Genomic DNA, 1,153,433 nt, shown 5'->3' on the forward strand with positions numbered 1-1,153,433 from the left:
AGGATACACCTTCCCTACTCAGCTGCGTTCTTTCTTATGACAAAAAGATAACGTCCGTTTCGATTTTCCAGCTCGCAAACAGTTAAGTGACTTCCTGCAAACGCTACAGTCCCAGCAACCAGCCTTCCAATCAAAAGTAAGTTGGTTGATGTCACTGACATTGGCTTAGCCAATCAGAAGGGCGTTCCGAAGACAAGCGCTCCACACTTGTAAACGGGAAGAGCTGTAGTGAAACTGAATATATCCTTGTACTTTGTGTTGCTGATAGTAAAATGGAGATATGTATGGGAGGGCAGGGGTGATGAATAATGCAAAGTGAGTCTATAAATAAAGAAAACAACTAAATATTATCAGGCCAAGTTGCCCAAGAATAAACACAAATGAGAAAGCATCAATTCGTTTTTTTTCCGTTTTGGGAAGCAGCATACTTTTAGGTAGATTTTTAATAATTCTTCCACCCAATGCATTAACTATGACTAATTCATCTTGAAACTGCAGAGCTGACAAAAGTTTTGTTTTGAAGCTTGTTTTGTTTTGACTACACTTACTCTGAACACTTCATCTTTGCTTTTGTGATGCGTCTTTAATTCCTCTTCTTCCCTCCTGCAGTTTATTCTAAGCAAGCTGTTTTCGTTTTGTTTTGATGCTATTTTAATCTTCCTCAAATAAATGGAGCTATAAAGCCCTGTATAACTTTTAAAACTTCAAAAACATTTTTAATTCATTTTCTTTCCACAGCCCCTGTGGGATGTTAGGGTGTGTATGTATCCCTTCCCTCACTTAACAGATATGAACACTAAGATGCAAAGAAGTGACTTGTCTACCTTACCAGGTAGAGAACTCTATGGAAAACATAAATCTGATTCCTAGCTCTTTGGACTTCAGAACTGAACTCTGGTTTTGTGAAATATTAACTTTGCTTAACAGACTCTTAAGAACTGGAACCAGCCAAAGCCATTGAATATTGTGGCATTACTTAATCAACTATTAGTATGGCTGTTCAGAGTCTGATTAGGTTTGCGTCTCTCTGAAAGAATGATGGGGTTGTTATCCATCTTGATAGCTGAAAAAGGCATCTAGGGCCAGTGTTTCTTGCAGGAGGTGTACTGTCCACAGAATTGATTAAAAATCCATTTACTTTCCTAAGTGGGTGTGAGAGGTACCTGCTTCTATGTAACGCAGGTGCAATGAGGTCCAACCATAACCCCCACTGGCTATTAGCCTTTGTTAAGGTTTGGGAAAGGTTCTGGTCTCTAAAGGAGGGGTCTCAAATTTACCCTTCTAGTTTGAAGGCTAGTGTAGTTTCTTTTGACTTTGCTTTTAAAATGGTACAGAAAGATATTGCAGTAGGTGACTACACAAGAAAGGGAAGTTTAGAAAGGGCGTGCTGGTCAACTAAGAATATCATCACCACCACCATCATCATAGTAAGGTAGGTACATGTGAAGTCATCTTAGAGTTCTTGTATTCCAATCCCGTTAATTTTAGAAAAGAATTCACTGAAGCCCAAAGGAATTTGCCTACTTCATGATTTTTCTGGAGCAGACTCTGTCCCCAAGGCTACATAACCACTTAGAAATTTCACATTTGCTTGCCCCTTTAAGGTCCAGCACAAATACCAGCAGGATCTCTCTAGGACTACTATGATCAAGGCCTGTTACTCTCTCAGATTTGCATTGTAACTGTCATTGCACCAGGTACCTTCATAGCAGACAGTTCTAGAGTTAACGTGGGGTTATTCCAAAAAACAAAGTCTGTATCTTTTCTTGAAGACTGTATCCAGGAACTTGAATAAGTCAATCATCATAGGTTTTTTTTTTAAGTATACATTTACTTCTTGCTCTCTTTAACTCCCTTTAATTTTGTTTGGACTGGACATAAACCCTAAACTCTTCCAACCCATTCATTTCAGAATTATACAAGAGGTAAAAAAATACAACTGAGATTTCATTCACATGAATTTCTCACACACATTTACAAACATAACTGTTACTTGATTTACAATCTTTTTAAACCCAATAATTCTACAATTGTAGAATGATTTCTCTTTTTTCTCCTTTTCCACTCATTCCCTCTGCAGATATTTGTTTCTGCTAATGAGTTAGGCAAGGGTAAATAAAGAAATGAAAAGAGAATCTAGCCTCAATGAGGCATGATGTTAAAAACAAATATAGATAGTTACAGATATCTCACAACAAGTAGTAATTCCTACATCAGGATTTTTTCTTGTATTTTCAACAATAGGGTTTCCTTTCTGTGCTAGGGTGTGTATTATAATAGTTTTGTGATTAAAACTAATTTATGCTTTTTTGCCAGTATGTTAATTGTCCCAATTAACATACTGGCAAAATAAATTATCCCAGATTAATGTGAATCATCCCTAATTACAATGAATAATTTACTAGTAAAGTATACATTATGCCGCATAAATATAAGAACTCTGTTTTCCAAGTTAATTTTCGTAAACATACATTTCAAAATTACACAAGCCAACTGAGAGGAGCACAAGCATTCAGAGACTAGAACTGTGCTTACCGTTTTAAAGTATGCATTTCCTCCCTAATTCCTGTCTAAATCTTGACTTTATTTTCTGAGTTCTCAAGAACAATGCCTGTAGCAAGAAGTCTGATTTTCTGTGCATCCTAAAGTAATTATCATTATCACCCCTTCTCAGAGGCAGTACCTACAGTGAGCTGATTTTCAGCAGGTGTTTAAGTCACCATGGGGTAAGGAACTGGCCTCCTGGACCTGAGAGGGGCTGTGTGACCTTAAGCAACCTCTTAGAGCTATTTCCTTATCTGTGAATTAGACTAGACTAATACATCTGCATAGTCTCTGGGCCCCACTCATCCCCCAACCAAAAAAGCTTAATATTTGGGTTTTTTAAACACCATCTCATCTGCTGTGCATTTACAAATACAGTTCTTTAGGGCAGTAAAGGTCAGAATACCTTAAATCAATATTTAATTGGAGAGCAGGCACAAATATAAAATCATCCAAGATCCCCTAAATCCTTTATTCCTTAATTTCGTGTTCTTTTTATTTCTTCAAACTAGTTTGTGGGAAGTGGCCTGGGGTCAGAGAGGTGTCACGGAATCCCACCCCTTTTCCTAGGCAAGTTTCCCACCCTAGCTCCTGGAAATAAGTGAGTTATTTCCAGGCAAATTCAGCCCATTCCCAGAAGCATTCCCTGTTGGTTTTAATCCAAAGCAAAGGAGCCCAAAGCAATCCCTCGGAGCTAATCACCTGGAGCTTAGTCTAATATACACATTGCCCAGTCTCACCCATGCCCAAGGCTCAGAGATGTTTAGGTTAAAATTGCACTCTGTAGGTAGTGGGTTCCGCCAACGCTGGCTTTTCTCGCTTTCCTTCTTTCCTGCTGGGAGGCGTGGACGGTGCTGGGCAGAGCTGCCAGCCTCCAGGCGGGAAGGAAGGAGAACAGATGGCCCACTGGGGGTAGGGGATCACGTGTCGGACCTCACTCTGGGCTGGATCCAAAACTTCTTTCAGGACCCAGGCCCTTGGACTTCAGCGATCCCATCAAGGCACAGAGGGTACCTTGGGGGTGGGTGGGGGGGCGGGGTAGAGGTGCGGTGGGAGAAGCACAGTCTTCGTTTTACTAAGAGCTGAGGAATTAGGGGAAGGTGGGAGTTTGGGGAAGACGGAAGAGAAGCTGAAGGAATCGGGCTTCCAACAATGGCGGTGTGCCCGGATTTGAAATGCAATCAGGTAAACCCCTATCTGGTGAAACGCCCGCGGCCATAATGACAGTTAACACGCAAGGGGGGTTGGGGGTATCCGGCCCAGCGAAAAATTGCACGATGCCCTACTTTGCTCTCGCTCCACTTAGCAGCCTTCCGCAAAACTCCAGGCCTCTCCTTTGCCAAGCAGAAAGGCCACCCGTTCATGCATATGCAGGAGGATAAGTTTAGCTCGCAGCCCCCTGCGCTCCAAGGAGCCCCGCGCCGGGCACGCTGAATCACCCGAGCTCGGGGGCGGGTGCTCCGCTGGGGCCGCAGACTGGCGGGCGGCACAGCCACTCGCGGGCCGCGCGCCCCGGCCTGGCATCGCCCTTTTAAAAAGTCTTCCGCAGGCGGCCGCCGCAGCAGCAGCCGGAGGAGGCGAGTTCATCTGAGGACAGTCCTAGTTCTCAGAAATCCCTTCCCTGCTGGAACATCAAGCTCCCTTTACTGCAGTTGAACAAACTGCCCTAGATTGGGGGATGAGGAACCCGCCCCAAACTCGTGCAAGAAGCTCCGGGCGCCCGCGCCCACGTGAACTAACCTTGAAATTAGCCCCTTCACCCGGTCGGGAGAGGGTGGGAGTGGGCTGGGGCCGCCAGTTGGCCCTTCGTGGCCCAAGCTCTAGGGTTTGCGCCCTCTGCTTGCGCGTACGGCCCCCACCACCCTGTTTCATAACTCTGGCGGGATTGCATAAAAAAAAAAAAAAAAATCCCCGGGGTAAGATAGGTGTTGGGGGGAGGGGTTGGGAGGAGGAGGTACCTTCTCCATCACCCACGCCCGTGAGGAAGAGGAAAACCTGCCCTGCGGTCCCCCTGGGAACACTGCAGAGTAGGGTGTTGGATGACATCAGCTTCTAAACATAGCCCGCACCGCACCCCAACTCTGAGCGCCGAGTGCTGGACTCGGGCGGGAGAGCGGGGGAAGCGCGTGCTGCTGGCCGCGGGCGGGGCGGGCCGGGCCGGCTGGCCGGGCTGTGCGGGAGGAGATGACTTTGCAGGAATCAAGCTTGAAGAGTTTGCAGGCAAACCTCTCCCTCAATGGTCAGGCCACAGGGTTAGGAAACATTCGTGCCATTCCGCGCTCTCCCCTGCCCCACAAAAGCCACACACACGTATGCGCGCAGCCCTTGGCTCTACAGTGCCTTTATTTATATAAATCAACCCATCCCCCAGACATAGCTGTAGCGCCCAGTTAGGTCAGTTCGGGGACCCTCCGCGCCCTCTAGCCCCGTGCCTGCCTCCAGGCTAAGCCTGAGAGGGGGTCGGCGCGGCCCTCCCGGTGAGTCAGATGGGCTGTGTTTCCTGCGGTTGTTGTGGAACAGTTTGTCCTTTTTACTCCCCGCCCCCCGCCTGATCTCCACCCCCTTGGTAAATATAGCGCTCACGTTTCATCATCTCTTTGTCCAACGAGCGCCAGACACCCAGCCTCCCTCCTCCTCCCGGTTCGCCGTTACCTCGCATAACCCCGCGCGGGCAGGCGGCGGGCAGCAGCCTGCCCCGCGGCCCCGGCCAGCCCTGTTCCCCAGCGCTTCCCGCCGCAGTAGACAGACTCTCCCCACCCCGCACCCCGCCTTTCACCTCCTCCTTCGCTTCCAGTTCCCACTTAAGTTGTGCCCTCGTGACCTCGTCCCACCCCAGATATCCCAGTGTCCTTGGGACCGGGTCAGCAGTGTGTAGGTGTTGAAAGGTAGACACCCCTTCTTCCCAGCCCCAGGCGGCACCCACGCCCGGGCCAGTACAGCATCTGCCACTCACCCATTCTCCCCCTTCCCAAGGCCGCCCCCCTGCTCCCCTCCTGAGCGCAGGTGACAGCTGCTCAGACTGTCTGATTCACCGACAGCTGAACTAGCTACGAGTATAGCGGGTGGGCGCTTCGTGAACCATCTCCTTCCCAGCCCCTCACCCCAGAGAGGAGTGGGCTGGTGGGTCAGGAAAGGCGAGATGGGTGGATAACAGCCGAGAACCACTTGCTTACTCTTCCCTCTCTCCCGTCCCCTCCCAGTTTCATTTCCACACATACAGCCACCCACCGGGGACCGGAGGCGGCTGGTGTTCTCTGAACGCAGGGAACTGGCTCTCTCTGTGGTCTTGTGTTTACTTCCCGCCTCCTCTCCACCCTCCTCCTCCTCGCCCCCACCACCCCACGCTGCCTCCCGCCCAGAGCAGCTGGGAAACCTGCAGCAAAACACTGCAGTCATGCGACTTCCCTGGACTCGGGCTGTGGCTCCGGTTGCCCTGCCCTGCCCTGTGTCCACTTGGGGCACTTCTGTGTCCTGGAAAGGCCCTTGGGGCTCCCCACCCAGGAATGTGTAAGAGGCCTGCCTCCCTCCCTTCCCCTCTCCCCACTTGGCACTAGATATCATCCTGTGGGGGCCCTGCCTGGCTGCCTTTTTGGCCAGGGCTCTGGGCCACCCCCATGAGTGGCCACCTGTCCAGGGACAGGTAGTGAGAGCACTGACAGTGTGTAAGAATTCAGCATCCAGGATGCCGCAGAGCTGGCTTATTTGCGATCACAGGCTGTCCCTTTCTGGACAGGGTGCCCAAAGTTCCCTGCTGACAGAGGTTTTCAGGCAGATTCCTGTTTTCGCAGGGACACACCCTCTCCATAGGGAATCTGGCAAAACTTTCCCTTTCCAAGCCAGCTTCCCAGCAGAGGAAAAATTCAACCTCTCTCCCTGCTGCTGCTGCTAAGCCACTTCAGTCGTGTCAGACTGTGCGACCCCATAGACAGCAGCCCACCAGGCTCCCCTGAGATTCTCCAGGCAAGAGCACGGGAGTTGGTTGCCATTTCCTTCTCCAGTGCATGAAAGTGAAAAGTGAAAGTGAAGTCTCTCAGTCATGTCCAACTCTTAGCAACCCCATGAACTGCAGCCCACCAGGCTCCTCTGTCCATGGGATTTGCCAGGCAAGAGTACTGGAGTGGGGTGCCATTGCCTTCTCCTGCCTCTCCCCCTAAGGAAGCTGAATGAACAGAGTTCTGAGGAGGCCATGAGAGTTGAGCTCTGGGTGCCACCTGCCCGAAGTTCACCCCATTTAAAAACCATCTCTTCACTACCCCTGGGCCGGCCACTGTTATCAGCTTCCTGTCCTTCAGCAGCACACATGTTGCACAGATGCTGTCTTGGTATTAATCCCAACAGTTCCCTGGTTTCCTTCTGACTCCATCACCCTGAATAAATCCCACCATGGATGGCCTCTCAGAGGCGAAGGAGAGAAGGGAGTTTAAGGCCCTAGAGAGTAGACTTCATAACACAGCAAGTCTCCCAACACCTGGAGAATTACTACCCAAGTAAGACTTTCTCCCATCTGACCCCCAGCTGCTCTGAAGTACCTGCCATCAGACTATATCACAGCTTGCTTGTTACTGTGTTCTGCCACTTCTCTCTTGTCTTAGCCACTCCACCCCCCATTCCCTGGAGATTCTAGCACCTGACACACAGTCCTCTACCCCCACTGCATTCCTGCCAACATTTTCAGTGAATTCCATATCCTTGTTGAAACCCTCCAACCGCATCCCTCTCCACCCTACTGTCATTTGGGTGCCCTGGACCTTTGCATCACCAAATAACAGCAGCACTCTGAACTTTTCATTTCAACCATGCTGTTCCCTGATCAACACCTCTTTCCCTTCCAGCTTCTTTAATAATAACCCTAATAACCCCATCTGAACATTTCTTTGCCCCTACTCTTACCTCCAATCTATGTTCCCACTGTTCATCACAGCCCTTATACTCTCACATCTTTCCTACCTACATATTAGATTTTATAGTCTATCACTATATCACCTCTTTGTATATACTCCTCACTTCCTTGTACCTGGTACCACCTGCCTGGAAAAACCCTGGTTCTGTCCAGCTTGACACACTAGACAAAAATAACGGTGCCAGCTGTTGTCACTCGGTTTATGGTCATGAATCTCCAGTGGGCTCTCAGCACTGCCCTCTGCATTTCCCTAGTTGGTTACTTTCCCACACTCTGAAATTGCTACATTGCACCTCCTTTCCCAAATATCCAACACCTCTCCCCCTCCTCACTCTGAGCTGAAAGCTTTACTTCTCGTTTCACTGAGAAAAATAAAAGCAATTTTGCAAGAACTCCTCATCTTCTGCCCACCATGTCTTCCGTCCTACCTGCCTCTCTGCCTGGACTCTGCCTTCCCTCCTGTCTCACGTATGTAGTGTCTCTGGTCTTATCTAAAGCAAGACCTTGGCACCATGGTCTCCTCCCCTGTTGACTATTTAATGATTGTTCCTGTAATTATTTCATCTCCTGCTAATCAATTGTCCTTCTCTCCTAAATAATTCACTTCAGGACAAAAATATGTGGTACTCCCTTCTGTCTTTTCTTTTCCCCCAAACTTTATTTTTTAAATACATATTTATTGATTTGGCTTCACCTGGTCTTAGTGTGGCACATGGGATCTTTGGTCTTCACTGCGACCTGCAGGATCTTTTTTAAAAATATTTTGGTTGCCTTAGCATGTGGGATCATAGTTCCCTGACCAGGGATCAAACACACACTGTGGCACTGGCAGAGTCTTAACCACTGGACCACCGAGGAAGTTCCAACTCCCAAGTTTTATTTTCAGCCCAGACCTCTGTCTTGAATGTCACACCTGCCTATCCATTCCTCATCTGCACTTGGAAGATCTAACAGGAATCTCAAAGTTAACATATTAAAATTGAACTCCTGAGAATAACATAGGGAACTATACTCAGTATCTTATAATAACCTATATTAGAAAATAATCCAAAAAAGAATACATATATATGTATGACTGAATCACTTTGCTGTGTACTTGAAACTAACATGGCATTGTAAATTAACTATACATCAATAAAAATAAGTAAAGTTGAACTATTAATTATTTCCTTAATTCAAAGTCCTTCCCATCTTAGGTGAACGGTGTTCCTGTGACTCTGATTGCTCAGGCCCCAAACTGAGGAGTTATTTTGATTCCTTTCTTTAATTTATACCCCACAGCTTTTCCATCAGGAACTCCTGTTAGCTGTATTTTCCAAATACAGCCAGAATCTGGCCCTTCTGGTCTCCTCTACTGCCACCACCTTCATCTCTCAAATGGATAACTTTAGTGGTCTTCAGCTGGTCTTCCTGCTTCCACTCCTGCCCTGGTTTCTTTTCTCAAGAGCTCTTTTAAAAATATAGACCACTGACAGTTAGGTGCTCTATTATTTGCAGCCTACCAGAAACATTTAGGAAGAAATGTTTCAGTAGATTAGAGGCACATTAATCAAATTCAAATCAGCTGAGCTATGAACTATAGGTAAACACACATCAGACACTATGGGGTAGTTTTGCAAGAATTTGGGAGGTTAAGGGGAAAATAGGATGTAGGGATATATAGAGGGAAGGAAAGATGCTCAACATTCTATATTGCAAATATTTTAATATGTTTCATTGAGGAGAAGTTAGAGGTTAGGCAGAAATTTGTAATATATGAAGGAGGACATCACTGATAAAACAAGGTACAGAGGGTAACATGGTCTCAAGAGCCTAGAAGGAAAATGGAAAGCTCTGTCTTCCTTTGAGGCAGAAAGAACAATGTGAATCTGCCTGAAACATGGAGAAGTTTGGAGGTAGAAAAGAGGAAAGCCCTGGGGAGTTCATGCCAGTTTTCTTTGTGGAGCGGAAACAAGGTAGTCTGTGCAAAGGAGATGATGGGGAATGTGACAGAGGCCATGGAGAACATGGCAAGGGTTTGGAACGCCTGTCATTGAAATAAGCCACCTTATTTATATCTTCTTGCACATGGCAGTTTATATCTGTTGGAAGAATGAATTGACTCAGTATGAGTAACAGGATCATTAAATAGCAACAGCTGCCCAGCTGAGATGGTAAAGCATGTATTTGTGGGGCTTTATTAATAACTTTTATTTCTTGTTACAAAATGAATATCTTTTCATTGTAAAATACAGATAAACCCAAAGAAAAGAAATAAAAATCAATCATATACCACAAACCTGGAGGTAACCATGGTTAATATTTCAGTATATATTGGTCTTATCCTTTTTATGAACAACTATACATTAAAAAAAGTGAGATTAGGCCATATATATGTATTTATAATTTTTTTCAGTGTGTTAACAAGTCAGCTGAATAATTTCAGCTAACAATTCTAGCTGAAATTACTTTACATTCTACCTTATTATTTAAAATAATTATCTTCTGAATAAGTAAACATTCACATGGTTCAATTTTAAAAGTTTAAAGGGATATATAATGAAAAATCTCTTCCCCAACCCTACCCTTCCGATATCTAATCACCCTTTCCAGAAGCAACTAAGTTGTTGTTGTAAATCCTTCCTGAGATATTTTTTATATATCCAAGACATACAAAAACAATGCCCACATTTTTATATAAATGGTTAGTATCATAGCAATGTTATGCATCTTTTTAAAAAAAAGTACTTTTATTTTATTTATGTTTGGCTGTGCTGGGTCTTCATTGCTGTGTGGGCTTTCCTCTAGTTACAGAGAGCGAGGGGCTACTCTCTCGTTGCTGTGCGTGGGTTTCTCACTGAGGTGTCTTGTCTTGTTGCAGAGCATGGGCTCTGGAGCAGAGGTTCAATAGCTGTGGCACATGGGCTGAGTTGCTTCATGGCATATAGGATGTTCCTAGATCAGGGATCAAACCTGTGTCTTCTGCATTGGCAGGCAGATTCTTTACCACTGAGTCATCAGGGAAGCTCCTGTTATGCCTCTTGCTTTACCAAGTTAATAATATATCTTAGGGAACTCTCTGGTAGCACCAGTGGTTAGGACACAGCCTGAATTCAATCCCTGGTTATAGAATTTAGATCCTGCATGCTGTGTGTGCAGCCAAATACACTTTTTAAAATAAATAAATTAAAATACATATATATATATATATCTCTTCGTGATCACTATTACAGATGAATACATACAGTTACCTCATGTCTTTTTTTGTTGTTCACTCAGTCATGTCCGACTCTTTGCAACACCATGGACTGTAGCATGCCAGGCTTCCCTGTCCTTCACTACCTCCTGGAGTTTGCTCAAACTCATGTCCATTGCGTTGATGATGCCATCCAACCACCTCATCCTCTGTCATCCCTTTCTCTTCCTGCCCTCAAATTTTCCCAGCATCAGGGTCTTTTCCTCTTGTTTCCTCCTGTCTAAGGGCTGCCAAAGAATTCTAATACCAGTGTACCTTAATTTCTTTAACCAGTCCCCTGCTGCTCAGTATTTACGCTACTTTGTATCTTTTAGGATTTCGAAAAAGACTACTTTAAATAAACTTCTTTTACTCTGGAGCAATATACTTCAAGGATAAAGTTCTTAAAAGTGTAATGCTGGGTAAAAAGCTACATGCCATTGTAATCTTGATGGATATCAAACTGCTTTCCCTAGAGTTTGTACCATGTACCATGCATGTGTACAAACTCCAAACAGCAATGAATAAAAGTATAAACTTGCTTGCTTGCTAAGTCGCTTCAGTCATTTCCAACTCTGTGCGACCCCATAGATGGCAGCCCAGCAGGCTCCGCCGTCCCTGGGATTCTCCAGGCAAGAACACTGGAGTGGGTTGCCATTTCCTTCTCCAATACATGAAAGTGAAAAGCGAAAGTGAAGTTGCTCAGTTGTGTCCGACTCTTAGCGACCCCATGGACCGCAGCCCACCAGGCTCCTCCGTCCATGGGATTTTCCAGGCAAGAGTACTGGAGTGGGGTGCCATCGCCTTCTCCATTGCCTTCTCTTCTCACAACATAAACTAGCAATGTATAAAAGTGCCTGTTTCTCAGACTCACAGACTTAGAGAATGATTGCCAGGGGAAGGATGGGAAGAATGGATAGTTAGGGAGTTTGGGATGGACTTGTACACACTGCTGTGTTTAAAATGGATAACTGACAAGGCCCTACTGTATAGCTCATGGAACTCTGCTCAGTGTTATGTAGCAGCCTGGACAAGTTTGAGGGAGAATGGATCCATGTGTATGCATTGCTGAGTCCCTTCGCTGTTCACCTGAAACCATCGCATTGTTAATCAGCTCTACCCAAGTACAAAATAAAAAATTTAAAAAGAAAAAAACAAAGTGCCTGTTTCTCTACATCTTCATCAATGAGATGGTTAAAAAGGTGTTTGATCTTTGCCAACTTGATTGATAAAAACGGTATTTCAGGGTGCTTTAAATTTTCATTCTCTCATTAGAGATGAAGTTAAGAACCTTTTCATATGTTTGAGAGCTCTGGATATTTCTTTTTTTAACCCATAGCTATTATCCATTTTCTTCCCCTCTAGAGTCTTTCTGTATTAGACCTGTGTGATATGAATCACAAATATTTTTTCCCAATTTGTCATTTGCCTTTTATCTTTGCTTAGAGTTTTTGTCATGCACAAGTGTTTTTGTTATTGTTATATTTATCAGTTTTTTACACTTCTAGATATTTTGTAATATGAAAGTCCTTCTCCATTCATATAATTGTCCCATGGCTTCTTATAGTCCTCTTATGATTTAGTGATCTATTTAAAATTTTTTTGGGGTGTAATTTCTGATGGAGAAGGAAATGGCAACCACTCCAGTACTCTTGCCTGGAAAATTCCATGGATGGAGGAGCCTGGTGGGCTACAGTCCATGGGATCACAAAGAGTCAGACACAACTGAGCGACTTTGCTTTGTACTTCATAATTTGTGAAGTGTGTACCCAATTAAAATTTTTTCCAGATGATATCTAGTTATTTTAATCCTATGTGTTGATTTTATTTTTTTAAAGATACAATCATGTCACCACTAAATAAAGACAGTTCTTCTTCCCCCCCTTATTTTTTGAGCTTTGTGCATCTTTTTTTTTTTCTTCCCCTTATCTCCTTGTACTTGCTAAAATCTCTAGTAAAATGTTGGCTGAATTAGGGGGAGTGAGCATCTTTGCCTTGTTCTTGACCTTACCTGAGAGCAAACTGGTAAAGGCCCAGGCTGGCTCTGTGTTGCCAAATTGCTCTCCATAAAGTTTATGCCACTTTGAACAATTTTGCAGTGTATGGAGTTGCCTAGGAAGCCATAACCAGTAAGTACAATGTTAGCTCTAAGTTGTAGATACACTTTATCAGACTGAGAAAGTACCCCTCTATTCCTAGTTTGTTGACAGGGTTTTTTTTTTTTCCCCTTTTAAATATATTTATTTATTTATTTATTTGGCTGCACTAGCTCTTGGCTGAGGCATGTGGGATCTAGTTCCCTGAGGGATCAAATCCGGGCCCCCTGCATTGGGAAGGTGGAGTCTTAGCCACTGGCCCACCAGGGAAGTCCCTGTTGAAAGTTTTTATCATTAATTTTAACAAGTACTTTTTCTATAGCTATGGAGGTGATCATATGCTTTTTTTGGCCTTTAATCTGTTAATGTGGTGTAACTTAAGACTGTTAAGTCAACTTGTATTTCTAGAATAAATCACAGTTATAATTTATTACCTTTTCATGTATTGCTTGGCTTTATTTGATAATACTTTGTTAAGGATTTTCATATTCTTTTCATGAGGGATTTCGGTCTGTATCCCTCATATTGGTCTTTCCTTGTAATGTCCTTGCTATGTATTGATTTGAGATTCCACTTTAGTCATATACTAAATTTCCATAAATGTTTGAGTCCATTTCTGGATTTTATACTACATTTTGTTTCATTAATATTTGTCTTTCCCACCTCATTATTGTTAATGGATGCATTGTTGGATATTTGGGAATTAAGTTTTTCGAAGATTCCACTATTACAGACAATGCTGTAAAAAGTAGTATTTTGGCTAGTTCTTTCCCCTCTATAATGATTATATACTTAGTATATAAATCCTTAGAAGTTGAATACCTGGGTCAATGGGTAGATGTAATTTTAAGTATTTAGCTACTTTTCAACCAGTGCCCCACCAGGAAAATAGAAACCATGGCAATTGTTTCAATCAGGGTAACTATTTAAGGAATAATTATTATTGTTGGAAGGGCTGAAGGAGCAAAAAGGTGAGATAACCCCTAGATTAGTAACTGCAAGAAGCTTCTACCAACCCTAGGATTATAGGAGCAAACAGAAGGAGGTAGTGTGGCCAGAACCTAGGACATGCTTACTGCAGACACTGGAAGACTGAATTGTTGTTGAAACCATTCACGCTGCTGCTAGAGTTGCTGTAGGACGTGGGGACCATAGTCACGCTACTGCAGCTGCTGGAACCACAGGATATTCCACTGCCTCTGAGACCAGAAGCAGAGAGGGATACAAAAGCCTTCCTTCCTGCCATCAGGTGGTCCCTCCCACCCCACCAATACCCACAATTGACTGAACCTAATCTGAATCAAAATGGCAAAGAAGTCTGGAAAAAATGTGCAGAATCCAGCTCCCTGTGATACAGAGAAGCAAGGCCAGCTTCATGGCCGTTGCATCTGCACAAGTTCAGAGGGCCCACCCTTAGAAGGGCCCCATCCTGTCACTCTTGAAATTTTTTTTGAGCAGTCTAGCATTTTTGTTTTGCACTGACCCAGCAAATACGGATTTGGTTCTGCAGAGCAGAGCATGGAAGGGCAAAAACGGAGCTTAGAGCAAAGAGGAAAATGCCAGGACTGCTCTGTGTTGCCAAATTTCTCTCCACAAAATTTATATCAGTTTGAACTTAGTGAAGAGTTGCCTGGGAGCCCAAGCATAAACTGATAAGCAAGTTTCTAAGGTTTCCCCCAAGCAGTCCCTAACAGTTCAAAAAGCAAAAGCAGAAAAGTTGTCCAACTAGTTCTCTGGCTCTCAACTCAGAGAGTCAACTTAACCCCGTATGAGATTTGATATGTAATTTCCCTACCTCACCCTTTCAAGGAGGAAACAGATCTGACTGGGGAATGTGTTAGCTGTCATAGAGTTCATTACATAATCGCTTTTGTATTTGCATATCTGGTCTATCATTATGTTTATCTTTTATCACTCTTCTTTCTATGCCTTATTGATGCAGGAAAAAATGGTGAGTCAGATATTCAGCAGCACTTGGGAGTTTTGTGAGGCTCAGTAGGCCAATTTCCAGATGCAGGGCTACTGGACATGCTCTGAGAGGCAGATACCAGTCTGCACACAGGCCCTGAATAACCCACAGTTTGGGAATGGGGAAGCTGTTCAGAGAAGGGTCTTGAGATTTTGGTACGGTGGCTACGTTACAGCAAAGACAGAGTGTGCCAAGTCATTGAAGGAGGTGGGCAGGTGATGTGGAGAGAATTAGAGGGGTCTCACAGGAACCTAGAATCAATATCACAGCCCTTCAGGGACCAAGAAGAGGTCCCTGGGAAAAGACACTTTCAGATACACCTCCTCTATACAGTCCTCACCCCTTGTCTGCAGGGGATACATTCCAAGACCGCAGTAGATATCTGAAACCATGGATAGTACTAAACCCTACATGTATTTTCCTGTACATATATACCTATGATAAAGTTTAATTTATAAATTAGGCACACTAAGAGATTAACAATAACTAAAAATATAACAATGATAACAATATACTCTAATAAAACACAAGTGAAAGTGGCCTCTTTCTCTCAAGCTATCTTATTATACAAATTCAATGCTTTTTCCATCCTAAGTAAGCATATATCATGCACTGTGGCTGTAACTTTTGCAGTTTGAAGTGTGACAGCAAAACTAGTACAAACTTCTCTTTCCTGCTTCACAATTTCACGAATAGAAGATTCGTTCTCACCCGCAGCTCTTAGCAACTTCAGCATACAACTTTTTTCTCTCCTTATTAAATTTCTAACTTTCACCTTTTCACTTAAAGGAAGTACTTTATGGCTTCTCTGGCATATCTGAATGGCCAGATAACTTGTACTTTGGGGCCCTTATCAAGTAAAATAAGGGTGACAAGAACACATGCACTGAGATACCGCACATAATAACCAAGATGGCAGGATACTCTGGACAAAGGCACAATTCATGAGCCAGGTGGGATGGAGCAGGACAGCACAAGATTTCATCACTCTACTCAGAAAGGCTTCCCTGATAACTCAGTTGGTAAAGAATCTGCCTGCAATGCAGGAGACCCTGGTTCAATTCCTGAGTCGGAAAGATCTGCTAGAGAAGGGATAGGCTACCCTCTCCAGTGTTCTTGGGCTTCTCTTGTGGCTCAGCTGGTAAAGAATTTGCCTGCAATGCAGGAGACCTGGGTTCAATCCCTGGGTTGGGAAGATCCCCTGGAGAAGGGGAAAGCTACCCACTCCAGTATTCTGGCCTGGAGAATTCTATTGACTGTATAGCCCATGGGGTCGCAAAGAGCTGGACATGACTGAGTGACTTTCACTTTCACTCAGAATGGCACAATGGATATAATGGTGAACAGAAGACACATGACTACTGTCTTCCCAATCCTATGTACTAGAAGTGGGGTTGGGGGGAGGGATAATCAAATGTAATACAATATAATTAATGCTGTGACAAGAGAATTAAACAGTGCATATAATAGGGGTCCTTTTGCCTTATAAGAGCATCAGGGAAGGACTGAGAGCTAAGCTGAGTGAGAGTTAGGCAAGCAAGGAGGGGAAATGGGTGGAAGAATGTTCGAGGAAGAGGCAATAGCAGTACAAAGGTCCTGAGGTAAGAGATCAGGCTACATATAAGGAACTGAAAGAAGTGTAGCCTGGGAAGGCCGAAGCAGAGAGCCTGGGAAGGCAAGCATGGAGCAGATCTTAAATGGCTGTGAATACCCATATGGCTTTATCCTAAATGCAATAGCAAGTCATTCAGGGCTCTATCCAAGAAAGGGATATAGACTTGCATTTTAGAAACACAACTCTGTCTGCAGTCTAAAGAATGAATCAAAAGACCTGAGATTAGAGGAAGGGAAATGAGAATCCGGGGAACAGATGAAAGTAGCTTGGAATAGGATGGTGGCAAAATAATAGACAGAAGTATGCTGAGATACTGGAGAAGGCAATGGCACCCCACTCCAGTACTCTTGCATGGAAAATCCCATGGATGGAGGAGCCAGGTGGGCTGCAGTCCATGGGATCACTAAGAGTCAGACACGACTGAGCGACTTCACTTTCACTTTTCACTTGCATGCATTGGAGAAGGAAATGGCAACCCACTCCAGTGTTCTTGCCTGGAGAATCCCAGGGACGGGGCAGCCTGGTGGGCTGCCGTCTATGGGGTCGCACAGAGTTGGACACGACTGAAGTGACTTAGCAGTAGCAGTATGCTGAGATACAGTTAGGATGAAAAACCGACAAGGGTTGGGGATCAGATTTGGTGGAGAAGGGCAGAGGGGCTAAGGATGTCTCCTAGGTTTCTGAGTTCAACAACTGTGGCAAACACAGATTTGTAGGTGAGGATATAGAAACAGGTTTGGGGGTACTTCTTTGGTCCAGGGCTAAAACTCCACACTGCCAATGTAGGGGGCCCAGGTTTAATTCCTGGTCAGGGAACTAGATGCCTCATGCTGCAACTAAAGATCCCGCATACCACAACTAAGTCCTGGAGCAGCCAAATAAATATTTTTTTAAATATATTTTACAGTTCACAGTGTCTGTAGGACAGTCCAGAGGAATTGCCTAGTAGATAGCTGAGTAATTATTAGCCACTAACTCCTTACCTTAAATTACTTTATTACAGATTAACAGTCTAGTTAATTTGTAAAGTTCTAAAGGAATAAGATACTTTGTTTTGCTGAAGGAGGGAGGCCTAAGTAAAAGTCCTGAACTATCTCCCATGTCAAATTCTTATGCTGTCTTAGAGTTCATCCTTGCACCTCTGGCTGACCAAAACTGCTCTCTGCATTTTTACTATAGCATTCGTCTCGTTGCTTTCTAAATTGTATGTTGATTCATCAGTGTCTTTTAACAGATTATGAATTTTAGGCACAATCTGTGTTCAATTCATCTCTGGATTTCCAATGCCTTGTGGGGTGCCCTGAACAGAGTATACCCATCTCTTACTCAATGATTTTTATTTTTACTGAAAATTCTGCTGTGTGAAAAGTGGTTACATGGAAAAAAAAAAAAAAACCTGATTCATTTTAATGGGAAAAATTGTGTTGTATCCCATCCCAAGATACCAAACAACCCTACAGGTAAAGAATAACATGTTAATTGAACAATAAAAATAAATTTAGTTAAGTAATAAGCAGCAAGTCGAACATTAAATCAATACCATTTATACAAAAGAGAATGTATTAAAGGCTTATTATTATCATTCTTTCTTTTTCTTTCTTGTTCAATTTTTCAACACTTTTGTGACTTTTGCACTTACATGGGATTAAAAATAAAATTATAGCACAGGAAAATACCTCTATGGCAGAATCAAGGTTAAACCTGAGAGTGCTTCAAAATAAATGGAAATAGTGAACGCACTCAACAGGTCAAAGGGTCATATATGCTGCGACCTCTTTGGTCCTTTCACTGGGCTCATGTACGCAAAATCAAATGTCTGGGGTTTATATAAATATGGCTCACAATGTAAATTGGTTCCAAATGATATTTCCTACAATAAACCAATGTAAAGAAAATTGGTGATTAGGTTTTTTGCTTGAAACCCCAATGAAGAAATACTGCTTTTTGTTCATTATTTGTGAGTTTTTGAGTGAAAAGTTATGTCAAAAATAAAGTGGTATAACTCTTCAAAGGCTGGGATGGTGAAAAGTTGCTGACATGTAAAGGAAAACATAAAAACTGAATGCTGCTGCTGCTAAGTCGCTTCAGTTGTGTCTGATTCTGTGCAACCTCATAGACTCCATCAGGCTCCCCTGTCCCTGGGATTCTCTAGGCAAGAACATTGGAGTGGGTTGCCATTTCTTTCTTCAATGCATGAAAGTGACAAGTGAAAGTGAAGTCGCTTAGTTGTGTCCGACTGTTAGCGAACCCATGGACAGCAGCCTACCAGGCTCCTCCATCCATGGGATTTTCCAGGCAAGAGTACTGGAGTTGGGTGCCAGTGCCTTCTCCGAAAAACTGAATGAATAAATGAATAATGGTCAGGCCCTCTTTCAGTAGAAAGAATACTGGGGAGCAGACAATGGTGCAAGAAGTGAGGAATCCCCAAAAGGAACCTGGTGCAGAGAACAGAATATGGAGAATTCTAGCCAGCATTTATCGACCATCTAGTACAGGTTAGGTGTGGTGACAAAATGATCTCATTTGAGATTTCATTCTCATGTCTTATCATTTTGTGGAAGGCTGTATACTGTTCAATCATTGTTTTTTTTTGGTAGTACAATTCCAATGAATCAAATATTTTCTAGGACAGTATTAATTTCAGATATTCTGCTTCATTGTCAGGTCATATGTTTCAAACTGTGGGAAATACAGCACTCAAATGGAGACTATACAGACCTGCTGCTGCTGCTGCTGCTAAGTCGCTTCAGTCGTGTCTGACTCTGTGCGACCCCATAGACGGCAGCCCACCAGGCTCCCCCGTCCCTGGGATTCTCCAGGCAAGAACACTGGAGTGGGTTGCCATTTCCTTCTCCAATGCATGCAAGTGAAAAGTGAAAGTGAAGTCGCTCAGTCGTGTCCAACTCTAGCAACCCCATGGACTGCAGCCTAGCAGGCTCCTCCGTCCATGGGATTTTCTAGGCAAAAGTACTGGAGTGGGTGCCATTGCCTTCTCCGATACAGACCTAGGACAGGGCAAATAATTTTTTGGTGTGAATGAAAGAAAGGGAAAAACTGCTGACTGACATACTTTTGAGAAGAATATTTAACTCTGGGGTATCCTTACTGCTTTGCACATAGGTTTTGTTTCTGTTTTAGATTTAACTAGATATGTTTAAAGTAAAGAAGACTAAACTCTCGGGCTTTATACAACATCCTAACCACTACCTCTTACCTCAAGTCCTGGTCTCCTTGGTTAAAAAGTTAGGAAAATAAGAATCTGAAGTGAATGAATGAGTAAGGAATGGACAGTTCCTTCCACCTTATATTTTACTTTATTCACTTATGATGATTCTTCTCCAACTTTTCTACTGAAATATCCACTGTTGGTCAGGAACACAATCACTGCAAGGCTAAGCAAATGCATACCCCTACACCCAAATTTAGGGAGAATATGTGGGACAGCACTCAAAGTTGTGGGCCTCCAATCATTAAAAACTCTACAAATAAAACATTCTGGAGAGGATGTGGAGCAAAGAAAATCCTCTTACACTTTTGGTAGGAATGTAAACTGGTACAGCCACAAGAAAACAGTATGGAGGTTCCTCAGAAAACTAAGCATAGAATCACTGTATGATCCAGCAACCCCGCTTTGGGGCACTATCCAGACAAAACTCTAATTCAAAAAGATAGATGTTTGCCCATGTTCATAGCAGCACTATTCACAATAGCCAAGACATGGAAACAACCTAAATGTCCATCGATAGATGAATGGATATAGAAGATGTATATGTATACAATGGAATACTACTCAGCCATAAAAAATGAAATACTGCCATTCACACCAACGTGGGTGATCCTAGGGATTATCGTACCAAGTGAAGTAAATGAGAAAGAGAAAGACAAATACCATATGATACCATTTACATGTGGAATCTAAAATATGCCACAAATGAACCTATCTACAAAACAGAAACAGACTCACAGTCATAGGGAACAGACTCGTGGTTGCCAAGGGGGGAGGGGTTGGGGGAGGGTTGGAATGGGAGATTGAGGTTAGCAGATACAAACTATTACATACAGGATGGATAAACAACAAAGCCCTATTGTACAGCACAAAGAACTATGTCAATATCCTATGATAAATCACAATGGAAAAGAAAATAAAGAAGAATATATATAAATGTATAACTGAATCACTTTGTTGTATAGCAGAAATTAGCACAACATTGTAAATCAACTATACTTCATTTAAAAAAAAATTCTTTAAATGAGCATATGGGATGGGAACAAAAAAAAAGAGCTTCAGGTCTCCAAACACAGATTTTGAATCAACATGTGGAATGACATCCCTGTCCCTTCCATGAGCGTTAAACTTTTCCATGTAGACAAAGGTTTTGTGTTTTGAGGCTCCGTACAAGAATTAGCTTGAGGCTTCTGTCAAGATTGTATTTTAAGTTTATGCTTTAATCAGCATCTTTGCTCCAATGATACCATTGAGAGATTAAAAATAAAATGAGAAAATAAAACTACACAGCCATGCTCAAAGACAAGATAAACATTTGTTGATCAGCAAAGGAGCAGAAAGACAAATAAGTAGCCCTGAAGCAGCAGGCTCTGGGTCCAAAATCAGGCAGAAGCAGTGAAGAGACAAGTTTTTGCTTGAAATGGGGCATTCAACACATTTACTAGACATGAAGAAAGACCCAAATTAAATATCATATTTGAGAAGGTAAAGAGAAAATAGCAAATAACAGAGTAAATCCAAAGGAAGTAGAGTCAAGAAAACAATAATCATAAAACTGAAATTAAGTAAAATAGAAAACCAAGAAACAACAGAGGTTCTCAAAAAAGCCCCAAACTGATTTTCTGAAGAGTTTAATTAAAACAGTCAAATTACTGGAAAGACTAATCAAGGGATAAAAGAGTAATGTAAAAATAAACAATATTGTGATCACAGCAATGGATGCTAGAGATTTAAAACTTCACAGATAATGAATATGAACTAGGTTAAGACAATATTTAAAAACTTAAATGGAATGGACAGTATGTTAGAAAAACATAATGCACCAAAAAGTAAATCAGGAAGAATTATCAGTAACTATTTAAGATATTGGCTTGGAAATTTAAAAATCTTCAGTTAAATGACACTAATTTAGACCCAGGTAATTTTACAAACAGGTTTTACTAAATCTTTAAGAAACAGATAATTTCTCCTATATAAATGTTTTATAGAACAGCAAAAGACAGAAAACTACTTCATTTATTAAAACCACACAAAAAAACTTTAAACCTAATTTTAGAAATCATTATCATTAGAAGTACATACATCACTCCCAACTGTACAGCACATGCAACTCTGCTAAATGTTATATGGAGCCTCGATGGGAGGGGAGTTTGGAGGAGAATGGAGTCATGTATATGCACGGACGAATCCCTTTGCTGTCCACCTGAAACTATCATAATATTTTTCATCATCTATAATTCAACATAAAATAAGAAGTTAAAAAAAACGGTAATTTTAGAAAAAAGAAGTATGTACATCACTAGGTCCAGCCCACACTAATGGAAGGGCATTACACAAAGGTGGGAATACCGGGAGATGAGGATTACTAGGGCCATCTTGGAGGCTGGCTATCACAATCAAAATATAGGAGAAAATGTACATAATTGTTCTAATAAATAAAAAGAAAACAGTTAAAAATTTCTTCATGATAAAAGACTTAAATTAGAAATAGAAGGAAAAGTTTTTACATTAATATAAAGTACATTCCAAAAACCTATAAGAAATATGATACTCAGTGGTGAAATTCTACAGGTTTTCTCATTAAAGCCAGAAACAAGACAAGAATGTTCCCTTTACCATTGCTAGTCTAGACTATAGAGGGAAGTTCTAGTTAATTCAGTAAGACAAAAATAAACAAAAACATTTTTTTTTTTTTTGGCAGGGGGAGCATCAGTTTGGGAAGGAAGAGGCAAAATTTTCAACACTTACAGTTGATAGGACTGTCTAAACAGAAAAATCCAAGTACACAAATGATTAGAACTAATAATAGTTCAGAACAGTAGCAGGTAGACTTACAGAAATCAAAACTTATAAACCATTAGTAATCAGCTAAGATATTTAACACTAAAAGATTCCATTCAAAATATTAAACAAAATTGAAAGGTACTTAAGGTTCAAAATATGTGCAAGATTCTTCTGGAGAAATTCATAAAATGTTCAAGGGACATAAAGGAAGATCTGAATAAAAGGAGAGAAATTGGTTTCATGGAATGACTAAATGTTTTAAGGATAAAAATTAGTCTAAATTATTCTATAACTTAAAGCCATTCCAAATAAAGTTCCTGAGGTAGTTCTGAACAGTATCAATTTAGCTAGATGGGAACTTTGTCACCCGGCTTCCCTTCATTGAATGGTCCTAGATTAGGATAAGCATGAGAATTGGAGGGCGGAGATAAAGCAGCAGTAATTTATTATGCTCTGAAGTTCTGTTGAGGGCTAGACCCTGTTGCAACTCACGAGGTAGCAGCTGGACAGGTCTGTGTGACAGTTCTATCGCAGCTTATCTGAAAGGTCATCTATATCCCGGAGGTTGGGGACAGTGAGAGAAAGACACAGGTTTGCCCTTGTGGTTTCCTAATTGGCCTCAGCTCTGCCCCACCTTTCTTCCTTCCCTATTGCTAGCCTTGTCGACTGCAGGTCCAACACCAGAAGCAGCCCTATAATAAATCCCTCTTCTATGTCATTCACAGTGGTTGTGTGTTTCTGATCAACTCCTAACTAATGCAATTCTTTACGAATGCAATCCCAAAGAAATTTCGTAGAAATTAACAGGCTGATCTGAAAATTAATTTGGATGATGAAGAAGTCAAGAATAAGCTAAGAGAATTTTGAAAAAATAAAGAAGGTGGATGGGGGAGATTTGCTCTAGCAGATATCAAGAGTTATTTATTATACAGCTATTTAATGAAAACAGTATGATACTGGTGGAGTAATAAAGCAGAGATTAATAGAAAAGAATGGAGAGCCCATAAAGACAAACATACAAGAAAACGTAAGATAAAGGCACATTACAAATCAATAAGGGAAATGATAAACTATTCAATGGTGTTGTGGTATTTGGATATCTTATATGAGAAATATGAAAATATATCTTTACTGCTGATGCTAAGTTGCTGCAGTCATGTCCAACTTTTTGCAGCCCTGTGGATTGTAGCCCTCCAGGCTCCTCTGTCCATAGGGATTCTCCAGGCAAGAATACTGAAGTGGTTTGCCATTTCCTCCTCCAGGGGATTTTCCCGACCCACGGATCAAACCTGTGTCTCTTAATCTGCATTGGCTGGCAGGTTCTTTACCACTACCGCCACCTAGGAAGCCAAAAATATATCTCTACATTCCATCATACTTAAAAATATATATATGTGTGTATATATATATATGTATATATATATATTCTACATAATTAAAGCTCTAAATAAAAAAAGCAAGACTTAAAAAAAAAAAAAACTATGGCAGATTACAATTTAGAATAAGGAAGAATCAAAAACAGCAACCATAAACGAAAAATTAAGAAACTATATTAAGAAAAAGAAACCTAGTCTAAGTAATAAAAGAACCCCCCCCCCAAAAAAAAAAAAAAAAAAACAGAGTTAAAATACAAATTACATCTTGGGAAAAGACTTTGCATTACAGACAACACACAAAGAACTTCCCTAAATACTTCAGGAAAAAAACCCAACTAACCAAAGAAAAGGAAAAAAAACAAGAAAAGAAAAGACAGGAAATTCACAGAAGAGGCTGACCTGAAGGGGCAGATGCTCAGTCTTACTAGTCATCATAGAAATGCAAATTAAAATTAAAATGAGATATTATCTCAAACCCATCAGATTAGTGAAAACTAGAAGTCAACAACAACAGTGAGGGTGTGGAGGAAAAGGAAACCTCAAACACTGTTGGTGAACATAAACTGGGAGGGCTGCTACAGGAATAACTTGGTAATGTCTACGAAAGTGGGATATATATACGTACCCTACCACCAAGCATATATCCAAGAGAAGCTCTCACAAGAATTTTAAAGCAGTGTTATAACAGCAAAAAATGAAAACCAAAAGTCTATTAAAAGGAGAATGAATAAATAAATTGAGGGCTATTCAGATAAGGGAATAGCATATAACAACTACAAGAATAAATTAGATCTATAAGTAACAATATGAATGAATCTCAAAAGCATCAGGCCTTCCCTGGTGGCTCAAATGGCAAAGAATCTGCCTGCAATGCAGGAGACTCAGGCTTGATTCTGGGTCAGGAAGATCTCCTACTACAATATTCTTGCCTGGAGAATTCCATGAACAGAGGAGGCTGGAAGGGTAAAGTCCAGAGGGTCTCCAAGAGTCGGACACAACTGAGGGACTAATACCGTCTTTACTTTTCAAAAGCATAATGTTTAAATTTTAAAAAGCAAGTTTCAGGATCCTATGTCTTACCTTTTATGCAAAACTTAAAAACACAAATACCAACAATTGTTTACGGATGCATATATATGTAGTAAGGCTTCCCAGGTGGCGCTAGTGGTAAAGAACCTGCCTCCCAGAACAGGAGACTTAAGAGATCCAGGTTTGATCCCTGGGTGAGGAAGATCGCCTGGAGAAGGAAATGGCAACCCACTCCAGGATTATTGCCTGGGAAATCCCATGGACAGAGGAGCCTGGCTGGCTATGGTCCATAGGGTCACAAAGATTTGGACACGCCTGTAGCAACTTATCATATCATATATGTAGTAAAAAAAATATGAAAAGACAGATAAAATGGGTAAACACAATTTTCCCGACTGTGGTTACTTCTCAGGAAACAGGATCAGAGAAGGGTCCAGATAAGTTTCCAAGCATAGATGCAACATTTAGAATAAAGATTTAAAGCTAATACAGGAAAGTATTAACAATTTTAAGTCTGGGTAGTGGGTGAAAGTGAAAGTCACTCAGTCGTGTCCAGCTCTTTGTGACCAGGTGAACTATACAGTCCACGGAATTCTCCAGGCCAGAATACAGGAGTTGGTAGCCTTTCCCTTCTCCAGGGGATCTTCCCAACCCAGGGAGCAAACCCAGGTCTCCTGCATTGCAAGCGGATTCTTTACCAGCTGAGCTACAAGGGAAGTCCAAGAATACTGGAGTGGGTAGCCTATCTTTTCTCCAGCGGATCTTCCAAACCCAGATCCTGAACCGGGATCTCCTGCATTGCAGGCGGAGTGTTCACCAACTAAGCTACGAGGTAAGCCCTGTGGCTTATATTATACTTCACTACAGTTTAAAATTTTTCATAAGAAAAACAAATACTGATGGTACTACAGAATGAATGTTTGTGTCCCCTCAAAATTCCTATGTTGAAGTCTTACTCTCAAGTGTGATGGTATTTGGAGATGGGGGTGAAACAAAGTTGCTCAGTCGTGTCCAGCTCTTTGGGACCCCAGAATACAGGAGTTGGTAGCCTTTCCCTTCTCCAGGGGATCTTCCCAACCCAGGGATTGAACCCAGGTCTCCCGTATTGCAGGTGGATTCTTGGGGAGTAAATTAATTAGGTCATGGGTGGAGCCCTCACAAATGTTATCAGTGCCCTTATGAGAAGAGAAACAACAAGCATGATTTCTTTCTCTGCCATGTGAGGATACAGCAAGAGGGCAGGCACCTGTGAACCAGCAGGAGGACTTTCAGCAGGAATCAAACCGGCCAGCAAGGCACCTTGATAGTGGACTTCCCAGACTCCAAAACTGTGAGGAAAAAATGTCTGTTCTTTAAGCCATCCAGTCAGTGGTATTTTGTTATTGCAGCCTGAGCTGAATCAGACAAGTGGAAATCTGTGTTTCCCCCAGATCTGACTTCTATCAGAGATATGGGCTCTGCAGAGAACCTGGGCAGGTGGTCTGATTTTACAACCCAAGGCTTTGCTCTGCACACCAGTCCAGAAGGCCTGATCTCCCTGTGGCTCCCTTGGCCCAGGAAGATCAGTTGTTGCTAGAGTCAGTATGCAGGCTGACATGACTTTCCTCTCCTTGCAGTCAATAAAACTGCAATCACTGCCATCTCTATTACTACTGCCTGAGCTCAAACCAATTTGGAATAGACAATGGTCTTCATCTCCATCTACCTGGCATGTGGATTCCTTGAAAGGCAGATATCTTATTCTCACCTTTTTGCTTTTTCTTCTTCTCCCTTATCTTTTTTCATATTTGCTTCTCTAGCTGCACACATGACCTTATTATTTCACTGTGTCTCTACTTTGCTCTCTCTGGTCTGTCCTGGTGCTCCATTTTTCCTAATCTCTCTGTTTCCTCTGTATTTCTGCCCATTTGTTCTCTCTGCAGTTTCCCACTACATGTATGTGAAGACTGGTCAGAATTTTCCATCCCACAGACCACTGAGAACACCATAGTAATCTCTGAGTCTGAGCATTACACGGATGGAAGAACACTGCAAAACAACTTAAGCATTGTAGAGTCTTAAATCCCACAAGACGGTAGCCACTGAAATCCCATACATCTAAGGGAATTTTATTCAAGGCTGTCGTTTTTTCGCCTCACCACATGGCACGCGGGATCTTAGTTCCCCAAGTAGGGATTGAACCTGTGCCCTCTGCAGTGGAAGTATAGATTCTTAACGACTGAGCTACCAGAGAAGTTCTTCAAGGCTTTCTTAAGCTTTTGATTCTATTTAAGGCATTCTACTGGTCAGGCCTAAGTGTTTCCCATCACCTCATCAGATTAGTGGGAGTTGGGACAAAGATGGAGTAGATGGTTAATACAGAGGTTCTGCCAGGGATCTGCAATGCTTATAGGAACCTTCTTTGGATCAGTAAGAAGTGGTCTTCAGCCAGTTCTTAGTTTCTAACTTCTTAGCCCAGAGTTTGTAGCTGAAGGGTTTATGACTTTTGCCTTGGAGGTACCTTCCATATCGCAAGCTCTATAAAGGGGGTTTTGGATTTGACTGGAGACTAAAAGAGTCACCTGACCTGATAAAGATTTATCTTGGTGTTAGACTGATTTCAATAAATTATAAACTGGAGTAGCCACACTAAGCGAGGTCACCTATGCAGCCCAAGTTATATGACCAGTGGTTTAATTAGTGTTAATTAAACCAGTGTTCTCATAGTTCATATTTCCATGCTGGATCTAAATGGAAATTTTACTTGACACAGCCACTTAAGAGGGAATAGCGTGTGAGTTATTTTAAAAAGACAGTCTGTCTTCTCTTAACACTTTTATACTTTCGGTGTTTTTATAAGCATCTCTGTCAAATGGAGGCAAGCATTATCACTCTCATGTCATGGATGAAGAGATGGTGCACAGACATTATGACTTTCACCTTGCAGGGCAACGGTTGAGTCATTCAGGGTCACAGGTCTCCTTTTTGCTGCTTATTCTACAGGACAGCATCACCTCGTGGTCAGTGAGTTAAAACCCCTGGGCTCTCCTACGGATAGAGGCAGGCCATGGGTGACCTTGAGCGACTTTCACATTCTCTTCTGGATGCTCATTTTATTGCTCAAAGTCTGGACAACAAACCCATACTTCCTATCGTATCTTTCCTTTTTCTCTTTTCCTTTCCTCTTTTTTAGGAATGATGGCTGATTGCCAGTAAATCAGAAGTGAGAGATTCCATATGACATTTAAGCACAGAACCTCCAGGTTGGAAAGCACCTAAAAAGGAAAGTTGTCAGGGTGGTCCTGAATTTTTACTTTACAAGGGAATTAGTGAAAGAGTTAAAAGCAAACCAGATTCTTGAGCCTCTCCTACTGAAATGAAAAATACTAATATGAGAACCAGAATTCTATATTTTAAAAAATCACTCCAGGTGGTCTGGTGCATGTTTAGAAACCATGGCTTAAGAGAAAGTGCTGCAAGGGCACAGGAGAGGGGCCGCACTCTGCAGCCGCTGGGGGTCACATGTGCACTGTAAATAAATAGATCGGGGATCTGAAATGCAACCCCTATAGAAGCAACTGAGCAGATGAAAGATGGATTGGGCAGAGGTGTTAGAAAACCCTGGACTTTGTTTTTGCCAGAAACTCCTCAGACTTAAGTATGGAAGGATGCTGGAAAGAGCCCCAAGTGGAGTGAGGCTCAGCACTGATCAGCTGTGTGATGTGGGCAAGCTATTCCCCCTCTGTGTGCCTCAGCTTCCTATGTGTAAAATGGGACCGTGGACTTGTTGATCTCTAAATTCTTCCTCTTACATTTTGAGATTTACCCAATGTCCTTTTTGATGTTGTCCACTATCCAAATATTTTAATATGATACTTTATGGACCCAGCGCTTGACCCACTGTTTTCAGTCCTGGGTGTCTCTAGGCAGTGTGAATAAAAGCTGTACTTAGCCCCTGAGTCAGTGCAACTGCCTGCAGAACTCAAAGCATTCCAAGATGACTTTTTGCCACCTTAGGCTGGAAAATCAACCTCCAAGAAGACAAGTTCCAGGGAAGGGAGGCAGAAGTCTGGACTGCAAAGGCATTTGGAAGAAAAGGTGGCTTGGTTTGGAGGGAGATAAGTATCCTCCCAGACACCTCTGCCTCAGGTGAGGGTAATTCTATCTATTGCATGCTGCTCCAGAAGGTGACCAGAGAATGTTCCATCAACCGGCAAAGACTGAATACTTTCCAGTGACCATGCTCATTTTACCCCTGGGTCATGGCTGCTTTTGGCAGGAAAAGTGTGTAATTGTTACAGTTGTTGGCACCAGTGCTGGCTGCTCAAGCCCAAGCTTGGCCAATACGAGGAGGCTTAGGAGAGAGACCTGCATTAGGAGAAGCATCAGTGTAGGCCAGAAATGATCAAATGTTCACCCTGCCTGGAAAGGAACCAAAAGTGAACAGTTTAGGTAAGAGGATCCAAGGCTGAGGAGGCAAGTGATAGGTTTTACTGGGTTTTTGTTAGTCAATTAAATTCAGTGGAGGAAACATTTTTGAGCACCAACTCTGTGCCTCAAACTGTGCAAGGTTTAAGGAATTTAAAAAGAAACAAGGCAGCCTCTCTTTCTTTAGGTGTTTATAACTGTGTAGGCAAGTTCTCTGTAAGAAAGAACAGACAAAATGTATCATCTAGAGGTCATGTCATGGCAAGGGAGGGGCTTATAAGATATCCAGCAGCAGGAAAGGAAGGCAGATAAGGAGATATCTGAGTAGGACTGTGCTTGGAGAAGGGAGTCGACAGAACTTCTAGGAAGGAGACAAAATTAGCCAAGACAAGAACGTGCAAAAGAACATGGTACCTCTGTAACCTGCAGAGCAGATCGGAGGTGTGGGAGGGACCACAGGTATACCTGGGGAAGAGGAGGGTGGAGAGGTACAGCTGTAGACCCGGCCAAGGAGCTGGGCTGTGTGGAGGAGGAAGGTGGGCTTTAGCAAAGGGGATCTCGTATCACAGTCATGTTTGTGTTTTAGAAATATATCCGGGAAATGGTACAGAAGATGAGTGGTGGAGGGCAAGAATGGGACCTGAAGACATACGAGGAGGTCAGGGAGGAAAGGCAGAGCAGAGAGGCTGGGTCACAGAATGTATCGATGAGACAGTTGTCTGGATGTGGGTGATGCACCAGAGGGAGGCGCAAATCGTCTCCGTTTTCTGGCTTGGATATTGGGTTCCGAAGAAACTACTTATCTCCCTCCTGCCTCCCCTCTCCCAAGTCTATGTCACTTGAGCTGGGTGGGATCCCACTTTCTGCTTTTATAACAATCATCCCACGTAACTCAGAAACAGGCAGTTGAGGGACACAGTTTATGTTACAGGGGGTTCTTACAGGCAGCCATAAAAAGAAAGTATCAGGTTGGCTGAAAAGTTCATTCAGGTTTTCCCATAGCAGCTTATGGAAAAACCGGAACGAACTTTTTGGCCAACCCAATACTTTAAAAATAAACTTTTGCAAACTGATTTTAGGGACTGTGCATTATTTAGAACTGTCTATTAATCTTGAAAACAAGATATATATACACACATACATATTGTATATACCTATATGAAATTGTGAAGCACTCTCACACACTGAAAAGCATACAAAATAGGAATATACAACTATGTGACTGATCACAAGCAAATTTTGCTGTGACCATCACGCTGGGCCAAATAGGGGCAACACTGCCAGCCCTCCAGCAGCCCTTTTCATGCTCCCTCTGGGCGACTGTCCTCTTGTCCCAGGGAGAGGCACTATCCTCATGAAAGTATTTTTAAAAACCATATTTGTAAATTAATAATAAATAAAAGCAGATATTATTTTCCCTTTCTCAATACAGGTTAATTTTTCCTCACCTCAGTTTAACTGACTTTAGGGGTCCTGAAACAGTCATTTGGTCAAATACCTACAGTAGTTGCAAAATTGTGATCTGGGCTGCCTTTTGCCCTGTGTCTATATAAGCTAAGCTGTTGTCTTGATCAATTAATCACCTCTGTAACTGTTTGTAGCTTACATAGCTGTAGGTTTACAAAAAGTCCATTTATCTTGAGAGAGGCATTTGCTTTTGTGTAAACAGTGGTGAGTGCACCCCAAACCATTTAGAGGGAGGGGGGAAGAGAGAAAAGAAGTTTGGAATTCTAACATTTACTTATTTAAGTTCTGAGTATCTGTATGGGCTTGAGGAACTGCTGTTTTGTTTTGTTTTTAGCAGGCTCTTAGAATTACCAGCTCTAGCCCCCTTTGATACATCTGACACTTCCATTCATTGCAGATGGAGTTCATATATGGAGAGGGTCTACTGAGAGAGAGTGAATGTCCCAGAGGACTGGTCCGCTGGAGCAAGCCGGATCAGGAGAGGGTTGGGCAGTGGAGCAAGGCAGTAGGAGACTTGGAAAGACCCCAGAATTGGCAAGAAGGCAGCCGCCCCACCCACTCTGCCATTCTGAAGGCAGGCTGGGCCAACCCCTCTGAGTTCACATTAAGGTTTACGAGGGTCAGTGTGTTTGTGCTGGCCTTGACATTTTCACAAATTGCTCTGTAGTTGTTTTTATTAGTTTTATTCCAGCTGTTGCTCCAGGGCCCTTCTGGCAGCCAGGCCTTCCAGGCTGGGTTGGAATCCCTTGTTAATTGACTCAAGTCATGAAAAGGTGCCATCTGCTTTCAAGTCCTGCCTGTTCCAAGGCAGGACAAATCCCAGGCGTGCACCATAGGAAAAGCCGTAATGAGGCTCACACCTCCAAGAATGCAGTGCCCAGCTCTGACTGATCAGGTATTAAGTCCACAGGTCAAGTGCAAGCCCAGGGAGACAGGTCTGAAAAGTAAACAGGCCCTGAGAGTGTGCTTCCTCCTGGGTCCTAAGCAACACCAGGCTTGGGAGATTTCACAGCATTCCTGTCAAAACCCTGTAGTTAATAGCATCATGATGACCCCAATAAATTCACAGATATCAGTTACTCCCTGTGTTTTCACTTCACACCAACTCTCCATAGATGCGCCTCCGCTTGGGAAAAACTTGGAAAGAGGCCTCAGTGAGATTTTTCCTGTGAAGCTATTAGTTTTATCCCACTTTAGAGAAAATAAGAAAAATCTTAAGGAGGTTTAAAAGAAAGGCCACCTGATGTAAGTGATGTGTACTGCCTCTGAAACACTTTCTCATCTCATATTTATTATTTAAAAGTTATGACAAGGGCAGCATCAATGGACCAAAATATTTATTGACTTTCACAAAATATCCCCCAATAGGAGCGTTTTTTAAAAGTGTTATATCAACTATAGTGTGAAATTGACTTCTATCTCCTCCAGGTTGACGTGTAATCAGTCTCTCTCTCCTTGATACATTTTGATACTTTAAAATGGACCCAAGTTCAAGCACATCTCTTAAAGTTATATCTTAAAGAAGGAGGTCCAGTGTGCTGTTATTTGTTGGTCAGGAGAGATGAGTCACTAGCGGAAATCAGAGAACAGCATGTTCACTAAGGCTGAAAAGATTGCCTCAAAATGTACCACTAGTTCAGGGCATAGGAGGTGGGGAGTGGTGACGGAGGAAGAACTAAATTAAAACAGATTTAAGAGACGTATCAACCAAAGCAACGTGTACACCTTGTTTGGGCAAACCAACTGTAAAACAAAACATAAGACAATTGTGGGAAATAAGACAGTGACTGGATATTTGATGACATCGAGGAATTCCTTTTAAAAAATTTAGGCATAAGAATGGTATCATGATTATGTTAAACAAAAAAAGTTCTCAACTTCTCTTTTGGAGATATGTACTGAAGTATTTACAAATGATATGATGGCTGAAATCTGTTTTAAAATAACCCAAAGGGTCAGGGTGAGGGTTAAGTGAATAGTGAAGTAAGAGAGCAGGAGATGAGATAAAATTGGCCTTGAGTTGGTAATTGTTGAAGATGAGAGATGGATGCAAGAGTTATGGGTTTATTATATTGGTCTACTTCTCTATGTTGAACATTTTCATTATATAAAGTTAAAAATGAAAGAACTCAGTGGGCTCTTGGCTCTGTGAGATTTCTTTGGTAGGGGAGAGAAGAGTTATTAAGGATTTCCTCTCTAACTGGGCATACAATTTTTACCTTTATTAAATTTATAGTAAATAAATCTCATTTAGGCTCTTTCTAATCTTATGGTTCTTTGATTATATGATTGTGAGATTGTGATCAACTGATGTACTGGTCATAACAATCATCAATGGTGGCCCCACACTGAGGCTGGAGGGAGGCAGAAAAGGAAGGGACTACTTCCCACTGGAAAGCTGTTAGTTTTTAGCTTACATAGTCAGGAGCCTGGTCTGGATATTCATAATGGGGTGGAATGGGGATATTCACAATAGGGAGAAACAACAGAATGGGATGCTATGGGGCACTTAGATGAACGTGGGTCAGGAGAGTAGTTGTAGTTTGTCTAATAAAGCTCATTTTAAAGAAACACAATATCTGGACTTTCTGGCAGTTCCAGTAGTTAGGACTCTAAGCATCTAATGCAGGGGGCACAGATTTGATCCCTGGTTGGGGAACTATCAATAATAAAGATCCCACATACTAGGCCAAATGCACACCCCCCCACCAAAAAAAAGGAAGAAAGAAACAGTATCTTAGGCTCAAAAATAATCTGTACCTTTTGCCGACTTTCCAGTGTTGTTATAACTGTATCAGTTATCCATGCCATGTAACAAATTTCACCAAAGTTTAGTGGATGAAAACCACAAACATTTATTATCTCACAGTTTCTGAGGAATCAGGAATCTGGTCTGAGAAGATACTCCCTTGTCCCCTAATAGCGCTTGAGCGATGGAGGACAAGACTGGGTGTACAAATTTCCAGTCCTCTCACCTCTAAAATGCTCTAGTTCTCTATGTCTAGGGTTCAGCATTCTTCCTGAATGAGTCCATCCTCTTTCTCTACTTCATTTTTTTCCTTTTAAGGGTCAGCATATAAGAACTTCTCTGCTTCTAGTTCCAGGTGGGGTATAAACACGGTAGTTACTGCTGGCCAGTCCCAAAGTCACTCTGTGCTTGTAGAATGCGGGACATACTGGAGATTTATCTCTGGACATTGATTTATTCATTCAATAATCCCTTACTGAACACCTACAATGTGCCTGTCTTCATGCTAAGTTTTGTAGTAACAAAATGAGTAAGTGGCCCCCATAGTTTTGCTCATTAGAAAGCTACAAATAGCACCTGAGTTTTTAGACATGAACTTTTTGGCTTTCTGCCCTTCATACACAGATATATTGAGACTAAAGGAGAGAAAAGCCTTTATTCTTTTACCTGCTGTTTTAAAATTTTATCAAAATGTACAATGCTCAGAAGAAGCTCAGACAGAAAGAAATCTATGGTGTCTAAAAATGTACAAATTCATCTAAGAGCCACAGTCAGGCCAGCAGTCACACCCCCGTCAAGGATGGGATGCAGATTCTCAAGCCTTTAATGTTTTTAAAGCCACCACATAGGGAAACCTGGGTTCGATCCCTGGGTTAGGAAGATCCCCTGGAGAAGGGAAGGCTACCCACTCCAGTATTCTGGCCTGGAGAACTCCATGGACTGTATAGTCCATGGGGTCGCAAAGAGTTGGACACAACTGAGCGACTTTCACTTTCACTTTATCTACTCAAGAGTAATGCTCACTAGCCCTTCTAAGGGGTGCAGAAGTTGTGCAGTCGTCCATGAGAGACATTTTAGTTAGTTGAATCAGTCATTTACTTTGTTTTTCTAAACCTCCACCACTCTCATGCAATCTGAAGATATCTCACCCCAAAGGGAACCATGCTTTTGGACACTTCCAAGTCTGTGCTTTCCACAGTTACATTCAGCAGGTTAGAGGGGGTAAATCTCGGGTGTTCACTGTCTGGCACAATGGGGTGCATAACAGATGCTCATAAATTCTTGTCTGACTAATGGATCAACAGAAACCTCACTGGAGCTTGGATTGTGCCTGTGTCCCCAGGACCTAGTACCTCCTACCTTTTAGGTGTTCAACGAAAATGCTGAATGAATGCAAGAGTGAATATTACCAGGAAATAATGGGCTTTGTAAATCCAAAAGACTGCTCTTAGGTAGACTCCTGATTTCCTAGCTAAGGCAAAGCCATGACTTTAGAGTACTTTTGCTTGTGTTCTGTCCTTTTTGGGAAGACAGGGAAAAGGTTAGCAGGCAGAGGTACTGTGTACCAATCTGACCTGCTCTTCCTTGTCCATTCTCTATCCTCCGCCAAGTCATCGAAGTGAAAACCAGAAACAACAAACCCTTGGGTTTAGTTGTTACTCCTTTCCCTCATGATGGAGTGCCATGACTCAAAATCCAGAGGAGCAGCCCAAGGGACTGTAAACAAAGTGAGACTAGAAAGTTAGGAAAGATGATGACTTGGGAAGTAGAGCACCACATCTGAGCCATGCTTGGGGACCTCCACTGTCACCTGAAGCTTGGCTTGTGTCTTGGCTCATGCTGCCGAATGTTTACTTCTGACTCATAATGTTCCTTCCATGTGGAGGGCCTTTTATTACAGCAACATTCCTGGCCTTTCCCTACCCCTTTACTCATCCCTCCCAGGACAGGTTAGGTGACATAACAGAATGATGACTTTGAGACAAGGAATTGAATTGTGTGGCTCAGTTTCTCCCTCTTCTTGGGACTGGCCTGCCAGCCAAAAGCCCCATTCTCTACTGCTCATGCATTCTCTATATAGAGCAGCCTCTGCCTTGGCTGGGGCCTTGCACTCATTCAGTGCTGCCTGTGACGGGGTGAGTTGTCTGCCTAGTTCTGGGGTTTGGTATTAGAAAACTCACTATTACTGCATACTTCACACATCTTCTCACCCAGCCTGAGTCTTAGTCACTTTGGGTTACTATAACAAATTATCATAGACTCATGACATTTATTTTAACATTTATTTCTTACACTTCTGGAAGCTGGGAAGGTCTAACAACAGCATGGTCAGGTTGCCACAAGGGCCCTCTTTGCAGTTTACAAATGGCTGTCCTTTCTCCGTATCTTCACATAACATAGACCAGAGAGACAAAGCAACCTCTCTCATTTCTCTTCTTATAAGGGCACTAATCCCATCCTGAGGTTCCCACCTTCATAACCTAATCACCTCCCAAAGACACCATCTCCAAATACCATCACATTGGGGATTAGGGTTTCAACATGTGAATCTGCAGGGCACAAAGTCAGCCTATAGCAATCAATAAGGAGAGCATCTTCATCTCCATCTGTCTGACTCCTCTTTTCCTCAATTGGTTTCAAACTTGGGTGAGGAAAGGATTCCTTCAAGAAACAACAGCTGAGTTCTAGTATTTGGGTGTAGAGGTGCTGACGTCATTGAAAAGACCAGGGACAATCTTTGGTTCAGTCTTTAACCAGTTTGCATGGGACAAACATCATTTTCTTCCTTTGCATGCCCGCACTGAAGAGTGCCAGAGCGCTTTCCCACAGTCACCACCCCTCCCCTGCAGGAGGTGTAACCCATGACTTGTTTTGATGCAGTTGCTGCAGACTTATCTTCCCCAGCATCCTCCATAAGATAACATCACAAAGAGAGGAGAGAACTTCAGGAAGACACAGCAGGAAGAAAGGGCAGAAGTACTCCAAGGAATAGCCCCCTGGGCATCCTTTTTTAAGGCAAACTGACTTCTTCAACCAAGCAGAAGCTTTGAGACTCACATTTCATTATGTCAAATTTTTCCCATGAGGCACCTGGTTCTATATGCAAATAAAATTCTTCAGGAGCCAACCTCAACAGATGACCAGGCCAACTGAATCTAACATATATATGTTATAATACTATATATAGTATATATAATAACATACAATAATACTATATATACACACACATATCTTAGGGCTTAACACTATAGATGGATATATTTATGCAGTCAATCCTGAACATTCACTGGAAGGGCTGAAGTTGAAACTCCAATACTTTGGCCACCTGATGTGAAGAGTTAACTCATTAGAAAAGACTCTGGTGCTGGGAAAGACTGAGGGCAAGAAAGATAGGGTGACAGAGGATAAGATGATTGGATGGCATCACTGACATAAGAGACATGAGTTTGAACAAACCCTGGAAGATAGTGAAATACAGGGAAGCCCGGCATGCTAAAGTTGATGGGGTCACAAAGAGTTGGACATGACTTAGCAACTAAACAACAATACTTATGCACAAAGAAATGCGTGTGTACATGTACATTTGCTACATATAATTGAACAACTCTTCCCCAATAGCCTTTAAAATTCAAAGTCAAAAGTTAAGGAAGGGACTGCTTCCTTATTTCTGCTGCTCTCTTGGTTATCTCTTTGAAAAAAGTCTTGCTTCCAAATTGGGATTTAAATTTCTTGGAAAACGAACAAGTGAAAGACAAGAAGTTAAGGACCTAGGTCCTCTTTCTGACCACATAACTGACTGTATGATGTACAGCATCCCCCTTCTGAACACGATCTGAATTTCACTACATAATAAGTATGGTGGAGGCTGTGTGTTGTATTGGCTCTTTCAGCTCCGAATAGTCAATGATTTACAGGTAGCCAGAGAAAGATATATCTGGAGGGAGGCTGTGATGAGGTTTGAAGAGATGGGAAATGTGGTAGTCCTCATTCTTTGAAGAACTAGGTGTTACACAACTGGCAAAGGATAGGAGTTTGGATGTTCCAACTAAATGCCTTGCCTATCTCATCAGTCACTGCTAGGATGACATAAACAACTGTGGTCAGCTCTGCATCCTTCTAAAGTAAGGCCTTTGTAGGTGTGACGGTTCTACACAGAGTTAGTACTGTGTGTGTACATGTGTAGAGTGGTGGAAGGAGGAAAATATGCAGTGTGTTTGGCACTCTATTGGGTGCTCTGTGGTCCACCCAGGGAACCAAGTGGACCAGGCACGGGGTCATCCCAATTCCTTGCCTTCTCTGGCAAGGGAGATCAACTATAGACTCAGGAGAAACTGCTTCCTAAGAGTGGGACAGGTAAAGTGCTCTGAAATTTGAAAACTAGAACTGAAATAGAAAACTTTCTTTTTAAGTCATCGAGCATTTACAAGACAGATGCCCTAGAGGAGGGCACCATGTAATTCACGTTTGGTTCTCTCATCTCGCTTATCAGACACAACTGAGCAACTGAACTGAACTCTTGCTCATCCCATGGAGGCAAGAGAATATTTACTGCATATATTGGCAGCACACATTCTTTACAAAACACTGTGCTTAAATTGTGGTTAGCAGGGACAGATTTAGAAAATCTTTTGTGCTCATCAAAACTCTATGCTAGAAAGATATGATCTGAGATGCTTAAACTGGGTTTCTTATGTATTTACTTTCATCCTTTGTTTTCTCTATTTTCCAGTTCCTACTCATTCAAGCTCTTTTTCTTTCTCCAAAACAGCCAGGTGGCTTAGTCTGATGGAACTATCGTCTTACTAGAAACATAACACGTTGCAAAGCTTTCTTTGTATAAGATTCTCTTTAAGGTCTACCTGTGGCACGTGACCATGAGGGCAATGACACCCACTTAAGGCCTTAAGGCTGGAGAGAACATTCTTAGAGTGTGAGAAGGAGACTCTAAATTCCTCATGCACGTAGTCTGCTCTGAGCCATAGCTATTGCTGCTATTATTACTAATAATTAAAGCTACTTATTTAATGTTCATGGCACATCTCCAAGGTAGTAATTACTATGACCTGCAATCTACAAGGGAAGGGACACGCAATTTGATGAAAGTTGTATCACTAATAAAAGAAATATGACAAAGCTGTATATTGTCATCCTGCTTATTTAACTTCTATGCAGAGTACATCACACAAAATGCCAGGCTGGATGTATCACAAGCTGGAATCAAGATTGCAGGAGAAATATCAACAACCTCAGATATGTAGATGATACCACCTCAGTGGAAGAAAGTGAAGAGGAACTAAAGAGTCTCTTGATGAGGGTCAAAGAGGAGAGTAAAAAAGCTGGCTTAAAATTCAATATTCAAAAAATGAAGATCATGGCATCCAGTCCTATCACTTCATGGCAAACAGAAGGAGAAAAAGTGGAAGTAGTGACAGATTTTATTTTCTTGGGCTCCAAAATCACTGTGGACAGTGACTGCAGCCAAGAAATTAAAAGACCCTTGCTTCTTGGAAGAAAAGCTATGACAAACCTAGACAGCATATTAAAAAGCAGAGACATCACTTTGCCAACAAAGGTCTGTATAGTCAAAGCTATGGTTTTTCCAGTAGTCATGTATGGATGTGACAGCTGGACCATAAAGAAGACTGAGTGTTGAAGAACTGAGGCTTTCAAACTCTTGTGCTGGAGAAGACTCCTGAGAGTCCCATACTAAAGGAAATTAACCCTGAATATTTATTGGAAGGACTGATGCTAAAGCTCCAATACTTTGGCCACTTAATATGAAGAACTGACTCACTGGAAAAGACCCCAGTGCTGGGAAAGACTGAAGGCAAAAGGAGAAAGGAGTGGCAAAGAATGAGATGGTTCAGTAGCATCACCCACTCAATGGACATGAATATAAGCAAACTCCAGGAGAGAGTGAAGGACAGGGAAGCCTGGTGTGCTGTATAGTTCATGGGGTTGCAAAAAGTTGATACGACTTAGTAACCGAACAACAACAACATTACTAATAGAAGGATTCATACCAGACTTGAAGATCTTCTCCTTTGTTGAACCAATGATTTAATGAATGGATGACTGGTGACATCATGATAGGCACCAGTTACATGTTCTCTAGCAGTTGACCTGATGGTTGATAATCTGCAGTTTTTTACTTTTCCCCAAATACTGGCATGATTCATTATCTAAATTCAAGGTAATTTACCTGATGGGTCTAGGCCACAGTACTCTGTGAAGTTCAAGAGGTCGCTTCTTAGCATTTTAGTGAAAGAGGCACCATGAATCAAGGAACTAATTTTGTTCTTTTTATATTGAGGCCTAGGTGCCCACCAGGATGAATTTATGAACGCTGGGATTCAGATCATATGCTCATTTAAACCGTCTCTTTCCCAATTCTAATGTGGATAATACGTAGGGACAATGAGTGAATTAAGCTCTTTGTGCTCTCTTTTCACTCATGCGGAATAAATGAGCCCAATGTGAGCACCCAGGAGGCCATGGGGAAGAAAGAACTGGGGTGGTTTTTATCTTGGAAGTCAATGTGTGAAAAATGAGGAGTAACTTATGATTTTTATTTAGAATTTCCTCATTCTTTGTCTTCTTGTGTATCAAAGTTAAAGTCGGTGTATTTTGTTGTTTTTCCTGATGATACAGGCAGCTAAAATGTGTTATCATCCTCATGCACTGACAGACGGGACTCTGTGGGAGGTGTCATTAATGTCATTTACAGAGGTTCTGAGAGTCTATGTGCCCAGCCTGTCCACTGTCACCAAGTTCAGGGTTTCTCCAGAGCCCCAGGGCGTTTTCCTTGGAGCCTCCCCTCCCACCCCCTACCTTGCCCCCACTTGGAGAGTGTCACTTGCTTTGGAGAATTCTTATGTAGAGTTTCTAAAGCTTTGGACTTTCCAGACTGTTCCACAGCCTCTCAGAGATCAGCTCACGAGAGTTTGCCCTGAAACACACACAGTGATTTCGGTGCTAGATACTGACTTTTTGGTATTTCCTGCTGGAGCTCTTGTCTGGGTGGAGTTCTTTTTGGAAGCACCAGAGTTTTCCTGTTTGTGCAGTTGATTTTGAAAACCTTAAATAAACTCTGTTGTGATGTGTTCAGAATCATAACAACTCAACGACTATTTATTAAGCACCTACTATGAGCCTGGCACTGTTGTAGCAGCTAGGGATACACTGGTGACCTCAGTAGACCCTGCTTTCAAAGAGTTTTCAGTCAGGTCCAGGTCACAGATTAGCAAACAAGCATTTGCCCTCCATGTGATGAGTGCCACGAAGGGCAAAGTCCAGGCTGTTGGAGGTGGTACAAACAGTGGGGACAGTGAACCCAGCCTTGAGAATGGCAGGGCTGGTGGTGTGGGGGTGCCAGCAGAGACTTCCCAGAGCCAGAGCTAGCCAAACTCTATCCTAAATATAAGAAATCAATTTTTATAGAATCTGTTCTCAATTATCTGCATGCAAGTAGCTGATTCCGCTTAGCTTGCAAGAAAACTTTATCGAGTCTCTTTTTCAATGGCTTGAATGTCTCAAGTCCCTCTAGTCACACTGCATGTTAACACAGAGGCACCAAATCTCACAAGGTAGAGGCACCAACCAAGAAAGAACCTACCTGAAGGAAGGTTTGGGCCTGGGTGAACTGCATTTCCTGCTTGGACTGAGGAGAACGGAGAAGCGAGGTCAGGCAGGGAAAGTGAAGGGTTTCCCAAGCTTCCAACAGTTCAGGTCTCTAGAGCGAACTTCATTATTTCATCTGAAGTGAATTTTCAGGATGCAAAGCAGGCACTGCTGCTGCTGCTAAGTTGCTTCAGTCGTGTCTGACTCTGTGTGATCCCATAGACGGCAACCCACTAGGCTCCTCTGTCCCTGGGATTCTCCAGGCAAGAACACTGGAGTGGGTTGCCATTTCCTTCTCCAATAAAGCAGGCACATCTCTATTCAAATACCAGACAGGCTACGAAAAACACCTTTCAGAGCCACCAGATGTAAATGATTCACGGATTATTCCCCTTTTAGAGTCTCAGGGCCATTGTTCCTCTCCATTGGTGCAAATAATAAAGACCAACTTCTTGCCAAAAGGAAAAAATAGGGGGTGGGGATGGAGAACAATACAAAAGCTTCTGTGTGTCTGGCCAGATGGAACTCCCTGAGACAAGTCTTGAATCTACTTTTGATCTCCTGGTCAGGCAATAAAATGCCTATCTGATTTTGAATACACTTTATTAAGGTATAATTTACATGTAATAAAACACACCCATTTTAATTATACCACTCTGAGTTTTGACAAATGTACACACTCCTCCACAACCAAGATATGGAACATCTTCAACTCCCGAAAGTTTCCTCACGCCTTTCTACAGTTGCCCCAGCCTCAGCCCCAGGCAATCCCTGACCAGCTTTCTGTCACCACACACTAATTTTGTCTGTTTTAGAATTCCCAATATATGAAATCATACCATATACATTCTTTTGTGTCTACTTGTCTCACCCAGGATAATGGTTCTGAGATTCATTTTTGTTAGTATATCCACAGCTCATTCCTTTTTATTTAAAATGCTGCTTTTTGAAGGAGCAAATAATTGTTCAATATACCACTCAAGAAGATGAGCAGATCGAGGAAGTCCTTCTGGTCTAAAAATTCTATCAACTTGTCCAGGAAATACAGGCCTGAGAACTGATCAGGCTGGTACGGATCATACTTAAGAAGTAGCCAGGTACATGAATTTCTGAGCTCCAGGAGTCCAGAAGGACTGGGAGAGATGTGGCCTCAGTGAATGATAGGCTATATTACGGGGGATGACAAGGCTATTTGTTCAGTTCTGTTATGAGCTCAGCAAAATGTGACAATCTTGGGAAATATAAATATATATTGCTGTATTTATACATCTGTTTGTCTCAGGAGATGTGGTGGGGAGTGGCGAGTGGGTAGAGTGGTTCCTGCAGGATCTGAACAGGCAGAGATAGCTGAGCAGATGAAGCCTGTTCCAGGCCACATCAATGCGTAGTCAATAAATAAGAATCACAGTAAGAGTATTTATTGGGCACTAATACATGTCAGACTTTATTTTTCTGGGCTCCAAAATCACTGCAGATGGTGACTGCAGCCATGAAATTAAAAGACGCTTACTCCTTGGAAGGAAAGTTATGACCAACCTAGATAGCATAATCAAAAGCAGAGACATTACTTTGCCAACAAAGATTCGTCTAGTCAAGGCTATGGTTTTTCCTGTGGTCATGTATGGATGTGAGAGTTGGACTGTGAAGAAGGCTGAGTGCCGAAGAATTGATGCTTTTGAACTGTGGTGTTGGAGAAGACTCTTGAGAATCCCTTGGACTGCAAGGAGATCCAACCAGTCCATTCTGAAGGAGACCAGCCCTGGGATTTCTTTGGAAGGAATGATGCTAAAGTTGAAACTCCAGTACTTTGGCCACCTCATGTGAAGAGTTGGCTCATTAGAAAAGACTCTGATGCTGGGAGGGATTCAGGGCAGAAGGAGAAGGGGATGACAGAGGATGAGATGGCTGGATGGCATCACTGACTCAATGGATGTGAGTCTGAGTGAATTCTGGGAGTTGGTGATGGACAGGGAGGCCTGGCGTGCTGCGATTCATGGGATCGCAGAGTCGGACACGACTGAGTGACTGATCTGATCTGATCTGAATACGTGTCAGGCACTGCACTCTGTTCCTCATATGCACTGCTTCCTTTAACCTGCCCCTGTGTCCTATGTGGTAAAGGCCGCCAGTGCTCTCCCTCCACATCCTTTTCTCATATTCCTGCACCCTTACCACCACATGCTGTGCTCCCAGCAGTCAGCGCCCTGACTCTGTGTTAGTGGACAGTCTTCGAGCTCCTGGAGCCACTCTGCTTCCCAGCATGGACAGCAGAAGTGCCAGGACTTTACTGGTAATGAAACTCCACAGGTGGACAAGTGCCCCAGCTACTTGCGGTACCTGTCTTGTCTCCAGGTCTCCCCTCCACAGCATTTTGCTTCCTTCTCAACCTTGCTTGACCTCCTTCCCTTTCTGTTCTCATTCAACTTCTCTAGCAGTTTTCCCTGGGGACACTTCCCAATAAATCACATTCACAAGAGTCCTTATCTCAGAATCTGCTTTTGGGGACTCCAAAATTAGACTGCAAAACTTACTATCATTGTTTTACAAATGAAGAAACTGAGGCAGTCACACACACACACCCCACACATACTCCTTTCCTTCCTTCCTTCTTTCCCTCCCTCCCTTTTCCCTTCCCTTCTGTTTTCCTCTCTCTCTCTCTGTTATCTCCTACTCATCCTTCGGCTGAAGCCTTGAACTTCACTTTCTCAGACAGCCTTCCCTGACTCCCCAGTCTGGGTGCGTTCCCTGCTTATATGCTCAGAACCATCCTCTGTAGCACTTTGATTCTTAGCTTACAATGATCTGTGTGATTATTTCACTAATGATCACCTCCCCTGCCAGACTGCTGGCTTCCAGGACAGGGGCCCTGTCTCTGGTGCTCTTAGTTGTATCTCTAGCACCCTACTAGTTTCTGGAAGACAGTAATGGCCCAATAAATAATTACTTAATGAATGAATGAGTTGAAGTTCCTTTAATTTCCTCCCAGATGCTCACTGGCCTCTCAGGTACTACACAGCCTCCTAACGGGCCAGAAATGCATAATGTATACCCCTGAGAGTGACAGAGGTCTCCCGCCCAATTCTGTTCTTCTGGGTATTAAGGGAAGAGCTATATCCAGGACAAAGCGACAGTTCTTTGCTCTAGGGGACCAAAATTTAGCATCAACTGCAGAGTTGAATCTAGAGGTTAGCTGGAAAGCTAGGTAGAATCTGAATGGATCATTCAGAGGAAATTTGAATACTATTTTAATGAAATACAAAGTCATTTAAACACACACACATTCTTGGATCTCTGTACTTCTAACAAAAGTATGTTTCCCATTAGGAAGCTGATAAGCATCTCTTTCCTTCTACTCCAGCAGCGATGATTCCCCAGCTAAATAAAATTTACAAACTGCTTTGGAAGCATTTATGGAGAAAGGTGCCATATGAATGTATGAGATTATTAAAATAAATGCTGATTTAGAGAGTTCCCAGGTGGATACTTAAAATATATTTAGGCACTCACACGCACACATACCTCACAAGCAGGGTACTTTCTGCTCTGATCAGCGGCGATAAATTCTGCTACCTGACAGGTGACTGTAAATCAAGAAGTGTGTTTTAATAGTCACCAGCTATCTGCTTGTTTGCTGCTGTCTCAGGCAATCCTTCACTTCCTGGGACACAGGACCTGAAGAATCCTGGCACTTCTCTGCAACGCACGTGGGGAGGGGGTGCTCAGCAGCCAGGCAAATATTGACATGCTGTACAGAAGCCGTGAATATAAATAAGTCAGGATATCCTTAGAAAAGTTAATCTCTGGATCCACCATTTGTCTTACCAATAGGTAAGAAAATAAGGAAATCATTAGTCTTCTAGTTTTTTTTTGCCAAATCAAAACAAAATAGTTTTGCAACAATATAAAAGCTGGAAAATATATGAGAGTAAATAAATGCTGAATAAATAGTTTTGAAGGTGAACACATGTCCCTATTGCCACAGACCCTGATAAATGGATTAGACTACTGGACTTGCTCCCTTTGACCCTATCCCTCACAAACCTACCCATCAATGTTTGCTTGGAGTAGTCCCAATAAAGCAGGCTGTTCCACACCCCACCACCTTCGTACATGCTGCTCTCTGTGCCCGGACTGGAATGCTTTTCATTAATCCAGATGGGTTGGGACACTTTCTGATATTTCAACACCTGGCCTCACGATCTCCTTTAATCTCCTTTATGAAGTGTTTCTTGACAAACTCTCCTACACCTAGCATTGCCACTTTATCCCACAGAAGTGTGATTGCACATATCTATTTAACATAAACACGACTGTGCTCTCTTCACAAGTTCTGGCTCACACTCTATACAGTTTGAGGCCACAATCAACACTTTATTGCTACCCAATTGCCCCCACGTGACCTCTCAAGTCACCTCCCAAAGCATTTTGAGTAACATATATTTTACTGAAATGCTCACAAGGGAGAACAGTGGAGGGCTTACACTGAACACCATATGGCTAAACTTCATAAAACCCCCCATTAAAAATCTCCATCATACCCAAAGGCTTTTCTCTCATTTCTAGCTGTCTTATCTTCTCTGCCTCCTCCATTTCCACGCTCCTCCCACTCCTAGATTCCTTATCACCACCCCAATTCCATTTAGTCGACTGGCCCTTTTAGCCCTTTCTGATTCATAAACGCACATCCTTGAAATTTTAGATCTTATTCAGCAAATGAAGTATCTCTTTGAGATCAACTCCTCTTAAAAGGCAATGGTAAAAAACCAAACAAATTTCTTCTTCCACTAAAGAGTTACAGGTGGGAATCAAGCCTTATCTACCTTTGTTTCTCCTATGCAAAATATTTAAAGCACTTGTGAAATCAAAGAAGAAACAGATGAAAGAAGAATCTGTTTTAATTTTAAAACAGATTAAAATCCCCAAAGTTCCACTGTAATCATGACTTTCTCACTTAAAGATCTTTTATTCCTTCTCAAGTAACGCTCTGGCCAACTAGCATTTCTCCCTGATTTGAATACTCTGCCCAGCTGTGATGGGCCTTTCCCCTCAAGCCCACTGTGCACATTCTCACCTTCAGGCACTCATTTGGGTGGTCTCTCCAGGCCTGAAAGCACCTATGTAGTTCATGAGAGTGACTGGTGGTATATTACCATCATCTTATTGAAGGTCAAGGTGGATGCAACTGATCTGGTCTTGTAGGTCCATCTAAGTCCACCCACTCTTCAAGGCTCAATGCACGTCTTCGCTTTCTCAGGGTACTTCACTGAGGCCTTGGGTCCAGGCGTGATTCTCTCCTGAGTCCCTAGGACGTCTGTCTTGAATACATCCACTCTAATGGCACTAGATCTTTTAGTCTTTCGTTGTTTGTAATCTGGGGCATGAGGCATTGAGGCTGTTCCTCTTCCCAGTATGTGGTCATTAATTGGTCTGTTTACCAGAGTTTTCAGCTTCAACATCAGTCCTTCCAATGAACTCAGGACTGATCTCCTTTAGGACGGACTGGTTGGATCTCCTTGCTGTCCAAGGAACTCTCAAGAGTCTTCTTCAACATCACATTTCAAAGGCATCAGTTCTTCGGCACTCATGTTGAAGCTGAAACTCCAATACTTTGGCCACCTCATGTGAAGAACTGACTCATTTGAAAAGTCCCTGATGTTTGGAAAGAATGAAGGCAGGAGGAGAAGGGGACGACAGAGGATAAGATGGTTGGATGGCACCACTGACTCAATGGACATGAGTTTGAGTAAACTCCAGGAGTTGGTGATGGACAGGGAGGCCTGGCGTGCTACAGTCCATGGGGTCGCAAAGAGTAGGACACGAATGAGTGAACTGAACTGACCAGAGTTTTCAGGTCTTTCTCCATTTCCAGACTCATGGTAGGTTTGTATTTATCAAACCTTTGAAGTTATGTGTGACTGTTTAATTTGCTTTGGCCAAGGAAATGTGAGCCGAACTGACATGAGCCCCTTTAGGGAAGAAGCAGTAAGAGCGAGGATCCAGCTGATTGACAATGGGTATGTGGTATGAGTAAGAAGTAAACCTTGGTCGTGTTATGCCATTTAGAGTCAGAAGTTATTTGAATAATAACATAAATAAAAATTAATTGTATGTTAATATCCTATGTAGACTATAAGTTCCTTGAAGGTAGCTCTCATGCATAACAGTTTTCTATTCCCCAGGGAGCACAGCACAACGGCTGGTGTATGTTCAATAACTACTGCTGACTGGTATCTACTGAGACAAGGTATAATAAAATGTCTGACGTTGGACAGTGAGACTTGGTGTCAGAACTTTGAGACATCCATCTCTGAGAAACCAAAATCAATGTACAAGATGATTCCAGTGGTATTCTAGTAAGATTCTTGCTACAGGGAGGCAGATTAGTATAATGAAAGGAACCTGGTCTTTTAGGTTGGCCAAAACAGGCTTTCAAGTGCAAGTTCTGCCATGTACTTGGCTGCATGACCTTGGGCCAGTTATTTAAGCCCTTTGAAACTGGGATAACACCACTACCTGCCACACAGCATTATCATGGGAATTAAGTGAGAGAATGTATGGAAGGCACTTGGCATATAATAAATGGCCAACCTACATCACTCTCTTAGGCTCTCCTCCCATCAAGCATATGTTGTTGGGGGGTATGAATTAGGAACCACTTCCCTTCATTTCTTCCCTGAGATTCTGGTTACCTGCTTAGTCCCTGGATTTATAATAGTTCGCTTGGTCTACTGCAGATCCTTAGGGCTTTGCTTTTGCTGTCCCATGCTCACTCTGTTCTTGTGAGAAGTTCTACCTGCAACTGGCTGGAATTGGCAGGAGCCTTTGGTAAAGGAGGTTCAACTGAGTGAAGTGTTTTTGTGACAGGCTGTCTGCTCCCAAAATTTTAAACAGGTGGGGTGAGTATAGTCAGGGAGGTGATCTCTGTAGGGGAGAGAAAATTCAAGATATCACAGTGAGCAGTTCTAAGGAAGGGCCACCTTGGCCTGGGACCCGGCTCTAATAACAGATTCTTCTACTGAGCCCTGGGATTGTTTCAGTGATGGCATGAAGCAACTCTGAAATGATCTTTAAATGACTGACTCCTTGCCCAGGCGGTGTCTTACTGTGGTGCCCAAGGGCTTGTGTTTTCCTGAACTCTTGGCCCAGTGAGTCTGGCATTTATGCACTGTCCCTGACTGAGTCCTTGAGGTCACCCTTCCCCCACATCCCCAAGTAGCAGCACCTGTGATGTGGCATGACCAAGCACCCCAAAGGTGCTTGTGTAACTTGTTTTTCAAAGTCCTGGCAGGAGCTCTGGTCCTGAAGTGAGGAAGGGTGTTTACATTCTGGAAGAGCAGTCTCGAGAAATGTCTTGCATCAGGGTTGTTTGCAACCAATCCCCCCCGCCCCCCCAGGAGCTTTCTCTGTAGGACAGCTGGACAGCCAAAGAGGTGGTCTGGGACCCAGAAAAAATGAGCCTGAGCACAAAGGGAGATCAGCTCTGAGGAAGTATCCGTTGAGCCCCAGGGCGGTCACTGCCCTGTGTAAACCCCTCCCTGGTCAGGGCAGAGAGCTTCCTGAGGACAGTCTTCTGTCGGTCTGATGCCTGTCGTCTTGCCTTGCACAGAGCTTGACGCTGGGTGAAGATGACAGCAGACACCCAGGAAGCCAGGAAGCTGTGAACTAGGAGGGCACGAAAACATCTGAGAGGACACACTGGTGGGAATTCTTAACTGATGCCCTGGTTAACAGCTTTCTCTGAACAGAACTTACTATATATTAGTAATAACAATAGTCAATAGTCCTAAGAAACAGGGATTTCTCACCCCAGTTAACAGCTGAAGGAGGGCACAGCTGGAGAGACTCACAGGTACAGAGTCTGAGAACCTCATCTAAGGCCACACAGTAAGCCAAGATTCCAAGCCCCACCGTGGGCAAAAAGCTGCTTTTTCACTTGCCATGTCTCCATGTGCCCTGTCCCCAACCCCACCTCATCCCCAGTCTCTGGGTCCTGCAGCAGCTGCAGCAAGGGTGACTTTAAAGAAGGCCTGGGGCAGCAATTCCACTCTCTGCTGCGGGCAGTTGTGTATTCTTATTGTCTTTTCTCCCTAGAGCAAACAGGCTTGAATTCAGCGTGGAAGGAGCACTGGGCTAGCAGCCCCATTCCAGATGTCTGCTTTGTCTTCCTGAAGCTCACCCACCTGTGCCTGGGGTCTTCTAGTACCTTAATCTCTCAACCCTCCTGGAGAACCCCCTTCCTTTCCCTCTCCCCTTCCACTGGTGAAGTGAAGTGAAGTGAAGTGAAATTCATTCAGTCGTGTCCAACTCTTTGTGACCCCATAGACTATACAGTCTGTGGAATTCTCCAGGCCAGAATACTGGAGTGGGTAGCCTTTTCCTTCTCCAGGGGATCTTCCCAACCCAGGAATTGAACCCAGGTCTCCTGCATTGCAGGTGGATTCTTTACCAGCTGAACCACCAGGGAAGCCATAAATCTCTTTTCTTCCTCCACTGCCTGGCTTCAAGGCCAGGTTTTCACTTTGCAAGAATAACCCTGCTATAGGTATTATTTTACTGTGAACCTGGCACCAAATATGCACTCAACAAATATTTACTGAATTACATGCATGCTACATTCTAGACAAAAGAAGCAAAGGCTGCGAATCCAGAAGTAAACTGAAAAGCTGAGGGGGTGGAGGAAGGGCGAAAACACCGCCTTGACTCCTCTTTCCTCATCTCCCTTTCCTTTAGTAGGGAGGCAGTGATGCGCTGATTCTGTCATTTGATCATAGTAGGGAAGCAGTGATGTGCTGATTCTGTCATTTGATCACAGGAACATCCTAACAGACTAAAAAGCCCCAGTCAATGCCAGAGCAGAAGTGCACATCCGGGGGCTGTTTCCTTGGAAATGTTTCAGCTGTAATAACTCTCCAGAAAGAAATATCCAAACAACTTCCTTGACCCTCTGGGGAGAAGAAGTAACAATGGGGCAGAAAGTTGTGTGTGTGTGTGTGAAGTAACAATTGGGCAGAAAAGGTGTGTGTGTGTGTGTGTGGCACATGCGCATGCCCCTGCACCTTCCTCATGTCCTGTCCATGGGGCGCCTTTGACAGCCGGTCTATTCAAACGCTGGGGCTGTGGGCTGGCGGCGTGGTGCCTGCCGCCGCGGTGGCTGAGATCATGCTGTTGATTTTGTTTTACAGAGAGCAGCCCAGCCTGTTGTGCAGAGTACAGAATGTTCTCTTCTGTGAACTAAGCTTGAACTTTTCCAACCCACTTTGTTTGAGGAACCATACAGACACAGAGGGGAAAAAACAGGGAAGATAACCCCCAAATTGTTGAAATCGTTGTGTTCTCTCTGATTTTGGCCCTGATCATTTGCTTTTCACTGCTGGAAATTAAAAATCCCAAGCATTACAATTCTTGGAAGAACAAAATGCCCGTGATGTCCTTTTTCTGAGTCAGTGCTCCGGCTTCCACACTGGAAAGGAACAAGTCTGTCACCATCTCTCCTAGATTTCTTTCTTTCTTCCTTTCTTTTTTTCCTCTAAGGCATTCAAGCGACAAAAATACAGCAAAAGACATTTTCCTGTAGGGAAAGGAAAGGCCTCCAGTGTGTGGATTTCTTTCAGGTTACCAACAGTGGTCCCCAATTTACTGAATGTCCTGAGGAAATTGACAGTATAAGGGTTTTATGTCGTTAGATGTTGTTGTTCAGTCGCTCAGTCATGTCCGACTCTTTGCAACCCCAGGGACTGCAGCACAACAGGCCTCTCTGTACCTCCTGAAGGTAGGTAATCTCCTTAAGTTTGCCCAAGCTCATGTCCATTGCATCAGAATGCCATCCAGCCATTCATCCTCTGATGCCCTCTTCTTCTGCCCTCAATCTTTCCCAGTATCAGGGACTTTTCCAGTGAGTCAGCTGTTCGCATCCAATGACCAAAATACCGGAGTTTCAGCTTCAGCACCAGTCCTTCCAACAAGTATTCAGAGTTGATTTCCCTTAAGATTGACTAGTTTGATCTCCTTGCTGTCCAAGGGACTCTCAAGAGTGTTCTCTGACACCACAGTTCGAAGGCATCAATTCTTCAGCACTCTGGCTTCTTTACGGTCCAGCTCTCACAACTGTTTGTGACCACTGGGAAGACCACAGCCTTGACTATATGCACCTTTGTTGGCAGAGTAATGTCTCTGCTTTTCAACACACTGTCTAGGTTTGTCATTAGCTTTCCTGCCAAGAAGCAAATGTCTTCTGATTTCATGGCTGCAGTCACCATCCACAGTGATTTTAGAGCCCAAGAAGAGGAAATCTGTGACTACTTCCACCTTTTCCCCTTCTATTTGCCATGAGGTAATGGGGCCGGCTTAGCAGCAGCAGCAGCAGCAATGGGGCCAAAGGGCTTCCCTAGTGGTTCAGGCTGTAAAGAATCTGCCTGCAATGCAGGAAACCCAGGTTCGATTCCTAGGTTGGGAAGATCTCCTGGAGAAGGGAATGGCAACCCACTCCAGTATTCTTGCCTAGAGAATTCCATGGACAGAGGAGCCTAGCAGGCTACAGTCCATGGAGTCACAGAGTCAGACACAACTGTGTGACTAACACTGGGAATACTGGGAATGGGGCTGGATTCCATGATCTTAGTTTTTTAATATTTAGTTTCAAGCCGACTCTCACTCTTTTCCTTCACCCTCATCAAGAGGCTCTTTAGTTCCTGTTTACCTTCTGCCAGTAGAGTGGTATCATCTGCTTATCTGAGGCTGTTGATGTTTCTCCCACCTATCTTGATTCCAGCTTGTACCTCATTTAGCCCAGCTCAGCATTTCTCATGATGCATAGCTTGCTTAGCGTATAAACAAACAGGGTGACAGCAGACAGCCCTGTCATACTCCTTTCTCAACCCTGAACCAAATATTTGTTCCATTCAGGGTTCGGACTGTCACTTCTTGACCCACAAACAGGTTTCTCAGGAGACAGGTAAGATGGTCTGGTATTCTCATTAAGTCATTTCAGTTCAGTCATGTCTGACTCTTTGCGACCCCATGGACTGCAGCAAGCCAGGCTTCCCTGTCCATCTCCAACTCCCAGAGCCTACTTAAACTCATGTCCCTCATGTCAGTGATGCCATCCAACCATCTCATCCTCTGTTGTCCCCTTTTCCTCTTACCTTCAATCCTTCCCAGCATCAGGATCTTTTCCAATGAGTCAGTTCTTCAGATCAAGTGGCCAAAGTATTGGAGTTTCAGCTTCAGCATCAGTCCTTCCAATGAATATTCAGAACTGATGTCCTTTAGGGTGGACTGGTTGGATCTCCTTGCAGTCCAAGGGACTCTCAAGAGTCTTCAACACCACAGTTTAAAAGCATCAATTCTTTGACATTCAGCTTACTTTATAGTCCAACTCTCAGATCCATAAATGACTACTGGAAAAACCATAGCTTTGGCTAGATGGACCTTTGTTGGTAAAGTAATGTCTCTGCTTTTTAATATGCTGTCTAGGTTGGTCATAGCTTTTCTTCCAAGGAGCAAGCATCTTTTAACTTCATGGCTGCAGTCACCATCTTCAGTGATTTTGGAGCTCCCCAAAATAAAGTCTCTCACTGTTTCCATTGTTTCCCCATATATTTGCCATGAAGTAATGGGACGGGATGTCATCATCTTAGTTTTCTGAATTTTGAGTTTTAAGGCCACTTTTTCACTCTTCTCTTTCACTTTCATCAAGAGGCTCTTTAGTTCTTCTTCACTTTCTGCCATAAGGGTGGTGTCATCTGCATATATGAGGTTATTGATATTTCTCCCAGCAATCTTGATTCCAGCTTGTGCTTCATCCAGCCCTGCATTTCACATGATGTACACTGCATATAAGATAAATAAACAGGGTGACAATATACAACCTTGACATACGCCTTTCCTGATTTGGAACCAATCTGCTCCATGTCCAGTTCTAACTGTTACTTCTTGACCTGCATACAGATCAAGGAGGCAGGTCAGGTGGTCTGGTATTCCCATCTCTTTCAGAATTTTCCACAGTTTGTTGTGATCCACACAGTCAAAGGTTTTGGCATAGTCAATAAAGCAAACGTAGATGTTTTTCTGGAATTCTCTCGCTTTTACGATGATCCAGTGGATGTTGGCGATTTGATCTCTGGTTCCTCTGCCTTTTCTAAATCCAGCTTGAACATGTGGCAGTTCATGGTTCACATACTGTTGAAGCCTGGCTTGGAGAATTTGGAGCGTTACTTTGCTAGCTTGTGAGATGAGTACTAATGTGCGGTAGTTTGTTGCCTTTCTTTGGGATTGGAATGAAAATGGACCTTTTCCAGCCCTGTGGCCACTGTGGAGTTTTCCAAATTTGCTGGCATATTGAGTGCAGCACTTTCACAGCATCATCACTTTTAGGATTTAAAATAGCTCAACTGGAATTCCATCACCTCCACTAGCTTTGTTCTTAGTGATTCTTCCTAAGGCCCACTTGACTACATATTCCAGGATGTCTGGCTCTAGGTGAGTGATCACACCATCGTGGTTATCTGGGTCATGAAGATCTTTTTTTGTATAGTTCATCTGTGTATTCTTGCTACCTCTTCTTACTATCTTCTGCTTATGTTAGGTCCATACAATTTCTGTCCTTTATTGTGCTCATCTTTGCATGAAATGTTCCCTTGGTATCTCTAATTTTCTTGAAGAGATCTCTAGTCTTTCCCGTTCTATTGTTTTCCTCTATTTCTTTGCATTGATGGCTGAGGAAGGCTTTCTTATCTCTCCTTGCTATTCTTTGGAACTCTGCATTCGAATGGGTATATCTTTCCTTTTTTCCTTTGCCTTTTGCTTCTCTTCTTTTCACAGCTATTTGTAAGGCCTCCTCAGACAACCATTTTGCCTTTTGCATTTCTTTTTCTTGGGGATGGTCTTGATCACTGTCTCCTGTACAATGTCATGAACCTCCATCCATAGTTCTTCAGGCACTCTGTCTATCATATCTAATCCCTTGAATCTATTTGTCACTTCCATTGTATAATCATAAGGTATTTGATTTAGGTAATACCTGAATGCTCTAGTATTTTTCCCCACTTTCTTCAACTTAAGTCTGAATTTGGCAATAAGGAGGATGCATGTGAGGATACAACATGAAATCTGAGACCTGGAAGACCCTGGGTGATGGCCCAATCCTGCTGACACCATGATCCTCAACTTTCAGCATCCAGAGCTATGAGAAATATATTTCTGTTATTTATAAACTATCCAATCTGTGGTATTTTGTTATAGAAGCCTGAATATACTAAGACAAGGGCCAAGAGAAGGAATACAGGAAGGGCTTTTCAACTTTTTTTTTTAATAAAGGGAAGATGATACACTGACTTTCGGATAGGTTGAATTTGAGGGTTGTATGGGATATCTTATGGAGAGAACTTCAGCCATCATTTGGAAAAACATGTCTGGAGTTCAGAGCTAGAGAAGTAATTTAGGATTCAGCCACTTTAAAGGAACCATTGAAAATCTTGGGAGTTGATGTCATCACCTAGAAAAAGAGCTATGAAAGTAATTTACACACATGTGAAAAAAGATGGCCTGGTTACATCTTGAGAGATGTTTATACCAGAGGAAGAAGATCCAAGAAATAACACAAGTTTTTAACAATATTAGGCACCATTAGTTAAATCTAGTCATGCATTCCTGTATCTGATTCTTCTTTAATATAGAAAAATGACTCACATGAATGTACTTGTTTGGTATCTGCAGAAAACTCTTCAAGCAATGGGAATACCAGACCACCTTACATGCCTCCTGAGAAATCTGTATGCAGGTCAAGAAGCTACAGTTAGAACTGGACATGGAAAAACAGACTGATTCCAAACTGGGAAAGGAGTACATGAAGGCTGTATGTTGTCACCCTGCTTATTTAACTTACATGCAGAGTACATCATGCAAAATGCTGGGCTGGATGAAGCACAAGCTGGAATCAAGGCTGCTGACAGAAATATCAATTACCTCAGACATGCAGATGACACCACCCTACTTTCAGAAAGTGAGGAGAAACTAAAGAGACTCTTGATGAAAGTGAAAGAGAAGAGTAAAAAAGCTGGTTTAAAACCCAACATTCAAAAAATGAAGATTATGGCATCTGGTCCCATCACTTCATGGCAAACAGATGGGGAAAAATGGAAACAGTGACAGAGTTTTTTCTTGGGGTCCAAAATCACTGTGGACAGTGACGACAGCCATGAAATTAAAAAACCCTTCCTTCTTGGAAGAAAAGCTCTGACAAACCTAGACAGCGTATTGAAAAGCAGAGACATCACTTTGCCAACAAAGGTCCGTCTGGTCAAGGCTATGGTTTTTCCAGTAGTCATGTACGGATGTGAGAGCTGGACCATAAAGATGGTTGAGTGCCAAAGAATTGATGCTTTCAAACTGTGGTGCTGGAGAAGACTCTTGAGGGCCCCTTGGACAGCAAGGATATCCAATCAGTCAGTCCTAAAGGAAATCAACCCTGAATATTCATTGGAAGGAATGATGCTGAAGCTGAAGCTCCAATACTTTGGCCACCTGATGCAAAGAAATGACTCATTGGAAAAGATACTGATGCTGGGAAAGACTGAAGGCAGGAGGAAAAGAGGATGACATGACAAAGGATGAGATGGCTGGATGGCATCACCAATTCAATGGACATGAATTTGAGCAAACTCTGTGAGATTGTGGAGGACAGGGAAGCCTGGCATACTGCAGTCCATGAGGTTGCAAGGAGTTGGGCACAACTGAGCAACTGAACAACAGTCTGTCTGAAAATTAAAGAAGAAAGATAGTTTTCTCTTGAATATCCTTTAAGGCAGTGTTTCTTATGCTACTGATGGCTGATCATGACTCACAGTGAGAAATACATTTTACACATACAAACATAATTATGTAACTAAAACAAAGGACTTCATGAAACAATATCTACCTGAATCTTCTGAAGTTAATGCTATTTTCAATTTTATTCCATTTCATTAAAAAAAACCACTATTTGGACTGCAGTAAATTGGTATCAAAACTGCTAATATGTGGCTATCTGCAGTGTGAAAGATATAGAGATTAAGAGGCTGTGGTTTCTAGAAATCCACTCTCCCTCTAGTGGTTGGTATCTTTCAGGAGAGAACAGTTCACTAGTCTCAGCTCAGTCTGAGGACAGGTGGAAAAGAGCTTAACTCAGTTTCCAAAGGCTTCCCTTTCAAGTAGGAATTTTTAGCTTTGGGAGGATGTCAAGGTGAATCCCACCAGCAAGACTGCTTGTTTTGTTCACACCTGTAAATATATTATCACGGCTGCAGCTGTTGCTAATAATAATGATAACAACATTTATTGAGTCAGGCACTGTACTTAACATTGTTAACACAATTCTCATAATAAATCACTGAGGAAAGTACAAGTACCTCCATTTTACAGACGAGAAATATTTAGGTTAAGGGAGATAACATGCCCCTGATCATCCACCCAGTGAATGCTGAAGCTGAGATCCAAACTCAGCTTGCAGAGTAGCAAGTGACAATAAGCTGTATCTTCTTTGGGCTATCTGGGCCTCTATGTCATCCCCGTCAGTCCTTTGTGTGTCTCTTAGCAAGGCTTGGTCTTTTCTCATGGTACTCTTTACTCCCTCTCTCAATGGAGCCTTCTTGTATTTTAAACATTTCTTGAATATAGTCAAATATCTCATTATGCATTCAGGAAGTGGAGGCAGGAGAGGTAGCAAGAGAGCAAGAGTAAGGGTGGGGCAGGTTGATGAACGGACTTTTGAGGCTGGGTTGCAAACAGCTGTCTGAAAGGACAGTGGCCAGACTCTCATCACCTTTACCAAACGACAGTGTCTGAACTAATTACCGAACTACTGCCCTGCTTTCCTCTTCACCCCTGACAATCCTTCACCCTCCCCATCTCCACCAGGCTTATCTTTCCAAAGCAGCACTGTCATCCCACTTCATGCTTCCTGCTGACACTGCCAACTTATCCTATTCCAAACTGGATGCTTCCTCCCTTCCTTCAGTGCTAACTCACCCTTTCACCCCACCCAGTGTCTACTATGCAGAAGGTCATTCCAGACTTGTAATCAGCCCCATCTTACCTTCCCCACGCCCCACCGTTTCCCCACATGAAGCTCAGCCTGCCAAGTTGCCTCTCTCTCCCTGGAGGCATGGGGCTTGTCTGATCTCAGTGGCTGTGTCCCTGCCTGGAATGCACCTCCACCACCCTGCCTCTCGCTATACCTATCAATCATTCAAGACCCAGTTCAGACTTTGCCTCTTCTCCTGATCTCTTATCTTTGCATCTTTGTTTTGTATCATCCATTTAGGCACTAAATACTGTAGAGTATTTAAATGATTCATATTTATACTGTCATCCATTAATTTATTAATTTAAAGCTACTGATTATTAAATTGCCTATTAATACAAAAAATTCAATGACAATGAGGAAGAGGTATCCAGCATCCACAAACAGAGCAAGCAGACTATAGCCCAGAGCTATTGTTCTTGATACTCAGCTTCCATTCACCTTCTAGGAAAATATCCCAATTATCTTTTGGCCCCCCTGAAGTATTAGTCCATGGTGGATGATCAGGGCTGACCTCCCTACCTCGAATGAGGAGTGGGCATAAGACCAAGGCTGGCCCAGGCTGGTAAGAAACTGCATTTCCCTGGTCAGAGTTACTGATTCAGAGATGGCCTCTGACAAGGCCAATGGAAATTAGCCCCAGGTTCTTGAAAGAATGATCTGAGGATGCCAAGCTGGTTGAATCTGACCCAGGAACTTCTGGTTATTATTGTTATTATTGTCACCTCTTGTAGAGCATCTGTCTGAAGATGAAGCAAAGTGAAAGTGAAAGTTGCTCAGTCATGTCCGACTCTTTGCGACCCTATGGACTACAGTCCATGGAATTCTCCAGGCCAGAACACTGGAGTGGGTATCCTTTCCTTCCTCCAGGGGATCTTCCCAACCCAGGGATCAAACCTAGGTCTCCAGTATTTCAGGCGGATTCTTTACCAGTTGAGCCACAAGGGAAGCCCAGATGAAGCAAATATGGAGGAAATCACAGTGGAGAAATGGAAAACAACTGATTCTGGATAAACATCTCTGAGGTGCTTAGATCCAGCCACTACTGTACCTTAATAAATACCTCTTCGTTTAGGTCAGTTTCTATTGAGATTCTATAACCTACAACTAAAAAATTTCCCTAATTAGCCTAGTCTGAGTCTCATTCCAGTTCAGGTTGGGTTGAGGGTCAGATCAAAGTGAATCTATTGATTCAGTAAGACTCTGGGGATAAAGGAGCATGGCCTTTTTCCTGTATAAATCCTTCCTGCATTCCAAGGCAAAAGAAGTAAAAGCAAAAATAAGCCAATGCCACTTAATCAAATGTAAAAGCTTCTGCACAGCAAAGGAAACCATCAACAAAATGAAAAAAACAGCCTATGGAATGGGAGAAAATATTTTCAAATGATGCAACTGACAAGTTGTTAATATCCAAACTATTGCCTATAAACAACTCATACAACTCAATACCAAAACAAAACAAACAACCCAATCAAAAACTAGGCACAGGACCTAAACAGACATTTTTCCAAAGATAACATTCAGATGGCCAACAAGCACATGGAAAGATGCTCAATAATGATAACTGTTAGAGAAATTCAAATCAAAAGCACAATGAGGTATCACCTCACACCAGTCAGAATGGCCACCATCAAAAAGTCTACAAATAATGTTGGAGAAGGTGTGAGAAAAGAGAATCCTTCTACCTTGTTGGTGGGAATGTAAATTCATACAACCACTTTGGAAAAGTGAAGGTTTCTTGAAAAACTAAAAATGGACCTACCTTATGATCCAGCAATTCCACTGCTGGGTATATATCCTACAATAAATGAAAACACTAATTTGAAAAGATAGATGTACCCAAATGGGCATAGCAGTACTATTTACAATAGCCAAAAAAGCATGGAAGCAACCCAAGTGCTCATCAAGAAACAGCTGGATTGAAAGGATGTGGACATTGACATAATGTCCACATAATGTCCACAATATTCCATTGACACAATGGAATATTACTCAGTCATAAAGAGTGAAATATTGTCATTTGCAGCAATGGGGGTAGACCTAGAGAAAATTATGCTTTGTGAAATAAGTCAGGCAGAGAAAGACAAATACTATATGATGGCATTTATATGTGGAATCTAAAATATAATACAAATTCATGTATACAGCAAAACAGAATAAGATTCACAGATAGGGAAAAGAAACTTATGGTTATCAAATGGGAGAGGGGGGAGGGGAGAGGCAAATTAGGAGTGTGGGATTAACAGACACAAACTACTATACATAACACAAATGAGTAACAAGGATTTACTATAGAGTACAGGGAATCATACCTAATGTCTTATAATAGCCTATAACAACATGTAATCTGTTAAAAAATACCCCCAAATTACTATGCTATACACCTGAAACTAATATAACACTGCTAAAGCAATTATACTTCAATTTAAAAAAGTTCCTTCTCACAGAGCCTTGCCTGGTACTGATATCCTCCAGCCACTCAGAGTACACTGGGAGATTCTATGCTGCTCATGCTGGCACCTTGGTGCAAACAGTTGGCTTTGCATCACTGCACATGATAAGAGATGATCCTCTGCGGTTTGATATGACAGGCATATCATAAGGCATATCTCAAAAGGAGATGAAATCCTCATATTGAACAAGAGTTACAGTAATATGCTTCTAAGTCTATACTGGGTTTATAAGCTATAAGTGATGGTAATAATGTGACAATAGAGAAAGGAAACTTAAGAGTACTTTTCTTTTTAGTAAAGCCTATGGGTGAGTGGTAGCTATTGAGTGCAGGTTTTACCAGAAGTGAAGTGAAGTGAAAGTCACTCAGTCATGTCCGACTCTTTGCAACCCCATGGACTATACTGTCATGGAATTCTCCAGGCCGGAATACTGGAGTGGGTAGCCTTTCCCTTCTCCAGCGGATCTACCCAACCCAGGGATCGAACCCAGGTCTCCCACATTGCGGGTGGAGTCTTTACCAGTTGAGCCACAAGGGAAACCCAAGAATACTGGAGTGGGTAGCCTATCCCTTCTCCATGGGCTGCTCATGATCCAGGAATCGAACTGGGGACTCCTGCATTGCAGGAGTTATCAGGGAAGTTATCAGGGAAGCCTGATACATTTTTGTAAGTCAATCAGTTGCTGTATATATTTAATAGGCACCAACTGGGATTAGAGACCAAACCCTTTTAGTCATCTTGCACAGTTGTTAAGCCAGCAGCTGCTTAATAATACTTCTGGTGATTAATAGTGCTTTGCGGCCTTCACGTCATATAGAGATAATGACTGAACAAATAGTGAACAACTTCTTGGTTCCAACATAGAGCTCCTCTCCACTCCTGGGGCAAGAAATGATCAAATATTTCTGAGTGAGTGGTAGGAATAGTTTCCCTGCCTCCAATATTTAGCCTCTGATTCTTGGAATATTGTCAGTCTCAAAAGTCAGAGCCTGGGGAACACTTCAAAATGCTTTAAACAGAACAGGTTATGCCTTGAACTAAATCACTGCCTCACCTTAAATGCCCCTATGCTGTCCGAGCTGACCTCCAGTGCCTGCATTTAGATTCTGGCCAAGGCCACAGGTGAACACATACTTGGTCCAGCCCCAGGTTGGAGCATTTCCAGCTGAAGGTGTCCCTCTTGCTTAAGTGCTTCTGCCTGGTAAATACTTGGAACATTCAGAGTGCCCTCTTTGGCCCCTTTTAGTGAAAGCCCTTTGCAGTAAAATCATAATAAGTTAATATAAAATAATTTTATAATAAATAATTTCAGTGACCTTCTGCTAAGGAGCCTTATTCACAGCCTCTGTTAGAGGTACTTTCAGAGGTATGACTGGCCACTCGTCTGCATGTGAGATACGTGGGTAATGGGCCATCTTACAAGAGAGTATGGTTTAATTAGAATCTGTCAGATGTAGGAATTCCCATTCATCTAGTTAGTAAAGCTTAGAATCTTTTCTAAGAGCAACACCTCTTCTCCAAACTTCCCAGGAATCATAAGCCTTTAAAGATAAGTAACTATTTGGAACTTCCTTGCTGGTTCAGGGGCTAAGGCTCCAAGCTCCTAATTAGGGGGCCCAGGTTGCATCCCTGGTCAGGCAATAGATCCCACATGCTGCAACCAAAACCCAGCATAGCTAAATAAAAATAAATATAACAAAACAATATTTAGCTTAAAAAATTGGTAACAATAGTATCTTTGCTATAGTTAGGAACTGGGAAATGCTTAACTCATCTCCTTTCACTATGCTGCTGGTTTCAGGGCTGACTCAAAGGCAGTGGTTCTCAGCCTGGAGAGCATATTTAAATCATCTGGGGATTTAAAGAAACTATCGATTCCTGGTGTTCACCCCTACAGAGTCTGAATTACATGGTTTGGGATGCATCCTGGCATCAGGATTTAAAAATTTTTACGAGGTAGGTACCTGAAAAGATGCTCAACATCACTAATCAACAGAGAAATGCAAATCAAAATTACAAAATACCACCTCGCACCTGTCAAAACGGCTATGATCAAAAGGTCTACATATAACAAAAGTTGGCGAGGCTGCACAGAAACGGGAACACTTGTACACTGTTGGTGGGAATATAAACTGGTGCAGCCACTATGGAAAACAGTATTGAGGTTCCTCAAAAAACTAGAACTGGAACTACCATATGACCCAGCAATTTCATTCCTGGGTATATATCAAAAGAAAAGGAAAACACTAACTTGAAAAGGTATCAACAGATGCACCCCGATGTTCATGGCAGCATTATTTATAATAGCTAAGATATGGAAGCAACCTAACTGTCCATTGACTGATAAATGGATAAAAGTGTGGATATACACATATACATACAAAGGAACATTCCTGAGCCATAAGAAAGAATGAAATCCTGCCATTTGCAACAGTATTGATGGACCTAGAAGGTTAGAAAGAGAAGTCAGATACGGACAAATGTTCTATGTCACCAATTATATGTGGAATCTAAAGAAATAAAACAAACAAATGTATATATAACAAAATAGAAACAGCCTCACACATAAAGAGAACAAGCTAGCAGTTACCAGCAAGCAGAGGGAAGAGGGGAGGAGGAGATTGGGGTATGGGACTAAGAGATACAAACTACTAATGTATAAAACAAATAGGCAACAAGGATATATCGTACAGCACAGGGAAATATAGCCATTATTTTCTAATAACTTTAACTGCAGTATAATCTTAAAAAATTAAATCACTATGCTGAACTTGTTGCTGTTCAGTCACTAAATTGCGTCCGACTCTTTGCGACCCCTTGGACTACAACACCCCAGGCTTCCCTGTCCTCCACTATCGCCCGGACCTTGCTCAAATCCAGGACCCTTGAGTCAGTGATGCTATCTAACCATCTCATCCTCTGACACCTGCTTCTCCTTTTGCCTTCAATCTTTCTCAGCACTAGGGTCTTTTCTTAATATTGCATATTGTAAATCAATTTTTAAAAAGCCCAAAAAACAAACAAAAAATCCTTTCCAAGTATTTCCAATATGTTGTAGATACACTGTATCTACAATGTAGATACAATTGTTTTTCCTGGACCTGGTGGGAGGGTCGGGAAGCTAAATCTAGTGTTTGTGTAAACAGGTTATCATTGCCTAGAATTTGCTTTCTATATGCCATAGAATATGATTTTGTAATAAATTTGGGAAAAAATTTTTTTAAATTATTATGGCAGGGGGATGGTGGAGGTATCTTCACTTTGCCTGTTCCACAGGACTGTTGTGAAGCCTAGAAGAGATTATGAAGCAGCGGTGGTGGGGGCAGTGCCTTGTAAACTGGGATTTCCAATCTCACACATCTGCCGGGGGGGTGGGGTTTGGTCAGACTGGTCAGTGCTGGAGAAGGGCAAGAAACCAGGCAGCCAGGAGCACAGTGCTGGGCTGAAGCAGGAGTCCTATCTCAAGGGGTAATACTGACCCAACTCTGGCTGATTGCTGCCAAATGAATCTGATCTTAATGTTGGCAGAACTTTGTCAGGGTAGGGGGAGGAAGATACACATTAATATCTGTATGCAGAATTTCTCAATGTTAAGAACACTGAATGTCAAAAAGCACATTTGAGGACTAGATCATCATTTTATGAACCCTGAAACTTTACAGGTGGGAACCTGTTAAAAATTGGGGGGGGGGGTTGGTTTGTTCTTTTAGTAAATCACTGCATTTCTACAACTTCCAATTGTTCTGTGGACTAACTCCTCCATAGGCTGTTTTGCAGGGGGAGAAGCATTCTCTTCTCAGAGGCGCTAGAAAACATAGTTTATTCTTTGGCAGTTTTCTAAGCTTTACGGATTTGACATGCTAAATGGGCTAGATGGTCTGGAAAGAGTTCTGTCCTGGAAGGAACCATACTTGCTGTACTATATGGTTTTCAGTAGTCTGGAAAACCTGGGATGGGTCTTGAGGTAGAAGGGAGGAGGGGAGTGTCATGGAAGAGCACGGGTCCTGCTCACAATGGCCCTGCTTGTGGCTGGCAAATAGTATCAGGGGAGGCACAAGATAGAGAGTACTTCAGGTGAAAGGTAGGAGGGCACCAAGAGGACACTGGAATTTTGTCACAGGGAGAAGGAAGTGCTGAGAGTTAGATTTGAGTAAGACTGATTTGTCGTCATGCTTTTAGAAGCTGCTAGATTTTGAAATGAACATTTGCCTGTGGAACCAGTTGATATACTTGCTATGGTGCTCCCTCATTCGTATGACTTTGAAAGGAAGTGAAAGTGTTAGTTGATCAGTCCTGTCCAATCCTTTCCAACCCCACGAGGATCCTCTGTCCATGAGATTCTCCAGGCAAGAATACTGGAGTGGGTTGCCATTCCCTTCTCCAGGGGATCTTCCTGACCCAGAGATCAAACCTGGGTTCCCTGCATTGCAGGCAGATTCTTTACCATTTGAGCCACCAGGGAAGTTCATCCTAAAGAAAAACAAAGAACAGTGGAAAAGGAGAAAACCATTGCTTGGACATAACTGTCCTTAATAGAGATCAGGAGTAATAAGGGACATTTTTAAAACAAATGCTAGGGACTTCCCTGTGGTCCAATGGTTAAGACTTCCCCTTCCAACGCAAGGGTTGCAGATTCAAACCCTGGTAAGGGAGCTAAGATTCTCATATGCCTTGTGGCCAAAAAACCAAAACATAAAACATAAACACTATTGTAATAAATTAAATAAAGACTTTAAAAATGGTCCACATCAAAAACAAACAAAAATCTTTAAAAAAGGGGGGAGGTGTTTCCCTGGTGGCTCAGTTGTAAGGAATCAGTCTGCCAATGTAGGAGACATGGGTTCAATCCCTGGTCAGGAAAGACCCCACAGGCCATGGAGCAACTAAACCCCTGTGCCACTGTTAGGAAACACGCTGATTGAAACTGCCCACCCTGGCCAGGCACCATAGCTACCATTTGCATGAGTTATTTTACAACAGCAGGTCTTGGTAAAGAACATGGAATTAATAAGCCACCACCAACTAGAAGAATTCAAGAAAGGTCAAAAGGAGATGTCATATGTCCTACCACCTCCCAGAATCCTTCTCGTTGGCATCCATCTTGGCCGAGCAATGGCATGAGCCACCAGGAAGGACCCTAAGTCAGAGTGATTGGCCAAAGAAAACTCGAGAAGTAATTCTATCACCATAAAACCTGAGACTTCAGGCAAGTGGCAGAGAAGTCCTCCTAGGTTCCCTTTCCCTCCTGCTCTCTTCCATGGGGGCCCTTCCCCATAACATCTCTTGTTTAGTCAGCATGTGTGTCTCCTCAGACAATTCACTTCCCATTGTTAGACAAGAACCCACTCTCGGGCCCTGGAAGGGACCCCTTCTTGCAACATCACCACAACTGAGCCTGTGCTCTAGAATGAAGTCACCGCAATGAGAAGCCAACGCACTGCAACTGCATAGTAGTCCCCACTCACCACAAGTAGAGAAAAGCCCGAGCAGCAGCGAAGATCCAGCATACCCAGGAATAAAATAAAAAAAAAAATTTAAATGCTGATGCTGAACTAAGCTGCACCATTTGAAGCTTGTTTTCCCGCACTTTCTTTGCTCCCTCTCATAGTCATCACTCAAGACCACCTGAAATACCCTCTCAAGTGTGGAGAAACAGCAGAATTTCTCAAAAAAAAAAAAAAAAAAAAAATCAAGGAAACATCAAAAAGTTGTAAAAGCAACTTCTTCAAACTTAAGACATCATAGTATCTAAAAATAAATAGAAATCAGGAAAGATGATTTACTGTGGTAAATCCCTTTGCAAAGCAAATGTAGTATGTGTCATCTCACCTAAGTTTCTGTATTTTGTGGATCTGATTTGGGGTTTTCTTAAGGTAGGACACACCTGTGTCTTATCAACAACTCTCCCCCCAAAGTGAAGCAATTTTGAATTAATTACCAACATCATCAACTTTCCCTTCCACATCTTACTGCATGTGTTTTGTGTTTGGAGTCAAATAGAGTCGGAGTCAAACAGAGTCAGAGCATATTAGAACAGAAAAGGGACTGTCGATATCCTTCATTCTGTCTTCAATTTGCAGACAAGGACACTGGCCAAAAGAGTTAGAGGGATATGCCCAGTGTCACATGATCGAGTAGTAATGGCATGATCAATAATGACATTCTTGGTCTTACCTAACGTTTAGTCCTTAATTCTTTCTTGTATATGCATTTCCAGTTTTGGCATCTATCTTTCCCAAGTGTGACTCAGGGGTAACCAATGTGACACCATTTCTGGATCCAGGGTAGATTCTGGTTAGTTTAAACCAACCAATGAATGGTCTGCTCCTGGCAACCTTTATTGATCCAGTGGGGAGTACATGACCTCTGGTGGTCCAGTCAGACTGAAGGAGATGGCTTATGCCCTCTGTCTGGGGGAGAAGATTCCCCTTTATGTAGCCTTCATTACCACTGAGAGACAACCTTTCACCATCAGGGATCAGTCTGACCCAGGTATCCATGCACAATTAGAGCCCAGCTCAACCTCTACTGAGGCTACTTATACCACACAATTGCCTCACAATTACCAGTAGGTTAGGCTAGTCTTCCGGCATCTGTGCAAAAGGAATTTTTCCAATTCTTACAGGCTGCTGAGAAGGGCTGGTGAGTAGTCATAGAACAGCACTGAGGGAATTTCTGTAGTTCGGTCTTTGGCAACTCAACCTTTATGTTGGCCCCCAGCACTGTGAGTGGCACTGCCTGCATTCTCATATGGCTAATGGACGAAAGAGGAAGAGACTACCTGAACTAGCCAAGCTACTTTAGTTGAAAGTGACAGATAATACAAAAGGCAGGTTTTGCACCATCTGAGGCACCAGGTAAGCCCAATAAAGGAAATACAGTGGCTCAAGTAAATAAAACGTACTTAGGCATGGGACTCATCTACAGGCTCTGACGCTGCCACTAGGACCCTGCCTCCAGTCACTTTCTGGCTGCTATCACTCACACTGGTTCTATTTATCCCCACATCCCACGTCGGGGCAAGACTGCAGCCAAAACCCCTAGGCACACCTTCTTCCCTGCCCAAGACCAATGGGGAAAAGGTGGGTGTTACCCGTCCCAACTAAGGCAAATATCTTAAAAGCGGGAGTGCCCAAAGTGAGGTAGGAGCCCGCCGCTCCTCACAGAGAAGTCCAGGTTTTGAGCTCCCTCCTGACTGTGGGCCCCAGTGCCAGGGGGTGGGGAAGCATGAGGGTCGGATTGATGGTGCAGTTGCATCTTTCCTACCTGCTTCCATGAGGCTTCCCTCTCTTTTGTCTGATGTGATGGGGTCGCTCTGCCAGTTGTTAAGTTTCTTTGCAGGGAAAATCACTCCAAATATTGAACTTGGCATCTCTGTCGTGAATTCAAGTCTCCCCGCTCCGCTGTCTTAAACGCCTATGCAAAAAGCCAGTAATGCTGAAGAAGCTGAAGATGAATGGTTCTATGAAGACCTACAAGACCTTTTAGAACTAACACCCCCAAAAAATGTCCTTTTCGTTATAGGGGACAGGAATGCAAAAGTAGGAAGTCAAGAAACACCTGGAGTAACAGGTACATTTGGCCTTGCAGTACAGAGTGAAGTAGGGCAAAGGCTAATAGAGTTTTGCCAAGAGAAGCACTGGTCATAGCAAACACCTGCTTCCAACAACACAAGAGAAGACTCTCCACATGTAAATCACCTGATGGCCAACACTGAAATCAGATTGATTATATTCTTTGCAGCCAAAGATGGAGAAGCTTTATACAGTGAGCAAAAATAATACTGGGAGCTGACTGTGGCTCAGATCATGAACTCCTTATTGCCAAATTCAGACGAAAATCGAAGAAAGTGGGGAAAACCACTAGACCATTCAGGTATGACCTAAATCAAATCCCTTATGATTAAACAGTGGAAGTGAGAAATAGATTTAAGGAACTAGATCTGATAGAGTGCCTGATGAACTATGGACGGAGGTTCATGACACTGTACAGGAGACAGGAATCAAGATCATCCCCAAGAAAAAGAAATGCAAAACAGCAAAATGGCTGTCTGAGGAGGCCTTACAAATAGCTGTGAAAAGAAGAGAAGTGAGAAGCAAAGGAGAAAAGTAAAGATATACCCATTTGAATGCAGAGTTCCAAAGAATAGCAAGGAGAGATAAGAAAGCCTTCCTCAGTGATCAATGCAAAGAAATAGAGGAAAACAATAGAATGGGAAAGACTAGAGATCTCTTCAAGAAAATTAGAGATACCAAGGGAACATTTCTTGTGAAGATGGGCACAATAAAGGACAGAAATGGTATGGACCTAACAGAAGCAGAAGGTATTGAGAAGAGGTGGCAAGAATACACAGAAGAACTATACATAAAAGATCTTTATGACCCAGATATCCACAATGGTGTGATCACTCACCTAGAGCCAGACATCCTGGAATGTGAAGTCAAGTGGGCCTTAGAAAGCATCACTATAAACAAAGCTAGTGGAGGTGATAGAATTCCAGGTGAGCTATTTCAAATCCTGAAAGATGATGCTGTGAAAGTGCTGCACTCAATATGCCAGCAAATTTGGAAAACTCCACAGTGGCCACAGGACTGGAAAAGGTCAGTTTTCATTCCAATCCCAAAGAAAGGCAATGCCGAAGAATGCTCAAACTACCGCACAATTGCACTCATCTCACATCTAGTAAAGTAATACTCAAAATTCTCTAAGCCAGGCTTCAGCAATATGTGAACCGTGAACTTCCAGATGTTCAAGCTGGTTTTAGAAATGGCAGAGGAACCAGAGGTCAAATTGCCAACATCCACTGGACCATCGAAAAAGCAAGAGAGTTCCAGAGAAACATCTATTTCTGCTTTATTGACTATGCCAAAGCCTTTGACTGTGTGGATCACAATAAACTGTGGAAAATTCTGAAAGAGATGGGAATACCAGACCACCTGACTTGCCTCTTGAGAAACCTGTATGCAGGTCAGGAAGCAACAGTTCGAACTGGACATGGAACAACAGACTGGTTCCAAATAGGAAAAGGAGTACGTCAAGGCTGTATATTGTCACCCTGCTTATTTAACTTATATGCAGAGTACATCATGAGCAACGCTGGGCTGGAAGAAGCACAAGCTGGAATCAAGATTGCTGGGAGAAATATCAATAACCTCAGATATGCAGACGACACCACCCTTATGGCAGAAAGTGAAGAACTAAAGAGCCTCTTGATGAAAGTGAAAGAGGAGAGTGAAAAAGTTGGCTTAACCCTCAACATTCAGAAAACTAAGATCATGGCATCTGGTCCCACCACTTCATAGCAAATAGATGGGGAAATAGTGGAAACAGTGGCTGACTTTATTGTTTGGGGCTCCAAAATCACTGCAGATGGTGACTGCAGCCATGAAATTAAAAGATGCTTACTCCTTGGAAGAAAAGTTATGACCAACCTAGACAGCATATTAAAAAGTGGAGATATTACTTTGCCAACAAAGGTCTGTCTAGTCAAGGCTATAGTTTTTCCAGTAGTCATGTATGGATGTGAGAGTTGGACTATAAAGAAAGCTGATGCTTTTGAACTGTGATGTTGGAGAAGACTCTTGAGAGTCCCTTGGACTGCAAGGAGATCCAACTAGTCCATCCTAAAGGAGATCAGTCCTGAGTGTTCATTGGAAGGACTGATGCTGAAGCTGAAACTCTAATACTTTGGCCACCTGATGTGAACAGCTGACTCATTTGAAAAGACCCTGATGCTGGGAAAGATTGAGGACAGGAGAAGGGGACGATGGATGATGAGATGGTTGGATGGCATCACTGACTCAATGGACATGAGTTTGAGTAAACTCCAGGAGTTGGTGATGGGCAGGGAGGCCTGGTGTGCTGCAGTCCATGGTGTTGCAAAGGGTCAGACATGACTGAGTGACTGAACTGAACTGATGCAAATATAGCCTTGTCTCTCACTGGCTCTGATTGGATCACATGCCATTCCTGAACCAATCACTATGGCAGTGCCCTGAAGAGCCAGACCTGAGATACAAGCCTCTCGCTGGGCTGAAGAAAGTGGACAGAGAAATGGCAGCAGATCCCAGGGGAAAATTACTGTTCTGTTACTCAGGAGACATACCAATAGGTGCTTGCTGTTCAGGAACTCAATATGTAGAAGCCTCTCTAAATGTGTAGATTTTTTTTGTTGTTGTTTATATTGTGCAAACAGAGAATTTGAAATCAGCAAACTGATGTTTCAGTCCTGACTCTCTTTGGCTGAGTTCCATAATTGTTAAATGGGGAGTATTGTCCTGAAGCTTGAATGAGATCCTATACAGGAGGTACTTTTATAATAAAGGTTAAGGGCTAAATCCAAATGAGGGATTGTCATTATTGTCATTACTATTAGCATCTTTTCTGAATTTTTTGCACTCATACTCTGATTACGATGCAATGCTGTTTCAGGCAAGGGATGAAAAGTAAAAAAACATCATTAGCAACTATAAAGAATTTGGCCAGGGTTGCTATAAACATATACCATCTCTGTGAGAATCAGAAATAGACCCTTCCCTCCAACTCCGAGTGGTGCCATTTCCAAGGAACATGGCTTGTCAAGGGAATAACATCTCCATGAAAAGAAAAAGTCACCTTTTCCTCTAAGTGGACACCTGTATGCTAGGTTGCATGGCTTGCTAGGAGGAAAGCACACTGGAGTTCAAATGTCCCTGCCCCTTTGACAGGAGAGCTTGCAGTCAAGGGTGGAGGGTTGTTTTGTGCACAACCTGCCTGGCTGAACTCCTGAACTCCCTGACTTTGGTGATGAACCACTGAGGAGGTTGAACTCTGAAGCCTAATTCCTCATTTTCCTGTTCAGCTAACTGTCTAAGACCATTTATCACTTTTCCCCTTTCTGCGCATTTTCACTTCATGCCAAATACAGCAGTCTGTGCTCTCTCTTTTAGTTAACTACCCATTAGCAACCTAGATTCTGCAGGCTTTTCAGATGCTTACTGCATACCACTCCAACCTCAAGGAAGAGAATCTTTCCTTTTTAACCATCCTGATGAGTGATGTTGCAGAGGACAGCTAAGCCTTTAAAATGAACACAGCACAGGTTGCTGGCACTTGCCTGTTGCTGGAAAGTCAGATGCTGATTTCTTCAAATTGCCCAGGAAAAGGGGATGAAAAGCACAGGCAACTTCACCTAAATTGACCACCATCACTGTTTGCTATTCTAAATCTTGGCAACAGAAACTCTGGAAAGAAATTATTTGAGCTAGATCCAGCCAGCCTCCAGGGAGCCAGGGAATGTAATATGGTAGTCTTTGTGTTACTATGACTGAAGGTCTTCTTATTCTAAAAGATTACCTTTCTCTTGTGTGAAAGATGGATAGTTAGAGCCAACAGGAGCTGGCAATGTTGTTGTGACCATGTTGCCCCTTTCCCTTCATCCTTGGTATCTTTTGGGGCACCTGAAATTACAGAAACTTTCCAATGTGATGTGGGCCAGGATTAACTGATCACATGATGTCGGTGGTCTGGTTTAGGTAAATTGGATCTCAGTCTAAAGAAAGCTCACGTGGCTTTTGCCTAGAAAACACCTTTGCTTGCTCCTGATGTTCTTCTCTCATCCCTCTTCCTCTTTACCCAGAAAATAGCCCGCTGCTCTAGCTGCCATTTCCTGTCTCCTTGCCTCTTTTTACTTCCTCCTTCCCCCAAGTGGGTTTTTTTCCACTTGTCCCCCTCTCCCCACAGATCTATTCTCTGCCCCTCCTGGGCTCCCTTGCCCTGCGGTTTCTGGTTGATTCACCCAGTGAAGGCATGACAGGAGACTGGAGGGTGTGAGAGCTGTGGAATGAAGTGTTGGCTGCCTCTGATCCTCTGTGGCAGCCTCACGAAGGGTCTGGCAGAGGCTGTGTTCCTCTGTGGGCCCAGCTCCTGGTGGGAGGGGTTCCTTCATGGCTCCAGTGTCACCACCCTCTCTCTTGCTCCTTCAGGCACAGGGATGGAAACAGCTTCCAGCAGTCGTGAGTCTCTGGATGACTCATTATCTCTTTCTGGCTCCTTTCATCCTGCCTACACCTTAGAGAGTCCCTTCCTGAAGTTTTTTACTGTCAACTTTCTTGAGTGTCCATCTGTTTCCTGCCAGGACACTAACTAATACAGTCTTCATCCTCATCACTCTTCCACAGGAGCTCCTGGGTGGTCACCGGCGACACCCAAAACAGGTTAGCCTCTCCTGCTCCGGTTGCGTCTTCCTCTTTGTCCTCTCCTCTCCTAGACACTACTGCATCCTCCCTTCCTTCTGCCTGTCCACTCATTATCTGACAGGATCTACTATAATTGTTTCTTTGGTGGTCCTCTTATCTCCATTCCATCCTGCCCTATCTAGAGCATCACCCATTAAAAAAATATTATTCCTAAAACACCTGGAAACAATTGATGGCATGGTCTCACTCAGGAGGGGGAGGTCCTAGATAGCCTCCATTTGCCCCTCTTGATCAAATCCTTCTCCATCAGGCTCTGAGTCCTAGGAGACAGACCTTTAGGGATGTATCAAAGGGCTTCCTTGTCCTCTAGCTTCCTATTGAGTTCAGCCAGTTAGGGAACACTGGCAAGGACCCTAAGGGCAGGAGGAAGATATGTTTGGGGTGTTCATTCTCCTGGGCTGCCTCCCAGATGGCCAGAGGGTCAGCAGTGGTTATGTTTCTCTCCCATAGACCACACCTCTCCTGTTGGGGACTCCTTTCTATAGCCACACCTAACTTCTCACCTATGGGCTTCAGGATGATAGCATCTCCCTACTACTGGTAGGCTTAACCTGCCCAGCACTTGTAAATAGTCCTGTTCTATTAAACTCTCCTAAATTACCTACATCTGAAGGTAGTGTCTGCTTCCTGCTGGGAAGTAAAGTCCCAAGGTGCCAATCACTGCTGTCAGTCAAGTTCTGTAGACTTTCCCCCTCCTTATCACTTGGGGAGCTCTCACTGTGTCCTGGTCATTTCAGTTTATTACAACTTAGAAACCGGGCTAAGTTGTGCTGTAGTAACAAATCATCCCCAAATTTGAGTAACTTAGATCAGCAAAGGCTTACTGCTCTTTCATGTTACATGTCCAGTGTAGGTCAGCAGAAGCTCTGCTCACCAGATCACCCAGACTCAGGCTCACAGGACAGCCCTCATTTCCACCGTTGTTAGAGTCTCGGGAAGGAACAAGAGCTAGCAGAAGGCCTCATACCAAGACTGAATCAGGAGGCCGAGAATGACTTATACCTATATTTCATTGGCCAGAACTAGTCATGTGGCCCCGCTCAACCAGAAAAAGGGGCAGGAAGTACAATCTTATCATGTGCCCAGAAGGGGTGCTCTTAACATTCGAACATTTGGAAACAGCACTGATAATTACAACAGGGCACATCCATGAGTTCTTCAGAAGATTCAGCATGATCTCCTCTGGCAAAGGAAGTCAGACCCCATGCTGAAGACTGCTGTCCCACCCCTCACATTACCAGAAGTACATTTCATGGCATCTGCCTTTGGAGAAGGTAATGGCAACCCACTCCAGTACTCTTGCCTGGAAAATCCCGTGGACTGAGGAGCCTGGTGGGCTGCAGTCCATGGGGTCGCTAAGAGTCGGACATGACTGAGCGACTTCACTTTCACTTTTCACTTTCATGCATTGGAGAAGGAAATGGCAACCCACTCCAGTATTCTTGCCTGGAGAGTCCCAGGGATGGAGGAGCCTGGTGGGCTGCTGTCTCTGGGTCGCACAGAGTCAGACACGACTGAAGCGACTTAGCAGCAGCAGCCTCCGGATCTCCTCTTCTTACAGGGAGCCCCTGGGTGAGAGACTGACAAGATGGCTGAAGCCCAGCTACTATTTTTTAAAGAAAATTACTGAGGTAAAATATACTACATGACAGCATATTAAAAAGCAGAGACATTACTTTGCTGACAAAGGTCTGTCTAGTCAAAGCTATGTTTTTTCCAGTAGTCATGTATGGATGTGAGAGTTTGACCATAAAGAAAGCTGACAGACAAAGAACTGATGCTTTTTAACTGTGGTGTTAGAGAAGACTCTTGAGAGTCCCTTGGACTGCAAGGAGATCCAACCAGTCCATCCTAAAAGAAATAAGTCCTGAATATTCATTGGAAGGACTGATGCTGAAGCTGAAACTTCAGTACTTTGGCCGCCTGATGTGAAGAATTTATCATTGGAAAAGACCCTGATGTTGGGAAAGATTGAAGGCAGGAGGAGAAGGAGATGACAGAGGATGAAGTGGTTGGATGGCATCACTGACTCAATGGACTTGAGTTTGAGCAGGCTGTGGGAGTTGGTGATGGACAGGGAAACCTGGCATGCTGCAGTCTATGGGATCGCAAAGAGTTGGACATGATTGAGCAACTGAACTGAACTGCTACTACATGAAGGAGCTTCCCAGGTGGTTTAGCTGGTAAAAAGCCCACCTGCCAACGCAGGAGATGCAAGAGACATGGCTTTGATCCATGGGTCAGGGAGATCCCCTGGAGAAAGAAATGGCAACCCACTCCAGTATTCTTGCCTAGAGAATCCCGTGGACAGAGGAGCCTGGACCTACAGTCCATGAAGTCTTGAAGAGTCTGACACGCCTGAGCACACATGCACGCACACACACTCTACTATTAAATGTACACTATGAAATGTACCAACTTAATTACTTTAAAGTATACAAATAAGTGGTATTTGATACATTCATAGTGTTGTGCAACCATCACCACTATCTAGTTCCAGAACTTTTAATCACTCCCAAAAGGAGACCCTGTATCCATTAAGCTGCAGCTGCTAAGTCACTTCAGTCGTGTCCGACTTTGTGCAACCCCATAGATGGTGGCCCACCAGGCTCCTCCGTCCCTGGGATTCTCCAGGCAAGAACACAGGAGTGGGTTGCCATTTCCTTCCCCAACGCATGCATGCATGTTAAGTCGCTTCAGTCATGTCTGATTCTGTGCGAACCTATGGACAGCAGCCCACCAGGCTCCTCTGTCCACAGGATTTTCTAGGCAAGAATACTGGAGTAGGTTGCCATTTCCTTCTCCAACCCATTAAGCATTTACTCCCTATTTCCCATTCTCTCTAGCTCTTGGTAACCAATAATCTGCTTTCTATGAATTTGCCTGTTCCAGGTATTTCACATATATGGAACCATGCATTATGTGACCTTCTGTGTCTCTAAGCCCAGCTACTTTCGAGGCATCCTGGTGACCCCCAGGAAGCCCACCGAGAACTTTGATGCCAAATGGTGGCTGTGCGGGTGCCTGACAGCTGCCTTCCCTCGCCACCTGCTGTCACTGGATTTCCTTTTTCATGGCTCAGATGGAGAATAACACCCTGCTGCCTAGACAGGCCAAGGATGGCTGCCTCCCCTTCTTTCAAGTGCCTGGGTCTCTGTGGGAGTCTGTTCCTGACATGGGTAGTGGGATGGGGCAAGGAAGAAGGAGCATCCCTGCTGCATGGAAGAGGCAAAGCCACTGGGACTCCCCCTCCCCCACCCCTTCCAATCTCTACACCTGCCCCAGCAGAAGTGCTTACCTAGCTCTTCAAAGTGGGGGGATTAGAGTGGAACCACAGCCCCTGGAAGAGTGGTCTTTGGCCCCATTTTTTCCTTTACGTTTCACAATATATGTTGTTTAACAGCTGTTGTTTTCAGCTGTGGGCGAGTGCCAATTCTGTAAGGCCCTGTTTGATATCTTCTTATACATCGTTTTGATAATGTTCCTCTCGCTCCACGGTCTTCCATATCTCACTAATATGAATGGAGAAATTCCAAACTCTTGGCATTCAAGGCTCCCTGCAAACTAGTTCCAATTTAGCTCTCTAGCTTTTCCTCTCGCCCACTCCCCACCACAAGTTCTCCCTTCCTTCCATGCAGTCCTGCCCTCCTCACAGTCCCCAGAATGCCCTGCTTGGGGTTCTTTCCTTTTCCATCCCCTCCTGGAATGCACTTTCTCTCTCTGCCTGTGAGGCTCCTTCCCATGGTCTCTCCTCTCCCTCGGAACTTGGTATCGACAGCCTGGTCTGTGTCTGCTGGGCATGTGTCCTGCTGCCTCATGTGGTTAGTAACCTCCTCGCCTGTTGACGTGTCCTGATGTGCTGGGGTGGGGTGGGTCTCGGAGTGAGGGCTGCAGCCACATGAAGGCTGACCCGCCCAGCCCTTCACCCTGCATGTCCTCAGTACGAGAAACCAGCAGAGCCAGGCTGAAGTTCTGTTAGCCCTGGCCCAAGAACCCACGTGTTTTCCTGATTCATGGGTGGGCTTTTAGGAATGGGTGATGGAGGCAACTCTGGATAAGGCAGCCAGAGTAGTTCTTCCGGGGACATCTCCCTGGGGTCACCCTGGGATTGAGGGTCTGGAAGAGATGGTCATAAATGTTTTGCTTTGGGTTCTTTTAGGTTGACCCAGAAGTACATTCTGTTGTGACTGGGTTTAGGTAGAGGAATGAGAAAAGGGGAGAGTAGAGAGAGCAAGAAAGGTAAACTGGGGAGGAAAGATCAGCCAGGAACAGAGAAAAAGGCAAATCAATGTCACAGAGACGTGGAAGGGGAGGGGAATAGATTTAGGGACCCCAGACCTTGGGGGAGGAGAAAAGGATCTTCCTTATCTTGCTGAGTGACTCCCACTATCTCTATGCTTCCTTCCACTCCCATGTCAGGATATACAGCACCCCCAACCCTGTCCCTCCACCTGTTACCCTCAGTTGGATAGGTCAAAAAGCGGTCCCAGCCCAGAGGGTATTCCTCCTTGGGCATCTCTTTGTGCTGTGCCCAGCTTTGTTTCTGTTGCTGGTTTAGTTTGTTTCAGTGGGAGGGACTGATTTGTGCTTTGGAGGAATTATTCCCAGCCTTGGAGAAACACCTAGCCCAGAGCTATAGCCATATCACAGTGCAGCCTGACCTTTCTCAGGATGGCCTAGAGCCAGCCCAGACCAGAAGCTGCCCATGGCCGTGCAGACACTGGGAACTGAGCATGCCCAGTGCCTGCTGCCCTGGAGCCTGCAGGTGCTGGGTGCATTCTGTCTCCTTTTAGGGCTCCAACTAGCCAACTAGGTCTCCCTGCGTCAGACCGGGCTGGCAGCATTCTGTTTTCAGGCACTCGGACTTTTGCAAATCCCTTGCTCCCCTGAAAGAAAAGGCAGAGGCTAGAGGCACAAAGTATTATCAAGAAAGCTTGCAACATGGGCTTCTGGAAGGCCTGTGACTTGGCCTGCAACTAGGTGAGGGTGGTCGGCTGTCTCTGTTGTCTAAACTTCACTCATTCCCTTTCATAGACTACTATGGCAACTTTTCCTCTAAACTCTCCCTTCCAATCCATTCTTTGTGGCTTCTAAGTTCATTTAGCTAAAGCCCTGTCTTATCTTGTTATTCCTTTACTCAAAACCCATCCTTATTGGCTCTTATTGCCTGTGGTATAAATAATTAGTTTGTGTAATCAAAATATCCCATGCTTAACTCCAGAGGTTACAAACCCCATTAATTCTTCCACCCCTCCCCGAGGGCAGGCCTGGAAGCTGGGGAGAAGGAGGGAAAATATGTCATAGCCCATTCCCATTCTGAGGGGTACCACTTGGGGAGTCAGTTCTGGGATGATCCTGCCTTTATTAGCTCATCACCCTTTTTATTGGAGACCTTCCTCTTACCCTAGACTTTCTATCAGGCCCTCTAACAATATGACTTGTATGAACTGAAAAAGGGAAGTTCTAGATGAGATAAGAGTAAGCTGGTGATGGCTAATTCTTGGCACAGAGGCTCTCACTTCTCTCCTCCTTTACCCATAGCAAATGTGACTAATCCACTTTTGCCCACTGAGCCCAAGAGGCCTCAAAAATCCTTTTCAACACTATTCCATGCAGCCACTATCAATCAACTGAATTTAGAAAGTGAGATGAAATCTATTGCCCCTACACCCAGCTCTTCCAGGGAGTGAAACTTTAAACTTTGTCAAGATAGGATACAAAATCATGGACAGGCCACTAAAGTGGACCCACAAATAGCCAGGGACTCACAATTATGGGATAATTATATTATTTTGAAGTTTAACCAAAGTTTTCCCCCTCGTTTCCTTAGGCCCCTAGCCCTTCCCTGAATTCAGGCTAACAATATTCTGCTTCTAGTCTCTTGGTGAATGAATGACTCAGTGTAAATGCAGAGAGAGAGTGAAGAATCTAAACAGACTTTTGAAAATCAAAAAGAGGAGACGGTACTTTGAGTTTAAAAAAAAAAAAAGAAAAGCTTAAGCTTTGGAGTTTCAAAAGCATGGGTCATAAGGGAACTCAGAGCAGAGAGAATACATAATGAGAAGGAAAAAAGAATGAAAATAGGCAAACAGGGAAAAACTCTTTCAGAGTGGAAGTCAGAGTGGGGAAGAGAAATACGGGGAGAGATGAGTCTTTATGAAGGATTTCTGTGCCCTGCCTGACCTTGGCCCAAGTCTGGGGGAAAAATGATGGTACCCAAGGTGCTTTTGAGAAACTGAGGCACAGGGCATCAAGGTTGAGCCCAAGAAAGTGCCCAGCAGAGTATGGAATGTGAAGGTCCTCAGACAAATCCTCTAAGTTTCTTGAGGCCCAGGGTAGTGTGAGAACTGCAGCCTGGACTTGAGCTTCTGAAAGTGGCATGGATGGGCACAGAGTCAGTGAGCATGAGCACAACCAGAACAACATGGCGGACGACGGTAGCGGGTGGGGAGCCCTCTGCGGTGTCACTGTGGTGGATTATGACACAGTGGACCTACTGCCTCCATCCCCTGAAATCCTGGGAGCTCTGAGGTAATGGGACTCTAGGAATCCCCAACTTACTGAGATTAAGGCTCTACCCTTGAGCACAGTGGGAGCTGAAAAAGGGAACTTAATCACAGAAAAGGAAAGAAAGTTACCTTATGGGCACAATTTAGCTGGTTCTTGTATGCATTATACAGAGAAAGACATTTTGCAAACTATGGTGAGGAGGTGATATTTTCTAGCTCTGGACTGTGGCCTGGGAAGTGTATCGGTGGTCTCTGGTGGGAAGTGACCAGCTCACAGCAAGGCTCTGCTGTATCTGCAGCACCGGCTGTGGATTGGTCCTTTACTCCAGGAAGGAGTTGTAACGTCTCAGAGAAGATGCAGGATGGGCAGCCGTGAGAGAAGCAGGGGAGTTGGCAGGGACGAGTTGGGTTATGACTGTGGCCTGGAATGCACAGCACTGATGGATTTAATCTGACTCAGCAAGGTGAGAATTTAACCCATGAGAGCCCCATGGATTGTTTGTGACACCCTGGAGTACCATAGATACATAAGCTAAGCCAACTAAAGAAGATCAGAGGGAAGGAAATATTTCACGCATCACAGAAGGTAGTATTAATAGATTTCTGGGCCAGTCAGCCCTGAAAGAATAGGCAGGTTGGAAATATAAATATTTTAAAGAAGGGGTTAATTTAGGGTTTTGTAACCTCAGCATCCCTGGTGCCCGTGCACCAGGACTTCCCTTGTGGCTCAGACTGTAAAGCATCTGCCTACAGTGATGGAGACCTGGGTTCAATCCCTGGGTCGGGAAGGTCTCCTGGAGAAGGAAATGGCAACCCACTCCAGTATTCTTGCCTGGAAAATCCCATGGCTGGAGGAGCCTGGTGGTCGCAAAGAGTCGGACGTGACTGAGAGACTTCACTCACTCTCAACCTTGGCATTACTGACATTTTGAGTCAGGGAATTGTTTGTTGGAGGGGAGGTCCTGTCCAATGCATTGGAAGACATTTAGCAGAATCCTTGGTTTCTGCACATCAAGTGACAGGAATTCTTCCCGCCTTCCCCTCACTTTCCCCTCACCCCCCACCACATACCTGTTCTGATAACCAGGAATGTGTTCAGATAGTGGCTTCATTCAGTGTGGGAGGGAACTACACAAGTGTGTGAATGACAGGAGGTGAAATTCACTGGGGGTAGTTTGGAGAGCTGGATCCCAGGGGCATTGTAATTTGTGCAACTTGTATTAGGTTCCTAGTATATGTGACTAGAGTAAAGATAAAATATGAGATCATGTGAAAACATTCAACTCCTTTGAGTGAAGAGGCATTATAAGAAGGTGAAGAAGAAATATCTAGAAAAACTGGGGGAAGAATGCTGGCCAAGTTGCTCCCCCACATGGGTTAGTTTAATGTTCTCTCAAAATGGATTATGGACTAGGAGTCATACAAAAAAAAGTGGGATCTGAATTTCAGTAACTCTGGAAATAGGCAGTGAAAACAGCTAAACAGCATTTTATTTGTGGGACTTTTCAGGCCTGCAACATGCTGATGGACACATTAAATCTCCAACAAGGAAGATGTAGGATTAGTGTGCATTCAATACATGCTGCGCATTGCTTTTAGGTACATTCATGAGCTGTAAACAAGAGGATTAATAAAAACAAACATGTCATTACTGCTTTACAAGTTAAGCATTTGCCAAACAGGTTTTGTGTTTTCCTCATCACAACTCTCAAAGGTAGGTATAATTATTCCTTCTTATTAGAGAGAGAACCAAGACTCAGAGAATTAAAATATTTCCCTGTGGGCACTCAGCCAAGAAAATCTAACCCTGGGCCTTGAACAGGTTTAGATTCTCAGGTCCATGTTCTTAACAGGGTTCTGTGCAGCCTCAGGGGCATGTCCTCACTCCTGGACACGGACTCTTTTATATTTACAGTTCTCTTGAGAGACTGTTAGGTCTGTTCACATTTACATGGGCAAATGGGGCTTGATGGAAAAATATTAGCTATCTTCTTTCTGTACGGTGAAGAAAGTTTCTTTTCATTATAACTCTTATGTAAAGCTTTTTTCTTTCCTTTCTCAACATGAGAATTACATAACTCTGTTGTTTATTTTTCCTCGGTTGTCAGGAAGCCCAGATTCTGAATTTCCATATTGTCTGACAGTTCTGTGCCCTTTCCCTTTGGTCCTAGTACCATGTATTGTATGTACTTCTATGCAGTTTGTACACTGCCTCCAAGACTCTGTGGATAAGAGGGGATATGTAAATACATATAATTAATAAGTGGAAACTTTTAAAAATAGTCACCCCTTTAGAAAAGAAACCCGCATTGCTTAAAAACGGTTCTGGCTGATGTTATTTCCTAATTATACTGGAGTGCCCACATGGGGATTACAGCCAGCAGGGGTTCCACGTGGGTGAAAGATACGTAGCCATCTATCTACATGGGATGATTAACTATTTTTTTAAATCAAACTGATATTTGCATAGTGTTTGGGATTTGCAAAACCTTTGCATAAACATCACCTTATTTGATCTCATCACCTGGCTTCTCTGAGAGCTGGAGCAAGTACCATTAATTACTATCCTCACTTGACTGCTGATGAATAACCCCGGGCTTAAATATTTTAGGTGGCTTATTTTTGCTTTCTAAGGTTACTGGCCCTGACCAGTTAGTGGTAGAGTTTAGGAGTAAATCTGGGTCTTTTGCCCCCCAGTGGGCTGTTGGCTCTGACCAGGGGTGGCAGATGTATGTTAATGTAATCCACACATCCCTCTTTTCCCTCCCTGCCCCCACAGACACACTCCAGGGATCGAGAGGTGGCAGAAGCAGCCCTAATTGATCTCAGCTCTCTTTTCTCATTGAGCTCAACCCTAACCAGAGTCCTTAGCACAGTGCCCATACATACCACCAGTGACATGAGGCAAGGTATCCCAGGACTAGACATTTTTTAGAATTTTGTTAAACTTGAAAAATCCTCAAATTATATGATTGTATACTAAATTAGAAACCCGAGCTCATTAAACATGATTTACCTATAGCATCTGCATGGCAATTTTTAAAAGCAGTGTATTTGTCAGCTCTGGCTGCCATAACAAAATACCATAGATTGGATGGTTTAAACAACAGAATTGTATTTCTCACAGTTCTGGAGGCTAGAAGGCCAAGCTCTGGGTGCTGGTCACTTGATTTCAGCTGAGGTCCCTTTTCCTGGTTGTAGATGGCTCAGCTTCTCACTGTTCTCAAACAGCCTTTCCTCAGTGTGTGCCGGGGAGAGACAGAGAGAGAGAGATCTCCTTTTGCCTCTTCATATAATATCACAGTCCTATTGGATCAGGACCATACTTTATTACCTCTTTTAACCTAATCACCTCTTCCAAGCCCTACCTCCAAATACAGTCATATGGCGGGGGATGTAGTCAGGGCTTCACCATATGAACTTTGTAGGCAGATACAGTTTAGCCCACAGCCAGCAGATATGGCATTATTCCCAAGGTTTATTCCAGTTTGGATGTGCTAACTTTTAAATCAGCCATTACTAATGGACTTAAAATAGCATAGCCAAACACCTAGAGCAAGTATTATGCCTTAAAAATACCTGGTTGCTTCTGCTATATGGCACTGAATTTCCTTCTTGGCTGAGACTTGGAATCCTGCATTCACAGTAACTGCAAGTCTGGTTCTGGGTCCAAGATTTTAACATATGCCCATATTGGTGGTGGTGGTGGTGGTTTAGTCGCTAAGTCGTGTCCAACCTTTGCGACCCCATGGACTATAGCCTGCCAGGCTCCTCTGTCCATGGGATTCTCCAGGCAAGAATACTGAAGTGGGTTGCCATTTCCTTCTCCATGGGATCTTCCCAACCCAGGAAACAGACCCCAGGTCTCCTGCCTTTCAGGCAGATTCTTACCCACTGAGCTATGAGGGAAGATCCTAGCCCATATTACAGGACAGTAGATATAGAAGCTACTTGGGAAGAAGGAAAAATGTCTTCTTAAAGGATGATTCAAGCAGAACCCAGTTCTCTGTCCTTATGGACTCTTCTATGTCAGGGTTTAGGTTTAAAAAAAATCATTACTTTCTCCAAGCCTTGCCTTGTGTCTGGCTTGCAGAATAAATTAAGAGCAATTAAAATTAATGTCCTGCTCATTGCATGGCATTGTTTATCATAAATTTGCTTCCTTCACTATGTGGTCTTATAGATGATGTAAGATCTCTTTTATCATTAATGAAATCACAGCCTAGTGTTCTTCATTTAAGGATTGTTTGTTATTTAAGACCACACTCATTCTTTTTGATCCCATTTTGTTGATATCATAAACCTGTGTTAGAAAATGACCAAATGAAAAGGAATCTTTGGACTGCTGATTGACAATCGTGGATCATCCTGTTTCCAATCTCTCTCTCAAGTACAAGGGATCCTGAGCCTTGCATGATAAAGCCACAAATGGAACTAAATTATGCTGAGCAAAAATAAATTCTTTTACTGAGAATTTCCCAGGAGTTTTGATATTTTTGACTCTTACTCACTAAATATGGAAAAGATTGAGACACCATGAGAAGCAGGGGAGCTGTCTGCTTTTTTTAGTCCTTCTTTTAAGAAATTGTTTCATCCCTTTAATGCTGTGTTCACAATATATCAGAAATCCCCTCCTTGTAAAAAAGTCACAAACCTTGGCATGGTAACAGTTTCTGGAGATGTTCTCTGAGGTTCCATTTTTATATAAAGAGATAAAAGGACATATATTTTTATATAAAGAATATATATGAATTATAATTTATATTTTCTAATGGTCTAGGTATTGTCCAACATATAGAAATTATAGAAATGGACATTTCACAGTATCTTTCATCTTGAAGGAGTCAAACCCCTTTAGACATGGTCTCCTCTGCCTCCCATTCAACACAGGCTCAAAGTGTTACCCAAATTCAAGAGGTACATCAGTGGAAATATGGTGAAAAGTATGTATATGTGTATATCTTTCTCTCATGTTAAAAAGTATGATTTCTAATGATACAATATAATTGCTAAATTGCTCTATTCTCATCTTCTTCCAGTCTAAAACTAATAATACCAACACCACAACCAACAATTCAATTATTAACATAAGGTTTTTTTTTTTTTCCAGTTCTATATCATAAAGTGATTTAGATTAGTTCATCTCTGAGTGGTTCTGCCACCAATTATACACATACTTAGATTGATTTGCTTTATTCTACTTCTGACTTTTAGGGTTGTTTTTATACTATATTAACTTTGTTATAATTATGCAAGATAGTAAATAGTTCCAAAATTAAATCTATAAAACAAAGGTATATTCAAAGAAATCTAGCCTTTTTCCCTTTCCCTCTACCTATTTCTTCTTCTATCTGTAGTTAATATTAAAAATTATTTTATCATTCCATTAAAATGTATAAGCAATGTGCATATATCTACTTATATCCTTCTAATTCTTAGATAAATTATAGTATACCATACATACTTTGTTTCCTTCTTGCTTTTTGTACTTAACAATCTATCTTGAATATTACTACTGAGTAGATAGGCTACCCACTCCAATATTCTTGGGCTTCTCTGATGGCTCAGATGGTAAAGAATCCTCCTGCAATGCAGGAGACCTGGGTTTGATCCCTGGATTGGGAAGATCCCCTGGAGGAGGGCATGGTAACCCACTCCAGTATTCTTACCTGGAGAATCCTCATGGACAGAGGAGCCTGGTGGGCAATAATCCCTGGGTTCACAAAGAATCAGACATGACTGAGCAACTAAGCACAGCACTGCACAGTATTCAGAGATAGTCTACATTTCTAAAAGGGCATATTTCTCACTGTGTTCATGTACTAACCAGATCTTACCAGCCTTCAGGACCACACAGTTAAAAACAAGACCCTTTTAGAAGAGCCTCCCATACACAGTTGGAAACTGTCAATTGCTACAACTACTTTGAAAAACAATTTGACAAAATCTGAAACAGAGGAAAGTATATTGGCTACAACTCAGCAATTCTCTTTCCAGAAAGACTTAGTGTTGAAGGCGTACAACATCATTCATAGTAGTGGGAATAAAAAAAAAGAAAATCCTAAATGTGTATCAAAAGGAGAATGGCTAAATTAAACTGTGATGTAAGTGATAGAAAACTATATAGCAATGAAGAGGAATGAACTAGATCCATAACAACCATACAAAATCTATGGGGTGCCACAAGAGTATTTCTTAGATAGAAGTTCACAGCGATACAGGCCTTCCTCAAAAAACAAGAAAAATCTCAAATAAAAAACCTAACTTATTATAACACCTAAAATAATTAGAAAAAAGAAAAGACAAAACCTAAAGTCAGCAGAAGAAAGGAGATAGTAAAGATCAGGAAAGAAACAAATAGAGATTAAGAAAACAATAGAAAAAATCCATAAAACCAAGAGCTAGTTCTTTGAAACAGTAAACAAAATCGACAATCCTCTAGTCAGGGTCACCAAGAAGAAAAGAGAGAGGACCTGAATTAGGTCAATATATAACAAAAATGATTTCAAAAACATAATATTAAATACAAAAGATTATAGGACAAATACAGTGATATATCATTTATGAAAAATTAAAATCTATGAGACAGTACTGTGTATCATTTATGGCTATTTAAATAGCAACAGCATTATAACAGGAATAAAGGCCTTTTTTCCCCTATGAAAGAAGGGAACAGAGAATTGTACTTGGTAAATTGAAGTGTTTTTATAGTGTTTTTCTCTCTTTTTCTCTGTTTATTGCTCTGCTTTTCCTTTCAGTTCTCCCCAATGATTTAGGATTGATTGATTGATTGATTGATTGATATCTCTACTTTAACACATCTGTGCCAAGGTTATCAAGAAAAACATTGACCATGCTGGGCAGCAATGCACCCTGGGGGACCAAGGGGATGCAATGATGGTCATTGAAGTAAGAGAGAACTCCAGGGCCATAATGACTTGGTGATCTTGGTAACTTTCCAGAAGAATATTCTTGTGTAAACACGTCAGATCTGTCAAAAGTACACCAGATCAGCTCCTGAAATTGTGAAACATCAATTACATTCCTACGTGTTCTGTGACAGTGTAAAGTGCAAATTTTCATCATAGTAGAAGACAAAAACAAAAACTGAGCCCTAGGCAATGTTAGGCAGGAGCTACAGTGTTTGGGGTTGGGAGAAACAGTCTTACATCACGAGAAATGACATTTGGGGCTATAGGACAAACTGGCAGCCCACAGACATTTTTGTTGAAATTGACTTTGAAAAAAAAAATTGTTGAATTTTTATTGAAAAATACAAAAAATGAATCATTCAGAAACTTGTAAACATTTAAGTACTAGAGAAATAGGTGAAGACTAAACCACCACCACCAAGAAGTACAAACTTATTGATGTATGGCAAAACATCACAATGTTGTAATTCTCCTCCAATTAAAGTCATTAAATCAATTAAAAAAAAAAGAAGTATATACTTCCAGTTGAAAAATAAATGAGTCTTGGGGATGAAATATACAGGGTGGGGAATAGCGTTAATAATTATGTAGTATCTTTGTATGGTGACAGATGGTAAGTGCATTTACTGTGGTGATCATTTTGAAATATATAGAAATACTGAACACTACGTAGTGTACTAGGAACTAACACTGTGTTGTAATCATACTTCAAAAACAAAGAAACAAACTCATAGAAAAACATATCAGATATGTGGTTACTAGAGGCAGGGGGTGAAAGAGGGAAATGGTAATTGGGATGAAGGTAGTCAGTCAAAAGGTACAAGCTTCTGGTTATAAAAAAGTACTGGGAATGTAATGTACAGCATGATAAATATAATCATTAATACTGTCATGTTATATATGAAAGTTGGTGAGTATAATCCTGAGCTTTTGTCACAAGAAAAAAAATGTTTTTCTTTAATTTTGTATCTATATGAGATGATGGTGTTCAATAAACTTAGTGTGATAATCATTTCATAATGTATATAAGTCAAATCATTATGCTGTATACCTTAGGCTTACACACTGTTGTATGTCAATTATATCTCAATAAAACTGGGAAAAAACACATTATTCAAAAACATATAAACACTTGTGTGGGAAGATTTCACATGTGGAAAAAAAAAAAGCCCAGATTTCTAGAATCTCTTGGAAAGAGAGATTTGAGAGAAAGCTTTTGGCACCGTGGGGCCCACTCTGTAGTGTGATGGATAGCAGTCCCCTTTAGATGGAGCGTGTACTTCCCTGCCAACCACAATTCCCATCTGACAATGCCTAGATGAGGGCAGCAGGTAATGGCATTTGTATTCCCCACCACCAATGCCTTTTTTTCTTCTTAAATATTTTAGTCATGGGTTTCCAACTAAATTCCAATTGAAATTCAAAGGATGGGCGAGATAGGGCTGCAAGGGCCTCACGATCCTTCCTCAGGTCTTTGTGTTTTTCTTGTGGGGGACAGGGAGTGTTGGACAGTGTGTTTCAGTTAAAATTACAGTCAGAAGGTCCTCAAAACCCTGCTTCCTCAGTGGTAGGAATATGATTTTACAGCTCATTCTTGGTCCTTCGTGGCTGTGAAAGATGAATAGGAAGAGCAGAGTGCACCAGGCCACCAAAAATAATTTTCATAATTTGGAATGCAGACCACACTCTAACATTTATAACACCCACAAAAACAATTCCCAAAACACTAAGTAAAATTAAGAGTTCCTGCTCCTTATCTAGTGAGAAAATAGACTGAAATGCATCCCAGACCCCATCCATGCCTATGGCATGGGGATGGTGGGAGGAGAAGTGCTCCCCAGGGGATATCCATCAGGCTGAGGAGAAAGGGAGCCCAAAGACAAACAGGCTTAGATGGATCATTCAGTCAAGGGACTCATTTCTGCAGGGCAAACCTCAGAAGATTTCCTATTCTATGCTGTAGGCAGAGGTGGGTTCAGATGAGTCAGTGTGGATTGAAAGACCCACATATCACTGGACTAAGTAGAACACGTGCAGCTATAGCCAGAATCTTTCCAGAAAGCAGGCACATGTGTTATGTGGACCTAAAGACATCTGGAAGTGATAATCCATACCACTGCCACCAGTTTTCACATTTCACTTTCTGTTTCCTTGCCTGTCTGATATCCCATCATTAGAGTCATTCTCTGTATTCAGGTACTATCCCTAGGCATGCTCCCTTCTTACATAAATATCTTTTGGGAAGGTTTTAAAAACTTTTTAATATACTGTATATGCCAGGCTATTTCTTCTGCATGAATTTAGGTCATGTAGCTATTAAGCGCTCACCAGGATTGGAGCTCCTGTAACTCCAGGAGCTCCATGCTCCATGCATTGATTTTTCAATATATGATCCTGGGACATCTGGCAGTCCTGGAGACTATTTCAGTGGGTCTGTGAAATCAGAACTATTTTCATAGTATTATTAAAACAGTATCTGCACCTTTACTCTCATGATTGTATGGTGGAGTTTTCCAGAGGCTACATGATAGGTGACATCACAATGAATCGAATGCAGAAGCAAATTTGAGAATCCCGTTGTCTTCTCTTAAGCCAGACATTAAAGAGGTTTGCAAATATAAAATAATTCTTTTGTTTGTTTGCTTGCTTTGGAGCTTTATGGAGTCCTCAATAATTTTGAAGAGCGTAAAGCAGCCTGAGATCAAATTATTTGAGAACCACTGCTCTGTGGCACAGCTAGTGTGGTGCCTAGCCATCTTCCTTGGAATGTGGGCTGAATTCTGTTTTTCTGAGATAGCCAGTTAAGAGAGGCATTGAGTGTGGGAGTGGGGTGGGGAGAAAGAGTCTCTGTCCATAAAAGACGCAGACTTAGCAATGAAAAGATAGCAAGAAGGTGAAGAGAGGGCACAGAGAGGGGAGTCAGGAAGAATTAGGAACAAGACTTTGTCCTGGCCCAGGACTGATAGTGGGATATTGTGGTGTAGTGGTAGGAACAAAGGCCTGGAGTGGTGTGACCTGGGCAAATCACTTATCTTCATGGGGCTTTACTTTCCTTGATTATTGGTTGAACTCAATCAGGATTCTCAACCCAGGATTGTGATAGAATAATAGGTAATAATACAGCAGTAATTAAAGATAAAATAATAAAACTGTGAAGGCTGTAAACATTTACTTAAAAAATGAACACAGATTCAATGTGGTCCTGAATCATTATGCTGCTCAACTCTTTTGAGTTCTGATTTGCTTTCTTGAATGAGATTACTGCCAGCATAGAGTGGCTTAGCCAAGAGAGTATAAGTCATTATAGCAGAGAAGAGAGGCAAAGAACCATTGGAAGTGGATAACTTAGTTTCTCTTTCAGCTCCAAGTCTCCAGAGGCTAAAACAGTGTTTGATGTGCATCCTGGTGACACATGTTCTTAAAGAACAGAAGAGGGACATGCTTAGAAGGAGGGTCAAGAGTTAACAGACTAGCCAGCCACAGAGACCTGGGATTATTTCTCAATGCTGTTATGTGATATTTGTGTGTCCTTGAGAAAGATATACAATCTCTCTGTTAGAAGAGAGTACTAATGCCCACTTTCTAGGGCTGCGGTAGCTGTTCAGTGTGAACATGTGTCAGACTGGCTGCCTCAGAGCCAGCACTCGGTGAACACTGACCTTCTTCTCTTTTATCAAAGTGAGCAAATAGAGAACTGAAAAATACCACATGAAAAGTTTGTCTATCTGAGTGCTTCTTGATGAAAGCGGGGGCTGCCTCAGAGAAGTGAGGTTAGAGGACTCAGATGCTAAGTACAAGGGGAAGAAACCTGGCAATGCTGTATCCTGAAGCTGAGCAGGTATGGAGATGCCATGTTGTTGGTGGCCTCTTCCTTCCTGGTGGCAACATGGGGTGTCTCCTCACTCATAGCTGCTCCCCTGGGTTTCACTTCCTGGGAGACATGATGGATGAACCACAGCCAGCAGAGACTCTGCTCTCCATTTATCATCTTTTGGCTTGCTCAGTAGAGCCATTTGCTTTCCAACAGGTGAGTTGGATGAGATGGATTACATGTTGTCAAAATAGTAAGTAATGGGATGCTGTGGTCATTCTTTTGTAATGTAGAAGTGGGAAACATTTAAGCATTTCAGCTTAGCTTAACAGCAAGCTCAGGAAATAGATATTTATGATTCCAGTCCTCCCTCTCCTATCAGTTTTACTTATTGACGAAATTTAACACAAAAAGTGCCTTAAAAACCTTATTCAGGTTTTTGGTTTTTTTTTAAAAGATTTTCTTGGCACAAAATAATTTGGAGAAGATAAATATTAAGACTAAACCCTATTTTATAGTACTTTATAAAAACAAATATGGAAGGCAGAGATTTGAGAAGATAATTCATTGTCAGCATTCATTGGTTAGTTCCATCAAATGAGTTCCAACTGAAGAGTTACTCTTTGGCATTCCAGAACCCTAAGAGGTATAGAGCTGCAGATACATGGTTTGCATACTCTCTTAGAGGCAGAAGTGGGAAAAACATAGGCTTTAGAGTCTGAGAGATCTGTGTTTGAATTTAGGCTCCATTGCTTGCTAGCTGTGTGACTTTGGAAATATCTTTAACCATGCTGAGTCTCAACTTTCCTATCCATTAAGTTGGAAGTAAGAAAATCTACACTGTAGAACTGTTTTGAAGGTGAGACATACTGTACATGAAGTGTCTTACAACAATCAGTTCATTTCAGCCACTCAGTTATGTCCAACTTTTTGTGACCCCATGGTCTGCAGCACACCAGGCTTCCCTGTCCATCACCAACTCCTGCAGCCTGCTCAAATTCACATCCATCAAGTCTGTGATGCCATCCAACCATCTCATCCTCTGTCGTCCCCCTCTCCTCCTGCCTTCAATCTTTCCCAGCATCAGGATCTTTTTCAATGAGTCAGTTCTTTGCATCAGGTGGCCAAAGTATTGGAGCTTCAGCTTCAGCATTGGTCCTTCCAGTGAATATTCAGGACTGATTTCCTTTAGGATTGACTGCTTTGATCTCCTTGCAGTCCAAGGGACTCTCAAGAGTCTTCTCCAACACCACAGTTCAAAAGCATCAATTCTTTGGCACTCAGCTTTCTTTATAGTCCAACTCTCACATCCATACATGACTACTGGAAAAACCATAGCTTTCACTAGATAGACCTTTGTTGGCAAAGAAATGTAACTGCTTTTTAATGCTGTCTAGGTTGGTCATAGCTTTTTTCCAAGGAGCAAAAGTCTTAATTTCATGGCTCAGTCACCAGATGCCTAATAAATGGTAGTTCTGATGATGATAATGGTGTCTGTAGTCTGTGCTGATAAATTCAGTACACTTAGTTTAACCAGAGCTATTTGCCCTGTAGAGTTGCCTCTTAGGATTCCTTTATATACTAATATTAGTGCTTTTCAGTTCTGTCCTCTGGTCTGGCTGAAGATTATTAGGTTTTGAAAGAGGTTTAGCTAATTATCTGACTAGCTTATGTATAATCACAGGTTGTATAAATGACCTTATGAAGAAAGTATATGAATAGCTATAAAACCATGGGAGCATAGGTATATTGTTTAAGTGTCAATAGCAGGTACTTTGCAGATGGATAACATATAGGAGGGTCCACTGGAGATTAAATCTGTGCATTTGCTCTTCTCTGTGTAGAGATGCCAGAAATAACTTTGGAAACTTTGAAGGTGACCCATAGAAGGAAGGGTGTAATTATCTTAGAGTCACGGGGGAAGATACTCTTGGAAGGGTACTTTATCTCTGGGACATGAGTATGACTTCCCCTAGAAGGGTACATGGGAAAGGGAGCTCATCAGATTCACTTTTTCTGAAGGAAAAACCACTTGTTCCCTAATGTGGGTCTGGGAAAGGAACGGAGTTACTTCCATCATGGGGTCCCTGAGTGGGAGATGCCAGAGTCATTGTGAATCAGCACTCCAGGGGGGGGGGTGGATGTGCGGGGATCGCTGGTGTATGTGCACCAGAGACCTGAAGTGGGAACCCAAGGAGAGCGAAGTCCACAGCTCCACTTCGCACTCTTGTACAGGGACAGGCCTTTTTAGCAGACACAGCAGCCTGTTCAGGGAAGAGGCTCAAAGTGGTCTGATTTGGGCCAGACATTTGAGACTGTGCAGAGCCAGTGTTCCACAATGACACCATGTGACATCAAGAAGTCGTGGTAGCAGAAGATTGATCAGATCTGGTTCTCAGCTCACTTGAATGTGAGTGTAGGACTGCTCCTTTGGATTGAGTCTTTCTGGAGGGAGGGAGGGTGCATTTTGCAATGCCCTATATAATAATTGATTAAGTCAAGGAATGTCTCAATGGTTACTAAAACCGTTAGTCAACTCCATAAAGTCATGATGAGAAAGGGTGGGTGCTTAGATAGGGGTGGCTTTCTCATCAGTGCACAGTGCTTCATGAGAGGGAGTCAGGGAGCTTGATCTTGACAAACAGATAATTGAGATTATTTATCAACCCTTATTTGCAGGCAGAGCTTCCAGTTAGAGGGCTGTGGAATCTATGCTTTGCAGGAGACTTGAAGGCGCACAAATGGTTCATACTGCCTTCATTGGGAATAGATTGACCAACTTTATTCCAGGTCTTTCTGGTCCTACTTCAGTGCATTTTATTCAGCAGCTGTGGAGGAGGACAGGTGAGCACCTGTCGCTTGCATCAAGGCTCATACAGCTGTCAACTTGATTTTTTCTGCAGACGATGTTTCAAAATGACCCTGTACTTTCTGTTTTGACAGTCTCCATTGAGTCTCAGAGCTTTAGAGCTGGAGGAACATTTGGTTCTTAACTTAGCATTTAGACAGTCTTCCCTTGGTGACTATGGGTGGCTTTTGTGGCTTCCAGGAACCCCTTTAAATGGTCTCCCAGATCTAACCTTTTTTTCCCCTAAGGAGGGTTCCTAGCTTTCAGTAGATCCCATAAGTGGTAATAACTCAAGAAATGTAAGCACCATTAATCTGGTCCAGGCTCTAAACCTCTCATAACAGACAGAGAAACTGAGAGAACAAATTAGGAAAAGAAGCAGTTATTGAATTTGGGAATGTCCGTATACTTTACAGGACTGACCTGATTTTCTGTCACTGCAGTCTGAGCTAATGGCCCAGTACAATTGGTTGAATGAAATAGAGCCACTAGGGAGCTTTTGCTGTCAGCATAGAAACCCCAAATAGCAGACAAGTCTGGTTGAAATTCCTAAGAAAGAAACATAATTTAGAAGCAGCTCCTTTGTGTGGATTACGTTTGAGCTCGGAGAAAAAATATCATTGAGAAAGATCTCTATCAACAAATTCCATCTCTCCACCCACGCCCTCCCCACATGGCCCTTCCACCCACTGTCTTAAAGAAAAAGTGGGTCCCTTGGCAAAACTGATGCAAAAGAGAGCTCAGTTTTCTTTCTTAAACAGAGACAACGCCCTATTTGATGAAGCATTGCTGTGCTTACCAAGTAAGACAGAAAGTGAAAGTGAAGGTAGCTCAGTCGTGTCCGACTCTTTGTGACCCCATGGACTGTACAGTCTATGGAATTCTCCAGGCCAGAGTATTGGAGTGGGTAGCCATTCCCTTCTCCAGGGGATCTTCCCAACCCAGGGATCAAACCCAGGTCTCCCACATTGCAGGCAGATTCTTTGCCAGCTGAGCCACCAGGGAAGCCCAAGAATACTGGAGTGGGTGGCCTATCTCTTCTCTCTAGAAGATCATCCTAACCCAGGAATCGAACCAGGTTCTCCTGCATTGCAGGTGGATTCTTTACCAGCTGAGCTACAGGGAAGCCCATGTAGGAAGATGACTGTAGACAATTTCTGAGTCTGCAAATTATGGTTATAGGCAGCGATTGTCCCTACCCCTGCCTCTATTCCAAATTCTCAAAGATGTAGCCAAAATTGTGCCTGAGAGGAAGGGTACAGCTTGTCCACATTGTACAAAACAACTGCCAGCAAGGAGGTATCTCAAAGGGTTCTCAGCTGGGCACACACTAGAAAATAATCCTCTAGAAAGGATGACTAGTTGTTCACCAGGGAATGAAGTAAGAGGATGACATTTCAAACAGAATGCGCCAACACTTGGTTGAGTGTTTCTCAAACAGTACCCATGAAATATTTCTGGAATTAGGGAGTTGTGAAATTTCTTCAGAATGTCTTTTCATCAAGGGGGTTTAATCTCCTTTTGCCTAATCCTGCAGTTCCCCTGACTGCTCCTCTCCCTTCTTGACCATACCATGTTTTTACACATCACAGTTTTCCCCAGAATTCTTCAGTCGCTTTCTTTTTAATACAGAATGGAATTCAAACTCAAACCTGGCATTTATGTATAAAATGCTGAGTCATCTTTTCCTGTCTGGGGAAGAAGAAGAATGTCAATTTCACAGATGTGTTGAGAAGATTAAGTGAGTATTAGGGATAGTTCTTCTTTCCCACAAGTCTCCAGCGTGGACCCTCTACCCTTTTAGGTTGGCTTCCCAGAGTTCTCCCAGTGTCTTATGTGTTCTCATGGCTACATGTTTGTTTTGCCTTGGACCTCAGCCTTCCCCTCACCTCCTGTCTTTTCAGTCCTGAACATTCCTTGAAGCCCTGCCTAGCTACAATACTCTTTCTGACCTCTTACTTTTAAGAGCATCTCTGTGCTGTTCTATGCAGATTCTCAGAGTACATAACACAGCCCTGTTTCCTGCCTGAATGTAAAACCATCCACACACTGCCTTCCTGGTGGCCATGCTGCTGCTACATGAACACTTCTAGTGTTGATGAGCTAAACTTGGGCTGCTCATTCCATTTTTCTCAGCAGCTCTAATTAAATAACTGGAGTATGTAATTATCTTTTAAGTCATGACAGTCTTGCCTTTTTAATAAAATTTTCAGTTCTTCCAGAGGAACAAAGTACCTGCTAGAAAGGCACTGATTGTATTTGTGCCTAAAATTACAGTTTCATGACACTAATAGTTAAATCATTGCTAACATTTTTCTTTTCTTCCACCTTTATCATTTTTTAGTGGAGAGGACTTGCTATTACAGAGTTTGTGATTATTGCAGCACCCAGGACAGAAAGAAGTCAAAGAAAACCCTCTTGGTTGATGTCTACTGGTACTTGAACCAACTTTACTTAGGCCACTTTAGGTTACTCTTCAACAGTATTTGAATTTCTGAAAAAAATTCTGTTGCAAAACTTATTCCTTTCTCTCCCTTTTTATGTATTCTTCTAGTCTTTTTACTATTTATATACTGTATCTGTATATCTGTATACAGTATATATAGTATATATACTGTATATATATCTATATCTGTATACTTGGTTTAGTTTTTATAAACATTGGGATTACACCCTATATGATGCTTTGTATTTCCTTTTAAAAAGACAATATACCAGTGACATTTTTTAATGTCAAAATGCGAGTGCATGCTCTGACTCTTTGTGACCCCATGGACTGTAGCCTGCCAGGCTTCTCTGTCCATGGAATTTTCCAGACAAGAATACTGGAGTGGGTTTCCATGCCCTCCTCCAGAGGATCTTTCTGACCCAGGGATTGAAGCTGAGGGTCCTCATCTCCTGCAGTGGCAGGCAAATTCTTTACCATTGTGCCATGGGGGAAGCCAGTGACAATATACAAACATTTAATCATTTTTAATGGCTCCAGGTGGTGGCACAATTGATCCATATTTTTCTTCTATTGATCAACATATTTCCAATTGATTTTTGAATTCTGATTTTTTTTTACCTTAAAAGATATTAAAAAGATAAGATGACCACCACACTCCTATTCACAAATTCACCCAGTGTTAAGCATTACATTTTGCCATCCCCATATTTATATGTTGAAATCTTAACCTCCAGTAGCTCAGATTGTTACCTTATTAAGGGATAGGTCTTTGCAGGAGCAACTAGTTGAGATAAGGCCATATTCAGGTAGGTTGGGCCCCATATCAGTGTCCTTATAAAGGGGAAAATTTGAGTATAAACCACAGGGAGGATATTATGTGAAGATGAAAACAGAGATAGGATGATGCTTATATAAACTGAAGAATGCCAAAGATCGCCAGAAACTCACCAGCAGCAGGACAGAGGCCGGGAACAGATACTCCCTCACAGCCCTCATAAGGAACCGACTCTGCCAACACCGGTCTTGGACTTCCAGCCTCCAGATCTAGATTCAATCCATTTCTGTTGCTTAAGTCACCCAGTTTGTGCTGTTTTGTTAAGGCAGTCCTAGCAGACTTAAAAAAAGTCTTAAAAAAAAAAAGTTGTTTAGTGCTTGAGATAAAGAATATTGAGTGAAGGCCTCTCTATGGTGTCTGCATTGTGTAATCATATCTATCTGATGACATACTGTAGGATAACAACTGTGACCAAGACCAAGCCTTCTGGGAAATGGCTCATACTACAAAAAGTAGTTTGCCGGATGTTATGGCAGAGGTCAAGTTAACCACCAGAGATCGGGCATGGTAGAAAGGAAACAGTTACTGAGAACTTTCTACAGACAAGGGTGTGGTAACCCAGGCCTTTCTAGGGTAAGTTATCTTCAGGCTTTTAATCAAATTGGGTAATATAAACAAGTAAATGTGATAAATTATCTCTAGAAAATTTAATCTTTCTCTACCTCCATTAATATGTCCTTCAAGGAAGCTCCATGTTGATCTAAATCTGAGATTTTGGCAGCAAATGATGGATGATCCAATTTTCCAGGAAATCTGAGGACACATGATTGAATATTGTATGTGTTACATAAATGTGCACATTTATGAACATAGACAATCTGCTTGTAGAAAGCTATGCCAGCCATTCCATTTTCCAAAAAACTGAAAACAGAGCCAATGGGAGAGGTAAAGATAAAGGTACTCTTTGGAGCAAAGCCTCATTCATTCTCCACACTGGGGTCCATATTGGAGACAAAGTCCACGAGGCTGGGGCGCCTAGAGGTTCTAATGAGGATGAAGCACTGTAACATTCGGGTGCTTAGCAAATTCATATTCCCCTTACCTTTAAAAATTGTGAATCACTATATTGTACACCTGCAACTTATATAATATTGTACAGCAATTATACATCAATTAAAACAGTTAATGTCTCCCTTACATGGCATGTCGTCCTCCTGTCGACTAGCTAAACCGTCCTTGTTCTTCAGGGCACATTCTGGTGTAATCTGCCCCAAAGGGCCTTCCTTGCCCTGAGCTGCAGAGCACTGTTGCTCCTCTGAACCTCTAGACTCTTTACTTTTCATGCTCTACTTCTTAGGTGGTGAAATAGTAATTACAAAATTATATCTGATCATACTTTATTACAGTCAGAGTCAAAACTCCACAGGGCAGGGACTCTGCCTGCTTTATTCACCTTGGCACACCATTGAGCACAGAACAGGTACTCAACAAATTTTTTGTAAAAATAAAAGATTGTACATATATGTGTTCTTCAATTTCTTTTCCCATTATTATTTGAAGTTAAAACATTTGTCCTGGACAACAACATTCCTTCTTTGATGCCTGGATATGACCCACAGACCACCAGTTGCAGCCTCTGATCTACAAGTAACTATTGAGCCCAAGGCAATCATCTCTCTGTACCCCAGCAATTCTTGTCATGAGAATGGTAGGAATCACATGGTGGCAAATAAATGCACAAAGAAGTCCAAGTCATGTTTGAACTACTGAGGTTTTTTTTTTTTTTTTTATTGCAAAACATTTGTTACAGAAATTTCAGAAAGTTTTTCCCGTGGTATCTGCCAACTTCTGCTTCGAATTATATATCTAAACAAACAAGCTCAAAGTGCATTGTGAATCCAATAATAGACCTTTAAAAAAGAAAACTTCCTCTAAGGATTTATATATATTTATAATGTTGATAGATATGCAAACCACTGTCTATCTATACACAAAGAAGGAAAAGATGTATATATATTTAAGAAACCCAATTGCAAAATTATTTTATTTATAGGAATTCATTTAAAAATGATACTTGAATAACTTTCCCCATTATAAACTATGGTTAGAACGTTTACAAATGAGAGTCTAAGTTCTCTGTTATGGAACAGCAATGAGTACACTATACTGCATGGACTGTTCTGAACAGCAGGAGAAGCAATATAAACTCAGGTCAGACACTGTAGTGGCAGGAAGCAGATAAGCCTTGATACAATGCTATGGTACTCTTCTTCTGAATCTTCCTCACAAAGATCCCACATTTAGGTCCAGAATGATGCAGCTAGCAAATAAACATGCACATATCATTTGAGAGAACAGAAAGAACCCTGAATAGGGTGAGTTCCTTTCTCTCCCACCTCCATTTTCAGTGTATTTTGTTTATGTATTCACTAATTTGGAATCAGGAATATGGTCCTGGTTGGCTCTGACTCAGAGGTCCCAAACTATTGCCTCCAGGTTTGAAAGCTGCTGGCAGACACGTTTGGCTAGCACAATGTTTGCAAATCTGAATGTGAATGTCTTTGTAGCAGACACGTGCTCTCTCAAGCCCTGTAAACCCTACTTCTTCCTGTTGTTTTTCCCAGCCCAACTGCCGCATTTGTGTTCTGGATCCAGCCGCTTCACGTATTTGTGTTTGCAACCCCACAATCTAGAGGCAGATGGCTGCTGCTGCTGATACGTGATAAGCTGGGGTAAAGATGTGACTGATTCTTTTGGGATTCAGACAGGCAAAGTATTGATGAGGTTGATGCAAACACCAGTGAAGTTAGGAGCATGGGGTGAAGTTGCGGGGAGGAAGCTAAGTCAGTGGGAAGATGAGGGCTGGACAAAGTCTGAAGGCTTGCAGCCGCTGGTTCAGTTTCCTCTGCCAGGGTCCAGAGGGTATGGAGGTGATAGGAGATAAAGTCAACTGGTCTGGCAGAAAAAAAAATAAAACCTTGTGCTGGGCCAAGAGCAAGGAAGAAAGTTAAGGGGGTGAAGAAGGCTGTGTATCCAGGCCCAAGGCTGAACCTCTCTCTGCATCCCCCAGCCCTCAGCAGCCCCCCAGCTCCAGAGGAAGGCCTAGGTCAAGGTTGGCACTGACGCTCTTCAGAAAACTATGGCCTTCTAGCCATACATATTCTTTTCACTTCCCAGCACACAAACTTTGTGTAAACGGGCAATGGCTTGAAGGTTTAATGGGGCTGGGAGAGCAGGTCAGTTAGGGAAGGGAAAATTTACCTCACTCTTACTGCCACCTGGATTACTTGGCCACTGAATTCCTCTTAGACACATGTAGAAATGGTCATGTCTTGATTTCATTAACAGTGATCAGTGCAAGGAATTCATCAGAGAAAAGGTAACGCAACCAACTTCTCAAATGAAGTACAAAAAAAAAAAAAAAAAAAAAAATCCTGTTTTCCTTAAAATCAGAACCAACTGCTCCTTTGATTGACTCCAATCTGAGAAAGAGACTGTTTGACAGGTAAAAAGAAAGCCTAGGCCAGTGCAGGCTGACAGAAAAGTTCTCTTTACTCTTTGAGGAGCCATCATTTATAAGACTATGCAAGTTTCATCCTCCCTTGTTCAGATGTTGAATGGCTCTTCACAATGAAATGGTGACTTCCTTGAAGGGCAGACTCTTCAGAGTCACCCTGTGCTCAATGAGACACGCAGTCACCCATCTCTCACCCTCCCCCAGGCCAGGCTCACACACAATGTGAGAAAAGCCCCAAGGTAGGAGCTTTTCCTACCTATTGTCCACTGGATTCATCCATACTGATATGTGGATTTCTACACTGTCTTGAATGGACTCCTCACTCTCATCTCTGGTTTAGCAACTTGCACCCAATGGCCCTAAAGACTCAGAAATATGTCCTTCATATATCACAGATGCACCAACACTAGAGCTTGGTAAACCCAAGTGGTGTTGGCTAGCTATCTCCAGGTTACATAGCTATAAGGCCCTGCAGTTAATACTTTATTCCATATTATTTGTTCAGAGCTTAAAAAAATAGTAAAAAATCCTTGGTTACTTTTTTGTTTTTAATTTTTTTAAATTGGACATAATCCCCAAACAGTGTAAGAAGCCCAACAATTTGAGTGAGTTCCCAACTGGTTTAAGTATCACAGCAGGCAACAGTAAAACATTAAGTGCCTTTAAAAAGTTAAAATAAATGCATAAAGCAGTGCATGCATTTTGTCGCCACAAAAATTAAGACTGGATTTGGAGAGGGATTACTTCATTTAAGTCACATTAATATTGTTAAAGAATAGTGAGCTATAATGCAGTATTGCAAGTATATAGCCACCTACACACTAGCATCACTTTATCGAGAAACAAACATATTAGTGTTACCACATGAACATACTTAAAATACTGTACACTGCTTCCACACTGGGTTAGCAGATGTAAACAAACAGCTAATTCAACTGGAGCTTAAGATATTATTTTCAATTTGTCATATAGTTTTTGCATAACATGCCAGTTCATCTTTCACAAAACCGTAACTTGCCTACCACAGCTTGCAGGGCTGGTCAGAGGATGCACATCAGCTCATACAAATATTTTACAATGGTCTATGGGAATGTGGAAAACATGAAGCAGATCAGGAACAAAAGTACCCATTTCATGAGGATGCTAAATAACATGGAGTTGGGAACATCATTAATCCTTGCAACATGTGCTTCTTTATTGAATGTTACAGATTTGTAAAGGATTATAAAGTTCTCCTGTAACGTTCATTAATACAACCACATGCTACAACTATGCTGAGTTAAATACGGGTTACATATATGTTTACATGTGTTTTATAATACAGCATTGCCCCACACACATTGAACAGTATAGCTTATAGATATAGCATGATTGATGACTGGATAATATATAATTACAGAAGTTAAACAGCCCAAACGTTCAGAAAGATTAGACTGTATAGCCTTAGAAAGTGGAAAAAATGTACTATCCAGTTATCTACCATAATATTATCTATAGAAACCATCTTTTAGAATACATTTGAAACATTCAGAAGAAACACATTTTGTGTTTCTTACAAGTACATTTTTATTTGATAATTCTGATATCTATATATATATATATATTTTTTTTTTTTTTTAAGGGGGAACTTTCAAGTGCTACATAATATCCTAGACCTGGAAGCTTAGACTTAAAAAAAAAATCCAGTTCTGTAAAGTGCTGCATTCTGACCCCTAATATACCTTCTGGCTGGAGAAACAAACTAGCCCCGCCAATTATAGCCAAGCTTTCCAGCTTCATTCAAATCCACCCAGGAGAGAGTTTCTAAGTATAAATATAAAGTTTGTTGATTAATCAGGAATTCCCAAGGTAATTTTCATTAAACATCCTTACATTTTTTTTCAAAAGGACTGAGCAATTTAGAACAAATCATTACATATAGTAGTATATAAAAATTGGCACCTTAGAAGCATATGATTAAACCAAAGCTATTACTTCCTTGAGCGCTCTATGACTTTATTTATATTCCTCAATAACTTGCTGCTCATGGGCTGCTTAATTCACAGAGAAGGTAATTAATACCCCCTCGATCAGGGACATGGCGAAATAAATGGTCTGGACACAAGCTGACCGTACAAGGCCACAGAATCAATGCCACATTGGTGTGCAGAACACCCAGAAATGGAAAGAAATGGATGGAAACATAACACACATGTAAATGCACAGGAAAGAAATGGCTCATGAAAGTTATACAGGTTGTGTTTAAAGTCACTTAAATTTGGCTTATATATTTCATACACTTCACAAAAGATTTAAGAACTTCATTTCATGCACAACAAAAGGACCAGGTAGTCACAAGGCCAAGGCTGTTAAATACTTTGTTTCCTAGGTTTGGTTCTCTCCAGAAATCACAATGAATGGAAACACTCATGCTCATAATTTCTTTCCCCTATTTTCAATCTGGTCCAGAATGAGGCCCTAGAGGTGCTGTGATATCCTGCTCTGTGACCAAAGAATAATAATTTCACCTCCTTCCTAGATTCCTCCACAGATTTAGAGAAGCCTCTGGCTTTGTAAGTATGCTCCATATTTAAAATCATCAAAGTGTTTAGGATGTAAATATATCAAACTAGCAAGAGCTAATCCAAGGAACAAAAGTAACAAAATCTGGGTTTAAACTCTGGTGCTGAGACTTGGCCTTCCTGAGAATCACAGAGAAATGGTCTTGAAATGTAAAGTGCCTATTACAGCTGCATTGATTATGAATAAACATGGTTCCTCTTCCTCATTATCAATCAATATGGAACCAGGGGTACATGAACCCTTTAAGGTTATATTGCAACTCTACATGTACATACATTTTTTTTTTTTTTTCTGGGAGGTGAGCCCCGAGCTTTCATTAGATCCTCAAGGAGATTCATGACTCAAGGAAGTTTTAGGGCAACTAAATCTATCTTAGATTTAGATATTCTTAGACCTATTCTTAGACCAATAGACCAATCTATTCTTAGACCAAATACATGTTTATTGAGGGGAAATGGCCAGTAAAAATATAATTGTTTCTAGAGCAATTATATATGAGGGACTCTGGTGACTTGTTTCTTACTCACTTAAATCCAAGGAGTGAAGATGGAATTGTTTAATTCTTTATATGCAGCAACATCATTGTCTCTACACCTGAAAAGCTTGTTCAGAAGATTTTGGTTTTTGTTATTTAAAGGCTAGAGATTTTGTCCATGTATTCACTTGATTTCACATAATGAGAAATCTGGAATTCAAAACTACAGAAAAACAAAATAACCAGGAAGTATTAAGTCTTTTTCCTTAAAGATTTTTATTCTCCTTTAAATCAGTGATCCAAATAGGAATCCAAAGATTTGATAAAAATTTCTTTATCCCACTTTAAGTCCAGATTCTGATCTAGAAACATATGCCTATATTTGAGAGTCCATAAAACTATCTGGTTTAGAACCGTACATCTATTCTGATGGTACTTGAAATAATCTCTTTGTGCAGGAGAAACCAGACTAAACGAGATGCCATGATAGCAAGTGCTTCCGCAGAAAAAAGAGGCAAAGGGAAGGTAGTGAGTCATGTTGGCAACTCTAGTTTTGTACAAGGAAAAGCTAAGGTCATAGGGATTTTAAAAATTTATAATTTCAACATGTCAAAATTTAATATAATTAACTCTTTCAATGGAACTCCTTGGATATTAAAAAATCCTGGTTATATCTCAAGATGATAGAAAAGTCCAAGCCTTTTAAGAAAGCTCTATATGTCTGTTTATAAACTATATATTAACATGTCTCTCTGTGTAAATGCATATAAGCAGCATATACTACAGAACTCTTTATATGTTTATTTGCTTTCTATTTTAGTCTACCGCATCTTTTTTATAGCTCTGTGTATAAGAAAAATATTCATGGTATGCCTGCTACTGATGGCTTGGGTTGATACCAAACTCCCAGTCAATTCTAAGGTTATTTATGGTTTTGAAACTTCCCTAAAAAGTGCTTTGGAACATTTCCATAAAAAAGATACCAGCCCTTGAAAAATTCCAATTAAATTTATGCTGAGCTCAGATTAAATGGCAAAACTCTAGGTATGAAAATATCCACATGTAACCAGATATTCATATACAAAATGGTCATGTGATAGGTGGTGTGGAAAATTGGCAGTTACATCCTGGAGATGTTCAGAAGACATGGTGGATTCATACACATAATGAGGGTCACACAAGCAGCATCACACATAACATAGATGGTGGGAATATAGCAGTATCTCATATGGCAGTTTTAGGTGAGTTCTGCCTACTATTTTTTTTTAAGTTCACTATTATATTCAGTGAGTGGCTTCATTGATGATAGGTGAGATACAAAATAAATTAAAAAATATAAAATTATTTAATTACATTCATCCTGAGCTTACTTGACTATACTTGAATGCCCACTGTATATAATAAACCACTTGACAATTGTTTTTAACATCAACTCTTCTTTCATTTTGATTGCAATACAAAAAGGCATTTCTTTTCCCTTTATTTTCTTCAAAAGAGATAAAAGTTGCGGCACCAGAAATGAATATATAAGAGACAGGTGAACTATGACTGTTACCTTGTTTTTTCTTTATAATGATCAATTACAGAAGTGTTGGCATGAGAAGGATGTGGGACGTTAGGTAGAACTGCTTGCTGCCGGCTTATACTGAATAAAAAGGATGCTCTTCATCAGTCACCAGTGATGGAGCCAATGTGAAAAGAAAACAGAATTGAAGTTTAGAATATCTCATTTATATGCTGGCTACTTTATTTTATTTTGCAATTTAGCCCTGCATCCTAAAACTCTTGATAATGGTCAGAAATGGAAAGATGCCTCCTGGCATGGAGCATGCTTGATGCCCCAATCATTCCCAGAGCTCATGGCTTTCTGAAATGACTAGTTATACACGTTCATCTCAACCCTTCTTCTCCCTCTTTCCCCTCCCTACCCATCAAGTGTGAACATGACTTAAATCCCCTGCGTTTTGCACTGGGCCAGATCAAATGTTTTCTTGATCTGTGACCCAGAAGTCACCTTTTAGTTAACAACTCCCAAGGAATGACTTGTTTTGCTCAGCTAAGAATAAAGCAGGTGAGTTTCAAGAAACAGGAATAGGTGAATTTCAGGGAGAATTTGAGGGCTGGATTCTTGAGCCTCCTGCAAAGCTTATTAGAAGGTTTAGTTGTGCTTGCTTTCAAAGCTGTGAAAAGCAGACATTCTGGAGAGTCTCCTCATGGACAGACTGTCCCCTCGGCCCTCTGGCTTAGAGGACTTACTCCTCTGGAAGGGATTTCTCAGGCTTGCTGTGTTCCGCTGCCTGTCGAGTTTGTCACTGATGGAGAAGCTCTTCCTGGTGTGGGCATATGGTGTGCTTGGCTCCTCTGCTGAGTAGCTGTTGGCGCGCTCTATCTTGGGAACTGTGATGTTGTTCGACAGGGTTCTGTCTGAATTATCACCCTCCTGGGGGGGCATTGTGATGGTGGCTCTCCGGCCCTTGGCCTCATTCTCCTCACCATCAGAGCTGGGGTGACTCAGTTCTGCCTCTCGCTCGGGATGGCAGCACAACGATTCCTCCACTTTCCCTCCAAGACCTCCCAGGAATGTGGTTCTGTCAGCAATCACTTGAGGAGCATTGACACATCTCGTGTCAATACAGTCTGTAATACTTGTATATTCTGCTGTTTTCACGGGCACCCCAAAGTTGGCATAACAGCTCCTCGAAGGAGAAAACATAAAGCTATGTGATTTCACGATGGAGGCTTCTTCTAGAAGAAAGGGGGTGGTGGCTAGGTAGCGGCTACTTTTGGAACGCTCAATGGTGTGGTACATTGGAGGGTCAGTGTCCCATGGATTTTGGCATTCTGGGATGTGGGTATAGTCTGAAGAAAAAGATCTAGTGTCCATGGAAGTGATGTCCTCAAAATCAGTGCTCCGGCTTGGCAGTCTGTCTGTGGGTGCAAGAGTTGCATAGGCACTACTTGAAGGAGCTGCGGAAGGTACTGGAGCCGAAAAGCTTGGTTCTCCCAGCCCAAGGATGTTCATGGAATTGTCCAGTGGGTCTATATCACAGTGGAGCTCATCCATGGCAGAGACATAGATGTCTATACATGAGGATGGTCTTCTGGAGTCGGGAACAATGGCCAAGGTGTTTGCAGGGGCTGCAGGAGCTTTGGATTCTTTTGCTACAGAGTGGGAACTAGTAGCTCGGTGTAGGCTCAGGGACCTTTCTTTAAAAAGACTCTCCAACTTTTCTATCCCACCTTTGTCTTTCATATTGACTGAATAGAAAGAATGGCTTCGTATACGGGGCATTAAGGTTGGAGAAGTTGGGGACAAGGTCTCCTCACCTGCAGGGTCTATACTCTCTTGGAGCTTGAAGGTGTTCCCCTCCTGGCTGTTGAAGCTGCTCTGGCGGACAATGTAGGCTGCATCTGTGCAGTCCGAGGAGGTCCGCGAGCGGATTTTGTTGGACTCAGCCCGCTCTAGACCTGTCAGGCGCTCCAGGGCTGTGGCCATGCGCCCGATGAGGTCTTCGAGCTGCGCCAGCCGGATGTCCACGGTCTGGAGCGAGGCCTTCATGCAGTGCTCCCTCTCGTTGACTTCCTCCAGCCGCATGGACATATTCTCCACCCTGGGCAGGAAGAGAGAACCAGAGTCACTCTGGGTAGTTTCTCTGCAGGAGGCTGTGGAGCAGGGACAGAGGGGCTTAGAATTGTGCCCCAACTTAGTGCCATCACTGTCCTACTGGGGGGAACTGAGGGGGTGTGGGTAGTGAGAAGGGGTGGAGAGGAGAGGATGGCTGTGACCCTGTCACTGGGAATCATAGAACTCCAATCTTTCTAAGCTAGAAAAGGCTTGAGAGTTGATTGAATCCAGCAGTTTCTAGCTACTAATTCCCTTTCCCTCGGGGAAACTTCATGCTCAGTCCCAACAACTAAACACCTAGGCAAGGAGGTCTTGAAGAGGAGTGAGGCCAAAGTCCCACTCTTTGCCGCCCTCCTGGCTTCACTGTGGCTTGGGGCAGGGTTCAATGACCTAAATAAGGACTAGGATGTTGGCTTAACAGTTACCAGCAAAATGAGAATGTTTCATTTGGATGACTTTACCCAGTTTTGCAGTAGAATTGTAGAATGTAGCTATTCTTACTGTAGTGTGCATGTAAAATTTGTATTTTATGGACTGGGATTATGTTTATTTTGCATATACATAATAATCTTTTGTTGTTGTTCTTATTCACAACAATCTTTTTAGAAAGTAGTACCTCCAAAGGAACTGATATGGTCCTGTTACTGAGTCACCTGGGGTTGACCTTATTTAACCCGATCCTTTCATTAATAAAGGATAAACAAATATCAAGAAATTTAGCCAAGATTACATAATTTTTGGTAAACTCTAGAGTGGCTATCAATAAATCATCCTATGCCTCTCTCTGTCTTTCCAGGTAGCTGATCCAGGTGCTTTCTATCCCAGTTATTTCTATAGTCCCTATTCTTAAGGGTGTGATCTGTCTCATATTCCTCTTTGCATTTCCATGTTGACAGCCCAATACCTGCCAGATGTCAAGAAAGGCTCACTGAACAAATCACTGTGACAAACTTGATTTCAATTGTTTAATGGGTTGCTAGGCCATTTACTTATAAAGACAGAGACCACATATTTAAAATAAAATTGTGCCATATTTTTCACTTGTTCAAATTAACTTGGAAAGGACAAACCAAAGGCAAGTTTTGGTTTGAGCTTAAACTTTCACTTTTAAATGTCAAAAGGCAAATCTTGGAGAATCTAAAAAAGATCTATTCACAACTTTTTTTGAGAGGATAAAGATACTTTCCTAATTCTTCCAATATGCACAGAAAATTACTTGACCATTGACCCTTAAAAGGAACATGGTTGCATGCTTTACAAAAGATGATAGGAATTAGAGCTAGGTCCCTCCAATTGTTGTGATGGTGGTGGTGGTGTGTTAACAATAGCAACACCTCTATCTGCGAAGAATATATATTTCAATGCCAGAAGGAGATATAAGAGGCATGTGGTTTCTCTCTCTGAGGGACCTATAGGTTTAGAAAAAAAACACAAACATGTATAAAAGCCTACTTCTGCTGGCCAGAGTGGGAATATGTGATTCTCTTACCTTTGCAACACCCTCCCCTGCCCCCCCACAACTCACTCTGCTCTTTTATCTCTCAGTTTCCCTTCATCAGTCTAAGTTTCTGGACTGCTCTCAAGAGCCCTGCTTCAGAAACTTTTTTTTTTTTTTGCTCCTTTCTGCTGCTCCATAGCCAGTTTAGCACCTCTAGGGTCTAGGCACACTCTGCCATGATGCTCAGGTATATTTCCAAAAGACTTGTACACTGAGCAATTCTGTATCTGGCAAACCCAATGCTACTCATCCAGCTAGCACAGATGGTTCAGAAAGAAAATTCAACTTTTTCCTATTTCACTTGTTTTGTGGTATACACGTAGCCCAAGAAACAAATTACTTACAATAATAATTTTGTGAGTCTTAGAGACTTACAATTGACTTTTTCATCATCTATCCTATGGAGTTTGCAAGTATTACAGTTCGTTTTTGCAATGCAATATGCTTTCGGTAAGTAGATAAAAATACTATTTCATTAAATGCAGGAGTGGGACAGATGGTACATTTTTGAAGAATGAGGATTTTTGTTTGGGATACTTAGGTACTGGGTCCACCTAGTTTTTCAGTGTTGGCAGAGTTACAAAATGCAGGATAATTTTCTTCCTCCCTCTCCTGTCCTTTCCTGGAGTCTGGTATATACAAGGTTGGTATGGAAAGAGATAAAGATGTTCTCTGAGTATAACTGCATGTGGCTATTGTTTTGGGCATGGGAAGATATCTCCCTGCACTGTGGGGACCCCCCTGCGCACCCTACCTCACTTTAGTTCCAGAATCCAACACTGCAGAGAAAACTAGCAAGTGAAAGGCTGAGCTAAGGCACCAAGAGGCAATGAAAGAGTAAGGACTTGGTTGTGGGGAATAAACAGAACCCAGACACTAAGGACCCTAAGGAATGGGAGGGAGAGAAGAGGTACGAGGAGGAAGGGGGTCCTCTGGGAAAGCAAGGAGGTGCCCAGTGGGAGCCTCAAGAGCAAAGATAAAGAAGTATGGCTCCAGGGGGTAGAACTAGGGGAGGGAAACATTCTAGAACAAGATCAAGGAGCTCTTCTTCACCAAATCTTAACTTTCCTGTGGGCTCTGAGGTGCTTTGGAATGTAAGACTTGAATTAAAAAAAAAACAAAAAACAAAAAAACAGAACTGTTTGATCTGTTTTCTTTCAGAATCCTGGATGTGTTTAATCACTTGACTGTATGTCAGTTAGGTCATTGATATAAGTGATAGGGGTTTAATATAGGAGTTATAAAAAAGAGGAAAGTTCCTAGAGTCAAACTTACATACACTTATTCCATACATAGAGTTCTTCCCTTAATCTTTAAAAAGAATTCTTGAAAAGTTAATTTGTCAATGGGCATGCATTACAGATATAAATAGGTATGAGAAACAAATCAAGAGTTTTGGCTCATAGGGGTAGTTTCCAGGAGCTGACTCTGGTCAAATAACTCAGGAAATCATATGGAGGTAAGAATGGTAAGATTTTATGGATCAAAAGGAATCCTCAAGGAGATACATATGGCAGTGACTAAGTAAGAAAATAAAAAGGGATTTGGAAAGAAAGATGTTGTATGGGAGGGACACTTTATTTTTCTTTCCTTCTTTTAAATTTCCAGATCTTGTGTGACTTATTTCAGAATAACTCAAGACACAATCACAATAGGCACCCAACAGAAACCTGGAAAGGTATGAGGTGGTTCTTCCCAGGAGGCCAAGAAAGCAACAGCCAGAAGTCCATCAAAGGGCACTCTATTATAGACTGGTTAAAAAAAGAAATCCAGGTCCTAAGACAACCAGCCTCTAACGGCCAAAGTGATAAGGAAAAGGGCATTCAAAAGAAGATTCTGGCAGCACAGAAAATTTCAACTTCAATATGCAATATGTTAAGGATTATTGTATTCTTGCCACCTCTTAATATCTTCTGCTTCTCTTAGGTCCATAGCATTTCTGTCCTTTATCAAGCCCATCTTTGCATGAAATTTTCCCTTGGTATCTCTAATTTTCTTGAAGAGATCTCTAGTCTTCCCCATTCCGTTGTTTTCCTCTATTTCTTTGCATTGATCGCTGAGGAAGGCTTTCTTATCTCTTCTTGCTATTCTTTGGAACTCTGCATTCAGATGCTTATATCTTTCCCTTTCTCCTTTGCTTTTTGTTTCTCTTCTTTTCACAGCTATTTGTAAGGCCTCCCCAGACAGCCATTTTGCTTTTTTGCATTTCTTTTCCATGGGGATGGTCTTGATCCCTGTCTCCTGTACAATGTCATGAACCTCCATCCATAGTTCATCAGGCACTCTATCAGATCTAGTCCCTTAAATCTATTTCTCACTTTCACTGTATAGTCATAAGGGATTTGATTTAGGTCATACCTGAATGGTCTAGTGGTTTTCCCTACTTTCTTCAATTTAAGTCTGAATTTGAGTCCAAATAGAAAAAGGAGTACATCAAGGCTGTATATTGTCACCCTGATTATTTAACTTCTATGCAGAGTACATCATGAGAAACGTTGGGCTGGAAGAAGCACAAGCTGGAATCAAGATTGCCTGGAGAAATATCAATAACCTCAGATATGCAGATGACACCACCCTTATGGCAGAAAGTGAAGAGGAACCAAAAAGCTTCTTGATGAAAGTGAAAGAGGAGAGTGAAAAAGTTGGCTTAAAGCTCAACATTCAGAAAACGAAGATCATGGCATCTGGTCCCATCACTTCATGGAAAATAAAGGGGGAAACAGTGGAAACAGTGTCAGACTTTATTTTTGGGGGCTCCAAAATCACTGCAGATGGTGACTGCAGCCATGAAATTAAAAGACGCTTACTCCTCAGAAGGAAAGTTATGACCAACTTAGATAGCATATTCAAAAGCAGAGACATTACTTTGCCAACAAAGGTCTGTCTAGTTAAGGCTATGGTTTTTCCAATAGTCATGTATGGATATGAGAGTTGGACTGTGAAGAAAGCTGAGTGCCGAAGAATTGATGCTTTTGAACTGTGATGTTGGAGAAGACTCTTGAGAATCCCTTGGACTTCAAGGAGATCCAACTAGTCCATCCTAAAGGAGATCAGTCCTGGGTGTTCTTTGGAAGGAATGATGCTAAAGCTGAAACTCCAATACTTTGGCCACCTCATGTGAAGAGTTGACTTACTGGAAAAGACTCTGATGCTGGGAGGGATTGGGGGCAGGAGGAAAAGGGGACAACAGAGGATGAGATGGCTGGATGGCATCACCAACTCGATGGACGTGAGTCTGAATGAACTCCGGGAGTTGGTGATGGACAGGGAGGCCTGGCATGCTGTAATTCATGGGGTCGCAAAGAGTCGGACACAACTGAGTGACTGAACTGAACTGAAGGATTATTGTATTGTGTGTGCCTACCTTCTAGAAAATTCTTTTTTTTTTTTCCTGATAACCCCAAAATGTGATTAAAGGAACTATGGTAAAAGGAAAAAGACAACTGGCTGGTCATGCCTGTTCTAAATTTCAAATATTCCCTGGAGTGCTAGCAGTTGGATGGGTGTAGGATGAAGAGCAGAAACAACTTCAGATCACATGAGCCCAGTTGTGGGGGCTCTTATAGGGGCAAGGGGTATACTGATACAGGTTTTTTGATCAAAGACAATGATGCAGAGCAGCTAAAGTGAACTCTTGCTTATCCATAGACTGATAATATAATTTGTGAATTTTAGGGTTACCTACCCCTTTCCTATGGGCTTCCCTCATAGCTCATTAGGTAAAGAATCTGCCTGCAATGCAGGAGACCTGGGTTTGATTCCTGGGTCTGGAAGATCCCCTGGAGAAGGAAATGGCAACCTACTCCAGTATTCCTGCCTGGAGAATCCCATGGACAGAGGAGCCTGGCAGGCCACAGTCCATGGGGTTGCCAAGAGTCAGACACGACTTAGTGAATAAAAGATGACAACGACCCTTCCCTTTGGGCCAGTTATCCTTCTAATTAACTCTGGGACCAAAAGAGGGGAGAAAAGTTAAACTTGGATCTATCAATGGAGATAGCAAAGATCAGCTTTAGAAAAAGATACAGTGGCAAGTGACTGAAGCTCCTCTTTTATGACTTACACTATTTGGGGATTATTTATAAATTTCATATATTCTAAATTATTCTCTCTTTGTTATGAAACATTGTAACTGTAAAATACTATTAATAGTCATTGTCTAATACTTTTCGGATCTAGGTAAAGTGGAAAAAGGGGGCTACAGAGCCTATTGGTTTGGGAAAGATAATGTTAGATTAAAAGATGATAAGGAATGATGTATATTACAGTTTGCCTAAATTGTTATTGTCAAGGAGAAAATTCAAATGGAAACTTCTGTAAAGTGGAGCCCAACAGGTAGGGTGATGGTGAGGATAAACTGGAAGCTGTAAGTTAGGGGTCTGAGGACCAAATCCCTATGGGAGGGCAGATCAAGGAAGTACGTGAAGCAGGCAAAGCATAAGAGACCAGTGGAAGGTTCTGTGGCAGAAGAGAGCATGTCCAGGCCAAAGGCATTCAGAGTGAATTTTAACAATCACTGTCAGCTCAACACAACAGCCCTCTGTGGGCAGGTGCTGCCCACGAGCGACCAGTTTGCAAAACCTGCTTTAAATGAGTTAAAGGGACCAGAAAAGAACTTCCATCTATGATCACCAGAAAATCTAGGTGACCCTTAAGAGCCAAAGGGAAATAAAAAGAAATGCCAGGAGACTGCAGATAGGAAATGTTTTCTCAGTACTCAACATTCCTGATTCTATGAATTATGGGAGTTTAACATCAATTCTAGGCGGCATTGTAGAATGGCTTGTTGTTGTTTAGTCACTAAGTCAGGTATGACTCTTTTGCAACCCCATGGACTGTAGCCCACCAGGATTCTCTGTCCATGGGATTTCCCAGGCAAGAATACTGGAACAGATTGCCATTTCCTTCTCCAGGGGATCTTCCCAACCTAGGGATTGAACCCATGTGTCCTGAGTCTCCTGCATTGGCAGGTGGATACTTTACCACTGAGCATCTGGGAAGCCCATAGAATGGCTTAGTTTTAAGTAATTAAGCTGATGCTATCTTTTGGGCACTTTAAAGAGACAGGATTAATTAACAGGAGGCTCAGTATTAATCTTGTCTCTCTTTTGATAATCTAGACTAACAAAGAAACATAGATGCACAATATTTTTCATAAAGTAAATTGTGATTTTAGTAAATGGGTTGATACACTAGGTTGACTGGAGAAATGTGAATACTTGGCTAGCTAATTAACCAAGTGAGAGATGGTATAACATGGACTGGTATCATCATGAAAGACAGTTTTTGGAGTCATGCAATATCTTAGTTCTGTCTTGGTTCACCTGCTTTACTGGAGTCATGCAATATCTTAGTTCTGTCTTGGTTCACTTGATTCATCCTGGTGAGATTTTGGTGGATTATGTTGAAGGCATAGCAGGTATATTTATCAAGCAAACAATGATATAAAAACAATGGGATGAAAAATTAGTAGACAGACAATAAAATCAGGATCCAAAGTCGTCCTTAAAATGCTATAATAATGAGCCAAAGTGTAGGGTGGGAGGTGGGGACTCCGGTGGCGCCAGTGGTAAAGAAACCATCTGCCAATGCAGGAGACCTAAGAGATGTGGGTTCTATCCCTGGGTCAGGAAGATCCGCTGAAGGAGGGCATGGCAACCCACTGTAGTATTCTTGCCTGGAGAATTCTATGGACAGAGGAGCCTGGCAGGCTATATAATCCATGGCATTGCAAAGATTTGGACATGACTGAAGTGGCTGAGCACACAAAGAGGAAGTGGAATTAAAGACAAATTTCATAGCAATGAATGCTAAGTCTTGATTTTAGGTTAGAAACAAACATTTCCAAAGAAGTTGGAAGATATTTGAAATATCTGATGTAAAAAAGGCTTGGTTTTAATTAATTGTAGGCTCACTCTGAACCAAAGATATGACTTGGCTGCTATGATAGTAATGCAATCCCATAGCAAATAAAATGTGTAGATCCAAAAATAATAACTACCAGTTAAAACATAATATTTCATGTATGTTATCTCAGTAACTTTTAAAATTTTAGTTAGGTATTAATACCACAGGTATGTCCCCATTTTACTGATTGGGACATAGGTTCAGAGGAGTTAAGTAACTTGTTCAAGGTCACACAGCTAGTTACTGCAGAATTAGTATTAAAATCTTTCCATTTTACTATGTTCTTTCCCTTGTTACATGTTCTTTTCCTATTGTACTCTGTAAGTATTATGTTAGCATATAGTAGATAATTAAAAACAGTAAGTGAATGAATAAAGGCATTGAGTCTAGGCTCTAACTATAACACAGAATTAGGTTCCATTTAGATACCACATTTAAAGGGTGATGTTGAAAATTCAAAGTGTATATTGAGAAAGTGGGCAGGGTAGTGGAAGATCTGCTGTACACATGCTAAGTGGTTAAAGGATTTTGGGATATTTAGTTTAGAAACGATAAAGCAAATGGGAGATGATGGTGATATTACCATATGTGAAACATTTTTTCAGAGACAGTAGAATGTAATTTTTTCTGTATTTATTCATGAGGCTGGTATCTAAGGCAGCTTCTCCTCCTTCAGGAGGTGCTCAAATAGAGGCTGACTGTAACTGGATCATACATTCTTTCAAAGCAAAATCCTTCTATCCCCACTCCAACCCCAGGCCCTGCTCAGTACATGCTTGTTAAATTGCTGCTGGTCAGGTGTGTGGGAGAAACACTGCTTTGGGTACAAGTAATCTGTTCTTGGGCTTCCCTTCTGGTTCAGCTGGTGAAGAATCCTCCTGCAATGTGGGAGACCTGGGTTGGGAAGATCCCCTGGAGAAGGGAAAGACTACCTACTCTAGCATTCTGGCTTGGAGAATTCCATGGACTATAGTCCATGGGGTCGTAAAAAGTCGGACATGAATGACTGACTTTCACACACACACAATCTGTATTTAATGACCTCCAGAACTGGTCCAAATGTAAGGTACCGAATTTTATTGATATATGTTCCACAGTGAATAATTCTGCACTGTCCTATCCTACTTGGGACTTTAAGCTTATCCATTATATTCCATTAGTGTTCCCCAAAGTGTGGTTCAGGACTAGCATTACCATCAGCATTACTGGAAACTTGTTAGAAATGCAAATTCTCAGGCCCCACTGTAGACACGGTGAATCAGAAACCAAGGATATATATATATATATATATAAAAAAAAAGAAACCAAGGATGTAGGTGGATGCCCAGAAACCTGTCTTGTAACAAGCTTTCCAGATGATTTTACGGCCTTCTAAGGTTTGACAACTGTGAGTTAGATGTTTCTGGCTGTTCCTGCCTTGGGTGTACACTAGAACTCTGTGAGACTGTGCTTTTTGAGGACAGAGCTCTGCCTTATTGCCTGGTACACAGTAAAAGCCCCAGTATACATGTATTGAAACAGAACCCACTAGGTAAAGGATGATGAGCACAGAATTTGATGGCACAAACTCCAAGGATTGGTTATTGTAAGCCAGGGTAAAAAATCCTCAGAAAAGAAGGTAGTTACCAATGTTGCTTAACAGCTTAAAATTTTGGCTATTTTAATATAATTATCACTAGCTAGATATTGTCCCAAATAAGTAACGGCATTGGTTACAATCAATTAGCTCACTATATTTTGGAATTGTATTGCTTTAGATACATCATGGTCATTGCTATATAAAAATGGCAAAGACAAGAGTTTCTCAGAATCAGTTCCTCCAAGGTGTTAATGATCTCCTGAATATTGTATTGGGTCCTTCCTATACATACTATTTGGTGACAAAAACATAATTTAATAATTATCCATTTAAATAGACAATTATAGAAGTACACTTTTACTTCTAAAGAGATTCATGCAAATAGAACTTGAATAAATTAACTGTATTTTAAAGGTAGTAGCAAGGGGAGAAACAGAGCAAAGAACCAGCTCTTAAGTTTTCTGATTTCAAATCTCTGTATTGAGGTTATCTAATATGAGGAGAAAAGTATAAAATATATAATATATGAAGTTAACTTATATAAATTTAACATATGTATTCAAATGTGAGTTTATACATACTTATCTATCATCTCTCTACCCATCTATCTATTTACCTAGCTAGCCAGCTAGCTCATGTAAAACAGGACAGGTGATTTCACCTGCCACTCCACTTAGAAAGGACATGTCCTGGAGAATGTGTGAAATGGGTAATATGGATCCCCTCCCTCCCTTGGTTGATCTCCGTTCCCTGATGCACCTCATGGTGTTTCTATTGTACTGAGTATAATTCTAGTGTTTAAAGCATTGTTTTTGGTACATTTGCAGATGCAAAACTACTACCATCACCACCAAAAGCAGAACTTCAAATAAACACAGACAGAAGCTACAGAAGCAGAATGAGGCCTGGGCTTAGATTCACTTCTCTGGCACCTGGGCTTAGCTGTGAACTCACCCTGGCCCTCTGGGCCCTGTTACTCCAGAAGGTCAGCTAAGGCCTAGGTCACAGGGAGGGCTGCCCTGCACTCTGTCCTGATTTCTGGGAATTGTTCATCTTGGTCACCTTCCTGAAGGGTGGGGCTCGGTAACTCCCCAGAGAGGAAGAGGGCCTCGGGGAAGAAGTCTCCTGGAAGCATCTGTAAATGTGGGGTGAGAGCCTCAGGTGGAGGTGCTCTAGCTCCTCCATGTTCCCATTCAAAGGGGCTTTATGACAGGCCACAGTTTGCACGCCCTGGTGTCTGCACCTCTCACGCTAGTTCCCCAGAGAAACAAGGACTTCTCTGCATCTTAATACTCCTCCCCCTATCTTTCTTTTCTCCCAGGTCTGCAGTTTTCTGAATACAAAAAGCCATTGCAAAGGGTCCTGGACACATGCTTTGCAAATATGCCTGAGTAATGGACAAAGTGTCCACATGGCACAATTTTATGGGAACTACATGGCTAATATGTCCATTAATAAATAACTTTTTCAAGGCCTTAGCATGAGAGAGGTTTTCAGATTTGCAGCTTCTTCCTCTGTTTGCTAGAAAATTGCTTCACATCATATCATCATAAAATGTTCTAGTTTGCAGTGACAGATGTGTATAAAATCTGTGCATGGCTTTAAATTTTATTAATATTGGCTAGTACCTATGGATATAATCACTAAATGGCATGTGTGTATATAACCACTCATCTAGACTGCATTCCTTAAATAAATAATGGGCAGGGATAGAAAAAAATGCCATTTGTGTCATTTCTGCAGAGCCATTAGAGAAAACGTATGAAGTGGCTAAGCAGACAAAATGCCATTTCATGAAAACTAGACGTGACTGACTCAAATCTTAAAAGCCTGAGTCATATATCAACTGATGTCATCAATGTATCATCCTTTTCCCCACTATTTATAAGTAACTTCTGCCATCTCTATATTGCAAGTGCTTAAAATTTAAAGTTACACTAGTGTTTTGTAATACGTGGGGTGTTCTTCAGAAAAGCAGTGCCCCAAATGCTGGAATATGCCAGCCTGGAATGAAGTTTGTATTAGACTACAGCAAAATGAGGAAAACCAGAAAAATTTAAATTTATTTGCATAAAGTTAGATTTATTAAATTTAAAGTATTCTCTTCTCTTTGAGATTTTTTTCTTACAACCCTACTGGTCTATAAACCTATTTGGTCAGTGAGATCTAAAAGTGTATAATAAGTAAGTAGAAAAAAATCTGCTTTTATTTCTTTGTTTTTGCCTATTTCTATAAGAATTAAAAAAAAAATAATTGAAAAAAACACCCTCAACAATTATTCTAATTCACAAGTCTCTTGCTGTTGTTTATTCAGAAGGCACCGAACACCCATATAAGCCAGGCACTAGGACCATCTTGACCTTTGGAGAAGATGCTCAATGATCTACATGAAACACAAACTTGATGAGAGCCTTGAGTTGGGCTGGGACTCCCTTGGTTTGTGTCTAGGTCTGAACTTTCCAATTTCTGGTCTGAGTCAACAACTCTTGCCCTGTCCTGGACTCAACAATCTCCAGTGTCCAAGAAGGCGACTTCTACTGCCTGCTGGGAAATCTAGGACTTACAAGTCTGGGATTTTGATCTATAGACATTTCAGACAATGTTCTGTTCTCTCATAAGCTCAATGATTTCTTGTACAATAAAAATAAGCAAAAAGGGGCGGAGGGATCTGTTTTCTTTGTGGTCCTGCAAACAAAATCAATTGATAAGGCATGCCATGGTATAAAACATCCCCAGGAGACATGCGCCCAGAGAACACACCTTTCTGAAGTCACGCGTATCCTCTCATCATTGGACGAGTTGAATCGATCATCCTTTTCTCTGAAATATTCCTCTATGCACTGCTCTTCAAAATCATGTACTTTCTTGAGCTCATCATCAGTTATGAAGAGCTCTGTGGAAAAGATGAGAGATATGAGGCAGAGAAGTAAAAGCAATGAACCTGATTTGTGGGCCTAATGACATTCCTAACTCAAGTCAGGTTAGGGAAGTGCCTCGATCCTTCACTAAGATCAAACTAAATCCAAACCTGGTCAGCTGACTGGTGTCATTGTCCTCTTTCTGGGTGTTAGATTCATTTTGGACCTCTGAATCTCACCTAAGTGTACCTGGCTTACTGCAGAGAATGGTTAGGATAATATATGTTGTAAGGATAACAATGTAGCTAAATAAAGGAAAGGGAAGCTATGCAGAGAAAGGTTTATTAAAAACTCCTGGGCTGAGGAGTGTGGCAGACACACATTTTTCATTTGCCTTACTAAAAGCCCTTTGTAACCCAATTTCCCCTCCCTCTTCCAACTATTGAGACTGGAAAGCCAAATATTTCCAGTATTCCTTGAAGTTTGAGTAGCAACCAAGAAACACAGTTTGGCTCAAGGTACAAAAAAAAAAATCTGCTGCAGGAAAAGGTTGACATTTCAATCCCCACCCCACCTCCACCGCCTTTTTCTTTCAAAGGTATTGGAAAGAGATTCTGGTTTCCTGATCAACTACAGGTATGTGGTTGATTCTTTCTACCTTTTTTCATCTTCATACTTCTTTATGCCTTGAACATGGACATGTGATGACTGGAAGTACAGCAGCTATTTTGCTACTGTGAGACAAGACAGTGTGACAGGGAATAGTTGAGTCTAAAAATAGGCGTGGGGTCTTTGACTTTAGTGAGTCATTATTGAGCTCTGGGCTATTTACCTTTTCACTTTTTGTTGTGTGAGTTAAAGCAAAACCTTATACATTTGTGTTATTGTATCTGGTGTTCTGTTTATAGCAAGTAAACAAACTAGTAACTGATACAGTGGTAGAAAGAGCCCAGTGGAAATCTGAACCTTTTCTCCCCTGAGCTTTCTACTTGCCTAAATGGGTATTTCAAATGGAAACAGTGAATTTTGGAATTCTTAACCCCTCTCCAACTTTCCAATTTTAATGTCTCAGAAGAGGTCAGGCATTGCTATGTCAAAGAAGTTGTTAAAAGCTTCAGACTTAAAGAAACAGTTGATTATTGAGTGGCTTTGGTTTTAAACTTGAGTTGCACTAGTAATCACCTGGAGGTGATTCTTGGGCCATAGTCCTAAAGGCTCTGATTCAGTAGATTTAGTGTAGGTGGTCTATTTGACACTCTTTGAGAAACCACAGGAGGTTGCTTGTATGGGGCTGGATCCTACTGTTCTTAACAGTGGGTGTACCCAGGGGACATTTAGGAACTTGCAGGAACTGTTAGTATTCAATGAGTGGAGGCTGGATGTGCTAAATCTTCTACAATGTGTGGAACAATTCTATATAATAAAGGATTATTCCCCCAATTGAACCTCTTTTTAGAAATACTGGGCTAGGAAGTGGTTGGTGGAAAGTCTTTTTTATTCTTGGATTATGGAAAAAACTGCTGGTTTTCTCTTGAAATCATATAGGAACACCCCCCAAGGCTTGGGAAATGTTTAAGACCTAAAAACACTATAGATCCAAAAACAATCATAGAAAGTCAAACTTAATCACCTACAACTCTGCATGTCAGGATGCTTAAATTATATATACAGTAGCATTGGGAGCATATTAACATGGTTGATATATCTTGTGGTGGGATGTCTGGCAAGTAAGAAGCTTAGAACCTATGAAGGTGCTAAGACAGCCCTGCTGGAGTCTGGTTTTATCTCACTAAGAAAGCAGAGAGGTTAAGAATGTTCAGTTGCAGCCTCTCCTGTCTTGTTTCCAGCACCATTTTTCATCGAGCATACCCTCCTACCCCTCCCAAGTCTTCAGAGCTGTGGGCAGGAAGCAAGAGGAACCAGGTGCCCAGTGGTCTTGCATGATCGCTTATAGAAGCAGTGGGGATTCCTGCTCTGTAGTTGCCGGGGGTTGTCACTCAAAGCTTACTCAGGCCATAGTCCCTTTCATCTGGGTCACTCTCGTGTTTCCTCCATCGGCAACACAGGTGCTGGAATATCATGGTCATGTGGCTGAATATGATCAGAGGTGGGGGCAGAACGGGCCTTTCATGGAAAGTCATGATGAGCTGATACCTCTGGAACTTCCACACTTGATTGGATATTGATTTTACCTCAAAAAATGTATTGCTGAAAAAGAGACCAGAGACAATCAAGTGAGAAACACCCTTGCTTTCCGCAACATCATGCTCCCCTCCTGCCTTAGTCTCCCTACTCCATTCCACGGGTTCTGAAGAAAGACCCTCTTACTTAAAGACAGCGATGAGGAGGTTGACCAGCAGGATGTTTGCCACTAGGAGGTAGCAGGCCATGATGGCTGGCACGATCCAGGCTCCTGTCTTGCAGGGAGGCAGTTGGATTATTTTACCATCCTCTCGAGTCTCATTCTGTCCACAGGGAGCTGGAGGAAGCAACACAGGCAAGATGTGAGAAATTGTGTGGTTCTGGGATTAAAATTATAGACTGATTTGAATGAGCGGGGTTTTTTTTTTTTTTTAGATGAAGGAAAAATACAGCCATCTCAAAACAAACACAAAAGAATTCCAGAAAAGCCTAAATAAACAAACAAAAGCTTCATGAATATCCCTAGGGCTGCCACTCCAGAGGGAAGTCAGTTCTGCCAGTCTCCTGAGTTTGTCATCTGAAAGAAGTGGGTGGGGCCCCCTGCTGGCTGGCTGAGTCCCTGGGGCACCAGGTCTCCCCAGGAAGCCTGGTGAGGGCTTTCCAGAAGCTCAGGAGGGGCAGAGTCTCATCGCCCCATCATGTTACTTTCAAAATGTGCTGTGGGGTTCAGAAGCAGACAGCTGTAAGAGCAGCAACATCGAGAGACTATCGATTGGGAATTAACACCAGGGCAGCTGTTAATTGCTGCAAGAAACAACCCAGGGGCTCTGAGTTAATGATTTTCTGTCTCAGTGTGGAAGGAGCAAAACAGGGCAGCACTTTGGGAAGTATTTAGGAGGACTGTCACTCAGTGCTCCTGATGGATGGCATTTCACGGGGAGGATGACGAGGGGCAATGGGCTGGGACCCTGGAGCCACCTGCTTTTTTTCTAGCAGCATTTCCATTCCAAAAATGTGCTTCTTGGGGCACAGGGAACAAAACCCAACTGCACTGAATAAACGAGCAAGTAGAGAAAAAGAAAAAATCTGGAGGTGGGGGTGAGGAGGAAAGTGATGTGTGGGACTTGGGTGAGCGTGAGTAATGTGCTAATGAGGCCTGCTTGGAGTTTCCGGGTGAATCCAGGGGAAAACAAATCCTTGACAAAGCTCCTCAGTGCTGCACAGACAACACAGCCCAGGAAGTGAGATGGTGCTGATGGCTGTGAATGCCCAGGGGTAGGCGAGGTCGCCTTCCTGTTCCAGCTGTATTGTGCCTGCTTTAGAACATGGTCCTCTTGCATCTATTTGTAAAAGAGGAGTGGGGCTTGAAGCAGTCATAGCAGCTGATATAGGCAGCTTCTGAAGATCTGCTGGGAAAGTGTGCAAAGTTGACCGAGAATCTTGGCTGGAGGACTTGGAGGATGGCAAGGGGAGTCCATTTCCTTCTCAGGAGTTAAGGTGGCTAGGCTCTGTGCTCTGCAGCTGTTCTCAGCCCTGACAGCACTAGGGATCTTTAAAAACTGCCAATGCCCAGCTCCACCCCAGATAACTGAATCAGAATCTTTGAAGGTGGCCATGGCATCGATATTTCTTTCAAAGATTTCCCCACGTAATTCTCAGGTGCCACTAACGTGAGTCTACTAAATTAAAATTAGGCTGGAAAAATTATGTGATTTTTGATATGCTCTCAACTTATGAAGGTTTTAATAATATTAGGTTACCAAGACTCTGTTTTAATGGCCAGGAAAAGATGGTCAAAGTGCTTCCTTTGGGTGTGCCTGCAAGAGGATCAGGTGTGGATGGAATCAGGTGTTCTCAAAGCGCTTGCATCTTTCTTGTTGCTGGCAGTTGTGTCACTATCGATCCAAGACAGCTCAGTAAGGGGTCCTGATCATTTCTTCCTCTGGAATGAAAACCCAATGATAGAGGCCCTCACTGACTCCAGGATGAAGCCCAGACTCCGAGGGTAGTTAGCTTGGTGCCATCTCTTGCCACTTTCTACCTCTCCCTCTGAGCACAAACTAGACCAAGTTTTTGCAGTTCCCAGAAATGTCATGCTCTCTCTTACTTCCTGATTTTGAGTCATGCTTCCCTTTAAGCCCCTCTGACACCTTGCTTCTACCTCCATGCTTCACCAGGGTGAATCCTAGTCATTCTTCAGTGCTCACTTAGCTTTTGGCTAACTTTCTGCTCCTTTTCGAGCAGGATTGGGATAGGTATTGACAAAGATCCTCTACTTGACCAAATTCGACTCAGGCTCTTCTGTGACCTCAATTTGCGCACTTCCACATTTGTCTCTGCATTTGTCCAATTTTAGCAAGAATTCTGCTAAGTACATTTAGCCAGAATCCCCATCCTCAGTGTCTGATCACCATCAACCTTTGATCACATTCCTCATCCTCCACTCTCCTCCATCTGAAGTGTGATCACCCTGGCCTGTCTTCAGTAAAAATACATTAGGTCAGGCAAGCCAGAACCCCCTTACTCCTGATGTTTCCTCTTAGTGATCTTCCATCCACTGACCCACACCCTGCGCCTGGCTATAAACTTCCTTTTTATTTTTCACTCAGAGTCAAACACAGTCTCTCTCTTCTAGTACAGTATTTCACTGCAGTAGCCCCCTTGAACAAAGTCTTCCTTTACCAAATGTCATGAATAATTTTTTCCTTAGTAATTCTGTCTTCCTTATAATCCCAGAGCTCCCTTTGTTTGCCCCTTTGGCAGGGTGGGGTGGGGTGGGGATGGGGTGGAGGGGGCCTCTCAGTACTGTACCACTGTTGCCAATTTACTGGTCTTTGTGTCCAACGTAAGATTCCCAGTGGGAACATATCTCTTCATGGTTTCCCATCACCCAGCTCAGTCTATACACACAGCACATTCACACACATCCACATGTGAAAACTGTTTGTTGAGTGACTAAAGGAGATCATTAAACACAGTTTGGTTGCTGAGCACTAACATCCGCCACAGCTCTGCAAGCCTACTCATCTTGGACAGTTCTAGCTCTAAGCAGTTGCTGGTACCTTTTTCCTTAGGTCGTTTCCAGAAATCCTACCTGTCGCCTGGCAAGAAAGCTTCTCGTGCTCAACCAGATGCCTGGGTCTCTGATACCCACTTGGCTGTAGGCCTCATGGACTAGCTCATTTTGCTTTTCTCTCCTCAGCAAAGCTTAGGATCCCTAACCATCCTACCTGCTTCCTCCCGGCTTGACCTCTTTTGGGGCTGTCAGACCTGTGCTGCCCTTTTCTTTGGCTTTGGCTCAGATCTCTATGTGGAAGCCGACAAAGAGCAGCAGAAAGAACTGCTTGGGGTAAGGGACAAAGTGCACATAGTTTTTGCAAGTGTGATCCCTATCTCTATTTAATGTCATTCTGTGATTTCTCTTTACATTCTGGGAGAATGTAAAATAAACTTGTGAGGGGCAGGACTCATCCATCTTTTGACCTCATATTTATGTATTCATTTTTGGCCACACAACAGGCGGGATCTTAGTTCTTCAACCAGGGATCGAACTTACATGCCTTGCATTGGAAGCTTGGAGTCTTAACTATTGGGCTGCCAGGGAAGTCCCACTGACCCCATATTTAGTGAAAATGCAGACACTTCCTCCACTAGAGAAAAAAACTTTCTTCTAGCCTTGAGGAAAAAACCAGTGAGAACAGTAGGTGCTTCCTAGTTTCAGGTGGCCTATGCACATTTCCATGAGTCTTCAGATAGTGTCATTAACACGTTTCTGGATCTCTGCTTAGTTTCCCTACTAGTTACAAAATTGGACGAACTCATCATCTTTATATAAGATTTGCTTTGCTTTGATGTCATCATAATTGGCTCTGGGAACTCTCTGACAATCCTGTGAATATTGATTTATTCCACCTTCTCCCAATTTTTTTCCATCCTGCCTTTATAGAATGGTAGTATTACTTCAGTGGTTAGAAACATGGCATTTTAATTCAGCAGATCTGGATTCAAATCCTGATTCCACCATTTTCAAATGATGCTATGTTAGCTTACTCCATGAACTTCAGCCTTCTCATCTGTAAAAGGGTAGTGGTATATATGGGGGAGAGCATCAAGATCTTTAAATGAGATAGTGTTGGAGAGCACTTATCTCAGTATCTAGCACACAGCACTTTAACACCAACAATGATTAACATTAGTAGGTGTCATCAGTGATTATTTTTGTAATTAATAGACTTGAAGCTTCTCAAGGTTAGGGATTACGTCTTAATGCTCTTTATTTTGCAATCACTAACCATAGCACTTATTCTACAAACATTCGTTGAGTGGTTATAATATGTTGCATACAAGAGATGCTGGGGGGTTAAAGAGACAGTCCCTGTTGCTAAGGAACTCACAGTTCAGTAGGCGACACAGAAAGGGAACAGACTTCACATTTATTGGGTGATATGAGCACTGTGGATCACAATAAACTGTGGAAAATTCTGAAAGAGATGGGAATACCAGACCACCTGATCTGCCTCTTGAGAAATTTGTATGCAGGTCAGGAAGCAACAGTTAGAACTGGCCATGGGACAACAGAACAGGAAAAGGAGTTCGTCAAGGCTGTATATTGTCACCCTGTTTATTTAACTTCTATGCAGAGTACATCATGAGAAATGCTGGAAGAAACACAAGCTGGAATCAAGATTGCCGGGAGAAATATCAATAACCTCAGATATGCAGATGACACCACCCTTATGGCAGAAAGTGAAGAGGAACTAAAAAGCCTCTTGATGAAAGTGAAAGTGGAGAGTGAAAAAGTTGGCTTAAAGCTCAACATTCAGAAAACGAAGATCATGGCATCTGGTCCCATCACTTCATGGGAAATAGACGGGGAAACAGTGAAAACAGTGTCAGACTTTATTTTTCTGGGCTCCAAAATCACTGCAGATGGTGACTGCAGCCATGAAATTAAAAGACGCTTACTCCTTGGAAGGAAAGTTATGACCAACCTAGATAGCATATTCAAAAGCAGAGACATTACTTTGCCAACAAAGGTTCGTCTAGTCAAGGCTATGGTTTTTCCTGTGGTCATGTATGGATGTGAGAGTTGGACTGTGAAGAAGGCTGAGCACCGAAGAATTGATGCTTTTGAACTGTGGTGTTGGAGAAGACTCTTGAGAGTCCCTTGGACTGCAAGGAGATCCAACCAGTCCATTCTGAAGGAGATCAGCCCTGGAATTTCTTTGGAAGGAATGATGCTAAAAAGCTGAAACTCCAGTACTTTGGCCACCTCATGCAAAGAGTTGACTCATTGGAAAAGACTCTGATGCTGGGAGGCACTGGGGGCAAGAGGAGAAGGGGACGACAGAGGATGAGGTGGCTGGATGGTATCACTGACTCGATGGATGTGAGTCTGAGTGAACTCCGGGAGTTGGTGATGGACAGGGAGGCCTGGCGTGCTGTGATTCACGGGGTCGCAAAGAGTTGGACATGACTGAGCGACTGATCTGATCTGAGGGGCTCTGAAGAAGGAGAACTACCATAGCCCCTCTAGCCTGAGTGACACCAAGCAGGCTGCTAGTCAGGATCAGCCTTAAGGACCATCATCTAGCTTCTATAACAAGTGCAGTATAAATGAATTAGATGATCCTTGTGACAGTGATAATGATAATAAAAATGAATCAGTAAGAAACAGTCTTCATTTGGTAAAATCAGCAAAGAGCCAGTAAACATTATATGCAGCAGTTGGTGCCAAACATTGTTTTGTAATGGCTCCTAGCCATGTCCTTGCTCAGAGTATTTATCTGTACTAGAAGGTGCTATGACTCAAACTTACAGATGTCTACCACAGATGAAGATGAATGAGGTGCCTTAAGGCAGGACAAGCAGCAGATTTTAGGATGGAGAATAAGTTATCTGGACTGTAAAATGGTCCCAACCAGTATCTGGGGTTCATATTCCCAGGGAAACACTCCAGGGCACATAAACCCCAAGATGGCACATAGGTGGATGTTCGGGAATACGTGGGCTGGTAGCTCCCGCTGCACTTCCTCATTCCCTGCTTTGGAGCCTGACATGAGTGGTTTTTCTCCCGACACTTTTGCACGAAGTCAACGTGTGGTCATTGCCACTTTCACACCAAATGACACGTTGTCACCTTCCTCTGTTGGTGACAGTCAGTGCAGTACCTCTAGTGCAGCAGTCCCCAACCTTTGTGGCACCAGGGACTGGTCTTATGGAAGACAATTTTCCCACGGACTGGGGTAGGGGATGGTTTTTGCATGATTCAAGCACATTACATCTATTGTGCACTTTATTTCTATGATTATTACATTAGCTCCACCCCAGATCAACAGGCATTAGATCCCAGAGGCTGGGGACCACTGCTCTAGAGGATGTTTGATGGTTCCATCTGTCTGGTAAACATTTCCCCTTCCTCTGGTAATGGCAGCCTGGTTTCCCTTTGTGGAACTGTCCCTCCCCTACTCACAGTCCAGAAGTTTGGGTGAAATGAGCTGCAGTTCCATCTCAAAGAGATTTATCCATGTATTTTATCCCCTGATGGCAGTGATTGGTTCAAGGATGGATACGTGATCCTAGCCTGACCAATAAGAACCAATGAGCATAAGGCTCGAGATTTTTTTCTGGGACCCATATTAAAGATAAGTTTTCTTTTTACATTGCAATATAAGTCTACCAAGTGAAGAGAGCCTGCCCAGGAGTGACTCCATCACAGAGAAGAGAAATAGATTCCCAATTCAGTCATGCCTAAAACCAGAATTCTTCAGTTATATGAGCCATAAAATTCCTTTTTTCCTTAAGTCAGTTTGAATTGGGTTTCTATCACTTGCAGTTAGTCCTGGCTAATAAAATCACACTTGCTTCCCTGTCCCCTGTCCACAATAATTAAAGGTGTTGACATTTTGTGTATGCCGTGCCTGGGAGGCTACATTGGAGCCTTGGAGTAGCATGAAGAGACTGGAAGGGGCAACTGGGAATGTGAAATCTGACCTGACATCAAGGTTGAATCACAATTTTGGGGTTTTAGGGGCCAGAGGCTCTGTTGCTCTTTTTCTTTAGTAAGTATAGAAAGCATGAGAGGTCTACACTGGTCAAAGCTCAATTGTCCAACTGGGGCCTCTGACTCAAACTAATGGTACAGATTTTACTTATTATCAAGTCAGTAGGGTAAACACACTTGTGAAACTTTGGCCAAGCTTCCAGTTACTCCCAAAGTGAATAAAACCCTGTTCTAGAAGCTGATCATAGATAGAGTAGGCCACAGAAGGCCTAGGGTGAGGGTACAGACACAGAGTGGGCACCTACATCTAAGTAATTATGGCCAAATTAGAAGGGATGAAACATCTGAGAATTCAGGTTCTCTATGGTTTATCTATGTGGATCACACTGGCATATCACAAGGCAGAAAGCTGAAAGTGCATTGATGAGTAGAAGTGAAATGGATGACTGGACTCCAGAATGAGAGGTTGTGTAGTTATAACCAACCAGATTACGCAGGTGAGAGTAAGAAAGTCCTCCTTTTTCTGTACATGTTCTGGAGTGGCTGGAATGTCTTTTTTTTTTTTGAAATCATAAATTTTTATAATAGCCAAAATAAAAGTCAACAGTATCCCTCACTAGATGACAGGCATGGGGAAAAGTGCTTTTGTCTGTTTAGTTCACTATAGCAGCCATAACATTGCCTGGCATATAGAAGATGATCAACAAATATTTGCCAAAAGAATGTGGGCAGGAATATCACATTCTGTACATTTAACCTGCAATGCCAGGCATTTCTGTAAGGGTTATAGGTGATCAATTTCACTGGGTCAGTATCTGTTTTCCTATTTACTTCAAGATCTTAAGTGCCACCATGACCTGCTAATATGAGATGGTTCTTATTAAGAGCAAAAAGCTAAGAGAGGGGAAAACCATAGATGTTTGGTTATTTGTTTTTGCTATTAACTTGCAAGGGGTCATGCCTGACATGGGTAAGAAAGTGAAAGAAAGTGAAGTCACTCAGTCGTGTCCGACTCTTTGCCACCCCATGAACTGTAGCCTACCAGGCTCCTCTGTCCATGGGATTTTCCAGGCAATAGTACTGGAGTGGATTGCCATTTCCTTCTCCGGGGGATCTTCCCGACCCAGGGATCAAACCTGGGTCTCCCGCATTGTAGACAGACGCTTTACTTTCTGAGCCACCAGCAAATCTCCCTTCTGAATGCTATTGTATAAATCTCATGGCACACCAGTCATAACACCCCATCTTAAACTCATGGCAGACATTGCTACTCATCATGATACTCTTCTGTGAGGTGGAAGCCTTGGGATCCTTTTTAAGACAAAACTCCCAAAAGCACAACCAATCAATTGACACTGACACAAGAAATGGAACCTTCCTTATAGTTCCTTAAAAAATGAGAAAATGAGGTCTTGGTAAAAGATAATTTCCATGCCTCTTTTCAGTATCCTCCTTATGCCCACATGGCTTGGCCTTTACCCAAACTATACTATTTTGAAGTTGCCCAGGAACACAAAAGGGTCAAATTAGATATCCTGCTATTCTCAGACCCTGACATTTTTTATGAAAGGCCACCTACATACATCCTGGGCTCCTTGACACTGACTGCTGCCCATTTTAAAAGACAACTTTTAAAATGGATGCTTCTGTAGGAACTGCTGATTATTTGGGATAACTGTTCATTATCTGGGATCATCAAAAGTGAAGGACAGTAGAAATTTGGAATAAACACCTGTGGAAAGCACAGCATGTGCTGGCCTCTGTGCTGGGCGCTTCACATCAGCCGTTACACTTAAGCTTCCCGGCAAGTCCATAACAAATGTATTACCCTTCCAGCTGTGGAAACTGCACTGAGCAGTGAAATGCCTTACCCAGGACCACACAGCTAATAAGGGATAATGCCAGAACCATTCATTTATTCATCCCTCAAAATAATGAGTTCCTCCTCTGCGCCAGTGGGAATTGGTTCTGGAGGTGCAATTATGAATGAAGCAGAAATGGGTCCTGCTCCTCTCTGACCCCAAGGCCTGTATGTATTCCTCGCTATCTCAAATGGCCTTTCCAATGTAATAAGGCTAGTGACCACCTATCACAAGCTTCAAGGAAAGGCCCTGTGCTACAAGCTTTACTTCCATCACCTGTTCTAATCTTTATAATACTCTAACACGATTGATCTTACTGCCCCATTGAAAGGTGAAGGAGTGAGGCTCAGAAAGCTTTAGTACCTCTGTCAGTATTTCAAAGACAGTAAGAACAGGGTCAGGATGTCCATGAAAACTTGCTCAACTATAGAGTCTCTTACCTCTGCTTTTGCAGAAAGAGCCAACATGGGGTTGAGAGGAATCTCAATTGTGAACAAATGTAAAGACAGACTGATAGACATCTGAATGTTTCTTGCTTTCATTAACACAAATAATAGTCCAAGCTGTTCAGATCAGGTAACACATGTATGGAACACTAAAATTCAAAGTGTGAAGAAAAAAATCTGATTCATATAATAGGTATCAGGTGCTGGTATCCTTGTCTCAAAGATGGACACTTGCTCTTTTGATTTTACTCTGTAAGGCACGGGGGAAAGAAGCATTTATTTTCTTAATATGTACATCATATTGATTTCAAAAAGCATGAGAAATTCAAAATGAAACACCAGTATTTGATAAAATGAACATCATGTTTAAAAATATGAAGAAGAATATTTCAAGAAGATAGTCTCTTTCATACATGGCTGAAGAAATGCCTCAATCAGTTCAGTTCAGTTTAGTCGCTCAGTCGTGTCTGACTCTTTGTGACCCCCATGGACTGCAGCACGCCAGGCCTCCCTGTCCATCGCCGACTCCCGGAGTCTACCCAAAGTCATATCCATTGAGTCGGCGATGCCATCCAACCATCTCATCCTCTGTTGTCCCCTTCTCTGCCTGCCCTTAATCTTTCCCAGTACCAGGGTCTTTTCCAATGAGTCCGTTCTTCACATCAGGAGGCCAAAGTATTGGAATTTCAGCTCCAACATCAGTCCTTCCAATGAACACCCAGGACTGATCTCCTTTATGATGGACCTCCTTGCTGTCCAAGGGACTCTCAAGAGTCTTCTCCAACACCACAATTCAAAAGCATCAATTCTTCACTGCTCAGCTTTCTTTATAGTCCAACTCTCACATACATAAATGACTACTGGAAAAACCATAGCCTTGAGTAGATGGACCTTTATTGGCAAAGTAATGTCTCTGCTTTTTAATATGCTGTCTAGGTTGATCATAACTCTCCATCTTTTAATTTCATCTGCAGTGATTTTGAAGCCCCCCAAAATAAAGTCAGCCACTGTTTCCCCATCTATTCCCCACGAAGTGATGGGACCGGATGCCATGATCTTAGTTTTCTGAATGTTGAGCTTTAAGCCAACTTTTTCACTCTCCTCTTTCACTTTCATCAAGAGGCTCTTCAGTTCTTCTTCACTTTCTGCCATAAGGGTGGTGTCATCTGCATATCTGAGCTTATTGATATTTCTCCCGGCAATCTTGATTCTTGTGCTTCATCCAGCCCAGTGTTTCTCATGATGTACTCTGCATATAATTTAAATAAGCAGGGTGATGATATACAGTCTTGACGTACTCCTTTTCCTATTTGGAACCAGTCTGTTGTTCCATGTCCAGTTCTAACTGTTGCTTCCTGATCTGCATATAGGTTTCTCAAGAGGCAGGTCAGGTGGTCTGGTATTCCCATCTCTTTCAGAATTTTCCACAGTTTATTGTGATCCACACAGTCAAAGGCTTTGGCATAGTCAATAAAGCAGAAATAAATGTTTTTCTGCAACTCTCTTGCTTTTTTGATGATCCAGCAGATGTTGGCAATTTGATCTCTGGTTCCTCTGCCTTTTCTTGAACCAGCTTGAACATCTGGAAGTTCACGGTTCATATATTGCTGAAGCCTGGCTTGGAGAATTTTGAGTGTTACTTTACTAGCGTGTGAGATGAGTGCAATTGTGTGGTAGTTTGAGCATTCTTTGGCATTGCCTTTCTTTGGGATTGGAATGAAAACTGACCTTTTTTCCAGTCCTGTGGCCACTGCTGAGTTTTCCAAATTTGCTGACATATTGAGTGCAGCACTTTCACAGCATCATCTTTTAGGATTTGAAATAGCTCAACTGGAATTCCATCACCTCCACTAGCTTTGTTCATAGTGATGCTTCCTAAGGCCCACTTGATTTCACATTCTAGGATGTCTGGCTCTAGGCGAGTGATCACACCATCATGATTATCTGGATCGTGAAGATATTTTTTGTACAGTTCTTCTGTGTATTCTTGCCACCTCTTAATGTCTTCTGCTTATGTTAGGTCCATACCATTTCTGTCCTTTATTGAGTCCACCTTTGCATGAAATGTTCCCTTGGTATCTCTAATTTTCTTGAAGAGATCTTTAGTCTCTCCCATTCTATTATTTTTCTCTATTTCTTTTCACTGATCACTGAGGAAGGCTTTCTTATCTCTCCTTGCTATTCTTTGGAATTCTGCATTCAAATGGGTTTATTTTTCCTTTTCTCCTTTGCTTTTCACTTCTCTTCTTTTCACAGCTATTTGTAAGGCCTCCTCAGATAGCCATTTTGCTTTTTTGCATTATAGCTTATTCCAAATCATAGGCAATGGAATAAAGAGCTTAGTTGAGTGTATGACTACATTTATCCTATTTCTTTAAAGAAAGGATTTTCAACTAAAATTTCATCTTGGAAAGATAAGGAGACAAAGAGGATTTCTACACCTTATTTTGAAAATCCACAGTTTGACATGGAGGATTTAGAATGCCATTAGCACAGCTCCTATGGCTTACTCCAAGGAATTAAGACTTACATAGCCCTGCTTTTTTGGCCCTTTTTTTCTGACACAATGCTTTTCTGGGCAAGAGAACTAGAGACACCTCCTTTTGTATGGGTATATCTATCTAGAAGGGCTTCCCTGATAGCTCAGTTGGTAAAGAACCCACCTGCAATGCAGGAGACCCTGGTTGAATTCCTGGGTCAGGAAGATCCTCTGGAGAAGGGACAAGCTACCCACTCCAGTATTCTTGGGCTTCCCTTGTGGCTCAGTTGGTAAAGAATCTGCCTGTAAAGAGGGAGATCCCGGGGTTGGGAAGATCCCCTCGAGAACTGAAAGGCTACCCACTCCAGTACTCTGGCTTAGAGAATTCCGTGGACAGTCTAGAAGGTTCCTGATCCAACAGGCCTAGATAGCAGTAAATCCAGGCAGAAGTCTTCTTTATGGAAGAAAGGGGGTCTTTCTGTTTCTTTCAACAGGCTACAGCCAATGTCCTCTAGGAAAGGAGACCAGGAAAAGAAGATATAATTGAAAACCAGGTAAGCTCCAATTTCGTAGAATTGAAAGCATTACCCACCAGCTCTGTGTTTTACTTCTTTTGCAGTTCATTTCTTTTCCCTCCCCCTAGTCTAAATGTTAGGCAAGTTGGTAGTGATACACTACAAAGGCAACCATGAGGAAGGCGTAAGAGGAGGCCTGGGCTCCTTCATCTGTGAATGGAGGGATTTGGACTATTGACATCCCCTCCAGTATGATGTCCACACAACTCAGAAAGTCCGAGATGACTGAAGGGTACAGGAACAGGGCATTAAGTAGTGCTGAACTGGACACTGAGAAAGTCATGACTTTTTCAAGCCTCTCTACATCTTCCAGACTCCATCAGAGAGAATGCATCAGTTTGAGGATAATATTTCTTTAACACTTCCTTCACATTTGCTAAGCTTCCTTTTTAGTAAAGACTGGGCAGGCTGAAGGCCTAAGCATCTGGACAGAATTTCATAACAATGTGATGTTTTCATTTTGTTTATTTTATGGTCATTTTCTATTACATCAGATAACACTGAGTTTTCAACTTATGGCCACGATATAAATTTTTAAAAATGAATTAATTTAGGTTTTGAAATTGAGTTAACTTAATTCAAAATACTACAGAGTGGACAGATGTTACAAAATAGTGAGTGGTTTATGGGAATAACTAAAGGTTGGGAAATGGTGGATGATTTCTAAGCCCCATCTAGTCCAGACATTTTATTACTCTATGAATCTAAGAAAAGGAACAGAAGACCAGAATAAGCCCCAGACTGGATTATCTATCTCAGGAGCTAACTTATAAAAGGCCACTTACAAAAGCTGTATTCTTTTCATTCCTATCAGAAAAGCAAACAAATAACTAGGCCCCATTGCATGGACATAGAATCCAGACACCACCAGGAGGGAAGAGAAGTCACTGATGACACAGCCTCTAATTTGAGAGGCGTAGGGTTACACATGCTCAGCTTTCAGCTATTTAGGAAACACAATTAAATTAATAAGCTTTTGTTTTTAATCCAGTGAATTAGAAAGCAAGCCTAGGTATGTTGTGTGCGAATTGCAGGCAGGGGAGGGGGGAGGTAGAAAACATCCAATGCCCTCCGTTATCTTGGTTCTGTGTTCTAGCTATTTTTTAAATTTATTCTTTACTTTAGAGACACCTGACTTGCTGTTATTTAAGAAGGATTCAAAATTCATTATTTGTGGTCAGGAATTACTATCAAAAGATCCTGTACAAAACTTGCTGGGAAAGGATGTGTACCTAGACTTGCTGTTGTACATGCCAGTGAGTCTGTTGTCATGATGCAGCAAATGATTGCATTAATAGCTCCGATTTCTCTACCTCTGTATCCAACCTCCCTTGGCATGGGATTTGATAGTTCTATTTCTCTGACTAAACAGGCAGGTTCTATTTCCTTGCCCCCGAGTCTCGACATGTGAGTTTCTTTGGCCACGGGGATGTTAGCAAATGTGACCCATACAGAACTTGAAAACACCCTCGAGTGTTTTTGTTTCCATCCTTCCACTTCAGCCATCATCACGAGGAACATGCCTGAGCCAGTCCAATGGAGGATAAAACACAGGACCCTCTGGTCATAGTTACTTCTGTTGTTTGAGCTGAGGTTGTTTTGGATCAGCTGCCAGCCAGCTGAGCCCTTGGCACATTCCCAAGCCTAGTCAAGACAGAAGAACCATCCAGGCAACCCACAGGCTACTGAGCTTAATAAATGCCTACAGCTTTACGCCACTGCTTTCTGGAGTGGTTTGTCCTACAGCATTATCAGTAGATAATATCAACATCTGTTGTCAATAGATAATGTCAAAGATGCCTGATATACACGTTCCACTCCCCTGGCCCTGCTCACAGCTAGAAGAGACAGCCCTAGGTCTCTCAGGTTGACAAAGCCTTTTCCTAATTTCTTCACCCTCCTCCCTTAATTCAGGCCACATCCCATCATTGCCCAGGGCGCAGGTCCCACCATCATCCAGGGGCAAGGAGCCAATTCACTGAGTGACCAATGGCTAATCAGACTTGGTTTTTAGAAATTAAACTGAACAGGGAGACCAGCTGGGTGCTCTGTGACGACCTAGAGGGCTGGGATGCAGGGTGAGGTGGGAGGGAGACTCGAGAGGGAAGGTCTATATGTATACATATAGGTGATTCACATTGCTGTACGGCAGAAACTAACACAACATTGTAAAGCAGTTTTTCTCCAATTAAAAATAAATTAAAAAAATTAAACTCAGGTGCAGAGACTGTAGTTGGAAGATGGCAGGGACTTAATTAACTCGAGATCATACAGTCAGACCAAGTTGAGTCATTTAAAAGTAAAGCAAGCCATCTGAGAGGAAAGGGTAAGAAAGGGAGGAAGGAAAGAGAAGCAAGAGCCAGAGAGGAACAGCGAATGAGACATGATTGATTGATTGAGCCTGGAAATAAGTAGACAGAAAAGTAGTCGAGTGGTCATGTCTTCAGATTCTGGCTTCCCAAAACCACTTCCAGCTTCATTTCCAGTCAGCTTACGTCATGCTTTGTTTCCTGTCTTTGAATGTTCTTGAGGTTTCCTCTTAGACACTTACAGTCAATCTTTATTTAATCTAGTTTGAGTGGGATTTGTTTTCTTGCAAGCAACATTTCTCTAGTTGAGGACACAGCGATAAACCCCTCAGAGAGGAACAGCTTCTCAGGCTGGTGGTTTCATCAGAGCAGGCCCAGATCCAGTGTGCTGGGGGCTCATGGTAATTAGGAGGAGCCCCGGAGACAGAGAGGAAAGGGGCTCAGGGAGGGGTTGGAAGGGTGGAAATAAAAAGCACTTAAGTTTCAATTTTACTGAGGGCTCATCTCACTCTCTTGGATATCTGCCTAAGCAAAATAGGATTAGACAAGCTTCTTTCTTCTTCAAACTGAAACCAAAAACATTCAGAGAAAAAAGTCAAATATATGATTTACTCTCCCAGAATGTGTGACATGTCCACCTCCACTGTGAATCTTGACTGTGACATTCTCATCCCGATTCCTCATGCTCCAAGGACACCCTGTCCAGAGCTTCGAGGGCAGAAGCAGGTGTCCCTTCCAGCCCATGTGCAGGAGAGTGACTCCTTCCTCCTTACCTTGACTGTGGAAGGTTCCCCCGGTGGGTCCATTCCACCGAGCCACCACGCCTCACAGTAAGGAATATGCTTCTTGTTCTTGTTTAAAGAAGGACTGCATAATTTTTCAGAACCCCACACATCTGTCCTACTGGCCATATGAAGAGGGAAGAGCCAGGGCCTTCTCCCAGAGGGAGTGTCTCATGAAAAGAAACCAGCAACCTGACATCAGGGCTCTTTGGGTTGAGAAGGATTGGTCACCAATCTTTCAGGCCAGGCTTTGCTATCTTTGTGTATTTCATCAGGAATACTAGGCTGGACCGGCTCCACAGAAATGATCCATGGCTCCTGCCGACTCCCATCAGATTGCACCCCCAGAGTTACAGGACATTAAGGGAAACAATCAATGTGGTCCCTAACATTCAGGAATGCATTTGCAAGCAAACACAAGCTCCTGCTGACATTATTTACAAATCCCCTGGGAAGTGACAGATAACAGAGGAAATCCATTTCTACTCAGACCTCACGCTCCTGGCTCTGTCTGAGAGTGGGCCTGTCCTCCCTGTACTGCCCTCTGGATCCCGGACTCTGCTCTCTCCCTTTTCACTTGAAGGCCCCTCTGCCTGCTTGTCTGTTTACTGCTATTAATAAAATGTGAGCATCTCACACTTCAACTCCTGTTCCTCAAACAAAGACTCTGGATCATAGTTCGTGTTCTACTTAAACCTCAACTGCTATGGGTGGGCTCGGATTCCAGCGCCCATCACTTGCTGTCATGTGACTAGGAGTCCAACTGAGGCAGAAGAGAAACATTATCATTATTATGACAAGAGAGTTGGATGACAGTACACCCTTGTATAGTGGGCTAACAACTTTTTTCTTTCCCAAAGCAACACTGGCACACATCAGTGAAAACAAACGTTTTTATCTTGAAGAGTTTACCTGTTAAATATAAGAAACTTGGATGTTGATCAAGTGGAGAAGCAGGGTGGGGGGGGCATAGAAAGGAGCAAGATGGGAAAGGCACTTTGCTCTGAATTGTGGTTTGAATATTTTCAATAATATCCTTGTATGTTTCCTGTTTTGGAATCTATCTACAAGTGACCCATCTTATTTAAGCATTCTTTGAAGTTACTAGACATAAGCTACAAATCTCAGTGAGCTCAGTTGGAGTCCCAGGTCTGATATTTGCCATCTATACACTATCAAGTCAATGATTAATAAAATGTCTAAGCGTGATAAAATACTATTAATAGAAATAATATTAATAATGATGATGGTACATGCCTAGATCTCCTCATCATTCATTCCACAAGTATTTATGAATCCCCTACGATGTGCCAGACACTGTTCTAAGTGCTTGGGTTACACCAGTGAACGAAGCATCAAAGATCCCTGCCCTTCTTCAGCCTGCATTGGGAGAGGTGGTAGGTGGGCAGAAAATAAATAATAGCATCATAAATAAGTAAGCTAAGTGGCGTTGTTGAAGGGGATAAGTGCTGTAGAAGTAAGGCAGGGCGAGAAGGAACATGAGGGCATGTGGGTGCCTGGGAATGGCAATGAGAAGGTGAAATGGGAGCAGACTCCAGTCCTGGATGAGGGAATTGGCTAAGAAGCAGTCCGGGGAGAGGGTGTTTGAAGCCGCAGGCAGGGCTAAGGCAAAGGCCCTGGGCCATAAGCATTCCTGCTGTGTTCTAAGAACCAGGACTGAGTCTTATAATACAGAAAGGAGCAGAGAATAAAGAACGCTAATGGGTTCAGAGTCAGAAACAACTAAATTGACTTAGCATGCTGCTGCTAAGTCACTTCAGTCGTGTCCGACTCTGTGTGACCCCATGGACAGCAGCCCACCAGGCTCCCCTGTCCCTGGGATTCTCCAGGCAAGAACACTGGAGTGGGTTGCCATTTCCTTCTCCAATGCATGAAAGTGAAAAGTGAAAGTGAAGTTGCTCAGTCGTGTCCGACCCTCAGCAACCCCATGGACTTCAGCCTTCCAGGCTCCTCCATCCATGGGATTTTCCAGGCAAGAGTACTGGAGTGGGATGCCATTGCCTTCTCTGTGACTTAGCATGCATGCCCTTGAATGAAACAGAGGCCAACCCTCTGTCCCCAGGTGGTGGACTAAAGGGAGCTAAACCCTGGTCCTTCACAGTCTGCAGTGGTAGCTCGCAGACTCCTTCTGTGTTCATCACCATAAAGAGATGGAGGGCTAATGAGAACAGGTATCCGGGCTCACTCTTTCAATCCTAACCACGTCAACAGTTATTCTGCCTTTATTGGCTAAACAAGCAGCCTGCTGAGGGAAAGCTGATTTGAGCAAAATCAACTTTTATAGATAGAAGAAGCCCTCACAGTATGAGTCTTGGGAGAGGGAACAAGGTTCTTATTATAATGACTTCAGAACACAATCCAAGCTTTTCTCATCACTGCTTAAACCCCTCAGTGGTGGCTCTTAGTGCAAACATTTGCTGTACCCGCTGTGTCAATGAACAGTAAGCTTAGGGACAGGCAAAGACCCTCTGTTTCTTAAGTATCTTAACCTTTCCTGGGACAGGAAACCTAACCAAAAGCTGTAGTCACAGTTAGTCTGAAAAACTTCTAGGCAGTTTTATTCAAAAGTGTGTCTATCTATCACAAGGCATATGCAAAGAAAGGGTGGGTTTAAATACTCATTTCTTTTCTTCATGAAAATAGGAAGGTTGCTACCTCTTGTTACCTCTTTTTAAATGAAATAGGTGGTTTATATAAAATCTGTATTTATCTCCTGTACCTAGACAAACCCCCCCACACACACCAAAGATGCTGTTTTTTTCACAAGTGATCAACTGAGTTGACGATGTTGATTCAAGTATTTGAAAATCAGATGGCTTCACTTTGTTATCACACAAAGTACAAGCTAATGACATGTGAAAAATATATGATATTCTTTTTAAAGGCCTTCCCAATCTTCCTAAGCTTATGCTTCATGCAGTATCTCAGAGGAGGCATTTCCTTTGGCCAAGTTAATCTGAATAGACCTGTAGGAAAATCTGAAAACTAAACCACAAAGCAATATAAAACGGCTAGTTTCTGAGTCCTACATAGAAAGGAAACAAGTTGGGGTTTTTCTACTATATCTCTTGCCTAATTGTGAAACAAAGGATGTTCTCTGGGTTCTGGTGAACCAGCTTGTGGGTTGCAAACTTGGGAAGTTTGTAACTGAATGTTCTTTCTTTCTCTGTATCTTATACAACTATTTCATAAAAAGAGAATGGTTAATGTGCAGACTCTGGGCGGCTTGCTCAATGATAAGCATATATGTGTGCACACACTTCCACCCCCACCTGGAGGGAGAGTGGAGAGAAGAGGAAGGAGAGCTAAAGAAAGTTATGGGGTAAAATCCAGCTTGACTGCTAAGTTAGTTAGCAAGATACAAAGAACAGTCTTCTATATGCATTTAATGTACCACCTGCTGCTGCTGCTGCTAAGTCGCTTCAGTCGTGTCCGACTCTGTGTGACCCCATAGACGGCCTCCTACCAGGCTCCTCTGTCCCTGGGATTCTCCAGGCAAGAACACTGGAGTGGGTTGCCATTTCCTTCTCCAATGCATGAAAGTGAAAAGTGAAAGTGAAGTCGCTCAGTCGTGTCCGACTCTTAGCAACCTCATGGACTGCAGCCTACCAGGCTCCTCTGTCCCTGGGATTTTCCAGGTGAGAGTACTGGAGTGGAGTGCCATTGCCTTCTCCAATGTACCACCTAGCTACAACCAAATCCCAGCGTAAGATGCAATTCTACTTAAGACTACATAAAACCAATGCCCAGTGGACTGAGTGAGATCATTGTTCCTTGGGGCCACAATAGGCCATGTCTACTTGAACGGACAAGGCAGATGGCCAGGATTTTCACTACAGCTTTTCAAAGAACAGGTTGATGTGGGTCTGATGAAACAAGTCTCAAACTCAAGTATTAATAAAACAAGCATTTTTATAGCAGACAACTGTGGTTACAAATGCCCTAGAGATGGGTGTATCAGATTCTATGTCAGATAACTTCATATATATTAGCTCACTTGTCATGGTAACAATTTTTTTAAAAGATTATTAAGATTATAAGACAAAATGGTTGAAACCCTGAAAGAAACACTTTAGAATTTCCCACCCGTTCATTTATTTTTTTTAAAAATTTCATTTGAAAACCAATTCAGAAAACACTTGCTATATTTCAGGCATTATTTTGCATGCTTTATAATTTTCAGCTCATAAAAATATGAAAAAGAGAATAAGGTGGTGTTTTAGCTCAAACAGCCATAAAACAAAATACCATAAACTGGGTGGTTTAAATAACAGATATCTCTCACAATTCCCGAGGTTAACAAGTCCAAGATCAAATAGCCAGCTGATCTGGTTCCCCAGTGACAGCCTGGCTTCAAATGGCTACCTTCTCACTGTGTCCGCAGAAGGCAGAGAGAGAAGAAAGGTCTCTTCAGTCTCTTCTTATAAGGGCACTAATCCCATCATGAGGGTCCCACCCTCGTGATCTCATCTAAATCTGATTACCTTCCAAAGGCCCCAGTGCAATCACAATGGGGCTTAGGGATTCAACCTATAAATTTTGGAGGGGACACAATTTAGTCCACATCAGGTAGATTCTTTTATGTCCATTTTACAGGTGAGTAAACCAAGGCACAAATAGGCAAGTGAATTGCCCAAAGACACACAGCTAGTAAGAGAACTCAGAGCCTGGATTCAAACCTAAGATTTCATCATCTTAACTACCACACTGTGTTATTTTTCATGGTGATGGACTTGAGAGTTACATTAGAGTCATGAAGGTTTTTATGCCCAGACATCGTATTTAGACTATCTTTGTGTTTCGTTTTTTAGTCTGGGTCAGTGGCTCTCAAATGGTAATGTTCATAAATAATACTCTTTTCATGTTATAAAAACTTTTCAGAGTAAATTGAACCAGAAGTGATTTTAGGCCAATATGCTTATTTTAGAACCACATCTGTGTGGATAATACATTCAATGTAAATAGAAACATGTATATTTATCACCACAAATATAATGAAAGAAATTTGAAAACCCAGGTTTTATTTTATTTATTGTTCAATGGTACCTTTGAAAATGAGTAAACTAATAGTCTTTGGAAGGGGTATGAATAATTCCAGGCCTGGAAGCATCATTTAGCTTTAACCCACAGGCTTGAAGACTCAATTTAAGCCTTCCATAGGTCTCATTTATCCCAGTTAACTGTGTAAACAGTCTGCTTTTTAGCCATGGAAACAGAGATCTCTCCATTTCACTAAAGTGTGTAAATGGGCCAAGAATAAGCAGCTTTCTTAGGTATAGCTACTTGCATCCACCATGAGTGATAGCTTCATTTAACATAGTAGTGTTGGGTTGCAGTAGGATTTCTGTTGAGAAGAGGCTGAGGGCCAACCCACAATAATGTATAATCAAGGAGCAAAACCAAATCTTGTTAGCTGCTGTGTGTTATAAAGGATACTGTATTATTTCATGTTACTAGGTGAGTGAAGGAATTGGTTATACTGATGGTTGCCATGGATATGCACTGCTCCAGCTGGTTCCAGATTACAACAGGAACCAGTGATGTCAAGTTGAGGAATATCAAATGAAGGGATCTGGCTTTACTAACTGGTGGAAGTCTGTATGTCAGCATCTGAGATCAACAGAGATGTTCACAGTCATGCTTATGTGCTTCAAAATGCAAAAGAATTGCCATTCTTATGGCAGGTACAGGACCAAGTGGACAGAGTGGTGCCAGCGATACAGTCACTGCAGCCTAATTTAAATAATTAAATATTCATATGAATTAGTTAATATTTTTTATACTTAGGCCTGTTTGGGCCTGGCTCTAGTCTAAATTATATTTCTACAGAACTGACCCAGAATATTGATCCATAAACAATGGTTCATGGGCCTTAATTTGCTCTATTTTGAGAGTTAAAGAGATAAAAAGGTTTTCATGTTTTTGTAGATCTAGTGATCTGAATTATTTTATACTCGAGATTGAAATTACTTTAGATTCTTGGACTCTTTATTTGTGTAGAATCTTCTTGCTAAACAATCCATAGCTAGCTAGCCTAAGATATTGTACATGGAAAAATAAAACTGCATTTTAAAATATTCTATAATTCAGACTTTTCTGCTAATTTGATTCACGTGATAGTTAAGATTAGAAGAGTTTTAGATATTATTAAATAACACTTTAAAAAGTTACATTGCTGGATAGCAATGGTGGCTAGATTTTTCTTCTTTGCCTAAGAGATTCTGGGTGTAAATTAAATAGATGGAATATTGGGCCATTCTGACATGACCACTGATTGTTCAACAGAGTAGATCCAAGCACCAAATGTCCACTGAATGGTCAGTCAATCATTTAAGAGTAGGAACGAGTTGCTGCTGCTGCTAAGTCGCTTCAGTCATGTCTGACTCTGTGCGACCCCATAGACGGCAGCCCACCAGGCTCCCCCGTCCCTGGGATTTTCCAGGCAAGAACACTGGAGTGGGTTGCCATTTCCTTCTCCAATGCATGAAAGTGAAAAGTGAAAGTGAAGTTGCTCAGTCGTGTCCAACCCTTAGCGACCCCGTGGACTGCAGCCTACCAGGCTCCTCTGTCCATGGGATTTTCCAGGCAAGAGTACTGGAGTGGGGTGCCATTGCCTTCTCCGATCTCCAGCATAGAAACATCTAAAATACCTTCTATAATGAATCTTCTAGTCTTTCACATTCTCTTTCTCTCCTTTTGCTCCATTATCTTTCATCTGTCTTTTATTTACTTATTTTTGAAGTAATTACGAGGTCAGTTTTCTACTCCATCAGAATAACAACATCATTCATTTTGAGCTGTCCAGAAAATACAATGTCCCTTTCTTGCGTATCCTTCCAATGCAAAGTCCTGAGGATCTGTACTGAGGTTTGACAGGAAAAGCCTTTCCTCTCCAGAGTACTGAAATGCAGTGAAATCTTATCTCAGTTCAAATTCTGTCACATCACATCTACAAACACATGAGAGGCAGGGAGCACTGGATCCAGGCCCCCGGGCCAGTCAGCCTGGGTTCAGATCCCAGCTCTGCCTTTATTAGCTGTGTAAGCTTTGGCAGGTCACTTAAATTCTCTGAGTCTCTGTTTCCTCAACTATAAATTGGGTGATTATCATACCTATCTCAAGAGTGTTGATGCAAAGATAAATGACTTGTTGATACGTGTAAAACTTTAGATGGCGCTGGGTGCACAGTATGCGTTCAGTAAGTGTTGGCCATGTCTGTAAGAGGCCCTCTAACCACAAGGCTCTTAGCCCAGACTCTTGAGCCAGCTGCCAGGGTTCAAAGTCTAGCTCTGCCTGTCAAAATAGCCATGGACTTTAGGCAATTTACTTATCAGGTCAAACCACATGAAATTTCTAAGAGTAAACAATTTTGACCTACAAAAACGGCAACTTCATAGTTCAATCTAACATGTACATAATATTCTCTGTGACTCAGTTTCCTTATCCATTAGAAATAGGGGCAATAATCCTATCTCAGGGCTTTCCAGGTGGCTCGGCGGTAAAGAATCCGCCTGCAGTGCAGGAAACTCAGGTTTGATCCCTGGGTTGGGAAGATCCCCTGGAGAAAGAAATGGCAACCCACTCCAGTATTCTTGCCTGGGATATCCCATGAACAGAGGAGCCAGGCAGGCTGTAGTCCATGGAGTTGCAAAGAGTTGGACCCAACTTAGCAACTAAACAACAATAACAATCCTACCTCATAGACTGTTTATGGGGAATAATTGAGTGAGCACTTGCAAAACATGACAATGCCTGATTACAGACAGTGCTACTCCAGTATTGACTGTTATTATTTTTATTACCCTTATATCTCATTGCTACTTGATGCAAACTTTTCCCAAGAATAGCCTGCTTCTGTCAACCAGGCTTTCTGTCTTGCCTGCAAGGCCCTTTTCCTTCTTCAAAGCTTGGTCTCAATTCATTTGATTGACACGGCCACTCTACTCCCTCCATTTCCACCATGTCTCTTGGCACTTGTTTATTCACTAAGGACAAGATGTTTTCTATCAGCTGACAATGGTTTCCCTATTGTCTTTGTTTTCTTCATATATTGACCCTAGAGTATAAGGGTCCAAGAAAGATATGACATTTCTTCTGTTTTAATTGTTATCTTTTCATATGATGAGCATTTTTATATCTTTAGAAAAACTATATTTTTAAAATGTGGGACTCCTAGTGTCTTCCTATGTTTTTTAAAAGGACTAAAAAAGTTGAATAATTTTAAATTTATAGAAAAGTTGCCAAGATAGTATAGAGAATTTCTGTATACCCTTGACCTAGTCTCCTCTAGTGTAAGTCTTATACAACTACTGTGCTTTTGATGAAATGAAGAGATGTACATTGGGATGTTACTGTTAACTAAACTCCAGGCTTGGGTCAATATTTTATCAATTTTCTAGTAATGTCTTTTTTCTCTTTCAGGGTCCCATCCAGGACGCTACGTTGCATCTGGTCATCAAATCTCCTCAGTCTCCTGGTTTGTGACAGTTTCTCAGTCCTCTTGTTTTTTTACTTTTTTCCCTTGTTTTTTTTTTTTTTTTTTTTTTTATGACCTTGACACTTTTGAGGAATACTGGTTAGGTGCTTTGAAGTATATCACTCAATTTGATTTTGTCATATATTTTTCCCCTCCTGATTAGACTGGAGTTAAAGAATTTGGGGAAGAATACCACAAAGGTCTCAAAGCTATGTTTTTTCCAGTAGTCATGTGTGGATGTGAGAGCTGGACCATGAAGAAGGCTGAGAGCCGAAGAATTGATTCTTTTGAACAGGGGTGTTGGAGAAGACTCTTGAGAGTCCCTTGGACTGCAAGGAGATCCAACCAGTTAATCCTAAAGGAAATCAGTCCTGAATATTCATCGGAAGGACTGATGCTGAAGCTGAAGCTCCAATACTTTGACTACCTGATGCGAAGAACAGACTCACTGGAAAAGATCCTGATGCTGGGAAAGATTGAGGGCAGGAGGAGAAGGGGGCGAGAGAGGATGAAGTGGTTGGATGGCATTACTTGACTCAATGGACATGAGTGTGAGCAAACTCAGGGAGATAATGAAGGACAGGGAAGCCTGGCGGGCTGCAGTCCACAGGGTCGCAAAGAGTCAGATGCGGCTCAGCGACTGAACAACAACTACCACAAAGGCCAAACGTCTGTCCCGTCATGTTATGTCCAGGACAAATGACACCCATGGGACTTCTCATGTGGTGTCAACCTTGATAACTCTCTGGGCTATTTAACAAAGTAAAATTTTACATAGATTCTCTACACATTAAAGTTACCAAGAGACTATCCAAAGATAGTAGGTAGTTAGATTCTTAAAATCACAGTATTTTGAAGCACCAGAAAAGCTTGTTCATTGCTATCAATTTTATCAGATCCAACAACTCTTTTTTATAATATTTGTATTTTTTCCTTTACTGTTCTGAAATAAAATTTATCAATGGTATAATTTACCTGTATGCACAATTACAGAAAAATACCTAATATTCTAATTTTAAAAATACAGGGAGAATAAAAGGAAAGCGATTTATAACATAATAAATATTTTGATATATAAATGCTCAGGTGTGATTATTCCACAAGCCACAGTGAAGTGGGCAGATACCTATGTGAAGATACCTTCACACCTATGTGAAGAATCTGCATGAATGACAGACACAAATGTAGACTGAATAGAAGACTCAAGAACAATGGGCAGCATTGTCACCGATGAGCTGATTTTTCAAAAGGGTGAACAACCCTTGGGAAAGGTTCAAAGCAAACAGAATACCAGAGCCATCAATTTTCACAGTGGTTTCATTCCTGGAAAAAATTACTGCTTATTAAAAACAAGCAAAAATATTGTGTCTTTAAATGTAAAATGGAGCTAGGCTCAGATAATCATATCCAGGTTTTTCACCTACATGAATGCCTGCAGAAACACTGGAGAGCTGTGTGGGACAGAGAACAATGCTTGACTGTGTGAGTGTCCTGTACATTGCAGGACATGGGCCCTCCCTGAACCCCACCTATTAAATACCAGTGGTGCCCCCCAAGCAAGGAGGCTAGGCAGAAACACTCCTTGAATCACAAGATAAAATTTCCAAAATACAGAGACCATGGTACCAAGCCAAATCACCACTGATGTAGTTTAAGACCAATCAATTCATTGCTCAGCTAGAGGCTGGGTTCATAGCCAGCATATGCCGGCAAAACCTGGAATTCAGGTTTGTGCTTCTATTCGGCATGATCTGGTGCTTGTTGAGCCCTCAATAGTCCCCATGGTAACCGCTGGATTGATGTTGATTGATCAAATCATGCAGTTCACATCACAGACACATAAACACACTTACAAAAGTATGCATACACACACACACACATATATATAACAACACAACCACAATCAGTAATACAGCTAAATTTTGCAACAAGCCTTTCAAAAATTTTCCATTAAATCTAAGAAAAAACTCATATCCTTACACTGGCTTAGAAGGTCCTAGACAACTTGACCCTCATTTGCTCTTCAGCTTTTTTCAAACTATATATTCCCTTGTATGCTAGTTTCTATCATGTTGGTTTTCTCCCAGTTATCGACAAGAGTTACCTCCTTCTTGACTCAGGGCCTTGTCCAAGACTACTCCTGGGTTCTCCTGCTCATTGCCTGGCAAACTCCTACTTACTCTGCATGCTGCTGCTGCTGCTGCTGCTAAGTCGCTTCAGTCGTGTCTGACTCTGCAACCCCATAGATGGCAGCCCACCAGGCTCTGCCATCCCTGGGATTCTCCAGGTAAGAACACCAGAATGGGCCGCCAGCTTAACTCAAAAAGTCACTTCCTCAGAAAGCTTTTCCCTGAGTCTCCTTGTTTGATGTTCTCATATCACTTCTATTTCTTGAACACACACTTACCAGAGCTTAAGATTAAGTGTTTGTGAGATTCTGTTTGATATCTGATGCCCCTACTTAGGTTTTACTCATTACTATACCCCAGCACCCACCATAGTGCTTGGAACACAGTAGTTTCTAAACATCTGCTGAATCTATGAATGGATGAGAAATTGCATTAGCTATCCACAATGACTTTCAGGTTGGCTGGAAGGCAGACATAATAGGGCAAAGAAGATCGTTGGTTTTCATGATGATCAGCAGCGACAGAACCTTGGTTCTGCGTTGCTGTAAAAGAGTGTGTGTGCCTGCTCAGTCGCTCAGTTATGTCTGACTCTTTGTGACCCCATGGGTTATAGCCCACCAGGCTCCTCTGTCCATGTGATTTCCCAGCCAAGAATATTGGAGTGGGTGGCAATTTCCTACTCCAGGGGATCGTCCTGACCCAGGGGTCAAACCCATGTCTCCTGTGCTTCCAGCAGTGGCAGGCAGATTCTTTACCACTGTGCCACTCAAGTGAGAGGAATGCTATTTGAGACAGCTTGTTTTGGCATAACTGTTTCAATGGGTTTGTTTGAAAAGAACACAGTGGAATAGAGGATGCTGGAAAGCACCTTGCTGTTTGGATGGCTCAAGGCTCCTGCACCTATTTGGAGCTGGCTTCCCTGCTGCAAGGGACTGGAGGTTTAAGCAACAGCTTGGTGAACATCTGCTACATAGGACTCAACTCTATAAGCGTTTTCACTTCACCCTTGCCTTGTTTACCACTAATACCACCTTATCTCTGAGAAGTCCTTGATATTGTGCCTTTTAAAGTGCAAATTTTGTTCCATTCTTTCCCCAAATTTCATTAATTTGGCACATCTGCACATCACCAGGGCCATTATTCATTAATGTTTTCTTTGAACACATCACACTCTGACACAGATGCAGATTTTAGCTTCATCATAAACATTAATATGCATGAACTCCTGTATTTCTTGGGCTTAGTATACTGATGTGGGAAAGACTGCTCTTTTTCTTAATAGTGTTGCTGTGGGAGAGGTACACCAAGGCAAAGTTCCTTACTGTCCTAAATTTGCTAAGAATACTGAAGCACAGAGAGGGTCACCAACTTGCTTAAGGTCACAGAGCTCTTGGAGGTGACAGAACTGGGATTCAGAGTATCCAGCTCTTGGTCCCATCACGGGCTGTCCCTGCTACAGTGCCTCAAGTCATTCATAACTGAGCTCTGCATGCACACAGCAAACTCTTCTGGAAGATGTTTTCCCCTTGACTGTGTTATATCCAGTGCATGGTGCTGGTTTCTCATGGCTAACATTTTTTATTTGCCTCTTCACAATTTGTAATCTTCTGCCCCATCTGTGAGCATGTCTCATTTACAAGTGTGTATCCTTGTTTACGTTACTAAGATGTTCACAGTTTTGATGATGGAGGCCATCTGACATACTCACAGAGACAGGTAAATTTCCTCTTGGGAGGTACAGTGAGTTTTCCATGTGGATGTCTAATTCATTCATGATGAGTTTTTTTTAGAGCATCCACAGTACTACCATCCCAGTGTTGAGGGAACCCTTCAGTGAGGCCAAAGGGTGGTTCCCTTCTTGATTCTGGAAGCCACTGGTTTCTGGAAGATTCTCCACCCTCCTATCAGCATATGACGGCGGGCTGGTTTCTGAATGATTACAGAGTTGCTGATCTGTTCTTAAATCCAGTCCCTAACCTAGAATTTCCAGATGTACAAGCTGGATTTAGAAAAGGCAGAGGAACCAGAGATCAAATTGCCAAGTTTTGCTGGATCATAGAAAAAGCAAGGGAATTAAAAAAATTTTTTTACTTCGGCTTTCTTGACTATGCTAAAGCCTTTGACTGCATGGACCACAACAAACTATGGAATATTCTTAAAGAGAATGGGAATACCAGACTAACTTACCTGCTTCCTGAGAAACCTGTATGCAGGATAAGAAGCAACAGTTAGTACTGGATATGGAACAACAGACTGGTTCCAAATGGGAAAAGGAGTACGTCAAGGCTGTATATTGTCACCCTGCTTATTTAACTTATATGTAGAGTACATCATGTGAAATGTCAGTCTAGATGAATCACAAGCTGGAATCAAGATTGCTGGAAGAAATAACAAATCTCAGACATGCAGATGACACCACTTTAATGGCAGAAAGTGAAGAGGAACTAGGGAGCCTCTTGATGACAGTGAAAGAGGAGAGTGAAAAAGCTGGTTTAAAACTCAACATTCAAAAAATGAAGATGATGGCATCTGGTCCTATCACTTCATGGCAAATAGATGGGGAAAATGTGAAACAGTATCAGATTTCATTTTCTTGGGCTCCGAAATCAATGCAGACAGTAACTGAAGCCATGAAATTAAAAGACGCTTGTTCCTTGGAAGAACAGATATATGTCAATCCTAGACAGCGTTTTAAAAAGCAGAGATATCACTGTGCCGACAAAGGTCCGTATAGTTAAAGCTATGGTTTTTCCAGTAGTCATGTGTGGATGTGAGAGGTGGACCATAAAGAAGACTGAGCGCTGAAGAATTGATGCTTTTGAACTGTGGTGTTGGAGAAGACTCTTGAGAGTCCCTTGGACTGCAAGGATATCCAACCAGTCAATCCTAAAGGAAATCAGTCCTGAATATTCATTGGAAGGACTGATACTGAAGCTGAAGCTCCAATACTTCGGCTACCTGATGCAAAGAACAGACTCACTGGAAAAGATCCTGATGCTGGGAAAGATTGAGAGCAGGAGGAGAAGAGGGCAACAGAGGATGAAATGGTTGGATGGCATCACTGACTCAATGGACATGAATTTAAGCAAACTCAGGGAGATAGTGACAGACAGAGAAGCCTGGCATGCTCCAGTTCATGGGGTTGCAAAAGGTCGGACATGACTTACCAACTGAACAACAACCTAGAATTAAATCACACATATAAACCCAGGATTTCCACCGAAATGTATTATACAAACTTGAGCTGCTTTGCATCTTCAACTCCAGTCACACAGGCATTCTTTCTGATTCTAGTTAAACACAACTAGATCATTCCTACCACGTCATGGCTCCCTCTGTTTGGAATGTTCTTTCCCCAGTTCTTGCCACCTGGGTTTTCATCATTTATATTTCAGTACAAATATCTCTTCAAGGTCTTTCCCATTCTATGCAAAATTGTACCCTGAATCCTCACCCCAATGACTCCATGACCTTCTCTTTATGGAACCTATTACTACTCCCAAAGTATTTATTTGTTTACTATGTACCTCACCTGCCCTCAGGAGAACGTAATTCCCAATAAGGGAAAGATGAAACCTCTCTTGTGCACCACTTTCTCTCCAGGGCCAAGCAGGGCACTTGATAAGTAGTTTCTAGGTAAATAAATGCATACCTATGGTCCAGTCAGTGGAGCAAGGTGTGGAGGAGAAAGGAGAGCTGTGGAATCAGATGAAAGCAGCCTTCTGTTACAATGTAGAGATGAGAGCACAGAGTTAGGCGTTAGACAGGTCTGGGTTCCAATTCTGCCTCTACCAACCTGGCTGTGCACCGTAAGGAATTTACTTAATCTCTACTCTTTGTACACTGACAGTATATCAGGATTCAGCAGGTTTCAGAATATCCTGAGCCTGGTCCAGTGCCAGCCATTGTAACAGGATCTCAGCAAATGTTAATTGACTTCCCTTTGCCTAGAAATGCCAGAAGAAACCCATGAACTTCATGACACAGCCTTTGTAATACACTTGACAGTTAATGAAGAACTCAGGCATCCTTATATTTGGTACGATCTGCTTAAGTGCAATTGCTGTACACTTTTCAAAGAGCGGTGACATCTTCGACACTTGGTTATCTCGTGTTGACTCCTGACAGGTTTTATAATCTTAAATTCACTGAAAAGAATCTCGTCTTTTAGTCCCCGTCCTGTATATTCAAGTTCTCGCTGTATGATAGAACCGCATACGCCGTACACAGTTCCTCTGGCTGCTGAACGCTATGTTCCTCAGGTGGCATCCTTGACTTTGCAGTACTTGTCAGCAACTGGCTTTCCTGGAGCCGTACTGCAACCACTCAATTCACAGTGGCATTTTATTTATAAAGCCCTTGTTCAGAATATTAAAAAGGGCATGCCACAGACTCCATTCCTTTGCTTCAAGGACTGTGATTTTGTAAAGCTGGATCCTGTGGTCTACTCAGGAGAGAATCACTGGCTGCAGCAAATATTTAAAAATGTTTTGGATCTGGTTCCGTGGTGTTAAGTTGGCCAGTAGCTGTACCTACTGAGTCTGCTCACGGGGAGTGTGGTTCTCCTTCCTGCTTCATCCCAGATGATGAGCTAGACTGGCTGAATGGGACGATTTCACAGGACTTCCAAGGCCACTCAGGCCACTTTCTCTAGTCATGCAGGATGTTGCTTTCCTATTACAAAACCACTGGCATCTCTCAGATACAAACTTGGGAAGTTTTGAAGTTTGTTAGTCTCTACCTGGATCAGCAAAATATTTAGTGAATTGTGAACTGTAGGTAAGGCTTCTGGGTTTTCCTCATACTTCATTGCAGTGGTAGCTAGATTTATTCCATTCAAAACTGGTCCCCAAGAACACGAGATGGGGCCTTTCTAAAAGTGGCTTATCATGTTGACTACTCTGACATCATAATTGCATGATGTCCGAACTTGGTCTTTGGTCTGAAGATCAACTGAGTGAGCAGAGCACAGAGAGCTGTTGAGAAATTCTGTAAGGGATGGCAGATGGGGGCCTAAAACACTATGTTCCTGGCATCAGGTTGTGAGGACCTGGGATCTTCTCAGATCTGTCCTTTAGGACTTTGCAGATGTTGATGGCAACTACCTACCTGGTGCCATTTTTCTTCGCGAAGCAACAACTAAAAAAATGAATTTTGGATTCTGATAGACAAGGTTTTCTCAGCCTCAGCACTACTGACATTGTAGGTTGGATGATTTTTTTGGTTAGGAGGCTGTCCTGTGTAGTAGCATCCCTGGCCTCTACCACTAGATGCCAGTAGCATCTTTTGAGTTGAGATACACAAAGACACTTCCAAGCAGTGCTAAATGTCCCCTGGGGTGAGAGTGGGGGTGGAGGTGAAATTGCTCCTGGTTGAGAACCAGTTGGGTAGACTTAACGGTGGGAGATTCTGTGGTCACAAGAAAACTTCTCTGAGGGTATTCTAGCTTCTGTTGGCTTTCCTGGGGCTTTTTGAACCTTGAGTTTCCTGGAAAGCAGACTTTTAATGGACCTGAAGATAAACGAAGGATGAACTAAAGGAGAAGGTGAGAGAGGGTGGTACCTGAATGCGTACTCCTTCTCTCTCTCTTCCTTCCTCTCCTTTGTATCTGTTAATCCTCTCACAGGGAGAGCCAGGTTGTAGATGAGAAGAAACCTGACTGAACTGGAGAAGCTAGAGTGGGGAACTCCAGCATCTGCAGCCTGAACTAGGGGAGCCTGAGGCTTTTTAGAACATCAAGCAGTCCTGATACTTAAATTCAGGCATCAGCAATTTATTGCAGACAGCATGGAAGACTGTTTTTGGAGGCAAGCCGGGCATCTGCAAGGGCCCTTGGCAAAACTGCAAGGTAGGCATAGCTGTTTTTGCCACCACCTCTCTTTCTGAACGTCCCCACACCCATTTCACTTTCTCTGCCCTCCAGGCACAGAGTCGCCTCAAGAAGCCCTCTGGCTGCTCAAAGTCTGCCTTTCCTGCTGGAGCCATCAGTTTCATTACCTGCCCCCATTTTAACTTTCCTCCCCTGAATGCTGATTTCAGCTACTTTGGTGGGTGGGTGGGTGGGGGAGGTTAAGATGAAAGATTCAAATATTTCACACCAAGAGGAGAAGAGTCAGTAGATTTATCCTATTCAGGGGATGATGTTTTGACCCGTCAAAACTTGCTACTTCTTTTTTAAAACACATTTTGGAACAAAAGGTTTTTCTATGGCTCACCTAACTTCCCTGAAATGGGTATCATGGTTGTGTATTTCCCAACCTCAATATCACCACTTGACATTGACAACATGCAAATTCCATAAACTGGAACTTTAACTTAGAAACGAGCTCCACACAAGGTGAACTGTGCATTTCCCATCAGAAAAGATTCAAATTTCTTGGCCTAACATACAAAGGCTTTACAACCTGCCTTTCTAACCTCTTCTCCATTCACTCACTCAAATATAGTGGAAAAGATGCACACAAATTGTGGCTTTCACCCTCTCAAAATGCATATAGTCCAGCAGGGAGATACACATAAGAAAGAAGAAAAAACCAATATGGTGTCATACATTAACCCAGGGTAGGTAAAGGAGGCTTGGGAGCACCTTGTGGGGGGCACTAACCCTGACTGGTCCAGGGAGGGAGACTCACTGCTCTGCTGTCTTCGTGTATGCCTTGTCTTCTCTCTCAAGCTGTGTGCACAATGGTCCCTCTGTCTAGAATGCCCTCTTATGATCTGTCTGGGAAACTCTTAATACCCTTTATGATCCGGCTTAACTGTTAGCTCCAGGAGAATTTCTCTGGCTGTACTTTGCCCTCCCTTGTTTTTCTCTGCTTCACCATGTCCCGCTCACTCCCGCCCACCCTCAAATGAAAGTATTTTCTTTCCTTTGAGCCAAGTCCTTAAACATCATCTCTATGGAAATATGTATTGATTTGTTTACTTGTCAGCCATCCCCATTAGACATTTTTCAAAGCCAAGGCAATAATGTATGTCTCTTTTTAATCCCCAGCTCCTAGCACAGTGTCTGGCACACAGAATTGCTCAGTAAATGTCACTGAATGAATGAACCTATTCTAACTAGAATCTGGAAGATGTGATAGCAGGATGTCTACTTTATTCCTTTTTATATTACACTGTGAGGATGACATCCTGCTATCACGTCATGATGACCCAGATTAAGAAATAGCCCCCTCTAGTTTTAACTCATCAGTGGATGTTATCCACTTGAACTGAGTGTGTCATCACGGCAAAGACTCAAAATTCTGTGTCTGACCTTAAGATATTGGGGTCTTCTGCGAAGCATGTCCTCATCTTAACTTCAGGCCTGATATTCTAGATACCAAATATCTGGCTGAATGCCAAGCAATTCAGTCAAATGTCACTTGCCAGACAGAGTCTGAAATCTAACGGCAGGAAGCTATACGCTCCACTGGACAGTATCTTGTAAAAGATCTTGAGCACCTTTCCTCCCCCCTTCCCCCTTCCTTACTGAGGCTGCAGGTTTATCTTGTCACATTTGAGGAAAAAACAATTAACATGTGAATCTTGCTGGGACTGTCTGCTAATAGTTAACCTGTGTGGAGGTCAGTCTGTTTTTCAGTTGTTGTTAATAAACATCAGTTAAAATCCTGCCACATTATCAGACGGGATGTGCTTTGCTCTGCTTTGAGTACAAATCAGCCATCTGCCTTGGTGCGTTTGGTCAGAACACTGCGCCTGTGGAAAGGGCCGTTGTTACGGGATGCATGGCAACCACCTCCAGTGTGGCACAGTGCAGAGTTGGCAGGGGTTTCTGCTCCGGTCTCATCCAGTCCCACCACTAGGCTCACACAGCTCTGTCTTCCTTCCTCAGGGGCACTCAACAACAAACTGAGGCCTGACCGCCCTCCCGCCCTTCCTCCCTTTCTTCTGGTCTTGCTCCCTCCGTCCTCTCTTCTGCTATCCAACATTCTATCTCTGCACAGAGTCTAGAATGATGACTTGTTCAATGAATATTTCTTAAATGTGGCTGTAATTCTCTTCTTGAATACAAATTCAGCTATATTGCAGGAAGTTATCAACTCTAGGATCCCAGCTGAGTTCACTTTCTGTGTGTGTGTGTGTGTGTGTGTGTTTGAAGTATGAATCCATGATCACTACATTTAATTCACCCAAATTTTACATTCTTTTTTAACAAATGTAACTCTTTTTCATTCTCTCAATTGAAAAATTTCAAATTCCATTATGTTACATTGAAATCTTCTTTTTAAAACAGTGTAAAGCAGAGAAAAACTTTACTCTCTTTCTAGTCCTTACATTAAGGGATTTATTTCATGCATCAACTATTTTCTGAGCTATTTTTTTTTTTTTTTTTTGTTCCAGACACAGTTTGAGACATTGAGGCTACAGCAGGGAAGAAGGCAGATATATTCCTGGCTCTCACGAGCTGGTGTTTTGAAGGATTTTTATATACTAGAACTGTGCTGTCCAGTAGGGTAGCCATTAGCAACACACAGCCCTTTAAATTAAAACTTCCTTCAACTAGTCACGTTTCAAGGGCCCACTAGCCACATGTGATAAAAAGTACAGGTCTATATCAGTTCCACTATCACAGAAGATTCTAGGACAGGGCTAGTCTAGAAGAACTTACAAGACCTACTACCATGCTGAGAGCTTGGGAAATCCCACAGCAATATTGTGAGATGATTTATTATGACGTACATCATGATCCATTCACACACAATCCTCCCTTTGAAACACAGAGATTACAGCTAGCATGCCTGGCGCCAACAAGTTTATTTTTCTTTGGGGCATCCTGTTTTTCCTTACAAGATGGTTAAATCAATGTGGGGGATAGCATTCCGAAATGCTCACTCATTTTTCCTGCTTGTCTTGCAAGCAGGTATTGGCTCTGAATCAGGGAAGGAGGGGTTGCAGAGACAGCCTTCAAGTCTCTGGCTCCTTCTGTGGTTCAGATGTATAAGCTCTCTGCACTTTCAAGCATTTGTATTATATGTATATGTATATGTATATGTATATGTATATGTATATGTATGCATGCTGAGTTGCTTCAGTCATTTCTGACTCTTTGCAACCCTATGGACTGTAGCCTGTCAGGCTACTCTGTCCATGGGATTCTCTAGGCAAGAATACTGGAGTAGGTTGCCATGCCCTTTTCCAATATGTATATGTAATGTATATGTATATAACAGAATGGGCAACAGAAAGGAGAAACTAGGGAACACGTGAAAATGTTCTGGCAGGAGCAAGACTGCAGGGGAAAGGAGAGAAATGTGTCTATGCACACATGTGAGGCTGTTTCAGAGTGGATGCCAGTTTGCAAGTTCTTCGTAGGTTCAGGCTGCATGGTCTTCCTGGCAGCTCAGATGGGATAGCAGAGTCCCAGGGGGAGAAAATGTCTAGGATTTGAGACTGCGGGAAGACCTCATAAGTCAACTAGATTTGCACAGTGATGAGTATAATGGACATTTTAGCAGCAAACTGTGTGGACATGAGTAGACGATGACTCAAAACTACAACCTGACCCACCCCAGCATTAATCTACCTCAGGGAAAGTAAAGAGGGGTGACCCTGAGGTCATAATTTCCCCCTAGTGTAAGAGGGTAGGATGTAAAATAGAAATAAGCAGAATTGTAATAAAAATACAGTTGATTTTTCTAGCTGCATCTGAGGCCTACGAGCCATACCCACTCCTTGGGCAACAGAATAATTTGTCTCCAACACAATCTTGGAAACCTGAACAATGGTCACTCTTGTCTATCTATGAGACTAGATCTCATCATCCTCATCTGCCTCTTATGCTACCAGGCTCTAGTCTCCAGCTGCCTCAATCTGAAAAAATTATTCTCACAACCACTTCTTACCCATGATCTCTATTTTTTGCAATGCAAACTCTTCCGCTTAACTATCCTGCCTTATGCTATTGTCTTCATACGATGTTGGGCTTTCTGCCCACTGAATTTTCCTATTTCTCCCTTTCCCCAGAGCTTTCTGGAAAACCCTTACCGCTGAACACAGACTCCTCTGCTTTCTTATACTTATACTACATTTTCTTGCCTTAGCTAAAATTCTTTTGCAGGAAGACACCGCCTCCCCATAACCTTCTCAAATGGAAATCACACATTTCTGCTCATCTGCCAGTAAGATTCCCATAAGTCCTGTCTGCATTCTCACTGATACTTTGCCTCTTCTAAACCACTGTTTTTCACTCTTGTGCAAAAAGCCCTTTCTCCCTTGAGTTCCAGGTCATCCTGCTCAGAGTCTTCCTGTCTACTCCATCTTGTGTCATTAGTATGGACACTTCAATACCTGTAGTGACAAACACAGAAGAAGCTAGCTTCACTATGCAGGACCTCAATTCCAGTGTATCCTGGAACCCATTCTTACAGCCACTCTCGGACTTTATCATTATCCTAAATGTCCCACCTTAGTACCAGCTTACCATTCTCTGACCACAGCATCTTATCATCACTACTCTGAGGAACCTTAGTTCTCAGAATAGTTGGTATTCAGGCTAGAAGTCTAGTCCTTCAATTACTCTTTTTAATTTGGAAATACTTACCAACATTGTACCTTTATTTTCTTCACCCTCCATCTTAGAGTTCATAATGCACAACTTTAAGAACCCTTGCAAGCTTCTTCAAAATCCCTAGGCCCCTTTATTCTTGCTATATTGGCACAACAAAGCTTCAGTCTTGACTTAATCCAGCTATTTGTTTTTCCTGATCTGGGCTGCTGAGTTTTGACTGAGAAAACAGACAACCGAACTATGCAAAGAGGTGGCCCTAAGCGATTCTTTGATAGGTACTGAGTCAGTGACTTTCCCAAGGGGTGATTACGAAGCAATACTTTTTCTTTGCCAAGCCTCACTTCATTGACACCACTCCCCTCATATATATAAAACACTTCTCTTCCTCCCTTTCCCTGGTAAATGCTTCATCTTGCTACTCATTTACTCTTAAATCACTTTAATTGATTTTTGCACTCCCCACTGAAATGAAAATTTTCTAGCCAAAGTCACCAGTGATTTCCTAAATGTCTAACTGAATGGACTTTTAAACACCCACTTAACTGTACTCTTCTCTTGCACTGCTGACTCCCCCATTCTCAGTGTTCTGCTCTGGCCTTCTCTACTTGTGCTTCTTGGAAAGCTTACTTGCTTCCATGGCTTTCACAGGTCATTATATTCTTGATCTGCAAATCTGTATCTCCAATCCAGCTCTTGCTACTTAGCTCCAGAGTTCTACATACAAAATAGTCTTCTTCATGATTTTCCTCACATTGCCATGGAAACTTCCAGCTCCATCTACCTCTAAGTAAACAGATCTCCTTCCTCCCAAAGGTCCTCCTCCTGATTCCTCTATCTCAGTATGTGACAGCACTGGTTAGACTAAGCCAGAAACCTTGGAGTGAACTTCAACTCCTCCATCTTAAATTCCCATCCACTTCCTGCACTACCACCTTCTGCACCATCTGACTCTGTCCTGGTGCTTCTGAATTTACCTTCCTGAAGTTTCCTGCTGCCTATCTTCTCCATCCCAACTGCTACTATATTAGCTAAGGTCCTCCCAGGTCCCATCTCCATCCCTTTTATGGACCCTTTTTTGCTTGATAGCTTCAACTAAAACTTGTATCAGAGCATGGTACTACCCTGAGCATGAGGTACAACTCCTCTAAAATCTATGCTCCTGTCTCTTTTCAGACCCATCTGTCCTGCTTCCTGCCTCCTGCTTCTCACCCTGCAGTCAGCCATATTAAACTACCTGCTGAGCCTGGAACTTTCCATGCTAAGTCTCAGTTTGGAATGTCATTCTTCTCCTTCACACCCCCCTGCTCCCATCTGCCTAGCAAATATCTACTTATATTTCAGGGCTCAGTCCAACTTTCCCACTCTGCAAGGGTTCCTCTACTGTGCCCCTCCTTTTCCCTCAGGAAGAACTGGCTACTTGCTGTCTGGGGCTCCATCCCCATGTACATTGACCATGTCAGTCTGCCTCTCCTGGACTGCAAACTCCTTGGAGACAATGTCTCTGTCATATGCATCGCTGTATCTAGATGTTCAGTTCACAGTAGGAATAAAATAAATATCCATTGAATGGATTCAATGGATTCCACTGAATGAAGAAAGAACAAATTAAAAATGGAGCCTGAGCTGTGAGCTCAGTCTGATGACAGTGGAACAAATGCTGGTCATAATGTGAACTGAATTTCATCACAATGGCCTGTCTGCAGATAGTTCTGCTGTTTGTAAGGCTGCTAAGCCTCAGTTTGTATTAGTAAACAAGTTGGGTGGGGAGTCTCTGGAGTGTAAGATGACTTTCAGGGACAGAAAATGGGGGTGGTGCCTCATATTGGCTTGCTTCCTTAGCAATTTGCAAAAGCAAAACCCAGCAAAACAATTCCCCCCTTTCCCAAAAGTTGGCTTTGGCTCAAGTTTGTCTTTTCCAAAATACTTTCTTCGGTCAGGCAACACTCCCCATGCTATAGCTGTCAGGCATTAGTGTGCTCTGAATTCATTAGTGAAGGTCAGTCCAGTCAGAACTGGAGTGAAACTTTTAACAATAGCCACCCTCTCTGTTCTTGCTGTTCTAAGCTTCACCACAGCAGGCATATTTTAGAGACTGGCTTTGTGCTATCCTAATTTCCACACCTGAAATGAGCAAAAATAATTTGAGACAGAAAAGTAATACAGGAGAATGTTTGAACTGTACATGCATATACACGCTCCTTGTTTCATGACAAAAGCAACACTTTAAATCCAGTCAACATCACACAGACCACAAGCCTACAGAGGTTTGTTTGTTTGTATTAGTAAATAAATAAATGAGCAAAACCAAATCAAAATGACAGCACAAAAATCCCTCTTACTCTAGATAACCTATTAATTTCAGATGGAAAGGCCTTAGGCAATAAAAGAAAAAAAAATGTGATCTATGCACTAAGTAGGTTGGATAGTTAATTTAGGGTGACTAGAAACGACCAAATAATAAGTTGTCATGGTAGAAAGTAAGTTTTGGACATTCTGCTTTCACATTACTAACCAAACTTGTGAAAATACTCAGAGAGACAGAAAGAAGGACTAAATTTAGATGCTGATTTAATGCATTCAAGAGCATGATTCATTTTCCCCCTGCCCTGGTACAGCCTGGAGAATCTGTGTGTACAGCACGCAACACAAGGATGCCCTGTAAATAACGGGAAGTCTCCTTCATTCAGAGACTTGAGGAAGCCAGAGACACCCTATTTTCTCTACCAATAAAGGTGTATTTCCAAGCACCTCACACACCAAAACGTAAAACTAGATTTCTCAGATGGCTAGAATCCGTCTAATTTTAGTTTTGCCCCAGCCTTGGAGTGAATGTGCTGAAAATTTATTCTGTACCTCCTCTTCTCTTAAGTGGCTTTTTTCCCCTCAGGCTCCAGTGGGATCCTGACCAGCTCTCAGAAGCCATGCAACAGGGTTCATTTGATGAGAGCCCCAGAAGGATGCCATCATTCGGTAGCAACACTTTTAGCAACCAAATTCCCTCATGGTAGCCCATAGATTGGGTCTTAGAGAGCTGGTATATATAGCACAGACACCTGAGATGCTTTGGGGCTATTCAAAAAAAAAAAAAAAAAACCAACCAGGAACCAACCAATCAGACAATGATGGCAAGTTCAACCCCCATCAGTTAATCAGGGTGTTTGGCAAAGCTGTCTAGACAGAGCAGATTGTCACTCTCCTTTCCTGAGTTTTATTATCTGCTGTTTCCAATCATGTTTTAACACTCACTTCTGCTCTCAACACCAAAGCAAATGTTTCAGCTGCTAAATATAAATTGAGATTAAGGCTGGACTATCATTTGTGTTCATCCAACCTGGCTCAGAGGTGAAAAGTCATTTTGGGAATTTACACTCTTTTTTTTTTTTTTTTCCTCTTTTCCCTTTTAATCTTTGAGCACATTTGGAAAGTAACCTTAGAAGTTTCATTCTAGCTTTTTTTTTTTGGCCTTATTGATATTCTCTGGGTTTAGGACAACCTACAAGAAAAAAATGAAATGTATTTTAAAAATCTATAGTTGGGTAACACTGTTTCCCAGAAGTGAGGGCATTTAAAGTTGTCCTCCCTTCTGAGGTGTGGGACAAATGTTAATAACCTCCCCACCACCCCACGGCCCCCATTATACAATCACATATAATACATTCATTCCAATTAAGAAAGATTATTTCTGCAATATGAAATGGCTTCAGCACTTTTGCAGCTAAAAACAAAAAGAGTTAGATATGGAGCGCGTGCATTATGTTATAAATGAGTCCCTCTGAAAACGTGTGCAAGAATGAGCAGTGCTTGGAGAGGCCCCCACAGGGCACGTCCACAGGATGGGGCTGGTGGACCCTGGCAGTCTAGGTGGATATGAGATCCAATTAGCCTGAACACATGCTTCACAAACCAACCTGGGCATGGCACAGAAAAGAGGCAAGACACCGCAGGGCAGCATAAACGATTTGTACCTTTCTCAAACAGCTCGGTACCGAGTCTCCTGGGCAGTTCTGAATGACAGGGCGGGGCTGTCACCCAATCTCCCTTGGGCCCACTCAGTGCCACAACATGGAAATCGAATCATTTAGAGGACAGGGATATTCAATGACACAGGCCAAATTTAATGACAGATTTGGGGGCAGCCTTCTATACCCAGGTGGCTCAGAGGGTAAAGCGTCTGCCCACAATGTGGGAGACCCGGGTTTGATCCCTGGGTCAGGAAGATCCCCTGGAGAAGGACATGGCAACCTGACTCCAGTATTCCTGCCTGGAGAATCCCATGGATGGAGGAGCCTGGTGGGCTATAAATATAGTCCATGGGGTTGCAGAGAGTCGGACATGACTGAGCGACTTCACTTTCACTTTCTATACTCGTTTGAGAAAGGACAAATACTCCTTAGCACTCTAGACAATAAACTGGCTGATTTAGCTTAGAACAGTGGCTACTACTGTAGCCAATTTCAGAACATCAAAACAGAAGGTAAGTGGTTGGGGGAAGGGAGTCATGAAGGTTGCATCCATCCAAGGCTGGGTTGGCTACATACTGGGGTATGTAGGATACGGGGTAGAAATTTATTCTCACACACATAGGGCATCACAGGTCTACTCAACAACGTGGCACATCTATTTTCATACTTCACTCACACAAAACACCACACTTCCATCTCCAGGGTTTTTGCAAGTTCTAAACTACAATCAGCCCTTCTTTAAAATAACAATAGATCCTCTGATTCAGCCAAATGGTGGTGTTTGTTGCACTAGGCTGTGTTCATAGTACAACATCAATAAATGGCCACTTGTAGACGGACGGACAGAATCCCACTCGTAAAGCACACCTACACCTCCCTCTTTCTCCCATCCCAAAATGTCATATTGTCAACAGACCTATGGGGGCTTAATCTCATAGGGGAAGAAAGGAGAGATAGGAAAAGCAAAATAATGTAAGTGGAAAAGCAAATTGTTGGGGAAAAATAGCACATTTAATTGCTGAGAAGAATGATCACAGGTGGGCTTTCGAGTGTTATGTTGCCTTCAGGGACCATTTGAAAGAATCAATTCAAAAGAGTTTTCCCCAGTCCCTGGAAAGCTGTCTTGGTGAAGGCTGCACATTGTCAAAGATATTCCAACTGGGAGATGGAGTTAGAATTTTTGCTCAGTGAGTTGGCTAAGTCTTATGAAATGGGTATTTGTTCCAATTAGGTGTTCCAAAAAAACCTTCTTGCCTCAGATAACTCATTTTGAGAAGAAAAGAGTATTTGTTCAAAACTCATCATGGAAGGGAAAATGACAGACTAGTGTGTTCTGTGGCTACTGTACACATACTCTTCACAGGCCTGTAGGACTCACACTTTTAGGTCATTTGTCCTTATTTCCCTAGTCTTAGTCCTACCTAAAACTGGCAGGGGTGGGTGTTGGGGGATGCCGACTAGTTTTTGCTCCTGTTCTTTATAAGCTATACTATCTAGTTATATAACTGTAATCCGTGTCCACAGTCCAGAGCTCAGATGGCTGGCCTGTCAGCAAAAAATGTTAGAAAAATGTTAATTCAACAATGGTGGAAGGATGTTATTTCTAGAGCTACACTCCTCAGGGAAAATGAGAAATGGTTGCTCCTGGGATTCAACTCCTCCACAATGAAAGATATTTCTTTTCTGAAGTTTCTTCCCAAATAATTTCCCAGTGCTTGGTGTGCCCTGACATTTGGTCCAAATAAAATGCTGGAACAGACTCATAGGATACAACTATCTTCAAGCTCTGTATAAGAAGGGTGTTTATTACAGAGAATCAGCATCTATTAGGGCATGAAGCATCGGGGGCCTGCTGGCACTCACTCCCCACAATGAGTCACTTCATGATATAGATACCATTTTTTTTTTTTTCTGGCATTTATAAGCAAGCAACTCAGTTTATAACCTAAGGCATTTTCCATACTTCCAGGCAATGAATACTAGCTTCTTTTGAGTCTCAATAGCACATAATTTAAGACAGTGGGAAAAGGAGCTGGAGAATAGTTTCCAGTGCAAGGAAAACACCACGCAGCTGTTTGCCCTCACTCTTGAATTCTGATGGTGAAATTGAGAATTGTTTATTTGTCCTGAAGTCAAACCCAAGGAACTTATTTTTTAAAGGCTAGGATAAGGATGGGGAGTAATGATATAATATACTTTTAATATTGAAATATTCAACACATGGCCCCCAGGATTTTGAATTCCCAAGGAATTTAGATCTTTTAAAATGGTCCATTCTTGGTCAAATTTGGCACACCAGATGTCACAGGAAGGACATACCTGAAAAAACACCCGAGGACTACTTTGCTAAAATTGTATATTCACCTTCTATAAATGTTTTTTTTTTTTCCTCCAAGATAGCAAGCTAGGAATCAGTCCTCTATCTTGAGCCATTTATTGAGAACAAACAAATGAACTTGGAAAAGATATGACCCAATTAAAGTTAAATACCTGACTTTGGTGTATGAGAATCATAAACTTGCTTACGGTCTATCTGGTCCGCAAACACTTCCCCATAAATCATCCAGTAGGGCATGTAGAAGATGTTCTTGGCCAGTTTCCATGATGGCTCCTCATTGGGAAAGAGGATGGCTTGCCTGGCGACCCCAAAACTCATGAGCACCACCAGCATAATGATGACAAAGTACATCATGTCTATCATCTGGAAGCAGGGGGAAGCAGAGGGAGAAACAAATGAAAACCAGAATGACTGAGTATTCCTGTGATGCTGACGCTGATGGAAAACTTGGTTCACTTTTGAGACTGCTGATAAGGGATGTTGAGACAGGGAGCTGTGATCAGGTAACCACTTGGTCTACTGAAACCAATGTCCAACAACTCTTTATAATTACTAAGAAAATCGTTTAAAAAGAAAAAGCACATGTACAATAGAACCCCTTCATCTTCCATTGTTTTCTGTGGGACCTAGTCATGACTAGGCATGAGAATCATATGACACAGAAGCTGGAGCCTATGAATGTAGCACTAACATTTTTTCTGCTCCTGGGAAAGACAAATGTCCTTGCTGGGTCTCTTTCTTCTTAGCAAAGTTGGAACTGGGATAGTTGAACTATTTTGACAACTATTGCCATGCTGTAAATTCTCCAAATTCTGAAAGGCTTATCAAGAGCTGAAAAGCCCAAGAGGATAATTATTTGTAAACAAGACTCAGACAACCCAAATATCCATCTTAAACTGCCTTATTCTTGTGCCCCCACCTCATTGCACAGTTTTCTACCACAAACCAGTCTCTCAGAGAACCACTCTTTCTGCTCTTTCTTCTGCATTATATCCTATCAATTACAGAGGGTGTTTTTTGTAGGAATTAGAATCAGGTAGCCTAATGGCCTACTTCTGTGCTTGATGTTGAAATGCTGGATTTTCATCTTGACATGTTCATAAAATTCTTGACTTGTATTTGACTCCATTCAAGTACAATGCTATCTCTTGTTCCTCTTTCTTTCTTTCTTTTTTGCTTGTTTTCATGATACATGTTATCTGGGATCTGTTTCTCATATGCCAAATTACTTTCCTTTTATCACCGAAAATAGATGAGGATGCAAAAACTATTATTTTGCCTGGCCAGAACCCATTGCCTCCTCCTTTCAGAAACTGTTTGTTTGTTTTTCCCACCCATTTTGGCCCTAAAGGTAGGTGTCTTTTCCAGGATGGGTTAATCATGGTAACTTGCTGTCTGGCAACAGTGACAGGAGGCAGGGATGTGACACAAGACAGGCCAACCAGAATCTTTCTTTGGATTTTTTTTTTAACTGAAGTAGGGAGAGAAGTTCCCTTGCTCTCTCTGTAATAAAGTGAATTCAGGGTGTCTAAGGCTGTTTCCCACTACGGAAACAGATCAGAGTGAATGAAGCAGGTATTCCAGGGAAGGAGACTGGGTTGTGATGGTGGTTGGGGGCCTGGGTGCAGTAGCTTCCATCCTGCTGTAAATCAAGTCATCCCTCATGGGCTTAAGTTAGTAGGAGATTGAGTTTCTATTCCTTGCATAAAACCACCTAATACAAAAGACTGTCTTCTCTTGGATATCAAATTTCCTGAAGGAATGCCCCTTCACAAAGAAAGACCGATGATAATTTTATCAGTGGCAATGAAGGCTTTAAATTAGTTTTAAATTTCATTTTGCAAGGATACATTCCATGGTGCCAGTTACTGGAATTAAAACATTACAGCCTTCCTGTAGGCCTCAGGACACTAGGGGCTCAATACATTTTAGGTTAATTAATCAACTTGCAAGGCAACTTCAAAATCTCTCAAGTACTGTCTGACTTTGAAATTAAATATCTCAAAATTTGATGTTCATTCATATCTGTTCACTGTCCTTAAAAATATATGCTATTCTTTTCACAACTTAGTAGCCTCAGAACTCTTAAAATGAGTCAGCAGTTTTATAGGAAACATGGGTCCGTTTCTCATCCCTTCTCTCTCTTATCTTGCAAAATTCTTTCATCATTTATTTACAAAAAGTTCTATTAATGAAAAAGCACAAAAGGGTCCTTTCTGTTATGTTTATTTAGACTGATTAAAAGGTGGGTGGGGAGAGGAAGGTGTTTACTTATGAGATTTAGGACCTAGTTTGATCCAAGAAAATTCAGCCAGTAAATACAGCAACCGTTCTAATCTAATTTCTCAGGACTGTTTCCATTTAGCTTGATCGTAATACCTATTCAAAGGGTCAAAACAATCAAACAAACACTGTTCCCAAACACTCAACCTCACATATTTCAAAGGCGTCATAACTTCCATATAAATACTGATGTCTGTTGGAGTGAACTGCAGAAACAAGACATTGTCAGAACTGGGGTCTGGCTTCTGCTTTTAAACCAAAATTGTCAAATTGGTTCAATATGAAGAGTGCTGATTGTCTCTCATTCTTTTAAACATCCTTCGGTTGGGTTGTATAGAGGAGAGCATATACTGCAGTGGTTAAGCATGTGTCCTCAGGCGTCAGAATACCTGAAGTCTCGCCTTGGCTCTGCTAGCAAAAACAACTAGGTGATCTTGGGCATGTGGCTTGATCTTGGTTTTTTTCTTTTAATTTGTAAAGTAGGGATAATAATCATAACAGTAATGATGCATATTATTTTTGTAAGGATTAAGTGATATAAGGTGTGAAACAATGTGGGTAGTTCTTGGTAAAAGTTAATGTATTATTCTTATTATTAGAATTGAAAAAAGGTCACGCTGTGGAGTGAGAGAGGAGTTTGAAGCCTTTGTTTCTTGCTCAGTTTTAATCTGTTCAATTGTGAGATGAATAAACTAAAGCCTATTTCATGGGATTGTAATGATGTTTGACATGTCTGACATGGTATTTGGTGCATAGTAAATGATACCTATTTATGTTATTTTTATTCACATTACATAAGTGGTATAACTTAGTACTAGGCTTAGAGAACCACTGAGAAGTGGAATATGAAGGAAAAGAGGTTAGAGTTCTATTAAGTTATTCTAGAGCTGAAGATCAGTTGGAAACATACTTAACCAGTACTGAGTCCAAGTACCTTAGCTGCCTTCAGTTGTGCCTGGACCAGGTAAGTTACTTCACTATTTAATATTAAATAGGGGCTTTTGGAATAATCACATCTAGGCATATTTCACTTCCACTCTGGCAGTCCACCTGGCTCACTGATAATTCTATAGGCATAGTTTACCTATCTTCTGGATCAGTGGCTCAATTACTGAACTAATTATCTTAAAATCCCTAGAAAGACAACAAAGTCCCCAAATATACTCATTTTCTACTTATGAATGATTTCACTAACTAGTTAAGAATAAGTTAGAATGTAGAAAAATGCAGTACATCTCTCTTGCTCACTCCATGGTAAGGTTTCATTCTTATCAAAACTGGGGAAATAATTATGTCATTATTAAAAATATAGAGATGAATTTTAAAATGCACGTGGGGCATTAGAGTGACTTTAATTATTTCAAGTATTTAAATGTGACCCAACCTCTTAAAAGTAATATGCCTGGTTTGAGTCCTTCCTAATTTTATTTACTGAAATAAGGTAATGATCAATTAGGAACAACAACCCATCAGATAATGTACTTGCATAACACAGTGGTTCTCAACAGAAGGCAACTTGCTCTGCGGGGACATATAGCAATATCTGGAAATGTTGTTGTTACGTGTGTATGTGCATACACACACGTGCATGTGCTCATGCACACACATATCACTGACACCCAGTGGGTAGAGGTCAAGGATGCTGCTAAACACCCTATGATGCACAGGACAGCCCACCCCACCCCCAACAAAGAATTATCTAGTCCAAAGTAGCAACAGTGTCAAGGTCGAGAAAACTTGGCTTAATTTTGTAGCTGTTCTTTCTTCACTTTCACTGGGTACATTTGAAAATATATTTGACAGTCTCATAGAACCTTTTCCCCTCTGTCCAGAAAATTCATACATCTACACATTGTTATATATAAATTGTGTGGAGAACTAACAGATCCTGTCTCCTAAACCTCTCCCATAGACTAGGTGGAGATTCTGCTTTTAGATGTGGACATTTTCACCGCCATCTCAAATTCAATACTAAAGTACAATGAGAGAAGAGGTAATGTTATATAATAAGATACAGATTTGTTTTCTAGTCAAAAACCTCTCAAAGGGATTGGGATTCAGTTTTGGGTAAGTAACTCAAGCTTTTTTTTTAAATTGGAAGTTAATTAAGCTTACTGAATTCATTAATGATCCTCCAATTAAAAAATAAATAAGCTGCCCTCTTCAGTATTCTTGGGCTTCCCTTGTGGCTCAGCTGGTAAAGAATCTGCCTGCAATGTGGCAGACCTAGGTTCGATCCCTGGGTTGGGAAGATACCCTGGAGAAGGGAAAGGTTACCCACTTCAGCATTCTTGCCTGGGGAATTCCACGGACTGTATAGTCCATGCGGTTGCAAAGAGTCAGACACTACTGAGTCACTTTCGCTTTCACTACTGAATTCAAGATTCACTACTGAACTCAAGGCTTTGTGATATTCTCTCTAAACAATGCTGGTATTATAAACACCAAGCTTTTGTTCAAAAGGATTAGGAATGGAGCAAATAAGTATGCTCAGTTTTTTCCATTGTACTTTAACAATCATAAAAAATACAGTTTATCAACTTCCTACTGTGAATCAAACACAGTTGCCCACTTAGCATATGTTATTTCTAATTATCACTGCAACCTTATGAGATTTGCATGTATTATTACTACTTGGAAATGAGTAAACTGCATCTCAAAGAGTTGTTAAAAAATTGCTCAAGGTCTCATAACCCTTTCCTTTTAGATTCAAATTCTCCCTCTCTTTGAAAGAGGTGTATGGTTTAACTGATAAAAGCACCCAGTTTCTGAGCATCAGGTTCTGATTCCTCCTCTTCTGAGTTTGGAGAGAGAGCTGATTTACTGGTGCATTTTCAGATTCACACTGTTGCTGACCTGTGAGGGCTCAGCCTTTATGGAGAAAAGTCTAGAAAGTAGTGTATGGTCCAGGGATACTGGAACAAGTCCAAAGCCATATGTGGGGAAGCATATTAGCTTGGCACTTGGGGTTCTTTTTTTTTTTTTTTTTTAAGAATAAGTAGGAATATCATTCTGGAACCTAGTTTTTAACACATCATTTTCCAGTAATGTAACAAAACACATGATATATTGACAGAACCTAATGTTCAACTCAAACTCAACATAATTCATCTCATCTTAAACTGGCTTTTCTTCCATCTGTGTACAGAGAAGACATTTTTTTTAGAACTTCATTAAGAAAAAAGGAATTGGTTAAACATTGAGAGTGGATATCCATATCTTCTCCAATATCCAGCTAAAATGTGACGTCCACATGAAGCCTTCTCTGATCAACCTCATGTCCCTGTGGCATTCCATACACATTCTGTTACAGCATTCCCACACCATATGGTAGTTACCACCCTCTTTCTCTCATCATCTATCTCACTGAGTGAGGATCTTTACATACTCAATTCCCACTCAGGTGCCCAGCACAAAATAGATGATGTTTATTTGTCAGTGAGTGAGTGAGTGATCGTGAATTCTCCAATTATGTATATAGATGAAGTCAAACTTCTGAACACGTGAAAGGAATTAAAAAATAAAACACCTTAGGGCCATCTCAGACAGGGATGGAAGGCCCAAATGAATGATTTCCCTCTTCCTATGATAACCACTCCTCCTCTGAGGACTTATAACATGGAATCAGAGGACCCTGCTTACCATTTTTCCAATCATCATCACATATGGGCCCAAATACTTGTTCACGCCGAAGATGTCTAATAGACGAATGTACCAATAAATGATGTTCACACAATAGATGACCCTCCCATCACTCCTGAAGGGTTGGTCTTGGAGACGAAGAATCATTCCAACAGAGAACAGAAGGATGGCTATGAGGTCTGTGACATTCCAGTACTCTTGCAACCACACCTTCACTTTTTGTAGCAACTTTCCTGGCTCTGACATCAAAATCTAAAAGTCAGGAAAGAGAGTGAGGTTAGGTTTGATTTCTGTCTGTATTTTCAGCCCAGTTGGAAAGTGCTTGGTCTGTGAGCTGACATTAGTAGCTTTTCTTTGTCTACCTGTATCTATTCAAGAGGCTCTGGATGACCTAAGCTTAGCTCAGTTGTACATAAGCAGTAAGTTTGATCCTTTAGGATGCCTTATAATTCTAAGACACACATTAGAGTTTTGCTATAAAATTATTGATTCCTGCTGCTGCTGCGTCGCTTCAGTCGTGTCTGACTCTGTTCGACCCCATAGGCAGCAGCCCACCAGGCTCCACCGCCCCTGGGATTCTCCAGGCAAGAACACTGGAGTGGGTTGCCATTTCCTTCTCCAATGCATGAAAGTGAAAAGTGAAAGTGAAGTCGCTCAAGTCGTTCCCAGCTCTTAGTGACCCCATGGACTGCAGCCTACCAGGCTCCTCTGTCCATGGATTTTCCAGGCAAGAGTACTGGAGTGGGGTGCCATTGCCCTCTCCGGTATTGATTCCTAATACACTGCAAATCTCCAAAATCCTTCTCCATCTCAGTAAACAGTATCACCATGTTGAGTTACTCAGGCCACTAACTTAGGAGGATTCCTTCATTCCCCTCTTTCACACCCATGTCCTCTGCATCAACATATCAGCTCTATTTCCAAATACAACCTAGTGGGACCTCTTCTCACCACCCCCACTGCTGTCCCCCTCTCCTAAGCCCCATCCCATCGCCCAGATGACTGCAATAGCCTTCTAACTGGTATCCCGGCCATCACTGTTGCCTAGCCAGCCTCTGAGCAGCCCCCAGAAAGACCTTTAAAAGCCTAAGCCATGATCTGGGTGGTGATTACACACTTGTATAGGTAGGAAACGGAGAGGGCAATGGCACCCCACTCCAGTACTCTTGCCTGGAGAATCCCATGGATGGAGGAGCCTGGTAGGCTGCAGTCCATGGGGTTGCAAAGAGTCGGACATGACTGAGTGACTTCACTTTCAATTTTCACTTCTATGCATTGGAGAAGGAAATGGCAACCCACTCCAGTGTTCTTGCCTGGAGAATCCCAGGGACAGGGGAGCCTGGTTGGCTGCCGTCTATGGGGTCGCACAGAGTCGGACACAACTGAAGCGACTTAGCGGCAGCAGCAGTATAGGTAGGTAAAAAATGCAGCAAGCTGTACCCTTACGAGTTGTTCATTTTCTTACAGGTGAATTAAGCCTCAATTTAGAAGAAAAAGAGAGACATGAGAGATGGACGAATAACAGCAAAACTAGAGCAAATTGTGATAACTGAATACTTAAGCCTTTTGATGGTTTCCATTACAAATACAGAAAGATCCAAATTCCTTATGGTGGCCTCATTTAACATCCCACCATATTCTCCCTCTTCTGCTCTTAAGATAACAAATCCATTCTATATTCAGGACATTTGTACTTGTTCCTTCTGTTGGGCATTTTCCTCTCCCTGATTTTTACATGTCTGGTGACTGCTTATACTCAAGGTCTCCACTCATATTTCCCCCTCCTAGAAGAACTTTCTTGACCACCCTCCTTGCAGTGGTCTCCACATCCCCAATTATCCTATTTATGTTTTGAAGACTTTTTTCACTTGCTGAAAATCTTCCTCATACATGTGTATGTATGCTGGTCTAGCTAACTAGCTATCATCTATCCACGCATTCCTCTCAATATCCTTTGATCTCTCCTCTCATCTATAACTATAAACTTTGAGGACAGACCCTTTGTTCCCTAGGGCCTGCTACATAAGAGACACTCAAGAAATAGTTGTTGACTGCCTGATTGATTGTTGTACAGATACTCCATAGTAACTATCCACTCCCTTGTATATCTTAACTGCTGGGTGGTATTCTGATTTATCTTAAATCCAGAGAGGACTTTTTGCTGCTCCACACTCTATGAAATGCACAGCTGGATAGCAGGAGTTGCCACCCATTCTGTACCACAGGGTGTGAGGAACCTTGTGAAGCTACGTAGCAGGGCTACCTTCATGAATCATTTGTGTTTACCTCTGAGATTTCCACCTCTTCAAGCCATGACCCACCCCTCTCCCAGTTCAGGATCTCTCAAAGAAGGGAGTGCAAAGATGGGACAGGTTTAATCTGCAGCTATTGATCTGAATCTTCACAATGACTTTAGTAGCTTGCCTTGGCCTGAAGTGTAAGGAAGGGTGGTCTTAGAAAGTCAGGACTGGGGCTTGAAAGGCTGAGCAAGATACCAGGAGCTACCTGGTAGCTTCATTCTTCTAGTACCTTATTCCTAAACCCCTAGCCCTCAGAATGCATTGGAATCACCTGGAGGGCTGGTGAAAGCAGTCCCCTGAGCGCCACCCTTAGAGTTTCAGCTTTAATATGCCTGATCCTGGGCCTGACGATTTACATTTCTAAAAGTTCCCAGGTCATGCTGCTGACCACAGGTTGGAGTCACTGTCCAGCCCTTGAGGAATTCCTGTTACAGTTGTTGTCCTGATGGCTCCCCATCCCCCATCCATCCTAACGAGGCAAACTCAGTGTGTGTGCTCCCGTAGGTGTCCTAAGGGGTAGTTTCTCTAACCCTTGGCCCACACTCTCCTAAGGTTTGTAGTAAAATATTTTTTAAAAAACAGTGAAAGTATCTTTGTGAAATCTCAACATAGAAACAGATAAAAGCATAGTGCATGAGGTGAGACCTCTCTTAGGATCCCTGGGATCCAGGGAGCAGCCCAGTTTGTAACCACGGGCAGGGTGGGCCTAAGGCCGGCTCAGTCTGGTTTAAGACCCAGCTCTCTTTTATAGCTGTGGGATGCAGAAACTTTGCTCAATCCCCGAGTCTTAGTTCCCACAGCTGTGGAGAGGGACGCCCTCACAGCCGCGTCATCCACCTTACAAGTGGCCGGAAGAGGCCCCAGTGGGAGGATGAGCACGCGTGGCGCAGCAGTTATGTGCTATTACGCGATCACCCGGCTTGCTGGGCTGACTCCGCGCAGAAGAATGTGGTGCCGGGAAGGGGTTGGCAGAACGTGAAACCACAAAGCCCTCCTTGTAGGTCCCTGGAGGCGCAGAAGCCTACAGATTTTTCCTGTTTCCAGGCTTTTGCGTCTAAGGTCTGCAGGGCCTGCGTGCTGACTGTGAGGCGGCTCAAGGCGGGACCCTTGGCACCTGAGGATTTCTTTAGTGCATTCAAGCATGTGGGGCGAGGGGCAACCTCATGGGGCTGGAGAGGAAAAGGTCAGATACTTAGGTGGTCAGTGCCTCCCGTCCCACAGCTGCCTCGGAAACAAGGGCTCTTGGTTGACCCCCTGCTGACCCCGGGCTCCAGGCTCTGCCCTCCCTGCTGTTATATGCCGCCTCAGGAGAAATGGATAGCCAGCCTGGAGATTCCTGGCATCCCGCCGGCTTGGCAGCTTCTTCCAGAACAGTCCGTGGAGTACAGACTGCTCCCTGTCTTCTTCTAGTCTAGTCCCTGGAGAGATTCCAGTCTCCCTGCTCTAGCCTTTCCCTTTTCTGCTTATCATGGGGAAGGAAAATGCATCTAAGGCTTTAAATCACAAAGCCAGTGAGCTGGCACTTCACAGCAACAGAGCCCTTAGCAGTAGCAGCCTCAGTTCTCAGAGAGCTACACAAAGACCACAGCGAATTTATTACTGTTTTCAGTTTACAAATGGGGAATACACAACACTGGTCAGGAAGTGGAAGGCATTATGAATGGGAAAGCCTGAGAGTAGACAGGAATCCATTAACAACAACAAAAATCCTGTTCCTTATAAAATGGGACTCTCAAAATGGGGGCGTGATGGCTAGAATTTAAATATCCCAAGGTAGTTAAAAAACCCAAGGGAAGGGCTCTTAACTATTTATACATATTTTTTAAAAATGATCCTACTTTTTCTTGGAGGAGAACATTTTAGCCCTGATAGTAAGGCCCTTTTAACCTGACTTAGTAAAGAAGGCAGGAATTTCCCAGGTGGTGCTAGTGGTAAAGAACCCACCTGCCAATTCAGGAGACATAGCAGATATGGGTTCAATCCCTGGGTTGAGAAGATCCCCTGAAAGAGGCATGGCAACCCACTCCAGTACTCTTACCTGGAAAATCCCATGGACAGAGGAGCCTGGCAGGCTACAGTCCATGGGGTCGCAAAGAGTTGGAACAACTGAAGCAATTTAGCAGCAAGCAGCAGTAATGAAGGCAAGTGTGAATTTGTGGGTTTGTAAGAATTATTTTTTCTATGGAGCCCAATATATTTTCCCACTGACTATAGTACAGCAAGTAGAGCTCTTGAGAATGCAGTGGACTTGACAGGGAATAATTCTTCCAGAAAGTCTCTCCAGCTGACTAGTTTCAGGGGGAAATGCAGAGGAATCACATTGCACAAGCCTGCCATCCCTGTGGACTTGGGAACCAGCTCTGGGAGCCTGTTGGGCAGGGTTGCAGAGCCCTCTGGTGGACTACTGCTTGCCTGCATTTATTATAAAGGCTCTGAATCTGATGGGCCAAGGTTAGCCTTGAATTCAAGTACGTCACAAGAGGGTGGCATTTTGATGGCTTCTTTAATGCGATGGGGTGAGGGAGAGAAGAGAGAGACCCACACCCTCAACCTGAAGGACAAGAAATATGCTCACTTTGCCGAGGGCTGGTAGAGAGGCTATTGCCCAGCAGGGGGATAATAAAGGTTGAGAAGGAATAAGCCAGGGAATAAATTAACGAAGGCATAGTTCCTCCTGGAGCTGCTGAAATGCATTTGCAGAATCATAGGTATTTGGTAGACTGGGTCCAAAAAGACCCAAAGTAAGGGGTTGCAATGGGAATTAAAAGTGGAAAATTCAAAGATTAAAAACAATTTAAGTAGAAAAAAATTTAAAAGTCACATTTATCAAGATGAGGAAAGAGAGATGTAAACAGTGTTGAAGACAACTGGAAGTTTCTTGGGGCAAGAGTGATGCTCCAGAAAATATAGATTAGATCCCAAGCGTACGTGAGGTGACAATCTTGTAAACACACACTGAAGCCTCCCAGGTTTGTCTCTAGTGGTCAAAATCAAGTTCCTTATTTCTGTGGCAGCATTAGAGAAATCGTTTCCGGCTTAATTTAGACCCCAACCTTCCTTACTCCCCTCCATTCAGAGAGGAAACTAACCACTGTCTTTCTCCTCTGTTTTCTTTTAGGAAAGTGGTTACCTCTCTCATCTTTTCTATTCCCAGGGTGAAAATATAGGAAATGACGATCCATTCCTGGGTAGAAGGCCAGCGCTCCATCTTCACTAGCACGATATAGTTGAACAGCATCAAGTATCCGATGTACGCCAGCTGTAAGGAAACACAATACAGTCTCTGGCTGCGAAGACCTGGGAGCCCTGCCCCTGGGCAAGGGCGCTGTGCAGTAGGACACGACAAGGTCAGCAAGCAGGACCAATTATTCACAATGAAACGAACGTCTAGGCGCTAAACTATCGAAAGAATTTTAAAAGACCATAATATTTGAAATAAGTGATATTCAGTATTCCTTTTGAACCTTGCATGTCTTGGGTCCCCACATTCTGCTTGTACCAATGTGTCATGATGCACCATTTTGTTTTGCAGCTACCCCATTTCTGGGGTCTTCTTGGCTAAAAAGGGAACCTCTTCTCTCAGGGACTGCTCTTGCTTAGATATGAGGCTTGGGTCCTTGAACCAGGACAGCACAGTGAATTTTTGCCTAAAGAATGCCAGGGAGATTAAATGTCTAGAAGAAGGAAAGGCAGACACATGCTATACTTGTATATTGGTGAAAACAACATAAAAATAGCCGAGACTTCCCTGGAGCCCCACTTTAATTCTCTTCTGTGTTTACTTTTTTTTTTTTCCCCTTCTATCTTAATGTGCTTGCTTGGCAGTACCCTGGGAGGGTTTTACCTCATCCCTGGCACGACTTTCCTGTCCTATCCAAGCTAGGATAGTCCTTCCTGGTTTCTCCTTTGAAACAAAGCAAGAGAAGACAAGCAATGTATAGGAAAGAATGAGCCTGCGAGGCTGACTGTGACTTGGAGTGAGATTTAATTCTCACGAGGCATGAACACTGTGGAACTGGCTGAGTGGCAGTGTGTCCCAGGAATACTCCTCAGGGTTCAGGTTTGGTGACTGTCACTGGAGGACTCAGGTATGTCTAGTGAGTGGAGAGTAGGAGGGAGGGCTGGCGAGGCTCTTACGTAAGAGGCTGAGGAAAAAATTCATTCTAGCGTGGGCAGTGGCAAAGAGCTAAGCCTTTTCTAGGTGAGGCTTCAAGTTGAGTATTGTACTTGCTAACTTTAGGGGCCTCAGGGGCTGTGAATAGGAACTGAGTGAGTAATTCAAATCTGCACTCTTTAGAGCTTAGCAAAGAATAGGAAATGGTGTGGGCAAAAGGATTGAGACCTTGAGAATTCTGGAGGTACAGGGTGATTCTGGAGCCCTGGAGGCTGCTTAGAAGGTGGAAAAACATGCAGCCTGGCTGGGGACACAGGGGTACTGGCAGCCCTGCAGAGCTAGAAAAACAATGCTTTCTCTCCTAATGGACCTCTTTTCTTCTTTCCTTACCCCCTTTTTTTCTCTTCCGCCTTTCCTTCTTTTTTCCCTTCCTCTTTACTTTTCCCCCTTCCCTTTCGTTTTTGCTTCCCATTTTCTTTTTTCCTTCCCCCTTTCTCTTTTTCTGTGTTTTTTCCTTCCCCTCTTTTTTTGTCTCCCCTTCTTTTTCATCTTCCCCCTCCTTCCCTTTCCTTTTTAAAAACAAATGAATACACAGATCCTGAATAAGACTTATAGACATTTTCTGAGACCTTGTTATGTTGATGGATTTACAGACACAGCTATTTCTCATCTCTCGAAGGGCCGGCATATGCATATACATGTTGGAGATCACGTATGAAAGTGAGAGGGCAGCTGAACAGATGCTGAAGAGTCAGCAGAGCTCCTTCTCTTCTTGCGAGATTCACTCCTGTACACCCACCCCGCCCAAGGACTACTCTTTATAACCACGCTTTAGTTCCTACCCCACCCACATTGAGATCATTAGCACACTATGAAAACCTCACCTGAAAAGAATCTTGTCTACTCAGTGTGAAACGTATAGGATGGTGTTTAAGGTGTAATTTGTTTTATACGGTTCTTGTTTACCATTATACATTGGCATCCACTCTCTAGTCCCTGTGAGTTCTGTATTTTACAAAACGCAAGGAAAGGACTTTAATGGTTAAATGCTAAAATATACTCTCAGCCTCCTTCTGACCTGAAACCCTTCTCTTTTTAGTTGCTTCTTTCTCCTTGTTGGATCAAATTCCACTGCTTCTGGTGGGCCTTGTTAACCACCCAGGTTTTGTCATTTTACTTACTTCATTGCAAAACTTTCCGAACCATTATCTTCTCTCGTCATAAGTAGGCCCAGTGACACACACACAATTCTTCCAGAACCTCTTCATTTTAATACTTAAATAACTCCTTCAATCTGCCTCTGTCCTGTAAATACAGGTACAGTGTACTTGTTTGGCAGAAGGACTAGTGTTTGGTGGAAGGAATGTAGATGTCAGTGACACTTGGATTTAAAAATCCTCCAGTCAGCTGTATCTTTTTGTGCAAATCACTTCGCCTGCCTGGGACTCCTTCTGTGAAATGGAGATATTTGCAACTGACCCTGCAGAGCTTTTGCAAGGACAGAGAGACTGGAATATGCATCTCTCTCCTGACGCAGCCCACTGAATGGTGGCTGATATTATTATGCACCTCTATTTTCAAGAAACTTCTATTCTTCTACCTCTGCTTACCTCAGTCCTTCCTTTTTACCCCTGTTCATTATTCATACCTCTGTTCTTTTTTCTTTTTTAAACTGACCTCATGGCTTATGCTTCCTCCAGGACCTTCTCTTTTAGCTCCTGCCTATTTTTTAAATCATAACTACTCTACAATGCTTTCCTTTCCAATATCAAGCTGCAATATACTATTTGGGGACAACTCTCAAAATATGGACTTCCAAAAATAGGGCTTTGAATATGTTTCAATGGTACAATAGAGGACTGGCTGCTGTCTTAGAAAAAACCTCTCCTAGAACTCGCTAACATTCAGGGGGCCTTGCTGCACATTACCCTAACAGAACATGGTTTAATGGTTGTGGGTGTATGTGTGAATATATATTCATATATATACATACTTGTATATATCCTGTAAGCTTTAACAGGCTGTGGGTAGAATTCCATAATTTTGAAAAGAAACATAACCTTATGATTCTTAGGTTAGTGGGAATCCTTTAAGAATCTATTTACTTATGTATTTTTATAAAATTTCCATTAACCAAGATGCATGACTTCTAAAGTATGAAAAGTAAGCAACCAAAGCCTGCTGAAGCTGCCTAGGGGTCCCTGGTGGGGCTTGGCCATTCCTCATTTCTTCCCGGGCCTTTTCCTACTGCCACAAGAGAGTGGAAGGGCTGCATGCTGTCAGCAGATGAAGGAGTCTGCTCCTGCTGGAAAAGCCCAGAGCACAGTGGTGCCCTCTGACCTGGCACCACTGGTACCTTGAACTGGTGTCCTTTCCAACTGGGCCCTAGGAACAGGCTCTCACACAAGCCAGTCTGGGAACCAGCTGGAACAGAAAAGGACTCAACCTGCTCTCTGGAAACTTGCTAAGACAGGAACTCACTTTATGTGGAAGTGAGGTGTGCCTTACCTTTCAGAACCTTGGGAATGTAGAATGGGATACTTTTGGAAATTGGGGTGGGAACTACTCTTACAGACAAGAAACAAAAGCAAATGGGCCCTTTGATTTACAGCTGCATTTCACAATTGCCACTCTACATCTCCATTTACTTCCTTGAGGCCTGGGCTTTGTCAGTGCACATGGATTTCTGGAAATCATTGTGGAAACACAATTGGACATAACTGGAACATCGGTCTAAGGAGTATGTGGAGGGTAATCCAGTCAGCCATGAAGAAAGGAGCTGGACACATGCCCTCCCCCCCTTCTCAAAGAGGTAGCCCCACAACCTGCAGTATATTGTACAAGGAAAGCAGTGTGCCCTGTGCTTCCCAGACTATAAGACTCACCTGAGAACTGAAAAGAGCCTCTCAGGCTCCTCCCTGGAGATTCATTTAGTAGGGCTATGATAGGGTCAGGAATTTGCATTTCTAATACAATCCTTTATCATCATGGAAGTTTAAGAAATACCAGGCTGAAAACTCAGCCCTTTGTCTAGAGTAATGGTTCTCATCCCTGGCTACTCATTACAACCACTTGGGAGCTTTGAAATATCCTGATGTCTAGGCTGTGCCCCAGACCAACAACATTAGAATCTCCAGGAAAAAGAACCCACGAATCTTTTAAAATATAGATTAAATAGAACCCAGGTGTTTTTTTTTTTTTTTTTCTTAGCACTGCAGGTGATTCCAGTATGTGAATAAGGCTCAGAACCATTGCCAGAGCATTTGTGATCTAAAAATATTCGTGGCTAACAAACTGCCTCAGCTACGTGAAGGGAACTAGAAAAATCAAGAAAGTTAAAATTAATACAGAACACAAGGAAAAAAAAAGATGACTCAGAAGGATAAAAGAATCACGTACTCTATACAGGTGATAGATATTCCTGAAACTACTACTTCTATTGGCTTCTTTTATGCTCTAGAAAAGGAATCTGTAAACATTTTCTATAAAGGACCAGATAGTTAAGATAGTTTAAGGTTTTTGTGGGTCAAATGGTCTCTATTGCAAGTGACCAACTCAACAGTTGGGGCATAAAAGCAGCCAGATTATAGGTAAATGAATGGGTTGGGTTGTGTCCCAGTAAAACTTTATCTATGGACATATGAATTACATGTGAATTTCATGTGTGACAAATTCATCTTCAATTGGTTTTATTCTAACTCTTTAAAAATATAAAAAACACTCTTAGCTCACGGGCCATAATAATGGGCCGTGGGCTGGATTTGACCCATGAGCTGTGGTTTGCCAAATTCTGACCTAGGCTGAGACAATTAAAGCAGTCTAATATAAGAGAAAGGGCAGACCTGGGCATAAAATACGATAAAAAACATTATCTTGATAAAACTGTTAGTTTAGGAAAAGTATATATAAAGCACCTAGCAGAGTGCCTCATAGTAGGTATTCAATAAATGATAGTCTATCATTGTTGAGTGGACGGATGAATAAAACACTGTTGCTGTGCAATTGGTCTAGCCTAGGAATAACAAGTTACATTTATCTTATGCTTAATGTGTTCCAAGCACTGTTCTAAGTACTTTACATATTTTAACACATTTAATCTTTACCAATACTTATAAAGCAGGTACTATTATTATCCTCATCGTAAGAAAATTGGGAACAGAGTGTTACAGTAAACTGCTTAAGGTCACACGATAATAAAGAGGCCCGGACAGGATTTCTACTTAGGCTGTCTGACTCCAAAGTCCATGCTTGCCACTGGTTGTCAGAAAATAACAAATATCTGCATGCAATATATAAATAGAAATGATTTTTGCATCCCTCAGTTATTTTTTTGGAGGGGAGAATATTTTTCTTTTTTTAATGTTAACAAATTAAAATTTTTACTTCTTTTTACTTTATTTATATTTTGATACTTTCTCATCCTCTTTTAAGGGTGTGCTTTAAAGCAGTGGTTTTCAACATGTGCCATTTACCCCGAGAGGAGACATCTAGCAATGTCTCAGACAGTATGTTTATCACATTTGGGGTTGGAGACTGCTACTGGCACCTAGTGGACAGAGGCCAGGATGCTGCTCCGCATATTACAATGCACAGGGCAGCCCTCCTTAACAAAGAATTATTCTGCCCCCAAATGCCAATAGTGATGAGGTTGGGAAAGCCTGGCTTAAAGTCATCACTGAGTGTCAGCACACAGGACCACACAAAAAGGACCTCATCTAGTCATTTGCGTCATCTCGGCCTCAGACTCGGATTATCCTGCTGCTGACTCAAGTGACTGGTGTGTAGCTGGTTGTGAGAAAGGCCAAAAATGCAGATGCACTACTTTTCATCTGGCACCACTCCACAGTGGCTGGAGAGCAGCAGAAATGACCTGGGTCAAAACTTACCTTAAGCTTAAAATATCATGAAAAACAGAGGCAGAAAACTAGCAGTCAGGCCATTTCTCCCCTATCAGGAGGCTATTTCAGGGATAATCTTTCATCTTGTGGGCAGAAAATATTTGCAGGGTATGCTCACTGGACAGTATTTGCTGTGATTGTAGGTTTCTTTACATGTTTTTTGCTGTTTTGTTTGCATGTTGCTTGCGTCAGAGCAAGAAAGATTGTTTGATGACGTATTATATTTGGAGTAATTACACACTTCTGATCCCCATCTTTAGTGGTTTTCCTTCTAACACTCTGCTCAGCCCACCAACGGTCCCCCTAAAACCAGGATTGACATCTAAAATAGGCAACTCTGATCCAGCACTCATCCATCCAGAACATGGAAGCATTTTGTAAAAGGACCTCTATTTCCCTTCTAGACTTGACTCATATTCATCTCATTTCTATTTCTGTTAGCTCTTTTACCATTTCCTTTATTTTCTGGAAGGAGGAGAAATATAGAAACTGTGGAAGCTGCCTCACAAGCTCCACAAATCTTGCAAAGCTATAGGAAAAAGCAAGGTCTTAGGACTGTTATTCCTGCCTGTGTGGTCCTTATATTATGACTTGTGGAAGAAACCACCCAGGTGCATAAGAAACTGACGTTGGCTCTTTGTTGGCCATCCATTAAAAAGGAGAAAAGGAAAGATGCTTACAGTGTAGAACCAGAACTTCACAATGGGTGCATTGTAGAATTCATAGATTTTTCTGCCCAGGGGGATGAACCGGTGTCTGCTCTGAACTTCTTCTTCATCCTTCTTCCTGGAGGACTCCCCGTTGTTTCTTCCCAACATCGCCTACGGTGGAAGAGGACCCATAGCATCACAGCAGGGTTCTGGAGAGCAGGCAGTTCAACATGCTCATTTTACAGATGGGAAAGTGTGTTCCCAGAACCTGAGAGCTTTGTTCAGGGTCCTCAGAGATTTGGAGATCGTGCCTTCCCTAGGTGTGCATTTGCATTATACATAGAATCTGTATATCCTTCGCCTGGGATGGAAGGCCTTAAGGATATTTCTTGATTGTTCTCGTCTCTTCTTCCCTGGAAGCTCTGGAAGATGAGGTGTTGGAAGATACCCAAAGTTCTGAGAGACAGAAAAAGTATAACCTGGAAAGACCAGGAACCTCTCATTCCTCCCAACCCCTTTTTTGTTTTATCATGAGACAGGCAGGTCTGGGTTCTCTACTCATGCTAATGACTCTTAAGTCAAGGGTACCTTAGACTAGTAATGCCTTATTTGTCCAAAGGTTATGGACATTCAAGAGGTTTAGGTATCTGAAGTGCCTGAGCTTAGGTTAGGAGCATCTATTCAACTTTTAGGCATATGCCTTGGCTTCCTGATTTCAAACCCTGTGAAGCCTTAATTTGGTGATTCCCGGGCACACTACATTCCTCTGTGTAGGAGAGTCAACCAGGCAGGACTAGAAGTCAGGCCTGACTTGAAAAGGACCTCATTTTTAAGTTGTTGCAGATTTCCTTAAATCAATTATTTCCTTCTCACTATTGACAGCAGCAGGAACAACAGTGATTAAACATCACAAAAAAGGCAGAACTTGAAAAAAGGCAGGCATTGACAAAGAAGATTGGTCCTAATCTGGACACTTAGCATCTGTGGCACATTGGGCAAATTATTTTAACCTGAGATTTAGTTTTTTTAACTGTAAAATAAGGGTAGTAATAGCACCTGATAGAGGGTTGGTCTACAAATCAATCAGCATCTGGCATTTAATAGGTGCTCAGTAAATATTGTTGTTGTTTAGTTGCTAAGACATGTCTGACGTTTTTGCGACCCCATGGACTGTAGCCTGCCAGGTTCCTCTGTCTATGTGATTTCCCAGGCAAAAATACTGGAGTGGGTGGCTATTCCCTTCTCCAGGGGATCTTCTCTACTCAGGGATCGAATCTACATCTCTTGCATTGGCAGGCAGATTCTTTACCACTGAGCCATCAGGGAAGCCCCAGTAAATATTAGCTGGTCTTTAAAGTGAACTAAGACTTTCTCAGATTCTCTTGACTGAAATGATTTAGTTGGGATCTCTCACCAGAAAAAAGTGTGATATTAGGGATCTATTATACCATATTTCTTGGCTTTAATTCTTTCTATGTTGTTCTAAATAAGGTTAGTTCTACAATGTTTGGCAAAGGAAATTTTTATTAAGTGTGAGAACAGGGTAGAATCTTACAACTACTCAGAGACTGACAAGGGCTTGGGAGAAGAAAAAGTACTAGGAATAAGGGTTTAAAATTGAAGATCTAATCACCAAAATAATTTACCCTGAAGTTGGTAACGGAGACAACCAACAGTTGGTTCTGGCTTTAAACCACCTTACCCACAATATGAAATATTAGTTTCAACTATTTCTGTCATTACCTCAAGTATTCACTTTACTTAAATATGTAACAATCATACATGATTTACCTGTAACCAGAGAATTACAGGAGAGGGTAATTTCCATTCCTTTATTGACCCTCTGGCTGGAAAACTACCTTGAACTAATGAATAAGTTAGACTCCATACTATGGCCTATCTAAGTATTTATTTTGATCAGTTAGCTGAATCAATCTTCATGATAAACACTAGACAGCAATAGGGTTCTACAAATATCGATCATTAACCTCAAGAAACTCTAAAGGTACATGATATTTGCCTTCTATAATTTATAACCTATGTGACACAATTATCCTACTTCTGTTTATTTATATGCTCAAAAATACAGGGTCAAAATACATTTTGGTAGACACTTAGATGAGAGTAAAGGCAGCCTGGAGCGTTTTAGGCATCTCAGAGAATAGCATCTTGGGGTAAACTCTAGGGACAGTGGCTTTTTCAACAGTTACAACAATGTCCTTGGTCTCTGGATATATTGAGACTTTATCAGGCAAAATTCAAGACACTTACCTGGCAAGGCAGGTAAAACAAAAATAAAGGACAATCTATTTTGCCGTAAATATTAAAAAATATTTCAAAGTGAGTGCATTTCTGAGAGGCTTGTCCTTCAAGGTTTAAGTAAAGCACTTTTGGCATTTCATTAATTCCAGCCTAAGCAGCTTAACTTGCTGATTTTGTTATTTCTTTTTCCAGCAGTCAAACATTTCCTTTGGCTACATTTCTTAAAGCAGATTGCAACAGGGTCGAATACACACAAGACTGCACAACACGGATTTCAGAATCTTTGCTGGCTGGACACGGATGTCAAGTCTGGGAAAGATCCTTTGAGGTGAACTAAGCTATTGAAGGCTATTAAACTGAAGCAAACTGAGGCTGATATTTCATGTACAGCTTTGGAAGGGCCAAGGGAAAATGTTCTATTCCAAGAGAGGATACATCGGTTTAACACAGAAGCTCAAATATCAGTCCTATGAAGGCAGTGGAGTTGTCAACAAGTTGCATTTTCCAATTCTGTTCAGAGTGAGCTGAGACCAGTGGCCCAGCAGTAACAGAACTTGTCATTAGGGTCTAAAGAAGCACCACATTAAAAAAAGGTGCTGTCCAACTCTGATTTTGCCAGCCCATTAGTCCCTTCCTTCCTTTCATTCTCCCTGCTGTTTTAGCCTGTGGAGAATCAGCTCAGGCATTAATGCTACTGTGGTATCTTCTACTTGGGTTCTCAGTAGGCAACAGCAGGGGCTATTCTCTGGGAAGCAAAATTTGCTTTCAGTCCAGAGATGCACCTTTCATTGTGGCTTCTTGAAACATCAGATCCTCAAAACTCTGAACGGAGCAGGAGAGGGAGCTGTCTCTGTTTTCCTCCTTGAGACCCAACCAGAAAGAATACTGCCTTAGCTTCTGACTACCTTCCTAGTTTCCTACTTTGAGCCCTCCTAGGATGTACGCCAAAGTCAAGGCCATGTCAAACTAATTTGGAACTAATTAGGTGGATAACCTTGGGCCACTTAACCTATCTTGAATCTCAGCTTCCTCATCTGTAAAATGGTATAACAGTAGTACCTACTTTGCGAACTTGCTCTGAGGATTCCATGAGTTAAGTAAAGCATTTAACACCATTATAACAACATTAACAAACATTTATCTCATGATAGGCACAAGTATACATTAGTTACATGTAAGCTTTTCACATTGTTTACATGTACCTGTGAGCTATTAATAATAATGTTGTTATTCTCATATTAGAGGTTAAGAAACTGTGCCTGAGGTCCTACTGTGAATAGGTGATGGGGCAGGATTCTGCTGAAGTATTTAATAAAGATTCGATATTACTACCACCAATGTTTCTGCTAATGATCAAAATATGATTTCCTATACTTGAAGGGGTTCAGAGGCCAAAATTAAGGTCAGATATTTAGGAAGACAGTCATTTGATCCTAACATAGAGGGAAGCAGATGCCTCCACTGATTTATAGAAGGATCCTGAAACTGAAAGCAAACACTGGACTTCAACTCAGTGAGTGAAAAGCTGTGGCCTGATGCTTATACACTGTTGTACTTGGGGCTGGGAATGTGCCTGTGAATAGATCTTTAAGAAGAACCTGCTGGAAGGAAAGGGCATTTATCTGGAGGAAAAACAATTCACAGGGTGTTCCCATGAGGATAATAATGCAAAGGCGTTTTGTCACCTGAGCAAAACCAGTTTTTATTTTCTCCCCAAACAACTTCTTCTGGCTCATCACGGTCACTGGTCAGAGTGATGGTGGAGGCTGGGGGATATCCAGGAAGTTCTAAGGAGTTGTTGCCTTATGTCACCAAAGCTCTGAAGCCTTGTTTGTCCCTTTAACAGCCTGTGATACTTTTTAGACTTTGAATACAATCCAGTGGCAGTCACACTGCTCTCCAGTTAGAGTTGTGGGAAGCTGTCCCATGCCCAGCTGCCCCCAATCCCCCTACAGAACAAAGGATCCATGCTCTATAATTATACCAGGAAGAGCTAATAAAAGCCTTCCATACAAACCTCAAAATTCAATTAGTCCTCCATTTGTGAGCCTGACCTCGAAGACAGATAAAGGCTTAGCTTCTGATCAGTACAACAGTTTCAGCTCAGTGGAGCCGACTGCTCCCAAATCAGATTCCCTTTCCTCTTCATGTGCTAAGACTGCCACATCACCTGGTTGTTTATAAAGTATCGCCTGGTTGGAAAATTCAGAGTGTGTTGCTTTTGAATTTCACTGGGTTGTTGAGTGCCACTTATCCTGGCCAAAGGATTAGAATTAGTCCCTTTAGTTACTTGAGCATAGAGAGGACACTTTTTCTGGGGGCGGAGAGGATGCATAGCACACAGCATGTGGGATCTTAGTTCCCTAATCAGGGATTGAACCTGTCACTGAACTAGCGAGGAAGTCCTCGAGAAGACACTTTTATAATACCCTGCTCTCAGTACTTAAATGGAAGTAACTGGTGGGAAGGTGACCCCGAGAGTTACTAAATCTTAAGTCATATCCACGGGAGAGGGGGTTAGTGGTTCTCCCCTCCAATAATAACAGCATAGATTTTTCTTACTGTCAGTTCCATGTCCTCTTCATCTTTTTCCTTTGTGGGCTTCTCTGGTTCTTCTTGCTCCTTCTCTTGGAGGTGGATTTCCTGGGCCTGAGTCATATAGGGCATGTCATCTTTGTTCTTGAACTCCAAGCTGAGAATTGAAGGAGGAAGTAGAATTCCCAGAATTACCTAAAGCAATAATAATGATAATAATAATAATCACATTTAAAGGATTAAGATAAGGGTGGTTGCTTAGAATCAGAACACCTGGGGTGTGGGGTCTGTGTTTGTGGGCATGTGTGGGTGTAGGAGTGTTGGGTGTGCCCAGAGTGAGGACCTGCATATCTGAATAACTAAGCCCATTCATGCTAAGAGAATTCCTTCTGCCCACGTGACTGGGAGCTGTTAACTCACAGTAGCTCAGTCTGATTTTGGCAAAACAAAGCATCTTATTCAAATACATCTTACCCAATTAACACCTACTTTGCACAGAGGAAACTGAGGAAAAAGACCCTACCCAAGGCAAATATAGGAAAAAATTCAGATTCCCAGTTAGTAGCGTGATAACACTTAGCTCTGTGAAATCAATTCATATGTTATGTCCACTGGCATTTATTTACTAATATGCCAAGTGGAATTGATTACGTATCATCTGGTTATCTCTGTAAAAAATACTGTCCTAAGTTGACCTCAAGAAAATCTGTTTAAGAAAGCACGTTATTCATTTTAGCATCCCTCAGCATTTTGTATTATCCAGCAGTAACACACACACACACACACACACACACACACACACACACACACACGGGCTCTGTATCACTATGAGAAGCCCCCTGCACCACGCCCCAGGAGGCCCAGCACTGTGTTTCACTACCAAGCACATGAGAGATCCAGAACCTTATTGTTTCCCAGGACCAAGTTTCTGACACCTGATTTGTGCTTCCTAAATCTTCTCCCATCTCTTCCCTCAATCCCAAAATGGTTTATGTACAAGCTTCTGAGTACAACCTTCCTTGAAGAAAGTGTACCAACATGACGGGCTAAGAGAGGCCATAAAGGGCAAGTAAAAATGATCCTCAAGTAAGGAGGCAAGGACAGCCTGTGCTTCAGTGCCCAGGGACTTGAGAGCAGCTAAGGGAAAGGGGAGAGTGGTGACCCTGCCTCAGGGTGCCTGGCAGGCCTGGGAAGGCTCAGATGGCAGGCCTGGCAGCCTTCAGGGCACATGACACCCTGTCCTCAGAGCTGAGAGCCAGTTTTGGCATTGTTTGTAGTGTGGTGCTGGAATGCCCATGACCCACTTCATGGAACCCTTCTGTGACTCTGGGCCAAGATCCCACAGACAGGGTGGGTGGGGGAGAGGTGCTGGTTCTATCAGGGTGGTGTCAGCAGATTGCTCTGGTTTGGTGGCCCTTTTGTTTTGGGCTGACCTCAGAGTCACCTAGATCAGGTTGTTCTAGGTAAATATAAGCCTGGCTGGTTTCAGTTGCAACAGCTACAAACTAAACAAATAAAGCATTTTAAACATTCTTTCAATCTCCTCCTTTCCCCATTTTGTCTTTTAAAAAACTCTTTCAGTTTAATGTTTTCCTTGTAAAACACAGAAGAAAACATAAAAAAATCGAAAGCCATTGATTATCCTATTTCTTATATTTTCAACCCAGGGATAAGCACTACAAAAAGCTTACTGTGTATCCTTTTTGTTTTTTTAAAATATGAAGTTATATGGATAGAACTATACCTGTACATGCACTTTAAAAAACAACAAAATATGGTCTCAGGCTACATATTGGTCTGCAACTTGTTTTTCTTCACTGAAGAATAGATCAGGATTATCTGGCAGCATCTTTACATATAAATCTATCTCATTTTTATTTCATTAAAAAAATGTCTTAAGTTTAGCTGATAGGAGCCAGTGTCTCTTTATGACATGGTGCCAAGGGAGGGCCAAGGTGTTCAGGCTTGCATGGAGGTAAAAGGTTGTCCAGGTAAGTGTCTCCTGGTGTAGCATGGCTTGTGACAGAGTAAATGGTACCTTCTATGGTACCGGTGTGTGATTGTCACCTGTGGGTATTCTGAGAAATATTACTGTCTATGCATACTATCTCTAGAGGCTCTTTTTTTTTGTTTTTTTCCTCTTGGTCTGGCCACACGGCAGGTGGGATCTTAGTTTTCCAACAAGGGATCAAACCGGTGCCCCCTGCAGTGGAAGCATGGAGTCCTAACCACTGGACTGGCAGGAAGTCCTACCTAGATGTTCTGATTTAGCAGAATTTGGGGTTGGCCCTCATTTCCATACTTTACAAAAGCCCAATTATACAGAAGATTCTGATGCATAGGTGGGGCTTAGAAGTCCCCTCCTGAGTTAAGAGGACACCTACTACCACTGCAGATTTGGCTTGGAAAACTCCCACCAACCCCTGGGCCTCATAGCTGACAGAGCCTTCTGGGAGCACTGACCTTGAGGCCTGAGTTCTTGCGCATCCGGAGCCGACCCATCCACATGTCTGTGAGCAACATCTGGCTGCACGTGTGCGCGATGAAGTCACGGTGCTTGGCAGCTACCGCAAGCTGCAGGCACGTGGCATTGCTCCAGTTCTTCAGTTCATACGTCAGCAGTTTCATGGCCAGCTGCTCATCCTGCTTGTAGGACTGGTCCAGGAGCTCCACGGCCAGCTGGCCAAAGTCCCTGAAAGAGAGAGCATAAGGAGCTGTCTTTTGGCGATCTTGGAGACTTAGATGATGAAAGTGGCAACCCGATGGCCAAGCCGTGTGTGGTTTAGTTGTTCCTCATGGGGTCTAGTCTATTCATTCATTCACCCAGCCAACACCATTAAGCATCTACTGTGTGCCAGATATGGAGTTTAGAAATGGGGGTGTAAGTCAAATTAGTCATGATCCCTGCACTCAGGGCCCCAGATTCAAGGCATACGGATGGGTGAGGCAGATCCACAAATCAGAGTACAGTGTATTTTCTTAAATGCAACAGACCTCAGTTCATAGTTAAGCCTTGTTAACCACAAGTGTGTGATCTTGGGCGAGTTACATAAATTCTCAGTCTCATTTTCTGTAGGTGTAAAATATGTATTTTAAGGGGACGTACCTCTTGGGGCAGTTGAGAGGATGAAATGAAATCTATGCATCTGTGTGTACCTCTGTATCTAGCACTGTGTACCACAGATGTTAACTGTCTGTGTCCATCTTCTGTGTGCACCATCGGGTTGATACTGCCTCCTCTTAAAGTACTGGGTAGCTCAGACAACCAGTGTTTGGGGCCCATCTTCCCTTCTCTTCCCCTGACCACCCCATTTGTGGGACTGTCCAACCTGGAGTTGTGGTTCAGCTCCTGAGAGATGTCATCTACCATGTCGTTCTCAGAAGCCTCGTGGGCCATGGCTTTGCAGAGCTTACAGGCCACCAGGGCCTTGGCCATGGCCTCCTCGCCATGCTGCCAGAAGAACAGGGCCATCTTCTGCCGCTTCATCAGGACGGCCCACACCATCAGTTCATGAAAAGGGAAAGGGAAGTGGTTGATCTCAGGGTCATCCAAGTCAATGTCCACCTCTTCTTCACGCTTCTTGGTTGTCTTTCTTCCTCGCCTCAAGGGAACATCATCCTGTAATTTTAGGGAAAAAGCATAGAGATGAACTTAGAAATGAATCCAATCAATTCAGTAAATAGTTCCTGTGTATCTGCTACTAGCCCAGCCCTGGGATAGATACAGAAAGAAATGAACTATCCTAGCTTCTATTCTAAAAGAACTCACAAGTTCATGCATGCCTAACTTTAAAACAAGCTATAATAAATGCAGAAGCACAGTCCTATGAGAACATGTCAGTGTTAAGACTTTAATTTTAAACAAGTCTTTCTCAATGGACTTTTTAAAAAACAAAACAAAACTTTCATCTATTCGTTTCCTCTACAGGTAGGGTCATTTGTACCTCGTGATGGACAGCATTACCCTTTCTGCTGAAAGCACAAGGACATCCTATACTTGCAACTGGATATAGGGTAATAACCACATGAACAGAAGATGGGAGACAGATACTCTGTCTCGAGTTTCTGCATACTTCATTAGATGCATTTGTGAAGAATTTCTGGCCTTTGGGTCTGTTGCCATTTGTAAGCACCCATGAGTAGATTTCACTTACTGGAACCTATATGCTTTCTTGGTTTTCAAGTTAGTATTTCAAATATGATTTATTTTTGTTTGCAATGCTAATATAACCTCATGATAGAATTTTCAAAGCTACTGTGACTACCCCCTTGTCACCGGGAAAAATGTCACTTCCTTATTTTAGAATCATGTACTAAGTCCTACCACTGGAATGAACATATATATATTTAAAACATGTAATAAAGAGAATAAAAAATTGACACTAATAATTTGAACAAACACTTACCTCCATTCCCAACAGTTTCAAGGCTTTGGGCTGTTAAAAAAATTTTATGCACAAAGTTAGATCTTTCTTTATAGAGGTAAGAAAAGAATCCTAATGTATCTTAAACAGGTAATGGAACAAATCTATTGTACTGTATAGCATTTATTCATTTCACTAAATAAAACACCACAGGGGAAGCTCTTTATGGAAATTCTAAGAGAATTACAAATTTAGTGACTTTGGTGAATTACAGAAAATTAGGAAACTAGAGAGGTATAATGAGATTGCCTAAAGGGTAGACCCTGCAGGTTTATAATCTCTTTTATAGACCAAGATTTTTTCCATCTTTCTAAAACCATCCTGCTTGGTCGACATCTTCTAGACATCAAGCACTTGAGTGAACAATGAGACTTTCAATCAAACGATGAGGTGTTCCTCAAACCTCTGAAAGACTGCTGCAATATGGAGACTTGGGGTATTATTCAGAAATATTATATGTTGAGATGATTCATGCTGGCTATCTCTCTTTGCTGCTGACCAGTAGAGCAAGGGTGAATGGGGCCAGAGGGACATTTGTTGAGGTCAAAGGGCACTCAGTGGCATGGTAAGTGTAAGCACACATAGCAGCACCGCTGGTCACACTAGGAATGTGCAAAACACGTGCAGACCAAGGTGGAAGAGAAGGCATCTCAGCAAATTATAGAGCTAAATAGAACTCACATGGATAAAAACCACTGGGGGGGGGAGTCCTCAATAATTTTAAAGGTATGGATAGATCCCAAGACCAAAAATCTTGAACACTGATAAAGTAGATAAGATTGTGCTGTGTGCTGTGCTTAGTCACTCAGTGGTATCCGACTCTTTGTGACCCCGTGGACTGTAGCCTGCCAGGCTCCTCTGTCCACGGGGATTCTCCAGGCAAGAATAGTGGAGTGGATTGCCGTGTCCCGCTCTAGGGAATCTTCTCAACCCAGGGATCGAGTCCAGGTCTCCCACATTGCAGATGGATTCTTTACCGTCTGATTATTTGAATATAATTACTATTCTCCAATCATTAAGGTTTACTTTTTTAAATGAAAAAACTACTTTTTTTTAATGTACCAAAAGACTTATTTAGAAGTTGAGCATGTCATCTCAATTCACAGCATGTATAAAAGCTAAAAAAGTTCACTTTCAATGCCAGTTTCTGATTTGAACTGGATCTAGTGAGAAGAAGAAAGAGTGTAACACTCAGTACATTTTTTTTCTTTTTTAAACAGATTTGATGGCAGAGGGAAGAAGAGGCAGGACAGCTGCCTTCTTATCTGATTTCCCCCTTGCAGACAAGGAAGCAGCCACACTCCAAATCTACTGCATCCTAGACCTCCCCAGAAGCCAGGAAATGGAATTGGAGCCAGCCTCACCCTCTTTGGGCCAAAGAGATTGTGGTAGAGCGTCCGGAAGCGCTTGCGCGTGTAGTTGCAGCGATAAGCCCCTCCCATCAGGTACTCGATCACCAGGCCAATATCGATCAGGCTGATTCTGTAGTCTGGGGGCAGGTTCCCCTACCAGGGAAGAATGGAACACACACACATCCAAGAGACAAGGGGGTTTACTAGGGATTCTACTCCGTGTGTTCTGTAACTATTTTAGACTAAAATAATAATAATAATTAAAAAGAAACATATTAATGTATTATTATGCTGGTTAATCAATTCACCTTAAAATAGATCCAACCGAAACCTGGATATTCTCGCTTGGAAAGAAGACATAAGTTAAATAAGAAGATGCAGTAATCGTCGGCAATAACAGAAAATCAAAATATTTATTCAAGTCTTCAGCTGGGGAGAAAAAAACACCAGTGTAGCAGAAAGAAACACAAATGGCAAATTCTACCACTCCCAGCCACTAAGGAACTAGGTTCCCAGATGCTCCCCCAGACCCCTTCACTGCTCTGCCTCGGACCCGGGCCTGTTACTGGCCTCTTGCTGATCATTTATTTCTTCATGCTCACTAAGTGAAGACTCCTTCCAGAAAGTAGTTGTTATTACCAGGGACTGCATCAGGTGAAATATGCTGAGAGCTTGAATATCCTTTATACAAAACTTCTATTAACAATTTTTAAAAAATTGGCACCTTTTTAATAAAAGGAGAGCATGATGGATGTTATGACAAAGACTTTTATGAACATCACTTCTGTTTAAAGAAGAAAGAAGGGTGAAATAAGAGAAGTTTTATCAATAGAATATTTTATTTCTCCAAAATTAAAGAGGTTTTTCATATTTTCTTTCAGAGAATAGTGCTTCTTAAAGATCTAGAGCGACAGAGTAAGTTTAATGTTATACATATAGGTGCAAAAACAGAAGAGTTATTATTATTATCTTCTCATTATTGGTTTCTACTTCAAAAGGGACCTCTGTGTAGCCTGAGGAAAACCTTTGCTTTGTTAGGTGATGGAAGAATTAGCTGTTTGTGGGAAATTCTGAGCTCACAGTGAGTTCCAAAGGGTACAGCTGATCAAATCTCACTATCTGAAAGGTTTAGTTCCCTGGTGCTCTGTACCATGAATGGAAGAGGTGCCACATGTGCAGGAAGCCTGGCACACTGTATTCTTAGATTTATTTTGGAGGGGCCGGAGGACTGCATCCACTTTGGGATTTGTCTTTAATGGAGGATGCATTCAGGATGCTATGTGAAATTCCTGCTACTTCATGGAAACGACTCATAACAGTCGTGGTAGTTTTCTAGCCTTGTGGCATCTGAACCACCGGGGAAATGTGGTGACTCTGCAAAGGTCTGGACCCTGTCTCGCTTCAAGTATGAGAGGCTATGCACTTTATGAGCTGTCCAGGTGATTCTGAGTCTACTACATAAAGTTCAGATGGGGTTACATAGCAGCATTGGGAAATTCAAAGTGTACGAAGATAATCATTGTCACTAGGGAATTAGCTTATGAAGGTGGGTCTCAATTATCCTTACTGAGCTTTCCTATGGGCAAGAACAATCATCTGAAAGGGAATTAGAATCAGAGGTGGCCAACTATATCTTACCATCAAACTTGTAACTTCCTACTTTTAATTGTCTTATTTATCTTCACATTCTCAATGCCTGGTGTATGGTAGGCATTCAAGATATTTTTGGGGAGGAGGGGTAAAAACGTGAATAAGTAAAACATTGAAATTAATCAATGTATTTGGGATCAAGTCTCAATTTGGGGTTCTTCAGTATTATATTCTCAGTAACATTCCCACCCAGTCATTCCTGGGTGGGAAAGCTCTAGCTATCCTCAGGCTATCAAGAAAGACCAAATCATCCGGTTCCTTTAAAACAGAACTTAGGGAAAGACTTAAGATAGTAACTTTTCATGTATTGTCCTTTCTATAAGTGCTAAACTGAATTTAAGAATGTTACCTGTGCAACCCTTTTTATCCATTATTTTGGGCAGGTTAACAAGATTGCAGTTTCCATATTGTCTGGCTCTTACTGGACAGTCATGCGAGGCTATTATTAGCAGTGCCCCAGAGCTGCTTTGGGCATGTGTGGGTCAGCCTCATCTCCTGTGCATTTGGCTGCTACAAGGGTGACTTGCAGAGGAGGCTCACCCCATCTGTGCTATTTTCCTTGGCACTGTGAGGCTGGCAGGGGAAAGAGCACTGGCTGCGTGTCAACTGTTCTGAATTCTGTCCATCCTTCACAAATCATCCACTTTCCCTCAAGGCCTCAGTTTTCTTCCCAGTAAAAGGGGCTGAACTCCATGTCCTTTATGGTCTGTAATGCCCAAGTGCCAGGTTTCAGGACCTCCCGCCACCCCCGCCCCACCACAACAAAGGTTTACTGTAATGCGACTGAACAACAATCATAGTGAGTCTATGAATTTGTGCCTATTTTTAAACCTTGTAACAATTTTCTAAATTTAAAATGTGGGTAATAGTGAGCCTATTACCTATATATTTTCTTTTGAGAAACCATGTGTGAACATCAGTTTGAATTCTAAGAACAAGAATCAATATTGCCTGAAGACCAATATTGAATGATGATATTTACGCTTTTGAGATGTAAGAATGGGTTGTCAGGAAAGAGATAATAGTAAAATTCAAAATAAATAAAAAATTTTAAGGGGCAACATTGCAAATATTCTATAAACGTTGGTGATGTTTTGCAGAATTTTATGCAAATTCATAAAGGGCTGATAGGTTTACTTACTACCAAAATAGGTGATGGAATATACTTTTCCTAAAGACTTCTTATATAAAGCTTGATTATTTCAGAGTGATTTTTGTATAGTCTGGTCTGAAGCAGGAGAAAAGATTCTGTGACTATTCTGGTTTACTGAGCTTTGAGCGATGGCCTGAAAGGAACTAGCCTGAATTCTGTTTGACCGCAAGAAGGCGATGGTCACCTAACCCAAGGCAATGAGGGGTCTCTCTGTACTTGGTTCAGTTTGTGCTCTGAAAACAGGCAATGTGGACACAGTTCCTTCAAGGTTCTATTTCTAAAGGTTCAGTTGTTTGATCACTACCTGGCAGGCTGCTCTTATATCTCTGCTGCCAGGTCACTGGGCAAAGACCTGTCCAGAGCTTGCAGAGTTGAGGCAGTTTCCAATAATCCCTGGAATTTGGTTAGTAGAGATAGAGGCTTAGAGAAAAGGGAGGGTAAATGGTTACGTAGGGATACAGTTGTACTCATAACATCCACTTCCTTTTTGAAAAAAAGAAAAAATGCCACCTCGTATTCCACAGGTAATGTCCAAAAACCTCTGGAGGAGTCTTCCTTTGCTCGGTTCCTTTTCAAACAGGAAGTCAATATCCTGGAGTAATATTCATTCTACCTGCTGTTTCTGTTATTCCCTGCTCCCCCTTTATGGTAATTACTTGGTAACTGGTAAAACCTGAACACTTATTTCCCATTTCATTGCTATGTGCCTTAACAACACATAGCAAGCCACAGGATTCAAATAATTCGATCCAGAGAGTAAAATAGAGAGGTTTTGATCCATGGATAGGTAAATTTGACAACTTGAAAATGTCTTTTTTCATGCCATGAGCCACGACTCTGAAGCTAAATTTTAATCCGTGCCATGCCTAAGGATGTCTTTTAATTAAAATAATAATTTGAATTCATTTATTAGATATGCTTTTATAAATGCACTCTGCTTTTCAGATGTCAATTCATGATATCACTATCAGATTTCAGCTGTTTAGGAAAATTTTTTCTTTGAAACTCATAACAAGCCTTCAAAGAAGACTGTGTCCTTCTGATATATGCAAGGTATAAAATGATAGCTGCTTGTCAGCTTTACTAAGGGAGAATGGGGAAAAGACCATCCTGGTGAAAATTCATGGGAAAAGAGGACACTCCCTCAACGTGTGGCACGGCAGTAGACTGGGCAACCGTTCTTTTAAAAATTAAGAATGCTTTGGTAAATTTGCATAAATTTAGCAGATGGAGTTATGAAAACGTCCTTTCTTTACCACAGTGTGTCTGAAATGCTTTTGCTTTAAAATCCTGCAAAGCGCTGGGTCTTGATTCCCATATAGATGAATTTTATTATCACAATTTCACCTCTCTTCCTATATAATGTTCAAATATCACCCTTCTTTATGGGGAGGGATAATTCAGGTAATCTGAAGTATTAGTACATTTAATTTAAGAAAGAAAAACTACCTTTAAAACATACAGAGGCACAAATTGAGCAGACAGCTACTAAAATGCAAGTTAGATTTCATGGAAAAGCAGACAGACTCAGGCCACTCTGGTTTAATATGAAAGCATTGATACATCCAATGGATTATGCACGAAAATGGCTCAGGGAACTGGGTTGGCTGGTATCATTTTAAATTTCTGGTTGATGTGGAATACTAACTCTATTTCACTACTCTTAGATTGCTTTCTTGAGAGAAGTAATTAGAGATTTTGAAACTAGCTTCAAATCCGCCACGTTCAATTCTGTTGATTTCAAAGGATACTTGGACTTGGAGATATCCTGGTTAACTTAGTGATGGTATGATAATTCCTAAATGTATTCTCTGGGTTCATAAGTGTTATTTACATTTAATAGACAGATTACCAAACATTATGTGTAAGATCTGAGCTGTGTTTCTAACTTTTGAACAGCATTCATTTTGTACTTATCACTGATCAATTTTTTGTCATAATAGATTAAATCAACTAATATGTACATAAAGTCCTATAATTGTAAAGCACACACATATGCTAATTATTATGTTCCTTAATTTTGAAAATTGTTTGAACTGATCAAGATTTTCTTAGCATTTTAAACCTCGTCTTTGTAGATTTTGCATATCTTATTGGCATAAATTTCTGGAAGTCATCTGAAACCTTCTGAAGAAGATGTGCACCAATATTAATTTCTTTCTCATTCACTTCTTAAAAAAAACACAAACAGAAAAACCTCATTTTTAGCTCCTTTGACCCATAGAATGTAGACACTGCCAGCTCCTTTGACTACCATTGTGATTCTTGCTCTCCAGTAGTCAGACACTCACCTTTATCATAGAAATAAATGGAGTCTGCATTTCCTGTCCCTATTTCTTCCCAAGAGAAGAAACTAGACAAAGGCTTTCATTTCTCCCAGCCACACTGGCAGTCTCTTTTTCTCAAGAAAAATTGTTCCTAAGTAAGTTCAGTACTATCCTGAGTGATCTGTTATCATTTTTTCCCCATTACTAAATTAGTAAATAAACGAATCCTTATATAACAATATTCTTGCTCTGGTATTGGGATCACATTTGAAAAAGAAATAAAACTGCTCTTAACTGATAGTCCTTCCTTCCAAATTCTTACCATCCTGTCCTTTCTAGTGAGTTTATATTATTTTTGAGGTACACCTTTAGCTAAGAAGTTAAATAAAACCATACTTTAAAAACACTCTACATGTCTTCTACTAACTGTAAGCAAATATAAGAGGCAGTTAATAGGGTTTCAGAAAAAAGAAAGAGGAAGAGAACCTATTAGGACAGGCTTTGATCATTTAGATTCAGTAGAACCTAACTGTAAAAATCTCTGAAAATCAAGCAAGACACTGAGAAACTGGGTGATGGAGGCACATGAGCAACTCTGAAGGCCTGGACTGGCCAGTGACTGGGACAGAAGGACAAATGCACAGCTGTCTCTTCAGAGAGCCTCATAATTCCTTCAGGGACACAGACTAGATTAAGATAAGGGGGATATTTTACTTTTTATAATTTGAGAAAAACTAAAACATTTTATTGAACATGAACAACAAGTGCCTTGACAAAGAATATATGCTGGGTGTATACACCTTATCTTCTGAGATACTTCCCTCTATTTAGTTTCCAGGCAATTTTAAGCCAAGATAAATTAAACTAAATAGGAAGACAAGCTTATGGCTTGAAATGGGGGCAAGCCATGGAAAGGTGTGATGTTGGTAAAATGTACAGATGGCACAGCCTCTATTTCCCTTGCTTTGAAGGAACTACAGGCTTCACTCACTCGCACAGATGAGAAATTTTTCAGTAGGATTGTGTGGAGGTGAGAGGAAAGTTTCTAAGGGCCATCAGAAGAAGGCTTTTTGTAGCCTTTACTCATTACCAGCAAAGTCCAACTGGTTAGTAGTATATTATAAGTAGCCCCAGGGCCTTTGCTTGGCCTTTCAAAGGAAAAATTAGTAAGTGACTACAGGACACCTAAAGGGTAGTTCTAGTTTATGACTTCCTATGAGATGAAGGAGTGGTACTCTTATTTTTTAACCTCACTTCATAGATTTTTCTGAGTATGTCCTATGGACTTAACAAAGAATTGTGACCAACTGGTAGGTGGGTATACGTGTGTGTGTGCGTCTGTGCATGTATATGGGGTAGGGGAAGTCCCACCGCCTATTTTTAACTTTTGGAATGAAAACGTCATTTTCTGGGAACCCGGCCAAGGGTTCAGAATTGAAGCTACCTTGGAAAGAGTTTGTACAGGGCAAAAGAACCACCACCTGGTTAGGATTAAATGTAACCTCTCTATGCCTCATTTTTTCATCTATAAATGGGGATAACACTATATAATAAAAATAATAATAGTAAAATAATTACTTTCATATAATTTTTGTGAAGATGAAATAAGATAAGACACATAGAAAGCTCAGATTAATGTCACACACTTAGTCATCACTAAACCTTAGGTACCATTTTACTTCGCCCAACTCTTTGCGACACCGTGGACTGTAGCCTATCAGGCTTCTCCATCCATGGGATTTTCCAGGCAAGAGTACTGGAGTGGGTTGCCATTTCCTTCTCCAATTAATAATAATAATAATGATTATTAAAGGATCTGAGTTCTAATTCTAGCTCCTTACTAACCACTCAAAATAGTTCTCACCTCCTTGTGTTTCAACCTCATTTCTAAATTGGGAATAAACCTACTAGACCCAAACCAATTGACTTTCCCCCACCCCCATCAAACTGGATGATGAATGTGAAAAAATATATTAGAGAAAATAAAGTGTTAACAGAATGGAATGTATATTTGTGTTGTAGTCTCTGTTTTTCTGAGACTTTTTGAGCTATGCTTATACTCTGTGTCATGCTAAGAAGTGGCAGTGATACACTGTATCAGGAGCTAGTAAATAAATACGCCTTTCATGGTCGGTTGGATGGCATGGAAATGAGCTCCGCAAACGTGAGGAGCAGATGGGAAAATACAGGTAATGGCATAAATCCACACAGCATGGGGGGAAAGCCTAGAGTTCCACTATCCCAAAGCATTATGTCCAGTGAAAGCATCTAAAATCACAGAGACTGGCAATAAAACTGCAGCTGCATCAGAAGCAGAGATGTCTCAGAGTTAAAAGACAAACGCGCACACCGTGTCCAGAAATGAGGGGGTTCTGAGAGGGACAGGAATACTCCGGCAGCTCATGCAAAACAGGCACTTTCTAATCACAGGAAGCAGTCAAGACAGAGCCTCCGACCTGCAGTCCAGAGGGTTCTTACCTTTTTGACATCCCTGACCAAGTGGTACAATGTGTTTGAGGGCCCATGTCTCTGAAAACAATAAAGAAGAATCAAATGGTTTTGCTAGGCAGGGGCTCTCATTGGCAAGGAAAGAAGGATCTGGAGGGAGGGTTTCTGGTGGAGGGGCAGTTCATCAGATGAACCTTGTTCTAGTTGCTCAGTTGTACCTGTCTTTTCTAAACCAACACTGGGGCAGGTTTTTGGATTGTGGCTCCTCAAGAAAAAGCATTTGAGGTTCTAGGTTCAAACTTTGCAAAACAGGCCATCAACTCTGATGACAGCTGGGTCAAACATTATTCAAGAGGTTAGTTGTGGAGCAGGGGGAGACACAAGGGCCAATTTAGTGCTTTAGAATTATACTTTGGCACACTGCCAATTGCAACTTGTTTATTACACATAATGAATGAGAAACTGGCTAAGGCAGGGCTTGGCAGACTTTTTCTGTAAACAGCCAGATGGTTAATATCTTAGACTTTGTGGGCCATACAGTCTTCATCCCAACATTCAACTCTGCCATTGTGCGAAAAAAAAATGTTTGTTTGCTTAAGGTAAGAGTGAAGTAAGTGGTTTGCTATTCTCTTGTCTTTCAGGATAGGAATTCCAGATGAAATAGAGGATGCCCAGTTAAATCTGAATTCCAGATAGACAATGAATAATTTCTTTTTATTTGTTTTAACTTTCATTCATTTTATTAATTCTTAATGTTGAACTGTTTTTTTCTTTGTCATATTGATGGTCTATTTGGTAGTTCTCTTTTGTATTCATGTATTTTTTATGTATCAAATTAAAAGTTTTAAATGTAACTACATCTCTTAATTTTTGATTTACAACTTTTGTTTTTATGTTTTCTCATCTTTTCCTTTTTAAATAGAGGTATAACTGACATATAACATATTAGTTTCAGGCATACAATGTAAATGATTTGTTATTTGCATATGTGGCAAAATGATCATTACAGTGTTTCTTTAGTATCTGTCACCATACATAATTCCCAATTTTTTTCTTGTACTAAGGACCATAAAGATCTACTCCCTTAGCAACTTTCAAATATGCAATATAATATTACTAACTATAGTCACTGTGTTGTACATTACATTATCATGACTTACTTTATAAATAAATTTGGAAATTTGTACATTTTGACCAATAACAACAAATAATTTTGAGTATGTCTCATGCAATAATTGAGACATACTAAAAATTATTTGTTGTTTTTCTTAAATTCACATCTAACTGGGAATTCTATATTTTTATTTGCTAAATCTGGTGACTGTGTTGGAAGATCTTGAACAGTGATGGTAAATCCTTAAGCACTGTTGGAACACATTCAAGTATTCAAGACAATCCCTGTGTACTGCCTCGACTACTAGCCCCTTCAGGCAGACATACTCATCAGAACTCTTTTTCCACTGAGGAATGCAGTATTCTGTAGAGATTAAACCTTCAAACTTTGGAGTCAGAATGCTTGTCTCCAAATCTGGCCCTGCCACTTACCGGCTGTGACCATGGACAAACTGCTTAACTGTGTCTCAGTCTTATTATCTCTAAAGTGAGTATAATAATACCACTTATCTGGTAGGGTTTTTGTTAGGACTAAATGATGAAGTGTTTATAAGTGTTTCTATAACTATAGCACTCAATAAATGTTAGCTATTCTTTCCCTGAGGCTATCCATTGTCCCATAATCCTTTTCTTTTCTTTTTTTTTTTTTTACTTTGAAATTCTATTTATTTCTGTTTTGGGCTGTACAGCTATATATATATATATTTTTTTTTTTTTAAATTTTACATAATTGTATTAGTTTTGCCAAATAACAGAGTACTCTAGGGATAGTTGATTATCATTGACTGGAGTGATGAAATCTCTTGGCCTTTCTTGATCTATAACTTTCCTACTTACTTCTTTCCGGTAGTTGAAATAAATCACCCTACTCCCTTGATTCTCTGTTCATATGAGGGCCATTCAATTCTGTATTTTATTTTATTGAAAACCCCATTATTCTTTCCTCCACAATTTTCCTGACATGTAACATTGTGTAGCAGAGACATTACTTTGCCAACAAAGGTCCGTCTAGTCAAGGCTATGGTTTTTCCAGTGGTCATGTATGGATGTGAGAGTTGGACTGTGAAGAAAGCTGAGTGCCGAAGAATTGATGCTTTTGAACTGTGGTGCTGGAGAAGACTCTTGAGAGTCCCTTGGACTGCAAGGAGATCCACCAGTCTATTCTAAAGGAGATCAGTCCTGGGTGTTCTTTGGAAGGAATAATGCTAAAGCTGAAACTCCAGTACTTTGGCCACCTCATGCGAAGAGTTGACTCATTGGAAAAGACCCTGATGCTGGGAGGGATTGGGGGCAAGAGGATGAGATGGCTGGAAGGCATCACTGACTCAAAGGACGTGAGTTTGAGTGAACTCCAGGAGTTGGTGATGGACAGGGAGGCCTGGCGTGCTACAATTCATGGGGTCGCAAAGAGTCGGACACGACTGAATGACTGAACTGAACTGAACTGAATATTGTGTAAATTTAAGGTGTACAATGTGATAATTTGATGCTTGGATATATTGTGAAATGTCTATGGCAATAAGGTTAGTTAACATATTCAACTCAGTAATCATTTTGTTGTTGTTATGGTGAGAACATTAAAGACCTGAATCTCATAGTAAGTTTCAAATATAAAACACTGTACTGTGAAGTGCAGTCACCATGCTATACATCAGATCCCTGAAATGCATTCATCTTGTAACTGAACATTTGTGCCCTTTGGCCGTATTTCCTCATTTCCCCCATGCCTCAGCTCCAGTTTTTTGAGGAACCTCCATATTGTTTTCTACATTTGGTTCCCTTGTCTAATATTAGTTAACTGTATATGCGTGGGATTATTGCTGGGCTCTTGTTTGTGTTTCATTGGTCTATATGTCTGTTTTTATACCAACATTACTGTTCTGATTACTGTATGTTTGTGATATAGTTTGAAATCAAGAAATGTGATGTCTCCACCTTTGTTCTTCTTTCTCATGACTGCTTTGGCTGTTCAGGGTCTTTTGTGGTTCCATGCAAATTTTAGGATTTTTTTTTTCTTTCTATGAAAAATGCCATCACAATTACATTGAATCTATAGATGGTTTTTAGTAGTATGAACATTTTAGCAATATTAAGACTTCCAATTCATGAACATGAAATAGCTTTCCACTTATTTGTGCCTTCTTCACTTTCTTTTATCAGTGTCTTACAGTTTTTGATGTATAGATCTTTCACTTCTTTAAATTTATTCCTAAGTATTTTATTGTTTTTGATGCTAAACAGAATTATTTTTTCTTTTTCAGATAGTTCACTGTTAGTGTATGTAAGTACAATTGATTTTTGTATGTGGATTTGGTACACTGAACTTTACTGAATTTATTAGTTCTAACATTTTTTTTTGTGTGTGGAGTCTTTAGGATTTTCTGTATACAAGATGCTGTCATCAGCAGAGAAATTTTACTTCTTTTCAATTTATATGAAAATTTTTATTTCTTTTTATTTTCTTGGCCTAATTTCTCTGGTCAGGGCTTCCAGTACCAAGTTGAATAGCAGTGGTAAGAGTGGGCACCATTGTCTTGTTCCTCATCTTAGAGGGAAAACATTTGGTCTTTCACTAATGAGTATGAGTTCAGCTCAGTTCTGTCGCTCAGTCATGTCTGACTCTTTGAAACCCCATGGACTGTAGCATGCCAGACTTCCCTATCGATCAACTCCTGGTGCTTGCTCAAACTCATGTCCACTGAGTTGGTGATGCCATCCAACCACCTTATCCTCTGTTGTCCCCTTCTCCTCCTGCCTTCAATCTTTCCCAGAATCAGGATCTTTTCTAGTGAGTCAGTTCTTTGCATCAGGTGGCCAAAGTATCGGAGTTTCAGCTTCAGCATCAGTCCTTCCAGTCAGGACTGATTGGACGTCCAACCAGTCCAAATCAGGAGTGATTTCCTTTACAATTGACTGGTTTGATCTGCCTGTAGTCCAAGGGACTCTCAATGGTCTTCCTCAGCACCACAGATCAAAAGCCTCAATTTCAAAGGCATATATGGGTTTGTCGTATATGGCCTTTAAAATGTTGAGGTGTATTACTTTCATACTCAATTTGTTAAGAGTTTTTACCATGAAAAGGTGTTGAATTCTGTCGAATATATTTTCTGTATCTATGGAGATGATCATATGGTTTTTATATTTCTTTCTGTTAATGTAATGTATCACGTTTATTAATCTGTATTTGTTGAACCATCCTTGCACCTAGGGACGAATCCCACTTGTTCATGGTAGATGATCTTTTTAATGTGCTTCAATCTGGTTTGCTAGTATTTTGTTGAGAAGTTTTGCATCTATATTCATCAGAGATATTGACCTGTAGTTTTCTTTTCTTGCAGTGTCCTTATCTGGCTTTGCCATTATGGTAATGCTGGCCACATAAACTAAGTTTGGGAGCATTCCCTCCTCTTCATTTTTTGAAGAATTGGAAAATAATTGGAGTTAATTCTTTAAATGTTTGGTAGAAGTCACCTGTGAAGCCATCTGGTCCTCTGCTTTTTTTGTTGGGAGGGTTTTGATTCCTGATTCAATCTCGTTATTTATTACTGATCTGTTCAAGTTTTCCGTTTTTTTGGTGACTTGGACTTAGTAGGTTGTATGTTTCTAGGAATTTATCCCTTTCTTCTACGTTGTCCTATTTGTTGGCCTATAATTGTCCATAGTAGTCTCTTGTGATCCTTTGTGTCTGTGTGGTATCAATTGTAATGTGTTCTCTTTCATTTATAATTTTATTTGAGTCTTCTTTTTTTCTTGGTAATTCTAGCGAAAGTATTATCAATTTTGCTTATCTTTTCAGAGTATAAACTCTTTGTTTCATTGATCTCTTAAATTGCTTTTCTAGTCTCTTTCATTTATTTCTGCCCTGTGTTATCTCCTCCCTTTTCCTAACTTCAGACTGTTTATTCTTGTGTTTCTGCAAGGCTGCAAGGGCTGCTGGGCTTTTCAACAGGTCTAGTAGCTAGGGGCCAAAACAGGCAGCAGTGGAGGCTGGAGTCAGTGGTATGTGTGCACATTTGGCTGCAGGGACCAGCTGCAGGTGCCTGTATAATGGTGGGAGCCAGTTGCAAACATACATGCAGTGTCAGAAGCCTGGGCTAACAGCAAGGGCTGGGGCCAACTGCAGGTGTGTTGGCAGATGCAGGGCCCTGGCTGTCAGCATGCATTACTGTGGCTGCAGGGTGTAACTGTGAGTGCATGTAGACCAGTGTAGGCCAGGGACAGAAGTCTGGCCAGTGGGATACAGGGGCACAGCTAAGAAGCTCTTTGAAAGCAATACTAGTATGCAGGCCAGTAACAGAAGATAGGGAGGGAGCTGGGCCCACAAGCAGCCTTAGAGGCTCTGACTGTTGGCATGCACCCCTGGAGCTGCAGGGTCTCCCCATGGCTGTGTGCGTGGGAGTAGAGGCCAGTGAAGGGGGCAGGGTTGGGACGTGCAGGTGCGCAGCTGGAGGGGCCAGCTGCAGATGAGCCTAGTGATGCAGGTGAGTGTCAGGAGATAGGTCTGAATCCGGGCCCACATGCAGCCTTGGCTGCTGGCGTGCACTTGTGTGGCTGCAGGGTCTTATAGTTTTAGGGTCTTGTACTTCCATGGCCCTGGTGCTGGCTGTCAGCCCAGCCATGTGTGGGTACCTGGCTGGAGGTGCTAGCTTTCACAGTGTGCACAGTAGTGGGGGACAGTTGTGGGGGTCTAGGCTGGGTTCTTAAAATTATGTAGCCACAGAGGCCTGGGCTGGCCACTGGGGTGGACCCCAGGATCCAACAGGGTTGAGAGGGCAGGGTGTGGTGAGGGGCTCAGGTGACTGGTGTCTATGAATGCAAATATTTGTAGAGCAAAAACCAGTGAAATCTGCAGGGTTCTCTGGAGGCTTTGCTGGCCATTGGTTTCTTTAGTAGTGAAAGCTGCCAGGGTCCTCTACAGAGTAGGTCACTGGTCACTCAGCTGTCAGCCTGGCTGACACTGTGTTCCCGGCCATCACAGAATGTCTCAGATTTGCAGGTCTCTGGGTAGGGTGAATCCTTTGTGCAGTGCTCTGAAAGGCTCACCAGTCTCTTTTCCAGACGGGGGACTCCTTCTAGCTGAGGAGCTTCCTCTTGGCACCAAGCAGCGCCAGCCTCAGGGGACAGGGTGATACAGGCACAAAGAAGCTGTTCTTCTCTTTTTTGTGTGGTTATTTTCAGATTTTTTTTTTTTTGGTTCCACTGTTTTGCTGAAGTTTTCTTAATTGGACTCCTGAGCTCTCCTAGAGCTGTCTTTGTTGTGAATAGCTGTCTAATTGCTGATCTTTGTGGAGGAACAAAGGCTAGGTCTTCCACTCTGCCATTTTGGCCCATTATTACTGAAAGCCTTAGTGTGCTGAACTGAAAAAATACTGTAGAGAAAACAGAAGTGTGGGGCCACTCTGCTAAGTTGTTTTCTGCTTCCCGCAGTGGGAATCTTATAGAGCCAGGCTGGCAGCTGCTAATCCCTGCTTCTGGCTGGGGAGAGGTCAATAAGCTCCATCTCATTAGTGCTGAGGGTGGTGGGACAAAGGAACACTGTGACAAATGAGGGTCTCTGAGAAAGACGTTTTGGTTCAATACTGGCTCCTTTGTTTACTTAGAAACTTTGAATCTTGAATAAGCCAATTCTCTTCTTGGCCTCAGTTTCTTCATCTATAAAATGGAGAGAAACAATATTCTTTAAACTTCATTGGATTTTTCTGAGCATCAGCTCAGAGCTGATGTACTTAACTCACTGAATACTCTCAAAAACTTCATAAATAGCAGTTTTTCTTTTGATTACTTCTTGATATCCACAGTGAATGAATTAACAAATTGTTATAAAAACAAAGCAAAAAAATCTTCCTGGGTAACTCCAAACAAGAAGTTTTTACATTTTATCCTGTTATACTGCAGTGAATGAACTTCATAGTGCTGAGGATAACAAGATGGTGCAGGATAGTTAACTGGCCTCTTTTGATGGTTGGAGTTAAATCAGTCCTGCTCTGCTCATTGTCTCACACACTGTGGGTTTACAGAACAAAGTATGTTCTAATTTCCAGAGCCTTGTAGTTTTGCATAAGGACCTGAGAACATTACCTTTTGGTGATCATGTAACTTTCTGCCTCTTAGATCCTGACAACTGAGCAGTTAAAACAAGTGCATTTCTGGTGACTTGGTGTTTGCTGTCTAAGGGAGCATTTGTGAAAAATGATCCATGCATTTGGAGGGGAAGGCAGGGACTCACATTCATGTTGGGGGCAGGAGAAGGTAAAACAAAAAAATTAGAGAAAATAAAAAGTGCCTTAGCTTGGTCCTACCGTATTGTACAATTCCTCTAGTCTGGAGATGGTGAGAAAACGATGCATGCTTACTCCATTCTCTATAAGTAATTTCACAAAATCCACTCTGTCCAGAACTAAGGCATCCAACATGGCTTGCTCCAGAGACCCCACCTGCAAATCAAGTCACTGAGTTAGTCTGCCCTAAGGTCTAAAGATAAAATTTTCTGGCATTTTCCTGAAAACTTTAGAAATGGATGTCTTTGACGTCTGGTAAACCTTTAGCACCTCCAAGGACATGCTAGCAAGAGTATCTCAATTTCACTTTTGGGACACCCACACTCTTCTGTATTTTGGGGCTTGTCTTTGCAAACAAAACACAGGGCTGTCTAGTTCTAAAAGCTATTTTCTCCCCTCTAAACCTCTTCTTTGTTCTAGATTCTGAGAAGGTTCAGGGTTTACAAGGCTTTTCCTCTTCCAACTCTCTAACCAAACTTCTACAAAAACACTAAAGTGCCAAAGTGAGTATTTTGCTATCTTCATTTTCATCTTCCTTAGGCTCTAAATTCCTTGGGTCACAAAGAGTTGGACATAACTGAGCGACTTCATGACTTAGGCTCTAAATTAGATTCCTGACTGACTTAAGAAGAGGGATCTAATAAACAGGCCAGAAAGTAGACTGCTTTTTCTCTTTTTCTTTTTTTAGTTGAGCATCATTACCTTGCCTCCATCTTGCCCATTTCTACAGGGAGACCCAGTAACTATTTAGGTCATTTGGTCTGTTTACTAGGGTTTTATTTAATTTCTTTCACAAAATTTCTCAGAGACTCTGTGACAAATCTTTCTACACTAGTAATCCACTGGCACTAAAAGAAGCCAGAGGGTTTCAATCCCAGGCAGAAGCTCTCTGGGACAGAGAGGGTTGAAAAAGACCTGTACATGGGGTGTTTTCCTTCAGTGATTCCAGGCACAGAAATCAAATTCCAGACTGCTGGCTGTCTCCTGGGGATATAGGCATACACCAGCCAATGGCCAATTTTCCAAGTTTTTATTTTTGGTAGACCCAATTGAGGGAAACAAACCAAGAACGGTTATATAAAGCTTTGGTTGCCTCTCTGTTGTTCTTGGGTACAGGGAGGACCTGTGCTCAGCCTCCAGGACCAGATGGCACCTGCACGTGGAAGCCTGCAAATTCTGCATCCTGTCGTGTGACCCGGTCCCACACCAGCCTGGAGTGCCATCACGCGGCAGCAGCAACCTCCAGGACAACCAGAAACAAACTGCTAATTCCACTCCTTTCTTAATTTTAATTAATACAATTTTGTTTCATGCATGTATTTTCAGGCATATAAAAGAAATAGCATTAGTTGCAGCTAAACATTGCTACCAAAGGCCTTGAGAGAGAGATGGAAATGTTTGGAACATGTGGTGTTGTACCACCAGGTGGCAGTGTTTTCCTAAATATGAGAAAGGGAGCCGAGGACCGCTACAAAGGAATATTTCTACCTTAAAGAGAAAGCAGTGGTTTCTGGAGTCGCTCTCAGAGATACCTTAAACAAATACCCTTGCCCAAGCAAGCGTGCTTTTCAGGGGTGATGACATATACTCTACCGGCCACTGTTGCCCATAAATAAAGATCTGGCTGCGGGCGATGTCGACTCTGTTCCAGGCTAAAGCTAGGCTCAGTTGGTCTGGGGCTGAGGCGTTGGCTCCTGCATACACAAAAGCAGAAGAGAGAGAGAACACAGTCAGTTGTTACACCAAGAAGACCTGCTCCAACACTCTCCAATCCACCTCCTCTTCCTGAAAAGTAGACCTGGCTGTATAGCGCGGGTTCTCAAACTTGGCAGTATTGCCAATTTGAGCAGGATAATTATACTGTCTTATGCGTTGTAGAATATTTAGTTCCATCTCTGGACTTAACCCAACAGATGCCAATATCACCTCTGCCACCAAGTCATGACAATCAAAAATGCCCCCAGGGGTAAGGAAGACACTATTAACCTGATCGCTGCTCTACAGTTTTTCTAGTCAAGGTGTGGCCCCTGGGGCAGCAGCAGCAGCATCACCTGGGCGCTTGTTAGAGATGCAGAACCTCAGGCCCCACCCAACCTACTAAATAAGAATCTGTACTCAACAAGATCGCAGGTGATTGCTGTGCACGTTGATGTTTGAGAAGCGTTGCTCTACAATATATGTTGTTTCTGCTGGCCAATCACAGGTTTCAAGGATTTGAATTGTATATTGCATCGTGATGGTGTCCTCACCAACTAGTGAGCCAGCTTTAACACTCTACTGAAAAAGATTTAAGATCTTTTAAGAGAAAGGCAAAAAAGTGGCTGAGGTTTACTTTGATTTGTGAGTATAAACCACTGAATAACTTCTCAGTTTCCCATTTTTCTCCATGCTCTGTCACTAGAGCTGCACTAAGTACAGGCAACTTTTTATTTTTAGATTTACTTATTTTTTTATAGAGCTTCCAGGTGGTGCTAAGAACCTGCCTGCCAGTGCAGGAGACATAAGAGACATGGATTTGATCCCTGGGTCAGGAAGATCCCCTGGAGAAGGAAATGGCAACCCACTCCAATTTTCTGGCCTGGAGAATCTTATGGACAGAGAAGCCTGGCAGGCTACAGTCCATGGGGTCACAAAGAGTCAGACATGACTGAAGTGACTTAGCGAGTTTATTTTATGTTTGGTTGTGTTAGATCTTTGTTGCAGTGCATGGGCTTCTCACTCTGGTGTTTCTTTTGTTGTGGGGCATGGGGCTCTCGGCACCCAGCCTCAGTAGTTGCGGCTCACAGGCTTAGGTGCACTTAGGCATAGGGATCTTCCCAGATCAGGGGTTGAACTAGTGTCCCTTGCATTGTAAGGCAGATTCTTAACCCCTGAACCACCAGGGAAGCCCCTATACGTGACTAATCTAAATTAATTAAAATTAAGTAAAATTAAAACCTTAACTCCTCACCCATCCTAGCCACACTTAAAATGCTCAGTAGCCACGTGTGCTGGTGGCCTTTGAATTGGAGTGTGCAGATACAGAACAGTTCCAGCATCACAGCAATGGTCTACTGCGACAGAGCTGGTCTAGGTCAATGCACCCTGTCCAAAAATGCAAACTGCCAAGCAGCTGGATGTGAGACTGAGGATGGTTCGGTGGAGAGAACACTGGGTTATAGTCAGAGGATCTGAGTCTGCTGTTTGCTGCTGTGTGGCACTGGACCTCTCTAAACCATTGTTTTATCGTTTGTAAATAGGGACAATAAGAGTTATCCTGTTTACCCAGCTGAGATGTGAGACTGAAATGAGATCATATAAATGAACTCACATGCAAACAGGGTTATTTCAATTCATTGATATCTTTGGTGTGTTGGGCATGAGACATCCCTAAACATGCTCCCGACTTCATGCTGCTGGATGTCCTCCTGTACCATCAGGCGAGCAGCATAAAGAGATAACACTCTCACCTGGCTCAGATATTTTGGATTGCAAATTTGGCACATTCACATGTTATCATATGTAAGGTCCCAAATAATCCTTGGAATTGGGTCTTACTGTCTCCATTTGACAGATGATACTGAGGTCCAGAGAAGTTAAAGATCAAACAGCTACCAACAGAGAGGAAACAGAATAAACATTCACAATGCCAGGGGTGAGATTCAGAGTCACTGCTGATTCTGATGTTTGTGAAGGAAGGAGGGACAGAAAATGCTGATGTTGCCCATTCCTCTGGGTTCTTTGGCAGCAGAAGCCCAAAGCAAGAAGCTGGGGATATGGCTGCTGTATCAGTGATTCCCAGTCTCTGCTGTACATTAGGATCACATGTGAATCTTTTAAACCATCCTGCTGCCTAGGTCACACCCCAAACCAATGATATCATAGTGCCTTGCGTGGCAAACTAGGTGCTGATAATTTTTAAGTTCTCCAGGTATTTTCAATGTGCAGCAGAATTTTGGGAAAACTATGCTACATGCTTCTTTTCCCTGCTTACCCTGACCTCTTCCCTCTGGGCTTTGAGATAATGATGTGAAGAACTAGGCAAGTGTTCTCTAGATGAGCCCTTCTCAAATTTGATCATGCATACAATAAACTGGAGAGCTTTTTAAAACACAGATTCTTGGGCCCCACCTCTAAAGATTCTGATTTAGTAGGTCTGGGGGTGGGACACGAGTTTCTGATTTCTAATTAGCTCCCAGGTGATGCTGCTGATCTAGGGCCACCCTTTGAATAACAAGGCCCTAGAGAGCTTTGGTGCTGTGTTCCCTTCACAAGTCAAAGGGTATTTCTGATTCTGCTGTCCAGACATTGATGGGTTCAGTAGAAATCACATACTTGTACTAAATTAATTAGGAATTATACTAATTGGACTGATTAATATTAATTCAATTTACATAGGGATTTTTTCCATTAAGAAAAGTATTTCTTGTCTCCTCAGACAACGGCAGGAACTGTAAGCTCATACCAGGGTAACTGACATAAATAAGCAATAAATAGGAATATGTCAGAACGTACTGTCAATATTTTGAAGGAGAATAAAAAGTGAAGGCTCATTGGAATTGCATTTGGAAAAGCAGCACTTCATGCTACCTCCAGGTAAGGAAGCTTAGCTGCTCTGTTGGTCCTTGCTGACCCGCTGTAATGGTTTAATCATTTCCTTTGCCATTTGTATGTCACCCAAGTCAATAGTAGTCACACAAATCTGAAGAAGAACACATAGCAGGAAGCAGTCATTGAGGTCAACATAAGCTGCCTGAATGTAATTGGATAAGTGTCCAATGAAAGCATGAAACTGATGAGTCTTGACTTCAAAAATTGAAAATATATCACTCAGGAACAGTCCTACATAACAGTTTGGATCAGTGGTTCTCAACTAGGGTAACCAACCATCCTAGTTTACCTGGTATTGTCACAGAAATTTCTACATCCTGGGAGATGCCTTAGTCCTGCACAAACCTGGATGGCTGGTCACTCTAATCTCAACCGTTGTACACTGAAATTTTCTGGAGAGTTTTAAGGAATCATGCCTGTGATGCCTCCTCAGAGACTCTGATTTAACTGGCCCTGGGCATTGCAGTTTTTAAAAGTTTTAAAAGAGCTTTTAAGAACTAGAGGTTCTTATCCTTATCTACACATTAGAACTGTGAAGACAAGGTTAAGAACCTCGAGTCTAAATAACACATTATCATTCATTCACTCATTCGTTTGCTTATTCATTTATTTATGCATTCAAAGATACTGACTTCATGCCTTCACATATGGCAACCACTATGCCAGTATGAAGACCAAGGTGAATAAGACAAAATTCTTCATCCCAAGAGCTTATATTCTAGAGATGAAGAGAAGTCTATAGTTAAATACCCTATTTAATGCCATCATACACTTACCTGCTCAACAGATATTTACCGAATAACTTTGGTGCCAGAGACTGTTTAGCACTGAATGTCTGACAGTGAACAAGATAGCTAAGGTCACTCTTTTCTACTTACTTTTACTACTGGAGGTGTAACACTCAGAAAATAGATAAATAAACAAACTGTTAAACAGTATACTTTCAGAATGTATAAGTGCTATGAAGGAACAGTGTGATTCCCAGGTTATATGGGACCTATGTATACATAAAAAGTTTGAGTTATTCCAAATAAATGTGGCAGTACCATTCAGGTGACCCATTTCACATGACCCCAGGACAAAAGTAGTGTACCAGTCAGCTGGAGTGATCTGCTGGCTAGGCTGCCCTCCTGAAACCAGGGCTGGACATGGAGCCATTGGATACTTCATAGCACAACTCTGAGAGTTCTTTGGGGCATCTGATTGACCCTGCATAAGAAATAGAAGTTTCAAAAATGCCCTGAAGTATTGAAATTGGTCTGGGGTCTATGCAGGTCTGGTATGGGCTCAGTGCCCACCCTCTCTCCCCCTCCTGCCTATCATACTGCAGCCCTGGTTGGTGCTGGATCCCAGGTGACCATGGAGAAGGCCCTTTAAAACACAGGTCTAAGGACAGTACTGATAATGATCAGGGTGGTGGAGCTGCTCTGTTAAAATGAGTGAACAGGAGACTTGCCTGAGAGTAATAATACTTGAACAAAGACCTAAATGATTAGAAAAAGCCATCATATGAAGAACGGGCAGGGGCTGGGGGAGACATTCTAGGAAGAGGAAACATCAAGTGCAAAGGCCCTGCTATAGAAATGAATACAAGCAAGTATAAGAATTAAAATATGGTTTTATTATTTCCTCTTTTTTCAGGTGATCAGGGAGGATTTAAATGCATGATTAATGGCCACATGTGGTTTTAGGGGATTAGTTCACTAGAACAAATGAGATGAGGAAAGGTATTCTAGCCAAGGGAATAGCGTATGCAAAGACTGGGGAGTTAAATAGCTCAGTGAATTTGGAAAATTGATGGGAAGACACTGAAGATTCAACGTTTGGGGTATAGTATAAGTTAGAAGCAGAGAAAGATGGAGCTAGAATAGGAGGACTTATAAATGATATGGAGTTTTGTTTTATCCTTAAGTCATACAGAAACCACTGGAGGACTCTGTATCAGAAACAACGCAGTACGATTTATGTCTTAGGAAAATCACTTTGGGAGAAGTGTGAAGAATGGATTGGAAGAGCATTGGGATAGAGCGAAGAGAGGCTGTTAGGAAAGTTTTGCAATATTCTAGGAAAGGTATAATGAGAATCTGAAGAGGCATCTTTGATGGAGGGAAATTTAGAAAGCAAAACTGATAGGCTTTGGTGAAATTTAAAGTGGGAGGCAAGAGAGAAAGAGAAATAAAAGGTGATCACCTTGTCTCTAGCTTGGAAGCCCAACTGAGATTGGCAATGCAAGATTAACACAAGCATTTGGGGGCAGAAAAATCCATTCTTGTATATGTTGAGCTTAAAATGCCTGTGGTATATCCAGGTGGAAATGATCAGAGGCCACTAGATATTGAGGTCTGGGGCAGGGCAAGGGTCAGGCCTGGAGAAAGAGAATTGGGGAATATTAGCACGAAGGTGCGGAGAAGGCAATGGCACCCCACTCCAGTACTCTTGCCTGGAAAATCCCATGGACAGAGGAGCCTGGTAGGCTACAGGCCATGGAGTCGCCAAGAGTTGGACACGACTGAGCGACTTCACTTTCACTTTTCACTTTCATGCATTGGAGAAGGAAATGGCAACCCACTCCAGTGTTCTTGCCTGGAGAATCCCAGGGACAGGGGAGCCTGGTGGGCTGCTGTCTACGGGGTCGCACAGAGTCGGACACAACTGAAGCGACTTAGCAGCAGCAGCAGCAGCAGCAGCATGAAGGTGACAAGAAGAGTGCAGAGGATGGGTAAATGAATAACAGTAATGCTTAAAAAGTATGAAAGTACAGCAACTTTTTAGAAAGAAGCACAAAATAAAACAACCCCCCCTAGAAGGATAGGAAGAGAACTAGTGGTAACAGTGTCCTAAACTATGGAAGAGAGGTTCTCAAGAAAGAGGGAGTGGTCAATAGGGCAGAGGTGGCAAAGAGGGTAAGTGAAAAAGACTGGCCTTCCTTTTCCACAATTCTTCTCATTACTGGGAACCAGCTTATGTATCTATTAGTCTGGTACTTATTTCCTTTACTAGGATGTCTATAGGAGGTCAGGGACTGCGCCTCCTTTATTCACTGTTGTATTCTCAGAGTTCAGAACAGGGCTTGGCACATAATAGATGTTGAATGACTATTTGTTGAATGAATAAATGAACCCAAAAGTGAGCACTGGATTTGTCGATTAAGAAGTCCTTGATGAAATCAGCTGTGTACCTTCAGTAGCGAGTGGGAATGGAAGTATGTACCCAAACTCTTCCCTCAAGGAAACTGCAATCTAATAAGAATGAAGGTAGAATGAGAAAAAAGGACAGATATGACCAATATGCAAATCACTGTATCAAAGGACACGGCGGTAAGTGCTGTGAAATCTATACAAGTAGGTCCAGGGCACTTGTTGTCAGTTGAGTCAGAGCCACCTTAAGGAGGAAGTAGAATTTGCTGAGAGAGGGGATGGATGAAGGAGACTTGAACAAATGGAGTTTGTGGTAGGCTGACGGTGCCCTCACCTCTTAAAGATGTCAATGTCCTGATCCTGGGAACCAGTGAAGCTGTTACTTTATATGGCAGATGAATTTTGTAGCTGTGATTAAGTTAAGATTTTGAGATGGGGAGATTGTCCTGGATTATCTGGTGGGCCTAACGCAATATAATCACAAGAGTTCTTATAAGAGGAACACAAGGGGATCAAAGTAGTAGCAGGATATGTGAAGACGAAAGCAACAAGTTGGATTGATGTAAGATTGATGCCAGGCAAGAACCACAAGTAAAGGAATGAAGGCAGCCTCTGGAAGCTGAAAAAGGCAAGGGCATGATTCTCCTCTGAAGCCTCTAGAAGGAATATAACCCTGCTAACATCTTAATTTTAGACTTCTGGCCTCCAGAATTATGAGTAAATTTTGCTATTTCAAGCCACTAAGTTTATGATAATTTGGTATGGTATCAATTCTCAGATTTTAACATGCATATGATACATCTAGGGATCTTGTTTAAATGGTAATTCTGACTCAGTTGATCTACCGTGGAGCTCGCCGTTATGTTTCTCTAGACAGCATGCATTAGTTCTCTATTGTGATCATGATAAAATTAGTGCGTGTACATGCACCTTCTCTCCCTTTCCTTTCCTCCACTGTCCAATCTTAGAATATTAGGTTATGTTATACTCTGTGCTGTCAAATACGATTACATTTCTTTTTACTAATACTTGAGTTGTGTCTTAAGCTATATTCCTTAGGCAAAAGGAACATTATATTATACTGGGCAAAAAGCCTAGCAATTCTACCTTCATCCTTTTTTCCTTCACTCAATTTTTTTGTTGCTGTATTATTTCTACCTTGTTATGGAAGTAATATTTATATTCCTGTCTGTTACTCAAATTCCTATTTTTATCTTAGTTCTATTAGAATTTAGTATCAATGCTCACAGTGATTTTACCAACCAAACATCTCTTGGTTGGTAGCTTGAATTCTCTAATATTTTTTTGAAGAGGAATTTGAGAGAAAAGTATTTCCAAAGTTCTAGACTGTTTTGTTTTTTTAGTAGTCATTACAGTTGAATGACATCGGTTCAATATAAAATCTGTTCCCCTGTTTTCTCCTGGCATTGAATGATACTGAAAGAAGGTCTGAAGCCAGCTTGATTTTCACCTCATAAAAGACTTGATTATTTTTCCTGGAGACCCAAAGTAGCTTTTATTTTTCTTTGAAGTTCAGTCACTTTACTAGGATTTTAAGTGTGGGTGTTGAAGATTCTGAGTCCAATTTTTTTTCCCCCTGGCATAAAGTGGCCCTTTCAATATCCAGATCAGGGTTTTAAAATTCTTTAATAAAAAATTATTAAATTATATTTTTAAATTATGTAATTATATTTCAAAGTATTTGTTTTGACCCATTATTTTGGTTTTCTTCTCTGGAGTCACCAGTTATGTTTATGTTGGATCTATCTTCTATAAATATAACTTCTCTTTAATCCCAATTAACTCTATTAATTTAATTTCATTTTTGTTTCCCTCATTTCTAGTCTTTGTGTTCAGCACTAGGTTTTTCAAAATGTATATTTGATCTTGTACTGTTTCCCATTTCTTCTGCAATTCTGTGATCATTTTATTCCCACCCCCGCCCCCCCACTTCACTCCTGAGCACTTGATCTCCTCTTGCTACCTCACCTACTCTCACCTGAATTTTGGTATTCCAGCTCTGAAGTATTTCTTCATGGATAAGTGCTTCATTGAGATTTAATTTTTTTAGGGTTCATGGTAAAATATTTATTCATAATGTTCATCTGTTCCCCAAAAACATTTTTTTTTAGAGTAATTAGTCTTCTGTGAACACATTTTGCTCTTTTGTTATTTTTTTCTTAGAATCTATCTTTATGCTAATTCCTTTTTTGTGTTTATCATTTAGTGAGTTGGGTCATAAAAGGTCCAGAGTAGCACTGAGGTTAGTTAGTATTTGCAGCTGGAAGGTTTTCTTCCCAGCGTCACTAAAGGAAAATTCCCTCGGGTTATCTGATTAATTCTGTATGTGGCTCATCTCCTCAATTCATATGTACTAAATCAGGATCGGGAGAGTCTCCTACCACTGTCCAACTCACTCTCGTGCTTACACTTTCTATTCTAGACAAAGGAAAGAACTTTGTACCTTAGGGTGTTCCTCAAACCTAGTAATTACAATTTTGTTGGTGCTTTCTGAGGACTGCCACCGCTGGTTTCTCTCACCCCAGCTTTTACCCTTTCCTCCCACAGATGCCCCACATATACAGATAGTTTGGAATCTTTCCTAGTTCACCAAAAATGGAGTTTCCTTATTGTTTTCTTCCTCTTTCATTATTGATTTTTGAAGCTTTCTAGGAAAAACAGAGAATGATAAATTTATGTTGCCGTGCCTATATTGGAAGTCCTGAAGGATTGTATAGGTACAAGAGTGTTCTGATCAGATCTTTGCATTCCAAACTGAAGTATAGAAGATGGACAAGAATATGTTCACTAAGAAGCAGGAAGATTCCTTAAAAGGCCATTGTAATAATTCAGGTCAAAAGTCCTGAAGGCCTAACGATGCTAAGCAAGGAAGGAAAAGAAGGAATAGACATGAAAGATATTATGGTGGCTAAAATGTCCAAAATTAGCAAGAATTTGCATTAACAAGAGAAAAAAAACTTGATGAAGGCTCTGAACCTTGATAATCAAAAGGATGGCTGCTATGTGAACATAAATGGTAGAAATCAGCTTTGGGGGGAAAGAATATTTTTATTTATTTCTATTTATGCTCATGACAATTAATTTGATTGAATTTGACAACCAAAGGAGTTATCCATTAGACAATTAGAAAAGGGAGCAGAGAGGGAAGTTAGGGTTGGAGGTGAATCTGGAGATTATTCATGTAGATATGTGATTTAAAGTCATGGTACTTTTTACATTTGACAGAAGGCAGAGTGAAGAAGTAAGAGGGTCTAATGAAGGAGATAATGGAATGGTAAGAAAGGTAGAATATTCAGTATTTCGGACCTCAAGGAACATAAAAACAAATATATACATCCAAAGAATGTTCAAACTACCACACTTGCACTCATTTCATATGCTAGCAAGGTAATGCTCAAAGTCCTTCAAACTAGTACATGAACTGAGAAATTCCAGATGTATAAGCTGGATTTAGAAGAGGCAGAGGAACCAGAGATCAAATTGCCAACATCCATTGAATCACAGAAAAAGCAAGGGAATTCCAGAAAGACATTTACTTCTGCTTTATTGACTATGCTAAAACCTTTGACTGTGTGGATCACAACAAACCGTGGAAAATTCTTAAACAGATGGGAATACCAGACCACCTTACCTGCCTCCTGAGAAACCTGTATGCAGGTCAAGAAGCAACAGTTAGAACCAGATATGGAACAACAGACTGGTTCCAAATTGGGAAAGGAGTACATCAAGGCTGTATATTGTCACCCTGCTTATTTAACTTACATGCGAAGTATATCATGTGAAATGCCAGGCTGGATGAAGCTTGAGCTGTGATCAAGATTGCCAAGAGAAATATCAATAACTTCAAACATGCAGATGACACCACCCTAATGGCAGAAAGTGAAGAGGAACTAAAGAGCCTCTTGATGAAGGTGGGTTGTAAATAGAAGTGTGGACTCTCTTTGAGAGAGTTTACAAATTTAAAAGGTTAGGTGAGTCATCTGACTTGGATACTTACGTATGATCTTGCTTGATGGTCTTGGTGGTGGGAGGAGGGGTCAGGAGGTACTGACCTTGCAGTGTTTCAGTGCCATGATTCTGTGACGTATAGGATGATGACGCCTATCCCTATATCGGTCAATCAACATTTCTTTTTGCTAGGGTCTTTGGGCCTTTCCTTGTCTTATCTAAAGAATCTTGCCTGAATTAAATATCGTTCTCAGGGATTCTATTCATTTCTATCAATTTACTCTACCTGTAAGTTTTGCAACTAAATGCAATATGATCTTACCCCTCCATTCAAAGACTTCAGATTTTCTGCCTACATGGAAACCACAAAGGAGGAAGGAAAGTGGCTGAAAGGCCCTGCCATGTGACTTGATTGCTAGGATACACCTTCACTTATCTCCCAGAGCAAAGACATCACCTACCCTGGTGAGCCTCTCTTAGGAATGTGGCTGCTACATTGAAAAAAAAAAAAACACAAACAAAAAAAAATTAAAGGCTTAAAACATAAAAAGTATGTGAAGTCTGTGGACAATCTATTCTTTGCTCTGTTTTCTTGCTCTGAATGATAACTATCTCCTCTTGGTAAAAATAACTTTAGGTAGACTCCCAGGAGAAAGTTAAAAGGACTCAGGAAAGATTGGATTGACTTCAGCTGATGAAATTCAGAGTTGGCTTATAAGAGGAAACCAGGCAGCTGAGTGAAAGAGTCCTTTTGTGGGAAGATGGGCATTTGGTTTTTGATTTATCTTTAGTTAATAAGAGAGATAATAATAACTAATGTTTCTTTCATGTTTAGCTTGTGCCAGGGACTGTTTCTAAATGTTAAAGTATTGAATTCTCACAACAAATGCTGAGGCTCCATTATCCCCATTTTACAGAAGAGGAAACAGAGGCATAGAAACTTGTCCAAGGTGAGAAGGCTCGTTTGTTCAGAGATTAGATTCAAACTCAGATAATCTAGTTTTAAGAGCTGAGTATTTTTCCTGATTCATAGAAATTTTAAAAGTTTTATGAAACTCATCAGATCTACAACAAAAAAGGAAATAGGCAAACAGGCTTTTGCTTCCTCTATCACAAAATAACCCACATTGCATTAATGAAAGAAGCCAGAATATTCTCTAATGCCCTATGATAAGGACCAAAATTGCTGGTTAAACGTTATCTAAAATTCACATACCAACTTTTAATATTATTATTATTATTTTTTTTTTTTTGGTTGGTCAAGCCATATGGGCTTAAAGTTTTATTTATTTAAAAAAATTTCCCCCAGTTATACTGAGATATGATTGACATTAATGTCAATATTAGTTTTAGGTGTACAATATAAATTTACCCTCATATAGTTACACATTTTTTTCTGTGATGAGAACTTTTAAAATCTATTCTAATTAGCAACTTTCAAATGTAAAATAGAGCACTGTTAACTAAAGTCACCATGCTCTACATCACCTCCCAAGAACTACTTATAACTGGAAGTTTACACCTTTTGACCACCTTCACCCATTTCACCTACTCCCAACTCCCACTCTGGGCTGAAATTCTTGATGTCTTCATTTCACTGCCTCTAAGGACAGCCTTTAGAGAAGAGAGCTGGATCCCAGCTGTTTTCGTTTACTGAACAGATTTTTATTGAATCCAATTCTCTGCCAGCCTTTCTATTAGGCCCTGGGGAAATAAGATTGGACCAAAGTTTCTACTCTCAAAGGAAATATATATATATTTATAATAAATATAAATAAATACATATATGTAATCTGCATTCCCTTTGGGTTCTATTAGTTAGTCTTTGCTTTGGATGGAGTCCTTAGAAGACTACATGATAGTCTAGGCCAGTTTCCGAAGTGACTCAAAATGAATTCAGAGTTCTTCTTTTCCTTTGGAACAGTAAAGATTGGTTCTAAATTGGGCTCCATCCACTGTATCCTACCAGGCCCATTCGTTTTAATTATCCCACCTTGATTGCCACCCCTTCCTGATAGTCATAAAGAGGAGATCTCCATTTGAAACAAATATGCTTCAGCAGGACCCTATCAACCCTTTCCCTCTGAGTCGACTGCCTGCCTTTTGTTTGCAGAAAGACTTTAGTCAAAGAATAAACTTAAACAGAGAAGTGAGAAAATGCAGAAGCAAAGAAAAACTGTCAAACAGGACAAACTAATAAAAGTTTAGTCATTAAGTAAAGTCAAGGACCCTATAGATAATATTCGGAGCCATGTCTTTTGGGCTGTTTTGTACATAATGAAACCCCCACCAGGTGGAAGAAACTACATGATGACCAGACTACAGCCATGACATAAGCTGCCACAATTCCAGGAACTGCCCTCAAGGAAATGGTAACAAACCGATCTGGAAATTGAAGACTAACTGTACTAAAAACAATCAATTTCAAGATGACTGTCAGAGCTGACTGTGCTGTTTCTGCATGTAACCCCCTCCCTCTACCAATAAAAGCTCTTGTCCATTGATTGTCAATTGAGGGGGAGTTAGCATTTGGGAAAACTGCTCAATGTTCTATGATAACCTAAATGGGAAAATAATTTGAAAAAGGAAAAAGACAAAAAATTCATCTTAATTTTAAATTCCTCTGAAGAAATAATTGGCATACTATTTATTGTGGATTTCTCTAGGCTATCTGTTTGATATAATAAGCTTAGCATTCTGAACTGCAGAGGCGCATTTCAAGTACAACTTTCCCTGAACCCATCAGTCTCTTTCATTTGTGCTTTTTTAGCATTTTGTTTACATTTTACATTGGGGTGTGTACTCTACCATATTTTAAGACTTTGAAGATTTTGCAGCACTTTATAACTTATAGTAGGTGCCCTAGTGATCAGCTAACATATCCCTGATACTACCCGAGGAGCTGGGAAAAGTTACTTATTCTTCCCAAGACTGAGTTTCTTTGTGTAAGACAAGGTCAACAATATCTCCCTCAAGGGACTGAGGATTAAAAAGAATAATATATGAAAAAAATGCTTTGTTAAATTAAAGCACTGTGCAAATATTTTGAGTGTCTTACATATTCCCAACCATACATTTACCAGATTAATAATAATATTTTAATAATTTTGTCACAGTAATAATGCTATTGCCATGCAGATGCTCCTGGATGAACAATTACCAGACAGACTTACTAATGTTTCTACTGTGGTCGATGTGAATGATTATCATTGAATTTTCATAAAAGGGATACCAACTATAAAATAAAACAGTAAGTCTCAGAATTAAGTACTGATAGTCCCTAAATTATCAGGGGCTTACCCAAAAAAGATGTCCTTTTCATTATAGGGGACTCGAATGCAAAAGTAGGAAGTCAAGAAACACCTGGAGTAACAGGCAAATTTGGCCTTGGAATACAGAATGAAGCAGGGCAAAGACTAATAGACTTTTGCCAAGAGAACGCACTGGTCATAGCAAACACCCTCTTCCAACAACACAAGAGAAGACGCTATACATGGACATCACCAGATGGTCAACACTGAAATCAGATTGATTATATTCTTTGCAGCCAAAGATGGAGAAGCTCTATACAGTCAGCAAAAACAAGACCAGGAGCTCACTGTGGTTCAGACCATGAACTCCTTATTGCCAAATTCAGACTTAAATTGGAGAAAGTAGGGAAAACCACTAGACCATTCAGGTATGACCTAAATCAAATCCCTTATGATTATACAGTGAAAGTGAGAAATAGATTTAAGGGACTAGATCTGATAGATAGAGTGCCTGATGAACTATGGACGGAGGTTCATGACATTGTACAGGAGACAGGGATCAAGACCATCCCCATGGAAAAGAAATGCAAAAAAAGCAAAATGGCTGTCTGAGGAGGCCTGACAAATAGCTGTGAAAAGAAGACAAGCAAAAAGCAAAGGAGAAAAGGAAAGATATAAACATCTGAATGCAGAGTTCCAAAGAGTAGCTAGAAGAGATACGAAAGCCTTCTTCAGCGATCAGTGCAAAGAAATAGAGGAAAACAACAGAATGGGAAAGACTAGGGATCTCTTCAAGAAAATTAGAGATACCAAAGGAACATTTCATGCAAAGATGGGCTCGATAAAGGACAGAAATGGTATGGACCTAACAGAAGCAGAAGATATTAAGAAGAGAAGGCAAGAACACAGAGAAGAACTGTACAAAAAAGATCTTCACGACCCAGATAATCACGATGGTGTGATCACTCACCTAGAGCCAGACATCCTGGAATGTGAAGTCAAGTGGGCCTTAGAAAGCATCACTACGAACAAAGCTAGTGGAGGTGATGGAATTCCAGTTGAACTATTCCAAATCCTGAAAGATGATGCTGTGAAAGTGCTGCACTCAATATGCCAGCACATTTGGAAAACTCAGCAGTGGCCACAGGACTGGAAAAGGTCAGTTTTCATTCCAATCCCAAAGAAAGGCAATGCCAAAGAATGCTCAAACTACCGCACAATTGCACTCATCTCACACGCTAGTAAAGTAATGCTCAAAATTCTCCAAGCCAGGCTTCAGCAATATGGGAACCGTGAACTTCCTGATGTTCAAGCTGGATTTAGAAAAGGCAGAGGAACCAGAGATCAAATTGCCAACATCCGCTGGATCACGGAAAAAGCAAGAGAGTTCCAGAAAAACATCTATTTCTGCTTTATTGACTATGCCAAAGCCTTTGACTGTGTGGATCACAAGAAACTGTGGAAAATTCTTCAAGAGATGGGAATACCAGACCACCTGATCTGCCTCTTGAGAAATTTGTATGCAGGTCAGAAAGCAACAGTTAGAACTGGACATGGAACAACAGATGGGTTCCAAATAGGAAAAAGAGTTCGTCAAGGCTGTATATTGTCACCCTGTTTATTTAACTTATATGCAGAGTACATCATAAGAAACGCTGGACTGGAAGAAACAAAGCTGGAATCAAGATTGCTGGGAGAAATATCAATAACCTCAGATATGCAGATGACACCACCCTTATGGCAGAAAGTGAAGAGGAGCTAAAAAGCCTCTTGATGAAAGTGAAAGTGGAGAGTGAAAAAGTTGGCTTAAAGCTCAACATTCAGAAAATGAAGATCATGGCATCCGGTCCCAACACTTCATGGGAAATAGATGGGGAAACAGTGTCAGACTTTATTTTTATTTTTCTGGGCTCCAAAATCACTGCAGATGGTGACTGCAGCCATGAAATTAAAAGACGCTTACTCTTTGGAAGGAAAGTTATGACCAACCTAGATAGCATATTCAAAAGCAGAGACATTACTTTGCCAACAAAGGTCCGTCTAGTCAAGGCTATGGTTTTTCCTGTGGTCATGTATGGATATGAGAGTTGGATTGTGAAGAAGGCTGATCACCGAAGAATTGATGCTTTTGAACTGTGGTGTTGGAGAAGACTCTTGAGAGTCCCTTGGACTGCAAGGAGATCCAACCAGTCCATTCTGAAGGAAATCAGCCCTGGGTGTTCTTTGGAAGGAATGATGCTAAAGCTGAAACTCCAGTACTTTGGCCACCTCACACGAAGAGTTGATTCATTGGAAAAGACCCTGATGCTGGGAGGGACTGGGGGCAGGAGGAGAAGGGGACGACAGAGGATGAGGTGGCTGGATGGCATCACTGACTCGATGGACGTGAGTCTGCATGAACTCCGGGAGTTGGTGATGGACAGGGAGGCCTGGCGTGCTGTGATTCATGGGGTTGCAAAGAGTCGGACATGACTGAGCGACTGATCTGATCTGATCTGTGTAAATATTGTTGTTATTTCCTCATGTCCTAATAACATATGCAAATAGAAAGGACAAACAAAATTATATGGCTTATGATTAACAAGGTAAAGCATCTATTTCTTTCTTTTTGCCGACCTACTTAAACAAATGTGTTTTCTGCTTTCTACAATAAAAGAAGTCAATACTTTACAAAAGTTACCCATTACCATGTTAAAAAACTTTATAAAAGTGTTTCTGTATTATGTACAATATGCAAAACTGAGGAATGTTATCAGTGTAAGACGGAGTAAAAGAAAAGAAAAACATTATATTGGGTTATTCTGCTTGCTTGTGATATGACAAACGAAATCATTTATATAGCCATGTAAGTAAAATAGGTTTTTTTTTTTTCTTTTGGCCATGTAGAGGCATGTGGGATCTAAGTTTCCCAAACAGGGATCCAACCCATGACTCCTGCATTGGAAACATGCAGTCTTAACCACTGGACTGCCAGGGAAGTCCCAGGTAAGAAAAATATGTGCATCTTCCACATTGTAATTTTTAGCAGGATTCTAAAGAAATGTATACCTCAGAATTCTGGGAAATTTTCTGGAATTATTGCATTGATGATTTCCTACCAGTTCTTTCTTTCTTTTTTTTAACTCATTCTGTCTCTTTCTTCGAGAACGATATAATCCAGGGACTATTTTGCAGTTTATTTTTACTAAGGTTATGCATACACAGAGTTTAGAGTCATCCATCCTACAAGATTTGTTAGAAAATATCACGAATCTGATCATCCCAATCCTCCTTCTCCAGAGGCAACCACTTCTTGTAGCTGATTACTTTGGTCCTCTGTGGAAGCTGGTCTCTGAAGATGGCTTCCACGGAACTGTACCTTCCAATATTCACAGTAAATCTGGGCTGGTCTTTTGACACACTTTACCCAATAGAATGCAGCAGAGGTGACACTATGCCAGTCTAAGGCTTGAGCCTTCGGAAGGTCTGGCGGCTCCTGCTTTTACCTCTCATGCCTGGTGCAGAACTCTTGCTTTGAGCCTGCCTTTCACATCGTCCAGGCATTTCCAGCACTTGTCACGTGTGGGAGCTCCTGTTTCCTGTGTTTCGTGTTTGCTTTTTTTTCTCTTTCATTTTGGTGGAGCACACCTTACAGTAAAGTACCAAAGAAATGGTTCGTGGGTAGTGAATGTGTTGACAACTTATGCCTGACAATGTCTTTATTCTACGTTTACAAGTAGCTGGTAGATTAATATAGAATTCTAGATTGTAAATAAATGTTCTTCAGAACTTTTAAGGCATTTCACAACAGCCTTCTGCACTGTTGTTCAGAATTTGACATCATCCTAGCTCCTGGTTCTTTGCATGTGACTTGTTTTTCTCTTTGGAAGTTCTTAGAGGTTTTGTTGTTGTTTCCTATATTATTCAATATCATGATAATCTATCTTAGTGTGGGTTTATTTGTATTCATTGTTCTGGGCACTCAGTGGGTTTTTATCATCTGGTGACCTGTGTTCTGGAGTTCTGGGACATTTTCTGGAATTATGTTAATGATTTCTGACCTTCTGTTCTCTCATTATCTTTAATTCTGTCTGTCCTTTTCTGGGAGAGTTCTCCAACTGTATTTTTAATTCTTCCACTTATTTTTAGTTTGCCATGATCATTTTTAATTTCTAAGGGCTCTTTTTAGTTCTTGAACTAAATATAAGATGCTGTTCATATTTTAACAGTTTAAAGATTTCCCTTGATTTCTCTGAGGGTAGTAATCATAGTTTTGGTGAAGTTTTTTTCTTCCTACATTGGTTCTGTTTGCACCAAATTGCATTTCTCTGTTTATTTGTTTGCATATCTGTCCTCTACATTAGAGATATTTCTTATATGCCTGGTTACAGTTGGACATCTGATCACACTTAAGAGTGGGTGCTAAAGTGCTGATTGAAAGTCCTGAGCACATGAATGGAAATTATCAACTATGAACCTCATTGTAAGATAAGCTGGTTCCTTAAATGGGGAATCATTTATATTAATATCTTTAGGTCTTTTCTCTTAGGAGGATAAAATTTTACAAAAAAAGGACCTTTAAGTCCCTTTCGGTTTCCTCTTTGGAGAATGAAGACTCCCCGCCCCTCAGCCACCAGCATGCTGGGAACCAAAAGAGGGAGAGGACTGGGGTTTAGCATCCAATATTTAGCACCCTACTTTCAGTCTATAGTCTATCCCTCACCTTTCACCTGCTATCTCCTGGTGCAGAGAACATGTTTTACCCTCTTCAGAAAATATATCTTTGCTTTTTTGTTGGAGAGGAATTAGGAGTAGGCAACAGGATATGGCACTCTGGCTGCTTCTTTTAAAAGACTCCCTGTGCCCCAACTTTCTGGACCTTTTGAGCATACTGAAGTGTAAGTCAGCTTGATATTCAGTTTTTTCCCCATGTGTTATTTCTTACGTCTGCTTTTCATCTTCCATGTCTAGAAATGGTTTACATCACCTCTGATCACATCTGTTTGATCAAAGCTCCGTGACATGGTCCCAACCTCTCTGCAAGGAAGGCTAGGATGTTAGTCTCCAATGTGAAGAAAGAAATCAGTGTGGTGAACACAAAATACTGTTTCTGCTCTAGTGCTTTTAATAAATGACCATTTACTCTTGCTTTAGAGGGAATCAGTGTACAGTAACAACAGTAGACTCGTTCAGTGAACCATAGTTATCTAGGAATCTATCTGTACTTTTTTATGCATCAAAGAAATTTTACTCACTTATTTTTCAGAAGATATAAAAAATGAGGGCAGTCCTTAATATGCAGTCCTGGCCATAGAGGCTTAGGATGCAGAGCAAGTGTTCTGGACTCATAACCTGAGTTCATGTCTAGACTCTATCAATATTTAGCTGTGTGACCTTGGTCATGGTAGCTTATATGTGCTTCAGTTCCTCAAGTGTGAAATGGGTAATACTGATAGTACCTGTCCCATTGTAGTATTGTGAGGATTAAATTAGTTAATGCTTGTACTACAGTAAGTGCCATACTAGTTGTTATTCTTACATTTTAGTTGTACTATAGAAACCATTCATTTTGGAATTATGCTGCTGCCAATCTGCATGGTTATGTAACTCAGAATATTCAATAATTGATTTAACAAATGAGGCTGATTCATTGTTCTCCGGCAAGTTAGGGAAGAAAAGGTACAATTCTGTAGCACTGTGGCCAGTGGGCAATGATGATGTCTTCACAAGCCAAGAGCTGCCAGGGAGCTCTGGGTTTGTAATTAGCTTAAAATGCACACAGCATTGTTCCCATGCCAATCCTGAGGCCCAAGAGAGCTGCAGAGTAAAAGGTGTTTAGCTTCTGTGTAACAAGGAGCTGAGATGACCACATCTGCCATCAGAACTGGCTGCACGATGTCGGGAAGGAGGAACAGACCTGGCCATCTGCAGACCTGGATTCCAGTTCACCAGCAGAGACCTCTCACTGTCCTAAGCCTTTATAGTTCTATCCAGCTTTATAATTCTACAATGAGACAATCTTATGGACATGGTCATAACTTTGAAAATCTGCTAGAAATGGCCTGTCCATAACTGCAGACCTGGGGGCCCTAACGTTCATAGTTCTTACAAACACTTGGCACCTACTATACACTGTACTTTCCTGCTGGTGATTATGGCCCTGGAGCAAAGAACATAATATTCTCATCCTTTGATTAGGGACATGAGTCAAAGCCCTACTCTTCACTTACTGCCTATATCAAAGGAGTTGAAGAAGTCACTCTCTCCTATGAGTCTGGCACCAGAACTCTGCTTAGGGAGGAAGCTGTCTGTAAAAATATCCTGCAAAGCTGCCTAGGGTAGATGAGCCTTTCAGGGCAGGACCAAAATGTCAGAGAATGGGGATGAAATGCTCTGTTTGAAGAGGACATTTGTTTTACTCTTAGAGGAGAGCATGAAGAAGAGGACAGTGGGAGAAGAGGGGGACAGTGTGACAAAAGGGGATTCAAATGGGAAGGATCCATGCAAAGTCCCTGTGTGAAATAGCCAAAAGCTATCAACACTGGAGATGCTTGCTATGTGATTAAGAGTTGTGTGCATTACTGAACTTTTCTTCCAACCTTACCTATATTTTAGAAGTTTATTATGCTTTTATAAAAGTCTGCTAAAGCTTTTAACAAAAAGTTTTGGGTGAGTGAATTTTGTTATTTTTTTCGAAACTGTGGCAAGACTGAGTTTTACATTTTGTCTTTTGTGATGAGAAACAAAAATAACACACATAGAATCAGGAACCTGAAGGCAAGGGTGACCAAGGGACTTTCATCTTTCAAGAATTTGCAGAAATCCTGGGGAGGATGTAGAATTGCATTTCTGTCAGTCACTGAGTTGAAAGGTTGGAGTCCACCTCAGTGAACTTTCATAGGGAGGTCCAGTTTGCATCTTCATTGTTTATATGATATTGGCCAGTTACAGATTGGCCTGGGACTATAACTTCTTTCAATCAGTGGATATTTACTGAATGCTAAGCATATGTCAGGCATTTTTTCTGGCATTGGAATATGAAGGCAAAGAAGACAAAATTCTTTTTCCTCTGGAAACTTTCTAATTGGAAGGTGAAGTTTGTAATCAGAGTGACCACACTTCCCAATTTGTCTGGACATTCTTCCTTTATTCTAGCTGTTCTGGCCTAATTATCACTATCTCCCACTTTCATGCCTCAGAAGACCCAGTTTGGAGATAAATTAACTGGCAACCATTCCACAGAGTTGTTATAAAGATTAGATGATAAAATTTATGTGAAAATGCTTTGTGAATTGTAAAACATTATACAAATGAAAGGACTAAGATATTTAAGTTCTTTTATTGCATTCTTCTATTAAGACAAATAGAAATGTCCAAAATTGCTATCTACCTTGGTCTCTCTTATTGCTCTGAGATCTACTTGGATTTGCAAGAAAATAAAATTGCCAGAAAATTAATTTCATTTTAAGGAGGCTGGGCATGTGTTCAACCATTTTCAAGATTAACTTTATTTTTGTGGTCTGTTCTGGTTCTTTACATGTATGCTCAAGGGTTTTTGTTGTTCTCAAATTTATATGTCATTTCAAAATTAGGATTTTATGATTATGATGGATTTTGGATATGGGGGACATCCTAACTCCCTAGGAATTCAAAAGCCTGTTTTAGAAGAGAAAGAGTGTAAAAGCACTGTGTGCTCAGTCATGTCTGACTCTGTGACCCCATGGACTGTAGCCTGCCAGGCTCCTCTCCATGGGATTCTCCAGGTAAGAATACTGGAGTGGGTTGCCATTCCCTTCTTCCAGGGAATCTTCCTGACCCAAGGATCAAACTTACCTCTCCTCTGGCTCCTGCATTGCAGGCGGATTCTTTACTGCTGAGCTACTGGGGAAGTCCAAGAGGGCTTGTCCAGGACTTGAACCCGGGACCTCTTGCACCCTAAGCAAGAATCATACTCCTGGACCACTGAGCCACTGCTTGATAAAGCACTAAGTGTTCAGTATTTACTATGAAGAAAGCATAGTGCCTGCCCTCAAAGAGCTTCCAGTCCCTTAAATCCACCCTCATGAGAAAGGTGGTTGTTTTTGTCACAGTTTCCTTTTTCATAGTTGAGGGAACTGAGACATACAGAAGTTAAATAACTTGGTCAATTTTATATGCAGCAAAGAACTAGGATTTATATATATAAATCACACACACACACACACACACACATCATCTGATCCCGAACTCTGTTGATCATTTTTCACATATCCCAAAAATCTATATTTGATACTGATGGTGTGCCAGGCACTGTGTATATGGTGGTGAGTAAAACAGATGTGGCTCTTGTTCTCATTTCTAGTTTGGCATCATCATCAGCATGATTAGTCAGACTATCATTTATTAAACAGAACTTTCCAGGTTCTGCTAAGTGTTTTACTTGCATTATTAATTACAATTATTAAAATGACTATGAGTGAGGTATGACAATTATTTCTATTTTAGATTAGGAAACCAAGCCTCAATGACGTAAAGCAATTTGTTCAATCAGGGAGTAGTGATGCTTTGACTGTGTCTGTAATTCATACTATTAAAAATCCCTTTACTGGGTGGTCTCCCTGTGCTAAGTACTGTTCTGAGGGGTTGGGGTGGTAGTGGAGGATGGGGTAGATGGAGTCTAGTTCGGAAAGCCTGAGGTGATTTGGTTTTTACAAAATCATTTTCTCTTAAAGGATAGACTTTGGTATTGGGGGAAAAGTGTTAAGAATGTAATCACCTTTAAAATTTTTAGCAGAAATAATCAAATAAGTACAGATGATTAAAATTGAAAGGGATAATGACTATAGTGATAAAAAGAAACTATATAGTAAATAATATTCATAGATTGCATATTTAGGTCTACCTGAAGTGAATTATATGAGAATGGCTTGAGTGGATATCTGACCCTGATTAGTATTAATTTGACCTAGTTTCCATTTTTGTCTAGTGAGTGAAGAATTTGTTCCCCTAAGGTGCATAAGTGCTTGCATCTTAGGTAAATCTGACACTCTTTGGTCCTCAATACTTTTTTTAATACAATTGTTAGTCATGTATATATACATATATATTTAGTTGGTTTTGGTCTTCTCAGCACCCTTTGCGCCTCTACTTCCTGGCTATAGAGCCTCATTTTTTTTTTTTTTTGTTGTTATTGTTGGAAATCCATAACTCCAAGGCTTGGGTGGAACTGATCCCATTTCTCATTTCATGCTCACAGGGATTCTCCCATTGTCTTTGCCACAGTGATGGATTCAGGGATGGGTGCTGAACCAATGCAAGCAAATTCAAATGCTCCCTGGGACTTCTCATTGCAAGTATGAGAAAAGATGGCTCTTTTGAACTGGGGTTTGCTCAGTGGGTTGGATGTAAGCCTGCTACTGCTGATGGCTGTTCTGCACAACAAGTCTCAGACCGCCTGGTTGTGGGAATTGTTGTATTTCTTTTTTTCTATTTTTAAATGACATACCTTTTTATTTCCCCTTTTCAATTTTATGATTTATTTATTTTTAAAAATTAAAAATATTTTAATTGGAGGAAAATTGCTTTACAATGTTATGCTAGTTTCTGGTGTACTGCATTTCTCTTTGCTTGAAGAGAACTATGCATAAATTGAACTATGTTTCTGTCACATATGACTAAAAATTTCCTGGTTGAATCAATATTTCACCAGAGGTGTACTCTTTAAAAGTAAAACAAGTGTCAGACTGTACTTTTCTTCCACTGCATTAGGTTAAATTGTGGACATTCTAGTTTCATCATTAAGGTACTGTGCATGCGGCTAGGATCGTCTGGTAGCTGAGGACCCTGATAAGTGTTCTCAGAGCTTGAGGGAAGCAGATGTTCTGATCTATTATCACTCAGGTACCCCTGGAGTCACAGGGGTAAATGTCTGAGATCTCTGTGGCACTGTAAAGCCAAGGAATCCCGGATGTTCCCAAGACTCATACATGTAATGTAAAGAAAATTGAAAAGAAGTGAGGAGACCTGAGTGAAAGCTTTGGCTCTGCTATTGATTTGCCTAAGGATCCTGAATGTCTTTTAGACTCTTTGCCTCAATTTTAAAGTTTGTAAAAGGCATGGGAGTAGCAAGGTGAAAGGGCTTCCCCAAAGGCTCAGCAGTAAAGAATCTGCCTGCAATGCGGGAGACACAGGAGACATGAGTTTGATCCCTTGGTTGGGAAGATCCCCTGGAGAAGGAAATGGCACCCACCTCCAGAATTCCTGTCTGAAAAATCCCATGTACATAGAGGACTGGCAGGCTACAGTCCACGGGGTCACAAAGAGTCGGACACAACTGAGTGAGCACGTAGACATGTGAAAGGGGGTACTGTGGCTTCAAGGTGGCTTTGGGATGAAGTAAAAATAAGAGTCCAGTAGCAGACATAGGTCTGCACGGTCTGTACTGAGGTTCTAGTGCACATGGTCAATATGCTCCATGATATCAATGTTAAAGATTTGGCTAAAGAGATAAAAATGAACCATCAGGAAACAAGTGGATTTGGGGGAGCCTGGTTAATAGTGAAAGCACATGAGGAAGATTAAAAGTGGTCTCATATAGAGAAAGGTTTAATAATACTTTTGCAAAGAATCTACATTGTAAAAATTACAGAGTGAATTTCATCTCTAACCGAAATATTTCACTGTTCTCCAAAAGCTTACCTCCTATGCCCTTTTAAGCCTAAAATAAATATGCCACACATTTTGACTTTGGTGATCTCTTTTGGAAAAAATGTCATCTATTTCCATTGTATAATAATTAATAACTATGGTAACTTTGCATTGCATATACGTGATGAAAGTATCAATATGAATGTCCTTTTTTTGGTCTTAATAAGGCTGTCTAAACAGTTTGGGGTTTAAAAAAAACAATATTAAAAGGAAAGCAATCATGCATGTGTTGTTTAAGCTGCCTACACACAGAAAAAAAGGGTGGTAAAGATAAAACACATAATTAGAAATAGTTTTTTAATTTTCAAAGCAGGGCCATAATAAATTCCCATAAAACCTATTCATGAATCATCTAAGTTTAAGCAAAGATAGTTCCTCAGTAAACGTTTTAAGGTGCTAGTTACTTATGAAATGTATCTGGTGTAAAGAATTATTGGACATAAACTAGTTTAGAATATTGTGCCTCTCTGGTGGCTCAGATGGTAAAGAATCCATCTGCAATGCAGGAGACTTAGTTCAATCCCTGGGCTGAGAAGATCCCCTGGAGGAGGGTATGGCAACCCACTCCCCTATTCTTGCCTGGAGAATTCTATGGACAGAGGATCCTGGTGGACTACAGTCCATTGGGTCACAAAGAGTTGGACACGATTGAGTGACTAAGCACAGCTCAGCAGCATTTTGTTTTATCAAGGATTAATCAAGCCATTTAAAAATGAGTTATTTACCAAGACTAATTGTGTATTGACGCCAGTACTAGTTTGTGACAATAATTATGCATTTTCTAGTTAATAGAGTTGGAGGGGGATGCATTCAGAAGTAGTTTCAAAACATTAGATTTTATTTACTTTTATTATTCGTTTAGTTTATTTTTTATTTTTTTTTTTTTTAAAATTTTATTCTATTTTTAGACTTTACAATATTGTATTAGTTTTGCCAAATACCAGTTTTAAAGGAAAATGGCTCAGAAAATAGTGATTTTCACTGTTTTGTATGATTTAATCTAATCACTAGCATTCTTACTAGAAATTTTTCTAAAGTTAGAACATTGACTATTTTTCTTGGTATTTGAATTTTTATTCCAGTATTCTTGCCTGGAAAAGCCCATGGACAGAGGACCCTGGCAGGCTACAGTCCATAGGGTAGTAAAGAGTCAGACACGACTGAGTGACTGATCACATGCACATTAGCCACGCCTGTGTGATTTATAAAGACTCTTTAAATACTGCCTGTGGATGTTTTGATTATATCTGCACTTGACTTGTACAGTTAATTCCATAAGATGATTTTTCCTTTTTTTGTCACTTTGACATGAAGAAGTGTGGAGTTTTCTTGCTACAGTCTGTCTATTGTTCAGATCCATAATATATGAGAGCATAAGTTATTTTTCCCTTAACATTAAAAAAAATAAACAAACTAAAGTACATACTTTATTAAGATTTATCTAGTTTCAACCTAATGTTCTTTTTTTCTCTACTCAAGAATATTATCCAGGAAACCACATTATTTAGATATCAGGTCTCCTTAGGCTCCTTGGGGCTGTGACAATTTCTGAGACTACCCTTGTTTTTGATGATCTTGACAATTTTGAGGAGGACTCTATCATTTCTGCACTCTCTTCTAAGATACTTTTCAGAAAATGAAGTAAGCAATAGAAGTTATTCTCTCTTTATGCCACAGATGAACTTTACCAATGAAGATTAAACCTAAAGAAAAATAATTCCTCATTTATAGAGGACAGCTGTCATCCCATATTACACTTCAGTGCATGTACAGAAGTAAAAGAATATACACCCACATGATTTGACCTCCAAGGTGTCTGAGAAAAGAGGAAAAAATTGGGAGTAACTCTATGCCCAGAAGGCTTCCCTGGTGACTCAGATGGTAAAGAATCTGCCTGCAATGCAGAAGAGCCAGGTTCAATCCCTGGGTCAGGAAGATCCCCTGGAGAAGAGAACTGGCTACCCATTCCAGTATTTTTGTCTGGAGAACTCCATGGACTTTGAGCCTGGCAGATTAAAGTCCATGGGGTCACAAAGAGTCAGACATGACTGAGTGACTAACACTTTCACTTTTTCTTTCTATGCACAGAAAGGATCAAGGGGTCACTTAAAATAACTTCTACTATGAGTAGATGTTTTCTGGCTTCACTGAAACTGCTGCATGGGGGATGCAGATAGGATAAGGTGACTGCCAGAGCAAGTTGATAAGCACTGGATGGTTTGTTCAGGTAAGTCTGGGGCTCTTTCCAGTGGAAATCTCTGATTGCTATGATTAGGCAGGGCCTGCCTGAGAGACAGAGGCAGACGGAAGAATGAGGGGATCTTAGATTCTTGAGTTACACTTCCTGCAGAATCTCTAGAGGTGTTTGAAGTTCAGAAGTATTAATAGTGTCACAACTCCTCTGAGTAAAATAACCTGATTTAGCAAAAAAAAATACAGGACTCCCAGCTTTGTTTTAATTTTTGATAAATAACAAATAATTTTTTTTTTTTTAGTGTAAGTATGTCCTATGCAATATTTGGGACAAATTTAAGCCAAAAATTTATTTGCTGTTGATCTAAACATTCAATGTCCTGCATTTTCTCTGGCAACTCTATTCTGCTCCTACTCCTTGAATTCCCTGGGTGTATGGGTGAGCAGGGGTTGAGGGGAGGAGGCAGAACTGAAAAGCAGAAGGATGAAGGGTGTGCAGTCTCTAGTTTCAGATCACACATATCAGAGAGCAGTTTCCTTAATGTGAAAGACAAATGTGATGTGACATCATCTAGTCTCAAAAGCTACTGCAGGTGTCAGCATTTGAGAAACTATGGGCTTCCTAGATCTCTGGAACAACTTTTTTTTGACTCCCTTTTCTCTTCATTTTTGAACATACTTAATAAATCTGTATCACATAAATAGTATTCTTTATATACAGATCCTAAAAAAAAAAAAATGAAACTCAATCGGACAAAAAAGAAGGAACAGCAAATGTATATTTTCCCTGTTGATTCTTTCCTCCCCTAGGTCCTGAATCTGTGGACCAGTGCTTAGTTTCATCTCTCTCGTCTTCCTCTTTCTGCCTTACTTCTGATTTTCTCAGATGATAGAATAAAAACTGAATCACACAAAGGTTCCTTATATACTAGATAATTGAAAACTAAGCATAATTATAAAAATTAAATGTTAAGCCATGTTACTTGTCCAGGCATAAGTTTTAAAATACATGGAAAGAAAAATTTAACAAACTAAAAGAGTTTGAAACTGATATAAATATATTCTTGGCCTCTAAGGAAGTCAGCAAAAGCATTACACTTGATATCCTTCACAAATCAACTGGGTTAAAATCAGAGAGCATTTCAAAGCCTGCACAAAATAGAGTTGACACACCATAATATTTTAATGGCATAAATTCCCATTAGCATCTACTGCTGCATAAGTAATGTTCATTATAGTGATTAGAAATGTTAATTTCTGAGAGCAATCATTATTTCCTTTAATCTTCTATGGCCGTGTTTTTAAAACTGCAGGTTATGACCCATTAGTGTGTCATAAATCAATTTGGTGGGATATAATTAGCATTAAAGAGAACAGAATAGGTTAGAATTGAAAATATCCCATTTCATTGCATATAGCAAATGTAAATACTATTTTATTTACTTTATTTCAGCTTTCTAACTACATATGTATAACTACTTGGTTATAATATAAAATGCATTTAATATGGTCTGTCACATACAGAACAGTTGGAAAACAACTATTATATATTAGAACAAATAAATTCTAAGACGAATTTGAAGGTGAAGTACACTTGTCTCACAAACTGGTGAAAGAGAAAGAAAATATTTTGAATAGAAGATATTAAGATGACTAATATTTTAACTGATAATTGGGCCACATCTCCATTTACTATGAGTTTTGATTCAAGGAGATAAATGCGGTGTTTCACTTTTCTATTATCAAGGGACAAGGCATGCCTTTCACTTCATAGATTTGTATGATTCAGTAGTCATGATTGAATTGTAGCACATTTAAATTTTAGGGAGCGGCTTCCCTGGTGGTTCAGTGGTAAACATCCACCTGCCAATGCAGAAGACACACGTTCAGTCCCTGAGAAGATGTTACAACGCTGTGGAGTAACTAAGCCTGTGTCCTAGTGCCTGGAAACCCTAACTACGGAGCCCAGGGGTTGCAACTACTGAAGACCAAGTGTCCTAGAATCCATGCTCCACAACGAAAGAAGCCACCACAATTAGAAACATGCATGCCACAATTAGAGAGTAGCCCCTGCTTGCTACATCTAGAGAAAAGCCTGTGCAGCAACGAAGACCCAGCACAGCCAAAATTTAAATAAATAAATAAAATTTTTTTTTAATTTATAAATTTTCTGAAATCAAGTCACACTATAATAGGCCTATTATAGGGAAATTTAATAGCATTACGAATATATGGAGATGTATGGAGAGAGTAACATGGAAACTTACATTACCATATGCAAAATAGATAGCCAACGGGAATTTGCTGTAAGTCTCAGGAATTCAAACAGGGGCTCTGTATCAACCTAGAGGGCTGGGATGGGGAGGGAGATGGGAGGGAGGTTCAAAAGGGAGGGGATATGTGTATACCTATGGCTAATTCATGTTGAGGTTTGACAGAAAACAACAAAATTCTGTAAAGCAATTACTCTTCAATTAAAAAATAAATTAAAAAAAGAATGTGTTACAAGAGAAGTCCTTATGTTATCAATAATTGGATGTGTCATGGTATTATTTGGGATTATATCCACTATTAGGAGACATAAGATTGCTGCCTAATCCATTTAAATTACTTTTGTACTCCTTGTATATAGAAACTCTTTACCTTTGAGCAAAGCTGTCAGGATGGCTAAATCAATGTCCTGGTGTCCTTCTGATCCCATCCGAAATACTGTAATCTGCAATTTGAGACAAGGTGACCATTAGCAATACATTTTTTTCCCTCAAGAGAAATTAAATCAATGAGACAGTATTTGAACACAGACTATCTTAATATCTATAAGGTAGATTTTTAACCACAGAGAAAGCATACATGGCAAGAATTCAATTAGAGGGCTCTGCAATCCATTAAGAGGGAGATGCCTCAATAGCCTCCAAACAGAAACCAATTTAGATAATTCACTGATTATGGTTACAATCTCTGAAACCAGACACAAAGGAAAAATGTCCCCTTTAATCATTTTAGCTTTAGAATAAAAACTTACCAAATTTTCAAAAATGTGTAAAGTCATAATTTAAACTGAGTTGAGAAATTAAGTGTTTAAAAAGTTAGTATGCCCTTCAGTAAAGGTACCATGTGCCTTTGTGTCTGTATGTGTTTGTGTGTTTATGCTTGCGCACAGTATAGCCATCACTACATTCTCTCCTAGCAATAGCTACTCAACGGTTTCAATATTGTGATGCCTCTAGATCCTTCAGTCCTCTCAACAACCTTAAACCTTCTTGAGAAGGACTTAGCAGTATCCAGGTGGTAAGGATGAAAGAGCAGACAATAAAATAACATTTTTCTTTTTAATTTTGGTAAGAAAAGTATTCTTTCGGGATGAATGAGGAGGCAGAGAGTACAGAGGTAGCAGTGAAGGATTAAAACATGCTCAATGATAACAAAGACTTTTTTTTCAAGTTAGAGGGAAGCTACTTAAGGAAGCCAAAAGATTATTTGAATATCTACATTGATTGAATTACTACTGTATTCAATTGCTTTAGACTTCAAGTTTCTTTATCTGTAAAATGGGGAACTCATGGGGCTTGCTTATTTCTAACTACATAGGAAGTAAACTTCATAGGATTGGCTAATACATAATTCTGGGGAAGATGGTTAAGGACAGGGAAGCCTTGTGTGCTTCAGTCAATGGGTCGCAAAGAGTCAGACATGACTTAACAATTCAACAATATATAATTCTAAATTTTTTACCATGATAAAGAGCACAGGTACCTAGACTCACAGACTGTTCAACTATCAGTTGCTTAGAAATCCTCTAGCCCACTGCCCGGGGACAGAGTCATTTGTTTATGGTCAGCATCAACTTAGAAGGACAGCTATGCCAGGAAGTCAGTAGCTTCTTGTTTCTTTTGTGTGCCTTAAATACTGCGAAGAACTAAGGAAAGGAACAAGATCTTTGAGCACCTGACCCAAATGGGTTAATAGCTGCTTAACCATTCATATCTGTTTATGTCCTTCAATCAGAGCCTGGGGTGAGTGTAAGGCAGAGATTACAAGTTGAAAAGCCTCATAGGCCTTTGAATTAAAAAATGTAAAAGATATAGAGGGAGCCAGGCAAAATCCACTTAAGTGCTGTGTTTGGCCTCCAGGCCACAGCTTTGACCTCTGTCAGGGTCGAGGCGGTGCCCCTGGCTCCAGCAGGTTTGTACTAAAATCTGCTTCTGCATAAGCACAAATTTGGCCAAAGTGCCATCAGGACATTCTCTCAAACAGCTCTTGATGCCACCAGAAAATCCACTTGGGAGATGAGGGGCAGTTCTCTGTTTTGAACTCAGGAGTGCCTGAATTGGGAAGAAAACTTGAAGTCCACTGCAGAGAGAACCAAGAGGCAGAAGTGGAATTTTGGCTAGACCTTTAACTCTTTAAGCCAGGGCTGGCTAAGGTCTGAAAGGTATTATTGTGTCCTGAGCTGGTAGCAAATTGCAGACTATCAGAATAACATCTCTCATTGTTTTAGAAGAATTCAGAAATTAGGCATCAAATGGAACTCCTTAAATGTCTCCCCTACTTGTTCTAGGCATTCAGATGCCTAAATTCCACCGACTAATTAGAGATCCCACTTCAAATGCAAATTCTTCTGAGGCAGCAAATGGATAAATTAAATTTACTCTGAAATAACAGATTACCAGGCTTTCTTTGAAACAGCTTTGAGGAGGGGAAAGGAAGGTTTACAGTATGGAGCTGCTAAAGGATTTCGGGGTCGGGGTGGTGGAGACACAGACATTTGTGCTATTGTTTATCAAGGAACCTGAGGTGGCATTGTGCTCTGGGGCATCACAGGTTTTCTGGAAAGCTGATGTGGAGGGAATAGCTGTCCACCTGTCCAAGCCCCCATCCTGGTATGCTTAGACTGAAGAATCTAAGGACCTCAGAAAGAGTCTGACCAGAGGGAGACCAAACATGAAGGATCCAAAGATGAAATTTATTTCATAATTTTCCCTTGAGTTGACCTGATATATTATGTGTCCACTCCTCTAAATCTTTAAATTTAAATTTGAAGTTAAAATGTTTAAAATATCACTCAATTTATACGTCTTTCTCAGAAAAAAAGACGAATCAAACAAGAAAACCAGAGTTGTCTTCATCTACCACTCTTGGTATTGGCAAAGATGCAGAAAATCAGATATTCTTAAGTATTTCTGGTGGAGATGTGAATTGAAATAGTAGTTTTGACATATTATAGGTTGATATAAAGTTTCTTGGTTTTAATGTATTATTCAGTTCAGTTCAGTTGCTCAGTCATGACTGACTCTTTGCAACCCCATGGACTGCAGCACGCCAGGCCTCCCTGTCCATCACCAACTCCTGGAATTCACCCAAACTCATGTCCATTGAGTTGGTGATGCCATCCAGCCATCTCATCCTCTGTCGTCCCCTTCTCCTCCTGCCCTCAATCTTTCCCAGCATCAGGGTCTTTTCCAATGAGTCAGTTCTCTGCATCAGGTGGCCAAAGTATTGGAGCTTCAGCATCAGTCCTTCCAATGAACACCCAGGACTGATCTCCTTTAGGATGGACTGGTTGGATCTCCTTACAGTCCAAGGGACTATCAAAGAGTCTTATCCAACACCACAATTCAAAAGCATCAATTCTTCAGTGCTCAGCTTTCTTTATAGCCCAATTCTCACATCCATATATGTCTACCGGAAAAACCATAGCCTTGACTAGTTGGACCTCTGTTGGCAAACTAACGTCTCTGCTTTTTAACATGCTGTCTAGGCTGGTCATAACTTTCCTTCCAAGGAGTAAGTGTCTTTTAATTTCATGGCTGCAATCACCATCTGCAGTGATTTTGGAGCCCCCAAAACTAAAGTAAGCCACTGTTTCCCTATCTATTTCCCATGAAGTGATGGGACCGGATGCCATGATCTTAGTTTTCTGAATGTTGAGCTTTAAGCCAACTTTTTCACTCTCCTCTTTCACTTTCATCAAGAGGCTCTTTAGTTCTTCTTCCCTTCCTGCCATAAGGGTGGAGTCATCTGCATATCTGAGGTTATTGATTATTTCTCCCAGTAATCTTGATTTCAGCTGGTGCTTCATCCAACCCAGCATTTCACAATAAACTATGGAAAATTCTGAAAGAGATGGGAATACCAGACCACCTGATCTGCCTCTTGAGAAATTTGTATGCAGGTCAGGAAGCAACAATTAGAACTGGACATGGAACAACAGACTGGTTCCAAATAGGAAAAGGAGTTCGTCAAGGCTGTATATTGTCACCCTGTTTATTTAATTTATATGCAGAGTACATCATGAGAAACGCTGGACTGGAAGAAACACAAACCGGAATCAAGATTGCCGGGAGAAATATCAATAACCTCAGATATGCAGATGACACCACCCTTATGGCAGAAAGTGAAGAGGAACTCAAAAGCCTCTTGATGAAAGTGAAAGTGGAGAGTGAAAAAGTTGGCTTAAAGCTCAACATTCAGAAAATGAAGATCATGGCATCTGGTCCCACCACTTCATGGGAAATAGATGGGGAAACAGTGGAAACAGTGTCAGACTTTATTTTTCTGGGCTCCAAAATCACTGCAGATGGTGACTGCAGCCATGAAATTAAAAGATGCTTACCCCTTGGAAGGAAAGTTATGACCAACCTAGATAGCATGTTCAAAAGCAAAGACATTACTTTGCCAACAAAGGTTCGTCTAGTCAAGGCTATGGTTTTTCCTGTGGTCATGTATGGATGTGAGAGTTGGACTGTGAAGAAGGCTGAGCGCCGAAGAATTGATGCTTTTGAACTGTGGTGTTGGAGAAGACTCTTGAGAGTCCCTTGGACTGCAAGGAGATCCAACCAGTCCATTCTAAAGGAGATCAGCCCTGGGATTTCTTTGGAAGGAATGATGCTGAAGCTGAAACTCCAGTACTTTGGCCACCTCATGCGAAGAGTTGACTCATTGGAAAAGACTCTGATGCTGGGAGGGATTGGGGGCAGGAGGAGAAGGGGACCACAGAGGATGAGATGGCTGGATGGCATCACTGACTCGATGGACGTGAGTCTCAGTGAACTCTGGGAGTTGGTGATGGACAGGGAGGCCTGGCATGCTGCGATTCATGGGGTCGCAAAGAGTCGGACATGACTGAGCGACTGATCCGATCTGACTCTGCGTATAAGGTAAATAAGCAGGGTGACAATATACAGCCTTAACGTACTCCTTTTCCTATTTGGAGCCAGTCTGTTGTTCCATGTCCAGTTCTAACTGTTGCTTCCTGACCTGCATACAGGTTTCTCAAGAGGCAGGTCAGGTGGTCTGGTATGCCCATCTCTTTCAGAATTTTCCACAGTTTATTGTGATCCACACTGTCAAAGGCTTTGGCATAGTCAATAAAGCAGAAATAGATGTTTTTCTGAACTCTCTTGCTTTTTCGATAGTCCAGTGGATGTTGGCAATTTGATCTCTGGTTCCTCTGCCTTTTTTAAACCAGTTTGAACATCTGGAAGTTCACGGTTCACGTATTGCTGAAATAGTAGCATATAATATTTTGCTAATTGTTTAATTGTTTTTTATTATTTATGTATTATTATTTAACAACAATTTATAAAATATTATTTGTTACTATTTTATTTAGAATCTTTGCAATTATGTTAGTAAGTTAGGTTGGTATATGTCACCATTCCTCTTGGTTTTGGTATAATGGTTACAGTATATTTTCAGTATGAATTAGGAAACTTTTTAAATTTACCTATGCCCCAGAACAATAAATGTAATGAAGGAATTCTCCTTCAGGCAGATTTAGTAGAATGTTTATAAGCTATCTAGCACTGAATCATTTTTAGGGATAGATCACTGATCATCTTTGTAAATTCTCAACAGTTATTAATCAGTTTAGATTTTCTGCCTCTCCTAGGCTCAACTTTATATATTTTCTGATGTAGTCAAAGATTTCATCTAGATTTTCAAGTTTGTTGGTATACAATTATACATGTAATTCTCTTATTTTAAAAGTTCCTTTATATTTACAAATCTATGGATGTTTTTTCATTCTTCTTTCATTTGATCAAAATCACTATCATTTTAAAGAATCAGATTTTCATTTTATTGATCAATAGTATTACTTAAAATTTGAAGTTACTATTCTCTGCTCATTGTTTCTTCTGCTTTTGCTTCCTTAGCTATTCTTTTCCTAGAAGTTGACTTCCTGGCCAATTTATTTTCATTGTTTGTTCCTAACAAATACATTTATATGTTTATGTATCTCACATGTTTTTATATGCCTTATGTAATTTTTTATGTATTTTATACTTTAAAATATATGCAATTTATTTTCTCTTAAAATTGTTTTAATACATGAGAGTATATGTATGTATATATTTAAAACATTTTCTAAATGTATTATTTTGTTTGAAAAAAGTGTTTACTCCCTACTTGCTGGGTACAAGTTCAATATTATATATAGATTACATACTACTTTTTATTCAAATATCTACATATTTACTTGTTTCTTCTTTCTGATTACTCATGTTAAAATCTTCTATTAGGTTACAATTATTCCTTGAAAATAAACATTATTTCCTTCGTATGAATATATACATATTGATAAAAAAATTTGTGACAATCTGTTCTTGGTAGATTGAACGTTTAATCAGCATACGATGTCTCCTTTTCCTATTTAATGCTGTTTCTTTGTACTGTATTTTGTTTTACGTTAATATTGTAGTTGTCACACATACACTTAAGGGAGATTAGGATGTGTCTGGTATATTATTCCATCTGATTGTCACTTTTCTGTGGTCACTTTGTTTTAGGTGTGTATCTTGTAAACAGCAAGGCTAGTTGTCTTTTCTAAAACTCAAGTAGAATCTTTCTCTCAAAGGCAGAAATGAATTCAGCTACATTTAATTACTATTTTTTGTGTGTTTTCTTTCATCATATTTTGTTTTTCATTGTCTAGATTTTCTTATCATTTCCTTCTGCACCTTTCTTTTCCTTTAACAGTATCATATATTTGCATATATAATACATACACATGGCAAAAACAATCCCAACAGTACAGAAAAATATATGGTGAAAATTAACTGTATCATTTCTGTTGTCAGTTTTCCAGCACCCCTTTAGAAAGGTAGGCAGCATTATTAGTTGTAGAGATGTTCTATACACATATAGAGAGAAATACATGTATCTCCCTTTCACATAAGTGGTGGCAAGTTGTACACGCTATTTTATACTTCACTTTTTTTTTCACTTGACAATCTATCCTGGAGACCATTCCATTCAGCCACAAAATGTGCACCATTATCTGTTCAGTGCTTAATGTTTCATTATATGGATGTACTTCTATTAATGAATATATGGGTTGTTCCCAATCTTTTGTCAATATTAGCACCACTGCAGGGGATATCACTGTATGTACATGGCTTAATATATCTATAGGATAAAATTTGTAGGTATGGAATTTCTTGGCCTAGTTAATCTAAGAGGAGGTCATTAATTCATTATTCTGATTCTACTCCCAGGGCTCTCCTGCTATCTTTATTTTGATCCTTTATGGTAAGTGAAATAACTTAATTATTTAGAAAACTGTAGTTTCTATACTTTTAATAATCCAGAAATTACTTAAAATTTATTATCTCCTAACATGTTACCCTTTTCCACCTTTGTCCATGCTGAGCTCTGATAGGGATGTGTTTAAGGTATATATTTTTTGTCATTTTGGTTTTTTTTTGTTATTTTGAAGGGTAGAAGAGATAGTCATATGTGTTCATTCTATCAAATCTTGTTAATGAAAATTTTAATAGGAAAAATTTTAAATTAGATAGAAGTCATTAATCTAATTATTTTAAAGGCAATTTAGTAAATGAAGCCTGATTTTCCTTGTAAGAGTGGTATTTTCAACATGCAGCCTAAAATTGATTTGACATGGTTGGTTATTTTGTCAAAACACTATGGAATATAGAGAAATTAATGTGTTCTTCAAGATTTCAAAACAACAAACGTCAAACATTTTTGTTAAAGAAAGACACAACTTTCCCCCCAATTCAGTTTGACATTTTATGTCTTTAGCTTGCTTGTGGACAGATTGCCTTAGCTTGGGTGGAATTCTGATTCTCACGTGAATGCAAGTTCAATTGTTCAAGATGAGATGATTTCACTGTTTTCTGTCCCTTCATCTTATCTGCCAACCAGCTTCTCTGCTTCTGTTCTTGCTTCATTTTGCACCCCTTTAAAGTCAAGAATTTGTCATCCTCACCCTCTGCATACAAGTGATTCACTGAACACACCTTTGCTGAGCTTCTCTGTGCTCGGCACTGTTTAGGAGCTGGGAACAAAGCAGTGAATGAAACTGACAAACAAGCCCTGCCTTCACAGAGTGTAGTCTAGTGAGGAGAGACAGAGGGAAAGTAACTTAACATATGACATGTCAGATTGTGGAAAATGACATACCACAGTGCTTCTCACTATTAACTTCTTTCTCCATCCCCATTATCACAGCATTTTCAGTCTGTAGTACCTTAACTATTCCAGTTGTTTCATTATTGGTCTTTCCATTCTATTCCCCATACAGCTATTTAAGCAATCTTCCTGATTATATAACCCTTCTTATTAAAATTTTAATGGCCTCAATTATTTATGGTACAAAACTAAAAATTCTTAGCAGGGCATTCAAGGAATGCTGGTATTCCATTCCTGGCAATTTCTTTTGTCTTGTCTCTTGCTGACTACATCTTCACCACCATGCCTTTGCATCCTCTCCCACCACCACAGCCATGACCCAACCCCACACACCTGATGCACCCCCTTGTGCTGAACAGCTTAATCCTTTCAGGGGTTTGGATGTTGTTTCTAGCCTCTTAGCCTTTGTTCATTCAGTTCTTTTTTTTTTTTGGAAAGCCCTTCTTTCTACTTAGTGAGCAAACTACAAGAATTTCATTGACATATACTACTGAAGAAGCCTTTCTATAGAATTAGGATTGGAACCCTCACTTCTCTTTGTGTATTTATAATACTCTGTAAGGCTGTCTAGCATACTACTTTAACCCTTCATTGCCCTTATTTGCACATATGTCCCTTTGTTTTAAAGAGAGATCCATGTGCAGACAAGATTGCTAGTCTCTGCTCAGTAAATATTTGTTAAGTGGATAAATCATCACCAAAGAGTTGTGTTCAGGAAACTGGTTTGGAGAAACCAAAAAGTAAAAAGTATCACATTCCACACACAATGGTAACAGCTAAAGTGAACAGGTCTGTTAGGCTACAGATCAAGAGTATTTTAAGCATTAAGAGTAAATTTTAACACAAGAGTCTCCTGGACACTATATTACTGCTAAGCACTTAATCAAACATTATGTGATAGAAACTAGGCAGACTGAGTTTTAGAAATTATTGAAGCTTTAGTGTTAATATATATAATATATAATACAATATATAATAAATAAAAGAGAGTAAAAAAGCTGGCTTAAAACTCAACATTCAAAACACTAAGATCATGGCATCTGGTCCCATCACTTCATGGCAAATAGATGGGGAAAAAAATGGAAATAGTGACAGACTTTATTTTCCTGGGCTCCAAAATCACTGCAGATGGTGACTGTAGCCATGAAATGAAAAGATGCTTGCTCCTTGGAAGAAAAGCTATGACAAACCTAGACAGTGTAATAAAACCAAGACATCACTTTACTGACAAAGGTCTGTATAGTCAAAGCTATGGTTCTTCCAGTAGTCATGCATACATATGAGAGTTGGACCATAAAGAAGTCTGAGTGCTAAAGAATTGATGTTTTTGAATTTTAATGCTGGAGAAGACTCTTGAGAGTCCCTTGGATTGCAGGGAGATCAAATCAGTCAATCCTAAAGGAAATCAACCTTGAATATTCATTGGAAGAACTGATGCTGAAGCTGAAGCCCCCATACTTTGGCCATCTGATGCGAAGAGCCGACTCATTGGAAAAGACCCTGATGCTTGGAAAGATTGAAGGCAAAGGGAGAAGAGGGCAGGAGAGGATGAGATAGTTAGATAGCACTGCCGACTAAACAGACATGAATTTGAGCAATCTCCGGGAAATAGTGAAGGACAGGGAAGCCTGGTGTGCTGCAGTCCAGGGGGTTGCAGAGTCGGATGTGACTTAGTGACTGAACAACAGCGAAAGTGTTAATATGACTTTTATGAGATATAGGTGGCACCAATTAACCCAAAAGTATTGACCCATATGTTTCACCACAGTGTTTTGGTGCCTTTTGGATTAAATCATAGTTTAGACAAAGACTTGAAGCAAGAATATATTACATAAAAATGAAAAAAGACCCAGAAATACAGAAATGATTTGGGATAAGTAATTTTATGTTTGAAGATAATCTTGTTCATTTTCTGAGCAGCAAACAAGTACAGTCACCACCTAAATAACAAAATAAGAGATTTTGTGGCTGAATTAATCATGGACTTCCCACTTATAAAAGCCCGCAGGTATAGTTGAATAAGATAAAGGCACAGAAAAAAAATACTGAGAAAATTAAACTGACTCCCTTTAATCACAAATTAGCTCAATTTGTGATTTATATTTATGTCACAGTGAGCAATAAATCTGTGAAGGTAGACATGGAGATTGAGGCTGGCTTTTGAAAATGAAAATAACCATGATATCAAACTGAAAGACATTTATAAGCTGCAAAAACACTTTGGCTCAATCTATCAAAAATAGAAAGGAACATTTCCACAATCATTTCATGCTGTGTTAGATATGGAAGAGATGATATCTGAGTTTAACAAGTGCTTTGTAACATGTCTGAGAATTTTAGAGTAATACCATAGCTACACAACAGATAATCAGCAAAGTTCATATGATTTTTTTAGGAATTTAGAAAAGTTAAACAATAATAATGTAAACCAATAGACTTAAAGACATCAAACATGCTAAATATGGAAATTCCTTAAAGGACACGTCTCTAAAATATTTATTATTTACTCATTAAATTACTTAATAAAGTCTGGAGATATGTTTCCTGAGAATAGAAGCAGGAAGAGAAGGAAAGAATCAGGCTCATAAGTAATTCAATCATCACAATGCAATGACTTTTAAAAATCATCAGCGTAGCAGAATATTTCCCTGATGAATTATTAATGTTCCAGATAATTCAAAATAATTGAGTGATTTATAGAAAGTGCAAAAGTCCATGTTCATCAAGATATAGAATAATACAAACCCCTCGATAAGGATCCTAACAGGAATCCTGGTTGGTAACACAAGGTCTTTGAGCAGATAGTGGCTTCAGTTTTCACTTTGGCACAATCAACGGCCACTTAGTATAGGGTTGTGAATAGTGAATGGCTAATTCATTCTGTCATTAGGATGGATTTCCAGAAGTTTGGGGATCTTGTCACTAGAAATGAGTCTCATAGCTAGAAATGAGTATTTTATAAAAAATACATAAATTACATAAGCGGTTAGTTGTAGTTAAAAGGAAGCTTGTGTTGACCTTGAATCAGATATGTTGTAATGGCCTCCAATTCCATTACTAAAAGTGCTGCAGAGAGGGTAGCAGCTCTCATAAAGCCAGTTGCACCAAAATCGTAATGGGAAGAGACAGCATATGCTGAAAGGGCTGACTTCACACATGGAGGCAGAGCAGCTACAAGCGAGGTCAGAAGTCCCATCTCTATTGGCACCACTACTACCACTGAAAATTCTTGTCATGTCTGACTCTTTGCAATCCCATGGACTATAGCCAGCCAGGCTCCTCTGTCCATAGAATTCTCCAGGCAGGAATACTGGAGTGGGTTGTCATTCCCTTCTCCAGGGGATCTTCCCAACTCATGGATCAAACCCAGGTTTCTGCATTGCAGGCAGATTCTTTACTGTCTGAGCCACCAGGGAAGCCTCAGTGGCTCAGTTGGTAAAGAATCCTACTGCAATGCAGGAGACCCAGGTTCAGTTCCTGGATGGGGAAAATCCCCTGGAGAAGGGAATGACAACCCACTCCAGTAGTCTTGCCTGGAGAATCTCATGGACAGAGGAGCCTGGTGGGCTATATACCATGGGGTTGCAAAGAGTCTGACATGATTTAGCGGCTAAACCACCACCAGCCACCATAAAGAATTTAAGCTCTTATTTTTTGGAAAAAGGATCTTGAAGTTCAGATTGACCTCATCACTTTCTCCCAGTTTCACTTCCCTTATTTTTATTTTATTTTTAAAATGATTTATTTTAATTGGAGGCTAATTACTTTACCATATTGTAGTGGTTTTTGCCATACATTGACATGAATCAGCCATGGGTGTACATGTGCTCCCCGTCCTGAACCCTCCTCCCACCTTCCTCTCCATCAAATCCCTCAGGGTCATCCCAGTGCACAAGCCCTGAGCACCCTGTCTCATGCATCAAACCTGGACTGGCGATCTGTTTCACATATGATAATAAACATATTTCAATGCTATTCTCTCAAATCATCCCACCGTCGCCTTCTCCCACACAGTACAAAAGATGGTTCTTTACATCTGTGTCTCTTTTGCTGTCTCTCATATAGGGTCATCGTTACCATCTTTCTAAATTCCATATTTATGTATTAATATACTGTATTGGTGTTTTTCTTTCTGACTTACTTCGCTCTGTATAATAGGCTCCAGTTTCATCCACCTCATTAGAACTGATTCAAATGCATTTTTTTAATGGCTGAGTAATACTCCATTGTGTATATGTACCACAGCTTTCTTATTCATTTATCTGCTGATGGACATCTAGGTTGCTTCCATGTCCTGGCTATTATAAACAGTGCTGCAATGAACGTTGGGGCACACGTGTCTCTTTCAATTCTGGCTCCTTGGTGTGTATGCCCAGCAGTGGGATTGCTGGGTCATATGGCAATTCTATTTTTAGTTTTTTAAGGAATCTCCACGCTGTTCTCTATAGTGGCTGTACTAGTTTGCATTCCCACCAACAGTGTAAGAGGGTTCCCTTTTCTCTGCACCCTCTCCAGCATTTATTGTTTGTAGACTTTTTGATAGCAGCCATTCTGACTGGTGTGAAATGGTACCTCATTGTGGTTTTGATTTGCATTTCTCTGATAATGAGTGATGTTGAGCATCTTTTCATGTGTTTGTTAGCCATCTGTATGTCTTCTTTGGAGAAATGTCTATTTAGTTCTTTGGCCCATTTTTTGATTGGGTCATTTATTTTTCTGGAATTGAGCTGCAGGAAATGCTTATATATTTTTGACATTAATTCTTTGCAATTGCTTCATTTGCTATTATTTTCTCCCATTCGGAAGGCTGTCTTTTCACCTTGCTTATAGTTTCCTTCATTGTGCAAAAGCTTTTCAGTTTAATTAGGTCCCATTTGTTTATTTTTGCTTTTATTTCCATTACTCTGGGAGGGGGTCATAGAGGATCCTGCTGTGATTTATGTTAGAGGGTGTTTTGCCTATGTTTCCCATATTTTCACTTTATTCTTTTGATGCTGTACAGGTCCCAAGGCAGTGCTATCTCAAGTAAGTTCGTGGTGCAAATGAAATCATTTGGTGAAGATAAGCTTTGGATGCTCTTGTTTTGTTTTGTCTTTTTTTGGTCTATTTTAGCATGTAAGTCATGTCACAATGTGGTAACTATTGAATACTGGTCATGAACCTAATCAAGGCTCCTCAGGTCCATGTCTGGAATCTCTGTCATAGCCTAAAGAGCACCTTGTGATTCTAAGCCGACACACAGGGAGGACAGGAAAAAGTGAACAGCTGATTTCATGATGAGGCCAACAACAGGAACAGGCTAAATGCCTCATCTACTCATTTTCTGGTGGAAATTTCAGTGGGGCTCTCTACAGGACTGGAAAGTGAAAAACTGAAAGTCACTCAGTAGTGTCCAACTCTTTGTGACCCCATGGACTATAGCCCACCAGGCTCCTCTGTCCATGGAATTCTCCAGGCAAGAATACTGGGGTGGGTAGCCATTTCCTTCTCCAGGGGATCTTCCCAACCCAGGGATCAAACCCAAGTGTCTTGCAACACAGACAAATTATTTACCAGCTGAGCCACCAGGGAAGAACAGGGCTGAAACTAGAACAACCTGTTATGTACTATCTCCTGCTTTTGGTTCTGTTACTGAAAATTGATGCTACCTCTTTCATAAAGATACCCCATGAAGATATACCACATATCCAAGGTAAGAGAAACTGAAGTAAGACGGTAGGTGTTGCAAGAGGCATCAGAGGGCAGACACACTGAAACCATAATCTCAGAAAATTAGTCAATCTGATGACATGGACAACAGCGTTGTCTAACTCAGTGAAACTAAGCCATGCCGTGTGGGGCCACCCAAGACAGGCGGGTAATGGTGGAGAGGTCGGACAGAATGTGGTCCACTGGAGAAGGGAATGGCTAGCCACTTCAGTATTCTTGCCTTGAGAACCCCATGAACAGTATGAAAAGGAAAAATGATAGGATACTGAAAGAGGAACTCCCCAGGTAGGTAGGTGCCCAATATGCTACTGGAGATCAGTGGAGAAATAACTCCAAAAAGAATGAAGGGAGCCAAAGCAAAAACATTACCCAGTTGTGGATATGACTGGTGATAGAAGCAAGGTCCGATGCTGTAAAGAGCAATATTGCATAGGATCCTGGAATGTTAGGTCCATGAATCAAGGCAAATTGGAAGTGGTCAAACAGGAGATGGCAAGAGTGAACGTCGATATTCCAGGAATCAGAGAACTAAAATGGACTGGAATGGGTGAATTTAACTCAGATGACCATTATATCTACTACTGTGGGCAGGAATCCCTTAGAAGAAATGGAGGAGCCATCGTGGTCAACAAAGGAGTCAGAAATGCAGTACGTGGATGCAATCTCAAAAACGACAGAATGATTTCTGTTCGTTTCCAAGGCAAACCATTCAACATCACAGTAATCCAAGCCTATGCCCCGACCAGTAATGCTGAAGAACCTGAAGTTGAATGGTTCTATGAAAACCTACAAGACCTTTTAGAACTAACACCCAAAAAAGATGTCCTTTTCATTATAGGGGACTGGAACGCAAAAGTAGGAAGTCAAGAAATACCTGGGGTAACAGGCAAATTTGGCCTTGGAATACGGAATGAAGCAGGGCAAAGACTAATAGACTTTTGCCAAGAGAACGCACTAGCATAGAAAACACCCTTTTTCAACAACACAAGAGAAGACTCTACACATGGACATCACCAGATGGTTAACACCAAAATCAGATTGATTATATTCTTTGCAGCCAAAGATGGAGAAGCTCTATACAGTCAGCAAAAACAAGACCAGGAGCTCACTGTGGCTCAGATCATGCTCCTTATTGCAAAATTCAGACTTAAATTGAAGAAAGTAGGGAAAACCACTAGACCATTCAGGTATGACCTAAATCAAATCCCTTATGATTATACAGTGAAAGTGAGAAATAGATTTAAAGGACTAGATCTGATAGATAGAGTGCCTGATGAACTATGGATGGAGGTTTGTGACATTGTACAGGAGACAGGGATCAAGACCATCCCCATGGAAAAGAAATGCAAAAAAGCAAAATGGCTGTCTGGGGAGGCCTTACAAATAGCTGTGAAAAGAAGAGAAGCAAAAAGCAAAGGAGAAAAGGAAAGGTATAAGCATCTGAATGCAGAGTTCCAAAGAATAGCAAGGAGAGATAAGAAAGCCTTCCTCAGTGATCAATGCAAAGAAATAGAAGAAAACAACAGAATGGGAAAGCCTAGAGATCTCTTGTGAAAATTAGAGATACCATGGAAACATTTCATGCAAAGATGGGCTTGATAAAGGACAGAAATGGTATGGACCTAACAGAAGCAGAAGATATTAAGAAGAGGTAACAAGAATACAGAGAAGAACTGTACAAAAAAGAGCTTCATGACCCAGATAATCACGATGGTGTGATCACTCACCTAGAGCCAGACATCCTGGAATGTGAAGTCAAGTGGGCCTTAGAAAGCATCACTACGAACAAAGCTAGTGGAGGTGATGGAATTCCAGTTGAGCTATTTCAAATCCTGAAAGATGATGCTGCGAAAGTGCTGCACTCAATATGCCAGCACATTTGGAAAACTCAGCAGTGGCCACAGGACTGGAAAAGGTCAGTTTTCATTCCAATCCCAAAGAAAGGCAATGCCAAAGAATGCCCAAACTACCACACAATTGCACTCATCTCACACGCTAGTAAAGTAATGCTCAAAATTCTCCAAGCCATGCCTCACAATACGTGAACCGTGAACTTCCTGATGTTCAAGCTGGATTTAGAAAAGGCAGAGGAACCAGAGATCAAATGCCAACATCCACTGGATCATGGAAAAAGCAAGAGAGTTCCAGAAAAACATCTATTTCTGCTTTATTGACTATGCCAAAGCCTTTGACTGTATGAATCACAAAAAACTGTGGAAAATTCTTCAAGAGATGGGAATACCCGACCACCTGAGCTGCCTCTTGAGAAACCTGTATTCAGGTCAGGAAGCAACAGTTAGAACTGGATATGGAACAACAGACTGGTTCCAAATAGGAAAAGAGTACGTCAAGGCTGTATATTGTCACCCTGCTTATTTAACTTATATGCAGAGTACATCACGAAAAACCTGGGGTTGAAGAAGCACAAGGTGGAATCAAGATTGCCGGGAGAAATATCAATAAGCTCAGGTATGCAGATGACACCACCCTTATGGCAGAATGTGAAGAGGAACTAAAAAGCCTAATAAAAGTGAAAGAGGAGAGTAAAAAGTTGGCGTAAAGCTCAACATTCTTTCCCACTTTTTGATATGGTTGTTTGTTTTTCTGGCAATGAGTTGTATGAGCTGCTTGTACATTTTGGAAATTAATCCTTTGTCAGTTGTTTCATTGCTATTATTTTCTCCTATTCTGAGGGTTGTCTTTTCACCTTTCATACAGTTTCCTTTGCTGTCCAAAAGCTTTAAAGTTTAATCAGGTCCCACTTGTTTACTTTTGTTTTTATTTACTCTAGAAGTAAATTTATTTACTCTAGAAGTTGGGTCATAGAGCATCCTGCTTTGATTTATGTCATTGAGTGTTCTTCCTATGTTTTCCTTTAAGAGTTCTACAGTTTCTGGTCTTACATTTAGGTCTTTAATCCATTTTGAGTCTATCTTTGTATATGGTGTTAGGAAGTGTTTTAATTTCATTCATTTACATGTAGCTGTCCAGTTTTCCCAGCACCATTTATTGAAGAAGTCCTACTATATATTGTATATTTGCCCCATTGTATATTCTTGCCTCCTTTGTCAAAAATAAGGTATGCATAGGTGCATGGGTTTATTTCTTGGCTTATTATCTTGTCTATATTTCTGTTTTTGTGCCAGTAGTATATTGTCTTGATGACTGTAGCTTTGTAGTATAATCTGAAATCAGGAAGCTTGATTCCTCTAGCTCCATTCTTCTTTCTCAAGACTGCTTTGGCTATTTGGGGTCTTTTGTGTTTCCATATGAATTGTGAAACTTTTTGTTCTAGTTCTGTGAAAAATGCCATTGGTAATTTGATAGGGATTGCATTGAATCAGTAGATTGCATTTAGTAGTATAGTCATTTTCACAATATTGATTCTTCCTGCCCAGGAACATGGAATATCTCTCCATCTGTTTATGTTGTCTTTGATTTCTTTCATCAGTGTCTTATAATTTTCTGTGTACAGTTCTTTTGTCACCTTAGGTAAGTTTATTCCTAGATATTTAATTCTTTTTGTTGCAATGGTCAATGGGATTTATTCCTTAATTTCTGTTCCTGATTTTTCATAGTTAGTATATAGAAATGCAAGTGATTTCTGTGTATTGAGTTTGTATCCTGCAACTTTGCTAAATTCACTGATTAGCTCTAGTAATTTTCTGATACTATCTTTAGGGTATAATATGTACAATATCATACCATCTGCAAACAGTGAGAGCTTTACTTCTTTTCTGATCTGGATTTCTTTCATTTCTTTTTCTTCTCTGATTGCTGTAGCTAGGACTTCCAGAACTATGTTGAATAACAGTGGTGAAAGTGGACACCCTTGTCTTGTTCCTGAACTTAGTTGCAATGCTTTCAGTTTTTCACCACCAGAATAATATTTGCTGAGGCTTATCATATATGGCCTTTACCATGTTGAGGTAGCTTCTTTCTATGCCCATTTTTTGAAGAGTTTTCATCATAAATGGGTGCTAAATTTTGTCAAAGGCTTTTTCTGCATCTATTGAGATTATTATATGGTTTTAATCTTTCAATTTGTTAATATAGTGTATCACATTGATTGACTTGCATATATTGAAGAATCCTTGCATTCCTGGAATAAACCCAACTTGATCATGATGTATGAGCTTCTTGATGTGTTTTTGCATCTATGTTCATCAGTGATATTGGCCTGTAGTTTTCTTTTTTTCATGCTGTCTTTGTCTGATTTTGGTATCAGGGAGATGGTGGCCTCATAGAACAAGTTTGGAAATGTTCTTTCCTCTGCAATTTTTTGAAAGAGTTTTAGAAGGATAGGCATTAGCTCTTCTATAAGTGTTTGATAGAATTCTCCTGTGAAGCCATCTGGTCCTGGGCTTTTGTTTTTTGGGAGATTTTTGATCACAGCTTCAACTTCAGTACTTGTAATTGGGCTGTTCATATATCTATTTCTTCCTGGTTCAGTAATGGAAGATTGAACTTTTTAGGAATCTGTCCATTTCTTCCAAGTTATCCATTTTATTGCCATATAGTTGTTCATAATAGACTCTTATAATCCTTTGTATTTCTGCATTGTCTGTTGTAACCTCTCCTTTTTCATTTCTAATTTTGTTGATTTGATTCTTCTCTCTTTTTTCTTGATGAGTCTGGCTAAAGGTTTGTCAATTTTGTTTATCTTCTCAAAGAACCAGCTTTTAGTTTCATTAATCTTTACTATTGTTTCTTTTATTTCTTTTCATTTGTTTCTGCTCGGATCTTTACGATTTCTTTCCTTCTACTAATTTTGGGGTTTTCTGTTCTTTTACCAGTTGTTTTAGGTGTAAAGTTAGGTTTTCTATTCGATGTTTTTCTTGTTTCTTGAGGTAGTATTGTATTGCTATAAACTTCTCTCTTAGGACTGCTTTTGCTGCATCCCACAGGTTTTGAGTTGTCGTGTTTTCATTGTCATTCATCTCTAGAAATTCTTTGATTTCCCTTTTGATTTCTTCAGTAACCTGTTAGTTATTTAGAAACGTGTTGTTTAATCTCCATTTGTTTGTGTTTCTTACAGTTTTTTTTCGTGTAATTGATGTCTAGTCTCATAGTGTTGTGGTCTGAGAAGATGCTTGATATGATTTGTTTTCTTAAATTTACTGAGGTTTGATTTGTGACCCAAGATGTGGTCTATCCTGGAGAATGTTCCATATGCACTTGAGGAGAAGGTGTATTCTTCTGGCTTTGGATGGAATGTCCTGAAGATATCAATGAGATACATCTCATCTAATGTATCATTTAAGACTTGTGTTTCCTTATTAATCTGCTGTTTTGATGATCTGTCCATTGGGGTGGGTGGGGTGTGAGTCTCCTATTATTAGTGTCTTACTGTCAATTTCTCCTTTTATGTCTGTTAGTGTTTGTCTTATGTTTTGAGGTGCTCCTATGTTGGGTGCATAGATTTTTACAGTTGTTATGTCTTCCTCTTGGATTGATCCCCTATCATGTAGTGTCCTTCCTTATCTCTTGTGATCTTCTTCATTTTAAGGTCTATTTTGTCTTACATGAGGATTGCTACTCCAGCTTTCACTTCCATTTGCATGGAATATATTTTCCCATCCTCTTACTTTCAGTCTATATGTGTCTTTAGGTCTGAAGTGGGTTTCTTGTAGACAGCATATACACAGGTCTTGTTTTTGTGTCCATTCAGGCAGTCTGTGTCTTTTGGTTGGAGCATTTAATTCATTTTCATTTAAAGTAATTATTGATTATATATGTTCCTATTGCCATTTTCTTTTTTTTGTTTTTTGACTTTCTTTTTTTTTTTTTTTAATTTTATTTTATTTTTAAACTTTACATAATTGTATTAGTTTTGCCAAATATCAAAATGAATCCGCCACAGGTATACATGTGTTCCCCATCCTGAACCCTCCTCCCTCCTCCCTCCTCCCCACACCATCCCTCTGGGTCGTCCCAGTGCACTAGCCCCAAGCATCCAGTATCGTGTATCGAACCTGGACTGGCAACTCGTTTATTACATGATATTTTACATGTTTCAATGTCATTCTCCCAAATCTTCCCACCCTCTCCCTCTCCCACAGAGTCCATAAGACTGTTCTATACATCAGTGTCTCTTTTGCTGTCTCGTACACCGGGTTATTGTTACCATCTTCCTAAATTCCATATGTATGCGTTAGTATACTGTATTTATGTTTTTCCTTCTGGCTTACTTCACTCTGTATAATAGGCTCCAGTTTCATCCACCTCATTAGAACTGATTCAAATGTATTCTTTTTAATGGCTGAGTAATACTCCATTGTGTATATGTACCACAGCTTTCTTATCCATTCATCTGCTGATGGACATCTAGGTTGCTTCCATGTCCTGGCTATTATAAACAGTGCTGCGATGAACATTGGGGTACACGTGTCTCTTTCCCTTCTGGTTTCCTCAGTGTGTATGCCCAGCAGTGGGATTGCTGGATCATAAGGCAGTTCTATTTCCAGTTTTTTAAGGAATCTCCACACTGTTCTCCATAGTGGCTGTACTAGTTTGCATTCCCACCAACAGTGTAAGAGGGTTCCCTTTCCTTCACGCCCTCTCCAGCATTTATTATTTGTAGACTTTTGGATCGCAGCCATTCTGACTGGCGTGAAATGGTACCTCATAGTGGTTTTGATTTGCATTTCTCTGATAATGAGTGATGTTGAGCATCTTTTCATGTGTTTGTTAGCCATCTGTATGTCTTCTTTGGAGAAATGTCTATTTAGTTCTTTGGCCCATTTTTTGATTGGGTCATTTATTTTTCTGGAGTTGAGCTGTAGGAGTTGCTTGTATATTTTTGAGATTAGTTGTTTGTCAGTTGCTTCATTTGCTATTATTTTCTCCCCTTATGAAGGCTGTCTTTTCACCTTGCTAATAGTTTCCTTTGATGTGCAGAAGCTTTTAAGGTTAATTAGGTCCCATTTGTTTATTTTTGCTTTTATTTCCAATATTCTGGGAGGTGGGTCATAGAGGATCCTGCTGTGATGTATGTCAGAGAGTGTTTTGCCTATGTTCTCCTCTAGGAGTTTTATAGTTTCTGGTCTTACATTTAGGTCTTTAATCCATTTTGAGTTTATTTTTGTGTATGGTGTTAGAAAGTGGTCTAGGTTCATTCTTTTACAAGTGGTTGACCAGTTTTCCCAGCACCACTTGTTACAGAGATTGTCTTTAATCCATTGTATATTCTTGCCTCCTTTGTCAAAGATAAGGTGTCCATATGTGCGTGGATTTATCTCTGGGCTTTCTATTTTGTTCCATTGATCTATATTTCTGTCTTTGTGCCAGTACCATACTGTCTTGATAACTGTGGCTTTGTAGTAGAGCCTGAAGTCAGGTAGGTTGATTCCTCCAGTTCCATTCTTCTTTCTCAAGATCACTTTGGCTATTTGAGGTTTTTTGTTTTTCCATACAAATTGTGAAATTATTTGTTCTAGCTCTGTGAAGAATACTGTTGGTAACTTGATAGGGATTGCGTTGAATCTATAAATTGCTTTGGGTAGTATACTCATTTTCACTATATTGATTCTTCCAATCCATGAACATGGTATATTTCTCCATCTATTAGTGTCCTCTTTGATTTCTTTCACCAGTGTTTTATAGTTTTCTATATATAGGTCTTTAGTTTCTTTAGGTAAATATATTCCTATGTATTTTATTCTTTCCGTTGCAATGGTGAATGGAATTGTTTCCTTAATTTCTCTTTCTGTTTTCTCATTATTAGTGTATAGGAATGCAAGGGATTTCTGTGTGTTGATTTTATATCCTGCAACTTTACTATAGTCATTGATTATTTCTAGTAATTTTCTGGTGGAATCTTTAGGGTTTTCTATGTAGAGGATCATGTCATCTGCAAATAGTGAGAGTTTTACTTCTTCTTTTCCAATTTGGGTTCCTTTTATTTCTTTTTCTGCTCTGATTGCTGTGGCCAAAACTTCCAAAACTATGTTGAATAGTAATGGTGAAAGTGGGCACCCTTGTCTTGTTCCTGACTTTAGAGGAAATGCTTTCAATTTTTCACCATTGAGGATAATGTTTGCTGTGGGTTTGTCATATATAGCTTTTATTATGTTGAGGTATGTTCCTTCTATTCCTGCTTTCTGGAGAGTTTTTATCATAAATGGATGTTGAATTTTGTCAAAGGCTTTCTCTGCATCTATTGAGATAATCATATGGTTTTTATTTTTCAATTTGTTAATGTGGTGTATTACATTGATTGATTTGCGGATATTGAAGAATCCTTGCATCCCTGGGATAAAGCCCACTTGATCATGGTGTATGATCTTTTTAATGTGTTGTTGGATTCTGATTGCTAGAATTTTGTTAAGGATTTTTGCATCTATGTTCATCAGTGATATTGGCCTGTAGTTTTCTTTTTTTGTGGGATCTTTGTCAGGTTTTGGTATTAGGGTGATGGTGGCCTCATAGAATGAGTTTGGAAGTTTACCTTCCTCTGCAATTTTTTGGAAGAGTTTGAGCAGGATAGGTGTCAGCTCTTCTCTAAATTTTTGGTAGAATTCAGCTGTGAAGCCGTCTGGACCGGGGCTTTTGTTTGCTGGAAGATTTTTGATTACAGTTTCAATTTCCATGCTTGTGATGGGTCTGTTAAGATTTTCTATTTCTTCCTGGTCGAGTTTTGGAAAGTTGTACTTTTCTAAGAATTTGTCCATTTCTTCCACGTTGTCCATTTTATTGGCATATAATTGTTGATAGTAGTCTCTTATGATCCTTTGTATTTGTGTGTTGTCTGTTGTGATCTCTCCATTTTCGTTTCTAATTTTGTTGATTTGATTTTTCTCCCTTTGTTTCTTGATGAGTCTGGCTAATGGTTTGTCAATTTTATTTATCCTTTCAAAGAACCAGCTTTTGGTTTTGTTGATTTTTGCTATAGTCTCTTTTGTTTCTTTTGCATTTATTTCTGCTCTAGTTTTTAAGATTTCTTTCCTTCTACTAACCCTGGGGTTCTTCATTTCTTCCTTTTGTAGTTGCTTTAGGTGTAGAGTTAGGTTATTTATTTGACTTTTTTCTTGTTTCTTGAGGTGTGCCTGTATTGCTATGAACTTTCCCCTTAGGACTGCTTTTACCATGTCCCACAGGTTTTGGGTTGTTGTGTTTTCATTTTCATTCGTTTCTATACAAATTTTGATTTCTTCTGTGATTTGTTGGTTATTCAGCAGCGTGTTGTTCAGCCTCCATATGTTGGCATTTTTAATAGTTTTTCTCCTGTAATTGAGATCTAATCTTACTGCATTGTGGTCAGAAAAAATGCTTGGGATGATTTCTATTTTTTTGAATTTACCAAGGCTAGCTTTATGGCCCAGGATGTGATCGATCCTGGAGAAGGTTCCATGTGCGCTTGAGAAAAAGGTGAAATTCATTGTTTTGGGATGAAATGTCCTATAGATATCAATTAGGTCTAACTGGTCTATTGTATCGTTTAAAGTTTGTGTTTCCTTGTTAATTTTCTGTTTAGTTGATCTATCCATAGGTGTAAGTGGGGTATTAAAGTCTCCCACTATTATTGTGTTATTGTTAATTTCTCCTTTCATACTTGTTAGTATTTGTCTTACGTACTGTGGTGCTCCCGTGTTGGGTGCATATATATTTATAATTGTTATATCTTCTTCTTGGATTGATCCTTTGATCATTATGTATTGACCTTCTTTGTCTCTTTTCACAGCCTTTGTTTTAAAGTCTATTTTATCTGATATGAGTATTGCTACTCCTGCTGTCTTTTGGTCCCTATTTGCATGGAAAATCTTTTTCCAGCCTTTCACTTTCAGTCTGTATGTGTCCCCTGTTTTGAGGTGGGTCTCTTGTAGACAACATATGTAGGGGTCTTGTTTTTGTATCCATTCAGCCAGTCTTTGTCTTTTGGTTGGGGCATTCAACCCATTTACATTTAAGGTAATTACTGATAAGTATGATCCCGTTGCCATTTACTTTATTGTTTTGGGTTCGAGTTTATACACTGTTTTTGTGTTTCCTGTCTAGAGAATATCCTTTAGTATTTGTTGGAGAGCTGGTTTGGTGGTGCAGAATTCTCTCAGCTTTTGCTTGTCTGAAAAGCTTTTGATTTCTCCTTCATACTTGAATGAGATCCTTGCTGGGTACAATAATCTGGGCTGTAGGTTATTTTCTTTCATCATTTTAAGTATGTCTTGCCATTCCCTCCTGGCTTGAAGAGTTTCTATTGAAAGATCAGCTGTTATCCTTATGGGAATTCCCTTGTGTGTTATTTGTTGTTTTTCCCTTGCTGCTTTTAATATTTGTTCTTTGTGTTTGATCTTTGTTAATTTGATTAATATGTGTCTTGGGGTGTTTCTCCTTGGGTTTATCCTGTTTGGGACTCTCTGGGTTTCTTGGACTTGGGTGATTATTTCCTTCCCCATTTTAGGGAAGTTTTCCACTATTATCTCCTCAAGTATTTTCTCATGGTCTTTCTTTTTGTCTTCTTCTTCTGGGACCCCTATGATTCGAATGTTGTAGCGTTTAATATTGTCCTGGAGGTCTCTGAGATTGTCCTCATTTCTTTTAATTCGTTTTTCTTTTATCCTCTCTGATTCATTTATTTCTACCATTCTATCTTCTAATTCACTAATCCTATCTTCTGCCTCTGTTAATCTACTATTTGTTGCCTCCAGAGTGTTTTTAATTTCATTTATTGCATTATTCATTATATATTGACTCTTTTTTATTTCTTCTAGGTCCTTGTTAAACCTTTCTTGCATCTTCTCAATCCTTGTCTCCAGGCTATTTATCTGTGATTCCATTTTAGTTTCAAGATTTTGGATCAATTTCACTATCATTATTCGGAATTCTTTATCAGGTAGATTCCCTATCTCTTCCTCTTTTGTTTGGTTTGGTGGGCATTTATCCTGTTCCTTTATCTGCTGAGTATTCCTTTGTCTCTTCATCTTGTTTAAATTGCTGAGTTTGGGGTGTCCTTTCTGTATTCTGGCAGTTTGTGGAGTTCTCTTTATTGTGGCGTTTCCTCACTGTGTGTGGGTTTGTACAGGTGGCTTGTCAAGGTTTCCTGGTTAGGGAAGCTTGTGTCGGTGTTCTGGTGGGTGGAACTGTATTTCTTCTCTCTGGAGTGCAATGAAATGTCCAATAATGAGTTATGAGATGTCTATAGTTTTGGGGTGACTTTGGGCAGCCTGTATCATGAAGCTCAGGGCTGTGTTCCTTTGTTGCTGGAGAATTTGCTTGGTATGTCTTGCCCTGGAACTTATTGGCCCTTGTGTGGTGAGTAACCACAGGGTTTTGGTCTATTGCCTGTAGCTTCCAAGGCGTTTCCCTCTGTTATATCTTCTTCTGTTTGCTAGTCTCTTAAGTATCTGGTTTCCGCCCTGACACAAAGGGGATGGTGGAGGATACTTTTTTTTTTTTTTAGGCTTACTTGTTCAGCCGCCCTGAGGGGAGGGAGGGAGGAATGCTGCAAACAAATAACACTGGCGTGAGCTCGCAGTGCCTCAGCCACCCTGGGTCTGCCCCCGCTCACGGCGCGTGTAGACACCCTGCCCACACTGCTCGGGCTCTAGGTTGTTCCGCCGGGAACAATCCGAGGCTGGCCCTGGGTTGCATGCACCTCCCAGGTCCAAGCCGCTCAGGTTCAGGCACTCGGGTAGTCCTCAGAGGCGCAGACTCAGTTGGGCCTGCATTTTGTGCTCTTCCCAGGTCCGAGCAGCTCAGGTGATGAGGTGTTTGGCGAGCGCCAATGCTGCGACTTATCGCCTCCCCGCCACTCGGTTATCTGGGTGTAAAATCGGCGCACCTTCTCAGGCAGATGTTGACTGTCCCGACCCCCAAGAAGTTTTAGTTAGCAAAGAAGCCTGCTTACAGTTTTATAGATAATGTCTCCCTGGGGCTGCGATTGCCCCCTTCCGGCTCTGGCTGCCTGTCACCGGAGGGGTAAGGTCTGCAGCCGGCTATCTCTGTTCAGTCCTTTGTTCCGTGCGCAGGCCTGGCGGTCTTAGGTTAGGGCTGGCTTTTCGCGTGGTAGATATCCCACAGTCTGGTTTGCTAGCCCAAATTATTTCGCTTAGATAGCGCTCAGGGTATTCAGGCCAGATTCTTACTCTCAGCGATGCAGCCCACGCCGCGCCTCCCTGCCCAGCCCCCGCTTGCTAATGGCGGATGCAGGCGTCTGCGCTTCTTCTCCGCTGGGGGAGTTACCGTAGGGCTCTCAATCTGCGAGTTTTAATTGTTTATTTATTTTTTTTCTCCCTGTTATGTTGCCCTCTGTGCTTCCAAAGCTCGGCACAGTTTTGGCAGTGAGAAGGTTTCCTGGTGTTTGGAAACTTCTCTCTTTTTAAGATTCCCTTCCCGGGACGGAACTCCGTCCCTCCCTCTTTTGTCTGTCTTTAATATTTTTTCCTACCTCCTTTCGAAGAGTTGGGTTGCTTTTCTGGGTGCCTGATGTCCTCTGCCGGCATTCAGAAGTTGTTTTGTGGAATTTACTCGACGTTTAAATGCTCTTTTGATGAATTTGTGGGGGAGAAAGTGTTCTCCCCGTCCTACTCCTCTGCCATCTTGGCTCCTCCCCCCTGCCATTTTCTTAATTGAGGTTGATTTTGTAGATCTGTTTTCTGCTCTTGAATTTCTTGACTATATCAGTCCCTTTAACATTTGTTGTAAAGCTGGTTTGGTGGTACTGAATTTTCTTAACTTTTGCTTGTCTGAAATGCTTTTTATTTCTCATACATCTTTTTCTGAGTTTGTCACAATTACCAAGACAACATATACCTCTGCAGCCCAACTAGTCCTTTGATTGTGATCTCTCCAGGGGAAGTGATGCCCAGAAGCCATCACAAAATGACATAGATTGAGGGGTTCTCTTTTCTCCCTTTTCAAATCAGTCCAGTTTCCCTGGCAACAATCTTGTTGACGGTTTCCAAAGTTGATAGACCAGATACCCCTGGTCAACCCTCTGGGAACCTGCCCAGTGGGAGGGCATGCTACCTGTTACTGAGTCCATCTCATGGGAAACCCTTTGGCTAGGGCAACCCTGAGTCTTATCCAGTAAAAGAGGTCTTTGAGGGTAAAAAGAATATTTTAGATTACTTTCTCACTTTAGGAAAAGATACATTTTGCTTCTTCGCTTCCTGCCCAAGCATAAGGATCATCATCTGCTAAAGTGGTTAGCAGACATTTGATCCTGTCCAATTTCTCCATAAGACATTTGGTTCATGCCAAAAAAGTCCCTGAACTTTGGTCCTATTCAAAGCATCCATTAACATATTGGGTCCATGCCAAGTGGTGTTGGAGAAGATTCTTGAGAGTCCCTTGGACTGCAAGGAGATCCAACCAGTCCATTCTAAAGGAAATCAGCCCTGGGGTTTCTTTGGAAGGAATGATGCTAAAGCTGAAACTCCAGTACTTTGGCCACCTCATGCGAAGAGTTGACTCATTGGAAAAGACTGATGCTGGGAGGGATTGGGGGCAGGAGGAGAAGGGGATGTCAGAGGATGAGATGGCTGGATGGCATCGCTGACTCGATGGACGTGAGTCTGAGTGAACTCTGGGAGTTGGTTATGGACAGGGAGGCCTGGCGTGCTGCGATTCATGGGGTCGCAAAGAGTCAGACACGACTGAGCGACTGAACTGAACTGAACTGAACTGAAATGGTTTGGAAAGAACTAAGTATCAAGGACATTTTGGTGTGGACCAAATCTCTTATGGATATTTTGGACAGAACTAAGTGTCCTGCAGAGAACGCAATGGCACCCCACTCCAGTACTCTTGCCTGGAAAATCCCATGGACAGAGGAGCCTGGTAGGCTGTAGTCCATGGGGTCGCTAAGAGTTGGACAGGACTGAGTGACTTCACTTTCACTTTTCACTTTCATGCATTGGAGAAGGAAATGGCCACCCACTCTAGTGTTCTTGCCTGGAGAATCCCAGGGATGGGGGAGCCTGGTGGGCTGCCATCTATGGGGTCGCACAGGGTCGGACACGACTGAAGTGACTTAGCAGCAGCAGCAGCAGCAGCAGCAAATGTCCTGCAAGGCCAGAAACAAATAGCTGGAAGGCAGGGCATGTAAGCTTGTTGAGGTTGGGGGAGTTGCTTTCTTCCAGGCTGATTTTCTACACCTTCGCTGATGGAGCAGTGAAAGACAGCTGTTTAAATAATACTCACTTTAGAGCCTGTGGAAGAATATAGTATAAAGGGTTGGCGCGGGGGGGGGGATGTTTTAGAGGAAAATACCCATTTCAACCTTTGTAAATACTTTCAGATTCCCGAGGTTTCTTTGTGTGGCTAACAAAAAGAAAACAAGTGACAAGATTAAACAAAGACAAGTTTCCTATGACATATGTCTGTTTTCAAAGAGATATTGGTCTATTCCCTTACTTCTCTGAATCTTGGTTTTACCATCCACAAAAAAATAATTGACTGGGTGATAACTGGGGTTCTTTTTAGCTTTACAGATCACATAATTTCTCTCTTCGTGCTCAGAATGGCAGAAACCAGCATTAGGGGCATCTGATAGGTTCAGCTTTCTATGTGATACATTAATTGTATCCCCTTAACAATATCCCTATGAAGGGACTTGATTTTTATGGATGATTCTATATGAAAAATCTTGTTTCCATTTGCTGCTTTATCTAATCTATTAGCTTTGGGAAAACTATTACAATTAAAAAAAATTGAGATATATTAATAATTGGCATAAAGCACTATAAATTTAAAATGTACACTATGTTGATTTGATACATTTGTATATTGCAATATGATTACTATTACAGAGCTAACTAAATGATCTACCAATCTCACTTCTGGTTATATGTCCAAAGAAAATGAAAACAGGATATTGAAAAGATACTGTACTCCATGTTAACTGTATCATTATTCATAATATCCAAGATTTGGAAACAACCTAATGTCCATCAACAGATGAATGGAAAAAGTAGATGTGGCATATGTATACAATGGAATATTTTTCAGTCACAAAAAAGAAGGAAATCCTGCAATTTGCAACAACATGTTGCATCCATGTTGTAACATGGATGGATATTGAGGTCATTATGCTAAGTGAGATGTCAGAGAGAAAAGACAAATACTGTATGATATCACCTACATGTGAATCTAAAACAGTCAAACTCATAGAAACAAATCATCATTTTTAAATGTTCCCCTTTTATGTTGCTGGACCAAGTCCGTATAATCTCTGTTCCACACCACGCATACCATATTGTTGATACTTAACCCATTAAATACCCAGCTCTTATACCTATGAAATTGGTTAAGAGGCACATGACAACCCTTCCTGAGTTCAGGAAACCCTGTCACTTTCATGACTCAAGGAAACACCCAAAGCCATACTGTGGGCACTGGTCTAGCCTCTGAGTTCTCATCTTACATGGTCCCCCACAACCCTCTTGGAACTCTGAGACATTTTATGCTCTGGATTGGAGAGGAAAGATTGTGTATAGAATGTAAGCTTTAGACTCATAAAGATTCAGAAGTGAATCATGACAGTTGCTAGACATGTAATCTTAGGTTACTGCTTAGGTGCTACTGTTGTGTCCAACTCTTTGGGATCCCATGGACTGTAGCCCACCAGGCTTCTCTGTCCATGGAATTTTCCGGGCAAGAATACTGGGTTGCCATTTCCTTCTCCAAGGGATCTTCCTGACCCAGGGATTGCACCTGTGTTTCATGCATCGGCAAGCAGATTCCTTACCACTGCACCATCTGGGAAGCCCTCTTTGGGCTTCAGTTTCTGTTTATGTGAAATGGTGATAACTTTTTGCCTCTCTATTTATAAAAAAATTATTGCAAAGCTCTATGTGGAATTATCTTTTAAAATTATATAGTGTCATTTCTGGGATATGGTATGGACCCAAAATTGTTAATTTCCTTCCCGTTTCATGTTCCCCAGGCCTTCTCTCTCCCATTGTGGTGGCTTTGCCTGTCTATTCTCTCTGCTGGCACATCTTGCCCCTGAAGCTGTGTCTGACCCCTTTGTCCTCCCAGGCACAGTTTAAGCATGACCTCCTGCAAACTCATCTTGATTCTGATCATCCTTTACTCGGGTTAGGTGTCTGTCCTCTGTACTTCCTTGGAATTATGTGAATATACCTCTGACACTGTACCACAAACAATGCCAACACTAGCGACAGCAATATTATTGAGGCCGCTTGTGTGTCACACAATGAGCCAAACACTGCAAGCACTTCATAACATGACTTCAGCCAGTCTCACAAAACTCTATCATCTAATTACTGTTATTCCCATTTCACAGCTGTGACCTTGAGGCCAGAGAGATTGGATTCCATGTGGAAGCCCATGCAGTTAGAAAGGTGCGTTTGAATCTAGACAGCCTGTCTCAAGGGCATAAATCTCTTTGCTTGTCTGCCTCTTCCCATAGTCTCTGATTTCTTGGAAGACAAGAATATGTCCTCCATCTCTACATTCCTGTTACCCAGTAGCATCACTGACACATCGTGAGTGCTCAGTGAGTGTTTGTGGAATGAATCCTTCATTCTGAGTTCAAATCTGGCCTGTAGTTTTCAGATGGGGACTGTATAATGTATACAAAGACTGTCTCCCTGACCAAAGTTTAGTCAGGCTCCTCTGAACACTCTCCTCCACTAGGCTCTAACCTTTGGGCTTCCACATTCATCTCTGCATTGATTGACTAGTTTTAGCAAGAATCCTCTGCCCTCAATGTCTTATCACCCTCAGTATCTGGCAAAATTTCTCATCCTCTCCCACTGTGCCACCTCCCTGGCCCCTTTCACCCCAGGTGATATTTGATCATCCTGGCCTGCCTTCAACAAGAATCCTTTTAGGTCAGTTTAGCAAGAAGCATCCTACCCTCTTAGTAATTTTCCATTCAGGGACCCTCCTCCTTCAACTCCATAGCTATAAATCCCTACTTTTCCTTGTTCTGTTTGCTGCTGCTGCTGCTGCTGCTAAGTCACTTCAGTCGTGTCCGACTCGGTGCGACCCCAGAGACGGCAGCCCACCAGGCTCCCCTGTCCCTGGGATTCTCCAGGCAAGAACACTGGAGTGGGTTGCCACTGCCTTCTCCAATGCATGAAAGTGAAAAGTGAAAGTGAAGTCCCTCAGTCGTGACCGACTCCTAGAGACCCCATGGACTGCAGCCTACCAGGCTCCTCTGTCCGTGGGATTTGCTAGGCAAGAGTACTAGAGGGTTGCCCAGTTGCCCAATTGCTCTTCTTTATTGCAAAATGCTATTGCAGTACACCCTTGAATAAATGCTTCCTTACCATCTTTAACAAGTATCAGATTATTTTTTTCTTTAACATATCTGAGAGTAAATATTCCTCTTTGCCCCCTCAGGGGGCAAGGCTGCAATCTTACACACTCAGTGTCTGGGTTCAGGTGCCTGTGTGTCTCTGCATTATTTCCCAGCCAGAGACTGGTCAGCTTTTTACCTAATAACCACCCCCAGTATCACCAGTAAAGACAGGATAGGCTCAGCACTACATCTTAAAAAGTTAGGATTCACTTCACTCATAGCCTTGCAGGCTAATCATAAACAAAATAGATACTGCCATTTGGTCAAGAATGTCCTCATGTGGTCATAATGCAGTATTAAAATACATTCCTAGCCTGAGAGAGGGTAAAGAAAGAAAACCTTCTGGGCTGATGCATGGATGTTTGCACAAACCTGTATTTTGAAGGACATGTTGGGCCAATGCCAGGACTCAAGATAATCCTGAATTATGTGTGTGTGTTTGAGTCAGTATATTTGAAAGCATCTGAAAACAGAGATGCAAAATTATATTTTAGTATGATGATTATTTTTTCAAGCAATGGCAAATAAAAGAAAAAATATCACAAAGACCATTTACTGGAAGTCAAACTCTCCCCAGACCCTCCCCTGCCTTCAAGTGTGCATGCTTGCCACTGTTCCTGTATGTCTGGCCATCAGTCCCATGGGTAGAGAAAATTTCTTGTTTATTTACACAATGCCCAGCCTGGAGATGCTGTTTTTCCCCTCTTCCTTTAGCAGTTTTAATTTCAATTTGTGCTTTCTCAACAGCTTTTTTCTAGGGCCACTAAAGAAGAATAAGAAGCAAGAATCTCCTTTGTCATATAACAAGAATAGAAATATAAAGGGAAACAAAAAGCAGCCCCAGTAGGTTTTCCCCTTAAACTAGTTTGGCGAATGAAAATGAAGCTGATGGAAGAATGGAAGTCCTCCCATGAAGCTGCATTTTCTGACCTGACAATGGAAGAACATGACATTTGTTAAATGGTGAAGGGAGTATTAGTCTAGGGCCCACTGACTGTCATATTATACCAACCTACAGTGAGCTTTATTTTGAAAAGATTTTATTCTTTCAAGCTCAGACTAAATTGATTCCAAGAAAGAACAATTCTGTTTATCAGCTCTATTGTTTCCTCCTTAAGTAAAGTAATCCCTCTCTGTTCCTGAGGACAATTTCGACACACCATCTTTATCTTCTCACTGAATGGCTGTGTTTATTCTCATTGCTGCCCATTGCATAAACCATGGCTATAACTGCTCCAAGTCAAAACTCTTTGCAAAAAAATCTGCAGACTGATTTGGGGATTCATCATTTTTTTTTTTTTTTTTTTGAGTATTACTGTTTAGGAGAGGTAGCTTTCCTTGTAAACAGAGTAATTCTTTCCTCTTCATCTCTATTAGGATTACTTTATTATTCCACATCATATATACATAGGTCAAATGTAAAAATATTTGGGGGAGAAATAGAGATTCAGTGGAGAAGGAAATGGCAACCCACTACAGTATTCTTGCCTAGAGAATCCCATGGACAGAGGAGCCTGGTGGGCTGCTGTCCATAGGGTTGCACAGAGTCGGACATGACTGAAGCAACTTAGCATGCATGCATGCATTGGAGAAGGACATGGCAACCCACTCCAGAATTCTTGCCTGGAGAATCCCAGGGATGGAGGAGCCTGGTGGGCTGCCGTCTATGGGGTCGCACAGAGTCAGACACGACTGAAGAGACTTAGCAGCAGAAGCAGCAGCAGAGATTCAAACATAATCAAAATCAGGAAGCTGTGATGGGGTGATGAGAAAATTCTAACTAGGGAAAGAATATACAGGCTGAGAAAGCAAAGGTCATTTTTGACTGGTATGACTCAAGAAGATTTCATGAGAAGGCAAGGATTTGATCTGCACTTTGTGGGATAGCTAGATTTAATAGGGAAGTTCAATGGTGGTGGTAGGGAACAGAAGACTATGGTAAGAGAAAATAAGAGAAGAGTGAACATTAAAACGTCACATATTCCATTGGCTGGAGAAGAAGGTGACTTACAAGGCAAGTAAAGAGAAGGTGACTTACGAGTTGTGAATGATCTTCAGTGTTAAGGAATCTGGACATAATTCAATAGGCCTTGTGCCAAGCACTTTATATATATCATCTTGTTAATCCTCATATCAACTCTGCCAGGCTCAGAGATCAGATTAGTACCCAAGAGTGCTTAACTGGTAAATGGCATAGTCAAGACTGGATCTCAGATTTGCTCAGCTCTAAAGAGTATGCTTTTAGCCTCTTAGGCTATCTTGCTAAAGTCAAAGACTGTAAGATACAAATTAATCTCAGGGTGCAAATTGAAGGTGAGGCCCAGCTTCAGGGCTACTGCATCAGGTTTAAGACGAAGTAATAAGGGCTTGGATTAGGAGGTGGCTGTGTGATGGAGTGGAGGCTCAGTGCAAGGGACATCAAGAAGAATCACAAGGTGGGGTGATTTTCAGGGGTCAAGAGACAGAAAAGAATACAAGATGACTATTAAATTTTAGCTTTGGTGCTGAGAGCATGGGGTTGGTCTTAAGAGAAAAAGAAAAGCCAGGATGGCTTGGGAGGAGTGTCGGCCCAGGGCAGCGCCCTAAAAGGTAGGGGGTGATTCATATAGTGCTCTGCGGGGCAGTGAAACCAAAATGAGTAGGGTCATTGCTGCCCACATGCCCTCAAAACCTTTGCATTGGTGAGCAAAAAGATGAACTCTTTGGTATTATAAAATGCCGTTGAATAAGTTACACCAAAGCCCGGGGGCAGATTCTGAAGAGCAGGGAAAGGGAAAGATTTGGTAAAACTTGAGGCTAACAACAGCTTCTCAGGTTATAACTGCCACAGAGCAATGTGTGCGTACATGGAGATACCAGGACAGAGAAAATAGAAGCTCTCATCAAGTTGATCTTTTTAGACAGCAAAACTGGAAGAATGTTCTACCTACATCCTATCATGACAACAGGGAGATATGAGCACATGCACACACATACACATATACACACATACAGTGGTTTTGTGAGTCACAAGACTTGGCAATAGTAAATATGCTGTCATCCCAGAAGCAATTCTGTACAATTTGAGTGTGTAGTTCTCTTAGATCAAGAATGTACCTTTCAACCAGCATAGCCCTTCCCACAAAGAACCCTCAGAAAAATGTTTACATTTACCAGTGCCATCAAATGCTAGCATTTTTCACACATTCCTGTTATACCGATTGTACAGTAATATGATGATGACTATTTTATTTGGAGATACTGATGCTGGGAGGGATTGGGGGCAGGATGAGAAGGGGACAACAGAGGATGAGATGGCTGAATGGCATCACCGACTTGATGGACATGAGTTTGGGTGAACTCCGGGAGTTGGTGATGGACAGGGAGGCCTGGTGTGCTGCAATTCATGGGGTTGCAAAGAATCGGACATGACTGAGCGACTGAACTGAACTGAAAGAATGAAGTGTTCTACAGAGGTGAAATTTTTGGTTAAGTATGGATTATGGCTTGACACCAATTAAAAATAAGTTAGTTAAAAAAAAAAGTTAGTTCTCTTGGATAGAAACTTTTCTACTCATTTGAGTTCCCTCTGCTATGCAGTAGGTCCTTATTACTTATTTTCTATATAGTAGTGTTTATATGTTAATCCCAATGTTCCAATTTATCCCTCTCCTGTTTAACCCCTGATAACAGTAAGTTTGCTTTCTATATTTATAACTCTGTTTCTGTTTTGTAGGTAAGTTCATCTATACCTTTGTTTTTTCTTAAAGATTTGACATATAAGCGATATCATATGATATTTGTCTTTAACTGACTTACTTCACTCAGTATTATTGACTGTCAGGAAAGATAGGGCTATTTGGTCCTACTGAAATGGTCTCTGACAGTATCTGCTATTTACTAGTTCCTCATTCTACAGTCTGACAAACTCTTCTCACAAACTTCCCTGAGCCCTAAAGGGCAGGATTAGTGGCAATTGAGCAGAAGAGTGGTGGTTGCTTGGCATCTAGTACCTTTTGCCTTTGTGGGATTTAGTGTCAGACTGTCTGATATTAATGACAGCATTCAAATAACTCTTTTTTTCCCCACTTATTTCCTGGTTCTGCATAGTTGAGGTTTCTGTATAAGAGATCTTCAGATAAATTAAGCATTGTCATACTTATAGCAGGAAAATTTTCTAATTAATCTTGTTTGAACTCTTTCTGTTAGTCCCTACCAGGGAATTAAGAACTGAACATGTCCAGACTTTTAAGGAGAGCAGTTGCTAAGTGACATTAGCAAGTCTGACTAAGATGAGAATAGAAGAGAGCTCTGGTGGCTCAGATGGTAAAGAAACTACCTGCAATGCAGGAGACCTGGGTTCGATCCCTGGGTTGGGAAGATCCCCTGGAGAAGGGAATGGCTACCCACTCCAGTATTCTTGCCTGGAGAATTCTATGGACAGAGGAGACTGGCAGGGTACTGGCCATGGGGTCACAAAAAGTTGGACACAACTGAGCAACTTTCACTTGTTAATAATAGTGTTGTGTACAGCTGCAGTGTGCAAGCACTCCTCTAAACATTGTACATGTACAGCTCTCACTAATCATCCTGATGACCCTCAGTATTATTGTTCCTATCTTCCAGCAGAGATACCTAAAGCTTAGAAAGGGACAGTAAGTTACTCAAAGTCACACAGTGGAAATTCTTACATTTTGTGCTCAAACACTGCTATTGAACAACTTTCCACTCATTCTGTGAGGTGACCCAGCAGAGTTCCCTGGATTCTATGGAGGGACAGGAGAAAGAATGGAAACCGCAGAGGGCAGAGGTAATGTCCATATTTTATGTCAATGGCCATTGCTTTCAAACAAATAAAGCTTGCTGATAAAACAGGCAGAGCAGTAGCAGAGTCCTATAGGTCAGTAGAGGCTGGCAGCTCTCACACTGCAGTTACTGGGGCCTCATTTCCCCTTATTTTATGCAGTACTTTCCTCTACTCAGTGGGTAGAGGTGACAGAAAAATATCCACTAGATGAAAAGAATCATGACTGTTAGCCCTTTTCCCTTTTGCTCTCCAAAGTTCAGAATTCATCTCCTCTTATTTTCTGGAAAATAGTTTATGGAGAGGGTAAAAACAAACTGAATACAAAGAAAGAGACAGGATTACTAGTCAGTCTTGGACCTCTTCTTTGTTACATGGCAAGAGCACCTACTGATTAGTCAGATTATCCAAAAATATTCTATTATTGATCATCAGCTCTTTTAGACTTTGGTTTATTTTAAATAGAGAATTTCCTAGATGCCCCACAGTGGAAATAACATGAAATAAACCAAGCTACTAAAGAAAGTCAATTTACCAAAAATAGGTGTGGTAGAATGGCATGGAAAGATATACATTTTAAGCTAACAATTATAAAACCACTGTATTAAATTGAAATAACTGCTGCAAAATAGAATGTAGTTATTTTCTATCCAGCACTTGTCTTTGAGTCTGTCACTTTGCTATTCATTTCTGGACATCAGAGAGAGATATTTCTTTCTCTTTAAATCTCTTCCTTATCAGTCCATTGCAGCATTACATTCCTTAGCTTGAAAGTTATGCATGGAGAGACATGGGAACATGGAAGAAATGTTCAAATGCTGAGTCCCTCTCTCAAGCAAACCCTCCATTTCTTTCAGTTATGTTTTCAGCTTCCCCTTCTCTTTTCTTCCTTATTCCTTCTCTCCCTTCAGTCCTTCCAAAACATTAGCTAGGTACTTAAATATTTTAAGCACCAGACAGTGTGCACACCCATAAATGTAGATAGATATGAAATATATATGTATGTGGTGGTTTAGTTGCTAAGTCGTGTCCAACTCTTGTGACCCCAGGGACTGTAGCCTGCCAGGCTCCTGTCCATGGGATTCTCCAGGCAAGAATACTGGAGTGGGCTGCCATTTCCTCCTCCAATTACATATATATATTTAAAGACTCTTGGTTAATATGCACATATATAGGCAATAATCCTGGAGTGAGTTGCCATTCCAGGGGATCTTCCTGACCCATGGATCAAATCCGGGTCTCCTGCATTGCAGGCAGATTCTTTACCATCTGAGTCACCAGGGAAGCCCTATATTACACATGTAATATATGTAATTGCTGCTGCTAAGTAGCTTTAGTCGTGTCCAACTCTGTGCGACCCCATAGACAGCAGCCCACCAGGCTCTGCCGTCCCTAGGAGCCTTTAAAATGGCAGTGCACTATCACTTGTATAGTGATATATTTGTATATACATACACACACACACACACACACACACACACATATATATATATACACAAACATACCTAGGAATAAATCTATATTTCCTGTATCTATATTTTATATCTATACTATTTATATTTTTGTACTGTGCCAGCCTTTGGGATCACTTTTCCTTTGACTCATGTCCCAGGTAATTTTTGTTGTTCATTCATTCAGTCGTGTCCAAATCTTTGTGACCCCATGGACTGCAGCACACCAGGCCTCCATGTCCTTTATAATCTCGTGGAGCTTGCTCAAACTCATGTCCACTGAGTCAGTGATGCCATTCAACCTCTGTCCTCTCATCCCCTTCTCCTCCTTCCTTCAATCTTTCCCAGAATCAGGGTCTTTTCTAATGAGTCAGCTCTTCGCATCAGGTACCCAAAGTATTGGAGCTTCAGCTTCAGTATCAGTCCTTCTAATGAATATTCAGGACTAATTTCCTTTAGGATGGTCTCAAAAGCAACCATTCTTTGGCGTTTAGCCTTCTTTATGGTTCAACTCACACATCCACTCTCACGGTATGGACTAGTGGAAAAACCATAGCTTTGACTATATGTACCTTTGTTGGCAAAGTAAAATTACCCAGGTAATTGGGTAGATATATAATTTAATTAACTTTTACTAAAGTTTAGTGGTATTGTGATTCCAAATAGAGATTTGTTTCAATGGAATGGTAACCATAGCTAGGGGAAGCTCAGTTCAAAGTATATATCCTTAAAAACTACATCCTAAGAGTAATTTATATAAAAAGCAAATATAATTCTTCAGTTCAGTTCAGTTGCTCCATCGTGTCTGACTCTTTGTGACCCCATGAACTGCAGCATGCCAGGCCTCCCTGTTCTTAGATAGTGAGAAAAGTTAGTCTTTCCATCCACACTTGTTTAAAGAAATAAACAATATAATATATTAGCAGCTAAACAAAGCTACATTTAGCTGTGGGGAAAAATGACACAATTTTCAGCAGGTCCCTGAAATTCTGAATGAAGAGAAACTAGTCTGTTTACACCAGGTATAATGGATACTTCTAATTCCTTGAAAAGAAAATGGATTTTATTTTTATTCACCTTTTAGAAAAGAAAAACTTAGTTTTAATTAGGCAGTAGAGTGTGTTTGAGAGAATGACATCATTAGTGTGTGTGTGTGTGTGTGTGTGTGTTCAGTTGTTTCTGATTCTTTGAGACCTCCATGAACTGTAGACCACCAAGCTCCTCTGTCTGTGGGATTCTCCAGGCAAGAATACTGGAGTGGGTTGCCATTTCCTACTCTAGGGGATCTTCCCACCCAGGGATCAAACCCAGGTCTCCTGTGTTGGCAGGCGTATTCTTTACCACTGAACCACCTGGGAAGCGACACAATTAGTGGCTCTCCATAATTATACTATCAACCTGAATAAGCATGTAAGGCCAAATTCACCCCATGCACAGATATGGTAACTCTATGGTTGAACTGAGGCAGCCTAAAATAAATTGGGCAATAGGAAGAATTTTTTTTTTTCCAAAAAAGAAATATCATGTGAATAACAAATCCTTTAGTCATTCAAGACAATATCTTATCAAGTATCTCATCAACTTTTAAAAAAGGCCACTAGAAGCACGACTACCATGCCACCAGGAACCGATGAGGAAGAAGACCAAGTCACCAGTGGGGAGGTACCTGATTATGCGAAGGATCTGCCAGGCTAGTTCAATTCCTCTGAGAATTCCCAGATGTGACAGGCAGTCACCAGCTTTGCTGGGCATGACAAGTTCCATTTCAAGGAGTCCAGCATGTATTTTCAAGTAGACTGGCTGCTGTTATGGGCCCAGTCAACTTGAAGTTTCAATTGCTTTTCAAGCACTGCTTCATTGACCATACTTAGCAATCACAGAACCACCCAGGCCAGTGTGACAAAGGCTGGGAGAGAACTCGAAATTCTCTTAAAGAAAAAGCATATTTTAGCAGTTTTCTAAATCAAGCATCTAAAACATACCTTTTTATAGTGACTGATCCTATATTTTCTGATATGGACAAGGAAAGGAGGCATTTCTGGAACTGGGAGAGATCCAGAGAGAAGATGTCCTCCTCGTCAATGGTGACTTACTCACGCTAACGTGTGAGAGAATACTGGACATTCCTGATCTCTAATTCAAAGTTTATTAAGCTTTACTTATAGTTTTCTAAAATAGCCAGGTTTTTAAAATTTATAAATGTTTTTATTAGGTATCAAACAGAAGAAGTTGAAAAACGGCATCCTGCATTTTATACTCACACACACCAAACACCCACATTAAATACACACGTTCACTATGCATATGGAATTTTCCAGAATTGTCCCTATTTCAAATGTTCTGCCCAGCTTGTAACTCATGTCCAAGGCCATCTAGTCTAGATTTTAGCTTTGAAAATATAGTTTCTTGTGGGGAGCCGGCGGGAGGAACTCTGCCCATGGCAAAGGTCATGAGGAAGGAGGCTTGACATATGCAAAGGCGGGATCGAGCCTCAGGAGTCCCCCTGGAAATCCTCGAGCATCTACCCCCATAACCAGAGCCTGCCTACTTTACTACTTTGTGCTCTCACCTATACCTCTGACCTTACGGGGGGCTGCCTCCCACCACCTCTTTCGGAGAAGGAGTTAACTTAGAGCTCCAGTTAATAAAAACTCCTGGGCATGACAAGAGTGTTTTAACCTACAAACTCCTCTGAAGGTTCTCTAGCCTGCCTGACAGGCTTGTCCGGCCACATGTGATTGCTCACAGCCTCCCAACCGTGAGAGGCACGAGATGCTTTAAACCTTCTAAAAACAGGTTCCTTAGAAAATTTAGAAAACCATTAGTATAAGTATAGTGGGCTGATTAGAAATTGTATTGGTAAAGGGTTTTTCATTTGTTGAGCCAATGTTTGTTGCTAAGTCTCCATATCCCCTTCCCTTACACACATTAATGAATATATAGAAGAAATAAGTATTAACTTTTGATATAAATCACATTAGACCTTAGGCTAAGTAAATTCTATCCTTAAATAAAACCCAGTACACCCTCACCCTATAGGAATGCAACTTTATCTGGTACCTTCGGAAGGTGGAGTCTTTTTTAAAAATAATCACCCCTGGAGAAATAAGTGTCCTGGTTGACTGACCGCTGTCACAAGGACAGGGTCATAAATTGTCAGCAGGCCCCCTGGCCAGAAGATGATGTAACACCCCTAAGACCTCTGTATACATTTGTATGAAGCACCTGACTTTGATAAAAGTCAGGACTGCTGACCCCGCGTGACTTTTGCATAACATCTCAGTGTATAAAAGTAGACCACAGAAAATAAAGAATTGGGATCAGTTCCTCGAAAGACTGGTCTCCCCATGTCGCTCGCTCTCTCTCAAACTCTGGCTGAGTCTCCATCTGGAGCACGGAACCCGCCATGCTTACTAGTTATGCCTGGGCTTCTAAAATCCGACTGGGAAGGCCTCAGTGTCTCCTCTCCTTTGGGAGAACGGAAGGACGCCTGTGGCCTACGTAAGTGGTGCAAACTTCTTGTCTTGAAGTTTTATTGGTCTCCCGCGTAAACCAAGCCACTCAGCCTCTTTTCTCCACTGAATTTTCCTGCTGAGCTATCCTCATTCTATTACTCTTTATATCTCTAATTAATATCTAATTGAAGCTACTGTATCCTGATCCTCGCCAACACCATCCCCGCTTCAAATACCCTGGATCAGCCGGGGCTGTACCTCGGCAGTTTCTGGACTCATATTATCCACTATTATGATTCTGAGAGAGAAAGTCAGATTTGGAGTCAACAGATATTTTCTGAACACCCTCTCACATGTAAGGTTTCTGTTTTAATCCAATATCTAGTAAAATCAGAAGACCTTTATTATGTGGGCTATGGCACATTATTTTTTCCTGGTTTTCCTTATCAGCACATAATGGACTTATTGCAACATATTTTAATGAAATACAAAATGCATAGAATCTTTTAGGAAAATGAATTTTTGTTAAGTTTCAACAGATATATAACAATTATACTGTAATGTATGAGAATTATCCTATATCACAGTTACAGACAATGTAATATAATGATATATACCCATAGATTAAGCCACTTAACTGGCTCTGTGACTTCAAGCAAGCTATGTAACTGTTTTACAAGACAATAACACTAACAATATCATCTTCATAGGCCGTTGTGGGAAAAGTTAATTAGCACATGTAGAACAGTCAGAAAAGACCTTGGCGTAAACTAAACTGGCTTGACAGACAGGCTAAGAAAACCAAGGCACTTGGGAAAAGGTAAATGCTCAGTAAATGCTGTAGCTATTAATGTTATTATTTAAAATCCTGGTTTCCTCATCTGTAAATGGAATGGGTGGATTTAACCTTGATGATGCCTATAGTTTCTTTGTTTTAGTGACCTCTGTTAAAGTCCTTTAACTTTCTATGGAGAGACTAGTATACTAAATCAGGGGATCAGGCTAACATTTAACACAAATGAAAATTCACCCTGAGGTGTTAAGAGCTCATGGTAGCAAACAGAAGCATAAAAATAACTGTTTTGTCTTGCTCTGTACAAATAACCACTGCTTTTTTATAATGCCAGGAAATGAAATAATAATAAACAGGTAATTACTCCTGAGAGCTTAAAAACTTGGCCTAGCTTTGAATGTTTTAGGATCCATAAGGAGAGTGGCCAAGCTCAGCCTTAACAGGGAGTAGAACAGCTTGTCAATTGGTTGTGTTAGCTCCCTGCAGGCTCATTCTGATATGATGATTTTACGTTATAAATCTGGGAAAATGTTTGGACAGGCTGACTGCCAGTTGTTTCAACAACTGCTACTATAAATCATTCATTCCCCCAAATGGTTGCTCTCTTTCTCAAATATCTTCCTATGCAAAATAAATGCTAGTCATGGGGGTATAAACCACTTACAATTAGGCTTTGAGGTATTGAGTATGTCTTCTTCTGAAAAACACATTTTTTTCCCCTTACATTACATTGTTTCCCTTACATGTTCCCTTAAACATTTCCCTATATTTAGGCTTTACCAAAATCCAAGGGGTATATTTATTGCACCCAAATGCATTAAAAAAAAATTAAAAAAAAATCCTAGTGAGAGACAAAGCAGTCCGGAAAGTACACTTTTTCTAGGGAACAACAATCCGGAAAAGAAAAAAAATGCTATTCATCAATAGTTTGAGTTCAATTGTATTTTATAAAATGAACTACTTTTGATCAGGCACAGATTCACTGGTAACATTCCTTGCAAAAACAAAAGGCAAAGAAAGACCAAAAGAGAAATGGAACATATATGAGAGAAAGAATTAAAGGGGATTCTCTTTGGTGTTTGGAATATTGTCCCTGAAATAGCTTTTGTTGCACGTAAAGAATATACTGTACAGTGACCCAGGACCTCTTCAGTAATATGTCACCATTTTGTGAATCAATAGCTGGTATGTAAGTAAGATTGCTGGCTGGAAACAGGAAGCTTACAATGGAACTTTCTAAACAGGGCCAGATTATAACTACATCCATGGAGAAAGCAAAATCAAACAAGGTAGGACTGGCAGGGTACATGAGTGAAAGGCTGCATTCATCACAGATGTCAAGTACAAACTGGGTCTTCATATTTCTTTTTGTCGTGCCACTTCTTCTTACCTTATGGCTCCTTCACATAGACTGTCTATTTAAGGAACAAAGGTTCTCTAGTTGGTTAAATTCCATGATAAATCTAAGAATTCGTGCCACTCACCAGCAAATTGCCCAATAAACTGTTTGGGCATTAAGTGATCCAAATTAACTGTATTAAATAAATTTCATGAGTGAAAAGGGACAAGCAGTAAAGGTTGGCCCTACATAATCTGCTGTTCAAATGCTGGAATAACAGCATTCAGGTGCAGTTTTAATGGTTAGGAAGGGTTTTGTTAAGCAGAGGTGTGGTCGGCTTGCTTCTTAATCCAAAGTTTATTAAAGTGTTCTCAGCAAGGTCATTACATTGTTAACAGGCTGATTCTAAAATTTACACCTGCCAAGGTGGTTCCACTATAGAAAGTAGTTTTGAGAATCATGGTGGAAGAAGCTACTAGCAGTACTGACTCATGTATCCTTATAATCAGACATTTATTCTTTTCTAACAGCAGGACTGTAGGAACTTAAGTGCACTTTCCATATCTTTTCCTAATAAAACTCAGCCTAATGCTTTCACTGTAACATAATGAGTAGTTTAATTCTGAAAAATGTACATTTATGAATGGTATGAAAAATGCAAATAGTTTAATGTTGAGTGAAAAATTTCACTTTAGAAATATATACTTGATTACAACTGTGTTTAAAATGAAACAAATCTAAAAATTTATGCATAAAAGCATAGAAAGTGAAAATGAAAATTGCTCAGTCATGTCTGACTCTTTGTGACCCCATGGACTACATAGTTCATGGAATTTTCCAGGCCAGAATACTGGAGTGGATAGCCTTTCCCTTCTCCAGGGAATCCTCTCAACCCAGGGATTTAACCCAGGTCTCCCGCATTGCAGGTGGATTCTTTACCAGCTAAGCCACCAGGGAAGCCCTAAAAACACAGACGGAAACAACAAAAGTGACTGGTGCTTGTGGGCCTGTGTTGATTTTTTTTCTCCTTTTATTTTTTGGTGGTCTCTAAATTTTCTATAAAAAATACATTTTCAATCAGCAGATATTACTTTCACATTGGAAAAAATAAACAATCAAAACTACATTAAAAATCAAGTTTCAGATGACTGTTCACTAAGAGATATAAAGTTTATTTGTAAAAAAAAAAAAGATTTTGAAATAAGGAAAAAAAATTCTGTGTAAATGAATCACAGAAGGTAAGAAAAGCAGTGCTAGAAGGAACTAGGGGTCATCTAGCTGTATGTTTCATATGATCAGGTCATTTCTAGGTAAGATGTTTAGGCTGGAGAGTCAGAAGTCTATTCTTACACTAGAAGAGAGAAGAAAAAACACGAGATTTTTATTCAAACAAGTATGGACTCAAATCTTACGCTATTCCATAACTCTGTGTTCCTTGGGCAAATTACTTAGCCTCTCTCAAATTTAGAGAGGGAAGTTGACAAAAATATCAACTTCTTACTGTGTTTTTCAGATTTAAATAAGGAAGGGGAAACATGTATATAATTTCTTAATCCTGAAAGCACCCTCAAAATGGCAGCTTTTAAGACTGTCATTATTATTTGAATTCTTTGATTCCTCAGTGGCCCCAGGCTGAAAGTATTTTGATGCCATTTCTCTTGGGTTTAGAAGAGAATGAAGTACTAAAATCTCTGTTCTATGTTTCTAATACTGGATAGAGTAAATGTTTAAGATCATGGGAGATTTTTTTTTAATGGAAAAGTTATTGTGATATCATCTCTTGAGCTCCATTCTCCTCCAGTTTCTTTCCCACTTTTTCTTTTCCTTTATTTCAAAATTCCTCACCTATAGTTTCTATTCTCACTCATTTCTTATTGTCTCATTCTCTCTTGAATGTACCCTATTCATAGGATTTTTGCCCACAACACCATCAAAACCATGCTTCTTAAGGCCACCAATGAATTCTGTCTCACTAAATCTGGTGGCAGATTTTTAATCCTTGTGATACTTGATGCATTAAATGCACAAGATCATTCCTTGCCATATATTTATTTTATTTTATTATTTTGTTACCAGCAAAGCCCATTAGCAAGCCTAGGAAATAAAAATAGAATCTGGACAGCAAACTCTAACCTTTTTTTTGCCTTTGTGCTTAGTCTAGTGTCCTTGCTTATAGGGTACCGTGGGCAGGGGCCTTGCGCCTCGCCCTTCAGATCAGAGTTCATGGTGACAAACACCTGTGCTGACACCTCAGCTGGGTGCGCCTTGTGCAAAGTGCCACAGCCGCCAATGCAGTGACGGTGGCAGGGAGCTGTGCATGGACCCTGTGCCTGGTACTGCGATCTGCAGCCGAGGAGCACAGCCCTGCCCACCTGCCACTAGAACTCCTCCCTCTCCAAGATGGCAAGATTCACATAAAGGGATCCCACCCATGGTCTCTCTGGAGACCGTGTACTCTACAGCGTGAGCTCCCAGCTCTCCATTCTCTGATCAAAAGATTAAAACTTTGCTTTGCTTCTGCACCAAATGTGTCTCATTGTATTGGCTGAAAGGACACTGGGCAGGGGGACCTCTGCTGGAGCCAGACTTGGAAGAGTTGATAACACTTTCTGTATTTCTTCTCTGCCGGAACGGAGGCTGAATGGGGACAGATACTGCTGTATCCCTAGTCGCTAGAATAGTGCTTGGCATGTGGCAAGCATTCAACAGAGGTTTGAGGAATGAATGACTGCAAAAGTAGTCTGTTGAACAAAAAACTATTGCAGGTAACGAACAGATTGCCTTTCCCCGAAGGAGACCTTGAGTGGAACATGAACTTAGAATGTATATTCTAAGCTGAAGGCATCCCATGGATGCCATGAGTGGTTCTTGAGTACATTCTGGACTTCTGATCAGTGCTTATAATTTGTTGGCATGTGTAATGATTTGGCTTTAAAAAGACATGCATTTCCTACTTAGTCTTCTGCAGTGAGCTTCAGTTGCAAATGCCGATGTTTATTTGTATTTGATGTATGCTGTGCTGGCATCTGCTCTGCTTCCCACCCTTCTATGTGCCCATGCCAACAGGGTGTCTTGGAGTTGACTGGCATGTTACAAGGTTAAGAAAGTCTCTCTGTGCTCTGTCATATCCTATTGGGGATGAGAGCTACAAAGTATTCCTAACCAGGAAGAGTGACAGAATCAACCCACGAGGTGATAAAACAGCTGTAACGGAGACAGAGAACTTCTAAAGACCAGTGAAAGAGGAAGACGAAGAGCTTATGGCTCACGGATGGCAGAAAGCTGAGGTCTGGTTAGGAATCGAGTTGCTGAGAAACATTTTGTCTTAGGCAGAGTTGGGTCATGGGCATTTAAAGCTATGAGTAGGTGAGTGACAGTCCCAGCAATCTCAAAATTTATCTATGTCAGGATAGGGGTACTCACCTCCAACACTCTGACTCATTTTTTGTCTGTGGTAGAACTTGCAAGTTGGTTCTTGTGAGCCCTAAGTCTTGGGGATGCACGTGAGGGTGTTATCTGGACCCTGTACTCTTTCCTCAGAGAACTCAGTCCTCCCAGGGGCATACACTGCATTGAGGCTCTAGAAATGTAAGTATTAAAAGAGGAGATTTCCATGATTACCATGGAAAGGAGCTTGCCATTCAACATGGCTTTCTGACTTCATGATTTCTATAAGGTTCTATCTGAGTCAGGGATTATTTCCCTGTGTTTCTTGCCAATGAATGTGCATGTTTTTGCCAATGTTAAGTGGGGACATGGAGAGAAGGAATGAACAAATAAAAGGAGAAGAAGAAAGATAAATGAGAAGCATTGTTGTTTAGTTCTTTGGAAAGATTATTTGTCCTCTCCAACATTCCTGTTTAAAAGAGCACAAGCTTTGGAATTAGACACACCTGTGTTTGAATCCTGGCTGTTTCAGTTATGATCTTGGCTTAGGCAAGAATACTAATTTATCAAACCTTAATTTCTTAATTTGTAAAATAGAGAAATAACATCTATCACATAGGAGTGTTTTGAGTCTTAAATGAAATATGAGCAAAGTGTCAATAGCATAGCGTCTGAAATAGAGCCCACCCTAAAGAGTAGTTATAAAAAAGAGTAGGGGGAGAAGACACAGCATCAGACATGGCAGACATAGGCTTTGTTTGCTATTCAGCAAATATTTAAATTGAGCATCTACTTTGTATTTAGAAATGTGTGACATGCTGGGCAAGACAGATATGCTTTTGTAGAGGCTAAAGGTGCAGATAAACAAAAATATGTGCAAATATAAATAAATGAGAGGATTGTCAAGTGTGGTAAATGCTCCTGCTGCTGCTGCTGCTAAGTCGCTTCAGTCGTGTCCGACTCTGCAACTCCATAGATGGCAGCCCACCAGGCTCCCGCATCCCTGGGATTTTCCAGGCAAGAACACTGGAGTGGGTTGCCATTTCCTTCTCCAATGCATGAAAGTGAAAAGTGAAAGTGAAGTTGCTCAGTTGTGTCTGACTCTCAGCGACCCCATTGACTGCAGCCTACCAGGCTCCTCCGCCCATGGGATTTTCCAGGCAAGATACTGGAGTGGGTGCCATCGCCTTCTCTGGTGGTAAATGCTACTAGGGAACAAATAATGGAATGAAAAGGGGGCACTGCGTTGTTGTGTTTTCATTTTCATTCGTTTCTATGCAAATTTTGATTTCTTTTTTGATTTCTTCTGTGATTTGTTGGTTATTCAGCAGCGTGTTGTTCAGCCTCCATATGTTGGAATTTTTAATAGTTTTTCTCCTTTAATTGAGATCTAATCTTACTGCATTGTGGTCAGAAAAGATGCTTGGAATGATTTCAATTTTTTTTGAATTTACCAAGGCTAGATTTATGGCACAGGATGTGATCTATCCTGGAGAAGGTTCCATGTGCACTTGAGAAGAAGGTGAAATTCATTGTTTTGGGATGAAATGTCCTATAGATATCAGTTAGGTCTAACTGGTCTATTGTATCATTTAAAGTTTGTGTTTCCTTGTTAATTTTCTGTTTAGTTGATCTATCCATAGGTGTGAGTGGGGTATTAAAGTCTCCCACTATTACTGTGTTATCGTTAATTTCTCCTTTCATACTTATTAGTATTTGTCTTACATATTGAGGTGCTCCTATGTTGGGTGCATATATATTTATAATTGTTATATCTTCTTCTTGGATTGATCCTTTGATCATTATATAGTGACCCTCTTTGTCTCTTTTCACAGCCTTTGTTCATCGCAGCACTGTTTATAATAGCCAGGACATGGAAGCAACCTAGATGTCCATCAGCAGATGAATGGATAAGAAAGCTGTGGTATATATACACAATGGAGTATTACTCAGCCATTAAAAAGAATACATTTGAATCAGTTCTAATGAGGTGGATGAAACTGGAGCCTATTATACAGAGTGAAGTAATCCAGAAAGAAAAACACCAATACAGTATACTAATGCATATATATGGAATTTAGAAAGATGATAACAATAACCCTGTATACGAGACAGCAAAAGAGACACTGATGTATAGAACAGTCTTTTGGACTCTGTGGGAGAGGAAGAGGGTGGGATGATTTGGGAGAATGGCATTGAAATATGTATAATATCATATATGATATGAGTCGCCAGTCCAGGTTCGATGCACGATACTGGATGCTTGGGGCTGGTGCACTGGGATGACCCAGAGGGATGGTATGGGGAGGGAGGAGGAGGGTTCAGGATGGGGAACACATGTATACCTGTGGCACAACATTGTAAAGTTAAATAAAATTAAATTAAAAAAAGGGGGGGGCACTGCTTTTATAGGGTGGTCAGGGAAGGCTTCCTGGAGGAGGTGATGTTCAAGCTGTAAATGAAGAATAAGAGCCAGCAACATGAAGGCTGGAAGGAAAGGTTTCAGACAAATGGAAGATATAAGCAAATGTCTAAGACCAAAAAAGCCTCAGGGGTGTTTGAGGTGAAAGAAGACCAGAGTGACTGAGATGAGAGACCAGAGCTAGAGCAAGAAAAACAGGGTGAACACTGGTAATCATTCCTTGGGAAAATCTCTCTTGAGAGTTGGCCACCTCCCACCCCTAAATACTATATTGTAAGAGATTTCTCCCTTTGGTTATCATTCTGTTCTCTACAATTATGGAAACAAAATGATGCCATTTGGCTGTAGTACAGGTTTATCCAGGTGTTTGAATTATTAGCATTTGACTGTGTCTTAGTGTTGTTAGATGAAAGAATGGTGGGTTTTTGTGAATGTTCTGCCTTCTCACAACAACCAAAACTGTCCCCAATAATAGAAGTCCTCCAGCCCATTTCCTGGGGAAGCCTGGCAAACGAGATTCACCATTCAAGACTTTGCATTCATGTATAATAGCACCTGCTGGGACCTCTGTTGGAATTTGTTTTTCCTGTGACCCAGATCCCTTTGGAGGTCAACATGCTGCCTGAAAAACTCAAACTCCATTTCTTGGATCCTAAGTCAGCTTGCCTCCCCAGAGGGATGAGAGATGTAGCGTTCCTCCCCTGGGTGCAGACTGCCCTTCCTTCCACTTGCAACTTTATTTCACTCAGATCTGGAGAGTCTATGTCCCCTTCAAAACTAGGGCAGTAGACTTTGAACAGGTGATGACAGTAAGGCAGAAGTGGTTGGAGGAGGCCATTCAGGCCACTTACTAGCTGAGTGGCCTCCAGTCACTCCAAGAACCCTTTTAATCTGTAAAAATAGGGATGGCATTATTTGCCTCTTGGTATTGTAGTGAAGATAAAATTACAAAAAGCAACTGGCAAGCTAGTGTGACCCCATAGGACGGCAGCCCACCAGACTCCCCCATTCCTGGGATTCTCTAGGCAAGAACACTGGAGTGGGTTGCCATTTCCTTCTCCAATGCATGAAAGTGAAAAGTGAAAGTGAAGTCGCTCAGTTGTGTCCAACACTTCGCGACCCCATGGACTACAGCCCATGGGATTTTCCAGGCAAGTGGTTTGCCGTTGCCATTGCCAGGGATGGATTATTCCTTTTTTTCTTTCCTCCTCTACTTCCTCCCTTTCTTCCCTTTCCTCCATGACTCAGTGATACCTTCAGCCTCTTACCTGTCTTTTATCGTTGCATGGCTTATCACTGGCGTGTGTAGAGAGCCCATAATGTGGTGTGAGACCCCAACAGTCATTCTCACCACTGTTGTAAGTCATGGCCAAGTGTTTGGAGGAGGGTGGAGGAGGATGTGATCACAACATTTAAAATCAAGTCAGTAGGAGCCAATTTTACTTAATAATGCTCTTTCTCCGCCCAGTGCCACCAGGTGTGTTCTCATTGGATCATGATACTTCATTTGCTGGTATCTTTGGAAAATAATGTATTTCATATAAGTGGATTTTTAATTTATTTCACAGAAAAATGAGTCCATCTCCTTGTGGAAAATTATGCTAAACCTTCTCTAAGCCCAAAGGCACAGAAGGAAATAGAACACGTAAGTGATAATGGTGCAGAAGAAAGCATTGTCTTATATGATAAAGTCCCACTTGGAGAGCTTTTTAACATTTTTCACACTCAGGAAATACTCCAGAACTGAGTGAGGGATCCAGGTGTGGGGTCTAGGCATCAGCAGTTTTTAAAGCTCCCCAGGTGATTCTAATGTGCAGCCAAGGCTGAGAATCACTACTAAGCGGTTTCTTAATACTCTAAGCCTCTATGCTTCTATGAATTATATGTCTATGTTTCTACGAATTAAAAAGAAGGAGAAGAAGTAGGGGAAGGAAACTACAGTTATGTGGCTGCCACAGGCAAATGCTAAGGCCCACAAGCATAGGGAAGGTTGAAGTGTAAGTCACATCACTAAGGAATGAAGATGACAGACCAGTTCCAGAATAAGGGCTGAGCACTGGCCCCACGGTTGATAGCCATGTGCCAATAACAAACATTGGAAGTGGACAAATGGGCAGAGAATAAAGAAAACACAAATGCCAAGTGAGAATGAAAAAGAAAGGGAATATTATTTAATGGAAAGGAGACTGGTGGATACAATATTTAAATTCTTTTTGAGGGATAAGATGGTCAAGTAAAAACCCAAAACTAAATGACAGAGATAATAGAGCAGCAGTGATCTTTGTGCAGTTTGTCTTCTCTGATTGGGGTAATTTCCTCAGGTCAAGTTTTGGGTTTGGTGAAACTTGGGAAAATGATATATTGAGCAACATGTGATCAACACCAGGCTAATGGCCCTGCCTGAAACTTTGGAATTTGATGAATGTATTCATTTACTGAGCCTCACATCTAATAAGAAGAAGCATAAATACAAATATAGAAGGAAGTGTGAGCAAATGAGTTCAAATGATAGAAGGTATTTTATACACATTGATTAGCACGGAAAAGAAAGTAGAAAGTATCTGGTTTCAGACACCTGGTTTATGGTAACTTATGTATATAAATAGCCTCTCTAATTTCTTCCTATTTATTTTCCCCTCAACCCTCTACTCTCCTCTTCCTCCTGCAAACACTATAGGTCAAAAACACAATAAAACTTACAGGTTTGTGTAAAATTGTGTAATCAGAGGTGGAGGAAGTGTCTTACACTATTGGTGGGAATATAAATTGGTACAGCCACTATGGAAAACAGTATGGAGGTTGCCCTCAAAAGCTAAAAATGGAGCTGCCTTTTGATCTAGCAATCCCACTCCTGGGCGTATATCCTGACAAAACTATAGTGAGAAAAGATACATGCATCCCTATGTTCATAGGAGCACTATTCTCAATAGCCAAGACACGGAAACAACCTAAGTATCCACTGACAGAAAAATGGATAAAGAAGATGTGGTTCACATATACACAATGGAATATTACTCAGCCATAACAAGAATGAAATAATGTCATTTGCAGCAACACAGATGGACCCATAGATTATCCTGTTAAACAAAGTAAGTCAGATTCAAGAGGGAGGGGGATACGTATTAGTCAGTTCAGTTCAGTGGCTCAGTCATGTCCGACTCTTTGTGACCCCATGGACTGCAGCACACCAGGCCTCCCTGTCCATCACTAACTCTCATAGTTTACTCAAACTCATGTCCGTTGAGTCAGTGATGCCATACAACCATCTCATCCTCTGTCGTCCCCTTCTCCTCCTGCCCTCAATCTTTCCCAGCATCAGGGTCTTTTCAAATGAGTCAGTTCTTCGCAGCAGGTGGCCAAAGTATTGGAGCTTCAGCTTCAGCATCAGTCCTTCCAATGAATATTCAGGACTGATTTCCTTTAGAATGGACTGGTTAGATCTCCTTGCTGTCCAAGGAACTCTCAAGAGTCTTCTCCAATACCACAGTTCAAAAGCATCAATTCTTTGGGCTCAGCTTTCTTTATAGTCCAACTCTCACATCCATACATGATTACTGGAAAAACCATAGCCTTGACTTGATAGACCTTTGTTGGCAAAGTCATGTCTCTGCTTTTTAATATGCTGTCTAGGTTGGTCATAACTTTTCTTCCAAGGAGCAAGCATCTTTTAATTTCATGGCTGCAGTCACCATCTGTAGTGATTTTGGAGCCCAAAAAATAAAGCCTCTCACTGTTTTCACTGTTTCCCCATCTATTTCCCATGAAGTGATGGGACCAGATGCCATGATATTAGTTTTCTGAATGTTGAGCTTTAAGCCAACCTTTTCACTCTCCTCTTTCACTTTCATCAAGAGGCTCTTTAGTTCCTCTTCACTTTCTGCCATAAGGGTGGTGTTGTCTGCATATCTGAGGTTATTGATATTTCTCCCGGAAATCTTGATTCCAGCTTGTGCTTCTTCCAGCCCAGCGTTTCTCATGATGTACTCTGCATATAAGTTAAATAAGCAGGATGACAATATAGAGCCTTGACGTGCTCCTTTCCCTATTTGGAACCAGTCTGTTGTTCCAAGTCCAGTTCTAACTGTTGCTTCCTGACCTGCATACAGGTTTCTCAAGAGGCAGGTCAGGTGGTCTGGTATTCCCATATCTTTCAGAATTTTCCAGAGTTTGTTGTGGTCCACACAGTCAAAGGCTTTGGCACAGTCAATAAAGCAGAAGTAGATGTTCTTCAGGAACTCTCTTGCTTTTTTGATGACCCAGTGGATGTTGGCAATTTGATCTATGGTTCCTCTGCCTTTTCTAAATCTAGTTTGAACATCTGGAAGTTCATGGTTCATGTACTGTTGAAGCCTGGCTTGGAGAATTTTGAGCATTACTTTACTAGCATGTGAGATGAGTGCAATTGTGCGGTAGTTTGAGCATTCTTTGGCATTTCCTTTCTTTGGGATTGGAATGAAAACTGACCTTTTCTAGTCCTATGGCCACTGCTGAGTTTTCCAAATTTGCTGGCATATTGAGTGCAGCACTTTCACAGCATCATCTTTTAGGATTTGAAATAGCTCAACTGGAATTCCATCACCTCTACTAGCTTTGTTCATAGCGATGCTTCCTAAGGCCCACTTGACCTTGCATTCTAGGATGTCTGGCTCTAGGTGAGTGATCACACCATCATGATTATCTGGGTCATGAAGATCTTTTTTGTATTGATCTTTTTTGTACAGTTTTGTATAGACATATGTATACCTATGGCTAATTCATGTTGCTGTATAGCAGAAACCAACACAATATTGTAAAGAAATTATCTTTCAATTAAAAACAAATTAAAAAGTCAGAAAGACAAATACTATATGATGTCACTTTATGTGGAATCTAAAATTTGACACAAATGAACATAGCTATGAAACAGAAACTTACTCAGACATAGAGAACAAACAGACTTGTGGTTTCCAAAGAGGAGGTTGGGTGGGGATGGAAAAGTGGGAGGTTGGAATTGGCAGATGCAAACTACTATACATTGGCTGGATAAACAACAAGCACCTACTATACAGTACAGGGAACTAAATTCAATATTGTGATAAACCATAATGGAAAAGAATATGAAAAAGTATATATATTTGAATAACTGAGTCACTCTGCTGTACAGCAGAAATTAACACACTGGAAATCAACTATGCTGTGCCTATTCACGTCCTATTCTTTGTGACCCCATGGACTGTAGCCCATCAGGCTCCTCTGTTCGTGGGATTCTCCAGGCAAGAATACTGTAGTGCGTTGCCATGCCTCCTGCAGGGGATCTTCCCAACCCAAGGACTGCACCCAGGTCTCCCACATTGCAGGCAGATTCTTTACCATCTGAGCTACCAGGGAAGCTCGTTTATCAATTATACTTTAACTAAATTAAAAGAAAGAACTATGGAATAAAAGAAGAGGAGGAAGGGAATAAGCTGGGAAACACTGTCTATTTTGAAGAAGTAATTTTCAAACTTTAGTTAACTTTAGTTGACTGAAGTATTACTGGGAAAGGGTTGGAGAACTAAGATGAATTTAAAACAGAGAAAAGGTAGCTACGTCATGTTCAGCATGCCTTTTCTCCGGGTCTTTCCACATCATGAAGATGCTGTAGGGAGCAGAGTTTGGAAATGATTTGAATATGAGAGTTGACATTAGAAGATTTCCAAAAAAGACTCAACATCCTACCTTTTCATTGTCCTTCCTGCCTGTATTTCCCTCTTAATTTGTTTTACTACCTTAAAGTCCCCTAATCAATTATTCCTTTGGTTCAGTAAGTTTCCGCTGTTGGAAGCTCAAGCAAGTTACAGAGGTCAAAGAGCTTTCAGTCCTGCTGCTGGGACTTCAGATTTCCAGATAAGATGCTGTGCAGGCAGGACGTGGAATTATAGGAGGTGGGGGATGGGTAACACTGGAGGAAGATGATGAGGATGTCCCAAAGAAGGGAATGACAATCTTTTCCTTCCTTCCTACAACACTTTGTGGTTTCCTGTTCTTAGACTTTTTATAGCAAACCAGAGTTTGGCTAAATTATTTACACTGCTATATCAGAAAATGGATTCTGGAATGTAAATAGATCCTTGGATCATAGTCCATTTATAAGTGGATATCTTCCTAAAATGCATGATTGACTATTTAGCATGGAAGAGGTTATCTCTACAAAACTCATATTGAAAAATGTGGAAGTTCACACATTTAAAAATTGCTCAGAGTTTAAATGTTTATCTAAATGGGATATCTCTGAGGAACCAGAAGGAATGAGAGGCAAAGTTTATGATTCCCATGATTATAATTTGGTTGCTGCCATGGAGAGGCCTCTAATATAGTGGTTCTTAACTCTGGAGTTAGTCATACCTTGGGGAATCTGAGAATTGAATGCATTCTTTCCATGAAATGCATACACACACAGAATCTTATGTACATTTTCAGAGGATTCACAGAACTCCCTAGAGACTTCTAGTTGTTCTTGGACACTAGGCTGATTTGTTGCTCTATTGAATTCAGGGAAAACACTAGTCCATGTATTCCCATTTAGAATAGAAAAGTTCCTGTTTGGGAATAGGCTGAAGGGTAGGAGTGAACTCTGTCCCACTGCTTATAGGACCCAGTGCATTTAACTTTGAGAGAGGATTCAAGAGCTTGCACAAAATGCAGAAAGATGTATTAGGCACAGTCTTTTCTCTCAAAGAAAATTAGATATGGTGACTAGAGTAATAAGGGACAAAAGTAGTAGTACTGTTCACTGTTGACCAGAAAAGTAGACTAGATCTGGATCACAGAGGATCTTGAACGCTAGGTTAAGAAACTGAAAATTAATTTTGAAAACCAGTATGTTTCAACCTACAGTCATTCTTGTACAATTTTCATCTTTCTGCCATTATTTATATCTTAATATGACAATTAGATCTTTTTTCAAACTGATCCTCCTTTAAAACTTTTATTTTTTAAGGCTTAATATCTGTGGTTTTGTGTTTTATTATAATCATTTCTAATACATATGTAAATAAAAACATACCTTTTAAAATAATAAAATGAATTTGCATTCTACCTGAAATTATCTCATATGCAATTGGTAGTGGGTTTTCTTCACTTTGGAAAACATTGAAGAGTGAGATATGGGTTTCTGAGTAGATGGGAAGTCATAAGAGATGTTCTTTAAAAGGATTCATTGAGCAGTTGAGTGTTAGTTGGAATGGAGAGACTGGTGGCAGTGAGACCAAGCACATACCAAAGATCTAGGAGAAAATGGTGAGACACTGGACCAGGGAGGCTAGGGAAAATAAAGAGTGGAAGTAAGATGAACAGTCTTTCTAGAGTTGGAACTCAAACCAATTGTCAAGTAAATTATTTAGTAAGTCAGCTCTTAAAGGAAATAAAATAAAACAACAATGTGTTTATTTCTGTACATTATTTATATTTTAATTATTGCATTATTTTATTTTTCTTAGTAAAAGAAAATACTTGCTATATTTCCCCACTGCCTTACTCTATTAGTATTTTTAAATGAATATGGTTGAAAGAGGCATTAAAATTCTATGCATTTTTGTTGATTATGAGAAAGAATCTGAGACCTGGATTATAAGGTTAAAACTCCAATGGCTATTTTCTGTATACTTCTGTAATCTTCCTCAATTTGTTTAATTTTTCTAACTAACTGAAAAAAAAGATGTAATTCCTGTCCCATTTACTTTGCAGCTCAAATAACACAAGGAGTGCAACAGACCTTTTTCTATTATAAGGCATTATACGTCATGCATCATTTGATGAAAGGTGTTCTTCTCATTATTATTGGTTGTCTTATAAAGAACTTGTGTAAGTGAAATTTCATTCAAATTTCTTTTTTATTTCAATGAATATGCTATGAGAATATAGGAGAGTTGATCTTTAATTTGGGGTTCCTAGTTAGCCTGATTAAAATATTATGCTGGAAAAGAATAATTTCAGTATGCCTTGATGAAGAAATTTCAAGTGATTTGGACACTGTGCTTACATTTTCCCTACAGGACTATAATGCCTACTGTATAGGGGTAGAGGGCATTCCAGGAATATCAATATGTATTCTTTTCTTTCCAGGACTCTAAAAATCTAGTAAATATTTGCTCTGATTATTATAGAAATGAAAGAGTAAATGAGCTCCTATTTTATTTTTTTAATTGATTAATTTATTTTAATTGGAGAATAATACCATATTGTGATGATTTTTGCCATACATCAACATGAATCCAGTACTTTGGCCACCTCATGTGAAGAGTTGACTCACTGGAAAAAACTCTGATGCTGGGAGGGATTGGGGGCAGGAGGAGAAGGGGACAACAGAGGATGAGATGGCTGGATGGCATCACCGACTCGATGGATGTGGGTTTGGGTGAACTCCGGGTGTTGGTGATGGACAGGGAGGCCTGGCGTGCTGCGATTCATGGGGTCACAAAGAGTCAGACATGACTGAGCGACTGAACTGAACTGAACTGAACTGAACATGAATCAGCCGTTAAGTATACATTAAATCATTTTAAACTTGGTCATACCTGATATTTAGAACATGGAATCAGCTGAAACATTGGGGAAAGAGCTGAGAACTTGCAGAAAGATGCTCTTGGTTCAAGTCTTGGGGTTACCTCTAATAAGCTACCTGATGTTGGGCTTATACTTAAATCTTTGAGTCTTGGTTTCCCTAGGAAATACTAAAACTGACCTTAGCAAGGTTGACTGCAGTATCAAATAAGATGACAAGAAAATCATCTTTGTTAAAGTGTTATATAGACATCATCATTAGTGTTACAGTAAAAGTATTTATTTAATGCTCACTGTGTTCTTTGCATATATTAACTCATTTAACCCTTATAATTAACCCCATAACATAAATACTATCATTATCTCAACTTCCTGGAAGAGAAAACTAACTAATCTAAACACTAAATAACTTGCCTATTGCTACATATTAAATGACAGATGTAGGATTTGAAGTCAGACGCATTGACTCCAAAGCCTTCATCATCCTTATTCCTAAGATAAGGATATTCTAATCACCTAAAGAGCTTCAGAACTTCCAAAAATTACCCACTGTGTTTTAAGAACTAATATGGAAACATTTTTAATGGAGTAATACTTCCCCTACATCCCCTTTCCACCATCTCATATATGTGCTGTGCTGTGTTTAGTCGCTCAGTTGTGTCCGGCCTTAAATTATGTTATGCATGTGCATGCTAAGTCTTTTCAGTTGTGTCCAATTCTTTGCTACACTATGGACTGTAGCCCTCCAGGGTCCTCTCTCCATGGGATTCTCCAGGCAAGAATACTGGAGTGGACTGCCATGCCTTCCTCCAGGGTATCTTCCCGACCCAGGGATTGAACCCGCATCTTTTAATCTCCTGCATTGGCAGGTGGGTTCTTTACCATTAGCGCCATCTGAGAAACTTAAATTATGTTATAGGGAGACTTAAATGAACTTAAAAGGATCTAGGTACAATTCAGCATTGATCTCAAAGAGCATTTCTATTTCTTCCCATGTACTATGTTCAGTTCAGTTTAGTTCAGTCGCTCAGTCGTGTCTGACTCTTTGCAACCCCATGAATTGCAGCACGCCAGACCTCCCTGTCCATCACCAACTCCCGGAGTTCACTGAAACTCACATCCATCGAGTCAGTGATGCCATCCAGCCATCTTATCCTCTGTCGTCCCCTTCTCCTCCTGCCCCCAATCCTTCCTATGTTAGATAGAACTATTTTCTAACCTTGATACATGAATCTATGACTTTTAGCCATTTGGCTTAAAAATACCTTTTTCAGCTCTGAGAAATTTTTTCCTTTGTGGCCATAGGAAATCTGCTGCACTTGTTTGGGCACTGATGTCAAACAAGGAAGACACAGGCTCACTCCTTTCCTACCAAGGAGGACTTTACCTATATGGTTCCTCTTGTCTATACTCTCTGTCTGTGAAGATGAGCAGGAAGGGAGATGAACATGAAGATGGATGACAAGTGACTCAAGTTAAACTGTGCCCCAAAGACAATTATAACCAGGACTAGAGGAAAAAACAAAGATAAGAGTAGGTATCTACATGTATACTCTAACTTGCATCTGTAGTGACTCATAGACAGAATTTGAATATAGGTTTTTCTGTTTTGAGAGCTTGTTCCTCATAACCACCATACTGAGATACCTCCCCTAGGTCCAGTAATTTACGCAATTGGCCCCAAATCAAATGTACATCCATAAACCAATCTATGAAAACTTAAGGATACAAGACACTGTATTAGTAAAGATTTTAGGGCAATTTGTGGATTCTAAATATGTACCTCTCTGCCTTAATGTATATTCATCTGAATTCATTCATTCACTCACACCCATTAAACAAAGATTTATTGGGATCCAATAAGCACAGTTAGGGATAGTGAATGCAGGGGAAACAGAATAACAAATTAGAGACTCTGCTCTTAACAGCTTACATGGAAAGCTGGATATATATTTTTATATATATAAATAACTTAAAAGTACAAATAAATGCCACAAGAGAGTTACAAATAAAGGTGTGAGGTATCTTCTAGGTGTGTGTGTGTGTGCACGCGCATGTGTGCATGTATGTGCATATATGTGCATGAGTTTGGCAACTGGCTATGGCTAAAGAGAGGGCTCTACACTTGAACAAATTCAAGGAAGTAGGACATTAAAAAAGGACTGCAAGAAAATTAGCTTGGTTAGTATGAGGGGTCTGTAAAAAAGTGGTGAAATATAAAACTGGCACTATAAGCAACACATTATACTCCATATTCAAAGGACTGATGGAACTGGTTCTATCCTCCAGCAAGAGTGTCTAGCAATACTATACAGCTGCTGCTGCTGCTGCTAAGTCGCTTCAGTCGTGTCCAATTCTGTGCGACCCCATAGACAGAAGCCCACCAGGCTCTCCCGTCCCTGGGATTCTCCAGGCAAGAACACTGGAGTGGGGTGCCACTGCCTTCTCTGTACTATACAGCAGGGGTCAACAAACCGTAATTTGAGGGTCAAATTTGGCCCCTGGTCTGTTTTCCTATAGCCAATAAACTTAGAATGGTTCTTATATTTTAAAGGTTTGTTTAAAATCAAATAAACAAACAGAAAAATATGTGACAGACCTGTTTGGGGCACACAAAACCTAACCTACTTACCATCTGCCTCTTTACAGAAGTTTGTAAATCCCTGCAGTGTATAAAATGGATTGATGGGGGGATACTGGGTTAGGGGGAACCAGGTTAATAGGGCACAGCAATAGGTTAAGAAAGGAAGAGTGAGGCAATGTTTGAAAGCATGGACTCTGGAAATGAAGGAGCCTGGAGGAAGACAAGGCTCGATATGTACGCATTTGGGAGTTGTCTCAAAATAACTGAAGTCAGAATAATAAATGAAAGGGGAAACGGCCAAGAACTGGTCTTTGATAAATCTCTTTTTATAGTATGAGGAGGAAGAAGAGGAGCTAGCAATAGAAAGATTAATGAACTGTAAGAGAAATGGCAAGGAATCAGAAAAAGAATCTAAAGTCTAACATCACTGACTTCTCAGGTGGGAGAGGGAAGAGGAGTTGACAGCATCAAATGCTACAGAGAAGTTACTGAAAAGGACACAAACTTGATGACCTAATATCTTTGCTTCAATTTATTCCATTAGCACATTTTCTATGTCCTTGGCTTTTCCTTGCCTGAAGGTGCTCTACCCAAGTGAGAATATGATGCTATTGAGATGCTACACCTTCAGCTGCTGGGACATAATAGTGATCCTATTCCTTAAATTTAGCTTCAGGTTGTTTCTGTCCATCATCTTCCAAATAAAGGTAGATACCAGGGCCCCTCCAATTCTCCCCAAACTACCTCTTTTCTATAGACATCCTTGGAAGATTCTTGACTAATGTCTTAAAAAATCAGTTTATTTTCAGTCCTATACATCTTGAATTGATGGACTGGATAAACATAATAGTCTAGTTGCAACATTTACTTCCAGATTTTATAATCATTATTTGGAAATAAGACCAAGCTATAAGAAAGAAGGAACTTCATGTTGCCATACCATAAACATTCTGAAATGCATTACAAAACACCCTGAGAAGCAGTCAGAGTAACATGTAAGAGGTTTAGAACAATGATTGTAGAGAACAGGAGAGGGTGTCCACTGACTGCTACTGCTGCTGCTGCTAAGTCGCTTCATTCGTGTCGACTCTGTGCGTCCCCATAGACGGCCACCCACCAGGCTCCCCCGTCCCTGGGATTCTCCAGGCAAGAATACTGGAGTGGATTGCCATTTCCTTCAATGCATGCAAGTGAAAAGTGAAAGTGAAGTCACTCAGTCATGTCTGACTGTTAGCGACCCCATGGACTGCAGCCTACTAGGCTCCTCCATCCATGGAATTTTCCAGGCAAGAGTATTGGAGTGGGCGCCATTGCCTTCTCTGATCCACTGACTAGAGATGAATAAAGAGATTGCTCACTATGACCGAAGACCTAACTGAATTACAAACAATGACTCAGCTTTGGGAGTGATTGTTTGGACTATCAACTAGGAATAGGACACAGAAAACTACACTTTAAAACATACTTTTATGTGGATGAAAGTATATTTCATGTGGATGATCTCAGGAATTTGGTATCAGACTAGTGAATTATGGAGAAGCTTGGCATTCAAATTTGATATGAAGTGATGGTTGGAGGGGGGGAAAGATTCTTGTACTTGGGGGTGGGACTTGGATTTTAGAGCAGCATCAATTTTGAGTGGAGACATGATTTGTCAGGTGTGACTGGGAAGTGGTGGTATTACAGGGAAGAGCCAATTGTGCCTCCAAGTTGGGTCTGTTTCTTTTATTTCAGAACCTTTGCTTCACATAGCTTTTGTTCACTAAAAGGATGCTGTACAGACACAAAGATCGGCCTCGGGGAACCCTGCATCTCTGCCTGAATGTTAAACCAAAATGCCTTTGTTCTGGATCCTGTCCATGAGTGGATAGGAAGGAAGAAATTAACACATCCCCTCCCTATGGCTGGACATTTCAGGAGATATTTGCTAGATTAATGGCCTTTTTGCTTTACTTCCTCTTTTCCCCTCATCTCTGTTTTATAAAAGAACCTGACATCCAGACCCTGATAATATGGTTATTTTGAGACATTAGTGTGCCATCTTCTCAGTCTGCTGCTTCCCAAATAAAGTTGTATTCCTTGCCCCAACACCTCATCTGTAGACTTATTGGCCTGTTGTGCTGCAGGCAAAGCAAGCTTAGACTTGGTAACAGTGGCAAAGTGAATAGCACTGGTCCCTAGGAGGTCCAGCAGCTGGGAAAGGAAGATAGCAAATTAGAGGAGCCATCAGTGTGGAAATGAAAGATTGTAAAAAAGGAGCCAGGCAGCTGCCATCCTCCACCATGACTTGTTTAGGGGCACACATATCATAGGGCTTACATTGCTGAGTCTATCAATACTCCATCACAACAAAGTGTTTGTAGAAAATGTACTGCCCAGGCTAAGGCTGGTGGGTTGGCAGTGAGGATGTGGGGGAAGCTTCTGCAGGAGTTCAGAGGGCAGGTGGGAGCTCCGAGAGGCAGCAGCAGAGGGAGGGAGCTGGCACTGTCCTCTGGAACTAAAAGCTCTGTGCTTTCTATACATGTAATCAGCCTCAGAGTGTGCTAAGCCACTGGGGCCCTCTTTTCCTGTCCTAATGTTCTTTATGACCACATCCCTTTGGAGAAGAAGGAAGTGGAGGACCATTGACCCCTTACATTTGACCCCAAATTACTATGTTGCTGTGGAAAGTTTTTATTGATTTTATTTTAATATTTTTTCCTAGATAACAGTGATGGGATTTAGCTCATGGGTTGGTTTCTAGAAGGATATATCTTCTCAGAAGATGACAGGATCTGAGGTGTTTTGACCCAAGTTTGGAAATAAGCAGAGTAGAAGTGATTTTTTTTTCAGGAACAATATGAAGTGTGTAGGAAGCACTCATACAAAGAGCCCAACAAGGCATATTTTCCATGAGGCCACATAGCCCAGAGGCCTGATTTGACAAGCTAAATATGCATCTGTAGTGCAGGTCTTTATGACACTGTAAATAGGATGCTGGGATGAGAAAGATGTAAGAACAGCTCTAGAACCAAATCCTTAAGTTGAACTTGGAAATGAATGGTTAGACTGACTTCAGGATATGACATCCCACTTCATTCATAAAGGGAATCAAAAGAAATTTGAAGAGGAACCTTCCTACACTAGTTGGTGGGAATGTAAACTGGTATAGCCACTATGGAGAACAGCAAGGAGGTTCCTTAAAAGACTAAAAATAGAGCTACTATATGATTCAGCAATCCCACTCCTGGGCATATACCCAGAAAAGACAAAAATACTAATTCAAAAAGAAACATGCACCCTAGTGTTCACAGCAGCATTATTTACAATATTCATGACATGGAAGCAACCTAAGTGTCCACTGAGGGATGAATGGTTAAAGATGTGGTACAAATATACAGCAGAACATTACTCAGCCATAGAAAGAATGAAATGATGCCATCAGCAATGTGAACGGACCTAGAGATGATCATAGTCAGCAAAGTAAGTCAGAAAGAGAAAGACAAATACTATGTGCTAGCACTTACATGTGGAATCTAAAATATGATATAAAGGAACTTATTTATAAAACAGAAATGGACTCACAGATAGAAAACGAACTTATGGTTACCAAAGAGGAAAGGGGAGGAGGGATAACAGGGATCAACAGATACACACTACTATATATAAAATAAACAACAAGGACCTACTGTATAGCACAAGGAACTATATTCAATATCTTGTAGCAAACTATAATGGGAAAGAATCTGAAAATTCTTTATACATATGTATACAAGATATATATATATATATATATATACATTATATATATAAAAATGAATCATTTTGCTGTACACCTGAAATACTAGAAATCAACTATACTTCAACTTTTAAAAAGTTGCAAGGAAACTCTGTACCGAATACTAGATGGATTAAATATCTAATCCGGGAGTAAAAACACAAGGGAAGTCCCATAAAAACTTTAGACCACCTAAATAAGAAAAAAAGAAAACAAAAGCAACTTGAAGGATGCTTGCTGTTGTGTGATGAGGAGGAGATACCTGGGCTCTGCAGCAGGAGAGCCCTGGCGTGGCTTGTCCTGGTTGTGCACACATCCCCACAACTCTTCAGCCTCTGTTCCCTCCCCTACTTCCTTCAAAAGGAGAAAAATCATGCCGAGCTCCTCCCACCTCCTTTCTAAAGCATCTAGTACTATCCATACACGCAGTCCTTCAAAACTGGAGATTAATTACACTTATGATTTTAAAAATCCTAATTTCTGCCCAGATGTGGATGGAGATCAGGACAACTTACTGCTTGTTAAGATCACATGTCCTTAGTCTAGAGCTAGGGATACCTCATTATTTCTTACAATGAATATGTCACCATAAAATACAGTTGACATTTCAGCAGAGACCACGATTAAGCAACAAGACAATTACCAAACAGAAAGAATCCCAGGGAACAGTCCTATAAAATACCCAGAAAAGTACATTCAGCCTCATTTGGTTTTATGATTTCCAACTAGTTCTTAGAATTTTGAGCCTGACTGCCTTTCTAGGAAACTTGGAGGACTGCTGAAATGCAGAGTTCTGGTAAGCTTTCATAGTCACTGACCTTAGCATTGTAAAATCATTAATAGTCAGGAGAAAATCCCTTCTGTGGCAGACAGAAGCTCAGAGTTTCATGCCCCTCTTAAAAGTGGAGGAAACACAGACTAATAGCTTGTGAGATAACTGCCTCCAAGATGGGAGGATGGAAGTAGCACTTTCAGGATTGATAGAGGCTCTCCTGGGATGCTGGCAGTCATGATTCTGAACCTGATCTCCATGCGGGCTTCTCTATATGGGGCAGCCAGACTACTTAGGTCAGGTACTCAAGAATTAGAGGTACTGTCCCATTCTCCTCACCTCACTCCTTTCATGCTAAACCTAGAAGCTGCTGAAAGGCTTTTCACAAGGGCTATGTGATGCTTTCTGGAGTTTAGTCTTGTTTATTTGAGTCAGATTTTTTTTTCCTAAATATTTAGTTCTTTAAATTGAGAAATCACCTCCTTCCCTCCTTCCTGGCAGCCTCAGTGAGCACCACTGTGTGCCAGCCACTGTTGCATACATAGGGACACTGTTGTGAACAAGATGGTTCCAGCCCAGGTCTGGGGAGCCTGTAGTCTACTGGGGAACTGGATGCAGGCAGCTCACTCCAGTTCCTCTCACATGCCCTGCCTCACAGCTGATTCTTTTAGGGTCTGGCTCTGGTGCCCCTCTGGAGGAGCAGTGCACCCTCATGTCTGCAGGGATAACCATTCTAGGATGCTCAGCAGGCTTGAGATTGTCCCAGCCTGAGTGAGAACACTGCTCAGGGGGGAACCGCTCCTCTACCTCCTCATCAGCAGGTAGGCTCCCATGGCCTTTGAGAATAATCTCATCTCACTGAGGCCCGCCACGAATAGACCTAGAGTGGATGATGCACTACCTTTGTTTCAACGAGACAATTTCTGAATAAAAATACTTACCACAGAGATGAAATACCATTGGTTTTCAGTCTAGTTCCTGATTTACTCATCAGGTGACTTGGAGTTTCCTCATCTAGAAGGTGAGAGTAACAGCTGTACCTCTCACACTGGGACAGTTGCTAAGATCACATGAGTTAATATGTGGAATGATCTGGCACTCTGCCTGGCACATAGCAAGGGCTCCTTCAGTGTTAACTCCTGCTATTTCTGCTCACCCTAACTGAAGGTCCCTGTGATGGCACATTTCTAAGACATTTTCCTGAGATGTGAGAAATGCTTCTTCAGTAGCTATGAAGGGCACTTTCGAAATTATAGAAATTTCCAAACTTCCTTGAGTACATTTCTTCATTTTCTACCTATACACATGAACAGATTAACCTGTACCCTGAGCCACTAAGATCAATGATACTAAGATACTAAGCACATCAGTAATTCACAACTCACAAGCCAAGTGAAACCCTAAACCTAAGAAGATCAGTGGAAGCATTCTCTGGGAGGAAACCTATGTTCTCTCCTCACCTCATTGCACTGAGGCAATCAGAGCATTTGGGCGAGCTTCAGTAGCAAAAGATGCTAGAACCCTGCTGCCCACACTTCATTAAATCCGGGCAGAAAACACAATGTCTCAGCTATTGAGGGGAGGAAGCTACAGGAGCCAGTGGAGCCTGAGGATGGTTGTGAGCTTGGCTGGAAAGGAGAAACAATTGATGTGTGGTTCAAGAAAATGGTTAAACAGAGAGAAGGGGTATGGGGAGGTCTCTGCCACTCACAGACACACTGTTACCTACCAGTTCTTTCTTCTTCATGCACTCCATGAGGATGATGAAGAGGTGCTGAGCTTGGGTTCGAGTGTATGTGAAAGTCTTCTGGATGGTTACCAATAGCTGGTCCCTCAAAGATTCATTTATAAGTCTGTAGTGAAAAAAATGTTGAAAATGAGTTAACTCAGATCCTATCTAGTACATATTTTTGACAAGTATAGAATACAAGAAAACATTTATTTTAGATAGGAGCTTTTTCTTCCAGTATTTTTTTCCCACAGCAGTTATTTTGTGATAATCTTTTTTAGAAAGTACATTTAAAAATAAATCCATTTTTAAATCTCAGTACTTAAATGAGTAAAGTAAGAAGATAGATTTGGTTACTTTTAGTCCATTCTAAAGGAGATCAGCCCTGGGACTTCTTTGGAAGGAATGATGCTAAAGCTGAAACTCCAGTAATTTGGCCACCTCATGCGAAGAGTTGACTCATTGGAAAAGACTCTGATGCTGGGAGGGATTGGGGGCAGGAGGAGAAGGGGACCACAGAGGATGAGATGGCTGGATGGCATCACTGACTGGATGGATGTGAGTCTGAGTGAACTCTGGGAGTTGGTGATGGACAGGGAGGCCTGGTGTGCTGCGATTCATGGGGTCGCAAAGAGTCGGACACGACTGAGCGACTGAACTGAACTGAACTGATGGTTCTCCCTTTTTTTCTTTTATATGGCATATATCTAATGCCCTCTTGCTCAAGTGCTGTTATCAAAAAATACCTTCAATTAATCCTTTGCATCTTGGTAAAAACTTACTATATTACTTATTTGAAGGAGATTTAAATTTCAACTTCATGTCCAACTGTGGAAAGAAAAAATTTATCTCAATGAGGGATTTTTGAATATCAATGAATGAGGAGAAATAGGACTTAAGTTTCCTCTAAAATCATACCATGGAGATAGTAGCTGATCTGGTTCACAATTCAGGTCCTTTTACTGTGTTGTTTGCCAACAAAAGCCTGATCATATTGACTACTTTATTAAAAGATAGTTTTTGTATTATAGAAGAGTGAATTAAAGCAAGGAAGGTGCATCATTATCAGTCAAAGCTCAATTATCTCTTGAATATGGAACAATCACAACTAATTTTAACTCTTTTATCAATAGACTGGTGAGAATGGGCTACCTCCACCAGGCATCAAATAGCTGGAATGAAAATCCACTTTATATTGATAGATACTATTCCAAATCAGGAAGATAAAACTGCTCCTAAGGACTACGGACAAAATTATCATAATTTGGCTATCTTTTACAATTGACAAACCACCTTCACACAAGAAGTACCAACTCCTAGATAAAATAGTATACTATAATTATTATCTCATTTGGTACCTACAAAAAACTTGATAGGCAAGAGATTTGTCCAACTCAAGAGGGAAGAACAATGTAGCCAGAAAGAGCCAGTTACTTAAGACCATTAGAAAAACAAGTGCAAAACCAGAACCAGAACCCAGTTCTTCTGATTCCTTGTCTAGTGCTCTTTCTACTCCACCATCCTGCCTCATAGGACACCGAGTGCAATGCAAGTGTACTTGTACACCTCTTGGTGTACACCTCTCTTCATCACGGTGGATTACACAGGAAATTATGATATCACTGACCTGCTGTGTCCCCGGATTGAAGATTCACTTAGACTCACTAGGCTGGATACTATGGTGGCCCTACTTTGAGGTGAGTGCATTCCCAATGACAGATTTATTCCAAGGACCCTGGAATGTCACTCAGCTCAATGGAGGATTGTGTTACCCCTTTTGCCCCACAGGAAGATTTATATCATGAACATACACATTTAGAAAAAGAGAATGACCCAGATAAAGTTGAAAAATGATACCAAATCCTCACAAGATTACCGAATTATTCCATAGGACTCCATAGCTTTAGGTGTAGACCAGTTTGAAGCCATTCATTCATTCGTTCATATTCACTCGACAATTGCTTCAGTTCAGTTCAGTAGCTCATTTGTGTCCACCTCTTTGCAATGCCATGAATCGCAGCACACCAGGCCTCCCTGTCCATCACCAACTCCCGGAGTTCACTCAGACTCACGTCCATCGAGTCAGTGATGCCATCCAGCCATCTCATCCTCTGTTTTCCCCTTCTCCTCCTGCCCCCAATCCTTCCCAGCATCAGAATCTTTTCCAATGAGTCAACTCTTCTTCGCATGAGGTGCCCAAATAACTGGAGTTTCAGCTTTAGCATCATTCCTTCCAAATAAATCCCAGGGCTGATCTCCTTCAGAATGGACTGGTTGGATTTCCTTGCAGTCCAAGGGACTCTCAAGAGTCTTCTCCAACACCACAGTTCAAAAGCATCAATTCTTCGGCACTCAGCTTTCTTCACAGTCCACCTCTCACATCCATACATGACCACTGGAAAAACCATAGCCTTGACTAGATGAACCTTTGTTGGCAAAGTAATGTCTCTGCTTTTGAATATGCTATCTAGGTTGGTCATAACTTTTCTTCCAAGGATTAAGTGTCTTTTAATTTCATGGCTGCAGTCACCATCTGCAGTGATTTTGGAGCCCAGAAAAATAAAGTCTGACACTGTTTCCCCATCTATTTCCCATGAAGTGATGGGACCAGATGCCATGATCTTCGTTTTAGTGGTATCTATTTAGTGCCAGACATTGTGATGAATGCTAAAGCTACAGAGATAAATGAGATATACCACTCATAACCAATTGATTTTCTGGAAGAGTCAAGACATGAGATATACCCGGGCAAATGTCTACTTGACAGGTAACCTGTGTGGGTGAGTCTAGAGATTTTTGCAATATAAAGTGTACATAAATGTTACACATGATTAACAACAGAAGAGACTCTTCTGATTAGCCACTTGATAGATCCAACCACTCATCTGCAGGTGTTTAATTCTGACAACAACCCAAAATCTGTTTTCTATTGCTAACCATTTGTAATGAAATCCCAGTTCCCTGAGGTCATTAACTTTTGAAGGATCTGTCTGTCACTGGTATGTAGTTTGTCACTTTGTAAAAACTGAGAAATGATGTGCAACTTAGTGGATTGTGGGCCTCAGTGGTTAGGAGAGCTAAAGACACTAAGCATCTTATACTTTCTAGTCCAATTTCACAACTGACTAAAATTGTGGCTTTGGTTAAATCATTTAGCAACAGAACCCATGGAATTCTACCTCTAGAAGTACAAGAATTCACCAGATTGGTGTTTTCCAAAGCATAGGATAATTGTCATTGTTGGAGCAGAGGTGGATTTAGGTGAAACAAAGGTGATATGATCCTTTCAGAGCAATAAGTTATACTCAGTAAACATTAAATAACTGCCATTCCTGGTTAACTTCTTTTTCTATCCTCTGACTGCATCAAGGGGAAAATTTCATTTCTGATGCTTCTTTGCCTATAACAGCTCACAAACACTTGCAAATCCCCCCTTTTGGCAGAGAAATAACAGGTTTTCGATCGCACATTCTTTGCAGAGAGTTTAATAACACTGTATTTAAAAAGATACTGTATGACAGCTTGACATGTTCATAGTGCGTGGTTTATGACTCACAACGGGTTTCACTGAGATAATCTCATTTAATCTTCATAACAGTATTCAAGAAAGGAAGGTGTCAATTCGTTTCCAGAGGAGAAGACTGTGGTCCTAAGAGGTTAGATGACATGTACAAAGTCACAGAGCTTGATGATTGCTGTGCTTTGGTTGGGTCTATTTTATCCAGCCTTCCTTCCATGGTATTGCTTTTCCTCACTGAAATCTATAAATGTCTTTCACTTTCCTAATCATCTGCACTGGAGGTAGAAATTTGAGTGTATTTGTTGTAGGAAATTGCTTTTCTTTGTTTGACATAGAGAATATCTGAAGGAAATCAGACAAGATTGGAGAAGACAAGGGGGAACTGGTAAATGTGGACAGTGACAAAATGCATTTATTGTAATACCTTGAAGATGACATTTGCTTCTAATTGTCCACAAATATTTTTTATGCTGACATAGATGTCTTCCATTTGGCACAAATTCTTACTCGGTCTCTCTACTGCACCCTTCTTATTTTGTGACTACCTCCTTATGATATTGGGAGGCCTACTTTCTTGAAAATATTACTTTCTTAGCTCTTTGCAATTTTTTTCCCTGTACAACATTGGAATAATTTAAAAATCTTGACTACTATATTTAATCATGAGCAAAAATAGAAATAGCCCATTTTAGATTTCTTTTTATGGCACTAGAATGGTGATTGAAATTTTTTTTGACACCAAAACATGGTCAATTATTATATAAAATTTTAGTTCTAGAACTGGGTCTTTGACAAAATCTTGACTATTTATGGAAACTGTTGATTTGTGGCTCCATATGTACCAGTGCTATTTTTGGTAAACCTCAAATTAGAAGGTTTTCTGATTTAGGAAGTGTAGTCATTGAAGTGAGGAAAATCTCTACACTCTGGCATTTGTGTCTCCATTTAAATGCTGTACTTGTGATCTGCAGCTTTTCAGATGAGTCACAGGGTTATTTGAAATAGGTCAGTGTTTACTCAAAGCTCAAAGTAACCAATAAAACTTCCCACAGTTTGTTATTAGTATTCTGTTCAAATGCTGGCAATTTAACCCACATGGACATATTTTTCTCAGAATGAATTTAATTACCTGCAATATCAGAGTTTTGTTCCTAGATTTAAAAATTGGAAAATGCATTTAGAATTCAATGGGACTCGATAACTAGGCTTAGGCTAATGGCTTTCAGGGAAGGAGACCTTCTTATGCCCCCACAGACACTCTGATAACTTATTCAGATACAATATGAGAAAATTTTACTTGTATCAAGAATGATTGTTAATAATATCACAATTTGATACTTACAAAATATCATTTCTCATGGAATCTAAAAAAAAGAAATTTTATTATTTGCTTAAAGTGAAAGTGAATTACTAAATTCAACATTTAAGAGCACAAAAAGTTTACATCTTGTCTAAGGTCACAGAGACTAGTATTTTTCTTTTCTTCTTTACCAAAAATTATCATTCCCAAATGGGTGGGGGTCACAGGTAACAGCATGATTCTTCTTAAAGAAGAGGACAGCACCATGAATAAAAGCATCATGGTCACCAGGGGCAGGTTGCCTGGATTTCAACTGTCACTTGCTAGCTGTGTGATCTTGTGCAAATTACTTAGTATTTCCATGTCATATTTTTTGTATATGTAAAATAGGGATTATAATAGTACTTATCTCATAGACTTATGAATATTAAATGGATTAATCTTTGCAAAATGCTTACCAAAGTGCCTGATACACAGCAAGTCTTATGTGAGCATTTGCTATTATTAAAGCACAGTCCTCCACAGACTTCCCTGGAGGACCAATGGTTAGGATTCCATGCTTCCACTGCAGAGGGCCTGGGGTCAATCCCTAGGTGAGGAACTAAGATCCCGAATGCCACATAGCATGGTCAAAAAGAAAAAAAAAACAAGCACAATTCTACAGTGCTCCTTGGGAGAGTCACTGACCAGTTCCTCTTGTCAAGAAGCACAACCAGGGGCTGGGGTCTCTGTGTGTTATACATGGCTCTCTCCTGTCAAAAGGGCTCCACACACCTTCGGAGAGGTCAGAGATCACCATTCTTTCTTACATTTGAGGTAGAGATACTTAGATTTGGAGGCTTAATTATAATGGAAGCTTGCAAACACCCCATGCAGGCATCTAAACATCCATTCAATTCACTGAATAAACAATATTGGTGCTTCCTATGTGAAATGCACTAAGGCTAGGGGCAGAGAAATGAATACTATTTAGTCCTGCTGCTGCTAAGTTGCTTCAGTCGTGTCCGACTCTGTGCGATCCCAGAGACAGCAGCCCACCAGGCTTCCCCGTCCCCGGGATTCTCCAGGCAAGAACACTGGAGTGGGTTGCCATTTCCTTCTCCAATGCATGAAAGTGAAAAGTGAAAGTGAAGTCACTCAGTCGTGTCCGACTCTAGCGACCCCATGGACTGCAGCCTACCAGGGTCCTCCGTCCACGGGATTTTCTAGGCAAAAGTACTGGAGTAGGGTGCTATTGCCTTCTCCACTATTTAGTCCTAGCTACAAGTAACTCACAAGATTGTAAGTCACATATTCTGGTCATTTATTAACAGGTAACACACTCCAAATTTAGGAATGTAAAACAGCATTTATTTATTGTGATGATAATTCAAGAATTTAGGCAGAGCACAGCAGAGGTGACTCATCTTGCTCAAATGGTGCCAACAAATCACTAATTGGTTTCTTCTCTATCCTCCTCTACTACATTCCCTAGTGTTGATCTAATGGTTCTCTTACAAGGCAAATATGATTCTGTGACATCCTTCTTAAAACCCTGAAATAGTTTCCCATCACTAGCAGCATAATATCTCAGCTTACACATGGCATTTAAGACTTATCATGGTCTCTCTCCAGGCTAGGCTCATCCCCTGCCACTCTCTCACACATACTCTATGAAACACTATTATCATTCAAACACACCAGACTCTTGCATGCTTCTACGTCCTTCAACTTCCTGCTTAAAATACTCTCTACATCTGATCCCATCACTCAAACTCATCATTCGTAATTCAGCTCCAAGTCCACCTCCTGTGTGAAAATCTCTGATTGCCACTCTATTGACATTCTCATAGCACTGGATACTTACTAATTACTGTAATTATTAGACTGCATGGAAATTATTTATTTACATGTATGTAGGTTATACACTCCTTGAAGGAGTGAATGCATCTTAACAGTGCCTGTATCTAAGCTCTAGCAGAGTGCACAGCTCAATATTGGTTCTAGAAGAATGTTTGTGGGTTGACTGAGGGAATGAGTGGCCACCTGTTTTGTGGCAGTTGACCAGGTGGTCTTCCCCAGTCCCCTGTGCTCTGTGTGTTGGTATGAACTTCAAATCTGTTTGGGAGAATGCAAGAAGTGGCATAGGGTTTTCTGCCCCCCAGGAATCTGATTTTCTTGATTCTTTTTTTTTTTTTTTTTAAATCAGTTCCTCTCTGAGAAATATTCTAGGCCTCTGTGAGTTTTTTTACTCTCACATGGTATTTAGGAAAAAACTGGCCACCAAACTCTAAAACCTATATTTGGTTCTAATTCTGAAGGCTGTTTTCCCCCTTTGAGTAGCTTTGTTGCTCTTGTCAGGAGCATATGCTTGTTCACTGTGTTTCCCTTATAATGCTTAGGGCAATGCCTTGCCCATAAGAGTGCTCAATAACTGTTTGAAGACTTTAATTTCCTTCACATAGACTCTTGGTGTTTTTAAATTCCATCTGCAAGTAATTATATGACATAAAAATCAGCTCACTGGGGACAAAGAGAGGCTACATGTGCAGAGCAAGTGCCCGCAGGCTCCTGCAGTGCTCAACCCTGGGATCCCCGCTGGCTTGCCTACTCGGCATGGCCAACAAGGAAGCACCTTTGATGATGCAGTAGAAGAATGTGTGATCAACGAAGAATATAAAATATGGAAAAAGAACACCCCTTTTCTTTACAACTTGGTGATGATCCATGCTCTGGAGTGGCCTAGCCTAACTGCACAGTGGCTTCCAAATGTAACCAGACCAGAAGGGAAAGAATTCAGTATTCACCGACTCGTCCTGGGGACACACTTGTCAGATGAACAAAACCACCTTGTGACAGTCAGCGTGCAGCTCCCTAATGATGATGCTCAGTTTGATGCTTCACACTACAACAGTGAAAAAGGAGAATTTGGAGGTTTTGGCTCAGTTAGTGGAAAAATTGAAATAGAAATCAAGATCAGCCATGAAGGAGAGGTAAACAGTGCATGCTATATGCCCCAGAACCCTTGCATTATTGCAACAAAGAATCCATCCAGTGATGTTCTTGCTTTTGACTATTCAAAATATCCTGCTAAACCAGACCCTTCTGGAGAGTGCAACCCAGACTTGTGCCTCCGTGGACATCAGAAGGAAGGCTATGGGCTTTCTTGGAACCCAAATCTCAGTGGGCACTTACTGAGTGCTTCAGATGACCACACCATCTGCCTGTGGGACATAAGTGCTGTTCCAAAGGAAGGGAAAGTGTGGATGTGAAGACCATCTTTACAGAGCACACAGCAGTAGTAGAGGTTATCTCCTGGCATCTGCTCCATGAGTCCCTCTTTGGGTCAGTTGCTGATGATCAGAAACTCATGATCTGGGATACTCCTTCAAACAGTACTTCCAAACCAAGCCACTCAGTTGATGCTCACATTGCTGAAGTGAACTGCCTTTCTTTCAGTCCTTATAGTGAGCTCATTCTTGCCACAGATCAGCTGACAAAACTGTTGCCCTGTGGGATCTGAGAAATCTGAAACTTAAGTTGGATTCCTTTGAATCACATAAGGATGAAATAGTCCAGGTTCAGTGGTCGCCTCACAATGAGACTATTTTGGCTTCCAATGGTATTGATCAAAGACTGAATGTCTGGGATGTAAGTAAAATTGGAGAGGAACAATCCCCAGAAGATGGGCCACCAGAGTTGTTGTTTATTCATGGTGGTCACACTGCCAAGATGTCTGATTTCTTCTAGACTCCCAATGAACCTCGGGTGATTTGTTCTATATCAGAAGACAATATCATGCAAGTGTGGCAAATGGCAGAGAACATTTATAATGATGAAGACCCTGAAGGAAGCATGGGTCCAGAAGGACAAGGATTTAGATCATGTCTGCATTTGTGATCTTTAGACTCCCCTTTTCTTCCTTTCAACTCTGAGATTGATTTAACACTGGTTTTGAGACAGAGACTTTGTTTGGTTATCCCTCTATAATAAGTTCTATCAACAATGTTATTAGTTCAAACAGAAGGTGTTTTCTAAATATTAACTGGGGGCTTCTTGATTCAGCAAAGCCACAGACTTATATTTAAATTTTCTTTAGGAGTTTTCTAGTAATAGAGGTCTAAAAGTAGCCACAAAAGGGGGAATACAGTGTGTGGTTATTTTTCTTCTTATGCTATAGCCCCAAGTTTTTCAGACTCATTTAAGTAAAGGCTAGAGTGAGTAAGAAATAGAGCCAAGTGAGGTAGGTGTCTGAGCCATGAAGTATAAATACTACAAGATGTTGTTTTTATTCAGGAAATAGGGGAGATTCAAGTCATACAAATTCCTACATGCTGAACTTTTCTAGGATGCACATTTCCTTACATAGACGAGTCTCCTCTCAGTTTCTTCAGTTAAGTCAAAACGTGTTCCTCCTTCCCCATATATTTTTGCATGTTAGTGTATTTCTTGAGCTGTTTTCATATTATTTCTCTCCTTTCTGTGAAATGGTGTTTTTAAAAAAAATTTTGACCACCAAGTTGTAAGGATGTATGCCTTTACCTGACAATTATACCACAGGTAGACTGTTCAGCTAAGTTGAGAAGAATGAATCAATAGCTTGTATTTGTTCTAAAAATTAAAAATTAAATTAATCCTGGATAGGAGTTGCTTTTTTTTTTTTTAAAGGAGTTAGTCCTCGACCACTAGTTTAATACCATCTCTATTTTGGGTGACCTGTTTCACCAGCAGGCCTGTTACTCTCCTTGACTAACTGTGTAAGTGCATATAATGCAATAAATTGCTTTTCTATATAAAAAATCAACTCACTGTGATAACCATATGGAAAAGAATATGAAAAATTATATATATATATGTATTAACTGAACCACTTTGCTGTAAAGTAGAAATTAACACAACACTGTAAATCAACTATACTTCAATAAAATAAAATTTAAAAATCAACTCAACATACATCTACATTTTTTTTTCAACTAATTTCAGGTCAGGCATAGAATGGGTGAGATCAGTATTGCAATCTTCTATAGAGGATAGAATACTATAATTAAGGCTCTATGATATGGTGCTTCTGGCTGGAATCCAGTTCTTTCATTTACTAGTTGAGGGACCTGAGGCAGGTTATCCCATCTCTTTAATCCTCCATCTCCTTATCTGTTGAAAGGGGATAGAATATGTCTTCATAGATTGATACGTTCAGAAAAAAGGCTTCCCAGGTGGCACTAGTGGTAAAGAGCACAACCTGCCAATGCAGGAGACTTAAGAGACATAGGTTTGATCCCTGGGTTGGAGAAAGGCGTGGCAATCCACTCCAGTATTTTTGCCTGGAAACTTCCATGGACAGAGAAGCCTGGAGGGCTACAGTAGTCCATTGGGTCTGAAAGAGTGGGACATGACTGATGCCACTTGGCACACATGCACACACACAAACTTAGAAAAAAAGATCAGGTACACAAAGAACCTAGCACTGTTTCTTGTACATAATAGGTGCTCAATAATAAGTAGTTTTTTGTTATTATTAAATACCCCAGGGGCTTTCACACCTGCAAGGAATCCTAATAATGCCCAGATCAGGGCTGAAGCAAAGTACTGGGTATGCAAATTAGCTGGAGGAGATAAATTCTATGGAGAAAAGAAAAATTGCAGTAATCAATGTAATACACCACATTAACAAATTGAAAAATAAAAGCCATATGATTATCTCAATAGATGCAGAGAAAGCCTTTGACAAAATTCAACATCCATTTATGATAAAAACTCTCCAGAAAGCAGGAATAGAAGGAACATACCTCAACATAATAAAAGCTATATATGACAAACCCACAGCAAACATTATCCTCAATGGTGAAAAATTGAAAGCATTTCCTCTAAAGTCAGGAACAAGACAAGGGTGCCCACTTTCACCATTACTATTCAACATAGTTTTGGAAGTTTTGGCCACAGCAATCAGAGCAGAAAAAGAAATAAAAGGAATCCAAATTGGAAAAGAAGAAGTAAAACTCTCACTGTTTGCAGATGACATGATCCTCTACATAGAAAACCCTAAAGACTCCACAAGAAAATTACTAGAACTAATCAATGATTATAGTAAAGTTGCAGGATATAAAATCAACACACAGAAATCCCTTGCATTCCTATACACTAATAATGAGAAAACAGAAAGAGAAATTAAGGAAACAATTCCATTCACCATTGCAATGGAAAGAATAAAATACTTAGGAATATATCTACCTAAAGAAACTAAAGACCTATATATAGAAAACTATAAAACACTGGTGAAAGAAATCAAAAAGGACACTAATAGATGGAGAAATATACCATGTTCATGGATTGGAAGAATCAATATAGTGAAAATGAGTATACTACCCAAAGCAATTTATAGATTCAATGCAATCCCTATCAAGCTACCAATGGTATTTTTAACAGAGCTAGAACAAATAATTTCACAATTTGTATGGAAATACAAAAAACCTCGAATAGCCAAAGCTATCTTGAGAAAGAAGAATGGAACTGGAGGAATCAACCTACCTGACTTCAGGCTCTACTACAAAGCCACAGTTATCAAGACAGTATGGTACTGGCACAAAGACAGAAATATAGATCAATGGAACAAAATAGAAAGCCCAGAGATAAATCCATGCACATATGGACACCTTATCTTTGACAAAGGAGGCAAGAATACACAATGGATTAAAAACAATCTCTTTAACAAGTGGTGCTGGGAAAACTGGTCAACCACTTGTAAAAGAATGAAACTAGACCACTTTCTAACACCATACACAAAAATAAACTCAAAATGGATTAAAGATCTAAACATAAGACCAGAAACTATAAAACTCCCAGAGGAAAACATAGGCAAAACACTCTCCGACATATATCACAGCAGGATCCTCTATGACCCATCTCCCAGAATATTGAAAATAAAAGCAAAAATAAACAAATGGGACCTAATTAAACTTAAAAGCTTCTGCACAACAAAGGAAACTATAAGCAAGGTGAAAAGACAGCCTTCAGAAGGGGAGAAAATAATAGCAAATGAAGCAACTGACAAACAACTTATCTCAAAAATATACAAGCAACTCCTACAGCTCAATTCCAGAAAAATAAATGACCCAATCAAAAAATGGGCCAAAGAACTAAATAGACATTTCTCCAAAGAAGACATACAGATGGCTAACAAACACATGAAAAGATGCTCAATATCACTCATTATCAGAGAAATGCAAATCAAAACCACTATGAGGTACCATTTCACGCCAGTCAGAATGGCTGCGATCCAAAAGTCTACAAATAATAAATGCTGGAGAGGGCGTGAAGGAAAGGGAACCCTCTTACACTGTTGGTGGGAATGCAAACTAGTACAGCCACTCTGGAGAACAGTGTGGAGATTCCTTAAAAAACTGGAAATAGAACTGCCTTATGATCCAGCAATCCCACTGCTGGGCATACACACTGAGGAAACCAGAAGGGAAAGAGACACGTGTACCCCAATGTTCATTGCAGCACTGTTTATAATAGCCAGGACATGGAAGCAACCTAGATGTCCATCAGCAGATGAATGGATAAGAAAACTGTGGTACATATACACAATGGAGTATTACTCAGCCATTAAAAAGAATACATTTGAATCAGTTCTAATGAGGTGGATGAAACTGGAGCCCATTATACAGAGTGAAGTAATCCAGAAAGAAAAACACCAATACAGTATACTAACGCATATATATGGAATTTAGAAAGATGGTAACAATAACCCTGTATACGAGACAGCAAAAGAGACACTGATGTATAGAACAGTCTTTTGGACTCTGTGGGAGAGGGAGAGGGTGGGATGATTTGGGAGAATGGCAATGAAACAAGTCGCCAGTCCAGGTTCGATGCACGATACTGGATGCTTGGGGCTGGTGCACTGGGATGACCCAGAGGGATGGTATGGGGAGGGAGGAGGGAGGAGGGCTCAGGATGGGGAACACATGTATACCTGTGGCGGATTCACTTTGATATTTGGCAAAACCAGTACAATATTGTAAAGTTAAAAAAAAAAAAAAGTTGGATGGAGCAGGTCTGTGAATGGGATGGAAAAGGCTATAATTCAAGACCACTTAGAAGGGTATCAATGAAGAGAATTCATTAGCTCATATTAAATTCTCTAGGCCAGAATACTGGAGTGGGTAGCCCTTTCCTTCTCCAGGGGATCTTTCCAACTCAAGGAAATGAACCCAGGTCTCTCACATTGCAGGTGGATTCTTTACCAGCTGAGCCAAAAGGGAAGCGCAAGAATACTGGAGTGGGTAGCCTATCCCTTCTCCAGTGGATCTTTCCAACCCAGGAATCAAATCGGGGTCTCCTGCATCATAGGTGGATTCTTTACCAACTGAGCTATCAGGGAAGCCCTCATTCTGTTCATCGGTGTCAAGTAAAAACAAACAAGTGATGCTAAGATACCCTAAAGCCACTACTCTCTATAATTTAACATCATCTTGAAGTCAAATATGTTATAGGATCATAACTCTTACTTGACCTAGATCTCCTCCTGAATCTTATATTTTGATATTTCTGGAGTCTGTGTGTTCTAGGAAAATTGCTAATCTGAAAATCCTGCTGAGGAATTCAAAGCTCAGGATAAAAGAATGATACAACTTCACAACAAACACTTTACAGATGAAGAATCTGAAGTCTTCAGAGTTAAACTGACTCATTAAAAATTATAAGCTGAAAGCATCAGAGCTGGGCTTAAAGGGCAAGAGAATCAGAAGGAATGATCTTTGATAAATTATACTAATCTAAATATACAGTCTCAACTCAGTGTAGTAAAGTTAGTGATTTGTTTAAATGACTAGACACAAGAAGAGATTTCTTCTGTTGTATCACTGAGACAGGATTTTAGATATCTTATGTGTAAGGAGACTGAGGAATGTGATTTCAAGGATCCAACACCACTCTCTCAGAGTTACTTTCTTAACTTAGCAGATGCCCAAAGTTCCTTTTAGTTAATTAAAAGGCAAATATTTTACTCAATAATTAGAAGCCCTGAGAACACCTCTTGGGATAAGTGATATTTAATATTAAATTCACTTAGCTGTAACTGACTGATATTGGTTTTCAGGAAGAACTACCTGACTAGGAAGTTGGAGAAGATATGAATAGAATGCAGAAAAGTGACCAACAGACAGAAATTACTTTGCCCAAGCTTTTACTGAGGATCAGCTTCAGATACAAATGGCTTCTACCAGCTAAGACCTATCAGAAATAGTACCTCTGACCCTGTTTGCACATCTAACCTAGAAAAGTTGTTTACCTGTGCTTTTCCTGAAGGTTTCCATCTAGCAATGTCAGGTAATTAGACTGATCTTCAAGAAGCTGCCTATTACTGGGCAATGCACATACCTTGATGGCATAGTCTGCTCTCTGGCAAATTCCACCTACCACTTCCCACAGAGTGATGTGTCTTACATTTCTTTCTTTATACCTACCTACCTACCTGTCTATCTGTCTATCTCTCTACTTTTTTAAACCCAGTCTACAATCCTGAGCCAGATATATTAAACAGAAGGCATAGATACATATACAAAAGGAGACAGAAGTAGGTGGTGAGTTGGGGTTGAGGGTGGTGGTAAGAGAAGCAATTAATACATTTTATAAGACAAAGTTTGTGCTATACATCTTATACTTGGCACTTCATAAAGACAGATTAATTTCAGATAATCCTAACTAGACTGTAACTCCTTGGATGCATGGATTACATGTTAATAGAAAGGAGTACTTATGGACTCCTCCTCTCTATGTTTATGGAGATGCTGAAGACCGTGGCTTTTCCTCTGCCCCTCTTATCTTACTTCCCTCACCCCTCTCCTTTTCCCCTTGTATATCACTTTTAAAAATGTTATACATGTTTATTATGTTTATTACCTATTATCTATCTAACCTTGCTAAAATTTAAAATGTAAGCTCCACAACAGCAAAAATGTTTGTTTATTTGGCTCACAAGTATGTTTTTGCCCATATCTAGAATACTGCCTGGAACATGGTAGGTGTCCAACAATATTGGATGCCTGAGTACATGATGTTGGTTGGATGTAAGAATGTAATTTAAAAATGAAGGGGACAATTTCTAATAACAGTGGAAATCTGTCAGACATTCAAGGGTTCTCAGTGCGGTAGAATCCAATTATAGAAATGTCAGAGCTGTGCTAGCTATTAGCCACATGTGGCAATTCAAACTTAAACTTATTACAATTAAATAAAATTTAAAATTCAATTTCTTAGTCACTCTAGCCACAATTCAATGGCTCAGTGCCTATCTGATTGGACAGCAGAGATAATAGGACATTTCCATCATCACAGAAAGTTCTATTGGACAGCGTACTCTTGAGGCAGACAGAAGTGCCGAGTCCTCAGCCTGAGGCACGGACCTAAGAGGACACTAAGGTGGAAAATCCTGAACAGTGTTGGCTGCATCTCTACAACGTTTCTTCTTCCCCTTGCCTTTGGTTATGAATGTGCCCAAGAGTTGAAACTGAATTGTTGCCAAAGGATACAGAGACTGCCACATGGTCAGGTAGCTTCTCTGTTGCCAAAATTGTAAGGAAAAAACACTCTGATTTCATTCCAAGTGAAATCCCATCAGTGAATACTGCACATAGCCAAGCAAGAGGAACAGTCAAACTTTTATTGCTTTAGGCCCTGTATAAAAGACAGAATCAGAGCTGGCTTGAGATGTATAGGCTCCTTGGGCAGGCAAAAATGTTGGCACCTCTCAACTGACCTGCTTTAAATGCTGGTCCAATGTTTAATTCAAAGGAGAAGTTAACCAGCATGCAAAGCAAGAAGGAGAATATGGAAGCTGGGTGCAGACCCCTCTGTTGTCTGGAGTAACGCAGATCTGAGGCAAGTAAACCTCTTGCAGTTTCTGGATCTCATTTTCACTATGGGACAAGACATGCAGCTCCTAAGAGCTGACATTCCAGCCACATCTGCCTGGACAGACCACTCAAGCTGTTTGATGCTGAACTTTCCTCACCTCTCCTCAATTTCCTCATTCATAAAATTGAGATAATCATCATAGCTAACTCAAAATGTTTATGTATCTAGATCAGGCTCTTGTATGTAGATCTTTACAAAAATAGCAACTTAAATCCCTCAAGTATGCACTTGTGGGGAGGGTCAGGGATGTGGAGGAAAAGAAGTGTAGTAGCTCAGTCATGTCTGACTCTTTGCAACTCTATGGACTGTAGCCCACCAGGTTTCTCTATCCATGGGGATTCCCCAGGCAAGAATATTGGAGTGGGTTGCTATGCCCTTCTCCAGGGGATCTCCCCAAACCAGGGATCAAACCCAGGTCTCCCACATTGCAGGCAGATTCTTTACCATCTGAGCCTCCAGGGAAGCCTGGAGGAAAAGGAATAGGAAATACCAATTCTCTTCTAAAGTAATTGTAAAAATATTCCTTCTAACCCCACATCCTACGCTATGAGATGTTGGGACAAATGTAATTTTATCTATTTTTGTATGTATTCTGTGATGAATTAGTTTCTAGCTTTAAAAAAAAAGTTATTCTTTTTTCTAGCAAATTAGCCATTGGCAATTGCATTTCGTCCTTCAGTTCAGCTCCAAACATCGCCCTACAATAAAGAGCTTCCTGTTGTTCATATCCTGTTTATTACGCTTGTGTGAAAAGGCTCATATCATTGGGTAATTTAAACACTGATGTGCTTCACAGTGTTGATAAAAAATTGACTTATTTACTAAGCATCTTTTAGGCAGATAAGTTTCTTATTTTCCCCTTGGTTTCATAATTCAGTGTGCTGCTTGATGACTGCCTGGTAGTAACATATGCAGGCTACTTACAAGATTTTGTTTTTATTCTAGAATAAGAGTAGACATCTGTGATATTTTGACTAGTTTTCCTTCTTTGCACCATTGCTAATCTATCACAGTAATCTTTCTTCTGAGTCCAGATGTGGTCTCAGAATCATTCTCAACACGTCATTCTACGACATCTCATCAGTTGATTATTGTTGACACTCAAAACAAAAACTTGCTATCCCTCCACCAGAGATTATAAAATCTCAAATATATTATCAAAGGGGGAAAACGAAGATCATAGAGTCAAAGAGCTCCAAACATTACCTGGTCTCCAAGGTACTGAACTATGGTTTCCATGGTTTTAGAGAAGCTGATTTTTTATTTTTCACTTAAGACCTTTAGGGGTCACTGCTCATGGATGGACACTTCATTTACATTGAATAAATCCAAAAACACAATGAACGTGTATATCAACTCAAGGATGGTTGTCCAACAATTAGGACAGTAAAGGAAAGGCTTTATTGAAGCTGAATGGAGACTTTTCTGGACAACAGAAGTATAAACTTGTGTTAACCTTGGAGTCCTACTTCAATGCATCTTTAGTGTTTCTCTGGATGAAGAAGCTTTTATAAGAAGGCAGTTACTGCTGTAAATAGTTTTCATAAACCCTGTGGTTCATAATCAACATCTGAGAATTACACAGGGAATCTGATGAAAATCCATTAAGAACATCCCAAACATTATCTATTATTAATGACACTACTGGGTGAGATGTTAATACACTGTATTTTTAGCAGCTGCAGGTTCTAATGTCCACCAGATTGATTCAGAATTCATCTCCTCTAAGGTAGAAGGATTAAATACCAGGACAGTTTATTATCTGTACCTCACTCAGATAATTTTTAAATGTATTTGTTGGTTTTAAAGCTCTCATGAGACAGAAACTATGCACTGAACTTCAGAAAGAAAAATTTCCTAGAAATTAAGTGGGTAAAGAAATGTCATGTCAATCCTATGTATAACTAGATCACTTTGCTGTACAGCAGAAATTAACACAACATTGTAAATCACCTGTACTTCAATAAAGTAAGTTTTTAAAAAGTTTCTGAAAGTGTTGTCCATGGACCCTCTCATTGGAATCAGCTTGGGTTTTGGTTTCAAATACAGTTTCCTGCATTCCAGCCCAGCTACACTGAATCAGGATACTTAGGGGACTCTGTCTTTTATTGCTTTCCAAGTGATTCTAAGCCATGCCTAAATGTGATGACCACATGCTTATTTGGAGTTTTTTCTATGTAACAAATAGCTGAGAGTCAGCTAAGCAAATCTCAGAGGAACCTAACTGATACCTCTGAAGTCTTCACTTGCATTGATGCGCTATCTGAAAGTTGTGAGCAGTGGTTCCCTAAAAGAGATTTCTTTATGGTGATGGATTACCCAGCTCTGTGTTTTTCTCATGTTTGCTCTTTATTTCAAGGCACATTTCCCCAACTTGGAATTGAGCAATTCTAAAGTAAATTTAATCAATATAGAGAATGTATTGGTCAATTTAGATCAATAAAAGTTTTCACTGGCACTTTCCTCAATAAATTATCTAGATTTTTTTAAAGTTAATGCTTCATTATCCCCAGGTAGACATGGAGCGATCAAATAGCAAACTCTAAGGAAAAAAATATTTATTTTATTTTGCACTTGCCTAAACAAACAAAGCTATTCTAGCCTTGTGGAACTTAGATACAATGACATAAGTATCCATTAACTATATCTTTATATATTCCACAAATGGAAAAACTGAAGTAATACTCTCTTTATAAAACTTTCTCCATCTACTCCAACCTATGCCTCTTTCTGCTTTTTGGAATGCAGTAACATCTAATTGAAAATTATTTTTTATTGTACTAGCTCAATTGTACATCTCAAGCAAAGGCCTAAAACAAGCATTTGAAAAATATCTGGTGATTGATTGATTTGAAAAGTGATGTTATCAGTCCTACTGTTAGGTTTTCACTTAAAATTTAAACACACATACATATATATATTATTTATATGTTAATATATATACTTAATTATATTTAATCAATTTTATAATATTAAATTAACATATCAATTCCATTACATTGAATTTAAGTATATATAAATTCAGTTTAATAAAATATATATACACACACACTGAACATTATACTATCTCATATAATTTGTCCCCTTTACCAGCTTTCCTTCAACCAATTCAGACTGGTTCTTTTTTCTGTGTTGAGCTGGATAAAAGAGGGTCATATGTTAGCTTTTCCCTGATCATTCATACTGACTCTCAGTTTAGATATAGTATTTGATGGGAAAGGGGAAAAGCAGCAATTGGGTTATTATATTGCCATTTTGTGGATAATTAACATAAATGTTTCCACTGACTGAATAGATTCTCATGAGGGATGCCACACTCAAGAGCTGTGTGCTCTGGTAACACTTTATACATTTATCATGTATACTATGAATACATGTATACTACCTATTGGTACTCATGCCTGTGTTGTAGATTTCCAATTAATCTCCAATGTGCCACATCCTGCCTATCCTCTTACAGTGAAATGTTAACTTGGAAAGCAGTTTACAAAGGCAGCACTTTAACCCACTGCTGGGCATACACACTGAGGAAACCAGAAGGGAAAGAGACACGTGTACCCCAATGTTCATCGCAGCACTGTTTATAATAGCCAGGACATGGAAGCAACCTAGATGTCCATCAGCAGATGAATGGGTAAGAAAGCTGTGGTACATATACACAATGGAGTATTACTCAGCCATTAAAAAGAATACATTTGAATCAGTTCTAATGAGGTGGATGAAACTGGAGCCTATTATACAGAGTGAAGTAAGCCAGAAAGAAAAACACGAATACAGTATACTAACGCATATATATGGAATTTAGAAAGATGGTAACGATAACCCTGTATACGAGACAGCAAAAGAGACACTGATGTATAGAACAGGCTTATGGACTCTGTGAGAGAGGGACAGGGTGGGAAGATTTGGGAGAAAAAAAAAAAAAAAAAGACCATATGTATTGTACTATGTAGTTTTCCAAAGAGCATTGACAACGTATATATTTCTGTATAACTATTTCCTATAGTATATTAATTGTGCCAGTGGTGTGATATACTTGACTTATGACTGTGAAATCAAAAAAGTTTATATTTAAGTGAATGAGTCTGCTACTATATAATGTTTTACATAATTAAAATAAATTTCCATGTGTAAAAAAAATAAAATAAAATAAAATAAAAAATAAATAAATAAAGCCACCAGTATTCTGTGTCTGTACAAGATGTTTCCAACTTTTCTTAACTTCCCTTCTGAGGTCACAAGACAGAATCCAGTTTTGACACGCTTTTTATAGAAAATTCTAGAAAAGAGACAAGGCAAGATGAAATTAACAACAAATAAAATGGACACAAAGTTGGCATGCTTGCTATTTGTTTCCTTCTTTCTCACTTGACATTCCAATTATGTCTAAATCACGCTGGAGTACAATCCATCAAGATCAATTACTTTCTTTGGACAGGTCTTACAGAGACAAATTATAGGCCTGTGGCATCCTTCAGCTTTAGCTAGAACTCTCCTGAGCAGCAGAAGGAACCAGTGGCCACCACCCAGAAAGATATGCCTTAGGGAATAGAGTCTAGACCTGGGGTTCTAAAATGATACTTTGCTGATGGACTTTCTCCTGTCTTTGGTCATTCTGATGTTCTTTGGAGAGTAGCAAACTTGTCACATCTCTGTTAAGACACAGTGATATAATTTGAAGCCATGGAACAAAATTTTCCTTCATTTCTACTTTGTGTTTCATTTATGCCTTTACTTCATCTAATCCAAAGATGTAGGGACCCCACTGTTGTGTTGTTGCTATTTAGTCACTGAGTCATGTCTGACTCTTTGTGACGCCACGGACCGTAGCCTGACAGGCTCCTCTGTACCTGGGATTTCCCAGGCAGAAATACTGGAGTGGGTGGCCATTTCCTTCTCCAGGGGATCTTCCTGACCCAGGGAATTCATTTTTCCTGTTTTGGCAGGTAGATTCTTTACTGCTGAGCCACCAAGGAAGTTCCCTTTAAAGAGACAAATCAGACTTTTATCTTGAATACATTATTTACCTCCTATATTTGAAAGCAAGCCATTGCTCATTTATTCTTCACAATACCTGAGGCAAATTCCACTGGCACATAAGGATGTGAAGTCTATTTGTGTTTGCCCCATTGATAATCTTCCAAAAGTTATGACTACTTAAAACTTTAAGGTTTTCTGCCTCTTTGAGTTCTGCTTCTTGCCTCAGGTATCTAAAAATGGTAAATCCAGGTGATAATTTTGGGCATAAACTTGACAAAATAAACACAAACATCAATAATACAATTTGGATGAATAAGGGGCATCATCTCAGGACACACATTCATTCAGATGTCTTTTTCAGGCTGACATTTTTCATCGGTGAGTACTTGCTCATTAACTGATAAATGAAGGGCTAGATCATATTTCTCTGAAATCTGAGACTTGAGTTGACAATTATCAAGCAAAGTAATCTTTGGCTTGCACTTCAGGCACCTACAATTGGAAAGGTATTCCTGACTAGGAGTAAAGCTGGTCATCTCAGTCAACACAGCACAAAGGGAATCCTAGTATTTAAAAACTGAGGTAGTTGAATCTAATGCTACTTGGATAGCATTCATCTATTTATGCTTGCAGTGCTGAGTCATTCATGATGCAGAAATAACATTTGATAATATTTCTAAAGCAATGAAATTAGTCAGGGAAAGTGACTTGTGACTCATTCTAAACTAAGACAGATGAGAAATAGAAAATTTAGTACATCAATAAGGACAAAAACAAAGTCTGACCATTTTTTTCTGGTAGTATATGCCTCAGAACAGAGATGGAGAGAAAAGATAAAAATAAGAATTTAATTGCCACTGTCTCCTAGTTTATCCAAACTCACAGCACTGGGAGAGATAGTCTGCCTTTTTATACCACACATAATCTCATCTACAAAAGTTAATCAGTTTTTCCAATCATAATTTGCTTCCAGAGCCATTCCCTTTCAGATTCATGTTTTTGAAAGGTGGTTATTAGCAGAGACTTTAAAGTCAAAATATCAAGTTCACAAAAGTTAAGATACAAAGTGTGTAAATTTTTTTTCACAACTTTAGGATTATGAAATCGAAAAGCTTTAGAGCTGAATATAAAAATTTATAGTCCTTGGGCCTATATTATTTAACAACTTGTAAATGAAGTTAAAATTTTAAAAATCATATTTACATTTCTAAAGTAACTGAAAAATAAAAATAAACTATTTAAACCCCAATTCAGGTTTCATAAACCAAGTATATATGTTCCCTATATTCAACATTATATGTACAATCACATACTTTTATTTGCATGCTGCTGTCGCTGCTAAGTCGCTTCAGTCGTGTCTGACTCTGTGTGACCCCATAGACAGCAGCCCACCAGGCTCCCCCACTCCCTGAGATTCTCCAGGCAAGAACACTGGAGTGGGTTGCCATTTCCTTCTCCAACGCATGAAAGTGAAAAGTGAAAGTGAAGTTGCTCAGTCGTGTCCGACTCTTCTCGACCCCATGGACTGCAGCATAGGTCTGTTTATATGAACATAGTTATGCATTTATATTTACTTGTAGTGAAATATGTCTCGACTCTTTTGGACTTTGTTGAAAATCAAAGAAAAAATGCTTCTTGATAAATAAAGTCCAGCTGGGCAATTTTTTTTTTTAAAGCATATAATAGGCACACTAATGATTTTTAAAATTGGCTGCACATGTGTGGTTGGACAATTTCTTATCAAGTTAAATAAACATGATTAATTCTGGCAGTTATTCAGAGGGCACACAGAAACATTATGAATGCATTTTATCATGTTAAATTTACAAATGCTTTCCTGAAGCAGGACATACTTTTATCATAATGTTAATATATATATATTTAGATTTAGGGCTTTCCTTGTGGCTCAGATGGTAAAGAATCCATCCACAATGTAGGAAACCTGAGTTTGATCCCTGGTAAGATCCCCTGGAGAAGGGAAAGGATACCCACTCCAGTGTTCTGGTCTGGAGAATTTCATGGACTGTATAGTTCATGGGGTCGCAAAGAGTCAGACATGACTGAGTGACTTTCACTCACTCATATTTAGATTAGCAAATATAATGTTCCCTTTTAGTTTTCTATGTTCTTAATAATCATTTTTAAATTTTTCTGAAAATTATTAAAGTTTTAGTTTTAATAATTCTAAAGATATAAAAATATCTTAACTCTTTATCTTCATACCAGTTACACTCATTATAGGGCATGGTATTTCTGACTTTTAATTTTAGAGTTGGGGTATGATGATCTGGGTGGGGGAAGGAAAAGAATCCATATGACGTAGAGCTGACCTGCTTGTATTTCAGTTTGTAACCAGACATGCGTTAATTTTATCTTTTTGGAGCACACAGAAAAATAATAAATTATAGCAAAAAGAGAAAGCTGAAGGCAGCTTAAGTATACTTATATATTTAAAAGATAGTATCACTGAAGTACTATATGAATAAACAATAGAGCATATACCACAAAACGCATTTCAGTAAATTTTTATAATATACTGAACTGGCCTGGGATCATGGGCTGTATGGCCTTGACAAAGCACTTAATTTCTTTGTGTATCTGTCCTCTAGGTTAAATAATATATAGAGCCATGTCCAGCACCAAATGTGTAATATTTCTCTTATATTAAAACAGAATCAGGAAAAGCAGCTTATCAGAGATTTCAACATTTTTCAAGGTACCCAACCCAAGACAACGACAAAAAAACAAGCATAAGGTCCATATTTTCATTGTATATAAACCTGGAAATCTGAAGTGCTGAGGTTTCTCAAAAGGAAACATGCATTCTGAGTGCAAACTTATATCCACTTTGTAGGAATACAACAAAATAATGCCATCACTAAGACAAAAAAAGTGCCAAAGCTAAAGGCTATATACATTCTTTAATAACCGATTGTTATATTTAAATTAATGAGAACTATGTGTGAGTTTTTAATAAAAGCAAAGCATCATTGGACATGAGTTTGAACAAGCTCTGGGATGGGAGATGGTGAAGGATAGGGAAGTCTGGCGTGCTGCAGTCTAAGGAGTCACAAAGAGTTGGGCACGACTGAACGACTGAACAACAAAGCATAGCTGAGGATCTTCAACTTTTATTGGTGACAGACACAGGACCATGTAAGCAAATATTCTCTGTTTAGATTGTTCACTATAAAATGGACTTATACTTACTATTAAAGAAGATAATGATAACTTCATCAAATTTGCCAGAAAGCAAACTCTAACTTGGTGCTTTTTTCTTTTAATATCAAAAGCTTTAACAGGGCCTAAAGTCACTGGAGAAGGCGATGGCACCCAACTCCAGCACTCTTGCCTGGAAAATCCCATGGATGGAGGGGCTTGGTGGGCTGCAGTCCATGCGGTCAGGAAGAGTAGGACACTACTGAGTGACTTCACTTTCACTTTCATGCATTGGAGAAGGAAATGGCAACCCACTCCAGTGTTCTTGCCTGGAGAATCCCAGGGACGGAGGAGTCTGGTGGGCTGCCGTCTTTGGGGTCGCACAGAGTCAGACACCACTGAAGTGACTTAACAGCAGCAGCAGCAGCAGCAGCAAAGTCACTGTCAGTGTTCACAATGTTAAGCTGAGAGCTCTGTGCCTCTGATTTTCTTCCTTTCATATGCCTAGGTACATGTACTAAGGGTTAGTACATGTACTAACTAAGGGAAGTGTGCTGTTTAATGCCTTGATGGTGTGCTCGGCTGGTGGCAAAGACAAGAGGAGGAATGGGGAGAGGAAAAATGGCATTGAGTTGCCATACTGAGTCTATTTTAAATCAGGCTGGGTGAGGGAGAGGTGCCAGAGGGAGTGGCCTGAGTAGACAAACTCACCTGTCATTACTCTTATTATAATGATACACTTGTCAGTTTATAAGACTTGCTATGAACTCTTTGAGGGTAGAAATAGCTTTTTTTCCCCCCATATCTCAGTGCATGGCACCCAGTAGACACTAACTGTATATTTATGGAAGGGATGAATAAAAGATGTCCAATTCCTTTGGGGTTTCTTTCTCCAACTACTTCCATGAGTTAGGAGAACGGATTAGATTAGGAAATTCCTTATTTAAAGCTTCAATAGCTCCTTTGAGTTCTCCTCCTTAAAGTCACCCACACCTTCAGATGAATTACTTCTAATCATCTGCAGGAGGGGATCTCAGATGCAGGGGATGGCTATGCAAGGAAGTCCTCCAAGGGGTTGGTGCTTTGGACTGTTGAAAGCAGCATGCAGAGGGAGCTGCTAGATCAAGGAAAGTGTGTGAAGGATTCAAGATCAGTTTACACAGGACCAGAGTGGTTACCATTACAGACAGTCCACTCTCCAAGCCAGTCTAGAGGGATATGATGGGACAGGGCACCAAACGCTTTTGTAAACGTTTAGTATTTGTACACACATAGCAGCTTGGGGAAGCTGGTGTTTGGAGGTCAAGCCTGGAAATTGCACATCCTAGCTTCTCTCAAGTTGCTAACCTGCATTATATGGTCCAGGTTAGTTGTGCTTCACATGTAAAAACCCAGTTCCTATGCTTTTCAGCCATTTGTGTGTCTTCTTTGGAGAAATGTCAGTTTAGATCTTCTGCCCATTTTTTGATTTTTTTTTTTTGACATTGAGGTGCACAAGCTGTATATTTTAGAGATTAATCCCTTGTCAGTTGCATAGTTTGCAAATATTTTCTCCCATTCTGTAGGTTATGTTTTCATGTTGTTTATGGTTTCCTTTGGTGTGCAAAAGTTGTTAAGTTTAATTAGATCTCATTTGTTTATTTTTATTTTAATTACTCTAGGAGGTGGGTCAAAAAAGACATCATTGCAATTTAAGTCAGAGAGTGTTCTGCCTATGTTTTCCTTTAAGAGTATTATAGTATCCATCCTTACATTTAGGTCTTTAACTCACTTTGAGTTTATTTTTGTGTATGGTGCTAGAGAGTGTTTTAATTTCATTCTTTTTCAAATGGCTTCTCAGTTTTCCCAGCACCACTTATTGAAAAGACTGTCTTTTCTCCATTGCATCTTCTTGCTTCCTTTGTCACAGATTAGACCATAGGTGCATGGGTTTATCTCTGGACTTTCCATCTTATTCCACTGAGCTATATTTCTGTTTTTGTTCTAGTAACATACTGTTTTAATGACTATAGCTTTGTAATATAGCTTTCAAACTGCAATGAGGTATCACCTCACACCTGTCAGAATGGCCATCATTAAAAATCTACAAACAATAAATGCTGGAGAGGGTGTGGAGATTGATGGTGGAGATACACTGTTGATGGTAATGTAAATTGGTGCAGCTACTATGGAGAAAGTAGGGAGATTCCTTAAAAAACTAAAAATAGAGCTACCATATGATCTAGCAATCCCAGTCCTTGGCATATATCTGGAGAGAACCATAATTCAAAAAGGACACACACATTCGAATGTTCATTGAAGTACTGTCTCCAACAGCTGAGAGGTGGAAGCAACCTAAGTATCAACTGGCAGGGGAATGGATAAAGAAGATATGGTATACATATATAATGGAATATTATGCAGTCATTAAAAAGAATGAAATAATGCCACATGCAGCAACATGAATGGACCCAGAGAGTATTATACTAAGTCTAGAAAGCCAGGCAGAGAAAATCATATAATATCACTTATATGTGCTGCTGCTGCTGCTGCTAAGCTGCTTCAGTCGTGTCCGACTCTGTGTGACCCCATAGATGGCAGCCCACCAGGCTCACATCCCTGGGATTCTCCAGGCAAGAACACTGGAGAGGGTTGCCATTTCCTCCTCTAGTGCATGAAAGTGAAAAGTGAAAGTGAAGTCGCTCAGTCGTGTCTGACTCTTAGTGACCCCATGGACTGCAGCCTACCAGGCTCCTCTGTCCATGGGATTTTCCAGGCAAGAGTACTGGAGTGGGGTGCCATTGCCTTCTCCGTCACTTATATGTGGAATCTAATGAAAATGATACAAATGAACCTATTTACAAAACAGAAACCAACTCACAAATCTCAAAATCAAATGTATGATCACCAAAGGGAAAACACAAATCTTGAAATCAAATTTATGATTACCAAAGGGAAAACATGGAAGGGGAGTGATAAATTAGGAGATCAGGATTAATACATATATGCTACTATACATAGAACAGATGACAACTGATGACCTACTGTATAGCACAAGGAACTCTACTCATTATTCTGTAATAACCTATATATGAAGAGGATATGAAAAAGAATATATACATATATATATTTATAAGGGATATACACCTAAACTAACATATTATAAGTCAACTATATTCCAATAAAAGTCATTGGAAAAAAAAAATTCCTTAGTGGAAGAAGGAAAATAGAAAGGAAAATGAAGAGGAAGGAGCCCATGTCCTACGGCCCCTCCATTCCCCGAGTTCTCTTTATCATCAGTGTGGACTAGTGTAGCTTTCATGGTATTTCCCACTTCATAGGACATTTAGAATATGTTCTCCTGCTCTTTCCAGCCTCCTTCCGGTGCCAAACCATCAATCAACTTACACACTCTCTTCCAAGCTTGGAACACAAGCTTAGCACTCATAGTTTAAATCCAGGGCCTGGCAAATTACCTACCCGCCTTCTTCTGAATATTTATGCCCAAATGCCAGGATGTCGGATGCCCGTCCACTCCCATCACAGACAACAACTGGCACAGGAGGGGTGTCTCGAAGGTACTCCAAGACAATTGAGATCACATTGGGTCCTCCTTCCACAATTAGTGCCACCACTGGAACGCCTTGACCGATTCCTGCATTAAAAAAGGAAAAGAAAAGGAAAAAAAAGAGAAAAGAACACAAAGCCAGCAAACCAAAGAAACAAAAAGAGAAACAAAAAGCACAAACTAAAATTACTGAGCATGGGGAGGAAACAACATATGAAGGGATAACATACGGAGCAAAAATTTACAGAAAACCCTTTAGTAGAATTTTCCTACCAGAGAGTCCATTAGACTTTGCCCTCTCCCTGTAACTCCCAGGGTGCTGGGGTAATTTAAAGTGTTGATGACCATACCTCACAGGGGAGGCATAGAGTGAGAAGGTGGGAAAGTTGGTTAGTAGAGGAAGCCAGTAGCCAAAAGATTGGAAGCTAAATGTGATCTTAAGCAAGTCTCATGTGGATCCAATGGCCAGTTTCCTATATGAAACATGGAAAGTTAAAAAAAATAAAAGTCACCTCCCTGAAGTTATCACAGTGCTAAGAAAATGCCTAAGTGGTTTTTATATTAAAGGCTACAAAAATCAGCTGGGGGTATATTTTAACTTGTTGAATCAACTGCTAGCTAAATTATGGGTCTATCTATTTCTGACCACAGGTGATCAGCTTGATTATGGATTTTTAACATATAACGGTCATAATAAATTACCTAGGGGATATAGCATCTGCCATTTGCCATCATTGTGTCCTTTACTATAGGGTGAGTTGCCAGGCACATGATGGGCAAACATTGGTTGAATTCAGCTGAATTAAGGAATTTCATCTATTTACACTGAGTCAATAGACACTGCTGTTTTCAAGTAAAAAATTACCCTAACATCAGCACTTATGTATGTTCAATCTAACATAATAAAGAGAAGTACTGAAAACAAATGTCCATAAGAGACATGAAGAGAAAAGAAAGTGAAAGAAAAGTGAAAGTGTTAGTCTCTCAGTCATGTCCTACTCTGCAACCCCATGGACTGTAGCCTGCCAGGCTTCTCTCTCTGTCCATGGAATTCTCCAGGCAAGAATAGTGGAGTGGGCAGCCATTCCCTTCTCAAGGAGATCTTCCTGACCCAGGGATCAACCCTAGGTCTCCCTCATTGTAGGCAGATTCTTTACTATCTGTGCCACCAGGGAAGTCCATGAGAAACAAATTAGTTTTCAAGTGACACCTCAAGTTATCATCATTGGTGAATGAATAACTTCTTTTGTTCAATTTGGTGTCACATTGTATTTTTTCACTCTATCTTGTCAGTATAGTTAGAAAAATGGGCAGTTCCATAAAAATGAGATGTTTTGTAAGGTACACAAAGCAGTTATCTTAAAAAGGAAAGAATCAGGCATTTGTACCATTTCTGTAAATATGAAAAACCCCTCAGTCACCTCAGTTCTTTCTCTTCCCCCTTCTGCTGTGGTATTTTATCTTTTATCAAGAAACTACTTCCCTATGAGAAATGAGTTTGATGTTTGATTTCTTGCTCCATTAGTAAAAGATTCTATTAGACTTGTGTGACCAGTTTTACTTCTAAAGTATAAGTACAACAGTCTCCTAGGGCCTTATCTCTTCTAAGTCAGTGTTTTTCATGGTTTGATTTTCATCTGCAAAGAATTCTCCAAAATGCCAGTTACACAAAGAAGAATGCTATTTTAAATTTACATTTAAAAAATGTAAGAAAATGACAATTGTTGATTAAGACAAGAAGCCAAGATTTCTTTTTGTTCCCGGAAGGAATTGTGAGAGAGATGACTCATAGTCTCATCAGAGTTTTCTGTGGATGGGAAGTTTTTGAGCATTAACTCTCTCAAATCCAAGAAGAGGGAAGTAAAAGGTCATGCTGTTCTCCTTTGACCCAGAGCCCTAAGGACTCAGACAAAATGGCATTTTAAAGCTCTGTTTTGGTGTCTATGAAGGAGACACTTTATCCACTGCTGTTGATTATGATTAAGTTCTTGTTGAAAGGCATGTTGAAGATTAACTTGAAATGTTAATACAGCATACTTCTTTTTGAGGAGAATTTTCTGACACAAAAAATACCCACTCCTATACAGATTTATATTCTAAAGTGCCTTGGAAAAGAAACTCTTTTCCAAGGTACATTAAAAGTTATTTTATAAAGCATTTTATGTTTAAACATAAACATATGTTTAAAGATATTTTATAAGGTATTTCCAAAGTACCATGCCATTTAGTTTTCTCCTTTGCTTTTCTTCAGCACATACTCCCATATTGTTTCATGTCAAGGGACAATACACCATACCATTTGTTTTATACCAAATGATAACATTTACACTATTTCTCGGATCTTCTAAGAGAGGCTAAATCCTGTTTAGCCTAAATTGGCTAAATTCTCATTCTTGAGCACTGATTCTATCCGTGGATCATTACTCCTACTCACAGACCAACTATGAGCCATTCATGGAGGAAGAAGTCATAAAATGGACCTTCTAGAATGTTCCTGATCTAGAGTCTACCAGACAATAGGCAAGATGTCTGGAAAATTCTCCTCTCTTTGAGAGGAAACACAGGTGCAAAGGGGACTTTCCTGGTGACTTAGACAGTAAAGGATCCACCTGCAATGCAGGAGAACTCGGTTCAATCCCCGGGTCAGGAAGATCCCCTGGAGAAGGGCATGGAAACCCCCTCCAGTACTCTTGCCTGGAGAATCCCATGGACAGGAGCATGGTGGGCTACAGTCTATGACGTCACAAAGAATCGACACAACTGAAGCGACTGAGCACACACACATGCATGGGTGGGTGCAAAGGATCACTTTTCATGGGCAGAAATGTGAGCAATAAGCTGTCAGTTGTATCTGTCAATAAATCAAATTGTTATACCCTAGAAATATAGAAGCATTTAGATGGTCATATTTCCTGTATTTGAAATGAAGCTGTAAGCAACTGAAATGAAGAAAACAACTATATTAATTCAGATATATATATTTCAGGGCTAAAAATTAGATGGAGCAAAATATCAAAACATTATCTATTTTTTCATAAATTGAATATATCCAATATATCTAATGACTCCAAATTCTCTCCCATTTCCTTTAGATAAAAATTTGTTCCACAGACTATAAAAACCCTTAAAGCCTAAAATAAAAGCAGTTTTGATTTTCTTAGTTACAGGTGGTAGAGAATCAGGCCATGCCTAAAAATATGCTTTGTGTAAATTAAATGTGCCAATATATGGTAACATTAAACTTTTTTGTCAATACACACACAGATACACACACACACACATGCACCCCACTCTCATGTATTGTCTTTTTCTGAGAAAAGAAAATGATATAAAATAATTAGTAATGATCCAAAGTAATGGTCCTTAGCCTATTTTTTTTGAGACAAGAATCTTTGAATACTTTTGTGATTCCAATGAAAGCTAATGATCTTTTTCCAAGAAAAACAAAGGCACATAAGGACAGTCACAAAAATGCTTCTATACAGTTTCAAAAGTTCATGGATTCCTGAAGTCTATTCATAAAACCTTGCTAATGGACCCTCACAAAGCCTCACCTAAATTAAGAACATTGATATACAGTTGGTCATCTGTATCTGTGAGTTTCACATCCATGAATTCAACAAACTGCAAGTCAAAAAAAAAAAAAAAATTCCAGCAAGATCCAAAAAGTAAAACTTGAATTTGCTGGTCATTGGCAATTAATTTCATAGCATTTACTTCTATTAAGTATTATAAGTAATTTAGAGATGATTTAAAGTTTACTGCAGGATGTGCATAGGCTGCCTGCAAATACTGCACCATTTTATATAAAGGACTTGAGCATCTGCAATTTTGGTATCTGGGAGGTGGGACTGGAACCAATCTCCCGAGGATACTGAAGGACCACTATAAATGCAAAGAGCATCAGTTTGTGTTCTTTTATGAAGCTCACTGAAAGTCAAAGTGTTAGTTGCTCAGTCATGTCCGACTCTTGTGACCCATGGACTGCTAGGCTCCTTTGTCCATGGAATTCTCCAGGCAAGAATACTGGAATGGGTTGCCATTCCCTTCTCCAGGGAATCTTCCCCACCCAGTTATCGAACCTGGGTCTCCTGCAATGTAGGCAGATTCTTTACCATCTGAGCCACCAGGGGAATTCAGTCCCACCACTTCATGGCAAATAGATGGGAAACAATGAAAACAGTGCAGACTTTATTTTCTTGGACTCCAAAAATCACTGCAGATGGTGATTGCAGCCATGAAATTAAAAGATGCTTGCTCCTTGGAAGAAAAGCTATGACCAACCTAGACAGCATATTAAAAAGCAGAGACATTACTTTGCTGACAAAGGTTTGTCTAGTCAAAGCTATGGTTTTTCCAGTAGCCATGTATAGATGCGAGTGTTGGACTATAAAGAAAGCTGAGTGCCGAAGAATTGATGCTTTTGAACTGTGGTGTTGGAGGAGACTCTTGAGAGTTCCTTGGACTGCAAGGAGATCAAACCAGTCCATCCTAAAGGAAATCAGTCCTGAATATTCATTGGAAGGACTGATGCTAAAGCTGAAGTTCCAATACTTTGGCCACCTGATGTGAAGAACTGACTCACTAGAAAAGACCCTGATGCTAGGAAAGATTGAAGGTAGGAAAAGAAGGGGATGACAGAGGATGAAATGGTTGGATGGCATCATTGACTTGAATTTGAACAAGCTCAGGGAGTTGGTGATGGACAGGGAAGCTTGGTATGCTGTAGTCCATGGGGTCACAAAGAGTCAGACACAACTCAGCAACTGAACTTAACTGATGAAACACACTGAGGCATCTGAGACAGGTTCTAGAAAAGGTTTTCAGACAAAACAGTAGTCTGGGGAAACTGTATCACATTGTTACTGTCCAGTTATATTGATTAACCAAACTTCCCACTGTCTATAGTTTATTTCTCCTCCTATCCTTCATGTCTTTCTCTTTTCCTTGTTTTTCTTTATTTCTTCCATTCACACTTTCTTTTCTAAATGGTATTTTGGATAAGGGACATTTTAAAAGTCTCTAGATAAAATAAATTTTATAAATCTGTAGCATATGACCTCATTAGTAAAGAAAAAAGCTTTTTAAAATATCAAGAATGGTATATTTTTATTAGTGAAATAAAGAAAGCATTTTGAGAATTCACTGAAGACCCAACTGGATTCATAAGGACCACTACCAATTTATGCCCACAAAGGAAATAATATAATTACTATGAAGAGCTTCACAAATGTACTTGCTCATCTGAAACTACTGACTGACCATTCACAAAAAGCAGTTTAGATTTATAGTTTTTAAAAAATACAACCTTTATTATTACCAAAAAGTTCTCATTTTATCTAGGTCCCTCAGAGACTTTTTTTGGTCAATACTTGCTCTTTTGGTTTTGGTGAAAGTAGGTTAATTCCTTACTTGATAATAATAATTTTTCATTTTCTACCAGAACCAAGAACTTCTTAGAGATTTCCATTAGAATTTAATTTTAGAGCAACACAATGTTGCTTAATTAAGAAGAGGCAAGATGTTTGCCACACTCTTTATAGTTCTTATAATTTTGGAACTAGAAGCATTATAGCCTATAAAAAAATGTGAGCTTGAGTAATGGACTTAGCAATCTAGAGGATTCCAGGTTGACCCAGGGCTTTTAAATTATAAACTGAGCCCCAATTAATGGTTCTTTGCAGAAGATAACCTTTTAGACTTTTGTCTCATTTTGTTATACCTGCTATGCAGTTCAGCCTGGGCTACCAATAATTCAAATGTTGTCAAAATTGGCACTAAACAAAGACCAGGTTGGGTACTGTGAAGAAGGGAGGTGGAAGGGATAGAAGAACGTCTTAAAATTCCAAAAGAGTTTTTTCCCCTTTCTCTTTCTATTGACATGAGACTATAATCTATGATCAGTTCAGCCACATGTAAAAGTATTTGGTGTACTGTAGTGAAATTCTTGGACAACTAGAATTTTGATCCAACTAAATTAATCCTTTGGTTTACTGTCAACCTTACTGTATATGACCTAAAATGACAATGGGCTCAAGGAATACTGTATTTTTTGTTGGAAAACAGTTTATTATTTACATAATGATGGCACATAGAAGATTGATATTAAGTCAGTGACCAAAGCCACACATCATGTGATCATTATAGTATAGGTCATTTAGAAAAGAAGCTTGAAACTTTACATGAGAGATGACTTCTTGAAGATCTTAGTCATTTTGAGACCAAGACAGGGTTGGGTAGACATTTCTGTTTACCAGATAAAACTGTTTAGCAGTAACATGGACACAGTTAACTCACTGGCCTTGCCAGTTCTGGGATTATGTGATTCTTAATGATTCAGAAGTTTGTCAAGAGAATTCATATGCTTTGAAAGTATGCACATAGTGAGAGTTTGTCAATATAGTTTATGCTGCACAATTTTAAATTTATATTAGTAAAATTTGTACATTATTAAAAAGCACTGAACAGATCCTCTTTATCCCACTTCTCATTTGAATAGTCTGGTCTTGGATTCAATGGTTGACTCAACCAATAGATATACTGGTCACTGTCTCCTATATTTGGATTATAAAGGGGTGATAAACTCACTAAGCCACTAAGGTCTTGTAGTTTACAAACAGAACTTTATACAGATCGGGGGGTGGGGTGGGTGGCAACAATTACTGTAGTGATGGGAGAAGAAGCAGTCAAGCTATTAGCATCTACCTGATTTTAATAGGCACCAGTATACTGCCTACTTGAGAAATAGTGACTGAAGTTTGCATAACACTACAGCTTTTTATAAGTATTGAATAGTTTTAGAATTAGGTTTTTGCTACCCTTAATGCAACTCTTCTGTGGTCTGGAAATTCTTGGATGGATTTGTGAAAATTAAATAAAGCTGGTAATCAGCTATATTTGACAACACTCGATGCTATTCTTGGTTATTAAGTTTAAGGTGCTTCTTACAATTAGGAAGTTTACCAGAACATGAATATTCAGGTATAACTGTAGAATATTACTCTACAGAAAATAATATTTTAATATGCTTTTTTTCCCCAAAATAAACATGATTGGAAATCTCTGAGCTACTAAGGAGCAGCATGAGCCCAAGAAAATATCTAGGGATGATATAAAAAAACGCACCTCATTTTAACTAGAATGTCTCTTCAGTCTTCAAAGGAAGCAGATGTTTTAGATACTGCCTTCATGTTTTGGAGATAGAATACATTATCTATCCAAGAGAACAGAACTATAATTGGAATGTGCCTGATCTTACTTGGAAATGGGTAATAAACCCATTTGTTTTAACAAATCCTGACCATATACTCAATTGGTAAATGCGAATTCCAGTTCAAACCAATATCATGTATCATTATTATTACACTTTTTTGTCACTATAATTCTGCACCTAAATGGATGCTTAGAAAATTATTTGGAAATATAAAATACGGCACAAATTATTAAGAAGTCAGAAGAAAATCACATGCAACAAGATGCTTCACTGTTAGACATTTGATCTAGTCTTCACCTTTGCCTGTCCTTAACTATATGGAAAGTCCTCAGATGCTCTTTTCTCAGTGTGAGGACCCTGGCAGGAGACAGTAGTTGGGGGTCCTTTGTAAAAGAAAAATTGGGGATGGAAGAGGTTCTTTTTTTTGAGGTAGGGTTTTAAGAGGCAATATTCAAGCCTAACTTGGGTGTAAGCATACCATCTACACAGTGTCAGGTAGGCCTTCGTTTTAGAGCATAACTGATGCTCATGTGGGAAGCCTGATCACCAGTCATGGTGACTCCTCTGCTTCTCTCACTCACAAGGTCTATCAAGGAACTTCACTCCGACAGCAGACGGGATTTAGATGGCTTTCCAAGAGTTCTAAGTCCAAAGGCAGAGACAGTGATCACACCACTCTGAATACCCTTGACTCCTGGAGAGGGGCACTCTCTTCTACAAGCCAGCTAGGCAGGGGCATTGCTTGCTCCCTCCCTGGCAATGTGGGCCCCAAGACTGGGGTTCTGCCTTGATTTCAGTGAGGTTTTCTGGAAGCACTTTGTCATGCAACAGCACCACCATCCCAGCCCTACACTCTGGAAGCCTGGCCCTGTCTCACTCTCTCAGATGACACTTTTCTTTAGATCACAGGATCCTGTCTGGAACTGGGCTGAACCTGTCCTGTCCTGATCTCCACCTCTGATTCTCAGTTCCACAACTGCCTCTACCTTCGCTTATCTGCTGCCTCCTGTTGACCCCCACTTTCCGGCTCAGCATGGGTCACTCTCTTCTATTTTACCCCCTTACTACTAAAAACTTTGACAATATGTTTACACAAAACTGCTAACATGGTAGCTGGAATTATGCAGAAATGCATCTTGATATGAATTGATAATCCAAAAATATATTTTAGAATTCTACACACGTCTAGTACACAGAGTTGGCATACAATTCATAGGGTTGTTTAGAGTGATAAATTGAGCTATTTGTAAAGTACATAGAACAGAGCCTGGCACTTACTGAGAACTATGTGGTTAAACAAACACAACAGTAAAGATTCTTATTTATATTTATTAGGTGCATAAAAGGTTTCTACTTTAAATGTATAAATGATTCATGAAGATAAATGTACTTTATGTATTTAAACCAAAAGAATGCTCAGACAAATAATTTGAAACACACTTTTCTGAAGTCTGAATATTCTCTCATGCAGACCAATAATATGCTTAGGAAGCCCAATTCCTTTATCTTGTATCCAAAACACTAGAAGTCTCTGCTTTGGTGTAGGTGATCTTTCGTGTCATTCCCCAAATGCTTTCTACCAAGGGGCTTCTCCTCAGTGATTCAATCAACTTAAGTCTTTCAAATTCTCTGGGTTGGATAGAGATGTAAATGCCAAGGAACAGAACCCATAAGTTGATTTCAAGGATATTAAATGCTAATAAACAAACTTAGCTTTTGACTTAGTCAATGGAAAACAGTTATCCTCTCATGGCCAGATAGCTCTGACTGAAATGTTCTGCTATTAATGTCTGTATGTTTTTAGGACATCCAAACAACATCCCATGTGAATCATTTCAAAAGCAAGGGAACAGCCAATCCCAAAGGCTATAAGGCAAGTATTACTTTCATAAAAGGAGAGCGCCAGCATTATTTTCTTTGAGGCCATTGTTTGCAGGCTGAATGTTTTAATGTAATTGATCTAAGTCTACAAGGAAACTCACTCAAACAAAGCAATAGCCTTCCTAGTTTCTGCTCTGTTCAAAAGCCACATCAAAAGGCATTCCTTGCCTTCTCAAATATAAGGTAATCAAAGTGGTTCTAACTCATTTTACTTTTTAATTCTTTGCCCACACTCCCCTATAAATGTGCCAGGAACCAAGTCCACAGCTTGTACAAGTTCCATTGGCTTCTTGGCAGAATTCGTAAGCAGCAGAGCAGCCAGGGGAATTATGAATTGAAAAAACATGGACAGACCTAGCCCACAGTGCAGGGCATACCTGGGTAGGAGAGGGAAATGGTAAGAGAAAGGAAAATATTGCTGGTAATGGCAAAATGGCATATTAATTTGCCCTTTCAAAATAATTTTTAAAAATCTCTCTGCATCATTTGAAGGAGTCTGCAATTACTTCTCCCTGGTCTAAATGTGAAAAGTTTTATTCTCTCTTTGAGGCATATTCTTCTTAACTTACTCTTTCTGGAGAACTTACATGCATCCTGCAGTTCCCAGGTTCAAAGACAAGTCTACCTTATGCCCCCCTTTCACCCCCCACCAGGCAGAACTAACTATTCTCATTGTGTGTTCTTATAGTATTTATTTTTTTAAGAAGCCCATGCCAATGGATATTCTTTATAAATTTGTCAACAAACTATTTTGTTATAAAAGAAAAAATTCTCATAGTACCTCATATGCTGCTGCTGCTGCTAAGTCACTTCAGTCATGTCCGACTCTGTGCGACCCCAGAGACGGCAGCCCACCAGGCTCCCCCGTCCCTGGGATTCTCCAGGCAAGAACTCTGGAGTGGGTTGCCATTTCCTTCTCCAATGCATGAAAGTGAAAAGTGAAAGTGAAGTCCCTCAGTCGTGTCCGACTCCTAGCAACCTCATGGACTGCAGCCTACCAGGCTCTTCCGTCCATGGGATTTTCCAGGCAAGAGTACTGGAGTGGGGGTGCCATTGCCTTCTCCATATCTCTCATTAAATTCCAAGTTTGGACATCTCTTTTCTCTCTAGGTCGGTTTATCTTTGTATCCACAGCATATCAGATAGTGTTCTACATGCGGTAGTTGCTCACTAAAATTTGGGTACAGAAGGAAGGCAAGATACTGAATCTCCTCAAGTATATCTTGATTGCTCATAGATTAGACAACAATGTAATTATTTCCATAGAAATTTTCAAATCTTTTATGATATAAACAAGTTTCCCTCAGTCTGATTTCAAGGCACTCCAATCTGATTTAAATTCTCATGAAATCAGGAAGTGAAGTGAAGTGAAAGTCACTCAGTTATGTCCTACTCTTTGCAACCCCACAGAATTCACCAGGCTGGAATACTAGAGTGGGTAGACTTTCCCTTCTCCAGGAGATTTTCCCAACACAGGAATTGAACCTGGGGTCTCCTGCATTGCAAGTGGATTCTTTACCAACTGAGCTATGAGGGAAGCCCTCATGAAATCAGGAATTATACCAATGCCCAGTTTCTGTGCTCATTAGTTTTCCTTGGACTACTGAGATTGCTTTCTGATTTCTCTGCCTCTTCAACAAACATCACATATAACTGCTAGTTATCATCTGTAAATAGTCTTCTCTGTTAATAATCTTTAGTGGGTTCCCAGTGCTTATAGATAAAAGTCCAAATCATTTTGCATGACAGACAAGGCTCCCTATATGCTGGACCCAATCTTTATTCACAGCCTCATCTCTCCAGAACTTTCTGTTCACTCTGATTCTAGTCTCATCTAGACTATCTTCTCTATCCTCCATCTAGGATTATTTTAAAATTTCTTTGCTGCTGCTGCTGCTGCTGCTAAGTCACTTCAGTCATGTCCGACTCTGTGCAACCCCTTAGACAGCAGCCCACCAGGCTCCCCCGTCCCTGGGATTCTCCAGGCAAGAACACTGGAGTGGGTTGCCATTTCCTTCTCCAATGCATAAAAGTGAAAAGTGAAAGTGAAGTCGTTCAGTCATGTATGACTCTTCGAGACCTCATGGACCGCAGCCTACCAGGCTCCTCCATCCATGGGATTTTCCAGGCAAGAGTACTGGAGTGGGGTGCCATTGCCTTCTCCAAAATTTCTCTTTAGCTATCCTAATTTTCAGAGAGGATTATCTCTCCCTACTCTAGATTTCATGAGGAGGAACTTTTCCTAAACTCATCCTTGGGTTTCCTATGCTCTTTTACTCACTTGGTAAATTGAAGAAATAATTGGATTTGCTCACTCTTCTTTCTCTTGGCATCTTCTTGCCTGCAGGAAACCCAACATCTCCCAACTCCTCCAGTACTGGCCCTGAGGATGTGTGCAGTGGATGGGGGATGAAGGCTTACTGTGGAATTCTGCATAATGCTGGTGAGTCAATAAACCCACTTGGTCAACAGTCTAAAAGTCATGTCTGCTAACTTGTCCCTCAACTAAAAATGATATTCTGTGTTCCATCAACTACTTCTTTTGTTTCTCAAAGTGTTTAGAACTTGGATGAGGAAGAGAGCTGCTATTTATTGTGGACCCTTATAAACTCTAACTCAATCTTCCAAGTCCAGTTCAAATTTTACTAATTCCTGAGGCCGTTCCTAACTCCCTGAGGCAATATTAATTATTCATTCCTTTGTAGTCCCATTGTTTAGTTTTTTATTTTTCTACATATCCTTTGGCATTTTAAAAATTCTGTTTTGCTTTAATGAAAGTTTCATTCACTATTGTAAACTCTTTGGGACAGAGACAACATTCTAGTTTCTATAGTGCCCCACACTTAGAAGGCAGTTCAAATAAATGCTTGTGAAATAAACAAATTAGAAAGTACAATGCCTAGGGTCTATACCTTGGGACTACTGCTGCTGCTAAGTCGCTTCAGTCGTGTCCGACTCTGTGCGACCCCACAGACGGCAGCCCACCAGGCTCCTCCATCCCTGGGACTCTCCAGGCAAGAACACTGGAGTGGGTTGCCATTTCCTTCTCCAGTGCATGAAAGTGAAAGTGAAGTTGCTCAGTCGTGCCGACTCTTAGTGACCCCATAGACTGCAGTCTACCAGGCCCCTCTGTCCATGGTGTTTTCCAGGCAAGAGTACTGGAGTGGCTGCCATTTTCTTCTCCATACCTTGGGGCTAGCACACCTGAAAAGAAGTGACTAAATAAATAGGTTGTTGTAAGAGACTGAGTGTCATATCTCTATACTATTGATGAAAACTGCTGAAATAGAGATGACAGCCATTTAAATGGCCCCTGGTATTCTTTCACAGGCTTTTACCACTGGCCTCAGTGGTGCTTAGACCTAGATGAGAACATGCTCAGTAACCTGGGATGAGTGCTCACAGTTTGCCTGTCCATCTGGATTAAATTTGGAAGAGTCCAGATTCTTATTTCTCAGAATTGGACCTAGCTAGAGTGACAACACAGAGAAGGCAATGGCAGCCCACTCCAGTACTCTTGCTTGGAGAATCCCATGGACAGAGGAGCCTGGTAGGCTGCAGTCCATGGGGTCGGGAAGAGTCGGACACGACCGAGCGACTTCACTTTCACTTTCATGCATTGGAGAAGGAAATGGCAACCCACTCCAGTGTTCTTGCCTGGAGAATCCCAGGGATGCTGGAGCCTGGTGGGCTGCCATCTATGGTGTCGCACAGAGTCAGACACAACTGACACGACTTAGCAGTAGCAGCAGCAGAATGACAACATGTCCTGGCCACTGGGTAAAAGGATGCAAGGTTTACACTCTTCCCCTTGCTGGAAGAATGTCCATATAGTTATTACTTCCTCTGGCTTAACTATATGACTAAAGCGGAAACCTAATTCTGTCTCTGACGTGATGGATACATATTAGCAGCTATGCTGCTGTAGACCAGGAGTGACCTTCATTTACCACCCAAGTTATTGTAGTTATTAAGATAACTGACTGCTATTATCATGTATGAGACAATGGAAGGGTACTGATTATTTGGGATTTAATATTGATATTTAATTCAATTTCTGACCAGCAGTTGGGAAAAGCAGTACATTTTTATTTGATTATCTGGCATCTTTTCCAAAAGATAATGTGCTCAATCTGATCAAAACTTGACTGTTAGTAAATTCTAAGTGAGAAAATGGTGATAGTGTCATGGGGAACCTTCTTTCTTCTGGTTTCAAGTTTCCATGAGGAGGGAGCTCCATTTGGGTGACTCATCTAGCCTTCTGTCCTTCTCTTACTCATCTCCACATATATAATTGAGTAATCTGGTTGAGGAGAAGGCAATGGCACCCCACTCCAGTACTCTTGCCTGGAAAATCCCAGGGACGGGGGAGCCTGGTGGGCTGCCGTCTACAGGGTTGCACAGTCAGACACGACTGAAGCGACTTAGCAGCAGCAGCGGCAGCAACCTGGTTGAAAAGTCTTTCGGTGAGGAGGATTTATCATCTTTTTTCCTTTTCCTCCATGGGCCAGTGCCTGTCAGTGATATTAGTAAAGTTGTTTCTGTAGACCCAATTTTCTTCTCTGGTTGGCTGCCTATGGGCTGAAGTAAGCAGGCAAACCCATTTGGCCCTCACACTAAGTCATTATCTCCAACTACTTCATCATTAATAAAAGTGATATTTTGATCTCCATCTGCTTGACTCTAGTGTTCAACTCTCAATTTGAATCTTGTCCTGTCAAGAGTGAGTTATAATTTACTGGACTTCCTCAAGGTCCAACATCATGAATCACAATGCTGTTATTTCTGTTTCTGGCATTCATTTTGAAGCAGCATTTAACAAATTTGAGCCTCTGGTTCAAGTTTGTGAGCATGATCTTATTTTTCAAATGCAAATAAAGCCTTTTCTGAAGACAATTTTTCCTTAATGTCCTTATAGTTCCTTAAAAGGAAACAACAACTGCCACAGATTTTAAAAAGCTTATCAAAAAATGGAGCCCAAACAAGGTGCTTATGAATTTCTGGGTTGCAGTGAATGACTATATGTAGTGAAGTCTACTCAGCCAACTGACTGAAGGCTCTTTCCCCCACAGGTGAAGTAGCAGCTAGAGCTAGAGCACCCACCAGTTGCTGGGCACTCAGCCAGGCAGATTGTACATGCTCACTCAATTTGCTCACCAACTCTATGATAGAGGTATTATCATCCACATTTTACAGTTAAATGGAGGCATTGAGAGCAAATTACAAGTCTGAACAGGGTTTCAAACAGAGGTCTGTTAGGAAATTCAGAGCCTGCACTCTGCATTCTACTTGGCTTGTCTCCCACTATGGTGACTATGTAATTTATCATACAAAAACCAGGGCGTTCTCATAAATGAAGAGGTCATCATTAATCATTTCTGGGGGATGAAAACCAGAACTATTTAGTTTTGGACAAACCTATACATATGATCTCTCTAAGGTTTCAAATGAAGTTCTAGCAGATTTTTTAAAACAGATGCCAATTTCAGATATTTAGAAAGGAGCCTGAGTTTATTCACTGCCTCTTTGCTTGCCTCTTCCTGGCTTAGAAAAGCCACGACTCACTAGTTGCCCCTCCCTGATTCCTGAGATCCAGTTTCTAGTGCCATCTAAATAAAGCACAGCTGTTCATTATCAGAGATATTTCTTCCTCTAGACACACAGAGGGATGAAGCTCCAAGGAAGGATTAGATCATTAAGCAAAGGAAAATAGCAACAACAATATCAGCAGCACCTGCATAAATCCTTTAGGGGGGAATGATCAATTTAAAGTTTTTCTCATGTTCTAGCATATCCTTGTTGGTGCTGGAAATAAATCACTTCTTTTCTCTCTTATAATAAATGCCTCATTACATTCAATCTCTTATGCACACTGGGGTATCGTGATGAGAAATCAGATAGTCAAAACCTAGGGGCATGCAGGGGTATTCTGGGTCCTTAATCACTGGAGGTGGTTAACCTCATTATCCTACTCTGTCAGGTTGGTGGGAAGTAGCCACTTGGCTTGGAGAAGGAAATGGCAACCCACTCCAGTGTTCTTGCCTGGAGAATCCCAGGGACGGGGGAGCCTAGTGGGCTGCCGTCCCTGGGGTCGCACAGTCGGAAACGACTGAAGCGACTTAGCAGCAGCAGCAGCCACTTGGCTTATTACTACTGTTGCCATGAAGAGTCATTTGACTGCAATAATAAGTGCTAACTTATTAGGGTTAGCACTTTAGGGTTATCCTAATGTTTTATATATATATATATATATATATAAAAGAGTGTGACACTCAAAGGACTGCTCTTAAAACCCTGATTCTAATGTGCAAAGAACTAGTTTGTGCACTGAAAATTATCACAAGAAAGGGTGGGTGGAAATGCCCATTTTTCAGTTCTCGGCTCTTCTTACCATTAGTGCCTTCTCTAGCAGGATGGCTATCAAACCTAGCATGCTCCAGAATCACCTCGAGGATCAGCTAAAATACATTCTGATCAGTGGGTCTAGAATGGGACTTGAGGATGTGCATTTCTTTACCAGCTGATCCACAAGGGAAGCCTGAGGATGTACATTTCTAACAAGTTCCTGGGTGATGCTATTGTTGCTGGTCCAGGGACCACACTTTGAGAACTACTGTCTTCACAGTACAGGGAGTGGAGACTCTGGCCTTTGAAAAGAAGTGAAATCTAAGATGTGCCCCTTGGAGTAAATTAACATGAAAGCCCCTGCAGTAGTACTGAAATATCCTTGTTGTATTTCCAATAGTCTATTAAAGTCTAAACAGGAGTCTGCAAACTTTTCCTATAACAGGCCAGACAGCAAATGTTTTCAGCCTTGCAGGCCAGGTGATTTCTGTTGCAAGTGATCAACTCTGCCACTACAGCACAAAAGCAGCCTGAGATGGTACAGGAAAGAAGGAGGACTGACCTGGCTATGTTCCAATAAAGCTCTGTTTACAAGGTAAGTAACGTGCTCGTTTTGGCCTACAGGCCATAGCTTGCCAACCTTTGAGTAACTAATGTTAAAAATGATTCATATAAGGCAACATCTGTTAGTTTGCCAAGTCCAAGTATGCCTATGATCAATGAGAAACCAACCAAGCTGGAGACCTATGTCAGCAAAGCACTGACATACGTTCTCTGTATCAGCTGCACATGGTTGGTAGACTACTGCCTACACTGGAAAGTAGGTACTCTTCTTGCAATTCAGCCCCTACAACCAACTATTTAAAATCCAATGGCTCAGCACTTCACTCTAATTCAACAGGAGTTTCACTGAACTGCTGGAAATTATTCATCTATACTTAATATATTCTCTACTTGGTACTTTGCTGAAAAGTCAATAATAATTGAGTTATTAGTTAATTCATATTTTGTTGCCAGGAATGACTGGCAACATTCCTGATGATCAGTTCCCAGGTCTCTTCTTACTTGTCCTGTCAATAGAAGTTGACATGGTTGGTTGGTCCTTCCTCTTGGAAATATGTTCTTTGCTTGGTTTCCAAATAGCATTCATCTCTGGTTTCCCTTTCACTTAAGAAGCAGTTCCTTCATCTCCTTTGCTTATAGAAGGACTGTCTTAAACCTTGGTTCTTGATTCTCTCTGTCTTGTCCTCTCCTCACACACTGTCTTGGTGATCTCATCCACTAAATGGTTTCCCATACCATCAACACATGGACAACTTCCATCTTTATGAATCCAGGCCAAATATCTCCACCAAACTTGAGTTTCACATAACTGTGCTTCTCTTTCAGTCTCCACACATGCTATGAAGCATCTCAGATCTGATATGTCCAAGTTAAGCTCCTGATATTGTCTCATCCCCACCATCCCTACCCTCACAGTCTTTTCTACTTGGGAAACAGCAACTCTATTCTTCTACCTGATCAGCCCCCCAAACCTGGAGCCATACCCCATATCCAATCTTATAGTAAATCTTGCCTGCTCTACCTTCAAATCACAGCTCAAATTTGACCACTTCTCACCTCCTCAACTGCTGCCACCCTTAGTCTAAGCCGCCCCTGGCTTTTGTCTGGATTATTGTCATTTTGGCTGGCTTTTCTGCTGTCATTCCTGCTGCCGATTTGGATGACTGTCAACTCAGCAGGTACAGAAATTCTGTTGAAACATACAAGACCATTCCTTTGCTCAAAACTCTACAAGTTCCATTTGCCACAGAGTGAATGTGAAAGTCATAGGTCTTTCTGTCCTCTCTGGCTCTTGTTCCCTCTTTGGCCTCCTCTCCAACTCCCTTCCTCCTCTTTCATCCATATGACCACACAGGCTTCCTGATGCTCCTCACATGTGTTTTCACATTCCCACCTCTGTGCCTTTTTATTGCTGATTCCCCGGCTGGAAATGGTTTCCCCCAAGACATCACATGGATTTCTCCCGCACTTCCGCCGAGTCTTTACTCAGATGTCTCCTTTTCGGGGAGTCTTCCTCTCATTCTACTGATATTTGCAGCCCCTTCCCTGTACTCCCCTTTCTGCTTTCTCTCTCTTTCTCTCTCCCCAGCACATTTCACTATGAAATACACTATGTATTTTATTTATTTGTTTTTTGTCACCTTCCACCCAAATGTAAGCTCCATAAGGGCGGAATTGGCACAGACTTCTGGTCTGACAAGGCTGCTGTGAAGTGTGCCTTGGGGAGCTGAGTCTGGGTCGGCAGAGCCCTGGGCATGGGGATGCCAGCTTCAGCAAAGATGCTGCTGGCTTTCCTCAGCCAGGGAGCACCAGAGCCTTCCACCTGGGACTAAAGAGGCTTGGACAGTCACTGTTACCACTGGTCACCTTGGCTGAGGGAGGTTAGGAGGCTCTTATTCAACTCTCCTGGTACATCATAAGCATTAGAAGAGGAGGGGTAGCGGGAGAGAGAGAAGGGAGAGTGGGGTGGGGAGGGGAGAGATGAGAAGAAAGAGGGAGAGATGTAGGGGGAGAGAGAAGATGGGGGAGGGAGAGAGAGAGGAAGCAGGAGGGGAGAAGGGTAGAGGCAAGAGGTATGAGGAGAGAGGGGAGAGAGAGGAAGGGAGAGGGAAGGAGGGAGGTGGAGGGAAGGGAAAGAGAGAGAGTGTAGGAGAGACATAATAGATAAAGATTAAATTTACCAAAACTAGCTGGAAAGGGGACTTGGATTTATTCGAATTAAAGAAAACTATTATGTGACATTCCCTACATGCCCAACTTTATGAACAATAATTCATACACCCAACAACAGTTCTTATTACTTGAAAATGGAAACAAATAAATCAGTGGAACAAAACAAACCCTGTTCCACGCATACCAAGAAAACAGGATAGAAGGACATACAGGGTGAAGTGAACTTTCCACTTCTCCCCAAACTCCCCCATGACTTCATATTAAATTCTGATGTGCAACAGAGTCAATATTCACTTCCTGTGTTGTTCTTTTGGGTGAAAGAAATGCTGCTAATGAGGAAGGGCTCAGCTCAAATTCGTCTGATGGCCAGAAAAGCTGACTCTTTAATCTTCACCACCCCCCCGCCTCACTGTTTTAGCAAAGGTGCACCTGCCTCATTCCACCAGGAATTGGCCAGAGAACACATGTGGACCCAGAGATGCCAAGGCTCATTAGCCAACAAGATCTGTTGATTCCTCTGCCTGGGATTTAGGACTTGAGTGTTTGCCTGCAGGGTTGTGGCATGTGGGACTGCACGGCTTGTGAAATCTGGCCTCCTTGCAGAACAGGGACAGCCTGTTCAGTGAGGGGTAAGAGTGCTTGTTTGCCTCAGTGATGGATGCCAAAAATACAAAAAAAGCTGCTTGCTTATTTGGCCAAAATGAGGGCATAACATCTCTATTTTTCTCATATTTTTCAGGGGTTAATGATCTTCAGCTACAAGTTTAAGTTAAAAGATTTATTTTATTCTGTTAAAACTTACAACAGCTTTATAACTGACATCTTGGGAGTACTATTTCTAGTCATTTTCCAAGTCTATATTAAATATAGACTTCTATCCACTAGTTTAAATGGCTTGAAATGATCCAAACACTATTTTGAAAAGGTGGGTAAATTATTTTAAATCCTGAGAAGGGGCTTTGAAAGGTCTTATGACAAGTTCTCTAGCCTGATCCGTCACTAGTGAATTAAAATCTCAGCCTGCCTTTTTTAAAGACCCCCTAGTGAGATACCTTATTTTCTCCAATTATATCCCACTGTAAAATTGTTGATTATGGCAGAAAAGTAATCAGTCAGCACAAGTTTTCCTATCTATTTTATGTTTGTCTAACTTTCTAAAGTTAACTACACATTTCTACTGAATGGTTGATACTAATCTAGACTGAAAAGCAGCCGTGGGCAATTATCATTTTAGGTAAGTGGGGAAAAATCAATACTTATTTCTGTTTCTATGTAAGTGGAAATAATGAAGCCATGTTGGCACTGGTTATCACAAATATGTATATCCTAAGACTATCTAAATCCACAAGACAGAAATGATTTAACCACAAGCACGAGTCAACAGAAACACAGTCAAATTTCCAGAATAAATGCTTTTATGCCCATGATAGTTGGAAGTGTGCATGATGGTCTCTGCCTGTACACATTTCTATTTATTTATCCTCCCTGAGTTTAGGTATTACTGTTTTATTATGTGTCCTTTCTATATAGCTTGTAGTTTCTAAACATGTCTATTATATTTTTACAACAGGCTAGAAATGAGAGTTAAAAATAAGGCCAGAAAATCAAATATTGATGTTTATAATAATTTATTGATCACCTACCTACATGGGCCAGGCACTGTGCTAGCTTTGCATGATGACAAAGGTGAGGATGACTCAGGCTCTGCTCACAGGGAGCTCACAATCTGCAGGTGATGGGGAAGGGGTACACACAAACAGACAACCACTCTGTCAAAGGCTGTGCTATAACACAGGTTTATGGAGTGCTGTGGGAACGTGGGTTATGTGGTAAACAGCTGAGTCTAAGACAATCACTTGGGGGGTGTGTGTGTGTCTCGGGTTTGGGGGGTTCTGATAGGATTTCAGAGAAAAGAAGATTTTCAAGCTGAGATTTAAGAGTGTAGAATTTTGTCAGTAAGTAGAGTTGGGAAAGGCTGGAATTTCCACAAATGTCAAAATGGGACAAAAACACATCCAACAGGGTATGTCACTTAAGAGAAATTGCAAGTAGCTTGGAATGGGTGGGACATAAGGTCCACAGGCGTTAGGAAGGAGAAGAAAGCTGGAAAAACAGATGAAAAGATATGCAAGGTCTTCCAATCAGCCGTGAAAGGAGGAAAAGACTGAGTTCCATCAAGGAGGTTTATGTTATCATCAGAGGAAGCTGTTAGTTTTGCCAGTAAAAGGAAATGTTGCTGACTCAGACCAAAATGTCAGTCTAATATTTCCAACCCAAATCTTTCTAATCTGAAAGGCGATCTCAGCATCCTTTCCTACATGTAAGAGAACCTAGTAGATCTTATTAGAATGGTGGTCAGTTCCCCAGTTCAGACTCATTTGTTGACGGGAACTGTCCCAGTCCCAGAATAGACAGTTCCAATGCGGAATGAGGTCTTTCCTAAAAAAGACAGTGCTCCTAGCTCAAACTGGAAAATAAGTCAGATAAATGAGACAGGCAAATACCAAGAAACAGGTTTCACTAAAATGTGTTCTATTCCTTCAATATTATTCTTTTAACTCCGTGATTATCTTGACTGACAAAATGACTTCTCATTAAGAAGCATGGCAAACAGTTCAGCGTCACAGCTAACTTCCGTCAAGTCATTTTATAAGATGAACAGAGGGCAGATATCTAAACTGTAACTGTCTTCTTCACACAACCTATTCTTTGAAGGGAAAATTCTTTAAAAGTCAAAGAAAACTTCAAACAACATTCAGTTGACAGCATCAAGAAAATGGCAAGTTATTACAGTCCACAGTTAGCTGATCATGTATTTTGGATGGTCTTCTCCTTGAATGGTTGAGTCTGCCAGTAGTAATAATTTTCAATGATGAGGCTGAACATGTTAGAGCATCCAAGGAAGACAATGAGATGTTCCTGATGTATATGTAAGCTGCTCAGAGGAAGTTTAACATCCTTTTCAGGTCACTTGATTTGAATCCAGGGCTATCAGTCTATGAGAATCTAAATTCACTGCTTCCTACTTTCAGGGCTCCCCAGATGAAGTTCTGCTATAACTTTTACTTGTTATTTATCTCATGGCATAGTTATGAGCTCAGTGATGGAAAATTCATGTCATGGTTACCCGCAATGTATTGGATGATGGTGCAATGATCAAAAAAGATGCCGGTGATGACAATTGAACGTCCCTTTGCCTTCCCAGCCTCCTTCATATATTCTCAGGCATAGGATGACAAAGGGAAGTCCACGAGTCACATGAAGAAAGACTGTAGCCATGGGCACACGACCAGGAACTCCTCAATTTGTCTTCACCCCTGCCGCCCATGCCACCACCCCATCCTACTTCTTCCTGATCCTGTTCCTGTGAATTCCCCTACCATCTTGCCACTAACCACAATCCCTCCACCCAAAAGTTCTGCCAATGCTTAACCCCAACTGAATCAATGTTCAACCCACGCCTGACAGAGATTTCATGTTCAAACAGTTGTTGAGTGAAATCATGACCCCTAAACCCTCCAAGGTAACAACATTTTAGAGAAAGGTCCTTTTAGATGAAATAATGCTTCCTTATATGGGGCAAAAAGAGCAACAATTTTGGAATCCCATCAGCCTAGGTTTGCACCTGGCTGTGCCACTAAGTGGATAATAAAACAAGGGCTTAACTACCCTGAGATGCCATTTCATCAACTATAAAGAAGGTAGATAATAATTCCTACTTTGAAGGGTTTTTGTGACTGTTAAGAGAGACAGTATACATGAAAATGCTAGCACAGTGCCTGGAATATACTAGGACTTCAATAAATGCTCACTTCTCTCTTCTCCATCTTATGTGGTATTATTGGGATGATAAGTAATAGAGAGTAGTTAACCTCTGATGTGGTTGGATGTTTTAGAAGAGATAGAGATAAACAGCAGTCACAGGGAGGGATAGTGTTAGGAATGTGTAAAAGAAATTACTATTTCTATGGTTAATTTTCTTGGTTGGGGTTTAAGAGGAGATTCATGTTGTCCATTAATTATACTTACCAATTGGGTCTAATTGGCAACTACCCCAAAATGAATAAAACAAGCGGGAGTCAAGAGAGAAAAACGGCAGGCATCCTGTCAAAAAATAAAATCTTTGAAATTTCTACAAGCCAACCGTCACATACACATTTTATTAAAGCAGACTGATCGCCCAATTTGTAAATGTACACATGTGATGGCAACTCAGGTTGCATATTCAGATCTATGCACAGCATCAGACAGCACTCTGCACCAGCTATTCCACGCCTCGTTGCTCCTTCAGTTGAACAGGCCCTTAAAATAAACATCCCCTTTGCTGGACATATCCTTCATCATTCTGTTTCAGTCTAGGTAACTGCTATAGGAGTTAAAGAGTTAAATGAGTCAAACCATGTTAAGTGCCTATAACAATACTTAGCACTCAGTAAATCCTCAAGAAATGTTTGTTGTTGTTATACTAATTATACTAATAATATGTCTTCTGAGACCAAACAAGAAATGGATTCCTCCCACCCTCCTTTAAAAAGTCTTCTTATTAATTTCTAGAAATACGTGTCTTATTCTCACAAAATTAGCTACTTTTGACCTAAAAGAAGTAGTTTTTTTAGAGGCCAATGTACTTATTTTCTTTTAAAGGGGAACTGAAACCAATGCCAATGTGTCACTCAACATACCTAATGTTATTTACTGAAGAGATCCCCACATTTCCCTCTCTTCTTTTATCAGCCAAGAAAATGATTAATTAGAGTCATCTATTTCCATGTCTATCTGTCATATAGATTATATATCTTTATCATCTATCTATCTTCAAAAGAAGTTGAAGACGTTTCATTATAATAGGTTTCCTACCAATTTGGCTATTCTACCCATTCTAGATAAATTTAGTGGTGAGTCATGTCTCTGGAATGGTAACTTATTAACAAGCTAGTTAAAGGCTAGATGCCTCAGGCAGGATCTCATTTCAAATCCAGGCCTCAGGAGAATCTGCCTCTGCCCCCTTTGCTCCTTCCCTAAAACAGCATTTACAGAGGGGCCCAGATCCTCAAGTGAGATCTTCCAGACTTAGTTTTCTTGGATCAAGTTAGGTTTCTAGAAAGCGCGCCAGTTGTTGTTGGTTGGGCAGGGAGTAACTAGTTGGTGAGAGGCATAGATGGGTCCCACCCCACTTTTCAGGGAACATTACTTGGTAATTCCTCAGTGCCTGTAACTTGGCAGAGCAGCTTTTTCATAACAATATTCCTTGAAGCACAAAATATAAGGGTTGGCTGTTCTGGATTCTCAATAGGTTGCAAAATAATAAACTAAGAGTAACTAATGTATGTTTTCCAAAGACAGTGCTAAGTCATGTCCGACTCTTGTGATTCCATGAACTGTAGCCTGCCAGGCTCCTCTGTTCATGGGATTCTCCAAGCAAGAATGAGTACTGGGGTGGGTTGCCACTTCCTTCTCCAGGGGAATTTACCAATCCAGGAATCAAACCCCTAAATTTACTAATTAGCACATTCCTGAGAACAGAAATTCAGCTTGGGAGCACATACCTCCCAAGGCCGCTCTACTACTCACTGTATGCAACAATTAGACCACTTGCTAAATACTATAAGCAAAACCTCAAAGAGTTGATGACACAAATCCTCCTGGAAATTTAACACAAAAGCACTTGTTTAAGGAACCCAGCACAAAATTGGCTTAGCTGCATCTTCCTGCAGACTGAACAGCACACTGGTATTTTTAATTTCTTTCTTTTTTTCCCTCCACAGTTACCAAGCCCTAATGAGCAAAAGTTAAATGACATTTTAGTGCAGATCAACCAGATTTGTTGCATGGCTAAAAATGGAAATGTCTGAACATCTGCTGTCAGTTGACTGTGATTCCAATTCTCCTGATACTTCCTTGTTTACCCTTCAGGATGCAGTGGAGAAAATGGTCTCAAGGGGGAAAATGGGAGAATAAAGGGCTAAGGATTTTGCATCAAATAAGGTTGATATCCCAAGTGCCCTGCTTTATTCCTTCCTCTGGTGGCTGGAGAACCTTTTCTTATTTGAGGTCTCCTGGTGCTTTGTTAAAAAGAATAAGAGAAGTATCTCCCAAACTAAGGGGATAACAATGTTGAGCAAAGAGTAGCAGATTTGAAGTTTGGAGTCCTGAGTTCAGGTAAAAGTTGTGCCAGTTAATTCACTATGAATTTAGGTAGGACACATGACTGACCTTTTCCAAGTGGGCCTTCCTATCTGAGAAATGAAGGCAATGAACTAGATGAAATATATATGTATACATAATATCTATGATAATTTACAGTTATGAAATATAGAATATGAACATATGAATAGCTCTGCTTCTGCCCCATCTAATCTATGCATACATAATAAGTCCTGTTTATCACATTATATGATATTCTATCTTGATAACATTCTATTAAGAAGCTTCAATAAAAGGGAAACAATGAAACATCCATATCTTATCCGTATGATTTTGATGATCCTGTTTCCTAAAAAACAAACTAAGCCTAGTTCACATATAGACCTTATATTTGCAGCTGAAATTTTGCTTATGAAGATAGGGAAAACAATTTAATGAAAGTAAAATAAATGTAAGTAGACACATGCTATGCACTACCTTTCTAAATACTGAAAGCTTTCACCTGCATGGTGCTTGCAATCTGTTACCCTGATTCCATCTATCAAAATCTTCCTTGACCACTCCCCCTCCATAAACATTCCATCCAGAAGCTTTTGGTCTGAATTCCTGTTGTACTTCATATCATTCAAGGGCATTTAACACCTGCTGCTGTTCAATGCAGCCCTTTCATACTGAGAAGACATGGAGCACAACAGTTGAGGCGCGGATGCAGGCAGACTTCTTGGATCTGCCACTTACTAACAGTCCGACTTTGGGGGCTGTTACTTGTCCTCTCTTTGCCTCAGTTTTTCTTTTGGCCAATGGGAATAATAATAGTACTTATTTCACAGGGTTGTTGTAAGGATTAAATCAGTTATTTCTGGTAAAATTTTTAGAATAGCACTTGATAGCTAGTTATTGTTAACTTAATTACAAAACTCTAAGTTCTTCAAGTGCACTGCTGCTGCTGCTGCTGCTGCTGCTAAGTCGATTCAGTCGTGTCCAACTCTGTGCGACTCCATAGATGGCAGCCCACCAGGCTCCCCCGTCCCTGCGATTCTCCAGGCAAGAACACTGGAGTGGGTTGCCATTTCCTTCTCCAATGCATGAAAGTGAAAAGTGAAAGTGAAGTCGCTTAGTCGTGTCTGTTAGTGACCCCATGGACTGCAGCCCACCAGGCTCCTGCATCCATGGAATTGTCCAGGCAAGAGTAGTGGAGTGGGTTGTCATTGCCTTCTCCGTTCAAGTGCACAGTTATGTCTTATTTATCTAGCCACCTCTCCACTGTGTTGTATATTTAAGATATACAAGGAAATACTGGTAGAGTGACAGAAGAAGTATCAGGGGGAAATTAACAGACAGTGATCACTATTTATTTTAGGTGACAGATTTTTTTGAGTTTTCCTTCTTGCCACATTTTGAAAAGCTGAAGAACTTTTGACATGTATTTGTCTCCATACAAAACATCTTAAGAGCATAGTGGAGTCAGGAATATAGTGGGAGCCTTTTATTCCAGTGTGAGCATTACAGACAATATTCAGAGTGAAACGGCTTTTGACTGAGTTGAGTGTGAGCCTGCTCCATCATAGGGAGTAGGATCCAGGAAGAGGGGAGCTGGACTATAGGGTACCCAAGAGCCTAGTAAAAGGAAAATGAACAATTTAGCTCTATAGAATTGTGCTCACAGTAGAGATATAAAAGTAGGGTATTTCCAGTAGCCCCATCACACTAGGATATCTGATTATGGCTAAGGACTGGGAATAAATTTAGGGCATTTTGTCATTTACCAAATCTAAACAGGGAAGATAATTTTGGTTCTGATTTCACCTATTCTCAAATATAAGCATCAAACCTGTTATATATAATTAAGAAAACGTAAATGTGGTTATAAACACAGTTATACTGTTGTTCAGTAGGCTTTCACTTAAGAAAAAGAACATAAAACTACCATTGGATATATTTCCATATGAGCCCAAACAGAACTATTACATTTTTCATAATAACTTCAAAGCATTTCACTGTATGTCTACATGTAATTTGCATGTGTGCTCAGTCACTTAACTCAGTTGTGTCCAACTCTTTGCAACTTCACGGGCTCTGTCCATGGGATTTTCCCAGCAAGATTAGTGGTGTGTGTTGAATTTAATTGGTCATTTATTGGTGAATATTTGAATTATTTCCATTTTTATTACTGTAAACAATATGACAATAAATATGCATAAAATAAATTCCTAGAAGTAAAAAAGTGTATGTACATTAAAATTTAACAGGGTAGCCAAATTATCTTCCAAATAAGGTTGCCCATATTTGCCCATCCTCCCATACAGATTTCCACACATACTTATTGACACTAGATAATTTTAACTTTGGTTTTTGTCCATGTTGATAGGTTAGAAAGCATTTCATTGTTGGCTTGGCTTTCATTTCTTTAATTTTGAGTGAAGTTGAGCACTCCACACTGTGCTGCCATGCCCCCCACCCCCCAATTATCCTGTTAATATATTTTGCCCATTTTCTTACAGGATTTTCCTTTTGGATTTGTAGATGCCCTTTGCTTATTATGTAAATGATATCTTTGTCATGGATGTAAATATTTTCTTTGCTTTTCCATTTGTTTTTTGAATTTATTTATACTATTTTCTTGATAAAGGTGAAAGAGGAGAGTGAAAAAGCTGGTTTAAAACTTAACAATCAAAAAGCGAAGATCATGGCATCCTGTCCGATCGCTTCATGGCAAACAAATGGGGAAACAATGGAAACATATGACTTTATTTTCTTGGGCTCCAAAATCACTGCAGATGGTGACTGCAGCCATGAAATTAAAAGATGCTTGCTCCTTGGGAAAAAAACTATGACAAACCTAGACAGCATATTAAAAAGCAGAGACATTACTTTTCCAACAAAGGTCCATCTAGTCAAAGCTATGGTTTTTCCAGTAGTCATGTATGAATGTGAGAGTTGGATCATAAAGAAGGCTGAATGCCAAAGAATTGATACTTTTGAACTGTGGTGTTGGGGAAGACTCTTGAGAGTCCCTTGGACTGCAAGGAGATCAAATCAGTCAATCCTAAAGGAAATCATTCCTGAATATTCGTTGGAAGGACTGGTGCTGAAGCTGAAACTTCAATATTTTGGCCACCTGATGCAAAGAACTGACTCATTGGAAAAGACCTTGATGCTGGGAAAGACTGAAGGCAGGAGGAGAAGGGGATGACAGAGGATAAGATGGTTGGATGGCATCACTGACTCAATGGACATGAGTTTGAGCAAGCTCCAGGAAATGTAAGGACAAGGAAGCCTGGTGTGCTGCAGTCCATGGGATTGCAAAGAGTCGGACATGACTGAGCAACTGAACAAGAATAACATACTAATTTCTAATGGAGTTTCTAAACATTGAATCTGTTTTCTACAGAAACAGTGTGTCTGAATGAAAAACTCACAATAGCTCTGAATTTGGTATTAGAAACAGATAAGGGAAAAGGATACTAGGCAAAGTACAAAAATAGGCCAAGAAACCATTCAATACAAAGAGTATCTACAGAGGAAACGTAAGGTCTATTTTCAAAGTGCTGGCCTATGGTTTTATTAAATAGATCCTCCTAGGTTTATTCACTTAACAAGATAGAAAAGAAACCCCAGCTATTTTTAGTTCTACCTTTTTAGTTTTACTGAATAAAAGCTAAAATCAAAACAAAAGCTACCTAGGGTTGGATCAGTAATGACACATGTATTTCAGTCTCTAAAACAAGGTGACCATTTACCATTTGTTAAGCAAAGTGCTACTAATTAATTTTTTATAACTGTCAGGGTCAGCAAATAACTTAATTATATATTTTCAGGCATTCAGAAGGTTTCAAGAGCCTTTCAGTTATATTTTGCCAAACTGCTAGTTATCACTTAGGGGTTATAAAATGTAGGAATGTCAAATTGGATAACTGGAACAAGAAAGCTTTAAATCCCACACAAATGCATCTGCTTTTCAGGTCTTCTCAAACATTTTCTCAACAGAGTGAGAAGATAGGTTGCTCTTATTCCCTAAGGAGGATTTTTCATCCTTTTTTCCCCAACTAGGCCAAGACTCAGTTACAACCTTTCCTCCTCAGGAATGATCTGAGGGGTGACCAATCTCCATTCTACTGCCTGTTACCAAGAGTATAATCCTTTGTAGGCCACATGAAAATTATTTCTCAGGCTTTATCTTTGAAATATTAAACACAACATCATAGAAACACAGAACAGAATCTGTTCTATGTATTTTTAATATTTAGGCATTTAAAGGTTAGAAATGATGTGTAAAATATATGTGGCTACAGATCTGTTATGGAATGTATATAAATTATACCAGCACAGCCTGTGCAATCAGTTTGAGGCTAAGAGGATCTGTTTGGGTTAACCCAAAAAGTTAATTAAATTAATACAGTTTAAAATAATGTATACAATTTTAGATGGCATATCTCAATCCAATTTCAAGGGGAAATTACAATCTATCCTTGAGCCAGTGCAAAACTTTTCAACTATATATCACTAAGAAACACACAGATGAAGAGTGAAAGGGCACAGGATGAAGCATATGATACAGATGTTATTTATAGACAAAGCTCCTCAGTGAACACACTGAAACGTATAGGTGTATCTTACTTATGAATGGCAGGTAAGCTTTACCTCACGTGCCAACCCCAGCCCATTCTTCATAACCATATGAAATGCTATGCTGGAAAGGTGTGGCAAAAACTACTGACTGTACTCCGATATCTATTCTCTTCCTTCATAGTGGTAGAATTCTAGCTCTTTGCCTAGGATAGTTTCGAATCTACTTTTTGCCAGATGTGAACATAGCATGTAAGCCAAAATCCTGTATATGACCTCCTCATTGTGCCTTTAAGGGGAAGGGTTACGACTTTTTCCTGATTCCTTCTGACCAGAATCTAGGTGTGATAGTGTGTTCCCACAGACCATGAAAACAGGGATGTACAGAGCAAAAAAAAAAAAAGAGAGAAGATATCTGAGTCCTCAACACTGTGAGGGCACTACATCAGGTCTGGACTCACGTTCAGAATAACACATGTATAAGGAACAAACTTCTGTCTTACTGAGGCATCCATTGTTTTGAGTCATTGTTACAGCAGCAGAACCTGTGTCTTCATGAATGTAAAATGGTCCTAGCTGTATCAAGGCTCAGTGGGAAAATGTCTCGCTAGGTTTGCAGTGTCAATCATGGGTGAGGGACATGATGGTTCCATGCTAATTCCAACTTCTTACTGTATTTCTATCCAACCTACTACAAAATGGAAAACCTTCCAAGGAAACTCTGATGTAATTCACACCTTTGCCTTCTACCTCCATCTCTGTTATTGTTGACACTTAGGCCTGGTCTTTTGTGTTTTGCATCAATACAATGAGACTCACTTAACAGTCATAATAAGAATAAATAATATATGTAGTATTTATGATATAAATTATTTATTTATATATAAATGACTAAAATCTTTTAAAATAGCTACCCAGGAAACTATCTGCTTATTTCGATAATGCTGCTTTTGCTAAAATATTTCTAGAATTTTTTTGAAAACATTAAGTTTGCACGTTTCTTATAAAATATGAATGAGTCAAAATCACTTAAATGTATTTAATACCAAATCAACAACTCTTTACTGAGCACTTACTATGCATAATATTATGCCAGTTCTGGTGTCAGAGAGGTTGGTAAACAGTAAGGATGTCAATAATATTCTTTAGATGATCTATGTCAAATTTCCAGGGTAAGTTGTCTTCATAATTTAACAAGATGAAAACACTAATACATATAAGAAATCTATAGCCAACTCATTGGAAAAGACCCTGATGCTGGGAAATATTGAGGGCAAGAAGAGAAGGGGGTGACAGAGGATGAGATGGTTGGATGGCATCACTGACTCAAAGGACATGAGTTTGAGCAAACTCAGGGAGATAGTCAAGGACAGGGAAGCCTGGAGTGTTGCAATTCATGGGGTCGCAAGAGTCAGAAATGACTTAATGGCTTAAAAGTATAGTCCAGGGAAATCAGAGACATAAAAAGCACTACTTTATAGCATTTTATGTCATGATTTTATTCATTCACTCAAGGCTTATATTACTGCCCTGCTCCTTTATTTCCAAAATAATTCCCAGTAATTTATAGATTAAATTTAGAGGTCTCTTTGTATTCAGTTTTAAACTCTTTATTCTCTTAGGACCTTGGTGCATCAAAATATTCCCTTGGCAATGAATTCTAGTGAGTAGGCTCTTCAAGGGCCTGCAGGTAAAGCAACCACATTGCTGGGCCTCTGTCTCAAGTCAGCTAGTAACTGTGGATTCTAGGATTTCTCTGAACACCAAGGACTCTGACAGGACAGCCCCTAGCATTGAGCACATTTCTGGAGTCACTGAGCCTGAAACATACAAAGCAGTGGTGCTAAATGAGGGTGTTGCTGAACCAGAAATTCTCATTTACTTTGTGAGTCAGTTCTGCTGGTAAGCAGGTTGGTATGTCTGTTCAAATGAAAAACATCTTCCTTAGAGCCATTATGGCAAAGAGGTCAATTCAAGTCCATTTACAGTTTTCAAATACACTGAGAGCTCTAACACAAATGATGACTTTGGTCTTCATCCAGAAGAGAATAGATTCAGAGCAAGTGAAGTTGGATAAAAGCGAGAACTTCCCAACAGCAAGGGATGTTAGGATCTGAAGGACAGGCCAGGGCTGGCACCCAGCCTCTGCTGTGGATAGAGGATACTAAAGTCTTCACAGTGTTAAATATTTTAAATCTCACCACTGGCTCCCTATTGCTGCTTCTTCTACATGTCTTTAGAATAGGACAGAGCATTTTGGATGTGTGTGACCCTGCTGAATTAGGTGCTGGGTACTAGAAAGATTTTGAAAAAGAAAAAGAAACTCAAGGAAATATACTCAGAGTAGTATTTTCTAAGAGATGTGATTGGCATTTGGTCCAGGTAATTTCTTCATGTGAAATTGTCCTGTATGAGAATATTAACATTTCTGCCTCCTCCCTTGTGTATTTTGGGAGTGCCAGAAATTGTCAACCACATCCATCCGATATTTTAAAATACCTCCTCTGGGAGGCAGTGTCACCTTAGTTGAAAACTACTATGACCATGTTTAAGAATTATCACCATGAAATGGTGGTAAAGGAACAAGAATATAGTTATGAGTACTTTTTCTGATTAAGGAAATTTCACAGAAACAAAATGCTTTAAATTGATAAGTGTCACATCATGGAGGTGAGCTTTTTAAAATAAAATCTCCTGGAACCTGTAGGACTTTACCAGCTTGGTTGAATCACTGTGTTGATTAGCCTGTTCATGGGTCTCCTGTACCAAACAACTCAGTGGAAAGCGAGACATCTGTTCCCATTATAAAGCAGAGCTATGACATTCTGTGCTACTGGGTGACATTATTATTGTCATTATTTTTGTTAGTTTGTGTAAGCACAGAATCACATATAAATAGGTATATTGGCCAAGGGACTGCATAACAAAATATTTGTTTTTTTTTTTCCCCCAGAGAATTCTAAATAGTAAAATCCTCAAATACCAAATTTGATTGTGCTTTATGAATTCTGTGATCATTTCTGCTACTTGTTTACTTAGAACTGCCAAGCCAATTTTAATCTGCTGCTTTAGACAAAAGTATTCTTGGTGGCTTCATTAGATGAGGCTATGCTCAAATGTCAGTTGTTACTCTGGGGCAAAGAAAATGCAGAGCATCAAATTCTCTTTCAAGAAAACCCTGACGGTAGCAAAAGCGCCAGTTACAAAAATCTGAACCTACCCAGACAGCCTCATTCATTAATAGTGCAGAGTAGGTATATCTACAACAACTGCCATGGGAACAGCATCCTCTTAGACGGGATGTAGTCTGATGTAGATTCACTTTATAATATGAAGAGGACAAAGTTGGAAAATTCTAGCCTCATAATGAAATTTCCTACAAATTTATTGTTCACGGTCCAATTAGATATGTAATCTGATAAAACTTTGCATTCAGCCAAACCTAAAATAAAATTCAAACACAAAGTAGTAACACTTTAATCAATCAGAGAACAAAGAGAACTAGATTTCTGTCCTCTTCCTCCAATCTTTTAAAATCAAATGGTAAATTATAAGCGGGAAATCTGGCCCAATCTAAACTTTATATACAAGTCCAACCTCATATATTCTGAATCAATTCATATTTAGCCCAAATTCTAACACTTCAGTTCTCAGCAAACCTAACTGACATTCATAATGATTGCTCCAGGACACTAGAATAACTTTACTCTCTAAAGAAATATTAAATTTTCTCCATTATATTCTTTATTCAGGAAAGAGGAACAACTACAGTTTAGAATATATTTTCAACAATATTGAAAAAAAAAGTTTTCTATTTATTGCTGCAACAATCAAGACTTTAAATGTATTCTTTAAGAAGTTAATAGAGTCTTGTTAATACGTTTCAGAATATAATTTTGAGCCTCATTTTTTTCTTTGGGCCCTTTATATAATTCCAGGGATACATGGCTTCTCCCTAATGAGCAGAGCCAGGTTTGATTGGTGGTAAAGATGTTCTGACAGACATTCTAGACTCTGATGGGCTTTGAATGAAGGTCTGGGTCTCAGGTTGGACCCTATGGCAGCCCATCAGGATATACCAATACAGAACATGGTTTCCCATGGGGAGCTGCTGTGCGTGTCACCAAGACGGCAGGAAGGTAATCAGTGTTTCTGAATTGCCACATGCCAGACTCCTTTCCCATGGTGACTCGTTTAATCACCACACTGTGGAAAAGTATTATCCCTGATTCACAGACATAGAAACAAAGTCTGAGAGAAATACAGTAATTTGCCAAGGTCACAGAGCCATGATCTGAACCCCCTGTCTCCCCGCTACTCTCAGTTTATATTACTGGCAATATAAAGACTTCCTTTATTTCCAAAGGTTATATTCTTCCCTTCAAACATTTCAAAGAAAACCACAGCTGCTGGGGATTTTTCTAATCTTTCTTTTTAAGAATTGCAAGGTAATACTTGTTTAAAATTTTTTTTTTTTTTTTTTTTTTGGTGAGCTAAGTGTAGAATTGGGGACTAAGAAATGATTTTCAAAATTTTAGATGAATTTTAGCATGTGATAATGTATTGATAGTTCTTAATTTTTATTTTTTGAAAGAATTGTTAAAGGACTCTTGGATCAATATTTTCCATTATATTGCTACTGAGTTAAGGAAATACTTAAAAAAAAATCTACCTTATATATGGCCTACACAAGTTAAAGAAATGCTTTGGTACTGAAATATTTATGGATGAAATGATATACTGTTTGGATTTCTTTCAAACTTATCCAGAGAAAGAGGTAGGTGGTTATATACATAAAGAAAACAAGATAGGCTATGGGCTGATAAATGTGGAATATGGATGACAGTTTATGAGGGGTTATTATAATATTCTCTCTCTTTTTTTTTTTGGAAATTTTTAACAGTAAAAATGTATGTAGAAAATATGCTTGGAGTTTTAAAGTCTCATCAGGTTACTTATATGCTACTTTCTGGAGCCGTCCCTTGGTATTCAGTCTTTCAGTTAACATGTGTTTATTGAAGAGCTACTATATTCCCAGCATTGTGCTAACTTGATTCAACTTAAATGAATATGTGAACAACAATAAAATAAATATGAGGGATTGTTTATGATGAATGCTTTTTATTCAAAAGTCTGAAATTAATATAATGCTTGGGAATACTAACTAAAGATGTAGGTCATCTTTGAGAATTCTCTTAATCACTTCTCTGCACTGTATTCTTATCTTTTAGATGAATGATTTTATGCTGTCATGAATGGGCACAGAAATGGGTGGGGAAGCATGGCTTTCATTCAGATACTGAAAATACTCCTGGGCTATAGGTATATAGAGAGAGTGCATACAGCCTCACTCCCTTGATTCTCTTTTCCTCTTGTCTACTTGCTTAGCAAAAAACCAACAGGCTCTCAGTCTAACTCTATGCTTATTTTCCTACTCAAGCTGAACATGCCTGGGAAAAAAACACACAACAATGATGATCCATGCCTCTGTAAAACTATGACCACAAATACCAAGTGGGCAATCCTACATTTCCCTAGGCAGCTCACTCTCTGGGCCTCTACAATTGTTTTCTCTTTTTTTCTCCCTAATCTTCTATACCCCTTGCCCTTTCACACTCTTAGCCAATGATCTCCTGTATTATTTTCTTCAGATACAGAAGGCATCTATAGAGAACTACCCAATCTTCCCAGCAGAAAATGTTCCATTCCATCCACATCTGTGCCCATTGACTCTACCTTCACTCTGGCCACCCAGGATGCAACTCCCCTGGCCTACCTAGGGCCACATTCTTCATTTGTGCACTGAATCTCATCATCTCCCTCCTTCTCAAGGACTTTGTCTCAGCTCCCTTGAGACTGGTTTTCAACTCCCTTTTCTTTCTGTAGAAACTTACTCATGGGGGGCTCCCACTAGTCCTGTTCTTTAAGAATACACTGGTGTCTGTAAGGATGACTGTGCAGTAACCTTGATGTGTCTATTCTTTCTCCTGAATACTCAATTTATAGCACTCTTCTTGAGCTCTACCTTCAAAATATATCTTAGTACCAATATTGTATGATTCTATATATATGAGGTATCTAGAACAGGCAAATTCATAAAGATATAAAGTTGAATAATGGTTAGCAGGGATTGAAGAGAGAGAATAAAGATGAGTCAGTGTTTAATGCATATAGAGTTTCGGTTTGGAATGATGAAAGGTTCTGAGGATAGACAGTGCTGATGATTATACAACAATGTAAATGTATTTCACACACTGAACTGTATACTTAAAAATATTAAAATAGTAAATTTTATGTTATGTATATTTTACCACATAAGTATATATTTGAATCTACTGCTTTTTACTACTTTTATTACTATCATCCTAATTTGAAATACTGTCATCTCTCACCTGCATTATGATAATAGCCTATGAAACATCTACCTGCCTTTAATCTTGCCCCCATGTCAGTCAGATCTCTACATACAACAGCAGAGTGATGTTTTAAACCATTAGGGAGATGCTGTAACTTGCCAGATCAAAACTCTGTTAGAATGAACTCCAACTCTAAGATCGAGCTTGTCATCAAAGACCTGGGTCTTTGTTCCTGCTTTCACTCTTCTCAGAATGCTCTTTTCAGAGCTGGCCCCCTCACTTCATTCAGTTTTTTGCTTACACATTACACCGTCATGGTGGCCATTCCTGATCACCTAATCTAAACTTTCCTCCCGACACACATATGTGCATGCATGCAGGCACATGTACTCACGAGAAACACATGTATACCTTCCTCTGTTTTATTTTTCTTAATGGCTTTCTTACTACATGTATTTACCTATTTATTTATTAATGTGTTCGCCCCTCTTGACTTGGCTCAATGAATTATCTACTGCAGCTTTTCTGGACCTTAATTGTGACTGGTACATAATAAGAGTTCAAGAAATATTTGTTTTCTAAAGGCATGATGGGGAAAGCTTTGCACGTTAAATCTGAAGTTTAGAAAACTGTAAATGGAAGTGTGCTCTTCAGCCACTCACATCCCAAAAGATTCTCCTTTCAAAACAAAGAAGTCCTTCAGTAACCAATGACAACAGTCCTTTGGGAAGGACTGCTGACAGCAGGAATGAGTGGGGGACGGGAGAGATGAGATAATGAATGCCGGAGCACTGAGAAAAGCCTTAGATGCTGGTGCTTGTAGTATGTTATTATTCATAATTGTCATGTTGATGAGAAAGGGCTTAAAAAGTCTCTTGAGAAAGATTTACTTAATGTTTAAGGAAAATACTCTTCATAAGATTGTCATTTATTTGAGAAAATAGACTCATGGAAAAATTCCTATGGTATGCAGGTCACCCCTAAGTGATGAGGAGGAATGACACCTCAATAGGAAAATGCTGAGTGTGTTCAGACATCCCTGGAGTCATCCTAGGCATAAAAGGTGGTGATAGTATTACTCTGGTATCTTGGTGGAGGGTCTAATCTTCCAGAGGCTAAATTAGGGCTTCCTAAACTTGAGTTCTCCTGTTGTATTATAGATTTCTTAAACTTTTGAAGAAGGAAATTAAGATGTAATTTTTAGAATAGTTACGTAATAGAAATTTATTTTTAATAAGAAGCAAACTGTTGTTAATTATAAAGAAAAAAAGTGTTCAGATTAGAGAGCAGAAGTGCGTTAACAGTTTATATTCTTACTTCTGCTGTTTCCTATTTTAAACAGGTCAACTTTCGCCCCTTATTTCTCAGTCAGTCCTATTCTGGAGACTTTGGGGTTCTTAGTGGGCACTTTGCGTTGCTGCTAACTGAATGGACGTCTCAAGGTCTTTCTTTACTTCCAGAAGTCTGGGTCACTCCTTAAGCTCTGAGGTCCTCATTGTTCCTCCCCTGTTTTGTGGGGTAAATGCAGTAAAAAGAGAAGTAGAGTTAATGACTCATGAGTCTGATATGGAGGGTGATGTACAATCTGTGTTTGCTTGAGACAGAGCGGGCCCAGAACATGGAACTTTCAACAGTAAATCTAAGAAAGTCCCTGGAAAAGTGAATAAGTTGGCCATCCTCCCACTGCCAAGTTCAGGCATAGAACTGGTAGAAGAGCTAACTCATAGCATCATTCACTACAACTTGTGGCAAATTCTTGGTCCTGAGCCTTTTAACTTCCTGTGACTTTAGGGATCTCCTCTGGGCATCTTTAACCCTCTTTTTCTCACTGAATTATTTGCATTGAATGGAAGCCTATGGATTTCTTAAAGCCTCAAATACAGTCCATAAAGCAAGGAGGAAAATTATGTTTCCAAATTATGATGAATGAAATGACTATTTGCCTCTGTCTACCCCCATTCTGTTCCAGCGACTATCATTCAGACTAACCAAGGGGCTCAGCCCCTACCCCAGATCTGAGGTCTAATCTTATTTGTGGACTTGAAGTATTTCAGGAATCTCAAGCCAGCTTCTCTGACCCTTCTTTCAGCTTGGAACCTGGATCTGTGCTTATTCCCTATTTTGTGGCCTAGACCCCTGATTGGGGCTCCACTTGTCAACATGTGTGCATGTCATTACCTGCCTTGATATGCTTGCAAGGGTCCAGTGTCACATGACTGATATGAAGCATGTACATGGTGTCCTGGCTTCTCCAGAATCCCTGATGCCACAAGCCTTGGCCTGCTCTTCAACTCTATGCTGCTGGGCTTTGCTCCTCATGGAGGTCCAGCCACTGTCCACAAGCCTCCTCTGCAGGGCCATTCCCACAGATAGCACCTCAGGGAGCTTTGGAGAAAGGTGCATCTCCAAATTAAAAAAGGGTGCCTTCTCTGGAATGACCAATTAGAAAAGAGTATCTTTCCTCAGGCAGCCAATAAGGCACAGGGTTTGGCACATACAGCTCTGGCTAGGTTTTAGCTCCTGCTGGCACCTCCATAGCTAAGAATACAATTTACACAACTACACCCCTAGCTCTCTTCACAACACTAATGAATATATCTGGCCCAGCTGCCATCAGGACCTGACACAATGGCATGGTTTGTGTGTCTGGACAAATGTGGTCTCATTACTAAGCACTGAACTTGACCCTGCATTTGCTCTTTGTCTACCCTGCTTCCATCTCCTTCAGCTTTCAGGTTACTCCTATTTAGGCTCCTTCTTAACCTGCTGGTGTAAAAAAAAAAGTAATCCTAAAGCCTATGAAAACCTAAATAGATAACATTAATTAGATAAGATTTGCTTTTCTATCAAATATTATAATAAAATTCAATTTTAGTATAACAACCACCCATTAGCAATAGTGCTTTTTTACTTTTGATCTCTGCTGGTTTCTGGATGGATTTTCTAGTCTTTTCTACTCTTTTTTCCCCCCAAAGATTGTTACCTTTGGGTAATCCTGTGTTTTCTCTTTCCAAAGACTATTGAAGTTTCTTAGATAGAAGAGAGTTTTCTAATATAATTTTGACTTCAGGCCTACATCACAATTTATTATTCCAGACTTCTCTGTGAAAAAGATGAAGGTGTGAAACTTGACTGTTAAAACAGCAGTAGCTCCTAAAAGGTGGAACCAGAAAACAGAATATAGGAAAGACAAGTTATGGTTTGACAGCTCTGGCATCCCAGTTCTGGGAGGAAGGTGGTGACAGCAAGCACAATCCATTCTGGATGATGCAGAGAAAAGACGAGAGATGAGAAAAGCCATTTGGACCCGTTGAATTGTGTTACACTGAGATTCTGAAAACTTACTGAGCCAAAGAAAATCTTTTATTATTTGGAACTGCAGGCTTTGAAAGTTCAATCAATTAAAGCCAAGTTTCCCTGATGGAACACAGAGTTACCACAAAGCCTGAATCTGCCATGAAGCCATGTGTTACTTTGCGAAAACAAACTGAATTTTATTTTGTGAGGAAGGACAGTAGATTGTTTATATTTCTCTTTTATATTTAAATCAAGCCATTTAGTGATTTCAGGAGCATCGTTGTTTTTACAATGCTACCTTCTATAGTTAAATGGATACATAATAAATATTGCATAGAACACATAAATACTTAAGAGATAATTTTAGTGAAACCATAGGCTAAGTATTACATGGTACCCATAAATACACATATATATCTAAATATGTAGGTATCTAGAGACAGTGAATGAATACATACATAAAATTAAGAGACAGAATTAAAGTTTCATCAAGATGGTTAGACATTATGCTTTAGTTTAGAGAATGTCAGTTCCCTTGAAATGCCTTTGCACAGCCAGATCTATGCTAACATCAAAAACTGTTTTCTTTTCTTTTAGCCACCCAAAATAGCTTAATAAGTGGAAAAAATTTCTCCAGGGTGCTTTCCCTCCTTAGAGCATTGTGTAAAGAATGTAGAAAAAAGTTTGGAAAGAAAGGCTTATCTGCATTTATAAACTCCAGATGGGGTTGGATTTTTCACACATAATGAATGAGCTTGAGTCCACTAATTATATAATCACTTCTTGAGCCTCCAATCATCCCCCTCTAGGTGACTTCCTCTAATTCTAACCATTAGCCATGTAGAAATAATGGTCTGCATTTGAAATTTCCTCACTTTTATCCTATTTGCTATGAGGCATGAGTAGACAGCAGTAGACTTACTTGTGTTTATCTTCTGGAGTGAAATATGCTTTTCCAGTTGTCTCCTAAGTTTCACCTCTGCTCCATACTTTCCAGTGGTCCCATTGTCGGCCAGAATGAAGTGGGAATGCATACTGTTGAGAACTGTGAGCTTGCTCATGGGATTGGACATGGTCTGATACGGCCGGACCACCTGTAGAATGTCAAAAGGAAGGGGCAGAAGTCAGAGAAAAGAGTATTAAATATGAAAAGGAGAATCAGACAGACAGGAAAGAGAGAGAGGGAAGTGAAATAAATTCTTTGGGACAGTGAAAAAATAGTCTATATCCTCTTTTTAATACTGTTTCAGGTAGAAGCAAGATTTATAGTAAATGTTCTATTCAAAGCATGATTATGCTTAAAGGATTATGTATTTATTTAATTTTTGGATTCTTTCTATATAGAAAGAAGAGTTTGTGATTTTAGTGTTCTCAAAAACTGGCATGTGAATGTCTGTTTCATTTTGGAGTTGATTGTTTATACATGCTGATGAACCAAAAATAATTTTTAGGTTTTTTTTGCTTCTATGTTTCTTCTCTCAATTGTGTCCACACTCTAACAGGCACAGAAGAGCAGTCATGATTGGGGAGTATAGTGGAGGGTTAGGGGTGGAGGGTAGGGAATTGAGTAGGAGTGACTGCTCTCATTCAGTAGTCTGAAGGTCTATTATTTAAAAATCTACACTGTTCTTCTTAGACACCTTAAGTGGAAACACTGAATGTAAAAATAACTGTCCCATGAGATGAATATGAATCAGGCTTAAAATGTTCATCTCTGTTGTATTTTTTGGTTGTGTTATCTTAATTTCATGGTGAATTATACTACCTAAAAGAGAACAATGCTTAGTATGGTCTTTTAGACTTTTGATCTAAAAAGAAAAACAAAACCTATTGTGAGCTAGTTGCTTTATACATTATCTATCTTCCTTGAAACAATCATGCAAGGTAGATGCTGTTATGTTTATTGTGTATATGAGGAAACAGAGATGGAGATGACATAGGTTTTATAAGAGTTCATACACACAGAACCAGAATTCACATCCAGGTCTGCCTGATTCCAAAATCCATGGTTATTCATTCCCCTTTCCCAAACTGTTTAGACACAATGGAAACAAAATGATGTATTAGAATATTTAGGTAAAAACTTCACTCAAGACTATGAAAAGGAACATTCAACGAACTCATTGTTATACAAACTCCATACAGTTATCTCTGTACTGAATCACTGAAATTGACAAGAGAAATAAACGTGAAAGGGCTTTTATTTCTGTGCCTTTATGCAGTCTATACATTAATTATAGAGTTGAAATGCTCTTGTTCATTTTTGGTATGAAATAACTCATCAGGAAAAGCTGTAGTAAGATTGAGTAGTTTGATAAAGGAATTACAAAGTGATTTAATAAAGACAGTGTTAGTAGAAAAGATCTCATAAAAGTCATATTTTATACCTTGATGCTGATTCAAAACCCCACATTTCTATGTGCCTGGCACACATAATCTACTCAATGAATAGTGAATGAATTAATTTAAATAAAACTTGAGACAGTTGAAAATTAAAAACTCTCTCTTATATGAATTTTTTGGGAATTGATCTAATCTACATTTAAAATGGGTAATTCTGAGCTTTTGAAATATCCTTCAGTCCTTTTAAATATGTCTTTATTTGTTAATATAGCATAATATAACATTAATTCACAGCTTCATTCTTGTTGGCTCTCATTGATAAAGGAAGCCCATAAATTTGTGATTATTGCTTCCAGTAATCACATGGAGCAGTATTCAATGACTCTTTTGTCTAGATGAGTGAATGAGAGTCCCCTCACCCCTGAACTACAGAGAGTGTGGTTGGCTAACCCCATCCTGAGTTCTTTATCACTGAAAGAGTAGGTCGCTTGTGGTTAAAATTTCCATTTTGTTGTTACTTGTTTTTGATCATAAAACATTCATTCTACTGCAGAGTGCAAGTTAATAAATATTAATGCTTTGTTGAAAAAGACTTAGCAGAAGACTTTCTCCTATTCTTAAAGTGCCTATGCATTGTACTTTTGGACAAAAGAAAGCACTTTAGGTTACTGTTGTCTCTTTCCTAACAGCAGTTCCCCAAGGCTCCATGCCAAGAAAGAGGGAACCCCAAAGCAGTTCTGTGAGGGGCATGTAGATTTTCTAGAGGTTAATGATGGTGAACCCTAGACACATTCTAGCTGAGATACAGGGCATGTTTTCTAATTCTTGGGAACCTAATTAAAGACCATAAGTGAAACTGACATTTTCAAATGAATAAAGGAGTGAAAATGCTTGCGGGCCAACCTGACGTAATTACCATGATCTGAGATTAAAAGAACATAATTAAATCATCTGACTATATTCTATATATGTTTCCCCTACCACAATATTCCAAGGACATTGGTACTTCAGTCTTCAGTTTTTACTTTCTTTTCTTGTGAAACATGGTGCATCAGCTGTTTGGAAATACTAAACATTTCAATTAGTTATGATAGGAGGGTCAAGTTTACACTCATGAATTTTAATTTCTTCATTTTATTGCTCCCATTTCTTTGAATCTTATGTGAAGATAACTTAAAGGTGGTTATATTTTGGCAAATATTTTTTTCTGCTGAATAATAGAGGATATAAATCAAAAAAATAAGTTAAATGTCCTAAATTATTTTCTAGTCATCACTGGAAGAAGGTATGTTGACTCCTAGAACAATCATGAACATTTGGGGCATGGAAATCTCTTTGAATCCCAGTTCTGTCAACAGTGTGTGAATATGAATCTCACATTTTTAATCTGTAAAAGGGAAATGATAAAACTGCTTACTTCATGGGGATTAGATGAGATTATAGTGTAACTGGCAAGTACATTTGCTGTAAGTAACTGGCACTTTGTCTGGTAGATTTTTCAGGCAATCTACAAATGTGAATTCCCTGTCAAGTTGGGCTTTATTTTACCAACTATAAACTGATTTTCCAATTGCAAACTAGTGACCAAAATGAAATGATGGGAGACAAATCATTGATTTCTGTTTAACACAGGTATTTAAGCTAATCAATATAAGTAAAGAAAACAAATTAGTAATCAGTTGCTTAAAATATGCAACTGTTTTTTTTCTTTTTATGTCCTCGTAGGTCATTTAAGATGGTGATATTCTGGAAATGTTTGCTGATTAAATGCAGAGTTGGAAATAACTTCCTAAATACTTCAGAGGAATCCACTTGGGTCCAACTTTTCTACAAAATCTACTTAATATTCCTCATAACAAACATACCAGCAGTCTATTTTTGTTCAACTTACAATTTGCATATCTACAAAAGATATGCTGATCTTCCTGTTATGTTTTTCAAATAGAAAAAAATAATGCCTTCGTAGCACATGAATACAAATGAATTTTTCCTCTGACAAAATTCTGGAGGTAATGCATCCATTTTTATTGTTAAGAGCTCATAAACAGAGGATGTTTTTGGAAACGTGTGTGTATGGGCATGTGCACGTGTGCATAGCAAGAACAACTGTGGCCTGTAGGTATACGGATTACTCCAGCACATTTCTCAGCCAGTGTTTCCTGGAGAATCAAACTCTAATGTTCTGCAGTATTGATTGTATATAACAGATCATTTCCTCTCCTAAGATTACAGGATGGTACATGTTATATACCACCCTTGAGAGAACTGAGAAGAGAATCACTCAAATAATATTCTATATTTTGCAGTTCAAATGAGGAATCTGTGTTTAGAAGGGCGAATGGTGTCTGAAAGGTCTACATATCAAGTGATCTTCATGATTGGTAATTACATTGGTATCTATACATAGAAGGGAAATCTGCACAGAAATGGATTTTCGATACTTAGTATGTCATTCATTAATCTACGGTACACCACTTTGTCTGGCTGCTTGGTGATGTCTGGTTCCAAGGCTTCTGTGGATCACAATAAACTGTGGAAAATTCTGAAAGAGATGGGAATACCAGACCACCTGACCTGCCTCTTGAGAAATCTGTATGCAGGTCAGGAAGCAACAGTTAGAACTGGACATGGAACAACAGACTGGTTCCAAATAGGAAAAGGAGTATGTCAAGGCTGTATATTGTCACCCTGCTTATTTAACTTATATGCAGAGTACATCATGAGAAACACTGGACTGGAAGAAACACAAGCTGGAATCAAGATTGCTGGGAGAAATATCAATAACCTCAGATATGCAGATGACACCACCCTTATGGCAGAAAGTGAAGAGGAACTAAAAAGCCTCTTGATGAAAGTGAAAGTGGAGAGTGAAAAAGTTGGCTTAAAGCTTAACATTCAGAAAATGAAGATCATGGCATCCGGTCCCATCACTTCATGGGAAATAGATGGGGAAACAGTGGAAACAGTGTCAGACTTTATTTTTCTGGGCTCCAAAATCACTGCAGATGGTGACTGCAGCCATGAAATTAAAAGACGCTTACTCCTTGGAAGGAAAGTTATGACCAACCTAGATAGCATATTCAAAAGCAGAGACATTACTTTGCCAAGAAAGGTTTGTCTAGTCAAGGCTATGGTTTTTCCTGTGGTCATGTATGGATGTGAGAGTTGGACTGTGAAGAAAGCTCAGCACCGAAGAATTGATGCTTTTGAACTGTGGTTTTGGAGAAGACTCTTGAGAGTCCCTTGGACTGCAAGGAGATCCAACCAGTCCATTCTGAAGGAGATCAGCCCTGGGATTTCTTTGGAGGGAATGATGCTAAAGCTGAAACTCCAGTACTTTGGCCACCTCATGCAAGAGTTGACTCATTGGAAAAGACTCTGATGCTGGGAGGAATTGGGGGCAGGAGGAGAAGGGGACGACAGAGGATGAGATAGCTGGATGGCATCACTGACTCAATGGACATGAGTCTGAGTGAACTCTGGGAGTTGGTGATGGACAGGGAGGCCTGGCGTGCTGTGATTCATGGGGTCGCAAAGAGTCGGACATGACTGAGCGACTGAACTGAACTGAACTGAACTGAAGGCGTCTGTGTACCTTGACTTTTCAACAAAGAGGGAATGTAACAGAAATTGCTCAAGGAGTTAATGAGGTGGAGGGTCTTTATATAGGACATCTGTAGGGCCATTATCATTGTCAGGAGAGAACTGATCTAGAGACACTGTGGCAGAATTGAACATTGTTCAGGAGCATCTGTTCTACTTGGATAGGCTTAAATCAATCATGTTGGAGTTGATATAGGGCACTGGCTGGAATTTTCCTAGTTATTTTTACGCATGTTCTGGTCTCACCTGGGAGTACCTGGTAGGAAGTCAGGAGATGGAACTTTAAGTTGTAGTTCCTCTAATTACTAATTTGTGACCCTGGGCAAGTCTTTCAACTTATTTGCCGGGGGCGTGTGTAATTTCCTCCATTCTGTCTCACTGCATCAAAAATTTGCAACAGTGGATCAGTGTTACAGCTTGGTTACTGCTCAGTTTTATTTGCCAGGCAAAGGAAAATACATCCTTGAGGCGTGAGGGCAGGTCAACCAAAAAAAATAGAGGGCTCAATTTTGGCTCCTCTTTTTATGTGTTTTTTTCTCCTCCCCCTGAGCCTGCCCTATGTAAATTAGGCTAGCCAGGAGGGCTGTTTGTTTCACCTGAGGTTCTCACTCCCATCCTCGGACCTTCCTCTGTTCCATTTTCATGCTTCTCCCTCCTTTGTCTTTTATCCACCGGGATTTTGGACTCCTTTTTCCTATTCTAACTACCTAACATATTCATTCATTCATTCACACACTCAGAATTTCTCTAGGAAATGTATGTGGTAAGTAGTGGACTGGCTTAAAGAGACATATAATCTTGCATCTAAGTAATATCTGAAATAAATGTTCAAAATATATTTATCAAAATAAACTTTTTGGATGGTAGTTTCTCATCTGTAAGGTAGAGGACTTGACTATAAATTCTAAAGGCTTTCTATCTCTAAAGTTGAGTCTGAACAGTCTGTACTAAAAAATCCACTTGCCTTTCCCAAGTTAGTACACAATGATGACTTGCTATGTGTTTTGGCTACAAAAAAAGTAGTTTGCTCATATCTTGGGGGTCTCTTCCATTTTGTGGTGCTTTCCACAATGCAAGAGTTGTTTAGGTATCTGTGACTTCTTTCCTGAATAGAACTGAATTGAGGTAAATCAGGTTTTTGAGTCATCAATCACAAGCCTTCTGCAATCCCAGACCTTATTACCTGGTGAGGTGTGTATAACCTGCCCAGGCAATAACAGGGTAGGGGATGTATAGCCCACTGAATCACTCTTTCCCTCCTAATAGCACCATGATTATAATTTTTACAGGAAGAAAATTAGCACTCTTTTTATCACTTATTGCATGCCAGGCACTGTGATAGACACTTTTAAGTGGATTAATCCACTTCATGCTTATTTTAAAGACAAAACTATAGGGCCTCAGAGATGTAAAGTGTCTTGGCCAAATCTGCCCCGCTAAGCACACTGTTCCCTCTAAATCACATGTGGACCTTAATTTCCTTTACAGGACAGGAGACATTTAGAGGAAAGACAGAGGACCCAGGCTGATTTTAAATTTCTAAACGATATTATGGTTGGTTTTGCTGTTGGACATTTTTGTCAGTGACTCAGCCAGGCATTAAAATCCTTCTGACAGCTGATCATATTATTTCCAGACGAGGCCTCTAGAACTAGAGAGTAGACAGAGGTCAGGAAAGGCAGCAGCAGCAAAATGGGGTTTGTGCTTTGGAGAGAGAGAAACAAAAGCAGTGGCCGGGTTCTCTTAGGATCAGGCATGCGTTTCTGGGAGAGAAAAGAGCATACCGCAGAGCAGTGGGAAACGACCTCTGTGTCTGAGATAAAGAAATAAGGGGACTGAGAGAATGACATTAAAGAAAAAAAGAAAGGCACAGTGCATCCTTAAAATTACAGTGAAGCCTGAGCTAACAGGGCACTGGCTTGTTGTTTCCTATTCAGGCAGCTCAGCTGTAAGTCTAGGTATAAAGCAGGGTCACACTGAAACCCAGACACTGTTTCTCAGCTCTGCAATCCAAGCAAGAAACTAGCAAACCCAGAAATCCATCTGTAAAGAATGCCCAGATACTTTAGCTGCTTGACTCCCACTAAAATCCACAGGAAAACAAATGCATCATTTTACAGCACTTTGAAAATGTGTTCAACTAATGGGCTTCAGAGAGTTGCACCATCCACATTTCAGGCTTTCTGCTCAAATAGGTTCGCCTCCTTTTGCCTGTCCTGAGGGGGACTGTGTATCACTCAGACACAGGGCTTACTGGTTGTGGGAAAAGACCTTAAGTTTTGAAAGGGGTTCTTTGCTTTAGAAATCACCATGTATCAGTGGGGTGATTTTAAAATATATTTAGAAATTCTTTGAAAATCTTCCCTTAATATGGCTGGATGCAGTGACTCACTTTTAAGTATTAATAGAATCAAAAGGGATGGTGTGTAGCTTCCAAAACTAGGTCATAAGGGGCTTCCTCTTTGCTCTCTCTTGAATCACTTACTCTGGGGTGAGCCAGGTGCCATCAATAAGGCACCCTTCTGGATAGGTAGGTCGACATGGTGAGAACTCTCCCCAAAAGCCATGTGACTGAGTCATCTTGGAAGAAGGCACTCCAGCCCCATTCAAGCCTTCAGGTGATGTAGCACCAACTTACAACTTGACTGTGACCTTAAGAGAGACCCCAACTCAGAACTACCCAGGTAAGCTATTCACAAATTCCTGATCTTCAGAAACTGTGAGACAAGGAATATGTCTTAAGCCATTAAGTTTTGAGGTACTTGTTATACAGTGATAGATAGCTAACATAATAGTGTATTGTTATTATCTTCTTTGAGATTTCAAAACATATTCTTTTCCCTCTATGCTGGATTCACTGATGCATCACAATTTCATGACTTCTAGCGACCCTGGGTCCTCGGAGTTGCCTAGCATTCCATCTCTGGGCTCCAATTAGTCCTGGTTCCTGTTCTCCACTGGGGCAATGACGACCATCCTCCACTCTCCTCATATGTCTGACCCCAAACACTGTGATATCCTCATTCAGCAGATCAACTGACTCCTGTGCTTACACACTTCCCAGTTGGTTGACTTTAAGCAGGTTATTTACTATCGGTGTGTCAGTGCCTTTGTTTGTAAATGGAGATTATTATGATTATAGGCCACCTCATTGGGGCATTTTTGGGGTTCAGTGAGATATAAAACTCATGAAACAATCCACATATGAACTCAAATAAATGACAGTTGCTCATATATGGAGAAGTAATATTGCATAATAAGTAAAGATATGATTGAGGATATTGGCTGGCCTAGGTTTACATCCCAGCTACACAATTTATTAGTTATGTAACACCGGACAAGTTACTTAATTTCATCATGTTTAGTTTCTCTCATTAGTAAAATGGGGATACTAAAAATAACTTTTGAGTGCCATTATGAGAATTAAATGACTGTCTGTGTAAAATGCTTAGATGGATGCTGATACTTATTAAGCTTTACAATAGTGTTGATATTATTATTTCTGTGATAAATGATAAACCTCCAACTAAACGTCAACATCCTACCATCAATTCTTTGCCTACATAGTTTTTCTTCTTCTCCTTTGGTTACCAGGGTACACATGGTTAATCTCCCCTTTAGCTCTCATCACCACAGGGCCACTCTGGGACTTATTTCATCAATTATCTCCTCACCATCCCTAACTCCATTTATACCATAAACATAAACAAACTCAAATCTTTCCCAGTTTTGAAGAAAAAAATCCCTCCAACTAAGGTTCTCTTTGGCTACTCATGTCCCTTCTCCTCATCTCAGCCAAACCTCTAAAAGGAGGTTTCTAATCACCATCTCTACTTTTTTCCCCTCCTCAACCTATTGAAATGTTGCTTGATCCTTCATTTGGCTTCTGAAACAGCTTTGATCAGTGATGCAAACGATGTCTGTCTTGATAAATTGAGTGAATGCTTCCAAGTCCTTATCTTCCTTAGTCCCTCAGTTATACTAGGCATTGCCCTTCACTCTATCCTTCTGAAGCACACTCTTCCCTTGATTTCCATAACACTCTCTGCTTTTGCTCCTCCCTCTTAGCCTTTCCTCTGGTCTCCATTTACAGGCTGCTTCTCTCTGCTCAACCATTAAATATTGGCTAACACCAGGATTTGGGATATCCTCAGGCCCTCCCTGCATCCTGTCCTGTATTGCAGTGACTTTAGTTGTCATCTCAGAGAAGGCACCCCATTCCAGTACTCTTGCCTGGAAAATCCCAGGGACAGGGGAGCCTGGTGGGCTGCCGTCTATGGAGTCACACAGAGTCGGACACAACCGAAGTGACTTAGCAGCAGCAGCAGCGGTTGTCATCTATATGCAGACACCTTCTGAAACTAAGTGGGTAACAAAATCTTTCTCACAGTCCTGCTGGACAATTTCACATAGATATTTCAAAGGAACTTTGAAACCAACATGTCCAAATCCAAATTCAACACTGCTTACTGAAACTGCATTGTTGTGCAATTGAATGGAGTCCCGAGCCTGAGTGTGGTCCAGGGTTAGCTAGCATTGGCTCCTTTATGACTGTACAGCATTGGTTGGGTCTCCTTGTCTCAATTTCTCCTCTCACATCCTCTGAATATATTTTATCTAACCTATCACAGAAGTCCAACAAATATCATGTAAGGACATTCTTGGGAGGTTTTCTGAGCTTACAATATGACGTTCACATTTGGCTTGCATTTGAAGTGAAAAATATACTGAGTTGAAAACTGTACTAGAATTATCCATCAATTGCATTATTAAACTCAATATTTCTTGGCTTAAACTATAAAAATGACATCAAAAGAACACTTTCCAATTAAAGGTAACAACTTTTAAAGGTTATAAAATCCTGAAAATAAATGTATAGTTTAGGGAAAATAGAAGATATCATTGAATTCAAGATAATTTAACAACCACATGAGATCATGTTTTGAAAAGCTACCCAAACACAATTTTCATCCTCAGGTTAAGATGAAAAGTGCTTTTTCTTGTAATTATGTCTAGATTTTTCATTTGGCATGTTTTATTAATTTAAATTTGGGAAAAGACAAATCATAAAGGCTTTCAAAACTGTTAAATTACCTGAAACAATTCTGGTCAGACTGTTTTCTAAAGCAAGAAGCTCAGTCTGAAATGAGTCACATGAAAATCACAATTCATTGAGTTCTTATAACGGCACTCAGAAGTTGTTGTTTTTAGTCTCACTATCATCCTTCCCATTTTACTGATGGTGAAACTAAACACGGTGTGATTAAGAAACTTGCCCAAAGTTACATAAGTACTAAGTTGTGTAGCTGGGATGTAAATCTAGGCCATTCAGTTCCCCAGATCATATTCTGACCAATTCACACTGGCAACACTTTCATAATCATAATTGCAGATTGAGAGTATTTTAGGGACAAAGAAAAGGGCTCTGGTCACTCTCATTGAGACTACTTTTTTTTTTCATTCTACTTTTGAGTTCAATCGACAGGCATAAATTACCAGCCAGTATCTCAACTAACAATAAAAACATAATATCATTAAATATTTTCTTATAGACCACCTGGCATACTACTAATTAACAGTATAGGCTTTGGAGACAGTGAATCTTGGCTCTAATCATTATTTAGTTTTCTTATGAAATAGAACATAGGTCAGAAGGTTAATATATATAATCACAGAGAGCTTGCTCAAATAAGAGCTCTCTCTCTCTCTCACACACACACAAATTAAAGTTACTATTATGATTATGCTCATGGAAGTTGTATAAAACAGAGAGAGCAAGTGATTTTTATAGTCAATTTAGAGGCAAAGAAATCAAGTTTCAGAGTTTCAGTGACATGTCAATGCCTCATCTTCATGCAGAATATCATGTTAATGGTTAATGACAAACAAGAAAACAATTTAATTCCTATATTTGATGAGTTTTTAATTAAGTTGAGGAGTAAGATAGTTGTGGGAGAATTGTAATCAGAGATATGACATTGTGGGTGAAGTCAGGAAAACTGTCTTGGTGGAAGGGAGGTTTGAGCTTCGTTTGAGGGCAGTATAGGATTCTGGGCCATGGAAGAAAGGAGCAGTACCAATAATATGGAAACTCACAGAGGTAGAATTAAACTTAAGAGCTGAATAATATTCATTTTAAGGTGTAACAGCAGGGCAAAAAATTGTTATCATATCAGTATTCACAGCATTATTCTTCATTAAAGTCTGTTGTTTTATTAATTGAAAAGATTTGGTTAAACAGAGTTGAAGGTATTCACATTTTAAAGAATTAAGGCGAGTTCTATCACTCAGACAAGAGGATCATGCATCTGATTCAAAGGGGTTAGAGAAGAGCCTGTTGGCCTCCACATTCCCTACCCAACATGTAGAGCTTTCACCATTCACCTCCCAATTTGAGCTACAATGTAAGAAAATAGTTTTTCATGCAGATGCTTGGGTAAAAAAATCCCTCACTATAGTTACTATAGTATGCTCAAGCTCTGTAATGAGTAGAGATGGAGTTGTGGTAAAGTTGTGAACCAGATAAGATTTATTATTATATATTTTCCCCATAATGTTTTGTTTTCCCAGAAGCCTGAATTTCATCATGGCCAATCATCTTCCTCAATATTTATTATCTACTATGCGTGTGGCTCTAATTTGAAGTCAGAATCCAAAGATACATGTCCTGTATCTTTCAAGTCTAGTTCAGAGATAAGACTTGAAGTAAGTGCTTTAGAATACCTACAAGCACTCCCTAGGGCAAATTAAACTTTCTTCTTTAGTTTTAGGACTAGTATTTGCATTTATGGTGCCATTCCAAAGGTATATTCAAATTCTAAGATGAATAGCAATGCAACTGTGATGTCTACTACTTCTATCAGTAACATAACTCTGGTAACAATTGAATTTTCAGCCTCTAAATGGCTCATCTGAGAGCCAGTCCCATAGAGATAAAATGATTTATATTTTCTGTCGGTTTAGATATAAATCTACTGTAATAAAATATTTGGCATTAGATATAGAGCCTTTCTTTTATCCTTATATTTTTATTTATTTCAAGTAAATTTCCTAGATTTCCCTTGACATTTATTTTGTGCCACTTCAATCTTATTTTGGGATATAGATATACACTTGAGCAAAAATTTAACAATCCTATGTTTTCAAATGATTGCATTTTGATAGAATTCTGAAATGGCCAGGAATTTTAATAATATGTTGGTTGTTTTCCTCTGCTACCTGATGTCTGATATCAAAAGGTTTCCTTTTTAATGTTTATTACACATGAGTTTGTTTATATAAAATGGAAGAAAAAAGATAGAAGGTATTGAATCGAGCCAGTTATGAAAATTATTGTAACTACTTAAAAAAGTTTACCAGACAACACTTCTATTTCAATGAAGTTTGGGCAGATTTTCACCAGTGACTACCAACATTTCATTCAAATACTTCTTTTATGATAGCCTGACACATATTAGAATGTCTCTTAAGCTCTGTCATAAATCCTGTACACCAGAAACAGCACTTTTGCTCCAAATAATTTACAGACACTATCACTGAAAAACAAACACTATTATATAAGAGCTTGAGGAAATCCTATGCATATTCTGGTTTCCCAGTTTGAGGGAAAATATGCCAGAATGGTTAAAATGCAATAGACCTTGGTCAAAGATTTACTAAAGGACAAAAATACAATTGTTATTCCTGTGCTTTCTACAACCTGCCAATTTTATTTCCTTTTCTCAATCTCTCTGCAAGTTCACTTGGATCTTGGTGAGCCATGACTTGCCTTTATTAGACCCCTGTAAGCGGGGACAATGAATGTGCACATTTTACTGAACTTATAAGTGGCTTTTTCTGCTCTCTGCACTGGGATCAAGACCAGTTTTTCACTGGGAAATCCAATAATGTGAGTAAGCCCTATTGGCATAGGCACAAGTTCCTATAGGCATAGCACTGCTAAGAAATACAGGGAGAAAGAAAAGGAGAGTGAAAAAGAGAAGAACGTGAGGAGGTAAAATCAAAGGAAAAAAGCTAGAATTGGAGGAAAATGAATTAGAGGTGATTTTTCTAACCCAGCAAGGCAAGTGAACACAATATAAGTACTGCCTTTTTGCAATCATATAGAATTATAAGACAAAATGACACAGAAAGGCAGTGCCAGCATTCTTTGAAAATGATTAAGCAACTGAGGTACTTACATAGCTACTCTATCTTGAATAAAGAAATAATTAGCTTTCATTTATTCATAGTTCATCTGCATGAGAAAGTTCCAAAATGGTTTTCCCACCACAAAGCTGAATAATAACAACTCAGGTTTACAAGAGAGATGTGAATCTATGAACATTTAAAAATGACTTCTGAATTATCACAACATTTTAAATAGTTAATTCATTTGTTAATAAAATGAACAATTAGATGCTCTTGGTATTAGGGGACATTTTAGCATATTCTAATTCTTTAAGAACTGTTTTTGTTCTAGTTCACAATTGATATATACTTAAAAGTCAATGAGGAATCTAAGGCAAGAATTAACCAAAATATATTCCACAAAGACTAGTCTCAGATACTTTGAAAAAAAATTAGAATTATTTTTCCAGTCAGTTCTGCCAACATAACAATCTGGGAATTGCTGCTTGAGAGATTTAATTTGTATGTGATATAAAATAGCAAGTACATTTTAGTTAAGAGAATACTACACTGACAAAATATCTTATTCCTTATTCTATATATTCTGGATAGATTTGTGTTTCTACACGTAATTTGGTAGCATAGATATGGACATTTCTTATTACTTAAAGGTTCTGAAGGATTCAAAGAGTATTTATTCACTGCTTCCATTTCATGATCTTCGACTTTTAAAGTCAAAGTTTTTGCTTTGTATTTTAAAAACTGCATATATTTCACTGAAATAGGATGGTTTCACTATATTATAACACAATAGAAGAAGTGGTTTAGGACCAGTTACTTCTCAACCTCTTTGATTAAAAAAAAATTTTTTTGGGGGGAGGGCTCAAACAGACTTCATGTTACTTAGAAAAAACTGCTCAGCACATTTATTATACTGTATTGCAGGTCTTTATTGGGAACGAAGGATTGTACTGATCTGATTTAGAGAAGCACTGATAAATAATTAATTGCTAAAATTACTGGGGACAAAGAAGTGAATAATGCCTGGCAATCTGTGTGCATAGTTTAACCCATACAAGTGGAATTTTGGAAAGTATTATATAAGGGGAAAATCTGGTTGTTGGTAGCAGAGAAAAACTCTAAAAGGGAGGTAAGGAATGACTTGTTTGTAAGTTTTAAACAAATAAAAATGAGACCCTGGAAGGCACAGAAATAAGATGATGATTCAGAAAAAAATAGGATCAAATTCTCTGTTCAGTGTGTGGTTCTAGACATCAGAATAGGAAAGAGAGGGTGATACTCTTCTGAGTTTGGTCAAGGGCTTCTGAGTAGTCCTGGAGTGGGGAATAAAGATCCCCAGGAGTGTGCCCACTCCTCACCCAAGCATTTAGCAAAGGAAAGGGAAGCCACAAGTTTGAATGGAAAGAATCTCCCTCTGTAGCCTCCTGTCTTAGGTGAAGGACACTCAAATAACAAAGAAGCTGGAGACCTGGGTGAAGAAAAGTCCCCATTTTATGTATTAGTCAATGAGCTCATTTTGTTAATTAATTTTAATATAACTGGGCCAAGAGTACTTGCAAAATTTGATTGATATTTTGATTGATTGATTTGATTGATACCCTACTGATTCAAAACAAGAGGGGAGTTAAGTTTTACTTAGGACTTTCCTGATTAATTTTATTTTACTCTTTTGATATCACCTCTATGAGAAGTAACATGGAGGAGAAGCTCCCAGAACTTACATCTCTTCCAATCAGGTCTTCCTGGTTTTCCACAATTCCCCAGGGGGCGATACCTATGGTACATATCTTTCCTCGAGACTTAGATGCATGGTCCTTCAAGGCATCGCCAACATGACGAATAACACCTAAGCAGAAAAAGAGAAGTGTCAATTTTTCCTTTCAAAGCATTGGTTTCCACTGATTTAAAAGGAAACTGTGGTAACTGTTTTTTCTAAGATTAAATGCATTGAATATAAAATTTTGACACATTTCTACAAAACTACACTCGTTCAGGAGAGAACATAAACTTGTAGCTCTAATGCTGGATATGCTTACTGGACTTACAGATGAACTCTAGCAATGAATTCCTTATTTTATCTCTAATGAAAAAAAAAGAATACAGTGTCTATGAAAAGGAAAATACTTTATACTTAGAGAATCTTTTTCTTATAAGCACAATGATGTATTAACATAACTAAGAACTAACAGCATGACTATATGCTATAAAAAGCATCATTTATAATATATTAAATCTGTACCAAAGTTTGTATATGAATTAGGGTCATCAAATAAAGTAACTGCTTGCTGCTGCTGCTGCTAAGTCACTTCTTGCTTAGCTTGGATTTTGTTAATCTTGATTTCACCTTCTTATATACAGAGACATAATGTGGAGACTCTGCTTATAAAGAAAAGGTTGACATAGTCTGTGGAAAATTTATGTTAAAAATACATGAATACATCTTTGTAGACATCATTCTAATTATTTTCCTCTCTATCCAAATGGCCTTCCCATCACCACAACCTTCCTCACCATAGTTAAGAGTGAGAAAATTCAGTTTACAAGATGGTAGGAAACGTACCTTTTACTTTTTAATAAACTATTTGGAGAAGATGTAATTTCTAATCTTTTAACTTCCCTCTCAATGACCATTTTTATAGAAGTTATAAAATATATTTTCTAAGAAAAGATGTTTCCACTTATTCTTTAAGGAAAACACCACCCATTCTTCAAGGAAAGCTCATACCTAGTGCCATCTCCTATATGAAAGCTAAGTTGGGTTTGATTTCTTCTCCATCTGAACAGGGTTGCAGTTGGGGTATTTTGAATAGTTCAGTATGTCACTGAACATATTCTTCTGTGGTTCATAATCACAGGTGAGAAAGAATGTCTCTGCTCAGAGTAAACTCACTGAGGAGAAGGTTGGAGATGAGTGTCTTACTCTCTGCAGGTGCTTCAGGTGCCAGCACAGAGTGAGGGCCCAGGAACTGGTCACTGAACTGACTAAGCACACAAAGCACACCAGGCAGTTTAACCACAGGAGACAACAGACATGTGTGAACAGCTCAATTCTGCAATATTTATTACATCAAACAGAAAGAGCTGCCTTTAAAAAAATCAAACAACAGGGTAGTGTAAATAGCCACTAATCCATGTTCAGTTGTGCTGGGAATGTTGAGAAGAGCATCAATTTCACTTACTTGCCCATCTACGGGTCTTCTAAAAGAGAGTATTGATAAAGAAAAACAAATACAAGAGCAAAGCTATCAACATTAGTGTTAAATTTTTTTCCTATTTATGTGCAAAACTCCTTTGGGGTCCAGTCCTGGACAAGAAAGCTAACCTTATGGTACCCCTCCTTCCATCTGCCACAACTCTATTATCACCTCTTACTCAAGCTGAGTGTGCCACCATTAGAGCCTCACTTTGAGTCCTGGACTGAACACTATGCCTGGAGAGAGGTAGAGGTGAACTCTTTGGTTTACAATATTTATGCTGTAAATTCTCCTTTTGATATTAGATGCTTTTCACAAAAGAAGAAAAACAATATACAATGTCCCAAGTTCCTGCAAACAGAAGATAAGTATTTCTTTCCTTTTCTTTTTTTTTTTTTTGAGGGGCGGGTGGGAGGCTGTGCTGTGCTGCCCTACTTACTGGAATCTTAGTTCCCTGACCAGAGATCAAACCTGGGCCCCTGATAGTGAGAGCGCTGAGTCCTAACCACCAGACACTAGGGAATTCCCTAGTAAGAATTTCTTTTAGAAACTTTTGAGTTGCTCTCCATAGGAGCTGCAGGTTATGTCAGGAAAGCAAAAGACTGAATAATCATAGGCAAATGATGCCTGTTAAACTGTGAGTGGAAGTTGGAGCTTAAAACCTGAACAGCCAAGAAAGAAAACGGTTCTGTAGATGTTTGATCACCATAAAATAAACAGCTGGCTGGGCAGGTCATTCTAAGATCATGTCAGTTTACAGACTGAGTCAGGGTTTCACATGACAATGATAGGCACAGGCAATTGGCAGAGTTTACTGCAGAAATGCACCTATGTTGTGGTGGGCTGAATGTTCACAAATTCTAGATATGGAGAAGAATTCTGAGTGCAGGTCTCATTTAAACATCATCTAAACCAGCGGTCCCCAACCTTTTTGGCACCAGAGACAGATTTCACGGAAGACAATTTTTCCACGGACAGGGGTGGGGTTGGGGAGAGAGAGATGGTGCAGGCAACAATGCAAGTGATGGGGAGTGATGGGGAGCCACAGAGGAAGCTTGCCTGCTGCTCACCTCTTGTTGTGCGGCCTGATTCCTAACAGGTGGTCCACGGCCCAGGGACTGGGGACCCTGATCTAAACTACAAACAAATGACTAAACAACACTGAGATAACATTTTTATTTAAAACTAGTTGGTCCATGGTTATGTTCAGAATGTCCCATTAACTTCAAATGTGTCCACATGGGCAGACTTTGAATCTTAAAACAAGTCTGAATTAACTTACTGCAGCAATACCTGTCTCTTCCAATTGGCACTTCTGATTCACTCTGGGGAAACATGTCAAAACAATTTACAGGCATCCATTCCATTATCAAATGCACATTCATAATGTTCTGCAGATAAGCACTTAACTCTAAGTGGCTTTTCAAGAACTGATTTGACAGCCTCCCTAGATCACAATATAGAAATTCATTTGAAGGTAGAAAAAACTACTCGGACTTCAGAGTGGGATATGTTCTATTGGTGCAGAGTTGATTCAATGAAATATTTTAAATGATAAACACATACTACTCCAGAGTTTGCTGTCATCCTAGATGGAAAGGGCATTTTTCAAAAATTAAAGCTACTTGCATCAAACTTAAACTCACTTAAAGAACAGATATGGAATCTCCCATTTAGAGCAAAAGTTATTCCTTAAAAAAATATTGGATGCTTGTTTGGCAATTTGAGGCATTGAAAACAACCTGTCAAATTCCATCAGTCATGTTTATAAATTCTATATTGTCAAGTATTCCAGTCTGTGTCTTAACTGTAAGTAATTCTTGGTGGAGAAATGGCAGTACAGTTATCATTTAGGTAGAGGAAGGAGTGAGAAGCACTGAAAGGAGCAATAACCAGCAACTGTGGACATAAAGGGGTAGGGGATGAGGTGAGGATATGCAAACATATTTAACCTTAGAAGAAAGTGATCTTAGTCACACATTCTTGTGATCTTATGCTGACCTTCTCTGTCCTACTTCCAATTACCTGTGTTAACTCCTCCAGTGAATATCCATGCTCCAGTTGTCATGGCTGCTTTGATGAGACCTTTTCCAAAGACTTGCTTGAGTTTTGGCTGGAGTTCAAAGTTCTGCAGGCCCCCATGCACTGAAATGAGAAGCTTGGGAAGCTCCAACTGCCATTCCTTGGTCATCAGGTGTAGGAGGAGATCAGGTTTTGTATCGAAAGATACTCGTACATACTAGAAAAAGAATGACTGTTGATTAGGGAGGCAGGGCAGGTTGGCTGTAGCTGCTTGTCTTTACTGATTGCAATGATATGTGCAGTTACTTGAAGAAAATGTCTTGTAAGAAATAAGATTTTTTTTTTAAAAGGGCAAATCAATTGCTTTACTGAAGACCTTCATTAGATAAAGAGATTCACCATTTTTAACAGGTTTTTTTGAAATTCTGAATGACTACAGATTTTAAAATTATTTAACTTTCTAAAATGCAGTATAAACACAGCTTTCCCCAGGATGACTTCTTTGCTCAAAGGAAATCATATTTATATTTAATCTTAACATTTGTGCAACAGTTCAAATGTTGCTACCATTTTCAATATAAGCAATCCCTTTATAACAACTGAACCTATATATGACTGTTTCTGTGACCCTATTATTTTGGTAGGTTTAGAAAAATTCTACAGTTCTACATAATGTAACAAGAATGTTTAAATATGGTAACAGCTGATTACATTTACTTAAACCTAAATTAACTGCATACCAAATGTTTGCTTTATCTTTCAAAGAAAAGTGACAAAAGTCATGCCAATTATTTTTATAGAATAGTTGAAAATATTAGAGTGCATAGCAGATATCAAGGTATTTACATATGCAACTAGAAATAAAGTTATTGTAAGCATATATAAATAAAATTCTATAAATACATACAATGACAAATATACATACATATATATATATATATATATATATATATATATATATATAAAACTAAACATTTAGATGGGCTTCCCATATGGCTTAGGTGGTAAAGAATCTGCCTCCAATACCAGAGACCCAGGTTCTATCCCTGGGTCCAGAACATCTTTCGAGAAGGGAAAGGCTACCCATCCTAGTATCATTGCCTGGAGAATGACATGGACAGAGGAGCCTGGAGGGTCTCAAAGGAGTCCACGGGGTCTCAAAGAGTCAGACATGACTGTTCAACTGTCATGTTATATCTTTTTTAAAAATTATATAAATATTCTCATTTAAATCTTTGTTTAATTATATAAAGATTTCATTTCTATCTGGAAACAACTAGAATACCTGGCAAATGCACTGAAAAGCCTTTTGCAATGCATTGCTGAGCTGGCATGAAAAGAGAGAATATTCAGATACCTAAAGAAAGTGGAAGCTGGAATCTCAGGAAGTAAGGAATACCAAGGGAAGCTTTGGCCTTGAGGCTTTCTCCTAAACCCTGGAAGACCCTGAACAGCTGTTTTAATAGCTTAATGCAGTATTGGGGTCATAAGAAGAGACCCCACAGCTTTATGTGTGGGGTCTCTCTTTAAATTCTCCTCTGGTTATTTATAAACAAAAGTGGGCCCTCATACAGATTTTGGTCTACATCTGCATTCTCAGTGTGGTCTGAGAAACATCAGAGTATTTAATGTAAGTGGAGTAATGGCTCCAGATAACTGGCAGAAGCACATGCAAATTATTTGTGGAGGAATGTATCATCAATCCAGGTCTCAAGTAATTCTCTTGGGAAAATAAGCATTTCATTGTAAAAAATATTACAAATTACATAAGGAGATAAAGCAACATGAATGAGAACCAAAAGACACAATAGGTAGCAGAATAAGATCCTCAAAGATAGTAAAATGCTCTGACAAAGAATATAAAATGGCTACATTTAATATGTTAAGAACATAAATGAGAAAGCTGAATATATGAATAAAGAAAAAGATGATAAAAAATAATCACATACATTTGAAAAAGAGTAAAAAACAGAACTTCTAGAAACTAAAATGTAAAAATTTAAATGAGAAATACAATAGAAAAATGCAACTATAAGATCAGACATTCTAACTATCAGTTCAGTTCAGTCACTCAGTCATGTCCAACTCTTTGCGACCCCATGAACTGCAGCACGCCAGGCCTCCCTGTCCATCACCAACTCCAGGAATCCACCCAAACCCATGTCCATTGAGTTGGTGATGCCATCCAACCATCTCATCCTCTGTCGTCCCCTTCTCCTGCCCTCAATCTTTCCCAGCTGAAATCAGGGTCTTTTCAAATGAGTAAGCTCTTCACGTCAGGTGGCCAAAGTATTGGAGCTTCAGCTTCAACATCAGTCCTTCCAATGAACACCCAGGACTGATCCTATAGATACAGAGAAATAAACCAGATGCAGCCTAGAAAAACCAGAGAATTGGAAACACAGAAGAAAATGTGATAATTTTATAGGAGGTAATCAGAATTCTAGATAGAAATAAAAGAGATAACAGGGAAGAAACAATACTTGAAGAGATATCAGCAGGGAATTTCTCAGAATTACTAAAAGATTCCAATTCTCAGATTCAAGAAGTTCAGTGAATCTGAAGCAGGATAACTAAAAAGAACCCCCATCCATACATCAGTCATAGAGAACACCAAACGGTTGGAGTGGGAGAAGCATTCAAAAGGAGCTAGAAAAGAAATACTGATTACCTACAAGGAAACAGTCACTAGACTGAAGGCTTATTTCCAACAGCAACAATGGATGCAAGAACAGCGTCTTCATTGTGCAAAGAGAAATTATTTGTCAGTGTAGAATTCAACAAAAAGTATCTTTCCAAAATAAGATCATTTTACAGACATTTTCAGACTACTAAAACCAATGGCAACCCACTCCAGTGTTCTTGCCTGGAGAATCCCAGGGACGGGGAAGCCTCGTGGGCTGCCGTCTATGGGGTCGCACAGAGTTGGATACGACTGAAGCGACTTAGCAGCAGCAGCAGCAGCAGACTTCACTGAAGGAATTTTTAAAATACATGGAGCAGGCAGAAGTTACATGATCCCAGATGGATGATCTGGGATACAAGAAAGGGTAGTAAATAAAGATATTAGCATAAACAGAGTACATCTTAAAAGACGTTGGTTGTAAAATATAAAATGATAATAGTGTCTAATTTATGGTGGAAAGGGATAGAATAAAGTGCTGGATAATATAGAATATAAATTAGGAAGCAATAATGAGAATTAAAGTATTCTAAAGTCTACATATTGTGAGAGAAAAGTATTAAGTTTGGAATTCGTTAAATATTAATGTTGAAGCTGCATAACAAAAAGAATAGACTTGCATGTAATTATACAAGCATGCTTATAGATGTATAACTATATACAGGTATCCAGGGCATGACAATGTATTGTTATATTTTTTGGATCTGGGAGATCCCATTACTATAAAAATCTCAAAAATTATATGTTATTCTTTTGTTAAAGTATATTTTAAGTATATTTAGCTGAAATGTGAGGCAAAAACATACAAAATAGGAAAGTAGCTTGATAAATTAAGCTGCATCAAGAAATACCAAAGAGCTAGAGTTTACAATTTATTGTACATATACTAGAAATACAAAGAAGTATTAGAATTTAACTAGCTGATTTTATATTGATTTGATCTACATAGCAAAAATTAAATCCATAATGGAAAGAGTAAAGGTTGGCAATTTTAGCTAAGTACATTATATTAATAGAATTTTATCACTTATATCAACAGAATTTAACTAGAGTTTATAATGTGTGAAATAGGAACCTTGGGGCTGGAGAGAAGGTATCGCAGTGGTAGAAGCAAATATAAATGTTTCTTAAATAAAAGTTTTAAAAATTATCATTGTTATATTTGTTATCTCATTGAGTGACTGTTTATAAGAAGGCTACCTATATAATGGATGCTATGTTTTCTGTGCCTATACACTGAATTTATGCTACTTAAGTAGTCATAATTTGGGAGCTTTACTAGATTAAATTTATATAATTTTGACTAATTCTAGAAAGGGATACTTAGTCAAATAAAGTAGAACTGAGATTCAGAAGGCTTCAAAACTATATAAACAGTTCTGTATGGGAGATGCTAAAAAACTGCATTTCCAGTTATTCAATATCTTGATATCTCAACATCACTCTCTTATTCCTTCAAAAAAATAAGGATCCATATTCTTCTAAGGTGAGATATAAATTACACTTCTAAATATAGAAAAACATTTAAGTATAAAGATTCTTCTAAAATTATATGCCCCTTCCAAGCCTAAATAGTTGTTTCAGGCTTGTGATTAGGATTATAGCTTTTTGAACTTCAAGATACCTCACTGAGTGTCCCCACCTGCATGTTTCATTTAGCCATGCCAATAATGTGATATTCTGAGCCATAGGGAGTATCTGGGAACAGACACACCTACATACTAACTCAGTGTGAAGAGAGACTACAGTCACACTAAATTACTACAGAGACTGTGTAATAATTTTCATAGGCTTAACCTAGCTAAATATGCATTCTGGAGTTCAATTATTTACAGTGATTAGTAAGAGTAACTCAAATATGTTTTTAGGAATAAGTCTCACTTGGTAAATAATTCACTTTGGAGCTTCTAATGTTATATATGCAACTTACCAATAAGGAACCAAATTTACTGATCACATGAACAGTTCACTGGAAAACTACCAATTTAGTGAATATTTTAAGATTCCTTTTGAACTAGATTAATCTTTTTCCTAGTTAGGAAACCAAGAAAAGCTTGTTTATGACCACAAAACACTTGTTACCCAGTTAATAAGTTCTCCAGTGGAGATGAATGAATGACCTTAGATCACCTTCTCCCTAGCTCTCTATCTTACTGAAGAAGAAAGGAAGGCCTGTGTAAGGTCCTTTTGTTCATAAGCTCTCTTTCCATATTTCGCCTGGCTCTCAATTTCTTAACTACTGAGAAAAACACCCTAAATCTACAACCAAATCCCTTGTGTTCCAGGCACATATATGCTGTGTGTGAATTTACACTCCAGGTCTCTCTGACGCCAGGTCCTTACTCTTGACCTCAAAAACATAAATGCCTTTTCTCTCCTTACTTCTCCTTTTCCTTTACCTATAACCAAGCAGTCTGCGAGTTCTAATGACCCATTTTTCAAATCGTGTTCTCAACCAGGCCTTTCCCCCTATTGCTTTAGTTGCTATTTTAAGAATAAATGCTCTTACTAGGATGTCAGTATGTGTCATGACAACAGTCCTAATGGCTTTTCTAACCCTGTGTTCTCAATGAGACACCAACAGGTGACTCCTATCCCCAATACCTTTTTAATAATACTATTTTTCAATTCAAAGGTTTACATCACATGTAAACTCCCATTCTGCCTGTTGTGATCTCCACAATTTGGCCTTACTCTACTTATTTAGAGGCATTTCCCCCACTCTTTTCTGTATTTGGTTAATTCTATTCCTCAAGTCCTGGAAAACCCAGTTTCTCCCCTTTCATCTACATAAATCATTCTTGTCTTTCAAAGGCTCTTATTGACTTTTCCTTAGAATGCAAGCTCATGTTGACACAGTATAACTCTTAGTCAAACTCAGTATAATATACATAGATATTTTCCCCATTGTTTCTTACATGTGTCGGTTTTATCTCCCCATTTGCAAGCTATCTGAGGGGGGGGGCTCATGAGTTACCTGACCTATGAGTTTGGATAATCCTTTCCCTCCTGGCTATGGATGTAGCTACAATCTCAGAAATAAAAAGGAGTTTGGAAATATCCTGGCAATCATGGGAACTAGAAGTCAACTGTTTCAGTTCTTCTGCCTTATGGATGAGGACACTGAGACCCAGGGAAATCAAGTGACTTGGACATCAGAATTATTAATAGTTATCTACTAGTTAACCACTCACCCAATCCATTATTAAAGCAACTGTTACAGTGGAAACTCTAGGTTGAGCTGGGCTCCTCAAACTTTAACATTGAAAACTCATCTGGGAGAATCTCAAAAATTCAGGTTCTTATTCAGTAGGTCTGAGGTGGGACTTGAGGTTTTGCATTTTTAACTAGCTCCCAAAAGGGACCACATGAGTAGAAAGGATTACAACTTTTCCCCAGACCAAAGATTCTAAGTGGTGTGTCTTGTGTTTATCAGTGGGCCAAAGGCAAGAAAGAACACTTTAATATTTTACATAAAAATCAAGAGAAGAATGGAGGAAAAACTGGAAAATTACTCAGGCCATGAGAAATAGGAAAGTGCAGTCATTAATAAGCTACTCAATTCCAACTACCTGATTCTTTTTTACCAGGACTAATTCTTATACAATGGAATCCATGATTAACTACATTATTTATGTTATCTATCAGCCCACCCCTGATTATCTAGAAGCTGATAAATAACACAAATACTAGCTGTCCCTGTCCCTTTATTGTTGGCCATTATTTTAGATTTATTTTGTTCTTCTCTTGGAGAATAAAAGATCTTTTAAAATGGAAGTATTTAAATGGATCAATCCATTACCTTTTGTCATGTTTTTGTTTAGCAGCTCAAGGAAACAGTTTAGGGATACAAGGGTAATTAAAATTAAGGGATAAAAGGATATTTTATGATTACATGGAGATTTCAATTTTTAAATTATATTCTTATGCCCATAAAAATCATGTTATTCAGTAACCTCTCCTGGAACTGTATTAGTAATATAACAGTTAATTCTTGTGCCAAAATCAGCAGCTTCAGGTTCATAAATGGTTGTACCCAGAGCAATTAATTCATTCCTGCTAAATGGTCAATGTGATTAGAAATTAGGAGCTATTTTGGTTATCAAGGTAAGTAATTTTGCCTGTCCACTTGTGAAGTCATTAATTGCTAAGGGGTCACCTTACAAATAACCAGAAATCTTCCTAACATGTGTACTAAATTCTGTGACCTGGGCAGTACTCTGATGCAGTGATGCTTGCTCCCATTTACAGGTTTCCCTGGAGGAAGGCATGGCAACCCACTCCAATATTCTTGTCTGGAGAATCCCTATGGACAGAAGAGCCCGGGGGGCTACAGTCCACGCGCCCCGTCGGACACAACTGAGCGACTAAGCACAATCATGTGCAGCAACACACTCAAGCATCAGATACTGGCACTGTAAGTCGTCTGATCAGTTTGAGACCCTCTCTTGTGAAATGAGGGTAATCCTGAACACCACATAGAACACTAAAGAGAAAATTGTGGGAAAGACCTGGAAGGAAAACCAATACATGGAAATTAGACTATAGGCACTCGCAAATGACTTTTGCACCACATGACCTACATAACTTGCCTTTAATGTACCTTTCAACGTAGACCTTTGTGAGTTATCTGGGGAGTGACTGGTACAAGTTATAAAAAGTACCTATCCAGAGGGAAACTTCTACCTATGTCTGTGGCCACCAATCCTATCCTTCTCCTTCATGCCTTTAGTTCCCTAATTTTAATTTCTAGAAATAAATTGAGCTCAAATGAGTTATCCACACCTGTACTAACATCATTAGTGTCCCTGCCTGACAGGAGACAGCCTGTGTGATGAGCTAATGAGATTAAGAAGAGTATCTAAAGAAAGCACTATGCAAAACAGAAGTTAGTTCTGTTTGAAATTGTACTACGTGATCTATTCCTAGGTGCTTTGGAGGCCAATGCATACAAGCATGATTTTCACAAGAACACTTTGAATTCCAAACCACAAACTTACAAATGAAATTTTGTAAGTAAGTCTATAATAGCAAATTAGAGTTTTTGTTTTGTTTGAGTGGCAGAGGGCTTTGGTATCTAAAAATTTTGAGTTTTTGCTTTTTCCAGTTGTTAAGTTTTTTTGCTTGTTTGTTTAGCAGGTGATTTCACTGCAGTTTTTCCTAAAGCCACTCTAACCTGCTCCATCACTAGAAATGATAACTATTCACTTGTCAAAGCAGAACTCAACTTTACTACGGCCTCACTGCATTAAACTGGGAGGGAAATCACAGAGGTGCCACAGATCAGACAGCATTCTTCTCTTCAAAACACCCAAGGTGGTAAAGGCTGAGTGGAGAAGCAGCCATCACTACTTAGAATAGACTGGGGCTGTTTAATTAGAAATAATAATAATGTTTCTTTAGAATTCTGAACTTGACCCATTGTGGAGTAATTTGTCTCTGGTTTTAAACTAAATTTTTACTCACATCGTTTTGCCCAGCTTTTAAATGAAAAGGTAAAATAACTACAGGACAATAAATCTGGTTACACTTTAGGAAATGGTAAATGGCAAATCTTTCTAATCCTCACTGAGAGACCATCTTCAATTCTGAGAAATAATCAATTGGTATATTTCAGTAGTACTTTCTCTGAGTAATGGAACTACTACAGCTAAACCTATTTTAATAGTATTTTTAATGCCTTTCTTCTGAGCACGTAGAGGGAAATTTGCCCCATTTTCCTTCTATAGAGAACTGTGACAAGCATCTTTTCATTTTCTAATTCTCTGTAGCCCCATTTAAATGAGTAGTTTTAATTAAAGTTGTGGCCAAGGAGAATATGTTGCATCAGACTCCTGAGACAATTTTGCTGATGTCAGCTTTCCAAGTCCACGGAGCCTTTGGTTTTTCACCAAGTGTTTAATGCTTACAGTAGTTTAATGTGCGAGCTGAACCACTAGAAAGAAAGATCCCTAGAAAGAAAATATTTGGAATGCAAATGTAAGGTGTCACTGTTATAGGAGTTTTTGTTTGATTGACTCACAAAATATTGGGAGTGAAAATGCCATTGTAATTTATCCTATATTGCTTTTAGGATTCTTCAATATTAGATAACAGGTGCTCAGGGTGATTGATGTTGATAAGCCAAAACGAAAGGTTTAGAAATAATATAAAACTTCACTGAGCATATGACCTAGTTGCAGGGGGGTACTCTGCGAATTTTCTGCCAGAGTTGCTTTTGTGTAAAATTTCCTAGAGCAAGATGGGTTTCTTGAGGAAGGTTAGTTCTTACTTCTCTATAGGTCTGTGATTAAGATCAGAAGTTTAAATGATACATTCTAGCTTTATTCCCAGTTTCTGAAAGGTTTTTCAAAGGTACTGCCAATAATCTCAATAGTCTAGAAATTTCAAGGTGGAAAATGGAAAGCAACAGAGCAATTACAAAACCCCTCAAAAACTACACCATGCTATACAAAGCTGCTTAGTTAGCTATAGTCCAGTGATGAGGCATTTTGTTTTGTACTGGGATTTATTTAATATATTTTGTGCATGTCAATCGATGATTCTCATTTCAAATCTCCATAACGCAAAGAAAGACAATTTTAAGACAAGAAGATTTAATCCTAAAGCATTTTAAGAGTATAAGGTTGTAGATGTCATGCTGCTGACAGCATGCCCTTCCCCGGGCACACACCGAGTATTATATCTCCTCAATCTCACCTATCCCCTCTCACACCTTCACCTTAATGCTCAGAATAGAAAGATTGCATCCTGGCTGACTCAATACTTAGAGCTCTAAGTGTGAAATGAGGCATAGCAATAATTCTGTAAATTATATGAAAACTGTAATAAGGGGCTCAACTTGATCTAATAAGCAAAGTGAATATCAAGGGAAAACCTGAAGAGAATTATGTAGGTGACTTGAGAAGTTTAAATACAAGTCCTTAATTAGGTTATACTTACCTGGTCCGTAGGTCAGCTCAGCAGTAATTGGAAGAGATGATTAGTAAGCAAATGAGATTCTAATTAAGTCCAGCACTGCTTCCCTCTCTAAATAGTTTAACAGCCTCAGCCCCAGATATGAAGAGTCTTTGAGAAGGGACCCAACGTCTGCTGTCAGACCATCTTATTATTGCTAAGTCAGTTTTAAAAAGTTCCCTGGAACCTAGTATAGTAAGAAAATGCCTAAACCAGGGCTTCAGTATCTTAGAACCTTCTTTTGTCCCCGAGTTCTGATTTTATGAGGCATCTGAATGAACTGCTAGGTCATTTAATCCCCAGGAATGGACGTTAGGGGCATGCAGTTTGGTAGGATGTGGCTTCATGTAGAGAAGAGAGGAATGCAACTCCTTCACTCACTGTCAGCTTTGCACAAGACTTCTTTCTGTGCCACAGTTTCTCTCTCCATAAAGTAAGAGAGATGCTGGTTTCACTGCTGTTTCACTGGGGTTTGTCAAGCCTGAGAATTAGGGACAGAACACCAAAAGTACTGGGAAGGTCTTAGATAATAGTTTCATTAACCTAGGATATAATTTTATGAAGAACTCTTTGTGTTCACAGCTTTTGAGTTCAGTTAACCTCAACAAATACTAGTGATCTTATAATTCTACTAAAAAGTTTTCAAAACCCTTAGAAAGGAACTGGCTTCCCTTTTGGCTCAGATGGTAAAGAATCCACCTGCAATGCAGGAGACCTGGGTTTGATCCCTGGGTTGGGAAGATCCCCTGCAGAAGAGAAGGGCTAGTCGCTCCAGTATTCTTGCCTGGAGAATTCCATGGACTGTATAGTCCATGAGGTCTCAAAGACTTGGACATGACTGAGCGACTTTCACTTCATTTCTTCACAGAAAGGAACTAGTAACATATAGTAACTAGCTTCTTTTCAAAACATCTACTATAGTCTGTACCAGGCATACAAGACAGAGAAGAAAAAGATTTGACAAAGAGTCCTAAGGATCTTTAGTTCAAAAACTAGCTTTGTCAAATAACTGGGTGACTCTCAGAAAATAATTTAACTTCTTTGGGCTCGAGTTGCCTATCTGTAAAATAGGTAAAGAGATTGGTATCATTTAGTATTTTTAAGGTTGGCTGAACAGTAGAATAGCTGAGCTAACTTTTAAAACACTTTGGATGTCCAGGTTCTTCCCCAGACCTCTGGGAATGATTCTGGGCATGGGCATTGGTAGTGGCCCCACAGGTTATTCTGAGCCTCCAAGTAGAGAACCACTGCATTGATCTCTCATTGTCTTAGGTGATCAAAGTTCTGTGACATCATGGTGTGCTGTCTATGTAGTGACACAGATACAAATGTGAGATGTGGTTCTCACATAGCTCACCACATTTTAATAATGAGTCCCTTTGCTTCAACTGAATCTTCCACCAAACTATGGCACATTCTGCCTCACGCTGTGTCCAGACCACATTGGCATTTTGACCCAAGTGCGTCAATTTGGGTTGTCTTGAGGGGAAAAGTTAACGTTATATCTTATTTATTTTTTTTTTAATTAATGAAGGTCAAAGTTAACCTGCCCTCTAGAATTTTTTGACCACTTTGTTAAAAATCATTTCAACTTTCAAACGTTCTTGTTAGGAGAAGGGGACCAAAGACATATTAAGTTAGTTGGCCTATTTCACTTCAATCTTGGTGAATAATTTAACCATGCCTCCCCCATCTAAGGATTGGCACTCTTAGACAGTAGGTGCTGATTTTTCCCTTTGACAAACTGCATGTCAGTTTGCTGGAGAGAACAAGTGGTAAAGAAGGCACATGCCTGTGTGCTCAGTCACTCAGTCTTTTCTGACTCTTTGGGACCCCATGGACTGTAGCCCTCCAGGCTCCTCTGTCCATGGGATTTCCCAGGCAAGAATATTGGAGTGGATTGCCATTCCCTTCTCCAGGGGATCTTCTAGACTCGGGGATTAAACTTGTGTCTCCTGCATCTCCTGCGTTCGTAGGCAGATTCTTTACCATTGAGCCACCTGGGAAGCCCATTAAAGATGGCACAGGGTGGCAAAAAATGATTGTCCTGCCTGATAAAACAGGTCATCTGTCCTGTGGATAACTCCACCCCTTTTTCCAGACAGGAGAATCAGAATAATTCAAGGCAAGGGCAAGGGCAAGGTGCGGCATGTGGTCTGCAGTATTTCAGGGCAAGGTAAAGACGTAGCTCTCCCTGCCTCGGCTGGCAGTGCTTTGGTGGGTTTTGTGAACAACTTTATGGGAGGTCTCACCCCCACTGGATACTGAGCACTTCCCAGGGAGGAAATGGTAATCCATTGTTGGTTTGCCTATCCACTGAGGTTTGGGGCTGTCAGTCATGGGGAAGGAGTACTGATTTCCTTATCCCTGCTGAATGCCTTCACTTTCATTTTATACTGGGTCCCACAAATCACGTAGCTGACCTTGCCTAACCCGACTGCCAAGATACAACTCTGAGTTTGATATAACTATGTGAGGCCATGGGGAGAACTGTCAAAGTTCAATGTCCTTATGTGTTCACTCTCCTGGAACACAGTGAAAGATCTAGCTGCCTCTTGAAGTTTTTTCTCTATTCTTAAGTATCACATTATACACATATCATATATTAACTGTGTGACATGGGGCAAATTATTTACATTTCTGTGCTTTAAAATGTTATTTTGTCATATAGGAAAAATAATACTAATGTCATAAACATGAAATATATAAATAAATATAAATACTTGGCACAGCACTGGGCACAAGTATTAATCAATTTTAGTTGAATAACAAATTCATTATTTTTTATACACTCTGAAAATCATTGCAAAAGTATTTTGATTACTACTTTGAAGGATACACATTCTAGTAAATATATTTGAAGTATCAATCTCCAGGGTTCTTAGAAATTTTAAATTCACTAAAAACTCTTCAGGAGGGGAAAATTTTTAGGTAGAAGAAAAACTGTATGAAGAGAAGGAATCCTTATTGCCAAATTTAGACTTAAATTGAAGAAAGTAGGGAAAATCACTAGACCATTCAGGTATGACCCTAACCTTACAATTATACAGTGGAAGTGACAAATAGATTCAAGGGATTAGATCTGATTGACAGAGTGCCTGAAGAACTATGGATGGCGGTACGTGACATTGTACAGGAGGCAGTGATCAAGACCATCCCCAAGAAAAAGAAATGCAAAAAGACAAAATGGATGTCTGAGGAGGCCTTACAAATAACTGAGAAAAGAAGAGAAGAGAAAGGCAAAGGAGAAAAGGAAAGATATACACATTTGAATGCAGAGTTCCAAAGAATAGCAAGGAGAGATAAGAAATCCTTCCTCAGTCAGCAGTGCAAACAAATAGATGAAAACAATAGAATGGGAAAAACTAGAGATCTCTTCAAGAAAATCAGAGATACCAAGGGAACATTTCATGCAAAGATGGGCTCAACGAAGGACAGGAATAGTATGGACCTAACAGAAGCAGAAGGTATTAAGAAGAGGTGGCAAGAATACACAGAAGAACTGTACAAAAAAGATCTTCATGACCCAGATAATCATGATGCTGTGATCACTCACCTAGAGCCAGACATCCTGGAATGTGAAGTCAAGTGGGCCTTAGGAAGCATCACTATGAACAAAGCTAGTGGAAGTGATGGAATTCCAGTTGAGCTATTTCAAATCCTAAAAGATGATGCTGTGAAAGTGCTGCACTCAATATGTAAGCAAATTTGGAAAACTCAGCAGTGGCCACAGGACTGGAAAAGGTCAGTTTTCATTCCAATCCCAAAGAAAGGAAATGCCAAAGAATGCTCAAACTACCACACAATTGCACTCATCTTACATGCTAGCAAAGTAATGCTCAAAATTCTCCAAGCCAGGCTTCAACAGTAAATGAACCATGAACTTCCAGATGTTCAAGTTGGATTTAGAAAAGGCAGAGGAACAGGAGATCAAATTGTCAACATCCACTGGATCATTGAAAAAGCAAGAGAGTTCCAGAAAGACATCTATTTCTGCTTTATTGACTATGCCAAAGCCTTTGAATGTGTGGACCACAACAAACTGTGGAAAATTCTGAAAGAGATGGGAATACCAAACCACCTGGCCTTCCTCCTGAGAAATCTGTATGCAGGTCAGGAAGCAACAGTTAGAACTGGACATGGAACAACAGACTGGTTCCAAATCGGGAAAGGAGTACGTCAAGGCTGTACATTGTCACCCTGCTGTTTTAACTTATACGCAGAGTACATCATGAGAAACGCTGGACTGGAAGAAACACAAGCTGGAATCAAGATTGCCAGGAAAAATATCAATAATCTCAGATATGCAGATGACCCCACCCTTATGGCAGAAAGTGAAGAACTAAAGAGCCTCTTGATGAAAGTGAAAGAGGAGAGTGAAAAAGTTGGCTTAAAGCTCAACATTCAGAAAATTAAGATCATGGCATCTGGTTCCATCAACTTCATGGCAAAAAGATGGGGAAACAATGGAAACAGAGACTTTATTTTCGGGGTCTCCAAAATCACTGCAGATGGTGATTGCAGCCATGAAATTAAAAGACGCTTGCTCCTTGGAAGAAAAGTTATGACCAACCTAGACAGCATATTAAAAAGTTGAGACTTCACTTTGCCAACAAAGGTCCATCTAGTCAAAGCTACTGTTTTTCCAGTAGTCATGTATGGATGTGAGAATTGGACTATAAAGAAAGCTAAGCGGCGAAGAATTGATCCTTGGGAACTGGGTGTTGGAGAAGACTCTTGAGAGTCCTTTGGACAGCAAGGAGATCCAACCAGTCCATCCTAAAGGGAATCAGTCCTGAATATTCATTGGAAGTACTGATGCTGAAACTGAAACTTTAATACTTTGGCCACCCAATGTGAAGAACTGACTCACTGGAAAAGACCCTAATGCTGAGAAAGATTGAATGCGGGAGGAGAAGGGGATGACAGAGGATAAGATAGTTGGATGGCATCACCGATTCAATGGACATTAGTTTGAGTAAATTCAGGGAGTTGGTGATGAACACGGAGGCCTGGCCTGCTACAGTCCATGGGGCTGCAATGATTTGGACATAACTGAGTGACTGAACTGAACTGAACTGAGAAGCAATCTTGGCTTTGTCCATTATAAGAGGCACAAACGCCACACCCATAGTAACTGTCTAATTGTTGAGGTCTACAATGAATAAAGTAGAGAGGATGCCGGGTAAGAGTTCATTTTCTGCTTTGCTAGAATAAACAGATGTAGGAGGTTGATGTAATGTGGAAGTCAAATTGTATAATTCAGTGGTTTATAAGCCACAAATCTCCAGTCACTAGCAGGTATCTGCAGTGCTAGCCTTCAATCTGTGACTGTCACTAATGCCATCTTATGTAGCCTAGAACTTCGGTGGAAATATGGAGCACCTCTTTGGATTACCAGGAAATAAAGGTAGCTCCTTCACTGCCCCATAACTATGATTTTCATAAATATATTGAGCACTGGCTGTATACCAGGTAATTTTATATTCTTTCTAATCCTTGTAAGAGTTAGTTGCTCAGTCATGTCTGACTCTTTGTGACCCCATAGACTGTAGTCAGGCTCCTCTGTCCATGGAATTCTCCAGGCAAGAATACTGGAATAGGTAGCCATTCCCTTCTCTAGGGGATCTTCCCGATCCAGGGATTGAACCCAGGTCTCCTGCATTGCAGGCAGGTTCTTCACTGTCTGAAGCTACCAAAGATCCCATAAGGCAATTATGTCCACTTCGTAAATGAGAAATCTTGAGGTTCAGCTAAGTCAATTGGTTTAACCAAGATTTTCTGACCAGCTAGAGAGATTGAGTGTATAAATACAGTTCTATAAAACTTGAAGATTATGCATCTTATTTTAACTGACTGCAAAGCCCCTCTTGTAACTAAAGTAAGCGAAAGCTTGGTGGAAGTAATAACATAGCAAATACTAATTTAGCTTTAACATCAGGTACTGTTCTAAGTACTTAATACATATTGACCCATTTAATCCTTGCTATAGCCTTATATAGTAGGAATTAGCATCTTCATTTTGCAGATGAGGAAACTGAGGTACTGGGCAGTTAAATGAACTGAGCCAGATTATGAACCAGTAAGTGACAGACCAGCTTATAAACAAAGCCATGTGGCTTTGCATTCTGGGCATGACAACTAGGTAAAAGAATTGGAACTTCTTTAATTATTAATATTTTAAAGGGTTATCTGAAAAAGTATGGTTTGATTTTCTATAGTAATTTGCCAAGATATGTACCCAAATGTATATCCTGCTAAACATTAATCAAAATATTTCAAAAAAATTTCAGAGCCTGAAGCAAATAATAATAATGAATAGTAGTAAAAACAGCTGTTGAAATTAATTTTACATCTATAATGTGCCCTGGCACTGTGCCAGATGACTTACATATGTCATCTCATTTAACATTTATAATAATAGTTTTATTATTTCTAGATAACAGAATAAATATCTGAGGCCCAGAGAATTTCCTGGTGGCTCAGTCAGTAAAGAATCTGCCTGCAATGCAGGAGACCTAATTCAATCCATGGGTCGGGAAGATCCCCTCAAGGAAAAAAAGGCAACCCACTCCAGTATTCTTGCCTGGGAAATTCCATGGACAGAGGAGCCTGGTGGGCTACCGTCCTTGGAGTTGCAAAGAGTCGGACACAGTTGAGTGATTAAACCATCAGAGAATTTAATTAATGTTTCTCAAGGCACACAATAAATATATGATGTGTCTGGGATAGACTTTGCATTCAGAGCCCACATTCTTCATTACCAAACTAGTACTCCATTCTTTCATAATTTTTAGTGGTGGAAAACTTTATCTTCTGAGAACTGACCTGAGTTTTAAAAACCAGCACGAGTCATTTGTGACTAAGTCATTTGTTTTTTGAATTTCAGGGACTTGAGATTAAGAACTGACTTATTGGAAAAGACCCCGATGCTGGGAAGGACTGAGGGCAGAAGGAGAAGGGGACAACAGAGGATGAGATGGTTGGATGGCATCACCAACTCGATGGACATGAGTTTGAGTAAGCTCTGGGAGTTGGTGATGGATAGCGAAGCCTAGAGTGCTGCAGTCCATGGAGTCACAAGGAGTCAGACATGACTGAGTGACTGAACTGAACTGAACTGAGATTAACTTCTGATCAAAAACACCACTTGACGAAAATACAGGGTGCTTTTCTGCTGTGATCAATAAATTGTCTGAAATCAGTCCCCTAAACACATTTTGTGCACTGGTGGCAGCATGGTAATTACAATATCCCCAGGTGATGACTTTGGAGGAATGCTCTTTTTACAGAAAATTTATGCTCTACACTTTACAGGCACTGCATGTTAATGAAGGAAATAATGGCTAGAAGCTTACCATATGCCTCTGGGCTTGTGTCATGTTGCTTACAGGCATCATTCAAGCATCTACGTAGTCACTGGGTATACTACTCTATAATGATTGTTGACCACTAAACCACTTCATCATCTGCAGCACTTTTCTTACAGGGAGAACTTGCATGACTTTTAATTAATGCATGGTTCCAGAGGATCCACACTATTTGTGATTCAACCCCATATTCTGAATGAAGACTAAGCTGAGTTGGTAACTCTTATGACCTTTGCGGGAACATGTATCCCTTAAGTGGATGAGGAAGTTACCAAATCTCCATATCCCTTGATTCTGTCTAGGTCAAGACTACCTAATCCTTTCTTTGTTTTCCCAGGTCTTGGTGGAGGTTGCACATAGCATCCTCCTTTCCAATATATTGTTCAGAATTAATTTTCTTAGGAAAGAACTGTGAGAATAGCTTGGTCAGCCATTCTTGGTGAAGAAAATACTGCAGTAGTGGATGTGGAGTGGAGGAGTGGATGGGGGAGAGCAGAGAGGGAGAAGAAAGAGATAAAAGAGGTGGCTTTATTGCACATTTATGGACTGTAACTGGTGTGAACTGACTTCCCCTGCATTTTGCAATATGCTTCTTTAAGCAAAATTTCCTCTCCAAACTCAGAAAACTCTGGCATGCCTGAGAACAGTCACCTCCAACTGCTCTACCCTCAACTAACTAACTAACTGTCTCTCTCAACAGTTAGAAGCAAGCTTGTTGGAAAATAGTGTTTCTAGAGCTTCCAAAAACACAGTAGACTTTTTTTCTTGGCAAAATCTGTCAGCCAAGTAGGGAGGAGTCCATGATGAAAGTTATAATTTAGATGTGACAACTCTTAAAAGTAAAATTTGTGTATTTCTGAAGGCCTCCTTTCCAAAAAAAAAAATGCTTTTCATATGGAGCTATTCTATTGAGAACATTATTGAATGCAGCTGCTTGAAGAAAAAGCACTTAATTTGGATGGCAAGATCTCTGTTAGAACAGTGAAGGAAATACTCTGGGATGATCATTTCTCCCTTAAATTGAGAGAAATGCTAATTTCCAGTAAAATGAAATGGAGACCTAAAGGTAAGATTTTTTTTTTTTTAACCAAAGGAGTTAGAAAAATGTCTCAATAGATGAAAGCCAGAAAATAAAATAACAAACAGTGAATAATGATAGAAAGCTACTTGCTACTATTATTAAAAACAATAGTCACTAGGCCTGATCTCATACTAATTATTCTAAAAATCCTGAAAGTAAGGTCTTCTTTCCCCCATTCGATAGAGGAAGAGCAGAGAAGCATAGCAGAAACATAATTAGAGCTGGTCACCCAGCAAGGAACTGGCAAAGTTGAGATTTAGCCCAAAGACTAAATTTCCAGCTTTTCACCACTCCTCTGAAGGACTTGAAAGAGAGCTTGAGAAGTGAATTACAGTGTTCTGATTACCATGGCTTTGTTGGAATGGCCGCCTCCTTGGAACTCGATGGTCCCAAAAGCGTCGGTGGGGCTGAGTTGAGTGTGCTTGCTGATGGACCACTTCTCAGACTGGATGTCATTTCGAGAGAGGCGACTTTCATTTTTCTCATTCTGAAGAACCGAGATACTGGGAGTGAGGCCAACATGCTGGCCTATTAGACGCCCACAGCAACACCTATAACGTAAGAGGTCAAAGTGAAACCCTTGTACTAGTGACAACCGGAATATACACTTAAGGCAATCTGCTGGAGAAATCTACAAACTGTAGCAAGCCAGCAAGTCAGTTTTCAGGTGGAAACTATATGTGGCATACCTGACAAATGGTGAACTCAGGATTTACTTGACAAATTAATACACTTCTTCTCTGGCCCTTCCTCATTTTGCTCTAGCTGTAATGTGCCTCCCATCTTTCTGAACCAACCCCCTTTCACACCAGCCATATTGTTCAGGACTGGAACCTAAGAATGAAAGCCCTGTAGATTTTTCTACTTCTCACTCCTCCCATCTATTAAATCTTGCACAAAGGCCACTGAGCAGCTTTAAGGGGAGAATTTTAACAGGCACATTTAAATAAGGACTCTCAATCACATGTGAGTAAGAACCTAACTTGTCTTTTCCTAATTGACACTCATTGTCAAATATCCAATTCTGAGAATAAAAATTTGCAACTTAAGTTTTCTTGAAGAAACAAGAAAAAATTATTCACAAGATATCTGAAAACAAAATTTATTCCTTACATCATGAAAATGTTGCTTGTACTTTACTACTAGCATTACTATGACTATTAGCAATAATACTGATATGTAGTTACCATTTATTAAATACTAACAGTGTGACATTCATTGTATGGGTACAACATTATAGTTTTAAAGGTATTCAAGGCTGTACAGCTGGTTTATATGATTCCAGAGTCTATATTTTAAACTACTTCATTATATTGTCTTTTCATAAAGGCACTTCCAGATATGCATATATTACTTTATCCCAAATGCTTCATACTTTCTATACTTTTGATCATCAGGAAGTAAGTAGAATTTAAAAAATGTTCTTGAATAGAAATCTGAAGGTCTGCAGTCTAATCAGTAATCTGCTAGGAGTATATCATTTAAAAGTCTCTTTTTTCACTGTAGCTGAGCATGTTGGTAAAAACTACCCATTTTGATGAAATGCTGGAAAAGGAAACCACACTAAATGTATATTTATATATATGTATATATAAATATAAAATCCATTCTTACAATGATAAAGTCCCTTCCCGAGGGTGTACCTGTTATTTTGTACAGGCTCTCAAAGAATTAACTACAGTCATGGCATATTACATGGTGTGTATATATAAGATTGTTTCAAAGATATTCAGTAACAATGAAATCTATTGCAATGGACAGTGACTAGTATCATAGTTTTGTTCCCATAACTGCTACGTCAAGTTCTTGCTACATTATAAAGACAGCAAGCTTACCTATGGGGGTCTTTGGTGCTGGGGATGATGTGAACACATTCTCTTTTATAAAAGGCTCTTTCTATCCAGGACTTCTGAGCCTGAAAAAAAGGAAGAGGAAAGGGGAACACAGCCCTTAAGTATTTTTGACTAGAAAGCAAAATTCCACAAACACTTAACAGACGGATATCTCATAAACTGAATTGAAACTGTTGTTACTTCACACATAAATGCTGTATATAACAAAATCCCTTACTATCATTATCTGCTGATTAGATTTTTTAACATTATAATGTGAGAATTAAAGGAAAATGACTATAATAAAAAATGCTCAAGTTCATAATGACTTCTGAAGAACAGAAAAATAATGCTATTTACAGAGAAAATGAAAGCTATAGAACAGTATGTTTGTAACCCTTTAGATAACAAGTATTAGTGGCAGGAAGAAATATACCTAAATAATCATAAAGTTTTCATGGCTGACACTTTCATTAGATTTTCTTTATAGAAAGAAAGAAAAATGGTGAGGAAATGACATAATTCAAGCCCTAATCCATCACCATGCTTTTACTAAAATCCAAATTATCAATGCTTGAATATGGAAAGGGAAAAAGGAGATGGAAACATAAGAAAGATAAATGTCTTAATCACAGTTCAAAATTTCACAGGTAATTCCTTTGGAAGGAAAGTAGATGCCACGTTTTTTGGCATCACACATGCCTTTCAGCACATGAAATACAGCGTCTTAGAATGAACATTGTTGGGACTGTCCACACAGCAGCCTGGCCACTGAGATTAGGTTCCCAGAAGGATAAAGCGAGTTCCAACAAACTGTACCATCTTTGTTCCAAAACAGTGTCCATCCTTCATCCCTTAACCCCTTTCTTTACCAGCATTTGAAACAGTATAGGAGTTTCCTATGAAATCTAGTAAACTACTCAGAAGATTCCTTTTCTAAGCGAGTGGTTAAGATAGAAGTTGGTAGAGTAACATGTAATGTTATTTCCACATGGTGTCATCTTCTATCTAACCTAGGATCAGAACAAAATTCCTACTTTTAAGATACACAGAGAGTTTGGGATTGACATATGCACATTGCAATTAATATATTTAAAATGGATCACAAACCAGGACCTACTTTCTTGTGTAGAGCATACAAAATTCTGCTCAATATTCTGTTAACAACCTAACTGGGAAAAACATTAGAAAAAAGAATAGATACATGTATATGTATAACTGAATCAAATTGTTGTATACCTGAAATTAACACAACATTGTTAATTAACTGTAAAGTAAAGTAAAGTGAAAGTCACTTAGTCGTGTCTGACTCTTTGGACCCCATGGACTATACAGTCCCTGGAATTCTCCAGGCCTGGTATTGGAGTGGGTAGCCTATCCTTCTCCAGGGGATCTTCCTGACCCAGAAATTGAACAGGGGTCTCCTGCATTGCAAGCGAATTCTTTATCAGCTGAGTTAAGAGGGAAGCCCTAATTAACTATATTCCAATATAAAGTAAAAAGTTAAAAAAATACATACAGGGCCAAAGTGCAAACAAGCTGTTTACTTGGCCTGTCTCAATGACCAATGTTGACTGTTTCAAGTCCCTGTTTTGTTGGCTATAACTGATACTAACTCTTCTAAGGACCCAAATGGCTGTATAAGTTGTGCTAAGGTCTTTGTCCTCAGCCCCTTAATACTGCATCTCTGTCCTCTTTCACAGTGGAGTCTATGTGAGCATGTGGCACTGAAGGCATAACACTTAGATGCATAACAAAGCACATTTTGAAAGTAGCAACACAGGGAATGCTTGAAGGGTACAAAGGACCAGCATCCCATTTCAGTCACGGTTGCAATCAGGTCGCATAATTTCTGAGTGCTTATGCATTGTCCAAATGTAAAGGAGCAGCCTCTCTGCCGAAGAGATCCTGGGTCCAAGTGGCCCTCTGCACTGTCATACCACAAAGGTAACATTTGCAGTTCTGTTTGTCATTGTGGCATGGAGAAAGATTCAGTGTCTATTTTCAAAGTTTTTCTTCTCAAAAATGTAGGAAAAACTAGTGGCTACATCTTTGCAGCAGAAATAAGCTTAGATAACCAGTATTTATCTTCGTATAAAGCCTGTAAGTTAAACTATTCATAGGCTGTGATTTTTTTCCTAGAAACTGAATACTTTCTTTGATAATATCTCTTGGCAGATAGATGGTAAAAATATTCCTCTCTGGATATCTGAAACCAACTTTCCCTACACCTTGGGGAGCAGAAAAGGGAGAGCATACTTTCACTTTTTGGGGGCCCACTTTGGCTGGCATTAAGAAGGATCTTTTGGGAAAGCACCTGGAAATTTCAGGGAGTGCTGATCAATACTCTGAGAGAAAGTAGGAATGGCAGTATGATGGGGAGAGAATGATGTCTGCAGTTAGAAAAGTGGTATGAATGAGACTGCAGCTTCAACAAAGTCATATAATTTCTCTGATCCTGTTTTCGTCATTTATAAAAATGGGCACAACCATAATGCCTGAAACACAGAGTTGTTATCATTATATAGGTAGCAAGTTTTCATTTCAAGAAGAGGAACCAGTCTTACGTTGGTCTGGTACTAAAAGTTCAGATAAAGGTTTAAATGAGAAACACTATTAAATTGCCATAGCAGATCTGACCTAAATTGACTTTATGTCACACTGGAGATGATATGCTCCCAGAAGGCCTGTCTATAGACAAGGTATCTAGAAATTTATTTAACTTCTCTGAGACTTTTCTATAACATGAGGATAATCATAGCTACTTTGGAAAATTGTATTAATCAAAGTAGATGATTCAGGGTAAGCATCTGGCACTCAGTAGGTAATAACAATGCCTAACTTTTATTTGGGATTTAGCATGTGCCTGAAATTGTGCCTTATATGTATTATCTCCATGGAGCCTTATAAGAACCCTATGGGGGAATTACTACTATTATGTAGTGTCTGTGTGAGATGTAACAAATTAGAAGTTAGACTTTGAACTTGAGCTGTCTAACTCCAGAGTTTATACTCTTACCCACTCTGCTCAACTGTCTCTCCAAATTCGACGTTATTGGTATTAAAATACCCTAGATCTGGGCAGGCCTGGGAGTGCCCTTGTAGAGGCATGTCTCAGAATCAGTTCACACTTGCACCTTTCCCCTCCTTATTTCCTCCTTCCAGTTCCCACAAATGAAGTAATCAACACTCTACTCTCTCTTCCTCTCTCCCTGAGGTCGAGGATTGAGGTGGGACATTAGGCAGTCACAAGAATATGAGAAAAGTAAAAGAAGGGGGTATCATTATAATGGCTACAACAATGAAATGTAATCACACAGGACTCCCAACTTGAGAGTTTCTAGGGCACCTCCATTATTTCTCTCACTTACAGATCCTGGTTCCAACATGGAAGGCCCTAGAAGCTTTACTCAGATGGCGTGCAGTAAGACTGACTGCATAAAGACCAACTTGTTTGTTGGTCTTTAAGTAATTTGACTTGCAAGCGGTTTAGCAACTTAATTACCTTCCCAAAGGTGAATAGTTACCTCACTGTCAGCAAAGGGATTAAGGATCAGTTTTTTCTTATTATTACCAAACTAACAATTTCTCTTACAAAGGCATAGAAAATTGCGAGGGGGGAAAGGAAATGTAAAAAATTTTTTCCATCATTCATAATTGAGTTGGATTCTTTTTTTGAGAAAGAAAGCGTAATATATAACAGAAAGAGTACATGTATAGCACACAAATTAGGAATTCTACCGAACATCATGTACTAAATAGGAGAAATTTACTATGCTTTATTGTGGGCTTTACTTTACTGTGCTTTTATTCAGTCTTCAATGTAGACGGATATTAGATTTTAAAAATCATTTTCCTGGCATATTTGGTGTATAATCATGATTTAACTTGCCCCCTAAATTAATTCCCTTTTCCTCTGTTCAAAGGCTTTGAACTACTACTCTTTGTGAAGCTTTATACTTGGCTGCAACACCCAGCTACGTTGGGTTAGAATGGCTATCCTTGATGTTAGAAAGCATAAAACAGTTTGGACATGCCATGTTTCTAGTTGACCTTAATTCTCTTCTAATGCAAAACTTCAACGGTGTGCCCGAAAATCTTTTATTTTAAAATATGCTTTAGAGGACTCTTGTACTCTTAGAAAAGGTGACTGCTATCAGCCCTTAGAAATCACTTTTCTAAAGGTAGAATGGTCACAAGACCATGACTGAGTTTGTGAAGGGCTATTTTCTTTCTTGTCTTTCTGTATTATCAGTCATGTGTGATGTATAATAAGGAAGTGTTTTTCAAAGGCTAATAATTAAAAGACATTTTTTTCAAAACAAAAATTAGGACATTCACATTTCAGACAAAGTATATCACCCTCAAAGAACAGAGTACATATGAATTTTGAAAGTCAATTGTACAATAAATAAAGCATCAAAATAATAGGAAGCAAAAAAAGAAAAAAAATTAAGTTGTTTCATTTAACCAGTTTCAATTGTTTTTCACAAAGACTCTGCTATAAACCTTAGTCCCTCAAACTTTCATGACTCTTCTTACCACCTACTCCCCACTCACTTAACTATAGAGTTAAGACTTTCTCCAGCCAGGAATAATATCTAAATCTCCAGAAATCCTTGGAAACTGCTATTGCAATCACCCTGTTGGTAGAGCAACTTCACAGAAGGACACCAACCCAGACCAATAATCGCACATTAGACAAGAAAAAGAAAAAAAAGAGTTCACTAACTTCTTAGGAACAAATTACGAGCAAAATTTTACTACGTTCCTCATTTTGAGACTCTCAGGTTTAAAATTTACACTCTGCCCTAATCAGAACAAAATACGAGAGACTCCAAGACACTGAATGCCTGTGTTCATTTTTACCTTTTGCTTTTCCTCAACATCTCTCTGGCATTCCCTGGGTCTTCCTCTAGATGCCCAGATCCAATACCGGAAAGTTGAACAAGAAGAAAATGAGCTGAAATAATTTTACCTGAGCACTGACTCTGAGTGGTGGCAAAGGCAGTCCCACGAGCAGCTCCTGTTGCTTTCATTTTGCTGCATCTGGGGTTGGTCATCCCGTTAATAATGCTCTTATGACCGCCCACCGGAAAAAAAGTCACTTGCCGGGCTCTTCCCCCAAGAGACGTTTCAAGTAAGCAATGAACTTGGGCAGATTAGCCCCTTGGAATGTGCTGCTTTGGGATTAGCCTCACTAAGAATCCCATGGACATTCCCTTGCAGCCCTCAAACACTGCTTGATTTGAACATCTAATCTGACGCCAGAAGAAAAACAAATCCCCGGAGAGATCGGATTTAACTGGCACAAGTCCTGACAGGCTCTCCCCCCTTGCCTTTTTCCATTTTCAGAGAGAAGCCTTGTGAAAGTGTGATAAGGTGTTCTGAGTTCTGAAAAGTTCAACTTTAGAAAGCAAATCCTTCTAAAGAAACAGTATATTAATGTTCCAAGTGGTTTGAACACACAAGCAGCATTGTTCATTCCTCCCCAAAGGATGGAATGATAGCATTTCTTTAAAGAGGAACTGCTAAAAACTCTGAATGTTTCAAAGAATAGTTGAGTCCCTAAATGTGAGCCCAAGGAGAATAAAGTTGGGGTTTATCAGTGATGTTCCACAACTTCTGAAATGTCAATAAATAATAATAATAAAACTGATCACACGTCTTACCCTGCAGCCCCTCCCCCACAACTGTAACTGTGTGACTAGAAACCTACACTCCCCCGTTTCCCTATTAAAAAAAGATGAGCTGGGACTGTTATAGCACATGGATGCAGGCTGCAAGCAGCGGCTTTGTGATGTGCTTATCTGGGGGTGGGTGGGGCAGGGGTGAAGGCAACTTAGAAGGTCTTGCTCACACAACACAAAAGAACTCTTTCAAATATCTTCCAAGAGTAAGTGTTTTAGATAACAGTATTTCTTAGCTAGATAAGTGAACAAACCGGGAAGAAGAGAGTTCAACTTTCAACAAGGCAAAAATAGTTTTTAAAAAGTGAGTATGTGAACACTTCATCTCCAAAGGACTTATCTCTTCTTGCAGATGGAATTCAGAGCTGAGAGGTCTGTTTGTTATCAACTCTGTGGGCTGCGTACCTGTGAGGACAGTGGCACTTTGAGCTTCATTTTCCCACAGTCTCCTGTCACAAGTGCCTGCTATGTGTTACGGGGGCACTCCCTGAGAGTCACAGTGTGAACTGGGTAACATTTCTATCTCTGATCAGGATCAGGTCCACAGCCTTCTCCCTGCCTTTCTGCAGTTTCCAGGATGGATCTTTCAAACTCCCCCATCTTCTGGTCTCTCACTTACCAAGGTTTCCCTGGAGACAGCAGGTAACAAATTACTAAGTGACTATCAACTGAGGAAACATTACAATAAGCAAAATGCAAATGAATCATCAGAACGTTAGCATTAAACACTAGATGGAGAAGTCCCTTTGACAGTCTTCAGGAGTTAGCTCCAGAATAATATGTAGTGATGACCTTAATAATATGCATACCCGTACTTCTATGCAGCTGTAACATTCCTATGCCTTTATTCTTAAGGAATCAACAGAGATGTGAGCACACAAAGGTGTTCATTGCAACATTTTTTATAATACAGAAAAACTGGAAACAAAAGTCCCTCAATGGGAGGCTAATTAAACTACAGTTCATGCTGTTTGATGATCACAGGTTTCAGAAGACTACATAATCACGTAGAGAAATATACATTTTTTCATTGTTAGCTGAGAAAAGCAGGACAAAATTGTAAGTAGAGAATGATTACAAATTTTAAATAGATACAGAGATGGGATTTTTTTTTTGTTTTGCTTTTTTATATTTTCCAAAGTTTTCTTCTGTAACTATATATTTATAGTCACTGAACTATCTTCTTTGTGGCCAGAAGACTTCCAGATCTTTTTCCCAACCGTTAAGCACGACCTTATGATAATGGGGCACAGAGAGAGGGGGAGGGGAGAGGGAGAGAGGGAGGGAGGGAGGGAGGGAGGGAGGAGCAGGGAAGGGAACAGAGAAGAGGAGGAGAAGGAAGAGGAGGGGGAGGGCTGGCTGGCACGCAAGGATCTGAGAGACACTGACCTAGCAGTTGTAGATTATGAGACTAAAATTGGTTACAGATAATCCTATGTCAGAAATATTTGAAAAATTCAGCTTTCTCATCTTCCTTCTTCACTAGATACTACTTCAATTCTTCATCTGACTTGAGTTCAGTCAGATCCACACTGAATCTTGTAAATATTGCCCATGTATTTTTTAAGCCCTATTTTCTCTAGTCTTACTTATTTTGTTGTTGTTGTTGTTTTCTTTTTGCTCATTTTTCCTTCCTAGAGAGAAATACTTGATAGGGACAAGAAGATGAGGCACCTTCCATGAACTTTACACCAAAGACAAAATTACTGTCACCAGAACCATGAGCATTCTAAGTGAACAAGGAAGCCCCAGGTAAACTCAGCACAGCATTTCTTTCCTGTAAGGTTACCTGATCTTCAGGACCCTTGGATTTGAGAAGGTAATTAGTTCCAAAGAGATTTTAGCTCTGGGCCACACGGTCCATGCGGATCTTTTAAAAATCCTATTCATTACCCAACAATGCAACCCCAACTCCTGATACATCACCAGCCTCTTTCAGACGTAGTTTAGAGAGAATAGAATTCGAATACTAACAAGAGGAAACCACAAGTGTAACGCAAACTGTGGTTATTCTTCACTCCTCTTTATGTAATGACAGATTACCTTATTCTCCCAATTCATTATTAAGTAAAAAGATCACACTTGAATATATTAAAAAGTTTCCACTGGTACATAACTCAAGTTGAAAAAATGAAATCCAATTTTCTACAAGTATAAACTAGATTTTGACAGGGATGATTTGTATTTCATTTTTATAAAGATGTACAAAGCACTCTATCCTGTGATGTCTACACTTAACAACAACGACAACAACAAGAGCATGATATAGAGGAGGGCTCAGTAAACATTTTCTGTAAAGTGCCAGATGGTAAATAATTTAGACTCTCTGTGGGTCACACGGTCTTTGTCACTCAACTCTGCTGTTGCGGCACAAAAGCACTCGTAGGTCACGAGCGTGGCGGCATTCCAACAAAACAAGCAGTGGGCTGGAAGGGGTGTGTACTAATCAGTCCATGCAAACAGAGAAAGGGGGTAGCCTGATGGGGCAGGAGGGGAGGGGGTGATGGTCCTAAGAACCAGGCCTCCATGGTACCGGCACTAGCTTTTCTTGGCTCTTCCTCAAGCATGTCAGGCCTCTACGTCCTCAGGTGCCTCTGCTTCTGTTTTTCTTTCTACCTGGACAGCTGCATCCTCAGATCACCCACAACTTGCTTCATCAGTACACTAGCACCACCTGAGTCATCATTCTCTACTTCTCTACTCCGGCTTCCCTTTCTTTTCCTCAGCTCTTCACATTACCTAGTCTTTATGTATTTATCGCCTATGTCCTCCACTAGAATATAAGTTCCTGAGGGCACTGATTTTATTTTGTTAGTGCTGTCACTCCAACACCAAGAACTATGTTTGGGATGTAGTCAGCTCACACAGGTGACTTAGGGACAACATTTGATTTACTTGTATATCAATTCCTCACCTGTAAGATGATGACATCAGATGGACTGGACTCATGTTTCCTAAAGGTGGTACCCAGATGCATTTTTCTTTTAACAGTTGGATTTATAACAATATATAATATTTAAGCAATGGCTAAACCTATAATTTAACAAATATTATTGTTTGGAGACATCATATGTTTTTTATTATGGAGTTATGAAAAATGAATCTATTAAAATATTTAATAAATTAGATTAAAAATGATTTGAAGATAAAGAATTATGATGGTATCACATAAGAAAGGGAAGTTTGGGAAACACAAGACCAATTTCTCTTAAATATTCCTTGTTTTTATTCTAATATATGTAAATAAATGTATTGTGTTCTCTAATATTCAGAGTTGCCATTGACCTATAAAGTAAAACAGTGCCAGGGAAACATGACAAAGCCAGCTGCCTCTGAAGCATAGTATCATCAACATGGTTTTCTTAAAACAATCAATCAGGACATCCCTTGGTCAATACTCTTCTTTGGTTTCCCATCCTCAACAAGATGAGACCCGTTCAGTATTTAAAAATGTTCAGGATCTGCCTCTGAAACTACCTATTCAAATCACTCCATCTCCCTCCAATCTTTAAACACATTATGTTCCAGTCCACTAGATTGTTGATTGTTTCCCTAATGCACCATGCTGTGCCATGCTCCTCAGCCTTTGCATATGCTGGCCCATTCACCTGGAAGGCTAGGTTCCTGCTTCTATGCTGAGCAAACACCTGTTTATTCTTCCAAACTCTGCACAAAACATTGTATTCTTTGACAAGCTTGGCTGACTACCACCAGACAGAATGAATTACCACAACTACTGATCCACTTCAATACCTTGCTCACACTTCCATTAGGAGAAAAGTCATATAATTTTAAAATTATTTGTTTTCATGTCAAAATTTATAACCCCCCCACTGCCTATTTCTTCTTGGAGAAGGAAATGGCAACCCACTCCAGTGTTCTTGCCTGGAGAATCCCATGGACAGAGAAGCCTGGTAGGCTGCAGTCCATGGGGTCTCACAGAGTCAGACACAACTGAAGCGACTTGGCAGGCAGCCTATTTCTTCTACACACACACACAGTATTCTGAGTCTATCACGGCATAACTGGGGTTTTGAAGCCTTGTCCAGGACACTCCCCTTCTTCTTCCTCCTGTTTTTAACATTGTTTCTGTGGAAATATCAATTTCTCATTCCTAATTATTCAGAGTTGGGGAATAATTATTTGTGAGCTATTTACACTAAATTATTTTAATTACTATAGTTAGCATATACATTATTAAATTATTTGTACTAAAACTCACTTTATAGCCTCTAAACTTAAATCATATACACCATAACATAAAGTTAGATTATAATTTTATCATTAGTTAGGCAAAAAATTCAATAAATCATGCTTTACAATTATAACTGAAATTCATCTTTCGTCTGTCGGTCATACTGCATAAATTATACCTAAATACATGCAGAATTTTATGTAGATTTACTATGAATATATACGAGTGTTAATCTCACAGAATTTTTGTAAATAAAAATATATATTGCATTTCTTTGAAAAATTGTTTCATTATAAATCAGTACATTATTGCATGGCAGTAATATATTATAAAGTATTTTACAGTTTACAAGTGCTTCCTCACATAGTATTTTATGCAATATTCACAATAATTCTGTAAGGTAGGTACATAAAGTTCCATTATACAAATTAAAAACTGGGGCCTATAGAGTTTTAGTCTCTCACTAAGTTGTACATCAGCTATTGGCTCAGCCTAATGGAGCCAAAGTCCTTGTGCTTCTATAGGATACAGAGGGTACAGAGAACCCTGCATCCTGTATATTCCAGGACTAATGTTAGGGATGCTGAGTCATTTTTGCCTTCTTTGTGGTGGGATAAGTGCATTTTAATTATTCTTATCTTAATAAAAATGTACATATACACTTCATCAAGGCTAAAAGCCTGCTGAAAAAATGGAAATGAGGATACAGACTTCTATTTCAAAAGTATCCTATTTATGATCAAGGATTAGACATCTGCTTGAATATAATTGCTGTTTCCATACATGGTGACATAAAAAATTAGAAGTCCCACACATACTTTTAGCAACTTTACTGCCTTCATTGACCAAAAAGCGTAACTATAGTGGAGTCAGCCATATAAAACTGGTTTAGGCTGCAAGTGTGGGAAATACAACTTTGTTTTCTGTCAAATAAATGCAGAGCTAGGGTGATGTAACGTCATCCTGTAAGTCCTTAATTCTATTTAGCTTTCACAATTCATTCCAGCACCATCCTTATTTTGTCAGAAGCCAAAGAAATGTGCTGAATCACGAAATTGGTACATTTTGTTATGTAGAAACACGGAGTTTATGTGACAAATAATATCATAGATTCATAGGCTGATTTTTATTTTGTTTGTGTCTTTTGCTCTGGGAGGATGAAGATGTTAAGAAGAAAGTGACAATGGATAAGTAACTGTACTTCTACTTGTAGTAGAGTTCTCATATGAGGATTAACTACTTAGGAAATCAGTCTCTCTCTTATTATTTTTAGTTTATCATCAGTCCTAATTTAAAGTATTTTGGGTAAAGAAACAGATTCATCTTAATCAATGAGTGATTAAGTTCAGTTCAAACTCTTTATCCTCACAAGGTATAGACAAATTTGGTTGCAGGATTTTATTTCTGAAATCCTGATTTTCTTTATCCATTCAAAGGCAGAGCCTAGTGGAAGCATGGCTGATTAAAAGTCCCGAGACATGCATCCTAGCCATGTCCTGTTGAGTTGCTTAAACCTGGGGGAGGACTTACTCTTGATGATCTTCTAGGTCAAGCTCTGTTCTCAGAGCTAAGGAGTATGGGAATCAGAACCTGCAAGCACTGTCATTGGCCGCTCATCAATGTGTACAAGACAGGTGTAGAGGTTACTTTTCTTAAATAAGAGAGTATTTTTTTTTAATTTTTACAAATTCATGAAACCACTGTTCTTTTTATAACAAACAAAAATGTAGCAGAGCACAGTTTTGTGCTTACTGAGCACAAAGCACATAAGGAGATTTGAATTAATAAATAATCCCTGAAAGAATTCTCCCCAGACTCCAACCATTCTTAAGAATGCCTCTGGTTTAGCAATCTGGCACATGTGTCAAGTCCTAATTCTTTTTCAATAAGACTTCAAGTATTATTAAGACATTATCACAATTAATTAATAACTTGACATTTCTGGTTCTGCCATTGAGAGAGTTTTCAAGACCAGAACTTTGTGTTCTCTTGCCCTCATTCCCAACCAAATGATAAATCAAATTCTGATGATCATTCCCATCAGAATATGCAGTCTGCCCACAATTTGTAATTTTTTTAACCTAACAATCAAGAATTACTTAACTGGAGAAACTGAGGCCAAATCAAGACCATTTTTTATCATCAAAAGTGAGTTATAAGCAGATTGGTCTAGTAATGCAACTGTAAAGCTATTTCTATTACTCTCTGGAAATGAAAAATTATTAGATATTAAGTTGTGCTTAGTCACTTCAGTCATGTCCAACTCTCTGCGATCCCATGGACCATGGCCTGCCAGGCTCCTCTGTTCATGGGATTCTCCAGGCAAGAATACTGGAGTGGGTTAGTGCAGCATAAATGTATTTCTGTGTGATAGTCATCTTTCTTTGTCAAATTACTAGATTCTCAAGCAGAAAATAAAGCCATCCACATAAATTCAGCCTCTGGTTATGTTGTACTAATGCGATAGTTTAAAGCTTTCAAGGTTATTAGCTTCTATATATTGGCAATGCATTTCCTTACATACTCCCTACCAAACCCTATATCTTTTGACTTATTCCTACCTTAGTACGTTAATATAAAATTTCTCTGAAAGACTTTAGGTCCTGGAAGATACTAACACATTTATTAGCTTTCTCTAAATATATTTAAACTTGATGCACATAGAAATGAACAAAAATTCAAAAGTAGGTGTAAAAAATATTAGTAGGTAGTGCAGAAATACAGATTTAGTCTATAAATTGTATTCTATTGGATAGCAATGTGATTTTTTTCCTCCTATTTTCTTAGCATCTCATCCTCACTCTGATGTAGAGAGTTCATTCTTTGGATATTTGATGTCAAAATGAATTTCTGATAGCAAAACACTTCTGAAAGAAGCTATGCTAATGAAGCTATTTTTAAAAATGGACTGTGCTGGCTTTCTAACTGGTCCCTTTAATTCATTCTCCACCCAGTGAAAACAGTGATCATTTTTTCCTCTTAATTAATAGACTTTATTCCTTAGAGAAGTTTCAGGTTAAAAAAAAAAAAATGACCAGAAGTACAGAGAGTTCTCAAGTATCCCCTCCCTCTACTTCTCCCCATGGTTTCCCATATTATTTAACATCTTGCATTGCTGTGCTATATCTGTTGCAAATGATGAACTGATAATGATACATATTCATTAACTAAAGTTCACAATTTACTTAGGTTTCACACTTTGTGTTGTACAGTTCTATGGGTTTTGCCAAATGCATATCATGTATAAATCATTGAAATATCATATTGAATAGTTTTATTGATGATCTTTTAAAAGATACATTAGCTCATGGCATTCCATCTCCCTTCCCCCATATCATTCAGTGACTTCCATGACTCCTAGAAGAAAATTGACATTCCTTAGCAGGTCTCACATGCCTCGCATAGTCACATCCCACTTACTACCTCCATCCAGGCCAGCCTTCTTTCAGATCTACTACTGATCCATATAAAAAAGTCAAAAGAGTAAAACTGTCATGATAGAAATTAGTCTTTAATTTGAGAACTGCTTTCTGATGGGATACAAACAAATAATATTTATGACCTGGTTGGAGGAGGTTGTGAATGATTTGACATCCACATTTCTGAATAAATTTTCAAAAGTAGCAATTCTCCACAGCTTTGTTTAATTTGATAATGTAATTTATTTTAAGATTCCTGTTTGGCATATGAGAGAGAAGTATGATAAAGATTTTGAAAGTAATTAGTAAAGACATTCATTACTGAAAATCATGGAGCAGACTATCTTAATTCATTTATTAATATAAACTCCAAACCCTAAATTTTCAAGAGACCTTTGGTCCCTTTCTCCAATATTTAGTAGAAAACTAACTTCTTCCTGGTGAATGGCACCCTGCTTCTAGCAGGTGATATAATGGCAAATGAAAATCATAAATATGCACACTTATGTGAAATTTCTGACTCTGGAAGGCTATTCTATGTGTTAGAATACTATCTGTGACCAGTGTTTAAAACTGTCACTATAGGTAAAAGCCATCACATCATGGCAAATAGATGGGGAAACAATGGAAACAACAGACTTTATTTTCTTGGGCTCCAAAATTACCGCAGATGGTGACTACAGTCATGAAACTAAAAGACGTTTACTTCTTGGAAGAAAAACTATGACAAACCTAGACAGCACATTAAAAAGCAGAGACATTACTTTGCCAACAATGGTCCATATAGTCAAAGTTATGGTTATTCCAGTAGTCATGTATGGATGTGAGTGTTGGGCCCTAAAGAAGGCTGAGCACTGAAGAATTGATGCTTTTGAACTATGGTGCTGGAGAAGACTCTTGAGAGTCCCTTGGACTGCAAGGAGATCAAACCAGTCAATCCTAAAGGAAATCAATCCTGAATATTCATGGGAAAGACTGAGGCTGAAGCTGGAGCTCCAATGCTTTGGCCATCTGATGCGAAGAGCCAAATCATTAGAAATGACCTTGAAGGTGGGAAAGATTGAAGGGATGACAGAGGATGAGATGGTTGGATGGCATCACTGATTCAATGGACATGAGTTTGAGCAAGCTCCTCGAGATGGTGAAGGACAGGGAAACCTGGCGTGCTGCAGACCATGGGGTTGCAAAGAGTTGGACAGACTGAGTGACCGAAAAACAACAAAATAGGTAAAAGTATAAAATATAATACTGATTTTCACTCACACATACACATCCAAAATAATACATTTCTTTTTTTCAAAAAAGTATTTCTTTTCCTTTCTACTTTTTTTTGACATATTAATATGTATACTAATGGAAAAGATCAGTTTTGATTCCAATCCCAAAGAAAGGCAATGCCAAAGAATGCTCAAACTACCGCACAATTGCACTCATCTCACACGCTAGTAAAGTAATGCTCAAAATTCTCCAAGCCAGGCTTCAGCAATACGTGAACCATGAACTTCCAGATGTTCAAGCTGGTTTTAGAAAAGGTAGAGGAACCAGAGGTCAAATTGCCAACATCCGCTGGATCATTGTAAAAGCAAGAGTTCCAGAAAAACATCTATTTCTGCTTTATTGACTATGCCAAAGCCTTTGACTGTGTGGATCACAATAAACTGTGGAAAGTTCTGAAAGAGATGGGAATACCAGACCATGTGACCTGCCTCTTGAGAAACCTATATGCAGGTCAGGAAGCAACAGTTAGAACTGGTCATGGAACAACAGACTGATTCCAAATAGGAAAAGGAGTACGTCAAGGCTGCATATTGTCACCCTGCTTATTTAAATTATATGCAGATTACATCATGAGAAACGCTGGACTGGAAGAAGCACAAGCTGGAATCAAGATTGCCGGGAGAAATATCAATAACCTCAGATATACGGATGACACCACCCTTATGGCAGAAAGTGAAGAGGAACTAAAAAGCCTCTTGATGAAAGTGAAAGAGGAGAGTGGAAATGTTGGCTTAAAGCTCAACATTCAGAAAACGAAGATCATGGCATCCGGTCCCATCACTTCATGGGAAATAGATGGGGAAACAGTGGAAACAGTGTCAGACTTTATTTTTCTGGGCTCCAAAATCACTGCAGATGGTGATTGCAGCCATGAAATTAAAAGACGCTTACTCCTTGGAAGGAAAGTTATGACCAACCTAGATAGCATATTCAAAAGCAGAGGCATTAACTTTGCCAACAAAGGTCCATTTAGTCAAGGCTATGGATTTTCCTGTGGTCATGTACGGATGTGAGAGTTGGACTGTGAAGAAGGCTGAGTGCCACAGAATTGATGCTTTTGAACTGTGGTTTTGGAGAAGACTCTTGAGAGTCCCTTGGACTGCAAGGAGATCCAACCAGTCCATTCTGAAGGAGATCAGCCCTGGGATTTCTTTGGAAGGAATGATGCTAAAGCTGAAACTCCAGTACTTTGGCCACCTCATGCGAAGAGTTGACTTATTGGAAAAGACTCTGATGCTGGGAGGGATTGGGGGCAGGAGGAGAAGGGGACGACAGAGGATGAGGTGGCTGAATGTCATCACTGACTCGATAGACATGAGTTTGGGTAAACTCTGGGAGTTGGTGATGGACAGGGAGGCATGGCATGCTGCGTGCGATTCATGGGGTCAGAAAGAGTTGGACATGACTGAGCGACTCTACTGAACTGAATGTTATTAGGTTGGTGCAAACATAATTACGGTTTTGGACTGTGAATTTTAAATCATTAAATTAGGCTCAAACACATCTTTATTAATCAAAATATAAGCCATTACAATCAACACATTTTGCCAATGAGAAATAGCTTTGTTTATTCCTGAAAGCATGAAAATCCATACTTTGGGATTAGACAAACCCTTGAAAAGCATTTTCTGCATCCTTCTGGTGGTGGAAGCACTTTTCCTGCAAAAAGTTGTCAAGATACTTGAAGAAGTGGTCATCGGTTGGCAAGAGGTCAGGTGAATATGGTGGATGAGTGCCCAATTCACTCAACTTTAGAAGCATTGGTTTTGTGACGTGTGGTTGGGCATTGTAATCAAGAATTAGGTCCTTCTGTTGAACAATGCCAGCTGCAGGCATTGCAGTTTTCAATGCATCTTATCAATTTGCTGAGCATACTTCTTAGATATAATGGTTTCAATGGAATTCAGAAAACTGCAGTGGATCAGATGGACAGCAGACCATCAAACAGTGACCATGACCTTTTTTTCATTCAAGTTTTATTTTGGGAAGTGCTTTGGAGCTTCTTCTCAGTCCAACCACTGAGCTGGTCATCACCCATTGTCATATACAATCCACTTTCGTTGCATGCCACAATCCAATTGAGAAGTGGTTCATTGTTGTTGCAAAGAATAAGAGGAGATGACACTAAAACGTTGAATTTTTTTTATTTTTGGTCAGCTAACGAGGCACCCACTTATCAAGCTTTTTTTTTCACCTTTGCAATGTGCTTCAAATGCCAATGACCATAGAACTGAGTTGATACTGAGTTCTTTGGCAATTTCTTGTGTAGTTGTAAGAGGATCAGCTTCAATGATGCCTCTCAATTGTTGCTGTCAACTTCTGATGGCCAGCCACTATGCTCCTCATCTTCAAGGCTCTCATCCCCTTTGCAAAACTTCTTGAGCCACCACTGCACTGTATGTTCATTAGCAGTTACTGACCCAAATGCGTTGTTGATGTTGCGAGTTGTCTCCGCTGCTTTACAACCCATTTTGAACTCAAATAAGAAAATTACTTGAATTTGCTTTTTGTCTAACATTATTTCCATTTCCATAGTCTAAAATAAATATAAAATAAACATCAAGTAATAAGTCATTAGCAAAAAAACATAGAGCAAAAAAGGTACATTAAATGATGAATAACATAATCACATTTATTTAGAATGCATTCCAATATCAAACAGCAAATTTCAACAATGAAAAAACCACAATTACTTTTGCACCAACCTAATAAATACTGCCTCTGCTTGAGGCAACAGTAGATGAAGAACAAGGATGAAATGTGGGACTCATGTTAACATACATTTGTGTATGTGTTCAGATTCTAACAGTTATTTGAAAGTGAGTTATTATAAAAGTGAGCATACATTTCTACAAATGTACAAATCTAATATTTTATAGGAGAGAATCAAGTAGAGAAAATAACCTCCTATGCTACAGTTGCAACGCATAAGTCTTTCAGTTCAGTCTCTCAGTCATGTCCGACTCTTTGTGACCCCATGGGCTGCAGCACACCAGGCTTCCCTGTATAAGTGTATGCATACGTCTTTACATAGTCATTAAGCATAAGATGTAAACAGAAGCTTAGTCATGAAATTGTTAATTGTACTTCATTAGAGTTGATGCTATCTGGAACTCTGACTCCAGTCATTATATAGAGAATTTGAAAATGGGCAATCAGAGGTGTACTTGCTTATTTCTAAATGAATTCTCACAAGCATTCAAGAATATTTGTTGAACACGAACTTTGTACAAAGTTCTTTTAGTTGATGAGGTGGTATAAAATTTATGAAGACCTCCTATTTACTTTTAAGTTTACATTGTATTCTAGAACAACGCTTCTCAAATGATTTGTGGTGAAGGACCATTTGAAAAACTTTTTTGAATCCATTACAAACTCATAGTTTTGTAAAATGCCATGACCTGATTATGCAGTTGGATTTTGTGGCAGTGGCAAACTGCTATAAAAGTTTCTAAATGTTTATTCTCAATTTTTGCTCCACTTATTATTCACAAACAGTTCACGGGCCAGCAACAATACATGGACCATAAGGCACTACTTGATGAGTAGTCCATGAACCAGCAGCATCTGGGAACTTATTAGAAATGTGGATTCTTAGGACCAACCCAAGATCTACTGAATCTGCACCTGTATTTTAATAAGATTCCCACGTGAAAAGCACTGTTCAGAGGGAAATCAATCAGAGGAATGAAAGATTACAATATTTAATAAAAGCAATAATAGCAAACAGATTTATAGCCCTTACAGTACGCATGCATGCTCAGTTGCTCAGTCATGTCTGACTCTTAGTGACTCCACGGATTTTAGCCCTCCAGGTTCCTCTGTCCATGGGATTACCCAGGCAAGAATACTGGAGTGGGTTGCCATTTCCTTCTCCAGGGGATCTTCTCAACCCTGGAATCAAACTCACATCTCCTGCCTTTCTGGCACTGCAGGCAGATTCTTTACCACTGAGTCATCTGGGAAGGCCTACAGTTATCCATACACTGGGCTAATTATTTTCATATATCAACTGATCTGATCCTCATAACAAACGTGTGAAGTTAAATGCTTTCATTATGATAATTTTTCAGGTAAGGACACCAAGGCAGTAGAGGTTAGCCATCTAGTTCAATGACACAGAGCTAGGAAGTAGAACAGCTTCTGAGGGTGTCAAGGAGGGAAGCATAACTTTGTCCAGGACAGGTATTTGAGCTGGGTCTGGCACAGAGCTGACATTCCTAGCATACAGTAGGCACTTAAATGATTATGGGTGCATTTTACTAAATTACCTAATTTTTGTTCTTCCTTATTTCCATAGTTTCAAGGAGGTGGTTTCAATTTAATTACCTGTTCTCATACTCCACACTTTAGGATTTAGCTCAAATTGTTCTTTCTTCTCCTATTTCCCCTGTTGCCATCTTTACAGTGAACGTGTTTGTTTCCTTCCCTGAGCACCCCTGTACTTTGTTTATTTTCTGCCCATTAACACTTTCTGTCCTTAACAGTGTGCAGCTAGCCTATGTCCTCAGGCTCACGTAGGAGAGGCACCATATCTATTTATGTTATTACAATCTTCTTGAACCTCAAGTGTCTGGTACATCAATAAATCTTTGTTAAAATTATTGGTAATATAAAGTTACCAAGAAAATTGATCCTTCAACTGTGGGTTGAACATTCTTTTACATGTTCATTTATTAAATGCCTTGCTCTCTAGATTCCTAACATATTCAGCACCAGTAGAACTGTTGAGTCTTAAAACATTGGCACCTGTCAGTTTTAAAGAACTGCCAGTGAACTGACTGATCACACTGATCACACACCCATGCACACCGTGTATGTGTGCATAAACACACATATGCAATGCTATGGACTGGAACCCCCCAGGCTCCTCTGTCCATGGGGATTCTCCAGGCAAGAATACTGGAGTGGGTTACCATGCCCTTCTCCAGGGGATCTTCCCAACCCAGGGATCGAGCCCCCATCTCTTACGTCTCTTGCATTGGCAGGCAGTTTCTTTACCACTAGTGCCATCTGGGAAGCCCCTGACACATACATACACACACTATTTTTTTAGTTGGAACCTGGTAGGCACACACCAAGTCCTACTTTTACCTATTTTGTATTACAAAAACATGCTGGAGAGTACTGAAAAGAAGCAAATTTTTTAAAAAATGTAATATATCTCCACCCTTCCTTTGGGTATTGTAATTTGTTAGTGCATTTTCAGGACAATGGGTCCACAGATCATTCTTGAATGCTTGGATCTTCAAATTAATATTCTGTAGTCTAAGGATAAAATCTTAGAAAAGTTCTGGATTGTCAAATGCTATTTTTATGGTATGCAGTCTTTTCTTAATGTCAGTAGTTGCCATTATTTAAATCCAGCCATTTGTTAAACAGTATGATTGCCCATTAATTATGTTTTTCCACTGAATTTAGACATATTATACCTTCCCTCTGCTCAAAAAATTTTAAGTCTTAGAAAATACACATTGATGGAGATGATCTGAAAAATATTTTTAATCATCATAATTTAAAATAATAGAGAAGATCAGAAGTTTTAATATCTAGGTAGTTTTTAAATGACAGTCCTTGCTAGATTCTGTTATACCCAGATAGAAAATTCTGCATTTTATACTGTAAAAACAAAAAAAACTGTGCCAACAGAATTCTAAATGGATGGATTTTAGTAATCATTTGCATGTGTGTGCCTTGGACAGATTTAAATGATTAATTGGTCCATAAAATTGACGACAAAAACTTGAAACGCTTTGTTCAATTAATTCTATGGCTCCCTTTCTTTGTGTTGTTAGGTGCATGAATCCTTCCCTTGTTCACTATTTCACATTTAAGGGCTAACTGATGAGTTCCTCATGGCATTGTTACTATCAACTTGAGCTCCTGTGCCAGACATCAATACGAGTCACTTGGAGAATACCTATGTGAATCCTAAATCACTCAGTCAGTGATTCTGTTCTGAGAGTTCTCCCTTGACTGGACTGAAGAAATAGAGGGATGGAATGGTAGCCAGCTGGTGTTCCCATCAATGACTGGGGATGAAACATTGTATTGCCTCCATTTCTCCTTTTGAAAACCTAAAGGACACTGCTTTATTACCTCACAAGGTACTGTGGTCTGGATTGATAATATGATAACAATCTTATATTCTTTGAATGTAATATGAAGACTTGTTACACAGAATGCTGGCTTGCTGTATGCAGAATAGAACATTCTTTTTAAGCTTTCTTTTTATGGTAGTAGGTGGCCGAACTTAAGCAGTTTTAAATTACATTCTTGTTTGATTTATACCTAAATGTCAATTTTCTCTGGATTAAAAAAGGCACTGTATGAATTTATGTGACAAAACACACACATGCTCACACACACACACATACACAAACTATACAACCACCTAATAGGAATTTTCCAAGATTTGAATAACATGGAATTTGATTACACAGTGCATTCTGGGGCTCAGCCACAGTAGGCTGTAGATACCAGGCAGGCTGATTATGACTTAAGCATTGTTTCAATGTGATTTTGCAAAGGATTTCATTTAATGCAGATTAGTAAGTTTATTAAGCTGTTGATAATTGAAGCCTCTTAGGTTCAATAAGTACCATCCAGAGAGGTAGATTAGTGGGGTTTAATTTGTTGCTCTCAAACAGCAAACAAAGACTTAGCAGAATAATTACATCTCCTCTTGTGAACTAATAAAAGGCGACATCACAATGGTGCTTTTGGACATTTCTGCATTTCTGCAGTTTCCTTTAGAGCACTGCCTATGGAGTTTTATGCATGTCTCAAGTGACACCAAAACCTGTCACCTATGAGTTATGTTATTTAGAAATTAAGATTAGTTACATGAAGGGTGAGCTACAAATAGAAATATTCTCTATAGAGCAATCTGTGCTCAACCTCAGAACTTTTCTACTATTTCCTAAAGCTTTCTGTTCATTCCCTTGTCCAGATTATAAGTACCTCAAGGGCGGGGGCTATGTCTCTCATCTGATTCCTCAGCAATTAGTACCATATCTGGCATATTTAGCACTCAGTCTGTTTGCCTAATAAATAATGAATTATCTTAAATAATCAGAAGTATGCTCTAAAAATAACATTATCACTAAGTTTTCAAGTTCTAAGAAGTAGTCTTAGCCAAAGTATAAAGTTTCTGTGTTAGCCAAAAGACTAAGAGTCAACATATGAAAGAGACTATACAAAAGAGTAAAATGATGATTTATTATCCAATAGATTCTTGGGCACACAAAGCATTCAGCCAAATAGTTGACCAAATAAATTAGTGTCTTGACATTACTCAATCCTCACTTTAGTTGATTTGGTCACATGCATTTGGTGTCATCTAACGATGAAGAGAAAGAGGACTCATTCCTCTGGGAATGCTGGGTCTGCCATATTTCTAACAGAGTCACAAACTAGACGAGGGCAGCTAATATAAATAACATTTCCTAACAGGAAATGCCAAAGCTGTTTGGAATGGTAACAAATATGTTTCTAGAAGTAATCTTGGTATTTTTTTTCTTCCATTATTGGATATTAGATTATCAGCAAGACTGCAGGTATGGAGACTCAGGCCTTAGGAATCACTGCTGGTTTCTGTCTTCTTCATAGGCTTTTCAGCTACTTTATTTTTTCAGAATGACACCCAAACTTCAAAGTTAGGGAGACATTTTGAGTATTCTGGGATCTTCCTCAAAATTAGTTTTAAACTTAACTCCCATCCTGTGTCTCCCACTTCATATTATTGATCATATGAGGTCTACCTTGACTTACTGGTAAAGTTCTCCCTTGAAAGTGACTTTGCAAGGGTGGTTTAGCTGCAGGTCATGGCAATGATTCCCAATGACTACATAACATCATAAAGAGCAGAGAAAAATGAAACCTGATTCTGGTCCTTCATCTGAGTGAGTGGTGACTTTGTTTTAGACTGGGTCTCATTTAAACCATGGACTCATCCCTCAAAACAACATCCCTAGATATCTATGTTTCCTGTAACACTTCACATAATAGGATGGTAACAAACTGCGAAAAGATACGTATAAGAGTACTGAAGAAAGGAATTATGGGGAAATACTCAAACCAGTGTACTTCCTAGAGATCTCAGTCAGTGCCTATCTGTCCATATGCCCATTTTTATTATGATAACCATATCCTCACCCAATATCCCCACACCACCCACGGCTGTAACTGAATAAACCAGTGGACCACTGGTTGTGCCTGACTCCAGAGTAAAGGTTAACCATTACCTTTGACTTATGGACTGACACTCAAAGAAAAGCTGATGAATCATAGTCCTTTTCTTGATAATTTGAACTTATACACTCAGAGAAAATGAAGCCAGGAACCATGGGGATCTAATGCAGAGACGTCTTGAGGTCGAGAAAGTTCCAATTAGGTAACAACACTTAGGTGTAAGTAGAAACTCAGAGAGGGGAACGTGCATTATCAGAGTACTACACCACAGTGCCTGTGTAATTAGAAGAAGAAGCACTGTGTATAAGAAAGAAACCAGGTAGACAATGAAGGACAAAGAGATGGAGAGAGTAATCCTGCTTCCTGATGATTTTCTCATTCCAATTCTAGTCAATCTCTAAGCTCACAATAACTTCCTCTCCCCTAACGTGACTTCAGTGATTCTCATTAGAATAGCTAGGAAAGGTAACAGCAAAATCATATGAGCCAATAGATACCCACAACAGATCCAGTTCTCAAGTGCTGCGTCTTGTTTGCTCTACCTGAGCTCCATGTTGGAAGAAACCGACACTGAGGGAGAAATGACTTACTCAAGGTCACACCACAAGCAACTAGCAGAGCCAGTAATAAAGCCAGCTCTTCTGACCCAGATATCTGTGCACTCTAGCCCGTCACATTTACTCTCTGTGGAAGGCAGAGTCACCTGGCTTATAAGATAGAATATTTTCTGTCTCTGAAAAAGCTGATTTGTAGGATAAGTACAAAGAGGCTGACATATTCTTCTTGTATCAGGTGCATGATCCTAGTTGTTATTTTGCTTTTGGAAATAGTTACAGCGTTAGTTCTGACACCCATGGGTCTTGGATGTCCTAACATTTCAATCAATGGGATTAAATTAAAGGAACTTGATTTTTAGCCTTTGGGTAGTTGTTTTCTTGGCTGTACTGAAAAATATATTTGGGGGATCATAAGATATATAGAAACATACATTTACAATAAGATTCATCCCCCTTGGTCTCCATCCTTTGTTGCTGTTCATAATAAAGGGCTTCCTAGGGTATCTTTCTGTACTAGGGGGTGGTTTACAGTGCTCCATTGCAGGAACAGTGCCCATGTGCAGACCCATCAAGCTGCTTTTTTACAGCTTATTTTGTATATGCTTTCCATATTATAAATGTTGTGCTAATTCATTGAGGGTCTTTTAGAAACAGTTATGCAGGAAAATGTGTGTGTGTGTGTGTGTGTGTGTTGTGTGTTACCTCTAATCTAGACCTCCAACCAGAGAGAACTCTTGATAACATGATGGCTCATGTTCTTGGTGGAAAAGTATAGGATACCCCAGAAGCCTACAAGGAAAATGTCTGATTTCTCCCTGAGGTGCAGTGACCTGGTGAAAGCATGCAGAACTGAATTAACCATTCATCTGAGAATGTGCTGACCAGGCATGTGAGGGCAGAACTAGTGAAGGCCCCAGCATGGGGCAAAGTGTGTCTGTGGCAAAGGTACTCCTTATTATAGGAGAGATGTAGCACTTTATACAAATACCCCAAGGCATATTTAAACAAATATTCTGTCTTCCTGCAAACAGAAGATACAGCTATGCTTTTGTTTTTGCAATATCCTAAATAGGCTTGATTTATGTTCCCACTTCACAGAACTGGAGGACATGCATTTGACTAACAAGTGATTTAAAAAAAAAAAAACTAAGATAATCTTGGAAATAATTATAAGCAAAAAAAAAACTAAGATAATCTTGGAAATAATTATAAGCAATATAATAATTATATTATATAATAATAATTATGTATTAGAAAACAGGTTTAAGAGTCAATGACTTGAAGTGGAACTCCTGCTAAAAATTATCCCAGGAGTTTGTGAAAAATGCACATTATGTTCCCTTGCTCACAGATTTGCATCTGTAGGCACTAGTGGATCTGCAATATCTCATTTCTTAAATAACCAGTTAATTCTGTGAACTACTGTCTGATCAACAACAGTAACATTTGCTATTGGTCATTGGTTAGAATTGGAGTTTCTCAAAGTTGGCTGTTTATGTTTATTTGCAAGATGCAAAACCCACTGTCACTGCCTAGATTAGGTTCTGTCTCTCACTCTAAATTTCTGAACAGGCCTCTCTGTGCCCACTCCCTTGCTCTATTCCATCCTTCACAGTGCCATAAGAAATATCTTCCTAAATGAGAAATCTTCAACCTCATTACTGTTGACACATGGGGCTGAATAATTCTTTGCTGGGTGTGGGTACTGTCCTGTCCTTATAGGATGTTTAGTAGCAACATCTATGGGCTCTACTCACTAGAAATCAGTAGCATCCCCACCCCTGGTTGTGACAACCAAAACTCTCTCCAATCATTGCCAAGTATCCATTTGGGGCAAACAGGTCATGGTTGAAAACCACTACTCTTAAACTTTAGAGAAGAATAGGTTGTTCTCTTCTTCTATTATCCAAATATTCACATGGCATTCAAATACCTGTGCAATTTACCTCCAAAACATGTTTACAGCCATGCCTATTGCTGAACTATTCAATGATCCTCACTATTCACCAACTAGGCCATTCTAGTTTATCCAATATTGAGAATCATTGATATTCACACCTCTATACATTGTTGTATAGGCCTTCCCAGGTGGAGCTAGTGATAAAGAACCCAGCTGCCAATGCAGGAGATGAAAGAGATGCTGGTTCGAGCCTTGGGTCGGGAAGATCCCCTGGGGAAAGAAATGGCAACCTACTCTAGTGTTCATGCCTGGAGAATCCCATGGACAGAGGAGCCTGGCAGGCTATGGGGTTGCAAAGAGTTGGACATGACTGAAGTGACTTAGCACACATGCACATACATTGCTGTTGTTTTGTTGTTCAGTTGCTAAGTTGTGCTCAACTCTTTGCGATTGCATCGAGTGCAGCACGCCAGGCTTCCCTGTCCTTTACTATCTCCCAGAATTTGCTGAAATTCATGTCCATTGAATTGATGTTATCTAACCATCGCATCCTCTGCCACCCCCTTCTCCTTTTGCCTTCAATCTTTCCCAGCATCAGCATCTTTTCCAATGAGTTGACTCTTTGCATGGGGTGGCCAAAGTACTGAAGCTTCAGATTCAGTTCTTCCAATTAATAATCAGGGTTGATTTTCTTTAGGATTGACTGCTTTTGAGTCCAAGGGACTCTCAAGAGTCTTCTCTAGCACCACAATTATAAAGCATCAATTCTTTGGCACTCAGACTTCTTTTATGGTCCAACTTTCACATCTGTATATGACCACTGGAAAAACCACAGCTTTCACTATACGGACCTTTGTCAGCAAAGTGATGTCTCTGCTTTTTAATACACTGTCTATGTTTGTCATAGCTTTCCTTTCCAGGAATAAGCATCTTTTAATTTCATGGCTGCAGTCATTGTTCACAGTGATTTTGGAACTGAATCTAAGAAAATAAAATCTGTCACTGCTTCCACTTTTCCCCCTTCTATTTGCCATGGATTGATGGGACCAGATGCTATAATCTTATTTTTATATTGAGCTTTAAGCAAGCTTTTTCATTCTCTTCTTTCACCCTGATCAAGAGGTGCTTTAGTTTCTCTTCACTTTTTGCCATTAGAGTGGTATCATCTGCATATCTCAGGTCATTGATATTGTCCCAGCAATCTTGATTCTAGCTCATTATTCATCCAGCCTGGCATTTTGCTTTGATGTACTCTGCATAGAAGTTAAATAAGCAGGGTGATGATATACAGCATTGTTGTACTCCTTTTCCAATTTTGAACCAGTCTGTTGTTCCATGTAAGGTTCTAACTGGTGCTTCTTGACCCTTATACAGGTTTCTCAGGAGACAGGTAAGGTGGTCTGGTATCCCCATTTCTTTAAAAATTTTTCACAGTTTGTTGTGATCCACACAGTCAAAGGCATTATTGTAGTCAATGAAACAGAAGTAGATTCCCCAGCCCCCTCCCGGGAATTCCCTTGCTTTCTCTATGATCCAACGAAAGTTGGCAATTTGATCTCTGGTTTTGCTTTTTCTAAACCCAGCTTGTACATAAATCTTGGTTTCATACTGCTGAAGCCTAGCTTGAAGGATTCTGAGTATAATTTTACTAGCACATGAAATGAGTGCAATTGTACAGTAGTTTGAACGTTCCTTGGCATTGTTCTTCTTTGGGATTAGAATGAAAAGTGACCTTTTCCTCTGTACATTAGCTTCTGCTTTTTCTCAGGCCTTGAGCCCCCTTTTCTTTTTTTGCTTGCTTTCCCAGGAAAACCTGATACCTTCAAAGCTTAGCTCTAAATTCATCTTCTCCAAAGTTCTTCTTGATTTTCCTAGTTATCTCCACTTCTTCCTTGTGTGTACTGGTTCTATTTTGCCTCTGTCTAGAACTTCTTCATTCAGACTTGTCATTTTTTTGCCCACATCTTTCCCCCTCAACTGCAAAACCAGAATGTATTTCTTCCTAAGTCATTGGCACTGAGCAAAGGGAAAGCACAAGTGGGCCCTTAATATCTGTGCAAATGAACTGTGCCATTTAAAACACACCACAGAGAATACAAATTTTTAATTCATATGTTATAAAAGATATGTGTATATGTATATATGTGTATATATATATATATATCTCAAATACATATAACCAAGAATAATGGAAACAAAATTAAATGTGTGTGCTCTAGACCTACAGCACTACACTTGTAGTCAGGGTATTAACCATCAATATTTTAGAATATTTAATTGGCATTGTTATTAATGAGAGTTAAGTTAAAATCAGGAAGAAAAAGTAACCACACTACTCATGCTGCTAAGTCACTTCAGTCGTATCTGACTCTGTGTGACCCCATAGACGGCAGCTCAACAGGCTCCCCCATCCCTGGGATTCTCCAGGCAAGAACACTGGAGTGGCTTGCAATTTCCTTCTCCAATGCATGAAAGTGAAAAGTGAAAGTGAAGTTGCTCAGTCGTGTCTGACTCTTAGCGACCCCATGGACCGCAGCCTTCCAGGCTTCTCCATCCATGGGATTTTCCAGGCAAGAGTACTGGAGTGGTGTGCCATTGCCTTCTCCATAAATAGCCCCCAATTAAACAAAATCAGTCCCAAAACATCCCATGAGCTATGTTCACTTCAGTGTTTTCCTTCTTTTAATATATAAATTATACTTCAAATTATCTTTGAAAATCACTGATTCAGTAGGTGCTACACTGGCATCTTTGGTAGAATTCTTACAAAGGGAACTCCCAAGAAGTTCTAGGTTCAGGAATTATTCTATTAATGGATTAATAATTACAGTAATTTACAGCAATTAAATTGCTTATCTCCATTCTCCCCTCTTTGCCCTGTGCCTTTACTTCATGTCATATAACAAGTGCATCTAGTTGACCATCACCATCCAACCTCAGCCCAGATCTCAAGTGCCTATTTTGACTGCCTTGGGTGTGTGTGCTCAGTCATGTCTGACTCTTTGTGACCCCATGGATGGTATCCCATCAGGTTCCTCTGTCCATGGAGTTTTCTCTAAAAGAATACTGGAGTGGATTGCCATTTCCTATGCCAGGGGATCTTCCTGAGCTAGGGTCAAACCCATGTCTCTTGTGCCTCCTGCATTTGGAGGCAGATTTTTTACCACTGTGCCACCTGGGAAGCACTTTGGGTACCTTAGCTACCCTAAACTTAGAAGGGAGGGAGGGGGACAACAGCTCAAGAGTGAAACAAGGACTACTGAGGAAGATGTGGCGGTGGAGGTTCTTGGAGACTTCTGTTTTTACTTATAAGGTGTCAATATTTGTCACTAATAACTGGGAGAAAACCAAACCAAAACAAACTTTAAAAGGAGAGTCATTCTTCTATATGAGAATCTATAACTGCACTCTGTCTAGGTTTACTAATGTATAGTATGTAATTCCTGGAGTTCTTTCATATCACCTTTGTCCAGCTGATGGGGTCCCTGCTTAGAAAGAAAAGGGGGCTGAAGATATGAATTCAGGCGATTTAGTTTATATTCTTTCAGGTCATGTTATATCTAAATTGTGTCATATCTAATGCAGTCTTCCTCTTAATTTCAGTGTTGAAGTTACAAAAAGAAAATGGAAGATTGTTTAAATGCTAGGAAGATCTTCAAAGAGCTAATTATTCACTGACTTCATTGTTAATCATCTAAAGTGCTAATATTAATAGACTTAGTGGGAAACTCTATGAGGAATATAAACACACAAATGCTTTCTCTTCCATTTTTAGGGCATTTTGGAATATATAGTGTACAAATCTAACCGGTATAATTTTATACTATAATATTCATGTCAATATGAATGCCTTCTTTTTATGAATTATTACTGGAGAGTTTCTCTGAATATCTGAAATGAGAAGAATAAACTTCTAGCAGGAAATGTTTCTCATTTCAGTAGTTACATAATTCTTCTCATTTATGTTACATGTGGGTGAGCGAGGCAGCTCATACACATCTTATATTTTCTTGCCATCTAGTTTTCTGTGTGTTTCAACATCTGCATTTCAACTATCAACTCATTCATTCCTTATCACCAGTACTGTTTTTTCTATTTTATCTATGTACATAAACATACATATTTAACTCTCATATGCATGAAGAGTTACATTTGGGCAAAAGCAAAGATATTGTACAAGTCTATAAAATACTGTATTCCTTTCCCATAACCATCATATGATGAAAAATAATGTCAACAATTGTACAACTGCAGCATGACAAGTGTGAGTGCCCTAATTGGTCAATTGGACCAGAATGATGAGTTGTTATTTTTTTTTTAAACCAATGTCACTTCTAATCTATTACAATGGTAATGAACAGCCAAGCAGCCTATTTCCCATGGATATCTTCAAAGCTCTACAGATTGCCATTTGAACCATTCTTTAATTGCATCTGGCACAGATTGTAGCATGCTCCATAGAACCAAGAAGGCATATTAACAAGATTTGGCTTTCCCCAAGTCACTATAATGATGAAGCTTTATATCATTAAAGGAAGTTTAGCTTCAATCTTTACTATGAACTATTATAACCATGTAGCACATAATAATTCTCTGAAAACTTGAATTTTTATAATAATATTTTTATTTTTTTAAAATTTCTTATTGAGATAATATGAGTTAAGAGCATGTTTTCCTTGCGTGTGTGGTTTATCCAATCTTAGATGGAAAATTTCTGAATAATCAAGATAAAACTGGAACTAAACAGCACGTATTCTCCAAAATTTTTCTCAGAAAAGTTCTAATTGATTAGATATAATTTTTGAATTTCTTTTGCCATTGACAAGTACATGCTTTGCTTTCAACTTTTGCTTATTGTCTTACCTCCACTGTTAATGTACATTGCATATCATTTTTTAAGTTTCCTGTGATAATTGGAAGGACTAGATGTAATTTACCCTCCTTCTGAGGCCATAATAATTCACTAACCTTTTTGACTAGCCACTTTGCCTCAGCAGAGACCCTGACTCCTGAGCCTAGGATAAGAAGAGGAAGGAGATATGGTCCCCTCTGGGTGACCTTTGCTTGAGAGGTGATGATGTCCATTTTGGAATGGAAAGAGACTGAATCAATAGCACTCCTGATCAAACATGGAAGATTAGATATGTACAGCTTTCCTCATTATTCTTAAATATTCTACAGTGAGTAAAGGAACAGCAACCACAAAGGCATAACTCATGAGGACAAGAGAATGGAGAAGGAGGTAGGAACACATGAAGGATGTTAACATTTTTGGAAGTTTCAAAGTGGATGAGTGGTAACTGACTTAGCTAATAAGGGACTTTTCTAAGCTAAGGGACTTGAAAGGGTGGCACAGGCAACAACAAATGAGTTGATTTACTCTGCTGAACCTCAGACAGGCTCAGGAATAGAGGAAGCAGGTGTGGGAGGGGCTGTGAGTCCAAGCACACAGGGATAATTGGTTGAAAATATTTGAAAGAAGGAGCCAAATTTCCTCCTCCACTCCACAGAGACAGGAAGTTGCCCCTCTCCCACCTAGGAACCTCAGAGGACTGGATTCTAGACACAGCTGAAAAAAGGCATGAGGCACCAGACTGAAAACAAAAACACCGAGTGAAACTCTACAAACAGACCAGTGAGATCCCAGAAGTTCCTTTCCTCTCTCAGATACACACGGGGAGCTTGGCTGAATATCCTCGCCCCACTCTGGTTACTTTTACTTCACTGTGTACCTACCTTTACACAGGACATTGGAGGACTTTTCTTTGGAAATACTAAAGAGCACCAAACAGAGACCTAAGGATCTTGATTTGGGGGGCTCTCCCAAAAAATATTTGGTTCTTACTGAAAAGGCCATCAGTCAAAAAAAAAAAAATCCCACCTCAGTACAAGGAATTTCTAATTTGCATTTTAGTGACTCATTATTAAATATAACAACAGTAAAGGGTTACTAGGACTTGAAGGAAGCCTCTAACATGAAAGACAGACCATCAAAATCAAAAGGAAACAGTGCTGAGGAAAAGGGTAATAAGTACAATCAGCAGTCTCAGAGAGATAAAGAAGCCCCATGCATGAAAGAAGAGAGATTATAACAAAGGGCATTTCAAAAACAAAAAGGGATTATTAGAAGTTAAAGATATGAGAAAATCTTAAAAAAAAAATCTATATAGAAGTGCTGGCAGATAAAGGTGAGGTTATTTCTTAGTAAATAAAAATAAAACAGGAGAAAAAAAAATAAGATTAGGGAATCAGTAGAGAAGGTTTATAGAAAAAAAGAACACCAAAGGAGGAAATTATAAAAAAATAGATGCAAGAAAAGTTTCCAGAATTGCAGAACATAAACTTTCAAATAGAAGGAGCCATTGAGTGCTCGGTCCAATGACTAAAGATGAACCTTCACCAAAGTATTGCTGTTGTTGTTTTTAGTCACTAGGTCATGTCGGACTTGGAGAAGGCAATGGCACCCCACTCCCGTACTCTTGCCTGGAAAATCCCGTGGACGGAAGAGCCTGGTAGGCTGCAGTTCATGGGGTCTCGAAGAGTCGGACAGCACTGAGCGACTTCCCTTTCACTTTTCACTTTCATGCATTGGAGGAGGAAATGGCAAGCCACTCCAGTGTTCTTGCCTGGAGAATCCCAGGGATGGGGGAGCCTGTTGGGCTGCCGTCTATGGGGTCGCACAGAGTCGGACACGACTGAAGCGACTTCACAGCAGCAGCAGCAGCATGTCCGACTCTTTTTGTGACCTCATGGCCTGTAGCCCACTGGACTCCTCTGTTCATGGAATTTTCCAAGCAAGAATACTAGAGCATGTTGCTATTTCCTTCTCCAGGGGATCTTCCTGACCCAGGGATCACACATGCATCTCCTGCATTGGCAGGCAGATTCTTTACCACTGAGCCACCAGAGAAGTACACGCCAAAGCATAACACTCTAGAATATGCAAAGACTGAGAAAAAAAGAACATTCTATAAACTTCCAGGCAGGGGAAATAGGTTTCATAAATGAAATTAAGAGTCAGTGAAATTTACAAAGCAGTGGGAGTTATCTTGAAATTATGAGTGAAAGTAATTCTTAATCAAGTGTGAGAATAGAATGAATTTTAGAATCTAAGCTATCTCAAAACTTAACCTTCTATGCACCCTTTCCCAGAAAGCTACTGGAAAACATGCTCCATAAATATGAGAAAACATGGTATTCAAGGAACAGGGAACCAAGCATGGGACAGGGGCAGAGGGAAATCAGAGGAAAATGGAAAAACGAAGTGCCAAATTGACAAGACAGCTAGGCAGCACATCCAGGACCAACAATCTTAGACTGGAGCCGAAGGACTGATGGGGAAAACTGGATGGAGATATTTCATGAAGCTCCTGAAGGTACAGGGAAAACCTGGTTAGAGGTCCAAAGACAATCATGCATATCAAAACAACAAGAAACACAGATAACCTAAAATATTGTTCAGGAAATGAAGTTTTATAATCTTTTTTGCCTCAGCAATTAGCAAACTTTACATAATCATAAAGATGAAAACATTGAACATGGATTGAAAAAAAATTGTCAATGCTCTATGGTGCATAAGGGGAAGAGGAAATGTGTGTTGGGGAAGTACAGTAAAATAGCTAAACTTCATCTTCCATAGTAAAAATGTATATTATGAAAAATAGAAAATGTACAAGTATTATTTACAAACAGAGATAAATATCAGTAAAGGATGCTAGAATAGTGGAAAGTGAATGGGAAACAAGAATGTGGAGTGAGGAGGAGTGCATATAGGACTGGTTTCTGTGTTAAAGTCTTTGCAGTTCAAGGGTACTTTTGTACAACACAGAAAATATAGACAATATTTTATAATAACTATAAATGAAATATAACATTTAAAAATTGCAAATCACTATATTGTAAACCTCTAACTTATAGTATACATTAACTATTATAAAAAAATTTAAAAAGACCTTGCATCTCTATTTTATTTTTTAAGCTCTATAATAAAACTATATGAAAAGAATTAAATGAACAACAACAACAATAAAATTTGAGTAGGATCATTAGTTACTCTTCCAAATCCTCCTGGGCTGTTATGTAAAACAAACTTGTATTATCTGTTATGAGTCCCTGTGTTTCTTATGCACTATTTCATTTAATCCTAATGAGAACTCTATGAAGCAGGCATTTTTATCCCTACATCCCAAATGAAAGAACTCAGGCTGAGTTCCAAAGGCCTGTCCAAGGTCAGAGGGCTAGCAAAATCAGGTCTTATCATAAACATTTTTCACTCTGAGTTTCAAGTTCTCATCATATTCTAGTTTCGTTTAATTATTGTATAGAAGTTTGATTCGAAGAAGTTATGGAATGCATGTTCATCCTAGCATTTGTAGTGTTTCACAAGGTGGGCATTTAGATAACTTTAATCCTTTTGTGGGGGATTTACAAAGAAAGGAGGTGAAAAAAGGGAAAGCAAGATCTGAGAGAATTCTTTATTTTAGTATGTACCACCCACATTCTTTCAACATCTTGTGTCTTAAAGTTTTGAAAGACTAGATTTCAAAATTAATTTTTCATGGGAGTATTTACTTTTTTAGTTAACAGGGTGAAAGGGAAAGTGCTAGTCGCTCAGTCATGTCCCACTCTGAGAACCCACGGACTGTAGCCTGCCAGGTTCTTCTGTCCATGGAATTCTCCAGGCAAGAATACTGGAGTGCATGGCCATTCCCTTCTCCAGGGGATCTTCCTGATCCAGGGATCAAATCCGAGTCTCCTGAATTGCAGGCACATTCTTTACCATCTGAGCCACCAGCATACAGGCACAAAAGGCACTGTCATAAGTAAAATGAGTTACTATATTTAACAACTTCTTTCTTCAGAGAAAGAAGCTGCTATTATTGTCAGACGTTAAGCTAGGCATCTACAAATGAGTGGAAATATCTAGAAATAGTGTATTTTCCATTTCTTTCTTTACATTAATAGGGTCAGACTTTGATTTCTGAGATTGAAGATAAAGCCAATTTCTAACAATTGACTATTTTCTGGGGAATAGTTTTAGCTGACTATCATGAGGTTGTGCCACTCTTTATTTTTAAAATAATTATCTTGGGCACAATAAAGGATGGAAACAGTAAGGACCTAACAGAAGCAGAAGGGATTAAGAAGAGGTGGCAAGAATACACAGAACAACTATACAAAAAATATTTTAATGACCTGGATAACAATGATGGTGTGGCCACTCACCAAGAGCCAGATATTCTGGAGTATGAAGTCAAGTGGGCCTTAGGAAGCATTTCTATGAACAAAGCTGGTGGAGGTGAAGGAATTTCAGCTGAGTTATTGAAAATCCTAAAAGATGGTGCTGTTAAAGTGCTACACTCAATATGTAAGCAAATTTGGAAAGCTCAGCAGTGGCCATAGGATTGGAAAAGGTCAGTTTTCATTTCAATCCCAAAGAAGAGCAATGCCAAAGAATGTTCAAATTACCATACAGTTGCACTCATTTCACACATTAGTAAGGCTATGCCCCAAATCCTTCAAGCTAGGCTTAAGCAGCATGTGAACAAAGAACTTCCAGATGTACAAGCTGGGTTTAGAAAAGGCAGAGGAACAAGGGATCAAATTGCCAACAGTTGATGGATCATAGAAAAAACAAGGGAATTCCAGAAAAACATCTATTTCTGCTTCATTGACTACATGAAAGCCTTTGTGTGGACCACAACAAACTGAAAAATTCTTAAAGAGATTGGAATATCAGACCACCTTATCTGTCTCCTGAGAAATCTTCATGCAGGTCAAGAAGCAACCATTAGGACCTTACATAGAACAATGGACTGGTTTAAAATTGGGAAAGGAGTATGACAAGGCTGTATATTGTCATCCTGTTTATTTAACTTATATGCAGAGTACATCATGTGAAATGCCAGGCTGGGAATGACAAGCTGGAATCAAGATTGCCAGAAGGAATATCAACAATCTCAGAAATGCAGATAATACCACTCTAATGGCAGAAAGCAAAGAGGAACTAAAGAGCCTCTTGATGAAGGTGAAATAGCAGAGTGAAAAAGCGGCTTGAAACTCAACATTAAAAATCTAAGTTCATGGCATCTGGTCCCATCACTTCATGCAAATAGAAGGGGAAAAAGTGGAAGCACTGACAGATTTTATTTTCTTGGACTCTAAAATCACTGCGGATGGTGACCACAATCATGAAATTAAAAGATGCTGGCTCCCTAGAAGGAAAGCTATGACAAACCTAGACAGTGTATTAAAAAGCAGAGACATCACTTTGTCAACAAAGGTCTGTATAGTCAAAACCATGGTTTTTCCAGTAGTCATGTACAGATGTGAGTTGGACCATAAAGAAGGCTGTTGTTGTTTAGTTGCTAAGTCATGTCCAACTCTTTTGCAACCCCATGGACTGTAGCTGCCAGACTCCTCTGTCCATGGGATTTCCCAGGCAAGAATTCTAGAATGGACTGCCATTTCCTTTTCCAGGGATCTTCCCCACATAGGGACTGAACTCACATCTCTTGCATCTCCTGCATTGGCAGGTGGATTCTTTACCACCAAGCCAGTAGGGGAACCCAAAGAAAGTGAGTGCTGAAGAACTGATGCTTTCAAATTGTGGTACTCTTGAGAGTTGCTTGGACTGCAAGGAGATCAAACCAATCAATCCTAAGGGACATCAACCCTGAATATTCATTGGAAGGACTGAAGCTGAAGCTCCTATACTTTGGCCACCTATATGAAGAGCCATTGCAAAAGACTCTAATGCTGAGAAAGACTGAGACAAAAGAAGTGGGTGGCAGAAGATGAAGTGGTTAGATAGCATCACCAATTCACTGGACATGAATTTGAGCAACCTCTGTGAGAGGTTGGGTACTGCAGTCTGTGAGATTGCAAAGAGTCAGGCAGGACTTTGCAAAGGAACAACAGAACAATAACAATTATCTTGAAAAAAATACTATGGTTCAATTCTATTCAATTTTGGTTAATTCAATCCTTTATGCTTTTAAAATGAAAAACAAATCCAAATGAATACACTATTTCTTCTTCTTTAGATTCAAGTTTTGTATTGGCCTGTTTGACCTCAAAAAAAGGATGGAAAAACTAGCTAGCACAACATTGTAAAGACATTATACTCCAGTAAAGAATTAACCAATCTGCAAACATTTATGAAAAACTATCATGATCATGGATGGTAATCTATTCAAGGGATCTATTAAACTTAAATAATCTATTTCTGCATGTAGGCCAAGGGTTTCCAATTAAAGAGTACTTAATTCCTAATCAATACTAGGATATAAGTCATTAAAATTGGTGATTGTTATTCCAACTATAGTGTGCGGTAGAATAGACAAAAGGCAAAACGGAATCCTCCTACACTGTTGGTGGGAAGGTGCAGCTACTATGGTAAACAGTATGAATGTTCCACAAAAAAAAACAAAAAAAACAGAGGTGTCATAGGATCCAACAATCCCAATCTTGGGCATATATCCAGACAAAACTATAATTCAAAAAGATATATGAACCCCTATGCTTACAGCAGCACTTATTTACAATAGCCAAGACATGGAAACAACCTAAATGTCCATTGACAGATGAATGGATAAAGAAGATGTGGTATACATATACAGTGGAATATTACTGAACCATAAAAAATGAAATAATGCCATTTGCAGCAACAAAGATGGACCCACAGACTATCATACTAAGTGAAGTCAGAAAGAGAAAGAAAATTACCATATGATATCAATTATGTATGGAATCTAAAATTTGACACAAATGAGCATATCTATGCACAACATATTCTGAAAAAGAGGCAACACTGATGATCTATTTCCTTCAAGGACAATCTTCTACACCAGATCACTATTTTGATATCTAGGTACAGATACTGCCTGAGACAGAAATAACACATTTGTTAATGAAACCACTGCCCAAACATCTTCAAAATTGGAAGAGCTGCATAACCATACTGTGGAAATTTGCTTGGTATAGTCACATAGACCATACTAGGGACCTGGGTCAAGGAGGCTTTGTCAAAAGAACCTTTGTCAAATAATTGAAATACTCCTAGCCCAAATTTTCTCATCCATAAAAAGGGAGCCCTGTTTGCATCATAGGGATTTTGTTAAGGTCAGATGAATAAGGAATTTAAATGGCTCCTATATAGGAAGCTCTTTTATAAATGATAAAGTACCATAGAAATATGTTATAATGCTATAACTATTAATACAAATAATAATATTACAGCATAAATATCAAGATGCCCCAGGGTGACCACCAACAACTTATGGTATACTATGGTTACTTTTAGTTGTCCTTGATAACTTTGGGGATTAAAAGAACACCTCTAAGATGGAATAGTTAGGGACCTGTACTCTTATTTATTGAAAAGGGAAAGCTAATTCATGTAGCTGGAGTCACATTACTGTGCTAGCAAAGCCCGCACCACAACCCAAATCCCACACGTGGTCAGATTAAAGGGCTAATAGTAATTAAAGATTGACACACAGTGAATAAGATTAATATTAGAAAAGGATTACATCAAAAAAGATTTACATCAAAGGATTCTTTTTTCTCCCAAAAAGGCTTGGGATGTGAAAGAAGTCTTATGCAAAGCATTCTAAGCCTCTCAGTTATTTTAAAAGAAGCTGAAAAAAATATAGCGAGGTAAGCACAATTTTTTTCTACTGGAAAATACCAGAAGTTATAATATGCTTAAGGGTTTACTCCATATATAAGAAATAAGGGGAAAATTGGGTCACAGATGTCCAAGAACTTGGGAATCTTGAGGAACAGGTAGAGGAGAACATGTACAGAAGGCAGAATGAAAATGTGTTCAGAAACCATCCTACTAAATTTCAACACTGATTTATGCTTCTTGTTGAGATACAAAGAAGTAAGTTTTCTTGTGAGGTTTTATGTGTAAGTGCAGTGTATGCATGTCTATGCCTGAATGTAAACAGTTATCTAACTATGATGTAGAACTTTAGAATACACATACAAAATGTATGTGCACACACATGTTAACTGGGAATATGATCTAAAATCAAAATAAAAAATGATATACAGAAAATTACCACAGAAAAAGTCTACTTTGCTTTACGACAGCTTAAGAGTTGGGAGGTCCGATGCTGTAAAGAGCAATATTGCATAGGAACCTGGAATGTCAGGTCCATGAATCAAGGCAAATTGCAAGTGGTCAAACAAGAGATGGCAAGAGTGAATGTCGACATTCTAGGAGTCAGCGAACTAATATGGACTGGAATGGGTGAATTTAACTCAGCTGACCATTATATCTACTGCTGCGGGCAGGAATCCCTTAGAAGAAATGGAGTAGCCATCACGGTCAACAAAAGAGTCCGAAATGCAGTACTTGGATGCAATCTCAAAAACGACAGAATGATCTCTGTTCGTTTCCAAGGCAAACCATTCAATATCACAGTAATCCAAGTCTATGCCCCACCCAGTAATGCTGAAGAAGCTGAAGTTGAACGGTTCTATGAAGATCTACAAGACCTTTTAGAATTAACACTAAAAAATGATGTCCTTTTCATTATAGGGGACTGGAATGCAAAAGTAAGAAGTCAAGAAACACCTGGAGTAACAGGCAAATTTGGCCTTGGAATACGAAATGAAGCAGGGCAAAGACTAATAGAGTTTTGCCAAGAAAATGCACTGATCATAACAAACACCGTCTTCCAACAACATAAGAGAAGACTCTACACATGGACATCACCAGATGGTCAATACCAAAATCAGATTGATTATATTCTTTGCAACCAAAGATGGACAAGCTCTATACAGTCAGCAAAAACAAGACCAGGAGCTGACTGTGGCTCAGATCATGAACTCCTTATTGCCAAATTCAGACTGAAATTGAAGAAAGTAGAGAAAACCACTAGACCATTCAGGTATGACCTAAATCAAATCCCTTATGATTATACAGTAGAAGTGAGAAATAGATTTAAGGGCCTACATATGATAGATAGAGTGCCTGATGAACTATGGAATGAGGTTCGTGACATTGTACAGGAGACAGGGATCAAGACCATCCCTGTGGAAAAGAAATGCAAAAAAGCAAAATGGCTGTCTGGGGAGGCCTTACAAATAGCTGTGAAAAGAAGAGAAGCGAAAAGCAAAGGAGAAAAGGAAAGATATAAGCATCTGAATGCAGAGTTCCAAAGAATAGCAAGAAGAGATAAGAAAACCTTCTTCAGCAATCAACGCAAAGAAATAGAGGAAAACAACACAATGGGAAAGACTAGAGATCTCTTCAAGAAAATTAGAGATACCAAGGGAACATTTCATGCAAAGATGGGCTCGATAAAGGACAGAAATGGTATGGACCTAACAGAAGCAGAAGATATTAAGAAGAGGTGGCAAGAATACACAGAAGAACTGTACAAAAAAGAGCTTCATGACCCAGATAATCACGATGGTGTGATCACTGACCTAGAGCCAGACATCCTGGAATGTGAAGTCAAGTGGGCCTTAGAAAGCATCACTATGAACAAAGCTAGTGGAGGTGATGGAATTCCAGCTGAGCTATTTCAAATCCTAAAAGACGATGCTGTGAAAGTGCTGCACTCAATATGCCAGCACATTTGGAAAACTCAGCAGTGGCCACAGGACTGGAAAAGGTCAGTTTTCATTCCAATTCCAAAGAAAGGCAATGCCAAAGAATGGTCCAACTACCACACAATTGCACTCATCTCACACGCTAGTAAAGTAATGCTCAAAATTCTCCAAGCCAGGCTTCAGCAATATGTGAACCGTGAACTTCCTGATGTTCAAGCTGGTTTTAGAAAAGGCAGAGGAACCAGAGGTCAAATTGCCAACATCCGCTGGGTCATGGAAAAAGCAAGAGAGTTCCAGAAAAACCATCTATTTCTGCTTTATTGACTATGCCAAAGCCTTTGACTGTGTGGATCACAATAAACTGTGGAAAATTCTGAAAGAGATGGGAATACCAGACCACTTGATCTACCTCTTGAGAAACCTATATGCAGGTCAGGAAGCAATAGTTAGAACTGGACATGCAACAACAGACTGGTTCCAAATAGGAAAAGGAGTATGTCAAGGCTGTATATTGTCACCCTGCTTATTTAACTTATATGCAGAGTACATCATGAGAAACTCTGGACTGGAAGAAACACAAGCTGGAATCAAGATTGCCAGGAGAAATATTAGTAACCTCAGATATGCAGATGACACCACCCTTATGGCAGAAAGTGAAGAGGAACTAAAAAGCCTCTTGATGAAAGTGAAAGTGGAGAGTGAAAAAGTTGGCTTAAAGCTCAACATTCAGAAAACGAAGATCATGGCATCTGGTCCCATCACTTCATGGCAAATAGATGGGGAAACAGTGGAAACTGTGTCAGACTTTATTTTTTGGGGCTCCTAAATCACTGCAGATCGTGACTGCAGCCATGAAATTAAAAGATGCTTACTCCTTGGAAGGAAAGTTATGACCAACCTAGATAGCATATTCAAAAGCAGAGACATTACTTTGCCAACAAAGGTTCGTCTAGTCAAGGCTATGGTTTTTCCTGTGGTCATGTATGGATGTGAGAGTTGGACTGTGAAGAAGGCTGAGCGCCGAAGAATTGATGCTTTTGAACTGTGGTGTTGGAGAAGACTCTTGAGAGTCCCTTGGACTGCAAGGAGATCCAACCAGTCCATTCTGAAGGAGATCAGCCCTGGGATTTCTTTGGAAGGAATGATGCTAAAGCTGAAACTCCAGTACTTTGGCCACCTCATGAGAAGAGCTGACTTATTGGAAAAGTCTCTGATGCTGGGAGGGATTGAGGGCAGGAGGAAAAGGGGACGACAGAGGATGAGATGGCTGGATGGCATCACCTACTCGATGGACGTGAGTCTGGGTGAACTCTGGGAGTTGGTGATGGACAGGGAGGCCTGGCGTGCTGTGATTCATGGGGTCGCAAAGAGTCGGACACGACTGAGCGACTGAACTGAACCAAAGAGTTGGGAAGTAACTTCATGATAGACAAGCACATGTTTCTCATTTATTAATACAAGTGAGGAGAAAGTAGTTCTTCAGAATCACAGCACCAGAATAGGAAAGGAGCTTAGAGACCAAGGAACCTGGTGAGGTACAGGTGGTGGGAGTTTCCTTCCAGAGTTATTTAGAGGCTCAAACAAAACGTCCGTGAAGACTCTTTGGAAACTGCTACACAAACAAATGAGCAGAAGGGAACATCTTCAGTGGGGTTGTCTCGTGACACGGTCAGCTAAGAGCAGTCAAGTTTAGGGCTCAGCGGAGGTTTGCCCTGGCCTATGGTGTGAATAGATACCTGGGCAAGAGGGACCACGGGACATCACCTGGGCTTCCTGGGACGACTACTTTCTGTTTTGTTATATTCAATGTTTGCAACTCATGGAATATCTCTCTTTAAATCAAGGTCTGTGCCTTTGGTACAAGAGCCAGGGATACTGTCATCAATTTTCACCCATTTATTTATTCAACAAATGTTCCCTGTTTACCTACTCTGTAACACACACCATTTTAGGAATTTGGTTATATAGTATCGACCAAGAGAAAGTTGAACAGGAGAATAAAATTCAAGGTTGATGCACTTGCTGCTGCTGCTGCTGCTGTCACTTCAGTTGTGTCCAACTGTGCGACCCCATAGACGGCAGCCTACCAGGCTCCTCCATTCCTGGGATTCTCCAGGCAAGAACACTGGAGTGGGTCACTTGAGAAGTCTACAAAGAACAGAATATGTGTCATTGGGCCTCTCCAGGGTCCAGACCTATATCTGTTTGAGCTGTCATGTAGAAATCTGGTAACATTATTAGCATTTATGCAGTACTTGACTGTTTGCTACATTAGTAGCATCATGTCTATACTAATTCTTATAATAGACCTTTAGGGTCTATGTCTTCAAGAAACTTACATCTCAGTGGTACACCAGCTTAACAGGACCCATGAGAATCAGAAATGAGAAAAAGAGCACAAGTTTTGGATTCAGAAAACATCTGCTGGAGTGGTGCCTCTACCAGGTGCTAGGGTCAGGCCTTACAGAGATCTGGCCTTATCTTTTTAGAGACTTTATTTCTTATGAGCCTGGTGACAATGATAAGAGTCCCCAGCTATAAGGTGAACTGAACATTAGATGAAATACTAAAGTGTCAGGTGCTATACAAACAATAGTAGTATTATGACAATTCTGTATGCCCATCTATACACATGCAGATCTGTACAGATGGGCATACAGATCTATGCTGTGAAGATAGATAGATCTATCTATTGCAGAGATCCAGTACTGCATTTTCTATTCTGTATGGAATTCTGAAGTGTACACTATTTTGACTTTTGTTCTTACATGAAATGCCTATTAACTCTGCAAAAGGTTAAGGTTTTAAAAATTGTTAATATTTTCTGCAACTGGGCAGGATCACCTGGCCCATTTCAAATAGGCCCATCTTACTACTAAATAGCTTATATGTCACTAAAAATCTAGAGGAACGGATTAACTGCCCAAGCTATTTAAAATGAAACTACATAATTAATATTTAGATGGAATCTTAATTTTGCTTCTCCTTCACATTTGATATTTTAATTAGAATAATCTAATACTACAATAGATCGATTAGAGATGACTTACAATAACTTCCAGTGTGTACATAAATGGATTACAGAAAATTCCCAGTATTTATGAGTGAAGAGACTTTTTTTTTTTTTAGTGAAGAGACTTTTTAAAGATAATTTTCTACTTAATATTATACATATATGATATATTACATATATTTAATATGTATTTTTGTATAACATGTTATATATATATTCTAATATACATATTTAAACACTATATTTATGGATAAAAAATGTCTAGGAGAGTTTCAAAATAATAGTAGGAGGAGATAAAGTGGGTGGTGGAGTCAACTGAAGCAAGATTGACCATGAGTTGGTAAGATTGAAGCAAGTTGATGGGTATATAGGGGCTTATTGAATATAATCATTTCTATACTTCTATGTATATTTAAATTGTGTGAATCTCTATACTTTTGGGAAAAAATTCACCATTTTCAATGAATTTACCACATTACAAGGTATTTTGGGGCAATTTGCACTGAGGATATATTTTACAGATACAGAAGGACGTTAAAAAGTTAAGTAATATGTATACTTTACAAAAAGAGACAGACAAAAGACTAGTCCTTAAAAGGGATAATTTTACAAGAAACACATCTGGAAAAAATAGCAAATTTAAGTAGACACAGCAAAAGTATTAGATAACCCTAAATTAGGAAAGAGGGGATTATCTGGAGTGGGGCCATGGTGAAAATTCATCACATGATGAACGAAACCCCTCTTACAAAATGCATTACTGGTCAGATGGGTCAGACAGCGGGTGGCCTAAATGATCAAAAAGAAACTAAAAAACTGTAATTGATGAGTAAAAGGATGATCATTAGAGATTAAAAATACTTTTGGAAAGAAAGGTGAGATGAAGTTCAATATCCAGAAAAAGAGACAGAGGCCAGAATAGTAGCAATTCATAAAAATGTTTAGGTTTCAAAAATTACAAACATCCAGTTATAAGATAATTAAGTACTAGGGATGTAACATACAACAAGATGACTATAGCTAACACACCTCTATGATATATAAGAAAGTTTTTATCCTAAATTCTAAGAGGTGTCATCCCTGGGAAATTTTTTTCCTTTCTCTTTATTGTGCCTTTATTAGAAGATAGATGTTAACTGAACATAGGGAGGTAATCATTTCATAATATATGTAAATCAAACCATTATGCTGTATGCCTTAAATGTATACAATGATGCATGTCAATTATTTCTCAATAAAACTGGAAAAAAAATTAGTTAAAAAAGGTTTAGGGTGATATCTTTTGTTTTATGCAGGCTTTTTTTTGCTGTGGTAAGGTGTATTAAAAAGTAGAGACATTACTTTGCCAACAAAGGTCCGTCTAGTCAAAGCTATGGTTTTTCCAGTAATTATGTATGGATATGAGAGTTGGACTATAAAAGCTGAGCACTGAAGAATTGATGCTTTTTAACTGTGGTATTGGAGAAGACTACTGAGAGTCCCTCGGACTGCAAGGAGATCAAACCAGTCCATCCTCAAGGAAATCAGTCCTGAATATTTATTGAAAGGGCTGATGCTGAAGCTGAAACTGAAACTTCGATACTTTGGCCACCTGATTCAAAGAACTGACTCAATGGAAAAGACTCTGATGCTGGGAAAGATTGAAGGCAAGTGGAGAAGGGGACGACAGAGGATCAGATGGTTGGATGGCATTACCAACTCAATGGACATGAGTTTGAGCAAGCTCAGGGAGTTGGTGATGAACAGGAAGGCTGGTGTGCTGGAGTCCATGGGGTTGCAAAGAGTTGGACACAACTGAGCGACTGAACTGAAGGTGTCTGTACAGTAGCAAATTTTAAGGATGTTCACTTCTAACTATCTGTCATGACTTACTGGAGTAGGTGACAAGGGGTAGTTCTACAGCCGAGTAGAAAGTGGTGATTTAATCTTATACATTTATTTAACTAGATTGATCATTTAAAGGCTAAAACCCTTCGAAATATATTGGAGTTTAGATGAATTTCCTACTTCAGCTACCTATATTGATTACACGAAATAGATTAGCTTCCATATCTTCAATTTCTTTTACAAGATACAGACTGTCACGGAAAATAACGAACAAGATACTAGAAGACAAAAGGATTCAAAAGTGAATGCACACGAACTATTACACAAAAAAGTACCAATCAATTTGTGAACTGGTAGAGACGATGAGTACTCTCCATAACAAAAGGGAGAAACAAACAAAAAAACCCCACAGGGCTGTTTAATCACTACTGATGTTCATTGTGCATATTTTAACATTTATTAATAAAAGCCTAACATGTTCATTGTATATCGTTCTTGGGTTGGATTAGGCAGATTTTAATTAAAAGATTACCACTAACAAATAATAATGATGAGATTTGTAAGGACTAGGGCCTAAAAAGAGATTTATGTTTTATTAAAACCAATTCCTCTAGTTTACAATAGTGTTCTACTTGCCAGAGCAGTGAAAAGAACTTCCTAACATCAAAGAGCATTTTAGAGCTAAGCAGACATTCTGGTTTTCTGATTGGTGAGAAAATCGAGGTGCACAAGAGAGAGGGTCTAGTTCCAAACCTGACATCCATCGATTTCTTAACAATTCCTTATGAAGATCTTTGATTATATTAAAGAGTTGCTCCAGAAACCTCCAAAGAGTCTTGGGTCTAAAAGTTCCAAAAAGTCTAGGCTGAGTTTTGAAGAGGAAATTATTTTCCCAGATGTAAATTCCTAGAAAAATTATGTAATCTGTAGGTAAATGTCTCCAATGGGAGAAGCAATTGATTATATTTAGTGAAGGGAAGAATCAGAGAATATTATTGGTTTGTAAAATTAAACAATGACTTCTAAAGGATACTGATAACGTAGAAGAATTCTCATTACTGTGTACCAGCTCACTGCCAATTAATAGTATCTTTTATGAAGGTAAAGGAGTGTCAGACTGGTCAATTATATTAATAGCAAGACTCAAGATGTCCAGGTAGTTGTCATTACACCAGGGAAAACTGATGGTTCAAAAGCATCACTCCAAGCTCGAGGACTTCCCTGTAGCTCAGATGGTAAAGAATCTGCCTGCAGTGTAGGAGACCTGGGTTTGATCCCTGGTTTGGGAAGTCCCTCTGGAGAAGAGAATGGCAACCTAGTGCAGTATTCAGCATTCTTGCCTATAGAATTCCATGGACAGAGGACCCTGGCAGGCTACAGTCTTGGGGTTGCAAAGAGTCCGACACAACTGAGCGACTAACACTACTACTACTACTATTTGCAATCTCTGGGAATATTCCTCTTGAATAAGCTCCCTGACAAATGCTATGTATGAAGCAACTCAGAACAGTCTTTATTTTGGTATTGAAGGAACCTGAATTCTCACTAAACAGTTTGTAATAAGTTTAAAATAAATGTTTTTGAAAGATTTACTTGGTTTTTCCTCTTCTTCTACCAATCTGAAAGCAGCTTGAGGAGAACAGAAGCTTCTGATAAAATTTGGACTGGCTTACTGGGAATGAAGATGGTCCACATGGCTTTGGGAAATGTGTGCCTAACTGGCAAGCTTGTTACCGATGTGCAGCTTGGATAATGGGAAGAAATGTACTATCCTTCTGTAGAAAACATTTAGGGAAAGAAACAGAGGCGAGGCCATTGCCTGTGTAAGTGTTCAGAAAACCTGAAATTTGATGTTGCCAGAGAAAGGAGTAGGGTATGGACGACAAGAGAAAAGAGAGAGAGAGAGACATCAGTGGTACTGGAATGGGAAGCAATAGGGCAACCATAACTGAAAGTGTGAAAAGAAAGACTTCATTTTATAGCATAATACAATCTACCACTACTGACTATTAACTGGATACCATATTTTGTTGTAGCCTTACAGATGACCTGTCATTTCTGGAGGTAATCTTACAGTTATTCTTTACTTATTAAAACAAGGTCTCTCAGACAAATCTGATCACATTCAACAGATCCTCATTGCCTAAGGATTTGTGTCCAAATTTCTTATCATGACATTCTGAATGCTTCCATCTCTTTTCTTACTCATCTTTCACTCTGTCCTCTGTCCAGACTCAATTGTTATGAGTCTGGATATGGTGACAAAAATGAAAACTAAAGGAAGCACCTTTGATCACTGAGCTCAAAGGGCACATTTATTAACAACTCCATAAGCATTTTCAGATACTATAGAGTCAGTCCTTAAGAGACAAAATCCTCTGGAGACAGCTCCAAATACCATCAAGTAATATGAAGGGCAGCACATTCTGGAGGCATGTTTACTTTGTATGAATAAAATTATCAAGATGTATTGGAATACACCATAGAAAGAATATACTTGGGAATTTTATTATGTATTCAGAAATAAATTCAACAAGCAAATTTAAAATAAAATTTAAGCATTAAAAATAGTTTATAATGGGAGAACAGCAATATGTAGAGCTATGAATGATTATTAGACTTTGACAAGTTAAAACATTTGAAGTATCGAAGGTTTGATATTACCTAATGGTACAGAAGAACAAAAAGAAGGTGAGTTTGTTTGTTTCTAAGTTACTAACTTCCAAGTTACTATTAATTAATGAATGACACCAGAGGACAATTTATAAGAAAGTTTGTGAGGGCGTATATTTGTAAAATTTTAAACTAGCTGATGATGTCCACCGTTGTAATTATGTTTCTATTAAATGTCATTTAGTGTGCTTGTTGTAGAAATAGGATAAGATGACATGGGTAGATGCCTGTAGCCACAGAAAACAATGTTTATCTTCTGACATTCTTATTCTTTGGTGGCTGCGGGAGGAGTCACATAGAACATGAGGGTCAACACTGAATATCTAGTCAGCAAAACACACCAATTTTTATGTAATTGTCCTTTACAAGACCTGTTTCTCTCCAGTATGTCTAGCTAATAAGAAACCAAATCCACCCCACTGGCAAGCAAATAACACATAGGAAGGCAGGATCAGAAAAGTCCCGGGAGCAAACAAGCAGAATCTTGTGAGGTTGGTTATGGCTCCAGCTCCAGTTCAGGCATGCCCCTGCATTTCAACATCCCACATACTCAGCAAAGCTGTGGTTATGTCTGACCTCAATGCATTCGAGATCTGGGATGCCTCATTTCCTCCTTTGTGTCTGATACTGTATCTATTCAATAAATGCTAATGACTGAATGGGAACTGGTTAAGATTTATTTTGTTACTCTGGGGGCCACATTTTAATCTTGGGGAACATAAGGGAGGGACACAGATTCCAAATTTTGCACGAGATACACAGATTCATTGCATTTTCATAGACAAGTTAGGGTTAGTTCAGTTTTCCTTCTAATCTTTCATCTATTATTTGAATTAGAATCATGTTAGCTGCTTTTTTTCTTCTTCCAGAGAAGTTACAATGAGCAAAACACAGGCCATTCATTCAGTGATTCAGTTTTCAAGGACATTTTCAGCCCCAAGCACCATATTAGGTGCTGGGGATTCTTGATGAATGAATGAACAACTGAATAAGTATGTATCTGTGATTTCCACTAGTAATGTTTCAAGGGAAGAGAAAGTTGCTGGCTTGAATGTTATTAGAATAAGTCACAGAACCTTTTGAAAGAACTCATAGTGTCATGTCATAAAGAGCAGAGCAACATGTCCCTGTTCCTGCCTCCAATTTACAGTCTGGGCAGAGGCTGCCCCGAGCACATAAGATGGCTGTAACACAAGGCACAGTGTGTTCTGCCGTAAACGTAACAGAGGACACAAAGCAGAGGGGGACGTGAAGATGTTATCCGTGTAGCTGGCCAGGGGAAAATTACAGCCGGAACTCTTTCCCAGGAAGGAATTCAGAAACCAAATCCAGTACAAAGGAAAGATGACTCCGTGTTAGTTTGTACCTTACTGTCCTTTCCTGTGTTGAAACGTTAACATTTTCAGATATAATGGATCTTTTTTCCAGGTCATGAAGCACAGACAATGTGCTGGAGGCCTGAACAAAGTTGGTGCATCAGCAGGGCTTTGCACTTAAAACAAACATCTGAGCTTTCCTGACTGTTTAAATGAGAGCTGGGGCATTAATACACAGTGAAATGACTGACACATTTTGTGTGGGGATTAGCTCCATTATAGGGAAATGCCATGCTGGCACTCCTACATTAACATTCTGGACCTCATAAAGTGTGAATGGAGGCTTCATCCACCTTCCCAAACGATAATTTCCTTAAAGAATTATATTAAAAGTATTCCTGGGGAACTATTTTTAAAAAAGAGGATTGAGTAAAAAGAAAGAAATCACAATTAGATATAAACATACCTTTTTTTCCCATAATGAAGGATTTATAAGATAAGAAATTTACTTTTTTATTGTTAAGTTTATTTAGAATGAAGAAAACAAAAAAGCAAAATGATGCATATAAAATACTAAAGAGTGATTTAAGGTAAATTTTACCTATAGAATATTGTTTAATTTTATTAGCTAAAAGCACTAAACAATAAGGGCAAAGATCTAGTTTGCCATAGTTTTGGCTGTATTGCTTGCAAACAGCAGGGCTCTTCATATATAAGAGGTATCTAAATGAGTTTGTTTAAATATTGTACAATTAAGAGTCCACTGTGTATACTCAACAACAGAGAGGAGAAAATGTTTTCTCAGAGATATAGCATTATGTAGGATTTGAAGTTATCATATATTTTCTTTTTGCTTACTTTTGAAATTAATTAACAGAAATAAAGATTCTTTACTTTTATGGCAAACCTGATCATCCAAAACACAGTTCCAAGCCATAATATTTGTTGGCTGTACTGAGTGACTGAATAACAACAAGAAAAAACTAAGAAAGTTTTCTGAGAAGTTACTTCTTTCTAATCAAAGAAGTGCAACTCAGATGCTCAGGGGCCCACCTTCTCGAATTTACTACCTAAACCAATGAGTGTAATGCATACTGAGGTTTCCAAAAGCCCAGCAGATTAGAAACAGTCTAGTGGAAAGTATGAAAGAGGAAGAGGGATAAGAAGGAAGGAACTCAAGGGCAGATAAGAAGTAACCGCAGAAGGCAGAACATCATAGGCCCATCTAGGGATGGGGTAAATGTCCAGAGTATATTAATGGGCCTGGAGCAGCAATTACTTTCAACACAAAATGATGCAATTCTCAAGGAAGGGCTAACTGGGTTTTACACATTCAGTTAAAAACAAATTCTAAATCATTTAGAATATTTTCTCTTTGAAGGTGTTGAAGTTTTGCTAATTTTAAGACATTTTAAAAGAAGACTTAGAGGAGAGTTTTAAATTGACAATTGGCTTCCTTTAAGATTAACCAAACTTGAAAGTAGCTTTTCTAAAATTTTTGTTTGTATTCCAGAGTTTAAATTTTCCTTATGACTGGTAAAGCTCTCCTTCTAATGATGCTTGAATCTCATAACACCTGCTTCATCTACAGGGTAGTTTAATGATGTAGGTAAGCAGAAACTCAACTGTTTTGGCAGGTTTCAGGGTATCCTGGGGAGGTGCTAATAATCCTGAAAAGCCATCTCAAGAGCGTCAGTAACAAATAGATATGGCTCATGCCAATCATTATCTATTTTCCTCCTCTGGAATTTCTATGTCTACAAAGTAATGTAGGTTATATTCTAGAGTAGTATTTTCAGATTTATGCCTTTTATGGCATTCTTCCCACAAGTTGTTGCTTAAAAGGTTTCTGAAGTGTATGCTCAAGATTACAGGACACTGGAATCTCTTTGTGAATGAAGTGAAGTGAACTTTGTGGAGATGCCCAATACATACGGACATATTAAAGAGCATAACAGCTTCAGTAAAGAAGCTGTTTGTGTTGTTGCTGTTGAGTTGCTAAATTGTGTCTGACTCTTTGTGACCCCATGACTGTAGCCTGCCAGTCTCCTCTGTCCATGGGATTTCCCAGGCAAGAATACTGGAGTGGGTTGCCATTTCCTTCACCAAGGAATCTCCCCTACCCAGGCATCTACCCCCATCTCCTGCATTGGCAGGCAGATTCTTTACCACTGAGTTGTTTGGGAAGTCCTAAAAAAGTTGTTTAACTTTGTTTAAATCAACATTTTCAAAGCAAATTAAAAGTCACTCTTCCCTTTTGTATACAAACCAGTAGCAACTGTTAAAATTTTCTAGAAGATAACAAAAAGGCCTATGTTAGAATTCTCACTGAAGTGAAGTGAAAGTCCCTTAGTCGTGTCAGACTCTTTGTGACCCCCATGGACTATACAGTCCATGGAATTCTCCAGGCCAGAATACTGGAGTGGGTAGCCTTTCCCTTCTCCAGGGGATCTTCTCAACCCAGGGATGGAACCCAGGTCTCCCACATTGCAGGTGGTTTCTTTAAGCTGAGTCACAAGTGAAGTGTCATTAAAACCAACTGAGGGGAATGACTTCTATTTAATTGCAATTATATTATTTTTTCCATAAAGTATATTTAATTACTCAGAAGACTAACACCACTGTGCAAATAGGCTAACAAGACTTATAGCCATAAATAGAAGCTAAACATTTTATAAATACCTTGACATTAGGAATGCAATGAATAAACATTTGTCATCTTTGTGATTAATAAATACACTCAATGATGATCAAAACCAGGACAAAGCATCCTCCATTTCTTGAACCTAGATTCTGATATTGGAATCACTTCTTGTTGGAGAATCCCCTGACTTCTCTAGTCACACACAAATTAACAAAAGAGCTCATAGGAAGATAATACAACTGTGATTCTGTTTGTCCTTCACAACTTAAAGAATCCTTTTTTCCTGAATGTTTATTTCCGTAATAATATTTAAGGAAAACAGTCTTGTGAATCAGCCTCTTTTTCCTACTGTATACAAAAAATCCCAGGCTGTAGCCAGGGATTTTGGAGTTTACATCTATCACAGAAAAGAGATGAAGAGGTGTAAAAAAAGAGAATCTTACCCTGGGGATGGCACATAGTTTTATCATTTTCTGCCATGAGGCTGTTAGGGGATAGCTGCGTAATTCTTCACACAGCCTGGACTCTGAGGAGGGGGTAGAAATCAAAGGTGAGGAGGTCTGGTGACTTCTAGCAGGTAAAGCCAGGGCCATCCTTTTGTTAAATTTCATGGAAGTAAATGCCAGAGAGTTTGGGGGAGTTCCTGGAAGTTTGGGGAAGAATCTTCCAGGCTGAGAGAGAAACAGCTAGATGAGGATTTAATATATGTTCAGTTAAAGTGGATAAAAATGATGCTTTTAAAAAAGTTCAGATACAAAACAGGAAAGACAGGGTAACTTTGGGATGGATAAAGAGTTCAAATGGACTAGAACATATCCAAATGTATGAGTTCTGTATAATTTACTATTTCCTTTTGAAATTTATATTATTTTATAGCAAAGCTTTTAAAAATGGTACAATTTTACTTAAATAATACAGTTGATTCTTGTTAGTCATGGATTCTGTATTTTAAACTGTTCTACACACTGTAATTTATTTGTAACCCTAATTCAATACCTATGACACATGCTCATTCCTGCGCAGAGGGGCAAACACTTTGACTTACTTGACATGTGCGTGCCCTGGTGAGGTCAAACAAGATGACTGCTGACTTGCTGTTTCAGTTCACATGCTGTATACTATCCACGGTCTATTTAGCGACATATATTTTTTACACTTCATGCTGGTGATTTCTTTTTTAAAAAAGTTATGTATTTATTTTAATTGGAGGATAACTACTTCATGATATTGTGAAGGTTTTTGCTATACAACAACATGAATTGGCCACAGGTATGATATTCCTGTAATATTATGCTTAAGTGTCTCCTAGTGTTCCTTGGTATGGAAACGCTGTCATTTGCCTTACAGAGAAAATGTGTGTTATATAACCTTCATTCAAACGTTGTCATAGTGCTTTGGCTATGAATTCAATGTAATGAATCAGTAAGTATATTAAATAACCTTTAAACAGAAACACATATAAATCAAGCTTATGTATGGATGAGTTAATGAAAATGTTATGAGCAGAAGCCCACAGGAACTTAACCCTGTATTTCTCTTAGGAGCAATGACCCCATATTTGCTAATTCAGTGTCCCTGGTGACTTTACAGAAAATAATTACAGATAATGAGAATCAACGAATAAAATAATATTTAATTATTTAAATAAGGAGATAGATTTAACTTAACTTCACCAAGAACAACTATATGAACTAGACAAAATATACATTGAGTTTTGAAGACATTAGGAAGCTGTGACAGTAACAAGGACTTGTGGAGCCAGGGTTCAGGACAAAAAGGAAGTCCACAGAAGTAAGAATAACAATACTGAATGAAACTAAAGACAATCTAAACAAATGGAGGTATACACCATGACCATGGATTGGAAGATCCATACTTGTGGAAATATCAGGTCTCTCCAGTTGACTTGTATTCAGTGTGATTTCAATTAAAATCCCAGGGATCCAAATAGTCAAAACAAGCTTGAAGAAGAACAAATTTGGAATATTCACACTAGCATATATGAACACTTATTATAAAGCTACAGTTTGGTACTGGCTCAAACATAGACAAATGGACCAATGGAACAGAACAGCAGAACAGAGTTCAGACACAGACCCTCATATATGTTGACACTTAATACATGACCAACATGAAATCTCAGAGAAATAGATAAAAGATAAATGCTGCTGTGTTAACCACATATCCACATAGGAAAAGATGCTCTGATCTAACATCATCAAATGACAAATCCCAGGTGGATTATAGATATAAATATGAAATGTGAAATAAAGCTTTCAGAAGAGGTCAAGTACTTTTGTATCTTTGGAGTAGGCAAAGATTTCTTGGGACATAAATCATAAGAAAGAAAGAATGAGTCATTATAGTAAAAACTTCTATTAATCAAAAGCTCCATTATAAGAATTAAAAGTTACATAATGGAGAAAATATTTGAAATATACATAACCAATACAATACACATAACCAATTAAGTTTACACACGTGAAATCTTTTAAATCAATAGTTCAGTTTCCCTAAAAATTAACCCCAAGGGAAAGCTAACAAGAGGGAAAGCTTTACTGGAGGGTTAAAAGTCCAGGACAGCAAGAGTAAAGGTAGAGAAGATAGGCAGGGAAGAAGGGGAAACAAATACCTAGCTACCCACAGCCTTCTACGAAAACCTAGCTGACTGCTCAGTTTCCAGAGAGGACATAAAGATACCAAGAGTATATGGAAAGGAGGGAAGGAGGAGAATTTGTATGTTGGTTTCCTTCCAGCTCGTGTCTTCCACTGTCAAATTTTTATATTTCCAGGTTAATTTACTTGACCTTTCTGCTACTGCTACTGCTAAGTCACTTCAGTTGTGTCCAACTGTGTGCGACCCCATAGACAGCAGCCCACCAGGCTCCCCCATCCCTGGGATTCTCCAGGCAAGAACACTGGAGTGGGTTGCCATTTCCTTCTCCAATGCATGAAAGTGGAAAGTGAAAGTGAAGTTGCTCAGTCGTGTCCAACTCTTAGCGACTCCATCGACTGCAACCCACCAGGCTCCTCCATCTGTGGGATTTTCCAGGCAAGAGTACTGGAGTGGAGTGCCTTCTTTGGTTTGTATTCCTACTCACCATCTAAAAGTCACCTAGCCCTTACTGATTGTAGTTTTTAAATATGTCTTAAACCTGTCCTCTATTTTTAATTCCCATTGCCTAGCCAGCTGTTTTGGTTCATGCCTTCATCTCTTTTTGCTAACAAGCCTCATAATGTCCCATCATCCTGTCTCCTCATTTACTTCCTGGGGACTAAAAAATATCTCCTGCATACACCTCAACATCCATTCTTCTTCCTTGTAGGACTGGCTGGACCTACCTTGGAGGGACAAGGGTTGAGTAGCCATGGATGAGGATTAAGGCACAAGAATAAAGGAACTGGCTTCAACTTCAGGAAACAGAATGATGTCTAACCAAAGAGAAGAGTAAGAGTGGAGTCAGAATAGTCAAAGTAGATCCCTCCATGATTGCCTCAGTGAAGTTGATATGAGGACAGTCTTTCTGGCCAATATAGACAGGAAAAGTCAAAGAGAGAAAGAGGGGGAAAATAAATATTTAAAAGAGTTAATGCAATCTTCCCTGGGAATCATTATATTGATTTTTAGTTTTCCAGGAAATTTTAAATTCTCTTAATATTTTTTAGCCCCAAAGCAGAGTTAAGAATATTTTATAGAGATTAAATAGTTTCTCAAAGTTAAAACTACAGAAAAAAACAGCCCTTTCATGGGTAAAATATTATGTTTGGAAAAAAACATTGTTACCTGTTAAAGAGTTAAAAACAGTTATTCTAAGATGTTCTAAGAAATTCTAAATAGCTTCCTCACAGGACTGATAAAACAAAATAATATCAAACAGCTAAAACAAATTAAAATTTCTTAGTCTAGTTTCTCAGAATAGATAGTAGGTGAAGAGAGTGAGGAGAGAGCAGTGTAGCTCAGTAGAGCAAATGTTAAAACAGGCTTAGGCTGCTTTTCTGAAATCAACAAAAGTATTTAGAAAGCACTGCTCAGGGAAAGAGCAGATGGGAAGCCAAAACAAATGTGGACATTGCCCCTAACAAGTATTTGAGATCACAGACTTGGGAAGAAAGCCTGGAAAAAAACAATAAATAATGAGAAGGAAAAGCAAACTAAAATGCAACGGGCACCAACTCTGTAGCAGCCACCCGTTGTGAAAGGTATTTTAAGTTTGCCTCTCTCTGTCTTTCTGTCTTCCTCCATTATTTTGTTTCTCTCTCAATCTACTTTTCAGTTTTACAAAGTAATTGAGATACAACTGATATCAAATAAACTACACCTACATGAAATGGGTTTATATATGATACCATTGATACCAAGCATGATACCATTTCTATAACAACATACACTTAACCATCCCCCAAAGTTTCCTTCTCTTCTTTATAATACATCCATCCCATCCCAGGCAACCACTTAGATAAACAAGTATCCTGTTTATGAGAAGGCATCCTATAAAATAAAGTCTAAGTGGACAATCTATAAATGTAGAGTAGTACAAATGTTTACCTCTCTAATGGTGAAATTGTCAAACCCAAAACAAAATGGTAGAAACAGCCTCTTTTTTTTTTTTTTTTTCAAAATTTGCAAATGAGTCATTTCCATTTATTTTGTTTTCCAGGTCTCTATCTCTTTGACATATTTCAGAGGTCTGAACGATAAATTTTGCATATACACAGAGGTCTCCCAACAGTCTTATTTGGTTTACCCAGAAATGATTTACTATACTCTCTGGGGTTAAAAGTCTTTGGGGGTCAAAAGTCAGTGCTAGAACTGGTGCAGAGTATACTGGCCTCCTCTTCCCTGCATTGGTGAAGATCACCTCTGGATTTCACACTTTTCATATCATCACCACTAATTAAAGTGGGCTAGAGGAAGATATTATACAGAAAACAAAGGTCATCAAGTTCACGTACATTTATTTACAATGTCCAAGTTTAAAGGAGTAGAGGAAAATAGCCACTGCTAAAATCTGTGTGATTTCAAATAGCAGAAAAAGATGTAAATAACCAATAATCAATGAATGACTGGCTTAGTGTTATCAAGTATTAACTGTTCTAAAATAGGAGGTATAACTCTCCTAGACTTCAGACAATACTATTAATACAAAGCTACAGTAATGAAAACAGTATGGTATTGTCACAAAAACAGATATATGGATCAATGGAATAGAACAGAAGAGACTAGACATAAACCCACACACCTATGGTCAACACCTTTAATCCTCAATAAAGGAGGGAGGCAAGAATATACAATGGGAAAAAATCTCTTCAAAAAGTTATACTGGGAAAGTTTGACAGCTGCATGTAAATAAATGAAGTTAGAAGACATCCTCTCACCACACACAAATGTAAACTCAAAATGGCTTAAAGACTTAAATATAAGACATGAATCCATAAAAACTTATAGAAATGAACTTAGGCAAAACATTCTCTGACAAAAATCACACCAATGTTTTCCTAGGTCAGTCTCCCAAGGCAACAGAAATAAAAACAAAAATAAACAAATGGGACCTAATAAAACTAACAAACTTTTGCACAGCAAAGGAAACCATAAACAAAACAAAAACACAACTTACAGAATAGAAGATATTTGCAAACGATGTGACCAACAAGGGCTTAATTTCCAAACATACAAACAGCTCAAACAACTCAACAACAACAAAAACCAAAACAGCCCAACTGAGAAATGAACAGAAGACCTAAATAGACATTTCTCCAAAGAAGAAATACAAATGACCAATAGGCACATAAAAAGATGATCAACATTTCTAATTATTAGAGGAATGTAAATCAAAACTGCAATGAGGTACCAGCTCACACAAGTCAGAATGGCCATCATTAAAAACTCTACAAACAACAAATGCTGGAGAGGATGCAGAGAAAAGGGAACCCTCCTATACTGTTGGTGGGAATGTAAATTGGTACAGCCACTATGGAAAACAGTACAGAGGCTCCTCAGAAAACTAAAAATAGAGCTACTATGTGATTCAGCAATTCTACTCCTGGGCATATATCCAGACAAATCTCTAAGGCAAAAAGATGCATGTATCCCTATGTTCATAGCAGCACTATTTACAATAATCAAGACATGGAAACAAGCTAAATGTCCATCAACAGATGAATGGATAAAGATGTGGTACATGTATACAATGGAATACTACTCAGCCATAAAATGAATGAAGTACTGCCACTTGCAGCAACATGGATGCAACTAGAGATGATCATACTAAGTGAAGTAAGTCAGAGAAAGAGAAATACCATATGATATCACTTATATGTGGAATCTGAAATAGGACACAAATGAACCTATCTACAAAATAGAAACAGACTCAGAGACGCAGAGAATAGGCTATGGTTGCCAAGGAGGAGAGAGCTAGGGGAGGCATAGGGTAGCAGGTTGGGGTTAGCAGATGTAAGATGTTATATATAGAATGGAAAATAACAAGGTCCTACTGTATAGCACAGACAACAATATTCAATATCTTATGATAATCCATAATGGAAAAGAGTATTTAAAAAAATACATATATATAACTGAATCAGTGTTGTACAGCAAAAATGAACATACTGTAAATCAACTACACTTCAATAAACAAACAAACAGAAGTATTAACTGTTCCAGAGTAGAATCTATGCTGTCCAGTAGTACCAGCATAAAGACAGTAGGTTGTTACTAGAGCAATGAATGGATTAGGTTCTTCTAGGTTTAAATCTAATTTCCTACATCTTTGTGGTATTCTGAGCATCTAATTGTCTCTCCAAAAGTTCCCAGGGTAAAATATTAACTAGTTTATCAGATTCTTGAAAACATAAAACATGCCAAGCTTTCAGGTTCTTGCTTTCCTTTATGTGATGGTCAGCGATCACACGTAGATGCCAGTACACCAAGATATTCTACTGGGCATGAGAAAGACCAGGTCAAAGAATAGAGAAATAAAATTACAGATTTCTCACCAAGTTCTCTGGGCAAAGTTAATTAGATGATAACCTTTAATAATGGTTGCTAAACACCACAATCTACATCTCTAAGAGTCACTGGAGGTATAATGAGAAATAAAGTGGTGTCAAACTAAGCTTCCTATAGAGATAGATGCTGAAGCAGAATAGACATGTGCAGTGTGATGATGAAAAGGCATGGATCAAGCTGCAGTTACAACTAAGTAATGACTATGCTTTTAAAAGTCTGTAATAATGACTTCAAATATTTCTTTGTAATTTTAAAAACATTTAGACTCTCAAGAAATATCATTAGAATATATTATTAGAAATATCATTAGAATATATTATTTTTCTGATTTCTAGTCTTGAAGGAAATGCACATCTGCTGCTAAGTCACTTCAGTCGTGTCCGACTCTGTGCGACCCTATAGACGGCAGCCCACCAGGCTCCTCGGTCCATGAGATTTTCCAGGCAAGAGTACTGGAGTGGGGTGCCATTGCCTTCTCCGAAATGCACATCTACAACATCATTATTTCAAGTGAGGGTTTGCTTTTGTTTTGAAATCTTCATGCCACTTTGTTGGAACTGACCATCCACTAGTTAAGCATATTTAACTGATGTCACTTGCTTTGTTCTAGGAGGTACATGAGGGTGAGCCTGTGATTCTTCCATCTTGTATATGTTTTCTTTCTGTCCTTGTCCCCGGAATATAACAGAAACGCATTCTTTTAAAGACAGATCAATGCCGTAAAACCCTTAGTCTTGAGTTAATGAAGGAGCTCACTGGCTTGGGCATTGTGCAAAGTGGAAATGAGGCCATGTGAGGGATGCTCAGAGAAGAGCACCTCCTGGAGAAAGAGAAAAATTAATGTTTTGAGAGAAAAGTCAGCTTTGGGTATAGAGATTATTCATTTGTGGATTTTTGAGTTTAAAAAATAAACTACCTAGGTCTCCACTTAAAAATTATGGTGGCAGATACATAATACTTGTGGTGTGCAGTAAGATGATGGTCATATGTTTTTCATATAAAGCAGATTTATATTGTTCTACTCAAACTAATGTAGCATTTTCTATGGAGCACCTAAAAACTGTATTACAGATACAATCCACAGTTTATTCAATCTCCTTGTTCCTTTCTACTTCTATTGCTACTCATCAAGTATGAGCCTCTTTCTTGGGTAGTTACAGTAGTCTCTCAAAAGGACCCAACAGCAGTCTCTCAGTGAAGCTGTATGTCTCTCCAGTGCCTTCCCCTTTTCCAATTCATTCTATAACCTACTCTTCAAAAGAGTAATTTTCCTAAAGTACCATGTTATCACACTCTAAGTGAAAAATCCTTTAATGCTACTCATCTGCTAAGAAACAAATCTGAACTACTCAGCATAGCAATTGAGGCTCTCCGTCATCTGGTTGGAATCTGCTCTCCCAGTTTCACCAGTCACTTTTCTTTAAGAACCTGATGCCACAGTCAAACTGAACCCTGTTCTAGAAATATGCCTGGCTTTAGCAAATGGCTTTACCATAAGACAGACCTTATCCCAGTCTGGAAGGTCTTTTATTCTTTTCCCACCCTGGTGGTTCAGCAGTAAAGAATCTGCCTGCCAATGCAGGAAATGCCAGTTTGATCCTTAGGTTAGGAAGATGCCCTGGAGAAGGAAATAGCAATCTACTCCAGTATTCTTGCCTGGGAAATCTTGTGGACAGAGGAGCCTGGTGGGCTATACTCCATGGGGTTGTAAAGAGTCAGACACAATGTAGTGAATAAACAAAAACAACAACAAATGTCTGAATGTATGTTTGTTAGTTTCTTGATGGTTACCTCAAGTAGAATTATTTTCATCACTTTCCTCAGCCAGAATTAATACTACACTCCTCTGTACTCCTGTGCTATTTTATTTTTCTATTATAGTGCTTATATTCCATGAAATAAGAGATGCTTACTCCTTGGAAGGAAAGTTATGACCAACCTAGACAGCATATTAAAAAGCAGAGACATTACTTTGTCAACAAAGGTCCATCTAGTCAAGGCTATGGTTTTTCCAGTGGTCATGTATGGGTGTGAGAGTTGGACTATAAAGGAAGCTGAGTGCTGAAGAGTTGATGCCTTTTTTTTTTTTTTTTTTAGAGTTGATGCTTTGAACTGTGGTGCTGGAGAAGACTCTTGAGAGTCCCTTGGACTGCAAGGAGATCCAACCAGTCAATTCTAAAGGACATAAGTCCTGGGTGTTCATTGGCAGGACTGGTGTTGAAGCTGAAACTCCAATACTTTGGCCACCTGATGCGAAGAGCTGACTCATTTGAAAAGACCCTGATGCTGGGAAAGATTGAGGGCAGGAGGAGAAGGGGATAACAGAGGATGAGATGGCTGGATGGCATCACTGACTCGATGAACATGGGTTTGGGTGGACTCTGGGAGCTGGGGATGGACAGGGGGGCCTGGCAGCTGCGGTTCATGGGGTCGCAAAGAGTCAGTCACGACTGAGCGAATGAACTGAACTGAACTGATTCTACTTTATCTTTTATGTTATGTCCATGCTGATATTTACTTGTAAAGGTCTAAATAGGTATTGATTTGTCCATCAACTAATGTGGATATTTTTGTATAAATGCGGTCAAAAGTAAAGAAAGAGCTCTTGCCAGGTTTGACTTTCAAGTATAGCTTGCTTTCTCTAATTTGTCCTTCAGGTCCAATGGGGAGCCTAGATTAAAAAAGAAAAAAAAAAAAACCTGACATAATAGACAAATATAGTTACTGTGGATAATAAATTATCCCATGTTCATCATTTGGTGATTATTCAAAAAGGGTAAGGAGCATATGTCTCTTTTTATTGATTCATTGATTATAGCTGTTCAATTTCTGTTAGTGGGAAATCAATAAACTATTTGTTGGATAAAAACCTTTCTTTCCCATTGACTACAAACTTCTTGAAGGCAACAACCATGCCCTGTTCTTATTTGTAGCACACACAATGCTTGTGTGTCTTGCATATAAGAGGTGTTTACTAAAATTTTGTTTCATCATTAAGTGAGTGGAGTCAGTGCTTTGAAAAGTTTATTAGTTTTATGCAGTGGTAATGAAATAGGAATAATGGAAATAATGAACTGCAGTAAAAATGCAGAAACAAAAAATACTGGAAAATGAACATTTTAAAATGTCAATAATTTTGGAATTTTAAGAATCTTCTGTCAAACATCGAGCTAGAACTCTAACAAGGAGCTAAACCAGCTGATTTTGGCTACCCTATATTTACCTACCCCACGTCCAAATAAGGGAAACCCAAGTAAGATGGTAGGTGTTGCAAGAGGGCATCAGAGGGCAGACACACTGAAACCATAATCACAGAAAATTAGTCAGTCTGATGACATGGACAACAGCTTTGTCTAACTCAATGAAACTAAGCCATGCCGTGTGCGGCCACCCAAGACAGGCCGATCATGGTGGAGAGGTCTGACAGAATGTGGTCCACTGGAGAAGGGAATGGCAAATCACTTCAGTATTCTTGCCTTGAGAACCCCATAAACAGTATGAAAAGGCAAAATGATAGGATACTGAAGGAGGAACTCCCTAGGTCGGTAAGTGCCCAATATGCTACTGGAGATCAGTGGAGAAATAACTCCAGAAAGAATGAAGGGATGGAACCAAAGCAAAAACAATACCCAGTTGTGGATGTGACTGGTAATAGAAGCAAGCTCTGATGCTGTAAAGAGCAATATTGCATGGGAACCTGCAATGGTTAGGTCCATGAATCAAGGCAAATTGGAAGTGGTCAAACAAGAGATGGCAAGAGTGAATGTCGACATTCTAGGAATCAGCAAACTGAAATGGACTGGAATGGGTGAATTTAACTCAGCTGACCATTATATCTACTACTGTGGGCAGGAATCCCTTAGAAGAAATGGAGTAGCCATCATGGTCAACAAAAGAGTCCGAAATGCAGTACTTGGATGCAATCTCAAAAATGACAGAATGATCTCTGTTCATTTCCAAGGCAAACCATTCAGTATCACGGTGATCCAAGCCTATGCCCCAGCCAGTAAAGCTGAAGAAGCTGAAGTTGAACAGTTCTATGAAGACCTACAAGACCTTTAAGAACTAACACCCAAAAATGATGTCCTTATTAATTATAGGGGACTGGAATGCAAAAGTAGGAAGTCAAGAAACATCTGGAGTAACAGGCAAATTTGGCCTTGGAATACGGAATGAAGCAGGGCAAAGGCTAATAGAGTTTTGCCAAGAGAATGCACTGGTCATAGCAAACACCCTCTTCCAACAACACAAGAGAAGACTCTACATGTGGACGTCACCAGATGGTCAACACCGATTTCAGATGGATTATATTATTTGCAGCATAAAGATGGAGAAGCTCTATACAGTCAGCAAAAACAAGTCCGGGAGCTGACTGTGGCTCAGATCGTGAACTCCTTATTGCCAAATTCAGACTTAAATTGAAGAAAGTAGGGAAAACCACTAGACCATTCAGGTATGACCTAAATTAAATCCCTTATGATTACACAGTGGAAGTAAGAAATAGATTTAAGGGACTAGATCGGATAGACAGAGTGCCTGATGAACTATAGACTGAGGTTTGTGACATTGTACAGGACACAGGGATCAAGACCATCCCCATGGAAAAGAAATGCAAAAAAGCAAAATGGCTGTCTGAGGAGGCCTTACAAATAGCTGTGAAAAGAAGAGAAGCGAAAAGCAAAGGAGAAAAGGAAAGATATAAGCATCTGAATGCAGTATTCTAAAGAATAGCAAGGAGAGATAAGAAAGCCTTCCTCAGTGATCAGTGCAAAGAAACAGAGGAAAACAATAGAATGAGAAAGAGAACTCTTCAAGAAAATTAGAGATACCAAGGGAAATTTTCATGCAAAGATGGGCTCAATAAAGGACAGAAATGGTATGGACCTAACAGAAGCAGAAGATATTAAGAAGAGGTGGCAAGAATACACAGAAGAACTGTACAAAAAAGATCTTCATGACCCACATAATCACAATGCTGTGATCACTCACCTAGACCCAGACATCCTGGAATGTGAAGTCAAGCGGGCCTTAGAAAGCATCACTATGAACAAAGCTAATGGAGGTGACGGAATTCCAGTTGAGCTCTTTCAAATCCTAAAAGATGATGCTGTGAAAGTGCTGCACTCAATATGCCAGCAAATTTGGAAAAATCAACAGTGGATCAGGACTGGAAAAGGTCAGTTTTCATTCCAATCCCAAAGAAAAGCAATGCCAAAAAATAATCAAACTACCGCACAATTGCACTCATCTCACACGCTAGTAAAGTAATGCTCAAAATTCTCCAAGCCAGGCTTCAGCAATATGTGAACCGTGAACTTCTAGATGTTCAAGCTGGTTTTAGAAAAGGTAGAGGAATCAGAGATTAAATTGCCAACATCTGCTGGATCATCAAAAAAGCAAGAGAGTTCCGGAAAAACATCTATCTCTGCTTTGTTGACCATGCCAAAGCCTTTGACTGCGTGGATCACAATAAACTGTGGAAAATTCTGAAAGAGATGGGAATACCAGACCACCTGACCTGCCTCTTGAGAAATCTGTATGCAGGTCAGGAATCAATAGTTATAACTGGACATGGAACAACAGACTGGTTTCAAATAGGAAATGGAGTACGTCAAGGCTGTATATTGTCACCCTGTTTATTTAACTTCTATGCAGAGTACATCATGAGAAACGCTGGACTTAAAGAATCACAAGCTGGAATCTAGATTGCCGGGAGAAATATCAATAACCTCAGATATGCAGATGACACCACCCTTATGGCAGAAAGTGAAGAGGAACTCAAAAGCCTCTTGATGAAAGTGAAAGAGGAGAGTAAAAAAGTTGGCTTAAAGCTCAACATTCACAAAACTAAAATCATGGCATCCGGTCCCATCACTTCATGGCAAATAGATGGGGAAACAGTGGAAACAGTGGCTGACTTTATTTTTTTGGGCTCCAAAATCACTGCAGATGGTGATTGCAGCCATGAAATTAAAAGATGCTTACTCCTTGGAAGGAATGTTAAGACCAACCTAGATAGCATATTCAAAAGCAGAGATGTTACTTTGCCAACAAAGGTTCGTCTAGTCAAGGCTATGGTTTTTCCTGTGGTCATGTATGGATGTGAGAGTTGGACTGTGAAGAAAGATGAGTGCCGAAGAACTGATGCTTTTGAACAGTGGTGTTGGAGAAGACTCTTGAGAGTCCCTTCGACTGCAAGGAGATCCAACCTGTCCATTCTAAAGGAGATCAGTCCTGGGTGTTCATTTGAAGGACTGATGCTGAAGATGAGACTCTAATACTTTGGCCACCTCATGTGAAGAGTTGACTCATTGGAAAAGACTGATACTGGGAGGGATTGGGGGCAGGAGGAGAAGGGGATGACAGAGGATGAGATGGCTGGATGGCATCACTGACTCGATGGACATGACTTAGGGTAAACTCCAGGAGTTGGTGATGGACAGGGAGGCCTGGTGTGCTGTGATATATGGGGTTGCAAAGAGTCGGACACGACTGAGCGACTGAATTGAACTGATGTTTACCTAGAACTACATATCCATTATTATCAGTGACAAAATACACCATCAAAAATCTGTTAAGAGTAAAAAACATGAAATCTCCAATCTAAACATTCAGACATCTACCCTCAACAGTTTCATAAGAGGAAATAGTCACATTCCCAAATATAAAAAATAAGTGAAGTCGCTCAATCATGTCCAACTTTCTGCGACCCCATGGACTGTAGCCTACCAGGCTCCTCCATCCATGGAATTTTCCAGGCAAGAGTACTGGAGTGGGTTGCCGTTTCCTTCGCCAGGGGATCTTCTTGGCCCAGGGATTGAACTCAGGTCTCCTGCATCGCAGGAGATGCTTTACCATCTGAGCCACCAGGGAAGCCCTTATAAAAAATAAAATGGCCAGAATATATTTATACTGAATAAATATGAAATACATACTATGATATCTGTATTTCTTATTCCATTCTGAACTGATGAAAATTGTGCTGTAGACCGATATTAGGGATTCATTTTTAGAAGACTTCTCAAATACAGGTTGTACACTCAGTCTGGGACTTCCCAGGCGGTGCTAGTGGTGAAGAACAAGCTTGCCAATGCAGGAGATGCCGATTTGACCCCTGGTTGGGAAGATCTCCTGTTGGAGGGCATGGCAACCCACTCTGGTATTCTTGCCTTGAGAATCCCATGGACAGAGGAGCCTGGTGGGCTACAGTCCATGGGGTCATAAAGAGTCAGACATGACTGAAGCAACTTAGCATGCATGCATGCACACATACTCTTAGTTCAATATTTCTTTTTTCCTCTGGACAGACAAGTGTTGCTGTAAGAGGAAAACAGACATCAAATGTATATCCAACTCATCTTTTCTTAGTCCTTCCAAAATTTGATTGCCTGCCCTACTGATTTTCTATTAATAAGTAGATTCATTTCTCTTGTGTCTATGTCCTTTTCATTCTTTGCCTATTTTATTCTTAATTAAATGAATGATTATACTCTTCTATACAAGATGTTCTAGTCTCTTTCTTCCAGTTTTACCACAGTTCTCATTTTAAATTCTATTTTCCAGAATGCACTTATATAAAATTTTATAATCTTCTTCTCTATTCTCTGCTGCCTCTAGAATAAAAGGTAGCAGGATATTAAAAGTGAATATTTTCTGCCTCAGTTCTGCTGAGCTCTAAATTCTAAATTATAAATAATTGCCAATTTCCTTCACATTGTACAGCAAAATGCTAGCTCACCCCTGTAGCATTTATAAAGAAGCAACCTCCAGATTGGTACTGCCAACAATTAGCCAGGCCTACCACTCTTACCACAATAAACTGTGGAAAATTCTGAAAGAGATGGGAATACCAGACCACCTGACCTGTCTCTTGAGAAATCTGTACGCACGTCAGGAAGCAACAGTTAGAACTGGAAATGGAACAACAGACTGGTTCCAAATTGGAAAAGGAGTACGTCAAGGCTGTATATTGTCACCCTGCTTATTTAACTTATATGCAGAGTACATCATGAGAAACGCTGGCCTGGAAGAAACACAAGCTGGAATCAAGATTGCCAGGAGAAATATCAATAACCTCAGCTATGCAGATGACACCACCCTTATGGCAGAAAGTGAAGAGGAACTCAAAAGCCTCTTGATGAAAGTGAAAGTGGAGAGTGAAAAAGTTGGCTTAAAGCTCAACATTCAGAAAACGAAGATCATGGCATCTGGTCCCATCACTTCATGGGAAATAGATGGGAAAACAGTGGAAACAGTGTCAGACTTTATTTTTGGGGGCTCCAAAATCACTGCAGATGGTGACTGCAGCCATGAAATTAAAAGACACTTACTCCTTGGAAGGAAAGTTATGACCAACCTAGATAGCATATTCAAAAGCAGAGACATTACTTTGCCAACAAAGTTTCGTCTAGTCAAGGCTATGGTTTTTCCTATTGTCATGTATGGATGTGAGAGTTGGACTGTGAAGAAGGCTGAGTGCCGAAGAATTGATGCTTTTGAACTGTGGTGTTGGAGAAGACTATTGAGAGTCCCTTGGACTGCAAGGAGATCCAAGCAGTCCATTCTGAAGGAGATCAGCCCTGGGATTTCTTTGGAGGGAATGATGCTGAAGCTGAAACTCCAGTACTTTGGCCACCTCATGTGAAGAGCTGACTCATTGGAAAAGACTCTGATGCTGAGAGGGATTGGGGGCAGGAGGAGAAGGGGATGACAGAGGATGAGATGGCTGGATGGCATCACTCACGTGATGGACGTGAGTTTGAGTGAACTCCGGGAGTTGGTGATGGACAGGGAGGCCTGGCGAGCTGCGATTCATGGGGTCACAGAGTCAGACACGACTGAGCGACTGAACTGAACTGAACCACTCGTACGATCTATGTAGGAGATTAATATTATGTAGTCCAAGAAACAAAATATTTGGGGGTGGGGTGTTGAGTTGCTTTGACAATTTTCCATTGGAAAAAGAAGGTTGCTTTTTCCTTAGCCAAGTGATAGATCCAAGTGGTCAATGGGCAGTCCACTAGGAGAGTTTAGTAAGTGTCTCTTGGAAGGAAGGCTGCACAGACAGTGACTTTTTTTTTTTTTTTAAAGGAAAAACAAACTTTTTACTTTGTACTGCTACTGCTGCTACTGCTAAGTCACTTCAGTTGTGTCCCACTCTGTGCGACCCCATAGATGGCAGCCCACCAGGCTCCCCTGTCCCTGGGATTTTCCAGGCAAGAATACTGGAGTGGGCTGCCATTTCCTTCTCCAATGCATGAAAGTGAAAAGTGAGAGTGAAGTTGCTCAGTCGTGTCCGACTCTTAGTGACACCATGGACTGCAGCCCACCAGCCTCCTCCGTCCATGGGATATTCTAGGCAAGAGTACTAGAGTGGGGTGCCACTGCCTGGGGTATAGCTAATTAACAGTGTTGTGATAGTTTCAGGCAAACAGCAAAGGGACTCAGCCATGTATATATATACCTTCTCCCCCAAACTCCAGAGTGACTTTCTAACTCTAGCAGGGCAAAGATCTTCTTGCTTCCTCTCTCTGGTTTTCTCTTGCTTTCTCTGATGAAGCAAGTTGTCATGTTGTGAGTTGCCATAAGGCAAGACCCACATGGCAAGGAATTGACAGTGGTCTTTGTGAAACAGTCAGCATGAAACTAAATCTTCCCAACTACCACTTGAAAGAGCTTGGACGAGGATCCTTTCCCAATAAGGCTTTAACATTAGACAGCAGCCCCAGCCAATGCCTTGACTGTGGTTTTGTGGCATTCTCTGAACCAGAAAAATCAGCAAAGTCACATCTGGATTCTAGAACCACAAAAACTGTGACATAATAAGTGTTATTGTTTTAAACAATTAAGTTCCAGCATAATCTGTTACATAGTCATAGATAACTAATGCACTTGGGAACCAACTCTGGACTGCATATGTGATTTGGCCTGAGAAAGTCTTAAAAGGGATCTGCTCAAAGAAGAGCATCTGGATTGATGAGTGAAACTCCTCAGGAAGGGATGAACAGTGGAAGAACAAGATACCAGTGAGGGTACCTTAAGAAGGCAGCCAGAGGAGGAAAGGAGCTGGAGAAGACCTTGGAAAGTGGGGTCAAAAGTATGATCTAAAGAAACAGAAAAAGCATCTCATGAATGAAAAAGTCTGTATTGTCCAAGCATTATGCCAGAGAGCATTAATGCCAAATGGAAACTGTACCAGTCATGTAATTCCCTGGCCACCTGTGCTGGACTGTAACAGGCATAGAAATAGCAGCTCAAGAAACAGAGAGCTACACAAGATAGGAAGGGGGGAATCAGCTAACTACGCTGCTTTCTGCTGCAGGTTTCCAACAGGTCTGCACTACTATATGGGAAAAGTGTTCACTCCAAATAAGCTTGTAAGTTTTGATATTTAACCAGATGAAACTGGAATTATTTGATTTTTTCTTAGAATGAACTTGTACATGTTTGAAAGTGACCACAGGACTTATTATTATGACTGGAGAAGATATGTATCCTGCCGGACATTTTGTCCATGGTGGGGACTAGCAGATGCATGAAGTGAGTTTACAGGAGAGTGTCTCAACCTTGCCACTGCTGACACTTTGGAGAGAAGTGTGTGTATGGGGAGCTGGGGAGGATATTCTGTGCAATATGAGATGTTTGGTAGCATCCCTAACCTCTACCTACTAGATGCCATTAGTGTCTCCCTTGATGTGAGAACCCAAATGACTCCAGACATTGTTAAATGTCCCCTGAGACGGGTTGGGGGCTCATTCTTAGCTGAGAACCACTGGTTTAAGGGAAAGCAGTAAGAAAAGAAAGGAATTTCTGTACTTCTACATTGCAAAGCCCAGTAAGTTGGTTATAGGAATCAAATGGAGAAAGTACAGAGTAAGATACTGACTCTCCAGAGTCTTGCCTAAAGGAAGGAAGTTCTTAGGAAGTGGATTTGACATCTGGCAAGAAGAACTCATAGAAGATACATATCTGTGCACAGGTTGAAAAAAGATTTCCTGATGTATATAAGAACCTAAGCACTTTTTCTCCATTGCATTCACAACATTGCTTTATAGTCCATTCTTAGACATAGAGACTCAATTCTGAATAAACATCACCTCTCCAAATGCTGTCCTCAATCACACGCACACATGCGCGCGCGTGCACACACACACACACACACACACACACACGTCTCCATGCATTGTTATTAGGTTTGACTTGAACAATAAAGTATTAGGCCTCAAAAAGAAGTTCAATTGGTGTGTTTCATTGCACAGTTCTGCACATTTCCTAACAATTACCAAACAGCAACCTAAAATGAATTAATTTAATGGTAGGTATATTATACTTAGATAAAGCTACTAAAAAAGGAGTTTAGATGGCAGAAAGTCAGTCCTTACATTTTTTTGTCTCTACACGTCTTGTACTGTATTTGAAGACACATAATATTATATTTTACCTTGATTACCTTTTCTTTCTTTCTTTCTTTTTTTTTTTTTTTACTAAATCACTGCTTTCAGAATTTATTACAACTCCTTGAACTTAGCTTGTGGCTAAACACTTACACACTGATACTCCACTGCTGAGAAAATTTCATTTCAAGAAATTGTAAAGGGAAACAGCATGCTCATTTTTAACCTATTTCAGTTATTGTTGTGCAGCTAAGTGGTCTCGCGCTCATTTTTTCTCCACATAGTGAGCTTTAGATCTCCAAAGAGGTTCTTTTTCAAAAGGAGATTTTGAAGGTAACCAGCATGTTATATAAAATGTAATATTTGGGACCTGAGGAAAGAGAACAGACTCTGTAAACATGTTCCACAAAAGCTCATCTGCTATGAGCTCAGCTGAAACAATACAAATTGTCTGCTTGGCAGAAATAATGTCCACCAAGAATAAAAGTGACTGGTCATTCTGACTTTGGCTTCCTAAATGGACTAGACTCTTCAGCCTATTATAAACTATGGTACCTATCCAGGAACAATTACCTGGAGCCTAAAAATTTCTTGATTTATTAATTTGACAATTTGAGTAAACTAATTAATGAAAAAGAAATCAGGAAAACCTCAAGTTGTGTTACTTAAGATACCAATGTGTTTTCATTTTCATGGCATTTTATACTTTTCAAAACATGTCCTTATGCAGGTTTTTGTCCAATTTTAAGATGACAGAGGGATTTAAAAAAAAAGAAGATGAAGTCATCAGGATTACATCAGGAAAACACTAGCCAGTATTCACAAATTTGCTTCCTGGTCCACTCCAAGGGTCTCTTAAAACATATTTGCTTTCTTTTGATAACAAATTAATCTATGTTTACTGCAGAAAAATATGGAAAATATGTAAAATACAAAGAAAAAGAAAGTAAGTTACTCATTCATCACCTGTCAGTGATGAGAACAGTTTCTTTTGCCAAGAAATGACCATAAAATAATGTAACTAGTACAAAGGAAAAAGGTCTAAATTCCTAAAGGTCATATGTCAGAAAAAAAATTTTTTTCTAATCTGTGCATAGACATATATCTCCTATGAGTTGCTCTTGCCAGATGTCAAGTTCATTTCCCAAGAACTTCCTTTAAGTGAGACCCTGGAGAACTAGTGAGTTACTCTGCATTTTCTCCATTTGATTCCTATAGCCAGCTTATTGGTCAAACAGGGCTTAGTACACATACAAGCAAAGAAATAACTGTAATTTTTTGTACCACTTTCCGTTAAACCAGTGGTTCTCACCCGAGTGATTTTTGGTTCTCAGAAGGTATTTGGCAACGCTTGGAGACATTTTTGATTATCACATATAGGGGAAGTGTTGCTATAGCATCTGGTGGATACAGGTCAGGGATGCTGCTAAATACCCTCCAATATAGAGGACAGTACCCACCCCGCCCCCCACCAAACTACAACAAAGAATTATATAGTCTAAAATGTTAATAGTGTTGATGGTATTCAGTGTCTATCAATATCTTTTTCCTTCTTTGATCATTTCTTTTCTTTTTCCTTCCAAAATTACAATTAGACTGGCCATTCACTTTCACATCTTATATTTTTTATTTATAATTAAGTTATGAATATTTCCTCATCATTATTCTTCAAACCATGATGTTTAATGCTACACATGATTCTATCATGGGATTTATTTATTACTTACTGATGACCATCAATTATATTTCCAGTATTTCAACATCATAAATAATGTTAGTATGAATGTTCTTGACCATAAACCTATTTCCACATCTCTAATGGTTTTCTTTGGAGGGATTCCTAGGAGTAAAATTACTGAGTCAAACCAGATGAATGTTTTTAAAGCTCTTACTCTTCTTGCCAAATTACTTTACCAATTAACGGCCTCTCTGGCAGTGTATTAGATCTGCTCTGTTTCTACTACATCTTGCTGAATTAAAATTTGATATGCTAACATTTATATCTTATAGCTCTAATGTGATTTACAGGTTACAAAGCACTTTAACAACCATTCCCCTCAGCTGACTAATGTGAGGTAGGGAGCTTAAGTAATACTACCCATGCACTCCCAAGACACACACAGGAACTCTTATTTTAAAGAAGTGATATCCTCAAGGTTATATGGATTAAAAAGAAACAAAAACAAAAACAAAAACTGATGAAGGCTGAACCAAGACCAGAAGCCTACTTTCACTCTGTGCTCTTTCCACTGAACCATAAAGTGTCATTTTCATTGAAATAACACAATTACCAATTAATATGTGAATTACTTAAACACGAATATACACACTCTTGTGTTCATCAGGGATTTTGGTCTTCAGATTCTCCAACACTTGGCTAACATGTGTTTCCCTACCTGCCCCCTTCCAGCAGATGGTGCTGTCCTTCCAACATTTAAATTTGCTACACAGCAAATTTTAACTTTTGACTGATTTGAGCAGGCTGGCTTAAGGGTTTTCAATTAAATCTACTTTGCACATTGATATTATTGAAATAACTCACAGGCTCAAAATTGAACCTAAAAATGAGACAATACATTTCAAATACAAAACCAGTCTTCACTCAATATTGATGGCAATGTGTTTTTGGTGACATTGAGGGCAAATAAATGATGATTCACCACTGTAAGCAATGATGTGTTAAACCAGACCTTTTTCTTAGAGACACAGAGGAAAATGTTTTGGGGGAGGCAGTGGGAGTCAGAGGTGGGTCTTAAACACGGTAGTTACAGAGATTACGAGTCATTGTTCAGACTCTATATTGTTTCAATGATAGAGTCCACAGAAATGTTGGTGGAATATGGACTGGATGACTGGGATATTAGCAGTGACTCATTTTCTAAAATATTTAATGTTAAGACGGAAGAAGCAGCACAATATGTGCTTTCAAGTTGCCCAATGGAGAAAAATTTTTCAGTGTCAATACAGGTTAGAAGTCCTCTTCAACACAATTAGGATTTGGAGAACAGCAACCTTTCTGGGTTCAGAAATTGTTTACAATGTGGAAATGAGGCCAGTCTCACTACTCTGAAAACAGTATCTATTTAGGTGAGGGCTCAGTTTCAATGTGGCATTTTATGATCCACTCAAAACTAGAAAAGGATAAGGCTTTGGAAAAATAAAACTCCCCACTCACCATTAAAAGTCAATCTATAATCTGCATATCTCAACAACTATTATTAAGACATACAGAAAAGTTATCCTTCTTTAAAGAGGGCCAAAAATGGTCCATAGGCTGCTGGTAAAGTCAACTGGGGACTAATAATATCAACAAGAGATGACCTATAATGGTTTCCTCCTCAAAGTTCTAACTTGAAAAGAAATTGAAATAAATTACAAATCTGGGTTTGGGGGCTTCTGTAATCTTCAGAGTAAGGCGTCACAAGACCAAAGTGAGACAAAGCCTTTGTAAAATATTTTAAGTCTACCCCAAACTAATATATTTGTTCATGAAGTTATTTGTATTTATTTGTAAAGGTTTGTGATTACATAATTCAGAGATACTACTGTATGTACTGTATTCTTTTGCAAAATCATACGATTATATGTGATTCCACAGAGAGATTTATAAGAAAATGAAAAGTAGGCTCACTCAAAAGGAAGCATTTGAAAAAGAGACAGGTAGACAGCAAAAGCAGAACTACTTTTTGGATCTTAAAACATTCCAGAAAGAAAAAAAAAACACAACTACTTTTTCTTCATGTAGTACTGCTTTAAAGAAACATAGGGACAGCTTTAAACCCTATTCACATCCTGGTCTTGGGCTTCAATAATAGAAGTTAACAACCAGAACCGTTTTTCTATCCTATTACTTTTAAGCAGCTTTTGAAATTTGTCATAGTTTAGTATTCTGCACACCTGTCCAATGCTGTGTTGTTCCTCAACACACCATAACTGCTGGGAAATATCAGTTCTGGGTGTGCTTAGGGAAGGCATTTTAAGAACTAAATTTTCAAAGTTGTCAGTATCCTTGAAGATTTGAGATCACAAATACCTACACTGCAGAACATGTCAACTAAATCTTCCAACCAGAGGAGACCTGTGTTGACAGCTCTCCCCATGGCAGGCACTGAATTTAATAAGAAAATTTCCAGTTTATAGGCTAATCTGAAAATGCATCATCTCTAAGGAAATTCCATTTCAGGTAACATGAAAATTTATTCTAGTATTCTCCATGACTGTCATAGTTGAAGGGCACAGTCTTACTTATCAAGGTTTTATACAATGAGTTATTACTGACATATTGAAACATTTTCCTGTTTATCATACTTTGTGTCTGAACTGGTACTCTAGTTCTCTTTTCAAAGGATGTTGGGGGTGGGGTAAAGAAAAGTTCTCTTATTGGGAAGTTTGAGAGAGAATATCTCCTTATATTTTAACAGAAATTCAAATGTACTGTACTACATGTAGGAGGTGAAAATACATTTAGCTGCAGATAAGACATCATTGAAGGGCTTTCCTGGTGGCTCAATGGTAAAGAATCCACCTGCCAAAGCAGGAAACTCAGGTTCAATCCATTGGTCGGGAAGATGTCCTGGAGAAGGAAATGGCAACCCACACCAGTATTCTTGCCTGGGAAATCCCATGGACAGAGGAGCCTGGTGGGCACAGTCCACCCGTGTCACAGAAGACAGAAGCCTCTGAGAAACATGATCTCACATAGATATGAGAGAACAAAGCAGGTAGGTGGAGAGAAGATGAAGTGAAGAACATGTTGCCTCATGAGAGACCTGGCTGACCTTTGCTGTTTGCTTTGGGTATCTGAGAGGTTGCCCTGACAATTAACTATCCCCACAGAATCTAGCTTCAGCGTGTTTCAGCAACTTGCAACTAAGCTGTCCCTAAGGAAAGCCCTGGGTTCCTACAATGGCATATCACAATATATGATAAGAATTACTATGATTTTTAGTTGGCCATTTGACCATGGCTTCCTCCACAGTCCAGGAAAGATCCAGCACATGAACAGGAAAGAAAAGATGCTACATTCTTGTTGTGTTTCTAGCCATATTTACAAAGAGTAGAAAGTAGTCTCCTGGCCTATTTAGTTGTTATCTGACAAGTTCCAAGAGCCTTCAAATATATTGCCTCATTTCTTAAACATAATTGTCCCTCACATTTTTTCATGACTCTGGAGCCTAAACTATATGATAATTGTATTTTACAAAATGATATGTTGTGGATGGTCCTTGAGGACAGTTCTATCCAAAAGCATATGGTCCATTGGGTCCTGGCTGAGTCTTTTTGTGGCTGGCATTGATAACTGGAAAATCTATTGTTCCCTGTTATAGTTAGGGAAAAATTGCTTCCCCCCATTGTTTTTTTTTTTTTTTTTTGGCACAGGACCCTTGTCTTAACCAAGAGCTTCTCCAAGTACTGAATATGCTCAAGAATTTTTTGTGTTTTGATTTTTTTAGGATGCATTTTTGCTGTTCTCCTTCCCTAGTCCCTTACTCTAGTTTTGTTCCCTGTATAGAATTAGAATTAGCCCTCAAAATTTCAGCTCTTCAGTCTGTCTGCTACAAGAGAAACTGTGGAATCTTAAGTATCAACCACTGGGTATACATATAATTTCTTTTTCACAACAACTTTTTGAGGTAGATATTTTTATTCTCATTTTATCTGTGCAGCAACTGAGGCCTCAGAGAATGTAAAAAGAGAAAGTATAGATCCTAAAGATGGTAAATGGTGGAGTTGGTATGCAATATCCCTGGCTCCCCACAGTTTCTCTTGCTACATCCAGCTGTTTAGGGATGCTGGGAGAAATGAACAGATCCCCAGGAGAAAATGCAGGGCAGGAGTGGGTGCAAAAAAACAAAGTAATAGATAGAAATAGTTACACTTGTTAAAGTACCTAGAATAACACTTTACATTGAGAGTGCACAGAAAATGGTAGCCATTTAGTATCATCTTTTTCAAAACTGTAGTTCAAGAAACTGTCCATGTTGTCACTAAATGCAGATTATATAAGATCCTATGTGAGGATTCAGCAGTGCCATGGAAATTGTTTCTCTGGGTGAAATTTTCATATTTTCTTTTATCATTTTTCATTATCTTTTTCCTACAACTGGATTTTGATTATTAAAAAAGAACATGTATATTATTGACTTATTTCATTTATTTAACATTTAAGCCACGGTATGTTAATATTTTGGAGAAGGCAATGGCACCCCATTCCAGTACTTTGCCTGTAAAATCCCATGGATGGAGGAGCCTGGTAGGCTGCAGTCCTTGGGGTCGCTACAAGTCGGACATGACTGAGCGACTTCACTTTCACTTTTCACTTTCATGCATTGGAGAAAGAAATGGCAACCCACTCCAGTGTTCTTGCCTGGAGAATCCAAGGGATGGGGGAGCCTGGTGGCTGCCGTCTATGGGGTCACACAGAGTCGGACACGACTGAAGTGACTTAGCAGCAGCAGCAGCATGTTAATATTTGAGCCCACAATAAATAAAAAGTGAAGGATAGAGCATAGCAGCACACATTCTTATTCATGTTGCATTAGGAGGTATTAAGAAATGAAATGCAGGATTATCAAGGTGCAATGAGGTTCTATGACATAAAGAAATATGATTTAAACTCAATTCAAAAACATCAAAAGTGGTTACCATAAACTTTGGCAAAGGCAAGAAAACTATTCATTTAAAATAATCACTAAAACCAAGACAAAAATCTTGCCAGTGTATTTGGTTGAGATATGGGAGCTGGGAGCAGGAAAAGCAGGATAAAGGAAACTAGCTGATGGAAAAACACAATGTACACATTCATATGTATCAAATGCAATAATCAAAGCTGAGAAAACATAGATAACTTTGAACATTGGGGTTCCAATAATCATATTTTCCAAATTCCGGATTGGATAAAGAAACATAAAATTTACTTTTTCCTAAAAGCAACTTTTTAAATGTATCAGAATTGTTTCCTACCTTTCATGAGTTTTACAAGGCCAACAATAAGTAAAGCAACTTTGGGGACACACTGTTCAAACTCTGATGAAACTCATGCTGGATAGAGTATCTGGTATAATGATAATTGTCCTTACAGTAAATTATGCATTTGAATGTAGGTATAGTTAAAATTTTTAAGAATAACTAGAAATACATTTGAAAAAACTATAGAAGCTTAAAATTCTATTTTGTGAGTGCAATCAAAAATGCAAAGGTTATGTAATTTTAAGAGTGTATTCAAGATGCATTAAGAAAATGCACAAAGAAACAAGTCTATGATTAAGAAATAAGAATGACTTCATAACTGCGAACACTTGATGACTAAAACTGATTGGAGATGGAACCCAGAGCTATACCCAAGACACATGCTCATCAGCTTTCAAAAACAACAATAAAGTGAAGTTTGAAGAAAACATTTCATTTAAAGAAGTGAAAGGTAGGATTGATCACTATTGCACTCTTTTTGCTTTCTGTGATAAAGGTTGTTTTTTTTGTTTTGTTTTGTTTTGTTTTGGTTTTTTTTGCAGCATAAAGAATGATCAGAAAGAAATGGAAAAATGAGCTCTCTGAAGAAAGACGGATTTTCTCCAAATGAAAAACCTTTCAATGTTTTCACCAAATCTTTTAAGCTTCGTTAAAAAAAAAAAAAAAAAAAAAACCTTTAAAATCAAAGTTTTGCAATAAACTTTGAAGTTTGCCTATCACATATATTTGGGAGTTTCTAGGATAATGAGAATAAAATTGAATATTCTAAATATTTGGTATATAAACTCTTTTGCCAAACTTAATTCCTAAAGTTATAGAAGCCACATAACTGCATTTTCTGGCTTCCATTGCTTTACCAACATGTTAGATAATTAAAAAAAATTTCCCCAGTGGTCTAAAACATGCATTTGTTAGAATCTTTTTAAAAGTTTACCAAAATCTTTAGAATACAAAAGGCAGCACCAAGATGTGCAGAGTCCCAAGTAGACTCAGAAATAACAAAGGCACAGTTGATAAATGTACAATATGGAAGGATAATGAAAGGGTTTGACAAGAAAACATATTTGAGGATTCTAGGATTAGGCCTGGGAAAACCAGAAAGCATTTCAGGTTTGCTTTCTGAGCATAAGTGACAGTAATGGGGGAAAAAAAACCAGGTTTGGGAATCAGCTAGACTTGGGTACAAACCATAATTCTACCACGAGCAATTCATTTAGTCTTTCTTAGCTTCAGTTTCTTCATCTCTAAATGGGAATAAAATATGACTTCACAGAGTTGTGAAGGTTAAATAATATATGAAATATATATTTATATATAATAATGCATTAAGTGCATTTGCAATACATTAAGTATAATGCATTAACTAATTTGCAAAGTTATTATGATGATGAATTTGGGCAAATTAACTAAGTATCAGTTTTAAACTTTTTTTATCCTAAAAATGAGGAATTAATAATGCCTACCACCATTGACTTGGCAGAATTAAACAGGATAATGTATGCAAAATGCCTATTATAATAAAATTCCCCTTTCCCTCAGAATAAATATAAAATACCCTTGCTTCTTTTGGCAATTGATATTTTTAATGAAGAGATGTGCAATTGAGATATATGGGAAATGTATTATAATTTACATCTCATTAGTGGAAAATTTCATCTGAGATTTTATGAGTTGTGCCATGAAATGGCCAGAGAAAACAAGTGGGCAATCATGGGCTTAAATTTTGTATTTGAGACATTTACAGTCTATAAGGCCTTTTCCAAGGTATCACGTTCTCAGAAAATGAAATGAAAATTCGTATAAAGTCCTTCATGTGAGCAAGTTGCTCAGTTGTGTCTGACTCTTTGCAGTCCCATGGACTGTAGCCCACCAGGCTCCTCTATCCATGGAATTCTCCAGGCAGGAACATTGGAGTGGTTAGCGGATCCCTCCTCCAGTGGATCTTCCCAACCCAGGGATCAAACCCAGGTCTCCTGCACTGCAGGCAGATTCTTCACCTTTTGAGCCATCAGGGAAGCCCAAAGTCCTTCATGGTTGAACCCTAATCTATTGTATTTCATTATCTTATCTTCTATCACTTTCCTATGCACTGCTTTGCAACTACACCATGATCTTCATCACCCCTTTCTTCCCCTTATTCTACCCACTGCTGCTTTTATCTATCTCATTAACTCCCACCCACTCAATAGAAATATTCTTTTCTATAACAGATTTCCCAGTTCTCCAGACAGATACTTTCTCTAGGCTTATAGTATTCTGACATTTTGAACTTAACCTGTATCATAGTATTTACTGGATTGTATTTAATTAGTCTGTTAGTTGATTTGCCTTCCCCATCAGACTTTGAGCATCTCAGGCGCAAAGGACTGAATTCATTTTTGGAACCACATTAGTGCTTACTCCAGGCTAGGTACCATGGTGTTCAATAAACGTTAGGTGAAGTAAAAAATGAGTACTGGGGATAATTTTGATGTCAGGGGTGACTTGCACAATTATCTAACATGTATATATATTAGAAAAAAAAAACCCTATAAACAGGAAGTTGTTTATACAGTTCCAGTGAAAAAGTAAAAGTGTTAGTTGCTTAGTCATGTCCGATGCTTTGCGATCGCATGGACTGTAGCCAGGCTTTTCTGTCCATGGGATTCTTCAGGCAAGAATACTGGAGTGGGTAGCCATTTCCTTCTCCAAGGGACTTCCCAAACCAGGGATTGAACTTTGATATCCCACATTCCAGGCAGATTCTCTACCATCAGAGCCACCAGGGAAGCCCAGTGTTAGTTGCTTAATCATGTCCAACCCTTTGTAACCCCATGGACTGTAGCATACCAGGCTGCTTATCCATGGAATTCTCCAGGCAAGAATACTGGAGTGGGTAGCCATTCCCTTCTTCAAGAGATCTTCTCAACCTAGGGATGGAACCTGGGTGTCCTGCATTGCAGGCAGATTCTTTACTGACTGAGCCACCAAATGTACCTAAACTTTGGCCTGTACTACTGAAAATGCATTATCATTACCATTTTACCCCTACTTTGCATCTTTCCCTCACTGATGTGTGTCCAATGGATTAGTCTGGGTCATGGGGTACTACAAACTCTGACAAACTAGCTATATCTATAGTCTGATTCCAAGAATATATAGATACTTAAATGTTTTCTGGATGAGACTTACATGTAATCTTGTTTACATCTGTGGACCATTTATAAAGAAAAAAGAGATTCTGACTCCCCCCACCCCAAGCATGACAAATGCTCTACCTCTTAATATGCTTCAGTTCAGTTCAGTTCAGTCGTTCATTCATGTCCAACTCACTGTGACCCTATAGACTGCAGCACAACAGGCATCCCTGTCCATCACCACCTCCCAAAGCTTACTCAAACTCATGTCCATCAAGTTGGGGATGCCATCCAACCATCTCATCCTCTGTCATCCCCTTCTCTCCTTCAATCCTTCCCAGCATCAGAGTCTTTTCCATTGAGTCAGTTCTTCACATCAGGTGGGCAAATTATTGGAGTTTCAACTTCAGTTCAGTCCTTTCAATAAATATTCAGGACTGATTTCCTTTACGATGGACTGGTTGGATCTCCTTGCGGTCCAAGGGCCTCTCAAGAGTCTTCAACACCATAGTTCAAAAGCATCAATTCTTCGGCACTCAGCTTTCTTTATAGTCCAACTCTCACATCCATACATGACCATAGGAAAAACCATAGCTTTGACTGAATGGACCTTTGTTGGCAAAGTAACGTCTCTGCTTTTTAATAAGCTGTCTAGGTTGGTCATAACTTTTCTTGCAAGGAGTAAGTGTCTTTTAATTTCATGGCTGCAATCACCATCTACAATGATTTTGGAGCCCCGCAAAAATGAAGTCTGTCACTGTGTCCATTGTTTTCCCATCTATTTCCCATGAACTGATGGGACCCGATGCCATGATCTTAGTTTTCTGAATGTTGAGTTTTAAGCCAACTTTTTCACTCTCCTCTTTCACATTCATCAAGAGGCTCTTTAGCTCTTCTTTGCTTTCTGCCATAAGGGTAGGATCATCTGCATATCTCTGGTTATTGATCTTTCTCCCAGCAATCTTGATTCCAGCTTGTGCTTCATCCAGTCAGGCATTTCTCATTATGTACTCTGCCTATAAATTAAATAAACAGGGTGACATTATACAGCCTTGATGTTCTTCTTTCCCGATTTGGAACCAGTCTGTTGTTCCATGCCGAGTTCTAATTGTTGCTTCTTGATCTGCATACAGATTTCTCAGGAGGCAGACAAGGTGCTCTGGTATTCCCATCTCTTTAATTTTCCACAGTTTGTTATGATCCACACAGTCAAAGGCTTTGGCATAGTTAGTAAAGCAGAAGTAGATGTTTTTCTGGAACTCTCTACTTTTTCCATGATCCTTCAGATATTAGCAATTTGATCTCTGGTTCCTCTGCCTTTTCTACATACAGCTTGAATACCTGGAAGTTCACAGTTCACATATTGTTGAAGCCTGCCTCAGAGAATTTTGAGCATTAATTTACTAGCATGTGAGATGAGTGCAATTGTGTGGTAGTTTGAGCATTTTATGGCATAGGAATAAAACTGTCCTTTTCCAGTCCTGTGGCCACTGCTGAGTTTTCCAAATTTGCTGGCATATTGAGTGCAGCACTTTCACAGCATTATCTTTCAGGATTTGAAATAGCTCAACTGGAATTACATCATCTTTACTAGCTTAGTTTGTAGCGAGGCTTCCTAAGGCCCACTTGACTCCACCTTCCAGGATATCTGGCTCTAGGTGAGTGATCACACTATCATGATTATCTGGGTCATGAAGATCTTTTTTGAATGGTTCTTCTGTGTATTCTTGTCACCTCTTCTTAATATCTTCTGCCTCTGTTAGGTCCCTACCATTTCTATCCTTTGTTGTGCCCATCTTTGCATGAAAATTCCCTTGGTATCTCTAATTTTCTTGAAGAGATCTCTACTCTTTCTCATTCTATTGTTTTCCTCTGTTTCTTTTCACTGATCACTGAGGAAGCTTTCTTATCTCTCCTTGCTATTCTTTGGAACTCTGCATTCAAATGGGTGTATCTTTCCTTTTCTCCTTTGCCTTTTGATTCTCTTGTTTTCTCAGCTATTTGTAAGGCCTCCTCAGACAGCCATTTTGCCTTTTTGCATTACTTTTTCTTGGGGATGGTCTTGATCACTGACTCCTGTACAATGTCACGACTTCTGTCCATAGTTCTTTAGGCACTCTGTCGATCAGATCTAATCCCTTGAATCTATTTGTCAATTCCACTGTATAATCATAAGGGATTTGATTTAGGTCATACCTGAATGGTCTAGTTGGTTTTCCCGACTTTCTTCAATTTAAGTCTGAATTTGGCAATAAGGAGTTCATGATCTGAGCCACAGTCAGCTCCTGGTCTTGTTTTTGCTGACTGTATAGAGCTTCTCCATCTTTGGCTGCAAAGAATATAATCAATCTGATTTCGGTATTGACCATCTGTGATGTCCATGTGTAGAATCTTCTCTTGTGTTGTTGGAAAAGGGTGTTTGCTATGACCAGTGTGTTCTCTTGGCAAAACTCTATTAGCCTTTGCCCTGCTTCATTCTGTACTCCAAGGCCAAATTTGCCTGTTATTCCAGGTGTTTATTGACTTCCTACTTTTGCATTCCAGTCCCCTATAATGAAAAGGACATCTTTTGAGGGTGTTAGTTCTAAAAGGTCTTGTAGGTCTTCATAGAACCGTTCAAACAAGCTTATCCAGCATTACTAGTCAGGGCATAGACTTGGATTACTGTGATACTGAAAGTTTTGCCTTGGAAACGAACAGAGATCATTCTGTCATTTTTGAGACTCTATCCAAGTACTGCATTTCAGACTCTTTTGTTGACTATGATGGCTACTCCATTTCTTCTAAGGGTTTCTTGCTGACTGTAGTAGATATAATGGTCATCTGAGTTAAATTCACCCATTCTAGTCCATTTTAGTTTGCTGACTCCTAGAATGTCGACGTTCACTTTTGCCATCTCCTGTTTGACCACTTCCAATTTGCCTTGATTCATGGATCTAACATTCCAGGTTCCTGTGCAATATTGCTCTTTATAGCATCTGACTTTACTTCCATCACCAGTCACACCCACAGCGGGGTGTTGTTTTTGCTTTGACTCCATCTCTTCATTCTTCATGCAGTTATTTCTCCACTGATCTCCAGTAGCATATTGGGCACCTACTGACCTGGGGAGTTCATCTTTCAGTGTCCTATCTTTTGCCTTTTCATACTGTTCATGGGTTCTAAAGGCAAGAATACTGAAGTGGTATGCCATTCCTGTCTCCAGTGGATCACGTTTTGTCAGAACTGTCCATCATGACCTGTCTGTCCTAGGTGGCCCTACATGGCATGGCTCATAGCTTTATTGAATTAGATAAGGCTGTGGTCCATGTGATCAGATTGGTTAGTTTTCTGTGATGTGGTTTTCATTCTGTCTTCCCTCTGATGGAGAAGAATAAGAGGCTTATGGAAGTTTCTGATGGGAGAGACTGACTGAGGGGGAAACTGGGTCTTGTTCTGATGGGCAGGGCCATGCTCAGTAAATAGGTTTAGGCATGCTGTTTATTCAAATCAGTAACCCATTTCCAAAATTGCCGTAGTGTGCTTCAAAGCTACAAACATTAGGAAAAGGAGTATTAGTGGTCCAGTTACTGACAGAACGAAAGGCCTGCAAATAATTGTGCATTTATGCACTTCCCTTCCTTCAAATGCTTTCTAATAATGCTAAAGACTACTCTCATTGCCTCAGCAATAGGATTAACTTTGGCTATAAAAACATAGGAGACAAAGCTTTCTTGGGGTGACTGCTCCATGGAAGTAATTTTATAATTTCAAGTATCCAGCCCCCCCAAGGGTTTCAAACTTGATTGTATGGAATAAATGTACTGTAAGTTCAATAAATGCAGTAAATAAGTATGTAAATCAATAACTAAATGTACAAATGTTTAGATGTGAACAATAGTATTGCTTTGCTTTGATTCAATTTTCAGGGATTTCTAAAACAAACAAGAAAGAAAAAAACAACTTCACTCAGTCTCATTCACTAAATTTTGTAGGAAGACCTGGCAGACACAGAATTTTCCATGGAAGGAGAGAATTTATTTCCATCCTCTGCAAAATTTTGGCAAGAATGGGATTCTGTGCTCTATAGTTCTTGAAAAAATGTTTAATTAACCCTTTGGAATCAGATAAGGAAATTCAATTGGGAGAAATGGGACACTTCAGTGGGAAAGCAATTGATTTATTCAGAGACCACTAATGGGTTAGTGGAGGACTGGAAATCAGAACTGATATTAGTGTTATCACTTCTAGGCTGCTGGGTGTTTTGCCTAATGGTTCAAATGAATTGAAATCTACAAACTTTACCCCTCTAAAGTACTTGTAGTACTTTTGTATCACACAGGTCTCCTTCTATGCTTAGAGTTCTGTTGACTTAGGAAATAGATTTTTATTAGGACTCAATGAGATATACAGTTCACCCTCAGTATCCATGAATTTCGTGTCTATGAATTCAACCAACTGTAAACTGGATAGGTTGAATCTGCAGATGCAGAACAGGGGGACACAGAACCCACAGACACAGAGGGCCAACTGTATTCATAATACTACATAATACACTTCATATGGAAGACTTGAGCATCCACAGATTTAGGTACCAACCTGTGGCTTTCAATCTGTGGGGGATTGGCTTCTGGAACCAATAACCCATGGCTACCAAGGGATGACTATACTCTTTGCTCACGACAAGAGTTGTACTTGTTGGTGAAATAAACTAACATCGACCTCATTTGTACTCAGCTCAGCTGACTCCAGTTAGCATCTAAGAGGAAATTCAAGTAGGATTTCTGTGCTATAACTCATATCTGTCAAAATCTTCCAGATTCTCAGCTTCCCAGACAATACAAAAGATATATGGCTTATCACCAATTTTCAATCTCTACTATCTCAAAAGCCTTTGGGAGGAAATCAGCTTGTAGCATCAGTTATCTTACACTTTTTTTCAATATTAACACAATGAGGAAATGTGTCATGAACTGAAAACAGTTTAAAAAATTAATGAACTTGTTTTGTTAGACATTTTGATGAAACTTCACCACATGGCATGCGCTGATGAGATAACTTCTTTCCATAACTGTATATTTCAAAATGGAAAAGCTTTTAAAGGTGGTTAGTTAAGTGGATAGATAGGCAGAGAAACAGGCACTGAGCTTGGAATTAGATTTAGGTTTCCGGCTAGTCTCGTTTCCCTTCTCAGTTTGGCCACAGACTCATCTTTGGGAAAATCGGTTAGGTACCTCTTCTTCAGTGTAGCCATCTCTAAATGACAAGATTTATTTATGACTTTAAAATAAATCTTTTGAGAGTCTAAATTATTGGAACTATACTGGAATCAGTAAACATGGTAATTTTTAAATTATTTTATTTCATTCTTGCTAGAATAACTTGTAGCATACTACAGATCAGATCAGATCAGATCAGTCGCTCAGTCATGTCCGACTCTCTGTGACCCCATGAATCGCAGCACGCCAGGCCTCCCTGTCCATCACCAACTCCCGGAGTTCACTCAGACTCACGTCCGTCAAGTCAGTGATGCCATCCAGCCATCTCATCCTCTGTCGTCCCCTTCTCCTCTTGCCCCCAATCCCTCCCAGCATCAGAGTCTTTTCCAATGAGTCAGCTCTTCACATGAGGTGGCCAAAGTACTGGAGTTTCAGCCTTAGCCATCATTCCCTCCAAAGAAATCCCAGGGCTGATCTCTTTAGAATAGACTGGTTGGATCTCCTTGCAGTCCAAGGGACTCTCAAGAGTCTTCTCCAACACCACAGTTCAAAAGCATCAATTCTTCGGCGCTCAGCCTTCTTCACAGTCCAACTCTCACATCCATACATGACCACAGGAAAAACCATAGCCTTGACTAGATGGACTTTTGTTGGTAAAGTAATGTCTCTGCTTTTGAATATGCTATCTAGGTTGGTCATAACTTTCCTTCCAAGGAGCAAGCGTCTTTTAATTTCATGGCTGCAGTCACCATCTGCAGTGATTTTGAAGCCCCCCAAAATAAAGTCTGACACTGTTTCCACTGTTTCCCCATCTATTTGCCATGAAGTGATGGGACCGGATGCCATGATCTTCGTTTTCTGAATGGTGAGCTTTAAGCCAACTTGTTCACTCTCCTCTTTCACTTTCATCAAGAGGCTTTTGAGTTCCTCTTCACTTTCTGCCATAAGGGTGGTATCATTTGCATATCTGAGGTTATTGATATTTCTCCCGGCAATCTTGATTCCAGCTTGTGTTTCTTCCAGCCCAGCGTTTCTCATGATGTACTCTGCATAGAAGTTAAATAAACAGGGTGACAATATACAGCCTTGACGTACGCCTTTTCCTATTTGGAACCAGTCTGTTGTTCCATGTCCAGTTCTAACTGTTGCTTCCTGACCTGCATACAAATTTCTCAAGAGGCAGATCAGGTGGTCTGGTATTCCCATCTCTTTCAGAATTTTCCACAGTTTATTGTGATCCACACAGTCAAAGGCTTTGGCATAGTCAATAAAGCAGAAATAGATGTTTTTCTGGAACTCTCTTGCTTTTTCCATGATCCAGTGGATGTTGGCAATTTGATCTCTGGTTCCTCTGCCTTTTCTAAATCCAGCTTGAACATCAGGAAGTTCATGGTTCACATATTGCTGAAGCCTGGCTTGGAGAATTTTGAGCATTACTTTACTAGTGTGTGAGATGAGTGCAATTGTGCGGTAGTTTGAGCATTCTTTGGCATTGCCTTTCTTTGGGATTGGAATGAAAACTGACCTTTTCCAGTCCTGTGGCCACTGCTGAGTTTTCCAAATTTGCTGGCATATTGAGTGCAGCACTTTCACAGAATCATCTTTCAGTATTTGAAAGAGCTCAACTGGGATTCCATCACCTCCACTAGCTTTGTTCGTAGTGATGCTTTCTAAGGCCCACTTGACTTCACATTCCAGGATGTCTGGCTCTAGGTCAGTGATTACACCATCGTGATTATCTGGGTCGTGAAGATCTTTTTTGTACAGTTCTTCTGTGTATTCTTGCCACCTCTTCTTAATATCTTCTGCTTCTGTTAGGTCCATACCATTTCTGTCCTTTATCAAGCCCATCTTTGCATGAAATGTTCCTTTGGTATCTCTGATTTTCTTGAAGAGATCTCTAGTCTTTCCCATTCTGTTGTTTTCTTCTATTTCTTAGAAATGTCCAAAGTCACTGGGACATTACAAATTTTCCTATGAACAAACTCCCTCCCCACAAAAAAACCCAGCACTTCAAAAAAAAAAAAAAAAATTGACTAATAAATTCTTGAGTTAAAAGAAACTGAACATATAGCATATTTTCTTGACCCTTTTATATAGAAACTTCACTAGAAAAGAAGCCTCAAAGTGTGACTGACTGAAAATGTGGCCATCCCTAAACAGACATTTGAATGTTTACTGGATGCACCGTGAAATCTTCTTTCAAAGTTCCTGGGGCAGAAGGGCTCCAACAACTATATCCGTGATCCCCTGTCACTCTTGCAGGTCCTGCAGAAATCAGCTGAGAGCCTGACTAGATTCTCAGACTAAAAGCTATGAATGTTTTGGGAGGGTATATAACTCCCCTTACAATTTAATAAAGTTCAGAAATTTCTTAGTTGATTTCTGAGGATTTGTTTTCTAATTTGCTACTTTCCTACACGAAACTTCTCCCATTACAATTTCTCAGTATATTCTGTTCAGTAAATAAGCAAAGCAGAATTTGGAACCCACTTTTAGGACTCGTGATTGTTCTGGAGAATAGGATCTGGAGTTGCATCACTAAAATTGTGTAAGGGAGGGTTGGGCAAAGGGAGCTAAAGTCCTCCGTGATTTTTGTTATAAGTTTTGAATTTCTAGGTGAGTTTGTATCAAAAACTACAGAGATCTGGACAGGTTGCAGAATATCACTTCAAACATGTAGTAACCACGTCATTCCCACTTTCTCAGGTTATGTTCCCTTCTCAGTTTACTGAGCCACTCTGTTCAAGGCACCAATGACTATTGCTAACTCCTGCATGCTCTATGGGTGTTACTCTCTAGTTCCTCTCCTCACATCGGCCCATGCTAACAGCACCTTCCTCCTGGAGGCTCTCTCTACCTCTGGTAAATATGTCTCTCTCCATTTAATCATGCTTTTCCTCCTACCTCTCTGCTGACTCTTTCTCATTCTTTGCTGATGACCTGTCCTCTGAACATTCTTTAAATAATGATGCAATAACTTATGCAAGGGATACCTAATTAAACCACAAATGGGTTAAAGTACACCTGCTTTTAAACAGAGCCATTTTCCTCTGTGAAAGGTGGGGGTATCACAAATAACTGCTACTTCAAAGCAACTAAGAAAGAAGAGGAAGAGAAGAGCGAAAGGGTAGCAGGGAACACCTAAAATGAGCTGTGCTCCCTTTATCGTTTTGTTACCAAAATTCTCACCAAAGTTATTATCTTTACTGATGACAGAACTTTTCAAAGTGAACAGGAGTTTCCATCTACTCCTGCTGCTAATTACCCAACAGTCCCTGAAACTTGTCTTAGAGCTTCATCCCCTTTTCTCATATATATGAATTATTCAGCAAGATTAATGACTTATCACTCAATTTCAACAGTAAAGCAAATATTAGTCAGCCCAATTGCTTAAAGCAATACAGGCTCTGAATGGCAACAGATAGATTTACCTTAATGCTTCAAAGAACAGTTTCTTGAGATAAATCAACAAATCCCTAATTGGGTTATAGTGATCAGACATACCCACAAGGGTTGATTTTACCAGTGAAAGATTGGAAAGAGAAATTTCCTAAGATAAATACAATTAAAACTTATACAGAGAGCAAGGATAGGAAATCTAAAGTAAGGACATCTCAATCATTTTAACTGAGAGCTGGATTATGAAATAGAGTTGCTATAACCTTTTCTGGGTATCTTTATTCACTCTTTTTCTGGCCCTGGGGAGTTCCTTCTTCTCAATGTACCTATCTACTAAGGTAAAATTAATTAATACTGCTAATGACATAAGATGTTGCTCCTTAAAGTGTGAAGGTGGCAGGATCATTTAGAATTCAGCTTGATGAGGCAGATTCTCCATTATAAAAACAGTAAGCTGCTTTCAATCCAGATGATGTCTCAGTATTTAAAACACAGGACAATGGTTCTCAGTTGGGTGGCTTCAACCTTCCTATAGCCAATTTAAAATTCCTGCAGGTGTTGGAACCCTTCCCTGTATATAGCTTTTGAAACTATATCCTGAGAAACAATGCCCAGAATTTAGTGCCAGCTACTGTTTTAAAAAGCTTGTAACAAGTGTTAACTTAAGTAAGACTCACTACAACCTTCTGAATTAGATAGAAGTATTATCTTCAGCTTATAGATATGGAAACTTTGACACAAAAAGGTAAAATATTTTAACTAAGTTCACTAACCTATGAAGTGACAAAGCTGGGATTTAAGCTCATGTTTTTCATTAACAAGTTACATTATCCAAGTTTCTTTGAAACCTTGTTAGCATTCTCTGGAAAGTAAAGACAGAGTGATTAGAGAATACCAAATATGGAATGGTGAAAACAAAGTGGCTCAGTCTCAATGGTTTTGGTCTTGGTGGTCCATCAATTCAAAATTTCTTGAACATCTGTGATGTGCTAAGTGCAATGTCAGGTTGTTCCTTACCCTTATGGGGCCTGTGGTGTGGTGAGGAAACAGACACAGACATATGTAACAAAGGAAGTAAACAAACTGTAAGTGTATAATGGTGTTCAATATACACGGTATGATGGAAACAACTGTGAAACAAATAGAAGATCAAGGCACAACCAGCAGGTTTCCTGAAGGTGCAGGAAAAGCTTCTCAGAGGATATGGCAGTGGAGCTAAGACTAAAGGATGAGGAGTTAGCAATGACAAGTCTGGGGATGGAGATGGAGAGTGGTGGGAACAGGTGTGGTTCCTGCTGAGGGAACATGTGCAAGGGTTGAGGAAAGAAGGAGGTAGCTTGTATTTGAAAACAATTGAGGACAATCAGCATTGCTGTGTCTTAGTGATGGACAAAACTAACTCTCCATTTAGATATCATTGCAGCTAAAGCATTTATTAAGATTCTTTTTTAAAATAATAAACACTATTATTTCTAACAGTTTGCACATAAGTATGCAAGCATGAAATCTAAAAATCATTGTGTAGGGTGGAGCAAAGTGTGAGGGGTTTATCAGTGTAGTATCTGCCCTGGGTGTATTTTATTGATGCACACTTTCCAGCAACAGACCTTTGAAAAAGGAGAGACAATTTTCCTTCTCAAAAATCTACCCCAGGACCACGTTTTTACATTTTTTTTTTAGACTTGGAAATCGCAGACAGGCTGTTAGGTGGGTTTGTATACACACATACACACATGCAGACACAGACAAATGAATTAATCATTCAGGTTAGAGAGTCTCAGGCAAAGGAGAGATTGGCCAACACACTCAGGCCAAAAACTGTACAGAACTTCAACACGAGAGGGAAATGAAAAGGATGGCAAGATTCAGGAAGAAGAGGTGAGAATCTCAGGCTTCAACAACCATATCGATACACTGAGCAGATTATTTACAAATCAACTCTGGCTCTTGGAGAGCAAAACCTTGTTGGAAAATTCACTGAGCAGGAAGGGACTCATTTTCTTTTTTGTCAGTGATTATATAATTTTCCTATCTTCTTCAATAATAAAGACTGTTCTATGTAGCACATGCCTTCCTTGCCTTTTATCTCTACTAACATCCCACTCCAAGTTCAGAAGCAATGATTTGGGATCAGCTTGGGGCTGAGTCCTGGCTACCACTGGAGCCACCAATGGCTCTGTAATTGCCTTTGGGCAAACTACCAACCGCTGCAGATCATCTCCAATATGGGTGGTTTTCACCAGTGTTTCTCAAATTTTGGTGGAGAAATAATGAACAACACAGAGGAAAAACCAATTAAAGGAGAACAAAGCCTGGGCATTTATATTTTCACCAAGTTCTCAAGGTGATCTTCATATTCACCAAAGTTTGAGAAACACTGACTTTGGAGAATAAAGAGCCAATGTAACAGGTACTTTGCCATCTATAAGTGTGCTCTAACTCAGATTATGTAGCAAATGGAAAGGATTTTTTGTCTTTGTGGAGTCCAAGATCTGAATCCCTATGTGGGTTCTATTGCCTACCAACTATGGGAGTTTTGCTGAGTCACTTAAATTATGTGATCCATGGTGTCCTCATTTGTTAAACAGGAATAATAATGCCCACGTCAAGGAGCAATAATGCCCATCCCCAAGGCATGGGGTTTAATGAGACAAAGTGGCTCACAGAAGGTGACTGAACATGTTGGATGAAGAAGAATCTCTTACTATACTTGAATTTCTTTACATATTTAGAAACTTCTAGACACAAAACTTACATGGCTTAACTCTATGAAAGCTCTCTTAAGGCTTAGATTACGAATCTCTTGAATGTAGAAATTGAAAGTATGACTATCATTGCCTTTACCCATGACACTCAGTAAAATTTTTGACACAAAATGCTTTGATTAAATGACACATAGTTCCTGTTTGCCCTCGGTTTAAACCCCCTTTTGGTTTCTTACAGCATTCAATAACCAGAGTTAACTGACCTTACAAAGACTGAGGAAATATTTCGTCTGTTGCGTTAGAAGTTATTTTTATTGACTGTGTGCAAATCCTCTTAACTTGTGACCAAAATCCTAGCTAATGGCAAACATAGGTCACAGTTACTAAATTACACTTCCAAGTTAAGCAATTCTTTTACTTTATTAAACTCAAAAAAACTAAAATCTTACTATTTTGTTAAAAGATTTTGTATAGGCCTCAAAGTCTCCAAAAATGTCTGATGCTGAATAGTAAGGTAATTGCGTATTAGTCATTATGATGATGAGGATTTTAAAATAATTTTTCCCAAAAAAGATGACTCCATAGGGTATACAAGTAACAGCAAAGAAAGCTCAATTTGGTCTCTGCTCTAGTTGGCAGTACAGAGAAGGAAGTAGTTGGAGGGCTGGAGGTGGATGAATGAAAAGCAGAGAAGAGAAAACATGCAGTACCTTATGAATGACCACCCTGCTTGAACAATCCCTACTTCATTCAGCAAAAAGGAAGCCACATGCCTAAGTGAGAGGCAGCCAGCCTTGGAGCAAAGAGTCTGTCTCTCTAACGTTCCTTTGTTTTGTCTTCTGACTTCTGAGTTGGTTCCATTACTTTAGACCACAGAGCCCACATCTCTCTTATTCATTTCTACCTCCCCATTTTCTCTATTTTCATTCCTTTCCTCCTTTTTCTCCTCCTCTTTCTCTCTGATCTTTTTTTCTTTTTTCAAGGAAAGAGATAATAAGTGAAGAGGTATTCTATATTCTCCCTGTAAAGACTTCCCTTTTCCTTTCTCCACAAACATCTTTCATACCTTAACGGGTAAAGATAGATGACAATGTCTTTCGACACTAATTCAAATTCCTCAGTATTGACAGCTTATACCACTAGAAGAAACTTGATTAAGAGACTATTAGTAGAAAAATTGTAAACTAAATTCCTATTTCCCTCAATCTTTTCAAAGATTTCTTGATTAAAATGGTCACAAAGATAACATTAAGCCCCTGGTTTTTAAAATTTTATCCAGAGGAAACCAGAATTGAAAGAGATGTACCCCAATGTTCATCGCAGCACTGTTTATAATAGCCAGGACATGGAAGCAACCCAGATGTCCATCAGCAGATGAATGGATAAGAAAGCTGTGGTACATATACACAATGGAGTATTACTCAGCCATTAAAAAGAATACATTTGAATCAGTTCTAATGAGGTGGATGAAACTGGAGCCCATTATACAGAGTGAAGTAAGCCAGAAAGAAAAACACCATTACAGTATACTAATGCATATATATGGAATTTAGAAAGATGGTAATGATAACCCTGTATGCGAGACAGCAAAAGAGACACAGATGTATAGAACAGTCTTATGGACTCTGTGGGAGAGGGAGAGGGTGGGACGATTTGGGAGAATGGCATTGAAACATGTACAATATCATATATGAAATGAATCGCCAGTCCAGGTTCGATGCAGGATACAGGATGCTTGGGGCTGGTGCACTGGGATGACCCAGAGCGATGGTATGGGGAGGGAGGAGGGAGGGGGATTCACGATGGGGAACACGTGTATACCTCTGGCAGATTCATGTTGATGTATGGCAAAACCAATACAATATTGTAAAGTAATTAACCTCCAATTAAAATAAATAAATTTATATTAAAAAATAAAATTTTAACAATAATCTTTTGTGGTTTTTAAGGGAATCTTTATGCTAATTTATACTTGGAAGGTTTTATCTTCTTCCACTGCACAGAGACAGATTACTCTGCTCACAGGGGAAAAAAAAACATATATAAAAGCCTGAATAAAACTAGGTGAGGGATCAGAAATCAATGTAGGCACATTCATGTTTTGCATTAAACTTCAAGCATCCATAGAAGCAAGTGCTGTCATTCTTTGGGTCATTCATTTGTTTTATGCTTTTAAAAGTGTATCATGCTTAATTAAAAACTTTTTTAGGGGGGTGAAGCCTGGACAGAGGTGTGTGTGTGTGTGTGTGTGTGTTTAAAGTTCCCAGGTGATTCTAATGTGCAGCCAGAGTGGAGAAATACTGTTTACAAGGAAGTGAGAAGGCAAAGGAGAGACTACATTGAATTTCTCAGGAAAAATAAAGCCCTTACCCCAGCCTTGCCAGTCCCTTTCTTTCTCACCATTCTATTTTACCCCCTTTCAAGTACCATTTAAATTGTCTTCATATACTTGTGTGTTATTTGTATATAGTCATTCTCTTCTCTCAGGAATGTAAGATCTCGTGGACCCAAAACAGTATTTGGCACAGGGTATTTAGTCCATATATATTTGTCAAAAACTGCATTTAAATTCATTAAACATTCAGCTTTCTCATATCACAATGAGCAAAATACCCCCTATCCAGCTAGACTGCTGTGATGATTCAACGAAATCATGTCTACACAATGTGCAGAATGCAAAATGCCAAGAAATGTTATTCTTACTACTACAAAACACCACCCAATCCAAAGTGTTTCCTCCTGGCTTGAAATTTTCTTGAAATCTTCAACATTAGGTCCCTTTACTTGATAATTGTTAAAATGTAAATTACTTTGGTTGAATAAGATTAATTAGATGAGTTCTTGTCACTTAGCAACCGTTAGCAACCCTAAAATACAGAGCAAGGTAATTTTGAATTAAATTTAAAATTGAGGGAGGCTCTGTACTGTTCAGGCAGTGCATAGTCAATAAGTGGCAGAAGACGAGAGAGACGGACCAGAGTGTTGAGGACATGGAGCCCAATGGGACCAGGAAAGGGAGAGAGAAGTATGTGAACAATAAACTTTGTTGACCCTGAACTAGGAAGATCTTGTGTTAACTCTGGTCAGAAAGGTGGAACAGTCATGCTTTTAGTTAACATTAAACACCGAGTGAGCTAGACAACTCCCACATATAGTTAGCTCTCCTCCGTAACAGTGGGTTCACTGCCACAGATTCAACCAATTACGGATTTGATCCTTGGTTGGTTGAATCCATAGATACAGAAACCAACTGCAAAGGACTTGAGCATCCATACATTTTGGTATCTGCAGGGGGCCCCCCACAAATACTGAGGAATGACTGTATTATATTAAATGATATAATACTTAATTGTTAGTACAACTTTTGATGTATTATTATGCTGGTACTATAAAAGGAAAAATGATAGCTCACAGATATTAAGTTCCTAGGGAAGCAGTACAATAGATTGGTAAGAACATTGAATAACTGACTTTGTAGGAAAGCAGGCAGAATAAGAAACCCAGCTCCAACATGGACCAGCCATGGGGTCCCTGGCAAATTCCATGCACTGGTTTCCTGTTCTGTAAAAGAGTGGTGATAATAATCATAATTATCTTCTAGGGTGATGATTAGATGCATTATTATTTATAAAACTCTCAGAATAATTGGTACAAGAACAGGTACTAGTCATATATAAGGATACGTAGCTAGTTATTGGGGGCACTAGAATTTTTAAGGCTATTAAAGTGTATGTATACCTTGATGGATTTTCCTAACTGAACACACTCATGTAAACAGCATCCAGATCACAAAACAGATTAGTAGCACCCAAAAGCTCTTTTCATGTTCCCTTACAGTCGTATCTCCACACACTTCATGACCTATAGTCTGACTTCTAACACAAAGAAGAGTCTTTCCTGCTTTTGTAATTTATATAAAAGGAATCATACAACATATAACCTTTTGTTTCTGGCCTCATATTTGCTGTTATATGTGGATAAAAATCCTTTATTCTCATGGTTGAATGGGATTTCATTTGTAAATTTACCACAACTACTGTGTGCAGTCTACTGCACTCGTTCCTATGTACGTTTAAGCTATGTACTAATAATATTTCTATAAACCTTTCAACAGTGCTCTCTGGTGAACATGTGCACACATTTTTATTCGGTATATACCTACAAGTGTACAAATGGAATTTCCAGCTCATAAAGTATTAATATAGTCAACTTTAGAATACAATGTAAAACAGAAAGCAGTTGTACAATAATAAATACTCCACATGAGTAGAATCTGTGGATTCTACTTTGTCTTTTTCATTGCAGTAATTCTGGAGGCTGTAGAAAGGTATTTTATTGTGGTTTTAATTTGCATTTCCTTGATGACTAATGAAATTAAAAACCTACTAATTGGGTATTTGGATATTGTCTTAAAGCAGCACCAAGATTTAAACTTGTTTTTCCAAGTCTAAAGCACATGCTCTCTTTTACTTTATTTTACAAATAATTATTCTCACCTTTTATTTTATAAATAACTGCCTCCCTCCAAAGCTATTCAGAGAGCTACAAGTTTTAATTTAGAAACCAAGGGCATTCACTATTTTTATTTTGTGTTCACATTTCCTTTTTTGGTAATTTAGAGAATTATCCTCTGATAATGGAGGGAAGAAAGGAGGGGGTCTTTTATAAAAGATTTTCTTGCACTTCCTTTTGTTGCTATTCAAAGTAGAATTAAAAAATTATCTTGGCTCTGCAGACCAGCTCAGTGCTCAGAGTGGGGAGGGGAAGACAGTAAGGAAGGCTGACCTACTTCTGGAGGCTCCATGACACCATTTTTAGTGATTGCAAGGTGTTTTCATGACATTTACGTTTTAAAGTGAGCCAGCCGTGTGGGTAGAGAGGAAGGTGGGGTGTATGTGTGAGAATAATGACAGTCCAGAACATCTGTGAGGTATTTTGTAGAAGAACACACTATTGCAGCTTGGGTTTTAAGTTTCAATTTCACTGTTAGCACATACAGGTATACCTAAGTCTCTCACACTTCCTCCAAAGCCTTTTTCAGGGAAACTAAGTAGGGAAAAATTACTATTATAAGATATAATAGTAATTTGTAAAACATTCAAGCTGTTCCTGCTTTTCTTTATATTTACAAGTGCACAGAAATACTAGTGAATTCCTTACTATAACTTGATTTTATAAACAACAGCATTAGAATCATCCAGGATACAGCTTCTACGTATTTATTCTCACCCTCAAAAGGTTTACTTGCCTTCAGATAGAACACTAAGCTGTTCTTCATTCTCAAAAAGGGGTCTAGCTAATGAATATATCTTCTTACCTCATGTTCAAATCATACAGTTTTTCTTTTGGATTTGAAAGAGATTTCTTCCTCCAGAATCCTTTTCAAATATAAATTATTTAAAAGAATTTTTGCCTTGGGAAAGAGTAGAGAGGTATATTTTGAATCACTTGTGCCAACCTGATAAACATTGAACATTACTGAAAACAAAATATACTTTAATAGTTTCAACAGTATGCTTTCAGCCCTATTCTGACCTTTCCTTGTCTTTTTCTCTGATGAAACATTAAGTTTGAAAAACAAAGAGCCTTTTAAAGACAGAAATACATTTTTGGAACATGCTTTCTGGTTTGGGTATATGTATAAAGAATTGAAACTGTGACCAGAGAGCTGAGTTTCAAGTTAAAAGATGAATGGATCTACTTACAACTGAAGAGAGTGTCTTCAAAAGCATAGCTTGGGTATTTGAGAGACTATAAACAAACATCCCCCTGTTAGGAATTTACAAGCAGCGAAGAGAATTTATGCTGTTCCCAACAGTTGCCATCCCAGCCACTTTCCAGGGTAGTGACCAGCCCAAAATATAATCCCAGCTTCCAGTGAATTTACAACATGACACTGGACCTGGAGCCACTTCTGACACAGATTTTCCTGAACTACTTAAACCATCTGCCCTATTGCCAAGAGTGGTAATTAATGAAGGAAGATCTGACTTTCTTGCTTCAAAGGTTTGATCATAGTATATCCTTATTGCAGACTGATTCCTGTATTTGCTGATTCTGGAATTTTTCTCTACATTGTGCTTCTAGGGAGAGAAAGTGTAATGCCCTTAGCTTAAATTCTCATGAAATCTCCTGGACTCAGCCATTACACTCAAATTTATTTGTTCTTTCAGTTGGTATTTAAATACCTACTATAGGCTGAGCATGGAACTAAGCCTTGAGCAAACAGTATTCTACAAAATAGACATGATCTATAGATTCATGGAGTCCATAGACCACTGGAGGTGAAGAAGGCGGTAAAAAATATGTAGACCATCAGATGCATATTTTGTCAGAACTTTGGTGCTTTAAAGGAAACACACTGGATGCAATAACTATGAATAACAGAGGTAGGGATACTCAGGTCTCTCAGATACAGTAGTCAGGGATGGGCTTTCTGAGTTTGTAGAACTGAAAAGAAGCACATGTAGGTGTAGCATAATGTCCAAAGGGAAAAGAACAAACTGAAGATGGGGATACAAAGGTGACTGAACAAAGCTATTTATCACAGCATTGTTTATCATACTGAAAATCAGAAAAAGATCTTCCGTGTCAAACAGTAAGGGTACCGTTAAATAAATTAAGGTTCATATTACAACTTAAAATTGTGCATCCATAAAAATAAGATTGAAGATGGATGATAGTGTTATCCAGTGGTTCTAAATACAGATTTAGAGTAAAACTGTCTAAGCTCAAACTGAGGTTCAGCTACCTAGTAGCCTAGTAGCTACGTGGCCTTGGGCAAGTTATATGATCTCTCTGTATTTTAGTTGTTTGTAAAATGAAGATAATAACAATCTGAAATAGAGTTGTTTTGAAATTTACATGAGTTAATATATATAAATGACTTAGAAAAGTATCTTTTCACATTAAGGATTATTGTCACCATCATCCACATTTATTGACCTAGAAAGCTGGCCATCATAAAGGCTAAAATGTAGATTACACAATTATACAAACAGAATATCTAGTACATTCTAAAAATCTCTGTGCATTGAAAAGGACAGAATATGATAAAGAATATTAATGGTGGTTATGTCTGGATGATAATTTTTATTTTCTTTTTATTTTCAGTATTACTTATATTACATTTCTGCAATTAGCCTGTATTATTTTTACAATAAACTAAAAAACTAAATTTCCTTTCATAAAAGTACATTTTTGTATTTTCAAAATTTTTCAGTGAATTATGAAATTCACTGATATGTGGAATTTGATATGTGGAATTTAAAAAACAACAGTAAAAAAACAAGCTCATAGATACAGAGAACAGATTGGTGGTTGTCAGAGATGGAGGGTGGGGGAATGGAAGGTGGATGAAGTAAGTGAAGGGGGTTAAAATGTACAAACTTCCAATTATAAAATAAATAATTTGTGGGGACTGAAATTTGCTAAGAGAATAAAATTTAACTTCTCACCAAAAAAGATAAATATGTGAGGTGATGCATAGGTTAATTAACTAAACAGGGGAAGTCCTTTCAAAATGTGTTTTTAACAAAGAAATGCTTTTCTACTGTCCTGTGCTGAACATGATGCCGAACACTGGGAATATAGTAATAAATATGATGACATTTCTTCCCATAAATAGCTTACAATCTAGTTGAGATAAACAGAAAATAGATTTATTATTTTTGTCCTAAAACTGCCAAAAGTGGTCCAGTATATCTGAAAGCCTTCATGGAGGAGGTGACTCATCAGGTGAGTCTGGAAAAATAGGTTTGGTCTTTTTCTGTTGTAAAAATACAATGGTTTAGGTAGGGTGGCAGTGTTCTAAGCAGATGTAACCACGTTTGGGGAGCATGGGAGACCCAAAGGTTCATATGACTGCAGCTTCAGGAAGAGGGAGCAAGTGAGACTACAGAGGCTAGGGGTGGGAAGTGCCACTCTAGAAGGACTTCGCTATGCTAGGGAGTTTGAATTTAATCCTGAAGACAGTAAAAGGGGAGTCAATGGATTTTAAGGAAAAATAATATGATGATGATACAATGTGTGTTCACAAATAAAAGCAAAAGCAGACTCACAGACATAAAAAACAAACTTACAGTTACCAAAGGGGAAAGTGGTGGTGGTCAGGGAGATAAATTGGGAGTTTTGGATTAACAGATACACCCTAATACATAGAAAATAAGTAAACAAAAAAGATATACTGTATAGCAGAGGGAACTATATTCAGTATCTTATAATAAATTATAATGGGAAAGAATCTGAAAAAGACTATATAAATACATATATAAAATTGAATCACTTTGCTGTACACCTAGAACTAACACAACTTGTACATCAATCATACTACAACTTTGTTTTAAGTGAAAAAAAAAATTAAAACAAACAAAAAAAATGATCCAAGTTTCCAGAAGAAATTCAATGTCCTTTTATTTCTAGTAATAAGAATCATCTCCTTCATCTGTGACTTGGGAGTCACCACTTTGGCCAAGTGAGGTCTGCTTTTCTTTCCCATGCCTAAGCTATAGAACAAACTAATTCTGTTGCAGAGTCCACATCACACTTGGAAGCCCCCTGAATGCTGATTTGGCACGGCAGTTGGGAAGAATGCTAATGTAATTCACTTTGGCATGACTGATGAGTTGTTCATATCTTGTTTACTAAGGTTTGGGGAAAAAAATTTGAAAGGCTCTCTACGAAACCATAGTCTTTCTCTTAAATAGAAATAGCAAAGTCTATGTGGTACTGTAATTTCTACCAAAACCTTCTAAATATGCTTTACTTAAACAACTTAGAAAATACTTAAGCAGTAAAGTGGCTTTCTTTTTAAGTAATGCCACAGTGTAGAGGCATTTAAATTCAAACCAGAATAGCCTCAAAAAAAAAACCTTCACAGAAATGTTTGCTTTTAAGAGTTGGTGCACACGCACGGTGTTATTTTTCAAGTGGCTATAGAATATTTTTGACTTGGTCCATCAAAAATTGATGGGCAAACCTCCACAATATTTTTATGGATTTGGGTGACATATTAATTGTATGGCAACCCACTCCAGTACTCTTGCCTGGGAAATCCCATGGACGGAGGAGCCTGGTAGGCTGCAGTCCATGGGGTCGCAAAGAGTCAAACACAACTGAGCAACTTCACTTTCACTTTCATGCACTGGAGAAGGAAATGGCAACCCACTCCATATTCTTGCCTGGAGAATCCCAGGAATGGGAGCCTGGTGGGCTGCCGTCTATGGGGTCGCACAAGTCAGACACGACTGACGTGACTTAGCGGCAGCAGCAACACTATCACAGCGGAGAAGGCAACGGCAACCCACTCCAGTACTCTTGCCAGGAAAATCCCATGGATGGAGGAGCCTGGTGGGCTGCAGTCCATGGGGTCGCTAGGAGTCGGACACGACTGAGCGACTTCACTTTCACTTTTCACTTTCATGCATTGGAGAAGGAAATGGCAACCCACTCCAGTGTTCTTGGCCTGGAAAATCCCAGGGACGGGGGAGCCTGGTGGGCTGCCGTCTATGGGGTCACACAGAGTCAGACACGACTGAAGCAATTTAGCAGCAGCAGCAGCAGCAGCAACACTATCACAGAGGGCTTCCCAGGTGGTGCTAGTGATAAAGAACCCAACTGCCAATACAAGAGACATGAAAGATGAAAGTTCGATCCTTAGGTCAGGAAGATCCCCGGAGGAGGGCATGGCAACCCACTCCAGTATTCTTGCCTGGAGAATCCCATGTACAGAGGAGCCTGGCAAGCTACAGTCCATGGGATCGCAAAGGGATACAATGGAATTGACATAGCACCCACACAACACCATCACAGAAAGAAAAACAAGTTTGCTGAGAATAAATAGAGCTGAGACTGCCCATCATCACATAGGAATTCTTTGGAAAATGTACTTTTTTCAGGGAACAGGATTCTTTGAGTTGAGGTATTGAGAAGGGGGTTCCTCCACATTAATGAACTGACAAGTTCTAAAGCAAATGGAATTAACCAAGATGAAGAGGAAGAAGCCAACAGCATGATGCATGAATTGATTGAAGTTAAAAATCTGAAAAGGCCTATTAAATCTTATCCATCTTCTCCAGACTGCATTGGAGTTTTTCCTTATGGCATATTTACCTTGCTGCTTTGTAAATTCACCTGATTTCTTATAAGAACATATTCTGACTTAATCAACTTAGTTTGTGGGAAACCATAACTAGATATTGCATCTCAGGATTCATCCTAGGTAGATACTTAATAAAGAATTATATTTGAATGGGTGGAAAGATAGAATGTTGACAAATAATGATAATAAATTTCTTGAGTAATTTTCAGTTCAATATAACTAACTCTAAATTAGTGAACCGTATGACCAAGATAATCAAAAAGAAAAAAATAGAGTACACTGACAGCATTCTATTCTCCTTTAAATAGTCAAAGTATGAATTAGAATGGATTAGAGGAGTTTGGCATAAAATATATATTATCCACGTAAAAGATCAAGAGAAATATCAGTTCAGATCAGTTCAATAGCTCAGTCATGTCCAACTCTTTGTGACCCCATGGACTGCAGCACGCCAGGCCTCTCAGTCCATCACCAACACCCGGAATTTACTCAAACTCATGTGCATCGAGTCAGTGATGCCATCCAACCATCTCATCCTCTGTCGTCCCCTTCTCTTCCTGCCTTCAATCTTTCCCACCATCAGGGTCTTTTCAAATGAGTCAGCTCTTCGCATCAGGTCGCCAAAGTATTGGAGTTTCAGCTTCAGCATCAGTCCTTTCAATGAATATTCAGGACCCATCTCCTTTAGGAAGGACTGGTTGGATCTCCTTGCAGTCCAGGGGACTCTCAAGAGTCTTCTCCAACACCACAGTTCAAAAGCATCAATTCTTTGGCACTCAGCTTTCTTTATGGTCCAACTCTAACATCCATAAATGACTACTGGAAAAACCATAGCTTTGACTAGACAGACCTATGTTGGCAAAGTAATGTTTCTTCTTTTTAATATGCTGTCTAGGTTGGTTATAACTTTTCTTCCAAGGAGCAAGCGCCTTCTAATTTCATAGCTGCAGTCACCATGTGCAGTGATTTTGGAACCCCCCAAAATAAAGTCTGTCACTGTTTCCACTGTTTCCCCATCTATTTGCCATGAAGTGATGGGACCGGATGCCATGAAATTCGTTTTCTGAATGTTGAGTTTTAAGCCAACTTTTTCACTCTCCTCTTTCACTTTCATCAAGAGGCTCTTCAGCTCTTCACTTTCTGCCATAAGGGTGGTGCCATCTGCATATCTGAGGTTACTGATATTTCTCCCAGCCATCTTGATTCCAGCTTGTGCTCCTCCAGCCGAGCGTTTCTCATGATGCACTCTGCATATAAGCTAAATAAGCAGGGTGACAATATACAGCCTTGACGTACTCCTTTTCCTGTTTGGAACCAGTCTGTTGTTCCATGTCCAGTTCTAACTGTTGCTTCCTGACCTGCATACAGATTTCTCAGGAGGCAGGTCAGGTGGTCTGGTATTCCCATCTCTTTCAGAATTTTCCACAGTTTATTGTGATCCACACAGTCAAAGGCTTTGGCATAGTCAATAAAACAGAAGTAGATGTTTTTCTGGAACTCTCTTGCTTTTTCCATGATCCAGCGGATGTTGGCAATTTGATCTCTGCTTCCTCTGCCTCTTCTAATTCCAGCTTGAACATCTGGAAGTTCACTGTTCACATACTGTTGAAGCATGGCTTGGAGAATTTTGAACATTACTTTGCTAGTGTGTGAGATGAGTGCAATTGTGCGGTAGTTTGAGCATTCTTTGGCATTGCCTTTCTTTGGATTGGAATGAAAACTGACCTTTTCCAGTCCTGTGGCCACTGCTGAGTTTTCCAAATTTCCTGGCAAATTGAGTGCAGCACTTTCACAGCATAATCTTCCAGGATTTGAAATAGCTCAACTGGAATTCCATCACCTCCACTAGCTCTGTTCATAGTGATGCTTCCTAAGGCCCACTTGACTTCACATTCCAGGATGTCTGACTTTAGGTGAGTGATCACACCTTTGTGATTATCTCGGTCGTGAAGATCTTTTTTGTACAGTTCTTCTGTGTATTCTTGCCACCTCTTCTTAATATCTTCTGCTTCTGTTAGCTCCACACCATTTCTGTCCTTTATTGTGCCCATCTTTGCATGAAATGTTCCCTTGGTATCTCTAATTTTCTTGACGCTATCTCTACTCTTTCTCATTCTATTGTTTTCCTCTGTTTCTTTGCACTGATCACTAAGGAAGGCTTTCTTATCTCTCCTTGCTATTCTTTGGAACTCTGCATTCAGATGTGTTTTATCTTTCCTTTTCTCCTTTGCTTTTTGATTCTCTTCTTTTCTCAGCTATTTGTAAGGCCTCCTCAGACAGCCATTTTGCTTTTTTGCATTTCTTTTTCTTGGGGATGGTCTTGATCATTGCCTCCTGTACAGTTTCATGAACCTCTGTCCATAGTTCTTCAGGCACTCTGTCGATCAGATCTAATCCCTTGAATCTATTTGTCACTTCCACTGTATAATCGTAAGGGATTTGATTTAGGTCATACCTGAATGGTCTAGTGCTTTTCCCAACTTTCTTCAATTTAAGTCTGAATTTGGCAACAAGGAGTTCATGATCTGAGCCACAGTCAGCTCCCAGTCTTGTTTTTGCTGACTGTATAGAGCTTCTCCATCTTTGGCTGCAAAGAATATAATCAATCTGATTTCGGTATTGACCATCTGGTGATGTCCATGTGTAGAGTCTTCACTTGTGTTGTTGGAAGAGGGTACTTGCTATGACCAGTGCGTTCTCTTAGCAAAACTCTATTAGCCTTTGCCCTGCTTCATTCTGTACTCCAAGGCCAAATTTGCCTGTTATTCCAGGTGTTTCTTGACTTCCTACTTTTGCATTCCAGTCCCCTATAATGAAAAGGACATCTTTTTTAGGTGTTAGTTCTAGAAGGTCTTGTAGGTCTTCACAGAACCATTCTACTGCAGCTTCTTCAGCATTACTGGTTGGTATAGATCTGGATTACCGTGATTACTGAATGGTTTGTCTTGGAAACAAACAGAGATCATTCTGTTGTTTTTTAGATTGCATCCAAGTGCTGCATTTTGGATTCTTTTGTTGACTATGATGGCTACTGCATATCTTCTGCAGGATTCATAGATACAACATTAAGAGGTAAACAAAATCTTTTAAAATATATTTCATTTTATTACATTGCTAGTTTCTCCTCACTAAACCCAATCTATAAATCAGATGTAATTAACCATTATGATCCTTCTAGAATTTAAGAAATAGAATAGAATGTAATAATTGTTGCTTATACAACCCAAGGGCTGTAAGGCTCATTGACAGTATTTCCATTATATAGTCTGTTCTTGAGTTTCTGCCGTAACTTCCAGGGAAATGCGTATTTTGCAGAGCTGAAGGAAATGTCTTCTGGAAGGGCTGCTTTTTCTTTTCTGTTTCCTAATAGCTTGACTCAACAAGACAAGTGTTTTGGTAATGAGGATAGAATTGTATTTAAACAAAGAAAAAAAAACAACTAATATACATTCAAAGAAGCTCTGACTAGTTTCTCTACATCTCAGCCTTCTAGAATTACTGATTAGTTGAACAAAGCTTTCCCATAAACCTCCAGGCTGACTCCATGCTAAGAATGGCAGCTTTAAGGTAGACCAAAATGCTCAAGGTCAGGAGGCTCCCTGGGATCCATGACCCAAGATGCCTTGATTCTACTCCAGAAAACAAATGCCATGAAAATTAAAGCATCATCTCCTAACCATCAGTGAGCCCAAATTGCTGCCTTAAAAGATTTGCTCAAGGTCTTTCAACTAAGACTAACATTTTGAGGAACTTGTGGCCTTAATGTAAGCACATTTTTCTTTAGTAGTCAAGTTTTACTGCTCATCTTACAGCCTGAACTCATTGACAGGGGATGGTCTTGCTCTTACAACTACAATTTGTTGAATTCTTAAATGGTGTGTCAGGACACATTTTTGTATGTGAAATTCATAATACAACTCTTAATAAAGACTTGGGTAATAACCAAAAAGATTCCTGCTAATGAGATATCACAGAAATTAAACGAGCAATTTCTAGTAATTGTTTACATTACCTAAGCAGAAGACTCTCGACACTAAGATAAAGAATACAGAAAATGCACAGTTATAAAGTTCGTTTCAGATACACTGATTGTTCTTGAGCACCTTTGATGTACCAGTTTTCTAACAAGCACCAGGGATTTGGAGGTGAATATAAGATACAGCCAATTTATGGAGGTGCTTAAAGTCTAGCCTCCTGAAGTTTGAGGAGGAATTCACCTGGAAAATAAACGGAAGGAAGTAGCATATGGCACCTGGCCAACCCCATGGTTCTATCTGTCCCTTACAGGGAGGGGATGGGACTTTTGTTCTGTGCCACATTTCAGGTGCATGTAGGCACCATGGGTGACAGATGCCCAACTACTGAAGCTGGTCTTGCTCTGTCTCTTCTCTACATGAGTTAAACACTATTACACCCTGTTCTTGACATCACTGTTTTCCTTGGAAACTTCAATATTAAGATGCAGTGGGCAGAAGTGCTTGGACTTCTATTCCTGATAATAGGTAACATATGCCACTAGCTCAACACTGATTATACGCTAAAATTCTTAAAATTATTTTTTAGGCAATAAAAATTGAATTATTCAATACAAAGTGAGATCATCACAGAATCTAAGAATGTAGGTCACAAATTGACTATTGCTCACCAGGTCTCTAAGGAAGTTTATGTAAATATAAATATGTTCAAGTGCAGAACTCTCTAGTGAGCTGGAAGTGGCCCCAAAGAGAACCACTATGGCCTAAAAACTATGGCCTAAGAACCACTATGGCCTAAAAAAGGTAGACTGAAAAGACCACAAGCCAGAGTAGACTGAGGAGGCTACTGGACCCAAGCCCAAATTTCAGATCTGTTCACGCCGCTGCAAAGGCTCTCATCCAGAGCCAGCTCAAGAGGAAGCTCAAAGAGATTGAATGCAGGGGAAACATTTTCTGAAATGCCTACAGTAATAGTTTAGAGAAACTTGGGTAGGTCTTCTGAGGCTGGGGCATCAGGAACATTCCTGAAGAAACAGGATCCCAGAAAGAAATACAGAGAGAAGATCAGGGTTCTTCCAGGAGGAAGGGGGCCACCTCCTCCCTGGTCACATGAGACAAAGGTCAGATGGGAAAGAAGGAAATCAAACAAAAAGACAAAACTATCTACTTCTCCCTAGTGTACTGTAAGGAGGTCCATGTACAGAAAGACTGTGACACTCCCTTATCCCTGTTCCTTCTCTGCCCAGGATGGTGACATTCTCTCCAATAGCTATATTCTCTCCTATAGCTCAATGATCAATAAAATATCCTTGAGCATGTCTACCAGGCCTCTTTAGTGTGGAGTAAAATGCCTTGATCCTGACCCATTTTTGTTAAAGGATTAGTTACAAGTATGCAGAAGGATGTGAGAAGGAAGAGATTTCTGACTTTGCCCCATTAAAACTCCCCAAAATTTCAGTAACATCCTATTTCTTATTTCTGAAACTAATCTTTACACTGTGAACAACAGTGATTTGGGAAGGGGCAAGTCTTACATTGAATGTGTACATTTTATGTTGCTTTTTAAGAAAAAAGCTCACTAAATTAGTGGTGAAACTCCAAATTGTGGGAAACTTAGAATTATGTAAATAGTATACCATATAAGAGTACAGAAATAGTTTAGTTTCTAACTCTCAAATAACTCTGATTTAACATTTGAGATCCTTGTTTTCTAACTCTAGTCTTTTCACACAAATGTTATTGCAGATATGGTTTGGAAGAGCAGGAGTGTGTCAGCTTGGGTTGTCAAATACACATCACTCATATCCTTTGGGAAAAGCCTGGGACCCACACTTTCTGCAATCCCTGGCCCTCTAGGTTCTAATCTGAATTATGCCAGTGGGAATCCCTTGCAGAAAAGCTGGAGCACAGAAGAGGAGCAGCCTTCATTCTCCAGCAGCAGCCAGGCGAACACTGACAGATGCCCAGGGGCTTATTAGGTGAGCACTGGTGAGTCACTATGGAGTTGCAGGCAATTAAGATCATCAGTAGCACAAGCTGTGTTTCCTGAACTTATGGAGTTCTGAAAACCTGCAGAATTTTCCTCCTGACCTTTGCTTCTATAGTCCTTCCAACAGTTATATCAGCCTCTAATCAACCTCTAATTCCCTGTATTACATTCTTCCTTGCTTGAATTAGTGATTGAAAACAAGTGACAATCACATCCTTCTTTTTCCTATGTAACACTCCTCTGCATTTAGCTATCAAATTCTTTTTTTTTTTTTTTAACAGTTAGGGAGTAGTTTTTTTTGGAGGCTGTTTCTGCATTGCAGAAGAGATTATAGGAAGAATGAGGACTATTCCTAGCCTTATTTACTTCCCTTATCTAATTATCTTTATTTATTTTTATACTTCATACTCCTGTCTTTATATATTTTCATTATCCCACATGACTGCATAAATACAGTGGCAGTTAACATCTCTCTTATCCTTAATACTTCTAAATTCACATTTATATGTTTTATTACACTTGATCTTCACGGTACTTTTACATCTAGAATGGAATGGCATTTTATCTTTCTAAGTAATAGGTGGGAAATTTGAAACTCAGAGAAGGTTAGTGATATATTTAAGGTTATACAGAAAATCAGGCAATATGCTAGAACCAGAACCCAAGATTTTTGACCATTACTATTCTAGAGTGTCTGATAGTATTCTATTGGCTCACTAAGTAATATGGTGACTCTCTGCATATAACTTCCATTTTTGGTGAAAATATTCTATAACATAAGTTCTGTGAACTCTGAGTTACCATGCTTCTTTTCTGTGAATAGTCTTTGTCAATTGTTTGAATATCATTTTCAAATCAATATAATAGTCTCAATGAGTAACTGCAAGATGATTGAGGGGCAGCTCCATGATTATTATTTGGCATCTAACATATTTGGGATACTGGAAAAGTATAATGAAAGTGAGAGTGATGGTATATCTTTATCTCTGACAACCTTTCAGTGGTCAGTGTCAATTAGTCAGTGGTCTAATATCTACTGAATAAAAGTTTTCATATTATAGGCTCTCTCAAAATTCTAATTGTACTATTGGCAATGTCACCAGAAGGGTACTCAACTGAGAATCAGAGATAAAGAAATTGAGTAACCTTGAGAATAGCATAGCATAGAATATACTTAATACACTTAACATAAAAATAAATGCAGAATTTGGACAGCTTTTAGGATTTAACCTTTTTTTAGTCAGATGAATAAATACAGCCAAGACTCTTCTAAGAGAAATGCACATTTTTCACGTCAAAAATTTGTTAATTAATTCAGTATTTCTACATAAGGATAACAAATTTTAAGTAGACAAAAAACTAAGAAAAAAATCTGCAACATATCAGCAAGGCAAATGGAATAGTTGTAGTAAGCTTTTAAAGCTAAAATAAAGATGTTGAAAATCTGTAAGGTGCTAACTAAAGATATGGATGTGTGTCTATACATTTATGTATCATATCTAAATGAATGAAAGTTTTAATGGTCTACTTTTTTCATTACAAATGTTTCTAACTTTTGAAGTTTTATTTTTAAACTGGCCTAGTATATAACTGCAATGACAACATCAACTTAAGAGCAGAACACCTGACCTGTTAAGTGTAGCCCAATTTAGGAAGGATCTAGTACAAGCACACTTGACTTCACAGATGCTGTGTGTTTTACAAAGTGAAGACTTGTGGCAATGCTGTACTGAACAAGTCTGCTGCTGCTGCTAAGTCACTTCAGTCATGCCCGACTCTGTGCGACCCCATAGATGGCAGCCCACCAGGCTCCCCATCCCTGGAATTCTCCAGGCAAGAACACTGGAGTGGGTTGTCATTTCCTTCTCCAATGCATGAAAGTGAAAAGTGAAAGTGAAGTCGCTCAGTTGTGTCCGACTCTTAGCATAGTCTCTCTGTACCATTTTTCCAACAGCATTTTTTCATTTTGTGTCTCTGTGTCACATTTGGTAATTCTTGCAATATTCTGGGCTTTTTCATTATTATATTTGCTTTGATGATCTGTGATCAGTGACTTTAATGATACTATTGTAACTGTTTTGGGGCACCTGAAACTGAACCAATATGATGGCAAACAATCCATAAATGTTGAATGTGTTCTGACTGCTCCCCCATCTCTTTCCCACGCTTGGGCCTCCTTATTTCCTGAGACATAATTTTGAAATCAGGCCAAAACTGACTATGCTGCAGCCTTTGGCTGTGTGGATCACAATAAACTGTGGAAAATTCTACAAGAGATGGGAATACCAGACCACCTTATTTGTCTTCTGAAAAACCTGTATGCAGGTCAAGAAGCAACAGTTAGAACTGGACATGGAATGACAGACTGGTTTCAAATTGGCAAAGGAGTACGTCAAGGCTGCATTTTGTCACTCTGCTTATTTAACATACATGCAGAGTACATCATGCGAAATGCCGGGCTGGATGAAGCACAAGCTGGAATCAAGATTGTGGGGAGAAATATCAATAACCTCAGATATGCAGATGAAAGTGAAGTCATTCAGTCGTGTCTGACTCTTAGCTACCCCATGGACTGTAGCCTACGAGGCTCCTCCATCCATGAAATTTTCCAAGCAAGAGTACTGGAGTGGGTTGCCATTTCATTCTCCAGGGGATCTTCCCAACCCAGGGATCGAACCCAGGTCTCCCCCACTGTGGGCAGATGCTTTACCGTCTGAGCCACCGGAGAAGTCCTATATGCAGATGACACCACCCTTCTGGCAAAAAGTGAAGAGGAACTAAAGAGCTTCTTGATGAAACTGAAAGAGGAGAGTGAAAAAGTTGGCTTAAAACTCAACATTCAAAAAACCAAGATCATGGTATCTGGTCCCATAATTTCATACCAAATAGATGGGGAAACAATGGAAACTATGACAGACTTAATCTTCTTGGGCTCCAAAATCACTGCAGAAGGCGACTGTAGCCATGAAATTAAAAGACGCTTGCTCCTTGGAAGAAAAGCTATGACAAACCTAGACAGCATATGAAAAAGCAGAGACGTTACATTCCAGCCAGGGTCTGTATAGTCAAAACTATGGTTTTTCCAGTAGTCATGTATGGGTGTGAGAGTTGGACCATAAAGAAGGCAGAGTGTAGATTAGATGCTTTTGAACTGTGGTGTTGGAGAAAACTCTTGAGAGTCCCATAGACTGCAAAGAGATCAGAGCAGTCAATCCTAAAGGAAATCAGTCCTGGATATTCATTGAAAGGATTGATGCTAAAGCTGAAGCTCCAATACTTTGGCCACAAGATGCAAAGAGCTGACTCATTAGAAAAGCCCCTGATGCTGGGCAGGAAGTGGAGGAAAGAAAGAGGAAGAGATGGTTGGATGGCATCACTGACTCAGTGGACATGAATCTAGCAAGTTCCAGGAGATGATGATGGACAGGGAAGCCTGGTGTACTACAGTCCATGGGGTCTCAAAGCGTTGGACATGACTGAGTGACTGAACAACAACAACAGTTGCCTACAAGTATACAAGTGAAAGGAAGAGTCCCACATATTTCAATTTAAATAAAAAGCTAGAAATGATTAAGCTTAGTGAGGAAAGTATGTTGAAAGTTGAGAAGCTGAAAGCTAGTTTATTTATTTATTTATTTATTTTTCATTTATAGGATAATTGTTTTACAGAATTTTGTTGTTTTCTTCAAACTTCAACAGAATCAGCCATAGGTATACATATGTCCCCTCCCTTTTCAACCTCCCTCCCATCTCCCTCCCCATTCCACCCCTCTAGGTTGATACAGAGACCCTGTTTGAGTTTCCTGAGACATACAGCAAATTCCCATTGGCTATCTATTTTACATATGGTAATGTAAGTTTCCAAATTATTTTCTCCATACATCTCACTCTCTCCTCCCCTCTCCCCATGTTCATAAGTCTATTCTCTATGTCTGTTTTTCCATTGTTGCCCTTTAAATAAATTCTTCAGTACCATTTTTCTAGGTTCCATATATATGTGTTACAATACTATATTTATCTTTCTATTTCTGACTTACTTCACTCTGTGTAATAGGATATAAGTTCATCCACCTCCTTAGAACCGACTCAAACACATTCCTTCTTAATGGCTGATTAATATTCCATTGTTTATATGTACCACAACTTCTTTATCCATTCATCTATCGATGAACGTGGAAGGTTGCTTCCATGTTCTAGCTACTGTAAATAGCACTGCAATAAACAGTGGGATACATGTGTCTTTTTCAATTTTGGTTTCCTCAAGGTATATGTCTAGGAATGGGACTGCTGGGTCATATGGTGGTTTTGTTCCTAGTTTTTTAAGGAATCTCCATACCATCTTCCATAGTGCCTGTATCAGTTTACATCCCCACCAACAGTGCAAGAGCGTTCCCTTTTCTCCACGCCCTCTCCACCATTTATTGTTTGTAGACTTCTTGACGATGGCCATTCTGACTGGTGTGAGGTGATATCTCATTGTAGTTTTGATTTGCATTTCTCTAATAATGAGTGATGTTGAGCATCTTTTCATGTGTTTGTTATCCATCTGTATGTCTTCTTTGGAGAAATGTCTGTTTAGGTCTTTTTTCCACTTTTTGATTGGGTTGTTTGCTTTTTTGGTATTGAGCTGTATGAGCTGCTTGTATATTTTGGAAATTAGTCCTTTCTATTTCTTCCTGATTCAGTCTTGGAAGATTGGACCTTTCTAAGAATCTGTCCATTTCTTCCAGGTTATCCATTTTATTGCCATATAGTTGTTCATAACAGTCTCTTATAATCCTTTGTATTTCTGCACTGTCTGTTGTAACCTCTACTTTTTCATTTCTAATTTTGTTGATTTGATTCTTCTCTCCTTTTTTCTTGATGAGCTTGGCTAAAGGTTTATCAATTGTGTTTATCTTCTCAAAGAGCCAGCTTTTAGTTTTATTAATCTTTACTATTGTTTATTTCATTTCTTTTTCATTTATTTCTGCTGGGATCATTATGATTTCTTTTCTTCCACTAATTTTGGGTTTTTTTCTTCTTCTTTTTCCAGTTGTTTTAGGTATAAAGTTATGTTGTCTGTTCGATGTTTTTCTTGTTTCTTGAGGTTGGATTTTATTGCTATAAACTTTCATCTTAGAACTGCTTTTGCTGCATCCCATAGGTTTTGAGTTGTGTTTTCATTGTCATTTGTTTCTAGAAATTTTTTGATTTCCCTTTGATTTCTTCAGTAACCTGTTGGTTATTTAGAAACATGTTGTTTAATCTCCATGTGTTTGTGTTTCTTACGGTTTTTTTTTTTCCCCCTGTAATTGATAGCTAGTCTCATAGCATTGTGGTCTGAGAAGATGCTTGATACAATTTCAATTTTCTTAAATTTACTAAGGTTTGATTTCTGACCCATGATGTGTTCTATCCTGGAGAATGGTCCGTGTGAACTTGAGAAGGTGTATTCTTCTGCATTTGGATGGAATGTCCTGAAGATATCAATAAGATCCATCTCATCTAATGTATCATTTAAGACGTGTTTCCTTAGTAATTTCCCGTTTTGATGATCTGTCCATTGGAATGAGTAGAGTGTTAGAGTCTCCTACTATTATTGTGTTACTGTCAACTTCTCCTTTTATGTCTATTAGTGTTTGTCTTATGTATTGAGGTGCTCCTATGTTGGGTGCATAGATATCTACAATTGTTATGCTTTCCTCTTGGGTTGATCCCTTATCATTATGTAGTGTCCTTCTTTATCCCTTGAAATCTTCTTTATTTTAAGGTCTATTTTGTCTGATACGAGGATTGCTACTCCAGGTTTCGCTTCTCATTTGCATGGAATATATTTTTCCATCTTCTCACTTTCAGTCTATATGTGTCTTTAGGTCTGAAGTGGGTTTCTTGTGGACAGCATATACATGGGTCTTGTTTTTGTATCCATTCAGCCAGTCTGTGTCTTTTGGTTGGAGCATTTAATCCATTTATATTTAAATTAATAATTGATATATATGTTTTTATTGCCATTTTTTTATTGTTCAGGGTTGATTTTGTAGATCTTTATTCTTCTATTGTATTTCTTGACTATGTAAGTCCCTTTAACATTTGTTGTAAAGCTGGTTTGGTGGTACGGAGCTTTTGCTCCTCTGAAAAGCTTTTTATTTCTCCATCAATTTTGAATGAGATTCTTGCTGGGTACAATAATCTTGGTTGTCGTTTTGGTACTTTAAAGATAACCAGCCATTACCTTCTGGCCTGCAGAGTTTCTGCTGAAAAATCAGCTGTTAAGTGTATGGGGTTTCCCTTGTATGTTACTTGTTGCTTCTCCCTTGCTGCTTTTAATATTCTTTCTTTGTGATGTGTCTTGGTGTGTTTCTCCTTGGGTTATCTTGTATGGGACTCTTTGTGCCTCTTGGACTTGATTGACTATTTCCTTTTCCATGTTGGAGAAATTTTCAAGTATAATCTCTTCAAAAATTTTCTCATACCCTTTTTTTAACTCTTCTTCTTCTGGGATCCCTATAATTAGAATGTTGGCACGTTTGATATTGTCCCAGAGGTCTCTGAAACTATCCTCAATTCTTTTCATTCTTTTTATTTTATTCTGCTCTTCAGAAGTTATTTCTGCCATTTTATCTTCCAGCCCACTGATTCATTCTTCTGCTTCAGATATTCTGCTATTGATTCCTTCTAGAGTATTTTTCATTTCAGTAATTGTGTTATTTACCTCTGTTTATTCTTTAATTCTTCTAGGTCTTTGTTAATTGACTCTTGCATTTTCTCCACTTTGTTTTCAAAGTTTTTTTTTTTTTTTTTAATCATCTTTACTACCATTATTCTGAATTCTTTTTCAAGTAGCTTGCCTGTTTCCTCTTTATCTGTTTGGACTCCTGTGTTTCTAATTTGTTCCTTCATTTGTGTAGTATTTCTCTACCTTTTCATTATTATTATTATTTTTTTACTTATAGTGTTTGAGGTCTCTTTTTCCCAGGCTTCAAGGTTGAATTCTTTCTTTTGGTTTCTGCCCTCCAAACGTGGGTTCAGTGGTTTGTGTAAGCTTTGCATAGGGTGAGACTTGTGCTGAATTTTTGTTTGTTTGTTTTTCCTCTGATGGGCAAGGCTTAGTGAGGTGGTAGTCCTGTCTGCTGATGATTGGGTTTGTATTTTTGTTTTGTCTGTTGTTTAAATGAGGGTTCTGGACAGGGTGCTATTGATGGTTGGATGATGCTGAGTTTTGTATTTAAGTGGTTTCCTTTGTGTGAGTTCTCACTGTTTGATACTCCCTAGGTTTAGTCCTCTGGTAGTCTAGGGTCTTGGAGTCAGTGCTCCCACTCCAAAGGCTCAGGGCTTGATCTCTGGCCAGGAATGAAGATTCCACAAGTGGTCTGTTATGGCATTAACTGAGGTTAAAACAAATACCCCAAACCCAGAAATCAAAAAGGAACACCATACAAATGGTAGTTACAAAATCAGGCAAATAATAATTAAAATAATGTAATGTACACATATACATATACACCCATAAGCAAAGTCATAACAGTCCAACAAAAATAAAGTACAGTATATTGACCTGGAGAACAAAGGAAATAAAAAATTATATTTACCAGTTAAGAACAAAACTAACTAAAGCAAAAACTGGTAAACAAAACTAAAGCAAGGTAACACATGAGGAATAAAGCAATGAAAACAAAACTAACAAGTATGTTGAAAGGAAAGGAAGGAAAGGAAAGAAAGAAAGAATAGATATACAAATTAAATAGAGGTGGATGAAGAAGATTTATACACATTAAAGATTAACTGCAAGGGGAAAAGAACTGTAGGAAAGGCAAAGGAATAAATGTAGAAAATATATATATATATATATATATTTTAAATTAACAATTAAAATTATAAAAAAGAGAAAAGAAAAAAGGAAGAAGGAAAAAAAAAAAAGAAAGAAAAACTCCACAGAAGTGCAAAAGCCCAACGTAGGGGCAGAGATTTATAGCAACAATAAAAAGTGAGTGAGGGAAAAAACAAAAAGCTCAAAATCTTAATTAGATTTCATAGTGCCAATAAAATCGACAACTACAATGGGGGGGATCCAAAAGAATCTACAGAACAAATCAAAACATAAGAATAATAAATGTTTTTCTTGAGTCATTGCTGTTAGAAGCCTTTCCCTCGATGGGAGTCACAGTCCACCTCACCTCCCTAGGATGTCCTCCAACACTGCTGATCTCTAGAACTGCTGTGGTGGCAGCTCAGACTCTAATCTGGTCCAACTCCTATGTGTTCTTGCCTCAAATGTCCACAACTAGCAGAACTAGTGCATTTTCTTTTGTGGGAGTTCTCAATATCTTTTTATATATTCCATAGACACAGAGTCTGCCTAGTTGATTGTATAGATTTAATCTGCAGTTTGTACAGCTGGTGGGAAGGTTTTGGGTCTTCTTCCTTAGCCACACTGCCCCTCGGTTTCAATTGTGGCTTTATTTCCACCTCTGCATGTGGGCCGTCCACTGGGGTTTGCTCCTGAGGCTGTCCTGGAGACTTGGGCTTGACCCTGTGAGGGCCAGGTGTGGAGGTGGTGCAGCTGCTTGGGTCGCAGGGGTTCTGGCAGCACCAGGTACTCAGGGAAGTTGGCGGCTAGGGCAGCAGCAGCAGAAGGGTATGGCAACCAATATCGGCCAATATGCTCCAGTATTCTTGCCTGGAGAACCCCCTCTCCGACAGAGAAACCTGGCAGGCCACAGTCTACAGAGTTGCAAAGAGTTGGACATGACTGAAGTGACACTGCGCATATAGATTCAAGACTTTTATTGCCTTTGGGAGCTCTGCCCAGTGAGAGTTGAGCGTGAAGGTGATGCAACTGCTTGGCTTGCGGTGACCCTGCCAGCGCCAAGTGTGCAGGGCTATGGACTGCCTCCGCCGCAGGAATTATGGCGCTATCAGTGTCTTTTTTCAAACCTCTTATAGCAGGCGATCAGAAGGTCTCTTTGGCCAGTCTTTATCTGTAGCTCCACCCATTCAGATACTTGGAAGGATCCCTTGCCTGGGGTCCTTCTCTGTTGTTCAGCACATCATGTACATAGAGAGCCCATTCTCCCACCTCCCCCCCCGCCCCACTGGGGTCCTACTCTGTAGATTGGCGCATCAGGCACTTAAAGGGGCATCCTGGGTGGGGTCCTACTCTGTAGTTCAGTGTGTCAGGCATTTGATGGGCCAGCTTCTCTATTGTTCAGCTGCTGATGGTGGTGTGTGGAGAGAGAGAGGCTATGGTGATGGCTCCACGTGACTCAGCAGTATCACCTTGCTTCCATGGCTGCTTGGCTTTTCTCCACAGGCATTTCCCACCACTATCTCCTCCTTCACATCCCCTCTGTCCGTCTCTCTGCAGTCAACAGCAGCCCTCACACTGGGAATGCTCCACGATCCCTAAACTCCAGCTCCAAGCCACTGTACCTTCCAGGAAACCCGCATTCCTGCCCAGCATATGTATGGCTGCAGCCAGGACTGTCTGAGTCTCATTCCATTTAGGCTGCCACAGGTCAGCTGTTTCACTCTCAGCCTTAAATGTTTCTTCTCTGACTCAGACAGTTGCCCCACTGTGGGGATCAGACCCCCTGCTTCAGTTCCCTTACCCACCAAGGGCAGGTCCAGTCCTACTAACACTCTTGTTTTTCTCCCTAAGTCCTTCATCCTACCGAGTTTTGCATGGGTCTATATATTCTTTTCCACTGGTCAGGTACTCCTGTCTGCTCTCCACTGTTGTTCTGAATGCACTTCTGGCTCTGAAGGTATATTCCTGATGTATCCATGGAGACAAATGTACTCCATGTCCACTTATCCTCTGCCATCTTGTTCTCTGCAAGCTAGTTACTTATACCAAACACTTAGCCACGATGTGAAGGCAAAGGTACTATTGGAGTACTGTAGGTACTATTGCTACTAAAGGTACTATATAAGTACTACTGCAGTAAACACATGGATGATATGAAAGTGAAACAGCTTTATTGCTGATATGGAGAATGTTTTGATTGTCAGAGTAGAAGAGCAAACAGTGACAAAGTTCCCTGAAGCCAAAGCTTAATCTTTCCCAGAGCAAGGCCTAACTAACCCTCTTCAATTATTTGAAGGCTGGGAGGTGAGGAAGCTGTAGAACTATTTGGAGCTGGTAGAGACTGGTTCATGAAATTTAAGGAAAGGAGCCATTTCTGCAACATAAAAGTTCAACGTGAAACATTAAGTGCTGATGTAGCTGAAAGTTATCTAGACAATCTAGCTAAGATGTCGTTGAAAGTTATCTAGAAGATCTAGCTAAGATCATTAATGAAGGTGGTTACACTAAACAACAGATTGTCAATGCAGTTGAAAAAATTCTATTGGTTCGATCAAAGAATGTTCCATTGGAAAAAGATGCTACCTAGGATTTTCATAGCTCAAGAGGAGAAGCCAATGTTTGGCTTCAAAGTTTCAACAGGCTGACTCTCCTGTTAGAGGCTAATGCAGCTGGTGACTTTAAGTTGAAGTCAATGATCATTTACTATTCTGATGGGATTGTAAGAATCATGATCAATCTACTCTGCTTGTGCTCTATAAGTGCAACAACAAAGACTTAATTATAGCACATCTGATAGTAACATGGTATGCTGAACATTTTAAGCCCACTATTGAATACTACTCAAAAAAAATAGATTTATTTCTTAACATTCCTGCCCACTGACAACACGCTCGCTCATCCAAGAGCACTGATGGAGTTGTACAATGAGATTAATCTTGTTTTCATGCCTGCTAACACAACATCCATTCTACAGCCCATGGAACAAGGAGTCATTTCAACTTTCAAGTTGCTTTATTTAAGAAATACATTTTGTAAGGCTTTGGCTGTGATAGATAGTGATTCCTCTGATGAATCTGGGCAAAGTCTATGGGAAATCTCCTGCAAAGGATTTACCATTCTAGAATGTTTATGATTCATGGAAGAGGTCAAAATATATCAACATCAACAGGAGTTTAGAAGAACCCTCCTAGATGATTTAGAGGGATTCAAGACTTCAGTGGAGGAAATAATTGCAGATGTGGTGGAAATAGCAAGAGAACTAGAATCTGAAGTGGAGCCTGAAGGTGTGGCTGAATTGCTGCAATCTCATAACAAAACTTTAACAGAGGAGTAGATGGCTTCTATTGGAAGACCAAAGAAAGTCGTTTCTTGAAGTGGAATACACTCCTGGTGAAGATGCTATGAAGATTGTTGAAATGACAACAAAGTATTTAGAATATTACATAAAATTAATTGATAAAACAATGGCAGATTTTGAGAGATCTGACCCTAATTTTGAAAGAAGTTAAACTGCAGGCAAAATCCTCTGTAGTACTGCATGCTACAGAGAAATCATTTATGAAAGGAAGAGTCGATCTATGTGGCAAACTTCACTGTTGTCTTATTTTAGGAAATGTCAACAGTCACCCCAAAATTCAGCAACCACCACCCTGATCAGTCAGCAGCCATAATCTTCAAGGTAAGCCTGTCCACAAGCAAAAAGCTTACAACTTCCTAAAAGCTAAAATGAGGGTTAGCATTTTTTTTAGAAATGAAGTATTTTTAAATTAAGGCATATAGATATATGCTTTGGATATATTTTTTAGATATAATACTATTACACACTTAATAGACTAAATAGACCAGATAGTTAGGAATAGCATGCATGAAACAGCTAACTAGACAAGCAAACTGTGACTTCTTGATGATGAAGCATGAAAAGGGACATTGGGTGGCAGGAGATCACTGATGAGATCGCCTTTCCCTTGGGACCTCTCCTAATTACCGTTGTGGCTACCACCTGATGTCAGTGACTCCAGAACTGTGGTCCCATTTTGTGCTACACCCCAAGCATGGGAAATAAGTTCAAAATGGGTAGGTTGCTACTGCTTTGTAATTTGTTTGGCGAGGAACTCTTTAAAGGTGGCAAACACTTGCATGAATTCACTACAGAAGGTCATCTCTCTTGAAAATAATAACATTCCCACAGTGATTTTTAAGTGCAAATGCCTTATTATGTTGCATAGTCATTATTTGTTTATGAATATGTTCCTCTCAATCTAGTATCTCTCTAATGTCCCATACTCTGAGTCTTATAATTTCATGCAATAATATAGCAATAATGATGATGATGATAATAATAATAAACACATCCTTGAACTTATCCTCCTTGTGATCCATCCCCAGCAGCATTCTGAAGTCTGAGTACTCTTCATGTCTGAAGGGAAAGTTGTTTCTGAAGAAAGTGGGAAGTATCACTCTTTTTTTAAAAGAACCAATTAAAAAAGAGGCATAGTCAGTTGGCAGCCAAGAAATACATTCTCTTTAAAAAGCAGCCCTCTGCCAAGTTTTTGGCTTCTGTTTGTTGTTGTTTAAAAGGTAAACACAATTAAGAAAGAAAATACAAGTCTTCAAAAGCACAGCTGAATATTTATGTTTTCCCTCTGGGACTTCTGGGCTTATTTCTGAGGATCTTATTTTGCTATTGAACATCATAATAGTTAAAAGCCACCAAAATACCTCTGCTGTACCATTCAGCCTTGGAAAGAGGGGAACATGTTCATTTCATAATGCCCATCCCTTTCAAATTGTGTTGTAATTCCTTAAAATCTGAATACCAACATTGTAATTTTCTCTTCCGTTGCTGAAAGCACACATTGTTGTTCCAAAAAATTCCATGTTATCAAGTCTTACTAGGCAGTTGGGTAAGCCATCTGATACCATCTTAATACCCCAGATAAGCAGCTACACTGACGACAGGCTTGTTCATTCCTAAACTATCAAAATTTGTTTTGCCAGAGAGGCAACTCAAGCTTTTGCCTGTATGTCAGTGAGAATTCTCCCAAAAATCTTTTAGTCTGTGAGTGTCTGCTAATTCATTTGATTCATGGGTTTGGGGTTTGTTTGTTTGTTTTTCCTAATTTCACATAGTTAGGACTAATTCCAATAGTGTCTGAATCAAAATTTGCTGTGTGTGACAACTTATTTCAAATTCTGGACGATATAGAGAGGGAAAACAATAGTGAGGCTAGTTAATGAAAAGCACCTCAGCTCTGCTCTGAACAACATTCAGACTTATGCTGTTAATCAGATGGCTTCTCCTGGTTGCCATCTGGCAGGACCTGGCAGGACCGCGTGCTAGTTGTCCCTGCCACCCCAGGAAACAGTCTCTCTGGGAGATCACTGCAGCTTGTATAATTGCCCATCACAGACTACTTTGTTTTAAATATCTTAGAGATTGGAAACCCCTTTGCAACACCTGGAAGGTTGTCTGGAAAGGTAATTCCCAGCTCTATGAATGTGTCATATTTTGATGCATGATAACGGTTACTTGGAAACCAAAATCCCTACATATTATCTCTGCTCTAACAGGGATACTGGGAGGCAGAAAGAGGTGCAGGCCTCCTAGAGTGGCTGCTTTCCCTTGGCTAGGCAAATATTCATTTGGAACAAGCTTAGGCGGCATTCACAAGTACAGAAGTGGGTGGATATGTGAGTGGTCTCTCACATCCACACATGACCAACACACACACATACACAGGCAAAGACAATACACTACACACACACTGTGCAGTGACAGACTCAGCACTCTCTGCACTAGTCTCCTTGTCTCTATGGTTTCTATAGTGGATAGAGTTAAAGCTCTAGCTTTAACTCTGTGCTTTGCTCATGTCATTTCCCAGACTGAAATGTTCCATGGTTTCGTGTTGTACAAGATGAAGTTCAAAACTTATCACTTAGAAACCTCAGTGCAGTGTTGAGTATAATCTACAAAATAATGTACCCCCCATCCCCATCAGATGTCCAAGTTCTATCCCCCAGATCCAGGGAGCATGTTATCTTACCTGGCAAAAGAAACCTTGCAGATGTGATTCAGCTAGTGTGAAGTGAGATAACCTTGAATGATTCCAGTGGGGCTAACAAAATCACAGGGCCCTTATAAAAGGAAGGCAGGAGAGTCAGAGTCAGAGTCAGAGGAGATGTGATGACATAAACAGAGGTTGGAATAAACGGCTCTGAAGATGGAGAAAAGGGCCAAGAGCCTAGAAATGCAGTCAGCCTCTAGAAGCTGGAAAAACCAAGGAAACAGATTCTCCGATAGTGCCTACCAAAGTAATGAGCTCTGCCAAAACCTGATTTTAACCTTAGACCTATTGTAGACTTCTGATCTGAAGAACTGTTAGATAATACATTGGTGCTATTTGAAGCCACCAAGTTTGTGGTCATTTGTTATAGAAGCAACAGGAAATAAATGCACTCAATCTTCTACCTTCTATTGTCCCATCTTCCCTGAATCCTTGGGTAAAGCTATGCTTATCAGCAAGAGTGTTTTACAGCCTGACTCTGCAAATCCTATTCATGCTCCAGGAGGATCTTCAATCCCACTGCTTTTCTGATCATGTGATTCCTACCTTCTCTGGACATTTGTGGTAATTATTCTGAAACTACCTTAGATGCTCTCTTACTCACAGGCACAACTGTAACATTTCCACTAATGCTTTGAACTAACATTTAACTTTCTGTGATTATATCTTTGTCCTCCTCCCTAACTGAATTTCAAGCATTCTGAGGATGGGGCTTATGTCATATAATTTTTTGTTGTATTCATGGCCCCTAGCATGGCGACCCACTCCAGTACTCTCGCCTGGAAACTCCCATGGATGGAGGAACCTGGTGGGCTGCAGTCCATGGGGTCGCAAAGAGTCGGACATGACTGAGTGACTTCCCTTTCACTTTTCACTTTCATGGATTGGAGAAGGAAATGGCAACTCATTCCAGTGTTCTTGCCTGGAGAATCCCAGGGACCGGGGAGCCTGGTAGGCTGCCATCTATGGGGTCACACAGAGTCGGACACGACGATGTGACTTAGCAGCAGCAGCAGCAGCAGCAGCATGGTATTGTGTACAGGAAAAAAAAAAAAAAAAACACGAAGTAGATACTGTTAGGTTGGTTTTTGTAAACTGAGACATATTAATAAATGTTGTAAAGAAGATAATAATGTTCAAATAGCCCCTCTAACCAGCAACTGCATAGGATTAAACCTGTCAGTGGCTATGTATAGAGGCTCTCTCAATTTCTGAAGTAGCTTCATGAATGACTCTATTGGGATGTGATTATTGGGCAACAATGAAAAATAAAGATATAGGTAAAACTGTTATGCAGATAAAAAGAAGGAAATGGTAGTAGAACTAGACAGGGCACTAAAATCCCCCAAAGCACTTTACTAGATAATATGACATGTATAGGTGTAACACGATAAAAATAGATTTAGACCTTAAATTTTAGAGCTTTTAAAGAGGCATATGTGGCCTGTGTCCTCCAAGCTCTATTCACTGTGGACATTAGAGGGGAGAGTGTAATAGACTTTCTTATTATTTTTTCAACCAAATCTCTCCAATAAATTGAAACCTACACATAACTTCCTAAAGAACTGCAGTAAAAATGATAGGATCTGTTTGTTCCAGGGGCCTGCACATCAGCAGGTAGCCCACATTCTGGAGACCAACTGCCTAGGTTGAAATCCTAACTCCATCTCCTAGAAGTTGGGTAAACTTTCAAGTCTTTCTAGTCTTAGTACCTCATCTCTACAATAGGGATAATAGGAATACCTTCCTCATTTGGCTGTGGTGGGATTCGATGCTAGTAAGCATGTGAATGTGAACTGATCAGTAGGGGGTCTGAGTCTTTCGGAATGATTACTTGTAACTATTGTTCTGTCTGAAAACCTGCCTGGGTCACTTCTATAAGCTTCTGGAGTGCAAACCAACTGAGCTCATTTGGAGATTAATGGAGAAGAAACAGCTACTCCATAGGAGGAAATGGCATTGGGAAGAGAAGAATTTACTGCCAAGATTAAGGTTCAAGTTTTAACAGTAGATCTCAAGGCAACATCAGGCCTATCAAATGCTTCCAAAATCCATCCCATCCATGTCACTAGCATTTCCATATGTTCGCCTGTTGCCTGTGAACATGGAACTAAGGAGGATAAACCACACCCCCTTTCTCTCAACTATTTGGGAGCCATGTACTTTTCATGCAGCAAAAGCCCAGTATCATTCCTGAAACCATGGTATAAGGTAGGCATCATTTCCCTGGTTTCATAGATACAGAAATGTGCCTCAATGAAAGAAGCCAGACACTATAAACAATACATATGACTTGATCCTATATGCATAAAATTTTAAAAAAGAAAGCATAACACTAAACTGTAGTGTGAGAAGTCAAAAGAGTGGTTACTTTGGAGGGTAGAGAGGGGAAGTGACTGGAGGCAGCCTCAGAGGGGATTCTGATAGGTCGGTAATGGCTGACATTTTGGTTTGGCTGGTGGCTTCATAAACTTCTTTTGGTGATAATTCACTGAACTGTAAATCAACATTTTGAACATTTTGTGTGTCAACTAAAAGGCTTACAAAAATGAGGTTCTGGGTTGTTAAATAATCTGTCCGTGTCCACTTGAACAGCATGTGGGAGAGTACAGATTCACACTCTTGCACCAAAATCCATAGTCTTCCCCAAGGTCTGTTGCCCTTAAAGATACTGAATAAAAAATGAGTCTTTTGCATCAGTAGTAGGCCGTACTTTAGTCTAGAAAGTTTCTGTCTGCAGTTATAAAGAAATATTTTAAAGCAAGATTCTTTTGTTGTTTTTTAACTAATGAGGGACAATGATGACATTTAAGATCCTGTTATCTTTATATTCTTCCCATCAAAATGTATTTTCTCTGGCAGTGTCCTTTTTTGGGTTAGAGAGGTTTCTAACCTTTGATTTAAATGTCTCAAGTGCTTTACTGGCAAGTCAATGAATGCAAATCAATATAATACAGTGACTGATCAAAGGGAAGGGAAATTTCTGTTCACCTAGACTTATCATTCTGAAGTATTTGTCAGTCTTATTTATCTCAATTATGCTTTTTGTATACCTATATATTTGTCTTGATTTTTGGTCTCTTCTGCTAGACTATAAACCCTAGAAGGGCAAAGTGTATACCTAGTACTTGGAACAAAGAATAGGCTCAAAGAAGAGGTTTTGAGTGAATATTCCATTCTGGTTACTGTGTAGTTACTACATTCCAGACTCTGTACATAAAGTAGGATAATGTGGCTGAGAAATTCATGTATAAATTTCCAGTTATATTCTGTACTGATATGAATTGTTATAAATAACCACCAGTGTAAGTCAGAGCCACAGGTGTAATTTTTATCCCTGACTAATGTTCATAAAATAAATCATAATTTGAATTTGAATAATGGTATTATAATTAACCACAGGATTTCAAATAAATCATCCTTTGTGTTCCAAAGATTCTCCTTAGGTGGCTAGTTTTATTTTAGCAAAGCATGAGCATTTTCAAAATCAAGCCTTTCCTGACTCTTTCCTATTACATGAAGCAATAGAAATTTACATCAATTTTTATTTCTCTGCCTAATTTTAATTTTCTCTCTGTAATACAATGAGTACCACATTTAGCTTGTGGTTGTCAAGTTAATATAGTTAACGGGTATCTGAGACAATCTTTTTGCACCTACATGCCAGTGTGTACTATTCTAGTTCTCTAACTCATTCATCCTCTCCCACCTAACTCCAGCTTCTCCAAGGATAGCCACAGTGTCACAACCTCAAGCTAACCTTTATTTTATACAATTCAAAGTAAAAACAGCTTGTGGGCCTTTTCCCTTAGTATAGATTACATTTCCATTGGTGCTTCAGCCAGAGGGCCAAAGGATGGTTCTTGCCCAAGAGCAGCACTGAGCATATTTAGGACATTTTAAACAGAGTAAACATTGTACTTTGATTTCACAACTTCAATAAAAGGGGTCCCCAGTAATAAATAATGAGCTAAATTTCAATTAAGAATATTGCACTTCATCATTTTTTTTTTTAAAGTAATTCTGAATAGAGACTCACAAATTTCCATATAGCTGGGAAGTGTTAAATTTTAAAAACAATGAAGAATTCACACAGGGAGAAGAGTCATTATTTTTTGAATATATCTTTTTAAAAAAGATATATGAGAAATTTAAATGCAAATTCATGTCCAAATTTAGAAGACTTAAAGTGAATATCTGTTTTTGCTAAATAAAATTTTTGTAATGGAGTACTAAGGATTGGGTCACAAAAAAAGCAAGCAAGCAAGCAAGAAAGTTAGTTTCCCCTTGTGAATTTCTTTGGAATTCTAAGGAGGAAATGTTGCCTTTTGTTTTGAAACTGTGGCTTTCTCACAAATTTCAATCTATTCCTATTCAGCTCCATCAAATGTGGAACATTTTAATTCTGCATAATTTTAGTTTCTTAGAGACGACTCTGAAGCCCCAGTTCTTTGGGGACAATCAGCGCTGAGACAGGGCAGAGAACAGAGAGATCCCTGTGGGCTAGAGGGGAGGGAGGCTTGGGAAGATTCAGTGAAAGAGAGGAAGATTTGAGCGCCTTGAAATTGGGTGGTAAGCGTAACTCTAAAATTTACTTTTATTAAAAAAAGAAATATTCAAGTGGGCAAAGCCCACAGGTAGAATGAGAAGCTAAAGTCAGACACATGTTCTGACTCAAAGAAACTGTGTCTTTACATTGTGAACTTACATGAGTTGTACAAAATAATGTGTCATCATGTCACTTTATACCAGTATACAAAGGACTTTCATTTATATTAGCATCTCTCAGTGTGTTTGGTGGAAGTTAAGGATGTTAACAGATAAACTCTGAATAAGAGGTTCTGTGGTCAAAATATCTGGGAAACCCCTGAGTTAAACAAGGTACAACCATTTCTTTTTAACCTTAAATACTCCTCAGCATCATTACAATGTGGATGTAACTGAGAACTTTTAAGAGAAATATACAGTTAGAGTTTTCCAAATTTCTCTTATCATAAAACCTCTTCTCTTCAGATATTTCAAGAGTCTAGTAGTTCCTACAATGTACTGTGGAAACTACTAATCCACCTTATGTCATGTGAGCTCCATGGAAACCAAGTTGGTGTCTTTATCCCCTACATATCTACCTATACCTATCTCTATATAAAGTTTCTTAGAATAGTGCTCAATACATAGTAATGGTAACTATTACCACTACTATTATTATTCCAAGCTTGAATAGCTAGTATATAATAAGCTTAATTTGAAACTAGGTCTGAAAGTCTTTACACTGTACAGTAAAAATTAGTATTCATGTGCTATATGAGGGTATCAATCAAAGAGGCATCATAAATAATAGAAAGAATATAAGCTCTAGCCTCAGACAGAGCTGTGTCTAATTTCAATGGAATAGATCACTAACTGTATAACTTGGGTAAGTTAGGTGAATTCTCTAAATCTCAATTTCCTTATCAATTATATGGAGATGTTAAGACCTGTATTTTTTCATTAAGGCTGTTATGAATATTAGGACTAATTTATGTAAAATGTTCCAATCACAGTCACTCATACAAAATGGTAATCTTCACTAACGAAAATAAATGATATTGGTTAGGGTCACATTCAAGAAGTTGGGTAAGATCCAGTATATTGAATCCAAATCCTGAGCATTTTTCATGTGTCAAAGTTGCATCAGAATCCCTTTAAGCAAAAGGCAAATTAAGATTAATTCCTCCATTAAGTCTATAAATGCTTCCAGTCACTGATTCTAGATGCCTGTTCTTATTTATTACTATTCAAGGTTTTCCAAAGAGAGGTTCAGTATCACTGATAGGGCTTTTTCCCTTCAGGAGTGGGTAGCAATTTCCTAATACTGCTTTTGTCTACTTCTTTGCTGCCACTCTCCTCTCTGTAGTGATCTCTTTCTCTTTTTTGAGCTCACATTATTATCCTGGACAATATTTGCTCATCATCTTGTGTTCCAACCATATTCACTGAAGGAAGACTGAAGTTAAAAAGAAAGCTGAGAGGAAATGAGGCTGAAGTGAGTGTATTTAAGCAGCAAAGCTGAACTGCCTGGCAAATCACTGGCAAAAGATGCTCCAGCTAGAAAGAAGATTGGCACTGGGAAGCATCCTCAACTTCATCCTCATTGTCACTAGCCTTGTTGAGTAGTCTCAGGAAAAGAGAACATTTAAAGAGTGGTTTATCATCTCTACATCTCATATTTCCATATGACATTCAGAATTTTCAAAAGCAAAACCCAAAATAGAGAGTTTTTCCTAATTCATCTGACAACAAAACCAGACCTAAATAATCAATATAAAGCAACTAATATTTATAGAGTTTTCTTCCCCCTTAGTCTTATATACTTTTGATGCTGTGTTTACTTATGCGATGCTGCCTAAGACCCTACCAGGGTATTATATAATGTAATGTACATCTACTGTAATCCTTTTCTAAAATCTGAAAAATATAAAATTATAAAACATATCTATCTGCTCCAAATGATTGTGGATCTGTATAAATCAAAACACCATAGTTTTTTTTTGTATTAAAAGTAGTTTTCCTTCCCCTTTTCACTGATTCATCTCCCTATAACTCCTAACCCCCACCATATTGAGCTGACCTATCTGACCCTTCTACTTCAACTGTTGTCAACATGTTGGAATAGCTGAAGCTCATCATCATAGGTGTTTTTCATCTCCTCTTTTTGTGTCTTTATTCATTTGGTGATTTTTATGTTTTGCTATTCAGGTATGTGGGCTTTCTACTCACTGCTAGGATCACTCTCCATTCATTACTCTACCAAAACTTGCTTAAAATAATTATATGGAAAATGGTACCGGAATTCCTATTAAGGAAAAACTTTTTTTTCTCAGGGAGAGGGGAATACATTCTTGCAGACAAGAAAGTGAGAAACCATGAGGAATTCAAGTAAGGAAATGAAAAAGTTAAGCAGTATTGCATGAGAAAATTAGAGACATTTGTATTTTGGTTCTCAAGAGAGCCTGGAAAGAAGTTCAGGGGAGAGAGAGAAGAACTGAAGAGAGGAAAAAGAAACTGCATTATATTGGGAACAATTAATAGTGAAATATCCCTTAGCCAAAAGAACTTTGACTACTAAAACATGATTTTAGGTTGTGTGTTTGATATATGATGTGACTACTAAAATTTTTGTGAAGGCTACTATCCCAGGTATGTTTTATAGAAGAGGAGTTTAGGTGTGTGTGGGGGGAGGGGGTGGAGAAGGAAATGGCAACCCACTCCAGTGTTCTTGCCTGGAGAATCCCAGGGACGGGGGAGCCTGGTGGGCTTCTGTCAATGGGGTCGCACAGAGTCGGACACAACTGAAGCGACTTAGCAGCAGTAGCAGTGGGGAGGGGGTGAGTGTGTGTGTAGAAATCAAAGAAGGGCCTGGCTTTCCTGTGTGTCAATGTGAGAACAGAGACATTATGTAGAGAAGTAGGAGCCTGAGGGTAGAGGTACCACAGAAGAATCAGTGCCACAGCACAGAAAAATTAACTCAGCTAACTCAAAATGGACCTAAGACTTGGGAGTTAACACTATAAAACTCTTAGAGGAAAACACAGAAGTAAATCTTTGTGACCCTGGATTAAGCAATGCTTTCTTCGATATCTATTTCAGATATTTAGATAACTAAAGCCCAAGTGACAAAAGAAACAATTTGTAAGTTTGGACTTCATCAAATTTAAAAACTTTTGTGTACCAAAGCATACCATCAAGACAGTGAAAAGACACCCACAAAATGATAGTAAATATCTGCAAATTATATATCTGATAAGAAACTTGTATCCACAATATATAAAGAAACTTCTCAACTCAATAAATAAAAAGACAAATGATATAACTAAAAATGATAAATGGACTTGAATAGATACTTCTCTAAAGAAGATTTACAAATGGCCAATAAATACATGAAAAGAGGCTCAACATCATTAGTCAGTAGAGAAATACCAATCAAAACTGTAATAAGATACCACTTCACATCCCCTAGGATAGCTGTAATGAAGAAGGCAGACAATAACAACTGATGGCAATGATGTGGAAAAGCTGGAATCCACATAAACGGTTGGTGGGAATGTAAAATAGTGCAGCTGCTTTGGAAGCATTTCCTCAAAATACTAAATAGAGTTACCATATGAAACAAGAATTCCTTTCCTAGGAATATGCCCGAGAATTGAAAATGTTTGTTTACATAGAAACTTGCACATAGATGTTCATACCAGTATTGTTCATTATTGAAAATGGAAACAGTCCAAATGCCCATAAGCTGATGTGGTATACCATAGAATAGAACATCGTTCTGCCATAAAAGAATGAAGGTATGATACATGCTATGATATGAATGAATTTTGAAAACACTGGTAAAGTGAAAAGGCCAGACATAAAAGGCCACATATAATTCCACTTATATGAAATGTTCAGAATAGGCAAATCTATAGAGATAGAAAGTAGGTTAGTGTTTGCCAGGATAGGATGAGGGGGAAATGGAACTAACTAACCGGGACAGGACTTCTTTTTTTTTTTTTTAATTTTTTAAAATTTTATTTTATATTTTATGTACATTTTAAAAAATTCTTATTTTAAAGAAATTAAAAATTTTTATTTTAGAAAAAATAGAACTTTTGAAAGTAGTTTCGAATAGAAATATTTTGCTTGGTCATGGTGTATAATTCTTTTAGCATGCTGCTGAATTCAGTTCGCTGATATTTTGTTGAGAATTTCCTTTCGATGTTCATAAGGGACACTGATTCATAGTTTCTTATAATGTCTTTGTTTGCCTGTATCAGTGATTTTAATTCCCTTTTTGTGAAGTATCTGTTCAGGTCTTTGACCATTTTTTAAAAAATTGCATCTTTCCTGTTTTGCTTTGTATGAATTATTTATGCATCCTGTATACAAGTCCCTTGTCAGATATATATATTATAAATCACTGATACTAATCTGTGGTTTTTCTCTTTAGTATATGAAGTAGTGTGATCAAGGAGCAAAGTGATTATTCTTTCATAGTGATTTTTGTGTGCCATTTAAAAAATTTTGACTATTCCAATGTCATAAAGATATTCTGTAGCTTTTTAAGAATCCTGATTATTTTATCTTTTACATTATCTATATTCAAATGTATACCTGTGGCGGATTCATTTCGATATTTGGCAAAACTAATACAATATTGTAAAGTTTAAAAATAAAATAAAATTTAAAAAAAATAGCCAAGATAATCTCAAAGAGGAAAAAAATTTATAATAGTTAACTCTACATTATTTTGAGGCTATTTTTAAACTAAATTAATTTGATGAGGTTGTTATAAGAATTAATTTAGTCTAATTGGTAGAAGAATAGATAAATTGACTAATAGGAAAAAATAGTATTCTGAAAGAAACTTTTCACATGCTTTGTTACCATATTTGAAACAAAGACTCCATTACCAATCATAGAGAAAGAATGGTCTTTTCAAAAAACTACACGGAGTTAATTGCATATTTATATAGGAAAATAAGAAATTGATCCATTCCTTGACACCACAGGACTTCTTTTGAATGATGAAAATGTATTTTGGATTTAAACAATGGTGATGGATTTACAACTCCGTGAATACTAAAATCATTTAAACGCACACTTTCAAAAGGTGAATTGGGACTTCCCTGGTGGTCTACTGGTTAGAATGCCTTGCTTCCACTGCAGGGGACATAGGTTCAATCCCTCCCAGGGAACTAAGATCCTGTATGCTTTGTGATATGCGCCCCCGCCTCCAAAAAAAAGGTGAACTTTTTGGTATGTGAATAATATCTCAACAAAGCTGTTACTTAAAAAGTGCTCTAGGAATTTTTTTAGGTTCTTGAAGTGGGCTTTGGACTGAATCAATACAGACATTTATTTCTGTATCCCAGTTCAGTTCAGTCGCTCAGTCGTGTCCAACTCTTTGAGACCCCATGAACCACAGCACACCAGGCCTCCCTGTCCATCACCAACTCCCAGAGTTCACTCAAATTCATGTCCATTGAGTTGGTGATGCCATCCAGCCATCTCATCCTCTGTCGTCCCCTTCTCCTCTTGCCCCCAATCCCTCCCAGCATCAGAGTCTTTTCCAGTGAGTCAACTCTTCGCATGAGGTGGCCAAAGTACTGGAGTTTCAGCTTTAGCATCATTCCTTCCAAAGAAATCCCAGGGCTGATCTCTTTTAGAATGGACTGGTTGGATCTCCTTGCAGTCCAAGGGACTCTCAAGAGGCTTCTCCAACACCACAGTTCAGAAGCATCAAATCTTCAGCACTCAGCCTTCTTCACAGTCCAACTCTCACATCCATACATGACCACAGGAAAAACCATAGCCTTGACTAGACGGACCTTTGTTGGCAAAGTAATGTCTCTGCTTTTGAATATGGTATCTAGGTTGGTCATAACTTTTCTTCCAAGGAGTAAGTGTCTTTTAATTTCATGGCTGCAGTCACCATCTGCAGTGATTTTGGAGCCCAGAAAAATAAAGTCAGCCACTGTTTCCACTGTTTCCCCATCTATTTCCCATGAAGTGATAGGACCAGATTCCATGATCTTCGTTTTCTGAAGGTTGAGCTTTAAGCCAACTTTTTCACTCTCCTCTTTCACTTTCATCAAGAGGCTTTTGAGTTCCTCTTCACTTTCTGCCATAAGGGTTGTGTCATCTGCATATCTGAGGTTATTGATATTTCTCCCGGCAATCTTGATTCCAGCTTGTGTTTCTTCCAGTCCAGCGTTTCTCATGATGTACTCTGCATATAAGTTAAATAAGCAGGATGACAATATACAGCCTTGACGTACTCCTTTTCCTATTTGGAACCAGTCTGTTGTTCCATGACCAGTTCTAACTGTTGCTTCCTGACCTGCATATAGGTTTCTCAGGTGGTCTGTATCCCAAGGGGAAAAGAAATACCAGATGGTATCTGGCTTATAATGGTTGAAAAGTTTCAATTGGTAAGCATTATTCAGCTGGGGGCCCACTGTTACCCATCATTAATATTATTTTCTATGGAATCTATGATATTGAAGGGATTGGGAACATGGATTGAGGTTACACATGATCTGCCTTCTCATGTTCTCACTTTAAAAGTCTAACCTTTACCTAAGGTGCCTCATCATTCATGTGTGTGTGTGTGTGTGTGTGTGTGTGTGTGTGTGTGTAATACCTTTGGCTTTTAAAGTACTGTGGTATTTATGCTTTCAATAATTATTATTTCCAATATTAAAGATTAAATAATTGAGGCCTCAATGACATTTTAAGTGGCATAGATAGAAAGCAACCCCGGAATGTGAGCCTGTTGAATCATAGTCTAGTCCACTTTATATCTTGCTATGTACAAGTATTTCTTAATTCAAAGACTTTATCACATCAGTGACTTTATCATATCAGTGACAGTTTGTGGGTGGTTAATAATAGCCGAGACCTTTTTTTCCTCAGTCTTCTTATCATACTGACAAGGACAATGCTTACTCTGCTTACTTTAGCTGAGTTAGCCAAAGTAAGGGAGGTCTCATTTATTTGCAAAAACATTTAATTTCTAGTAAACATGACTCATTCTTAGGCAGTCCTCCTATTGGTTTCTGTTTATATAAGATTTAAAACCTTATCAACTATACCTACATGAGAAGGTAGTAACTATTAGGCAACTAATACCCTCCATTCATAAGACACTTTCTTTAAACCTTATGAATTTAGATCATTCTCACTAAACTCAAATTTATGGCATCTTTAAATTAAGAAAAAGACCACACTCACAGGAGATGCTTGTTAGCATTTCTTCCCAAATCTACATTGTGACACTGAAACAGCCATGGTTACATCAGAGGAATTGGCCAATGATACAAATTAGGGTCTTAATCCCTTCTTCCACCTCGTTGTTAAATATCATCCATCTAGTTATTAACATTTGCAGCACACCACTGGGTCATAATTATCTCTCATTTGTTAGGTAGGTAGAATAGGGAAAAGGAGTCCAAAATGGCGGTGGCTAAAAGACAAGGAAGGTCTGAGGACCAGAGTGAAGACTTCAGGCAGAACAAACAGCACTCCTGGCTAAGCCCAATTTGCATAGGGCAGGCCCAGGTGGAGGAAGAGCCGGGTATGCAGCAGTCTCCAATTTTGAGACCATAGAGGCTAAGCCTCTGCCACCAGGTACTTCAGCCCAATTAGCTGAGTTCATAGCCCTGACTTGAGTTTTAGAGCTGGGAAAAGGAAAAAGAATAGCCATTTACACTGACTCCAAGTATGCCTTTCTGGTGCTACATGCACATGTGGCTATTTGGAAAGAAAGGGGCCACTTGACCACTAGAGGGTCCCCAATCAAATATGGTGATCAGATTCTTCGACTCTTGGAGGCAGTCCATCTGCCCACTGAGGTTTCAGTCTCCCACTGTAAAGGACACCAAAAAGGGAACACAGAAGTGGGCATGAGAGAACCAAGCAGCTGATCAGACAGGTAAGATTGCAGCATTACAGAACCATGACCTAATAGGGATTACCACCTTAGTTCCACAGACTAATTTGCCACACACTCCTTCATATAATGAAGATGAGACTCTTAAAGCTAAGAGCAAGGGCTTTCAAGAAGATCATATGGGGTGGTTCCAAAAGGAGGGACTCCTTTTTCTGCCTGGAAACTTCCAGTGGAAGTTGGTTAACTCCTTACATGCCACTACTCATTTAGGAGAAAAGGCCCTCCAAAGATTACTAGAAAGGTCCTTCAGAGGAACAGGCCTCCAAACAACTATAAGACAGGTGGTCTCCTCTTGTCCCACTTGCCAATTAAACAACCCCCAAGGAGCTCGAAGACCCCAGCTGGCCCAGCCTGTCCAACGACGTGGGGCCTACCCAAAAGAGGACAGGCAGATGGACTTCGCCCAGATGCCAGTTTCTCAAGGGTATAAATACCTATTAGTTATGATAGATACATTCACAGGATGGATTGAAGGCTTTCCCATCCGGACTGAGAAGGTGAGGAGGTGGTAAAAAACTGCTCCATGAAATCATTCAAAGATTTGGTCTGCCCAGGTCATTACAAAGTGACAATGGGACATTATTTACTTCTAAGGTCACCCAAGGGGTCTCGAAAACATTGGGCATTACTTATTATCTCCATTGTGCCTGGAGGCCTCAATCTTCAGGAAAAGTAGAAAGAGCCAATCAATTCTTAAAATCAGCAATAAAAAAGATAACCCAGGAGACCTCCCTGGGATGGGAAGAGGCTTTACCAATAGCTCTCCTCCACACCCACATTGCCCCTAAAGAACAGGTTGGTCTTAGTCCTTATGAGATGCTATATGGGAGGCCTTTTGTTTATGTCAATGACCTCTTCCTAGATCCAGAGGTTCAGACCCTCCAGTCTTATACCATGGCCATTGGGCAATTCCAACAGGATATACGCTTGTGGGGTATGAACCAGGACCCAAAAGATTCTAAAGAGTCACCACTATATGCTCCAGGAACTCAAGTCCTAATTAGAGTCTGGAAAGATGGGTCCCCAAAGGCTCAACTCCAGCCCACATGGAAGGGCCCCTACCCTGTAATACTTTCTATCCCTAGAGCAGTCAAGGTACCAGGACATGACTCCTGGATTCATTACTCACGAGTCAAGCCGTGGAAGAAAACAGAAGAGGACACTCAATACACCTGTGAGCCCCTGGGAGATCTCAGATACCTATTCAGGACTACCAATGAGTGTCATTCTAATGAACACCCCCAAAATCTGGTTTCTGGGAATAAGATTTCTCAGGATAACTCTAAAGAGCCAACACAGCTTGACAGAGACTGTACTCCAAAACAGACAGGAGATAGATCTTCTGGTCCCTGAACAAGGAGAGACTTGAGCCATCCTGGCGATGTGAATTTAAAGTTGACCAATGTCCCTACTAGTCCTTGTTATGCTATATTGATGATGCCTATGATTATTCCATGTACTGTCAATTGTCTAACCTGTTTTGTCTCTGCCCAGGTCAACCAGCTACAACACTCAATGCCAGTTCAACAAAGATATAAAACTACAGCTGACCACGGAAAATATCACACAGCCTTGGACACTGCTATAAGGACTCTGAGGATTGAGACTAGCAAGAGGGGGAGGCCCAATACCCCTCGCCGTCCCAGTTCAGCAGGAGGTAGCCAGAAAGATCCCAACACCCCTATTCCCAAAGAATTGGGCCTCCCATCTCTTGAGGGGGGGAATGTTAGGTAGGTAGAATAGGGAAAAGGAGCCCAAAATGCCCGTGGCTAAAAGACAAGGAAGGTCAGGCAGAATAAACAGCACTCCTGGCTAAGCCCAATTTGCATAGGGCAGGCCCAGGTGGAGGAAAAACATATAAAAGGAGGAGCCAAAGCGCTTTCTCATGGACTCTCTCTCTCTCCCGCGTGCGTGCCCTCTTTCTCTCTCTCTCTCTCTTTCTCTCTCCTGTGTGTGTGCACGCTCTCTGTCTCTCTCTCTCCCTCCCCACGCACTCCTCCACTCTCTTCTCTTCGAGTCCTGGATTCTCCTGTTATCTTCTAAATAAAATGGAGCTGTAACACTGATTTCCCTAAGAGCTGTAGCATGGTTTGTCCAAGACCCGAGAGCTGTGACGCATCGAGGGCTTTAATGTCCGTTGCTCCAAATCTTTGTTGTGATGAGACAAAGAACTGAGGAACATACACTCACGTGACACATTGAAAAAAAATTAAAAATTCAGACTAAAGACATTGAAGAAATACTACCAACTGTAACAAAAACGTCACTGAAAACAAAATTTAAGGTAAAGTTATATAAACTTCATAGCCTAGAACTGATCAATTTCTAAGTTGTGACAAAGTTCCTCACTAACAGACAGAGAATTTTATAAAACAGTTGATGCTTAAAAGAACAACCTTCTTGGTAGGTTAACTGAGTTACTATTCACAAAATGCCTGGCACACAGTAAGTGAACTATACACATGCACTTAATAAATAAAAAGGAATGATATTTATAAAGATTAGTGACTGCCTACTAACCACAGAAACCAGCAGGCTAATCCAGTCATCATGATTTAAAAGAAAATTCTTTCTCTTTGTACAGCATGTTAATTTACTGAAGCATTTTCACATGCATTTTTTGACCAATGTAACAATTTCCAGATATAAATAAGAAAGGTTTTTTGGTTTTTTTTTTGGTTTGTGAGTTTGTTTTTAATAGGTGAAACATGAAATTTACAAAGATTAAGAAATGTATATAAAGTCAAAAATTCAAAGTTGATCACAGTTCCACGAGAATGAAAGATTGTTAATTTCTTCAGGAAGTTAAAGACAACTTCTGCAAAGGAGTTGCTGAATACAGCCATCTTACAGTTTCATGCTATTTTGATTTCAAAATGTGTTTTAAGGGTAAAAAATAAAAAATAAGTGATTTTTCAAAGGAAAAAGAGCTTATTACTTATACCATAGCCATTCCCAGGAAACACCTAGAAGGAAAATCTTTTAAACATACAGTGTTACGAACACCTCTAAATGCCTTGGAACACATATGTAATACGACCCCAGGGCCTTAATCCAGAATGCATTTTTATTCACATCAGTAATAAATGTTATATGTATACTTATCTAACATTGAATAGTCACAATTTCTAAAGAAGATCCTCTGATTAGTTGCAGTAGATAGCTGGTGGCTCAGTAATAAAGAATCTACCTGCCAATGGCAGAGATGTGGGTTTGATCCCTGGATCAGGAAGATTCCCTGGAGAAGGAAATGGCAATCCACTCTAGTATTCTTGCCTGGGAAATCCCATGGACGAAGGAGCCTGGTGAGCTACAGTCCATAGGGTCACAAAGAGTCAGTCATGACTGAACAACAACAGAGATCAATTAGGCCTGGGGAACCTCTCAGGTTCAGCTCAAAGGTTAAAGATGCAATCTGCATGTTAGGAACACCTAGGAGCTTACCTTACCTAGCCACCTGCATTGTCTTAGCCAGCATGATATCATGGAAGGAAAAGACTCTTGGAATAAGATAGGTCAGAATCTTTAAGCTGAGCAACCTTGGGCGTGTTACCTAACTTCTCTGTGCTTAAAGTCTTCATCTGTAAGAATGTACACAACAGGTTCCTTGAAGATTACAGACCCTCAAATGATTAAGCACAGTGCCTAGGACACACATTTTGGTGTCCCTTCTTTCCCTCCCTCCTCTTCCAAGCCTTATCTCCATTCTCAGCCTGGGACAGAACCCAAGGGGACTCTCATTTCATTTTATCCAGTAAGTACTTTCATTGCAATTTCTTAGTGAGACTAGTCCCCTTCCAGTGTAGAGAAGGCTATCCATGGTGAGATTTCCTGGATAACAAGAGAAAGGCAAACATAGATATGCTTGTATTCCTGGTGCAGAACAACTTAGTATGAGGTATTAGTCAAGAAGGAGCAAAGTGAACTGAGTATTATCTCAGAGCTAAACTTCAGGAAGTGAAGGGTTTGTCTACCATGAAAGAAAACATAGAACAGAGAGGCTCAACTTCTCCTTCCAGGAGGTCACACAACTAGTAATTTCTCAACTAGAGTCACCAACATCCACACACAGGTGAAAGTACTTATGATGCCAGGCCCTAGCCAGAATGTGCAAAGTACACATTAAAGTGAAGAGATTCAAAGGCATCCCAGCCCATCTTAGGTACCAGTTATCTGGGCAGCAGAGGTGTTCTCCAAGTATGGAGCTCAGCCACAGGCATCTAAACATAAAGGATTTCTGGGCCTCAGGCTCAGAGCTTCTGAATCAGAGGGTTCCTGGAGACTGTCACATACGCTACAATTAGGGAACATCTTCTAAAAGCTCATTTCTTTGAAAGTACTTTCGTTTTTAAAAAGCCAGTCTGTGCAGTGGTTAAAAACATGGAATCCAAGAACCAGACTGCCTACATTTAATGCCCAGCTTCTCATCCAAGTATCTGTGTGGCTTTGGGCAAGTCTCTCAACCTTTCTATGCCTCAATATTTCATTCTGTAAGAAGGTACAAATAACAGTCTTTATCTTACTCAATTATTGTGAGGATTAAATGAGATAACACATTACTCTCCTGGATTCTAGTGAGTCCTTTGTAAATGATAGTTATGAATAATAAAAATTCCTGCCTGAGAATGAATGAACCTGGGTGCAGCCACAAATGGACAGTGGGCAAGTCTCTGAATGATTTCTCTGAGTCATGATTTTCTTATTTGTGAATCACCATAATATGATTCTCCTTTAATTCCAGGGATATCTTTTTTTTAATAAGAGAAAGGCACAGCATTACTTTAAGTACGAAGGTCAGAAATATTTAAGAAATATGATTACAAAGAACCTATCAGTGTGTCAGAGAAAAAATGGTGTATGAGCCTCAGCTATCTAGAGTGAAGCTTTAACAAATGTGCACAGATGAAATGAAAAATGTATTGGATGCTTGTCAGGGCCGCTGCCTGTTTGGATATTTATGTCTTGTGACCAAAGCAAATGCAACTCAGCCCACTGAGCATAAGAAAAACCAGCCCCCTGCCTATTCCACTATCTGTCAGCACAGTGTATTTTACTCTTTTGTAGTCAGTTGACGTTGCTCAGAAAATCCCCTTACAGGTTCCTCCCTTCCCTAGACTTATGTTCTTTCTCTTTTCCCAGCAACAATCCGATTTATTTCCTGCATCTACTAGAAAGATGCTTTTAAGAATTCAAGTTACTTCCAATGCCATGGCTTGTAACAAATTCCTGAAACACTGCTTCCAGGAGAAAATATTTTTATTGTCGTGGGGTAAGGCATTTGGCTGAGTGTTAATTTACCATCAGCATAATTTAAACTACTTTATAAAACAGAAATGGCATGAATTGGAAACACATTTGTTTTGGTGTCAACAGCCCTGTTTCATATGAGGAAGTTTGTCACCTGGCTACATGCTCACTGGGTTTCCTGCCAGTGTCCTCAACATAAAACTTTAAGGTTGGATGCCACCCATATTCCAGGGAAATGAAGATAATTGTTCCAAAATGCCACTCTCATACCTTTCCCACAAATGCCAGAGTGAAACAAGTTTTTAAAAATAAGACTTTTTTCCCCTAGGGAAGAAAGAAAATTGGAAGATTGTTATTGCCCTGGTGGATATCTTGAGATGAGTCATCTTAAAGGGACACCTTGCTAAAGCAGAAAAGAACTTCAACTACTACAGCTACTTCTAAGGTTAGGTTGGGTAGTATTTCTTAAAACCAGTGATACATCACTGGTTTTACCAAGTCCCCTTTGGGCCAAATGGCTGTTTCTTCAAGCCCATATCTTTCAGTTGGTTTTTTTATCTCGTGTCACAACTCTCCATTTGCCATTCCGTTGCTCAGACTTGGGAAAATAGGGGAGTGGTCATTTCATTTGCTCACTTATCAAATATTTATCATTTGCTTATGTAATATGGATTTTCTACTCATGATAAATGCAAAGATGAATATGATGTATTGTTAGGTTTTTAATTTTTACCCAATCACCCTACTGCATTCTGAGGCATCTCTATAAAACATGATAACCAGTAAAATCACTGTCTTTTGTAAAAAAAAAAAAATTGTCCCAGTCTCTCATATCTGGCTGTATTGGTGAAATCAAGGAAGCTAGCCTGTGCTGATGTGTGGAATTTTCTACTTCTCTTATTTTGACATTTACTGATTGTTTAGCACTTCAACCCTCCCCTCTCAGCCTTCCCCATGTCAGTTGATGGCTACTCCACTTTTCTAATTTCTTCAAAAAAACCCTTAAGATGGGTCCCTTACTCTCCTTTCTTTCTTTTATGACTCATGTTCAATTGGTCAGGAAATCTCACTTGTCTCTACCTACCAAACATATCTAGAATCTGATCTCTGCTTCCAACCTTTCTGTTACTTCTCTGGCCCAAACTTTCATCAGGAGCCCAAATTATGACAGTAGCTTCCTATACATCTCCTTCCTTCTAACTTTGCCCTCATGTAGTCTGTTTTCAACAAGGCAACCAGAACATCAATTTAAAATGTGAGTCAGATCATGTCAGTCCTCTTCCCAAATGCCTATAATAGGTTAGCACCATTGCAGTCAGAGTAAATGTCGAAGTCCTGAGGAAGACGGAGGCGCCTTTCTCTGGCCTCACCTCCTACCTCCCAACCACCTTCTCCATTCCATTCTGTCATATAAGCAGCTTCACTGCTGGCTCTGAACATGCCCAGGTACATTTGCACTTGCATTAGCTGTCCCTTCTGTTCATTTACCTAGAATATTCTTCCCCTGGTATCTGCATGGCTGACTCCTTCATCTCTTTTAAGTCTTTGCTAGAAAGTCACCTTCTCCCCAAGGTCTTCCCCCACCACCCTGTCTAAATTTACAACCTTCTTTCCTTTCTCCTCTACCTAGCACACCACATCCTCCTTATCTGCTGGATGTTTTCTTTCTGCATCACACTCATCCCTTTCTTTCATATCATGTAACTTATTTCTTCTGTCTTTTGTTTAATACACGATGCCCCCATGGTTGTACCATGTAACTAGTTTTTGACAATAAGCTGTAATCCAAAGTGCAATGTGTCACTTCCAGGTTAGAGCATTTAATTGCTTGATGTGAGACGCTCCAGAACTCTTTCACCTCTACATGGAGATCAGCAACGTTTATGGCTGGTGACTTGTAGTCCTTGAATTACTCCAATGACAGGACCTTCTCACCCCTCCAAACTATGGTAAACATAAAGCATGAGCAAGACATCAGCCTCTGTCATGTTAAGTCACTGAGATTTGGGGGTTGTTAGCTAGCACAGCATCACCCAATCTACTCTGACTGATATATGATGAGCAAGACATCAGCCTCTGTCATGTTAAGTCACTGAGATTTTGGGGTTGTTAGCTAGCACAGCATCACCCAATCTACTCTGACTGATATATGAAAGATGGAGAAATTGCTTGCCCAATGTCACACAGCTAGGAAGTTCAGATATTCCTTTACTATTCCACATAGCAAATTTCTGAAGGTGTGTTGGAAACACAATGGTATGAAAGTCAAACAATATATTTGCATGATTTACATTGAGATCCAGCTCCAAGGAACTAAAGCATTTTACCAAGGCCTAGATATGGCCTATGCAGCTGCTGCCTTCTTCAGAATCAGACAACCAGTCAACAGATGAAGACTTTGATAGACAAGTAGGCTTATAAGTTATCTGCAGATGCTGGTTAGGTCCATCCAGGCATTTTCCTTTTCCACTGAAAGGGAAACCACTCCAGTCAAATCCCTCATGAACTTCCCTAACAAGTTATCTTCAGAGCTGATTATCTCAATGTTTCTCAAACTTCAGCATGGGTCAGAATTACCTGGAAAGCTTGTTAAAATATAAGCTGCTGGGCCCCACCTTCAATGGGTATCGGGTAAGCCTGAGAATTTGTATTTCTTACACATTCCCAGATGATTCTCATGATACTGGTCCAGGGACTACATTTGAGAATCACTGAAATTAACAATAAGCTGACCAAGTATCAATTCTTTCAAAAAATAAAAAGTAAGTGATATTTATACTAGAGAATGAATTTGGGGGGTAAGAATCTGATCCTAATCAAATTAGTTATCATGGGGAAAAAATTGTCTGACATCTCTTTATGGTTCTGAATTGGGTAATCCTACATCCCTGTTTGCTTAGGCCATTCCTGGCTTGTATCTGCCGTCCTGATATCTGTCAGTAGATCCTCCTTTCACTCTCACAAGTGTCCAGATCTAGATGACAAGATGTATGGCTATTACATTTAGACTTGTTTACATTTTTGATTTACATAGAAGTGGTTTTATAATGATTTCAGGGTTTAAGACCTCAAGGGTTTTAATCCCAGCCAGGCTGCAGTGCTGTGGGGAGGACAGGACATAGGGATATGAGTTAGGAGGATCTGTGGTCCTGGGGGAGGAAAGCATTCCAAGTACAAATTCCTGACCTTAGGATTCTTTTTGGTTTTCATGGGCATTGCAGGATTTGCGTAGGGATGGAAGTGGGAGGAAGGATATTGAGCCTGGGCTCTCTTCCTTTCCCCCTAATTGGCCAGGACCCTGCAAGAATTAAGAATCAGCATTGTTCATAGATATATGTAATACAGAATCCGGTACAAGAAAGGCTTTTGAGATGCTGGTATGTATAATGTAGAAAAACAGATTGCAAGAAAAGGGAATGTCTTACTAGTCCTCCTCCCCTAGACCGTTGTAATGGGAACAGAACCAGAACTAGGCTTTCTGCTAAAATGACCGCTGCCATTTTACATTCCAGGTTGGCTCTGAATTACAGAGGGCAAACATGCTACTTGCTAACCTTGCTAATATTCTTTTCTGAGGTCCATTTTGCTAGACTGGAGTACCTAATGATTTAAAAGGGTGAGTTTTCAGGGGCACATTTATTCCTCACATCAGGAGAGCCCCACAGGGACCATCCTCTTTCTGAGTTAGAGGGAAGGATTCCTTGATGTAAATTACCATGTGGGTGTGCTGACCCAGGGAGGAGAATGAAGTATTATTGTTCCTTCACTCTGCTTTTAACATCATCCAATTACTCCCAGGCTTGTTCTAGGCAGTTTTTCAGCACATTGATTAAGGTAGTACGAAAAGCACGTTTTCAGCTAAGCTGCCATATAACACCTACTACTTGATAACTGCCAGCGCCCTTATTAGAAATAATTTATCTGAGTTGAGTTCTACAACTAAAAATATATACAACTGGCTACAGCTTTAATAGAAATGCTCTACAGTGTGAAAGACCCACACCTAATTGTCAAAGCCTCTGAATTCTCTGGGTCATTAGGTAACTTTACTCCAACTTTGGACTGTATAATTCAGAACTTCCAGTATAGGCATACTTTGGAGATATTCTGGGTTTGGTTCCAGACCATAGCAATGAAGGGAATATTGCAATAAAGCAAATCACATGAGTTTCTTTTTTAGTTTTAAAGTGAATATAAAAGTTATGTTCATGCTATATTGTAGTTTACTAAGTGTGTAATAGCACTATGTCTACAAAAATACTATACATACCTTAATTTAAAATGCTTTATTGCCAAAAACCACTAACCATCATCTGAGCTTTCAGTGAGTCATAGTAATAATATCAAAGATTACTGAAGTATAATAAAGCCAAGTGTGATGTAATGAGGAACACCTGTACTGCTATATCTGGGCCCCTGGTTTCAGGTAAACAGAAGTTTGGGGAGGCAGAAAGGAAAGTAAACAGGGGAGCCAAATGGGTGCTTAAAGAAAAATAGGGAGAAGACATTTGTCACTTCTGTATTAAAAGATAAAGCAGAATTTACTGGTATTTATTAGGTACTGGCTTCACATATTTTCAACAGTCCTTGCCTTATAAGAGTTTTATTCTAACAACGGATGACCTAAATTCAATCAACACTCTTCACAACTGCCACCACCCCCCAGCCATACACACTGCCGTAGATTGCACATGTGTGTGCTTAATTGTGTCCAACTCTTTGCAATCCCATGGACTGTAGCCCACCAAGGTCTCTGTCCATGGCATTTTCAGGCAAGAATACTGGAGTGGGTTGCCATTTCCTCCTCCAGGGGATCTTCCTGACCCAGGAATTGAATCTGCATCTTTTATGTCTTTTGCATTGACGGGCAGATTCTTTACCTCTAGTGCCACTTGGGAAGCCCACAGACTGCTTGGGCTGCCATAAAAAAGTACAACAGATTGGGTAGTATAAACAACAGAATTTTTTCCCCCACTGTTCTGAAGAATAAAAAGGCCAAGATCAAGGTTCAGGCAGGGTTCAGGCTCTAGTGAGGGCTCTTTTCCTGGCTTGTAGACAGTCTCCTTCTTGCCTTGTCTTCACAGGGTGGCAGGGAATAGGGGTGGGGGATTGGTGGGCAGAAGATGGGATATCTCTCTTCCTCTGCTAATAAGGCCCAAATCCTATCAGATTATGACCCCACCTGCATGATCTCATTTAACCACAACTACCTCCTAAGGACCCTATCTCTAATACAGTTACATTGGGGGCTATAATTTCAACATATGAATTGGCAGGGCAAGCAATTCAATCCATAGCACATGCTCATGTACACACACACAGCACCCTAAGCCAAGCACTAATGCTGTAGTGAGAATAACTGTCATTAAATATTTACATTGAGGATAACCTTCTTAAACCAGGCTCACAGTGTGCTCTGACAGTCTGCTGGAGGGAGAAGTCAGTGTGACCTCTTTTCATATAGCCAGGAAAGGCTTTATGGAGGAACTGAGATTTCTGGACATCTTTGGAGGGCAGAAAGAAAGATTTGAGTGATAACCCAGGATAATAAGACCAGAGGGAGTGGTTGCGTGAGAGAGATCAGAGTTTGAAGGAAAGAAGATATATGAAGGGGGCAGTCTGGGGAGGTTTTCATATTTTCCCTTTGCTTTTCTAAAGTGGTTTTAAAGTGGTTTTCCTTCATTTTCCTGATGTAGGAAGCTAACCAATGCCTTCTGTGTGTAGGTGTTCATTTTTCTTTCTCCCTCTGCTCACTTCTGTCGGCTGCTCCCTGGGGTTCTAAGGCATCTGCTCCCTGTTTTTATTTTGCTGCAGTCCCTGTCCAAGTTGACTGATTAGCTCATCCCTCTACATTCACTCATCTTGTTTCCAGCTCCTTTACTTCCTACCCCCAGTTTATTGGTTCCTAAGCATTCTGATCCCTGCCTACACACACCCCCTTCAACTTCCTGACCTTGAGCTTCTTTTTAAAAAAGGGCAAAAGGCAAAAGCAATAAAAAATATTTTAAATGTGGGAATCCAGTCTTTGGGTACTTTGTGCAGTCTTTATCTAAACTTCTAATATAGATGTTACACCAGAGAAGGGCACACTGCTATGGCCTTTCCACCCTCACTTATGTTTTAGGACTCGGGACATGGATAATATTCATTTGTTTTAAGAAATCTATCTCAGCAACACACACACACCAAAAAGATAAATATGTGATGTGATGGAATGGATGTGTTAATAAATTAAATGGATTGGGGGGGAATCTTTGCAAAATGCCTACATACATCAAATTATCACAATGTACACTTGAAATATGTTACAACTATATTTGTCAATCATAACTCAACAAAGCTGAAATTTAAAAAAAAAACATAAAAATAAATCTAAAGCAATTTCAATGAACACACATAAGTGAGTGCACACACACAAGCATCCACACACAAGATGACTTTTTTTGGGGTGATTGGAAGCTTGAGAGTTACATCAAAGCAGTTGCTTCCTAATTAGCATAAGCTTTGATGAACCTACAATCTGTGTCACTTCTCTGCTCTTCCATCCCCACAGACCTGCTTGCTTCTACTGAGAAAGATAATGGTGTTGAGAGAGTCATTTCCTAGGCAGGTTGATAAGAAGTCCAGAGGTCCCCAAGGAGAGAGGGATCAGTCTGGGATTCTCAAGGAGGAAGAAAGGACAAACTTTTTTTCCTCTACATTCCTTAGGATTATATAACAATAATGTATGCTGCCTGAGGACAGTCTCTGGATTAAACCTTCTGGCTAATCCTGTTATCTTGAAATGTAAATTATGGGAGTAGGTCTGGAGAGGTCTTTACAACCTCCAGACATTCTTTTGATTCATTGGAGGGTATATAATTCCACTGCTAACACTAGCAAGTGGGTACTCTTTCTACCCCCTTCTGATTTCTATGTCAGAAGCTTTCTCTATCTCTTTTATATTTTAATAAAACTTTATTACACAAAAGCTCTGAGCGATCAAGCCTCGTCTCTGGCCCCGGATTCAATTCTCCTCCAGAGGCCAAGAACTCCGGCGTCTTTGCATGGCTCAGCAACAACCTTTCAGTGTGATTTGATCCAGAGCATCAAGTCTTGATGTTAGGGCCCTGGTAAATGAAAATAGTACTGTCAGCTCTTCTGCAGTTTTACAGCACAGAATGGCTTGAAAATGGGAGAGTAGAAACACCATTAGAGCTATTGCTTTGATTTAGGCCAGTGTCTCTAGAAAGTTTCCTAATAAATAATGAATACAGTGACTGGGAGTACATGATTAACCCATTAGCAAGGGTTGTTATATTGCATTAGTTGAAAAAGAGAGGAGCTGTGTCATTCTGGAGAGGTGGGAGTGTCAGGAAAGGTGTGAGAAAGTAAAACTTAAGGGGAGACAGTTGCCAGAGAATCAGGAAATTCCTGAAAATCACTTTCACTGACATCACAATTTTGCCTGAGAAAGTCCTGGATTCTAGTTCTGATTCCATCATTTCTCAGCAGGGGTACCTCCAGCAAGTCACCTAGATTCTGTAAACCTTAGTTTCCTTGATTGTACGATAGAGAAAGGAGCACTACATAAATTATATAGTTGTTGGGAGGATGGAGTGAGGAAATGTAAGCAAATATTTGCTACACTGTTCAGCTCACTGTAAGTATTAAATTAATGCTAATACTTATTATGTGAGGATAATAGCATCTTTCCCCCCATTCCATTAGATTGTGCTGCTAAAACACATAATGCAAGTTTCAAAAAATAAGAGAAAAGCATAGAAGCATCCTAATCTTAGAAAGTACCATCTTTGTTATCCCCAAACAAATTGGACTCTACTCAACAGAGCACTAAAAGTATTCAGTTCAGTTCAGTCACTCAGTCGTGTCCAACTCTTTGCGACCCCATGAACTGCAGCATGCCAGGCCTCCCTGTCCATCACCAACTCCTGGAGTCCACCCAAACCCATGTCCATTGTGTCGGTGATGCCATCCAACCATCTCATCCTCTGTCATCCCCTTCTCCTCCTGCCCTCAATCTTTCCCAGCATCAGGGTCTTTTCAAATGAGTCAGCTCTCTGCATCAGGTGGCCAAAGTATTGGAGTTTCAGCTTCAACATCAGTCCCTCCAGTGAACACCCAGGGCTTATCACCTTTAGGATGGACTGGTTGGATCTCCTTGCATTCCAAGGGACTCTCAAGAGTCTTCTCCAACACCACAGTTCAAAAGCATCAATTCTTTTGCACTCAGCTTTCTTTATAGTCCAACTCTTACATCCATACATGACTACTGGAAAAACCATAGCCTTGACTAGATGGACCCTTGTTGGCAAAGTAATGTTTCTGCTTTTTAATATGCTGTCTAGGTTGGTTATAACTTTCTTTCCAAACAGCAAGCATCTTTTAATGTCATGGCTCCTAAAAGTATTAGGAGATTTGTAAAACAGTCCCAAAAGGACATATGCTAAGGTGCCATGATATGCTGCTGTGACTCAAGCAAACCTTGCAAAGCTTCTTGTTCTTCCTGGAATCTTGGAAGAGTAGGGCTATTTCACCATCTAAATCTCACCAATCCTCAGTTCTGGGTTATACCCACCTCCAGGCTAATTTTATCTCATCCATCACGCATATTATCTTCTACATCTCAGTCCAGTATGGAATCTTTCTGGTAATTATTTCTCCAAGTCAGTGATACAGAACAACCTCACATTCTTGGATCAATTTACTGATGTGACTATAAGTTCAAGATTATAATCCTCAAATGGGCCTTCAACTATGCCTAGCACTCTTTCTATCATTTCCCTGGTAAACTCTCTCTCCTAGTTTCTACAGTGACTATTTGAAATATGTCTTACTTATATCACTATATATTATTCAGAAAATCAAAGGTTTCCCAAGGAACCCACTTGAAAATGACAAACCCATTGATCTAGTCAACAGCCCTTGACTTCTTTCCTATTAAATGAAAGGAGTTGTTCTTTCTGTCATCTAAGCTTTAGATCTCTTTCTAGTCTCCTCAGGAATCTGACAGATGACTATTCATTTTCTTCTCCCATATAATCAATCAACACCTTTCAAACAGATCCTTCTTGTCAACATCTAAACATACACAAATCTTAGGTGTCTTCAAGTAACTCTCTCTGATGCTCACATTCTACCTCAGCTCCCGACACATTTTCATCCCCCTTCTTCACAGCCAAATTTGTGAACGCTCTTTAAACTTTTAGTCTTTCTTTCCTCATCACTCTTTCTAGCCAAGCCCCACAATTCTGGAATCCAACGCTTGATAGTAGCATTTCTTCTAGAAGCACCATTGACCTGCATGGTACTGAATCCACTCAACTCTCATTATTAGATGCTGTCAATCACTTCCTTTGGAAAGTTCTCTTCCCTTGACATCCATAGTCCCATAGTCCTTGTCTTTCTCCCATCTCCTTACCATCCTTTCATTCTCTTCTACAGGATTATATGACTTTTTCCAGCCATTATATTTAGGAGTTCATCCAGGATCACATCTAATAACCCATATCTTCTCATTTTGTACATTTTTCTAGGTAACTTGACACATCCTTCACAGCTTAGGCACTTTAGACTAATAAATCTACAGTGCCTACTTGACATGTGTATTTTGATACATCAAACACATCCTAGCCAAGATTGATTTTCTCTCATTTTAGCATTTTTCGCTCTCATTGAATGATAACTTTGTGGAAATAAACAAAAAGATGACCAAAATGAGAGCAAGCAAAGACTATTTATTCACAAGAAGGGAGTCAGCCACCATCACTGGTGTTTGGCAAAGACTCAAAGGCAGGCAGAGGAATGAAAATGCTCTATAGTCAAGAAAAAAAAGGCTCCAGATATGCCCTGATTAGAGGGTGTTGGCTTGGGGAAGCTGGAGGTGGGATAATTAGAAGTAGGCCTTCTATATGACTGGTTAGAGGGAATATATTTAGCTTCCTCCAGTTGGAGAAACTGTAAAGAGTATGTTCACTTCCTGGGGTGGTTGCTGCTGATTATGGGTCAGAGTTCTATTTTATATATGGTCTGGTGGTTTAGATGCTATGTTGTATCCGACTCTTGCGACCCCATGAACTATAGCCTGCCAGCCTCCTCTGTCCATGGGATTTTCCAAGCAAGAATACTGGAGTGTGTTGCCATTTCCTTCTCCAGAGGATCTTCCCAACCCAGGGATTGAACCTGGGTCTCCTGCATTGCAGGCAGATTCTTTACTGACTTAGCTTTGAGGGAAGCCCTACATATGGTCTAATCATTGTCTATCTGTATATTTGGCCTCTAAACTCCATCAGTCCAGTCTCATAAACCAGAAAGTAGAGAGGCAATATAACATGATGATAAGAATGTGAGCTCTGGAATCACATGTCTATTTCACAGGTCTACCACACATGGGCTCTGTAACTTTGGACAAATACATTAAGTTTCAATTTTAGTTTACTTAACCTAAAAATTAGTAGAATAGAGACTTATCTGACATAATTATTGCCTATCCAACAACTACAACTCACATTTTTCTGAAGTGTTAAGAACATTAACTACTGGCTATGTTCTTGGTACAGTAATAATCAGGAATGGTGCATTATAAATAACAGACCCTAAAAATGATAATTTGATTGAAGGAAGAAAGGAGATAGAGGGTACTGAGAATTCCATTATTCCTAGATTGAAGTTGATGAGCTGTGTCATTCAATGTCAAAATGTTTGCTTTTGAAGACAATTTTACTAACTTACATACTAACAAGGCTGATATTAACATAAGGAAAATTCAACCTATACATATGTGCCAGCAACAGCCCCACAGCATTCAGTATAGTATTTTAAGAGCCAAACTTGCTAAGAGACATTCTCTGTGCCAATAGCTGAAACTAAAATCAACCAAGATTTCTATAATTTAAAGCGTTGCAATGCTGGAATAATGGAATTCTCATCCTTAAATGCAGAGAGGGAGGTAGGAAATACACCTAAGAGAAGAGTGGGACCAACATCTTCTAAGCATTATCTCTTAAAAATGCTTTACAAAGGGGAAAACATAGATGGCCAAAATAAGCTTAAAGGAGGTATGTTTCCATATTACTAAAGATGCTATTTTGTATTTTAACATTAGAATCAAAGCTCTAGGTTTAGCAGAGGAAATGGGCCAGTGACCAGAAGACAGATATTCTTAAGGGTTATGTACAAGGAGATTGTTGGCTCTGGTTTTACAATGGAGCTATCTGGGGGAAAAAATCAGAATGGATGCCTAATAATTTTTATTTCTGAGTACTAGATTGTTAAATTTACCACATGCTTGGCTTAAGATAATCTGTAACAAAATCTAAAGTGATTTAGAGGCTTTACAACTCAGACTTACAAGAAGTATAGTGCTAAAACGATTGCTTCAAAGGAAGGACATTCTACCCAACAAATGTCTCAGATGTCACTCTGAATGACAATAGATAAGAAAGATCTTTCGTTAGGGCAGAACCAGAGGTGACCAGAATGACTGACTTCTACCAGAGAGTCCTCACCTTTCCTATGTAATGGAATATATGCCATATTTGAGCATATGTTGTTTCTCATTTACCTCCTTTTCTTAAAAACAGTTTTAACTGTATTCATACATTTATTTCTTTGACATAGTAACTTGTTATGATGGGGTTGAATAACTTATCTTCTATACCTAAAATACCTGAACATGAATAGTCATATCTAGACTTGATGGAGGGGAATATCTTCCCATCAGTGACCCAGCAGCACAAATAACTGGTTAAGATTTTAGGTTTTCTCCACAGAAGAAATGGGTGTGATTTAGGTAGAGATGTCATTTCTTAAATGTATATACTTTTGTGTGGTAATGGGTGTTGATGGACCTTGGGTAGCCAGTGAGGCAAACTGTGGCAAACGCTCCTGGCAGCCAATTCAACAGTCATTCTCTATCCTCTCCCTTCCTGCTTCTTTCTTAATAAAATACTATGTTTATGCATGAATTGGTTTTGTACACAGTGTGAGCTGGGTCTCATTTTGACCCCAAAGTAAATCTTGATTATTTGGACCAATCTTAGTAATTTTATTTCTAAAATAAATAAATAAATAAATAAACAGTGAATGTTTTAGGGATTAGCAAGTGATGCAATTCTGGCCAACAAAATAGAATAAAAAATATTCTGAGAGATTTCTAGAAATACTTTTTCTTTCATTTAAAAAAGATAATAGAAGGGGATTTCCTTCAACTTGATAAAAATACCTACAAAATAGCTACACTAGCATCATACTTAATGGTGAGAAATACAAACCTTTTCTACAAAGATCAGAAATAAGGAAAGGATGTCCCCTCTCACCACTCCTTTTCAACATTACACTATTGTAAGTCACAGCTAATGCAATAAGACAAGAGAGAAATATAGAAGGCACTTAGATGGAAAGGAAGAAACAAAACCACCTTTGTATGCAGATTACATGATCATGTATATAGAAAATCTGTAATAATCAACTTCAAGTCTCCTAAGAACTACTAAGTAATTATAGTAGGGTTACAGGATCCAAGGTTAATATAAAAGATCTATTACCATCCTGTATATCAGGAATGAAAGAGTGGAATTTGACATCTAAACAAATCAAACAGAAGATGTACAATATTTGTCTTAAGAAAACTACAAAACTCTAAGATAGCAAAGATGAACTAAGTAAATGGGGAAATATTCACAGAGAAGAAGATTCAGTATTTTTAAGATGTTAGTTTTTCCCAACTTGATTTACAAATTCAATGTAATAGCAATAAAAATCCCAGTAAATTAGTATGTGAATTCTAAAGTTTATATAGAGAGGCAAAAGTTCTAGAATAACCAAAACAGTATTGAAGGAGGAAACCAAGCTGGGAGACTGAAACTGCTGGACTCCAAGACTTACTACAAAGAAACAGAAATCAAGACAGTACAGTATTGGTGAAAGAATAAACAACTAGATCAGTGGAACAGAAGAGACAGCCCAGGAAGAACTCCATAAATACTTTCAACTGATCTTTGGTAAAGAAACAAAGGGAAGACAGGACAGCAAAGACAGCTTTTTCAGCCAGTGGAGCTGGAAAATCTGGATATTCAAATGTAAAAGAAAAAAACTGAATCTAGACATAGACCTTACAACTTTCACAAAATTAAATCAAATAGATAAAATACCTAAATGAAAAATGCAAAACTATAAAATGCTTAGAAGATATTATAGGAGAAAATTTTGATAACCTTGGGTATGATGATGGTTCTTTAGATTCAACACTAAAGGCACAGTTCATGGAAGAAATAATTGATATGTGTGTGTGTGTGTGTGTGTGTGTGTGTGCTCAGTCGTGTTCGACTCTTTGTGACCCCATGGACTGTAGCGCACCAGGCTTCTTTATCCATGGGATTTTTCAGGCAAAAATATTGAAATGGGTTGCCATTTCCTACTCCAGGGGATCTTCCCAACCCAGGGATCAAACCCATGTCTCTTAGAAATAATTAATAAGTAGACTTAATTAAATTAAAAAAATATATATGCTCTGAAAAAGACACAATACAAAGAATGGAAGGACAAGTCACAGATTCACAGACTGGGAGAAAATATCTGCAAAATACATATTTGATAAAGGACTGTTATCCAAAATATACAAAGGATTCTTAAAACTCAACAAAAAGAAAATAAACAATCTCTTTAAAAGATGGGTCAAAGACTTTGACAGACATCACAACAGAGAAGATATACAGATGGCAAATAAGCACATGAGAAGATGCTGCAAACCATACATCATCAGAGAAATTCAAGTTAAAACAATAATAAAATACCATAACACATCCAAAGAATGGCCACAATCCAGAACACTGATAACAGCAAATACTGGCACTGGTGTGGAGCAACAGGAACTCTCATCCACTGCTGGTCAAAATGCAAAATAGAAGCCACTAAAGAAGACAATTTGACAGTTTCTCACATAACTAAATATGCTCTTACCATGTGATCCAGCAATCATGCTCCTTGATTTTTATCCAAAGGAGCTGAAAATTCATGTCCACACACAAACCTCCACATAAATGTTTATAGCAACTTTATTCACAATTGTCAAAACTTGGAAGCAACCAAGATGACCTTTAGTAGGTGAACAGATGAACTGTGGCACATCATGTCATAGAATATTGTTTAGCAAAAAGAGAAATGAGCCATCAAGCTATGAAAAGAATGGAATAATACATATTATTAAATTACTAAGTGAAAGAAGCCAATCTGAAAAGGCTACATTCTGTGTGATTCCAACTATGTGACATTCTGGAAAAGGCAAAACTATGATGGAGACAGTAAAGAGATTAGTGGTTGCCATGGGTTGGGGGTAGAGGCATTGAATAGGTGGGGTGCACAGGATTTTTAGGGCAGTGAATTACTCCACATACTATTATAATGATAGATGCATGACATTATATCTAAAACACAGAATGTACAATACCAAGAGTGAATGATCATATAAACTATGACTTTGAGTGCTATGATGTGTCAAAGTAGGTTCATCAATTGTAACAAATGTTCCACTCTGGTAGAGGGTGTTGATAATGGGGAAGCTATGCATGAGTTGAGGGCAAGAGATAGGTGGGAAACCTCTATACCTTCCTCTCAGTTTTGCTGTGAACCTAAAACTGCTCTAAAACAATAAAATTGTTTTTTTTTTTTTTTTTTTTAAGGTATACTTGAACAAATAGAAAGATATACCATGTTCTTGGAGAGAAAGACTCAATATCAAAAAGATGTCAATTCTCCTAAGTCAGTTTATGTATACAATAAGGTTCTAATGAAAGTACCATTTGATCTTTTTCTAGAGCCAGATAAGTCAGCTACAAGTTATATGGAAGATTTAGCAAGCAAAATTTCCAAGAAAACTTGAAAAAAATCAACATTGGGAAGGGGGACGGGGTGGCTAACATATCAAAATATCATATGAGGGGATTTCCCTTGTGGTCCAGTGGTTAGGACTTCACCCTCCAATGTAGGGGGTGTGGGTTCAATCCCTGGTAGGGGAACTAAGACCCCACATGCCTCAGGGCCAAGAGACCAAAACATAAAACATTATGAATCATTATTGTAACAAATTAAGGACTTTAAAATGTTCTACATCCAAATTTTTTTTTCAATAGCATAAGTTTCTACAGTTAAAATAGTGTACATTGGAATATGAAGTGAGATACAAACCAATAGAATAGGACAGAAAGTTCACAGATCCAAATACATTTGAAAATTTAGAATACAATGAAGATTTGAAGGGAAATAATAGATTTGTTTTTATCAAGTGAAGACAACTGAACAAAAGTATGGAAAAAAAGATAAAATGAAAGTGCTTTCCCTAATTCTGAAAAAAAAATTGATGTTTGAGTACATAAGGGTAAAAGCTTTTGCCTAACAAACAGCAGTAAACAGTAAAATAAAATGCCAAGGGACAAATAAGTAAAATATTTGTAAATTAAATCATAAAGATCACAATCTATAATATACATAAAAGCTTTCTCAAATTTTAGAAAAGACTAACAACCCAATAGGAAAATGAGTAAATGATAGAACTAGACAGCTTACAGAACTCAGTCATGCTTCTAATAAGATAGATGTGAAATTAAATATAATATGATTCTACTTTTTATCTATTAGATTTTCAAAAATCCAAAGTCTGAAAATAATCATCACTGTCCAGGCCAACATTAGACGGACACTCTGACGTGTTGCTATTGGGGAGGCAAAGAGGACAGCATACACTAAGAAGGGGATTTTGGTGTTTACTACTGAAATTACACATGTATTTACCCTTTAACAGAGCAACTCATCTTTTGGAAATCTATTTTGAAGACACATAGAAACAGGAAATGATATGTATCAACAGTTCCCTCAGAATAACATTATTTGTAACAGCAAAAGGCTAGAATGTATCTAAATGTCTATCAAAAAGGGACTGCTGCTGCTGCTGCTGCTAAGTCGCTGCAGTCATGCCGGACTCTGTGTGACCCCATAGAGGGCAGACCACCAGGCTCCCCATCCCTGGGATTCTCCAGGCAAGAACACTGGAGTGGGTTGCCCTTTCCTTCTCCAATGCATGAAAGTGAAAAGTGAAAGTAAAGTCGCTCAGTCGTGTCCGACCCTTCGCGACCCCATGGACTGCAGCCTACCAGGGTCCTCCGTCCATGGGATCCTCCAGGCAAGAGTACTGGAGTGGGGTGCCATTGCCTTCTCCGCAAAAAGGGACTAGTTGGATAAATTCTGGAATAGCCATAAATTTAGTGCCAAGCAGCTATAAAAAGGAGAGATGAAGACCTTTTTATATGAGTTATCTTTAGGATATATTGTTATGCAAGAAAAATCTTTGAGTAGAACAATGTGTATAGTATGCTATTTTTTTGTTGTTTTAAAAAAAAGAGGAAACAAATACATCTAGTTATTTATTTTTATTTTCAAAAAGAAACAATGTGAGAATAATCACCATCTACAACAAATGCTTAACTAAAGGAGAAGAAAGGTAACAGAAAAAGGAGACAGGGATGGAAAATTTTTCCTTCTGGACATAGCTTTGTATCTACATAGTGATGGCTGGAGATGCTGCAGCTAGTTTGCAGTCCTGAGTCCTTCCCAAAGGACATAATTGCAGCCATGAAATTAAAAGATGTTTGCTCTTTGGAAGAAAAGCTATGACCAACCTAGACAGCATATTAAAAAGCAGAGATATTAAAGATTAGAAAGATAGTAATGATGACCCTATATGCGAGAGAGCAAAAGAGACACAGATGTAAAGAACAGACTTTTGGACTCTGTGGGAGAAGGCGAGGGTGGGATTATTTGAGAGAATAGCCCTGAAACATGTATATTATCCTATGTGAAATAGATCGCCAGTCCAGGTTCGATGCATGAGACAGGGTGCTTATAGCTGGTGCACTGGGATGACCCTGAGGGATGGGATGGGGAGGGAGGAGGGCGGGAGGGTCAGGATGGGGAACACATGTATACCCATGGCTGATTCATGTGAATGTATAGCAAAAACCACCACAATATTGTAAAGTAATTAGCCTCCAATTAAAATAAATTTTAAAAATTAAAAAAAAAAAAGCAGAGATATTACTTTGCCAACAAAGTTCTATCTAGTCGAGGCTATGGTTTTTCCAGTAATCATGTATGGATGTGAGAGTTGGACTATAAAGAAAGCTGAGTGCTGAAGAATTGATGCTTTTGAACTGTGGTGTTGGAGAAGACTCTTGAGAGTCCCTTGGAATGCAAGGAGATCAAAACAGTCAATTCTGAAGGAAATCAGTCCTGAATATTCATTGGATGGACTGATGCTGAAGCTGAAACTCCAATACTTTGGCCACCTGATGTGAATAACTGACTCCTTGGAAAAGACCCTAATGCTGGGAAAGACTGAAGGCAGGAGAAGGGGATGACAGAGGATAATATGGTAGGATGGCTTCACCCAACTCAATGGACATGAGCTTGAGCAAGTTGGTGATGGACAGGGAAGCCTGGTATGCTGCAGTCCATGGGGTTGCAAAGAGTCAGACACCACTGAGCGACTGAACTGACTGATTGACTGACCCAAAGGACTATGATATTCACTGACTCACAGAATGAACCTGAGTCCCAGATGACATTAGAGCTGATGAATTAATTCATCAAAACTACCCTACCTGCAGACTTTTAATTCTACAACATAAGAACATGTTAAGTTGGCATTTCTGTCACTGGAAGCTGAAAGTATACTATGTTACTGCTTAGTTCCTGTGAAAAATGAGATAATCCATGAAAAAGTTATCTACCACCACATCTCACAAATAGTAAATATTCAATAAGTTTTAGCTAATGGTATTATTCTCCACCTCCCTATTTCCCAACCTATCACCAAATCTTCCCATCATCATCATTATTTCCTTGGTACCACTGACATCTTTTTCTTTTCTCCATCTTGGATGTTGTCAGTTACCATAGTAACTGCACTATGTAGGAGCATAGTCTTTGCTAATCTTATCATAGGGTGAACACATCTTTCTGTTTCCACCCAATTAAAAATCTTTCCTGATTTTGCTTTTGGGATGAAGACAAAAATCTTTAGCATGGCCAAAACAGTCTTCCATGACCTGTTCTCTGCTTAGCTGTTCAGCTTCATTTTCCCTTACTCTCTGCCCTTGCTCTTGTGCTCCAAGTATGCATACCTTATTTCAGTTCCTTCAGAATAAACTTTGCTCCTTCTCATCACAGAATCTTTGCACACACTGTCCCCATCACCTATCTGGAATGCATCCTAACCACCCATCTTTTGCTGAATTTACTCCTAATCATTCTTTAGCTAAAGTATGATATCTTCAGGGACACCCTTCCAAAAATCCCTGTTCAGATCAAGTTTTATTGTTGTTGATGTTGCTGTTATTTGCTATTATAGGAAGCTTCTTCCATGCCTATATTTACTATACATTATTGTAAATGATGATCTCAACAAGATATAAGTTCCTTGTCTATTCTGACACACATACATGGCAGATCATTCCTTCTTCCCTACTTCACACTAAAAAGGAAGGGGGTGTCAATGTAGTACTTTATTCCCTAAAAGATTCGACTACTAAAGGCATAAATGTTTTACTCCCTGGAGTTAGCATAGTAGTATAGGGGTTATGGACTTTAGAGTAAGAGTCTGATTTGCACCCTGCTCCTGCCCACGATGAGCTGCATGGCCCTGGAGAGTCATCTCTGAACTTCAAGCATTTTTTCTGTACAATGGGGGCAATGCATGTTGTTAGGATCTGCCATGATTTGTGTAAGGGTCTGAGAGAGTATGTAGGAGGTGACATTATGATATGTTTTCCTCTCTTTCATATTACATACTTCCTTTATTTAAAGTCCATTTCCAGGCAATTCTCAGAAATATTTCCCCAAATAGCTCCATTCATACTTCAACTCCTTGCATAGTATGGGACTCATGAGCCCCCCTCACAGGATTCTTGTAACTGTTCTTTCAAGGAATAGTAATGCTCTGTAGCCCTTGGGTGCATAATAAATACTGGTTATGTGTTATTGACATCTCTCAAAACAACCTTATCTCATGCTTAATAGGCCCATGAACTAGCATAACATTGTAAAACAATTATACTTCAATAAAAATTAGTTTAAAAACTGCCCTTAATTTTGAAATTCCTTTTTGAAAGTAGAAAAAGGGTTCAGAAAGTAGCCTTTTGAAAACTGTTCCCCGGTGGCTCAGATGGTAAAAAATCTGCCCTCAATGCAGGAGACCCAGGTTTGATCCCTGAGTTGGAACAATCCCTGGAGAAGGAAATGGCTATCTACTCTAGTATCCTTACCTGGAGAATTCCATGGATGGCGGAGCCTGGCGGGCTACACTTCATGGGCAGAGCTGGAAACAACTGAGCGACTAACACTTTCACTACAACATCATATTTTATCTGTTATTGACACTGGTATTCACACTGCCACTTTTTTTTTTTTTTTTTTGGTATTAAACTGACATTAAAAATAAATGAGAATGATGCTTAGAGTGAGTAGGAAACAATGCAGTGAGAAAGGAGAAGCTGCCTTTTCTGCCTTTCCTGGTTTGACCTCCAGGATCAGTTTTCCCTTAAAACATTACAAATACAGCTCTTGTGCATATTGCATATAATCTGCTTTGGCAGGCGTAATAGCAATAATGTACTAGGGCATTTGAGGGGTCATTTTTCTTGCCTGATGCTTCTTATAAATTATGACTCAGACACCTGCATTCTGGCCTAGATTCCAAAACAGTTAATTCGGGTAAGTCATGTCACCTTATTTGTCAAAGAGGAGAGGGTGCTGCTTAGAGATACAAAATTCCGTAAGAATAGCATTTATTTAGTGCCTTATACTAAAGACTTCAGATAAGTCATGTTTCCCGATTAGACATTTGTTTCTATTTCCACATATTTTTGATGGTGTACAACGGAATTTCCTATCTGTAGTAGGCTGAATAATGTCCCATTCTCCATGCCCCCTTCCAAAAGATGTCCATGTCCTAATCTCTGGAACCTGAGAATCCACTATCTTACATGGTGAAATGGACTTTATACTGTTAAGAATCTTAAGATACTGAGATTATTTTGAATTATCTGAGTAGGCCAGTATAAACATAAAGGTTCTTATAAGCGGGAAGCAAAAGGGTCAGTGGCACCGAAGGTGAGGTGACAAGGAAAGCAGAAAACAGAGTGAGGCATCCATGAGGCAAAAAATACCAGCCCCATCTAAAAGCCAGAGGAGGCAGGAGCAAGGGTCCATGGAGCCTACGAAGGAATCGGCCCTGCTGGCGCCTTGATTTCAGCCGCTTCAGATTCCTTTTGGACTTCTAACTTTCAGAATTCTAAGAGAATATACTGTATTGTTTTAAGCCAGTAAATTTGTGATAATTTGCCAAAGCAACAATAGAAAACTAATATGTCATCCGCTGTCTCATTTAGCGACTGATTATGGGGTCATGTGGAGCTCCCTGTATCTGTATCCTAGGTTCCAGCTTTCTGCTGTTGGGCTCTTTATCTCAAAGTAAATACACTTTAAGATGCAGATGTAAACAATCTCCAGCAGATGGCATGGAGTGCCAAAGGAACAGATGGGTAAAAAGAAGAAAAAAGTGAAAAGAGATCATGAAGGTCTAATTATGGCATTATTATCTATAGGGTTTGGGGACAGCTATAGTGTGGCAGAGTCTGTAGGGACCAGTACCAGACATTCCTTAAGCCAAAAATGTCAGTGGTTACTCTAATATCCAATGCTGACTAATTTAATCAGACCGCTGCTAAACAGTGTCTGGGCAAGAATTTTTTTTCATAAAGACAGATGAATGAAGAGAGGACCTTTCCTTCCCTCTCTTCCCGCTTGGTGTGCTTGATGTCAGGACATGTCATACTGAGCTGCTATATCTTTCAAATATGGTAGCCTCTAGCCACATGCAGTGCTTGGGAGCATGTGAAATACTAGTATGACTGAGGAACTGGATTTCTTACTGTATTTAATTCTAATTAATTTACATTTGAGTTATTGAACAGTACAGAAATAGACTGTACTGTACTGTACAATAATCTCTTTATCAATAATCTCTTTCATTGATGGATGGATAAAGAAAATGTGGTATGTATACAATGAAATCTTATTCAGCCATAAAAAGAAAGAAATCCTGCCATTTCTTAATAACATGAATGGACCTAGAGGGCATTATGCTAAGTGAAATAAATCACACAGAGAAAGGTAAATACTGTATGATCTCACTTCTATGTAGAATCTAAAAGAAAAAACCCACAGAGGTGGGGCAGGGTGGGGAGCAGTGGGTTAAATGAATGAAGGTGGAAGAAAAGTTTAATGAAAAAAAGAAAAAGGAAAATGTAAGGGTTTGCAACATTTGTTAATGTAAGCCTAGCAAGAATTCTTAAGCACTCAGTTTTCTTATCAACAAAGCTGAAAAATACTATTTTAGCATCCATAAAAGCTGTTTCCAAAAGATGTTTATTTAATGTTTATTTAAAATAATTGGAACACATGTGGACACTTGCTTTTTATTTTTAAACCCTCAGCTTATCTCTTCTTCCTTTATCTGCCTTCTTTTCTTACTTTTTAGGCTTTCCTGGTGGTTCAGATGGTAAAGAATCTGCCCTCAACAAGGGAGTCCCAGGTTCTGGGTCAGGAAGATCCCTTGGAAAAGGGAATGGCTACCCACTTCAATATTCTTGCCTGGAGAATTCCATGGACAGAGGAGTCTGGTGACCTTCGTCCACGCGGTTGCAAAGAGTTGGACATGACTGAGTGACTAACACTACTTACAGCACCTACTTTTTCAAATTTAGTTGCATTCATCTTAAACATCACTCTGTCTGTGAATCCTCCAGGCAGTTAGGGATAGAAATTCAACTCAAAGAGCTTTAAACTTTAAAACTGGAGAACTATATCATATGTCCATTAAAGTCAATCAGTGAAATAATATGGCCTCAGCAAAATCAATACAACAGTAACACAACAACAAAATAAAAAAATAATGTCTTTAAAATACAAAATGTCCCTCCCCAAACTTAAGCCAAATACTTGAACGAAGGCTTAATTGAAGAAAGTATGTTCTGTTCTTTCATTTGGTTTTCAAAGGAAATTTTGACTTTACACTATTTTTGCATTTCCTGCTAAATTCTGAACACAGACTAAGATTCAACTTTCATGTGCTATATTTGATATGGATGGTAATTGTAATATGATCATTATTGGGGAAATTCTGCTTAATTCTTCCATTTCTTTTGTCCCTTATTAGGATCTCTTAGCTCTACTATATTCCCCAGTATTTTATGAATCAGTATTATTTCTGACATGATATGATCATTTTGTTGCCATAGAGATTATTTACAATGACTAATTCTGGTATTTTGGAAAGCTGAAAGCCAGAGACAAGTATATGTGATACATTAACTGTCACTAATAAGTTAGAATATATATTCACACATATATGGTTATATGTGGGTAAACACAGACGTATATCAGTTATGTGTTTTACAAGCAATGAAAACTCTTTGGGAATAGAAGCCATGAAAACAAGATCAAAAGGCTCCTGTTGCCATTATTAACATTCTGAGGTTAAAGTTATACATATAGGAGAAAATATTGTTAACCTAGTAGGTGGCTCAGTGGTAAAGAATCCACCTGCCAAGCAAGAGATGCGGGTTTGATCCCTGAGTCAGGAAGATTCCCTGAAGACGGAAATGGCAAGCCACTCTAGTATTTTTGCCTGGGAAATCACATGGACAGAGGAGACTGATGGGCTACAGTCCAAGGGGTTGCAAAAGAACAAATTATCAGTTGGTTCCTGGAATGTCTTTGGGGTGTTAAAATTTGTTAATATTATATTAAAGTACCCTTATGACTTAAATTATAGTAAAATTTTATTTAATGAATAATTAATGACTCATGTATGTTATGTAAATAGCTAATTTAAAAATATTCCAACTATGGTAAAGAACAGCAGTTCCCAAATGTCAGTCCTAGGCTTAGTAAATTTCATGACAATTTTGTTACCATTCTATGAATAAGTGTGAAAAATAAGGACATAAGATTCTATCTCTTATTCTGTATATTCTAAATTTTTTGGTGTTAAAATATCTGTTCTTCAAGTAGGCAAGCTTGTGTTAGCCACCTGGGAAACTCTGCTATAGAGCAAGATTTTGTGAACAGCAATTTCCAGACCATGATCTAGAAAATCAGAATATCTGGGAGGAGGGCCTAGAAATTAACATGTTTAACCAGTTTTCTTTGATTCAAATTCATCCTAATGTTTGAGAACCATTAGTATGGAGTAAAGTGTATAAACTTTGGATCCAAACAGTCAAAAGTCTGGAAAAGGAAATGGCAACCCACTCCAGTATTTGTGCTTCAGAAATCCCATGGACAAAGGAGTCTGGCAGACTACAATCCATGGGGTCACAAGAGAGTCAGACACAATTTAAGAACTAAACAACAATATACCTTGTATATGTAAATATACCTCATATACATATTTTTGGATAGGCAGAAATTTAAGATGGTCCCCCTGAAATCCCAATCATTAATTATTCAATAAAACACAATTCTAGGTACTGCTGTATAGGAATTTTGCTCATGTAATTAAAGTCCCAAATCAGTTGATCTTAAGACAAAAAGACTGTTCTGGTGGGTTTGAGTTGATCACATGACCCCTTTGAAAACAGAATTTTCTTGCTGGTTGTCCAAGAGAGGAAGTCAGAGAGAAGCACTTAGGCAGGCCTGGAGGAAGTCCAGCATCCATACTGTGAACTGCCTATGGGGCCACGTGGCAAGGACCTGAGAGTGGCTTCTAGTTGCTGAGATCAGCCCCCAACTGACAACCTCAGTCCTTCCACTGCAGGTAAATGAATTCCAAAATAACCTGAAGAAGCATAGAGGGAGTTCTTTCCCTAGATGAGCCTCCAGAGGAGCACGCAGCTGGCCAACCTCAGGACTAACATCCTGATATCATCTTTGCTGTACCCTGAGCAGAGAACCCAGCCATGTTGTGCCAGACTTCTGACCTATATAGAACTGTGAGATAATAAATTGTTCTTTTAAATTTCTAAGATTGCGATGCTTTGTTATATAATAATAACATATATATATTATAAGGTATATAATGGAATTGTATTATATGATTGCTTTAAAAAGATAACATATTGGAAGAACAAATTCTTCCTTTTGCCTTTTCCACCAGACACCTATGCTTATGTCTATGACATAAATAAGAAGTGACAGTTCTTAGCTTCCAAGGGCCAAATGGAAGGAGAAACAACATATTCCCTATTTTGACATATCACCAAGGACTACATAAATGCACATCTCTTTCACTCCATCTCCTTTAGTTTGTTATAAACGCCCTACGGTGAAACAACCTTCCCTTCTCGCCCACAGACTTAGCTGAGAATATAGAAGTGACAGGAACTGATCTCCTAACGTGAAGAAACAGCAATTCCCAAAGGTTTACAACTGTGAAGAGCTTCCTTCCTTGTTGAATTTGTATTTTCTCAGTACTTCTGTATGGTTGGGGAAGGGAATTAGTACTTTTCCCCTTCTGATCTGGTCAAGAAGATCAAGATTTTTTTTGAAAGATTTGGGACTTCAGTTAGAGTAGTAAGCTTTATATGTTGTTCAAACTAAAGTCTAATTAGTTGGGGTTATTTAGACCAGCAACTCACACATTCAACCAAACTCTATCTTCTAAAGTGTTTCAAATGAAAATAAAGCATGTTTCCAATCTCAGTGAAGTCAGATCTAATAGGAGCATAATGATCTCCTTCCCCCTTTTGATAACCTAAAGTGAAAGTGAAGTCGCTCAGTCGTGTCCGACTCTTCGCGACCCTACGGACTACAGCCTACCAGGCTCCTCCGTCCATAGGATTTTCCAGGCAAGAGTACTGGAGTGGGGTGCCATTGCTTTCTTCATCTTATAACCTAAAGCAAGTGTCTATAGGAATTTCCACTTGTGCAGGATGCATGTGTGTATTTCCCATATAGATGATTTTCCTAACTCAGGGATTAAACCTGTGTCTTGCAGGCAGATTCTTTACCACAAGAGCCACCAGGGAAGCCTGTAGATAATAATACCCAACATTTATTAAGCAATTGAATGCCAGATCCTGTAGTGAGTGGTTTTAAGTGTACTAACTGTCATAAGATCTCTTTGAGAAAGGTACTGTAAGTTCTAACCTTATGCTTTTTGTACAATATAGAAATTGTATAGTATTTAAATAATTTGCCCAAGATCATATAGCTAATAAGTGGAGAAGGTGGAACCCAGAAACGCTGGTTCTCAAGTTGTGTACATAATGTCCATTCTATGTTGAGATGAGATATTTCTCTTAGTCAATAAATCTACTACATGCAAAGTGCAGTCTTTAGCAGAAGATGCAGGACCTTCACGTCAAAGAATGTTCTCTGCTTGGAGAGGCAAAATGCACAGTCATGAAAGAAGGAAACATCTAAAAACCAGTAATTGAGTCCAAACCTTTTCCCTTCCTTCACTACTGCTATTGGCAATAAAAATGAAGGATAGGAAAGCCTACTTTACAGCTTCTGCATAGGGCCTAGAAAATTCAATAAGACACCATAAAACAGATAGTAGAGTTTAAGAGTTCATAACAAGATAGAAGCTTTCAGTTCAACTTACAAGATAAATAGGTCTTGAAAGATGACTCCCTGGATCTCTGTTCCTTTATAACATATTCTTGGCCCCAAACACCCTATTCTTGAAAAGTTTGTTTGAAATGAAGGAAGGCACAATTCAGCTCTCTTGATCCCAGGCTATTTGTTACTTTCACAGATGTCAGGATATTAAGCAGTGTGTGTGTGTGTGTGTGTGTGTGTGTGTGTGTGTGTGCGTGTGCACGCACACACGCAGTGTGTGCCCACACACACATATTTAAAAACAAAACAAAGGCATAAAATACACAGACAAGATCTTTTCCCTAGATCACAGTTTAAAACTACTCAGTCTTCTTCACACCATGTTCTAAATGAGCTTCGAAAATAGAACTAGCACAATTGTATCTCTCCAGAAAATACTGTGTCTCTGAAGTTTGCATATTTCAAAGTCAATATAAATTAAACCTTAATTAAGGTAAGGGGGAGCCTATTTACAAGGAACTTGTGCTATAGCATTCCTAATATAAAAATTACCCTTCAAATGATCTATTTTGGAAGTGAATATGTGTCATATTGGTTTTAAAGGAATTGCGCCTTTCAAGTTTCCTCACTTCTCATCTGAACTGTGGTAATATCTTTCTAACTACTTTCCCTGTCTCATCACAAGCCTCACAGCCTCCACCCTTACACATTCTCACACCCAGGTTTATCCTCTGTATCACCTACAATAGAGATTCTAAGTCTGGACCCTGGATAGATTCATTGGTCCATAAACTTGGATGAAAAAGAAAATATCTTTATTTTCAGTAATCTCAAACCAAAATCTAGCATTTCCTTCTATGATGAAACGAGAAACAAATTTCAGTGTTACTTGAAGTAGATATTAGCTAGTTCCCAAACAAAACCACATTTTCCCAATTCACTAAAGTTGCAGCAAATATCCCTAATAGCATGTAAGTTCACCACCATTCAAAATTACCAGTTATTAGACCTGCTCCTAGATCTTATTGGACTTCCCTGATGGCTCAGAAGGTAAAGAATCTACCTGCAATGCAGTAGACACAGGATATGTGGTTCGATCCTTGGGTTGGGAAGGTCCCCTGGAGGAGAAAATAGCAACCCACTCCAGTATTCTTGCCTGGGAAATCCCGTGGTCAAAGAAGGCTGGTGGGCTACAGTAGAAAGGGTTGCAAAGAGTCGGACCTGACTGAGTAACTAAGAACACAGATATTATTATTTAATGCATTTAATAAAGAATCAAATATATAGCTGCATTACAAATTAGTTTATTTTTTAATTTGATCACTGTATTTCTATGTAACTGGTCTCTTCTGAAATTCTATATCATCATTTAGCTGCTAAGTCATGTCCAATTCTTTTGAGACCTCAAGGACTATAGCCTGCCAGGCTCCTCTGTCCACTCTAGGCAAGAATACTGGAGTGGGTTGCCTTTTCCTTCTCCAAGGGATCTTTCTGACCCAGGGATTGAAACCACATCTCCTACATTGCAGGCAGATTCTTTACTACTTCTGAGAAGGGATCTCTGTGCTTTACCAGACTCCTAAAGGAGTCTGGCACACATACAAGAAGAATCTCTTCTCCAGAGGATCTTTCTAACGTTTTCATGTTACTCCCTTAACTTAAACTTCTTCAGTGGCACCGAGCCCTCTCCCTAATAGTGTCCAAATCCTTTGTAGTTCTCAGAAGGCCTTCCATGATCTGCGTGTCTCCTTCCATTGCCTCACCACCTGTGTGTTGATCCTTGTACTCTGCTTTCCATCTGTTCCAAAATGTTTCAAGCTCCCAGATGCACTGAACCATCACAGTTCTCTTTTATCTCTGGGCACACTGTTCTGTCTGATAAAAATGTCTCTCCTTAATAGATTTCTGGTACATTCAAGATGCAGCTCAAGGGTAGAAAATCAAGAGTTCAGTTTTGGACATGCCAAGTATACAATATACCTATTAGATATCCAAATGGAAATGTCATGCCTGGAGTTCTGCGGAAAGGTCAGAACTGCAAATGTGGGTTTGGGAGGCAGCAGCATAGAGAGGGTCTTTTAAGCTGAAAGACTTGGTGAAATCAACTGTGAAATGAGCCCAGATAGGAAAGAGAAAGGGCTTCAGGAGGGCTGAGTACATTGACCGGCACCTGCGCATGGTGCTGGTTATTTCTCTCAAATTAGGACTGCTCTCTTTGGAGCAAAGTAGGCAAATTCCAAGGGCCCAACTATCAGTGACCCAAGTGCACACTGTAAGAGGTACACTCTGAGTTCTGAACTCAGCAAACAGTTACAGAGAGGGAAAGACAGAACCGACAGTTACTAGCTATCACCCTGGAAGATTAGTAACAGCACTTCTATTTCACAGAGAACGCAACTGGGACACAAATAATCATAAAGACTGAGCTAAAATCCTGACTCTACTCTTTATTGGTTGCATAACCTTGGACAAGATACTTAATGTCTCCCAAATTTCTTCAAAAAATGAAGCTGTAAGGAGAATTAAGTATTGATAGAAATAATGGATACAAGTCTAACACCTAACACATAATAAATGCCCAAAGTGTGTCAGCTGTTGATATGAAATATCTTGGTCAGTGTCAGAAATTCCTGTTACTCTACCTAAGGAATTTACCCAGGTGTATACAACCCCAAAGCTTATGATCATTCTGCTGTGCCATGACTCCTGTGCTTGAGAACTACCTAATTTTGGCTCTATCACTTTTTCCTCTTGTTTACTTCTCTGATGTTCCCTAAAAGCAATTTCTAAAATTTAATTCTTTCTTTTAATTGGAAAGTGCTGCTGCCTGAAACTGGCTCTGCTTACTGCTCTCTGGCAGGAAACATGCAGTTTCAAAAGGCCTTCGCAAATGTGTGGCCAGGGAAACCCATTGTTTCCCCCCCTCTCCTCCCAGCCCACCTTACTCTCCAGGGGAACCTCACCAGCGTACTCAGCATCCAGGGCTTGCCAGCAAGGCATGGAGCACTGTTCCTTTCCCAAACTGCAGTTAAACATGTGGATTAGCTACATTCCTGCTGATTCTGATTTCATTGTGTATTCTATTTAATAAACTTTCAGCCACTATGGATGTGAGGAACCAAAGGATGGCAGACAATTAATTTATCCCTGCTGATCAATTAGCAACACAGACCCAGCCTAGTATGACCATCTTCAAAACACCTTTTCGTCTTTTCTGCAGAGTGCGTTTTTTATCCCTCTTTTCCTTTATACATGTGATTCATTCAATCCAGGTGGATGGTCCTAATAGACAACAACCACTAAGACACCAGGGGACTTTTGCAGAAATCAAGAGTATGTAGGTTTCCATGATTCCTGCTCCCTCCTTTGTAAGAGCATAAAGGTGTTTGTGTTTATGTGTGTGTGTAATCACATTTCATTTCTCTATCTTACATTTGGTTGAAAATTGTTCTGGGAGTCTTTATAGAGCAATGCATGTGTGTTGATCATTTTTAAAACAGTCACCATTTTCTAACAATAAGAAATCTCTCTTTGAATGGTATTCATCAGGGTTTCCTAAAAGGATTTACTAAAAAACTACATTTAAACCAGCTGTTTAAGTGAATTTTCTCTAGGTCAGGGCAGATGACAAGTAGAAAAAAGATGGATTACTTACTGCTTTTAACTGATCTTTGCTAAAGTATATATGTTAGATTATTCCTTAAAAAAAAAAAAAACTTAATTTCCAAACCCAATGCATTGGGGCCATTTTTCTTTATATTTCCTTTTGTTCTACCATTTGTCATCCTTCCTTATCAAGTGTCCTTGTATCAATTAGGGAAGATATCTGGTAGGATTTTGACTTTTTTTCCCATTAGTCTGTGGCAGAATCTGCTGAAGAACAGTGCAATATTGTTTGCCTAGCCATTCATAATGCCACAACAAGAGCCATTTGTTTTAATTAGTTATGTTAGAGGTTCCTAGCATCTTTCCAGATGTGTGCGCAAGATGATGAATAAATGTAGCATTCCAGGCTCTTAAAAATTAATTGCTTAAAATAAAGCCCTGCACAACCCAACTGCTGTATGCCTCTATGCACATTGATTCACACACATGCAAATTGTTGGGCTCATTTATTAATTGTTCTATCTTGGTGTCCCAACTTTGGTTCCTAATTGCTATAATTTTATGCAATTTCAGGAAGAAACTCTAATCTTATTCCCCTTTCCTCTGTAATTCTCTGGATCCAAGCTCTATGCATGTCATTACTGCATCTTTGAAACTGTCTGGGGCTTATTACCCTACTGGACTGAAAACTGCTTAAGGGCAGCTACTATCATATTTACTTTTGAAATCACAGAATCTAGTGTCTTCCATATTGAAGGCACTACAATATATTGTTGGATTAATGAAAGGCCTTTCTTAACTTTTTCAGATGAATGGCCAATGATATATTCTTAGAAAAAGTAAACGAATATGCACAGAAACGGAACGCTGCCTACCATTTAAGGGGATTAAGAACTTTGGTCTATACATACTTAGCTCAGTCTATTCAGAGAGTAAAGTCCTAGGTGGTGAAACACACAGATTAAATACTATTGAAAGTCACAGGGAAGCTGATGGAGAAATTCTGTCCTCTTGTTCATTGCTCCATAATGACACCAAAGAACTTGGGTCATTTATGTCTACTGCAAACAAATCCTGATAGTTCAGCCAAGTGAACAAGATACCCAGGAGCATTTGTTATGTTGGCTTATGAAAGACTAAGCAAACAAGGATAGTAAATATATGGTTCCATTTACAGCTACATCCTATGGCCATGGCATTCAGATTGTATGCAAGGCTAACAGTGAATCAATGGCCAAGTCACAATATTAAATCACACTAATTTCCCACTGGGTCATTCCTACTGTACTGAATACTATCTGCTTTAGTGGTTTATTTGGAATTTTCTCTTTTATTTTTCATCTTAACAGTAGTCTAAAGTTTTCTTTTGTTGGGCTGAGTAATTATCTGGTTAAACTGTCCTCAAAAGCTTTAACATGAAGAATTCAGTATTTCCAAGTAACCAGAAATTTGGACTAAATTTCTTTTGTTGTTGTCACCCATGGCAAGGTAAATGTGGAGAACACCTTCTAGATTTCAGGATTTGTGGGAAGGCTTGCCATTCTTTATCATAAATGAGAGTAACCTTCTAATCAGTCATAAGTATACCTTTAATAGGGATTTATGACTCTTGTTTATGACTCTGTGCATCATATTGGGGTTTCTTCTGCCTTAATCTCTTTATGCTCTACTGAGTATGGTTTGTTGTCTGCACCTTAAGGACTAGATGGACAATATACTTTCAAATTACAGAGCGCAAAACTGAACTGCTTTTATAACTTCAGTAAGGTATATTCCTTTTTCCTTTTTTCCTCCCCTATATGTCACATATTTATAGTCATTAACTTTGAGCTTTCTTTGGCTTCCTTCCACCTTTTCAAAATCTCTTACACAGTCTTTCCCAGACTATCATTTCCAATTATCTTTTTAATCTAGTCAATCAGAGTATATTTTTCACCTTCCCTTTAAGAAGGTAGGCTAGCTTCTTTTGAAGGCTATGTCATTAATGTCTAGGTTCCAGATGATCTTCAGAACAAACACATTGCAGTTAATTTGACAGAACCCTAAATGTGCAGTGTTCCTGGGTACTATTGTTAATTATAATCCATTGTAGATTTCTAGTAAAATTTTTATTTTTATTTTTTTTTTGCATTTCTTGGATGAACTATTGTGCCCTTCTTCATATTCTGTATCTACCTTCTCTGAATTGAGTCTTTTTGTTTCAACACTCCTGTAATATCCATTTACACAGCATCCAAGCCTCACAAGAGAATATCCCACATCCCACAGCATGCAGCCCACACAGTAACAAGAAATACCTTATCCATATGCCTTCCAGCCTGTTTCTATTGTTTTCAGGTTACAACTGTTGCTGAAGAATTGTTTTTAATTTTATTCTCTATTTATATAACCCATATGCTATGCTAAGTCACTTCAGTCATGTCCGACTCTGTGCGACCCCATAGATGGCAGCCCACCAGGCTCCCCGGTCCCTGGGATTCTCCAGGCAAGAACACTGGAGCAGGTTGCCATTTCCTTCTCCAAATGCATGAAAGTGAAAAGTGAAAGTGAAGTCGCTCAGTCGTGTCTGACTCTTAGCGACCCCATGGACTGCAGCCTACCAGGCTCCTCCATCCATGGGATTTTCCAGGTAAGAGTACTGGAGTGGGGTGCCATTGCCTTCTCCATAACCCATATATCATGCTTCAATTGTATTTCTCAGTTTTAGTTTTTTACTTATCCTGATGTAACCCCTTTCACTGAATTTTATTTGTATCATTACACTATTTTTTAGTTGTTTTCTACTACTGTGTTATCTTACACCACTCCCTTAGCCCACAAAAAGGATACATTATTTACTCTTTGCCCACAAAAAGGGTACATTATTTACTCTTAGAACCCAGATTACAACACTGTAAAACCTACAGCTTCCCTAGTGTGGTTTAGAAGTCCTGAAACTGTATTTCCATTTATTTTGCAATGATGGTCCTTGGATTTTCTTTAAACTTTTACTTTCTATCCCTCTGTCCCCTGCAATACTACATGGTGCACTCCTTATTTTCATACTTTCCAGAATTTTTTGTACCATAAATGCTAGATAGAAAGCACTGTGATGGAACGTAGGCACATTTACAAGGCATAATTGTAGCAAAGCCCCGTATTTCTACCTGACTGACAATCACTGTCTCCTTTAAGCTCCTTGGCGCCTTCCATTTCACCTTAAGATGAGTTTTCCATTTTCCTCCAATTCCAGCTGCCTTTCAGAGAAGGGAGCACGCTGGCATGAAAATACTCAGTAAAGATGAGTCAGAGTATATTACCATTAGTGCAGGGCCTTACTAGAGAGAAAGAATTATGAAGGCGCTGACCTGGTAATATGCTGACCATCACACCTGAGGTAGATTGCATGTGTACTTTCAATTGAATTGATTTTTCCAGCTGTGTGAATGTGGCAGTCTGTGGATGTTCATACTTCCTCATTTGGACTCCTTGAGACAGTGGTTCATGCCAGAATTTAGCATCAGAATTTGCCAGGACAGTGATTGAAAATAATAAGCAGAAGTGGTGATTCTACCCTGGATAAAACCAGAAGAAATCTTCATTTCTTTTCAAAGGCAAAAGGGTAAAGAGTTAGGTAGGAATTATCAGGGGGAAATGAAAGACAAGAAAACCCATTATAATTATTCCTCTACAATAATGCTTCTTGAGAACACTTGGCTACCACATGTAGTATCGTGGATTCAACATACTTTAATTGCCTGTTATTTTTAGCAAGGTGGCATTTTAAGTTTTTGTTCCCTAACTGCAGAATGGATAAATACAGCATTTGACTCATATGTTGATCCAGGATTATTTTTATTCTCCAGCACCTTCCAATGTCACACCAAAAAGAGGTACAACACTTTCTGGGCACTCCTCCTACAGATGGTCTAAAATATCCAGGCAGGACAGCAATCCTAATGGCTTTCAGAAGCATCTGAAACAATCCACAGTGTGGTTCAGCAGAAGTCACTTGGGGGAAATGTGTTCCTCTTCTGTGACTTCTGCGGCTTCCCTGGTGGCTCAGATGGTAAAGCGTCTACCCGCCATGCGGGAGACCTGGGTTTGATCCCTGGGTCAGGAGTATCCCATGGAGAAGGATATGGCAACCTACTCCAGTACTCTTGCCTGGAAAATTCCATGGACAGAGGAGCCTTGTAGGCTACAGTCCATGGGGTTGCAAAGAGTCGGACACAACTGAGCAACTTCACTTCACTTCTGTGACTTCAACATTCAGACCATATTTAAAATTAGAGCCCTCTGCAATGAAGGTGCTCTGCCAAGCCTTTAGCTTCACATATTACGACAGCTTGGTGCTTTTCTGATCTCACTTATCCTGAGAAAGCTGTCAGGGATGGCCCCTGCAGAGACAGCTGACCCAAATTATGGCTTCTTTCAGGGAAGGGAAACCCCTCTAGGACAAACAGGAAGCAATCTTTCTGCATAATGTATTCTCATTGGGAGCAAGTAAATAGTTTACTTTTCAGTTCAAAGCAGTGAATTCAAGGCACATAAGTTAGTTTTGGCTCAATGTGACCTTAAAATCAAGTCAAATGGAATGAGTTTACAATTCAGAGCCTTAAAATTCTATTTGGCTGAACGCTGAGGTTAAAGTGTTGAATTCCATCTCATTTTAGCTATTATTTTTTCTTTAGTCATTTCCAAAGTACTGCTAAGTTTTGGAAATAAAATAAAGAAAGTGCTAAACTGCTTTTCAGACCCATGACCAGGCTTTTGTGGTGCAAAAATAATCCCCTGAGGTGTGGTGTTTAAATGAAAAATAAATTTGAAAGTGTATATATTCAATGAAATAAAATTTCAATCTAGTTCAGATCCAGAGAAATTTAGATTCTTTTTTTTAAACTTGACTTTCCTCTTCCAGTTGTCAAACTTATCTAGTTTTATTACCATTAGTGCAAGTCACTCACTTGTGTCCGACTCTTTGCGACCCCATGGACTATATAGTCCATGGAATTCTCCAGGCCAGAATACTGGAGTGGGTAGCCTTTCCCTTCTCCAGGGCATCTTCCCAACCGAGGGATTGAACTCAGGTCTCCCGCATTGCAGGCAGATTCTTTACCAGCTGAGCCACAAGGGAAGCCCAAGAATACTAGAGTGGGTAGCCTATCCCTTCTCCATGGATCTTCCTGACTCAGGAATTGAACCGGAGTTTCCTGCATTGCAGGAGGATTCTTTACCAACAGTTCGCTGATTAAATAACAGAATTATCCGCCATCATAAAGGAAAGGGATCTTGCCCTTTACCTCATCAATCTAGACCCCTCACACAGTTAATAAGAAGCTGACAATAAAGTGTGTATCTGCTAATTTGGTCCACAGAACTGACACACCCTGAAAAGGGAGGTGGGCTGTTTTACCTTTTTTTTTTTCCCATTAGTATGCACAGAATAAAAGTCTTCACAGAATCAAGATAAATTGTAATCACTTCATCTTGCAATCTATCAATCATGTCATTTACATAGAAGAAACTGATGTGAGTTTGATAAGTTTTGTTCTTATGTTAACTAGAAAACAAAATACCGTTTCTTATTAGAAAGGTCTCAACAAATTACACACAGAATGCAAAATAACAATGAATTTCCTCAGTTTTACCTAGTTGCCTTCCCCTCCAATAGGTAAAACATTGGTGCAGAACATATATGGTGGATGGGTAATTAAGTGAATTAGTGCTTGCTGCTGCTGCTGCTGCTGCTAAGTCACTTCAGTCGTGTCCGACTCTGTGCGACCCCATAGACAGCAGCCCACCAGGCTCCCCCGTCCCTGGGATTCTCCAGGCAAGAACACTGGAGTGGGTTGCCCTTTCCTTCTCCAATGCATGAAAGTGAAAAGTGAAAGTGAAGTCGCTCAGTTGTGTCCGACCCTCAGCGAACCCATGGACTGCAGCCTTCCAGGCTCCTCTGTCCATGGGATTTTCCAGGCAAGAGTACTGGAGTGGGGAATTAGTGCTTAATTCACTAATATCAGTGCAGTTGGAAATCAAAGCCAGTTCTGGGCCACTCCAATGCCAGGACCTGGGAGTCCTGGCTATGGTAGGTGGTGTGGTCTGAGAACCCTTAGGTCTTCCCAAAAGCAAGCCCAATGTGGGGTTATGTCTATAACCAATTCATTAGTGCTGCATCTTTTGATTCATTTTATCAACCCTGGAATAACTAAAAAATAGAAATTAAAAAAAAAACATACATCATGTCACTTTCTGTTAAGATTTTTACATTTGTTCTTTCTATTAAAGTCATCTAAAGCTTTATGGATGGAGGAACCTGGAAGGCTGCATCCATGGGGTCGCTGAGGGTCGGACACAACTGAGCGACTTCACTTTCACTTTTCACTTTCATGCATTGGAGAAGGAAATGGCAACCCACTCCAGTGTTCTTGCCTGGAGAATCCCAGGGATGGGGGAGCCTGGTGGGCTGTCGTCTATGGGGTCGCACAGAGTCAGACACGACTGAAGTGACTTAGCAGCAGCAGCAAAGCTTTACTATATTTCAGCAAATCTAAGATTTATGCTACTTCGTAGATCTGGTATCCCAAAGTTACACTATTCCTACTGATCTACATGATTTCTAAACAGGCATACTGAATTATTCTAAATGCCTTGGTGCCGTACAATGTCCACTAAGAAAAAAAAAAAAAAAAAGCCAGGAACAATAGAGACATTGTAAAAAATAAAACCAAACACTCTTCTCTTCTTTTGTCCTCTTATAAAAACAGCAATTCTCTAGCTCCGAAAAATTAGCATTTTTGAGGTGGAATCCAAAGCAAAAAATCATTCTAATGAAAGGAGGACTACATTGTCGATCCCCATGCGTCTAAGGCAGCTATTCTGATTTCTAACCCAAGAGGGAGTATGAGACACACAGCATCTATTATGTGGTGGCAGTAACTTGGAACTCAGTCACTTCTGTTTTTCCTTTGCTACTCAGTTGGCAGAGGCATATGTGAAAGAGACGAGAGCTGCCCAAGATGGTTTTATATAACCCCAAGGAAGAAAGGAAAAATCTTTGGAATGGCAGGCACACCACAGACCAGGTACTGGGTCTTAGGTGCCCCCTTATGGTTGACAAGCTAATAGAGATGGGGAAAGTGAGGAATGAAGGGGTGAAGAGGGATAGAGGGTTCCAGTCTTGTTTCTTAAATTCATCTTTTCCCTTTCTGTGCTCCAGACATACTGACCTTCTTTTAGTTCCCCAATGAGCGCCAAGTTCCCTTTCTCTTTTTGTTCTTTGTACATGCTGTTCTTCCCTGTGTTTAGAGTGCTTTAATTCATACCATTTGCCTAACTCTTATCCACCCTTCAAAGTTCACCTTTGACATCAACTCAAAGAAGCATTCCCTGACTCCATGTACTACGTATTTTTATGTACTATATGCCATAAGCCATCATCAGTGGCTTGAAATACTTCACTGAAACTGGACCCAATGGTTTTAGCTTTGAAACTTTAAAAACAAATGTTGGTCTCCAGAAAACCATCTAATACAAGCAAACACACTTCTTTTTAATGAGAGCTCTCAGAGAAAATAAAGACAAACTTTGAGACACACACAATTACTCTACATTGAGGTTTTCACTATAACTTCATCCATTATGTTGATCATTTTTCTGTTTTGGCTCTTTTCTCCTTCCATTTATTATACATGTCTATTCTCTAGTAATACCTACTACACCTCAGATATAACAGGCATTCAAGGAAGGCTTATTTAGTTGAGGATGACCAATTTATTAACTCTTTAACATTACTTAAATGTAAACTCAAACTTCAAACTTAAATGTAAACTCAATGAACTACAAAATAAGTAAAGGGCTTAGCTCTAATTTTAAATTATCTTTTATCCTTAACATCCCTTTCCCCCCCTTAACTTTTTGTTTGAAAAATTTCAAATCTGCTTTTGAGTTGAAGTAACGGGGAAGCCTGGTGAGCTGCCGTTTCAGGGGTCGCACAGAGTCAGACACGACTGAGGCGACTTAGCAGCAGCAGCAGCAGCAACAGTATAATGAGCACCTCTATACTTTCAGCTAGAGCTATTCTCCACATAAATCCTTCAGAATTACTTGAACACAATTGCAGATATTCTGACACTTTATCCCCAAATTCTTCAACATATATCAGTAAGAACCATAATATTTTCCTATATAACTACAAAACCAATATCACAACCAAGAAAAGTAACATGGAAAAATATAACTTAATATATAGTTCATATTCAAATTTTCCAAAGATGTCTTTAAAAATTTTTGTTGCTGTTGGACCCAGGATTCAATAAAGGATTACTTACAGCATTTCATTGTCAAGTCTCTGTAATCTCTTTTAAACTAGAATAAATTTATTACCTTTATATTTATCTTTTCTGGATATTCATTATACTGACATTTTCAAAGGGTCCTGGGGTCAGTTACCTCATGATTTTTCAACAAACTGACTAGTCTCATTGTATGTAGTTTCAAGACTAGATTTAAATATTTTGAATCCTTTGAATTTTGCTTTTTTTTTTTTTCACTTGATACTATATCCTAGACTCATTCTAAAGCAGTTCTAAGACATTTTTCCTCATTCACTGTGTCCTCATGTTCAGAGTACTTCAGAGTACCATGAGAGTTTCCAGTTACCATACACTTTGGATTTTATCATTTGGGGACTTTCATATTTTTTCTGTAGTTAAACCAGAGTTTTCCTTATGAAAATCTGCTAAGGAAAAAGAAAACCAATGAACCAGAGTTGTTTAGTTTAATTCAGTAGAGATATGGAGCCTATTTTTGTTTTGACTAGAATACCACATGTGACACTGAGATGCACACTTTGGACAGTTCCCTACACCTTTGCTTCTAGCCTAATAATAATAAATCATGAGAGAGGTAAAGAAATTCTGAAGACACTACCAACCGTGAGTACACTGCTGATATCATCAGCATCTTTTTTAAATTGTGGTAAAATACACATAACACAAAATGTACCTTTTGAACCATTTTTAAAGGCATAGTTTGATGGCACTAAATACATTCACATTGTCCCACAACTATAACCAATATCCACCTCTAGAATTTTTATCATCTTCCCAAATGAAAACCATGTACTAAAGTGACTAAAAGTACAAAAGATTATAATAACTAGAAAAGAATCTACAGATATATTTTTTAGGATTAATGAGTGAAATAATTTGGTTCATTGGCTAAAAGGTCAATATATGAAAGTTAATTTATTTCTGCATTTCATTAACAGTTATATTTTTAAATTTAAAAAGTTTCTGCTTATACAAAAAATCTTCAAATACCTAGCAATAATTCTAACAAAATAAGTGAAAAAAGTCTAAGTACCCAGAAAACTGAAAAACATATACAGAGTGGAGATTTTTTAAAAATTAAATAATTGTGGAGTATATATTAGATTCGTGGGTTGGAATACTGATATTGTAAAGATCGAACCCAGGTCTCCTGCATTGCAGGCAGACGCTTCTACCTCTGAGCCACCAGGGAAGCCCGTAAAGATGCCATGTCTCTGCAAATTGATCCATAAACAATGCAATCTCAGTTTTAAGTCTAAGAGAGTTTTCTTAAAATGATAACCTGATTTTAGAATTTATATGGAAATTCAAAGGGCCAAAAATAATCAGAACAACCACGAACTGGAATACTTACATGACCACATTTCAAGAATCAGGGGGGAGACGGAAGAAGATGGCAGAGGAGTAAGGTGAGGAGATGGCCAGCCTCCCCACAAATACATCAAAAACTCACCAAGATATGGAACAGCTCCCACAAAGCAAGCTCTAGGCAACAGCAGAAGACCCCAGGCCTCCAGGGGGACAGGCTAAGCTCCTTGAAATGAGTTTTTTTTAATTTTGTTTTTGATTTTTTTCAATTGCTTTTCCTATAGTTCCTTACCAGCTGTAGCTATTCCTGAAGATATATAAATCTCTTCCACATACATCTATTTATCTTTGCTTTTCTGTTTTTCCTTCTCTCTCTCTCTTTTTCTACCCTCTTTTCCATCCCCCTCATTTTCATTTTTCCCTCTCTTCTTCTCATTTTTTCTCCCTTTTTCCTTCACTCATTCTTTTTTCACCAAGTAAGTTAAATTGTTGAGCTCTGTTTGCTATATTCCCCAAGAGCCCTCTGCTCACGCTCAGTTTTCCAGATTGAGCATTAGCTAGCTCTGCTTTTAATTGGTTGATATCACTTTTGGTTTCCTTTGTTCACCAAGTCAGTCCCTGTACTTTTTTCTTTAGAATACTTTGGTTGTAACTGTATTTGTGGAAGTGTGTGTATATGTCCCATTATTTCTGTAGTTACCTGCTTGATCTGTTTGATCTCCTCCCACTAGAACACAGGCACAAGTCACCCCTAACAAAAAATCAACACAAACCCCTCAATCAACCTTTCCCTCCAATGGCAAAAACCAAAGGGAAGAGGAATACAACCCTAAAGCCTGGGAAAAGGAGACCTCAAGTGGAGCAAGTTACAAAAACAAAACAAAACAAAAAAGATGATGAAAAGACAGGGAAATACAGCATAAATGAAAAAGCAAGAAACTCACAAGACCAAATAAACAAAGAGGACATAAGCAACCTACCTGAAACAGAAATCAGAGTAATGATAGTAAAGATGCTCTGAAGACTTGAAAATAGAATGGAGAAAATGCAAGAAACATTTACAATTAATAGAATCACCAAGGACATAGAAGAAATAAAGAATAAGCAAACAGAGATGAATAACATAATTACTGAAATTAAAAATACTCTAGAAGGAACCAATAGCAGGATAACTGAAGCAGAGGAATGGATAAGTGAGTTGGAAGATAGAAAGGTGGAAATAACTGCTGAAGAGCAGAATAAAGGGAAAAGAATGAAAAGAATTGAGGATACCATCAGAGACCTTTGGGACAATATTAAATGCAGCAACATTAGAGTTACAGGGGTCCCAGAAGAAGAAGAAAAAAAGAAAGGCACTGAGAACATTTTGAAGAAATTATAGTTGAAAACTTCCCCAACATGGAAAGGAAATAGTCCATCAAGTCCAAAAAGTGCAGAGTCCCTGATAGGATAGACCCAAGGAGAAACACATTGATATTAATATTAAATATTAATCAAGTTAACAGAGATTAATTAAGCACAAAGAAAGAATATTAAAAGCAGCAAGCGAAAAGCAATATGTAACATACAAGGAAAACACATACAATTAACAGTAAATCTTTCTGCAGACCAGAAGGGAATGGCAGGACGTATTTAAAGTTATGAAAAAGAAAAATCTACAACCAAGATTACCATACCCAGCAAAGATCTCATTCAGAATTGATGGAGATATCAAAAGCTTTACAGACAAGCAGAAGTTAAGAGAATTTAGACCTACCAAACCAGCCTTGCAACAAATACCAAAGGGACTTATATAGCCAGTAAACACAGGAGAAAGGAAAGATCTACAAAAACAAAGCCAAAACAATCAAGAAAATGCCAATAGGAACATATGTATCAATAATTATCTAAATTTAAAGGGATTAAATGCACCAACCAAAGATACAGACTGAATGGATAAAAAAAAAAAAAAAGACCCATATATATACTGCCTACAAGAGACACACTTCAGACCTAGAGATACATACAGACTGAGAGTAAAAGGATTGAAAAAGATATTCCATGTGAATGAAAACCAAAAGAAAGCCAGAGTGGCAGTACTTATTTCAGAAAAAATAGACTTAAAAATACAGAATATTATAAGCGACAAAGAAGGACACTACAAAATAATCAAGGGATCAATTCAAGAAGAAGACATAACAACTGTAAATATTTATGCACCCAACATAGGAGCATCTCAATACATAAAGCAAACACTAACAGGCATGAGGAGGGGAAATCGATAGTAATTGACAATAGTAGGGGACTTTAACACCCCACTTACACCAATGGACAGATCATCAAACCAGAGAATCAATAAGGAAACACAAACCTTAAGTGAAACATTAGACCAAATGGACCTAATTGACATCTTTAGGACTTTCCATCCAAATGCAGAAGAATACACTTTCTTCTCAAGTGCACGTGGAACATCTCCAGGTTAGGGCCAGATGACTTCACAGGGAAATTGTATCAAACATTTAAAGAAGAGCTAATGCCTATTCTTCTGAAACTCTTCCAAAAAACTGCAGAGAAATAAACACTTCCAAACTCATCCTACGAGGCTGCAATAACCCTGATGCTAAAACCAGGCAAAGACAATACAGAAAAAGAAAATTACAGGTCAATATCACTGATGAACATAGATGCAAAAATCCTCAACAGAATTCTCACACACAGAATTCAACAATACATTAAAAAGCTCATATACCATGATCAAGTCGGGTTTATTCCAGGGAAGCGAGGATTCTTCAATATATGCAAATTAACCAATGTGATACACCATATTAACAAACTGGAAGGTAAAAATCATATGATTATTTCAATAGATACAGAAAAAACCTTTGACAAAATTCAGCACCCATTTATGATTAAAACTCTTCAAAAAATGGGCATAGAAAAGCTACCTCAACATAGTAAAGGGCATATATGAAAAGCCCACAGCAAACATTATTCTCAATGCTGAAAAACGGAAAGCATTCTCTCTAAGATCAGGAACAAGACAAGGATGTCCACACTCCCCACTATTATTCAATATAGTTTGGAAGTCCTAGCACGACAATTAGAAAATGAAAAGAAATAAAAGGAATCCAGATCAGACAAAAAGAAGTAAAATTCTGTTTACAGATGACATGATACTATACATAGAAAACCCAGAGAAACTATCAGAAAATTACTCCAGCTAATTAGTGAATTCATCAAAGTCACAGGATACAAGGTAAATACATACAAATCACTTGCATTTCTATATACTAAAATGGAAACTCAGAAAGGGAAATTAAGGAATCAATCCCATTCCCCATTGCAACAAAAATGATAAAATATCTAGGGATAAACCTACCTAGGGAGACAAAAGACCTGTATACCAAAAATTTAGATACTAAAGAAAGAAATCAAAGATGACATCAGTCAGTTCGGTGCAGTCGCTCAGTCGTGTCCGATTCTTTGCAACCCCATGAATCACAGCACGCCAGGCCTCCCTGTCCATCACCAACTCCTGGAGTTTACTCAAACTCACATCCATCGAGTTGGTGATGCCATCCAGCCATCTCATCCTCTGTAGTCCCCTTCTCCTCCAGCCCCCAATCCCTCCCAGCATCAGGGTCTTTTCCAATGAGTCAACTCTTCTCATGAGGTCGCCAAAGTATTGGAGTTTCAGCTTCAGCATCAGTCCTTCCAATGAACACCCAGGACTGATCTCCTTTAGGAGGGACTGGTTGGATCTCCTTGCAGTCCAAGGGACTCTCAAGAGTCTTCTCCAACACCACAGTTTAAAAGCATCAATTCTTCGGTGCTCAGCTTCCTTCACAGTCCAACTCTCACGTCCATACATGACCACTGGAAAAAATATAGCCTTCATTAGATGTACCTTTGTTGGCAAAGTAATGTCCCTGTTTTTTAATATGCTATCTAGGTTGGTCATAACTTTCCTTCCAAGGAGTAAGCGTCTTTTAATTTCATGGCTGCAATCACCATCTGCAGTGATTTAGGAGCCCCCAAAAAACAAAGTCTGACACTATTTCCACTGTTTCCACATTTGTTTCCCATGAAGTGATGGGACCAGATGCCATGATTTTAGTTTTCTGAATGTTGAGCTTTAAGCCAACTTTTTCACTCTCCTCTTTCACTTTCATCAAGAAGCTTTTTAGTTCCTCTTCACTTTCTGCCATAAGGGTGGTGTCATCTGCATACCTGAGGTTACTAATATTTCTCCTGGCAATATTGATTTCAGCTTGTGCTTCTTCCAGCCCAGTATTTCTCATGATGTACTCTGCATATAAATTAAATAAACAGGGTGACAATATACAGCCTTGACATACTCCTTTTCCTATTTGGAACCAGTCTGTTGTTCCATGTCCAGTTCTAACTGTTGCTTCCTGACCTGCATATAGGTTTTTCAAGAGGCAGGTCAGGTGGTCTGGTATTCCCATCTCTTTCAGAATTTTCCACAGTTTATTGTGATCCACACAGACAAAGGCTTTGGCATAGTCAATAAAGCAGAAATAGATGTTCTTTTAGAACTCTTGCTTTTTCCATGATCCAGCAGATGTTGACAATTTGATCTCTGCCTCCTCTGCCTTTTCTAAAACCAGCTTGAACATCTGGAAGTTCATGGTTCACGCATAGCTGAAGCCTGGCTTGGAGAATTTTGAGCATTACTTTATTAGTGGGTGAGATGAGTGCAATTGTGCGGTAGTTTGAGCATTCTTTGGCTTTGCCTTTCTTTAGGACTGGAATGAAAACTGAAATTTTCCAGTCCTGTGGCCACTGCTGAGTTTTCCAAATTTGCTGGCATATTGAGTGCAGCACTTTCACAGCATCATCTTTCAGGATTTGAAATAGCTCAACTGGAATTCATCACCTCCACTAGCTTTGTTCATAGTGATGCTTTCTAAGGCCCACTTGACTTCACATTCCAGAATATCTATGAAGACCTACAAGACCTTTTATAACTAACACCCAAAGAAGATGTCATTTTCATTATAGGGGACTGGAATGCAAAAGTATGAAGTCAAGATACCTGGAGTAACAGGCAAATTTGGCCTTGGAGTATGGAATGAAGCAGGGCAAAGGCTAATAGAGTTTTGCCAAGAGAACACACTGGTCATAGCAAACACCCTCTTCCAACAACACAAGAGAAGACTCTACACATGGACATCACCAGATGGTCAACACTGAAATCAGATTGATTATATTCTTTGCAGCCAAAGATGGAGAAGCTCTATACAGTCAGCAAAAACAAGACTGGGAGCTGACTGTGGCTCAGATCATGAACTCCTTATTGCAAAATTCAGAATGAAATTTAAGAAAGTGGGGAAAACCACTAGATCATTCAGGTATGACCTAAATCAAATCCCTTATGATTATACAGTAGAAGTCAGAAATAGATTTAAGGGACTAGATCTGATAGAGTACCTGATGAAATATGGATGGAGGTTTGTGACATTGTACAGGAGACAGGGATCAAGACCATGCCCATGGAAAAGAAATGCAAAAAAGCAAAATGATTGTCTGAGGAGGTTTTAAAATAGGTATGAAAAGAAGAGAAGTGAAAATCAAAGGAGAAAAGGAAAGATACAAGCATCTGAATGCAGAGTTCCAAAGAATAGCAAGGAGAGATAAGAAAGCCTTCCTCAGCGATCAATGGAAAGAAATAGAGGCAAAGAACAGAATGGGAAAGATAGAGATCTTTTCAAGAAAATTAAAGATACCAAGGGAACATTTCATGCAAAGATGGGCACGATAAAGGACAGAAATGTATGGACCTAACAAAAGCAGAAGATATTAAGAAGAGGTGGCAAGAATACACAGAAGAACTGTACAAAAAGATGACATAAGTAGATGGAAACATATTCCATGATTCAGGGTTCAGTTCAGTCTCTCAGTCGTGTCCAACTCTTTGTGACCCCATGAATCGCAGCATGCCACTGGGAGCTAAACTCCAGTGGACTACCCACATGTATAGGTGGAAATAAAACCACAATTGAAAACCAGGGGCAGTGTGGCTAAGGAAGAAGACTTAAAACCTTCCCATCAGCTGTACAAGTTGCAGGTTAAATCCACATGATCAAATAAGCAGACTCTGTGTCTATGGAATATATAAAAGGCCATTGAGAGCTTCCACAAAAGAAAATGCACTAGCTCTGATAGTTGTGGACACTGGAGGCAAGAACACATAGGAGTAGAACCAGATTAGAATCTGAGCTGCCCCCACTGTGGGTCCAGAGATCAGTACAGTGTTGGAGGGCATTCTAGGGAGGTAAGGTGGACTGTGATTCCCAGCACGGGAAAGGACTCTGACAGCAGTGACTCAAGAAAAACATTTATTATTCTTATTTTTTGACTTATTTTGTGATTCTTTTGTATTTTCCTTCTCCCCCCACCCCCGCCGCCCCCGTTGTAGTTGTCAATTTTATTGGCACTAAGAAATCCAATTAATGTTTTGAGGTTTTTTTTTCTTTCTTCTTTTTCCTTAGTCACATTTTACATTGTTGTCATAAACATCTGCCATTAGGCTTTTGCAGTTCTGTGGAGTTTTCCTCTTTTTTTATTTTTATTTTCCCTTCTTTTAATTTTAATTTTTAAAACCTACTATTATTTTTCTACATTTATTCCTTTCTTTGCTTTTCCTACTGTCCTTTTCCCCTTCCACTTAATTTTTAATGTATATAAATCTTCTTTTTCTCCCTCTATTTAACTTTGCATATCTATTCTTTCTTTCTTTTCTTTCATTCCTTTCCTCTCAACATATTTGTTAGTTTTGTTTTCATTGCTTTATTCCTCACTTGGCACCTTGCTTTAGTTTTGTTTTCCAGTTCGTGCTTAAGTTAGTTTTGTTCTTAACTGGGAAATATAATTTTTTACTTCCCTTGTTTGCTGAATCAATCTACTGTACTTTATTTTTGTTGGACTGTTTTCACTTTGGTCATGGGTGTATATGTATTTGTGTATACTCCATTATTTTAATTATTATTTCTCTGATTTTGTAACTGCCATTTGTCTGGGGTTCATCTTTGGTTTCTCACTTTTAGATATTTGCTTTACTCTCTCTAATGTCATAACAAACCACTTGTGAAATCTTCGTTCCTGACCAGAGATCAAACCCTGAGCCTTTGGAGTGGGAGCACTAACTCGAAGACCCTAGATACCAGAGAACTAAACCTAAGGAGTATCAAACACTGAGAACTCACACAAAGGAAACCACTTGAATACAAGACCTGGCATCACCCCACCACCAGTAGCACCCTGTGCAGGACACCTCATCTAAACAACAAACAAAACAAAAATACAAACCCAATCATCAGCAGTCAGGAGTACCACCTCACTCAGCCTTGCCCATTAGAAGAAAAACAAACACTCAGCACAAATCTCACCCTAAACGAACCTCACACAAACCACTGGACCAACCTTAAAAGGGCAGAAACCAAAAGGAAGAAAGAATTCCATCTTCTTCAAGGAAAGAATTCAACTTTTCTTGAAGCCTGAGAAAAGGAGACCTCAAACACAATAACTTTTAAAAAAAAAATGAAAAGGCAGAGAAATACTGCACAAATAAAGGAACAAACTAGAAACACAGAGGTCCAAATAAATGAAGAAGAAATAAGAAAATTACCTGAAAAAGAATTCAGAATAATGATAGTAAACATGATCAAAAACCTTGAAAACAAAATGGAGAAAATGTAAGAATCAATTAACAAAGACCTAGAAGAATTAAAGAATAAGCATACAGAGACAAACAACACAATTACCGAAATGAAAAATACTCCAAAAGAAATCAATAGCAGAATATCTGAAGCAGAAAAATGAATCAGCGAGCTGGCAGAGAATTCAGTACCACCAAATCAGCTTTACAACAATTGTTAAATGGACTTACATAGTCAGGAAATACAACAGAAAAAAAAAGATCTACAAAATCAACCCAAAACATTAGAAAATGGCAACAGGAACATATATATCAATAATTACTTTAAATGTAAATGGATTAAATGCTCCAATCAAAAGACACAGACTGGTTGAATGGATACAAAAACAAGACCCATGTATATACTGTCTACAAGAAATCCACTTCAGGCCTAAAGACACATATAGACTGAAACTGAGAGGATGGAAAAATATATTCCATGCAAATGGGAAGCAATCCTCATATCAGACAAAATGAGGAGTAGCAATCCTTATATCAGACAAAATAGACCTTAAAATAAAGAAGATTACAAGGGATAAGGAAGGGCTTTACATAATCATCAAGGGATCAATCCAAGAGGAAGATATAACAACTGTTAATATCTATGCACCCAACATAGGAGCACCTCAATACATAAAATAAACACTAACAGACATAAAGGGAGAAATTGACAGTAACAGAATAGTAGTAGAAGACTTTAACACCCCACTCACACCAATGGACAGAACATCAAAACAGAAAATTAATAAGGAAAAAAGTCTTAAATGATACATTAGATGAGATGGATCTCATCGATATCTTCAGGACATTCCATACAAATACAGAAGAATCACCTTCTTCTCAATTGCACATGGAACATTCTCCAGGATAGACCACATCTTGGGTCAGAAATCAAACCTCAGTAAGTTTAAGAAAATTGAAATTGTATCAAGCATCTTCTCAGACCAAAATGCTATAAGACTAGACATCAGTTACAGGGAAAAAAAAAAAAAAAAACTGTGAGAAACAAAAACACATGGAGATTAAACAACATGTTTCTAAATAACCAACAGATTACTGAAGAAATCAAAAGGGCAATCAAAAAATTTCTAGAACCAAGTAACAATGAAAACATGACAACTCAAACCCTGTGGGATGCAGCAAAAGCAGCTCTAAGATGAAAGTTTATAGCAATACAATCCTACCCCAAGAAACAAGGAAAACATCAAATAGACAACCTAACATTACACCTAAAGTAACCGGAAAAAGAAGAAAAAAAAAAAAAATTAATGGAAGGAAAGAAATCATAAAGAAACAACCAGAAATAAATGAAAAAGAAATGAAAGAAATAGTAAAGATTAATAAAACTAAAAGCTGGTTCTTTGAAAAGATAAACAAAATTGACAAAGCCTTAGCCAAACTCATCAAGAAAAAAAGAGAGAAGAATCAAATCAACAAAATTAGAAATGAAAAAGGAGAGGTTACAACAGATAATGCAGAAATTCAAAGGATTATAAAAGACTATAATGAACAACTACATGGCAATAAACTCAATAACCTGGAAGAAATGGACAGATTCTTAGAAAAGTTCGATCTTCCAAGACTGAATCAGGAAGAAATAGAAATTACGAACAATCTAATTACAAGCACTGAAATTTAAGCTGTGATCAAAAATCTCCCCCAAAAACAAAAGACCAGGACCAGAAGGCTTCACAGGAGAATTCTATCAAACACTTAGAGAAGAGCTAATGCCTATCCTTCTAAAACTTCATAAAATTGCAGAGGAAGAAGCATTTCCAAATTCATTCTATGATGGCACCATCACCCTTATAACAAATCCAGACAAAGACAACATACAAAAAGAAAACTACAGGCCAATATCACTGATGAACATAGCTGCAAAATTACTCAATAAAATCTTAGCAAATAGAATTCAGCAACACATCAAAAAGCTCATTCGCCATTATCAAGTGGGGTTTATTCAAGGGATGCAAGAATTCTTCACTATGAAATCAACCAATGTGATACACCACGTTAACAAATTGAGAGGTAAAACCCATATGATCATCTCAATAGATGCAGAAAAAGCCTTTGACAAAATTCAACACCCATTTATGATGAAAACTCTTCAAAAATGAGCATAGAAGTAACCTACCTCAACTTAGTAAAGGCCATATATGATAAAGTGAAAGAAAGTGAAAGTGAAGTCGCTCAGTTGTGTCCGGCTCTTTGCGACCCCATGGACTGTAGCCTACCAGATTCCACCACCCATGGGATTTTCCAGGCAAGAATACTGGAGTGGGTTGCCATTTCCTTCTCCAGAAGATCTTCCTGACCCAGGGATTGAACCCGGGTCTCCTGCATTGTAGGCAGATGCTTTACTGTCTCAGCTACCAGGGAAGTCATAGCATATATGATAAGCCCATAGCAAACATCATTCTCAATGGTGAAAAACTGAAAACATTCCCCCTAAGATCAGGAACAAGACAAGGGTATCCACTTTCACCACTATTATTCAACATAGTTCTGGAAGTCCTAGCTACAGAAATCAGAGAAGAAAAAGAAATAAAAGGAATCCAGATCAAAAAGAAGAAGTAAAGCTCTCACTGCTTGCAGATGACATGATACTGTGCACAGAAAACCCTAAACATAGCATCAGAAAATTACTAGAGCTAATCAGCCAATTTAGCAAAGTTGCAGGATACAAAATCAATACACAGGAATCACTTGCATTTCTATATACTAACAATGAAGAATCAGAAAGAGCAATTAATGAATCAGTTGCATTCATCATTGCAACAAAAGAATTAAATATCTAGGAATAAACTTAACTAAGGAGACAAAAGACTTGTACACAGAAAATTATAAGACTCTAATGAAAAAAATCAAAGATGACATAAACAGATGGAGAGATATTCCATGTTCCTGGCTAAGAGGAATCAATATTGTGAAATGACTATACTACCAAATGCAGTCCACAGATTCAATGTGATCCCTATCAAATTACCAATGGCATTTTTTTCACAGAACTAGAACAAAAAGTTTCACAATTTATATGGAAACACAAAACACCCTGAATAGCCAAAGCCATCTTTAAAAAGAAAAATGAAGCTGGAGGAATCAGGCTTCCTGACTTCAGGTTATACTACAAAGGTACAGTCATCAACAGTATGGTGCTGGTACAAAAACAGAAATATAGACCAATGGAACAAGATAGAAAGCCCAGAAATAAACCCATGCACTTATGGGTACCTTATTTTTGACAAAGGAGGCAAGAATATACAATGGGACAAAGACAGCCTCTTCAATAAATGGTGCTGGGAAAACTGAACAGCTAATGTAAAAGAATGAAATTAGAATATTTCGTAACACCATACACAAAGACAAACTAAAAATGGATTAAAGACCTAACTTTAAGACCAGAAACTATGAAACTCTTAGAGGAAAACATAGGCAGAACACTTGATGACATGAATCAAAGCAAGATCCTCTATGACCCACCTCCTAGAGTAACGGAAATAAAAACAAAAGTAAACAAGTAGGACCTGATTAAACTTAAATGCTCTTGCACAGCAAAGGAAACTATAAACAAGGTAAAAAGACAACCCTCAGAATGGGAGAAAATAATAGCAAATGAAACAACTGACAAAGGATTAATTTCCACCATATACAAACAGCTCATACAGCTCAATACCAGAAAAACAAACAACCCAATCAAAAAGTGGGCAAACAGACATTTCTCCAAAGAAGACATACAGATGGGTAACAAACACATGAAAATATGCTCAACATCATTCATTATTTACAAGAAATGTAAATCAAAGCTACGTTGAGATATCACCTCACATCGGTCAGTATGGCCCTCATCAAAAAGTCTAGAAACAATAATGCTGGAAAGGGTGTGGAGAAAAGGGAACACTCTTGCACTGTTGGTAGGAATGTAAATTTATGCAGCCACTATGGAAGACAGTATGGAGATTCCTTAAAAAACTAGGAATAAAACCACCATATGACCCACCAATCCCACTCTTTGGCGTATACCCTGAGGAAACCAAAATTGAAAAAAAAATACATGTACTCCAATGTTCACTGCAACACTATTTACAATAGTTAGAACATGGAAGCATTGACCTACTTGTCCATTGACAAATGAGTGGATAAAGAAGCTGTGGTACATATATATACAATGGAATACTACTCAGCCATAAAAAGGAACACATTTGAGTCAGTTCTGATGAGGTAGATGAATCTAGAGCCTATTAGACAGAGTGAAGAGAGTTAGAGAAATACAAATATTGTATACTGATGCACATATATAGAATCTAAAAAGATGGTCCTGATGAATTTATTTTCAGGGCAGCAATGGAGAAACTGACATAGAGAACAGACCTATGGACATAGAGGTAGAGGAGGAGGGAGAAGGTGAGATGCATGGAGAGAGTAACATGGGTAATTTGCAATACCATATGTAATATAGATAGCCAATGGGAATTTGCTGTGTAACTCAGGGAACTCCAAAAAGGGCTCTGTGACAGGCTGAAGGGTGGGATGGGGAGGGGTATGGGAGGGAGGTTAGGGAGAGAGGGGACATGGGTTATACCTATGGCTGATTCTTGTTGACATATGACAGAAAACCACAAAATTCTGTAAAGCAATTATCCTTCAATTCAAAGAGTTTAAAAAAAGAATCAGGAAAAGCTATAACTGTGTGTTGGTACAAAGACAGGTAAATAGAACAATGTAACAGAATAGAAGGGCAGAAACAGATCCTTTCATCTATGGACACTAGACTTATGACTAAGATTTCACTGTAGAATTTCAGAAAAAGGATAACATTTTAAAGAAATGGAACCAAAGTAGCAGATATTTATATGGAAAAAAATATATTTTGACTCCTACTCCTACCTCACATTGATACACAAAAGTTAATTTCAAGTAGACTGTAAATCTAAATATTAAAGGTAAAACAATAAAGCTTCCAGATCAAAATATTATGCAATATTTCTATAAACTTGGGATAGGCAAGTATATTTTAAATAGGGCAAAAGACAGTAACCAAAACAGAATAGATTGATAAACTGGATAACATTACAATTTTTTGGCTCAATTAGACAGTTTAATGAAAGTGAAAAAAAAAGCCACAAAATAAACAAAAATAGGTTTAAATCTATTCAACCTCATTATTCATCAGGAAAATGAAAATCAAAACTACAATAAGGTAAAAACATCTACTCACTAACCTGGGTAAAACTAAAATAACTGCCAAGACTAACTGTTGGTGAAGAAATTGATCAAGTAGAATTCTCACGCATGTTAGTGAGATTATAGGATAGCAAAACTTAGAAACACTGTTTAGCAGTATTCATTAAACTTGAAAATATTCATATGCTATAACACAGTAATTATACTCCTAATATATGCCCAACAAAAAGTCTGTATGTACATACTCAAAGACAAGCAAAAGAAGACTTAAAATATTCACATTAGCCACATTTCTCTCACAAAGAGAAAAAATGCTCATCAGGATTGGATTAAAGACATTGCAAGACCAAGAGGAAAGAGTGTCAAGGTGAGAATCAACACCTCCATCATGACCTCTCTCCACTTAATCCAGACTGAAACAGAATCAGTCCATGGACACCTATGAACCTGAAGCTCTGATGCTCATTTCAGCTCAGAGGTGGCAGGAAAAACCCAGGAGGGAGGCCCTTCTTCCAGGGAGGAGGGAAATTTTGAAAATCTACAAGGTAGTGCCTTTTTCAGGACCTCTCCTCACCTCCCTGGCAGTAGGATGTTCCTGGGACAATTTCAACTTCACTCTGCTTGAGAGACTGGACTCTGAAAAATCTCAACATTATCCAGAAGACTATTAGGGATATTTTTGACATCCTTTCTGGTGAAACAGATGTGGACCACTCAGTGTGTGTGGACTGTATTATCTTTTAAAGCTATAGGACATTCAACTCACCATCACAGAATCTGAGATTCAGAACTACAAGCGCTGTTTGGAAACCAGGGAATGGACAAGTGAAGATGAGAGGGAGATGCTGCAGGAGAAGCTGAAGAGCGTGGAGCTGGAGGAAGCAAGGCTGTTCCAGAAGGTGGAGAAGGTGGAGAAAAACCAAGAGTAGCAGCAGATCTTGAGGCAGCCCAGGAAGAGACTGAGATCCTGGACCAGCAGGAAAAGCAATACCAGAAGGACTACAGTAAATTGAAAATGGCAACAACTAGAACTACACAACGAGCTGAGAAGTGTGGAGAAGCAGCTATGATATGCCCAGATTCAGTGAAACCAGCTGGAGAAAACTAACGTTTTTAACACCACATCTGAGATCTGGCATGACGGCCCCTTAACCACCATCTATAAGTTCAGGTTGGGCTACTTCCCCACTGTTCCTGTGTGCTGGAATGCAGCCTGGAGACAGGTAGCTCTGCTGCTCTTTGCCCTGCTGGTTTGATTTCCTTGCAGTCCAAGGGACTCTCAAGAGTCTTCTCCAACATCACAGTTCAAAAGCATCAATTCTTTGGTGCTCAGCTTTCTTTATGGTCCAACTCTCACATCCATACGTGACTACTGGAAAAACCATAGCATTGACTATATGGACATTTGTTGGCAAAGTAATGTCTCTACTTTTTAATATTCTGTCTAGGTTTGTCATAGCTTCTCTTCCAAGGACAAAGCACCTTTTGATTTCATGGCTGAAGTCACCATCTGCAGTGATTTTGGAGTCCAAGAAAATAAAGACTGTCACTATTTCCATCTATTTTCCATGAAGTGATAGGACCAGATGCCATGATCTTAGTTTTCCGAATGTTGAGTTTTAAGCCAGCCTTTTTACTCTCATCTTTCACTTCCATCAAGAGGCTCTTTAGTTCCTCTTTACTTTCTGCCATAAAGATGGTATTATCTGCATATCTGAGGTTATTGATATTTCTTCCAGAAATTTCGATTCCAGCTGTGTTTCATCCAGTCCGGCATTTTGCATGATGTACTCTGCATAGAAGTTAAATAAGAAGGGTGACAATATACAGCCTTGATGTACTCCTTTCCCAATTGGGAACCAGTCTGATGTCTGGTTCTAACTGTTGCTTCTTGACCTACATACAGATTTCTCAGGAGGTAGGTAAGGCAGTCTGATATTTCCATCTCTTTAAGAATTTTCCACAGTTTGTTGTGATCCACACAGTCAAAGGCTTAAGTGTACTCAATGAAGCAGAAGTAGACGTTTTTCTGGAATTCTCTTGCTTTTTCGATGATCCAACAGGTGTTGGCAATCTGATCTCTGGTTCCTCTGCCTTTTAGAAATCCAGCTTGAACATCTGCCAGTTCTCAGTTCACATACTGTTGAAGCCTAGCTTGGAGAATTTTGAGCATTACTTTGCAAGTGTATGAGATGAGGGTGGTTGTGTGGTAGTTTGAACATTCTTTGGCATTACTTTTTGGGGGACTGGAATGAAAACTGACCTTTTCCAGTCCTGTGGCCACTGCTGAGTTTCCCAAATTTGCTGATATATTGAGTACAGTACTTTAACAGAAGCATCCTTTAGGATTTGAAATAGCTCAGCTGGAATTCCATCACCTCCACTAGTTTGGTTCATAGAGATGCTTCCTAAGGCCCACTTGATGCTTTCTTGCATCACCACAAATTTGACCAGGCTGTGATGGCTTTCCTGGACGGCATGCAACAGTTCAAGGGAGCGGCTGAGAAAAGTGAGCCAGGTCTCTGTTTACCCTACAAGATTTATGTGAAGAAAGGCCTGACAGAAGACCTTGGAAGCAGTGGTGGGTTCTATCCCATCAGAACCCACTTGAACACAGAAGAAAACTAGACAAAGGCATTCAAGCTCCTGCTTATAAATTTCAAGTGTAGTCTCACTTGAGTCTCCTTATAGTACTGTCAAAAATAACTTTTTCTATGAAGGGGAGATTGCTTTTTAAAATATTCTACTGTGAAAATGTTATCACATAAAATTTAAAACTGAATAATGATAAAATAAAGACATTGTGATATTTTACTACAAAAACTATTTTTCAGAAACAAAAATAATTATTGCTGAATGCAACACAGTGATGTCTCTTACAAACTTAATGTTAAATACAAGAAGCCAGACAAAGGATTAACTTTGTATCTCTCAATTTATATAAAATTCAGAATCAAATAAAACAAATTCATATAGTGTGTGAAGTCAGGAAAATGACTGGAGAAGGGCATGTAATAACTGAAGTGGTACAAACAAGGTTTTGGAGGTACTAGTAATGTTCTATTTATTGTGATAAATAAAGGAAGTATAGCCTGATAAATAATACATATATTACTATATAAATAATAAATAATATTATTTATTTAAACAAATAAATCAGGGTGTACAGTTATAATCTTTATGTATGCAATACTTGAATAAGAAAATTTATCCACAAAAGACTGACAATATGCAATTCAACAAACAATAATAAATCCATCATTCAAGTGTGAAGTAATCTAAAAGATGACTTAATTTTGACAATTGGTAGAGATAGTCTATTTCAACTTGGTATAAGGAATATTTATAATGGAGATGATTCACAGGGTACTATTTGGCACAACAGAGAAATTTATGATTAAATATTTACAGTTTTAAAAAGCTAATAATGTCTACTGATTTTCAACTTTTCAAATCAGACTATAAAGAAATAAAACAATTATTAATCATCATAAAACAGAATGAAAGTGTTGAAAAGTTTAACCGTGTATAAGACAATATGAGGTGAAAATGTAGGGTGAGCAGTAATGGCATTTAAGGTCCACAAAGGCCCAGAGAACAAACTAAAACTAGTGGTTTAGCCACAGCAAAAGTTAGAAGAGGGAATGGCCATTGGTTTAAGTCAGCTAAGACAGTGTATATTACAGCAGAAAATAGTGCACAACATCAAAAATGGAGAAATCAAGAGGTAGCAATATAAACATATTACTAAGAGATAAAAGTTAAACCAACAAAAGAAACTAAAATGCAATTAGTTCATAGTTCTTGCCTCCAGGAGGTTGGAATAAGAATGTAAGTGGAGCATGGGCTGTTGCTTTTCATTACAAATTAACATCATAATTAAATATAAAACAGTTAAAGCAAACTTGAAAAAGAGTAAAGTAGGAGGAAGCATTCTACCCCAAATCAAGTCTTACTATATGGATACATTACTCAAGATAATATGATATTTGTAAAGGGATGTGCACATAGATTAATGGAACTGAATAAATAACCCAGTAATAGACCCATACAAATATGTCAAACTGATTTTTGGCAAGGGTGTAAAAACAATTTATCAGGAAAGATAGTTTTTTTTAAGAAATGATACTACAGAAATTGGAATCCATAGACAAAATGGATAAATAAACAGGTGAACCTCAACTTAATCTCACACCTCATATAAAAATTAACTTAAGATAGATCATAGACTTAAATTGTAAAACATAAAACTGTAAAAATTTTAGAAAAGAAAACTCAGAAACGTTTTAGAAATGGAGAACAGGATAGTGCTTGCCAAGGTTTGGGAGGGGAGGTACAGGAGGGGAGGTACAGGAAGAAGACAGTGCGGTTATAAAAAGGGTAATACAAAGAATCCTTGTGGTGACAGAACTCTTCCATACCTTGACTGCAGTTTAGATACATGAACATACTCTGTGATAGAACTGTAGAGAACTAAGTACACACACACACACACACACACATACAAAGTAAAACTTGGACAGCAACGTGGATAAGATATTAATGTCAATATCCTGGCTGTGATATTATACTGCAGTTTTGCAAAATGTTACTATAGGTGGAAATCAGGTAAAGGATACTCAGGATCTCTCTGTATTATTTCTTATAACTGTGTGTAAATTTTGCATTTATCTCAAAATAAAAAGTTTTAATTAATTATTAAACACAAAATATATATCTTCTTTATAAACTCAAAGAAAGAATATATATGTAATGGATGGACATAGAAGATATTAAGTGAAATTAGTGAAATAAGTCAGAAAAAGACAAATATTTACCATATGATTTCACTTATATGTGGAATCTAAAAAATAAAAACAAATGAACAAACATAACAAAACAAAAACAGAGTCAAAGATACAGAGAACCAAGAGGTGTTTGCCAAAGGGGTAGGGGGAGGATGGAGGAAACAGTCAAACCACATGGTGTATACCTTAACTTACACAGGCTGTACATCAATGATATCTCAACAAAACTGGGATAAAAAGAAACAAACACACACACACATACTGCACCTTATAGAGGCACAGAGTATTAAGAATTAAGTCATTATTGTTTTCTAGAAAATATAGGACAAATTGGATACAGGATATCAGAGAGGTAGGAGAACGGCTAGTTAAGAATGAAACAAATTTTAAGGAGGTAGTAACAAGTTTTTACTTAACTAGGGATGAAAATCCATGGCAAGTATCTTATGGAGCCTTCTTGAACAGAATACACCCAAACTATACAATAGAATGTAACTGCTGAGTGTGAACTCTGAACTTGACTGTCCAAGACCCAATAATAACTCTGTCAATTTTTAGCAGCATGATCCTGGGCAAGTTATTGAAACCCTTCTATGCCTCAGGTTCCTTTTAATGTATGAATTACATAAGCCTATTATGAGAGCCAAATAAATTAATATATATAAAAATCTTAGAAGAGCCCCTCATATTCAGACTTAATTGACTGTATTATTACCAGATCACAAGGCAACATAAGCTAAAATTTTTCTGTTTCTTTCTTATTACTTATGGTGTTTTGATACTTCTACTAACTGAGTTTATTCCACAGTGTCTGGGCAAACTGACACCTCTGCATCTCTGAATTCTAAAGCTGTTTGAAAGCAGGCCAGAGAAGCACAGTACTGTGTAGGTGGCTGCTCACCCATTCAAGTATAAACAATGTTACTTGCAAAGGGAAACCAGTTTAACACATCTCTCTCAAATCAGTCCCCACTTTCCTGATTCTGATTTCCAACAAATCTTTGTTTTGTGTGTCCAGCACAAATTAGAGATAATTCTGCATGTTCTTCACCTTCTCATCAGCAAGCAAGCTATTTATTCTTTGACAAAGTGCAATGCATCACAGGTAATGAAACACTCATTCGCCAAAGAGAAACTGTAATCATCATTTTCCAGGCTTTTGCTGATAATTTTTTTCCTTATTTTGTAACCCTCTTGACTGATGAAGATTGACAGACAGTAACCATCTAGACTGAAGTTGGTGGCTCTAAATCCCCTACAGATAGACTTGTTCTGCTTGTCAGAGAGATAGAGAAGGAGCTGTTGAAGTAGCCCTGAAGCCTACAGAATGGCAGCTGAGAGAATCCTACTCTATGAGAGCCTGAGCTTTACTTGCATAAATACATGACTCATGGAAAAGGAATACATATTTCTTACATTTCTGGGCATGAATTATATGAAGCCTATATTTTCTAATGAACCACGATATGATCACTTTTAGGGAAAATACCAAGTTGGTGGTATTGGTACATTTTTTCTTTAATAAGGACAAGTATTGACCTAGCAGCCATCGCCATTGGCATACCATACACAACATGCAGCCAGAGAAACAACAACAACAACAAAAATACACAGTGGGAACACCAGAATCTAGTCCCATCATGTGGCTTCTGTTAATGTCACTGAAGGGTATTTTGTCATATGCAATGGTTGTCCTGTCAATAACTGCAGGAGTTTAGGTATGTAGATTTATCATTTTTACATTCCCTCAATGAGATCCCCTTGGAAAGCCACTATTCACACACTTAGCTGTTCTGAGCCCACCTTTTTGTTTATATTGACAAATACCAATGACTAGTTTATTACTTTCAGTGTATAGTGATTATATCATTTGTTTTTACTCAAATTCTTGAATCAAATTCCTTTATAAAAGTTCTATGTTCAAGAATTTGCTTAGTAGAGCCATCTCCATCTTATTTATAATCTTCAAATTTTTATAGACCCTGTATTTGTTCAGTCTACACATTCTCAAATCAAGGGATATGTCCATCCCCTGATCATCTTAGTTACCACTCACTCAACTTCTTCCATATGATTCATTCTTTTGTGGAAGTACAGGATCCAGAAACATACCTCTGGCTTGGTATATAATAATAATCAGAATAAAAATTTCTTGTTTTTCTTTCTGAAATTTTTCCTGAAGATGATTCAGCTTTGCAATGGTGGGGATGCGTGGGAAAGGGGAGGTGTCTCTGGTTGAAGACACTACTGCACTTCAGGACACAGTCAACAATGGCTTCCAAATTTAACAGACCTCTTTCCAGAACTATATTCTGCAAATTTGCTGTCTTCCCTTATGACAGCACATCTTCCATGTCTTACTAGGCCTTCTTGAAATGATCTTTATTAATCTGGTGACTCATTCCCTGGATGCGACTAGCATCAGGTATAAATATAAAGGTAAGAAATTTCCTCTTCTAGATCATTTGGGATCATCCTTGTTTGTTCTCCATCTAGCTTTTATTCATTCCCTTTTGTTTGTTTTTCTTTCTTTCTTTTTTTTTATTTTTTAACTTTACAATATTGTATTGGTTTTGCCATATATCAACATGAATCCACCACAGGTATACACGTGTTCCCCATCCTGAAGCCTCCTCCCTCCTCCCTCCCCATACCATCCCTCTGGGTCGTCCCAGTGCACCAGCCCCAAGCATCCAGTATGGTACATCGAACCTGGACTGGCGACTCGTTTCATATATGACATTATACCTGTCTCAATGCGATTCTCCCAAATCATCCCACCCTCTCCCTCTCCCACAGAGTCCAAAAGACTGTTCTATAAATCAGTGTCTCTTTTGCTGTCTCGTATGCAGGGTTATTGTTACCATCTTTCTAAATTTCATATATATGCGTTAGTATACAGAAGTTGATTTCCTATCCAATTCTTCCAAGTTCTACAGTCATTTTTTAAGTATGAAAACTAATCAAAAGATGTTTTTGAAGTGTAAGTATCAAGAAAGATACTTATGCTGTGTGTTGGTATATAATCCTAATGTTTGGAAGAGTAAAATAAATACGTGTGTGCATACAGTAAACTACTTCTATTTACAAAGAAAACCTATTATATTAAAACACTAAAAGACTACATATTGTTGTTTAAAATATTAAAGCCAGAAATTGGTGATAAAAATATGTTAGCCTTCTTTAATACACTAGACATCAAGTCTAGCAGTAGGTCAAACAACTTCCATAATTTCAAAGTAGTGATGCATGCAATGATATTTTAAGTTATCTATAGCAATTATAGTCTTCTCTGGTGGCTCTGCTGGTAAAGAACCTGTGTATCAATGCAGATGACTCAAGAGACATGGGTTTGATCCCTGGGTTGGGAAGATACCCTGGAGAAGGAAATGGCAACCCACTTCAGTATTCTTGCCTGAGAAATCCCATGGACAGAGGAGCCTGGTGGGCTACAATCCACAGGGTCACAAAGAGTCAGACACGATCAAGCACTCACACATGCAAGAATAGCGACTATAAAGTGCACTGAAAATATTTGAGTTTCAGTGGTGACAAAGTCATAGATACTGCTAACACTACTGTGGTTTGTTGTCTACATTTACTTGTTTCTACAAGTAAAGAAATTATATGTTAAATTTCAGTCAGAGCTTAGTGAATATGAAGATATATATATTTTTCTATCCAAGTTTACAGACCTTATGAATTAAATTTTTTTTTTTTGAATTAAATTCTTGAACTCTTGGGAGTCTGAGGATTCTAGGTAAAGAACTAGAGATCATGTGGAGAAAAGGGAACTCTCCTACACTATTGGTGGGAGTGTAAATTCGTGAAGCTACTATGAGAACAGCATGGAGGTTCTTTTAAAAACTAAAAATAGAGCTACCAGTAATCCATCAGTCCTACTCCTAGCCATATATCTGGAGAAAACCTTAATTAAAAAAAAATGCACCTGAATGTTCATTGCAGTACTATTTACAATAGCTAGGACATGGAAGCAACCTAAATGTCTATCAACAGAGGAATGTATAAAGAAGATGTGGTACATATATACAATGGGGTATTTGTTGTTGTTTAGTTGCCAAGTTGTATCTGACTCTTTGTGATCCCATGGGCCAGGCACCTCTGTCCATGGGATTTCCCAGGTAAGAATATTGGAGTGGGTTTGTCATTTCCTTCTCCAGGGGATCTTCCCAACCCAGAGATCAAACCCACATCTCCTGTGTTGGCAGGTGGATTATTTACCATGATGGAATGTTACTCAGCCATAAAAAAGAATGAGATAATGCCATTTGCAGCAGCATGGATGGTTCTAGAGATTGTCATATTGAGTTAAGTAAGTCAGAAAAAGACAAACCTCAAATGATATCACGTATATGTGGAATCTATTTTCTTAAAAAAGCTACAAATGAACTTATCTACAAAACAGAAATAGTGTTACACGTATAGAAAATAAACATGGTTACCAGGGGGTAAGGAGCGGGGCAGGGGTAAACTGGAAGATTAGGATTGACATATATACACCACTATACATAAAACAGACAACTGACAAGGACCTACTGTATAGCACAGTGAATTATACTCAATACTCTCTAAGAGCCTCAACAATCCAAAACAGGGTGCATAGACCTATATGTATAACAGATTCACTTTGCTGTACTGCTGAAACTAACACAACACTATTAAAAAAAAAAAAACAAACTCCCAACCTATAATGAGGTCAAAATAGTCTCACAGAGAGTGAAAAATAAAATAATAACAGGAATCAGTTTAAAGAGATGAGAGAGTTTTAATACGGTCTATGTATTCACAGATCTCTAGAGCCAAATATATAAAATTCAGTATAGAATAAAAGTTACATATGAAAGGTGACTAAAATATAAATGACACCAAATTAAGATATAAATATTCATCAATAAAAAGCTCAAGATTTACCCATTCCAAATTCAACTACTAAGTGAAAATATGATAAAGGAAGAGAATTACCATAATAAAGTTAATACAATCTATGCAAAAAAGAAAAATCAATGTATTTTTCAATGAATATATTCTTGGGAACAGCTCGTCAGGGATTATAAGCTCTTTAAGAATCAAGGTATATAATGATTGTTGAGACCTTCAGTAAAATTAAAAAAACCAAACACTACAATGTCACTTCATATCTTTAGATATATATGAGTTCAAATGTCGGTATTATAGACATTGATAACAAAGAATAGTCAGATAACTGGAATTCAGGAAAGAATATTTAGTAAGAAAATTAGAGTAGATATAGGGCTATGACTTACTTTGTTGGACTGCTTTTATCATTTGAGTCATGTATCAGGATATATTCTGAACCTTTAGCTAAAAGAAGTTACTCCAGGGGCCCAATAGCCTGAAAATACATATTGAAACTTTCTATAAAGATAAAAATGTCTGATTCATGTTCCCTTTCTAGTGACTCACTTATCTATAGATAAAGTATAAAGTTCCTAAGCAAAGACAAACAAATGTTAATGAATGTTCACTGTGGTCACCTAAGGTTCAGGAGATATAATTATTTTAAAATTGTTGACCATATATTCTAAAGTTTGTTCAGTAAACATATGTTACTTTATAGTTAGGGAAAGTTATTAAAATTATTTAAAGATAATCTGCCATGATTTTGTTTTCAGAGCTAACAGAGATACTTTATTTGATGAGTTCAATTTTTTTAGGACAGAAGCATATATTTTAATAAAAGGTTGCTAAAATGGCAGTTTTCCTTGACAGGCTAAATAACATTTTAAGAACACAAAATATTATTCTAGTATAGACAAGATTAACTAAGAATGATGTAAACTTATAACCCATAGACTGAAAAAACAATCACCTGTGTCCAATTAACCTCACATCCCAAAATGTGGCATTTATTTTTTTCTACTAGAATACCAAGGGGTATATGTATGAGAGTGTTTTATTGTATTTTTCCATGATGAGTCCTTCTGTATGGTACATAGTTATTAATGTCATCAATGGTTTTCAGTATGTATCCATTAACTGAATTTTAAGAGAAAAGTTGAAAGTGAAGTCACTCAGTCACATCTGACTCTTTGCGACCCCATGGACTGTAGCCTACCAGGCTCCTCTGTCCATGGGATTCTCCAGGCAAGGATACTGGAGTGGGGTGCCATTTCCTTCTCCAGGGGATCTTCCTGACCAGGGATCGACCCCGGGTCTCCTGCATTGGAGGCAGACGCTTTAACCTCTGAGCCACCAGACAAGTCTGATTTAACTGAATTTACAGAATCTAAAAAAAGGTAACTTTCCTCCCTCTCAGAAGCATTTTACATATTTGGATTAAATGTAATCTTTCTTTTGGAATTACACTCTATTACTTCCTGGACTCCATTTAACTATTTACTCATCATAGTCTCATTTACCTTGATTAAAACTCCCTGCTTTACATAGCTCGAATTATTGATTACAAGCAGTTAAACAAGCAGGTCCTATTTCCATATGACTCTTTTGGCACCTATCTGATATTCCATTCATGAGTCATCTCTTCATTTCAAGCAGGCTCAGGCCTGCAGTCTCTGAAGTAGGAGGGAATATAGGCATTAAGGGGAAGGGTCCTAAACTGCTGTGATGCCAAACAGACAGACTGAGTTGTTCAAAGAAGCAGGTTGTACTGAGACCAAGGTCCCTGGGAAGCTGACTTGAATATCTTCAAAGTCAATACTTTGAAGCTGCTCTTTCTGGTTCTCATGATGGCCATGCCCCATCTCTGCTTGGAATAGCAGAGATCCAGTCAGCACTTACCTTGGTCAGTAAGTTTGGGTCAGCAGCAAAATGACAGAAGGTTTGGTGAGGGCTTCATGCTGACACATATCATTTATTAACTTAATGTGTTTCAATAAAATATGTTTATTCCCATGAAGAAGCAGGTAGGTTGCACTGACAGCAAGGTCTCTGGGAAGCCTCATTGTTCTGTTTGGTTGACTGAAACATGGGAAAAGAAATTCAAATATTTCATTCTTCCAATTTAGATATGAATACTTTCATAATGGGTTTGGGTCACCTCTATATATGATCACAGGATTCAGTATCTGAGATATTAGAGGTTAAATGGTATATGAGAGTGGGGTGTGCAGTGGCTTGAGCTGGTTTGCTTTAGTGTAGAGCTGACTGTGCACATCACTTCCCAACTATGCTGTGACATCACATTTGTAGACTGAAACGGCCATGATGAGAGTCTTTATGCTGGAAATCAACAATGCTACAAACCAGGGCATTGTGTTACTATCTTTTTCAGAGAACTTTGCATTGTTAGACATATACCAGCACACTACTCAGTGTGTGTCTGTCTATGTGAGTGTATGCACACATTCAGGAAAGTTAATTTTTGGATAAGTAATCAAAGAAAATTTAAATCTCCATCTAGCTCACCTGTGCATTTTAAAATGGTCAGATATAGGTCTTAATGGCTACAAATCTCTTAACAGTTTCCTGTGCTTACTCATTTTTTACAGTGGGAAGCCGGTAATAGTGGACTAATCGCCATCTGTTGGTAATTCCAGCCTATTCTTTCCTGTGGTAGGCCAACTCTGTGGTTGAATAATTAGAATTATTCCAAAAGCTTTTGCACTTCAGCTGATTTGCTTTTCTTGATTAGTAAAAACTTGGTTAATAAGCACTTAGTTAACTGAACCCATCAAGTAACCAGCAATTCATAGTGCCTACTGATACTGATCAGGAAGAGAAAGATGAAACTACCAAAAAACCAATGGATGCAACCATTGCAATCTTTCCATAAAAAAGTCTAACAACAAAAAGCCAAAAACTACTTTTAGAGACATGGCATATTTCAAGAACAGGTTTTAAGAGACACAAATTTGCCAATTCATAAATACATTACTTTGCCAACAAAGGTCCATTTAGCCAAAGTTAGGGTTTTTCCAGTAGTTGTGTATGGATGTGAGAATTGGACTATAAAGAAAGCTGAATCCCAAAGAATTGATGTTTTTGAACTGTGGTGTTGGAGAAGACTCTTGAGAGTCTCTTGGACTGCAGGGAGATACAACCAGTCCATCCTAAAGGAAATCAGTCCTGAATATTCATTGGAAGGACTGATGCTAAAGCTGAAACTCCAATACTTTGGCCACCAGATGTGAAGAACTGACTTATTTGAAAAAACTCTGATGCTGGGAAAGATTGAAGGTGGGAGGAGAAGGGGACGACAGAGGATGAGATGGTTGGATGGCATCACCTACTCGGTGGACATGAGTTTGAGCAAACTCCAGTAGTTGGTGATGGACAGGGAGGCCTGGTGTGCTTCAGTCCATAGGGTCACAAAGAGTCAGACACAACTGAGCCACCAAACTGAACTGAACTGAAAACATAAAAACACACACAAAAAATTTACTCCTTGATTAAACTTTATGGGCATGCATGCTAAGTCACTGCAGTGTGTCTGACTCTATGCGACCCTATGTACTGTAGCCTGCCAGGCTTCTCTGTCCATGGGATTCTCCAGGCAAGAACACTGGAGTGGGTTGCCATGCCCTCCTCCAGAGGATTTTCCCAACCCGGGGATCAAGCCCACGTCTGTTACGTCTCCTGCATTGGCAGGCAGGTCCTTTACTACCAGTGCTACCTGGGAAGCCCAATTTTGGGGGGACCTGCTATAATTAGGATTTCTCAAAGAAAAAAAACTCCACAGTCTCAACCCTTGAAGAACTCATCATCTAGTTGGTGGCAGATTCACAAATTGTAACACTTATTATATAGAGCTAAATAAGTATACAAGAGGTTTTACAAAGAAATCAGAATGTATTATAACTGAATTATTGTATATCATGATTAAACTCAATTTGGTGGTGGTAATATGTTTTTTTGGAGAAGGCAATGGCACCCACTCCAGTACTCTTGCCTGGAAAATTCCATGGACAGAGGAGCCTGGTGGGCTGCAGTCCATTGGGTCGCTAAGAGTCGGACACGACTGAGTGACTTCACTTTCACTTTTCACTTTCATGCATTGGAGAAGGAAATGGCAACCCACTTCAGTGTTCTTGCCTGGAGAATCCCAGGGACAGGAAGCCTGGTGGGCTGCCGTCTATGGGGTCACACAGAGTTGGACATGACCGAAGTGACTTAGCAGCAGCAGCAGCAATATGTTTTTTAAATAATTTTTTCAGTTTTAGTAAAAGAGAAAAATTATCACTAACTATAATTCTGTGATCTGGGGATGGTTTCAGGCTGAATTTTTTAGTTTCCATCTTCTAAGCTGTTAGATTTCCCTCTTTGCCATATTACATTTTCACGACTGTGGACATTAATTTATTAACCCTCAGTTGATTGAAGCAGTCAGCTAAATACAGTACCTTATTCCCTAACCAAACTGGCAACCTGAAGTGTAACTGTAATTGCTTCTTATCCAGATGACAGAAAGCAATTTCAGTGACTGCTTTACTTAATTAGGATGCATGAAGCACGGACCTCCAGGTCACATTTCTGTAAATTATGTCTCTTCAATTTTCTTAAGAAAGCACTTATGTCTCAGGCACCTTGACATGGTTTTTAGTAAGACCATATAAACTCAGTGCAACCAAATTTTGCTTATTTGTGGGTATATTATCCACACTGCCTTGTGGGTTTTCCACAGACCCCAGTTCATTTAATTATTTATTTTTCATTTGCTGGGTATTAACTGAAAAGTTAACAGTACAAGTCTTCACTACACATTTGTTGGAATACTATTTTTGAAGGAGTGGGTGAATGCATGAGGAAATTCCTTTAATTTACTTTGCCTGAGGGGAACTCTCTGAAACAGAAGCTTTTGGCCTTATGCCCAGATTAAGAGAATTTTTGAAAGAAGGCTAAGATAGCATTAGTTGAAGTATTTGCCTACTAGTATGAAGCAACTTACAAGAATGGCAGCAAGGGGAACTTAACAATTCCTCTGTGCTTTGGCAATGTCCCTAGATGATTCAATGGGAGTTGAAGAACAACAGACATTCAAATGTGAGTGAAAATACACATTTCAAATTTAACACAGATTGGTCTTTTTAATTATGCAACATTCAGGACAATATAGTACAACGTCATTATGAACACTGATTAAGCATCTATGATGACAGGAAGCTATGATTGGGATACCAAGAAATATGAAACAGAATTGCTGTGTTCAAACAGGTCATGATTAATAACAGAAGCAGCAGTATGAGAAACATCAGCAATAGTGAAAAACTTTCAAAAGCATCCCAAGTGAAAAATTATGCTATAAACTCTATTTTCATCTTAGGGGTGTTAATTGAGAATCAACAGTACCATCTAGCCTTTTTCAAGTCTTATTATAATTATATTCAACTTAAAATAGTGAGGAGAATTCAACACTTTGGATACTTAGGTATTAAGACTATTTTAACCAATTAGTAGCTACCCCCAAAACCTCAGAGTTAAGTCTTGGTATCATGGGAAATGCTACACTTAACTGTTTGAATATGGAACACAAATCCAGTGTTCTGACTGCATTTAACGGTATTGGGTGGAATCCAAGAGTTTCCTAAAATTCAGCGGTATCTCATGTATTCATAAACGTTTGTATGTGTACATGTGATATGTGTGCATATATAATGTATGGCTTCAAATAAGGCAAGCTCATATATACGTGTGTGTGCTTATGTGCAAAAAAGTGGCTCCTGCCCATCTACTCAGCATAACTCATCCATTATGAAGCTATAAAACTGAACTTCTTGCTTATTCAAGACTTCCTACCATAGCTGACTGTGTGGTTTACCTCATTTCTCAGCTAGCAGCCTGGAGAGCATTGGTATGATGTGGCAGGCACATGCAGAGACTCACAGTGAAATGGATCACCTCAGATCTAATCAGAAATATACATGAGCCCACAACTTGTATAATACATGCCAGTCTGCTGTTATTCCCTTCTGCCCACCCATAGTTTCATCAAATGAGAATGCCACAGGAGAATCCTACTCAAGAGAAACATGGATAACATCAGTCATCCTAGAAAATGACATTTATGCATTCAAATAAATAATTACTGCAACTTATCATTCTTGCTGTTAAGGCTTATACATGCTGTTTTGGTCTTTTTCAGTCAAAAAATACTATAGAGCCTACAGACTACAAGCAAAAAGAAATCTACAGATTGATTTTAATGACCTTACTAAATTTTCAACAGTCTTAGCTTAGTGAGATAAAAGCTGGAGTGACAGAGCATGAAGTGTTTTCAAACAGAGTTGTATTGTTCAAGGCCGTGGGCTGTTTTAGTCTTTGGGGAGTTGGAGGAGAAGTGGAGAAGTGCATATTAGGCATTTGAGAACACTTACCCACTAACAATTGCAGTTCTGGAGAATGACAGAGTTTGAAGAGATCTGAGACACCTCTTCAAGTTCAAATCCTTATTTTACTGATAAGAAATTAGAGGTTCAGAGAGGGGGAAATAATGTATTCAATGCTATGGAACAAATGCATCTAAATTCATATCTGCTGACCTTACATCCAATTTTTACACTACAACATGCTGACTGTCTAACCTGACAGAATTTTCCTTTCTTTCCGTCTCTGTTTTCCTTTTTCTCTCTCCCCTTCCCTCCGTTCTTGTCTTTCTTTCTTAACAATATTTCTCCCCCTCTTCCTTTTTTCTCTATCTCCTTCCCCTTGTCTTTTTCATTTCCCTCTTTCTCTTTTCATCCGCCAATCCATTTAACTGTTTAACAATTATTTCCTGAGTACCTATTATGTGTCAGGCCTAGGATTAGGGACTAGGGATTCAGATGGGGCTCTGGCCTCAAAGACCTTACAGTCCAGGAGGGCACATGCACAGGTCAGGAAAAGCTTTCTGACAGAGTCCTATCCACACTAAGACCTGAGGGATAGGAGACAATCTGTCACAGAATGGGGGAGGTATGACATTCTAGGCAAAGGACATAATTTGCACTGGTGTCTCACAGCAGAAAGCTGCCAGAAGAAGCCACTGGAAGATCTCGGCAAAACTGACTCATCAGGCAGTGACAGAAGAGTATTACCTGACTGTTTTCAATGTCATGTCCCAATCCATAGCCCCAAGTTTCTTCTAAAATACTTTCATTTCTGAATTAAAGTTTAAACTTTGCATTAATAAATCAGGAATAAACATTCTGAAGTAAACTTAAGAAAAAGAAATAGAGATATGTGCCTGGCACCCATATTAAAACTTTGTCACCACAACCATGCACATTGGTCTTTTTCTTATTCACATATCCCTGTACCCTTACCAAAGTCAGTGTTGTTAGGGTGCTATATAGGTTGTGGACTCTGGAAACAGAGAAATCATTAAATTTAATCCTGACTCTGAACTTTCTCATGTTTCTGTCTTGAGAAAAATATTTCTAAGTTTCAGCTTTCTCATGTGCAGAATCAGAATTAAAAACTACAGAAAGTATGGAACCAAGTGGTTATACATGTAAAGAGCCCAGCATTGTGTCAGGCATATTAAGTATTCAACAAATATTCAACAAGTGGATAAGAAGGCACGTAACATTAGAAAAATAAAAGTTTTAAATCATACTATCAATGTACTAAATGGTTTCAGTTGAGTCTGACTCTTGGGGATCCTATGGACTATAGGACCTATAGCCTACCAAGCTCCTCTGTTTATGGGATTCTCTAGGCAAGAATACTGGAATGGGTTGCCATGCCCTCCTCCAGGGGATCTTCCCAATCCAGGGATCAAACCCTTTTCTGCATCTTCTGCATAGCAGGTGAATTCTTTACTCACAGATATTCTTTAATGATTTACAAAAATGTAAATCTATAGTTTCAAGCTAGATACTGCCAGAGATGAAAGAATGTACTATTTCAAGAAAACATATTGGGTCTGGAAATGCCACATGTGGCCATAAAGGTATAAAAGACTGTTGAGCTTCTTGGGCTATAGTCATGGTCAACTCAACCTCAAGATCATTCTCATTAACACAAATGAACAAAGATAGGTTCTAACTCTCAGGATTTATGAGCAGGACTCACAAACACTGGAAATAAAATGAAGAGTACCTAGCTCTTCTGTCTCAGTTTTATCTTCTATAAATGGGGATAATACCTCAGAATGGTTTTGAATTAAATGAGAATATATAGACTATTATATTAGTATATCCTATACTTGGGGCATAATAAGTGATCATTAGATGTTATACCTTTTTTGTTCATGATATACAAAGATCACTTTTCAAAATATAATGTCTGAAATGCTAATACTGGATAACTTAATTATAAGGGCAATAATTAAAAAGTGGCTAAACTTTTCCTCTTTTAATGTATCTCACAGGTGTGACGAGAATTAATTTTTGTCATAATTTTCATGTAAGGGTAAAAGGGAACTGGAGTCTCAATGCGGGAAAGAAAAAGCCTGTGACTATTTCAAACAAGGCTTTAAAGATTTCTAATCGGTTTTCAGTCATTTACCAACAACTTTATAAGGCAAAAGACAGAATTCTTTATGTCTTAAAGCAGGAAAAAAGTCGTGGTGATCAGAGCTAGAGTTCCTCATAAAAATAGTTTATCTCAAAACATACAATATTTCAATATGTTGTAAAGATAATCATTAGTGGACAAAGCTTTTTCTGGAACAGAAGCTTTGAAATGCATAACTGCTTATCAGCCTGATATTGCTTTTCTGCTTCTCAGCAGTGCTATCCCCATGACATTAATAGTCACAGCTGGGTGTTAGGGATATTTCCTCATGCTGTATATAAAACATTCTTATTTCAGGGTGACATTCTGTAAACTAGAGGCATTTACAGAGAGTAGCATCTCTTGATTTAGATTACATAGTTTTTAAAAATTGCTTCTGATGTGGAATTTTAAAAAATCACCACTTGGCAGCCATTATGGTTATAATTGATTCAGAAAGAGTCATCAATGGATGCTAAAACACATAGTTTAAACTTTGATTAGTAACAAGATATTTACATAATTGCAAGTGAAACCTGAGAACAGGAGAAACCTAGTGATAAAAATGAACACCACCGGCAATGAGAAACAGGCATCAGGTGCCTCCAGATATGATGCACCGGGAAGGACACAGTGACACTTCTGTGGCAAAAATGCACAACCTGGATATAACCACAAAGAGACATTAGACCAACTCAAAGATTGCGAGTCAGCAGAAACAAGTGTCCTAAACAATAGTATCAAGGTCAGGAAAGACAAGGGAAGACTGAGGCACTGCCCCAGGTAGAAGGAAAACCCTGGGCAAAATCTGAATAAATTACATAGATCAGATAATGTTGTATTTGTGTAAATTTTCTGAATTAGATTGTTACCCTATTATTATGAAAGAGAATATCCTTGTTTGTTGGGAAATGCATTTTAGGATTTAAGGGTACAGATAAATCTGCCATTAAACACACACACACACAGAATCTAATTTAACTCCTGCATCTTCTATGGGATTTCCATTATTGTTTCCACTTTAGAGCTCAGAAAACTGAAGATTGAAAGATAAGACAAATTTTTAGTTGTCCAGCTTTGTCCTTTCCATTTTCATTTCCTAAAGTGCATACCTTAGAATACTGAAGTTATTTGAAACAAAAAAAGGGAATACAAATACATTTCAGATATACTGCATTAAATGAAATTAACTTAACCTCTACTGTGCTAATTTATGTCACTACTCTTCAGTGTGTGTGCATTATGCAGCATTCCCCACATAATGTATACCATGCCACTAAACAGCCACTTTTTAAAAAATCATTTGCTGCTGTTTTGTGTAATTTTGTTTAGTCGCCCAAAGACAGTATTTACTTGAAGAACTCAATCTACCTTACGCTTGTTTCTTTTACATGTTAAGTACATAGTAGATATTCAATAAATATCCCAGATTGCTGGCAGGGACACACTAACCTTTTATACTGTTTCCTCTTACAGTATTCTGTGGTATTGAGTTTTCATCCCTTCAATATTCCCCGTACTGAAGTTAATATGTACATGTAAACTAAGTGACCTTTGGATGTCCTGAAGCTGACTTCTAATCGTTAATAGATGCTTCAGCCTTCTGACAGCCTGTGATTACATTTGTGTAACTCTTCATTCTCTTCTTACCCAGGTAAAAGTCAATTTTGCAAAGAGAAGAGTCCTTAAAAGGTTTTGAATAGGAAAGGAAAAATTTAATTTAAATAAGCACTACACACAACTGAGCGGCTGAAATGAACTGACCAAGTAGTTGGGGAAAGTGAAAGGGCCACAAACAGTTCATCAGGAAGCACAGTTGTGTTTTAAATGATAGGTAATAAAATCATAGTGTCATGAAGAAAAAAACTACAGAGACTTTAAAATGACTTTTCTAAATTGCAAAAGTTGCATTAATTCTTATTTCCTGGGATTACACACAAGCATGACTGCATTTGGTAGAAAGCGCACACTTTCTGCCAAGTTCTGGCAGTTTTATGAGAAACGGAAAATTTGATATCTTTGCAAAACAGATCTTGAGCTTTTAAGCACATAAATGTAAGGATGCACACATTGCTGCATTTTCAGGGCTAAAGTGATGGTTGACATATTCTCCTAATCCTTTAACAGCTAAACTCTTTGTAGAGAGCCTCAAGCCTTGCTCTCTCTCAACTTTGGTTGCTGGCATGATTGAAACATGTGTGCATGCTAAGTTGCTTCAGTCGTGTCTGACTCTTTGTGACCCCACAGACTGTAGCCCGCCAGGCTCCTCTGTCCATATAATTTTCCAGGCAAGCATACTGGAATGGGTTGCCATGCTCTCCTCCAAGGTATCTTCCTGACCCTAGGATCGAACCCGCATCTCTTATGTCTCCTGCATTGACAGGCAGGTTCTTTACCAGTAGTCCATCTGGGAAGCCCTGATAATTATCACACAGCTGGCATATTTTGACATAATATGGAATTTGGGAGCAGTTTCTTGCAAGAAGAGATGGAGGAGTTTAGAAGAGGTGACTATACATATGTAAGGCCACGTTTAAGAAAGCTTTGCTACTAAAGCAAGGAGAAAGAAATGACAATTGGTTATCTTCAGTACATAGGTAGTCCCTAAGTACCTAATATATATAAGCTACTGTGCTGGGTGCTGTGGGAGGGAAATTCATGACCTGATCTACAGCCTTTTCCCATATTTTTTTGATAGGCAAATATTTTGAATTTGCCTTCATCTGCCACACAGATACCTGTATGAATTTTTATTCCCTTCTCTTGCTTTTGTTACAATTTTCCATCACTGTATTACATTGGTTCTCAAAGTATGGTTCCTGGATTAGCTAGCACATCTACACCAGCATCAGCTGGGAATCTGTTAGAAACGGAAATTTCTGGCCTCACTGCAGATCTACAAAATCAAAATCTTGGCAGAGAGTGATTAGGGAGGAGAACTGAACAGCCATCTGTGTTTTACCAGTCCTCCAAGGGATTCCAACACACACTAAAAGTCAGAACATTGCCCTCCTGGAACCACTTAAAGTTCAGTTCAGTACAGTTGCTCAGTCATGTCCAACAATTTGCAACCCCATGGACTTCAGCACGCCAGGCTTCCGGGTCCATCTCTTACCCCAGACCCGATCTTTCTTTACCCGTGTACCATTTCATTATCACTGCTTGAGAGTTTCCCCTTCCTTGTTTTCTGTGATGGTACTGCTCTGATCAATTCTCATTTTTAGCAACACTTCACACCATTCCTTTATCTCTTTCACTGATTGTTTTCCCCCATTATCTGGCGTTTTCCATAGTTAAGCCTTGCCTACTTTCACTTTGTTCTTTCTCCCATGAGAATCTGATGCATCTCTGTGATCTCAATTATTCATTTTAGTCACAGGACTTAAATATTTTTTTATCCAATATTCTCTTAATAGAGTCAAGTATACCTTTCCAAAATGCTTGATTAGAAATGTTATCTCTATGTTCTGTGGCCTCTTACAAGAATACATCAAAACTCAAACACCCAGTCCTTGTCACCCCCAAAGCAGCTGCTCTTCAGCTTTCCTATTTCTCTCTCTAGACTCTCAAGACAAGAAAGCTCAAAGACTCAGACTCATACTCGTTTTTCAGTCACTCTATGACTGCCTACTTGTCAAATCTTGTTGAATCTGTTTATATTATTTGCATTTCTTTTAACTTCCCAGTAGACCCAGTCTCTAATCATCTTTCACCTGAGTTTTCCCTAGTAATTGCTACTAAGTTAACCTCAATGCTTTAACTGTATCATTATAAAGACATTTGATGATTCTTTAATACTTGCCACTACCTTACATATAAAATCCTCATTCATTAATTTGACACATGAGATTATCTATTATATAACTCCAAACTTCCTTTCCAGGCTTAGTTCATACTGTTTCCTGTTACAGTCTAGCCAAACTTTCATATACTTATATGAAATTATATGAATAATTTCAGTTATTTAATATTTGTTGGCTGTTTCCAGCTCTATCCTCCACAAATCACCCTCTTTCCTATTCCCATTTTGTGAAATGTTGTTTGTTTGTTTGTTTGTTTCTGGATGGATTTTCTTAGCAATCCAAGGAAGATGGGGAAAAGAAAATTAACTATGCATGCAACTCTCAGACTCATAACTTAAAATAGATTTACCATGACTTAAAAGTGTTGCTAGAGCAACATATATATTGAATAGATATTTGCCTGGGGCATAGAATAAAAAACTTATCAGAATAGAATTGAGTTAACATTTTATCTGGTCTTTGATATTTCATAGTTATAGTCCACTTTTTTTCTAAATGCCATGACATTTACTTAAGAAATGTTCAAAATAATACCTTAAATTAATAAGCACCAAATACCACATGACTTTCACACATATGCCAAAATAGGCTTATCCTTGTAATCTCTAAGAACTTCCCCTTGCAAAATTTTGAAGGCCAAATGCAAGCTGAATTTGCAGTGTTCTAGAAAGATGAATTCCTTAAAACTATTCTTTTAGAGAAAGAAGTATGTGTATGTGTGTAAAATCTACTTAATGAAATGCTTTTACAACAGATGAAGAAGGTCTCTAATCCAAGAAAAAAATTCATATGTGGATATCTTCTGACATTTTAGAATCAAGATCATTCGAGATTAATAGGAATTACTATATACTGACATGTATAAGTATGCTGTAATCTTTAATCATTCATAGACTTTCAATTATTTTTCTATTCTTCCAGTTTTTGTTGGTTTTCTTCTAAATATTCAAATGCTGTAGCCTGAACTGATGATTATCAGGTGAAAACTTTTTCATAATACTTTTCCCTGAAAGTCTTATGACATATTTTATTTGAATGCCCCAGAATCAGGAACTATCATTAAGAACCTAGGCACAGCACAAATAATGTTGGAAAGAATTCAACAACAGATTGACTTTTTGCAGGGATTGAATCTTCTGGTACAAAGGATGCTGTCCAAGCTTCTGCACCTTTGGTGACCCTCTAGATAAGTCAACATCTTGCTCATCTGATTATCTCACATGAAGAGTAGCTGAGAAGACAGGACCTGGTCTGCTGGTTCACCACATGCAAAAACTCATTCTTTCATGATCAGTGAAAGCTGGCAATGGCTAAATCTGCCCCACAGATGAACTATTCAGCTGCAAGTTTGTACATTCAATCACCAGAGAAAATTATCGCCTTCAAAATGCAAGCCTACTGGTTGCATCTCTCTAGAACAAAAGGGTATTAAGGGCAGAGAATGTGACTTTCATCCACCAATGACTCACCAATGCTATGTACATAGTTATGTGCTTAACAAGTATTTGTTGAATGAATAAATGATTCCATATGTTCTACTCTTGCCATACCATTATTCAACTCTAGTACAGATATATAATCTAATATGTTATTGACACTTTTTTTAAAAGATGAGGAGTAGTATTTTCATTACCCCATCTACAACACAGCCTAGATTGGTGTTCTGCTCAGAACAGATCCTCAATATATTTGTTAAATGAAAGAATGACTAAAACTATCTTTCAATATTTTAGGGCATTTAGTTATTGAATTACCTATCTCATTTTATGCCAAAGAACTAAGTAACTCCTCTAGTCTCAACTACACAGAAGTTGGCTTTCACTTAGGGGCAGGCCTACGGGCCTTAAATCCTTGTATTTTGGTGGACAGTTTACTCACTAGCCATCCATGAAGTACCCAACTTTATCCAAGCAGGCATGCTGGGCAGTGTGTGCTTTCAGCAAAAATCCTGTGGCTCTTACCTACCATAAAATCAGGAGAATTTCCATTTGGTTCTGTTTCCTCTCCAGGTATTTCATAGCTCTAGCCAGCAGGGAAAGCCTTATCCTGCTCCCCTCAATCAAGTCTGTGATTTGAATCTCCCATGTTTCATGTATGGGTTAGAGTCTGAGCCCTGGATTGGAGTGGGGATGAACAATTTCAGGGAATTGCATCCATGCATAGAAACTGTAGGTAACAGAAAAGCAGTGTCCAATTTTTGAGACTGCTGCAGACAGCAAAATCTCACTTTGATGCTGATATGAGAAGGATGTCAAGACAGATTTCTATGGGGGTATTAAATAACAAAAGGGACTGAAAACCTTTTATTGCTAATGTGAGGGAGACATGATTTTTCATCAGGAGCTTAAGCTATGGCTCCATTCTGCCCTACATCAGGCATTATGAGATGAAAGCAGATGAAAATTATTCATTTCCTTCAAATTCACATTATTCAATGCTGTTTTATCAAATAAAAGAGCTTGCCACAAAATAACAATAAATGAGTCTTACCCAAGAGCAGGTTGAAGACTCTCACTGTCTTCACCACATCTTTGCTGCATTAACATTTTTGGCATCATTCTTGCTCCTGCGTCATGGTCATTATTGCTGACTCCTTTATCCTTTCATTTATCCTTTTTGTCCTTCATCCTCTCATTTACCCTTTTTATCACAAGGCACACCCTGACTCTTCCTCTCCAAGGCCATGCTGACCTGTAACTTGATCTTCCTCTAGACACACAGCTCCTATCTTGTACCCAATGAGAGCCACATCAGCTGAAATGCTCAGAGTGATGACCAGAATTAAGTATTCATATTTCAGGGCACGAGAAAACTCTGTACAATAGTGCTCTGGCAGGTCCCTACTTAAAATGTAAGTTTTAGTTCCTAAAAACATCATTTTACATGCAGAAATCAAAGTAACCAACTCTTACTTGATTCATAAGAGGAAAAAGAAAAGAGTGGCCCCAAGGAGCCCAAGCTTGTAAGGAGGCATATGTGTTGCCTGGTTTGAGGGAGGGAAGGAGGGAAGAAGAGGCTGAATGAGAAGGTCCTTGAAGCAACTGGCACTTAGCCAGTTCTACTCTGCCTAGTCATTATAGGTATAGTGTATTGGCCCTGCTGGACTATGGCTCTTTGAAGACAGAGGAAGTGTGGTGGTGTAACTAAAAAGAGGATAGCTTATACAGTTACAATGGCCTAGGTTAAAATCCCATTTCCTCCACTTTTCAGCTGTGTGAGTCTGGGAAGTTACCCCATTCTCTGAGACCCAGTTCCCTCATACGGGACCCAGGGGTTAATAATAACCTCCTTTCAGATCTGCTACACAACACTGTATCTAGAGTCAACAGTAATAAATTGTTCACTTAAAATTTGTTAAGATGGTAGAGCTCATGTTAAGTGTTTTTATCACAATAAACAAACAAACAAACAAACAAAACAAACAAAAACCACTGTCCAGGTTATTATGGGCCTTAGATGGGAAATATACAGTAAAATAACAATTGGACTTGGAACATAGGAGGTGCTCAAGAGCCTTATTAAGTGTATCCTGAAATTATTAACTGTGCCCCAATTAGTGTCATGCAAATAGTAGGAGACAATGCAAAGAGGAAATTGTTACATGGAAACTGGAACCTTTTCATATTATTTTTCTGGTATACAGCATAGTGCTTGGGACCTAGAAAGTTCTCAACTAATATATATGCATATAAGTTAGACTCATCAATAATTTTTTGTGAGACTCATGTAGGTTTCATATACACTTCAGTAACAGATAATTTAAAAAATAAACAGAAAAAAAGTACAAATTTTACCTTTAAGTAGGGCAGGGATAAGGCACAATGTTGCTTACGGAAATGGAAGTACTTCTCAGATGAGTCCTCAAGTTCCTGTCACGTCAGACAGGAAAAACTTGGCTTTTGAACAAAGTCTTACACTATAAAGAATCTACTAGGCTGGTGGTCTCGGCCTCTATCATTTAACTGATTTGCATTCATTCAGCATGTCTTTGAGCATCTCCATTATGACACATCTCTAAAATGTGTTTAAGTGCTTTACAGTTTACAAAATGTATCACTAAATTCATTATCTCATTTCAACAATGCTGTCAGGTCAGTATCATCATTCTCCTCCGTTATGAAGATTAGGAAGCTGAGGCTCACAGTGGTAAGCCATGTATCCAAAGATACACAAGTCATCAGTTATGGAACTGACACCTGAGCACATGTTTTTTGATTCCAAGTCCAGTGTCCCTCCCTCAGCTGGAGGGAGCACACTCCCTCATCCACACACCTGCTCAGACTATACTACACACAAAAAATAGAGAATGGGAAATGGAAATTTTTCCTTCTTATTCTGCATTCCAAATGTGCTCTGTATATTGAGGCCAATATATTATTTGGCCATTTCTTTTTACAGTCATCAAAGGGTTAAAGTCTTACCCAAGACAACCGAGTAGGTTGAGTGGATGCTTGGTAAACAAATTGGTCCCCAGGAGGGCAGCAGCCTAATATTGTTGGCCGAGATGTTTCCCACGTGCAGGGTTCTGCATCTTTGGTTATTCGGGATACCTGCTATGCAACTCTATTCTCTCTCATAGGAGGCCACACTTCAGCAATGTTCCTTCATAGGTATGAACTCATAAAGTTCACAGAATCTGTTTATTTTTCCCTTGAGGCAGACTGAGGTACTTGTGAAATGAACTGAAATTTAATTTAGCTCGGCTTCTGTTTATGTAAGCCCTTATAGCAGCACTGCATACCACTTTGCTTCGTGCTTTACTTCATGCTTTATTTAAAATCATCTGTTCTATCCAGTCATTCATCAAACATATACTGATTATGTATTATGAGTAACTCTATGCTAGATCTTACGAAAACTATATGCCACTATAGTGGCATCTCCACAGCCCCTATAATAAAGGAATTTACAATTTTACTGGTGGAGATGCTTCAGATGCACCTTAAAGGCCTAATGGGTAGATGTGAAGAAGTAGGATTTGGGGTAGAAGGAAGGCTTTTGAGTCAGGTAAACCCAGCTCACCAGTGTAAGTTGTTTGACCTGATAAAAGCCATTTAACCTTCTGAGCCCTACTTCCATCCTATCAAATAAAGATAAAACAATATCTTACAGTTCTTTCTTACCGAGTTACTGATGATTTTAAAAGATAATGCATATATTCACTCTGCACAATGCTTGGTAGATACTAAGCACTCAATAAATGCTTGCTACATATGTATTTTAAATAGTGAGTTCAGAATACACTTGGAGATTCCAGTTCATTTGAAACACAAGTTAGGAGGCAAGGCTCTGTTTAGTTATGTTTAAAGCCAGAGATTAGGTTGTGCTTGAGCCATTTGGGAGGCAGTCTGCCAACTAAATATTCACTATTTCAAGAGTTGCATTGAACAGAGTCCACATTTTAAGAAACTTAATCAGGCAAGTGGATAGACTAGAGAGGAAAAATAATAAAGTCAAGGACACTATTTATAAAAATAATAACCTCTACAAGAATTAGTGGGAATTTAAGGTGAAGTCGCCTGGCGTGCTGCGATCCACGGGGTCGCAAAGAGTCGGACACGACTGAGCGACTGATCTGATCTGATCTGATCTGAAGGTGAAGTCAGTACAATAGACATAAAAATAAGAAAGAAGCATTCTAAAGACAAGTAGACACCATTGGGAATAGAGAGTAAAATGGAGGAAATTACAGGTGTCTACAAGATTTCAAATACAGTGCCTAGAAAAGTATTCAGGGTGAGCAACAGAATCAAGAGGGGAAAGACCAATGGTTCAGTTACCTACTTTTTGGCATGTATTTTTACAGTGAGGGCTTGTGAGTAGTAGGAAAACAGTCAATACACATCCTTTCTTATATTCAAGTGGACCATTTTCCCAAAAAGACACTTTCAGCTGAATAAGAATTCAAATACATTCATGTCCAGGCAATATCACTTATGACTTACTGCTTTGTGCTATTTGCTCTGGCATTTATTATATAATCTCTAGCCTGGCTGCTTGCTCTCATAAAGGAATTGATAATGCAGATAGAAGTAATAAGAGTTCAGATCTTTATGCCAATGCTTGAAAATAATATTATATGTACTGGGGCAACTACAGTTCAATGTGATTGTGTCCTTTTGAGTTTGTGAATGAATGTTGATTTGAATGAATGATTTGGCAGTAATCCAGAAGAGCTTCTGTTCTTGACAAAGAGCATGAGTTGAAGAGAACCACATCTGCCTTTTTAGTACTTCCTAATCTGACAACTAAGAATCCACCTTTTTTCCATATACTCTGTATACAAATAACCTTTAAAGCTTTACCTATCATCTGTTGAATGCCTGTTGTGTGCCAGGCATTGTACAAAGCACTTTAGAGCAAGTATTTCCTGTTATTCCCTTTGCTTCCCTATCAGCTAAATATCATCCCCATTCTACACAGCAACGAACTATGACACAGATGAGCAAAACTGCCCAAGACCATTCCAGCAGCTAGTGGCAGAGTCATGATTCAAATCAAACTTAAAGATATATTAAAATAACATGCTTGGGAGTAAAATTGGATCTAGAAAAATTTAGGAAGAACAAATTATATTCCAGTGTTTACAAAGTATTCATTAGCTGTGAATGGAAATTAAGATACTAATCACAGTGTGCTGCCTCTTGTAATTTTTTCATAACATGTTGAAAGGAAATCTGATTTTATTAATTTTAAAACTTCAGAGAAGGATGATTACTCAATTCTAATCTTTCTAATCTGCAAAGATATAGATAATTAGACATGCCTCACTGAAATGAAGATGAAGCTTGTGGCATAGTCTGCAGGTCACACTGTGTGAATTCTTTTCTTCCAAGAGTAGTTAACAAACACGTGCACTGGCAGAGTTGTGCCCCCCACCCCACCAGATTCATACCTTGAAATCCCAACCCTCAGTATCACAGAACATGACTGTATTTGGAGATAGGGCCTTAGAGAGGTAATTAAGGAGCAGTGAGATCACGAGAGAGGATTGTACTCCAATATGACTGGTGTCTTTACAAGAATAGGAAATTTGGGCACAGACAAGCACAAAGTGAAGACAAGAGAAGACAGGCCTCAGGAGAAACTAACCCTGCTGACACCTTGACCTCAGGAGTCTAAGCTCCAGAAAAGTCACAAATTTCTGTGTTTAAGCCACCCAGTCTGAGGTACTTCATTACTGCAACCCTAGCAAACGAATACAGGATTCCTGGTTTCATCCACATTCCGGAACCTGGCATCCCTTGTGAGGAAAGTCTTATCAATTCATTGTCCAAGATGGACAAAACAGTGACAAGGAAATTCTTTGGAGGCTTGGGAAAGTGAAAGTCACTCAGTTGTGTCTGATTCTTTGTGACCCCATGGACTATAAGGTCCGTGGAATTCTCCAGGCCAGAATACTGGAGTGGGTAGCCTTTCCTTTCTACAGGGGATCTTCTTAACCCAGGAATCGAACCCCAGCTTCCCGCACTTCAGGCAGATTCTTTACCAGCTGAGATACAAGGGAAGCCCAAGAATACTGGAGTCAGTAGCCTATCCCTTCTCCAGCGGATCTTCCCAACCCAGGAATCGAACTGGGGTCTCCTGCAATGTAGGCGGATTATTTACCAACTGAGCTATCAGGGAAGCCTTGGAGGCTTGGGAGTGACAAAGTAATCTCTTTTACGTTTCAACAAAATAGAGGAAGAGCATAAGCAATTCAGTCTGTAGTGTTGCTTCTGTTTTATTAGTCTCCAGACACACATGCAATGGGCTCCTGAGACCTCTGACACAACAGTCCCTCTCACTGCTCCTCTGCACTCCTCATGGACAGAGGGTCCATGTCACTTCCTCCCTTTCCTCCGAAGGGCCAGGGTGCTGTCAGTCCTGCCTCTCTGAACCTTTATCTGAAAATCTTTCACAACACTTTCTGTACCACTGAGTCTGTTTCTGTGTAGAGTCTAGCCTGGCCTCCCTTGATTGTGTCTACTCATTCTGCTCTTGTATTTGAAGCTACTGGCAGATAAAGAAGTGCTCTACACACACTCCACTGAACTACTGCTTAGTGACACCGACACAGTCTCACAGATTAGTTTTCTGTCTTTATGTCTTAAGCAAGATATCTAGCCTTTGTTCTCCTCTTTTTGATAAATGTGCCGTTTTCTTCTAACAGATCTAAAATACTAAAAGCAATAATTTCTATTTAAGGAGTACCTAAGATGAGCCTGGCACTTTGTATTATTAGCTCTAATGCTCAAATCTATCCTAAAGGTTAAGTGTTAACATTTCCATTTAATTGATGAGAACCAAAAGACCGTAAAGAGACCATAATGGAACTGATAACTGAACAAAGTTCCGATAATAAAGTCCAGACTTATCTCGTTGGACATTGTTTTCTAACTGTGGTCATTCTCATGTCACCGTCATAACTTTTACCCCTGCACACTATCTGTACTATTACCTATTGAATATTTTTTTAAAATAGCCTCAAATTAGCGTTTCTCTTCGGAGTTTGCATTTGGGCTTCCCTGGTGGCTCAGACAGTAAAGCGTCTGTCTGCAATGCAGGAGACCCGGGTTCGATCCCTGGGTTGGAAAGATTGCCTGGAGAAGGAAATGGCAGCCCACTCTAGTATTCTTGCCTGGACAATACCATGGATGGCGGAGCCTGGTAGGCTACTGTCCATGGGATCGCAAAGAGTCGGACACGACTGAGCGACTTCATTTCACTTCACTTCAAGTAGTAGGCAATAGGTATACCTTTATACAGCTCAATGAGACAATCATATTTTAAATTAGGTATTAAAATTAATATAACTTTACAATACACTTTAAAGAATATGTACTAATATAAATAAGCACACAAGTCTAGAATAAAATATGATTATCAATGTAGCACCTAAAATTATCTGCAAGTCACTAATGGTATGGGTATCATGTGAGTGTCTTTATGTGTGTGTGTGTGTGTGTGTGTTTGTCACTCAGTCATGTTTGACTCTTTGAGACCCCACGGACTGTAACCCGCCAGGCTCTTCTGTCTATGGAATTCTCCTGGCAAAAATACTGGAGTGAGTAGCCATTCCCTTCTCCAAGGGATCTTCCAGACCCAGGGACTGAACCTGAGTCTCCTGCACTCCAGGTGGATTCTTGACCGTCTGAGCCACCAGGGAAGCCCATATTCTGTGAAATACTGCACTACAAATTGGTACCACTTATGAACGACTGACACAACTTAGCAGCAGCAGCAGCATGAACAAAATAACCCAAGGCATAGCCCAGCACAAGCCCTGATTTTTTCCAAAAGCTACTATATACATGTTTTAAGCATGTTTGTGCAGCCACCTGGCAGTCAAATCCAGAGCTTTGACTGATGGATATTTCAGGCTACACTACTTTTGAAGTAACATGCTCCAAACTCCTGTTTTGTTCAGCTGACTCATCATCTGCTCAGTCCCTCCTAATATTAACAGAGGAATTAGAAAAAACTCAACACCAGAGGCAACACCACTGCCTAGATGCAAAAGAGTAACCCTGCAAGGCCAACTGAGTGCAAACGGTTCTTGCAACGGTCAGCCTCCTGATGGGGACAGTAAGAGAGGTCAGGAATGGAGAGCAGGACGTAGCTGGTCCACCAGATGAATCTGGTTTCCAAAAATACTTTTCTCCCTGCTTGTCTCTAGAGTCTGAAGTTCTGCTACAATAAATACACTGCTATTACATGTTTTTTTTTTTTTTTAATATCAAGAGTCATTAGGTCGTAAATAACCTACAGGAGAAATAACACTATAAGTTGCTATTAACTAGTATCATGCTAGTATCTTCTAGGTGGCAGTTAGGGACACGTGAACAGAAAGGTTAGACACAGGATAAGGGAAGGTATGTTAAAGGCTACTGGAAACAAAGTAGGAGTGTGTCAGAGAAAACCGTCTCCTTCCCTCCTCCAGACTCCTTGACAGAGTCCCCACCACCCCCTTTCCTCTGATATGGGGTTTTCCTCTATTGTCAGGGATACTGTGACCTGAACTGGGATTTCTCCAGCAGGGTCCAGGCCCCTTGCTTGCAAGGGTAGTATATATATTTCATGCAAATAAGTTTTGTGGTCTGGTTATTTTTTAAAAGTTAAAAATTTTAGACCACATTTGAGTCAGTTCTAGTGAGGTGGATAAACTTAGAGCCTGTTATACAGAGTGAAGTAAGTCAAAATGAGAGGAACAAATACTGTATACTAATGCATATATATCTTTTTGCCTTTGCATACTGTTCATGGGGTTCTCAACGCAAGATTACTAAAGTGGTTTGCCATTCCTTTCTCCAGGGGACCACTTTTTATCAAAACTCTCCACCATGACCCCATCTGCCTTGGGAGGCCTTACATGGCATGGCTCATAGTTTCATTGAATTAGACAAGGCTGTGGTCTATGTGATCAGTTTGATTAGTTTTCTGTGACTGTGGTTTTCATTCTAGCTGTCCTCTGATAGATAAGAATAAGAGGCTTACAGAAGCTTCCTGTTGGAAGAATTGATGCTTTTGAACTGTGGTGTTGGAGAAGATTCTTGAGAGTCCCTTGACTGCAAGGAGATCCAACCAGTCCATCCTAAAGGAAATCAATCCTGAATATTCATTGGAAAGACTGATGCTGAAGCTGAAACACCAATTCTGATGCGAAGAACTGACTCTTTGGAAAAGACCCTGATGCTGGGAAAGATTGAAGGCAGAAGGGAAAGTGGATGACAGATGGTGAAATGGTTGGATGGCATCACCAACTCAATGGACATGAGTCTGAGTAAGCTCTGGGAGTTGGTGATGGACAGGGAAGCGTGGCATGCTGCAGTCCATGGAGTCACAAAGAGTCAGACATGACTGAGTGATTGAACTCAATGCATATATATAAATATATACAGAATCTAGAAAAATGGTAATGATGAACCTATTTGTAGAGCAGGAATACAGATGCAGACATAGAGAACAGACTTATGGAAATGGCAGGGGAAGGAGAGGGTGGGATGAATTGACAGAATAGCATTGAAACATATATATTACCATATGCAAAATAGATAGCTAGTGGGAAGTTGCTGTCTTACACAGGGAACTCAACCCAGTGCTCTGTGACAACCTAGAGGGGTGGGATGGGGTAAGGGGTTGGGAGAGACGTTCAAAAGGGAGGGGACATAGGTATACTTATGGCTGATTCACACTGTGGTATGGCAGAAATCAATACACCATTGTAAAGCAATTATCCACCAGTTTAAAAAAAATCTTATACTACATATAACACAAAAGTAGTTATCAAGGGAGCTAACATTCTCCTGTGTTGGACCCTAGTCAGAGCGAATGTTTCATGTTCAGACCTGGCATCATAGTTTATCATCTGTGATAGTTACTTTTATGGCAACTTGGTTAGATGACAATGTCCAGTTATTTCATCAAATACTACTTTAGGCCTTCCTGTGAAGGTACTGTTATAGATGTGGCTAACTTTAAGCAGCTAACCATTAGTAATGTGGGTGAACAGGCCTATTCTAATCAAGTGAAGGTCTTAAGAGCAAAAACTGAGGTTTCCCAGGAAACAGAAATTCTGCTTCCAGACTGTAGCATCAACTCCTGCCTGAGTTTTGGGCTGCTCTACAGATTTCAGACTTGCCAGTCTTGGCAACTGCATGAGCCAATTCCTTAAAATAAAAAATTCATAGTCTATTAGTTTTGCTCCTCTGAAGAACTCTGACTGACACACCACCCAAACGGAATATGTGTGAGAAGGGAGGCAGCCAAGACTGAAAGGGATCTGGAAACCAGGAAGGTCTGGAAATGATAGTATGTGAGGAGTGGTTGAAGGCATTCAAGATATTTAGTCTTTAAAAAAGTCTTAGTGCAATCTGACAGCTGCCTTCATATATTTGAAGGTTTAAAATGTATAAAGAGTTCAGCCTTGTTCTGTGTTGCACCAAGACACAAAATTGGACATTAAGGGTAGAAGTTACAGCAGGCAGAATGAGGATCAATAAACACAAAAACTCTACCAGTTGACCTGGATCAGCTCCAAGGAACAGGCTTTCTAACAGGATTGTGATATGTGGTGGGAAATTAGAAAATGTTCTTCTTGATCAGGTGAGAGGAAAGAGTATGACCTGGAGGCTCCTCTCTAGCTTGACAGTTCCCAGACCACAGCCATCATTTGCAGAGTCCTCTCAGCATGCCAGGTAGTATGCTCAGCACTTAGATATTTGATTTCATCACGTTATCCTTCCAACTTCTAAGATGGGCTTAGTACCGTCACTTTAAAGACGGGAAAAATAAGCTCAGTAACTGGTCCAAAGTCATTCAGTATGTAGATTTCAAAGCTGTTTCAAACCCAGGCCCACTTGACTTCCCAGGTTCTCCTGAGTAGCCACTGTGTAGAGGGCAACTCTCTGTGGAAACATTCTCCTTACCCTGTGATAGAAGGTTTCAAAATTGCATGCATGAGTCACAAGTCACTGTCTGTTAATACTTAGCACATGCACCCCAACTATATGCTTATCTGCTTTGAGATGAATTCATTGGTGGTGTGGCCACATTTTACTTTTCAGAGCATTGAAAGAATTTTATTTTTTCATTAACAAATGCTAGTTATCACAGGTACTAGTTATCTAGTAATATAACTACCAACAAGATAGACACAGTCCTACACCCATCAGAAACTTATATCTATAGAGAAGGTAAATATCAAATTAAAAAGTATTGCTAAGTACTTGATTACAACTGTCATTAATGTGAAGAAGGAGAACAGAGTGCTTGGAGAGTGAGTAACAAGCAGGTCCTTGTCTCAGGGAAGACATCTCTCAATAAGTAATTGCCAGAGCAAGAGCTGAAGGATGTACACTGCACAGCCAAGTGCAGTGTATAGCAAGGCTCTGAAATAAAAAGCCACTTGGAGCATGGCAGAACTGAAAGAAAGTCAGGGCACCTGACTTGTTAACAAAGAGGGCAGAGGCATCAGATGGAGCTAGAGAGGCAGACAGAGACCACTTCATGCAGAGCTATGTGGAATATGTAATTTTCTAAATGAATAAATAAGGATAAAGGTAACTTGGTGGCTTAGGACATCCCAATCACACAGTCCTCAGTGCAATTGCACATGGGGGTTGAATGTCATATACTAATGGCATAGCAGACCTGAGACTGCTATTCCTATAAAGTCCTGTTTGCAAGACTTACCCTTGGCTGGCATCAGGACACTTGGACACTGAGAAAACTCCCACCCTTCTAAGACCTGATGAGAGGGGTTCACCGTGTCTAAACTGCATAAACAATATGATTTTTGCTGAACACTTTCTTTCTGGGAGTCTAGAATTTTGGTATGTGCTAGGCAGAAGGTGTCTATGTCACTAGTTCCCAGTAAAAACCCTGGGCAATGTGTTTAGTAAGTTTACATGGTAGATAATATTTCACAAATATTTTCACAACTAGTGCTGTGGGGATTAAACATGCCCTGTGCAACTCTACTGAGAGAAAGCACAGAAGCTTGTGCTTGGCTTCCTCCAGACTTTACTCCATGCATCTTGTCCTGTCATTGATTTTGCTTTGTATCTTTTTCCTATAACACATCTTAGCCATGAGGATGACTGTTTAAGTCTTGTTGAGTGTCCTTAGTGAATCACTAAACCTAGTGGGGTGGGGGAGGGTGGTCTTAGGGACCCTGATACTTGGCTTGTGACCTTGCTGACCCCAAAGGTTATAATAACCATGTAATCAAAGCTTTCCTTCCAACCACAGAAGGGTTTACAAAGGTGAGCTGGAACGGAGAACTCTCATCTCTGCAGTTGCTTCATGACTCTGAGATCTGGAAATGTCTGCAGTGAGCCACAGCTGGGTAATGAAAATTTAAAGACATATACCAACTTCCAACAAAGACTGATAATAAATATTAAATAGCCACTTGAAATCCCCAGTGCCACTGCCCCGGATTTGCCAGGAACATGCTATCTCACCTTTAGGAGTTCAGAAAATCAGTTTCCTAAAGCTCTATAGCTTTAATCTATCTGCCCTTTATTAAAATGCAGGATGTGCTGATGAATGTAATAAGGTGGTCTTCAGGGCATTTTCATTTTATATTTTTATATTAAGCCAGCCAATTGTTATGGTCTGAATGGCCTCTTTCTCCTATGCTTTCAAGTTATTACTCAAAACCAAAGAAAATGAGTCATTTCTTTGTATTTTATATTCTGTTAATTGCAAGAATTATCAATACAAATATATTAGAAAATCACACCTAGGCAAATTTATATACACCAACTTCACTACCATCAGTAGAGCAATGCTTAAAACTGTGGATATTGCTTACTAAATATTTTTGTTTCTTTGAAAGGTAAATGAAAATCCAATAGACTTACTCTTATATTCCCAGGAGAAGAAAACAGCAAATAAAATATTGATGAGATAAGTGGCATGGAAGACAAATCTTGCTTTCTAAAGTAAATAACCAAACAACGCTACTGGTCCTCTTTCTCTGGAAGCCAGCCATTTTGCTCACATTATCAAAGCAAGTCTAAATTCCTGTCATAGCACTTACTCTCCTCTCATGAACTGCTACTTAGGAGAGTCAGAAAGCTCTTGACATCTCTGAGGAGCCTGGCATGCTATTCCCATGAAGACTCTCAGTGATACAGATCTGCAGAATGCCTTCAGCTTTGCTGAGTACAGTTAGAATCCTTTTATGAAGTCAAATATTTACTGGGCACCTAATTCATGCAAAAAATATGCTGTGTCCTGAACATGACATAGTCTCTGATATCTAGAAACCATCAGCCTTAGGTGTATAATCACACAGTGCAAATACAATGAAACAATAGAAAGGCTACATTGTTAAGAAAGAAATGCAGGTTAATATTTTAAGTTCATAAAGAAAAAGAACCCTCTGAGGATGCAAAAGTTTTATAGGAAGAATCTACACTGAAATATGAGGATTGATGGGATTCAACGTGTCAAGGTAGGAGATCATTTCTGATGGATTTGATAATATGCACAGATGAACATTGAGGAGACAATGAGTAGACTAAAGTGACTGAGGAGAGACTGTGTTTAGGGGAATAAATAAGCCTGGGTAAGATAAGGCTGGGTTGGCTGCTGAAGCCAGGTTGACAGCAGCCTAGGATGCAGTGTAAGAAGGCCGGCATTCCTCTTGCTGGGGAGGGAAGACCACCAGAGGTCTCTCTTAAGCAGAAGACTTTTGCTTTTGATGTGGCATCTGTGGATGCTTCATCAGTAAGTGTGGTATAAGAAGGACAAAATGGAAGAGAGGTATGGAAGAGGTCTAAGTCATTGAAACAGAGATCTGAAAAAGGCCTGGGATGGAAGTGCAACATAGCAGCCTATTGAAATGAGAAGAGAATGGATTAGTTTGCAATCATGGGAAAGGGGGAAAAAATGGATATTAGAGGCTAAATGAGAGCACAGCCAATAAGCATTGGAGACATTTTATGATAAAGAGGCCCCATAAAAGAAGTTTTAATATAATATGCTAAAATTCTAATTCGTAACCTTTATTATAATTGTAACAAAATAATTATTAGTGTAATTTGATTTACTGTTATTCTTTCATAGCCCATAAATCTCTGTAGGCTGTGATTGTGTCTCAAGTACCTGGGGTAGGGTGTGACATACTGCAGTTGATGAGAAACTAGAATATGTAGGCATATTAGGATGAGGGGATAATTGGAAAAAAATACAATAAATCAAGTTTTTAACAAAGTGAATTAGAGGTGGAATGTCTAGCAGGGGTAAGCTTTTATTTATAAACACTCTACTGTACTTAGGTGGTAAGGCTTGTAAGCAATTGATAGATCAGATCTTACATAATATTTTGCAGGTTGACGTTTATACAAATCAAGGTAATAATGAACTGTGCCATATGATTGAGTCTTATTGTTAAAGACAGTAGTCTCTGAAGAATCTCAAAGCTAATGGATAAAGAAAACATGTTCAAGTAGGACTGTCAAGTAAGGGTGACTTTTCATGCTAAATTATTGAAACGGCCTCTAACTGGCTTCAGCTGCTTTCAACATTACAAATCCTTGAAGCCCCATTGTCTTTTAAGTCTTCACAGCCTTGAAATCATTCTGCACACAAGTATAAAATTAATCCTTCTTAACTACCACTCTGATGAATGGACGAGTGAACGAATTAGGGCTCTGACCGCTGGGAGAATAGGGGACCATCAGTGCTGCTCCTGAGACTGGCTGCCGCCTGGCTCAGTCTCAGCTCCCAGTCACAGTCACAGAATTCTGTGACTCCTTGGCTCACCCCACCTTTCTAAACAACGGGGAGACTAATGTAAATACTTTGAGGGCATATCATTAAGTGAATTCATTCAAAAAATATTAAAAATATCTATTGCTGCTCATAGCAAATAAATTCACCTAAAAAACATTTAGTTAATCACCTCAATTACCTAAAGCAATCCTGGAACCCAGGAGATGAAGGAAAGTCAAATTTATACAACCTGTGGCTAGCACACTGGCAAGAGGAAGAAAGACTACCTAAACGTGGGATGGACAGTAAGGGAAGAGATCACAAATTCAAATGCAGACACACAAACTGACCCAGGACAGCAGGACTGGGTCTTACAAGTCTGGGACTTATATGCAGGAGAAAACTTCTACACATGCACCAAGACTTTCTGTGAATTATCAACTTCATGTCCAGTGATGACTCCCTAGCCACCCAGAGTACAGTGCTTTGTTTCAAAAGGGGTAGAAATGTATCACATATTTGAGAAATCTTCCTTCTGTGTGTTTAAAGCTAGAGAAAATAGCTTTAACACCTTCAAGTTATGAAACTTAGTCTTTTAAAAAAATTTACCAAAGTGAAATATTTTATATCTTGATGACAATAATATCTACGCAGGATTTGACTTTGTGACCTTTATTAATAAAATATTGGCAACCTTGCTTATGGTCCAGCCTGACAATTGAGAAATGTTAAGGTAGGATCTGATTTTCATACCAGTAGATGTAATTGAAAGAAATGAATTCTGTGCAGACTTTGCAAGACATTGAACCATTGACTTGAAACCTGAAGCTGTCACACACTCCATGACACAGGCCTTCTTAGCCATAAATAATAAATTCTAAAAACATTCTGTTAATGGGGTGTTGGCAGATGGGGTGCGGTCTTTGAATTGTGTCGATATTCTTCAGTGACAGCAAAGAACAGAGAGGGGCCCCGAAGGCCTCAAATACAGAGCAGGTCATATTTCATGCTGCTGTCTAATTAACCACCCTAAGTTTGGGCATAACAGACACACACTGACAAATCATTTCTGAAGAGCACTGAAGGCTGTTGTATATTAAACAACTTTTTTTAAAGGTGTGAAAATCAAGGCTGAACATCATTTATTCTTCAGACCACCTATTCTATGTGGCTTATCCTAAAGGTTTCCCCTCTGACAGTCTCTCCTGGCCCCTGTTCACCCTTTTCATCTAATCGCTCCAGTGTCCAGATTTTGTTCATGCTCAAAAGTTAACTCCTACGATTCATTCATTCATAGTGCTCTGTGGATAGTGTTTGAAGGAAAACTGATTCCTTTTAGGGGTTGGTGCCATACTTCAACTCAAGAAAGTATTATAGCAATTTTGTCAGCCCTTGAAATTCCTACTCTACAAAAGTACTCTAAAGATAGAGAAGAATACACCCCAGAGGCCTGAAACCTGACAGCAAATACCTACAGAAGTAAAGAAGTCAAATCATCCCTTTCAATGATCTGAGACAAAAAAGGAGGCAATGAATTTCTGGGGGTTTTTTATACTGTTTTAAAATAATATTTATTTTCTTTTTACTATCAAACTGGCAGATATAATTTGTAGAAAATTTAGAAAACAGAAAAACACCAAGTAAAAATCAAATATCATATATTGGAGAATTCAGAAATAACCATGGACGTTTTAGTATATAACAATCTCGTCTTTCATCATTGAAAGCATCTCAATGATTCTTCATTTTAGGGCTTATGTTCAGCTGCGGAAGTACCACAACTGAACATCACTTATTCTTCTGACCACCTTTTTCTTTGTGGCTTACCATAAAGGTTTTCCCCTTCCAGTCTCTCCTGGTCCCCGTTCCCCCTTTTCACCTGATCTCACCATCATGTCTAATCTTTATTTACCTCTCTGTATTCAAAAGCTAACTTCTACAGTTCATCCATTCTTAGTGTTCTTTATGGTATGATTATGAGACTCAAATGAACTAATATGTGAAGTACTTAGAACAGTGGCTAGCACAAAGTAGTCAATTAGCATTTTCTATTATAAAGTTTGCAAGTCCCAGCAATGGCATGTTTCTTGCCAAGGCCTCTTACTAGGCCACCTTCATATGCTATTTTCAAAGTCTTAAAGATATCAATCACCAAATAGGAAGATTCCTATATTCTCTCCCCATCCCTGCCACAAATAATTATATGACCTTGGGAAATAATTGCAGTCATTTGGATCATTGTTTCATTAGTAAAATGAAGGTGCTAGGCTATATTGATGGTCTTTAATCAGAGGAGATCAGAGACTCCTCTGACACAATACTTTATGATTTGGGGGAGTTCACAGATCACTGAACATTAAAAGGTCCCTTCTAGAGGCTCCAGGTTAAGAATCCTCATGTTAACATGACCTCTAGCAGTTCTTCAAGCTCTGACATTCTACAGTGGTCAGTCTATAAAAATGGTCTTGTTCTTATAATTCCTGACCTGACTTTGGTGGAAACAAGAAAGAAGTGAAAGATAAGGTCAGGGAGCAATTCTTTGTCACTGAAGATTTCTCTGTTTTCTCTCTCATTAGAGGTTGTAGGAGTTTCCTAATTAAATCTCTCACACATACTTTCAGTTCCTGGTGTACTCAGGATTTGGGTCCAACAGCACCTATTTATATGCTAATTTGTTACAGAGAACTACAGTCTTTTTCAATCCCAAAGGCACAAGAGATAGTCAGACTCGTGCTCTGCTGCAACTACTGGTATCTAAGGCAGCCTGTACACAGCCAGGGTGCAAAGTGCTCTGGAAGCCCAAGGCACCACATGGAACCAGGTGGCAATGGGATCAGGGAATGCCACTGACTACCAAACATAATGCTCTCCACAAGTAAATACACCCCTAGGGACTATCTACAGCTTTGGGTCAAAGTGTGGCCCAGGGATTGCTGCCCCCAAACCACCAGGAGGACCTCTATCTCCCATTCTATGTGAACAGCCATGATGGAGCTGGGCTACCTGGGAGAGCTGTGCTACAGAATTCATCCCAGGCATGCTGATGAGAACTCAGGAGGGGACAGATTAGGAATCTGCATTCTCAAAGGCATCAAATAATTTTCTTGTACTCTGAGGTGGAAAATTTCCAGCACAGGAAAACTACTTGTGAGCATGTGAAAGAAGGAGACTTTCTTAAGAACAGCAAGTATCTTTAAGAAGAGATACTATTGCTTCCATCACAGTAGTGTAATATGAACGCACCTACCAGACCCTGGAAAATAGAGATCACTGTGCAAGCACTGTAGAAGCTCCTAGAGCTTTGGTGTTCTCTGAAAATCCAGAATAATAATGCCTACCATAAGAGTAGTTGAGGACTTAGTTAAAAATGCCCCCTTAGGCTGGTTAAATAAACCTTGACACATCCACACAAAAGCAAGCATGCCGCTCTGTAAAGGAAAGATGAGGCTATCTATGTACTCCTATAAAAAGCTGAGATGTCTTGTGAAAGAAAAAGTACACAGCAGTATACATAGTACCTTAAATACTACTGTTTATATAAGAATGGCAGGGGGATGTGTATTAGCATTTTTATGTAAGTGCATACAAAGTAATAAAAACAGTCACCACAGGGCCTCACATGGGTGGAAGAGACAGGCTGGTAAGAACAGGAAGACCTGTTTGTCATAATTAAATCTTTTTAAAAAGTATGTTTCCCCTAACATAAAATTATTCCAAGCAAAGAAAACTGAATTTAAAGTACCAATCTAGTAACTTAATATGCCAAGCTATCATTTTTCTCTTTAATTTAGATTTTAATGGGTGTTGAGCATGAAACGATTATATTTCACTCGAAGAGCTGTCAAAACTCTCATCACCCAAATCAACTTCCAGAATAACAGGAAACATATTGGGGTGAATGGTTATGATTAAAATGTATTGGTAATTTGCTCCTGACATGGGAGTGGATAATGCCCTAGGTCGGCAAAAAACAAAATGGAGATGTCTGTAACCTACTGGTGAACTCACTAGTGAAGTGGATTTCCGCATTGATTGTTATGCACTCTGTCTATTCCAGCAGGTCATGAATGATGCATGGTGCTACAGCAACTTCAGCCATACAGCTCTGCACTCTGATTAAAACAGAGAAGAATGTTTCTTTGCTCTCAGAGAAACATGCTTCACTTTGCTTTTAACTCTGCACCGGCTTGTGGAACAAATCCATTGCAATTTCCGTAGGCTTTGGTTTCTAAATTCTCTTGGGCCAGATTTCTTATCAGATGTGTTTTCTTTAAAGAAAAAAAAATCAAAACAACACAAAACCATAGTAAGATATTTTAGAAGGACAACATTTGCAAAACTATGAGTTGCCAGATACTCACTGTCAACTGCTACCCATGCCAATAACATATTCACCTCTTTTTAAATAATCAGGTTTAGAGAGGGAGAGAAGAGATATCCAACTCTGAAATTATCTTTGCAGTGTAGTTATTGCCTTTTTATAATATAAATATAAATCTTTGTGTCTAATTAATGTAAACAGAAATCTCATTTTCTCCATCACACATGCAATACTCTTCATCCTAGGGAGGGGCTGAACATTTTCCAATTTAGTTGATGGGCTTGGGATATACATACGGGCTTTAACATGTCAAGACTATAACTGTTGCTTTAGAAGATTTCTTTTCAGCTCTAAACTTGACATAATCCTATGTTGGCAAATCTCCAAGGGAAAAAAAAAAATGAATGGGTAAGATGACTCGTCGTCATAGAGGGCAGTGGAATCTAGGTCAGCTTCAATAACAGAGACATTGAAGAGTCTTAGAGGTTCCTTAGTCTGGGAGTAACGAGTCACAGACCTCTGATCATTTCCCAATATGCATTTTCTTTCTTTTAACACAGAACGTCTATTTCTTTTAGCATAGAACATCTACCTCCACAGTCACTTGGTTGGAGGGTTCTCTAGTTTTGTAGCTAGTTTTACTGTATGAATTAGTCTGGGTCAATAAGATGTGAGTGCAGTGATATGTGCCATTTGGGGCTATCTCCTTGCCTTGGCCTACCTTTTCCTCACCCTTAGAAAACATTCAAAACAATGTTTTGAGAATGGCAGAGTTGCTTGCTAGCTCTGGACTGCTATATGAGACACAAATAAACTCTTGCTTCAGGCACTAAGATTTTGGGTCTTTGGGTTACAAAAGCATATCTTGTGCCTTAACTAATAAAGATGACCTGAAATAGGAGAGTGTTTTAGGAAATTGCTTATCTATCGGTAATCAAGAATGGGCAGGGTCACAAAGAATAAAGGATGAGAGGCTGTCCCTCAACAACTTCTGGAAGGAGGTTTGGAGGAGAATGGATACAAGTATACGTATGGCTGAGTTTCTTCGCTGTTCACCTGAAACTACCGTAACTTTGTCAATTGGCTATACCCCAGTACAAAATAAAAGTTAAAAAAAATCAGCAAAACTAATTGAAAAAAAAATAAAGGATGAGACATTAGAAGATTGTAGTCACAGGACTACAATTGTGACAATGAAATAAATGATATTAAACTAATGAGGAAAACCTCTCTTTAAAAATTTACAACATGGAAATGTAACCCAGACTCTACATCCATTGTGACTAATTCCTAATTAAACAAGACATTCACGCATTATAGTTGTATTTTGATCCATAGTCACGGTAGTAGAGTGATCCAAGATATCAAATAGGCTGTATCCACGAGAATAGGCTCTAGCACCACACAGATCAGAGTTTGAATACAACTATGCTGTTCACTAAATGTAAGATGTTGGGCTATCCATGTAAGTCCTCTGAACCTGTGATGTCTAGCGGGAGGCTTTAGGCATGAAGATGTAGACTAGAGAGAGCTTCTAGCAGATAACCTGGTTCATCCAGTACAAGTCAGGTGTATTTTTCTTTCTTTTACTCTTTCAAGGGGCATCACAGATATCTCAGTGCCAGGAAAGCAAAAAGGAAGGAGGTAAGAAGGAAGAATAGAAAATAGGATTCTGATTTTTCTTTTTTTCTTTTGGCATTTGATCTCTTGACTAGGTAGGATTAACTTGTTAATAAGGTAGCAATCTAGGGATATTTTGGCCTAGAACAATAAGACATAACTTCAGAGAGGAACTAATTGACACTAATGTCACAAAACACATGCCTGTTTGATATGGGGAAACCCAAACATTTCAGATCTAGTTTCCAGTAGTTTATGGAATGAATGCCTTCACTGATGACAATGTTTATACTGTTTAAGATTTTTTTATTTGCTGTCGCAGTTGGTGAGTATCAGGGCCACATTGTCTTTTCAGGGTCATCTTTAGTTGATTTTCTTTTAAGTTCAGATAGTTAATCCTATCATCATTTCTTATATTTCCCTATTTATCTTCCTTCTAGAGCATGTCTGTCCATCCAAATCTTCAATAGCAAAATACTTACTGAAAAGTTATTATGTACCAGACCCACTTCTAAAGCACTGAACATATATTAACTCATTTAATCCTAACAATAACCCTGAGGAGTCAGGTATCATTACTAACCCATTCTACAAATGAGAAAAATGAATGACAGATGAATTCAGTTGTTTGCCTGAGATCACATAGCTCTTGAGTGGCAGAGTCAAGATCTGGTCCTAGGTAGTCTTACCAGATCTCAAAAAGTTTTACTATCTTTTCAAGGATTCAAAATAATTTACAAAAACTAAAATAATACACAGTATGATGCATAGAGAGAGAAAAAATAAACTTATGAACAGAAGACTAAAAACAGAAATTGAAAGGATGAGAATGAAGGAATAGAGGGAAGGTGAGACTTAACAGGCTTAAGGCAAGATCCTGTCTTTGAACCAAAATTGTGTCTCTGAACTTCCTGAGATAAAAACAAAAAGTAAGACTGAATATATAATACAGTTTTCACTATATAGTAAAAGGAGGGCTTCCCTGGTGGCTCAGTGGTAAAGAATCTGCCTGCAAAGTAGGAGACCCAGGTTCAGTCACTGGGTTGAGGAGATTCCCTGGAGAAGGAAATGGCTACGCACTCCAGTATTCTTGCCTGTGAAATCCCATGGACAGAGGGCCACAGTCCATGGGGTCACAAAAGAGTCTGGCACAACTTAGGGACTGAACAACAATGACTGCAATACAGTAAAAGGACAGTTATACTTTTCAAAAAGAAGCATGCTGTATCTTACTATATCCTCCGCCTTGCATTTAACTTCCCAGTTCTGAGCTTGAGAAAGTATACAGGCCTCATCAGTGATGAGGTTCTGACACTATATAATTGCTTTAATTTTGCAGGCCAGAGATGTAGCCTCAACTAATGCCCACGTTCCGATATACTCATTTACATTTTCTTGAATTCTATTTTAAAGCAAGATGTAATTTGTTTCCCCATTCCAATCTACCAATCATCAATGAACAATAAACTAGTTTATTTGGAAAATCTTATTTCTTATATCACATAATATGAAAGAGAATTCGCTTTTCAAACTGGCAGCTTACATATGTCAGAGATTCCATGACACACAAATTTAATATATTAAACCTTTAAAACTCCAGAAAAAAATTGCTAAGATAATGCTGAAAAGGGGATGCTATATTTTATAGTGACACAAAGGCATTTATGATTATCTTGATTTTATTTTCCTGAGTAGCTATTAAAAAGTTGGAAGCCACTAACCTAAGGAAAAGCATACTCTTCTATCATATAAAACTATTCTAATTTAAACTTCCTTTGAGGGACTATTTTTGCTCTATGTAAAGAATACATCTTTTGATTCTATTAATGAAAAGCCTTTAAATAATAATAACTAAAACATGCTTTTCTTTTTCCATCTGACTAACAGGCCAGCAGCACCATGATTATTGTTAACAATATAATTCAAGAAGCTGCAATTAGTTCTATTTTAGTAACTACCAGAACAGCCAAGGTATGTACAGCTAGCTCTTATTTAAGTTACTGCCCAAATATTGTACAATATTTTTCTGCTTATGGGGCAAATGGTTTGTGCAGCTGTTTCTTGCAGCATTTTAAACTCAAACTCTGATTTGTATGTGAATAAGTCAGTTACTAAGGAGAGGATTTCTTGGTATAGGTATTTGTTAACTCCTATTAAGGTAAGAGAAACCCTAGTAAGACAGTAGGTGTTGCAAGAGGGCATCAGAGGGCACACACACTAAAACCATACTCACAGAAAACTAGTCAATCTAATCACACTAGGACTACAGCCTTGTCTAACTCAATGAAATTAAGCCATGCTGTGTGGGGCCACCAAAGATGGGCGGGTAATGGTGGAGAGGTCTGACAGAATGTGATCCACTGGAGAAGGGAATGGCAAATCACTTCAGTATTCTTGCCTTGAGAACCCCATGAACAGTATGAAAAGGCAAAATGATAGGACACTGAAAGAGGAATTCCCCAGGTCAGTACGGGCCCAAAATGCTAATGGAGATCAGTGGAGAAATAACTCCAGAAAGAATGAAGGGATGAAGCCAAAGCAAAAACAATACACAGCTGTGGATGTGACTGGTGATAGAAGCAAGGTCCAATGCTGTAAAGAGCAATATTGCATAGGAACCTAGAATGTCAGGTCCATGAATCAAGGCACATTGGAAGCGGTCAAACAAGAGATGGCAAGAGTGAACGTCGACATTCTAGGAATCTGAACTAAAACGGACTGGAATGGGTGAATTTAACTCAGATTACCATTATATCTACTACTGTGCGCAGGAATCCCTTAGAAGAAATGGAGTAGCCATCATGGTCAACAAAAGAGTTCGAAATGTACTACTTGGATGCAATCTCAAAAACGACAGAATGATCTCTGTTCGTTTCCAAGGCAAACCGTTCAATATCACAGTAATCCAAGTCTATGCCCCAACCAGTAATGCTGTAGAAGCTGAAGTTGAACGGTTCTATGAAGACCTACAAGACTTTTTAGAACTAATACCCAAAAAAGATGTCCTTTTCATTATAGGGGACTGGAATGCAAAAGTAGGAAGTCAAGAAACACCTGGAGTAACAGGCAAATTTGGCCTTGGAATACGGAATGAAGCAGGGAAAAGAATAATAGAGTTTTGCCAAGAAAATGCACTGGTCATAACAAACACCCTCTTCTAACAACACAAGAGAAGACTCTACACATGGACATCACCAGATAGTCAACACCGAAATCAGATTGATTATATTCTTTGCAGCCAAAGATGGAGAAGCTCTATACAGTCAAAAAAACAAGACCAGGAGCTGACTGTGGCTCAGATCATGAACTCCTTATTGCCAAATTCAGACTGAAATTGAAGAAAGTAAGGAAAACCACTAGACCATTCAGGTATGACCTAAATCAAATCCCTTATGATTATAAAGTGGAAGTGAGAAATAGACTTAAGGGACTAGATCTCATAGATAGAGTGCCTGATGAACTATGGATGGAGGTTCATGACATTGTACCGGAGACAGGGATCAAGACCATTCCCATGGAAAAGAAATGCAAAAAAGCAAAATGGCTGTCTGGGGAGGCCTTACAAATAGCTGTGAAAGAAGAGAAGCTGAAAGCAAAGGAGAAAAGGAAAAATAGAAGCATCTGAATGCAGAGTTCCAAAGAATAGCAAGAATAGATAAGAAAGCCTTCTTCAGCGATCAATGCAAAGAAATAGAGGGAAACAACAGAATGGGAAAGACTAGAGATCTCTTCAAGAAAATTAGAGATACCGAAGGAACATTTCATGCAAAGATGGGCTCGATAAAGGACAGAAATGGTATGGACCTAACAAAAGCAGAAGATATTAAGAAGAGGTGGCAAGAATACACAGAAGCACTGTACAAAAAAGATCTTCACGACCCAGATAATCACGATGGTATGATCACTGACCTAGAACCAGATATCCTGGAATGTGAAGTCAAGTGGGCCTTAGAAAGTATCACTATGAACAAAGCTAGTGGAGGGGATGGAATTCCAGTTGAGCTCTTTCAAATCCTGAAAGATGATGCTGTGAAAGTGCTGCACTCAATATGACAGCACATTTGGAAAACTCAGCAGTGGCCACAGGACTGGAAAAGTCCTAGTCAGTTTTCATTCCAATCCCAAAGAAAGGCAATGCCAAAGAATGCTCAAACTACTGCACAATTGCACTCATCTCACACGCTAGTAAAGTAATGCTCAAAATTTTCCAAGCCAGGCTTCAGCAATACGTGAATTATGAACTTCCAGATGTTCAAGTTGGTTTTAGAAAAGGCAGAGGAACCAGAGATCAAATTGCCAACATCAGCTGGATCATCGAAAAAGCAAGAGAGTTCCAGAAAAACATCTATTTTGCTTTATTCACCACACCAAAGCCTTTGACTGTGTGGATCACAATAAACAGTGGAAAATTCTGAAAGAGATGGGCATACCAGACCACCTGATCTGCCTCTTGAGAAACCAATATGCAGGTCAGGAAGCAACAGTTAGAATTGGACATGGAACAACAGACTGGTTCCAAATAGGAAAAGGAGTACGTCAAGGCTGCATATTGTCACCCTACTTATTTAACTTATATGCAGAGTGCATCATGAGAAACACTGGGCTGGAAGAAGCACAAGCTGGAATCAAGATTGCCAGGGGAAATATCAATAACCTCAAATATGCAGATGACACCACCCTTACGGCAGAAAGTGAAGAGGAACTAAAAAGCCTCTTGATGAAAGTGAAAGAGGAGAGTGAAAAAGTTGGCTTAAAGCTCAACATTCAGAAAACGAAGATCATGGAATCTGGTCCCATCACTTCATGGGAAATTGATGGGGAAACAGTGGAAACAGTGTCAGACTTTATTTTTCTGGGCTCCAAAATCACTGCAGATGGTGACTGCAGCCATGAAATTAAAAGACGCTTACTCCTTGGAAGGAAAGTTATGACCAACCTAGATAGCATATTCAAAGCAGAGACATTACTTTGCCAACAAAGGTCCGTCTAGTCAAGGCTATGGTTTTTCCAGGGGTCATGTATGAATGTGAGAGTTGGACTGTGAGGAAAGCTGAGTGCCAAAGAACTGATGTTTTGAACTGTGGTGTTGGAGAAGACTCTTGAGAGTCCCTTGGACTGCAAGGAAGTCCAACTAGTCATCCTAAAGGACATCAGTCCTAGGTGTTCATTGGAAGGAATGATGCTGAAGCTGAAACGCCAATACTTTTGCCACCTCATGCAAAGAGTTGACTCATTGGAAAAGTCTCTGATGCTGGGAGGGATTGGGGGGCAGTAGGAGAAGGAGACAACAGAGGATGAGATGGCTGGATGGCATCATCGACTCGATAGACATGAGTTTGAGTAAACTCCAGGAGTTGGTGATGGACAGGGAGGCCTGGTTTGCTGCGATTCATGGGGTCGCAAAGAGTTGGACACGACTGAGCAACTGAACTGAACTGAACTGAACTGATGTATAGTATCATGTCATCTACAAACAGAGAAAGCTTTACTTCTTTTCCAGTCTGGATTTCTTTTATTTCTTTTTCTTCTCTGATTGCTATAGCTAGTACTTCCAGAACTATGTTGAATAATAGTGGTGAAAGTGGACATCCTTGTCTTGTTGCTGATCTTAGGGGGAATGCTTTCAGCTTTCACCACTGAGAATAATGTTTGCTATAAGCTTATCATATATGGTGTTTACTAGGTTGAGGTAGGCTGTTCTCTGCCCATTTTTTGAAGAGTTTTAATCATAATGGGTGCTAAATTTTGTCAAAGGCTTTTTCTGTATCTATTGAGGTTATCATAAGGCTTTTATCTTTCCATTTGTTAATATAGAGTATCACATTGATTGCTTTGCATATTAAATATACATGCTTTATTTTTTAAACCTATAAAATTTCCACATTATAAGTCAACCTTATAAAGCTATCTAATGAATATCCTGTGGCTCATAAATAAACCATAAATAATATCTGGGTGATTTTTCTAAATTTTGAAAAGAAGCAAAGAGTAAAATGAATTATTTTGTTCGGTTTAAAGAAAACTGTAATTCTATTGGCATGAGTTTTATAGCAAGATATTTCAGATTAGAAATACTGCAAACTATTTTTAATTGTGATGTTCATATCAATGAAGAGTTTTCAGAGGTCTAAGTTTAAAAACTCACTGAAATGTGGTGCAGGGAGGGGTGGAGGAAAGATACATCTAGTGGTGTGCTGGCTTCTAACTGCTCAGGATTATGAACTGTTCAAGTTTCAGATATCGTGCAAGAGAGGTGTGTAACTGCTGTTACTTGAAATCAGTCAGTATTTACATGTGAAATTAGCAAACACTACTGACCAGGAATTCTGTGTTTTTCCAGAGCTGGTTGTTAAACGTTCACTAGCACATCACAAAATCTTATAATAAAAACAAGGAACTAATTTGCTACTGGGTATACATTCTTTGAATACGAGGAAAGCTTTTATCTGCTCTCAGATTCCTGGATTGGGTGGGGAGTTCCCTGCATCACTCACTCACTGGGAAAGTGAGTTGCTCCACACCGGGGAAGATCCTCTGGAAATCACTGAACATCACTGCTCTGCTGTTCTTAGGTTCACTGCTGCTTTGTATAGTGAATGACACACCCCCTTTCCTCATCTCAAAAATTTTTGACAGTACTAGCATCTTTCCTTACACAAAAAATCCAGTGGGGGAGGTGAGCTGAGTTGGGAGAGGAAAAATACTGCAGAGAGGCAGTTTCCTCTTCTACCTCATGCAAATCAGACAAGGTTCTCAATAAGTTTCATTGCTAAGAATAGCCTGGGAACCTTTAAAGATATCAACACTTGAGTTGCAACCAGGAACTAGGGAATCACATCCTAGATTGGACAAGCATCAAGTGTAGTACAATTGAGAATTATTTATCAGAATCACTGAATAGAGCAAAAACCAGAATATGAACTCAAAGACATCAGAGACCTGCCTTGTTTACCAGCCTGTCCCCAGAAACAGAGGATTACCAATTTCCATTCTACCAAAAATAGGAGACTGCACTTTCCTGAGTTACAAATAAGCATTCCATATATTACAGTCACTTGGCTTAAAGAAGTATTTGTTACACCATCACCAAGTTTTATATAGTCTTTCTTCCTTTTCACCTAAGGCTATGAAGGCCAACCCTATAACAGTTCTTGGCCCTGGCTAAGTATCAGAATCACCTAGATATATCATGCACTTGGACAGGAAAATAGGAATTCCTTATCAAATCTCCAGTGTTGGTGCCAGGAATGTGCATTTCTAAAATTTCCAAAGGACTCTGAAGTACTTCCAGGTTTGATAACTCTTGATTTAAAGCAAGCACTACCAAGCTCACTCTCCCTCTTGAAGAATAGCTAAGGCTTTTGGGACAAACATCATGACCTCCTGGGCAGATTGCAGAATTGTGTGACTCTAAGCTTAATCACTTGCCTATCCACACAGGCCTCAATTCCATTTAAGAACACCTCTTTTCATGGGGATACACACTCTACTTGAATTCATTTTTCTTTCTACTCACTCTTCTCTTTCCATTTCACATCAGGAAAATCTCTCCTTCTGATTCATAAAAAAAACAAAGCAGTGCAAATGACAAAAAATAGAAATTAGGATGGACTGGTTAATTCCTAAAACCCTTGAAAGTTTCCCCAGAAACAGCCAGTGTCTTTCAGAATCTCCAGAGACCTTTTCATCTTCCTCCAACTAAGCCTGGTAGTCTTCAAGTGCAGGCATTGATGGTAAGCTACTTATTTAAATTGATGGTTTTATCTTTTGCCTAATTACCTGTTTTCCCAGGTGACTGAGTGGTAGAGAATCCACCTGCCAAGCAGGAGATGCAGGGCTTGATGCCTGGGTTGGGAAGATTCCCAGGAGAAGGAAATTGCAACCCGTTTCAGTATTCTTGCTTGCAAAATTCATGGACAGAGGTGAACTACAGTCCATGGAATCACAAAGAGTTGGGCACAACTTAGTGACTAAACAACAGCAACCACAAAATTATTGCCTTCTTTAACCACATATGCACAGCTTTTCTGCTACATTGTGGGTAAGATTGCTTTTATATGATGGTTTAGGAATTGAAATAATTCATGGCAACGTTTCTATGAGGAAAGGTACTCTAACCTGCAAATAGACTTAAAAAGCAACTTTGGGAATACAATCCATGGTTAAACATGGAACATCCAGTAAATAAGTTCTTCCTGAACTGTACATAAATATTATTGGCTGAAATATTTTTTAAAAATCTGAGGTACAAAAATTTCTATAAACATGAGCCCTCTTCCTATCAACTCCATATCTGTCTTAAACCTTCTCACCCATGCTTCCATAACACCTGTGTTTGCATCCTCAACTGCCTACACCAGTGGACTGGGGACCCCATAAAGGTAAGACAAGCATATAGTCATACTCACCTGTGTACACCTTCTTCCCCATGCCCTCCAGCTCCTTCTCATCCATCTAACACTGCTCAGTATACAACAGGTGCAAGTGTTTGATAAACTGAACTACTTATTGTTTTTAGATCTATTTAAATTACTATTTCCTTTGCTTTTAGTAGAATATATGAATTCAATTCATAGTCATCTGCTTTGGTTTTATATATATTTTTTCTATTCCATCAGTTTTTCAAATGCTAGCCAGTCACGCAAACTTCTTAGAGTGTTTGGAAAAACTATCACAACTTTTAACTGCATGTATCTTTTTGAGCCAGTAAATCTACCTCTAGGAAATCATACATATATGTGCATATGTGGGCAAAAACATAGTCATGAGGCTTTTTACAGTGTTGTTTACAATTGTAAACATCTAGAAACTATCCTCTTTAGATGATTTGTTACATAAACTAAGAAACATCTTTGGAATGGAAATATATGTAGATGTTAAAAAATGAGATCATTTGTGCTGATAGCTGTCTCCTAGGTATAATCTTACTTTAAAAAAAAAAAGCAAGCTGGGGAAAAATATGTAAAATATCTTCTCATGTGTATAAACACACACTTTTGTTTATATATAGCAAATTTCTAGAAAGATACAGAAGGAATTTTTAACAGTAATTGCCTCTTGGGAGAGAGAATTTGGAATTAATTATTGGTGATGAGATGTCATAATAGTTTTCATTGCATGCTTTCTTTTACTCTAAAATTTTTGCTGTAAGCTGGATTACTTCTTCAAATAGTAATTCTTAAAAAACAGAAATCACCATAAGTAAAAAGAGTTTTAAGGTATTTAGACTTACATATATATATATATATATATATGTATAACATTTTGTTAAATAAAAATTTGCAATGTTACATTTACCAATAGGCTCATCCCCTGATCATCCCGCTTCTTTAAATACATACTGAGAGGATTTCTACTGGCAGGTCCTAATCGAGGAGCCTGTTATAAAAGTTCGTTTATGAACCTAGAATTCCAGCTAAAATATTTCCAATAGCACTTCAAATGATAGCATAAGAAATCCAGGAAGAAATCCAGAGTAAGCACAGAAGTCAGGACAAAGCAAATACACGGCAGAACTACCATCTTTTTACCCCTGGCACCTAGGAAGCCACTACTGAAAGTCAAGGCCCTCTTTCTTGCTGAGCCTGGGTCAACTTCAGGGTCCTCAAACTACTCGATGCCAGAAGAGCAGAACAAAAACCGATGTTCCCACATCAGGCCTAAATAGCATACGTTCATATCCACCTTGAATTCCTGGGGAGGCAGAGGGGAGAAGCCGCTCTGCTGGCCTGCCTAGGGCTCTGTACAATCCAAACATCTCAAAGGAGAGGAAATGCTCTACTGGGTCCAGCAGAATTGGTAGTAGATGTTGTGTAGTGGTTTGATATTGCAGACAAGAATGTTGCCTGACATTCCAGCAAACAACTAATACCGCCTGTCATCAGCTGCCCATAACGGTGTGCCCTGAGGGGAATTCAGAATGGAGTGAAACAGGATACCAGTCCTAGATAGTTAAGACACAAATCAAAGGAATAATTTCGATAAGCCTAGACTCTTACATTTTTCCATACATAGAAAAGCACTAAAATCATTAACTTGAAATGTCTGTGTTTCTGTGATTAGCAGTAAACTTCTGATGTTCAACTATATGTTCTTTTCTTTCCAACAAAAAAATGCCTAAATATCCTGGCTCCTCCCTTACCGCCCTGGAACAGCCCCTCAGAGTTATTTAAAAAGGCTGATTCTCTGGGCTATAGTCCTCAGCAAAGCACTTACATAAAATATAACACTCAACTTCTAAGATGTGTATTTTTCTCAGTTGATAGTTGATTTCAAATCCACTAATTTTTTATGACCAAAATAAAGTGGTTTCTAAGAGTAAAGTTCTGATCTAAGAATGAAGTTTTTATACATTGTTTTGATATAAAAGTGAAGTTGTGTGTGGGGATGTTGCCATCCACGTGTGCATTTGCTGATGAATACTCAGTAATTCAGCTGCTGGGGGCACCACTGGGGCTTATCAATAAGAACAAGTGTTCGGATTCTTCCCTAGTGGTCCAGTGGTTAACAATCTGCCTGACAGTCAATGCAGGAGATACAGGTTCAATCCCTGGGGGGTGCTAAGATCCAACATGGCTTGTGGACCAAAAAAAAAAAAAAAACCCCAACATTATAACAAATTAAGTAAAGACTTTAAAAATGGTTCACATCAAAAAGAAAAAAAAATGTTTTTAAAAGGGACACACATAGAAGCAAGAATGGCAATGGGACATTTGGCCTACGAATCTCAGAGTTTATGAGGACCATCTGAGAGTATTTCATCTGTGCAAGGTGGCTCCTTGCTGTTGCTGATCTAATATCTATGGAAAGACCTTAGCACATTAGCTCTTACCTCTGTAAAGTCCACTCTTACACTAGCAGAGGTGAAGGGCATGCAGGGGCCTCACGAAGGAGATCATCTCGCCAGTACCAGCACCATCACTCCCTAGCAACGTGCTCCAACAACAGGGGACTTTTGTTTTCACCAGAAGCTGGACATCAGCTGACGACTGATTAAGCTACCTTCCCAGAGTACTAACTCATATAAAGGTACACCTCAACTAAATGTGGACTATTTCTGCCTAGAAAAGTGTAACTAATCTATCATTGATTTATAGTATGTTACTTCTTTACTGGGCTTCCCTGATAGCTCAGTTGGTAAAGAATCCGCCTGCAGTGCAAGAGACCCCAGTTAGATTCCTGGGTTGGGAAGATCCCCTGGAGAAGGGATAGGCTACCCACTCCAGTATTCTTTGGCTTCCATGGTGGTTCAGCTGGTAAAGAATTGCTTGCAATGTGGGAGACCTGGGTTCCATCCCTGGGTTGGGAAGATCCCCAGGAGAAGGGAAAGTCTACCCACTCTAGTATTCTGGCCTGGAGAATTCCGTGGACTGTATAGTCCATGGGGTCGTAAAGAGTTGGACATAACTGAGCGACTTTCACTTTTCCTCTTTATTGGCTTATTAAGAGACACTACCCTGCATGCTATTGGCTTATGAAATTGTAATTCCTACAGTGAGTCTTTGTTAAATAAAATATTGGCAAAAAACAATCTCAGTCTCAGAGTATAATTTGTCCTGAAACAAAACACTGGATAGAATATCTGACTAATGCACAAGGTGAACAAAGAATGTGCTCTCTGGGGAAGGAAAAAGTTTATTTGTATTGTTTCTGGACACTGACAAGTTGGGGTTTGGAGTGAAGGAATGATTGAGAGGGTAGCACTCCACACTGTTCCCTCAAGTTGGCTTCTGTCCCAAAATAATAGTGCCAGGTTTCGAGGGAAAGGTGTGCTATAATTAAGACCAGGCCAAATGAAAACTATATCTCTGGAGAAGGGTAACCTTAGGTAAGTCAAGACACCTCCCCAGGTCTCACTTTTCTTTTTGGTAAAGTGCCTGACTGAAAAGGGATGATTTTGAAAGTCCCCTTCAGGTTGCACACTTAGGACAGTACCATTTGGAAACAAGCTGAGAAGCAAACAGTTCTTTATTAAAAATACACGTGAGTCTTCCCAATGGAGTTTAGTGATTGGTTATGCAAATTTCATCCACCTGCCCCCTTTCCAGCTTGCTTAGTAGACAACAATGTTTTTCAGTGAGTCCAGTGGACATTAAGACTCTCGGCCATCATAAAGTGGTGCAAGTAATCTTTCTGTTGGATTGCAAAGGCTTGTTCATCCTCAAATGGACTTTCCACAGTGCCCACAGTACTCCCAGTGGTCCTCTGGTCACCTTGTGAGAGTTTATAATGATACAGAGGAGATGCTTTGCCCTTGAAGAATTGAAATCTAGTCATTGGAATAAGACAACAATAACAACCTCAAATGCTATCACCCTAACAATAGCAGGAGTGAGAGATAGTTTAGATGGGCTTCAGCCATATTCTACATCAGCTCTGATCCCTAAGTCAAACCAAACAAACATGTGTAAAAGCTAGCTTGCATGGGTGGGGGAAGAAAGGATTGGTAGTTCGGGATTAGCAGACATAAAACTATTATATGTAGCATGGGTAAACAACAAGGTCCTGCTGCTGCTGCTAAGTCACTTCAGTTGTGTCTGACTCTGTGCGACCCCATAGACGGCAGCCCACCAGGCTCCCCCGTCCCTGGGATTCTCCAGGCAAGAACACTGGAGTGGGTTGCCATTTCCTTCTCCAATGCATGAAAGTGAAAAGTGAAAGGGAAGTCGCTCAGTCGTGTCCGACTCTAGCGACCCCATGGACTGCAGCCTACCAGGCTTCACCGTCCATGGGATTTTCTAGGCAAAAGTACTAGAGTGGGGTGCCATTGCCTTCTCCGCAACAAGGTCCTACTATATAGCAAAGGGAACTACATTCGATATCCTGTGATAAACCATAATAGAATATGAGAAATATATAACTACACAGCAGAAATTAACACATACATCAACTACTTCAATAAAATTTTTTTATAAAGCCAGCTTCATGGGTCTGCAACCAGTGCTCTGAAAGGGTCTGCCCTTGGGGGTTCACTCTGGAGCTGCCATCTTGAAACTCCTACTACTTTCATTTTAATTTGCATTCTGTGAGGTCTGAGGAGACAATGAAGGATGCACCTTCAGAGTCTAGGCTCAGCCACGGTCCACCTCCCAATGCCCCCTTAGGGTGGAGCTTTGGTCATCTCTAACTGCTTCTCTACTCAGCCATTGGCCTTTTCCCCTCTCCCTCCTGCAGGGGCCCTAGGTACTCACTAGTGAGTTTTCCATGCCCAAGGGAGCACACCATCAAATAACAAATAAAAACCACCATGACAGGTTGATAGAGAGACCACAGAAGGAAGGAGTAAACCATTTCCTTTTTTTTTTAATTAAAAAATTACACATTTTTATTTTGCACTAGACCTAGCAAGTTATGTAGCTGGTTTTGTGTTTATGAAAGTTTTTCCACAGGGATGACTAAACCTCTTCTAAATACACATTATGGAGTCAATCATCACCTACAAAGGATAAAACCAAAGACCAGGGGCATTTGAGGGAAGAAACCGGAAATGCCAGGTGGCTGGAGACAGGACTTATAACTACCGCATGCTAACTGATTACGCCACTGGAGCTCCTGGAGACAGGCCTGATCCTTCAAGCTACAGCCCTCAGCAAGTCCAGGACACTTCCTCAACCCTCAACCTTCTGGGCATGAAGCAAGACCAGTCTTTAACAAAATGAAATTTACTCTGCCTTAAAAGTGTATAAAGAGGAACAGTGCCTATAATGCATTAACCAACTACGTGGGAAGACAGGATATAGTACTAGGGAAGCATAATTAATAGTGAAGCAATCTATAGACATAATTAGGAAGGCCGTGCCTGGATTCTACTCCTGCCTCATCTCCCACAGGCTGCATGACTCTGGACAAGCTGGCCTCTGTATTTCAGTATTTTCATCTTTAAATACAGGATGATTAGAATAACTTCTCTAGTAAAGGTTGAAAGGATTAAATACTTAGAATAGTGCCCAGCACATAAAAGTGCTTCACTAGTGTTAAATATAAGGGTTCATATATAAGGCTTCAACACAAGGGAAATTTTTGAGAGATTCAGAGTAATTACGGAAAGATTCGTAAGGTGCCAAGACAAACGCCGTTTATTGAAAATTTGTATGGCTTTGCTAAGAGAGAGCTGTGAGCTTAAGTTAATGACTTTCATTAAAGGAAGAACTCTGGTAGACTATCTAGATGAAAATGCCTAATGTTATTGTTATTTGAAAACACACATACACACGAGAGCACTTAGAAATAAGAGACTTAATTTAACTACACACTTTGTAAGCTATTTCTGAAATGATTGTCCATGGTTTTTCCAAAGATCACAGAATCTTGATTTGGTATCAAGCAGTTCTAATAAAAGTGTAAACATCTGTCTTACATTCTGGCTCTTTCCTTAGCTATACTGCCACACTGACTTATTGGAGTTGTAATTTGGAAAGATTCTGAATAAGATAACAGTCACATCTGCCTACTTCCAATCTTTTGATTTTTCTACTAGCAGAACCTTATGTCTCTGCACAGATGTAACAACATCAATGGATGTTTTAAAATAAATCCTATTGGAAAGAACACAGAAAAAGTACATCTATCTGGCTATGAATGTTTTACATGTAATAGTGTTCCTGAAATACCAATTTAGTTAACTGCATGTTAATAGTTATATACTCTCAACTAATCCTAGCACCAATCCCAAGATCATGGAAATATACTTAGCATGCTAAGGGAAATTCCCTCAGTGTATACTGATGATCATTTAGTTGCTTTGGATTTATAAGTGTTTGTTCCTATAGTATATACATGGGCTGCAAATAGCTGATGTCAAAAATAAAAGTTAGGAAACCATTCAAATGATGCCAATTTTGCTGACATTGATGGAATGTTACCTTATTAACAAGGCTGTATAATTGCATTGTTCTGTCACGTCTTCTCATGTAATACCTACCAACACAAGGAGCAAAGAGGATGACCATAAGGTAGATTAGAGCCACTTTCCAATTTCATCCTAGGTAATTAAAGGGCATCTTTGGTTTTAAGACATAAATCTCAGACACTGAATAATAGTTCACAAGTTGTCTTAATTTCTCAGAATTTCTCTTTCATATTGTGTTCACAGACATAAAATGCCTTCTAGATCTAATGGTCTATGATTCTGAGTGGATTATGTGATCCTACATGGCCTGATATCCTGTCAAATCAAGGAAGAAGGAACACACTGTTGGAATTAAAATGATCTGAGTCAGGGAAAAGAAGTCAAAAGATTAATAATGTAACCAATGAAAGTAGGTTTACCAGGAACAGGATCTCTGTGGCAGTAAAGGCAAGTAGAGTCATATAAAAACATAATAAATTCTAAATTTTACTCATTATAGGAGATTTAGGGATAGCAGGAAGGAACAGAAAAGACAGGAACAGGACAGATAACATCTTGGAAGATAATTTTTAAAATTGCTTTACATGAAGATTTAATATGGAGATATCCACTTATCTTGAATAGGAAAATCTTTCAAATATCTCTATGTATGTGTTCTAAAGAACAGCCTTCATTTAGATGACATGGCAAGTAATGCATTTCAAGAATCCATTGAACACATAAAGAAGGTTTGAGTTTGAATTTCAAGTATATATTCTTAGAATATACATAAACTAAAGTGGATGACTGACTGTGTTAGGAAATAATTTCCTAAAATTGTAATCAATGTTATTTATTGTTACCACTTATTGAATGCCACGGAGAAGACAATGGCACCCCACTCCAGTACTCTTGCCTGGAAAATCCCATGGACGGAGGAGCCTGGTAGGCTGCAGTCCATGAGGTCACTAAGAGTCGGACATGACTGAGAGACTTGACTTTCAGTTTTCACTTTCATGCGTTGGAGAAGGAAATGGCAACCCACTCCAGTGTTCTTGCCTGGAGAATCCCAAGGACGGGGGAGCCTGGTGGGCTGCCGTCTATGGGGTCGCACAGAGTCGGACACGACTGAAGCGACTTAGCAGCAGCAGCACCATTGAATGCCAACCATGGATCAAGAACTACACTGTATGGTTTACATACATTATTACCTCATCTAATACTTACAGCATTGCCAGAGGGCAACTTAATATCTTAAATGAATATTCAGAATAGTAAGCAACCTGCTCAAGCTACAAGGCCGATAGGAGATTTAAACCCAAGCCTTACAGATTCAAAGTCCATGCTCTTTCCTATCTTCCATTCTGCATCTCTCTGAATCTTACTGAGTGAGTCAATATTAAAAAGCCAAGCTTAAGAATTTATGTTCTGAAATTATAAACATCACAATTCTCTGAATACACTTTGCAGTTTTTGATGGATGGGAACATATAATGAATACATGGATATGTGTGGCTGAGTCCCTGCACTGTTTACCTGAAACTAGCACAACATTGTTAATCAGCTATACCCCAATACAAAATAAAGTTTTTTCTAAAAAGTCAATGTAGCCCTGTTTTCAATGACTATTACTTTACATATTATGCATTGTTTTTGAAATCAGCAGACCTATACATTGAAGGGTATGTGTATGTGTGCATGTGTGAGTGTACTTTTTTACACCAACTTTCTTTCTACGAGGTAGTAAAATACATTAAAAGCAGTCAAATGCCCAGCTTAGGATATTCAAACAATACTTTAGAAAAATTATCTTAGCAGTTGAATCTTGAAGTTGAGTGATGTGGACCCAATCTTTGGGGGAGAAAGTAATTCTACAGAGGAAGGAGATTTTTGAGAGAGGAAAAGAAAACGAGCCAGTATTTGACCGAGGACCTGCAAATGCCAATGATGTGCTAGGTGCTTCCTGAATATTTCCTGCATTTATCTTGGGTAAGAAACAGGATGACTGACTGTAGAGTAGATAGTCCTGAGGGATAGTCAGAAGTAGTGTACACTAGTTTTAACAATGGATCATGCAGTATATTTATAAAAAAAACTAAGCATCTTTGATTGCACATGGCAACACACAGGCAATCAATAATGAATTAGCAATGAAGGGATCTTGGCCACAAATGAGCAAATGGTCTGTGTCACCTAATTTTCAGTTTTAAAAAAGAAGCTATTCATTCTAATTTTTTTCTCCTCTTCTCAGCAACCTTAAAAATGAGCATTAAGTTTGGATTATCATGATGGATCACTGACACAAATTTATGGCTCAGAGTTTAGTGCTTATCAACATTAAGTTGATGTCCTTTGCTCTACCTCAGACTAGGAATCTAAATGAAAGTGGTGAAAATGACAAAGATCTGGGAGTTGTATCCTATCAGGATAAATGGGAGTTTCAGGCTCACTGAGAGTAAGATCTTCTTCTAATTGTCCTGGTTCAGTGTAATATCTCATTGCAGTACAACTTTTCATGCAAAGTAGCCTTCCTCTCCCCTTGCAGAAACTGAAAATAGTGGCCCAAGGAAAGAATCAAGTAGACCACTTTGAGAGCACTCTTAGGAAGAGAGTTCTCATAGAAAAGTTGACAAGTAATTTTTAAACTAATGCCAATTTAATATTCCAGGCAGGGTCAGAACTAGGTTAAGTGCATTTCATGCACTTTCATGACTCTTTAAATTTACACCCTACACATGTCACATGCTTTGTCCTAGTCCGAGTGCTTATTTGAGAAGAAAGTAATGTCTGAGCATTTCATTTCCTTATGAAATTACCATGTTTCCTCCTACTTACGAATTCACTGGTCATTGACTCTGATGTTTCTGATTCTTGAAAACTTTTACACATAATGGCTTGTCTCTTCTTTATGTTGTCTTAAAAACCTTTTCTCCCTGTTGCCTGAGAAATTAAGGCAAGATCCTCACCTCTCATCAGGAACTTCTGACCCAAATCTGACTTTCCAGTCTTATCTGATATGCCATCTCCCTTCTTATACCCTACCTCTGCCAAATAATATCTTTTAACCTTGCTACTCCCAGCCTTTTGACCAAGACATTTCTTCCTCTTGGATTTTTTTCTTCATACTGCTTTACTATATAATGTTTATACCATGGACTGCAGAGTTTGATTCAAATGCACTTTCCTCTGAAAGACCTTTTCAGATCCTACCCATGGGAATTAATTTTGTCCTTTGTTCTACCACTCTCTCTGCTCACAACCTTGAGACAGCACCTGTCTAAGGGCTTCTTTATTAAAAAAAAAAATTATTTGAGTTATATCTATTCTGTGAATACCATTTTAGACTCCTATAGGGAAGAGTCCATTTTCTCTGTCTCTGTACTCCAACAGAATCCAGCAGTGAAGTGTGCATGGTGGGAGCTCAATGTATTTGCACTTCACTGTATGACTGGGTACATTCTTTAGTAAAATAAATATACGTGGATTAATAAGCTTTGGGGGAGAGCAAGAAAGTACAAGCTCATTTCCTTCTTTTAATCAGCAAAGTAGATTTTAAACATAGGTTGTATGCTTAGGCCAATTCTATTGGGTATAAATCTAGGAAAACACTTATAACTAAAAAAGGACTTCAGGGTAAGTACATAGAGTAATTGTATTTTGAAAATTACACATTGCATAAATACAAACCAAGTATTTGAAGTTCAAACATTTGAAAAGCTCAAAAAATGTAGACATGATGTTGTTTTATTTAAAAATCAAAACAACATTGGTTTATGAGAGTTCCACGTGCACAACATTGTATTTCTACTTCTGTATATACTGCAGCGTGTTCACCACCAAAGGTTTAGTTTTCATCCATCACCATAAGGTTGACTCCCCTTATCCATTTCACCTATCCTCCATCTTGCTTCCCCTTTGGTAACCACTACTTTACTCTCTGTATCTGTGTGTTTGTTTTTGTCTTGTTTATTATATTTATGTTTATCTTATTCCACATGTGAGTGAAATCATATGGTATTTGTCTTTTTTCCATCTACATCACTTAGTGTAATAATCTCAAGGTCCATCCAAGTTGCCACAAAGGGAAGGATTTCATCTTTTCTCCATTTTATATATGTATATATATATATATGTGTGTGTGTATATATATATATGTGTGTGTGTGTATATATATATATATATATATATACATACATATATATAAAACACATCTTCTTCAGCCTTCTTTAGGACATGACATTCTTTGGATTTAAAAGTTTCCAGAAAGAAATTGCATCTGTGGTAGTCCATCTGCCTCAACTCATACACTGTCATTCATTCTTTAATCAAGTGCGTTTCTATGTATCTCAATTGTGCTTGAGATTGACTAGCTGCTAGAAATACAAATAAGACCAAAACATATTCTTCAGTAAGCTCTTGTTAACAATGAGATACAGTTATACCCATCAGATTACAGGGACTCCATAGACATTTGTGGAAGAAAAGTAGCTTGATACAAGTGTTGGTAGAAAGAAACATTTATGAACCCATATTATAAGAAGACAGAATATTTGGTTATAGCTGAAAAGAGAAAACAGATTTCAGGACAGAAGCTATTCAGATTCTGACTAAGACCTTCAGAGAGGGAGGAACTTCATTCCATGAAGTGAGAACAGAAAGGTCTGAATGGGTTTGGTATACCCCCAAATCTATTATATCACATTTTAAATATTGATATAAAATATATATAGTTTATATACAAATTAAATTATAGTTGATATACAAACTAAACTGTATATGGTTATCAAAATGTTTCCAAATATATAAACAACATTTCTCTCTTTTCTAGACTCACGATAACTACCATTACTTAGAAAGTTCAAAATTTTCTGCCCTAACCAAAAAAGTCAACTGGTATTTCTAGGTATAAGCAGCAGAATTTCTGGTATAATGAGGTTTCCTCATTCTTGCCTGACCCAAGGTAACAACAAAATTAGTATGTGAATGTTGGCAAGGTACTAAATTTCCACAACACCATTTCACACAATTTTCCTCTCTTGGAAAGATTCTTTTGCTCTTTTGATTTTGAAACTCACTCCATTCACATACATTATTTGCACTTGTACATTGGGACCAGATGATAAGATTCATAAGTAGAAAGATGGGAAAAATGTGGGAAGAGGGTGTAATGGAAACTTGAAGGGGAAGAAGACAGCTGCTGATACCTTTTTCTCCTCTTTCTCTAGTTCATCCTTTCTGAAAAATAATCCTGACACTATCTCAGCTGGCTTCCAGGGTAAAAGGCAGCTTTAAATATCAAGCCAAGTTTATAAATCACAGTGTGTGAATATGACTGTGTATAATATATATATATATATATGCATTATATATACACATGTATACATTTATAATATATATATATGTAGGGCTATATATACAAACATTTGCTTGTCTGTATATATAGTTTGAGAGTCCCCTGGACTGCAAGGAGATCCAACCAGTCCATTCTGAAGGAGATCAGCCCTGGGATTTCTTTGGAAGGAATGATGCTAAAGCTGAAACTCCAGTACTTTGGCCACCTCATGAGAAGAGTTGATTCATTGGAAAAGACCCTGATGCTGGGAGGGATTGGGGGCAGGAGGAGAAGGGGACGACAGAGGATGAGATGGCTGGATGGCATCACTGACTGGATGGACGTGAGTCTCAGTGAACTCCGGGAGTTGGTGATGGACAGGGAGGCCTGGCGTGCTGCGATTCATGGGGTCGCAAAGAGTCGGACACGACTGAGCGACTGATCTGATCTGATCTGGTCTGATATATAGTTTCTACATAACTATAAAATGAAATGCGTTTTGCAGAAGGATTTTATAATTCTAAACATGCTATACAAGGATATAGCATACATGCACAAACACATATATACAATACATAGCTTTCATAGGTCCATAAAATTTATATAAATCATCCACTTAGGGATAGATAAGAGTATCACATTCTATATCTATATTATCTGTATCTTCCTTTATATGATCTGGAAGTATTTCTGTCTAGCTAGAGACATCTAGATACTTAACAGTCAGAAATTCATTAAGGACTTTTGTGTGTGTGTATCAAATGTATAGAGTCATGTTTCAACAATGAGGTAAAAAAAAAAATAGAATAAAATTATACCATAAATAACACAGAATCTTAGAACGAAACAAGGTCTTGGAAGTTATTGAATGTGCCTTTCACTTAATGCAGGAATTTATCCCTATAATCATTGTCTTCAGCACTCTGTTGAAGATGACCAGGGACGGGAGCTCACATCTCACCAGCCAGGCCACTTCAGGAGGTGTCCTGAGCATCTGCTGTGTGCAAGGCCAAATGGGGCACTCTGATAATGTTCATGGATGGAGCTGGCAAAGCACTTGTCCTTGAAGAACTTAAAGATTGAAGTCAGAGATACACAAGGTCCTAAGGCAACTGTCTTAGTACTCTGGAAGCTACTGGGAGGAGATAACCCACGTGATGGCACTGGTGAAGGGAGGAATCAAGCAAGGTTTCATGGAATAAAGGGCTTTTTAAGGTTTCAAGGACGAGTTGTATTTAAACATGTAAAAAGAATGGAGAAGCATTGAAGACAGAAGTAAAAGAATATACCAAAAGGTAGCCGCTAGTAAGTCTTATCTTCTCTGCAAACTGTCTTTATGAAACATCCAACAACTACTCTATGCACGGTAAGTATAATTCCATAACTACAAGCCAGTTTAACAAGTAGAATGGTACGAACTGAATGTGTGTCTTCAAAGTCCTTATGTTAAAATCCCAAACCCCATGTGATAGCATTTGGAAATGGGGCCTTTGGGAGGTAATCAGGTTGTGAAGGTGAACTGTCATGATGGGATCAAGGCCCTTAAATGAAGAGCCATGAAAGGGCAGCTGTCTGGGAACCAAGAAGAGAACCCTCACCAGAAATCTGAAGGTACACTGACCTCAAATTTCTAGCTTTTAGAACTGTGAGAAATAAACATTTGCTATTTAACTCACTTAGTCTATGATAATTTGTTATAACAGTCTGAACTCAGACAGGGGCAAAGTCATTATGTCTCTTTCCTTGATATGAACTTTCTCAGCTGCCAATTTCCAGAATCATCACCATGTTGGCCATCTTCTACACCACAACTTCATGTTTAGGAAGGTCTCCCATAAAATACAGTTTCAGGCTGTTACCCTGCTCTTCCTATCTGTCCTTAACACTAAAAAAAAGCAGGTTTTTCTAGCTATGGGTTGTTTCTGTTAATGGAAAAAAGTTGTAGGCACAGTCTAAGTTGTAATCTCTTAAACTGCACCAAATTTTAGGGCAAACTTCACTACACTCACTCTGTGATCTTAGACAAGTTTTTTAACTTCTCCATGCCTCAGCCTCTTCATTTGTAAAATGAGGATACATTCCTATACTTCATGAGAATACTGAGAAGATTAAGTGAGGATTATAAGTATTGAGTTTAATGTCAGGCATGTAGTAAGGCATGACATTAGGTACTGTCAGTAGTAGTCATGTGCAATGATTTTAAATTGCCAGTAAAACTTTCAGATTCTTGATTTATATCTGTAGTAGGAATTTTTAAACACCTCCCTTACTCCTTTCTTTTAACAAGTCACAAAAATTTAGTGTTACTTTCTACAATCTAAATTGACTTTTGCTTAATGGTTACTGACCCTACTTTTTATAATAGTGTAATAAGGAACACCTTGAAATATCAAAACTTAAAAATGCTCTGCTTGCCATTCCCTTGCAGAAGAACATCTTATTCTTTAGCATGTTGACAGCTTTTATTACAAAACTTGTGTTAATTGTGTTAAAGGATAAAGAAGGTCAGTTTTCTCTGTGGCCTATGTGATTGACATCTATTGCTCCTGCTTCCCAGAACTCCTTTCACCCCACTTCTAATGAATGAAACTCAAATTCCTGAGGAACCACCCCTCTCTCAGTTTCAGTCACTATTCTTCAGCTGGAGAATACATACCAGTTCAGGTTTAGAGCATGTAATGTAGGTTTAAACCAGTCAGAGCATCACACTCCCAATGCCACAATGGTTGGTTTCGATTTGCCACAGGATCTGATTAGAACCTTTGAAAAAATATAATGTAAGTCCAGAATTGTTGCCACCATCTTGGGCCACAAGAGAACGGAAACAACCGAGAGTAAGTGTAATAAAAAATGGAACAAGGGAAACCAAATACTAGCAACGTTGTCTACTTGAAGCCAAACAGCTCTTGGGATTTTCAGTTAGAGGATCCAAAATTTTACTTTGTGCTTTTAATTGGTTGGGATTGCATTTTCCGTTATTTTCAGCTCACAAAGAGCCATGAGTCAGTTCAGTCGATCTGTCGTGTCCAACTGTTTCCGACCCCATGGACTGCAGCACACCAGGCTTCCCTGTCCATCCCCAAATCCTGGAGCTTGCTCAAACTCATGTCCGTCAAGCGGTGATGCCATCCAACCATCTCATGGTCTGTCATTCTCTTCTCCTGCCTTCAATCTTTCCCAGTATCAAGGTCTTTTCCAATGAGGCAGTTCTTTGTCTCAGGTGGCCAAAGTATTGGAGCTTAAGCTTCAGCATCAGTCCTTCCAATAAATATTCAGGACTGATTTCCCTGAGGATGGACTGGTTGGATCTCCTTGTAGCCTGACACTCTCAAGAGTCTTCTCCAACACCACGGTTCAAAAGTATCAATTCTTCAGTGCTCAGCTTTCTTTATGGTCCATCTCTCACATCCATACATGACTACTGGAAAAACCGTAGCTTTGACTAGACAAACCTTTGTTGGCAGAATAATGTCTCTGCTTTTTAACATGCTGTCCAAGTTGCTCATAGCTTTTCTTCCAAGGAGCAAGCGTCTTTTAATTTCATGGCTGCAATTACCATCTGCAGTGAATTTGGAGTCCAAGAAAATAAAAAGTCTGTCACTGTTTCTATTGTTTCTCCATCTATTTGCCATGAAGTGATAGGACTAGATGCCATGATCTTTGTTTTTTGAATGTGGAGTTTTAAGCCAGTTTTTTCCACTGTCCTCTTTCACTTTCATCAAGAGGCTCTTTAGTTCCTCTTCACTTTCTGCTGTAAGGGTGGTGCCATCTGCATATCTGAGGTTATTGATATTTCTCCCTGCAATCTTGATTCTAGCTTGTGCTACATCCAGCCTGGCATTTCTTATGATGTATTCCTCATATAAGTTAAATAAGCTTATTTAATGACAATATACAGCCTTGATATACTCCTTTCCCAATATAGAACCAGTCCACTGTTCCAAGTCTAGTTCTAACTGTTGTTTCTTGACCTGCATACAGATTTCTCAGGAGGCAGGTAAGGTGGTCTGGCATTCCCATCCCTTTAAGAATTTTCCAGTTTGTTGTGATCCATACAGTCAAAGGCTTTGGCATAGTCAAGAAAACAGAAGTAGATGTTATTCTGGACTGTTATTCAAGAATAACTGGATGTTATTCTTGCTTCTTCTATGATATAATGGATGTTGGCAATTTGATCTCTGGTTCCTCTGCCTTTTCTAAATCCAGCTTGAACATCTGGAAGCTCTTGGTTCACGCAGTGTTGAGGTCTTGCTTGAAGAGTTTTGAGCATTACTTTGCTAGCATGTGAGATGAGTGTATAGCTGACACAAATGAAATCACCCATTACATGTACTGCTAAAGAAATTCAGCTCCCTTGGCTCAAAGGTTTCCCAGTTGGTGCAGTTGTATAGAATTTGCCTCCTCATGCAGGAGACACAGGAGATACAGGTTTGATTCCTGGGTTGGGAAGATCCCCTGAAGAAGGAAATGGCAACTCACTCCATTATTCTTGCCTGGGAAATATGGACGGAGGAGCTTGGCAGGCTATAATCCATGGGGTCACAAAGAGTCAGACATTACTGAGCATGCAGGCAAAGAAAATCCAGAATATAAAGCCTAGAAGAGGCAAGTTTCCAAGCATCTTCTAATACTGGAAAGCCCATGGAAAGATTGAGTTTTGGCTATTGTAAACAGCAAGATATACCTGAAGGATAAAGAATTTTGCATGGATGGCTCAATTTTAAAATATTATTATAAGATCAATACAACATTATAAAGAAATAAACTCCAATAAATGAAAAATAACACAATAACCTTGATTTATAGCTATCCAAGCACAAGCATGTATCCTTTATCTCTCTATATATCTATACCACTATCTGTACCACTTAATCATCAATCACAACTATTTGTAGATAAAGATTTATCATATCAGTTTAATAATTTTCATTCTTACAAATAGCAGATCTCTTTTAGACATCATGTCTTACTTATCTGCAAGCTTTAGCCCAAAATTTGAGATATGTATTCAATAAATTATAAAATAAAAATAAATTATCACATTACATAAATATAAAAATTCCCTGGATAAACTGTTCTTTGCAACCAGGAATCTATTGTTGTTGTTGTTCAGTCACTAAGTCATGTCTGACTGTGACTCTACACAGGACATCACCAGATGGTCAATACCCAAATCAGATTGATTATATTCATTGCAGCTGCAGATGGAGAAGATCTATACAAACAGCAAAAACAAGACCTAGAGCTGACTGTGGATCAGATCATGAACTCCTTATTGCAAATTCAGGTTCAAATTGAAGAAAGTAGGGATCATCACTTGGAGAAGGCAATGGCACCCCACTCCAGTACTCTTGCCTGGAAAATCCCATGGATGGAGGAGCCTGGTAGGCTGCAGTCCATGGGGTCGCTAAGAGTCGGACACGACTGAGCGACTTCACTTTCACTTTTCACTTTCATGCATTGGAGAAGGAAATGGCAACCCGCTCCAGTGTTCTTGCCTGGAGAATCCCAGGGACGGGGGAGCCTGGTGGGCTGCCGTCAATGGGGTCGCACAGAGTCGGACATGACTGAAGCGACTTAGCAGCAGCAGCAGCAGCAGCGGTAGCAGCAGGGATAATCACTAGAACTAGATCATTTAGATATGACCTAAATCAAATCTTTTATGATTGTACAGTGAAGGTGACAAATAGATTCAAGGGATTAGATCTGGATTAGATCACAGAGTGCGTGAAGAACTATAAACAGAAGTTCGTAACATTGTACAGGAAGTGGTGATCAAAACCACCCTCAAGAAAAACAAATGCAAGAAGACAAAGTTGTTGTCTAAGGAGGCCTTACAAATGACTGAGAAGAGAAACAAAAGGCAAAGGAGAAAAGGAAAGATATACCCAACTGAATGCAGAGTTCCAAAGATGAGACAAGAAAGCCTTCTTAAGTGAACAATGCAAAGAAACAGAGGGAAACAATAGAATAGGAAAGACTAACGATCTCTTCAAGAAAACTGGAGATACCAAGGGAATATTTCATGCAACGATGGGCACAATAAAGGACAGAAATGACAAGGACCTAACACGAGTCTATTGGTTAGACCTAAGTCATCGATATGGACAGAAGGAAAGGCAAAGTTGCCAATGGCTGTGAAACTAGGGCACCTGTTTAGCCCAGGGCACTATTCACATAGATTCACTTCACTGAGGATGGTGCCCTCTGGAGTTGTGCAGTAAAGCAACCTGAGCAAGCTTTTTAAATGATAGAAAATAAAGCAAAACAGATTATCTGTTTTCATGATAAACATATGGAGATAATGGGTTTATTAAAATTTAAGTGTGATTTCTCACAAATTTGTTACTCTAATGGAAATAAGACTAACTTCTTCACTTACCAAGCATAGATTTTTCTGCTTTCTGTTAATATTTCATAAATTATAAAATATAATTTTATAAAGTATAAAATATACTCAACTTGAAATTTTAGGATCTGATTAGGAAGGTATTCACAAATAATGTCAGTATGTATTTTAAGACTGTAATATTGACTTAAGAATAGCAACAGCAAAATAAGACTGTAATACTGACTTAAGAAATAACAATAGCAAAATAAGTTTCTACTTTTTTCTGCCCTTATCCTAAATTTCTGAATCTTTAAGACCAACACAGCAGCATTTATTTGAATTGATGAAATCAATGTCCTCAGTTCCTTGAATGGTATTATAATGTATCTTTTACATTAAACATTGTAATAAATTTAAAATAAACATGAATTTATTTTAAAATATTTGGTTGCCTCCACTTGCCAAGTACTGTACTAAATGCTAGGGACAAAAGAATGAAAAAGAAAAATGGATGAGGTTCTTATTCTTATATAAGCCATCTCTGACAGCTATTTAAGATTACAAAATTGAATCTTCTTTCAGTCCTGTATATTCTCATTTTATTAGCTTATCTGTTTCTCTATTTCTCTTCCAATTCTAGGTTCCATGCTTTTTTTTTTTTTTTTTAAGAGAATCCATAGTATTTCATGGAAGAAACAGAAGAGCATAGCAAGAAGAATATAATAGGAGAAAATCAGTTACCAATTAATAGCACAGACCAGGTTCAAATATCAGCTACCACTTCCTACTATTTCCTAACAGCATAGCATCTAATGCTCTCAGTTGTATATTGAACAGGCAATCATTTGTCACAGGTCTGTTGGGAAAATGAAAGAGAGAAATGTATGAAAGGAAGTAAGCACCATGCCTGTCAGACAATAACTGTTCTGTGGTACATTAGATATTGCTATCAAGGCACATTATAAAAATTAGGCTTTGCCTCTGGTTTAATTATATATAAAGAAAAATCCATTCTCACAAAGAAAATGTAGTACAAAGAAAATGTACTACTTAGTCATAAAAAAGGAATGAAAAAAATGCCATTTGCAGCAACATGGATGAACCTAGAGATCATTGTACTAAGTTATGTAAGTCAGGAAAAGAAAAAGACTATATATTACTTACAGGTGGAACCTAACATATGACACAAATGACCTTAATCTGTGAAACAAATAGATTTAAAGGCATAGGAAACAAACACACTGTTTTCAAGGGGGAAGGGAGGGAGGAGAGTGGGAATAAGAGGTTGGGGTTAGTAGATGTAGACTATTATATATAGAATGGTTATTTAACAAGGCCATACTATATAGTACAGGGAACCGTACTCACTGTTATGTGGCAGTCTTAATGGGAAGGGAGTTTGGGGGAGAATGGATACATATATATGTATGACTGAACCCCTTTCCTTTCCACCTGAAACTATCACAACATTGTTAATCAGCTATATGCCAATATAAAATAAAAAGTTTTTTTTAAAAAGATAAATACCATATATCACTTATTGGGGCTCAATAAAGGACAGAAATGGTATGGACCTAACAGAAGCAGAAGATATCAAGAAGAGGTGGCAAGAATACACAGAAGAACTGTACAAAAAGAGTTTCATGTCTCAGATAATCATGAAGGTGTGATCACTAACACTCACCTAGAGCCAGACATCCTGGAATGTGAAGTCAAGTGGGCCTTAGGAAGCATCACTACAAACAAAGCTAGTGGAGGTGATGGAATTCCAGTTGAGCTATTTCAAATCCTAAAAGATAATGCTGTGAAAGTGCTGCACTCAAAATGCCAGCAAATTTGGAAAACTCAGCAGTGGCCACAGGACTGGAAAATGTCCGTTTTCATTTCAATCCCAAAGAAAGGTAATGTCAAATAATGCTCAAACTACCGCACAATTGCACTCATCTCACACGCTAGTAAAGTAATGCTCAAAATTCTCCAAGCCAGGCTTCAGCAATACGTGAAACGTGAACTTCCAGATGTTCAAGCTGGTTTCAAGAAAAGGCAGAGGAACTAGAGATCAAATTGCTAACATCCGCTGGATCATCGAAAAAGCAAGAGAATTTCAGAAAAACATCTACTTCTGCTTTATTGACTATGCCAAAGCCTTTGACTGTATGGATCACAATAAACTGTGGAAAATTCTTAAGGAGATGGGCATACCAGACCACCTGACCTGCCTCTTGAGAAACCTGTATGCAGGTCAGGAAGCACCAGTTAGAACTAGACATGGAACAACAGATTGGTTTCAAATAGGAAAAGGAGTACGTCAAGGCTGTATATTGTCACCCTGCTTATTTAACTTATATGAAAAGTACATCATGAGAAAGGCTGGGCTGGAAGAAACACAAGCTGGAGTCAAGATTGCTGGGAGAAATATCAATAACCTCAGATATGCAGATGACACCACCCGTATGGCAGAAAGTGAAGAGGAACTCAAAAGCCTCTTGATGAAAGTGAAAATGGAGAGTGAAAAAGTTGGCTAAAATCTCAACATTCTGCAAGCTAAGATCATGGCATCTGGTCCCATCACTTCATGGCAAATAGATGGGGAAACAGTGGCTGACTTTATTTTTCTGGGCCCCAAAACCACTGCAGATGGTGACTGCAGCCATGAAATTAAAAGACGCTTGTTCCTTGGAAGGAAAGTTACGACCAACCTAGATAGCATATTAAAAAGCAGAGACATTCCTTTGTCAACAAAGGTCCATCTAGTCAAGGCTATGGTTTTCCCAGTAGTCATGTATGGATGTGAAAGTTGGACTATAAAGAAAGCTGAGCGCCGAAGAATTGATGCTTTTGAACTGTGGTGTTGGAGAAGACTCTTGAGAGTCCCTTGGACTACAAGGATATCCAACCAGTCCATCCTAAAAGAGATCAGTCCTGAGTGTTCATTGGAAGGACTGATGTTGAAGCTGAAACTCCAATACTTTGGCCACATGATGCGGAGAGCTGACTCATTTGAAAAGACCCTGATGCTGGGAAAGATTGAGGGCAGGAGGAGAAGGGGATGACAAAGGATGAGATGGTTGGATGGCATCACCGACACAATGGACATGTGTTTGGGTGGACTCCGGGAGTTGGTGATGGACAGGGAGGCCTGGTTTGCTGCGGTTCATGGGGTCGCAAAGAGTAGGACACAACTGAGCGACTGAACTGAACGGAACTGAAAATATGACCTAAATGAGCTTATCTTTGAAACAGAAAGAGACTCACAGGCATAGAGAACTGACATATTGTTTTCAAGGGGGGAGGGGCAAGGGGAAGGCGGGAGTAGGAGGTTGGGGTTGGTAGATGCAAACTAGTATATACAGAATGGGTAAACAACAAGGTTCTACTGTATACACAGAGGACTATATTCAGTATCCTATGGTAAACCATAATGGAAAATAATAAAAAAAGAATGTTTATATATGTGTAACTGAATCACTTTGCTGTACACCAGAAATTACACACCACTGTAAATCAACTATACTTCAACAACAAAAAAAAGATCTATTCCCAGAATACAGACTTGCAACTCAGTAATATAACATTGATCTCAATGAATATAGTCAGGGTTTACAGGGAGGACCAGGAAAAATACAGCCGTAAAGCTCTCCAGTTTTAGAAGTACGTGAAGCTCCAGGAAGTTCCTAAGTCCTCTTAGCATACTCCATTCAAAACAACTACTACATATTCAGAATAGGATCTATATCATCCCTGCAGATGAGTATCTGCAAAATGGACTGTAATCCAAGCCCTGGGAAATGTCATGGCTTTTATCTAAAGTAAGGCTCAAAGGACATATTACTATTTCCCTTTTTACTTCTGGGACTGAGTTTCTGATTACATTTGGCTGTTAAAATTCATGTGAACAAAAACTCTCCTGTTTTCACTAACAAAGGTTTTGCTTATTAAATGAATATAGAGGGGTCAACCTGACTCCATCATCATGTATAAGAAATGGAACCATTTTCCAGATTCCTTTCTGTTTCTTCTCTCATGAAAGAACATGGAATTGGAGGAGGGTGTGATGCAGGGCATGAAGGGAGAGACTTTTATTTACGCTCTCAGACTGTTTCTTATAAGCTCTTAACGCAAATTAAAACATGTAGAAGATAAAAGGAACTTTTCCAAGGCAGGAGAATGAGAATTTTCCGTTTAAGTTTATTCTCTTCTCATAGTTATAAGGATATTTCCATTGCTCACTTAGCTGCCAGAGATAGGGAGTGGACACTTGAGATTTTCATTAGAATAACTTCCCAAGGAATTACAATTCTCCTCTTCCATTTTTAGCTAGATCAGTCACAAAAATTAAAGTGGGCCTATGTTTTTCTTTTCTGGAGACTACCATGGCTTTATCAAGTTAAGTTTAAAAAAAAGATGTTTATTCAAGCAGGATAACTTTTCAAGATTAGCTTTCTTGATTCTGGGGGGAAAATCTGATTAAGTCAAGTTAATGTTTTAAAAATAAGTTCATTTTTGCTCAGTGGTAAAGACTCTGCCTTCAGGGTTCGATCCTGGTTCAGGAAGACCCCCTGGAGAAGGAAATGGCAACCCACTCAGTATTCTTGCTTAAGAAATCCCAGGGACTGAGGAGCCTGGCCGGGTACAGTCCATGAGGTCACAAAAGAGTCGGACATGACTTAGCAACTAAACAACAAGAACAAAAATGGATCAGTGCTTTGAAAAAGAACAGTAAATTTCAAATAATGTAATAAATGCTATGCTTTTATCAGAATCAAAACAGCAGAGTGTGGGAAGCTCTTATTGAAATCAATTTTTTTATACAGTTGTTTTTGTCTTTCTTTACTAAAAATTGCTAGAATTAATCTGCTAGGATCTAAAAGAAGACAACAGCCATATCCATGGTCAAATTTCTAACTGAAAATCATTAGCATAATCTGAGTCAGGAAACTTGCAAAAAAGCAAAGACTACATACTACATTGCCTCTGGTTGTTATGGAAGTCTTCCAGAGGTTAAGAGTGAGAATGGAACTCTGTAGATGAGAAGCTTGCAGGATTCCCCACCGATTGTTGGAGCGACCTCTGGAGCAAGAAATAAAACGGAGAAGGAAATACAAGAACCCACGATGGCACCAGCAGATTTTATTTACCTGGTATGCTGCCATCATTATCTATAAACAAACAGTCCTTCATAATTAAACAGTAACTTTCAAATCAGCTGGTGGTTCAATTTATTTTATGTTTTCTGCAGTTTGTGTGAGTGAACTCTCTGGAACTATTTAAGAGGAAATACAAATTTAGAATTGAAACATAATCAGACTTTGTCTCTAGGAGAGTTGCTGGAGTAACTGTTTGGTTATACCATTGCAGTCAGTTCATTGATCGCACATATCATTATGTCTCAAAATAGCTTGTGCTTCAAAGAAGTAGACTGGGGTGGGGGCATGGGGAACCAATTCTCGTGATTTGTTTGGCCAGAGCCCAGGTAACATTTGCAATTTTTGTGTTTTTCCTGACTGGCAGCCTTTTTTGTTGTCAAAAGACTGCAAGCATGGTTGTGCTTTACAATGTTCTTCTTTTTATAAAAGGGCTCCACCTGCTCAATAAAATACATAATATAAATTTTCTGCAATCCTGTCACATAGTAGCAATAAGAATACTTTCAGATATACACACATATACAACTGGCCAACTTTTTTTGTACACACATGTATATGTATATACACAAACACAAACAATAAGGGTATGTTTAATTTACGTGTCTATATGGTATTTGTTTATCCTTAATATTATGGACACAAAATACATTTTTATATATAGATTTCTTTTTTAGTTTTTTATTTCTAAACTTTTCTGAGCTTAAAACACATCACAGAGAACTTTCTGACTTTCCCAACTCTGTATTCTCCTTATTCTGAATGCCACCACTGAATATTTCCTAGAACCAAATATATACCCCAAAGGAATATAAAATTTTCCATTATTCAAGCTTATGTGCCTCTGGATTTTAGGGCCTAAAAAGAAACAAGACATCAAAGTGCCCAACAGTGCCACATAGAAAGGAAATGATTATCCCTATGTAACAGGTGACAAAATAACCAATTATAGTTTTGAAAGACATTACCAACAGATAAAGTATTTCCAGCTTCATTGAGACCAACAGATGTTGGAGCCAAGAGGTACTCTGGATATAACAGCAGCTGCCAAATATCACAGATGGCATGAAGTTAGAGATGAAGGGAAGGGAAAGGTCATATGATTAAATCAATCCAGAAAGGGAAAGATGCCAAGAAGATAGCTCCTCAAACCATCCGGGACTCTCATGAATGTTCTTCTATTAAGAGAAAGAAAAGAAAATGCAAAAATTCACCCAATACCAGCATGGACTCTCTGATGCATGCTCAGGTCATGACAGTCTCATTGTGTAATGACAGTGCTATAGTCAACATTGGGATGTCTGCAATACGTTTGTCTCCTCTTAGTCCCTTTAACTGGGCCATGGATCATGGAGATATTCTCGCTATACTAACACAATTTCAAACCAAAAGTAATGAGAAAAAATAAAGCAACAGCTAAAACAACGGGATAGAAATCAACAGTTCTCAGGGAACCTAGTTTTACCTCAACATTAACTGATTTAGTGCATAGGAGTTAAGGAAGTCTGTCTTCATATCATCAGCTGGCAACCATTAAAGACAGATAAAAGAGCAGATATATGGAAGGAAACAAACAAAGCAGGCTGCTTGGTTGTTCATACTGGTGTTTTCTGGTTTAGTGCATCTATTTTCAAACATATTCATCTCGTTCACACTTCAAAATGTTAGTAGGTAACAGGCACAAGCAGTGGTGAATACTCCTCTGTCACTCAAACTTTGTTACACAGATTCTTAAGGCAGGTGATCTTGAGAACATCACTTAGGCTCTCTGGACCAAATGCTAAAAGATAAAATTCAAACAGATGACTGGTTACATTCTTCGCGGCTCTGGAATTCTACATAATTCCTACTGCCCTGACCACACTGGCCCAGAAATTGTAAATGTACAGATATGACTTAGAGTAGTTATCTGTCTCTAAACCTCAACCAGAGGATTTCTAATCCTCCTAAAATTTTGTCCAGAGATCTTGGACTCCCCTGGTGATTTCAATGGCCTTGAAACCTAAGACAGCATTTCACAAGTGTCACCATCTCCAGACCCACCATTCAGGAAGTGGTATCCATGCGTCTGTAGGCATCTCTGCTTCCTTCTTTCCCAGAGCTGTCAGAGTGGTGCTGCAGTGGGTACCAGGCTGGACTGCTCAGGCAAGGAGGGAAGTGCTTGTTCCCCTTTCCTCAGGCCTCATGATATGACACTGAAGCCAAAGCAATGTTAGCTGGTATTTCCAATGTCTCTGGACTTCCCTGGTGGTTCAGCTGGTAGTGCAGGAGACCTGGGTTTGATCCCTGGGTTGGGAAGATCCCCTGGAGAAGGGAAAGGCTACCCACTCCAGTATTCTGGCCAGGAGAATTCCATGGACTGTACAGTCCATGGGGTCGCAAAGAGTCAGACATGACTGAGTGACTTTTACTTTCCAATATCTCAGGCACTATATAGGGAAAGAGTTCCGTCATCTCCACACTATACATAATCCCTGTCTCCTAAAATACATAGGGTAGGTACAATGCTGTATTCCACAACAATCTCTCCGGTGTGTGGCCTTTTTAATAATCTAAGCATATGTATGACTATACTTGTAATTGAGCAATTTCCTAGGAAACCTGGGGCAAGCCCACTGTACCCATTACATATACACCAGAATAGAAAACGCAACTTAAGACTCTGAGATTCATGCTACATTTGTGTTATAACTCAGCTCTCTTTCCTCCATTCAACATCAAACAATAATACCTAATATTTATTATCTACTATGTGTAAGGCCTTAACTAAGTACTTTGTGTTTGTTACTTTATTTAATTATGACTAACAACCCTAGTAAGGAGGTATCACTTATTTCCTTTATAGATGAGGAAACTGAGGTTTAAAGAGATTAGGTAATTTACCCAAAGTTTCCAGTGACAGAGGTTAAATTTGGATCTATGTAACTCCGACTATATCCTGCATCCTTGTTGATGTATATTGAACCTACAACGTGCTGGACACTGTGTTGTAGTCTTGAGCATTATTTTTAACACTGGATCAAATTTTATGTTCTTTTGCTTTAGAAATTTTGTCTGACACACAGCACTGTCTCACCTCTCATTGACCACGCTTCAGGGGACTGATAAATTTCCACATTTCATCATGTTTTATAAAAACTAATTCCTTTCTGACTTACAATTCCTGATTTTCATATCCCAAATTTTAACATCTTTGTTTAACACATCAGTTAATAAGCAAACATTCAAATGACTACAAAATATAAGCATTTTGGTAGCCACTAAAAGAAATTCAAATACACAAGCCAATGTCTTCATCCTTAAAGGGTATATCATCCGTATAGCAATATTCACATAGCATGAGAAAATAAGAAATCCTTGGAAAATTAGAAGTAAAGGATACTCAAGCCTCCAGCCTCATTCTATTACTATTAGGAGGCAACGACCTCTGCAGGCAGTCTCTAAGTTCAAATCCTTGCTCGGCTACAATTGTTCACTGCGTCTAGATCATTTTAAGGTCAACTTGTTTCTTTATCTATAAATGACCAAAATACTACCCCTCCCCGCAATGGGCTTGTAGTTTTATGATAAGGATTAAGGGAAATAACATATGTAGAATACATAATATGCCACCTGGCATACAGCAATCATTTCCTAAATCTTTACTACAATTATCTTGGATGATTAAGTCACAGTTTCCATCATCCTTTTCTTCTCCATCAAAATCTTTATACCTTGAGCCAATTTTTATGTCTTAGAAGATGAAATGTTTTTACGCATTTATAGACTTATTTAACAAATACTGTGTGTACACAGCTCAATTTCTCTCCAAGAAAAACATGTGGCCTCTGATTTTGACTCATCTTTCCTTCTTAAATCATGCTTGAATTCTAAATTTACTTTTCTTTATTCATTTTCTCTCTTGTGTCTAGAGGCTAAATATACTTTTCCTTTGGGACCACCTAACTACCTGAAGCCAGTCCACTATGGTACCTCTCTTCCACAGCTTATCTTCTTGAAATAGTCCCTGCCTCTACTTCCCACGTGTTCATTTATTCATCCATTCAGGAAACACATAAACGTCTGTGACTTTATGTTGGTGTTGTGCAATTAAACACGATTAGGATATGGGCTCTACTCTCGAGATGACTGTGGGTGTTTTGCTTCTTGAGCACCCTACCATAGCTCCTGACTGAGTCATTCTTGACCCTTCAATCATTCACCCCAAGGGTATTTTTTTTAGTCTTGGCTGATATCCTCCTTCCAAGGATGCTGATGTAAGAAAGCAGCTTGATGTAGTCTCAAACAATTGCTAAGACAATTTCTAGTGACTGAAGGGAGAGCTGAAGTGTGTGTGTGTGTGTGTGTGTATTCAGTTCAGTTCAGTTCAGTCGCTCAGTCATGTCCGACTCTTTGCGACCCCATGAATCGCAGAGCGCCAGGCCTCCCTGTTCATCACCAACTCCCGGAGTTCACTCAGATTCACATCCATCGAGTCAGTGATGCCATCCAGCCATCTCATCCTCTGTCGTCCCCTTCTCCTCCTGCCCCCAATCCCTCCCAGCATCAGAGTCTTTTCCAATGAGTCAACTCTTCACATGAGGTGGCCAAAGTATAAGTGAATACATATATGGAGGAGAAAAACAGAATACAAGTTGTATGGATAAGTAATTCCCAAGAAATTAGTTCAAATTCAATTGAGAAAATCTGAAACTCGGTACAGGGCTATATTCTCAAAGACGAATACTGCAAAATAACTGTTCCATCAAAAGCAGGATTTTGTACAGGAATTGTACAGGAAACACCATTAGTTTCTTCAAGTTAATGAATGCCCAAGACATTATTTCCTGTGAGGATGAGTAGGGAACGCTGTAAATATGCTCTTTGTAGGCATTCTGACCCAGTTTAGTGACTTGTTTAATATTCAAAGGGCAGATGTGTCCTCTTCACTTTAGAAAGTTCAATGTTCAAAGACAATTTAGGTCACTGGCTCCTGTGGCAGCATTTCCCCTATGAGAAACATACATTTAAGCACCTATCTCTTGTATTATTGATAATGAAACTGGCTAAAGTATTGCAAAGCCCAACAGCTTTCTCTCTGGGCCTTCCAGAAGAAGCTATTAAATCAAAACTCCATTTCTGCTTTCCTTTTAAGGGGATATGTGTGTGTGCTGAACACCAAAACTGTGAAAGTGAAGTTCAAGCACAAATTTTTCTTTTCAAATGTATTTCAAGCATCTCCTCCATGCCAAAGCAAAATCAGAAATGACATTACAGATTCATTAACCTTTTGGTTCATAACCTGAACATTTCTACCTCCATAGTGAATGGAATGTGTCTTTTCAAAGGTAAAGCAAGACAAAATGCCTTCCTTTCTGCTCCCAAAGTTCTTCCCATGAGGTAAAGATAATCACCTATCCTTGAATCAACCACATTGTTTCTATGTTGGTCTAGTTTCATCTGGGATTTCTGAGAGCTGGGAATGAATTTTTATTCTGTATTCTGTAATTTGTATTCTGTATTGTATACTGTATTCCTAGGGCCTAGTTCAGACTCTCACACAGCTGATTTTTCTGAATATTTGTTGAACACATTTTCCCCTAAGAACATTTTACAAACAACTTCAGATGTAAAATCCAAGCTACTGAACAATGAACATGAAAATATTCTCATTTACCCCCACCCAGTTCCTTCCACAGTGCCTCCTTTTTCCTCAAGCCCACTTTACTTAGCTACATTGATCAACTTCAAATCACCACACATGCCATGCTCATTCATGTGAGTGTGAGTGACAGCCGTTTAGTCATGTCCAGCTCTCTGTGACCCCAGGGGCTGTAGCCTGCCAGGCTCCTCTGTCCATGGAATTCTCCAGGCAAGAATACTAGAGTGGGTTGCCATTCCCTTCTCCAGGATATCTTCCTGACCCATGAATGGAACCAGGTCTCCTGCATTGCAGGCAGATTGTTTACCGTCCAAGCTACCAAAGCAGCCCTGGCTTTCTTCTCTTTAATCACACTCAAATTTTAAAATTAAATTTTTAGAAATTTTATATCCTTCAACAATATTTTCTAAGGTATTAAATCTCCTTACAGATTCCACTGATAAAGAACAGATCTTAACTTAGCTTTCCCACATACCCTTTTCTCTACCTGGAATGTCCTTTCCCTCCTTAAAAGATGCTGAAGTCAACTTTTAAGATTCATATGATACCAATAAAACCAATTTTATGATGTGTTTTTCTTCAGAAAATACTATTTATTTTGCAGTGTTCTTTTTCAATATGAGAAGCATTTTTCTATTACATTTTTCATTAGAAAGCATTATGCTTAATTGTTCATGTTGATTTCTCCCATTAGGCATTCAGATTCTAGAATGTATAGAGTATGTCATCTTCATCTTATATTGCTAATACTTAGCATGCAGCTTGGAACACAGGCAATGCTCAAAATATTTATTGAATTGACTTCAAATTATGAGTCCAGCACATATGCTTCATCCCTTCTGACAAATTAGGACATTTTCCCCTCTCCCAATATTTGTATTTTAACAGAACTCTGATGTATAAGTAAAAATCTTTTTGAACTAGTCAGAGAAGTTTTAGCTTTAGGTAAAAATATTATAACCTCAGATCCGCTTTGACATAAAAGGAATGTAAATAAGAAAAAAGGATAACAGCTTTGGTCATGTAAAAACACCTATTTCTAGTAAATTACATGCTGAATTGCACTGTTTCAAGTTTTTGCAAACATTTTTATTTTTTTCCCCATTGAATCTTGTTTGTAACCAAAATAAATACTCTTATCAGATTTTCTTATTACAAAATGAGAATTACTAAGAAGAAAAGTCAATCATAAAGGAAATCAACCCTGAATATTCATTGGAAGGACTGATGCTGAAGCTGAAGCTCCAATACTTTAGCCATCTGATGCAAAGAACCTACTCCTTAGAAAAGACCCTCATGCTGGGAAAGATTGAAGGCAGGAGGAGAAGCAGATGACAGAGGATGAGATGGTTGGATGGCATCACCGACTCGATGGACTTGAGTTTGAGCAAGCTGCAATAGTTGGTGATGGACAGGGAAGCCTGGCATGCTGCAGTCCATGGGGTCTCAAAGAGTCAGAGACGACTGAGTGACTGAACTGAACTGAAGAAGAAAAGGTGAAATAGGAACCTTAGAACAAACTGATGAATATCTTCTCTCTTATCACCTGAGTATCCTACAAAAACTAATCTTTCAACCTGCTGAGATCAAAATATGGCTATGTATTTGAGAAGCCTTCCAAATAAGGTGAGATTTCAGAAGTTGAAGTTGAAGTTGAAAAAAATTATCGATTACTAGCAACAATTATTTGTGTCACTGGAATCTTTGAAATTTATTTACAGGAACCTTAAAACAAAAATAAAAACAAAATCAAAAACAAAAGCCTGTCCCAAACACAAAGATATTGCTAACTGCAAAAACCTGGAAGCTGGTAGGTCTTCAAAAACACCCAACATGGTCTAAGTATAATTGATTAAAGAACCAGATGTGATGGGTTGGAGAAACAGAGTACATTCAGAAGGATACCCATTTCTTCTCTTGATCACCATGAAGTCTAACTACAATCACTACAAAAGTTTGTATTTTCAGCCCTCAGTATGATATTCCACAAGTAGGAGGCATCTGACAAGGTTAGTGGAAACAGTGAATTCATCACTCAACTAAAGGAAGCCTGAGATTTCCAGGTGACTCAGTGGTAAAGAATCAGCGTGCCAATGCAGGAGGCACAGGAGGCGTGGGTTTTATCCCTGGGTCAGGAAGATCTCCTGGAGGAGGAAATGGCAACCCACTCTAGTATTCTTGCTGGGAAAATTCCATGGGCAGAGGAGCCTGGTAGACTACAGTCCATGGGGTCACAAAGAATGCCCTCTTTCTGAAACATGAACATTCTCCATTCAAATCAAATTCCATGGAATGACTATAATTCAGAACAATCAGACCTGCTTGGGAACTCCTCAAAGGTGACCATCACCACTAATATGGACACATCCTTAGTCACAAAGTCAACACTGCATGAAACTTCCTATGTTGACTTCAGATGGATAAATTTTTAGCCTACTACACCTCTATTTTTCCTTAAAAGCTACAAGATAATTGGTTTGTATTTACAATTTGTAGCATTATGTTTCAAAACAGCAAATGCATAATTGAGTGTTTCTCATGTGCCAAGCACTATTCTCAGTACTTAAGAATATACAATACAATGTGTATAAACATGTATGATTCATTTATTTCTTCCAACTACATTGCAAAGTAATATTATTAACTATCTCTACTTTATTTAATGTCTCTTAATCACAGATTCTTCATCTGTATATAGTTGACAAAAACAAGACCTGGAGCTGACTGTGGCTCTGATCATCAGCTTCTGACAGCAAAATTCAGGCTTAAACTAAAAAAAGTGGGGAAAACCAAGAGGCCAGCCAGGTACAATGCAAATCAAATCCCCTATGATTTACAGTGGAGGTGACAAATAGAATCAAGGGATTAGATCTAGTAAACAGAGTGCCTGAAGAACTATGGCCAGAGGTCCACAATATTGTACTGGAGGCAGCAAATAAATCCATCCCAAGGGAAAAGAAAAGCAAGAAAGCAAAGTGGTCATCTGAGGAGGCTTTACCAACAGCTGAAGAAAGAAGAGAAGAGAAAATCAAGGGAGAAAGGAATAGGTACACCCTATTAAATGCAGATTTACAGAAAATAGCAAGGAGAGACAAAAAGGTCTTATTCAATGAACAGTGCAAAGAAACGGAGGAAAACATCAGAAGAGGAAAGACAGAGATCTCTTCAAGAAAATTGGAAATATCAAAGGAAAATTTCATCCAAAGATGGGCTCAATAAAGAACAGAAACAGTGAAGATCTAATAGAAGCAGAAGAGATCAAGAAGAGATGGAAAGAATACATGAAAGAATTGTACAAAAAATGACAATGACTCAGATAACCACCATGGTGTGGTCACTCATCTAGAGCCAGACATTCTGGAATGCAAAGTCAAGTGGACCTTAGGAAGCACTGCTGTCAATAAAGCTAGTGAAGGTGATGGAATTCCAGCTGAGCTATTTCAAATCCTAAAAGATGATGCTATCAAAGTGCTGCACTCAGTATGTCAGCAAATTTGGAAAGCCCAGCAGTGGCCACAGGACTGTAAAAGGTCAATCCTCATTCCAGTTCCCAAGAAAGGCAGTACTAAAGAATGTTCAAACCACCAGAAAATTTCATTTATCTCCCATGCTAGTAAGGTAATGCTCAAAATCCTCCAAGTGAGGCTTCAGCATTACATGAACCAAGAACTTCCAAATGTTCAAGCTGGGTTTAGAAAAGGCAGAGGAACCAGAGATCAAACTGCCAACATTCTCTGGATCACAGAGAATGCAAGGGAATTCCAGAAAATCATCTACCACTGTTTCATCGACTAGGCTAAACTAAAGCCTTTGACTGTGTGGTTTATAACAAATTGTGAAAAACTCTTAAACAGATGGGAATACCAGACCATCTTAACTGTCTGCTGAGAAACCTGTATGCTGGTCAAGAAGCAACAGTAAGAACCCTGTATGGAACAACTGACTGGTTCGGGATGGAGAAAGAAGTATAAGGCTGTTTACTGTCACCCTGTTTATTTAACTTATACTCAGAACACATGATGAGAAATGGCGGGCTGGATGAATTACAAACTGGAATCAAGATTGCTGAGAGAAATATCAATAACCTCAGATACAAGGATGATACCACTCTAACGGCAGAAAGCGAAGAGGAACTAATGAACCATTTGAAAAGGGCAAAGGAGGAGAGTGATAAACCCAGCTTAAAACTCAATATTAAAAGAAACTAAGATCATGGCATCTAGCCCCATCATTTCATGGCAAATAGAAGGAGAAAAGCTGGAAGCCATAACAGATTTCCTCTTCTTGGGCTCTAAAATCACTGTGGTTGGTGACTGCAGCCATGCAATCAGTAGATGATTGCTTCTTGGCAGAAAAGCTATGACAAATCTAGACAGTGTATAAAAAGCAAAGACATCACTTTGTTGACAAAGGTCCGTTTAGTCAAGGCTATGGTCTTTCCAGTATGGTTGTGAGAGCTGGACCGTAAAGAAGGCAGAGTGTTGAAGAATTGACGCTTTTGAACTGTGGTGTTGGAGAAGACTCTTGAGAGTCCCTTGGACATGAAGATCAAACCAATCAATCTTAAAGGAGATCAACCCTGAATATTCATTGAAAGGACTGATGCTGAAGCTTAAGCTCCAACACGTTGGTCAGCTGACTCACTGGAAAAGACCCTGATGCTGGGAAAGACTCAAGGCAGAAGGAGAAGAGGGTAACAGAGGATGAGATGGCTGGATGGTATAACCAATACAATGGATATGAACTTGGGCAGGGAAGCCTGGTGTGCTGCAGTCCATGGGTCGCAAAGAGTTGGACACAACTAGATGACTGAACAACAACAACAAAGATTAGATGACAAGATATACATCATGCATCATGGTTTCTGGCCACAATAATAGCTCAATAAAAGTTCATTTTCTTCCCTTTTCCTGAGGTTTGCCCATATATTTTTTGCTACTATACATTTACATGTGAAATTTAACATCACATTACTCATTAGGGAGATGAAAATTCCTTAATGAGTTACAACTACACACCCATCAGAACGGCTAAAATGTAAAGAAAGATAGACAATGCTAATTTTGGTGAGAATATATAGCAACTGAAATTTTCATATGTTATATAAAGGGAGTATAAAATGCTATGACCATTTTGTAAAATTCTTTGGCAGTTTCTACTAAGGTCAAATATATGCCTACCCTAAAAGTGAATAACTCCAATCCTAATATGTAACCATGTAGAGAGTCATCTTGTGTTGTTGGAGGAGGGCGTTTACTATGACCAGTGCATTCTCTGGGCAAAATTCTGGGCAAATGCAGCCTTTGCCCTCCATTTTGTACTCCAAGGCCAAACTTGCCTGTTATTCCAGGTTTTTTACTTCCTATTTTTGCATCCCCAACACAAATAAGTGCATAGGTTTACAAGTATGTTCATAGCACCATAATCTGTAGGAGCCCTGTCCATTAACAGAAAAAAGGATAAACAAGTCGTACCATATTCATACAATGTGATATTATACAGACTGATAGACAAAACAAAATGGATGAATCTCAGAACCATTATGTTGAGTGGAAGAAGCCAGATGCAAGAGTATACACTGTATGATTCTCCTTATTCAAAATTCTACGTCAGGCAAAACTATTAATCATATAGAGTGATAAAAGCCTGTCAGTGGTGATTGTGGGTGGTGGTGGTTATAGTGGTATTAACTGGGAAAGGTGACTAGGAATTCTTTAGAGTGATATAAATTTAATGTATCTTGATATGGGTAGTGGTCTTGTAGGTGATTACATTCTAAAAATTGTTGAGTTTAGAAAGAAAACTCATGAATTTTACTATATGTAGGTTTACCTCAACGTTAGAAAGTTTTCTTGATGATGTTTATCTGTTCACTTGTAGTTCACCCGGTAGATACTTTTACAGAAAGGTGGAGGATGACTGAAATCCCAGAGAAGTTACACAGTCTTGATGTGCAGAGTTACTTGTTTGCCAAATGGGGACACATCTGAATGCACACCTACTCCCTGCACTCAGTGATGTGCCGTTATTGACAGCTACACAGTAAGCTCATTATTCCTGTGCCTAACATTTTATAGCTGTCCACAGCAAAAGAAGGATGCTATGTGTCATAGCTTTTGTTTGCTATAATTTTTGTAAGTCCATTATCATTCTGAAGACATTTTAAAATCTATAAAACAGGACAAAACATTTTTCCATGATGAGGCAGTTTGCAAAGTTGTTTGAATATGGAAAATGAGTTTGCCAGGGGCACACAAAGAAAAAAAAAACAAAGGAAAAGAACAATGAAGATCTCTCCTACAGTGTAACACTCTTAATAGAGCATCCTGCAGCTTCTGAACAATTCCTACACTTAATGACTAATGAATCTGAGTTCGCCTCTGCATTTGCACAGCTGGGGGCAGTGGTATTATCTACAGAGATTCTGTGAGGAAGAGGGCGAGGAGGTGGCAGCTTGTACTTCTGTGTGAGCAAACTAAACTGGCAGACTGTAAAACGAGTATGAGCTGTATATGCCAGAGCAATATAAATACACTCCACACTCACCACAGGATGTAATCCCTTAGCTGCATGGCATTCCCCTTGGCCCACTTCTTTCCTTGACACTCCCTTTACACTTGATCTTCAGCTTCCCTCATGGGAATGATCTCCATGAGCAATACTCTCTAGGATGCCTTCTTGCCTTTGTACACGCCACTTTATTTGTCTGGAATATTCTTTCTATCCCAAGTTCCCATAGGCATCTCTTTCAATACTTAGTTCAGGAGTTATCTTTTCTAGCACCTTCCAGCCTATTATTTGGTTTATTTTATCTATGCTTACCAATATAAAAACATATCAAACCATGGTATCCCTTCCAATTTGCTTGATCATCTAACTCCATTTTATCTCCTTTTGATGGGGAGCCTAGTATTTTTCATCTCTGAATTTCTAATATTTTTTGCACATTTCTGACACATAGCAATAGATAATTGTAGAATGAATATGTGTGAAGAATGAATAAATTAATGGGGAGAAAAGCTAATTTTATATTTCTGTTTTGATCTGTGAATTGCTGGACACCTATGAACAAAATGACAACATTAAATGTCTTTGAACTTTTCCTCTTCAAATGAATATTGAGGAAAACAGGAATAATCTGATTAAAACACTAATCTCTTAGACTGAATTCCTTCCAAACAGTTAATTTTTTAAAAACATAAAATTTTTCTTATATTTAGTTCACCATCATGTTAGTACTTCTAAACAATGTGCTACTTGGTTTTCTTTAAGGATACAAATTTGGGATGGTACAATTCCATTCAGTCAGAAGAATTGACAAATTCCGTTAAAAGCTCCATAGGACTTTTCAGCAGTGGTGAAACCATGAAAAGTAGTATCCTGTAGTGGACTCTAAAAGCATTTCTTCTTAATTCTAATGCAGGAGATATTATATTTTTCCTGGTTCTCTAAGCCTGTTCTTGAAAAATATTGTTTTTCTAGTACACCTCAAATCAGGTTCTACAGTTGGAATCCATTTCCTCCTGTTCAGTTCAGTTCAGTTCAGTCACTCAGTAGTGTCCGACTCTTTGTGACCCCATGAATCGCAGTACGCCAGGCCTGCCTGTCCATCACCAACTCCCAGAGTCCACCCAAACCCATGTCCATTGTGTCGGTGATGCCATCCAACCATCTCATCCTCTGTCATCCCCTTCTCCTCCTGCCCTCAATCTTTCCCAGCATCAGGGTCTTTTCAAATGAGTCAGCTCTCCGCATCAGGTAGCCAATGTATTGAGTTTCAGCTTCAACATCAGTCCTTCCAATGAACACCCAGGACTGCTCTCCTTTAGGATGGACTGGCTGGATCTCCTTGCAGTCCAAGGGACTCACAAGAGTCTTCTCCAACACCACAGTTCAAAAGCATCAATTCTTCTGCACTCAGCTTTCTTTATAGCCCAACTCTCACATCCACACACGACTACTGGAAAAAACATAGCCTTGACTACACAGACCTTTGTTGGCAAAGTAATGTCTCTGCTTTTGAATATGCTATCTAGGTTGGTCATAACTTTCCTTCCAAGGAGCAAGTGTTTTTTAATTTCATGTCTGCAATCACCATCTGCAGTGATTTTAGCAAAAAGGTGCACACTAATTATTTATCTACACTTACAGAATGGATTTTTTTATTTTATCTTTTAGGCTGAATGGCTTTCAGAACCATTAAACTATTGAGTGTGTAGGGGATTCGTGCTAACTGAATAAGTGTAGATTTGTGCCTTTTTCTCTGCTAACAGAATCTGCTACCTTCCCACATTACCTACTAGAAGAACAGGTCTAGGTGGCTGTATTTATATCAGGTGATTCAATTTCCTTGACCAAAGCTTTGTAGGCAGTAATGAATATATGACCAAACCTGAGTCAGTAAGATTCCCTAGGAAAATAGGAGAAACAAACTGGTAAGATATAAGAAGAAATGCAGCAGCAGGATCATATAGAACTGGACACTGTGGCAAGTATGAGTGAGATACAGAGTGATAGAGGAAGGCAGTCTACAAAGAAAACCAGAAATACAGAATAGATGGGTCAAGAGAAGCCAAAATGAGTGACTCGAGGGCCCTATTACAGAAAAGCCTGGTGGAGTCCCTTTGTTATCTGGATATATTTCCATTTGGTAGATATTCCAGAGATTAACCTTAGAAGGAATTTTGGTTAGTGTATGAATGGATTTCTGTTATTTTCAAGCAAACTACAGTTGATCTTTGAACAATAATACCGGGGTTAGGGACACTGACTCATCACACAGCTGAAAATTCACATATGACTTTAAAGCCAGCCCTCCATATCCACAGTTTCACAACTGCAAATTCAACCAATCTTGGATTATTGGTACTGCACTATATATTTATTGAAAAAAAATCCACACATAAGCGGACCTGCACAGTTCAAGTCCATTGTTCAAAGGTCAATTGTACATGTAAAATAGTAGCTTTAATTGTGACAAAGATTGATGTGATTACTAATTTTATATGTAAACTTATCTAGGCCACAATGCTCAGATATTTTTCTGAACATTATTGTGAATATTTCCGTTAGAGTGTATTTGGCTGAAATTAATATTTAAATCAGTGGTATCTGAGTAAAGCACATTGCCCCCCAAACTGTGGGTGGGCCTCATACAATTTGCTGAAGGCCTGAATAGGATAAAAGACTGACCCTCCCCCAAACAGGACAGACTTTTCCAGAAGACTGTCTTTGAACTTTATCTGCAACATCAGTTATTCTTGGTTCTACTGAAGACTGCATTTGGACTAAAAATGCAACTGTTTCCTGAGTCTCCAGCTTGCCAGTGTCCATCCTCATATTTTGAACTTGCTAAGCCTCCACAATCATGTGAGCCAATTCCTTAGAATAAACTGTTTTACTTACACACACACACACACACACACACACACACACACACACTTGATTCTGTTTCTTTGGAGAACCCTAATAAACCTACAATAACTGGCGACTCTGATGGTACAATAAGTACAAAGTGTAATTAGTTGCACATGAATAGTATATATTCCCCTAAACCCAAATTATTACAAAATACTTTTTAAATTTTGTTCATTTGCACTGCACCATTGGGCAGGAGGAGAAGGGGATGACAGAGGATGAGATGGCTGGATGGCATCACTGACTCGATGGACGTGAGTCTGGGTGAACTCCGGGAGTTGGTGATGGACAGGGAGGCCTGGAGTGCTGTGATTCATGGGGTCGCAAAGAGTCGGACAGAACTGAGCGACTGAACTGAACTGATTTCTGTTTTATTAGGCTGAAAGGAAGGAACTCATATTAACTTAAAACTGGCTACAGAGTATGCCAACACCAAACATATTAATTTCTGAACATAAAGCAATATTTTTACTGAATTTATAATTAAAGGAAATTAAAATTCAGAGAAGTTTCCTGTTTTGTCAATGATCAATTTGAGAACATGCCATTTAATTGTTTTTGCTGTCAAGTACCCAAATGATTTAATTGTTTGTCTTATCAATATATTACTCCATAATCTAGTTGGGTCTCAGATGAAGAGAGAGTAAAGGTACTTAATTTTTCCAGCTCAAAAGAGGGATAATTGAGTTTTCTATACTTGTTTCACAATGTTGCTATGAAGTTCAGTTCATTTAATGTAAAGCAAAGAACTTCGTAAATTGAAAAGGACTTTTTAAATGTTAAGTTTTAGTATCACTTCACTTTTAGTCTCTGTATATTTCAATATAGTTTCTGAAAAGACATCTTTTAAAGAACTGAAGCATTCATATTTTTAGAGATAGAAAACAAATATTCCCCACAAACATTTACTAAATGTGACCTACATTATGAGACAGTAAGTATATCCCACACCACTCTCCAATGAGTATGAGATAACAATTATAACAATAAATGATTTGCTCTCAGTTCTTTCAAAGTAATTTTAAAATAAATAGGAGCATGCAATGGCTTTCTGTCATCATGAATTAATCCAAGAATATCAGAGCTATCAGGGAACTTAACAATCATCCCATGTTTGACAAACTGGAGTCCACAGGCAAGTACAATCTGCCCTCTATGTATGGCTCATGAGCCAAGAATAGCTTTTATATTTCAAACTGGTTGAAAAATAAAAATAATATTTCATGATATGTGACAATTACATGAAATTCAAATTTCAGCGTTCGTCTCTTCAGGCCACTATAACAAAATACCACAGATTGGGTGGGTTATAAACAGTAGAAACTTATTGCTCACAGTTCTGGAGGCTGGAAGCTCAAGATCAAATTACCACCATGGTCAAGAGAGGGCCCTCTTCTAGGGCACAGACGTCTTTTTAGAAGGGGTAGGGAGCTCTCTGGAGCCTTTTCTACAAGGCACAGACACCATTCAAAAGCATCCCTCCCTCATGACTTATGTACCACCTGAACGTTCCACCTACTAATATCATCACCTTTGGGGTCAGGATTTCAATATATGGATTTTCAACACATGAACACTCAGACCATAGTGCAGTGTTCCTAAATAAGTTTAACTGGATCACAAATACATTCATTTATTATGTGTTGTATGTGGCTACTTTCTCAAGCTACAATGGCAAAATTGAATAGTTGTTATAGAGAGGGCAACTATATGACCCATCAAGCCACTTTTCCATCTAGCTTTTATAGAAAAAGTTTGCCAGTTCTTATCTACTCCAATCCTGTCTTTTTATATATGAGAAAACTAAAAGATAAAACTATTTATTCCAGGTAACTCAGCTGGGATTAATAATTATACAGAATTAGGGCTAAAATCTAGTTTTCTGTCCATTTGATCATGCTCAATTTAATGACTGAAAATTAGCTTTAATTATACTCACTTTTAAATTAAATTATGTACCCTCCTTGTGTTAATTACTAGATTTATCTCAGAATCTTTGATTGCTCACATGAACTAACATTATACAAAAAAATTCATCTTGATGAAGTAAAATATTTTTTCATTTATCCATTGAAATTAATTTTATATTGTATTATTCTTAAACAGTTCTAAGAAGTTATTATAGAATAATGGTGAAAATTAAATATTTTGTTTAATATATCAATCAAATCACACATGTTCTGCTTACAATACATAAAGCAGTAATATATGGAAATTCAAATACTTTCAGACACATTGGTCACATTTAATTTTCTTATCTTTACAAGAGATGATTGACAATAAGTTGAGAAAATAATCATTTAGTCCTTCTAGATTTAGTGACTAGAACTTGACCAATTAATTTTCTAAATGTAAGCTAAATTTCAATCTTTGTAAAATAAAAAAGAAAGTGTATCTAAAGTTAATCCTCTTTACATCACTAGGAAATCTCTGTTAGGTTTCCAGTGAAATCAACAACCTACTCTCCATCCTTAAGAGGAAATGTTTAAAGCAGCCCTTCTTAACTGGGGATGACTTCACCTCATCTCCCACCCCTGTGCCAAAGGATATTTGACTATGTCTGGAGACATTTTTGTTGCTGTCACAAAAGAATAAACTAGAACTTCTATTTGATACCATCTATCCATGATGTTGCTCTTGTTTAGTCACTAAATTGTGTCCGACTCTTTTACATCTCCATGGACTATAGCTCACCAGACTCCTATGTGCGTGGGGTTTCCCAGGCAAGAATACTGGAGTGGGTTGCTATTTCCTTCTTGAGGGGATCTTCCCTCCCAGAGATCGAATCTGCGTCTCCTGCTTTGGCAGGCGGATTCTTTACCACTGAGCCACTTGGGAAGCCCCTATATATGATACCTGATGATAGAATACTTCTATCCGTGATTTAGGATACAGTTAAATAATCTAATGCTAACAGAAAAATCTCAAGCCATATTTGCCTTTAAATAAAAATGACAAAATACTTCAATATAGTTGTGTCCACATAATTATATCTAGACATTAGCCAATGGCATTTTTAAAGGATAAAGCAAGAGTAGTCTGAGTTTAACAGTGTAGTTTTTCCTTTAATAGTACTTTCTCTAATTTACAGTGTAACCTAGCCAAAAACACTACTAAAGTTACATGAAGCAAGATATTAAAGTCTCTTAATCACTAAATTAAGGAATTCCCTTTTCTCCAACAAAAGCAATAAATGAAGTAATTTCAATTTCTCACTTTAAATTTCAGTAAATATTTTCAAAGCAGACATCTGGTTCTACCTACTTACAGTTTCTTCCTTAAGTAAATATTTTATTCTGCATCACTTTGAGTACTAATCATTGGTTCAATTCCTTAACTAATCTTCCAATTTGGGAAATATATGAAATATATCAACTCAAGCTCAAAGTATCCTTTAATTAGACAAAATGCCAAGACTTTATAATTTCATTTGGTTCTTTTAAGTGGCTTCAGAGCACTGCATCAGGAGCACAGTTATCCATTCCCTCCAACATTTACCTATTCATTTAGCACCCCTGGCCCTAGAGGTAAAGAATCCATCTACCAATGCAGGATATATAAGAGATGTGGGTTTGATCCCTATGTTGGGAAGATCCCCGGGAGGAAAATCCCATGGACAGAGGAGCCTGACACATTACAGTCCATAGGGTCACAAAGAGTCAGACACAACTGAAGTAACTTAGCACATATACCTTAGCACCCCAATTATCCTGTGCTGTCTGATAAATGATAAATGCATGAAATTGTCTAAGATATGATTCCTAACTTTAAGAAGCTTTTCAGAATGAGGTGAAAGAGCTAATAATACTATAACATGTTCAACGCAAAGATGGAAATACCCACTAACTTTTATGAGTATGAGTAAAAGGAGAGCCCAATCTGGGTTTAGGAATTCAGGAAATTTTTTCTTAAACTCATCCAACTTAGTTGAGAATTAAAATATTGGTAGGGGTTAGGTAGGAGAAGATGTGGTTCAGATTTTCCAGGCAATGGAAATAGCTTGTGCAAAAAGCCCAGCTAAAAGGAAATTCATGATTTGAGAAAGGGAAAAGCAAAGTATAAAGGCAGAGAAGTAGATGGAGGACAGATCACAGAAGGTCTTAAATACCATTTCAAGGAGATTAGGATTTTATTCTACAAGAAAAGGGGTACTATTAAAGAATGTCAAACATGGCAGTATCCTGATCTTATGTGCATTTAAGGAAACCATTCTGGTATAGCTGTGGAAAGGATCAATTTGAAGTAGACTGCTATAGTATTTTGGGGCCAAGAAAAAGAAAAATTGGTTTGGGGAACTTAGACAGAAGGGGGTAGAACAGAGACATATTTACTGATTGGCTGATTATATAAGGGGTGAAGGCAAACAAAGCAAAGGCATAAGCCTAAGCTTTCCAGTTGGGCAAAGTGGTGAATGGGTGATGCAATTGGGAGAAACAGAAGAAAGCGAGCAGTTGCGAGGGAGCTTGCTTATTTCAGCAACGGCCAAATGATTAGAGCAGAAGTTAAACTTTCTTTTCTGCAGGATTTCTGCCTCCAAAATGTAAGTTAAAACCACTTGAAGTAAACAAGACAGAGGTTAACATGTCATTTTTTCTTCTAATCTAGGATATCACTTATCGACCACACATTCTTAACACCTAAGTTAGCTTTCCTGCATGATCCCATAAGAAAAAACTGTGAAAGTCATTAAGTGTCCTGTGAGCATTAGTTCAGTTCAGTCTCTCAGTCATGTCTGACTCTTTGAGACCCCATGGAAGGCAGCACACTAGACTTCGCTGTCCATCACCAACTTCTGGAGCCTACTCAAACTCACGTCCATCACATCGAAGATGCCATCCAACCATCTTATCCTCTGATGTCCCCTTCTCCTCCTGCCTTCAATCTTTCCCAGCATTAGGGTCTTTTCCAATGAGTCACCTCTTCACATCAGGTGGCCAAAGTATTGGAGTTTCAGCTTCAGCATCAGTCCTTCCAATGAATATTCAGAGTTGATTTCCTTTAGGATAAACTGGTTGGATCTCCCTGGAGTCCGAGGGACTCTCAAGAGTCTTCTCCAACACCACCGTTCAAAAGCATCAATTCTTTGGTGCTCAGTTTTCTTTATAGTCCAACTCTCACATCCATAAATGACTACTGGAAAAACCATAGCTTTGATTAGACAGATCTTTGTAGGTAAAGTAATGTCTCTGCTTTTTAATATTCTGTCTAGGATGGTTGCAGATTTTCTTCCAAGGAGCAAGTGTCTTTTAATTTCCTGCCTGCAATCACCATCTGCAGTGATTTTGGCACCGCAAAAAATAAAGTCTCTCACTGTTTCCATTGTTTTCCCATCTATTTTCCATGAAGTGATGAGACCAGAAACCATGATCAAAGTTTTCTGAAAGTTGAGTTTTAAGCCAACTTTTTCACTCTCTTCTTTCACTTTCATCAAGAGGTTCTTTAGTTCTTCTTTGCTTTCTGCCACAAGGGTGGTGCCATCTGTGTATCTGAGGTTATTGATATTTCTCCCAGCAATCTTGATTTCAGCTTGCGCTTCCTCCAGCTCACCATTTCACATGATTTATTCTGCATATAAGTTAAACAAGCAGGGTGACAATATATAGCCTTGACATACTCCTTTTACTATTTGGAACCAGTCTGTTGTTCTATGTCCAGTTCTAACTGCTGCTTCTTAACCTGCATACAGATTTCTCAGGAGGCAGGTCAGGTGGTCTCGTATTCCCATCTTTTTCAGAATTTTCCACAGTTTGTTGCGATCCACACAGGCAAAGGCTTTGGCATAGTCAATAAAGCAAAAGTAGATGCTTTTCTGGAAATCTCTTGCTTTTTTGATGATCCCGCAAATGTTGGCAATTTGATCTCCAATTCCTCTGCCTTTTCTAAAACCAGCTTGAACATCTGGAAGTTCACAGTTCAGGTACTGTTGAAGCCTGGCTTGAGAATTTTGAGCATTACTTCGCTAGCGTGTGAGACAAGTGCAATTGTGCAGTAGTTTGAACATTCTTTGGCATTGCCTTTCTTTGGAACGATAATGAAAACTGACCTTTTCCAGTCCTTCGGCCACTGCTGAGTTTCACAGATTTGCTGACATATTGAGCGCAGCATGTTCACAGCATCATCTTTTAGGATTTGAAATAGCTCAACTGGAATTCCATCCCCTCCACTAGCTTTGTTGGTAGTGATGCTTCCTAAGGCCCACTTGACTTTGTATTCCAGGATGTCTGGCTCTAGGTGAGTGATCACACCATCATGGTTATCTGGGTCGTGAAGATCTTTTTTGTACAGTTCTTCTGTGTATTCTTGCCACCTCTTCTTAATATCTTCTGCTTCTGTTAGGTCCATACCATTTCAGTCCTTTATTGTGCCCATCTTTGCATGAAATGTTCCCTTGGTATCTCTAATTTTCTTGAAGAGATCTCTAGTCTTTTCCATTCTATTGTTTCACTCTATTTCTTTGCATTGATTTCTGAGGAAGGCTTTCCTGCCTTTCCTTGCTTTTCTTTGGAACTCTGCATTCAAATGGGTGTATCTTTTCTTTTCTCCTTTGCCTTTAGCTTCTCTTCTTTTCTCAGCTATTTGTAAGGTCTCCTCAGACAACCATTTGGCCTTTTTTTTGTTCTTTTTCTTGGGGATGGTCTTGATCACTGCCTCCTGTACAATTTCACAAACCTCTGTCCATAGTTCTTCAGGCACTCTATCAGTCAGATCTAATCCCTTGAATCTATTTCTTACTTCCACTGTATAATCATAAGGGATTTGATTTAGGTCATACCTGAATGGTCTAGTGGTTTTCCCCACTTTCTTCAACTTAAGTCTGAATTTGGCAACAAGGAGTTCATAATCTGAGCCACAGTCAGCTCCCAGTCTTGTTTTTTGCTGACTGTATAGAGCTTCTCCATCTTTGACTGCAAAGAATATAATCAATCTTATTTCAGTACTGACCATCTGGTGATACCCATGTGTAGAGTCTTCTCTTGCACTGTTGAAGAGGTTGTTTGCTATGACCAGTGCTATTCTCTTGGCAAAACTCTGTTAGCCTTTGACCTGCTTCATTTTGTACTCCAAGGTCAAATTTGCCTGTTACTCCAGGTAGCTCTCGACTTCCTACTTTTGCATTCCAGTTTCCTATAATGAACAGGCCATCTTTTTTGCGTGTTAGCATGGGGACTAGAAAGATGTGGAAATATTATGAGTCTGTATAAGTTTATAAGGAGATAGTGGGTACTCAAATTTTAACAATAAAATATCAGATACTGAGGTATGGTCATGCTAGAGGCATAATTTTAATGAGCCAACATCAGTTTATTGAAGTGTCACACTTCAGAAGAGAGATTCTCAACTGTTACAGTGTATAAAGTTCATCTGGGTTGTGTGTTAAAGTGCAGATTCTCAAGGTCCTCCCACGGGTTTAAACTAATAGGTTTGGATTGAGTTCTGTGAAACTGATTCTATAATATGTAGTCTTGGACCACACTTTGAGAAATACTCCTTTAAGAACTGATTTGGTGGATAAATCTCCTTCCAAGGAAGGCAATTTAATATATAAAATGTTCTTGTCAATAGATTTTTAAACAACAGAATCAATTCCTTTCTTCTTTCATCTGTCTATCCATCTATCTATCTATCACGTATTTGTCTATTACCTATCATCTATCTATCACCTATCTGTCTTTATAGTAAACCCTGAAATTCTTTAATTATTTGGGGGAAAAGAAGCAAAAGTTACCAATGCTATCTCTAAACTGCAAATTCCTATGTATATGCCTCTGAAAATGGAAGTAGGGAAGAGCAACTGGCTAGAACAAAATCCCCAAATGCTTTTAACATAAATTTTATGTGAGATAAAAGTAAATACTAGTGTCTCCCTCTTAGAGATTTTGTTATACCTGCCCCACCTCACCCATGCAATTATAGCACTGTAATTTTCTCACATGTTCAGGAGCCAAGAAAATCTGGTTCAGCTCAATTTCCCACATTTAATATTTAATATCAGACATCATTTTTAAAAATTGAAGTGTAAAATTAATTTTAATTTTGAATGTATTTTTAAAAATGAAATCCCTATATGTTCACTTCCTCCCCTTCCCTGTCCAGAATCTCTTCCTTAGTTTTTGAAGGATATCGGGTGGAATGGACACTGGCACCGGTGGGGGTCTCTATTAATGTAGGCATCATTATGGCTGCTTTGGCCTTGGTCCCCAAGTGAACTGACCACAGCTCAGTTGGTACTATCACATACCACTGGAATCTAAAGGACATGCACTTGCGGGACCACTGCAGTTCCAAGAATCATCATCATTTCAGTTGCTCAGTCCTATCCGATTCTTTGTGATCCCCATGAACTGCAGCACGCCAGGCCTCCTTGTCCATCACCAACTGCTGGAGTCTACCCAAACCCATGTCCATTGAGTCAGTGATGCCATCCAACCATCCCATTCTCTGTCGTCCCCTTTTCCTCCTGCCCTCAAACTTTCCCAGCATCAGGATCTTTTCAAATGAGTCAGCTCTTCGCATTAGGTGGCCAAAGTATTGGAGTTTCAGCTTCAACATCAGTCCTTCAAATGAACACCCAGGACTGATCTCCTTTAGGATGTACTAGTTGGATCTCCTTGCAGTCCAAGGGCCTCTCAAGAGTATTCTCCCACACCATAGTTCAAAACCATCAATTCTTCGGTGCTCGGCTTTCTTTATAGTCCAACTCTCACATTCATATATGACTACTGGAAAAACCATAGCCTTGACTAGATGAACCTTTGTTGACAAAGGAATGTCTCTGATTTTTAACATGTTGTCTAGGTTGGTCATAACTTTCTTTCCAAGGAGTAAGCATCTTTTAATTTCATGACTGCAATCACCATCTGCAGTGATTTTGGAACCCCAAAAAATAAACTCAGCCACTGTTTCCCCATCTATTTGCCATGAAATGATGGGACCGGATGCCACGATCTTAGTTTTCTGAATGTTGAGCTTTAAGCCAACTTTTTCACTCTCCTCTTTCACTTTCATCAAGAGGCTCTTTAGTTCCTCTTCACTTTCTGCCATAAGGGTGGTGTCATCTGCATGTCTGAGGTTATTGATATTTCTTCTGGCAATCTTGATTCCAGCCTGTGCTTCCTCCAGCCCAGTATTTCTCATGATGTACTCTGCATATAAGTTAAATAAGCAGGGTGACAATATACAGCCCTGACATACTCCTTTCCGCATTTGGAACCAGTCTGCTGTTCCATGTCCAGTTCGAAATGTTGCTTCCTGACCTGCATACAGGTTTCTCAAGAGGCAGGTCAGGTGGTCTGGTATTCCCATCTCTTTCAGAATTTTCCACAGTTTATTGTGATCTACACAGCCAAAGGCTTTGGCATAGTCAATAAAGCAGAAATAGATGTTTTTCTGGAACTCTCTTGCTTTTTTGATGATCCAGAGAATGTTGGCAATTTGATCTCTGGTTCCTCTGCCTTTTCTAAAACCAGCTTGAACATCTGGAAGTTCACGGTTAACGTATTGCTAAAGCCTGGCTTGGAGAATTTTGAGTATTATTTTACTAGCGTGTGAGATGAGTGCAATTGTGCAGTAGTTTGAGCATTCTTTGGCATTGCCTTTCTTTGAGATTGGAATGAAAACTGACGTTTTCCAGTCCTGTGGCCACTGCTGAGTTTTCCAGATTTGCTGACATATTGAGTGGAGCACATTCACAGCATCATCTTTTAGGATTTGAAATAGCTCAACTGGAATTCCATCCCCTCCACACTAGCTTTGTTTGTAGTGATGCTTCCTAAAGCCCACTTGACTTCACATTCGAGGATATCTGGCTCTAGGTGAGTGATCACACCGTCTTGATTATCTGGGTCGTGAAGATCTTTTTGTACATTTCTTCTGTGTATTCTTCTCACCTCTTCTTAATATCTTCTGCTTCTGTTAGGTCCATACCATTTCCTAGGGAAGTTTAAAGGGGCATATGCAGGATGCTCCAGAATCTTGATGATGTACACTATCTTTGGGAGCTCTGGTTCACAATCATATCTCTATATAAATTCAACATAATTTGTTTTTAATTTTTAGAAAAAAATCTAAAATTGTATGTCATATGCCTGAATAAATCATGAAAATAATACATAGGGAAATCTAAAATAGATAAACAGAAAAGAAAAAAAAAGGAACAAACATTCCTTCCCTTTATGATGATACATCACCTGTAAACCAAAACAGGGCAGCTGAACTCAATTATTTCTGTATCTAAATGATTTTTTATGATTAAACGTTTTGAAAACTTGTGAACTGTTTCTGAAAAACCTTTTGCTCCTACTGTTAACTAGCACATAATCTGTTCTGCCCAGATGCCAGCAAAAGAGAAAAGGCATTTAATTGAGTTTCCCTCTAGCATTGTAGAATCTAAGGCAGTTTTTCCTCAATGTGTGGTCCTTCTAAGAGCTGTTCATATCAGAATCACTAGGAGAGCTTGTTAAAATGCAAATTTCTGGACCCACCAGCTACCTACTGAGTCAGCATCCTCAGGGGTGAGCTTGAATATTTGCTTTGCTCATAAGCTCCCCAAGTGATTTTTAAGCTTTCTTAGGATTTCATGTATCATTCACATGTTCTTTCACTCATTTATTCTTCAATAAACATTTACTGAATACCTTTTGTGAGCTACTTTTTCATGTTAGCTAATGGAAAGGGAGATAGTTGTCTGCAGATGAGCTTGGAGCCAGTTGAGGTTATACCAACAGACTTAGATGGGGGTGGGGAGAATTTGAAGCCACTGCTGAAAGGGCAGTGTTCACACCCCTCCCTCCACAGGAAATCATCTGCAGGGAAGGCAGAACCATTGCCCTTGAGACAGACTTTGTCCCATTTTACTGACTCCACAAGTCATCCCAAAGCCAGATGGCCTGGGCTTGGACAACCCAGCTATATCCCCCTCATTCTACAGTGACCACACAGTTTCATTCCTTACTGCACAATACTGGGTATCAGAAGGCAGAACTCTCCAGAGACACAGGAGGGTTTCTTGGTGCCTCAGGAATTTCCCTCAGGATGTCCAAGGAACATTTCACAAAAAGGCAATTCACATGGTCACTGTTCAGCAGCTTGAGTTGAAGCCACCACTTGAAATGCACCACACAGATTTTGTCTCTCCTGGGTTTTAGTTTGGGTACATTTTTTTTTCTTTCTTATTCTCTTAAAGGGAATCTGAGCCTGGCATGCTGAGATGGAAAGATAGAAGTTTATTAGCAGCCCTTAAAATTTTGCCTAACCACACACTGTGTTTTCCTAAAAGCAATTTATTCTTAGGCTTCCCATCTTTAAGGCACTTAGTGGAATTGGTCCATAACCAGTTCCCTGATCTCACTCACCACCATTCACGAACATGTCTAGTATATAATAGGTATATGCTTCCTCTCTTCCTGTGGAAACTCAACTGCTACTCACCGACATATGGTTCAGGAGTGTCTGGTCCCAGCTAAACAAAAGCTCTGGTTTATTAATATTATTCTACCTGCCATATAAAGATACAGAATTTAAAAAAAAAAGATACAGAATTTTAGATGTGAAAAGGAGTCCTTAAAAGTAACAAATTTAAAACAAATCAAAATGAATCTCAACATAATTGTCTTCCAAGAGTTTGAGGATAGCAAAAGGAAGTCAGTTTCTGCTGTCTGGCATCAACTGTAGAAAAAAAGACCCAACTCATTTTGTTATCAGGATCTTGCTATGCTTTAGGGACAATATAATGCACACTGTTTACCATGACATGAAATTATAGGAGTAGAAAACACTGTGTTTTGGGGCAGAATTTGGGATCTCATAGCCTAACTTGATCACTGTTCTTTCAATTATTTCTCTTGTTTTATACCCAGTTCACTTTCACTAATCCCTCTTTTGATAATAAAAAGAGAGAAAGGAGTGGGGAAATGAATTAAAACTCTGAGATATTTAACTGGATTTCAAAAAATGGGAGTTTACTAGGCATTGTTTTATAAGAGCAAAGAAAAAAACCATCTTAGAAAACTTTAAGTGATATTACTGATTATATATTATTTACATCAAAGAGTTCTGGTATAAATGGGACTCGTCCCATCGATAACATGAAATTACATTCCTTACTTTTGTCTCAGTCTCATTAGAATCAGCAAGTGGCATACCCTTTCTAGCTCCAAAGAATCACTGAGTTCTGTCCTTCCTTCTCAGGATCTTTATTTTCAGACACTGGAACCACCATCACTGGGACCATCAGACAGCAAAGTAAGATATCTGAAGAAATTCTAAATTCTTCCTTCTACCACAACTAATTGATTTAACAAGGCCCTATTTATTTTACCTCCATTACTTTTGCATTAGTCCCTGCTGTTGTTATTGTTCAGTCGCTAGACAGTAAAGAATCTGTCTGCAATGCAGCAGACCCAGGTTCCAACCCTGGGTTGGGAAGATTCTCTAGAGAAGGGAATGGCTACCCACTCCAGTATTTTTGCCTGGAGAATTCCACTGACAGAAAAGCCTGGCAGGCTATAGTCCATGGGGTTGCCAAGAGTTGGACATGACTAAGAGACTAAATGTATTACCCCTGGTCCTTCTCAACTCTTCAGGCCTCTACTTTAATCTCTCAGCTTCCAGTCTCACCATCTCCCATGCATTCTAGACACTACAGTCAAAGTAATCTATTTAACAGCTGGATCTAGCAATCACTTTGCGGCTAAGATCCTTTTAATGGCCCTCCCTAGTTTTCAGTATCATTGTCAACTGCCTTGGTTTAGTGAGCAAGGCCCTCTATGATCTAAACTCTGCCGACTGTTCTAGTCCTCCTTCCATTTTAATATCCAATCCAGTTTAATTACTTTTAGCCTCAATAGACTACGTTTTTCCATGCCCACAGAGCATGGCAGCCTTTTCCATGGGGAATCATAGCATTAAATCTAAGTCAAGATCTAAATTCTTTATTTTAAAGAGAAGGACACCAAGTTACAGAGAGGTTAAGTAACTTTCCCTAGGTCACACAGGTGGTTAGGAACATGAAGGAATTAGAACTCATTCTTTTAGACCTAACTGTCCAAAGTATAATTTCTCTAATCTCTTTCTGACATTGCTCTAGTGGCAAAGTAATACTCTTTGTTTGAAAATCCTAAAATGATGCAGATTATTTGGTCTTCATCAAGAAATTGGCTTAAATGTATTTATCCAAAATCTGTTACAAATGCACAGCTTCCCTTTCCCCCAAAGCAACCTATTTTTCAAAGGCCCCCTTCACTAAATCTACCAAGATTTCAATGCAGGAAAAAGCTGTCTGCTCTAACATTAATATTCAAATTAAACAGAAGTAACCAAAATAAAATCTCCCAAAGAAAATAATGGCAGAGACAGACCTTAAAATGCATATAAAATATGCTAAGAATATTCTATCACTGAAATAAATTTGACTTTCTGCAATTAATAGTAAGATAAATCTTGAAACACATCAAAATGAAGCAAATGACAACTGAAGAGAAACAGTTTGGAAAGGGTCCCATTTGAAATGTATCCGTTTGAAAACAGCCTCTGATTTTTGGCTATCATCATCATGTGCTTGTCCAAAAATTCACTTTCAAATGATATTCCCAAATGCAATCTCAAATTCAAAATGTAAGTTGGCTGGCATGTTCAAAATTTTCTCTGAGATGGACAAAATAACAATACAAGATGTTTTCAGAAGGAATAATAACTATATTCCAACACTCATTGGGTTTAATTCGTGCTTCAGATGCTGGCCTTTCCCTTCTAATTCTTTACTATCTTGTTTCTATTAAGAAATGGGAAATAGAGGAAACAGGATTATGAAGCCATTTCTAAACATCAGAGTGGTACTGAAGTAAGTTAGCAAAGAAACGCATTTTCCAGGAAAGGACAGGGAGGAAATTGGCTCACACTCAGTCTTGTCAGAAATGGTGACTGATTTGGGTTTAGTCGAATCTAATCATGCCATCATGTCCTAAACTGCATTTACGGCTATGTCAGGGCATTGGAAAGGGCATATTGCATCAGAAAAAGGCTTGGAAGAGGAACGAAAATTACCTGTTGAATAGTAGGAGAATTGGGGTTATTAGCTTACAATTTCAATAGACTCCAGAGAATCCATCCATTATATTAGCATGGTGGTGGCAGTGTGAGGGAGACAGAATAAGAGATTGAGACAGAGGGGGGAGGGAAGGAATAAGCAGAAAGTAAGGAAAGAACAGTATAATTATTGCTATTAAATATCTAATTTATAGACTAAATCAGGAAGAACACTGACCAAAAGATGCAAATGATTACTCTGGAACTTCCATTTTACTTGAAATATAAAAGCAGGGCAAGAACACACAGGGATTAACACAATAAAGACAAAACAGCGACAATCTGGAGCGGGAAAATCACACAGCATTCATACCCAGAATGCTAATAATACAATAACTCATATACAAAAGCAGGGTTTATTTCTTTCTAAGTATTACTGGAAGAATTTTGTAGTACTTTTCTTCAAGTTTGAAATGTGTTCAATATCTGAAGTCTTCTAGGACATCTAATCTCCCAAAAATACAGATGTCGTTTGAAAGCAAAGTTCTCTAGTGAAACAAATCCTATCTTTCAGATATTGAGAGAATTTGAAGGGCAGTCATTAATGCACCTTTTAGATGAATAAAATTTGTTATTAAACACCATGTTCATGAAGGATGGTAAGACTGAGATGTACGCCACCCATGGTGTCAGTGTAGTATTGACCAGTGTTGCTGAGATATAACATGAATGGTACTCACAGTTAAAAAAGATGAGAGCTCTTCTAAAAATAAGTAATCTACCCCAAAAGAATACTTCTCTGCTGATTTTATGACAAGCAAATAATAAATATCACTTTCCATTTAAAAATTAGAGTATTAATGAATAATATATTGAAGGTAGTATACACACACCTGTTAAAAAGTCATTATATAAGTTAAAAAACATTACTTCTGGGAAAAGCCAAGGAGTGATTTAAATGAAAAATGTTTCTTATTGCACATGGAATAGCTGAAGTCAATTTTTTCAGTCATAGTTAGGTTTGCCAAGATACTCTTCACCCCAGACCCTAGATTCAAGAGTAATTCTGGAGGAAAATTTACATTTGTTTGTTAGTCCCTGGCCTCATTCTTTTTCATGCCCTATCACGCATGTTGTTCCAACACAGCAAAAGCCCTTATATCCAAGGAAGCTTATCTCCTACTCCCAAATCTCCTTTTCCTCCAAAAGACTCTTTCAAGGAAGCAAACCACCATCATAACAAAATGATGGGTGTTTGAACAGGATGTGGGTGTAACCTTTGGGAAAGTTATTCAGTTTGTGTTTAACAGGATAAAGGAAACTCAGACAGGGTTAATGCACGCCTGCTCAGTCTCTAAATCATGTCTGACTCTTTGCAACCCTATGGACTGTAGCCCTTCAGGCTCCTCTGTCCACGGGATTCTCCAGGCAAGAATACTGGAGTGAGACTGGGTTAATACTCCAATGCAAGAAGCCACTTAGCTGTACAGAACTAATTGTCCACATCAAACTTGACCCAACCAGAACACAGATTCAGAAAGAAAAATGTTTTAAGTGTAATTTTTTCAGTGATCATTAATCTCAGTATCATATTAATATGGAAAGGAGGATTAAGAACTTCATCTTGCTTTTAAACTTCACCTGGATGTGGGAGGGACATCCAGAGATATACATTTTTCCCAAAAAAGTACTACCACATTCTCTTTTCTGAGGGGAAATACTTGTTTTCTGCACCTTTAAATTTTTACTTGTATTTCCTTCCCTACAAGGCAGATGGTAAAGATGAATTATCTTGAAGTTGTGGGGACTTTCTCAGTGTTTTTAATATATTTGCTTCTAGAAAGAGAAATGCTGCAGACACCAGGTAGCATCCTAGCTGAGGTATAGTACTGTTTCTTTTGTGTAACTCAGAGCTAGCGAGAAAGCTAGAAGCACACACTCAGTATATATTTAACAATACTTTCCCATCACCGACTTCACTTAAGATACTAAAATTATCATGCCTTTAAAAAAAAAAAAAAGTATGCCAAAAAAGTCACAATCTGATAAGGTTTGTTCTTTGTCTTTACCTGAGAGACCACCTAAGGACACAGGGCTTTTAAAATAATAAGGAGAATCCTTTGTTCTCTCAGGTTCCATTTAAATGGAAACTGGGTCGAAGGGCTTCCCCAGGGAGGGAAAAAAATCCAGGAGTCAAACACACAGGAGTAAGAGATTTCACTCCCACGACTGTTACCACCCTCCCAAAGAAGTTAATTAATTCTATTTTAGGGATGTTTGGGGGGTGGGGAGCACTCAGGCAGCCCATTCTCTGCAACCATAATCTCATTCTCAAATGTGGCTGAGACCATCCTCCATCTCTGACACTGGGGTGAGGGGAGCTGAGAACCTCTCAATAGCCATGGGCAACATAGCCAGTACTGCAGGCATCTGTACTCCCCAAAAGGTGTGTCCCAGCCCAAGCGCGAAGTTGGGTATTCAGACCTGCAAAGCACAATGAGAGCCATTCAAAGCAGCAAGTTACAGTACCTTAAGAAGTCTGACAGATGGGAGAAAGGCTGCGTGGCACAGCTTCCGGATGGTCCAGTTCAGGGGTCGAGGAGCATCAGTTTGATTCATGACCCCTTCCAAATTCCACCAGGAAAACCAGAAACCGCAAACCTGAGCAATGCCTAGAAAACAAACGGTCCCCCACGGCCCTGGCATCCCATGGTCATCTCCACACCTGCGAATTCCATCAGGGCAGAGGCTTCCTGCAACTTGGGAGACTAGTCAAGTGGCGTTGCTTGAGCCACTGAACCTTCTTAAGAAAGCCACCTCCCCTCTCCCTGCAGCCGTGCTCATGCATACCAAATGTGGCTGAATAGAGGCACACTGCCTGCTGCTTCGGGGAGGGGATGCATGGTTTTGAAGGAGAGGGACAGCCTGCACGGAACAGCCTGCGGTCGGAGTCAGAGCAGCCTGCTCGGAATGCGCGCTCCCTCTCCTGCTCTCCTCCCAGTAAACGCAGGTCAGGCATTGGGGGAAAACCCGGGCCATTTGCTCTGCTCACTAGGTTTGGGGGGGAGCCAGGAAGAGAGCAAAAGGGAACATCAATAAAGCCAGAACGGGGAACTTGCACTTTCTTATACAAAGCATCTTTGAGGGCTGGAAATTGGCACAGGGGGAGGGGCTAGGACACAGAAGGAGAAGGGATGCCTCGGAATGATAAGATAAACACTTCACTTTTGATTTATATGACATCATAAATTGAGAGCTATTGTAAAACGGATCTGCAATAAAAAGAATCTTTGTCGTGTTCTGGGGTTTTTATTAACTGTGATTGACGGTCCTCACCCTGATATACACATGATATAGATGACAGGAGGTAGATGGTAGAGAGAAAAGCAAACTAACACACACAGTAGAAGCGGTGAGTTATTCCTTTCATAGAAAGCAGTGTAAACTAACGTATGTTTGGCTTACCATTTAGAAATGGCAGTTTCTAAATTGGGGGTTATCCTCTCCTGAAAAGCCACTTGATACTCTATCTGCAACAAAAGTTTAACCCTTAAGGTGCCACATGGAATGCTTTCTATAAAAGATGGAGTTTCCTGAATTGGGGAATACCCACCCCTATTATTTTCTAAGGATAGCTTTAAGAGAGTTGCCACGCTGGCATGAATAGTCTTTAGGGCACCTATGTTGAGAGAGAATAAAGCAACTTTTCAATTTGAAAGCGTAAATTAAATAATTTCACTTAGAGCGGTGAAGTTCCAGTGCCTGGGAAGAGGAAGAAGTCACAACCCACTGAGACTACCTCATCTCCAGAAATCAGACCTTAGTGAGTACAGTCGACTGACTTCCGGCTGCCCAGGAGAACTCCCACATCCTTAGAGCATTTCTGTCTTAAACTTATTTTCCCTCTTTATGTCCCTCCCTATGATTGTACTGATTTTCAGTTTTTAATTAACTAGAAGAGAATGGTAAATCCCAGCTCCATGACTATTACGTATTCTGAAGCAGAATTGGAGATGTGAGAGCAGATGTGATAACACAGGGACTCTGCTGTAATTCAGAATTTGGAGCAACATGGATCCTCCCTGGAGTGTAATAAATACTTGACACATTGCATTACAACCGTATTTCCCTCACAATGCTCCTGTGTTACAGATCTGAGGACACTATTGCAGAAAATCTAGTCTACTGGTAGAATCCAGACCACTGACTTGCCTTGTGGAATAAAATTCATGCATCTGATTACATTCTATTAACCAATATCATTTTAATAGACTCCCCCTGACACACACACACATATGGTTCATTATCTGTCATCATTCTATTTCCAGCAAATGTTAAAGGCAGCTTAAAACATTAACATCTAACATGTCTGTGTCTGGCATTCCGCTAGGCACTCTAAATGCATTATGTAAGTTCATATCAACAATAACCCTATTTAGTACATGCTACTGTCATATCCACATTTCACAGATTGAGCAATTGAGATCTGGAGTAATTAGTAATGAGTAGCTAAGAATTGGAGAAGGAAATGGCAACCCGCTCTGGTGTTCTTACCTGGAGAATCCCAGGGACGGGGGAGCCTGGTGGGCTGCCGTCTATGGGGTCACACAGAGTCGGACACAACTGCAGTGACTTAGCAGCAGCAGCAGCTAAGAATTGAGACTTTCCTGGTAGCTCAGATGGTAAAGAATCTGCCTGCAATGCAGGAGACCCGGGTTTGGTCTCCTGGGAATTAACATAACTAATAAAACCGGGATTTAGATTGAAACTAGTCTACAAGACTATAAAGACAAGCTTTCTCTTCTCTCCTACTTCTTTCATAGTTAAGGCAGCCACAGCAATTAAGTCATTGCCTCAACTTTCTGGTGACTTAACCTTATATAAGAGTTGACTGTGATATTAAATGGTTTGCCTTGGAAACAAACAGAGATCATTCTGTCGTTTTTGAGATTACATCCAAGTACTGCATTTCGGCCTCTTTTGTTGACCATGATGGCTACTCCATTTCTCCTGAGGGATTCCTGCCCGCAGTAGTAGATATAATGGTCATCTGAGTTAAATTCACCCATTCCAGTCCATTTTAGTTCGCTGATTCCTAGAATGTCGACATTCACTTTTGCCATCTCTTGTTTGACCACTTCCAATTTGCCTTGATTCATGGACCTGACATTCCAGGTTCCTATGCAATATTGCTCTTTACAGCATCGGACCTTGCTTCTATCATCAGTCACATCCACACCTGGGTATTCTTTTAGCTTTGGCTCCATCCCTTCATTCTTTCTGGAGTTATTTCTCCACTGATCTCCAGTAGCATATTGGGCACCTACTGACCTGGCGAGTTCCTCTTTCAGTATCCTATCATTTTGCCTTTTCATACTGTTTATGGGGTTCTCAAGGCAAGAATACTGAAGTGGTTTGCCATTCCCTTCTCCAGTGGACCACATTCTGTCAGACCTACAAGACCTTTTAGAACTAACACCCAAAAAGATGTCCTTTTCATTAGAGGGGACTGGAATGCAAAAGTAGGAAGTGAAGAAACACCTGTAGTAACAGGCAAATTTGGCCTTGGAATACGGAATGAAGCAGGGCAGACTAATAGAGTTTTGCCAAGAAAATGCACTGGTCATAACAAACACCCTCTTCCAACAACACAAGAGAAGACTCTATACATGGACATCACCAGATGCAACATCGAAATCAGATTGATTATATTCTTTGCAGCCAAAGATGGAAAAACTCTATATAGTCAGCAAAAACAAGACCGGGAGCTGACTGTGGCTCAGACCATGAACTCCTTATTGCCAAATTCAGACTGAAATTGAAGAAAGTAGGGAAAACCACTAGACCATTCAGGTATGACCTAAATCAAATCCCTTATGATTATACAGTGGAAGTGAGAAATAGATTTACAGGACTAGATGTGATAGACAGAGTGCCTGATGAACTATGGAATGAGGTTCATGACACTGTACAGGAGACAGGGATCAAGACCATCCCCATGGAAAAGAAATGCAAAAATGCAAAATGGCTGTCTGGGGAGGCTTTACAAATAGCTGTGAAAAGAAGAGAAGCAAAAAGCAAAGGAGAAAAGGAAAGATATAAGCATCTGAAGGCAGAGTTCCAAAGAATAGCAAGAAGAGATAAGAAAGCCTTCTTCAGCGATCAATGCAAAGAAATAGAGGGAAACAACAGAATGGGAAAGACTAGAGATCTCTTCAAGAAAATTAGAGATACCAAGGGAACATTTAATGTGAAGATGGGCTCAATAAAGGACAGAAATGGTGTGGACCTAACAGAAGCAGAAGATATTAAGAAGAGGTGAGAAGAATACACAGAAGAAATGTACAAAAAAGATCTTCACAACCCAGATAATCACGATGGTGTGATCACTGACCTAGAGCCAGACATCCTGGAATGTGAAGTCAAGTGGGCCTTAGAAAGCATCACTACGAACAAAGCTAGTGAAGGGGATGGAATTCCAGTTGAGCTATTTCAAATCCTGAAAGATGATGCTGTGAAAGTGCTGCACTCAATATGTCAGCACATTTGGGAAAGTCAGCAGTGGCCACAGGACTGGAAAACGTCAGTTTTCATTCCAATCCCAAAGAAAGGCAATGCCAAAGAATGCTCAAACCACTGCACAATCGCACTCATCTCACACGCTAGTAAACTAATGCTCAAAATTCTCCAAGCCAGGCTTCAGCAATATGTGAACCGTGAACTTCCTGATGTTCAAGCTGGTTTTAGAAAAGGCAGAGGAACCAGAGATCAAATTGCCAACATCTGCTGGATCATTGAAAAAGCAAGAGAGTTCCAGAAAAAACATCTATTTCTGCTTTATAGACTATGCCAAAGCCTTTGACTGTATGGATCACAATAAACTGTGGAAAATTCTGAAAGAGATGGGAATACCAGACCACCTGACCTGCCTCTTGAGAAATTTGTATGCAGGTCAGGAAGCAACAGTTAGAACTGTACATGAAACAACAGACTGGTTCCAAATAGGAAAAGGAGTACGTTAAGGCTGTATATTGTCACTCTGCTCATTTAACTTATATGCAGAGTACATCATGAGAAATGCTGGGCTGGAAGAAACACAAACTGGAATCAAGATTGCCGGGAGAAATATCAATAACCTCAGATATGCAGATGACACCACCCTTATGGCAGAAAGTGAAGAGGAACTAAAAAGCCTCTTGATGAAAGTGAAAGTGGAGAGTGAAAAAGTTGGCTTAAAGCTCAACATTCAGAAAACGAAGATCATGGCATCTGGTCCCACCACTTCATGGGAAATAGATGGGGAAACAGTGGAAACTGTGTCAGGCTTTATTTTTTTTTTGGTCTCCAAAATCACTGCAGGTTGTGACTGCAGCCATGAAATTAAAAGACGCTTACTCCTTGGAAGGAAAGTTATGACCAACCTAGATAGCATATTCAAAAGCAGAGACATTACTTTGCCAACAAAGGTCCATCTAGTCAAGGCTATGGTTTTTTCTGTGGTCATGTATGGATGTGAGAGTTGGACTGTGAAGAAGGCTGAGCGCCGAAGAATTGATGCTTTTGAATTGTGGTGTTGGAGAAGACTCTTGAGAGTCCCTTGACTGCAAGGAGATCCAACCAGTCCATTCTGAAGAGCTCAGTCTTGGGTGTTCCTTGGAAGGAATGATGCTAAAGCTGAAACTCCAGTATTTTGGCCACCTCATGCGAAGAGTTGACTCATTGGAAAAGACTGTGATGCTGGGAGGGATTGGGGTCAGGAGGAGAAGGGAACGACAGAGGATGAGATGGCTGGATGGCATCACTGACTCGACAGACGTGAGTCTGGGTGAACTCCGGGATTTGGTGATGGACAGGGAGGCCTGGCCTGCTGCGATTCATGGGGTTGCGAAGAGTCGGACACGACTGAGCGACTGAACTGAACTGAACTGAAGAGTTGACTAAAAGATCATGAAGAAGAAATGCTGAGCATTTGTTTCGGATCTTTGGTTTGAGGTTGATGTAGTAAAAAGGTAAACCATGAATTCTGGAATCAGCCTGCATGGTTTGCATTCTAATTCTGACCCCTATGCCTTGGGTTTCCCTGGTGGCTTGATGATAAAGAATCCACCTGCAATGCAGGAGATGTGGGTTCCATCCTTGGATTGAGAAGATCCTTTGGGGAAGGAAATGGTAACCCACCCCAGTATTCTTGCCTGGGAAATCCCAAAGACAGAGGAGCCTGGAGGGCTACAGACCATGGCGTTACAAAAGAGTTGGTCACATCTTAGTGACTAAACAACAACTCTGTGCCTTAGTCTTCATCTGTAAGAGGGAGACAAAAATGAAACAATACACACACAAGGCTGTGAAGACTAAGAGAGCTAAGATATCAGTGAATCACTTTGAACAGTGCCTGGTGTATTCTGAGTCCCTTATACTATGATTTATCACCTAGGCAGCAAGTACTGATGCTACGGATGCTACTTTTGCCTGTTGGTGATTTCCTGAAGTCTACACAAGTGTATATACTTTCAGTACTAGGTAATGATTCAAGCAAGGCATATTAAACCTGACAACTTCTTTTGAGTTACCCTGAGTTTAGTTAATAGGGTAGAGAGAAAGGTGGGAGACTACTAGGGCAGTATGGATTTCCTCATGCTATACTGCAGAGTGATATTCATCAGATTTTAAGATGTAGCTTTTGGTTAGGCTACAAAGCACCAGCCTCCCAGCACATCCAGCATCTAAGATCTTAGATGCTATTAAGAAGTTGGTTCCCTTGCAGCTCTGTAAAAATGCTGAAACACTGCAGTTGACTCTCCCCTGCCCCCCACTGTTCCTCACTGTAAAGGACCCCACAAAAAGTGACAGCACCATTCCAAAAACACACAGCCTTTGATCCTCCTAGCCCCTTTAATTTTTACTGAATAACTTTGGTCAAAGAGAATAGTTAGAACTCTGGAATGGAGGAGGAGGAGGATTCACAGCCCTCTCTAATGGAAATTAGAGGAGTGAGCACAAAACCTCCAGAGACTTGGAGACTACAGCGGAAAGATCAAAGAAAAATAATAGTGCATGAAAAGAGGTTTTCTCCCGTTGTTGGAATAGTTTGGGCCAAAATTGTTTGCTATCACAACATCTAAAGCAGAGTTTTCAGGATCCCAACCTGCTACAAGAAATGATATTTTCACATGGAATGGTATCTTTCTGGGTTTTAGAGAGGAGTCTAATGAGGAAAGAGCAGAGAAGAGCAAGTCCAGCCCCAGACGTCTGCATTTCATAAATCCAAAATGCTTGTTTTACCAGTTTTAAGAATGTGGATGTTCACAAATCTACAGAATAAATTCCAACAGACTTAGAAGCCTGACATGACCACATTAGTTTTCAGTATCCTCCGAAATAGCAAACCCAGCACATCAAATTTTTGTACTCCAAAGCCTGCCTTTCAATAAACTAATTTTCTTCCATGCTACGTAAGCCCACTTCCCACTGATCATCTTTGTGTTTTATTTCCTGCCTTAATGATGCTAAATTTAAGAATCATGATAAGATTTGAACTGCCTCAACACTGTTAATGAGCCACAGTACAGACAGGCTGCCTGACTTCCTTTTGAAAACACATTCCCTCTCTTTAAAAAAAATTATGGCACCCTCCACCTAGCATTGTGCCACTGTGTACACTGCCTTCCCTTATATATCTTGGATATACAATGGGCTGACTCATGAAAACCTAAGAAAACAGAAAGGAAATGATACTGTATCCTGGTAGTTCAGAGTGTTCCAAACTGCCACCTGAAATGTGTTTTCAAAAAAATATGTTCCAATGTAATTTTTCACAATGTTGTTAAAACACTGAAATTCACTGGTATCTGGACATTAATAGAATAGATATTTCAAGGCTCTCACAGTGAATGTAGTGTACCTAGTTCAAGAGGACAATACACAAACATCCCATGGACACAGCAGGAACCAGCCCAAGGGTAATAAACCTTTGTGAGTTAAATTCATTTGCCCCAATACTTTGTAATTTCAGTATCAGAACCCTGTTTGTTTTATTTGATAATTCATCACTTTTATCAGAAAAACATTTGTGTTGTAAACTCTGGCAAATTAACATTTTTGTCGAAAAACATACTTTTCCTCTTTCTTCTCTAAGTGTTTGTCGCTCAGTCATGTCTCTTTGTGACCCCGTGGACTATAGCCCATCAGGCTCCTCAGAGGAGCTAGCTGTAGTATTCAAGAATACTGGAGTGGGTTGCCATTCCCTTCTCTGGGATCTCTTCCTGACCCATTAATGGAACCAGGTCTCCTGCATTGCAGGCAGATTCTTTATCGTCCAAGCCACCAAAGCAGCCCTGGCTTTCTTCTCTTTAATCATACTCAAATTTTAAAATTAAATTTTTAGAAATTTTATATCCTTCAACAATATTTTCTAAAGTATTAACTCTCCTTATAGATTCCACCGATAAAGAACAGTTCTTAACTTAGCTTCAAATATGTTTTCCAAATAGATTACATAATTTTTTCCTACACTTCAGGTGTTTTTCTCCTTTTGGCTTCTTTTATAGATAATAGAGTCTAACATGCATTAAAATCTATTAAAATACATGACTGTCTCACTTGAGCAGCTTAAATAACCTTTATGCTGTATAAAATTAAAAGATCTCAAAATTAGAATAGTTATCTACTCCATGTCTCCCTGGCTCCCTGAATGCTATCCTGCCTCTGCACACAGTGGCAGGTAGTGGGTGAGTTTCTAAGGTAGCCCATTCCAAGGGTAGACAGCTCTAGTTGAGAGAAAGTTCTTTCTACAACTAAGATAAAATGTGTCTCCCTGGAACTTTACAGTCAAGTTTTCTTCCAGAGAGTATTCTCCAAAAGACAGGCAACAAGCTTGACTCAAATCTCCTTTTAACCATACTGGACATCTTGGACCTTTAATCCTTCTTCACATGATGGATTATCATTATGTAAAAACTCTCTTCATAGTTATAGTCAGTATTATGTTATAGGGCATTTTAAATAGAATGAAGTCTAATCCTCTTAAGTCCCTGGAATTACTTTTCATAATGGTCCTGTAGGGAGCTTTGAGGGAAACTCACTAATAATTTAGTTTCTTTAAAAATTTTTCTTCATGAATTAATTAGTTTACTAAGCATACAGTTTACGTAATAGCTGACTTTCTGTCTCTCTCTCTCACTCGCTAAATGAATTGTGCCATATAGAACCTGTTACAAAGTGACCTCCATCGTAACTGAAGCCTGAAACGTGTGTTATCGCCTCTTTTTTTGCCCCTGACTCATAATGAAGGTAGTGATAAGCTACAGGTAATGGGAAGCCACGTTATCTAGAAATGGGCATGGATTTGTCAGTGTTTCCCTCTCCCTGACTTTATTTGCTAGCTTTGAAGCCAGATTTAACTCAAACTCAAGTCTCACCTCTTATAGCTATGTAGCCCTCGGTTAGTTACCTCCCAGAGTCTTAGTTTCCATCTTGTAAAATGGAGTCTACAACAGCTTCCACCTCAAGGTTTTTGTGAAGATTAAAAGCAACTGGCACAATAGGCTTACAGAGTAAACACACATTTAAGTGTAATTATGATGACTGAAGATGATGATTGTTCTTCACTGACACCCCTGGCACAATGGTTAAGAGCACAGGTCACATAGTTAATCGCATAGATTTGAACTCTACTTTATCATTTCAGGTAGCTTTGGGAAGTTTCTTAACCTGACTATGCTTTAGTTTTTCCATATGCAACTTGGGGATAATGATACACATTACCTATACCAAAGGAATATTGTGAAGTTAATTAGCTAATATGTGCAGAGCCCTCAAAAGTGGAACCAGTACATGGTAAAATCTCAAAAATACTAGTAATAGATTATTAACAATATAAAGTCATATCTACTGTCTTTCCCAAAACTGCTGCTCTAGGAAAAGCAAAAAACAAAACAGTACCTTCATTTTCTCCTTTGCTTCTTCCATTAAGAGGATGAGTAAGCTTCACAGAACACAGAAGAGAACCATATCTGCCTTTACCTAATGCTTCCTTCCTCTCTGCAGCTGGGAGGGAATTACATATTCCAGTAACAGAGTGCAAAGCTTTAATATATAAAATGTTCCAATTGGAAAACATTAAGGTATATCGATAAAAGCAGTTTCAGTCTCATCAAAAATAGAAATATTACACACACACACAACAAATGTATAATAAGTATTCAAAGGCCAAGAGCTAAATTATACCCTCATTCAAGCTTCAAAACTCTAAAATTTCATTCACAAAGGGGATTATTTTTTGTACAATCCTGAAATTGTAATGAATCCATGGAGGCTTGTTAAAAATATAGAAATTTGAGATGTGCCATTTCTAAACTGCTTAATATTTGCATTCTTCTAATACCCACAATGCTATTCATTACTACAGATATTCTCTATTCTGAGCCTGCTGCTGCTGCTAAGTCGCTTCAGTCGTGTCCAACTCTGTGCGACCCCATAGACAGCAGCCTACCAGGCTCCAGCCTCCCTGGGATTCTCCAGGCAAGAACACTGGAGTGGGTTGCCATTTCTTTCTCCAATGCATGAAAATGAAAAGTGAAAGTGAAGTTGCTCAGGATTCTGAGCCTAGACATCTTTTTTCCTCTGTTACACACACACACACACACACACACACGTATCATACATACCACGCATACCACAAATCTGGCCCACTTGGTTAAAAAACCGAATGAAAGGATAACTTTCTTTTAAGAGTGGGATTTAAGCAGTGACTCTCCAATTACTGCTTGAATAAACTGTGTAAATTGGAGGAAAATTCAGTATTTCCTTGCTAACAGTATAGCATAAGTCAAATCTTTTGATTAATGGGTGCTCAAATAAGTTACAAGTTCAAGACTCACATGTACCTTCTCAGACACCATCTGACTCCCATCCATGAGAGCAGTGAGACTGCTCCAGCTGCACACCCCACCTTGTGTATCCTGGTTCTGACACTAATGGCTAGCACTGAGTTGAACCATAAGGTCTGCTCACCTGGGAAACAGACATGCTGTGATCTGGAAAATCCTCAAAGCAGTAGAGGATTTTGGTAAAGAAAACTAATGAAAACTGTACTTGCTATCTATTTTTGTTAGTCTGCCATAAAATGTATCACTGTTGATGTTTATCGGGTGACATATTTTAACAACCGTAAGTCCTTCACTTTTAATTAATAATAGTGGTGGGGATCGCACAATATTAGCTTTTGAGAGAGACTGGTCAAGTTTTTGTTTTGTTTTTCTTATGAAGAGGCACAAAATCAATACAAATAACATGCATTTTGAAATCAAGGAAAACTGAATTTGAATCCACATTAAGACACTGGACAATTTATACAACTTTTATGAATCCTCATCTTTAAACATGGTAGCTAATTGTAATAATGTTAGGGTGATGATTGACAATTTTAAGCACCTAATATATGCTAAACTGTGGTAATACTTTGACTTGCATAGCTCATTTAGTTTTCACAACAAGCCTATGATATTTATAGCATTATTATTGTCATTTTACATATGAGAAAACAGTCTCAGAAAACTGAAGACAAAAAAGTTAAGAAACTTGCAGTAAGTTATGACTACAAAATTTTTATGTATTGAAAAATTTTTTTTATGTATTGAGATATATGGAAGTCATTCTGGCTTATTTGTGAGTTCATATGGATTTTATACTAAATAAAAAAGTCTGTGGCCTATCAAACATACATTATACATCTGCTTTAATGAAAGAAAGGGCACACTGACAAGAAGTAAAGAACATCCATGTTAAAAATAAAGATTAAATGTCCCCTTCCTAGGAAGCCAATGACACTATTCCTTTGATGACAAGATTCCCGTCCCAGGTGCCAAGGCCATACTGATTCACTGTGTACATGCTGGTCTGTTCTTTTTTTTTTTTTTTGAAACCTTGTAGAAATGCAACCCTTGAAGAAATGTTTAATGTTCTTTGTTCTGACAAGATACAAAACTGTGCTGAAAACCCTGCTCCGCTGGAGCAGTTTCTCAGAGTTAATTTGGGGAGCGGGCTTCCAGGCTACTCCTCAATTTGACTCAAATAAAACCCTTTCCTATTCTTATTATTATCAATTATTTTTATTAACAGTCACATGGGTAGTAAACGGACTTGAATCCAAGTCTATCTGATTCTGTGATCTGTGCATCTGGTTCTATAATCTGTATTTTTACTCAAACAATATGCTGTTGTCAATTAAAAACAAAAAGATTTATACAAGTTTTTTGTTGTGTTCCAAAAGAAAGGTGGTATTTGATCACCTACACGATCTGAAAATTGAAAAAGTAACAGTGCATCTAACCTTAATATAAGAATCCTGCAGATCACAGAAGGACAAATGGGTCTCCCAGTGACTCTGGATTTCTTATGTTCTTATTGCTAATGTACACATTCCTTATCTACTCTTCTGTTCCAGCTGGCTGGGGCAGCCTGTCCTGGGCAGGAAGCTCAGACCTCTCTGCTCAGACAATGATTTGTTTTTATTCATTGCTATTTTTTTTTGCTATTGCTAAGTCACTTCAGTCGTGTCCGACTCTGTGTGACCCCATAGACGGCAGCCCACCAGGCTCCCCCGTCCCTGAGATTCTCCAGGCAAGAACACTGGAGTGGGTTGCCATTTCCTTCTCCAATGCATGAAAGTGAAAAGTGAAAGTGAAGTCACTCAATCGTGTCCGACCCTCAGCGACCCCATGGACTGCAGCCTTCCAGGCTCCTCCATCCATGGGATTTTCCAGGCAAGAGTACTGGAGTGGGGTGCCATTACCTTCTCCGTTTTATTCATTGGTATGTTGATATTTTAAACACAAGGCCTGAGGTACAATATTTATTAAGTGGGTACAGTATTTATTAAGTGGAAAATGAATGCTTCTGAAGGATTCACATGATTCTTGCAAATGTGGGTCAAGTTTTCCATATATACATATATGAACTCATTTAATCCTCATTATTATCTTGCTTTTATCCTCATGTGCATTTTCTTGATGAGAAAACTGAGACACAAAATGTTAAATACTTATTCAAGTTCACAAAATTTCAGAACCATGGTTTTAATTCAAATATAAATTCTTGAGATACTGTTTAATATTTTATAATATACAAATTGAAAGTAAAAATCTATTTTTAAGGTAATAGAATTAGTTTCAGAAACTTTAGTTAGATATCTCATAAAATCAATGGTCTTCATGACTGAAAGACAATATTTTCACTTAACAACAAGCTTCAATTATACAGTAAAATACACTTGGCCAGAAAACTTTATAACTATCACAGTAATGTGTAATCTGTGTAATCATATAAATTTATGGTGATTATTCAAAATTACTTGACCTTCATATGAAATGTATATAGCATTTTGGGAGAAGACAAAATATTAAAACTTTACTACTGACCTGAAGATGCTAAAACAGAAAATTAGGTAGCAAAGAAAAATTTGACTTACGGTCAATTCTAAATTGACTAATAAATCAGATTCTGATTGCTGTCATTCTAAATCTAGCTGAAGCCACCCACAGAAGCCTAAATAATACATGTGCTGACAAGGGTATCTGGTTGACTGCATGGGACCCCCAACTGTCCCTAGGAAATCTTCCCCAATAAGGAATTTGAAATATAATAATAGAGGAAAGAACTAGAATGTTCTATAGTAACTCAAATTATCTCAAAGAGAACATCTTAAATTATTACTTTAGAAAACAGGTAGAAAAAGCTTTAATATGTGTAGTTTTTCTTTGCATCTTAATTAAATTCTTTGCAAGCAAACTGTTGACTACAGATCAGAATAGAGAATGACCAGTTTAATTTTATGAAAACAATGAGGATTAAAACAGGTCAAGACAATCAAGACAGCCCCATGAGTAAAACCATCCAGTTCTCCCCAGGGAGTTAGGATGGAACCCAAACTCCTCATTGCAGTCTGATGTGATAGAGCTTATTAACTCTACAGCTTCAACTATGGACCTTTCTGTATTCATCATGTACCCACCACACTGATTTTTCTTTAGTTCCTGTATTCCCTGTCACAGAATATTTGCATAGTGTTTCTTCTTTTCCTAGTGCTATTTTTTCCAGCTCTTCCCAAGATTAGCTCCTCCTCATGCTTCAGGTCTTGCTTAGGTATAATCTCCCTAGAGAGTCCTTTCTTGATTTTGTTAGTCCTATTTCATCACCCACTGCAGCTTTTTGTTTTACTCTTATTAGAATTTGCAACTATTTAATGGTTTATTTATTTATTTTTTGTCTTCATCTCCTACTTGAATGTAATTTCTATTAGGACAAATACCAACTATACCCCAGGTGCCATAGAAAGTCTAGAACATGATGGAAACTCAATCAAAATTTGGTGACTGTAGAATGAATACATATTAATGGAATGACCTAGCCAGGTTTGCTAGTATTCTTTCTTTCAAGTCATTTAAAGTTATTTACTGGTGCCAAGTACTTATCTGCAAACTGGGTGGAACACATTGGGTATTCACTGCCTTTTTGTTTCTGCAAATCTTAAACATTTAAGAAAACCTCCTAGATGTCAAAAAATTAATAAAAGAGTATATTCTCATACTCTAACCTGTTGATAGAGAACAAGTTCTGAATGCAGAGGGATCTAGAAAAGAAAAGGGAAAGAGGATAGGGGAAAGTATGGATATCAGAACTTGAATCTGAAATAACTAATGCTAGAGAATTCAATCATTCACCACTGCTGACAGTCTGGTCCATTCTCAAACATCTCCGGTGACAGCAATTTATTAGGGCTTAACCGGTCCCATCACTTTGTAGGAAATAGATGGGGAAACAGTGGAAACTGGCTGACTTTATTTCTGGGGGCTCCAAAATCACTGCAGACGGTGACTGCCGCCATGAAATTAAAAGATGCTTAGCCATGAAATTAAAAGATGCTCACTCCTTGGAAGGAAAGTTATGACCAACCTAGACAGCATATTCAAAAGCAGAGACATTACTTTGCCAACAAAGGTCTGTCTAGTCAAGGCTATGGTTTTTCCAGTAGTCATGTATAGATGTGAGAGTTGGACTGTGAAGAAAACTGAGCACCGAAGAATTGATGTTTTTGAACTGTGGTGTTGGAGAAGACTCTTGAGAGTCCCTTGGACTGCAAGGAGATCCAACCAGCCCATTCTAAAGGAGATCAGTCCTGGGTGTTCACTGGAAGGACTGATGTTGAAGCTGAAACTCCAATATTTTGGTCACTTCATGCGAGAGTTGACTCATTGGAAAAGACCCTGATGCTTGGAGGGATTGGGGGCAGGAGGAGAAGGGGACGACAGAGGATGAGAATGCTGGATGGCATTGCCGACTCGATGGACATGAGTTTGAGTAAATTCCGTGAGTTGGTGATAGACAGGGAGGCCTGGTGGGCTGCGATTCATGGGGTCACAAAGAGTCGGACACGACTCAATGACTGAACTGAACTGAACTTAATGTTAGAATATACCCTTATGAAGGAGATTCTCTATTTTATATACATAAAGGCAAATCTCCTTTTGAAAAGGATATGTACACTGACCTACACATCAATATCATACAATAATAACTGAGTCAGAAATTGATATTCATGCTTCACAAAGTGGTTTAATAAGCATTTTCTGATTTGTTACCCATAATGATGCTGAAGAATGGATAAGGAAAATGTTATTTTTAATCTCATGTTAGAGAAGAGCAAACTGAGAATCAGAAGATGTAGATGACTTATCTAGACTCTCCAGTCTCAATATTTCTTTTTCACTATGTCTAATCACCTTCACCCCTGGGTTAATTCTTTGAGTGAATCATATACTGAGTTACTTTTTCAAAATAAAGTTCTTAGAACAAAATAAAATGGCATATATAGCAGCATGAACCTCAAAATGATGTATGAAATTCTAGAAAGAACAAAACAATAGTGACAGAAAGAGCAGCAATCGCCAGTAATTGTTTGAGGATAGAACTGACTGCAAAAGGACATGAGGAATTTTTTAGGGTGCTGAAAATAGGGCATATCTTAACTGTAATTTCAGTTACTTAACTGCATATAATTGCCACAATTAATAAAACCATAAAATCAGTGAATTTTTTGTTACTATAGTAAAACTGGGAGAAATATATTTGTCCCTGATTATAACAAAGAACTTTACAATACAATTTTTTTTAATTCATAGGAGTATAACACATTTTAAATGCCTATTCTTTCATTACCCATAAATAATTATTGCTGTGATTTCAGAAATTTAATCAAGTATTTTAGGAATTATACTTTATTATATAACAATATTATGATATCATAAATTGACCTCCATGTTACTGAATATTCCTAGAAATAATACTATTAAATAGGTGTATAGACCTTTTATTGTGCTATTTTATTCACTGCAGATTAACCTGGTTCCTTTTTTTTCTCATTTAAATTATTTATTTTAATTGGAGGCTAATTACTTTACAATATTGTGGTGGTTTTTTCCATATATTGACATGAATCAGCCACAGGTGTACATGTGTTCCCCATCCCAAACCCCCCACCTACCTTCCTCCCCATCCCATTCCTCTGGGTTGTTCCAGTGCACCGGCTTTGAGTGCCCTGTTTCATGTATTGAACTTGGACTTGTGATCTATTTCACATATGGTAATATACATGTTTCAATGCTAGTCTCTCAAATCATCCCACCCTGCCTTCTCCCAGAGTCCAAAAGTCTGTTCTTTACATCTGTTTCTCTTTTGCTGTCTCGCCATCTTTCTAAATTCCATATATATGTGTTAATATACTGTACTGGTCTTTTTCTTTCTGACCTACTTCACTCTGTATAATAGGCTCCAGTTTCATTCACCTCATTAGAACTGATTCAAATGTATTCTTTTTAATAGCTGAATAATATTCCATTGTGTATACGTACCACAGCTTTCTTATCCATTTGCATGCCAGTGGACATATAGGTTGCTTCCATGTCCTAGTTACTGCAAACAGTGCTGTGATGAATACTGGGGTACATGTGTCTCTCTCAATTCTGCTTTCCTCAGTGTGTATGTCCAGCAGTGGGATTGCTGGGTCATATGGCAGATCTATTTTCAGTTTTTTAAGGAATCTCCACACTGTTCTCCATAGTGGCTGTACTAGTTTGCATTCCTACCAACAGTGTAAGAGGGTTCCCTTGGCCCCACACCCTCTCCAGCATTTATTGCTTGTAGACTTTTGGATAGCAACCATTCTGACCGGAGTGAGATGGTACCTCATTGTGGTTTTGATTTGCACTTCTCTGATAATGAGTGATGTTGAACATTTTTTCATGTGTTTGTTAACCATCTGTATGTCTTCTCTGGAGAAATGTCTGTTTAGTTCTTTGGCCCATTTTTTGATTGGATCATTTATATTTCTGGTATTGAGCTCCATGAGCTGTTTATATATTTTTGAGATTAATTCCTTGTCAGTTGCTTCATTTGCTATTATTTTCTCCCACTAGGAAGGCTGTCTTTTCACCTTGTTTATAGTTTCCTTCATTATGCAAAAGCTTTTAAGTTTAATTAGGTCCTATTTGTTTATTTTTGCTTTTATTTCCATTACTCTGGGTGGTGGGTCATAGAGGATCTTGCTGTGATTTATGTCAGAAAGTGTTGCCTATGTTTTCCTCTAGGAGTTTTAGTTTTTGGTCTTATATTAAGATCTTTAATCCATTTTGAGTTTAGTTTTGTGTATGATGTTAGAAAGTGTTCTAATTTTATTCTTTTACACGTGGTTGACTAGTTTTCCCAGCACCACTTGTTAAAGAGATTGTCTTTTCTCTATTGTATATTTTGGCCTTATTTGTCAAAGATACGGTACCCATAGGTGCATGGATTTATCTTCTATTTTGTTCCATTGATTTATATTTCTGTCTTTGTGCCAGTACCATACTGTCTTGATGACTGTGGCTTTGTAGTATAGTCTGAAGTCAGGCAGGTTGATTCCTCCAGTTCCATTCTTCTCTCTCAAGATTGCCTTGGCTATTTGAGGTTTTCTGTATTTCTATACAAATTGTGAAATTATTTGTTCTAGTTCTGTGGAAAATTCCAGAATTAGAACAAATTGGTAGCTTGATAGGATTGCACTGAATCTATACATTGCTTTGGGTAGTATACTCATTTTCACTATATTGATTCTTCTGATCCATGAACATGATATATTTCTCCATCTATTTGTGTCATCTTTGATTTCTTTCATCAGTGTTTTATAGTTTTCTATATATAGATCTTTTGTTTCTTTAGGTAGATTTATTTCTAAGTATTTTATTCTTTTCATTGCAATGGTGAATGGGATTGTTTCCTTAATTTCTCTTTCTCTTTTCTCGTTTTTAGTGTATAGGAATGCAAGGGATTTCTGTGTATTAATTTTATATCCTGAAACTTTACTATATTCATTGATTAGCTCTAGTAATTTTCTGGTGGTGTCTTTGGGTTTTCCATGTAGACAATCATGTCATCTACAAACAATGAGAGTTTTACTACTTCTCTTCCAATCTAGATTCCTTTTCTTTCTTTTTCTTCTCTGATTACTGTGGCTAAAACTTCCAAAACTATGTTGAATAGTAGTGGTGAGAGTGTGCATCCTTGTCTTGTTCCTGACTTTAGTAGAAATGGTTTCAATTTTTCACCATTGAGGATAATGTTTGCTGTGGGTTTATCATATACAGCTTTTATTATCTTGAGATATGTTCCTTCTATGCCTGCTTTCTGGAGAGTTTTTATAAGTGGGTGTTGAATTTTGTCAAAGGCTTTCTCTGCCTCTCTTGAGATAATCATATAGTTTTTATCCTTCAATTTGTTAATCTGGTGTATCATATTGATTAGTTTGTGGATATTGAAGAATCCTTGCATCCCTGGAATAAAGCCCACTTGGTCATGATGTATCATCTTTTTAATATGTTGTTGGATTCTGTTTGCTAGAATTTTGTTGAGGATTTTTGCATCTATGTTTTTCAGTGATATTGGCCTATAGTTTTCTTTTACACGGCATCTTTGTCTGGTTTTGATATTAGGGTGATGGTGGCCTCATAGAATGAGTTTGTGAGTTTACCATCCTCTGAAGTTTTCTGGAAGAGTTTGAATAGGATAGGTGTTAGCTCTTTTTAAATTTTTGGTAGAATTCAGTTGTGAAACCATCTGGTCCTGGGTTTTTGTTTATTGGAAGATATTTGATTACAGTTTCTATTTCCATGGTTGTGCTAATATTTTCTATTTCTTCCCAGTTCAGTTTTGGAAGGTTATTCTTTTCTAAGAATTCATACATTTCTTCCAAGTTGTCCATTTTATTGGCATATTGTTGCTGAGAGTAGTTTCTTATGATCCTTTGTATTTCTGTGTTGTCTGTCATGGTTTCTCTATTTTCATTTCTAATTTTGTTGATTTGATTCTTCTCCCTTTTTTTCTTGATGAGTCTGGCTACTGGTTTGTCTATTTTACTTATCTTCTCAAAGAACAAGCTTTTAGTTTTGTTGATTTTTGATATAGTTTCCTTTGTTTCTTTTTCATTTATTTCTGCCCTAATTTTTATGATTTCTATCCTTCTACTAACCCTGGGTTCTTCATTTCTTATTTTTCTAGTTGCTTTAGGTGTAAAGTTAGGTTATTTATTTAATTTTTCTCTTGTTTCTTGAGGTAAGCTTGTAATGCTATGAACCTTTCCCTTAGCACTGCTTTTACTGAATCCCATAGATTTTGGGTTGTCATGTTCCCACTTTCCTTTTTAAGGAAATCAAAATATGCATCACCTGGTTCCATTTTTATGGTAATAAATAATACTATCTGCTGAGGGTCGGACACGACTGAGCGACTTCACTTTCACTTTTCACTTTCATGCATTGGAGAAGGAAATGGCAACCCACTCCAGTGTTCTTGCCTGGAGAATCCCAGGGGCGGGGGAGCCTGGCGGGCTGCCGTCTATGGGGTCGCACAGAGTGGGACACGACTGAAGTGACTTAGCAGCAGCAGCAGCAGCAGCATGGATAAACTTGCTCATACATTTTGGGCACATCTCTGATCATTTCCTTTAGATACAATTTAGAATGAAGACAATAATTGGTTCGTAAGTTATGAATATTTTTTCAGGCTCTTGACAGGTACTTCCAAATTGCTATCCAGAAAAATGCACCATTTACATGCCCCTCAGCAATATACAAAAATGTCCCTATTAATGAATCATTTACAAAACCAGGCTTATCATTAATTTAAATTAATTTTTGGCCAAGTTGATCACAGAAAAAGAAATGTATTGTGAATTCACTAGATAACTTATAAACCTCCATTTTCCTGCGGCCATTTGTAATTATTCTAGTAAATTGCTTCTTTATAATAGAATTTTGTTTTTCCTATTACTCTGTAACAGCTCTTTTTATACTATGTCTATTAACCCATCATCATAAGAATTCATTTTTAAAGTTTTCCACTTTAAAAAAAATTTATTTTGGACATACCTCACAGCATGTGAAATCTTAGTTCCCTGATCAGGGATTAAACTCATGCCCCTTGCAGTGGGAGCATGGAGTCAACCACTGGACCACTAGGGAAGTCCTTCTACTTGTCTTTTACTTTGTTTATGTTCTTTTTGTTAACTTCTAAAAATTTTTAACATTTATACATTAAAATCTAGCAGTCATTTCCTTTGTAGCTCCTATCATACATTAAGCCAAAGGAAAGCCAACTTCAATACACACTCTGATAAATAGTCATTTATGTATCTTTATAGTTGTTCCATGGTCAGCAATTCTTAACACCATCTTTGGTCCATTCTCCTTCTTTTATGACCTCATTATTTTGCCTACTATCTATAAAAATCTGTGTGTATATGTACACATGGGTATGTGCATGTGCACACACACATGCACACCTGTCTCAATTTCTCTTTCTTTCTCATTGTATTTAAAATATTTGGACTAATATTTCTTTGCTGATACTTAACCAAAGTACAGTTGTACATTACTCTTTTTTATTAGAAGCCTTTCCAAATGGTGTGATAAAATTCCTTAAACAGCAACTGTGAATACAGGGATCGTCTGTTCTATGATATAATCCAATCTGTTCTAAATAAATACCATTGCTTCATATATTCAAATATTATTATGGCTTCTCTTTTTTCCCTCAATCACTATCTCCATAGAATGAAGGATCCAAATGCTATGAAATCTCTGTCATTTCAGTCTCTGATAGATGCAATCCTACAGATTTAATGGGACTAAATCTCGGCCACAAAAAAGACTGGCAAAAGCAGTGAATGAATTGAATGCTATCTCATTGGCTGGCTGCTGAATAAATGTAACTGGTTTTCTGAGTTTGCCGGAACTGAAGCCACTAGAGACTTTGAGGATCAGAAGTCCATACCTTGAACTAAGCTCTCTAGACTAGTAGCCAGAAAAATAGAGAACGTCTGTTCCTAAGAGCTGTCAACCTGGCAGCAAACCAGTTGGGGGAAAATCCAACTTGAAAACTCACTAAACCCTCACAATAGGAAAGATGGGCAAGATTTGCAAAAAGAGGCAAAATGACAAAGAAGAAAGTCAACAAAAGGAACTCATCATAATACAACCTTAAAAAATATATAGCTAAATCCAAAATTTCTGGAATCATCAATTATGACAATTTCCAGCATCCCTGAATTACATTAGTGACTCTTTAAGCATTCACCTGGTGCCAAAACTTATTTCTGGACCTGTAAGTTCATCTTCTGTTGGCATATTTTTCATACACTGGATAGTAAATTTTCAGTGACACTTCAGCTCCCTATTTCCCTCTGCAATACAAATTCTGCCATCTGTCTTCTCCAGTTATGATTAGTGGTAGAGAGGAGAGTCAGAAGCTGAAGCCATATAGACATGATTTTGTAGAACGGGAGTAGTATGGAAACCAAGGCAGGTGGATTTTTCTCCAGCCTGTTCTACTAAGTAGGAGTGTGAACATAGTGAGGGCACCTCCCTCCTCCATGCCCCAGGATAATGGTATAAAATAAGAGTGATGGTCATGAAAAGATGTCCAAGATTGCTATTTATTAGAGAAATGCAAAAAAAGTACAATGAGTCAGAACGGTCATCATCAAAAAAATCTATGAAAAAAATGCTAGAGAGGGTGTGGAGAAAAGCAAATTCTCATACACTGTTGGTGGGAATGTAAATTAATGCAGCCACTATGAAAACAGTGGGAAGACTCCTCAAAAAAATAAAAACAGAGTTGTCATATGATTCAGAAATCTCACTCTGGCATATATCCTGATATAACTATAATTCAAAAAGATACATGCATCTCTATGTTTATAGTGGCACTATTTACAACAGCCAAGACATGGAAGCAACTTAAATATATATCAACAGATGAATGGATAAAGAAGATGTGGTACTCAGCCATACAAAAGAATGAAATAATGCCATTTGTAGCTACATGGATAGACCTAGAGATGATCATAGTAAGTGAAGTAAGTCAGACAGAAAGAAACCATACAATATCACTTACATATGAAATCTAAAACATGACACAAATGCACTTATCTATGAAGCACAGAATTGTGGTGGCCAAGGGAGAGGGGGAGTAGGGGAGGGATGGATTGGGAGTTTGGGACTAGCAGATGCAAATTCTATAAAGAGTGTCTAAATGAGGTCCTACTGTATAGCACAGGGAACTATATTCAATATTCTGTGATAAACCATGAAAAAGAATGTGTCTATATCTATATTTATATCCATATCCATATCTGTGGGCTTCTCTGGTGGCTCAGATGGTAAAGAATGTACCTGCAATGTGGAAGACCTTGGTTTGAACCCTGGGTTGGGAAGATCCCCTGGAGGAGGGCATGGCAACTCATTCCAGTATTCTTGCCTGCAGAATCCCCATGGACAGAGGAGCCTGGTGGGCTACAGTCTATGAGATTGCAAAGAGTCAGACATGACTGAGAGACTAAGCATACATATATATATATATGTATAACTGAATCACTTTTCTATACAGCAGAAATTAATACAACATTGTAAATCAACCACATTTCAAAAAATAAATTTTAGAAAACAGTGAGTGATGGTTCTAGTGAGTTTTTTTCTGGAGCTAACATTTTTAATTTTAGTACTAATTCCTTCCTAGATAGTTTCCATCCATTTAATTGTGCCACAAGTAAAGCATTTTCAGCTTATCTATTTTGAATATAAAGTGAACATTGCCTAACACTTACTACAGTGTCTGTACAATAGGACAATCTCATAGGGTAAACTCACCCACAGCCAAGTGGCATTATAGATGTAACTAGAGAATTTTATTCTATTGGAGTTTATGCTATGAAACATCTGGGCCAGATGTACCTCAGCATATGCTTATCTTTGGGAAAAAGAAAAAAAATCTGCAAATTTTAGGTCTGCTTTAATTTTTCTCAGATAGAGTAGGATTTTAAGAGCTATTAACATATTACAAATACTACTGATTGTTTTCTGAGCAGTTACATAAATATCTGTCCCTAGGTCTGGAAGTTGGTGCCACACTTGTAGCTTGACCTTGAATTTAAGATTTTAGCAGAATTATGAAGACACCATTTTAAAGTGATTTAATTAACCTTGACCAACTCACTGGACAGATATTTTAATCCAACCAAATCCCTCTGAGCATCTATGTGCCCAGAACCATACCAGGTCCTGAAGATATAAAATGATTAATATATAGTGCACATAATGATGGAACACATCAGCACATTACTTGAGAAAATGAACAGTATACAAAGCATGTTGAGTGCCAGACTAAAGGCAAAATTGAACAGAGACAGCCTCTTAGACAAGCTAAAGACACAAATTCTTTATGTTGTGGCTCAAGAAGCACTAATCATTTAAGCCTTACTTTGGAGTAAGGTTGAGTATCATGTGGGGAATGATTTAAGATTACTAGGCCGAGCCTCTCCTCCTTTAAGATTACTATAGCCTCTTCTCTATTGCCTTGTTATTTAGCTCTAACATCAAATATAAATACTTGATCTGATAATTCAAGTGTCTGGTACTGAGACTCATATACCTGAGAAGGTAGTTTGGGACAAGGATCATCTAACAACTGGAATCTACTTCTTGGGAATTTTCACTCTTCAACCCTATTTACTGTTCAATCAATGCTTCCCAACCACACACCTTGGTCTCCTTGAAAGGAGCTCTAATAAATGCAAAAGCCTCCTCTTTGGAACATTTCCAGTGATATTATCATGTCTAAGAAAATCAAATGGCCATTACAGAACAGGGACTAGGTATGTATTCCCAGGTTTGCCCCTTAATCCATATCTAGATAGGGACACACACAACATGCTGAAGGGAGACAGGAGGAGGAGTATCTTGAGGTAGCCTCTCAGTCTGGAGCATAGAGAGAAATGCAGTTTCTAGAAGCACAAGAATTTGGCCACTTTAGCCACAGATATCAGAGTAAGATAATCTCTAGATAGTAAGATCAGCCCTGGTAAAGACAAACAAGTGAGAGTACCCATGGTACTTTTTGAATACAGGAAATTTTGTGTAGCAAAACAATAGGCTTGAGGTGGATAGTAACAGTTTGAACTAAAATGCTTGAATTATATCATTAAACTGGATGGGGTGGGAGAGGTTTCCAGGTTTTGTGATCAGGATTGTGTTTTAGAAAATGACTCTACTCTCGGGGCTTCCCAGGTGGCACTAGCGGTAAAGAACCCGGCTGCCAATGCAGGAGGCATAAGAGATGCGGGTTTGATCCCTGAGTTGGAAGATCCCCCAGAGGAGGGCGTGGTAACCCACTACAGTATTCTTGCCTAGAGACTCCCACGGACAGAGGATCCTGACGGGCTACAGTCCATGGGGTCACAAAGTGTCGGGCATGACTGAAGCGATTTAGCATGCGTGCATCTGCAGAAAACAGATCAGAGTGAGACAAAACTAGAGGAAGGAAAGAAAACCATGTCAGTTATAGAAAACAAATATTAATTCATTTTTTACTGATGAATAGCAAATTTTCCTTTAACTTCAGATCCAAAGGTAAAATTTTCTTCCAGAGTGGAGGTAAACATAATATTCCAAGCATGTGCTTCATAATGCAAAAGTTATTTTTTATGTTGTGTCTTTTCCCTAAAACTTCATTTAAAACAGCACTGAAATTCACCCAAAATAGACAAAGAAGGAGGGCTTCCCTGGTGGCTCAGATGGTAAAGAATCAGCCTGCAATGCGGAAGACCTGGGCTTGATCCCTGGGTTGGGAAGATCCCCTGAAGGAGGCCATGGCAACCCACTCCAGTATTCTTGCCTGGAGAATCCCCATGGACAAAGGAGCCTGGAGGGCTACAGTCCATGTGGTTGCAAAGAGTTGGACACGACTGAGCGACTAAGCACAGGCACAATGCAAAGAAGGAAAAAAGATTACTTCAAATAAATAAAGATTAAATGCCACCATTTTCACAGCTTTAGACCAAGGCAAAAAATCTATTACATTTGGTACAGCTTCTTCACTGTATAAAGAATGAATAGCAAATACAAATCTAATAGTCCAACAAATATCAAGTGAACAGATTATCATTAGCACTTAAGTAAATACTTAAAACAAGCATGTCTGAGCATAACACAATAACATGAAGAAATGATAACTGAGTTTTAAAGAGTTATTAGTGGGATTATAGACAACATACATATTTGGCAATTGTGTCAACATAAACTTTGGCAAAATGGCTAAGAAATTCCAATTATTTTAATCCTTTTTTAAAGAAGATGGTTCTCTTATTTTTCTTTAATTTTCCACATGGAAGAGCACATGACTTTGAGCTGTAATCTTCATCAGTTCCTCACTTTTGATATGTCACTCAAGGGCTCATATGCAAAAGACTCATGAGTTCTATAAAATGTCCAAAAGGAAGCTTCAGGCTTGGATGACACATTTCAAGTATTATTTTTAGGAAAGTAACCTTTTTACATTATTTAAGCAGCTGAAAATCTATGTTCAAGGAACTTCCACAATTAGAAATAGACTATGAAACTTTGGAAAGAGGAAATATTAGAAATCAAGAAAGAAGAAAATTAAGCATGATAACAAAATCTTCTTTGTTAAATTCACACACCAGAAGTCTCCTGGTTTCCTTCACCCCCCCACCTCCAGCTTTCCCTCTCTATTTTTGTTTACATTTGCCCCAATTATCTGAGGAGAAATGCTGGCGCGTTTCTCTTCCCAGGTAGGTGATCTTGTGCTAACACTGAGTGTGCCTGAACTTAGGAGACAGAGAACGATACAGTGTATAAATATTACTTTTCATATGTTTCAGGATTTTAAATGAAAAATTTGTCTTCCAATTGATTTTTTTTAGTATTTACCTGAACTTCTAATTGGAAATCAGCATTTTCCAAGCACTCTCTCTTTAATCTTTTTTTTTTCCCAGTGCGTTTGCTTCACTTAAAAATAATAAAATCAACCATTGAAATGTATACTTCAAACAGGTATACTTTGTGGTATTAAAATTACATCTTAATAAAACTGTTTTTTAAAAAAGAAACAGATTATAGTATACAAACAATAGGTCTATGTTTTAGGGCCATTTTCCTAATACTTCAACTATTTAATAAATGGAAGTCACAATGTAATTGTCTCTGATCCTAGAGTATATCTGTGATACATATTTCAAATAGTCATGTATGTTTCTGCTTGCTATAAAAATTGATTTAAAATGTGATTATTTGTTTTTCTACTTACAACATGAAAAAACACTACTGCTCAAGGCTTCTGACTTTGAAGTTATACTAGTGTATAATTTGTATCATATAAAAGACTAGTGATTAATACATTGAAAGAGGTCTCCTAATTGGCTAGCATAAAAACTTGGTTGTAGATTTTATTACTTTCATCCTTCTGTCTCTTCTCTAGAGGTTATTTTTCATTTTGTTTGTTTTGTTTACCTCTTTGGTATTCTTACTTGATTCCCTGAATATATGCTATTTAATCTCTCCCAAATGCTATCCTCTCTTACCACAATTCATGTTGTAACTGAAACAAATGACATCCTCAAATATTAAATTTATGAGAACAGCATATGAGATGAATTTTCCTGTTAGCTAAATAATCCACAGAGAAATGGCTGTGTGGCAAATTATTACCTCAAGAGGTCTACATGAACAGTTTTTACATTGTGAAACTCTGAGGTAAAACTCAACCTTAATTTCTAAGGATATAGGAAAAATAATTCAAATAAAAGTCTTCACTCATTTTATTTGGTATGTTAGAAAAACCATTGTTTACATTTCAGTCTTGAAAACAGGAACAAACTATTTCTCTTAGTTGGCAATTTACATGGACCAAAGTGTTAGGGGGTTAAAAAAAGGGCAGGAGTGAAGATAACACTCAGAATAATAGCAACGTCTGAGTTAGTAAATAATTTATAAAAATAACTGTAAGCAGTAAGGAGTCTATATTACCATTGAAGACGTATATTAAATTTTGGATTTATTCTCTTCAATGCATTTCAGAGTAATTATAGTAATAATTACAATACTTATCAAATAAGTATTGATAATAACAATAGTAATAATAACAACATCAAATCTGTGCTAGGCATGAGAATTCACAGTAATAATCCTTATAACAAAATTGACCTATACTCTGCTGGTGACTCACCTGCCATTCACAACCACTTTCTTATTTGTTCTTCTGCTGGAAAGGCTAAGAAAAAGATACTTGTCTTCTAACAAGATACTTGTTTCTTGCTTCCTTTACCTTTAGTTCTAATCAAAAAGGGAAAGAAATTAGGTGCAGGTTGGGGACAAGATTTCCCTTCCTGAAAAACATGAAAAGCGCCAAGTTCTCTTGCAACTCCCTTGCCAAGCCACTTACTGTCCCTCCACTTGTCCCTACCTTGGGATGCTGTCATTTGAGAATGGAGAGCCTGGAGTTGTAACAATCATCTTGAAGCCATGAGTGAGTGGTCAAAAGACAGACAGACATGGCACCCAGGGCCTCATATCCTGAGCTGTTGACCCAACCCAGAATTTACCATCTCTGAGACTTCTACTTACATTAGATAATTAAGTGCCTTTAGTATTTAAGCAGCTAGTAAGTTTTCTGTTACTTGCAGCTTATGCTTTAGAATAAACAGCCCTATGAAGCAAATTATGGATGAAGGAAAGAAAAGCTGACCTCCCCAGTCACATAGCTAGAAGTGGCAGAGGCATGATTTCAACTCAGGCACTTTGTCTCCAGTGTTTTAAATCCCTGCTCTACAATGTCTTTCATTTCCAAAAGAAATGGCATAGTGTTTGAAAATAGTTACTTCCCTTTCCTTCTTTGTCCTCCTAATTGTCTAATATTGTCTAATTCTACCTCTTCTTATCTTCTCCTCTTCTTCATATGGCATCCTGACATCTACCCAAGTGCGGTCCTTTGTGCCATCCTAGAATGATGTTTGAAAATATTTTAATGTTACAGTAACTTTAAAGCCAACAGGCAAATAACTTGCCTCAATGTCTGCTCTAAATTGGCATATTTTTAATTCTTTCATTCATTCATCCATCTATCCACACAAACATTTACTGAGCTTCCACTATGTGCCTGGCCCTGAGATACAAGTAACAGGACTAGTGCCTTACAGCTGATTCATACATGTACTTATACAGGAAAATACTATATTTTAATATATTGTATAAACACATTACAGTGAAATTCATAATAAAATAAATGTGAACAAGCTATGATTTTAGCAGAGGAATAGAGCAGCTGGCTCTGTCTGGGGTCATCTCTGGGATTCAAGAGGCTGTGCTTGAGCTGAACTCTATCAAGTTCAAATGTAATTAGTTACTATGCTCAGAAGAAGGCAGATAAAACCAGTCAGTTCTAAAGGAAATCAACCCTGAATATTCACTGGAAGGACTGATGCTGAAGCTGAAGTTCCAATATGTTGGCTACCTGATATGAAGAGCTGACTCATTGAAAAAGACCCTGATGTGGGAAAGACTGAAGGCAAAAGGAGAAGAGGGTGGCAGAGGATGAAATGGTTAGATAGCATCACCGACTCAAGGGACATGAGTTTGAGCAAACTCAGGATGATAGTGGAGGACAGAGGAGCATGGTGTGCTGCAGTCCATGGGGTTGCAGAGTCAGACATGACTTAGTGACTGAATGACAACAAAAGGCAGATAATACCCTTGATGTCCAACTCACTTGTCATGTGTTCAATAATGTTTAAATATAAGAAATTATGCACGTATGACTTTTGTTATTGCTGTTTTACAACTTTTATTTTTTTATAAGAATCAAAAGCAAGTACATTAATGTAATACATTTAACTCTGATGTGTAAAATTAAAATTTCCACAAAGACTTAAGTTAGACTATTAGCATGTTCTTAAGCTTCTGATTCTTACTGATACTTTCAATAATTTAATTAGTTGTATTAAAGTACTATAACTTATCAATGCATTTATTAGCTTCAGACATCTTTATAAAGAGCAACTAGGGATTTGTATAAGAGGAGAATGAAAAAGTTGGCTTAAAGCTCAACATTCAGAAAAGGAAGATCATGGCATCTGGTCCCATCACTTCATGGGAAATAGATGGGGAAACAGTGGAAACAGTGGCAGACTTTATTTTTGGGGGCTCCAAAATCACTGCAGATGGTGGCTGCAGCCATGAAATTAAAAGACACTTACTCCTTGGGGGGGGAAGGGGAAAAGTTATGACCAACCCAGATAGCATATTGAAAAGCAGAGACATTACTTTGTCAACAAAGGTCCGTCTAGTCATGGCTATGGTTTTTCCAATGGTCAGGTACGGATGTGAGAGTTGGACTGTGAAGAAGGCTGAGCACCAAAGAATTGATGCTTTTGAACTGTGGTGTTGGAGAAGACTCTTGAGAGTCCCTTGGACTGCAAGGAGATCCAACCAGTCCTTTCTGAAGGAGATCAGCCCTGGGTGTTCTTTGGAGGGAATGATGCTAAAGCTGAAGCTCCAGTACTTTGGCCACCTCATGTGAAGAGTTGACTCATTAGAAAAGACTCTGATGCTGGGAGGGATTGGGGGCAGGAGGAGAAGGGGATGACAGAGAATGAGATGGCTGGATGGCATCACTGACTCGATGGACATGAGTCTGAGTGAACTCCGGGAGTTGGTGATGGACAGGGAGGCCTGGCGTGCTGGGATTCATGGGGTCTCAAAGAGTCAGACACAACTGAGCGACTGAACTGAACTGATGCCATTTACAAATATTTTGAGTATTTAATATAAATACAAAAATACTAAAACTCATATTTAAGTGGATTTTAAAGTTCAAAATTATTGTAACAAACTATGAACATCTAATTTTCAGTTTGAGGATGGATATTAACTCTACCCTTTGACCTCTGATTCTGATTCTATTCTTTTTCTGATGATTCCAAGTAGGTCATTCCTCCTTTCTGTGCATTATTTATTAAGTTAAAGGGACTTTTAAAAACAAACCTGGAGTATTCTGAGTTAATGAGATTATATGGACAATATCTGACTGAATCTGTAGTAAAACATGGAGTGTTTGAAGCATCTCTCTGAGGTCATGAACAATAGAATTTAAAATATTACTACCACTTACAATATATTTTTATTATATTTCATAGGCTGACTACATTTTTTATATACCACTTTCACTCATGTTTCTAATTCTGTTAGTTGTTCTCCTGCAAAATTCCAATTATGCTGGCATGACTTCTTGATTTTCCATGAAATAAAGCTTCTTCTTCTGCAATAACGTCTTTAATACCCTGTTACTATACTTGTTGTATTGTGATTGTTTCTGAAATTCCATTCACCGGGTCTGCAATACAGTCAAGATCCTTATCTATGAAGGATATCATCAAAAACACAAGTATACAATGTCCAAATGTTTTCAAAACTGAGCAGAAAAGGTTTTGTCACTGCTGTAGTATTTCTATTTTAAGCTTTACCTTTGTTATACAAAAAATTTTAATGTTGACTAGTGTCAAACACTAAATTTGGAGTCCAAAATGTAGAATTCTTTCTTTGTTACACTGGACCAGACATCAATCTCTCTAGACCTCCAGTTTCCTATTTCTCAGCTTGAGCTGGGAAATTTCTTGACAAGGCATCTCCAAGATGCCTTTGCACATGGTGGCCACTCTGTTTTGAAATGTCTTAAATATTTGAGGTTGAAGTCCCTCCAGGACAAACCCGGGAACAAGAATTTGAGGCTTAGAAGTGTGTTTGGTAGTTATTCCAGGAAACACAGAAGGAAAGTAGGAACTGAGACAAGTTAGGGGGAAAACAATGAGGATGTTACTCAATAAGCACTTGGAGCTTTGTATCATTGGGATGCTTTGTATGCTGCAGAACCTGCTTCCCAGAGTTATCCCACCCAAAGACTGAGGGAGCCAGGGCATTTGTACACCTATTAGTCTGCCTATTAGTCTGCCTATTAGTCAGAGAAGGCAATGGCACCCCACTCCAGTACTCTTGCCTGGAGAATCCCATGGACGGAGGAGCCTGGTAGGCTACAGTCCATTGGGTCGCTAAGAGTCAGACATGACTAAGTGACTTCACTTTCACATTTCACTTTCATGCATTTGGAGAAGGAAATGGCAACCCACTCCAGTGTTCTTGCCTGGAGAATCCCAGGGACAGGGGAGCCTGGTGGGCTGCCGTCTATGGGGTCGCACAGAGTCGGACACGACTGATGCGACTTAGCAGCAGCAGCAGCTTATTAGTCATTGGTTGGGGGCTACTCTCAGTAGCCCAGTAGGAAGGATTTTATTCACCAGCACTTCCAGATGTGGCTAAGCTGGTGAAGAATCCACCTGCAATGCAGGAGACCTGGGTTGGGAAGATCCCCTAGAGAAGGGAAAGGCTACCCTCTCCAGTATTCTGGCCTGGAGAATTCCATGGACTGTACAGCCCATGGGATTACAAAGAGTCAGACACAACTGAGTGACTTTCACTACGCCAGATCACCACACAGGGCTCTAGCAGCCAGAATTCTCAAACAAGGAAACACAGATGTGAGGAATTTTAAGTCGAGCCAGTATGCACTGAAATGAGCTGAAAGTACAGGTGGGGTCTGCCCCACCACTCCTTCCAGTGCTCCTTTCCCAGCCTACTTGGCTGACTTGTGATCATCCTCTGAACTAGCTCAAATGTTACATCTTCTATGCACAGTTTCCCTCACACCCAACCTCTGTTATACCATGCACTTAACTACATGAATGATGGCACTTCATTCCTATCTCCACTAAACTCTTTCTGTCTTTAATAGTTTCCCTCCATCTATTTGAGCAATGTTATTGGATAAGCTTGTGATTCTTTTGTAAAAATTTAGCATTTACCAAGTTGTCTCTTATTTCATTTCTGTGAGGAAACAAAGCATGCAGAAATTACTACAGCTGCTTATGCCAAATAGCCATTTCTATCTGTAACTCAAATTATTTACACATTGAAATAGTGGAATATTTTATACTGACATTTTAATGTTCCTATCAAATTCATAACACCAAAAATGTGGTAAGCCGTATTAGAAAATTCATCCAGCAATATCTCCAACAAGCATATGTTGAACAGCTGCCTAATATGTTCACAGCTGTGTGCTGCTTAAAACTTTTCATTATTCTATATATTTTATACATATAATTTAACCTGAGTTCAAACATAATGTTTAAATATTAAAATTTAAATCAGATTATCAAAAAACATCAACCAAGCTAATTTGAGCACACTAACTTTAACAAAGGTAACATCCTCATTTATTTTTCACTGTACTGATGATTTATAAAAAGAAGCTTGTCTAGCAATTTATATTAAAGCTGTCTCTTCTGCCTATCTGAAGATGCATTTTTCACGCACTGTCAGATTCCGTTACTTTATATAAACAGTACCCAATCTTCAAAGCAGTTTAGTATTTTTCCACTGATAGAAACTTATCCCATTAACTATATCAGTTAGTAGAGCTGGGTTTTTAAAATGAACATTCTAAGATGGTGGAGGAGAAGGACATGTGCTCATCTCTTCCTGTGAGAACATCAGAATTCCAACCAGCTGTTGAACAACCATCGATGGAGGGATGCTGGAATCCACCAAAAAGATATAACCCACGTCCAAAGACAGAGAAGAAGTCACAGAAAGATGATAGGAGGGGTGCAATCATGATAAAATCAAATTCCATACTTGCTGGGTGAGTGACCCACAAACTGGAGAACAACAATACCAAAGAAGTTCTCCCACTGTTGTGCAGGTTCTGAATACCACATCAGGCTTCCCAGCCTGGGAATCTGACAAAGGGACTGGGAATCCCCAGGGAACCTGGTTGTGAAGGCTAGTGGGATTTGATTATAGGACTTCCACAGGACTGGGGGAAACAGAGACTCCACTCTTGGAGGGCACAAACAATATCTTGTGCACACCAAGACCAAGAGGAAAGGAGAAGGGACCCCACAGGAGACTGAATCAAAACTACCTGCTAGTGTTGGAGGGTCTTCTCTGGAGACATGGGTCTGCAGGGGCTTACTACAGGGACAGGGGCATTGGCAGCATCAGGCTGGGAAGGTCTCCCTTGGAGTAAACCCTCTTGGAGTTCTCCATTAACCCTACTTTAGACCCCAGGGCCGGGTTGCCTCAGACCAAACAACTAACAGGGATAATTGGATTAAAGCTTTACTGAGCAAGGCTCTGTCCACCAGAGCAAGACCCAGTTTTTCCCATCATCAGTCCCTCCCATCAGGAAGCTTACACGAGCTTCTTAACATCATCTACCAGAAGGCAGACAGAAGCAAGAAGAAGCACAGTCCCATAGCAGCTAAAACAAAAACCATATTACAGAAAGTTGATCACAATGAAAAAGCAGAAAGTTATGTCCCAGATGAAGGGACAAGATAAAAATCCAGAAAAACATCTAAATGAAGTGGAGATAGGAAAACTTCCAGAAAAAGAATCAAAATAATGATAGTAAAGATGATCCAGGATCTTGGGCAAACAATGGAGAAGATGCAAGAAATGTTTACCAAAGACCTAGAAGAACTAAAGAACAAACAGATGATGATACACCAAAAGGAATCAGCAGAAGAATAACTGAGGCCTAAGAATGGATAAATGACCTGGAGTACAGAAAGGTGGACATTAATGCTTCAGAACAGAATATAGAAAAAAGAATGAAAAGAAATGAAGACAGCCTAAGAAACCTCTAGGACAACATAAAATGTGCAAATGTTATAGGGGTCCCAGAAGGAGAAGAAAGTACCTGAGAAAATATTGAAGTGATAATAGTTGAAAACTTTCCCTAACATAGGAAAGGAAATAGTCAACCAAATCCAGGAAGCACAGAGAGTCCCAGGCAGAATAAACCTAAGAGTTTATCCATGACACACCATGACACATACTAAACAAAATGACAAAAAATAAAGACAAAGTTAAAATATTACAGGCAACAAGGAAAAAATGACAAATGACATACAAGAGAACTACCATCAGAAATACCATCAGGCTCTCAGCTGATTTCTCAACAGAAACTCTATAAGCCAGAAGGGAATGGCACGATATATTTAAAGTGATGACAGAGAAGAACCTACAACCAAGAATACTCTACCCAGCAAGACTCTCACTCAGATATGATGGAGAAATCAAACGCTTTCCAGACAAGTAACAGTTAGGAGAATTCAGCACCACCAAACCAGCTTTACAACAAATGATAAAGGAACTTCTCTAGGCAGGAAACACAAGAGAAGGAAAAGACCTACTGAAAGTGAAAGCTGCTCAGTCTTGTCTGACTCATGGACTATACAGTCCATGGAATTCTCTAGGCCAGAATACTGGGCTGGGTAACCTTTCCCTTCTCCAGGGGATCTTCCCAACCCAGGGACTGAATCCATGTCTACTGCCTTGAGGGCGGATTCTTTACCAGCTGAGTTAACAGGAAAACCCAGACCTACAAAACAGAAAATAAACCCAAAACAATTTTAAAAAATGGTAGTAGGATCATACATATTGATAATTACCTTAACTATAAGGGGATTAAATCACCAACCAAAAGACACAGATGGGCTGGGCAGGTGAAAATATGTGCATGTATGTACTTTCACTTACCACATCACTCAGCTTGACCCCCCACAAATTATATGTAATTATTTTATATTTTTAAGTTAATTATGTTCAAATTACGGCTTGCAATTGTAACTATATTTTATTTTTTGTCTGGCTATGGATTGTGAAAACTGATAAACAGCTTTTACTATTGTGATTATGTAACTATTACTCAATAGCATTGTATCATGATTGGTCAACAAAAAATAATAGAACTCCTACTACCAAAAACTATGATTTAATAGCAAAACCTGTAATCACTTTAAAATCCAGATGCATATCAGAATTATCTTGTAATTAAAAAAAAATACAAATGTCTAGATATTGCTATTTTTTTTCTCCAGACCTCCAGATAGGTTTCTAATAAGCAGTCATGTTTAAAAACAACTGGACTCATCAACAGATGAATGGATAAGAAAGCTGTGGTACATAGACTCAATGGAATATTACTCAGCTATTAAAAAGAATGCATTTGAATCAGTTCTAATGAGGTGTATGAAACTGGAGACTATTATAGAAAGTGAAGTAAGTCAGAAATAAAAACACCAATATAGTATATTAACACATATATATATGAAATTTAGAAAGATGGTAATGATGACCCTATATGCAAGACAGTAAGAGAGACATAGATGTAAAGAACAGACTTTAGGACTCTTTGAGAGAAGGTGAGGGTGGGATGATTTGAGAGGATAGCATTGAAATATGTATATTCAGTTCAGCTCAGTTTAGTTCAGTTGCTCAGTCATGTCCGACTCTTTGCGACCCCATGAATCGCAGCATGCCAGGCCTCCCTGTCCATCACCAACTTCTGGAGTTGACTCAGACTCACGTCCATCGAGTCGGTGATCCCATCCAGCCATCTCATCCTCTATCATCCCCTTCTCCTCCTGCCCCCAATCCCTCCCAGCATCAGAGTCTTTTCCAATGAGTCAACTCTTCACATGAGGTGGCCAAAGTACTGGAGTTTCAGCTTTAGCATCATTCCTTCCAAAGAAATCCCAGGGCTGATCTCCTTCAGAATGGACTGGTTGGATCTCCTTGCAGTCCAAGGGACTCTCAAGAGTCTTCTCCAACATCACAGTTCAAAAGCATCAATTCTTCGGCCCTCAGCTTTCTTCATAGTCCACTGGAAAAACCATAGCCTTGACTAGACGGACCTTTGTCTGCAAAGTAATGTCTTTGCTTTTGAATATGCTATCTAGGTTGGTCATAACCTTCCTTCCAAGGAGCAAGCATCTTCTAATTTCATGGCTGCAATCACCATCTGCAGTGATTTTGGAGCCCCTAAAAATAAAGTCTGACACTGTTTCCTCTGTTTCCCCATCTATTTCTCATGAATAGATCTCATGATGGGACCAGATGTATATTACCATATATGAAATAGATTGCCTGTCCAGGTTCGATGCTCAGAGCCAGTGCACTGGGATGACCCTGAGGAATGGGATGAGGAGGGAGGTGGAGGGTGGTTCAGGATGGGGAACACATGTGCACCCATGGCTGATTCATGTCAATGTATGGCAAAAACCACTACAATACTGTAAAGTAATTAGCCTCCAAAAAACTTAATTAATTAATTACAAAAATAACTGGATACATGATGATTTTTTACTTTTACCTAGTTTGTTTCATTTCTTCTATTTCATATTCCCTGCTCTCATTTCATTTAGTTTGTTTTCCAGTTTCTCCATCTCTTCTATGATTTTTTTGAGGTTCTTTCTCAAGCCTTTATTAAGCATAATAGAAAATTTTATATTCATATATATAAATACATGTATAATATATATTTTAGAAAACCTATGAATTTTTGCCTAACTAAAAAATTTATGACATTTTGATTCTATTTGTTTGACTTAGTATGAAGAGAATGCTAGATTTCTAATTTAAAAAAAATAGATATGTAAGAAGCAACAAAGGTTTACTGTATAGAACAGGGAACTAGAGTCAATATCTTCTAATAACCTATAATGGAAAATAATTTCAAAACTAATATATGTGTACATGTATAACTGAATGCAGAGTTCCAAAGAATATCAAGGAGAGATAAGAAACCTTCCTCAGTGATCAATGCAAAGAAATAGAAGAAAACAACAGAATGGGAAAGACTAGAGATCTCTTCAAGAAAATTAGAGATACCAAGGGAACATTTAATGTGAAGATGGGCTCAATAAAGGACAGAAATGGTATGGACCTTAACAGAAGCAGAAGGTATTAAGAAGAGGTGGCAAGAATACACAGAAGAACTGTACAAAAAAGATCTTCATGACCAAGATAATCACGATGGTGTGATCACTGACCTAGAGCCAGACAACCTGGAATGTGAAGTCAAGTGGGCCTTAGTTCGTAGCAGAACTATGAACAAAGGTAGTGGAGGTGATGGAATTCCAGTTGAGCTATTTCAAATCCTGAAAGATGATGCTGTGAAAGTGCTGCACTCAATATGCCAGCACATTTGGAAAACTCAGCAGTGGCCACAGGACTGGAAAACGTCAGTTTTCATTCCAATCCCAAAGAAAGGCAATGCCAAAGAATGCTCAAACTACCACACAATTGCACTCATGTCACAGGCTAGTAAAGTAATGCTCAAAATTCTCCAAGCCAGGCTTCAGCAATATGTGAACCGTGAACTTCCAGAGGTTCAAGCTGGTTTTAGAAAAGGCAGAGGAACCAGAGATCAAATTGCCAACATCCGCTGGATCATGGAAAAAGCAAGAGAGTTTCCAGAAAAACATCTATTTCTGCTTTATTGACTATGCCAAAGGGAAGCCCTTGGCTCAGAGGTTAAAGCATCTGCCTGGAATGCGGGAGGCCTGGGTTTGATCCCTGGGTTGGGAAGATCCCCTGGAGACTATGCCAAAGCCTTTGGCTGTGTGGATCACAATAAACTGTGGAAAATTCTTAAAGAATTTTCAGATGTGGGAATACCAAACCACCTGACCTGCCTCTTGAGAAACCTATATGCAGGTCAGGAAGCAACAGTCAAAACTGGACATGGAACAGACTGGTTCCAAATAGGAAAAGGAATACGTCAAAGGCTATATATTGTCACCATGCTTATTTAAATTATATGCAGAGTACATCATGAGAAATGCTGGGCTGGAAGAAGCACAGGCTGGAATCAAGACTGCAGGAAGAAATATCAATAACCTCAGACATGCAGATGACACCACCCTTCTGGCAGAAAGTGAAGAAGAACTGAAGAGTCTCTTGATCAAAGTGAAAGAGGAGAGTGAAAAAGTTGGCTTAAAACTCAACATTGAGAAAATTAAGATCGTGGCATCCGGTCCCATCACTTCATGGCAAATAGATGGGGAAACAGTGGCTGACTTTATTCTTTTGGGCTCCAAAATCACTGCAGATGGTGACTGCAGCCATGAAATTAAAATATGCTTACTCCTTGGAAGGAAAGTTATGACCAACCTAGATAGCATATTAAACAGCAGAGACATTACTTTGTCAACAAAGGTCCATCTAGACAAGGGTATGGTTTTTACAGTAGTCATGTATGGATGTGAGAGTTAGACTATAAAGAAAGCTGAGCACTGAAGAATTGATGCTTTTGAAACTGTGGTGTTGGAGAAGACTCTTGAGAGTCCCTTGGACTGCAAGGAGATCCAACCAGCCCATTCTGAAGGAGATCAGTCCTGGGTGTTCTTTGGAAGGAATGATGCTAAAGCTGAAACTCCAGTACTTTGGCCACCTGATGCGAAGAGCTGACTCATTGGAAAAGACCCTGATTCTGGGAAAGATTGAGGGCAGGAGGAGAAGGGGACGACAGAGGATGAGGTGGTTGGATGGCATCACCGACTCAATGGACATGAGTTTGGGTAAACTCTGGGAGTTGGTGATGGACAGAGAGGCCTGGCCTGCTATGGTTCATGGGGTCACAAAGAGTCAGACATGGCTGAGTGACTGAACTGAACTTAACTGATAACTGAATCACCTGCTGTGCATCTGAAACACTGTAAGTCAACTATACTTCTATAAAATATATATATTAAGAAAAAATATACATTATCAACTTCCTTTTATATTTTTCTGTTCTCAAAAAAATGTATATTTTCTCTGTTTTAGCAAAATATGCCTTACTTTATGGCCAACCTTGTGGAAAAGAAAAAACACAAAAATGAGTAGGAGTTCCAAATTTAATAAGGTTCATGATTTTCAAACTTCTGTGTACCCAGGAACAATATGTTTTATCCAAGAAAGTTACCTTAAAAAGTTTCATCTGATCACTTTAATTTCAGTCTTATCCAATCTTGGCCTATTCAAACAAAGTAAAAAACTTTTTCCAATTATTTTTATCTAACTCTGTTCATGGGCAACCTGACCTATATCTGGTTCCACCGACCCATTCATATTCTCTTTTCCCTACTTTCTTAGGTATCAATTTGTTTTTTGCTTCTAGTCTGCTTTTAGTAATTGCTATTGTATGCTTAAAAAGCAGAGCACAGTGAAATTTGGGGACCTTTTTTTGGAGGAGCAAGAGTTTTACTTTTTTTCCCTGTTTGGGTCAACTAAATTTCTATGAGCTCCCCAGTGGTTTGGCCTAACACATTATAATAAGCATTATTCTGAGGGTTATATACAGACCTGACTTGACATATCAGCAAGGGAAAGGAAAGGTAGCAAAAGTCAACCCAAACTACTATCAGTCATTTTGACACACAGTTTAAACTGTGCCCTTTGGCACCATAATGTCTTTAGAGGAAAACACACACATACACACACACACACACACACATACACACAATTAAGGAGCAATATGCTTAATGAAATAACCTTGATGAAAAAGAAAATGAATCTCAATTACAATAGTGGTTTTTGGTTATACTACATTACATACTGAAAACAGTCAATTTTGTAATAAATTTATAGACTAAGCTTCTACACATATGTATCCATGACAACCCAGGTTATAATTTTTTGTATTTCAAATAGCTGTATTACCAGGAATGTGTAAATTATTTACAACATTGTAATAAGATAAAATTATTTGTTTTCATAAATATCCATTAGCTAATTGTCAGGGTCACACAGAGTTGGACACGACTGAAGCGACTTAGCAGCAGCAGCAGCAATTGTCCAACAACAAAAAAATACAGCAAATCACAAATCATAGTACTGATTATTATTCTTAGAGAAACTAGAAAAGCTGCTTAAAATTGTAATTATAATGAAGAGCAAAGAGTCAAGGATCACATGTCCTTCAGACTATTGTGAAGTCAAAAAGGACATGGAAATGTGAGAAAATATACATGCTATCTTAGATACTAGATAGAACTCCATTTGAAAATCTGATAGCATAACTTCGCGATAGCTGATACATACCAGAGGAGAATAACAACAGATGAATGATTGAATGTGGGCCTTCAGGTAAGGACTTCTGCTATTCCTTCCTCTTTTCCAGTAAGAGGTGTAGGTTCCTTAAGATATGGGACTTTGAGAATGGATTCTGGAATACTCTATAAAATAAAATAAGTCTCTCAGTCGTGTCTGACTCTTCGCCACCCCATGGACTACACAGTCCATAGAATTATCCAGGACAGAATACTGGAGCGGGTAGCCTTACCCTTCTCCAGAGGATCTTCCCAACCCAGGGATCGAACCCAGGTCTCCCATATTGCAGGTGGATTCTTTACCAGCTGAGCCACAAGGGAAGCCCAAGAATACTGAGTGGGTAGTCTATCCCTTCTCTAGCAGATTTTCCTGACCCAGGAATCAAACCAAGGTCTCCTGAATTACAGGTGGATTCTTTACCAACTGAGCTATTAGGGAAGTAGGAATACTCTATAGAGTATAATAAGTAAGAAAGTGGTAAATCACTAGATTATGTCTACTCAGAGAACTTTGAGAGTCCTAGTAAACTGATATGAAGCCTGGAGGTACACTGCAGGAAAAAACAATTCTGTTTCTGGGAAAAGAAAACAGATATAAAGAATGGACAAAATAAACATCTCAAAGTCTATTTTTTTTCATGTAGGATCCTAAACTTAGTTTTGTGTAATCAAAAAAGAAAAGTATACTACTATTAATATATTATTAAAAGTAATATACAAAAAAAATTGAAAGAAGCATGTCTTAAAATATGGGGAATTTAAACTTCAAATTAAGGTTTTCTAATAGAGGAAGAATTAGTATTGTTAAAATGGCTATACTACCCAAAGCAATCTACAGATTTAATTCAATCCCTATCAAATTACCCATGACATTTTTCACAGAAATAGAACAAATAATCCTAAACATTTATATGGAGTCATAAATGGCCCAGAATTGCCAATGCAATCGTGAGGAAAAAGAACAAATCAGGACTTCAGACAATACTCCAAAGCTATAGTAATAAAAACAGCATGATATTGGTACAAAAGTAGACATATGGATCAATGGAACAGAATACAGAGTCCAGAAATAAACCCACACATCTACGGTCAATTAATCTTCCACAAAGGAGACAAAAATATACAATGGGGAAAAGACAGTCTTTTCAGCAAAGCTAAACAGCCACATGTAAATCAATGAAGTTAGAACACACTCTCATGCCATACATAAAAATAAACTCAAAATAAACTTAAGGCTTAAACACAATACCATAAAACTCTTAGACGAGAACACAGGCAAAATATCTTCTGACATAGGATACTATATTTTCAACAAGGAGATAGTGTCATGGGCTTCCTGTTTAATTACTAAATAGAGCGTAAAAACATAAAATTTGTTAAAGGATTTTCCTTATGAGACATTATAAAGTCTCAAGACTTTTTCTCAAAACAAGAGAAAAAATTTCCCCTGTCCACTCCAGTATCTAGCATATCCATTTTTATCAGTTTAGTTTGTATCCTCAGAATTTCTTTTTTTATGTTTACAAAGATAGAGGGAAATAAATAGATAGTCACATGAATGAATGGTAGATAGACAGCCTCTTCTATAGATGTAAGTATAAAAATAACTGATTGATGAATGGATATATGGGTAAATGAACAGACAGAATTATTGTATATATATGGTTTAAAATAACTTAATCCTTTTAAGTATGGTTATATGTGTTTGCATCCATTCCATTTGTTTATCAATAGGTTGTAGTGCTCCTGAAAGTGTCAAGGATATATTGATCCATTTTTTATAAACATTAAAGAGTTCCACTGAGATGGATACATCATCAGTCACCTATAGATAAGTTTTTTTTTCTTCTTTCATAATTCTATGGATTTTTTCTTTTATAATCTACACAATGATACAATAATATCCAACCCTAGGTCTTTCAGGACTTCCCTGGTGGCACACATGGTAAAGCGTCTACCTACAATGCAGGAGATCCAGATTCGATCCCTAGGTCAGGAAGATCCTCTGGAGAAGGAAATGGCAACCCATTCCAGTACTCTTGCCAGGAAAATCCCATGAATGGAGGAGCTGGTAGGCTGCAGTCTATGGGGTCACAAAGAGTTGGACACGACTGAGCCACTTCACCAGGTCTGTCAAACTAAGCACCCAACTTAATGTGTACCTGGCTGACACTGCTGGTTATAGAACGAGGCATCACTTATGCCCTTGCAATCGTGAAAGAACATGCTTTCTCTTGAAGATCTAAGCAGCATAATTTATTAACATTCCCTCATTAAAAAGACATTTATTCCATTACTATCTCATGGAACACACTGTCCCTAGTCCTCAGAAAAACTGAGTGGACTTGTTTACTGCTTTTAAGGAGTTCTTCACAATTTATTAAAAACAGTAATTGTGAGAGGAATATATGCCACATACACATAATTATCGACAGTTATCATATGTCAGGCCCTTTCCAAAATCTTTTACTTACATTACCTCATTTAGTCTTCATAACAATCCTTCATACTATTTCTGTTTTACAGATCGGATTAAGAGCCTAATGTCACATAGTTAATAAGGCTCAGAGATGCAATTTGTCTTAATTCCTCTGTCCACAAATCCCAGGATTAAAAACACTTCATAACTACTCTAGTATAAATGAAAACTTTTACATTTTCTTATATTGAGTAAGAACTGATTAGAAGGTAAACAGGCAGTGAGAAGGACACACCACAGGCCTGACTTATTAATGATGTACACAGGGAGGCCACAAACTTTGCGTAATAGAAGCTGGCTGCTTAAGGAGCCCTGAGACCAGGAAATGCCAAACACACCACAGAGCTCCCACTTAGTTCCATGAACTTCCCAAAGTTCCTGTGGATTTGGTGTCTGTAGATAACTGCTTCCATGGATTCTTGGAATGTATGGGAGGTATTTTATAAGCCTGTGTTTCCCCAATTCACAATGTTCAACAAATGTTTGTTGAATAAAGAATGAAAGTGATAGGGCCCACATGGGGTCTCACTGATAAGATGGCTCATTATGTCGACCTCATAAACAAAGAATAAAATCACTGTGATCTGTGAGACTGACCAAATTGCCCAAATGGTATTCTGTTTTCTCACTGGAGCCTATCTTCTCAAAGCTGCAAGAGTACCAGACTCCAGACCTTGGGCTATGTGACTACAGGACTCAACTACAGGCTAAAAATTAACCATCCCTTCAGAAAATTCTTCATTGGTGGAGTATAAGAAGGACCCCGTCAAGAAGGAAGGATACTGGTTCTCCTTAAGAGCCAGTCATCCTCTCTTTTCCCTCTAATAAATGTCCCTTTTCTTGCCTGACTGCCCGGCTCACTCTCTTTTTCTCTGCACTAACTTTACAGAAAGTAAATAAAATATCTTTAACTATATCACTACAAACAAAGCTAGTGGAGGTGATGGAATTCCAGTTCAGCCATTTCAAATCCTGAAAGATGATGCTGTGAAAGTGCTGCACTCAATATGCCAGCACATTTGGAAAACTCAGCAGTGGCCACAGGACTGGAAAAGGTCAGTTTTCATTCCAATCCCAAAGAAAGGCAATGCCAAAGAATGCTCAAACTACTGCACAATTGCACTCATCTCACACGCTAGTAAAGTAATGCTCAAATTCTCCAAGCCAGGCTTCAGCAATATGTGAACCGTGAACTTCCTGATGTTCAAGCTGGTTTTAGAAAAGGCAGAGGAACCAGAGATCAAATTGCCAACATCCGCTGGATCATGGAAAAAGCAAGAGAGTTTCAGAAAAACATCTATTTCTGCTTTATTGACTATGCCAAAGCCTTTGACTGTGTGGATCACAATAAACTGTGGAAAATTCTGAAAGAGATGGGAATACCAGACCACCTGACCTGCCTCTTGAGAAACCTATATGCAGGTCAGGAAGCAACAGTTAGAACTGGACATGGAACAACAGACTGGTTCCAAATTGGGAAAGGCATACATCAAGGCTATATATTGTCACCCTGCTTATTTAACTTATATGCAGTGTACATCATTAGAAACACTAGACTGGAAGAAACACAAACTGGAATCAAGATTGCTGGGAGAACAGTGTCAGACTTTATTTTGGGGGGCTCCAAAATCACTGCAGATGATAATTGCAGCCATGAAATTAAAAGACGCTTACTCCTTGGAAGGAAAGTAATGACCAACCTAGATAGCATATTCAAAAGCAGAGACATTACTTTGCCAACAAAGGTCCATCTAGTCAAGGCTATGGTTTTTTCAGTGGTCATGTATGGATGTGAGACTTGGACTGTGAAGAAAGCTGAGCACTGAAGAATTGATGCTTTTGAACTGTGGTGTTGGAGAAGACTCTTGAGAGTCCCTTGGACTGCAAGGAGATCCAACCAGTCCATTCTGAAGGAGATCAGCCCTGGGATTTCTTTGGAAGGAATGATGCTAAAGCTGAAACTCCAGTACTTTGGCCACCTCATTTGAAGAGTTGACTCATTGGAACAGACTCTGATGCTGGGAGGGACTGGGGGCAGGAGGAGAAGGGGACGACAGAGGATGAGATGGCTGGATGGCATCACTGACTCGATGGACGTGAGTCTGAGTGAACTCCGGGAATTAGTGATGAACAGGGAGGCCTGGCATGCTGCAATTCATGGGGTCGCAAAGAGTCGGACACGACTGAGTGACTGAACTGATATTTTAGGAAACAGAAAAGACTAGAAATTACTGTAAATATTCGGAGTGTGCTGAAAGGCATGGGTTAATTTGCTCCTGTTTTAAAATTCCATGTGTTTAACACAAATCTTGGAACCTTTAGAACAGAGTTTCCACACAGGAACTACTAAAATATAAATATGCCAAAGCGTAGGTAACTATTTTCCTTTAATATTAAAAGAAAACATGCACATCTGTCATTAAATATTTCCCCTAACACACCCCACATACCCAGAGCAATAAAAATTGTGCTGAGCAGTTAACGGAAAGCAAATCCAACTGTTTTTCCTCATAAGAAAACTTTTTCTCAGAGTTTCTCCGAAGTCCTAGACCCGTACTTGACAGAAACTCTCAAGAGATCTGGACTGAGAATCATTCAGTGATTCTTTTAAACCAATCTCCAGTCTGAATGGAAATCAGGTTAAGATAGCATTTTGGAATTTTTCCTGTTTCAAGTGCTCTAATCACGTAACTGATGGAAAAAAAAAAATAACTTCATTTGCTGTCAGCCCTGCTGATTCATATTCTCAGATATAGAAAATGCTGCCTCTGGACAAAGGTAGGTGCACAACTCATATGTTAGATCAATCAGAAAAAGTAGCAACGCTATAAATAGGGGCCTTACAAGTGGTACTAATTATGTGGCACTTTCTGACCAACATTTCCTTTTCCAGAATCTACAAATATTCTCCCTCTCCCTAGACAAAAATCTATTCAGCTCAAGAGTCACTTCATCAAGAAGCCTGCTTTGAAAAATTTAGTCCAATGATGTTCCTATCTGCTTCTCACTATCATATTTCATTTTGTACAAAATTACACATTTTCAAATGAAAATGGCAGGGAGGGAGTGGTATAATCATCTGTTTAAAAATCTTCTCCAGTAAATATGACATACTTGTTCTCCCACTGAGAAGAACTTCTATAGGAGAAGAATCATATTTTCCTTAAGTCATTAAGAAATAAATGTCACAGAACCAAACTTTTTAATTACCTAAAATTGCCAGATGTTTATAATATTAGACTATTTTTCAATTAGTGGAAAAATATTTGTAAAAAAATTACATTTTCTTGAATTTTAACACAAAGCAATTTACACTATTCTTAACACCCTGGGACATGGTTATATATATCATTATTACATGATATGCTACAATAATGTTTTTAGATACAACTGAGGTCTATTGGATATTGTTTTGAAATACTTTGCTATAGGGGGATTTATTGTAGATTTTATGATTTTTAAAAATCTCCTCTCTTGTTCTGTCAGTTGTTCACATAATTCACCAGAGTAGATAACTAGCATATAGCATATAACTAGCACATAGTTGAGTGATGCCTGGGAATGTCTTAGGAAAAGCATGAACCAAGAATTTTATATCCAGTTAAGCAATCACTTGAGTATAAAAGCCACAGAAAACATTTCTGAACATATAAGTACTCAGAGAACATGGTTCCAAGAAAGTTTTCTTGAAGTAGTTTGAAATTTCTTGAAAATCAGAGGCTAAGTTTCATCTGAAAAAGAGGAAAATGGAGTAAGACAGCAAATACAGAGGCTACTGAAGTCATCTGATTCTAGGATAAAGAAAAAAAAATGCAACCCTGTGGCCATTATGGTAAAAGAAATATGAAGCATAGAAATAATATAACTACCAAATTTAAATGAGAAAGGATATGGTAGTGGATGTATGCTGACATTCTCTCTTTTTTAGCACTGGAGATTCAAAAAGTATCTTATATTAGGTGATAAATCAAATAGAGAGGGCTATTCAAAGATATAATTTAAATTTCAAGACTAGTAAAAAATGTAATCACCCAAAATTGTGAAGGGAAAGTCATGAGGGAAGGCAAGTGAGACAAAATGAAAGTATGTCCATTTAAATACCACATATAGGAGAGAGCCAATATATTGTCTAAAGAAATAGAAGGAGTACATGTAGTACCAAATATAATGGCAGAATTTAGAACGCTAAACTGGTCATTACACATAATTGTAAAAAGAATTTCCTTATCTATTGAAAGATATATATTATTTTTTAATTTATTTTTTTATAGAAGGATAAATGCTATACAGAATTTTGTTGTTTTCTGTCAAACCTCAACATGAATCAGCCATAGGTACACAAATATCCCCTTCCTTTTGAACCTCCCTCCCATCTCCCACCCCATCCCACTTCTCTAGATTGATACAGAACCCCTGTTTGAGTTTCCTGAGCCATAAAGCAAATACCCATCAGCTATTTATTTTACACAGGGTAAAGTAAGTTTCCATGTTACTCTTTTCATACATCTCATCCTCTCCTCCCTTCTCTCCATGTCTATAAGTCTATTCTCTCCGTCTGTTTCTCCACCGCTGCCCATAAATAAATTCTTCAGAACCATTCTTCTAGATTCCGTATATGTGTATTAGAATATCATATTTATCTTTCTATTTCTGACTCATTTCACTCTGTATAATAGGTTCTAGGTTCATCCACCTCATCAGAACTGACTCAAATGTGTTCCTTTTTATGGCTGGGTAATATTCCACTGTGTATACGTACCACAACTTCTTTATCCATTCATCTGTCAATGGGCATCTAGGTTGCTTCCATGTTCTAGCTATTGTAAATAGTGCTGCAGTGAACAATGGGATACATGTGTCTTTTTCAGCCCTGGTTTCCTCAGGGTATAATGGAAGACAGATGTTCTTGAGAGCAAAACAACTATATGCAATACCTGAGATACACGTAAAACACTTAAAACATGGTGATTAACGATGGTTGAAAAATGAAAGGATGAGTGAAAATATTTAAGGAAATGTAAACAAAAGGAGTTTAAGGGTTTATGACCTAATACCAAACAGATTAAATTCGGGGCTATAAACATTAAATTAAAAAAAAAAGAAGGCATTCAATGATGATTTCAATCCACTGAAGGTTTACCAGTTATAACATCTGTGAATATAATTACATTAAAATTCATAAAGCAAAAGCTACTGGAAACATAATGACATATAAATAGAATCACATTAGTGATAGAGAATTTGAATTCCTTTTCCCCCACTAACAAAAGATCAAGTAGACGAGAAATAAACAAGGTCTTCTTATACCTAAGGGTCAAAGTTATCAAAGTAATTGATATAAATTTCTATAATCTTTAAAACAACAAAAAACTTCTGTTGAAGTAATAATAATCACAAAAAAACAAGTATTAGGCCATTTAAAAAACCTCAATAAATCTCCCCAAAATATAATTAGTACAGATACATGTGAGTTAGAGGAAATAAATTTTAAAAATTATGGAATACTTAGCAACACAGATAATAAAATTTATCTTAATAATGACAAGAAATAGATAAAGTCTGGTTTAGGAACAAATTCAGTCTTAAAATATTTATGTAATAATGAAAAAGAAAATTATTGAATAATAAACAGTCTTACACAAAAATTTTGAAACCCAGAAGAGGAAAATGAAACCAAGCAATACAAAAAGAAAAAAAAAAAAACAGTACAGAAAAATTAAAAACAAATAATTAGAATATAGAAATATTATAGAATGAATTTAAAATACAAGAAATGAGTCTTTAAAAAAATAATTGAATAAACAATGAACACAACCAAGGAAAAGTGGTGTTTTTCCAGAGACATGCACACATACACACACACAGTGAAAGGGAAAATAATCACAAAAGAGGAAATTAGAAGAAATAAGATACTGCTAATATTTCAGCAATTGGAAAATGAATTTGAACTTCTGTTGAAATGCATGGTTAACTAGGAAAATATAATTCACAAAAACTGAGCTAGAGGGATAAGAGATAAATAAGTGGAACACAGAGAATTTGGGGACAGTAAAAATACTCTATGTGATATTATAATGATGAATACATGTCATTATACGTTTGTCCAAACCCACTGAGACATACAAAACCAAGAACCCTACATAAAGTATGGATTTTGGGTAATGATGTTGCTTCATCCTTGGTGAAAAAAAATGTACCATTCTGGTGAATGATATTGTTAATAGGTGAGTCTATATGCATATGAGAGGAGAGGGTTTCTATACCATCCTCTTGATCTGACTGTAAAGTTAAAACTGCTCTAAAAAATAAAGTCTTTAAATAAGCAGAATATATAAATAGCCTAAATGGTGAAAATAAAATTGAAGAAACATTAGAAAAGTGATTCCTCTTCCCTCTGTTATACCTTCAAGCACAAGTCTCAGATATTCCCGGGGTAGGGGTGGGGGTGGGGGGGAACTATAAGGATTATGTAAATAGCTCTGATACCATACCAAATTTTAAAGTAAAGATACCTCCGATACTACTGAAACAGTTCCAAAGCATTAAAAACAAAACAATAAAATCTTTCAAGTTATCTGTATAAAGTCAGTATAATATGGATGCCAAAATCCAATTAAATAGCCTCCCACTAAATTCACAAATGAATAACACTTAAGAAAACAGATGCACAGATCTTAAATACAATTGCAACATATTTTTTAGACCTATGCCAAGCTGTTTATTTAGTTCACATGGAAAATAAATGTGTACAAAAGGGAAATTTTTAGAAAAGAATTCTAATGAAGAGGAGGTGGAATGAACACTAGTTTTATTATGTCTACTGCTATTAAAATATTGTGGTTCTGTTGCATAAAAAGATCAGTGGAACAGAATAGAGTCTAAACATTAAATGTGGAACTTTATGATGTAAGTGGCATGTAGAAGAACTAGATTAAACATTTAGACAACTGGGAAATCATTTAGGAAAATCTAAGGTTGGATATCTACCTCATACCAAAATAAATTCCAGATAAAATCCTAACAAACGAGAGAAAGAAAGAGGGGGAGAGGTAGAGGAAGAGGGAGAGGAACGGAAGAAGGGAGGGGGTGTGCATGTGTTGTGTTGGGAGAAGTCATAAATTAAAAGATTCATAAATTGAATAGGTAAAAAAACCTGAGTTTTCTTCATGGCCAAGCATATCACTAAGATGCCTCGAGATAAATGACAAATGAGGAAAATTAATGTTTGCTAATATTTGCAAATCTTATCACCAAGGCATAGTTTTCCAATATGGAAAGTGTTTACACAAATCAGAAAAGGAGGAACAATCTAAAATTGAACAAAAAGAACATAAAATATAAATAACTTCAAATGTTCTTAATTTGTAAGAAGAGCTGTGTAAATTAAAAGTGTTCAAATACCATTTTTTCACCTATCAGGACTGGTACAGATCTAAAAGTTTGATGTGAAGAATTATGTATCTTCTCAAATGTCTGATAAGGGTGTAATTTAATAGACATTTTGGCTATCTTTATCAAAAATAAAAAACACACAGACTCTAGGACCCAGCAAGTTTACCGCTAGGCATTTATGCCTCGGAGTATTGAGTACCCAAAAGCTCAATGACATGGACGCAGACATTCTTTGCACCGTTGTTTATAATAGCAAAAGTTTGCAAACAGTATAAATTTCTATCCACAAGAGAATGGTTAACTATATTATATAAATCCAAACAAAAGGATATTTAGTAGTTTATAAAAAGTATACTGCTGCTGCTGCTGCTAAGTCGCTTCAGTCGTGTCCAACTCTGTGCGACCACATAGACAGCAGCCCACTAGGCTCTGCCATCCCTGGGATTCTCCGGGCAAGAACACTGGAGTGGGTTGCCATTTCCTTCTCCAATGCATTAATGTGAAAAGTGAAAGTGAAGTCGCTCAGTCATGCCTGACTCCCAGCGACCCCATGGACTGCAGCCTACCAGGCTCTCCCATCCATGGGATTTTCCAGGCAAGAGTACTGGAGTGGGGTGCCATTGCCTTCTCCAATAAAAAAAGTATAAGGCATTTCTATATACACTAATATAGAATGGGCTCCCAGTGGGAAAAAAAAAGGTTGAAAAACAATCATGTTTCCATTACTAATTATGTGTTAAGCTCTTGTATGATGGTTTCAAGATTTTTGCTTTAACTATCTGCCATCAACAAATGAAAAATGTATATTATAAAAACCATACTATGATATATGTCTTTCCTTTCAAAAGAGTTACAAGAACTATGGCTTGTTTTTCAATCAATTTATACATCATAGCTGATTTTACGATAATGTGGGTTTTTTAAATCTGGACACATATTATAAATAACCAGAAGTACATGTCCTTAATCAGACATAAAACTGTGAACTCCTTGTTGATGAAAATTTTATAACTTTCAATGTGCCCTGCTATAAACAATAAGAGAAATGATTCTGAAGTTTACTGCGTAGTAACTTGGAGATTTATTTCTCAAGTCAAGGCCACAGCTAAAAACCAAATCACTTTAGAGGGTAAATGCTATGGATTCTCAAAAAAAAAAAAAAAAAACAACTGAATATTGGTTGCCTTATACCTGGATGCTCAGGACTTGAACTGACAAATTTCTTTACAATTAGTACTGTACTTATGTGAGTAAATCATTATTAAAAGGCTTCAACCTCAAGTAAATATTTAAATAGGAGAACAAATACACCTTTGACCACCCCCCTAACCCTAACTGCCCCCTCCAAAAGTTCTATTTTCCAGTAAACTGGATCACTGATGTCCAATTAAAATAATATAAACAAGGGAGAATTTTAATTTTGAATTTCAAAATATTATATTTTAGAAACTGGAAATACAGAGGGGAGAACCAGCAGGAGATAATATATAGATATACAGTCTGTCTTCCCACTAGAATGATCACCACTGGCTCTTCCTGGCCTTACTACTGCCCAAGAAAGTTGAAGTCATCTAGACAGTAGAGTTATTAATAATGAACTCTCCTTTAACAGCTCATCTTTCCTATCAGGACACAGATTAAGCTCTCGAAATGACAAGATCCCCAGTTAAGTAACTTTTAGATAACTGTGTACATTCATTTGAACTCTTTAAAGAGGACTTACATCAGGTACTTGCTTCATAGACACAAAGAATAAAACAACAGTGCAGGGACCTTACTCTACAGAAAGTTGAGTAAAAGAGATAGCAGGGTGATAAGAAAGTCAGCATAATATTAAACCTAGAGACCTGAGAAACAGCTACACCCCTGTGAAGCTGGCATTGTCAGAGTAGTCACTGGCAATAAATACTGAGCCCACAGAATGGTAGAAACCATCAGATCGTCTTGGTAATGTGTCTCAGGTGTGGGTATCAGTAACAATACTTGTCACAAGGTAGCTTCCTGTTTTAAATATTTTTTCTAATTAGGTACTAAGCTGCCTATATGCAAATATTACAATTTTAAACGGCACCATTAAAATTTGAAGTTTTAATGGGTTTGTAATCCCTTAACATTGGTGCCTTGGGACATATCCCTGTTCAGTTCACTCCACTGTACTTTTATCAGGATTATTTTGCAGGAGCCAAAGGAAGGTCAGGGATATCCTGTCACTTGCCCGAGGGCCCTAGTTCATGAGCAGTACTGAGACTAGTACTCCGTTAGCCTGACTCTGAAGTCTGTGCTTTTTCACTACATTCCCACAGGAGTTGGAATTCTACATCCCTAAAATAGAAGCCCACAAGTATAGTGAGCATCTTCATTTTTTTCTTGTAACTTAGCAACCTTACTTACTTGCACATAGTCTAATAGAGTATTTTTTATCAAATTCCTTTAATGTTTTACAATTTGAGGCTTATGAAGCCATTTTTCTATAAGGCCAATGCCATAAAACACCAGGAGTAAATTTAGTTTGGCACTGTGAGAGTGAACCTGAGGGGAGTTGCAACGGCAAAGTTCAGGTCTTAAGCAGCAAAAACAACCACCACAACTTTGGAGCTTATTATCCTTGAATTTTCCAAATAAAGGTTATTCTATTTTAGATAAATTCACAGAAAAACTTTTGTTTCAAATTGGCATTTCAAATGATTGTTTATGCCTTAGGTCTCCTATCCAGTGATATTTTGCATTTATATTATACATATACATTTTATATTCAAAACATATATTTTTAGTCTTTACAAGCACAAAGCAAAACACTTCTTGAAAAAAACATCAAAAGATGTAAGAGTATCAATTAAAATAAATAAATTTATATTAAGAAAAAAGATGTAAGAGTAAACCATTCACTACATTTGCTGCAAAGGCAGTCCATACAGCTACACTGCAATTACTGAGGGAAGACAGAGTTCCAGGCTCACTTCTCCTATTTGGGCCCCAATTTCCTTGAAGTAAAACAAAGTGATTGAACAAATGGTATCTAAATCTTCTTCACACTTGAAGATTTTTAAGTTATTGCTATACTGGAAGCTAACAAACTTCAATCGGCAGCAGGTCAAAATACACTTGCACAGGATGAAACCCAACTGACTTCTCTCTCTTTCAAAACAATCGTAACTAAAGAAAACTTCCCCATATCACATTAAGCACTGAGCCAATTTTACTCGAGTGAGCTTTCTTTTACATTATTCTAGGCGCCTATACCTCACTTTGAAGTTTTCTAGGAACTGCCATTCTAAAAAAGCAGATAAAGGCCAAGCAGTATGAGTTAATTTAATTACTCCCTGTTATTAAACTTCCCATTTTTAGAAACTTAGTTTTTCCCCAATACTTTTTTTTCCCCAAATACTTTTACTTTATGCAAAGAATATTGTACCAAAGTTGAAAACCATTGTTATCAAAGGATGATACAACCTAGAATTCAAAATCACGATTCACTTCAAAATGGTATAGACTTATAAAATAATATCCAGTGTTACTAATGCTTTACTAATGTTACTAATGTTACAGTGTTACTAATGTTACCACCTTAGGCTTTTTTTTTTTTTTTTTTGCTGTATCGTCTAAAAAATCAGCCTTGCTACAATTGGAGATGTCAATTTGTTGTAAAACACGACTGGCATTCTCCAGAAACATAGGCTTATCCTCAAATAAGAGCCACAAACCCAGTTATGAATGACAGCTTTGTCAAATGCACCTTTATTTTAAACTGAATTCAGAATATCTATATCTGGGTACTCGGTGTGTTCTTTTTTTCAATTATCTAGGCAATACTTTTGAACACAGAAATTGTGTTCAAAGTTGGAAGAGTCGGTTTAGTTTATAAGCAGATGCAGTATCCAAAAACCTATGCTAAATTTTTGCTGTTCATTTATTCACGCAACAGACATTTACTGAGTATTTACTATGTGCCAAACTTCACTCCTTGTGCTAGGGATAGACACATATTAAGACAGAGAAGATGTCTGTTCACATTTTTCAAGGATATCAATAAAAAACAACTGAAAATAAGATAAATTCAGGAAATTAAAAGTGTTTCAAAGAAAAGCTTTAAAAACAATGTGATAAAAAATTGCAGGTGTATTTTGGGGGACACTCATAGATAGTCTCTTTAAAGGAACATCAGAGTAGAAACATTAATAAAAAGAAGAAACCATCCAGGCAAATCTTCAAGGTATTGTAGGCAAATTGCAAAGACCCTGAGACTAAAATAAACTTGTCTCATTCTGGGATTATGCATTTGTAGCTAATACATGTTATAAAATAGGTTTTATTTTAATTACTTAATAGTTCAAATATATTAAAAATTAAACTTAAAATAAACTTGAAATATTTCCACTGAATGCTATTGTCTTAAAAGACACAGTTTACTCTAAATAAATGCATCTATATCCTGGCTATACACTAACATTAACCATAGAGTAGTTTTAAAAAACACCAGTGTCCAGGTCCCATCCAAGACCAACTGAATCAGACAGAATCTCAGGATGTTTTAAAATTCCCCCAATAATTCTAATACAAAGTAAGAGTTGAAAGCCACTGTTCTAAATTAATCAATAAACTGTCATATTCTAGCAACCAAACTGTGTGTTGGGGTTCTTCTAATGGTCAACCCTAGGTTGATGTTTGTTAGTTCAGGTACATTGGGAGTTCAGGAAAGACCATCATGTTTCCTGATTGAGATCCTGGATTCTGGAGACAGATACTGGTTTGAATACTGCTATCAGACTTGGGCAAACCATTATATTTTAAGCCTTTATTTCTTTATACAGAATACGACTATACTACCAGGGTCTACATCATTGTTTTTACCTCATCACTACACCAGATACATAGTAACTGATCAGTAAATACCAACTATAATTATTAATAATTAAATGAATAGCCTAGTTTTTTAATCTACATTTTTAAAGCAAATTGAACTTCTTGCATTCTTAAAGATTTAAATGAGAACTGATTGTGATTCAGATGCAATCCATATAATCCCATATGATTATATTATTAAATGCTTTTCAAGTCATGAGAAAGACAAAAATGTATTTATATTTCTAAATTATTCATCATTGTACTTAAGAAGACGTGCTATAAGCATTCTTCAGGATTCTTAAGAGACTTGTAGACTTATTTTTCATATAGGATCAGAAAAATGTTACCCTCTTGAAAATTTGCAAACCTTTATGAAAGAATGCTAGATATCACTTGTATATGCATTCCATATATGCATTTCCAAATTGCTTTGGAAAGAAAAATGATCACAGCTTGATGTTATAACAGTCATCTTCATGGTAATTACAGTCTAAGACGAAATCACTTGAAAGTGCTCTTGTCATAACCCTTGTTACAAAGGGGCTTCCATGACAATTGTGTCCAAGAATGTCAAAGTCCAGTATAATTTCCATAAAGCATACTTGATTAAATATTTAATTCCCTTTTATATATAATAAAAATATTACATGTCTGACTGCTTCCCACAAAGATTAGTGAGGGCTTCCTTGACTACAATAATCCACACTGAATACATACTGACTTCCTTAGACTTCAGGTTTATTTTCCAAATATTAATAGAAGATTTAAAAACAGTAAATTATCAACAAAAAACATAACACCTACACAATGCTGAGGGAACATTTTGGCTTTCTGAGCTAACAAATGTTACACTTCTGAAGGCAAAGAATATTTTGTTAAACAAAATAGCATAGTATCACAACTTTAAAAAAATCAGAAGCAAGTTACCATAAATGTGTCTACAGTGTTATCTAAACATCTTTAAAAATTTATTACTGTCCATTTCAAAAAGTTTTAAAGGCTATAGCTCTCAATTTCAAAAGATGTTACTTTCTACTATTTTCTATCCTATAGTCACTTCAACATATAGATAGTATCATTTGCCCAACTCTTGCCTCGCTCATAGTTAGAGCAAGATAAAATTAAAACAAGGGCATCCTCTAAGGAATCTTATTACACTACAAAAAGAATATCAATTAAAATCTATAAGTCAAAGAAAAGTCATTCTGATTTTCCATTAATACATATTTTTCCAGAAACTTAAAACTCTGATCAAGGTTCAGTAATTAGCCAAGCTATTAGCCTACAAATGTTTTGCTACATCATTATTGTTTTTAAGTATGCCAGGAAATAAGAACTATATATCTGTGATGGCCTACTGCTTCAGTGACAATATTTGAGGGTGGATAGTAAGTAATAAAGGAATTGGGTTAGAGATATGCTATTTTTAGTTATTCTTTCATGAATATGAGGAATCAAGTTGTTCAGTACGTGAATATCTAAGCAGAAGAGCACACAGATTGTTGAAACTGAAATAATTAAATCATGCAAAAACTGAGGACAGATTGTCAAAAAAATTCTGCACTTGGTACTGTTGGGTAGTTAGAATAGGAAAAAGGAGTCCAAAACAGTGGTGGCTAGAAGACAAAGAAGGGAAAACCCCGTGAAAATATAACAAAGGAAGGTCTGAGGACCAGAGTGAGCACCTCTGGTAAAACAAACAGCCCTACTGGCTAGCCCAATTTATATAGGGCATGCTCAGAGGGAGGAGAAAAAAACATATAAAGAAAGGAACCAAAATTGACCTGGAAGTTTCTCCTCTCTTCTCGTCTTTTGGGTCGGCCTGCCCTCATGCCTCGAGGATGTATTTTCCTTTGCTTTCTAAATAAAACTGAGCTATATCACAGAGCTTTAACACTGGTCCATCCGTTGCTTCAAATTTTTGCTGTGGAGACAGGACTGAGGAAATTACACACTCCCCCAACATCTACGGTCCTGTTTCTTGGATTTAACCTGGCTGAAACAACCTCGGCTTGGCCCCCGCGAGGCAGAGATCAAGCAGAGCAGAAGCCCAACTCGAAAGCTCCTGCCACGGTGGAAGCTGGATGCAAAGAAAACCCAGCTTAGGGGAAGTGACAAGAAGCCCAGCATGCTAGAAACTGGGACAGCAAAAACAAACTTGGCAGAAAGCTCATGCGGCTCAGTCTCAGGTTCCAAAAGACCTCCAGCTGCGGTAGGAAGTCCTTGCTGCTATGGCTGGAAAGACATATGGCTAACAAAATCTTAATTCCTTTACAATCTCTCATTTCTTGCTTCCTCAAATCCCCTGTGAACAGGTGAGTGGCAGTGGGTGCCCCAGGGTGTCCCGAAGGCTCTACCGTGCCTTAGTAGCTGTTGTCCAAGCCGGTGGGGGTTCTTCTGTCCTTAATCTTCTTTGTGCCAAAGATCAGGCCAATGAAACTGTGAGCACAGGTCAGGTATTTAGCAGATTTTCCTGCAGGTTATGAAGGGGATTCCTTGGCACGTTTTTCCCACTGCTTTTTCCTCCTGTCCTTCAGCTCCTCTCTCCCAGGACTTGAGCCCCGCCAAAACCCATGGTGCCTGGCTTCAGGACCTAATGAAGCTTAGGCTCTGATGTCTCATTGCAAAAATTCAGTGAGAGACACAGCAATAGGTAAAGAGGTGGATTTATTTGGATTCAGAGAGAAGCACACTCACAGGGTGTGGGCCATCACAGAGGAGAGTGCAGTGGCCATGGAATGTGGTGTGGTTAGTTTTTGGGTGATTTGAGCTGGGTGACGTCATATGCTAATGAGTGGGAGTATCATCCCAACAATTAGGGAACCACTCACTCCTCTGGTCTTTTGATAGTGGTTTGGAACTGTCCTTGCACCTCTGGGTGTGTCATTTAGCTTGCAAATTGAGGATCAAGGTTTAGTTGAATTTGACTTGTCATCTTGGACCCATTCGGTTTGTTATTCCCTTGGACCATGTCATTCTTTCAAAACTGGTGCTCTGCCCCCTTCCCTCCTGTCTATTGCCTCTTATTAATTTGTTCTTAAACCACTTACTAACTCCTACAGCCAGGACCCTGACCCTTTGTAGGAAACATTGCTCCACCCCACTTATTATTAAAATACTCTTAATGCCCCTAACAGGACCAGATAACCTACTCCTTTGTCATTACTTCTATTATTACCTAGAGTGGGTCTGTGACAATGAAATGTTTACCATTGGAGACACCCTAAGATGCTCTTATGAAAGACTAGGGGAGGAAATCAGTGACTTAATTCCTTCAGAGCAATAAGAGGATAAGGCTTATGGCTGTTTCACCAGGTTCCCAGTCTCAGGGCACAGACTTGAATTGCTTTTACATTATGGTATCATTCCCATCAGCAGTGGACAAACCAGCAATAAGTCACAACCCCTTAATCCGACCCAGCACTTGTTATGCTGGAAACCTTGGGGATGCCCAGCTCCAGCTTGGGGGTCCCAGGAGGCCGACCTGCCTTGACCTGCCTAGGGATCTGGTCCTTGGAAGGTTGTCATGCCTCAACCTGCTCAGGAATCTGTCAGTCTAGGGGTCCCAGGAGGTCAACATGCCTCAACCTGCCCAGGGACCCAACTCTCAGGAGGCCGACATGTCTCGACCTGCCCAGGGATTCAATCTCCAGGAGGCTGTCACACCTCAGCCTGCCTGGGGATCTGCACCCTGACCCAGGGATGCCTGGCTCTCAGGTTGCAACAGTACTGGGTAGGATAAGCTTAAGACTCACCCCTAAGGAAGTCCACCCATGAAAATAGAAGGAAGCCTATTACTTGTGGGACTGTGCTGGGTCTCAGCAATTACTCAGGAATCCAGTGAGAACACCACTGCCTTTCTGGAAAGGCTAAAAGAGGCCCTCCCAAAGTTTACCAATCTGGACTTTGACTCTTATGAGGGACAGGTGATTTTAAAGGACAAATTCCTGTCCCAATGTGCATCAGACATCAGGATAAAGTTACAACAGCTACAGTAGCAGGACCCTGCTGCCTCTTTAGATGAGATGGTCCAGACAGCCACCAATACCTTTTATAACAGAGAACAGAAGAGGGGGTCCAAGGCCCAGGAAAGGAAGAAAAGGAAAGAGATAAGGCATGCCCAGATGCTGGCCACCCTCCAGGGAAGCCCTATGGCAAAACCTGAGTCCTTGAAGGACAAGGTAGGAGGCAAATGCCTAACCTGTAGACAGGCAGGACATTGGGCCAACTTAGTGACAAGTCTCCTAAAATGGCTTGCTACAAATGCCATCAATTGGGACACTGGGTGGCACTCTGCCCTCAAGTGCCAGGCAAGTGCCAAGTCTTCCCTCATGATGATTCAACAGGACTGAAGTGGCCCACTCCAGCAAGCCCACCTGTTGCAGATAACCATCATGGGGCTAGAGCCAAGGGTACAACTGGATGTGGCAAGTAGATCCAAGAATTTCTGGTTGACACAGGGGCTACCTACTCTGTCCTGACCTCCTGCTCCAGAGCCTTCTCCCCTGAAACCTGTACCATTTTGGGATCTACAGGAAAAACAATTACAAAAAGATTTACCCAAGCACTTCTTTGTTGCTGGGATGGACAAATATTTTTCCACCAGTTTCTTGTGGTCCCTGAGTGTCCTACTCCCTTATTGGGAAGAGATCTCTCCCCACCTTTGAACTCTTGCAACTATTGGTGTACTGATAGAAGAAGCTTTAAAAATCTCTCTTGGGGGCAAATTAACTATTTTTACCAGACAAGTGAAACAACACCTGAATGGGAGAGGCCATTTATGGATGTCTGATCAAAGAATCCTCAGATATCAAGTAGTGCTGATGAAAAATCCAGGCCTGACTATATCCCCTTGTGAGGTTCTTAACTCAGCCACCCTCCTTCCTACCCCCGAGGGCTCTCTCCCCTTTCACTCTTGCCTAGAAACTTTGGACCACTGGACAAAACACCAAGAGGGATTGTCAGAAGATCCTCTGATCAATACTGAGGAAATCTGGTACACTGATGGAAGCAGCTTTGTCTTGGATGGAAAAAGAAGAGCTGGATATGCAGTAGTCTCCAATTTTGAGGCCATAGAGGCTAAACCTTTGCCACCAGGTACTTCAGCCCAATTAGCTGAGCTCATAGCCCTGACGTGAGCTTTAGAGCTGGGAAAAGGAAAAAGAGTAGCCATTTACACTGATTCTAAGTATGCCTTCTCTTGATGAAAGTGAAAGAGGAGAGTGAAAAAGTTGGCTTAAAGCTCAACATTCAGAAAATGAAGATCATGGCATCTGGTCCCACCACTTCATGGCAAATAGATGGGGAAACAGTGGAAACAGGAAACAGTGTCAGACTTTATTTTTGGGGGCTCCAAAATCACTGTGGATGGTGATTGCAGCCATGAAATTAAAAGACGCTTACTCCTTGGAAGGAAAGTTATGACCAACCTAGATAGCATATTCAAAAGCAGAGACATTACTTTGCCAACAAAGGTTCATCTAGTCAAGGCTATGGTTTTTCCAGTAGTCATGTATGGATGTGAGAGTTGGACTGTGAAGAAAGCTGAGCGCCAAAGAATTATGCTTTTGAACTGTAGTGTTGGAGAAGACTCTTGAGAGTCCCTTGGACTGCAAGGAGATTCAACCAGTCCACTCTAAAGGAGATCAGTCCTGGGTGTTCTTTGGAAGGAGTGATGCTGAAGCTGAAACTCCAGTACTTTGGCCACCTCATGCAAAGAACTGACTCATTGGAAAAGACTCTGATGCTGGGAAGGATTGGGGGCAGGAGGAGAAGGGGACGACAGAGGATGAGATGGCTGAATGTCATCACTGACTCGATGGACATGAGTTTGAGTGAACTCCGGGAGTTGGTGATGGACAGGTATGCCTGGCGTGCTGCAATTCATGGGGTCGTAGAGTCGGACACGACTGAGCGACTGAACTGAACTGAACTAAGTATGCCTGTCTGGTTCTACATGCACATGATGCTATTTAGAAAGAAAGAGGCCACTTGACCACCCGAGGGTCCCCAATCAAATATGGCGATCAAATCCTTGGGCTCCATCTGCCTGCTGAGGTTTCAGTCTCCCATTGTAAAGGATACCAAAAAGGGAGCATGGAAGTGGCACGAGGTAACCAAGCAGCTGATCAGGCAGCTAAGAGAGCAACATTACAAAACAATGACCTAATACGGGTTGCCACCTTAGTTCCACAGACTAATTTGCCAGAAACTCCTTCATATACTGAAGGTGAGACTCTTAAAGCTAAGAATGAGGGCTTTCAAGAAGATCACATGGGGTGGTTCAAGGAGGGACTCCTTTTTCTGCCTGGGAACCTCCAATGGAAGTTGGTTAACTCCTTACATGCTACCACTCATTTAGGGGAAAAGACCCTCCAAAGATTACTAGAAAGGTCCTTCAGAGGAACAGGCCTCCAAACGACTATAAGGCAAATGGTCTCCTGTCCCACTTGCCAATTAAACAAATCCCAAGGAGCTTGAAGACCCCAGCTGGCCCAGGGACCTATCCAGAAGAGGACTGGCAGATGGACTTCACCCAGATGCCAGTTTCTCAAGGGTATACATATCTATTAGTCATGATAGATACATTCACAGGATGGATTGAAGGCTTTCCCATCCAGACTGAGAAGGCTGAGAAGGTGATAAAAAACTGCTCCATGAACTCATTCTGAGATTTGGTCTGTCCAGGTCATTACAAAGTGACAATGCTGCTAAGTCGCTTCAGTCGTGTCCGACTCTGTGCGACCCCATAGACGGCAGCCCACTAGGCTCCTCTGTCCCTGGGATTCTCCAGGCAAGAATACTGGAGTGGATTGCCATTTCCTTCTCCAATGCATGAAAGTAAAAATTGAAAGTGAAATCGCTCAGTCGTGCCCGACTCTTAGCGACCCCATGGACTGCAGCCTACCAGGCTCCTCTGTCCATGAGATTTTCCAGGCAAGAGTACTGGAGTGGGGTGCCATTGCCTTCTCCGGAATTACTTATTATCTGCATTGTGCCTGGAGGCCTCAGTCTTCAGGAAAAGTAGAAAGACCCAACCAATTCTTAAAATCAGCAATAAAATAGATAACCCAGGAGACCTTCCTGAGATGGAAGGAGGCTTTACCAATAGCTCTCCTCTGCACCCATACTGCCCCTAAGGAACAGGTTGGTCTTAGTCCTTATGAGATGCTATATGGGAGACCTTTTGTTTATGTCAATGACCTTTTCCTAGATCCAGAGGCTCAGACCCTCTGGTCTTATACCATGGCCATTGGGCAATTCCAACAAGATATACCCTTGTGGGGTGTCAACCAGGACCCAAAAGATTCTAAAGAGTCACCGCTATATGCTCCAGGGATTCAAGTCTTAATTAAAGTCCAGAAAGATGGGTCCCCAAATGTTTAACTCCAGCCCACATGGAAGAGCTCTTACCGTGTAATACTTTCTACCCCCACAGCAGTCGAGGTACCAAGATATGACTCCTGGATTCACTACTCATGAGTCAAGCCCGTGGAAGAAAACAGAAGAGGACACTCAATACACCTGTGAGTCCCTGGGAGATCTCAGATACCTATTCTGGGCTACAAATGAGTGCCATTCTAATGAACACCCCCAAAATTAAGTTTCTGGGGATAAGACTTCTCAGGACAGCTCTAAAAAGCCAATACAGCTTGGCAGGGGTTGTAATCCAAAACAGACAGAGGATGGATCTCTCAATACTTGAACAAGGAGGAACTTGAGCCATCTTGAATGAGACTTGTTGTTTCTGGGTAAATACCTCCAACTAAGTTAAAGAAAGTCTTACAGTCCTCAAGAAAAACATTCAGAGCCTACAGGATCTCAAAGAACAAGCTGGAGAGTTCTTGGGGTGGCTACAATCTCTCTTTGGAGGATCCTCCTGGTGATGGGAAATTTGGAGTTGGCTAATGCCCCTACTAATCCGTGTTATCACCATATTGATGCTGCTTATGATTGCTCCATGTATTATCAATTGTCTAGTCCATTTTGTCTCTGCACAGGTCAACAGGCTATAACATGCAATGCCAGTTTAACAAGGATATATACAACTATAGCTTACCATGGAAAATATTACTCACCCTTAGATGGACACTGCTAATAAGGACTCTGAGGCTTGAGACTAGCAAGAGGGGGAAGCCCAATGCCCCCTCGCCACCCCAGTTCAGCAGGAAGCAGCCAGAGAGACCTCAACACCCCTATTTCCAAAGAACTGGGCCTCCCATCTCTTGAGGGGGGCCATGTTAGGTAGCTAGAATAGAAAAAAGGAGTCCAAAATGGCAGTGGCTAAAAGACAAAGAAGGGAAAAGCCTGCAAAAATAGAACAAAGGAAGGTCCGAGGACCAGAGTGAGAACCTCAGGTAAAACAAACAGTCCTCCTGGCTAGACCAGTTTACATAAGGCAGCCTCAGAAGGAGGAGAAAAACATATAAAAAGAGGAGCCAAAAATTGAGCTGGGGGCTTCTCTTCACATCTAGGAAGCTATATTACGTGAAATCCTCAAGTTATGACATAGCTTAGACTATTCATCCATGATATAAAAATATGCTTTGCAAACCAGACAAAGAAAAGGTCTTACTGTCTTCAATTAGCAAAAATGGAAAGCTTTACTTGTCAAAAATATACCCTTACTCAATTCTGCCAACAACTCTACAAGGTAGGTATGATTATTTCCACTTTTTAGGTCAGTAAATGAAAGCTCAAAACTGTACAATAAATTGACTGAAGTCATACCATTCATAAGGGGGAAGCTAGCATTTGAATCCTGGATGTTTAAATGCCTACCTAAATTGATCTAGAATACCATATCAGGCAAAGATGAATACCCAGTAGCCATTAACCAATTAACAGTTTACTCCTTCTACTGGACTCTAATTACATATGATTCAAAGGGAGTTAGAAGAAAATGACAATTCAATCATGCAGAAATTACAAAGGATTTGAAGTCAGAGCAATATGAACTATTTTTTCAGTATTTAACCACCACAACAAATAAACTGTGTATCTTGGGGCAAAATTATTTTACCTCTGTAAGCTTCAGGAAACTCTCTTGAAAATTTGAATAAAAATCTCTCTCTTATAGGGTCATTGTAAGCATAAGAAATAAAGTATAGTGTAAGCAGAGTGAAGAAAATGGCCCAAGAGGGCCATTAACACAATAAAGCTTGGCTACATCATCTATGTTAAAGAGAAAACCCAAATGTCAATATGTTAAATAAAATATATCACGCATGCATACTTCAATGTTTGACCAAATGAACTACACATGTGTAAAAAGTCCCTAATGAAACTAAAACCTGCAAACATATTTTATCTCTTTCGTTTCTCAGAAACTTACTATATAACTACCTTCTTTCTAAAAAATTTCCTTTGACTATTCTTGAAATCAAAATCTTTCCAGTGAAAAATAACTCATACCTGTTATGTCCACAGCAACATGGGGGGAGCGTCAGAGTCCAATGTTTTCCAGAAGCATTTTGCCGCAAAACTAATTGGCCTTAAAACAACTTTGCCATGAAAAATACAACTGATTGACAGTTTTTGGTTCAACAGTTTGATTTCAACTGGTTGAAATATGCTAGTGTGTCTTCCAGTTACTGCCAAGCTGAAAGATGAGGATCAGTTCAGTTCAGTCACTCAGTCGTGTCCGACTCTTTGCAACCCCAAGAATCGCAGCACGCCAGGCCTCCTGGTCCATCACCAACTCCCAGAGTTCACTCAGACTCACGTCCATCGAGTCGGTGATGCCATCCAGCCATCTCATCCTCTGTCGTCCCCTTCTCCTCCAGCCCCAAATCCCTCCCAGCATCAAAGTCTTTTCCAATGAGTCAACTCTTTGCATGAGGTGGCCAAAGTACTGGAGTTTCAGCTTTAGCATCAGTCCTTCCAAAGAAATCCCAGGGCTGATCTTCAGAATGGACTGGTTGGATCTCCTTGCAGTCCAAGGGACTCTCAAGAGTCTTCTCCAACACCACAGTTCAAAAGCATCAATTCTTCGGCGCTCAGCCTTCTTCACAGTCCAACTCTCACATCCATACATGACCACAGGAAAAACCATAGCCTTGACTAGATGGACCTTTGTTGGCAAAGTAATGTCTCTGCTTTTCAATATGCTATCTAGGTTGGATATAACTTTCCTTCCAAGGAGTAAGCGTCTTTTAATTTCATGGCTGCAGTCACCATCTGTAGTGATTTCAGAGCCCAAAAAAGTAAAGTCTGACACTGTTTCCACTGTTTCCCCATCTATTTCCCATGAAGTGATGGGACCGAATGCCATGATCTTTGTTTTCTGAATGTTGAGCTTTAAGCCAACTTTTTCACTCTCCACTTTCACTTTCATCAAGAGGCTTTTTAATTCCTCTTCAATTTCTGCCATAAGGGTGGTGTCAGCTGAATATCTGAGGTTATTGATATTTCTCTCGGCAATCTTGATTCCAGCTTGTGTTTCTTCCAGTCCAGCATTTCTCATGAGGATGATTTGCCTCAAAAGTTGGTTTAATATTTTGAAACACTACATCAGAGGAGAAAGAGGCCAGCACGCCAAGGTGCAGAGTTAATGCACATTCCCATAGTCTAAAAGAGCGAGGCACCGTGCAGCCCTCAGAACGCGGCTACTGCTGAGCAACATTGCCTCCCAACTCATTACCAGTTAACGGTTCTGTGAGACCGCTAAAGGCGCAGGACGGTTAGAAGCGACCGTTTAGTGATTCTCTCAGCCACTAGTCTGCGTGCTACAGGGGCCCCTCCCACAAGTGACCAACGGTCAATGAGTCGCCCCTAATTGGCCTGCTCAGCCATTGGTTGGTGCGGCAGAGGGCCCCTCCCCCAAGCAAGCAGCTGTCAGTTAGCAACCATTTGTGGGCGCGTTCAGGCTTCCCAGGTGGCGCAGTAGTAAATAAAGAACACACCTGCCAATGTAGGAGATGCAAGAGACGTGGATTTGATCCCTGGATCAAGAAGATCCTCTGGAGAAGCAAATGGCAACCCACTCCAGTATTCTTGCCTGAGAAATGCCATAGACAGAAGAGCCTGGCGGGATACAGTCCAGGGAGTAATGACTGACTGACTAAGCATGGCACAGTGGGCCCATTCAGTCTTCAAGTGGAGAGTGAGCCAAGAGACAGATTTTGGCCTTTTTCCTGAGGTCCCCCAATTCAATTGGCCTCGGGCCGGTGAGTGAACTAGGCAGCCCAGGGAACAGGCTGGGGGCTGTGTCCTTCAGGGTTCCAGAGCCCTTGCCAAGGCCATCCACTAGGCTGGGCCCAGGCCTTGAGGTGGTGGTGAACCTCTCTCTCATTCCCGCCTCTGCAACATAATGGCAGTGACAGTTGGCATGGGTCACAGTCTGGGGGATCTGGTTCCTGCCAGGTGGGTAGCCTGAGGAGCCTGAGAGCCAGTTGGATCTTGGGTGCCTTGCTCCCTCAGTGATGACAGCTGGATAGGATCTGAGAACCTGCCCCTGAGGGAGCCGCCCACTGAGATCTACCTCCTCTTAGCCAGGATCTGGATCTCAAAGAGGGTGAAAGTTGTGCCTTGGCATCCTGTTCTTTCTTGTCAGAACAGAGAAAAACATTTGTTTGGCAGAGATTGACAGGAACATCCTTTCCTGACCATGACCTGACCTCAAGAACAGAGGATCTGACTAAGAAGTCTGCAACAACTAACCATACCCCTCCCTCCTCTTTCCTATAAAAGGGCTTTGCTGAAAACTTTATGGGAATTTAGGATTTTTAAAAGCATGAGCCACTCATCTCCTTGCATGGCCCAATAATAAGGCATTCTCTGTTCCAAACGCTCATGTTCTGGTGTTTGGGCTCACTGTGTGTCAGGTACACAGCCTTGCACTTCAGTAACAACAGGACATTGGAAGGTCAAGTGACAGAATACAGGATGTAGTCTTCTCAAAGTGGCAGAATCATCTACCAGTGCTCCCACTCACTAACTTTCTCCCTGTCCTGAAGAAACACCTTATTAAAGGGAGTGCGTGGCTAAAGATGGATTTGTAAAGATAACAGAAATAAGAGTTTATTAAAAATAAAGGTTTATTTATTAATAAAAGAGAAACCATAAATCCTGAAAAGAATGATTCTGGAAAACAAAGAAAAAGATTTTAAGTAGCAGAGAATGTTCAACATAGCGTAAGTCAATGGGATTATCAAGAAATTTAAAGACAGAATTGTAGCTTCTAGGTTTAGCCATAATGAAGTCAAAGGTCTCTGTGGCCAGAGAAATCTCACTGGAGAATTCAAAATCCAGCACTAAGCTGAGACAGAGGAGAAGAAAGGGGAGATGAGAGATACGGTATGAAAGATATCTGTTAAAACTTGTGAGGCAATCAAGGCAACAAAAATGAACTTTACTCTGATTTATATTTTCTTATCAATAAAGAGATAAGACAGTATCTGAGACTAGAAAAACAATTTGTTTTGAACTTTTAAAACTTACCTTTGTAAACACATTTAACATATACAATGACAGTAAGTTATTAACTGTTTTTTTTTTTTTTTCATTAACTGTTTTGACTCATCTTTAGAAGGGATTGCTTTAATGTTCATTCTTTCATGACTAAATTTTTGTTTATATTTAGTCCATAAAGCTTCATATTCACTGAGATCAACAAAAATTTATTAAGGTGTATGCATAAATAATAATAATCTGATTGTTTTTCTCTTAAGTAAAATTATTAAATTAAAATTTAATATGTTCCTTCACATACCAAATCAAACTGAGAAAATTATCCTGGTGTCTAATTAACTTTACCAACAACACCTGTTCACAGTGATGCCATATGCTTGTGACAAAGACAATCAGTATAGATGAGCATCAGAGTCAGGCTGCCTGGGTTCCAATCTCAGCTTCACTGCTTATCAGCTGTGTGACTTTAGGCAAGGTACTTAACTACTCTATAATCCATTTTCACAAACCAAATTGCAGCAATAACAACACCAAGCTCATAGGGTTTGTGAGGCTTAAATACACAAATATATACAAGTTTTTTAGAACAATGCCTGACCTAAAAAGTAAGCATCATTTAATTGTATGCCACTATTATTATTGTTTTGATATCAATTTTATTGTTACTGATGGTTAGTATGGATGAAAAAAGCTGCAGTCTGTTTTATGCCTCAAAGTAGCTTAATTCCATGGAAGAGAGACTATCACACATGTACATACACACGAACACACCCTAACAAAATGTTGAAAGAGACCTTGTATATTACAGGGAGGGTCCAAAATTGTCCTAACAACAAGCTTCCCAGATGTAGTCTTCTCAAAGTGGCAGAATCAGCTACCAGTGCCCCCAGTCACTCACTTTCTCCCTGTCCTCTATTCCCTCAATGCATGGAAGAAAGAACCTGAAGAACAGCCTTAGACTTCATGACTATGCACCCTTTGTGGTGAGAGGTTACTCATCCCTGTCCCCATCACAAGAGAAAGACAAGAAGAGTTGCTTTAAAGCCAAGCATTTCCAGGGAGGAGTAGACTCATTTACAGCAGTTGGTGAGGAAACCAGGCTGGATGATTCCTGAGCTGGAGTTGAGAACAGTGAGAAAGCTCTCAAGCAAGGTTAACATCCACCCCCTGAAATGTAGGATAAACATAAACATAGAACCTGGTGCCCATTTCTGGGCTAGGGTTGTCTGAAAGCAGAAAGGTCTTCAGAGTAGTCTGTTAGTCAGCAAGTCTCAAAAGGACTAACACTGATACTTGTGAAGAAAAATTGTGGGGCAGACTCTTCCAAGTTCCCAGAGGCAATCAGAGGGCGTGGTCCCATATGAAGATGCAAGGAGGGCAATGGAAGGGTGAGACAGATGAGGAAGAACCAGAAAGAAATGGGAACACTGTCTTCTTGAAGGGCTCAAAGGAAGGTAGCTGTCCTCTGCAAGAGTTGTCAGCAGTAGAGGTCACCATAAGAGGCTGAACAAAGTCCTGACTCTCCCACCCCCACATACAGTCTAAACTGAATCCATTCTCTGAGTAGATCACAGATGGAACCAGAGCAGCCTAGGTACATACAAGCTCTGCTACCACTGTTCTTCTATTTCCTTACTTCAAGAGCCTGGATCTTGAAAAGGAAGAGGGAAAATCTAAAAGGCAGACTCTCCTATTCTCCAAAGTCCAAACAGCCAAGTTCACAGTTTACAGCTGGGGGAAGGGAAGATAACATTGAAATCAGATATGACATTGGAATTAAAACAGGAGTAGAATAATTACAATAATCCAAAGTGACCAGAAAGTTATGATAGCTGGCCAAAATGGAGTGAATGAAATAGGAAATTCAACACAACAGGTTGAAAACTGTACTAAAGAAATAAAAATATAATGTTTCCATGTTAGTATATTCTTTACAATCATGTTTTGAAGAATTAAAAGGACTAATAGACCATCATAAAAAAGTAAATTTAGCCATACAATCAAGCATAAAATATTCGGAAATTGACTATTTAAAAAAAGCAATAATGTAAAATAATGTATTGCACATATTGAAAATTCATATAAATGACCTGGAATCATATACTGATTAAATCAAGTTGATTAAAGGCATCACAGCAAATAACAGGGAAATATCCTGGGTGCTTTTTATCATCTTATTTGAGGACAATGAGATACATAGCAGAAGGTACTGAAGAATTCTATTGGACACTTCAATATCATATCAAGTAAATATCAATGGAGTTGGTCTCTAGAATACAGTTGATCCACAGATAAAAGAAAATGAGTTATCAAAAAAGAGGAAAAACAAAATTTATTTATTACAGCCATTATTTCAAAATTTGACTCAAATGAAAAACATTATTTGGGCTAGTTGTTTTAAGGCCAGTGTCAGCATCCAAATAATTCTGGAAAAGATGTATTCATTTCAATCTGATCTACCCACAAATGATTTCCTCATTTATTTATTTTACTTCTCTCATGAATTTTTTTTCCTCAAGACCACTGAGTATGGTATAGATATTGTTATATTTTGTGTGAAATTAATTGTTTTTTCCTCTGGTAGTCCCACATTTTACACTAGAACACTAGTACAAACACGAGAGTTAACTTATCTGAATAATACCTTCTTTGTCCATAAAACCAGTAAAAACAAGAAAATATCTCCTGCCACCCTCCATCCCCCTCAAAAAAAAACATACACACACTTCTTTCTCCCATGATATTTGCATTTTTGACTCTTTATAGGTATCACATTTCCACATAGTGACAATACATTTCTAAAGTCAACAGTCTTCTGCACTATGCAGAAGTGAATTTTGAACCTAATCAGCAGTTGCCAGAATTCTGAGAATTAAATAGGTGCATGTCTGAGGTCCAATTAAAACTCTCTTGTACCCCTTGTACAAGTTGAGCTAGAGCTTTTTGGTTTTGTTTTTACAATGTTCTCCCTGCTGAGCTATGAGAGATTTACCCAACCTTTCTCAATAAACCAATTATGGAGGCAATCATGATGGCATATATTTTTAAAATTTAATAGCATTCTAGCTTCATTCTGCAGAAGAAAAAAATTGAGAAATTAGAAGGGGTTAGTGGAGGGAAGGATGTGGGCGAATGGAGAAAATAAAACAATACTTTTTATTAGGTACACAGTTATCTCACCAACAATTATATAAATACCATGACAGATAGACTGCTATGGAATTATTTTTGCTGAAGCAGAAAATAAGTGCACTATGACATACCTCATTTAGAGAAATAAATACTGTTGTTATCTTACGACAGTAAGATTGCCAAAAATGTTGCTTTAATGGGCAAAGCAAACCAAATTACCAACTACCACCCATCGCTCTATCCTATTTATTGGTATTGTTTATATGGCTTGGAAGCCACCAAACACTTCTGCTTCCAAGTGGCATACAGACTACAATGACTGAATATAAAGCTTATCTTCTGTATGGTCTAGCTTTTACTTGTTTGGACTTCTTGGTATCAGAGGGTAAATTACTATAATTCCTATACTATCTGTCCTCTCCTAACCCAGGCCCCATATTCACCTTGGGTGGAGAGAATATGACAGCAGTGGGTATTGCAAGGTGACTTGAAGTTACAGGGAGTTTAAGACAGAGCTTTGTTTCATTATTATTTCCCACTCCAGCACCTCCAACACCTTTCTTTAACCCTGACCTTCTTTCTTTATGGATTGTCCTATGCCACAAGCAATGAGTTAGTTCCTGAAATATTATTATTTTAACAATAACATCTTTGTTTTTATTTTTTAAGTTTAGAAATGTAAATGCCTTTAAGAACTAGGAAGCAACTTTAACAAGTGTAGATGCCTCGTTAAAGCTCCATAATTTTTTTTTTTGCATTTGATATGTAGAAATATGTGTCACTGACACAAAGAAATAAGCTACTTCCAGTTTTTGCTTAAAAGAAACTTCCCTCTCAAGTCATTTTTAATTTTCCCATAATTGACAAAACCAGGGATATGAGGAAGTATTTCTTCACAATAAGAGAATACAGAGGAAAAGCAGAGCTGAATGGTAATAAACATTAGACCTCCACAGGTAGGTAATAAGGAGTGTTGAGGAAACTGGTCTATGCAGGGTGGATATTTGTATAAATGAAGTAGCTACTAACCCCCACTGGTATTTACCATGTTGTAAAGTGGATCATCTGTTGGACTTTATTTTAAAGAAAACCTGGAAAACTGAATTTTTATGTGAAATCTTTCAATTTTCATATGTTAAATAATTTTTCCAAGATGTGTACTTGCCAAATAAAACACATCTGCAGGTCAAAGCCTCCAGTTTCCAAGGCTTGCTCTTCATGTTCACCAATAGCTGGAAACAGGACCCCCCAAATCTATTCTATGTAAGAGAAAATTGTAAATGCAGCCTTGAATGGGAGAGTATGTAGGTGAATACTGTTTATATGCAACAGGTAAATGATGTGCAGAATGAGGCCCTGCATACAGATTAAGGGTTGATTAGGAAAGCTCACTTAAAAACTATTTCTGCATAGGAGCTAAGGAAAAAAATTTAAGCTATTTGGAGGCATCAGACTTGGGGCTTCCCCAGTGGCTCAGATGGTAAAACCTGCAATGCAGGAGACCCGAGTTCAATCTCTGAGTCAGGAGGATCCCCTGGAGAAGGGAATGGCAACCCACTCCAGTATTCTTGCCTGGAGAATTCTATGGACAGAGGAGACTGGCGGGATACAGTGGATGGGGTCCCAAAGAGTCAGACACGACTGAGCGACTAACACTAATACCCGAAAACCAGTTATTTTGTTTCAATTAGACAAATAGATTTGATGTCTAATTGGTATTATTAATCCTATGAATTTTCCCCTCTCGGGGAGAAAGTAGGAAAGAAAAATATACATTAATATAAAAATCTAAATTCAACTTTTACTAATTTTCTAATTTGTGGTGACAAGTGTGGAGAAAGATGGTATGGGAGATCCATAACAAAAGCTAAATGGGAAAAGCCCTGGAGGAGAAACTGGAGGTACTAGAGTTTTGAAAAGATTTTCCTGTACTCATTACAAAAAGTTAATGAGCTTGGGGAATAGGGTGAAAATGGCCAATGAATAAGCAAATAGAGAGAGAGATGGGGAACAGAAGGGATCAGATGGGTACAAGACTCTTAAAAAATACTGGAAACCCCAGTATTATGGACCAGGAGTCAGAACTGGGGAGAAAGTCTGGACTGCTAAACCTATGAGTCAGGATATGTAGCATAGCAACAGTGTGAGTTAAGCCTAGGTCTTTAGAGCCATCATTAAGGTATGAATTTTACAAAGAGGTTCCATTCAGCCTTTTTTTTTTTTTCCTTTTCATTAAAAAACAAAAACAAACAAAAAACCCTTTATTCTATACTTGCTATGGGCCAGGAATTAGGTCACAGTTTCTGTCTCTAAAATATAAGGTGTTAAAACCATAAATAAATATAATATACTCAACACTGTAATAGTGAGGCATAGGATGCTATTGGAGAAGCACCCAAGGCTGCTGTGTACTGCTGCTCAGGCTGTGAAATGTGTAAATCCAGAAAGTGCCTCTCACATAGACAGGAAGTAAATGGGTCCTCTGGAACTGTGTAATGTGGCAACTTCAAACATCTAAATGAGACAAGTTTCACATCATAGAAGGGTTTTTGGAGGCAGATGTTTCTGGACTGAGTCTTAAAAGTAACAGTAGCATTTAGCCACACGGGTACGTTTTGGGCATGAGAGGGAAGAGAACAAAGATGCTATCAATCTTGTCAGATGAACATGTTAAAAAAAGTAAACTAGAAATAGACTACAAGCCCTTAAGAGCTTCATCACTGTATGAAACGAAAGTATCTCCTGCCGTATTAATAAACAAGAAATGGCACAGCCATCAGTGATTTCTGGCCTCCACATGTAATGCGGGCTCCCAAAACTGTGGTCCAGTGGATGCTAAGACCCCGCCAGGAAGATTGCTGAGGAGCTGGGAGAATGCAAAGCAACAAGGTGATCAAGGAAACAGAATTGGCCCCAGATAGCTGAGGTGCGTATGAAAGGAATGAATTCTGAGTCCAGAGGCTTGTATCTTCCCATACAGAGAATGCTAAATGCCTTGATACCTGATCTTTGATGTTCAGACTGCCTGCTCTCTTTGTTGCAAACTTGTATGTAGCCTGACTTCCCCTCCTGCCTCCTTGGAGCAGTTTTCTCAGAGCTACTGAGATGCTGTCTCCCGGGCTCGGAGTCCTAAACATTCCCGCCAAATAAAATAACTCTCTATTTTCAGGTTGTGACTATCTTTTTTAGTCAACAACTGTTATGCTTAAAGGACATTTGCCACCAAATAACAAGTCATACCATTAATTGTGAGGACTCAGAGAGGAACAAACCTTTCTCACTGTAGCCCAAAATGTGACATATGTAAAAGAATGCCCCAAACAGAATAGCTACATAGGTTCTTCACATTGAACTAAAATGGACTGAATCAGAGTCCAGTGTATGAAAGACCAAAATTAAAGGTGGTGTGAAGGTTAGCAAGGACATCATATATGGAAAATAGAACTATCTGAAGTGCCAAGGTCATTACAAAATACAGGACAAAGTAGAAAAGTGAAGAACAGCTGGTAGGGCTGTTTTACGCAAACCATGTCTTCCTCTTCTGAACACCTTTGACCGAACCACCCACCTGTCAATGATATCTAATCACCTTTATAATTTTTGTTCTCTCTTCATAACTAGACTCATAAGTGCCTTGTCTCTGCATTTTCCACAGTGTCTTGAATATCATCCCATGCCACGAATATACACTGATGATGAATATAAATAGAAAACAATGGTATTACCAACTGCTTTATGCTATGTGAGTTGTATCAACTGCCAACATGCAATCTAGGAGTGCCATCCATGTGTAGGATTCTTTGCCTTTCCAGAAAGAAGTTGCTTACAGTGAAAAGGATTAGTGATCAAAGTTGACTTTCCTGAACACACCATAGTATACTCGGGGAGAGGCATTGTGTCTTATTCACCATAGCTCATTTTCTAAATCCCCATCCCACATGTTCCTTTTTTTCCAGTCCCTTCACTTGACTTTCTACTGGAGTTTCCCATACTGGGGGAATATACTAGGGTAATATATTTACCATTTCTGATCTTCCTTCTCTGTCTCTAATACCGCTACCTCTTTCTTATGCATCACAATTTAACTTTGCCCCAGACTCTAAACTTTCATACAAACACATAGAGACAGTTTAAAAGGAATCTCCTGCCCCAGACACCCATTTTCATTAGTAGAGTATCATAATAATTTTTTCTAATAATAAGGACATAATGAGAATAATAAGGACAGCAAGAGAAACAAAGATTTCAAGACGTGAATGATGGGGTACAGGACACGCTATCCTGAAATACATCACCTTAGTATATTGAATGTTTTAAACCAAAGGAGTTTAAGAAAACAGAAGCAGGGAGGTCACTCTGGCCTTTCTTGACAACTTCTTCCCTGAAATAGGTTATGACTTCAGAGCCTGATATGTGAGATATGCCCTCTCTATATCAGGAAAGGAGCATTCTTCTCTCTGGAGACAAACAATGCCCAGAAGAATCTGAACAAATATGTCTTGCTAATTTTTCCCTAGGTCACTACACTTACCTCAAACTCTTTGACCTATTATATTTCTACACAACTGACCACTCTTCATCAAATCTAGCATAAAAATACTTAGGGTAATTGTTTCTTTGGATCTCTATTTCCTTATAAAGTTTCCCATGTCACATAAAACTTAAGTAAACCTGCATGCTTTTCTTCTGTTAATCTGACTTTGCCAGTTTAACATTCAGACCCAGCCAGGAACCTTAAGAGAAAAGAGGAAAATTTTTTTCTCTCCTATGGAACGTATGTGGAAAGACAGTGTATTTACTTTAGAAACTTACATTTGTTGATGATGAAAGAAACAAGTTATACTTTGCAAAAATGCTATTCCTTAAAACATAGATCCATAGGCAAGGATCTCCCTACGTCTGAGAGAAGGTAGATCCATGGCTGTGTATTGATGGAGGTGTCCAGGTTCCTTACGAAAAATTCCATAGGGGACTATGGGGACAGATAGATCACTACCTGCCAGTAAACCAGCTCTGGAGATGGGCACATCACAAATTGTTCAAGTGTTTTTTTTTTTTTTTTCTACCTTCATTCAAGGTAAGAATGATATTGAAACAGCTAGAGGACAGGATGAGTCAACTTTTAATTTGTTTTCAGATGTATTACCTAGGAAGACCAATTTATTTCCTGAAATTATTTTTCTTACTTGTGAGCTTTTATTTGTAAAAATACAATGAATTTGATTAGCAAATAATTGACATGATCTGGGCATTGCTTTGCATTATGAACTGCTAAAAATAAAATCATTCTACATTCACTGCACTCCAAAATAAACCAGATCACAATAATCATCTGCAATTCAATGTACTTCCTATGAAGGAAAATATTTCATAATCTACAGAATTGGTATCTCCGTCTGCATATGATTATTTTAGCACCAAATCAAGAACATGTTTCTACTAGAATTATTTTTCTTCACTCAAAAATTAAAATAAATATGGAAGTGAAAAAGCATTTGGATAAAATGTCAAAGGGGAAAGGTTTTGGAAAAAGATAACTGGTTAGATTTTAGACCAGTAAATAGAGGAAATCACAGGAAAATTAAGTTGAAATGTACAGTAGACCTTTGAAAATAGAGTTGTAAGTCTGGAGAGAGATTTGTATGCAGGCATATCTTGGAGCATCGTGAAAATATAGTTGATAGCTGAAACTGGAGAATGTCAAGCAAAGAATCAGAAGGGAAAATTATCAAGGATAAACTTTAAGAAGTTTTATATTTAAAGTCTGAGATTAAAAAAGAACTATTAGGTAACAGGAGGGAAATCAGAGCAGGACTGTGAAACAGAATATGGATTCAGCAAAGTTAGAAATCAGAGTCCAAGGACAGTAAGAGATGCTGCTGATGAAGGTGATGCAGCCATCAGGAAAGGACCACATCCTAGCAGCTCAACTGAAGAGACAGAGCCATGTTTGAGTACTAAGATATGACAGTGAGGCCGAGCAAAATCTATTTGGTTTTTTATTTTCAGATACTGAGGGCTAGTCTTGCTTAAAAGTAGAAGAGGAAGAACTAGGGCTATTGGAACTGAGAGATGAGAGCCTTGAAACAGTCCTAAGTGAATGGCAGGTGCGCTGAATGCCATGGAGACTGGAAGTTTAGGGAGAAGAGGACTAGGAGGAAGAAAGTACCTGATGGAGGTAAACATGACTGAAGAGGCAGGGCATCTCTGGCCAGACTGTAATGATCTTCACCACATATGTGAAAGTGAGGGAAGGCAGGATTGGGATTCAAAGAAGAGAAAAAAGGTTGGAATTAACCTCTGCAAGAGCAAGGTTAGGGCTGCACAAAAGAAGTATATGGCTCGTGAAACTGCAGCGAAGGCCAAACTACAGTTGTGTAAACCTGTCATAGCCTCAGCCTGTTTAATCCTATGCTTCTTTCCCATCAAGTCTGGCAACTGAGGAGTAGAATAACAGAGAACATAGCTGAAACACTTGAAAGTGTTATCAGTGCATCTGAGAAACAATGAAGCAGATCAAGGAAACTGTGGGTAGGAAAAATAAATCTCTAATAAAATGATGCACCTGATGTGAAGAGCCAATTCATTGGAAAAGACCCTGGTGCTGGGAGAGATTGAAGGAAGGAGAAGAAGGGGACTACAGAGGATGAAATGGTTGGATGGCATCACCAAATCAATGGACATGAGTTTGAGCAAGCTCTGGTAGATGGTGAAGGACAGGGAGGCTTGGCGCACTGCAGTCCATGGAGTCACAAACAGTTGACAAGACTGAGCAACTGAACAACAACAATATAATGAAGACTAGAGGTAAAACACAGGAAGGATTGTGACGAGCTAGCAGGCAACTAGTGATGTAGATGTGATGGGCAGGCTGGAGTGATGACTGGTCTCAGTGGTGGCAGGCAGTGAAATTAGGAAAGAAAGAGGACCAAGACGAAACCTCTGAAGCAAAGTAATACCCATTGTATTCTGTGTCTGGGCTGCTGCTAAAAAAATGTGCCATCAAAGGCTTAACGCCAGGTGATGGAGGAATGATGACTTTTAACATAGAAAATGAAATCATCAAAAGATAAAGGACATGGATAGGCTAGACATTAAAAATCAAAGCTACGAGCAGAAATACTAGAAGGTGAAAAAAATCAGTGATTTCATGGCATGCAATTCGACATGTTTCTCTAGCACACTCAATACCCAAGTTTTCACATACATAGACAGGGTTTAGTATCATTTATGCACTAGGAAACCCAGCTATTCCCATATACAAATACCCAACTTAAAGAAGACCCAGCTAATATCATAAATATCCTTAAAGTTACTAAACCCAGACCCCAAATGTCACTGGGATTTTTAGATTTTTAGCTCTTGCTTCCTCTGCCTCTGGGACTAGCACTCTAAGGCTTAGTCTAAGTCATGTGGAAGCACCACATAGGGCTATCTTAATCGACTTTTATGAGGTTTTCATTTTCGTTTTGCCTTACTTTCCTTAAGCTACAGGGAGATTATATTTTTGTACCAGAATGAAATGGAGAGCTTAAAGCAAAAATGCTTCTAATGAACCTGCCTTTGCTAACAGAAAATATTTTTCATTAAACCAAGATATGATCTTAAACTCAGTAGAAGAATTATTCTGCTTGGTGGTTCTTGGAATTTATTTTCCTCTAGATAAGATTTTTATCACATAGCCACGCTGCAGAAAGAGTGCAATAAACCTATACATGGCCAATGTAGCAATGGGTAATGTATAATTTACAGTATTATTGCATTTATATTGATAAGACTTTCAAGAAGGAATTGCTATGCATATGTTATACATAATTACAGCTTAAAATATAACAGAGTAGAGAATATTACAGAAAACGGGTACATAAATTCAAGACATTTTGCTTTACATAGTATAAACATATCTTTCTCACAGTAGTTCAATATAAAAGCATCTGAATGGAGTAGGTTACACACTCAGGCAATTTATAATGACAGGAGGAAAAGAAATAATAACTACATGATTGGAGCGGGAGGAGAGGTGGTAAATAACCTATGATAGTAATCATTCTGCAACATTTACATGAATCAAATCAACATTATTGTGTACTTTAAGCTTACATAATGCTATGTGTTAATAATGCTGGAAATAAGTAAAATCAAAAGGAGGGTAAAAACAAAAAATAATTTCTCTCATTGTATAAGATTTCAGGCATCTTTTCTTTTTAGATATTATCTTTATGTTACTGGTATTTAGTATTTAAAGAAATAACCACAGAAGAGCAGGCAAATTAGAAGATGAAAATACACATGAAGAGGAAATAGAAAATTTATAAGATTCATTCAACTTTTAAGAGTATTTTTAAGAATATAAGACATAACTGTTATAGAATCTATAACTATCTCAGAGTCATCATTCCCCTCATCCTTGCTATTCTAATCTGCTATTAAAAATTCCTTCTACCTTCACTCTGAAACCCTGATAAGCAGAGTCTGCTTTCTTACTTCAGAGGAATTACTTCTATGAAGTTAATGTAATTAACCTATTTTATTCCCTCAGTGACACACCAGCTGCCATAGATTCTAAAAATTAACTTAAAAAAAATATCTTAAGAGGCCAATTTAAACTTTTATTAAATAAAAGTTTCATATATTAGAATGATGAACTAGATAAAGAATTTCCAGAAGATACTAAATCATGATTTTCCTTAGTTTTTAATCCCAGCATTTCCCCTGTTTTCAAAGAACTGACATTCCAGTTTAGAAGAAAAAACAAACACACTTGAAACAGAAAACAATTTGATGCGAAATGCAGCGTGCCAGCTACCCATGCATTGTTAGTTGCAAAGTGAAGGCCTGGATGGCATAAGTCAGGCTGGGCCTGAAAAAAGTGATAGGATGAGCTGATCAAAAACAACAGGAAAAGGAAGGAGGCATCACCATTCATGATCCTAGAGGGAGTTAATCATCACTAGACAAATCCATTTGTCCAGCAAAACAGCAAAATGTACGCAATATCTGAAGTTGTAGGCTGAGAATGTCTCCCATGCTCCTAATTTTTGTTCTTGACATCGTTTTGCTCAATTGAAAACCAAATCCCAATGGATATTATATAAAATAAAATGGAAGATTCACTAATTTTTGGTGAGTTTGATCAGTTTAGATAATTTTGAAGAGATCAGTTTTTAATGGAATCTACTTAGTAAAGAGATTGATTGCCTGAAGGAAGCAAGATAATGAGGAAACCAGACTCTACACTTCTTCAGTAGGATGCTGACTTAGCTGTAGACAGCTGTAATTTGTAGTGATCTAGAAGGACTTTACTTGTCATATCAATTAAACATAACCAACATACATTCCCACTTGGGGAATTTTCCATTTGAGGAATATTTTTTTCCCATAAACATCTTGTGTAAACAAAAATTTTAAATCATAATGAGACTTCCTAATCAAATCTGTTTCCCAGAATAGGAAGTAAATTTTAGAGGCTCACCTGACAATAGCAGCAGGACCCACCATATGGCATTAATGTGTCAAGAATGTTGGTGTTCATCATTGCAGGAAATTGCTTTGCTGGAGCTACCATGTTGGAAAGAAATCATATCTCTCTCAGTAGAATATAATAGGTTCTATATTACACAACAAAAGGGGAGATCCTTATCATCCGTCTTTCTTAGAAAGGGACATTTCCAATATATTTCAAATTCAGTTCATCTGAAAAGGAATTTAACCTGGATATAATTCCCTAAGGTATATGGGCCATGATCCGACCCCATTTCTAGAAAGAAACCTATACTCTGTAAGTGCTACACTTTGTGAGGAATGTGAACTGCAGTATCTCACATGGGAATCCATAAAAGACATTCTGAGGTCAGATTAATTTCTGAAAACATATCCTACTGGATATAAGGGAAAGAAGCAGAGTGGCTATATGGTCCTACCTAAAAACTAGTAGTGAGTTTTTGGGTGATGTGGCAGATGTTCTAGAGCACAGGTTCTCTTTGTTGCCTAAGGAATTCTGAAACTTTTTACCAAAAATAAGAAAGCTTAAGTCCATATGAATTTCTCTCTTGTGTAAAACAAGATTTGAACTGCTAAAACTTCTAAATCCCAAGATTAGGCAGTTAGATTAAATAAAAGATTAATAGTTCTTCTAAAGAGGCCCTTCATCTTCCTGCAAATTCTGGCATATTGGATTTTCTAATTATAGAATAAAAGTACTATTAAAGGTTTGGCCTTTCAGTCCTCTGAGAATTAAGTTGCTAAAATAGAAGCAAGCAGTTCATGAAGGCTCTAGTGTTTACTTCCATCATGCTAATTTAATCACAGGGGGTTGACAAGACTGCTCTTCCCGGAGAACTCAGATGCTTCAGAAGTTGGATTCATTTCCATTAAAATTAACTGAACTATGCCTTTTAAAAGAGTCCTACTTTATAGAGCAAGAAAGATCTTGTGATCTTCCTGAGAACAAAGGCATTATCCCAGTCATTCACTATTCAGACTATCTAAGGCTCTCCTTTAAATTGTTTGGAAACTAATCTTTGTATTATACCAGAGCCCTCTACAACTTTGAACCCTATTAGGAAAATATTTAAGTTTTTTTTTTTTTTTTTAATTCCAATTCCTGTTTTAATCAAAGTATACTTTTTTTTTTTTTTTTTTAAGAATAATGGAGTCTATAACTGCTGTTTTCTTCTGATTCAGAGGAAACCTAGCTCTTCAAACCACAAGATGATAAGCAAGCCCTCAGATCAACTTACTCTACTCAAAATAAATCAGAGAATAAGAAACACATAGCTTAAATAATAACAAAATGATAATAACTAAGAACACTTTGGCCAACTGATGTGAAAAGCTGACTCATTAGAAAAGACCCTGATGCTGGGAAAGATTGAAGACAGGAGGAGAAGGGGATGACAGAGGATGAGATGGTTGGATGGCATCACCAACTTGATGGATATGAGTTTGGGAAAGCTCCGGGAGTTGATGATAGACAGGGAAGCTTGGCGTGCTGCAGTCCATGGGGTCGCAAAGAGCCGGACATGACTGAGCAACTGAACTGAACTGAAGAAGAACATACTGTATTTATTAAAACTTATCAGGCACTGTGTGACATACCACACAAAGTATTTTACAATCACTGTCATGTTTAACCCTCCCTATGAGATAAATATTGTAATTATTGCATTTCTACAGATCAATTTTTCTTTTTGAAACTTACAAATGTGAGATCAAATTTACCATTGTCTTTCAGCAAAAAGAGGTCATTTTTCAGTTTAATTTTCTTGCATCTTCCATACACACTTACTTACATGGGATTGCCCTAACTGAACTAGTTGCTGAGTAATCCTTAGATACAACTTTTGCTCAAATGTCTGGCCTCAGGTAATAATTTCAAGATTGTTTCATGGTGGTTAACATAAAGCATAGGTTTAAGATAATCCTCTCTGTGTCTCTGGTACCACCCGCATCATAACCACCCAATGTGTCTGTGAAAGTGCAAATTCCTGAGCTACTTCATAAATACAGAACCAGAATCAATGGGGGGCCTGGGAAATGCATGTTTGACAGGCCCCATGGGCCATTTTTAAGCACAATGAATGATGAAATCAACAACTATATCATTCATGCCCTGAACTCTTTTTTGTATATCACTCTCAGTTTTCTTGTTTCTTTTTTATATGGACCGTATTTTACTAGATTCACACAAGCATATAATAAGCACTTGTGTATTCAATAGATGTTCATTTGTTTTCCTTTCTACTCCTAAATATAATTTGGTACTAAGATTTCAAAGATGTTACTTTAAGTTGAAGTCATAACAGAGAGCAGAAGGCAATGGCAACCCACTCCAGTACTCTTGCCTGGAAAATGCCATGGATGGAGGAGCCTGGTAGGCCACAGTCCATGGGGTTGCAAAGAGTCGGGCATGACTGAGCGACTTCACTTTCACTTTTCACTTTCATACATTGGAGAAGGAAATGGCAACCCACGCCAGTGTTCTTGCCTGGAGAATCCCAGGGACAGGGGAGCCTGGTGGGCTGCCATCTATGGGGTTGCACAAAGTCAGACACGACTGAGGCGACTTAGCAGCAGCATCATAACAGAGAATATGAAAGAAAACAAATATGAAAGGGTGAAAATATTGCTAATCCACCAGGTCACACATGATAGTGATGTAAATACTTCCTGTCCCACTGAATTTCCCTCCTCAAAAAATAGCCACAGAAGGAAGAGCAGCTCTCCAGGGTTCCAGGACCATGAAATGAATCTGTATTCCTATGAGTCTTTAAATATTTATACACAGCAAGTAAAATCTGATTGTTTATTTTTTAAATTTACCTTAGCATGAGGTTTAATTTAATTTAACCTCAATGAAGAAAATGGCCGTGACTTCATACATATCTATCAAATAAATAAATGCGTCAATTTAACCTAAAAGACACTTGTACTTTTAGCAACTCTCAATCTTATTTGATCAAAATAAACAACAAAAACAGGAAACAGTATAATGGCTTACTTATAACTTCCCTGGTGGCTCAGACAGTAAAACATCTGCCTACGTTGCAGGAGACCCAGGTTCAATCCCTGGTTTGGGAAGATCTCCTGGAGAAAGAAATGGCAACCCACTCTAGTATTCTTGCCTGGAAAATACCATGGATGGGGGAACCTGGTAGGCTACAGTCCATGGGGTCACAAACAATTGGACACAACTGAACAACTTCACTTTCACATATGACTAAAAATGCTCACTAATAAAAAAATTAAAAAGCAAGCAGTTCATTTCATCAAGAAACTGAATGTTTTAACTCATTTTTCAAGTGGAATTTAAAAAAAGACATTCATTTATCTGGTGGCATAGATAGAAAGTACCTGGGCAAGGCAGTAAATAGCAAATTTGGTATACAGAAAAACATATTCTATGAGATTATCTATCACCCGCCCCTTGGGTAAGACCCCAAATCAAATAAGTATTCGTGGTCCAGGACTTATTAATGTGCACCTGAGTTAGAACAGCACACTCCACAAACCCTGCAAGGTCAAGGCCAAGACACTTGCTATGCTTTCCTGTTTTCAGCACTACCTGTTTATGTTTTCCCAGGTTCTCTAAGGCAATGAAAGTAGATGAACAGAGAAGAACATACCTCACTTGAATCAGATCTTTCTCTTGGAAGTTCTTCTCAGCTGGAGGCATTTCTCTTCTTGGCCATCCAGCCCCTTTGAAAGTATCTTCCCTCTTTTAGTCTTCAATTTCCTGCCTTATTACAATTATTGGCTCCTTCTCCTGTAACTACTCTGAAAGCATTTCTAGCCAAGCACAGTTGTATTGCATAATATTTTTCATCATATACCAACCTATTTTCTAAGCTTTGCTTATTAATTTCATGCTAATTCAAGAATTTATAATTAATGACTTATCTAGAGCACATTCACATCCAAATACTCAAAGCTGGGGAAATCTTCCTCTCTAGAGTTTCTATCCTATCACTGCAGCTAATAACACTGCCTACTGAAAACACTAATGACAGGAATGATGTAAGTGGTATAATTTTCCCAAAGTTTTCTGTTTTTTAACAAGTCTATCTCTCACAGTGTAACCTATGGGGGCATTAGAAATAAAAAACATTAGGTGGTTTCCACTATGGAAAATACAGGCTATGGAATAGAAGAAAATGCAGTTAACAGCTTCCAGGCCTCACTCATACACCCATTACTGTACATAGAGTGGATAATTCAATAGCAATTCAGTCAGAGCTCCACTAACAAATAGTGAGCAATAGTATCACTGCTCTGTCACATCCTTTCTCATACCCTTGCCGACTCTTTGTGACCCCATGGACTGTAGCCAACTGAGCTCCTCTGTCCTTGGGATTTTCCAGGCAAGAATACTGGAGTGGGTTGCCATTTCCTTCTCCAGGGGAACTTCCCCACCCAGGGATCGAACCTGGGTCTCCCACATTGTAAGCAGACGCTTTACCATCTGAGCCACAAAGGAAGCCCATACCCTTGTCAGGAAACATCAATTCCTACCCTTAGTTAGGCCAAAATCAGGACAGGTTTCCAGCTACACAGGTAGCCAGGTTTTCTCTCCAGAAACAGCTTTTGGGAACCCTCTTCCAGATGTCATCTGTGTGGATGTCAGACAGAAACACCTCTGGCAATGAGGTTTTCTGGCTATTAACTACGAACAACTGATCTCAAGCATTCCAAATGGATCAATGGATGACTAAGGGTATGACTCCATGCCGGGGCCTGAAATTGGGAGCTCCAAGAGGACCATCTGGCCCAATACTCATTACTAAGGGTCAAATCTAGACTCCTGGCTAAATGAAAAAAAATGTTAACTTGCTGAATGTAATCATTTAAAACACAGAATGGTTTTTGTGACCAGATTTGGCATTTCTTTTCAAAATTATTGAAACCCTGAAAAATAGACATGGTCTGGGCCTCTCCTGGTATCTGCTCATTCTCAATTCATTCCATGACTGTTTTCTGCAATGATGCCAGCTGAACAGATTCTGCATTGAGCAGGCAGGTAATCTTCTTATTGTGAAGTATTAACCTAGAACTTCTACTGTTGTTGTTTAGTCACTAAGAGGTGTCTGACTCTTTTGCAAGCCCAAGGACTGTAGTCTGCAATGCTTCTCTATCCATGGCATTTCCCAGGCAAGAAAACTAGGATGGGTTGCCATTTTCTTCTCCAGGGGATCTTCCTGACCCAGGGATTGAATGCTTGTCTCCCTTATTGACAGGCAGATTCTTTACCACTGGGCCACCAGAGAAACCCCTATCCTAGAACTAGCCTTGGACAATATACATCCATACATATATATCAGATCAGATCAGATTAGATCAGTCGCTCAGTTGTGTCTGACTCTTTGCGACCCCATGAATCGCAGCACGCCAGGCCTCCCTGTCCATCACCAACTCCATGAGTTCACTGAGACTCACATCCATCGAGTCGGTGATGCCATCCAGCCATCTCATCCTCTGTTGTCCCCTTCTCCTCCTGCCCCCAATCCCTCCCAGCATCAGAGTCTTTTCCAATGAGTCAACTCTTCGCATGAGGTGGCCAAAGTACTGGAGTTTCAGCTTTAGCATCATTCCTTCCAAAGAAATCCCAGGGCTGATCTCCTTCAGAATGGACTGGTTGGATCTCCTTTCAGTCCAAGGGACTCTCAAGAGTCTTCTCCAACACCATAGTTCAAAAGCATCAATTCTTCGGTGCTTAGCCTTCTTCACAGTCTGACTCTCACATCCATACATGACCATAGGAAAAACCATAGCCTTGACTAGACGAACTTTTGTTGGCAAAGTAATGTCTCTGCTTTTGAATATGCTATCTAGGTTGGTCATAACTTTCCTTCCAAGGAGCAAGCATCTTCTAATTTCATGGCTGCAGTCACCATCTGCAGTGATTTTGCAGCCCAGAAAAATAAAGTCTGACACTTTTTCCACTGTTTCCCCATGAAGTGGTGGGACCAGATGCCATATATACATACACACACACCATGAGGCATGTGGGATCTTAGTTCCCCAACCAAGGATTGAACCCATGTCCCCTGCGATGGAAGTGCAGTCTTAACCACTGGATCACCAGCAAACCCTAGATTATATGCTTTTTAAGGGCAAGTTCTATGCCTACCTTAACTTCCTATCTCCAAGGCATTTTATTTGCAAATTAGCCCTCAGAAAGGCAACTGATTAATGTCCAGTGATGAACTATATTTGACTGAGAGAATATCTAAATGAATCAAAGAAATATGCAGTCAGCCCAGAACAGGATTGGGAATGAGATTTATTGGAATTCTATAAAAATTTGCAATATCCCTAAATAGAAATATGGACAAAATTTGCCATCAATTGGTATACTTAGCTCTTTTAAAAAACAGTAGATTTGAATATCTATAAAATCTTTAAGCTTTCCTCACATGTATCGCTGTTTGACTAATGCTCTGAAAAGTTGAGCTAGTAAGTCTAAACCATCTTATTCTCCCTCAACAGGGTTTGTGAGCAAATCAGAGAATACATAAGGTTTTAAAGACATCTCATGAACGTGTTTTTCCCTACCAGTTAAAAAACATCTATAATAGTGCATAGTGCTTTTATCATGTGAGCATACATAATTCTAGCCCAGTTTTAATTCAAAGATAAGGCTGATTTATAATTACTAATACATTTGCATACCAATAATTAGCTCACTTAATTTTTAACAGGAGTTCTATACAGCAGATAAAACAAGACTTTGGCTATCTTTCTAACAGTGCTATTGTGCTTGGCAAATCTCTTCTCACAGATCAGATAATGTTAAACTTTAGTTCAATTTAAGTTAAATTATTCCTTCATTTCTAATTGATCAGTCTACATGCAAGAGGCTATATGCTAGTATCACAATCTTTGTTTCCACATAGTTTGCTCCAACTGAATTACCTTTCAACACACAGGAAATTCCTAGTCACAACAGCAAGAAATTCTTGTTCATCTCTTATTCCACCACATCATCTGAGATGCTCAGCACTCTGGGCAAAGGTCTACAGGCTAGAAGAAGCAAGGAAGGAGGAGAAGGAAGGGTGCAATCTCTTGTCATCCTAACCAGGCACATGCACATTGCACCACTCACTCCACCAGTAAATTTCTGGGAAACTAGAGTTGGAAGCCTGGCATTATTGAAACTGGGAAACTGGGAAACACAGAATCATCTTAGGAAGAAAACTATTACAAAATCAAGTGCTTTTTTTAAACCTCATGTTTATTAAAAAATAAAAAAAAGTAACAACCTCTTCATAAAATAAGAAACTCAAACCATACAGAAAAATATTACACAAAACTTAAAAGCTCCCTTCCCTGTTTTCCCATTACCCAAAGCTGATCACTCCTAATTTTGCTGATTCTTGAGACTTTTTCAAAGAATATATGATCACATAAGGGCACATACTTTTACCCAAAAGTAAAAAAGGAATATACTTTCCATATTATTCTACAATACTTTCTTCTCTGAACATACTTTTTCACCTCATGTCAATATACACACAAGCATTTACACATAAATATTAATATATATAAGTTTTTTAAGTTAACCAATATTCAATTATATAGTTATAATAATTTAACACTTCTCTCTTAATGAGCATTTAGTTTGTTTCCATTTTTTCTATTACAAACTATGGCAATAAACATTGAATATACCTTCCTTTGGACACAAATACACCTATACAATAACTTTTTATAAAGGGAAGTGCTAAATAAAATTATTACACTGTTTTCATTTGAGTGGGAAACATCAAAAGCTATAGCTGTTTACACTCTTGGAAGCATAGTGTGAAAGTGCATGCTCCCCCACAACCTTGCCAACACCAGGTACTATCAACACCTTCATCTTTTCCAAGTGATTAGCAAAAGAGAAGTTCTTAATTAAAAACATCATATAGACACAGTAACAGCGCCGTCTATAGCTGACATACACAGGCTGACCATGTCCCTTGATACGTTTCTATCCCTATAAAGCCAGTCCATTCTGAAGGAGATCAGCCCTGGGATTTCTTTGGAAGGAATGATGCTAAAGCTGAAACTCCAGTACTTTGGCCACCTCATGCGAAGAGTTGACTCATTGGAAAAGACTCTGATGCTGGAAGGGATTTGGGGGCAGAAGGAAAAGGGGATGACAGAGGATGAGATGGCTGGATGGCATCACAGACTCGATGGACGTGAGTCTGAGTAAACTCCAGGAGTTGGTGATGGACAGGGAGGCCTGGAGTGCTGCGATTCATGGAGTCGCAAAGAGTTGGACACGACTGAGTGACTGAACTGAACTGAATGAGTGTACAAGCAATTTCATAATTTCTCTCCTTGTTTAATCCGCTAGATGATATCTTCTGATTTTACCAGGTGATATTTATTATAATGCTTCATAGTAGAAAGTCCTAGAGTTTGAAGAGGCCTGGGAAACAGGGTGTTAGAAAGTGTCTGCCTCTTAAACACCTACACAACAGCTCTCAGCCCACATCTGAGCACTGTCTCCAGACACCCCAGAATCAAGACCCAAGAGCCACCATGCCACCTAACCTCCACATGAATCTAGGTAACTACTCACTAGCTTTGTGCCAAAAGGCAAGCTATTTAACATTCCCACACTTCGCTTTTTTTTCTGTAAAGTAGCATCACTATGAACAAAGCTAGTGGAGGTGATGGAATTCCAGTTGTGCTATTTCAAATCCTGAAAGATGATGATGTGAAAGTGCTACACTCAATACACTCAATATGCCAGCACATTTGGAAAAATCAGCAGTGGCCACAGGACTGGAAAACATCAGTTTTCATTCCAATCCCAAAGAAAGGCAATGACAAAAAATGCTCAAACTACCGCACAATTGCACTCATGTCACATGCTAGTAAAGTAATGCTCAAAATTCTCCAAGCCAGGCTTCAGCAATACATGAACCATGAACTTCCAGATATTCAAACTGGTTTCAGAAAAGGCAGAGGAACCAGAGATCAAATTGCCAACATCCGCTGGTCATCAAAAAAAGCAAGAGAGTTCCAGAAAAACATCTAATTCTGCTTTATTGACTACGCCGAAGCCTTTGATTGTGTAGATCACAATAAACTGTGGAAAATTCTGAAAGAGATGGGAATACCAGACCACCCAACCTGCCTCTTGAGAAACCTGTATGCAGGTCAGGAAGCAACAGTTAGAACTGGACATGGAACAACAGACTGGTTCCAGATAGGAAAAGGAGCACGTCAAGGCTGCATATTGTCACCCTGCTTATTGAACTTATATGCAGAGTGCATCATGAGAAACGCTGGGCTGGAAAAAGCACAAGGGAATCAAGATTGCTGGGATAAATATCAATAACCTCAGATATGCAGATGACACCACGCTTATGGCAGAAAATGAAGGGAAACTTAAAAGCCTCTTGATGAAAGTGAAAGTGGAGAGTGAAAAAGTTGGCTTAAAGCTCAACATTCAGAAAACTAAGATCACGGCATCTTGTCCCATCACTTCATGGCAAATAGATGCAGAAGCAGTGGAAACAGTGTCAGACTTTATTTTTGGGGGCTCCAAAATCACTTCAGATGGTGATTGCAGCCATGAAATTAAAACACACTTACTCCTTGGAAGACAAGTTATGTCCAACCTAGATAGCATATTCAAAAGCAGAGATATTACTTTACCAGCAAATGTTCATCTAGTCAAGGCTATGGCTTTTCCAGTGGTCATGTATGGTTGTGAGAGTTGGACTGTGAAGAAAGCTGAGCACCAAAGAATTGATGCTTTTGAACTGTGGTGTTGGTGAAGACTTTTGAGAGTCCCTTGGACTGCAAGGAGATCCAACCAGTCCATTCTAAAGGAGATCAGTCCTGGGTGTTCTTTGGAAGGACTGATGCTAAAGGTGAAACTCCAATACTTTGGCCACCTCATGCAAAGAGTTGACTCATTAGAAAAGACTCTGATGCTGGGAGGAATTGGGAGCAGGAGGAGAAGGGGACGATAGAGGATGAGATGGCTGGATGGCATCACCAACTCGATGGACATGAGTTTGAGTGAACTCAGGGAGTTGGTGATGGTCAGGGAGGCCTGACATGCTGCAATTCATGGGGTCACAAAGAGTTGGACACGACTGAGTGACTGAACTGACTGAACTGACTGATAGATAATAAGTGATACTTACCTCTTAAAATTGATGTAAAATTAAATAACGTATACAAAATAATAGGCACCGTACTTGACATGCAGTAAATGTGAAAAATTGCTATTTTTATACTACCATGCTTTTTTTGTACACATGTCCGCCAAACAAAAAAGGACCTATTTTGCAAATTCCAGAAAGGAAGAGACTGTTCTCTTCCCCAAACATGGAGCACATAATACCTAGAATGGGTTTTAAATCAATTTGTGTGACATCGTATCAACAGGGATGCTTCCAAAACTCAGGTAATCAGCAATGGCCTCTATCCTGTGTCCAGGATTTCTGGGATAAAGATCATCCAGTCCCCAAGCATTCTCACTTCTAAGACTCTTTCCCCAAGGACTTTTAGGTCATCTGTTTACTTTGTTTCCTTCTGCTTTAGAAGTACAGTTTTCCTCTGCTCACTAAACAATATATTTGTATTCAGTTTTTTCTTGACTGGTAGCCTCTTCCTTGAACATCAATATGGTACATTTGTATAAAAATCATAAGGCTAACATACTCCCTTGATTTACTACATAGTAAAATTCACCTCCTTCCCCTTTCCCTATGAGAATTTCACACTCCAGCATAAACCTCCATCAAAGGAGGCATGAGAAATGAAAAATAAAAGCTTATTGCTTTCTCAAATGTTATTCTCATCCTTTCAAAAAGAGAGGGGGAAAAAAACCTATTTTTGAGTGGAAGATTACTGCAGGTTAGTTCACATGAAAACCTGTTGTTCCTGCCACATGAGTCAAACAAGATAAGAATGCATTGATAAATTTGATTTAGGTCCATCTAAATGTTTGCTGTTAAATAAAATTACTTATGTTTCATATAATGTGTACTAAGGTGCATGCACATACACGAATTCTCAAGCTGCTGTCCATATGGTTCATTTACTGGATGCACACATTTCTTAGCTCCAGAAATAAGACTGTTTGCATTCTGGGACTATCTCAGCTTTCTTGTTTTAGTCCCATCACACCCACTCCCAAGTGCCACTCTACCTTGCCCTCCATGGCTCGTGATACCTTCCACTTTTTCATTTCTCTGTGCTTGTGCTCAGGCTTGCCCTTCTGCCTAGAGATACTGTGCCCCCTCCACCCAACCACTCCAATATCAAACTCCCATGCATCCTTCAAGCCCAACTCAAATGTCTGGTCCCTCCCTTTACTTTCTTCCTCTCTCTCTCATATACATCTCAAGTTAACTTCTGCCACATAATCTTATATGTACATCTATCTCCCTCCCTCCACTGAGATTCTGTATCTCTTGAGAATAGGTGCCTATGATTTGCTTTTAAAATCTTTTATCTCCAAGACTTTACATATCAAATACATAATAGTTTTTCCACTCACATGCACTATTCATATAAAAATCCATCTGCAGGCCACAGTAACCAGGAAAGAATTTGCAAAATCAGCAGTGTTTTTTTTTTTTTTTTTCTCCTTTTGATTGATTTTGGTGTCATTTCTATACACTGAAAGTTACAAACTGATTCCCCCAGTTGCCATCAGAGATGTAACAATATGAAAGAGCAAGTCAAATGCCTTGTCTTTTGACATAACTTTTGTATTAAAGGTATAAGGGCTTGGCTGTCTTGACAGCTCAGTACACAAAGCCGGAGCAGTAATCAGATCATGTCATTTTGCACAGCTCCTCAATATAAACAAGGCAGTAATGGTGTTGAAATCTCCATTTCACTTGGGATCCACAAGTATCAATATACTGAACAAAGCAGTCAGCCCATCTTACTCCTAAAGAACTTGCACAAATGTCTAAGTACTGAGCATGCAGTTATTATCTGCTGAGCGAATGCCTATCCTTATTATAATCTCACCAATTAAGGCACTCCCATGCATATCCGGACATCAAGCTGAAGAAGTGCTTGCCACAGAGCTTTAATGTAATTAGCTCAAAGACAGCAATCCTCTTTGGTCATCCAATTATTTTGTTTAAGGTATGAAATATCTGAAAACATTTAAGACTTCCAGGCATCTGAGGCCCTCTATAAGAGGGGATGTGTAGGATAATGAAGGACTGGGTAAAGGGAAACATTTTAACAGTTTATAAACTCCTACAGATGCTGTTATATATTCCATAAATTTATAACATGCATTTTCTTATGAACTCCCCACATTTACCTAAACACAGGGGACCACAATATCATTTATTTTAGGATCAGTTCAGTTCAGTTCAGTCGCTCAGTCGTATCCGATTCTTTGCGACCCCATGAATCACAGCATGTCAGGCCTCCCTGTCCATCACCATCTCCCAGAGTTCACTCAGACTCACATCCATCGAGTCAGTGATGCCATCCAACCAACTAGGATATTAAGCTTTAAAAAACTACCCAGTTAGCCACCTTGCACCTCTGACCTAGTCCACTTGTTACACACTCACAGTGATCATGATATTACCCTGGGCAGGACTGTCCACAATTTACAGCACTTGCCCAAACCCCCAGACCGGCACTGAAATCTATTCACAGATTGTCTCCCAACCAAGTATCCAATAAATCTTTTTCTATTCCACTAAATGTAAGCTCCAACCAAGGGGAAAGCAACTCTTGTTTTCAGAGCTCTTTCTACCTATATACCAGGCACTGTTTGACAGCAGAGATAAATTTTCTCATTTACTCTTCAGAATAGCACTGCCAGTGAGCCTTTATGTTTTAGATTTAGAGATGAGGAAAACCTGAGCTTAAAATGATAATAAAACTTTTCTAAGGCCACACAAGTAAAAAATAATGTAGCCAGCATTTGAATACTGAATCCAAGCTCTCTAAAACGTAAAAGCTGTATTGAATATTCCTGTAATTTCTGACTTCAACACCAGTCTCTATCCTCAGTGCCATGGTGGTGTTGGGTACATAGTAGTCACTCAGTCAATTTTTGTTGAATAAATAAAACAAGATCCTGTGGGTTTCGTATGTTTGCTTTTTGACTATATTGGAAAAGGCCACCTTCAATCCCCTTCCTCAGGTTCATGTTCTTTCGTGACGCTTTTCATGACTGGCCTTTCCAGCTCATTTTAGTCTCTCCTTAACTCATGGTCTATGCTAGAAAATCACAATGAATGCCCAAATTCCTTGTAACATTTATGTATTTGTTGATCTTTTTTGCTTATTTTTATCCCATGGTCTCATTAAATTCTTAAACTTTGAATTTTTACACCATCTAGGCTGAATGTCTGGCACCCCGTGATAATGGATACAGGCATTTTCTATGCTGGACTGTATTCTACTTGTCTGCAACTCTATGAGATAAAAACTATTTGTAAGCATTGTTATTCTGACAACTCAGAGCACTTCATTTTCAAACATAAACACTGGATGTTTTGTTGTAGAAAAACTCTTAACTTTAATCTGTATTTATTTCCTTAAGGAACAACTGAACAGCAAATTTCTGAACCTACTACTTTATCAAGGATCAGAGAACTGAACTGTGAATTCAGTCACTGGGAGCCCTGGCCTCAGGGTAATATAGTATCTGCGAGCTACATTATCTTTCTGTTTAGTGACCTGGAGAGCTTGTGAGGTGTCTTTGACTACTTTATTCTCCCACATAGAAATGAATGCAACATTCTAATAAATTTGTAACTTTTTTGCCTTGCCTTTTCAGTAGTGAAATAAAAAATTTTTTAAAGAAAAATGTATTTGATATCCAGTAACCTTTATTTCAGGCTTCCCTGGTGACTCAGATGGTAAAGAATCTGCCTGCAATGCAGGAGACCTGGCTTTGAGCCCTAGGTAGGGAAGATCCCCTGGAGTAGGGAAAGGCTACCCATCCCAGTATTCTGGCCTGGAGAATTCCATGGACAGAGGAGCCTGGCAGGCTACAGTCCAAGGGAATGCAAAACGACAGATGTGACTGAGCAACTTTCACTTTTGACCTTTATTTCTAAGCTAAGTTCAGTCCAGTCACTCAGTCATGTCTGACTCTTTGCGACCCCATCAACCGCAGCACGCCAGGCTTCCCTGCTGCTGCTGCTAAGTCGCGTCAGTCGTGTCCGACTCCATGCAACCCCATAGACGTCAGCCCACCAGGCTCCCTCGTCCTGGGATTCCCCAGGCAAGAACACTGGAGTGGGTTGCCATTTCCTTCTCCAATGCATGAAAGTGAAAAGTGAAAGTAAAGTCACTCAGTTGTGTCCGACTCCCAGTGACCCCATGAACTGCAACCTACCAGGCTCCTCCGACCATGGAATTTTCCATGCGAGAGTACTGGATCCATCACCAACTCCCAGAGTCCACCCAAACCCATGTCCATTGAGTCGGTGATGCCATCCAACCATCTCATCCTCTGTCATCCCCTTGTCCTCCTGCCCTCAATCTTTCCCAGCATCAGGGTCTTTTAAAATGAGTCAGTTCTTTGCATAAGGTGGCCAAAGTATTGGAGTTTCAGCTTCAACGTCACCCAGAATTGATATCCTTTAGGATGGACTGGCTGGGTCTCCTTGCAGTCCAAGGGACTCTCAAAAGTCTTCTCCAACACCACAGTTCAAAAGCATCAATTCTTTGGCAGTCAGCTTTCTTCATAGTCCAACTCTCACATCCATACATGACCACAGGAAAAACCATAGCCTTGACTAGACAGACCTTTGTTGGCAAAGTAATGTCTCTGCTTTTGAATATGCTATCTAGGTTGGTCATAACTTTCCTTCCAAGGAGTAAGCGTCTTTCAATTTCATGGCTGCAGTCACCATCTGCAGTGATTTTGGAGCCCCAAAAAGTAAAGTCTGACACTGTTTCCACTGTTTCCCCATCTATTTCCCATGAAGTGATGGGACCAGATGCCATGATCTTCATTTTCTGAATGTTGACCTTTAAGCCAACTTTTTCACTCTCCACTTTCACTTTCATCAAGAGACTTTTGAGTTGCTCTTCACTTTCTGCCATAAGGGTGGTGTCACCTGCATCTCTGAGGTTATTGATATTTCTACCAGCTATCTTGATTCCAGCTTGAGCTTCCTCCAGCCCAGCGTTTCTCATGATGTACTCTGCATATAAGTTAAATAAACACTGTGACAATATATATAGCCTTGACGTAGTCCTTTTCCTATTTGGAACCAGTCTGTTGTTTCATGTCCAGTTCTAACTGTTGCTTCCTGACCTGCATACAAATTTCTCAAGAGGCAGGTCAGGTGGGCTGGGATTCCCATCTCTTTCAGAATTTTCCACAGTTTATTGTGATCCACACAGTCAAAGGCTTTGGCATATTCAATAAAGCAAAAATAGATGTTTTTCTGGAACTCTCTTCCTTTTTCTAAGCTAAAGAAATGCACTCTCTAAATGTTTATGAAAGTATAACAAAAGTACATATTAACGAACAAAAAGTCTAAAGGATATCATTGTAATTCCCTCCTTTTACAGCATTTTTAATGTTGTCTTCTCCCAAACCTAAGCTTCAGGGTGGTGGAGGGTGTGGCGGCTGAAACAAGGCATGAGGTTTTGCTTTCTGAAAGCAAATTGACAGTTTAAAGTTCAACCTAAAGGAGACTAATAAATGAATGGAAGTTTCTCTAAAAGAGTTTACAACAGATGGCCAACAGGCATATGAAAAAATGCTCATGTCACTAATTATTCAGTTTAGTTCAGTTCAGTTCAGTCGCTCAGTCGTGTCCGACTCTTTGCGACCCCATGAATCGCAGCATGCCAGGCCTCCCTGTCCATCACCATCTCCGGGAGTTCACTCAAACTCATGTCCATTGAGTCGGTTTGCCATCCAGCCATCTCATCCTCTGTCATCCCCTTTTCCTCCTGCCCCCAATCCCTCCCAGCATCAGAGTCTTTTCCAATGAGTCAACTCTTCACATGAGGTGGCCAAAGTACTGGAGTTTCAGCTTTAGCATCAGTCCTTCCAAAGAAATCCCAGGGCTGATCTTCAGAATGGACTGGTTGGATCTCCTTGCAGTCCAAGGGACTCTCAAGAGTCTTCTCCAACACCACAGTTCAAAAGCATCAATTCTTCAGCGCTCAGCCTTCTTCACAGTCCAACTCTCACATCCATACATGACCACAGGAAAAACCATAGCCTTGACTAGACGGACCTTTGTTGGCAAATTAATGTCTCTGCTTTTGAATATGCTATCTAGGTTGGTCATAACTTTCCTTCCAAGGAATGCAAATCAAAATTACAAAGAAGTATCACCTCACGATAGTCAGAATGGCCATCATCAAAAACTCTGGAAGTAACAAATGGTGGAGAGGGTGTGGAGGAAAGGGAACCCTCTTACACTTGCTAAGAATGTAAATTGGTACAGTTACTGTGGAAAACAGTATGGAGGCTCCTTAAAACACAAAAACCAGGGTAACCATATGATTCAGCAATCCCACTCCTTGGCACATATTCAGAGAAAACTATCATTCAAAAAGATACATTTACCCCAGTGTTCATAGCAGCACTATTTACAATAGCCAAGACATGGAAGCAACCTAAATGTCTATTAACAGATGAATTGATAAAGAAGATGTGGCATGCATGCACATCCACACACACAAACACAATGGAATATTACTCAGCCACTAAAAAAAACGAATGAAATAATGTCATTTGCAGCAACATGGGTGGATCTAGAGATTATCATACTAAGTAAAGTCAGAGAAAGACAAATACCAAATGATATCACTCATATTTGGAATCTAAAAAAGTGATACAAATGAACTTATTTACAAAACAGAAATAGACTCACAGACATAGAGAACAAACTGATAGTTACCAAAAGGGTAAGAGGAGAGATAATATATTAGGAATTTGGATTAACAGATACACACTATTATACATAAAAAAACAACAAGGGCCTTCTGTATAGCACAGGGAACTATATTTAATATCCTATAATAACCTATAATAGAAAAGAATCTGGAAAAGAAAAGATATATAATAATTTTATAAGTATAGGCAATGTTGAAAATTCATTTTATTGAGAAGGTGATATTTTTTGCAGTTTTCGTTAACTTTTGTAGCTGTGACTGTGATTTTTGTAATGGGTAGCTTGAATCAGGCTCCTCCCTCCTCCACTTTGTTTCTGCTAAATTATAAAACTTAATTTATAGTTACAGATCACTGTAATTTTTACTAAAGACTGTTGACTCTAATAGTTCAAAATTTCTCATGGGAAGGGGATGAGAATGTTGCACATAGGGGAGAAAAGTGAAATAGAAATATGGTTACCAAGAGGGTCAACGGCAGAGACTATGTGCTCACTAAATTCTGTTCTTCTTCCTTAACAAACACTCAGCTACACCATGTTTCCAAACCTCCCTTTAGTTAGGTATGGTCCTGTTGCTGAGTTCTATCCATCAGAATTGGGCAAAAGAATGCATTCTATTTCCAGATCCTGTCAGTTCATGAACAACCCCCTACAGGTGACCAGCTGGTTGGAGTGAATATGGCCCCCAAAGCGAGTTTGGGTGTCAAACTGATGACACTACAATCACAAGATAGAGCTCTGGGACCCTGAATCACTGCTTGGAGAAGAGGTACCCAACCAAGATTACTCCCACTGAACTCTGATATAAGTGAGACAGAAACTCCTATTGTGCTAAACCATTAAATTCATCTGCCTCAGCAGCAGGCTTTACCTTAACTAATATACATACACTAGAAAATATTTCTACAGTAGTACCAGTAGTATATGGATAATATTAAAAGTATACAGTTTGAAATGTGTTGAAGTTACTTAGAAAAAAGTAACTTGTAACTTGATGTCTTTGACATCAGTTATGTCTGAGAACTCAGCTAGACTTAAAAAAGTATATACCAAACTATATACTACAATACAAATACACAAAAAATAATCACCTTGAACCAATTTATAGATAGGTAATTCACTAGAACCAATGTATGATGTACATACATTGATATACATATTGATATACAATGATTGATATATATATATATTAAAGACTACTATGAAAGATATGTGTATTCTTTAATTTCCACAAAATAGTATTCTATATATTATTTGTTTTACTTGCAGTATATTTATTTCACTTCCAAATTTTTTGATCTTTAATATGTTTCTTTCCCTTCTTTTTAAATAGTTCATTACAGATAGTACTGAAATCAGATCAGATCAGATCAGTCGCTCAGTCGTGTCCTACTCTTTGCGACCCCATGAATAGCATGACGCCAGGCCTCCCTGTCCATCACCAACTCCCAGAGTTCACTCAGACTCACGTCCATCGAGTCGGTGATGCCATCCAGCCATCTCATCCTCTGTCGTACCTTTCTCCTCTTGCCCCTAATCCCTCCCAGCATCAGAGTCTTTTCCAGTGAGTCAACTGTTCGCATGAGGTGGCCAAAGTACTGGAGTTTCAGCTTTAGCATCATTCCTTCCAAAGAAATCCCAGGGCTGATCTCCTTCAGAATGGACTGGTTGGATCTCCTTGCAGTCCAAGGGACTCTCAAGAGTCTTCTCCAACACCATAGTTCAAAAGCATCAATTCTTCGGTGCTTAGCCTTCTTCACAGTCTGACTCTCACATCCATACATGACCATAGGAAAAATCATAGCCTTGACTAGACAAACCTTTGTTGGCAAAGTAATGTCTCTGCTTTTGAATATGCTATCTAGGTTGGTCATAACTTTCCTTCCAAGGAGCAAGTGTCTTTTAATTTCATGGCTGCAGTCACCATCTGCAGTGATTTTGAAGCCCAGAAAAATAAAGTCTGACACTATTTCCACTGTTTCCCCATCTATTTGCCATGAAGTGATGGGACCAAATGCCATGATCTTCATTTTCTGAATGTTGAGCTTTAAGCCAACTTTTTCACTCTCCACTTTCACTTTCATCAAGAGGCTTTTTAGCTCCTCTTCACTTTCTGCCATAAGGGTGGTGTCATCTGCATATCTGAGGTTACTGATATTTCTCCCGGCAATCTTGATTCCAGCTTGTGTTTCTTCCAGTCCAGCATTTCTCATGATGTACTCTGCATATACGTTAAATAAACAGGGTGACAATATACAGCCTTGACGTACTCCTTTTCCTATTTGGAACCAGTCTGTTGTTCCATGTCCAGTTCTAACTGTTGCTTCCTGACCTGCATACAAATTTCTCAAGAGGCAGATCAGGTGGTCTGGTATTCCCATCTCTTTCAGAATTTTCCACACTTTATTGTGATCCACACAGTCAAAGGCTTTGGCATAGTCAATAAAGCAGAAATAGATGTTTTTCTGGAACTCTCTTGTTTTTCCATGATCCAGTGGATGTTGGCAATTTGATCTCTTGTTCCTCTGCCTTTTCTAAAACCAGCTTCAACATCAGGAAATTCACGGTTCACATATTGCTGAAGCCTGGCTTGGAGAATTTTGAGCATTACTTTACTAGCGTGTGAGATGAGTGCAATTGTGCAGTAGGTGAGCATTCTTTGGCATTGCCTTTCTTTGGGATTGGAATGAAAACTGACCTTTTCCAGTCCTGTGGCCACTGCTGAGTTTTCCAAATGTGCTGGCAAATTGAGTGTAGCACTTTCACAGCATCACCTTTCAGGATTTGAAATAGCTCAACTGGAATTCCATCACCTCCACTAGCTTTGTTCATAGTGATGCTTTCTAAGGCCCACTTGACTTCACATTCTAGGATGTCTGGCTCTAGGTCAGTGATCACACCATCGTGATTATCTGGGTCATGAAGATCTTTTTTGTACAGTTCTTCTGTGTATTCTTGCCATCTCTTCTTAATATCTTCTGCTTCTGTTAGGTCCATACCATTTCTGTCCTTTATCGCAGAAAGCAAAACAGTTACTTATACTCACACCCTCAATGCGTTGCTTAAAAACTACATTACCCTTTGGTCCTTGTTCATCTGCATATTCAGGGGCTCCACAGGTGGCTCACTGGGAAAGAATCTGCCTGCCAAATGCAGGAGACTTAGAAAACATGAGTTGGATCCTTGGGTTGGGAAGATTACCCTAGAGTAGGAAATGGCAACCCACTTAAGTATTCTTGCCATGGAAATCCCATGGGCAGAGGAGCCTGGCAGGCTACAGTTCATGGGGTCACAAAGAGTCGGACACAACTGAGCATGTGCACGCACATGGGCATATTCAATATTTGTATTTTTAACTTCATATCGCAGATGGAGTTTTATAGTCTACATATTCTGTTAACAAAGGTCATGGGTATTTCACCAGATTGCCCCCTTTGCCCCTACGCACTGACCACCTATCCTGCTGCTGTCACCTCACCTCTGCTGCTGCTAAGTCACTTCAGTCGCGTCCGACTCTGTGCGACCCCATAGACAGCAGCCCACCAGCCTCCCCAGTCCCTGGGATTCTCCAGGCAAGAACACTGGAGTGGGTTGCCATTTCCTTCTCCAATGCATGAAAGTGAAAAGTGAAAGTGAAGTCACTCAGTCATGTCCGACTCCTAGCGACCCCCTGGACTGCAGCCCACCAGGCCTCTCCATCCATGGGATTTTCCTGGCAAGAGTACTGGAGTGGGGTGCCATTGCCTTCTCCCCACCTCACCTCTAACTCCACCCTAATCATCCCCAGTGTTTGCTTTCTGATTGACACTTAGTAGTAAAACTGCAGCTAAACCAAGTAAGCATCGGACCTATTAAGAGAGAAGGTTTCTCCTTTAAATTTTATCTAGTAATACAAGACATCTATATATTTGTAAAGAAAACTATTTTCTTTGTGGTTGTTAAAAACCACTGTTTATGCATACTAGCGGCACTGCAAAGCATTCTTCATTATACAGCATCATGGATTATAATTTCAGTCCTTGTGTATATCTCACAAGATAATTCAATTACTAACATTTTTAAAGGATATTGTTATAATTGAGCTTGATATTGTTATAATTGAGCTTTCTGGCATGGATTTCATCAGCAGAGATCCCAGGTTGTTACTTTTAACACTTCCTAACTTTTCCTTTGTGTTTGCTCTGAGCATCTTTCCAGGTATAGAGTGGCAGGTACATATAAGCCTCATGGGGAGGACAGATGGGCCCAAGAACTCAGTTGGATAATGTAGGACCATGTGTCAGTTAGTTAATTTTAGTACTCTTGATTCTAACACTTAGCAAAGAATCATTTTTAAGAGATTAGACTATGAAGCTTGTTCAGATCTAAATGCCAACTATGCCACCGACAAGGCCCTTTCCTCTTCTGTACCCTTATTTGTGAGATGAACCTAATGGTATGGCTGACTGTATAGAAGTGTTATGAAGGATAAAAAGTAAATTTATGTAAATAGCTTAAAATGGTACTGGATACATAGTAGGTATTAGAAAATGTTCTCTGAGAAAGGATGTTATAAATATTGACTTATGCATTTTTTTGTAAAAGAGGAAGCTCCAAATAAGCAAGTAATACCATGGTACGTAGTGATTGTATGAAAACAGTATCAATTATTTAAAACCAAGTTACAAACTGGTGGCCTGCAGGTTGGCCCCCATAGATACATAGCTGTTAGGCTTCTCTGGTTGACACTGAGGAAGGTCTAGTTTCAGAGCAGAGAAACTTTGGAGCAGGACACAGTTACTCAGTCTAGTTTCAGAGCAGAGAAGCTTTGGAGCAGGACACAGTTACTCAGTACATTTATTAACTAACCTTTCTTGGCTTCATCCTCCCTTTTCTACAAACCTGAAAAATTTCCCCCTTACTGGACAATCGTGGCTCATAATGCATATTCAATATTACTGTTACCCCATCTTTCCCTTTTAATATCTTTCAGTAAGCTGTAGTGAAATCCACCATATCTAATTTTGTACCAAAGTGCAACAGACATAAATTTCAGTCTATGTGTTTAATATTCACATTTGTTTGTTCAGCCAAAATTGCATCTTGAAATCTCAGTAGGGGCTGGACAAAACTGAATGCTAATGATATTAGAAAGGCAGAATGATCTTGAAGAAGCTGGGTTGAAATCCCAGCTCTGCTATCAACTATATTAGCTCTGTGCCCTTGAGCATGTTGCTTGACCTCTTTGTGTCCCAAGTTTCCTCATCTGTAAAACAGCAGTTATACTTGTACCTACCTCTTAGGGTTGCTGTGTGGATTAAATGAGTTGACACATCTGTGGTACTTTGGACAGTTCTTGGTACAGTGTGAGGAACATTATGGAAGTATCAGCTAACGTCAACTATCATCATTTGAAATGCAATCTGGTGCCACAGATAGTAGAATTTTTACGAATATCATTTCAAAGATTTGAGTATAAAAGGAGGAAAAAGATTGCTTCTATGAAAATACACACTAGTTTTTCTTCTCAAAGCTTAAAATAAAGCTACTCACTGAGTTCAAAATGAATTTAACTTGTACTACTTTGAACTTGCTTGAGTTCAAGTGTCTAACCCAGGTTTTTACTAGTGAGGTAGATAGTGGTTAAGGAGGAAAAGAATTAGATAGGAGAGTAAGGAAGATGGACTGGCACTCATGTCAGTTTTGCTGGGCAAACATTTTTTAGACAGAATTATATGCAATGTTGTGTGAAGTGGTAAAACACATTAGGGATTACTTGAGGACATAAAGCTATATTTACTAATTATGCATTATTTTTAAAAAATATAGATACATTTTGAACTATATACTATGTAGTTGGAACAATATCAGCTCAAGAAGTAATTATTTATCCTTCTCAAATTCACATTTTGTGTAGCAGTAAAACTGATTCATTCACAGGAATTAATAAATGTCTCTCGCCTAACACTGCCATCACGGTGAACAAATTGAACTGTCTTCTGGTAGTTTCCATAAAAATGACAGAAATCCTTGTGTTTGCACACTATGATTTCAGTAAAAATAAGAGTGTGAACGAGCTACCTCAGGGGAAGGAAACAGCAAACAAAGCCTTGGCTTCCATTCCAAAAAACACTCTTTCAGGAATTTGAAAGGAAAATGGAGTTTTAACATGAGAGTTATTAGATGGCTAGGGTAAAGACAGGAGAAGGCAATGGCACCCCACTCCAGTACTCTTGCCTGGAAAATCCCATGGACGGAGGAGCCTGGTAGGCTGCAGTTCATGGGGTCGTGAAGAGTCAGACAGGACTGAGCGACTTCACTTTCACTTTTCACTTTCATGCATTGGAGAGGGAAATGGCAACCCACTCCAGTGTTCTTGCCTGGAGAATCCCAGGGACGGGGGAGGCTGGTGGGCTGCCATCTATGGGGTCGCACAGAGTCGGACACAACTGAAGCAACTTAGCAGCAGCAGCAGGGTAAAGACAAAGTTTACCAGGTAAAGAAAATGCAATAGTATCCGCCCACCTCCCTGGAGCTACACTGTTTCACTTTAAGCATTTTCAGTAACCCATGATCCACTTACGTCAGAAAATATTTCGTGGAAAATTCCAGAAATAAACAATTCATAAGCTTTAAGTTGAGTGATGCTCTGAGTAGCAGTGATGAAATCTCATGCAGTCCCACTCCATCCTGCCTGGAACATTAAATCATCTTTGACTAGCATATCTCTCCCATCAGTCCCTTAGTAGCCAGCCACCTTGGTTATCAGATCCACTGTCACAGCATCACAGTACTTGTGTTCAGCTCACCCTTATTTTACTTAATGGCCCCAAAGCACAAAGAGTAATGATGTTAGACATTCAGATATTGCAAAGAGAAGCTGTAAAGCATTTCCTTTAAGTAAAAAGGTGAAAGTTTTTGACTTAAGGAAAGAAAAAGAAATTGTATGCTGAGGTTGCTAAGATCTATGGGCTTTCCTGATAGCTCAGTTGGTAAAGAATCTGCCTACGATGCAGGAGACCTGGGTTCAATTCCAGGGTCAGGAAAATTCCCTGAAGAAGAGATAGGCTACCCACTCCAGTATTCCTGGGCTTCCTTTGTGGCTCAGCTGGTAAAGAATCTGCCTGCAGGGCAGGAGATTTGGATTCGATCCCTGGATGGGGAAGATGCCCTGGAGAAGGGAAAGGCGATTTCACTTTCACTTTTCTCTTTTCATGCACTGGAGAAGGAAATGGCCACCCACTCCAGTATTCATGCCTGGAGAATCCCAGGGATGACGGAGCCTGGTGGGCTGCCGTCTATGGGGTCGCACAGAGTTGGACACGATTGAAGCGACTTAGCATAGCATAGCATAGCATACCTACTGCAGTACTCTGGCCTGGAGAATTCCATGGACTGTATAATCCATAGGGTCGCAAAGAGTCAGACATGACTGAGCAACTTTCACTGATGTATTATCTCCCATCTATCACGGTAAGAATGAATCTTCTATCTGTGACATTGTGCCAGTTTTGCTGTCATACCTCAAGGGAGAGAAGAAAAGAGGTTTGTGCTAGTTCTGCTGTCACACCCCAAATTACAAAAGTCACAGCCAGTGTATATGACAAGCGCTCGGTTAAGATGGAAAAGGCATTAAATTTGTATGATAAGTCATTTTGAAAGAGAGAGGCCATATTCACATAACTTCTGTTAGAGTATATTGCTATAATGGTTCTATTTGATTATTAGTTACTGTTGTTTGTTTTTTACTGTGCCTAATTTACGCACTAAATTTTATCATAGGTATGTACAGGGAAACATACAAAAAAATTACATACAAGTGGACCCTTAAACAACATTGGTGTGAACTGTGTTGGTCCTCTTACAATCAGATTTTTTCCCCTTAAATATATAACATAGTACGAAACAATCCACGAATCATGCAGTTGGTTGAGTCCACAGAAGTGGAACAATGGATATGAAGGACTGACTGTAAAATTGTAGGATTTTGGACTTCTTGGAGGCCAGTGCCCCTGACTCCCACAGTGTTCAAGAATCAACCCTATAGAGTTGGATACTATATGCTTTTTCAGGCATCCACCAGAGATTTTGGACCATATCCCCTACAGACAAGGGGGAACTACTGTACACAGGTTTGCAAAATGCCTTGTAGGGCAAAAACGGTTTATAACATACCAGACAGTTCTTCTAATTTATCTCAACAACAACCTTACCGGGAAGTTCTTTTTAGCAGTTGAAGTGAGCACAGAAGCTAAACAAGAAGACTGAAGAAGTAGCTACCAGTATAAAATAAAGCGTTGATCTTTTAAATCCATGGTATACACCTGAAGCATTGCTACAAACAAAACTAGTGGATGTGATGAAATTCCAGATGAGCTATTTCAGATCTAAAGCTGACGCTGTTAAAGTGCTGCAGCCATTTTGCCAGCAAATTCGGAAAATTCAGCAGTAAGTTATCAATCCAATCCCAAAGAAAGGCAATGTCAAAGAATGTTCAAATGACTGTCCAACTGCACTCATTTCATAGGTCAGCAAGATTATGTTCAAAATCCTTCAAGCTATGCTTCAGCAGTACATGAACCAAGAACTTTCAGATGTACAGCTAGATTTCAAAAAGGCAGAGGAATCAGAAATCAAATTGCCAGCATATGCTGGATTGTAGAAAAAGCAAGGGAATTCCAAAAAAAGAAGTCTGTCTTTAACTATGTGGATCACAACAAACTGTGGAATATTCTTAAAAAGATGGGAATACTAGATCACATTACCTACCACCTGAGAAACCTGTATGCAGGACAAGCAGAAACAGTTACATGGAAAAACTGACTGGTTTAAAATTGGGAAAGGAGTACACCAAGGCTGTATATTGCACTCTGCTTATTTAAATTATATGCAGAATACATCATGCAAAATGCTGGGTTGGATGAAAAACAAGCTGGAATCAAGATTGCCAGGAAAAAATTCAACAACCTCAGATATGTAGATGATACCACTTTAATGGCAGAAAATGAATGGGAACTAAAGAACCTCTTGATGAAGGTGAAAGAGGAGAGTGAAAAAGCTGGCTTAAAACTCAACATTCAAAAAACCAAGATCATGGCATCAGTCCTATCACTTCATGGCAAGCAGATGGGGAAAATGTGGAAAAGTGTCAGATTTCATTTTCCTGGGCCAAAATCAATGGGGACAAGTGACTGCAGCCATGAAATTAAAAGATGCTTACTTATTGGAAGGATAGCTATGACAAATCTGGACAGTGTATTAAAAACCAGAGACATCATTCTGCCAACAAAGGTCCATATAGTGAAAGCCATGGTTTTTCCAGTAGTCATGTATGGATGTGAGTTGTACCACAAAGAAGGATGAGCATCGTGAACTGATGCTTTTGAACTGTGGTGCTTGAGAAGACTCTTGAGAGTCCCTTGGACAGCAAGGAGATCAAACCAGTCAATCCTAAAGGAAATTAACCTTGAATATTCATTGGAAGGACTGATGCTGAAGCTGAAGCTAGAAAACTTTGGTCACTTTGATGTGAAGAGCTGACTCACTGGAAAAGACCCAGATGCTGGGAAAGATTGAGGGCAAAAGGAGAAGGGGGCGACAGAGGATGAGATAGTTGGATGGCATCACTGACTTCAATGGACATGAGTTTGAGCAAGCTCAGGGAGATAGTGAAGGAAAGAGAAACCTGGCATCCTGCAGTTCATGGGGTCATAAAGAGTCAGAGATGACTCAGTGACTGAAGGACAACATTACACCTTGAAAACAGATTAGAAACGATAACTTTCTTCCTTGCAATCTTATGGAACAAGCAGCCAGTTTATACATAATTCCTTTTGCTTAAATAAAAGCATTAAGACACTATAAAATATTTAACATACTGTTAACAATTACAGACCTACTTCCTGGAATAAGCAATACATCTCATATAATTTGCCTTCTTTTAAATGAAAAAAAATTAATATACTTCAGTAGTGTGCCCAATTAAGTCAAATTGGTTATTATTCCTTAAAGTGATTTTTGACATAAGAGATAGAGAGATACATATAAAATAGTCAAAATACATTTTGTAAGAAATATTAGATACCATTTAGTTAATTCTTCAGTGGGAAATTTGGCACTTTTAGTGTGGTACTTGAAAGTTTCCATACAGTAATGGAGAGTATAATCACAGAAACTTCCTGAATCAGTTGTTGTTCAAAATGAGAATAAACTTTAAAATATTTTTAACTATGTCATAGAAAACTGGTTGGTCTTAATGCTTTTCAACAGATCTTCATTGCCCTTTGAAAAAATCAGTATAAAAGAACATAAAGAGTTGATATATGTCAAGCATATTAAATTTTCATCAGTTCCCCAATATAGCTTAACTTTTTATTTTTTCTTAACTGCTCTAAAATGATGCTGATCCATTCTTTGACAGGAATTGTTTCCTTATTCCAAAAGCATTCCTTTCTCAGGTCCACAATTGACCAATGGAATAAGGCATCTTGTATCACAAGGCATAAGGAAGGAGGGCAGTTTACAAAACAGGAAAGGGCTAGAATTATTTCAGTTTTGTTCTTTCATCTCTAGCCCTGAAATGGAAGAAGCATGAGCTCCTGAAAAGAGAATTTTGGTGTTCCCCCCGCCCCCACCCCCCAAAAAACAGGGTAGATAGAATATTTTTAAGCTAATTATTTTTATCTGATATGCTTGTCCAACCAATAATTGGTATTGACCTTAGCTGGAACTAACCACTGGAAAACAGCACAAAATGATATTGCTAGGGTAAGGGCAGAGGTGAAAACAGACATCAAACTACTGTTGCAGTTTAAAATTTTCATTTTAAATAAAACATTCACAAAAATAACAATAATTTAGGTATTAAAAAGCCTTGGAAACATTTCAGTGAAATACTAGATCTTAACTTCCATCCTTTACCCAAAACCTGGAATAAAAGTCAATAGAGGGAATTCTCTTGTGGTCCAGTGGTTAGGACTTGGTGCTGCCACTGCTGGGGCCCCAGGTTCAATCCCTAGTTGGGAAGATCCCAGAAGCCACACAGTATGGCCAGAAATAAATAAGAAAATAAAAATAAATAGAAAACATTCCTGCATTGGAAGATACACAAACATTTGGTGGTGGGGGTGTATGTGTTAAGAACAAACACTTCAAATTACTGTGTGAAGCCCTAATTTGAGTAGCATTAATTAAGAAAGAAAGAAAGAACCAAGAACCAAGAATTTACTTGGGTCATTGAAGTAAATCAAAGTACCCTATAATTAACATGAAAAAAAAGTCAAATTACCTCATAAGAAATTTTACTGTCATAGAAGTAGATCTCATGTTCAAAATAACATCTCAATATTTTTTATAATATCTGCTAAACTAAGCACTATAATTCTTTTATTAATTGACATGGCCAGGAAAATATAAACATAGATGCAACCCTCAATGATTTAAAAGTTATTATGAAGTTTTATTACATATCGTAGAAATCCTAGTAAACCTTATACATTTCCAGTTGTGAAAATCTCAAGACTTTTAGTAGAAGTCCCTGAAACTATTTTTTTATAAAGAACTTAAGTGAATACATCTTAGCCCATCCAGACATAATGCAAATCATGAAACTTCAACCCTTTTAATTATTCATATGCTCTAGCCAGAAATTGAATTCTAACTGATGTTAGAGTAGGAAATGGGAATTAGCAAATTGATGCCTGATTTCTGTTCTGCATAATGACTGCTAAAACTAACTGCTTGCTTCTTAAGGAACAAGCTTGTAATTTCACTGTAAATATTAGGAAGTGATTGTTCACATTTTCATAAGCAAAATTTATTTCTTAAGTTTTAACCTCACTTCTGAGGAAGTCAGTTCCAAAAGAAATTTTTGAGTTAAAATATCTAACCAAATAAGGGGATTTAAATTAGAGAAATAGAGATAGAGTTAGGGTCAGACAGAGAGGTACTGGGATCTGGGGAGGGTGGCGAAGGAAGAGAGTGTTTCTTTCTCTACGCAAATATATAATCAGTTGGAGAAAAAAATATGTATTTCCGAAATAATCTCAAGCAAAACAATACCTGGTAATGGTGCCCATCTTATATGCTCCCTTATACCTGTCAAATATGTACTGTTGGTAACCAAAGAATAGTAGTTGCCTGGAAAAAGTCCAGGGAGAGGCAAAGAACACTTGTTGATAGAGAGGAAGGGGAACTGCCCATGGTGGGAGGCAAACTACTGCCTGCAGGCCAGACCCAGCTCACTGGCTGCTTCTGTATAGTACATGAGACAAGAATAGTTTTTATATTCTAAAATGGTGAAAAAGAATCAATGGATAAAGAAGATGTGGTACATAGATACAATGGAGTATTACTCAGCCATAAAAAGTAAATTTGAGTCAGTTCTAGTGAGGTGGATGAACCTAGAGCCTGTTAAACAGAATGAAGTAAGTTAGAAGGAAACAAGAACTCATAAAACAATATATTAATGTATACATATGGAATCTAGAAAAATGATATTGATGAGTGTATTTGCAAGGAAGAAATCGAGATGCAGATATGGAGAATGGACTTGTAGACACTGGGGGAAGGAAGGGCTGGGACAAACAGAGAAAGTAGCATTGGCATATATACACTGCCATGTGTAAAACAGATAGCTAGTGAGAATTTTGGTACAGTACAAGAAGCCCTGTCTGGTACTCTGTGATGACCTGGAGGGGTGGCATGGGGGTAAGGGACGGAGGACTCCAGAGTGAGGTGATATATGCATAATTATGACTTATTTGCATTATTATATGCAAATACAATACAGAAAAAACAATACAACATTGTAAAGCAATTTTCCTCCAGTTAAAAAATTTAAAAAAAAAGAATCAATGACATATGTACACTGCATGAAATTTAAATGTTTGTGTCCATCTGTAAAGTTTTATAGAAGCACAGTCATGTATTAATTGACATTTTGTCTCTGGCTGTTTTTGTACTTCAATGGCAGAGTTCAGTAGTTAAACTTGTGTGGTGCACATATTCTAAAATATTCCCTAGCTGACCCTTTACAGAAAAAGTTTGCCAGCCTCTAAACTAGACTTTTGCTTTAATTCTTTCCTTGGCTGATTATGTTTAACGTCAGAATAAATAACTTCTAATGATACTTTATAGTGATGTCATGAAACCCAAGACTATTTATAGCTATGGAATGGGTTGATCTCTTGTCTTTTTGACTTTATCCTTTTGAAAAAGGAATATGACACAGATGGAAAACAGTAGTTCTTGAAGCAATCAAGCGGTGGGAGTGCATTCAAGAGATATTGCAATGATTCTCAACTTTTAAATTCTGATCAGAAAGGCCAACACATGATCCATATGTTCCATTAGGTCTATAATTACTACTAACATTGATACAAAGAAATGATCCCATCCATTGACTTCTTAAAAGTCATGAATACTTAACTTTTTCTGATAGCACAAACACACAATGAACCTGTTTGCCAAAGCAGAGCCTGGTGGAAATTTAAATTCCTTTGAAAACTTAAGCCATGTTAAAAGTGAGACAGCAGGCTCCAAATGGAGTCACTTGTGCTAAATCTCATGTCACAAACCAAAACTTAATACCTAATCGCAGTCTCGCCCTCCCTCCCCTGCCAGGAATACAACCTTTAACCCATCAAACCTGGAATTACCTAGTCAGCACTGGTAAGGATACTCTGTTCCCCTTTAGAGGGTGACATTCCCTGAAAGAATGCATTCCTTGCTAATAATTTCCCTTTTTCACCCCTTCCTTTTTTACAGCTCAGCCTCTTCATGACCTTCATAATCCTATCATTGTTTATTTTACTTTGTAGCAGGCTTTATTGATACATACTTGTTCACTGTTGCCAAAAAAAAATCCCACGAAACACAAAACGACACACACACAAAATCAAACTCTCAAGACTGTAAGTACTAGGAGGATAGGAAAAATGACTTATTCATGTTTTACACATATGCCTGACAAAAAGTTGTGGTTCATAAAGTTTCTGTTGAATGACTAATATCCCTGAACATGGCTGATACTTTTACTAGAAAACGATATTTACTTTTTAAATCTTACTTCTTAATGTATCTTAATTAGACAGTGAATTTGGCTTTTACATGGAGGAGATAATGAAAAGCACTCATTTTTAAAATGCATGCATAAGACAAAGATAACTGTCTCCATGGCATCTGTTTGTATTATTACAATAGGCTTTATCTGTAGCTTCCTCTGTGAAAGCCTGCAAAGTTAAGACAGACTGGGAGCTCTGCTTTGCAAATCACTTTTGCTCAGGATCACAAGTATGTTAGGATTCATGGATTTATAGAACTTTTTAACTCCTCTCATTTTTCAGCTTAAAAGATTCCTTCCAGAAGCAATCAGAGTTAATTTTTTTTTTCTTTTTCCTCTGAACTTAACTAAATGCATTATTGGAGCACTATCAATGAATGAACTAAATTTTCTCGACATCCTTGGGAATTCAAAGCAAGATCACTATTAAGAAATTGGCAAATTTAGGAGGCAGGTTTACTTAAGTGTGAAATAAAATTGAAGGGAATCTCTAGAGTACTCAGCTCCACTTGGGGAAGGAATTGAAGATTTTCTTTGTTGGTGGTTTTAATTACAAAGGCATTTGCTCATGTACTTTTTAATAGAGTTTTCCATGGCTTTAAAAATTTTTTTAATGTCACGATGAACAGGCATTTTAATACAAAACAGAGGACGTTAATACCGCTAAGTAGCAGGGACACTTCAAAGTTACTTACAACGTATGGCAATGTCTACCCCTTGTGGGCTCACAGGATGGGAGGGTAGAGGCACTTGTTATAGCTATAGACGGATCAGAAGCTAAAGTGGAGCCACCAGACAGCTGCAAAAAAGGGCCCAGTCTGTACACTGCGAAAGTTAATCATTTGATGGCTTCAGTGAGAGCCTATACCTCACTGCTGCAATTAAAGTATAAAATTACTAACAGAATTTTGCTTCCAGCTAAGGGGATCTATAAAAATTCTTGGTTGTTTAGTAACAGATGTGATTTTATTAGAAGATAATTACTACAAACAATTAATTTATAATACTAATCATTCTTCTACTAATTTGTGCACATCTTAGAATGGGTTGATCCCATAGATACCTGTCAAGCAGATTAAAATGGATTTAGAGATGATTATGTTCATTTGTCTCTCATATTTGCTTATGAGAGTTCTTGGTGAGTTACGGTAAAGGAATCAAAGATTATAAATCATGTTCACACTGTAATTGCCTAAAAAGGCTAATCCAGTTATTATATACTTTAATCTACATACAATAATAACTATACTTCTTTTCTTTAGCAGAAGGCTGGGAATTTTACTTTGGACCTTTGTGTTCACATCCCAGTACATAGGCCCATGAAGACTTTAAGACACATTTATAGAGACAGAAAGGTAACTAATGTTGCAATTATTTTACAGGGATGAATGGAAAGTGAAGAACTAAGCAAACAATGTGTTTGCACTGAACCCAGTATAGTGGTGGTGGTGGTTTAGTAACTAAGTTGTGTCTGACTCTTGTGACCCCAGAGACTGTAGTCTGCCAGGCTCCTCTGTCCATGGGATTCTCCAGACAAGAACAGTGGGGTGAGTTGCCATTTCCTTCTACAGGGGATCTTCCTGACCCAGGGATCAAACCTGGGTCTCATGCATTGCAGGTGGATTCTTTACTGACTGAGCCACCAGGGAAGCCCAAAAAGAACATGTTTGCATTGAACCCAGCATACCTGGCAAATTTAGATTTAGTTAGACCCTCTTCCCTGAAAATTCTTTTAAAGAAATGATGAATTTGTGGCATGGAATTGAATGTCAGGTTTCTAGCCTTATTCCTTGAGAAAGAGCATATATTTCCACACTGATCCCCAAGAAAATTTACTTCATAAAAATATTTAATGAGAACACCCTCACCATAATTTATGAGATCAACTTTGTGCATGCATACTCACTGGACCTCTCTGAGAACACTGTCACTCCTATGGACTCTAGACAGGGTGACTGAGGTTCCTGGTTATACATTTAGCAAAGACGTGCCATGTAACAGTCATCTTGTTACACTTCTGTGGGCATTAAAGAATGTGGGTATCAAGGGTGGGGAGTGGGAACTGAGGACTGTTTCTTGTGTGTCTCTGCAATCAAGTAAAGAGTTAAAGACAGTAGTTTTCTACCCAGCCACTTTCATCATTTCCCTTTGAAGTCAGAATTTATATCCATGGTATTTTGTACAGTATCCTTATAATGTGCACAACAAAAATTTATTAATTTATGCCATTTAATAACACATCAGGGCTTCCTCAGTGTCTCAGGGGTAAAGAATTCACTTGCCAATGCCGAAGACAAGCACTTGATCTCTGGGTCAGGAAGATCCCCCGGAGAAGGAAATGGCAACCCAGTCCAGTATTCTTGCTTGGGAAATCCCATGGACAGAGGAGTCTGGTGGGCTATAGTCCACGGGGTCACAAAAGAGTTGGCCAGGACTTAGCCACTAAAACCAAACCAAACCAACAGCGATGAACAACATATCAGGCAAAGGATGAGTGGAAAACTTTTGACACCTGAAGGTTTAAAGCAATGATTTTGAAGTCTGGGTTGACATCTAACTCTCCTAATTAAACCCAGTGTTCATTTAGCCAGATCATTCAGCTTCCCAAGCCAGACCACTCACTGGGAACAAAGCCAGCACACTTGGCACCAGGGGCACAATGCTTTAAGCAATGGTGTCCTGACTACAGTGTCCCCTCTGGGACTCTTCTGCCAGACTGTACTTGACAGGTGACTAGGAGTCTGGAAGACTTCAGCACCCCGTCTACCACTTGACTTATAACCCTGGAGCAACTAGGACCTGGAAAAGGAGGAATGACTGTTTCCATCCAAATGTTTCCTTTCCAAACCAGAAATTATTTCATTTGAATCACAGACTGTTGGAATTATTATAAATAAAATTTTCCAATAAGAAGAGGATGGCTTTACTTAACTGATTTTCATCATCTGTTTACAAAAATTTTGATTAAAGGCAAAATTAGAGAAGAGATACATGATTATTTACATTTCAACTCTGTCAGTATGGTTTTTGGTCTAACTTTCCTTATCCACATGATCCCAGTGCATCCAGAGAATTAGGGGAAGTGAAACAGGACATGTGAGAATTTGGAGAAGTGAAACAGGACATGTGAACTGTCTGTTCATTCCATTTCATTACAAATATATTATACATAGAAATAATAATAATAACAAAGAACACACATAGTACTTCTTACATGTCAGTTCAGTTCAGTCGCTCAGTGTGTCCGACTTTTTGCGACCCCATGAATCGTAGCATGCCAGGCCCCCCTGTCCATCACCAACTCCCGGAGTTCACCCAGACTCACGTCCATCGAGTCAGTGATTCCATCCAGCCATCTCATCCTCTGTCGTCCCCTTCTCCTCCGGCCCCCAATCCCTCCCAGCATCAGAGTCTTTTCCAATGAGTCAAATCTTCGCATGAGGTGGCCAAAGTACTGGAGTTTCAGCTTTAGCATCATTCCTTCCAAAGAAATCCCAGGGCTGATCTCCTTCAGAATGGACTGATTGGATCTCCCTGCAGTCCAAGGGACTCCCAAGAGTCTTCTCCAACACCACAGTTCAAAAGCATAAATTCTTCGGCACTCAGCCTTCTTCACAATCCAACTCTCACATCCACACATGACCACAGGAAAAACCATAGCCTTGACTAGACGAACCTTTGTTGGCAAAGTAATGTTTCTGCTTTTGAATATGCTGTCTAGGTTGGTCATAACTTTCCTTCCAAGGAGTAAACGTCTTTTAATTTCATGGCTGCAGTCACCATCTGCAGTGATTTTGGAGCCCAGAAAAATAAAGTCTGACACTCTTTCCACTGTTTCCCCATCTATTTGCCATGAAGTGATGGGACCGGATGCCATGATCTTCGTTTTCTGAATGTTGAGCTTTAAGCCAACTTTTTCACTCTCTACTTTCACTTTCATCAAGAGGCTTTTTAGTTCTTCTTCACTTTCTGCCATAAGGGTGGTGTCATCTGCATATCTGAGGTTATTGATATTTCTACCAGCTATCTTGATTCCAGCTTGTGCTTCTTCCAGTCCAGCATTTCTCATGATGTACTCTGCATATAAGTTAAATAAGCAGGGTGACAATATACAGCCTTGACGTACTCCTTTTCCTATTTGGAACCAGTCTGTTGTTCCATGTCCAGTTCTAACTGTTGCTTCCTGACCTGCATACAAATTTCTCAAGAAGCAGATCAGGTGGTCTGGTATTCCCATCTCTTTCAGAATTTTCCACAGTTTATTGTGATCCACACAGTCTTACAGGTCAGCACTCTACAAATACTGATTCACTTAGTCAAACTTGTAACATAATCAACACAATGTATGAGGTAGATATATTTTTACAACCATTTCAGATAAATAAATTGAAGCATGGGCTTCCTTGGTGGCTCAGCTGGTAAAGAATCTGCTTGCAATGTGGGAGACCTGGGTTCAATTCCTGGGTTGGAAAGATTCCCCTGGAGAAGGGAAAGGCTACCCACTCCAGTATTCTGGCCTGGAGAAAACCACGGACCATACAGTCCATGGGGTCACAAAGAGTTGGACATTACAGAGTGGTTGATAGTGTAACTCACCATCTAGCTTCTGAAACTTACCATCTAGCTCCTGTGCCCCTATTTATAATCACTAAGTTAATATTGCCAAGGAATATCACCAAGAGTGAATTTTAATTCCCAGCAGAGACATTTCAGTGCCTCATTTGGCTACCTGCTATGACTGTTTTCTTTTGGTCCTTCTTATGGACATTCGCCCATTCTCCCATTCATTAAGCACACATTTTTTGAGCATCTATTCTAAGCACTGTGCTTAGAGCTGGGGTTACACAGATGGATGAGACTAAGGTTGCAATCTACTGGGAAAAGCAGGCCCATAATTCCAATACATGCTGCACAGTCTGTTCAAAGTGCTATAGGAACACAGAAGGCAGAGTGACCATTTGCCAAGGCAAGGAAAGTTTTACATAATAAGTGATAATATAATCAAGTCTAAAAGAATGTGAAACATTGGTGGTTTCATGACTATATTATGACCACACTCAAAACTTTCCAGGGAGAAAAGCTGTATTTTTATTTCTGTATATTTATTTAGATAAAGCAAGTGAAAAAAGGTTGGTGAGGGAGATTTTTTATTCATGGGTCTGAATTATAATTATTTAAATAAGCACCTCCCAAAATATTAAGAACTCACATACAATGATACCAACTTGACAAAAACAGCACACATCAGTGTGTTCTCTAATCTCTCAAGTAGTGTACCTATTCCTGATGCTCTTTATGGTTCACTGTAGAGGGTTTTGATGATATTCTGTGCTATTTAAATCTATACGTTAAGTTTTTAAGGGATAGATTAAACCAGTCTAGTCATTCTTAAATATTTATATCATTGACACGCAGAAGTAGCTGCCATTCAAAAAACCAATATAATCGTCCTAAATTGAGAAAAAAAAAATGTTGTCTACTCTTAACTCAGGATAACTAAAAATTGCTTAGTCTTGTACACTTATGTTCTGTCATGTTTCTTGACATAGTATCTAAGCATCTATTGTAAGATATCACATAAATTTTTTTGGAGTCTCAACAACTGTGTCTTAGATGCTGAAATATGTGAGCATTATTGTGGGAGTTAGGAGTCAGGGAGTCTTGGGTACATTTAAGCAACTCGGACGGGCCAACAGAAGAGCAACAGATGTGGGACAATGAACACACATCAGGGGGTCTTAAATTACAGTCTATGAGTGGCCTTCAAGGGTCCATAAGCTGCCTGATATTGTGTACAAAACTGTGTGTGTGCTCAAAGCTACATCTGTCCAGGATGAATTTTTATCTCCGTCTCAGCATGGTTTGTATTCCCTTTCACCACTCACCCCTCAAGGTTTAAAACCATCAGGCTAACAGTGTTCACTAGTAAGAAAGAAGTTGGTATCAGGTCTCTATTGTTTTAGAATTCATTGTTTCTTGTATATATTTATGTCTGGTTCACTGTATAATAAAGTGTACACACAAAGTTTTCTGTTTAAAAGTTTCCCCAGTATTACTTTAAAAAAAAAAAAAAAAAACTGAACTCAAAAGATGAATCACATTTTAAGAGGAATCACCAGTCTCATTTTTGACATCAGCTACCGGAGAAGGCAATGGCAACCCACTCCAGTACTCTTGCCTGGAAAATCCCATGGACGGAGGTGCCTGGTAGGCTGCAGTCCATGGGGTTGCTAAGAGTCGGACACGACTGAGCGGCTTCACTTCACTTCACCCTATGCCAAGGCCATGTCTAGATATTAGAAAATCCTGCCCTGAGGATAGATATCATTATTTCCTTCTTTGTCCACTGTCCTTAATATTAACATATAATGCTTTTGAATTTTGAGAAAGTCTGTTTTTTTTGGAGGTGCTCAGTTTACCAACTGACCCAAACATGTAAGTTAAAGAAGAAAAGTTGATCCCACACCACATGCTCCCAGTAGCCTTTAATATACTAGCTAACTCAAGGGACAATTGATATTTCTTTAGTTTATGCCCCGTTGTGATATTCCAATACAATGTCAGACATTCAGAACCATCAGAGGAAGAGGTACAACTCAGCAAAAAAGACTGTGAGCTTTGGTCTCAAACAGGGCCCCGTTCTCACCCCAGCTCTGTCTCTCACAACCTATGTTCCTACAAATAACACATTCCTTAGCCTTTCTCAGCCACTCTCTCCTTATAAAGTGGTCTTAATAACATACTTCGCAGGTTTTAAAGACTAAAATAAGGTAATCTGTACCTGCAAACATAAATATATGACTGCCCTCCAATCAAAAAGCGCTCTCAAGGGAAAGCTAACAAGCTTATTGGTAGCACCCTGTGCCCACCCCACCTCCTTCTGTGCCCCCACACCATTTTGCTTTACATTTATCATGCTCTGTCTTGTATGCAAATTAGTTGCTTTCATGATTCTCTGCTGTGGGAACTCAAACACAGGCCTTTATTCCATTCTCTAAAATGGGAGAATGGCTGATTAAGAGCATTGCACAGCAAGGTGAATGTACGAGTTTTAAGTTAGTAAAATTGACTCAAGAGAGGCAGAGTTTCAAAAACCAACTAAAGTCAGCATCCCTGGGCAAAATATTCATCAGTAGCTTAAGGTCTAGATCAAGCATCCAAAAATTATGGCCCACAGGCAAAATATGGCCTCCCTCTCCTCTATGCAGCTCACAAATACAGCTGTACTCATTACATATTGTCTATGACTTCAAGCCCAAAACATTTACTCTCTGGCCACTTACTGAAAAGCTTGGCTGACCTTCATCCTAGAGAAGGGCCATAAAAATACAGTGTGATTTTCCATTTTAAGTGTTACATAATATAAGTAATACGCAAACATACATAATTTTACATTTTAATAGCCATATTAAAAGGTAAAATAAACTTTAATGTTTGATTTAATCTAACATACTTAAAAGCTTTAAATAATATTAATGAGATATTTTACTATTTTACTTTCTTTTGGGCTAGCCACATTTCCAGTGCTCAGTAGCCACATGTGGCTGCCATACTGCACAGTTCCATTCTAAAAGTCCATGTGAGCCACTGGCTCTATCCATGTGAGGATAGAAGTGGCTGTGTGGTCAGACTTTGGCCAAGTCACTGATTCCAACACAGGGTCTAGGAACCCCATCAGGCAACTGGTAATGCTGGAGACTCTGTGAAATAAATCAGGGAATAAAAACCCGGTAAGACAAAAAGTCGGAGAAGGCGATGGCACCCCACTCCAGTACTCTTGCCTGGAAAATCCCATGGATGGAGGAGCCTGGTGGGCTACAGTCCATGGGGTCACTAAGAGTCAGATACGACTGAGTGACTTCACTTTCACTTTTCACTTTCATGCATTGGAGAAGGAAATGGCAACCCACTCCAGTGTTCTTGCCTGGAGAATCCCAGGGATGGGGGAGCCTGGTGGGCTGCCATCTATGGGGTCGCACACAGTCAGACACAACTGAAGCAATTTAGCAGCAGCAGCAGCAAGACAAAAAGTAAAGTAAGAATATGTCTGAGAGAAAAGGATGAAGGGACACAATAGCCCCAGAAGATGAAACTGCCCAGAGCTGCAGTGAGTGAGTGTGTATACACAGTTGCTTGAAGTTTAATAAAAGTAAATACAGTGTGATTTTCCCCAGCACATCCTTAAAGGATCATTAGCTTTTGAAAGGAAAAAACTATGTTATATTCATCTTTTTATGTGATTATGATACCCACCATAGTGCTTGGCCCTTAGTTTGTGCCTGAAATACATTAGCTGAAGCTGAAACTAAGCAATGTACTGTTGATAACTGGATAGTGAATAAATAATTGTCTGCATCAATGACTTAAAATATAATAATGAATCCGTTTTCAGTGACTGATGACAGTTTCAATCTCCCTAGGATTCTTGGATTTAATACAAATCAGAGTCTGAAAGCTAAAGAGTGAAGAATTATCTTCTACCTTAATGGCTGAGTTTTGAATAAAATATAAAGCAGTGTGCATCATCAAAGATAAAACTTACAAAATGCTTCATGACTTCTTTTTGTTGTTTATTAATTTCTTTCCTGAAAATCAATTTGTAGAACTATAAAGAAATTTTTACCTATCATGGTGTGACAAAAGTTTAAATAGCTCAGCAACTCTCCACAGTTTAAAGATGCTATATAATAAGTTAATAGGCATAGCCTACCAAAAACACTGCAAGTGATGCAATGTATCTGTATCTGCTCTAAAATTGTATACATCTATGTGTCTCTTGGCTGGTATTTAGAGCACCTGATTTCTAGTGTTAAAACCACAATTACGTATGGACTGTAATAAGGTATTTAACTTCTCTGAACATGAGCTTCCTTACCTATAAATGAAGGAGTAAGTGTTCAATATGTATTGTTTCTTTTGATTGTGAAATCCAATCATTTACCTTTCCTTGCCCTGTCACTTCATATTTTCCCCAGATTTTCATATGTAAATACAAAGAAGTAACTGGAAAAACTTAGGAATGACAATGATACATAAGCAAATAATTTTATTTAACTTAATAAGAATCAAAAGGAAGGTACTTTACTATTCATTCCTCCTCAGTTGCTGCTCCCAAACCTCCAGAGAATCTTCTAGGGGTGAATTAAGTTACCAACTTCAGGTCATAAGAGCAGTCATACAACACACAACTCTATTGATTGTTCAAACTGGAAGAAAATAAACAGCACTTTGCTAATTCTGCTAAAATGACTGGCGTGCTAAGCGCAGGCGGCTGCGACCAGTGCTCTAAGCGCGGCCGAGAGGAGCCACCCCACGTCCAAGGTCAGGGCAGGAGCCGGGAGGACCCCATGCCTGAAGGGTGGCGGCCAAGAGGAGTTACCCCACGTCCGAGGTCAGGGGCAGCGGCCGAGAGTAGGAGACTGCAACAGCGCAGGAACGGCTGAGAGGAGCTACGCCGTGTCCGAGGTCAGAGGTGGCGGGTCGGAGGAGCTACCCCATGCCCCCCCGCCGGAGGCCAGGGGCGGTGGCTGGGAACCAACCCCACATCCAAGGAGCCGTGGCTGCGCGGGCGCAGGAGGGCCTAGAGGAGCTATCCCACGTTGAAGGTCAGGAAGGGCGGCGGTGAGGAGATACCCCTCGTCCAAGGTAAGGAGCATTGGCTGTGCTTTGCTGGAGCAGCCATGCAGAGATACCCCACGCCCAAGGTAAGAGAAACCCAAGTAAGACAGTAGGTGTTGCAAGAAGGCACCAGAGGGCAAACACACTGAAACCATACTCACAGAAAACTAGTCAATCTAATCACACTAGGACCACAGCTTTGTCTAAGTCAATGAAACTAAGCCATGCCCGTGGGGCCACCCAAGATGGGCTGGTCATGGTGGAGAAATCTGACAGAATGTGGTCCACTGGAGAAGGGAATGGCAAACCGCTTCAGTATTCTTGCCTTGAGAACTCCATGAACAGTATGAAAAGGCAAAATGATAGGATACTGAAAGAGGAACTCCACAGGTCAGTAGAGGCCCAATATGCTACTGGAGATCAGTGGAGAAATAACTCCAGAAAGAATGAAGGGATGGAGCCAAAGCAAAAACAATACCCAGCTGTGGATGTGACTGGTGATAGAAGCAAGGTCCGATGCTGTAAAGAGCAATATTGCATAGGAACCTGGAATGTCAGGTCCATGAATCAAGACAAATTGGAAGTGGTCAAACAAGAGATGGCAAGAGTGAATATCGACATTCTAGGAACCAGAGAACTGAAATGGACTGGAATGGGTGAATTTAACTCAGATGACCATTATATCTACTACTGCAGGCAGGAATCCCTCAGAAGAAATGGAGTAGCCATCATGGTCAACAAAAGAGTCCGAAATGCAGTACTTGGATGCAATCTCAAAAACGACAGAATAATCTCTGTTCGTTTCCAAGGCAAACCATTCGATATCATAGTAATCCAAGTCTATACCCCAACCAGTAACGCTGAAGAAGCTGAAGTTGAACGGTTCTATGAAGACCTCAGGACCTTTTAGAACTAACACCCAAAAAAGATGTCCTTTTCATTATAGGGGACTGGAATGCAAAAGTAGGAAGTAAAGAAACACCTGGAGTAACAGGCATTTTGGCCTTGAAATACGGAATGAAGCAGGGCAAAGACTAATAGAGTTTTGCCAAGAAAATGCACTGGTCATAACAAACACCCTCTTCCAACAACACAAGAGAAGATTCATACATGGACATCACCAGATGATCAACACTGAAATCAGATTGATTATATTCTTTGCAGCCAAAGATGGAGAAGCTCTATACAGTCAGCAAAAACAAGACTAGGAGCTGACTGTGGCTCAGACCATGAACTCCTTATTGCCAAATTCAGACTTAAATTGAAGAAAGTAGGGAAAACCACTAGACCATTCAGGTATGACCTAAATCAAATGCCTTATGATTATACAGTGGAAATGAGAAATAGATTTAAGGGCCTAGATCTGATAGAGTGCCTGATGGACTATGGACTGAGGTTCGTGACACTGTATAGGAGACAGGGATCAAGACCATCCCCGTGGAAAAGAAATGCAAAAAGGCAAAATGGCTGTCTGGGGAGGCCTTACAAATAGCTGTGAAAAGAAGAGAAGTGAAAAGCAAAGGAGAAAAGGAAAGATATAAGCATCTGAATGCAGAGTTCCAAAGAATAGCAAGAAGAGATAAGAAAGCCTTCTTCAGCCATCAATGCAAAGAAATAGAGGAAAACAACAGAATGGGAAAGACTAGAGATCTCTTCAAGAAAATCAGAGATACCAAAGGAACATTCATGCAAAGATGGGCTCGATAAAGGACAGAAATGGTATGGACCTAACAGAAGCAGAAGATATTAAGAGATGGCAAGAATACACAGAAGAACTGTACAAAAAAGATCTTCATGACCCAGATAATCATGATGGTGTGATCACTGACCTAGAGCCAGACATCCTGGAATGTGAAGTCAAGTGGGCCTTAGAAAGCATCACTATGAACAAAGCTAGTGGAGGTGATAGAATTCCAGTTGAGCTATTTCAAATCCTGAAAGATGATGCTGTGAAAGTGCTACACTCAATTTGCCAGCAAATTTGGAAAACTCAGCAGTGGCCACAGGACTGGAAAAGGTCAGTTTTCATTCCAATCCCAAAGAAAGGCAATGCCAAAGAATGCTCACCTACTGCAGAATTGCACTCATCTCACACGCTAGTAAAGTAATGCTCAAAATTCTCCAAGCCAGGCTTCAGCAATATGTGAATCGTGAACTTCCTGATGTTCAAGCTGGTTTTAGAAAAGGCAGAGGAACCAGAGGTCAAATTGCCAACATCCGCTGGGTCATGGAAAAAGCAAGAGAGTTCCAGAAAAACCATCTATTTCTGCTTTATTGACTATGCCAAAGCCTTTGACTGTGTGGATCACAATAAACTGTGGAAAATTCTGAAAGTAATGTAAATACCAGACCACCTGACCTGCCTCTTGAGAAATTTGTATGCAGGTCAAGAAGCAACAGTTAGAACTGGACATGGAACAACAGACTGGTTCTAAATAGGAAAAGGAGTACGTCAAGGCTGTATATTGTCACCCTGCTTATTTAACTTCTATGCAGAGTACATCATGAGAAATGCTGGACTGGAAGAAACACAAGCTGGAATCAAGATTGCCGAGAGAAATATCAATAACCTCAGATATTCAGATGACACCACCCTTATGGCAGAAATTGAAGAGGAACTAAAAAACCTCTTGATGAAGGTGAAAGTGGAGAGTGAAAAAGTTGGCTTAAAGCTCAACATTTAGAAAACAAAAATCATGGTATCCGGTCCCATCACTTCATGGGAAATAGATGGGGAAACAGTGGAAAGAGTGTCAGACTTTATTTTTCTGGGCTGCAAAATCACTGCAGATTGTGACTGCAGCCATGAAATTAAAAGACGCTTACTCCTTGGAAGGAAAGTTATGACCAACCTAGATAGCATATTCAAAAGCAGAGACATTACTTTGCCAACAAAGGTTCATCTAGTCAAGGCTATGGTTTTTCCAGTGGTCATGTATGGATGTGAGAGTTGGACTGTGAAGAAGGCTGAGCACCGAAGAATTGATGCTTTTGAGCTGTGGTGTTGGAGAAGACTCTTGAGAGTCCCTTGGACTGCAAGGAGATCCAACCAGGCCATTCTGAAGAAGATCAGCCCTGGGATTTCTTTGGAAGGAATGATGCTAAAGCTGAAACTCCAGTACTTTGGCCACCTCATGGGAAGAATTGACTCATTGGAAAAGACTCTGATGATGGGAGGGATTGGGGGCAAGAGGAGAAGGGGACGACAGAGGATGAGATGGCTGGATGGCATCACTAACTTGATGGACGTGAGTCTGAGTGAACTCCGGGGGTTGGTGATGGACAGGGAGGCCTGGCGTGCTGTGATTCATGGGGTCGCAAAGAGTCAGACACGACTGAGCGACTGATCTGATCTGATGAAGACTTTTATGTTGAACTCTCCACATATAGACACCCTAGTCACAAACATTAATTAAAAAGTCCCCGTAGGAGAGAGGAGGGATAATATATCTTACATCAACTAACTAGAATGTCCCATAATTGTTCACTCTATGCCAGTGTGTCTCTCCCATAGCAAGTTTTGTTTAAAACTCCTTTTAGCACATTTTGAGCAAAACAAAATCCATAGATAAAACTTGTCAAATATTGTATCAGTTTAATTCTGAGCTATACCAGAAATGTATCAGTTCAGTTCAGTTCAGTCGCTCAGTTGTGTCCGACTCTTTGCGACCCCATAAATTGCAGCACGCCAGGCCTCCCTGTCCATCATCAACTCCCAGAGTTCACTCAGACTCATGTCCATCGAGCCAGTGATGCCATCCAGCCATCTCATCCTCTGTCATCCCCTTCTCCTCCTGCCCCAAATCCCTCCCAGCATCAGAATCTTTTCCACTGAGTCAACTCTTCACATGAGGTGGCCAAAGTCCTGGAGTTTCAGCTTTAGCATCATTCCTTCCAAAGAAATCCCAGGGCTGATCTCCTTCAGAATGGACTGGTTGCAGTCCAAAGGACTCTCAAGAGTCTTCTCCGACACCACTCTTCAATTATGAAGAAAAAAATGTTAGACTCTTCATTTTTGACATGTTCTAATTCATTAGCTTGACCTGAAATGTTCTTGCTGCTGCTAAGTCGCTTCAGTCATGTCCGACTCTGTGCGACCCCATAGATAGCAGCCCACCAGGCTCCCCTGTCCCTGGGATTCTCCAGGCAAGAACACTGGAGTGGGTTGCCATTTTCTTCTCCAATGCATGAAAGTGAAAAGTGAAAGTGAAGTCGCCCAGTCATGTCCGACTCTTTGCGACCCCATGGACTGTAGCCCACCAGGCTCCTCCATCCATGGGATTTTCCAGGCAAGAGTACTGGAGTGGGGTGCCATTTGATTTTGTCTGAATGCAGTGGTGATAGTGTAAACATACAGAATGTTTCATATGACTTCAACATTTGTCTAGATCATATCCTTTTGAAATATTTTAATCTGGGATTGTAAGTAGTGTTTCTTCAGCCAAGCATATTGTTTGGAATTGAAGCAAGTTTCTGAAACAAAGTGGCTGGGGAGGAGATATGGAGAGCAATAGCAGCTCTAATTTTACATTTAGGTGGTCAGAAAGATGAACTGCATTGTAAAGACTTTAGGCACTTCTGATAGGATTTAAATCTTTCTTTAAGTTTTGATGCCATTTTCAATATAAATATGAAGTAAAAGATTAGAAGACAACCAAAACATGATTGGCAGATCTTTCATCTTCATATTCCCAATAAAGACATGTAGGTTATACCTATGAAATTTCTAATGGCTCATTATAATGAAGGATTAGTAGAAATTCACAGGTTTTTCAAAGTAGCATCTTTTCTGCATTTCCATAAAGCATTTCTATGAAGAATAAAAGCCGTAGTAGCATTAAGTTATTCAGATAGCCATTTTATCCTCAGTAAATCTACTTTTACTCCATCTAACATGGATCTTGAACTATGTATGCCAATATTTCAGGAAAAGAATCTGGCTTCCTTCTCCATATATCATTCCCTAACTAAGGTGAAATGATAACTATCTCTCTGTAGCCAAGCATCACACAATGATTTAAATTAAATTATCAGCTCAACTGCAAGAAAAACATTCAAAGTGAAACCGGCTTGGGTGTCCTTTATTTTGTCCTCAGTTTATTTTGACCATCTTGTTCCCTTATCTCTTGATCTCAGTTCCCAGTGCTTCAGTATCATCTGAATGCAAGAAAGCCCTCTTTCTGGAGTTTTGTTAAAGAAAGTACCATGAATATAAAATTTAGCATGACACATCTTTTTCACCAAGGGTCACTTACTCATAAACTCTACGTATCAGTAGAACTTTAGGCAATGAGATTATGTGAGATTGTCGAGAAAACTTAGGGTAACAGGGATCTTCTTGGTGCAGCTCAAATCCCACCATACAAACAATCACCTACTCCTCCCTGTGGAGGGGTACTAGGCTTGCTTTCTCCCTAGCACACCTCAAGAGTATTAATGTCACTTTTGAAGAGCACTTTTGAAAAACTGCCAACTCTCATTCTAAGAGATATGAATACTCTCTTTGATATGGCCTTCTACCAACCGTACAGTAGCCACCAAAATACAATACTCAAAATATTTCAAACTAGAATATTTCAAAATACATATGATTTGTTGGGTCAAGTATACCTCTCTTCTTGAGATGGCCTTCCATACCTCCTTGCCTTGAAAAAGGGAAAAAATGATAGAATATTTTAAATCTAGTGCTACAAATCCAATGTGGAATTTTTAACATTTCATGTGTTAAAATTTAACCCTGTTAATAGATTTGTATTTATAGAATTTCTCTTACACAAATGGCAGAATAGGCTCACTACCACTACTATTGGTATATTTTTAAAGTTTCTCACAGAGAAACACTTCACAATTCAAATATCTTCAGGGCATTCCTAAATCACTGAAATATTAAATCATGATTGTAATTTGTGATGGTAATATTTAACTATTGCTCAGTGTTCCACAGGAAAACATACAAAACCATGTTGATCCATGAATTTGTCTTTCAAAAAGCATCAAATATTTTGAAGAAAATAAACTTCACTAAAAAGTAGCATCATTTTAAAACATAATCGCCTTTCTATATCAAAAGTCATGAATCAAAAGAAGGATTACATTAGTTACAGGAAGTATTTGCATGTTTTCTTTGATACAAATTCAGAATATATTTCAACAGGAAATATAATACACTTTTTCATTCCTTTGAATGGTAATATATTATGCATTTCTCAGAATAAGTTGTTGATGGCCTGGTTCTTTCTTTTTAGTTAAACAGGAATGAGAAAAATATGTTTTCATGTAACTTATCAACTCCAAGTCCTTAAATATGCCAGATATAAAAATTATGCACTGGAACTACTATGCTACCAAGATTCAGCCTCGTGAATTGGAGTTGAAGACTACTTTGTCTGTTTAGACCTTTGTTAAAAGAGGGATTTCATTGTACTTAGAAAATGGAATTAATTAGGGCAGCCTGTGGAATTTATTCACAACATTTGCTACATAAGAATGCATTCACTTGAAAGATTTGGTTCTTTTGTCAAGGATTAACTGAAGAGACCTTTATAGCATCTAAATATAGCTCAGAGGAATAGTTTAGTGCATCTTGATATTCATTACATAAATGTAAAGATTTTTCCCTCCACTAGAACTGGATAAGCCTTAGATGTTACCAATTTTTGCATTTGTCAGACTGTTTATTGGAAATTTATTTTGTAAATTTGAAAATAATTTTCTACATAGAGACTGAATAATTATTTGGATTCTTTTAGGGAAATGTTAAGTTCTGCCATAATCTTCAAAATGACCATCAGGGGAAGAAATTGGCCAGATTACAAACTCCCGGAGAGCAAATTATGTCATAGTCATCTTTTTATCCTTGGCATCCTATTTACAAGAGTAAGCAATAAACAAGCATCACCTTGAATGAGCAAAAGAATTAATGCATTATAAATCTAGCCATGATGTTTAGCCCATGGAATACATTATTTTTATCATAGGGCTTTGCCCACTAGTTTAACATCTTTTATCTAACACAGATAAGTCTATATTTACTCTTATACAGTAAGTCTATACTTACTGTAATATAGATATTAACGGTTTCTAAAAGTGTCAATATAACTTTAAATGCTTGCATTAAACACCCAGGATTAAACAACAAACCTATTTTTTAATGCCTGGTACCAAGAAAGAAATTTGAAAAAACAATTTCTTGTGTTTAATAATACTCTTACAAAAATATTTTCAGTATTTAAGGTAGATTTGGAAAAGTAAAGAAAAGAGAGAGAGAAAGCAAGGGTACAAGAATAAGAAGGAGACAAAAATACCAACTTTTTTTAGGAAAAAAAACAAAAACAAAACAGAAGTCTGAAGTCTACCCATCGTAGGATTAGGTCTGCTACAAGGAATTCATAGAGTGGTATCTAGGTCATGCCAGGAATAAAATTTTAATTGAATGTTTTTGGCTCCTAGAAGAATACCAAATTTTCTGTGTTGAAAATTTCCTACAATGTAGATTCTGCTTTATATTATTAGTTGATCATTGAAACTTTTATGAACATCATGTCCTTGTTAAACTATTTATTTTATTTCCGAAGACATAAAAAGCTTTTAAAATACTCCAAGATACTTGGAATCCAAGAAAAATACAAATAGAGGAAAATACCTCAAAATGATCACTTCTTTGTAAGATTTAAAGTTAACAGCAGAATACATTTCTTCACCTACATGCACAGTCCTTCAAACAGACCTTGAATCTCAGGCAATGACACATTCACCAGTTTCTTTGTTTCATACTTTTAAATTTAAAATCTTCTTCAATAGTAACAATAGCAAAGCTGCCAGAGCTTTTTCTGCTTTTGTCCTTGTTGCTCTTTTCACTATAGTTCTGGTGGCCTTTTCTTAACCGTCTCAAGCCAAAAATGCAATTGATTCACACTTGAAAAATAATTATGGTTTGAAATTGGAATTCCTGTAAAAATACTTCACAGAATACACTGAAATTCTATTATGTAATGTGTGAATGCTTCATAAGCTTACTAATTTGATGTTATGACATCTAAACTCAACTACCAAAATAAAACAAATTATAGAAATAAATGTTATGTATGCAGACTCATTTTCAAATTAAAGGTTTAAGAGAAGGACTTTGTGCAAATTAGTGTTGATTTAAAATATTCTTAAGAGGAAATCCATCTCATGTGACTTTATTCAGGACATTCATTTCATCAGACATCCAGCAGCAATGCTCATTTCATCAGTGAGCACACAGAATCAGAATGACTCAGAGGTATATTGCTTTTGGAAGGAGACTTTAGGACAAAAACATTTCTCACATTTGCATATGTGTCAACTTGGGAAATCACTGCTTCTCAAAGCTTTAAATAGTTTTTTTTTTTTGTGTGGCAGACAGATGTGGAAAGCAATATTTCAGACATAAGTTTCCATTGTTCTTCAGCAGCACAACATACGGGGCTATGCACAGAGTGTGGCTATGATACAGACTAGAAGCCAAAAAGAAACTGAGGCATCTTCAGCTTAGCTCACTAAATCCTCAGAGGCAGTTTCTTCACTGGAAGATGATTCACAGGATCCATAGGATGACTTTCAGCTCTAAAAGGCTGACTCTGTGAAATGATCAGTTAGCTGAGGAAATGTTTGATTCCCTGCAGCCAAATACCCTCTATAAGTATATAGTCATGCTCTCAAAAGTCTTGGTACTTAATGTGTTAAGTATAGAAAATGACCTTTTCATTTAAGATTGACTTTTGTTAAAAGAATGACCTATCAATGAAGAAATTTAGACTTTGATGCAATTCAACTCCTGGGTTTATAGCCAGAAAAAATGAAACATTAATTTGAAAAGATATATGCACCCCAATATTTACAGCAACATTATTTCTAATAGCCAAGATATGGAAGCAACCTAAATGTCCACTGGACAGACAAAATTGAATGGATAAATAAGATGTGGCGCACACAGACACACACACACACACACACACACACAGGAGTATTGCTCAACCATAAAAAAGAATGAAATTCTACCACTGCAGCAATTTATTATGCTTTGTGAAACAAGTCAAATGGAGAAAAATAAACACTGTATGACCTTATTTACATATGGAGTGTAAAAAAATACAAATGAATATATGTAGCAAAAGAGAAATACATTCACAGGTATAGAAAACAAACAAGGGGTTACTGGTGGGGAGAGGTAAACAGGGCAGGGGCAAGACAGGGGTATGGGATTAAGAGATATAAACTACTATGCATAAAGTAGACAAGCACAAGGATACATTGTACAGCACAGGGAATTAAGCCATTATCTTATAACAACTTTTAATAGAGTATAAACTGTAAAAATGTGGAATCACTCTACTGTGATTCTGAAACTAATATTGTAAATCAACTATATTTCGATGAAAACAGAATTCAAATTTAAGCTGGCTATCTAAAAATTTAATTCTGTAGTATTCAATTCAGAACCTGACAAAGAAAGATACTTCTATATCGTTCACAGCTATTATTACTGATACTACTATTGATGTTACTTCTATAATCACTATTAGTTCTACTTCTATGACCATTACTATCATTACCACAACCACCCCTTGCCTGGGCCTTCTGTAATAGCCTCCTCACTAATTTTACTAGCTCTCCTCTTGTACTTTTACTGTTCATCATTGCCTTCATCACTTTTATCATTCCATTTTCCATATTGCAATCAGACTGAGCGCTCAAAAGTGTGAATGAGACTGTATCACACTTCTGCTTAAACTCTTCCAGTGATTGACCATTTGCTCAAAGTAAAATGCAAGCTACTTATCCTGTTAAACATAAATAATCTTGCCCTGTTTACTAATTTCATACCTAAGAAGTATAGCTGGGGTACAGAGGAAGGCACAGATCACAGTACCCTGGCCCTCAAGGCCCCCAATCCTACTGAACTTACTCATGCCCCAGAGCCTTCGTACCTGCTATTCCCACCACCTGGGATTCTCATGCCCCAGTCTTTGTGTGGAGCTTTCTGCCAGCTGCTGTCATCTTCACTGTTCAACTGCCACCTCCTGATGGAGTCCTTTCCTGGATGCCCAGTGCTGTCCTATCACTCTCTAGCTTATCATCTTTTTATTGCTTCTGGCATAGCTTGCAATTTTTCTGGTCAAGTCTTTGCTGTCCAAGATATAAATGGCATGAGGGCAGGAATCTTGTCTGTTTTCACATAAAATTGTGCTTAATCCATTGTAAGTACTCAAAAATATTTTGAACAAATGGAGGAATAAATTATTACTAATAATAGCTTGTATTTACTGATCATTTACTAAGAACTGATGTGCTGTGATTACATTATCATAATTAACCTACAGTGTCAGCTGGTAAGGGAAAGAAGTGTTAATTATCTCAGTTTTATAGCCTATTACATATGCCAGGATTAGGGAAGAAGACAAATAGGGACCTAGACACTTTGAGTCCAAATATTCAAAATTTACATACCAAGCTAATAAAATTTTACATAAAATATGTTCTCTACTTTTATCTTGGCAATATATCAACATAAAAATATGTAACATCAGGGTTAAATTTTTTTATCCCTCTGTGTCCCCACACAGGGACACAGAGATAAGGGGAAAGATCATTCTGGATCCCAATCTCCCACCCTAGACCATATTCCACTCTTCAAGAGACCTCATGTGTTCAGTCTGTGGACAGCCCAGCTCCTGTGTCTAAGCTCAGTCCCTGCTCTACCAAATAGCTTTCCCTGCAGGACACTTTGTTCTTGTAGTCTACCCATGGAAAACAGACAAAGAGAGATGCCTGTGCAGGACCCGAAAGTGGGTACAAGGTCATCTGCACAATAGGCCCCAGGAATCCAAAAGCATGTTTTAAAAGTGGAGATGCAGGTGCTGGGTAAACACATACCCCTTGGTGGCATTAACTCTTCCTCTTGTGATGAAAGGTGTGGCCAGAGGAAGAGGAGAACTTTCTAAAGCAAGGACCCCTTTAATCCAAGTCTAAAAATAAGACTAAAAAATTTGAGTCTTAAAAAAGTGAGTGGCAGTTTGATTTCCAATCCACCCATTCTTATTTCAATACCCATGCTTTTAACCACTCTGACAACCTTGTCACATCACAGTAAACACAGAAAATGATGTTTGTAATGCATATTGGAATAAATCTTTCAAGACATGCCAAGCCCTGTCGTGATGTCTTGAATGCTAAGAGAATCAATATTTAGACCCATCAAAGATCCTTTAAGGCAAACCAGTGCACTGAACACTAGAAAGTTGAGCACTGTGCTTTACTTTACATTGAAAATGTCATGAAATTATAAAAATCTCATCAAAATGTAAGCCAGACTATTTGAATAACAAGTAAGTAATTTCATTCTAGCAAATGTTGTTAAGTTCTTGCTTTGTATAAAACTTTTGCTAAATGCTTGGGGCAGGGAAGGGAGAATGACTACAAGGATAAATAAGATATAGTCATCATCTTCAAAAGATGTGTCATTTGTTTGGGAAAATGCAAATGAACCACTGGATACAATAAAAAGCAGGATGAGTGAAGGGATTTGATAGCACTATAAAAAGTTTAGTTCAGGAGCACAGGAGCATTGGGTTTATTCTCACTGAAGGATCAGAGGAAGGAGTTAATGAAAATCCAATGGATCATGAAAGATAAGTAGGACTTAAATAGTTCAAGTTGGTGGGGAGGACTTTCTGGGTTGCTATAATAACATAAGCATAGGCAGGACAATCGTAATACATCATGGGCAAGTCCAAGGTGCGTAGAATGAAGGATATTCTTGGAGATGGGTTTGGAAAGGTAGTTTTGTGTCAGACCAAAGAAGAGCGTGAATGAAATGTGAAGACATCTGAATTTTATCTTCAGACCACAGACAGGCACTGATGAATTTTGTTGAGGCAAGGAGTAACATGATTTTAATTGTTTTGAGAACATAACTGAAGGAATTCATTAAGAAAAAATATTAGTAGTGCCAATAACGTGCAGGTGAGGTAGGTTTTAGATGGAGCAGTACTGGTGGAAATGCAAAGAATTTGATAGAAAATTTAGGAAGAAGTTGAATAAACTGAGATGAGTAATCATTTGATAATGAGTTCCTGGGAAAGGCTGACAAAGATTAGAAAGTGTACAGTATGGACAACTAGAAGGATAAAGACTAAAGGCTCAGGAGACACATTTGATAATAAATGTTATCAAATACATAGGTTTGGAGTTTATATTGGAAAAGTGAAGTGAAGTTGCTCAGTCGTGTCCGACTCTTTGCGACCCATGGACTGTAGCCCACCAAGCTCCTCCATCCATGGGATTCTCCAGGCAAGAATACTGGAGTGGGTTGCCAATTCCTTCTCCAGGGGATCTTCTCGACCCAGGGATCAAACCCAGGTCTCCCACATTGCAGGCAGACGCTTTAACCTCTGCACCACCAGGGAAGCCCATATTCGAAAAGAGGAGGGCTCAACTTGCCCAGAGAGGGAAAGAATGGAAAAGAGATTTACAGAAAGGAAGAAGTGATAAGGCTGTCTCATGACTTTAATAAAGAATGATTTGTGTTTTCTCAGTGAGTGAGAACCCAAGATCCATTAGTTGAGAAGGACGGGATTAGATTAAGGCTGGGTTTTTAAAAATCATTTTAAAACTTTTTAAATTATGAAACTTGGATGAAGATTTGGGAAATGGATTGCCAGGTAATTTGGATCCTCATTTGGTTGTCTGATGTACCGTGTACTTGATCGACTGGTAGGTGGAGAAGTAATTCAATAAAAATTCTGACATTAAAATGGTCTTACAAGAATGTTTTATGTTCTTCTCTAGGATTTGTAGATGTTTAAGTGATTTTTTATTTTCAAAGTGTTTATATTTTAGAAACTATTAGAAAAAAGGCATGTCTGTCATGTCTGCAAACAAAACTGATCGTATTTTGGATTTGTGAATGGATAAAATCAACGAAAACAAGAGTAGAACAGCAAACATAATATTTTATACCAACTTAATAAAATTACTTAAGGTGCTCTCCCTTTACACTTTTTAGCATATGGTTCTGGAAAATGAGATGTTTCAGCAAGCTGTTCAGTCTTGGCCATAATATAAAATGGATTGAAATTTTGAACTAAAAGGAAAAAAATAAAAAATAAAAGTAAACAATGGCTTGAACAAAAAGCGCCTAGAACTGAATTGGCCCTATTTAATAGCCATTTATACAAATAGCTGGTTTCACAAAATCAACTGACATTCGCCTACAACATTATCAACCTTCTCTTAGGATGTGAATAATAATGGGATTTATTTTGTCATCTCAAAATTAGCCTCTGTAAATCCACACAGTTCTAATTTATCTACCCTAATATCAGGAAGATTTAGTGGTAAGACACTTTAATTAGTGCTCTCTCCGTACTTTCAGCCCCTTCAGGTTTTATGTGCACCCTGTAATTCTAGTGTGCTGCAAAGCAAATATAGATCACCAAAAGGTTACCTCTCAGAATACTTAATAAAGATAAAAAATAGCAAAATAGAAGCTCTATTTCAAATGCCAGATTATAGCACAACTTGATTCAAGAACATAATTTGAACTACAAAAACCAAAATTATTTCAGCAAGAGACAACAGTGACATCAGGAAAGAAAGAATGATACCTGAGAGGAAGAATCAATAGAAATTGGCAACTCATTGCATGTGGGGGTCAAAGATAAGTCCAAAGTCTCTAGCCCAGCTGACTGGGATCGCAGAGCTCAAGGAGTTGGGAGAGAAAACAATCAAAAACGTTACTGGAGGAATAGGAGGAAACTATAAGGGAGGAGAGGTATTTCATGCTTGTAAATGAAAAGGAAGGAGTAGAGACTCAGAAATGACAAAAGGAAGATCAGCTGATGAAGTTCCTATGACCTGACCTTTATTTTGTCAGGGATACAAGGTAATAAGATGTGTGTGAAGGAATAGTTGCTGGGGTTAGTGGAATACAGGATAGATTCTCCCCTCCCCTAATGGTCTAGAATTACTACTAGGGCCTCCCTGGTGGCTCAGTGGTAATTAAAGAACCTGCCTGCCAATGCAGGAGACATAGGTTCGATCCCTGGGTTGGGAAGGTCCCCTGGAGAAGGAAATGGCAACTCACTCTAGTATTCTTGCCTGGGAAATCCCACGGACATAGAAGCCTGGCTGGCTACAGTTCATGGGGTCACAAAGAGTTGGACACAACATTAGCAACTGAATAACAGAATTTCCATTCCTGGCAGAAATATGAGATCCTACATTCATAAATGAGGGTTAAAAACAAGAAGGCCCAGAACCCCAAGTCTTTATCATATAACAAATACTCTACAGCTAGAGTGAAGATTTTAAACTGGATGTAATAGTGAAATATTTGAAAGAACAAACAGACCAGCTTTTTTCAAGCTGATAGCACAGTCTCAAAGGCTAATGGATCATCATCCCCAGAGGGTCCGTGAGCAAAGGACATTAAAACTACTGAGATTTTAAGCAGACTCTCCCTCTTATCTGATTAACAAATTTTTCCAAGTTCTCCCACACTTCCACCAATGTAGGGCACCAGAAATTATTGGTTGTCTACCCTAAGCCCATCCACCCTTCTTGGATGTTTTCATTGGAAAATTCTCCCCTCCACTATGTGACTCACTGGTAAACTAAACAGTCTGAGTCATCATGGAAATCAAATTGCTTTGCCATGGACTGGTTTAGAAAGGAGTATATATACAATCAATTCTGGCCAATGAGACCTGAGGGAGTTGACTTCAGGGCCTCTGGGTATGGTAAGCATTATCTTTTTTTCTTTGGATGTTCTGGTATTTGAATGAGACTTATAGAAATATTGGAGAAGGAAATGGCAACCCACTCCAGCACTCTTGCCTGGAGAATCCCATGGACGGAGGAGGCTGGTAGGCTACAGTCCATAGGGTCACAAAGAGTTGGACACGAGTGAGCAACTTCACTTTATAGACATATACACTCATCTAATAACCATAAGCAGATAAGCCAGAAGACAAAGCTGATAGGCTGAATGGTAAAAGGGAAAGACAGAAAGAATATCTTGTCAGCTTCTATATTAACCACACCTCAGTCCTCTTTTTTACAAGAGATAATGCATTTTTCTTCTATCTTACTTTAAGTTTTTGTTTGCTGTTACTTGGAACAAATTATATCTTAACTGACTTAAGAGGGTGGAAGGAGCACAGGAGAGAAAAATTACCAAATCTCATTTTCTGATTGATTTCTCCCATCCACCCAAGGGCTTCTCTGGTGACTCAGACGGTAAAGAATCCGCCTTCAATGTGGGAGACACGTCCGATCCCTAGATTGGGAAGATCCACTAGAGGAGGGCATGGCAACCCACTCCAGTATTCTCACCTGGAGAATTCCATGGACAGAGGAGCCTGGCGGGCTGCAGTCCATGGGGCCGCAAAGTCAGACACAACTGAGTGACTAAATACAGCAAGCACACACCCAACCAAGGCACTTTTAACAGAGGTCTGGTTTGTGTTATAATGCACACAGTTACACACACAGTGTTATTGTTATACATTTGCATAGCTCCCTATGGTTGTCAGCTTCTCTGAACACCAACACTTTGAAAGAGCCCCCAAGATCATAAATACAAGTTCTGTGAACTGTGAAAAGAAGAGTGTCTTAAAGCACAGAGTACAAAGATAAGCCATTTGAGGATATACAGATAAAAATCTTCAAGAGGGAAGAATATGAAAACAGATTTATTTCAAAGCAGATCATCTCTAATGAGCTTTAAGATGTTTATGATATGCTTTTAAACAGTAGGCAATGAAAACAAAGTTTCATGTAGAATATACTGTCTGACTTAAAAATAGCATTTACAAAACATGGCAATTTATTTTAAAACTGCTGGTTATAATAGCTAAACTTCTTGGAGCATCTTTAAAATGCTTTGAAAGTATGATCCCCAAAAGCATCATTTTATATAATGACCTTATAAGAATTTTGGTTGACAAGTCAAATATGTTAATAAGGAAATATCCAAAGAGGAAAATTTATCAGCCCTTATTAACAAATTATAAATATATGTTGTATATATATGTGTGTGTATATACACATATTTAAAAAAATTCATTTGTCTGCAAACACTATAAAATCACAGTCTAAATTACACTGGGATTCTGATACAGTTGTACATTTTTCCCTAAATTTTTTTTTTTAATCAGTAGTTTTTAATAGGCAAAGGAGGTATAAATAACCTATATTGAATGGTAGAGCTTAAAGCTCCCTATATGGAATCATATAGGGAACAACATGATGCTATTGTACAAGGTAATCAAAAGCCTTTCAACAAAAACATCACTTGCTCATACACATTTTGTCTATTATAAATGTATATATGATATTCTCATAATATTTAAAGAATCATATGCAGCTTTCTGTTGCCTTTAAAATGCAAGAAACAATTTCTTCTTCTTTAAAGTATAGTTTAAACAATTAGAGTGGAAAATATTCACAATGAATATCCTTCAAATGAATGTCCTAAAGACCTTCTCTTTAGGGAATCTTACGCATGACTAGCACTGCAGGTGGAAGCCCATGTGATAGGGAAGAACTACAGGCGGAAAGCTATGCAGACAGGGATCACAAAAGGAATCAAGACGAATGGGTCAAGAGTTTCGGAAAACAAAGGAGAGGTGCCATCCAGTGGCTGAAGAATGAATTTTTTTTGAAGTGGAAAAGTTTTCCTGTACACTGCCATCTGGTGGGCAATATTGGGAATAACTTTAGACCAATAAAACTATACAATATGGACATCGGTCTTTCATGTGGTCCATAATTTAAGACTTGGTAACTCCAAACTGCAATTAACATAGTAAACCCCATTAACAACACTTATTATTTAACTTAGAGTGATGAAAGATTCATAAGGAATATTAATAATGGATTATCAGTCACAATTCTTTGTGAGGGGAAAGGGAGCATGTTTAAAATTATTACATCTGGCTTAATAAATTTAAGGAATTATCCCACAATAAATTCAAATTGAGAAGATGTTTACATGTATTTAATCTTGAAGCTATAATTTTTTAAAATTATACCTACTGGCAACCCAATGGTAGGATCATAAGCTTTTGTTATTGTTATTGCTCATTTTGCTTTTTACTTTAACTAGACTTTGATTAATTCATTTCCATCTTTAAAAAATATTTCTTGACAATCTTCCTTAAATTAGGCACTGTTCTAGGTATATTAGCATGAGCAAAAAAGACATTTACCCTGCACTTAAGAAGCTTATATATAATCTAATGTAGGGATAAACACTTGAAGAGATGTATTCATCTATTCATTTAAAATATACATATTAAGTATACATTATTTCTTACGCCTTCTTTAGGGATATATTAGTGAACAAAATAGGCAAGGGTTCTTCCTCTCAAGTAGTGCTTTGACGTGTAATGGTGGACGTGAACAAATGCTGTAAATACGAACCTTTTCTAGGAAGAGACATTTAAGCTGGGATGTGAAACATGAGAAACAGTCAGCAGAGTACCGTGCAGGAGCCAAGAGCATGGGGACAGAATTGCAGGTGCAAACAAAAAGGTCCTGAGACAGGGGAAACAGCAGAATAGCTGGAAGGAAGAATGGGAGACAACACAGGTATTCTCGCATTTTGGAGAAAGTTTCCTTTTAATGTTTTGCTTGAAGAGAAAAATTTGAGAACAACCTACTAATACCATATCACAGCTTTCTGCCGGCTTTATAAATACTAGAGGAAGACACTTCTGATCTGCAAATATTCTTGATATATGCTACTTGTGCTCAGGAAATCAGAAAGACAAAAAGCTGATGCTTATTTTTCTTCACTCACCAGTTATAATTCTTCACTTTCTCATCTGAACTTCCCTAGTAGAGCACTAATCTTACCTTCTGATAAATTAGTCTAGTAATTTTGTGCTCATCTTCCCTATAAGACAATAAGTGCTTGAGAGTAAACACTGTCTTCTTCATTGCTTTCAATGCCACAATACTGTCCTTTATACTTGGGAGCTTTAAAATAGATACCTAAATATATAAAAGTTTAAGTATAATATTAATTCATTATAACACAGAATTTTGATTTTTAAAATTAGAACCTTCACCTCCCCTAAAGGAAAATTTAGATACAAGCTAATTTTGAGTTTCTTTATTCTTTCAGATTTCAATCGTAAGATAAATTAAAGTCACCTATCTAAAAGTATAAGATAATCACATTTAATCCTTCCTTGGAGAAACCCCCACTATAAAAACCAATCACTGTACAGACTAAACCATTTCATCATTTTCACTTTACAAGCCATTCTGTAAGCTTTACATCAGTTTGGAGTTTGAAAGCCCCTAATTCATGAAGTAAATTCAAGGAAAAACATAAATACAGTATACTAACGCATATATATGGAATTAGAAAAGTAAATAACACGAACAGCAAAAGGACACTATGTATAGAACAGTCTTTGACTTGTGGGAGAGGAGGGTGGAAATTGAGAATGGCTGAAACATGTAAATATACAGTAGAAACGAGTTGCCGTCAGGTATGCACGATGCTGATACTTGGGCTGTGCACTACGAGAGGGATGGTTGGGGAGGGAGGAGGAGTGTCGTATGGGAACACATTATACCTTACATTTGATATTGGCAAAACTATACATTATGTAAAGTTTAAAATAACAATAAATTGAAAAAAAAAAAAAAAAAAAAAAAAAAATAATCTAATAAATACATTTATATTGTTATTTTTACTATTTGTATTTTTGAAAATGGTAGATCAAATCATGCAGCCTCTAAAGTGCAGAGGAGGTAAGGACAGGAGAAAAAATGAACTATCCCTTCTATCTCTCCTTCAGATAAGGTTAGCTGACATTACCCAAATAGCAAAAGAGAGCCCCTCCCTCTTTCATAGACAGCCCTCATTCCAGCAAGACCACACCCTTTGTAGGAGTACACTGCTTTCTGCAGCCCTGGAGCTGTGTCCTTTTAGCCAGCCCAACTTAGTTCACAAAGGATTACATCAAAATCCTTAGAGCTTCCACCAATCCACCGGCTGGGCCTGCTCTAAGCAAACATGACCAAACATGACCAGAGGTGGAACATGACCACCTCTGTTCATGTCTGCCTTCCCAGCACCCCATCTCTCAACCATTTTGCTTCTGTAGAATGCTTTAGATTCATTCTGCAAAATTTTTACAAGATGGTGATTCACCATCAATCCCATTGGCTGACCAAACATTCACCCAACCTGCCCCAATTCATAGACACCACCCATCTCTTCCTAAATTATTCCTTGGTAACTTCTTCATGGATCTTGGCTAAAACAACCTACCAACCTAAAATATCAGCTAGAGTAAAAATTACTTAAAAGACATCTGCTCCACACAAATGAGTAAAAAAGGAGAGATGAACGTTTAACAATATTATTTTGCCTGATGAGCTTAAAGTCTGCATTGCTTTATTTCTCTAGTCTTATTTGGGTTATATTTTTAAATGTGCATAAAAACATACCTTCACAACCTATAAAATCTGACGTGGGGAAGTCTTTTATCCTGTTCCAGCATCATTTCTTACATGTAATAATATGGATTCTGTATGCCCCTTTTAATTGTAAAAGCTCTAATGTTATTCTGAGTAAATTCATTCTTTGAATATGCTTTCTCCTGAGAGAGTCAACTCTGCTGTTTGTTTCTTATAGACAGCTATCACCACAATTACCTTGATTTCAAAAATGAATGATTTATAGCCAAGCAAGAGTGAGTGATTACATCTAAAGGAGAAAAAAACCTATTTATTATTTCTCCTTTGATCTTCCACAATCTGAGATGTGACATATTCAATAATGATTTCAGTATCTGTGAATGTGCTTCTGTTCTTTTCTCTTTTATTCAGAGATATGGTGACCAGGAAAGCAGAATAAAAGGTAAGATGTAACCTGGAATGTAACTAACGCTCACCATTTGACTTGAGGACATCTCTTTTAGTAGACAATGACATTGGAATACAGATGCTATTTCTGCTATGTTTTCATGTCTGAAGTTGCCACATATTAATTAGCAATCACAGCTTTGCCTCTGTGATTTCACTGCAGTCCTAACTTGATTACACAGCATCTCTCTCCTCTGACAATAGGGTGTCCACTTATTTCTACAGAAGCACTATTCCTTTCTTTATTGAGCACCAACCATGGACCAGAGGCCAGAGCACAGGATCAAAGAATACTGGCCACTAAAGGACCCCTATCCTGGCACATAGCTTCCCAGGTCATGCAGTGGTAAACAATCCATCTGCCAATGCAAGAGATGCAGGTCTGGAAGACCCTCTGGAACAGGAAATGGCAACCCTCTCCAGTATTCTTGCCTGGAAAATTCCATGGACAGAGGAACCTGGTGGGCTACAGTCCATGGAGTTGCAAAGAGTCAGACATGACTAAGTGATGGAGCACACCGTCTGGCACAGAAATGGGACTATGTACAAATATTTTACTTTTAATAAAATTTGATTAGAACTACAAGAGAAATAAGTACCAACAAGTATGGAGGAGAAAGAGACTGACTGCATGGGTCGGTCCAGGAATGTTTTACAAAGTAGGTGTCATTTGTACCCCATCCTTCATCTTGAAGGATAAAGCAGAGTACACCAAACAGACAAGATAAGAGAAAGCATTTCAGGTAGAGAGAGAGCAGGGCATGCAAGGCTTGACAATACACAGAACATTGGGTCTAGATATAGTTTGACAGTTCAGTTCAGTTGAGTCACTCAGGTATGTTGACTCTTTGCAACCCCATGGACTGTAGCATGCCAGGCTTCCCTGTCCATCAGCAACTCCCAGAGCTTGCTCAAACTCATGTCCATTGAGTCAGTGATGCCATTCAACTATCTCATCCACTGTTGTCCTCTTCTCCTCCTGCCTTCAATCTTTCCCAGCATCAGGGTCTTTTCCAATGAGTTGGTTGTTTGTATCAGGTGGCCGAAGAACTGGAGTTTCAGCTTCAGCATCAGTCCTTCCAATGAATATTCAAGACTGATTTTCTTTAGGATGGACTGGTTGGATCTCCTTGCAGTCCAAGGGACTCTCAAGAGCCTTCTCCAACACGACAGTTCAAAACCATCAATTCTTCACTGCTCAGCTTTCTTTATAGTCCAAATTTACATCCATACATGACTACTGGAAAAACCATAGCTTTGACTAGATGGACCTTCGTTGGCAAAGTAATGTCTCTGCTTCTTATTACGCTGTCTGGGTTTATCATAGCTTTTCTTCCAAGGAGCAAGCATCTTTTAATTTCATGGCTGCTGTCACCATCTGCAGTCATTTTGGAGCCCCCCCAAAAAAGTCTGTCACTGTTTCCATTGTTTCCCCATCTATTTGCCATGAAGTGATGGGACCAGATACCATGATCTTAGTTTTCTGAATGTTGAGCTTTAAAACCAGCTTTTTCACTCTCCTCTTTCACCCTCATCAAGAGGCTCTTTAGTTCTTCTTCGCCTTCTGCCATACGGGTGGTTTCATCTGCATATCTGAGGTTATTGATATTTCTCCTGGCAATCTTGATTCCAGCTTATGCTTCATCCAACCTGGCATTTCACATGATGTACTCTGCATATAAGTTAAATAAGTAGGGTGACAATACACAGCCTTGATGTACTCCTTTTCTGATTAGTTTGACAGGGTCAGAACAGAAGGTTTATAGAGCAGGTGCAGTGAGGATGAGGTGGTAGCAGGAGGCTGAGAGGCTCTTGTTATGTTAAAGAAGTTGCCCTTTATCCTACAGGTTAATGTGGATTTGGAGAGGCAAACAAAATAGTATTTCACAAAGTACATTCCGCAGGCCACCAGTCCTCTCTGTACTTCTAAGAAAGAAGTTTTTGGTCACTATAGTTCAGTAAAATTTACATAAGTTATATACTAAGACATCTTCTGAGGGACTTTCCTGGCTTCTGTGAGGCTCAGGTTCCATCCCCAGTCAGGGAACTAAGATGCCACATGTTGTGAGGCATGGCCAAAAACAAAACAAAACAAACAAAAAATCCCACCCTTTGGATAGTATAATGTACAAATCCCAAAAGCCCTGATTAATCTTACAATGAAGAAACATGTTTAACAATATTTAAACCAGAATTTCCAAAATGTAACATCTCTGACATTCGAGTGAGTGTTTTGCAGAGCAATATGGGAAATATTTGGCCTTGAATTAGATTGGCATTTTAGAAGAGTTGTTCCAAGATCATCTTCTAAAGTAATCCAATAGACATTAGAGGGAGAAATAGGTAGCAAAGTGCTATAGTGGTACAGATAAAAAATTATGAGTTCTTTAACAGGATAACAAATATTTAAGGGAGAGACTTTTGAGAATATGCTATCTGACTGGGTGGGAAGTGAGTGGGTACAGTGTAAAGAAGATGGAGGAGAAGATGGACCCTGTGTTGTCAAACAGGATAACTCAACAGATGCTGGGGTCATCTGATAAAAAAGGGAAATAAGAGAAAGTTGGGAGCAAAATAGTGATCTTGGCTGATGTGGTGAAACCCTTCATGCCATGGGCTGAATAGAAGGTCAAAAAATCCATGTGATAGTGATGATCGGGGTATGTCAAGGCTGTATATTGTCACCCTACTTATTTAACTTATATTCAGAGTACATCATGTGAAATGCCAGGCTGGATGAAGCACAAGCTAGAATCAAGATTGCCAGGAAAAATATCAATAACCTCAGAAACTCAGATGACTTCACCCTTATGGCAGAAAGTGAAGAAGAACTAAAGAGCCTCTTGATGAAAGTGAAAGAGGAAAGAGAAAAAGTTGGCTTAAAATTCAACATTCAGAAAACTAAGATCATGGCATCTGGTCCCATTACTTCATGGCAAATAGATGGGGAAACAGTGCAAACAGTGACAGACTTATTTGGGGGCTCCAAAATGACTGCAGATGGTGACAGCAGACATGAAATTAAAAGACGCTTGCTCCTCGGAAGAAAAGTTATGACCAACCTAGACAGCATATTAAAAAGCAGAGACATTACTGTACCAACAAAGGTCTGTCTAGTCAAAGCTTTGGTTTTTCTGGTGGTCATGTATGGATGTGAGAGTTGGACTACAAAGAAAGCTGAGCACCAAGAATTGATGGTTTTGAACTGTGGTGTTGGAGAAGACTCTTGAGAGTCCCTTGGCCTGCAAGGAGATCTAACCAGTCCATCCTAAAGGAAGTCAGTCCTGAAAATTCATTGGAAGGACTGATGCTGAAGCTGAAACTCCAATACTTTGGCCACCTGATGCGAAGAACCAACTCATTGGAAAAGACCCTGACGCTGGGAAAGATTGAAGGCAGGAGGAGAAGGGGGCGACAGTGGATGAGAGAGTTGAATGGCATCACTGATGTGATGGACCTGAGTTTGAGCAGGCTCCGGGAGTTGGTGATGGATAGGGAAGCCTGGCATGCTGCAGTCCAAGGGGTCACAAAGAGTTGGACCCAACTGAGCAACTGAACTGAACTGATAATGATGACTACAATATTACATAGAAAATATTTTTCTTTATAATAGTAAATGATTGGATCTGATTGAGCTATGAGACCCATTTCTTTACATATTTATATATACAAACTTATCTAAATGAAATTGATTTACACCAAGAGAAATTGTATATTTACAGAAATTGTATATCTGTAGAAATCCTCAGGAAAATTCTTTCATAAAATCTGTAACTACAAATGAATGCATCTTTGTGTTGTGTGCTCCTGAATGCTTGCTGATTTTTAAAGTTGAGATAAGCAGAGTGCTGGTGAGTCTTTTGGTAATATCATTTGATAGTCAATACTCCTTCATTCTAGCTAATAAACTGGTAACAGAGTGAACTGTTTTAATTCTTATCCAGAGGTCTGATGGCTTCAGTTCCTGAGGATGAAGTGATATTTCTTTATGAGATAAACAACTGGGGGAGGGTAATATGCCACATGTGTTAAACTGCTCTATATAATGATTTGCTCATACTCATTCAATGCATCTTTACACCTCAAGAAGGCACATCTGAAGATATTCACCTCTGAAAGCATTAGGACTTACATTTTCCAAGAATGGTATTTTATTTTATTAACATCGTTAAGTGGCTTCTCATCAAAAGTGGATGAATGACTGAAATTATGGAAACAAACTTACAAGGTGGCTAAAACTTCATAATCACATTTTCTAGTTAAAGTACAAGGCGCTCATTAATGCACCAAGTGTTGCTCTCAGATCTTTGCACATATTCATTCACTTAATTCCTACTACAACAGTATCAAGTCAGTGCTATTATTAATCCTGCTCTACAGATGATGAAACTGAAGTTAGGTAGGGCGTTTGAGTGTATGTAGCCAAGTAGGGACTTGAACCCAGGTAGCCTGGCTTAGAGTATGAGCTCTTGACCCCCTGGCTGTCCCTTATCTGTACTTGTTTAGCAGTAACCTTTCAAGCAGGTACCTCCACTGTCCACATGAATTATATCCATCTAGATTTTTGTATCTATTCATGATCTGAATTTTGTACATTGAGAAAAGTTTCCTCTTACTTCATATGCTTTTATTCAAAAATAAATTATTTTTATGATAATGATAAATTGGTATTTACATTATAGGAATTTCACTTAGAATTTCTATCCTTTAAAAATTTTTTTTATATTTTAATTAATTACATAAATACTTCTAAATACACGAACTCATTAAATTAAGATTTTTGTGTGACTACTGACTGCCAGGTGCCATGGTAAGTGTACATGCATTATCATATTTAATCATTCCAACATTCACAGGGTATTTTACAGAAACGAAATCTGAGAATCAAAAGGGTAAAGAAATTTTCCCTGGTTTCGGTATCCAGAATGTCCTCTTAGAAATTATAGACTAAAAACACTATTTATAATAACCAAAACATGGAAGTAATCTGAGTGCCCATCAACAGATGATTGGCTTAAGAAGATGTGTATGTATGCATGTAATACAGAGTCCTACACAGCCACAAAAAAGAAATATTGCCATTTGTAGCAATATTGGCTAGACCTAGAGATTATTATGCTTGGTGAATTAAGTCATACAGAAAGACAAATATGTATAAGTACTATATGACAGTACTTCTATGTGAAGTCTAAATGAATCTGTATACAAAACAGAAATTCACAGACACAGCAAACAAACTCATGGTTATTAGCAAAGGGCAGAGTGAGGGGGAAAGCAACAAATTAGGAGTATGGGATTAACAGATACAGCTACTATATATAAAATACACAATAAGCAACAAGGATTTGCTCTGTAGCACAGAGAATTATACCCAACATCTTGTAATAACATGTAATATAATCTGCAAATAAAATGAATCACTATGCTGTACACCTGCAACTAATACAACATTGTAAATAAAATATAGTTCAATTTTTAAAATTACAGACTTATTACTATTTTGGGGATCATTATGGGTTTGTAATGATCATTATGGACAGAAATGGTATGGACCTAACAGAAGCAGAAGATATTATGAAGAGGTGGCAAGAATACACAGAAGAGCTGTACAAAAAAGATCTTCACAACCCAGATAATCACGATGGTGTGATCACTCACCTACAGCCAGACATCCTAGAATGCGAAGTCAAGTGAGCCTTAGGAAGCATCACTACAAACAAAGCTAGTGGAGGTGATGGAATTCCAGTTGAGCTATTTCAAATCCTGAAAGATGATGCTGTGAAAGTGCTACACTCAAAATGCCAGCAAATTTGGAAAACTCAGCATTGGCCACAGGACTGGAAAATGGTCAGTTTTCATTCCAGTCCCAAAGAAAGGCAATGCCAAAGAATGCTCAAACTACCACACAATTGCACTCATCTCACACGCTAGTAAAGTAATGCTCAAAATCTCCAAGCCACGCTTCAACAGTACCTGAACCGTGAACTTCCAGATGTTCAAGCTGCATTTAGAAATGGCAGAGGAACCAGAGATCAAATTGCCACCATCTACTGGATCATTGAAAAAGCAAGAGAATACCAGAAAAACATTTACCTCTGCTTTATTGAGTATTCCAAAGCCTTTGACTGTATGGATCACAACAAATTGTGGAAAATTCTGAAAGAGATGGGAATACCAGACCACCTGACCTGCCTCTTGAGAAGTCTGTATGCAGGTCAAGAAGCAACAGTTAGAACTGGACTTGGAACAACAGACTGGTTCTAAATTGGAAAGGAGCATGAAAAGGCGTATATTGTCACCATGCTTATTTAACTTCTATGCAGAGTACATCATGCGAAATGTCAGGCTGCGTGAAGCACAAGCTGGAATCAAGATTGCTCGGAGAAATATCAATAAGCTCGGATACGCAGATAACATCTGCCTTATGGCAGAAAGTTAAGAGGAACTAAAGAGCCTCTTGATGAAAGTGAAAGAGGACAGTGGAAAAAACTGGCTTAAAACTCAACATTCAGAAAACTAAGATCATGGCATCTGGTCCCATCACTTCATGGCAAATAGATGGGGGAACAATGGAAACAGTGACAGACTTTATTTTTCTGGGCTCCAAAATGACTGCAGATGGTGACTGCAGCCATGAAATTAATAGACGCTTGCTCCTTGGAAGAAAAGTTATGACCAACCTAGACAGCATATTCAAAAGCAGAGACATTACTTTGCTGACAAAGGTCTGTCTAGTCGAAGCTATGGTTTTTCCAATGTATAGATGTGAAATTTGGACTATAAAGAAAGCTGAGCACCAAAGAATCAATGCTTTTGAACTGTGGTATTGGAGAAGACTCTTGAGAGTCCCTTGGACTGCAAGGAGATCCAACCAGTCCATCCTAAAGGAAATCAGTCCTGAATATTCATTGGAAGGACTGATGCTAAAGCTTAGGCTCCAATACGTTGGCCACCTGATGTGAAGAACTGACTCATTTGAAAAGACCCTGATGCTGGGAAAGATTGAAGGCAGGAGGAAGAGATGACAGAGGATGAGATGGTTGGATGGCATCATGGACTTGATGGAGATGAGTTTGAGCAAGCTCCAGGAGATGGTGAAGGACAGGGAAGCCTGGCATGCTGCAGTCCATAGGGTCACAAGGAGTCGACAGGACTGAGTGACTGAACTGAACTGAACTGATGGATTTGTAAACTTATTTCCTGTTGACAGTAATTTTAGTTGGGTACCTGATTTCCTCAGTTTTATTTTAAAACTATATTTTTAAGAACTTTAATGGTTTTAAGGAAAACCGCAAAAAACTAAAAATCACTATAATCCTACATTTAACACTCACTAGCATTGTCTTTGGAGAAGGCAATGGCACCCCACTCCAGTACTCTTGCCTGGAAAATCCCATGGACAGAGGAGCCTGGTAGGTTGCAGTCCATGGGGTTGCTAAGAGTCAGAAACGACTGAGCAACTTCACTTTCACTTTTCATTTTCTTGCATTGGAGAAGGAAATGGCAACCCAGTCCAGTGTTCTTGTCTGGAGAATCCCAGGGATGGGGGAGCCTGGTGGGCTGCCGTCTATGGGGTCGCACAGAGTCAGACACGACTGAAGTGACTTAGCAGCGGCAGCAGCATTGTCTTATTTCTCTTCTTTTTAAAACTATTATAATTTTGATTTCACTTAACATTATGTCATGTTTTATAAGTATCATTTTTAATAACTGCCTCTTATTTCATTTACTTGTCATTATAATTTAGTTAACTTCCTTCCAAATATCCGGACTTAGTTTGCTTACAATTAAAAATACTTTTAAAAAGTTACAGTAATCAAATCTATGAGTATTTTTTCTTCTTTGTGGTTAATTGTATTAAAATTAAATTTTAAAAGTGAACAGGAGATGGTGTGGTCAAAAGACTGTCTATTTTGCTTGAAATTTATTTCCAAGAGCACAAGAAAGAAAAGTTCCAAAAGGTAGGACTATTTCTGGGCTTATCTCAATCTAGTTCATCTTTCAATTCTTTGAGCCATAATTCTCAAGACATTTAACACAGATTTCTGTGAAACTGTCAGTTAACATGTATATGTTTGGGATGACATGTTCTTTAGGCTAAGTGATCTTATTTACCTCTCTATACTCCAGAGCACTTAAGATTGTTCTGCGTAGAGGAGATAAGCAAAACTGTATGTTAATTTTGTCATAATCGCAGTGAGTCCAGAAATAACATTCTGTGGATATGTACAAGGGCCACAGAACCAGACAAGGAAATAACTACCTCAGATCTCAAAGACGCAACCCTCTTCCCTGCTCTAAGTCGAACTATTCACTACTCCCTTGTTCTGCCTCACACAGTTAATGCTATTACCTCTGATTCAATTCCTAAGATTCTGAAGTAGCAAAAGTGATAAAGGGTTAAGAGCTGAATAAGAAAACGACATTGTGGGATGGTGTGCTCTGTCTAGAGGGTGGAGACGAGAATGCATTCTGACAAAAGTGGCCTCCACCTCTTACCTTCGCAGCTGTCTGATATAACCAGGAAACAAAAGAGTGAGTGCTATTTCTGTAGTCGCATTAAGGAGCCCAAAGGGAAGTCCTCACATCAGCATAGGAATAGCCCTCCTCTTAGAAGAGAATAACAGATGAGACTGACAGTGGATGAGTCTATGCCACGTGCAGTCTCTATGTGAGATTTACATTCACTTATTTGATCCTTACAAAACCCCTATGAGGTAAGAACCACTATCACCCAGATTGCAGATAAGGAAACTGAGGCTAGGAAAGTTTGAGTGACTTGTTCAAGGCAGCCCTTGAATGGAGCCTGAGGAAGAACCTAGACATGTGTACTTCTGAGCTGCACACATAACCGTCACATCTCTCGGCCTTTCCCTGAAGCTTCATTTCTGCCTCCCTTTCTTCCCAATTATAAAAGTATTCCATCTTCTAGCTTTTGTGTCCAAAAGCAGAGATTTCTATGATAGGGTTCAAAATCCATTTAATGCCAAATTAAAAAAAATTCTTAGAAGCATGTTGGTTGTGTGTGTGTGGGTGTAACATTTCTCATTAATACTAGAGAAAGAATATTTAAATCTTACCACAAGGTGCTTTAACAAAGAAACACATTTAATTTGGATGAGAACAAAGAAAGATATTTTTATAATACGAAACACCCACTTGGCTATCTTAAATCTAAGTGTGGGATCTTTATTATTTCAATACGAATTAAGGGAAAAGATGAATTAGAACTTTTCTGACACAAAGAAAAAATATAAAGATTAATAAAGTCACTCATGTATTACTTATAAAATATCTATCTAAAATGTAAAAAATTATTTTGTAATTTTAAATTTTCTTTGAGGGTAATGATACCAAGATGTCCTACAGTAGTCACAGAGAGGGTTTCCAATGAGTCAAGTCTTCACATGAGGTGGCCAAAGTACTTGAGTTTCAGCTTCAGCATCATTCCTTCCAAAGAAATCCCAGGGCTGATCTCCTTCAGAATGGACTGGTTGGATCTCCTTGCAGTCCAAGGGACTCTCAAGAGTCTTCTCCAACACCACAGTTCAAAAGCATCAATTCTTCAGTGCTCAGCCTTCTTCACAGTCCAACTCTCACATCCATACATGACCGCAGGAAAAACCAGAGCCTTGACTAGATGGACCTTTGTTGGCAAAGTAATGTCTCTGCTTTTGAATATGCTATCTAGGTTGGTCATAACTTTCCTTCCAAGGAGTAAGCGTCTTTTAATTTCTTGGCCGTAGTCACCATCTGTAGTGATTTTGGAGCCCAGAAAAATAAAGTCTGACACTGTTTCCACTGTTTCCCCATCTATTTCCCATGAAGTGATGGGACCGGATGCCATGATCTTTGTTTTCTGAATGTTGAGCTTTAAGCCAACTTGTTCACTCTCCACTTTCACTTTCATCAAGAGGCTTTTTAGTTCCTCTTCACTTTCTGCCGTAAGGGTGGTGTCATCTGCATATCTGAGGTTATTGATATTTCTCCCGGCAATCTTGATTCCAGCTTGTGTTTCTTCCAGTCCAGCGTTTCTCATGATGTACTCAGCATAGGGTTATCTTACTGACATTAATTTCCTTATGCAGTTTATTAAACTTGTTTTCTCTTATATCCTTTAGATGAATCATTTGGATAAGAGATGGACCTATAAATTAGTAAGACTGATTTTTAAAATCCTCTTTGAAATGGGTGACACTTGGGGATGTGTAAGTGAACATATGTGCAAAGTAGCTATTGCTTTATTGTCCTACCTGAGTACATATATCAAGTTAACCCAGTTCAAGACATCCTTGATTCCAGTTTCACTAATTTTCTAATCGCTCCTCATCCACCTCATACATTTTCAAACATCTGTTTTTAAAAGATGTTCAACCATCTTTTATTAATAATTGCTTTTACTCCTCCATAATACGCGACTAGGGCTATTCATAACACTAGAACAAATGCTCAAGCATCAGGAACAAATCCCCTTGGTATTAAATAGCAAAAATAAACATCTTTTGTGTACTCACATTTTCCTTTCTAATATCCAACAGTTGACTATTTACTGTTTGGCTATTTACTGTTGCAGTTCTTCCCTTATACCATCACCTTTCCTAACCAGAGACCATTCTTTCTCTGTCACCTCTTTTTATCCCCATATTTTATTTTTTTATTTTTTATATGATATTATACATGTTTTAATGCCATTCTCCCAAATCATTCCCACCCACCCCCCACAGAGTCCAAAGACTGTTCTATACATCTGTGTCTCTTTTGCTGTCTCGCATACAGGGTTGTCGTTATCATCTAAATTCCATATATATGCATTAGTATACTGTATTGGTGTTTTTCTTTCTGGCTTACTTCACTCAGTATAATAGGCTCCAGTTTCATCCACCTCATTAGAACTGATTCAAATGTGTTCTTTTTAATGGGTGAGTAATACTCCATTGTGTATATGTACCACAGCTTTCTTATCCCCGTATTTTAAATTCAAGTGACCCACTCAATTAAAATTCAAAACTGATGAGTATCATCAACGGATGCCGCACCTGATTTCTCTCTGAAGATAAGTAACTTATCATATCATTGAGTGTCAACTGTGCTGTGCTTGGACCCTCTCCTGTTAGAGAAAGGGAATTGGTGTCTATCACCAGTGCCAATGCTGTGAGTGCTTGAAGCCTGTCAGACTTCTCAAACCTAAGGACTCTACTGCAGCCAAACACAGAATCCGAGGATATTTGGTATTTCCTGGCTATTTTCATAATCTGGCTCTTCTCTTTGCATCCCAGTGCACAGTACTAGTGAACAGAAGCCTGTGTGGACCCTTGCCTTCATTTTGTCCTGCTCTCAAAATTATGTTGTCTAGGCACTGAAATCTGGAAAATAATTTATTTGAAGATGTCAAAATAGAGGACTGTGAACACAGACTACCCTTGTAATTTTTATATCATGAAAGAATAAAAAAATACTAATCTAAAACAATGTTCCAGTAAGAAAGGACAAAATCATTTTTTAATTGCTGATACAAAAATGCGTTGCCCTATTCATATTTTATTCTGCTATCTTCTCTTTCTGCCCCTTTGCCCCTCCAGTAATTCCTTCTAGGAATCCTATCTTTCCTTTTATGTCTCTTTCTCTCCCTTCCTAACTCTCTCCATAAATGGTAGAATGAGCATAGAAGCATATAGTTTTAGTGTGTTCTGTTTTGATTAATGAATAAAGTTTTAATTCTTTGGATATCATATCCTTCTTATTTCCTGCAAAAATAAAAAGTCATGCCAAAAGTCAATTTTAATTCCACATAATTCAAACTTTCAAAAAAAAAAAAGCAAGAAAGCTAACCCTGTCTGTCATTTATAGCAAACTCATTCATGGAGAGGGCCCAAGGAACTGTTCCACCCACCTGGAGCTCGATCTCTCTTCCCCATCCTGGCCTACCTGTCCTTCTCCTCCCCATATCCCATTCTGGGGACATAACTGCCTTTGCCTGATTACCTTATCCTTTAAAATTCAACTTAAATGTCACCTCCATAGAAAAGCTCTAAGAGCTCCCATTGAGTTAATACCCTATCCATTATCATATCAGGTGATATCCTTATCACCTCTGAATACTACTTTATGGTATTTATTAAAAGGATAGTATACAAATTATTCATGTTATCCATTCCAATCATTCAGTCTTCCATTCTAGACTGGAAGCAACATGGGGATAATATACTTCTGTCTCATTCATCACTGTACCCAGCGCAGTGGCTGCCCATGAGGAGAGCTTGGTAGATGATTGTTGAATTAATGAATAAACACACACACACAGAGGAAAGTAAACAGATGATGACTTCCCCAAATACTGTGTACTGAAGCTCCTTCTTGTCACAGAGACATTCAAAAGTCCCAGGGAAGCTCTTCAGTCAGAGTCCACTTCATCATCTCTGCCAGTCTTCCCTCAGAGGACCTCAAACTCCACAGCCTGTATCCCATTTTAAAAGTCAAGGCTCACTCTCTCTGTGTGATTATTAACCATATTTACTTTATAGAATGCCGAGAGATCTGAGTTGGCATTTGTTTACTGTCACATAATCTAAACAACTGTACACAACAGAAGATGGACTCGCAAGTATCATGTTTGCTAATTTCCCAATGGGTGATACATGATGAGAACAATTGCCACATAAGATAAACCTCCATCTTCCTGAGTGTTGCTACGAAAGCTTCCAGTGTGTACAAGAAAAGTCAGGAATTACTGTCCATCTTAGTATATTTAAAATCCTTTGAGATCAGTCACCCTGAAGTTGTTCCTTTTCTTAAAGCTGTTACAAGATTCTAATGAACAAAGACACAGAAGCATATTTGCTTGGAAACACTTGAAACACTTTACACTGATTACTTAAAATGGCTTTGAGCTGACTGGTTAAGATAAATATTTATGAGCCTATGATATAGTTCAGAGACTATAAACTGAGTTATACCATTAAGCAATTATGGTACTTAGAACCAAATGCTCTTTGCAGAAGCCTGAATGTCCTAGAATGGGTTTATGGTGGAAGTGGACACAGACCTGCTTACAGAGATCAGAGAAGGCTTCCCGGGGGAAGTGATATTCTGCCGAGGACCAGCCCCGGCTGATCCAGGGTATTCGAAGGGGAGACGGCGTCGGCGACTATTTATTTATTTATCAAAGATATAAAGAGTAATAGAATGAGGATAGCTCAGTAGGAAAATTCAGTGGAGAAAAGAAGCTGAGTAGCTTGGTTTACGCGGGAGACCAATAAAACTTCAAGACAATAAGTTTGCACCACTTACGTAGGCCGCAGGCGCCCTCTCAAATAGCGGAAGGTGCCTCACCCTAGACACCTTCTCGAGTGGGTCTTAGAAGCCCAGGCATAATTAGTAAGCGTGGTGGGTTCCGCGCTCCAGATGGAGACTCAGCTGGAAGTTAAAAGAAAGAATGACATGGGGAGACCAAGCGTTGGTGAGCAAGGCCCGTAGCTTTATTTTTAACAGGGGCTTTTATACCCTAAGTTACACATAGAGGATAATAGGGGATGCAAAGTCAGCAGTCTTTGATTCTTATCAAAAACCAGGGTTTCTTTCCTGCAAATTTATCGTATACAAATGGTTTAGGTGATTTACATCATCTTCTGGCCAGAAGGCCTACTAACATTTTATGACTCTTGACAAAGACTTATCAACAAAGACTTATTTTCTCTAAGAGTAATTATTTTAAGGTTTGGCACCATCTTCCAAAGATAAAATTGCATTCCTATAGGGCGGATGTGTAATGGGTTTACAACAAAAGAAAGAATTTATTACCTTAAGGGTCTAAAGTTACTAACACCAAGGCCACTACTTATTTTTTCTACATACCCACTATTAATTAATACATATTCAAGGATACAATTCAGGGGATGTGAAAACTTGGCAACAAACATTGACTCATCAATGAAATCCTTTACTAGTTTATTCTGACAGTTTCTAACTCTCTGAGAGGCTCTAAGCTATTTGAATATCTTAAGCTTCCCATGCCTCTCGAGGCTGGGAGACTGTAAACAATCGTATGCATAGCTGCAGGAGTCCGGGTAAACTTGTCAGGCGAGTTAGAGAGCCATCTGAGGGGTTTGGATTTAAACACTCCTAATTGCCCAGGAACTTTATTAATTGGAGCTGTAAGTTAACTCTTTGACAGAGAGAGCGAGATGGTGGTAGGGGACAGCCCCCAGTAAAGTCAGAGGTGAGAGCACAAAGCAATAAAGTAGGCAGACTCTGGTTTTTTGGGGGGTAGATGCTCGAGAATATCCGGGCGGACTCCTGAGGCTCGATCCCGCCTTTGCGTATGCCGAGCCTCCTTCCTCATGACCTTTGTCATGAGTGGAATGCCTCACCGGCTCCCGGCAATATTCATACTGAATACTGAAAGAGAAATATAAATTCACAAGAGAGGTAAGGTTAGAGGACCTCTCAGCCAGAGCAAACCACATGAACAAAGGAGGGGAGACAGCCAAGTATACGGTATACTTATTGGTGACTAAGAGCATGGGGTGTAGGGTGTGGGCACAGGTGGAGAGTGAACCAAGATGGAGATACTCAGTTCTACAATGCAGATGCATTTCAACTGTTTGGAATACTTAAATAATACAGACACACAAAGTGTAGTACATTTGTATTTGAAGAGTACAAATATATGGTACATTATATGCAAGTCTCTGTATGAAAGTCAAATGTTCCTGTTCTTAAGTAAAAAGAAGGAAATGTAAGCAGTGAAGAGATAAGAAGGTCACATCAAACCAGCAGGCCTGGAGCAAAGGTTAATTTTGAGTACAGGATCAAGATGAGAGACTATGAACATTTTTTTGTACATAAAATACATTCTATTATTGCTAAAATGTTTTGAGGGGCATGGCAGGTAGCTAAGAGAGAAACTGAATACATCCCTCCCTTCCAGTCAGTGAACCATAGCCAGAATCTTAGCACCCGCACAAAGCAACAGAGCAGAACAATCTCATTTAAAATAAAAGGCTGCATTCTCTCTGGAGGTTAGAACCTCATTATTAAGGGCAAGATTCATCACTGGCCAGTGAGCTGAGAGGGTGGGACATGGTGTCAAGGGAAGAAAGAGCTATTCTTTAATGCCTGAAGTGAATTTTCTAAAAATGAGTTAAACCCTGCCTCTTAACAGCGTGAAAAAGAACTGGAGGAATAGGAGTGGATGACGTTCTATATGGCAAACAAAGGGGAGAACACCCAACTGTTTGAGCAGGAATTTAACCTGATACTTGAAACATTTATAAAATACCTCAATAGGTATATTCCTGCCTGAAATTCCCTGTAGGTTTTGGTTCCTATAAATGATCAGGGCAAAAGTATAACCTCTTTCTGGTGACAGAATAGGGGGAGAGGGCTGATTCAGAAAAGCCCATACTTCACATTTAAATCCCTGGATTGATTTTGTTTTATTACTCAACAGAGTACAGTAGAATAAATATTTATACTTCACATCTTTGATGCATTTGCACAGTATGACCATCAAGAATCAAAGTCAAAAGTATTAAACTCATTCTCTTTAGTATTACAGTTTTTCAGGTCCAGTTAATTTCTTAGAAGTGTACTTTTGTTCAACACGACTGAACTGAACTGAACTGGACTGCTTAACATCTCCCTCAACAGCTTCTCCTCATACTCAGAATATATTCCAAGCTGCTGTGAGGTCCTGTGTAATCTGGCCCTTGCTCTTTGGACTCATCCTATGCAACATTTCCAATGACTCAAACCAAGCTTGTATCTATTCCTTGAAAACACAAACTATTCCTTGTCTCAGAGTCATATGAACTGTTGTTCCCACCATCTGAGATGCCCTCCCCCAAAGTATTCACTTAACACATCTTTTCTAATTATTCTGGCCTTAGTTCAACTATCTCTTCCTGTGGTAGTCAGCTTCCAAAATGTCCCCTCAACCCTCAAAGGATCCTCACTTCCTGGAATTCACACCTTTGCAGTGGTTTCCTCCTACCTTGCACCAGTATTAAATTGTGTGGCAATGCATAAAAGTGATATCACAAGACTTCCAAGGCTAACAAAAATATTGTTCTCTGATTTACCCTCCTGGATCATTTGTTTGGGGAAAAATCAATTAATATATCAGGAGAACACTCATATGTTCCTATAGAAAGATCTGTGGGGGAAGGAACCGAGGCCTCCTGCCAGCAATAGTGGGAATGAGTTATCTTGGAAGATTCTCCAGCCTCAGTCAAGTTTTCAGAAGCCTGCCACCTCCTAAGAGGCCCCGAGATAGAACTACCCATTTAAGTCAGTACTGAACTCCTATATAACAAAAATCACATGATATAATAAACGCTTTTAAGCTGTTAGATGTGGGTTAATTTGTTATACATATTATGCTTTCTCATATACATCTCTCCTGACATGTAATCCAAATCCTACATATTTCAAGACTCTGTCACATTTTATGAAATTACTCCATTTTATTTTCTTCCTCATACTTATCTCCTTAGCTTATTATCTTGCCCTTTTTAATTTTGTTTAGTGTCTGTCTCCTCACCACTGAAATGTAAGCTTTTTGAAGACAGAAATTTTGTCTGTCTAATTCATCAATGTTTATTCCCAGAATGGGGTCAACTAGAATAGATGCTCAACAGATATCTTTAAAGAGAATAACTTAGCACTCTGTGAAAAATTGATTTCACTTTTTCTCCCAGGAATAAAAGACGTTGGTGAGTTGAATCCTTCTCCCAACCTGTGCGATGGCTCAGATTTCATGCAAGAGTAAGAAGTACTTGTATCCAGTAAAAAAAAGGAAACAAGGGTACTCAGTAATCCCTTGGGCAAAACTGCATGTTCTGAACTGCAGAAAGGGTTAAAAAAAAAGTTCTATTTTGTTTTGCATGATATCCCCTATCTAGGGAAGATTCTAGGACAAAGAATATGGAGATCTAGCAGAAATGTACAGGATGTAGAGAAGAGGATTTTTTTTTTTTTTTTAAGCAAGAACCAACTGGGGAAAATATTAGAGGACCAGAATTAAGGTAGAAGAGATGATCACCAGAAAAAAAAAAAGAGAGAGAGAGAAAGAAAAAGATCATGAGGTAGAAAACAATGCAAACAAATGTAATAGACGTAATCTTTTTATTGTCTTTAGACCACCTAAGAGATTTGCATCTAAGTTGTTCAAAGCCATTTCAAAGAGCCAGGGCGGGGACAACTGCTCTATATTCAGCCATTTCTGTTAAATAAAACATAATTTTTTTAACATTTCTACATAAGTATCAGGTTTCAGACTTAATAAGTATATATTAGGTATGGCATATATAATTCCAAGACCAAAAATAGGAGTAGAAGATCTACATACATCCAGCATGCATGTACACACAAATAGCATGTACTTTCATGTGTTTTTCCCCCAAATTTTCAGTGGAGAAAAGATGTGTTTCTTGGCTTCCTTTCAGAAAGTCCTTTCAGCCTCTCTGGTTTAAGGCCTGCCCATCTGTACAGATCTATACAAAGTCACTGCTGCAGAAGGTGTCTGTTTAATCAGAGCTCTCAAAAATGAAGCAACATTATACCCACACACACCCAAAATACTTGCCGTGCGTTTTTGTGTGTGTGACTTCCCAGTAGAGCTGCATTGGAAGTATGATGGCATTGGTGTATGTATACAAACACAAACTATCCAATGTGTCAAATTCCAATCAAAATTTGAAGTGGAAATAAAATACAGTTCTCCTAAATTTGATGTGAAAAGTACTTTCCATGTGATTAAGAGATAAATTATATAGGAAGTTGAGCTACTGGAAGTTTGAATAAACATATTAGCCCTATACTTTATAATAAGTGCTAGTAATAAAATGAGTCCCAGTTGTCAAATATGAGTATTTTTTCCTTTTTCCTAAAAAAGAGTCAGAGTCACAAAGGGCTCCCAGAGTTACCTGGTTTGATTTGGAAAATGACTAAACTGGCAAACACACCTCTTAGTGGGAGATGTCACTTACTGACCCCAGCAGCGTGAGACACAAAGTCCCAAACACACCAACCAGAGTCATTTTTCCACTTGATGAACAGTAACAGAAGCTGTCTCCTTCAATCAAAAGACATGAGAGAAGCCCAGTGAACAGGAGTGTGATAGGAGGAAGAAAAGATAAAGATCTATTCATTCTCTATCCCTGGGGGGCCAAACGAGTGGCTCTCATCCTTTGTCTTGTGAAGAACAGACCACTTATCCCAGCCTTGTTTTGACAGCTGAATCATCTGAAACATAATTTTGGGTAACAGAGAGAATACCTTTTAATTCAAAACTTGGAAAGCTAAGAGTTGTCCTTCAAAGGAACATTGGCAAATGAACCCCACAGATAGTAAACTGAATGAGAGAATATTCTATTCAAACAGTGTCTGGGTATGAAAAAAATTGTTTCCATTTTTTTCTCTCTCTTCTTTAATTTTCAATGATGAAGACATCAATAAAGTACAAGTGGTGTAGAAAGAAACTGACATTTCCAAAAGGTGATTCTGCGACCCCATGGACTATACAGTCCATGGAATTCTCCAGGCTAGAATACTGGAGTGGGTAGCCTATCCTTTCTCCAGGGGTCTTCCCAATCCAGGGATAGAACCCAGGTCTCCCACATTGCAGGCAGATTCTTTACTAGCTGAGCCAGCAGGGAAGCCCAAGAATAGTGAAGTGGGTAGCCTATCTCTTCTCCAGTGGATCTTCCTGACCCAGGAATTGAACTGGGGTTTCCTGCATTGCAGGCAGAGTTTTTACCAATTGAGCTATCAGGGAAGCCCTAGATATTGAAGGCAGGAGGAGAAGGGATGACAGAGGATGAGATGGTTGGATGGCGTCACTGATTCAATGGACATGAATTTGAACAAGCTCTGGGAGATGACAAAAGGGCAGGAAAGCCTGTTGTGCTGCACACAGCCTGGTCACAAAGAGTTGGACATGACTGAGAGACTGAACCACAACAAGATTCTAAACAATAACAAAAAATTTTAAGTTACAAATGCAAAATCTTGTACATTGATGTAAGGGGTATAAAAGTAATGAAAGTCTATTTGACAACAGGGTGCACAATATGTACTAACCACTTTTCCCAGAGAAATACCAAATATTTATGTACTTGTGTACTTATATATCCGCTCATTTATTAATTTACTAATTCATCCATGTATTTACTCATTCAATAATTACTTAAGGAGCTTGGGAGGTACAAAGATGAAACAGATTCAGAAGTTTATAGTCTCTGATGAAAAGGATAAATGTATTTGTATCCACTTGATCAAGCTCATGTTCCTGAATGTAGTTCATTCCTCAAGACTAATGCTGTGAAATTAGCCCATTTGTAAGAGGAACCATGTAAATCATTTATACATTTTCTATTATATATTTTATCATTTTATATGGTCACCTATTTATTATAATGTTATATTATTTATTCATAATTATGCTCTGTGTAGAGAGACTTAAAATGTATGTTTCTAGTATGGCATATAGAGCCAAGATATTAAAATTTATAAGAATTTATAATATAGAAATTGTACTGAAGCATGTTTAACTCTATAACAATAATTTTACATGACCAGATTGCTAAAGTTAAAGGGAGAAATCAAAACCCGGTTTATTCTACGTCGCCCTTCACTATCAGCCACACGTTCAGTTCCATCTATACAGTTCTTCAACAGTGGCTGCCAGAGCAAAGCCACAATCACTGCACTGTGGTATTGACAACAAACGTGACAACACATACTAGAAGGAAGGAAGGATGGCCCTGCCACTTGACTTCTCACCACGGAACCTGTTTTTCTGTCTTCTGTTTCCCCTTTCATCTCTTATCACAAGAACAGGGAGATTGCACTGGCAAGCTAAGTTGATATCAATAAGTGATAATGTGATAAAGTATCATGATGTCCTGCATTTTTCCCTGTTAGGGTTATCATTAAGGATGTCAGTAAAGTTATACATTAAGTTTAAAATTTCAAAAGGAAGACTTTATGTTATTCTGGAAACTTCATAATGCTTACTATTAATCTACTCCCTCAAGTGCCAATTAAGCTGTTGTGCCCATAATGGGATTGGAATTCTTGGGGGAGATGAGGAATCTCTAAAAAACATTTCAAGTTTCTGCATCTTTTTAATGTTTATGCCTGGAGCAAAGCCTGGTTTACACTGCCTAGGAGACATGTCTCCTAGGCATGATGAAACATATTTTCTGGGGCAACCAACACCCCAGTTATAGCCTACACATTGTTCCCTATGATTTTCCTTCTTGAGTTACCCTGCGTGTCTCAACTATAGATCCTGACAATACAGGATATGCCACCTCTTACCTCTGAGCAATTATTTAAGAGTAACATACACCCACTGATAAAATCCATGCATTTATTCATCTGTTACCTATGGTTTCTGTACAGTGTTCATCCCCACCCCCTTCCCTGGAGCTGTGAATAAACCATCTCCCTTGTCCGTTATTCACCCAAGTTCCAGGGTGCTCCTGTGACTCAGGGCACTTTCAAAGAGATGGGAGTGTGTCAACCAGAGGTGCTTCTACATTTACTATGCCTGGGATTTGACTTCTAAAGCCTCCAAGTGGATTTCAGGAGGATGAATGTCTACTACAAAGAAATCCTTCTTTAAATCAGGATCACCAGTACCAAGAATTCCATTTTTATTTGGGATGGAACTGGGTGTTTTTACTGAGTGAGACTTAAGAGGTTCTGATATATATATATATATATATCAGTTCAGTTCACTTCAGTTGCTCAGTCGTGTCCGACTCTTTGCGACCCCATGAATCACAGCACACCAGGCCTCCCTGTCCATCACCAACTCCCGGAGTTTACTCAAACTCATGTCCATCAAGTCAGTGATGCCATCCAGCCATCTCATCCTCTGTTGTCCCCTTCTCCTCCTGCCCCCAATCCCTCCCAGCATCACAGTCTTTTCCAATGAGTCAACTCTTCGCATGAGGTGGCCAAAATACTGGAGTTTCAGCTTTAGCATCATTCCTTCCAAAGAAATCCCAGGGCTGATCTCCTTCAGAATGGACTGGTTGGATCTCCTTGCAGTCCTAGGGACTCTCAAGAGTCTTCTCCAACACCACAGTTCAAAAGCATCAATTCTTCGGCACTCAGCCTTCTTCACGCACGCACACACACACACACACATACACACACACATATACACACACACACACACACACACACACACACATATATATATATGACTTCCCTGGTGGCTCAGATGGTAAAGCATCTGTCTACAATGCGGGAGACCCGGGTTTGATCCCTGGGTCGAGAAGATACCCTGGAGAAGGAAATGGCAACCCACTCCAGTACTCTTGCCTAGAAAATCCCATGGGGCGGAGGAGCCTGGTGTCCATGGAGTCACAGAGTCGGACACGACTGAGCGACTTCACTTTCACTTTTCATATATATATACACACATACATATATATATATATATATATTCTTTGAAGGAGACAGCTGTGTAGTAGAAACATCCTGTTTTCTTTCCATCACTTACCCTTACCTCGTAAAATATTGGTAAAAGAGTACACCGGATTCCTCATACATTTACTGAGACAGTTAAATGACACTGCAAGCACCCTGCCACCTTCCCTTTCTCCAAGAAATGCTGCAACTAATTAATGTGTCAATCACTGTGTTGCTCTCTAATTGGGAGAATTTTTGCAAAGGATTTCCTTAAGAAATTGTCCACTGAGAGAACCAGAAAGTGTTCTGATGATATTTTCCTCACTGGAATTAGTGTTATTTTGCTGATTTTACTGTCTATATAATGGCAATATACATTAGTCTACAACCTCAAGTGTACAAGAAAATATCATTTTACTTTTCTCTGATAGAAATTAATCGTTACTTTAAGGCCCTAATATGCTTTCTGGCAGAAACATAACTTTAAACATAACTTGGCATTCTCTTCTTTGCCTGCAGTGATTTATCTTAATGGGCTTATACAATTTTAAGACCCAGTACAGACAGGGAGAGTCCATCTGATTCTCAATGTTGAAATATTGAAAGTATCTCTTTTGAGTTCATAAAGAAAGACAAAGATTCATGCTATCACCTTTTCTATTTATCCTTGTCCTGAAGTTCTTAGCCAATAAAATCAGGCAAGAAAAAAAAAAAAAGCATAAGAGTTGGAAAAGAAAAAAAAACAAAATTATCTTCATTCACCATAATATAATTATGGTTGCAGACAACAAAAAATAATCACACAATAGATTACTGACTTTTGACACAATTAGCAAATTTTTTGATATAAAAATCAGTGTACAATAATAATTTGAATGTTTATTTACTGGCAATAAAATTCAGAAAAAAACTTTAAAAAAAGACACCATTTAGAGTAGCTTAAAAAATCAAATGCAAAATCTCTACGGTGAAATTGTAACATTTTATTGAAGGACATGAAAGAATAATTTAAAAGTAGAATTATAAGCAGATTGGAATATTTAATATTGCAAGAAATGTTATTTGATCACAAATTGATCTATAAATTCTATTCCAATCAAAAGTCCAGCTGTATGTGTGCTTTATATGTGATACTTGAAAAACTGACTCTAAAATACATAAGGAATTTCAAAGTTCTAATAACTGCCTATATACTAAAGAAGAAGAATATATTAAATATTCCAATATACTAAACTGCCAATATACCAAAGAAGAGGAATAATATCATGGTACTTAATTACCAGATATGCAACTTTATTATAAAGTCTTACTAATAAAGATAATCAAGTATTGGGACAGGGATTAACAAATAGAGCAACCAATAAAAACAGAGAGCTTGGAAAAAGAATGATGGCCACACAGTCACAATATATGATTGAGTTTATAATACAGATCAGCGGAGAAAGAATGAAATTTTTAAAATAAATTGTTCTGGGACAATTGACTACATGTGTGGGGGAAAAAAATCCCTTTCCAGACATACAAATAAATCAATTCCTGATGAATTAAGCACTTACATGTAAAAAATAAGATTTTCTAAGAAATTTAGGGAAGATTTCTTTTTACCTTGGGAGATAGAAAATTATTCCTTAAACAAGGCACCAAATGTGCAAATTATGAAGGGAAAAATTGGTAAATGGAATTATATTTTAAAAATACAAAGTTTAACCAATTAATATAAAATATATAAACAAAATAATGTAAATAAAAATACAAGCTATAAATTTAGAAGACCTTTAAAACACATAATCAAAGAGTTACCAAGCAGTATATATAATAAGATAAAGTCAAATAGCACTATTGAAAAATGGTAAAGAGGAATGAACATGAATTCAAAATAGAAGAAATGAATGGCCTCAGAGTCTATTGAAAGATATTAATCTTTTTAGTAATCATGGAAGTATAAACTAAAATCACAATGAGATACAATTCATGCCCATAATGTTAGCAAAAACATAAAAGAATAATACTAAGTGTTGCCATGAAAATATAGTAGTCGATTCTCATCTCACTGAAACTAGGTCTGAAAATGCATAAAACTACTTTGGAAAATCATGTAAGTAAGTTCAACATGCTGCCTAGTCTATGATTAAGACAATTCATTACTAAGTATTTATTCTGGAAAAAATTATCATATGTGCACCAGGAAATATGTATGAGAATATTTACAATTATGCTGCTTGATATAGCAATAAAACTGGAAAACCCCTACATGTGTCTCAAAAGAAAAATGGGAAAACAGATGTGATATATCCATACCATGAAATATTATGGTGCCATGAAAAATAAGGTAAGTTGCATTCATCAGAACAGATAAATTTCAAATATACAAAAATCGAATCACCTAAAAATTCATGTAGTATGATTTTATTGTAATTACCTGAATTACAAAACCAGACAACTAAACAATATTTTAGAATTCCTAGAAAGGCTGATTTCTGAAAGCTATTAAGAAAAGTAAGGGGGGGAAAAAAAAAAGAAAAGTAAGGGAATAATTGACACAATATTCAGGATGACCCTCCCCACAAAGGCCTATAGAGTATAAAGATGAGAATAAAATGGAAAAGGTAAACAAATTTTTTGCTTTGAGTGAAGTGTATACTGATATGTATTTCTTTAGTGTTTTTAAAGTTCATGTTTTCTGTGCCTTTTCATTTGTAGATTTTATTCCTCAATAAAAATCTTTTTTTGATTATTTTTGCTTTTTAAAAAGAGTTTACAATGAACTATTTACACTTGATGTAGTAAACAACATTTATGGATGGAAAGTTTTAGAAAAATCAGTGCAATAAATCAAAGCAGCATGACTGGGTTTGGTGATTAAAAAAAAAAAAACAGAATTAAAAAAGAAAGATGTATACAGCAAAGATCAGTACAAAGTGTGAAATTCTAAAGTTTATGAATGAGGTTTGATGGCCTACAATATGTTTATGATCAGACAAAATGCAGAACATCTCCCCCTGCTAAAAAAAATATCTACAGTCAAACTGAATATAATGATATAACTCTTCTAATTATACTTTTTTCAACAAACATCTAGACAATATTTAGGTAAAGTCAAGAATAAAATATTCAAATAGGAAAACACTTCATCATGATATAATACTCATGCACATGAAAGAGTCAAACCCTGCACTTCATTGGTGGTTATCAATAAAGGGAGGGGGAGACAAGGTCAGAGACTAGAAACGTAAGGAAGTAGGTTACTTAGAAAATATAAAATAAAATAAAATAAAAGACGAGGAAAGAAAAAGGAAGAGAGTTCTAACTAGAACGAGTGCAGGGTCACAATTCAGTTCAGCACATTTTGTTTTCATGTTCCTAAAATGCCATCAGTGCTGTGCTAAAAAGACTACTTGCATGTAAATCATATAAACTATTAAAAAATATTCTTTGATCTGTGGGAAACTCCTGTTCAAGTGGTTCAATTCAATTAAAAGAATACCTACTTGGGAATTTATTATGAGGCAACCAATATCTGAGTTCCTAGGACTTGGAAGTAAACAAAATATGCTCCCGGATTGCAGTGAAGAAATCAACAATCCCAGTAGACAAGGTAAACTCCATGGGAGAAGGATGTATACAGGTCCCACCAAAGCACAGAATATTCACACCAAACCAAGCTAAGGGAGTCAGAAGAGGTTTCCTAGAGGAGGCAATTCCTAAGATGAAGCTAAAAGGAGTTAGGGGAAGCTATGAATACCACAGTATTAGAATCAGGACAAAACCAAAAGGTACCAAATTAGATAAAACTACACCATGTTAGAAGAGTGTTTTCAATACTCTAATTAATAATAGAGTACTTATTTCCAAAGAAACAGAATTGTGAAAGGAACAAATATAAGGTTATTAGGCATGAGAAAAAGTATATATGAAACAATCTAATTCAGGGTAAGTAGAAACTCAAGTCCACTAATTCAGAGTAAGTAGAAACTCAAGTCTTACATCAAAGGCATAAACTATTTAGGATGAATCATTTGTAATTGCTACATTATTTTAACCATGTTTGATGTACAGAAACAGCAACAGCCTATGGTTCAACCTGATATAAAGAAATAGACAGATTTGACTAGAACTAAGAACCTGGAAACATATATGACATACATGGAAACATATATAAGAGGGTTAATGATTACATATTAACATATCCATACATTACATATATAGAAATCTTATTTATCAATAAGAAAAGTAAAGCCTCAAGAGAAAAAAGAATAAGAGACAAAGAAGCAATGCACAAAGGAAATGCTGGTGGCCAACGAGTACATCCAGGGACAGTTCATCTCAATGGTAATCAAAGAAATGCAAGTAAAACAGTAAGATGCTACTTTTTGGATATCAGATTGGCAAAGATTACTTATTTCTCAATTTCTCTCTTCACCAAACTTACCCTTCTTAGGCACAAAAAACACCCAGTGACCATTTCTGCTCATTATTTTCTTCCAGTTTCTCCAAACTGCTGAATACCCCGTTGTGGAAATGAAAGGAAGTAGCTTCGTTTCTTTAACAGATTGTCCTTTACCACAAATATTTCCTTTGGCCCAGCTACTAAGCCGAAATGTTTACACAGGCAGAGGAGGGCAACCTCTTCCTGTGAAAGTATCAACAATTGAAATGATACCCACTGTGTAAAAAATATACTATGAAATAAAAACAAAAACAAATATGGACAGTTATACAACAGAGATCAAAGGTATGTTGGCTTATTGAGATTCACCAAGACAATATGGGTTTGCTGTGCTGGGCTTAGTCGCTCAGCTGTGTCCTATTCTTTGTGACCCCATGGACTGTAGCCTGCCAGGCTCCTCTGTCCATGGTGATTCTCCAGACAAGAATACTGGAATGGGTTGCCATGCCCTCCTCCAGGGGATCTTCCCAACAAAGTGATTGAACCCAGGTCTTCCTCATTGCAGGCAGATTCTTTACAATCTGAGCCACCAGGGAAGCCCAATACGGGTGTAGTTAATTTATTTGTCCATCTGGAACTTTTAGAAAATACAGTACTTATAAAAGAGAAACAACATGAAAATTTATCTAACTGAAAAAAAATTAAAAATGTATCTTTTTGCCAAGCACATGTGCTGGTGACTAGGGTCTCAGAAGGGTGTCAAGCCTCTGAGGAGGTCTGGTATGACATGGGAGACTGGTATAGACTCTGTGACATCCTAGGAAGAACAATGGTGGGAATATTTAGAAGTACTGGTACCTCTGATGCTCAGAAAATAATCTCTGAGAAAGGAATCTAGGTGGCGGAGCTGAAGGTAGACTGGGAGAGGAGGTTGCAGGAGTAAAGGTGATTCATACTTTGTCAAATGTACCAATAACCAGCATGGATGGAAATGACCCCCAAGTTCTTTTTGTGTGCGTGTGGTTTATTTTTTTTAATATAAATTTATTTTAATTGGAAGCTAATTACTTTACAATATTGTATTGGTTTCGCCATACATCAACATGAATCCACCACGGGTGTGCACGTGTTCCCCACCCTGAACCCCCCTCCCACCTTCCTCCCCATACCATCCCTCTGGGTCATCCCAGTGCACCAGCCCCGAGCATCCTGTATCATGTATCGAACCTGGACTGGCGATTTGCTTCACATAGGATATTATATATGTTTCAATGCCATTCTCTCAAATCATCCCACCCTCGCCCTCTCCCAAGCCAAGTTCTTAAGAGAGGGATGTGTTGAAAAAATAAACAATGGAGTCAAATAAAGCTTTAATGTCAGATTTGCTTTAAGAGGCAGATTCAGGCCATTCAATATTCCAGTTCCAACTCAATTCTATGAAAGCCTTTGTGCAGATCCTTGAAGGCTCTGGATTTTATCCCCTTTGGCTAAGTGACTTTGTATATGGTGTTCTTACAGCCTGAAATGCAACCCTCCACTCTCCCCTCACACAAATACATAAATTAAAAGGCTGCTTCCTTCCCTTCTTCCAATCTCAACTTGAATGGTGCACTTTCTAGGAGGAGTCCCCTGACTACCATATTTTATTATTCTCTATTTCAAAAGTCTGTTTGCTTCCTGTGTAGCAGTTAGTGTTTACACGTTTTTGCTTCCCCCTTCCCCATCTAGACAATAAGCTCCATGCAGGCAAGGCCATGTATGGTCTTACCACTGTGCCCCCAGCATCGGACGCAGTGCTTGGCATATGATATGTTCTCAATACCGATCTCCTGAAATGATCAATGAATACACTGCAGGAAGAAGCACCACCACAGACAAAATCTGGACCCCAAAAGATAAACTGAGAGGCATATCAATATGATAAAGACCTATCCTGGCTGGTTGTAGCCTTGCCAGGTTAAACTTTACCATAGCGGAAGCCAAGAAGGCAGCACCAACTCAGGTCACAAGGGACAGAGGAGAGGCAAACTTCAGTAGGGACAGTGACAGAACTTGGATGACCTTTAAAAAGAAGGCAAAGGCACCCTGAGACACTTAAGGGGACTCACCTTTGTTCCTGATCCTTTATTTCTAAAACACTCACCTCCATCTAGCATTCTATCCATTTTGATTGACCTATTTTATTGTCTAGAATAAAGCTCCCTTGGAAAACATTTCTCTGTTGCTGTCTCCCTACATAGAAAACTGGTATGTAGTAGGCACTCAAATGTTTAATGACTACATGGATTCTATTGGTGGGGGTTTAAAGAAAAGTCTTTTTAATTACCACTTTTACTGTTGTCTATATCTCTTTGTATTTTTATAAGCTGGGGAAGTGTACCTTTCATGTTATTTTAGAAATTGTTGGATCTCTGAGTCATCATATTGCTTATATCTCGTTAAGGCTATTGTGGTTTTTCCAGTAGTCATGTATGGATGTGAGAGTTGGACTATAAAGAAAGCTGAGTGCCGAAGACTTGATGCTTTTGAACTGTGGTGTTGGAGAAGACTCTTGAGACTCCTTGGACTGCAAGGAGATCCAACCAGTCTATCCCAAAGGAAATGAGTCCTGAATATTCACTGGAATGACTGATGCTAAAGCTGAAACTCCAATACTTTTGCCACCTGATGCGAAGAGCTGACTCATGCTGGAAAAGGTTGAAGGTGGAAGGAGAAGGGGACGACAGAGGACAAGATGGTTGGATGGCATTACCGACTCGATGGACATGAGTTTGAGTAAACTCTGGGAGTGGTGATGGACAGGGAGGCCTGGCGTGCTGCAGTCCATGCGGTCCCAAAGAGTCGGATATGACTGAGCGACTGAACTGAAAGCTATTAAAACAACAGGAGAAAACCATATTTAAGTGTACATGAACATTCTCAACAATAGTGATGTATGTCTAAATGTGAAAAGGGTAATTATACAGGGGTTCACTCACCCCAAGGGGCTGAGAAGATGATTTTATTTTTAAAACAAGAGGTATGCCAAAATATTACAAAGTCTGCATATTTGTGTTTGAAGCTTCAAGAAGAGTTGTGATTTTTAGAAGTCTGTTGTTTGGAAACATCTGTTAGCACCAACTGTACAGGAATTCAAAATCAAAAATAGCAGCCTGCTCTTTCTTGTTTGAGGCTCACTTTAAGCAGGACAACTTAAAACCAATGCAGCGGTAGGAGGGCAGGAGGGAAGCATTGGATCCGTGCTCTTATCTAAGGAATATTAACAGCCCCACCTCTAAGTAATTCATTTACTTACACTTAGAGTATAAGCAGACTCTAAATATGGCTTATGTGACCAGACACCTTTAGGTCAATTTCAGGTGCTATTCAAGGAGGCTTGGTGTATTGGATGACCAGCACTGCCAGCTACTCTCAACTGGTGAGACTGTTCCCTCCCCCAGGGCAGTGCCAGAAGGTAGCTCTTCCACTTCACTGACCATTCCTTTGTAATCTCACTTTCAGCCACCTTTCCTCTTCTCTGGTGTTCCCAAAGCTTCCACTTATCACTCCTCCTCTGCTTGTAGTAAGAATTCCTTTCTTGGAAAGTGTATCTACTCCTATATTTTTAAAATTTAATTTTCATTGAGGTATCACTAGTTTATGACATCATATTATAGAAGTGTCATGTGTATAACATTATTATCTATTTCTTTATACATAACAGAGTGCACACCAAAGATTTAGCTTTAATTTGAAAACTAATCAATTGATTCCCTTTGCTTATTTTGTTACCAATTGATCCCCTTTTCCATTTTGCCCTCCTCCACCCCATCCCTTTCATAATCACTACTCTGTTCTCTGTGTGTTTGTTTTGGATTGGTTTGTTGATTTATTTTGGTTTGTTGTTGTTTTTACATTCCACATGTGAGTGGAATCACATGTATTTGTCTTTCTCCATCTAACCAACTTCACTTAAAATAATATCCTCAAGGTCCAACCATGTTATCACAAAAGGCAAGGTTTCATCTTTTTTTTTATGGCTATCTACTGAGCGCCGAAGAATGGATGCTTTTGAACTGTGGTGTTGGAGAAGACTCTTGAGAGTCCCTTGGACTGCAAGGAGAGCCAACCAGTCCATTCTGAAGGAGATCAGCCCTGGGATTTCTTTGGAAGGACTGATGCTAAAGCTGAAACTCCAGTACTTTGGCCACCTCATGCGAAGAGTTGACTCATTGGAAAAGACTGTGATGCTGGGAGGGATTGGGGGCAGGAGGAGAAGGGGACGACAGAGGATGAGATGGCTGGATGGCATCACTGACTCGATGGACCTGAGTCTGGGTGAACTCTGGGAGTTGGCGATGGACAGGGAAGCCTGGCGTGCTGTGATTCATGGGGTCGCGAGGAGCCGGACACGGCTGAATGACTGAACTGAACTGAACTGAACTCCACCTTTAACTACTATCACTATTCAGAAGTTTAAGATGCCAAGCCGAGTGCACTTTCTAATACACCCACATCTATGTGAACACAATTACTATCTTCTGAAGTTTGTGTTTTATAATCCAACCTGTATTCCTTCTTTTTTTAAAGCATTAATCTGTCACAAGTTTCAGTGGGTTCCTCACCGCCTTCTGACAGAGAGGTTATATATCAGGAAGTCAGACTGCCTGGGTACGAGCCCTAATCTGCCACCTGCTAGCTAAATGACCCTGGGTGATTTCTTTAACCTTTTTGGTCCTTGGTTTTCTCATCTGCAGGACACCAGCCTCAATGGGTTTTTGCAAGGATAACAGGGAAATAATACTTGAGAAGCATAAGCTCTACAATAATACACAGGCCAGAGCCTGATGTATTATATTAATAAAGCCAAACAAAAAGGCTGTTACCTTAGATTTTAAATTGGAATACATTATCTTTGCAAAAATAAAATCAGTTTGTATTTCTGGATATAAAAAGCTAGTGATTCAGGTTAAAAGTTGAGGGTTTTTAATCGTTCAGTTAGCTTGTCTCAATGCTTATGAAGACTGAGAAGTACAAGTTAACTTTTTCTTTAAAATCACCTACCCTTATTATATGTAAAGAAAACATGGAGAACACAACTCCTGATCAGTCTAAAGGCAGAGGGTCTGGATGAGATGACCTTAGAAGTTGTTTTTCAGCTCTTGTCTCTCTGAATCTGATTCCAATAAACCCTGTTCTATTAGCTTATGGTCCTTTTGAGTGGTGAGACTGCATATTTCTGGCAATAAAGAACACATTATATGTTTAAAATCCAATTATAAATTCAGTTATTTGAAAAGGAAACATCTATAAATCATTATCTAGGAGCTTTTTAGTATAGAAAATTCTCTTAGTAACTTTACTTAGAACTCTAGTTTTTAAGAAAGAGCTTACAACTGAGCACAAAACCATAAATATACACTCCTAATTTGAGGAAACAGTCAAAAATGGATTGCTTATTTTATTTCAAAAAAATGGACTTTGTAATGCCCTAGTTTTGAATGAAAAGTGTCTTTCATTAATGTTTTTGCACTTTAAGACCGAATCAATCTTATTCTAACAACACTTGGCAGGTTCTGGCTCCCGATTTGCAAATCTTCGAGCCAATTTGCAAATTCCAACATTTCTGATGATGAGACTCATCTATTTCTAGAATTACCAGTAAAGAAGCAAAGCTGATTATGCTAATCACTAAAATACTCTCTTCAGGTTAATGAAGGCAAAGTTATTTACTAAGCTTTATTAACTTTGTATCTTTATTAAGTAAGATTTTACAGTTTAAAGATTAATTTGTTACACATATACAGTATATACAATTCTGAACTCAGCTAGGAAATAGAATAGTCACTATAAAATTATATGCTATAAAGGCTGAATTAACTAATTCTAATAATGAAAAATTAAGTCTGAATGTTACATTGCACTTAAAAAGTATATTATAATTTTGTTCAATCTTTTACAGACTAAAAAGCTACAGTTACAAAATTAAAAAAAAAATTTCTATTTTACTGAAAATCAGCAAACACAGGATTCAGTAAATCCAGAGTTGGATCTACCGTAAATTTCATGAGGTTTAGGGGATGAGGGAGGAACCCTAGGTATGTTTACGTTTGCTTGTTTCTGTAAAACTTAAATATTTTGCTTTTTTTTTTCTAAAAGGGGCCTTTAAATTGTATAAGCTTTAGGCCCCTCTAAAGGCATAGCCAATCCTGCCTGGGTATGTATCATTTATCTGAGGGCTAGAAATTCTATTTTCCAGACTTGCGGTTCAAATTACCTGCATACTTACGATCATCCACTAGAGGGCCCCAGCTACATTATGTAAAGAGAGGCTCTGTGCTTCTTGCCTTTCTAGTCCTTTCTTTGTACCCAGACAAGCAAGGAAATACTGAACAAACAGTATAATTTCGAGTTGAAAAGTGCCTATTAGCTCTTACTGCTGCCATTAAGAGATTGACGTGGCAGAAACGTCTTGCTCTGTTCCACAGCTGCCAATCCTGTCCTTGGCAAACTCAGAGTGAAGCAAGGCCCAGCATGCCCTTAAGTTTAACAAAGTTGAATGAAAGGCCGTTTCATCCCAGGGCTACTCAGTCAAAGTCAAATAATGCCAATGCTGTTTGGTCCAAGGCTCTCAAGTGCTCAGACACCATACAAGACTTTCTCTGCTGAGAACACGGGCCAATACCACCAGTTTCTATACACATTTAGCTTGCTCCTGCTGCTTTCTGTAGCCTAACTTCTCAGCTGGAGTCTGTACCAAATTACAAAATTAAGTCTCATGGAGCAATGCCACCTAGACTCCCTTTGACAGTCACCCTGCAGGTGCAAATTAATGCCCCATAATTTCAAAACAGCTACATATCCCTTTTACAAAAGCAGAAGATTCATAATGCCACAGCATGAAATTGTCCATATTTGCTTATAACATCCCTTCAAATACTTATTTCTTCTAATGCTTATTTCTTCCAATGCAAAAATCCACGTGACTTTCAGAAAAGAATGGCCCTTTGTCAACACTTCTGGAGACCTATAAGCCACCAGATCAAGGGCCCCATATCCATGAGAAGGTTTAATAATGTCGCCTGAGATCCTTAGAAGGGCTTCCCAGGTGGCCCAATGGTAAAGAATCCACCCGCCAATGCAGGAGAGGCAAAAGACTCAGGTTCGATCCCTGGGTTGGAAAGATCCCCTGGAATAGGAAATGGCAACCCATTCCAGTATGTTTGCCTGGACAATCCTAGGACAGAGGAGCCTGACAGACTATAGTCCATGGGGTCGCAAAGAGTTGGACATGACTGAGCACACACACATGCAAGATCCTAAGAATCCCTTCATGAGCTCCTCCTACAGGTAGGAAGGTGTGGTAACCACTGAAATGCTGTGTCATCAGATCAAGGATAGTTGTTTTATAGCTTCACAATCAACTTGTTGACAAATCATGATTAACAGCTCAGGAAACTCATATTAGACAATAGTAATTCAAATTAAGCTAAGCCAAGAAAGGACATGTAATTTATTCAGATTTGCAATCTGTTTACTGCAAGAAGCCAGAATCTTGCTGTGATCTGCCCTTCATGTGCAAAGCTCCCTTTACAGAATGTCTTCCATGGAGAGGGAAACTCTCTTCCCAGAGAATTCAGCCCATTAACACATTTATCCCTTAATCTCTTACTAATCAAACTAGCTTTGTGGTCCTTTGAGCCCAAAGGAGTTACAATGAGTATGGAAGGCTGAGATAGGAAGAGAGATTCACTGGCATTGACAGCTTAAGCAAAGAAAATAGCAGCAAATTTACAGGGAGAAAAGACAAAATGAAATATAAATCAATATGGTAAATTCTAGTCAACTGTACCGAAATACTGTTAGTAAAATCATCTATTAAATGACCCAGCCCTGCTCAACTTCTTAGATCTCATCAAGTAATAGTCTATGTACCTTGTTTGTTATTTTTCAGCTACAATGGCCTTCTGTTTTTCAAAATGCCAACCTCTTTCCCCTACCTGGATTGTTCTTTCATCTTCTCACATGCTTGGCTTCTCTTGTTTAATTCAAAGCTCAAATAACATCTCTTACTGAGGTCTTCCCTCCTACCCAGCCAAAGACTATCTTCCCATCCCACATTTCTTATGACAGCATAGCACTTACTACTATTTCTAATCCATTTTAATTTACTTATTTTCCTATCCCTCATACAGATCTAAATTCCATGAGAACAGGGCCTTTTATCTCCTGTTTACTGATGCTCATTACCCCATGGCCTAGAACTTTTCTTTTAGATGCTTTTTTTAAAGTTAGGTGCTTAATGGTTACTTGTTTGTTAAATGAATGAATTAATTAGGGATATGATTATTCTTAAAAACTTAAAAATATATATTGAATAATTAATACAAGAAATTTTAGGATACCTATCTTCTAGTGATTTACCATATAATTTGAGATAAGTGTGTAAGAAAAACAATACCTGAATGCATTGAATGCCAAGAGGAAGAATTATAGGCATTCAGAAAAGAAGCAATGGCTTATCCTTCTGAGTCTCAGGAATCTTGGAATATGCTTTTGTTGCTGCAAAACAGATTTTTATACTAGAAATTACTATAGAGCTGGCACACAAATTCCAACTTTTGTGGGGTATAGAAAAAAAACACTAATCTACAAAAATTTACATGTGCTCTTGGTAACAGACAAAATATTTTTGAATGCTGAGCAACTTTAGAAAAATAGGAACATTACAAGCGTAGGTTCTCATTTTGGAGGACAGAGAGAAAGATCTTCAAAATTCAACTGCTGAATTTCAGTGCATAAAAAGGCTAAAATTTCAGAATCATAGAACATGTCATTAACTTGGAAAAATAAGAGTGGCCTATTAATACTTTACATTAGTCATGCACTGAATATCCAACTAAATAAACTGTTTTATTTCTCACCAGCAGCTAAATGAGACAGGTAAATTTTTAATTTTCATTAAATTCATGTAATATATGAGGAAATGGTGGTTAGAGATTTTAGGAAAGATACCCAATGTCTCCCATGTAATAAGAACTGGAATTTTAACTCTGCAGGGAAGGTCACATTTCTAGGAAGTTCCTACCAGTTTGCTTACTTACAGGTACAGCCAAGGACAGGGCCTGATGGCCCTGAACTTAAAACTTCCTAGAAGACAGAAGGTCAGTGTTAATTGCCTGCTCTTGTGATTAAGTTCAATCCTAAGTATTATTTAAATTGGCTTATCCGTTGTTGGTTAGACAGAAATTTTATAACATTTGCTACTTCTTGAAAGTGAAGGGTTCCCCCTGCCATTATTCCTCAGTCTAAATCCCTGATATTTAACTAAATCATGGCATTAAAAAGAGATACTTTGGGGAAAGGAGAAAACATATTAGCACAGAAATAACTCCTAAGTCTACAATGTCATCTATATTATTTTCTGTATGTAAGCTAAAATTGTTTCATTATTAACAGAATTAAAATCTATGATACTATTTATCCATAGCTTTAAATTGTTTAACATATTTGTATATATGTGTACATACCAATAGTATGGCAGACTATTATAAACACACACACATTTCTATAATACAGAACTAAAAATGATAGATTTTTAAAAATTAATTTTAGTGCAGGTCTGAGCTAGTGGAGAAATGAACAGAATTCCTTGGAGGACAGTAATGACAAGAAAGGAAGAATGCAGAGAGGTAAAATAGCACTGAAGCCTGATGAACTCGCAGTATCAGCCGAACCACAGTTACCTAGAGTCTGCTTTTTGAAGATTACATGAGCAGAAAATAGCAGGGAAAAGCTTAAGGCTCAAGTAAATGGGAAGTCAGACAGAAGACCAGTGTATATTGGGTTAGCCAAAAGTTCACTTGGGTTTTTCTGTAGATATTACAGAAAAATTGGAACTTTTGGCCAACCCAACACACATTTGGGATCTCTTACGTGTTTGAGAGAAAAATAAAATCTCCTGCAGAAGGCGACAGTAGGCATCATGCCTTCATGCTCTTGACTCTAGGTGGAAAAGAGAAAAATTTCTCCCTGAGATTTTCTAATCCCAAACTTAGTTGTACAATTGGATTCGCTCAAATACCCCTAATGTATACATTTACTTTAAAGAGGGATGAATGGGTAGTATCTGTAGTACCACACACAGAGCAAACTTAAATATTCTATAGAGGAACAACAAACTAAAATCAAGCTTCAAGAATTTCCACAGGTGAAGTTCCAAGGAGCAAAAGCTCAGAAGAAAAAAATTAACAAAACATGTAAGGAAACAGTAGGTCAGAGTCAGCAGAAAACACAAACTGCAGGAGCACTCCTGTAAACTCATAAACATTTAGTACCTATAAATGTTTTCAATGCTATAAATAGAAGATGACTGATACTGAGAGTAACTCACTAGAAAAAGAGATCTTCAAAGACTGAACACAAAGTTTAGCAAAAGATATCATTAAAACCTCTAGAGATAAAACCTATAATAGAAATAAGAATTTTAATAAGAGAGTTTACCAGGAGATTGGCCACAGCTAAAGAAAAGGAGTATGTCAAGGCTTTGTATTGTCACCCTGCTTATTTAACTTATATGCAGAGTACATCATGAGAAACTCTGGGCTGGAGGAAGCACAAGCTGGAATCAAGATGGCCGGGAGAAATATCAATAACCTCAGATATGCAGATGACACCACCCTTATGGCAGAAAGTGAAGAGGAACTAAAGAGCCTCTTGATGAAAGTGAAAGAGGAGAGTGAAAAAGTTGGCTTAAAACTCAACATTCAGGAAACTAAGATCATGGCATCCAGTCCCATCACTTCATGGCAAATAGATGGGGAAACAGTGTCAGACTTTATTTTTCTGGGTTCCAAAATCACTGCAGATGGAGACTGCAGCCATGAAATTAAAAGACGCTTACTCCTTGAAAGGAAAGTTATGACCAACCTAGACAGCATATTAAAAAGCAGAGACATTACTTTGCCAACAAAGGTCCATCTAGTCAAGGCTATGGTTTTTCCAGTAGTCATGTATGGATGCGAGAGTTGGCCTATAAAGAAAGCGGAGCACCGAAGAATTGATGCTTTTGAACTGTGGTGTTGGAGAAGACTGTTGAGAGTCCCTTGGGCTCCAAGAAGGTCCAACCAGTCCATCCTAAAGGAGATCAGTCTTGGGTGTTCATTGGAAGGACTGATGCTAAAGCTGAAACTCCAACACTTTGGCCACCTGATGTGAAGAGCTGACTCATTTGAAAAGACCCTGATGCTGGGAAAGATTGAGGACAGTAGGGGAAGGGGATGACAGAGGATGAGATGGCTGGATGACATCACCGACTCGATGGACATGAGTTTGAGTGAACTCCGGGAGTTGGTGATGGACAGGGAGGCCTGGCGTGCTGTGATTCATGGGGTCACAAAGAGTCAGACATGACTGAGTGACTGAACTGAACTGAAAGAAACATTTGTGAGCCTAAAAGGTGAATCTAAAAAAATTACCTTAATGTAGCACAAAGGGGCAAAATAGTTAAGAGGCCAAAAAGCTAGGGAATAGAATGAGAAACTGCAACACGGATCTATTCAAATTTCACAAAAAAAAAACAGAAAGACAAAACAGGACAGAGGCACTATCTGAAGAGATGATGATTTAGTATTCCTAAGATACTAATTTATATATTTAAGAAGTTTAAGATAGCCCATTAATAAACAAAGAGACCCATAAATATATCAGAGTGAAATTTCAGAATACCATAAACAAAGAAAACATATTTAAAATAAATATCCACAATGAAATAGAATTATACTAAGTGATGATTTTTACATGCAATTGTGGAAACCAGTAGTTGGAATAATATTTTCAAAACACTGAGAGAGAAAAAAGTCAACCAAGAATGTCCAGTGGAATGAGAATGGAACAAAGATTCAGATCAATCAAGAGAAACTGTGTAGAATCAAGAGACTCTCTCAAAAGGCCCTTCTGAAGCTCATAGGTTAGAAAAAGGAAAATGACCTCAAAAGGAATATATAAGATGCAAGAAACTATTAACAAAGGAAATTTGTAACGTATGTGTGATACTATAACAAAATAATAATAATAATACAGGCCTTATTTCTGCTGTTAGAAGAATCAAAGTATATTAATAGCTAAAAGCTAGGACAATTATACAACTCAGATAATACTAGCTAAATTATTCTAAAATCCTTATATTGTTTGGGCAGATAATATTGAGTTGGCCAAAAGGTTCATTCAGGTTTTTTCTCTATCTGACAGAAAAACTCAAATGAATTTTTTTGGTCAACTCAAAAAAACATGGATTAATATTGGACTTTGATAAGTTAAATAAGCAGTTTTAAATGTTTTGGGCCTAAAAGAATAGACAGAGCATATATAAATTCTAAACTCATGGAAGATAATAATGGAATGAGAAAAAAATTCTGGAACAAAAAGCTAAGTGAAAAAATACATACAAACACAAACAATATGTTAGAAATGAAGACAAATATACCTGAAATATTCAACATAAATGACTAAACTCTCCAATTAAGAAAAAGTAACAGATTTGATTCAAAAAAGAAAATCTACATGCATGTTTATAAAGACATAAAAATTAAAAGAAAAAAGGTAGCAAAAGCTGTATTAGTAAAATATTACATTCAATACCTTGTACTAACCTAAAATGGAAAAGAATCTGAAAAAGAATATACATGACAAACATAGCAATGCATCAAAAAGAATCTTAAATATTTATCTCAAGAATGTAGTTAGCTGAACATGAGAAATCAGAAACAGGAACTTCCCTGGTGGTCCAGTGGCTACGACTCTGTGCTCCCAATGCAGGGGGCCTGGGTTCAGCCCCTGTCAGGGAATTAGATCCTGTATGCTGCAACTAAAGACCTAGTGCAGTCAAAACAAATAAGTAAAGAAGCAAATATTTTTTAAAAAGAAATAAGAAACATACTTCATCATATTAACAACCCAAAGGGAGAAAATCTATATATTCTTCTGTTTGTTTAGTAAAAGCACTGTATAAAATCCAGCATTCCTTCATAACAAATTCTTTAAAAACTAGAAATCAAAGACTTTTTTTATCCTGAAAAGGGTATATACAGAAAAGTTAGAGGAAACATTTTATTCAGTGGTGAAATATCAAACTCATTCCCTTTGAATTTACATTTTAAAAATGCCCAATATCACTTCTATTCAACATTACCTTTGATTTTTAAATCAGTGGAATAAGTCAAGGGAAAAAATAACATACAAATGGTTTGTAAAAGAAGAAATAAAACCTTCTATTACTTGCAGATAACATTATTGTGAGTATAGAAAACATAAGCATGTCTAAATTATCAAAATTTAGAGGTGTATTTTCATAGAGAGAAATTCCCAATGTTGTAAAGATATCAACGCCCTTCCCTAAACTGATCTATACTTACAGTGCAATTTCAATAAAAATCCCAAGGGGATATTTTATAGGACCAGACAGAATGATTCTAAATATTTTCAGGTAGGAGGTAAGAAAATTATAAAAAATACTTAACCTATAAGTTATTAAGACTTATCATAAAGCTAGAGCAATTTTAAAACTATGGTATTGTCACAGGGATAGACAACTAGGTCAGTGAAATGAAAGTGAGAGCCCAGAAACAGATTCATGTGTAACTGGAGACCAGATACATGATAGAGGTGGTATTGTACATCTGTGGGGAATGGATATATTATTCAATAACTTATGTTGGAATAATTATAAATTCACACAGAAACACAAGATCCTGTCCTTGGAATTTATACAAAAATCTATTCAAGGACTTTAATGTGAAGAGTTATAAATATTAAGGGTTATTGAAAAAGTTAGGAGAATATCTTTATGACATCAAGATAGAGAATGGTTTATATGCCAATTTTTTAAAAAGGAAAATACGGGTAAATTCAACTATATCAAAATGTAAAACTCTTGCTTATCAAAAGCAACTCATGAACTGACAATACAAATTTTTGGAGAAGATATTTGTTGTATGTATGACAAACAAAATAGCACCTGGAATATGTAAAAATAATTTCTGTAAGTCAATAAGACAAACAAGCCAATAGAAAAAAAAAATGTGAGCAAACATTTCCCACAAGAGAAAATGGGAAAGACAAATAAATATATGAAAAGATGTTTAGTCTCTTTAGTAAGCAAAGAAATGCAAAGTAAAGTCTCAAGGAGATACCATTTCACACCTGCCAAACTGGTAAAACTTGAAAGCCTGACAGCCTTCTTGACAATCTTCTGGAAGATAGAAAACCCTATGAATTTTTATGTACCACTGGAGAGAAATGTAACTTGATAGAATCACTTTGGAAAACAAGTTAGTACTACACAGTAGACCTGAATATGAGAATAGCCTATGACAAAGAAACACAAATCAAGGTATAAACCTTAGAAGAAAACTCTTGACATGTGTGTAAGCAAGCATAAGAAACTGTCCACAGCAACACTGTTCATAATAGCAAATAACTAACAGTTCAAATACCCATCAATAAGATGAGGGAGAAAAATAGTGATTTATCCACATAATGGAATTCTGTACTGATGTGAGCCTGATGAAATCACAGTTGTGTTCATCAACATGGATGAATTTCAAACACATAACATAAAATGAAAAAGCAAGTCACCAAACATATACAGTATGATTCCATTGGTATGAAATGAACAAAAATAGGCAAAACTAAACTTACATTGTTAGGAGATATAAAGGAAAACACAAGAATGATGATTACCAAATTCTACGTATAGAGGGAGGCACACAGAGAATGTTTTTTTTTGTTTGTTTTTAGGTACCGATGTTAAAGGTACAAATCATGTTCTATTTTTATAACCTAGATGGTGAATAGAAAGGCTTGGCAGTTTTTAAACTATACACACACACGCATGTTCATTTTACACATATTTGTATGTATGATATATCTCAATACTTTCCAGTGTGCACAATTTGATCAGTAACATAGGTACTTGACGGAGAAGGCCATGGCACCCAACTCCAGTACTCTTGCCTGGAAAATCCCATGGACAGAGGAGCCTGGTAGGCTGCAGTCCATGGGGTCGCTAAGAGTCAGACACGACTGAGCGACTTCATTTTCTCTTTTCACTTTCATGCACTGGAGAAGGAAATGGCAACCCACTCCAGTGTTCTTGCCTGGAGAATCCCAGGGATGCGGGAGCCTGGTGGGCTGCCGTCTATGGGGTCGCACAGAGTCGGACATGACTGAAATGGCTTAGCATAGCATAGCATAGGTACTTGAATATGAATCTCCCTTATTCAGTATGCAAATAACATGAAGCTCAGAAGAGTAGAATAGGGATTAGATATGGAAAATGATAAATAATAATAGCACTTTCAAAGTTTAGAAATATAATTTTTTAATTATATAAGGGATCTAAAGTAGATGAGTATAACACTATAGAATGAAAATTCATTTCAAATGTTAAATTTTAGAGGATGTAAAAACATATAGATAATTCAATACATTTTAAAAAAAAAGATCTGAAATGATTATAGGATAATGAATTAACTCCATCATGGGTTCAAATCTGTTGTCGTGGTTTCCTTCTTCTTTAAAAAGAATTATTTGTATGGTGTATGAAAGAATATCTAATGTCTCTTAAATGCTGAACAAATTTTACCACAAAAGTTGAATGACACAGTAAGAGACAACCTGGACCAATGGCCCAAAGATCCAGTCTCAAGCCCTACCTCTGCTTCTTGCATTCTCCAAATATTGCGGGGGGTTGGGGGGGAGCCTTTTATTAGGACCTTGGAGGTGTAAGCACAGACATTACTTTACCAACAAAGGTCTGTCTAGTCAAAGCTATGGTTTTTCGAGTAGTCATATATGGATGTAAGATTTCGACTGTAAAGAAGACTGAGCACCAGAGAACTGATGCTTTTGAACTGTGGTGTTATAGAAGACTCTTGAGAGTCCCTTCAACTGCAAGGAGATCCAACAAGTCCATCCTAAAGGAAATCAGTCCTGAATATTCATTGGAAGGACTGTTGAAGCTGAAACTCCAATACTTTGGCCACCTGATGTGAAGAGCTGACTCATTTGAAAAGACCCTGATGCTGGGAAAGACTGAGGGCAGGAAGAGAAGGGGACCTCAGGGGATGAGATGGTTGGATGGCATCACTGACTTGATGGACATGAGTTTGAGTAGACTCCAGGAGTTGGTGATGGACAGGGAAGTCTGGTGTACTGCTGTCCATGGGGTCACAAGGAGTTGGACAAGGCTGAGCGACTGAACTGACTGACTGGAGGTGTTAGAATGAAAAAATGTGGAAGTGGCGTGAAAATACTAAGGAATACTAAGGACAGATACTCAGCGGCTTCCATTTGCTAAGAACTGGCCTGCTATTTATGTGTAGCTTTTTTTTAACCTTCAAAACAAGCCTGTGATATGGGTACTACTAGACACTCAAGCAAAACAGCATTCAGTCATTAAATGATACCGAAATGGAAATAAAAGTTATTCTAAATGCCCATACACAAGACTTGTATGGTCTCTATCCCTGTACAACTTTAAATGCTGAAGGATGGAAAAATAAACAAATAAACAAATTTAAAAATTCAGATAGAGTATGTCAGAGGCTACCAGGATGGTGGAGTATTGTCCTTCTGAGAAGGTAACATTGGACTCAGACCTTCTGAGAAGGTCACACTGGACTCAGACCAGAATAGAGAAGGAACCAGGCTTGTAAAAATCTGGAGAAGCAATACTGCAGGAAAAAAGAATATCAAAAACAAAAGATCAAGGTAAGAACAAACATTTGGTGTGTGACCAGGAGGTCCAAAGCATTGTGAATGAAGGGGGATGAGATTAGAGAGGCAGGTAAGGACTCTGTTTTTTTTTTTGTTGTTTGTTTTTAAGAACACAAAGTTTATGGTTTTAATTGTCAGCCTGTGCTTTTAATAAAAACTAACTTTCTATAAACATAAATTTGTTATAGCCACAAATTCATTGACTTACTGTAGAACAAAATATCTTAAACTTGCTTAGAATTTTTTTTAGGTATAATCTTTATTTTATTGAAAAGTTTTCCATAGCCAGTATTTGAAATTAGCTTTCTGGGAGTTTTTAAAAAATTTCAATTGGAAGATAATAGTTTTACAATGCTGTGTTGATTTGTGCCATAAAACCACATGAATGAGCCATAAGTTTATATATATCCCCTTCCTCTAAAGCCTCCCTCCCACCCTTACACCCATCCCACCCCTCTAGGTTGTTCACAGAGCCCCCGACTGGGCTCAGGTAGGACTTTGACGATCATAGTTAGATGTCCGCATTTTATCCCCATATTACACAATGGGGCTCAAAGCAAATTATTTGATGTATGTTTTAATGAGCACTCTAGCTGCTACTGATAAGGGAACTATGAATGATCACAAATCATTAGATGGTTATTGCAGGATCTCAGGAAAGAGACAGTGGTAGCTTGCACTTGGATGATGCTAATAAATATCTTAAAAGAATGGGTTTTGAGATGTTATTTGAAGCATTTTGAAGGTAGAGGACAATGAACTTACTAACTGGCCTCCTACGTTTGGGGCCTGAACTACTTATTTGCTGAAGGGTAATGTCATTTACTGAGATGGGAAATATTACAGAGAGAAGAAAGGTCAAGGAGATACAAATTTAACAATGTGTGAACCTGAGATGAGACTCTTCCCATTCCTTCTCAATATCAGCAGAAAAGAAGTCTGCAGGTTACTTTAGAAGTCATCGCCATCATCATAGTAGTAGTATTTGTTGAGAACTTATTACATGCCAAGCCCTGTTCTGATCTGAACTCTACCATGTAGGTTCTACCATCATCTCCATTTAACTGATGATAGAAAATGAAACACTGAGTTTCTTAATGTGTCCTAGTTCTCAAGTCTAGTAAGTGGCAGAGGCAGGGTTTGAATTTTGAATCCAAGCAGTTTGTTCCATTATCCTTACTCTTGACTGCACAATTTCATGGTTTACTTATTTGCACACTCAGAACACAACTGACCTTTGTATATAGTAAAAGGTGAAAGGCATAGTTCAGCAGATGTAGAGAGCTGGCTACTGACTCATTTGGCCCCAAGTTATTTTTTTGGAAACATAGCATAAAAATGTTTACCATTGGAATTTAGAGATACTGTAGTCCAGGTGGCACTTGTAGTAAAGAACTCGGCTGCCAATGCAGGAGACACAGGAGACCTGGGTTCCATCCCTGGGTTGGGAAGATCCCCTGGAGAAGGAAATGGCAACCCACTTTACATTCCTTGCCTGGAGAATCCCATGAACAGAGGAGCCTGGCGGACTACAGTCCATAGGGTCGCAAAGAGTCAGAAGCAACTTCATGCGTACACACACACGGTAGTCCAAAGTGGTCATTTCATGTTATGTCAACAAACTGTCACTGAAAAGAAAGTTTCTTTAGGAAACTGAGTCAAATAAACTTATCTTTACTGAAGGATATTTTGAGTATTTAATATAATAAGGTGTATTATGAATCTCTAAGAGGAATATAGGAATATATGCTAAATTTATTTGATCTGGAAATCCTTATGGTTTGTTTGGTTTTATTGCTTGTTTGTTTTGCATGCTATGAGGAAATATAATCCATAGACCCAGCTGGATCAAGCCAACAGATTAGGAAACTCATGCACTGAGCTAAGTGACCTTTCTAAGCCCCAGTGTAGAATATGAGTATATGGTCCTACAGACAGTAAATTTGATACTGTAAATTATCATGAAACAAGAAAAGCCTAGAAGTAATCTAATCAAATATATTTTTCTTACCTAGAAATACAATCAGGGTTCACAGTTTTAAGTTTGTTAGGCAGCAATAATGCTTAATACGATACTTCACTAATCTTGAGACCATCATCTACTCTTTTTTGTTTTAGTTCTATTTCTTTCAATAACAGGAATTCAGAGCCTAAACAGATGTCCTATCCCTGCTTGGCCAGGGCCCAAGACCAAACTGCAGGTAGCAACACAGGAAAGACCTTCTAATGTCACCTCTGCTATCTCTCTACACCTCTCTCTAGCTCAAAACAGATCTCCTTCAGGGCACTTGCGTCATTAAGGCAATGTGTTTTCACCTGCAGAATAAATCTGAATATTTTTATAGAAACCTCTCTTCTAAGGAAAAAAAGATACAGAATCAAAAACACAATATGGGAATAAGAACCAATTCAAATTATAACCCACATTGTCCTGCTTTTCTTAGGAAGACAAACAACTCAGTATTTCATTCTTCCCCTTTTCATAAATGTAATACCAGATAAACCTTTGTCCAAAGAAAAGTAGAAAATAAAAAAGACACGCTGAATTTGATTTCCTAATGTCCTCCTTGAACTTTGAAAACCTACTCATGACTAGTACTAATGCACACTTTCTCAAGGATGAAAACCACCAATTTTGTTTGCAGAGTGAAGAAAAGGCTGATGAGACAGATTCAAGAGGTCTGACTCTGAGTTCTCACATTGCCAGTAACTAGCTGAGCTACCTTAAGGAAGTTAACCAACTCTAGAACTCATAAGACTTTTAGGGCTCTTAGATTCTAGTCTGCATCTGTTTTGACTGAGACGATGTTCATTTAAAGATCAAATATCATCATGTTTAATTATCAAAATTTCACTGAAGGCTTACCATGTGCTAAGAGCTGGTACATGCTAATTTCGACAATTCTATTAATATATATTAGGTCCTAATATTATCCCAATCGTATTGATAAGGAAATTGAAACCTAGAAATGTAAGCATGAATGGTACTACTTCATCATTTTAAGGTCAGAAGACTGATTTTGAAGGATTCTGACTGCATACCTTGCCATAGAGTTTGAATTTTATTTTTTGACCAGAGATTTGAATATTTCCTTGGTTTGTAGCACTCTTAGTTTTAGTAACTTTTTTCATCAAGACTCTAGACCCAAAAAGATAAATTACAGTTCTCTTTTAAAAGGTTAGATCTAAACAATAAATATTTATGTCCTAAAAACTTAGTAACCATTTGAAAAATAATACACACATATTTAAAAGAAAATTAACACTTTTATTTCATCCTTAAGTAGCCACATTACTTACCAATGGGACATGCTTGGTGGGGCACCCACATCTTCATGGACTTTGGAATCAGACTGTACACTGCCACCTTTTTTGCTTTATGTTGTTTTTTATGTAATACTTGCTTTTCATCATAGCAATCACTGAAAACTCAGCTTTACAAAATATGATGTCATCAAAATGTCATCAAATGGAGACAATCTAATGTTGAAACTGAACTATCTCGAGCTGTTACAGAGGGTGTTCCACAGATGGATAGCTTTGTTTCCCTCAAATATTTAAAATAACCGATGGTAACGATATGAGTTAACTGCCATGCCCAGGGCACCTGAAGCACACAGTTTGGAAACCATGGCTCTGGTCAATGAACAACCATAGAAAGATGTGAAGCAGGAGAATGACACAATTCTGAAATTCTCTCTACAGAGAACACCCTGGCAGACGGCTGGAGAAAGGATGGAAATGTCAATACTAGAGACAAAGGGAATAGCTCAGAAGTGGCTTCAGTATTCCAGGAGTAAGTTTTGGGAGATATTAAACCACTTAAAGCTCTGAAACAGCCTCTTTAGTGAGATTATTACATTAGGGAAAGTTTTCTTTAAAGTCATTCATAAAAGCACACTATCAGAGATTAAATAAGGGTAAGTGGTAGAGGGGAAAAAAGAGAATTTGGGCTGATGTTATTTCATTATATCTTTGTGAAACATGCATTATTTTCATTGACATAAGGTAGTCCTGTTATTTAGTAGTGCTTGACAGTGTTGCAATAGAAGGTTTGGGGTACACAAAAAATGTAAAAGTAACAGTTTTGATAAACATATTATCTGTTATGTAATATGTTGACTTTGGGGGAAGCTAGATGGATCGTATATGGAAATTCTTTCTACTATTTTTACAATTCATCTACAATTCTAAAACTATACCAAAATAAAATTGTAAAAAGTGAAAAAATAAAATAGATATAGAAAGATGATAGGAAAGGGAGGAAAGAGAAGAATTATGAACCAGAAGGACTAAGGGAGAGAAAGGAGAAGAAGAAAAAGAAAGACAGGAAAAAAGGAAGGAAGGACTACAGTAATGGAGAAATTATTCCAATTTGCCAACTGTATTTGTTCCACTATTAGTTTTAGTATAAAATGTGTCACTCAGTTCTCAGGGGGAAAAAAAGTCAAACAACACTTTCCATCTAGAAAGTTGTTGGAGTTGTGACTAAAACTGCATGCCTTCTCCTAAAAATGGTCTTGTACCTAGTTATAAACATAAAAACTGAAAAGAAAATTTGTAAAAAATAAAACTATTAAGCGGCAAACTCTAGATAACTGGGCAAAGATCATCTTAATTCAAAGAGATATGACATGTTGCAATGTAAAGGAGAAGGAAGATGGGATAAAAATCCACAAGAAGGGCACCTTTACATGGGAGAAATTTAGTGGTAGAGGGAAGTCTAATAAAATTAGCCAGGCAGATGCCTCATTTGCCTCCATGTGCTATTTCCCATATATAAAAAGGAAATGGAATTTCAAATAAAAAATTATCTCTTCCTGTGCTGAGAGCCATAAAGAAAGCAAGATAGCACTGGCACTGTCCCTCATTTCATAGCTCTTAAAGATGAAAAGAACTCTATAATGGTGAAATATTTTAAATCATAAGGCAACCAAAGGAAAAGTAACTTAACTATTAACTCTATAAAAATTTAATTTAAATATATTCTCACTGGTGGTCAAAACACTTTCAAAATGCGTGAAGCTGTAAGCTAGTTATAATGGTACTATCAAGGAAGCTAAGAATTGAGATGTCTACCTATTAATGAGCTAGTAAATTATTTAATTGGGTTATTTTCCTATTTAGTTGTATCATATATGGTACCTTAGATAAGGTACCTTAGGGCCTTCCTAAGGATTCTGCTTTGCCAAAATGTAGAGTGAAGGTGCGTTAGGACCTACACATTTAACCACAGTTTACAATATTCAACCCTTTCAACACAGAACAGTTAAGTCTTGGAGAAGAACATGGCAACCCACTCCAGTATTCTTGCCTGGAGAATCCCATGGACAGAAGAGCCTAGCAGGCTACAGTCCACTGGATCACACAGAGCTGGACATGCCTGAAGTGACTTGGCACACACGCACAGTTAAGTCAGAATGGCTGTGTGAATGATTAATATAGCAAGGTATGTTAAAATATACATTTATTTTTAAAGATGATATTGATTTAAACAGAATACTAAGTCAGAAATTTTTTCATACTTCCCAATTTAGAATCTTCAACTCAAGGTAATTTATTAGTAATAAAAGCCCTGACAGTTTTTTCCAAGTGTAGAATTTCTACATGATACTATTCAAAGATCTTTTCCTTATGAAATGGAAAAAAAAAGTCAATGATGTTCCCCCCAAATATATGGGATTTCAGAGCTTAGAAAGGCACTAGCTAATGACTCATGTTCTAGGGCCAGATTAGACTATCAATCGAGCCTAAATAACACTTTGAAAGTCACTTTAAAGTAATTAATCCATATTCAGTATCTAATATGGGAACTTCCCTAGTGGTCCAGCGGTTATGGCTCTGTGTTTCCACTGCAGGGAGCATGGGTTCAATCCCTGGTCAGGAACTAAGATCCCACATGCCACGCAGCACAGACAAAAAGAAAAAAGAAAGTAGAGATAAATCACAAAAATTAAAAAACAAACAAACAACAAACAAACAGCTAAACTCCATGCTACTACACTGAGGTTCCTTTTTATTTTTTAGTGTGCTTAGGGTAGGGCAGTTCATATATATACATTCTAAATATAAAAAGAAAAACCACATACTTTCCCTGCAGGGAACCATATCAGGAGGGCAACATGTGCCCAAAACATTTTAATTTAGTGTAGACATCTGATTACAAGTAAGAGATGGCATCTTTGTCTTCTGAGCAAGTGGTATAGCACTTTGGCCATAAGCATCCAAGTAATGTTTGGGACTTGCATGTGATGATGAATAAGTTTTCACTTTATGGATAAAACAAAGCATGGAAAGGGAAATTCTGCTATTTCTAAAATAATTCCTGGAAGGGGAAATAATGCTTTATATGTTATGTCGATTACTGTTATTCCCAGGTTCCAAGAGTCACTGAATTTGTGCCAAACTATTGTGTCCAATTGTTCTCCAAATCCCTTACACCCAGTTTCAAAGTCATATACTAAGTCAATAAATAAGAGGTAGAGTTATACTTTATGTGAAAACAATATTTAAAGATTTGATTAAACACTCTACACAAAGTTGGTATAGAGGAAACATGTGCTCAGTCACTCAGTTGTGTCCAACTCTTTGCAACTCCATGGACTGTACCTCACCGGGCTCCTCTGTCCATGTAATTTTCCAGAAAATAATACTGGAATGGGGTTCCACTTCCTACTCCAGGGGATCTTCCTGACCCAGGAATTGAACCCAATATACTTCAACATAATAAAGACCAAGTATGACAAACCCACAGCTAACATCATACTAACAGTAAAAAGCTGAAAGCTTTTCCTCTAAAATGAGGAACAAGACAAAGACATCCACTCTCACCACTCTCATTGCTTCTATTTAATATGATAGAGAAAGTTCTAGTCAGAGCAATCAGACAAGAAAAAGAAAAGGCATTCAAATTAGCAGGGAAAAAGTAAAACTGTAACTATATGCAGATGACATGATTCTATACGGAGAAAATCCCAAAGACTCCACAAAAGAAGTACTAGAACTAATAAATAAATTTAGTAAAGTTGCAAGATACCAGATTAGTATACAGAAATCCATTGTAATCTTATATACTAATAATGAACTATCAGAAAAAGAAATCGAGAAAATAATCACATCTTAAAAAAATACCTAGGAATAACTTTAACCAAGGAGGTGAAAGATCTGTTCTCTGAAAACTATAAAAAATTAAAGAAGGAAATTGAAGATAATATATAAATGATATCCCATGTTCATGAATTGGAAGAATTAATATTGCTAAAATGTCCATACTCCCCAAAGCAATCTACAGATTTAATGCAATCCCTATCAAAATACCCATGACATTTTTCAGGGAATTGGAACAAATAGTCCCAAAATCTATATAGAACCATAAAAGACCCCAATTAACCAAAGCAATCTTGAGAAGTAAGAATGAAGCTGAGATATCATGTGCTGTGACTTCAGGGTATACTACATTCAAAGCTATAGTAATCAAAACAGTATGATATGGCCACAAAGACAGACATATAGAGCACTGAGACAGAATAGAAAGCCCCCAAATAAACCCACACTCATATGGTCAATTAGTTTATGACAAAGGAGACAAGGATATACAATGGGAACAAGATGGATTCTTCAGTAAGTGGTATTGGGAAAGCTAAACAGCTACATGTAAAGAATGAAATTAGAACATTTTCTCACACCATATACAAAAATAAACTCACATGGTCTCCCCAAATAGACTCAAATTGGTAGTTCATTGTTTAAAGAATATTTTAAAAGATCAAAAGTCTAGGTCCAGAGGATCTTCCAGCACAAAGTTCATTCTGATTTGGAAGGTCTTATGGACTGGAGCCAGAGAAAAGGGAAGAGAAGCAAGCATCCATAAGCCACTGGCAAGTGACTATGACGGCGGTCGAGGGTGCCCAAAAGGGAGGACAGCTCCTACGAATTTTGCTTCCCCCATATCTGAGAAGCGAGCTGAAGGAGCTGGGAGAAGGGCAAGGGGGAACCCCTGAATTGTCTATCAGTCTGAATTGGCTAAAAGTAAACTTCTTACTACTGACATAATGAGAGATCAAGATAGAGATTTAATGCAGTTATAGAAAAGGCAGTTAACAATTCTTGCTACCCTGAAGCTATGACTTAGGATTCCCACTTGTGGCTTCTGTTTAAAATTCAGCTTTCTCCACTGGACTGTAGGCTCCTGGAGGACAATGACCATTTGCATTCATCTTTGTAACCCCTGTCAGCTATAGTACAGAGACTCAGGAAATACTGGTCAAATGGAAAACCATGAATCCAAAGCTGGATGATGGATGAAGATCTCAATGGAACTAAGGAAGGGTAATTTCCCTTGTTCAGATGTGATTTTTCCTTAATGGAATTAGAGTTGAATATCAGAAACCATGTATACATTATCTGTTCTTTTTTTTTTTTGGTTAAGATAATATTATTCAAATTAGCTAGTAATTTGCTGTATTTATTTTTCACTGAGTTGAATTTAGTCACTCTCATTTAATCTTGTCGAAATGATTATGACAATAAAATTTAAGATTTGTTAAAAAAAAATTCAAATGGATTAAATACCTAAGTACAAGATGTGAAACTATAAAACTCCTGGAAGAAAATATAGGCAGTACTCCTTGACATTGGTCTTAGCAATATTTTTTTGGATCTGTCTCCTCAGGCAAGGGAAACAAAAGCAAAAGTAAACAAATGGGTCCTATTCAAACTTAAAATCTTTTGCACAACAGTATAAACCATCAACGAAATAAAAAGGCAACTGACTGAATGGGAGAGGACATTTGCAAATGATATATCTGATAAAGGGTTATTATCCAAAATATATAAATAACTCATACAACTTGAAACAAACAACCTGATTTCAAAATGGTCAGAAGATGTTTTAATAGGCATTTTTTCCAAAGATGACATACTGATAGTCAACAGGTACATGAAAAGATTCTCAACATCACTAATATCAGGAAATATAAATCAAAACCCCCATGAGATATCACCTCACATCAGTCAGAATGACTATTATCAAAAAGACAACAAACAGGAAGCACTGGAGAATATGTGGAAAACGGGAGCCCTCGTGTGGGAATATAAACTGGGGCAGCCACTGTAGAAAACAGTAAGGAAGTTCCTCAGAACATTAAAAATAGAACTAACGTGATCCACCAGTTCTAGTCCTGTGTGTTTATACAAAGAAAATGAAAACACTGAACTAAAAAATTGTATAGCAGCTTTATAAAAGCAAAGATATGCGAGCAACAAAAGTGTCCATCAACAAATGAATGGATAAAGAATATGTGGTATATATACAATGGAATACTACTCAGGTGTAAAAAAAAGACTAAAATTTTGACATTTGCAACAATGTGGGTGGATCTAGAAAGTATTATGCTAAGTGAACTAAGTGAGAGAAATACAAATACTATGTGTTATCACTCATATGTGGAATCTAAGGAATAAAACAAACGAACAAATAAAACAGAAACAAGACTCACAGATATGGGGAACAGACTGGTTGGTACCAGAGGGGAGAAGGGTCAGGGGAGGGTAAAATGGGTAAGGGAGATGAAGACGTACAAACTACTAGACACAAAATAACTAAGTTACAAGGATATAATTAAGAATACAGGGAAATAGCCAATATGTCATAGTAACTTTACATGGAGTATAATCTATAAAAACATTGAATTACTATGTCGTACACCTGAAACACATATAATATTCTAAGTCAACTGCACTTCAATTAAAAAATGTTCTTAATCATTTTATTATTATATGGTTTCTACTGTTTATGTAATGGAAAGAAAGAACTGATTTTAGTGTTTGGCAATGTAGGAGAGAGACCTCATTTTTAATTCCAGCTTGGCCATGTGCCAATTGCTTCATTATAAAATGCATTTTTTTTTTTTTTTTACTACTAGAACTACCTTCCTGCTGCTGCTGCTGCTAAGTCACTTCAGTCGTGTCTGACTCTGTGCGACCCCATAGACAGGCAGCCCACCAGGCTCCCCCGTCCCTGGGATTCTCCAGGCAAGAACACTGGAGTGGGTTGCCATTTCCTTTTCCAATGCATCAAAGTGAAGTTGCTCAGTCATGTCTGATTCGTAGCGACCCCATGGACTGCAGCCTACCAGGCTCCTCCACCCATGGGATTCTCCAGGCATGAGTACCGGAGTGGGGTGCCATTGCCTTCTCTGGAACTACCTTCCTAACAGAGGCTAAATAAAACATCCTATACATATGAGCTGTTACTGTAGTGCCTGGCATACAGAAGATGCTCCATAAATATTAATTCCCTTTATGTTTCTGTGGGAACATGGATTTGCCCTCAAGGGGTTTTCTTAATAGTTATAAAATCTGATCAGTTATTCTCTCTACAAATTCTGCATTGAATGAACCTTACTGAAATAGCTTGTGTGTTTATGTCCTTCTTTGCGCTGAACCATTAGAGATAATTGCCGTAGCTTTGGGAGCAAACTCCAAATATCTATATAAAACAAAAAATGTATAATTCAGTGTCACAAATCAACTCCTACACAGTAGGTTTTTAAACTGCTTTCTATGTAACTGTAGTTTTAAAAACCTACACAGTTAAAAAATAAACTGTAGTTATTTAAACCACACAATAAGAATAAAGGTCATTGCAAATACTTCTTAATATGTTTGCCAATAGAAATTCATAGAAATTTGCCAATAAATATTAATAAATATTTTATGCATCCTCATTACATATTACTTTATAATCAAACTGAAAAGCCAACAATTTAAGTAAATGAAAGTGGAAGTGTTAGTCGTTCAGTCGTGTCCGACTCTTTGCAACCCTATGGACAGGCTTTGAACCCTGTGCCCTTTGGACCCTTTGGACCCTTTGAACCCTATGCCAGGCTCCTCTGTTCATGGGATTCTATAGGCAAGAATACTGAAGTGGGAATTTAAGAAGCCATTCCCTTCTCCAGGGGATCTTCCCAACCCAGGGATTGAACCTGAGTCTCTTACACTGCAGGCAGATTCCTTACCATCTGAGCTACCAGGGAAGCCTGGGGCTACTTAATTGATATGAAAGTCCAAAAATCCACTAAAATAGTATCTGAAACAATATTGGCAAAACCATTATGCAAGATTTGTAAAATCAGCTTATTTGAAGTAGTAATATCAAATAATACTGAAATGTTATTTGATATAATTTAATTTATTTAATTATTGCTAACCCTTAGTCTGTGGGCTTCCCTGGTGGCTCTGATGGTAAAAAATATGCCTGAAATGCAGGAGACCTGGGTCCAATCCCTGGGTTGGGAAGATTCCCTGGAGGAGGGCATGGCAACCCACTCCAGTATTCTTGCCTGGAGAATCCCACAGACAGAGGAGCCAGGCAGGCTACAATCCATGGGGTCGCAAAGAGTCGGACAGGACTGAGCAACTAAGCACAACCCTTAGTCTGTACTCCTTGAAGCTGAGGTGTCCATTGGTTCAGAAGAAAGGCAGAATCCAGTGCTGTGCTCAGTTGCTCAGTCATGTCCGACTCTTCGTGACCCCATGGACTGTAGCCCACCAGGCTACTTTGTTCATGGGATTTTGCAGACAAAAATCCAGTAGAGAAAAATAAATTAATAGTCTACTTTTGAACTACCAAAACAGGCTCTTAATTTCCATTTTAAAGATGACACTTGTGAGAGCAAATGCTTTTATGTTGTAAGAGCCAGATGTTGTTGCAAGGATGCATTCAAAGGACCAATGAGTCAAAGTTGAAAGATTTTCACCAAAGATAAATAAGATCAACTGCAGAATATGGAATAACTTCTTAAACCAAAAAAAAAAAAAAGGTTTTCTAAAAAGCCCTTACAACTGTATTGCAGAATGAAGAGACTGTAAAATGAGACATCTAACATTAAGATACTACCTGTGTCCATAAGAAACCCTGGCTGGGGAGAAGATGTGGGTCCAGGAGGAAACTGAATAAACTACAGATAGACTGAAGGGGAAGGTACAGTAGAGGAGGCTTGTGCCTTGGCTCATAGCTGGGGCTCTCAGAGGCCCACTCAGGCCCACCTGGTGGCCACCAGTGAAGTTAAAGTAGATGCTTTCAGAGCTGCTGACTTTTGAGGCCTGATTCTACCACAGATTTCAGGGATAGAGGTGGTGCTACAGGTGGTGCTGACCGATGCTCAGAGGTGAATAAATCTAGTTATCTACCCACAGTGGCCAGAGAGAGAACACCCCACCCATCCCATCTCACTACTAAAGGATTCAATAAGCTTTCCCTTCTTTCTCAAGAGAAGGAAATAAAAAAGGGATGGTAGAAAACAATCCTGGGCCCACTGCCTTATATAAAGACAAAATTGTATAAAGGAAGAAAACAAATTACCTTGAAAGAGTAAGTTTATTTTATCTCACCATCAGCAGAAATGGGAGCTCATGATCAAGTTGAGTTCAATTGCAGAAAACAAAGTCAAGTTTCTGTATCTGTACACTGCATCCTGTAGTGAAAATCCTAATAGATGACAGTGTTTTCTTGATGTTACTTTTGAACACTGGCAGAATAAACAAGTAGAAATATTCAAAAACAACCTCTAGAGAAGTAGACAGTTGGCAAAAAGTCCAAGTGAATATAGTGGATAAAAATGTGGGGGGCCAGGAATCATAATCCTATGTGTTTTTTGGCATTAACACTATTTTTAAGTTTTTAGGTCATCAGTGAGAAGAAGAGATATGCTCCCTGAGGAAGAGAGGAAAGGAAAGATCAATGCTATAGGATAAAGGTTAGGGAAAATCAAATGTAAGAGACTAGCTTGTTTCACTAGCTCATTAAAATAAAAAAGAAAATTCTATTATCAAGACTTCAAGAGAAAAGGCAGAAAATAAAGATTTTATATCATTTTAAACATTTTTAACAGAAATACTGAAGGAAAATGAAACTATGCTTTATCCTCATTATATTATAATGATGATTCAAGGTTTGTTTTTATGCTTTATAATAACAATCTCCTCTCCTCAAAATGCTCACCAACCTATACAAAAACATACATATCAACAAACCTGTGAAGACTGGGACACACACATTTTGAAGACCAATCAGAAAATTCCTAACTTGAAGAACTGCAATAATAGATGCAACAAGTTGAGCTAATGTACTTAAAATAAGCTATATATTTAATTTGCATAATGATATGTGTTAGTTGCTCAGTCATGTCTGACTCTGCAACCTCATGGACTGTATATAGCCAGCCAGGCTCCTCTGTCCATGAAGTTCTCTAGGCAAGATTACTGGAGTGGGTTGCCATGCCTTCCTCCAGGGGATCTTCCTGACCCAGGGATAAAACACAGGTCTCCTGCATTGCAGGCAGATACTTTACCATCTGAACTACCAGGGGTGGCACTGAATTATACAGTTATATTGTAATCTTGCTAAATTAGTATACCAAGATAAAAGTAATTGGAATTTTCCAGGTATGGTTTTGATTTTGATTTTGTTTTTTACATGAACTTTATTTCTTCCAAACTAGTGCTGGCTTTGAAAAACTATAGTAGACTATGGGGGTGCACCCACCTCATTCAATGGAGAGTAAAGTTCCAAAGCCCTTTTTTGTTCAGGGAAATGAGAAGTGTATTGAAAGGACTGGTTTAAGCTGTAAATAAGCACAGTCTCACAAGGCATCAGTCACATGATTATTAGAAGGAAGCTTTAGAAACCTCAAAGAAGTCCAACCTAGCTTTTATTGTGAAGGTCATCCTTAATTAAATCAAATTCCATTTTTAATTAAGCCTAAGTGAATTATTGCCAAGACTCCACATTAACAACAATGCCTAATAGACATATCATGTCACCATGTAAATGTGAGAGATAAAACTAAAAACTAGGTTAACAACCATACCTGCATGAGGTTTTTTTTTTTTTTTTTTTTAAGAGCAGGGATCCAGCCTGCATTGCACTGAAGCATATTTAATATTTTAGAATGAAGTACAAAAGTAATATAGACGTATAGTGAATCCATGCCTAGACACAATGGAGTTTTATATGATTTTTTAAAAATTTGGTTCTGTGGTTTGGGTGAATTTCCCGTTTTGTTCATGGCATCCTCTCTCCACATAGAGGGTTCCAAGAGTTTCTTAGAAACCATTAACACCACAGAAAATATCTCCCACTCGTACAGCACTTTTTTCAGGCACTATGCTGGGGACTTGGTCCTCCTTATATCTGATCTTACAATATCCTTGTGAAACAGGATGATTTCTCCTATTTTACAGATAAGAAAACTAAGGCAAGGAGTGCCCAAGTAATTTGCCCAAACTTATTCAGCTTGTAATATAAATACAGATATGTCTGTGAAGGCCTTACCCTTATCATACTAGCAAGAGAGGCATGAACATTGGGTACAGTGAGAAAGTTAATGTATATGTATATATGTTTTAAAAGTTTAATTATGATTAAAACACGTTCAGAATTCTGCAGAACCAGAAAGCGTTCAAGAACCAAGATTTGGAAACTCCTAAAATTCACTGAGTTTGAAGATGCTCTTTAGACATTTTTGGTAAAAATAACCTTTCCAGTAATGGTGAGCTTCATAAAATGATGACTGAATTTATCATACCAGGGGAGTATAATGCGGAAAACAGCCCACACATATCTAATTTATTTTAGGCCTGCTGATGCTGTGATTGCTATTTTTCTTCAATTTAATGGTCTGGTAAATAAAATTACAGGAAAATATAGTGAAAACTATCAGCAAAGATAGAGCTCTTTGAAGCTGACTGATACAGCTAGAAGTGACTAAAGTAGCAAATTTGATACAAATATAGTTTTGCTTATACAAAATTAAATTGCCATATAATTTAAAGGCTCCAATGTAACTAACAGTGCCACCTCTCCCCCCAAATACTTCAGTCTGTAAAGAAAGGTTCATAGTGGATTTAGGGATTATTATTTAGCCTGCTAGGGAAGCTGAGGTTAATGAAGTAACTAACAGCTGAGCTCAGAGAAAAGGCACCCAGAGCAGACATGCCATCTAGAGTTGTACACTGTAATCTTTAGAAGCAGTGGTCTTCAAGGCACAGTTCCAAAACTAGTAGCAACAGCATCACCTGGGAACTTGTTGGAAAAGTAAATCCTTAGGTCCCCAACCCAGAAATACTCAATCAAAAACTCTAGAAGAGGGACCCAACAATCTCCAACAGTCTTTGCAAGTAATTTTGATGCTGGTCAAAATATGAGAACCACTAATCTAGAGTGGAGAAGGCCATGGCACCCAACTCCAGTACTCTTGCCTGGAAAATCCCATGGGCAAAGGAGCCTGGTAGGCTGCAGTCCATGAGGTCGCTAAGAGTCGGACACGACTGAGCGACTTCCCTTTCACTTTTCACTTTACTGCATTGGAGAAGGAAATGTCAACCCACTCCAGTGTTCTTGCCTGGAGAATCCCAGGGACGGGGGAGCCTGTGGGCTGCCATCTATGGGGTCGCACAGAGTCGGACATGACTGAAGCGACTTGGCAGCAGCAGCAATCTAGAGAGACTTTTAAATATAACATGATTCCAGGTGCCACCCCTGTAGCATCACATTTAATTAATCTGGGGTGGGAGTGGAGGGTCCAAGCACTCAGTCTCCTACCCAAAAGCCCAGGGATTTTTAAAAATATCTCAGCCAGAGTTGAGAATCACTGACTTGTTCCTTTAAGATTTGTTCCAAATGGTATCCTTCCCAGAAAATAATACAGAAAAAATATCTGGCTGAACTGAATATACTTATGTTTTCCCTTTCAGTAATTCTGATCTCCACAGAGTTCAATTACTAGGTCCATGCCTGACAAATGACAGCTCCAATAACTAACATCATAATAACAAGGAAACCATGAACAGCTTCCAGGATGTGCCTCATGATTTAACTGTCTTAGAAAATAACATCAGATACATAAAGACAAGGAAAAGACAGATATCATGCTTTCAACCAGACAATCTAGGAACCTGCACTGGGACTATATAAGGTATAGGCTCTGGGGTTCCCCAGTTACCATCCCCACCAATATGCCAGTAAGTTTGGAATGCAGAGATAGCTTCCATTGACTGCCACAGAAAACTTACAAGAAAGGGATTTCAAGTGTCTCCTGCAATTGCCAATTAACAGTATCCAAAATTAGTGCTGTCTCTATGAAGAAATACTTTGTAATACTTATTTAGCATTGGTACTTTACTTTATTCAAAGGAGAACTCTAACACACACACCAAAAGAACATCATTTCCCACTATCAGAAACAAAGGTATACAAAAATAGGTTAGCGGGAAAATGAGAATTAAAGATCTTAGACCTGAGGATTCAAAATGTGGTTCCCAGACCAGCAGCAATCAACATCAGCTGGGAACCTATTGGAAATGTTAATTCTCAGGTCCCATTACACACCTACTCATCAGAAACCCTTGGGGCGGGACCAGCAATCTGTGCTTTAACAACTCTTCCCAGATGATTCTAATGTGCATTGAGGTTTGAGGACCACTGCTCTCCAGATATAACATCAATATTTTGTCTAGTCAGCTAAAGGAGAACATATTTTTCTCCCCAAATTCTCTCCAAGAATCAACCTGGTGAAAAGACCATATCAACAAGCCACAGTAAAGGTCAACAGTGTAAAGATTTATTCCAAGGCCTCAGATACGACTGATGTTAGTTCTCATCTTCCCTACTAACTAAACCCTGCCAGAGTCCATAGAACACGCACTGCCCCTGGTGAGAGTTGATTTAACGTTACTATAGAAGCACTCCAGAGAAGGCGATGGCACCCCACTCCAGTACTCTTGCCTGGAAAATCCCATGGATGGAGGAGCCCGGTAGGCTGCAGTCCATGGGGTCACTCGGAGTCAGACAGGACTGAGCGACTTCACTTTCACTTTTCACCTTCATGCACTGGAGAAGGAAATGGCAACCCACTCCAGTATTCTTGCCTGGAGAATCCCAGGGACAGGGGAGCCTGGTGGGCTGCTATCTATGGGGTCACAGAGAGTCAGACATGACTGAAGCGACTTAGCAGCAGTAGCAGCAGCAGTAGCAGCATAGAAGCACTCATTATCAAAAACCTTTGGCCAATAGTTGGCCAATAGTCTAAATCTGACCACATGCCTTAATTCTAGTTCTTTGACCTTACTTTTAGAACAAGTCATATTTTTTATAACTGAATCTGAACCCTGCTTATTTTACAGTCAAGAACAGATTTTTTCTGAAATGATACAATTAGGTCAACTAGTTAGGGGGCTTCAATAGATTTACCTTAGAACAAAACCTATGAACTACCACCCCGCTGACCAGACTTGGTTTGTGAGCAGAAAAAGCCCGCACGTGTATTCTTTGGTTTGCAATGTTGATGTACACTGCACTTTTTTTTTTTTAACTTGACAATATTGTATTGGTTTTGCCATATATCAAAATGAATCTGCCACAGGTATACATGTGTTCCCCATCCTGAACCCTCCTCCCTCCTCCCTCCCCATATCATCCCTCTCAGTTGTCCCAGTGTACCAGCCCCAAGCATCCAGAATCGTGCATTGAACCTGGACTGGCGACTCATTTCATATATGATATTATACATGTTTCAATGTCATTCTCCCAAATCATCCCACCCTCTCCCTTTTTAAACTGAGTTACCAATATATAAATACTGAGCGACTTCATACACAAATTTGAATCCCTGTCTTCTGAACTATCTAGAAAGTATGGTAATGATTGGATCTGCACTACTGCATGGTAACTGAAGGCCACAGAAAGAGAGCAGCTGCCATGGTGCAGCCGACAAATGTTGATTGTCTTTTATTATCACCCTTGTTCTAGGTTTTCATACAATAAAGTAGAAAGTGAAATATTTCTTGTTCTGAAACTCTATCAAAATTGGGCAAATCAAAGAGAGGCCCAAACCAAAGACAGGTCCAAATACATTTTAATAACAACACAGGAAAATATCTGGGTTGGGGGAGGGGGATGGCTGGGGGTGGTAGAAAACAAACCATTCCTAAACATGTAATATTGATATGTGCGCAAAGTATTTGCTTTGAAAGGATACTGAAGACACTATTATGAAAGAAAACCTAGTCAGCTTTACTCATTTACACTATTTAACTATGTATCTGGACCATATAGATATTTTTATTTGCAGCCCCTATTTTATGAAATAACTTTCTTAAACCATTGATATTCCTTTAAGGCACTAGTTCTCAGCCTTGTGTGCATATTGGTATTTCTTGCAGATATTTAAGAATAATGATGCCTGGGTCCACCTCCAGAGGTTCTATCTTAATGCTCTGTCATGGCCTGGACATCAGGAATTTTTAAGCACTCTAAGGTGATGCTCATATGCAGTCAGGGTTGAGACTCATTCTATAGAATATGTGCTGTCCTAAGTTGCTTCAGTTGTATCTGACTCTGTGTGACCCCAAGGACTGTAGCCTGCCAGGCTCTTCTGTCCATGGGATTCTCCAGACAGTAATACTAGAGTGGGTTGCCGTTTCCTTCTCCAGGGGATCTTCCAGACCCAGGGATCGAACCTGCATCTCTTAAGTCTCCTGTGTTGGCAAGTGGGTTCTTTGCTACCAGAATACATGAGAAGGATGTAACATGTCAGCTCTCAGATTAGGTTTAGAAATTGTAAAAATTTAGCATTGCCCCACTTTCTCTTTTAGGTCATGATGCCTGTTCTTCACAGCTATATCGTCTTATCATCAGGATTTATATGGATACTAGGACCATTTCCTTTGGAAATTTTTTTTTCTAATTTTATTTTATTTTTAAACTTTACATAATTGTATTAGTTTTGCCAAATATCAGAATGAATCCGCCACAGGTATACATGTGTTCCCCATCCTGAACCCTCCTCCCTCCTCCCTCCCCATACCATCCCTCTGGGTCGTCCCAGTGCACTAGCCCCAAGCATCCAGTATCGTGCATCGAACCTGGACTGGCAACTCGTTTCATACATGATATTTTACATGTTTCAATGCCATTCTCCCAAATCTTCCCACCCTCTCCCTCTCCCACAGAGTCCATAAGACTGTTCTATACATCAGTGTCTCTTTTGCTGTCTCGTACACGGGGTGGAAATTTCTTTATGCAATCATGGCTTATTCCTAATCATGATGTTTCTTTGCAATTTTCTCTACCTGTAAAGAGAACATCCAAGAAAAGTGGCTCATGAATACTAACTTTTCTCATTCTGCATTTCAAGTTGATAGTTTGATCCTCTTCTAGGGTTTGATGGTTGCCATTAATAAAAAGGATATTTGATTGTGATGCATATACATAATTGTTCTAAGTGCATAGTCTCAAGCGAAAATGCACAGGGGCTTTGCTAACTATTACCATAAATATACCTGGTTGGTTATAGTTTAGAAGATGGAAAGAAACTTTTTGCTCACTGAGATTAAGTCATAACTCTGCAATCTAAATTCTGGACTAACCAGGAAATCCCTGCAAATCTGTTAACTTTCTGGTTATATGACTAGACCATCTCGCACTCTCTCTCTTTTTTTTTTTTTTTAACAACTTCATGCTAGACTCACAACCATGATATGACTTCTATTGGCCTCCAGGACCTCCATTTGTAATTGGCACCAGTTGGCAGAGAGAACTTTGCCTGAATTAATGTGGAACAGTCCCATAAACACTTTCTTTTTTCATTTTCTGCTCTTAGTTTGATATTTTTGTAAGTAATACACAGACATAGTCAGTATGGAAAGTGTCCCTTTTTCTCTCAATTTTAAGTTTATTCTTTTTATATTACAAATCTAATCTAGCAAGCAGGGTGGGGTGTATATATATATATATATATATATATATATATATATATATAAACACTATTCTAATATCTATAGGGTTTCTTTATATTTTCTTTCAAATATAAAGATAGTTTAAAAAAATTAAAGTATCTGTTCAGGGATATTTTGAGATTGTATAATTGCTGCTACTACTGTTAAGTCGCTTCAGTCGTGTTCAACTCTGTACGACCCCATAGACAGCAGTCCACTAGGCTCCTCTGTCCCTGGGATTCTCCAGGCAAGAACACTGGAGTAGGTTGCCATTTCCTTCTCCAATGCATGGAAGTGAAAAGTGAAAGTGAAGTCGCTCAGTCATGTCCGACTCTTAGTGACTCCATGGACTGCAGCCCACCAGGCTCCTCTGTCCATGGGATTTTCCAGACAAGAGTACTGGAGTGGGGTGCCATTGCCTACTGTCTGTAAAAGATTTATTTGCCATTACTATGAGACATACTTTAGCAATTCATATATTATGCACTATTTAGTTTGCTTCCAATGTTTTTACTAGAATAAATGCTGCTGTGCTAAATAAACATTTCATGTATTTTTAGCCTAATGATCTTAGCTTTATCTTCAGTTAAATTAATCTGGAGTGGGATTACTGGGTCAAAGGATATAAACACTTCTTGGAATACTGATGAATTTCAAAGTTAGTTTTATGTGGACTGACTGCAGCAGTACATGTGACTGATGGTTTCATGGCAACCTCATTAGGGGAAACCATTTTCTTACTTCTTACTTTAAAATTTCTTTTTCCTTTGTTCTCTCTTTCAATTTATACCTAATATAACCATGCTTTGATCTTTATCTATTTTCATGATTATTTATCAACATGGCCACTCTTGTGAATTTTGTTAGTTGCTGTTGTATTTTATTAAATTTGACCTTTTATCTACCTGATCAAATATTTTTCTTACCAAGTTGCATATTTACATACTGCATTTATTTTATAAATATATTATATATTTATATGTTAATAATACAAATATATTGCCTTTTGAAAAATTCTATTTGCTCTTAATATTTTTTAAGTATTGTACTTAGTTACCTAATTATTTTGGTTCCTTTGGGTGACTATCTTTAAAAAAGATTAATTAAACTTGTTGATCTTTTTCCTTTTAAACTTCTTCTGGCACTTTTAAATTTGGATTATTTTTTCAACTAAGAACTAACAAATACATACTTTTTTCTTATATATTATTATAATTTAATTCTTTGAAAATCACTGTAGTAAATTGTATAAAATGTGCATCTAAGTAGATTTGTTACTCAAACTGCCCACCTTTTATTTAAAACTGTTTTATATTGGGCATTTCTCCTCCTTTTTTGAAGGGAAAACTGTAAATGTATTACAATTAAGTTTAACCAGTAGTTACCTGTTTTCTACGAACTTGAGTTATTTCTTAATTTAAATTATTTTAAATTAATTACAATGAATTTTCTTGGTTATTCTTATACTGATATTTTGGAGTCTACATTTTTTACATTTGTAAAACAGCCTAAAATACTAAAAATAATATATGCTAAAATAATCATGACGAACATGTTCTGCATTTTATGCAAGTGAGTGTTTTAACTGGGTAGAAATACATATTATTTTGGAATATATATGTTAATTATGTCAAGGAAATATTCTTATATTTATATTTTGAGTGGCCTTATAAAAAGTGTCAGACTTTATTTTTGGGGCTCCAAAATCACTGCAGATGGTGACTGCAGCCATGAAATTAAAAGATGCTTACTCCTTGGAAGGAAAATTATGACCAACCTAGACAGCATATTGAAAAGCAGAGACATTGCCAACAAAGGTTCATCTAGTCAAGGCTATGCTTTTTCCAGTGGTCATGTATGGATGTGAGAGTTGGATTGTGAAGAAAGCTGAGCGCCGAAGAATTGGTGCTTTTGAACTGTGGTGTTAGAGAAGACTCTTGAGAGTCCCTTGGACTGCAAGGAGATCCAACCAGTCCATTCTAAAGGAGATCAGCCATGGGTGTCCTTTGGAAGGAATGATGCTAAAGCTGAAACTCCAGTACTTTGGCCACCTCATGCGAAGAGTTGACTCATTGGAAAAGACCCTGATGCTAGGAGGGATTTGGGGGCAGGAGGAGAAGGGGATGACAGAGGATGAGATGGCTGGATGACGTCACCGACTCAATGGACATGAGTTTGACTGAACTCCAGGAGTTGGTGATGGACAGGGAGGCCTGGCGTGCTGCAATTCATGGGGTCGCAAAGAGTCAGACACGACTGAGCGACTGAACTGAACTGAACTGATAAAATGTGCTAATGTTTATTAAATGTCTTTTCCTTACCTGTTATCATAACCCTATTGGTTTCTGCTATTTCGTGATATTTGACTCTTCTATTAATGAACTTATATCTCAGATGGTAAAGAATCCTCCTGCAATGTGGGAGACCTGGTTTGATCCCATGTTAGGGAAATCCCCTGGAGGACGGCATGGAAACTCACTTCAGTATTCTTGCCTGGAAAATCCCCATGGACAGAGGAGCCTGGTGGCCTACAGTCCATGGGGTCGCAAAGAGCCAGACATGACTGAGCAACTAAGAACATTAATGAACTTATTAATATTGAATAAATTCTAGGATAAATCTGAGTTGCCTGATTAGGCTTATTCTTTTACTTTATTGTTTACTCTAACTTTTCCACTATAGAGTTTTATTTTCTGAAAGTGACAATAATTCTCGAGTTTTAGGGTTAGAGTTCTATGTTTTATGTGACTTGCCATTGAAAACTTTTTTATCTAAGAAATTTACTCATATCAATAATTAAATGTTTAAGATTTATGTAAGTTTCAGTATATTTTAACATTCTTGACTCCCCCAAATCAATAAAAATAACTTATAATATATATGAAAGAATGATAACTGAGAAATATTTATTTCAGAAATAAAAAGATTATTTGTTTTTATGCATTGTCACTGAGCATAGAGAATTATTTGAGATTATCTCAGCATGAATCCAGGAGAATGGAATGGGAAATTAATAAGGTTGTTTATATATATAATTTAAACATCAATTTGTGATTTTACATTTATATGGTCTTATTAGCAATTCAAAAAGAACGTATAGTTGGCATAACTATTTAATGATCAGTTATCACTTCATTAAAACGCCTTTCCTAAAGATAGTATTTAACACCCTTAAGTTGAAGAACCTAGTCATTTCATTTACTGGGGCCAGCTGAGATTAGGTAGGACTTGTTCTGGCTCAGAATGAAAATTATTTTACACTAGAGAAAACAAAGTAATGGGGGGCACTGACATAAACAGTACTGCTGTGTTCTGTACTTGAAATCAAAGACAGCCCGTGAAACTGTAGAAGCAGAAAACCAATAAACTATCAATGAAAAGAAATACAGCCCATGGGGGCTTCTGGTTAAGACTGATTTTCCAATCTTTAGGAACATAAGATTATGAAGCCAATTCTAATGAACTGAGGTCTCATATTGGTGTTAAATTATATACAATACTCCCCTAAATATCTCTCTTTCCAGTTTAACACAGACTATATAGTTCTAGCGTCAAGAGACATTGTAGCCTAAGATTGACTGGCACTTTACTCAACTATCAGAGTTTTCCACAGTGTAAGATTTTGTTTTTAACTGGTCAATATTTGAAGGTCCTGCTACATGTTCCAAAGAATCACAGGGGCCACCTTATGAAACAGAACTTAGTGTCAGAGATACAAACAACAACATCTGAAACTCTTAGTTTTTTTATGTGTACTTAATAATGTAGTTTCATCAGATTACGTATTCTTTTTCAAAAGGACTCACAACAAACATTCTTGGTTATTACCCATTTCATTACAGCTATAATTTCCAGCATCTAGACTTTCTGAGGTGAGTTTCATAAATATTCCACTTTTGTGTTGTATTCATGGCAAAATTTCCATTTGTTTCATGGATAGTCAATACAAACAGGCTCACAGTAGTAATAAACATTTCTCATACTTTTTCCAGAAAGATACCAAAATAGAAGTTTCACTTTCAATGCATGAAAAATAGATGTTTCCTAGTACAAATGGTAAAGGCAAACTCATTTTAATTACTTAGCGGACATAAGCAAAGGATTCCAGCCATCACTGTAAACGCATATCACTCAAAAATAAATTATGCTTGTCAAGAACTACCACAATTGCATTTTTCCAATGCTGCATCTTTCATTATTTTCATGATTTTACAACTTTGATATAATTCTGAATTAACATAAAAAGGAATAAAAAATATACTGTATTTAATAAATATCTCAATGGGAAGACACAACTTGAATATTTAATTCACTGTTACCATTTTCTTAGAATGAAATTCTTCCTAAAACTCTTTATGTACGTGCGTGCACGCCAAGTCACTTCGGTTGTGTCTGACTCTATGCAATCCTAAGGGCTGTAGCCCACCAGGCTCCTCTGTCCATGGGATTCTTCAGACAAGAATATTGGAGTGGGTTGCCATGCCCTCCTCCAGGGAATCTTCTGAACCAGGGATGGAAACCCACATTTCTTATGTCTCCTGCATTGGCAGGAGGGTTCTTTCCTATTAGCGCCACACAGGAAGCCAAAACCTTTATACTGACATGTTAATTTACAATGAAAATACACATTCACTTTTATCAAAATAGCATAAAAATATCATGGCAGAATTGACAAAATTATACAAAAAAATTCTCCAGCATGCTATTTTACTTTCTGAAGGTGATTTATGGAATTTAAAATTGAATTAAGGATTTCTATCACTCAAGCAATGGATCAGAACTTCAAAAGGGAGAATAAATCTTTAAAAAGAATTTCTTTTATAAAATATATAACATATTAAGGTAGATAGCAAAAATACTATACTACTGATATTCATAGCTATCAAAATAAAATACACAATTTTGCTGTACTCAATACACCAGCAAATTTGGAAAACTCAGCAGTGGCTACAGGACTGGAAAAGGTCAGTTTTCATTCCAATCCAAAGAAAGGAAATGCCAAAGAATATGTAAACTACCACACAATTGCACTCATCTCACACACTAGCAAAGTAATGATCAAAATTCTCCAGGCCAGGCTTCAGCAATACATGAACCGTAAACTTCCAGATGTTCATCCTGGCTTTAGAAAAGGCAAAGGAACCAGAGATCAAATTGTCAACATCCACTGGATCATAGAAAAAGCAAGAGAGTTCCAGAAAAACATGTATTTCTGCTTTACTCACTATGCCAAAGCCTTTGACTGTGTGGATCACAATAAACTGTGGAAAATTCTGAAAGAGATGGGAATACAAGACCACCTGACCTGCCTCTTGAGAAACCTATATGCAGGTCAGGAAGCAACAGTTAGAACTGGACATGGAACAACAGACTGATTCCAAATAGGAAAAGGAGTTCGTCAAGGCTGTATATTGTCACCCTGCTTATTTAACTTATATGCAGAGTACATCATGAGAAACGCTGGACTGGATGAAACACAAGTTGGAATCCAAATTGCCGGGAGAAATATCAATCACCTCAGATATGCAGATGACACCACCCTTATGGCAGAAAGTGAAGAAGAACTAAAGAGCTTCTTGATGAAAGTGAAAAAGGAGAGTCAAAAAGTTGGCTTAAAGTTCAATATTCAGAAAACTAAGATCATGGCATCTGGTCCCATCACTTCGTGGCAAATAGATGGGGAAACAGTGAAAACAGAGGCTGACTTTTTATTTTTCTGGGCTCCAAAATCACTGCAGATCGTGATTGCAGCCATGAAATTAAAAGTTGCTTACTCCTTGGAAGAAAAGTTATGACCAACCTAGACAGCATATTAGGAGAAGGCAATGGCAACCCACTCCAGTACTCTTGCCTGGAAAATCCCATGGACAGAGGAGCCTGGTAGGCTGCAGTCCATGGGGTCGCTAAGAGTTGGGCACGACTGAACGACTTCACTTTGACTTTTCACTTTCATGCATTGGAGAAGGAAATGGCAACCCACTCCAGTGTTCTTGCCTGGAGAATCCCAGGGACAGAGGAGTCTGATGGGCTGCCGTCTATGGGATCGCACAGGGTCGGACACGACTGAAGCGACTTAGCAGCAGCAGCAGACAGCATATTCAAAAGCAGAGACATTACACTGCCAACAAAGGTCCGTCTAGTCAAGGCTATGGTTTTTCCTGTGGTCATGTATGGATGTGAGAGTTGGACTGTGAAGAAGGCTGAGCACCGAAGAATTGATGCTTTTGAACTGTGGTGTTGGAGAAGACTCTTGAGAGTCCCTTGGACTGCAAGGAGATTCAAACAGTTCATCCTAAAGGTCATCAGTACTGGGTGTTCATTGGAAGGACTGATGTTGAAGCCGAAATGCCAACATTTTGGCCACCTGATGCTAAGAGCTGACTCATTTGAAAAGACCCTGATGTTGGGAAAGATTGAGGGCAGGAGGAGAAGGGGCTGACAGAGGATGAGATGGTTGGATGGCATCACCAACTCAATGGACATGAGTTTGGGTAAACTCTGGGAGTTGGTGATGGACAGGGAGGCCTGGCGTGCTGCAGTTCATGGGGTCGCAAAGAGTCAGACACTACTGAAGGACTGAAGTGAACTGAAAGTTAGGATGATAGGTACATCCTATCATTCAGTATACTACAGGGAAAAGGCGCAAGCAAAAAAATGGGATAGAATCCTAAATCAAAGTGTGGCAATCTCTGAAATTAAAAGGAGTAAGAATCAACATACAACAGCTGGATTCATTGTATCCTATACAATTATTTTTAGACAGTTTCTTTTTTTGAGGAAGATCTGTTTCCAAGAATTAGCAGAACTAACTCAGCAAAATGAATCTGATGAGAAATATACTATAATCTTGGAACTAGACACCAACATTTCATGAAGGATGATTTCATGACAGTATGTTTCAGTAACCTTATACAATCCAAGGAAAGGAGTGGTAGGTTAAAAAAAATTTTAAGGGGCGATCTGGGCAACATCTCTGGTTATTATAATAGAAAAATCCCTAGAGGGGTAAAGGGCAAATTATCAGGCTCCTTAGCTGGAAAGAAATACCTATTAATATTCAATTCCCATTGCTCTAATTTTATAGCCTCCAAACAAGCTTCCTATCTACAATTTGGCCACTAGAGTACATCTACTCACCCAAAGGGAGTGTCTTATATAGTTAACTGACCCAGTTATTGTATTAATATAGCTCCTACTGTAAATTAATAAGTGGGCATTAAGACCTATAAATCAGTCTCTTGTGACTTTGGCTAATACAAATCAATCTTTCAGACTGAACAGACATGCTCTGAGATTTCAAGCATAGGACAATATCCTGAATAACACTCTTTACCAAAATGTAGGCACCAAGGAAAGTTAAACCTGATACAGCTTGATGTATTTTTTTTTTTAATCACATAGTCAAATAAGAGGTGAAATAAGAGATATAATTTTTGAAGTTTAAGAAATAGTAATAAATGATTAAAACAGTTTCTAATCTATATTGGTTTAAATTCTTAATCTGTTCCTCAATTGAGTTTTATTCCTCAATATACCTTCCTACTAAAAATTATCAGAAGGATTACTCTAGAACTGGATAAACAGAAACCACAATGTTATACTTTTTCTTTCTTCATCTCTTTATTCTTACATACTTTTTAGAAGTAACTTTAAAGAAAACACACACAAAATATAATCTAATGCCATTCTGATAATTATTTCACATCCATTCTTGTAGAAATGAGTTTAAAACTTGTATACAAATAGGTATAGTGAAACCAAACTGTCACTAAGAAAGTATTTTTTTTCTGTAAATTCATGTTTTCAACACAATTTAAGTTCTTTAGGATATCAGAACTAATTTCAACATTAGAGAAACAAGTTCTACAAAAATAATATCTTTTTAGAAAATATGTATCACAGTCAAGAAGGAAAAAACTCTACTTTCTACTAGTTTTCAAGGTAATATCTCTTCAAAACAGTGTGGCGTTAGTGAAAGAATAGACAAATGAACCCACGTAACAGAATAGAGAGCCCAGAAATAGACCTGCATGAATATAGTCAATTGGTCTTTGACAAGAGGAAAGGCAATATAACAGAGAAAAGACAGTCTCTTCAGAAAGTGGGTGACAGAACAACTTGACATCCATATAATAAAATGTATCCAGATAGACCTCATACCTTACACAAAAATTAATTCAGCATGGATCATAAACCTAAATGTAAAGTGCAAAACCATAAAACGCCTAGAAAATGACATAGGAGAGAATCTAGATGACCTTGAATATAGCAATGGCCTTTTAGATACAATACCAAAGGCATGAGTCATGAAAGAAGTAATTGATAAACTGGGCTTCATGAAAGCGTCTGTTATGTGAAAGACGTGCCTGAGAGAATGAGAAGAGAAGTCACAAACAGGGAGAAGATATTTGCAAAAGACATATCATTTCAAACAGCATGACTCAAAATACACAATAAAACTCTTAAATGCAACAATAAGAAAACAAAATTTTCTACTAAAACTGGGCCAAAGATCTGGACACCTGGAAGAATATATATTGATGACCAGAAGTCTATGAAAAGATGCACCAAATTATATGTTGACAGAATTGCAAATGAAAACACACCTAACAGTATGGCCAAAATCTACAACATGGACAACACCAGATGCTGGTGAGGATTCACTGGTGGTAAAAATGATACAATCACAGGAAGACAGTTTGTCAGTTTCTTATAAAACCAAATATGCTTTTACCATACAATCCAGTGATCAAGCTCCATCAAATTTACCTAAGAAATCTGAAAATGTACACTTACACAAAAACCTGCACACATTTATAGAAGCTTAAAAAAAAAAAAAACAACTTCCAAAACGTGGAAGCAACAAAGATGACTTTCACTAGATAAATAGGCAAACCAACTGTGGTCCATCCAGACTAGGGAATATTATTTAGTGTTAAAAAGAAACAAGTTTTCAAACCATGAAAAGACATTGTGGAAACTTAAGCACACATTACTAAGTGAAAAGAACCAATGTGAAAAGGATACATGCTAAGTATGATTTCAATTATATAACACTGTGTAAAAGACAAAGCTCTGGAGGCAGTAAAAGGATCAGTGCTTGCCAGGGGTTAGAGAAATGGAGCAATGAATAGGCAGAGCACAAAGGGTTTTTAGGGAAGCAGAAATCTTCTCTGCATGTGATACTGGTAGATACATATCATTATATATTTGTCCAAATCCACAGATGTACAACACTCAGATTGAACCCTAATGCAAACTATGGATTTTGGGTGATAACAGTGTGTCAGTGTAGGTTCTGAAATAAATGTACCACTTTGATGTGGATGATGATGCATGGGGGAGGTTGTATCTATGTGAGGCAAGGGGTATAAAGGAAGATGGGAACTCTCGGTACTTTCTGTTCGATTTTGCTGTGAGCCTAAATCTGCTCTGACAACATATATTTAGAAAAAATGAAACACTCAGAATTTTAAAAGTAATATACTTATGAATTTATATAATCTAACTACTCATTGCTTACTGATGTTAATCCCCAAGTCTAGTAGTTTAACAGCTTTAAAAAAGTGTGAACTGATACTTGATGGCTTGTTTCCAAACTTCTAAATGACCTGTGTTGTTCTTTAGACAAAGCTAATCTTATATCAGAGGAAATTATAAAAACTAGAACATAGCAAAATGCACTAAGATGCTATTCCTATTTTACTTCAAAATTATATAATTGATTTATGGTTATTTCTACAAAGATCATTTTAGTGTTCAAAAATGTGCCTTATATGATTCCTGAGATGTCTTTTCTTGATTCATGATAGTTGAAAAATTGTTGCATAACTTTTATTATTTTTTTTCCTGTTGCTAAAATAACACAATATTTAGGTGTACAGTTATTATCTGATTTCTATTGACTTTAATCTAAACAGAAGGATCACAGAATCAATTAACTTGCAGTAATATTAAGTCTCATCTGGCCAGAAAGATCTTTTGTTTCCTCACTGGTCACTTGAAAATACTCATAAAATTGTCTGTTTTTTTTTTCTCATCATGGAACCTTATTTGATTTTCCACTTTAAAGTAGTGGAAACAAATATAATGAAGCAGAAAAATATCAGCAATAAGCCCAAATTCCCCAGGCAAATACTGTTAACATTTTAGCAGTTTTGTTTAGAATTTTATCCACTTTCATAATTAAGTAAATATCATATCCCCAACTTCCATCTTGTTTTTAAATATTATTGTAAGGGTTTTTTGTTCTATCACTATAAATTCCTTATAAACACCACTGTTAAAGACTAAGGACATCACATTGAGGTACATTTTCCTGCTTATGAGCATTATGATGTAACCAACACCTTTTCAGTACAGCCTGCTTAAATTTTAAGTACTTCCATAGATGCTTTTTAAATGATACCATACTGGCCTTAAAAATAAAATGTACTTGTGATCAATACACCATGAACACAATTATATTATCCTTCATCACATAAAAAGAGTACAGAGATTTGTATCCATTTTATCAAACATCAGATCAGATCAGATCAGTCGCTTAGTCATATCCAACTCTTTGCAACCCCATTAATTGCAGCACGCAGGCCTCCCTGTCCATCACCAACTCCCAGAGTTCACTCAGACTCACGTCCATCGAATCAGTGATGCCATCCAGCCATCTCATCCTCTATCGTCCCCTTCTCCAGTTGCCCCCAATCTCTCCCAGCATCAGAGTCTTTTCCAATGAGTCAACTCTTCGCATGAGGTGGCCAAAGTACTGGAGTTTCAGCTTTAGCATCATTCCTTCCAAAGAAATCCCAGGGCTGATCTCCTGCAGAATGGACTGGTTGGATCTCCTTGCAGTCCAAGGGACTCTCAAGAGTCTTCTCCAACACCACAGTTCAAAAGCATCAATTCTTTGGCGCTCAGCCTTCTTCACAGTCCAACTGTCACATCCATACATGACCACTGGAAAAACCATAGCCTTGACTAGATGAACCTTTGTTGGCAAAGTAATGTCTCTGCTTTTGAATATGCTATCTAGGTTGGTCATAACTTTCCTTCCAAGGAGTAAGCGTCTTTTAATTTCATGGCTGCAGTCACCATCTGTAGTGATTTTGGAGCCCAGAAAAATAAAGTCTGATACTGTTTCCACTGTTTCCCCATCTATTTCCCATGAAGTGATGGGACCGGATGCCATGATCTTCATTTTCTGAATGTTGAGCTTTAAGCCAACTTGTTCACTCTCCACTTTCACTTTCATCAAGAGGCTTTTTAGTTCCTCCTCACTTTCTGCCATAAGGGTGGTGTCATCTGCATATCTGAGGTTATTGATATTTCTCCCGGCAATCTTGATTCCAGCTTGTGTTTCTTCCAGTCCAGCGTTTCTCATGATGTACTCTGCAAACATATTTTCCACATATTCCTGCCTTTCTTACTCCTCAACACGTAAGAGGTCATTTCCCTTTCAGTAGCCTGTGTGATAACTCTTTTTGTTTTGTAGGTCCAACTTTAGTCCACATTATTAAAGTTCTTTTAAAATAAGGAAAAATGATTTAGGCCCTACATTCTATTCCTTATCCCAATCGAGTGTAAGGAAGGGAGGAACAGACAAGAAGGCAGGAGTCCTCAGAGAAATCTCATTGAGTTGATAAGACAGGAAGAACTGAGCTGAAGTATAACCATCTCAAATAGACATTTGTCCAAGACATACAAATGGCTAAGAGGCACAGGAAAAGATGCTAAACATCACTAATCAATAGAGAAGTACAAATCAAAACTATGAGGTACCACCTTGCACCATTCAGAAAATGGCTATCATCAAAAATCTACAGACAATAAATGCTAGAGAGGGTGTAGAGAAAAGGGTGCCCTCCTACACTGTAACCATGCAGAGAACATAGCCAGCTTCATAGGCCATCTGCTCCTGGAGAAGATTCATAACTACATGGAAGTGAGACTTTGGGTTAAAGGAGTAGATGGATCACACAACTATAACAAGAATGGCTCCATGATTTGAAGGCTTTTCTGATTTCGGAACCCTGGATACTTTGGAAAATCCTGTAAACCTGTCAGTGTCACACGTTTTGAGGACCTGCCCTTTCTTTATTGCACAGTGCCTTCTATTTAAGGAGCAGAAGCAGAAAAAAAAATGGATCTTAAGGTTCAAGAAAGAAGCACAGAGACAATGAGAAGAACAAAGCTTTAGAGTCAAGTCTACTTGCGTTCAAGTCATGCCGTACTGCGCAGGTGTGTTTGACAAAATTCTTGGCCACTCTAAGTTTCATTTCTCTCTCTTGGATAATAATGAACTCGGTAAGTTTTGGCAATGTGTGTAAAGCATGAAGCATCGTACCTAGTGCATAGCTTGTGTTAAGAAGCATTAATTCCCTTCCCTGCCTCCAGATGACCTTCACTTCACTTGGTCCTTTTCTTTTATCCTCTAAGACTTCAGGAAGAGTGAAATAAAGCAAACTCTGGATCTTTCCAGGTTATCTACCCAACTCCAGGAGATGGGATAAGAGAATTATACTAGTAAACATGGTGTCAATTTACAGCAATTAATTACTAAATTTAGAGTTAACTTTAAAAAACAGACCAAATAATTCTATTGCAAAGTTCAGCTATTTGTTATATGTAAAACCAGTTTTTCATTATAAACATAAGAGAGCATTTTTTAAAAACTTTCTACATAGTTGAAGCTGTGGAATTTCCCATGATACACAAAATTATCTTCCAACTCTGCCTAGATCACCTGTCACAGATTTTATAGCTTGAGCTCTAAATCTCAAACTACAGTTAATTTTAAGACCACCAAATCCAGCTATATTTGCATCTATTAGAGTCAACAGAGTATTAATTTTATCCAGTCCATTTATTAAAATTGCTTTTAAAAAGAAAAATATAGTTTAAAAGGATTCCTTAAGAAATTAAGGACTTTTAATTAACTAAAACAAAAAGAATATTATCCAGCAGTGTTTTTTAAAAAATTTTTGAAGTATAATCTGCCTTCCCATATCAACTAAGCTTTGTGAAAATAGAGTTTTTTTTGTTTTGCTAATTTAAAAGCTAGAACTAATCTTACACTCCTATTGATGTTCACATAACTTAGTTTTATCTACTTAAGTAAAAGAAGTCTTCCTAAGAAGACTCTTGTAGTCTCTAGTTTATTTGGTGTATAATTATCATCATTCTCCTATGAATCCTTAATACAACCTAAGCAAGAAACTCTAGGTATAAAAATGCTATTAACCTAATTTTTCTTTTACCCTAATAGTTGTCAACTCATTCTCATAAATGTTTGCTACAGAACTTCAAGTACCTAAGTAATGAAATTTCACCTGCTACAAAATGTAAAACCCGGTGACAGAACAGATCCTTTCATGTAATTAGTTTATTTAAATATTGACTGAACAAAGAGTATTGCTTTTTACGCACAAAGTGTGGCAACTGATAACTAAAAGTGTTATCCTGATGCCTGCTTTTTTTTCTGTTAGTAGTTCCCCCCCCAGCCCCACCATTTGTTGACTCTTCTGTTGAAAACCACATGACTGATACTCTCTGAAATATATCCATTAATTCAGTCTCTTCCTGCCCTTGTTTTAGTCCCTAACTGTTCTTGAATTTCACCCATATATCAAGCATAATAATGGCCTCCCAAAGACGTCTATACCCTAATCCTTAAAATCTATGACCATGCTACTCTCAGTCGCAAAGGTGACTTTGTAACATGATTAAGGTTAAGGAAGGACCTTGCAAATGCAAGAATACCCTGAATTATGCACGTGGACCTTGCAAATGCAAGAATACCCTGAATTATGCAGGTGTTCTCAATGCTAATCACATGATTCCTTGAAATAACATGTGTGGCTAAGAGTCAGAGGTTACAGAGAGGTTCTACCTTGCTAGTTTTGAAGATAGAGGAACACTGAGGAACCCAGTGAGAGCTTTTTGGTTTCTGACACTGCTTTGCTCCCTTCTCCAGAAGATATCAATGATGCACTCTTAACAACCAGGATGTAATTCTGTCCTATCGTATTACATCTGCACTGCAGCATGCCTGTGAATGCCAATACTAAAGGTTCAAAAAATGAGTGCACAAGAGGTAAATCAACTCTTTCTAGCAGAAAAGGAATGGCAAGTATCTTGGCCAGAATGATAACAACGTTAAGTAGAAAATGGTTGATAAATATAAACAACTTTTGTGTTTTCAATAGAGTCAAGAAAAAAAATTATTCAAAATATACAATGGCAAAAAATCCTGTCATTTTAATTCTAATTACATTTTGAACTGCTACTCTCATTCATTCTTCTTTTACCCAATGAACTAGTTTTTATTTTTAAGAAAGTATTCAGAAGTTATCAAAAATATAACATTAATCGTGTTCATCAAATTTTGGCCCATCTAAAACACAAACAAAAATGAATCCTTTGAGTACATCCTAGAAAAACTGCAGGCAGAATGTTGGGTTTCAACATTTTAAATAGACTGGGAAAAAGTGAAGCTTTGTAAGACAAGTCTATTAATACAGACTTTGTAACAATTCAGAAATGCATTTATTATTGAATTTCAAGTTATTAAAAAGTAGTCAAAATCAGAGGTTTTGAAATATGAGACATTATATAATAGAGGCTTAACTGCAAATATAATTGTGTTCCACTAATATATCACTTATCTTTGACAACTAAAATGACATTTTCCTTAAAAAATATTAAATTTAACCTATTACAAATTCGCATGGAACTTCCACAAGTCTACATTGATGATGAGAGTTTACTGCATGTAATTAAAGGACATCTGAGTGGTAAGTAAAGTTTTTCATTTTTCAATAACAATGTTCACAACATACACAGCTCTCCTTTAACCACCATGGATGCAGTATTTCAAGGCCTCTTTCTCTCACTAGATAAGGTTCTGAGGAGGAGGAGATACTCTGTTGGAAGGGCACTTGTTGAGAAACCACAGTCTAATCATAACCAACCAGCCCTAACACTAGGCAGAGAAACTTTCATAAGATATACTGTCCTTTGCTTTCAGTTTCCTCACCTCTAAAATAAAAGGAACACAGAAAGTGAGAGTTTGAAGGGTGAGTAAATTTGATTTTTATTGTTACTTAGTTTTTTAAAATATATAATTTACCGAAGTAAAACAAACTTTAAATATGCATTCAGTTTGATTAGTTCTGACATTTGAAATCATCACCACATCAAAATAATGAATATTTCTACTAGCTCCTCAAGTTTCTTCCAGTCCCTTCGTGATGCATCCCAGGCTTCTTCCCTACCCTCAGCCCCAAGCCCCAGCAACACTGACCTGTTCTGTCACTATAGATACATTTGTATTTTTTAAAATCTTACAGAAATAAAATCATATATCATGTATTCTATTTTGCTTGGCTTCTTTAACTAAGCATAAACAGTTCTGAAAGCAAAAGTTAGTCACTCAGTCGTGTCCGACTCTTTGTGACCCCATGGACTATAGCCCGCCAGGCTCCTCTGTCCATGGAATTCTCCAGGCAAGAATTCTGTAGTGGGTTGCCATTTCCTTCTCCAGGGGATCTTCCCAAACCAGGGATCAAACCCAGGTCACTCATATTGCGGGCAGATTCTTTACTGACTGAGCCACCAGGGAAGCCCTAATAGTTTTGAGATTCATCCATTTTGCTGCTTATATCAGTAGGTCTTCCCTTTTTATTTCTGAGTGTAGTTCTAATTTTTTTATTCACATAATTAACCATGAGTGAACAAATTAATGAGCTGGCCTTCATGGTTTTCTCCATGGCCAAATGCTACATTTACTTTGCAAGATAATATTATTAAATTAACGTAACATTACTATTAAAAATGTTAACCTCAGCTTCAGACATTCCATTACTTTGGCAACAAGTAAATGGTCCTTAGCAAATGGTTATTACTGCATGAAACAGGAAGGAAATTTGGAGAGGGGAAAACATATACTCCCTGGACCATTATTGCTGGTTCCTGTGATGCCTAAAAAGGAGGAATTATAAAAATCTAGCCCAACAAAACATATTTTATTATGTTAAAATAACTGTTATTTTAAGAACTGTGGTACATAATTAGAAAATGCAAGCAAAGAGCAGAGAAGAGATAACTTTTGATAAATCTAGAATAGAGACCTGAGTAAGCAGGAGGGGCTATCTTCCAGGCTGTAATCATTCCAAAATACTATCTTCCCTAAAGTGTGAAAATTCTTTAAAAAGAGTGGCAGGATAGAATGGCATTAGTTCTAGAACTGTATTTCCTCTATTCTGGGGTGACAAACATTTGCAATGTTAATTAAAAACAAATATATTTTCTATAGTCTAAGCACTGAGCAATTGCTCATGAAACAGAATTCTCTGCTTATCAGAATAGTTTCCACAAATGAATCAGATCAACAGATAGCATGGAAATAAGAAAATATCGATGTCAGTCAGAGATGAGAGAAGAAAAAACCCTCTCCTATGAATATCCTGTACACTCTATCACTTGTTCCATCATTGCTCCAGCACAGTGACAGATTTGAGCCCCAGTGCTCAAACCCTGACAATTTCTCCTCTATCTCCTTTTCATGTGTAACTCCCTCGACCTAGTGGGTAAAGACTAAAATGTTTCTAAGCTCAACTGTCAGTCCTCTCTTTTCTCTGACAATCTCATCCACTCTCATGCCTTTAATTGTCAACTACACATGATGACTCACAATAGTGTATCTCCAGCCAAAACCTCCCTTCATAGCTCTAGACTTACATATTCACTCACCTACTTGAAAAATCTTTCTGAATGTTCCAAAGTCATCTCAAGATCAACATCCCAAAAATAAACTTTTGATCTTCCTCCCAAATAAGATCCTCTTCCACAACTCCCTACCTCAGTAAATGATTCATCCAGCTACCCGTGCATTAGGGCCTCCCTTGACACTTCATTCTTCTTAATCCCCCTCCTATATCTAGAAAGTGAAAGTGAAGTTGTTCAGTCATGTCCGACCCTTTGCTACCCCGTGGACTGTAGCCCACCAAGCTCCTCCGTCCATGGGATTCTCCAGGCAAGAATACTGGAGTGGGTTGCCATTTCCTTCGCCAGGGGATCTTCCTGACCCAGGGATCGAACCCAGGTCCCGCATTGCGGGCAAACGCTTTAGCCATCATCAATTCTTGTTTTTAACCCTCCAAACACAGTGTCTCTCTTAAATCAGGCCACCTCTATCCATCCCACTTGCTTTCATCTTCATCCAAATTGTCATCATGGACAGCAACAGTAACTCCCTAACAAACCAACCCATACTTCTTCCAGGCTCCTCTTTTCCTTCTCATCACTCTGCAAATGAGCCAGAGGAATCTTTCGAAACAAAAACCATCCTCTGTTTCCCCTCACCATATCTGAAATCCAACCAAAATTTTTTATTCTACCTACTAAATATTCTTTGAATCTACCCACCTTTCTCCACCCTCAAAGCCACTCCAACTAGACTCTGACATCATCATAATCATCTCCTGCCAGGATATACTAATCACTTTGAAACTATTCTCTTAACTTCCAGTCTTTGCTTCCCTGATCTCTTTAACAAGTGCAGTCACATCGATTGTTCTAAAGCAGAAGATTTTAATGTCTCCCTTGCTTAACCTACTTAGTTGAAATTGTACAAATAGAAAATTCAGTTAACATGAAACTGAATATGCACAATATCACTTTTATAAGAGGCATTTACGAGACTTTTCATTCCTGTGTCATAAGACACAAGGAACACAGAAATAAACATTTAAAATGTTTATGCATTGGCTAATAGGATATAAATTGTATTATACACATCTTTCATCAACTAAATGTCAATAGTTACTATAAAGAGAACTTCTTGGTAAATATATTAGACATGAGAGATTAAGTGTCTATGAGCCATTGAGGGGGCTGAGCTGAGGCTATTGTGTATAAAACGTTCTTATTCAGAAAGTACTTATTGAGTACATGTACATTAATTTGATAAACAACTTTTAGTAAAGAGATGCAAGAAATGATTTGTACTCTCGAGGTGTTCATCATCTAGTTGAGGATACATAATTAATATATAAGAAAAAGTTTAAAAGCATACAACCAGAAGATACAACAAAAGGGGAAAAAATGAGGTGAGGGATAAGAGATGAATAGGTTTATACAAGCTTCATAGGAAAAAACTGAAGTAGGAAAACTAAATGCTTAGTAAGAAGTTGTTGATGAAGTAGCCTATGGTTTGGCAAGAGCTTTGACTTACAGAAACTTTCATCAAATAATTTTGGTTGTATAGACAACCTGGATTTTTTGTATGAGGAAAAATGGTATACCATGTATTTCATCTAGTTTATTAGTCATAATATTTAGTAGCTTTTATGCCCTAAACATTTTGGATTACTAAAATCAGTTGTCATTCATTTGGCCATAAGCCATCTTAGAGGATAAGAGAGACCTCACTGGGACGTTAAATAAATATTGGCCTGTAAATTTTGCACAGGTATTTCATGGTCATTCAAATGACTGTGCAATCAGATGATGATGATGTCATAGTTGTTGGAATGAATGTTAGTATTCAAATTGTTTTCTGTAGGATTGCAGTAAATCTCTTAAGTGAAAATTCATTAAGCATCATCATATATAACTAGCTATTCAACCTGATATGTTACCCTAGAAATGACATCTCAGCTAGTCATATTGCCTCAGGTTACAGCAGAGTTTATGCCAACATGTTCTGTGTGAGTGAGGTGTTACAAGGAAAATGCCGAGTCCTATCTCATGAACAGCTTTTTGGGAACAAGACATAAAAAAAGCAGTCATCTTTTTCTAATTTATATTTTATGAGGTCAACAGAGACCATTAAAAAACAAACTACACTAAATAAGACATTTAGCCCAGGATTTCATGTAAAAGCACCATATCAACCAGTTAATTATTTTTTGTTTATTTTTGGCCTGATCTCTGCATTCTGATATATTTTCCAAATGATGAGTTGCACAGTTAAGCAATTCTTCCCAGAATCCATCATTTTCAAAGTAAACAAAAAACAAAAACAAACCAAAAAACCTTTTTAAAAAATGCAAATCACAAATTGAGTAAATTGACCTGATAAAAAGAAGTGGTTAGTTCAAGTTGAAGATAATAGTTCATCTAAAAAAGTATGCTTGCTGACAAACAGATCAGCCACTTCATTTACCTTTTTTGCAATATTTCTAAGTATTTTTGCCTTTCTTTTAAAAAAAAGGTGATACATTCTAAATGTCAAGATTGGATAGTTATTAAATATATTTCAACATTTGGGAACACAAATAGTTATTTTTTTCTCCTCTGCGGCTCAAGCTAATTTGTCCTGTTTTCACACCCCAGTAATTCAAACACAGTGTGGTCTCTATTTATTCTTCAGAGATACAATTTCATTAGCTTTCACGTCTTATAGCATGATTGGGAATTGTGTCCTTAAGATGAGCTGGAGTGAATGTAAAGAGGAGTAGCTGTAGACTTGGGAATACCAGCTGCCAAACACTTCAACTTACTCACTAACCATTAATCCTTAGGGAGAATCCCTTGCTATAGATAGAATTCTGTACACCTTACCTAACAGTATTTGACTTTGGTTCTCACATCATACTTTGAAGTCATTATCCACATTTTTTCAGATGACAAAATTTATCTGAATCTTTTTCAAGTTTACTAAACTAGTAAGGGTTTTACTAGATATGGTTAGTTGTCTGTACCCTTCACAACCAAAACTACCAAATGGATCAGGCATGGGTATTTGACCTCAAACAATCCATGAGACTGTTTTGAGAATTTGAGCCAAGATACAAAAAGATGTTGTCAGTTGCATCTAGGCATCAATAATGAAAAGCCACAGTGTAGTCTGAAATGAGATGACTTTGCTAAGCCATATCCAATACGAGCAAGCCAAAGAAACTGGTTAAGAAAATAAAATGAAGTTGACACACTAAGATCAGAGAGAAGACAAAATGGAAGGAACCATGCAACCTAAAAGGGAGAAAGAAGAATCTTATACTTGGCTATCCAGTTTTGATTCCCATGAGGTCTGGCTGTAATTTACTTCCTGATCTTGGATGACAATGAAATTAAACTACTAGAGACATACAATGAATCTCTTTACTTAAGCTAGCTAGAGTGGGCTCGGTCACAGTCAAAATTGCCTTGACTAAAAAACTGTAGTAGAGACCTAATATCAAGCTCTGGATTTTATTCCCATTGCTTTTGTCATGTTCAAAATGTTGAATTTGCTCTTCCCTGTGAAATATATTTCTTTGCTACCTTAAACAGAGTGTCAGAATATGCCCATTGGTATAACTTTCTATTCAATTTTTATATAGAGATATATATTTATTGTTTCATTTATAATTGTAATAGAATTTTTATATATATAAAGAATTAGGAAAATAACAACTAGGAAATAATTAAGGAAAGTATCTAAGTTAAAAGAGTCTTGGAAATCACAGATCTCTTGAATAAATGATCCGAAGTCATTAGTATTGTCTGCAACCCAAACCAAAAAACCAGATCTTCCATAGTACAAAATTTTGAAACAATCTTCCACATGACTGTGAATCAGGACTAATGTCAATAGAAACCAAATTCTACAATAAGAGCTTTGAAATAAAATTCATATTTCATGGAAAGAGAAGAAAAATTTAAACAGAAGACGTCTTTGCCCTTTGGCCTCCTTTCTCCCCTCTACTGTGCATTTCATATCTGCATTACATTGACCAAGCCTCCCTCTCAGCAGAAATACTTGTTTAACCATAAAGAGCAACATTTCCCTCACTCCAACAAGACAATTCTTCTAAAGATACTCTTCCATCTTGATCTTTTAAGGTTTCACATGATCTACCACTTTGTACTGAACTGTTGGTAATATTAATATATCCTTTACTGTACAGCCCTTTGTCTCAAAAAACTTTTAACTCTGCTTTTACTTCGAATGGGTAGAATAGTTCTTGGAGTATTCTGAGGGGCTTTCCAGGATTATAAGCCTCAGTTTGACTCAAATAAAATTTTTGATTTCTTTTTTAGATCAACTGATTAATTTTTTGTCCACAGAGCTGATATGGTAAGCAAAGGAACTGACATGTCTTCAAATACCCACTTATATCATCTTCAAAGGCTACTGACATATTTGTGATCTTTTTACTATATACATGCTTGTTAAATCCTCACAAAAATCTTGTGAGGAAAGTGTTCCTCCATTTCTTAGGAAATAGAGGCTCAGAGAGAGAAAATGTCTGGAGTCACAGAAATTATGAGTTATAAAATTAAGAACTGAAGAAACCATCGTATAACTTCCAACACATCTTTGCCCACATGTGAGAGAGAACAAGGCATGGTTTTAAGAACTGCCTTTCACATATCAGGAAAATAAGTTTGTTAATAAATGAAAGAATTGTTTAGACAGAAAAATAATGGTAATAACCAAGTTGACAAAGATGCAACTTCTCCCTTTTTCATTCTTAAAGATGCTAACTAACCATATTCTCATTCTCTCTCTCACGCATACAGTGATCTAGATACTGCAACATACTTCATTAAATGAGAATGGTAATTTGATAATGATTTTCCTTTGGAATTTTATTTTTCTCACTGTGCTTATTGCTTTTAAATTTTATTTTATTTAATTTTTGGTCATGCCACACAGCATGTGGGACCTTAGTTCCCCAGTCAGGGATCGAATCCATATCTTCTGTACTGGAAGCAGAATCTTAACCACTGAACCACCAGGGAAATCCTATCTGCTTATATTTTTATTGCTAATCATAACCAAATTAACCCAGGTATTTTACTCATTTTTGGCCAGCTTGGACAGAATCTAAGACTATCATTTCAAAAGATATTTCCACTCTAGCAGAAGTCCATTCCAAAGATCAGATCTGAGATTTTACACTTGGACTAGATGGTAGGACCTGCTGTTTATAATTATGTTACTTCTCCATCTTTCCTGGAACGCAGCATCTACTTTCTTATGGTACTGAGGCTGGATGTCTCCATTTTTATTAAGGAGATGCTGAAGATTTGACATCAAGTTAGGACTTTATTTAAATGTTTTAATGCGGGGGGGGGGGGGGGCGGGGATCACTGGAAAAAGGTGAGTTTGGAGAGCAACCAATGTAGACAACCATCTAATCTTAGTACTTCTAGGGATGCCTGAGCACCCAGCATTCTAGAACAAGCTAACTGAGCAGCCACATCATACACTCAGCCTTCCCAGGTAATGTTGCCTGTAGCAGAGATGTATTAGCTTTTCAAGGATACAGGAGGATTTTTATCTGCAGTAATAGTCACACTGACAGCTTCTGGGGCAAAATTCACTAGGTAAATATGCAGTAAAATACTAACTCTACAACCAAATGGAAGAGTGCAGGACAAGTCAACCACTGACTTTCAAATCAAAAGCTATAAATCAGTGCTTCAAAAGGTTTAAATAATATAGCCTTTTTAAAAATTCTGTGTATCTTAAAGCAAACACATACAGTTCCTAGGTTCCCTCAACTCTTCTTTTATCTCTCCAACAACCTCTGAATTCCCATCAGAAGTTAGCTTTGCTTCAGAAACAATCTGTATCTACCAGCATCTTCCTAAGACAGTCTATCAATGTTTTAAAAATGTTGTAATGTATTAATCATTATCTCTTCCCTGCTTCCAGAAGGAATATAAGGAGAATCAGTTCATGAGTGTCAGCTGTGTGTGGTATTTAACATTAAGTAGCAGAACAGGAATGCAGCTCTTCAGGGAGCCAGTCCTCCTGCCTGAAGTTGTGCTGGCTGCTCTACGCTCTACTCAGTTGAATTCATTTGGGAAATGATGATGAGCCTCTGGATATTAACAAAGGCGGGAATGACTACTGATGTCATTAGCCAAGGAAAAGATGCTGTGTTGAGAAAAAGCTACTAGGTGATCAGAATGAGGAGGCCAAAGGGTCCTCAATCCCCTATCTATATTCTGGCTTCTAGTTCATCTTTGCAGTCTCTCTGGAAGCCCAACTTGTCCCAGGTTTGTAAGTACGGTATCTAACTAGGACACCTCATGTTTCATCCTGATCTTTTCCTCAGCCTTAATAGGCCATGGGGTGTCAAATAATCAAGAGCTCAACATGTGACTGAGGTGGGTTTTTTTCTAAAATTTTGAGCCAAGAGGGAAAGTGTTTTTAACTAATTTATTAATACTCAAGAACTGATTGATCACAAGACTAAAGATTGCCAGTAACTACTACTATCCGGGTGACTGCCAATAGGTTTCATGCAAGCAGGTTTGAATTCCTCCACAATTGCTACTGGGAAAAATATGATCAAATAATTAAGGGGTTCAATTCCAGTCGTATTTGAAAAATATCTGTAAAAAATGAAAACTAGGTGTGAATCAGGTCTCCATGTCCAAGTAATTAATGTTTAATTTCCATCCAGTATTTCTTTGACAAGCATGAAGCATTATTATAAACTGAAAATTGCTATTAATAAAAGTATTTAGGCAGCCCACAAAATACCCATTTTTTAATTCTGTTTTACAATTTTGAAGAAAACCTTGGTGGAAGGGCTCCAAAGGAGTCCAGGACTGATTTCTATTTCTCAATCTATTCCTAGTCCTGTGACTTAGGACAGACAAGTCACTTAAAGTCTTTTGGTGTATTTCCTCATCTTTCCAATGTGCATAGCAATATCTGTTCAAATATTAGCTAATCATGATAATTTCATATCTATGATAATGTACACACAACTGCTTCCAAAATACAAAAGATTATTCAGTTGATTTTTAAATTTTTATAGTCTCATGCATAGCATTATGGAGAAGGCAATGGCACCCCACTCCAGTACTCTTGCCTGGAAAATCCCATGGACAGAGGAGCCTGATAGGCAGTAGTCCATGGGGTCGCACAGAGTCGGACACGACTGAGTGACTTCACTTTCACTTTCATGCACTGGAGAAGGAAATGGCAACCCACTCCAGTGTTCTTGCCTGGAGAATCCCAGGGACGGGGAAGCCTGGTGGGCTGCTGTATATGGGGTCGCACAGAGTCGGACACGATTGAAGTGACTTAGCAGCAGCATAGCCTTATACCACAAGTCACATTTGTATTTTAACTGCTACCTTGAATACTGTCATACTAATAAATGCATCCCTATCACCATGCCCCAGATGCTAAGACCTTCCATTCTCACATATGGACAAGTCTGAATGCCAGAAAAGTATAATAATCAATAGTGTGAACTTAGAAAACTCTGCTCTGGTGCATATAGGCAAGGCACTTAACCTCTCTAAGCTTCAGTTTCCTCATATGTAAAGGAGGAGAGACACGTAGTTGTTATGATGATAAGATAAGGCAAGAGAACTGCCTGACACAACTGAATAAAAGTTACCTATTATTTATTATCTCCAGCTTTGCAGCATCCATGAAGCACATCAACAGCAAGAATTCCCAGAACTGTGACATAGTTATTCTCAATTATTTATGCCTTGATTGTTCACCCTTGTATCATCTCTTAAGTAGCATCTGTAAAGACATGATTACTGCTACTGCTGCTGCTGCTAAGTCGCTTCAGTTGTGTCCGACTCTGTGTGACCCCATAGATGGAAGCCTACCAGGCTCCCCCGTCCCTGGGATTTTCCAGGCAAGAACACTGGGGTGGGTTGCCATTTCCCTCTCCAATGCATGAAAGTGAAAAGTGAAAGTGAAGTCGCTCAGTCATGTCTGACTCTTAGCGACCCCATGGACTGTGGCCTACCAGGCTCCTCCATCCATGGGGTTTTCCAGGCAAAAGTACTGGAGTGGGGTGCCATTGCCTTCTCTGAAAGACATGATTATATCTTATAATTTTCCAATGTAGTAGTATCTAATGTGATTTAAAGCATAAAGTAGACAGTAAAAAAATTTTAATTATTTGATGATTTTTCAATATTTCAACTGGTCAAGAAGAGTTGGATATGGAGTATCTCAAAGCTATACAACTGAGCTGAGCCTTGAGGATACAATTAGGGCTCAAAGTGGCCAAGAAGATGCAGTTTCAACTCCAGAAGCTTTATTTTATATGCTTTATAACTTGGATATTCAAATGAAATTGAAATTGGGTAAAAAGGAAATTAGAGAGGGGTTAAAACTATTGCGCCATGGGTAATCAAAATGATATGCAACCATAAAAACAAATCAATACATACCTTAGGTATCTTGCATCAAATCACTTATCCTTAAATACTAGAGTAAATTTCATCTATACTCTTTCTGTATTCTGAGGAAAAAATATACATGCATGACCCCAGGATTTAGGATACTGTCTCCATACAGAAAAAGGTAAAAATGTGTTTCATGGTTTCTGAATTTTTTTAAGGAGCATTTATGAGCACCTGTTGTATGCTGAACAACCAATAACTCAAACATAAGTATTCATAAACCTTGGTACAAATATAGAAAACTTTTTGGATGCATCATATTCTGAGTTTTAATTTGAAGGATTTGTTGGGTGTAAGCTGGCAGACCAGGAGAAAAATAGTGAGAAAAAAAGACCCACGTTTAGAAAGACAATAGAAGAAAGCTGCTGCTGCTGCTAAGTTGCTTCAGTCGTGTCCGACCCTGTGCAACCCCATAGACGGCAGCCCACCAGGCTCCCCCGTCCCTGGGATTCTCCAGGCAAGAACACTGGAGTGGGTTGCCATTTCCTTCTCCAATGCATGAAAGTGAAAAGTGAAAGGGAAGCCGTTCAGTCGTGTCTGACTCTTAGAGACCCCATGGCCTGCAGCCTACCAGGCTCCTCTGTCCGTGGGATTTTCCAGGCAAGAGTACTGGAGTGGGGTGCCATCGCCTTCTCCGGCACGAAACATGGGATGAGGCAATTTCTTTTGGGTATCAGGTTCCTTAACAATGTAGCACATCTACAGAAAATACAACAAAGCCACTGCCATTTTGGAGTGGTAAATGAGGTGAAACAAAAGGAAGTACTATACAACAGAAACTCATCAAAAAGAGTTATACTATGAACTCTTAAAAATATCTATGTTTAAGAACACAATAAACTTTTCATTAGTGTTCAGATAAACTAGCCACATATTTGACACATTAATAAATATTCTTGAAGACTGCTGAATAAGTATTACTATAAAGTAATACTTGACTTGCTAACATTGTTACTGCACATAGCAGCCACAATTCTCTACAAAATTCTATCTAGAGGAGGCAAAATACCTAACAAGAGGAATCCCAGGAGATACTCAGCATACTTTTTACATTTCTTATCATTAAAGTGGTATCTTAAAAATAGTAACCAACATGGTAAATAAAACAAGTATTTACATAGGCTACTGTAAATAAATAAACAAGTATCTACATAGGCTACTGTAGATACAGTGTTTATAAAATGAACTCTGCTACATAGTATGGTCAGGGAATAGCAAATTCTGGTTAATTGAATGTAGTGGTCCGGTAACATAATAATACAACTGGATAATTAATAATCTCTTTAAGGTGGAAACTACACTATGCATATTAAATCTTAGATGATTTTTAGAAAGACACTTTGGAAACTTGCTGCATCTCAGGGTTTTTTATTTTAAATATTATTTGTCACTGTTTTAGAAAAGCAATTTTTTATTTGAAATGATTATTTTATGGCTTTGCTTAAGAAAAATAAAACTTATACTGGAAATATCTCTTGCTAAAGTTTCTTTAACCCAAAGGAAATTTATTACAGGCCAGTAGCTTGGAACTCTGTTTATGCTTTCTAGTGGTGAGACTTTCTTTATGTGAATTCTTACACAGTACTGCAACTGAGCTAAAAGTGACATTTTATTAACAGAAATAAGTTCATGTTTTAAAAAATGTATTTATAAAGTCAATGAGAATACATGATCTGATAAACCCCAAAATCTGAAAGCAGGGTATTAAAGTTACTGTGTTATATATGGATAAATTGATAATGAAGTTGATATTTCATTTTAGTTGCATATTTTCATGAGGAACTTGACTCACACCGTTCTACCTAAACGCTTCATAGCACTGAGCATTCATGTATAATTTTAATGAACTTCTTAAAAAACAATTGGTGCAGTGCCACAAGCTTTTAATTAATAACATATTTAGAATACTTTAAAACGTATTGCAAAATAAGTTTTGCTGGCTTCTCAGTATGACAACTTTTATTAAATATCAATGCCTTTAGTAGGTTTACTTAAACAGTTTTTAAATAATTGAAATATCTATATTAATAACATTTAATTTAAAACTTGTAGAATACTTAGAACCTCTGCAAAACTGAGTGGTATATTTTAGCCAACAAGTCTATATTAAATCTGGTCCTTTTCAAATCTCCTATTCTGACTTCATGTGGTTATTTTTTCTCCACAGAGCAGAGAAGAGAAGAATTTGAAACTGTCGAGGAACATCTCTACAAAAAACATCGTGATCCCTGTTTAATGTCATTGTCACTAACTCAGTTATATGTAGAATCCCAGCAGGGAACATAAACAGGTTAAGGCGACTGGAGGAGGTCAGCTGTGGACCAGAGAGTTCATGACCCACTCATAAGGAGCCTGTCATGACTCAGCTCTAACACATGCCTGTGCTGTGAAAACTCATGAACAGGGAGCAATCGATGACTTTTAAAATGGCTCATGACAGCATTCATTCCCTTGGGTAATGAACACCTTCCCTTTGAGCATGGGCTAGACCTAGTGACTTGTGCCCAATGAAAAAAACACAGCAAAAGTATCTGGATGGCATTTCCAAGATTAAGTTGCAAAAAAACTGTGACTTCCGTCCTGCTCTCATTTTTGTTCTGATGAAGCATCTGCCATGTGATGAGCTGCCGTGTGAAGAGGCCTACTTGAAAAGGGACCGAGGTGGTATATATACACAATGAAATATTACACAGCAATAAAAAGGAATGCATTTGCATCAGTTCTAATGAGGTGGATGAACCTAGAACCTATTATACAGAGTGAAGTGAGTCAGAAAGAGAAAGATAAATACCATATTCTAACACATAAATACAGAATCTAGAAAAATGGTACTGAATAATTTTTTTTAGGGTTTTTTTTTTTAATTTATTTTATTTTTTAACTTTACAATATTGTATTGGTTTTGCCATATATCAACATGAATCCACCACAGGTATACACGTGTTCCCCATCCTGAACCCTCCTCCCACAGGGCAACAATGGAGAAACAGACATAGAGAATAGACTTATGGACATGGGGAGAGGGGAGGAGAGGGTGAGACACGTGGAAAGAGTAACACGGAAACTTACATTACCGTATGTAAAACAGATAGCCAATGGGACTTTGCTGTATGACTCAGGAAACTCAGACAGGGGCTCTGTATCAACCTAGAGGGGTGGGAGGGGGAGGAAGATGGGAGGGAGGTCCAAAAGGGAGGGGATATATGTATACCTATGGCTGATTCATGTTGAGGTTTGACAGAAAACAGCAAAATTCTGTAAAGCAATTATCCTTCAACAAAAAATAAATTCATTTTTTAAAAAAGGAACTGAGGATGGCCTTTAACCTACCTCCCCTGAGGAGTTGAATGCCTCCCACAACCTTGGGAGTGAACTTGGATGATTCTCTCCCAGTGAAATTTTACAGTGACAGCAATCCCAGTACATACCTTGAGTATAGATTCATGAGAGGTCCTGAGCCAGAGGGCCAGTCAGGCTGCACCTGGATTCCCAAGCCACAGAAACTGACACGACAAATACTATTGTGCTGACTGGTAGACAGTTAATGCAGAGTGTCACCAGATTTCCCAATTCTCCCAAAGCAGCCGGAAATTCAGATGCATGTGTGTGAAATATCCTAACATTTTTAAACTTGAAAAATTCATTCAATAGCTAAATATGCAGCAACATCTGAAGGATAAGGGGGATAACAAATATCAAGTTTCTGATATACTAACAATGGACATGCCAGAGATGATAATCAAAAGTGAACATGAATTGATAAGCATGCGGAATGAGGATAAAGTCCTCTAAAATAATAAACTATTTCTTCTTCTAGTTATAAGTATAAAATGACAACAGAGATGATATATTAAAAGGTAAGAAGTTCCTGTTGCAAGGAGGTAGGGTAATCAGTAATAAAATTAGAAGAAAAAAATCATAACTAACTGAGCAATTCACCAGAGAGAGACCTTGAATCAATCAAAGCTCTAATATTAAAGCTGCTTAACATTTGGTTCATGTGTTTCTGCCAAATGGTAATAAGCAAGCAGCAAAGTAAACCCAAGGGATTATTTTTTCTCCTTTTTAAATTTAAAAACCTATACTGTGGTTAATATACATGAGTTACTAACTGCTAGGAAAAAGAAGCCAATTTCTAATACAGAAATATACTCAGGAATATAAGTCATACTGAAATATTTTAAGACAGAATGTTTCTATAAATTTGTGCCACAGAATTACCATAACATCATCTGTTCTAATACAAATGATGGCTAATCCTATTTTACTTACTTTCAACATTTCATCTATCATTTCTATGAGAATGAATCCCAAATATGCATTTTATCCATGGCCGGATCCTTAAACTACAATCCTTTATCTCAAATTGTATTTTCTCTTAGTTAATCTATTTCTTCTTCAGTACTCATTTTTCTCCTCATATTGCCTCCCTGTTGCACTGCTCCACCATAGCCATTTTCATCTAGTTACCAAGCCTCATTAGATATTCTTTATTTCTTTAATCTAATTACCTTAAATACTACTTCCTTTATATTTCTATAAGAATGACAAGTTCAAGCCCTCACCGACTACATCCTAATTACTATGTAATTTTCATCTATTCATCTTTTTCTTTCCAACTATAAACCCTTTTATTAATTTACACCATACATACATACCAATGGGCTTTCCAGGTGACTCAGCAGTAAAGAATCTACCTGCAATGACGAGACACAGGTTCAAACCCTGGGTCAGGAAGATCCCTTGGAGAACAAAATGCCAACCCTCTTCAGTATTCTTGCTGGGAAAATCCCGCAGACAGAGGAGCCTGGTGGGCTATGGTCCATAGAGTTGCAAAGAGTCAGATACAACTGAGTGACTGAGCACACAGGCATACATACCAAAATTGAACTCTTTAAATATCACTCAATAAAATGTCAACTGTTAAAGATAATATGATAGAATTTTGCCCCACAATAAAAAATGCAATCACAACTGAAATTTTAACCACCATAATGAAATGAACAATGAACTAGGAAATATTAGAAAGGAGATTATGGATAACCAGAAATTATGGATTACAGCAACTATAATCAATTTTAGTGACATGAATGCATATTAATACGTCTGTAAACATGAGTCATATTCCTGGCTCACTGGGGACTTCGAGTTAGCTTTCCTTTTTGGCAAGACCTGCTAAATTAGCACAGATGATCACAGATTGCAGTAAATTAAACACTCCCCTAAAATCCTTGGTAGAAGTTCGGCAAATCAAACTTTTAGATGATGTTTTATGCATATCAGTAGACCACTGACACAAAATTACATTAAGAAAATAATACTGTATAAAATGAGTAGTCATTCTCGTTACTGATGAACATATTTGCAGGGCAGAATAGAGACGGAGATGTAGAGAAAGGACATATGGACACAGAGAAGGTAGGTGAGGGTGGGACAAACAGTAGCATTGATGTATATACACCACCACGTGTGAAATATATAGCCAGTGGGAAGCTGCTCCATACAGGGAGCTCAGCTTGGTGCTCTGTGATGAGCTAGAGGGTGGGTGGGAGGGAGGCTCAAAAGGAAGAGGATAGATACATATACACATAGCTGATTCACTTTGTTGTACAGCAAAAACTAACACCACATTGTAAAATAATTATACTCCAATTTTAAAAAGTTAATCTACAATGAGTAGCCATTCTTAAAATGAGTAGCCATTCTTAAACTTAACAAACTAGCAGTTACATTCTCATATACTGAGTACTCTTAAAGTAGAACACACCTTTTATAATCTTCTCATTGTATGACTCAACCAACAATTCATAATTTGATGAAGTGGCATATCAAATATCTCTTCACATCGATATGAAACAATTCTGAAGACAGTTGCCAAAACTGAATTCACCTGTTTTTTCCTTTTTGAAATTATGAAAATGAAATTATAAGTTAGTCTCTGTTATGCCCTAGGACCAATAATCTGGGTTATTTGAAAGAATAAGCAAATAATCATTTTAAATGAGTTTCTTAAAGATAAGTCATATACTTTCCAAATCTTAAAATTAAACATGAGGGATTTCTGGGAAAGGTCTATTATCAAACAGAGCTATCAAACATAACATTTGGAAATTAGTTTGGGTTTGCAGTACAAAATATCTTTAACCCTGTTCAAAGTGACAAGATATGGTACTCTTAAACTTAGGATTCTGTATATAAACAACATAAAAGCAGCAGAAGGGTTTCCCAAAGTCAGGCAAATTATCATGGGTTTAGAGACTCATCGGTACAGGAGGAAACAGTCAACATGGTTACTCCTCCAAACTACGAATGAATTCATTTAAATACAGCCAAACTGTTGGCATGGTACCACATTCCAAGAAGAATGCTTCTGGCAACCTAGCTTCGAAAAATAACCAGAAAATAGTAAAACTCATTTCTTACACCTAAGAAGCACCGATCAGAGTAGGTAGGGAAGTGTGATAAAATAGAACAAGCATATGCTGTGGATTTAATTCCACTGGGATTAGTCTTGGTTCTGTACGTATGGATTCAAATAATGACAGAGTCAATGTATCAGACTATTCAGTATTCTGTCGATAACAATCAAAAATCTATTTTATTTTTACATGGTTGGAGATATTCGAAAGTGACTGAAAAGTAGATAGGAACTGGATAGAATCCATGACTTGAAAAAAGAAATGGTGCTGAATGGGACCAACATGAATGCAACTGCTCTTCTGTAAGCACAGTCTATTCTTTTCAAGGCAAGAGCTAGACCTCAAGCAGAAAACGGGGTTATCTTAATGAACTGAGGAGTCCAGTATCAGAGCTTGGGGTTGCTAGAAAAACTATAAATCAAGGAGGAAAACTCCCTGAGAGGAGAGAGCAAAAATGTAAGGAGTCCTAAAATCTACATAAAATTTACTCTTAAGATGTTTGTGTGACTTCTAACTGTACAGGTTTAAAGGCAAGACCCCAAATAGCCCAAGGGGGGAAAAAAAAAAAACCAGAATACTGAAAAAACTGACCACGACTTGAACAGCTGCCTGCTGCTAAGTCAGAGGGGCTTGGTAAATACCTCAGCCATTCCACTGAAGCTCTCAGTTTACCTGAGGAGTAAAAATCAAACGTCTGCTGGATCATGGAAAAAGCAAGAGAGTTCCAGAAAAACATCTATTTCTGCTTTACTGACTATGCCAAAGCCTTTGACTGTGTGGATCACAATAAACTGTGGAAAATTCTGAAAGAGATGGGAATACCAGACCACCTGACCTGCCTCTTCAGAAACCTATATGCAGGTCAGGAAGCAACAGTTAGAACTGGACATGGAACAACAGACTGGTTCCAGATAGGAAAAGGAGTACGTCAAGGCTGCGATTGTCTCCCTGCTTATTTAACTTCTATGCAGAGTACATCATGAGAAACGCTGGGCTGGAAAAAGCACAAGCTGGAATCAAGATTGCTGGGATAAATATCAATAACCTCAGATATGCAGATGACACCACCCTTATGGCAGAAAATGAAGGGGAACTAAAAAGCCTCTTGATGAAAGTGAAAGTGGAGAGTGAACAAGTTGGCTTAAAGCTCAACATTCAGAAAACGAAGATCATGGCATCCGGTCCCATCACTTCATGGGAAATAGATGGGGAAACAGTGGAAACAGTGTCAGACTTTCTTTTTTGGGGCTCCAAAATCACTGCAGATGGTAACTGCAGCCATGAAATTAAAAGACACTTACTCCTTGGAAGAAAAGTTATGACTAACCTAGATAGCATATTGAAAAGCAGTGACATTACTTTGCCAACAAAGGTTCATCTAGTCAAGGCTATGGTTTTTCCTGTGGTCATGTATGGATGTGAGAGTTGGACTGTGAAGAAAGCTGAGCACTGAAGAATTGATGCTTTTGAACTGTTTTGTTGAAGAAGACTCTTGAGAGTCCCTTGGACTTCAAGGAGATCTAACCAGTCCATTCTAAAGGAGATCAGCCCTGGGATTTCTTTGGAAGGACTGATGCTGAAGCTGAAACTCCAGTACTTTGACCACCTCATGAGAAGATCTGACTCATTGGAAAAGACTCTGATGCTGGGAGGGATTGGGGGCAGGAGGAGAAGGGGACGACAGAGGATGAGATGGCTGGATGGTTCACCGACTCTATGGACGTGAGTTTGAGTGAACTTCGGGAGATGGTAATGGACAGGGAGGCCTGGCGTGCTGTGATTCATGGGGTCGCAAAGACTCGGACACGACTGTGCAACTGAACTGAACTGAACTAACTTAAGGGTAAAACTGATACAGGACCACTCCAAAAACAAAAACCTGAAATCAAGTCTACAGAAAATAAAGGTGTTCTGGGAAATGACAGAACCCAAATCTCATCAGTATAATGTCCTGCATATTATCAGAGAAACAAAAATATAACTCTGGTCAAGTGAAAAAAAGGTCATCATAAACAGATCCATTGACAAAGCAGACTGGAATTAACACATAACAATTAGAAAACAAAAAAAAAGAACCTTTGATCAATGCTAAACTCCAAGAAAAGTTGAATTTATAAGTAAAGATATGGAGATTTCAGGAGAGATATGAAAACTACAAAAGAAAGTAATGGAAATCCTAGAACTGAAAAAGTAACAATATCTGAAATAAATTATTAAATTGGTAGTCAAAACACCTTTGACAAAATTCAACAGCTATTTCTAGTAAAACCCTTGATGAAGAATGGATGGATATTTTGTTGTACACATATACACAAACACACATACACACACACACACACACCCCCCTACCTCAGTCTTAGAGTCAGCACTTTACTTGGTGAGGAAACAGCATAAACATTGCCATTAAGATCAAGAACAAAGCAAGGATTCTAATTCTCACTATCTCCAAAACTATTTAACACTGTACTCTAGGTATTAACCAATGCAATTAGACATGAGAAAAGAAGAGAGAAAACTATCTTTATTTGCAAGTAACACACCACTACACCAAAAATCAACTAGAGAATCAATGCTAAAACTAACTTAAATTATAAAAGATTTAAACAAGGTAGCAGATATAAAATTAACAAGGAAAAATCAATATTCTTTATATAACAAGTAACAAGTTATAAGATAAAATAGAAAAGAACACATTCCACAATAGGAACAATAAAGATACATACCCAGAAATTAACTTAGTTAACTTCAAAAGCTTTATGAAGTAAATTACAAAGACATCCATAAAAGATATAAATGGAGATTTGTACAAATGGAAAACATCTCTTTATTGGTCTTAAAGTCTTAATAGCATAAGCATGTACATTTTCTCCAAGTTAATTCATAAACTTAATGTGATCACAACAAACTGGAAAATATTTCAAGAGATGGGAATACCAGACCACCTCACCTGCCTCATGAGAAACCTGTATGCAGGTCAAGAAGCAACAGTTAAAACTGGCGATGGAACAACAGACTGGTTGCAAATTGGGAAAGGAGTATGCCAAGGCTGTATATTGTCATTCTGCTTATTTAACTTATATGCAGAGTACATCATGCAAAATGCAAGGCTGGATAAAGCTCAAGCTGGAATCAAGATTTCTGGGAGAAATAGCAATATCTGCAGACATGCAGATAATACCACCCTTATGGCAGAAAGTTAAGAGGAACTGAAGAGCCTCTTGATGAAGGTGAAAGAGGAGAGTGAAAAAGCTAAAGATCAACATTAAAAACCTAAGATCAAGGCATCTTGTCCCACCACTTCATGGAAAATAGATGGGGAAACAATGGAAACAGTGACAGACTTTATTTTCTTGGGCTCCAAAATCACCACAGATGGTGACTGCAGCCATGAAACTAAAAGACGTTTGCTCCTTGGAAGAAAAGCTATGACCAACCTAGACAGCATATTAAAAAGCAGAGACATTACTTTGCCGACAAAGATCTGTATAGTCAAAGCTATAGTTTTTCCAGTAGTCATGGATGGATGTGAGAGTTGGACCACAAAGAAGGCTGAGCACCAAAGAATTAATGCTTTCAAACTGTTGTGTTATAGAAGACTCTGGAGAGTCCCTTGACCTGCAAGGAGATCCAGCCAGTTCATGCTAAAGGAGATCAGTCCTGAGTATTCATTGGAAGGAGTCATGCTGAAGCTGAAGCTCCAGTATTTTGGCCACCTGATGCAAAGAGCTAACTCATTGGAAAAGACCCTGATGCTGGAAAAGACTAAAGGCAAGAGGAGAAGGGGACGACAGAGGATGAAATGGTTGGATGGCATCACCAACTCAATGACCGGAGTTTGAGCAAGCTCTGTAAGATGGTGAAGGACAGGAAAGCCTAGCATGCTACAGTCCATGGGGTTGCAAAGAGTTGGACACAACTGAGCGACTGAACAACAAAATGTGATCACAATAAAAATAACATTTTTCCCTGAGGCTAGACAAATTCATACTATAGTTCAAGTGGAAAAAAACAGATACACAATAAAAATTGGGAAAACCAGTATGAAAAAAGAGAGTCCTGGAGGAAAATCTAGCTCTACCTGACACAACAAAGCCTCCAAAATTAAAATATAGCACACACTGGTGCATGAATAGACAAACCAATAAAACAGTAGAGAAAGCCTTAAAATAGACCTCACAACTTATGGAAATTGAGTATATTATAAAAGTAGCATCTCAAACCACTGCTGCTGCTGCTGCTGCTGTTAAGTCGCTTTAGTCATGTCCAACTCTGTGCAATCCCATAGACGGCAGCCCACCAGGCTCCTCTGTCCCTGGGATTCTCCAGGCAAGAATACTGGAGTGGGCTGCCATTTCCTTCTCCACTCAAACCACTAGGGAGAAACATACTCAAATAAATAATACTGGGATTATTGCATAGCCATTTGAAAAATGATAACACTGGTCTACTGAACCAATTCTGCATACCACACACTAGAATAAACTCCAAACATATGTGATCTAAACTTTGGAAACAAAACTGCCAATTATACAAGAGGGAAAATGAGTGAATTCTTCTGTAACCTAAGTATAAGAAATGGTCTAAAACTATAACTCAAAAATCTATATTCAATAAAATTATAGATTGATAACTTTGATTGCTATCTACAAATAAAATGATTTACATGGCAACTAACATCATGTTAAGAAAATTAAAAAAGGCTGCCCACAGACTGGGAGAAAATACTTAAAAATCACATTTTTTTCAAAGAACATATATCCTAATAGATAAAGAACTCTTAAAACTCTACAATAAGAAACAAACAGTTTTAAAAATAGGTAAAAAGCCACACTACACTTCCATTGCAATGGCTATACAAACACACACACACAATCACACATATATACACACACATATATATATATTGACAATACCAAGTAAAGTGCTAACAAGAAGGCAGAACAACTAAGAATGCTGATGGTAGGAATCCAAAATGATATGGCTACTTTGGAAAACAGTTTGGCAGTTTTTTATAAAGGTTGAAGTCTACCATATGAAGCAGCAATTTTATCCCTAAGTTTTCACCCAAAAAATGAAAATTTATGGTTACACAAAAATCTATGGAAGAAATTTTTATAGCAGCTTTTTTCAAAATCAAAAATTGCAAACAAAGATGTCCTTCAGCTAGTAAACAGATAAACTATGGTATGTCCACATAATGGATATACTACACAGCATATAAAGTAACAAACAATTGATTCACATAGTAACATAGATGAATCTCAAATGAATTTTGTTAAGTGGAAGTGAAAGAAGCTAGATCCCAAAAGATACATATTGATGAAAATTTTTATTCAGTAGCCCAATTTCCAAACTTTTCAATACTTTAGTCAGTTTCCAGACTTCTACTCTATCCATGTCAATGAAAACTGCAGATTCCAGAACTGCAAACAAGTTCTCAGATGTTGTTTGATTAGTCCCTGAGTAGAACAGGCTGATTAATTCCTTTGATTGTGGACTTATACTTCTATTAATATAAATTTCTGTTTGAATTTTAGTTTCACAGGATAACTGAACTGCTGACTCACAGTAAGATTACTGCAATCTAAAACCCTTAGATGTTTTTCATACAAAAGTTTGCCAAATATACTTGGCCTAGTCTAATGTTTTTTCATTGATTCTTTTAATTTTCCCATTCATTCTAGTTTTATTTTATTTCATTGACTTGGGTTCCTCCTTCAAATGTATGAAATTACCACCTTTGTTATCTAACCTACAATCATTTTCCAGAATTCATATCATCCAAATTTAACAAGCACTATCTTTAGTTATACAGCAGAAAGGATGTATCTTCTAATGAGACCATTTGAAACATCACTGATAACTGACATGGGAGATATTTTGGGGAGAAGATGATAGCTCCATACACACTATGGTGATTCGGCCATGTTGATATCTGTCGCCATGTTCATGAAACAAATATTTCTAAAACTTTCTGAATTAAGAAGGCTAAAAATGGGGGCATTTTAAAATTCAGAATTCAAGGGCTTTCCCTGGCAGTCCAGTGTGTTAAGACTTTGCCTTCCAATGCACAGGGTGTGGGCTGGATCTCTGGTCCAGGAGCTAAGATTCCCATATGCCTCAGGGCCAAAAGCCCAAAACATAAAACAGAATCAATACTGTAACAAATTCAATAAAGATTTTTTAAAAATAAAATTTGGAATTCAAGACCAAAAAGGTCAAGAGTGTGACAGGACCCGATTGGGTGACCTTTTCTTACAATAAGTAATTCTTGTAAAGGTGAATCTGCAAGGCTATCCTGAAGACACTGATATGAAAATATTTTCCTGTAGAAACTTACGAATTTATTTGGCCTCTAACAAATTCAGTCGATCTAGAAAATATTAGGTTATGGAATATGACTGGAGCTTCATCTTTATTACGTCTCACTGACTCGTCTCCATTTACCAAATCATCATGATTCCCAATTGTAAGCTTAGGCACACAGTGTTCAAGCTGTAATCATATTCACACAAATTTAGTCACTGCAATATTATCTATTTTTCTTTAATCTTTCTGAAAAAATGATTGCATACTTTTGATGATCATTGAAAAAATGGACGAAGGAAGCAGCTATAAATGGCAAAGATTGAATCATTTAAATTATAGGTATAATTCGTCACATTTCCAATTTAAACATCTGTCAATGGAATAATAAATCATGATCTTTCTACATGGAAATACTATACAGCAATAAAAATGAACAAAATAGCAATATACACCAATAGGGCAAATTATGTTTGGCTAAAAAAGGTTTTAAAAGATATATACAGGAATCTATGATTTATAAAATGTTTTAAAATGTCCAATTGCTATATATTTTATGGTCATGCATTTACATACACCCCCAAAAAAATTTTAAATGTCCTCAGTTCAGTCACTCAGTCATGTCCGACTCTTTGCAATCCCGTGAATCGCAGCACGCCAGGCCTCCCTGTCCATCACCAACTTCCGGAGTTCACTCAAACTACATGCATCGAGTTGGTGATGCCATCCAGCCATCTCATCCTCTGTCGTCCCCTTCTCCTCCTGCCCCCAATCCCTCCCAGCATCAGAGTCTTTTCCAATGAGTCAACTCTTTGCATGAGGTGGCCAAAGTACTGGATTTCAGCTTTAGCATCATTCCTTCCAAAGAACACCCATGGCTGATCTCCTTTAGAATGGACTTGACTAGATGGAACTTTGTTGACAAAGTAATGTCTCTGCTTTTGAATATGCTATCTAGGTTGGTCATAACTTTCCTTCCAAGGAGTAAGCGTCTTTTAATTTCATGGCTTGCAATCACCATCTGCAGTGATTTTGGAGCCCCTCAAAATAATCCAGCTCTTCTGTCTCTCTGTCTTTCCACTTCATTTCCTGGCTTCTCATTTTGATTAACTGCTGACTTCCTTAACTTCCAGCTCATTCACCATAAGCAGTAGCTAGAGTCCTTCTGTTATTTCCACATGCTTCTCCCTTCCTTCCTCTGAAATACTTTGTCATTTTTTGCTGAAATTTTAATGCACGAAAGGTCTCATCACCACCAATTCCTACCCCTCAAAACTGTGGGAGATAGGCAATTGGGAAATTCACAATCAAGCTATAGAAGTCCACAGAGCAAGGTCCAGGAAGATTCATCTTATAACAAGAGATGGATGACTATGTTATGCTACTTGGCAGGTCCTAAGCATACTCTCTGCATCCTAACCACCCTCACACTTGTTAGGTATACAGTTTCCTTGTGATGTTGCTACCACTTTGATTTTGGGATTCAGTGTCACCCTTTACACTAAACTCATAACCCGAATCCCATGGAACCAACTCATGGATACCTTAAACAACCTACTGATGAGACCTCCTTCTTAACTCCAAAGATATTTATTACTATATATTTCCCACAGATTATTTATCCAAATATACTTCATTTTTAAGCAGCAGAATTTAAACATAAAACAATTTTATTTTAAAAGATACCTGAGTATTAACTAACCAAAAGATAAAGCTTGTCAACTTTAACCCTGAATTTTTCATCAGCAATTTTACAGTCATTGTTTGTAATTAAACTGTGTTTTTTGTAGTGAATCCTCAACCTTGAGACAAGGCTGGCACTAGAATGTCTTCTGTTAAAATCACCACCAAGAGAATATAAATATCCTACATAAAACACTCCAGTTAGGTAAAAGACTTGGTTTTTATTTCTGCCCCTAAGCTCACATAAGCCCTGATTTACTTCCTTCCGTGAGGTAACAACAATGGGTAGAAAGGCAGAGGCCTCAGACCACTGAGACTATAAATAATATTTGTGGGCTCCTTTTCCAAATAGTATCCCTCTGTTATTCATACATTCTTAGCAGGTCAGGCTATTTGGTTAACATCCATAGTCAATCTTGATTCTTTGAGCTGCTAACTTTCCTTAAACTACCAGCAACTTCTGAAAAGAAGTGTTTCGCCTTAAAATTTCAAAAGGGGGCATAGTCACTGAAACCTTTTGCCAAATATTTCCATGTCTCTATTTTTCCAACTTGATGGTCTGATTGTACTTTATGGTCCTTGTTGTGGCCTGCATTTATTCCCCCCAAAAGATATGTCCAAATTCCAATCCCTAGTATCTATGAATGTAACTATTTTGAAAGGCATTTTCACAAAAGTAATACTGGAGGAGAGTACACACTAATCCATTGACTAGTGTTCTTATAGGAAAAGGGAAATTTAGATGCAGAATCTGGACTCACACCGGGAAGAATCCCATGTGAAGAGAGAGGCTGAGCTTAGAGTGATGTTTCTACAAGCAAAGAAGATGATTGGTGACCACCAAGGCTAGGAGAAAGGAATGGAGCAGATTCTCACTCAGACCTTCAGAAGGAACCGATTCTACCAAAACCTGGATTTCAGCCTTCTAGCCCAGATCTGTGAAGGAGGAAACTGCTGTTTCTTTAAGCCATCTACTTTGTAGTACTTGGCTATAGCAGCCCTAGGAAATTAAGACAGCCCTCTTATGACTATTTGGGGCTATACGACTATTTTTTCTTCAGTAAGCTATAAGGAAAAGTTATATGTTTTACTTAAAAGCAAAAGCAATTCACTGCTGATGTGAGATCCTCCAAAATCTCTTATTCCCTCATACATAGGTCCCTAAAATCCTATAATGGACATGGATACACAGCATGAGCTGACAAAACCTTTGTCTCTGCAAACCTCTGATAGCTTATTTCTTTTTATCACAGCATATTGTAGTCTATCCTGCTTTTCCTAGGGGCTTCCCTGGTGGCTCAGATGGTAAAGAAGCTGATTGCAATGCTGGACACCCAAGTTTGATCCCTGGGTCAGGAAAAATCCCCTGAAGAATGAAATGACAACCCACTTCAGAATTATTGCCTGGGAGAGAGGCGTCTGACGGGCTACAGTCCATGGGGTCGCAAAGAGTCAGACACAACTGACAGAGTAACACTTTCACTTTCATAACTATTACAACCTCTGAAAGGAGAGAACACATTGAAAAAAAGTTAAGATTTTTAATAGAGAACTAATACATTAAAGTCCAAATGACCTAAATCATGGCACTAGGTTAAAGCACACTTCAGGAAAAACAAAATCTGCCAGTTTAGTGGCTCACTAGGCATCAACGGGTTCTCATTCCTGGAGAAAATCCCTAACTGTGAAATTTCAGACAATAACCAGCAGGTGGGTCTTTCTGCCACACTTGACCTCATGCCAAGTAGGTGACTATCCATTCAGCCAATGGATACAGTTAACATTTCTGGGGCCCAGAAGATCACGTACTTTTAACTAAATATTTTTTCCTGTGAAGTCTGTGACTTGGGAAATTCAGAGATTAATGTCTCATTCTATAAGACAGTAGAACAGGGAAGTGATTAGGAAAATACACTTGATTTCAGATCACAACTTCTCACCTTTATGGGAATGTTACTTCACTTGGCTAGACCTCAGTTTTCACAACTATAGAATGGGGATATAACAATTTCATTATGTTGCTGTGGGAATTAAATGAGATAAACTATGGGAACTGCTTGAGTCGATGATCAGCACATAGTAGGTTCTTAACCAATGCTAGCAACAATTACTTAGGAACAATAACATTTTGACATAGTAGCACAAAACCCAGAGATTTCTACCATTTTGTTTATTATGCATATTTATTTCTTAATCTTTCTTGTTTCTTCTGTAAGCCAAACCTGAAACCCAAGGAAAGAGGCTAGTGGAAGAGCGGGAAACACAAAACAATTAGACAGAATGGGGACAAGAAAATTCTTTCAGAGCAGTTCTTGGCAAACCAGGTGGTTGTTGGCTTGATAGAACCCATGAAAAACAAAACAGTGAAAAGAGACAGCAGGATATAGAGAAGAGAGAGCCCACCCTTCATCAAACCACTACACTTAGGGTTACCACAATGCTAGGTTGGCTATGGAGAGAAACTGCTTTTAAAAAAATGAACACATTACTCAGTTAAAATTGATTTGACTTATTTTCAAACATTGCAAGCTTTGCTTCTTGCTGCATTACCAATATTTTCTGTTATTTCTAAAGAAGCAAATGTTATATTAAAGATACAATTTCATGTCATTTTTCTTCAAACCAAAATGTTATATTTCAAAAAGCATGTTCACATTCTTCAAGTGTCACAGGTTCAAACAGTGTGAGATGTGTAACTTGACAATGAACCAAAGCTCAGGAGTTCCAAACATGAAGCTTAAACAGACACATTGTGTTGTACTAAAATTCATATCAACTCTATGATTTACAAAGACAGCAATACTGTGCCCTCACTTTGGCTTGAATTTGCATCCATCAACATTTCCTGGCCTACTCTCTAACAATAGCATGCATTTGCCAGATGTTTTGCTGGAATTGGGAATACTGCCTATATTGTGATGTCACACATCAGAATTAACTGACCTTCTCTGAAATACAAATCATGCCATCAGATCACTGGGACTAAGTTCAAAGCAGGCTTAACTGCTTCATGCTTAAGTGATATGCTATCTCTGAAAGAACAAAAAAATTTTAATCATTAAAAAGAGATCTAGAGGCAACTATTCAGTTCTAAGGCTTTTCCCATGAATCTGTGATGAAGGAAAGTAATTCCAAAAGCATTTGGAAAGCAATTTAAAAGATTATACTCTGTTGCAAACAAATTTCAGTTTATCAAAATGGACTATATTACTCACTCTACATTTCTGTCCCAGATCTTAATGCAACAAGGCCCTTGGGGAGTGAGAAAAAGTGTAGAAAAAAATGAATACAGCGGAAATAAAATACTTATTGTATTTTAAGAGAATACAATACTTACTGAACAGAACCTAATTACTGACAAGAGGTGGCAGGTATTTTATCTTCAACAAACTTGATAAATTTGGGTTCAAATCTCACTTTTGGGAAAGCAGTCTGAATGTTCAGTAATTATCAGAACATCCATTTAATTTGTTATCAAACATCATTCCCAACAGCGTTTGTTGTTTTCTCTTTTTCTCCGTGGCTTTAACAATTCACTCACTGGTAGGGTTTAATGAGACCAAGGTTATGGATTCAACCTCTATCTCAATCTGTTAATTTTACATCACTCTCGAGACTAATGGGCATGTAAACCTCGGACCATCTTTCAGAAAACGTGCATTATTTGTCAGGCAGGGTGAAGTAAGATACACAGCTAGGCAAACACAACCCACCACCAATAATGGAAAAACAACTACAGGAATCTACTGTAGAGACTGTGGGTTAGAATATACTCTAAAATGAAGGACTCCAAGCATATCCATTCGCTTAAGCTTTCTGTTCTCTTCAGATTAAATAGGACCATAAGCCTTAATGTTTTATAATCTACTGACAATCCTTCTAATTACAAGATATTTCAAACTTCTTACCCTATATAAAGGCATTGAAAATACAAAAGTATGGTCAGAAGACTAAAAAAAGGCATAAAACAAAGCAAGGTTAATAAGGAAGTCAGCAGATGTTTTAAAGCTGGGATATGACATCTTCTATCAAGTATCTGATCATAGGGAAAGGAGATAAAATGGACAGATCTAGAAATTTTTCATGGAAGAGGTTTTAATACAGAGATAAAACAATTTTTCAAAGATCAAAAACAGGAGACTTTATCATATGTCAAGTCACATAAAAAATTCACAGATTTTATGACAGCACAGTTCTGGAACAATAACAGATAAATAAAAGGAGATATATTAGAGAATATAGAAACAAAAGCATTTACATAGGAACCTAGAACATGTCAATCTGGAAAGAAAGAACTATTTAATAAATAGTATTGGGGAAATTAACTCTCTGCATAGAAGATCTTAGAGACCGGATTACGACAATGGTGTGGTCAGTCACCCAGAGCCAGACATTCTGTAGTGTGAAGTCAAGTGTGCCTTAGGAAGCACTGCTGTTAATAAAGCTAGCGATGCAATGGAATTCGAGTACACCTTTCAAAATCCTTAAGGATGATGCCATCAAGATGTTGTGTTCAATATGTCAGCAAATTTGGAAGACCCAGCAGTGGCCACATGACTGGAAAAAGTCAATCCTCATCACAAACCCCAAGAATGGTAGTACTAAAGAATATTCTAACCATTAGACAATTGTACTCATCTCCCATGCTAGTACAGAGAAGGCAATAGCACCTCACTCCAGTACTCTTGCCTGGAAAATCCCATGGGCAGAGGAGCCTGGTAGGCTGTAGTTCATGGGGTTGTGAAGAGTCGGACACGACTGAGCTACTTCACTTTCACTTTTCACTTTCATACTTTGGAGAAGGAAATGGCAACCCACTCCAGTGCTCTTGCCTGGAGAATCCCATGGGCAGAGGAGCCTGGTAGGCTGCCGTCTATGGGGTCGCACAGAGTTGGACACAACTGAAGCGACGCAGCAGCAGCAGCAGCCCATGCTAGTAAGGTCATGCTTAAAATACTGCATGCTAGGCTTTAGCATTATGTGAACCAAGAACTTCCAGATGTCCAAGCTGGGTTTAGAAAAGGCAGGGGAACCAGCGGTTAAATTGCCAACATTCATTGGATCATAGAGAAAGCAAGGGAATTTAAGAAAAACATCTACCTCTGTTCATTGACTACACTAAAGCCTTTGACTGTGTGGATCATAAGAAACTGTGGAAAGCTCTTTGAGAGATTGGGATACCAGACCATCTTACCTGTCTCCTGAGAAACCAGTATGTAGGTCAAGAAGCAATATTTAAAACCCTGTATGGAACAACTGACTGGTTCAAAATTGAGAAAGGAGTACAACAGGGCTGTCTGCTGTCACTCTGTTTAACCTATATGCTGAGCACATCATAAGAAACGCTGAGCTGGATAAGTCACAAGCTGGAATCAAGACAGGCAGGAGAAACATCAACAACCTCAGATATACAGCTAATATCACTCTAGTAGCAGAAAGTAAAGAGGAACTAAAGAGCCTCTTGATGAGGGTGGAGGAAAGTGAAGGAGTCAGTCTAAAACTAAATATTAAAAAAATTAAGATCATGGCATCCAGCCCCATTACTTCACAGCAAATAGAAGGGGAAAAGGTGGAAGTAGTGGTAGATTTCCTCTTCCTGGGCTGTAAAATCACTGCAGATGGTGACTACAGCCATGAAATCAGAAGACGATTGCTTCTTGGCAGGAGAGCGATGACAAACCTAGACAGTGAATTTTAAGTAGAAACATTAATCTTCTGACAAAGGTCCATATAGTTAAGGCTATGGTCTTCCCAGTAGTCATGTTCGGTTGTGAGAACTGGACCATAAAAAAGGCAGAACACCAAAGAATTGTTGCCTTCAAACTGTGGTACTACAGTTTGAAAGTCCCTTGGACAGCAATGAGATCAAACCAGCCAATCTTAAGAGAAAATCCTGAATATTCACTGGAAGGACTGATGCTAAAGCTGAAGCTCCAGGATTTTGGTCATCTGATGCCAACAGGCAACTCATTAGAAAAGTCCCTGATGCTGGGAAAGACTGAGGGCAGAAGAGGGTGTCAGAGGATGAGATGGCTGGATGGCATCACCAATGCAATGGATATGAACTTGGGCAAACTTCAGAATATAGTAAGGGACAGGGAAGCCTGGCGTGCTACAATTCATGGGGTACAAAGAGTCAGACACGACTGGGCAACTGAACAACAACACAATATAGAAGAATGTAAAATTAGAATACTGTATATCAAATTCAAATATTAAGTCCCAAGAGACCAAAGATAAAAATGTGGAAGGGAAAAATCATAAAAACTACCAAAAGAAAATGTAAGAGAGTATGTTTGTGACTTCAAAATCACAAAGACGTCCTTAAATAGACCTTTAAAGCACAAGTCGTTTAAAAGAAAATTTACAGATTTTTACAGAAATTGTATGAGAATTATCAGAGCTTGCAACACATAGATGCTACTGCCCAAAGGATGAACAGATAGATATAGCCTATAATTCCCAAACTTTTTGCCAGCAGCAGTTATACTCCAGGCCTTTTACATTTTTCTAAAAATAACTTACAACTTCTATACATTAAAATAAGTTCAAATCATTCTATTGACTGTTTAAGAATGGCATACTTTTTTTTTTTATGATATAGTGCTTCTTTGAGACTTGAAACCAAGGCTAGGTGTCATTTATCTAAATGTTAAGAACTGGGATTAGGGGAGGATTAATTATAGCAATTATCATCTTCTACCCAAAGAGAAAGAATTAGGGGATAGCAATCAATATGTAGAGTACATCATGAGAAATGCTGGACTGGAAGAAACACAAGCTGGAATCAAGATTGCCGGGAGAAATATCAATAACCTCAGATATGCAGATGACACCACCCTTATGGCAGAAAGTGAAGAGGAACTCAAAAGCCTCTTGATGAAAGTGAAAAAGGAGAGTGAAAAAGTTGGCTTAAAGCTCAACATTCAGAAAACGAAGATCATGGCATCTGGTCCTATCACTTCATGGGAAATAGATGGGGAAACAGTGGAAAGAGTGTCAGACTTTATTTTTCTGGGCTCCAAAATCACTGCAGATGGTGACTGCAGCCATGAAATTAAAAGACGCTTACTCCTTGGAAGGAAAGTTATGACCAATCTAGAGAGCATATTCAAAAGTAGAGACATTACTTTGCCAACAAAGGTTCATCTAGTCAAGGCTATGGTTTTTCCTGTGGTCATGTATGGATGTGAGAGTTGGACTGTGAAGAACGCTGAGCACCAAAGAATTGATGCTTTTGAACTGTGGTGTTGGAGAAGACTCTTGAGAGTCCCTTGGACTGCAAGGAGATCCAACTAGTCCATTCTGAAGGAGATCAGCCCTGGGATTTCTTTGGAAGGAATGATGCTAAAGCTGAAACTCCAGTACTTTGGCCACCTCATGTGAAGAGTTGACTCATTGGAAAAGACTCTGATGCTGGGAGGGATTGGGGGCAAGAGGAGAAGGGGATGACAGAGAATGAGATGGCTGGATGGCATCACTGACTCGATGGACATGAGTCTGAGTGAACTCCGGGAGTTGGTGATGGACAGGGAGGCCTGGCGTGCTGCGATTCATGGGGTTGCAAAGAGTCGGACACGACTGAGCGACTGATCTGATCTGAATGAATATGTAGAAGAAAGAAGAGGCTTGGAACTTGAATGTGAGACAATAAATCTGTAAGAATTTAAATAATTAATTTGGTGAAGAGTCAAGAAATGGTTAGTAAGGAAAAGAAAAAACATGCTTGTTTTGTGAGTTGTATCTATGATCAAATATAGCTGCATCCATGAAGAAAGGAAATCTTGAAGAGAAGTACTGAAACACTGACAGAAAATTCTGGATTGTGCCTAAATAAATGCTATTATTCTAAGATACAAATACTTTCAAAGCCTCTGCATTCACTTGTCAATTTAATTGCTAGAGACAAACATGGTTAACCTCCCACAGTTCCTATTTTGCCAATATTTAAAATTTTAATCTTTATATTCTTAACAATTCTCTCTTTGGGTACATATTTCCTTCTAGGATTTTAAGATGTTCCTGGAATTTCACATTAAGAAGAAAATTTCATTATTTTCAAGACTCAGTCTAATAGAAGGAGCACACAGGGAATATTTCTTGGTTCCTAAGCAAGAGTGTTAAGATGTCTTATGAAAGATGTTAAAATTTTTAATTAAGCACTACCCTCAATTTTGGCCACAACACAAATGCTTTCAATATCTTATGGTTTCAATCCATTTCAGAATGCTTCATGGCTATGTCTACAAATAGACTCTTCCAGAGAAGCCTTTGCAATTTAGGGCCTTCGAGACCCAACTTAATAGTATCCTTAACACTCATATTTAACAGCTCACACTAAGGAGGGAAAATACCCTTACTCTGTAAGAACCCTTTAAAAGGGAAGCAAACCTAACTGTAGATACTGAATGTCTCTGTTTTACCTTTTAAATTCAAACATCTCATCAATTGGCATGTTTCTATGAAACACAGTAAGAGAATGCTTTTGTTAAAAGCAATTTCTTACCTTCCATATTGTCAGTTTCTGGCTGCTTTAACTCATTTTCTGAGGCTGGTTACCATATCGCTCACATTCTGACATATTCATGATGAGTCAGTACTAGAAATATGCTAAATCTTTTTCCTATTTCCTACTTTTTTCTCCAATAGGAAAGCTATCTTTTAGAAATTTTTTAAGTGATATATTTGGAAGTCCATTTTCCTATCCTCTAAATTCAATTTTATATTGGCTGACTTAGGGCATCTTAGCTGGCAGCTCAAAGATTGATCCCAAGAAACAAAGCTGCTCAAATTTTGAAACAAGCCAGCCCTCTCTGTTACCATCAGAAAATTCACAACCACAGTTGAAGATCTTACCTAACATACCAATGACTGAACAAGTATGGAGATACAACTGCCCCCTTACCTCTGAAAGAAGTTCCCTGGAAACAGGCTGAATGAACCATAGGGATACATAGTCTATTTGCCACCCATGTTTCCCTTTTAAAGATAAAGCTAAGAACTTCAGTAAGAAGTGCAGAACTAGAGGTGTGGCATAGCAGAGTGGTTACCTATAAAGGTTTTGGAGCTTGATACGGAGATAATATAGCACGATGTTTATGATAACAGTCACATTCACAAATGGGTATTGTTTTTGCTTTGGCTCCATCTATTCATTCTTTCTGGAGTTATTTCTCCACTGATCTCCAGTACCATACTGGGCACTTACCAACCTGGGGAGTTACTCTTTCATTATCCTATCATTTTGCCTTTTCATACTGTTCATGGGGTTCTCAAGGCAAGAATACTGAAGTGGTTTGCCATTCCCTTCTCCAATGGACCACATTCTGTCAGACCTCTCCACCATGACCCGTCCGTCTTGGGTGGCCCCATACAGCATGGCTTAGTTTCATTAAGTTAGACAAGGCTGTGGTCTGTGTGATCAGATTGGCTAGTTTTCTGTAATTATGGTTTCAGTGTGTCTGCCTTCTGATGCCCTCTCGTGAACAAAGCTAGTGGAAGCGATGGAATTCCAGTGGAGCTATTTCAAATCCTAAAAGAAGATGCTGTGGAACTGCTGCACTCAATATGTCAGCAAATTTGGAAAACTCAGCAGTGGCCACAGGACTGGAAAAGGTCAGTTTTCATTCCAATCCCAAAGTAAGGCAATGCCAAAGAATGCTTAAACTATCACACAATTGCACTCACCTCACACGCTAGTAAAGTAATGTTCAAAATTCTCCAAACCAGGCTTCAGCAATATGTGAACTGTGAACTTCCAGATGTTCAGGCTGGTTTTAGAAAAGGCAGAGGAACCGGAGATCAAATTGCCAACATCTGCTGGATCATGGAAAAAGCAAGAGAGTTCCAGAAAAACATCTATTTCTGCTTTATTGACTATGCCAAAGCCTTTGACTGTGTAGATCACAGTAAACTGTGGAAAATTCTGAAAGAGATGGGAATACCAGACCACCTGATCTGCCTCTTGAGAAACCTATATGCAGGTCAGGAAGCACCAATTAGAACTGGACATGGAACAACAGACTGGTTCCAGATAGGAAAAGGAGTACGTCAAGGCTGCGATTGTCTCCCTGCTTATTTAACTTCTGTGCAGAGTACATCTTGAGAAACGCTGGGCTGGAAAAAGCACAAGCTGGAATCAAGATTGCTGGGATAAATACCAATAACCTCAGATATGCAGATGACACCACCCTTATGGCAGAAAGTGAAGAAGAACTAAAAAAAGCCTCTTGATGAAAGTGAAAAAGGAGAGTGAAAAAGTTGGCTTAAAGCTCAACATTCAGAAAACAAAGATCATGGCATCTGGTCCCATCCCTTCATGATAAATAGATGGGGAAACAGTGGAAAAAGTGTTAGACTTTATTTTTTGGGGCTCCAAAATCACTGCAGATGGTGATTGCAGCCATGAAATTAAAAGACGCTTACTCCTTGGAAGAAAAGTTATGACTAACCTAGAGAGCATATTGAAAAGCAGAGACATTACTTTGCCAACAAAGATCCGTCTAGTCAAGGCTATGGTTTTTCCTATGGTCATGTATGGATGTGAGAGTTGGACTGTGAAGAAAGCTGAGCGCCAAAGAATTGATGCTTTGAACTGTGGTGTTGGAGAAGACTCTTGAGAGTCCCTTGGACTGCAAGAAGATCCAACCAGTCTATCCTAAAGGAGATCAGCCCTGGGTGTTCATTGGAAGGACTGATGCTGAAGCTGAAACCTCAATGCTTTGGCCACCTCATGCGAAGAGTTGACTCACTGGAAAAAACCCTGATGCTGGGAGGGATTGGGGACAGGAGAAGAAGGGGACGACAGAGGATTAGATGGCTGGATGGTATCACTGACTCAATGGACATGAGTTTGGGTAAACTCCAGGAGTTGGTGATGGACAGGGAGGCCTGGCATGCTGTGATTCATGGGGTTGCAAAGAGACAACTCGACTGAGTGACTGAACTGAACTATAACAGATCCTGGAAGCAAACCATTTGTATTCAAATTTTTGGTGTCACATCCTACCTGTGTGACCTTGAATTTAAAATACTTCAACTCTCTGGGACTCAATTTCCCCGACAATAAAAGGGGAAAAGAGGAGTAGCTATCAGTAAAGTTGCAGTATACACTCAAACAGAATGATCTATACAGAATACTACTATAAGATGCATGAGAGCAGGGATTTGGGGGTCTACTTCTTGCTATATTCTAGCACCTAGAACACTACCTGGCACTTAGTGGGAATTCAATAAAAAAATTATTAAATAAAGGAGAAAGAATGAACAATGTTGGTGGGAAAGTAGCTGGCATATAGTTAAAATAATTGTTGGTTGTTATTTTCATCAGTGTCATTCTTATCATATTTGTCCTAATCTTTACTTTCCAGCTGTGTAACCATAAAGTAGTTGTGCTGTGCTTACTCACTCAGTCATGTCCGACTCTTTGCAACCCCATGGACTGTAGCCCACCAGGCTCCTCTGTCCATGGGGATTCTCCAGGCAAGAATACTGGAGTGGATTGCCATGCCCTCCTCCAGTGGATCTTCTCAACCCAGTATATCCTTTTATATCATAGGACTTTGAACTGTAACAGTGGAGTTTGTAGAAAAAGGCTTCAGAAAAATAGTCAGGAAGAAAGCAAATTGCCACCATGTTTAAAATTGTGGAAGCCAGAGGATAGATATGTAGGGGGTAATTATACTATTCTCTTTTATATATATTAAAATTTTTTCATAATAATTTTTAAAAATTAGACTTTGATAAATCTTAAGTATCATGTCACCTTGAAATGAGCCTTGCATTTCCAAAAACTAATAAATATGAGAACATTAAATGTGCCTATGATGTTTTGAAAGATCATAGAAAAATAGGTTTAACTCTCAAAGATTTTTAGGAAAATGAAAGTTACAAGGTAGAGATAAAAGGAAGCAAAAGGGACAAGAAAATTTTACCCAAAAATGTTGCCTCTTTTAGGTAGAAATACTTATGGCAGGGAGTGGTCATGTGCAGTCCTTGTGGCTGACCATACCAAAATTGTTGATTAAACAGTGGTAGCTATCAAAGTTTTACATATGAGGGGCTCAGGTACAGCAAGCTGGCTGGAAAAGAGAGCAAGTTTTTTTTCTTGTGTATGTGTTTGCATCGAAGCTGACTCTTTTGACCAGATTGCATTTTTATTGGTGGTATTGCTATGGCACTGCCACAGAAATGGAGAAATTCTGGTAGGTAAAAATGGCTTTCTTTGTTTCTAGCACCAATGAATTATTCCGTATGAAGTTCCTCCAACTTTTTTTCAAAGTCTATATTATGCTACAACTTCTACCAAAAAGTTGACACTAATTAAACTGAATTTATTGCAGAGTTGAAGGACTAGTCATTCTTCCCTGATCAGTTTCAAATATACTTGAAAAATAAAAATCTTTCCATTTTTTCCCCCCTGCAGTCCAATGGAAGCAAGTGTGCAAAAAGAGATAAAAGAGATTATAGAATCACAGGATGTTCAAGCTGAAGCTTATTCACTTCATTGGCAAGAGATTTAAGGTTCAGATAGGAGGTGATTTGCTTTATGATCATCACACCTTACTTAATGCCACATTGGGATGGAGCCTTGAATGGCTAACTCCCCTAGTGTTTCTCACTGTATGAATGATACCCATGGATAAGGCCATGCTGCTGCTGCTCCTGTTAAGTCGCTTCAGTCGTGTCCAACTCTGTGCAACCCCATAGACGGCAGCCCACCAGGCCCCGCCATCCCTGGGATTCTCCAGGCAAGAACACTGGAGTGGGTTGCCATTTCCTCCTCCAATGCATGAAAGTGAAAAGTGAAAGTGAAGTTGCTCAGTCGTGTCTGATTCTTAGCGACCCCATGGACTGCAGTCTACCAGGCTCCTCCGTCCATGGGATTTTCCAGGCAAGAGTACTGGAGTGGGGTGCCATGGCCTTCTCCGGATAAGGCCTTATCTTCCATATGGGCAACTGGAAGAACTTCAGGCATGGTTTTCTCTATCCCCTGTCTAGGTCTGTTCACAACCAGAATATCTTTCATTGCACATAGGGATTTTTAATGTTTTCTTGTTCAGATATAAGAAATTACAAACCTGGATGCCCTGGGAGGAGATGTGCCCGAAGCCTTTAAAAACAATCAGTCCAGAACTAAGGATACTAACCTTGTGAAGGGCAGGGTCCAGTGAATAGGAAGTTAATAGTGCTCACCCCGGGGGCTTTCTTCAGAACAGCAAGGAGAGCTGTGGTACAGGAAGCTGTGACTGGATCCAAGAAAAACTGTCTACTTGACTATTTCCCCTGTGGCTGGCTGTGAAGAACTATTACTTTTATCTATTTAAAGCAAATTTCAATTAAGGTAGCCCTTGTACTCACATGTTCTAAAAATGAGTTAAAATGAAAGTTTCAAACTACCAACATCCATAACGATCCTCTATTTAATATTACTGCCTGTCTCTATGACTACAGATAAACCTCCTGAACATAATGGATGACAATTCTTTATAACTTAATTAAATACATTTTCTTCTAACATAATGAATTAGATCTAAAGTTTCAAATTAAACCTCACCTATTAGCAACCCACTCCAGTACTCTTGCCTGGAAAATGCCATGGATGGAGGAGCCTGGTAGGCTGCAGTCCATGGGGTCGCTAATGGTCAGACACGACTGAGCAACTTCACTTTCACTTTTCACTTTCATGCATTGGAGGAGGAAATGGCAACCCACTCCAGTGTTCTTGCCTGGAGAATCCCAGGGACAGGGGAGCCTGGTGGGCTGCCGTCTATGGGGTCACACAGAGTTGGACACGACTGAAGTGACTTAGCAGTAGCATATCTACTAAAGCTGAGTGCCTTGGGAACACAGATTATGGCTCTAGTTAAAGACTGTACAAAATTTAGGCCAGAACTTATAAAGATAAAATAATAATAATAACCACTTTAGGAATTAAACTTAGTAGACATGGGTTTGTGAAAACAGACTAGCATTTCATTGGAATTGCTTAAGATCATTAAGAGCAATTCTTTCATATGAAACAAGCAAACTAAAAAAGCAAAATCATCTTCAGAGCAATACTTTGAAAATAAGAAGTCTTGCTAATATTACAGTTGAAAAACCAGAAATGTTAACTTTATTCATTTTACTACCTGTACGACTTACTCCTAAGTGATCATTCCGATAACATTTTCATATGGCAAATTTCTGCATATGGGCTCAGCTAGAACTTAAATTACTATTGGAAAGTTAACAGTGTATTAAGGGAAACATCCAGCTAATAAGAGGATATCTGCCATCATTCCCAGGTGAACAACACCATCCTACCATCTTTTCCTGGAAGGGTCATGGAACTAGTTTTGTTCTGTCTGTAATAGATCTGTAAGTAGTCTACCTGCCAACAGACCTGGAGTTTCACTTTTTTATTTTTATGTTACAAACCAAATTGAGAGATTAGTTAGCATTAATTGAGCCCTTGCTCTATGCTAAGCGTGCGGTATGTACTTTACATTCATTATTTTAACTGACCATGAAATCACTATCAGATGGCTATTATTACTGTAATAATGATTACTGTAGAAATGGGAAAGACAGGGTTGGTGACATTAACTTATCTAAGCTAAGACACAGCAAGGCCAGAACTAGAACACAGTCAGGGTAACAGCAATCTAGGTTCCCCATCACTACAGTGACTGCTTCTCATGTCTATGATCATAAACGCTGGTTAAATGTGATATGCCATGAAAATGCTCTCCACAGAATCTGGATTAAGAGCTTGCTAAATAAATACTCTTAATTCTATCAAGTTCATCTTTTTTAAACTAAAGGAATAAAACAGAACTCCAAAGTTGTGCTCCAGGAAACCACATAATAGTGGAGACTCCAAAATGCTGGCATCTTAGTCCCATAAAGAACATATAAAATTCACTGCGCTTGTAGAGCTCACTTCACTTGGATTCACTACTAACTACAAGAAAATCTCAATGATCGTCACCATCTTTCCTGGCATGGAGTAATTTGATTCTGAAAAAAAGGTGCCACCCATGCCATGTCATGAATAAGAGAGCAAAAATGGCCACTCAAATCAAATGCCTTTCAGTTGTCTAATTTGCTCATCTTATTTGCAAATGTGTAATGTGATAGCTTTTATTCAGTCCTGAGTCAGTAACAAAAATGATACCATTTAGATAGAAGCTACTGCATGCTGATACTTTATACTTCATTATTTCAGCCAAACAAATCCTAGGTAGAGAAGAAAGAAATGAAGATTGGCATAGTTATGTGTCCAGGGACTCATAGTAATAAACAGCAGAGGTGTGATTTGAACTCAAGCTCCCATCATTCTAAGGTCCTTTCATTTTCATGTCACTATCTTGCCTCACATGGTCTAAATATGCTTTGTTGTCTTTTTTTTTTTTAATTCAATGAGTTGTTTTTCCTTAAAAAGAAAAGCAAAACAAAACACCCCTTCTGGTCCTAGCCATCTCCATAAAATACACTTGTCAGAGCTAGAAGCTCAAAAGCACAAAAGGTAAAACTGTATTCTTTGTAAAAATCTCTTTTTCTAAGCTAACTCATTCTCATCCATTGCACCCCAGCTTATATCGCACTTACTCTGGGAATTCTCTCCTGATCCCTGAACAGGAGGACCCTGACACATGTTCCCATAGCTTCTGCTCACTACCAGAACACATCACACTAGAATCAAGTGCTTGTTGAAGGCTGACATCCCACTAGTCTATAAGTTCTGTGAGAAATAGACCCTGAACCTGGCTTAGAGCCCACTGTATGCCCAAGCCTAGCATTTTTACAAAACATTTATGAAATAAATGGATGAAATAATATGCTAAACTTGTGGTACTGAAGTTCATTTGAATTTTGAAAACTATTTGTTAGTGTCAACCAGGAAGAATAATAGGACTGGAAAAATATTTAGTACTATCTCATGGTATGATGATAAGACATCTTTATGCAAACAAAAGAAGGAGAAAAAGAGAAGAAGCAGAGAACACAGAATATGGCCTAAAATAAAGTATTGGGTCCCCACATATAAAGAAAACACTGTCCATTTCTGGGACAGCCTTAGTATTTCTATTAACCATGATTAGAATATATCAATTTCAAAAACAATTTTGAAAACTAACTCTCAAATCACTTACGGAAAGTTAAGCACTCAAAGATAATGAGACACATGGAGTCATCATTTATCTTTTCTGAATTAAATGGGATAATTTTCTTAACATTTTTAGCCACTAATTGGTCAGGATAAAACATGTGTGGTAGGCAGATTACCTTAACACATCTGCCTTCAGCAGTGTCAGGAAGAGTCATTAGAAGAAGCTCGGCTAATTTGTTTGCTTATCACAAAACCCAACTGGTTATTCCAAATGACTATAAAAAATTATAAATCCTCTTAAGAGTTTAACATGAGGTTCAGAGCTAAACTGGGACAAGGAAGTGATTTTAAAATTTTCACAAATCCTAGGAGAGAGGAGGTAGTAAGGATTCCATGGATGACACAATAAAAGAATATTTATACCTACAGCTTGTGTCTCATTAAATAAAATATCTTTTATCATCCTGGATGACTGGTTACTGACCCAGGACACTAAAAGTGACAACAGAGAAGTCTACAATTAAGAAAACCATGAACTGTGAATCACTAAAGATTTACTCAGACACAGGAATACATCCCTCTTCTTTTCAATTGAATAATCATATGAATGTTCATAAGCATTCGCCTGGGGGAAAGGAATTTGTTTTTCATAAAGGAAGTAGAATGATAAGATACAATCTTATTTCTCACTAGAATCTGCACATTTTAACAATGTAGACCTACAGACAAAAAAAAAAAAAAAAACAACCTGATATTAGTGACACTAGGTCAGAAAGGAAAGTAAAGCAGAAAGAAAAAGTACAGGAGGAAATAAGCTGACAGGGGACTTGAGAGCACAAGAGCTGATTCCTCCTCGAGGTCACTGTAAACAACAGGCAAAGATCCCACTTCTGGCTCTGTTCCATGACCCTGGGTCCCTGGAATGAAGGAGCAAATCTAACAGAATTCCTACCACAGTGAACTGCTTTTTTATATTGAGTCATACAATTGCATGGTTTTGTTAAGTTCTGTTTTCCTACTAAGCTCTACCCCATGTAGAGGCATAAAATTTTTTTTCGTTCTTTTTTTTTTTTTTTTTTTTTTACTATTTTCAGTGTCCAGGTAACATATTGGACTGATCTTCATATTATTTGTCTCATCCTATAATGATATTTTTCACTTCATTTCACTCAAGACATCATTTTCGATTCTAAAAATTCCCCTGATAGAAACATGAACTGGGCTGGGTTATAGGTAAAACTGATAGCAACCTAAGCATTATGATTTTAGTGATTCTGAAGGGTGTGACTTTAAGAACTGTCTCCTGAAGAGACTGTGGCATCTGCCATTTATTTAATTAGGATCCCTCCTTGCTATATGGCAGGGGTGGGAAAAGTTGCACCATGATGTAATGAGAGATAAAGGATTTGGGGCCAAACAAGCCTAGGTTCTGACCCATTTCCATGCACTTTCTTAGAGTGTAACTTTGAGCTCAATTTTCTAAGTCTTGTTTTTTCAGCTGTGGAAATGGGGATAAGTCCAACTTCATTCAACAAATATGCATGTAGCACCTATTGTTCTAAATATGGAGGAAACTGAGGCAAACAAAACAAAGGTCATGTCCTCACAGGACTACCATTTTACTTGATATGAAAATATAAACAAACACATGATCAATAGTAAATATGTCAATGCAATAAATGTTACAAAACAAAATGAAATAGAAAAGGGGAATAAATGGTGATTATCAAAGATCTTTTGGAGGTTACACTTGAGCTCAAACATGAATAAAATGAAGTGAAGGCTGTTAAGAGTTTTCCAAAGATTGACCATTATAAAAATCTTACAAATAAAGAAATTAGTACAGTAAATGCTTAGTACCTAGTAACCACTCAAATGTAAGTGTTGTAACAAAAATGTAAGTTACTTTTTTTTCTGTTATTAGAGTCCATGTTATTAAAATACACAAGTGTTACTGGAAATCTATACAAAAGCACCCACAAGGACCTTACCATGGACAGTCTCTTATTGTTCCCTTAGAAAACATGAGAAACGGAGTTAGAGAACCTAAAGAAATGACATTTTGTGTTGGCACCAGGGAGAAGAGAAGGCAGGGGGATGGGGCTTGAGACACACACTAACTGAGGGAGGGCAGGGCCACATTAAGCTCAGCAGCTGAGCAGGCAGCCTGAAGTCTCATGGAACAGGCAGGAAGAGAGCCTGAGGTGGTGTGGGGGAGGAAAGAAGGATATATGGGGTCCACACCTAAGCCTACCTATGTGATCAACTTGCTTAGGGCTTGACCCTGAGGAGCCACTGCGATTCTTTGTATTTTTAAGGGAATATGGTCAGGTGCTGTCTAAAATTTTATCTCCCCAAGAGATCATTTTCCTACTAATAATTTATTCCACACAGCAGTTGATCATGAAAAGAATTGCTTTCTATTTGAATCTTTAAAACTTGCATTTTTTTTTTTTACTACATGAAAGGTCTATGAAAAGTGAAGTCAGTAATTTCAATGTAGATTACTCTCTAGTGAAAATAATTTGGCAGTGGTGAATCTGCACATTCAGAAATTTAAACTGTCATTACAAATTCAAATAGACTTCTTATAGCTGAGATTCCACCAATTGAAAGAAGTTGAAAACGTTCATAAAGCAAATGAATCTATTTAATTGACTGTTTCAAAGTGCCAGGTAAACAGAGGGCATTAACTTGTATATGATGAATAGAATTAATAAGGAATTTCCTACAGATTTTTTTTTGAACTGTCTTGTTCTAACAAGATGATAAACAAAGCAAAGTAATCATTAGAAAAACATTCAATGTAATTTCAGAATCAAATTTCCTTTCTTAAAACAACAGTTTGAAAAATCTGGAGATATTAGCAATGCTTTACCCCAGGCTAAGAGCGCAATTCAAAAAGAATGTATACAAACAATCAAAAGAGAACATGCATGGTAAAGCATTTTGGAAAGTGTTGTATAGTAACAGCTGAGCCTCCTGGAGTGTCTTCCTCTGTTCTGTATGATTGGGAGAAGGCCACTAATCCTCAGGAGAACTCAGGGAGGAAGATTTTATCATATCCATTTTGTAGACAGAGAAAATGGAGATTTTCTGAAGTTCAACGAGTTGTCTACGGTTTATACAGTAAAAGTTTATAAATATAACATTTTGTGAAGTTTTGAACAGATATAAAGTTATGCAGCATAAAATAGTAACAGGAAGAGAAAAAAGACCTGAGCTCTAGATACAGTTTCACTATTTTCCTTCAGCCTGTTTTCTCATCCAAAAAGATCTAGTTTAGGTACAAACTCACCAAAACAATTAAGTAAAAAGATAAAGGCAAAAGTGCTGTAAACAGAGAACAGGCATGAGGAATTAGCAATTTCTCTGTGTTGCTAAGTTATTTGCAAAATACCCATGGGGAATTTGTCACCTCTCTTGAGGAATATGTGCAGTTAGTGTCCGCCTGGGTCCTGGGCAAATATTCAGTTACTCTTAGAATGGTTTAAGGTTGCTTTTTGGGGGAACCTAGTAGATGTGTTTCTCCTACTTTAGATGTATTAAACAGCTGGTGTTTCAACTTATTGTCACAATATCTTCCTCTGAGTGAGTGAGTGAGTGAGTGTGTGTGTGTGTGTGTGTGTGTGTCTTAGGCTAACTGACTAAAGAAGTATCAGTAACCAAGGGTGGATCTGCAATCATTAAAGAGAGGACCAAGATTTTGGATTTGCCACAGTGAACTTAAAATGATTTTCTTTGGTATTAATAAATTGTGATGAAGACTCCCAACAGCACTATTTCCTCTGATTGTGAGTACAATTGCAGAAGCTGATTCAACCGTCTGATTAATTGTTTGACAGCTACAGAGTTTATGCCTTAGATCAGGGGAGCTATTGCTACCCTGAAACTTTTGCTGATAAGCTTTAGAATTAGTATAATCCTCAGTCAGCTGGCCAAACTACAGGCCTGACTCCCATTGAATACAAGTGACAGCAGGGAAATTTTTATCTCAAAATCTTATAAGGCCTATAGGGAAAAAAGTTCCACCATTGGATCATTTTTTTGGTACCAAAGGAGTAAAGCAGTGTCCTAACCAGTAGGTGGAAAGGACCCTGTCTACCTTGTTCAACAGTGTTTGCCCAACAGGGAGCAGAAGGGCCAGCATATAGTGATGGTGGCCTGGGAAATGTTTATTGAATTAATAAGTGAAAAGACCTGCAATAAAATGTGTATGTGTATGTCTGGGTGGTCCTTTGCCTCTACTCTATGAAGAGCCCCCAAAAGTACATAAGTCGAGTCTGGAGAAAAAAAAAATGAAAAAAGAGGCAAGAAGACAAAGAAATATTATAGCTAGAGTTCCATATCTACTCTAGGGTAATTCAGAAGTAATACATGAATTTTTTATCATCTATACCATGATTTTTTTCCAATAAAATTTAGAGACACAAATCATAGGAATTCCTACAACTCTCAGCTGTCCTAAAACCTTCTGTGTGTCCTACAGTCTCCTGCTTAATGGTGTTAATCAAATCACATGTTGTCATAACCTACTACAATGGGAAGCAAGAGTATTTACACTGCATACTGCAGACATGATGTGCATCTTCAGCAAGAGGTGCCACAAACTACTCACTTGCGGCCCTGTGTACTCTAAACCATACTGTTGGTTTAACTGTCTCACTTTCTATTTTTTCTTCTCATTTTCATTTTCTTTGTGAAAAGAATTTCAGTAGCTAAACTTACTGGTGAATTTGTTACCTTGCTAGGTAACTGGCTACCTGTATAATGCCTGCTTAGAGTAGTCACTGGAATATGACCTAATGGGAACCAGAGTATAATAACCTATATAACCATATTTATAACCATATTCTCATGTAAATAAACAATTTTTATTTTTTTTTCATATTTGGAGACTTCAGGTAGTAATGAGTAATCCACTGTCCTTTAAAAAAGGGAAATAAGGTAGTCAGACAATTTCTTTTTTTACCCATTAATTCCTAGGATCCTAAAGCTAGAAGAAAATATAAAGTTAAAAGAGGCTTAAGAATCAAAAGTAACTGAAACACAACTAACTGAAACCATTTCATCATTAATAAACCAACTCATTAAAACACAAAGTAAAATCATAGTTGGTCACATTCAAGAAGCGCTTTGGAAAAAGCAATACAATATGAGGGTTATAATGTCACCTCTCACTTTCATACATGCTAAGTATTTATAAGTTCAAGTGTTTTATTTCACTGAAGACTTCTGTTATTGTAATGGACTCTATTTTTTTTCCAAAAATTTCCTCCTTTCCCCACCCCAAGAAAAACACACTGAGCCTATAGTGTTGGCATCAGGGAGAAGAGAAGGCAGGTGGATGGGGCTTGAGACACACACTAACTGAGGGAGGGCAGGGCCACATTAAGCTCAGCAGCTGAGCAGGCAGCCTGAAGTCTCATGGAACAGGCAGGAAGAGAGCCTGAGGTGGTGTGGGGGAGGAAAGAAGGATATATGGGGTCCACACCTAAGTCTACCTATGTGATCAACTTGCTTAGGGCTTGACCCTGAGGAGCCACTGTGATTCTTTATATTTTTAAGGGAATATGGTCAGGTGCTGTCTAAAATTTTATCTCCCCAAGAGATCATTTTCCTACTAATAATTTATTCCACACAGCAGTTGGTCATGAAAAGAATTGCTTTCTATTTGAATCTTTAAAACTTGCATTTTTTTTTTTTTACTACATGAAAGGTCTATGAAAAGTGAAGTCAGTAATTTCAATGTAGATTACTCTCTAGTGAAAATAATTTGGCAGTGGTGAATCTGCACATTCAGAAATTTAAACTGTCATTACACATTCAAATAGACTTCTTATAGCTGAGATTCCACCAAGTGAAAGAAGCTGAAAACATTCATAAAGCAGTAAGTCCCTTTAACAATTTATAACAAAAAGGTGCAGTAATTTCAAGCTGAGAAAAAGAAAAAAAAGGCATTATTTTCAAATTCTAAAGACAGATTCAGCCTGGCAGTATAATAAAAAATAAACACTTTTTTTAAAAAAATAAGAAGGATTTTTATTTACTCAAATAGCAACTTTTAAAAATCCTATATACTTTATTATCTCATATTCCTACAGTAGGGTTTCCCAGGTGGCTCAGTGGGTATACAATCCACCTGCAGTGCAGGAAATGCAGGAGACATGGGTTCCATTCCTGGCTTGGGAAAATCCCCTGGAGGATGGCTTGGCAACCCACTCCAGTATTCTTGCCTGGAGAATCCCATGGACAGAGGAGCCTGGCACGCTACAGTCTATAGGATCACAAAGAGTCAAACGTGACTAAAGCAACTGAGCATGCAAGCTCATACCTAAAGTATTGCTTGGAAACACTCACAAATTCCTTACTAGTAATTGGAAAATGCAGTTGTTGTACGAATACCCAGATGCACGTCTTTAAAGTCTTATCACTTTAGCCTGTTGTAGGGATACTCTGATTTTTCTTCCTAAAAATGATGTTACTCTTCATTGTCATGTGTTCTTTATGTCAAAATATATGATACTAGAATTGAGTCAAAATTTTAAGATTACTCTATGTCTCTTAAAACTTCTTAAATCATCCTTAGATATGTAGAAATATAAGATCACGACTCACCAATTACTACTGGTAATTGGTACCAATTGTTCCTAAAGCATTTAATGTTAATATTAAACACTCTGTCTTTTGGGGCCAAAAGTTTCACTTAATTGGTAAAATTTAAATAGCACTTTTAAGACTACAAATTAACTTCAGTCTACGTTTCTCTAAATGTCATAGCATTGAAATAGAGTTTCTTTCTAGTTTCTTATAAATTAAATTTGATAAGTACCCTAAGCAGAGCCCCAAATAGCCACCAATTTCAATATCAGACTAAAATGAACTTAATCTTCCATTATTGGATGTGTATAAGTATTAAGGCTTTAAAACAACAAATCAAAATAGGTAATGCTTAATATGTGGTAATATTTGTAATACAATCATCCCTAGCTCTAATACAATTGTATGTGATGATTTTAGTCATTCACTGTTCTGAATTGCTTTCTTTTTTTGCACCTAAGTTTAGGTAATAAACAAAGTACTTTGACTCTGGTTCATGAAAAGAATCAAATATTTTCTATATTATCCACAACAAAACAACTAGATAAACACTAAAACAAGCAAGATAGACAACTGCTAACAATGAACTTCTGTTGAATCCACTCAATTTTGCAAAATAATACAGTAAGTGAAAATAAAACATACAGAAAACATAAAATCCTCCAAACAAAAGAGAAATCACAATGGAAATTTAAAAATCAGTAAACTGAAAAATAAAAATAGGACATATCAAAATGTGTATTGTATAAAAAAAGATCATGCTTACTGGGGATACAGTCTTACACATATATTGATATGTTGCAGAAAAGAGCGAAAAGAATGAATAAACTATGCATCTTAACTTAGAAAAAGAAATACAAATTAAACCCTTTAAAAAGGGAAAAGGAAAAAGATCATGAAAATGAAAGCAGAGAAAATGGATGAATGAAATAAAAGATAAACATATAAAAGGAGAAATCAACAACTTTGTTTTTCTGAAAGGTCTAACATATTTCCTAGTAATGTTGATCAAAAAACAAAGAGGGAAAATAGGAATTCTAATATCAGGAATTTAAAAAGGAACAATAATAGTCTATACATTTAAAAAATAAGATGATATTATGCCAATATAGGAAAAACAAAAAAAAAGGAAAAAAGAAGGAAAAACAAAAAAAACAAAAAGAAGGAAAAACAAACAAAAAAAAAATTAGTAGAAGGAAAGAAATCATAAAGATCTGAGCAGAAATAAATGAAGAAATGAAAGAAACAATAGTAAAGATTAATAAAACTAAAAGCTGGCTCTTTGAGAAGATAAACAAAATTGACAAACCTTTAGCCAGACTCATCAAGAAAAAAAGAGAGAAGAATAAAATCACCAAATTATAAATAAAAAAGGAGAGGTAACAACAGGCAGTGAAGAAATACAAAGGCTTAAAAGAGAATATTATGAACTCTATGGGAATAAAATTGATAACCTGGAAGAAATAGACAGATTCTTAGAAAAGTTCAATCTTTCAAGACTGAACCAGGAAGAAACAAAAATTATGAACAACCCATTACAAGCGCTGAAATTGAAGCTGTGATCAAAAATCTCCCGAAAAACAAAGGACCAGATGGCTTCACAGGAGAATTCTATAAAACATTTAGAGAACTAATGCCTATCCTTCTAAAACTCTTTCAAAAAATTGCAGAGGAAAGAACACTTCCAAACTCATTCTACAAGGTCACAAGCACCCTGATACCAAAACCAGACAAAGACAACATGAAAAAACAAAACTACAGGCCAATATCACAGATGAACATGGATGCAAAAATCCTCAACAAAATTTTACCAAACAGAATTCAGCAACACATCAAAAAGCTCATACACCATGATCAAGTGGGGTTTATTCCAGGGATGCAAGGATTCTTCAATATACACAAATCAATTAATGTGATACACCATATTAACAAATTGAAAGATAAAAACCATATGATAATCTCAATAGATGCAGAAAAAGCCTTTGACAACATTCAGCACCCATTTATGATGAAAACTCTTCAAAAAATGAGCATAGAAGGAACCGACGTCAATATAGTAAAGATCATATATGATAAACCTACAGCAAACATTATTCTCAATGGTGAAAAACTTAAAGCATTCCCCCTAAGGTCAGGAACAAGACAAGGGTGTCCACTTTCACCACTATTATTCAATAGTTCGGAATCCTAGCTACAGCAATCAGAGAAGAAAAAGAAAAAAAAAAAGGAATCCAGATAGGAAAAGAAGTAAAGCTCTCACTGTTTGCAGATGACATGATACTGTACATGCTACTGCTGCTGCTGCTAAGTCACATCAGTCGTGTCCAACTCTGTGCGACCCTATAGACGGCAGCCCACCAGGCTCCCCTGTCCCTGGGATTCTCCAGGCAAGAATACTGGAGTGGGTTGCCATTTCCTTCTCCAATGCATGAAAGTGAAAGTGAAGTTGCTCAGTCATGTCCGACTCTTCTTGACCCCATGGACTGTAGTCTCCCAGGCTCCTCTGTCCACGGGATTTTCCAGGCAAGAGTACTGGAGTGGGTTGCCATTGCCTTCTCTGGATACTGTACATAGAAAACCCTAAAGAAAGTATCAGAAACTTACTAGAGCTAATCAATGAATTTAGCAAAGTTACAGGATACAAAATCAATACACAGGAATCACTTGCATTTCTGTATACTAACAATGAAAAATCAGAAAGAGAAATTAAGAATTAGTTAAAAGAGAAACAAAAAGAATTAAATATCTAGGAATAAACATCCGCTGGATCATGGAAAAAGCAAGAGAGTTCCAGAAAAACATCTATTTCTGCTTTATTGACTATGCCAAGGCCTTTGAATGTGTGGATCACAATAAACTGTGGAAAATTCTGAAAGAGATGGGAATACCAGACCACCTGATCTGCCTCTTGAGAAATTTGTATGCAGGTAAGGAAGCAACAGTTAGAACTGGACATGGAACAACAGACTGGTTCAAAATAGGAAAAGGAGTTCGTCAAGGCTGTATATTGTCACCCTGCTTATTTAACTTCTATGCAGAGTACATCATAAGAAACACTGGACTGGAAGAAGCACAAGCTGGAATCAAGATTGCCGGGAGAAATATCAATAACATCAGATATGTAGATGACACCACCTTTATGGCAGAAAGTGAAGAGGAACTCAAAAGCCTCTTGATGAAAGTGAAAGTGGAGAGTGAAAAAGTTGGCTTAAAGCTCAACATTCAAAAAACGAAGATCATGGCATCTGGTCCCATCACTTCATGGGAAATAGATGGGGAAACAGTGTCAGACTTTATTTTTCTGGGCTCCAAAATCACTGCAGATGGTGACTGCAGCCATGAAATTAAAAGACGCTTACTCCTTGGAAGCAAAGTTATGACCAACCTAGACAGCATATTCAAAAGCAGAGACATTACTTTGCCAACAAAGGTCCGTCTAGTCAAGGCTATGGTTTTTCCTGTGGTCATGTATGGATGTGAGAGTTGGACTGTGAAGAAGGCTGAGCACAGAAGAATTGATGCTTTTGAACTGTGGTATTGGATAAGACTCTTGAGAGTCTCTTGGACTGCAAGGAGATCCAACCAGTCCATTCTGAAGCAGATCAGCCCTGGGATTTCTTTGGAAGGAATGATGCTAAAGCTGAAACGCCAGTACTTTGGCCACCTCATGTGAAGAGTTGATTCATTGGAAAAGACTCTGATGCTGGGAGGGATTGGGGGCAGGAGGAGAAGGGGACAACAGAGGATGAGATGGCTGGATGGCATCACTGACTCGATGGATGTGAGTCTGAGTGAACTCCGGGAGTTGGTGATGGACAGGGAGGCATGGCGTGGGGCCATTCATGGGGTCGCAGAGAGTCGGACACGACTGAGCGACTGAACTGAACTGAACTGAAGGAGACAAAAGAACTATACAGAGAAAATTATAAGACACTGATGAAAGAAATCAAAAACAACATAAACAAATGGAGAGATATTCTATGTTCCTGGGTAGGAAGAATCAATATTGTGAAAATGACTATACTCCCAAACACAATGTACAGATTCAAAGAAATCTCTATCAAATTACCAATGGTACTTTTCACAGAACTAGAACAAAAAATTTCATAATTCATATGGAAACACAAAAGATCCTGAGTAGCCAAAGCAGTCTTGAGAAAGAAGAGTGGAGCTGGAGGACTCAATCTTCTTGACTTCAGATTATACTACAAAGCTACAGTCAACAAAAAGTATGGCACTGTCACAAAAACAGAAATGTAGACCAATAGAACAAGATAGAAAGCCCAGGAAAAAAACTCATGCACCTGTGGGTAACTTATTTTCATAAAGGAGGCAAGAATATACAATGGGGCAAAGACAGCCTCTTCAATAAATGGTGCTTGGAAAACTGGACAGCTACATGTAAAAGAATGAAATTAGAACACTTCCTAACACCATACACAAAGATAAACTCAAAATGGATTAAAGACCTAAATGTAAGACCAGAAACTATAAAACTCTTAGAGGAAAACATAGGCAGAACACTCAATGACATAAATCAAAGCAAGATCCTCTATGACCCACCTCCTAGGGTAATGGAAATAAAAACAAAAGTAAACAAGTGGGACTTGATTAAACTTAAAAGCTTTTGCACAGCAAAGGAAACTATAAGCAAGGTGAAAAGACAACCCTCAGAGTGGGAGAAAATAATAGCAAGTAAAACAAATGACAAAGGATTAATTTTCAAAATCTACAAGCAGCTCATACAACTCAATGTCAGAAAAACAAACAACCCAATCAAAAAGTGGGGAAAAGACCTAAACAGACATTTCTCCAAAGAAGGCATACAGATGGCAAACAAACACATGAGAAGATGATCAATGTCCCTCATTATCAAAGAAATGCAAATTAAAACTACAATGAGATATCACCTCACACTGGTCAGAATGGCCATCATCAAAAAGTCTACAAACAATAAATGCTGGAGAGGGTGTGGAGAAAAGGATATGCTTTTGCACTGTTGGTGGGAATGTAAATTGATATAGCCACTATGGAAGACAGTATGCTGCTGTTGCTAAGTCGCTCCAGTCCTGTCCAACTCTGTGCGACCCCATAGACGGCAGCCCACCAGGCTCCACCGTCCCTGGGATTCTCCAGGCAAGAATACTGGAGTGGGTTGCCATTTCCTTCTCCAGTGCATGAAAGTGAAAGTGAAGTCACTCAGTCATGTCCCACTCTTAGTGACCCCAAGGACTGCAGCCCACCAGGCTCCTCCATCCATGGGATTTTCCAGGTAAGAGTACTGGAGTGGATTGCCATTGCCTTCTCTGGGAAGACAGTATGGAGATTCCTTTAAAAACTAGGAACAAAACCACCATATGACCCAGCAATCCCATTCCTAGGCATATACCCTAAGGAATCCAAAATTGAAAAAGACCCAAGTATCCCATTGTTCATTGCAACATTAATTACAATAGCAAATGGATAAAGAAGTTGTGGTACATATATATACAATGGAATAGTACTCAGCCATAAAAAGGAATGCCTTTGAGTCAGTTCTGAAGAGGTGGATGTACCTAGAGCCTATATTATACAGAGTGAAGTAAGTCAGAAATAGAAAGATAAATATCTTTTTTTAACACATATATACAGAATCTAGAAAAATGGTACTGAAGAATTTATTTACAGGGCATCAGTGGAGAAACAGACATAGAGAATAGACTTATGGACAGGGGGAAAGGGGAGGAGAGGGTGAGATGTATGGAAAGAGTAACATGGCAACTTACATTACCATGTATAAAATAGATAGCCAATGGGAATTTGCTGTATGGCTCAGGAAACTCAAACAGGGGCTCTGTATCAATCCAGAGGGGTGGGATAGGGAGGGAGATGGGAGGGAGTTTCAAAAGGGAGGGGATATATGTATACCTATGGCTTATTCATGTTGAGGTTGGACAGAAAACAATAAAATTCTGTAAAGCAACTATCCTTCAATTAAAAAATTAATCAATTAAAAAAATTTTTAATTATGTGACAAGATACTTCCTGAAAAGACTACAATCTCTTTCCTCTAACTCATAAATAATCATTTCCAACATTGAGTGGTAAGGGGGAGGGAGTTATATCCCCAAATCTGAATTAACTTAAATGAAATCTGGAAAAAATAAACTTTTATGTCTCATTTTCATTTAGGATTATATAACATAGAATATAATCTAAGTAATATATATATTATATAGAATAATGTAGTACATAGAATAATATAAATAGAATGTAGAATTTTAAGGCCAATTCTCATAACTTTGAGAAAACAAGTTTCCCCTCCACTTGATTTACATGAAACTTCTTTATTTAGATTTAAATAGATAAACTTAGATTAAACTTAGATAAAATAGATTAAACTTTCTCTTTCCTTGTCAGTATAACAGTTATCTAAATGTTCTATTTTATCCAAGTTGTTAGGATTAAACATGAAAATGTACATAAAACTAATAAAACAGTGCCTGCCATGTAGTAAGGGCTCAATAATTGCTTGCTATTTTATCATCATCATCAACATTTTGATCATTAGAATTATAACTCCTTTTTGCCAAATTAAACACATACATCCAGGTTCTAATCATCAAAAATAGGTAATACAATTTATAATCAAGGTTATTCTAATTTAATGACATACTAAGAAAATTAAAAATTTTATAACTCTGTGTTTCTATTCACAAGCCACAGTGAAGCATGGATTAAAATTTTATATTTATCCTCAATATTTCAGTTAAATTTGAAAGTGTTTTTTATTTTCAATGCTATTTATAAAATGTAATTTTCATCTATATCACTGTAATTAAAATTCTTTCATAGAATGGAATTTAAAATTCAGAACTGCATAATAGCTACCAATTATCATGTACCTACTATTTGCTATAAAAGTGTTTCTCTCAGTACATAATTTAAAAAGGGCTCAAAACTTAAGGAAATTACACAATGAGAAGAACTGATAAATGACAGAAACAAGTTTCAAACCACTTTTTGAAGATGCCAAACAATTTTTTAAATTTTTACCCTGCTATATTGCTTCATATGGAAAAAATTTCTAAACATAATAGCTATCTATTAGAAAGTCCTATTAGCCAAAGATATTTGGTAACATTATTATAATAAACTTTAGACATATGGGCATTAAAACCTTCTAACTATTCTTTAACATCAGAGATGGACTGTTGACCACTATCCAGAGATGGAGTACTAAACCACTATTCAAAGATAATCATCCAAGTCATTTGACAAGAAGGAGGAAACAGTCATATGAAGGCTCTTATCTAAGTTTCTTTAAACCAAATCTCGTTTAAACTTAATATGAAACATCATTATTGGCTCTATTAAATTGCTTGTATTCAATAGCCAAAATTTTAATATGACCTTGACCTGAATCAATTCATCACAAGATAGATTTATAGTAAATCACCATGTCCATTATGTTTCATCTTCTGTTAAAGAGTTTCTATTTAGATACATTATCCTTCTATAAGTGAGATTAGTCATTCTCTCTTTTATGTAAAGTTTTTATTGAGGTATAAGATATATATAGAAAAGTATACATATATTACAGCATGCGTGCATGCTCAAGTGTTTCAGTCGTGTCTGACTCTTTGTGACCCTATGGACTGTAGCCACAAGGCTCCTCTGTCCATGGGATTCTCCAGGCAAGGATACAGGAGTGGGTTGCCATGCCCTCCTCCAGGGGACCTTCCTGACTCAGGGATTGAACCCACGTGTCCTGCATTGCAGGCAGATTCTTTACTGCTGAGCCACCAGGGAAGTCACCATATATGAGCCACCATACATATATACTAAAAGTATACAAACTATTAGTGTATAAAATATTTTACTAAGTAACACACCAACACAATCAATATTTAGGTGAACAGCATCTAGATATAAAAATAAGACATTACTAGTCTATTCAGTATGTGGCTTCTTTCACTTAACATTAATCTGTGAGATACACCTAGGTTGCCCATGTAGCAGTAGCCTATTTTGAAAACTGCTATATAACCTAAATAATATTCAATTTATGAAATTACAACAATATATGTATCCATTCCATTATTAATGGGCATTTGATTTGTCAAGTGACACTATTCAAAAAATAGAAAAGTTTCAGAGTAGGAGAACATACTTGCCATATGTATGTCTAAATGACTCATATCCAGAATACATGAATAATTCAAATCAAAAATAAATACAATCCTATAGAAATATGAACAAAAGATTTGAAATAAGAACTCCAAAAAAGATAGGCATATAGTCCTAAATATCTCAAAAAGGACTTATTTTCACTAAGCAACAGGGTGCTATAAACTAAAACACAATAGATACCCCTACCCACAGACTGAAATGGCTAACACGGAAAAAACTGAAAATACCATGTAGTGGCAAGAAAATGGAACAGCTAGAATTTAGGCATACCGTTGATACCAAGTGGTGCAGTGGTAAAGAATCTACCTGCCAATGCAGGAGACACAAAAAATGCAGGTTTGATCCCTGGGTCAGGAAGATCCCCTGGAGTAGGAAATGGCAACTCACTCCAGTATTCTTGCCTGGGAAATTCCAAGAGCAGAGGAGCTTGATGGACTACAGTGCGTGGGGTCACAAAGAATCAGACACAACTGAGCAACTGAACACAAACAGCACAAGCTGATAGAACTACTTAAAAATTGGCACAAATACTTTAAGAAACTATTTAGCAAAAATGTTTATGGCAGTTTCACCTGTAATATTCTTTATTTAATAATTCTATAGTTAGAGCCATCCAAGGCACTGGAAACCTTTGCCATAATTTTATTGATTTGGGCAAAATGCAAATGCTATTCAGTCAAAAACTTACTGAATACCTAGTAAGTCACAGACACTGTACCAGGTCCTGAGGATATAAGACTCCAACTTAGTTCTCCCTTATATTTTCACACTGAGATGCTTCCTCTTGCTGACCTCTGAAACCTTTGGGGGATGTTTCCATGTTGTCACTATTCAAATTAACAAAACATTAGACTATAACAATGCCCTTTTGAGTGAATATCTTTAAATATCATTGAAGTAAAATTTTAATGAATTGTTTGTCCAAAAAAATTCCCTTTGCTAGGACCTAGGCACGTTCAACCTTTACTTTAGATACTATTAAAGAGTTACCTATTCCTGAATAATAATATATAAAGGGTACAACTATCACTGAAACAGTCAATAATATAATTTAGATGCATCTTTGTTCTTAAAAGTCCAGCAACTGTAAAAAAAGAATTGCTTTGTCATAAGAATGTGAAGATATAAATATCAAAGGAGCATAAATTTTAAGTAGCAAAAATGTGTTGTCTTATTTTTAGGTACAGTATTTATTTTTTTAGGTATAGTATTGTATCACAGAAATTTACAACTACTTTGACTTGACATGGAAATTAGATGTTTCTATTTCTTTATCATATAGTACCTAAATATTTTAACTTTAGATAAATGTAAAACATCAAGTGACATATTAATAAGAAAATATAAATGATATAAATGCTTAATCATATCTTTATGCCATGACAGAAAGGATCTTCATTATTCAAGTAGGTCTTATGAAAGAGACAAAGTATTAAAGAGCATTATTTGGAACAATCATCAATTTAAATTATCAATTTTCCTAGGGCAAAATAATGGTTGCTCAGGTTTAAAAAAGCATATATTAATTATCATTGCTTTTACAATCCTTCAACATAGGCAATTTACTAAAATGTGCAGATTCAAGAAGTACAATCTTGATTTAAAATGTTAGTGTTCAACACTCCCATAATTCAAAGGGACTGTAGCTTTTCCTCAATGTGCAGTGGTCTTCTTAGTTATTAATATCTACCTAGGGAAATTCTCCTTTCAAGGGAAAGACACACTTATAAAATGTCACTGATGTTCTTTGTGCTTAACAGAGCAAGTCCTTGGCCATTCCAATCCCAAAGGATGATACATACAATGCAGAAAAGAACAAACATATGAAATGGTATGTAAACATTTAAACCATGTCCTACATTATGAGAAATTATGTATGCTTGTGACTTTGCAATATCATTATTATTAACTAAAGTCAAGGAATCCTAACTCTCAGTACCACAATTAAGAACAGATAAGTTCAAACTGTTTCATCTTTGTCAATCATTTCATCTCCTAAGGAGGGAGTTAGGCCATTTTGACCCTAGAGAAGCAGTAATCAACTTCAATCCACTGGGCTGAACCATACATACATCAATCTCCCTAAAGCATCCCTCCTAAGGAAGAAAACTTTTCCTAGGGGAAGAACCCTCATTAGCAAAGAGCTAAGAAGCCAGTCCAAGGTAAGAGAAAACCAAGTAAGACAGTAAGTGTTGCGAGAGGGCATCAGAGGGCAGACACACTGAAACCATAATCACAGAAAACTAGTCAATCTAATCACACGGACCACAGCCTGTCTAACTCAATGAAACTAAGCCATGCCCTGTGGGGCCACCCAAGACAGGCGGGTCATGGTGGAGAGGTCTGACAGAATGTGGTCCACTGGAGAAGGGAATGGCAAACCACTTCAGTATTCTTGCCTTGAGAACCCCATGAACAGTACGAAAAGGCAAAATGATAGGATACTGAAAGAGGAACTCCCCAGGTCAGAAGGTGCCCCATATGCTATTGGAGATCAGTGGAGAAATAACTCCAGAAAGAATGAAGGGATGGAGCCAAAGCAAAAACAATACCCAGTGTGGATGTGACTGGTGATAGAAGTAAGGTCCGATGCTGTAAGAGCAATATTGCATAGGAACCTGGAATGTCAGGCCCATGAATCAAGGCAAATTGGAAGTGGTCAAACAGGAGATGGCAGAGTGAACGTCGACATTCTATGAATCAGCGAACTAAAATGGACTGGAATGGGTGAATTTAACTCAGATGACCATTATATCTACTACTGCAGGCAAGAATCCCTTAGGAGAAATGGAGTAGCCATCATGGTCAACAAAAAAGTCCGAAATGCAGAACTTGGATGCAATCTCAAAAACGACAGAATGATCTCTGTTCGTTTCCAAGGCAAACCATTCAATATCACAGTAATCCAAGTCTATGCCCCAACCAGTAACGCTGAAGAAGCTGAAGTTGAACAGTTCTATGAAGACCTACAAGACCTTTTAGAACTAACACCCAAAAAAGATGTCCTTTTCATTATAGGGGACTGGAATGCAAAAGTAGGAAGTCAAGAAACACCTGGAGTAACAGACAAATTTGGGCTTGGAATACAGAATGAAGCAAGGCAAAGACTAATAGAGTTTTGCCAAGAAAATGCACTGGTCATAGCAAACACCCTCTTCCAGAAACACAAGAGAAGACTCTACACATGGACATCACCAGATGGTCAACACCGAAATCAGATTGATTATATTCTTTGCAGCCAAAGATGGAGAAGCTCTATACATTCAACAAAAACAAGACCGGGAGCTGACTGTGGTTCAGATCATGAACTCCTTATTGCCAAATTCAGACTTAAATTGAAGAAAGTAGGGAAAACCACTAGACCATTCAGGTATGACCTAAATCAAATCCCTTATGATAATACAGAGGAAGTGACAAATAGATTTAAGGGACTAGATCTGATAGATAGAGTGCTTGATGAACTATGGACTGAGGTTCATGACACTGTACAGGACACAGGGATCAAGACCATCCCCATGGAAAAGAAATGCAAAAAAGCAAAATGGCTGTCTGGGGAGGTCTTACAAATAGCTGTGAAAAGAAGAGAAGTGAAAAGCAACGGGAAAAGGATAGATATAAGCATCTGAATGCAGAGTTCCAAAGAATAGCAAGAAGAGATAAGAAAGCCTTCTTCAGCGATCAAGGCAAAGAAATAGAGGGAAACAACAGAATGGGAAAGACTAGAGCTCTCTTCAAGAAAATTAGAGATACCAAGGGAAAATTTCATGCAAAGATGGGCTCTATAAAGGACAGAAATGATATGGACCTAACAGAAGCAGAAGATATTAAGAAGAGGTGGCAAGAATACACAGAAGAACTGTACAAAAAAGATCTTCACAACCCAGATAATCATGATGGTGTGATCACTCACCTACAGCCAGACATCCTAGAATGTGAGGTCAAGTGGGCCTTAGAAAGCATCACTACAAACAAAGCTAGTGGAGGTGATGGAATTCCAGTTGAGCTATTTCAAATCCTGAAAGATAATGCTGTGAAAGTGCTGCACTCAATATGCCAGCACATTTGGAAAACTCAGCAGTGGCCACAGGACTGGAAAAGGTCAGTTTTCATTCCCAGCCCAAAGAAAGGCAATGCCAAAGAATGCTCAAACCACCACACAATTGCACTCATCTCACACGCTAGTAAAGTAATGCTCAAAATTCTCAAAGCCAGGCCTCAGCAATACGTTAACCGTGAACTTCCAGATGTTCAAGCTGGTTTTAGAAAAGGCAGAGGAACCAGAGATCAAATTGCCAACATCCTCTGGATCATGGAAAGAGGAAGAGAGTTCCAGAAAAACATCTATTTGTACTTTATTGACTATGCCAAAGCCTTTGACTGTGTGGATCACAATAAACTGCGGAAAATTCTGAAAGAGATAGGCATACCAGACCACCTGAGCTGCCTCTTGAGAAACCTGTATGCAGGTCAGGAAGCAACAGTTAGAACTGGACATGGAACAACAGACTGGCTCCAAATAGGAAAAGGAGTATGTCAAGGCTGTATATTGTCACCCTACTTATTTAACTTCTATGCAGAGTACATCATGAGAAATGCTGGGTTGGATGAAGCACAAGCTGGAATCAAGATTGCCGGGAGAAATATCAATCACCTCAGATATGCAGATGACACCACCCTTATGGAAGAAAGTGAAGAGGAACTAAAAAGCCTCTCGATGAAAATGAAAGAAGGGAGTAAAAAAGTTGGCTTAAAGCTCAACATTCAGAAAACGAAGATCATGGCATCTGGTCCCATCACTTCATGGCAAATAGATGGGGAAACAGTGGAAACAGCATCAGACTTTATTTTTGGGGGCTCCAAAATCACTGCAGATGGTGATTGCAGCTATGAAGTTAAAAGATGCTTACTCCTTGGAAAGAAAGTTATGAGCAACCTAGATAGCATATTCAAAAGCAGAGACATTACTTTGCCAACAAAGGTCCATCTAGTCAAGGCTATGGTTTTTCCGGTAGTCATGTATGGATGTGAGAGTTGGACTGTGAAGAAAGCTGAGCGCCGAAGAATTGACGCTTTTGAACTGTGGTGTTGGAGAAGACTCTTGAGAGTCCCTTGGACTGCAAGGAGATCCAACCAGTCCATTCTGCAGGAGATCAGCCCTGGGATTTCTTTGGAAGGACTGATGCTAAAGATGAAACTCCTGTACTTTGGCCACCTCATGTGAAGAGCTGACTCATTGGAAAAGACTGTGATGCTAGGAGGGATTGGGGGCAAGAGGAGAAGGGGATGTCAGAGGATGAGATGGCTGGATGGCATCACTGACTCGATGGACATGAGTCTGAGTGAACTCTGGGAGTTGGTGATGGACAGGGAGGCCTGGCGCAGTGCGATTCATGGGGTTGCAAAGAGTCGGACACGACTGAGTGACTGAACTGAACTCAAGAAGCCAGTATGGCCTATATCTGGTTATTATTTAACATTACATTACATAGAAAATAAAAGTGATTTTACTAAAAAAAAAAAATCCATTTTTACAGTTTTATCTCTTGGACTTCTAAATCTTTCACGCACTACATCATAAATAGATTACCTAGTAACTTAAGACCTGACTAGGAGAATGCACTCCCCTGATCTTGGGCCAAGAAGACTCTGAAGCACTCAGCATCTTGACTCAGAACTTCTTAAAACTCACTAGGGAAGAAGTTATGCAACTGGCCCTTAGGTACTAGGAAGTATAAGACTGAAGAATGAAGAACAGGAACAACTTGTAACCACTGGAAGGACATTACACACACAGGTTTAAATAAGCAGAGTCAGGTCTGTTCCCAGGTTGAAATAAGGGCCAACTATGACTATATTTCAGAGAAGGCAATGGCACCCCACTCCAGTACTCTTGCCTGGAAAATCCCATGGACAGAGGAGCCTGGTAGACTGCAGTCCATGGGGTCGCTGAGGGTCGGACACGACTGAGCGACTTCACTTTCACTTTTCACTTTCATGCATTGGAGAGGGAAATGGCAACCCACTCCAATGTTCTTGCCTGGAGAATCCCAGGGACAGGGGAGCCTGGTGGGCTGCCGTCTATGGGGTTGCACAGAGTCGGACATGACTGAAGCGACTTAGCAGCAGCAGCAGCATGACTATATTTAAGAAATAATAAGACAACAGTCACTGCCCATAATCCTCACACATATGAAATGATACCAGATGACCTAAGACAGAATAAAACAGTGTTGTATTATGTGGTAGAGGCTAGAATACTCAATCATCAATAAACACTAGAGGATAGGGAAGTATTTTTAGAGAATGAAAGTTGGAATTAAATCTTAAAAGCTAGTGACAGTCATATGGGGGAAGAGAAAGATTATCATCCCAGACACATAATGTCGATGTTTAGTCACTAAGTCACGTCCAAATCTTTGCAACCCCATGGACTGAAGCACACCAGGCTTCCCTGTCCTTCACTATCTCCTGGAGATTGATCAAATTCATGTCCATTGATTTGGTGATGCTATCTAACTATGTCATCCTCTGTCACCCTCTTCTCCTTTTGCCTTCAATCTTTCCCAACATCAGGATCTTTCAATGAGTTGGCTCTTCACATCAAACGGCCAAAGTATTGGAGCTTCAGCTTTAGCATCAGTCCTTGCATCAGCACCACAATTCCAAAGCATCAATTCTTCAGCACTCAGCCTTCTTTATGGTCCAACTCTCATATCCATACATGACTACTGGAAAACCCATATCTTTGACTATATGGACTTTTGTCAACAAAGTGATGTCTCTGCTTTTTAATATACTGTCTAGATTTGTCATAGCTTTTCTTCCAAGGAGCAAGTCTTTTAATTTCCTGGCTGCAGTCACCATCCACAGTGATTTTGGAGCCCAATAAAATAAAATCTGTCACTGCTTCTACTTTTTTCCCTTCTATTTGCCAGGAAGTGATGGGACTTGATGCCATGATCTTAGTTTTTTTTAATATTGAGTTTTAAGCCAGATTTTTCACTCTTCTCTTTCACCTTCACCAAGAGGCTCTTTAGTTCCTCTTCTCTTTCTGCCGTTAGAGTGGTATCATCTGCATATCTGAGGTTGTTGATATTTCTCCCTGCAATCTTGATTACAGCTTGTGATTCATCACTCCAGTATTTTGCATGATACTGTTATTGTTTAGTCGCCAGGTCATGTCCAACTCTTTGCAATCCCATGTACTGCAGCACACCAGGATTCCCTGTGCCTCACCATCTCCCAGAGTTTCCCCAAATTCATGTTCATTGAATCAGTGATATACACATGATGTACTCTGAATATAAGTTAAATAAACAGAGTGACAATATTCAGCCTTGTTGTACTCGTTTCCCAATTTTGAACCAGTCAGTTGTTCATGTAAAGTTCTAAATGTTTCTTCTTGACCTGCACACAAGTTTCTCAGGAGACAGGTAAGGTGGTCTGGTATTCCCATCTCTTTAAGAATTTTCCACATTTGTTGTGATGCACACAAAGACTTTTTATGTAGCCAATAAAGCATAAGTAGATTTTTTTTTAATTCCCTTGCTTTCTCTAAGATCCAGCAAGTGCTGGCAATTTGATCTCTGGTTCCTCTGCCTTTTCTAAACCTAGCTTATACATCTGAAAGCTCTCAGCACATACTGCTGAAGCTTAGCTTGAAGGATTTGGGGCATAACCTTACTAGCATGTGAAAGTAGCACAACTGTATGGTAGTCTGAACATTTTTTTGGCCTTGATCTTCTTTGGGATTGGAATGAAAACTGACCTTTTCCAGTCCTGTGGCCACATTTCCAAATTTGGTGGTATATTGAGTGCAGCATTTTAACAGCATCATCTTTTAGGATTTTATATAGCTCAGCTGGAACTCCATCACCTCCACTAGCTTTGTTTGTAATAATGCTTTCTAAGGCCCACTTGACTTCACACTCCAGGATGTCTGGCCCTAGGTGAGTGACCACCCACACCATCATGATTATCTGGGTCATTGAGATATTTTTTTGTTTAGTTCTTCTGTGTATTCTTGCCTCTTCTTAATCTCTTCTGCTTCTGTTAGGTCCTTACCATTTCTGTCGTTTAACGTGCCCATCTTTGCATGAAATGTTCCCTTGATATCTCTAAGACATAGGATGAATATTATCAAAACCACAGAAGTAGAAGACAGCAGGTGAGTACATCCCTGGAGACCACAAGTAGGAGGAAGTAAGAGTCCCCTAAGTATGGGTCAAGTCAGAACCTGGCCATTTCAATGACTAGATAAGGCCTCGTGTGTCATTTAGTGTTTTCAGTGATTAAGTGGGACTTCAGGCAACTGCCAGTTTCAAAGTTTAAAAAAATTTTTCTGACTAAATTGAAAAACAGATGGCACTAAAGTATTCCTCTTATTGTTAAATGTTAATATTTGTTATCAGCATGACAGTTAATGATGTACCCACTATTAACAGCAACCTACAGGTAAGGAAACAGGCTCACAGAAACAAGCAAATTCACTCCAACAAGCAAATTAAGATGCGAACGTGAATATGCCTACTTCAGAGCCCATACAATTCATTATGTTACAGGGTTTCCTCTAATATTAGAATGGCTTCAGTTTTCAGACAGGAGCATTATTAAGTGTTCTTTCCAGGTTCCTCATCCTTCCTATTTGTCTTCTCTTCACTAAGAGAAGGTCCTGGGTTTGGTAAATGCTGGGTGATTCTACAGTTTTTGAGCACCTCCTTTCTGCCTGAACTTGACCTCACAGTGCTGCCAGACCCACAGGAGAGAGAAGAGAATAAATAATTACAGTATACTGTGACACCGGCAACAGTTGAGTAAATGAATGAATGGACGGATAAACAAATTCATGCCATGTAACACAATTAAGTATTTGAAATTGTGGTTTTGGTTAAGAACATCACTTTAGTGTCTGACTTTATTTTAAATCCTACTTCTGTCACTTATTACCTACACAGCCTTGTATACGGTGATTCAATTTCTCAAAACTCCAGCTTCTTCATCCATAAAATGAGGATCATACGACGTAGGAATTACAGGGTCTCTATTCAAGTTAAGTGAAATCATGTATGCAAAGCACTTGGTGCAGTATCTGACGAGTAAGCATTCAATAAACTGCTATCATTCTGGTGTTATAAGTGATGGTGTCCTGTGGTCTAAAGTTTAGAATGACTTTTGTTTTCATGCCACTAGGCAAAAGCACTAAGTTTGAACACAAACAAATGTCTACCTTTCTTACTGTTCATGACTGTCTACAATTGCCACATTAGTCACTAAATTCAAAGAAACCAATTCAGTTTCTGTAGACTTGGAACTCAAAATCCTTGTACAATCTGACAAGAAGCTAAGTATGTATAACCCATGAAGCCACTTTAAAGATTCAGTTATTAAACCGAGTCCTTGAAAGGAACTATTTGTTTCACCTAGAGGGAAACAAGTCATGGACTAGAAAAGTCAATGAGAATTTTAGTTAATTCATCTTTGAAACAGTTACTTCTTTAACTCTCCATAAACATGTTTAGCTGACTAAGTAAAAACCTAGAATCCACTTCATTTGTAGTATATACTGTGTGGCAGCTGCATGTGGAAAATCTCTCCATTCTTTATTTTATTCTAAGTTCACATTTCACAGATAAGGTGACTGAGGAGCCAATATGTTAAAAGTCTAAACTGCACTACTAGAAAATAGTAAAACCAAGATGTGGATTCATGTTTTTTCACTCTAAGTATCATGGTATTTAGAAGTGAATTTAAATAGTTATAGAGAAAAAAATTCATACCTATAAGACTATAAGGCAGAAGCAATAGAAAATGCTTGCCTTATGCAGACCTACTAAAAGCACTAGATGAACCTCCAAATTTGTGGTATGCTGATTTCTTTTATTTGAACATATTAAATAAAAATTCCTCAAAACAGCAATAGAAATTTTGTCTGCTTAATGTCCTTTATGTCTCTCAAATGGATACTTCTTTCTCAATTAAATCTTTAGCTCTTTAAAGACCAGAGCAATGTTTTATACTTCCTTTTTCACCTTTATTCAGAATGACCATATACATTTTACTTAACTCACTAAAAGTTGATATTATATATTGTCTCAAATTATAGAATAAACATTAAAATAGTGTCTGATAATCCTTTTGAGGTCTATAGTACTGATCTTTAGAAAAGGGGACTTTATTACTTAGCTTACTTTATATAAACACCAAACAATATTGTATATTATAGATGGATATTGGATAAATGATTATCAACAATGATGAAGTAGAATTCATTATATTAAAAATACATTTAGTCAATATCTTATGTTACTATTCATTTTTTAAATAGGATTTTTTAAAAAATAGAGCATAAAAACAATTATTTCTCCAACACTTTACATCAATACTTACAACACTATTAACCCAAACTAATATATATATACATATGTATATGTGATATTTTTAAATCAAGCTAAAATTTATTCATTGGAAGAATTGATGTTGAAGCTGAAACTCCAACATTTTGGCCACCTGATACGAAGAGCTGTCTCATTTGAAAAGACCCTGATGCTGGGAAAGATTGAGGGCAGGAGGAGAAGGGGATGACAGAGGATGAGATGGTTGGATGGCATCACTGACTCAACGAACATGAGTTTGGGTAAACTCCGGGAGTTGGTGATGTACAGGGAGGCCTGGCATGCTGCAGTTCACGGGTTGCAAAGAGTCAGACATGACTGAGCGACTGAACTGAACTGAATATTTATTCTTGACCTTTTTAAATATGTCTCCTTTCTGCTGGTGCTAAATATCTTATATCTGTCCCTGCAGATCCATTTTCCACCCTTCTCTTCCCTGTCCTCTGCCCCTGGTACCTGACTTTGAGAGACTACTATGCTTTTTTGTCTTCTGACTTCTGTTAGGATGAGCTAGTGGGAAACAGCAACAAGAGACTGACAAGGGTGCCAAGAACGGTCAGGGTGTTTCCTGTCTCAGCTCCTGCTCTGTGAGGCCGTTCCAAGTTAGTTACCTTGTCCCTCCACAAAAGGGCAGCAGCTCCTCTCTCCAGGTTCTGGGACTACCTCTTTTTTGTCCCATATAGCCTACCTGCTTCCAGCTAGTACCACCCTGGTGGATACTATGCCTCTTTTGCTTTTCCTCAACCCTGCTTACAGTTTTGTAAACTTTGCATTTCCTCACTAACACAAACAAATCAATCTTACCAAGCAGGTCTCAAAAACTGATTACACAAGCATCTGCCCATGAAATGAAAACAAAATGTGTTCACCAAGTGTTTTAAACCTTAGGCATAAAGCCAGTGTTTATTTCTATGGTTGAATCGATCCTTCACTAACACTTTGTATATGAGGTCTTAATTATGTACACAACACACTAACGCCACATCCCGTTTCCCTAGTGCTTACATAGAGACTACAAAACACAGCAATAAGGAAAATTTTCCAAGAGCTGTTATAAACTGAAGCATAAGAAGAACCTGAGTAGCAATTAGTCTTGAACATCCTTTTACTCTATGACTGGTGTAATAAATCCTGTCTTTTTGATACAACAGTTGTAAAGCTTTAAAACATTATGCTTTCTGGTGGTTGATTTATGTTCAGAAACATCAGAAAGTTTAAATAACTAGTTATTTTCACATTTAGAGGCACTGCTCCCTGAAATAAATGTTGAAATTTTAAAGTAAATACATTTGAAAATTCTGTATTCCTTGTGTTCTCTATTTCAGATATGCTGCCAAAGGAGTTATTTGTAAGTCAATAACCCCTTCTGTAACACAAACACACAGAGAAAGTAAGAATGTCACTTTCTCAAATATTAGAACAAATGGAATTTGTTTTTTTACCATATTTTTTAAGCAAAGCATAACAGGAAAAAAAATACTGATTTATCAAAGATTTTCTTCTAAAATAATCCAATAGGTTTTTAAAACAAAATCTCGTGAGCATGTATTTCCCCATTCACAGTGCTGTTGTCATGGAGACCAATCTCTGGCACATTTGATGGTGTAACCTACCATCTTTCTAGCCCGAAAATTCCGCTGTTGCCATGGAAACTGCCAGTCACTAACCTTTCTATTCCTTGATGCTCCCATAGATACCACTGAATTTTCAGCTATGATTTTCTTAGACTTTAGCAGTCTTAGGGCTTTCTGGCAACGCCAGAAAGAAAACAAAACAAAACAAAATCTCTTGCTTTATTGTACCTAAGTGTAACAATTTATTTCAGGCATCAAATGCTGTGCAATGAATACAGTATCAGGAAGAATTCACTTTAATACAAGACCAGGTGAGCCTTAAAACTGTTCAGGAAACCTCAAGATTCTTAAAAGATTATTTATAATGTCATTTAAGAATCAACAGTCACAAAAGGCATTAATTTCTCAGTTAATAAAAATCTTTCAAATAATGAAGAGGAAAAGTTAACAGATTTTGAAGTCTACTTCCTTTGGCAAAATGTAATGAAGAAATTATAAAATTTTGAATCTCCTGAGATAATTCAATGGGGACACAGTTAACTTCCATTCCATTTTAGGAATGAAACTAAACTCTTCCCTTGATAAAGGGAAAGACAAACAAAAGATCTAAAAGGATTGAGCGAGCACACAGAGAGCCATAAATTTGGATTATGGAAGTTTGTTTGAAGTCTTAGAGAATGGTTCCAGAATATGAGGAAATAGAGCATTATTTCTACATTTGCCTTTTCAGTATTCTCAAAATATCAATCTAGAAAATCAATTTTTCTGAAAAATAATTATTTCCTTAATGACTACTTGGGCTTCCCTGGTGGCTCAGACAGTAAAGCATCTGCCTGCAATGTGGGAGACCTGGGTTCAATCCCTGGGTCAGGAAGACCCCCTGGATAAGGAAATGGCACCCCACTCCAGTACTCTTGCCTGAAAAATTCCATGGATGGAGAAGTCTGGTAGGCTACAGTCCATGGGGTCACCAAAAGTCGGACACGACTGAGCGACTTCACTTTTCACTTTCATGCATTGGAGAAGGAAATGGCAACCCACTCCAGTATTCTTGCCTGGAGAATCCCAGGGACAGGGGAGCCTGGTGGGCTGCCATCTATAGGGTCGCACAGAGTCGGACACGACTGAAGCAACTTAGCAGCAGCAGCAGCAATGACTACTTAAAAAAACAATTTTAATGTATATGAAACACAGTACCCAATATGATCTATATATACAGGTATAAAGGTAGAAACTGGATTTATAGAGTATATTAACATACTTGGTATATTTTTTACTTAAATTAGAGGCTTACATTTAAAAAATCAGAAGCTAACACAAAGAATCAGATTTCTTGCTTCTCTTAAAATACTGGACTATTTTGAAAACTTGGAATCTGCTCTTTTACATGGCTACTATCCAACTTGGTACAATCCCTGTCATTTCCAATCACATTACGACCAAACTATGATGCTCAAATTAAAAGACTAGCCCTTATCTACAATGAAAATGTGCTAGTCACCACACTGACATCCACAGATTATCTGTTATCTTTAAGTAATCTTAGAATATATAGGTACAAACATCAGTAAGAAATCATAGTTGGATGAATGTAGAAGTTACAAGTTGAAGAATGGAACTAAGAATGATTGAGATTTCTGGGTTGGGAGGTAAAAGGAGGAAAGCAGTGGACTACTACCTAAAATAGTAAATATAGAAGGATACATTCAGAGGGCTAGGGGTAGCAGAATTAATGAGAATAAATCTGGAATCACTGACTTTATAATACCTGTGTAATATCAAGGTTCAGATATATCTGGTAGTCAACTAAATATTGGGAGTATGTGTATATATATATAACTAACCTTTATTAACTTTCATGCTGTTATTAATGGTAATCCCAAGAAAATCAAGTATACAATATTGCTCATCATGATACCAGATCACTCATTATATACTTGCCCTGAAGCATAAGCTATAGATAAGGATTCAATTTATAGGAATAACTGTAATATTTAAAAAACTGAGAACTCATAAAATTTCTGAATAAAATGATAATATTCTATAAATTCAGTTTGATTCTTAGTTGACCATATAACTTAACTGATGGACATAAATACAATGTACAAACATTTACTTTTCTAGTAAGAGCACTTTTTTCTCCATTGGCACTGAAAATACACAGCTGAATAACAATTTGAATATTGGAAAATGTAGTGAATACTTGTAGGTTGCTTTCCCAGAGATACCATTTATTCAACTACACTCATTACTAATGGTTCCTACACTGGAAATGGCAACCCACTCCAGTGTTCTTGCCTGGAGAATCCCAGGGATAGTGGAACCTGATGGGCTGCCGTCTATGGGGTCACACAGAGTCGGACACAACTGAAGCAACTTAGCACACTCATTAAGGTTATCTTATGTATCAAAATGACTCATGTTAGAGGAGGTCATCAAGAGAACATGACTACTGGTTGACCTACAAGCTGGACTCTGGCATTCAAGGCTCCTCACCCCACCACTTGTCCTTGGAATGTATATTCCTACTATTCCTGCTCTAGCAGCCATTCCAAGGATATAGCCTTAAAAGGATAAGGTGTTCTTGAGACCATCTGGGTTGAATGCATGTCTAAACCCAGTTAAGAAGCTTTCTAAATAGCTTCAAGAACACTGAATTTTAGACCACAGGACACGAAAGAGCTGCCAATTGCCAAGCATGATACTAAACATGATTCTGAATTCTAAACCTTCATGGTTACAAGAAACTAGATATTAGAACCTAATCTTTAATTTGATAGCAACAAATTATCTATGGGGGATATCTCTCAAGGAAGGATTTACTATTGGCAGATGCAGAGATAAATAGAAAGTGACAGGATCCTAAAAACTATCTTAATTTTTACCAAGAACCATGGTATTTTACAACCATAAATTGAATCTATGAAGAGGTATCTTAAACTAGAAGGAAATGGGATAGACTTTGGATCTTTATGAAAGTAATGCTAATTCCACAACTTTTCAAATTAAATATTTGATAACTATACATACCACTTTCAGTATAGCTGGAAAAATATGAAAAAAAAAGACTCTGAAACATTAATTTTTATTATTTTCATTAAACATTACTTGTTTCTTATTAAAATATGTATAATGTTATATATTATACATAAAAATATGTATAATGTTATAAAATGTGAGAAGTAAATAATTTAGATAAGGCATAGCAATGCCTGACATGTAGTAGTCAAGACTACCTATAAGTAGCTACTTTTACTATAAAAGTTTTCCAAAAACCAAAGTACCATCTCCAGAGATAACCATTACTAGCACTGAAATGCATATTCCACAAGACATGCACAATGTCTTGGCACATACAGATGCAAACACATATAAGTATCCTCTCATTGGATAAAAATAAGATCATACTTCAGACACTATGCTGTCAAATGTTCTTCTACTCAATCATACATTGACTATATTTCCCCATATATATAATATAGACACATGTATATATACATATATGTATATATATATATTTTTTCATCTACATTCTCAAATAACTTTTCCATTGCCAAATAATATACTTTGAACAGCTCCAGTTATAAGAAGTTGAAGGATTCTCTTCCTGTCTTCAAAGAATCCACAGTAATCAAAGGCTCATTAGTCAGAGTTCTATGCCACTGTCGAGATTTTGGCAACACCTGCTTCACATAGCCAGACAAGAAAAAGAAGACCCACCAGTTACATGAAGAACCAGGAGGAAAAAACCTCACCTTGAGGCTTATTTTTTCATATTTATTTTTAACAAGCTCACACAGAAACACACATAGCTACATGAAATTTAGGAGAATAAAAAAATCAAAGAGCATTATCTCTTTTCAAGAAAAGTATAAAATCTGATTATTTGGTTACATGTGCCTGAGAGAATCAAATCAAGTCGGGTTATAAGAAAGACTTAAAGATTGAAAAGTGATAAGAAAAGCTTGGTACAAGTCCCTCCTCACAAAATTTCTGAGATAAGCCTTAGAGTGCATATATGGCACTTGCTATATTATCTTGGCCTCATAACGTGGCACGTGTGCAGGAAAGCCATTGACAATATGAAAAATCCCTTTAGGCACATGTAAGTCGTTTACTGCTGAAGCAGAAATTAATCCATGCTCCTGCCTCATCTACCTATTTGAGCCTAGAGAACAGTTGACACAGTGTATTAGGGTCTACTGGTACATTTTACTAGCCTCTTGATTTTGTAATGGCTCTACATATTCCAGCCAAGGGACACTTTAGCTTCAGAGTAAAGTCATTTAAAACTCAAGAACAAAAAAAGAATTTTTGTCTTCAGTTTCCCTAATGTAGCTTCAGCATCCCAGGAGAGAGTACTCTTAGCTAGAGAAAATGCACATTTGCAGTCAAGAGCCCAGGGATCAACGCAATCTACTGTTTTTCAGAGAAATCAAAATGAGAATTCTGGGGACTTGAACTGAAATGTGAATAGGTTTGGCAACTTGAAAAATCTGATCCTGCTATAAGAACTATAGCAAAGCAACAGCTTCTTAGAGAAAAAATGAAAAACAAAATGTTATGTGCTAAACGTAAGATAATCTCAACCTCATATAAAATTCAAACAATCCATCTAGAAACCTTAATATATTAGACAAGACAGCACTGATTAATATAATCACACACACATATACACACATAAACAGACATATATACACACATACAAACATTCATCTACATTCTCCATATGAGACAGGTGAGATCCATCTCCACGTAGATCTTACCAGCACATAGAACAGAAGGTAAAACTATCAGGGGCCCATTTATTTAAAGGAAGAAAGGATATAAGGGGGAATGGGTAGAGGGAGGAAAAAAAAAATGTACTATGTCGAGATTATTAAGTTTTCCTTGTTTATGTGCATAACAAACAAATAATTTTCCTCATCTCAATCAACAACTGAACTTGGCTGCTGTCATTTGAGCAGCATTTATATTTCTAGAATATGTCCACATTTCAGCTTCAGTCACTTGTATATCTCTTAATTCTGATCATTCTAAAAGGAGAACCCAATCACTGGTTCAGCTAAACTCTCCTTTCTACCAGCACCATAAACATGACTCAGTAGTCCTCTTTTAGACAGTTTACAGCTGGGAAATTATCATGAGGTGACCGCTTAACTGACTCTTCCTCCATCTTGACTGTACACACAATACTCTAGATGGAGACATTCACTAACTAGATGTCAGTCTTTGACTCTGCAAGCCTTCACTGAACCCTATCCTACTATGGACCAGGTACCATGCTTGGCCTTGCAGTGATGGTGGCACATTAACTGATGTGGTCACTGCATTGGAGATTTAAATCAAATGAAGGAGGTAATAAACACTGAAGCACGTGGTTGTGTTTTACTGCAGTTGTGGTTACCTGCTACAAGGGAGAAAGCAGCACAGAGTCCTGTGAGACCTGTCCTCATGAGCAGACAGAGGGAAGAGGATAGTTCCAACAAAGATAAAAAGATAATGTGGAGTTGGCTAAAACAGAGGTAACAACAATATAACGAAGAGGTAAAAGGTGTTGAACACAAGGCCAGAGTGACTTATCAGACCAATCCAAATGAGCAACATTTGTTGTTCAGCCACTCAGTCACGCCTGATTCTTTGCGACCCCATGGACTGCAGCACACCAGGCATCCTTGTCCTTCACCATCTCCTGGAGCTTGCTCAAGCTCATGTCCACTTAGTCAGTGATGCCACCCAACTATCTCGTCTCTTGTCATCCCCTTCTTATCCTGCCTTCAATCTTTCCCAGCATCAGGGTCTTTTCTAATGAAGTGGTCCTACATATCAGATTCTCCGTAGTCTTGATCACTACAAATTACCCTCATTTGTCACCAACGTTCTCCCTAAGACCATCCCTGTCAGGAGATCAAAAGGGAGGAAACCAACATAAGCATCTATTATACACTAGGCACCATCCTTGGCCTCTTAAACTATATTATCTTTTTTGATCATCCCAACAAACCTATGAGGGAGATATTACTATGATTTCTGTTTTATACAATAGAAAACTGAGGTTAAAAAATGAAGTAACATTCAGAACCAAAAACCAAGTTCAGATAATGGATTCTACAATAATACAAAAGCAATTGCATCTATCTACCTCTATTTCTTGGAGAGAAAAAAAAAATATATATATATGTAAAACATAAAGTGATTCTAAGACAATACCTTTTCCCCAAACTGTTCCTATTATAAATATGTTAATAATGGTTATTATTCATATACTTATATTGGACTGGTTTTTAAAATTCTAACTCATGAATATAATGGTCAAGTTTTATTAAATGTTATTGGAATTTTTTCCACAAGAAGGATGCTAAATAAATGAACTTCTACTCAAACAATGAAAAAATTCATTTCAGGAAGTTATGTAAGTTAGCAAATTTAAGAATCTAATTTTATTTTTATTATGTTGCAGTGTTTGAAATTGCTAATATTCAACCATTTGGATCAACACAAATAACAATTTCATATGGTTCAACCTAATATTCGTTGTACTCATGCTGAATGTAAGGCATTCTTGTAGCATGAAAAACTTGTAAAATATTTCTAGCTCCTACATAACCAGTGCTGAAGACACTGGGTATAATAACCAAATATTTATGCAAACTTAATCACTAAATGCATAGACATTTTAAAGCAGTACATAATTTCCAGATGAAGGGGATAAAATGGTAAGTTCAGAGAAGAAAGACAATTTAAAAACAGAAGTCATTTCCATGGGCTAGAGTGATCCGGAAAATCATTAGAGAAAAATGCAGTAGGATTTGAACAAGTTCATAGAGATTATCAGAAACTCAAATGCTGATGAGGGTCTGGGTGGGAATTGAAAAGAAAAGCCATTTTTAAAAGTATGACAAGAGAAATAAGGGAAATGTGGTGAATGAGAACATGTGTGCCCCACATTCAAGCATTCAAATTTAATTTAAAAACAAACTTTATACCCGCTAAACATCTTCAGAAGTGAATCAGGACCTGTAACTGATAGTCTGAATTTTGGTTATGGAAAAAATCTGAAAGAGCCTACTTACAGAAATGCAAATGCAGACATGAAGGAGGGGGAATCAAGGCATTTGGCAAATAAAGCATTAGCCAATTTTGTTAGAACAAAGGATGTATATAAGGAGATGGAAGGAGTGAAGTCCAGAAAGAAGGCTAACCCAAGATCTGCAAGGTCCTCAATGCAAGAATAAGTTTAAACTGCACAACCTCAATCCTCCAAATGTGCCCAGGCTCAGTGTGAGTCTATTATTTTCCCTGTTTTCAAAGGCTATTGCCCCATTTCAGTCTCATCTATATCCCATTCATTCTTTTAGCTCTGGCTTTAACAAGCCTTTCCGACTCTTAGTCAGAGGGAAACATCAGTCCATTAAAATTCACTATAACTTTCTATCTCTCAAGATTTGGATCACCTTCTATCTAGCATTATAGTTAACTATGCACATCTTCATTTTCCTATGGGACAATTTCTTGAGTTACTACATCTAAATTACATTTGTACCCTCTACAGCATGGAGAATGGCATTTAAGACATGTTACTTGAGTAATTATTCACTTGAAAACATTTTATCCTCTAGGAAGTGGAAAAGCCATTAAGTGCTTAAAAGTACATGTGTAATGTGGTCAAAGTAACATTCTAGAACATTATTTGGTAGGAATATAGAACAACATAGAAAGGACAACCTAGAACATAAATTATTGGCCTGGATTAGGCCAGTAGCGGTTAGAACTAAAAAGGAGGAAGCAATTTGTTTTCCAGGAAGAATTAGGATGCCATTGTTCTAAATGGCCAGTGAAATGAAGATGTCAAAGATGACCAGGCAATTGAATCTGGAGCAATTGAAATGATGTAGCAATAAGAAAAGGAGAGCTCTATTCAGGCCAAAGGAGTGAGATAAATGAATTTACTTTTAAATGTGTTAAAGTTTCTATGGCAATAAAAAAAAAAGTCAAAGGGAAGCACAGAGTTAAGTTTGAGAGAGAACATCACTTTGTGGATATTTCTATAAATACTGAAAAGCATAATATGGAGTGAAATGCTCCATATGTTGAGAAATCAATATCCATTTTCATTCTCATGTTCCAGAATTTGACCTAAGTGGAAAAGAATAAAACAGAAGAGAGAGTGATGGGGCAAGATATGAAAAGGGAGATGCTGGTAAGTGCTACTTAAGTGTGCTTGTGGAGGAGAGTTGCAGTTGAGCTTAACTTAAGGATACAACATCAAACAGAAGGATTAAAAATACCTGAAGGGAAAGTGGGAAGTCACCAACAAAAATCTGCTAAGTCACTTCAGTTGTGTCTGACTCTGTGTGACCCCACAGATGGCAGCCCACCAGGCTCCCCCGTCCCTGGGATTCTCCAGGCAAGAACACTGGAGTGGGTTGACATTTTCTTCTCCAATGCGTGAAACTGAAAAGTGAAAGTGAAGTTGTTCAGTCGTGTCCAACTCCCAGCGACCCATGGACTGCAGCCTACCAGGCTCCTCCATCCATGGGATTTTCCAGGCAAGAGTACTGGAGTGGGGTGCCACTACCTTCTCCATAACAAAAAAATCTAGATACTTCCTAATTCTGCAGCAAATTAGTATTGCCCAGAGAAAAAGATTTATCTCTAGACTCATTGGAAATGCAGACTTCAGTTCTTTTCAAGTTAATAACTTAGAAATTCTACATACTCCTTCCAAGACTACACAGCCAGTTCCATCAATAAACAGGTTCTGGTACAATGAAAGTGAAAGTGAAGTCCCTCAGTCGTGTCCGACTCTTTGCGACCCCACGGACTGTGGCCCACCAGGCTCCTCCGTCCGTGGGATTCTCCAGGCAAGAGTACTGGAGTGGGTTGCCATTTCCTTCTCCAGGAGATCTTCTCAACCCAGGGATCGAACCCAGGTCTCTGGCATTGCAGGCTTTACCATTTGAGCCATCAGGGAAGCTCTGGTACAATAGCTTAGAATAAACAAACTCTAGATGGCCTTGGGGTTCAGAACAGTTGGCAAGAGCAAACCACACAGCACACTCACGTTATTAAGTTCCCCTGAGACCACTGAGTGACAGCCATCTCAACAGTGCCATTCATTCTCCTCTGAAATTTCCCGTATTCGAGAGAAAGTTTATGCTGAAAAATAGGAGTTTATAATCCAAGATCTGTATTTCTTTAAAGGATCCACAAAGAGTCTTCAGGTGGTCTAGAAATTCTGAGTATACATATAAGCCTTTTTCTGAGGAGAGATCCACTGACTTCCTAAGGCCCTCTTTTCAAAGAGATGTAAGATGCAAGAAATAAAGAATCATTGCTGAGAGGAAAAAAAGTGACAACCTACTTGCCAGAATTCATTTAACATGAGAGTTTTCATAGAACTGATAAAAGAAAAAAGTACTACAATTGACTCATTCATATTAAATATTCTATTATTAATGCATGACAAATATAAAGAGTTTAACATATATATATATATTAGGTTGACTAAAAGGTTCATTTGAATTTTTGTAAGATCTGACAGAAAAACCTGAACGAAACTTTTAGCCAACCCAATAAAATATTTTCATCATAATTTTAAGTGGAAAAAAAAGCAGGAAACTACATTTTGTATATCAATCGCATGTGTGAACCATAGAAAACATTTTGGAAAATTTTCCATCATTATTGAGGCTATAATTCTTATTTTTCCACAATGTTTGGTGTCCTATAAGTTTTCTTAAATAAGCATGTATTCTTTTTTTGGATTTAATCTGTATTATTTATACATAATTTATAAAGATACATAGAGAGTACAGGATTCCAGAATAAATAGGAAGCTATTTTCCCTGTGCGGGTATATCAGTCAGCCAAAACTGACCAGTTCCAAATTTTTCTGGAGACTCAATTTCAGAAAATTACATATTTTTGGTGCCTAGGTTGTCCTCACGGAGAAGGCAATGGCACCCCACTCCAGTACTCTTGCCTGGAGAATCCCAGGGACAGGGGAGCCTGGTGGGCTGCCGTCTATGGGGTCACACAGAGTCAGACACGACTGAAGCGACTTAGCAGCAGCAGCAGCAGCTTGTCCTCACACATCCTAGTCTTTTAAATTATGTACGATCTATCTATCTTACAGATGATTTTCTCTAACCTACCAAAAGGTTTCTCCTGGATAACTGAGAAATTCATTTAGAAATAACTTCAAGAGAAAAATCCAACTTGTCTTTAAAAACACCCAACTCTACATCTTCTAAAATATGTTACAGTGTGAATAAACACAACTCTACTTTCTGACTTCGTAAACTTTGCCTGGGAAAACCAAAATCAGGACATCCATAAGAGGATGGCATGTTCCACAGTGGTTCCCAATCAAGGCAGTACAGCACCACACAAATGCTTTGGACCTGCGTAGGGTATTTTGATCACCACTGTAACTGGGATACTGCTGTCATTTAGTACCCAAGGGCCAGGGATGCCAAATATCCTGCAGTGACCAGAGGAGTCCCTCATAATGAAGAGCTGTACTGCCAAAATGCGAATAGCACTTCTACTGAGAAACAGTGAAGCCTTTGTCTGAGTTCTTCCCATTCTCTATTCTCTTGTGGGGCTCAAGACCAATCTGTCTTCTCTAGAAAATTTCCTCCAACACCTTCATCACATCCCTTCTCTGGATCTTCATCTCTTGTACTCAACTTGGTACTTAATTATATGGTTTTATGTATGGATTAACAACTTCATATATAAATGTTCTGCCTTCCTCAACTGAACCGTGAGGTCCTGAGTGTGTGGTCATGTAAGAAAATTCTGAATACTATAATTGAGGAAATGCTAAGCACTATGTCAACAAATCAGAATAGGTTATACAGAAAAAGGTCAACTATTACAAAAACTTTGGATTTTCTAGGGAAATTATTTTTAAAGAAACATGCACATATTGAGATGAATTATTAACCTTAATATAACTGACAACACCTGTACTATACTCAGGCAATATTGGTACCAAAGTACATGATCAAACATTACTAACTGTTTTCCTTTCTGATTATTTTCTAACTGCTAGCAAATTAATGAAAGCTTACTTCAACATTTGATTAGACATCTTGACTAATGTCTTAAAACTCTATGTTAGTTCATTCTTTATGATTAAAAGAATTTATTAGATTCATATGCTGGGCAAGCCTCATGCCAATCAAAATTGGCCAAAAGTTTGTCTTTTAGTAGGGGTCAAGGAGAGAGAAACTTAAAGCAGAAGATGGGAACAAAGAAGAAATTACATGCTTTGGAAAAGACATAGCTGGAGGGAAAAGTAATGCCCTCTTTAATCAGTAAAGAATATTTGGTGGGAGAAATGGAATTAGAAAATTAATATAAATGTTTAGGAGCTGACAGTCTGAAAGCACGGAATAATTTTCCCTGGGTATGAATTTGGGAAATGAACAAAGGTAAGAGTGAGGGCCAAAAAATAAAAAGTCAGGAGAAGAAAATGTTCCAGAAAACTACTTAGGAAAGCTAAAATGGAAAAAAAAAATATATAAAAATTGGAAAGTTAATAAAAGTAAGAGGATTATTTTGAAGAAGAGCTTGGTAATTTGACCTTAATTCCATGACCAATGAGAAACAACTCTTAGAGCCATAAAATGGACTCAAGCAGGCTGGCAACAGAAATAACTTTGCAAAGTTATTGGTCTTCTGCTCTGGCTCATTATATTTAGAATTTATCACAGATTATTTAGCAGATATACTTTTTCTACATTTAAATTTATAAATTCTTTTTAGGAACTCTTTTTTGAGAAGATACTCTTGATGTACACATGTTTATGTCAGTAATGATTATCAAAGCACTTAACAAACAACTTTGAATTGTTTGTTGAGTCCAGAGAGTGACATGTGCATGCTAAGTCACTTCAGTCACGTCTGACTTTTTGTGACTCTATGCACTGCAGCCTGCGAGGCTCCCCTGTCCATGGAATTCTTCAGGCATGAATACTGGAGTCAGTGGCCATGCTCTCCTCCAGGGGATCTTCCCAACCCAGTGATCAAACCCACGTCTCATGTCTCCTACACACTGGCAGGCAGGTTTTTTACCACTAGCGCCACCTTGGAAGCCCAGAATGTGACACAGTTTGATTTTAGACAGCTGTAAAACAATCATGGGGCACCCAGACGGTACAGTGGTAAAGAATCTGCCTGCCAACACAGGAGACACTAGTTTGATCCCTGGGTCAAGAAGATCCCCTGGAGGAGGAAATGGCAACCCACTTCAGTGTTCTTGCCTGGAAAATCCTATGGAAAGAGGAACCTGGTGGGATACAAGTTCATGGGGTCACCAACGGTTGGATATGATTTAGTGTCTAAGCATGAGCAAGACAACCATAGTTTGTTTACAGAAACTTTGATTTAGCTTTCATTTTAAGCAATAGGTTTGTTGTTATGGGGTAGAATATTTTAAAGTCAGAGGGCCAGTTTTACATATGAGTCATCCTATTAAGCTCTTACATTTGGAAAATCCCAATCATAGGAATATCATTTCAGAAGAAAGATGTTTTTAAGAGTCATGTCTAGGAAAATTAAAATCAATCTTTGGAACAAAATCCTTCTGTTAGAAAATAAAAGTACAACATACACAGCTGAGTAAAAACATACACAAGCTTTGTTCTGCCAGTGTTTGTATATACCTAATTATGCTAATTTATTAGGCAGGAAAAATAGTCTTATATCACAAATAATATAGAAAACATGTCTCCAATATAGAAAATTAATTCAGTAACATTAATGTAGTATAATAAGATATTTCTAAGTAAAACAGTACAGTTGGAAACCAGGATAAAACCATGCTGCTCCAACAATGAAATGTATCTCTACTTAGAGAAGGACCATTTTTGAAGCTACTATTATCTCCTTTACAGCAAGAACAGTATAGTCTTTATCTGGAGGGTACTGGTCAGGGATAATAGGTTTTGTTTATAAAGCATATATTTTCCAATACTATTCTAGTGTTTTTTAAGACCTTTAGGTATAACCACAAATCAGTTTTTACTTCTCCTTTTTACTCTAAATAATACACCATTTTTCTGAATCAAATAATCTTATGAACCCTATCTTAATAATGGAGATTCCTGATATCCTAAGGTCTGTTGATTTTACATACAACATATTACATACAATATCTCAATAAGTGCTTATTGGGTTAAACCTAAAATAATACTTCACAGAGGAAGATTTGGGGTTTCTCCTCTATCCCCCATAGTTCTCTGATACATTTTTGCCAGAAGCAGAAGGAATTACAGTTAAATCCCTGGCATCAAACGTCTGCTTACCTAAATCAGAGGAGTCTGAAATGAAATTTTAGACAAGGATTATGTAATCTGAAGTGCAGTAACCTAAACTCATGATTCTAATATTACAAGGCATTTATTCAGAACTCATTTCTACATCATAAAGACTGAAAGAAAAAGATGCAGAATTTATGTTATTTTGAGCCCATCAAATCTCATCAAATCCACGTTGGATATTCTTTAAATTGGCAAAAACTGCTTTCAAATGTAGATCTGAACATTGCCTGAAAAATTGAATGGATCATTTACTAAGACAAACTCCCTTTCAAACAGGTTAGATTTTCAGTCTAAACTTGTACCCTCAGCAACTTTACCCAGTTTATCCAACACAGACTCTGTCCATTTATTTACTTAGCAACCATGTATTAAGTGCATCACCTGTGTCAGGCACTAGCAGAGGACCAAGGAGGTGATCAATACTGGTCTGTGTCATGATAAGCTTCATGATACATCTATTCAATTATACTTGATACTCCCATTTAGTAATAATTTTTCTTTACCTTACAAGCCCAAAGATCTCTCTGTTGAAAACATTTTCTTTAGGCCAGAGTATTATTGATAAGAAAGCTTTTAAGATAACAGTAAAAAGCCAGATTCTGGAGGACTGGTTCAAGATGGCAGAATGGAAGGACATGCACTCATCTTCTCTTGCAACAACACCAAAATCACAAGTAGCTGTTGAAGAATCATCAACAGGAAGATGCTGGAACCTACCAAAAAAAGATACCCCACGTCCAAAGACAAAGGAGAAGCCACAGCGAGACAACAGGATGGTCACAATCATGATAAAATCCAATCTCATACTTTCCAGGTGGGCAACCCACAAACTGGAGAACAATAATACCAAAGAAGTTTTCTCACTGTTGTGAAGCTTCTGAGCCCCACATTAGGCTTCCCAGCCTGGGGATTTGGCAAAAGGACTAGGGACCCCCAGGGAATCTAACTTTGAAGGCCAGGGGGATCTGGTTATAGGATGTGCACAGGACAGGGGAAAACAGGGACTCTACTCTTGGATGGCATAAACAAAATCTGTACCCATGAGGACACAGGGGAAAGGAGCAATGATCCCAGGAGACTGAACTAGACCTACTTGCTAGAGTTAGAGGGTCTCTTGTGGAGGTGTGGGTTGGCAGTGGCTCACCACTGGGGTGGGGGCCCTGGCAACAGCAATCCTGGAAAATGTCTCTTGGTGTGAACCCTCTTGGAGACTGCCATTAACCCCACCACAGAGCCTGTAGACTCCAAGGTTGGGATGCCTCAGGTCAAACAACTAACAGGGAGGGAGCACAGGCCCACTCATGAGCAGACAATTGGATTAAAGTTTTATTGAGCATGACTTCCCCTGGTGGCTCAGACTAAAGTGGCTGCCTACAATGTGGGAGACCCTGGTTTTATCCCTGGGTTGGGAAGATTCCCTGGAGAAGGAAATGGCAACCCAATCCAGTACTCTTGCCTGGAAAATCCCACGGATGGAGGAGCCTAGTAGGCTACAGACCATGGGGCTACAAAGAGTCGGACACAACTGAGCGACTTCACTTTCACTTTCACTTTTATTGAGCATGGCCTTGCCCACAGACCAAGACTCAATTTTTCCAAAGGCCAGTCCCTCCCATCAAGAAGCTTACACAAGCCTCTTACTTAGCCTCATCCACCGAGATCAGACAGAAGAAGTAAGAAGAACTATACCAGAAAGCTAATCAAAATGAAAGTTAATCAAAATGAATCCCAGATGAGACAAAATAAATTCCCAGAAAACTAAGTAAATGACATGGAGATAGGCAACCTTCCAGAAAAAGAATTCAGAATACTAATAGTGAAGATGACCCAGGATCTTGGAAAAAGAATGGAGAAGACAGAAGAAATGCTTACCAAAGACCTAGAAAGAACTCAAGAACAAACAAACAGAGATGATCAATACACTAGAAGGAGGAATCTGTAGCAGAAAAAATGAGGCAGAAGAATGAATAAGTGACCTGGAAGAAATAATGGTGGAAATTACTGCTGCAAAACAAAATATAGAAAAAAGAATGAAAAAAAAAATGGAGACAGCCTAAGAGACCTCTAGGACAACATTAAACACATCAACATTCACATCATAGGGGTCCCAGAAGAAGAGAGAGAGAAAAATTACCTGAGAAAATATTTGAAGAGATAATAGCTGAAAACTTCCCTAACATAGAAAAGGAAACAGTCAACCAAGTCCAGGAAGTATAGAGAGTCCCAGGCAGGATAAACCTAAGAAGGAACACACATAGTAATCAAACTAACAAAAATTAAAGACAAAGGTAAAATGTTAAAAGTGGCAAAGAAAAAAGGGAACTCCCATAAGGTTATCAGCTAATTTCTAAATAGAAATTCTACAAGCCAGAAGGAAATGGCATGATATATTTAAAGTGATGAATCAGAAGAACCTACAACCAATAATACTCTACCCAGGAAGACTCTCATTTAGATTTGAGGAGAAATCAAAAGCTTTTCCAGACAAGCAAAATTTAAGAGAATTCAGCACCACCAAACCAGCTTTACAACAAATGCTAAAGGAATTTCTCTAGGCTGTAAACACAAGAGAAGGAAAAGACCTACAAAAAGTAAACCCAAAACAATTAAGACAATGGTAATAGAATCAATGGCACCCCACTCCAGTACTCTTGTGTTGGGGGCCAGAGTGAGGCACTCCGCCCATGGCAAAGGTCATGAGGAAGGAGACTTGACATACGCAAAGGCGGGATTGAGCCTCAGGAGTCCCCCTGGAAATCCTCGAGCATCTACCCCCATAACCAGAGCCTGCCTACTTTACTACTTTGTGCTCTCACCTACACCTATGACTTTACGGGGGGCTGTCCCCCACCACCTCTTTCGGAGAAGGAGTTAACTTAGAGCTCCAGTTAATAAAAACTCCTGGGCATGACAAGAGTGTTTTAACCTATAAACTCCTCTGAAGGTTCTCTAGCCTGCCTGACAGGCTTGTCCGGCCACATGTGATTGCTCACAGCCTCCCAACTGTGAGAGGCACGAGATGCTTTAAACCTTCTAAAAACAGGTTCCTTAGAAAAGTTAGAAAACCATTAGTATAAGTATAGTGGGCTGATTAGAAACTGTATTGGTGAAGGGTTTTTCATTTGTTGAGCCAATGTTTGTTGCTAAGTCTCCACATCCCCTGCCCTTACACACATTAATGAATATATAGAAGAAACAAGTATTAACCTTTGATATAAATCACATTAGACCTTAGGCTAAGTAAATTCTTTCCTTAACTAAAACCCACTATACCCTCACCCTATAGGAATGTAACTTTATTTGGGTGACGTCTGTTTTAAGAATAATCACCCCTGGAGAAATAAGTGTCCTGGTTGACTGACCGCTGTCACAAGGACAGGGTCATAAATTGTCAGCAGGCCCCCTGGCCAGAAGATGATGTAACACCCCTAAGACCTCTGTATACATTTGTATGAAGCACCTGACTTTGATAAAAGTCAGGACTGCTGATCCCGCATGACTTTTGCATAACATCTCAGTGTATAAAAGTAGACCATGGAAAATAAAGAATTGGGATCAGTTCCTCGAAAGACTGGTCTCCCCATGTCCCTCTCTCTCTCAAATTCTGGCTGAGTCTCCATCTGGAGCACGGAACCTGCCATGCTTACTAATTATACCTGGGCTTCTAAGATCTGATCGGGGAGGCCTCAGTGTCTCCTCTCCTTCGGGAGAACGGAAGGATGCCCGTGGCCTACGCAAGTGGTGCAAGCTTCTTGTCTTAAGTTTTATTGGTCTCCCACGTAAACCAAGCCACTCAGCCTCTCTTCTCCACTGAATTTTCCTACTGAGCTATCCTCATTCTATTACTCTTTACATCTCTAATTAATATCTAATTGAAGCTATTGTATCCTGATCCTCGCTGACGCTGTCCCTGCTTTGAATACCCTGGATCAGCTGGGGCTGGACCCCGGCACTCTTGCCTGGAAAATCCCATGGACAGAGGAGCCTGATAGGCTCCAGTCCATGGGGTCGCTAAGAATCAGGCACAAATGAGCGACTTCACTTTCACTTTTCACTTTCCTACATTGGAGAAGGAAATGGCAACCCACTCCAGTGTTCTTGCCTGGAGAATCCCAGGGACACGGGAGCCCTGTGGGCTGCCGTCTATGGGGTCACACAGAGTCAGACATGACTGAAGCAACTTAGCAGCAGCAGCAGCAGCAATAGAGTCATACAGATCAATAATTACCTTATAAGTAAATGGATTAAATGCACCAACCAAAAGAAGATAGACTGGCTCAGTAGATGAAAACCATGTGCATATATACACACTTCCACTTACCACATCACTCTACTTAACCCCTCAAAATGTATGTAATTATTTTATATTGCTAGGTTAACCATGTTTCCATCATGGTTTGCAACTGTAATTATCTTCTATTTTTTGTCTGGTTATTAATTGTGAAAACATATAAATATCTTTTACTATTGTGATAATCCAACTAGTATTTGTTTTAATATGATTGTATCATGATTGGTCAACAGGAAATAATAGAATTTTATATCACTAAAATTACCATTTAACAGAAAAACCTGTAATCACTTTTTAAATTCCAGATGTACATTAGAATTATCCTGGAATTTTCTAAAAAAATACAAATGCCTAGATATTGATTTTTTCTCCAAAGCTCCAGATGTAATTCTAATAAGCAGCCATGTTTAAAAACAACTGGAAGAGGGATGGTATGCAGAGGGAGGAGGGAGGAGGGTTCAGGATGGGGAACACATGTATACCTGTGGTGGATTCATTTTGATATATGGCAAAACCAATACAATATTGTAAAGTTAAAAAATAAAATTAAATTAAATTAAAATTTAAAAAAATAATTAAAAAAAGAAAAACAACTGGAAAAAAAAAACTGGACTCTATGATGATCTTGTATCTAGTTTGTTTCATTTTTTCTATTTCATATTCAGTGCTCCCATTTTATGTAGTTTATGTTTTCCAAGTTCTTCATCTCTTTTTTGTTGTTCTTTCTCGAGCCTTTATCAAGTATAGTAGAAAAGCTTTTGTATACATATATATATATAAATACTATGTATAACACATATATTGTAGAAAACTTATGAATTTTTGCCTAGCTAAAAAATTTATGGCATTTTGGTACCATTCACTGGACTATGTATGAACAGAATGCTAGATTTCTAATTTATATTCATTCTAAACTTTGATATAATTCCATTTATTCTGGCATTTACTATTACTGCTAAAAGTCTAGAAAGTTTATTATGTTAGTGATTAAACAAAATCTAAATGAGGCTTGAAATTTCTAACTCAATTCTGAGAATATAAAGAAATACTATGCTGTAAAAACAAAATTAACATGTGATATAGTATTACTTACTAAAGTACAGATTTTGTTCAAATTTCACAAAAATTTATGCTAGTTTCCATTATTTGTTTTCATACCTTATTCAAGACTCCACATTGTATTTAGTGGCATTGAACAGCTTCAGCTGCATGCAACAAATTATGATAAATTCTTTTTTATTTTGTTACAAATATTTCTTAATTTTCCTTGTTATGGCTTGTGATACAACCATCATTTAAAAATGGACATTTAATTTCCAAATACATGGAATTTTTAAGGTGTCTTTCATATTAATTTCTCATTTTAATGCTTTCTTCTCTGCAATTACCCTCTCTGTTTTTTCAGTCTTTTAACTTTATCGAGGCTTTCAAAGGCTAAGTCAAAGATCTCTCTGGGTAAATGTCACATTGCACTTGAAAATATGTGGGTTATTTAAATTATATTTTTAATACCTTTAGATCATGAAATTTTTACACCTTGTTTTATGTCCCTGGATATGTTCCAGTGTCTCCTGGTTTATAGTCTATGGGAACTTGAATTCGATTTGTATCCTGCTGTTGTGTGAAAATTATATAAATCTTAATTATGTTGAATTGTCTCATAGTGCTTTGCATGTCTACTACATCCTTCTACTTCTCTATTCATTCTATTAATTTTTGACAGTTTGATATTGAAACTTCACCTAAAAATCTTAATTTATCTACTTAAAAAAATAAGCATAATACATAGTGGAATCATATGTAACTTTGCTCTATATTTCCTAAGTCTCCTGTAAAAGTATTATCATACTTTCCTAATTGAAAAAGAAAAAGCCAAGTTCTAGTCCCAGCTGCATCTGTTAGCACATTACCCTGAGCAAGAAGTTTAGCTTCTTGAGTCTCTCTTCATGTAAAAAGTAAGCTCATGCTTGCCACTGTTTCTCCAAGAAGATTGTTACAGTGAGTAAATAAGGTGCTATGTGTACAGATCTTTGACTTACAATGGGATTACATACCAATAAACTCATCATAAATTGAAAATAAAGTAAAAAATGCATTTAATACACCTTACACACTGAACTTCACAGATTAGCCTCTTTAAAGTGCTCAGAACACTTAGATTAGGCTACAGTGTGACAAAAATCATCCAACAAAGTTCATTTTACAATAAACTACTGAATATCAAGTATAACCTAACAAATATTATACTGAAAGTAAAAAACTGAATGGTTCTAAATGTATCAGTTGTTGACTTCATGATCACATCGGCTAACTGGAAGTTGCATCATACCACACACATACTGCTAGTCTGAAAAAAGATCAAAATTCAGTATCTGAATTTTGTTTCTACCAAATACATATTGCTTTCTCACTACCGTAAAGTCAAAAAATTTTAAGTCAAACCACCATAAGCCAGGAACTGTCTGTACTTTAAATCTATAAATCACATATAAATGTAAAGTGAGAAATATGAGGAACGTCCTCATAAAAGAAAGCCCACATGGCATGAACAGGCAATTGATAATAATACAATCCATGAATGGTAGGAAATTGCCCAATTTCATAAGTGAGAAATGCAGATCTGAAAGTTCTCCTTTCAATCTCAAAATTGATAACATTTATCAAGGGCATTAACAATATCCACAATTTGCCTTTAAATAGAAGAATTTTGGCCATATGCTTTGCCTCAATTCTAAAACCATATTTATTTTTTAAGAAAACCCAAATATATACAGAAACGTCTGTGTTCAAGAAGCCTCAAGGCAGCAATTTTATTAGGAAAAATATGGCAACAACCTAAATGCACAAAAACAGAGGATGTTAAAATAACATAGTATAATTATAACAAAGAATGAATCAATTAACCATCATGACTTAGAAGACTATTTAATATGGAAATAAGCAGAGAGAATTGTCCTTGTTCATATCCAGCATACAGCTGACAATTACCAAAACACTGGGAGCATAGTGGAAAATAAACAGACAAACTCCCTACTTCACAGAGCTTAGAGTCTAAGTGAAAATATCTAGATAAACTGTAGATTTCATATAGTCACAGTGATTACAGTTATTTATTAAATATATATTCAAATAAAGACCACAAAGAAATCTAAAATTAGAACAATGTTATCTTTAGATAATTAGAAAACAGATATTAATTTTACTCATATACTTTATCTTCCCAAGGTCTTAATGACATGGAAAATGACAAACTTTATAAAAATACATTCAAAAAAAGGGTTTCTAATTTTCATTTTTAAAAAATGAATACATATTCATTAAGAATCAATTAGGGACTTCCCTGACAGTCCAGTAGTTGAGACTTGACTTTATAATGCAGAGGAATGTGGGTATGATCCCTGAAAAGGGAACTAAGATCCCACATGCTTTGAGTCCAAAAACCCAACACATAAAACAGAAACAGTACTGTAACAAATTCAATAAAAATTTTAAAATGGTCCTCATCAAAAAAATATTTAAAAGAAAGAATCAGTGATATAGCAAGTAACCTCTGCTTTCAAAGAACTTACAGTTTCATTTAATTGAAACAAATGGATGTAGATTAGGGTAAAGATGAGAGAAGATCAGGTCAGGGCAGGCTGGGGTAGTTAGGGGATAGAGGGAACTGGAGGGGCTCAAAGGTCACCCAGGATTCATACAAGCATACTGTTAGAGAAAAGTCCATCAGATGAGGGACATGGTTTTGGCAGGCCTAAAAGACCCTGATGCTGGGAAAAACTGAAGGCAGGAGAAGGGGACGACAGAGGACAAGATGATTGGATGGCATCACCAACTCAATGGACATGAGTTTGAGCAACTCCGGGAGATGGTGAAGGACAGGGAAGCCTGGCGTGCTGCAGTCCATGAGGTCGCAAAGAACTGGACATGACCAAGCCATTGAACAACAAAAAGCACAGTAAATAAATTCATCTGTTGGAAACAGTAGGTTTTATTAAAACAACTTTATAGAGATATCTTCTATATGTAAATAATCATATATATTTAAGGCATATAATTTGATGTTTTGATATATGTATACAGTGTGGAAAGTTTAGAATCAAGCTAAATAATTTATTGAAAGTGAAAGTCGCTCAGTTGCGTCCAACTCTTTGTGACTCCATGGACTATACAGGTCAGAATACTGGAGTGGTAACCTTTCCCTTTTCCAGGGGATCCTCCCAACCCAGGGATCGAACCCAAGTCTCCTGCATTGCAGGTAGATTCTTGTAGAGATACCAGCTGAGTCATGAGGGAAGCCCCAAATAATTTATTACCTCTATATAGTTACAACTGTGTTTGTTTGTGTTGAGTATGTGTATGTTGAGAATTTACGATTTATCCTGTTAGCAAATTTCAAGTATACAACACAGTATTGTTAACTATTTTTCACATGTTGCACACTAGATCTCCAGAACTCATTCCTCTTGTGTAACTTTGTACCTTATTTTCTCTTTTCCCCACCAGCCCTAGCAATTACCATTCTACTCTCTACTTCTTTGAGTTTGACTAGAGATAGCTTCACTCTCATATTCCCTGCAGCATTATTCACAATACCCAAGATATGAAAACAGTGTTTTAAGTTAGGTAAAAGAGAAAAAATTGAGGAATGGATGGATAGAATGGAGCTAGATTTTGGAGGTCTTAAAAGAAGAGTTGGGACTTCCCTGGTGGCACAGTGGATAAAGAATCCGCCTGCCAATGCAGGGGACACAGGTTCAATCCCTGGGTCTGGAAGATTCCACATGCCACAGAACAACTAAGGCCATGCCCCACAACTACTGTAGCCTACATGCTCCAAGGCCTGCAAGCCACAACCACTGAAGCTTGTGTGTCATAGAGCCACCAAGCCACAACTACCGAGCCCACATGCTGCACTGACTGAAGCCCGTGCCCCTAGAGCACGTGCTCTACAACAAAAGTCACTGCAGTGAGAAGACCGTGCACCGCAACTGGAAAGCACACCCCACTCTCTACTACTAAGGAAAGCCTGCACACAGTCAAACATAAAAGAAGAAAAAAGTCTGTATGTTAAAAATACTGCTTAAAAAAGCAAAAGTGAAGAGTTTGCTCTTGATGATGTACATAGTAAGGATTTACTGAATATTCTGGAACAAATAACGACATCCTAAAAGCAGAATTAATACACAGGGTGCTTAGAGAGTAATCAGAGCACAGGAAATGAGCTCTAAGGCTAAAGCGCTAAAGAGCTGAACTTGAGTTATGAGAACTATAATGAGGAGGAAGGCAAAGTCCCTGTTTGCCATTTCAACACAGTCTTTGAAAAGAATGACACAGCCTAAGACTCCTGGCGCAAAGTCAAAATAAAGCTTAGACTCAAATCTGACCACAGATAGCTAACTGAGTAACTGAAGAATTAGTTCCAGTGAATGATTTATCCAGCTTAACAGTCAATGGAAGAAGCAAAAAGTAAAAGTTAATGTTGTCCCCTCAGATCACTCTCATGGGTTACTAGGGAAAAGAGTTCTAAAAGGGCACACCATTCATGATCAATAAAGTGATGGCTGCCTACACCCCAGAATTGTTTCTGCTCCTTTGAGTCAGGAAGGCTGAAATGGAGAAATGAACACTCGAAAAAATTGTCATCAATTCCTTATCACAAATTAGAATCAGCATGCAAGTCTACACAGCCTGGCACTTTGCTGCTTACATATGCCAAAATAAATTTAAATCCAAAGCTATTTTAGATATTACATTCATTTTTGTGTTAGGACAACTTAATGAAAATTTGAAAAGATGCTACAAAGCCTTGCTGCTTTAAGACCTGTTGACAATAAGAAGTGTATACAGTTTCCTAAAATTGGAAAAGAGATGACAGAAAATGATCAAATATAAGGTACCTGGTTTGCCATCTTCTCCAAATCAATTCTTCTTTGATAATTTTGGTAACCCCTATCTTCAACCTCTTCCCTACTCAGCTATGGTGAAGATGCCCTCCGGGCTTGTACGAATGTATGGTTTCTATCTACTTCAATAATCTATATGACAGGTATTTCCAAAGCATGCAATGAGTCAACACACTCCAAATCTTTTTCCATATCTCTAAACTTAAAATTGCATTTAACAGAATCATCCCATTTCTAAGAAATGAAAGAACAGTTTATATTAAATTGTTTCACTTTGATGGCCCCTGAAAGTTATACTCTTTTATAGAGAATATACTTTAAAGCAAACATAAAGGAATGGTATATGCCAATTTCATGTTATCTATGAGATAAGAGGCCACACCTTTTGATCCATGCTGATTTGGCCTCAATTTGAACCTTTCACTAATCTTATCAGTTTCAACCAGATTTTATAAAGAACAATTGAATCACAAAGTTAGTGCACAGCATCTTGTTAATGAGATTCACCCATTTCCTCAAGAAACATGAGGAAATGGGTGACTTCTCTACCCTTGGAAAGGTATAAAAAGTCAGAAAAGACAAGATGCAATCCCTGTTCTCAAATTTCTCAGTCTTAGGAGAGAGAGAGACAATTTCCTGAGTGTAAAGAACGCTTGGTTATACAAGTAGATGAGTGGGTGAAGGCTCGTCTAAAAGGGAACACACCTCAGGCTGGGAGCTTCCAGAGAACTTTCCAGAAAGGAGGTTGGCAAAATAGGCCTGCAAGTCAAAACCAACTCATTTGGTTTTGTGAGAAAGCTTTATTGGAATGCATTCTCAATTATTCCTTCAATTACTGTCATAGCTGCTTTCATGGTACAATGGCAGCAATATGTAATTGCCATGGATACCACATACCACAGCCTAAAATAAGCCCTATTTAGCCCTTAGCAAAAACATAAAAACAGTTTATTAACTCTTACTCTAGAGAAAGAGGTAATAAAGGATTTGGAGATAGGATCTGTCCATCCTGGTAGGGAACCACATGCAAAGAGAGCAGAGTGACCAAAAAGTAAATAAAAAATGGTTTTTTCAAAGTAAACCATGAGTGGCTCAGGGTGGCTGGAACATAGAGTATGCTCAGGAGGTGGAGAGGAACGCGACTAGAGGAATAAACATGGGCCAGGTTACAAAGCACTTTATGCAATAGGTGGTTGAAAAAGCTATATTAATACTGACTACCATTTTTCAGTGTTTGCTTTTTGCCAGGTACTAACTACTCTACTAATCCTTTCACATTCATTACCTCATTTAAGTTTCACAATAGTCCCATGAAGTAAGACTATAACCTGCATTTGATAAATGAGTAAACAGATGCAGAGAGAATGGAAGTGAGGTTACACAGCTAATAAATGACAGAGAAGAGGTCTGAACCTGGGTAGTGTAACTCCTATGCTCTATACCACTTGTAAGGCAAGTATGAGGCAGTTATCACCACAAAATCTTTGGGAGATGCCATCCAAAAAGACAAGACTTATGGAACTCCAGACTCTTAGAAGACAAAGGGCATGTGCATTTTCCTAATGAGAGTTAAGACTCCACAGGAATAAAACTTAAAAGGAATTCAGAGTATGTCAACAAGTTGGTCCTTCCTAATGACCAATTAGGAATATTTCTCCTTTCAAAATCCTGAAAATGCAGGGTATATGAAATTCTGACATACAGAAGCAGAGTAAGCAGAAAAGAGCAGAGTTCTAGAATCAGAAATGTCCAATTGTCATTCAACTAGTGAACCTCTTATACATCCAATTTCATGAAAAACTAGCTACTCACAGCTTCAGCAGCCTCATTTATAAAATTAGGACCATAATACACACATCCCAGGGTGACAGAGAGGGTAATAAAAATATCTTAGTGTGCAGCACAATGCCTAACACAAAGTAGTAGCTCAATAATGCTAGTTTTTGTCATAGGATTTTTAAGGATAAACGAGTATCCAACACATAAGAAATAAAAATATGTTCAATAATTGTGTGTTATATTAATAAATTAGGAAATAAACATAGCTAATCAGATGCATTTTCATTGCAAATATTTTGAATCTGCAATTACTCCAGATGCCTTTCTTTTACCCATCTTTTATTGATCCTTTCCTACAATTTAATTACTCATCAATTTCTTTCAAATCTATGTTACAAAATAAATTTCTCCTTCCTTTCTTGTGTTTATGTCAGGCAGATCCTGGTCATCTCTTGACCGGACTCGTGCTGTCATCTTCTAATAGTTTTAGCTCTGTCAATCTTTTCCTCTCCTCCAGTCCATCTTGAACTGACAAATAGGGTCTTAAGATAATGCCACTGATCTTCCTACAACCTCCAATGGCTCCTCATTGTATGAACAATGAAGTCTGAACTTTTTCTCATAACCCACAAGACACATTCTTACCCAGCCTCCCCTCCCTGCCTCCGCCATCTAACTACCCTGCCATAATTTCTGCTCCTTTCCCACTGGAGTAGGGTGCCATTTCCTCCTCCAGGGGACCTTTCCAACCCAGGGACTGAACCCACATATCCTGTATCGGCAGGCAGATTCTTTATCATTGAGCCACTTGGGAAGCCCTCGCCTACTGTGGGTACCTCTAAATCAGAGGTTCCTTTTCATTTGACTTGACAGCCTCTCATATTAACTGTGCATGCATGCTCAGTCTCTAGTCATGTCCAATTCTTTGCGACCCCCTGGACTGTAGCCCACCAGGCTCCTCCATCCATGGGACTCATATTAATTATTAGTAAATAATTGTCGACTGGCAAAATGTAGTGATAATTACTCCTCGTCTTACTGTCTCCTTAGATTCTACCATCACATAAAAACAACTTCATTCTGAGTCTGTTAGAGTATAGCACTCCCTTACCATATGTATGGCCCTGTCCTATGCCCAGTGGAACATATAAAGAAAAAATAGGGTCAGAAATCAGAAAAAAATTGGATCTTTCCTCCTGTGCTAAATTTTAGGAGTTTAGGAAAGGGCACAAATGATCATTAGCCATTGGGGTTAGGTTAGGTAGAGACACAAACCAGCTGCCCACATCCTTCCAATTCTGAAAGGTATTCCAACAGTAATAGATAATTGGTAGGTTTTCTTTTCATGTAAGCAAGATCTTATCCTGAAACTTCAACCCCATAAATAGATATTTCCTGCTTGTCTATGTTATACAAATAGATGTGTGTTTTTTCCTTGAGGAAAATGAGAGGACGATAAAATTAAGTTTAAACCACTCTAACCACCGTAAGTTCAGAGAGTTCTCTTGGAAAAACTGTATTTGCTTTGTACATATTGAGATCTAATTATAAATGCTTTATAACAAGTGTCATTTTATGAATTTCATCTCCTCCTGATGATTCCCTTTTTCACAGTGATATGCAAAAAGTATCAACCCTATTTGTCTTTATTCCCTGTACCAGGCATGCTTCAAAGAACAGTAATTAATAGTTTGCAGATGACAACTAATACATATTCAAGATGAAAATATATTTTAAAGGATGCCAAAGGCTAAGAAAACATCTAGGTACCTATTTTTTCATTGCCCCTCACTTAAGTGCATAAATACTAGGAAGGTAACAGAATAAAACAAGAAAAATAAAGGCTTCCATTACTGAATACAGTGTCATTATTTTAAAACAATAAGAAATTGGTAAATAGGTTCCTTTAAAAAAAAGATCCAACCTCGTCTATTTTGTTTACTATAGTATTCCTAGCACCTAGCACAACGCCTGGGATACAGGCAGTGCTTAGTATTTGTTGAATTAAAGAGGTGAATGGAGAGCATGGAAGAAGGCACATGATATAGCCTCTGTCTACAGAGATACATTCTGTAGAAAAGAAAAAAAGTAAAAGAAGAACAAAGTTTTCCTAAAAGAATGAGGACATTAAGGCATGTTAGAAAGGGGTAACTCCAAGGGAAGAAAATGTCTCAGAATTAACTTAAACATTTCCAACATCAGCATTTAGCTATAGCTGGTCTTCCTAAATGTGAAAACCATTTATATCAATTTACCAAAAGAAAAGTAAAACACACACACACCACACAAAAATACACACACACAGTAAGCAAAAAATGAGTTTTGTTTTGTCTTTACACAGAGAAAATGGAGAAAATGGAAATCCTGTTCATGGAAAAAAATGTGGCTGGAACTTCTACAGATATTTGTTGTGACCTTAAATCAAACCAACACAAATGTGTTTGGTTTGTTCTGCCATCTTTGTTGCAATCATGTCATCTGTGCCACTACCTTCATGAAACATAATAGTTTCCACTGGATTAGAGGACTCTATTTCAAAGTGTTGAGTTCTCTTTAAAAATGGAAATAATGATATTGCTTGAGGGATAAAGGATTGATCTCAAAGACAACAAAGTGATCTGGACTTTCAGAACTCAGACTTTAGGGGTGCAAGTTTACAACAATAATTAGGTTTGATATGCAGAATCTGAGGGCCAGTTTGGAGTTTGGCATGGAGTTCTGATTTTCATTGAAGGAAAAACTTCTATTGTCAAATGCATTAAATATGGCCTACTTATTAATTTGAATGAGAGTGGTGGTAGCTCAAACTCATCAAACTGGCTATTATCTCCTATTTGGTTTTATACCTAGTTCAAATCCTGAAAATCAATAATTTACACTATTAAACACTTAGTATGTGCCAGTTCTATTGCTTCTTATAGTTCATCTAACTTAACTTCTAAAATTATGAGATAATTTCTATTATTATCTTTTTTTATAGATAAGAAAATAAACTTTGGTACCTGAGATTAAGTAACTTTCTCAAGGTCATAAAATTAGTAACTACTCACAATGTGATTTGTATGCATGAGGGCAGACCCCCCAAACTACACCCTTAACAAGCCTCTCAACATTGGACAGTCTGTTAATATTTGTTCAATAGATGAATTAACAGTGCATACTCATCACTGGCTTATATACTGTCAACCCACTTTTCACTCCTCTGTACTTCACTACACTCATTGACAGACACTATCCTAAAAATGGCTTCCCAAGAATGATTTTTTTTGCTTTGTAATATTTATGAGGCTAAACTGAAAAATAACTTTTTAATTGTGCTGCATAAAAATAAAATTTAATTTGTCCTATTGTATTGCAATTGTTGTAACTCCATTCTTTATGATGTACAGGGTAGCTCTAACCTCTCACACAGAAGCAGCACTTTTTTGTGGCCTAGAAAGCTGAAAGATACTGTTAAAATGAAAAATATACCATTCGAGGGCAGATGCCAGCATCTAAGTAAGACCATAGAAATGAAATTTTAATATGATAGATTTTTTCCTACATCAAGTCTTATTATAAGAATCATTTCATCATAACAATTATAGGAGGTCATAATTTGATGTTGTGAAAAACTTGATATTGCCCCTCTCTTAACAGCTTACTCATCGATTACCTTTATACTTCCTTTCACAAAGTGGGAAAAAAAAAAACCACAGAAGTAGGATATGGTGAACTAGCTTTAAAAAACTGAGATGCCATTATTCTCTTGAACAGCTACTTTTAAAAGCCCCATTCTGTCAGATGGTCTGTGTACATCAATCACATTTTCTGAATTTAGCGTGTAATAGACACACTGGTTACAACAGGACTGAATAGTTTAAATTAGTACAATCCATGAAATTCTCATGTTCACAATACACAGCATGGTATCACGTAGGTCTTGTCTGCAAAATCTTTACTGCTGTAATGGAGAGACAGGACATTAACTCATAAGGCAGAGAAAACCCAAGAATCTTTTAATTATTGTAAATGACGACAGACAGTGTCTTATACAACAGAGATATTCAGTCTCTTTTTGAGTAAATAAGTAATATATTTAAACTACAAAATGTGTAGGAAAGACCATATGTGCTTTTAAGTGACAGGAAAAAGAGCAATGTAATTAGCATAGCAAGCTTCATTTTTTAGGAATTTGCAGTAGCCTGAATAATGGCATTCAAAGATACAAGGTCCTAATTAATCTCTGAAACATGTAACTGTTACCTTATTTGAAGAAAGGGTCTTTGCAAATGTGATAGAGTTAGGATTTTGAGAAGATTATTCCGCATTATCTGAGTGGGCCCTAAATGAAGTCACAAGTACCCTTATAAGAGAGAGGCAGAGGGAAATCTGACCTAGACAGAAGACATGGCTATGGAAGAAAGGATTGGAGTAATGTGGCCACAAGCCAAGGAATGCCTATGGCCACCAGAACCTGGAAAAGACAAGGAACAGATGCTCCTCTAAAGACTATGCAGGGAGTGTGGCCCTGTTGACACCTTGAGTTCCATTTGTGATACTAATTTCAGACTTCTGGCCTCCAAACTACAAGAAAATAAGTTTCTGTTGCCTTTTTGATTGTTACATTTAGCCACAAGAAACTGATACAGTCATACTTAAGTTTCAACATAGTATAATTATCTAATTATTATTTTTCAAATATATATAAATATATTTTCCTATTTATATGCATGCTAAATCACTTCAGTCAAGTCCAACTCTTTGTGACCCCATAGACTATAGCCTATCAAGCTCCTCTGTCCATGGGATTCTCCAGGCAAGAATACTGAAGTGTGTTGCCATTTCCTTTTCTATTAAAAATAACCTAATAAGAAAAAATTTTTCCTAAATTATAAATAGAAGCATTATTAAGGATGCTATGAAAATATGCTTTTAAGGAGGTAAACCCACAAGTTTCAGAACTATTCAAAAATGCAAACAGACTTAAGAAATTATAAACCTCCAATGCTATGTATGGCCATTAAACTCTTAATGTGGAAGCTGAATGACTCCAGCTTGGAAAATGCTTCATCCACTTTCTGTTGCTGCCTCAATGAGAGTTTTTATATCCTGTGTTTCCAAATGGGTATCCAAAAGACTCTTTGTGAGGCTCTCACCTATAAGAGCCTCTCTAGATTTTCATGAGTGGATTTTAAAATATAAGCACCAAAAATGAAATAGTGTTAGAAAGCTAGGAATGTAAAGGAATTATGAGGAGACTATTTCCCAAAAACTTACTCTGAAATCGCACTAAAAGAATGCATGGTAGAATGCTGAATTTCTATTATTACCTGAGGCCTCAGGAAAACCTATTTTTTAATAATCCTGTTATCCCAATGATTTTTTGTAAGGTATTACCTTCCATTAGTTGAGAGGAATGCAGAGCAGCACCAAACCAAAAAAATGAGTTTTTAACATGCTTTATTTCACAAAGACAGAATCTAGGCATTTTGCCTACAGAATCAAAGTATTGTTTGGGATTTATTTGGCACCTGTTAAGAGAAACAAGTCCATGAAGGCAATTTAATAACATAACTTAAAGCAGTTATTTAAGAAAGCATGGGAGAATTTAACACATATTTTTTTCTTAGAAATTTTATAAAACATAATAAAATACTGAGCTAAGTATGCTAAAATTATCATTTTTATATTCAATAAATTAGTTTGAATGGTCAACAGCTTCTTACCATCTAGGAAAAAATTTTTTGTTTTTCTCCCAAATGACTGGAACAAGCTACTTAAAGATATGAGGCTATGAGGACTTGTTGAACTCTTGTTCCATAATAGATTATTTAATAATGGAATATATATTTGGTTTCCTGAATAATTTCCCCATCACTGTAAATAGATGGGAATTTTTATTTAAAATTCTCAAAAAGGTACTATACTTTTAAAAATATAACTATTAAGTGCCTTGTGGTGTTTCCAGTTTAATTACAATCGTATTTCAAATTGACTTATAAAACAAAAAGTCTTTTAAAGGCAGTATCCTACCTATATTTTTGCCAATATTATTGAGGTATAACTTACATACAATAAGATGCACTCATTTTAACAGTACATATCAATGAGTTTTAACAAAATTATACACCTGTGAAACTACCACCATGAGATACAAATATTTCTATCACTCCCCAAAGCTTTCTTGTGCCCCTTCCCAAACAGCAAAACTCCCATCCCCAGTCCTAGGCAATCAGTGCTCTGCTATAGATTTAGATTGCTTTTTCCTGGAATCTCATACAAATGAAAGCATACGATATGTACTCTTTTGTTTTCGACTTTTTTCACTCAACATATTATTAGGATTTAACCATGCAATTTTATTTCTCAGTCCACTCCTTTCTATTGTTGAGTATTCTGTTGTATGGATATACCACAATTTGTTTATTAATTCACCTATTAGTGACCTTCCAGGTGTTCCCAGTTTGAGACTCTTACAAATAAAGCTGCTATGAACACTAAAGCGATACTCTTTGGGTGGTGATATTTTCGTAGGGACTACAGGGATATATGGTAAGTGTATGCTTAATTTTGTGAGAAATTGTAAAACTGTTTTCTAAAGTGTTCTGAAGTGTTGCTCCTGTTTATATTCTCACTAATATGGGAGTTTCACTTGTTCTACATCCTTACCAATACATCAATCTTCTTAATTTTAGTCATTCTATCTAGTGTGTAGTTGTGGTTTTAATTTGCATTTTCCTGATAAACTAGCGATACTGAGCATCTTTTCATGTGCTTACTGGCCATTTTTATATCATCCTTTGTGAAGTTCCTGTCCAAATCTTTCAGAGAACAGTCTACTTGTTGAAAGATATCTACCCATACTAACACAATGCCCAACTCATGGACACCCAATAGTGACTCAATGAACGACTTGGTGCTATATTATCCTATGACGTTAGTGTCTTAGGGCTTCCCAGATGTTGCTATTGGTAAAGAACCCTCCTGCCATTGCAGGAGACCTAAGAGATGCAAGTTTGACCCCTGGGTCAAGAAGATCCCCTGGAGTAGGGCATGGAAACCCACTCCAGTATTCTTGCCTGGAGAATCCTATGGACAGAACAGCATGGTGGGTTACAGTCCATAGAGTTGCAAGGAGTTGGACATGACTGAAGTGACTTAGTGTCTTAATCTAAGTGAGTGGATAAAGAACCTACAGGAAACAAGTATTGGAAGCATATCTGAGAGGGCATAAAAGAAGTAAAGTGTGAACAAAACAGAAATATTAAAGAACCCAGCACGTTAGGTTCTTTTACTGTCTCACATAGACATGTAAACAAGAAGTACTCTAAGAAAATGACTTTAGAAGACGTGATTACTTTGAAAACGAAACAAATAATTTCACACTCATCTCTAACTACTGCCTTACCTTGGCTTTGAGGAAGATTTATTTTATTATCCCTTCAATACATTATTTGCCTGTACTTGATGAATCATTTCTCTTTATTATGCTTCTATCACTGTCAGCAAATACATGAAGGGGAAAAAAATTTAAGTTTAAAATTTAAGTTTCTAAAAAGACTATAAAAACTTTTCTTTGGTGAGAAGGTCCTATGGAAATGGGGAAAAGAAATGGGGATGAATGTTAAAGTAATTGGAAATATCTTTTTAAAAGGATGAGAAGTTGCTTTAATTCAGCTTTAACAATATGCTTTAAAAGAACCACTATTTGATGGAACATAATGAGGGATTATCTGAGTCCAAGCACCAAAACTGGGAATGATCATGTGTTGGTTCTGAAGTGGCAAGCAACAGAAAGATTCCAGAAAACTCAAACAAAAGGGAACTCATTGAAAAGATACCAAGGACTCCCAGAGCCTCCAGGATGTTTGAGAACCTAGAAAAGAAGCAGCAAGGCGATTTTAGATTGAGGGAGCTGGAAGCTCTGCAGTGCTCTTAGCAGGAATGGTCTCATCATGACATGCCCTCTGCTGAGATGGAGTAACCTCAGCCTCAAGCAATCTCATTGTTCATGTTCCAAGAATGGAGACTCTAACCATCTATGCTTTAGGTCTCATACTTGCCCGCATGACCAGGTATTGGTGGGCCCCTCATTACAGCCCTCACTGACTCCATCTAGGGGGAAAGGGTATCCGTGTGTTACATGAAACAGAAAAAGATCCTGAGCATTCAGGAACTAGTCAATCTCCACTAATGACTTCAGTCAAGTTAAATATCTCAATCTGTAAAACTCTTCTGAGACTGGCCCTTCCTCCCCAACTAAAAGGTTCCTAAAAGGCTCTAATGATACAAGTACATAAGTGCTGTGAAAACCATAAGACATCTAGAAAATGTTAACATCTCCTTACACTGATAGGAACCTAAAGCAGGCATATGAAAACACATAGCAGTGAATGTAAACTTGAGGAAAATAAAACTAACAAGCCATCATAAAATGTAAAATGTCAGAGCCATTACGAGTTTTGTTCATCTTAATATAGCATCTACTTCCTACAGCAATTTTTCTTCCAGAATAACTTACAAAGCTCATATTAGAAAAGGCTTCATGGATAAGATTTAATGTAGTACAATAATTATTTACAGTAGTAGTAAGGTGTGGATATTTATTCTAAAAAGATTGTTCCTATTAAAAATTTTCTCCAAAAGGACCAAAAAACCCAATGACTGGTTAGATGTTTCAGGTTTGAGAAATTTTCAGTGTATATTCCAGTGGTTTTTCTGTTTATTTTCATGTTAGTAGGTTTCTCTTTGCCTGAGGAATAGTTTATTTCTGAGCGTGATGAAAAATTAGTCAGGTATCAAGTCAGGTAATTTGCTGTGGCCATAAATCTTGAATTCTCTTAGTTTTCATAACTGGGTAACTAATAGCAAAAGAGACAAAAACATCTGCAATAAAAATTTATAACCAGAAATAAATGTCACAAAATACTTTTCCTTAGAAGCTCTATTATAACAATGTGAAGGTAGTGATGCCATTGAACTATACACTTAAAAATGATAAAATGGTAAATTTTGTGTTACTTATTTTACCACAATAAAAAAGTAAAACTACCTTAAAAGTTGACATAAATCATCTTATTTTGGATAATTTCTTTCCCATAATATGTCAATCTGATGGTTTCCACTCCATAATAAAGATCAGAATAATGATAACAATGCTCATATCTTGGTTCAGATACATACTTCAGGTGTAATTCTCACACTGAATATTAAAACTCCTGAGGTTCAATGAAATCCAACAAAACTACTTTTTTAGATAAAATTATGAATTATTATTGATAGTCAACCAATCCCTTGGACTAATTAACCTGGTGATCCAGTGGCTGAGAGTCTGCACTCCCAATGCAGGGGGCCAGGGTTCAATCCCTGGTCAGAGAACTAAGATCCCACATGCCATTCAACATAGTCAAAAAAATAAATTTTTAAAAATAGTCAACTAACCACAGTCCAACTGGTTATACTCTTACATTTAAAATGTGCTGCTACATGGAAAGATGTTTAACATACTAATTATTAGAGAAATGAAAATCAAAACTACAATGAAGTATCACCTCATACCAGTCAGAATGGCCATCTTTTAAAAGGCTACAAACAATAAATGCTGAAGAAGACATGGAGAAAAGGGAAACCTCTTACACTGTTGGTGGGAATATAAATTAGTACAACCACTATAGAGAACAGTATAAAGTTTCCTGAAACTGAAAATAGAGCTACCATATGATCCAGCAATCCCACTCCTGGGTATACATCCAGAGAAAACCATAATTTGAAAAGATACATGCACCCCAATGTTCACTGCAGCACTATTTACAATAGCTAAAACAGTAACCTAAATGTCCACTGACAGGAATGGATAAAGATGTAGTACATAAATATAATGGAATATTACTTAGTCATTAAAAAGAATGAAATAATGCCATTTTCAGCAAAATGGATGGACCTAGAGATTACCATGCTAAGTAAAGTAAGTCAAAGACAAACATCATATGAGACCACTTATATGTGGAATCTAACAAGATGGTACACATGAACCTATTTACAAAACAGAAATAGAGTCACAGATGTAGAAAACAAACTTATAGTTACCAAGGGAGAAAAGGGGGTAGGGATAAACTGGAAGGTTGAGATTGACAGATACACACTAATATAGATAAAATAGATAACTAATAAGGACCTAGTGTATAGCACAGGGAACTCTACTGAACACCCGGCAATGACCTATATGGGAGAGTGGATGTATGTATATACATAACTGATACGCTTTGCTGTATAGCAGAAACTAAACACTGTAAATCAGAAACTAACACAACACTGCAAATCAAATATATTCTAATATTAAATTAATTTTAAAATAAAATGTTCTGCTACATATCATTTTAAATAAAAATTTTTACATGTTCCATATTTAACAATCTTCATAGACATTAGCTACCACCTTTGTCTTATACTACTCTTCATAAGGAGGAGAGAACAGTAGGAATCTGAAACATCTCAGGGTGGGTGGTGTGGGTGGAAAGTCTGGTAAGAAGGAGACTGGAAAAAGAATTAGAGAGGTGACTGAAGAAAAGACCAAGACAAGAATGCTACACAGACTGGCTTTATTGCCTGCTTCCTCCTTTAAAGAGCCACCTAATTAATTGAACAAATGTGCCTTAAATAAACCCCTCCTTCATTCAGGATGATGTTTAGAGGAATTGTGTCAAGCACAGACTCTGAAAGGAGCAATGGAGCAAATATTACAGAGGTACAATAATACGACTATCAACTCAGGAAGAAACCATGACCATTCTGACATCATACTAAAAGGAAAATATGAAAAAAGGAAGCAGTATCTTAGACACTGAAGGAAAACGTGACAGATTATCCACACAGTTATAAACAGACACTCACAGCAAGCAGTGCCATCTGTATGTATTATTTAAGGGATTGGTTTTCTGTCCTTTTGACTTGGGAAACTCTGCCTTTGAGATCCCTCAATCTGCATTGAACGCAGAGGCAGAGTTATGACCACTTGACCACACATCCAGTTCCCCATAGAATCCTAATAAACATTTTACAAAAACCTGGGGTTCCAACAAGCAGTTTGAGAAATCAGTCTCCTTATGCTTTAGATAACATAATTTGAAGGTTTTTCTTGAAACATATCTCCAAAGACTTCAGGTGAACTAAAAACATTTCCAAGATCACTGAAATTAAAAAGGGACTCCAAATGAGACACATTCAGCTAAACCCATGTAATAGTGCTATGCTTGGCTTCTTATAAACAGTTAGCTTTTGAGGATTATTCAGCTGATAAAATACACACATTATTTGACATTTTCCAGTATCTCCGGATCTTTGAGACAACTACATATTACAGCAACTCATAAAATGTTACCTTTTTGTTCAGTGGGGATTTAAGAATAATTTATCAACCTTTGGCTTTATCAGTTTACCACACACAGTGATATGGGTGACCTTTAAAGGGCCCCTCCCACATTCATGACCACATCAAGATGCAATATCTACAAAGCAAAAACTTCTCTAATTTCCATCCCACCAAACTGAACAAATACATTCTATGCCTATTCCCTATATTGCTGATTATTAAGAGTTTCATTCAGTTCTTAGCACTTTCATTTCAGTCTCTCATCACTTGATCAACAAAGCAAAAAATCTGGAGCATAATTCCATTCCCTGCTGTGAGCAAGTTGCTTTCACTACCATTAAATTTACCTCTCCTGTTCACAGTAAATATTCACTCTTCGACAAGCAACTTTATAGTGACAACATTATATGAAGTAAACAGGAAAAATCCAGTAAGGATGGCCAGAAAAATCTTTCAATAGGATTTTTTTAATTTTATTTATAAACTACCCTTTTAACAACAATCAAAATTTGCCACTTTGTTTTCAAGATTCATCCTTTAAAACCATTGGGGAATGTGACCAGAATACAGAAGAAGCAAACACTCCATCTAAGCAGTATATAAACCTGGCATTTTTGAGTAAACATTCCTTTGTTCACTAGGAGTTATTTATTGTCACCATTCTCTACAAAACAGTCTTCTAGAACTAAAGCCTGATACCATGAAAGTAGCTTTAAGTTTGTTTTCTTCCAATGTTTTATGCTCATTACTGAACTTTTATGGATAGAAAACATTATCATGTTCTTCTAGAAATTAAAAAAAAAAAGTTTTTGCTTTTAACGTTTTGTTTTCAGTATCTCTGGCTACGGAATTTAAGAAGTATATATTTGAAAAAAATCTAAAAGGATAGCTCAGGATATTGACATTACAGAGCAATAACATCTTTGCCTAAACCGTTAAATAATATTTTTCTTCTATTTCTCACAGTTTACTTCTTTTTAAATCTTAGCCTCAGCTTGCAATTTCATAATACAGAAAAACAATGTTTTTCTGATGGGGCCAAGATTATTAAGATGTCAACCAAGTCTTCACGTAACTAACCTACTTCCATCATCTGCCTTTCTTCCAAGTCCACTAATGTTTTTACCTTGTCCGGGACAAGGTGAGAGAAGGGGCTGAATGAAAGAGCTGGCTGAGCTTCTGGACCTTGAGGGCTCCCAGTGAGAGTGAATACAGCTCAGTTTTTCAACTTTCAGGGTCTGCTTTTGGTTTGCACCCAGATCTCCCATCATTTGGATTCTTAAGGATGTCTTATAGATCACTATCACTTTACATTATCATAAGGACTGCAAGGAGATCCAACCAGTCCATTCTAAAGGAGATCAGCCCTGGGTGTTCTTTGGAAGGAATGATGCTAAAGCTGAAACTCCAGTACTTTGGCCACCTCATGCGAAGAGTTGACTCATTGGAAAAGACTCTGATGCTGGGAGGGATTGGGGGCAGGAGGAGAAGGGGACGACAGAGGATGAGATGGCTGGATGGCATCACCGACTCGATGGACGTGAGTTTGAGTAAACCCTGGGAGTTGGTGATGGACAGGGAGGCCTGGTGTGCTGCAATTCATGGGGTCGCAAAGAGTCGGACACGACTGAGCGACTAAACTGAACTGAACTGAAGGCTTCTTATAGATAACTCAAAATACAGTCTTCTGTGGAAAAATCTCATTTCTTTGTTGTTTTATATCTCAGTTCAGTAACCCTAGGTCCAATTTATATTTGTGCTCATATGCTGTTCAGAAACCATCATTTTGTGCCTGATGGGAAGCCATCTACCAATTCTTAAGATATCTGGGTTCAAATTTTCATCTTTTTTCCCACTATAACATTTCAGAAAACTCATCGGATGACATGTATACCAAGATACTGTGCAAGGGGTCAGGTAAATTAGACATTTTGTCTTCCTCTGCGAGCTTATAAGCCAAGAAGAGAAACAGGTAAGTATGCAAAACAAGTTAAATAACCCAAATACAAGCAATATCATAAGACAGGACATAGTTCAAATCTTAGGTTTACTTTGTGGCCACTGATTCTCAGCCAGTCACTCTGCTTTTTTGGCACAATTTTAGAGATTCCCTCAGTCTTCACTATGACTTTATGTTTAATAAGCCTCTCTTCTCTCCATTAATTTTTCCCTTTATGTGGTATCATTTGTCAGCACACAAACATGCCCTAGCATTATTCATCTTACAAGGAAGAAAGCACATTAACAGTGCATGCCCTCTCAAATGTCCATCCCATTTTTTTCTGCTCCTTTGTACATCAAACGTCTCAAAAGATTGAGTACACACATTGTCTCCACTACTTTACCTCATTCCTCAGTCTACTTCAATCTGGCTTCTGTCCCCATTACTGAAACAAAAACTTCTTGGCAAGTTCACAAGAATATAAAATTGCCAAATACAATGGTCTCTAGTATCCTCATTTTTCTTGATCAGTCTCTGCAGCATTCAACCCTCTTATAGTCACTTCTCCTTTCCCGAAAGGTTTTCTCTTGACCTCTGTGACATGAGAAACTAAATACATCTCTGGTTGTTCTTTTTGTTTCCTTTGATGGTTTCTCTACTAAACATATCCACAGGGTTCTTTTCTGCACTCCCTTATCTGTGTATTGTCATCTAAATCATCATTCATTTCCAGGGCTTTATTACCATCTATAAACAGATGATATCCACACTAACTCTTACTCCAACCCAACCTCTCCTTTGGACTCCAGTCATATATATTCAACTAACTTGATTCCATCATCTCAAAATCAGTATGTTCAAAATTGGACTTCTCACTCTCCTCCAAAGCCTGTTTTCCTCCAGGTCTTCATGAATTCTGAGAATATTACCATCTACCCAGTTGCCCAAACCAGAAATCTGAGATCTATTCTTGATTCATCTGTCTCTCTTCATACTCACACACATCCCAATTGCAAATTCAATTGCTCCTATCACCAAACTACATTAGAAAAAGAAAGTCAATTTCTCCATATCGCCTCTGCCACAAACCTAGTCCAGTCCCGTTATCATTTCTCATTGAATTTTCCACTATAGCTTCTCACTTCCTTGTTTGTCCCTTGTTCACTACTGTCTACAGACATCTGGTGATATTTTAACAATATCCATAAGCTCACATTATCTCCCTGCTTAAGTCTTCCATGGTTTCTCATCACACTTGCAATAAAATCCAGACTTCTTAACTTTCACCCACAAAGGGCTACCTATCTGGTCCTATGTTCCTCCTCAATTTCATCTCCTTGCTGCTAAGTTGCTTCAGTCGTGTCCAACTCTGTGAGACCCCATAGACAGCAGCCCACGAGGCTCCTCTGTCCATGGGATTCTCCAGGCAAGAACACTGGAGTGGGTTGCCATTTCCTCCTCCAATGCATGAAAGTGAAAAGTCAAAGTGAAGTCGCTCAGTCGTGTCCGACTCTTAGCAACCCTATGGACTGCAGCCTACCAGGCTCCTCCATCCATGGGGTTTTCCAGGCACCACTCTCTACCTCATTCTCTAGCTGCAGCCTGCTAGTCTCATTTAGTTCCTCAAACACACCAAAGTCCTTTCTGTTTCAGAGGCTTTGCTTGTGTTTCTCTCTCTACTTGGAATTCTTTTCCCCTAATGAGATTTTCCTCACCTGTAGATAATAGCAGTTTCAATACTGCCTCTTCAGAGAGGCTTTCCCAGGGCCTCCCTCTAAGACCATACCGCATATGCCAGTTATTTTTTTCCATTGCACTTCACATTTCACAATTATGGTTTCATCTTCTTGTTTACTGGCCATGTCTCCCATTAGACTGTGACCTACACAAACATGGACACGTAGGACACTGCCTCACACTCTATAAGTAATCAACAAACCTTTAATAAGTTAGTTTAGTAAGACTATGAGAAATGGCACACCCATACTGAGATGCATAACCTCTCCAGCCCTACCAACTCTTTTTTTTCTTAGAATCTAAAGAAATTATCTTCTATATGCCACGTGCTACCACAGAGAGTTTCATTATTACCTAACTTGTTTTTCTCAATAAATTTTCAAAGTAAGACTTATTCAGCAAATTGTACATATCAAGAAGCCAAAAGGCAAAGTATGTCACTCAAAGTGACACAGTGTCAGGGATGGAATTCAAATCTAGCTCTGACTCAAAGACTTTTGAAGCCCTTTTGACTCCATACACAGAGCTGGCCTCATGGGTATGAGATCAGTTTACCCCACAGGGCCCCACATCCTGCTGCTGCTGCTAAGTCACTTCAGTTGTGTCCGACTCTGTGCGACCCCATAGACAGCAGCCCACCAGGCTCCGCCATCCCTGTGATTCTCCAGGCAAGAACACTGGAGTGGGTGCCATTTCCTTCTCCAAAGCATGAAAGTGAAAAGGGAAAGTGAAGTCGCTCAGTCGTGTCTGACTCTTAGCGACCCCATGGACTGCAGCCTACCAGGCTCTTCTGTCCATGGGATTTTCCAGGCAGGAGTACCGGAGCGGGTTGCCATTGCCTTCTCTGGCCCCACATCCTACACTTTGTTTAATGCTTTCCTGTGGCAGTCTTGAAATCCTAGTTATTTCTGAACATGGGCCTTGCATTTTCATTTTGCAAAGAGCTCCACAAATTATGCAGCTGCTCCTGCCTGTATCACAGATTTTGTTATGAAGACCTTCCTAAATTTATTTCTACTAGCTTGGCACTTTCTTACTGGAAAGAATTTAGGATCTAAGCACACTGAGTGATTTACCATGGTATTCACAGTTGTAAGACATTTACTAGCATTAAGGAAAAGAAATTTCCAGACCTAATCCCAGAGGTAATTCACTATTTTATTTTCTCTGCCTTGAAAAATACCTGCTAATCCCTTTTTATGTCTGTAAATCTGAACAAAAAGATTACTTTGAACAAAAGATTACCTTCTCACATCCATTTTTTCCAATGTCATGAAACTAGATTATTTTAGGAGTTCTAACCCAAACAAAGCCTTTGTCTAATAAGTTATACTGCCCTTGTTAAGCCATTATTTACAAACTTAACTAACTTACAAACAAACAACAAACAACTTACAAACAAACAAAACCACAAATAACTGAATTGATTGAATATACCTTAGGGCAATAATGTTGCCTTACTATAATTTTTTTTTATTTTTAAGTGGTCACTAATTCTATCCTGTACTGTGGAGTCTTCCTGATGCTATTAATGAAAATCCTACTGCTTTCCTGTCCTGAAGCCACCCACATCTTACTCTGAAGTTCATATAAGTCATGGTTCCAAAAGTGTAATGCCCAGATCAGCAGCAGCAATGGTAACAGCCATTGCATCCAGGAACTTGGTGAAAATGCAAATTCTCAGACCATGCCTCAGATCTTCATTTATTGAGAAATTTATTTATTGAGAAACAATGAAGTTAAAGCCCACCGGAAGTTAGTTTTACAAGTCCTCCAGGTAATTCTGATATGTGCTAACACTGAGACCCACCATCACCGATAATACTTATGAAAACAGTATCCTAATATGGGTTATCATCTAAAGTACATGAGGATCTTGTCAAATTCATAGTTTTCCCAGCATTGTCACAGAGATGGAAAGTCCACAGGCAAGGTGTGGCCAGTCTAGCAGTCTTTTTTAAACAGTTCCCAGTTGATTCCAATAGCCAGCAGGTTTGGGGAACACTTACCCAATGTGGTGGCTGTTTAAAATCGGTTATACATTTTGATGAAGAGTTTCACTGTTTGTTAAATTCCTTCAGAATTCCTGGATAGATTGTTTGTTTTAAATCTCACTCATGTATCCCTATAGAACTTGACAAATTTAATCTAAAACTACTTGTTCTGATGCTTCTATTTCAGCAGCCAATTTGCAAGTGAAACAAGCCTAAAAGTCTTGCTCAGTGAAAAACATAAAACACAGACACAAAAAATACCAAAAGCATTAATGAAAACAAATTTATACTCTCTCAAGGCTTAACACTTGAGCACATATTTAATATGTTTTAATCATGAAGTTGCCCTAGTTCAATAATCATCTTCTCAACTTCATCAAATATAAAGATTATTTTTAAAAAAGAAAAACAAACTATAAAGAATATTTTGAAGCAGATTTCAGGAGTGCTTTATTGATAATCAACTATGTGCACAGTGCCACACATCACTGGTCAACCACATTTTCACCCCAGCTAAAAGCCAGAGGCAAACGGAGATAAAAAAATACTTTGACTAAATGTGTATCTTCACCATCCTTCCCAACACACTCCACCCAAACTTCCTTTCATATTCTTCAGAAGGGTAAGATTAAACTCTGTTTCTCGTAGGTCATAGGTCAATCTTTGAGCCACATCTCAGAAAAGTTATGGGTGCAAATTTTAAAATTGCTCCACATTTTCTTTCAATCTCATCATCCTTTAAGAGTACAGAATATGGGACCAGGCATCCTAATCTCACATCTAAACTCCATGGCATGGGGCAAGTTACTTTATATCTCTGCATCTTGGTTTCCTCTTCCATAAAGGGGTACAATGAGGTTGTTATGTGAGCAAAGGATTCAATATACATAAGTCTCACAGAACAGCCTCTGGCACATGAAGTTGAACATGTGCAACTGTTATTAACATGCCCATGTCACTGCTCTTTGCATTTTAACCTCCTTTTTGTAGTTTGACTGCAGCCATGAAATGAAAAGACGCTTACTCCTTGGAAGAAAAGTTATGACCAACCTAGACAGCATATTGAAAAGCAGAGACATTACTTTGCCAACTAAGGTCCGTCTAGTCAAGGCTATGGTTTTTCCAGTGGTTATGTATGGATGCGAGAGTTGGACTGTGAAGAAAGTTGAGCGCCGAAGAATTGACGCTTTTGAACTGTGGTGTTGGAGAAGACTCTTGAGAGTTCCTTGGACTGCAAGGAGATCGAACCACTCCATTCTAAAGGAGATCAGTCCTGGGTGTTCTTTGGAAAGACTGATGCTAAAGCTGAAACTCCAGTACTTTGGCCACCTCATGCGAAGAGTTGACTCATTGGAAGACTGATTCTGGGAGGGATTGGGGGCAGGAGGAGAAGAGGACAACAGAGGATGAGATGGCTGGATGGCATCACCGACTTGATGGACGTGAGTTTGAGTGAACCCCAGGAGTTGGTGATGGACAGGGAGGTCTGGCGTGCTGCGATTCATGGGGTCGCAAAGAGTCAGACACAACTGAGTGACTAAACTGAACTGAACTGAACTGAACTTGTAGTTTGAATCTGCAAGCCCACATTTGTGCACATCTTAGAGCCCAAGCCCATGTCATCCTGCCTCCAACAAAACATCTTTCTGTCCTATTCCTGATTTTCTACACTTAACAGTCTATACTATAAGTCTCAAATTGTTTTCAGTTTCTTGTGTCATTCTCTAGTTGCCATACAACTTCTCAATTCATGGTGTGAGAGGAACATTGAGGACATAGATTTGGAGTCAGATAGATCTTGGTTCAAATCTTTATCTCCTTCCCTGACTCATTTTCTCCAGCATCTTTGGTCTAACATCAGGCATTGCTCTGCTTCAGGACACTTGTACTTGCTGTTCTCACTGCCTGGAACATTCTTCCCCAGGTAAGTTCCATGACTTGTTTTTTCACTTCATCTTGACATCTGCCTATAGCACCAATCAGAGAGGCTTCCTCTCTAGCTGAAATAGTAACCCCACTCATTCTTTACCTCCTGGCCTTGTTTTATTTTTCTTCATAATGCTTATACACTAGACATTTTATTATATATTTTCATTGTGTATCTTCTGTCAGCCATCACTAGAATGAATACAAGCTCTAAGAGGGATGCTTACCTAATCAGGTTGCTGTGTGGACTGGATGAGATAACATATATAAAATATAAAAACTTCATAAATATAAAAAGTGCTGAGCATACAGCAAATGTCCATTTTCTCCCTTTCCTCATAATAACAAGTAAAGACGGTAGGCACATTGCCTCTCTTACATCTCTACAACCACCTTCATCTCCCGACAATAGATATCCTAGAGACCTGAGAAGAATGAACGGAAACTCTTTAATTTTATGGTCATAATTTAGAATTACAGCCAATGTCAGCACATCCTAATTAGATTTTAAACATCCTTGGTTGTGAAAATGTAAACATATACTTCTTATTTCCATCAGAGTAAGATTAAATAAGAATGCTTGTGAAAAGGGTTCTTTTGATTAAATGTTTTTCCAGTTAATCAACAGCTCATTTTCTTTCACCCATTGTTATTGAACATCTTCTTTCCTGATCTTTACTCAGCTTGTTGACTTAGTAAGTAGGAAGCATGAAGCACAAATCTATCTTTCTCTTATGTCTGAAGATAATATCTTGGTTCAGGTTCATTATTATGGACACTAATTCCCTTTTCATATACAAGATTAAAGATACAGCATATTGGACTGATTCTATTCTGACCTCAAGAAAAACCATGGTAATTACTTTCGCAGATTAAACTCCCAGGAAAGGCTCTTATTCATCTCTTATTTGTCACATTTTTCTAACACACACACACATGCACATGCACACATACACAGAACTTATTTAACAAGTATCCTATACTCAAGTTTCACTTGAAATTAAAGGTTTCTAAATCTGGTTCTGATTGACATCACAAAAATGAAATAATCAGAGTTTATGTAAAACTTGAAAGAATAAGCAAATGATTCAACATATTTTTTAAAATAAAGGAAATAAAGTATCACAATCATGTAAATAAAATTATATTGTCCTATTCTCACCCAACAGCAGTTAAGAAAAGTGGCAACAATAACAAATTATCATGTTTTTGTTTTTCCATTCAATAGTTTATTCCTGGGACTAAGTTTGTTTGCAGGACTGCCAATACAGTTTAATTGCTTTCATTACTCAATATTGCTCTGACTTAGTCTCACCACCCAGTACTGACCATTAAGCTATCTCCAAGAACAAATCACTTTTGTGAGGGAAAAGACATAAACCTTATTTATGCTTTTTAAGTATTTTATTCCTAACTCTTAAGTCAGCAGAGTATTGGGGAAAAAATTAATAGATGGTTGCATTTGAATTCTGCCTCTACCACTTCCCAGTTACCCTGGCTAAAGCTGACTTGATTTCTCTGAAATTCAGTTTCTTCATCTGTACTTTGGGCATCCAAATTAATCCTACCTCAGAATACTGTAAAGAAGATTACATAAGTGCTCACTGAAAGTGCCTGGTATTTAAAAATATCAAAATAATGTGTATTTTCCTCCTTTCCTTCACCCTTTTTCTGTCCAGGATATGAAACACCTAAGTCTAGAGCATTTTCATTATGTTTTTTCATTTACTCCACACATAAGTACTGAGTTTCCATGACATGTCAGGTATGGAGCAAAATGTGGGGCTACGCTGATAAATAAAACACAGTCCTTATCCTGAAGGAGATCCTAAACCAAAGTCCTAAATTATACTCTAGGTCCATTGAAGGTTATGTTTGACAATCATTTTCCCCAGGAAGAAGAAATAATGCCCAGCCTTCCAAAGTTTGACAATGTGTATGTTTCACAAACTATGCAGTAATATAATATCTTGTTAATTATCTCACTGCTCAAATCAATGCTGGACCACGATGTTATCATACTAAGTTGTCTGTCTCCATCAGTGGACCTAAGGGCACCAGTTATACAAGGTACCATATAGTCACACATTTTTTCCCTTCCCTATGTGTACTTAATGGGTAATGAGACCAAATTAGGAGGATTTAGCCATTATTTATCACTGGTTCCTTCTGCATTCATTTTTCAAAGTCTATTCATCTGCAGTATCTGATCTTCAGAACATGAATTAAGCTCTTGTTTTAGTAACTGTTTCCACTGCATTCTATAGTTACAATCCAATAACTTGATGCACTTTTTAAACAGTGAGCCCTTTCTGTAGCTGTAACCCAAATCATTCCCACTTTGTCCTAGGCTCCAGTAATTTGAATCATTATTGTTTATCTTTCAAAGAAAACTAATTTCACTTAGTGCTAGGGTATCTAATACTTTTAAATACTTAAAACCCCATATTTCTTTCAAAATGGTGGCCAATAACTGAGAACAAAGGAAAGCAATTTTAAAGTTAATTTTTTTGTTCAAAATGTGTCTTTACAAGGAGGGTCAACTTCACAATATAAAGTCCAAACAAATGGAAATAGATTCTATTCTTAAACTGGCACCATACTGTACAATGAGTTGGTGACAAACGTCTATCAGGTCCAATTCTGCTACTTCCCGTCAATAATTTCTGAAGATTTTATTTTATAATATACTTTATAAAGTCAACAGAAAGGAAATAAAATGAACAGTTTATGACCAACATTACGTTAAACTTAATCACACATAAAAGTTATAATTAAAAATAACAATAATACATAGCTACAATCCCAGGAAAACCCTGAGTCAGGAGTGACAGGAGATGAATGCCTTGACTTATGTTGAGTCAAGATTGAGATCTTTGTCTTCATCTTTATCCTTTTACCTTTTATAGTGATCATATTATAATATATAAATGTATCAAATTAACGTTGTACATCTTAAATTTACACAAGTTATAGTGAAATATATTTCAATAAAAAAAGAAATAGGAACATTTGTAAAATAAAGAGACAATTTCTCAACCTATTTGACCCTTAGCATTTTGAAGACACTATCTATTGTAATGTCCTCAGTTGCTGCTAATTATTCATCCTTCTTTCTTTTCTGTTAACAGTGGTTTAAAACAATTATCTATTGTCACAATGATTACTGAGTTAAGGAGACCAGCACTTATATGAATAATCAGATGTCCTCAAACAACGGAAAAACATTTACAGCCTTATTTTAAAAGTGGTTGCAACTAAAAATTTCAAATTAAGGGTTATTTTCATTCATTAAAAGGAACAACAATCAATAAAATATTTACAAACTAGTAAAAATTGCTTTTTGAGACATTTATATACAAAACAGTTTGCCATTTGCAAAAATATGAATGGACTTGGAGGGCATTATGCTAAGTGAAATGTCACACAGAAAGATAAATCCTGTATGATATCGCTTATATGTGGAATCTAAAGATAAAACACTAGTGAATATAACAAAAAAGAAGCAGACGCAAATCTAGGGAGCAATCTAGTGGTTACCAAGGGAGGGGCCGGTACAGGGGTGTGGGGGAGTGGGAGGTTCAAACTGCTGTGTGTAAGACAGACTCAAGGGTGTCTTGTACAGCAAGGGGAATAGAGCCAATATTTTGTAATAACTATCAATGGAAATTAACCTTTAAAATTGTATAAAAACTTTTAAACAAAATATTAATTAAGGATATCCAAAAAGTTATTTTACCTGTACAACTTCAAGTCAGAAGCTAAATAACTGAAAGATCTACTACCTGTTTGTTCATGGATCCAATCAATTGATTTTCTCAGTCATCTGATGATTCTGACTAAGCTTTTTAACAGACTAATAATGTAATTTAGACAATCTTAATATACTTTTGAATATGAGTCATAATATATCGTTTATGTACAATTGCTAACTATATACCTAGTATGTTATAGTATATCACGTTATATGCCAAATTACAGTTTCATCCCTCCTACCAATCATAAATAAGTCTTCCAGAAGTCTTTTCAACATTTCTTTCTCCGGCAGCATTTGAGGCTTTATCTTGTACAGAGTGGGTGATCATTAAAATGCATGTCAAAACAAAACATTCATATCCCCAAATCTACTGAATATCCAGGAGTAGGAAAGGTAATTTTCACTTCTACAGTTTTCACTATGAGTTCAACATTCAGAAAACAAAGGAGTGAAACTTTTAGTTATGTAGGATAAATAAGCTCTGGAAACCTAATGTGCAGCATGGTGACAAAAGTCAACAAGACTGTATTATATACTTAAAATTTGCTAAGGGAGTAGATCTTAAATGTTCTCGCCACAAAGACAAAAAGGTAACTACGTGAAGTGATGGTTATGCTAACTAGCTTCACTGTGGTAATCATTTTACAATGTATCAGATCAGATCAGTTCAGTCACTCAGTCGTGTCTGACTCTTTGCGACCCCATGAACCGCAGCACGCCAGGCCTCCCTGTCCATCACCAACTCCCGGAGTTCACTCAGACTCACGTCCATCGAGTCAGTGATGCCATCCAGCCATCTCATCCTCTGTCGTTCCCTTCTCCTCCTGCCCCCAATCCCTCCCAGCATCAGAGTCTTTTCCAATGAGTCAACTCTTCGCATGAGGTGGCCAAAGTACTGGAGTTCCAGCTTTTACTCTATCAAAATATCATCTTATATACTTTAAATATATATAATTCTGTCACTTATAACTCAACAAAGCTGGGGGAAAATCGGGGGGGGGGGGAAGAGTGCAATAAATTCTTATCTATTCTGTTCCTTCGTTTTCCAGCATAACCTCATTCTAAGGAGATGAGTATTTATCATGGGTTTAAAGATACCTTAGAGAGGATCTTTCACCACTACCTTCAAAACTGTCTAGTAAAGATTTAACAAATGAAATAATAATACCTTAATGTCTCTGACAGGCAAAGTAGTGGCCTTCAAAAGAGGTCCACACTCTCATCTTCAGACCTGTGAATACATATGTTACTTCATACGGCAAAGGGGAATTATGGTTGCTAATTATTTGACTTAAAGTGATTGTTATGGATTATCCAAGTGAGTCCAATGTAATTATAAGGGTCCTTAAATATGGAAGGAGGAGGCAAAAGAGAGGGTCAGAGAAAGTATTGTGACAATGGAAGCAGGGATCAATGAGAGGCAAATTTGCTGCCTTTGATGAAACAGCCAGGAGCCAAGGAATGTTGGTATCTTCTAGAAGCTGGAAAAGGCAAGTAAACGAATTCTCCACTGAAACTATAGAAATGAACACAGTCCTGTTACACCTTGATTTTGGTCTAGAGAAACCTGTATCAGACTTCTGAACTACAAAATTGTAAGGTAATATAAACCCATGTGTATTCCAGCCACTAAGTTTGTGGTAATTTTTATGGCAGCAGTAGAATTAACTCAATGCTCAGAATTTTTTAACTACTGAGAGCAAACATTTTAACACAGAAATAGTTTGACACTATGTTTTTATATCTTCTGTTTAATAACAGTTTAATTGGCCTCCATAATAAAGAGTCAAATAGTTTCTGATGGTTAACTGAACACAGTGACCCAATTAAAATCTAAGGTCTGACAGCAAACTAACAGATCAATGCCACCATAAAACTCCTATTATTATTACTAGCTCAAAAACTAATAAAAACTGTCTTTCCCAAATATTTATCTTGACTTCATGGTATGAATTATAATTCAAAGTAATAAGCAAATAGTTGATGTAGCAGTTTCTATTTATAAAATTTCAGCTAATAAATGAAAAAGGAAAGACAGAATTGTAAAATCACCATTCTACAATGTCCTAATAAAACAACAGATCTTGGCCATGGATCAACAAACTCCAGCTAAGGAACAGATCCAGTCTGAGGCTGGTTTTTTTTTCTTAGCGTGTGAGCTAAGAATGATTTTTACGTTCTTAAATGGTTAAAAAAAATTAAAAGAATAATATTTACAACACATAAAAATTATATGAAATTCAAATTTCAGTATTTATTTATAAAGCTGTATGGGAACATAGCCATGTCAACTTATTTACATAATGTCTATGGCTGCTTTGGGGCTATAACAGCAGAGTTGAGTAGTTGTAAGAGACATGATGGTGCACAAAACCTAAAATGTTTACTATTTGGATTTTACATTAAAAGTCTGTCAACACCTGCTCTAGACAGTGATTATTAATGGTAGCTAATACCTAAAATGAGAGGCAACTATAAAGTATTCTCGCCAGAAATAATCAAAACCAATGAAGGCTCCTGTTCATACAATCAAACTACCAGTTCATAGGAAATACAATGGACAGAGAAGCATGTAAGACAATGCCATTGAGATGTATTCTGCAAAATATATAAGGTAGGAAACACTGCTGCTTCTGCTGCTGCTCTTAAGTCACTTCAGTCGTGTCTGACTCTGTGTGACCCCATAGACGGCAGCCCACCAGGCTTCCCGTCCCTGGGATTCTCTAGACAAGAACACTGGAGTGGGTTGCCATTTCCTTCTCCAATGCATGAAAGTGAAAAGTGAAAGTGAAGTCATTCAGTCATGTCTGACTCTTAGCGACCCCATGGACTGCAGCCTACCAGGCTCCTCCGTCCATGGGATTTTCTAGGCAAAAGTACTGGAGTGGGGTGCCATTACCTACAGGGCAATAAATTTCTTTGAAAAATAATTTTCAACAGGAAAAAAAAGGAGATCTGGTCAGGAAACTTATAGACTGAAAAAAAACAATGTATCAATTACCATTGTATGCTGATTCAAACAAACTGCAGGTAGATAGCAGAATTATGTGATTATAAAGGAAATGTGATTCCAACTTAATATATGTGGTTATTAAGAAATTGTTCATTTGCTTAAACTTCATAATGGTTTAAAATAAGGGGGCCTTGCTACGGGCGCGCTAAGCATGGCCGAGAGGAGCTACCCCATGTCTGAGGTCAGGGGCAGAAGCCGGGAGGACCCCATGCCCAAATGGCGGCGATCAAGAGGAGTTACCCCATGTCCGAGGTCAGGGGCAGCGGCCGAGAATGCCAGACTGCGACGGCGCAAGACCTGCAGAGAGGAGCTACTCCACGTCTGAGGTCAGGGGGGGCGGCTGAGAAGAGATACCCAGCATCCGAGGTCAAGGGTGGTGACAAGAGGAGTTACCCCATGTCCGGGGTCAGGGGCAGCAGCCAGGAGGGATACCCCACTCCCTTAAGCCCAAGGCCAGAGGGGCGGGCAGGAGGAGCTACCCCATGCCCCCACGCCCGAGGCCAGGGGTGGCGGCCGGGAGGAGCAACCCCACGCTGTGGCTGCATGGGCACAGGAGGGCCTAGAGGAGCTATCCCATGTTGAAGGTCAGGAAGGGCGGCGATGAGGAGATACGCTTCCTCCAAGGTAAGGAGCATTGGCTGCGCTTTGCTGGACAGTCGTGAAGAGATACCCCACACCAAGGTAAGAGAAACCCAAGTAAGACGGTAGGTGTTGCAAGAGGGCATCAGAGGGCAGACACACTGAAACCATACTCACAGAAAATTAGTCAATCTAATCACACTAGGACCATAGCCTTGTCTAACTCAATGAAACTAAGCCATGCCCATGGGGCAACCCAAGATGGGCGGGTCATGGTGGAGAGATCTGACAGAATGTGGTCCACTGGAGAAGGGAATGGCAAACCACTTCAGTATTATTGCCTTGAGAACCCCATGAACAGTATGAAAAGGCAAAATTATAGGATACTGAAAGAGGAACTCCCCAGGTCAGTAGGTGCCCAATATGCTACTGGAGATCAGTGGAGAAATAACTCCAGAAAGAATGAAGGGATGGAGCCAAAGCAAAAACAATACTCAGCTGTGGATGTGACTGGTGATAGAAGCAAGGTCCGATGCTGTAAAGAGCAATATTGCATAGGAACCTGGACTGTCAGGTCCATGAATCAAGGCAAATTGGAAGTGGTCAAACAAGAGATGGCAAGAGTGAACATCGACATTCTAGGAATCAGCGAACTGAAATGGACTGGAATGGGTGAATTTAACTTAGAAGACCATTATATCTACTACTGCAGGCAGGAATCCCTTAGAAGAAATGGAGTAGCCATCATGGTCAACAAAAGAGTCCGAAATGCAGTACTTGGATGCAATCTCAAAAACGACAGAATGATCTCTGTTCATTTCCAAGGCAAACCATTCAGTATCACAGTAATCCAAGTCTATGCCCCAACCAGTAACGCTGAAGAAGCTAAAGTTGAACGGTTCTATGAAGACCTACAAGACCTTTTAGAACTAACACCCAAAAAAGATGTCCTTTTCATTATAGGGGACTGGAATGCAAAAGTAGGAAGTCAAGAAACACCTGGAGTAACAGGCAAATTTGGCCTTGGAATACGGAATGAAGCAGGGCAAAGACTAATAGAGTTTTGCCAAGAAAATGCACTGGTCATAACAAACACCCTCTTCTAACAACACAAGAGAAGACTCTACACATGGACATCACCAGATAGTCAACACCGAAATCAGATTGATTATATTCTTTGCAGCCAAAGATGGAGAAGTTCTATACAGTCAGCAAAAACAAGACCAGGAGCTAACTGTGGCTCAGACCATGAACTCCTTATTGCCAAATTCAGACTTAAATTGAAGAAAGTAGGGAAAACCACTAGACCATTCAGGTATGACCTAAATCAAATCCCTTATGATTATACAGTGGAAATGAGAAATAGATTTAAGGGCCTAGATCTGATAGACAGAGTGCCTGATGACCTATGGAATGAGGTTCGTGACACTGTACAGGAGACAGGGATCAAGACCATCCCCATGGAAAAGAAATGCAAAAAAGCAAAATGGCTGTCTGGGGAGGTCTTACAAATAGCTGTGAAAAGAAGAGAAGTGAAAAGCAAAGGAGAAAAGGAAAGATATAAACATCTGAATGCAGAGTTCCAAAGAATAGCAAGAAGAGATAAGAAAGCCTTCTTCAGCAATCAATGCAAAGAAATAGAGGAAAACAACAGAATGGGAAAGACTAGAGATCTCTTCAAGAAAATCAGAGATACAAAAGGAACATTTCATGCAAAGATGGGCTCAATAAAGGACAGAAATGGTATGGACCTAACAGAAGCAGAAGATATCAAGAAGAGGTGGCAAGAATACACAGAAGAACTGTGCAAAAAAGATATTCATGACCCAGATAATCACGATGGTGTGACCTAGAGCCAGACATCCTGGAATGTGAAGTCAAGTGGGCCTTAGAAAGTATCACTACAAACAAAGCTAGCGGAGGTGATGGAATTCCAGTTGAGCTATTCCAAATCCTGAAAGATGATGCTGTGAAAGTGCTGCACTCAATATGCCAGAAAATTTGGAAAACTCAGCAGTGGCCAGAGGACTGGAAAAGGTCAGTTTTCATTCCAATCCCAAAGAAAGGCAACGCCAAAGAATGCTCAAACTACCGCACAATTGCACTCATCTCACATGCTAGTAAAGTAATGCTCAAAATTCTCCAAGCCAGGCTTCAGCAATATGTGAACTGTGAATTTCCTGATGTTCAAGCTGGTTTTAGAAAAGGCAGAGGAACCAGAGACCAAATTGTCAACATCCGCTGGATCATGGAAAAAGCAAGAGAGTTCCAGAAAAACATGTGTTTCTCTTTATTGACTATGCCAAAGCCTTTGACTGTGTGGATCACAATAAACTGTGGGAAATTCTGAAAGAGATGGGAATACCAGACCACCTGATCTGCCTCTTGAGAAATTTGTATGCAGGTCAGGAAGCAACAGTTAGAACTGGACATGGAACAACAGACTGGTTCAAAATAGGAAAAGGAGTACGTCAAGGCTGCATATTGTCACCCTGCTTATTTACCTTCTATGCAGATTACATCATGAGAAACACTGGACTGGAAGAAACACAAGCTGGAATCAAGATTGCTGGGAGAAATATCAGTAACCTCAGATATGCAGATGCCACCACCCTTATGGCAGAAAGTGAAGAGGAACTACAAAGCCTTTTGATGAAAGTGAAAGAGGAGAGTGAAAAAGTTGGCTTAAAGTTCAATATTCAGAAAACGAAGATCATGGCATCCGGTCCCATCACTTCATGGGAAATAGATGGGGAAACAGTGGAAACAGCATCAGACTTTATTTTTGGGGGCTCCAAAATCACTACAGATGGTGACTGCAGCCATGAAATTAAAAGACGCTTACTCCTTGGAAGCAAAGTTATGACCAACCTAGATAGCATGTTCAAAAGCAGAGACATTACTTTGCCAACAAAGGTTCATCTAGTCAAGGCTATGGTTTTTCCAGTGGTCATGTATGGATGTGAGAGTTGGACTGTGAAGAAGGCTGAGTGCTGAAGAATTGATTCTTTTGAACTGTGGTGTTGGAGAAGACTCTTGAGGGTCCCTTGGACTGCAAGGAGATCCATTCAGTCCATTCTAAAGGAGATCAGCCCTGGGATTTCTTTGGAAGGAATGATGCTAAAGATGAAACTCCAGTACTTTGGCCACCTCATGCGAAGAGTTGACTCATTGGAAAAGACTCTGATGCTGGGAGGGATTGGGGGCAAGAAGAGAAGGGGACGACAGAGGATGAGATGGCTGGATGGCATCACTGACTCGATGGACGTGAGTCTGAGTGAACTCCGGGAGTTGGTGATGGACAGGGAGGCCTGGTGTGCTGCGATTCATGGGGTTGCAAAGAGTCGGACACGACTGAGCGACTGATCTGATCTGATCTGATCTGATTTTCCAGATATTTTTAGAAGAAATAATATGATACCTGGAATTTGCAAAAAATCTAATGAAGAGGGAGGAAATGAGAAATAGAAGTATGCAAATCAAAGTACAATTTGTCACAATTTGATCACTATTGAAGCTGGATTATGAGTAAATGTGGTTACTATTCTATTCTCTCTAGTGTTGTTTAAGTTCAGATTTTCCCTAAATACATTTTAAAAAGCATTATTTCCCAAAAGTCTTCAGGTTCATGAAGATAATAACTTTACAACCGTAATTTATTTCAAAACATAAATAACCCAGTGATAAAAATACCAAAAGCAAAGAGTATCCTGTATTTCAACATGGTATAGATTTCACATTTTATTTCTAATAATGCCAATAAATTTACCTTCAGTAAAAACATAGAATAATTGACATTTCAAGGACCAGAATCAACTGTGGAAACAATTACCTCGGAAAAAAGACAAGCTGACTCTATTTTCCAAAGCACTTTCAAAACCAGAAGCCCAATACAAATCATCATTAGCCTTATATTACCTCTTGACTGTAACCAACATGTTAATTTCAAAAGAATTAAAGATTATAAACACTTCTCTATCAAACAAAGACAACTTCTATTTTTGATATTTGTTGTAAGCCTCTGGTTAGTACTAATAGGTAACATCCACTTAAAAGTAGCTCTTGGCAGACAATGAACTAGCTACACACATCAATGCACTTTACATTCACAATTCATCCTAGAGACAGGTATTCCCATCTTCATTTTATAATTAAGGACTGAGACAAAGAAAGATAAAGCTGCAAAACCAGTTAATGACCTGAGTCAGACTGGAAATCAGGCCAGTCTGATCTGAATATCAATACAGTCTTAAAGCAGAAGGCCAGCACCATTTCCTTTCAACTCCTGGGCAAATTTTGGCTCTGTTCAGAGGTTAGTACCTGGACAATCCTGATCTTTCTCTGGTACAAAACAACTGTAGGGAAGAAGCCCTGGTCCACATATCTTCCAAAAAGCAAGGTCAGTTCCTGAGTTTGTATTCTGCTTTTGCAGATAAAGAATCAGAGAGACAGTGCATAGATTTTCACTGAATATTGTTTGTAATAGCCAAAAAAAAAAAAAAAGGAAATAAACTACATTTTTGCCAGTAAAAAATGACTATATTACCTACAGTACAAAAGACTGAAATAATATGCAACATCTACATGTAACTCCTTGATACAAAAAATATAATGTTGAGAGAAAAAAGCAAATTGCAAAAGAATATATACTACACATTCAGGTAAAAATTTTTAAATATATAGAACCTTTCTTTATACACAGTTATGAATACATAAATATGTAGCAGAGATTTTTCTAAAATAAATCTATATGAGAAGAATGAACCTCAAGTTCAAAATAATTCTTACCTTTGGGAAAGAAATCATTAGAATGGTAGGGGTATATTTTAGCTATGTCTGTAACAGTTAAAAAAACAAAACAGATGAGCAACAAGGATCTATTGTACAGCACGGCAAAATACAGCTGTTGCTTTGGAATAACTTTAGATGGAGTATAACCTATAAAAACATTGAATGTGTTCTATGTTGTACACCTGAAACTAATATAATACTATAAAAATCAACTATATTTCAGTTAAAGCAAAACACTTACTAGCCATAAAAGAGTAAAATTCTGGGTTTTAATTTTTTTTCTTGGAACATGGAACTTTCTTATTATGTGTACTAGGTGAATAAAAAAGCAGTGAGATTTTTTATAGAAAAGATATAAAGAAAACATGGCAAATTGTTAACCTTGGTTTAATGTGTATTAAATATATATATTATATATATATATGTATTAAATATATATAAGTATATATATGTGAATGATTTTTGTAATATTTTCTATTTTTGCATATTTGGGACATCTTCAATTTTAAATAAAAATAAATACAATAATTACTCTTTCTTTATTAAAAAAAAACAAAGAACAGTGAATCTTAAACAATGGGAAAGGAAGAAGGAATCCTCCTAATAGAACTGGGGAGAAGAGAGGCACAGAAATATAATTCACCTAAAGCCACACAGGTAATAACTGACAGAGGCCAGGGTTACAATCTAGATCTATCTGCTTCCAAAGCCACCTTACTGTTCTCTAAAATCCTTTCAGATTGTCCACAGAACTTTACAAGTAGAGATGCTGCTAAGTCACTTCAGTCGTGTCCGACTCTGTGCGACCCCACAGACAGCAGCCCACCAGGCTCCCCTGTCTCTGGGATTCTCCAGGCAAGAACGCTGGAGTGGGTTGCCATTTCCTTCTCCAAAGTAGAGATGAACTGCATTCAAATTGAGCCTGTTGGGAACACTTAGTCAAAAGAGTTGTCCTTCCTAATTTCACCATGATAAAGCTCATTCCCAAGGAAGACCTAGAAAAATCAACAAAATATAGCTGATTATTACTATGAATGTGTTCTGTTTTGTGTGACTATTTTATGGTTGAAGTTCTGATGTTCTACAGAGGTATTTTAAGTAAATATGCAACCCCATGACACTGTATGCAGGGACTAGTAGCTTGTCATGTCAACTCAAGATAACCATCCCAGGTGGGGGCAAACTGAAGCAGTGATTCCCACCCTGTTGAGATCTGAGGAATTTCCCACATCTCTTGAGGTACTTGGTGAGATCAAAGTATTGAGGTTTTAATATTTTGTTGTTTAGTCGCTCAGCCGTGTCCAACTCTTTGCTACCCCATGGACTGCAGCACACCAGCTTGCCAGGCTTCCTTGTCCCTCACCATTAATATTTAGAAATATCAAAAATACAAAGTAACATTTTAGCAATCCATGAATTATTAAATAAACAATAGTTTCCCAAAACTACATATATTTGCATGATAATTTTGAATTATCCATTAACTTAAGAGACTAAATATGTGCTAAGTGAAACCTGAGAAAGAATCAACAGTTGGGTCTAAGTTCCACCAGTCAGGCCCCTAAGAGGAAAAGGGGAAAGCCAGGATTAACCCTGAGGGAAAATAGATCTTCAACCCTTCCATTAAAAATATCCCAACTCCTCCAAATCCATGGACCAGTTTCATTTCTATTCTTTCTTCCTGCTTATTTAAACCCTCTTTTTCTAATAGGTTCTTCACCCAGAAAATCAAGTACTAAAATTTCTCCCATCTTGAAAAAAAAAAAAAGAAATAAAAATTGCCTATATTTCTCTTTTCTTTCATAGCTAAGAACCTAAAGTCTACCTCACATTAATTTAAAAGTACCATTTTGTTCCTAATTGGCCAATTTATTCATTGAACAAATATTTAAGTGAAGGAAATCAGTCCTAGGTGTTCATTGCAAAGACTGATGTTGAAGCTGAAACTCCAATATTTTGGCCACCTGATGTGAAGAAGTGACTCATGTGAAAAGACCCTGATGTTGGGAAAGATTGAAGGCAGGAGGAGAAGGGTATGACAGAAGATGAGATGGTTAGATGGCATCACCAATTCAATGGACGTGAGTTTGGGTAAACTCCAGGACTTGGTGATGGACAGGGAGGCCTGGTGTGCTGCGGTTCATGGGGTTGCAAAGAATCAGACACGACTGAGCGACTGAACTGAACTGAATTATACACCAGGCACTGTTCAAGGCATCTGGATAAATCAATAAACAAAACAAAGGTCCCCACCTTTGCTCACAGTCCAGCTGAAGGCAGGCAATAGATAGTAAATTTTGTGATGTGCTTAGAAGTGTGCCTGGCACATACTGAGTGCTACATACATGCTTGGCCTTGTTGTTGTCATCACGGTTACTTCTCTGTCTCATCTGTGATGCCTTCCATTGACTGCATTCAGGCATCAACTCTTAAGAGTCTGTTAAAATGACTAAGAAAGGATTTACTGCTTTCTCTTCAAATTGCCAAACCTAACAACTCTTTTTCTTCCTAATATTTTGAGAATCAGGCACCAAGTCTAGGAAGCTTCTTAGCTAAATTTTCCATCATCATTCATTAAGAGGTACTGACTACTTGAGTCTTTGCTCTGTTGTATTCTGACCATGAAGCTAGACTGTGTTTAACCCTGTCTTACTGCTTTGCATATCTCTGTCTTGTGTTGAACCATTAGGTCTGTTGAGGAAGTTTCCCAGTACCTACCACAGTGCCTTATACTTCCTAAGTACTCAATGAATGTTAGAGGAATAAAGGTTTCTTTAAACACTGTTCATCATAAGCCTTTCATATTTGCTCTACCAGCACCATACCCCCTTTTGTATTTGCCAATGAAAGAAACAAAAAGTAAAGTCAATGTACAGACCAGCACAGCAGGCCAGAACAAATGAATATGTTTTGCTGCTATTTATAAATGGGTTTTAATGATTTAATTCTTTTTCAAGATCTCAATAAATAATGGTAGAATAAATTGTTATAATATACTTGGGAATAACTGAAAAAATGTTTAAAACCATCTCTCTACAAAACCATCATCTCTACAAGGGATATTCTTCCTCTTCAGAACTTAAAATATTTTAATTACTCACTTGGCACCTAATACCATGGCCCTCAACTTAAAGATGAACTAAATTTTAATTCACTGTGATTGATAAGAAAAAGCTTGTTAGTTGTTGTATTACTTACTAGAAAAAGAATCCAGAAATTCTTAAACAAAATAGATGGTTATCAGAAAATGGCTTTTTTCCCATCAAAAAATCACAACAAGAAAATATAGCCATATTCCTAAGTGATGCAACATTGTCTCTTTAAAAAAAAAAAAAATACAAGGCATAAAAGGCAGTAGACAAAAATCAACTTGTCAAGAAATGGTTTATCCAGTAATGGACTAGCACTACAGGGGATCTGTTCTTTCACCAGAGAGTCCTTTGTGTAACAAGAATAAACTATTAAGGGTTTAATGACACTGCAGTACCATATTAGACTCTGAAAAAGGAAGCGAGGACTCTTTTCACCAAGTTGCTATTATTTCTACCACAGCCACCATGGGATCTACCGTCCACACAATCCTCAAATGGGCAATTGGTTGGGAAATGAGTTTTTCTGACTTTAGCCCTGTCTTTGACTCAGCTTTTTCTTGTTTATTTTAAGATCATGAAGAACCCAGCTTTTGGCAGGAACAACTGGAAGTCACTTGCCCCAAAAGGGACAAGTCAGCCTCAGAAACAGAATCAAGTTTGTTTATGGAATACCCACTGCACACACAGCATCATCTCAAACAGCTATGGGAAGAGGGAATTTGGCATCAGCTGAACCAAACTTGTCTACTTTGTAGGACTGCTGTTTCTATAGACTCACTGCTGCTTCTATACACCCTTAGTTGCCCTCTTGTCTCCACAAAGTGTGATCTTCTGTGGTAGGCACCTGCTGATGAGGGTAATTATAGCATTAGTGGAAGGAAGCATGACATCTAAGGTTGAAAAACAACTCTAATTACAACTCCATCATTTGACTCCCTCAGAACTGCTGTTTCTTTTCCTTTTGCACAGAGGTTACTCAGAGATTAAATTAAATCTGATTCTATTTGAAAACAAACCATTATACAGTTGTGTAAATGGGCTAGAGGAGGAAATCGCCTTTCAAAATTAAAAATACTATAAGCATTGGTGAACATCTGATATTTGTAACACTAGATGGCACTTGCTGACTCAACTTTCAAGAGATTTGTATGTATTTCTGAGTGGATGGAATTAAAACAAATAATAGAACAAGGAGAAATGTGAAATCCAGGTCCTATAGAATGGAGACAAAGAAGTTTTAAATTACTTTTATACTCATTAACCAATTTAACAGAAAGTGAAAATGATAGTCATGTCTGACTCTTTGCAAGCCCATGGACTGTAGCTCCTCTGTTCATGGAATTCTTCAGGCAAGATTACTAGAGTGGGTTGCTATTTCCTTCTCCAGGGGATGTTCCCAACCCAGGGATCAAACCCAGGTCTCCTGCATTGCAGGCAGATTCTTTACCATCTGAGCCAACAGGGAAGCCCAATTTAACAGAGACATTATATAAAACATTAATATCCAGAAACTTAATTTTATATCAAAAATTCAAATACATAATTTTCATATTAATTTAACTGTAAAACTGATATAAAATTCCTTTGAATTCACACACAAAAAAACAGTATTTTTAAATTTAAAAATAACCTATGAAATTCCAAGGAATGAATATAATTAAATTGTACTTCACCCTATCAGAATTTTGCAACTTGGGGTGAATTTGAGTATTGTAGATTACTAGATTTAAGCTTGAACTGTCAACCATGAAGTCTAAAAATAAGGAAGGAGGAGCTTCTTGAATTAGAAAACTGAAAGGAAAAAAAAAATCTTTTGAAATCAGCAAGGATTGATTTTTCAGACACACCCAGGGCTGTGGCCCAGAAATTGAAAATATGGCTTTTAATGCCACCGTTAGGACTCAGAACAGCTGCCTGTCCCTCCAGCTGTTGCACAGGGGCGGTGCTGCTTCTGCAGGATAGAACCAAACTCCAGAGAGCTGGATGGCAAACGCAGTCCTAACATGGGCCTGCCACACTCCACTAAGACCATCAAGAGACCATTTTCTGAATACCACAGGGATTGCCAGAAATATGACTTTTTGAGTTCTAATAGTGGCATTAAGTCATGAGACCAGTCCAACCTCTAAGATATTTCTAAGAAAACTCCAATATACTCAATGATAAGTAGTTGGGAAATCTAATTACCCAGGTTGATTCAAACACACCTCCTCTATACTTCACACACAAAATCACGACTCAGATCACAGAAGAAAAGTACTCCTGGATAACCAAGAAAAGGCAGACCTCTTATTGCTGAAGAAAATCTCCCCCATTATCCATGATGTAGTTCTGCTTTGTTCTTAGTGAAAATGAAAAATAACGCAATCATTCCCACTGGGACAGAGTCATAGGCTGTATCATACCCTGGGAATAACTTCAACTAGAAGTGATTTCAAGACTCTAACTAAAACAAAGAGTAACAAAGGCCACATTAATAAAACTCTATAATCATCTTCTATTCTTAAAAGAAAGAAGACAGAAAGATGCAGGAAAGCTTTCATGTTTCATTATTAACTAAAAATTTCCCACATTTATCTATTTTGTCTTCAAAGGAAAGAGTAAAATCCTCATGTGATGTTTATCAGGATGGATGCCACAATATTTCTGAGTACAACACAAAGTGAATAAGATCCAAAGCCACATCACAGAATTCTTATTTAGTCATAAGAATAAACAAAAAGCAGTATTAATCATATTAATTGCTTTAATTTCTTCCTAACCTCTATAATTTAAGCTATTTTTACATGAAATTCAGTGAAAGTTGAAAATAGCACCACTTCGCTTTAAGAGGGAGAAAAAAAATCTTATTTAAAGATTAAAAACTTTTATAAGCATATATGTTACAAACATTATTATTGTTTCCTTCCTGTTTGCAAAAATAAGTTGAATGTCTTATTTACAAATGAAGCAAAAAGTCTTTGTTATTAATTAATGGAATCAAACCTTGGTTAAAAACCGTCAACCCAGCTCCAAGATTTATAAAACCTCATTATATTTGTTTTTAAAATTCTAATAATTAAAGTCATGGCTAGATGCACTTAGATTTTTAGAAAATCAATACCAAACTTGCCATGATATGCGAGAATAAGTACAGGCTTTTCCCTTGATTTGTAACTGAATTACTAATGTTTCAATTAACAAGTACTACAGAGAAATACAGCACCATCATCACCCTTAGTAAACAGCAGAACATGGTTACTTTTCCAGATGTCATCTTGTTGTCATGGTATCTACTATGTCCTCTTTCTCTCACATTTTTATTCTAGCTAACAGACTCACAAGCTATTTAATCTGACTTATAGTTTTATGAAGATTTTGTTTGTTCGTAATATAGACTCTGCACACACCTGTTGAACAGAATCAAAGAATCAGCACAAGAAGTTACTTATATTGATAGTCAGACTTTCTATTAAAAGGGGAACAAAGTTAATTCTTAGATCACATAATTGATAGAAACCAGAAGTCATGAATTTTATATGTTCTACATAATTTATTTCATAAAAATCCTATCTTTAGAATATTTTCCTTTTTAAAATATCTTCAAGTCTACATTTCTAGAAAAACAGTATTTCAATGGTTGAAATTATTGCATTTTAAGTGTCTATATCTATTTTAAATTAAAAACTTACCCTAAAGTATAATATTTCAAATATTTAATAACATTTTCTGCTAGTAGTTTTGAGAAGAAGCAAACGATAAACACAAATACCAAATACTATATGCATTTATATTTTACTCTATTGAAGGAGTATTTTAGACAGCTTTTTAGGGATTAATTTTTGTCCTGCAATGACGACACTTTGAAAACAAAACAGGCTAATATTATCCATGCTAAACAATGCTTAGGTACTGTCCTTTTTCAAAAAAGGAATTCAATTTCTCTTCACTATACAATCTCTGCTGTCAACTCCTCTGGATGTAAAACATAAGTACACACACACTGATGTTCTCAGTGGTGTTTTAGAAGTTAAAGTGGTGAGCCCTTCTTCCCTAGGAGCAACAGGAGGGCTCTGCACTCTCTTCTAGAACAGAGTTCTCTCCCTTTAGGCTGAAGGAAAACAATATTTAAAATACTAAAAATGCAAACACAGCTTTTTTTTATCAACTGTACTTCTCTACACACATATGAGGACTGTATTAATTTCACCTGAGTGCTTTTATTGCACTAATTAGACACTGAAGAGGGGCTGACACATGGGGAAACTGTTTTCCGAACGTTGTACATGTTAACAGTAGGATTATAAGCACCTGGGATATTCTTGCTATTCTCTGCATGCAAATGACTCTACAAACAATTAAATGCATCCATTAACATAGTGGGGTTGTGGGATGGAAAAGAGCAAGTGTTAAGAGTAAAAATATGACATGTCCTTCCTATTCCGCTCTCATTCAGCGGATGCCTAGTACCTTTGAATACTCTGCACAGGCAGACCCCTCGGGACGTCTGCCAGTAACAATACACTCGACAACATCTCCCACGCTCTGTTAATTGCAAAACTCTCATGATCTGACAGTGAGCCCTCGCCTCTCGAACATGTTTTCATGTTTGCAGAGACACCAGAGACGTCAGGAGACCCTCCCCAAGCTGAGGAAAGGAAAGTCGTTCCTTCTTGCCCCTCCTCACAGCCCCCAACACTTGCATTAGAAGCAGCTCCACAAGTTCCCTGGCTTGAGCCTCTAAGGAGGCAAGTTCAGCACCATGGAAAGGGCTCGAGTCGCCTCAAGCAGTGGAAGACACCAGGGGCTCTCCCCAAGCCACTCACCGGCGTCTGCTGCGACGGGAGTCCCGAGCGCTTGGTGGATCCCTGCTTGGAACTTAACCTTTTCCACGACTCGGCAAACCTGCCCCGGCTGGCGCTCCGACTGCGCCTGCGGCTCTCCGCGCTGTCCTCGCGGTCCGAGCAGCCCCGCTCCATTTCGGTCGCATCTCTCCACTTCTTCCCCATATTAAGTTCGCCTCGCTCCGCCGGGCAACACCCCAGCGCCGAGAGCTCTAGCAGGCTCCTCTCGCCACTGGGTCTCACTCCCGCCTGCGTGTAGCTCACTGTTGGCGCCGCCTTTGCCTCCGCCGGCTCCTGCCACAGCCCTGCGCTCGTTTACCGCCGCCGCCGCCGCCGCAACCACCAGGCTGCGCTTGCGCCCGCGATTGGCCAAACTGTGGGACTGCGAGCGCCACCTGCGCCAAAGACAGCTTCCTTTTGCGCCCCCAAATTGCTCTCCACCCGCAGCCGCCGCCTTCCCTGGGGGGAGGAAGGAGATGCACGACTCACCCCTGGGGCTACTGATACTGGGGGGTAGCTATTTCCAGTAACCCCACCCCGCCTAGTCCCCCAGGCCTGGAGATCAACCTCACCCCACCCCGAGCTGCAGGTGCAACCTAGGTTACCCACACTGGGTGGATGGAGGCTCTAGTTGGTCTGGAGAAAGACTGGAAGCGTAAAACTTTGTCCTCCTTTCTTTTCCCTTTCTTCCTTTTCTCCTCTTTGCAGCAAGTGTCTCCCAAATATCCTTGGGAAAAGTAGGGCTTCATCTCCTTGTCAGACTCCACGCTAATTTCTTCTCACGCTTGGTCAAACTAACCCACTTGTTCCCAAACTTGGCTGCACATTGGAGTTACCTAAGGAAAAAAAAATTAACTCTGATATTCCTCAGAGTTTAATTTAATTGCCCTGACTGTGGCCTGGGAATCAGGATAGTTAAAATTTCCCTGGGTGATTCTTGCTGTTTTAACTGCAATTAAAAGCCTTCAAGGACAGGGCAGAAGAGGAACTTTGGGGAGGAAAGGAAGGTGATATTTCTTAAATCAACTCACTTTTCTCTCCAGGTTGGAATGCATATTCAATTTACCCTTTCTTTCCTGGGGCAAGGGTGGCACAGTCCTTAAGTAGTGAAGATGATATGTGAGCTCCTGCTTGTGGTATATTCTTTTGACACCTCCACCTCAGCCTCTGTTCACGGATTGCCTTCTGCTCATTAGAAGGAAAGCCCACAGTCTCTCATCAGCTTTGTGTTAGTTATTTTACCAGACTGAGCTGTGCTCCTATTCAGAAATGTCCTTGATCAGATGAGAGAAGGCCGTTGGGGGCATTGCAAATTTACCAAAGCTGAAACAATGACCTTGCTCATTATTAAAGAGAAGGAGGCCTAAACTTGCTCTTAGTTGAAAAGGGCTGTCTGGTTGTTTGACTGTTGCAACGGCAACAGATGTATTTTCATTTCGTTCTGAAATCGAGCATTATCCCTCCTATTTGAATAATTCCAGGTCCTCCTGGGAGAAAACTGTGAAAAGGGAATAAGAGGGAAGGAGAGTGAGAAATGCTGTGGGGAAACTGGTATTGTGATACCAGTTTTGAAAATCATAATTTGATTCGTCAGTGGTCACTCTGATTAAGCAGAAGTTTTGGAAGTGGCTCGTTCACAAGAATAGAACACAGAGCCCTAAAATCCCACAGCCGTGCACCTGTGAGTAATGCTACATTAATATTAATCTTGTCATTTTAAGCAAAGGGACTCACAAAGCATACTTCCTCCTTTTTTAAACAACCCTCTGTGTCCAGAAATCACACACCCATATTAAACAAAATGAGACTCTAAACAATGTTTGCAACACACAATGGCATTTAATGAGAAAACCACAGGCTCCATTCTGTATTTTCACACTTCCTATCTAGGTTCATGGATTTGAAATTATTAGTGACATTTCATGGAAATAATTCATCCAAGATTCCTCCCCCTGACAAAAACAAAAGGATTATTCATAGTTTACAAATTAGGTATGAGAACTAAATATCAATTAGAGAGTAAAATAAAAGCCAGAAAATTATGATAAAGTAAATATTTATCTTTTCCCTTAGTTGTCAACAAAGGGGAACAGAAATGAGAATTCCCTAGAAGATGAAAAGCCTGTGGTTAACCTGGATGACTTGAAAGTTCATTCTTTAGGTATAATGATAACATCCCTGAAAAGGAGCTACAAGGGGCCTTTCCAGATATATTAAAGCACTTAATCCAAGGATGCTCACCTCACTGAGCTGCAAGCCCCTGGCTCACCTGCATCTGCCTATTAAGGGGAAAATAACCTTGATACCAATGGTATCTGTCATGAATGATGGTACCAGCACATACATGAGCACTCAGAACAACTGACGAGTTTTCTAGACACACTTAGAAAAATTTAATGATGAGTTGTGATTACATATGTCTTTTTTTTTCTTTTTCTTTCTTTCTTTTTTTTTTTTTGCTGTTCGGTCTAAAAATGAGCTTTCAATTGCCCTCATCTTAGAGAAACATTTTTAAAGCCTTGTTTGAAGACCATCTCTGCATTTCTATTTTGCACTTGACAAGGATCATAAATGTCTGGGAACTTTACAAGAGGCTAAATTAGACATGATTATGGTCAAGCAGAAAATTGACTCTTTCTTCTTCTGATGTTCATTTATCTTTTTTCAAATTTCCTAATGCCAGTAACTAGAAAAGTAGACTGAATGCCTATCATATCTCTCACAAAGTTATCAGAGAAAAGCAGCATGAAATCTAAGAACATGTTTAAAATCAACAACATTGAGATTCTGGGATTAGGGTTAAAAAACATTTCCAGAGTGCCTTAACTTTCCTGGAGGAGTCAAGGCAGTTACAAAGGTGGATGTTAATACATTAAAAAGGCAAATGGGAATTATGATATAAACCTTTTTTTCTCCATTGTTTCTAGGCATTAAAGAATGTAAATATTAATAAAGTAAGATTAAGGCAAAATTACTTATATTGTCAAATAACATTTTCTACATAAAATAAAACAAATTTATGTATAAATCAATCAAAATATAACACTGTGAAATGTTCTGGAACGTGAACTTTAAGTAGGATTCAAAAAAATGTTTTCAAGACAATAGTAGATGCCAACAGTCCTCTGTTAGTCTTAGGTTCTCTATGATCTTACATAGTCCTACTAGCCTGTTGACTCTATTATGAGTCTATAATCAGAAGAAACTCTCTCCATATCCTGTTTGCTCTGGGTCACATGGCCATGCACTGTATTGCACAAGAATGAATAGTAAATATTTTTTCCTTTGGTTATTTTTAGTATGTGTAAACAGACAGGCATGCCCTGGGACTAACTAGATCAAGCTAAGTGTGAGAGGGGAGATTAAACATAGAGAAAGTGATGAAAACTACAAAGCTATGCTTGATTCACAAGTTTTCCTCACAAAATAAGAGAATATGAACCATATTTCATCAATTTTAACACCTTCAATTTTTTACATTTTTAACCTCTCTGAAATCAGGATGCTTTTTATAATAGATGGTATCTCAGATTCAGTATGGAGAAGGCAATGGCACCCCACTTCAGCACTCTTGCCTGGAAAATCCCATGGATGGAGGAGCCTGGTAGACTGTAGTCCATGGGGTTGCTAAGAGTCGGACACGACTGAGTGACTTCACTTTCACTTTTCACTTTCATGCATTGGAGAAGGAAATGGCAACCCACTCCAGTGTTCTTGCCTGGAGAATCCCAAGGACGGGGGAGCCTGGTGGGCTTCCGTCTCTGGGGTCACACAGAGTCGGACACGACTGAAGCGACTTAGCAGCAGCAGCAGATTCAGTATAATACATTCTATTGAATCATAGAGGCTCAGAATGAAATAGACACTTAGAGGTCTAACCTTAGAAACCCAACAAGCTATCATTCACCCTCTGTGTAAACATTCAGTCTGTAGCATTAGATATCTTCTTTACTACAAGCAGGACATTTCCTTACTAAACAATTTTAAGCATTAGGAAGCTCATCCTTATAAACTAAGCTGAAACCCATACCTCTACCTTTATTCCAAATTCTAGAGTCACTACAATGTAACATATGTTCTCTTCCTCATGATAGTCACCAAGTTCTTGAAGATGGGCCTTAACAAGCCCCCTAATGTTTATCTTCTCTTAAGCTAAACAATGTCTGATTCCTTTCATCATGCCCTCACATACATGGAGGTGCAAAGTCAGAACTGACATTCTAGCAGACTAAAAAATTTGAAAATGGTGAGTGGGAAATAAATTTGGGGCCAACTGCTTTGTGAATTCACTAAAAACTTAATCACTATGACTAGACTCATAGCAAAGCGGGCTATGTCAATGCCCATGAAGCAGGAGATACAATGTGTTTAGTGATGATTAGCTTCCTTTCAGTAGATGAGAGCTAATTCTCACAAAAGCCAAAAAAAATGTGATAACTGACACAATTATTCCTGCAACTCAAGCAAAAAAAATCTCCCAAAGCCCAATGACTGTTAATAAAGACAAGGAGCAGTAAGGTTACCCTGGTCCTAGAAGTTTGCCATCTAAGTGGATGAAATTCTCTGGAGATCCCACAGAACTGAAAACATCGATATGAAACAATGAAAACAATACCATATCTTTCCTGATATTGATATGAAAACAATGTGATATCTTTCCTGAAACACCTGCTGACACAGTGAGAACACACCCCATCAAGTCCTCCCTAAAGAAGTCACTTAAGATTGGAGAACCTGTGTTATCTATACTGTTTCTTTTCTTCTTTCTTCCTTCCTTCTTTTCCTTCCTTCCTCTCTCCCTTCTTTCCTTTATTCTTTCTCCCCTCTCTCTCCCACTCTTACCACCCTCCCTTCCTTCCTTCCTATTTTTAGTTTTTCTGTAGACCATACTCTCAGCATAGAACAAACAAATCCTTCCAACTGCACGGGCTTTCTACTCTTTAAACACATTATGACTTGGGAAGAATTTTTAGTATAAACCCTCTATTTTTCATTCATGTATTTGCATAAATTTATATATATATATAAACAATTTTGCCTCTTTCTATATACATAGCTTTCTAAAATTTTATTTTAAAATTAAGAGATCATGACTAAAGTTGTATAAGAAGTATAAAAATAAATTAATAGAATTGAAAATAATTTAACAAGTAAAACTGGGATAAAAGGGAGAGAGAATGGAAAATGGAAGAAAGAACAGAAAAGGAAGGGTCATGTACGTGAACTAAATTCTTACCTATTGTAAAATAATATCTAAATTTTTGAAGTATTAATATAACACTTCCATCAGACTGGCCAAAATTCTGTAGACAGAAAATTCAAGCAAATGAAAAATACCAAGGGTTGGCAAGAATGTGTGTAGAGCAATTGGAACACTCACACTGCTGGTGGGAGTATACTGGTACAACCATTTTGAAAAACTATTTCACACTGTTTACTAAAGCTGATGGTATGCATAGCATGACCCTGCAATTCTACTCCAAGGTATATAGCCAACAAAAACGGGTGCGTGCAATCAATAAAAAACTGAAAAAATATTTACAGCAGCACTGTTTGTGAAAATCCAAAACTAGAAACTACCTACATGCCCATCAGCATAAATATGGATATGTAAATTATCAGAGAAGGCAATGGCACCCCACTCCAGTACTCTTGCCTGGAAAATCCCATGGACGGAGGAGCCTGGTAGGCTGCAATCCATGGGGTTGCTAAGAGTCAGGCACGACTCAGCAGCAGCAGCAAGTTATGGAATAGTATACAGCAACCAGGAGGAATGACCACTGTTACATGCAAAACTATGGATGAAGCAATATGATTGATGTAGTGTAGACAACTATAAAAATAAGAAGAATAAAGTAGAAAGAATACAAAAGTTCACTTACACCAAATTGCTCTATAGTTATCATTAAGATCTCTCTCTCTTTTAAAGAAATAGGAATTAACTGGAAATTAGATCCTACAGGATGGATGTGGTCTATGTAAAAAGGTAAATGAGAGGTAACATACTTTCTGACTAGTAGAGATACTAGTCATACTCAATGACTAGTAACATACTCCAAGAAAAGACTTTATCCTTACATCAAATACATCAAATACAAATATAATCTACTTTAAGCTAAAATAAGTTGTTTAAGCTTAACTGACTTTTCAACTGATAGAAGGTTCTGTTATCCCCAGGAGGAACTGATCTTGTTAACAGTCAAAGAAACTGGTTCCTACTCGTGTACAAGGGATACATGTCTTCTCAAACTGCTTTTCCCTCATCACAGATACCTGAAACTTTCACTACTTTTGCTTCTTTAAAAAAGCCACTCCTTCCTTGATGAGTAATCCTTAAAATTTTATCACTCATAATCACCTTTTAAAGTCAAGATTTTTTTAGGTGTGTAGCAAGAACTCCAAGGGAGAGGGATAGACAACACAGATGTGGCAAGGTGAGGTGCAGAATGCAGCACCTGGAGGTTTCTAATGGCAACCCACTCCAGTACTCTTGCCTGGAAAATTCCATAGATGGAGGAACCTCGTAGGTTACAGTCCATGGGATCGCAAAGAGTCAGACACGACTGAGCAACTTTACTTACTTTACTTTCTGATTTAGAACATTAGAACAGAAGGCAATCATTTCTGCTAAAGTCCAATTATTTCTTTGTCCAGTATAAAGAATAGGAAAACATCAACGGTCTTCTTCAAAACAAACAGGGTCTAATCACTAGGGGAAGTCTTTACTTTTTCTTTCTTAATTTTAAGAAAGTGTGAATTTCTCACAGCACCACACAGTCAAGAAAAATATCCAGTAGTGTCCTAAACAGTTAGGTCCAGCACTTAAGACACATTTAGTTTCCTAAATATAAGTGCATTAAATGGCTTTATGAAACTGAAATTTTAAAGTGTCCATTTGAATATTTTTGTGCAATTTTGTCCTCTTCTACATAAGGACAAATAGTAATGTTGTTTGCTTCGATACAAAACAAAGTGAAAAGAGAACATATAAGTTACCAAGCAAAATTACCATATTTCTTAAAGTCACAATTTCTGTTCACACTGGAAAAGATCTATTTAGTGTGATTTTTTTAATCTAAGTGTATTAACTGGAATCCTACTAAGCATTTTTCACCACTCAAAACAACAAATTCGTGCATTTCCCCCTCCAAAGTACAAAGGTGAATGAATTGAAAGCAATTAGTTAAATAAGAAACAGCACCTTAATTACCTTTTCATCTTTGATATATTGCAAAGTTCATTTCCTCCAACTCATGCAAAATCATTTTGGCGGCTTGAGAAGAGGCTGAATGCAGAAGCTCAATGAACTAAAACTCTCAAATAATTCACATTCTCTTTTGACTTCCACAAAAGAAACAAAGTCAACAAGATGCTACAAAATGAGACAAGCTATTGTCATTAACATGATACATTCCATTGCAAATTATCTGTGCCTGGTGAATGCAGTCTTGAGACATTCAGTAGAAATTCCAATGCCTACTATAGCACTTGAGATTAAAAGATGGTTTGTATTAAATAGGATTAAAGGAAATATACGTACCAAATTATGTAGAGTTATGCTAATCATTTAGCTGAAAAGAAAGCTGATCCGATTGGCTGAAAAGTTATGAACTATGTTGTAACAAGGAAAGAAGCTATATGTCCAGTTTACTGGCATGGAAATAAAACTCATCAGTATAGAAACTACAATAAGATATAAAGCAATGCCAAGCTAGTTACAATAAAAACTTAACCAAAATGGTAATGCAAATGGGAAAGTCATAGTCCTCTAATCTCTTCTTTTTTATAGGACTTTATTGACAAATGTTTCTTTTACCTAAAGGTGAAAATTTAAGTGATTTTTAAGATCTCTAACAACATTTTGCCCTAGTATTCATTGACTGGTTAGTTAGCTTTATTTCTTACTTTCTATCAGTATTTTTCAGGCTTCCCTGATACCTCAGTTGGTAAAGAATCTGCATGCAATACAGGAGACCCCGGTTCAATTTCTGGGTCAGGAAGATCCCCTGGAGAAGGGATAGGTTACCCACTCCAGGATTCTGGCCTGGAGAATTCCATGAACTATACAGTTCATGGGGTCTCAAAGAGTCGGACATGACTGAGCGACTTTCACTTTCACCAGTATTTTTCAACCAGACCTAACATGGAACTGTGGCAAACAAATGAAGTGCTCCTATTTATTATTTCCATCATATTAACTGAAAAAGATTCTGTTGGCTGCTACAAATCATTCACCTGTGTGAACAACTCTGCAAGTTGGTTGAAAGTTTCTAGCCAGATCTGCAACAGTGATATGGTTTGGCCAGCTGGGTTTCAGATCTAAAAATTTCTGAGAATATTTTTAAAAAATGTTCTCAGAATTCTAACTTCTTGACCATACCTATGATGCAAAGAAATAGAGGAAAACAACAGAATGGGAAAGACTAGGGATCTCTTCAAGAAAATTAGAGATACCAAAGGAACATTTCATGCAAAGATGAGCTCAATAAAGGACAAAAATGGTATGGACCTAACAGAAGAAGAAGATATTAAGAAGAGATGGCAAGAATACACAGAAGAACTGTACCAAAAAGATCTTCATGACCCAGATAATCACGATGGTGTGATCACTGACCTAGAGCCAGACATCCTGGAATGTGAAGTCAAGTGGGCCCTAGAAAGCATCACTACAAACAAAGCTGCTGGAGGTGATGGAATTCCAGTTGAGCTATTTCAAATCCTGAAAGATGATGCTGTGAAAGTGCTGCACTCAATATGCCAGTAAATTTGGAAAACTCAGCAGTGGCCAGAGGACTGGAAAAGGTCAGTTTTCATTCCAATCCCAAAGAAAGGCAATGCCAAAGAATGCTCAAACTACTGCACAATTGCACTCATCTCACATGCTAGTAAAGTAATGCTCAAAATTCTCCAAGCCAGGCTTCAGCAATATGTGAACTGTGAACTTCCTGATGTTCAAGCTGGTTTTAGAAAAGGCAGAGGAACCAGAGATCAAATTGCCAACATCCGCTGGATCATAGAAAAAGCAAGAGAGTTCCAGAAAAACATCTATTTCTGCTTTATTGACTATGCCAAAGCCTTTGACTGTGTGGATCACAATAAACTGTGGGAAATTCTGAAAGAGATGGGAATACCAGACCACCTGATCTGCCTCTTGAGAAATCTGTATGCAGGTCAGGAAGCAACAGTTAGAACTGGACATGGAACAACAGACTGGTTCCAAATAGGAAAAGGAGTTCGTCAAGGCTGTATATTGTCACCCTGTTTATTTAACTTATATGCAGATTACATCATGAGAAACACTGGACTGGAAGAAACACAAGCTGGAATCAAGATTGCCGGGAGAAATATCAATAACCTCAGATATGCAGATGCCACCACCCTTATGGCAGAAAGTGAAGAGGAACTAAAAAGCCTTTTGATGAAAGTGAAAGAGGAGAGTGAAAAAGTTTGCTTAAAGCTCAACATTCAGAAAACGAAAATCATGGCATCCGGTCCCATCACTTCATGGGAAATAGATGGGGAAACAGTGGAAACAGTGTCAGACTTTATTTTTGGGGGCTCCAAAATCACTGCAGATGGTGACTGCAGCCATGAAATTAAAAGACGCTTACTCCTTGGAAGCAAAGTTATGACCAACCTAGATAGCATATTCAAAAGCAGCGACATTACTTTGCCAACAAAGGTCCATCTAGTCGAGGCTATGGTTTTTCCAGTGGTCATGTATGGATGTGAGAGTTGGACTGTGAAGAAGGCTGAGCACCGAAGAATTGATGCTTTTGAACTGAGGTGTTGGAGAAGACTCGAGAGTCCCTTGGGTGGCAAGGAGATCCAACCAGTCTGTTCTGAAGGAGATCAGCCCTGGGATTTCTTTGGAAGGAATGATGCTAACGCTGAAACTCCAGTACTTTGGCCACCTCACGCGAAGAGTTGATTCATTGGAAAAGACTCTGATGCTGGGAGGGATTGGGGGCTGGAGGAGAAGGGGATGACAGAGAATGAGATGGCTGGATGGCATCACTGACTCTATGGACGTGAGTCTCAGTGAACTCCGGGAGTTGGTGATGGACAGGGAGGCCTGGCATGCTGCGATTCATGGGGTCGCAAAGAGTTGGACACAACTGAGCGACTGATCTGATGATGAAACAACTTGAAGGTAATGGGTAACATGAAAATTCTATGTATTTGTCATGATCACATTCTTTCCAAATTACTTTATGAGGTAAAGTAAACATACTGGTTAAGATCGCAGCAGTAATTTTAGTTCCAAGTGTCATAATTTATTCAGAATATTCAAGAGTATCCCTGAAAGTTCAAATATGTTGAAAATAATACAAAGGAGAAAGAAAAACAATTAAAGTACAAAAGGAAAAGCAGAATATGAGAAACTAAAAACTAATAACAATGGTATTAACATGGTTAACATTAGTTAAGCACTTACTATGTACCAGGCTTCATTCCTCTTTGTGGATTAATTTGTTTAATTCTCACAGTGACTCCATTTTACAGATGAGGAAACTGAGGCAAAAGAGGCTAAATAAATTGCTTAAAGTTATATGACTAGAGAGTGGCAGTCCCTAGACTTGAACCCAGGGAGTCTGGCTCCAAAGACCATGCCCCTTTCCACTGTGTCACTATAGGGAAGAAATAATTATAGCAGTCTGATAGGGACTGTGTAAGACTGACCAAAGGTGCCAAGCACTGTGCTAAGTGTCTTGAATGAGATCACTAATCCTAGTAACTCTAGTAAGTAGGAAATATTATTCTCATTTTGCAAGTGAGAAAAACAGAGACTTACACAGAACAAGAATAACATGGTCCAAATTATTCAATTTTTAAGTGGCAGCATTTGAGATTAACCTCCAGTTAGCCTGATCTCTTCATAGTAACAGTAATAATCAGAATAATAAACAATAATATTTATGGAGTATTTCATATGCAACCAGGCCCAGTGCAAAGCACAGCTGAGCACACACCTATTCCAATTCATCCTCTCCTCTGTATTAAAGAATATGAAATTGCTGTCTGGAGAGCCTCAGCAACCTTCCCAAAACACACAGGTAGTAATTGGTGGTGTCCCAATTACAATTCTGATGTGTCTGACTCTCAAGTCTGGGGATGTAACCATTACACTTTATTTTAGTGTATTCAACCATTTTTACCACAATACTGCTAAACTAGTTTAACATTTAAAGCATAACTGTTGCTATTAAAATAATGGATTGTCATAGTTGGTTCGGGAATTAAAGTCAGGGGGAATGGTTATGAGGTTGTCTGTTTTCTTGGGGATTCTCTCAGTCAATATTGTTTCTCTCACAGGGGAGCTGAGAGAATTCTGTGAATTAATATGAGTAAACCATTTTGCTCACATTCTTAATTCTCTTCCCTTCCCTGTAAGAGAAAATGCTCTTTAATAGTAACTGAAAAATTATTTATTTTTTTCTGTAGCTCTGGATAAGTAGGGCTGTACACTCTAGGTCAGCCCTATTTATTAGATATATAATTCAAATTTCACATGTAATATTAAATATTTTACTATTCACAGATGAAATTAATTTGTTATTTAAGCCAACATATCCAAAATATTTTCTAACATGTAATCAAGGCTTCCCCTGTGACTCAGAGGTAAAGAATCTGCCTGCAATGCAGAAGCCACAGGAGACGCAGGTTTGATCTCTGAGTCAGGAAGATCCCCTGGAGGACATGACAACCCACTCTAGTATTCTTGCCTGGAGAATCCCATGGACAGAGGAGCCTGGTGGGCTATAGTCCACAGAGTCACAAAGAGTCAGACATGACTGAAGCGACTTAGCATGCATGCATGCAACATGTAATCAATATAAAAATTAATGAGATATTTTACATTTTCTTGTATTAAGCCTTTGAAATGCAGTATGTACTTTACATCATAACTCAATTCAGATTAGCCATATTTCAAGTACTCAATAGCCATATATAGCTAGTAGTTACCTTACTGGACAACTGTTTTAGAAATATACAACACCATAAAATACCACCTCAGCAACAGTGACTGACTTCAAAAAAACACCAAATAAAAACATCCAAGTACAGTTTTCAAGCATGATAGTTGGGGGGTAGGGGTAGCGGGTGAGTTAATAATTTAGAAACCTTCAGGAAGCTATACGTCCTCTTCCCTGAAGAGAAGCATGGCTATATGTACTCCCAGATGTTTGCACACAATTTAAGGAGGTCCATGACCCCATGCTAAATAATCTGCTTTAAGAGATTTATCTGAGAGGTGATTCAAGACAACCATTTCTAGAGACTGAGGAAGAAGGAATTTGCCTACAACCTAGGGGATGACTCCCGGCTTTGCACAATGTAATTTGAGAAAAGTAAAGCAGTTGCAGTCTTCAGCTCTAGGAGTTCATTCACATACCAGTTGGCAGACCTAAAGGATTCTCACAGTAAATGCCTACAGGTGTCATGGAGACAGAAATTACAAGGAGGCCCATGAGAACCGGGGACTTTTTATCTAATATTTCACATTAAGTCAAGTGAAACAATAATATGATTCCACTCTTCTTAATTTCCTAAGAATTTATCACCATATCATGAAAAACTTTGTTCTATTTTATTAATCTTTTTTATTCAGTACACAAGGACCTAGGTTTGAGGTTAAACCTTAAGCATTCCAAATTCTCCCAAAAGGTCAGAAGGATTCATTAATGGCCTGAACTTATTTAATTAGGCATCTAAATGATCAACTCCGTGAACATTCTATGTAAGAAAAAGTTACAGAATTTGACTTTTACTTTGGGCTCCTGCTCTCATTCTTCCTTGTCGTTTATAACATCACTGAACTCATCCATTTTTGGAATGAAATAACTCAAAATTCAAAATATTCTGAATCCTTATTTTATGCTTCTGCTTATCTTTTTAAAAATATAGGTACACAGTGTTATTTGATGCTGTTTTTCAAACTAGCTACAAATATTCTTATTCTTTCTCAGTAGCATCTCCCTCCATCAATTTCTTAATAATTTGACAGAATGAATGATTATATCTAAGTGTAGAGGCACTATTGAGACTTTCACTGTTCACAAAGGACTTTGTAGCAACTGTAGCAATGCATTTTTCAGTGACTAAATGAGCATTAACTCAGGCACAATGTTTACTACCTTGGAGAAAAAAAAAGTATTTAAGCCTCCCAGCCCATTCCTTTATATTTTTATTACACCTATGATTTTGTGTCAGAGAGATATTTCCTTTTCCATTTTTAACATTTGTAAATAGCCCCAAAACTAGTTTCTGACTTTCTTTTTAAAAATTATAAAATTTCTTTTTGAAAGCCTATCATTTCCTTTACTATTTCCCTTATTTTTTCTAAGTATATTTCATTCCTTTCACCCTAGGAAATCCTCTGCCTATAGGTGTTTACAGCTGAACCTTTATGTACAACTCTTAAAAACAGGAAGAACGTCTTCAGCAGAGGAAAGATTCTTTACTGTTAGAAAGAATCACGTGTGTGTGTGTGTATTCATGTCCCAACCCTAAAAGCAGGCAATGCATGATACATACCATTCAAAATCAGATATCACACCCGACCCACTTTCAACCCATCTCTCCTCTTGTAAAGGCTTATAATGTTTTGAGACCAACAATGAGCTTTGAAACCGGATTAGAACAATCCATGGGGAAACCAGAACCAAAGAAGCTTCTGAAATTCCTGACTCTTCAGGTATATTCTAGAGTTTTATCAGAATAGATCCATCACCCCCTCTGAACTGATAGGAAGTTGTGAGACCCTTAAGTTCTGCTTTTCCTTGCTGTCTGGCCTCTCACACTTGGGGATGCTCTAGAATTTCCCTGTCTTTGGAGAAAGTGGTAACTTGAGAGTTACAGGTGGTGACAGATTATAAGAGGCTGGCAAACTCTTCCCTGAGTATTCCTGGCTCCATGATCCCATGATACAAATCCTGGTCTTGTTACCCAATGCTGTTCTCTGGATGATAAAATAATGTTCACTTCTCACAGCAGACATGCCATATGGTACTCATTACCTCTTCTCTCCTGAACAAAATGCCTGGAATTATAAAGCTTTTTTTTTTCTTCAAGCTATAAAAGATGATAGAGGGTAGTTTGTACATTTACTTAAAAAAAAAATCATAGCAATCTCTGTTGAAAATTGTATATTTATAATCATCCCTTAAATGTAGAAAGTTTGTGAGGAAAACTCCTACCATGAGAATAGCATTAAGTAAACTGGCACTGCAGGAGTTTTTCTTTGTAAGTTTACCTTTCGTGAACAACAAAAGTTTCCTAGGTGATCTTTCCCTTGACTATCAAATTCTTTTATCAGGAAAAATATGCCTTTACTTGTAGCTAGGGGCTTCCCTGGTGGTTCAGACAGTAAAGAATCTGCCTGCAATGCAGGAGACTGGAGTTCGATCCCTGGGTCAGGAAGATCCATTGGAGAAGGGAATGGCTACCCACTTCAGTATTCTTGCCTGGAAAATCCAGTGGACAGGGAAGCCTGGCAGGCTACAGTCCATGGGGTCACAAAGTGTCGGACACGACTGAGCAACTAACATGCACACGCTTGTAGCTAAATCTTAGACTCAAGAGAGGCCAAGACAAGTTTGGCCTAAACAAAGATTAGTTTCATCTTTGAAAAGGTAATGCTTTATGGAAAATAAAAGATTTAGCCTAAAGAGAAAGATTTGGGGATCAGAGAGATCTGAGTTCATACTCCAGCCTTGATTTATGCAATTTGAAGCAAGAATCTTATTTATTATTTGACCCACAGTGTCCTTAGAGCAGAGCGTGGTGTAATATAGGCCTAATAATACCTACCCAGCAGGAATGTTGTAGCAATTACAAAACACAGAGTACCCTGCCTAGCGTGTTAAAAAGTAGCTAAATGACCTATCATTATTCTTCAATTTTATAATACTTATGATAGAGAACACACTCAATCATTTCATTGACATTATTCTCTTTTCCATAAATAAACTCTTTTCCCCTTAAAAATATTTCCTTTATTTTGGCAAGAAATATACCTGTTTTTTATTTGTGACCTAAAAAACCCCCATATAATTGGAATACATAAGATCTAAAGCCTCTTTTTCTAAGTTAATAACTCAAAATACAATAGAAATCACAAGCACTTGATAGTCACAACACTGCTCTCTGCACCTTGCATCTAAAGTGGGTTTTGCAACTTTATCCTCCTTAGAGGAGGATAAAATGTTGACATAAAATGACATAAGCCCAAGAGAGCTACTGCAACATTGAGCATCAGGAAATTTCAAGTAGGGATCTGGCAAAATCACTCCTTCTGTCACATTTGTCAGGCTCTTTCTCTGGCTTTCAGGTCAAAACATGCAGGCCCTGAGGGTTGCTCCACAATGCATATGTGTAGATAGAAAAATAAGTGCTCTAATTCCTCACTGGAATGACCCAAGCTCTACCCATTAGGACCTGCAGTTTCCTGCTTCAGGAAAGAGGAAAATAGGATGGAATCACATTGATAGTGTTAAGATACAACTGTGCATAGTTCCTATGGTTATCAACTCACTCACTTTTTATTTTTCATACTAAACCTCACTCTTTGGGACATGTTATCTTTGCTAAGTTTTATGCAAAATTGTCAGATTTTAGTATTCCACGGCAATTATTTTCTTCAGCAGAGATTCCTGAACCGAGCTGATTCTGTTTAGCCATTTCACTTTAACAATTTGGCCTGTAAAGGATGGGTTTATGCTATACTGAACACAGGAGAAGCTCCATGTAAACTAAGGGACAACACAAAACAATAACAATTCTGACTTTCTCTAATAAAGATAATAACCTTGTACTAGTAAAAATTGTTTCTTAACATACCTCTAGCCAAGGAGACCCTTCTCTCAGTGAAATATGTAACAAGTAATAAACTAATGTTTATTTGTGATTTACTGTGGATTAGGACTCTTTAATGACTATAATATATAAATAATATTTAATAAAGTTAATTACAACAGAGCAGTTATTATGTGCCAGACACTGTTCCAAATGTGACCTCTATTAGCTTATTAAGCAGGAGAGGTTAAGTAACTTGCCCTTGATCATATATCAAATAAATGACAGAGCTAGGATTCAAACCCTAAGCAGTCTGATTCCAGAAGCTCTGTTTTAAGCCATCATCCTACATTTCCTTACTATATAATGATTACCTGCTTCTTACTGTTTCAAAGTGGTAGTTAGGAATTTACATCTTAGAGATTAAGAAATAAGTAGCAAAGGAATGCATGTACAACTAGTGAAATGGTCTTCTGATGTTAACATCTTATGCTACTGTATAATATCAAGATCAAAAAGTTGACATTGGTTCAATCCATACCATTTCACCAGATGCATGTTGATGTATGGTAAAACCAATACAATATTGTAAAGTAGAAAATAATAACAATAATAAAAAAATAAAATAAAAAAAAAATCTATAACCATTTCTAAACAAAAAGTTTTAAAAATCCTTCTGTCAAAACAACTGAACCTACATTTTGTGAAAAAATGTTTTATTCTTTTAACATAAATATCCTCAATAATTGAAAAATACCTTATTGATGCCAACTTCAATACCAAAAAAATAAAATTGTTAAACATACCCAGTATGTAAGGCATACTCCTGAAAATAAACACTGAGCTTACTATTTCTTTTGGAAATACAACGGGTTGTGGGGTTGGGGTGGGAATCTTTCTTATTAAAAGTATCTTTTAAAGCTCTATTCTTGCCAGTATATATTACTCATACTTAAGTTTTATTTTAATAAAAATAACTTTTATGTTATGTGATGAATGGAAAAGTCATAGCTAACTTTTTGTACCCCAAAATTTGAGTTATTCATCACATTCATTAATGCTATCACTGATAAAGTTATCATTAGAACAAACTAGAGGAAATATGACAAATACACATTTTAAAATGTTTGGCACTTGTATATTGCTTCCCTTTTTACTTACATAATCAATTTCACATTCTCCCAAATAGCCCTGTGAGAGCTGAAAGGCAAACGGTAGAAACAGATATAAATATACATATTTAAACTGCTTTAAGGCAAATGCTGGCAATCTATTTAACGGAAAAAAGCCACACAGTTCTTGATTTCTCATTTCTAGTAAAATAATGGTGATGGTGCTAGGGGTTGTGAATGATAATGTTAATAATACATTTATTTGTATAAGGTTCTACTACTTTAGGAGAAGGCAATGGCAACCCACTCCAGTACTCTTGCCTGGAAAATCCCATGGATGGAGGAGCCTGGTAGGCTGCAGTCCATGGGTTGCTGGGAGTCGAACACGACTGAGCGACTTCACTTTCACTTTTCACTTTCACGCATTGGAGAAGAAAATGGCAACCCACTCCAGTGTTCTTGCCTGGAGAATCCCAGGGATGGGGGAGCCTGGTGGGCTGCCGTTTATGGGGTCGCACAGAGTCAGACACAACTGAAGCGACTTAGCAGCAGCAGCAGCTACTACTTTACCTGCTGTTTGGTCTTGGCCTAATCCAAAATGACATCATTAAGCATTTCAGTGCTTCGGGAAGCACTTCCCACCAGCTGGATTTCTAGCCAAACTTTTCAGCTAACAACTGAATACTACATAAGGTCTGTCACCCAGCCACCCCCATCACTGCTCCCCAGGGTTGATGGGGAACAGGCCATGAGTCATGGAGGCAGTTGGTGGGGAGGTGGCAGCTCTACCCACCAATGATTATTTTTTAAAATAACTGAGGGCTCTTATTATACTTCAGCCCACGATTTCCTTACCACAATCTACCACAATCAAGCCAATGTGCACATCATTAGTTTTTTTTTTTTTTTTTTTCAAGTTTTAAATTAGTTTTAGCTGGATTTTTGTTTTCAGCATTCTGATATCAAAGTAGAGGCAAAGGGAGAATGTGCAGGATAATTGGCCCAAGTTCCTTATCTCTCTAGCAAATGCCAGGACTCCTGAATTGTACTATTTTCTGTGCTTCTTGATTCTGAAACAGATCATTATACTCTGCTAGATAAAGATGTAGTACAACAAATATTGCTTTTATGCTGGATAGGTTAAGGTCCAAGATCTAACTATAAACACCCTCAGTTTGCCCTTGACAAATAGAAACATAAAAACTTGAATTCCTTTCCTAAGTCATCCTTTTGAGTTTGGGGACGTGCACTAGGTATCTTGTGTATATATTCAAGGAGTTCCTGATAGATAAACCACTCAATCTGGTTATGACAGGCAATTTTTATCACCATTCCAGTTTTATTTACTTATTAAAAATAATGCAATGCAAATCCATTAAACTTAATATTTTTTTAATCTTCATGCCTACTTGCTCCACCTCAGAAATATCAATCTTCCAATTCACTTAAAGATGCAGAAATCCAGAAAGCACTTGTCATTCATCATATCAAGTGGATATTTATTGAATATAATTAAATTTAAAGGTTATTATTATATTTCTCATATATTCTATCTTCATATAAGGGAATAATAACTAACTTAAACTTTGTATCTTTTTGTGAAGGAAGGGGCTGCTTATTTTTAAGTGGAATTATTTTTCATTTCAATCCTTCCCACTATCTTAATCACTGCTTTTATTTTTCCTTTTTGTCAGCAAGAGATCCCACCTTCTGTCTTGTTTAACTATAATTAGCCTCTCTGTTTGTTGAGGTTATTGTAGTTAATATTTCTAGTTTAATCTCCTGTAATGGTCTAAAACTACTAAAAATAAAGTTTAAAAATATGTGATACAACATCTCTTATTCTTTTGTTCTCTCAAATATATTGTTTAATAGTCTAATCTTCAAATTTACTCTACTTTGTACATCAGATCAGATCAGATCAGTCGCTCAGTCGTGTCTGACTCTTTGCGACCCCATGAATCGCAGCATGCCAGGCCTCCCTGTCCATCACCAACCCCCGGAGTTCACTGAGACTCACGTCCATCGAGTCAGTGATGCCATCCAAGTTGTACCTAGCAGATACATGCTTATTTTTTAAAAGTCTTTTAACTGAAAAAAAAAATTACAAAGGATGCTAGTAAACATCAAAGACATACTCATGTGGGAAACAAAGTCACAAAACAGGAGATGCATCCTGACATTGGAGAAGGATAGATGAAGGGACAGTTCTTGAAACAGAACACAAGCAACTATTTTTATTATCCATGTTAAAATGAAGGTGTCAGAAGTCAGCAGGTATGAACTCAGAAGACACTGAGATAAAAAAAAAATAAGAGAAATTAATTGTGAGAAGATAATATACTATATGGGAAGTATGAGGACTACCATTAGCCTGGCTAAGGAATAAGTGACATTTACCTTTTATTTCTCCCCTTCTGTCTTCTATTAAGCTTCTTTCTTTTTAATATAGCACTCTCGCGCACATGCATTCTCTCTCATAGTAACACACACACACACATACACATACATTTTCACCATAGGTGTTTCTGTACTTTCTGAATCACCTTTATTTTTTAAAGTTTATTTCTAAGTATTTGTAGATTTACAGGAAGCTTCCAATACACTACAGAGTGTTTCCATGCACTCTCCTCCCAATTTCCAGCAATGGTTATATCTTGTGTAAATAAAGCACAATATCTAAGTCAGGAAATTGACGTTGGTGAAATATACATCATTCTATGTCATTTGACTCATGCATAGATTCCTAAAACTACCATGGAAATCAAGATACAGAACTATTCTAGCACCAAAAAAAAAAAAAAAAACTACTGGTGTCAATGCAACCAGAGTGAAAACACCTTCTTTTAAGTCCCCTTTCCTCCTCCAATTATAATACAATTGTCTTAAAAATTTCCTCTGCACATATTGTGATCCACATCAGACAGTTTTACTCTTTACTTAGATCATCCAACAGAATTTGGAAAACTCAAGAGTAAAAGAAAAGCCTATTATAGTTACCCATTTTTGGCTCTTTCAATCTACCCATCTTTGGCACTTCCTTCCTAATGTTCCAAGATTTCCTCCCTCTTTCAAAAACTTATATTAGCTCTGACTTCAGGATAGGTCTGCTGGAGAACATTCTTTTCATTTTCCTTTATCTCACAATGCTTTCATTCCTGTCAGAAATTTTTGTGTGATATAGAATTCAGGACTGACGATCCTTTTTTTTCAGTACTTGAAAATGTTGCACCACTCCCAGCCTCCATGGTTTCTGATGACAATCCAATGCCATTTGTGTTGTCATTTCAAAGGTTATTTCAGAGGTCAAACAACCAAGTTTTTTTGTCTTTAGTTTTCTAAAGTTATTTATGATATGCTTTGACATGAATTTCTTTGGGTTTATACTGTTAAAGGTTTGTTCAACTTCCTTTTTTAACAGCTTTATTGAGATAGAATTCACATACCATAACATTCATCCATATAAATTGTAATGAATTATTTTTCATGTATTCACAGACTTGTGATCTTTCACCACATATAATTTCATCACCTCACAAAGGAACCCCGGACCTACTGACAGTCACTCCCCATCCTGCTCCCACTTCCCCAGCCCAGGCAACCGTTAATCTACTTTCTGTCTGTGTAGATGTGCCTTTTTGAACTAATGCTTTTGTTTTCTTTGGATAAATATTGAGAAGTAGAATTTCTGGGTCACATGTAGTTCTATTTTTAATTTTTTGAGGAACCTCCATATTGTTTTCCATAGGAGCAACATAAATTCATATTTCCATCAATGGTGCACAAGTGTTCCCTTTTCTCCACTCCTTCAATAGCACATGTTATCTCTTGTTTTTCTTAATAGTCATTTTAACAGATATAAGGTTATATCTCATTGTGATTTTGATCTGCATTTCCCTGATGATAAGTGATTTTGAGCATCTTTCCATGTGAATATTGGAAAAATGTATATTCAGGTCCTCTGATCATTTTTAGATCAGGTTTGAGGTTGAGTTGTATGATTTCTTTTTATATTTTTGACATTAACCCCTTATCAAACATATGATTTGCAAATATTTTCTCCCATTCAGTAGGTTGCCTTTTTGTTTCATTGATAGTTACCTTCGCTGTGCAAAACGTTTTAGCTTGATGTTGTCCCATTTTAAATTTTCGCTTTTGTTGTCCTTGCCTAAGGAGACAGATTCCCACCCCACCCCCTGCCACATAAAAAAAATATATATATATTGCTACGCTTGGTCAAAGAGCTTACTGCTTCTGCTTTCTATAGACATACCTTTTGCCAAATTTTCTGAAGTTTTCTGTTAAAACAAATGAAGTTTTCTGTCATTTATTTGAATACTTTTTTTAGTTCCACCTTCCTTCCCTTCTCCTCTGGAACTCTGATGACAAGAACGTTAGCTTAATTATTTTAGTCCCACAGGTCCTCAAAAGTCTATTTTTTTAGTCTATTTTGGCTCTAATTGGGGAATTTTTTTTTTTTTTTTTGCTACTTTCAGGTTTTGTGATTATTTCTTCTTTCCCCTCCAATCTGCTATTGAACCCATCTTTCAATCTTAGTTATTCTTTTTTGGCTCTAACATTTTCATTGGTTCCTATTTATATCTTCTATTATTTTGCTGAGACTTTTTTTTTTCCCCTTGTTTTAAGAATGCTCATAATTACTCACTGAAGCACTTTTATAACATGTGCCTTGACAGATAATTTGAGTACCTATGTCATATTGAAGTTTCTTCTTGTAGTTTGCCTTTTCTCATTCAAATTGTGATTATCCTTTTTCTTGGTATGATGTGTTTTTTGATTGCATAGTTGTATATCAATTGTATGTTATATAAATATTTTATTAATTTGTTTTAGCAGGCCTCCTCTAACAACACAGGTTGGGGAACAGGGGCTAACTCACTACTCTCAAATGGGAGTGACGTTCAAATTCCCCTAGTCAAGGATGAAAGTCTTGACTCCTAATTAGTCTTTCATGGGTCGAGGCATGAAAGGAACCTCATTATAGCTGATGAAGTTGGGGATCTAGGCTCCCCACTCAGCCTCTGCTGAGCCTTTGCTGGTAAGAGTGGAAGTGGGATTATTATGGAATTACAATTTTCCCATGGTGACTTGGTAAAGTAGAGTGGCCACTGTCTAAAAAGTTTTCTGTCTCAATAGGATGCTCCTTTTCTGGTCCTTTGGTTAGAAACAGGAAGCTTTCCTTGGGGCTTTTTTGTCTGCTCACAGTGACAATTCCAGGTTGTCTGCTTCTCCAGCACTCAGCCTGAGATACATAGGCAAAAAGATAATCCATGTTCCCATGTTGTACCTCAGGTTTCCAGGACCGCAGGGAACTGATCTTCTCTCCACTTTCAGAGCCTTATGTTTGTTTTATATTTAAGGTTCAGGATTTTAGCTGTACTTAGTAGGAGGAATGGGGGAAAATATATCTACTCTATTTTGGTACAGAACTGGAAGCCCACTGTTACTTTTTGAGATTTGCATATAGCTAGCTGTTCACTAATAGAGTAAAAATTTTCTTCATCTGGATAAACTTAGTGTTTCAGTTCCTATTGCTCAAAAAAGAAATAATGACTCTTCATTACTGAAAACCTTCATTTTCAAAAGGAAACCTCAAAAACTGAAAATAAAGCAACACCTAAGTGAATTCCCTTCTGAAAGTATAATTTTAGGTGCTCTTTCTAGTCAATGGAGGAGATTACTCGTTCACACTAAATAGACGACCATGAAACACTAACTCATTCAAAATTCAGTCCTCAACCCTAACATGTAGAAATTAAAATTGAGTCTCATGAGCTATTCCAGGTGTGGACTGCATTTTTAAAATTGTTTTTCAAATTTATTTTAAACTAAAAAACAAAATAAATTCAGCCATTTAACCCACCCCTGCACCCATTTTTTCTAAAGAAGACATACATATGGCTGACAGGTATATGAAAATATGCTTTACATCATTAATTATCAGGGAAATGCAGATCAAAACCACAATTAACTCTTACTTCATACCTGTTAGAAGAGCTATTATCAAAAGGTGGTTTCAGGTCTTATGTTTGGTCTTTAATCCATTTTGATTTAATGTTCGTATGTGATGTAACATAGTGGTCCAGTTTCATTCTTCTGCATGCGGCAATCCAATTTCCCAACACTATTTCAGTCAGTTCAGTCATTCAGTCATGTTCAACACTTTGCGACCCCAGGAGCTGCAGTACACCAGGCTTCCCTGTCCATCACCAACTCCTGGAGCTTGCTCAAACTCATGCCCATCGAGTCGGTGATGCCATCCAACCATCTCATCTTCTGTCATCTCCTTCTCTTCCTGCCTTCAGTCTTTCCCAGAATCAGGGTCTTTTCCAAGAAGTCAGTTCTTCACATCGGGAGGCCAAAGTATTGGCGTTTCAGTGTCAGTATCAGTCCTTCCATTGAATATTCAGGACTGATTTCCTTAAGATGGACTGGTTAGATCTCCTAACTATCCAAGGGACTCTCAAGAGTCTTCTCCAACACCACAGTTCAAAAGCATCAATTCTTCTGTGCTCAGCTTTCTTTATAGTCCAACTCTTACATCCATACATGACTACTGGAAAAACCATAATTTGACTAGACGGACCTTTGTTGGCAAAGTAACATCTCTGCTTTTGAATATGCTATCTAGGTTGGTCATAACTTTCCATCCAAGGAGCAAGTGCCTTCTAATTTCATGGCTGCAGTCACCATCTGCAGTGATTTTGGAGCCCCCAAAAAAAAGTCTGTCACTGTTTCCATTGTTCCCCCATCTATTTGCTATGAAGTGATGGGACCGGATGCCATCAGCTTAGTTTTCTGAATGTTGAGTTTTAAGCCAACTTTTTCACTCTCCTCTTTCACCTTCATCAAGAGGCTTTTTAGTTCCTCCTTACTTTCTGCCATAAGGGTGGTGTCATCTGCATATCTAAGGTTATTGATATTTCTCCCGGTAATCTTTATTCCAGCCTGTGCTTCACCCAGCCCAGCATTTCACATGATGCACTCTGCATAGAAGTTAAATAAGCAGGATGACAATATACAGCCTTGACATACTCCTTTTCCAGTATGGAGCCAGTCTTTGTTCCATGTCCAGTTCTAACTGTTGCTTCTTGACCTGCACGCAGATTTCTCAAGACGCAGGTCAGGTGGTCTGGTATTCCCTTCTCTTTAAGAATTTCCTACAGTTTGTTGTGATCCATGCAGTCAAAGGCTTTGGTGTAGTCAATAAAGCAGAAGTAGATGTTTTTCTGTAACTCTCTTGTTTTCTTGATGATCCAACAGATGTTGGCAATTTGATTTCTGGTTCCTCTGCCTTTTCTAAATCCAGCCTGAATATCTGGAAGTTCACGGTTCACATACCATTTAGGCCTGGCTTGGAGAATTTTGAGCATAGTTTGCTAGTGTGTGAGATGAATGCAATTGTGTGGTAGTTTAAACATTCTTTGGCATTGTCTTTCTTTGGGATTGGAATGAAAACTGACCTTTTCTAGTCCTGTGGCTACCGCTGAGTTTTTCAAATTTGCTGGCATATTGAGTGCAGCACTTTCACAGCATCATCTTTTAGGATTTGAAATAGCTCAACTGGAATTCCATTACATCCACTAGCTTTGTTCATAGTGATGCTTCCTAAGGCCCACTTGACTTTACATTCCAGGATGTCTGGCCCTAGGTGGGTGATCACACCATGATGGTTATCTGGGTCATGAAGATCTTTTTTGTATAGTTCTTCTGTATATTCTTGTCACCTCTTCTTAATATCTTCTGCTTCTGTTAGGTCCATACCATTTCTGTCCTTTATTATGCTCATTTTTGCATGAAATGTTTCCTCGGTATCTCTAATTTTCTTGAAGGGATCTCTAGTCTTTCCCATTCTATTGTTTTCCTCTATTTCTTTGCACTGATCACTAAGGAAGCCTTTCTTATCTCGCCTTGCTATTCTTTGGAACTCTGCATTCAAATGGATATATCTTTCCTTTTCTCCTTGCCTTTCACTTCTCTTCTTTTTTTAGCTATTTGTAAGGCCTCCTTAGACAACCATTTTGCCTTTTTGCATTTTTTTTTCTTGGGGATGGTCATGCTCCCTGTCTCCTGTACAATGTCATGAACCTCCATCCATAGTTTTCAGGTACTTTGTCTGTCAGATATAATCCCTTGAATCTATTTCTCACTTCCACTGTATAATCGTAAGGGATTTGATTTAGGTCATACCTGAATGGTCTAGTGGTTTTCCCTACTTTCTTCAATTTAAGTCTGAATTTGGCAATAAGGAGTTCATGATCTCAGCCACAGTCAGGTCCCAATCTTGTTTTTGCTGACTGTATAGAGCTTCTCCATCTTTGGCTGCAAAGAATATAATCAACCTGATATCTGTATTGATCATCTGGTGATGTCCATGTGTAGAATTTTCTCTTGTGTTGTTGGAAGAGGGTGTTTGCTATAATCAGTGCATTCTCTTGGCAAAACTCTGTTAGCCTTTGCCCTGCTTCATTTTGTACTCCAAGGCCAAATTTGCCTGCTACTCCAGGTATCTCTTGACTTCCTACATTTGCATTCCAGTCCCCTATGATGAAAAGGACATCTTTTGGGGGTGTTAGCTCTAGAAGGTCTTGTAGGTCTTCACAGAACCATTCAACTTCAGCTTTGTCAGCATTACTGGTTGGGGCCTATACTTGGATTACTGTGATACTGAATGGTTTGTCTTGGAAACAAACAAATCATTCTGTCATTTTTGAGCTTGCACCCAAGTACTGCATTCCAGACTCTTTTGTTGACTACGAAGGCTACTTCATTTCTTCTAAGGGATTCTTGCCTACTGTAGTAGATATAATGGTCATCTGAGTTAAATTCGCCCATTCCAATTCATTTTAGTTCACTGATTCACCTTCTCTCTGCCATCTTGCAGCACACCCAACACTGTTTACTGAAGAGAATATATTTTCCTCATGGTATATTCTTGGTCCCTTTGTGGCAAACAAATTGACCCTATATGAGTGGGCTTATTTCTGGGCCCTCTATTGTGCTCCATTGATCTATGTATCTGTGTTTATACCATGACCACACTGCTTTAATCATAATAGCTTTGTAATATAGTTTGAAGTCAGAGAGCATGATGCCTCCAGCTTGTTCTTTCTCAAGACTGTTGGCCATTCAGGGTCTTTAGAGTTCCATACAAATGTTAGTCTTGTTTGTTCTATTTCTGTGAAAAATGTCATTGGAATTTTGGTAAGGATTACATTAAATCTGTAGATTTCTTTTAATAGTATGGAAATTTTAACAATATCAGTTATCTAATTTATGAGCATAGAATAACTTTCCATTTATTTGTGTCTTCTTCAATTTCTTTCATTAACGTCTTGTAGTTTTCAATATACAGGTCTTTTATCTCTTTGGTTAAACTTAATCTTAGGTATTTTATTCTTTTTAATGTAACTGTAAATGGGATTGCTTTCTTAATTTCTTTTTTCAGATAGTTTATTAGTATATAGAAATGCAACAAATTTTGTGTATTGATTTTGCATTCTGCAACTTTGCTGAATTCATTTATTAGCTCTAACAGTTTTTTTCTCTTTTTTAATGGAGTCTTCTGGGTTTTCTATATCTAACATCATGTCATTCATAAATAGGAAAGTTTTATTCTTCCTTTCCAATCTGGATGACTTTTATTTCTTTATATTGCCTAACTGACTTCATTAGGACTTTCAATATTATGTTGAATAAAAGTGGCAAAAGTAAGCCTCCTTGTCTTGTTCCTGATGTTAGAAGAAAAGCTTTTAGCTTTTCACCACTGACTATGATGTTACTGTAGGCTTGTCATATCTGGCCTTTATTATGTTAAGATATGTTCACCTACATCCATTTTATTGAGAGTTTATATCATAAATGGTTGTTAAATCTTGTCAAATTTTCTTTTTCTGCATCTTTTGAGATGATGGCCTTCCCTGGTGACGACTCAGACAGCAAAAGAATCTGCCTGCAATGTGGAAGACCTGGTTTTGATCCCTGGGTTGGAAAGATCCCCTGGAGGAGGGAATAGCAACCCACACTAGTATCCTTGCCTGGAGAATCCCCATGGACACAGGAGCCTGGCAGGCTACAGTCCATGAGATAATGAAATAATTTTTATATTTCATTTCATTAATGTGGTTTACCACATTGACTGATTTGTGAATGTTGAACCATTCTTGCATCTCTGGAATAATCCCATTTGGTCATGGTGCATAATCTTTTAATGAATTACAGGTATTTTGTTTTTTGCATCTATGTTCATCAAGGATATTGCCCATAATTTTCTTTGTCTTTTTTTGTTTGTTTGTTTGTTTGTTTTGGGGATCTGGTAATACTGGCCTCATAAAATGAGTTTGGAAGTGTTCCATCCAGGTCTATTTTTTAAAAGAGTATAATAAATCTTCTTTGAATATTTGGTAGAATTCAACAGTGAAGTGGTAGACTCCTAATCACTCAATTTTTGAGAGATTTTTGATTACTGACTCAATCTCTATACTTAGTAATTGACTTGTTCCAATGTTCTTTTTCATCATGAATCAGTTTTAGTAGGCTGTATGTTTCTAGAAATGTATCCACTTCTTTTGATTGTCCATTTGTTAGTATTTAATTGTTGATAGCTGTCTCTTCGGAGAAGGCAATGGCACTCCACTCTAGTACTCTTGCCTGGAAAATCCCATGGACGGAGGAGCCTGGTAGGCTGCAGTCCATGGGGTCGCTAAGAGTCAGACATGACTGAGCGACTTCACTTTCACGTTTCACTTTCATGCACTGGAGAAGGAAATGGCAACCCACTCCAGTGTTCTTGCCTGGAGAGTCCCAGGGACGGGGGAGCCTGGTGGGCTGCCGTCTATGGGGTCACACAGAGTCGGACACGACTGAAGCGACTTAGCAGCAGCAGCAGCAGCTGTGTCTTATGAGCCTTTGTATTTCTTTGATCTCTGTTGTAACATCTTCTCTTTCATTTCTGATTTAATTGGAATTCTCTCCCTTTTTTCCTTTATAAGTTTGGCTACAGATTTGTTGATTTTATCTTTTCAAAGAACCAGCTCTTTTTCAATTTAATTGATCTTTTCAATCTCAATTTATTTCTGCTCTGTTCTTTGTTATTTCTTTCTTTCTACTAACTTGAGTTTCATATGTTTTCTTTTTATAGTTCCTTGAGGTGTAAAATTAAATTGACATTTTCGTTGTTTCTTGAGTTAGGTGTTAGGTTTCTTGAGTTCTATTACTCTGAACTCCCCTCTTAGAACTGGTTTTGCTGCATCCCATAAATTTTGATACATTTCATTTTTATTTTCACTTGTCATAGGTATTTTTTGATTTCTCCTTTGATGTCTTCTGTAACTCACTGGTTATTTAATAGCAAGTTTTTTCATCTCCATGTATTTGTGCATTTTCCAGTTTTTTCATGTAATTATAGTTCAGTACCACTATGGTTGGGAAAGAAGAGTGGTATAATTTAAATGCTTTTAAATTTACTTTGACTCGTTTTGTGGCCTCATACACTATCTCTTAGAAAATGTTTCTTGCACACTTAACAAGAATGTATATTCTGTTGCTTTTGGATGTAATGTTCTATAAATATCTATTAAGTCCTCAATCTTGACATTTACAAATTAAAATGCAATCTTGTGAACTGATTTAGCTATGGATTACATTTTTATATTTAGGTGGGAGAAGAATTTTAGGACCACAATCTGAGGTGAAAGAGAAGTATAATTGGCAGTGATTTTGACAAAGTTTATTGCTTTCATTGCTTCTATGGCCAGGAGAAACTGATGATAGTATTCATTTCACATCTTTGAAACTCCAAAGGATCTCTTTCATCTATGACCTTAGTAACATAATTTCTGCCAGGGCCACTGGATAACAGCTGAACTTTTTATCATGTTTACTGGATAACAGCTGAACTTTTTATCATGTTTACTATGTTTGCAGATGATTACCCCAACTCTTTTATCTCCGTGTTTATGAATACAGGTTGTTGTCCCAGAGATAAAAATGTAACAGGAATGATATGAAGGATAGGAAGAGGATATGGCCATCAGCCCAGGTAAAATGAAAACACGTAGTTTACCTGAGACTCTAACTCCAAGAGCAAACAAATAAAGGAAATTTCCTTTTTATGCATACTGAGGACATAATCAACTTTATGAGGTGAAATGTAATATCTCCCCAATCTCATAACCATATACAATCCCCAGAAAACTACAAGCACAAGCTTACCCTTTTCAGTGTGAAAGAAGATGAGAAATACATGAAGGGAACGTGAAAAAACATAACTATAACCACAGGAAAAGATTAATATGGATAAAGACTGTTCTTGAAACAACAATTTGGTTTAAACCTTCTCCTATTCTCCTTAACCTGTGTATGTTATGCTTCCTGAAATGAGATAAGCATCTTTTAATTTCAAAAGTGTATCTTGTGAATTCTGCAAATAATTGTTACCATGGAGCTTTAAGTATCCCATAGAAAGCTAATACATTCTTGGGGCTAATGCTGTTTTGGCATTTAACGTGCTTACTACTGCAACAGAGAAACCTGGAAGGAAAAAAAAAACTGCCTCAATTCCCAATTATTCCCTTTTAAATGCATTGGTGTTCCTACTTTATCTGAAGATCTGTGTTAAAAAAGGTTCATAGATAAGGAAAAAAATTTAATGATTTCTTTTTTATAGCATTTATTTAGATGTATGCTGTGCAAATCTGAGCGTGCTAAAATAAAAGAGATACATAACTAAACAGATAAGTAGTTAAGATAAAAGAACTTTCCATTATGCAGTTTGTTGCTGAAAGTCTCAAGAAAAAAAAAAATGTAACAGAACATACTGATTTTAAATTGCCTATAACACCTTTTATCTGAAGCTTTTAAAGTATGTTACAAATTTATCTATCCCACAAATAATCATGGGTAGGAGGAGGAAAAAAAAGAGAAAAATAGATTTAGATCCAGAACATTTGCCCCTTTCCCATAATATTACCATTTCTTGGATCACACAGCAGAAATATGATTAGCTTCAAGAAAAAAAAAAATCCCCCAAAAGATTACTGTGTTGAAGAGTAAAAGGTGATGACAGCTATTTTATAATGGGAACTTGAGGGCAAAAACATGAATTTTTAAAGCAACTATATCAGAAATCTAACTACTTGACCAAACTTCTCTGTACTTTTATTATTCTTACTGAAACTGATAATGTTTGTGTCTTAAATTGCAATACCTTGTTCTACAGTTTAAAAAGAATTCTCAAATACTTTCTTACTTAATCCTGAGAACAATCTTACGTGGTATATGAGCAGGTTATTATCTTCACTGTGTGCTCAGTCACATCAGATCCTTTGCTGTCCCATGGACTATAGCCCACCAGGCTCCTCTGTTCATGGAATTTTTGCAGGCAAGAATACGTCCTACTCCAGGGGATCTCCCCAGGATCGAACACACGTCTTTTGAGTTTCCTGCATTGGCAGGCAGATTCTTTACCACTAGCACCACCTGGGAAGACCTGGGGCAAATGTTCTGGATCTTCACTGGAAGAATGGAAAAATTAAGAGTTTAAAGGAGCTATATCACTTGCCTAGAAACACATAACTAACAGTAAGTGAAAAGTTAGAATTTTATGTTCTACTCAGGACATAATTGTGAACATAGGTTTGGGAACCAGGCTGCCAAAGTTCAGTTTTCAACTCTGCCACTTGATGAATCAGCTTTGACAAGTTACTGAATATCTCAGTACCTCAGTTTCCTCATATAAAAAGTAAGTATCATGATGCTACATGCTGAAAGGATTGTTACAAAGGTTAAATTTAAAGTGTATAAAGCAGAATGTAGCATATGGTAAACACTTAGAGAAATTACCACTTTTTATATACTAGTAACTCATTTCTACTCTAGATTTTTTTAGTCTCATGCCTGTGGTGTCCCAAATCCCATATAAAGGGCACAGTCTTACTTACTCATGGCCCCAGTTTTGGGAACCCATTGATGGATGATGGATTAGACAAGGATAAAGACACTTGACATAAATATACCAAGTCTGTTGTGCACAAATGAGCTGGGCCTATCTTATTCTCAAACAATTTGAATTCTGGAAATGGGGAACAGATTAGGTTATTTGAAGATAAGCCAATTTTTTTTTGTTTTTAATGTCATGAAGAGAAGAAGTAGAGCTAGAATTATGAGGAATAAAAAGGAAAGAGTATAAAGCTTATCTTCTTGGTTCCTAACTTCTTACTTCCATTCTACTTGAAGTTTTAAAATACTTTCCAATATGCTTTTTCAAGGGTTTCCTAGGTGGCTCAGTGGTAAAGAATTTACCTGCCAATACAGGAGCACAAGAGACGTGGGTTCAGTCCCTGTGTCGGGAAGATTCCATGGAGAAAGAAATGGTAATCCACTCTAGTATTCTCGCCAGGGTAATCCCATGGACAAAGGAGCCTGGCAAGCTACAGTCCATAGGCTCACAAAAAGTCAGACGTGACTGAGCACACACACATATGCTTTTTCAATGGCATGTGAGTCACGTGTGGCCTTGACCTTAGTCCTTTTAAGACATTTGAAGCCAGCTACTCTCTTTGGTAGTACGTACGTTTTCCTAGGTCTGCTCCGTTTATCTCTCTCATCTTCTGACTTATTTCCATTTTATTTACTGTATATTTTTTACTTCTAAATCATAACTTCTGTCACTTCATAACTCCATCTTGTTTCAAAAGTACCAAAAACTTTGTGTCTTATTAGCCATTCACTTATTGAAGGAAAGAATGAATTAATTTATATGAATGTTTATTGAGAGCAACTCGCTCTTATATAAGGATACTGAGAAAGATCCCCTATCCTTCCTCTCATGATCCCTCACCTGGACCCTAAAAGATATAATACTTTTGTCTGGCTACATACTTTTGTTTTTACAATGAAACTTAGGCTTTTGTAAGAGCCACTGGGAGAATAAATTTTTGTCTTCTACAAAGTTATGAGTACTTTCCTGAGAGCAGATTTTGAAAAGTGAATGGCATCAGAGATCCAAAGAAGAAGACAGAATTGTGGAGGAGAGAACTACTACGAGAGACAATAAACTGAAGGCCCTTCAAGTCACCATATACTTGCTGATCATCCTCCTCCATCATGTGTGGCTAAGTGAGGAAACTGTCTTCCATTCAGCTGTGTGTATCCAAGTTTTGATTTTTTGGTTGCTAGGGCAGAAATGTGTTATTACTTTATAGAATATAATTTAGCAAGGAATAATCTTGGTATTAGAAGTTCAGTGTTACAGAACAATAATCATTGAGGAAAATCTATTTCGGCAAATTCAAAGGCTCTGCAGTAAGTATTCATAAAAATTTTCCTACTCAAAATATTTGCTATTGCATGAAAAAATGAACCACTCAAGTGCAGGGGTCTCTACAGGGAGTCAGGGAAGTCAAGTCAGGCCGTGTGGACTATAAATTATGAATTATTTATTATTACATTTATTCATTTATTGAATACCTGTCATAAGCAGACCAAAGTGTTAGTTGCTTAATTACTAGGAATGGAATGAAGAGAAGATACCCACTGCCAATCCATAAGCTTCTTAAAACCAGCACCTATATCTTGTATCCCCAGCACCTGACAAAGTCCCTGAGAACTATATGAACTACACAGACCATCTTTTTTACTCAAAACAGTAGAAAGGAGGAGAATCTTACCAAGTCCATTTGGTTCACGAGACTAATTTTCCTATATGTTGGATTATTGGCTCCATCCCAATCTCCATCAGGGTAAACAGTTAAGTCAGCTTCTGAGCACTGCCCACCCATCATTCTTAGCCCAAGGAAGATTACCATCTTACTGATTGCCCTGAACGAATATTTTGAAGACTCATGTTCTATACTGGTGCTTTCAAAAGTAATGCTTAAGTTTACCATTTCAAAAGAAGAATGCTTACAAGCCCAGAATGAGGCTTTTGTGGCAGATGTACTGAGCCACTTGGATGAACATTATATCTGAATTCAGCTAAGTGTTTGAATTAAATCACTCCCTAAAGAATCAAGCTAAGTTGAACTTCCAGCCATCCTTTATATAGATGAGCCTTATGTAGCTTGTTATTGCCTCTATTTACCTTTTAAACCTATACAATCAGACAACTCGCAAATTACTGTGTTTCTTGAAAAAGAATTCTCAGGTCTAGCAAGAAGCTCCTGTTGTTCTATAGCTAATAAATTAATGCTTTGTTTAAACAGTGTACTTATTCTTTACCTCAGATATTTGAAATAATTAGATGATAATGATGGATATTTTTAACACATTTAATAATAAATTTTGATCTTAAAAGATGGTTTAAGATACTCTACCTATGTAAGCACTGACTAAATAAATGAGGTATTGACTCAACAACACAGTAGGTAAACAGGCTACTGTTTACCTGTTTGTACTGTTTCTAGATCAAATGTTTCTAGATCAAATAAAATGATCTAGAACACTACAAAAGGATTATAAAAATTGTGTCATCATTACTTCCTAAATTGACATGGATTCTTACTAGTAACTTTTAAATATTTACAAATTTGATGAGAGATTATTTGCCTGATTTCCATTTTACCATTACCATTGTTAATCTCTTGTCTGGTCTATTACAATAACTCACTAACTGATTACATCTACATATATATACCCACTTACATGCATACTTTCTATCCAGTCATATTTCAGTAATTGACTCTACCCAGGAACCATTTGCACAATTTAGAAACTTGCAAGTCATCTCTAACCTCTCCCTTTTCCTCATCTCATATATTCTATCAATTTCCAAATCCTGATAATATCATCCATCTGTTTTAATCGATTACCACCAGATTGGATTATTATAACAGCCCCTGAAGAGATCTCCTTACTTCCATTTTTAGTCCCTTCCAATTCATTCTGCTTTTAAAATATAAATCTGATCATCATAATTTCTCTGCTTGAAACCCATGATTATATCCCTTTTGCCTTTTGGTAAAGTAAAAAAATTTAACATGTCTATAATGTGCTTATGCTTACTCCTCCACATTACTTCTTTCCACTTTCTCTTTTTTTATCTGAAACTCCAACTATACTGAATGTTTTCTGAGTCCTGGCAGGCTCAGTGAATGTTATTGGTCACTTCTGGTTGTCTGTACATGTCATTCCCATACCTACAACACTCTTTGTCCTCATATTTGCCCTGGTAATGCCTACACATCCCTCAAGTCTCAGCTGAAATGTAACTTCCTCTGATAAGTCTCTAATATTTTCCCTCACTTCAGACTGTGTTATTCTTCTGTCACAGGTTCTGTGTCTCCTTCCATTGTAAATATTTCATCAAGTTGTATTTTCTTATTTAAGTTAGCTGCCATCTCTACCAGGTTACAGAAGAACAGAGGCATCTTCCATCTCTCCATTTTAAACTATTCATCAAATACATAGCAGGCACTTAATAAATAATGGTACACAAATGAACGCATGCTGCCAGCCTAGCTCTCCCAGAATACAGCTTTTCCATCAACAAAAACATTTTAGTACATTCAGAAGAAAGATCCAATAGATATACCTAGGCTATTGCCTTTATGTCTCCTCATACATTGACTGTTTCTAGAAAATACTATGTTCCCCATACCTAATCTTCACCTCCCTACTTATTTCCTTTTCACATGCTGAAATACTTGCCTTTGCATCTCTAGCTGCTAAATCCCATCCATCATTCAGCAGCTATTCACACTTTCAATGATTATTTCCTCCTCCTACAAGTTCAATTTCTTGTTAATCCATGGAAGACTAATTCTCTCTCCTATGCACTTTTTATAATATATTCCACACTCTGCCTTGCCGTATAGTTAATTATGTATACATTTGCTATAGTAATAGACTTTAAGTTCCCTGTAGGATAGTTATTTTTTCCTGTACATCTGTCTTGTTTAACAAAGACCCTTAGAGAAGGAGATCCTTAGAGAAGGAGATGTGCCTCCTTCATTCATATCCCCTAAATAGTTAGCATATTGCCTGAGGCATAGTATAAGTAGTGGAAAAGTAGAAAGTAAAAGCATTTCAGAGTCAGGCATATTTGGATATTTGACCTTGATCATGTTACTTAATATATGTCAACCTTGGTTTTCTCATTTATAAAGTGAAGATTAAAGGGTTGCTATGAGTTAAATGAAGTAATATTTCTAAATGCTTTCTCATTTGATAAACATTGAGAATTTATCATGCACAATTAATTTGTTCAACAAATTAACAAAGTACCTACCACATGGCAGGCACTGCTGTAGGTGTCTGAGCGGCATCATTGAACAAAACAAAGATCTCCACACTTGTGAAGCTTACATTCTAATGGGAGAAAAGACAATAAACATAATGAATCAGTAAATTTCATAATATATTAAATGGTGATAAATGTCACAGGAAAAAAAACAGCACAGAGGAGGGGAGAAGGAGTTTAGAAATGATAGGTATGGGTGGAAGTCATTATAACACTAAATAGGGAAGTCAAGATAGACCTTACTGAGAAGGTAAAAAAGACAAATTTGAGTGAAGACGCAGGCATGAAGAAGGTGAGAGAAGGTGAGCTATGTGGATACATGGAGACATTAGTTTCCAGGCAAAGTGAACAAAAAGCCAACATAAGGCCTAAGTGCAAACATGAAGAGGACATTGCAGGAAGAATCAGGAGATTGTGTGCATGTGGCACAGCAAGAAGAACAAGACATAAAGTCACAGAGGCAACAAGAAGTCACTTCTTAAACAGAGTTTTGCAGTCCATTGTAAGAACTTTGGCTTTTATTCAAAATAGCAAGTGTTGAACCAAAGAGTCACATGTCCTGCTTTGTATTTTAATAGGATCCCTTTGACTTCTATGTTGAAAATAGACTATAGGGGGCAAGCGTGAAAGCATGGATATGAGACAACTGGCTGGTGGGCTACAGCTCATGATGTCGCGAAGAGTCTGACATGACTTAGCAACTAAATGAAGAACAGGGATTAGAGGAGGGCTCCCCTGGTGGCTCAGTAGTAAAAGAACCTGCCTGCCAATGCAGGAGACTCAAGAGAGTCTAGTTTTCTATCCCTGGGTCAGAGAAATCCCCTGGAGAAGGAAATGGCAACCCACTCCAGTATCCTTGCCTGAAAAATCCCATGGACAGAGGAGCCTGGAGGGCTATAGTCCATAGTGTCAAAGACTCAAACACAACTGAGCGACTGAGCAAACATAAACACACATGCAGGAGAGATCAGACAGAGTATGTTGAATCAGGGTGGTAAGAGTGAATGGAAAGATGTGTTTGGCATTAGTTGAGAGGGAAATACTATAAGCAGAGTTGGTTTAGGGAAAGATTAAAAGTTCAATTTCAACATGTTAAGTTTGAGATGTCCCTTAGACATCTGTATGGATGTGTTAGGTGGGTACATGAATCTGAAGTTAGGAGCTATATCTGGGTTGAAAATATAGATTTAGAGTTGTAGGCATATAAATGGTATTTAAAGCCACAAGACTGAACAATATGGTCGCAAATGAAGAGTTTCAGCTGGTGGGAAGCTTACAGTCTAGGGACAAACATTAGTAACTAGTCACAAAGTATTTGTCCTTTTCCCCAAACAGTGCTACTCAGTATATATGCTCTGTAGAGCATTAACATTAGCAATGTCTGGGGACAGCTGTTAAAAATATAGATTTCTGGGCCTCATTCCTAATCCAGTGAATTAGAAATTCTGAGGATGGGTCCTAAAAACACTTTAAATAAGATTTCAGGTGCTATTTCCATTTGATATTTGAGGACCACCCTAATGGGACCTCAAATATTTACTGAACTCATTCACGTTTTTAGGTTTTAATTTCTATTTAATAACAATGTGACACTCATCAGCTCAACTTGATTTTGTTTCTAATCATAATTGTGAGGCTGAATTTCCATCCATATCTTACATATTAGTGCTAATATTTCCAAGCTGTTGAGTATCACACTGTGAAAGCTCAAATGATAGGTGGCAGGGGAAAAAATCCAAGTGGCTCCTGGATCCTAATTTCTTCTGTTGGTATAGGGAGAAAGCACTGACATTATATAGTGTCAGCAAGAGGGAAGAGAATCAATGATCTGTTTTTCATTTTTCTTTTCCTTGTTTCCTCTGTCCTGGTTTCTCCATGGGAGACAAAGCCAAATGATTTCTCAGAAGTCCTCACAATTATATCATTCTATGATTTCCTACCATGAGCCTTCCACAAGGAGCACTTGGAAAGCATCATCTTCAGCCAAGGATGAACACAAACATACATTTTGAATTTCCAGCCCAGGACATTGAGACACAGTCTATAGTTAAGTGGGCAATCCCAGGGGCTTCATGCAGTTAGCACCAGACACAAGTAGCGTGGCCACAGCCTGTTGTTGGCTTTTCAAAGAAAATGCTAAAACAAAGTAAAATGTATTTTTCCAAAATGCCTGTGAATACATCAGCCAAGAGCACAGAATAGGCCTACAGAGCAGAGAGTCTAAGATATTAAATAAAGTTACTTATGCTTTACCAAAGAGTTTGTATTAATCCAACCAGCATCTCAGCCCCTGCCCTACCAAGCTCTATTCAGCTAGAAGGATGAAGACTTTTTTATATTCAGCATTAGTTCCAACTTAATTCATATCTGATCAAGAATAAGTTCAGCTCTTCCAGGAAGTGAAACCTGGTTACCTATATATTCACAGAATAGTAAATTTCCTTTACACTCTTTTAATTTTGCCCTAATTTATGATTGGATTCTGGCATAATTAGCATTCCTATTCCCTCAAAGGATAAGAACTCTGTCCCCAAAGTCAGTCGATATGGATGGGGATGAGGAAAGCAAAGATAGAGTTAAGTCTGCCATGCTGTCTACCTCTTGCCCCAGTCTCTTTTCCTAAAAGATTAGACTCCATCCCCAATATCTTTGGCTGATGGCGAGAAGCAGTTGCCAATCCCTGGAACCACAGTGCTTCACTCATCAGCTATGATCATCACACCCTTGTTTTAAATGACTCCATTATGCCCCACTAGAGCTCTAGTTCTAAACTTGGAGGTACATCAAAATCACCTGGAATGCTTGTGAAACACACAGATTACTGGGCCCCACCCTGAGTGTTTTGGACTTAGTGGGTCTGAGAAGAGCTTGAGGAGCTGCATTTTGAGGAAGATGCCAGTGATTTTAGTTTGAAGATATACTTTAAGAACATCTAAATAGAGGATGTTCTTCTTTCCATAAAAAATACGTAAAGAAGCCTGTGAGTAGCTTGTGTTTGAGGATGTAGGTAATTAATGAAGTTAATATTTATTGAGAGCATTGTGCTAAACACTTGACGCTTTTCACTTAATCCTCACAACCATCCTAGAATTTAAATATTATTAATGTTCCCATATTACTCTGGGAATTTTGGCTTAGCAGGTTTTCACAGGCAGCAGATGGTGGAGCTGGTCCTAACTCCTCAGATGTCAGTCTTTGGTAAGAATTAAAAGTTATATTTCCCAAGCATTGACCAACAGCATTCTCAAAAGAGAAAGCTGTTGGTCAATGCTATAGTCAGGAGTCAAGGCATTGTCCCCAGTCCTGCTCACTCATCAGTTCCTTCCCTCTTCCATCATCAGTGCTGTCAAGGTCTCAGCATGCCTCAAAGACAGAGTCACCCGAGCTATGACCACACTACTGCTCCCCAGGACTTCCAGATCAACAAAGTAATCAACAAGCATGCCCATAATGCAAATCATTAAATTTAATAATTGTACATTAAATCACTGAATGAACCAGTATAACTTAGCCATAGCTGTTTGGATGTAGTAACTGCTCCACTGATGGATTCCTGGCTGTCACTGACAAGACTGCCATTGTCAAGTCTCCACTGATGAGACTGCCTGACTTTGGGGCACATGCTATAGTTCATCAGCTGCAAGGGTAGACAGTCTTCATCTTGAATGTTCAGTTCCCTTGAATGTTGAACACTTAGCTCCATCCACTGTAAGCTACATTTATTTAAACCTATCAAAATAGAGCAGCAAATGAAATTAAAGGACAGAGGCTTCTAGGGAGGCACCTAGTACGAGATGAGGAAATTTCCAGGTCAAGCAAAACATGACAAAGTGTGGAAGGCAACCATGTCATTCTTCAAAGGAGTCTAGCAGAATGAAAATGTATATTAAGAATCTGAGATGAAATTATTATAGTTTGAGCTCAAGTAGATTTAAACATGGTGAAATTGTTAACCTGTACCTTACTGAGAACAGAATCTGTGTTTAAGTCATCTCTGCTTCTATAATATTGAATTAGGTTTGCACATATTAGGGACAAGTAAAAATATAGTGAATAGCAAGAAGGAAAGGACTGAAAAGAGAACGGAAGAAAATGAAAGGGAACAGAAGGAAAGAAAAGAAAAAAGAAAGTTAAAGAGAGAAAGGATATTGTTGTAGCCATTGGCAAGATTTTCATTAAATCACTGAAGTAAAAAACACCCTTCTTATTCAAATTACCCTGACACTGAAACCAGAAAAGGACAACACCAAAAAGAAAATTACAGGCCAATATCCCTAATGAACATAGATGAAAAAATTGTGACAAAATTCAGCAAACCAAATTCAACAACACATTTAAAAGACTGATTATACAGTATGACACCACCCTTATGGCAGAAAGTGAAGAGGAACTAAAGAGCCTCTTGATGAGGGAGAAAGAGGAGAGTGAAAGCTGGTTTGAAACTCCACATTCAAAAAACTAAGATCATGGCATCCAGTCCCATCACTTCATGGCAAATAGATGGGGAAACAATGGAAACAGTAAGAGACTTTTATTTTGGGGGGCTCCAAAATTACTGCAGATGGTGACTTCAGCCATGAAATTAAAGGATACTTGCTCCTTGGAAGAAAAGCTATGACAAACCTAGACAGCATATTAAAAAGCAGAGACATTACTTTGCCGACAAAGGTCTGTATAGCCAATGCTATGGTTTTTCCAGTAGTCATGTATGGATGTGAGAGGCGGACCATAAAGAAGGTTGAGCACCAAAAAATTGATGCTTTTGAACTGTGGTGTTGGAGTAGACTCTTGAGAGTCCCTTGGACTGCAAGGAGATCAAACTAGTCAATCCTAAAGGAAATCAATCCTGAATATTTACTGGAAGGACTGATGCTGAAGCTGAAACTCCAATACTTTGGCCACCTGATGTGAAGAGCCATCTCATTAGAAAAGACCCTGATGCTGGGAAAGATTGAAGGCAGGAGGAGAAGGGGATGACAGAGGACAAGATGGTTGGATGGCCCCCCAACTTCAATGGACATGAGTTTGAGTAAGCTCCTGGAGATGGTAAAGGACAAGGAAGCCTGGCATGCTGCAGTTCATGGGATTGCAGAGAGTCGGACGTGACTGAAGGATTGAACAACAATAGAATATGATCAAGTGGGATTTATTCCAGAAATGCAAAGATGTTTCAGTGTCTGCAATCAATCAGTTTGATACATCACATTATCAAAATGAAAGACAAAAACCATGTAATCACCTCAATAGGTGCAGGAAAAGCATTTAACAAAATTCAACAGCCATTTATGATAAAAATTCTCAAAAAGTGGGTACAGAAAAAACATGCCTTAACACAATTAAAGACTCTAAAAGACACAGCCACAGCTATCATCATAGTCAATAATGAAAAGGTGAAAGCTTTTTTTCTAAGATGAGGAACAAGACAAGGATATCCACTTTCATTCACCATAGCACTGGAAGTCCTGTCAAAGCAATTAGATAAGAAAAAAAACAAATCATCCAAATTGTAAATGAAGAAGTAAAACTATCACTACTTGCAGGTGACATGATTTTAGATACAGAAAACTAAAAAGATTCCACCAAAAAATTTTTGAGATAATGAACAATTTCAGTAGTTTCACAACAGAAAATCAATTTACAAAAACTTGTCAGATTTCTATACAACTAATAATAAACTACCTGAAAATGAAATTTTTTTAAATTTTATTTTATTTTTAAACTTTACATAATTGTATTAGTTTTGCCAAATATCAAAATGAATCCACCACAGGTATACATGTGTTCCCCATCCTGAACCCTCCTCCCTCCTCCCTCCCCATACCATCCCTCTGGGTCGTCCCAGTGCACTAGCCCCAAGCATCCAGTATCGTGTATCGAACCTGGACTGGCAACTCGTTTCTTACATGATATTTTACATGTTTCAATGTCATTCTCCCAAATCTTCCCACCCTCTCCCTCTCCCACAGAGTCCATAAGACTGTTCTATACATCAGTGTCTCTTTTGCTGTCTTGTACACCGGGTTATTGTTACCATCTTTCTAAATTCCATATATATGCGTTAGTATACTGTATTTATGTTTTTCCTTCTGGCTTACTTCACTCTGTATAATAGGCTCCAGTTTCATCCACCTCATTAGAACTGATTCAAATGTATTCTTTTTAATGGCTGAGTAATACTCCATTAAAATTCCATTTAAAATTATATCAAAATGAATAAGATACCCAGAAATAAATTTAACCAAGGAAGAGAAAGGCTGGTACTCTGAAAACTATGCAAAAATGAAAAATGAAATTGAAGATGATATAAATAAATGGAAAATATTCTGTGTTTATAAACTTGAAGAATTATTAATATTGTTAAAGTGTCCATATTGCCCAATCTGTAGATGATGCAATCCCAAGTGCATTTTTCAGAAAAACAAAACAAACAATTCCAAGATTTGTATGGAACCACAAAATACCCTGAACAGCCAAAACAGTCTTGTGAAAGAAGAACAAAGATGGAGGTATGTTCCTTTATTTCAAATATATTTAATTACAAAGCTATTGCAATTAAAAGAGTATGGTATTGGTATAAAAATGGACATGTAGATCAGTGGGAACAGAATGGAGAGCTCAGAAATAAATCAATACATTTATGGTCAATTAATTTATGACAAAGGAGCCAAGAATATACACTGGGAAAAGGACAATCTCTTCAATAAATGGTTTTGGGAAAACTAAACATCTATATACAAGAAAGCATGAAACTAGACCACTATTTTACATCATTCACAAAAAATTAACTGAAAATAAAAGACTTGTATGTAAGACAGACCTGAAACCATAAACTCCCAGAAGAAAGCATAGGCAATAAACTCCTAGACATAGGTCTTGGTAATGATTTTTCTGACTCTAAAAGAAAATGCAACAAATGCAAAAATAAACACCTGAGGCTACATCAAAAACAAAAAGCTCCTGCACAGCAAAGGAAATCTGAAAAAGAAAACAAATGAAAAGTGCACCTACTGAATGGGAGAAAATATTTGCAAATCATATATTTGATAAGGGGCTAATATCCAAAATATATAGCTGCCCCCAACTTACAATGGTTCAACCTACAATTTTTCATCTTTATGCTAATGTGAAAGCAATATTCATTCAGCAGAAACAATACTTCAAATTTTGAATTTTGATCTTTACCCTAGCTAGTCATTTGTGGTATGATATTCTCTGGTGATGCTGGGCAGAGGAAATAAGCTACAGTTCCCAATTAGCCATGACATCAAAAGGGTAACAACTGATTCAGTTACAACCATTGTGAGTTCATACAATCATTCTTTTACATTCAGTACAGTATTCAATAATTTACTGAGATATTCAACACTGTTATAAACACAGGCTTTGTGTTAGATGATTTCACCCAACTGTAGGCTAATATAAGTATTCTGAGTACATTTAAGTTAGGCTAGGCTAAGCTATGACGATCAGTGGGGTAGTTGTATTAAATACATTTTCAACTTACAATATTTTCAACTTTCCATGTAACCCCATCATAAGTTGAGGTTGATCTGTTATGTATAAAATGCATAACAATGTATATACATTATACATAATGGAGTACTGCTGCTGCTGCTAAGTCACTTCAGTCGTGTCTGACTCTGTGTGACCCCATAGACGGCAGCCCACCAGGCTTCCCCATCCCTGGGATTCTCCAGGCAAGAACACTGGAGTGGGTTGCCATTTCCTTCTCCAATGCATGAAAGTGAAAAGTGAAAGTGAAGTCGCTCAGTCGTGTCCGACTCTAGCAACCCCATGGACTGCTAGCCATAAAAAAGAAGGAAATTTTGCCATTTGTGAGAACATGGATGGACCTCAAGGTCATTATGATAAGCGAAATGAGTCAAACCATGAAAGACAAATACTGTATAATTCCCCTTATATGCACAACCTGATAAACAAAACAAAACTCAGGGATACAGAGACCAGATTGGAGGTGCCAGAGATGGATAGGGAGGGTGGGCAAAATGGGAAAAGAGGGTCAAGAGATACAAACTTTCAGTTATAAAATAAACACACCATGTGAAGTAATGTATAGGATGGCAACTATAATCAGTAAAAGTATATTGCATATCTGAAAGCTGCTGAGAGTAAATCTTAAAAGTTCTCATCTCAAGATATAACTTCATACAGTGACAGACAGTAACTAGACTTATTGTAATCATTTCACAATGTATACAAATATCAAATCATTACATTGTATACATGAAACTAATGCAATATTATACATCAATTATATCTCAATAAAAATGGAAACAAAACACTGCCTCTTTTAAACCATCATGTCTCCATTTCACCTATGCTGACTAGGTCCTTCTTTTTCAAGACTTATAAGAAAGTTTTTCTTTCCTCTAGTACACCCATCCAACTTCTATTTTAGTCAATTAAAGTTATATATTTAGAACCTAAGCCATCACTTTTAACAAAAAATAGATAATATTCATTCTGGATACATTTTAAAGCACCTTTTTTAACCTTACCATCTTTCTGTAGCCTGTCACTGCTCTATACTTCTTTATCATTGCAATCTCTGAAAAACATTCACCAGACGGTATACCAGGTATAGGTCAATTAGTTCTCCAAGAAGAGAATCAAAGAAAAAGAAACCTTACTTCTTATTAAATGCTTGTTAGTGTGAAAGCACAACAGACTTGGGGAGTTCTCTGGTTTTGTTTTTCTTTTTAATAAACTAGAGGTAAGGTCAGCCCACACTGGATGTGAATTTGTTTTCTAACCAAGTAATGAGTCACTCTTGGAGAAAGCGATGGCACCCCACTCCAGTACTCTTGCCTGGAAAATCCCATGGATGGAGGAGCCTTGTAGGCTGCAACCCGTGGGGTCGCTAAGAGTCGGACACGACTGAGCGACTTCACTTTCACTTTCAATGAGTCACTCTAAATAGGAACACTCATTTATTTGTACTTATCAGGGTGAGAGGGTGGAGACAGGTGTATCACCTAAAAGCAAAGATCAGGAGGAACTTTTATAAAAAGGTTAATACAGGCAACCCTGCTTTATAACTTTGCCAGCAATAAAAGTTTGGGAATTTTGAGTCATATGTGAAGGGAGAAAACTTAACTCACTTCTTTATTTATACCTAACCCAGGGATGGGGGAGCCTGGTGGGCTGCCATCCATGGGGTTGCACAGAGTCGGACACGACTGAAGCAACTTAGCAGCAACAGAACATAACAAATGGCTCCTATAATGATGGTGAACCAGAGAAAGGGCATCACCAGGGAACTTGATAGAAATGCAGTTTCTTAGGACCTACTTCATACCTACCAGATCAGAAACTCTGGGGAAGACTCAGAATTCTGTGTTTTAAACCACTCCCTCACCCCAGGAGAACCTCATTCATTATAAAGTCTAAGAAACACTGTTTACTGAGTTCTACTTTTATAAAGAATGGAGTATCAATCAACCTTAAAGTGAGTTAATTAGGTGTGTGGGGCTTTGTCTAGCCAGCATTTGCAGCTCTGCTGATTCTTAATAAAGGATGTGCAGCCCACCAGAAGGTGATTAAGCTAGAAAGCTCCATGATGGAGCCAGGGCCACTGAGTTCAACAATATGACCAGCCACCAGATGGCTGTTTCAGCCTTCCAACTTCATCTGACAGCATCCACGACCCATGACTGAGAAACTCTGAGAAACATCTTCACATGCGGGCTGCCTGCCAGCCACCTGGTTTTGATTTTGCCATGGAATAAAAATGAAGCAATTAGCTTCCTCTTGCTAAATGGACTTCTCCTGATGGTTCTTACACATGTATTTTTCCCCTGTTGAGCCTTGCTGTGATAAATTTGGAGTTTCATTGTCCCACCCTGCAATCCACATTCTCAATAAATACAAAGATGGCTCTGTTGGAATGATCTGAAGCTACAAACACCACAGCACCGTCTATCTGTCCAACACTGAACTGCCCAGATCTAATATCACAGTCCACAAAACACAAAAATAAATCTCTCTCAAGTTCTTTTCCATTTATTTATTTAGTTACTTCTCCCAGGTATTCTTACTGATCTGTTTTATTTACGTTATAATAAAGTAGTCACTCTTGCAGAAGAAAAGATTTATTTCTTCCGTGGGATAGAGGATTGGGAGAATATGGACACAAGCTTTTTACTGCTTTATATCTCTCTCTCTACTTTTATCCATAACATGCAGAAGCAAAAATATTATCAATATACCATTTTTGGAATAGCTTGTAAAAATGCTAATTCCATAAAATATTACCCTTGGTCCTTAAATATGAATTGACTTAGCCTACCTCTGGAATTTTCAGATATATCTCTTTTCCCCAACTTGTTGACTCAGATTCTGACTGTTCCTGCCTTTGCAGCATATTTCAATGCAAAATAATAACTCTAAAATGATGAAAATTAATTTTATGCTTAACTGTAAAGTCAGCCTCAGGATTTCAGGGTCATAACTCCTAAGTACACACATCTATGTCTTTGTATAGCAATATCGTCCAAGTAAATCATGTTTCCATTAGTTTCTATGGATTGTGCATGTATGCATGTATTTGTGAGTATGCTTCCCCAAACAGGCAGCCCTACCATATCCCAGTTCAAGTACTTTTCACAAGTGCTAAAAGTAATAACAACATAGCCCTACCCTTCTACTCTTGAAGAATTCGTATCATGGGCATTTTCATGTACAAAGGGACTCTTTCCTGAGAACACTGGGCAGCTAATTTCCTGAGACTGTGGTGCTGGGAACTGTGTATAATCAATGATAAATGTTTCATTTAACCAATGCCTAAGTGAATTAATTGAGAATATGTGAAGTTATGAATACATGGAATATTGGCAGCTGAATTTGCTGCTGTGGGCATAGGCCTCCCAGGACAATATCCTGAAATAGTTTGAGCATTTTCGTGCATTTCTAACAGTTCTGTCCTGCTTTATGATATCTTCCCATGGGGCTCCCAGGGATGGCTGCTCAAACCCTTCCTTTCTCAACTCCCAGATCCCTCTGCTGCAGTACCATTCCACAGGCAGCCTTCCTAAGAGTAAACACATGCATGAGGTGATGCATAAAGCTCAAAATATTCTATGACACCTAATCCAAACCAAGCCTGCCTCCTGCCTCTGAGTCATGGGATGCCAAGGATCAGTCAGGTATTAATGAATATCATCTTCCCTAGAACATCCAGGAAAATGTTACTTTCAAAGAAGAAATTTCCTTCACCTTAGTTGTTGGGTAAAATAAATTTAAATTAAAAAAAAAAAGAAAAAATAAATAAAACCAGTCAAGGCAAAAAAAAAAAAAAGCAAACAGAGTTGAGAGGAAGTGAAAGCAGAGAATAAAAATGCCTTCATTCTGCCATGGGAGAGGTTAAAAGAGCAAAATGATGTGGGAAAAGCATGAGAATGAATTGTCTTGCCTTGGAGGCCAAAGATAAATAGCCTACAGAAAAGATACTTGGATTTGGACTACAGAAACCCAAATGAAACAGTATTAAAATAGATTCCCATCACTTCTCCACATTCTGGCTAGGATCAAGTGTAAAATAAATTCCCATAAAAATCTTTTGATTTCAGTTTTGCTCTTAGTGTATAAACCAGGGTTTACATATTGTAAAAATGCCTGTATTAAAAGGTTCAAAATTAAAGAAGTTCTTAATTATCAACTCTTTGAAATAGAAGAAATGATTTCCTTGCACACTTAAAGCAATACAGCAAAATCTAGAACTCACCAGAAATACCTTATTAGCATCAAATATCACTGAATATTCACTTGGAGATGCTGTTCCTTTTAAAATTTTTCAGAAAGGATAGAAACTCAGACTTAGAAATTGAAAATAAAGATGTTTTTCCAAAGTATCAGAGTTGACATTCCTTTTTTTTTTAGTATACATTTATTTATTTTAATTGGAGGCTAATTACTTTACAATATTGTATTGGTTTAGCCATACATTGGCATGAATCTGCCACAGGTGTACATGTGTTCCCCATCCTGAACTCCCCTCCCACCTCCTTCCCCATACCATCCCTCTGGGTCATCCCAGTGCACCAGCCCCAAGCATCCTGTATCATGCATCAAACCTGGACTGGCGATTCATTCCACATATGATAATATACATGTTTCAATGCCATTCTCCCAAATCATCCCAGCCTTGCCCTCTCCCCCAGAGTCCAAGACTGTTCTATACATCTGTGTCTCTTTTGCTGTCTCACATACAGGGTTATCGTTACCATCTTTCTAAATTCCATATATATGCGTTAGTATACTGTATTGGTGTTTTTCTTTCTGACTTACTTCACTCTATATAATAGGCTCCAGTTTCATCCACTTCATTAGAACTGATTCAAATCTATTCTTTTTAATGGCTGAGTAATACTCCATTGTGTATATGTACCACAGCTTTCTTATCCATTAGTCTGCTGATGGACATCTAGGTTGCTTCCATGTCCTGGCTATTATAAACAGTGCTGCAATGAACATCAGGGTACATGTGTCTCTTTCAATTCTGGTTTCCAAGGTGTGTATGCCCAGCAGTGGGATTGCTGGGTCATATAGCAGTTCTATTTACAGTTTTTTTAAGAAATCTCCACACTGTTCTCCATAGTGGCTGTACTAGTTTGCATTCCCATCAACAGTGTAAGAGGGTTCCCTTTTCTCCACATTTATTGCTTGTAGACTTTTGGATTGAAGTCATTCTGACTGGTGTGAAATGGTACCTCATTGTGGTTTTGATTTGCATTTCTCTGATAATGAGTGATGTTGAGCATCTTTTCTTGTATTTGTTAGCCATCTGTATGTCTTCTTAGGAGAAATGTCTGTTTAGTTCTTTGGCCCACTTTTTGATTGGGTCGTTTATTTTTCTGGAATTGAGCTGCATGAACTGCTTGTGTATTTTTGAGATTAATTCTTTGTCAGTTGCTTCATTTGCTATTATTTTCTCCCATTCTGAAGGCTGTCTTTTCACCTTGCTTATAGTTTCCTTTGTTGTGCAGAAGCTTTTAATTTTAATTAGGTCCCATTTGTTTATTTTTGCTTTTATTTCCAGTATTCTGGGAGGTGGGTCATAGAGGATCCTGCTGTGATTTATGTCAGAGAGTGTTTTGCCTGTGTTCTCCTCTAGGAGTTTTATAGTTTCTGGTCTTACATTTAGATCTTTAATCCATTTTGAGTTTATTTTTGTGTATGGTGTTGGAAAGTGTTCTAGTTTCATTCTTTTACAAGTGGTGGACCAGTTTTCCCAGCACCACTTGTTAAAGAGATTGTCTTTTCTCCATTGTATATTCTTGCCTCTGTTGTCAAAGATAAGGTGTCCGTATGTGCGTGGATTTATCTCTGGGCTTTCTATTTTGTTCCATTGATCTATATTTCTGTTTTTGTGCCAGTACCATACTGTCTTGATGACTGTGGCTTTGTAGTAGAGCCTGAAGTCAGGCAGGTTGATTCCTCCAGTTCCATTCTTCTTTCTCAAGATTGCTTTGGCTATTCGAGGTTTTTTGTATCTCCATACAAATTGTGAAATTATTTGTTCTAGCTCTGTGAAAAATACCATTGGTAGCTTGATAGGGATTGCATTGAATCTATAGATTACTTTGGGTAGTATACTCATTTTCACTACATTGATTCTTCCGATCCATGAACATGGTATATTTCTCCATCTATTAGTGTTCTCTTTGATTTCTTTCACCAGTGTTTTATAGTTTTCTATATATAGGTCTTTTGTTTCTTTATGATAAAAACCCTCCAGAAAGCATGAATAGAAGGAACATACCTCAACATAATAAAACCTTTATATGACAAACCCACAGCAAACATTATCCTCAATGGTGAAAAATTAAAGCATTTCCCCTAAAGTCAGGAACAAGACAGGGTGTCCACTCTCACCACTACTATTCAACATAGTTTTGGAAGTTTTGGCCACAGCAATCAGAGCAGAAAAAGAAATAAAAGGAATCCAGATTAGAAAAGAAGAAGTAAAACTCTCACTGTTTGTAGATGACATGATCCTCTACATAGAAAACCCTAAAGACTCCACCAGAAAATTACTAGAGCTAACCAATGAATATAGTAAAGTTGCAGGATATAAAATCAACACATAGAAATCCCTTGCATTCCTATACACAGAGTTGACATTCTTGATGATCGTGGTCTTTTGATTCCAAGAGATCTTAATAAAGTCCTGTCACCTTTACCCCATCCCCATAAGTCTGCTGAAGTCAGTAAGCAAAGGAATCATGTAAAAAGTGCATGAGAAATTAGCTGAGAGCATCAGGTGTGACATTTATCTGGACCCTTCAATGGATTCTGGTCATGACTTTCTCCACCTTATCATAACACAGGTCTAAAGATCCTACAAAGAGAGGCTTTAGACAAGTTGTGATTTTTAAATTAATCCACTTTTAGGGAGAGAAGTTCCTATGAAATATTATTACTATTTTCATTTCTGGTTCCCAGTGAAAAATAAGACTAGTTCTCTCTGCACATATTTCCAAAACATGTAAGGCTTTAAGAACTTTCATGTTCTAGACTACAAATTTTTAAAATATATATATAAATACCTATATATTATATAGACAACATAGAAATTTAGAGAGAACATTGTTGTTGGAGACAAAACTCCTGGGTTTGAATACCCATGATGTATGATGGGGGCAAAATTTTGAGCTCTCTGAGCTTTAGTTTTCTTATTTATAGGAATGCTTCCCATTCCCACTTGGCTTGGTTGTTGCAAGACTCTAATAATGAAGAATAACCTGTGAAATTGAACTATACCCTATAGAATGTATAAAAATAACAATATTATCGTGTTTATTTCTCACTTATGCTCATGTTAGTGTCAGGATTTTTTACAGTACTTGTATGTCTCTGACTTTGTTGTTGATTAAGCCTTATTTAAGATTCTCACATTAGAGTATATGATCAATTAATAAAACCTTTGGTAAATCCTTTATAAAGCATTTGCTTATTTTTAAATCTAGTTTTTCTCACACTCTGTTTGCTTAATGCAAGATTTGCTATTAAAGCAGGCTTCCTCACCTCAGCACTATTGACATTTACTGTTCAGTTGCTCAGTCGTGTCCGACTCTTTGCAACCCCATGAACCACAGCACGCCAGGCCTCCCTGTCCATCACCAACTCCCGGAGTTTACCCAAACTCATGTCCATTGAGGCAGTGATGCCATCTAACCATCTCATCCTCTGTCATCCCCTTCTCCTGCCTTCAGTCTTTCCCAACATCAAGGTCTTTTCAGTGAGTCAGCTCTTCGCATCAGGTGGCCAAAATATTGGAGTTTCAACTTGAACATCAGTCCTTCCAATGAACACCAAGGACTGATTTCCTTTATGATGGACTGGTTGGATCTCCTTGCAGTCCAAGGGATTCTCAAGAGTCTTCTCCAACACCACAGTTCAAAAGCATCAATTCTTCTGCGCTCAGCCTTCTTTATAGTCCAACTCTCACATCCATACATGACCACAGGAAAAACCATAGCCTTGACTAGACGGACCTGCCCTCAATCCCTCCCAGCATCAGGGTCTTTTCAAATGAGTCAGCTCTTTGCATCAGGTGGCCAAAGTATTGGAGTTTCAGCTTCAGCATCAGTCCTTCCAATGAATATTCAGGACTGATTTCCTTTATGATGGACTGGTTGGGTCTCCTTGCAGTCCAAGGGACTCTCGAGAGTCTCTAACACCACAGTTCAAAAGCATCAATTCTTCTGCGCTCAGTTTTCTTTATAGTCCACCTCTCACATCCATGCATGGCTACTGGAAAAACAATAGCCTTGACTAGACAGACCTTTGTTGCCAAAGTAATGTCTCTGCTTTTTAATATGCTGTCTAGGTTGGTCATAACTTTCCTTCCAAGGAGTAAGCGTCTTTTAATTTCATGGCTGCAGTCACCATCTGCAGTGATTTTGGAACCCAAGAATATAAAGTCTCTCACTGTTTCCATTATTTCCCCATCTATTTGCCATGAGGTGATGGGACAAGAGGCCATGATCTTAGTTTTCTGAATGCTGACATTTAAGTTTAGATCATTCATTGTTGTAGGGACTGTCTATGTATTGTACAATTTTCAACAACATTCCTGGCTTCTACCCAGTATATGCCAGTAGCAACCCTCCCCCTGCAAACACACACCCACTTATGACAAACAAAAACATCTCCAGATACTGCCAAAGGGTATACCCAGGAAGCAACATTGCCCCTGCTTGGGAACCACAGCTCTGGAGACACATTATGTAAAGAAAAGAAGGGGAAAGATTCAAATAGGATTTAGGAATCCTGGATTCTAATCCAACCCCAGCCTTTCCTCTGACTCTGCAAGCCTGAGCATTTGACTAACTTTTCTGAGTGTGTTTCCACATCTATACAACACAGTTGTGCAGACAACCTTTAAGAACCAGCCCCCCCCCCACCTCCAATGTTCTATAGCTTTTATGTACTCATTTACTGATTTTTTCCCTACTCAAAGATAATGCTCAAAAATTAGAGACAGGTAGTCCCTACCTTAGAGTCTTAAGAGCTATGAATTACCCACAGTGATCCTACTTCAATGATAATAAAACCCTTACCCAGTCTGACCTCAGAATCTACCACTAACGGTCCCTCTTTCCCTTCTCTTAAATTTGCCTCCCATTGCTATGGCCGTTTATTCTCTGCAAGAACATTACCCTAGTAAGGATTAGAAGGCCACAGAGTAATAAACCTCCAGCCCAGGGAACCTGCATGGAATCAGGATTTTCAAATCCTAGGCTCTGGGCAATACAGAGATCCAAGGACATGCAGCAGAGTAATGAGGGTTGATTTGTTTGGGCTACATTGTGGGTTCCATCATGTCTGATAAGGGACTTAAGAATCTAATTTCTACTTATATAATTTGTATATAACTTCTACTTATATAATTTATAAATGATATTATAATTTTTAAAATCTATGAAGATTTAAATAAGAATGTCCTATTTTTATTTGAAAATAATAATTTGTTTTGAATTAAATACATTTTTAAATTCATACAGAAAAATTGGGCTTTAGCCTACAAATAAGTTTGGAAGATGTTTGTGTTAAGCAAAAACTCTACTTTCAAAATAGCTTCTAAAAATATACCACCGGGGAATGTTAAAAAAAAAAATAAGAAAAGAAAATTAGTTTCTCCCATTTCCCTTTCATGAAGAGCTAATGTAATTTTCCCTTATAATGTGTAACTGAAATGCTCTCAAGACCAGTCACTTCACTGGACAGTTTCCTTTTACATTTAAGACTATTCCCTCAGATTAATCTTGGGAAAGCTTGGCTTATTTTCATATGCAGTGACAATTACACATTACTGTACTTTTGAGATGTACTTTGTAAAATAAAGAGGCCATATGACTGTCCATTTTCAAACTGAATAACACATTTTGCCCAGATTTTACCATGTTATTAGACATCAGGTCATTAGGCATTATTAACACAAATTTTGCCATATTAAGTAGGAATCAGTAACTAGAAGGCTCTCTAACAATGTCCCCTCCCTAATATTCTGGATAAAATCCTCTCCAGATCTGTGACTTTTCCCAGTGGAATCAAGTCTCATTACCCACAAGTAATACAGGCTTTCCAGGTGGCTCAGTGGTAAAGAATCTGCCTGCTAATGCAGGAGATGTGAGTTCAATCCCTGAGTCGGGAAGATCCCCTGGAGAAGAAAATGGCAACCTATTCCAGTATTCTTGCCTGGGAAATCCCATGGACAGAGGAGCCTGGTGGGCTACAGTCCATAGGATCATGGAGTCAGACACAACTTAGCCACCAAAACAACAATTTACAAACAATATAAGTAGTGTCTGGGGAAAAATTCATTCAAGCTTCTCAATGGCATCTGCTGTGACCTGCAGTCCTACACTCTCCTATTCATGACTTCATTTGCTAATTATGATCTCCTCTGGCCCCTTATGTTATAAATATATCAGTGCTACATGTGCCAATTTTAGTGAAAAAGCATCCCTAACATTAAAGGGTTTCCTTTCTTTTTTAGATTACATCTTTTACAAGCAGATGACATGGCACCTCCCAAAGAAAATGGACTATTTCATTCTACTCCAGTGTGATAGGCAAGAACCAGTTCAGTTCAGTTCAGTCACTCAGTCATGTCCAACTCTTTGAGATCCCATGAACTGCAGCACACCAGGCCTCCCTGTCCATCACCAACTCCCGGAGTTCACCCAAACACATGTCCATTGAATCAGTGATGCCATCCAACCATCTCATCCTCTGTCATCCTCTTCTCCTCCTGCCCTCAATCTTTCCCAGCATCAGAGTCTTTTCAAATGAGTCAGTTCTTCACATCAGGTGGCCAAAGTATTGGAGTTTCAGCTTCAACATCAGTCCTTCCAATGAACACCCAGGACTGATCTCCTTTAGGATGGACTGGCTGGATCTCCTTGCAGTCCAAGGGACTCTCAAGAGTCTTCTCCAACACCACAGTTCAAAACCATCAATTCTTTGGCACTCAGCTTTCTTTATAGTCCAACTCTCACATCCATACATGACTACTGGAAAAACAGTCTAGTTGATAGCCTTGACTAGAGAGACCTTTGTTGGCAAAGTAATGTCTCTGTTTTTTAATATGCTGTCTAGGTTGGTCATAACTTTCCTTCCAAGGAGTAAGCATCTTTTAATTTCATGGCTACAGTCACCAGCTGCAGTGATTTTTGAGCCCCAAAAAATAAAGTCAGCCACTGTTTCCACTGTTTCCCTATCTATTTGCCAGGAAGTAGTAGGACCGGATGCCATGATCTTAGCCCTAAGATCATGATAAAATTATTATATAGATGAATAACTTTAATTCTTGCTTCCCTTGTACACCTATGTTCCTTCTGTAAGTGATTTCTGCTTCTAGCATCTCAGCATTCTCAATTAATCCTGGTCCTTCTGCTACAAAGTGAAGTTGATGAATGTACTCATACTGAATCATCCTGTATATTTTATGATGCAACCAAAGTTGAAAGTTTTAAACACAAAGGAATGAATTGGTAATGGTGGAATTTCAAATCTAAACTACATATTACTTGAAAATCTTTGGTTTTGCCTTTCAAATTTCAACATCTAGATTTCACCTCCACATAAGTGTAGCAATGATTTTAAGATGCAAGCAGGCTTCCAGACAAAATCTAAAAAGCAGCTTTCAAGATTTTTTCTTATCCTACTGAATTCAGTAGCAAGAAACAGTCAGGAGCCTATGTCAGTCCTATTCCTCCCTGACAAGACCTAAAAGCTGAGTGGGATCTGAAAATGATGGGAAAGGTGGCATGATTCTGGTTCCTATCATGTTTTCAACTGTAAAAACTCTATATTCTGCAGTCCCCCTTAGATAGAGCTGGATAACACAGGGAGTAACCATCATGTGGCTAAAAGTCTCCAAGAGAAGGTAGCACTTGTATAGGACTCTGCTAGATGGAAGAACATGATTCTGCTGCAAGAGAGAAGGTTGCTGTAAATATTATCAATGAAGGGATGAGTAAAGAAAGGGGTGAGAGTTAGGGGGGAATAATTTTCGTGCCAATCTTCAGCTCTTAAAGGAAATAAACAGAAGAAGATCTAGGAATCTGGAGCCAGATAGATGCCTTCTGCACCTAGATTATAGTATACCTCATCTTTTGTGAGTAGGGAAACAACAGAGGAGTGGGGGGATAGGTCACCCCTTCCTATCAGTGAAGAAAGCCACTGAGGACATGGTCTGCCCCAGCACTCAGTGTTCTTCTATGCCAGGGCAAATTCTGCCAAATCAGGGGTATTTATTCCTCATTTTGGGAACAGAAAACTGACTGGAGAACTAACTGTACCTTCTTATTGTTTTGGCTGCCCAGAGAATTTGAACCAAGTTGTTATTAGCTTAGTTACAAAAAATAATCAAGATTGTACACCTTCTTATTTATACTGTTTTCTCTCAATCTTGACTACTTATTCAAATTGTTTTTAAATCTTTCTGATTTCATATTGCTTGCTTCCTTATGTTGTTTTTAAATCTATGTTTACCTTAAGGCATTTCCACTTCAAATCTTGTGTAATAGAGCAGAAGAGGTCAGGCAGGATACATCTAGACACCAAGATGATAAGACAAGTCACCCTCTATCTCCATGAGAAGGCTCTGTTCCTTATCACAAAGGTCTAATGGCATCTACATCAAAGCATGAGCTCATGACCATCTTCAAAATCCATGAGGGATTTATTTTAAACGCTGATTTTCCATTTCTTTCAAGATATATTGAGTCAGAAACTCTTGGGTAGGTCCTAGGAATCTAAAGTTTTAATAAGGAGCCCTGAATATACTTATTATCATTCAAGTTTGAGAAGCAATGATATGAGGGAAAAAAAAAAAAAAAAAACTTTCTCTAATGCATGCATAGTATGTCATAGACAAAAGTTAAAGCAACATTAGTTTAGGGGCAAGAACTTGACTTTGGAAGATTGGTTGTGTCTTACATTGCTTTACCATTGAAGTATCATGGGAGTCCTCAATATAAGCTTAATTAAAACTCCAGTTTCTGACTTGCCTGCTGGCTCAGTGGTAAAGAATCTGCCTGCCAATGCAGGAGACACGGGTTCAACCCTTGATCCAGGAAGATGCCACATGCTGTGGAATAACTGAGCCCCTGTGCCACAACTATTGAGCCTGTGCTCTAGAGGAACCATAACTACTAAGGCCATGTGCTGTAACTGAAGCCCGCACACCTAGAGCCCATGCTCTGCAACAAGAGAAGCCACCACAATGAGAAGCCCTCGCACTGCAATGAAGAGTAGCCCCCACTCGCCATAACTAGAGAAAAGCCTGCACAGCAATGAAGACCCAGAACAGCCAAAAATAAATACATGAATAAACTTATTTTTAAAAAACTCCATCTTCTATGAATTCTGTACCCCAACCATACTAAGATATTAATAAGAATGAAAGGGTAAGCTGAATATTACACCAACATATAAAATTGAAATGACTCATTTTTTAACCTGTCAATGAAGAGCACCTCTATGTTTACAAAAAATTCAAGAGATGTCAATGTTCTTGGCCGGACTATCACCCTTTCCACTGCTGGCAGGTAGAGATCATCTGCCAATGTTTTGCCTATCTCCAAAAGCATTTCTTCCTAGGAAACCATGTCCATGTTTCAACTGCATGATGCCACATCAAATTAGTTCCAGTGGTGGTGATGGTGTGGTATCATTATTTGCAAACCAAGTGTTTTTAGCTCACCTGTCTTATAAGGACAATGAATTTCTGACATTAGAATTAATTAATTCTAATTTAGACTGTGACACCCTACCAAGAACTGAATATTATACTAATTATGTCTTTATTTTCATTTTGTGTTTAGATAACATGAGTGAGAAAATATTTATCTGCTCCCAAATAGATACACAAACACTAATTACAGAGGAAAAGGTGAAATGTTATTTCAGTCAAAGGCTGATTTAGTCTAAAAACATTTAGGGCATTTGTAGCTAATGGATTATCTCAGACTAAGAATGTTATTATTTTAAAATCATATAATGCTCTTATCTGCCAGTCATTCATTCATTTGCACTCTGTTAACACCAACTTGATGATCTCATTCAAACCCAGTTGAATCAGTGCCTTGCATATTATGCCAGAAAATTCATTGTAATCCAGTATGCTAAACTTATTCATACTGCTAAATCATCAGTCTGTTAACAGTCAAACTTTAAGTGAAAGGGCAGACTAGAGTTTATCACTTTGAGAGTTCTCTATAAGCTATCAAGGTCATTTTTAGGCGTTCCTCAAGGACCAGAGTGGAATGCAGTACTCTAGGTGAAATCTGGTGTGTTAAACGGTTGTTTGAGGAGGCCTTACAAATAGCTGAGAAAAAAAGAGAAGCAAAAGGCAAAGGAGAAAAGGAAAGATATACCCATTTGAATGCAGAGTTCCAAAAAATAGCAAGGAGAGATATGAAAGCCTTCCTCAGTGATCAATGCAAAGAAATAAAGGAAAACAACAGAATGGGAAAGACTAGAGATCTCTTCAAGAAAATTAGAGATACCAAGGGAAATTTTCATATAAAGATGGGCACAATAAAGGACAGAAATGGTATGGACCTAACAGAAGCAGAAGATATTAAGAAGAGGTAGCAAGAATACACAAAAGAACTGTACAAAAAAGATCTTCATGATCCATATAATCACGATGGTGTGATCACTCACCTAAATCCAAACATCCTGGAATGTAAAGTCAAATGGGCCTTAGAAAGCATCACTACAAACAAAGCTAGTGGAGGTGATGGAATTCCAGTTGAGCTATTTCAAATCCTAAAAGATGATGCAGTGAAAGTGCTGCACTCAATATGCCAGCAAATGTGGGAAACTCAACAGTGGCCACAGGACTGGAAAAGGTCAGTTTTCATTCCAATCCCAAAGAAAGACAATGCCAAAGAATGTTCAAACTACCACACAATTGCACTCATCTCACATGCTAGCAAAGTAATGCTCAAAATTCTCAAGCCAGGCTTCAATAGTACCTGAACCATGAACTTCCAGATGTTCAAGCTGGTTTTAGAAAAGGCAGAGGAACCATAGATCAAATTGCCAACATCTGTTGGATCATCAAAAAAGCAAGAGAGTTCCAGAAAAATATCCACTTCTGCTTTATTGACTATGCCAAAGCCTTTGACTGTGTGGATCACAACAAACTGTGGAAAATTCTTCAAGAGATGGGAATACCAGACTACCTGACCTACCTCCTAAGAAATATGTATGCAGGTCAAGAAGCAACAGTTAGAACTGGATATGGAACAACAGACTAGTTCCAAATTGGGAAAGGAGTACGTCAAGGCTGTATATTGTCACCTTGCTTATTTAACTTATATGCAGAGTACATCACGAAAAATGCTGGACTGGATGAAGTACAAGCTGGAATCAAGATTGCTGGGAGAAATATCAATAACCTCAGATATGCAGATGACACCACACTTATGGCAGAAAGCGAAGAAAAACTAAAGATCCACTTGATGAAAGTGAAAGAGGACAGTGAAAAATCTGGCTTAAAACTCAACAATCAAAAAATGAAGATCATGGCATCTGGTACCATCACTTCATGGCAAATAGATGGGAAAACAATGGAAACAGTGAGAGACTTTATTTTGGGGGGCTCCAAAATCACTGCAGATGGTGACTGAAGCCATGAAATTAAAAGATGCTTGCTCCTGGGAAGAAAAGTTGTGACATTAAAAAGCAGAGACATTACTTTGCCAACAAAGGTCTGTCTAGTCAAAGCTTGGTTTTTCCAGTAGTCATGTATGGGTGTGACAGTTGGACTATAAAGAAAGCTGAGCACCAAAAAATTGATGCTTTTGAACTGTGGTGTTAGAGAAGACTCTTGAGAATCCCTTGGACTTCAAGTAGTTCCAACCAGTCCATCCTAAAGGAAATCAGTCCTGAATATTCATTAGAAGACTGATGTTGAAGCTGAAACTCCCAACACTTTGGCCACCTGATGTGAAGAAGTGACTCATTCAAAAAGACCCTGATGCTGGGAAAGATTGAGGGCAGGAGAAGAAGGGGATGACAGAGGATGAGATGGTTGGATGGCATCATCGATGCAATGGACATGAGTTTGAGTAAGCTCCAAGAGTTGGTGATAGACATGGAAGCCTGGTGTACTGCAGTTCACAGGGTTGCATAGTATCGGACACGACTGAGCAACTGAACTGAACTGAAATGGAATTTATTTGATCCTTAATTTATCCAAGAGTCCTTAAGCAAACATATCAGCCTATTCACAAATTTGACGGTGAAAAATAACTGTAGAGTCTGCTAAAGCTATCCTACTTGTAAGAAAAAATTCTGTGAAATTTCTGTGTCCTGTCCACTCTACTCCTACTTGTGCAATTTCCTTTCTTCCATTCTATTAGTTCTACTCACATCCTTTGCAATTTGACTTTAGTAAGTTTAGCTTACAGGCTGGGCTCATAAAGAATAATTGCTTTGATAATTAATATTTGGGCCTTCAAATAAAGACAAATGGAGCTAACCTGAGCCCAACACACAATGAAAAGCCAAGCTCAATCACACCTACAGCTTCAAACAGTTACCCAGCCAAGTTCAGCCTTGATCCTATGGCTCCCAGCCAATTCACAGACATGTGAAAATTAATGAAAGCTCTTAGATTTCAGCATTCAGGTTTATTACACAGTAATGCTGACTTATACAGAGATCTTCTAAAAAGAATAGCAATTTGTCTACCAGTAGATTTCTCAACAGCCATCATGGGATTTGACTTCAATCAGCATCATCTGCTAATTCATAATATATGATGGCCAGAAGGAAAAGGAGTTTTCTGAATATGTAAGGATCCTCCCTGTACCAAAAGGTTTGAGTCATACTTGGCGTAGAAGCAAGGAGTGCTCCCCAAACTGTAATAATGGCTATAATTAAATATCCAAGAACTGTGAAAATTGTGTCATCACTGAGTTATCACTATAAAGATTAGGAAATATCTCACAGTAGACAATTTAATCACTTAACCTCTCTGGGCCATTTTTTGTCAACTGAAAAATGAGATCAACAATAACACCTACCTTAGAGGATTGTTACGAAAAAGATTTCTATGAAAAGTTAAACACACATCTACTGTAAGATCTAGTCTTTATACTTTTAGGTATTTATCCAAGAAAAAATGAAAATATATATCCATAAAAGATTTGTACATGAAAGTTCATAGCAACTTCTGTAAAAGCCAAAGCTAGAAATAACCCAAGTGCCCATCAACAGATGAATAAAAAACATTGTATTACATCCTGCAATAGAATACTTCTTAGCAATAAAAAAGAATGACATACAACAGTACAGATAAATCTCAAAATAATTATGCTAAGTGAAAGAAGCCAGATTAACAAAGCATGTATTATATCATTGCATGTATATAATGCATTAATCCTAGTGACAGAAAGCTGATCAATGGTTGCATGGGGATAAGGCTGGGTGGAAGTGCTGAGGGCAGGAGTGTGAAAAAAGTAAAAGAAAAGGGCAGAAGGAATCTTCTGGTGATGATGGATATGTTCATTGTCTTGATTATGGTCATGGTTCCACAGTGCAAAGTTCATCAAACTGCACAATTATACCTCAACAAAGCTTTTTGAAAGAAGACAAGTGCTAATGGGATCATATGATGGAACAATGGTAAATTCTGCCTACTTAGGATGGCCAAACTAGTGCTTCTCAGTCTTTAACAGTGTACACAAGTCACCTGGGGATCTTCTTAAAATGCAGGTTCTGATTCAAAAGACTTGGGATAGTGCTGCCCATGCTTCTATCAAGGCAGATGGGTGAACAGATGGATGGCTGCCCATCCTGTGATCAGGGGATCAGAGTTTGAGTAGCAAGGCTTCAGAACCATATCTTAATATGATTGTCCATTATAATCACCTGTGAGGCTCCAAAAAAAAATCATTGATGCCTACAGATTCTATTTAACTGATATGGGGTTATTCCAAGGAATTGGTATGATTTTTTTTAAAACTTCCTAGATAATTCTAATATGCAATAGAAGTGAAAAACCACTGGGGTAAGCTGTGATTGAAGCTGTTCAGAGAGCAACTCCATGAACTAAATTGTGTGCAAAAGGGGTATATGTCACTTTCCTAAGAGGTTAATAGCCTTGAAATCATAATAACAATATACTTGAATCAACTGACTACTGTTTACAAAACCAAAACTGGCCCATATCTATTAGGTATTTGACAGTGCCATCCAACTCCATGGTTACAAAGGAATTCTTCTTCATAGCTATCCCAGGGAACTCTGCAGCACAGCATGACTTCATTTTCCTTCCCCTTTCTTCACCTTAACACACTCCCAGAGCCTCCTGTTGTCTCATCATCCTTAGGGTTCCCCATTGTGGCCTCCTATCAGTGTCAAGCTGATCATTTATCCCAATATTTCCTCTTCAAATAAGATGAACATTTCAAGCACTTCAGAAGACAGGAAATGTTCTGTGTACCAATTGGAAATAAGTCAGAAAAACTGTAACCATTTCACATTTTCTAAATTTGGAAACAGAGACATATATAGCCATTGAAAGTGTTGAGAGAACAAAGGCACAGGAAATCTGCCACCAATGAGCTCAACTGATGGCCCTTTTGTTGGAATGTGGCTATGAATCTCCAAAACTTCTGAAATTTTCCCACCAGCTATTACAGTCTTTACCATGAAGTGGATGGTTCTCAAGGAATTTCCTAGAAGCTGCTTGGAAATGCTTGTTTGGGCACCCACGTGTCCACCACTGTATAGGGAAAAGAAAGGTCTCTCACTTTTCCTCATCCTTCTAACCTCCCACAAGTGGCTTTTATCATCAGACCAAAATTAAGAACCCTACGGCACAGGGGATTCTGGGAAACGTGGTTCCTTGCATCTAGAAGAAAGCAGTGGGGATACTGACTTGATATGATGCAGCACATGCTGAATATTTTCCATCTGTGTCCTCAGATTCAATGTCCACACCTATCTACTCACCCTAAGCCTTTGGAGGCTCCTTTGTCTCTGACTGCTGGTTGGACTTGGCTATTGGAACTACCAAAAATATTAGGAAGAAAGTGAGGCCAGGGAATTTCTTGCCAGGGGTCCTCCCTGATAAGCTGTGACAGGTTGATGTGTCCCTGTCCAGGGGTCACAGCTCCTATTAGAAGTCCCTCTCTGCATAGTAACTTTGTCTGGGTAACAGGTAAATGATCCCTCCCATTGCTTCTTCAGTCAAAGAAAGGTAAAGACACTTTCTGGTTTCCTTAAGCCCTGGCCACACTTGTTCCTTTTACTTAAATTACTCCATATGTTTCCTGCTAGGTCTCTGACTCACAGATTAAAGGCTAAAATAATGATTGACAAAAAAAAGAAATAGGTGGAGTGAGGGGAGTCTTTCTCAGTTTAAGAAGAGGGAAATCAAAAGTATCAACCTTCCATCAGAGATGAAGGCATCAAGATCAGACATATCAACTTTTATGTGACAGCAACAAATTTCTCTTTGAGGACAGAGTGCTCAAGGTTCATCTTTGCTTTGGTTTTCCATCTTGTTAAAAATAAACAAACAAAATTATGATTTAAAAAAAGAACTGCAACTTATGCTTCCAATTTTAGGTAACCATATGTTTCAGCTTCTATCAGATTTCTGACAGTTAACAATTCATGCATTCTTTAGATTCATCAGGGTTGTCCTCTGTGATATGGGAGCAAAATAATCTAGGAAATGCAAAAACTTATGCAAAGTATAATAAATTATTAATTTTAAATCATTTGATTAAATGAAACTATTAAACATTATTTCTAGCCATATGTATAATATGGTATTTTACACACTGAAAACATTCAAGTGTGTGTGTATGTATTCAGTCATATTCAATTCTTTGTGATCCGATGGGCTGTAGCCTACCAGCCTCCTCTGTCCATGGAATTTTCCAGGCAAGAATACCGGAATAGGTTGCTATTTCCTCCTCTAAATTCAACAAATGGGTATTAGAAAAATCAATATGAGTCAATATATTAATAGAAAATGATGTCCATAATTGTAATGGCTCCAAAGTACAATGAGACATTGAGTTATCTTCTGAATCATCAAAGAAGAACCAAACATAACATATATGTTTCACTAGTCAAGATATTTATTGCCAGAGAATCTTACATTCTAACCATTGCTATTACAGAGAAATTGATACATATAGAATTTTGTATTAATGAGTAAAATATATTTGGGGGCAGAAACATCAGACAAATAGTAGTCCTGACAAACAAACAAAAAAATACCTCATATTTACAAAATGTCTGTTTCGGTCATCCTGAATCATTACTTTTGTTATAGGAAGCACAGCAAACTGAGTCATATGGTGATGTTAATATATATATATAAAACAACCCTTTATTTCAGCATATTCTCTGGAACATTTACCGTCTCTAACCCCAGTGCAGAGAAGGCCCTCTCTACATAGTAACTTTGTTTGGGTAACAGGTAAATGCTCCCTCCCATTGCTTCTTCAGTCAAAGGACTGTCCTATGGGCTTATTAGAAACCAGCAGTAATGCCTCCAGAGTTGAATCCCTTTCATTCATTATTCAGTATCGGTGTATTTTGGTATAAAGAATCATCTGCATTTGAAACCTCTCTTTGAAATGAACTCTCTCTGAAATGAAAAATATCCAGATTTTTTACAAGTGTTCAGCCATCTATTCAAATGAGTACACTTCTTAAGAGATTTAAAAGTAACATATATAAATGAAACATTATCTTTCTTAGATTTTTCTCTCTTTGGATTATGCTTTGTTCGCAAAATCCTTGGATACTGAATTTCTGTTACTGGTTTTTAGTATACTCTGCTCCAATTACTTAGCTTAAATAGAACATGCTCTAACTTAAAACACAACTGGTAAACTAGAGCACAGAAGTTCTATAACCTGGAAATATTAATAATATTGCTACCATATTTTTCAATGGATTAAAGTAGTAAGGCAAGTAGGGTCTGGGACTCAATTAACATTAAGGGCCAATATGTAAACACTGCTATAGTTCACAATGGGAAAACAGGCAATGCAGTCTGGGCTTCAACAAACATACTTACTTTCATGAAAATTACATTTTTTTCTTTAAATGTACATATTGACAATAACTTTGACTCACTATCAGTTATATACATATATTTATGTATGTATATATAGTTCAAATGTCCAAAGATAAATAATTTTTGTAGGTGACCAAATAATCATTTTGCAGATAAACACAAGATAAAAAATAAATCAACCCAAAAAGCCAAGGGTTGATTATTATTTTTCAAGAGGAAAAATAATAATACTGAACATTTTAAATAAAATGAAATTCTGTTTGGCTGTCTAAAATAAGTGATATTCATATCCAAGAGAATAACTAGTAAAGAACTCATTAGTCATGTTTACATGTGACTAAAAGAAGAAAGATTCTGGGGCAGAGAGTAGGAGTGGACACTTAAAATAAGATAACAGAAATGAGTTTCCTGAGTTCTAAAGCCTTTAGTTTAAGGGCAGGTCCCTTTCACCATCGTGCTGATTGAAGCCTGCAGTTCTACTGGCTTACTAAAGAGAGAGATTTCAGGGCAACCATAGCAACTGGAAAATGAGAGAAATTTCAGAAAGAAGAACCAGAAAAGTGATAACCCCAAATCTGATATAAAAACTCTGCCCATTCTCATTATCTGGGAAGACTCCACACAGCTCAGCTAAAAGGTTAAAAAAACTGACCTGAGACTTAGATTCTACGCACAAAGAAGTTGGGTTTAAAGCATGAGTTCAGGTCATTTAACTGTCTACTAGAACAAAATGGAAAAAGAACAAACAAAAAAACCCTGCAGAGAAACAGTAAAATGTAGAGTCTTTATGATATATAATCACAATGTGTTAAGTACAATCCATAACCACTAGAATTATGAAAAATCCAAAAAACATTAGCCAGGGCTTCCCTGACAGCCCAGTAAAGAATCTGCCTGCCAATTGAGGAGACATGGGTTCGATCCCTGAAGATCCCACATGCTGTGGAGCAACTAAGCCTGTGCACAACTACTGAGCCTGTGATCCAAAGCCTGGGAGTTACAGCTGCTGAGCCCATGTGCCGCAACTACTGAAGTCCATGTGCCCTAGAGCCGATGCTCTGCAACCAGAGGAGCCACCACAATGAGAAGCTCTGCACTGCAACTAGATAGTAACCCCCACTCACTGCAACCAGAGAAAAGCCCATAGAGCAAGGAAGACCCAGCACAGCCGAAAAAAAAAAAAAAAAAGGCCCATATCCAAGGAAAAAGTAATTACCAAAGACAGACCTCCAAATAATCCAAATATCTGAATGAGCATAAAGTGTTTTTCTTTTAAATTAGCTCTTGCAACTATCCTCAAAAACTAAAAGTTATCAATCAAGACAGTAAACTATCAAATATATTTTGTTGTATCTCCTCTCCTGAGAAAAATGCCTTCACTATGATCTGAAAAACCAGATTCAGATTTAGAACTCTTGAACTCCTAAAATTTCCAGGTCAGAATGCAACAGCCAGCCCCCAGGGAACATGACAGTACCCAGGTTGCATTCAAACCACCTCCTTCTTATCACCCTCAATTTCATCCCACACCTCAAGGTGCCCCATCTGTCCACTTGCGTACACACCAGCTCACAAGTCCACTTGGGGCGTGCACACCATGGACGGCCCATGCTCAGGATATATTGGGTATCAGTCTAAGCAAGTTTGGGAAGCAGGCTGGGGACTCTGAATGCAGAGAATTTCAAGGCCTGGAGTATCCAAGTTGTGGTGTAGAAGAGGTCACAGGCTCCGGGTGAGTATGTCCCTCTGGCTCCTCAGGTTGTGGCCTCGAAGGAAATGACACACCAAAGGAGGGTCAGAAGAGATCCTTTTAAGTGTACAATGCAAGGCAAGGGTCCATAGGCCTAGGACCCAAAGTGGTACTGGTCACATCAGATCTTGGACTTTAAGACAGAATAGTTCCCAGCTCTGGGTATTCTACTTACTAGTTACATGATCTTGAGCAATTAATCTAATCTCTATGCCTCCACATCCAAAAACCTGAATAATAAACATCCAACTGTTTATCTTATTTAATAAACATTAAATAAGATCATCTTCTCTGTGAGCAAAATAAACTTACAATTAATTATAGCTGCTATCATTACTTTTGTTTTTCTTATAGTTATTGCTATTAGAATTTATTACTGTATTTTCACAGATCTGTACAATTTACATATCTGAACGGTTTTAAAGTATAAGTTTTTACTTTATAAGAATATTTATCATCTTTTTTTTTAAGAACAACTGTTGTATTTGAACTGAAAGTGAGCCTTTCAAATTCTCAGCTTCCAGATACTGAAAAATGCACAGGCTTTTGCAGTCATCCATAGTGAATGAGAATGCTTACATCCATTGTGTGTCTATTAAATGCTAGGCTTTGGACATAAACTTCCAGAGAGAATATTTCATTAAATGTCCTTAAGAAAGCTGAAAAACAGACATTTTCCCCATCTTACAGATGAGCAAACTGAGGTTCAGAGAGGTTTAACATGCTTATGGTCTCACTGTTAATAAGTAAGCATCAGTTCAATTCAGTCACTCAGTCGTGTCCAATTCTTTGTAATCCCATGAACTGCAGCACACCAGGCCTCCCTGTCCATCACCAACTCCTGGAGTTTACCCAAACTCATGTCCATTGAATTGGTGATGCCATCCAACCATCTCATCCTCTGTCATCCCCTTCTCCTCCTGCCCTCAATCTTTCCCATCATTAGGGTCTTTTCAAATGAGTCACCTCTTCACATCAGGTGGCCAAAGTATTGGAGTTTCAGCTTCAACGTCAGTCCTTCCAACGAACACCCAGGACTGATCTCCTTTAGGGTGGACTGGCTGGATCTCCTTGCAGTCCAAGGGACTCTCAAGAGTCTTCTCCAACACCACAGTTCAAAAGCATCAATTCTTCGGCACTCCGCTTTCTTTATAGTCCAACTCTCACATCCATACATGCATACTGAGATTCAAATCAGCAGTCTTCATGATTTTTTATTCAAGTCATTTGAAAACTGCTACCTGTTGCTAGCAAATTACCCACATCCATTGGATCATAGAAAAAACAAGAGAATACCAGAAAAAACCTCTACTTCTGCTTCACTGACTATGGTAAAGCCTTTGTGTGGATCACAAAAAACTAGAAAATTATTAAAGAAATGGGAATATCAGACCACCTTAACTGCCTCCTGAGAAACCTGTATGCAGGTCAAGAAGCAACAGTTAGAACTGGACATGAAACAATGGACTTGTTCAAAATTGGGAAAGTAGTATGTCAAGGCTGCATACTGTCACCCTGCTTATTTAACTTACAAATAGGACATCATGCAAAATGCTGGGCTGGATGAAGCACAAGCCAGAATCAAGATTGCCAGGAGGAATATCAGTAACCTCAGATATGCAGAACCCACTCCAGTACTCTTGCCTGGAAAATCCCATGGACGGAGGCTGCAGTCCATGGGGTCGCTAAGAGTCAGACATGACTGAACGACTTCACTTTCACTTTTCATTTTCATGCACTGGAGAAGGAAATGGCAACCCACTCCAGTGTTCTTGCCTGGAGAATCCCAAGGATGGCGGAGCCTGTTGGACTGCCGTCTATGGAGTCGCACAGCGTTGGATACGACTGAAGTGACTTAGCAGCAGCAGCAGCAGATATGTAGATGACACCACCCTTATGGCAGAAAGCGAAGAGGAACTAAAGAGCTTCTTGATGAAAGTGAAAGAGGAGAGTGAAAAAAATGGCTTAAAATTCAACATTTAAATAACTAAGATCATGGCATCCGGTCCCGTCACTTCATGGCAAATAGCTGGAAAAACAATGGAAACAGTGACAGACTTTATTTTCTTGGGCTCCAAAATCACTGCAGATGGTGACTACAGCCATGACATTAAATGACACTTGCTCCTTGTAAGGAAAGTTATGACAAACCTAAACAGCGTATTAAAAAAAAGAGACATTACTTTGCCGACAAAGTAATACAGTCAATGCTATATACAAAGTCTGTATAGTCAAAGCTATGGTTTTTCCAGTAGTCATTTATGGATGTGAGAATTGGATCATAAAGAAGGCTGAGCACCAAAGAATCGATGCTTTTGAATTGTGGTGTTGGAGAAGACTCTTGAGAGTCCCTTGGACTGCAAGGAGATCCAATCAGTCCATCCTAAAGGAGATCAGTCCTGGGTGTTCATTGGAAGGACTGATGCTGAAGCTGAAGCTCCAATACTTCAGCCAGCTGATATGAAGACTGACTCATTAGAAAAGATCCTGATGCTGGGAAAGACTGAAGGGAGGAGGAAAAGGGGACAACAAAGGACAAGATGTTTGGATGGCATCACCAACTCAATGGACACAGTTTGAGCAAGCTCCAGGAGATGGTGATGGACAGGGAAGCCTTGCATGCTGCAGTCCATTGGGTTGCAAAGAGTTGGACATGACTGATCAACTGACCAACAACAATAACCTGTTGTTAGAAATGCCCTTTATCACACACACAATTTAAGGAAAATAAAGCTATTCTGCTTTTAGATTCTTTCAGGTCATGCTTTCAAGGTCACAGAACATGAGTAAAATAGTTTCCTCTTACACATTATGTAAAGGTACTAATTATCTTCAAAGGCACAGCATAGCTCTAATTCTTCCTATGTGCATAAGGTCCAAGGATAAACTTCAGAAAGTAGCAGATCATGAAAAGAGGAGTGATATCATCAAAATGGTGACGTTATTTGTTCCTGACTTCAGTCTCTCTCACAAGAAGATCAACGAGCAACTCTTCATAGACAAAATACGATTGTGAAAATCCAAGAATCTGAGGATGAGGCTGAAGCCCCCTGGACCACACAGACAAAGAAGGACTACCTTAGAAAGGAAAGAGGAGTGCACTTTGACTTCATCACCTCTGCCTCGAACCAGTACAGTGCCATAGGAAGAAAAGCCAACCTCAACCCTGGCCTAAGATTTCTCTAGGGGAGAAAGTAAGCCCAAAGTGGACAACCAGGTTCCTCAACATTGTGGGATGCTTCCCTAGGAGGCCCATTCAGGCCCTTACGGGGAACACTAGGGGAACCTGAGGAGCTCAACCACTGGTGATCAGATAGAGACAGAGAAGGCGCCAGAGCTTACAGCAACAGATTATGATGGACAGCCTTCCTGCTTGCAGTAATGCCAAAGCAGATTTCTAAGCCAGCGACTCTGCCCATTAGCAGAGCTGAAATGATGGACCTGTCTAGCCAGGGAGCTTGCCTGACTTGGATCCCCAGCCAATGAGCTGTACCAGCTATGGAGCTGCCCAGCAGCCAGCAGCCCTGCCCAACTGTTGAGGGTAACTTCTAGTCTCACACAATCAGCAAGCCTCAACAGTGTTACTGAGCAGCCTTGGAGTCCAGCCTACAAACCTGACTGTACAGTCAGCCTAATTTCTGCGCACAGCTTATGGTTTTGTCCAGGGAGGGTGGCTAGCCAGTGAACTCACCCAAATTGCAGAGCATAGCCTGAAGTCCCACTCAACCAGGGAGCCCAGACAGTGACCTAGCCTGACCACAGTTCAGTCTCCAGCCATACCCAACTGGAGGGTACAGTTGGAGGCCCTACCCAACCAGAGAGCCCAGCCAACCTTTCCCAACTGTGGAGCACAGCCCATGGCCCTGCCTGATCACAGAGTACAGCCTGAGCCTCTGTCCAGCTGAGGATCTTGATCTGTGACCCTGTCTGAATATGGAGTTTAGCCCAGTATCATCTAGTTGAGAAGCCCACTGTCACATGCATTCATCCTTTATAAATGGTACTCTATAAATGGTACCATCCTCTATAAATGGTATAAATGGTTGTACTTTTGTGTGCTTTACTATATAGTACTATATAGAGTACAGTAGTACACTATCTTTATTTCAAGCCCAGGATGTTCAGAAGTAAGCATAAAAGCAGTGGTAATGTGAAGTGTTGACTCATTGGAAAAGATTCTGATGCTGGGAGGGATTGGGGGCAGGAGGAGAAGGGGATGACAGAGGATGAGATGGCTGGATGGCATCACTGACTCGATGGACGTTGAGTCTGAGTGAACTCCGGGAGTTGGTGATGGACAGGGAGGCCTGGTGTGCTGCGATTCATGGGGTCACAGAGAGTCGGACACAACTGAGCGACTGAACTGAACTGAATGTAGCTGGCACTACTGTACTTTTCAAGGTACTATACTGTAAGATTAAAATGTTTTTCAATTTTTTGTGTTTGTTTTTTATGTATTATTTGTGTGAAAAGTATTGTAAGTCTATAGCAGTATAGCACTATATAACTAATTGTGTTAGTTGGGTACCTAGACTAATTTTGTTGGACTTAACAAACAAATTGGTCTTACAAACGCACTCTAGGAATGGAATTTGATTGTACCTAAGGGACTTACTGTAATCAATATGGTAAAAAACACATAATGTGTAAAACTCACTGGAAATGGTAAATATATCATGAAGCCACATTCCCTAAATTGTAATAATGGTGAATAAATTACAATTCTGGCCTAAAAGTTAAAAAATTAACATTTTTTAAAACTACATATTAATTATGTATTGGATACACAATATAAATAAAAGAAATATTGTAACACCAAAACCTTAAATGTATGAGGGGAGAGAAAACAACTGAGCAACTGAACTGAACTGAACTGATACGCTATCAAAGTTATCAACTCAAAACAGCATATTATAACTATAAAATATTTTAAGTTTCATGATAACCACAATATAAAAATCTGTAATAAATAAATCAAAGATTATGATCAAAAAAAATCAAAGCATACTACCCCAAAGGTCTTCAAATGACAAAGGAAGACAGTTAGAGAAGCAGCAAGGAATAAGGGATCCAAAAACAATAAAAATGCCAATAGGAAGTTCCTACTATCAATAATTACCTTAAATATAAATCAATTAAATTTTCTATTCAAATAAAAAATGGTTGAATAGTTTTTTTTTTTTTATTTTAAAATTAAAAAACAAAATCCAATGATTTGCTGCCTACAAGAGACTATAGGTTTAAGGACACATATAGGTTGAGAGTAAAGGGATGGAAAAATTTCAAGCAAATGGTAATCAAAAGACAGCTTATAGCAAAAAATAATAATAATAATTTAATAATGGTCACAAGAGAGAAAAGGTCATAATATAATGATTAAAGGAGCAATCCAAGAAGGTATAAAAATTGTAAATATGCATGCACTCAACATCAGAGCACCTAAATATATAAAACAAATACTAACAACTAAGAGGAGAAATAAACAGCAATACAATAATAATTGGAGATTTTGATACTCTACTTTCAACAATGGACAGATTATCCAGACAGAATCAATAAGGGAACAGCAGATCTGAACAACATTATATCAAATGGGCCTAATAGACGTACAAAAAACACCTAACAGTAACAGAATACACACTCATATCAAGCGTGTGAAATATTTTCTAGGATAGATCATATGTTAGGCCACAAAAACAAATTCAAGATCAGACTTATTTCCAGGATCTGTTTTGACACATGACACGAAACTAAAAGTCGGTAACAAAAAGAAAGTTGGAAAATACACAAAGACATAAAAAGTAAACAACATTCTTGAACAACCAAAGATCAAAGAAGAAATCAAAAGGGAAATTTAAAAAATCTTAACAGCAAGACAAATAAAAGAGGAACACAGCATATCAAAACAATTCTAAGATGAAAGTTCATAGCTATGAACACTTACATCAATAAAAAAGAAAGATCTCAAAGTCTGACATTATACTTCAAGGAAATAAAAAGAACAAAGTAAGCCCAGAATTGGCAGAAAGAAGGAAATAAAAAAGATTAGAGCAGAAATGAGTGGAATAGAGAATAGGGAAAAATAGAAAAGACTAACAAAATAAAAAATCAGTTCTTTGGAAAGAGAAACAAAATTAAGAAATGTTAGGTAGACTAACCAAAGAAAAAAAAGAGAAGGCTCAAAACAGGAGCCATTACTATTAATACCTCACAGATACAAATGATCATGAGATACTGTGAACAATTATGCTTCAACAAATTAGACAACCTAGAAGACATGGATACTTTCCTAGAAAGCTGCAAACTACCAAGACTGAATTATGAAGAAAAAGAAAATCTGAACAGACCAACAAAAAATAAGGAGACTTAACCAGTATCAAAAATCTCCCAACAGCAACAACAAAAGCCCAGAATCAGATGGTTTCACTGATCAATTCTACTAAATATTTTAAGAAAACTTACCACCAATTCTCAAACACTTCCAAAAAACTGAAGAGGAAGGAACACTTTCAAAATCATTTAAAAGGTCAAAATTACTCTGATACAAAAGCTAGATAAGGATAGTACAAGAGAAGAAAACAAGTCAATATCCCTGATAAACAGAAGTGCAAATGTCTCAACAAAATGAACATTAAATACTGGAGGTAGTGTGAAAAAAAGGGAACCCCCTCCTACATTGTTGGTGGGAATGTAAACTGGTTATAGCCACTGTGGAGAAGAGTATGGAGGTTCTTTAAAAAGCTGAAAATAGAACTACCATATGATCTAGCAATTCTACTCCTGGGCATACATCCAGAGAAAACCAGTTCAGAAGGAAACAAACACTTCAGTGTTCACTGCAGCACTGTTTACAACAGCCAAGAGATAGAAGAAACCTAAATGCCTATCAACTATCTATCCCTAGATGAAGGGATAAAGAAGTTATGGTACATATATAGAATGGAATATTAGTCATAAAAAAGAATGAAAAATGCCATTTGCAGCAACATGGATGGACCTAGAGGTTATCACACTAAGTGAAGTAAGTCAAACAGAGAAAGACAAATATCATAGGCTATCACTCATGTATGGAATCTAATTTTAAAAATGACACAAGTGAACTTATTTACAAAATGGAAACAGACTTACAGATAGTGAAACAAACTTAACAATTACCAAAGGGGAAAAGTAGTATGGGGAGGGAGGGATAAATCAGGAGTTTGGGATTAACAAACCCACACTAGTATATGTATGTAACACAGATAACCAACAAAGATCTACTTCATAGCACAGAGAACTCTATTCAATATTCTGTGATGACTTATATGGGCAAAGAATCTGAAAAACAATATATGTTCACTTTACATAAATATATAAATCAATTTACTGTACACCTGAAACTAACACATTTTAAATAAACTATACCACAATAAATTTTTTTTAAAAAGCAACTCCTATTCCTCTTGCTTCCTGATTTTCTCAGAACTCTATGCTTACTCTATTGCTTACTTGTTTTATTTCTGTTCTCTCTCACCAGGTGTTATGCTCTAGGATGAAAGAGACAGGTCTATTTTGTTCACTATTGTTTTCTTAGAGCATAGAATGACCCAGTTCATAGTGAGCACTCATCACATAAGTGACTGGATAGATACAAGGGCTCTGATACAATTATCAATATGTAAATTTCTGAATTCCCTTAAACCCAACAACGGGGGCATAGTAGTATGAATGTGATGTCTCATTCAGCCAGCTGTAATCATGGCAGATGTGAATTTTTCATATGCAAAGGTATTTAAGAACTATTTTGGGGATTACAGGGAATGAGAAAGAGTGGGCTGGGGAAATGACCTGACAGTGAGCACCAGCACAGTCAAGAGAGGCCTTTCTTCAAACTATGCATTTACTAAACCAGCTGTGCTGAAATTTGGCTTGCAAGGTCTTCAGTGAATTTTTTCTTCTTCTTACATTTTCTTAAAGCTGTCTAATGAGTGTGCTTTTTGAGCTGGAGAAAAAAAGAGACATAATTGTTCAGAGTATTTATTGAGTACCTACTACATGCTCAGTTCTGTGATAGGCAGAACTGGGAAGATGGAAAGAAAGAGGCATGGCCTCTGCCAAAAAGGAACTCACAATTTAGTTCTAGTGTTAGAATGGTCGAAAGCTATATTTAGTTGGTTGTACTGCTGAGATCTCTGCAGGGCTTTCTCCTTTTTTTATATCAGTATTGGTCTAAAATTGATTCAGATTTGGTTTGGTAGTGTAGGAGCTGAACAACCCAGGCAAATAGCCAAGAAGTTTCTCATACTTGGAAAAGTGAAAGGCAGACTACTCAGATTTGTAAAGAAAATCTGGGGCATATTATTTGCAGATTCTAGGAGTGAAGAGAATTCTTGAAAAGGGATTATGATGATTAATTTTTTTTAAAGATATGACTGCTTTTTTGGTTTCAAATGTTCTTTGAGTGATATTCTCATTTTTTAAGTGAAACTTGATGTTAATTCATATTGAATTGGCAGTTTTAAAATCCATGGCTCATTTGATAAAAAAGCTATTCTGTCTGTAGCAGCTCTATGGTTGAGTAGCAGAAACCCAAGGTTTTCTAGGGAGTGACAGTATAATACATTGTTACTTGGAGAGAAGGAAATAGAGTTGGAAAAAGAACAGTGTACCCATGATGATGAGCTTTCTGCTTGCCAGCAGTGAAGGAAAAAATTGATGCCAGCAACCTTAAACTATTGTTATTACAGGGAACAGGATGCTTCTCCTGCAGTTGCAAACTAGTGCTTCAGAAGGCTACACTGATTTGATTGGATAGTATGTGCTAAAAACAGAAAGATGTAAAATATCATAAATGATCACAAAAGCAGCTATGGAAAATCCTACAGAGTTGAGAGGTGATGTTAATATAGCAATTTATATCTTTTGAAATTGGTAAGTAAGAATCTTCTTTCTGTGAACAAAAAAATTCTATCTGTAAAGGTAGAAATGTAGGAAATATAGGCTTTTCCTTCCTTAGCAATGGAAGAGTTTGTTTCATTAAACTCTCCATGAGGGTCCTCAAGGAAGCTGAACAGAAGTAGGCCTCTGATGTAGGTGAAGAATGAAGGACACTAATAAATGGAATATTCCTGACCCTACACATCTACTTGAACTAAAAGGAGATCAAACCAGTTAACCCTAAAGGAAATCAAAAAATAAATCAACCCTGAATATCCATTGGAAGGACTGATGCTGAAGCTGAAGCTCCAACACTTTGGCCACCTGATGCAAAGAGCCAACTCATTAGAAAAGACCCTGATGCTGGGAAAGACTGAAGGCAAAAGGAGAAGGTGGTGGCAGAGGATGAGATGGTAAGATAGCATCACGGACTCATTGAACGTGAATTTGCATAAACTCTGACAGACAGTGGAAGACAGAGGAGCCTGGCGTGCTACAGTTCACAGGGTTGCAAAGTCAGACATGACTTAGCAACTAAACACATCTTATGGGATGTGTTAAGCCAGTTCCTCATTCTATTATTGAAATAAACTATGACAATACTATTTGAGTCCAAATATTTGCAGACTCCAATGATGGAAATGAGCAATTTAATTGAAATACTTTTAAATAATAGAAGCATACATGTTATGACAGAAAACCATGCCCCTATCACAGAGGAGAAATCAGGTCTTTTTGTTTGCAATGACAGTAAGACACATCAGTGGGTCAAAAACAGAATCAGGACATTCAAGTATTTGTATGGAAGATCTTTACATCTGGCATGACAAGAATTCAACATATTTTTATTCTCCTAGTGCTATTAAAAGATTTTCATAAGTATTAATAATTATGTGTATGTTTGTGTGTGTGTGTATGTCAGTCGCTCAGTCATGTCCGACTTTTTGTGACCCCACGGACTGTAGCCCACCAGGCTCCTCTGTCCATGGGGATTCTCCAGATAAGAATACTGGGTTGTCATGCCCTCCTCCAAGGGAATCTTCCCAGCCCAGGGATCAAACCTACACCTCTTACATCTCCTTCACTGGCAGGCAAGTTCTTTACCCATTTAGCTACCTGGGAAGCCCATTAATAGCTATGGATTCAGTTAAATAAATATGGCCAACTTCAGTTAAATAAATAATAATTAAAACAGATTATTTTTATAAAATAAAAGAATGAAATTTTACCATTTGCAGCAACACGGATGGACCTGGAAGGCATTATGCTAAGTTAAATAAAGTCAGAGAAAGACAAATACTGTATAATATCATATATACAGCATTTAAAAAACACAACAAGCTGATTAATATTACACAAAAGAAGCAGACTCACAGATAGAACAAATTAGTGGTTAGAGAGAAAGAAAGGATGAGGGGCAATATAGAGGTAAGGATTAAGAGGTATAAACTACTAGGTATAAAATGAGCTGTAAGGATATACTGTATAACACAGAATATAAACAATATTTCATGTTGCTGCTGCTGCTAAGTCACTTCAGTCGTGTCCGACTCTGTGCGACCCCATAGATGGCAGCCCACCAGGCTCCCCCGTCCCTGGGATTCTCCAGGCAAGAACACTGGAGTGGGTTGTCATTTCCTTCTCCAATGCATGAAAGTGAAAAGTGAAAGTGAAGTCACTCAGTCATGTCCTACTCTTAGCGACCCCATGGACTGCAGCCTACCAGGCTCCTCCGTCCATAGTATTTTCCAGGCAAGAGTACTGGAGTCGGGTGCCATTGCCTTCTCCGATATTCCATGTTAACCATTTCATACATGGAGTGTAATCTTTAAAAATTGTGAATCACTATATTCTATAACTTAATATTGTACAGCAACTATACTTCAATAGCAATAATTATAAAGACCTATTTAAATAGTAAAATATTAAATTAAAAGCCATGCTAGATAAATCAAACCTGTCAACAGAATTGAGGTTTTTCTTTCTTGATTCTATCTAACGAAATGAGAGAATAATAGTTAATGTTAGAATGGATTCACCTAAAACATATTCTTTTCATTTTGAAAACATAAGACCCACAGTTAGAAACAAGGAAGGACTGTTTTTGTTTTGCTTTGCTGTTGCTGTTCAGTTGCTTGGTGTTTGATTTAGTTTAATTTGAAAAGAGGTTAAAAGGAGAAAATAAGTTTTGGATCCCTAAAAACACACGAATGTTACCTTGTTTGGTTGGTATAGGGAGAACCTCTGAACTCCCTAATCCCAGGAAATATATTAGCACTTGTCAAAACAAAAATGGATGCCTTCCTACCCCCCAGAGTATTTAACCACACAGCCCCCCTCAGCATTTGTTTCTAGAAATCATATACTTATTTTCATGCCTGCAAATCTGTACTGAGAGATCCAGTCCAAATAATTCAGATATTCAAATGTCAGTTCTTGGGGGACGTGAAAGGAGCAGTTTTCATTTTCAGTTTCCATTACATATTTTCCCTCCATTCAATCTTTTTGAGATCAGTAGGCAGTCTGCAGGGTACAATTAGAAATGAAAACCCAACCAAAACTTGGAGAAATGCATGTTGGATTAAGGAAACAGCCCTGGGAATATCTATTGAATTCCCCAGCATTTAGCACATGTAATTTCTCAGTAAGGAATGTGCATTAGAGAATGTGAAAGGCCAGAATTTCTCCCTCTACACTCCCTCTTTTTTTAAAACCATAAATAGAGTTCCCTTTGACTGAGTCTGGAGGTGCTTCATGAACAGAGGCCAAAGGAGGCCAATGCTGGCTCCCAACTCTAACTATAAGGATTGTCCAACATTTGCATTCACTCAGTCTCACTTGAAATCTTTGGTTCTGGAACGAAAAAAGAACTTGACAGTCTGGTTAACATCTGGTTTTCTGGCAGCAACTTAAAACTCTGCTGCAGCTCTCAGTTTTAAGGTATTGTGGAACTCCCTGTAGATAGTGCCTGATCTTGGAAAGTTTAATGAAGCAGATGGCTCTCTTAAATAGAAAAATCTAGCTACAGGAGGCAAACACCCAACAAGCTCCCTCAAAGGAGCAATTGTTCTATTCCCCAACACCTACTCTGCCAACACCATGGGAAATCACTTTACAACTTGTTACCAACTTTTAAAAAGTGAAATAATATCAACTGTAGCCCTCTATCTCATTTCTTAATCTCCTGGTTATCAGCATCTTCTATAACTCTTTCTTGGAGAAGTTCAAATTACTTCCCTATCTAGAGTCTCCCCCATACAGGATGAAGATTTTACTTAATTTTATTTTCAGTCCAAGAAAAAAAAAAAAGGGAACACCCATTTAAACTTCTGTCCCTCAGAATCAACTTCTATTCTAAGGTTTTATATTACTTCAATCAACTATTTTCATTAGCACATCAACAAATCCCTCATGGCTTAGGATGCACACATCAGAAAATGCCTCATAATTTAATGTTCTATTCACAACTCCTTCTAGAACCTCAAAGGCACAACTTAGCAACTATCTTAAATCAGCCACAAATACTCTGAACATCATATTTTCCCTCCTATATGAAGAAGAGAAGACATATGTCTTCCTACTCGGTACAACAATGAAATTCTATTACCTACTATAGAAATATGTTTAATTTCAAACTTTATCAGTTTCATTCTTTCATTTTTCCCTACTGCCAGTTTCAATAGGGGATGTGGTGCACAATTAACTCTGTTTTATATCATTATATTTCTTCTCATTTCATTAAAACAGCCTTCAGAATTGTAGAAATCAATGTTGACCTTTGACCAATATAAAGTTGAATTTCCCTAGTGCATAAGGCAGGTATAATTATGACACTGTATTAGTCACTATAAAAAACAGAAGTTCTATTCAAACTGACTGACTAAAGGGAGGAATTTATTAGGCCATATGACTGGAGAAAGAAACAGTAAAGAAAGTGCCAGAAAGACTTTTTAATCTCTACTTTTTTTCTGCCTAATGGTTTCATTTTCTCCTCTCATAGAAGGGTCATCTCCACATGACAGAGCATCTGGGCAGTGACAGCATCTAAGCATCACAGGTTGAATTATTTTCTCTGCTCCGAAAACTCCCAGGGAAGAACTCTTATTGATTTTGTTTGGATCAGATATTCACCTGTCAGCCAGTCAACTGTGACAAGAAAAGGCATGGTGTTGACTGAATTGGCAGCCTCCACCAGAACCACACAATTGGAATGGGGTAGGGGTGTATGCATGCATGCCATGTCGCTTCAGTCGTGATCGACTCTTTGCGACCCTATAGACTATAGTCTGCCAGGCTCCTCTGTTCATGGGATTTTCCAGGCAAGAATATTGGAGTGGGTGGCCATTTCCTTCTCCAGGGGATCTTCCTGACCCACGGATTGAACTTGCATCTCTTACATCACCTACACTGGCAGGCAGATTCTTTACCACTAGCACCACCTGTAGGGGGGAGTACTCCTCAAAGAAAAGGAAGTACAATAACAATTCCACTTTGGGGTATGTACCCAAAAGAACTGAAAGCAGGGTCTTGAAGTGGTATTTGTACACCCCAATCATAGCAGTATTATCAACAGAAGACAAAAGTTGGAAGCAACACACGTGCCCATTGATGAATGAATAGAAAAACAATTTGGAAAACATGCAATGGAATATTATTCAATCTTAAAAATGAAGGAAATTCTGACACATGGTACAACATAGATGAACCCTGAAGACATTTTGCCAAGTGAAATGACAGTCACAAAAATACAAATACTATGTGATACCACCTATGTGAAGTACCTAGAGTGGTCAAATTCATAGAGATAGAAAGTAGAATGGTGACTGCCAGGAATTGGGGGAACAGAGGGATGGGGAATTATTGTTTCATGGATACAGAGTTTCAGTTTGCAAGATAAAAGGAGCTCTGGCAACTGGTCTACAATAATGTGAACACTGGGCTTCCCCCGTGGCTCACCAGTAAAGAATCTGCCTGCAATGCAGGAGCCACAAGAGACATAGGTTCAATTCCTGGGTCCGGAAGATCCCCTAGAGCAGGAAATGGCAACCCATGCCAGTATTCTTGCCTGGAGAATCACATAGACAGAGGAGCCTGCCAGCTACAGTCCATGGGGTCGCAAAGAGTCAGACACAACTGAAGCAACTTAGCATGCATTGACACAATGTGAACATTAAACTACTGTTAAACTGTACTCTTTAAAATGGTTGAGATGGTAAATTTTATATTACATATATTTTATCAATTAAAAATAAATTTTAAAAATTGTTCAAAAAGATGAGGAATTCTATTCCCAGAAGGATAGGGTGACAGATCAAACAACCTATGACCACTTCAGTTACAGATGCAGAGAAAGACTGTTCATCATATCACTAATAGGAAAGACTATAGGGATGAGTCAGCCAAGGAACCATGGCATTACTCTAACGAAACTTGCCTGGACTAATTACATACAATCAGAAAGGACAAGAAAGAAAAAAATACAGCAAAGCTACCAACAATAGCTTCATGCAGATCTATAGTTTATAACTATAAACCAGGGGCCATTCTCTTGGCATGTGGTGGCTAGGGAAAATAGAATTTAACATCAAGTTTAAATTGCATTCACAAGTTTGATTTCTTTAAAATACACTTTTTAAAAAATTGAATAAAAACCAACTGCTGGATAGCAATATCGAGAAAGTAGAATTTGTCCAAACTCTACAACTCAGTAACTCCACTACTAGATAAATAAATAAATAAATATATATATATATATATATATATGTCTTAGAAAACCTCTTATCCATAATTACCAGGCAACATGGACCAGGAATCTCTCTAGCAATATTTTTGCAATAAGAAAACATAAATATCAGCTCAAAATGACCTTTGGTAGAATGGCTAAAATAAATAGTAGGGGATTTCCTTTCATACAATGGAATACTATACAGTAGTGAAAATAAATGAAACACAGTTAACCACATTAACATGAAGCATAATGTTGAGCAAAATAAAGACAAAATATATTTTTAATTAATTATTTTTTTTATTGAAGGATAATTGCTTTACAGGATTTTGCTGTTTTCTGTCAAACCTCAACATGAATCAGCCATATGTATGTATTTATTTATATTAACAGAAAGTTCAAAAGTCATTTTTGAATTCTGCATCCTCAAAAATAATTTATGGAAACATGCAGATATACAATTCTAAAATAAAAGTAAGAGATGGTAACAGCTTTTAAAATAGAAGTATCTCTGAGTAGATGGATAGGAGGGGTTTCAGGAAAGGACATGCAAAGGACTTAGAAGGTATGGATATATTTCATAAGATAGGTGTGATTACATAGGTGTTCAGTTTATTATTAGTGTACATGGTACATAAATGTTACACATATATATTACATGACATTTTAGGATACAGTTTATAGCAAAATATGTTTTTAGAAAGCTAAATAAACAAATTTTTTTTCTCATATCTCACCACGTTGATGCTGTAAGGCCAAATTATCATTTAGAAGACACTAGAACCCAGTGTGCATTGGAAATCAGCTACCCGATACTAAGATGTGCAATGCAAAAGGATAGGCTTTCTTTCGCATTTGCCTTTTCAATGCATTTGTGTTTTTATATTATCTTCTGACACTTGGAAGAAAAAGCATGATGGAAAAAATTATCTGGGAAGAAAAGTTGACATTTGAACATATTGCCCAATAGGCAGGTAGAGTTATGCATCTGCACAATTCACAATGAAGTTTTATATGAGCAACTGACCAAAAAAAATAAATAAATATGGAGCTGGAAATCTGATTAAAAATACATCCTCATTTCAATGCTTTATTGCTTGCAATGGGTGGTTCAAATCACAACTCCTCGTAGGTTATACAAAGCCTTACCCCATGAGTGAAAATATTTCTGATTAAAACACTCCCCAGGTTACCTACTGTGTCCTGTTTATTCAGCTTATTTCAAACATTTGCAGCGGAGGGGGCACAACATTTACACAGAAAAACAGGACAAAAGTTGTGACGTGGACTTCTGGCTTTACTTGGCAAATTGGAACAGGCCCATGGATATAATAGGTATTTAACCCAGATAATAAAGTTTATAGACACTGAAGTTGTCTGTCTTTCAACCAAGTAGAGTGATTAATCACTGCTAAGATTTTTGACATATGGTCCTGGACTAACTGACTTTTGCAGGAACTTAATATGAGTTTCAAAAGATCTCCACATAAGGGAATATTTGTGGCTCATATATGCTATCCAGAGTTATAGGTATCTACAAAATGTCCTTTATCAACCTCCGAGCAGCTGGAGACTACCAATCATTCCATTTGAAAAGCAGCATTCTCTCTCACAATAGAGGTAGGGTAGATTTAATAAATAGTCTTTAGGCATTAAAAAAAGTTTTCATACACAAGAGCTGTCCTCTGCTTTTTTCTTTCAAAAGGAAAATATAACTGGGAAAACATGCGGGGGATACGGTTTATACAACATCTGTTCCCTCTGAGTCTCTCTGAGGCCACAGAAAATTGTCCAAGAATATTGGATAACAAAGAGAAAACAAAATTGGTGACCTCATAACAACCAAAAATAAAGACAGAACACATATAAAATAGTATGTGTAGGAAAAATTAATTTGAAGCCTATGTTCTTTTTGGCAGGGCCATAGACATGAACAATAGCACAGGAAAAAATTACTCAGAACTATATAAATGAACTTCACTGTATAGGGCTTTTAAAAAAGTTCCAATAGCTGCAAAACAAAAAGTAACCCCCAAATTGTTCAAGACCACAGTCCCCAATCATCAAGTCTGTCTAAAGAAAGATGGCCAATATGGAAACATTGTGTGGGCTGGATTCCAGGGTCTTCCTTTTGGAATATGTCCTCAGTACCTATTCAACACTCAGGCATTATTTATTAACTGCTCCTAAATACAGTTTTCTGAAGTCAAACTCTCTAAGGAATTGTTCTATCAAACCACCTAGAAATATATCTGTACACAGATGACAGAAAGGACCTTTTAAATTTAGTGAGATGAATTTTGTTATTTTTGTATGTCACACCTCATGCAAGAGAGGAAACAAAACAGATTCTATTCAACAGAATCTTTCTTTAGATAAAATGGGCTCATCCATTTGGAAGCTTTGATCAAGAAGGTGAAAACAGGAAGTGATATCCTTTAAAATACCTTATAAATAACTATAAATTATAGTGACCTTAGAGGATCAGAAGAGAGAAGCTTCCTAATCAATAGGTAACTTCAGAAATTACGATCCTTACAAGGTTCCAGTGTAATTACTTTACGCCAGTGTTCTACCCAGCAGAGACCATCCCTAGAGCCTAAAAGATCTATGAAATGGTAGAAACTAATGGGCTGAATATTTTTAATTACATAATGTGGGGGGTTTTTTTGTTTCTGTCTTTTTTTTTTTTTTCTTTTACAGCTTCTCAGTTCTCTATGGGAATTAGAACATACAGAAATACAAAGTAACCAGGCAGAGGTAGTTTAGAGACAAACTGTGAACTTCCCTGTCCCAACACTTATTTTTGCGGTATATGATTTTTCTTTAAAACTCCACTCCTCTACAGTCAGCAAGACATCCTCTTCCCCCAACTCCCTACATTTACCAAAAGGTAAGTGCTTTAATGACCCTCTACTGATGGCTTTTTGCTATATCAACTACTCAATCCAACTCAATCCATGCACTGACAACAAACTGATTTTGCTCCTATTCTAATTAATTGGTAATGTCTTCTGGAGCATGTTCTGGCACAGATTTTAAGGCCCAATTGAGATTCAGTGGCAAAGAGTACCATGGCTGATATGCAGAAGTAGAGGATGGGTACCGTACAGGCCAGGTATCTGTTATCCTTATGTAAACATGCTACTCCTCCAAGATGCTACGATTCTATAGCTTTCTTTTAAGATAGTTTCACCAGACAAGTTCTTTATCCAAAAGCAAAATTCTAAACGGAGAAAGTTCAGTCCTATAGCCACTTCATGGAGGAGAAAATATGCACTGGACTCAACTTTGCAGAACTTCTCAGTTCATCCTACATAGAAAACAACTGCAGTGAATTAAGAAACGAGGAAGTATAAGAGGCACACTTCTTAGATGTTTGTTTTAAATACTTCTCTTCTGCTAATGGCATTATGAAAGAAAAGGCAGCATTGTAATGTGACAAAACACAGCTGTGTTGACCTTCAGTTCAGTTCAGTTCAGTCACTCAGTCGTGTCTGACTCTTTGCGACCACATGAACCACAGCACCCCAGGCCCTTTTGTCCATCAGCAATTCCCGGAGTTCACCCAAAGCCATGTCCATTGAGTCGGTGATGCCATCCAACCATCTCATCCTCTGTCGTTCCCTTCTCCTCCTGCCCCCAATCTTTCCCAGCATCAGGGTCTTTTCAAATGAGTCAGCTCCTCACATCAGGTGGCCAAAGTATTGGAGTTTCAGCTTCAACATCAGTCCTACCAGTGAACACAGGACTGATCTGCTTTAGGATGGACTGGTTGGATCTCTTTGCAATCCAGGGGACTCTCAAGAGTCTTCTCCAACACCACAGTTCAAAAGCATCAATTCTTCTGTGCTCAGCTTTCTTTATAATCCAATTCTCACATGCATACATGACCACTGGAAAAACCATAGCCTTGACTAGATGGAACTTTGTTGACAAAGTAATGTCTGCTTTTTAATATGCTGTCTAGATTTGTCATAACTTTCCTTCCAAGGAGTAAGCGTCTTTTAATTTCATGGCTGCAATCACCATGTGCAGTGATTTTGGAGCCCAGAAAAATAGTCAGCCACTGTTTCCACTGTTTCCCCATCTATTTGCCATGAAGTGATGGGACCAGATGCCATGATCTTAGTTTTCTGAGTTTAAGCCAACTTTTTCACTCTCCTCTTTCACTTTCATCAAGTGGCTCTTTAGTCCTTCTTCACTTTCTGCCATAAGGGTGGTGTCATCTGCATATCTGAGGTTATTGATATTTCTCCCAGCAATCTTGATTTCAGCTTGTGCTTCCTCCAGCCCAGAGTTTCTCATGATGTACTCTGCATATATGTTAAATAAGCAGGGTGACAATATACAGCCTTGATGTACTCCTTTCCCAATTTGGAACCAGTCTGTTGGCTCCATGTCCAGTTCTAACTGCTGCTTCCTGACCTGCATACAGGTTTTTCAAGAGGCAGGTCAGGTGGTCTGGTATTCCCATCTCTTTAAGAATTTTCCACAGTTTGTCGTGATCCACACAGTCAAAGGCTTTGGTGTAGTCAACAAAGCAGAAGTAGATGTTTTTCTGGAACTCTCTTGCTTTTTTGATGATCCAATGGATGTTGGCAATTTGATCTCTGGTTCCTCTGCCTTTCTCCAAAAGGAAGGTTTTTCTCCATCATCTCTGAGATTAGCCCATCACTAAATATTTTCAGAAATTTAGAGTATAAGAGAGTAAGTCTCAGCAGACTCAGGAAATTCAAAAAGGATCTCAAAAAATGTGATCCAGTACTGGTTTTTAAGTACAGCCATTCAGACAGAAGTCTAAGTGCTCAGCTGAACTGATGCAGCACATATGTCACACAGAAAAGAAGACAGGCAGAATTCAATTGCTATTCACCAAAATCCTCAAATGAATAAATATGAAGGGAGTCTCTTCAAGAAGGCGACAGATAATTATTTTAGGAAAAAAGATCAAACACCCCTCTGTGACTTAAAAACCCCTCATGATCTTGTCATTTTCTACACCTTGATTTCCTTATCTGCTAACACACTTCCATATAAATCACACACAGAATTCAAGTGTTTGTATTCTCTCACGACTCTGAGCCTTTGCAGATTCTGTTCCTCTTGCTTGGATAGCTCCCATTTCCAGCTAACTACCAGTCATTCAAGGACCAAGGACCACATTCACAGGAAGCCTTCCTGACCCTCTTTTCTGTTCAGGCCTGGCCTTTGTATATGCATTCCTAGTGCTCTCTAGTAATTTGGAGAGTATTAAGCAATCTTTTCTTAAGATTTTCTTTGAACTAAATTATTTATTTATTTTTGGCTAATTTGGGTTTTCGTTGCTACATGCAGGCTTCCTCTAACTGTGGTGAGCAGGGACTGCTCTTTGCTGCGGGCATGGGCTTCTCACTGTGGTGGCTTCTCTTGTTGCAGAGCACAGGCTCTATGCGTGTGGGCTTCAGTAGCTGTGGCACATGGGCTCAGTAGTTTCAGCTCAGTCTTTAGATTGCGAGTTCAGTAGTTGTGCCGCACAGGCTTAGCAGCTCTGCGGCATGTGGAACCCTCTTAAACCAGGAGATCAAACCCATGACCCCTACATTGGCAGGTGGATTATTATATATTGTACCACAAGGGAAGTCCTTAAGATTTTAACTTAAAATCTTGATGGTAGGAACCATTCATTATTTTTCTTTCCGGCCCTAACCTAGGACTAAGCACCTAAGAGAACCAAAATAATATTTATTGAGGAAAAACAATATAATTATTTAACAGGTGAAAGAATGAACATTTAAGTAGGTGAATCTAATAGCCAAGATAATGGAAGATGTTTTTACAGGAAGTTGGGTTGCAACTCAGAAAAGAGGGATCAGGACATCAGTATTTAATTCTATATAAGAAGTTTACAGAAAGAAAACCTACTCCTGGCAGAACTGGGATGTTAACAAGGTTTCAATCCAAAAATGACATGGCAGAAACTGGAATCCCCAGCAACTGGAGAAGGGGAGTTAAAAGAAGGTAATCATAAAGTTAGAAGTGGTCAGGCTGGTGTCACCCTATGGAACAGGACAATGATTCAGTCACAGTGAACCCAGTAACAAGTAGTCAAAGCAAGAACTCAATAAATGGAGAACTGCACTACCGAGTTTGGAGTGAGACCAAGAGGAAGACTAAGTTGATGTTGTGCTGGTAAATTATGCACCCTGGGCCCGCTATGTGACCCTCACCTTTCTAAGACCAAAAGCAGCACTGCCCTCTAGACCCTGAAGAGGAACTGCACTCAGATATGTACACACACATGCTCAACCTCCCAAGACTGAGGGATTTAAGGAGAGAGAGTCAAGAAGGGCATTAATGTTTTTACCATTGCTTATTTTATAATAAAGTGGTTTTATGTCTTTTCTAGTGGATATTCATCATCACAGTCTCATTTTGGAAACTGTTCTTCCTTTACCTCAGAGCCTTGCTTCCACCAGAATGAGGGTGAACACGCAACCCAGATAGGCCAATCAGACTGCATCATCCCTCTAACCAAAGTGGTTATTCAAGGATGTGCACCAAATCCAGGGAAGGTTGACCAGTTTCTCCACTAGATTTTCCTGAAATTCCTAGCGAAAGAATAATGTAAACCTGGACTAGATCAATCAATGGCTAGCCACCTTTGCTTCTTCATGGAAAGAGTCTTCTTAAATGTGAAGCTAACACAGAGAAAAGCAGAGTTGAGAGAGACAAATTCTCATTGGCATCAGTTGTACCCCAGCATAAAGCTGTCTCTCAATCTTGGATTACTGTATTTACTAACATAGTAAAGTAACTTATTTTTGCTTAAAATAAGCTGCTTTGAGTTCTTGTTACCTGCTACCAGAAAAAAAAAAAAAATACTTCTTGAACATTCTCTAATAATAACATGCAAAACGTCCAGCAGAGTGTCTGGCCAAGAGCAGTTCTCATATTAGTTCCCTTTCCCGCATTCACATACTCCTCGTGTCCACTTTTCTTCCTTCAGCTTAGGATATCACTTCATCAGCAATGTATCTGTGTTCATACTCTCATATATATGAAAAATAAAAAGATTATTAGAAAGGAATTCTAAGCTCTGTCTAGGAATTTATATTGTGTTAGATCGTGAAATCTCCATAATCAGAATTTATCCCAGGCATCTGGATTTCACGAAAAAAAGATAAACTGATTGTTCTGAACAAAATGCTCCTTCAACATTTTTATCAATACTATGCACACATTTTCCTTTAACCTTTCAAATATTTCAAGTATTTGTTTCACTGCAAAAGGGGTAATTTTCTTGATAAAGGTATTTGGGAGGCTACTGTCTAAAGCAGATGACAGCTTCAGAATCCAAGGCTTAGTAACAATTAGTAGACTCAAATGTAAAGGATTTTTATAATGAATTCCTCAGTCTATTCTTTATTTTTAAGATTACTATATACAAATAAACATTTATATAGCCACAATAAAAGTTGGATTTTTTTTATATTGCTAAGTAAAACATAAGACTATAAATAGAATAAGGCTAAATTTCCCTGGTGACTCAGACAGTAAAGCATCTGTCTACATTACGGGAGACCTGGGTTCAAGCCCTGGGTTGGGAAGATCCCCTGGAGAAGGAAAGAAATGGCAATCCACTCCAGTACTATTGCCTGGAAAATCCCATGGACAGAGGAGCCTGGTAGGCTACAGTCTGTGGGGTCACAAAGAGTCGGACATGACTGAGCGACTTCACTTCACTTTTACTTCTTAAAATATGACCCTTTTATAAATAAAGATAATATTTATTCTGACAGGAAATTCTCTTATAAAGAAAAATCAGAGCAAAATTAGAGTGGGACAAAGAACTCTGGTAAGTTCTTTGTCTAGGGAAAAAAAAGAAAAGTATAAATAGTTTTAAAAGAATAAGACAAGAGAGATGCAATACTAGATACTTAATACCAGGAATGTCACATGATCCTTTACAAATAAAACATACAATAATAAAGTATTAATAGTGATTATTAATTAAGCTACCACATATTATTAATATAAGTCAGGCACTGTTTTGAACACTTTATATAAATAAATTTATTTCATCCTCACAATAACTCTAGGGATAGATACTTGTGTTACTGTCATTCGTAGACGAGGAAACTAAGGTGCAGAGAAGTCAAACAACTTTCCCAAGGTCACACAATTAAATTGGTGGCAGAGCTAGTGTTTGAAACTTGGAGTAAGAATATAAACTGAAACTTCAGAAAGGGAGAAATCTCCATAAGGTTGAGTGGTTTAAGAAGACATGATAGAGAAGAAGGAAAAGAGATAGTTATCAAAGGACAAACAGGATATGACAAGAAGGCACTGGAAAATAGCATGGGGAAGGAAAAGTGCATTGCATGCTTGCTGCTGCTGCTGCTGCTGCTGCTGCTAAGTCGCTTCAGTCTGTCCGACTCTGTGCGACCCCATGGACTGCAGCCTACCAGGCTTCTCCATCCATGGGATTCTCCAGGCAAGAACACTGGAGTGGGTTGCTATTTCCTTCTCCAGCATTGCATGCTTAGAAAACTGTAATTTGACCAGGTTGCCTGGAAAAATAGCATTACAAGATCACAAGCCATGGAAGGGCAGGGGACAACCATTCTTTACCAGTCTACGGCACATGGGACATGCTTACTAAATATTTTTGAATGAATAACTGAATAATATTAGATGCAGGAAAGCAATTGACATGACAGCAAAAGGTTTTAAACTAGGATCAGATTCAGAATCTCTCTGAAGGAAGTCCAGCTGAGCCGTTACACTCATAGTCCTTGGAATCAGGCAGATCAGTTCCAACCCCAGCACTACCACTTAGGAGCTGTGTGACTTTAAAAATATAATTCAAACTCTCTGAGCCTCTCTTTCCTTCTTAATAGAAAGGGGACAATGGCATCTACCACAAGGGTTACTGTGAGGATTAAACAGAACATGTTTGGTAAATACTAAATAAACCGTGGCTACTTTTGATTGGCAGGCTAAGTAGTTTACATATCAACTACTCAGCCACTGAAGAGGTGTAAACGAAAGAGGCACTCAAAATTAATCTAAAGATGCAGAATGAAGCATAAAGGAGGGCACAAGGCAAGAGACTGTTTAACATGCTATTTATTACAAGAGTCCAATGAAATAAGTGTCTGATTCTAGTGAGCAGCACCAGAAATAGAAAAACTGGAACAAAAATCATAGTTAAAACAATTTTATGTAATTTCCCCTGCTGTGTATTGAACTAACATCCTAGTTTATTAAGTAAGGACTTTCATGTGAAGTATTGGGTTGACCAGAAAGTTCATTTGGGTTTTCCCATAATACCTTTTTGAACAATACAATATATGTCAAAACTTCATTGTAACCATGAATATTAGGTGCTAAATTGATCATTTTAAAAAGGTGAAAATAAGAAAACAAGGAGAAATCTATACAAATATTAATATCTAATGTGCCAACCCATCTTTTCCATTTCCAGACTCATCTATTTCAATGTACACTACTTATACACAATCCTTCACCTCGAGAGCATGCAAAACGTGGCGCCTGTTTACCTTCTAATGGTATATATATTATTTTAGAAAGTTTAATGGACTTTTGTGAAAAATTACTAGTTTGGGAGCTGAAGAAAAAATATCTTTGAAGCCTGAAACCATGGGTTAAATTTTTGCCAAATACATTATAATTATAATGCAGTTAGTTTGGGTTACCTAAAGTAGCAGTGGTGGCATAATTAGCTCCGTCAAATGTTAAAAAATAATTTTTGGAAATTACTCATTTAATTGTTTTCATCTTGGATATAGAGACATTCTTTAATTAGTCATGAGTCAACTAACTGTTTCACAGGCTAATTTGCTGATATGAGTAGATTTTACGCAAAAAGCAGAGTGCAATCCTGGAAGATGCTTTTTATAAACCTTCCAGGCTTGCCAGAATGCTCTGAGTTGCCTTCTTCAGCATGAATGCCATTTCCACACGTGGTGAACTATTCTTGTTGAAATCAAATCAAACAATACCCGGGAAGGTGCCATTTCTAACTAAGAATCTACAAAAATATAAAACACTTTTTATAGATCTTCTTGTCAAATACCAAAGGTACAGCAGCACTGTTGACCTCACCAGAGAGAACTCACTTTTTCAGATGTATCCATACATACAAAGAATTAGGTTAAGAATTCCTATCTGCCCAAGAAGCTTGCCTCCATGTTTATGTAATTATGATGTCTATGTTTATGATAGCTCCTTTGTACAGGTGGGCAAGCCACCGTGCAAAGCAGCCCTGCCTGGCCCTCCTTACCCTCTCCTGTTCCAAAGCAGCAGGTCCTTTCTATGAACTTCTTCTCAAGTTACCAGTTTCATTTTGGCTACTTTGAGTTTAAGAATTGCAAAGAAGACTAAAGGTATCGTTCCTATCATAATTTTCTGTCCTGTGTAAACCTGATTTTATTCCTCTGTGCACTGACCAGTAAGACTGATGTCCAGTTTCTTCAAGAAAATTTTCAATCACCTTCCTTTTGGTTAAATCTATATCACTGTATTAAGATTCACTGAAGAACAAAGTAAAACCAAACAGCAACCTTTCAGGTACAGGGAAATTTTTGCCAAACTAATAAAGATATAATTGGATTGACTACTATGGCTTGGGTATAAATTCTGATATTCTATAAATAGAAATCTACCTAATGGCCTCATCCATAATCTTCATGCTCTGCCAAATTTTAAAGCAATTTGTTTTCTTACTGTTAATTTTTAAATGCCATCACAAAGAAGGGGGCAAAATGTACCTCATTGCTGCCAAATAGAAGGGGGAAGTATATATGTTTTGGAATAAACTAGCCTTACCAAGTTTTCCAGAAATAAGTATACTTGAACCCTGACAAACTGAACACAAATGAAAACATCCAGGCCAGGACATTTGAGTTGCCTGACTGGACAAGATGGCAGGGTCTTCCTTTCAGGTACCTTCTCAACATGAGGTTCTTCACTTGAAGAGATACTGGGTCCACAGGGGTCCACATGTGTGGAAGGGATAGGTTACATTTGAAAATATGTGATGGCCATTGTGGATGACACAGCAACTGTGAGGCAGGAAACCAGGACAGCAAAAATGAAGCCTCAATGCAAACACTTCAAAAGGTCTTCAAAGATTATTGCTTAAAAAAATCATGAAAAGCTATTTACCACCTATACTTTTAAGTTAACATTTAAACATTGCTGTTTGTTTAATAATTGCTAAAGGTATACCTTATGTCATATGGTAAAATGTAGAATTAAAAATTGTTTTTTCAAAACCTGAGAGCCAAAGAGTTAGTTCACTTGACTTAGAGGACATATCTATCATATGAACTGGTACTACTGTCAAACCCAGCAGCCAAATAAGATTTATTTTTCATCTTAAAAGGCCAGGTTTCATTTTCATTTTAAGTAAGTGTATTACTACACAAGCCTGTGACAACCATGTCACTTCTGAACTCCACCTCTAAGACAGAGAGTGAGAGAGAAGTCACAGTGACTTACCATGAGTTTATTGCATGAATGACATAAGGTGCCGCCCCCTCACTATTTCTTACTGAAAATGTGTTCTCCTTAATCTGACTACTTATTTCCTATGCACTTATGGATTCTCAATTGTCCCTTTGTTTGGCGTCCAGAAATTTACCCAACTTAGGGTCATTCACCACAGGAAGAATCAGCACGCGGAAGAGGTTTGCTTTCCTCTCATAAAATGAGAGAAGTGTAATGTGACCTTACAATGTAGTTTTAGCCAAAATAATCCCAGTTCACACTTGCTGCCTCACCATAATTATTAATAGTGCCCCTACTCACTCTCAAAAGTGTTCCAATTCAAATGATAAATCCATGGTAAACTGAGAAAGGATAATCATGAGGGTAGGAGTAGGGAAAACCAGCCAACCTCAGGCCCCCAGAATTAGGGGAAAGTCTGTGTGAATGTTAAGAGTCTGGTAACTCTTCATGAACCCCCAATGTGTGTGAACCCCCATGTCAACACAGCTGCCTTGGAACACTATTTTAGCTCACCAGAACTTTTGTTCTGAAATTTTTCTACATAAGACCTAAAATTACAAAGTACAACAATAACCTAAGCAAATGTCAAGGCCAATTATTTATTTAGAATCACTTGGAAGCACTCTGTTGTCATCTCTGAGATGAAATAATACCCAAAGTGTTTTGCCAGAACCCAAGGATAACAAAGTCATTCAAACCCACATAACTCCCACTCAATAATGCTATCCTTAATGCCTAGTAGGCTCTCCCTACACAATCTGTTCTTAAACTGTTTCTAGGCAGAATCCATTGTCAAAATCCACAGGGATCCACCTCCCTAGAGAGCAAGGCTCTTCACAGGCAAATACTACAGGACCATATATCTTCTGCGTGTAGAGAAAACATTCAGCCTCTGTAAACACTGGTGCCAAAATGGAGGCGGGAAGAAAAAATATTCTGAGAAGTCTAAACCAAAGTTAGTGTCTCTTGGTTTGGAGTTTCTTCATCTTTGCCACACTGAAAATGGGCTTCTTAGATGAGATGAGAAAAAGGGCCCCCTAGATGAGATGATGATTCTAGAAAAGCAACTTCCTATCCAGAGTGGTCTTTCATGACCCTACAAGCCAGCACAACTTGTACACACGTTGCCAAAGGCCACACGCTCACCCCAGCCCATCCATCCTGCCCATGACCAGAGAGTGATCAACAAGTCAGAACATGTATACTTCCCAACACACACACACATAAGCACACACTGTAATAGAGAGGGGCGTAATGTCAAAAAATAATATCAAGCTGGAATCCCAGAGAAGCAGAAATGTGTTCTGGTCATAACCCTGGCTGACTGGGTGTCTTTGGGAAACTGAGTTAGCCTCTTGGACTATTAGTTCCCCCATCAGTGGCACAGGTTGTTGTGTGGTGTCCATGAAGTGATCTGTAGGCAAGTTCTCTTCAGTCTGAGCAAGGTGGCAGAATTCCAAAGAGTTTTCTTAATCATACATATGATGCCTCCCTGTCTTTGATGAGTGGTAGAAAGTCACTGGTTGGTTAGTGACTTCGTTAGTCACTAAATTATGTTTTGGAAAAGTTCCAACTCAAATAGGATGGACTTAAGAATATTACATAATGGACTAACTTGCAAAAACCACTGTGAAGCTCCTCCCTGAATGTGCAGATTTGAGTATCCTGTAAGAAGTTCCTGGGACACACCTGACCTACCCCCTTTGACTTCATTTATGAGCTTTGGTATTGGAGACATTTTGTGGTAGATACTCTGCTGAAACAATGTTTTATGATAAGGAAATTCTGCATCATAATAAATATAATACCCCAGGGCAGAAATAAAAATCCCCAGGCCCTACATTAGAATTTCCAGTTCTATAAACAAAAAGGAGTAGTAATCTATATTTACAGTGTATTTAGACACTTATTCCTGACATCAGGCAAGTTGGACATATATTACCCTGTGCTGCTGTGTTAAATCACTTCAGTGATGTCCAACTCTCTGCGACCCTATGGACTGTAGTTCGCTAGGCTCCTCTGTCCAAAGGATTCTCCAGGCAAGAATACTGGAGTGGCTTGCCACACCCTCCTCCAGGGGGTCTTCCTGACCCAGGGATTGAACCTGTGTCTCCTATGACCCCCACACTGCAGGCAGATTCTTTATTACTGAACCACCTGGAAAGCCCACATACTGCCCTAGGGAATGGGAAATTAAAATAGTCACCCTGAAACCTGTACTTTAGGTGGGTGACTGAAACTGGCTTATGTAAAACAGCAGATCATGAAAGAGAAAGTCAAGTCATCAACTGGTCCTCAATGAAAAGTCTGGGATCATCTAATATAGTTAACTAGGAATGAGATACAGAAGCATTGGGAATGGCTGTTCAGTTAATATTTCCTCTAAAAACAACTGCACATATCACTCTAGTGTGGTATTGAATAAAAAACTTAATATAAAAATTCATCATAACCATATTTCATGAGCTCTCACTATTGTTTGAGAAGAGTAGGTAACATATATTAGGCCACCAGGTACAGTTGTCCAAGTTATACACTGCAAAATTTAAGGGTTACATTTGATAATGATAGAATGAAATTCTTCATACAACCCCTAGAGTTACATGGTGCAAAATCTGCACAAGCCTACTTAGTAACTCTGCATGAAGTGGGGGGAGTACCATGAAACCCATACATTTATAGAATTTGAAAATAAAAGTGTCACTCTTATTTTGCACTGACTCATTTTTATGTAGAATACTGAAAATATCATTTTTTTAATTTGTAACTTTTCAACTGTTCAAAGTTATGGAATATCAATAATAGAAGGAAGTAAAATTGAAAATATTCTTTAACAATGTACAAGCTTTACATGAAGAGTGAACTAAAATGAAATACAGAACCTGAATTACCTAGTTGAAGATAGCATTGGTTGGAGAAAAGGGTCTAGATGTTGACCAGGTTGAAGAGCTACAGGTGTAAGAATCAGTGGTGGTGTATGGCACATAGTGGGGGTTCCATTCACTCATCCAAGTGTTTATGTTCTCAATAAACTAATGGTTGAGCATATATTTTGTGCTCAAGTATATATTATTTTTTGACATTACGCCTCTCTCTATTACAGTGTGTGCTTGTGTGTGTGTGTGCTGGGAGGAAGTATACAAAGTATACTTTCCTCCCCCATTCATTGTAGCTCCTTATCTTTGACCAGAAACATGCACAGAATACCTTCAGCCTTTACACATACCCTTAAATTTCCCTGCCTACTCTCAGCTTTACAGACAACCTTCCTGTATATTTCAATTTCAAATTAAAGACCTCAAATAAAGCATCATAGGACCACTTGAAGCCTAAAAGGAATAAAGATAAACTCCAAAGAAGGACTGCTAGTTACATTATAAAACCATTTGCAACAATCATACAGGTGTAGCCATTAAAAGTAGAAGTCTATGAAATTTTAGGTTGATTCTTCAAAGCTATTTGCAAGACTACATTGTAGTATTATAGCACATTTTTCCATCTGCTCTTAGCATCACAATGTGAAAGCCTACATAACCAGAAGCCAGAGCCCCTAGATATAATCAAAGCTATATCTGAGCTCAAAGAAAGAGGTCAGAATAACTGATTTTACATTAAAAAGAAGCCATACATGAAAATTGTCTGTTGATTAATTCTTGGCAGACTCTGATTTTATGCATGCATTTATACAACTATACAGCCCCTGACTAATACTGAAAAATTGTTTTACATGAAAATACCATTATGCCTTCATGCTAGTTCAAAACGGTGATTCTACTTAGGGTTCAACAAATATTTCAAAGCATCACATTTCAAATGTTTTTTTTTTTAATTTATTTTATTTTTAAACTTTACATAATTGTATTAGTTTTGCCAAATATCAAAATGAATCCATCACAGGTATACATGTGCTCCCCATCCTGAACCCTCCTCCCTCAAATGTTTTTAATCTGCATAGTTTATTCACTGAACTACTAAAGACCTGATTCTGTGTGTACTGTGCTGTGCTTAGTCACTCAGTCGTGACTGACTCTGTGACCCCATGGGCTGTAGCTCCTCTGTCCATGGGGATTCTCTAAGCAAGAATATTGGAGTGGGTTGCCAGTGCACTCCTCCAAAGGGTCTTCCCAACCCAGGGATCAACCCCAAGTTTCCCACATTGCAGTTGAATACTTTACCATCTGAGCCACCAGGGAAGAACTATTTTCAATGCCTACATTAGGAAATCTATGGCATTTTGAAATCAGAAAGGACAGTCTATTGTTAATATTCAGAACACAACTATTATAGAGAGAGCTGTAAAGGCTGGGATATATTTAAGATCAGGTTTGCGAGCAATGAAAAGAAGATTGAGAATGACCAAGGAAATAGAAGACAGAATCCCTGACAAATATATGTGAGATCTAGCTATAGACCCAGACCACCAAGTCATGAAGCAACACACTTGCAATATAACCATAACTACTAGTATCCAGTAATGTCATTCAGAAGAGAGGTTTGGATCAAAGACGTAAACAGCAACAACAGGGAGCAGCAGGCACTGTTTACATGTAGTAACTAACAATCTTAACTTACAAAGTATAGTCATGTATGGATGTGAGAGATCATAAAGAAGGTTGAGTGCTAAAGAAATAATGCTTTCAAACTACGGTGCTGGAGAAGCCTCTTGAGAGTCCTCTGGACAGCAAGGAGATCAATCCTAAAGGAAATCAGTCCTGAATATTCATTGGAAGGACTGGTGCTGAAGCTGAAGCTCCAATATGCTGGCCACCTTATGTGAAGAGCTGACTCATTGGAAAAGACACTGATGCTGGAAAAGACCTTGATGCTAGAAAAGACTGAGGGCAAGAGGAGAAAGGGGACAACAGAGGATGAGATGGTTGGATGGCATCATCAGCTCAATGGACATGATTTTGAGCAAACTCCAGGAGATAGTGAAGGATAGGGAAGCCTGGAGTGCTGCAGTTTCATGGGGTCTCAAAGAGTTGGACACAACTGAGCAATTAAGCATAGCACAGCAAAAGAATTAATGTCCATGAGGAGCCAATAGAAGGCAGAACTGATTGGTTTATATGGTACAGAAGTTGATTGTATACATCTTTGGGAGAGTTAGGTTGTAGCAGCTGATTGGCCAGGGTTGTTGTTGTAATAAAGCAGAGCTCATGGGGTGACAGTGACAGTTGACCTGCTTATCATGGACAAAGTCTGCATAGACTCTCCCACAATGTCTATCCATAGCCCTACTGGGCCTGATATTGGCAACCTTGGCTGTACACTTGGAACCACCTGGAAAGGAAAATTTTTGAAACCATAAATGCCTCAGCAAAACACCCAAGAATTCTCAATAAATCCATCTGATGTGAATCCCAGGTATTGATATGATTTGTAAAAATTGTTCCAGTAATTCTAATCATATCCAAGGCTGAGACACACTGACCTTAGCATGATGCTCTTTTAACTATGTTTCAAAACACTGGTATTCAAAAGATGGGATAGTACAGTTTTCAACCAAAATATTTTTTCCCGATTTTCAAAGGGAAACAATGGGTTAATAAGGAAATCATTACTAAGTCAACCTCATAAGTTTTCTTCTACCTTTGGCTGCTGCTACCACTTGCAGGGGATACAAACAACACAAATTCAATCCCTGAGTCAGGAAGATCCTGTGGAGAAAGAAATGGCAACCTGCTCCAGTATTCTTGTTTGGAAAATTCCATGGACAAAGAAGCCTGACAAGCAATAGTCAATGGAGTCACAAAGAATCAGACACGATTGAGCATGCACACAGCATTGCATATAACCACTTGTTTATAATATAACCTCATATCAGATAGTGTGTGAATGAATTCCAAAAGATATGTTTAATAATTCTAAGTCTATCTTATCATTACTATGCTGTGCCACAATGGCACCCCACTCCAGTACTCTTGCCTGGAAAATCCCATGGACGGAGGAGCCTGGTAGGCTGCAGTCCATGGAGTCAGGAAGAGTTGGACACTTACTGAGTGACTTCACTTTCACTTTTCACTTTCATGCATTGGAGAAGGAAATGGCAACCCACTCCAGTGTTCTTGCCTGGAGAATCCCAGGGATGGCGGAGCCTGGTGGGCTGTGTCTATGGGGTCGCATGGAGTCGGCCATGACTGAAGCGACTTAGCAGCAGCAGCAGCAGCATGCTGTGCCACAAAGAACTCCCCAGTGTTCAGGTCCTTAGCCACTTGAATAAGTTGAGAAGTCAGCAATGTAGCACCTTGTAGGTGGAAGTAGGCCATGAGGAAGCTAAATTGTGGAAATGTTGGGGCAGCGGGTGGGGGGATGGTTTGTACACAAAAGACAAAGGAAAAGAATAAAAACCTGGGTGAGTATAATTTATGACTCTCAGGAAATCACTATTAGTATATCAGAAGTTCAGAGTGACATTTGGTTGCTCACCTCTCAGAAGAAATTTTTCCATAAGATGCCTAAATGGCACCACTGAATCCATCAAGAGTTGTCAGTTCTTTCATAAGGGAATTCTCATAATGAGGCAAATGAAAAAGATAACAGAACTATGTGATTTTATGGCTCAATGGCTAATGATTTATGCAAAGACCCACACTTAAAAGGATATATTTTGCTTTTGCTTATACTACCTTTATGTCAATTCCAGAAAACTCAGTTTCTACAAACATAATGCCAAAGCAGTAATTTTATCGATAGATTCTCATGGTCTGTCTGATTAGACTCTTCATTCTCAATACTAAAAATAATGTAGATGGGAAAGGGCACTAAAAATAGAAACAGCCACAATAGCTAAGGAAAGAAATAAAGAGAGCAGCCACAGAGTTACTCATTAATATTAGACATCATTTTTTGTTACCTTTAGAAATTAGCCTGCTTTATGGTTCTGTGTACTGCATATCACTGACTTAATAACTATAAAAATTATTGTCCCAGTGACTGACAGAGAACTGACAATGTCTTTTTCCCCTCTCTGAAGCTTGATAAATGTCACATGCAAGGCTTTGACCATGTTCTACTCACTTATCTTTCAACAAAGATATTCAATTTTTTCTTAGTATTCTATGCTCTACATTTAATAAGAAAGATCTTATAAGTGAAGGAGATTCTGCCAATTAAAAGACTGTTTTATACCTTCTTTCCAGAGATTTCTATGGTCTCTTTAACCATATGCTTCATACAATATCTTTTTAAGAAAAAGTAAAATAATATTTCACATCACTTCTATATTGCACTGTTTAGTATTTATCATTTTTAAAATTTCCTACTTCAACTTGAACGGAAATTAAACTTGCAATTTTAATATGCCACCATTAGGCAAGGCTGCCTCTAATATATAATTTAAATCACATGGTAAGAGCCCTGTCAGAAATGTGAGTCTAGTCAGTTCTTCCTCATAAAAGGATAGGATTTTTAGTTGTTAAAATTTAGTATTTTGCAAATTAAAGCCAAATTTTTATTAATTGAGCATCATTTTAAAATTGGTATTAGAAAGCAGTTTTTAAAGAAGTTTAATTATTAGAAAAATGTAAACCCAAACCACAATGAGCTATCTACTCTACACCTGTCAGAATGGCTATCAATCAAAAAGTCAACAAATAATGCTGGCAAGGATGTGGAGAAAAGGAAACCTTGGTACAGTGTTTGCAGGAATGTAAACTGGTGCAGCCACTATGGAAAACAGTATGGAGACTCCTCAAAAAACTAAAAGTAGAACTACCATATGATCCAGCAATTCTACTCCTGAGTATATACCCAAAGAAAAAGGAAACACTAACTTGAAGAGATACATGCACCCCAATGTTCACAGCAGCATTATTTACAATAGCCAAGATATGGAAGCAACCTAATTGTCCATCAACAGATGAATGGATAAAGATGTATATAAATAATGGAATATTACTCAGCCATTAAAAATGAAATCCTGTCATTTGCAACAACATGGATTAACCTAGAAAGTATTCTGCTTAGTGAAATAAGTCAAACAAGAAAAGA

At 38.8% G+C, this 1,153,433-nt stretch overlaps 1 protein-coding gene, 2 long non-coding RNA genes, 2 other non-coding genes and 2 pseudogenes across 13 annotated transcripts; 4 read left to right on the forward strand and 3 right to left on the reverse strand.

The window, feature by feature from the left end:
- Window positions 1-30,125: 30,125 nt before the first annotated feature.
- MIR2285I (microRNA mir-2285i) lies at window positions 30,126-30,203 on the forward strand. Its single transcript, NR_107734.1, has one exon. It is a non-coding gene; the product is annotated as a microRNA mir-2285i (primary transcript).
- Window positions 30,204-81,294: 51,091 nt separating this feature from the next.
- On the reverse strand, window positions 81,295-95,328 carry LOC132345957 (uncharacterized). Its single transcript, XR_009495578.1, has 3 exons — window positions 95,240-95,328; window positions 82,906-82,937; window positions 81,295-81,557 (listed from the first exon to the last, which is right to left on the reverse strand). It is a non-coding gene; the product is annotated as an uncharacterized lncRNA (long non-coding RNA).
- A 3,785-nt stretch (window positions 95,329-99,113) lies between these two features.
- On the reverse strand, window positions 99,114-706,456 carry TRPM3 (transient receptor potential cation channel subfamily M member 3). Of its 9 annotated transcripts, NM_001076236.2 has the most exons (28): window positions 704,675-704,984; window positions 406,864-406,943; window positions 405,375-405,579; window positions 386,941-387,154; window positions 383,443-383,567; window positions 368,568-368,739; window positions 351,312-351,386; window positions 329,020-329,194; window positions 301,706-301,829; window positions 235,942-236,014; window positions 207,087-207,187; window positions 205,515-205,649; window positions 198,133-198,183; window positions 190,893-190,928; window positions 190,597-190,737; window positions 189,215-189,244; window positions 188,138-188,427; window positions 187,272-187,500; window positions 184,836-185,003; window positions 180,042-180,182; window positions 173,480-173,608; window positions 168,050-168,301; window positions 162,313-162,487; window positions 119,416-119,566; window positions 119,096-119,295; window positions 116,990-117,122; window positions 104,948-105,231; window positions 101,440-103,283 (listed from the first exon to the last, which is right to left on the reverse strand). In NM_001076236.2, exons 1-28 carry the CDS (start codon window positions 704,849-704,851, stop codon window positions 103,261-103,263), a joined length of 4,089 nt encoding a protein of 1,362 aa, NP_001069704.2. In that variant the 5' UTR covers window positions 704,852-704,984; the 3' UTR covers window positions 101,440-103,260. The 9 variants fall into 9 exon arrangements, with proteins under 9 accessions (XP_059745180.1, XP_059745187.1, XP_059745186.1 ...); XM_059889197.1 differs by having other exon boundaries at window positions 99,114-105,231; window positions 704,675-706,456; XM_059889204.1 differs by lacking the exon at window positions 351,312-351,386 and having other exon boundaries at window positions 99,114-103,283; window positions 704,675-706,453.
- On the forward strand, window positions 174,249-190,641 carry LOC112447801 (uncharacterized). The gene is made up of 3 exons (XR_003036037.2): window positions 174,249-174,437; window positions 188,737-188,822; window positions 190,453-190,641. It is a non-coding gene; the product is annotated as an uncharacterized lncRNA (long non-coding RNA).
- Window positions 309,191-310,488, forward strand: LOC100337103 (histone-binding protein RBBP4-like; annotated as a pseudogene).
- Window positions 350,454-350,549, reverse strand: MIR204 (microRNA mir-204). The gene has a single exon (NR_030795.1). It is a non-coding gene; the product is annotated as a microRNA mir-204 (primary transcript).
- On the forward strand, window positions 548,121-598,636 carry LOC107132692 (beclin-1-like; annotated as a pseudogene).
- Window positions 706,457-1,153,433: the final 446,977 nt, after the last annotated feature.

Source organism: Bos taurus, chromosome 8, assembly GCF_002263795.3.
Source record: "Bos taurus isolate L1 Dominette 01449 registration number 42190680 breed Hereford chromosome 8, ARS-UCD2.0, whole genome shotgun sequence".
In the NCBI taxonomy this organism is placed as follows: Eukaryota; Metazoa; Chordata; class Mammalia; order Artiodactyla; family Bovidae; genus Bos; species Bos taurus.

Bases quoted from the DNA above. Each gene is read 5' to 3' on its own strand.
- TRPM3 (XM_059889197.1), bottom strand. From the start codon at position 704,851: ATGCCAGGGCCGTGGGGGACCGTTTGTTTTCTAGGCATTGCTCAGGTT. The intron at 329,195-351,311 runs GTAAGTATAATT...TTTTTAATGCAG, and splicing joins TTGCCAATTAGACCCAATTG to GAATCGGTCAAGGCGTTCCA. The intron at 198,184-205,514 runs GTAGGACCAAGC...TATTGTTTTCAG, and splicing joins TAGAGGAATTGTACAATACG to AGACATGGGCCCTCAAACAC.